This window comes from Macaca thibetana, chromosome 9, assembly GCF_024542745.1.
Source record: "Macaca thibetana thibetana isolate TM-01 chromosome 9, ASM2454274v1, whole genome shotgun sequence".
In the NCBI taxonomy this organism is placed as follows: domain Eukaryota; kingdom Metazoa; phylum Chordata; class Mammalia; order Primates; family Cercopithecidae; genus Macaca; species Macaca thibetana.
In genome coordinates, this window is record NC_065586.1 from 54,065,549 (window position 1) to 55,100,708 (window position 1,035,160).

Consider the following 1,035,160-nt stretch of genomic DNA (forward strand, 5'->3'; position numbering starts at 1 on the left):
GGGCCTCGCATGGGCGGGCTCGGTCGGTGCTGCATATGCAGATGAGCCTCATTCCCCTCTCCCCCCGCCCCTGACGGTTCATATTCAACGAGACAGCCAATGCAAGGAGAGGACGGTGCCAGGCGGGGCTGGGAGTGGGCGGGGCATCGTGGACCCCACCCCTGGAGCCGCCGCTAGAGGGGTTAGCAGCAAGGCAGATAGCGGATCGCCGGGCCGGGCGGGACGCAGTGGGCGGGGCGGAGGGGGCGGGGCCAAAAGTTTCCTGCCCAACTTTCGCAGCCTCCTTCCACCGCCCGCGCGCGCCGGGGCTGCAGTCGGGGGGAGGTGGCGGTGGCTGCAGCGGCTGCGGGCAGCGCGCGGGGCGCAGGGCGCGGGGCGATCGCCGTCGGGGTTAGGGAGGCGGGCAGTGGGCGCAGGCTCCCCGGTGCCCGCCCCTCCGCTGCGGAGGGGGGCCGCGAGCGGGCGGCCGGGGAGGGGCCGGCACTGCCGCCGCAAAATGAGCCTGCTGTCGGCCATCGACACGAGCGCCGCCTCGGTGTACCAGCCTGCCCAGCTGCTCAACTGGGTCTACCTGTCGCTGCAGGACACGCACCAGGCTAGCGCCTTCGATGCCTTCCGTCCCGAACCGACCGCCGGCGCCGCGCCCCCGGAGCTGGCCTTCGGCAAGGGCCGCCCGGAGCAGCTGGGCTCGCCCCTGCACTCCAGCTATCTCAACAGCTTCTTCCAGCTGCAGCGCGGAGAGGTGGGTGCCCCCGCGCGCCCCCGCCCACCGCCCCACCGCCCCACTGTGGCGGGCCGTTCCCTGTCTGACCCGCTCTTCCTGGCCTGGCGCGGCCTGGCTCCGCATTGCCCGGCCCGGCTTGGCTTGGCTTCGTTCAACTCTGCCAAACTCGCTGCCCGAAGTCCCCGGGGTGCCGGGAGCGCGTCACCTCCCGGCTGAGCCTGGGCTGGAGCAACGCAGGCCGGGGCGGGGCTCTCCCGCCCCCTCTCCCTGCCAGGGCAGCCCTACTCCAAAGGGGTTGGGGGAGGGAGTTGAGGAGGGGTTGTCTCCGGATTTTCTCCAGACAGCTGGGGTGCGGCCTGGGCGGGGAGCCCCTTCCAAGTGTCCTTCTCACGCCCAACCCTATCCTTGTCCTGGCCACCGCGGGCTGGGACCGAGAGTGCAGATTCTGCTCAGGGCTCCTCTGGAAGGGCCTAAAATCTTTGCTCCGACCTCTGCTGTTCCCGACCCGAAAGGCACCCTGGAGAGCAGTGACTGCCCAGAGGGCTTCTCCTGTTGTTCTCACTCGGGGACCCCAGATAAGTCCTCCAGCTGCTCGCCCTCCCCCAGCCACATAGGAAGTGGTTTCTGAGGGCTTGACCCCACAGACTGCGCTGTCCCTAGCCCTCCCAGCCTGGAAGGAAATGAAAGGGAAATCCTCTTGAGCTCTTGGGAGGGGGGCTAGAAAGGGAGAGAGGTTCCAGCTGCCCAGCGCCTTCTGCAGAAACCTGGGCCGGCTGTGTTGCAAAGTCTGCCTGTTTGGTAGATTCAGTTACAAAGTTGACTGGGCAGCGCCTCTTTGCCAGCAAGATAAATACACAGATCGCCACCACCTCCCAGCCCTTTTTGAAGAGTCTCCAGGGCCTGCCCAGATACCACTCCTTTCCCTGGGCTGGACTCCTCCTCTCCCTCCATTTACTTCTGCCTCATTTGGGAATTTCAGACACCCATCTGTGGCCTTCACTTCCTCCCCTTGTGGGGGCTTTCTCTGCAAAGATGCAAGAGGTGTGTTGGGGGGAGGACACACATGGGGGTCACTTTCCTTCCAGACCTGGGCACATCGGTGAATTTTAGGAGACTCAGAGTCCTGAATGGGTTGGGAGGAAAGCCTATGTATGCAAGGGTGTGCTGGGGATAAGAGAGGGATGCAGAGGGTCGCCCTTGAGTTCGACTCTGCCATTATTTACTAGGGGAGACATGGACATATAAAATGCTGGCCTAAGGCCAAAACTACCCAGGCTGACGTGTTGACCTGTGTGGGTAGAACAGGTGTGGGAGGGGGCTGGGTGCAGAGGAGGAAGATGAGTCTGGAAGTGCACCCTTTGGTGCCAGGCAAAAGCATTTGTATGCCAAAGCTCTTTGTAAACTGTAAAGCATTCCCTCTGAGTGAGGAATGGTTCTTGGCTGGAGATCTTTCTTTCTTGTAAGAGACTTTTCTGCCTCTTCGGGGAACTGGCTTCAGGTGACCAGTGACTTTGGAGGACAGTTTGTGGGGTGTTTCTTCGGTCCATGGTGTTTTTAGTTGTTTGTTCTCTTACCAAACATTTGTTGAGCTCTGGGCAGGCCCTGGGGATTCACAACCACAGGCTAGTGGGGGCCACGGATGAGTAAACAGACATAGGGTATGAATGGTGGGTGATTTGATGGGGGTGCTTGTGGGAGCCCCAAGGGAGTTTCTCACCCTGGGAGAAGGCTGAACTTGACCCACAGATCAAGTGTGGACCCCTAGTCAACCTCTTCTAGCCTCCCTCTGCTCTCCCTACCATGGTGGCATTGTTCCCCACCAGTGGGTCTCCCCTGAAAGGACCTGGGAGTTTGGGGCCATCAAGAGTACCCTACGAGAATAGGATGTTGTGCTGCTTTTTGAAAATTTCTGGTATCCAGGATCCCAACTGGAGCTCAGTGAGACCTGCCCTCTGTCACTTCATTGCTGCGTACCTCAGTTTCCCCATAAAGGCACACACTGTGAAAGGAGCAGGAAAAGGTTATACTGTATAGTGCAGTGGTGTGGAAAAGTCTTTCATGACCCGACTTCAGGGAACCCCGTCTCCCTCTGAGCCTTAGCTTACCTATCTGTTAAATGTAGTCTCTGCTACACCCCAGGATGGTATATCTATAGTATTTGAGACCTGTTCAAACAAGAGAGGGCTTGGGGAGGCAAGAGAGACTTCTCCGATGCTCACAGGCCAGTGGCTTCCTCGGAGGTGATGAAGGGCTGTGCCTGCTGACTTCCGGAAGGCCCTCTTGGCTACAGGCTCACTCATCCTCACCGCCCCCCCACCCACCCACTTTGCCTCCTAAACCCTCTCAAAGCCTCAGCTGTGTTCCTGGGGACAGGCCTTTCCTGCGCCCAGGGCTTAGCTGGTGACCTAATATGGCTCCAAAATAGCAACTGGCTGAGAAGGCAAGAAAAAATACCCCCCACCTCAATGCCACCAAGGGGCTGGTCGGAGAGGAAGCAAGTCGTGTGTGGGCCGGAGGGGACTCTACGGAGGGACCCAGGGGGTCCAGGAGCATCACCATTCTGTGCGAGGCCTGGCAGGCCCGGTGGTAGTGCCTGTGGATGTGACTTGCATGCTGACCACTGACCACGGCCTGTCTGCGCCAGCCCCTGTGCCAAGAGCCCACCCCCTCCTGCACCACCCCCAGGCTGCTCTCACCACAATAGCAAAACACCATGAATGCAGCTGGGATTTGGAGGGGGTGAGGACATGGGGGCACAGAAGCCTATTGTGCCCCTGGAACCTCGGCTCTGGAAGCTGAAGATAAGCCAACGGTTCTGAGTGGCACACTGGCCCTGAGAGCAGAGAGAGAGATGGCAGAGTTCACACCAGAGTTCCTGGTGCAGGAGCAAGCACCAGGAGGTGACTTGGATTCTTGTGGGGACTTCCCAGCTTGTGGTGAGGGTGCCAGGCTGAAGCGGACACAAGCACCTTGCACAGTTTCTTAAAAGGCTTCTGGGTCTACAAACTAGGCCCCGTGAAACCCAGTTTCAAAAACCTGATCTATGGCAACGACAATACACTTTTAGAAAGGGATTCTTAAGTCCCTTTGCTGAGCCCCTTCTCTCTTTCCAGGTACCCAAGGAAGGCAGTTCTTAGACAGAGTGGGGGCTGGGCTGCATGGGGTCTTCCCTGCTTGTTTGGAATTTAAATTCACAGTTGTAAAGGGACTATGGGAGTCATTTCTGGAAAAGCTGAGTTACCTCCTTGTGAAGATGACCTCTTGGGCCCCTTGGAGGACTGCCCAGAGCCCCTGCCAGGTAGTCCCTGTACCCCCCAGCCTCCAGGGAGATGTGGCTGTCTCACTCCATTCAGGTAGAATTCTTAGGGCAGCTGTTCCCTTTCCCCGTTTCTCCAGGGACAGAGGTAGCTGGAAGGTGTGGCCCTACTGTCAAGAGACCCCTACTTTGTGAATGTTGGGGGAAGGACTTTGTGGTCAAATACATTTGGAAGACACAGTGTCCTTCCTTTCCCTTGGAAACACACAATGCCCACTAGCATAGTAAAGGCTCTGAGAAGTCCTGCAGTGCAAAACCTGTTAACCTTTCTTCAGTGACAGTTCCCACACCTATTTGAGCAGAGAACATTTTTGGCTTAGGACACCTGCCAGTGTTCTTTCAAATATCTCCAGGCCCAGGGATGCTTATTCCTGGGAGACCTCTCCATTGTTGGATAGTTCCGATAGTTCCAACCTTTAGGAAGCTCTTCCTAGAGCATTAGCCTCTGTAGCAATGAACCTCCTCTTTGCTGCTCAGGTCTACCCATTGGTGGTTTGAGAACAGTAGCAAGGTGTCACAAGGCTTAACAGTTGGCCTTTCCCTGGGCCCAGCCCTTCTGTACAGACATGGCCATTAAAACCCTTAGAGGAGTAGCTATAGTGTCCTGCTTTAAAAGGCCCCAGTCTTGACAGTTTCCCAAGGGTTTGGATGTGTCACCTGTGCCCTCAACAGGTGGAGATAAGCCCACGGGCTGCCTGACCAGTGTGGATGTGTGGAACAAAGCCACATTTCTGCCTGAGGATATGAGGTGCCCATGTTTGAGAATGGGCTTAAGGATCTCCGGTGGGTTCCCAGCAGCCTTTGTGGTCTGTGTGTGTTTAGGGGACAGCCCCAGGGCCTGGGAGCAATGGCCATTCTATTCCAGTCCAGAGTTTGGGAGGATGCTCCCAGCTCTCTTGGCCACCCTTAGGAAGCTGAAGTGTGACTCAGGCAAGGAGGACCGTCATTTGAGAAGCTGTTGGCTGAGGCAACCTGACCCTCCCTCTGTCAGATTACGTTGACTGGACAGGCATGGGCTCAGAGGAAAGACCACACCTCGTGGACCTTCTGAGTCAGGTGGGAGGGAGGAAAGCAGACGGCATTAGTAATCAGTAAGTAGTAGTGGCAGGGAGCCAGATGCCATCAGTACCCAGAGGAGGGCTTGGGGAGGAGATGGCCCGTGTGGAACAGTCCCCTGCTCTTGGGTGGTGCTCTATTCATGGCCTCTCTTTCCTCATAGCTCCCATTTTTTGCAAAAGAGGACACAGAGGCCTGGCAAGTCACCTAGCCAGTCAGTGGGAGAGCTCGATCTAGAATTCTGTGTTCCAGCTATGGGTTGCCTCTGCAACCCGTCCTGCAATTGGTCCCCAGGTTTGCCCTCCCCTTGATCAGCCTCCGGGTCCCAGTGAGGGCAGGCAGCAATCCATCTGGACAGGGGCATCCTATCAAGCCTCAATGCCTCCGACATTTTGTCTCTGATCCCCAAACTTTCTGGAATTGCTGAATACTGGTCATGGGTACTGGATTTCCTCCCATGTCCCTGTTCCAGCCACTCCCCATCAACCCAGCATGGGGGCATGAGTCCCGGGCTGGCCTGCTTTAGGAGAAGCAGAGAAGATGGGCACTGAGTACTTCCTACTGCTTCTGCACCAATATCCTAGCCTGTGTGCAGCATCCCCATTGTTTGGATAGGGAAACTGAGGCTCTTCTACAGAAAGACGATGCATTCGGGGAATCAGTAGCAGAACCAGGACTCCAGCCTAGGTCTCAAGTCCTCGATCTGTTTTGTGTGTGTGTGTGTGTGTGTGTCTGTGTGTGTGTGTGTCTGTGTGTGTGTGTGTGTGTGTGTCTGTGTGTGTGTGTGTGTGTCTGTCTGTCTGTCTGTGTGTGTGTGTGTGTGTCTGTGTGTGTGTGTGTGTGTCTGTCTGTGTGTGTGTGTGTCTGTGTGTGTGTGTGTCTGTCTGTGTGTGTGTGTGTCTGTGTGTGTGTGTGTCTGTCTGTGTGTGTGTGTCTGTCTGTGTGTGTGTGTGTGTGTCTGTGTGTGTGTGTGTCTGTCTGTGTGTGTGTGTGTCTGTGTGTGTGTGTGTGTCTGTCTGTCTGTCTGTGTGTGTGTGTCTGTCTGTGTGTGTGTGTGTGTCTGTGTGTGTGTGTCTGTCTGTGTGTGTGTGTCTGTGTGTGTGTGTGTCTGTGTGTGTGTGTCTGTCTGTGTGTGTGTGTGTCTGTGTGTGTGTGTCTGTGTGTGTGTGTGTGTCTGTGTGTGTGTGTGTCTGTGTGTGTGTGTCTGTCTGTGTGTGTGTGTCTGTGTGTGTGTGTGTCTGTCTGTCTGTGTGTGTGTGTCTGTGTGTGTGTGTGTCTGTGTGTGTGTGTGTCTGTCTGTGTGTGTGTGTGTCTGTGTGTGTGTGTCTGTGTCTGTGTGTGTGTCTGTGTGTGTGTGTCTGTCTGTCTGTCTGTGTGTGTGTGTCTGTCTGTGTGTGTGTGTGTCTGTGTGTGTGTGTCTCTGTCTGTGTGTGTGTGTGTCTGTGTGTGTGTGTGTGTGTGTGTGTGTGTGTGTGTGTGTCTGTGTGTGTGTGTGTGTGTCTGTCTGTGTGTGTGTGTCTGTGTGTGTGTGTGTGTGTGTGTGTGTGTGTGTGTGTGTGTGTCGTGGTGGTAGTGATGGCATGTGATTCTTTATTCAGCCCTCCTCTGGCCATACGGGTCTACTTGGGGTTTCTGAAAACATCAAGCACTCTCCCTCCTCTAAGCTCCTGCACTTGCTATTGCTGCTACCTAAAATGCCATTCCCTGCCCTTGTACATGGACACATTCCAACTGGCTTCTTTATGACACAAATGGATGTCCTTTCTCTGAGGGGTTTTACTTGGCTGCCACCAGGAGCAGATCTCTCTCCAGCTGCTGTGAGCCTGTGAAAAATGAGTTGTAGGTGCTCTGGTAAAGCATGTCTTTTTATTTTATTTTATTTTTATTTATTTTTATTTTTTATTGAATCTGGCTCTGTCACCTAGGCTGGAGTGCAGTGGCACGATCTCTGCTCACTGCAACCTCCACTTCCCCCCAGGCTCAAGAGATTCTCCTGCCTCAGCCTCCCTAGTAGCTGGGATTACAGGCACCCACCACCACTCCTGGCTAATTTTTTGTAAAGCATGTCTGAACGATTGGTCTTGTCCTGTAATAGCAATGTGTGTGTCTGTCTCAGTAGTTAGACTGTCAGCTCCCTGAGAGTAGGAATCTTGTCTTTTCTACTTAGTAATCCTGGCATCTGGTTCTTAGTGCGGAGGACATGCTAGCTGCTCAGTTAATGTTTTCTACATGGGTGGGTGTCTTGAATTGTAACCTCCCCTCCTCCCTTCCACCTCCAGACTTGTGAGCATGTAAGTACTCTCCTGGGCTACTTTGCCTTTTGTTCTGTCTCACAGAAAAAAACTATTTATTGATTTCTTGATTAATTGGAATGAGCTGACTTGGGAGATAGTGAAATCTTGTCCCCTACAAGTGTTTCAGCAGAGGCCTGGGTATGCTGGTGAATGGTCCTTGACCTTTTTTGGTTAGGGACCTCTTTGAGACTCTGAAGACAACTAGAGTTTCTGCTGCCAGCACAATGCACAGAACAGAAGCATTCGTGCACATGCATATACACATGTGTGCATGTGATTTCAGGGGGACCGTGCACACCTTCATGCCCACAGTGGATCACAGATCAAGGACCCCTACAATGGAGACTGCAAGCCTCATTGGTACTCCAGACCGAGTACAGTCTAGCTAAATATGCTAGACTTTCCAGTCCTGGGATTCTCATATTCTTGCTCTCTGCTTTCATTCAACGAATATGCTCTAGCAGTAAGAGGCAGCCCGGTCCCCAGTGCTTACACACTAGCTGGGCAGAGGGCGTATAGCTGTGAAACGCGAGCACCTGTCAGGTGAGTGGTGACCCTGGGCTGGAGCTGTCAGAACCAAGGAGGAAAGGGATCTCCTCAGGTCTCCTCTGCTTTGTCCTGCTGCCACTGTCTGTTCCCCCTTTCCTGGGTCCTTTCCCTATTTCTCTCTGCCCACTCCCCCACCAAAAATAACCTGGACTTGTGATTTAAATAAGAATCTTTTGCTAAGCACTGACTGTGTCCAGGGAACTGTGTTTTACATTTGCCGGGTGAATGGGCCTCCAGGAGGCAGTGGTGCCCTCTGGGGTCCTGGGTGAAGGGTTGCTGTGCCTGTCGTGGCCAGTCCAGCACTGTCCTGGCCCATGGGTCAGCTTTAGACCTGGGAAACAAACAGAGTCAGGGGCTGAGCACAGCTGAAAACCCTCAGTCAAGGTGTGGCCATGTTTTCCCTTTGGCTCACTTCCCACCTTGCCCACGGGCTGTCTCCTTGTCTCCCTGAGATGGGCTGGTGTCCACCTCTGTGTATATCGGACATGTATGTGTTTGACCAGCCCCAGATAGATGCCTGAGGTGGAGGAAGTACAGATCCCCTTGGGACAGGGGTGGATTCATTTGTAGATGAATGGTCTCTTGTCCCAAACAGAGGAGTGTGGGTGCGTGTGTGTGTGCGCGTGTCTGTGGGGTGGAGTAGGGGTGGCTTTGGGATAAGAAAGCGGTTGTTCAGCTGATGAAAGGAACCCCTACAGAGCTGGGGACTCAAATCAGAGTTCCTCCTCCGGGGCCTTCTCAGGCCTGGGGAGCAGGACTCAGCACTTGCTTCTGCCTTGCCTGGCAGCCTGGCCCAGACGCTGCCTTCTCCATGGTCTCACTGTGGCCATATCCTTCCCAGCACATGCTGCTCCCCATCCTGCCTGCTGTCACTGCCTCTCCTGTCTGTCTCTTGTCCTGTCTCTGTGCCCTCTCTTCTCCCTCTGGGCTGCCCTCTGCAGCTTCTACCCCCCTGCCCTAACTCCTGCTATCCCTCACCCACTGTGCCTACTTACTGTCCTGCAGGGAGGGAAGAAAAGAGAAGAAGTCCTGCTGGTCAGGCTCTGGGGAGAACTGGAGTCAGCCTTGGAAATCTCTGCCTCTGTACCCTGTATTCTGCAGCAGAACCACCATCCCCAGGGCCTGCATCCCTCATGCAGCCCAGAGACACTGGTCCCTCATCTTGCAAGGGCTGAGGGGCTTAGCATAGGATGGCACAGGGCCTCCGTGCCAAGGAGAGTGGTCTGCACCTGGCATTTTCCTCTGATTCCCCTTCCTATAGGGGAGGTCAAGCCTTGGAGACCATGTAGAGGCTGAAATATAACAGGGCAACACGTGCTGGCTGTGTTACCTTGAACAAATCGCTCAGCCTCTCTGCACCTCAGTTTCTAGCTCTATAATATGGGGCCAATAATGCCCATTTGAATAGTATTCTTGCCAGTTATGAAGGGACTAAGAAAGGTAAAGGATTTAGTCAAATATATGACACACCACATGATCAGAGGAAACCACAGGCTGAGCACAGTGACTCATGCCTATAATCCCAGCATTTTGGGAGGCCGAGGCAGGCAGATCACTTGAGCCCAGGAGTTTGAGACCTGCCTGTGCAACATGGTGAAACCTCATCTCTACAAATAACAAATACAAAAAATCAGCCAGCCATGGTGCTATGCACCTGTTGTCTTACCTACTTGAGAGGCTGAGGTGGGAGAATCACCTGAGCCCAGGAACAGTAGGCTGCAGTGAGCTGTGATTGTGCCACTGCACCCAGCCTGGGTGACAGAGTAAGAACAGTGAGACCCTGTCTCAAAAAAAAAAAAAAAGTAAACTATAATGTCTTCCCACCTACCTTTCCCCAACAGCCAAGCAAAAACCCTGGAGAAATTCCAGCACTGGGCAGGAGTGTGATGCACGGTCCCCCAGATGTGGTGTGAGGGTCACATGCTTCCTGCTAGCTGCTGGGGTCACTGACCTAGGGAGGAAAGAGAGGTGGCCTCTTCCCTAAGGCTGGTGATTTGGGCCTAGATGGCCCAAGGGCTTCCACTTACCGCATAAGTGGGTGTGCCCTGCATTATTGCCCAGTGCAGCCTAATCTAAGGTGGGAGTGCCCCTCCACTCGGCCCATGGAAATGAGAAGACCGCTAGGGCATCTGTCACCCTGTCTGTCAAGTGGGCAGGCCCTTCCCTGCTGGTGACCATCTGCACCCAGGGCAGGCTGTGGGGCAACGGAGGCTTGCAGAACTTTTGTCTTCAGGGATGTCCAGCCTTGTGGGAGAGGTGAGGAGGCCTCACCCGTGGGGAGAGATTAGAGACCGACTTCAGAGTTCCACCTGTCACTCAGGAGGGGCTGCGCCATGATCCCTGCCCCCACTCCTGCCAACCACAGTGCTGGACTGGGCTACACTGGGGTCGGAGGGATCAGCGAGGCCTCTGGTGGGGGTCGGGGCCTCTATGGCCAGGGGGAACTTCAGGAGCACCTGAATCTGTGCTTTTCATGCTTTTCCTTGGAGCCTGAGGCCTGAGTAAGGGGAAGGGATGGGGTCAAGGCCAAAACCTTGGAGTTAGAGCCCGATCTGGAGCCAGGCCCTGGAGCGGTTCTGGATGGACACAGAGAAGAGCATTCCCAGGGTGAGGCAGCAAGTGCGGGCTGGAGGGAGAAAGGCAGAGCTGCGCGGTGGGCATGCGGGGAGGAGTAGGGTTAGGGCCTATAGATGAACATTTCTAGGGCTGCCGTGCGCTCCAGCCACAGAAGGAAGGCCACAGAACAGAGGGTGCCTGTGTTGGCCTCTGCATGCCAGGCTCCAGGGGCGTCTCTCAGGACCCTGGTGTCTGGACCCTAGGAAAGCAGGACCGCAGGGATCGGCAAGGTCGCCCTTCTTCCCCGCTCCATTTTACACTGTAGAGGTGGGAAACCCAGGAGGCCAAGCCCCAGCTCCGAGCAGGAGAGGATAGAGCTCTGTGTCCTGGCCTCTGTTCCATCCAGTCCCCACAGGCTGTGGAAACAACCAGGAGGCTGATTTGCCTTTCACCTCCCTGGCCCGAGCTCAAACGGGGCTTCGGAGAGGAAGCAGCTCACTGCCCCACCCACCCTTCACACCGGCCAGCCAAGCAGGACTTCTGGCCCTGGGGCCTGTCTGGGTGCCCTGGTCTGCGTCCCTGTGCCCCTGTGGGCCTCAGTTTCCCCATCTGTCATGTGGGAATGAGGTGGGATCAGCTGATGGTCTCTGCCCTTTTGGCTCTAAGGTAGTGTTCGTCTGGAATTAGGGCTTGGGGAAGGGCCCTAATTCCCTGCAGCCAGGCTGGAGGGCACTAGAGGTGGAAAGGCCATGAGGAGGGGAAGCTCTGACGTCGCTTCTCTCACCGTGGAGCTGCCTGGGGCAGCAGCAAGGCTGTGGCCCTCCAGAGGGTGGGGTGTCGAGCTGCCAAGGAGAGGGCACCCGCTTAGAGGCCTCTGACTGCCCAGGGATGCCTGTGGGGCCGTCCGTGGGCAGGGGACCGTGGCCGCAAGATGGGGGAGAGGTTTTTCAGGGTGTAATTAGTGCACTTTCTGGCACCCACCAAACTTCCCCTTCCTCTTGACAATTTGCTGCCAAACAGCCTGATTCCTGTGGACTTGCTTAAATCTTATCCAGGGGGGAAAAAAAAAAAAACAAACCAGAAGGAAAGAAAGAAAGGAAGAAAAAGAAAAAAATAATAAGTGGGTTGTTATTTGTGAAATTGTGTTTCCCAGCCATGAGGGTGAGTCACACCATTTGGGGCTTCAAGTTTCTTGTTTGGATGAACTTTTCTCTGGGAGGCTGGGGCGGATTTGGAGGGGGAGGGGGCCTTCTGGTGTGGGGAAAGTCTTGGAGTCAAGATAAGGGGAGACCCTGATGGTTGGGAAGTCCAGGTGCTCCAAGGCTGGGTGGGACAGTGCTGGTTGTACCTTAATTGCCTAGGGGAGCTTGAAAAATACAGATTGGGCTGCAGTAGGCGGGGGTGTTGTTGCTTCATGGGGATGGAGTTTCAGTCTGGGAAGATGAAAAAGTTCTGGAGCTGGACGGTGGCGATGGCTGCCCAGCAGCGTGAATGCTCTTAATGCCACTCAACTGTACACTTAAAAATCATTAAAATGGTCAATTTTGTTGTGTATATTTTGCCACACACCTAAAAATACAGATTTCAGGCCCTCGATTCCAGGTGGCTGCTTTGGTAGGTCTGAGGTGAGGCCCAGAAAACTATTTGTCATAAGCTTCCCAGGTCATTCAATGCAGGCTTGGGCACACTCATGTAATCTGTAAAATGGGATAGTGACTCATAGAGTTGTGGGGAGAATCAGCTATCTCAATACGTGCAAAATTTCCAGTGCTGGGGTCACAGTAAGAGCTTGGTCTGTGTCACTATTATCCTCTGATCTGGTTTTTATCAGAACTCTCCCCGGCGCCCTGGAAGGTCGACCCCCATTGGCTCCCACAGCTCCAGGGATGGGGGACCCTCTGCTTCTCAGGGTGGACTGCTCCATCTTGGGCTTATCTGAGAGCTGCAGTCCCCCTCAGGCTGAACGCAGGTCGATGTGGAATCTTCCACTCTGGATTTGGTGGTCGGGCCAGGCAGTGATAGAGAAGTTACAGTCAGTAGGACCCATTGAGATCCTTCCCAATCTCTATAGATGACTGTGTGCTGGGCTAGCCTGTGCCGGATGTGGTGTCTGTGTCTTTCCTTCCACATCCCAGGCTCTGCTCCAGATGCACACGAGAGGGAACAGAGGCCCAGAAGGAAAGGGCTGTGGTCGCACAGCCATGTGCCCTGAGGCACCAAGAATATTAGTGACACCCAGATGATGAGGACCATGTCGCTAGAAGGGGAGTGGCAGATGCCTGCAGATGGAAACAGTCGGGTGGCTGGGACACATACTTGTGCAAAGTAGGATCTACTTCAACTGGGGGAGACAAGGCTGTGCCCTGTGCCCTGGGGCCAGCCCGCAGCTTGCCTCCCTTCCTATGCTAAGGGAACACAGAAAGGACTGTCCCCAGCCTGGGCTCCTGTCTGCCCCATCTTTGTAAGGGAGCCTGAGGCCCTTCCTTTCAGTGGCCCTGCTTCTCCTTCAGCCTGGAACTCCTGAAAATAAATCCTTGTCTCCCCATCAGACACTAGGCCCCCCAAGGTCCGTAGCTTATTCCTGCAGTTCTTGAGCACCTGTGCTGGGGCCAGGAGATACCCAAGCCCCAAGCCCAGATTTGTGGTTGACCCTCCTGAGGAGGCCGCCTCTTTCAGCCTTGGCCTTGCTCCAGGAAAGGGGGACCACTGGTTGCTCCCTGTCAGCCCCACCTTCGCTAAATTCCAGTGCACGAGGCAGCCCGGAGCCCGGGACTCCTATAAATAGAGGCTGTATATACCAGGAGGGGGCCTGGGCCACGTCTGCTGTGAAGCTAAGCAAGATGTCTGGTTCCTGTCATCTGGAGGTGAGAGAGATGGACCACTTCCCTCCTTGGGCTTCCAGAGAGGTGGCTTGGCCGGGCTGAGGGCTCCCCACACACAGACTATACAAGCCTCGGGCTTCAGGAAACCTGGCAAAGGGCTGGGCTTCAGCCTTCTCTAGTGTGAAGCGGGAGCAATGCTGCAAGCTGACGTTTCCCCTTCCTTACAAGGTGGGGAAACTGAGGCAGCAGTGACTTTCCTAAAGTCACCCCAGAGCCCCAAATCTGACAGGTTGCTTTCTACTCTATGTTCTTACCTTGTGGCAGTATGTTAATAACTAATGGTAATAATAATAATAGCCATCATCATCATCGCCATTTACTGAGTGGTTCTGAAGTGCCAGGCATGAGATAATCCACTTTCCATTAGTGACCTCGTTTTAGTTTCATAGAAACCCTAGGAGGAGTTGTTACTAGGCCCATTTTACAGACAGGGTCACCGAGGCCCAGAGTAGTTAACTGGCTTGTCCATGGAGACACACTAGTTAGGATCTGAACTCAGGCTTCTGGAGCCCAGAGCCCTCAAGCTGAAGATTCAGTGTGAATCCATGCGTGTGTTTGGGCTGGGGGTTATGGAACTTCTCCCAGGGCCGCGGCTGCAGCGTGCGTGCCTGTGTCCCAGGGCCGTGGCTGCAGCGTGCGTGCCTCTGTCCCAGGGCCGTGGCTGCAGCGTGCGTGCCTCTGTCCCAGGGCCGTGGCTGCAGCGTGCGTGCCTGTGTCCCAGGGCCGTGGCTGCAGCGTGCGTGCCTGTGTCCCAGGGCCGTGGCTGCAGCGTGCGTGCCTGTGTCCCAGGGCCGTGGCTGCAGCGTGCGTGCCTGTGTCCCAGGGCCGTGGCTGCAGCGTGCGTGCCTCTGTCCCAGGGCCGTGGCTGCAGCGTGCGTGCCTCTCTCCCAGGGCCGTGGCTGCAGCGTGTGTGCCTGTGTCCCAGGGCCATGGCTGCAGCGTGTATGCCTCTGTCTCCCACAGGCACTGAGCAACAGTGTGTACAAGGGCGCGTCGCCCTACGGCTCCCTCAACAACATTGCCGATGGCCTCAGCTCCCTCACCGAGCACTTCTCAGACCTGACCCTCACCTCCGAGGCCCGCAAGCCCAGCAAGCGGCCCCCACCCAACTACCTGTGCCACCTGTGCTTCAACAAAGGACACTACATCAAGGACTGCCCCCAGGTAAGGCAGCCCTGGCCCAGGGGATGCTCTTGGGCTCCCCTACTGACCTGCGGACAGGCTCCTGTGGGTGGGGCAGGCAAAGCGGTGTCCCCAGGGCCCCTTCCACCAATGAGGGGCCCCGTGGTCCTCTGGCCTGTACCCTTTTGTCCCCACTGGGATTTCTGAGGCAAGGCTGGCTGCTGTGGTCAGGACAGAGGCCCATCTTCGGCCCATGCTGGTTGGTCAGCAATCAGGGTGGGGGATTTTTGGACCCAAACTGGGCCCCCAAAGGAGGTTCTGTGCCTTCAGGTCTCCACCAGTCGTTTTTGCTAGGTAGGGCCTGTTCTAAGGGGGCAGACTCCTCACAGCTCCCTGGAGGCCCCATCTCATCACATTCACGGGGAAGGAATGCAGGCTCTGGGCCAGGAATCCAGATGTGCACCCCCTCCCCCGGACCCCACCTCTGCCTCCTCAGCCTGTGAGGGAAGAGGGGAGGGACGCTGCCCCGCACTCTGTGCTCCCAGGATAGGTCTGGGCGAAGGCTTCAGGCACTGCAGGGCGGAGCATCTCTTTCTTGGAGTGAGAAGGGGTGGGCAGATCCAGGCCCCCACCTGACCCGATGCTTCAGTGTGACAGAGTAGGCCTACCGTGCCAGCCCACCCACAGGATGGTCCCTGACCCTGATAGACATGGTTTAGGGATCCTGGGAAGAGAGGGTAGCAGTCATTTTAAATACAGCATGAGATTATCAGTGATTTTTTTTTCCTATTAGTTTTTCCTATTTTCCAACTTTTGTTAATAATGTGGCATTACTTTTACTTTACATTTGTAATGGAAATGGAATCCTGGAAACTCTGGAAATGCATGTAGTGTTCCCCTCCAGATGTTGGAAACCGATGCGTGGTTGGGTGGGGCTGGGTCCCTGCAGGACCAGTGGGAGGCCAAGATGTGCTTGTCATTCATTACATTCCCAAACTCTGCTCAGAAACGGCCACACCACACTTCAGGTCCTTGCCGCTTAAAGTACAGCCCTGGCAGACATGCATCAGTGCCTTCAGGGAGCTATTACAAATGCAGGCTCTCAGGCCCACCCAAAGCAGCATCTTAGCAGGGTCCCCAGGTGATCCGTGTGCCCCCATCACAGACTCCGCATACATAGTGGGAGCTGACCCACTGACGACTTTCCTGCAGACCCCACATCCCCAGTGGGTCCTGTCCTCCCCCTCAATATACATAGTAAGCAGGAGGCCATTGGCATGAGTGGCTCCCAGCAGAGAGTGAGCACCCTCTGTCCCCCTGAGGTTCTCTGGATAGAATGAGGGGCAAACAGGCGACTGAGGATCTGGTTGGTCCTTAAGCCGTGCTTATGGCCTGTGCAGTCCATAGCCTGTTGCACTTTGTCCAGCTGAGCCCCAGCACAGCGGCCCCCAGCTCATGTGCACACAGCCATCCACAACAACCCTCCCCCATCCCCTGCCTACAGCCTGGGAAGTGGGCAGAGCCAGACTGAGCTCTATTAAGGAGACAGGCACTGTACTGAGTACTCTCCAAGCAGTATTTCATTTAATGAAACTACTCTATGTGTTAAGTGCTCTATTTGCCTCATTTTCCATGGTGAAACAGATGCTTCGAGGGAGGAAGGGACTCAGACAGGATTATTGAGCTATCAGTGGAAGAGCTGGGATTTTAATCCAGGCAGGCAGGTGACACTCAGACATCAACAGGGGCTCTGGGGCCCCAAGGAGGTATACTCACTCTGGGCTGGCAGCCTGGGAATGCCTCCAGGAGAAGGGCTTTGGAGAAGGGTGGCAGAGCCTCCCCCAGGGTGACCAATATCCAAAGGCAATGGATGTGAGCCAGAGGCCCGGGGATGGCAGAGGTTGTGTGTGTGTGTGTGTGTGTGTGTGTGTGTGTGTGTGTATGTATGAGTGTATGTACACATGCATGCGCCATCCTCTCTCCTGACAGCCAGAGCTCTTCTAAGTGCTGGGGCAGAGGGTCCCTGGCACCTCCCAGCACAGCACTAACATGGGATCTTCCTTCATAGAGATCATCATCTCCTATCGGACTCTTAACTCTATGGCAGAAGGAGGAGCAGCGGCCTCATTGTACAGTCTTGGGGAGGTGGAGAGGGCAGAACGAGATCCTCAGTCTCAGAATCTCCATATTCTTTGCCTCCTTGACCTCCATGTCACTCCAAGCAAGACCCACATGATCGATGGGGCCTCAGTTTCTCACTGGAGCTGATTGAGGCCTTCTCCTGGCTTCATCCCAAACTTGATTCTGTTCCACACTCCTGAAGGCCCAGGCACCTTCCTCCTCCCTTAATGAGTGGTGGGAGGACAGATAGAAGCTCGCAGCATCAGTTTTATCACCTGTCCCATGAGGCTAAGGAGAGCACCGACACCCAGGGTATTGTGAGGACACAGTGAAACTATGCATGGAAGGTGCTTAGCACAGTCCCTGGCACACAGGAAGTGCTTGGTAAATGTTGGCTAGCATTTTCTTCTCCTTTGGGTCACTATGAAGAGTGCACCCACCTGGCAAGGCACTAGGTATTTGGGCAGGCTGAAACCTGATTGGATGCTGTCTACCCCTCACCTGGCCATGGCTCCAGGGGCAGGTGCTGGGCTGGATTCATCTCCGTGCTCCTCACCATCTGACCACGCCAGCTAAAGGAACCTCACACACAGCAGTGCTCAGTGAAAGGCTCCCTGAAGGGAGGAACGGGTTGACAGGGCTTTTGTAAACCTCAGAAGGAAACCTGTGTCACAAATGAAATAGTGTGTTAGAACCTAACTTCCATAATATTTAAAAGTAGAATGATTTTCTTGGGAACAGCTTTATGAGATGTAATTCACTTACCATATAATTCCCATTTGAAGTGTACAATTCAGTGATTTTCGTATATGCCCAGAGTTGTGCAGCTGTCACCTCAATCAGAGAATATTGTCATCATCTCGGAAAGGAATTTCATATTCCTTAGGCATCACCTCTTTTTTTTATTTTTTGAGACAGAGTCTGGCTCTGTTGCCCAGGCTGGAGTGCAGTGGCATCATCTCGGCTCACTGCAACCTCCACCTCCTAGGCTCAAGTGATTCTCATGCCTCAGCCTCCCAAGTAGCTGGGAATCCAGGCCCTGCCACCATGATCAGCTAATTTTTCTGTTTTTAGTGGAGACAGGGTTTCACCATGTTGGCCAGGCTGGTCTCAAACTCCTGGTCTCAAGTGATCCACCTGCCTCAGCCTCCCAAAGAGCTGGGATTGCAGGCGTGAGCCCCCTCGCCTGGCCCAGGTATCACCTCTTGATCATCTGTCCCCTCGCATCCATAACTACTCATCTATTTCTCTCTCTGTAACTCTATCTATTCTGGACATTTCATGTAACTAGAATCACGTAATGTGTGGTCTTTTATGACTGGCTTCTTTCACTTAGCATAATATTTTCATGGTTCATCCACGTTATAGCGTGTCAGGAAGCGTTCCTTCCTGTTGTATTTTCTGAAAGAGTTTGTAAAGAATGAGCACTAATTCTTTTTCAGATGTTTGATAGAATTCACCTGTGATGCCATCTGAGCACGGCCTTCTTTTGCGGGTGGATTTTTGATGATTGCTGTGAGTTCTTTACTCATTATAGACCTATTCTGATTTTTTTTTTAATTTCTTTTTTGACTCAGTTACTATAGTTTGCATCTTCCTGGGCATTTGTCCATTTTACCTAATTTGTCTAATTTGTTGGCATACAGTTGTCCGTAGTATTCCCTTATAATCCTTTTTATTTCTGTAAGGTCGTTAATAATGTTCTTTCTTTCATTTCCGATTCTTGGAATTTGAGTCCTCTCTTTTTTCTTGTTCAATCTAGCTAAAGTTTTGTCAATTATTTTGGACTTTTCAAAGAACAAACTTTTGGTTTAGTTTTCTCTATTTTGTTCTATTATTTATCTCATTAACTTGCACTTTAATCTTTATTTTTAAATTATATTTAAAATACATATGACATAAAATTTACCATCTTAACCATTTTTAGCTTACGGTTCAGTGGCATTGAATACATTCACATTGTTGTATGACCATCACCACCTTCCAGCCACAGAACTCTTTTTATCTTGCAAAACTGAAATTTATCTTGCAGAACTGAAATACTGTGCCTATTACATAGTAATTCTCCCTCCCTGCCCCCAGCAGCCACCATTCTACTTTCTGTCTCTATGAATTTGACTACTCTAAGTACCTCGTGTAAGTGGGATCACATGGCGTTTTTCCTTTTGTGACTGGCTTAGTTCACTTAGCATAATTTCCTCAAGTTTCATCCACATTGTAGCATGTACCCGTTTCATTCCTTTTTAAGATGGAGTAATACTCCATTGTATGTATATACCACATTTTTAAATCAGTTCGCCCATCAATGGACAACTGGATTGCTTCCACCTTTTGGCTATTGTAAATATTGCTGCTGTGATCGAGGGTTTATAAGTATCTTTGCTTGCCTTCAATTCTCCACTCCAATATTTATTATTTCCTTCCGTCAGCTTACTTTAGATTTAGTTTGCTCTTCTTTTTCTAGTTTCTTAAGGTGGAAAGTTAAGTTACTGATTTTACATCCTTCTTTTCTTTTCTTTTCTTTTCCTTCCTTCCTTCCTTCCTTCTTTCCTTCCTTCCTTCCTTCCTTCCATCCTTCCTCTTTTTATGGAGACAGGATCCCACTCTGTCACCGAGACTGGAGTGCAGTGGTGTGATCAAAGCTCATTGCAGACTCAAACTCCTGGGCTCAAGTAATCCTCCCATCTCAACCTCTGAAAGAGCTGGGATTACAGGCATGATCCATTGTGCCTGGCCCCTTCTTTTCTTAATGTAGACAATTATAGCTATGAATTTTCCTCTGAGCCCCATCCCATAAGTTTTGGTATATTGTGTCCTATTTTCATTTATCACAGGGCATTTTTTTTTTTTATTTCCCTTCTGATTTTCTGATTTCCTCTTTGACTCACTGGTTATTTAGGAGTGTGTTGTTTAATATCCACATATTTGTGTGTTTCCCAAACATCTTTTAATGATTTCTAACCTTATTCCATTGTGGTCATAGAACATATTATATTAACCCTCCTAAATGTATTGTGGATTGTTTCAGAACATAGCATTATGAGTTATTCTGGAGAATGTTTTGTGTGCACTTGAGAGAAATGTATTCTGCTGTTGTTTGGTGGAGTGTTTTATAGATGTCTGTTAGGTCTAGTTGGTTCATAGTGATGTCTATGTCTTCTACTGCTTTGTCGATATTCTGCCTAGTTCTTTTATTATTATTTTAAGTGGGGATATTTAAGTCTCCAGAAATTATTGTTTGTCTATTTCTTTCTTCAATTCTGTCAGTTTTTGCTTCATGCATTTGAGTGTTCTATTATTAGGTGCACCTTTGTTTATAGTTGTTGTATCTTCTTGATGGATTAATCATTTTATCCTTATAAAATGTCCTTTTTTATCTCTAGTAACTGTTTTTTTTTTGTTTTAAAGTATATTTTGTCTGATACTAGTATACCTAGCTTTCTAATAGTTGCAGATTACATGACAGATATTTTCCCATCCTTTTATTTTCAATCTATTCATATATTTGAATTTAAAGTGCATCTCCTGTAGATAGCATGTAGTTAATCTTGTTTTTTGTTGTCTAATCTGAAAATCCTTGCCTTTTGATTGGATTGTTTGATCCACTCACATTTAATGCTCTTTTTGACATAGATTTTGGTCTGTCATTTTACTGCCATTTGCTTTCTAAATTACTCAGGTCTTTTTTAATTTCTCTATTCCTTCTAAAGAATAACCAAATAAATTGCTTTCTTTTGCATTAATTTTCTAACTAACATTTTAATTTCTTAAATGATTTTTTTTTTTTTACTATGTTTTGTGAGTTATTTTCTTAGGGTTGCTCCAGGGATTATCTTATACCTGTGTCTTACCAGAATGCCTCAGATTTATAACTTGATTCCTGTGAGATATAGAAATGTTACTCCTATATAGCTCTATTCGCCCCTTGTTTTGGCTTTCAGCAGTTTTACTATACTGTGTCTGTGGATCTCTTTATGTTTATCCTGCTTAAAGTATGTTGAAGTGCTTGTATGTATTGTTTAAATTTTTTCATCAGATCTGGGAAGTTTTCAGCCATGATTTCTTCAAATATTCTTTCTGCTCATTTATCTCCTCTCCTTCTGTGAGATGATTTTTAAATGATCTAAATGCCTTAAAAACCTTTAATGGTCTAACTGGGAGTAAAATGTGCAGAACACTAGGCCAACCCTGCCTAGGTCCTGAAGCTGCCCACGGAGCCCCAGGGGTCTGAGGAGGGCAACAGTGAAAGCGAGCTTAAAGCATTCACTGCCATGGGAGCCAGGGGTTGGTCACTTATTAGTTGGTCCTTTCTCACCTTAAGAGTAGGACGAAGGTGTCCAGAGCTCAGCTCATCAGACTGATGGGGCCTCTCACATATCCCCACGGCAGTGGGAGGGGGATTGGGCCCTGGCAGGAAGACTGGGAACCCCCAAAACAGAGGGAGAAGGTGCTAGAAGCCAATTCTGAATATCAGCAAAGGGCAGTCCTTCCTTGTGGAGTGAGGCTGTGCCTAGGCCATGGTCCACCTCCAGCCAATGTCAGCACTGAAACAAAAAGGATTAGGACTCAAGAGTGTCTATCATTTGCTTCTTGAAAAAACAGCTGCTGTTGTCCCTATGCAGTGTACCAGTCATCTAGCCCAAAGGTAATAATAATATTATACACTATGCAATAGTAGTAGCCTCTAAGCACTGAGTTTACCACTGGGTTTAGCATGTTCTATGTATTAGCTCATTTAATGCTGTCAAAAATTGCCGGGCGCGGTGGCTCAAGCCTGTAATCCCAGCGCTTTGGGAGGCCGAGACGGGCGGATCAGGAGGTCAGGAGATCGAGACCATCCTTGCTAACACAGTGAAACCCCGTCGCTACTAAATAATACAAAAAACTAGCCGGGCGAGGTGGTGGGTGCCTGTAGTCCCAGCTACTCGGGAGGCTGAGGCAGGAGAATGGCGTGAACCCGGGAGGCGGAGCTTGCAGTGAGCTGAGATCCGGCCACTGTACTCCAGCCTGGGCGACAGAGGGAGACTCTGTCTCAAAAAAAAAAAAAAAAAAAAAAAAAAAATTTATCTCAGTAGGTACTATAGTGATCTTCAATTGCCAGATGATAAAACTGAGACTCAGAGAAGTTGAGTGACTTGCCCAACACCACACAGCTAGTGAATATCAAAGCTGGAATTGGAACTCAGGTGCTCCTGATTCCAGAGCGCATGCTTTTTCAGTATCATCCTGCATCACCCTTGGCATCCAGACTTTGATCTCCACTATCATTCCCAGAAAAATCAGGGTTCTTTAAAAAGATAGATGACTGGAAGTAGAGAGGGACAAGGACAATGTAGGCAGAGGCCATCCTAGGCCTGGTCTGGCCAAGTTGGCGTGCCTGGTAGTTTCAGCACCCTGCCTCAGGGTGTCTGCTGCCCCAGTTTAGTCAGGCAGATCAGGAGTGGGTTGGGATTACCAGCTCTGGTGGCAACAGAAAGCCCACTGACTGCAGGGAGGCATGGTTGATATATCTCCTGGGCCTGCCTGCAGGGTCGCCTGGTATCTCGTTTTGGCCTCTGCACACTAACGGGTCAGGACTGTGAGGGCCTGAGCAGCAATGTGTTGCTCTGAGCCAGCTGCACTTGCCTCTAGGGATCTGTGGTGGGGGTCTGGCGCAGTGCCACATTTGTGCCCAGGACACACAGTCTGTCCAGGACAGAGCAGGACTCAGGACATGTTCCCATCGCCCAACCATTCCTGAGGGCTTCTTGTGCACCAGGCCTGTGCTAGATAAGGCCCTTCCCCTGTCCTCAGTGGGACAGATAGAAAAAGTGTTGGCCACTCTGGGGGAGCAGGGCTGGGGTGAGTTTTGCTGTGCAGGCCCGGCTCAGCCTGGAGCTTCGTGGGAGGCCTCAGAGAGGAGGAGCTTGGATTTGGAGTGGGGAAGGCTTTCAAGCGAGCGTGTAAATAACAGGAATATGCTTTCCGGGCACTGTGAGCCCTGGGCCACAGCAGGCGCTCCTGGGGGAGGAGTGGGGGTGTGGCTGGAACAGGTGATGAAGGGCTTGTGTGCCAGGCTGCACAAACTTGGACTTTATCTGGAGGACAGGGAGAAGGGTTTTAGGTGACATGCTCAGATTGGCATTTTGAAAGATCCTGCTAGTGGCAGGTTGGAGGCTGGGCTGAAAGAGGCAAGAATGCTAAGGAAGCCAGGCCCTGAGCATGGATAGGGCTGATAAGACTGGACACAAGACAGTGGTGAGCAGAGGCTGAAGGGAAGGGAATGGATTCTGGAATGGAAAAGCACCATCTATAGGCTGTGGTGCCCAGTGAGAGGGAGAGGGAGCAGGCAGCAAGGAGGGCTACCAGATCTTTAGGGTGGCTGCCTGGGCAAATGAGCTGCCAACTGGGATACAAGTACACATGCACGAACAGGTAGGCTCGCCTTCATTTACCCCTTCTGTGGTTATTTATTGAATATCTACTGTGTGTCAGACGCATAGTAAGCACTAGAGGACACCACAATGAGCAAAACAGGAAAGGCTCCTTCTGTCCAGGAGCTTGTGTTTCGGCTGGTGAAGTCAGGCAGTAAGCACACATCAGTGGGAACACAGGCAGCTGTCAGATCCGGTGAAGAACACAGAGGGTGCTTTCAGAGCGTGCACCGGGCTGCCTTCTCCAGGAGTAGCAGGACTTAGTAGTTAGTAGCATGCATGCCTAGGCCCATGATACTTTTAGGGTCCACAAATATGCTTCTTTTTCTTTTTCTTTTCTTTTTTTTTTTTTTTTTTTTTTGAGACAGAGTCTCGCTCTGTCGCCCAGGCTGGAGTGCAGTGGTGCGATCTCGGCTCACTGCAACCTCCACCTTTTGGGTTCAAGCGATTCTCCTGCCTCAGCCTCCCGAGTAGCTGGGATTACAGGTGCCCGCCACCATGCCCGGCTGATTTTTGTATTTTTAGTAGAGATGGGGTTTCACCATGTTGGCCAGGCTGGTTTCAAACTCCTAACCTCAAGTGATCCGCCTGCCTTGGCCTCCCAAAATGCTGGAATTACAGGCGTGAGCAACTGCACCCAGCCACAGATATGTTTCTATTTGTATTTATTTTATAACCAGAAGAGAAAATTAGTATAATAATGAATATATAATTATGAACTCAGCCTGGAGATTTGTGTTTACACCAACGCAGTCAGAAAATATGTGTGTGTGTGTGTGTGTGTGTATATATATATATATATATGTTTTTGTTTTTGTGTGTGTGTATATATATATATATATATGTTTTGTTTTTGTTTTGCAACCTCCACCTTTTGGGTTCAAGCGATTCTCCTCCCTCAGCCTCCCGACTAGCTGGGATTACAGGCACCTGCCAGTACACTTGGCTAATTTTTGAATTTTTAGTAGAGACAGGGTTTCACCATGTTGGCCAGGCTGGTCTCAAACTCCTGCCTGCCTCGGCCTCCCAAAGTGCTGAGATTACAGTCATGAGCCTCCATGCCCGGCCAGAAAATAAAATTTTTAGTAAGGTTTTATGCAAAAATGGGCCACAAAGGCAAAAGTGCCCCGGGTCCACAGAAGTCATAATGAAGCCCTGAAGGGTGTCTGGGGCAGCTTGCGATTGGGTGGCCACTGTGGGTCTCTCCTATGATAGGACATGAAAATTCCACATACTGCCGCTCCACTAAAGCTCAGGCAGGGTGAGGTCCACATGCCCACAGTAACGATCCTGATGTTGACATGGGTGATATCTTGTTGAGGTCAAAGGATACAGCCTTGAATTTTTTTTTTTTTTTTTTTTTTTTTTTTTGAGACGGGGTTTGCTCTGTCGCCCAGGCTGGAGTGCAGTGGCGCGATCTCGGCTCACTGCAAGCTCCACCTCCCGGGTTCACGCCATTCTCCCGCCTCAGCCTCCGAGTAGCTGGGACTACAGGCGCCCGCCACCACGCCCGGCTAGTTTTTTTTTGTATTTTTAGTAGAGACGGGGTTTCACCATGTTAGCCAGGATGGTCTCGATCTCCTGACCTCGTGATCCACCCGCCTCGGCCTCCCAAAGTGCTGGGATTACAGGCTTGAGCCACCGCGCCCGGCCTGAATTTTTAACCCAAAGACCAGAGTTCAAATTCCAACTCTGCCATTTAGCTGCTGTGCAACCTTGGGCAAGCTGCTCACCTCTCTGGCCACCTTTCCTCGTCTGTAATTTGAGGTTGGTGCCTTGATGATGTACTCAGTACCACTGTAGAAACAGAGGCTGGGGTGGTGGTGGGGTTGTGCACCTTTTCCTAAGCTCTCTCTTTGCCTTTCACGGCTGTCAGGCCCAGGCACGCCCAGCCTGGCAGCCACCCTTCAGGCACTGACCTGGGAACAGAAGCTTTCTAGAACCCATTTCCATCACTTCTGAGACATTGTTAGTGGTACTCGTTACTCCTTTGAGGGAGGTCTGAGGGGTGTTGTCACCTGTGCCTCTTGTGTCCAGCTAAGAACCGGTGCTGTGAGAGGTCTGGGAGGGCCCGAGCCCAGGGGAACTGCCATTCCTGAGTCAGCATGCCCAGGGCTGCTAATGAAATCCAGATGTCAGACAGAAAACAATCATCGCCCCCACCCATCTGGCAGCTCGGGTTTCTTGGAGATTGCAAAAGAAGAAGAAAAATAGAGCCGAGAGAGAATGGAATCCTAGAACAGCTGAGATCTTAGAGATGGGATGTAAATAGTTTCAGGGTCTTGCTGGGGGAAAGAGCAGGAGACAAGGGAAAGAAGGGGCTGACCCAGTCCCCCTTCTCCCTCATCCACGTCTCTGCAGCCCTCGGACCCCAGCCCCTGCATTCCTCCCCAGGCCAGAGCAGGCTGGTCCTTGAGGGGAGTAGGCTGTGGGAGACAGCAGGCAGGGCTGAGGCCCCCAGCCCATGTCTGACCCTTGCCTACAGTTTCCAACCCCTCATTCCAGCCCTGACCTCACTGCAGGTCTGGGTGTCCTCTGGGGCCAGAGTGGCTAGAGCCCAGGGAGGGGACAGGCCAAAAAGGACTGACGCTAGGCAGAATTGTGGGCTGACTAGAAGCTTCTCAGAACCCCAGAGCTGAGTGGCATAGGGATAGAGGATGAGGGGTATGGTGGGCCAGCTGGAGAACCTAGCCTCTTCTTCCCACCAGGGCAGCCTCACACATATCCACCTCACATGTTAGAGAGCGTGCAAAGGAAAGGCTCTCAGGCTTATAAAGTTTAATACCATTGATTAGTTCAGACCCATCAACGTACTGGTGGGGAAACTGAGGTTTTCTCACAACACTGGGGCTAAGGACTGCCTGTCATAAAAAAATCTATAGAAGGCCGGGTGTGGTGGCTCGTGTCTGTAATCCCAGCACTTTGGGAGGCTGAGGTGGGCAGATCGCCTGAGGTCGGGAGTTTTGAGACCAGCCTGGCCAACATGGTGAAACTTCATCTCTACTAAAAATACAAAAAAATTAGCCAGGTGTGGTGGCACACACCTATAATCCCAGTTACTTGGGAGGCCGAGGCAGGAGAATTGCTTGAACTCAGGAGGTGGAGGTTGCAGTGAGCCGAGATCGCACCACTGCACTCCAGCCTGGGCAACAAGAGTGAAACTCTGTCTCTAAAATAAATGGATAAATAAATATTAAAAATGCATACAGGGAGGGAGAAAGAGAGGGAGGGGCAGAAAGATAACACCACAGACAAAAAGCCCTTTGAATGTTAGACAGTGGAATTAGCAAAGGAAGTGTTATACTGCCACCCGCTACTCATTAGCAAATATCCAGAAGGAAGGAAGGGAGGAAGGAAGGGAGGGAGGGAGGAAGGAAGGAAAGAAGGGAGGGACGGAGGGAGGGAGGGAGTAAGGAAGGCAGGAAAGAAGGGAGGGAGGGAGGGAGGAAAGAAGGAAGGAAAGGAGGGAGGGAGGGAGGGAGGAAAGAAGGAAGGAAGGAAGGAAGGAAGGAAGGAAGGAAGGAAGGAAGGAAGGAAGGAGGGAGGGAGGGAGGGAGGGAGGGAGGGAGGGAGGGAGGGAAGGAAGGAAGGAAGGAAGGAAGGAGGAGGGAAGGAAGGAGGGAGGGAAGGAAGGAGGGAGGGAAGGAAGGAGGGAGGGAAGGAAGGAGGGAGGGAAGGAAGGAGGGAGGGAAGGAAGGAGGGAGGGAAGGAAGGAAGGAGGGAAGGAAGGAAGGAAGGAGGGAAGGAGGGAAGGAAGGAGGGAAGGAGGGAAGGAAGGAAGGAAGGAAGGAAGGAAGGAAGGAAGGAAGGAAGGAAGGAGGAAGGAGGGAAGGAAGGAAGGAAGGGGGAAGGGAGGGGGAGAAGAGGGAGGACAGACAGCATCATTCTGTGTTCCCACAAGGAAGGACTGGGCCCAGGGCAGGTGGCATAGCAGGGGATGGGTGCTGCAGGTAGCATTGCAGGGGGTTCTTCTAGAGCCTGGGCTGGCTGGCCGAGGGGCCTCAGCTGAGGTTCTTCCAGCACTTGGCACAGAACCTGGAATGTCGTGAGCACTCAGGAAATGTCAGCTGGGATGGGTGTTACTGGGGGTGCCGTGCCTGCCGTTTGGCAGGTGGTGGCTTTGGCATAGATGCTGATGTTAGGGTAGTGCCCCAAACACAGCGTCTGGGCCTCAAGGCTCTCCTCCCTCCCCTGCCAAAGCCCTCTCTTTTCAGTGAGGTGCCTTCGAGCACAGCCCTGAAGCCAACCTGCCTGTGTTCCACCCCGGCGCCACCTTGTAGCAGCAGTGCTATGTGCCTTTGGGAAAAATTCATTCAGTCTTTCTAGGCCTCTGTTTCTTCCTCTGTAAAATGAAGATATTAAAACATCCTACTTCATGGGATGCTGTGAGCCTGAGTTATTTTATCTGAAGTGTTTATAAGAGTGCCTGGCACCTTGCTCGCACTGCAAGTAGTAACTCTTGGGACTCTGTTAATTACTGTCAATTTTAAAAATTATTATTATTATTATCATTATTATTTTGAGACAGAGTCTCTCTCTGTTGCCCAGGCTGGAGTGCAGTGGCATGATCTCAGCTCACTGCAGCCTCTGCCTCCTGGAGCTGCAAGCGATTCTCCTGCCTCCCGAGTAGCTGGGACTACAGAAGTGAACCACCACACTTGGCTAATTTTTGTATTTTTAGTAGAGACAGGGTTTCTCCATGTTGGCCAGACTGGTCTCAAACTCCTGGCCTCATGTGATCTGCCCACCTCAACGTCCCAAAGTGTTGGGATTACAGGTGTGAGCCACCGTGCCCAGCCTACCGTCATTATTATTATGCATCAACTCTGCTGTTTCAAACTGGCTGGAGAAGTCCCAGGGGTCTCAGAGACTGCTTCAGCACTTTGGGGATCCACAGAGGTGGCTGGAGCCCTCCCTTCCCACCCTCATCCCCTAAGAGAGGGGCTGTCTCTGGAAGGGGCCGCAGAGAGGCCGGGTGACAAGGCTTGCTTTCTCAGGGGTCTTGGGGAGGGGACAGGGGAGGGCCCAGATGACTTTGAATCCCTCAGGTTGGCTTCGGGAACTGAGTCCTGGAGACTCTGCTGTGCCCAGGATGGGTGCTGTGGGAGGAGGGGCGATGCACAGATGGAAGGTGCCCAATGCCACCTGTGCGCTGTCAGTTCCCCTACGGCCCAGGGAAGAGGAATCTCCCTAAGTGCTCGCCCTGGCACAGACAAATAGGAGCAGCTGCTGGGGGTGGAGCAGGGGTGGGAAATTGGATGGGTGGGGCATGGAGTGTGAGGGCTCACGGGAAGCCACTTTTACATCCTTCCTGCTGCCTCTTGCCTGGCAGGAAAGAGCCTAGGAGGGCCAGTTTCACATCCTCAGCTGCCAGTTCTGCTTTTAGAAGAATCACAGTTGATGATTAGGAGTCCCCAGAAATCTCGATGTATCAGTGGCCTCACCTTCCCAGCCCTCTGCTTCTGAGCCTTAGGGACAGAGATGTTGGCAGAGCCTGGGAACTAGGACCAGTCCTGGTCTTGAACTACCTGCAGGGCCTTGTGAATGGAATGCTGGAGCACAGCAAGTGCATCCTTAAGCTGAATAGCTCCAAGTATCACCTCCTTCGGGAAGCCCTCTCTGATTTCTCATTTCCTCCAAGCTCAGAGGGACTGGCCTCCTCTGAATGCCGGAAAGACTCACTCACTCACTCATTTATTCCTCACCTGCCAAGGGCCTCCAGTGTGCCAGGCCCTTGGTCTGCCCCTCTCACATGGCTTCCTTTTGTCTTGGAGTAACTGAAGTGCCCTTTGCTGTGAAGACTCTGGGAAAGGTTCTGGCTGGGACATCCCTTGGTCCCTCAACCTCAGTAAGAATAGGAGAGCCCCAGGCAGCGCAGTCCCACTGAGCTAGACTCAGAATTCACTTTTGCTGTTTCCCAGCTGTGTGTCCTTCGCTGTGTTGCCCAACTTCTCCCAGGCATCTGTAAAATGGGTTCACCATCCTTGCAGAGCGTGTGTGTGGAAAGCGTCTGATGCAGGGCTTGGCATCCCACAAGCACTCAGTAAGTAAGTGGCAGCCCTCGCTGTTGGTATCACTTGTTAGGCCATGGGGCTTCCTGGGCCAGATCTGCCCTCATTTGTAAAGTGAGGCTCATGTACCTGATGGGAGGGTTGGTGTGAGGGAGATGAGAAGCAGCCCGGATGCCTGGGAAGCAACACGCATCGGAGCCCCTCTCCTTCTCCCCGACCCACCCCTGCAGCTGCTTAATTACATGCACGCACGCACAGGCACACATGTGCACACATGCAAGCGTGCGTGCATGCACACCTCTCTTGGGCTCTCCAGCCTCAAGGCCTTGCTCACACTGTCCCTGAGCCTGCAATGTCTTTCTCGCATCTCTTCCCTCCTATCACCCTTTAAGAGCCCAGCTTGAGCCCACCTCTCTCAGGGAGTCTTCCCCAACCATCCAGGGCCTCGGGGCTCTCCTCTCTGAACCCCAACTTGTCAGGACAGCACTTCTACCCTAGAACCTGGTTTTAAGGCCCTCAAGAGTAAGAAATCTCAACCAGATTTCTCACCTTTTCCCCAATCCCCATCTGGCCCCTAGGGGACAGAGAATGCCCCTCTTTGGGTGGGCTTCACTCTGCCCTGCCCTAGTCCTGGAAGGTAGCCCAGGCTGGGCCTTTTGACCTCTGCTGAGCCTTCTCATCCCCACTCCACCTGTGCTATGGCCTCAGCCAGTGCCTCTCTCATATCCCCCACGTTCAGCCCAAATGCATCCTCTTCCATGGTGCAGCTCCTGTGCCCTTCTGTGCCCCCTGGGCTGGCTCCTACCCATGTGCTCCCACCCTGCCTTGCTGAGCCGTGCCTAGCCCAGGGCTGATCCTGGCACAATCCTGTCTCCTACTTCCTGAGGCCACTTCCCAGGTGGGGTCTGTGTCTGCCTGGCTGGCAGAGGGAGCATGGCCTTGGGGTCAGAAGGCCCGAGCTCTCATCCCAGGGCTATCTCTCAGTAGTTGTTCAACATTGGCCAAGTCGACTTTACCCTTGGGCCCCCACACCCCCATGCATGAAGTGGCATCAGCAATGAAGCCTGTCTCTCAGGGCTTCTGTGAGATCCAGAGATGATCAGACAGGTGAACGCGCTTTGAGAACTGTGAAGTTATACCATTTGCTCCACTGCCCAGCGAGCCGCCACATTTGCTGAGATGATCAGAGGTGTGCGAGCGAGGGTGTTTAGGCCTTGATGGCTGCTGTGGGCCGACCCCTGCCTCAGCTGCCATGGGGTCTTGGAGGCATATTTGTGAGGGCAGCATTTTCCCTTTCCACCATGTCTGGGGTGGCTGCCCAGGGTGGAGCCTGTGTTGGGTGCCTCCTGCACCCAGTGGCTTTGTGTGGAGTGGGAAGTGGCCCCGCTGGGGCAAGGCGGCCAGGTCCCAGCCTGGGGTTAGAGGACTTGGCACCACTGACCTGGCCTGACTTGGAGACCTGGCTCCTCAACACACAGTGCCCCCTCCCTCGCATTCCAAGGCTCAGGGCTCAGAGAAACGGGGCAGCAGGTGCAGGGAAGAAATGTGCATGGAATAGGGATGAGGAACCCAGGGACATCAGACCTCCCTCATGCCTCGCTCATGGAGCACCTTCATCTCATTTGCTGGCTGGGTTCTCAGACTCACCTGGATGTCATCTGTAGCCCACGTGCCCACTCCTCTCTTTCTTCTCTCTCTCTCATCCTTTCTTCCTCTTTTCTTTTGTAACAGATTACGTAACTTACACCTGGTCCCACAGCTGGTTAGGATCAGGCCAAGTTAGTCCGATCTTAGGCCCTGCCTTTCCCACTGTTCCCTCTGCCCAAAAGAACGGATGGGGGTCTGTCCTCTAGGACACGCTGTAGACCTGCTGAGCTCTGGCCCTGGCAGAAATCAGGCTGCGGGAGGCACTGTGAACCCAGGCCTTCCTCCCTGCCTGGCTTCCTCCAAGTTCCCTGGCTGTGTGGGAGCCATGGGTCTCTCCCTGACAGGTTGGGGTGATGGTGAGGTGGAGGGGTGTCCCCAAGGCAGTAGGCATGATGACAAGGGGTAAAACCCAACAGAGGCCCATCCTCCTCTGCTCCTTCCTGGGGACTGTGAAACTCAAACAGAGCCTTGTGTCCCTCCCTCCCACAGGCCCTCTGGGCCCTCCCCATGCATCAGTCCTGCCTCTGTGTTCCCAAAACACCCTGCACAATCAGCTTAGTATTTTGTATTCTCTTTTGACTGTGATCCCAGAGAGGGGGAAGGCTGGCAGAAAATCACTTAGCGCAGCACCTGGCAGGCACATAGTGAGTGCTCAGCAAGCATGAGCCATTGCATTGCTGTGGCTTCAGTGCTCCATCCACAGTGTCTGCCGTGGTGCCCACTCTGAGCAGGGCCCCGGTCGTAAGGGAAACATATTAACAGCACAGCAGCTACACGCACAGGGAGTGCTCGCTGTGTTCTGGGCACTGCTTTGAGCACTTTTCACCCGTTGACTCCTCTAATCTTCTCATGGCCCTTGTGCTGGACACTCTTCTTATCCCCATTGCACAGAGGAGGAAACTGAGGCACAGAGAGTGACTTGCCCAGGGTCACACAGCTTGGACGTGTTCCCCAGCAGTCTTGCTTCAGAGGCTGTGCTGTCATAAATATGTGCAGAAGAAAGGAAGAAATGAACAAGACTCAGGATGTGGACGAGGAAAGAAAGGCAGGAAGCTAATGTTGACTGAGCATCCTCCACGTACCAGCCATGGTGCACATCACTGATGTCTTCAGAGACGTCAAGGGATTCGCCCAGGGTCACAGAGGAGCCAAGGGCATGGCTAGGATTTGAGCCTTGGGTGATTTCTAATCCCCTTCTCCCCACCCTATCCCACCAGCTCAGGCTACAGGGAGCAAGCGCAGTTCATCATGGGCCGCCTAGTCACCCCCAGCAGCCTCAGACCACACAGTTGAGTTGGAGGCAAGACAAGGAGTCACTCAGTGAGGCCACTCATTACCAAGACGTTTGGTTCAAACCAGCCATAGGTGAGGAGTTTAGAGGAAGGAGCAGAGCCAAGTGGGTGACCTTGAATAAGCCCATTGCCCTTGCCATACCTCAGTTTCCCCTTCTGTGCAGTGGACACAGCAATATACATCCTGTCCCTCTAGGCTGCCATGTGGGTCTCATGAGCTAACAAAGCTGGAAGTGATGAAAGTCAAGCTGAACAAAAGAGCTTTGTAGGAATAAAAATACTTTTATTTATGAACATCTAAAGGCTTTGCCTAAAAGTGTGGTCAGTGGACCGGCAGCAGTGGCAGTACCTGGAGCTTATCAAAAATGCGCTGCCCGGGGCCTCAGGCCCCACCCCAGTCCTGCTGGATCAGAGTCTGCATTTTCGCAAGCTTCCCCCATCGCCCATGGGAAACACTGGTCTAGAATTTCTAGCTTCCCAGTTGCCCATTCCTAGACGCTGCCTCTTGGGCCTTCTTCCCGTAGCCTACAAGGGGTTCTTGGCAGGAAATTCCCATCTTGGAGAAAATGCCATGACCCAGCCAGACGCCTGCCCTGTTTAACTGCTTAGGAGATATGAGTGCGTCAGAATTAAGCTGAAGTTGGGCAGAGGCTCTGTCACTCCAACAACCTCTGATGAGACCAACTTCATTTGTTGGGGGTGCAACTGCCACCAGAATCAGCAAGGCCTTTCAGACCTGGGACAGGGTGCGGGAGGAGTGAGGGGGTAACCTCAGCCTGGGCTCAGGAGGGCTAGGGATTTCTTCTGAACAAGCAAAGGGCATTTGTACCAGATAGTCTCCATCTTCACACAGGAGGGCAAAAGGTTGAAACCGCAGTTGGAATGTTCCAGGTTAGAAATAAGAAGCAACGTCCCAACTGATCAGGAGCAAGCCAGCCAAGGACACTGAAGGCGTCCCTTAAATGTGTGGCCAGTGTGTGTGAGGTCAAGAGGCAGAGCTGGAACGGATTCCCAGAGGTCCTCTGCCCGCCATCCTGCCCTGAGACCATTTTGTCCTCAAGAGGCCGAGGGACTCATCTAAGGTCACACAGCAAGGAGCCCTGGCTTCTGATTCCCTGTGTCTGGGGCCCCTCTTCATTGCAGGCCTTCCTGGAGACTGGGGAGTGACCTTGATGACCTTAGCAACATCTCTTGAAGCAACCTGGAGGTTTTGAGCATGTCAGTGGGAGGTCGGGAGGGGCTGGCTTTGTGAGCCTAGCAACTCTGTGTGTCTCACTCTGTCTCAGGCTTCGTGGTACCCAAGATAATTAGGAATACCCCAGGGGCAGAAGTCCTCTGAGACAGATGCGGTGAGTCAGGGACAGGAACCCTGGAACCCAAAGAGTCCAGGTAGAGAAAGCAAGTAGAGGCTCGGGAGGCCTGACACTGATGAAGAGCCTGGAGACCAGCACTGTGTATCCTTAGGCCAGGTACTTGCAGTCTCTGTTTCCCTATGTGTAAATGGAGGAGAGGTTATTAGACAAGATCAGTGATTCCCAACTGGGGCTTCGCATTAGAACCAGCTGGGTTTTTTTGTTTTGGTTTGGTTTTTGGTGCTAGAAATTTGGATTCAGTAGATCCAGGGTAGGCCTGGCCATGGGCATTTTCCTAGCTCCCCAGGTGATTCTGATGTGCAGCTGGGCAAAAGCACCATTGCCAGGTCTGAGATGGCAGCTGTGGGGGTTGCAGGTGATCATAACCACAATTATCCTCCTGAGGTCCGGGGAATGCAAGATTACAAGGTTCCGGGAGACTCCCAAATGAACATTCAAGAGGTTCCAGTATCCAGAGGTTCCAGATGTTCAATCTCAGATTCCCTAGATCATGTGACTGCAGCTTTATTATTCTGGGAAGTGAAGCTTCCCACGACGGAGGATTCTGACAGTTGAGTGTTCTGGTTTTGTGACTTTAAGAGTGTGAGATTCTATAATCATTCTATATACCTAAAGTACGTGCTTCTGAAACTTCCACGTGTTTCTGTGTTCCAATGTGCAGTTATTATTCTTCTCTAAAATGAAGATTCTACATGTCTGTAATTCCAACACATTATCCCAAATTCTAGAGACTCCAAGAACTTAAGCTACCGTGGCACTCATGTTTTTTAAAATTCTAAATTCAGCAACTCTGTGACCTGTCATTCCATCTGGGCAGTTGGCCACCAAGGCTTGGGCCCAGTCTTCGTCTCCTCGAGACAAGGTGGTGATTGTATAAGCCTGGGTGCATGACCCTTCACCTCCTTGGCCTGGAGGACCTGTCTTGGGGGAAGGGGCAAGGGTGGAGAAAGCGGAGACCCCACAGAGCTCTCACTTCTTTGGCTCTTCCTCCAACACTGGCTGTAAAGGACTGGAAGGTGGAGCAAGTGTGAGGGGCACATGTGGCCATGTGGCAAGGAGGGCAGCAGGTGGACATGCAGCCGCATCCCCGAATTGCTGCTTGCATCCACCCATCTCACAGCAAAGCTGTCAATTCTCTGTGTCAGACTGGCTCAGACATTAGAGGCTATCATATCCAAAGCAGCTCCCTAAACTAACTGTCTCTCTGTCTCACACACACACACACACACACACACACACACACACACACACACACATATACGTGCACATGCACATATACCCTTTTTCCAGATGGGAAAACTAAGGCCCAGAAGGAGGAGGTGACATGCCTGATAGAGCTGGCATCCAAAACCAGGGCCCTGAACTCCCAGCTGTCATTGCACGATCCTTTCCAGCTAGTGGGGCCCAGGTCTGGCTTTCTGCACAGAACCATCAGCTTTCTATAGCTGACTTTCAGGTCCCTCCAAGGGGACAGGGACCAGTCCTGCGACTCAGGATTACACATTTAAAGCCTGTAGCCTGGCGGATTTCGCCAGGCCCAGGAGAGGCTCCCCCTGCCCCCGCATGATCTCCTGGCTGTTTCCTGCCTGCCTGACCACAGTCTTCCGTTTCACTACCCCAGAATGGGTGCCTGCCTTGTGCCAGCGCACGTCAGGCTCAGAGGCCAGGAGGCAGAGGCTGGGCTGAAGAGTTAGGCATAGGGAGGGGTCCCACCACTCACTCACTGTGTGACCTTGAGAAAGTCTCTCCACCTCTCTGGGCCTCTCCATACTGTGGGCCGGTGGATGGTAACTGACGGAGTTACTGTGAGGATTAAATGAGACCCCAGGGGAAAACCTAGCATGCTGGGAGGGGAGGGGCAGAGGCTGATCACATCCACCACCCACTGGTCCCCTCAGCACTGAACCCATTTTGGACGAGTGGCTTGTGTTTGTTGAAGGTGGCCGGGTAGACTTCCTTATAATCCTTCAGAGGTAAAATGATGGATTTCAGACTCTCCTGGGTTTTCAGAAGGTTGGCAGGTAGAGGAGATAGAGTCCAAAGGCCTTGAACACCTGAGATTTAGGCAGGTGTCCATAAAATGGTGATGATAATGGTGATGGTGGCTATTGTTAACTGAATTCCAGCCATGTGCTTGGCACTCACGAACTCCTTAAAGCTTCTTGACTGCCTGCCCGATCGGTCTTATTATCCCTACTTACATGGGGAAACTGAGGCTTGTCCAAGCTCTTGCTGCCAGTAATGGCTAAGTTGGGATTCAAACCCGGGTCTCCAGGACTGCACAGCCAGAGCTCTCTTTCACTTCATACTCAGCTAAAAGAGGGGACGCAGGGCCACATGATGGATGGTGGCCATCTCTCTGCATGGCTGTGGGCAGTCCATGGCCAGGGAAATAGAAAGACATTTTCTAGAAGAGATGCGAATGGTTGCATGTTCTCCTCCCTCGGTGGGATTCTTCCAATTTTCCATGTGGCTATTTTATCACTTTTAGAAATCTAGAGCTGCCTGTGGCTGCCCAGGGCCTGGAGATGGGTGGAGCGCACAGGGCTCTGCACGGCCACCCACACCATGTACGTACATGGGGCTGCCAACAGGCGAGGGTGTACAAGGGCATGTCCGTCCCTCACCGATAAGCCTGTGCACACTTGCACAGAGGCTCATGCTTCTGCAGGCTGCTGCCAAGGCCAGGGGACCCAGGAGCTTATCGGGAAGCTCCTGAGCTGCCTCCCTTGGGGTTCTGGAGCGGCAGCTCCGCCTTAGCCACTCAATTCCTTGTCAGTTGACTGAAAACGGAGTTGGCAGGTCATGCCACGGTGCATTCCGCTTGCTCCCTGTGTGCGTGCATGCATGTGTGCGTGTGCGGCTGCAGACCTGTGCCCACCCAGACCCAATTCAGGGCACAGGCTCAATGCCCCCTGTGGAGAAGTAGCAGGAAGTCCTTGCTCCAGGCCTTCTACATGCCGAGACTCCCCACGTGGTTCCTCCCACTCGCAAGATTCTGGCCTTCTGGGCTTCTGGGAGCCAGGGAAGGGCAGGAGAGACAGCCAGGGCTCCGTAAGGGGCACATGTAGGGTGCTCCAGGGACTGGGACGGTGGACTTGCTGGGGGTCCTGCCCTGGCAGAGCAGGCCTTTGGGACTAAGAAACCTTCTCAGAGTGGGATGGTAGGGTCCCAGGGCTGAGCATGGCAGCTCCAGGAGGGGCCGAGGCCTCCCGGAGGTCTCCTGACCCTTCTTCTATCCCCACTGTTGCTTCAGACTCTCCCCAGCACTGGCCTGGGACCCCAGGAGGCCTGAGCTTGGCCTTGCCTCTCACGGCTGTGTGGGCTGGGCGTCCCCTGGCCTCGGCCTCCTCCTCTGTAAAGTGGGGCACCCGTGGGCAGTGGAATGAGACCTTGGCAGTCCTGCTCTGTGCACATGCCGCACACACTGAGCGCTGGGAGGCTGGGGCCGCCTTTCCCTCTAGACTCTGGTTCCATCCTCTCCCTCCTGGGTTTTCTTCCGCTGTAGACTCAACACCCCTTCCGTTGAGTCCTCCTTCATGGCTCCAAAGAATTGTTTCGGTGCCCAGCAGTGGAATAATTGGAACAGTGGGGAAAGCCCTGGCCTGCCACCGCGGCCTGTGTTCACGTGGTTCCTGCTCTGAGCCTATTTGCTCACCTGCAGGGCAGTGTGTGTGTTTAATTACAGCACCATGCCAGGGTGCCTGGCCACATTAGACTGTAAAGCTAAGAACAGAGGTCAAGGCCTCTTTTTACCAGCCCCGAGGTGATTTTCACATCAGCTTTAGAGTGGACCATACCCGCAAGGGCACCTTGAGCAGGCTCACGTGACAGGTTTATAGGTGATTCCTGAGGACAGGAGCCAGGGCAGACAGTTATCATGAGGCTGCCATCCATCACTGCTGCCTGCTGTCCAGTGACGGCCAGTCCTCCTTCCATCCTTCATTGCCGGCACAGGACACCGTCATCACCTTCCCTTGTCCCATCCCAGCCTTGTTCCCCAGTCAGAGCCAGGGCAGCCACGGGCCAAGAGGGGAGCTCCTGCCTCAGCCCCCACAGCCCTACAGATGATTGAGGCCACACACCTGGGAGTTGCTCTCAAGCCCTCGCTCTCCTCCCCCAAGGCTAGCCCAAGTGCTGCTGACTCAACCTCCTGCCATCTCAGGGGTCTCTCACCCTTCTCCCCTCTGCCACCCCTCCCCAGACCACGCCCCCACTGCCTCTCCCCAGCAATGTGGCAGCACCTCCCTAACTGGTCTCCTCATGTCCAACCCCTCTGTCCACTCACCAGCCAAAGAGATCTCACAATGCCAGGCTGACTTTCGCATTTTCAATGCTTCCCTGGCTTCCCATACTCCTGGGCTGACATCCAACTCTATGATATGGTCCAGGACCTGGAGTGGCCTGGCCTGTAAGCCTCAAGCCCTCCATGCTTCATGTGGTCCAGCCCTTTGCACAGGCTGCTCCAGCCCCACAGGGCCCTTTCCACTGTGACGTCACTCCTCCCCAGCCACTCTGGCCAGATGCTCCCAGAACATGGGGCTCCGCTCATCCTGAGCACATCCAGAAGGCCAGATCTGTGTTCAAGCATGCTACTTTTGTCTGACTGGTCATCATGTATTTATTGAGTACCTACTATGTGCCAGGCACTGCTCCAGGCACGGGACATTTCATAGTGAACAAGAAAGATGAGGAAAGAATGCAGTTCCCAGTCTTGCAGGATGACAAATAGTAAAGAAATTGACACCAATGGATATGCTATGCTGGTAGATCATATTCAAAGACAGTTGTCAGGAATGGTGTCTCTGAGGACATGACAACTTGAATAGAGACAAATGAAGCAGGAGCAAGTGGTGTGGGCATCTGGGGGAAGGGTATTCCTGGCAGAGGGAACAGCAAGTGCAGAGGCCCTGAGTGAGGCACAGATGTGCTTGGCTTGTTTGAGGAAGAGCAAGAGGGCCAGAATGGGCCTCCTGACAGCTCCAGCTCAGAGGGAGAGTTGGCTGGGAGGGGAGGGGCGGAGGCACAGTGTTGAACACATCCCCTGCCTTGCTCTCCCTTCTCCCGCCTCCTCCCCCCAGCTGGGCAGCTCTTCTCTAGGGGACACAGATGGGTGCTTGTCTTGAGAGTCCCCTTCCTCCCCCTGTTCCTCCAAACACTGGCAGTGGGGACAGGAAGTGTCGGCCCTCGCCTTCCAGCTGCCCGGGTGGGACACCACTGAGCTAGGCCGGCCTGCTCAGGGAGGGACAGAGGCCCTATTGAGCCCGTTCTCTGGACCATCAGGGACAATAGCCACACTGAGGACCAGGAACAGTGACCAGCGTGCTTGCCCAGGAAGTTGCCAAGCCGCTGCCTGCCCCATCCCCACACCTCCCCTACCCCTCTGGCTTTCTCCTCCAGCTACTTCTCTCAGGCTGATAGTCATGTCCAAATGGTCACTTGTCCTTCACCTGCTCCCCAGAGCCCCCTGTCCTGTGCCAGACCCACGCTGGGCCCAGGGAATCAGAGGGGACCTCTACAGAGTCTCTGTCCCTGAGGAGAGGGCAGGGAAGGAAGTGACAGACACAAGAGCTGAGAGGGATGCATCCTAAGTGCTTCCTACAGAGATCCACAAGGTGCGGGGGTCCCTGGAGGGCAGGAGAGATGTCTGCTAGGAGTGCTGGTAGGGAAGGCTCCCTGGAGGAAGAGTCACATTTCTAAAGAGCTTCCGCAGCCAGAGTCGTGCTTTGAAGGCACACCCCCCAAGTGGCCCAAGCCTGGCAAAAACTAGCCTCTGTTACAGCCCCACAGGTGTGCAGAAGCAGTGGCCAGGACTTGGACTCTGTCCACTTCTCAAGCCTGTGTGCCGTCTACTCGTGGAACTATTTGCTTTGGAAGGATCTTTAGGGATCATCTAGGTCAGGAATGCCAACACAAGTCATGTGTTCCTGCTTCCCCTGGCCATGGCAGGGCAGGTACCACGAAAATCACACCATTCTTGCCTGTTGAGCTTGGATGTAGCTGCAGAATCCTTTACACCACAGTGGTTTGGTGGCAAGTAACGAGTGGACACACAGGGAGAAGTATTTGCCTTTCCTGATTTTACTTTATCCCCCCATCATGGACAGATGGGGACACTGAGACCCAGGCAGGGAAGGAGCTTACCGCAGGTCACAGAGCTTGTTGGTGGCAGTGTGTTGGGACTGGGTCAGGGGCTGGGTCAGGAAGGAGGTCAGAAACACCCACCTTACGCAGTTTAGGCTGTGAACCATCAGGGACCGGGAATGGTTGACTACCCTGAACAGACCTTCTGTGTGGCTTCCCACTCTGAAGAGGGGATCCCCATTCTTCTCTGCCACGGCACCCCATTTCTTCATAGCTCTCATCACAGCTTTAATGATCTGAATGGGATACTTACTTTTCTTTTCCTCCATGCCTGGCTGTAAGTTCATGGGGGCCGGGGTTGCATCTGTATTGTTAACCAGCCCCCTCCAGTGCCTTGTGGGTGCCTAATTCATAGTTGTCGAGGCACACGTGGAGAGGAAGTAAATGCACGTGGCGATTGGTGCTCCAAAGCTTTCCCTGCTCCCTGGCTGGTTGCTTGGCCTACGGAGGACAAGCGGGATCCCTGGGGACAGCTGGGGTCCAGGCATCAAGCTGGTCAGATACATGCCACTATATAGTAAGCAGCTAGCCTAACCTGGGTAGTCCCTGAGCTCCCTGCAGGGAAACTGAGGCCCAGAGTGCTATAATCATAAGCCAGGAGTTGTGCAGGCAGAGCAGGGAGCTAAGCTGGCGTCAACGGGCTTCTGTCCAGGCTTCTGGGCACCCAATCTTGCCACAAGCCTCCACATCTGTAGCTCAGGGGCTGACTTTTCCCGACAGCTAGGCCCACTGGGAGCTGTGTGTGTTGGTGCCAAGGCAAACATCAGTGGTGGAGGTGGGGGCAGGAGGTGCCTGCGGGCTCTGTGTTCCTTTGCCTTCCTGAACAGACAGGGCTAGAGCCCCTGAGCAGCCCGGCCTCCTGCTCCACGATCATTGTTCCCAGTGATGGTTTCCAGATGCCGAGGAGTCACAGGTTTGGGGCTGGGCCAGGAGAGCCAGGCCAGCCCTCCCCAGTACCCCGCCGCCACCAACACCACCACCGGTCTTGCTTTTAAAGAGATGGCCCTTTCTCCCCCAATCCAGACTGTTTCCCCGCTCAAGCACAGCAGCCTCACTGTCCTGCAACCAGCCCAGCTCCTGGGGTTAGGAACCCTGTGCTCCACTCCCAGCTCTGACCCTAACTTCCTGTATGGCTTGAGCAAGTCACTTGCCATCTCTGTGCCTCAGTTTCCTGGGCTGTAGAATGGGCATATGGGGGCAGCGTCGAGGTGACAGTATCTGATTGGACTTTAACAGACTGTGATCAGGATCCCTGGGGCGGTGGCTCCCCAGGTGGGTCCCCAGACCAGCAGCAGCTGCATCACCCGGGCATTTGTGAGACACTCTGGTTCTCAGGCCTCCCCAGACCTATTGATTCTGAGACTCCAGGGCTGGGGCAGCAGCGTGCAGTGTACCAATGCCCCGATGGTCCTGTGCGTGCTCTTATGAGCGAAGAACAATGCGTGCTCTAGAAGCAGGGGCTCAGGAATCTGGAATCTGGAATCAGAAAAACGAGCACAGCCGTGTGGCTTCAGAATGAACCTTCGCTTCCTGCTGGGGAATGTGGACTGGCACTCCCAGCCCTGTGTGTGGTACGGTTACTGTGCAATGGTCAGCCTGGCTCCCACACCACTGAGTGCTCCTCTGGGACAGGCGCTCCCTGGGGGCAAGTCTGCACCTGGCTGGTGCTCCACCCCATCAGCACTTTAAAGGCGCTGTCTCAGACCCTAGCAAAGAGGCCATATGTGCACACGGGTTGCAGGGCGTGTGTCCAACTTGCCTTCAGTAGGTGTGGAGGGGGTCCTAGGGTGGCCCTGTGGCACAGAGAGTGACAAGATGAGCCCTGGGGCAAGGGGGCACAGACCAGAAGGGTCCCTGCAGGCAGGGCAGTCAAGGAGGCTTCCAGGAGGAAGTGCAGCTTCCACTGGATTTGGTTGGGAGGCAGGGTGTGCCAGGGAGTGAGATTGAGGTGTGTAAAGGTGGGTATGAAAACAAGTACCACCAGCCAGCCCCTTCTCCTTCTCCTCCCTTTTCAGCGCACCAGCGGGATTATTGTCCTGTGGGGCTGTCCACAGACAAGGGCAATGAGAAGGTCAGAGCTCAAGGCCACGTAGGAGGCATGCAATGTTGCAGCAGTCAGTCAGGCCTGGGTTTGGATCCCAGCTCTGCTGTTTCCTGGCTGTGTGGCCTCAGGCAAATCTCTTAACCTCTCTGTGCCTTGGATTCCTCATCTGTAGGGGTTAAAGGGAGGACGAAATGGCTGGTGGAGGTAACCCCACACATAGCAGGAGCTGTAAGGGTTTTAGAGCCAGGGACCTGGGGCCCAGGCAGGGGAAGTGACCATTTGGGGACACTCTATCATCCTGCTTCCTGTAGAACTTCCTGCACAGAACACCATTGCCTTTGGGGACAGTGCAGAAAGGTCAGTTTGGGAATGTCTTTCCAGCCCCTTGGTGAAGAAGCAGGGTCAGCAGGGGTGGGAAATGTGAGGCTTCCTTCCTCCCTGCGACCCCCTGTAAAAGTCACGTAAGAGCAGCTCTTCCTCTGCAGAGCACCCCCACCCCCACCTGAAGAACAGGTGCCACAGGTGTCCTTTGTACCTGTCCATGGCCTTCTGGACCTCCGATAGCTCACTCAGCAATGAGGGAATTGGGCAACAGCCAGAAAGGCCATGGTTCGAAACCTGCTGCTTATTTGCTGTGTGACCTTGGACAGGTGACTTAACCTCTCTGGGCCTCTATTTCCTCACCTGGAAATGGGATCACAATGAAGCTACCTACAGGTTCTGTGCGTGGCCAGCCCCAGCACGCAGGGGAGACTCAGCACTCTCCACCCCTGTCTGTGGTTGTCATAGTCTCCTAAGCACCGTGAGCTCCAGCGCTCACCCAGAGGTGAAAAGTTTGCTTCTCTTTCTACCCATCACTGGCCAGATGAGGAGATCGAACCCCAGAGAGAGGAGGTGATTTATGTGAGGGTTTTTCGAGGCTGGAAGTCAGGCCCGCAGCGTCTTGCCAGGCAGCAGTGGGGGCCCCAGCCCCCAGGCCTCTGCCAGAGTGGCCCCAAACTGCTGACTTCAGCATTTCACTGGCCAGGACAGATCAGATTTCTTTTCTGGCACTTGGCCACCCTGCACACCCTTCCCCCATCACTATTTTGAGCTGAGCTCCCCTGTCCCCTCCTCCCAGGGCTGTGGCCCTCACACCCAAAGCCTCACTCCAGGCTGAGGCCTTTCTACCTGTTGACCCACCACCTTCCCTCCAGCCAGGGACGGCTGGGCTGGTCACGGCCGTGTCTAGCCAGGCCTTGCCAGGGACGCCTTCAGACACAGAGCCAGGGGCCAGCTGCCCTGTGCAAATGGCACTGCTAGCTCAAGACAGCCTTCCAGGGTGCTCAGCGTAGCCCAAGGGGGCGTCCTGGGAGTGGACAGAGCCCACGCCACAATCAGCCCCGGCACTGCCACCTCCTATCTGTGTGACCTCCGCCCTGCCCTAACCTCTGCTGTCCACCTCACACCTCACCCTTTGCAGGCACTGCCACTCCTGGTGTCCCCTCCAGCCGCCGATGGATTCTGAGTCCCAGCCTGAGCCTAGTGCTCCCATAGAAGTGAGAGGTGTGGAGGGCGTGCCTGACCACAGCACACGGAGAGGCTTGTGGAAAACAAGATGGCAGTTTGGGGAATTTCTTTTAAATTTCGGATGAAATTTCTGAGTTTGGCAAGCTGGAGGCTGGGTCAGGGCAGGACATGACCTAGGGCAGGTCATGTCTCTCGCCTTTCCCGGAGCTAAGTGTGTGGTGCAGACCACAAAGTCCCCTGGAAGTTCAGGGAGAGGGCCTTCTCCAGGGTAAGGCAGCAGGTGGGTTCTTGGCTCCACAGCAGCCAGCCTGGGACTTGGCAGTGGGGTGAGCTCCCAAGCAGGGCATTAGCCCTCTCTGGGCCAGGGAGACCAGGGTACCCCTGGAGCTTGCTCTTGAAGGGTACATGGCCGTTCACTGGTGAAGTGTTGGGTACAGGGAACAGCAAGAAAAAGGCACAGATGGGCAGCTTGTCACCTGCGGGGAGCGACTTTTCTTTATTGGAGTGTAAGCGCTGTGGGTGGAAGGTCAGCTGGGGCCAGAGGGGGAAGGGGCCTGAATGCCTTCAGTGTTTTGTCTCAGCTCTGCGGTGAGGCCCAAACTTGAAGTGGGCCTTCATTTAAGTATTCGAGGAGACTCTGCCTGGCCCAGCTCGGCCGGTGACTGCAGCAGGACAGAGGGGTGCAGTCAGAAGAAAGGACTTGCTGAGCAAATGGGACCCAAAGAGGGATGTGCAAGACCTGGAAACAACACATGGTTTTCAAACTCAAGAGTCCACTCCAGCAATCAGCGAACAGCAGGGTGGCTGCAAATCTTCCATCCACCCACTAAGGCAGCCAGCAATCCCTGTCTCTGCAGCGGTGGAGGAAACCTCTGTCTTTTGCAATCCCTGTGATTCGGAAGCTTTCCACCCCTCTGGACCGGCCCCTCTTCCCCTCCCGCCCCTCCACTCTGATCCATGTGGTTTGCTAAGGGAGGAAAGCCAGAGCAGGAAACAGATAACTTAGGGAGTGGCTGTTCATGTGATTAAAATGTCTTTGCTTTCCAAAAAGTTTTGCCTGAGATTACGCCAAATCGCCTGGCTGGGGTGGGATTTGGAGAGGGGGCTTCTGCTGCCTTCTGGGCAGTGGTGCCTCAGGGCCGGGCACAGGGCCTGGAGGCACGGGGTGTTGGGGGGCTTGGCACCTCTCTGGGTCCTGGAGGGGCTCCTTGGTCTCTGTGGGCCCCGTCCCCCCGAATGTCTCTGTCTCCCAGCCCTTTTGGTTTGTTTCCGCATCATGTCTTGCCTCTCCTGGGCACCCTGTCGCCCCCCTCTCCTCTTATCTGCTCTGACGGGCACTCTCTCACTCCCTGCCCCTCATTCCCAACATCACGTCCTCACTCCCCGTCTCTCCAGGATCTCTCCCTCATCTCTCTGTCTCCCGCTTGTTTTCTCCTCTCTATCTCCCTTCCCTCCTCTCCACACCCCCACTCCATGCCCTCCTCCCCAGGGTTTTCCTGAGGCCTTTTCCTGTCCCTGTGAAAGCTCCCATTGTTCCCTGCACTTTGACAAACCCTAGTGTTGTGGAATCAGGATGGCATTTTTGCGGTGGCTTTGGGCTGGGAACAGGGTGGGGGGGAGGGGTGACAAGAGGCCAGGCCTTCTGGACCCATGCTGGGCTGCAGCAGGATCCCAGAAGAGGGGAGGGGGCCCTGGGCAAGGAGGCGAGGACGGCTGTGCGCAGACAAGGAGGCCCTTGAGGCTCCAGAGGAAGCCCTGGGTGGCCTCTTGCTGCGTCCTTCCTCCCTCCCGGCATCCTGCAGGCCGCGGCCCAGCCCGCCTGTCCCTCTGACCGCCTGCTTCCTCCGGGGCCTCCATGGAGCCTGCAGCTGCCCAGACCAGGCTGCAGGGCTGCAGGGCTGCAGCCCTCCCACCTGCCTCCCCCAGCCGTGCATGTGGACATGTGAGTGTGGAGGTCTTTGGTTGGTCCCTAAAGCAGTACCACAGAGCACAGAAGGGAAGGAAAAGCCAGGGGCTCAGCACTTGGCAGACTTGCTCCCCCTGTCTTGAGCCTCAGTTTCCTCATCTGTCATTAGGGTTAAGAGTACTGACTTCATGAGGCCGTGGCAGTGATCAGAGACAATTTCATGTGCCATGCATAAGTCCCATGCCTGTCACTTGGGAGGTCTGTGTGGCCTCTGCCTGAGGGCATGAGTCCAAGCATGTTTTCACAGGTGTCAGTCCCACTTGGGCTTGAGCCTGGGAGTATGTGGCTGGGGAAGTTCGTGACTGGTGTGGGCCATGGTTGGGGAAAGGGTCACAGGGCTGACCTCTTTGGAAGGCCTTGGACTGAGAGCTCCATGAAGACAATATATTCTTCATCTGTCTTGTTTCCATATTTCTGGAATTTTCCACAGAGCCTGGTGCAGAGTGGGTGCTCAATGTAAATTAGGTGAACAAATGAATATTGAGGTGGTGGCCATGGTCAGAGGTCAGAGGTGGGGCTGTGTTCCTAGGAGCAGGCTTTCTCTTTAATTTTCTCTCAACCGTCTCTCGGAGAGGCTGCGCATTCAGTGGAAAGTGTCGTTTTGTAGTCAGCAGATTGGGTTTAAGTTTCGCCTCCACAGCTGTGTGGCCTTGAGCAGGTTGGTTGGCCTCTCTGTGCCTCAGTTTGCTCTCCTGTCAAATGAAAGGGCTCTTGACAGTCAGGTCAGAAAGCGTGTGGCACATTGTAGGTGCTCATTGAATGTTAGTGTCTCCAGCTCCACCAGAACAGCCCCCTCACATGGAAGATAGAAAAACCGAGGCTCTGGCCAGGCGCCGTGGCTCACGCCTGTAATCCCAGCACTTTGGGAGGCCAAGGTGGGCGGATCACGAGGTCAGGAGATCGAGACCATCCTGACTAACACGGTGAAACCCCGTCTCTACTAAAAATACAAAAAATTAGCCGGGCATGGTGGCAGGCGCCTGTAGTCCCAGCTACTCAGGAGGCTGAGGCAGAAGAATGGCGTGAACCTGGGTGGCGGAGCTTGCAGTGAGCCGAGATCACACCACTGCACTCCAGCCTGGGTGACAGAGCAAGACTCTGTCTCAAAAAAAAAAAAAAAAAAAAAAAGAAAGAAAGAAAGAAAAAGAAAAACCGAGGCTCTAAGACAGGCGTGGGAGAGCCAGGGCCCAACCTGGACCTCTGACCTCTATCCCCTGTTTACTCCACACTGCCCCAGGCTCAAAGAGAGACACCAGGGAGAATGACCAGGGACCTTCTGCCTCCTCTGGCAAGGGCCAGCAAGGCCACACAGAGGGTCCTGGGCTGGGGTCGTGAGCCCATGGCCAGCCCTGCACCCCCTCTGTGGACTAGTTGCCCCACCCCTGTGACCTCTGTTTCTGCATCAGTGGAAAGTCTTTCTCAAACTCCTGAGACTGGGGATCTTCCTCTCTGGGAAGGTAGACTGGAGCCCAGGGCCACCTCAGCGGCAGGGCTGCAGGAAAGCACGCAGACTGGGCAGACCAGGCGGGACAGGGGCCGGCGGGCAGCCCATCTGTTCTTTATTTCCTCCCCCTGCTCCTCTTGGCTCCAGCCAGAACCTCTCAGCTGGACGCACGGTGGGGCCGGCCTTGTGCTCCATGGGAGGGCGGAGCGTGAGTGGGCTGCCAGGCACATGCTGAGTTATGGGCCTCCTGGGAGGCCAGTGACCCTGCCCAGCAGTCAGTCCAACCTCTCATTCTGGAGATGGGAAAACTGAGGCCCAGAGATGGGAAGGGATGCCCCCAGCGTGCCAGGACCCATGAGAACAGCGGCCCCTTCCTGTTTCTCACCATCCCGGCTTGGTGGGTCTCTTCTTTGTGCAATCCTGGCATGTTGCATAGCAGTTTAGAAAGTGAGCCCACGTTAAGGGGCTTGGGCTCGGATCTGGACTGCCCCATTTCCTGACAGTGTAGCTTTGGCAAGCCATGTAACCTCTTCATGCGTCAGCGTTCCCATCTGAAACCTGGGACTAACCGTACTTAGCTCATGGGTGGTTGTCAGGGCATAAAGAGGGCCTGGCCCTGACCAAAAATACCCAATGATGGAGCAACAGTGATTTCTCCATCCCAGGGCTTGGCAGGGCACAGGCCTGCGCCCCTGTGCAGATGGGAGTGGCAAGGCCAGGTCTGGGGGTGAGGCGCTTACCTCAGGCTGGGAGGTATCGAGGCCTGGCTGGAACCCATATCCAGAGAGCAGAGGCCATGCATCCTGGGGCACAGTGAAGCCTGGAATCATGGTGTGCAGGGCACAGCCTCAGGCTCCCAGTGCCCACCCTGCTCCCCTCCCAGTCCCTGTGATTCTCTGCCTCAACAACCAAAGGCCACAATGTCACCTCTGTGCAAAAGGTATTCACTGTCTCAAAGGGGTGAGGAGATCAAGCTTCACCCTAAAGGATCACTCACTCGTGATGGGACTTCAAGCAGCTGGGGAGGAGTGACCAGTCAGGCTCTGGTGTTACGTGACAGTGTGTGGACATGTCTGACTTCCCTTAAAATGGAAGGAGCAGAAAGGACCCAGGGGTGGGGAGTGCATTCCATGGTTGGGCGGCTAGCTCTATGGACATGAGCATGATCCAACAGAACCAGCAGCCTGAGGCCAGCCAGTGCTCAGGCCCCAGGGTCCACACCTGCAGGGGCAGGAGTGTGGCCAGAGCCACCATCTCTGGGGTTTCTGTCACCTTGTGAAAGCACAGTGCGCCCCCTAGGGGGCAGGAGGGCCCTGCGGGGCAGGGAGTGGGCTGGTTATCATCTTCTTCCAAGACGGTAACCCACTCATTAAAGGCAATTCATTCGTTAAGAAAGAGAGTAAGCTGCAGAAGTAAGATCATCAACAGTCCTGTCTCTCAGCCTTTGTGGCTGCTTTCCTGCCAGTCCTGTTCTTGTGCAGCGGTTGTCTTCGGTTGCTTATCCTGCTCTCTTTATAAGTATTTTCCCAAACCCCTAAAAAAATCACCATAACTATTTTAATGGCTTTGTTGTCATTCATCCAAAGGGTACAACGTAATTTAGGGAACCCAGGCATTGTATTTGAATATTTTGCTCATTCCAGATTTACATTGTCCTAACTCATGCTGTAATGGACATTTCTGAACATCTCTTTTGTCCACATGTCTGATAATTTCCTTGAGATAGTCGCCCAGAGATGGATTTGCTTAGGATAAGGAATGCACATTTGTTTAAAGTTTGAAGGCTTACAGAAGTTTGAAGTTGTCATATAGAAATACAGTAGGAAAATATACCTGTTCAGTCGCCACCCAGCAGCATCTCAGAGTGCCTGTCTGCACACCTGCCTGGTTGGCCTTTACCAGATGCGGGGGTTGGAAGGACTGTAGAGGTGGAAGTGCCTCCAGAGTCACCAGATCCACCTGCCTGACCAGGGCAAAGGCCCCCTCAGCAGCCTCCCTGATACTTGTTAACTCAGCCTCTGCTTGCATACCCCCAGTAAAAGGGAGCTCACCACCTCCCAGCCAACCACAAGAGATTTCACACAGGGATGGGAAGAAAACACTGAACCGTTCTGAAGAAGTGCCCAGCCAGTGTGAGCCTCCTCCACATCTCTTCCCCAGCCACTGGCTTGCCTGGGGGGCCCCTCCCACTTCCCCGCCCTGCAGTGCTGCCTTCTTTGTTCCTTGGCTTGGCTCCTCCTTCCCACCCCCACTCTGGCCACAGTTTCCCACTTCCCAGGCTGCCCTCCTGTGACGATCCAAGCCCCAGTCTGGAAGTCAGAGGATCCCTCCCTCCCCCGAGCTCAGTCAGATTTACTGAGTGTGTCCTTGAGTGAGTCCTCTTGCCTCTCGGGTCCCCAAAGGGCCTGTCTGTGCTACAAGGGGTGGTTTCTGAGCTCCAGTGAGCTTTGCCCAGCCTCCTGGCAGATGTCATCCCCCAGAGGGGTACATGGCAGGGGCCTGGGTCAGGAGAGCCTGGTCAGGCCTGGCATCCTTCCCAACCGGGCGGGTGGTGGCCCCTGCAGTGCTGTCAGCAGTTACCGTCTGTTTCATGCTGAAGTTTATGAGAAGAGGCTGTGCCTTTCTGGGAGGAGGCGGGGCTGGGGGATGGTGGGGGGTGGGGGGGTGGTGAGTAGAGAAGCCTTTGTTCTGTTAGAAATTCCTTCTCTCCTTGGCCCTGCCCTCATTTGTAAGCATAAACAATGTCGGGACTGAACCCTTCCAGGAAGTGGCTCCTCGCTGCTAAGAGCTGCCCACAGTCCTGTCTTCTCCTCCATCCACTGCCTTTACCCCTGCCCTACAGGCCACCTCTACGGAGGTCACAGCCAAGGCCTGACACTGGACTGGGCTGAGGGGAGGCTCTAGGAATTTTCTTATAAAATTCCTGCTAGGGGGTCTCTCCCCAACAGCACAAGCCTCCATCATGGTGGGGACAATTTTGGGGATGGCAGACAAGAGGTGAATCAAGTGTGGCCTTGTGGAAGAGCCTGCTGGGCCTAGCCTGCTGCCCTTCATGCACTGGAAGCACTTTGGCAAGTCCCACCCATTCCCTGTGCCTCAGTTTCACCATCTGTTAAATGGGTTGATAATGTCCCCTGCCCCACAGGATTCTAGGAGAGTTCGTTGGGGGCCTGGTGGGCTGTGGAGTCCTGAGCATAAAGCCCAGCACACAGGCGGTGCCACACTAACGCCAGTTCTCTTTCCTCTTTCCTCAACCTCTGCCACCAGTGTCCCCAGAGCTTCTGCAGCATGGTCCTTCCATGAGAATTCTAGAAAGCGAAGACGCCTAATGCTGTTTCTTCTTTTGCTTGCCAATCCGTTCCTACCCAGGGATAGAGAGTGACCCAGATGTCCCTCCCAGGTTTCCCTCCCATCTCTGGAACCATCCTCCTGGGACTAATGCCTGCGGACCTCAGCCCTAGCCTCTGCAATACCTCAGACACCTCTGCTCCCTCTCCTAGTGCAGGCAAGGAAGAAGAGAATCACCCCGAAATAGCTAATGGTGACCGAGCACTTGCAGTGTGCCAGCAACTGAGCTGAGACCTTTACACGCATGAATGTGTCAAATCCCAACAGCCCTGGGAGGCAGGTCCTTTGTCATCATCCTGGTTTCCAGATGAGGAAACCAAGGCACGGAGAGTTTGAATAACTTGACAAGGAACCCCCCAGATAGTCACAGGCAGAGCCAGATGTCATTGCAGGCATCTGGTCCTGGAGACCACAATTTGAGCCACATCCCATGCAATGGCATGTTGGAGCCAGGCCCTCCCAGTGCCTGGCCTGACAGCAGCCATGGGAATGGTGCGCTGAGGACGTCTGGTCCTACAGGAGGCTGGGGCCCCATCCCTTGCCTGCCAAGCAGCCCACACGCCCTGATGGATGGCTCCAGACGGCTGCTTTTCTAATTACATGGTGCGTCCATGCTTCCTGGCTCACCCCTCGCTCTTCTCTTTCATTTTCCTGTTCCCTTCAGTTCGCACTCAGTGTCTCCTTTATCTGTGTGGGTTTCCTTCCTGTTCATTTCTGAAGCAGGGGCTCGGGGAACAAATTCCCAGAGTCCACCTCCAGTGTGGCTTCAGTCCCCATGCTTCACTCTGCCCGGTGTCCTGGAATGACTTGACCCCTCCTTCTGGTACCTTGACCCCTGCCCTTTGCCCCAACTGTGTGAGGCCAGGCACCTGGTCCTGTGAGCTCCCTAAGCTAAGAGGCCTGCAGAACCAGCTCCAGAGTGGGCCTGGCTGGTGAGAGTACCCAAGTTCCCACCTTCAATCAAGGAATCTCAGACCTCAGCATCAGGGAGGCACCCACGCCTGCCCCCTTATCCCCTCTGAAGACGTAGATGCTTCTGGGGAGACATGGGGGAGTGAGTTCATCCAGTGCTTTATTTCAGATGATGGAAGATGAGGGGTTGTGATAGAGGGGATGGCTTAGAAGCCACAGGTTCCAGACCCCAGGTGAAGGAGAAGCGGGCACCAGAAATGGTCAGAGGGACACCCACTAACTTGAGATCAACAGAGCTCAGTGTGCCTTCAGAGGCACACGTTGACCCCTCTATTACAAACTGACTGGCCCCTGGGCCCTGGCTGCCCACTGAGCACTCCCTCGGGTGTGGCTGACCCCTCTCTCAGATCTGACCAGTGCTGAGGGCAGCCCTGCCCTGGAACTCAGGCTGAAACTTCTCCCAAGAATGTTACAGCTGCCAGGAAGGCCACTGAGGATCCAAAGACTTTAGGCAGTGGGCCCAGGAGATCAGGGTGGTGTTGGTGTCACTTTCTAACTTTAGGTTTGCGCACTCAGCACGCATGTCCCCCCTTAGTGTTTTGCCTGAAATTCTAGCAGGCTATCACCGAGTGGTAGTAATGGCGCCTGGGACAAAGAGGCATGATTACTAAAGGAAGAAACTATGTACCCATTTTATATACCACTTTTTGTTCTACATTAATAAATAATAATAGCACTAATATTCCTGTTTTGCCTTGTGTGCGAGGCACTGTTCTAAATGTTTTGCATTTAATCCTCAGCTCATTTAATCCTCAGAACAGTCTTATATGGTAGTTACTGTCCTTATCCTTGTGAAGTAACTTACCCAAGATCCCAGAGCTAGGATCTGGATCCAGAGTGTGTGCCCTTAACCATTACGCACCACTTCATAAATGGGCAGTTCCCCAAGGAAAGTTACTATGGCAACATCATCTCATAGCCCAGCGCTTCTTTAATGTAATGGCATATTAATTCCCTGGGGCTCTTGTTAAAATGTAGTTCTGATTCTGCAGATCCAAGGTGGAGCTTGAGACTCTACATTTCTAACAAGCTGGTGGCGCTGTCGCTGTTGGTCTGGGGACCACACTTTGAATAGCCACCGTGGAGAGCCTGCGTTTAAGCCTCTCCAACTCAAAGCCTGCGAAGACCTAGTAGAGAACATAAATTCAGCTGCAGCTGGTGGGAGCAGAGGTGATGTGGAGGAAGCTGATGGGGTAGCCACTCCTTAACCTCAGCCGGCAGGGATTCTAGATCAGAGTGGTCGTATTTGTGTGAAATCTCCCATTTGCAAATATTAGGGTAACTCATTCAACTTTTAAAAACACTTGCAGCTTGCATGTGAATGTTCATAATAGCATTATTCATAATAGCCAAACATTAGAGAAAGCGCCAATGTCTATCATCTGATAAATGGGCTAATAAAACATGGCATATCCATACCATGGAATATTATTTGGCAACAAAAAGGACTGAAGTGTTGACATATGCTATAGCATGAATAAACCTTGAAAACATGATGCTAAGTGAAACCAGACACAAAAGGACAAATGTTGTATGTTTCTACTGATATTAAATACCTAGAATGGGGAAATCCAGACAGACAGAAAGTACATTAGTGACTGCCTAGGGCTGTGTGGGGTAAGGAAGTGGGAGTAGGATGGGGAAGGACTATTACTGGGTATAGGGCTACTTTTGGGGGGCAATAAAGATATTCTAAAATTAGATTGTGGTGATGACTGTAGAACTCTGTGAATATACTTAAAACCAATTGATTTGTCCACTTTAAATGGGTAAAATGTAAGATACATGAATTATATCTCAGTAAAGCTGTTAAAATAACACTGTGTGGGAGACAGCTTGTTTCTTTCATATATAAAATGCAATTACAAATCAACAAGAAAAATATTAGGCTACTCTTGCAGGAAAAAAGAATCACAAAGAGTATGAACAAATAGTTCACAAATGAAACACAAGTGATTCTTAAATGCATGGCAAATTCACTCTTGCTCATAATAAAAGACATGAAAGTCAAAGCTCCTCTGAGAAGATTTTCTACCTCTTAGATTGGTGATAATGAAAACTCTGTTGATGCTGTTGTGGAATGTTAAGTTGGGATACCTGCAGTATGTGGGGAGGGGCAGTGGGAATTTGCTCTTTAAAAATTAGTGGTGCTCATACCCATTGACCCAACAATTTTACTTCTATATTCGCAAATACACTCACACATGTGCAAAATGATACACATATGAAGTTGTTCATTAGAGCATTGTTTGTAATGATGGAAGAACAGAAACAAGCTTGATGTTCTAAAATAGTAACTGGTCCATGCACTATGGAGCTTGCATGGACTCATACTGTGTGCAGCTGTTAAACCGAATGCAGTAGCTCTATTTGTAGTGATGGAGGGAAAACTCTAACATGTATTATTCAGTAAGAAAACAGTAGCCAGGCACAGCTGTATGCACCTGTAGTCCCAACTACTCAGGTGGCTGAGGCAGGAGGATCCCTTGAGCCCAGGAGTTTGAGTCCAGCCTGGCCAATATATCGAGACCCTGTCTCGAAAAAACAAAATAAGATAAAGTTTTAAAATGGAAGATGCAGAACCAGATGGATAATCTGTTTCCATTTTCATGATGGAAAAGAATGTACGTACAAATTGGTATGTCATATGCATCTGTAAATGCAGGGCCCGCCTTTGGAGTGGTATGAGGGACATTGGATTGCCTCCTAGTAGAGGAGCTGACTGGGTGCAGGGAGGAGGAAGACTCATTGGCACTGCCACCAGTTTCCGTGCTTGTACTGCCTCTTCAATGACCCTTTAAAGCACACTGCTGGGTAGGCCAAAGAGTGCCTGTGTGCAAGCCCATGAGACCAGCTGCCCTTGATGACGTGTGAGTTAAGGAAGTAATTTCTAGCCACCACTGAATACTTTACTCCTTAAATCTAGAAGAGACGTGCTCCTCTGTTTTTTCACCATCTCCTCTGTTTTCTGTTCCCCATGTGTCTCCCAGCCTTTGGATCCTGTCTGTGCTCTGGGGACATCCCTGATATTATCTAGACTGGGGGCAAAAGGGGCCTGTACACATGGACACAGGACATGAAGACTGAGGCAGAGGCCAGGGGAACCCCATGGGGCATCATCTTGGCCTTTGGACCCCAATCCCCTGTGTTTGCTTCCTGCCCTGTAGGCACGCCCCAAAGGCGAGGGCCTGACTCCATACCAGGGCAAAAAGCGCTGCTTCGGCGAGTACAAGTGTCCCAAGTGCAAGAGAAAATGGATGAGCGGGAACTCCTGGGCCAACATGGGGCAGGAGTGCATCAAGTGCCACATCAACGTGTACCCGCACAAGCAGGTGAGCCGGGCGGGCTGGGGCCTTCTCGGAAGGACCACGGGAGGGTGACTTTTCCCTTACCGGGCCTCAGTTTACTCCCTCCTACGAGGGATATGTCTCTAAGTTGACTCTTTCTTTCCTTGTCTCATCTGAAATGGGAGGGAAGGGAAGGGAAGGAGAATGGTGGGGCAACTGTACCAAGATCTTGAGACCAGAGAATCCCAGCAAATTATAAAACTAGATAAAACTAGTGAACAGGGCTTGCTGTTGTGAGACAGAGACGTGAGGACAGCAGGAAACAGCAGGAAACTCCAATTTCCTTCCTTGATCCATCCAGTCGGCCAGTGTCAACAGGGAGGCTGTGTGCACCAGGCCCAGGCATGTGGGAGGGATGGGGCCAGCTCCTCCTAGGAAGGTCTTACCTCAGGTAGCTGCACAGGGAAAGTCACTCAGAGGAGGTGCTGCTGACTCGGGGACCTGGAGGACAGGGGGAAGCTAGGCCTATCACAAGTTGGGGGCTGGCCATCCTAGGAAGAGGGCACAGCAGGTACAAATGCCCTGAGGCCATAAGGACTTGGGGCGCTCCAGGCCCACAGTTCAGTGAAGGCGCAGGAGAGGGCAGTGAGAGGCTTGGGGCAGAGGGCTAGACGGGGCGGTCACAGAGCCCTGGGGGCACTTGAGGAACCCAAGAGCAGCAGGGCTTTCAGATTCATTTTAAGTCAGTTACTCTGGTTGTGTGCAGAGATTGAGCGGGGAGACCAGTGAGAAAGACAACACCGTAGCCCTCATACAAGCTGGGAGGGGGCTGAACTCTGGAGGAGGCTCTGGAGCTGGATGCGACACCAAGCATCATCAGATTGGTGGTGGAATGTGGGGGAAGAACAGGAGCCCCGGAGAACAGTCCCACCCCAGGCAGGCTGGAGCACCTGAGTGGATGGAGGAGCTTGTTCCTGAACTGGGCAGCCTGGCTGGGACACAGGTGTTGGAAATGAAAGCAGGGCTCCTCTGATACAGATTACATTTGAGATGTTCGCAGTAATCCAATTAGAGACGTCAAGAAGGCAGTTAGATTTGTAATTCTGAAGCTCATGTGAGAAGTCAAGATGGCCCATACATAAGTGGGTGTCATCAACCTAAACATGGTAGGGAATGGATTTGAGTTCCTGTAGAAAGAATGTGGACGGAGTAGAGAAGGGATTCCCTAGACCAAGTGTTGCTGAATCCCAGTGTTTGATGGTCAGATAGAGGAGGAAGACCCAGTAAGGAGAAAGAGAACCAGGGAGCGTGGAGTCCTGGAAGCCGGGGGTGGGGTTCGGGAAGTGCTGTTGGAGGCTTGACTGGTGCTTGGTGCTCAAATGTCAGGTATAGAGACCACAGAGGAGTGCCTTGGAAATTTGGCAATAAGGAGACGGTCCTCAAAGTTTTACAAAGCAAAACAAAAGTATCACTTTTACCTGGGGAACTTGAACTACAACCAAGGTTTGAGAAGCACAGAAGCCCGGCCAGTCAGGCGTGAGGGCGAGAGTGGAGGTGCTGATGTGTAGCTGGCCTGGAGGTCGGGGCAGTGTCCATGGAGCAGTGTCAGGGGAGGCTGGTGTGGATCTGGCTGCAGAGGGAATGCCTCATTGTCCAGTCTCTTGAGGAGAGTTTGATTGTGGAGAGAATCACAGCAGTAGCCACAACCAGGAAGGAGCCCTGGAGCTAGGTGTTGTGGAGATGGTAGAGCCTGGAGCCCAGTGCAGTCTGGTGAGAATGATCTAGAAGACAGCAAAAGGCTGATGATTCAGGGGAAAAACGGGAGATGCTTCACCCATCGGCACAGGAGGGAGGGAGAAGAGGGGGTAATTAGGAAAGGTCCATGGGTTGGATGATGCAAGAAGAACCTCACATCCAACGCTTCTGTTTTCTCAGCAAATGGAAGACAAAGTTCTCAGGTAGGAGTGAGGCGGGCTGGGGCGGGCTTGAGGAAGGACGAGCGAGGAAGCAGCCTGCTAGGGAAAGCTGGCTGGACCACCCAGCCGCATCCCAGGCCCGGGGGAGGTACGTGATCCTAATGCAGTGGCAGGTGTCAGCCTAGTTCCGTGACTTGCTCCAGCACAGCTCGCCTGGCAGGTGCAGGCCAGGCCTGGTGTACAAAGGGTCCACAGGACAGAGGTTGGCTGGGCAAGCACTCCAGAGGGCAGATGGCTGGGGGGTGGGCATATTTGTAAAAGCATGACGACCGTGCTTCATCATGGGGCATCAGCAGGAAGGGGAAGCTAGAGAGGCCCGGTGGAGAGGGAGGCCTGGTGGGCCTGTGGACTGGGGGGAGTCTGGGAGCCAGTGGAATGGAAGGAGAAAAGGAGGGGGCAGAGACGGGTGGTTTCTGAAGAAGCCCAAGTCTAGGGTGTGGCTGAGGGGTGGTGGGAGGGAAAGGTCACTGTCGATGAGGTAGCGGGGGATGGAGGAGCCAGGGGTGGGGTGGGCCTTCCATGTGTGCTGAGTCACCACAAAAGACAAGCAGACAGAGGAGGCAGGAGGGGAGAGAGCTCTGGGAGCTATTGGGGGAAGGCTCCCCTGAGGGAGAGATGTGGGGCAGAGCTCTGATGGGGTAGAAGGTCAGTAGACTGGGGGCCTGGAGGATAGCTTGGAGCCTGGAAGGGCAGATAAGTGGCCTGGGAGGGAGGAGGGGAGGAGGGAAGGCAGATAATGGTGGCTGGCTGGGGGCAGGAGTCAGGAACAGTCCAGTTTCGGCAGGGCCTCAGATGTATGGGAGCTGCTGGGGTCTGTGCTGACCGTCCTGGGGGCTGGGTCCTTACAACCCCTTCTGTGACTTAAGCGGAGAGGCAGCGCCCAGCCCATGCACCCAAGCCCCACAGGAACCGAGTCTCTGCAGTGGCTCCAGCCCTCGGCCCCTGCCCCGATATCGCCCTAGCATCTGGCTGGGCAGGGCTCCTCACCATGCCCCTTCCATAATGCCAGGCCCATTCCTGGCTTATGTCACCATCCCCAAGCTGGCAATGGCCTCACCTGCCTCGCCATCTCCATCCTGCCAAGCTCAGTCCCAGCGCAGCCTCCCTGACCACCTGTCCCCCATCTCCACATTCAGGATCAGCTCTCCCAGGACCCAATCTAAAGGATCCCTCAAGAGCGTGTGTCTGGGCCCTTCCCCTCTCCCAGTCGTTAGGCTACTGTTTAGCACCTACTGTGTGCACTGGGGACACCGAGGCCCCAAGAGGAGACAGGACATGAGCAGGGTGACCAGTCAGCTGGTATCAAGGGGCCTGGGAACCCAGGTCTCCCACCACCCAGGGCTCGATCTCTCCTGAGCTCCCAAGCTGGGTGGGGGTGGGAGGGTGGTGCCTTTCTATCCCCCAGCTGTCCAGAGCCTTTGAAGAGCCCAGCGGTGGTGCTCCCCATGGCGCCCCGCGGTGGAGAGGGCTGGTTTATTTCTCCTGCCCCGCAGAGCCCTGACCTGTGTGGCCTCCGTCTCCGGAGAACCCTCCACCTCCCCACTCTCCTGGCCGCCACATCTGCTTCCTGTCAGCCTCCAGCTGCAGCTCCCCCTGCCGGCTCTGGTCCACCCCCAAAAAAAACGCCACTGGGCCTTGCCTTGCTGCAGGGAGTGGGGGAGGCCCTCCACCACGGTCAGCCCCAGCTGCGCAGTGTTTTCCGTCCACAGAGGAGAGTGTCTTGACAGCTTCCCCAAGCTCCTCGCCCAGTGGCAGGCCAAGCGGGGCTGAGCAGTCAGACCAGGGCCCACAGAGGGAACCTGCACCATGGGGTCACGGCCAAGGAGGGGGCGCAGCTCAGATGAGCCCAGGAGGGCGCTGGCAAGGATGTTTCCAGAGCATTTCACCCGGGACTTCGCGGCTTCCCCTGCCGCCATGCTGCCCCTAACGCTATATAACACATGATACCAATACTGGCCAACATTTTGAGTGCTCTCTATGTGCCAGGCACTGTTCTAATCCCTTTGCATAGACTAACTTACTCTTCACAGCAACCCTATCATGTAGAGTTAGCCTACAGACTTAGCCCCCAGTTTATGGAGGAGAAAATTGAGTCCCAGAGAAGCTAAGTGATTTGCTACAGGTCACACTGTGATCACTAAGTCTTCCAGAGCTTTTTATGGTTATAAAATACTTTAAGACAGTCATCTCTGTTGGGCGCAGTGGCTCACACCTGTAGTCCCAGCACTTTGGGAGGCCAAGGTGAGAGGATTGCTTGAGCCCAGGAGTTCAAGACGAGCCTGGTCAATATAATGAGACCTCATCGCTATAAAGATTTTTTTAAACAATTAGCCAGGCGTAGTGGTGCATGCCTGTGGTCCCAGCTACTCGGAAGGCTGAGGTGGGAGGATTCACTGCACTCCAGCCTATGTGACGGTAACCCTGTCTCTAAAAAAGACAGTCTGCCAGGTGTGGTGGCTCACACCTGTAATCCCAACACTTTGGGAGGCCAAGATGGGTGGATCACTTGAGGTCAGGAGTTCAAGACCAGCCTGACCAACATAGCGAAACCCGTCTCTACTCAAAATACAAAAATTAGCTGGGTGGTTGTGTGCACCTGTAATCCCAGCTACTTGGGAGGCTGAGGCAGGAGAATCGCTTGAACCCAGGAGACCGAGGTTGCACTGAGCCGAGATAACACTACTGCACTCCAGCCTAGGTGACAGACTAAGATTCTGTCTGAAAAAATAAAAATAAATAAAAAGTAAAAAGAAGACAGTCATCTTATTTACTTCTCTATCTCACACACACACACACACACACACACACACACACAAAAAACTAGGAAAAAGGCAATGAATGTTATTAACCTCCCACCCAGGTCCCAAAAGGACAAGTCGAGGTTGTGGAGGAGAAAGCTCCTTCCCAACAGCCGTTGGCTGATAGGTGGCAGAGCTGGCATGCAAAGCTCTGTCTGTCGGACTTTGGTGGTACCGTGTCATATGGAGACACTGCAGAAGACACCAGACACAGGGTGTTCCAGAACAGTCTTCAAAACAAACTGGCGATGACCCCTTCAGTCTCCATGGAGGTTCTGCCCTCAGTCCTGGGCCTGCCAAACCTCTGTCAGCCCCAGAGATAAAGACTCAGAAGGCAGATGCCAGTCAGGGTGGGTGCAGCTGGCAGGTGCCCGTGAATTCCCAGGGGAGAGCGCTGTGCCGGTGAAGATGGCCTTCCCTCCACCAAACACAGGAGGTGCTGTCCTGGGGACAGAAAGCCAGGGACTCAGCCAGGCTGGGAGGGAGTGCGGCAGTCTGGGGTGGGCACTGGTCATAAGCTGGCCCTGAGCCCCAGTACAGTGCAGCCAGTGGGGCCAACTGCAGGCAGTAGGCAGCATGTCCCTGCAGCACAGGGCTTGGAAACAGCATGTGTGGCTGGAAGGCCATACACTACCACCTCCTCATTGCAGGCCCCAGGGATGTCCCTAATGTCTTGGAGCCTCAGTTGCCTCATCTGTGGAAACTCCCTTCCTCATACATCTGTGGCCTGTTTCCTCCCTGTGCCACTCACAGGGAAGTGGTGACATTAGGGTGTGTTCCAGAGTGGCCTGACTTAGGTGGCAGTACTTTGCCACATAACGTGTAAGCCATGGGGAGTGAGGGCTGTGTGGGCCCTGCTGAGTCTGGCCTTTCTGGCCTGTCCTGGAAGACTGGGTGCAGGAAGAGGCCCTGGCCAGCTTAGGGGGTGAGGGCTGCAAACCAGCTTGGGTTTGGGGTGCTGGAGGTGACACTTCACAACTATACTGATCGGACGGTCCTTTGGGAGCCGAACAGAATCTGTGGCTGGATCTCCAGGATGAGGCGACAGGGACCCAGACTCTAACTCAAGGTGGAAAGCCTTCTTACCGTCCAGGCAGTAAACTGGGGACACCCAAGCCCTAGATGGAGGAGCTGTTGGAGGTCTCCCTGGGACGTCCAGGAGAGCAGGGAACTTACCCTTCCTAGGTCCTTTCACCTTGAGATCTTGGCTCAATTTTGATGGCCCTGCACCAGCTGGTGTCCCCCTCCCACCGATAAGACTAACCACAGACAGCTTCTACATGCCGGGCTCTTTGTATTCATTATCTCCATTGAGTTGTCTGGTGAGAACAAGCCCATGAAAAAGCTGTTATCAGCATCCCTGTTCACAGATGGGAGCATGGAGGCCAGAGGGGGCAGGTGGCCTGCCCAAGGTCAGACAGCTGTTAGGTAGAAGAACCGGCATTCGAGCCCACTCACTGGGTGATCGCAGGGAGCCTCCCTCAGCAGGAGGGCCCCAGCACCGTGGTTGAAATGACCTGTGACCACAGGTGTCCCCGCCCCACCGCGCATCGGGTGTGTGTCTCTCCCTCTCTGTGTCTGTCAGTCTCTGTCTCTGTCTGTCTGGTCCCCTCCCTGTGTACCTGTCTCACCTGTCTGTCTCCGTGTGTCTCTCCCTGTCTGTTTCTGTGTTTCTGTCTTTCTCTCCCCTCACTCCCCTGGGCCCCTTCCTTCTTCTCTCTGCAGAGACCCCTCGAGAAGCCCGATGGCCTGGACGTGTCCGACCAGAGCAAGGAGCACCCGCAGCACCTCTGCGAGAAGTGCAAGGTCCTGGGCTACTACTGCCGTCGCGTGCAGTGACCAGCTGCCCGCTCGCACCCAGAGCCGCCCCCGACCAGCCCAAGGAGACGCTGCTTCCCTGTGCTGCTCCAAGGGGCTGCGTGTCGCCCTGTGCGTGGGGTGTCCTCGCAGGCCTGCGGGGCTGGGCCGGGGGCTCTTAGCGTCCTTGTCTTGTGTGTGTTGACAAACAGTGTTACTGACATCGCTGCCCCCACAGGCCAGGGAAAGCAGGGAGTCTGGGGCTCTTTAGGCGGGCCTGAGGTCTCTGTGGAGGGGACAAAAGCAAGCAAAAGCCCATGTCCAGGAGCCCCGGGTATCCCCACAGACTCTCCTCTGAGAGCCTCTTTGGGGTGAGCAGCCTTGTATTGGCCACAGGTGCACTAAATTTACTGTGAATCCCAAACTTCCCCCAGACCAGCCAGGCCGCCTGCCCCCACCCACAACCTTCCGGTTTGCCCGGTATGGAAAGCCACTCTCGGAAATCCCTGTTTCTTTCCTGAGTCAGCAATCTTGGCAAGGGGACATGTGTTCTAGCAGCTGCTGGGGAGTGGACCTCTCTGTCCCTTGCCCACTTTAAGCCCCAAATCCTGACCCCCTCTGACATCACTGGCATTGCACCTGGGTGTGCCCCCCTCCCTACCCTATGGACCCAGATAGGAGGGGTTAGGCACAGGGGAGGCACGAAACGCTGGACGGATCTGTCCTGGGGAACGTGAGCAGCCCCTCCCACGACCCCCACCAGACTGCCTTAGGTTTTGTCAGTCCCACTCCCCTTCCTTCCCCTGTGCCTCCCACCCACGCTGGGGGTCCACATCAAGGTAGTTTGGCCCAGCGTGGAAGCCCAGCGTGTCTGTTCTAGCAGAAAGGACGCAAGCCTGGCGTTCTGGAGACCTGGGCTCAAGTCCTTGCCCTGCTGCTGACGCATTCTGTCACCTTGGGCAAGGAATTCACATCTCCGGGCCTCAGTTTCTCCATTAGTTAAATGACAGCATAACACCAGAGAGCAGAGGGCCCATTTCAGCTCTGTTGTTCTGGGATTCATGCTGGCCGGTGCTGTGTCCTGGAGCTTTATTTGGGGAGTTTCACCCAGAATGGTGGGAGAAGCCTCCCAGGTGCCAGGTACCCCGCACCGTGACCCTTCACTTGGTGTCTTAGGAAGTCAGGCTGAGGGATGCTGAGTCCTCCCCTGCTGGCCCCTATAACCCCAGCCTTGCTTTTCATCCCCAACCCCTGCAAACATGGAGGAGCCTCCTCCTTCTCACCTCGGTCTCCTAGCCCCTCACGTGGGGAACCCTGAGACAAGCCACAGAACCCCTCTTTTCTAAAATGGGGACAATAATTTCCTACCTCCCAAGGGAGCAGAGAGGCCTCGTGGCACGTCCCTGGCCAGGGAGCCCACTGTCCTGACTGGCAGCGGGATCGTGCGCTCCTCTGTCTCCCGGATGAGAAGCCCCGTTTCCATAGTCATGACCCTTCCTTTCTCCCGGCTGTCAGAACTGGGTTTCTTGATTTTGCCCCTACATGATGCCTCTGTGGGAAAAAAAAAAAAAATCAGACCACGAAATGGGCCTGAAATTCAGTGTTTACCACGGCCTCAAGGATGCCCACCTGGTGTCCAGTTGCCTTTTGTATTCAAATGAAAATGCTTTGTACAACTGAGGAGTTACAGTGAAGTGTTAACCAGGGGTCCAGGGAGCGAGTTGAAAAGATGGAGTGAGTGTATTTGCAGCCAGGGAGCTGCAGGGTGGATTTGAGGGGCCATACCCTCTGAGCACTTAAAAAAGGTACATTTGCTCCAGGCAGCAGGCTGTGGACACTCTTGTCACCACTGGGGACTGCTACTAAGGACTCCCCGAGCGCGTTGTTCCCCGACTTCTCCAAGGTGTTGAGGTGAGCTGGGGTTGGCCCCGGCCCAGGCTTCTGTCCTCAAGGAGAAGCTGCCACTGACAGTCATCCTACTGCATCACTAAAGAGAATGTTCACAGTGGTGGGCAGTGTGCCTGTGCCAACCCTTCCAGGGACCCGGCCCCATGTGGGACCTTGGCCCAAGGATGCCTGGGGCCTGCCAGCTGTGCTGCAGGCCCCAGGGGGAGCCCACACCCTAAAAAGAACCCAGGTCCCTGACCACTGGAGGCCAGGGCTTCCCTGCACGGGCTAAGGGGAGTTGGGATATCACCCCAAAGTGACCTGGCCAGTGAGCTGTTCAGCAGGTAGCCAGTGCCCTGCCATCTGTGCAGAGCCAGCCACCTTGGGGGCTGAGGTTCCCGCTTTGAGGCCCACCCCCTATGCTCCCCTTGACTGGGCTCTGGCTGAACTGGGGAACTCTCTGTGGTCAGCAAAGCCACTGCCATGTAGGCTGGGTGCCGTGAGAATTAAGTGCTCAGAGGGCCAGGAGCCCAGGGGACAGGAAAGTGTGTGGTTTTAGTAAGTTCAAAAGGGACAATCGCTTGCAGTTGGTAGATCTAGCGATCTAGTTGGGAGATTATGGTGTTTACCCCGTATGAAGTATTCAATAGTTCTACTTGTGAATTTGTATTTATTTTGAGTTATACTTGACACAGAATTCCTTTTTTAAAAAAAATACTATGTGTGTATTTTGGAAAAAAAAATATTCATAGATGTTAAAATTTCTGCATGGTTACCAGTTTTTCTCACAACACTGAATTTGGTAGCTTTTCCCGAAAAAATCTTCACAGTGATTTTTTGTCTGTATATATTTGAAGGCCTTTTTTTAAAAAAAAAGAAAAAGAAAAGAAAAATATAATTGTTTGATTTTTGAGAATAAACAAACAAACAAACAAAAAGAGAGGCATTTTCAAAACTTCAGAACTTTCAGGAGGGCAAGAGAATATCAAACAAAGATTTCTGGAAGTATTTTGCCAACCTTCTGGTTGAACTGCAAGAAAATATTTATGGTGAGAACTTTTCTGTTTCCCGTTATTGGGTTTTTGGTTGGTTTTTGTTTGTTTTTTACTCTGCTTTGGTCTGTAAAAATATGCAACTGAACTACATTCAGAAGGAAATATTGTCTACATAGAATATTATATGAAGTTGGTACATAATTCTGATGAGGAAAAAAAATCTCTGCAATTCTTTAAGCCATATTGTTTTTCTGTGTTGTTTTCCCTGGATGAAAATATCAGTATTAAGTAGCCAGCATATTATTCAAGTGTTTAGGCTTATTAATATGTTCTCGTCCTGTATTTATACATATGTGTATTTTGAAAAGTATTATTGCCTTTTTTAAGGGAAGCTATAATTTGATACACAGTGAAAAAGGGAATGGTGACCCCTTTGTGCCTCTTCCACTGAGGATAACAAACAGCATTGTAATCCATTCTCTGGCACCTTCTTCTTGTTATCTTGTTATTACGGTTTTATTCATTTTGTAGAGGGGCAGGGGGTGGGCGAGGGGAAGAAGCAGCTTATTTGACTAACCAGCCCCTCTGTGGTCCACCAGCGTCTTGGCTTGGTGGGAGGGCTCTCGATCAGCAGGGCCCCAGGAGGGAAGAAGAAGTGGGGCAAAGCCTGGCCTCGCCGCTCCGGAGCTTTGCCATCTGAGCCACGCCTCCTCCAGGCCATGCTCCTTGAACTTGGAAATGTCAACCGGAGCCCTTACACCAGCCCTCCAGCATCTAATAGACTTGAATCTACTCTAAATGAATATTTAATCCAACCTCACTACATTGTAGCTCAGTCCAACGACTAACCCTGAAATGGGAGTATTCCAGCCTTCAGCGAGACGGCCAAGCAGTCCCCTGGGGGCTGTGGCAGCGGGCTTATCCCCTTCTCTGTTGCCAACCTTGCCGACGGACCTCCTCCACCCCCATGCGGTGACCCCCATCTGTGTCTGTGTCTGTCCATACGTGTGAGTCCAGCTAAAAAGACAAAACAGAACCCGGGGGCCCAGCTCGGAGGGTGCGTGGAGAAGGCTCCGACATCTCCGAAGTGCAGCCCTTGGGATGGCATTCCGTTGTGTGCCTTATTCCTGGAGAATCTGTATACGGCTCGCCTATAGAAATATAGCCTCTTCATGCTGTATTAAAAGGACTTTTAAAAGCAAAAGAGGCTCACAGGTTTCCTTGTTCACGCAAGCGTGTGGGGAGGCTGGACTCTTTCAGAGGCAGGAGACGGGGCAGGCGTCAGAGAGACTTGGGGCTGGCCTCAGCTCCCCTGGGTCTGGGTCATCTTGTCATTGTCCTGCCTCCATGCCATTGATTTGCCTCCTCCCAGTCTCTCTGCCCCCAACTGAACACTCTGCAGGGCGACGGCCCTCCCCAAGTTGGCCCCAGACTGGGTGAGATTGTCGGCAGATGAGGTCACGCATTCACTCAGTGGGGGGACTCCCGGGTGACCATATATAGGAGTGAATCTGCCTCGGAGCCGGCAGCCCTGGGCCGCTCCCACTTGGCACACTGGGCCAAGATCAGGATTTGGGCCCAGACACGGAGCATCACACAGTGAGCAAACAGAGGAGTCCAGGGGAGACGGCGCAGGGACCCCTCTTCTGACCAAAGCCTGGGCTGGCCTGGGCTGTCATGAGGTGGGGCTCCTGCTGAGGACCATGGGGAATCACAACGAAGCAAGACTGTCAGCAGCCACCCGCCTGCAAAGCCCAGCATCAGCTCTTGCTGTTCTCAACCTTGCTGCTCACCTGAGTCACCTGTGGGGCTTTAAGAACATCATTGGTCCCACCCCAGGGAGGCCGAGGAAGTGGTTCAGGGTGTCCTTGAGTTTGTAAAGCCCCCCAGCTCAGTCCATTGTGCATCCAGAGTTGAGCAGCACTGGGCTTCAGATGGTCCCTAGTGTTCCCGTGGGGCCCACGGTGATGGGGAGGAGGCGGGGGGCAGAGAGTCCTGCCAAGGGGCGCCTGGTCCTCAGCTCCAGCCAACTGTTGCTATCTGTGAATGATGTTGCCCGGGGAGGGAGGAAGGGGCAGCAGGAGAAAGACTGGAAATCCCAGTTGTTACATGGAATTGTCCATGTTTTAAATTTTGGCAACGAGTTAACGGGATTTTTGAATAGTGTAGAAGTCAAAGCAAATCTGTACGGGCCAGTCCATGCCCCCTGACTGCAGACTCTGAGATGGAGCAAAGAAAACAAAATGCCAGTCCTCGGGGTCAGGGACCATGGATGTGAGGGGGGAGGGACAGGCAGGAACAGAGACCACCAAGGCCAGACCTCCTGTCTTATTTGGGGTACAGAGCAAATCCCAGAACAAAGCCCCTTCCTGCTGATTGGCATCTAGAGAATTCCCCGCAGGGTGCCTGCCCTCAGTGTGTCGAATGGCAGCCAGGCTAGAGTCAGCCTGAACACAGGTGGCTGCCAGCCAGGCCCAGCAAGGGAGTGGAGAGGGCACCCACCTCCACCAGGGTGAGAGGAGAATGAAGGACCCCCTCCTCCACACTGTGCCCTCTGCCAGCCCAAGTCCTCCAGCAGCCCAGGTGGGGCTGTTGCTCTCCCTGGGCAGATCTGAGGACACAGAGCCGGTGTCTGTCTCAGGGCCCTCCTGTCTCCTTCAGCACTGCCACCAGGCCAGCCCTGCGACCCCAGCTGTGTGACACTGGGTGGCTTTGCCCCTCTCCGAGCCCCAGCTCTCCCGGGGGTATTGTGTGGATGAGACAACCCACTGAACACAAGACAAAGCGCACTGCTTGCACCCGGGAGAGGCCCGGGGAGTGTGGGTCTCCTGTTCCCATTGTCTGTGGCTCAGGCAGAAGCATCCGACCAGTGATCACACCAGGGATTCCACAGGGAGCCAGGCCTCGAACCCAGGGCCCCAGGTGCTTTTGCACATCCAGTAAGCATTGACTGGGCACCCATGCATGCTGAGGCTGGGGCTTCGGGGCTGTTGTTTGATGACATGCCCTTGTCTTTGAGTGTGTGGCAGTGTGCATGCGCCTGTGTGTTTGTTTTGTTTTGTTTTCTGTGGAAAGGAAACAAACCCAAGGCAAACACAGCCTGCATTTCAACATCTCCTGGAGCCGTGGAAACCACTAACTCCCTGGACAGGAAGGATTTCCGGTTGGACTCAGTGCCCGTGTCCAGAGGCAGCTGGCTGCTGAGGACCCAGGAGAGAGCAGAGTCCACCAAAGAAAGGGCTGGCAAGGGATCCAGAGACGGTGGCCCTGCCCTGAGCTAAAGCTGAGGCCCCACAGGGAAAGGTCTCACCTGGCACACTCACCCAGCAGGCAGGTGGCAGAGCCAGGATTTGATTGAACTTGGAGTTCTCACCTCCCAGTGCAGTGTATCAGGTCAGAGCTGGGACAGAGACAGAGTTGCAAAGGTCAGACCAGGAGTGAGGGTCCGAGGCTGGGTGTCTCAAAGGGCAAGAGACCAGGCAGGAGGAAGGGAGGTGGGGCAGGTTGGTGCCAAGTGGTGATGGTTGCCAGGTTGTGAGGAGCCCCCTTGGCATCTGCTCCAGACACAGAGAGGGGAGACCTGGCCTGGGGAGAGACAGCGGGAGCTCAACCACCTGAGCACCAGAGCCCGTCAGGAGCCCAGGGCCCTCTGGTAGGACCCTGACAAAGCTCTGCTTCTTGGCATGTGTGACACAGAGCCTCAGGTCCTTATCTGTAAGTGAGGGGCAATCAGGACACACTGAGTGTAGGGGACACCTGGGCAGCTCCTGCGCACAGCTCTAGGGTGGCCACTTCTCTCCCACCAACCCCCACTGTGGTGCTGAAGCTCCCAGGCCCAGGCCACCAGCCGGCTTCTGCACTGGACTCCGGCCATAGGCTGGAATTCCTCCCGGTTTTCTGGCCTCATGCATCCTCCTAACAGTCCTGGCAGGAACCAGGACAGGGAACAACATGTCAGTATGCCAGGTGGAGAAACTGAGGCCTGGGGAAGCCCTGCTGCCCCAGATTGACAAGCAGGGACCTCTGCTGCACCCTTCAACCTCCACCATCTCCACTGTTCTGACAACCTTCACTGTTTCTGATCCTGACCAGGGCCACCGAGCGGATTCCCACCAGCCTGTCTAGTCCTTCAGCAAACAGCTGTCTGTCAGTGTGTCCTGGGGCCCGGCCGGGAGCTCTGAGCTAGGCCTGGGATCCACAATGCGCTGGGGATTCAAGCCCCCACCTGCCCTCCTCAGACACCCTGGTGCTCCTCCCCACAGCCTGGTAAACCCAGGGCTAGGCATCCGAATGCCACCCTTCCAGTGGCTGCCTCCTGTGCGGCCTGTGCCCGGCTCCTGCCCACGTGTTTGGAATTGGGGAGAAGGGGCAGGGAATACCCCAGATGAAGGGAATGAGGGCCGAAGTGGGCTTGCCATCTCTCCAGAGTCAGGTGTCCTTGCTAGTCCCCCAGAGCACTGGTGGGAGCCAAGAACCGGCTGCACTTGGGTGCAAAGCAGGCCTCTCTCGACAACTCCACTGCCGTTTGTCCTGAGCTGGATCCCAACTGAGATGTTGGGGACACTTGTTCCCCCTGCCCACACGCACATGCACTCACACACATCTCACACGTGCACCCTCACACATCTCACACACATGCACACTCACACATGGGCACCCACACACATTTCACATGCACTCACACATCTCACACACACGCACACTCACACATGGGCACCCACACACATTTCACATGCACTCACACACATCTCACACGTGCACCCTCACACATCTCACACACACATACACACTCACACGGGCACCCACACACATTTCACACACACACACACATCTCACGTGCCCACACAGTTCATGCACACACACATCCACATGTGCATTCACACACATCTCACACACACATCACACATGCACGCACACCACACATGCACTCTCACACATCTCACACGTGCACCCACACACCTCACATGCACACCCACACACCTCACACGTGCACTCACATCTCACACACACACATCTCACATGCACCCACACACATCTCACACATGCACCCACACATCTCACACATGCACCCACATATCTCACATGTGCACCCACACATCTCACATGCGCACTCACACATCTCACAGGTGCACTCACACCACATCTCAAATGCATACCCACACACATCTCACACGTGCACCCTCACACATCTCACACACTCACACGGGCACCCACACACATTTCACATGCACACTCACACACATCTCATATGCACCCACACACTTCATATGCACACTCACAAATCCACACGTGCATTCACACACATCTCACACACGGGCACCCACACACATTTCACACACACACATCTCATGCACCCACACACTTCATGCACACACAAATCCACACGTGCATTCACACACATCTCACACACACATCACATGCACCCACACCACACATGCACCCTCACACATCTCACACGTGTACTCACACATCTCACACATGTACTCACACATCTCACACGTGCACCCACACACCTCACATGCACACTCACACACATCTCACACATGCACTCACATCTCACACACACACATCTCACACGCACCCACACTCATCTCACACATGCACCCACACATCTCACACACGCACCCACACATCTCACATGCGCACTCACACATATCACAGGTGCACTCACACCACATCTCAAACGCATACCCACACACATCTCACACGTGCACCCTCACACATCTCACACACTCACACACACGGGCACCCACACACATTTCTCACACACACACATATCTCACACGCACCCACACACTTCATGTGCACACTCACAAATCCACACGTGCATTCACACACATCTCACACACATCACACATGCCCCCACACCACACACGCACTCTCACACATCTCACATGCACACCCACACATCTCACACGTGCACTCACATCTCACACGCTCACTCACATCTCACACACACCCACAATTTCACACACCCACACATCTCACATGCACACCCACACCTCACACGTGCACTCACATCTCACATGCACACCCACACACATCTCACACACGCACTCACACATCTCACACGTGCACCCACATACATCTCACACGTGCACCAACACACATCTCACACATGCACTCACACATCTCACACGCACACCCACACACATCTTTCATGTGCACTCACATCTCACACAGACACCCACACACATCTCACACATGCACTCACACATCTCACATGCACACCCACACACATCTCATACGTGCACTCACATCTCACACGGACACCCACACACATCTCACACATGCACTCACACATCTCACACGCACACCCACACACATCTCACACGTGCACCAACAAACATCTCACACATGCACTCACACATCTCACACACCCACACATCTTACACGTGCACTCACACATCTCAAACATACACCCTCACACATCTCACAGATGCACCCACACATCTCACACACACACCCTCACACATCTCACACACACCCTCACACATCTCACACATGCACTCACACATCTCACACGCACACCCACACCCATCTCACACGTGCACTCACACATCTCACATGCACAGCCACACATCTTACACGCACACTCACACATCTCAAACATGCACCCTCACACATATCACACGTGCACTCACACATCTCACACGTGCACACACATTTCACACGTGCACACACACATCTCACACACACACATCTCACATGTGCACTCATACATCTCACACGTGCACACACACATCTCACACGTGCACTCACATGCATCTCACATGCACACTCTCACATCTCACACATGCACACACATCTCACACACATGCACCTCACACGTGCACTCACACATCTCACACATGCACACACACATCTCACACATACACTCACACGTCACACCAGCACTCACACATGTCACACGTGCACTCACACATCTCACATGTGCACTGATACATCTCACATGCACACACAGTCTCACACGTGCACTCACACATCTTACACACTCTCACATCTCGCACGTGCACTCACACATCTCACACATGCACTCATCTCACATGCATGCACACACACACATGTCAAGTGCATTCACGTATCTCACATGTGCACTCACACATCTCACACGCACATTCTCACATCTCACACATGCACTCATGCAACTCACAGGTGCACTCACACACATCTCACACTCTGTTCACACCCTCACATACACACCCATTTGCACACTCAAGCCTGCACATATTCACACATGCACAGCCCACAAACACACATGGCCACAGACCATCAGGAGTCCCATGGGGGCAGCGGGCCTGAGGCCCCTCTCCAGCTGGAAGGGCACTGCAGTAGGGTGGGGATCCTCCTGCCCAGCAGGGTAACAAATGTCATGTGAATCTGCCTATCTCCTTCCCCACAGGCTCTGAGGCCTTCCCATGGGCTGAGGACCCCAGGTAGGCAGGTGATGTCACACCCAGGCCTTGCACACAGTGAGCAAAAGTCCATTCTCACAGTTGACGCAGTTGAGAGAATTCACATTTTGTTCAGTGTCATAATGGCATTGGGATCATGTAAAAAATGTTCCGTCTGTTGCATTTTGGAGAATTTACGGGTGAAATGAGGCAGTGTCTGGGCTTTGCTCTCAAACAATCTGGAATAGGGTCTGGAGGGGGACCTGGGATCTGCTGTACTGCTCTCTCTGCTTTGTGTCTGTTTTTGCTCCTGACCAGGAGATGAGCTCAAAGGTGAGCCAGGCCGAGGAGATGCCCCAAGGCAGAGTGGGAGCCGGGTCCCTCCACATCCTCACCCTGTGCCGTGCGCTCCACAGTCCTGACCACCTCCTCTAGAGGGGCTACTTGGGCTTGCTTCATTGCCGACCTCCAGTGCTCACTGTGGCCTGGCACTCAGTCAGGTTAAATGTGGAGTAAATGAGTGCATAAGAGTCGCTGCCAACATCCAGCCAGGAGCTGGTGTGGCAGCCATGGTGCTAGTGATTCACACACATCAGTTTTCATCCTTGCAACAGCCCTGGGAGGTGGGTACTACAAGGATTCCCATTTTACAGATGGGGAAGCCGAGGTTCAGAGAGGTCAACTGACTTGTCCAAGATAATAGAGGTAGTAAGTAGCAAAGCCCCCCACTGCCCCCTCCTAGAACCTCTCCCCCTCCACCCCTTAACTCCAGGGGCATTTCAGGCCCAGGTCTAACCCCTACCTCCTGCTGCTTCCTGCTGTTATACTGCCCTCCCAGACAGCCAGGCAGCCACCTGCCTTCTCTTAGCTCCCTCTTTCTGTCCTGGGCCTATCCCCACTGCCCAACCTGGCCTGCAACCTCCCCGAAGTAGCTCAGAGTCATGAACCATGTAAGGCCAGCCCCATGGTTGTTAGAGGCCTACGTGGAAGCCAGAACCCAAGGGAGCCTCCAGGCCTCCCTCCACCTCCTTCCTTGCTAAGTTCTCAGGAGCTCCTGGGGGTAGGGGCAGCTCTGCTCCTGTTCCCACTGTGTCCAGCATGATTGAGCCAGGCCAGGCCCCTGTGCCCTCTCTCCCTGGACACTTGCTCCTCCTTCTCTTTCATGCCTGGCCCCACAGCCTCCTGGAGCCCTGTACTGAGGCCAGTTACCCTCTCCATGCCCCATCCCAGAAGCACTCAAAGCTGGGAGCTGAGATTCCCCTCCACCATCTTCTCAACAACCCCCACCCTCTCCCTGGTCCCTAATGGGGGGCCCACAACCCTCCACACGCGGCTCCTGCAAATTGTGGGGCAACCCGGAGTCCAAATCCTGCCTTGTAAGTCCAGGACCATGGCACTTGCCTGGAACTCCATCTCCCTCCGCACTCTTATCCTGGGCAGGAATTCTGGGGGCAGAAGGGCTGGACCCTGAGTGACAACATCACTACTTATCAGCCACCATCTTAAGCAAGCCACCTCGCCTCTCTGAGCCTCAGTTTCCTCCCTTGTAAAATGGAGACACTAATACCCTTCTACCTACCCAAGGTCACCATTGAGATTAGTTGAGATACAGTGGCTAAGCCCTTGGCACATGGGGTATGCTCAGGAATTGTTAGCTACTGCTCTGGTCATGGAGTGGAATGGCCACTTCGGCCTGTGCTGCCTCTAAACGGGCCCCATGATCCCCTCTGTCTCTGCCTCCACTTGTCAGCCTTTGAGCCATGCTTTCTGGAACCTTCACCCTGACAGGATGGCAAAGAGAAGCCCCAGGAAGGGACTTGGGTGTGTTGGCTCTCTCTGGCCTGTGGGACATTCACCTCCCCTCCCCAGGCAGCCACACCCTGTTAGTCCAGTTCCAGCTGGGCTTCTGCCTCAGTTTCCCCATTGTGCTGAGGCAAAGGACCCTTGCCCAGCATGTAATTTGTCATCCTCTCCCTGGGAACCTGACCACAGTCCCGCACAATGGTGGAGGCTGCTTCAAACTGGGTCTCCCTGCCCCACCCCAACAAATGTGCCAGCTCAGAATTCTCCAGCGTTCCAGGATCTTGCAGCAATCAGCTGGTTCCCTGCTTCCCCCTGGTGGCCAAAACTGAAAACTGCAACTTTCTGCTGGCAAGGACCCAGTGCAGGGAACAAAAAGAGATTTTTTTTTTCTCCCAAACCTTGACCTCCCAATACAGGGATACCTGGGCCTCATGCACCTGTCAAGTGGTAAGATCGTGTTTTTTGCCCTTGGTTATAAAAACAATGCCTTCACAATGTGAAATGGAAACAAAGACAGTAAGCAGGGTGTGAGCGTTCCCAGTAGCCCAACCTCCCCCAGAGCAGCACTGTCCAGAGTTTGGCCATATCCTTCCATAGTCTTTTGCTTAGAGAAATCTGTGTGTGTGTGCGTGTGCACACGTGTGTGTGTGTGTGTACACACGTATGTTAATGGATTATACCTGATAGACATCCATATCTTGCTTTGACTCATCATCATCATCTTTCCCTGTTAACATAGAGACCTTTCTCATTTGTCTAATAGCTGTATTTCTTTGTTGGTTAATGATTAACATACTTATCAATTCCCTATTGAAGGGTTTGAAGCATTCTTGCTTTTACAAGTCAATCTTTTTTCTTTTCTTTTCTTCTTTATGAGACAGAGTCTTACTCTGTTGCCTAGGCTGGGGTGCACACGTGGCACAACCTTTATCATAGCTCACAGCAGCCTCAACCTCCTGAGCTCCAGCAATCCTCCCTCCTCAGCCTCCGGAATAGCTGGGACTACAGGCACACACTACTATTGTGGGCTAATTTCTGTTTTTGTTGTCATTGTTGTTGTTTGTACAGGCAGGGTTTCACTGTGTTGCCCAGACTAGTCCTGAACTCCTAGAATTAAGTGATCCTCTTGCCTGGGCCTCCCGAAGTGCTGGGATTACAGGCATGAGCCACTGCGCTTGGCCAATCTTTTTTCTTAATCACCTTTCTGTTTGGTACAGTGGGAAGATCTGGAGTCAGGAGAACCACGGTTTGACTCAGATCTCAGGCCACTGGGTTTTAAATTTTTTTTATTTTTAAATGACACATAATGATGATACATATTTATGGGACACAGTATGGTGTTTTGATACATGCGTACATTGTGTAATGATCAAATCAGGGTGACAAGCTTATTCATTACCTCAAACATTTATCATTTCTTTGTAGTGAGAACATTGAAAACCCTCTCTTCTGGTTATTTTGAAATATACAATACAATGTTCTTAGCTACAGTAATGCTACTGTGCAAGACCAGACTAATTCCTCCTATCTAACTGCAATTTGGTACCTGTTGGCCAATCTCCCCCATCCTGCCTTCCTTCTCCAGCACATAGTAACCATTATTATACTCTCTACTTCTATGACATCAGCTTTTTAAAGTCCGCAAATGAGTGAGATGTGGTATTTGTCTTTCTATTTTTTCTATTTGTCTTCTTATTCCTGTTATCTTTGATCACATCCTTGTGATCTTCCAGGCCTCAGTCCCAATGTATCAAACTCAGGCATTGGGCTCCATCTCGAATCCATCGCTCTGACAAGCTCCCAAGTCGATTATTCCATGTTGAGTTGATAGAGCCTACAGGCTGCCCTGGGGTCATCAATAAAATTTATTAGGCAGTGCTAGAAAGGGGCATGAGGGACCACACAGCTCTCTGGGGCATGAGGTCCAGTAAGCACTTGCACAATTGTGGGGAGGAAAAGTCTGAGATTCTCCTGCTTAGACGTGGGAGGGCCTGGTCGGGGAAGACTGAAGCTGAGAAGGCTGAGGCCAGACCCGCCTTCCTCCTCTGGTGCTCTCTGAGGACACCTGGCCTGGCTGCTTTCTCTTGGGAGGGGAATGTGGGTATTCCACCATACTTCAGGGCTGGAGTTCTTAGAGCCTGTTCTGGTTCCAAAAGCTGTCTGATCCATGAATCACTCTTTGCTCAATTAAACTGTTAAATTTAACTTCTCTAAGGTTATTCCTTTTAATAGATTCATCTTGAAACATAAAGATACAAATAACTTAAAAGTAAAAAGGTGAAGGGTTCCACTTCTTGGAGGCAGTGTGAAGAGTTCCATGAGCCCACTTCCCTGTGAAACAAGCAATGTTGGTGAAAACTGCTTTTTAAAAATCAACCTTTAAAGTCTCTGGAAGTCATCCTAAGGATATAGAGCAAATGAAGAAAGGCTCCCACTCTGCCTTGGGGCATCTCCTCCACCTGGCTCACCTTTGAGTTCATCTCCCGGCCAAGAGCAAAAACAGCACTTGACCATGACAGTAATCATGACCATAAAGAGAGTATGTGGGGAAGTCACTAAAACTAACTCAGTAAGAACAGCTGGTCTATGGTATTTGACACATAACTATTCCCTTCTCCTTCACCTTCAGCTCAGCTTAATGGAATCTTCCGTAAGGTGAGGGTGGCCAAAAAGACAAGGCCCCTCTGCCCTCACTTCCCAATCAAGTATTTTCACATATTAGTGGGAGAGGCAGACTAATAACATTTTGCCCATCTCTCCCAACTCCAAGTTAAAGAAGCTAAATTCCGAATGAGTGCAGCTGAGAAGTGGGGGGTTTCTTTCTACACCCAGCCCTAACCCATAGAATAGTGGCTCCACCCCAGAGGCAGAAGGCCAAAAACTTTGGGACCCCAAGTCTTGCTCCAGCTCACTCATAGAGCACAGGTTCTATGCTAGGAGAGGAAAGCCAAGAATATCAGAGGCTACCACCCTGCCCAGCCCCCAGAGTACTGGCTTATCAGAAAGAGAAACAATCCATAAGAGAAAGATATCCAAATCTCTCCACAAAGGAACTTTTATTTTATTTTATTTTTGAAATAGCATGTGGAAGCCTGAAGTGCTTTTGAAAACAAAAATAAATTGGACTTCATCCCAATTTAAAATTTTTGTGCTTCAAGGGACACCATCAAGACAGTGAAGAAACACCCTACATAATGAGAGAATGTATATGAAAATCATGTATCTGATAAGGAACTTGTATTTAGAACATATAAAGAGCTCTGACAACTCAAAAGTACAAACGCAAATAGCCCAACTTAAAAAGTCAAAGAGGCCGGGCGCGGTGGCTCAAGCCTGTAATCCCAGCACTTTGGGAGGCCGAGACGGGCGGATCACTAGGTCAGGAGATCGAGACCATCCTGGCTAACATGGTGAAACCTCGTCTCTACTAAAAAATACAAAAAACTAGCCGGGCGAGGTGGTGGGCGCCTGTAGTCCCAGCTACTCAGGAGGCCGAGACAGGAGAATGGCGTAAACCCGGGATGCGGAGCTTGCAGTGAGCTGAGTTCCGGCCACTGCACTCCAGCCTGGGCTACAGAGCGAGACTCCGTCTCAAAAAAAAAAAAAAAAAAAAAAGTCAAAGAATCTGAACAGACTCAGCTCCAAGGACATACAACTGACTGATAAGTACATGAGAAGATGCTCAACCTCATTAGTCATCAGAGAAATGCAAGTCAGAAATAAATGAAGTAGCACTTCACACTCACTAGGATGGCTAGAATGAAAACAGATAGATAATATCAAGTGTTGATGAGGATGTGGAGAAACTGGAACCCTCATACATTGTTGGTGGAAATGTAAAATGTCACAGTCATTTTGGAAAACAGTTTGGCAATTCCTAAAAAAGTTAAACATAATCATTTGATTCAGCAATATATACACAATATGTAAGGTGGTATAATACTATTTGCAGTTAGTCTGTGATAAGTTAAGCAATATATAGTAAATCCTAGGGAAACCACTAAAAATATAGACTGAATAATTAGGCTGAGAATGGTGGCTGACATTTGTGATTCCAACACTTTGAGAGGCTAAGGCAAGAGGATTTCTTCAGGCTAGAAGTTCAAGGTAGCAGAGAACTATGACTGTGCCACTGCCTGGGTTACAGAGTGGGACCCCAGCTCTTAAAAATATATACACACACACACACACGTATATATGATATATACATGTATATACACATGTATGTATGCATGCATATACACATGCATGTATAAACGCATACACACATGTATGTATGCATATACACATGTATGTATACATGTATATACATATATGTGTGGGATATACATGTATGTGTGCATATACGTATATACCTGTATATACATATGTACACATATATGCATGTATACATATACATGCATATATATACATATACATGTATGCATGTATACATATACATGTATGTATACATATATACATGTATGCATGTATACATATACATGTATGTATACATATATGCATGTATGCATGTATACATATACATGTATGTATACATAAATACATGTATGCATGTATACATATACATGTATGTGTATATATACATGTATGCATGTGTACATATACATGTATGTGTATATATACATGTATGCATGTGTACATATACATGTATGTACATATAAATGTATGCATGCATACATATACATGCATGCATACATATACATGCATGTATACATATACATGCATGCATACATATACATGTATGCATGTATACATATACATGCATGCATACATATACATGTATGCATGTATACATATATGCATGTATGCATACATATACATGTATGCATGTATACATATATGCATGTATGCATGCATATACATGTACATATACATATATGCATGTATGCATGCATGTACATGTACATACACTTATATGCATGTATGCATGCATGCACATGTACATACACATATATGCATGCATGCATGCACATGTACATATACATATATGCATGTATGCATGCACATGTACATATACATATATGCATGTATGCATGCACATGTATATATACATAAGCACATGTATATATACATATATGCATGTATGCATGCACATGTATATATACATACATGCATGTATGCATACATATATACACATATATGTATGTATACATTATATACACATATATGTATGTATATATACATGTATATGTATACATACATATATGTATACATACACATATATACATATATGTGTATATATATAGCTGTGGCATTTTACATTTCCACCAACAATGTATGAAGGTTCCAGTTTCTCCACATCCTCATCAACACTTGTCATTTTATACATATATATAAACAAATAGCCAATAATGGTGATAAAAATGAAATCATTTGGGAGAAAAATCTCAATCCAAAAGAAGGCAAGAAGAGAACAAAAGACAGATGGGACAAACAAAATAAATAGCAAGATGGATGGTTTAAATTTAACCATATTGAGAATTACATTAAATATAAATGATAAACATTTAATTGAATGGCAGAGATTGTCAGATTTGATAAGAAAGCAATGCTCAGTGCACCATTATCAGTCCATTGTCTCTTAGTTCTAAGTCCTCCCTACATTGTCCTGTTTGTAATACTGTAACTGTTCTCCCTTGCCATCTGGAATTATATGAAGCTTTATCAGTACAAGGCACTGGAGAAATACTTTAGTCTTCAGTATTCTCTTTTTCCTTTAGTTGGTAAACTCCTGTTATAATTAATAATTTTTTTACATTTTCCCTGTTAAAACTGCTGTGTTGTTTCTGTCTCCTGTTTGGACTCTGACTATATGGAATTGATACCAGAAGTGGTCCCAGAAGATAACCCCACCAAGATGAGATTTGGAGATGTATTTTGCTGTGCTTTTGGACTCCAACATATCTACCAGTGGGAAATGGTATGTTAGTAATCCATGGCATGCAATGACATCACAATTAATTAAGCTGTCACCTGTAATTAAGTGACAAGAGAAGCACGTGCCTTGGGAGACCAGGTGACAGCAGCACTTGCAGTAGTAATCATAACCATAAAGACTGGGATGTGGGGAAAATTCTTTTGAGGATGCTTGATTGCTTACCAAAAGAAAATTTAGAACTTGTGTTCTTTAATTCTTGGCATAAACCAGAGAACCAGAAAGCTTCTGGTTATATTACAGCCTGAGAACCAGAAAGCTTCCATGATAACTCTAACAGTAGGCACTAGGTTAACAGCACTTAAAATCAAACAAAAATTTTACCATGTAAGTTGCTGAATTACAACATCATTTCAATTCACAGTTTCATCAAGTTTTTCACAAAGTTTTTCATGTGAAAGGGCATTGATGAAAAAGAATGATATCCCAGGCTGGGTGTGGTGGTTCACACCTGTAATCCCAGCACTTTGGGAAGCCGAGGCGGGAGGATCACCTGAGGTCAGGAGTTCGACACCAGCCTGGCCAACATGGTGAAACTCCTGTCTCTACTATAAATACAAAATTAGTCAGGCATGCTGATGTGTGCCTGTAATCCCAACTACTCAGGAGGCTGAGGCAGGAGAATTACTTGAGGCTGGGAGGCAGAGGTTGCAGTGAGCTGAGATCACACCATTGCACTCCAGCCTGAGCAAAAAGAATGAAACTCCCTCTAAAAAAACAAACAAACAAACAAAAAATACAAAAAGAATGAGATCCCAGACTGGACAACATAATGAGACCTCTTCTCTACTAAAAAATAAATAAATAATAAAAATTATAAATGATAAATAAACAAATTTATTTAGCCAGGCATGGTGGTGCATGCCTGTAGTCCCAGGTACTCGAGAGGCTGAGGCAGGAGGATCACTTGAGCCCAGGAAGTCAAGGCTGCAGTGACTTGACTTGATTGTGCCACTACCCTCCAGCCTGAGCAAGAGAGTGAGACCTCATCTCAAATGAGATCCTGAAATTTGGAATGGAGTCACCTGAGTGGATCAAAATGAAACCAACAGCTTGAACCCTCAAGCCACTCTGTTTCTTCCTTACCAATGGAATTAGCTTGCTCTCCTGTGTCTGAGGAAAAGAGGCTTCTTTGCTTAAAAACACTGTGATAACCTCGTAAGGTTTGAAAGGGGATGCTCAAGACCTGCTATGATCACTCCCCAGCCCCATAATAGGTGTCGAATCTCAGCATTTTCCAGAGGAACAGCAGTACTCCAGAGGAAACAGCTTACACACCCAAAGAATCATGAGACTTGGCTAATATAGATGCTCCTCAACTTGTGATGGGGTTACATCCTGATAAGCCTATTGTAAACTGAAAATATCATAAGTTGAGAATGCACTTAATACCCCTAACTTACCAAACATCAGAGTTTAGCCCGGCCTACCTTAAATGTGCTCAGAACATTTACATTAGCCCACCGTTGGGCAAAATCATCTAACACAAAGCCTATCTTATAAGAAAGTGCTGCATATTTCATGTGATTTGTGGAATACTCTACCGAAAGTAAAAACAGAATAGTCATATGGGTACTCAAAGTACAGTTTCTACTGAATGCGTATTGTAAAGCTGAAAAAACTGTAAGTTGAACCATCATAAGTCAGGGACCGTCTATACATATTTTTAAACAGATTTACTGAGATATAGTTCACACACTATACAATTTACCCATGAAAATGTTGATAGTATATTCACAGATATACGCAACAATCACAAAAGTCAATTTTAGAACATTTTTATCATCCCATAAAGAACCCTTGTAACTTCAGCCATCACGCACTGATACCCTGCCCCTATCTACTCCCTTCAGCCCTAAACAACCACTAATCTATTTGCCATCTCTATGGATTTATCTATTCTGGACATGTCATATGAATGGAATCATAAACTATTTTGTCTTTTGTGACTGACTTCTTTCACATAGTATAATGTTTTCAAGGTTCATCCAGGTTGCAGCAGGTATCAGTACTTCTTTTCTTTTTATAACCAAATACTATTTCATTGTATGGCTATGCCACATTTTCTTTATCCACTTGCCCATTGATGGACATTTGGGTTGTTTCTACCTTTTGACCCTTATGAATAATGCTGCTATAAACATTTGTGTACAGGTTTTTGTGTGGACATGTTTTCATTTCTCTTGGGTACATACCTAGGAATGGTATTGCTGGGTCATAGGATAACTCTATCTCTATCTTTAATCATCTGAGAAACTGCCAGGCAGTTTTCCAAAGCAGTTGGACCATTTTGTATCCCACAGCAATGTTTGAGAGTTTCAAATTCTCCACATCTTTGCAAACATTTGTTATTATCTGACTTCTTAATCTAACCACCCTAGTGGGTATAAAGTGATATCTCTTTGTGGGTTTTTTGCATTTCCCTGGTGACTAATGAGGTTGAGCATCTTCTCATGTGCTTATTGGCCAATCATATATCTTCTTTGGAGAAATGTCTGTTCAAATCTTTTGCATGTTTTAAAATTGGGATATTTGTCTTTTTATCATTGAGTTGTCAGAGCTCTTCATATATTCTAAATACAAGTCCCTTATCTGATATATCATTTGCAAATATTTTCTCCCATTGTGTGGGAAAACCACAAAAGTTTAAAATTTTGATAAAGTCTTAATCTATCTTTTTCTATTTTTGTTCCCTTTTGTTGCTCATGCTTTGGTGTCGTATCTATGAATCATCTGGCAAATCTGAAAGACTGGATGCTTTCCTCTTAAGATCAGGAATAAGATTTGATGTTTGCACATGTCACAAAAATTTATCGCTACATTTTCTTTAAAAAGTTATCTAGGCTGGGTACGGTGGCTCATGCCTGTAATCCCAGCACTTTGGGAGGCCGAGGCGGGCAGATCACGAGGTCAGGAGTTCGAGACCATCCTGCCTAACACGGTGAAACCAAGTCTCTACTAAAAATACAAAAAAAATTAGCAGGGCGTGGTGGCGGGCGCCTGTAGTCCCAGCTACTTGGGAGGCTGAGGCAGGAGAATGGCGTGAACCCGGGAGGCACAGCTTGCAGTGAGCCAAGATCGCACCACTGCACTCCAGCCTGGGCAATACAGCGAGACTCCTTCTCAAAAAATAAATAAAATAAAAAGTTATCTAGTTATGCCCTTATGCTTAGGTCTTTCATCCATTTTTGTTGTTGTTTTTGTTATTTTAGACAGGGTCTCCCTCTGTGGCCCAAGCTGAGTGCAGTGGTGCCATCATGGCTCAGTACAGCCTCAAATTGCTGGGCTCAAGTGATCCTCCTGCCTCAGTCTCCTGAGTAGCTGGTACCATAGCTGTGCCACTACAACTGGTTACATTTTTTTTGTAGAGATGGGGTCTTGCTTTGTTTTGGGGGTTTAGGCTTCTTTGATCATTTTGAGTTAATTTTTGTTTATGACGTGAAGTAAGGGTTGAGATTTATACTTTTCTATGTGATTACCCAGTGTCCCAGCACCAAGATTATTCTTTTCTCACTGAATGCTCTTGGCATCTCTGTTGAAAATCAGTTGACCATAGATGTATGAGTTTATTTCTGTAATCTCAATTCTACTCTATTGAGCTATATATATCCTTCTGCCAATACCACACTGTCTTTATTATCATTGCTTTCATAAGTTTTGAAATCAGGAAGTGTGAGTACTCCTATTTTATTCTTGTTTTTTGGGGATTGTTTTAGTCAGTCTGGGTCCCTCTAATTTTGTATGAATTTTAGAATCAGCTTGTCAATTTGTACAAGGAAGCCATCTGAGACTCTGATAAGGGTTGCATTGAATCTGTAGATAAATTTGAGGAGTATTGCCATCTCAACTATATTAAGTTTTCCAATCCATGAATATGGAATGTTTTTTCATTTGTCTAGTTCTTTTTTTCAACCATGTTTTGTAGTTTTCAGAATATGTTTTGCACTTTTGTTGTTAAATTTATTCCTAAGTATTCTATTATGGATAGAACTATCTTAATTCCATTTTTGGATTTATCATTGCAAGTGTATTAAAATACAACTGATTTTTTTGTATGTTGAGCTTATATCCTGCAATTGTGATAAACTTTTTTATGAATTGTAATAATTTGTAGTGGATTCCTTAAGCTTTTCTATATAAAATATTATGTAATCTGACAGTAGAGACAGTTTTATTTCTTCCTTTACAAACTAGATGCCTCTTTGTTTTTCCTAATTGCCCCAACTGCAGACTCCAGTCAATTTTGAATAGAAGTTCCAAAAGCAAGCTGGGTGCGGTGGCTCACACCTATAATCCCAACACTCTGAGAAGCCAAGGGGATAGATCACTTGAGTCCAGGAGTTTCAGACCAGCCTGGGCAACATGGCAAAACCCCATCTCTACCAAAAACAAAAACAAAAAATTAGCCAGGCATGGTGGTGTGTGTTTGTGGTCCCAGCTACTCAGGAGGCTGAGGTGAGATGATCACCTAAGCCTGGAAGGTTAAGGTTTCAGTGAGCTGTGATTGCACCACTGCACTCACTCCAGCCTGAGCAACACAGTAAGACCTTGTGCCAAAAAAAAAAAAAAAGAAAAAAAAAAGTTCCGAAAGCAAAAGCAAATATCATGTCTTATTTCTGTTCTTAAGGGGAAAGCATTCAGTCTCTCACCATTAAATATGATGTTAGCTCTAGGTTTGTCATGGATGCCCTTTACATATTGAGAAAGATCCTTTCTCTTACTAGCTCATTCAGTGGTTTTTTTAAATAATGAAAGGGTTTTGGATTTTGTTGAATATTTCTTCTGCATCTATTAAGATAATCGTGTAATTTTTGTTTTTATTCTATTGAAATTTTGTTATATGCTATTATATATTATGCATTTATAATATATATTATATTAATAGATTTTCAGATGTTAAACCAACCTTACATCCTTGGGATAAATCACACTTGGTCAAGATGTATAATTCTTTTCATATGTTGCTGTATTCATTTGCTAGTATTTTGTTGGGGATTTTTATGGCCATATTCATAAGAGATATTGGTCCATAGTTTTCTTCTCTTGTGATGTCTTTGGTTTTGACATCAAGATAATACTGGCCTCATAGAATAACAGGGAAACTGTTCCCTTCTCTTCTATTTTTTGGAAGATTTTGTAAAAAATTGGTATTAATTCTCCTTTGAGTGTTGGGTAGAATCCAGCCCGGAGACCATCTGGACCTAGGCTTTTCTTTGCAGGTAGATTGTGATTACTGCTTTAGTCTCTTCACTTACTACAGGTCTATTCGGCTTATTTCTTTATTTTTGAAGTCTGTGTCTTTCTAGGAATTAGTGTATTTTATGTAAGTTACCTAATTTATTGCAATACAATTGCTCATACTATTTCTCTTTAATCCTTTTTCTTTCTGAAAGGCTGGTAATAATATTCCCTCTTTAATTTATAATTCAACTAAGTCTTCTCTCTTTTTTCTTCATCAAATTGACTAAAGCTTTGTCAATTTTGTTGATCTTTCTATGAAAATCTGGCTTTTGGGTCATTGATTTTTCTCTATAGCTTTTCTCATCTCTATTTTATTAATTTCTGCCTTAATCTTTATTTCCTTCCTTTTTCTTGCTCTGGGTTTATTCTGTCTTTTTTTCCCAGTGTTTCAAGATGAAAGATTAAGTTACTCATTTGAAACCTTTCTTCTTCATTAATGTAGGCATTTACAGTTAAAAGTTTTCCTCTAATCACTGCTTTAGCTGCATCCCAGAAGGTCTGTGTTGTTTAATTGTTATTGTCTACTTATTTATGAGTTCCCTCAAATTTTCCCTGCAATTGACTTTTAATTTCATTCCATTGTGCTTGGAAAACATGCTTCACATTATTCCTATCCTTTAAATGTATAGAGGTTTGTTTATAGTCTAGCCAGATGGCCTGCCCTAGAGAAGGTTCTACGTGTGCTTGAGAAGAAGGTACCCTTTGTTGTTGTTAGGCGGAGGGTTCTATTGATGTCTGTTAGGTCTGGTTCACGTGCAGTTTTGTTCTAGTCCTCTTTCCCTGTTAATCTTCTGTCTGGTTGTTCTATTCATTATTGAAGTCTCTAACTATTGTTAAATTGTTATTTCTCCCTTTATTTCTGTCAGGTTGTGCTTCGGGTATTTTGGTATTCTTTTATTGGGTACATATATGTATATAATTGTTATATCTCTCCAATGAATTCACCATTATAAAATGTCCCTCTTTATCTCCAATAACATTTGTTTGTTTTGTTTTTAAATAGAGACAAGCTCTCACTATGTTGTCTAGGCTGGTCTTAAACTCCTGGTTTCAAGTGATCCTCCCACCTCAGTCTCCCAAAGTGCTGGGATTACAAGTGTGAGCCACCATGCCTCCAGTAACATTTGTTGTTTTAAATTATATTTTGTTTGATATTATTGTAGCCACTTTAGCTTTCATGTGGTTGCTGTTATATAAGCATAATGTGTCTTTTTCCATCCTTTCACTTTCAGTCTGTTTATGTATGTATTTAAAAGCATATCTCCTATAGACACCATATAGTTGGATCTGGTTTTTTTTTAATATGGTCTAGCTCAGTCTTTTGATCAGATTGCTTAATCAATTTAGATTTCATGTTGTCATTAGCATGTTTGGATTTGCATCTGCGAACTTACCTTTTGTTTTTCATGCGTCTCATGTCATTTTTGTTCCTCTGTTTCTTCTTTATTGTTGTCTTTTGCATCAACTGAATATTTTCCAATATAGTATTTTAATTTTCATTAATTAAACGTGATTTTTTTCATTTTTTTTTTTTTTGAGGGTTTTTTAGTAGTTTCTCTAGGGTTTACCATATAGGTCTTAACTTAACAGAATAAGCTTTAATTGCAATATTTAGGCTATTTACATGTAATGTTATTATAATATGTTTGAATTTAAAACTGTCATCCAAATACTATCCATTTGTGTTTTGTTCCTTTCATCTTTCTTTCTACCGATGAATGTGTTAACTTACATAGCAAAAGGAACTTTGCAGATGTAATTAAGTTAAGGATTTTAATATGGGAAGATTATCTGGATTACCCAATGGGTCCAATGTAATCACAAGAGTCCTGAAAAGTGAAGGAGGAATGCAGGAGAGTGAGAGTCAGAGAAGAAAATATAATATGGAAGCAGAGATTCAGGTGATAATGCTATGTTGGCTTTGAAGGGAGGAAGAGGCCACAAGCCGAGGAACACAGGCAACTTCTAGAGAAGTTAGAAGAGGCAAGGAATGGTCTCTCCCCTAGAGCCTCCAAAACAATGCAACCTACCAGCATCTTGACTTTAGCCCAGTGAAACCCATTTCAGACTTAAATTTGTGGGGTTTTTTTGTTGCTATTGTTTGTTTGTTTGTGAGACGGAGTTTCACTCTGTCACCCAGGCTGGAGTGCAGTGGTGCAATCTCAGCTCACTGCAACCTCCACTTCCTGGGTTCAAGCAATTCTCTGCCTCAGCTTCTCAAGTAGCTGGGATTACAGGCACCCACCACTACTCCCGGCTAATTTTTATATTTTTAGTAGAGACAGTGTTTCACCATCTTGGCCAGGCAGGTCTTGAACTCCTGACCTCGTGATCCACCGGCCTCAGCCTCCCAAAGTGCTGGGATAACAGGAGTGAGTCACCATGCCCAGCCAATTTGTGTTGTTTTAAGCAAGTATGTTTATGGTAATTTGTGACAGCAGCCATGGGAAACTGATGTATTAGTTAGATCTCTTTTAAAAAGTGAGTGGTTGTTTTCATGTTTACAACATATGTCATTAATTTATCACAGTCTACATTCAAATACTATACAACTTCAACTATAGTGTAAGAATCTTACAACAGTTTACTTCCGATTTCTTCCTCTCATTCCTTGTGCAGTTTTAGCGTGCATTTTACTTTTACACATATTAAAATAGACTTTGAAACAAATGTTAAAGCAGGATTTTTTTTTTTTTAATTTTACTCTAAGTTCTGGGATACATGTGCAGAATTTGCAGGTTTGTTACATAGGTATATATATGCCATGGTGGTTTGCTGCACCCATCAACCCATCACCTAGGTTTTAAGCCCCACTTGCATTAGGCATGTGTCCTAATTAAAGCAGGAATATTTTTTAAGATTATCTTTTTAAGTCAAATTGCATTTAAAATAATGAAAGAAAGTGCTTTTATATACTTTATTTTTTACCATTTCCAGAATTCTTCATTTCTTTGTGTAGATCCAAGTTTCTGTTTGGTATCATACTTCTTTCTGAAGAACTTCTTCTGACCTTGCTTGTATCATGGGTCTGCTGACAGTGAATTCGTTCTGCTTTTGTTTGTCGGAAAGGATTTTTGGTTTTGTTTTGTTTTTTGCTTTTATTTTTGAAGGGTATTTTCCCTGGCCATAGAATTGTGAATAGATGGGTTATTTTTTCTCCTGCCCAGTACTTTAAAGTCTCAATCCATGATGTGCTTATTTCCCTTTCACGTGGCATGCCTGTATCGAAACAACTTATGTATCTCAAAAGTATACACCTACTATGTACCCACAAAAATTAAAAATAAAAATTAACTTGTCAATTCATTGTTTTTAACTTGCATAATTTCTGATGAGAAGTCTGCTATCATTTTTATCTTTGTTCCTGTGTAAGTAATTCATGGTTTGTGTGTGTGTTGTGGGGGATTGCCTTAGAGATTTTATCTTTGGTTTTCATAGTTTGACGCTAAGCTACTATGGTGTGTGTGTGTGTGTGATCTTTCCTGCTTGAGGTTCTCAGAATTTCTTATATCAGTGGTTTGATATGTCTCAATAATTCTGGAAAAATGTTACCACTTATTTCTTTAAATACTTATTCTTGTGCACTCACTTCTTTTCTCATTCTGGGGTTAAAATGACACCTCTGCTAGGCATTTTGATATTATCCCATAGTTCTTTGATGCTCTGTTCTGTCTCTTTCACTCTGATTTCTCTTTGTGTTTCCATCTGGATTAATCTCTTTTGACCTCTTTAAGTTCACTGATATATTCCTCAGCTGTGCTAAGTTTACTGATAAGCTTGTCAAAGGAATTCTTCATTTTAATATGTTTTTTCACGTCTAGCATCTCCATTAGACTCTTTCTTGTAGTTTTTCTCTACTGAAATGCATCCTTTCCCACTAGATCTTCCAATATATTAATCAGTTATTTTAATATTCATATTTGACAATGTTATATCTGAGTATGATTGTTTTATTTCTTGACAATGTTTTTCTTCTTTGCATTTTGTGTGTTTTTAAATTTTTTGTTGAAATTCAATAGAATTTCAACAATAGAAGAGACAGTGGTGAACAGTATGTATCATTGTTAATTTTATGTGTCAACTTGGCTAGGCCAGGGTACTCAGATGTTTGGTCACACACCAGTCTAGATGCTGCTGTGAAGGTATTTTTGAGATGAGATTAACATTTAAATCAATGACTTTGAGTAAAGCATATTGCCCCCCCATGATGTGGTGGGCCTCATCCAATCAGTTGAAGATTTTAAGAGAAAAAGACTAAGGTCCACCAAAGAAGGTGGCATTTTGCTTCTAGAACCCAAGCTCCAAAATCAACTCTTCCCTGGGTCACCAGGCTGCTGGCCTGCCCTGCAGAATTTGGACTTGCCCAGGTCCCACAACTGCATGAGCCAATTAATTAAAATCTCTCAATCTCTCTCTCTCTCCCTCTGCCTATATGTATACACACATCCAATTGGTTCTAGCTCTCTGAAGAACCCTGATTAATACAGTATGTACACTGGAGACAGGCATGCCACTGATTATTTCAGACCATTATTGTGGGAAATTGAGTTAGTCGCCTCAAGGGTTGAGCTGGATTTGGGGTTTGTGTTGCTATTCTTGCTTTCAGAGCTCCATAGACTTCAAATTCCTTAAGTGGTGGATTACTGTTGACTTGTGCTTACAGTGGAGCTGGGGTGCCAAAGGATTTAGACTCCACACTCAGCTTTCTGCAATACGGAAGGTGTCTCTCTCCATGCCCCACCCTCCCCCACTGGTAGACCAGGCTCATAGTAAGACAGCAGGCTTTTCTGCTCTCCTGATCCCGCCTTAGTCTTAGGCATGTCTTGGCTGTTTCTTGCCCCCTCTCCCACCAGAGGTAGTCAATTTCTGGTTGGTATCGCTAAAGGATCCTGTGCCCTGGATGGCTTCTTGCCCCTCCCCCAGGGATATAAGGATGTGTGTTTTACTTCTCCCAGCCACAGTGCACTTTTACATGTTCCTGGGGGTGGACGGTGTAATGCCCAACCTCCCAGTGGACTCTCAAATTTACTTCATAGGAGAGAAGAATCTGAGGAAGTGGACATGCTCCATGCCTTTCTCCAGCAGCTGAAGGTCCCCTCCTACAGACCTAAACCACCAAGTCGGGCTCCCTCTTAGGTCTTCTGTGCATCTGGTGGGAGCCTGGAGAAAGATGTTGAACTCCCTTTGTATCTGGGGTCTCCAGCTACTCCAGACAGACACATTAGCTCCCTCCTGGCCTTTAGCAATTCATTAAGAGGTTACCTAATTTTATTTTACACAGTTGTTTCGTGGTCATATCTTACTACAGTGCTCTGCCACAGGTGAAACGGTCTGTGTGTCCTGTCTTACCTTGCAGGGCCTCGTTCCGCCCTTTTTTTTTTTTTTTTTTTTTTTTTTTTTTTTTTTTTTTTTGACATGGAGTCTCACTCTGTTGCCCAGGCTGCAGTGCAGTGGTGCAATCTTGGCTCATTGCAACCTCCACCTCCCAGGTTCAAGTGATTCTCCTGCCTCAGCCTCCCAAGTAGCTGGGATTACAGGCATGCACCACCATGCCTGGCTGTTTTTTTAATTTATTTTTAGTAGAGACGGGGTTTCACCACGTTGGCCAGGCTAGTCTCCAACTCCTGACCTCAGGTGATCCGCCCATCTTGGCCTCCCAAAGTGCTGGGATTACAGGCGTGAGCCACCGCGACCGGTTGCTTTGTTCCTCTTTGAAACAGGTTGTTTGCCTTTCTGGTGAGCTCAAGAAAAGTTACGATTTTGTAGTTTATTCAGCTTCTTCTCATTGTTAGGAAAGGAGTGGTGGTCTTTGCAGCTATGCAAATGCAGAAACCTATACCAACTATTACTGTAATAGGATTGTAGGCAATGCTAATTCTCTATATAATTATGTAACATTTGAATTTTCATATGTGCATTTTGGTTTTATAAATAGAAAGAAGACAATATGTGTAAGTAAGAGAAACAGAATCAATAGAATACATATGTGTGTGCGTGTGTGTATATATTTATACCATATACACAGGATATATATGATATAAAAATATAAGGAATTGGCTTAAGTGGTCATGGGGCTGAGAAGGCCCACAATCTGCAGTTGGCGGGCTGGAGACCCAGGAGAGTCAATGGTTTAGGTCCAGTCCGAGTCTGAAGGCCTGAGAACCAGAAGAGCCAATGTAGGTTTCAGTCTGAAGGCTGGCAGGCTCAAGACCCTGAGACAGCCAACATTTCAGTTTGAGTCCAAAGGCAGAAAATACCAATGTTCCAGTTCAGGGCCGTCAGGCAGAAGGCGTTCCCTCTTAGCCTTTTGTTCTATTCAGGTCTTCAGTTGACTAGATGAGGTCCACCCACACTAGGGAGAACCACCTGCTTTACTAGGTCTAGCTATGCAAATATTAATCTCAGACAGAAACGCCCTCACAGACACACCCAGCATAGTGTCTGACCCAATGTGTAAGCACTCTGTGACCCAGTTAGGTTGACACAGAAGGCTGGGTGTGGTGGCTCACACCTATAATCCCAACATTTTGAGAATCTGAAGTGGGAGGACCACTTGGGGCCAGGAGTTTGAAAATGGCCTGGGATATATAGCAAGACCTGCATATCTTAAAAAATAAAAAATAAAAATAGCCAAGCATGGTGGCATGTGCCTGTAGTTCCCAGTTACTCAGGGTGCTGAGGTGGGAGGATTGCTTGAGCCTAGGAGTTCGAGGTTACAGCGAGCTATGATTGTGCCACTGCACTCCAACATGGATGACAGAGTGAGACCCCGTCTCAAAAAAAAAAAAAAAAAAAAAAAAAACTGCCATAAAATTAACTATCACAATATGATACAATAGCAGTAATGTTATCAGCATAATTCTGGACAGCCTCTACAGGCTGAGTGATCTGGGAGGCAGAGTGGACCCAAGACTTTCTCTACCTGCCATGTTCTGGGGAATCTTGGACACAGAGCTGACTTCTGGCCTCCACAATCCACTCACTGAGAAATGCTCTCCATCTGAGGCCCACCCAAGGCAGCCTCTCATCCTAGATGGCAAAACAAGAGCTGGGGCCTCCACCCCTCAAGGAGCTTCTTCCCTCATAGGCTCCTGCATAGGCCAAGGCAGGGGGAGCCACTTTTTCTTTTCTTTTTTTGAGACAGTGTGTTGCTCTGTCCCCCAGACTACAGTCCAGTGGCATAATCATGGCTCACTGCAGCCTCGACCTACTGGGCTCAGGTGATCCTCTTACCTCAGCCTTCCGAGTAGCTGGGACCACAGGCACATGTCACTGAGCCCAGCTAAATTAAAAAAAAAAAAATTCTGTAGAGATGAGGTCTCACTGTGTTGACCAAGCTGGTCTCGAACCCCTGGGCTCAAGCAGTCAACTCACCTCTGCTTCCCAAAGCGGCTGGGATTACAGGCATGAGCCACCATGCCTGACTGGCCACTTTCACCAGTGCTATCGAGGAGCCCCCCTGCCCACTGGCCCCCACAGAGCTTGAGTAGAATAGGATGTGCCCCACCCAGTCATCCGAGACTTGTCGGTCAGACTCCTTAACTGAGGCTTCTTTTAGAAGTGGAGAGTGTCACTTCTGAGTCCCAGAAAGTCCAGTAAAAAATGTTTCCAGAAGTAAATGATGATTCCAATGTTGAGCCATGACTTTCCCTTTCACTCTTAGCCACTGTGGCTACACTCAAATTCTTAAGCTTTAGTAGAAATGTGTCCGGAATTGGCTCCTGCCGGTGGGTTCATGGTCTCGCTGACTTCAAGAATGGAGCCACGGACCTTCGCGGTGACGGTTATAACTCTCAAAGACGGCACACGTGACCAGTAGCAAGGTTACAGTGAAGAGGAAAAGGACAAAGCTTCCACAACTTGAAAGGAGACGCAACCTGCTTCCCTGCTGCTGGCTGGGACGGCCAGCTTTTATTCCCTTTTTTTGCCCCTGCCCATGTTCCATTTCTGTCCTATCAGAGTGCCCTTTTTTCAATCCTCCCCACGATTGGCTACTTTTAGAATCCTGCTGATTGGTCTGTTTCACAGAGCGCTGATTGGTGTATTTTACGGAGTACAGACTGGTATGTTTTACAGAGTGCTGATTGGTGTGTTTTACAATCCTCTTGTAAGACAGGAAAGTTTCCCAAGTCCCCACTCGACCCAGGAAGTTCAGCTGGCTTCACCTCTCAGAATTATTATTTTAAAATTCAGATTCCTAGATGCAAATATTCAAAAGGTGTGTCAGGTATGGCCAGAAATCTGCATGATTTACTGGCACTCTGTGATCCCTAGAAGCATTGCTTTAGGCCTTCCCAGACCTAGGAAAACTTTAAGAAATTCCTTTTCATGGAGCAAGATCCTTTAGAACCCAGAAGCATATTGGAGTCTCACACATTCTCACACGTGCCACGCTGGAGAAGCCAGACATAAAAGTGAACCCTGCTCGATACCATTTCTACAAAGTTCTAGAACGGGCAAAATTACAGGGATAAAATCCAGTGGCTGCCTGGGAAGGGGCACGGAGAGAACTTTCTGGAAAGATGGAAACATTCTTAATTTGGTGATAGTATCTTAATTTGGTGATAGTTATTACTAGTATATACTTTTATCAAAAGTCATTGATGTGTACACTTGAAGTTTTATTCTATGTAAATTATACCTCAATGAAATCATTTTGAAAAGCTATCACATAGCAGAAAATAAAATTGATGTTTCAGATTTTTTTTAAAAATCGTGTACATGGCACCACTTATGATTACATCTATGAGTGCACGTGTAAGATTCACTGCCTCATTTATGCATGAGGTATTGAGTGCTCACTGGCCATAAACAAGCCAATATTTTATTTGTATGTTACTTATGTTCTTGCTTTATGCAAGAAATATGACTAGGCTCAGGCCTTTGTGCAGGGAGCTCAGGGAATGAGAAGCACAGGGAATGGCCCTGCTTTCAGGGAACTTGGTTTTTAGGAGATTCCTGCATGTTTGCTGCACCCTCACCTCACCTTAGACTCCTCTGGGTGGAGATACACACACACAGACACACACACACAGATACACACAAACACACACTCCTCAGCAAGAAGGACACACACAGTGACTAAACATAAGACCCCAAAGAGGAAACTCCAGAGGGAGTGAAGCTGTGGGCTTTGACCTCAGGTATCAATTGTGCTCTGAATGTGTGGCCTGAGGACCTTTGGCAATATGTTCCCGAAGGCACCTGTGCATTCTCGAAGGCCCCCAACAGAAATCCCTGCAGACTGCCAGAAACGCTGGATTCTAGCCCCTGTTTTGCCAGTTGACTCACAGGGTCACATGGGGCAATCATAATCCCTCTGAGGGTCTCAGTTTACCCATCTGTAAAGTATTGGACTGGGTGAGAAATTACTAATTATGATTTGGCTCAAGATCCCATTCTTCAAATGAAATCCTTTGTAGAACCCCAACATAAATGGAGGGCATCTATGACTGCAAATGGGGTTCAGGGGCCCATGCTCCTTATGTCCTCCTTGTCTGCTTTGAGGACCCCTAAGGCTCTTGATAATTGTTTGAAGACTACTAGTCCTACTGAAACTGACTTCACGAAACTCTCCACGACTCCAAATGACCCGAACCCAGCCACCATGACCTCAGAGTAACTCCATCAACCTGAGACTGCACATAACCTCACTCAGGGAACCCCAGTGAGAAATAATTCTGTTAGATGCTCCCAAAAGAGCCCAAATTTCCTCTGAGAATGCCTGCCTGACCAACCACTCAACTGCCTGACCACGCCACGGCCCTGTCTACCTAGGGAAGCTCTTACCTCCAATCCTGCCTTCCCTGTGAATTCAGAAACACCTAGAAGTCAACTCCAAATGGAACTGGCTTATCCTAGGAAGTCCACTCCTAACCTCAGATGATGGAGGCTCCTTTGCTCTGGCATCCCTCCTCTTTCCTAAGACCCTAAGACCCTGACAGGGGAAAGGTCATCATCCTTGTCACTCTGCTTAGGAAGATGCACCACGCACTGTGTTATGCACTTCATGTGGATCACCACCCTATGAGGTGGGCCTTATTGTTACCCTGTGTTAGGATTCTTGTATTGCTATAAAGAAATCTTAAGACTGAGTAATTTATTATTGAAAAGGTTTAATTGGCTTATGGTTCTGCAGGATGTACAGGAAGCATGGTGTTGGCACCTGCTTGGCTTCCAGGGAGGCCTCAGGAAGCTTATGACCATGGCACAAGGTGAAGGGGGATTAGGCATGTCACATAGGGAAAGCAGGAGCAAGAGGGGGGCAGGGGGAGGTGCCACACACTTTAAATGACCAGATCTTGAAATAACTCACTATCAAGAAAACAGCACCAAGCCATGAGACCCGTCCCCATGATCCAAACACCTCGCACTATGTCCCACCTCCAGCACCGGGGATTACAGTTCAACATGAGATTTGGCTGGGGACAAATATTCAAACTATATTGCCTCCTTATGCAGCTGAGGGAAACTGAGACTCGGGGTCACTAAGGGGAGGAGCTGGGATTCAGGGTGAAGCCAGTGCTCATGGCACAGGCTGTGGGTGCTAAGGTCGCTTGTATGAGCCTCATTTCTAAGGCAGGGAGGACAAGTTGCCAGCATGATGACATGAAACCGTCCACATGAACGTCCTGAGCATGGCACCCGCCACGGCAAGCTCAGTAAAGATCAGCTCCAAGTTACAGATCCCTCTTCCAGAAACCAGGTACCAGTCTTTCATAGAAAATAGGATTTATTTTCACATTTAAGGTGAACACAAATACATGTTCCAGAAATGTTTTATGTATAATACATCATCAGTAGATTGAATTTCTTTAACACACAGAAAAATCAAAGCCTACCAGGAAATGCTTCCCTCCAGAGCACAGGAGCTTACAGGCCACTTCTGTTAGCAACACAGGAATTCACATTGTCTAGGCACAGCTCAAGTGAGGTTTGTTCCCAGGTTCAACTGCTCCTACCCCCATAGGCCCTCCTCAGAAATGACAGCAGCAAACCAGCGGGCTTCACAGTAACCAGGAGGAAAGATCTCAGCCGAGGGAACCTTCACAAAAGCCCTGAGTTGTGTTTCAAAAGCCAAGCTCTGGGGTCTGTGGTCTGTGTCACCAACTCAGGTCACACCACAGCATGGGGAAGTTAGTGTTGCAGCTTCACTTCTAGTCAATCTTGTTAACTAAATTATCCCAATTAGGAAGACAACATTAAACAGGTATTAGAGTCCTTTTGCAAAACTGACTGTCCCCCTTGGTCAAGGAAAAGACCTTCACTTGGATGCTAACCCATCACCACCACCATGTCCAAGGCACAGATGAATCTGGGTTGGGCAATCACAGGCAATGCTTGATGAGGGGTGACATCATGTCCACAAAGATGCCTAGAAATGAGGTCGTGAGGAAGGGTGGGTATTAGGAGGCAGTGTGGTGGGTCCTGGCCGAGGTCCGACATCCCTGAGCAGCCTTCCTCAGGCACACCATGATGGTGGAGTGGGCACAGATATCATTTTGGGCACCTTGGCTGAGAGCCAAGGCAGCCATCTGGGTGCATGGACATTTGCAGCTGCCACCATCCCAGCACCATGGCCACAGATTAGCTCAACTGGCCACAGTCTGTGATGACAATCTTCTTGGATGTCTTCCCACTCTTAGAGCCGAAAGATTCTATTTTCTTCACGACATCCATGCCCTCTTTGACGTGACCAAACACAACATGCTTGCCATCCAACCTGTGAGGACGGGTGACCCGGGTGAGCAACAGTGTAGTGCAATGTCATCCAATGCCATGGCCCCGGTCATGGAATTAGTTACCGAAAACAGCAATTCTGCAAGGAATCCCCACGTAATACCTGGATCTACCACCAAAGCTCAATCAAGCCTTGTTGAGCGCCCCAGATACACCCCAGAGAATGCCTGGCTTCCAGGACACATTCTGCCACTCATGTTGTGACCTTGCCTCAGGTCACGTAGCCTGAATCCTGGTAACTCCATCTATTAAAAGTGGATTTATTCTTTGTTCTGCACAGGGAGGTAACAGGATAATGAAATGCTCTGAAGAAAGAAGAAGTCCAGACAAATGGAACCACGTTAACGGTCATGAATGATGAGTCAAGAGCCAAAGGAACAAGGGTGGTGAAACTGCAGAGTCCTGGGCAGCTCTCAACTCAAGAGAGTCCAATAATGTAAAAGGCGGCTCAGTTCAGCTCCGGCGAAGCTGGCATGGTTTCAGCCAAGAGCAGAACTGCAGGATCCACTGGGGTCCCATGAAGGAGCAAAGAGCAGGCTGAGCCAGCAAGGACCTGCCCAGCCCTGCCGGCCACATCTCTTAGGCTTGGAGGCTGGACACTTCTAGTGTCCGCCCCACCTAGGTCTCCCTAAAATTCTTGGAAATGGGCTTTACCAAGTCAGCTCCCAGCCAGCTCATCAGCAGGTGCCCCAGGGCTACGACATGGGACTCTGGCCAGAGAAATTTATCCCTTAGAGGAAAATGTACCAGGAAAGAGACATCCCTAAAATCCATGGGCATTGAAAACAGGGCCCTTACAGGCCTGTGGCTATCTGCAGGCTATGATAATACAGGGGCTTCATTTGGAAATCTGCTGATATCCAAATGTCTGCTGCAGCATTGCCAAGGCTCAGCCCATGGTCAAGACAAGCCTGGGAAACTCCAGGTTAAAACCACACAAGTGGGCTTCTACTCAGTCCCTCCTGAAGCCTCATAATGTTTTGCAACATTTCCCAGATGTATCTGGTAGAGAAACCCTTTCGTGTGTGCGTGTGAGCAGAATACACGGAGAAAATTCCAGATGACAGCAACAATGGGAACCCAAACCATGACAGAATTGCAGGAACAACTGCGATTCTCCTTTGATCCTTCCACTAACTTTCTCTTTCTCATACAAACACACAGCCTGGGAGAGGGCCACTGTTCCAGAGCAGATGGCCTGGCTGTAAACTGCCTGCCCCTAAAAGTGCACAAATCCTCCTCCAGCTGCAAGGCTGCCCACATTCCCAGAGGGCCTGGGGCAGGGAACTCACCAGTCTGTCTTTATGGTGCAGATGAAGAACTGGGAGCCATTGGTGTTAGGACCAGCATTAGCCATGGACAGGACACCTGCAAAAACCAGCAGAGCTGAGCCAGGCTGCCCCTGGAGGCACCTGCCGGGGAGGACATTAGAAAGGGCAGACGGTGCAAACCACACCAGGGACATTCGAGTCTGCAGATCCTGGGACCCAGAAGAGGAGAACCAGGGCCCGATACCAGCCCCCCAGGGTGTGTCTGCCTTTGCTGTCCGCTAGTTCTCAGTGGGGTGGCCTGAGAGGACAGGGCCTTGTGGAAGCTCTCAGTGGTAGGGCTGGGGCGGGACCCGGGACAGGACCCCAGGCCCTGACCTCCAGACTTCTCCACCTACCACTTTGGGTCTTATAGGTGACAAGATGCTGCCACAATAACCACCCTGGCTTCCAAACAATTTGCTTTTTGTCTAAGCAAGATTTTAAATCTTGCAACAATTCTTTTTTTCTGCAACAATGTTTTTTTTGAGATGGAGTCTCGCTCTGTCGCCCAAGCTGGAGTGCAGTGGCGTGATCTCGGCTCACTGCAAGCTCTGCCTCCCAGATTCACGCCAATCTCCTGTCTCAGCCTCCCGAGTAGCTGGGACTACAGGCACCCGCCACCACACCCGGCTCATTTTTGTGTTTTTGGTAGAGACGGAGTTTCACCATGTTAGCCAGGATGGTCTTGATCTCCTGACCTCGTGATCCACCCGCCTCAGCCTCCCAAAGTGCTGAGATTATAGGCGTGAGCCACCGTGCCCGGACCATTCTGCAACAATTCTAAGTGTCCTAGAATTTCCAACCCGAAACTCAGAGGACAGACAGGGAGGTGGCCAAGGCCTCCATTCTGCTTAAAGGTTCTTCCGCAAAGTTCCCAAAGGAAACCCTGCTTTTTAATCTGAGAGACGAGAAAACTCTAGGGAAACTCAACAAGCCAGAAATGCTGAGACGGCCTGCAGTGCCGCAGGGAGGAAGGGCCTCATCAGATACTGGGCGGTGACCACATGTGGCTTCTCAGGGCCTGCTGGGGCTTCCAGGCCAGGTCAGAGCTGTGGGGACACTCACCCTAGAGGCGGCCCCCACTCACCCGGCCCCACGTGCTTCAGTGTGAAGTTCTCGTCAGGAAAGCGGCTTCCGTAGATGGATTTCCCGCCTGTGCCATTGTGGTTGGTGAAGTCGCCCGCCTGTGAGCACACAGCACCTTCTGAGTGGCTGCCATGGAGCAGACGGGGGCCACAGCCCCGACACTGGCAGCGGCCTCAGCCCACCCAAGCCCACCCAGTTGGTGCCCCTCAGGTAAAGCGGTCAATAAACATCCAATAAAATTAGAACTAATAATAAGAAAAATAAGCAAAAAAAGAAAAAAAAAAGACTAAACTTAAATATCTTTTGTCACAGTAACTACCTTTGTTTCCAAATGACTTACTTTTTGTCTGAGCAAATTTTTAGGTAATCTTCAAAGGACCTAATGGCCATTCAGAGATGATACTTAGTGACCCAGAATTTAACCCACTCCTCCTGGAGGGCAACAAGGAAGAGGCCAGAGGCCCCGCAGTTCCTGTGTCTAGTCTGTGGGAGCACCAGCAGCTGGTCCAGACCAGCTCCCCATGCCAGGTCCCCTCACTGTCCCCGCACTGCCCCTTACCCAGCCCAGCAGCTTCCCCAACCCTTGCAGACCCAGGACAGAGTCTGCCCAGGGCTGGCATCCTTCCTCAGGCCTCAGCTAAGGCCCAGGCAGCCCTGGCCAAACCTGCATGGGGCACCCATGGCCAGAAGAGCCCGGTAGCAGCCCCTATGCCTAGTGCTGCCCAGCCCAGGCCATGGCTGGCTGCTGTTTTCCTGAGATGGGATCCTTGGGTGAGAGAGGGAACTGACCAGCTGAAGCATCCACAGGTGTTAATTAGGTGCTCGCTAATTGATATCCCTCCCAACGGATAACTCAGGACCCTGGCCTGGACTCCCAGTGCCACCGCCTTGTGCCAGGGAGCCCTCCAGCTCTGAAGTCCCCAGCCTGGCTCAGGACTTCCACCTCAGCTCCTGCTTTACCATCAGCCTCAGGGCTGGGCCAGGCCTGCCGTCCCTGTGTTCACCCCATATCCAGGCCTCACCACACACAGACGTCCAGCCCCAACCCACCGCCCCTTAGCATGATACGATGACAGTCACTGGGTCAGGGTAGAGGGAATGGGGAGAGAATTTCAGGCAGAAAGGTCTTAAAAGAGGTCATGACAGCCATGTCGCTGCCTCCAGGCTCTGCCTGCCTAGGATACCCAATCCCTGATCTTGAAGATCTGTGCTAATAGAGGACCAGCCCCAGTACCACCTGGGTCCTGACCCCCGGGAAGCTCCTGCTGCAACACCTACCCCCAAACCTCTGACACAGCAATACCAATGCTTGCGAAAACCGAGCGTGGCACATGACTGAAAAACATTCATTTCACCGAGAATAATGCCTTTCTCTGGGAAGGGAAGCTCCAAGTCCTGGCATGTGTGTTCCTGCCCTGGACCCGTCTTCCTCCTCCACCTCCGCCGCTTCTCCCTCTCCCCCTCTTATCTCCCACACCAGTGCTCAGGGGCATGCAGGGGACAAGGTCAGAGACCACTGGAATATGCTGGTTCTTCAAAGCCTTCAGGGCCACCCCCAGCACATCCATCCCCCAACCCAGCTCTGCCTTGATAGACTCCACCTCCCAGTCCCCTGGGCAGGGCCTGCCACTGGCCTGGAATGGCAATGGGTTGGGGCTGGACTTCCATGTGCAGTGAAGCCTGGATACAGGGCTAATGCAGGGGGGGCAGCCTGACCAACAGAGCAACTGCAGCTGCCCTGCTCAACACCTTCCTCATGCCAGGCATCTTCACACACCCACGAGGCAGCTCCTGCTCTCATCCCCCCTTACAGAAAAGGAAACCACGTTACCTGGCACATGAAGGAAGGGATCACCCTGTGGAAGGTGGAGCCTTTGTAGCCAAAGCCCTTCTCACCAGTGCACAGGGCTCTGAAGTTCTCTGAGGGTCGAAGGGAGACACAGGTTAACACGGCCAGGCCCCAATTCCCGGGTCATACCCATTCCAGCCAAAATCCCTGCTACATCCCCAGCAGTGACCAGGGGGATAAAGACCTTGGCACCTCTTGGGTCTGCTCTGCCCAACTCGCTATGTAACTGGACAAGTCACTCCCCTTCCCTGACCTCAGTACCTGAGCACTGTGACAAGAGTACAGGCTCATGGCTGTGCTGGCACCAGCAGGGCAGCGACTCAAGGGCTATGTGCGCACCACCCTGCCTCATTGGGGACCAGGAGTGGGGAAGTCTCTGGGAAATTTACGTGTGCCTTCCACCGGCTCTGAGGCTCCCAGCTACTATGAGAGAGGAGGGCAGAGCCAACGTTGAGGCCCAGAGAGGGATGGGAAGAGCTGCCCCAGGGCACCCAGTGGCTGAGCCACACATGGAGCTCCCATTCGTCAGGGGTCTCTGAGCCCCAATTCTTCTCACTACGCCACCCACCTTGCCCTGCCTGGCCCCCTTCCCATCTCACAAGGCCCCACGCCCTGTCTTACCAGCTGTCTTTGGGACGACATCTGCCTTCAGCTGTTGGGGGAGAAGAGGGACAAAAGTGGGTGGTCATTGGAGAGACAGGTGAAGGTGGATGTCTCTCAGCACCCGCCCACCCACCCCCACAGCGGCCAAGGAGGCTGAGGAAGAAGCACGTGGACATTCCATTCCCATTATTGCCAACCCGCGTAGGTGGCAGCTCTATCATTTCTGGGAGCCATTTCCTGAACCCAAGGCTGGAGGAGGTGGCCTTGGTTTCCTAATCTGTCAGAAGAGATGACAATGCTATCTTGGCCTACTTCTGTGGACACAGCTGGCACTGCTCCCACAGCTGGGCCCAAAGCATCAGAAACTCGGGCAAGAAAGTGGGTCTAAGGTAGGAGCCAGACCAGCTCTTCGATTTGGGGATGGTAAACTGAGGCCCAGGGAAAGGCATGCTCCCAGGGAGGGGCAGTGCTCCTACAGCTGGGCCCAAAGCATCAGAAATTCAGGGACAAGAGAGTGGGTCTAAGGCTCCTCCATTCGGGGTTGGGAAACTGAGGCCCAGGGAGAGGCATGAGGGTGTGGGGAGGGAAGGCTGAAGCCCCATCCCAGCCAGCCTCTAGCCTCGAAGCTGCAAGACCCACCCTTGAACCAAATGGAAGCAGGAAGGGTGTCCCTATTTTCCAGAAGAAACTGAGACTGAAAAAGAAATACCAAGGGCTCCCTGAGAAAAGGGCCAGTCAACACGAACTGACCTCTGCTGTCAATGTGAGGCCGGGCTGAAGGCTCCACTAGGGCTTTCCCTCTAAAGTTACCCTGATGACTGTTTCTTACTTTGCTTTATAAAAGACCCAAAGAGTTTGGGCAGGTGCTGAGTGTGACTCCCAAGGACGGTGGCAGGGCAAGGTTCCGGGCACACTGCCTCTGAATGTGTCCCAGCTCGCAGGAGGGGCATTCTGGGGTCCACCAGGTGGCCGGGCCCGAGGCCTACTGGGCCCGCACTGCTGCTGGAAACCACTTCTCGCTCCATTTCCCAGCACCACGAGTGTGAGCCCGACCGCGGGGGCGGGGTCGGGGCCAGGGCGCGCTCCGCGTTGTGCAAGGGCCGCCACGTGAGCACCCGCCGGGCCACAACGCTCACCCCAAGCCCCCCGACACCCACCTCAGAGCTCCGGATCTAGGCTCAGCCCCAGAAAACTCCTGGAGCCCCTCTCTCGTCCCGGGGCCGGCCCAGGGGTGCTGGGCCCTCCCTCTCTGCGATCTGACCTTGAGCTTTCTCCTCCACACGTGCCCTCCCTCCCGTCTCCCCGGCTCCAGTGCTCCGAGGCCGGAAGAAGCCATTCTGACGCCCATTCTCAAAATGGGGAAACTGAGGCCCAGAGCCCGGCAGGGGGAGGCCCAAGGTCACCCAGCGCGCCCGGCACCGCGCCGCCCAAAGCCCAGGGCTCTCCCCGGGCCCGTGTCTCGCGCCCAGGCCGGCCCTGCGAGCGATCTCACCTCCAGCACCACGCGGCCGAGCGGCTGCCCGTCGGCGCCCACGTCCAGGTACACGAGCGGGTTCCCGGAGGAGGAGGAAGAAGACGGGTCGCCGGCCCCCTTGCTGCAGGCGCGGGCCGCGGGGAGTCGCAGCGGCACGGAGCGCGGCACGGAGAGCAGGCCGAGCCACCGGGGGCCGCAGCGCAGCGCCAGCATCGCGGGCGAGGGTCGGGCGGGAAACGGGCAGGGAGAACACACAACTCTGAAAAAGAGGTCGCGCGCGCCCAGAAGGCCGAGTCCCGCGCAGCCGCGCGCCGCAGCCTTTATTGGCCTGGCCAGGTTTGCGGCCCCGCCCTTGTCCCGCCTCCTCCGGGCCTGTCCGTGGGCGACCCCTGCCGGCCGCAGCGCGCAGCGCAGCCAGCCGGTGGGGCCGCCGGGCGTGAAATGCTTTGGAACACTCCCGCCTCCAGGCCCAGAGACCCGGAGAACAGACACCACCCGGCAAAAGGATGCTGATTCCATGTTTATTAAGGTACCAGCAGACTTTTCTTAAAAAGGAAAAACTGCTAAAACGTAATTAACTCAAAAATATGAGCATCTACACGTTGCAATTTGAATATAATAACAAAAGTCTACCTTTGAGCCCTTTATAGGTAAGGCTCAGGGCCCTTTATAGGTAAGGCTCAGGCCAAATAAGCTTCCCTGCTGCCCTAGGTCCTGCAGTCCTAGAGGGTTAGAGAAAGGTGAGATGAGAGGCGGGATTAGTGAGCCAGAGGCGCAAGAGGGAGGAGATAAGCTGAGACACCTCCCATGATGCCCCCTAGCCTGCTTGTCCCGGCCTGGGCCTGTGTCTAGTTATTTCTAGGGACCAGACCTGCTTCCAGCAAGACTGAAAACGCAGCCTGGGCTCATCATGCTCCTTCCAGGCCCCCAGCCCTCCCCAGGACTGGTTCTGATCCCTCCTCCTAGGACCCACACTGACAGCCCCCGTACCCGGCCAGCCAGGGCAGCCACCTGCCCCCTCCCATCAGCATGCACCCCGTGAGGGGACTTAGTGGGGAGACCCACAGCAGGAGCATTTAAGCCCCATGTGCTGAGAGTGGGCTTCCCAGCAGCAAGAGCCACCCTCACTGCAAGGTGGTGGGAGGCCTGCAATAAATGGATGCCAAGCAGGGACTTGAGAGGGCATCTGGCCCAACACTAGCACTGTCCCCAGGGGAAGCTGAGGCCTGGACACAGGAAGGCACTGGCTAGGGCTGGGGAGCCCTAGAGTCCTGCTGCCAGCTTGCGCCAGTGCTCCAGGCCTCTCTGGGCCTCAGTTTCCCATCTGGAGGGTAAGGGTGTGATCATGCTCCTCATTCTGCTTTTGTCTCAGGTCTGTTCTTAGGATAAAATGAACTAGAGAGAGATGGATTTGTCAACTAAGTACTGTGCCTGTGGGCATCTGTGATGGATACAGTCTGGACTGTCTTTCTCAGGGTTTGGGATTCAGAGAGCAGTGGTCTCAGAGCCCTGAGTGGCCAGAGAAAGGGGTGGGGCTGAGCCTTGGAGGCAGGTGGGCTTGAGCAGGGACCAGCTCTGGACTGACCTGCCCCAGATTCTGAATGGGCTCATGGGAATAGGTCGGGCAGCAAAATGCCAGCCAAGCAAATTCACGAGGTCAGAGCAGTGTCCTAGCTTCATAAGAATGCTGGCTTGGCCTCTGGAAGTTTGGCTAGCTTGGCTTCTGGAAGTTCATAGCCCCCTTCTCTGATTCCTGGCCTAGGAGGGGCCTAGGGACCCAGCGAAGCCCAGGTGGGATGCATTCTAGGTCCCAGCCCAGAAAGGGGCCTCACTCTGCCCTGAGGAGCAGCCCCTCCTTTCTCATGACTGTGCCCTGAGGTGAGCAGGCCTGAGTGGGGAGCCCACTTGAGCCCTCAGCACATGTCCCAGACCCTCCTCTACCAGTGCAACCTGATTTGAGAGCAGAGGAATCACGCCATGTGCCTTGTCATGAAGCTTCCTTAAGGCCCCAGGCTTCCCTGCGGCCAATTCCAGGCCCTGAGCTCACAGGACCTTCAGCCACAGCGGGTGGCTCAGCGTACCCTGTTGTTTCTCAAGCCTGCTCCTAGGGGAACTCAGTTTACGCTCCATCCTGATGAAGCGTGAGCAGCCCCACTCCAGGGGAATGCTGCCTTCATTCACTTGACCACTTCAGTTCTCAGAACCCTTTCCCAGCTGTGAACTCTGTCTAAGAGGCAGCTCTGTTTTGCAGATGGGGAAACCAGGCCTGGGGAGTGAATTGCCCAAGGGCAGGCTGTTGGAGCTGGGACCAGTCTGTCTGACTTCACAATCAGGGTTATTGCATGTCAAACCCTTCTCACTCTCACCATGAAGCTGATCCTTGGGACAGGGTGAGGAGGCAGGAGAGATAAGCCTGGGCAGACAACACAGTAAGATAGAAACCGTGGGGTTGGCCAGGGGGCTGTGGCACTCAGGGCCTAGGGAGGTGGTTTAATAGTGAGCATGAGCTGAAAGGCCTTTGGGGACCTAATCGCAGAGGGCTCTGACGGCCTGGCTGAGGTCTGACATTGTTGGATAGCACTGGGGAGTCATCAGTAGTGCAAAGATTCCATGCTTAGGACTCTGGACTGGGAACCAGCTTCTTTCGTTCATGTTACTCCTTCCACTCTCTTTGGAAAAGCAAACGTCATCACTACCTCCGGTCTGAGCCAGAGAAAAGCCTACCTTCCCCAAAGGCTTAGCTATGATGTCATCCCTTCCTGTGCTATTCTCAGTGGTATTAGGAAGAAGGAAAGTTCATAGGCTAAGCCATGAGCTGAACACGTGCCCAGCCCTTGAGGGCTCCAGGCCCAGGTGACATCAGGCAGGTGTTAGCACTCACCTGGCTCCGAGGCTATTTACAGACTGTCATCCTCAGAAATAGCAGTGTTTCTCTCCGCTCAGCTCACCTAGTTTTTTATCCAAGGTGCTGATGGGTTTTGTCACCTAGGGATCCTGTAATACCACCTCTAGGCCTCACAAAGCCATAGAAAAATCAGTTTGTGCTAAGCTGAGAATCTCATTCAGGGGTTGCAAACTCAGATGCCTGTGGGGGCCAGGCAGGTGATACACATGAGTGGTGCAAGCTGGTAAGGATGTAGGGAGTGAGGGGAGGTGGCACTGTAGCCAAATAGCTAATGGATGTCCCAGGTAAAGAGTTAGCTGCTGCCCAGGCCAGCCAATTGTTGTATATAGGACTATGGGTCCACACAGGCCACCCAGGTTTTCTCATCTTTCAATAAAAGCTGAAGACTTTAAGTTTTATAGAAATCTAGTTTTCAAATGTTTGAAATGAATTTTAAAATAAAATTAAACACTGAATGAACTGTAAACAACATATCCAAACTAGATGAGGACTCTGGACCAATAGTTTGTAAGCTCTGATTTCCACTATACAGGTGAGAGGAATGAAACTCAGAGACGGATGGGGAATGGCCCCAGGCCACGCAGCTGGGCAGTACCAGGACTGTGGTCAGACCCTTTCTTCACTCTCCCCATGGCCTTTTCTGCAAAGTTCACTCAGCAGACATGATTTCAGAGCACCTACTGTGTTCTGAGCCCTGAGCTTCACCCTGGGGATTCAGAAGGACAAAGGGACAGGAGGTTACGGTGCCCTGAGATGGTGGAGCTGCTGAACGAACCTCTCCCAGGTGGCCCTGTGTGTGACAGGAGTGAACGCTGTGGTTGTTGTGGGGTACAAAGTTACAGCTGTTCTGGAGAGGCCCTCCAGGAGGGGCCGGGGGTGAAGGTAGCCCCGCTGTGGGCATGAGGTGGGGTTTCTATAATATTAAATATCATGAAGGCTGAGATCATTGTCAGTGCCAGTCACCGGGTCATACAACCTGTGCTGCCAGCCTAGACAATGGTCCTCAGATAGGATGAGGCCATGGACTTCATCTGTCTGGTTATGCTTGAGGGGTTTGAGGTCCAGGATAGCATCTGTCATGGGAAGGGAAACTGAGAGAGAGGTTCGCTGCAACTCAGAAATCCACCAGACCCTGCTAATGGGCTGCTGTGGGACTCTCTGGGGATGGAGTGTCCCCCGTGGCCTTTGTAAAGTCAGCACATTCATCATCCTCTCTCTGCTGGCTTCTAAGAACCAGACCATGATGGGGAGGCAGAGGCAGAGAAGGAAGGTTCCACTGAGGCCCAGGGAAGTGGTGGGAGAGACCCACAGGGGGAAGATGGGGGGAAGCTCTCCTCTGGAGTCCAGCTGGACTTTGAAAGTTATTCATGTGATCTGGGTCACTGCAGGCCACTGAGAGTGGAGCCAGCATGGTAGGGTGGAGCTCAGCAGGGTGTGGCTGACCCTCAGCTGCTGGGCTCTCACACAACCTGCCTGGCCACAGCCCCCCCCCGCAACTCACAACTCAGCAGAGCTCGATTATATCTGCGAGATAATCCATGTTTGTTGTTTGAAGCCACTAAGTGCCGGGTCATTTGCCATGTGCAATAGATAACTCATACCCATAGGACCCCGCCCCGGCCAGGGCTCCTGGAAGATCCCGTTGCTCCATGCACAGCCAGTCCTGGATCTGCTGTCTCAGCGAGCTTGGTCACCAGCTCTTGGCAAGGACCTCACAGGCATGGTCAGGGAGAACTGGCCCAAGAGACAGGACTTCCTTGTCTTTGTAAAGACGTGGAGTGGGCTGGCTATTTCTGTCTCATGCCTCTGAGGGAGAATGAATGAAGCTGGGGAGGATGGAGGATCTGGGAGAAAGTCCTCAGTGGCAGGGCCTGAGCTGGGTCTGGCCGTGGCATCCTATTGGCCTCTGGGAAGGGGACAGGGCCTCACTTTATGCCTCCGTGCTGGGCGCTCTGCACTTTGTAGATGTTGTTCTGAGCCTCAGGGTGACCCTGCAAAGTGGAGCTTGTTGTCCCTGCCTTACAAATAAAGGAATGGAGGCCATGAGAGATTAATGATGTGCCCAAGGTCACACTAGGGCCAAGCGGAGAGTGGAATTCTTCCCAACTGACCTGGCTCTGTGTCTCCAGGGGCAGGTAGGCTCTGAGTGGTGCCTCTGAGCTGGCTTGTGTCAGACATCATCCCCTCCATGCAGCCTTTTCTTCCAGCTAGCCTGACACTGTGCTTAGTGATTGAGATCCATGATCCTATGTAGTCCTCATGATAACTCTGCAAGGGAGGGTCTGTTGTCTCCAGGTGGACACCAGGTGGACACCAGGTGGCTGAGCTGGGTTTGAACCCAGGCCTGGCTGACTCCACATCTGCACTCCCTCCCACTGACTGGGTCTTCTCACCCTAGAGAATCTACCATTGGCTCAGCCCTGCAGGATGACACGCAACAGTACAGCTAGGTAACACAGAAACACACTGACTTCATTTACACAGTCCCTGCCCAGAGTCAATAGAAAAGTACCTGGTCAGCAGGACCCACAAGGTTGCCAAGTTCAGTCCAGATTTGTCCTTGGTGCATGCCCCATTGCCACCTTTATTTACTGTTTACTGATTTGCAGTGGCTTTTCTCAATGCGTCATTATCCTCAGGAGAGGGTCCCACTGCCAGTTGTCTAGGAGTGGGGCCCAAGACTTTGCCAAGCCTAAAATGCTGCTCAGTCAGACTTAGCCTGAGCTCTGGGCTCTCTGCCTTGTGGGTGCAAGGAAGCAAGCAGCCTCCAATTCTGCAGTTTCTCTTTTTTGGTCTGTTGTTTTGGTCTGTGCAATTTTGATGAATCTGCTGACTTGACCCTCTATCTTCACTGACTAACTCACATTGATACCTCTCCTTGCTCCATTAGAATAAATCTCCTTCTGGTCAACAATGCTTACCTTGTGATCCATATTGTCCACCTTCCAATCAATATGGTCCACCCTTGATGACAAGTGTTTGTCTTTTCCAATTAAGATAAACGCCATGGTGAAACCCCGTCTCTACTAAAAAATACAAAAATTAGGCCGGGCACGGTGGCTCATGCCTGTAATCCCAACACTTTGGGAGGCCGAGACGGGCAGATCACCTGAAGTTGGGAGTTCGAGACCAGCCTGACCAACATGGAGAAACCCCGTCTCTACTAAATATACAAAATTAGCCGGGCGTGGTGGCGGGTGCCTGTAATCCCAGCTACTTGGGAGGCTGAGGCAGGAAGAATTGCTTGAACCCAGGAGGCAGAGGTTGCAGTGAGCTGAGATCGAGCTACTGCACTCCAGCCTGGGCAACAGAGCGAGACTCTGTCTCAAAAAAAAAAAAAAAAAAAAAAAAGATAAATGCTGTGGTAATAGCTACCTTTTGCTGCACTTAATACACTGCACATGGTAAGGATTTATAACATTATTTCTTAATCCCTGTGTGGCCCTTGAGAATAAGTACTAGTATTAACTACTTTTTATAAATAGGGCCTTCAAAGTGGATGGAAGTCATAAGCCATCCAAGGTTACATGTGTCTTCCCTCATGTTAAGTGAGTGGCAGAACAGCCTGTATTTGGCCTTGCTCTGCTTAATCCCAGAACTTGGCTCCTGCCTCTAATGCTATCTTTGCTACTGTTGAATTTGAGTACAAAAGATCAGCAGGTCAGGCTGAGAGACGCCTCAATTTATGTGACAAAGATCTCAGATTGTAGATGAGCAGAGAGACTCAAACAGTTGACCAACTAGCAGCCTGTTCCTAGGACAGAGGGTCTGTATCATAGGCCCTGGGTTTGGGTGAGTCCAAGCAAATCTGGGGATCACAGCGGAAGCTTCAGCTTCATGGGGACAGGCCCAGCCCATTCAGCAGAGAATCAAGGAGCAGGGGACCCTGCGAATCAAGGGTGTTTGGAGAAGATCTAACTAAGGGTGGTCACCATAGAAGTGTGGTGGGGTGGCCACAATGCCATCTCTAGAGAGATGAGGGCTGCACTGGGGCAGAGGCCACAGTGGGGCTTCATAGTCCTGACCAGGATAAGCAGGAGCCAGATTTGGGTACATGTAGACAGAAGGCTTCCTACCAGTCAGCGATATTGCAGAATGATACTTTGAAGTAAGAAGCTCCCCATGGCTGAAGCTGTGCGAGAGATACCAAGTAAGGATGCCACAGAAGATGGCTGCTTGGCCTAAGTGGTGGGGCCAGGTGACCTGTCTGGCTCCTTCTGATGCAGAGACTCTGCAATTTAGACCCCCTAAGTTGAGGCTGCTTGGGGGAACAAAAAGTGCAAGATGCAACCTCAGAGTTTTGTGTTTTTTGGGGGGGTTTGTTGTTGTTTTTTATTTTTTAATTTTTTATTTTTTGCAGACAAGGCCTCGCTCTGTCACCCAGGCTGGAGCTCAGTGGTGCTATCTGGGCTCACTGCAACGTCCACCTCCCAGGTTCAAGTGATTCTCAGACCTCAGCCTCCCGAGTAGCTGGGATTACAGGTGTGTGCCACCACACCTGGCTTATTTTTGTATTTTTAATAGAGATGGGGTTCACCACATTGGTCAGGCTGGTCTTGAACTCCTGACCTCAGGTGACCCAACTGCGTCAGCCTCCAGAGTTATTTACTGGCATATCAGTGAGTGAAATGTAACATGAAACCATAAAAGCCAGAAGAGAATACTGACATATGGTTATTGGTTTCAAAGTGGTCAAAGTTTTCCAAGCATAGAAGCAAATGCAAGGAAATGTAAGAAAAAATATGCAACAATCTGGTGGCATACCTGGCTTAAAACTCGGCATTTCAAAGGTGCCACTGGCACAGTTGGGAAGAATAACTTGCGTTTCTTTATTTCTCCCAGCCCTTTCCCTCCAAGCTTTGGGGAAAGCAGACTTCAGAAATAAGGACAAAGATGTCAATACTTGGCTTTAAGGTTTCAAAAAAAAAAAAAAAAAAAGTTAGGATACTTGCCAGTTGGTGTAGAAAATGTGCATGATCACTCAGTCAGCCTTCCCTCTCAGATGAGACCTTCATTCACTCCCAACCTGCAAGAGACCCTCATGGTTGGAGGAAGAAGGGAGTGAAGGGGAATCAAGGGAGTAAGACCCATCAGAGGATGTAAGAACCCCTAGATGAACTCCAGGAATCCAAAAGCAGAGGCATCCTGAGCCGTGTTTCTGAGCAGAGCCGAGGAAAGGAGCAAGAACCCAGAGCCAGGCCCTTCCCTGGTGGCGAGTGCAACCTGGTTGCCTGGTGTGTCCAGACTGGTAGGGCTCCCAGCAGCCATGAACAGATTTCCTGGGGGCCCAAGAAGGCAGAGTGACCCAGGAGCCTGAAGACCTGGAGGCCATGTGGTTGGACAAGGAAATGACAGTAGGGACTGTGTCAGTGGACCAGAGTCAGATGAAAACAAGGATCTTAGTAGACACCAGAGGAATCAACGAGTAGCCAGATGGATCCCAAAGTAATCTCAGCACTTTGCGAGGCTGAGGCAGGAGGATCGCTTGAGCCCAGAGGTTTGAGACCAGCCTGGGCAACATAGTGAGACCCTATCTCTACACAAATTAAATTTCTAAAAAATTAAAATTCTAAATAATTTCTAAATAAATTAAAATTCTAAGATAATTTTAAAAAATTAGGCAGGCATGGTAGTATATACCTGTCACTCTCCCTTACTCATGAAGGCTTGACTGGTGGCCCGTAGGCAGGCAGTGGTCATCCATATAGGATTTCCAACAGTAGGACCCCAAGCCTGGGGCAGAGAACAGGGTCAAATTCTGGAAAAAGCGAGACGGGTCTCCAACCTAGACCCTGAATGGGCAGGGTCCAAACATAGAAGGCTGAGGGGACCAGGCAAGGTCCAAGTTTGAGAGCTGGATGCTGGCCAGGCCCTGGTCACTCTCCCTTACTCATGAATTCACTCATGCTTCTTCATGGAGCAGCTACTATTAAGACTCAACTATGGCCAACCATGGTGGTTCACACGTGTAATCCCAGCACTGTGGGATGCTGAGGTGGGAGGATTGCTTGGGACCAGGAATTCAAGACCAACCTGGGCAACACAGCAAGACCCCATCTCTACAAAAAATTAAAAACTTAGTGGGGGGCAGTGCACACTTCTAGTCCCAGCTACTTGGGAGGCTGAGGTGGGAGGATCGCTTGAGCTCAGGAGATGGAGGCTGCAGTGAGCTGTGTTTACACCACTGTACTCCAGCCTGGGTGACAGAATGAGACCTTGTCTCAAGGGAACAAAAAAGGACTCAACCGTGTGCCACAGATGCCGAGGGCTTCGGCCATGTCACTTGAGCTTCTAAACTATCCCCATTAGAGTCATTAGAGTCAGGGCTCATCCTGGAGTCTGAAGGAGTTGTGCTGCCTGTCTTCCCTGGTGCAGTGATTTTAAAACATGCAATTTCTTTTCCACCCCTGGCATTGAGAGGTGGAGTCTTATTTCTCTTCCCTTGAATATGGGCTGGCCTCTGGGACTCACTTCTAACCAACAGCATGTGGAAGAAGTAAGGACACGTGTCTCCTGGCAGCAGGTCATGAGAGCAACACAGCTTCTGCCCGGCTCTTGCTCTTGGGCTCCAGTTCTTGATACCCAGCTCCCACACCATGAGGAAGCCCAGGCCACATGAAGAGGACACAGCGTGCTTTCCAGCCGACTGCCCGGCTGAGGTCTCAGCTGCCAGACACATGAGTGAGAAGGCCTTGAGAGGACTCCAGACCCAGCTACCATCAGACTGCGGCCACCTGAAATCCCCTAGTGAGAACTGCCCAGCTGAGCCCAGTCAGTGCTAAGAAACACAAGAAAGGATGATGATAAATGAGTAAGGCTGTTTCACACCACTAGGTCTGGGGTGATTTGTTACACAACTAGAGATAACCAGAACTCCTGTTGAGGACATGCAGTGGATTCCTGATGGGGTTTGACAGGAGCCCTGGTCAGGCACCTCCTTCAGCCTGGGCTCTGTTCATGTGGTAGGTCTACAGAACCCCCAAACACCATAACCCTGTGGGAAGTCATTATCCCTCCCCACCCCACCTCACCTCTCCTTCTCAACACCCATGTCAGATAACGGCATGACCACCCACCCAGGGATCCCAGTACAGACTGGGTGTCATCTTGTCGTATTTGGCTGGTGCATTCCCATGTAATTTTTTTTTTTTTATGTGAGGTCTCCTTATGTTGCTCAGGTCAGTCTTAGACTCCTGGCCTTAAGCAGTCTTCCTGCCTCAGTCTCCTAAAGTGCTCGAATTACAGGTGTGAGCCACCAGGCACGGCCACCCCCCCCCCCGCCCCGCCCATCTAATTTACTCCTATCCATTCATTCCTTTGACAAACCTTTATGGAGCACCCACTGGTGTCAAGCTTTGTGCTAAATGGACCTGCCTGGTCCCTGTCCTCAAGGAGCTTACAGTAAAGCAAAGAGAAACCTGTCAAACTGTTCATTACAAGTGCAGCCAAAAGTCTCAATAACTGTGTTTATTAATTAACCTAAGTACTGTGCTGAGCTCTTCACATTCATTCAATCATTGAGTCCCCATAGTAATCCCATGAGGAGGAGATTATAATCCAGAGATCATTAGCTTTATTTTATGAGGAAACTGAGGCACCCAGAGGTTGAATGAGGTTATGCCATTAGTGGGCGGTAGCACAGAGGTGAAGTTTCCTTCCCATCCCTCCCTTCTGCCACTGCAGTAGCTGAAGTTCTGTCCTGGGTCCTGCAGGAAGCACGGACTGAGACATAGCTGAGAACCCACGTGGTTTTACAGGGGAGTCGTGCCTGTGGAAGACCAGTGGTGAAGCCGGGCTGGGCAGGAACAGCCTCAGACAGCGACACAGATCTTCCCAGTCCTGGGTCAACCCAGCAGGAGTTCCTGAGCACAGGTGGCCATGAGAGGCATCCCCACTGAGCTCCAATGGCCAGGGCTGCTGTGCTCAGTATTTGCTGGGGCTGCCTAGGAAGCATGGTCTCTTGTTGATGGCTGAGGCCACTCCTGCAGGGTCTGTACTCTTTGCAGCTGAGCAGCAAATTCTTTCCTAAAGGGAGACCCCTGGGCTGCCCCCATGGCTGCTACCCAGACTGTCACACAGCCTTCTCTCTCATCTCTCCACCTCTGGGCACAGCCCTGTGCCCAAATTCTGTGTCTGGAGTGATGGCTGTAAAATGCACACCCTCCCTGTGAGATCCACCAGCCACTCCCCATCTCCATCAGGAAGAGGAACAGGTTCCCTCCTCCCCCAGCACCTCCCTGCGCTGTGTGGACTATCCAGGGATCAGACAGCCTGGGCTCACACCTGGGCTCCCCACGGATTGATGCTGCTAATATTGGTACCTCCTCCAGAGACTGCTGTGCGGTCCAATGAGATGCCACAGGGAAAACACTTAGTGTTAGGCTGCCACAGAGCAAGGCCAGAAATGACCTCCTTTAGGCCCAGACCTGCCTCTGGTCAGCTCAGGCACTGAACCCGGGAAGGGCTGACTTCCAGCCAGGGTGTCTTTGTTACCCTAAGTTCAGAGGAAAGAGGTAGCAGAGGGGCCACTCTGAGGCTCTCTGCCTGGTGGAGGGACAAGAAGGGTGGGTCCAGTCACCCCTGGCAGGAGTGGGTGTGGTTCCCCTGGGCTGGAGCTGTCAGGGTGACCGTAGGGAGAGGGGCTGAGCTCAGGGGAGAGAGGTGAGAGGGAAAGAGGAAGGACTCTGTATGTCCGGTGTAGAGGCCCTGCTCACCCTCCCTGGTCCTGACCCCGGCTCCAGCCCCATCAGACTCTGCGGTTGGACTGTTGCTCAGGGCCCGGTCTTGCCCCCGCTAGGCCACTGTATAGAAGGCCTTGTGTGCTGAGGCTCCTGGTCTCGCCTGGCGCCAGCCTGACCCACTCAGCTCAGCCCCTCCTCAAGGCTGTCCCCATAAGCTGTCTACTCCAACAAAGGGTCAGTGTCCTCGGGAGGGCAGGTGCTGCCAGGCGGGACCGCAGCCAGGCCTGCTGGGGAGTTCTGGGCAGTCGAATCTCAGAGGAGTGACCAGGGCCTGGCTATGCTGAGGACAGGGCTGGCGGGATATTTGTTGTTTTTGTTGGTTTTGAGCCACTGCCCCTAGGAAGAGGTCAAGGTGAGGGAGGCAGGCGGAGGCTAGGGCTGGGGAGCTGGGGTACATTTGCCCAGTTTGCGACTAGAGTCCAGATGGGGGCCTCCCAGGAGGAGTAGAGGCCTACTGACCTCCCTGCCACTATCCCCAGGCCCCACCTCAAGACCCTAGGCCCCAGCTTGACCTGAGACCCAGCAACAAAGAGCCAGAATCCACCCCATTTTCAAGCCAGGAAGGAGACTACCCTTTAGGGTGATAGCTTATACGCACCCCTGTTTCCCTCTCTGCCCACTCTGTCAGCCTGTTGAAACTCCTGCTGGGGCCCACTGCCCGCCTCTCTGCTGCCAGACTGGCCCACCTGCCAGTCCCACAGAGTCAGCCTTCAAACCCCCACAGCTGGTCAGTCAGCCCTGGGAGAAGTTGTCCCCCAGCTGGGGCACACTTCTCTGAATACAGGCTGCTCACAAGCAGAATTTAAGCCATTGATGGGTCAGGGCTGGCAACCATCTGAGGCCACATCAATAAAGGCCAAGTCTCTAGAACAAGGGAGGTCAGGTTTTCTATTTGCAGCCCAGGCCTGTGGAAATCAGGCAATCTACAAGTATTGGAAGGAGTGTCACAGAACAATGACAAATGGATGGAGGTTCCAGAGAGTAATGAATGAAAGCTACAGACTTCTGAACAACATGGGGGTAGATAAAAATCTGTCGAGGATTTGTGTATACTGTGCTTTTCCCATCAGATTATAAGCTCCTTGGAGGTCTTGTTCATCTCAGTAGCTCCTCCACCATCTCAGTCTCTTAATACCTGTCATCACTCAGCTCACAGTGATGGCAATAAATATTGGTAGATCAGTGGGTGGATGGATGGGTGAATGTATGAGTAGTGATAGAGTATGGACGGGGAGATGAGTGGGTGGGTGGATGCTAGGTGGGCAGGTGAGTTGATGGACAAATGGCTGGAAAGTAAATAACGGACCGACTCCTACACTGGAGCGAGGATAGAATGGAAGCTGGCATAACCGTTGCCAGCGCAAAACAGGCTTCTCAAAGATTTCTTACAGAGGCTGCAAAAGGCATGAAACGTAAGAGAAAAGGCAGATAACCTAGACTTCATTAGCAGATAACCTAGACTTCATTAGCATTAGCAACCTGTATTCATCAAAAGACACCATTAATGAAATAGAATTAAGAAATGAAGCTACAGGCTGGGTGCAGTGGCTCATGCTTGTAAACGTAGTGTTTTGGGAGGCCAAGGCAGGAGGATCCATTGAAACCAGGAGTTCAAGACCAGCCTGGGAAACATAGCACAACTCTGTCTCTACAAAAAAATTTTTTTTTAAATTGAACTGGACATGGTGGCATGTGCTTGTACACAGTCCTAGCTCCTTGGGAGGCTGAGGCTGGAGGATTGCTTGTGTCCAGGAGTTCCAGGTTGCAGTGAGCTAGGATCACACCACTGCATTCCAGCCTGAGCAACAGATTATCAAAAGAAAGAAAAGGAGGGAAGAAAGGAGGGAAGGAAGGAAGGGAGGAAGGAAAGAAGGAAGGAAGGAAGGAAGGAAGGAAGGAAGGAAGGAAGGAAGGAAGGAAGGAAGGAAGGAAGGAAGGAAAAAAGTTACAAAGTAGGGCAAGATAGTCACAATACATACATCTGACAAAAGTTCATATTCAGTACATTAGAGAACTTATATCAATCAATAAGAAAAGGGAAACAGCCCAATAGACAGTGGTCAAAAAACTTGAACAAGCATTTTACACACACACACACAAAGGTATCCAAATGACCAGTAAGCATGTGAGAAGGTAGACAGCATCTTTAGTCATCAGGAGAAAGCAAATTAAAGCGCCAATGAGATACTATTATATACCCACTAAAATGGCTAAAATTAAAAAGGGTTGCTGAGGATGTGGCATAGCTGGAACTTTCATACATTGTTAGTGGGAGTGTCAGTTAGTACAATAACTTTAGAAAACTGTTTGGCAGTTATCTACTAAAGCTAAAAATATGCTTATCTATGACTCAGAAATTCCACTCCTAGGCAAATATTTAAAAGAAATGAGGGCCAGTCATGGTGGCTCATCCCTGTAATCCTAGCACTTTGGGAGGCCGAGAAAGGAGGATCGCTTGAGCTCAGGAGTGTGAGACCAGCCTGGGCAACATAGTGAGATCTCATCTCTATTTTTTAAAAGATTAAAATTAAAGGCCAGGCGCAGTGGCTCACGCCTGTAATCCCAGCACTTTGGGAGTCCAAGTTGGGCGGATCATGAGGTCAGGAGATTGAGACGATCCTGGCTAACAATGTGAAACCCCGTCTCTACTAAAAATACAAAAAATTAGCTGAGCGTGGTGGTGGGCACCTGTAGTCCCAGCTACTCAGGAGGCTGAGGCAGGAGAATGGCGTGAACCCAGGAGGCAGGGCTTGCAGTGAGCCAAGGTCGCACCACTGCACTCCAGCCTGGGTGACAGAGCAAGACTCCATTTCAAAACAAATAAAAAATAAAAAAAGAGAAATCAGTGTGTATGTCCACACAAATACTTCATATGAACGTTCATAGGTGCCTTGAACTGGAAAAAACCCAAGCACCCATGAACAGTAAGGTGAATACATGCATTGTGGTACATCCATACAGTGGAATGCTACTCAGCAATAAAAAAGAACAGCTACTGATGCAGGCAGCAACACGGATGAATCTCACAGACATTATATTGAGAAGAAACAAAAATCTTGAGGATATGCTATATGATTATGGAAAGTACAAGAAGAGTAGGTGAAACTAATCTATGGTGAGAGAAGTCAGAATAGGGGCTACTTTGAGGGAGGGGGTCGCTGGAAGTGGGTACAAGGGAGCCAGCCTTCTGGAGTCCTGGAAATGTTTTAAATCTTGATCTGCATGGTGTACATATGTGTATCTTTACCAAATTCTACATTGATGATCTGTGTACTCATTATATTTTTGTTATACTTCAATAAAGCATTTTTAAAACACAAACACAATTCCTTTATTCTAGAAGAGTTCAGTGTGCTGGCATGGAAGCGGAGCCCAGAAGGTGCATTATCTTCTCCCCTTCAAAGAGGTTTGTTTCTCAGGATTTAGCATAATACATCTCAGGGGAATTGAGAAGTCCTTGTCTGAGTCAAGGGGGCTGGGCTAGATAATAAGAAGATGCTCATATGGGGAAGTCCTTGGGGTGGGGTAGATGACAACAGGATGACACATGCCTGGGACTTTCCCACCAGCTCTTCCCAAGGCCACCGCGCACTTGAGCTGCTGAGACACTCAAAGACCGCCGGCCAAGGGTGTCTGTGCCTCCCCACCATAGTGCACTGTACTCAGAGGGGTCGTGAGTCCTGGGGGCTTCCCACCACTGCCCCTCCTCTGTCTCCAGTGTGGGCCACTGTACCAGCTGCAGAGCTGAAATCAGAGGGGAATAGGGAGAAGGTGGGAAGAGGGGGTCTGGAGCTACCTCCTGCCCTTCTGGACCTCAGCCTTCTCCTCTGTAATGCAGAGAGATTGTGCTACTCTTCCAAGGCTGTTCTCAATGCAGGTTCTGAAGGTTCCCTGGGTACCCCAAGCCACCCATGAGCCAAGGTGGGTTGCCAAGCACATCTGGAGAGCAAGAGGGCTCTGTCCACTGACTACACAAAGCCCAATTCGTCTGGGCTTCTTCTCCCATGAGTCAGGTAGCATCACAAGAGGATGACACAGGTGAGCCTGTGAGGCCAGCTGACCAGGGCAGGGCACACCTCATGGTCAGAAGTGAGTCAGCTGGGGCCCGGCTTCACTCAGCCAGGAAGCCAGTGGGATGGAGCTGGACCAGGCTGAGAACTAACCCATAACAGGTGCCAAGAGAGGAACCTGAGTCACCCTTGCCCCCTCTCTCCCACTGACCTCACTCCTGCCAATCAGGCACCCACCTTTTCCTCTGTACCTCCTTAGCATCCCTCTGGTCCATTTTGCCTCCCCATTCTGCGGCCCCCTACCTTACAGACTGCAGTAGGCCCCTCCCTGCCCTCCAACCCTAGCCCCGAAGTCCAGTCTCCTTCATTCTTCCAGGTGGATCGTTTTCCCCCTCCTTTATTCAGGGATAATTGACATTTAATACAATGCATGGATCTTAAGAATGAAGTTTAAAGAGTTTTGACAAATGCATACCCCTGTGCTACTGATACCCAGTCATGTGAAGGCATAGAATATTTCAATCACCTTGGAAAGTTTTCTCTACCCCTGCCTCCAGTCACCCAGCCTACACCCAAAAAACCCTCTGTGCTGACTTCTACTCCCAAGAAATGAGCTTTGTGGGTTCTTAAGCTTCACATAAAATATAATTTTTTAGTAATTATATAGTAATACTCCTTTATGTCTGGATTCTTTCACCCACTGTGTTTTTCGTCTTCATCCATCTTTTGTGACTTTTATTGTTGGATAAGTTTCCATTTTATAAATGTAACTCAATTTGTTTATTAATTCTTATATTGATGAACAACTAGACTGTTTCCAGATTTTTACTGTTATGGATAATTCTGCCCTGACCACTTGTGTACATGTTTTTGTGTGGATATGTCTTCATTTCTCTTGGGTAAATTCCTGTAAGTTAAATCTCTGGGATATATAGTAAATATATGTTTATCTTTATAAGAAACTGCCAAACTTTCCCAAAGTGGTCGCACCATTATAGACGCTCAGCACTAATGTATGAGAGGTCTGGTTGTTCCACATCCGCACCAGCACTTGGTATTTTTAGTCTTGTTAATTTTAACCATCCGAGGATCTTTTTAAAAACCACTTCTAAACATCCCAAATGTCCATCGGCTGGCAAATGGACAGACAAAAGGTGGTAAATCCACACAATGGAATATTAGTTGGTAATAAAAAGAAATGAGGTACTGATGCACGACAGGAATGAACCTTGAAAACATTACACCTGGTGAAAGAAGCTCATCACAAAAGTCCACCTTGTGTAGGATTCCATTAATATAAAATGTCCAAAATAGGCAAATTTATACAGACAGAAAATATATTGGTGCTTTTCTAGGTCTGAGGGGATGGGAGGTTGGAGGATGATAGCCAGTGGGTGTGGGATCTCTATTTGGGGTGATAAAAATGTTCTAAAATGTATTGTGATGGTTCACAAGTCTGTGAGTATACTAAAAGCCATTGAATTAGACACTACCTGAAAAAGCTATCTGAAAAACCAAACCCACCACATCTAATTACCAGGCTACCCCCTATAGCTCCCTACTGTCCTCAGAGTGAAGACCCAGATTCCCAAATCCAGATTCCCCCATGTTGTCTTCCTCTCCTGCAGGCCCCATGGAAACCATCACTTCCAGATGTACTCTCTGCCATGAGCCTCCGAGTGCCTGCACATCCTGTTCCTGTGTGTTGAACTGTGGGTCCCACCTCACCTCTGACTCACCCTTTATGGTTCAGCTCACCTGACAGCCTTCCCTTCCCTCTCTTTTGTTCATTCATCCATTCATTCATGCAAGAAGCAATTATTAGGCACCTGCTCTATGCCAGGCTCTATTCCAGGCACTAGGGACACAGCAGCAAACAAAACAGACTAAATCCTTTATGGTGTGCAGGAGCAAATAATTGAGCACTTAGTCAACCTGATGCACCCCAGCCCCTGCCTGCTGGCCTTCTCCACATTTCCACTGTGCTTTGTAGGCACTTCCGTTTCAACACTAATCCATCTGGACTTCCACAAGTCAACAGTGGGTCTCCCTGACGAGGCTGGGACTTCATGAGGGTAAGGGCCAGGCCTGCCTCTCCTGGGCATCAGAGCAAGGATGGTGCGTCCTCCGTGCGCACCTCCACATTCGACAGAGCCCTCTCACAGCCCTGGTCTCATCTGCTTGCTCACCCGCTCTGTTCAGCAAGCGGGGATTGTGGAGAGGAGATGTGAAGGCAGGAGGCCCACCGCCCAGGTGAGACAATGAGGCCTCGAGAGTGCATGAGGCCACATGGCTACAGAAGCATGGCAACTGGCTTCTCTTACTCCCTGCCCTGGGCAGGCTTCTTGTGGCCTGGCCAGCTCTGGGGTTCAAGGATTGGTGTCACCATACCAGGAAGTGATTCCAGGCCTAGCAGGAACCACATGGTCCTGTGGGCCACCACCTCAGGGCATTGCCTAAGTTTTCATCACTCGGGCTGGGCAGCACGAGGCAGGATGGTCAAGGAGCAGCAGCAGCCTGTCTCCCGAGCCTCTTCCCTGCCCTCAGCCCAGCTCAGGTGAGTCACCAGCACCTGAGCATGAAGTCATCCTAGGGGCTCCCTCTCTCAGGAGGTGTGCAGTTCACATGGGAAGTGTGGGAGGTGGACCTGCGAGGGCTCCTTCATGGTATGGTTAATGCTCACGGGGTGAAGGTGGCTCAAAGCACCCTTTGAGGTGACACTTTCCTCCAAGGCCTTGACACACCCCTGGCTTTGCACTTGCTTCTTCTGGTCTCCTCTGGCAGCAGCAGAGGCAGGGGCTGATCTTCAGCAGGCAGCATGGGGCTTCTGGGGCCTCTCTGGCACCTGCATCCTTGGGCCTTTCCAGCTTCTTCCTTTATGAAGCCCCTGAGGGCTGGTGAGATGGCCCATCTGGGGTTCCTGTTCCTGTCTCCGGCTCTTGTTAATGGCCGGAGGGGAGGGCGCCCCATTACCCAAGCCGCCCCAGTGGCTGCTGGTGCTCTTCCTGCTTCCAGCAGCACCAAGCCTTAGGCCCTCCAGATTGAACCCTGGGACAGGAGGTCTCCTTCCTGCCCCCTCCTGTTCCTGGAGTCAAGAGGTTCGCAGATGTGTTCTCATTTGTCCATCTGCACACCACTGGGGGCAGATGCCCTGCTCAGCTCAGAGGCCATGGCAGGGGAGAAGCTGCCTCCTTTCTGGACCCAGCGGAACCTCTCCTAGACTTATAGCTCCAGACCCACTCCTGCCTTTCCCCAGGGTGGGGTTGGGTGATAGTTTTTTGTTTTGTTTTGTTTTGTTTTGAGACAGGGTCTTGCTCTGTCACCCAGGCTGGAGTGCAGTAGCACAATCATGGCTCACTGCAGCCTCTATATCCTGGGCTCAAGCAATCCTCCCAGCTCAGCTTCCTGAGTAGCTGGGACTACAGATCTGTGCCACTATGCCCAGTTTTGTTTTGTTTTGTTTTGTTTTTTAAGGTTTTTAGAGACAGGGTCTCACTATATTGCCCAGGCTGGTCTTAAACTTTTGGGCTCAAGCCATCCTCCCACCTCAACCTCCCAAAGTGCTCGGATTACAGGTATGAGCCACCATGCCCAGCCTTGGGTGATGGTTTTGAAGTCTCAGAGACTTTGGGGCTAGGAGGAATTAGGCAAGGTGCCCAGCCTAGCACCAGAATGCTCTCCTCACAAACAGGAGGGATGTGTCCTCTGTCTAGTGGATGGAGGGAGGGTCCTCTTCACACCCCTGGGAAGCTCCCCACAGTTTCCTCCCCTGCTTCCATCTCTTCCCACCATCCATCTCTTTCTCCCCTTCCCTGGAACACCCCACCGTTCCCTGAAGCCGTGAAGAAAGCCTGGGCCCTTCTGCGTCCCTGCTCTATCACTGAGCCCGGGCATCCTGTTTGGATGGTCCTGGGGGTTCCCAGGAGAGGATGGAGAGGGTTTACCCCCATCCCTCCATTCCCCAAGCGTGTGCTCTTGGCAAATGTCTGCAGATCCAGCACATCCTGCACAGCAGAGATGAATTTCCTCCAACGTGGTGGTTTGCGTTCCTATTGCTGCACGGCAAGCTAGCCCAGAACAGCAGCTTTAAACCATGACAGTCACGGATTCTGCTCAGGATCCAGAGCTTGACTGGACTCAGCCATGCGGTTCTTCCTTGAGGAGGCACACAGCCTCATCCAGATGGTGGCTGGGCTGGGGTCATCTTGAAGGCTTCTTCACTCACAGGTCTGGGGCCCAGGCTGAAAAGACTCAGCCAGCAGGGCTCACTGAGCTTCTCTCACTTTGCATGTGGCCACTCCATGAGATCTTTCTACAAGGCAGTTTCAGAGAGTGGAACCTCCCACATGGTGGATGAAGGTGACCAGATCTGTAAGACACATTCACATTCTCCATTTTATGTCATCGTGACCCTTTTCCTGACAGTCACCCTGATTTTCTGCATTTACAAAGCTCCCACTCCTTCCTGCTCTGAATTGCACTGCAAAAGTACTGCTTCCATTAACCTGACAACTGCAATGAAGAGCATCCTGTCCAAATCATGTCACCTTAATTCCTGGGTGTCTTCCTAGATGGAAGAGCTGGTGGGGAGACATCTCAGTTTCAAGACACACACACAGACACACACATACACAGACACACAGACACAGAAACACACAGACACATAGACACACATGCACAGACATACAAACACATGGACACACAGACACCCCAGCACACACAGAAACACACATACAGATATAGAAACACAGACACATAGAGAGACAGACACACAGACACAGAAAACACAGACACACACATATATACACAGACACACACACAAGGACACACAGACACACACATAGAGACACACACACAGACACGCATAGAGACATACACAGGGAGCCCTGCTGACACACACAGACACACAGACACACACACACAGATACAAACACAGACACACAGACACACACACACACACAGACACACACACACAGACACAGAAACGCATGGATGTACAGACACACACACAGATACAGACACACAGAGACACACACAGACACACACAGAAAACAGACACACACACACGTATATACGCAGGCACACACACACGGACACACGGACACACAGACACACACACAGAGACACACAGATACACATGGAGACACAGACACACATACACAGACACACACAGACATACGCAGAGAAACAGACACACACAGAGACACATGCAGACACACAAAGAGATACACACAGACACACAGACACATAGAGACACACCCACAGAGACTCACAGACACACACACAGACACATACACAGACACACAGATGCAGAAACACACAGACACACAGAGACACACCCACATACCCACATGTAAACACACACAGACACACACAGACACAGACCCACACACACACAGATACAGAGACACATAGATACAGAGACACACACACAGGTACACACACAGACACACACATGGAGACACACACAGACACACACATACGGAGACACCTACACACACACAAAGACACACACAGGGAGCCCTGCTGACACACACAGAGACACATAGAGACACGGACGCACAGAGACACACACAGACACAGACACACAGACACACACACAAACATCCAGACACACAGACATGCAGATATGCACACAGAGACACACACAGACACAGACTCATACGATCTTCACCGTGTCCAGCTGCCCTTCCTGTCTTTTTGGATCAATGTACCCAGGTGACTGAGCCCTGCTGTATAAGCCAGGGATCTATACACTTTTTCTTAAAGGGCCAGATAGTTAATACTTTAGATTTTGTGGACCAAGAGACAAAATTGAGGCTGTGATGCAGGTACTTACACAATCATTTAAAATCTAATCGCTTAAAAGATAAAATCGATTCTTAGTTCAGGAAAGAAAATCGATTCTAAGAACAGGAACCTGACTGGATTTGGACCCCAAAATTGTAGTTTGCTAATCCCTGGAATAAACTACAGGGGCCCAAAGACACCTTCCAGCAGACCCTTTTCTCTTATCACCAGTGAAGGAAAGGTCTGCGGGGTGGGGGCAGTGTGTCTATGATCTCAGCTTGACCAACCAGATGCTCTCTGGCAGGAAGTGACACCTAGACAGGGGGGAAAAGTGGAATTAGTTCATTCTTTCCTATCTCAGTGCCAGATAAAGCCACCAGTTCCTGCTGACAAGCCTGTCTGGGGCGGGCTCCTGTCTGTTCTGAGCTTATTTTCCAGTCTTCCCTCCACCTTTCCACTCACTCACATCCTACCAACAAATACCCTTTCTCCTTCCCTTAAGGTAATCAAAATCGGTTTCTGTTGCTGGCACTCAAAGCTCCCTGATTGACAATTGCACTGGTGGTCTCACTCTGTCCAGTCACAGTGGAATCTTCTGAGCATGCATTCTAGGGGGCAGGGGCCCCAAAAAAGCTCAGGATTCTGGGTCTCCATCACCATCATCCCTGGCATGGGTGATGTGCTCCCAGGCCCTGACCATACTCAGTTTGACCCTGGAGTCTCTGAGTCCCCAGGTGGACGCCAGGCAACTCACCCCTCTTCCTGGAGTGGCATGGCCCGGCTGGGAGAAGGGCTAGCTGCCACTAGCCCTGTTGGTGTCCATATCTCTCTCACGGCCCTTTCGTGCATCCATCCTGCCTCCATCAGTGCATCAAGTGAATCTTAAGTGTGGGTCAACCAAACAGTAAGGGGTTACATTTGTCAGATGTTTCTCCAGAGGCTAAAGCAGTGCCTGGTAGACACCCAAGTCAAATGTGAGTCTCTGTGAAAGGGGATTCACTGGCTCATGTAACTGAGGAAGGCACAGGTGTGACTGGGATATGCCAGCACCAGGATGGAAAATGCTAGGGAAGGATTCTGATTGGTATCTGCCTCCACAGACCAGTCACTGTGGACTGGAAGGCGGGGCTGTGTTGATTCCGAGGGGATTATGTGGCAGAGACTGGCTGTGGTAGGTTGCAATTGTTGACCCTGCAATTTTCTTTCCGTTATTCACGGTTCCTTGCAATGTGATGTTGTAACTCTCCCTATCAAGAGAAGAAGTCTGTTTTCCCAGGCCTTGAATCTCGTCTCGTCTTGGGACTTGTTTTGACCGATGAAATGAGGTTGAAGTGATGCTGTACAATCCTGAGCCGACCATTTGAACAAGCCCAGGCTAGCCTGACGGGTGATGAGAGACAGATGGCTTGGTTGCCACATCGCTCCAGTTAACTGCAAGCCAGCTACCAAATATGCGAGTGAGGCCATTCTAAACTAGCCTGCCTGCTGACCGCAGACACCCATGAGTGAGCCCAGCTGATTTCATACGCGCCTGGCCCAGTCGGCAGAACCTCTCACTCCACCCACAGTCTCAGAGGCAAAAAACAAATAGTTGTTTTAGGCCATTAATAAGAAATAGCTGTTTGTTCTGCAGCAAAACCTCACTGATACACTGTCTAAATGTTCATTTGAATCCATGGGAGCTGATACAACTCTGCCTTCCAGTTCAAAATGACCAGGCCAGGGAGTGGACACAAAACCCAGCTGGACCAAACAGAATCCTTCCCTAGGACTCTGTCTCCTGTCTAGGCACAAAGCTGGAGTACCTTTCCCTGGATCTTGGCCTTCTCTCTGAAGACCTTCCCTGCTACCTTTGCAGTTAGGTGTAGCTAACTGTGAAATTGTAAGTCAATCACAGTCATGAGATTGAACTCTAGCCAACAGATGTGGGCCTGGCCCATAAACTTACTCTCTATGGGATACTCCTTTGACTTTCCTCATCTGCCAGCTGAATGCAGAAAGTTTTAAGGAGGGCAGAGCTACCAGATGAGAAGGGCCTGGGTTGGTGAATGACCACATAGACAGCGTCCAACCAGGGGCACACACATTGGCTGTGACATGGGCATTGTCTTGAGCCACTGATAGTTCAGTGTTTATTACAGCAGCATGGCCTGGCTCACATATCAGAGAGGGGCAGTAAGAGGGGCGGAGTGATGCTCAAAAGGAAGCGAATACGGTTCCCCGAAGAAGGGAGGGGTGCCGGGCAGGCAGGATGTTAAATGTTCACTCCAGAAGGAAGCTGTGAGCCACCTCGAGTGTCAGGCTATAAAACCAAACCACAGAGAGTCTGGGGAGCTGCCAAAGACAGGGCCTGCTGTCTCTGTGATGTTACCAGCAGCACTCTGGCTGGGCTGGTCTGTCTTGCCTCTCAGGGAAGACACTAGCTCCAGAGAAGACTACTAGGTCCCGGGTGGTGAGGGGAAGACACCAGGCCCTGGGTGACAAAGGGAAGACGCCAGGTCCTGGATAATAAGCAGTAGTAATAGGAAGAAAGGGTTCCCAAAACCGCCGAAGCTGAGACCCTGTTTTTGTTTGACATATATTCCTGTTGTAACTGACATCCTTTTAGTTAAAAGCTAGAAAGCTCCTTTTGTTCTCATGACAAGGTCGACAGAAGACTTAACTTTTGATATAAGCAAAGTCATAAAAAGAAAAAGGGAAATCATGCAGCCTGGAGGGGAGGGAAAAAGTCAAAGGCAAATACTGAGCCCAGTAGCAGAGATCTGCTGAGAGCAGGAGAAGAGTTCAGAAGGCAGGTGAGGCCTTAGATCCAGCCAGGACCACAATGGCCACCTGCAGTCTTTGTGCCTTCGGTCAGATTCTTGACTGGGGCAGGAGTAACATGATTGGTCACTGGCTGGCTAGTCCTTCGCGACATATGTCCCTCCTGGTCTAATGGGCTGAGGTCAAGGGGTGTTTGGTCATGTGGGTCAAACATGGCTGCCCTTCTGCAATGGCAGGTGGCAGTTTCCAGGGAAGGAGGATAAGGGTGTGCAGGCATTCCCAAAAGTCTAGAGTGGCATTCCAGGAGGAGGGACAGGCATTGGTAAAGACACGGACATGAGAACAGGATAGTGTGTTATGGTGGCCAAAGACAGTATGTTCAGGGCTGGGGATGGTGGCAGATGGGTCCGGTCTTGACATCTGCAGACCATGGGTACCTCTCTTTAGGCAGGGACTGGTCTTTCCAGCTAATCTAGAGGTATAGAACTTGATGGTTAAGCTCCAGAGTCTCACAGGGCTGGGCTGCATTTCAGTCCTGCCACTTAAACCAGCATTTGGCTTTGGGTCAGAGGTCAGGGACTGGGGACAGATGCAGCTCACACCTGGACTTTATTTGGGCCATAGGTGTCTGTACACATTTTTGTGTGCTTATTTGCAACTTTTTTTTTTTTAAACCTGCATTTCTAGATTCTCTTGGAAAATCAGAAGGTCTAGCAACAGCTGGGTCTGCATTCTCACCTGGCAACAAACACCTAGAGAAGCAGATGCCCCTTGGTCACAATCAATGCTCTCTAGTTGTCACACTCTCTGCTTCTCTCAGCTACCTGCCCATACTTGTGCCCTGGCATCATTAGCACTCAGCAGCAGCTTTTGGTTCTGTTTTGTTGAGCAGAGAAATACTTTTTTTTTTGTAGCCAGGTGAAGTTGATTTATTCACTAAAGGTACTGCTATCCAGAAACAATCTGTAAGAGGGACAGAAGCAGGGTAAGGAGGGGGAAGAGATGAACAATGAGAGGGACTTGGGGAGAGGCTATCCTTGGCTGGATCATGGAGCAAAGGCTTTGGAGCATAAGCCAGATCCTTAAGGCCAGAGAGCAGGCACTTCGTACCCTAGATTAGCCATTTTTTGTGGGCCAAATCCAGAGGGTGGAACTTCCCAGGTGAGACATCTCTGGTCACCTCAGGGCAATTCTCCAGAGAAAGCGGGCCACGGGCTGTGAGTTGTGAAGAGCCAACACTCACGGCAGCTGGGGGAGGAGTGCATCACCCCGCAGAAGGGATTTGGGCAGGGTGCCACTACGTGTACTACAGCCTACCCCTTGCACTGCTCAGACCCAGTCACTTCTCACATTAAGTTTATTTCATCTGCCTATTGATGGGAATAGGGGTCATGATTTAGGGTATAGGACAACCTGAAGGATAGCACCCCATATCCTTCACACTGACAAGGTATTGCCTCCCAGTTGGTACCTCAGCTGTGTCTTTAAGAGGCAACTCTATCCCCTATAGATTGGCAGATTCTAGATGGTGTGAAATGTGTAAGGACCAGTGGATCTCATAGTCGTGTGCCCACTGCCATGCAGCCCTCCTGATGACAGCTCTCTTAGTCTGCAGTGATGTCAACTGAAGGCCCATGTCAGTGAATCAGACTCTTGGTGAGCCATGGTGCCAACGGGCTAAGGCTCCATTGGAAGGAGAGGTGAACTCCTACCTAGAATACACATCCATCCTGTCTGGGCAAATCACTGCCCTTCCCATGAAGGAAGGGGTCATACATAATCTACTTTGTCACCAAGTGGCTAGTTGGTCTCATCCTGGAATGTTATTGTATCAGGGGCTCAGCTTGGGTCTCTGTTGATGACAGGCTGGGCATTCAGCAGTGACAGTAGCTAGATCAACCTTGGGGAGAGGAAGCCAAGGCTGTTAGGGTTATATATAACTTCGTCATTGTCACCATGGCACTCTGTTCATGAGCCCATATGGTGCAAGGACTGGATGGAGGATGACGAGTGAGGACAGAGACTGGCTGATGTCCACTGGCCGACTCATCCTGCCCACTTGGTTGTTTTGTGTCGCTTCTGTAATGGATGCTCTTTGGTGTGTGTTGAAATGTGATATGTGATCTTCACTCTTTTTGCCACTCTCAGATCCACAGGCCTCTTTCCTAGTCCTTTTTGTCTCTGATAGTCCAGTCTTGTTTTTCCCAGGCCCCTGACCAATAAAGAGCTAAGCCATTCACCGCTGCCCATGAGTATGTGCATATCCTTATTTCAGGTCACTTCTCTTGACACGAGATGACCAGGTGCTTTGGCAAAATCTCTGCCTATTGGAGGGATTTTTTCTCACTACCGTCTTTCAGGGCCACCCTTGGGTGGGGCTGTAGTGCAGGCTCAGTCCATTTTTGGCTTACATCCCCAGGCCAAGTCAACCCATCTGTGACCCAAACTCAAGAATTTCCCTTCTCTGTCAGCTGGTCATAATACACATTTTTTTGTGAGAGGTATTGGTGTGACAGTCCTCATCCCAAGTCTTGGTGTCTCCTTCCCTACCAGGGGTCTGATTTGGGTATAGGAGACCCCCCTTGATGGAGAATTCAGCCTTTACTCAAGTTCCGCTGCTTTACAATGAGTCCTCTGCCTGATTATCACTCCATCTGCTCTCTGGCTGCAGAAGGTAAGTGCTTTCCAATGCTTCCTGCCAAGAGGTTTCCTCTGACTCTCACACTCTAAATTGCCAATTAAGATATCTGTAACTGTAATTTCCTTTCTTCAATGCATCGGTGACATTTAGCAATAGCCACATTTAGCAAGTCCATAGTCTTAATAGTTATTCTTTGCCCATATCTCTCAGATGCCAGAGACATTGCTGCAGCTGTGTAGCTCCTTGACCTGTGTCCCATCCCAGTTCACTGCAGGTGCACACTGTTACCCAATTCCTGCCACTAGTGGTGGGTCCTAATTGTCATCTGGTCAGTGGTACCTCTCCAGCATCCTATCCTCACAGCCTGCCTCCCAGACCCCTTCCCAGCACCCACTGTCTTCGATCTGGATAGGAGCAGAGCCTAGGACAGGCATGCAGATTCCATGATTTATTTATTGAGGGAGTGATCATGGGAGAAACCTATGAGGGAGGCAGGCAGAACAAGGAAGAGGAGAGAGTGGAGTTAGCATGTGGCCTCAGGTAAAGTCTAGCCCTGACCTGACCCACAGGGAGGAATCAAGAGCACCGACCATGCCCCAGCAAAGAGGCCTTTTATTCCTGTGGCAGTCAATTTTGGCTGTGGGCTGCCTGGCAGGGGTGCGTGTGTGGGGATAGGGGGCAGGTAACCTGTCAGGCATGGAGGTTTCTGTGTGCTGAGGGAAATTCTCTGATAAAGAGGCATGTTGAGGTTTCTGTGTGCTGAGGGAAATTCTCTGATAAAGAGGCATGTTGTGGGCTGTTGGCAGCCAACACCCATAGCAGCATCGGGATGGGTGGGCCAGTTGGTGAAGAAGATCCTGATGAAGCACCACAAGTACCTAGTTACCACAGGAACCTGTGGAGAAGACTAGGAAGGCACAACCAGAGGGATGCCAGGAGAACTAAACAGATGAGAGAGGGAGTTGTCATGCATTCAAGTGTCTTTGTCTCTTTTCTGTTGCTCTAACAGAATACTCGAGACTGAGTAATTTTTAAAGAAAAGTGGTTTATTTAGCTCATGCTTCTGGAGGCTGGGAAGTTCAAGATTGGGTGACTGCATCTGGTGAGGGCCCCATGATGCAGTGTAGCATGGCATAAGGCATCACGTGGCGAGGAGGGCAAGTGTGTGCCAAGTTGGCTTTTATAACAGACCTACTCCCATGATAACCCATGAATTCACCAACTCATTAATCCATCAATCCATTCATGAAGGCAGAGCCCTTGGGTCCAAGGGCCTGCCTCTTAGTACTGTTACACTGGGGATTAGGTTTCACCATGAGTTGTGGAGGGGACAAGAATTCAAACCACAGCACCAAGAGAAGAGAGCTTCAAGGAAGAAATGGCAACTGTCAAGTGCAGCTGTGAGGTCCAGTCTCAGAGAGCAGTGTGGATCAGCAACCAAGAGGTCATTGGTGAGCTTGCAGGAGAAGTGTCAGAGAACTGGTGGGGCACGAACCAAGCATATGAGGGGTGACAGAGAAAGAGTGAGCACTGGCAGCTTTGTGGCCAAGAAGCCTGCGTGGGAAGGAGCAGAGACTGGCCATTGAGGGGTGGAGCCCAGCCCAAGCTGAACCTCGCGATGCCAGAGCCTGGGCCACTAAACCCAGGGAGGCAGGAGGCAGAGGTATGGGGAGGGTTAGCAGGCAGATAGTGAGGCTTCTCGTAGAAGAGAAGGGGTGATGGTGTCAGGGGCTGGGGGAGGGGTGGCCCCAACTGGGGAAGGGACACCACATCCTCTGGGTTTGGGTGGAAAAAGATATGGCCAGGGTGGATGGAGATAGGCCTGTGGGTAGCAGCGGGGACAGTGGGGAGCTGGGTGAGGGTAGGGTAGCCTGCTGAGAGCGAGGTGGGCGTGGTTAGCAGGAGGATTGAGCAGAGGACAAAGGAAATGAGGGGCCATTAAACATTGAGTGCCCTTAGTACTCAGTGAGGCTGGATACCCCAATGTGTCCTGGCATCAACCTGCAGGGCTGAATGACTTTCCCCAATAGTACCCCATGGCCTTACATGAAGACAGTCAGTGGATTCAGGGTGGAGACTTCACGGTGGGCTAGGGGAAGAAGAGGTGTAAGATGATCCACGGTGTGTGACCCCACATGCTGGGAGGCTGAGCTCTGAACTGTTCCAAGCCAGGCCCCCCGTTAGGCTTTTTGGGTGGATGTTTCTCATCTCAGGGTTAGGCTCACAGAAGGAAGTCACCCTTCTGGGGAGGAGTTAGCTGAGGTGGGGGCGGCCAGTCTCCATGCAGCCTTGTGGGGCAGCCACAGGCCTGTATCCCAGGTTCAGAGTCTCCAGCTGAAATGCCAGGAAGGTTTGCTTATTATCATCAAGTTAGGGGAGCACACTGCCCTTCCTCCCTCTCCCTGCTCCCCTGCCCACTTCCTGCCTTTAAGTCAATGGCATTCAAACTGTTTGTTTTTAACCACAACCCACAAATAAGAATTAACATCATGACTCGGCAGACACACACACACACACACACACACACACGTTTCTTGATACAGTGCTGCCCTTTACTTTATAGGGCACACTCCTGATATTTTCTTTTTTTTTTTTTTGAGACAGAGTCTTGCTCTGTCGCCCAGGCTGGGGTGCAGTGGCCGGATCTCAGCTCACTGCAAGCTCCGCCTCCCGGGTTTAGACCATTCTCCTGCCTCAGCCTCCCGAGTAGCTAGGACTACAGGCACCCGCCACCTCGCCCGGCTAGTTTTTTGTATTTTTTAGTAGAGACGGGGTTTCACCGTGTTAGCCAGGATGGTCTCGATCTCCTGACCTCGTGATCCACCCGTCTCGGCCTCCCAAAGTGCTGGGATTACAGGCTTGAGCCACCGCGCCCGGCCAATATTTTCTACTGTATTCTTTTTGTTTTATGAAAGTGCTGGCCCAGCCCCACCACGCTGCTCTAAGACACAGGGAGCTGGGCATGTCTCCTTTGGGAAGCTCTCCCTCGAGCTAACCACCCTCCTCTCGGAGGGGTGTCTGTTCAGAGAAAGAGTCAGCCTGTCCTGGCGACGCTGGCAGAAGGCAGTGCCTGCAGCTGAGCAGTGGCCAGTGGGTGTTCCATTATTTAATGTAAATCTTTTCTCCTCCTTACCTTCCACCTCCCTCCAAAAGGAGCAACTCCAGCCACCTCAGAGAGGCCCCAGGAGCCGGGGGCTTCCGGGAACCCAGCCCCCTACAGGCAGCACCCTGCAGCCTCCCCCACACTGCTGGCTCCTGCACACACACTCCCCTCACTCTCCTGACACCCGGATACATCTGAGTGGAGATCTCTGGGGTGCCGGCCCGGCCCTTCTTCCCTCTGTGGACAGTCCCTGTGGAGGAAAGGCCATAGCAGCCACGCTTGCTTTCCCCCTCAGGTCAGGCTGCATGCAGGGAGGGCAGGGACTGGTCGCGGGGCTGTGTCAGATGCCCATTCCCAAAACTTCAATCAGAGACACATGAAGTGCTGTCAGTTTGTGTTGGTGCCGAGGCTGGAAGGATGGTTAAAACCATGGCCTGGGCAGGGGCCATCGTGAGACAGTAGCCCAGGTAAAGCATGCTCACAGAGGACGGAAAACCTAAGCTTCCCTAGGAGGGGAGGGTCAGGTGTACTGAGAGGCGGAGGCCAGGGATGCCGAGATGCCAGCAGGGAGCATGGCTGCAGTGAACACTCACTCTCCATTGAAACCACACGCCTGAGTGCTCTGAACAGCACCCTCTGTGGCTTAATATGAATATACTTAAAACCAGCATAATCCGCAAGGGAGCATCAGAGATGGGACACTGTTGGACACTCTGAGTCACATGTCACAGGAGCCCTTAGCACCCTGCAGCCACCTGGCCCAGTTCAGCCACCCCAACTTCCCCAACCATCCAGCCACACACTGCACCTGCCCCACCAGGGGCTGGTTCCAGGGACCCCCATGGACAGGGGTTCTTCCAACTCAACATCCAAACCACCTGCCGTTCTTTTTTGTGTGTGCAGAGGGTAAGAGGGCTGGGAGTGTGGTTTAAAACAAAAGCGAAAACACCCAAACCACTCCTTAACATCCACAAAATAGCTAATTCGCAAACCTTCATTTTTGTCAATTTATTTAGAAAAAAATTAACATGGGCAAATGAGATACCTCAGTGTTACAACAGAGTATAGAAATGTCTAGCAATAGTCAAATAATTTGATCTTTAAATACAAAATAACCACATGAACACCTAATATACAGGTTTCATCTGAATACATATTTATTAGATAAATATTAGAGGTTGTCACATCATCTAACTACATACAGCTTTGCAAGACTAGAAATCACAATTAGTTTTTTGACCAGTTTAAAGTATGAAATGATTGCATTGTACATACGATGTACAAAGACGATGATGGTTTCTGTGGGAGTTACTTCAGGCTGCACTGGTGGGTGTGTTTATGTGTGTACGTGTGAATCACCTGTGATCATGATATCAAAAATTATACAAAGTATGAATTTGGTTACAATTTTCTTCTGAAATCCCCGTTTCTTTTCATTATTTCCATAGCACCCTAAAAATACACAGGTGGCAGGACTAGTACACTGAAGCTAAATAGTACATGTAGGTAAAATAAAAACAGAACAAAAATCCCTTTCCACGCAGGGTCAGAGTATATTACATGAGCGAGAGAGACAGACGTGGAGAACTCACAAATGCTATAACCAACAGGATCTAGTTTTTCCACGTGATGGAGTTCCAAGCTTTTTTTGTTGTTGTTTTGTTTCGCAAAATAAAAACAATACACATTCCAAGAGAAATGAATTGCATCTGTTGACACGTCTCTATTTCTCATTTACATATGTACACACGTCCCTTGAGTCGCTGCCGCTGACACGGCCCTGTGTGGACGGGTCAGGCCCGAGGCCCGTCGGGAGCAGACCTGTAGCTCTCTGGGGGGTCAGGGCTTCCATTAGGGAGAAAGTATTAGCAGTTTCTTAAAAAATAAAATGGCTACAGGGAACATGATACATGGATAAAGCTTCAAACCAAGAAGATGGGGGTGATTGCCTGTACTTGGCCCTTCCCGCCTGCCTGCTGGCTCCCTGTCCATCTTGAGGAGTGGGTGGCAGAAACATGCCTGTGGGCCGGCCAGGTGGATGCTTGGCATGGAAAAGTGGCTTGCAGAGGCCTCGTTTTTGCTGAGGTTACTTATGGCTCCAAGTAGTCGTCCGAAAGGATCAGGGAAGGATCTCTCCAGAGCTCAGGACCATCTCTGCTTATGGGCGTTGTCTACCTGCACCTGTCACAACCTGGGGCTTGCTCCTGCCCCGGGTGCCTCTGCACCCCCCTCACACCCTGGCCTGGCTCCAAGAGCACTCCGGAAAAGCTTGTCTCCAGACTGCAGGCTGTAGGCACCACACACGGTTCAGAGCCGGCCGAAAGGGAAGCTCTGGGCCGAGCTTGCTGGTGGAGGCTTGCTGGAGAGGGGACCCAGGAAACCTGCCTCAGGTGCTGAGCCCAGAGATGTTTGCAGGAAGTGCCCGGGGCCTGGGCTGCAGGGAGCATCTCGACTCTCTGCACTGGAAAGCTGTGGATCCGCCTGTGAGCAGAGTGTGGACACACCCTGATTAAGAACCAGAATGAACCCCAGGCCTTTCTGGGGCAAAGTATCAAGGCAGGAAGCAAGAACTCCTAAGGAAGGCATCTGTAAGTCTGTCTGGAGCTTCATTCCCAGATGGTCTGACACAGGGCGTGGCCACTTGCCAGGCCACAGACACTGGGCAGGGTGGCCACATGCTACCTGGCGTTGGCTTGTCCCTGCCAGCTGACTGACGGATGGCTCTAAATAGCGGGCTGCCCGGTCTTCCAACTCCCAGCACAGCCGCCCATTCTGTTCGCCCCTTCAACTGTACAAATAGCCCTGGTTGCTTTTATTGTTTTTGTTTTAAAAAAAAGAAGACTCGGTCTTTGTCATTGAGTCCAGGTATTTTAAAAACACCAGCAAAGGCTATAACCAGGTCATGAAAATGTTGAATATTATCAAAGACGATACTAAAATATTCACAAAGATATTTACAAAAGCGATTCTTAAAATAATTGATTTGCATACTGAACAACACACTATTTGAAAAAACCTCGACGACAACGGGACAAAGGAAAAAAAGGGGCTGGGGCAATGGCAGCTTTCCTACAGAAAACCTCGTGCCGTCTGGGACAGTGACTGGAAGTCAACAGCTGGGGCCACCTTTCCGGTAAAACCCACAGAGGAGTGCTGGGGACCACCCACAGTGGACGGGAGAGCAGAAAGGGCCCCAGGCAGCGGCCGGGAAGGGTGCAAAGAATTTACAGATGGGACCCCTGAAACAAAGCGAACACAGGACAAGCTCCCCAGGAGGCCCTGGAGAGTGGTAAGCCAGATGGAGCAAAGCGGTGGAGGGAAGGCCAGAGGCTGCTTTTGCTTGAGTGAGCAGGAGTGTGGGGTGAGATTGTGATGGTGGAGGAGTGCAGGCAGGGGAGGCTGGCAGCCAAGGGCAGTGTCTGGGGCAGGCCCAGAAACACGCCCCCCTTCTCCCCCCATGCGTGCAGGTACATACTAGTGCACATGGCCATGGCCTGGGCTGCAGCCAGGGGTAGCTTGGAGCATAAGGACAGAGGGAGGGGCTGGACAGACACCATTGCCCTGGGCTCCGGTTTCTGCACCTCCCCAGCCTTTCCACACACTGCCCTTGCCATCTGATTGGACAAAGAGAACTAGGACACAGGGGGAAGTGGGCGTCCCACGGAAGTCTTGGAGAGGTGGCAGGAGAGGGACTAGGAGAAAAACAGAACACACAGACAGAAATGGTTTGCTTGCTGTCCAAGCGCAACGTTCCTTTTCTCCAGGTGACTTCATAGCTTTAAATCGTTGCTGTTTAAAAAGAGAGTGGCTTGGAGCAAAGTTAGAAGTTGCCGCTCCTGTTTGATTCTGACAGGTTATATGCCCCCGCCCCCCAACCAAGGGCACAATCACTTTGGTTGGGCGCACACCTGCTCTCTCTGTCCCCCAAGGCTGGGTCCTGTCTGAGCTTGGAGGTGGAGCCTCAGAGATGTCCTGGCCCTCTTTCCCACCAGTCCCCAAGCAGGAATGGCAGACTCCCTCTCAAACACAGAATCTTGTCCTTTTTCTCTGCTTTCTGAGAGAGTGTGTTTATGGGGTATCTTGGCTTAAAGGTCAGGGGTCAAACCGATGACCAGTGGCCCCCGAGAGACGTAGTCTTTCCCAGAGGTTTGTGCTTTTCTGTGGTGGGTGGTGGTGGGCGGGCTAGTCTCACTGCCACCAACTGCCAGCGCTCCTCCAAGGCTCGGGGCCCGTGCTGGGGCCCGGGGGCCTTCTCAGGCTCCACAGTCACTTAAGGGAGGCTCTGTACCAGGAAGCAGGGAGGCAGGGTTACAGTCTAAAAGATGGAAGAACCTTGGGGACACTGGAAGGTCATCTGGAATCGGCACACACGGAGGAACCGGGAAGCCACATCGGCGTGCGCCCTCTTATCGGGCTGGTTCCTCTCGGGAGGGTGGTCTTCAGGCCTGCGCTGGACATGGGCCCAAGCCCGGGGCGTGCAGGTGGGACGGGGACTCCAGACCCACACAGCCTTCCCGGCGCACCCTCCCTACCCCTCTGTTCTGAGAGGGCTGCAGCAGGGGAGGGTTTCCCGCCCCACAGCCTGTGGCTCTGGTGCGGGGCGGTCTGAGGGCACAGGCTCCCAGGTGGAAAAGTGTGTAGGGCAGGTGGGGTGGGAGGCAGAGTGTGGAGGAATGGCCCCGACTGGGTGGCCTTCAGTTGTTCTCAAACAGAGACAGGAGGTCATCGTTACTATTGCTCGGCAGGTCGGGGGGGTCCAGGTAAGACAGGAGCTCGTCAGGATTTGTGAGTTCGGGAAGGAGCTGGAAAAGAAGGAGTGACGAAGTTCAGATGAGGTGTGCCCGAGAGGCAGGCCCCGGGTGAGGAATGCAGGGGCGCCCTGGCCCGTCTCCCTCCACTTGCCTCTCAGGACCCTAGCCAAAAAAAAGGGGAGAGAACAGCCTTGGGCCTGGGCCCGCCAGGCATTCCCCCACACACACCAGCCACTGCACCGAGTGTGGGGCACCCCCGTGCTCATTTCAAGCCTGGGGAGCGGGACCCGCAGCCCACCAGCTGAGGCCTGAGCAGGGCTGACCCTTTTCAAGCATGGACTTCAGCCCTAAGCTGGGAAGGCCCCATGGTGGGTCACTTGGGCCTCCCAGCTGAAATCACATGCTTCATGTGTAAGCACAAGGATGTGGGCTGGTGGGAAGGCGGGAAGGTGAGTGGTTCCCGCAACCCCCTACCCACCATCCCTCTCTCAAGGGCTCGCTGCTCCTTGGTGAGCCTGTGGCTGGCTGGCAGCCATCCTTCCCTGTGGCCCCAGAGGGGTTGCAGACTGTCCCTACCCTCTACTGAGATATCCTTGGAGTCTGTCACATGGGAAGCCTCATGCATCTAAAGGCAGCCCCACTGGCCTGGCTGAGGGGGACACTGGGCGAGGACCTGAGATGGCTGCGCAGTGAGTGAGTCCTAGCTAGCACAGAGCCCTCTGATGCTGCTGGAGCAGAGGCTGACAGAGCAGGGCTGGGGGTGAAGAACAGGAGTGACTGACGACAGGCCTCCTCCCGGAGTCTGGCACCAGCTCTGTGGTGGGCATGGGAGGGGCCGGTGCTTGGTCCCATCCCGCCAGTCACATCCAGCAGCCCAGCCCCATCATCCAGGGTGACCCCCACCATCTTCCAGACTTCAGGGTAGGATCCCTGGCCCTCTGCTGCCCATGCTGGCCTGCCACCCCTGGCTGTGACCCAAGGTTGCCCCCTCTGCCCCCACCTTCTGTCACCCACATGGGGGTCTCTCGGAGTGAGCGATGGAGCAAGCGGAAGCAGGGCATGGACAACACGCGGACAAGAAAACTGGAGACAGACACACACCAGTGAGGCAGACAGACGGCCTCTCCCTCCAGCCCTCCCTGCCCAGGCCAGAGAGGCAGACACAGAAACCGCAAGCTCACCACTGGGGGAGGGCAGGGACCCTCCTGTGCTGCGCGAGGTACCCCGCAGGGCTTGGGTCAGAAGGTGGGTCAGGGCTGGGGTTCAGGGCTATGGCCAAAGGGACTGGGGGGACAGGAGCCAGCAGGGTGGGGACCCTCAGTGGTAACACTTCCCCGTCACGGGGCTTCCTGGTCTGGAGCCAGGTCTGGCTGAAGCCCTCCCGCCGCCCACCCACCTCCTCCCCTCGGGGCCTTGAGCCCTCACACCCACCCCTTCTCTCGGGCAGGTCCCGGCGCCAGGCCTAGCCCCAGGCCAAGGCGAGTGGCGACCCCAACTTACATCCAGCGAAGGCTCCGGCATGTCGGATGCTCCCTGCGCTCCGGCCTGACCCTCTAAGGCTGAGGAGGGGTTAAAGGTCAGGTCGCTGTGTGGATGGCTGCTGGGAGCGGCCTGTGGCGGCTGCCGGGGAGGCTGGGAAGGAGGAGGAGGAGGAGCCCCACTGTGATGTAATGGAGGCCCTGACTGGCTGCTGGGGTGTGGTACGTGCAAACCTTGTTGTATGGAGGGGTGGGGCTGGTCAGAGCTGCCAGCGTGTGGCATCTGTGGAGGAGGAGAGAGCGGGAGAGAAGAGAGGTGAGGTGAGGAGGCACGGCGACGATGCCTGGAGAAAATGAAACCCAACACAACCAGGGAAGTCACAACCCCCGAAACGTGGCCACCCAGTACGAGGCTGAACGTTGTTTCTGGGCAGAGAAACAGAAAAATTTCTCCCCCAAAACCGCCCATCGGGGAGGCTGCAGGGGGACGGCGGGGACCTCCCAGGCCACGTGGGGCCCCAGGAGGTGGGGAGGGCTTCGACACAAGCACAGACACGGGGAGCTGGGCCTGGGCTCCCCCAGGCCCCTCCGCCTCCCCGCCCAGACAACGAACAACAGCGAGGGCAGGATGGAGAAGCAGAATGGGCATGTTCCAGGGAGCAGGAGGCGGGAGGGCGGCTGCCGCAGCATGGTGCAGACCCCAAGCTGGGCAGCAGAGAGCAGACACAGACAGACAGCATCGGGCGGGCGTGCGGCTCAGGACTGGGTCTGCACCTCCCAAGTGGGCCCTGGGCAGGGGTGATGCTGGGCACGAAGGCACCTTCTGCCAGCCCGAAGTGTGCAGCAGCTGGGGTCTTGGCATAAGCCCTGCAGCCTGGGTGGAATCTGGCTGTCAGAGGAGCAGGGCTGGGTGGGCACCTGGCCAGCCAGGGGCATCTTCACACCCTGCCAGACCCTTTTCCTAGACATCCTACTTGGTCGGCACCAGCCCTCAAAAACACAGGGTTGTGAGGGAGGCAGGCACCTCTGGCACTCCAAGGACAACGGGACTGAGCGACGGTTCACCAATGGTGGGTGTCTTGCTGAGGGTGAGGCTGGCGGTGCCTCTCTAACAGATGAACTAGAGGACTCACACCCTCCCGTGGGCATGTGCACTGAAAACTGGGCTGTCTGTGGGTGGGTGGGTGAGATGTGAACATTCCCCTGCCAGTCTGCTGCTGTCCCAAGCAGACCCTCCTTCAAAGTGAAAGGCTGGGGAATCCTGCAGACCAAGCCCTGATCCCACTGCAAGCATCCCTGACAGCCCCCAGCCCCATTTTCACTCTGCCAGTGAAGGTGGCTCACGGATGCTCCAGGTGCTCCACTGGAACAGCAGCCTGGCACATGCTTCCTTGGTCTTTTCGTCCCCTCACCCTGCCCCATCCTGGGGCATGTTCTCCCCGTGTGCATTTAGAATTCGCAGCCACACCATCCTCAGTCTTCGCCCAATTCCAACTTCCTCTTCCTATTTCTCCTAAAACTGCTTCCCAGGCCTTGCTACGGGCCGGTCTCTGCCCATGGTTCAGGTGGCCCCTTCTCAGGGTACAGGGCCTCAACCCAATGTGGCCTTAGGGAGCACAGTGCCCTTTCAGTCCAAGCCCCAAGAATGCGATGACCTCGCAACTGTGATGCTGGAGACCTTGGGAGACCCGTTTATAAGACACATACAAGAGGCTGGAGGAATGGGCCACCACCCATGGTCAGTGAGAGGCCAGCTTGGGGCTCCCACTCCTGTAGACGCCCTCAGTGCCCACCCTGGGAGAGCAGGGAGGGCTCCACACTCCAGCTGTGCAGCCCAGCTCAAGAGAGACAGTCCCTGGATCTTCAGAGGCAGCTGTGCCCCTCAGCTCCGTATCTGGCTGGAACGTCTCTGGCCTGGAGGGGCAGGTGCTGTTGGAGCACTGCTGACACACCTGTCAACCTGCCATCAAGTATGGGCAGTCTGTGAGGGCAGCAGTATCTGGTTGGAGCGCTCTGGCCAGTCCCTGCGGGCATGGCAGTGCCTCCCAGCCTTGGGCTCAGCTGGGGGTGTGGCTGCCTCCACCTGGGCAGGCGTGGTAGGAGTTTACCTGTGACTGCCCTGCCCCAGCGGCCTGGCGCATCTGCACCTCCAGGTCTGTTTGCCCTCTAGTGAGAGCTCAGAAATGGAGGACAGGACCATCTAGAGAGCATCTTAAGGGGCTCCGAGGTCAACTCACAGGCTCAGATCCCGCCACACAGATGCAGGCAGTGGGGCTCACAGAAGGCAGGAGAAAGCTCGGTTGTCAAGGGGAAATAGACAGCATTCCCACTCCATATTCCAGTGGTAGGAACTGGAGGGTGCAGGATGTGTGTGTGTGTGGGGGGGGGTGTGATTTTGATGCCCTCTGGGTGTGGGATGCCCTCAGGACCCAGGAAGGGGCACCAGGAGAAGCCCCCAGAAATCACAAGCCCCATGGGGTACAGAGTAACTTTCAAAAACTTGGCCAAGGCTCCACAAAGCATCTGTTTCCCACTTGGACTCCTGGGGTCCTGAGGGAGAGTTGCTGCTCCCTCACCTAGAGTCCTGAGGCGATTCCATGGCAGGTGTGTGGAAGACAGTATAATCCAGAGGCTCCTTCCTGTGCAGGCCACCCAAGCCCACTGCCAGACATTGGCGGGACCCCAGGCCCTCTCCCTGGCTTGTGTGGCCCAGGACCCACAAAAAGCTCAGCGATGGCCCCTCCTCCCTAAGATGAGAGCCCAGAATGACTGAGACTTCAGACACACCACTTCAGCCTCTGGAGGCTTCAGTTTCTCCAAACCCCAACTGTTCTTCCTGCACCCATGCACTGCCGGGAGTTTTGCTCCATTAGCACAAGGCCTGTCTGTCCTGCTTACACCTGTCACACGGCCTGTGCAGAGCACAGCTCAGAAAACATTTGTTAAACTGAGTGGAACCACGTGGAGCTCACTGGATGAGGACTCCAGGGGACAGGAGGGTCTCCTGCCACTGCCACTGGGGCCACAGGAAGGGAGGGCCTGTGGACAGCACAGGATACCTTACCCCACCAGGGGCATCCTCAGCCACACAGGGCATATGTCAGTAAGTGTGAAACAGAACGAGAAGTGAATGCTCTTCAGATAATGAGACTTCCTAGCATTTCTTTTGTTGGAGGTGGTAATACCCTGAATTCAGATCCTTGGGGAAGAAGGGGACAAAAGTCGAGGTGGCTGGAACCGTGTTAGGTGAGTATAAGAGTGTGCAAGTGGGAGAGGGAGAGGGCTGATGGCGTGTGCTGGGTACTGGCAAGTGCATGCACATGTGTGTATGTATGCATGGAGGGGTGAGTGTTTGGGGAAGAGCCTGAAGCTCCTCCCATCTCCAGAGAATCCGAAGTCCTAGGTAAAACAGCCAAGTCCAAGGACGCTGACAGGCCACGACCTAGCCTCAGTCAGACCCCTCCTATTCCCTTCTGAGCCCACACATCCAAATGTTCATCCTCTGCCTTGCCTGGGAGGGAACAGGGTATCCAGATCCCAAGGCATCAACCCCAAAGGCTGGGGAATGGGGTGGGGTGAGGAGAAGGTACTCACAGTTTCCTGCATGGGGTGGCTGAGGGGTTTCTCAAGGGCGGCCATGTTGTTGGGCATGTCCGGGGGATGGGAGAGTTGGGGGGGCCCGTGCATGAAGTCATTCATGGATGTCCCTCCAGGGTTCCCGTGGGGGAAGTCAAAGTTGCCATGGCCTTGGTAGTTGTTGCCTAGGAAGGGATGAGATGGGGAGGGGAGAGGGTCACCCAGAGGGATAGTGGCCACCCCAGGGAACAGAGAGTGTGCAAAAATACAAGCCAAGTCCTTTTCCTCTTGCGAGGCTGCAGTTGGCCACAGCAGCCTGAGGCTTCCGGGCTGTAGGATGGAGTAGCCACGCAGCCCTGTCCCGTGGTCTGTGGTACCCCAGGGGATGTGCTGCCCTTACAGTTATGGAGGAGGGGGCAGAGTGGGAGAAAGGGGGAGGGCCAGGCTCCTGTGGGGAGTGGGGGACACAGCCTGAGCCCATAGCAGACCCGCTGAGCTACTCCCCAATGTGGGCACTTTTCATACCCAGCAAGACCCAGGCCCAGAGTGGGTGCAGGTTCTGCCAAGCCCACAAAGAAAGCTGCAACAGACTAAGGATGACGCGTGCAGAAGCCAGCTGTCCCGCCTCCCTGGTCACTGTGCCCTCCACCATGTGACGATGGCAAGGGTCAGAGGATCAGCAGGTTGGGAGGCTTGGCCCTTGGCACACTGTGGGAGTCTGGCTAGGTGGCCTAACTTCTCTGGGCCTCTCATGGGGACCTAAGATCAGGGATCCCAGCGGGAGCTGCCACCCAGTGGGGAGTACTTTCCAGTAATCAGTGGCGGTAGGGGTAAAACTTGGTCTGGGCAGCTGGGAGTATAAGGGCCAGTGTGTGACCTTGGTGGCTAAAGGCTAAGGCTCCAGGAACCTGGACTCTGTCCCTAGGAGGGCAGGAAAGTTGCAGGGAAAATGCAGATATCACGGAAAAAATATGGGAGGGCAGGGGGTAAGGCCAAGAACTCAGGTGAGTGTGTGTTGTCAGCAGACCCAGAGGAGATTGGCTGGGAAGAGGCAGCAGTCGTATCTCCCACCAGGGCAGGCTCTGAAGCCCCTGGGCTAGGCCCATGTACCCTTAAGTCTAGCAAACTGGGGATTGTTTTTTGGGAGGCGTGTTACTTTTCTCTCTTCAACCACATCCCTGGCCCCTGCCACCATCAGCACAGAAATTCTGTGCCCCTGTAGGGACTTGGGGCTGCCCTCCTTCTCCCTTCTTCCCTGCCTGGCATCACCCACCTTGGCTGCTGTAGTCGTTGGAGTTGGTGCCCCCCGGGGGAGGCGGGAGGGGGTAGGGGGACGGGCCGGGGCCCAGGGCTGCGATCATCTCCATGACGTTGGGCATGATCATCTGGCTGGGACTCATGGTCTTGAACCGCTTGGAGGGGATGCCGTCAGGGTCGTCCTTGATGTGTAAGTCCGACTTGATGGGCACTGGCCGCCAGCTGCACGTGGGATCGATGGTGACCTCTTCAAACTCGGAGCTGGGGGAGGAAGGGTGGCAGAGCTGAGGCTCTGGGGTGCCTGGCTTTGGGCATAAAAGCACCTTCAGCTCAGATAGACCCTAAGGTGACCTTGTTGAGGCGCCTGCCCCAACTCTGACCACACTGTGGACAAGGCACAAGCCTGGCAGGGATTTCTCCATATTTCTTTGACATATGGGGAGACTGAGGCTAGAAAAGCAAGTGGCTGGGCACAGGGCAGCTGGTCTCAAGGCCTCCCGCTTGGGGAGCAGCAGGTGGAGGGTCAGGGCGGGGCACTGTCAGCCTCCTGCTCTGGCTGGCTTTCATCCTTTCTGGGAAGTTAATTTGTCCCCAGATCCAGAGGCCCCTGAGGGTAAGCGACAGAGAGGTGGGGGATGTGGGTCACGGTCTGCTGGCCTGGGAGGGGAGGGCTGTGTCAGGGCTATCCACGTGTACACATTGCTCTATTCCAGGCCTTGTCCCCTCTCACCCCCTGCCCCTCGCTGGGGCCCCACTTACTGTTGGATGGCATTCAGGATTCCCCACATGTACTGATCCACCTCCAGGCCCTCCAGCAGAGCGGTTTTACTGGAAAAGGAGACGGGGAGCTTGGCCTCTGCTCCAGGACCCAAGGAGGTGGGGGCACAGCCCATCCACCTCAGTGTCAGTGCGGTCCCACCCCTGCTGCTGGTTACTACTGGAGGCACAAGAGAGGGGGACTCTGACCGCGTGACACCAAGGGACCACCTGGAGCCCCCATAACCTAAGCCCCTCTGCCATGTTTGGGTTCTGGTTTGCATTTAGGGCAGGTGGAGGTGGGAGGTAGCCGGCCCCTCCCCTCTGTGGTTGGGGGATGGGGGAAGCCCCCACCAGGGTGGGCATCACTCACTTGCACACAGGACACCTCCAGGTCCCTCTTTCACAATTCAGCTGCAGGTACGACTCCAGGTCAAAGCACTGCAGGCAGACAGACAGACAGACAGACAGAAACGGGTGAGACCAGGACTGTCAGAAACTGCCTCAATGTGCCTAAAGGACCCTTGGAATAACTTCCCCACCAGAAAGAAAGATAGGCTGTGGGAGAAACCCAGGGTTGGGGCTGGGTGGAGTGAAAGCAATGCCACCTTTCTACCACGCAGAGTCCTTATGCCTCCACCCCAGCATCCCTCACACCACACCTCCCATACCCCAAATGACCCTGTGCCTACATCCTCTGAGAAGCCTTCCTGGTCCCCACCCCAGCTGACTCTCACTGTTTTTTGCCCTGTAACAGCCCCTTTCAATGAGGCCAGGGGTAGCCCCTTCAGCCCAGTCCAGGCACGGAAGACAAGTCTGATCAGGTTCATCGATCTGTATCACACAGCTAAGGTGACCAGACCATCCTCTTGCCCACAACATTCTTTTGGAGGGAGGAGAGGAAGCTCCTGTCCCACTGCACCCTCAGGACCAGCTGTAGGTGACAGCCCTGGGCCCCTTCTGCATGCCCACCACACCTAGGTTACAGAGGACGGCTCCTTGTTCTTCTTCCAGGCTGGGCTGCCCACATTTACTCATTGCTCTGTCACTGCCTGCTCAGACTGGGACTGTCACTCACACCAGGGCCACTTCCTGAACACTGGCTTGATGCAAGGCCCTGGACAGAGGCATGAATTGGACAGTGGTGTCCCTGCTCTTGGGCCCCCAATCAGCCCTGCCATGTGTGTGGGACTTCCAACTGGCATCTGCCATCTGCCAGGGCAGGGGCTGTCCAAAACCATTTCTGCAGCCCCTTTGGCCTTAAGCACACGGAAAAGATGCTCAAAGATAAATGATGGCTGAAATTAATGAGTGATGTCAGCTGCTGATCTCCATGACATCCTTCTGGACAGTGTTTGGACAGGCCCTGTTGCCCCTCTGCCTACCCCTCACCATCCCAGCCAGAATCTAGGTGGCTTGCCAGAGCTGTGCTTTCTGGGGACGCTCACCTGGACATGCTTGCAATCGTGTCCTCGAGCAGGCAGCTGGATGCGCCGGAATGTGATGGGGCACTTCAGAGACACCTTGATGGCTGTCTGCTCCACCCCATCCTCCCCGTTGAGGGTCGTGTTGCCCGAGGAGGCAGCCACGCTGCTGAAATTCCGCTTGACTGCGGGGCAGGAGGCACAGACAGGTGAGGATGGCAAGGCCGTCCTACAGAGGTGGGGGGTCTGCACATGCTCCCCATTTCCTCGTGCAACTGGGGCACGTCCTGGTCCTCCTCCCAGCCCACACCAAACACGGAGAGGGCCCACAGTGTGTCAGTCATAGGGCTGGGTGCCCGGGCTGCTGTCTCCATGTGGGACGCGTGTGGTGTGTGTGTGCCCGAGGAGGTGGCTGCGGCAGTTCCTCTATCTCTGCAAAGCAGGCCCTGCCTTCGCTAGGAAGGGGGATGTCTGCAAAGCTCATGGAAAGTCGGTCTGGCACTTCTCTGATTTACTGGGTCAGTTTCAGTGAAAAGCCCCCTCAGACACTCCTGCACTTCACTCTGCACATGTGGAAATGGAAATGAACAGCTGCCTGCTGGAATCCCAGGGCTCAGGGCAGCAACGTGAAGAGCGGCCTTGTACCTCCTGCACAGGGCCTCTGAGTTCACACCCGGGGTGGTCTCCTTTAAATGGGACTCCAAGCCAAGTCCTTCCATCCCAACTTTTTTTTTTTTGTGGCAGTGTCTTGCTGTGTCACCCACATTGGAGTGCAGTGGCGTGATCATGGCTCACTGCAGCCTTGACCTCCCTGGCTCAAACAATTCTCCCACCTCAGCCTTCTGAGCAGCTGGGACCACAGGCACAAGCCACCACTCTTGGCTAATTTTTTATTTTTCTGTGGAGACAGGCTCTCACTATGTGGTCAGGCTAGTCTTGAATTCCTGGACTCCCTCCTCAGCCTCCCAAAGTGCCGGAATTATAGGCATGAGCTACTGTGCCCAGTCCTCTCCTGAGTTTAAGCATGAACTGGCCAGATGTGGTGGCTCATGTCTGTAATTCCAGCACTTTGGGAGGCCGAGGCGGGCGGATCGCGAGGTCAGGAGATCGAGACCATCCTGGCTAACATGGCGAAACCCCGTCTCTACAAAAATACAAAAAAATTAGCCGGGCGTGGTAGCGGGTGCCTGTACTCCCAACTACTCGGGAGGCTGAGGCAGGAGAACGGCGTGAGCCCGGGAGGTGGAGCTTGCAGTGAGCCGAGATCGTGCCACTGCACTCCAGCCTGGTCAACAGAGCAAGACTCCATCTCAAAAAAAAAAAAAAAAGCATGAGCTGTTGAGGTAGAGAAGCCAATCTGGAATCCACCCTCCGTGTCTTCCACCTGATGAAGATCCCCTTTTCTGTAAATCCTCTCATCTTTTAAAGGCCTGGCCCAGGTCTTCACCTCCTCCAGGAAGCCTGCTTCCTGACATTTTGTTTTAATCTGCCTCATGTGCTGCTGTTGCAGGTATGCTTGTTCTGGCTCCCAAGCTGGACTACCAGCTCTTCCACACAGGTCCCAGAACTCCCACCAGCACTTATGGCCCCCAGCTTGTCTGGTCATGACAACAGCCCGAGGAGGAGGGCAGGAGCCTCAGGATGGGGCATGCTCAGGGACACTCCAGGCCTGGTGGCGACATGCATGGAGGCAAACGTCAGTCCCAGGTGAATGGTGACTGCTTCTTAGTCCCAAACTCAGGCGGGGCTGGGGTCTGGCCCTCACTCCTTGTCCCCACCCTGACTCACTTTTTGTGATACAGTGCTCTGCGGGCAGGAGGCGCTTCTTGAGGAGTCCTTGCAGCACAGAGCGGACGGAGGGCCGGTGCACCAGCTGCAGCACGAAGAGGTGTGACTGCGGGGAGAGAGCAGACACTCGGTTTCTGCACACTGTCATCATGCCCCGCCCTGCCTGCAGCCTCAGCAGCCCTAGACTGCTCCCAAGATCCCACAGCCGGCCTAGGAGACACTCCCCCAGCATGTGTCCTGGGACTTGTGAGCCTGAACACCACTCTGGAAAGGCCGCCTCTGCTGCAGATCGACAAGGTGGACTTTGACACTGAAATACCCTCTGGATAAGGTTATAGGACACATGGCTTTAGGGCTGGGTTCCACTTCACTTCCTAACCTCCCCTACCACTGCCTTCCCATCATGTGTCCTCAGCCCTTCCGGCCAGGGTGCTCATCCCTCGCTTCGCCCTTCCAGGAAGCCTTCCAGAACGCACACCCCAAACGTCCACCCATCAGTTGCCTTACTCTGACAGTTGTGCAGCCTCACACAGTACATCACATTCCCCAGTCGGAATGGGATGTGCTGCCCAGGTCTGTGACCCCTGTCTCTGTGTGGGATCTGTGCCCGTAAGCTCACAAGGGCAGGATCAGAGTGCTTCCTTCTCCATGCCCCTACAGAGAGGCCAGTGGAGTGGGGCACACATTTACTTCCACTGGGGCCGGAGCAAGCCCTGTGTGTTGGGCCCTGAGCTTCAGGGCACATGAGGGTGGCTGACAGCTGGTCCTAGGTAACAAGTCACGGGTTGGAAGGACCCCCATACATGACTCTAAGACAAGAGGGTTGGGAAAGAAGGGAACGCGTTAACTCCAGGTTTGGGGGAGTTGGGTCTGGGGAGAAAGGTGCTGACAATGACAACTACTGGTGAATGAGGCAAGCAGGACATGGCTTCGAGGAACAGAGAACCGCACCAATGAATGAAGGGCAGGGAGGAGGGGCCAGGAGGGGTGAATCGGAGGCATACGTGGAGAACAGATGGAGGCCTAGTGTCCAGGGGAAGAGGCCACATCTGAAGCCAGGGCATAGTGGCTTTGAAGGCCCAACGGTTTGAAGGTTATTGCACAGGCCCTAGGTGGGGAGCAGGTAAGGGCACACTATATCTTTGGTGGCTGTGGGCACAGGGGCTGGTGACCCAAGGACAAGGCTGAGGACCAGAGTGGGGCAGGGTGTCCCGCACTCCCACACCGTGCAACAGGGACTGCCCGTGCCACCGCTGCCCCCAGCCCGCCACACTCACGCAGCAGCAAGCCGTGACAGTGATCTGGATGGTGTTGCGACCCGGCTGGCACACGTGCTTCAGATGCAGGGGCTTGTGGGAGGTCTTGTTGTCGCCGCGCTCAATGGTGAGGGGCGTGGCGTTCACGCTGACCTGCACCGAGGCGGGCCAGTTGGTGTTCATCTGCCGGTCCTCGTGGTGGTAGCACTTGAACTGCAGCTCCAGGTCAGACCTAGGTGGGGTACGGGGGTGCTCAGGGCAGCTCTGCCAGGGGGCTGTCCACGGCCTCTGTGACCTCGAGCCAGGCCACACACCTCTGAACGCACCACAACCTCCGAGACCCTTAGGACCCCATCCCTGACCCCAACGGTTCCCCTAGCCTGAGTTCTCCTCTCCCATTCTGGATACTCCCTCTACAACCAAACTGCCCCCAAGATCCCCGCACACCCATCATTCCCGCCACACCCCACAGCTGCTCTAGCTCCCATCTCCCTGGACTGTCCTCCCTGTAGGGGTCAACTCTTGGCTCCCTAGGTCAGAGACAGAGGGGCAAAAGAACAGGCACTCATTTGACAAGACCTGCTGTGAGGCCAGCCAAGCCCGTCTCCAGACCTGCTGGGAACTGTCCTCTCAGGTCACGGCCATTTCTGGTTCTGAGCACTCCCCAAGGAGGCCCCCCAGGACGCAGCACTGAGGAGTGTCAGGAACCAGCAGTGACCACGTATGCGTGACAACCAAGCCAGGAGGAGGAGGTCTCCCAGGCCAGGACGCTCCCAGGTAAGAAGCGTGGGTGAGCAGGGTGCAGGCAGGCAGCATAGTGGTTTGTCCCGTGCCAGGAGCCTCTGCCCTCCTGCCTGAGTGTTGCAGCTCCTGTGTTCTGAACGCCCACACCAGCTATCTGTGGCCACCTCGCCCAGCCTGCTCAGCCTGGTCAAGAAAACAGCAGGGGTGTGTGTGCACATGCCAGGCACAGACCCAGCTCTTGCCCTGGAGATGCTCACTGGGCAATCGAGGGGGTCTGAGTCACAAGCACAGTGAGACAGGGTGAGTCTTGCCTGAGGATGAAGGACTGAAGGGTGGAGACCCCTAGGATTGGTTCTGGCATCCTGGAGACCTGGGCCCAAGTCCCAGCTCTGCCCCGGCTAGCTGTGAAAACTCACACAAGCCAATTCACTTCTCTGGCCTCAGCTTCCTCCTCTGTCAAAAGGGAAAGTGTTGCCCATTTCCAAGATCAAAGTAGGTCACATGTAGAAGGTGCTGAGCATGGGCCTGGCTCAGCAGGGAACCTCCGGACCTTGCGTTCCAGCATGTGCCGAAGTGTCTGAGCAGCAGCCCTGCCCAATGGTCAGCCCCTTGCAATTGGCGGGGCCTGCCTGACCCAGGCCTGGCCCCTGCACCAGCATCATCTCTGCATTCCTGGCTCTGGTCACCTGAGTCACACTCGAATTCTTGACTTCATTCCCTCTTGTCAGCTCACGGTCTCAGATGGGATACACAGCTTCCCAGCCTAGGTCTGAGCCAGCCACCTTTTCCTCTGGGGTGAGTGACAGCTGCTCCCTGCCCTTAGGCCATGATACCTTGACTGCTCATCTCCCGGTGCCCCTGCAGACTTCCCATGACAACCGCAGGACAGGGCCCAGTCAATGATGCCGAACACGTGAAGGTGACAGAAGATGCTGCCACCACCTGCCCAGGGCCACACTCGGGCCCAAGGAAGCCATCCCGGGGGACCTCCTTCATCCCGCCTGGGCTGGCGCCCCTGCCCTGACACGCACCTCCACATCAGCGTCTGGTGGACCGTGGGCCGCAGGTGGAACACATGGTTGCTGACAGCCAGGTTGTGCTCCAGGCGGAAGGGCTCCAGCACCACGCCATCCCGCACGGGGAATGTGAGCCGCAGCTCGTCATTGTGGTTGGCTGGGGCGAGGAGAGGAGGTGGGTGAGCCACAAGCCCCAGCTGCCATGGGTTCCTGGGCTGTGGGTGGGACTTGCTCACCCTGGGCTGCACGCTCAGAGGAAGGCAGGGGTGTGTAAACAGGGCCAGAGACATAGCCAGGCCAAGGGCATACCAGTGAGTCATGGCTTCTTCGATTCTACACGGCCCCACCCCAGCTACTCATCATCTCTTCTTCCACCCGCCTCCCTGCCTCCTTCCGTGGCTGGGTACAGATTTTCCTCCCAGCCTCCAGGCACCCAGGCAGCAGTGAGATGGGCTGTCTGTGGGCAGCGCACCCCTCCTTGAATGTGCCCCTGGGTATCGCACCTGCTCTCAAGTCTCTGTCCTTTCTGCATGCCCAATCCCCAGGCAGCCTGACTACTAAGCCCCCTGCTCCCAGCCCACTGGGGGGCCCAAATGGAGCCGCCCAACAGAGGGAGGTGGGGCCCTCACCTGGGGGTGGCGGCAGAGCGCTCATATTTGGCTTGATGTCAGGCGGGAAGGGTGGTTTGACGTCTTGGCTGGGGGACAGGTATGGAGGGATGCTGCTCCCAGGGGTCATGGGGGGTGTGGGGTTCCCTGGAACAGGCGAGTGGGGGTAATTTGCCACAGGAACCGGCCTGGGAGGCTGGAGAGAAAGAGAAGACACACATAGGTTATGGGATCCCGGAGACAGAAGGGGCCATGGCTATGTACATACACTGCACTCACCCCAGGGGCCCGGGGCCATGCCCCTCGGGAGGAGAGCCTCCACCAGGGAAACCCTTCTCTCTCACAGATCTCTGTCCCGCTCAGAAGACAGCCTTGGGAAGGGCCTCCCCACCCTTCATCTGGGTCTCACCACTGAGCTCCTGTGTCAGGTGCATGTGGACACCCTTACCCATCCATGTGACAAATGGGGACACAGAGGCTCAGGGTCGGGGGCTTGCGCAGAACAACCTTGGAGGACAGGACAGCAGGAATAAAGCCCAGGCCTCCTGTCACCCGACCAGGTGGGCTTCAAACATCACGACTCAAGGCCACACCCTCTATGCCTACCCATCAGGGTCCCCAGATGGAGTCGGGGCCTGCAGAATCTGGGGCCCAGGTTCCCCAGGAGCCCCTCTCCCTCTTCTTGTTTTCAAGACCAGCCAGGCTGACACTTTACCCTGGGGCCCACCCCACCTGGAGCTGTGGATTCTCAGTCCTGAGCATCTCTGTCCCCAGCACAGGGGACCAGTGAGTGCACCCGCACCCATGGGCCCCTCTGAATGTCCAGAGAGGCTGGAGCAGGAACAGTGAGAGCCTTTAGAGGTAACAACTGCCTGTGGCTTAGAATTTGTAAATTAAATCGGAACATACCCTGTTGACGTTCCCTTGGCTGTAGTTACTGTAGCTGCTTCCCGAGAACGTGTTGTTTTGTCCATTAAACTGCTCTGGCTGTTAAAACAAGATAAACAACGCTGAGTAGGGGGCAGAAAAGCCATCAGAAGCCCGCTCTCCCTCCGGACAGTAAAATCTGCCAGGAGCACAGGGATGCTACAGGGGCCCATCCACTGCTGGGCTGCGGAGGGAGCGGGGCGGGACAGCTACACCTCGGCGACAGCATTTTGCCTCTCTCTGTCCCTAGTTATTAATTTAGCAGAAGTTACAAAAAGAGCAACACCTAATACACCTAATATGCTGAAGTTGGAGCAAAATGGTAAACCTGTTCAGTGGATGACCATAATAAATTAGCATGATTTTTGGCAAATAAATGTAAAACAGTAAAGTGTCTTCTTTACTCCCAAGAACATATTTTATAATAATCCTAAGGAACGGAGAGGCTATATGCCTAAAGATCCTCATCACAGTATTATTTCTAAAGTGAAACATCAGAAGCAACCCCAATACCTAACAGAGGGAATAATAAAATATGATATGGTGATCTCAGCAGAATATTAGGCAGCCATTAAAAGTAAAAACCCCAGGGGCTCTGGCAGCAGTAAGTAACATTCTTATTATTTCATGTTAAGTCAAAGGTACAGATTCAAAGGTACAGCTGTAATAACAATTTTATAACATGTTAGTGCCCACCTGCACACAGAGAGACAAAGTTTAGAATGAAATGTGAATATATACAGGGCGTGTGCTTTTTTTTTAAAATAAAATATATTTCCTTTATTATTTTGTGAGTGCCAGGAATAAGAAAAGGAGAAAAAAAAAAACCCGTCATCTGAGACCAATGAGAATAGGAACTGAGAAAAGCCACTCTGACATTCTGGCCACCGAACTTCGCCCTGAACACATGGGGACGTTCAGAAATCACCCACGCCTTGCTGTCCTTGGGGCTCACACACGCAGGGTCAGAGTGATCCCGGTGGAGTTAGGGGTCTGAGGTGGTTAGTAGTGAAGGGGCCCCGTGGGTGGTGGCGAGGCTGGGACTGACCTTGTAATACTGCCCCATGTTGACCGTCGGGGGCGGGTACTGCCCGGAGCTCGGCTGGCTGGGCATCCTCTGTCCCGGGTAGTTGGGGGAGGTGAGTGGCCTCGGGGGGTTGGGGGTTGGGTACTGGCCTGGCTGGGTGGGGAACTGGCTGTTTGGTCCATATTGCTGGTTTCCATAGTTGGGCTGTGGTGGGAGAGAAAGGAGAGGGGAAACACGTTCAATGTTGCCAATGTCACATAGCCAGGTCACCTGAATACCGGGACGGGGCCCACCTCTTCTCATTTGCTCCTGCTGTTTCCCACCCACAAAACCAGATGATGCTTGAGCCCGTTCTCGTCCTGACATCCAGGAGCATTTTGTTCTGCCTGTCCAGCTCACAGGCCACCTTCCCTTGAGGCCGTTCTTCCTGGAGCACATGCGCCCCCTCAACTCCAGGGACACTTTCAGAGCCTCTTGCTCACACCATTATGAGGGGCCTGATTCTAACTCCCCTGACCTTTGCGTCTCTCCTGGCGCCTGGGTTAGGGCTGTGCTCCCCAATGGGTACCCCAATGTGACAGGAGAACACAGTCAATAGGATGAACTTCCAGAAAGGAACCCCCTGTGCCCCTGCATTCTGAGGATGAACCTGGGTGCCATTGTCCTCGTACTCCCCTTGGAGCAGAACACACACCTAGCGTTCAGTTCGGGACCATCGACAACCTGCCACCTGTGCAGGAGGCGGGAGAGCCAGGCTGGTGAAGGAACGAGACAACTTCTCCCAGGAGAGGCAATTTAGAGAAGAGAGAGCACCACTCTCTAGCCACCTTCCCTGTCTGGAAAATCAGGTGACCCTCAGGGCCACGTGACATCCTGTGAGTCAGTGGTTTCTTCTTCCCCATCTGAGTGGCTCTCTTGCCTAGAGGTCCTGCTGGTGGCTGTGCCCCAGTGCCTGACAAAATGCCCACAATGCTTACTCAACAAATGAACGATGGACTTGGGGATAAATGTCAGAGTGTCAGTGTGGAAGAATCTGCAACTCATGTTGTAACACGGTGGCTGCTCTGGGTGACAGTAAGGCACCGACCACAGGAGGTGCAGAAGACGTAGCTGGTGCCTACCTGCCCACCAAGCTAGAGAAGAGAGTCCTCTGTGGGACCAGATGACCCAACCCCTGTCCTAAGGTTCCAACAATTCAAATACTGTGTGAGCAAGCCATGGCAAGGGGAAGGCAGGCCAGTCTTCCCAGACAGGATCGGGCCACACAGGCTGTGACCACCCAGTGCTGGAGCTGGGTAGCAGCAGCATTCTATGAAAAGGATGATTAATTTAGTAAAAACACGGAGAGCCTTTGGTGTGCTCTCTTTAGGCAGGCAAAAGCCATGAGCATGACACTGGTGCAGGTGCAGGGGTGACACCAATGACCAGGAATTCCGCTGAAGCCTTGTCCGAGATTGCCTGCTTTGCTGTGGGCTAACAGATGCATCCCCAGCACAGCCAGTGGGACACTGGGATTTTGGGCACAGGGTGGCTGAGAAAAGGCCTAGAAACCGCATGGGGGCTGTGTGCCAGGAGAGGTGCCAATAGCTTGAGGCTCCCCCAAACTCAGGACCCAGGAGCCAATGGTCTTTCTCTGGCCAGCATTGTTTTCTGAGGGTTCACTTGTGACACCCTCTCCAGGAAGCCTGCCTTCTCTGACTCACATTGAGTTCTGTGCAGTCTGCTACGCTTCATTCTCTGGTGAGTCTCGGCTCAAAACTTCTTTCCTGCTAAAATCTCACTTCCCAGAGGGCAGGAGGTATGGATTTTACTTCCCTAAATCTTCCCCAACACCTTGGCTGAGCTGGCTGTGCAGCCCAAGAGGCAGTGTCACTTCCTATACAGTGACCAAGTGTGGATGGAAACAAAAGCTAAGAAACATGCTGCCTGCCTTCCAGTCACTTCCCCGACGGGTCAGTCCTTATAGACTGGAAACAGCTGCCTGCCTTCCAGTCACTTCCCCGACGGGTCAGTCCTTATAGACTGGAAACAGCTGCCTGCCTCCTAGTCACCTCCCCGACGGGTCAGTCCTTACAGACTGGAAACAGCTGCCTGCCTTCCAGCCACTTCCCTGATGGGTCAGCCCTTATAGACTGGAAGCATTTTGTCTCAGCTCTCTTTCTTGGAGAGGAGTTGGGGAAGTCCTCATGTGGGCAGGACGAACTAAACCCAAGTCACCCAGTTAGTGTCTGAGCCAAGACAAGAGTCACTACAGTAAGAGGAACTGCTGCTTGCTGAGCGGCGGCATAGGCCAGCCCAGGGCCAAGCACTTCACGGACATCTCCTCAAGTCCCTCAAGCAGCCCTAGGAGGCAGGGTGACTGGCTTGAGGTCTGCCAGTTGGGAAACAGTAGAACCAGGTCTCAAACCCAGAAGCACCTGACCGCTAAGCCCCTGCCTCTTTGTCCGAGTGTGCTCGAGTCCAAGACACACCCCTTCCAAGGCCATACCCACAGCCCACATCTTCAAGCCCAGGTGTCCCAGCTCCCACTTCCCGGCCTCCCACTGCTGCACTCACCTCTCCAGGGTATGGCCTCTTTATGTTCTGAATAGGAAGGGACTGGGGCCGGGGGCCCGGGTAGGTCTGCTGGGGCATCCGCTGCCCGTGCGTGCCAAAGGGGCTGATGCCGGGCGGCCGGGGCTGGTTCATGCCCATGGGAGGGCCGCTCATCCCCGAGGGCGTCATGCCAGCCGCCATGCTCGCGGGGTTCATGCTGCCCCCCATGGAGGCAGGCCCCCGTGGCCCGGGCTGGTTCATGAATTGGCTGTTATACGCCTGGGTGGGACCCATCTGGAAAGAGGAACAGACCTTCAACGGGAGAAGAAAAAAAAAAAAAGAATAAAATGCCACATGCATTGAAAGTGCAGGGAGGGAAGGGTTGGGGAGGTGGAGGGGTGGGGAGGGGGCACCGACCGTCCTGTGCGGCAGTGACCGGTGACCAACCAGGCCCCAGGGGAGCAGGATCCACCCAGGCTCACTGCTGCCCTCTGCAGCCGCACAGGAGAGATGCAGCTCTGGGGTGTTAGGGGGTGGGGTGGGGTGGGGTGGGGCGGTCACTCCAATGCACAGGCAGCATTTCCAGGGAGGGAGGCAGGCAGAAAACCAGGAAAGGGTGCAGGGACAGGGAGGGGCATGGGAGGGTGGAGGTAGATGAGGGTGGAGGCAGGAGCCCAAGTGAGACTGCAGCCCCTTTCCTGGAAGCCCTGGCCCTGCCCTTGGCCCTGGGCCAATGAAGGCACACCCTCCATCCACAAAGTCGGCCTCAGCCCAGCTTCCACTTCTGCCCCCACTGCCCTGCAGTCTCCACATCCTCGCCTCCTGTTCTGCATTCCTATGGGGGCTCCTCCTCTCCTCATCCCCCAACCCACCCTTCGGAAGGTCAGGGAGCAGCACTGGGGCCTGCGCAGACCCATGGATAGGGTGACTAGGAGGGCACTGGTCTCAGAGGCAATCCAGGAGACAGATCGGTCACAAGACTGTTTTTAGACATCGAGCCCACTCTTTGGTGAGTAGGGGGCCCAGAGAGCAATGTGGAACCTTTTCTCCATATGCAGTAGTACACGAGCCACCAACACACAAACACCAGCACCCAGATACCCCACCACACCCAAGCACACGGACACGCCCCATTCTAAACACAGACCTCCACATGCTTCCATGGAAGCCCAAATCCACCCTAATGCAGTCAGCTCCCCCAGCACACACGGCCCCATAAGCACTGACACTCCAACTCTGCTTTCCCAGGGCTGTCTGCTTGGCTGGCTGGGCGAGATTAGTGGGAACCCTTACCGGTCCATACTGGTTTATATCCTTGTTCTGTGTCTCCTGCAGGGCTGCCACAGTGGCCGTGGCTGTGGCCGTAGCTGTGGCTGCTGCTGCTGCCACTGCCGCTGCTGCAGCGGCTGCCGCGGGCTGAGTGAAGTCAGCAGGCGGCCTGGTGTGCGGAGGGATGCCCATGCCTGCGGGGGCGTTAGGACCCCCAGGGTAACTGCAGGGAGAGAAGGGTGGAAGACTTAGGTACTGCCTGCATCTGAGGGGAACCAAGAGCAAGCTGTGGGCTGGGAGGGAGAGGATGGAGCTGCACCCAGAACCTAGAGGGCCTCTTGGGATTGGCAGCCATTCATTTGTGCCACTTGGCAATGACCACACTGCTGTGCTCCTGGAGCCCTCAGGGGTGCCTGCACCCTCACTGCATGCTGTCGGGCCCCGGTGAGCCCATCTTCTGAAGGACACTGAGTCTCAGAGAACCTGAGCAACTTGCCCAAGGCCCTCCAGCATTGATGGCAGAGCTGTGGCTGCGGCTACAGGTGTTTCTGATCCCTGTGCTTAACCACCAGGTCATACTACTGTGCCAACCCCAGGTCAGAAACCCAGCCAGGGCTGGCAAGGGTTGAGGCCAAGGTGGGGGTATTAGGCAGGGCGGGGCGGAAAGAGGAGAATGGGCGCCTCTGCTCGCCTCACACCCTTCCCCAGAGCTCCAAATCCTGCGAGTCCTTGCCCCTTTCTCCTGAGCCAAGGGACTCGCAGTCTGCATAATTCTGCTTTCACCAATCAGCAAGGCAGAGCAGATTTTCCCAGACCGTTTCACTGTCTTTGGGCAACTGGACCCCATCTATACCTGCTCTTCAACTTTCCCAATCCAGATTTTCTCAATACCTTCCTATTTATTAAAGACACAATTCAGAGAAGGGTCGTTTTGAGGTTTTGAGGAATAAGAATGTCACCCTTCTATTTCCACAAGCCTGATGACTGTCAGAACATAGCCCAGCTGCTGCAGCGCCTTATCTGTGGGCCAGGCCTGCGAGCCAGGGGTGACTGAGCCCCTTCAACTCTTGGGACAACAGAGGATAACTTCTCAGGGCAGAAAGCGTGGAGCTGGGATTTAAGTGGGACCCTCCCCGTTGAAACGAGGGAGAGGGGCGGGGTCCATGGCTTCTGCCACAGGTCAACCCTGCTCACCTGGCCCCAAAGCCCCCACTGCCGGGGTAGTTGGGCCGGCCATACATGCTCTGCTGGATGTAGGGCTGAGCGGGGCCAGCCTTGGCTGAGAACTGCTGCTGCTGCCCCGCAAACTGCGGGGAGTTGAGGCCGGGGTTGCTGGTGGTCATGCCCGACGCCATGGGGTTGCCGCCTGGATTCATGGGGTTGTTGGCATTGGCCATAGGGTTCCCAAGGACCTGTGGGCAGAGAAAGTGGTTGTCACCTAAGGTGCTACCCCAGGTAGTGTGGAGAGGAAGGGGGATAAATGAAGAGGGGAAAGGGAGAAAGAACAAAGTGGAGGCAGGACAACAGGGAGGAGGAGAAAAATGGAGGGTGGATGAACTACTCCGAGTGTACTGGTGATAACAGTGGGCCTGGGCGGCAGGTGGCGCGGGGGATGAGAAGGTCAGCCTTGTGATAGAACAAGCTGAGGGCATGACCAAGCCCCACAAAGCCAGCTCAAGTGGTCCCCAGGGGCTGGGCAGCCCCGTGAAGGGAGGAGAGGCTGCTCCTGCGCCAGAGGCCAGTGGGGAGAGCCCCGGCCATGCAGCCTACTGCCCCACAAACGAGCCTGGATGCCAGTGTCTCGTCACACAGGGGCCCCGAGGCCCCTGGCTGCTGCTCTGTGAGGGCCAAGAGGAATCCATTCTGCTAGCTCTGGAGGGCAGCAGGAGCAGGCAACAACAACAGGTCAGGCCAGTGGCTCCCTCCAGGGTGACAAGCAGCCCTGAGCCTTCCATGTAGCCACAGCTAAGTCTAGCAGAGGTCAGGCAGGTGGGAGACCCCCTGACTGGGCAGAGGAGGAGTGGAAGAAAGGAAGGAATGAGAGGGAGGCGGGTTTGACTAGGGCAATGGGGGGTAGGGAGTTGTCAGAAGTCCAAGGCACAATATTTTGATGAAATCTAACTCAGGCCACACTATCAGGGTCAGAGACCTCAGACCTTGGAGCCCTGAGGCCAATAACACAGAAGTTCTCCTGTTTACCAGAGCAAATGGGCTAGGGAAGAACCCCTTGCTGTCCGTATGATGAATGCCATTCCCCCAGAAAGGCCTTAGGATGGGGACAGTCCATAGAGGCTGCCCTCCTGAGGTGGGTACAGAGCCTGCCAGGGGTGGAGACGTGTCCACAGCTGGGTGTGCCCTGGAAGCCGGTCTTCCCAGCAGGGCAGGGCCTGGGAGGGCGAAGAGGGTTGGTATGGCTCCGGGGGTCAAGGGACGCTCCCACCTAGAAGGAGCTGTGGCTGAGGGCAGTACAGGCTCTTACCTGGCTCTGGGATGTGTTGGTCACTCCCCAAACCGTGGTGACCACGGAGAGGGAGCCGGGAGGCTGGTTGGTGTTCTGCTGCCAAGGGACAGAGTCATAGGGGAACGACCCATCACTGCAGAGGGAGACAGAGGGAGATCCTCAGGGCCTGGCAGGCACAGACTCAAGACAGGCCATGCCCATCACCCCAACAAGTGACCGCAGCTCCCAGCCAGTGCTAGGTAACCCCCATCTGAGTCAATACTGGACCCCCAGGCCCGTCTCAGTGCCCAGTGCACAACAATATGCCCTGCATGGTGACAGGCTGTTCAGAAGTGGCCACCATTCCCCGGATCACTGCAGAGAGCTACTTCCATGGCTGTGGGTCTCCCCGTAGCCCTGAGTCCACAGGTCATGCAACCGATGAAGTGGTGTGACCTGAGGCCCAATCTGAGCTCCTCCTTCACCGGGGCTCTGACTCCATGTGGCCCTTTAGGAAGAGCCTGGGCTCTCCAAAACCACCTTACCCTTGGAACTGCTCGGTCCCTCTCAGTGCAGGCTGGAAGGGTCCGAGTCTGAGGGTGTCAGCCCTTCCCTCTGCCTCCCAGCCCTTCACAACAGCCTGGCTGCCTGGGTCATGGGAATGCAGGCTTTCTTCCAGCACCCTTCCTTCCCAACCCCCAGCAACATGGGTACAGGCCTACCTGCTGCACACCCTCTCCTGCCCGCGCCCTGATCTCTCGTGTACATCCCTCCCGAGCTAATCTCCCTCAAACACCTAAGATGCCCGGCACAATTAAAGACCTTTGGTGGCCTCTGGCGTTTATAAGGCAGAGTCCAAACTCACACTTAAGAATGACATACTCCTCTGGCAGACCCCACCATTGCCTCACCCTGCTTTGGCTCTGTCCTCTCGTGGAGCCGCCCCTTCCCCTAAACACTGCCTCCTCTTTACCAACCAGGACCATATTTCCCCTGCTCCCCTCACCAGGTCCAGCAGTACCCACATTTGTGGACATCTCCCCAAGGAGCTCTCAGACATCAGAAGCAAGGAGTTAGCCTTCAGCCCTACCTCTTGTGCTCAGGCCTACAGTGAGTGTCCAGTGATGCTTCCTACCAAGCACTTGGGTGCACAAGAGTGAGGTCAGCAGATCCCAGCGAAGGGCAGGGCATGAAGACCTGCCAGGGTGCCAGCCCCCAGGAGTCTGGGGATGAAGCTGCCTCTCCCACGAGAGCCGGCACTGGCTCTCTGGCACCACCCTCTCACCAAGTCACAAAATTCTAGATGTGGAACCAGGAGGAGCAGAAAAGCAAAGTGCCCACAGCTGTGACACTGCCTCTACCCAGGGCACACAGGGTGTGTGTGTGTGTGTGTGTGTGTATGTGTGTTAGGGGAAGGAAACTGGGAGAAGGGATGGGCAATAGGAAGCAGCCTCATGCCTCTGTCTGGCTTGTGTCTGTCTTAGTCACAGGAGACAGCAGACGGCAAAGGTTCTCAGTCACACCTGGGAGACTTGTACCCTAGCTGAGGGGCCAGTCCAACCCTAGCAGCCAGGGCAACTGGGGATGGAGGTGTTGGGGAGGCACCTCTGGGGATGCAAGGAGCCCATCCCAGAGGTAAGGACTTCCCAGAGGGAGGCAGAGGGCTGCATGACCTGCAGGCAGTAGAGATCAGGGCAGCCAAGTCTCGTGCTCTGCGCCTTGCCCAGCTGAGCTCTTGGCAATGCTGGTCAAGTCAGATGGGCTCCTGCAGAGGTGACCAGCCTGGAGGGCAGGACCACGCCACTGTCTGCTCATACTTGCCCCTCCCCTGCCTGGATATCCTCTCCCCTAGATCTCTCAGCCTGGCCAGCCCCTCGCTTTCTTCCTGTCTGAGATCGCTGGAGGAGCCTCCCCTGCCCTCCTGGTATAAAAGAGCAACTCCTACCCGACACTGCCTGCTCCCTCACCCTGGTACTGGAATTTCTGTCATGGCACTCCACCACTGTCCTAATTATATATTTATTTGATTACTGTCTGTCTGCCTCTAGAACAGCTCTGTGACGGCATAGACTTTTGGGCTTAGGACCCTGGTGCAAGTTTCTGCACTCAATCTCCTCATCTGTAAAATGGGCATCAGATGACACCTCCACTCTACTCTGTGTTTTCCAACTGTGGGTCACGGAATCTAAGCAGGTGATGACATCCAACCAACAGGGGAGAAAAAAGAATCAACTAGAAAGTGACTGAGAGCACACAATAAAGATGAATATTAGTCCTTGAGCTTCCTTCTTGGTTTTATACACAAATACATGTGCACCTTGGATCAAGGTGTCGTATGTGTATTTATCGTGGATCTTGGTCAAATAAGCTTGAACACAGGTTTGGCCGCCTAAGTCTGATGTGGCTCAAAGAGGAGAATGCAGTCAGAGGGCTTGCCCAACTGAGCGCTGCTCGTGATTTCTGAGGAAACTGCAGGACTCGCATTTGGAGTAGAGGCGCTCAATTGGCCAGGCACGATGAGGAGTGGTGGCTCATTGGAGATCCAGATGCCAAAGGTGACAGACGGTGACAGACTCTGCTCTCCAGGTGGCGGATTGGAGACTGGGAGCCCAGAGGGAGTGAGCAGGGCAGAGAAACACAGGAAAGCAGCAGTGAACCTGCTCCTCAGGGTGGCTGGGCTGGAACAGCCTCTGTCTCCCAGGAAGGTCACTGGGGACCCGGAGCACCACCTGGTTCCAGAACTGGCACACCAGAATCTCACAGGGAGGATCTACAGGTTATGCTTGTACAAAACGAAGAGGAGATCCCCTGGGCACCTGCTGCTCTCAAGGCCCATGTCCTAGGTGTGCTGGATGACCAGAGGGTCCCCCACAACTGAACAAAACCCAAGCCTGAGTGGCTTCTCTCCCCAGAACTTGTGCTCCACAAGTCCCCACCAACCCTCCAGGCTGATGGCCTTCAGACCCAGGTTGCTGTCCTTTGAGAACATGCCTGGCCAGGCTCAGGAAGTGAACCCCTGTGGGAACCCCCAGGGGCCGGCAGGGCCCTGCCTGAGGCCAGGGAGTGGGCAACCGCTGCCTTACCACCTCAGCCCGGGACACTACACAGGCCCATGAACAAGCTCCCAACTGCCCTGCAGCTCCGTGGGTGAGCCTTGTGGGCGGAAACCAGCTCCTTCCTGTTTCGTCCCCTCTGCCCCAAACTTGGTGAGAAGCAAAGCTAACCAACGTTCCCAAACTGGGCATCCCACTGCCTGTCTGGAAGGTTTGCTGCCCCAGAGCAAAGATGCACACAGGCGTATGGAGGACACGTCCGTGCATACACGCGAGGCCCTGCTGGCATGCTGCCCGTGCACTGGGGAAGAGACAGGCACAGCGTGTGGGGCGGTCTCAGGACTAGCTTGCCTCCACACACACCTGCTGCAGAAGCAGAAGTGGCAGCCGCACCGATGGGACTGTGACTCATCTCATTCTGGGGGAGACGGGCTCCTGCTGTCGCAGAGAAGGCTCTCGCCCCCGCAGGCCCCCCAGCAGCCCTGCTGATGTGACGCCACTGCCTGGACTCAAGACACCACCACTGGGGGAATGCCTGGTCCTTGTGCCCAAGGATGAAGGACCAACCCGACCCCTGGGCTGCTATCAGAAAGGCAGGGCCTGGCTGGGATGCGAGGAGGGTCTGGAGGGTGCCTAAGAGCCCTTCTTCTCTCCAACGAGCAGTTTAACCTGCAGACATGCTTGGCCTGGTCACAGGTGCTTGGCATTTTTTAATAATTCTGCCCCACTCTGTACAACCCTAATCCAGCATGGCCTGCCCGGTATCCCACCACAAGCTGCTCCCAGCCACAGTCCTGTCGAGCCAAAACTGCCCCAACAATCCTGCTTCACCCACAGAAGCACCAAGGCCAGAAGCCACCTGCAATGTCAGCCGCAACGGTTCAGCGTGCCAAGTGCTCCCTAATACTGGGGCCTCTGTGCCTCTTCTCAGGCTGGCAAGTTCCATCCCACCTTGAAAATGCCATTCATCCTTTCCAGGCTCTTCCAAAGGCCACCTCCTCCGGGAAGCCCTTGCACAAGGTACTGAACTCCACTGGCTCTTCGCATTCCTGGCAGGAGTGAGAACCCTCTGCCTTCTCCCTTCTGCCTCAGGAGCTGTCACTGATTTCTTGGGCTCCCTGGGCCCAGCATGATGTCTTCACACACCAATAGGGCTCAGGAAGCCTTTGCTAAACAAAAAAATGTGCCAGGGAGAAACCACCTCTCTGCATTCACCCTTGGAGGGATGCTGAAAATGAATATGTCCATTTCGTTAAGCCTGACCACTGACCACCTTCACAGTGTGCCTGTGGCCACATGGCCACTGAGGCCCAGGAAGTGAGAGAAGCACACAGAGGGAAGCGATGAACCCACTGCTCACTCTCTGTATGCCTCAGCAACCTCATCTGTGAAATGGGGCTGATTCAGCCCCTCCCTTCGAAGGCTGCCATGAGGGTTAAGTGTAAATGCCTAACACGTATGAGGCCCAGAGTCCTGCACACCTTGGACACCCTGAAACTGCTGGCTGCCGCTGTTACTGTTGTTCTGATTTACTGAGTGACTTCTAGATGCAAGGAATTTTGTGAAGTGGGCTTCACCTAAGAACTCATCCAGTGCCCCATTAAGTGGGCCCAACAGGTGCCCATCTTAGAAGCTGGAGCTCACAGAGGTAGCAGAGCCCGTCAAGGGTGAGGCCGCCGGGTCAGCAGACCATTATCAGGCTCATCACCGTCTTAAGAACTTAGGATCCAGCAAGGCAGCGCTCCCTGTCCAGAGATGGCCATGAGGCAAGGGAGCACATGGTAGAGGCCACCTAGAAGCCACAAGAATTCCAAGGGCTGCATCTTCCTGGGGGTTCTTGGGGAAGTCGCCTAGCATGAAGGGACAGGGGAGATGTAAAGAAGGGCCTCAAAGGCCAGCTGCAGAGAAAATCCAAATAGTCTTCCAGCAAAGAACTTCTTTATACACTAAATCATCTGCTTTAGCTTGGACTGGCCACGTTGGCAAAGATTCATTGGCCCCTTTTTGAGGTTAATATTCAACCGACAGAGGGAAGCCCAGCAAAAGAGAGGTTCCCTTTGTGGGCTCTGGAGTTAAGAGTCTTTGGGGTCAAACCCTGGCTCTGCCACTGAAGCTTTCTGTGGCCTTGGACATGTTACTTTCAGTCAGCTTCAACTCTCTCATCTGTAAAGTGGGACTAACACTTTCCTAAAAAACATGAGAAAAAAGTAAAGTTTAGCACAGAACCTGGTAGAAAGACCCTGCTCAACTGCACTTACACCTTTCTCTCCAGTCCTCCAACCAGCCATAGGATAGCTACCCCGGTTTACTTCAGGATACTATGAAGCTGACTTAGGAATTTTTCAAATATGCTACCAAAGAGAGGAGTCGTTTTCATTCCTGCCTGTCAACTAGGAAAAAATGTGTTTCTCAAGCCTGTAAGACTTTCTTCATTTTTCTTCTGCCTTCCCTTCTCCAGCCAGCAAACTTCTATCCGTACTTCAAAGCCCAGCCTGCATACTCCCTTTAAGGACTTTCCTAAGCAGAACGAAGGACACTTTCCTCTGTTCCCTCAGCACTTTTTCCACGTATTTTATAGAGAGCTCTCTGCACTGCAGTCACAGTAGACAGTTTACATGTCTGTGCCAGCTCCACGGGCACTGATGGAGGTTTTGCTGAATGTGAGAAAATGAGCAAGGCCTGGGATAAGGCAGTGATGATTCCTGGCTCCTGCGCGCCGCATTCATGGAAGGAACGCGGGGGGAGGGCTGAGTTATTTCTTCCCTTGCACTTGTAATAGCTGCTTTATTTGGGAGAAATAACCAATTCCCATTAAGGGTATTGTCAGACCCTAATTAATTTCCCTGATCCAGCCATATTGGTCCCGTCTCCATGCAAGGCTGTAGTGTTACTGCTAATGAAATGCCAAGCCAGTGAGGAGCTGAAGCTCCCACCCTCTTTAATTTAGGGGAACCATTAACAGCGCTCTCCATCATCACAATTACTGGGGCCTACTTCCTTCCCTCCCTGCGGTGAAACTTAGAGAGGAACTTGTGCAGCTAACTGCGTATTAGATGGTGTTAAAATTTTTTAGTAGGAAGGAAGAAAGGAAAAAATCCCTTGCATCTTGGCCATCTGGAACTGACGGTGCAGGGATTTATGGGTCTTTCGATTCTCCCCTTTCCTTGTTTTTTGTTTGTAAAACGTTCTTGGGGCAAGAAGGGCCTAACATAAACTGAGCTTTGGTGAAGCTATGCAAAAACGAGCTAAAAATGACAGCTGTGGAGATGGTGTGATGTGGCTGGTTTTGACTGACACCTTCTTTCTTGTTTGGCCATGAGTAAGCACCTAAGAGTCTGATGGCACCCAGCTGAGGATCAGGGGAATTAGGACCGGTCCATGGGCTACCAGTGTGCCAGGCTCCTGCCACTATTACTCCCCTTCTACAAAGAAGGAAACTGAGGCACAAGGAGGGTAAGTAACTGGCCAGTTACCCAGCTAGAATATGGCCCAGTTGAAACTCAAGGCCCGGCAGCCTGGCTCCAGGGCCTGTTCCCCCATCTGCTATACCCAGGGGATGCCAGGGGTCCTCCCGCCCAGAAGCCTCTCCATTGGGGTTCGTAAATCCCGTACCTAGAAGAAGGAGGATGGCACCTGCACCTCTGGATCTTGGAGGCTTCCCCAGCCCTAGCGAGTTTTGATTGTAATCAAATTAACAGCATAAACAAGATTTATTAGGCCCTTAATTACCTTTGCAACACTGATTTGCATAAGGACAATGTGCTAATCACAAATGGCTTTTTTAACCACTCATTAAAAATCTGGAAGAAGGAGGCAGAAAGACTTCATTGGCTTCAAGTCCAGGTCACTGCAGGGACTTGGAAGGTGTCCTACTTGCCCAGGCGCTGGTCCTGGACCTTGCCAGGCCTCTCTGGCCGCCTTCTCTTGTATAGTATCCTGGACATCTGTGAATATAGACGGCAGCCCCACTGCAGCCAGTGATGAGGACAAAACGGAGTGAGCCTATAGACGTCCACAGACTGAGGATAATTAGTATTCCTCGTCACCACCCTTACCCTCAGAAATGGCTGCGGGGCTACGGCAGCCTGACCCTTTCCTGACATCCTGCTCATGCGGCACCATGTCCCCCACCAGCAGGGAACCACGAGGCCAAGAGGTCAAGGGTCTTGCTGGGAGGCACAGCATTTGTGTGGAAGAAAGCAGGCCCTGACTCATAGCCTCATGCCGCAGTACCAAAGCTCTGCAGCCTGCAGCAGACATGATTGTGACACCCGAGCTCTCCAAATATGATAGTCACCAGGGACCCTCTAGGCATCTGCCGTCCCTCGAGGCAGGGCGGGACTGCAAGTACCCAGGCTCCAGGCTCCCTCATCCTCTCCCATTTGTTTGTCCTCAGAGCCTTCAGACAAGGACCCAGAGCCTTCAAACAGCCAGATACCTGCGGGCATTGAATCTCAACCATCCCAGTGCACCCAAGCTCGCCTCCGGTTCTATGTCTCCTTAACGAAAAGGCAAAAGGAGCTTCCTGCCTCCAAGTCATTCAATAAAATTATGGAGGATGACGGACTAAAACAGTTTGCTAATTGTGAAAGCGCTCAGTTTTCTTTTCCATTTTCTTTCCTTCTTGTTTGGGAAATTGCATTGAGGACTTACGAGGTGATGGACCCCATTGCAGTTTCCCTGGAAATGAGGGATTTATCCTTTGTGAAATTCATAAAGGTTGCAAGGAGAGACTGTGTAACTTTCAATTGCCCAACCACAACGTGTCCTCGGAATAGCCTGGGGCTTGGAGAAGGAAGACGGGCTATACAATGGGAAACAGGTGAGCTGTGGATCAGAACCGATGACCCTCTTCCAAAAAGACCCTCCAAATCAGGTTAACAACTAGATACCACCTCGCTGATCCTGAAGGACTAGTTAAACAGCAGAGCCCTGTGCTGTCTGTTCAATGTCTTCCTCTGCCCTTTACTGGCTGTGTGTTCTGGGGCAAGTCACTTTCCCACTCTGGGCCCAGATTTCCCTCCAGTTCTGCCATTCAAAGTGTAGGATATTGTTTAGCAGGCCCCTCACCTCCCTGTGCTCCCACGAAGAAGCCACGCTCCACGGAACTGACTGGTTAGCCACCAGTACTCAATGAGTCTTCCAGCCCACACGGCTTTCCTTTCTCCCACAGACCACTTAAGGCCCAAAGAGTAAGTGCCAGCCTGGTCTTCAAGCTCTTAGACCACTGGCTTTGCAATCTTGGTCCTTCTGTTAGATTTACAAAGAGCTGAGGCCATGATGGTGGAGGTAGCAGGGCACTGGGTGCTGGCCAGTGGCACTTTGGCCCATAACATTTCTTGGGAAAGCCAGCTTGAATTCATAATATGCACCTACCCCTCCCAGCCCAAGTCCTTCAAGGTCAAGACTCCCATCCTCTGGGCAGCCTCCTGACAGTCAGCCCTGTCCATTTTCCTCCATCTGAACCCCAAAGCCCAGTCTGCCTATCAATGAACTCTAGCCCTGCCCTGCTCTGCCAGATTCCAATGTAGCCCCAATGAGTCTTATTTCCCCAACTAGCTTGAGGCCGCTCCTGGAGCACAGAAATACCTCATCTCTGTTTAACCCTGGGACTGAACAACCTCATGCCTTAGCTCAACTCAGCTGGTAAAGGGTTGGCCGAGATCCAGATTTGTGGCTCTCTGTGACCTAAACAATCACGGTCAAGCAGGTCTGAGGCTGGTCCCTAGTGGGGAGCTGCAGGGTTCTGGCCCTCCATCAGCAACAACTTTACTAAAATAACTTGGAGGAGAGAAGCTTGGGAAGGTCATGACACGTGGGATGATGAGAGGAGGATAATTCTGGAGGGATGGACAGCTGGGCTAGAATTAATAAGGTAAAGCTTCCCGAGGGCAACTGCGAGATATGCTGCTTAAGTGAAATGCGGCTGCAGCCTGTACTCAGGGGCTTGCTTCAGATGAAGACAAACTGTGGCTTTTAGCAAAGGGTACACAGAGGGAGGTGGAGGCAGGTTTTGTCTCTCTAGAGCAGCGGTCCTTAACCAAAGGTAAGACTCCCCTCAAATGTGGGAGGGTACTTTTGTTGTGATAATGCTTAGGGGAAGAGGCAGTCATCAGAACAATGGAGTGGGATTAACCAAGGGTGGGCATTAAAAAAAAAAAACAAGGAAAAGAGCGGGTAGGGACCAAGATGCTAAATGCCCTGCAAAGTCCTGCACGCTGAAAAATTACCCTGTGTCAGACAGGTGCAGTGGTGCATGCCTGTAATCACAGCACGTTGGGAGGCCAAGGTGGTAGGAATGTTTGAGCCCAGGAGTTCGAAACCAGCCTGGGCAACATAGCAAGACCCTATCTCCACAAAACTAAAAAGAAATAGCCAGGTGTAGTGGCACGTGGCTATGCTTCCAGCTACTCAGGATACTGAGGTGGGAAGATCGCTTGAGCCAAGGAGGTCGAAGCTGCAGTGAGCTATGACGGTGCCACTGCATTCCAGCCTGTCCAACAGGGTGAGACCCTGTCTGTTAAAAATAATAATAGGCCGGCATGGTAGCTCATGCCTATAATCCCAGCACTTTGGGAGGCTGAGGCAGGCAGACTGCTTGAGCTTAGGAGTTGGAGACCAGCCTGGGCAATGCCGTCTCTACTAAAAATACAAAAAATTAGCCATGGGTGGTGGTGAATGGCTGGGGTCCTAGCTACTTGGAAGGCTGAGGTGGGAGGATCACTTGAGCCTGGGGGCGGAGGTTGCAGTGAGCCGGGATTGCATGGCTGCACTATAGCCTGGGCGACAGAACCAGATCTTGTCTAAAAAAAAAATAATAATAATAAAAGAAAAATTACCCTGTGTAAATGCACTAAGGAACACTGCTACAGAAGAGAAGCTTGGAGCTGCTCAGCAGCCAGACCCAGGGTCTGAGGAGGCAGTGCCCTTGGGTGGTGGCGGGCTTGCTATGGTACAAAGGGCTTATGACCAAGGCAGGCAACCACATGTCAGGGGCAATCAGGCCCAGGGAGGGCACTGGACATGATGAGCACTAAGGTCCTTTCCAGCTCAAAAAGTCAACAAGCCTCTAATTCGATTTATAAAGCGTGGCTGACACCCAAGCTCCCAGCAGTGCCTCGATGGTGCGACCCAGGTCTGCCTGCAGTGTGCTCTGGGCTGCAGGTCCCTCAGTCAGGCTGGATAATGAGAGCCGAGCTCTGACTGCAAATGCCCCTCCTGATCATTAGCGGGGACACACACAGGGGAGAGGAGACAGCATGACAGGCCCTGTTGTTGCAGGGTCAGCCTGCAGAGCGCTCAGAGAGCATCCCCAGCTCAGCAAGGGACTCGAAAGATAATTAACTGGGGGAATCGCCAGTCCTAGCCACGTCTCCTTCTGAGGCTGGCACAGGTAGACTGGACAATCCCTTGGTGCTGTCAGCCTCCAGCAAACCCATGCCTGCCTGTGACCCTGGGCTTCTGGTGGACCCAGCCCAGTCTTGGCTTCAGGGTGGCTGGCCTGGGCTGGCTCTGTCCCCATCTTGGCTGGAATCACCAGCCCCGTGGCCTTCCTGAGACCCCTGCCAGCCCCTGGTTTCTCTGGGGTTGCCCAATACCCTGGTCAAGAAAGAGGGAAGGTGCTGAGCTCAGAATTTCTAACCTTCTGCCGGAAGCCTAGAACCAGAAGAAAAACAGCCTCCACCAAAGTGACAAACTCAGTGCTCTCAACGTGTTTGAGAGGGAGAAACAGGGCTCACCCATGAAGATGTGAAAAAACAACTGCACCTTAGAAAATGCAACATTTTCAAGGCTGCACAGAGGCCCCCACCCCAGGGACACGTCCAAGGAGATCTGAGACCAGAGGAGTGTCTGCTCAGCGCCTGCCCCCATGGCACCCACTCACTTACCTGTGTGACAGAGTGGGTTTCATGGAGCTCATGGAGCTGAGGGGGGGCTGCATGGGGAGTTTCCCAGGGGGATCACTCTGGCGGCTCTTCTGATGTCGGAGCAGCAGCAGGCGGCCAAGCTCTTCGCACCAGGAGGACAACAGGGCTGCAGGAAGGACAGGATGGTCAGTGGCTGCTTGTTCATTACGCCCTGCCACACCGAGACCCCTCCCCAACCCTCCCCAGACTGGGTGCTATCCATGCTGGTTTTGCTCCCAGATTCGTGTGACACCAGAAGACTTAGCCTTCTTTGGAGGCCTCAGTGGTCTCAACTGTAGAATGGGACTGACACCCTTGAAGGAGAATACAAAAGCTTCTGTCGTGAAGAGAAGGTCAGAATGACCCACGTGCGGGAAGTAGTGGTCCGAGGCAGCAAAGACGGGGAGAGTCAGAATGATGGGAAGGATGGCAGAGATGGTGCCAAGAGGAAACTGGAGGAGTGAGGGGGCCTGACATGGACCTTGAGACAGCGCAAGCTTAGTAGCTGCCTGCCACCCCAGATCCCTCAGGGAAGCCCACCCCCTCACAATTTGATCAGAGGCAAAGTGTGGCTTCTCCCCATGTGTGGGCTCAAAAATCACAAGGTTTGAACAAAATCTTGGAATCTGCTGATAACCTAGGAGTGTCTGCAGAGCTGTCCCTGAAAGTCCTGCCCAGAAACTGGCCCCCTAGGACACCCCTTCTGGTCACACCCACGGTTGGTCCCTGCTCTACCGGACACAAACGCCTAGGAAGACAAAGGATGTCCAGAGCAGAGGGTAGCCGGGGTGGTGGGGGGCCAAGCAGGAGGCAGCCAGGGGTGCCCAAGGCAGGAGAATGGAGCAGCCATCCACATCCGGGATGAGAGAGCCCCCCCATGAACTGAGGACTGGGGAAAACTGCCATTTTCTTTCACTGTTCACTGTCCCCATGTGACCACAGGAGCTAAAAGCGCCCCCTAGGCCAGCGTGTCTCAGCCTGGGCTGTCCAGCGTGTCTCAGCTGGCCTGTCCTCCTGAAGTACATGACGAAGCTGAGGGCTGGGGGAACTGGCTGCGCTCAGTCACCAACTTGCTGTGGTGTGGACTCCAGGAGCCCACAGACTCTGGGCCTCAGCTTGCTTAGAGGTAAAAAGGAGTAATGCCTCGTGCCCTGCCTTCCTCCCAGGCTGCAGGGAGGGACAGATGGGGGCCTGCTGGGTCTGTGGAACTGCTGGACAAAGGGTGGCCACACCTCAGCTGATGCCCTACTCCTGCTGGGAGTGACCTGAGCGTTACGGAAGTAGTCGATGGGCAAGAGTGACCAGGCATCTTTTGAATCACAACTGCTCAGCCACTCGGCTGGGTGCAAAGCCGACTCCACATTTCAAGGGTCTCCCATCTGGACGCTGCACAATGTGCTTCTGCATCCTTTTTTTTCTCGACCATCTAGGACATCATTAGCTATTATTATCCTCATTCTACAGACGAGTAGACGGGGGCCCAGTCAGGCAAAGCTACTCACAGTAACCACGGCCAGAGTCGGCAGGGACAGAGACAGTGCTCCTGCCCCTAGCCCCACACCCTGGTGGTAGAGCCTGAGACCAGACCAGAAGGTGGGAAGGAGGTGAAAGCCTTCAGAAGGCAAAATCCTAGGTGTTCACAGCCCCCCAGCCCCTCAGACTCAAGGAACCCCTCAGGCCTGTTCTACGCCACCATGTTGGGCAGGCACTGGTGGAAGACGCCCATATGCACAATGACTGGGAATGGCTGGGTAGGCTGCCATCCCAAGCCGCCCAGATCCTGGACAGGGTTCCCGTCAGCCCAAAGCCCTGAAAAGTCACCAGGGCCGCTTGCTCCATCTGCTCGGCTTGTGTGGTACACAAAGATGCCCAACCAAGAAGGCAAGCAGGGGCCGTGGTCCCCAAGAGGGCCCCTGTTTCTCCCTCCAGGAGGGGGCCTGGTGGATGAGCTAAGTCTTAAAAGATGTATCCTGCCCCACTGTGGGGTCACCTATGCCAGCACCCTCAAAGGAGGGCAGTATGAGAGAAGAGACACTCTCCCCAGCATGTGTGTCTGCCCAGAAACCAACAAACACCCCTATGTGGGTGTCCAGCACACATCTGCTGCAGCTGGAGAGGCAGCCTATTCAAGGAGGCCAGGACAGACAAAAACGAGCCTCCAGCCCACTCCATCCTTCTCCCAGGCCCCTAGGTACCGCCTCTCGTGCGGGGACACTGGGCATCTGGAAACTCATTTGCACGCCAAGCACGAGGCCTGCTGGATCGCAGCGAAGGAGGGATCGCTCCACTGCCAGCACAAAGGACGGCCACAGATGGTGCCGCCTGCTGCCCGCCCCACCCCTCCTAGCCCTCGCTCCTCCTGGGGGCTGGACTGCCATGCAGGGGGCGGAGGCACCACGGGGGAATCGGGGCTTTCCTCCAATGTCATGGACCACCCCCTGCTCGGCCAAGGACAGCCCTTGTCCTCCTGCCCCTAGTGGAGTGGTTTCCGTAAAGGGAATAAAGGCAGGTTGGCTGTGTGACAGGGCCTTGCTGTACAGTCTGGCATGCTGCAAACAGGCGTGATATGTGGATCAGCCAGCCACAAAGGCCACTTTCCTACAACCAAGAGGTGGTGGGGGGACGGGGAGTCACCACCCCTCACCCCTGAGGTGGGTGAGCACAGAGGCCACGCTGGCAGCCCCATGCGGGGCGGTGAATGTTGTGCGTGTTCTCCTTATGGTGCAAACCAACACAAGTTGTTCCGAGGCAAACGTGGGTTAATGACAACGCCTGGGAATTCGCAGCCAAAAAGGGAGTCTGGGCACTATCAAGAGAACCAGGAGGGCTGACGGGGACAGACAGAGGCAGGCAGGGGATTACGCAAGGACAGACAGAGTGACACCAGCTGGGCGGGTGTCTGAGTGTGCCTGGATTTTGGCCGTCACTCACACGTCTGAACTGGGAAGCCTGTCTGCTCTAATTAGGCGGGGCTGGCCTGCATGCCTCTTTGACCTGCATGCCTTTGGTCTGTGCACTTGCTAGGATGGCGAAAACAGTCCCAGGGTGAGTGGGAGAGACGGGAGGACCTGGTGTGGTGTGCGCAGAGCATACCAGGCAATGGGAGGGCAGTTTCAGTCCTGACCTGAGTCCCTCTCTGCTGCAGGCAGGGTCGAGTACCTTCTACTGCCTGAGCAACCAACATGGCCAGTCTGTCCCTTTGTCCTGTGGGCCCCACATACCACTGGTAAGAGAGCTGGCCCCAAATGCCCCTTTTCATACAGAGGACCCCAGTTTTCAAATTAAAATGGCAGCTAGGACCCAATGTCCCTTTCCCCCTTCATAAAATGCAGCTTGCTTGGGCCCAGGACAGCCTTGGCCAGTACATGTGACTACCTCTCTCCCACAGATGGGTGACGACTGGCCTCCTGCCTGGTGCTCCCACGGTGGGAGGCCCATGTACACATCACGTGCACAGCTGTCAATGAATGCCATTAGACCCACAGCCACCCTCCAAGGGGCTAAGCAATTGGCAGTGAGATACTCCAAAGCCTGCCAAGGGGCGTGAAGAGGAATTTTAGCTCCACCGTGCAAACTTTCTGGGCCGCTTCCAATCTGGGGTGTCAACATGGAGAGGCCTTCTGCCTGTCAGAAACCAAGAAGCAGGGGCTGGGCATGATGGCTCACACCTGTAATCACAGCACTTTGGGAGGCTGAGGCGGGCAGATCACTTGAGGTCAGGAGTTCGAGACTAACCTGGCCAATATAATGAAACGCTGTCTCTACTAAAAATACAAAAATTAGCCAGGCATGGTAGCCAGCACCTCTAATCTCAGCTACTCAGGAGGCTGAGCACAAGAATTGCTTGAACTCGGGAGGTGGAGGCTGCAGTGATCTGAGATCGTGTCACTGCCCTCCAGCCTGGGCAACAGAGCAAGACTCCATTCCCCTCCAAAAAAGAAAGAAAGAAAGTGAAAAGAAACCAAGAAGCAGGAGGGGCTGTTGGGAGCAGAGGTTCAGCCATAGAAAGGGGGTTGGGGTCAGGAGGGGGCCTGCGGAGCTGGCCACAGAGGCCCATGGGACTACCCACTGTCAGTCATGCTGACAGCATGGCTATGGCAGTGCCCATTGCCCCCTCTCCTCCAGCAAGATCTCTGATGGGTAACAGCCTTTCTTGGGGAAGGAGAAATAGAGGCACAACCGGCTGCAAATGTACTGCTTCTGACCCCTAAACAAATCCCCTCTCCCCCATCACCCAAGGCAGCAGAGTTTTAACAAGCAGGTGCTGAGCTGGGTGCAGGCACCCCAGAAACTGGGCTCTCAGGCTCCTCACCAAGCCCCATCCCCTGTCGTCCTCTCCAGCCTGTGCAGGGGCCAGTGCCGAGGACCTTGGGGACTTCCAGCTCATCTCATGGTGACCACAGCTGGGGTTGGGATAGCAGCAGGGAATCCCCCCAGCTGCCAACGCTGAGCCTTAATCCAGAATTCCAAGCACTCCTCAAACGTCTCAGCATAAAACGTATAAGCATGCACCACCCAACCTGTCTAAAGTGAACCCACTGGGCTCCCCTCACCTCTCCAAACTGCATCCTTGTGACCAGACTCCCTCACCTCGATCCATCCTCACCTTCAGTACCAAAGTGTTCTATCACTCACCCAACGTTCATTCAACACCAGCTGCTGAGCACCTACTGTGTGCTGGCGGTACTGCGGTGAACAGGCGACGTTAGCACCCCTGCTGAAACCGCACATGGCCTCCACTGCTGAGTCCGAACCACTTAAGATGACGTGCAAAGCTCTGCAGGCTGGAAGTCTTGGCACCCATCGCTCCTGACCTCAGCAGGCAGCTACCACCCTGTGGTTCAGGGCAAGGGACTCTAAAAGTCTGGATTCAAAAACTCATTTCCTTCATAGCTATGTGACCTTGGGCAAATGACACAACCTCTCTGGGCTTCAGTTTATCTACCAAATGTTAATGCTTACTCTTTAGGGTTATTGTGCTTTTTTTTTTTTTTTTTTTTTTTTTTTGAGACAGTCTTGTTCTGTCACCTAGGCTAGAGTACAGTGGTGCAATCTTGGCTCACTGCAACATCTGCCTCCTGGATTCAAGAGATTCTTATGCCTCAGCATCCCGAGTAGCTGGGACCACAGTTGTGCACCAATCACGCCTGGCTAATTTTGGGTGTGTATACATTTTTGGTAGAGATGGAGTTTTGCCATGTTGGCCAGGCTGGTTTTGAACTCCTGGCCTCAAGCGATCCACTCACCTCGGCCTCCCAAAGTACTGGGATTACAGTCATGAGCCACTGAGCCCAGCCTTATTGTGCAATTGAATGACACTAACACCTACAAAGTGTTTAAAAGCGTCTGGCATGTAGTTAGCACGAAGAGCCTCTCAGTGCCGTGTGTGCTCTGCTTGTAGCAGGCAAGAGTCTTCCAGACAGGAGATGGCCTCTTTCATAAGTCTCCTATGCCCAGCAGGCTCCAGGCTCACCTCTCTATGCGCCAGCCCCTCAGGACACCCCACAATTTCACACCTCTTTCCTTACAGAACTTGCACTTCTTTAAGGCTCATCTCTAATGGTGCTTCCTCCAGTTTCCCATCTATAAAATGGGTTTAACAGGAGCTGCCTGCTTCACTGCATATGGGGTGTAAATTAGTGTTGCCAACCAACTCCAGTGATATCCAAGTAGAAGCCAGCAAGTGTGCAGGATGGGCAGAGGGCCAAGGACCCTCACCAATCCCTGCGACCCCATACCCACCTCTGCATCCCGTAACGCTGAGAGGGCTGCTGAGGCACAGCCTGAAACTAACCCACAAGACCTGATCCCAGTTGTCTGTTACGGTGTAACACCTTGAGCAAGTGACTTAACCTTCCTGCACCTTAGTTTCCTCATCTCCTAGGGTAGCCATACGGATGGGACTGCGTTACCTCCATGAAGCACAGGCGAGCCAGGCACACAAATCTCTACATGTGCTCATTATGCCACGAATGGCATTACTGCCTTGGTCGGTAGAGAAGAGACCAACAGGATGGTCCTGGGACCTTGTATCTCTGCTTCTGATCACAGAGCAGAGGGCGAGACAAAGGCCCTGGGCAGGCACGAAGCTCCAGAAGTTCATGGAGATGGTGGGGGCCCTGAGCAGATGAGCAGGCCTGTGTGCTCATTTGGCACACATGTTGCACAGGGCCCCTTCCCCCTGCCTCCTTCCGAGCTGCCTGGGGGTAGAATGAGGACATCGAGTGTCCTGCTCTGAGACACAGGAAGCAAAAATCAATTCCCCATTTGGAGGCAGCTGTGCCTCTGCTTCAGCTGGTGGCAAGGCGCCGGTGGCCCTGGAGGGAAGGCATTACTTTTTCTTTCTCTAGGACACCCCATGGGACTCCCACAGCAGCCCCTTAATAGTGGCCATCTTTTGTGGGGGTAGCGAGGACAGTTCCCCAGGATCCAGAACAGCCAAGACCCAGGTCCAACATCCCCCTTGACCCCCTCTAGGACCCCGCCTTTTAGTAGCCAAGATCCAGACAGTCACTGCCACATCCGCAGTGAAGCAGCAGCCCTGAGGGGCCAGCAGAAGGGAGAGTTGACCTCAGCAGAAGGGACAGTTGACCTCATGTTCCTGTTGCCTGCACTAGTCTTTGTGGCATCTCCAGGAAGTCCACTCCACACCAGGTGTGACTTAACCAAGATCACTGACAAGCAGCACATGTCCTCTAGTGGCGCTGTGCCATGGTGTGATCGGTGGCACAGTCTTCCTTCTTAGTGGCATATAAAATAATGGTGTGTGTGACCAGGAGTGGTATATTCTATAAATGGGACCCAGTGGATATGTCTAAGGGCCCTGCACCAGCTGCACCCGAGGATGCTATGGTGAAGACAGCACCAACACTAGCAGGTGACCCTGTGGTCACTCATCTGAAACAGAAATGGGAGTGAACAAGCATACTAGCTCTGAGGATCAGGAGGGGACCAGGCAGGAGGGCACCGAGGAAGAGCCAACTTCCCAACATTTGCTTCCCCAAGACCTTTCCAGCAACTCCCCTGTAGCCAGCAGCCCCCATATTGTCTGTCCTTAAAGGGGAAAAATGAAACCAGATGTCGGGTGAGGCAGGCCTGAGTGGGGATGCTGGGGCAGCTCATCCTGGCTTGCTCAGGCGTGCCCTCCCCAGGCGCAGTGACAGGCCCTGTATTTGCCCCTGTACCTGCAGCTCAAAGCAGCACAGAGGCCCAGGACTGGCTGACCAAATGAGGAGGCGAGAGGCAGAGGAGTGCAGTCCTGGTTCAGGAATCGCCTGAGTGCCAGGTGAGAAGGGTGGAGCTGTATTGTCTAGACAGGCCGAGTGACCAGCTTTTGTTAGCATCGATCAGGTCAGGTGTCATGGGGAGCAGGTATGCTCACCTGGGCACCTGGGAAAAGCTTCCTCCTTGCCAGTCTGCACTTGGCTTGAAAAGGAACAAGAAAGCAGAGGCAGCCATGGTAGCCACAGGGAAAGAGGTGCTCCTGGTGGAGCCAGGCAAGGGGAGGTGTGGACAGTGAGAGGCCTGGGATGCTTGCTCCTGGTAAGATCCGGCAGTCAGGAATGGATGAGAGCAGCAGTGGGGCGCAGGGGGAGGCTGGGAGGGATGAGAGACCGTCTGGAGGAGGGAACAGAAGCCTGGATGTACAGGTGGGCGGGATGTCATCGAGCACACTGCAGCCTGGGGAAGCCACACGCAAAATGAAACAAAGGCCTAAGTATCAAAGAGCATCTTAGCAGCTAAAAGGCTGCTGGAGAACAGAGGAAGTATGTGTATGGGTGGGGAGGGGAGCTGGGAGGGGTGCTTCTGAGACCCAGGAGACCCCCAGGGATGGGGCAGCACTCAGAGGGGCTGGGGAAGAGCCCTGTGAAGCAGAGGCAGCAGCATCTTGAAGCAGGGCCCTCTCATCCTCAAAACATGCCCTGGCAGGTGGCAAGTGGGGTTCATGATTCCATAAAAATATGAATGATACATTTTCAGATGCTTCCATCCCATGAGCTTACAAAAGGTCACACAAGACCCTCTGAAGTGGCAGCAGCAGTGAGAGTGGTGCCACTCCCCAGCGGGGGAGGCTGTGGGCATGGGAGCTACAGGGGCTTGCCCGTTGAGTCAGGGGCAGGAGAGCCAGGCCCCCACTCTTTCCCCTCTGACATGTCACAGGTTCCTGCTCCCACATCCACGAGAATCCCAGGGAGCACCTCAAGCTGCCTCAGGAAGACAGGCCCCTCCCTGTCCCACCCGCTGGTCACCACATCCTGATGATCTTTGCAGTCTGTTCCCGTTGCTCCTTGCCTGCTCCAATCTAATCACCTTCTGCAGCCCTGCCGGTTCTCCCTGAATTATGACAACAGCATCCTGTCATTCATCTCCATCTCCAAACCTGCCTCCTGCCAACCCACCCTCTGCAAGGCGGTCAGAGGACTTCTTCCACCCATGCATTCTGATCACCTCTTTCCAATCTGTGTCCCCACCCCAGAGGCTGCACAGGGCCTGGTAGATGGTAGTTGCTTGACAGATGCAGACACGAATCTTGCGCCGGGCTACCCAGGGGAATGCTGTGGTTCTCTGTAGCGACATCACTCTGAGCCCCCGGGGCCACGATCGGATTCGGGGGCTTCACTTCTACAACCCTGGCACCCAGCACAGCGTTTAGCACACGCTATGCAGCCAACAGATGACTAACACACTGACATGAACCACAGCTAGAAATAACCCAATATGCTGAGACGACTGGGAGGGAAGGATAGACACTGAGACCCGGACAATGGGAGGAGTATCTGTGACCAGGCTCTCAGCGGCCTTTAAACCCACCAGCAGCTCCCCATTCCTGGGGACAGGAAACCAGCTTCAGAAACAGAGTTCTGAAAGGAATCTTATCAGGAATGTGTCCAGAGACTGGTGCTGTCCTCAAATAAAACCTACAACTGAGTCACATGACACCTGTTTCATGACATGCACAGTCACCCCAGTCACGGGGACAGGAGGTAAGCAGTTTACAGCAGCAATAGTTCACACAGCCTGGGGGCCAGCCACAGCCCTGATCATCCTCTGCTCAGGGGCCGGCATTGCTGTTCATGTTAGTGAGATGTTCCCAGCATCTCACCCAGGGCTCCCTGGAGATGGTGCTGCTCCTCCTGCTCCTGGGCCCAGGCCATGCCCCCCTACCCTCTGATCCTCCTCTTTCAGCTTCCAAACACAGGGTCCTGGGACCAGGGAAACCTGGGAGTTCAAGGCAGTGGGATCTCCTGAATATCCCTGGGACCCCAGGTTCTACAGCCACGCACAGAAAAGAAGGGGTGGTGAGGGCTTGGGAGGGGCGGGAGAGTGCAGCGGACACAGGGGCTTGAGTCAACACAGGCCTGGACTCCTCATCACATCTCTAAAATGGACAGACACTAAGAGGAACCTCTCCTGCTCACTGGCCTGGTGTGAGGAACCACGAGGTGAAGGAAGGGCCCCTTTGTCAACACATGTGAGAGATGGCCCATCTCACACCAGAGTCCCACCTGGAAACCAAAAGCGGTAATATGCTATCTCCTGCCTCCAGGAGGCAGAGTGACCAAGAACACAAGCTCTGGAGCCAGGCTGCCTGGGTTCAAATCCCAGCTCAGCCACGTAGCAGCTGTGTGATCTTGGGTAAGTTACTTTAGCTCTCTGTGCTTTGGTTTTCCCTTTTGCAAAATGGGGATAACAAGTAGCACCTACCATCCAAATTACCATGAGGATTATTAAATAACTTACTATACATAGAATGTTGGTACAATGCCAGGCATGTAGAAAGCATTACATGGGAATAAACTGTTAGCACTGCTGTAGTATACATGTTCCCCTGGGATGGAGAGGGTGCCCCATTTCCCCACCTAAGTACTGTAAAAAATTGCTCAAATAAAATACAATTTCTTTCACCCCTCTCCAAGACCATACAGATGCTCAGGAGTGCCCAGCCTCACACCACCCCTTCACACTGGGTGCTCCCTGGGGCAGACAGTGTCCCTTCCTCTACTGAACTGGGTGCTCCCCTAGCACCCAGCTGTGCCCACATCCAGACACCCCAGGCCCTCACAGAGCCACCCCGACAGCCACTCGCTTCTGACTCTGCTCTCAGGCCCAGCAGTGCTAGGAGGCTGGTCTAGGCAGACCCCTTCCTCCTCTGGAGCCTGTGGGTGCAGGGGCTGGGGGGACTTTGCAGCTGTCCTCTCCACATTAGGAGGCCTGGGCGGTAGGCAGAGCCCAAGCCCCTCCTCAGCCCCATCCCACTGTGTCCAGAAGGAGGTGGGAGGCGGGCAGGACCTGGGATTCCTGCTCTGGCTGCTTTGCTCAAAACAGGAACGAGCGGTTTGACTCATGAGCCCTGAGAACAGGACTAGCCACAGAATTGTTACTCTGCCTGACTGGAGGCTGGGGCTCCGGGGCTGGACTTCCTGCCTGTAGATCCGCCACTGCTGGGTGCCCCAGAAATAGGAAAAGGGGCCTCCTCCCTGCCAGCTCTCTTGGGTCATCTCCTCCCAGGAGGAAACAGCACAGGAAGCACATGACCACAGAGACTCGCAGTCCTCGGGCCGGGGGCAGTGACCGCTGGGCCCCAGGAGACCAGGGTTGGCTCTAGTGAGGCCACTGCACCATCAGTGCAACCTCGGGGCCACATGTGTGCTTCTGCAAGATGGGGCACCCCTTCTGGCCTGGCTCACCTTGCTGTGGATGATGAGGATCTAACGGGGCCGTGGGAACACACAGACCACCTTTTGGTTCTCCCAGCCGTGTGGTTCTTCCTGCTTCATTCAAACCTCCCAAGACCCAATTAGGATCCTGCCAAGGATGACACTACCTGTATTCCACAAAGGGGAAATCCAGGCCCAAGAAGGGATGATTCAAACAGTCACTCCACAGGACCACGACCCTGCCCACTGCTGGTACATGAAGGCCCCCCTTTCATGCCCATAATTCTGTGACATCACATCTGAGAGCAGGCGTATCCCCAGGAGACAGTTCTGTGCCTCCTGCCTGCCTCCCACTCCTAAGATTTGGTGCCAACCTCAGCTTCTTGAACCTCCTGTGTGACTGTGGGCAACTTCCTCCCCTCTCTGGGCCACATGTAAAAGACAGGGGGTGGGCACTGCTCCCTCAAGTCTGCGGCCCCTGAATCAGCCCTGGCCTCCAAGCAGAGTCATGTTTCTCAGGGCACAGGCCAGTCTCGACCTTGCCAGAGCATGACTTCTTCTCAATCCTGCAGGTGCTATGGGGTGAGCTGCCTGTCTGCACACTTGGAGTGGACTGCCTCTCCATGCCGCTAGCAGGGATTACAGATGGAAGTGGCTCCAGAGAGCTCACCCCGTCGAGCTGCTCTGTTGATCAAGGCCAAAGCCCAGAGAGTAGAGTAGATTCACTGAGGCCAAACAGCTGATGTGTGCAGGACTCTGAGGGTGACAGGGTCCCAGGAGAGTGGATGGGTGGGGAGCATCCTGAGGTCTCAGCTGCTGGGGCTGCTGAGGGGGTAGGCCTTCTCCTCGGTTATAGAAAACATCACTTCCGGGGCATTGTGAGTTGGACTCTGGTGGCCCTGACAGCTGACCCCTGGAACCTAAATCAGAGAGGTTTTCCTTGGGGGAAAATCTCCCTCTCCTGAAGACTGATGGTATTGCTGCCTCAGCACCATCAGTAGCAAGCTGAACTGAGTTTCAGCTCCTCCCGGGTTTTCTAGATCATTCCCACGTTCTGTTCCCTGCACCTCCATCACCATCACTTGTGGGTAAGAAAGGCAAAAAAAAAAAAAAAACAAAAAACAAAAAAAAAGGAGGAGTTGTCTGCTGGCGCTTGGGCTGCGAGTGACGCTATCCAACTCCGCCGCCCCCACCCCCAGTCCCCACACACGCTGAAGCCCTGTGCATAGGGAGGACCGGCTAGTTGGCTGGTGCAGCTGGCCTGGGATGTGCACGCCAGCTCCCCGCCCGGCCTACCCTGCCCACCCTGCCCTACCTGCTTCCCTGTGCTGGGCAAGTCCTGTATTCTCAGGTCCTATGGTCCAGTCTGGTTTGAGAGACGGCCTACAGCCTGTCCCTCCCTCTAGGAACGTTCCTCACACACGCCCGCCCCCTCTCCCCAAGGGCTGCCCGGGTTGGCAGGAGCTGGGAACTGGGAGCCTCGAGGCATGTGAACTCACCCTGGGAACTGAACTCCAGGGAACCTCGGAGCCGTCAGGGCTAGTTTTGTCAGCGCTGTTTCCCAAACCGGTTTGGCCATGCCTCACCCAGTGGAGGCTGGGCAGGATGCACAGACCCAAGATAAGACGCCAGACTAAAACCCCAGCCCAGAAAATTCCCTGCCACCTCACACTATCATCTGCAACTCAGGGGCCATCAAAGACACCCCAAAACAAGCTCAAGAGGGTGTTGTCCATAGAAACGGAATGCCCCTTTCTTTTTGGGGGTGCCCCAATAAATGCTTCTGCAAAGTGCCCCCTTAGTCCTACCGTGCACTTTTAGCTGAGAACAGCTCACAGGAGCTGTCACGACATACTGTGCCCTTGTGAGGGGCTGGCTCACACTTCCTCATTCCTCAGGCCCTCACAAGCCCCCCGGAGGTGGGGTAGTCACAGGTCACAGCCCCTGTCTTGGAGAAACTAGATACTCCGCTTCAGTGCACACCTGAGTGTGTGGCAAGCCAGGGCCAAGGCTGGTCTCTGTCATCTTACGCTAGGGATAAAAATTTGCTGGCAGCAGGGCAATGGCGGAGGAGCTCTAGACCACCTCAGCAGGAAATCAGGTAGCACTAATAGCAAAGCAAGCATGCTGGAGAGGGGAGAGGTGCCCTGAGGAGGGGGTGGGTAGTTACATTCCCCACATTCAGGGCCTCAGCAATGGGCCTCAGTCCTCCCTCCCCCAGCAACAGATTGAGGCCAAGAGGTACCCAAGAATGCACCAGTGTCCATGGTGAGGCGTGAGTGCCAAGTGCCTCTCGACCTCCATTTTGCCCCAAGGACCACTGGGCAGGACAGAGGTAAGCTCAGAGGTGAGGTGACAAGGTCAGCCCACGCAGGGAGGTGAGGAGGCAGTCCCCAGGCTGGCCTGAGTCAACACTCCCACTGCATCTGCAAGGTGAGAACTGAGCCACACCCGCATGCCTGGGAACCATGGAGCCTGCACTCCAGCTCTCATTCCAGCAGGAGCCACCCCGGTGAGTGTTTTCCATTCCACATGTAATTTTTCCTCAGGGCTAAACACCACTGCTCCTTGCTGGCTCTCAGGGAGCTGGAAGGGTAACGAGGGGTTATGGGAATCAATTTCTTCCCTGCATAATTTACTTTTCTGAGGAGGTCCCCTCCTTACCCTTCCCAGCTGGGTGCAGGCAGTTTAGCTGTGTCCTCTCCCACCTGGCGTAAGAAGAAGTGGTTGGAGTGAGGCTGGGCCCTTCCTAGGGTCAGAAAGACCCTGGGGTCTACACATTATGGCTATCTGGACTTCACGGGCGGCAAGAGACCATGAGTTTGAGCACCGAGAGGCCTTGTCGTGTACTCCCTTGATTTGATTTGACCTCAACCCTTAGTGTTCAATTCCAAGTCCTTGGTTTTCCCTGCCAGTGACAACCTCCAGGACCCCTCAAGTGGCTTCATTCCACCCAGCCTGGGCTCATGAAACCAGAGTACAGGCTCTGTCCTGGGGGCCTGGTGCTGACACTAAGCCTCGGGGAGGTGGTGAGCCTAGGGCATCACTGTTTCTTATAAAGAAAAAACCCACAAAGCTTCTCAGACCTGAGGAGTGACTCAGGAGACGTGTGCCAAGGTAACAAGGGGCAGGAGAGGAACTGGGGTGGGCTGCACTTTGCTGGGTGATTCTGCTGACCAGACTCTACCATCTCGCCTCCAACCATTTGCACCCCCGACTCCACCCCATCCTTCCCTGCGTACAGTGCCTGACTTACTTGGTTAATTGCCAAGACTCTCAGGTTCTGGATGCAAGAAACTCAGAAGGCGATTTTTTCCTCTAACTCTGAGCTAGTGCACCTGAGGTCTAAACCCAGCAAAGACCGGAGCCATGAGGCCAGGCTCCACGCCAGCTGTGACCACTCTGGAAACAGGTGTTGTAAGTTCAGGCACGCACGGCACCGTCTCCGTCACTGTGCCACTGCGCCGGCGCATGCAGTGGTACTTAGGCGCTCCCCTCTGACCCTGTGCTATGGGAGATAACAACCTTCAGATGGGTTCTCAACCCAAAACCTGTTATAGGGTTTTCCCTCTTATCCATTCATCCAGCAGAAGCAGCTGACGGCTAGCACATTTCATGTTTCTATGTGTTGACTTCCTAATCGGTCGTTCCGTTCCTTTTCCAAGAAATCCAGAGTATGAAGGCTTGACAGCCCTGGAAATCACACATGCCTGGCTGTTATAAAACCTCTCCAAGTCCCCAGCAGATTGCCCAGTGGATGCCCACTGGCTGCCCAAACACCAGACTGGTCTCCGTTCATTGCTCTGGGCCCTCCTTCTCAGCTGCAGGGGTCCCTGTGCATTCTGGAGAATACGTGTCACTCTTTTAGCATGCTAGCTACCGGTTTTAGTCGTGCACAAGCACACGCTGTTCAAGACAACCTGAGATAGGGACTGAATTTATAGAACACTGAGGGGAGGGAGGAAATGAGAGAATTTCTCTTTTTGTAGAAGATCCTTTACCTGATGAAATGGTTCTCTGTGAGGTTTCTTTAAATATCCAGTTGCCTTGTTGCAATGAAAATCAGAATGGTTTATAAGAATGCCATTTACATCTGGTGCTTCCTGGCTGCACCTGTTACTCAGTGTAACACACCTGGGGTGATGTCTGGATGGTGCGGTCCCAGAGCAGGATTCACTGCAGCCTGGATCTCCAGGCCAGGGGTTCTCAATCTTGCCCATGCATTCGAATAATCTGGAAGGCTTGTTAAAACACAAGCATGCTGGGCTCCACCCCCAGTGGGGTTTCTGATTCAGTGGGTCTGGAGTGGAGCCAACGAATGCATTTCTAGTCAGTTCTCAGGTGCTGCTGATGCTGCTGACCTGGGGACCCCACTTTGAGAACCACTGCTCGAGACCAGGGGATGAGCTCAGTGCCTGCAAGATGCAGGTGCTCGGTTACTCCATGAACAAGATGGGGGGGAACCATTCTTCTCTCTCCCCTTCTGGGTTCAGGACATAAGCAAGTTCTTAGGGCCAGCAGAAGCATGTGCTTGGCAAACGTTCGCTGATACTGCTGTGGACCTCCCCTGACCTTTGCATTCAAAGCTCTGGAGATTTGATACTGAACTCTTTCTCCCTGGCCTACAAGACATGAGAAAGGACTCTTAGAAGGGAGCCAGGCACATGGAGCCCTGGCTTTGTCTATTGGTTATGAACTGTGTGATCTTGGCAGGTGTGTGCACCTCGGTTTCTTTGCCTGCATGCAAACCTATCTCACCTCGGTGCTCTAAAGGTGTAACAAGGTAACCTTGACAGTGGCTATGGATGGAGAATTTGATTCAGACCAGGCACTGCTCTGAGCACTTTCCATGTGTGGTCTAATTAAAGCCACTACTCTGAGAGGACACTGTTGTCCCCTGCCCAGCAGCTCACAGCAACACCACTTGCTGGTGTCCCTCAGCCCTCTGCCTTGGAGCCTGCTTCACAGAGTGGCTGTAAGAACTGAATTAGGTCCTGCAGGCTCCGCCTCACTGCCGGCTCTAGGAAGCAGCCCCAGGTAGGCGAGGGACAGACAGCAGCCTGGGCCATCTGCAGTTCAGGCCGGGCTGCCTGTTTCTCTTCCAGAGCAGCTGGGGGAGGGAGCCATCATTTGTTTAGGCTGCTGCAGTGTTTAATCAGCACGCAGCTCTCTCCCTCCTCCCCCTCCAGCGCCTGCTCTCTCCCTGCAGAAAACAGCTCTCTGCCTTCTGCCTCTGATGGAGGCCATGAAAAATTAACGCAGCACGCGGGGAGAGGGAAGGAAACACCAGGTAGGGAGGGGTACTGGAGCTGGGTGACCAGCTGGCCTGAGCTGAGTGGGCACCAGTTGGGCACGAGCTAGAGGGGCCTCTGAGGGGCCGGCCGGGTGAGAAACCCGACCACCCGGTGGGGCCGCAGGGTCTTGCATGACGCTCAGCCTGGGGGTCTGGGGCATACCCAACTACCCCTGGGGGAGCCGGCGTGCAGAGTCTGGGCCTTCCTGGGGTCTTGACCCCTGGAGAATCTGGAGACAGGGATACAGTCTCTCTCTGCCCTGAAGAAAGCCAGGTCATGCAGGGACATGTCCTCAGGAAGGTCAACGGCAGGCCAGGCAGAAACGAGACATGTCCCCTTTTTCTGTTCATTTTCCTGACAATCCTGTGGAGACAACTATCCCTGATTTGATAGGAGCAAACTAGTGTTCAGAGGGGTTAAGAAACCTGCCCAAGGACAACCAGCAAAAACAGCAGAGTGGGATCTATTTAGTTTTAATACATACAATTATTTTTCATTTACATAAGTACTACACAATTCATTCTCCTTATAAAGCTAACGTTTCCCCAGCCTCCAAACTCAGTTTTCCCACAACATCCGATGATTCCACCTCAATGTTCCACTTAACTTTGAAATGCTATTTTGAAGAAGTAATATGGACACGTGATTAGAAATATACAGAAGTCAAATAAAAGACGTGCATTGAAAAACACAGTCTCCTTGACGCCTCCCTGTTGCCGTTCCTTCCAAAGGGGAACCACTGCTGATGGCTTTGGGTTTTTCCTTCCAGGATTATTCTATCCTTGGCACCTACCAGAGACTTTGCCACCTCTGCCCGGAAGGTTCTCATCCTGGACAGCCACGTGATTCACTCTCTCACCCCTTCATCCTCATTCAGCCAGAGTTTCCCTGACCTCCCCGTTTATGAACTGTAATACCTCCCCACCACCGACTCCCTCTATTTTCCTCCCTGTCTCATTGTTCTTCAGAGCACCTATCACCACCTGCTTTTAAAGTCCTGATTCCCCTCTCTCCACACTGGAACAAAAGCTCTACCAGGGCTAGGGTTCCCGTGTGCTGCATTCGCCAGCACATCCCAGTGCCTAGAACAATGTCTGGCACATGGGTGACAATTAACATTGATGGAAGGCAGGGCACTGCAGGTACACAAAGCCTGGCAGAGTATGCATGCTGTTTCAAACTCAAACTCACTGTCATGCCTGTGCCTCTTTCATCTCATCTCTTCCTGGGGCCCAGCCTAGTCTGGGGCACACAGCAGATGCTCAGAGCTCAGAATGACCAGATCGGAAACGTGACCCTTACCTCACACCACAGACCAACAAAAAGTCGAGGGGAGTGGAGAGAGGGGGAGCAAAACAACATACTGTCTAGAAGGTGACAGAGGAAAGGCTGGGCACAGTGGCTTACACCTGTAATCCCAGCACTTTTGGAGGCCAAGGCAGGCAGATCACTTGAGGTCAGGACTTTGAGAACAGCTTGGCCAATATGGTGAAACCCTGTCTCTACTAAAAATACAAAATTAGCCGGGCGTGGTGCAAGCCATAATCCCAGCTACTGGGGAGGCTGAGGCAGGAGAATCACTTGAACCTGGGAGGCAGAAGTTGAGATTGCAGTGAGCTGAGACTGCACCACTGCACTCCAGCCTGGGCAACTGAGCGAGACAGCATCTCAAAAAAAAAAAAAAAAAAAAAATGGTAATAGAGAATATCTTCATGATCTGGGGGTTGGGGAAAATTCTCAAGAAACAGAAACAAGCACTAAGCATTAGGGAAACTTGACAAATTTTCCTATGGAAGAATGTCCTGCATCCTAAAATACCCCATTAATGGAGTGAGAAGCACAAGGTGAGGGTGAGTCTGCATGGAACACAATAAGCAACACCATGCACGATGAAGCCCTGTTGAAGGGTTCTGGGAAGTCGGGCTCCTCAAGACTGTGCAGCAACACAGGAAGGCTTCTCAGAAGAGGCAGAAGATGACTCCCTCCCACTCCTCCCCCAGGTCTGGCCTCCTCTCTCGTCTCCTCCATGAAAAACCAGAGGCTTTAAGACAGACAGAAGAGCTCCAGCCCCCCTGCCCTGCCCCACGCAGAGATAACCAAGCAAGAAAAAACAAATTAAAGAGTCCAGAAGCTGGGCAGGGCCTTGGGAAGTTTGGCTCGACAGGGCAACAGCATTTAACAAAGCCCACATCATCCATCACTTGGGCCCAGTCATTTAGATACTGGGCATTTGATTAAACTAATATGGGTGGCTGGGGCGAGGCATGGCTGGGCGCTTCCTCCCCTCGCCTACAAATTAGACCGTCACACACAATCCGATTACCTTGACTGCTACATTTATCTTGGGAGAGGGGCCATCCATCACTCCTCAGCAGCTGGCTCTGCCCTCCCCACATCAGCTCTATCAGGAGGGGAGTGAGTTCACCCCAAAGTTTCAGCAGACCATGTTCAGTCAGTCATTCCTTCTATCACCCACTCCAGATACTCACCCCAAAGTGTCCACCCTGGGGCAGGCCTTGGGCTCCGCTCCAGGGTGCAGAGAAAACAGTCCATGGGCTTTAGACTCATGGAAGGGTCATGAAAGGGGAGCTGTCTGGGCTGAGCGGTAAAGGAGAGCCTAGAATGTTGGTGCTGAAAGCTATGTTGCACTGATAGGCACAGTTTTACGTCCCACTTTGCCTCATCCAGCTGAGACCCTACGCATGACAATCACCAACCATTCTCAACTTCACAACTATGAAATAGGATAACAGAGTACAGCGCTGGCCAACAGAATTTCTGCAGTATTAGAAATGTTGATTTGTGCTGCCCAAAACAGGAGGTAGGGCCGCGTGGGTTACTGCACATCTGATGTGTGGCCAGTGCAACTGAGAAGTTGAGTTTAAATTCCATTTAACTATTTCTTTTCTTTTCTCTCTTTTTTTTTTATTTTTAAAGACAGGATTTGACTCTATCCACCCAGGCTGGAGTGCAGTGCTGCAAACATGGTTCACTGCAGCCTCGACCTCCTGGGCTCAAGCTATCCTACTGTCTCAGCTTCCTGAGTAGCTGGGACTACAGGTGTGCATCGCCACCCCTGGCTAATTTTTTTTTGATTCTCAGTAGAGATGAGTCCTTGACATGTTGCCCAGGCTGGTCTTGAACTGTTGGGCTCAGGCAATCCTCCCATCTCAGCCTCCCAAAGTTCTGGGATTTCAGGCATGAGCCACCGTGCCCGGCCCATTTAAATTCACTTCATTAAATTTAAGCTCCAATTAGCACATGGGGATAGTGGCTCCCACGTTGGGCTCTGCAAATCCAGTTTCTGGTTACCTTCTTGGGGTTGTTGTGAAGAGTAAGCAGGCCATCCTTAAAATGCTCAGGATAAAGCCTGGCATATGATGAACGCTTAATAAAAGCGAGGTCCCTTCCCTCTGGGTTCTGAGACCAAGGACATCGGGCTATTGTCTGAAGAGCCCTGGACTCAGCAGCAATCACCTTTGTGGTCTCATAATACAGCTCAGAGTTAAAGATGGTGCAAACCATAAAGTGGCAGAGATGGAACCTGAGTCCAGGTCTCTGTGGTTTGGAACCCAGTCTTTCCACTGGACACCTGGCTCCCCAGGAAATGGACAGCAAGAGCAAAGGCTCCATGGTGGGGCCTGGGGAGGGCAGGTCTGCCTGACAGGCAAAAACCAGCAGCTTCTTCCCTGAACATCACCGTGGTCTTTGAGGCCTGGCTTCTCTTCCAGATCAGTCACCTCCCAATGCTAGCACCTCCCAATGCCAGGCACAGGGTCACCCCATAGCTTGACCCGCCCCAGCCCCACAGGCCAAGCCCGGGGCAACACCAATGGTCCCCAGACTCAGGGTAGAGCTGGGGCAGCCAACAGAGTTTCTGGTTCCAGATACACCGACTCTAGATGGTGCCCGGTCCTAAGGCTTTTGCAGAGCAACCAGGACAGCACAACTGAGGCCCTCAGTGGCACTAGATGCAAAAGAGCTCAGGGTCATCCGGCTTCTCCTGCCTTCCAGGGTGCATTAGCAGAGGCTCAGAGGCTGGCAGACAGGTGGCAGACCAGCTGCTGTCACCAGGAATCTGAGGGCTCTGGGGAAGCCTGGTCCCCACACTGGTCCTTAGTCCCCTCACTAGGGACCCGCCCATCCTCTTACAGGGCTGCAGTGGGATGAGCGGAGCTGACATGTGAATAAACAGGTGAGGACGGAGCATGTACTCACTCGGGCTTGCTTAAATTATTGGTGTTGTCTGAGGTCTCAAGGCAGGTCAGCGACAAGGTGAGACCCCAGTCTACCTCATGTGGGTCTGGGGAGGCTGCAGACAGCATCTAGGAACAAGCACTCACGTAGGAGCCTGAAGACGCCACTCTTCACTGATGGGCTGTGTCACCTGGAGCAAGCCATGTCACCCCTCAGGTCTCCCCACCTCTTTTTTATGTGTTTAATGGAAAAACTAGAGTAAAATCACAAGCATGCACAAACCTTTCTGTGAGGATCAGATGGGGCATGCCAAAGCACTTCCGACCTGGATATGGACGCCTGTGAGGGGATCTGACTGTGTCAGTGGGTGGGCAGGTTTCCTGGTAACTTCAGAGTAGCCTGGCCCTGGAGAGAAATCACCTCCCAGAGCAAGACATGCCCCCGGTGGAAACAGCTGGAGCTTAAGAGTCCAGTCTTCAGACACTCAGAGGGGTCCTGCTGGCAGGGCACTGCTTGTGAAACCACAGACTGGAAAGGAGCAGACCCACCTGTGATTCCCCTCAGCACGTGCTGCAGGGGCACCAGCAGGCTCCCTCCCTCTAGTGGCCGCCCTAGCCCACCTGGCTTGGACTGTGGCCTCCAGCTGGCCTGGGTGGCTGGGAAGGATGCAGGGCACACACTGCAGCTGCAGGAGGGAGTGGGCTGCCCTGGATGGGATGTGGGAGATGCTGGCCAGAGTCCACCGAGGGCTGGGAGATGGTGGGGAAGGTTACTGTGGGGTGGGTGCCAGGCCAGGAGCATAGAGGGATGGGGTGACATAGAAGAGCCAGTGGTGAGATGGGAGTGGAGAAAGGGGAATACTGGGGAGCTGAGGAGGCCCCCCAGAATTCCATCAGATTCACCCCGATCTGCTGGCCAAGTTTGAAGGCACACTTAGCCACTCACACATTAGTATAAATGAGTTTATGACAAGCTGTGCCAAGACGGGCAGGGAACAGTAATTGAAGGGAGAATAATGGGGTGGGGGAAGGTGGCAGGCAACTCTCCCCAGCAAGAGCCTCCTCAATGCCACGGAAGGGGCCCTGGGGGTCTCCCAGTGGGGACTCTCTGCCACCAGGACACCCGCATTCCTGCCATCCCTTTCCAAAATACCAAAATGCCAACACTCCTTTGTTGCCACTTAAACCAATTTGGGGGTAATTCTGCAGGCAATTGTCTTCCGATTTACAATGCGGCTCTGTGATTGCATCCAGGCTGATGGTTCAGGCTGTAATTGTATGGTAATCACTTCTGTTTATGATCGATGCGGAAATCACTATTGTTTTCCAGCAGGCTTGTTAAATCGAAAAAGTGCAGGGGTGGGGAGGGAGGGTTTATTTCTGTGAGTTGGAGCCCTGGGAAAATGAAATTAAGTAGAACAACTCAATGTGGGGGGCTGGGGGGGAGAGGTGGCTCTGATGGCAAAGGCACCCTCGTGAGCTCAGAATGCAGAGACAGAGACAGACAGGAACACAGAGACCCTGAGAGACATGGAAGGTACACTTGGAGAGGCACAGAGGAATGAGAGGGGAGCGGGCAGGGATGCTGGGGAATGCCCGGGCTCAAGACAGAGAGGGTTAGCAGATACACACAGAGTTGCCCAGAGGGACTCCACTCCTCACACCTGCAGAGAAACTAAGCTAGAGATATGCTAGGGGGACCCCCCCTTACCTACTCATACCCACGCTTCACAGACCTGCTCACACCCATTCCCAAAGAAGGGTGGGGGCAACCCAGGTGCCAGGTGGCAGGCCAGGCACTGCCTACCCCTCAGGGCTAGAGCCTGGCCTTCCCCATCTGGGATCTGCTTGCCTTCTCCTGTCCCCTGCCCTGAGGCCGCCTACCTGCCGCTTGCAAACAGGGTGGCAGATGGCACCTGGGGGCTCAGGTGGCAGGAGCAGGGCAGTGTTGTGAGCTCAGTTGCTGCTGCGGGGAACGAGCGGAGCTACCCACCTGGCAGGCAGAAACCTGAACCTCCCCAAGGCCACAGGGAATTGGCTTGGGCTGGGCGGAGGGCAACGTCTCCCAGGGTGGCCACGGGCATCCACGGCACCAGAGCACCCAGTCAGCCCCACAGCCCTGCGGGGCGCGAGTAGGCACCAGCTGTCATGGGCAGCTCAGGCAGATCTTGAGGTTGCAAGAGGTTTGTTTGTTTCTTCAACCACACACCCTTCTTCCCCAGCAAGAGTGGATGGGGACCATCGGGCAGCGTGCTGAAAATCACGACTGTGGTGAAAGGTATCAGGTGTTTGGTTTTGAAAGCCAACAAGGCCGAGGTCCCTCACTCGGTCGGCTCTCCCTGCATTGCCCGGCACCCTCACCCACCGACGCCTCCGCCCACCTGTCTTGAACTGCCCTTCAAATTTCTCAGTTTTGCCTCACCCCGGGAAGGCCATCCCCCACCCAAGTGGGACCCACGGCATGGAATGTCACGCTGACTACAAGGCAGGACTTGGTCACCCAGACCTGCATGAGGGGTGGCCCTGGCTCTAATTCCTGTGGTACTTTTGTGAGCTTTAGTTTGCTTAGCAGTGAATGGAGACCAGCGGGCCAGGCCCCATCATGGGTGGATCCCCAGTTAGAGCAAGAGTAGCACTCGGCAGCCTCCTCGCGGGACCCCGCCTGGGCCAAGGGCCGTCCAGCCCGGCTTATGGGGCTTCCCTAAACCCACGGCACCCTGACTCTGCTTCTGTGCCCTGCACTGATGTCCCTAGAGGCAGCCAGGGCCTTGGGATGGTGGGCAATGACACCAGTCCACTCCCTGAACAGACAGGACCATCCACAGTACCCTGAAGGTCCACTTGGGGTTCTGGCCCTGAACTTCCCCAAGACTGGCCCTCAAACAGGCCACTCTGAGATGCACTGGGCCCTGAACAGGGGCGCCCTGGCTGCCTAATTAGGGGCTCAGCAGGGCTTGCTAAGAAGCGGCTGGAAAACCTTAGAAGTGGAACAATCACTCCTAATTGGAATTCTAGGATTCACCTTAAGAAAACAGCCTCCTTCTCCCCCAGGGACTTTGTTTCTGAAGTATATACAAACAAGTGATAGTTACTCAACATTAAAAACAAAGTTGGCTGAAAATGAAAATTTAAGCTACAATTAAGTTTTCTGAACTTAATTGGGAAAACCCCAAGGGTGGGGTGCCTATGAGTGAGTATGTGCATGAGTATGTGTGTGAGTGTGCGTGTGTGTGCATGAGTGTGTGTGTGCATGTGCCTGTGTGTGGGGGCCATGTGTGCAGGCCCATGCATCCACACAGGACATGATGGACACTGAGCAGATGGGTATCTTGGGGGTCACAGTCATCCTTCCTTTGCTCAGAAGCCTCTCACAAAGTCCTGGATCTAAGTGAGCCTCCTGTGTCTGGATTCCAAATTCCCCAGGGCACTGCCAGGGAAGTGCATACAGGACCTCGCCAGTCCCCTGGCGGACACTGAAACCTCGGAGTTGGAAGGTAGAAGGCCAGAGTTCAGGCCACACCTCCACCCGTCAGCTCCCCACACTCCCTGACCCTCAGTTCCCACCCTTTGCTGGGCACGGAGAAGTCACTGCATATGTGGAAGTGCTTTTCTGCACTCTGAAGCACTCTAGAAATGCCCAAGACAATCCAAGATGGCCCAGCACGGCAGGGAGGGACAGTGCAGGTACCTGCATGCCCCAAAGGGATTGGAATGTGTCAACACATTTACATCACCCAGTTCTCCATGTGCCCCTCCTATGTCACAGACACACTCCCAACACCCAGTGTGTTTGTAAGCCTGTACAAACTCACAAGTACACTACCTTATATCCAATAGCCATTCAACTTGCAAACGACCCTCACACGTCCTCGTGGACACAGGCGTGTTCAACTGCATGTTTACCTGATATATGCACACAGATGCAAAACCCAGGCAACATTTGCAAATGTCCTATCTTATATTTTTCTTCATCAACACACAACCTCTGCAACAGGCTCAGTCAGCCCTACTTCTCACCCAGATGCATGTCTGGCTCTGCACACCCAATGCCTTCCAGCTCTGTTATCTTAATTCTGGGACTTTAAGCTCCCAGAGGGGACGGGATGTGTCTTTTTTCACCTTTCCCACAGTGCCTGGACCAGACCCAGCTCTTCTTTTGTTCATTCACTCATTCCAAAATACATTACATGCATATGTGGCCTATCTGGATGCTCACCATACAAATTTGAGCGAGCTACAGTCATAGTCATGAACTTGAAGAAATGCCACACTCCTGCACATACCAAGGGCTGCAGTAAGTGCTGTAGTGGCGGTGCAGCGTACCTGGTAAGGGTCGCAGGTGTATGTGTTAGTAAGGGCACGGGCGGGGGGCCGTGCATCCAGGGTCCCCAGCAGATGCCTGCACACACTCACACACTCGGTGGGCAGCCTACGCAGTGAATCCTGTTGCTATAACAGGCCTGTGGGTGAGGGTGTCTCCGTTTTGCAGAAGTGGTAACTGAGTATGCTGCTAGGTGGCAGAAGGACATCTCAAGCACAAGATCACTTGGGTGGGACGAAAGCAAGGCTTCAGGTAGCAGGTGCCCAAGACCGGGGAGGTGTCCAGGGAAGTGAGTCTGGGCCAGGTCATTTCAGAGGCTGGTTTCTATTTAGGTAAGAGTCCAGGGGGTACCAAGATGAGGGTGTGGTGGACTACACACTCCTGGGAGAGAGGAGGGGACGACCAGGAAAGCCACACCTGGGAAGAAACCCCAGAGGAGAAATCTCCATCCCAAAGAATGTCACCTGAGGAGAAAGATCTTATCCAGGTCACTAAATGTATTTCTCTGAGAAGGTACAACACCATGCAAAGCTCTGAGAGGATTATGGGCCCCTGATCAGCCTGATGCTGGGAAGACTTAATTCTAGGCCGGGTGGGTACACGGGCCTGCAGGAGCCTGCCTCCTGAGGCCCACCTGCTGTCTATGGGTGCCCCTGGGCAGCAGCAGTCAAAGGAAGAGCAGGGTTCAGGGAAGGTGGAGGACCTACCTCCATTTCAAGGGCCAAAGCTGGCCTGGACAGAAGGAGCCAGAGCCTGAGCTTACAGTGGAAGCCAAGCGCTCAGCTCTTGCTCCCCGCCTGTCCTGATGCTGCTCCTGGGAGACCCACTGCCCGAGTGGCCTCCTGGAAGCCACTAAGGACCTAATGGTCGAGGCTGCCATGGTTCTAGTAAGGTGGGGGTGGGGCGTTTCTCTGTTTTAGGTGCTGCTGCCCTGACATCCTGGGACAATGGTTTCTGTCCTTTTTCCAGGGCATGCTGGGACTGCCCAGTAACTTTCTGAGCCTATTGTTGGCAAATCAAATGAAGACATACCTATGGGTTACCCAAGCTTTCCCCCACTCTCTGCAGGGAAGACACAAGCCTTTGCTCTGCAAACACTGAGTGAGCCCTGAGCTTCTGGCCAAGAGCCCTGGGGCCCTGGCGGGAGGCAGGGGGACTGTTTGCTCCAAGATGTCTCAGGCTCTTGGGGAAGATGGGCATTCTGCATGTTCCACCAGTTCAGGGCTCAAGTTGGAGAAAAGGTACCCCCAACAGATGCATGGGGGGAGGGGTTGGGAGCGTGTCTGGATAGGCTGGGATGCAATGGACAATTAAGAGACCCCGAAGCTGGGGAGCAGGAGGACAAGTGACCCGGAGGAACACGCCTCCCACAAACACGAGGAGAACCATGCAGAGCAGCAAGGGCAGCTCATGTTTACTCAGGGGCGATGAGATCCCAGCACTGTGCTCAAGGTGCTGGCTGGAATGAGCTCTTTAATCCTCCCACAGCCCTAGGGGATGAGTACTAGTCTCCAGTTCTACAGATGAGGAAACTGAGGCTTAGACAGAGTGAGAAGTCCCGGTGTGTGGAGAAGACAGGAGAGGAAGGGGACAGATGCTGAGAGCAAGCTCGGGAGGGGACCTTTGTGGGGTGAGGGCAACCCCACCTGGAAACCTCCCACTTCAGTTCAGTGCCCAGTCTTCACCTCCTCGATCTCTCCGATGGCCGCAAGTCCCCAGCAAGCCCCTTTTGGCCCCCCAGCTGCCTGTGCCTTCTCCCTGCACGTGGTCTGTTCCCCAGTACGGTCTTCCGGCCTTGCTCCTGAAGGCTGCTCTGTCTCCCAGTACCCATCCTGACACCAAGGACACCGCGGGTGTCAGGGCCTAGGGTTTGACAGGAAGCGGTGTGTTGGCTCCTGGGATCCTTCCCTAGCTCCCAGAATTTCCTCTCAGCGAGCAGTTCTCCAGGCACCCTTGGGGCACCTGGAAGCCATGGCTGGACTCACAGTCCTTATTCTGAGAGCCCACCCCGGCTGGACCCTAAGGCCCACCTCGACATGGCTCGACTCACAGACCCTCTGCCCAGAAACACAGGGGCTCACAGACGCTGACAAACTATACGTGGACCTCAAGGAAAAAGTCCTTGTGCAAATCACTGGCAGGCTTCAGAAGTCCAGGGTGCAGACTCTCATCACTCATTCCCCAAGAAGGAAATGAAAGTGGGCGCATGGGTGCCGGCCACGCTCACTTCCTCCAGAGCTGACACACGCTGGGACCTCCCCGATGGCTGCAGGAGGGACAGCCCTGCAGCTTCTCTCTGGGACAGACAAGTGGCAAGCACACTTGTGCACCTCTGTCCCCTGACCTTCTCAGGCTCTCCTGTTACAGTGGCCACGCCAGAGGCAGGGATAAGCCCCCAGATGGCACCACCCTCCACAGGGCACAGCAAGGTCTCCAGCTGCAACACAGGGCAAGGACAGGCAGGAGTACTGTACAGATGAGAAAACCAAGGCTCAGACAGAAGGGGGCTGGTGGTGGAGCTGGGTGGAGAGAACCCAACCTCTCGGGCTCAGGAACTCAAGGGGAACCAAACGCGCAGCTGGTTTTGGAACTAAGCCCATGCTGCGAGGGGATGAATCCACCTGAAGGGTGATGAAAGCTGCCAGCTACTGAGAGGTTACTATGGACCAGACACCGACCTAAGCGCCTTTCAGCCCCATCTCATTTACTCCCTACCACAACCCTGCCAGGCAATGACAGGTAGCTCTACTGCACTGATCAGGAAACAGAGGCTCAGAGAACCTTGGTGACTTACTCATAAATGACAGATGTGGGTTTCATAATTACTTTCTGACACTGTCTTGGGAAGGACACTGGGTGGCCCCATTTTAAGAGCCTCAGGGGGTTGGGCGGGGAGGTCCCCCATGCATCGAGGGGGAGAGGAGCAGTCACCAAAGCTGCCAACAGGGTAGGCCCACGGGCTACAGAGTGACCACTTCAGGCACAGCACTGCCAACAGATCTTTCTACCACCATGGGAACGTTCCACTGCTGCACTGTCCAACCCGGTAGCCACTAGCCCCATGGGGCTACTGAGAGCTTGAAATGTGACTATTGTGACTGAGGAACTGAAAACTTAATTTAATTTTACTAATGTACATTTAAATATACGTGTGGCTGCTATACTGGTCAGCACAGTAAATCCCACGCTGCTCCTTACAAGCAGGGACCCCAAGAAAGGCAGGCACCCCTCATGTCACACAGACAACTTAGGGAGCCAGAGCTGGGCCAAGACCTCGAGCCTCTCAATTCCTGCTTGGGTGACCAGGGCTGCCATGTCCCTATGCTCTGGGCTGGCCATTTGACAGATATTTACGCAGCACCCAGCGTGGATGCAAGTCACGGACCGCCTGTCCCTCAACTCAATGTAGTGGGCTGACACCCAGGTGGGCAAGGGATGACAGGAAGCTACTGATGTATGCCACTGGGTCCTGGATGTGCACAGGAGCTAAGGACCACAAGGAGGCAGTGGCCCTGGGCACTGGGTGTGGGGAACCAGGGAAAGCTTTCTGGGCCATGGCATTAGAGCTGGGCCTGGAAGCAGAAGTGAGAGGCAGGAAAAAGGGCTCCTTGGGCTTCCTTTTTCCTTCCTCTCTGAAACATGCCCCCCGTTTTTTCACAGTCCTGCCTCTCACACACAGGGGTTGAACCAGACCTTGCTAAATCATCTGCGCACAATGAAGCTGCCATCAGATCATAAGCTCTCGGGAGGCAGACAGGGAGCTGGTAAATCACTAGTGTCTCAGGCTCTGACCCAGGGAGCAGGGATTCAATATTGGAGCCCTGGGAGGGTGGGAGACCAACTCTGCAAGCCCAGAGGCTACCCGCTGGCACCCATCCACTCCAGTCCCAGCCCCAGGGAAATGCACACATTGATTCAAAGTCTCCTGGGCCTGGCTAGAATCCCCAGAGGGACTAGGGAGAGACTCCACAAACAGGACAGCCTCTCTTTTCCAGGAGAGCAGAAGGCTGCTGTGGGGAGGTCTGGACAAGCTCCATCCAGTTCCCGGAGCTCCTCAGAAGGCAGAGCTGGCTGCCCTTGCCCCCCACCACGGGCAACCACAAAACAGGAACCCTGAAACAAGACGAGGCTTTCCATTGCGTCAGCAGGGGCAGGGACATTCCCACAGCAGGACGCCGACCTCGCACTACTCCCAACTTCCATGCCCGATTCCTGCCTGCTACTCAGCAACAGCCTTGCTCCTAGAAGCAGGAGGAGTCCCAGTGCCTCTGAGGCTCCAAAGCCTTTGATGGCTCCCCACTGCCCTGAAGGTGTTGCAGCAGCCTTGCTCAACCTCTCCTCAAGTTCCTATTAACCTCCCCCATGTCACCTGGAGGGACATCCTCCTTTCTCTTCAAGCGCCATACCTCTCCTGGTTTCCAAGCCTTTGCAGCTCCTAGTCCTCCCACCCAACAGTCCTTTCTCATCCTGCTCATTTCCAAAATCAAGCTCCACCTGGGAAGTGTTTCAGGCCGCTCCAGCCCTAAAGTCACCATTTTCCCCTCTTCCTTCTACAGCTCTTAGGGTGTAGAGCATAGGCCTCTGTTCATTTAATTCTCTCTTGCCATGCTGCACCCTAGTATTTCCCACTGCACCCCCCGATGTGGGTGGTGGCACCCAAAGACATGGCCCACGCTTCTTTCTCACTTTCCTCTCTCCCCACCTCTCTGGCACAGGACTGGTATTGAGACCCTGGAGTGGAGTCTACCTTTTAGAGATGAGACAAAGATGAGGCAGAGATGAGACACTCAGGCCCCCAGAGGGGAAGTGACTTGCCAAAGGTCACACACTAATTTGGCACCAGACTATAGATAATATCGCTTCAGGGCTAGGCGTTGGGAGCCATGATTCTACCAACAGCATCAGAATTATCTGGGGAGCTTTACAAGCCAAATCACAGGGGCCGGGCCTCCCCTCAGACCCAACAACTCTCAGGGTGGTTTGGGAGCCTCAGTCTCAGAAAACGTGAGTGTCCTGGCTAAATCCCCTGTTCTCCATTCACCCAATACACACAAAGCAGCCCCACTGCCCCGGGCCAGGCACTTGTAACGCCTGGCCTCACACTACGGGGCTGGGGGGGCAGGGGGAGCAGTTGGGGAACCCAGCAGGGTCTCTGGGGCTTGGAGAAGCCCCAGGATGGCTCTAAGGAGAAGTCAGGGCCATGGCTGGGGCTACCGAGAGGGAGGAAAAGGGTCATACTTCCTGAGCCTGGCCAGGCAGGGGGGCAGCAGACTGCCTGGCCGGCCCACCCAGGGGTCCTCACCCAGTACTCTAGGTGATGGGGGCAGCTCCCAGCTCTGTGCATCAGTTTGAAAGGGCACACAGCCCAGCAGATCTTGGGGAACAAGGACACTGTGGGCCTCCCCCGAGGGACTCACTATGAGTCCTGGAAGGTGTTGCAGCAGCCTCGCTCAACCTCTCCTCAAGTTCCTATTAACCTCGTCGTTAATATGAAAGGCCTCGTCGGTGCCCCGCCCCTGACCATTTTCTCCCTCTGGAGGACTGGAAACCTGGGAGTGTCGCCAAAGGTCCTCGCATCCCTACGCTGCCCTGATGGGCCTTGAGGAACCCTCTTTCCGGTGTGTGGGGATTCCTGCAGAAAGCCACCGCATTTTCAGACCTCCCACTTCAGTCAGGTCAGGGCCATGGGAGCTGGAGGCGGCAGAGGCCTGCTGCTGGGGGAGTGGGCACCTCAGGACCCAGGGACAAGGCCACGGGAAGCTAACTCTCACCTCAGGGCTGGAGCAGGAAACCAGGCAGCAGGCACAATGAAATCATAAACCACACGTTCGCACTGGGAGACTGGGATTTGCAGTGGGCCGGGAGAGGGCACTGGTCCCATCCCCGGACTCTCCTGCCATGTGACCTTGGGGCAGGAAGTCCCTTTGGCCCTCCGGCCAGTGGGCTGGCCTTCCTTCCCTGCCTGTGGTGTCTGGCCAGGGAGCTCCCTGGGAAGCTGCAAGTGCTTTGAGGGTGGGGGCCTTGTTTTTCCCTGAGCAGGCTCCCTCGTGAGGCAGCTGCTGCTCTGCCAGGCCCTGGGAGAGTTTCCTCCCGCAGCCGAGGCTTGGGGAAGGAGGGCGAGTGAGGCCCAGCAGATGCTCCGTGACATGGTGTGGCGGGGCAAGAGCAAGGGTGAGGTGCACTCTGTACCAGTCAAAGGTCCCGAAATCCTTCTCCCCGCTGGGCTCGGGCCTGTACCCCTCTCTCTGAGGTGGTGCCAAGGATCCCAGCCACAGGCCCCACTGAGGAGTTCCTTCCCCGCGGAGGAGCCAGCCTCTCCCGAGGGACCCATGCCGCATCGCTCAAGGTAAACACCTCCCTTGCCCAGAGAGCCTCGCGCCCGCTCCTTCCAGCTCTGCCAGCACAGAACTCTCTGTTCCTGAGGACCCGAGGCTGAGCTGGCGCTCCCGCCCGATCGATGGATGACTTCACAGGGACTGACGCCTACCGGCACCAAGACTGTCCCTCAGGGAGGTCTGAGGCTGCTCCTGGGACTGCTGCCCACTCGTGCCCCCTGGCTGACCTCTGCTGGATGACAGAGTGCTGGCCGAGGGGTTGGAGACCTGGGACTCATGCCACCCTCTTGCTGGATGATCTTGGGCAAAAGTGAACCTCAGTTTGCTCCCGTGTTAAATGGGAACGCCTGGCTGGCCTACTCCTTCCCCGCAGGAGGCTGCCACAAAAAAAATGCTAGGGAAACAGGAGGTCTCTTTATCTAACAGACCCGCCTACACTGTTAAACTCATGGGCTCTGAGCTAGTGTCCTCACTGCTCCTCCGTCTTAAGTTGAGCCTCCTGGCCAGCGCTGTCTGTCGTCCATGGAGCTTCCCGTTGTGGTGGACATGTTCTAGAGTCTGAGTTGCCCAACAAGGCAGCTACCAGTCTTTGGTGGCTACTGAGCGCTTGAAGTGTGGTTAGTGCCAAGGATAAGCGGAACTCATCCCTTTAATTAATTTAAATTCACAAACAGCCACATGTGGCCAGTGGCTACTGTACTGAATGGCGCCATCTTAGACCCAGCTCAATCACTCGTTACTCCCTGGGGCAACATTCAGGAAGCCCCAGGGGGGACTTCCACAGAACCTCTGTGGAAGCACCATTCTCCCTCTAGCTGCCTGACTCCAGACTAGGGACTCATCTCAGAGTTCCCAGGGACTGCACAGACTGGGTGCTCAACAAATGCAGACTGAGATCTGGAAGTGCTCTTTCAATTCCTCTGCCCCCCTCACTCCAATGGGGAAAACACACCCAACCAGCCTTCCACTCGTGCCATCATCATTCAGCAGCCACTGGGCACCCACCATCCGCTAGGCACCACAGTTGGCACTGGGGCATACAGTGATGAGAAATACGTGGTCCCTGCTTTCAGGGAGCCCACTGGCAGTCAAGGTCTTGCTCCTGTTGGAGCCAAGCCTGGCCTCCTACATCCCCAACTGGATGATCTCGGGCACATCAGTTTTCCCATCTGAAACTGGGGCTCACAAGTCCCTGAGCGCACAGGCTGTGATGAGAACCAAGAAGCATGAGAGAGGCGCAAGGGCTGTGAGCCAGGGGAGGGCTGTGTAGGGCAGTGGAGGCAGTCTTATGAAGCGAGGTGTAAACTCTGTGCAGGCTGTGCTTCCGGTAAAGACCTAGATTCTCACCAAAGCACCGCCGTTTGGTGGTTTCTCACTAAGGAAGTTCAGGGTAAAAATAGCTCAAGAGGGGACTTGAATCCAGCTAGTTGGAGGGTAGTCACTGCCTGGCTTACACACAAAAAAGGGGAACAGGATTGTTAGGAGCCACGTGGACCCCAAGACTCACCCCTCTGTCCAATCCCTGGGACAGGGCCTTTCCTCCATAGCGGACGGGAGATAAGCTTCAGGTCCAGAGCCCCATAACTGGGGAAGCCGGAGCCCCCATGTCACATCTGGGGTCACCCTGATTTCAGGATGGCACGGCCTTTTCACCCCAACTCACTCCTCAGTCTGATTTCTCAGCCTGATTTCTGTGGCCACTCTCAAGGATGGGCCAATGAGAAGCACACTGGCACCAACTCCATGCCACCTGCCACACAAAGCCTTCCTGCTGGAAGAGCCATCAGCCCTGCTCAGCACTCATCTGGCAGTCTCGCCTGATGGTCAAGGGCAAAGGGCCTGGGTCCCCACTATAGGAATGATAGTCTCCTGAAGCCCGTCTAAAGAAGTGCCAGCTGACCTCTCCTAGTTTCCCCCTAGAGGGCTTCTGGACCCAGGAACTGGTACCTATCTGGTGCCCACGGCACCATGGCTTGGCTTCTAAGACACCAATACCAAAACCACATGCTCAGAACCCCAGTCAGCCGCCTCTTAGCCCCTATCAAGGGGCCCTCTCTCCAAGGTCTTGTACAAGGTCCTCACAGCCAGGCACCTCCTGAAAGGCTGCTTCCTGCCCTCTGGTGCAAATCCACCTCTCTCCTCCAGCCAGTTTGCCAGCAAACACTTCTCAGAAGTCTATTCTGCACCCACCACCTTTGCGAAGGGCACCCTGCCGCAATGGTGGCATCACCAGTGCCCGTGGGGTCTCTAGGCGCTGGCAGCCTCAGGGCTGCATTCTGACAAAGGAGCAGCTTGAAGTCGAGGACCCTCAGGCACTGCCTCCGAAGGCATCCTGGCCGATTCTTATTTTTGCAGCAGGAGCCGACTGAGCACAGAGCCTCGTAAAATGTCTGCTGGAGAGCCAACACTTCACCTTCAGGGAGCTGGTGGGGGCGCACTCTGTCCCCTGGCCCCAAAGAGAAATGAAGGCCCCGTCTGTGGGCACACAAAACCGGTCCGGTGCACGCCGGTGCCACTCTCGCCGCCAAGCCTGGGGCTGACACCATGCAGCACACGGCGCTACCCACAATGCACCGGCCCTCTGTCACACACAGGCACGCACACTCACCCCCGCGCCCGGAGGGAGCCCAGGGCCCGGCCCGTGGCGCCCAGGCGCCGACCCCTCCGGCCCCGCACTTACCTAGAAGTTGCACCGGTCGCGGTCCCGCCCTGGCGCCCGCAGGCGCTTGGGGCCCAGCCGGCGGCGGCCGCGGCGAGCGACTCCGGGTAGGATTCAGCCCGCGCCGAACAAAGGCTGCGCGCAGGCAGCGGGCGCCGCCTGCATCCCCGCTCCGCGCCCGGGCGGCGGCGGCGGCGGCGCGGGGGCCCGGGCGGGTCCGGCGCCCGCTCGCTCCGCGCTGCCCGCTCCGAGGGCGCTCCGGCTCCCGCGCTCCCGCTCGCTGCTGCCCGCCACCGCCGCCGCCGTCCGGCTACCGCACCGCACACATCAATTATTCATCGCCCGTCTCCAGCTTCCCGGGCGAAGCCAATCACAGGCGGAGGCTCCGCTAATGGGGCCGCCGCCGCCGCCGCCGCCGAGGAGGCAGCCAGCCGCGCGCCCGGGCGCAAGCGACAGCCCTCCAGGGACGGGGATGGGCCGGGGGCGCGCGGGGGGCGGGGGCGCACGGGGCGCGCCGGAGAAACTTCCCACGGCCCGCGCTCTGCGCCGAGCTCGCGGACCCTGCGGGCGTGACCACCCACCCTGCGTGTGCCCGCGTGGGGCTGGGGGCTCCGGGGCAGGCCAGGCCAACCAAGGCGGGGGGAGGGGAGGGAGGAGGAGGAGGAGACCGGAGGAAGATGAAAGGCGAGCAGACCTGCCTTGGCGTCTCCAGGGAGCCCCGGCTCGCGCGCGCCCTCCCCGCCCCGCGAGCCTCGCCGTCCGCACCCCCGCCCCCCAGCCCGCCGCCCGCACTCACTCGCGCGCGCAGACCGTCAGCCCAGCCACTTCGCTGCGAGGGAGCGCGAGCGAGTATGAATCGGAGGCAGCTCACATTTCAAACTTGCACGCAGGGGTGGTGCTGGTGCACGCCGCTGCCGAGCGAACGCACGACCCGACGAGCAGCGCTCCAGCCTGCGGGCGGGGGCGGCGACCAGGCCCCTTTCCTTCCCCCACCTAGGCAATTAATTGGAAGCAACACTTGTGCGAGTGGGGCTCCAGGAGCGCTGTCGCCCGAGGAGGCCGCCGGGAAGGCGCAGGCGGTGGATGACTTCGGGTGTCTCCCGCCCCCCAGCGAATCCTCCCAAGTGGGCATGCTAATGAGGGTCCACGGCGGGGAGGGGGTGGAGGAGGGAGCTGAACTGGAGGGGGCCTCGGCCGGGGTGGGGGAGGGGATGGAAGGGCGGGGCTGGGAATCCAGATTAAATCTCGGTTTAAAGGATTTTCGGAACGGGCTACGGGGTGGAGAAGGTAGGCGGCCCGGCATCTTACTTCCCTGACCCTGGGTGCCCTGACACCCCCGGGATTCCCCGAGCGAGGGGCCCAGGACAGGGTGAACACGCGCACGTACGCTCCGGCTCCCCGACTTAGGGGAGTTCCTGTGACCAGGAGCTGGCGGCAGGAGGGAAGCCGGGGGCGGCTGCGCGCGGCCCTGCCCCGCCCCGGGAGCTGCTGCCTTCCTGACATTGCATCCTGTGGTGGCCGAGGCCTCTTCCTTCCAGCCAGTCTGTCGCAAGGGCTCCGGCCTTTGAGCGCTTGCTCACCCCCCACCCCTGTGCCCCTTAGACACCCCTGGAAGCCCACCTGCTGTCTCACCTCCAGAGATTTTCGCCCCTCCCTTTTTCGTGGGCACTCCCTGTCATCATTCCCCCCTCGGGAGAAACTGCATTTTATAGTTCCCTCCCCCAGTCCCACCCACCTGTCCGTGAAAGTTGCTTATATGGTGACCTAACTGCCCCAATTAGGAAGGTAAGTGAGGCCCCATCGTTCATCCCCAAAGAAGGGCAGCCATTGACTGTCTTTAAAATGTCCTCTGTATTGCACTGCTGTGCCCTGCTGCCCTGGCCAACACTGGGAGCTGACCAGGTTCACTGGCCTTTGAGGTGGCATCTCCTGACTCCATCCCCTCTTCTCAGCCTCAGCCTCTGGCTGGCCCCTAAACCTTCCTGCCGGCCCTGGAAGTGGCTGAGACAAATCACTTATCTAGAAATTATGTTCTTGCTCCTTGTTTGACATAAATCCTTAGCAGGCTCTAATCCCACCCACTGCCACTTGAAATATCACTTTCAGGATGGCATTTGGAAATGGAGTTGTCATGGGCTTTCCCTCCAAGGAGCTGGTTAAATGGATTAATTCGTACTTCATAACTTGCGCCTTGTGGACATGAACTAGCTTCCTGCAAGGGAAATTAATTGGTATCCCCTTACTGGCAGGCCAACCCCAGGGCAGCCAGGGCTTCGAAGGACTTCCCTTCAGCTTTGCACAAAGTCCAGGCTCTGCTCCTTCTCACCTCCATCTTATCTCCTTGTAAGGCTTCTTTGGGGACAGTCATTTACTCACTGAGACATCCATTGGGGCCCTGCCCTCCCAAGCAGCACCGCAGGCAGGGGTCCAGTGAAGACTCGCCCATCTCCCCACTGCAGATCCTCCAGATGACTGACCTACTCTAAAGCCCACTGCTCAGCAAGTGACACCCAGAAAACAGATGGGGTGGGACAATATGGCTCAAGTGTTTCAAGAGAACACTTAGGATGTACCTAAGATCTGGTTTCTACCGTTAATCTGGTTTTACACAGTGTCAGCGCTTGGACCTCCATTATCCAGAATCCAAAGAGCCACTATCTGAAATAACCAGAACACACCCCCTTCCCCATTCTGTGCAATGACAGTTCACTATTCTAATCTGATCCTTAGTGCTTTCTGAGCCACCAAAGACCCGCATGTTTGGGACTTCCAAATTCATTTTTGAAATATCCTGTATATGTTGGTACCATGTGGCCAGCCCCAGAAGCTGAGTTCAGCAAAACCACTTTGGTAGGTTGAGCCAGAATTTGGACTGGAATTGAGCAGAGGTTTGCACCAGAGGGACACAGACCTGGTGGCACTGCTCAGGAAACTTTAATAAGACAACCTGCCAGTCTCCCTACCCCATCTCCCTGTTCTTCCAGGGACCCACTCTGGGAAGTCATAGAGTGGGGCTGGAGAAGAGAATTAATATACGCTCCTCTGGCTGGAGACCACAGGTTTTAGACTTTCCCCAGGTAAGCCAAAAAAAAAAAAAAAAAAAAAAAAAGATAAATACTCTTCACTAGATTTACGTAATTAGGAAAACAAATTGTTTTCAAGCATCTATTCACCAGACTGCACGGGAGGCCTCCAGGCCAACGCCGGGGTTTTCAGATGCTAATTTCAAGGCTCTCTCGGCCCATTTGGTTAGCAAACTCTTTCTAGTTACAAGCCTCGGGTCTACAGAAATATGGGCACTCCAACTAGTCTCTGCTTCAGAGGGCTTTCTCCACTTGTTCTGAGTTCCAACTCCACTTCTCCTACTTCCAAAGATTTGCTCAAAAGCCTGGGGCCCAAAGCAGCCCGCTCCACCCCCCTGATAAGGATCTACAGCAAAGAGGCCACAGACAAAGGCGCTCTCCACCTCAGCTCGCAGGCACTCGGTGAGCTCTCTGAGTGACCTCAGCAAGGGGGGCATAGCCCTGGGGGAATGACTTGGGAGAGAGAAGAGAGAGAGAAGAAAGGAAGAAGAAAGGGCGAGTTGCAGCCCCCGCGCTGCGGCTCCTTGATGAATGCCCGCCAGCGCTAGGGAGGCCTGACGCGGGGATCAATAGCGGGTGGCGTTTCTCGCGGGTGTTTGAACTCCTCCTGCCGTGGGCCCTGGCGAGGAGAAGCCGACGATAAATCACGGCGCTTCAGTGGGGAAGGCGGTGGTAGCTTGCTCGGGAGAGCAAGGGGAGGGAGGATGCTTTACCCAGCTGGAGGAGCCTGCCATGCAGAACCCACCTCTGCAAGACCAACTGGTTGGGGTTGGGGTGGGGGCGGGAGGGGACCCTTTCAGTCTAGCTGGCGACACAGAGGGGCCTTCTCCAGGGCTCCCCTGTTCACCCCCAGAGGGATGGGCCTCTTGGATCCTGTCCCAGCATTGCCCAGTAAAAAGAGTCAAGCCACCTAGAATGTAGGTCACCCAGGGGTCAAAGTGGCTCTGGGCTGGGTCACCTCCTGTATAAGGCTTTGTATAGTGGGAGGGCTGGGGGCTGAGAGGCCACTAGCAAGGAAAGACCAGCATACAAAAGCTAAGCTCCCTCTGACCGCGGAGAGGGAGAACAATGAAGCCAGGGACGGCTCTGCTGGGCGCCGGGTTCTGAGCCACAGAGCTCTTCTTCAGGCAGGGTCTGCTGATTCAGCAGAGCTGAGCAAGGATCCTATGACTCGGAGATGTCACCCATGCGGGCGTAGGCACTCTGAGGGAGGGTGAGGTGGACAAGGAGGCCCCAGCCACGTGTTCATGTGAGAATGACAGGCATGAGCTCAGGCCGTGGGAGCTGCCGGGGCCATCCACCTTCACATCCCTGGTCCTTCTCAGGACTCATGGGAGTGCAGGGCACAGAGTGGGCATTTGGGGACCTGGCCATGGAGCATCTGTCACACAGCCAGCTCAGTTGCCCAAGGAAGGCTCAAACAGCAGCCCTGGGCATGAGACAACTCAGGGCCTCTGCCTCCAGAGACCCCCTCCTGGGGCTTCTGACCATCTCCAAGGGGTCAGGGAACAAACTTTCATGTGTCTTTATGACACTGTTCTCTCTGTCCCCCCTCCCTTTCCTCCCTCGTCCTGGTCAACCTCCTCAAGTCTTCACTTAGTCTTTAAGATGAAAGGCACAGTTGCAGTTGAGCTCCTGGCCAATGCAGGCGTCCCCACCAGACCTCAGAACCCTACCCGTGTCCACACACGGGGTCACAGAGCTAGGGGCCCCAGCAGGATCCTGGCCTCTGCTCTCCTGGTGTAATATGCAGCTCGCAGTTACTGAGAGCCTGCTGGTTGGCAGGCTCACTTCCAGGCATTTTCCAAGTATTAACAATCCTCACTACCAGTCCTTTCTGATAGGGGCTATTTCCACTGTACAGAAACTAAAACAGAGGCGCAGGGAGGTTTAGACAACTTGCCCAAGGGTTTAAACGACTTGGCAATCCAGTTCAAAAGTATGCAGTGATAACCATCACATATTCCCAAGGTGGGACTCTAGGATCCAGAGAAGGAAGGTGACCTCCAGGTCACACAGCCAATTAGAGCTGTGATGAGAGCTCATGTCCCCAACTCTGTTTTATATTCTTTCCCTCATACCACATTACAAATACTGAAATATTTCCTGCTTCATGTGTTTCTTTTTAGAATTTAGCATCTATGCATTTGGAAGCATTCGTGTGACATTTCGAGTTTGCTGGGGCTCCACCTGAGTGGAGGACAGGGGCACGATGCACAGCGAGACCTCCATGCCTCTCAGCCTCCTGCCACTGCACCCCGCTCCCCTTCCTGGGTATACCCTCCAGCAGGGTCACTTATCCTGGACCCAGGCTGCATTCCCAGAAGTCTGCATTTGGCTTCCACCCAAATCCTATAATCATTTCATTTTGAAAACAATACCAACCCATGCCCCACACCTCCACTCAGGACCTCCGAGAAGTTCTATAAGGGCAGGGTTACTGGGGTTCCAGGAAAGCATACTACCAGGCTGGAGAAGACAGGATTCTGAGGGGAGGGGACCCATGAACCAGACACAAAATGGGCATTCAGAGGAGCCTGCTCAGCCCTGGGCTACCAAGGTAGGTGGGGAGCCTGGTAGGGCTTGGGGCTGCCCTCAGGGCTGGGGTGGAGACAGGAAGGAACTGGCCATGCTCTCCTGGCTAACAGAGGGGCTGCGGAGGGAAGGGAGGAGCCTGGATTTGGAGGCTGAGGCTCCGGAGTTCTGACTAGTTGGTGGCCCTGACGAGCTGTCAGGCTTTCTGAGCCTCGACCTCCTCCTTTGTAAAATGAGGGTGAGACCACCTAACACCAGGTTCTAGGAAAGACCAACCGAGAAGCCATCGTGTTAGAGTGAACTGGGTCCCCACAAAAAATGTTGAAGTCCTAGCCCCCAGAAGCTGTGAATGTGACTTTATTTGGAAGGAAGTAGGGCCTTTGCAGATGACCACGTTAAGATGAGGTCATTAGGGTGGGCCCTAATCCAACAGAACTGATGTCCTTATAAAAAGAAGTTTAGACACAGAGACATGCACGCAGGGACAATGCCACGTGAAGACTGAAGTTATGCTGCCACAAGCCAAGAAACTACCAGAAGCAAGGAGAGAACCCTGGATAAGATCCTTCCCTAGAGCCTTCTGAGGGACCTTGGCCCCACTGACACCTTCCTCTGGGCTTTTAGGTCTCCAGAACTGTGACAGAGTGAATCGCTATTGTGTAAGCCACCAGCTGTGTGGCACTTTGTTATGGCAGCCTTAGCAAACGACAACAGACGATCCTGTTAAAACCTAAGTCACAAAACATTCTTCGCTGAAGACCCTTCCTCGTGATGCTCTGCCTCCATTGGTGTAAAATGCAAGTCCTTGTGGCTGAGCCCCCACGTGACCCAGCCTCCAGCCTCCATGATCTCTCTAACCTCATTGCCCTCCAGTCCCCCTCGGCTTACTCTGGTCCAGCCTCGCTGCCCTTCTAGCTGTGAATGCACCCGATGCACCTCCAGGGGTTCTGCCAGGAATGCTCTTCTCCAGGTGGCCCCGGCTCCATCCCCACATCCCTGCCTCCTGCAGGCTTTCCCGTTAACCGGGAAGCCGCCTCCACCATGCTGACCACAACTAAGCCCCTCCTGACATGCCTGTGAGTCTCCTGACGTGGCTTTCTCCTTAGCATTTACGGCTGGTGTATTTCAATTATTTACCTTGTTTAACGCTGTCTCCCTCACTAAAAGGCAAGCTCCATGTCAACTGGGACTTTCATCTGTTTTGGATGTGTTCTATTGACAGTATCTAAAATATGCCAGGCAGATGCTTGATAAATATTAGCTGTATGAATGAAACAAGGACCAGCTGCCTGAATGAATGAGTGAACCAAGAAATGATTGAATGCACAGCAAACAATCACAGCCTCTAAGGGTGTGTGGTGGCCCTGCTGCCCTGCTCAGAGCCTAGGTCTCCAACCTGCTTCCTAGAACCTGGGTTGTTTCTCAGGGGCAGGCAGCCTGTTCAGACAGGAAGCTCAGGCTGGTTAACAAAGGGGCTGCCGGAGGTGGTGGGGAGCCTGCCACCCAGGTCTCTAATGAATCTTCCCATTGATTTCTGGAGTCGCCTCTGAAGGGAAGGGAAGGCAAAGGCAGCTCGAATGTCCGTGCCTCAGCAGTCCTGGGGTTTCATTGCTTCTCCCAGGACACAGCTTTGATGGGGGCTTCCGGATGGCCCCAGGGTTGGACTGACATAAGCTCCCTGCAGTTGGAAATGCAATTTGCCTTCCTGCTGGACTGTCTGTCTGCCTGCCTGGCTGTGCAGCACACCTCCCTGTCTGGGCTGGAGCAGCCAAATTCCATTCCTGATGCTTCCCAGACAAAGGCTCACAAGGTAGCCGAGCACAAAGCTTCCACTTTGCAGAGGAAGGAAGTGAGGCTCGCTTTGGGAAAAGACTTGGGGCCACTCACACACTCTGGCTCAGGCTGCAGGACCAGGCAGGGCTGCAATACCAGGTGTCCCAGCCACCATCAGACCCATTGTGCCTGGAAACCATGTGTGGCCTATTCCTTCCAACCCCTTTCTTGACAGAGCCTCTACCTATCCATTTGGAATCGCCAGCTCAATCGACATCTGAGTAAAGAGGCCCTTGTTTCCCTCTTCAAATGAGGAAACTGAGGTTCAAAGAGGGGGTGGTGACTGCCTCCAGTCACATGGCAAATTAGGTGTAGACCCAGGACTAGAACCCCAGACTCCTGGCTTGTTCCTGGGCCCCAAGCTGTCTCTCCTGGTACTGTATTCCTGGCAACTGTAGCGTCCAGGGGATGCCCTGCAAACTGTAAAGCCCTAGGCAGATATGCTCTTCTAAAGGACTCTTGTCCATCAGTTGCCTCTTTTTCCCAGCACAGTGTGGGATTCTGATGGGATGGGTCCACCCTACTCGGTACCTCCTACTCACAGGGAGGTCAGGGCTAGATCTGGACTTGTTGGCTCTTTCCTTCCCCTACTGTGGGAGTCACGTGCATCCTGAAGATGGGTGGGGGAACCTGATTTGGGCTCAAAAGAAGGAAGGAATTTCTGACAGTCAGGGCTGCCAGGGAGTAGCAAGGAGCAGCCTGTCACCTGAGGCGTATGAGCTGAGGATGGAGAATTACAGAAAGGACCCTGTACTGGTGGGCTTATGGCTTCTGAGGTCTGCTGTGGGGTGCTAGGAGAGGTAAAAGGAGAGGAAAGGTGGTTGAGAAGCAAGCCCCAGTACCTCGGTGTGCTCTGGGCAGTAATTGCGCAGTTTTAGGAACCTCTCAAGTCCATAAAGGTTGCCAGGAGTCCTTCATCACCTGGTGTGACCTTCCTGCCTTCCTTTCACCATCACTCTGTGTGAGAGGAGGTTCTCTGGGTGCCTGCTCCTTTCCAACGCCTTGTTCCTGGTCCATGGCAGACGAGGGGAGCCAGCGGCTTCCTTCATTCCCCAGTGTGGTCCCAGGTATCCCCCACCTCCAGGGGCTCTGGACATGAGCTGACAGGCTGCATAGGAATGTCTGGGGGAAATCCAAAGGTGGCCGCCAGGGCAGGGCAAGGAGTGGGAGGCCTGATGTTGAAATCAGGACCTGCAGAGCTGAGCTCGCAGAAGTGCGTGCTCCTTGGCCCAGGAGGCCAAGTCCCCAACTGAGACAGATGCTACCCAGAAAGGGGCTTGGGAGCTTGCTGTGTGACCAGGTGCAGGTCACTGTCCCTCTCTGGACCCTAATCCCCTCTCCCCAAATAAAGACATCTAGTGTAGATGCCATACCTCTCTTTGCTGCCGGGGGCGCTGGCCTCCCCAAGTGTGGCTGGGTAGGCTCCAAGAAGAAATGTCATTATTGAACTGACTTCTGCTAATTCCTTGTAAAGGCCGGAGTAGGCTGACAGGTGGGCCAGGCAAGAGGTCTACAACACACATCATTTTGTCAAGGCAAAGACGCTGGTTCCAAGGTAGCAGGCCCTCTATGGTTCCATTCTCCTACATTTATTTGCGGTTTATCTGTTAAGTACATTTATCCATTAAATATGTTAAATGTTTCTTGCATGACTAATGGATATTCACCAAGTTACTCCACAGTGGTGGGATGTCAGCTTTACTTTCTTTATAATTTTCTGTATTCCTTGATTGTCCTATACATAGTATGTACTATTTTTGTACTTACAAGAAAAATTCCATAAAACCACTTTCATTTCAGAATGAAATCCAAAGTTAAGACTTTTTTCCTGGGAAAGGTGCTGTGTACCATCCTCAGAACTGGTAAGTCAAGAGTCAAGCATAAAACAGCCACGTCACCATCTGAGCTTCCGAGGCCCAGGGAAGGGCGTGGGCACGAGGCACTGCCGGGGAGTCACCTCTGCTTCTCTCCCTCCACACACGGCACATTTCCACCCCAGCAAACTCGTGTGCTGGCAACTGCACCAGCCTCCAAACTGTGTTCTCTGCCTCTAGCACCCAGGTCGCTCCTCTACCTGCTGAGGCAAATCTGACGACATCATCCCTTGTCTAAAACCTTCCTTCGCTCCTCAGGGGTGTCAAGATCAAGTTCAAGCTTTTTAGATTGGCATTCAAGGCCTCAAATGATGTGGTCCATAGAAGTGTCATGCCTGGTCTCCAGGAGGGCCATCTTGCCGCCCTTGGCCTGGGTTGCTCGCGCCTGATTCCCCCGGCAAGTCCCTTAAAGACATATATACACTCTGGTTTGCCCAACTCCACTGGAGCCCCTGCTCTCCCAAAAGATCCATATGCTGATCAAAGTGTTGGGCAGCAGCTGGGTGCCAGCCTGCAGCTAGGATGGGAAACTGCCACAAATCCAGGGGTGGCAGAGGGCAGCTGAGGCCCACCCCCACCTCCCTACCAATCTGGGCTTTTCCAGGGAATGAGGAGTCAGGTCCCTGCTGATGAATTTGAAAGGGAGGGTGAGCCGCAGGCCAGCAGTCTGGGGTGAAGCTCTCCAGGAAGGGAAAAAAAATCAGGCATGGTGATCTCAGCCCTGGGGATGCCATGGTTTGGGGTTGCTGTGGTCTGAGTGTTTGTGCCCCTGTAAGTTAACGTGTTGAAATCTAATCCATTGTGATGGTATGAGGAGCTGGGGCCTTTGGGAGAGGATTAGGTCATCAGGAATACACCTTCATGAATGGGACCAGTGCCTTATGAAAGAGGCTTGAGGGCGCTCTTTGCACCTTGTGCCATGTCAGGACACGGCCAGAAGGTGCCATCTACGGCGAGCACGCCCTCACTGGACATCAAATCTGCCAGAGCCTTGATCTTGCCTCCACAACGGGGAGTGATCAATTGCTATTGTTTATAAGTTACCCAGTCAAAGGTATTTTGCTATAGCAGCCTGAACAGACTAAGGCAGGGGCCAAGCAACGCTGCCTGTTCCCTGCCTCAGTTTCCCCAGCTGCAATGCAGGCAGTATTCTGGGAGGCACAGTGGGAAGATCCAGCCCTGGGAACCAAGCCAGTGCTTCTGCTGCTCCCCCTCAACATGGGGAGCCCACGCCCCCCTTGGGCCCCAGACAAACCTGGGAGTGTGGTATGTAATTGAATTTGGCCTAATTACCTAATTGCACTGAGGAACAACCAGTACTGACAGAGGCCTTGGTGGCGTGGGGTGGGGGGGCTGGGGCTGGAAGTCAGGAGCCAAGAGGCAGCCTCCAGATTCCCCAGACATTCATGGAGCCAGTACTGGGCATCAGTACTTCATATCACTTAGCCCCTTGGATGCTTGGAACCCCGGGGACAGGTGGTGCTGTTCCCATTCCACAGATGAGGAAATGGAGGCTCAAAGTGGCACAACTTGCACAGGGACACTAACTCAGAAGAAGCAGGAGGGGGTTTAGCTCACATTCCTTCTGCACCTGCATCTTAACATTTTCGTAAAGCTGAAAGGGAGAGGATGTACATGCAGTATTTTGCCCAGTGTCTAAAACATGGTAACTCCTTAATTGATTTGCAGTAGTAGTAGGATGTTAGGGTTTCACATAAGGGGATGGGGGCAATAATAGCAGGAGTAATGCCAGCCTTGCCCCTGGTACGGTGAGGGATACTGGGAAGACTGCATCCCCACCCTGTGCCAGTCTCTTTTCAGGTTAAACTGGGGCTTGGGCTAGGTGATCCACAAAGCCCTCTACACTCTGACATTCATGTCAGAGAGGAACAGTAACAATAATGTTACCTATGAATTATTATGTACCTTGTGATCTCCAAAAAGACAGTCTTCCTGCTTCCCCTTTCCTGTCCAACACACAGTATCCTTCCCATACCAGCCATCTTCCTCCCATAAGTGATTTTTGCGGGGTTGCAGGGGTACTACCCACTCACCTATTCTGTCTTAGTCACTGGGATGTAGCAAACAAGACACTGAGTTTTCACTACAGGCAGAGCACAGTTTTCCCTTATATCCTCCCATTTAATCCTCAATGCAAACAGCACCGAGCGAGGGTTACAGTTAGCCCCGTTTCCTGATGCAACAGCTGAGGCTCAGAGAGGTTAAGTCAGTTCCTTAAAGTCACACAGCTCTAAAGCAGGAGAGCAGGAGGCAAGCTCAAGGTGGCCAACCTCCACTAGATTCTCCAGAAACTGACCCTCCTCCCATCAGTCAGGGGTCCATTGTTCCTCAAATGATTTCAGCCCAATGCCTCCCGAGATCCAGCCTCAGCCTCACTGGACTGGCTGGCTGCACAGGAGTGGTCAATAGCATTAAAAACACTAGGCATGGCCGGGCGCGGTGGCTCACGCCTGTAATCCCAGCACTTTGGGAGGCTGAGGTGGTGGGTGGATCACCTGAGGTCAGGAGTTTGAGACCAGCTTGGCCAACATTGTGAAACCCCATCTCTACTAAAAATTGTATTTTAGCCCTGTGTGGTGGTGTGTGCTTGTAATTCCAGCTACTGGGGAGACGGAGATAGATTTACTTGAACCCAGGAGGCGGAGGTTGCAGTGAGCCAAGATCGTGCCACTGCACTCCAGCATGGGTGACAGAGCGAGACTCCGTCTCAAAACAAACAAAAAACACCAGGCTTCCTAGGCTGGGCGTGGTGGCTCACACCTGTAATCCCAGCACTTTGGGAGGCTGAGGCAGGCGGATCACCTGAGTTCAGGAGTTCAAGACCAGCCTGGTCAACAAAGTGAAACCCCATCTCTACTAAAAATACAAAAATTAGCCAAGGTGGCGGTTGCCTGCAAGCCCAGCTGTTGGGGAGGCTAAGGCAAGAGAATGGCTTGAACGTGGGAGGCGGAAGTTGCAGTGACCCGAGATCGCGCCATTGCACTCCAGCCTGGGTGACAAGAGTGAAACTGTCTCAAAACGAAAACAAAAACAACAACAAAAAAACTCCAAGCTTCTTGCAGAATCACAAGTGCTGGCAGTTCTGGGTGTGTGTCATGCATGGCCTCAGGTGGCCCCTGTGTAGCAGCTGTCCCCTTGGTGGGGCTCGGCACTCTGGTGCCCCTGATCACTTCCGTATCTTCAGTGAGATGCCATCTTTGTGTCACCTGCCTAGCTGTGTGGACGTGTGACTCTGACACACAGCAAAGGCACCCCAGGAGGAGGCACAGGACCGGAACCTCAAAAGCTAGCCTAGGTCCAAGCAGGGCATGAGTGTCCCCAGAGGAGGGGTCCACACCCTTGGACTTGACCCATGGGGCCACTTTGGCACCTGTGCCCTCCTTCTTTAGCAGGGCAGTGTCTTTCTTCTCTTTTGTTCTTCTCCTCCCACAGTTCTTTCCATTTGGAGAGGGAGGAGAACCAGGCACAGAGGCCCTGTCTCCAGGGTATGACACTCAAATCTCTCCCTGGAGACCACTGGGACACCTGCGCATCCTCGAGCTTCCACACGGGTGGACAATCAAGCACAGGCATCACCTCCACCGCATCCAGTGCGCTTCAGAGCGCTGGCTTCCTGGCTTCCCCAGGGAGCTCAACAGCGCACCACTTTCCCGCCGTCTGTGCAGGGAGGAGTTCCCATTTTCTCTCTTCCGAGACCCTTTTGAACAGACATGGGCCCTGCACACAGGAGGGCCCCTCGCCTCCAGGAAGACGCTTAATTGGGAGGAAGTGATTCTAAACATCTGGGGCGCACATCTGAGAGTGGGCTTAAGACCACACGGAGCCTGGAGGAAATGGGAATGTATGCAATGATGTCACTTCCTTGGCTGAGGGTCCTCAGGAGGGGGCAGAGCTAAACAACAGCAGGCATTTCTGGGGGCGTGGCCCAGGGCTGGAGCAGGGCAGCAGCCCGTGAGCAGGCAGCCGGTCACCTAGAGCGGATGCTGCAGATGACCCTGGCAGAGCCGAGCAGCAGGACCCATGGTGCACGGAGCAGTGGTCCCAAAGGGAAAGGGGAGAGACAAAGGAAATGGGGGAGAGAGGGAGAGGAGAAGAAAGGAGACAGAGGGAGAGTGAAAGAGAGGAAGGAGAAAGCGGGGCAAGGAGAGAGAGAGAAAGAGCCAAAAGGACAGAGGCAGAGAACTGTTTTGCTCAGCCGGAGCCTCCCGGGGCAACCCAAGGAGGAGGGCAGCATCCCCACACAGGGTGCAATCAGCCAGTTCTGATCCTGGCTCAGTCCCTCCCTAGCTGTGTGACCCTGGGCATGGGACTAAACCTCTCTGAGCCTCAGTTTCTGCATCTGGAAAAAAAGCACAGGGGATTCCTGTTGCGGGCTGTTTGAAATCAAGGGGCTCACCTATGTAAACTGATGGCAGATGACTGTCCCCTCACTGTCGCAACCCAGTCCAGGTTGGAAACTTCCTGCTGGAAGTGGCTGGTCCCGACTCTCTGCTTCCCCACCCCACAGCGTGGTTCTGTGTTGTGGGTATGTTGACACCATCTTTTCCTAAGCATGTCCCTGCCAGGTCTGGGTCTGTGAGCTCCTTGGGAGTACAGGGTCCCCTAAGTACGGATCACAGAGTCTGCACATAATAGCTACCCATAAGCTCACGCTGAAGGGGTGAATTTAGCTTATCCTGTGCGCTGAAACGTCATTATAATTATGTGCCTGTCTGAAAGGCAGATTGCTAATGTTTCCCCCCAGTAATTCCTGTTTCCTGCAGAGACAATAGTGTCTCTTCATCCCAAACAGGTGAGACTGGGTCCTCTGGAATTCCCTACAGGAGTCCAGCCCCAGGCAGTGTTTCTCACCTGGCCAGCCTCAACAAGCCAGGAAGCTTTCCTAGGAATATAATGAAGCATCTGTTAATAACTCTTCAAGGAAAGCCATGGCCAGACTTCCCGAGCTCTGGGTTCTGTGTCTCTTTGGGCCCAAAACAGCACAGGCAGCCGGCAAGGAGGCTCTGCTTCCCTCCAGCCATCTGCCTGGCCACCGCCCTGTCCCTAGTGAGGGGAATTACCACCTTGCAGAGCTTCCACTGCAAAACACAAACACCTGGTTGCCTGGGCCGCACCTTGTCAGGGTGAGGAGATCCAGATGGTCCCTGGAGAGACAGCTGGGTTACCATGGAAACAGAATTGCTGCTGCTCCAGCCAGGAGAGCTGGATTCTAGATCTGTGGGACCCTGAGCTCAGAGGAGAGAGTGATTTGCATACAGTCACATAGCAAGTAGGTCTCAGAGCCTGCACTGTAAAGCAGGACTTCAAAATAATCAGAACTGTTACATGCAGAGCCCTCATGAGATGACAGTTTATGCTACATACTTGGTACCTATCGTTTCATGAGAGGCTAGGAGATGAGGCCGGGGATACATATAGCTTGGAAATCGCAGAGCTAAACCAGACCCATGTCAGCCTGATCTTGAAGCCTAAGCTCAGGTCCCTGCCCTGGGCTACTCCTCATTCTGGTTTCCAGCACTGGGCTCTACATAGCCTGAGACTAGCCCCATACCAGAAGCTAGCTGGCCCTGACTTGGGGACAACTGAAAGGGTGGAGGCAAGGAGGGGCTAGAGGCCTGCAGGCAGAGACCCATTTCCAGGGCCTGAACCCCCACCTCCGAGCCCTTGCTCTGCCATGCACGCTGACCTGGGCAGCTCACGGGGGCAAGGGGGCAGGGGTCTGTTGGCCTGAGCCTTCCTCCCTGCCCCTGTGTGCCAGATGGGCCCTGGGAACAGGCGAGAGGCACATTCACAATGAGTCTGATCCCAGGGAAGGAGGAAGAGAAGAAGGTACAACCACGGAGGAGGAGAAGGAGCACCATACTTGGGGTTGGGGCAGGCCCAGGTCAACACTCCTCCTCCCCCAATCTCTTGATTCTTCCTTCTTCTCTTCAGACTCAAGGGCCCACACATCCATCCACTCAGAGCTATGTCTTCACTAATCCCTTGCCTGTTATACAAAGGGTTGAGCTACTTTGGACGAGTGAATAAATCTCTTTGAGCATCAGTTTCCTAATCTATAGAATGGGTTGGATTCTCACGAGGATCACAAAATACCCAGCAGCAATGCATGGCATGAAGCAGTAGCTCAATAAATGGTACTTTAAATGTTACTTTCTCTTCCTCCTACCAATCTTTAAATAATTTTGGGCTGGGCTGCTGGGAAGACTTGGCGAGATAGAAGACCTCAAAGTTTCCCTTACTCAGGGCACAGACAGGATGGGAATGGTGAGACAGAGGCCTTCAAACATCCCTTGCCCAGGGCACAGACAGGGTGCTGTGGGCCCTGTCCAGTGTCCCTCTGCCAGCTCTCTACTTTCCCCTTCTGCAGGGCTGCCTGCCTCCTGCACAGTGGCTCAGATTCTTTTCTGGGGAAAGGGGGGATGCATTCTTTTTTTTTTGAGACAGAGTTTTCGCTCTGTCGCCCAGGCTCTATCTCGGCTCACTGCAAGTTCGGCCTCCTGGGTTCATGCCATTCTCCTGCCTCACGCTCCTGAGTAGTAGCTGGGACTACAGGCGCCTGCCACCGCACCCGGCTAATTTTTTTTTTGTATTTTTAGTAGAGGCAGGGTTTCACCATGTTAGCCAGGATGGTCTTGATCTCCTGACCTCGTGATCCACCCGCCTTGGCCTCCCAAAGTGCTGGGATTACAGGCGGGAGCCACCGCGCCCGGCGGGATGCATTCTTAACCTCATTTAAGCCTCTGCTGTCTTGGAGACCCCATTTACCCCACCTTAGTTAACAGGGTCCCACTCATCTCCACACCCTTGGAGGTGGCGTGGCTGGCATTTACCTTGGCCCTACCTACAATAAGGGTTCCATATTTTCACAACACTAGGTTTTGTGCTACCTCCAGGTATGAGAGGCATTCCAGAGAGCATGAATGCCAACACGCTGGAATAAAATTTCTCACACATATACAGCATGTCCTATACACCTGACCCTGTTCTAAGCACATATAGACCTTAACTCACTTAAAGCCTATGAGGTAGGCATTATTATAATCCCCTTTGATCAAATGAGAGAACCATGGCACAAATAAGTTAACTGACTCTTCTAAGGTTTCAGAACTGGCGAGCAGAGGGCTGGGTGGGATTCAAACCCAGACAGGCTGCTCCAGAATCCATGCTTTTTAATGACTACTCTTCTCTATGCAACAGCTGAATGGCTTCTGGAAAAAATATTTGAAATGGGGGTTGACCCAGGCTCTCTGCTATTCATCATTCAAGGGACCGTGAGTGTTTGAATGAGCCCAAAGATGGGAGGGTGTTTAACCTACCAGCAAGGACAAATCATGTCAAACACTTAAGGCCTCCACTGGCAAGCAGTTCAGGTGATCTTTGGCAGCTCTCAAATCATTAGTGTGTCTTTCCCAGGACTTCATTTTAACCTGTTCATAGACAGCAGGGGCAGCTGGTGGCTTTGGGGTTGAATACTCTTGTTTGAATCACAATTCTGGCTCTTTTTGGCCAGAAAGCCCTGGTCAAATTATTTAATGTATCTAAACCTCTGTTTCCTCATCTGTAAAATGAGGTAGATATGAGTATCTGGAATCACCATGTGGGATAAGTGAGTTCATGGATACTCAAGGCAGTGCATGTTACAGAGAAAATGCAGACCTTAACGTCGGCTGTATCATGACTGAAAGGGGCTAGGAATCAGATCTTTTCCTAATCCAGATGCCCTTCCCCAACCTGTCCTGGCTCTGTATGTCTAAAGAGGCAAAACTGGTGATAACCGTATCATCATTAATGCCCATCTGTCTGTCTAACCCAGAAGGTACATACTTTGGTATTTACAAGGTATTTACAAGACTGTGGCTTGCAACACTTGGTTAAAACGTTCCACAACCAGCCTGCCCGCCTTCTGCCGGGGCCCTGCTCCATTTCACTCTCACACCCTCGAATCCCCTGAAATCCCTTCTCTGGGGGCGAGGATGCTAAGCTCCATCTTAAAACCAAAGCTCTGGCTTCCTTAATCCTCTTACCTGGCTCTTTCCTCCGCAGAATTAATTGCTGCCAATGGCTTTATTAACTCCTTGGGCAGCCATGGCATCCTCAGGGCAACCTGGGGCGGTGCTGGTGGGGGTTGTTTTGGCAGGACCTCTGTCCTGGGTGCACCTATAGGTAGGGTGGCTAGAGGCAGATGCAGGAAGGCTTGGAAAGACAGGCACGATGATACCTGTGACCCCGCATCTCCAGAGAAGCTATTCCAGCTCCTCGGGAGCACCACCGAGTCCCTGGTGACCTGCAGAGATGCATGGATGGCCTGGCCAGAGCTCTGGTCCCACTTCTGCCCTTGCCAAGACCACCTCCCCACCCCTCAGAGCCTCCATTTTTTCCTTAAAATGGGAACAAGCTCATGTGGAGGAGTCATAGGGTTGGACATGGAAGGGAGGGTTAAGGGCTGTGTGGTTACTGCCATCACCCACCCACAGAATGGGAACATTCACTTATTTCAAACCAGGAGAGAAGGCACTGTGTGTATTGCATGTGTATGTGTTTGTAAGCCCTGTGCTTAGCATGGGGTGGGCCTGGCACAAGAAGCTTATCGTCCCTCGCCCTTAAAATTCCAGTTTAGTATTTTTTATTTTAAGAGGCACTCTCACACCCACAGCCTCATCATTCTTCCTGCAGCCGTGAAGGCAGAGAAATGCTGTAGATGGACCAGACTAAGGATGAGATGGCTGCTGGGTGGGGCGCAGCCTACCCCAGGCCCTGGAGCCTCCTTCAGAGCCGCACTTCTTAACTAGGGCACCCTCAAGTGTGGTGTAGGTGATATGGCCTCACAGGTTGCTTAGGTAGTCACAGTTCCCAGTGGGAGAACCACTGCAACCTCAGCTGTCTTTCCATCTTTGGGATGCTGTTGTTTCTCAGAAGACAGGCTCAGTAGCTTGGTGCTCACTGGTCTTTAAGCCTTTCTAAATCCCTTCACCCTTCACCTCCCCCTTTTTGTAAATTAAATTTTTTTTTGGTAGAGATGTCTCACTATGATGCCCAGGCTGGCCTCAAACTCCTGGCCTCAAGTGATCCTTCCACCTCAGCCTCCCAAAGTGCTAGGATTACAGGAGCGAGCCACTGCACCCAGCCATCACCTCCCTTTTTAACTAGCAGAGAAATGGCTCACCCTCCATCATTGAGCAGTCACCTGTAGCTAAACTAGGAGACAAGGTATGGTACCTATTGTCTTTATTTTGGCAGTTTCGGAATGTGGTAAGGGAGACTGATCTGCCATTTAAGGAAGCAATATAAAATTTCCTTTAAGAAATATTAAGAACTCAATCTTAATACAAGCGGTACTGAACTATGGCAGAGATGATGAGGGTGTGATGCCAGTGACTGAGTCTGTAAAGCATCTTGTTGCAGGCACTGTGGGTGCCTCTTCTATGTAGCCTCTGCTTACTGCATGCACTGGAACTCTGCCTGGGCATTTTCTGCTAACTTGAGTGCCAAGGGTTCATCCACCTGCTCCCCGACCTCGCCCAATAATGGTGGAGAGATGGAGAAATGCCTCTTCCTCCTTGCCTCTCAGGTAGGTAAGGGGCACATTCTAGCTGCCAGCACTCCCAGCAGGACTGAGCCCCAGGTGTCCACAGCAGGTTACGTGCTTCCTAGCCACTCTTTTCACTGACTTCCCTCCCTTCCCCATCTCATTTCCTCCACTTCTCGATCAGTGCTTTCTGGGATCCTAAAGGAACAACTTGCACTGGAATCCTCACCGCAGGCTCTGCCTCTGGGAACCCACACTCAGACACACATCATCTGGCTACAATGCCTGCAGCAGCCTGGTCTTCCCCTACTATAGACCTCGTTAATCCCTACTCCCACTCACTGTGCAGATCCCCTGTCCCAATCAGGTGGCCGTGGGGCGGCATAGGAGGTAGGCGGCTGAGGGGCCTGGTAACAGAAGCAGGCCCTTCTTAGGGTCCCATTCTCCAGGCTCCCCTCTCATTTTGGACAGGCATGGAAAGCAGGTACCCACTGGCTCGGTCCAGGGTATCCTTGTGCACACCCCCACTCTGTGGGCAGGGGGGCCAGCGATGAGCTAATCCCCCAGATGAGAGGCTGTCCCTGGAGCTCTCGGGAAACCAGAGAGGGCTACGCTAGGAAAACTGCTGAGCCGGCCAGGAGCTGCCGGTTCTCCTTCTCACCCCGCCCCTGCCAACTCCAACCGTAACTCTGAAGAAACCCACGACCGCTGCTGCTTCTGCTTAAAAACAGAAAGAAGAAAATGTGGGAAACAAAGAAAAGGGTCACCCCCCAGCCCCATCCAGATAGATCCATTACTTGTAAGTTGATATTCTGGTATATTCTCTTCTGGTGTCTGTGCCTAAATACATGTTCATTTTGTTTTTGTACCTGGCTGGGATCATACTAAGTCTAGCACTTTTTATCCTTCTAGAAAGTTAACATGACACGTAAGCATTCCCACATAGTCATCATGCTTTAGAGACCTCGTTTTAATGGCCATAGAAATAGCCTGGAAGTTGTTTCCACATCTGCCCTTTCTCATTCTGCGCATGGCAGGGCCCCTCCCCACTGCTCATTCCTGGAACCCCAGGGACCATCACAGCTGCCCCTCCCCCCAATTCCTTGGCCTGGGAACACTGTGTCCATAAACCATCCCTTTTCTCCAAGAGCAGAGTGAGGCCACCGGATCTCAGGCCTCATCCCTCAGGGAGGTGGGGGAGGGGACGGGAGCCAGGGCCCCTGGCCCAGGCCAGGCCACCCACCAGTTCACCCAGGGTTATTCAGAGTGAGGTGGTTCCCTGGGCTCCAGATCTGACCATCTTGGAAATCAGTCCTGCTTCTAGCACCAGAAGCCATGTGACCTGGGTCTCTGTCTTCTCTCAGAGCCTCAGTTTCCTCCTCTATTAATGGGCATGCTGATAAGAGCGCCAGTTGCCTTTCCCATGGCACTGAAACAGAGGGAGGTGAGCGCGTGAACAGGTTTCGTCCACCAAACAGATCTGACCATGAGTCAGTTCCGAGAGGCCGGGTGATGAAATCCAGAGCCCTTTCTAGGGGCACCTGACCCGGGGCGGTGGAGACAGCCCTGCAGGAGGAAGGAAGCCAAATCCCTCCCAACATCCCAGTTTTGCTGAGCTCGGATGTGGAGGTGGGGGCCGGTGTCCAGGAGGAAGTTTGTCTCGGCCTTGAAAAGGTGCCCCAGCCTGCCAGGTGGCTGGCATTTCAAGGGCAAGGGCCTCCCTGCCTGCTGTCTCTGGGGCACCGGCAGCTGGTAACAAATCCCCTGCAATTTGCACCCACCAATCCCGCCTGCTCGCTGGGCAGCCGAGAGCTGTTTTTCACGGAGAGCTGCGCACTGCTTTGTCTTAGAGAGACAGCTCTGGCAGGGTGTCCCTGAATAAGGCCATTCGTCCTCCCAGTGAAGGGAAGGCGGATGCATGTTCTGGGGTGGGCAGAGGCAGAGAGGGGTGGAGAGCAGCCACAAGGGAGGCGTGAGGTGGAGATTGGAGTCAAGCCACCAACAGAGACCAGGAATGTCCCCACCACCGTGGGGTCTGAGAGTCCACCATTCAGCCAGGTGACATCAAGAGGGCTGGCTTTCAAAGACAGAAGTTGAAACAGTGGTTTATGGCCTGGCTTAAGGTGTCCTGAGCAGAAGAGGTAGAAATGACTTGGCTGGTCTCCGACACCTGTGCCTCTCCCAACAATCTGAAGGCTGGGGCACTCTCCAGGGCTCTTGGGGTCAGGCTCTTTCTCTGAGCCCTGGGGCTGCTGCACCAGTTGTTATAGAAGCTCCCTGGGATTGAGAGCTCCAGTGTTAAGTACCCAGCCTCTCCCAAGCACTCTCTCCATGGACCACAGGTCATAGACAGGGAGGGCGAGACATGGACCCCTTTGCATTCCTGATTCTTTACCTCCCAGGCTGGCCAGGGGCCCAGGGCATGTCTCAGCCCCCCTCCTGTGATCTGCTGACATTTCCCATGGCTGTCAGCTCCTCTGGGGACTGTCAACACACCAGGGAAACCAGGCTGAGGAGATGTTTGTGGACAAAAAGTAAGCAATCCACTCTGCATGGGACCCAGGACTCGGGCTGCTGCGTTGCGATGTGAGGGTGTCCTTGGAACAGAGGTCAGAAACACTCATGTCCACAGGGCTGGTTTCCAACGGTGGGGAAGGCCATGGGTGTGAGACAATAGAGAGGGATGGGGAGGGCACAGCGCCTGTCCCAGAGGTTAGCTACCACCACCCAGTCAGTCCCAGTCAGCTGTGAGGATGCGGGTCCAAGATTCCCACTCAAAGGAAGCCAGGCATTTGACTCTACTGTACACATTTCCTAAACAGTGAATGCTGGCAACTTGTATGCATTAAAAAAAAAATTGAGGGGTCCAACCTCAGGTGTCTGTGGGCAGCCAGTCTGTGTACTCTGATTGACAGCCACCAGTCACTTATCCTTAAGGAAAACCGGCCTCTTCCTCAGTGGTGGCAGTTCTTCCAGTTCTGACCACTCTCCTGAGTTCTGATGACCTGTCTCAGGACATCCTGCGGAAGCCCCAAGGTCTCCCGTACCTGCTGCTCTCTCTGCGTTTTGACTCTGCCAACAGCATGAGGGTGGGAGCCCACAACTGTGAGGCCTGCCTCAGGCAGACAGGAAGGGCGGGAGAAGGCAGCCGGCATGCGGGCTCTCCTCTGGACTCTGGCCCTGCCTCGCTAGGACTTGGGCTGCGTCCTCCCCTTCTCTGGGCCCTGGGCTCCGGCATTCCCTATTCGATTATTTCAACAGCGACTGGCTGCTCACGGGTCAGCTGAGGCCATACGGCTTTCTTCAAGCATGGACAGGAGCTGAGACAGGCAGAAGGCTCATGGGGACCTCGACATGGTGACAGCCTGGTGCTGGTGCCCACGATGCCAGCAGGCATGGGACTGCTCGGTGCTGAGGAGGCTGACATTTCAGCGCTGCCCGCCAAGTCCCCTCGGGCTGGCATGGAGGGTGGGGGTGGGGCAATGCTAAGGCCAGGCCTGGGGAGAATCAAGGGAGTATCAGGATGCCGGGCCGGACAGGTGACCTTCTGTACTGAGGAGGTAGGGGGCCTGGTGAGAAGGAGGATCCCGCCCGCGCACGCACATGCTCCTGTGAGCGCGCTCTGAGGCTAAAGGCTGCGCCAGAACAAAGAGCTGGGGGCTGGGCGTCCAGGGCCGCGTGGAGCCGCCTGCCTGGCGGCTGCTGCAATGACTGCCTACACTCGCCTCCTTAGCACTCTCCCAGGACACACACACACACACGCACACACACAAGCATGCATGCATGCACATGCACACACGTGCTCCTGCACCACGGCCGGCTCACCGCCAGCTCTCCTGACAAAGCCCCGCTCCAAGCTCGCTCACTGCATGATCTCATCCTGGCCCTCCTTGGCTGGCCTGGCCTCCTGACAAGGGAGACAGACAGGGGGACGCAGCGCCAGGGCGACTCACGCAGGCATGCACCTACGCACAGATAACATGCATGCAGACACAGATAAGCATGTACATATACACAGCCATGCACAAACACCATGCAGATACATACATGTACACAACCACGCACACACAGACACGCACACAGGTACACATACATCATAGACATACACACACCATGGACACAGCCATGTACATGTACATGGCCATACATAGCATGCACAGATACACACGCGTACACAGCTATGCAGACACACACAGAGGCATGCACAGGTACACAGGCACACACCCACATACAAAGCCATATACTCTCCCCAACACAAACATACACAGCCACACACACACCATACACACAGACCTACAGAGGGAAAAAGTCTGAGACCCAGAGAAACCCAGGAAGGCAGAGAAAGCCATGGGAAGCCAGAGATGGACAGGGGCCGCTGCATGGAGACAGACCTACAGACACCGAGACCAAAGAGAGAACAGAGTGGGGAGCCCTGGGAGGGCAGAACTGCACAGGCATGTCAGACAGGTGTGCAAAGGCAGGAGGGCGGACAGGTGGTCCAGACTGGCTGAAGGGGCTTGAGGGCTGGAGCGAGTTCTGGGACTGCAGAGGCCTCCCTGGGAGTGGGCTGGGCAGGTGGGAACGGCCAACCCCACACAGGCACACTGGGGCTGTGCCCAAGGGCAGGGTCACTGCAGGTCACGCACACGCACAGAGACAAGGGGAGACAGGCCAGTGGGAAACAGGCTTGCTGCCACAGAAAGGGTCTTAGAGAGGCTGGGAGTCACATTGGCTAAGAGACAGACATACGGAAGCGGAGGAGGAAGGCTGGAGGGTCATATTTACTTGGCCCCCAGTGTGTGTCAGGTATTAGCTGGGCCCCTTCCTCACTCCCATTATTAGGGGGTCCCACTGCATCCTCACAGGCAGCCCATGACATGGGCTGTCTTCACAGCTGTCTTCACAGACGAGGCCACAGCTCGGACAGGTGGCCAAAAGGAGGCCTGGCGCCGGTGCCATATCTGGGACTTGGGGTCCCAGCTTGACTCGCCACGGCCTCCACCCCTCTTATGGCCCAGCCTGCCCCTGGCAGGCCCTTCACCCCTCAAATAAAACCAGCAGGTGGAGGCTCCCCCCTCAGACTGGCCCCCTTTCCTTTCCAGAAGATGGGGCAAGCAGGGGGTGACTGGGATCCCAAGAGCCCGTATGTCTAGAGGGGTGGCCTTGAAAGGTAGTTAGTCATGGCTGTGGGCACTGACAAGGGTTTGACTCCTAATAAGGAAATTCAAGGATGGCCAAGCCACAGGCACTCCTGTGCCTCAGTGTTCTCAGCTGCAGAACGGGTACACTGAGAATTCATCTCCTGGGAGCCTGTGTAGTGTCAGAGGGTCACGTGAGTTCACAGACACAATGCATGGGAAAGGGCTTTCTAAATTATAAAGGCTGTGTTCAAGCGGGGGTGCAGATGGAGGAAAGAACAAATCCCTGTTTCAAGTGAAGAAGTGATGCTGGGAATGCCACTCAGAGGCCTTGCTAGAGACCCCTGAGCAGCATGAAGGGCTCTCTCCAACAGAAATGGACGGCTGCCCAGGCCTGCTGTGATGGGGCAGGCAGAGCCCTGGGCCTGCAGCCAGGGGGCTAGGAGTTCAGGTTCCAGCCCATCACTTATGAGTTGGGTGACCTCAGGGAAGTCATAGGACCTCTCTAAGCTTCCATTTCTTCATCCATAAATGTAGATAGTATTCCGTGTCTCACAAAGCTGGGCACCGCCACAAAACATATGAGAACGCCCAGCATGTGTCAGCAGGGCAGGGGTTTCAGTGACCCTTTGTGGAGGGGCTGCACGGAGACCTGAGTCTCTCCTGCTCCTCTGGAGAGGCGCTGGGCTCCTGGGACAGCCCATTCTCCAGGTCTCCTTCTCCCTCTGTGGCATAGTTTTGCCTCTTAAATATCCCTCTGTCTCCATTCCACTCTTGTCTTCCTGATCCAGCCACCATCATCCTCACCCCGACCTCCCCAGTGATCTGTCAACCGGCCACCTACATCCAGGTGGGCTTCCAGGCCCCGTGCCATCTGTTCTTTTATAGCCAGAGCTGTCGTCACAAAATGAGCATTTAGCCATGTTCCCATTACTCTCAGGACAAAGACCGTGACCTCCAAGACAGGCCCTGAATGTTTCCGCTGCTGCTGATCTCTCCAGCCTCGCCTTTGCCATGTACCCCCTGCCTCTGGGCTCCAGAATCACTGCATTTCTCTTAGTTCTGACAAAAAGCTACGCATGCTCCCCTTCCACCTCAACACCTTTGCACAGGCTGTCCCCTTAACTGCAAAGATGCTCTTTCTTGTTTTCTTCACTTATCAACCTTTGGGTCTCGGGGGAGACTGCTACAACCCCAGAGTGGTCTGCCCTCAACAACATCCCCTTGCCATCCTTCACTTTTCCTTCAAGGCACTTATCACAGCTTGAGCTTACACACACACACACACACACACACACACACACACACACACACACACCCCTCTAATTATTTGATCAATGTTTTCCTCTCCCTCTAGACTAGGGATCAGGAAGTATAGTTAATCACTTGGTTTTTTTGTTCTGGTTTCTTGGCTGTTGTTGTTTTGAGATAGGGTCTTGCTCTATCACCCAGGCTGGAATGCAGGGGCTCGATCTTGACTCACTGCAACCTCCACCTCCCAGGCTCAAGTGATCCTCCCATCCCAGCCTCCCAAGCAGCCTGGGACCACAGGCGTGCACCACCACACCCAGCTAATTTTTGTATTTTTTTGTAGAGATGGGGTTTCACCATGTTACCCAGGCTGGTCTCAAACTCCTGAACTCAAGTGATCCACCTACCCGAGCCTCCCAAAGTGCTGGGATTACAGGTGTGAGCCACTGCACACAGCACTTGTTTTCATAAATAAAGTTTTCATGGAACCAGCCAACTCCATTCCTCTACGTACTATCTATGGCAGCTTTCACAGAGCCCCCACAGCCTAAGATATATACTGTCTGGCCCTTGATGGAAAAAGCTTGCTGGCCCCTGCTCTGCACTGTGAGTTTCTCGAGGCAGGACCTTTTCTGTTTAGTTGCCCTTGTAAATTCAGCCCTTGCCAGGTGCCTGCACAGTATGGGCACTCAAGAGGTACGTGTCTTTGATAAGTCATTTCTACCTTGTCAACACTGTATTGACTTAAGTCATTATGAAAACAGCACACTCCATCAGGAATAGATGTCCCTTGTGAGATTCCAAGACCATTTTCTGGCAAGCAATTCAATACGATAGCAATATCCCAATGCAGGCGGGCCAAGGGTTTCAGAGTAGCTATTGGCTAATGAGGCCACCACACACTTTCGTGTGCAGCGCCATCCACATGAGATTATAAGTTGAGCATGTTTATGGAAACACATTGTGAGATGTCCTTACAACGTTTTCATGAAGGCTGTGTCTATATACACTCCAAAGAACTGACTGATGAATTCAGTGAAAACGTCCGTTTTATTGTTATACAAAGGAAATAACTGTTTCTTTTTTGCTTTTTCAACTGCTTGTCCTGACTCCATAAGGAATGTTAACAATATCCAGACATGGTGCTAGGCACTTTATGTATTTCTAGCACTTACAATGACCCCTGAAGTCAGGGGTCTCCTTATCATTCCTGCCTTCCCTGAGAGATCAGCTGAGGCTCAGAGACCACACACTTAGCAAGTGACAGGTCTCTCCGGCTTAAAGCTAGCAGGGCGCCTGAGGCCTAAGCAAGGTTATGAGGATGGTGGGAAATGTAAAATAAAACTGTATCTTTAAAAAGTGCTCAAAGCCCTCCCAGACAGAATGCTGCTTGGCACTCTCCATGGCCCCTGCTTAATACAGGGTCCGCAGATGATGACAGAGTTGCAATACGGAACCCTGAGTGTAGTGATTCATTTTGTTTTCAATTTTGTTACATTTTAAACAATTTTTGGGGAATGAATGAAGGTACTGGAGTATAAAGGTTAAGAACGCTGACTCTGAAGTACAGGCCTGGGCTTAAATCCCTGCTGTGCTGCCTTCCAGCTGTGTGGCCTTGGGAAATGTCCTCAGTGTCAGTGAGCCTCAGTTTCCTCATCTGTAAAATGGGGAGATCACAGTGCTTATGCCAAGGGGTCACTGTGGTGATGGAGTGAACTGATGCTGGTCCTGCCTGTAGCACAGTGCCTGCTGCTGGGGTTTGGTGTGCCTCGGGACCCTCTCTGGCCCTGCGGTACCCTCGAGGACAAGTATACTCTCTGGGAGAGGCACGGGGAGAGCCCCATCTGTGGGTTCCAGAGCCTGTTGGATGAGTAGCTCTTCCTCAGGGGCTCGCACTACACCTAGACAAATGGAGGCACCAGCCGACAGGGACAACAGACAGGCCTGGTTTAGAGTCAGTTCCCCTCCCTACCTCCCGATGACATCGCGGAGTCCCCCACGGACACCTACCGGCAGACTTCGGGGTGAACTTGTCTCGGTTTGCAGCACATACGGCCAGTAGTCTGTAGCCAAGGTCCAGGTCGAAGCCTTGCTGGGCTGCCACCCGACTGACCACCTGACAGCAAGAGGGGAGGAGGGCAGGTGAGTCATGGAGCCCAGAGCCAGTGGATATGCCCGTTTTGCAGGTGAAGTGGGTGAGGTAGGCAGGCTAAGGCAGGCCCCCGCCATCAGGCGGAGCCAGGAGTCTACCGTGCCTTCTTCAGTTGCTCGGCAAATACTGATTAACACCTCTTCTGTGCCAGGCCCTGGGATCCTGGCCCCGTCCTCAGGGGTTTCCCAGGCTGACAATGGGCCCGACAGCAAACCCATAGGCCCCGCCGCTTCCAAGGGCTCAGATTCGACCACATTCTAGAAGTCGGCTGGGGATCCTGTACCACCATCCTTAGGGTGGGCCCTAAGGGTCTCTGCTCCATCTGTGTGGCTCTTCCATCTCCTTTCCATGGGGCCTGTTATAAATGCAGACTCTTAGGCCCAGCCCTTCCCCTCCGAATCAGCATGCACCTCATCTAAAGCAGTGATTTAGGCCAGGTGTGGTGGCTCACACCTATAATCCTAGCACTTTGGGAGGCTGAGGAAGGTGGATCACTTGAGGTCAAGAGTTCGAGACCAGCCTGGGCAACATGGTGAAACCCCGTCTCTTCTAAAAATAAAAAAAATTAGCCGGGCATGGTGGCGGTCACCTGTAATCCCAGCAATTCTGGAGGCAGAGGCAGGACAAGCGCTTGAACCTGGGATGGGGAAGTTGCAGTGGGCCTAGATCGTACCACTGCACTCCAGCCTGGGCAGAACAGCAAGACTCCTTCTCAAAAAAAAAAAAAAAAAAAAAAAAGCAGTGATTTAGAACAAACTGCTTCCCACAGGGCTTCAGGTCAGAGCTGTTTAATGGACTAAGGCTTCCTGGATGGGGCAGGCATCCTAATGCTGCTCCATGCCAAGCACCCTGCGGCCCCCTCAACCTTAGCCAGAAACTGCAGGACTCCCATGCGCAGCCTGGGGTTTGTCTCTAGCCTCAAGCCCCAGCAAATGGGGGGCTTCCATAACAGCAGTGATGCGTTTGCAGCCTGAAGGTCCCACCCATCTCCTTATAAATCTCAGAAGCAGGGGCTGGCAGGGTGAGAGGCGGGAGACTGGGAGGGCCATTGGTCCCCTGGGGGGCAGTGTGGGACAGGGCGCTCCAGGGGACCCTCGGATGGCTCTGCAAGTTCATGCCCCTCTGGCTTCACTCTGTCCCCACCCATTTCCAGGTGTCCCGTGACTCCCAGATCTGCTCCCTCACACCCGCCTTCCTCATTAACAGCAGCAAAATTAGCTTTCTCTATTAAGAAGGAAGGACCTTGGAAAATGGAGTCATTTAGAAAGCAGCTGGGGTGGCTATGGCTGAGTGGGGAGAGCACCCAGATGCAGTAGGCTGGTACTTATGAAAAAGGGGGGACTCAGCTGCCAAGCCTCCAGGAACCACCTGCTCCAGAGGCGCCTGGAGGGGCCTCAGACTGCCATGGGGTTTGGCCCGGACCCCAGATCCAACAGAATCGTTCCCCATCGCCGCTTTATATCTCAGGGATTTGTGAAAGGGGCTCTGGGGCTAAAAGGGGTGGGAACACCATTTATCTAGACCAATTTAAAATAACACTGGAGACTCAGAGAATGTCCCCTGCTGAATCAGGGAGGAGCCAACAGGTTCCCCTTCCCAGGATCACCAGTGACTCTTGGAATGGGACTGTGGCCCTCCCTGCACCCTCCTGTGCAGGGCTAATGCTTGAGCCAGGTTGGGAGGAAAAAGGATGTTGTCAGGTTAGGATGTTTGCTCAGCGTCTCTGCTGCAAACAGAAGCCCCTGGCACAGAAGTCTTCCACACTCCCTAGGCCTCTTTCCCACGGGCTTTGTTTGCCCCTCTACATGTCCCAGTCTCTGGGCCACCCCAGGGTGAGGACACCCTCACCCTAAGTCTCACTGTCCACATAGAAAAACCAAGGTCCCTAACTCTTTATGGCCTGTTGAGTATTTCAGCCTGCAGGCAGACTCTCCTTCAGAGAGTGAGGAGGAAGGTTCTGGGCTGGAGGTTGCCACTGCAGCTCATACGTGGACTCGGGTGCCTTCCCTCTTTGTAGAACCTTAGGTGGAAGCCTGTGAGCACAGAGTGGCCTGTTCCGACTGGTGCAGTCGTGAGGCTGCTGTCAACGGGAAACACTGATGCTGACAGGTGCTGCAGTGAAAATGCTGGCTCCCACACACATAGATGCTTTGTCTGCAACAAAGTGCAAATTCTTCCAGCAGCTCCACCAGGTACGTATTATTATTATTATCTCTGATTTACAGATGAGGAAACAGAGGTTGAACAACACCTCAAAGCTGGTCAGTGACACAGCCAGGATGTGATCCAGGCCGTCTAGCTGAAAACTCTGGGCCCTTTCCGTGCTAAGACTTCTTTCTCAGTCCACAAAGGGTTAACGCCACAACTTCCAACCTGCACTGAGGACCCTCTGGCCCTGGGTTCAGGGAAGGAAGGCAAAAGTCCCCATGTTTGGCCAATACTGGCTAATCCTGTTGCTCTAGTTAAAAAGGAAAAAATACTAGCTAACGAGCTAGAGGCGCATGGTGCTGTATGGCGGCTGCAAGGGCCAACCGGGTGGGTGGAGGAGCAGGGACTTCCGCTTGTCACCAAGTCATTTGTGCCCCAGCATTCAGAAGGGTCACTGGCTCCAATAGCCTCCTTTCACTGATGAGGAAGTCAAGGCCACAGAGCACAGGTGTGGCAGAGTAAGCTGAATCAAATCCTGTGACCCTAGAGTGCCTCATGCATTGCTATCCCCTGGGTTCCTCTGGCCCAGCCTGAGGACCCCCAGAAAGTCCTGGGAGGCAAGGTCTGACTGGCAGTGGTGGGAGCGTGGGCTCAGCTGTGCGGCTTGTTTTGAAGAGAGGTCCGCTCTCACCCCAGTGGTCATGGTGCTCTCTGTGAAGGTCCTATGCGGTGCAAGGACCCCTCCCCATAAAAGCCAGCGTGAGTGGCTGGGGCGCTGTGGTCCTCTGCTGGCTGCCCAGGCACTACTGCTTGACCCACGGTGGCGGGGGGCGGGGGAGCACTCCTGAGGCCGCCCTGTCATCCTGGCTGCCAGACACCTAGATCCCTGGAGCCAGGGGATCTCACAGGTCAGGGAGCCCAGCCTCATGCCACAGAGAGGGAAACTAAAGTCCAGACAAAAGATGGAGAACTTGGCTGGGTATGGTAGCTCACACCTGTAATCCCAGCACTTTGGGAGGCTGAGGCAGGACAGCTTATGCCCAGGAGTTCAAGACCAGTCTGGGAAACATAGCAAGATCTCATCTGTACACAATTTTTTTTTTTTTTTTTGAGACAGAGTCCCACTCTGTTGCCCAGGCTACAGTGCAATAGCATGATTTCAGCTCAGTGCAACCTCCGCCTCCTGAGTTCAAGGAATTTTCCTACCTCAGCCACCCGAGAAGCTGGGATTACAGGCGCACGCCACCACGTCCAGCTAATTTTCTTTTGTTCTTTTAGTAGAGACAGGGTTTCACCATGTTGGCCAGGCTGGTCTTGAACTCCTAACCTCAGGTGTGCTTGGGCTTATAGGCGTGAGCCATCGTGCCCAGCCCCATCTGTCCAAAAATTTATTTAGTCTGGTGTGATGGTGCAGGCCTGTGGTACCTAGCTACTTAGGAGGCTGAGGTGGGAGGATCATTTGAACCCAGGAGTTTGAGACCATCCTGGGCAACATAGCAAGGCCCCACCTCTAAGAAAAAAATTTTAAAAATTGACCTGGCATGGTGGCAGGCGCCTCTAGTCCCAGTTACCCAGGAGGCTGAGGCAGGAGGATCACTTAAGCCCAGGAGGTTGAGGCTACAGTGAGCAATGATCGTGCCACCGCATTCCAGCCTGGATGACAGGGCAAGACCCTGTCTCTAAAATTTAAAAAAATTAAAAAAAAAAAAAAAAAAAAGACGGTCACTTGCTCAAGGTCACATGGTAAATTACATCAGTCCCACAGAACAACTGAGTTGTCTTGAAAAGCGTCCAGCCTGCTGGCCGCAAAGGAGGACAGGCTGTCTGGGGAATGCTGGAGAAGGGGTCTCCATTCCTGGCAGGGGGGCGGGACCTGAAAGGTCTTTCTGACTCTGACCTCCTCTGAAGCTGCGGGGCGTCCTCGTTGGGGAGATGAGGAAGAGGCCTGCTGATGTGACACCTGTTTCCCTCCCGGACCTGCTCTCCCACTGTCTCCTCTGTCTTGTGCCGTTCCCTAAGGTCACGAGAGGGAGGGAGAGGGCGCCCAGAGGGGCTGCTCTGCCTGACTACTGGAGGAGGAAGGGCCTACTTCTGATGAGGAAGTGGTGGCCTGGGGCTTGTGCCCGCCCCTGGGGCAGGGCCTGGGGGTCCTGTGCTTCCGCATCCTTAAGTCTCAAGGTGTGAAGCAGAGGGGAAGGCAGGGCCAGGTCTGGGGTCACTTTAACTGTGCCTGAGCTGCTTAGAAGCGAGTATGACAGAAATGTGTCCATTTGCTGCTCAGGGCTAAGTGGTTTTTAATTTATATCCCCAAAGTAAGCTGGATCCAGAGGAATTTGGAGTTTGCTTCCAGAGGTCACCCAGGGGATTGCAGCAACCTGGAGGTCTCAGGCTGACACCTGGATGGGGAGAGGGTGTGTGTGGTGGGTGGGGAAGGGGACAGCTGTCTTGCCCCACCTAGGTCCCTTGGGATCTACCTCCCGCATCCTGTTCATCTCCATGGGGCAGGGCTGGGGCTGAGGGTGCCTGGGGAATGGGGGTACTGGCAACAGGGCCCAGAGGTTCTCAGGGAGTCTGTGGGACCAGCCTGGGACTGGGGTAAGCTGCTCCCCCTCCCAGTGGCCTTGTTTGTAAAATGGGAGTAGTGACTCGCTGCCCACCTCAAAGGGTCTTTATAAGGATCCAAAGAGACAGTGCCTAGGGAAAATACCCTGAGCACTGAAATGTCATTTATGACAATCCCCACTACTCCCCCAGCAAGCCCCTTCAAGCTGCTGGCTCTACTGACCTCTAAGGGACAGCCAGACTCAGGTCTCTGCAGCTGTGGCCAGGCTGCAGGAGTGGGGGCCGTTCCACCAGGTGCATGCCTTACACTGGGGGCAGGGAGCAGAGGCCCAGGAGAGTGGGCACTGTCTACACAGCCTCCCCTGCCATGGCTTCCTCTCTGTCCAGCCAGATCCCATGGCACCCTCCCTCCTCCAGGAAGCCCTCCATGATCCCTCCATCCTGCCCTCCAAAGATGCTCCCTTCAGAGCTCCTGCCCCCATGCAAGTCATAGCCCGTCACTCTCCTGCTGACAACCCTTCAAGGGCTTCCCACTGCCCTTCCAATAATGCCCAGACTCTTCTCGCTTGGCCTGTGGGCCCTGCGTTAGCTGCTTTCTGCCTCCTTCCTCTGCTTCATCTCACACCCTTCTCCCTCCCCTGGGCTCCAGCCACCTGAACCTTCTTTCTGTTTATGAACAGAGCAAGCCTCAGGGCCTTTGCATCAGCAGTTCCCTCTGCCTGGAGCACCCTGCTCTCTCATCCTCCCAAGGAGGTCACCTCCTCAGGAGACATTTCCTGCCCTGTGCCCTTGCCCTCTCTCCCGGAGCTCTAGCATGTGTCCCTGTTTGTTCCTTTGCAGGTTCAATGTCAGGCTCTCCCTGGCAGGCCAGCCCCTTGATCATGGTGCCTCTGGGGCCCAGCACAGAGCCTGGCCCCCAACAAGAGCCCAGTGAATGTTCGTGAATGAACGCATGGACAAGAGGGCCAAGGCAGAGCCAGTTCTTGGTCCATCCAGGCTGGCGAGGGCCGCTCTCTGATTCAGTCTCCAGTCCCTACATCCTAGATAGACAGGGTCAGGCTCGGGGCAGTGTGCTGGAGACTGTGGCGGCCTGGCTGGCCACACATCATGCAAGGTCCCCACCTCCTCCATCCTCCGCTGGGGTGGAAGTGAGGGGGCCTCTGGCAACATCTGTCCCTGCCCACAGGGCTTAGCCTGGAACCAGATCCCCACAAAGAAGATTAGAGGGCTGTGGGGAGGGAGAGGGGAGCCCATGGGCTGAAGGATGAGGAAGACTGGGCAGTGCAGGTGGCTGCTCGATTTGGCCCGGTGGCCTGAGGGAGCCAGATGGTGCTGACTTCTGACAAGCAGAGGAGCCCCAGGAGGGTCCTGGCTGCGTCCCTGTCTGGCATCCCTAATGGCCAAGGGCATCCCCTCTGGAGACAGGCAGGGCCTCGGCTGGAATCCCAGGCCCACCTCTAAGGCTGTGCACCCTTGGGAAGTCAGTTAGAAGTCTCAGTTTCCTCCTCTGTAAAATGGGGAGTGTTGCAGGCCAGGCTCACTGAGGGGATTTGGTGGGACGGCATATTCTGTGGGCCGGCTCCCCACCGGGCACAGAACAGATGCTTTGTCACGATAGCTGTGGCCGCTATTTCTTCCTCTCCAGGCCAAGGCCATGTGGGCCTTTTGTCTCCTCCCAGCTTTTCAGGAAGCCTGGTGCCCGTGGACCATGCCCACTGTTCCCGCCTGGCCAGACATCCGCCATGTCCCTCCTCTCCCAGCCTCAGGCTAGGCGGGCTCCCCTGCCATCTGTTTACCCACATTCCTTTCAAAGTGGACTCAGGGCCTTCTGAGCAGCTGCCCTCTCTGGTCATCACACTTATGGACACAGGCCACATGGCTGGGGACATTCCCAAGCTTTGAGTGACTTTCATGGGTCCTGTTAGATGGCAAGCTCCTTAGCCTGGCCGATCATACCACAAACTCTGGACCTGGCCTCTGCCCAGTTTGCAGCCTCGACCCTTCCAGTTCTCTGGCCTCTTGCAGATGCTGTTCCGTGTGCCTGAGCACTCCTGCTCCCCTCTGTTGCTTGGCAGACTCCGGCACACGAAGGGTGGCTCCTTTCCTTTCCTCCGTTTTCCACGCCCCGTCCCGCCACCCAGCCAGTTCAGGATTCCCTTCTCTGTGCTGCCTTCACTGTGGACATGATTTTCTCAGTCACTTCTTTATACATCTGCCTCCTCCACTACAGAGGAAACCAGGCTCGGTGAAGCCTTATTCATCTTCAGTTTCCCCGGACTTAGCAGAGGGATCATACGTGATCAATGAGAGATCAATGCTTATTTGGCTAGATGGATGGATGTAAGAGGGGCTCAATCAATGCTTACCTGAATGGATGGATGATGACAAAAGAAGCTCCACACATGTTTGCTAAGTGAATGAATGAATGAACGACTGGATAAAAAATGGCTGAAAACCCTTTGAGAGTCTCTCTACTGTGCTTATGATGAAACAGTGACCCACAAAGTGAGCCCTGAGTCTTTCTCATCAAGTGTGGGAACCCACACAATCCCTAGGGACTGTGCCTCCTCAATTCCAGGTCACCTGGGGGGTGTGCACGCGGGGGACACACCCAATAGGGCCATCCCCCTAGCACCAGTGTCTTCCCAGGGACCCAACTCTCACTGGTGTCACCTCCCAATGTCTGACAACCTCTCTGACACCTGGACGGGCACACTAGCCCTCAGCTGACGTTCCTGGGCAGGAATGCAGGTGCACAGGGTGCAGACTCACCGTCAAACAGCCCATCAGGCTCTGCTCAAAGGGCCGCTGGAAGGCCCGTGGGTCTCCACACCAGTCCAGCAGCTCCGTGGCAGCATTGTGGAAGTTGGCAGGATTCTGTAAGTGCTGTGGGAAAGGAAAATGAGGTGGCTCAGGCTCCAGGAATGAGGGTAGCATGGGCAGCGTGTGGGCGTCTGGAGTGGGAAGACCCCAGCCTCACTGGGAGGAGGTTCACGGAAAGGGGTAAAGGGGTAGTTGGGATCAGTGAGCTTTCCCATGCTCGATTTCACGCCCTGCCGTCGGCATGCCTGCCCCACCCCCACCCCCACCTCCACCCCCCCCCCCTCCACCTCCACCCCACCCCACCCCCCCCCCCCACCCCTACCCCCCCCCCCACCTCCACCCCCCCCCCCCCCCCCCCACCTCCCCCCCACCCCCACCCCCACCTCCACCCCTGGTGGATTAGTAGCCCCATTGCAAAGACAGGAAAACTAAGGTCTAGAGAAGGCTGATGACTGATAGCAGAGTGCTTTCTGGATGCTGGTGGGGGTGGCGGAAGGCGATCCCTGCAGGGTTCTGGGGGTTCTCCCTCCCTGATCCAGGACAGGCTGGCCCTGGAGATTCTTCCTGACCACCCCCCACCACCCAGCCCCCACCACCAAAGCCCAGGTCTGGGCTCCCACCAGCTCAGGCTTTGGAGCCACATAAGGTGAGGGCTTGGGGGAGGCCACAGCCAGCTGGGAAGGTGGAGGAAGCACATGTGCCTGGACGGTCCTCACACTAGGGGCTGCTGTGTGTCTTACTGGGCCCTGCCTGGATCTGCTCAGAGGCTGCTGGCATGGACGGGGAAGTCAGCCTGAGCTCAGATCCCTGCCAGGCAGAGAGTCTGAGTCGATGGAGACTGAATTCTGGTGCCAGGGTGCCGGGCCTCCTGGTTCTGCTTCAGGCCCAGGCTGCAGGGCTGCTGGGGTAGGTGAGGTGCAAAGCGAAGGGGGTGGTTCCCCTTCACTCTTATCCATCTCCCCAGGCCCTCTGAGCTGGGTACTGAGTCCAGGAGACAAAAGATATGGCTAGGGGAAGGAGCAGATTAGGGGCAAAGGTGAGATTCTGGGATGGGGCTCTGGCCCAATTTGGCTGTGACTGACTGTCCTCCTGAAGGACCCCTGGAGGGTGTCCACAGCGCAGGAGTGTTAACCATTGCAGGGATGATGGCACCTCCTGAGGTCCCATTGCCTTGGTGCTGGGAGAGACAGCAGAACAGGAGCCACCCAGGGCAGTCCCTCCATTTGACCTGCAGCATGAGCCTGCCCCAGAGCCAGGGCGGGAAGGGGCTTAGGAGTCGCAGGGCCCAGAATTGGCAGGGGAGCTATGGGAGTCCACACTCTGCCTTCACCCCCTTCCAACCACTGACCTAGGATGGTTCCCCTCAGCTCTCTGAGCCTCAATAGCCCTGTCTGTAAAATGGTGATATGACAGAACATGACTTGGTGGTGGGAAGTTTTATTTCTTTCGCTTAAGGTTCCATGACTGTTGCTACAATGTGGTTCATGCAAGGCAAGATATTTAAAAATGGGTGGAGGAAAGTGAAATGAAGAATGCCCTCCTTCCATGGAGGTAAAGGGAGAGAAAGCAATGTAAGAGAGAAAGAGGGCAGGCAAGCAGCAACAAAGCCCTCCGTCACAGGGCTGCAGTGAGGCTTAAACAAGATGAGGCTTATATGGCCCCTGGCAAAGTGCCTGGAGCATGGGGTGCTCCCATGTGGGGCTGCCCTTGCCCCTGACTGTCTCCCAAAGGCTCCCCTGAAAGCACAGCTGCACGTGGCCGCTCTCAGCCCTGGCTCCTTCTGCAAAGGCGGTGCTCTCTGCATTTGAATTGTGCGAGACGGGAGGAATTTGAAGATACAGAAACAAGCCCTCTGTGAGGGCAGCGGCGGGTCCTCACCTCTGCCTCCTGTGCCCTTTCTCTAAAGCATGCCCCTCAGAGGCCACAGGTGGTATCTGGGCTGCATGTGGAAAGCCATGCCAATCAGCTGATTCCTGCCCACCAGCCACCCCTGCTAACCGAGTTGTTCTGTTTATTTCAGTGCTGTCACACCCAGTTAGCAGGGTCAGGAGCCACTGCATGCTGCCTCAGAGCTGCCTGCCCCCAGCTGGTCACAGCACCCCACTTTGGGGCTCTGGGTGCAGGGGTGGCCTCTGAGGTCAGTCTCAGAAGCCCAGTCTGGTTCTGGCACCTGAATGCCCAGCCTTCAGTACCTCACCAGCCTTCTGAGCTTACCCCAGACAGCTCATGTGGCCTGTAGGCTGTGGGTACATCTCACTGCTGAAGAAAACATCAGAAAACACCTTTGCTGGTGTTTTTTTTTTTTTTTTTTTTTTTTTTTTTTTTTTTTTGACAGGGTCTCATTCTGTCACCCAGGCTGGAGTATAGCAGTGCAATCATAGCTCACTGCAGCTTTAGTCTCCTGGGCTCAAGGGATCCTCCCACTTCAGCTTGCCAAGTAGCTTGGATTACTGGTGTGCACCACCATGCCTGGCTACTTTTTGTTGTTGTTGATGTTTAATAGAGACGAGGTCTTGCTATGTTGCCCAGGCTGGTCTTACACTCCTGAGCTCAAGCAGTCCTCCCACCACAGTCTCCCAAAGTGCTGGGAATACACTGCTGGCTACTGTGCAGCTCTTTGGCCTTGGCCAAGCCCCCTCCCCTCTCTGTGCCCTTGTCGCCTATTTCAACCATGAGGTGACTGAAGTGCACAGAGAGACAAAGTGATCTAGTGAAACAAGCAGGACAGACATGGTCCAAACCCCGTCTGAGTCGCTGAGCCATGCAGCCCAGGAGACGGTGCTGCACATCAGACCCCACATCTGTGACACGGGGCAGTGACGGCATTCAGGGCTGCTGCAAAGTTGAGAAATGACAAGGAACTCATGACAGAGCAGGAGCCCAGGGGAAGACTGCTACTGCTATTGATGCCAGGGACCCTCCACGGTTCCCTGTTTCTCTTGTGAGCCTCTTGAGGGGAGAAATAGCCTCCTTCCTGTTCACCTCTGGAACCCCAAAGGCTGGCACAAGGCTGGGCCCCATGGGAAATGATTGGGGAGCAGTTAACTGTCCAAAGGATGGTGAGCCTGCTGTGTAGGCCAGCAAGGTGGCCACTGCAGAATGAGCCCCAGTGGGAGGTAGAGGGCCAGCCATTGATGGGCTGGGGATGGGAGCACATGTTTGAATCATAGGCAGAGGCCTCCCTAACTGTAGCTGTTACTGGACACTAGTACTCTGTCCCCCATCAGAAAGCCTGCCATCTCTATAATTCCTCATAAGAGTTGGGCTATATCCAAAGGCATTGAGTCTGCTGGGGCAGGAACAGGGCACAGCAATGCCTTGAAATGATGAATTCATCTTATCAATCCATCTGTCCACTAGTCCATCTGTGAATCAAATGATTCATCCATTCATCAATCTATGCATGTATCCATCCATCCATCCATCCATCCATCCATCCTAAATGAATCAATTCATCCATCTGTCTGCTTGCCAACCCACCCATTCATCCATTCACCACTTTATCCACCACTCATCCATCCCTTCATTCATTTACCTATCTGCCCATTCATCCAGAAGTTAATTTATCCAGCCACCCACCTATCTGTTTATTCATCCATTTATCCATTCATCATCTATACATGTCCACCCACCCACCCATCTAACTATCTGCCCATATGTCCATCCATCCATCCATCCATTCCCTTACGTATCCATCTATCAGTCCACCCCTCTCCTCAGCCCACCCAAAATAGTTGGGCCCCACTCTGAGCTGGATGCTATGCTGGATTCTGTGATTTTGAAATGAATATGGCACATCCTCTGCCCCCAAGGAGCTCAACCTGGTGGGAGACCTGATGTATTCCTACAGGGCCCATAGCTCCAGAGAGACAGAGCAGGGTAGGTGAGATAGCTGGGTGCACAGGAAGTGTTCTAGCTCAGGGATGGGGTACAGATGCTCAGAAGGGCCCCTGGGGTTCCGGGCAGCTGCTGAGCAGGAATGAGCTGATGTGCAGGGCTCTCCAAGTGGAGCTTGGATGTGCCAGTCATCTCTGAGGAGGGCATGTTACAGAGAGGAAGCACTGGTTCTCCCAGTACCAAGAGGCTGAGAAGGGACAAAGGCAGCTGAGATAGAGGCTGTGAAGAGACATGGTCAGCAGGGTACAGAGGGCGGGGGTTGGTGAATGTCAGCAAAGGCTACAACCAAGGTGAGGGCAGGAAGGGATGGCTGTGGCGAGAGGTGAGGGAACCACAGCCCCTACCGGCCCGAAGTCTGCACAGCCGACACATCCATCATCTCAGCTTGTGCAGACATGCTTGCCTTTCTCTTCTGATTAGGTTACAGGATGCCTGAGAATCAACAACCCCCAGCCAGCCGAGGCTGCCTTCTAGGGCAGCTGTGGAGCAGACAGATGTCAGCACGGGGCTGTGTCTGACCGGGGGTGTGGGAGGAGAGGCATGGAGCATGCAGGGAGCTCTGGATGGCCCAGCGGGCATCCGGGCAGGTTGCTCACACTCACAAACGCACCACTGCCTGGCTGAAAGGCAGAGCCCTCTATGTGTGTGCATGCATGTGTGTGCCAGGGCAGGTGAGGGAGGGTGGTGTGGGCTCTGGCATGTGCTGGCTGTGCATTAATTATAATGCCCATTTTATAGATGAAGGGAGGTGAAGCAGCAACTTAAGGCTGCATAGTTTGTAAGTGACGCAATGGTGACTGAGCTGTGTGCCATGCTGTGAGGGGCTTCTGGTGGGCTCTGCCCAAGCTAGACCCAGGGAGGGCCAAGGAAGTCAGGTGCACCCTGACCCCTGGTGCTATGGAGCTGGGTGCCGAGAGGAAAGAGGGTGAGAGCAGGTCTCGGCAGGGGTGATGTGCCTGCCATGTGGAGGGTCTCATGCACAGGAGGCATGAGTGTCCCATTGCGGGGGCAGGGCCACTGCCAGCTGAGCAAAGGGTGGGAGAAACGGGGTGAAAGGCAGAGCTAGGAGAGAGCCCTGCAGAACCCTAAGTGGGAGGAGGGAGGGTGGGGGAGGAGGGAGTCTCGGCGTCTGGTTTCTATTCTGCCATGGTGAGCAGAGGCGCGTAACGGGCTTTTGGGAGAGCCATTGGGGTTGGGTTCAATCCATAACAAGTCTTCTTCAATTTCCTCTCCACAGACCCCGCACGGACTTCAAGATTGCTCTGCTCGATGCTAATAAGAGGACACACACCCCTTGTTCTCGTGGAATAGCCTCAGTTCTACTGGGCAGGCACCTTGGGGAGGCTCTGTCTGGGCCCTGGCCCTCAGGGAGGGAAGGCTGGGTGGGGAGGGGCCTGTGAGCTCCACCTGGCTGGAACCCAGGGGCCAGCAGCCCATGCTGGTTGCCTGAGCTTCTTGCTAAGCTGGCCTAGGCCAGGGGCCCGAGCCCCAGCACTCCCTTCCCTGTCACATATTGAGGACAATGGCCACCACTGCCATTAGCTGATCACCCACCACACACCAGGGCTGGGCTACGTGTCTCACCCGTAACATCCTCACATCATCCTACGAGGTGGGCCCTATTTGACACATGGGGAAACTGAGGCTCAGAGAAATGGAGGACTAGCTTGAGATCCCATCGTGGGTCCATAGAATAATGAGGACTCGGGTCCAAGGCATCTGACACCAAAGCCCGTGCCCCTCTTGCTGTACCTGGTCCTTCCTGGAGTGAATAACGTTCCTTGGTCTGCACAGGGAAGCTACCAGCCTGGGCTGTGGGAGCTGGGCCCAGCGGTTGGGCGCGTCACTCCTGACCACCGCTTGGGGGCGCCCCTGTGAAAGGTTCCCCACCTCCCCACAGTCCAAATAGAGGAACTCCTGGGCAGCCTGCCTCCTGGGCTTGGTGTGAGCTTCGGCAGGGTGGGGACCATGGCACTCTCTGCAATGAGGTCTTCCCAGCACCAGAGGGGCTGAGTGGCCTCAGGCTACCCACTGCTCTTCTCTGTACTTGTTTCCTTTCCTGTAAAACGATATGATTTCCTAGGACCTCTTCCCTTGTGGCTTTTTTCTTTCTTTTTTAAAAAATAGAGATGGGGTCTCACTATGTTGCCCAGGCTGGTTTCAAACTCTTGGCTTCAAGTGATCCTCCTCCCTTAGCCTCCCAAAGCGCTGAGATTACAGGTATGAACCACTGGGCCCAGCCTATAATGGGTTCTTCTTTTTAAATAAATTAGTAAATATTTTTAAATTTTCTTTCTTTCCTCTTCTTTTTCCCCCCCGAGACAGAGTCTTGCTATGTTACCCAGGCTCGGCTCAAACTCCTGGGCTCAAGCAATCTTCCTACCTTGGCCACTCAAAGTTCTGGGATTACAGGCGTGAGCTGCCACACCCAGCCTGTGACTTTTATTTTTATTTTTATTTTTAAGAGAACAACTGGAGCAAAGGGGTAGGGAGCTTAGTTCTGGGGAGGGAGGTGGTGGGAGGGAGATGGAAGTGCCAGGTGCATCACTGCATCCTTGCACATAAACAGAGCCCAGAGAGGCCACAACACTGGCCCAATGTCACACAGCTGGGAAGGGTGTGCAAAGGGACAGGGGAGCATTGGCACTGAAACCCAGGCAGGTGATTCCAGCATTAGGCTGGTGGGTGCCAGCATGCCAATAACGGCCTCGATAGGTAGGTGGTCAGGAGGCCCTGCCATCCGCTCCAGCCAGCACCCGCCGGATGCCCTGTTGCTATAGCATAGGTGTGCTGCTCTGTCCGCCCCATCTGTCCCGCTCTCAGAGTGTGCCTTGCCCCACACCCACCTGCTTGATGCACTGCAGTCGGTCATTGGTCTGCTGGATGTGCCTGTCCATAGAATTCATTCTGGCCGTTTCGCTGGGTTCTACCCGAGAGCCATGAACGTTGTCCAGCCTGCGAAGAGAAAGGAGAGGGTGTTATTGGATCACGCCAGGCCTGCCGACCTTGCATCAGCCTCCCAACTGCCCTCTGGCCACAACACTGGTAGGTTCCAGAGCCCTTTGCTGGGCCCTGTGGGGCTGCACCTGGGGTACCTCACTGGGCTGAGGGCAGGAAAATGTTCCAGGTGCTTTCCATGCGTGGCACATGTGAGCACTGGGCAGGCATGCCCACATTTCTTTTCTTTTTTTTTTTTTTTGAGATGGAGTTTCGCTCTTGTCACCTAGGCTGGAGTGCAGTGGTGCCATCTCGGCTCATTGCAACCTCTGCCTCCCAGGCTCAAGCGATTATCCTGCCTCAACCTCCGGAGTAGCTGGGATTACAGGTGTCCGCCACACACCTGGCTAATTTTTGTATTTTTAGTAGAGACAAAGTTTCACCATGTTGGCCAGGCTGGTCTCGAACTCCTGACCTCAGGTGATCCGCCCACCTCAGCCTCCCAAAGTGCTGGGATTACAGGTGTGAGCCACCACTCCCAGCCAGGTGCACACATTTCTGTACGTGCATGTGTGTTTTGGGTGGTGGGAGGGGTGGCAATTCCCCTTGGATTCCTGGTTCAGGGCTTGGCCTGTGTGTGTGTGTGTGTGTACGTGTGTGTGTGTGTTCATACATGTGCAGGAGGACCTTCCCATATGATGACCCTCAGTGCACGTGTGCTCTGAGTGGAGAGCTCAGGTGGCACCTGCCCTCCCCCAGTCCCTCAGGCTTTAGAGTTCTTCATAATTTACAAACCACTCACAACTGTTTTTTTCACTTTGCCCTCTTGGAAAAGGAGGATAAGAATGAGCACCACAGCTATTTTCTAGATAAAGAAACTGAGGCTGAGAGACAGAAAGAGAAAAGCCAGGGTGGCACAGCAAGTGGTGTCTGAGCCCACACCAGGAACCAGGGTTCCTGACTGCCAGCCCGCGGTTTCCATTGTGCGAGGCTGACAGTGCGGGTGCAGGGATGGCTTGGCACTAGGCTCACCCTTCCTGAAGTGTGGGAGAAGGGAGCGTCAGGGCCATTAACATGAATGGGACTTCCCTCTGGATGACAGAGCTAAGCGGAGGAAGCTCCCTCGGCTTGAAATAGCCCCAGGAGTCCCCAGGCCGCTCCAGGGAGGCCACACAGCAATGGCAGAGATCTAGGTAGAGAGAGGAAGGACTGTAAGGCCCTAGTCCGCCCACTGCTCAGGGATCCAGGTTCTTGGGCCAAGGCAGAAGTCTGCCCGCTGCCAGCTCGGTTTGCCCTCCTGCCCCCAGGGGACAGTTCAGGCTGCAGACATCTGCGTCAGATCCAGGGTGCTGGACAGGAGACCTGGAGCCCTAAGCCTTCTCTGCTACTCTGTCACACTCCCTACTAAAGACCCCTCATCTCTGGCCATGTCACCCTGGACTTTTCATGTGCTGGACACCTGCATTCTCTCCTTTCCTCTTCACACCCACTCTGTAAGGCTAGGATCATCTCCATTTTACAGGTGAGAAAACTGAGGTCCCCAGATGTGCCAAATCCTCGCAGCTGGTGGAAGTGTAGGTGTGTCTGCCTGCCTGTCTGCTTTCTACACACGCTCGTTGAGGGAACCAACACCATTGCCCGGCCCCAGCCTTTGGAAGAAAGTCCTGTTCCTCCTCCAATTGCTTTAAAGGATGTGTAGCTCTTGCTGCAATTCTTATTGCTCCATGTGTGTCTGAAAAGGTAATTCATTTGCATGGTTCAAAAATCAGAAAGTCCACAAAGGTATCCAGTCCTGGGTCCAGGCCCTGTCCCCAGGCCCCTGGTGCCTTTTCTAGGAGAACCAGTGCCATCAGTCCCCCTTCTGGAGAGTCTCATCTAGAAGCAAATATCTACACGCACTTTTTCTTGCCACATTTTTAAAAACAGAAAATAACATTACACATTATTTGGACATCGCTTTTTTCTTCCTCTTGATACATCTGAAAGTTTATTCCACATCAAGACATAAAGAGCATCTTTTTTTTTCTTTTTTTTTTTTGAGACAGTTTCGCTTTGTTGCCCAGGCTAGAGTGCAGTGGCACAATCTTGGCTCACTGCAACCTCCGCCTTCCGGGTTCAAGCGAGTCTCCTGTTTCAGCCTCCCGAGTAGCTGGGACCACAGGCGCTGCCACTATGCCTGGCTAATTTTCTTTTTTTTTTTTTTTTTGGAGACGGAGTCTTGCACTTTCACCAGGCTGGAGTACAGTGGCGCGATCTCGGCTCACTGTAAGCTCCGCCTCCCAGGTTCATGCCATTCTCCTGCCTCAGCCTTCTGAGTAGCTGCGACTACAGGCGCCCGCCACCACGCCCGGCTAATTTTTTGTACTTTTAGTAGAGACGGGGTTTCACCATGTTAACTAGGATGGTCTCGATCTCCTGACCTGGTGATCTGCCCACCTCGGCCTCCCAAAGTGCTAGGATTCATGTGCCACCGCACCCGGCCACACTTGGCTAATTTTTTGTATTTTTAGTAGAAATGGGGTTTCACTGTGTTAGCCAGGATGGTCTCGATCTCCTTACCTCATGATTCGCCTGCCTTGGCCTCCCAAAGTGCTGGGATTACAGGTGTGAGCCACCGTGCCCGGCCACCTTTTCATTTTTTAATGGCTGCACAGTATTCCTAGGTATGATGAAGCATCATCCAACTAACATGGGTCCATTGACCCTCTGCCAGGTGCTGTTCTAAGGCTTGAGCCCCCAGACAAGGCCCCTCTGCTCAGGGGGCTCACACTCCAGCCTGAAACGAGGGACCCTGAACCTGTTTCCAAATTTTTCTTTTTCTTTCTTTTTCTTTCTTTTTGAGACTGAGTCTCCCTCTGTCTCCCAGACTAGAGTGCAATGGCATGATCTTGGCTCACTGCAGCCTCCGCCTCCCGGGTTCAAGTGATTCTCCTGTCTCAGCTTCCCGAGTAGCTGGGATTACAGGCGCATGCCACCACGTCCGGCTAATTTTTTTTATTTTTAATAGAGATAGGGTTTCACCATATGGGCCAGGCTGGTCTCAAACTCCCGATCTCAGGCGATCCGCCCACCTTGGCCTCCCGAAGTGCTGGGATTACAGGCGTGAGCCACAGTGCCTGGCTCCAAATTTTTATCATTGCAGTGCTGCAGGAATAACTGTTCATACCGGCACATCACACGTGTGTGAATTAGTCTAGAGAACATACACTCAGAAGTGGACTTGCTGGGTCATCTGGGACTCTGTACTTCGGTAAGTGCTTACTGGAGCTCTCCAGCAAGAAGGGGAAAGTGGGGGTTGTGCGCATACTTATTTCTTCCACCGTCACCCTGCCAACCATCCCTCCATTCATCCCACCCGCCGCCCAATTTCTCCACCCATCATTTATCCATCAAAATACCTGCCTGGGGAAGGAGGAGGAGGGTGATAGAGCACCCAAAAAGAAAAATTTTAAAAATAACAATAGTAAAAACAAATGCCCGCCTGTTCACCTGTGTACTCATCCATTCAAACATCTTTAGTCTCCACTTGCTCATTCGTACATGCTTACGCTCTCCCAAGAAATGCTCTTTGTTTTGTTTTGTTTTGTTTTGAGACGAGTCCGTCACCCAGGCTGGAGTGCAGTGGCGTGATCTCGGCTCATTGCAAGCTCCACCTCCCGGGTTCACGCCGTTCTCTTGCCTCAGCCTCCCGAGTAGCTGGGACTACAGGCGCCTGCCACCACGTCCAGCTAATTTTTTGTATTTTTAGTAGAGACGGGGTTTCACTGTGTTAGCCAGGATGGTCTCGATCTCCTGACCTTGTGATCTGCCCACCTCGGCCTCCCAAAGTGCTGGGATTACAGGCATGAGCCACTGCGCCCGGCCGAAATGCTTTTTAATAACGATACCATGCAGGGTCCTAGGCTAGATGGATTGGGCGTGCAGAGATTAAAATGAAATCATCTTCTTGTGTTCAAGGAACTCTTGGTCCAAGCCCATATTTACCTATTAGATGACCATGTGCTGAGCTCCTACAAGTCAGGTACTGGTCCAGGCAGAGCACAGGTAAGAGAATGTAGTTACATCCCCATTTTACAGATGAAGAAACTGAGGCTTGGAGATTACAGCTTGTTGGGTAGGAGCCAGATCAAGAATCCTGGCTTTCCCTTTACAATTTTCACTCTTGAACAGGTCTTGGGGAGGCAGTAGGATACAGGTGTGTGTGTGTGTGTGTGGTCTGGGTCGGCAGGGGTGTGATCAGGGCAGCTCCGCTTGCTACTTCTGTAGGTCACCCAAGCGGGAGCTGAATATGTCCTCCTGAGTTTACCCACACAGACCCTCAGCCAGCATCCACATGACAAAGGCTCCTGGGGCCAGGGACAAACCATGGTGGGGAAGACAAGGACACAGAGAGCCCAGAGCAGGAGCAAGACACTGCCACCTTCAGCAAGGCCATCTCAGTTCCTGGTGCCAGTCCCCATCACAGCCAAAGGACCCTGGTGGTCTCCCAGGCACCACGTGATACCCCTGCAGCAGTGAAGGCCTGGGTCCCATGTGGGGGCATGGGTGAACACTGGTAGCCAGGGTTCCAATAGAGAATTCAACTTTCACAGCCAGCCAGGACAGGGAGACCCATCCCACAAAGGCCTGGGCTGGCTCAGCTCCTAGCTGGAGGAGATGGAAGAGAAGTACAAAGAAACGCCATGCCTGGCAGGCCTTCATCCCCCTGTCGGCAGGCCACTGACCACCAGGACAAAGGGCCACCGGTGGCCCAAGCAGCCAGCAGGGGGCGCTGTTGACAAACCTAAGTGACCTGGGGGCCAGACCTGAGCACCATGGAGGTTCTAGGTGTGCTTCCAGGCCCTCTGTCCTCTCCCTCACTCCAGTGAGCACCCAGATGTCCCCAGCCAGGATAGACTTTGAGTGGGTTTCTCTGGTTTCGTAGCCTTGGTTTCCCCATCAGCAGAACAGGATGCTGCAGAGGGGCAACTCAGTGACCTCATAAGGGTCTACTTCTGAAGAGGAACTTTCCCCTGACATTGTGTCCAGGGGCAGAGCCTGGTGGGCCTTGATAAATGCTTGTTGAATGACAGTGCCTGGAAGCCCCAGGCAGGCACAGGAGCTTAAATCCACCTAGTTGGCGATCATGGGGCTCAGAGGCCATTCTTTTCTGTTTAGTCACAGCAGGGGGCCAGGTCCTGCTTTAAGAAGAAAACAGCAAACTGGGAGACGGGACTGTCCACCTTCGGGCGGGCCCCACGCTGGCTCACGGGCAGTTCTGTCTGGAGGCCGGTGGCTGGACTGGCTTCTGGACAGAAAAATTCCTGGAATATTACGGGGCCAAAGGTGCTTTCAGGTCCCCTATCTACCCGCTCTGCCTCAGCTGGTTTTAATCTGAGGATCCTGGGGCCCATCAGTGGTTTGTTCAAGGCCACGGGGCACTGGGCCGTGTCCAGGTCCCAGGGGGGCTTTGCTCCCAGGCAGGGCTGCAGCTCGCAGGAACCAAGGGGTGAGTGTCTGGGCTTGCGACACCTGCGAGACCCAAGAGTGGGTAGACGAATGGCATGAGGGACATTGCAGACAACAGGGACAGTGGTGTATCCTGTGTTTCTTAATCAATAAAAGAACAAATGGCCAGCAGATTATGGAGGCACCTACAGGTGAGGTGCCAATTTTAAACTGTTGAAGTCAATGGTGGAGAACTGCGGTTACTAACCCCAGGAATGGAGGAGATGGAGGCTCCAGTCTCTGGAGTAAAAGGGTCAAAGGCCTAGAGAGCAAAGGGTCCCAGGCATAAAGAGAGGAAGGGTAGGCTGAGGGAGGCATGCAAGAGACAGCTTGTTGAGGGGCAGGCTGGGATCTACCATTTGCTCTATACCTGCTATGTTCAGGCACCAGGCCAGGCCCTATGCAGTGCTAATTTTCTTCCTCCTTAAAAGGTTCAGAGAGGGGAAGCAAATTGCCCAAGGTGACATAGCCGGAAAGCTGCTGGGCTGAGATTCAAACCCTCTACCTTTCCAGCTGTTAATGTGCTATTCTTTGCACTCCCCACAACTGGCGGTCAGGGCCTCCAGGTAGTCCCCACCTCTGGCTGTGACTGGGCCCAAAGAGATGACCTTCTTGTTCCACCCAACCTGTCCAAATCCAGTCACTTGCACCACCGGGCTCTCTGCACACCAGCCAGCTTTGGGAGGTGGCACACACCTGGTGGCCAGCAGAGGTCGCCCTTTGCCACAGGAGCGCTGCACGGCTGGGCTGCTGCATCCGCCTCCGGGCGCCTGGACTCCTTTAAGCCTTTACAAGTCGCTACAAATCCTCAGTGGCTGCAGCTGTAGAGTCCGCGAGGCCCGGCTCCTGCCCAACAGATCACTGTCGGCCTGGCCCCGCGTGCACCCGTGGCCTCAGCCCTTCCTACTGCCTCTGAATGGGGGGTGGGACCAAGCAGGTTACCCCCATCCCGGCTCAGGACGCCCTGGTCCGAGCAGCCAGGAGCCATGCAAAGCTAATCAGCATGGGGGATCAGGACCCTGCTCTGCTGAGTGAATAGGGCAGAGAGCTGGACCTGCGTTTCGCTGTCTGCAAAGCACAGGATCGGGCTGGCCAGCCTTTGGCAGACTGTCAAATACCAGCCTCTTTAGGATTCCCTGTGAGGAGCTCCGGCTGTTCAGAGAACTCCATCCCCATAAGAGGAGAATGACTGCTTTTGAAGCTGCAAAGCCTGTCCCAAGGCAGGACCGTGGGGAGGCTGCAGGCCCGGCAGCAATGGGAGCTGTTCTTCCAGGGCAGCCCAAAGCCACGACACTGGCCCTTTCACAGCTCTGTGCTTCTTCTTGCACCTTACGCTTGGCTGGGCTTAGTTGGGCAAATGGAAGTTTTTGGATGGTGACATGGGGTCAGCTCGGCTTCCCAACTCCTGTGGGACGTCTTTCAGGACCAAGCTTCCATTTACACTTCTCACCACCCAGCAGAGCGAGGGTGTCTACCATTGGCGGCGCCTGGTGCAGAAGATGAGTTCAAGAAAAGTTAGTGGCTATTACACAGAGGGCTGCTCGGAGGATAGAACGTTGAGAGCTGAAAAGGCCTGGGAACACCCACCTCATGCCCTTATGGGGCAGGGTGGGAGGTGGAGGTGGGGAGGGGAAGAGGACACGGAGGGCACCATAAGCCCAGCTGGGCTGCAGCCCCTCTGACAGGTCCAGGTAGAGCCCTGGACATCTCTGGGCTGCCAAGTCAGCAAGGAGAGAAGCATCTCAACTGCCGCAACGGCTTGGGGAGGCAAACAGCCCTCAGCGGGCTCCTTGCTGGACATGGGGATGAGGTGCTCCTAGCTGCCCCGTAGAAATGTGGAGCTCCATAGGCAGCTAGCTCCCAAGGGTGGCAGCTAACCGAACAGCCGGCTGTCCCAACACAAGTATTTTATTTCCCACCTTTGAAGCCTCACTAGTTCAGTCCACATTATGCACACGCACCCAGAGAGAGGTGTCTGCACAGCACACACGTGTGTATAGGCACATACACACGTGCCCCTTTGCACACTTCACAGCAGGTACGTGCACATGCTGGATGCCAACACAGATGCACTTGAGCACACACATCTCATGACAGCTTGCACAGGCAAGTGGGGGTCCCTGGGGAGCTGTGTGAGCAGTGGTGTGCAGAAATGATTCAATCACCATGCACATCTGCAGCTCAGGTCTCCTGGGGCAAGCGGTGCCAGTGGCAGGAGTGGGCAGCTCTGCCTACAGCCCGAGAGCAGATGCTGCGTTCCAAGACACAGCCAGAAGGGAGAGCCTAGGGGACCAGAGGACATCTCAGACAGTCCCTTCATCAGCCTTAGACTCCCAGAGGGACAAACATCATGAGCCCTGGGCTCAGCAATGACCTGCCAACCTGCACATGCCAGCATCAGTCGGGATCCTGCTCGGCCTGGCCCCAGCCCTCACCACTCTCAGTCACATCCTTTGTCCCCGACGTGGGGCTGTTCCCTGCCTCCCGGACTGTGCCCTCAAGATTGCACCTCCACGTCTTTGCCTCTGACTGTCCCTCTGCCCGCAATGCCTGGACACCTCCCACCCATCAGGGTCTGGCTCAACTGTCACTCTTTCTTGCTCTTTCTTGGTTTCCACCCCTATCGCCCCAATGTCCCTGTCACACACCCCCATCTTAGTGGCACTAGATGAGGGCTGAGTCTTTGCATCTGTCTCTCCATCAGCTGGAAGGTCTTCCAGTTACAGATCCCTTAGTCTAGCCCAGGGCTCGGTACTCAGCAGGTACTCATTAGATGAGTGAACAGGCAGGTGGACGCATGGCAACTGCTGGATGCACATGAGACCCAGGATGGTGAGAGCTGAAAAACCCATCACCCAGCCCTAATCAGAAGATCCTAGGACTCAGAGACACTGGTCACCCCATTGAGGGTTCCCAAAGAGAGATACATGTGCTGCTGGTGGGACAAGGATGACTTTAGAAGGTCCATAGACAAACCTTTTACATTCTCATAGTGAAGTTTTTGGACGGATGAGTTCATGAATATTATTATTTAGGATGTGGTTAAATTAAGTAGCAATAGCAGACCTAAGTGAATTAAAGAATCGTTTTAAACATAGTATGAATGGGATGAAAGTGACCAAGGTTAGGCAAGCACTGATGTAGACTGATGCCTTCCTCACCTTATAGATAATGAGTCGAAGCTCAGAGAGGTGTGGGAGCTGCCTGTGGTCATGTCGCAGGTGGCTCGTGCATTCCCAACCCTTGGTAGCCTGCACCAGGCACGCAGGCTGGATGCAGAGGAAGAGGGTGGTGGTGAAGCAAGGACAGTAGGAGACTGACTTTGTGCCCTACCTCAGGGAAGTCAGAAAGAAGGGCAGAGAGACAGAAGACGAGATGGGGAGAGGGAAGGAAGAAGCAGCTCCGGGCAGCTGCACAGGGCCAGCTGCTTCCAGCTCTTAGCAGGACAACTGGAGCAGGCCCTCGGACCAGCTTGAGTCACAGCACAGGGTGGGGCCCCTGGGTAGGCGGTGGTCCTGAGAGCCAGACCTCCTGGCTGTGAGGTTGTGGGAGGCTATTTCACCTTCCTGAGCCTGCATCCTCATCTGTCAAACAGGAAAGTGCATCTCCTCCCTGCCCCACTGTATTGAGGAGCTAAGCAAATGAATACTTAGGGGACAGTGTTTCAAAAAGTGAAATTCTGCATTCGGGCCACAACTCTTTAGAATTCAGTCCCTCCTTCCTCAACCAGGGCAGTGCTCCTGTGCCAAGACTTGACACGGCTCCACACTGCCTGGCCAGAGTTCAGATGCTTTGGCTTGGCACTCAAAGCTTCCGGAAGGGTGGACCCACTTCTCTCCATGATCCAATCTCCCAACACCCATCCTTGTTCACGGGAACACCCATTGTCATTGCTGGCTAATGGGATAACATAATGTAATCTTGGCATTTCAGAGCGGGGGCTTCATGAGGGTCAGCCTCACACAGCTATGCCCAACAACATGCCCTGGGACCCAGAAGTTAATCCAGGAGTGACGGTTTCCTGGGGAAACACTCACCAAAATGTGGCCCTGACAAAGGGGCCAGCCCACTGACCCGACCCACACAGGGCTTGGATCCCAGCTGCATTTGGTGTGCCTTGTCTTTTGGCGCACATGACACTTTAGAGGGCCTAGGCCATGCCCTTCAGGCAAAACTCTCCTGCCATCCTCTGGCCATACTCCAAATCCCTGACCTCACAGTGAACTTTCTCTGACAGCTTCTCTTCCCAAGAGGCAAAGGAAGGTTAGATTCAGCTCTGGAGAAGACCCCTTGGGCTTTCTCTCATTCCAAGGAGGTCCTGCCCCTACACTTTGTTTCCTCAGAGTGGAAAGAGGTACTGAACAACTATCAAACCTATATGTGCTAAACACTAGGTTCTCTATGTCACATCAGTTAAGCCTCAAAAACTCTACCATGCTATTCCAGTTATTATTACAGTGCTATAGATGAAGAAACTGAGCCTCGGAGAGGTCCAATGACTTGTTCAGGGTCACACTACTGACAAGTGCCAGGATTTGAACCCAGGTCTGATGACAAAGCCCACGTTTTTCTGTATCATGTTTTCCATGGGAACATGGGAGACCTCCCTCAACTAGACACTGCCTTCCCCAGCCCCACCTTCCCTGAGTGAGAGGAAGGTGACTAGCACTGCTGTGGAGTGCTAAGGATGGTGAAGATAGGGAGTCACAGGCCCGTCCAGTGCTGGGCCCAGGCAGGCCACAAGCCTCTCCCAGGATAGCAGTGCTCATGCAGTAGCCCTGTCCTGGTTCTGCCTCAAGGCTCTTGTCTGTGACTCCAAAGGCTCAGATGCCATGAGGTGGAGAAGAGAGAGGTGGGAACAGTTACCCAAGGGCCCTTGGAGGATATAGGGAAGGATGTGACTAGACAGAGGCAGGATCCCCCCGACCACCAGCTGGTGCCCTCTAGAAGGCTGTAAATACCTAACAGATGTTCCTACACCCTGGCTCCAGGGATGAGGAGGTATTCTCCATTGTCCCCTCCCTACCCCCAGCTCCCCAAGGCTCCAAATCCCACCTGGCATTCTGCAGGAGCTCCAAATAGGGGCAGGATCAATGGCATCCCCCAGGAAGAGTCAGACAGAACTAGATCAGCCCTTAAGGACCAGCTGGCATAGGGATAGTAGTGGTCTGGTATGCAGGAGGTGGAGGTGGCATCCATACCACCTCCACCTCCCGCACCCATAGCAGGCATGGCTAATCAATCACTGCACTCTTCCCAGTGAGTCCAGGCATGCCCAGCCAATCCTCCACACACACTTCTGCACAGCCACTGTTAACCACTTGGTACCAACACATGAGATGAAGTCTTCTAGGTAGTCTATTTTTGAAAAGGCAGTGAACAGAGGCCAGAGAGGAGAGGACTTAGCTTGAGGTCACCAAGAAGATCCATACGCAAACTTCCCGTTTCCTGACTTTGTGCTTTCCCCCAAACTGAGAGTCACAGCCAGGTTCTTTTCAAACTAACAGCCTCTATGGATGGGAGGGCCAATTTCAAGCAACCTTATATCACAGTCTCACAGTAGCCTGCAAACAAGTATTATTCCAGTTTGCAGATGAGAAAGTTGAGGCTCAGAGTGGGTAGGTGATTTCTACCTAGCCACACAGGGAGGTGTGGGTGACCCAGGGCACTGGCTGCTCCTTCTGAGCCCATGCGTGTACTCCTTTAGTTAGCTGCTCTTCACTGTTAGTATATATATATATATATATATTTTAATTTCTAAAATACCAAAAAATTGGGGAAACAGAGGAATCAGAAGGCAGACATGTATTTGAGTTAAAAGTGGTAGATGGAAAAACAATGAAAAGTCCTCATGGCTTAGATCTGGAAGTGATCTGGGATCTGCGCAGGCCTATCCTAATATTTACAGATGAGGAAATGGAGGCCTGGGGCAGGGTGGGTAGAGCAGAGCCTTGAAGGCCCCACTGTGGATCAGAGGCAGGGCCAGGGCCCACACCCAGGCCTCAGGAGCCCCAGCTGCCCCAACCACATCCAGTCCACCCCCTGCTGATGCCTGCCCAGGCCAGGCCTGTGGTCAGCCCACAGACTGCTCAAGTAGGCTTGCCCTGGGGAGCTCCAAGCTGCCTTGGGGGTGGGGGTAGGGTAGGACAGGGTGCCCATGCCAAGTGTGATGGGAACAGGGGCTTGGCTCTTACTGAGAAGCAGCTATGGTTCTCCCTGTAGAGGCCCTGGGCAGCCCCCACAGCTCCCTGTGGAGATTTCCAGCATCCCTAGATCCGGGGGTGGGAGCTGGGCTGAGGCTGGCACGGTGATCCATCAAGCGCTCTTCTCCAGAAAGCCCATGGCATGGGAGGGGCGTGCGTCAGCTGGGTCTAGCCCCATCTTCATCTAGGGGAGTCTCTGGGAGTGAGGCCACTCAGGGGACTGAGCCACCTCGGCCCAAGAGTAGAGGGCCCTCATTCCTGAAACCCTCCAAGCACAGGCTGGACACCCCACAGGCAATCTGAAAGCACGCTTCCTGGCTGCCTGCTGAAAGCCAAGAGACAAAATCATGCTAGGTGCTCCGAGGCTGCCTGGGTGACTTGACAGTCTAATGTGCACAGCACTCTAGAGTTTACAAAGCACGTTGGTGTCATAACCTCATAAGTTGGCCCATGTCTCACCCCATCTTAGATGGGCAGTATAGCTTAGTGGTTAAGGGCACCAGGCTGCCTGGGTTTATATCCTGGCTCTGACACTTGCTGGCTTCTGTGCCCTGGGGTACAATGCTAGCCTCAGTATGCCTCAGGTCCCTCATCTATAAATAATAACAACAGTAACCATAATTGTACAACTTCATAGGCTGCTGTGCTGATTCACTGGGTTAGTGACTAGGAAACTTAGCCTAGCCCTGAGCAGGTGAACATTCACTCTCTCGAGTGCCCTGGTGGATCTTATCGGCTCCATCAGAGGCAGGAGGAAGCTGGAGCCAGAGGCTCGAGTGCTTGCATGAGAGAGTTAAACACCACCACTCCACAGGCCCTCTGGGAACCACACCATGAGCTCAACAGGGCGCCTTGGAAGTCATGGGTGGATGAGGCTGAGAGGGAGGCAGAGGTCCCATGCCATTGGCCAGAATGCCAGGTTGAGGAGATGGAGGGACCCTGTTCTAGTGGCAAAGGACAGTCACAAATGTTCCAGAGGGAAGGATGGATTAGGGTAGGAGCTTTTGGACAAGTGAGCTCCTCCAGCAGTGGCCTAGATGCCCAGGTGAAGTCTGCCTGGGTGGGCACCATCTCTAATAGAGACAGGAGACCAGAGAGAAGCCAGGCTATGCTCTGGTGACTGGGACACCCCAGATGGCTCTGCCCAGATCTGTTTCTTGGAAACCAGGTCCCAGGAGTTGCTCCTGAGTGAAAGATTCCCAGTTAGATGACTTGGGGAAAGCCGCATCTTCTGTCCTCCTCTGGGAGATCACGAAAGCATGGGAAGAGCCTTACGAAATCTGGCTTTTCCCAACGTTACTGGATCGCAAAAATGCTTTTTTCACTAAACACATTTTAAAATCCCACAGAACTAGTTTTCCCCAGGACTTGCTTTGAGAAATGCCGACCTAAAGGGAGTGGCCCAAAGGTGGAGAGGGTGGAGGAGAGGCAGAGAAGAGGCAAGGAGAGCCAGCTGGCTGGGTTAAAGACTAGGGGAGAGGACATCCAGGGGGTGGGGGACGGGAGGAAGATTGCTAGCTCCAAGACGGGCTCTGGCCACAAAGGTGTGACCAGAAACAAAGGTGTCTGTGGGAAGAGAAGCCACAGAAAGATCTGAATCCTGGATTCTGAATCCAGTATCATGTTCAGCTTCATGAAAGCCAGGGCCACCTTGGATATACCCAACCAGCCAGGAGCCTGCCTGAAGGCCCCCTGGGATCCCTCCCCCAGCAAGACTGGCTCGGGGTGGGGAAGAGCGGCCCAGTATACTTCCTGGAAGGGCAAAGGCCAGAGTAGGAAGGTCACATGAGCTGCCTGAGGCGGAGATGACCCTCCCCTGTCCCACCCAAGCAATGACTGCAGCCAGAGGCACAGGAGCCAGGGTGTGTACAGGCCCAGGTGGCCCAGGCAGCAGGCAGGACTCTCTACCTGAGGCCCTAGAGGTGGGTGGCCCTCCTGCAGTCACTCTGACATCTCCATTCATAATTCTGAATAGTAACGAGAAGAATAGGTGTGTCCTTCATTATGTACTATGTCAGGCAGCATATTTGGTATTTTATGTGAATTATCTTTATAACAATATAGCCAAAGGTAGAATGAATGAGTGGCACCATCTACAGATGGGAAAACTAAGGCTGAATATAACTAAGGAACTTGCCCAAGATCAGAAGATGGCAAAGCTAAGATCCAAACCCAGATCTATCAGACTTCAAAGCCCAGTAGCTACCCACAAAACCAAGCTATCTCCACACTATTCTGGGGCTGGGGGCCAGGGAAGATGAGTGGCAGACAGGACGGCTCCCGGCTGCCCGGTGGGAGGCCCTTGGGTTCATTCATTCTCCAGGCACTGCCCTGGATCAGCTCTGCACCGCCTGTGCTCAGCCTGGGAGGGACACAGGACACAAGGTGTCCCCTCAGAAGGATCCTGGTCTGGGGGTCCCAAGCATGCCAGCACGCGTACTGCACTGTGGACACATAGCTGACCTCTCTGTGCCCATTTCCTCAGCTCCAGAAGGAAGGGGTTGATCAAGATGTCACTCATTTCTCCCTGCACCACAAATCTCTGAGGATGGCTGGGGTGCTGAGCTTTCCAAGAGCCCACTCGCTGCACCAGGTCCCCTTCGCATCTACCATCCCATCGAATTCTCACTCCAACCCAGCAAAGTGGGCACCACAGCTCAGACTTCACAGAAGAGGAAACTGAGGCCCAGAGAGGTTACACAACTCGCCCAAGGTCACACAGCTGGGCAGTGAGATTGCTGGGACTGGAACTTGGGTTTAGCTCATTTCAAAGGTTGCAGCCTAATCACGTAGCTATACCGGCAGTGTCCACCGGGCCAGAGCCAGGCGTGGGAAAGGGAATTTCTGCTCGGCCCAGGCCATACTGTGGTGTGACTGCAGCGCTCAGACCCTGGACTCCCTGGCCTTGATGAAGGGGGGATGGGGTGAGATGATTCCTAAGGCATCTTCTAGCTTTAACACTCTTGCAGGAGGCTGGGGAAGAAAGGATTAAATGAAAAGAGTAAGATGACATCTCTGATTTCCAGAAGCCTAAAATCCAGGTGAGGGCAGACAAGCAGTACCAACCTACCCGCTGGGAGTGCCTACCAGAGGGCTACACTGCAGAGGCCAGGCTAGGGATCACCCCACAGGCTTCCTGGAGGAGAGGTAGAGCCCGGCGCCAAGGGCCAAGGGGGCATGGCCTCCAGCAGGGGCAGTGTGGCTGGGCAGATGGTTAGAGAGTGGGCAGGGAAAGCCTGTCTTATTTTGGAAATAAAACCACAGGCTCAGTGCCCCTCTGACCAATCAGCCTGGCAGGTGGCATGGGGGTCCTTCTTAAGGGAGAAGGTATTGAAATGAAGCAGGACTCTCACCATTCATCTGCTTTTTAATTAACTCACCCTGCTGCCTTAAGTGATTCCCTGCTCACACTTATTCTTTTGAAAATTCCGAAGTGCTATTTCTGACCTGTGATTTACTATTGCTGTACGTCTCTATAAGCAGTGTTTTAGCTTAAGTGGCAGTTGCATATTAATTACAAAGTTAATTATGTGCTGTGTAATCATGCTGTAATTCATTAGTTTACTCTATACTCTGAGAGCCTCATGCTAATAGCAAGATCTGACAGGGTTTCGGGAATCAACAAGAAAGACCTGCTGGAAATCCCAAATGGGGCTAAAAAAACACTGGAGACCCCACCAAGCCCCTGCCTGCCCAGGGCTTCCAGCAGGCACACAGCCTGGGACACGCCAGTCTGTGGGGGCCGGTGAAAAACCCAGGTGGGTCACGTTTCTCCCCCATGGAAGCGCAGGCACAGGAAGAGAATTTGTTTAAAATTACTTACGGAACAGAGAGTCACTTCAAGGTGAACAATTAACTGCTCAGATCACCCAAAGTGGCCCCGTGAGCACAGACCACGGGCAGACCAGGGAAGGGCTTGGCCAGGGAAGGGCCAGGAAGTTGTTCAGATGGGAAGACCCAGGCCCAATGGGCGTGGGTGGTGGGTGTGTGTCTGGTACTTGGACCCCAGTCTCTTTACACCCCTTCCCTCCTCTACGGTGTCCTCAAAACATCCAGGGACCTGAAAGTGAACACTGGCCACATTTCTTTCTCCCTTCTTTCCTGTTTGGTTTTGTCTCCTAACAGTAACTCTCCGGGTGATCGGGCCTGGCTGGGACTCCTGGTTACTCCTCAGACAGCCTTGAGGCCTCCTGACACAGGTGAGAGCTTCCAGCCTCCCTGCACAGGGAGCAGACGATGGACAGGAATGGACACAGACACTCCAGACGCTGCCCAAACCTTGACTGCTCCGGGGTTATTCCAGGGGATTCTTTTCTAAAACCACAGTCCAGTGTTGTCAGCCACTGAAGATTCATCCACAATCCTCCAATGGCATTTAAAAGTCAAAGTGAGCAAAGACAGGCCTGCTCCAAAAAGCCTCCCTTCACCCTCAACTCTGCAAATCTGTGGATCAAATTTCAAGCCGTTGTTGAGGGAGGAGAAGATACAAAGGCTGTGACCTACCCCGGACATAGCAATCTGGTGGCTGAGACCCTCTCCTTTCCAAATATAAACCTGCTTGTTTTATTTCTGCTGACAGCTGAACGAGGGGAAAAAAAAAAGATGTAGAAGTCCTTTCCCTTCTGGCTCCAGTCAACAATTGGAGAGAAGGACTTGGAGCCCCAGCTGGCATGGGAGGAGGATAAATAAGAAAAAACAAAACATGTCCTTGTGCTACAGTGGAATGTTTTAAAAAGAGGTGAAAAGCACAAGGTCAGGGGCAGATTGCATTTTCTATCATTTCAGCAGGCTCAGGGAGAAGGCAGGATGCTGCCGACTCAACAATTTTGGGGCAAATCCGTTTTGGAGGGAACTCATTTTGTGGGGAGGGGGGCATCTTAACAGCTAAAGTGCTGTGGTTTCCTTTCCTGGGATCACACCGGTTTCCCCGGCAACAGAGAAGTCCAGCCTCCAAAGTTCTGATGGGAGACCAAGGCTTGGCCTGGGATGCTCCCGACAATTATCTACAGCCAAGGATTCACCGTCCTGCTCGCCTGGGCAGTGAGGTGGGTAGGAGAGGTGCAAAAACATTGGCTCTGCAAAAATATGGGCACTGGTCCCCGTCTCTCCTGCCTGCACTTGTGCAAGCAGCTACTCATCCCCAGATTCATCACTTTTCAGGGCTTTATGGCTGAGCAGGTAAAAATCCAGGAACAGCTTGGAAGCAAGCCTTCATCTGACAGGAGCTGAGGACCCTGAGGAAGCAGTAAAGGCTCAGGGGCAGGCAGCAATGGACCAGCAAGGGCTGGGCTTCGTGCAGAGCACACTTTGGCCCTTGTGCGGCTGGCACAAGGGAACTGGATCAGAAGAGCAGGCTGGGATTTCTAAAGTCATCTCTCCCTCCATCCACACTCGCTCACACAGCTCCATTGGCATCTCCTAGACATAGACCCCATTTTCCCAGAGAAAGATTGAAAGGTCTGGCCTGGAAAGACACAGTCCATGGATCAGGTGTGGGAAGGAAGAGAGGTGAGTGAGAATCAGAGGGAGGAGAGGAGGCAGAGAGGCGCTGGCGACTACATTTGCAGCTCACTTATCGGGGCGCCTCTGGGAGCTGTGCTAAGTGCTCCACACACATTATCTCAATTAATTCGTTCTCCAGCTGCCAGGTGGGGCAGGCACAATTATCCCTCGATAGAGGGAATTGAGGGGTTAAGTGACCTGCCCAAGGCCACCCAGTAAGTGCATGGCAGAGCCGTGAGTCACACCTGCCAGTCTCCAAGGCCTGTTCTCATGCTCACAGCTCAAAATGCTGTGTGTGCACATCGGTAGAGGGATAGAAGGAGAGACAGGGGCAGGGAGAGCCACTCTGGCCAGTGCTTTCTGTTCCTGATGGTGAAAGGAAGACAGAGGTTCCTGGAATCCTCCCCTCTGCTCCCCTCCCCAGAACCTCCTCTTTTCTTCTAAACATTCGGCACACTGTCCACCCACAGGAAGACAGGCCATGGAGCACAGCCACCTGGAGGCTCTGAACCAGACGCCCTGCCAGTATCCCACCTCAAGGAAGAGGCAACGCTAGCCGACATTTCCTGAGGGTCTGATATTGTACACTTCATCTCCTTCAAACGACCCTATGAAGTAGACAGGAATAGTCCCTTTTATTGAGAAGGCACTGGAGGCTAATAGAGTGTCATGAGTATGTCCAGGTTCACAGAGCTAGTAAGGGGCAGAGCTGGGATTCCGGCCCTGGTCTGACCCCAAAACCCAACCCTCAACTGATGATGATGATGACGATAGGATGACAGCCATGCCTTCCTGAACTCTTACTATGTCCTCTGCCCTGCTTGAAGCACTCTGCACATACGGATTTGTTTTATTCTTTCAACCATCCTATGTAGTACACACTATAATTAGCTCCATTGCACAGATGGGAAAACTGACACACAGCTTTGAAGGCAACACAGCCAAGGGCATTGCTAGTAAGTCACAGTGCCAAGGTTTGAACCCAACCAGGAGACTTCAGAGCTCACACTCGTAACCCATATAACACACTCTTTCTCCATCCACAGAGATACCCTGTCTCCCAGCCTTGCATCCTTCATTCTGGATGGTTGTGGGATCCTATTAGGGCAGGCAGCAGTTTGGGGGTGCCCAGGTTTTTCCCTTCATAGAGCTCATCAACCTAGAGAACTGGGGAATATCAAGCAGGACCTGGATTGTGTCTCTGCGCACGTGTGTGTGTGTGTGCGTGCACGCACGAGCCTCAGGCCTGTGCTGCATCCTGGGTGTGCATGCAGCTGATTTATAACCCTCCAAGAAAACAGAATTGCAAATCTCACCCACAAATCTTCCTTATCGAGGTACTTGCCACAGGCAGACACATCATGAATTCCCAAAAACAGGCAGGCCTCCCCCCAGCCTCGGCTCCCTCGTGCTCCCTGCTCCATGGGGCCTGAAAGGGGCCAAGGGTTGGCTCTGACAGGTCCGTCTGGCTGCCAGCAGTCTGGCCAGTTCATCCCTGGGAGTGGGTGCCAACCTAGATGGACCTGGTACTGCTTATCAGAAGTGCTGGCTCCTTAGTGACCCAGCCCAGGGAGAGCCTCATCAGGTAGTTTTGGGACCCTCCTGGCTGACCCACCCTACTAATTGCCCTACTCCAGCCCTCACTGCTCAGATGATGAAGGGCGGGGCCTTGAAGCACCTACAGAACTGAGGAGGAAAAGAGTGCACATCTAATGAACACGGACCATGCACACACCACAGACGGCACTAAGTGTTCCAAATTTATTTCATTTAATCACCACGGAGACCCTGGAGACAAGGCCCAGAGAAGTCAAGTGACTGGGCTTGGACTCAGAAGGCGGGCAGTCTGATTCTAGAGGCTGTGCTCGGAACCACTCTACTGTGTTCTCTCCAACCCCGGGCCTCTTCAAATCCTCAAGCCTCTTAGGGCTCTCAGGCCGTGTCCCTGGCACACATACCCTTACCCACTTTCCCCCAGAGGGGTCTGGGTCCACTGGGGTCACCATGCTGGTATTTAATCCCATCCCAGTGTTCACAGGTATGGACCCCTGGGAAACATTCCTGGCTCCTGCACACCCAGAACCAATGCTGCTGCACTCTGAGTCCAGTTCATACTGTCCCCACAAACCCAGCCCATACCTCACCCACAGAGCTCTCTCCAGAAGCAGGCTCTCTCGGGGGTCTGCAGTCACCCGGTCGATACTCCTAGCCTCCACCTTATCCCGGATGTGCGCAAGAAGGAGGCGGGCGCATCAGGCAGCAGATGGGGGCAGCCCAGGCTTGGCTCTCCTCTAAACTGCTGTGTGACCTAGGCCAGTCCCCTACCCTTTTTGAGTTTTGTCTTTTTCATCTGAAAAATGAGCTTGGGCGGATTAAATTGCCTGAGTAGGAGATAGCCCTTGTTCCTCAGGAGAGGTGCGTCCATGCATGCACACACACACGCACACACACACACACGTATACACACACACAGTTCTGGTAATGTCAGGTGACTGAATTCCCCATCCCAGCCCAAACAGAACCAGGCACCAGCCCATCCTTCCTGTGAGGTGTCTCTCGTCTCTCTCCAGCTTGGCACTGGGTGAGTCCTGGCTCCTCCTCCTCCTCCAGTTCAGACTCCCGCAGCCCCAAACCTGTAATCCCCAGCAGGGAAAATGACAGCCTTGTCCAGCAGCCGCCCTCAGCTGGCGGTGGGGAGCCGGGCGGTGGCTGTGGTGGTGGTGGCTGGGAGGCGGGCCGGGACACGCAGCCGCCAAGTCAGGGGAGGTCAATGGTGGGGACAAATGCCATGGGGACTGTGGGCTGTGGGTAGAGGAAGCATGAGAGAGCAGAGCAGGGAGGGATGGGCCTTGGCCTGAGGCAGGACGAGGCCCAGAGAGGGTCACAAAGGGGTGTGACCCGGACAGCCAGGCCCTAGAGGGCAGCAAGGTGAGCACTGCCCACAGTTTGGAGTTTGGGAAGCTACAAGCACACTGATGCCTGGGCTTCATCCGGCTCCCTGGGAGGGCCTAGGAACCTGCATTTGAGAATGTGCCTCTGGGATCTGGTTGCAGCTGCTGGGCAGGTGGCTGCTCAAGTCCCTGGGTTGCCTCTGCCCCAAGGAGGAGGTGCTGGGGTCGCTCCTGCCTGTGCTGTCTCCCCCTCAGAATCCACCGCCACTTGGCAGGAGGACAAGGCTACAAACCGCACCAATGACACCACAACTGCGTCTGCCCAGCTGCTCACCTCCAGTCTCCTCAGAAGCAGGCAGCCCGTTTGTAGGCAGGGCCACAGGACTGTCCCCATTTACTAAGGCTTGGAGAAGAGAATGGTGACCTGACTCAGCCCTTGAGCCTCCTCCCAGGCCCCTTCCCACTGGGAAGGGCCATCAGGAGGCTGAAACCCGGGTGCTCCCTGCTCCTGCCCGAGCCTGCTCTAGCAGGGAGACTCTGGATGCAGGGCCACACTGACTCTCGGTCCGTCTCAGTGGGAACCCACGGCTCTGCCTCCTGGGAAAGGAACATCCCACACACGGCCATGCTGTCCTGACTCCCTCGTGGCCTTGGATGAGTCACTTCCCTTCACTCGGCCTCTGTTTCCCCATCAGAAAAAAGCAGTGGGAGGAGGCTGGATTTGGGGAGGCACAGGTCATGGTGGGAGGGCATTCTAGCTGGAGCAGAAGCTGGGGGTGGGAAAGCAGTTGGAAACCTGTGCAGGTGTGCTGGCCCCGAACATTGGGCTTGAGCTGGGGCTGGAGTCAAAGCTGCAACTGGAGTTGGGGTCAGCACTGGGCTTCTCTGACTGGCCCTATCTGAAAGGAAAGTCTCTTGTGGGCACTTGATCCCCCTGAGCAGGGGCCCCTGTCGGCTGCCCCATTGTCTAGGTCACACGGAGAGACTGGCTGAGGCTGCCTGCTCAGAGGAAGGCGGCGGTGTTTGCTTGGGGCCACTCCAGAGGGGCAGCTCAGGCTCCCACACATCTGGGGAACTCGGAGGAGGAAGGGGTGCAGCCCACTTCCTTTGGGCCAGCCTGTGCAAAGGGGCGGCAGGGCCTCACCTACGGGGGGATGTCGCCCTCAGATGCAAGCCCTGGGGTGACAGCCTATGGGACAGAGGAGGCAGGTGGCATTTAGGTCCTGGAAAAAGGAGAGTTCATTTTGGTATCAGGGAAGCTGGCTCTGGCTGGAGTCGGGGTCATGGGATGGCCCACACTACACTGGGCCAGGACCCTCTGTGGTCACCCCCACAGCCACCATCACTCATAGTGTCCTAGTGGACACTGGGGGACTCAGCCTCTTTAAGGAGGGTGATGCTGGGGGACAGGGCCACTAGGATGGCCCTGGTCACGGGCGTGCTTGGGTGTGCACAGCCTGGCACCTGGGGTCATTTCCTCACTCCATGCCTCTCGAGAGGCCCCCGAAGGCTGTCCCTGATCAGGAGCAGGCAATGCCCCCTCTGGGCTCCCTTCCATCGCCTCTTCCCTCGCTCTCTCCACCTGTCTCCTTCATCTTCATGGTAATGTGGGGCACCAGCCCGCCTCCACCCTCAGCATCCTGCACGAAGGGGACAGGTGGACAGGAGACAGAACGAGTGGATGAGGGGCAGGTCAGTAGAAGACGGTGTCTGCCTGCCATGGCCCAGCCTGCCCCGTCAGCCCCAGGATGCTGATCTGACACGGGCCTCTGAGAGAGGGTGGTGGCACGTGTGGCGGTTGTCCCTGTGGCCTGCCTGCCTGGAGTGCCTGCTCACCCACTGCCTGGTCCCCACCTGCCTCGGCCTTGCCAGCCCCTCCCCTGCCCCTTGGAGGGCCTGAGATGGCTGTTGCCATGGCAACCCTGCTCATTCAATCCAGGGATAATGAAGCCAATGTGTTTTTCATTTCCATGATCTGGAGTGCAGAGCAGGGCAGAGAGGGGCTTTCCCCTCTTGGCCCCTCCTTCCCAGGGAAGAAGCAGACTGCAGGGAGACAGTGCATGGGGCCTGACCAGCAGACTGAAACACACCAGTGGGAAGAGGCTGAGACTTGCAGCCACCCGGCTCTCTCTTAGCTCACCACAGTGGGCATGTGGCTGGGCAGTGCCAGCTAGATGGCAGGTCTCTTTGCCAACACTCAGTCTGGAAGTGGCGTGGTGCCCCAGAGACCGAGTAGGGGTGCAGAGCCAGGCAAAACGGGGTTCTGTTTCTGGCTGTGTGACCTTATACTAGTTACCTCACCTCTCTGGTCTTACTCCAATAGAACTGAGTTCACCAGGTACTAACTAGGTCCTATCTGAGTGGCTGGCCTTCTGCAGTCCCCAGGGATCCAGACAGAACCCAGACAGAGCCCCTGTCCTCTAGGAGTCCACAGGTGAGTGGGAGAAGGAGTTCATATTGGCCACCTTCTCAGCTATAAAACTGAGGCCAGTAACTTTTACCTGTTGCTACCAGTAACAGTAACTCTTGGAGTTACCCTTGGAGGACTAGCACACACAGTAAGTGTTCTATGTGCTAGCATCCCTCTTCTCCATCCTGGGTCCCTGGCCTGAAGCACAGAGATAGCAGATGTTGAAGAAATGTTCATGTGTGAGTCAGCAATCACAGCTGCCTGACTCCTCTCCTTCCTCCAGGGTCTGCACTGAGATGGGCCCACTCCTCTGGAGGTGGAACCTGGGTCTGAGCAGAGCAGCGCTGAGCTGGGCGGGGGCAGGGCCCCATGTGGCCCTGGCTTGGGAGAGCAGGGCTGTTTGGGAGATCCATGGCCCACGGTTGCCACCACACACCTCCCCCAGCCCCTCTCCAAGGGCAGGAAGCCAAAAGCACTCATGCAGAAAACCCTGGCCTGTCTCCCCCACAATGATTCAGTCACCTTGGAGACCAGTGGCCCTCTCTCCGGCTGGGCTGACAGATTAGAGCAGGAGGGAAGGAAGCATGCGGGGGTGGGGGAGGGGTGGGGCAGGGATGCCGCCGTGGAGAACTCAGAGCAGGGCTTGAAAAGTGAAGACATGAACCCACCAGGAGGAGACAGCCTTAATCTGTCTTCCATAAAGCTGTCTCAGGGCCACCAAGGACGTCACCGGGGCAGAAGGGGCTGAAGATGGCTCCTCCTGGGACCCCCTTCACCCCCGCCCAGCTGGGCTCCAGCCCTGACTGGTGAGGGGTCAGGGAGGAGGGGAGCTGGATGGGCTTGCAGGTTAAAAGGGGTGGGAACATAGGAGGGGCTATGGTGCAGAGAATGGCGCCTCTGGTCGGCGTCACTCACCAACACACAGTAGGCACTCTGTTCACGACCAACTGAGTAAGGGACTGCATGGCCGCACCTGCAGGTCGTCAGCAAGCAGCGCCTTGGTAGCAGGCTGAAGGGTGGCCATGAGCACTCGAACGGGGCCCATTTGCCCAGTTCACAGATGGGGAGACGGGACAGGCGGGCCAGAGTCACACAGTTAATCAGAGCCACTGGGAGACTTTCTAGCATGAGGGTCCAGGCCAAGCTGCCCTCACCATGAATTATGCTGCAGGGTGGGGGGTATCTCCCCAGGGTTCCCAGCAGCACCCCATCACACCCAGCCCAAGCCAGCAGCAAGCTGACTGTGATGAGGATACTGCCCTGGCCCCTCCTAAGGTCCCTCCATGTGGCCATTAAGGATCATGTCTAATAGAGCATTGAATGGCCCTGAAGCCTCCTCATGACTTAAGTCCAAAAGAGAAGAAAAGAAAATTATAAGGTGACCAGAAAGAACCACACTAGAATGATGACCAGGATGACCCCTGGGTGGGAGGACTACGGGGCAGTTTTATTTTTCTTCCTTCACTTTTCTGACTTCCAGACTTTCTGCAGCAAGCATGCATCTATTTTACAATAAGGAAAAAAAGGACATTATTGCAGTTTAAAACAAGTCACTTTCACTAAATGTGTGAGATTCTCCATTTACAGGACAAAATCAAGCTCATGTTGGGCTAGGCAGCAGCTCTCCTTAGGCACCCAGGGCCACACACAAGAGCCTCCTCAGGGACTGCAGGCCCTGTGAGGACATCCTGGGGCAGGAGGCAGGGTCCAGGTCTGCCTTCTCTTGCTGGTGTGTGTTTGGGCAGGTCCTATGCTTCTCTGTGCTCTGCTGATCTCCCCACTTCCCTTCTCACCTCACAGGGTGGATATGAGGACTAATGGGTCTGGGCGTGCTTGAACTAAACCTGTAAGCCTTTGTCAACCGGGGGCACAGGGTGGCTTCTCCAGTTAGAGGGGTGCTGCCTGGGGCAGCGGGGCAGCTGAGGTGCCTCCAAAGACAGGGCCGAGGGGCCTGGCCTGAACAGCTCCAGGAGGCGAGGCCAGCTTTCATCCCCTGTTTACAGTGGAAACACAGACTTGAAAAGGCTTCACTTTTCCACTGTTTTTGTGGCAGTGCTGTGGGGAGCAGGGCTTCCTGAGAGCGAGGCCAGCTTTCCAAGGCCACACTGAGTCCGGCCCCAACAGGAAACATCATGTTTTCAATTTACAGGTCCCTGCCAGGCGCTGTGAGCAGGCCCACGCTTCACTGGCCCGGCTGTCTGTGGAGAGCAAGCCCGGGCCCTGCTGCAGCTGGGAACTGAGACAGGCCGGGTGGGGTCCCAGAACCCAGGGGGCCTCTTGTGGGATCCCTGAGGGGCCTCATTCCCAGTGCACGGCACAGTTTATACGGTTTTGTCAGCAGCGGATGCACTGGAGACACACTGCCACAAACTCCAATCCCTGGCCTCCTGGCGTTCACATTGGTGAACAGTAAGTCCTACCTTCTTACTGGGTAGATGGGGAAACCGAGGCCCACAGAGAAAAGAGACTTCCCAATGCCACCAGATTATTAGTGAAGAAAGACTGACCTCCATTCAGATTGGCAGATTCCCAACGGGGTCCCCTGGCAAAGGGGACTGTCCCATTTCCCACGGATGACAGTGACGACAGCAAACCTCCACTGCACACCTCTCACAGTCCAGGTCCTGCATCAAGCAGGTCCTGCCATCCCCTCCTATCCCCAGGTGCTTCTGGGAAATTCCCAGTAAACTGAGCAATGCTTGCAGGGGGGGTGTTCATTCAGTCAGTGTGCACCGAATGTTATGCCAGTGGGCTGTGCCTTGGTACCAGGAGGATGGAGGGCTGACTCCCGACCTCCCTGAGCCTCAGGGTTCCAGCAGTATGATCAGGACAGTGACTGGGTTGGACTGTCAGGAAGACCTCGGAGCTCTAAGATCTATGCCTCTCTACTCCCCTGCCAGACTGTCAGCTCCATGACGCAGACACCCGGTCTCTTGCTCAGAGGCATCCCAAATACTCAGAAGAGCGCTGGTCCATCATAGGTGCTAAATAAACATCTGCTAAATGACTAAGTGGTGGTGGCTGGAGGGGGTTTCGCTCACACGGTGGGTTTGGAGAGGCCTGAGAGCTCGCCCCACTAGCCATATATTAATGACATTTCGAGAGAGAGTTGAAATGGCCCTGGAATGTCATCCTGGCCCGTTGGGCCTCTGGAACACGTGCGGTCTGTGTGGCTGTCCCATCCCCTCCCTCCATTGTGTCTGCAGCCCCAGCCCAGGATGCACAGTGCCCTCCCTGTGCACCGTTTCTCACTTTCTGGGACTCCCTGAGCTCCAGCACTAGACAAAGGGCACATTTTCAGGGAAAATAATGCCTTGTTTGTTTGTTTTATTCACAAACTCTCCCCTCTCTCCCTTTTCCCGTCCAGGACATTCCTGCTCTCAAACAGGAGCCACTCTCCAGGCCAGATGATGGCCAGGCTCATACCGGCTCCCAGGAGTCCTGTAGGCTAAGCCCGGAGGGTCTGCTGCAGCCAGGATTGCCGGGGCTGCCCCCAAGGAGTGGGCTCCACACTCTGGCTGCAGGTTGCCTTCCTGCTGGCTGGAACCTGAGCCAGCCCAAGGAAGGGGAGGGATGGACGGTGTGAGGGGTGTGGTGGCCAGGGGGAGGGACGCACATATGCGGGTTGGTACACATGTGCACATACACACACACACACACACACACAGAGTGCACGGACTAGAGAAGTCCTCAGAAACAAGCAAGCACCAAGGTGGAGCCCAGACCAGCCCAGAGATAGAGAGGAGGCCTCCCGCGGGAAGGGTGCGCTCTGAGGTTGTACAACCCAGCTGACTGGGGCAGGACAAACCCAAGTGAGAGACACGATGCCAGACAGACAAAAATAGGTGAGCAAGGAGCACTGGGAAGTGCAGGGATGGTCACGAGAGGAGGCCCACACAGAGAAGGAGGCAGGGCCGGAGCAAGTGGCAGATGGGCAGCTGTGGCTGCTGAGAAGCGTGAGGGCAGCGGGACAGAAACAAGTGGCCAAAGGACACCTTGGGGCAGCTGCCCCACCCTGGGCAGACTGCTCTGGGTTTCTTTTGGGTCATGAATTGGGGTAAGGCTCGCTGCCACCAGCGGTCTCCCTCCCTATCTGGGTGCCATGACATCAATGTCTGAGATGGGCCACTGAGTCCCCACTGGCTCCTGCGAGGACCCCCTTGCTCTGTACCTGTGAAGCCTGGTGAGGTGCCCTGGAAAGTACACATTGGCTCTTCTCTTTCCTAGCTGGCTCTAACCCTCAGCCTCAGCTCACGCTCAGAGAGAGGCCTGGGAGGAAGGTCAAAGACACACAACGGAAGGAGGAAAGCCCCCAAGGAGGGCAGGTGTCACCTGGGGATGCTGTGCCCTCTTTTGCAATGGCCTGGGCCTCTTCGGGCAAAGCCCCTTATGTCCTCAGTTTCTTCCATCCAAAGGGGGTGGGACTGTTGGACCCTCGGATCCCCCAGCCTCTGGCATCCAGTTTTACATTTAGCCTGCATCTTGTGTGTGCCACGTGTTTTCTGTGCACTCCTCCCCCAACCTCAGCCGCATTTCTGGATTAACACTTAGAGCTCTTCTATGCCCCACACCAACTGGGCTTGGATTTTAAAGACCAGACTTGCAAAAGGACATCTTAGCTACAAAGGGGATTCCCAATATAAGCATCCCTTCCCTGCCAGCACCCAGGGGAGCAGAGCCACTCTCCTGACCGCGTTTGGTCTCTGTCCTCTGACATGCGAGGTTTCTACGAAAGCTCAGTGAGAAACGGCACACAGTCATTCTACAGATCAAAACCTTCACCGACTCCCCACTGCCCATCAAATGGAGGTGCAATCGACTGGCAGGGCCTCACCACCTGCCACTTATCCTACTCATCCCTCTGCAGCCAACAACTGGGAGTCCAGGGATTGATGTGCCTTTGTCTTCACTAACTCTCTTCTCTCCAGCTGGTCACGGCCCTTCCCTGGCCCTCCCAGTGGGAGCTGTGTGTCCCTGGTGTCCCCAGTGCTGACCCCACCCTGGCTGAGAGAACTGTCCTGGGTGATGCTGAGAAGGGCTCCAAGCTGCAATCTAATATGGGCAGGCCTGCCCCACAGCTGGCGGGTACAACCTGTGCTGGCCGCTTCAGCAATCCCAGTGGAATCTGAGGAATGCACCCACAGTGCACCTCACCCACCAAGCACCCAGCAAGGGGGCCCCAGGATGCAATCTGAGGATGAGCAAGAGCCCTTGGGAGGCCAGGGAACCTGAAGTTTACAGACCAGCTCCATCGGAAACAAATTCTGACATGCCCTCCGAGAAGCTTCCCTTATCTTTCTGGTTGGCAGAGGTCTCGGTCCCTTGGGGTGGATGCTCTGTGCCTGTGTCTGGCTGAGGGTTCAGGCTTGAAAGGTAGGTGGAGCCGGGTTCAAATTCTAATCCTACCTCCCAGTGGCTGTGCGATCACGAGCATATTACTTAGCATCTCTGTTCTTCAGTTTACTCATACTTGAAACAGATTTCTATGAAGACTAAATTATATAATACATATAAGATAACTGGGGTAAGTGCTAATAAACAGAACTACCATTAAGATTCCCCAAACACATAACACACACTCTACGGGATAACATACTGATTAACAGCAAAGATTTGGTCTTGAATCCTGGCTGGGTAGTCTTAGGCAAGTCACTTGCTCTCTGTCTGCTGATCAAGTTATATTCTTAAAATTCTTCCTCCTTACACTCCTGGAGAAGCATCCGCCCTGCCCCCAGCCCCACTGTCCACTGTCCTCTGAGGCCTAAGGGGCTTCCTAGCAACAAGGACACTAGGCTGCCCTTGGACCTTTTGGTCCTAATCTGCTCTCAGAGCCTCTAGGCCAGGGGCATCCAACCTTTTGGCTTCTCTGGGCCACACTGGAAGAACTGTCTTGGGTCACACATAAAATACACTCACAATAGCTGATGACCTAAAAAAAAAAAAAAGTTCAAAAAAAAAAATCTCATCATGTTTTAAGAAGGTTTACGAATTTGTGTTGGGCCACATTCAAAGTTGTCCTGAGCCATGTGCAGCCCATGGGTCGCGGGATGGACAAGCTTGCCCTAGGCCAGTGCCACCTCCCAGGAGTTCCTCAGCCCAGAGCCCGCCCTCCCTCCCTGATAGAGCCAAGCAGGCCCTGAGCAGCCCAGGCCCCAGGGTGTCCTGAATCAGTTCATTCTTGGTGCAGAGCCAACAGATTTGGAAAAATCATATTGTACTGAGATTAAGTGCCTTTAATTCCTGTTGAACCCCCCATCTGACTCACTGCCTCCTCTCCTGGCTGGCCCCACAGTCATTACCATTTAAACACCTGTATTGTCAAACTGCTGGGCACCAAAGCCTGGCAGAGAATTTACTTTCATTACAAAGGACCAATTCAGGGGAAGGGCCCATTCTCCAGCCACTGGTTGTTCATCTTTCCCCTGGAGCTGGGAAGGTACGAGAAGGACCTGTGCAAAGTCTGATAATGGAAGACTTGAGATGATTTTTTGGACAGTTTGTGTCCTCCTTCTCTTTTGTGTCAAAGATGCAATGGTAGCCCTCATGCTCCATATGACAGGAGTGAGGGTTGGATGGGATGCTCCTTAGGTTGAGTGAGAGGCCAACCAAAGGCCAGTCTGCAGTTTAGGGTCAAAGGACCCAAGTTCCTACCCAGCTCTGCACCTGGAGACTTTGGCTATTTTCCTAACTTCCCTCTGCCTCAGTTTCTTCATCCATAAAATGGAGATGATACTGGTCCCTACCTTATAGGGTGTCACTGGGATCAAATAAATGACGCACTGGCTGCTGACACTGTTGTCATTATTACTATTATCATAACCATGACCATCTAAGGGCTTTGTAGCTGGCCTGTCCTCTGCCCTTCAGTGATAGACATGCCACAGGCGCTCATTTTCCTCCTGTCCTAGAGGCCCTAGGGAGGGTGGGTCTGTCTGGGGCATGCAGCAAACACTGGGTACAAACGTGCCCCAGGGAGGCTGCCAGCTGGGCCCCAGGCATCCTCACCCCCCATGTTCCTGCTTGGTCAGGTGTCACAGTGTGCCCTTAGGAGAGTGACGTGTGGCTCTGAAGGATGCTCCCCGCAGGCACCCACTACTCTGGGTTCCAATGAACAAGGCTGAGCTGCTCTGAGTCCTGCTCCTGTCCCTGCCCCAGAGGCCTCACGCCCTATCGCCTCATCCCTGCTGCTTCCTGACCTGAGCTTCGGTTGCTCTGTGGATACCTGAGTGTATGCAATGCACCCTTCATTCAGTCAGCATTTATTGAAAGCCTACTACATTCCTACACTTAAAAAGCAGTGCTCTGTGCTGTTCATTCACTTTGTAGGGATATGACCTCTGATGTACCGGGTCTGAGCCTGTGGCTGCCTCAGTAGCATGGCTCCGTCCTTGCTGGGCCTCCCTGTCGCAGGACAGGGCCAGGTGTGTGCCCAGTGATGCTCTGGTACAAACTCGATCACCTGCCCCAGCCCTAGCCCCACTTGAAACTCTTGAAATGCTCTGACTGTCAATCCATTCCAGTCAGCCTCCTCCAGGAAGCCTTCCATAGGCCCTCACTCCCCAAGGACTCCTCCTCTTTGGATCTCAACACATCCCTTGCCCCATGGACATGGTGCATCACAAATTCTGTTCCTGCATGTGGCCTACAGTGGCCTGGACTGTGAGCTACCCTGGGGCTGGCAAAGATCTGTTTCTTTGTCTCCTGAAGAGCTGAGCACAGACCCACACAAACAGTAGGTGATTACTAAATACTGCTGCCTTACTGACTGCAGATGGAGAGTGAAGTGGAGAGGGGCTGACTTGTGCAGAGGCCTGAAGATGGGTGCTGTACCAGGCACCACATGTGAACTAAGGAACCAGTGAGGCTCCCAGCCCAGGACGGAGACAAAGCTCTGGTCTCTGGCATCCTCTAAGCGACAGCTCAGGCCAGTCCCTAAGTTCTAGGCCCTGGCCTCATCCCCGATGGGGTGAAGGCCCGGCAGTGAAGAATTCCTTGTCTGGCATTAGCCCAGACCCAGCTGCCTCAAACGAGGTCTCATTAGGACAGTGCAGGCTTTTTCACCTCTGCTTATTAACTCTCCTGAGCAGCAGTGAGTGGAAAACGGGAGGGAGCAGGAAGTGTGAGAGCCTTTTCATTTCTGGAGCTCACCGTGCTGTGCGTGGATATTCCTGGAAAGCTTCCATGAGGGCTGCCCTGGCTGGGGTTGGAGGACCCATGGGCTGGGAGAGGGTTGTTGATTTGGGCTGACAGTGTGGGTCCAAGAAGGGACCAGTGTTCAGGAGCAGGCGGCCCCTAGGACCTGTCTTTTCCTAGGGGCTCAGCAGCTTAAGTTGAGGGCTTAAGCCTGTCGGGGCTGCCCATCCTAGATGGACCACACAAGAAGAGGCACGGTGGGACACATGGGGTGGCCCAGAGACCAGACTGTGTGCCATGTGGAGCTCCCAGAGCTCACATCCTCCTAGCAAGCACGTTCCACTTTGGGCCTCAGTCTCCTCATCTGTAATAAGACAGGGCTCTGCGGGGCCATCCTACGGTTCCAGTGCTGCAGGCTTTCATGCGTGTTAACTAATAAGGCTCCCAGATGCCTCAGAGGAGCTGCAGGACTGCCCCCACCCACTCTGGCCTCCACCCTACCTCCCAGTAGGCACCAGTTAGTGATCCAGCTCAGCTTACAGAAAAGATCTCAGACCTGAGTGGACTCCGCTAATGCCTGCGGAGTTAGGGCTTCCTGGAAGGCAAGAGAATGGACAATCAACAGCATGTGACACCCAGGGAACAGATTCTCTATCCCTAGGGCTCTGAGGCTGGCAGAAGGCTGCTGAGCCAAATGCTCTGTGGCTAGAAGGAATGGGGCGGAAACCCACAGATCTGCCCCAGGGAGCCTGGTAGAGGGGACATCAGGGAATGTCTGTCTGATTATCATGAGGTTTTAAGGGCAGGAAGATCCCTGCCAGGTCATCTAAACCCTTGGTTTATCAGTGTGAAAACTGAGCCACAGAGAGGAACTGGCTCAAGTCTCTAGGCCAGCTCCCCTTTGCAGGCACCAGTGTGTCCCAGATTGGCCAGATCGCAGGGATTTTCTGGGGGCATCTGTTAAAAAATCAGAGTCCTAGGCCTAACTCCAGATCTATAGACTCAGACTCCAGGAGAGGAGCCTGGTGATCTGCATTTACACAGGTGTCCCAGGTGGCCTGGGTGTGCTAGCACGCCTGGGAAGCACTGCGTCTCCATCTCAAAGTATCCTCCTGGAAGTTCCCACTTGAAAGCTCAAGAGAGGACCTGGGGGTCCATTGTCTCTGGAGAGAGAAGTGTCTGGGTCCAGAGCTAACAAATGCCAACTTCAAACACATGCTCCTGTTTGAGGGGCGGGAGGTATCTCCCCAAGGGCATTGGTCTGCCGCTAACAGAGAGGACTGGTGCTGTGTAGCTATTGCTGCATTTTATCCTGCCAGGTGGGTGCACTGCACCCCTTTACAGATGAGGAAACAGGTGAGTTGAGGATGCAAGTAACTTGTCCAGACTCAGACCTGGCTGATAGGTGGCAGAACAGAGATTTGAACCCAGAACTGTCTGTGCCTGAAACCCACACACTTTGACCACACGCCACACTTTATCCTCTGTAACACTGAATTTACATGAGCAAAACTGTGTGGTGACTTCTCCAGCAATGGAGGTGTCTGGGCAGCAGCTGGGGGAGTCAATACCAGGCATGAGATGATCTTTTTCAGCTCTTCTGGAGCTGTGGCTGCGGGGAGGCTAAACTGGCTACAGGTTGCATGGATGTCTGTTGCATTTCTTCCACACACAGATAAAAATGCTCCAGATTATTTACAGGTTCTAGTACATCAAAGTCCTCCTGGCTCAATCTTTGGCCATGCTGGAGCTGCCGGGCAGGAGGCAGCTGGGAACTCCTACCTGAGAGGGAATTGCTGGGGGCAGAGGCAATGAAGCACGGAAGGCTGGCACCCCAGGTAGTGACAAGGGCAGGGGTGGGGGGCTGTGACGGGACGTCTGGGTGAGGCCAGGGCCCACAGAGAACAGGCAGGGGCTACTGGCGAGGGGCGAGGGCCGTCTCATGCCAGCCCGTCCCACCAACCTGAGGGTGGGCCAGATGGAGGTGGCACCACTGGAGCAATCCACAGAAGTTATGAAGCAGAGATGTTCCCCTGGGCTCCAACAGAGGTCCCTAAAGATGCCTCAGGGGAGCGGTGGAGGGTCCCAGAACAGCCATGAGGCAAGATGTGCTTGCTGTTTCCCAAACTGGAGCTGAAGAAGGGTGAGCAGCACTTACTGGGGGAGGCAGATGTGGGCAAAAAGCTTCCAAAGGCTCAGCGACCATACATTTCCTGCTCTCCATTAACCAGTCAGCTCCCTGGGGGCTCTAGAAAGTTCTCTGGGGCCCAGCTCACCCAGCAGTCAGGGTGGATGGACACCTGTGGGGGTCACACTGAGGTCCCTGCCTCTTCCCTCCTCCTGCACTGGCCACAGCCCAGAGCTGAGACATCAGTCAAGCAGACCTGATACCCAGGGAGCAGGGCTGAGAGCGCGACCATGCGCCACACAGCGCACAGCATTATTTCTCGTAGAGTCCGCACACGGCCTCTGAATCCTTCTTAACACGGCCCATAGGCACATTAACAACCGGGATGCTAGACTACACCTTGTTGCTGTGCCTGGAGGAAGCTGAGGGTGCACAAGCTGGGTGCCTGCGGCTTCCTGCTGCCCTTCTGCACACGACTGTGCTGGGGACATGGTTCACAGCCTGCCCTGAGCTTTCAAGGAGTATACGGTCTAGTGTGGAAACAGCAGATGGCTGGCTTGGAGGAGCAGAGACAAGGAAAGGCCACGGGGTGCCTATGTGCAGATGAAGGAGGGAATGGGCTGGGGAAAGAAAGCGGGGCTGTTGGCTCAGTACACTCAAACTCTGCAGCCCTTGCTGGTGGGAGGAGGTAGGCCCCTGGGGGAGCTCCGCTTTGGGTAGTGGCACCAGCCCTGTCTGCAGTAGAGGGAGACGAGCACCTGAACCTTCCGTGACTCCCTGCCACACTGCCTGAGCACAGGCAAACAAGAGGTAGATTGTAAATGGAGCGTACAGCCAAGTGCAGCCGGAGGGGGCTTGTGGGTAACAAAGAGGAAAATCGGCTCCAGAGGGCAGAGGGCTCTGGAGGGGCTGTTCTGCTGCCAGCCTGACTCCTAAGAAACACCCCACTTTGGGAGAACCCTCTAGGCCAGCAGGGGCAGGGCCAGGCTCTGGGGGGTAAATCCCCTCTTCTCCCTCCTGGCCTTGGAGCCATCCCTGCTGCAGGCATCCTCCACTCACTGGAGACCTGGGCTGGTTAACAGAACACAGCCTTTGGGTACCTTTGAGATTCAGACTCTGCTGGCTGATGTGGGAGGGGCTGGAGGGCAGGGGTGACCTTTCCTGGGAGGAGCCAGGGCTCTCACCCTCCTAGCTCCGTCCAGGGTGTATGCTCACTGTCAGGAAGCTAGGAGGGATGAAGGGCAGGACTGGCCAATATGTGGCCCAGCCTGTGACAGCTGCTTGGTGTGGGGCTGTTTGGGCATTAAGTGCAGGGCAGTCTTAAGCACTGAAATCTACTGTGGGTGGGGCAGGGGGAACGAAATCGCTCACATCGCCTTTCCTCTATTCATTTCAGGTTCAGCCGCCTGGGTTCTAGCCATGGTCCTGCCTGCCTCCATCTGTCTTTAGGACAAGTGCCCTGTGCCTCGGTTCCTTATTTTGTCCTGCAGGACAGCGGTGGCCTTGCCTACAGAGGCAGCATGTGCTCTGCAAACTCACCTGCAGGATTTCTTTCCTCAGGCTTCAGTTTCTTCACCTGCAAGGTGAGGAAACAGGACTCTCCTCTCCAAGCATGCGCCGTGCAATACAGCTAACAGTGGAGACTGCAATGACTGGACTTCAAAGACTTAGTATGATGAAGAATGTAAAACATCTGCCCTGTGAATCCAATGTATTACCATCCCAATATGCAATCAATGAAAAATGAAAAACAGCCTGGCGGGCAGTCTGATGCACACTTTAAATGGCATGAAGAGTGTTGAGGGAAGGCTCTGGATTTAGGAGGCCTGTCCAGGGAAGGCTACTGGGACCTCCAGGAGGTGCAGGTGTGGCCTGAGGAGGGCTTCCCAGGATGGAGCCATGCGGCAGCCCACAGAAACTCAGGCCGGAGCACAGAGTGGGAAGGTGTGATGAAGAACAGGGGCGGGGGGCAGCGCGGTGGAGCTGCAGCCCAGGGCGCTGGCAGAAGGCTAGCGTGTGATGTGGCTGTGAAAGGAGGCTGAGGCCAGATGGCGGCGACTTCGAATGCCAGGCTGAGTCGCCTGGGCACGCAGCAGGCACTTCCAGGAAGACTGGCTGACCAGGGCCGGGGACCGAGGGAGGTTCCTGAGGGCGTCCAGGTGAGTGGTAGGGTCTCTGCACCTCACAGGCCACTGAGACCCTCTGGGCCTACACCCTCCAGCTTCCTCTCCCTTCAGGAGAGGACAATTTATTTATTCATGAGCATACAAATGCTCCCACCAGGCAGCCAGCTCCTGTACACCTCACTTCTAATTATAGCAGGAATTTCATTAATGCTGGAGGGAGATGCCAGGTTTCCAACCACCCCTTGTTAGTGGGCACAGGCCGCCTCTCGTTCTCTTGCTCCAGCTGGTGGCCAGCGACCCACATGCCCAGGACGGTACAGGGCAGCTGCAGGGTGGGCTAGCAGCCTGCACTCCTGAGCCAGGAGGTAGCTGGCACAGCAGGGCCATGGGGAAGGGATGGCACCTGCCCCCACCACCTGGCCACACACGGAGTGCAGCCTCCAGCAGCTGGGAATGTGGGGCTGTCTCAGACCCACCAAAGAGCAGGGTGGGAGGAAGTGGCATGTTGGCTGGAGCCAGATTTAGGCAAAGGCAGCAGGTAGGGAGGCCTCTGTTGTACAGAGCCCTGGGGATGACAAGAAGCAGTGATGCGGTGGCACGGTGCAGCCGTGCTGCTGGGAGGCCTGCTAAGGAGTGGCCCTGAGAAGGAGAGCAGAGGTGAGGAGGTGCAGGGACTCTGGGATACGCTGCAGGGACAGGGAGGCGTGCTGTGGAGGAGGCAGCGTCTGGGAAGCTGGGCAGGAGAGAGCTACAGGGAGAGATGAGGATAGATAGCCACAGGGAGACGGGACAGAGACACGCAGAGACGGACCCACTGCCCCACCCTGCAGGGAGAGCCCAGACACAGGCACGCGCGCGCGCGCACACACACACACACACACACACACACACACAGCTGAGCTGGAGCTTGGAGGCCAAGGCTGGAAGAAGTAAAGAAACGACTAGTGCCAAGTTAGGCTTGGCTGCTCACAGAGGACCCCCCTAGCAGACCAGGCCCGCCTAGGGGGAGCTGGTTGGGCCCACCCAGAGACTTCAGGCCAGAGGCTCAGGGTGTAAATCTGTGGCAGGAGGCATGGCCGCCAAATCCATGCCCTCCGGTGACCATGGGGAGCTGTCAGGACCTCCAGCTGTGGGAGGGCAGGTCAGAACACTCGGGCCTGAATGCTTGCCCCCCACACTGCCCCTCAGTCCGCTCCACTGTGGTCCGGGCCGCCCAGGCCAGTCTGAATGTGAAGCCAGTGTGCACATGGAGGTCCTGATACACACGGGAGGGAGGGATCTCCCCTTCCCTTGAATACTCATGAATATTCACATGTCGTGCTGAACAATCACACCCATACACAGGTGCACACTAGTACACACGCACTTACACACAAGCACACAGTCACACACCCTCCTCCTTCCCTCTGGAAGCTCTGAGCCTCCCAGAGCCACTACTCAGGCTAGGATTCACTGTCATCCTGGGTCTCTGGGCAAGGAACCCCGGTCCCACATTAGGGCCAGAATGAGAGAAGCTGTTAAGAGGAAACTGGCTTTGTCAGGCCCAGCTCAGGCTCCCAAACTGAGCTCACCCAGGCAGGTGAGTTCACACTCCCCTGGAGAACACACTCCCCATCTGCTGCCCTCTCCTGAAGGATCGTGGCCCAAATATCAGAAAGGGAAAGGGAGCTGCTGAGGTAACACCAGACAGACCAGCATATAAGACCTAGGTCTGAGGCCCCCACCTCCAGACAAGGGCTTTCTATTTCTCCCCATCCCCCTGCCCAACCCACAGCCTGTTAGACACCCCCTGATGTAAGGAGTATGGCTCTTTCCCTCAACCTTGCTCAGTGCCCCTATGTCCATGCAATGGGGCCAGTCAGGGAGAGCAGGCACTGATGCTTCAGCACCTGTATCCTCATCCAGTCCCCCCGGGACCTTTGGGAAGGGGATCCGAAGGGAACAGACTTCCTCCCCACCAGTGCAGCCTCCCCAGTAACCATTCTGGAGAGCCTCATGCTCTCTCCCAGACTCAGGGATGCTCCAAGCCCCAAAATCCACTGTCTAAGTGGCCCATACAACCCAACCCCAGCTTGCACACAGTTTAGTGACAAAGAACTCACCACCTCTGCAGGAGGCAGCTTTTTAACATAAAATCTCCAGACAGCTCAGACTCTTGGAAAGTTGAACTGAAAGATGCCACAGAGATAGCATGGTTACCACTACAGGGCCCAAGGTCTCCTGGCTGGAGTTCACCAAGCAAGACTGTCCTTTCATCATTAGCCTGGAAAGTGACAGAACTGGCCCCTCACCCTGACTGTCACTCCAAATTATAACAGAGCTACAGTCACAAGATCCTGTGGCCAGTACCACCTCCTTCACTCAAGACAGCTAGCTAGGGCCCACAACAATCACTCACTCACTCACTCACTCACTCACTCACTCACTCAATTAACAGAGTATCAATGGGGCCACTGCTCTGTGCCAGGGACTAAGACATGGTAGTGAAACAAGGGTTCATTCAATGTTTAGTTTAACAGCTGCCCTTCACCCATTTTACAGGTGGCAAAGCTGAGTCCAGGGAAAGGCAGCACCTTCTCAAAGCCATACAGGGAGCCAATGGTCAAGAGCGGAGCCCCACGCTGCCGCTGTTGGCGCTGACAGTGGGCCAGCCTGGGAAGAAGGAGAGAAGGCCGCACTTCCGCCGTCTCCACCCCCGGCCGTTTCTAGGACACCGAGGTATTGATTACCACCCTAGCCTTGGAGTGGTTTTCTTTTCTTTCCTTTTTCCACCAAGGCTTTCTGTTCCTCATTTTTTTTTTTTTTTTTTTTTCAAAGAATCAACTCGAAGCCGCTCCTATGATTAATTACCAGCTGCCTAATGCTCCGCCACTGGCAATTTCTGGAAAAAGAATGAATTACCTTGAAAAACATCCGAAAAGAGAACCCACCATGAAGGAGAATTTCAAAGGTTACCAGACAATTAGCAGAGGGTTCCCCTAGCCTTATCGAGTTGCAGGCAGGCCCCATCGGGGAGGGGCAGGCCACCAGCCTGGGGGCCACCCTCTGGCTCCAGAAAGCAGTGGGCTTGGCAGGCTGGACAAAGGCCGCAGGGCTTTCCCCAAGCAGCTCCCACGCTTGTCCTGGGGCCCCGCCCCTGGTCTCCAAGGCCTTGTGCACTGGTTAATCCTGACGGACCTCGGTTCAAATCCCCACTCCAGCACTGACGGCTCTGTGGGTTTCCTAACCACGCCGAGCCTCTGGAGAATGAATTAGACAAACCTCCCTGTGGGATTCTTGTGGGGAGAAAGAGGTATTAAAGGAGCATAGCTCCTGGCACACACACAGCAGATGCTCATGAGGCAGTAACATTTAAAAATATTCATGGCTTCTAAGCATCCTCACAGCAGCCCTGTCAGCAATGTCAGTATAATCAGCCTCATTTTCAGATGAGAAAGCTGGCTCTCACACAAGGGAAGGGACTGGCCCAAGGTCACGCAGCGGATCAGCAGACGGCCGAGATTTCTTGCAGCGGGAAGGGAGACGGAGCCTGGCTCTCCAATGTCGGAGCCTGACTGAGGCTCGCCCGGCCTGCCCCAGGCCCCTGGCAGTGCTAAGCTCCAAGAGGGACGCTGAGGGCAGCAGGGGATGTTAGGAGACAGCCCCACACCAGGGCGAAGACTCCCCTCTCCTGGGTGCCTGAGCACCACAACGCCTTGGGACAAAGGGCTCTGGCCCAAGTGAGGATTTTTGTGAAGCCTCTCATCTCTAGGTTGAGAGTTGCCAAGGAAACAGGGATTACACAGGTCACCCTCGGGCACAGGGCCAAGGGAGATCACCCTGAAATGCCACCCCATGATGAGAAATGCTGGGGCACGGGACAGAGCTGAGCTCAACCTCAGGACCTGCTGGCCCCAGCTGCTCTCAGTTGCTCCTCAAGGGGCCCTGCCCCCCTTATCAGGCCAGGGGTTCAGTTCGTGTCCATCCTGGCACTGATGGGTCTTCAGGGGGAGCAGGGTGGTGAAAACTGAGGTGTGTGGAGAGAAAGGTGGGTTCCAGCACCCTTGAGGAAAAGGACTGACATGTCCCCAGTCCTTGCTGTGTGCCAGGTGTGCAGTCTCCTCACCGCGACAGTGGGGCAGGTGCCGACATCTCATTCCCATTTGATAGATGGGTAAACAGAGGCACAGAGTAACCATGTGTGCCAATCAGGATTTGAACCCAGGTGGTCTGACCCCAGAGCCCAGTGTGTATCCACCTCAGCGTGTTTGTGAGAGTGGGTAGAAGGGGTGGTAGCCCTGCACCCATTTCAGCCCAAATATTCCTGCTCACCCAGGCCTCCTTTCGTGGGGCTGCCCCTACCCCACAGGGTTTAGAGCGGTACAGACAGGGCTCCTGTGCCAAGACCAGGTAGCCAGACCTGCCCCTCTCCCTAGGCAGACCTCCAGCCCCCACCCCTAGCAGCTGCTCTAGAGAAATGCCAGGCCAAGAGGTCCCTGGGTGCCAGGTAGAGGGACGGCCCATTTGGGGCATGATGAGGTTCCAGTAAAGGTGACTTGTACCCACTCCTGCCCATCAGGGCTGAGGCCCGAGTCAAAGGTCCAGCATGCTAGGGCCAGCACCTGCCCTCATCAGGACTTGCCTGCTTCCGACCCAGCCACCTCCCGCCAGCCCAGTGGCACACCTACCTCAGTGATCTGCAAACCACCAGTGGCCCACGCGCCGGTCAGCAGCTCGCGGCCCCTCCACCTCACTCCAGCTCCATCCTGCTGCAATAAGAGCCGGAGGTCAGTGGGTCTACCCACAGCAGAGGCCCGGGCACTGACCATGAGGCCACTGCTCAGTGCCACCGTATCATCCCCATCTGACAAAGGAGGACTCCGAAGGGACATGATGGGGTGCCCTGGCCTAAACAAGCCCCTGACTCCCCACACCTGCTAGTTACTGGTTATGTGACTACGGATATGCTCTCAGACTCTCTGGGGTTCAGTTTCCTCATGTTTCAAAGTGGGGTCAAAATATGTCTCCAGGTCACTGGGAGAATCCAAAGAGACGTGATGACAAAGGCACTTGGCATTCACCCATTCATTTAACAAACATTCAGCAAGCATGCCGATGTGATAGTGATCCCTAGCCTTGCGGAGACTCAGACGAGAGCAAAGAATCAAATAATACAAAAGTAATAGCACTGCTTGCCAGAAACAAACGATGAGTCCAGGGTCCACAGAGCAGAGACTCAAGGTCCCAGGTAGCCTCTCTGGGGAAGTGAAGTTGAGCAACAAGCCAGGGAGAGGCAGGCCAAGATGCGGCAAATAGCGTTCTAGGCAGAGGGAACAGCATATGCGAAGACTCCAAGATGGAGAAAAGTGACTGGCCCAGTGGAGGACTTGGGGTCCGTGGTGTAGCAGATGCACTGAGCAAGGGAGAGGGTGGTGTGAGTGGGGACCACGGGCCAGGGACAGTAAGAGAGAGAATGGGCAGGAGCCACAGCAGCATCTGGGCAGCTGAGGGACGTGACCCTAGTTCTAGTTCAGGAAGCCCCCATGGCTGTGAAAGGAGAAGGGCTTGGAGGGATAGGAGGAGGCAGAAGAGCAGTGGGGACGCTGCTCCAGAGTCCAGGCCAGAGACAGTGGTGCCCGGGGCAGAGACAGCAGCAGGCAGAAGTGCAGGGCCTGCTGGTGCACTGGGCATGCAGGTACACGACCATCCTTGTTGGGTGGCGCTCGGCTGGTCCACCTCCTCAACGGCCCACCAACACGCCCCCCACTGCCCACAGAGTCCCGAGGGCAGGAGGGAAGATGAGACCCAGAGGTCTGGTTGGTGGGCTTCTCTGGGGTCTCAGCTGGAGGCTGGGATGTGCATATCCCTGAGTTCAGGCTCTGGCTGTGAAAGTGTCCCGATGCGTGGCCGTGAACAATCACTGTGCCTCTCTGCACCGGAGTGCCCACCTCTAAAAACCAGGAAACCTGACTGCAGGGCCGAGCTCCTCTCAGAACAAGGCCCGTGGCTCACAGCAGGGGAGGTGGTGCCCACATCACACGAAGCATAGGCCTCCATATATGCCAAGGGGCTGGGTAAGGGCCTTAGCCTGGGCTCCACCTCACTGTGCACAGGCAGGGGCTCCCAGGGAGAAATGGTGCCCAGGCCTCGGTAAGAGGCAAAGAGGCCTGGTGATCGAGAGGCAGGCTCAGTAATCACAAGGATCTGCTTCAAAGCTTGGCTTTGCCCTCATACCAAATGTGTGACTTGGACACGTTTCTTAAGCCTCCCTCTGCCTCAGTTTCCTCAACTGTGGTAGGGGATATAGAAACAACGAGAAGGCCTCCCTCAAAGAGCTGTGCAGACTGTGTAAGGCAGTGCATGTGAGGGCCAGACACCAGCGGCTCTCCGCACACGTCAGCTGATGCATGGATGACCCTGTGGGGGCCGGTGCTGGGCTCCATGAGTGCTGGAACCCTACACCCCAAGATCCTGGAGCCAGGCCCAGCGTCCCCACCCCAGCCATGGGGAGAGGAAGTGGCTCTACATCCTGACCTTCTGGTTCTGGCAGCCCCCAAATTCTGCTTACCTTGGAAATACAAACGGTTTTGGGGTTCATTGACCCCAATACTTCCCTTTCACTGAGGAGGAAACTGAGGCCCAGAGACAGGCAGCGTTTGCCCTCATATGGGGTCATGCAGTGAGTCAGTGACTGGGGCAGAACTGGAGTCAGTCTCCTGCCTCCCCACCGCCCACAGCTAGGCCTTTTCCAAAGGCAAGCTGGCCAGCAGAGCCGCTGACAGAGAGAAAATAATTATCTTGGCAGCTGAGACGGAAGCCAGAGCCGAAAAGCCCTTGCTCCCCAGTGAGCATCGGCCAGGCCCCGTGAAACGGTGTCGGGCCATCAGCCTCTCATGGGTGCTCGGCTCACGGTTCATGCACGTACCTCACTGCCCCAGCCACCCCAGCCACCCCAACCACCCCAGCCCCTTGGTGTTGGGCTTGTGCAAAGGGCAAACTGAGATCAGAGAGGGGAAGGGACCCAGCCAGGGTCACACAGCCATAAGTGGGGGTGCTAGAATTTGAACTCAGGCCCTGGTTGGGGGACAGTGAGCCTGTGTTGGGCCACCCCGCTGGGAAAGAGAGAGGGAGTAGGAGGGCGCCCTGTATTGAGTCCATATTGTGGACTGTGCCCTGGATATTTCCTTTAGCCCTCAGTGAAACGCTGTGAGGTAGACACTGACATCCCTGATTTCCACATGAGGCCAGGAGGTTCTATAACCTCCTGAGGTTGCACAGCTAATAAGGAGCTCACAGGAACACAGCCGGGATGTGAGTAAGCAACCCATGCCCACTCAGTCTGCCCACTACGCGGCAGCCAGCCTGAGAGCCTGAACCCTGCCCAGCCCTGGGAGCTGCTCAGCAGCCCTGCTCAGGGCCAGACGGCGCTGGGCACCCCTCATGCTGGGAAAGGGGGTCTCAGGGACCAGGAGCCTGTGCCATGCTGTGCACACCCACCCTGCTGGTGCCTTAGCCGAGGCTCACAGCCTGTGTGGACTTGGCCTCCTGGGGAGTTCAGGGAGAAGAGAGGACAGGAGATGAGGTGTAGCCCCGTTTGCTCCCAGCCTGGTCAGACGGCAAGGATAAACCACGAAGGGCTGGAGGGGAGCGCTCTTTTCTGTAAAGGCCTTGGTGCCACGGAGTGGGTGCAGCCTGAGCCTCAAGGCCAGTGGAGGCCCACCCAATGTCCCCATGAGGCAGGGACCCCAATGCCCAGATAGTTCTCCCAGGCACCCTCAGCACAGCACCTCTCACTTCTGGGGGGTGTGAGATCCTGACCACAGGGCAGCTTCTCATTTCGAGAACAGAAAGGGTCGCGTGCAGACAGCAGCCTGAAACACCCTTCACTCTCACAGTGCATCTGAAGCTCCTGGGGGAGGGGAGGCCAGGACCCACTCCTGTTTTGCAGAACATGACACTGAGAAGGATGGGGCTGCCAGAGGTGTCCAGCTGGAAAGTGACAAGGCTGAGTCTCAGACAAGGCAGATGTCACTTGGGGGTAGGGACTGTCCTGGGACCAAGAGGGGTTCCCCCCATATCTATCTTCCCAGCCCCACCTTCTCCAGGGATCCCTGGAAGGACCTGGGTATGGGCTGGGGTGGAGGCACTTGGTCAAGCTGACCCAGGGCTGAGTCTGACCCAGAGAGATGCAGGGTCGGTCAATCCAGGATTCCTGGAGGGTAGAGGTGCCCAAAATGTGGGGTATCCAGGACCAGGGGTGGCTCTAGGCCTGTGGCTAAGTAGCCAGTTGGTCTCTACAGCTGCTAAGGCTTGGGAGTCCACAGCTGGGGCTGAAGCCCCTGGCCTCAAGGGTTAGGGCAAGAGTGGGTAGAGCTGGGTTTGAACACTTGCTGGAGGACCTTCAGCAAGTCACTAGGCTTCCCTGAGCCCCTAGCTCCTCCCTAAGTAGGGGCCGACCGCCCTCCATTGTCTCTCACCAGAGAAGGCTCCAGGCTGCACTGGGGGAGGGGGCAGGTGGCCCTGGTGCTGTGCTGGGCAGGGGTTACATCAGGGCTTACACCTTGAACCTGGAATTCAGGGCTCCCATAACCAGGCCTCAGCTCCTCCTTCTTGCTGCTGACCACACACGTGTCTTGGCCCTGGTAGCTGTGAGGCCTTCACAAGATACGGGGTGTACAGATGCAGGTGCCAAGGAGGAAGAGCTCAGCCCACGGTGCCCACCTAAGTCAGGGCAAGGGTAATTACTCAAGGTCATAAGTGGCAAAGCGGGGATCAGAACGGTGGTTACAAGGGTGTCCACCCACACCTGGTCCAACCCACCGCTCCCCTGGCTGAGCCAGCAGAACCAGCTCCCGCTACACTGACCCTCAGGCGCCTGAGCTGTTCTACCCTCATTTCACAGATGTGCCAAACAGCTGCTGGTCAGGCGACAAGCAGATTCTTGGGGTGACAGGGGATTCCCCACCTTGGAGAGCCCCGCCACCACACACATCCCCTTACATGACCCCAGGGACAGGCCCCTGTCCTCCCCTGGCAGGCCAGTGCTGACTCCAGGAGCAAGGCAAATATTTACCCCATGGTTATCCAAATGGGGCTGGCTGCCCCGCCTCCTGCATTCCTGAAATACCTGTTCCCTGACCTCACCAAGCTGGGGGTGAGGATCCAGACACAGGGAAGAGCCAGACCCAGGCTGGGCCAGGGTGCAGGCCAAGGCCCACTGGCCAGAAGGATGAGGCAGCCCTAAATCGCCCCTCCGGCCTTGCACCCACCAGCGGAGGTTCCAGGGTGCTCTGGACATTGGCTGTAGCAAGGACCTCCCCCATGGACAACGAGGGGAGAGGGTCACACTGCCCCAGGGTGCTGTGGCACCAATGCCACCTCAGAGCTCCTGTCATTAGGCCTCAGCTGTTCACACTTGCTGCCAACTGACCACACACACACACACACACACACACACACCCCTTATGCCTGCAAAGAGAACCATTCAACCTGCTCAAACATGGTGGAGTCTCCCACCTGCCAGGTTCCCTCCTCAGTAACCCTGGCAGCTCTCACTGCCCCACTCCACCACTCCATCCTCAGCACAATCCTGTCACCAGGGAGCTGTGAAGTCCCACTTTACGGAGGAAGAAACTGCTGAGCAGAGAGCAAAGGCCACGCATCACACAGTGGCAGAACAGGAGCCGCAGTCCCCTACATGGCGCCTTGTGCAGCTCTACGTCTGGTCACTGTTCTTTGGAACCCTATCCATCCTTCGATGTGCAAAGAGCCACCACCTCATGCTGCCTTCTCTGAGAGCCACCTCCATGGGCTAGGTACCCTCCCTGAACTTCCAGACATGCTGGTGTTTCTTTTCCCTTGCATAATTAAAATTAGGAGCCTGTTTATCTCTTCAGCCTCCAGGCCCATGAGGGCAGGGACCTGGTAGTCCTCATTCCAAGCACAGCAGAGCTGAACCCAGGGATTTGGTGCTCTGGGAGAACTGCACATCCTCTCAATCTTTTCGCCGAAGAGCAGTAACTACAGTTGGCCTCAAGGAACAGAAATGAATGAGGACCTCGGAAGCTGGTAGTTTGGGGTCCGCGGGAAGTCCTGGGTGGGGCTGCCCGAGAGTCCCGAGGTACCCTTGGTTCGATCATCCTGTCGGTCTTCACCTCCTGTGAGGAGGCTCCGGGCTGCCCTCCAGCAGATGGTAGGCACCGTCTTCCCACGCCCAGCCGTGGAAGCCCAGCCTGCCTGCTGGGCCTGCTTTCCGCTCCTTGCCACATGCCCCTTGGCTCCCTCGCCTTCCTCTCTCCCATGGGGAAGGCTGGAAAGTGGCCAGGGAAGGGCGGACAGGCAGCTCCGGGCTGACCTGCTGGGAAGGCAGGAACACCAGGCGAGAGAAGTGCAGGCCTGGCAAGCTGACATCATGGGAAGTCGTGGCTGGCACCTGCTGCTGGGCCCTCAGGACACCTCCATGTGGGGGAAGTTCCTGTGGCCAGAGGAAATGCCATGCAAACCTGGGGTCCCCCACCTGGCACTGTGGGGACCCAAAGAGTGGGAACTGGGGAAGGGCAGCGGGGGGTTCCGAACTACCCTCCTCACCCATCTAACATCTCTGCAACTTGGTTTCCTCATTTTAAAAACAGGGCTATAAAGTGACTTCTAGAAGTTGTTCATTTCATTTATTCCTTTATTTAAAAACAACTGATGACAACGCCTGCTACCCGGCAGAGAAGGAAAAGAAGGAGAAGAGGTAAACAGAGTAGGGCTGGGAGGGGTGGGGACGGGGCTAAAGGCCAGCACCTGCCCAGCCTTTGCGCTTCTCCAGAGTGCTCACACATTGTGTGACGCCAGTGGGGAAGACACAGGAGACGGGTAATCCTCAGATAACTAGGGGCATGTGCATAAAGTGCTGGCGGGCCTGCGCAGCTCGGCCTGGAAACAAAATGGGGGTCAGGGCCACTGTCCCTTGGGCAGTCTTTCAGGCAGGAGGGTACCTCTTCCTGTGCAAAGGCCCAGAGCCTTTGGGGGAGAAGAGCTTTGGGCTGAAGAGACAGCTGCAGAGGGCAGCAGTGAGCAGGATGCAGCTGCATTCCTGGGGCAGGGCACATGCACACATCCCTGGGGGCCTTTCCAAGGCTGCGCCCCCTGTCCAGTCCTGATCTACTGTGCTCTCAGGGCCAAGCTGGAGGGGCACCTCCTCTTGGAGGAAGAGCTCATGCAGCATCGCCCAGGCCCCAGGAATGACTTCTGCCCATCCTGCCTCAGCCGTGCCCTGGCTGTTGGTGCACATGCGTGGCTTGTCTGGCCTCCGGCCCCTGCCAACCTAGCCCCTTGGTGCTGGACTTGTACAAAGAGACAAACTGAGACCAGAGAGAGGGAAGGGCCCAGCCAAGGTCACACCATGATGAAAAGGGGAACTAGAATTCAGAAACAGATGACTTAGGGACTGGCTTCCCTTTCCTTTGAGTTTGCATCAGACCTCGAACTGGGAAAGGGAGGGGAAAAGCTGTCCCGACTGCCCCAGCCAACACCTCCAAGCAAGCAAAGAGGCCTTGAGCTCTGACAGGTGGCCCACTCACACCCGAGGAAGAGGGATGGGGCTCCCTTCTCCCCAGGTCACCAAAGGAACAATTTCTCCTTTAATTAAGGGATGAGGGCACAGCATAGAATGGTGGCCTCTCTGGGTTCCGATGCATCAGAGAGGCCTCAGCTCTGGTGCTTACTTAGCTGCGTGATGCTGGGCGAGGAACTTGGGTCAGTTTCCTCATCTGTAAAATGCGGGATACTAAGAGTCATTACTCTCACAGAGTTGTTGAAGGACATAACAAGATTAGGCCCATATGCACGTGCACGGGAAATGCTCCGTAAACAGGGGCCATAAGTCATCATTATCACTGGCTCAGGGTTGCTGCCCAGTGTAGACTTGGGGTCCTGCCTGGGGTGGGGGCACTGAACCCCGTATCACAGAGACAGAGAAAGACCCAGGGCTCTGAGAAGATGAGTCCTGGCCTCAGATGAGTCCAAGACCGACTCAGGGGAGGCTTCATAGAACCAGCTGCTCCCCGGAGAGGGTCACCTCCTCTTCCACAGCAGCAGCCTAAGGTGCCAAGCATCCTTCAGGTGCAAAATCCATGCCAGGTACTCCCTTCCACACCCACCACTCATCAGGCTCCACAGGGTGGGCACAGCCACCCCTTTTCCAGGGACCGAGGTCTTGCTTAGAGGGGCACCCAGCTGGGGGTGGCCAGACCAGGTCCCCCGGCACCCACCTGGGCCCTTGCCGCTCCCAATGCCAGGGATCTAAGTGGAATTTCCTGCTGGTGGCCTCTCTTAGAAGTTTTGCCTCTTGCCTCTGTCCACTCTGCTTGGTGCCAACCATCTGGCCCTATGCTTCTGAGAGCTGCCCTAGAGGGCACCCCATCCCACCTCTGGGAGGCACCCAATCCTAAATGCCCTGCAGCATTAAATGGGCCTGGCAGAGGCTCTCAGGAGAGTCCTTGGAGGTCCTTGGGAAGCTCTGAGTGCAAGCCTGCCACCCTACAGAGAAGGGGACACAAACCCAAAGGCGGTTTGGGGACCAGAATGGAACCCAGGTCCATTTTGGTGTTGGAGGTCCAACTGAGGACCCAGGGGGTCCAATCCTGACCCACAAGAAAGTCACTTATCCCTCTAGTCTGTTTCCTCATCTGGGGCTAACAGCAGCTCAAGGATTAGATGAACTGACATACCCATGATTGGCACAGGAAGGTCGCGGGGCTGAAGGGCACGGGCACTGTCGGTGGCACACACAAACCACTGAGCACTGAGTGTTCTCGATGACCCCCTTCCTGGGCCAGGCGCCAGCCCCCTAGTGGTCACGCTTCCCAAACAGGCATCCCTCTGGGATTCTGGCCACACGTGGGCCAGGACAGTCTGAAGTGATGGCCGAGACCCAGAGTTAAAAATGCCAGACAAAGGAAAGTCCTGTTCTTGCTAGCGGGCGGTGGCGGGTCTGGGCATGGGCTCTAACCTCACCCAGGCCTGGATGAAATCCTGGCCGGCTCACAAGCCACGTGGCCTTGGCCAAGTCCCTGCACCTCTCTCTGCCTCAGTTTCTTCAATGGGTCATGAGGAGGGAGAAGGTTTAGTGGGTTAACAAGTGCATGGTTCAACCTCTGGCTCTCAGAGCCTGGGCGACAGGAGCGCTTGCTATTTACAAGAACATCAGCTCTCTCCCGCAAGGACAGCCAGTGGTGGTCTGCAGGGGACCCGCTGGAAGGCCGGGGAAGAAAGGGGATGACAGGTTCGCCGATCACGTTTTAGACCCACCAGGGCAGATTCCCAGGGAAGCTTGACTTTCCCCACTGGGATTTTGTTTATACAGAAGTGGGGTTCAAATCCAGCCTGTACCACTCACCCTTGACCTGGGCAAGTGCCTCCCATCCCTTGAAGTCTCTGTCTCTCTGCCAAGCAGGAGGAACGATGCCTGCCAATGCCCCAGGCTCCTAGGAGGACCATGGGATGGAGGACACAGTCCGGCTCAGTGATGGACTACAAGGAGGGTCCTTATTCCGTTCTGTCCACTGCCAGCCCTGTTTGAGCCAGCATCCGCCCAGAGCATGGCCCAGGGCCCACCCCAGAAGGCATTCATGGCCTCCCCAGGGGCTTCCCAGCTGAGGCTGTCAGGGAAGTCCTAGGATGCCCCTTCTTCTCCCTTGAATCTGGGGTCTCATTCATTCTTTCAGAGAGAGGGGTTCCCTCAGTCCAGTGACGCGGTGAGATTCTCAGGGGAGTCACCCTTCACCTGCCCATCAACAGACAGAGCCCATCCTCTGGGGCCCTGGAGAGGCCTAAAAGGCTGGACCCCCATGGTGGGTGTCCTCTTCCTGACACCACAGCACCCAGGACCAGGCTGGCAGGTCCAGGAACCTCCAAATGTTTGCTGGAAGAATGAATGGGCAGTGAAGGCAGCAGTGGCAGGGAACCTGCTTAGATCAAAGAACACGGTGACTGACGCTGGTACAGATTCTATAAGGTGAGTGGTGTTAGCCCCATCTCACAGATGAGGAAACAGAGGCTCAGAGGCATGAATTCACTTGCCCAGTACTAGAAGGTGGTAGGGCTGTATTCAGTACAGGCTCTGGGCTCCAGAACTCATGCACTGGCCCACAGTGCTGCCCGGGGATCCAGGGAGGCGAAGAGAGAGGCCCGTCAGAGGCCATCCAGACCAGAGGTTTCAAGCCTGGCTGCAGGCCCCGCCCCGGAGATCTGATTTAACTTGTTTGGAGTGGGTTATCTTTTTTCCTTTCTTTTCTTTTTTTGAGACAGAGTCTCACTTTGTCACCCAGGCTGGAGTGCAGTGGTGTAATCTCTGCTCACTGTAGCTTTGATCTCCTGGGCTCAAGCGATCCTCCCACCTCAACCCCCCAAGTAGCTTGGACTGCAAGCGCCCACCACCACACCCAGCTAATTTTTTATATTTTTTGTAGAGACAGGGTTTTGCCATGTTGCCCAGGCTGGTCTCAGACTCTTCAGCTCAAGTGATCCTCTTGCCTCAGCCTCCCAAAGTGCTGGGATTACAAGTGTGAGCCACTGTACCGGGCTGCGTTGTCTTTCAAAGCTGCCTCGGATCTCATCTGGGATCATGGCTGAAATCCCTTTCATGGCAGAAGAAGGGGCTCCTTTCCAGGCAGACGGGTGCATGGGGAGGTTTTGTGTGGTCACCCCCCAAGCCTGGCTGCCTTCACAGGGCATACATTCAACCCAACCCAAACCCTTTATCCCACGGATGCTCATTGCTGAGCAGCGCGTCTGCCTCTCCCCATTTTTCTACAGATGAGACCCAGAGTGGCTGAGTCTCATTAGGCCAGCCTAATATTCACTCTTCAATGAGGGAAACTGGTTCAAAGAGGAAAGGGACCTGTCCAAGGTCACCTTCGGTGTTGGGGAGCCTGGGCCCTACAGCCAGGTCCCCTGACTATTCCATCCTAGGTTTTGAACTCTTAGAAACAGAGCAGAGCACCATCACCTGGTGGAGCAGCCCAGGGGCCCAGATGGCGGCGGGCGAGATGAGGCAGACAGGCAGGAGGAGCCAGCACAGCACACAGCCAGATGACACACAGGCCCAGCAATTCCTGACTCATGGCCACCCAGCCCGTGACTCCACCCACCGCCAATGCCCCCACCCTGGCTCACATCCCACAGCCCACTGCAGCCTCCAGAGTCCACTCCCATTCAGAGTTAAAAGCCATGGAGGGAGGGAGGAGCAGTGGGGCCCACCCAGGCCTGAGTGGGAAACCCAGACAACCCCATGCCGGTGGGACACAGAGGCACCAGAGGAAGAAGGAGGGGTGGTGGTGCCAGCCTCAGTGCTGCTCCGAGCAGTGCCTCCCCAGCCTCGCGGACAGGCACGCAGCTACAGGAGGAAAACGAGGCCTCCCAAGCTCAGCTGGTGCTGACACCCACATGGGCCAACTTTCTTTGCCCTGTGACCCCTCCTGAATCAGGGCCCCAACACTGGATGAGTGTGCCAGGCTTCCCTGCTGTCAGTTCCTCTCCCCATGAACTCACTACTCCTCTAAGAACTTTCAGTGGCTCCCCACTGCCTATGAGGTCTAGTCCTAACCCTGACCTGTAACGTTTCCCTCACACGGAAAAGGCTGACTCAAAGGGAAGGGACGCAGGGGGCCCAGCACGGTGTTCCCAAATCTCAAGGACTTCTCACAGCACCCTAAGACACTGGCTCCAAAAGGTCCACTTGCCGGATGCAGACACTGAGGCTCAGAGCGGCAATGTGTCCAAGGCCACCAGAGTCTGAGCTGTGGCCACCCCATGGCAGGGGCTTGGCTGCTCAGGTGCCTGCTCTTCCCTGCTGCTGACAAGCTTTCAGCTCGCCCAGGAGCTCGAGATGGCCCCCGGATCTGTCTTAGCCCATCCAATGTCACAACGACTTAGGTCCTTCCCCGTGGTGCCCTGACCCCTCTGCTTGGCCCCCTTTAAGACACGGCTGATCCCCTAAGCTGCTACCCCTGCTGATACTGAGGTGGGCTTGGGCTTGCTTGGGGAGGTGGGTCATGGGTCAGAGAGCACTTACCAGAAGGGAGGAAGAGGACGGGGTTGGGAGGGTGGTGGGAGAGCCTGCCCCTCAGCGCAGCCCCATCCCTGCTTCTGGCCCGGCTCCCTGAGCAGAGCTGAGAGATGGAGGCCTGCTCCATCGCCCGGCTCCTGGGAAAAGGGGCTCCTTTCCAGGCAGACAGGGGTGGATGGGAGGTTTTGTGTTGTCACCCCCCAAGCCTGGCTGCCTTCACAGGGCATACATTCAATCCACCCCAAACCCTTTATCCCATGGGATGCTCATTGCTGGGCAGAGCGTCTGCCTCTCCCCGTTTTTCTACAGATGAGACCCAGAGTGGCTGAGTGACTTGCCCAGGTGGGCCAGCAGGCTGGTGGAAGATCCCAGACCAAGAGCCCCAGCCTCCTGGCTCCCAGGCCTAGCCCCGCTGTGAGGTTTCTCCTGCTAGGTCCCCAAGGGTCACAGGCTGCGTCTGAGAGGAGATAAGTCATTAGTATGTGTGGGGGGTGCGGGATGGGCATGGGCCCAGAGCTGCCACCATGGGGAGGCCCAGGGAGGGGGTCAGCGCAGGCCAGAGGCAGGGCGGCCCGAGGTCGGGCTTCCTTTCTCTAGAGGGCACGATTCCTGGCAGCAGCTCCCACGGGAAATAGGAGAAGTGCCAGCTGTAGAGAATACGGGGTGGGGCAAAGGTGGTGTCTGGGCAGGGCTTCCTGTTGGGTGGGCGGGTGGCCACTCGCCGAGGCCTAGTGACCTGCACGGCTGCGGCCTGGGGCCAGGCCAGAGTTGGGTTTCGCCTCATCCCTGGCTCAGGCCCAGGCCACCCTGAGCCCCGTCCTCCAGGCCCGCCCTGGCTTCCTGTCCCACTGGCCCCACCCAGCCCAGGGGAGAGGGAGGGCCGAGGGAGCCTCCTCAGAAGCACCAGTGTTTTCTGTGGGCTGGAGTGGGCAGGCCACGCTGGCCTGCTTAGTGGCCTTTGGCCTCTTACCTCTAGGCCTCCCACCATTCATTTTCCAGTGTGAGGCCTCGACAAAAATGGGTTTTCTTCCCAGAAGGGCACACTTCAGACACAGCTGAGCAGGGGCCCCTGATCGAATCCCTGCCTTTCCAACTCAGCAGACAGCAGCGTCCCCTGGGAGAAGTCATGCCCGGGAGACCAGGATGAGAGGAAAAGTGAAGCAAGGCCAAGACCAGGCTTCGAATGCAGAACTTCCTGGAGGTCGAGCTCCTGCAGGAGGCATGCCACCCCACGAGGCCACGCAGCCTGACATGAGGACAACGTGATGTTAACCACAGGCACAGCGCCTAGAGGAAGACCCCTTCACCCGACCCTGGCTGGGCATGCCTGAACCTCTGAAGTGTCTGGAGGAGTCCGGGTGGGAAGGGAGCTTGGCCCAAGGGCTGCAGGGCTACCCATGGCCTCCAGGTGAACCCAGCCCATTCCCTGTGGCCTCAGGAACTGGAGGCTTACCTGTCCACAGGCTGGGGGTATGGTGGGAGTGCAGAAGTTGGCAGCCCGACCCAGTGAGGGCAGAGATCTGAACAGAGGCCCTCAGCCCTCTCCAGCCCCCTCTCCTGCCCATTCATGCTCTCCCAGGCCACAGGCTCTGGGAGGCAGCTGCCCCCAAGGCTGCCTGGCCAACAGGGACTCAGAAAGCAAATAGGCCAGAGAGCAAGGAAGACTCTTCCAGCTGGCCGAGGGCCCACCAGGGACAAAAGCCTCTTGGCTTAGTGCTGGGGAGGAACACAGATGGGAGGGGGTGCGGGCCTGCCTGGGGCCTGGCCTTGCTCGAGATTACCCCAGGGACAGGGACAGAGACGGAGACAGGGACAGAGCAGGGATCCAGGTCTCCTGCATGTACCAAAGGCAGCCCAAGGGCCTCGTCATGAAGCGAGCCCACAGCAGTCCCTCCTGGCCCCGGGAGGCCCTGAGTGGTGAGAAGGTGGGTCAGCCCAGCTTAGGCAGGAACTGACTTTAGCCACACCCTGGCCGCGAGCACAGGACACTGATGACTTGTCCAGATTACCCCAATCAAACAGGCCCTGGCGGGGCCTGTAGACCCAGCTTGATGCTTTGCCTGCAGGGAGGAAAGCCCGGGAGGGACTCAATCGGAAACTGCCAAAGGCCTAAAGTCTGTGGCCCTAAGACAAGCAGAGTAGAAGACAGAAGTCAGCGTCAGTCTGGTGGGAGGCCAGCACCCAATGTCCCAGGAGGAGCTACAGGATGGCAGTAGTAAGCCTCACGACCCCAGAGATACGCAAATTGAGGCTGGGGACGTACAGGCCTAGGCAGCATTCTGGGATGCTGACCCAGCAGCTTTACAACCACCTCTGCCCAGAATCCACATTCAGTTGTAAGTGGCATGATGGCGGACCTGCGTGACGTCACCCTCAGCCCTGGCCACCCAGCTCTACCCCTTTTCTGAACAGGCGTTTCCCAGAACAGCCTGAGCACACCAGCCTGTGGGACTCTTCCAGGTTGAATACCCTAGATCTCATCACAACAGAGACAAGGTCTGATGATGCTCTGCGTGGCCCTGATGCCGGCTCTCTACACCCCCTTGTCTCAGGCACCTGGTGGGCTCTGCCATGGGCCTATCCTGGGGAAGTACGCCTAAGCTTCCTCAGAACCCAGGGAAGCCTGTGGGATCAGCCATGCCCTGCTCCCTAGCCAAGAGCCAGCTCTCTCCTAGGCCTCAGCTGGGCCTGGCCCTGGGCCCACCCTAGAATGTTGCTGGATTCCAGTTCAGCAGTGATCACGCAGGGTGAGGGATGTATCTTTTGTGGAGCACGGGCCTTGTATAGACTTGAGTGCCAGGAAATGTTTGTCAGAGGAAGGAAGGAGGGAAGAAGCAGGGAGGAGGGAGACAAACAGACACATGAATGCAGGTGGGCTCTCAGAAGCATGGCCCCAAAAAGCCACCACAGCCCTCCTCCTCCAGGCCCCCAGGGACGGTGTCATCTATGCAAGACACAGTATGCAGGATGACAAACCTCGATGAAGGCCCGGGGAGGCCCCACTCTGCAGCTGCCACTTCCCCTGGTGCTCTGCTGCCCATGTGGGCTAGGAGAAGGCCCCCAGGTGTCCAAGCCCAGGGCCTCTGTGTTCTGCCCACATGCACACATTTGCTCTGGAAGCCCAGGCTCTGGCTCACACCTCCCTAGAGGAAGGGGACACTCTCCCTGGCTAGAAACACCTGCTTGGTCCATGAGAGGCTCGGTGGTGCCTCTCACTGCTCTTCCTGGTTCTGCAACAATGTAGGGGTTGCATCCTCCTGGAATGGCAGTGGGGTGCGAAATGGCCAGCTCATGACAAGATCAACAGAGGTTTTGCAATGAAAGGTGATACTGCCCATCCAATGGGAAGAAAATATATCACAGAGGTGAGGGTTTGACAAAGGTTCCAGAAGGTCTGTGTTCTGACAACCCCTATCCCTGCCCAGCCCAGGTCCTGGCACACAGTAGGTGCTAATAAATCAGTGGCCTGATGGATGCACGTGGGAGGCCTGGCTTCCACACTCCTGCCACAGAGGTCAGGGCTCTAACGCATACTCCGGGGGCCATACACGCGGTGCCTGTGCCCATGTGTGCCCCTTTCTCTGGCAAGGACTCTGCCTTTCTGGGCTCCCCCTGGTCAGAAGGTGCCCACCCTCTCCATTTAGGGCTGGGAGGGTTCTCTGTTATCAAGCTCTGTGCCTTTTCTTGACAAGCGGGTTGGGGCGGGGAGGTCAGAGGTCCAGGGAGGGCAGAGGATCAGAGCAAGGCCATTCCCCAGCCCAGGCCTCCCCATACCATATTCTGAGGCCCAAGAGCTCTGGGACCCAGTTCAGGGCTCCCTGATGCCCATGGCGATCCTCACTGCCACCACCCACACCAATGCGGCCTTTCTCCCTGGCTCTGTGTCACGGCCTCCTGGCTGCAGCTGGCCTGAACTGCTTACTTGGACAAATAGGGAGAGAAAGCAGCCACGTGATGGCTAAGGTTTCCTTGACCAGGGACAGGGATACACACACACACACACACGTACACTACACACACGTACACTACACACATGCACAGCCATTTGTGGGTCAGGTGGTCATGTGGCCCAGGCTCCTGTGTCTCTGAAGGACAAGTGACCGGCTGCCCTTCTTCACTCAGAAGAATGCCCTCCCCCAGCACTTGTTTTCTGCTTCCTGGATGTGCCAGGGGCTTGCTGGGTGGGAAGGCCAGCAGAGTGGGGGAGGAAGCGGGAGCAGAGGGAGGGGGCAGAGCACCCGCCCAGCCCCAGCCCTGCCTCTGTCTGGTGTTTTCCTTCCGCCCTCCCCAGCCAGAGGGCAGATGTCTGCTGGGAAACTGTGGCTGCCCAGCCGTTCTCTGACTACAGGGACAATCCCCACACTCAGGGAGAATCCCAAAGCCCAACGTTGGGGCCACACAGGAGGGAAGCAGAGTCTCAGAGAGAAGTCCCTGTGATCAATGGCAGAGCTGCCAACATGCTGCAGCTGGACCAGTGGTTTTGTAGCTGGAGTCCATGGTATATTATAGCCTTTGGGGCATTTAGGGGGTGAGGGAGGGTAGAAAAAGGGGGTGTCTAGTCCGACTCAGCAGGAGCAGCTCTGCCTTTGGTCTGTTGCTTGGGAAAGGTCTGTGGGCCAGAGTCTTGAGGACTTTTCTAGCACTGGGGATGTGTGCCTCCGCTACTACCCCAGGGTGGCAGGCTTGTCCTCACAGCCTGAGATGGTCCCACTAAGAGGGAAGGAGGCCACATCTCTTGACAGGCAGAGCTGAGACCCTGCTGTAGGGGAGGAAGGCTGAGGGGTGGAGAGTGGGGAGAGGGAATGCCAGCTCTATGCGGATCTGCATCCAGCTCCCACCCTGCCCTGGCCTCAGGCCTGACCCCCAGGACTCCAGAAACTCACTGCGGATGCATCTCAGGAAGGCCACAAAAAATGAAAGGCATAGCCAAGAGTTCCCAAATAAAAGCTAATTCCTGGGCTGGGTGTGGTGGCTCACACCTATAATCCCAGCACGTTGAGAGGCTGGGGCGGGAGGACTGCTTGAGCCCAGGAGTTTGAGACCAGCCTGGACAACACAGTGAGACCTTGTTTCTAACAAAAATTTGGAGATCGAGACCACAGTGAAACCCCGTCTCTACTAAAAATACAAAAAATTAGCCGGGCGCGGTGGCGGGCGCCTGTAGTCCCAGCTACTCAGGAGGCTGAGGCAGGAGAATGGCGGGAACCCGGGAGGCAGAGCTTGCAGTGAGCCGAGATCGCGCCACTGCACTCCAGCCTGGGCAACAGCGTGAGACTCCGTCTCAAAAAAAAAAAAAAAATTTTAAAAATTAGCCAGGCATGGTGGAATGCAGCTGTAGTCCCAGGTATTGAGAAGGCTGAGTGGGAGGTTCAGCTGAGCCTGGGAGGTCAAGGCTGCAGTGAGCCACTGCACTCCACCCTGGGTGACAGAGCAAGACCCTGTCTCTTAAGAAAGAAAAAGGCTAATTCTGGCTAAGCCCCTCCCTCCACTAAAGCCCTTCACATACGTTATCTCACTGACTCCTCACAATAACTCTATGACTCTGTGTTCTTCACCAATCCCCCACCCCACCGTCTCAGGGCTGCACAGGGCTGGGCAGCCCCCAGCCCAGCACACCTGTCTGTTGCGGGCACTCAGCCCAGAATGCAGCCTAGGGAAGGGCTCTACTGTGGAGGCAGGTAAAATTATCACCCCATTTTACAGATGCAGCACAGAAATCAATGTGAACTAACCTGAAGGTCACACAGTTAACAAGGGGTGGGGTGGGATTTGAACCCGGAGACCCCAACCCTAGACTCTGTGTTGTTCACCAGTCCCCCACCCCACCATCTCAGGGCTGCACAGGGCTCCTCTGGTGGTCCCAGCCCCTAGCCCAGCACACCTCTCAGGCTCTGTCGCGGGCACTCCGGAATGCAGCCTCGGGAAAGGCTCTACCGTGGAGGAGGAGGGAGAGAAGACCTCAGGAGAGGAGGAGCACTGGGATGGAAAGGTGAGCAGAGGAGGCAGGAGAGAGAGTCTTGGCAGTAGAGAAAGATACAGAAAGGGAGGAAGAGTGAGAGGCAAGGCATGAGCGGAATAGAGAGAAGGAAGGAAGATACATAAAGAAGATACAGAGAAGGAAGATAGATACAGAAACAGGGAGAGGGGGAAAGAGGGCAAGAAGGAGGGAGGAGGGGAGACAAAGAAGAAAACAGAAGGGGAAGAAGGTGCAGCTGGGCAAGAGGAAGAAAGAAGGAAGGAGGAAAGCAGGAGACAGATGGAGGGATGGCGAGGAGGTGTGAAATGAGCCACCAAGAAGCTGAAGGGGATGAAGAAGCCAGGAGCCACAGAGACAGACACACAGCAGAGAGGAGGTCAGGGCCTTGGAAAACCGAGAGGCAGACGGAAAGCAAGCCCGCCCACCGAACATCGAATACCTAACAGGAGATGACAAATCAAATGGGAATTACTGCGGTAAAAACATAATTAGAAACTTGATTGAAGTTAAACAGAATTTACATAACACTGCAAATTAACTTTACACGGAAACTATTCACTGGGAAGGCAATGAAAAGGCATTTCATTAGTAATCTATATTTAAACAATAGGCACAATGGAGCCTTCTGATGAGGAGCTTGGTGCCTTCCACTGGAGCCAGTGCCAAAGACTGCAGGAAGACCAAGCACAGTGGGTACTCCAGGCAGAAGTGGGCAGGGACCAGGGGGATCCCTGTGCCTGCTTGTGGGGTGGGGTGGGGACACAAACAGGCCAGGTGAGCTTCTGGTGCCAGTTCTGTCCTTAACTTGCTGCGTGGCCCTAGGCAAGTGTCTTACCTTCTCTGGGCCTCAGTTTCCTCACCTGCAAAATGAGGACAGTGGAGGGGCAGTCTATAAGCCTGGATAATCTAAGACAGTCTGGGAGATGGTAGAGGGTTATTAGAGCATGGGTTCTGGAGTCAGACGGACGCCGTTCCTGTCCCTTGTGAGCTATGGCATCACGCAAGAATTTTCCTCTCTAACCTGTTTTACCCATCAGTTCAATGGAGGTAAGTCCAGTCCAGTCCCACCTGATGTCACCAAAGCAGTACAAGGATTTAGGGAGAGAATGGGTAGGGACCGGCTTAAGGAAAAGTGAGTCTAAAGGCATGGGATTACTCGTCCCCTCCACCGGGCACACTAATGAGATTACCCGAAGCCTCCTGCCATGGCCCTGCCACGGAGCCATGCATCATCAGAGCAGCTGCTGCTGCTGTCCTAGTCCTCGATGCAGAGCTGGAGGGACATCTGCCCCTGACTCTTTCCCAAGGGAGAGGAGGTCCACAAGTCCCTGCCTGGCTCCATTCAATTCTCAGCCTGGAAAAGTCTCCTGAACCTCCTCTCACGTCCCAGTCATGTCAGACCGCACTCACTCTGCAGACGTGCTGGACTGTGCTCCTGCGGCTCCTTTGCCTGGACACACTCTTCTCTCCACCCCCACCCCCCCGCCCGCATCGCACCTTGCACACCTACCCGGCCTCTGGCCTTGTTCAGGGCAACTATACTGTATGCAGCCGTTCCTGACCAAGCCAAGGCCGTTCTCTCTGCTGGGCACCTGCAGTGCTCACTGTTATGCTGGAAGGTGTGGGTTCTTTACCTGTCCCCCCACCACCCCATCTGGACTGCCAGTTCTCAGCGTAGAAACCGTCCACTGTCATCTCTGCACACCCTGACTCGAGCCCTTCTTTTGGCACAACACAGGTACTTAGAAAACCCTGGTTGACCTCAGAGTGGTCAAGGGAGGCTTCCTGGAGAAGGTGGGACTAGAGCTGTATGCTGAAAGGGGAGAGCACCTGACAAGACCCACAACTCTATTGTGGAGGGAGGGGTGACTGGGCCTAGGATCAAACCTCAGCCAGAGCAGAGGGATAGCTCAGAAACTCCTGGGTCTGTTTCCAGGGTCTCAGGGTGCCCTCTCTTGTGAACTGCAGTACAGGGCAGCTGCAGCACCCCAAGACATACTACTGGTGGGTGGCAAAGCTGGAATTCTAAGTCAGGCTCAGGTTTCTGAGCACCAAAAAGGTACATTCAGGAGCCAAGGGAGAGATGGAGTGGTGGGGAGCTCCTGGAAGGTCGGGAGCACACCTGTTCCTCGGGATCCTACCCAGCCCAGGGCCTGGCCTAGAGGGGCCACTGCTGATGTTTGCAGTAGAGGCTGAGAAAGAGAGAGACAGAGATGGAGAAAGAATGAGTGATACAACACTGACACGCATGTACATGATTGCCCACCAAAGGCAGAGAGCTCCCTCCCCTAACCGGGAGCAGGCGCTCTGACACACACTCGTGGCCTGGGAAGGTTCACGTCTTTTAGGATAAAAGATCCACACGATGCTCAATAGGGAGCTGCTCGGTGCCTCTCCCCCATGGGCAGCACGTGAGCTGCCACCTGGAGCCCTGTGTTTTTGGACAAGGGGGACGAGCCCCAGAAAGCAGGAAGGAGGTCCGTAGTGCTAGCTGAAGAAAGTGCGAAAGTGGACAGACATCAGGGCAAGACGCTCAGCCGGGGTCAGGGAGTGCCGGCCAGGGTGACAGGGAGAGCCTGGGCGTGCGCTCGCCCACAGTCCCTAGCTCCCGTGTGGCCAAGTGTGGGCAGTAAGGCGGTGTGGTCTCTCCTCCCTCTCCATCAGCCCTCTCCAAATATGGCTGGTTTACTGAGGCCTCTGAGCCTTTGCGTAGGCTGTTCCCACTGCAGCATACAGAGTCCTTTCCGCGCACTGCCCAGCAGTCTTGCTTGTCCGCTCAGAGCCTGCTTTCGGTTCCCCTCCCTGGCTGCACCTTCTCCAGCTCCTCGGCAGACCCCTTCCCCACCCTCACTCCCCAAAGGGCTGGGTGCCCCGTGACTCACACTCAGGCTCCTGACCCTCTCAAGCGCCGCACACTTCTCAAGTGATCTCATCTGCCTCACGACTTGCAACACCATCAATCCACGACAACTCCCAAATTTATATCTCTAGTCCAGGACCTCTCTCTGCCTTTCAGACTCATATATCCAGCTGCCCACTCAATCTTTCCACTTGAACGTCTCAAAGGCATCTCAAATTCAGTGTGTCTGAAACAGAACTCCTCAGCTTCACACAGCCCTCCCCGGCCACTGCCCCTGGCTGAGCAAATAACCACCTCCCTTCTACCACTGGCTCCTGTCCCAAACCCAAGGGCCTTCCTTGACTCCCCGTCTTTTTAAATCCTCCACCTCTAATCCACTAACGAGCCTGCCTTCAGCCTTCAATGGCTTCCCACCTCTTCCTCCACTACCCCTTCGTCCCCGTTCCCATCACCTCTACCTGGATGTGGGCAACAGTTTCCCACCTATCTCTCTGTTCCACGCTTGTCCGCCTACACAAGTGGGTCCTCCATGATCTCTCTGACTTCACCTCCTATCCTGACATCCTCCCGGCCACACTGGATTACCTGTATTACTTTGAACAGGTCAGGTACACCCCTGCAGACTCCCTGGCTGCATTCAGGTATCTGTTAAATGGCCAACTTAACAGAAGCCTTTCTTGGGCCAGGCGGAGTGGCTCACACCTGTAATCCCAGAACTTTGGGAGGCTGAGGCAGGTGGATCACTTAAGCCCAGGAGTTCGAGACCAGTCTGGGCAACATGGCGAAACCCCATCTCTACTAAAAGTACACAAATTAGCCAGGCATGGTGGTGTGTGCCTGTAGTCCCAGCTACTCAGGAGGCTGAGGTGGGAGAATCACTTCAGCTTGGGAGGTCGAGGTTACAGTGACAGAGTGAAAGCCTGTCTCAAAAAAAAAAAAAAAAAAAAAAAAAAAAGAAGCTTTCCTTGCCTTGTGAAAGGATACTTTACACTGTATACTCTGTGCTCCTACCTGGCTAAATCCGTCTTCTTCAAACTTAGCATCACCTGATCCATTCACTTTTTAGGTATTTACTGTCCATGCCTCCTCATGAGAATACAAGTGCCACAAGGGCAGGGAGTTTTGTCCGCTGTATTCCCTGCTATAGCTCCAAAACTTACAGAGTTCCTGACAGACTTTCTCGGTAAACACCTGGGGAATGAATGCATGAGCAATGCCGCCTCCTCCTCCCCGAATGTCTGCCTGCAGAATCAGCCATGTCCTCCCACCCCCTCCCCTGTGTAGTCATGGTCACCACACAGGCTTTGAGCACTGCCTTATGGAACTCAGTCTGGCTTTGGGATCTGAGTCGGACTCCATTGCACACCACACCCTCTCAGGGCAGGGCTAGATTGGCTCCGTCTTCAAAACCCACCCCTGGGCAACAAAGTGAGACCCTGTTTCCACAAAAATTTAAAAATCAGCTGGGTATGGCGGTGCATGCCTGTGGTCCCAGCTACATCGGAGGCTGAAGTGGGAGAACTGCTTGAGCCTGGAAGGTCAAGGCTGCAGTGAATCATGTTCATGTCGCTGCGCCCCAACCTGGGTGACAGAATGAGACCCTGCCTAAAAAAACAAAAACAAAAACCCCAACCCCTAATGCAGGCCTGGCCTGGTGTGAGACTCCATGAATATTTGATGAGTGAATCAAAGAGTAAATAGATGGGTGGATGAACAGCTGAGTGGATGGGGGGAATGGGTGGGTAAGTAGGTGGATGGAAGGATGGATGGGTGGTGGAGAGATGAATGGGTGGATGAGTGTGGATGGACAAAAAGAAAGAGGGATGGATGGAGAGATGGAGAGGTAAGTGGATGGATGACGGGTGGATGGAGGGATGGGAATCACAGGCACACAATACAGACTAGTGGTTGCTTGGCCTCAAAAGCAGAACTTCTCTTGAGAGGATGAGTACAGTATGGTCAAAGTAAAAGCACAGAAGCTGGAATGGCAAATAGGATGAAGCCAAGTTGCTGTGGCGTGGCCAGAGCTCACTGTGTGATCCCTGGCAGGCATCATTAACTTCCCTGTGCTTTGTTCTCGTGGTCTGAAAATGCAGATAATAATTCTTGCCCAGAGCTGACAGGGAGAACTTTGGAATTGTGAATGCTTCCACAAAGGAGACCACAGCCACATCCCCAGCGGAGCACATCTTCAGCCAGGTCTGCTCTGGAAAATCCTCTCTTCTCAAGCCCCACATGGCACTGTGGACCTCATGGCCTTAGAATCCCACATCCACAAGGGCTGGGACCCCTGGCTACACTCCTAGAGTTCCAACTGAGCCAGGCTGCTAAGATGGCTCAACCAAATCAGACATAACTGACTCAGAGACTCCTTGAGAACTGAGGTAAGTGTAGGACCTGAGCCCAGTGCCCCATTTTGGAGACAGACAAACTGACACCCAGAAGCCTTTTCTGGCAGTATGAGCACCACACAAGGAGTTAGGGACAGGCCCTGCAGCCAGGCCCAGGAAAGGCAGGGAAAGCAGCTGAAAACCCTCAGCTCTGGGCCAGCCACAGCACTTCCAGGCTGCTAGAGCTTGCCCCTGGCCAGGCTTAGGTGATGGTACGGTCTGGGCATCGGGGGCTGGTGTTACCTTTCGGGGTATGGCAGCTCAGTGAAAACAGCAGCTCCTCTCCTCACACCCCTTGCAGCATTGGTCCGACACCAATGGGCCTCCTCCTCTTCCTCCTGGGTACACAGGGGGGAGATGGGACGTGTGTGAGAGCAGGCCGGTGTGCAGACAGCCCGTCCACTCCCCTCCCACCTCTGTCCCTGCCGCCGAGCTAATCTCAGTGGCCTCTTGGGTCACTTAAGCACACCCCGGGATGCCTGATTTATCAGAGTTGGCTGTGTCTTCTCCGCCCAGCCGCACTCCAACCAGCAAGCCAATTCCTCCTAGTGGGATTTTGAAAAATATATAAATATAAGTTTTGTTTCTTCCGGGACTGGGGACTTGGTGCTGTCTTTCTCTTCCTAGCAAGAAAAGCAGAACACCATCACTTTCCTGTGCGGCCCCCAGGCAGGGTGACAGGGAGAAGCTGTCGGGGGTATTTTTAGCCGGGTGTACAAAGCCCTTGCCGTGGCCTCCTCTCTGCGCCGTGCCTGGCTTCGGGGAATTATCTCACACGGCCGGCCGGCAGCCACTTCCAAAGCCACTGTGTGACCCCTGCCTGAATTCTTTCCTCATTATGAATTGCTCACCAGATCCCTGACCAACACTTGGAGCCATTTTATGTGTGTACGCACCTCCTCGGGAAAACCGGCTCACTCCCTCGCCCCTCCTACGAGGTCCGGGGCTGCCTGTTTCGCTTATAACTGGGAGAGGAGGCCCAGATGCAGAGTTTAAAGCAGGAAAGAGCCCTGGTGAGGACTTAGATTGTGCTCCCCCAACTTCAGCTCTTCCCCCACACTCTTTAGGATTCTTGGTCTGAGCTGAGATCTACCTGCATGATGACTTAATTTAATGTTCACCTTCTACTCACTTTTTTTTTTTTTTTTTTTTTTTTTTTGAGACGGAGTCTCGCTCTGTCGCCCAGGCTGGAGTGCAGTGGCCAGATCTCAGCTCACTGCAAGCTCCGCCTCCCGGGTTCACGCCATTCTCCTGCCTCAGCCTCCCAAGTAGCTGGGACTACAGGCGCCCGCCACCTCGCCCGGCTAGTTTTTTGTACTTTTTAGTAGAGACGGGGCTACTCACTTTTTTTTAAGCTCCAATAAATCTGGCCTTGTCCAAAGCAATCATGCCCTTGAAATAATTGATTTGATAGGCTAGTTATATATTTCTAATACACTTTAATAAATTGTAATTAGTAAAACAAAAATACACGTCCCTTTGGGTAATACCTCATTCTAGAATCTTGCCGTAGATTACCAGAGTTACACGGGCCAAGCTTTGGCAAACTCCCTACTGTCTATCAGCCCTTATGTTGTGCAGGAAAGGGAGAGGCATGGAGGAGGGGCGGGCTGGCTGGTGGAGCCCAAGAACTGGTCAGCATATCAGGCCAAGGAATGTAAGGGGTCAGAGCTATGGTGTGCTGCAGCCTTTAGTACCGTCTCTCTTTCTAGCACTGGGCGAGACCATTTTTGGCCCCACGCTTGAACTAGGCTGGGAGGATCTAGGTGGATGAGCACAAGGCATCTTGGGGATGAGGTGTCCCAAAGGAGGACCAGGCCAAGGCCCAGGGCCCAAAATGGTGTCTTTCCCAGCATTCTCTTTGGCCTCTAGTTCACTCTGCTCCTCCCATCAGGCTCCTTTTGGCTGGAGTGAGGCCACAGGGGCCAGAAGGCGAATCCCCTCTCTAGGTATAGGTAGATCTGGAAGCGCAAAACATGCCCCTGAGCCCTACAACCTGTGCTCTTGGCGCTCTGACCCTGTGGGATCCTGGGGACCTTGCACTGCCTCTGGGCCTCTGCCTCCTTGTGTGTGCTTTGAGAGGAGGCTGGCAATAGTGGGCACCCAGCAGCACTGGGGCCTCACTGCTGCTCTCTGTCCTCTCCCACTCTGCCCACAGGTTGGAGACCCTGGCTGGGCCCCTGGCCTGGTGCCCGCTGCCTGCCCCTCCCACTGAGAACAGGATGTGGGTGTCAGGAGGTGAAGGAGAGTGTGGGGGTCGGGATGGGGAGTGGCCTCGGGACGGGACTTCCTGAAGCCAGATCGGTTTACCACAGTCAGTTGGGTCCAGGACCGCACAGCTGTGAGTTATAAATGTCCCTGTCAGAGCCTGGGCTGAGAGGCCCTGCTGCCAGCAGAGGCACCAGGGCCCACAATGCCCACGCTGGGAGCCCCCCCAGCCAAGGGCCCGTCCTCTCGGAGGTCCTCCCCCAGGGTCCAGCCCTCATGACCTCTGGGCTCTCCGGCCTCCTCTTGGAGAGAGATGGGTCTAGTACAGCCTTCCACTGCTCACCCCTTGCCCTTCCAGGTGCAAATCTTGTGGTCCCAGTTACCAGGAGAGCTCCCAGAGGGCTGGGACCATTCTGGGTCTGCACCCGGCAGGAACCTGAAGCTTGGCGCACAGCCAGTCACTCAACGACCGCTATAGGGGTGACTGTTCCAACTCACCAGCCTGCTTCCCACGGCCCCACCCGCCACTGCCTGCCCACCAGGGCACACACCGAGGGGGAGTGGGAAGGGAGAGGGGCCCGGCCTGCCACACCTGGTCCGTGGTGAGTGGGGGCAGCAGGGCTGGTCACCAAGTCTCTGGGCACAGGGCTCTGTGTCGTGCATATTCAGGGAAGACTCCTTCAGAGACCTTCCGTGAGGGACCCATTTTCCTTTGTCTGCCCCCTCAGGGCTCCCTCCATCTGGGGTGTGAAGTGTAGACCACAGCTCAGAGGCCAGCCTGCACATAACACCGCTGTCCACAGGGTGAGAAGACAGGTCCCTGGGACCCCAAGGCTGGGCCATCCTGTGAGGGCCACCGAGGTGGGCAGCACAGGGCTGGGCCACAGAAATACAATCACAGTAACAGAAACAATCAGGAATGGCTCAGGCTGCAGGGCCTGAGGCTTATACAATTTTGGAGGCCCTGTTTTAAAAATGATTTCAAATTACAAATATATATTTAGAATCAGAAAAGAAATCACAACAAATTTCTAGAATCTTAGGAATTCATGCCCCTTTCTCATGAGGCCCCTGTTTTAACAGTTTACCAGAAATACTTATATAGAAATGTTCCTGTTTGCAAACTGCTGCCCCTCCCACCTAGAACACTCTATAGCTCCCAGCAATTCCCAGGCTTCACCAAGGCTGTGCACAGGAGAGGCCAGGATGCCTCATCTTCATGTGCTTCCCTGTAAGCCTCCCTCTAACCATAGTAAGAGTGATGAAATGGATAGTGATATTTAACCTTTAGCTGTACTGTTCTAAGCACTTTATGTAAATTAATCCATTTAATCTTACCACAACCTATGAGGTAGGTATTGTACCCATTTTTAACAGATGAGGAAACAGAGAGGTTAAGAAACCAGTCCAAGGTCACACAACCAAGATGTGAAGCCAGACAGCCTGGCACGGATGCCATTGCCAGCCCTTCACCACTTCTCTCCACCTCCCTCAAGAGGCCAGAAGGGTCTCCTTCCCCGAGAGGATTCAATAGCAGCAGCAACCTAGGGCTGACACTGAGTAGGCCCCCTTCTGATGAAATCATGCATTCATTCTACACAGACGCACTGAGCACTCAGCACGTCCCAACATCTCGGCAGGAAACAGAAGCCTCCTGCTTACCTCACTCTGCTCAAGGCAGGGCTGGGATCCTCCCCACGGGCAGAAGTGGGCACCGTCTTGACTTCCTGGGACAGGCTGGGGAAGCCTAGAGAAGGGCTGGGCCTGCCCCAAGGAGACCCTGGAGGGTTGGGAGAGGGGGAAGGTTTGCCAAAGGTCACATGGCCTGTTGTCCAATTCTCTCATTTTACGGATAAGAAAAGGTGGCCTGGAGAGGAGTGACTTCCTGAGGGTCCCCTGAGAGTGGTGACCCTATATGAGTTCTGAGACTATCCTTCTGGAGGGGCGGGGCAGGTCCTGGAGGGCTGGGGTGGCCAAGGCCAGGCCTGGGGGAGGAGGCAGGTGCCTTTTGGCCCCTAGGAGCAGTGCCTTTGTCTTCTCTCTTTGTTTTCCATCTGCCCTCAGCCCCAGTGGCCTTCCAGGCTTCCCCTGATTGTGTACAGGGTGATAAAGGGGCTGATGAGCGGGAGATCTCTGGCGGCACAGACACAGCGGCGGCCGAGGGGGCCCCTGGAACTGGGCTCACTGCCGGCTGTACTGAGTCTTCCTCTGAGGGACACTTTGCACATGACTCTCAGAACGCTTTCAGCACAACTGTCTCCATCTTACAGAGGAGGAGACTGAAGCTCCGGGAGGCAGCAGCCAGGCCTGGAACCCTGGTCCTTGGACCCCAAAGCCTTGGGGATCTCCAATGGGCCACACTGACCCTGACCCTTAGCTCTCTGGCCACCCAGACAACACCTGGTCTTGTCAAAGCTGTTATCCCTTTAACTTGGGAACTGGGCATTTTCAGATTGGCCAGGAAGAAAGAGAGCAGGGGCCAGTGAGTGTCTCACCTTGCAATGTCAGGGAAAACAGGTGCACCGCATGCCCATGTGAAATGACACACTCGCAACTGGTGGCTTGGTGGGAAATGGGGTAGCGTCCAACCTCCTGGCCTCCCCCAACAGAGTCCCAGTGAAACTACCTCTGGGGGAACAAATGACTGCTCTCTTGTGGGCTACTTCTGACCAACTGCAGGGCTGGGAAGAGAAGGGCACAATATTAGGGCACCTTCTGCCCAGTCATGGGATGGGGCAGTGGTGGCTGCAGACCTGGCCCACCCTGCCCCAGGTCACTGCTGACCCTGACCTCAACTGCCTGGCCTTCTGACCTGGTCTTCTCAGACCCTCCTCAAGTTATCAAATAACCCACCCTCAGTTATTAGGTACTGTAAGCCATGTCCATGTTCCATCTTAATTCTTTATGTACTTAAAAATGTATTGACCAGGTGCAGTGGCTCATGCCTGTAATCCTAGCACTTTGGGAGGCCAAGGCGGGCAGATCACCTGAGGTCAGGAGTTCGAGACCAGCCTGACCAACATGGTGAAACCACTTCTCTATTAAAAATACAAAATTAGCTGGGTGTGGTGGCGCATGCCTGTCACACCACCTATTCAGGAGGCTGAGACAGGAAAATCACTTGAACCTGGGAGGTGGAGGTTGCAGTGAGCCAAGATAGCACCAGCCTGGGCAACAAGAGCGAAACTCCATCTCAAAAACAAAAACAAACAAATAAACAAAACAGTATTTAACTATTTAAATAACTTTAAACCAATTACTTTCTTTTTTACTTAGCCTCATCAAAAGCACTATGATCTGTGAAATCATGGGTTTGATGTACTAATTATATTTTTTTCCTTAGTTATGTGAAGATACACACATAATGTTAAAATTTGAAATTCACATGTGTCCGGATAGCCCACAGAGTGCAAGGCCAGTCCCGGGGAAGTCTCGATCCAGGCTGGGAGAAAGCCTTGCTAAGTGTGGTCAGGGTGCCGTGGAGCAGAGCCCAGGGCTGCCCAGGGCTTCCCAGGGAAGTAGAAGGAGGTGGAGGTTTTCAGAAGGGTACACAGAGGGTTCAGTTTGGGCCATGGGCTAATTGCCCGTTTCCTCCGCATGGGTTGGAGTTCGGTCCTCATGGTTCTTCAGCAGCAGATGCAGCCACCTCCCTGCAAATTCCTCCTGACAATAGTATATACTACAGTGAGATGGGCACTCGAGTCCAGTCTAGAATAGCAGTCTGACTCTGTCCCTGGTCACTGTTTTGCTGGGAGGTGCTAGGCCTCTCTCGGTCTCAGTTTCTCCATCTATACGGAAGCAGTGAGTGAGCCAGATGTTCCTCCCAGCTTCACCAATCAGACTGCAGCACCTTCCAGCTACCCTGCCCCAGGCCCCAGTGGCGTATGGTGCTCCTGGTGACCCTGGGCTTCATATAGGCCCTTGAACCCCCCAGGTGGGTCTCCCTTGACTCCTTCCTCCCATATCTGATCAGGGGCCTCAAGTGGTGTCTGGGGTGCAAATGGGAGACAGGGCCATCCTGTGTGACAGCTATAAAATCCGATAATCAGCTAATCACCAGCAAATTAGCATCCCATCTTTACATAGAACAAATATAGTATTTACGTAAAAGTTGTTAGGAGTTTCTCTCTTTTTAATTAGCAGAAATAAATGCAAAATGAATGGTAATTAGGCAGCTGATGGATTCGGTAGTACAATTATGCCTGCGGCAGTGCCCCAGTCCTTAAACACTGCATGCTCCGAGGAATCAGAGGAGCCTATTTATATGATTTATTTATAAAACAAAGTTAACAGGAACAGAGGGGCGAGGTCTGGGCACTGCTGGAGGAGGGGTCTTGGCTGCAGAGGCAAGGCCCTGGGAAGAGAAGGAGCTTCAGTGCCCAAGGAATATGGGGAGGAGGTTGCTTAGTGTTGAGCTATGAAAATGCACTACCAAGGCCCCCATGTGTCTATTTCAGGCCAGGCATGCGTTGCTGGGAATGGCCTCCCTGGCAGGAAGCAGGCTAGGGCGGTGTGAGGGGCTGGGAGCAGCTGTTTTTATACTCTTGTCTCTTTCTCTTCCCTGGTCCCTACTTCTCTCTTCTTTGCTGGCCCTATACTTTCACTGAGCACTTCTCTGTACCCCTGAGGTGCAGATGGAAGGGAATATTCTTCCTTTCCTCCCTGAACTCGGGAGAAACCAGATCCAGGAATAATGGAGGCCAACACAGTGGGAATAATTTCCAGACCAGCAGAGCACCCAATGCTGTGAGAGTACACAGGCAGGAGCCCAGAGGAAGCAGTCCCCAGGAAGAGGCACAAATTGGGTTTTGAAGGATGCACAGGAGTTTTCTGAGAAGGTGGGAAGTAGCCAAAGGACCTGCATGTGAAAAGGCAGGGAGGCAGGAAACAGCATCATGTGACTGCAGGAAAAGAGTGTACCGGAGGTGGGCGCTGGAGAAGCAAGCAGGGTCTTGGATGCCATTCTAAGGGCTTGGACGTTATCCTGGAAGCTGTGGAAACGTCTGAATCAAGGAAGTGGACAGCCTCTTTCCACCAACAGTTCTTGTCTTAGCTTCCCCTCCCCCACCCCAGAGCCAGCGAGGGGGCCAGGTCGACAGGCCATTAAGAGGCAGCTGGTCCAGCTCATCGGAGCAGGAGGCTAACCTGATTACAGGGACAGGAGGTCTGTCTGCGTGGGAGGGAAGGAGGAAGGGAGAAAAAAGGGAAGTGGGGCCTGCTGAGCCACCCCTGGGTGTCCGAGGTGAGGGGCCTGTCTTCCCTAGAACATGGCCCCTGGCCCTGCCCCCACCCCACTGCCTTACCAAGCCTGAGGGAGGGGAGAGAGCACTGTCTGTGGGGCCTCATCGCCTTCTTCCAGACCCAAACTCCAGCTCACCACTGCTTTGTGCTGTGACCTTGAAGAGCCATTTCCAATTCTGGGCCACACATTCTAGTCTCCAAAACAAAGGCTTGAATTAGAATAGGGGAGGAGGCAGCAGATTTGGCCCCCAGTCCCATCCCATGTAGTATACTTCTACGGGCATGGGTTGTCCAAACTTTTAGGAATTTAGGTGGGGCAGGCACTCTCCAGAATGCCACAGTCCTTGCTGCTCCCTCCTGCCTCACTCCAGCCCAACACACAGGCTTGTGTGGTATGCTGCAGGCAGCAGCTGAGTGGAGACACCTGCACGAGGACCTGGGCTCACACAGAAAGCCAGGTCAAAAAGGCTGGTGATGAGATTAGTTTCCCTGCCATGTATTACCCTTGCAGGAGGAGACATGGGAGCCGCTCCTGCATTCAAGACTTGGAGTGGACAAGCAGCCCTTCCGTCTCTCCAGTGACTACCCTGACTCAGTCTGCCGGCCTCTAAATGGGAACAATATTACCTGCCCACCCAAACCCCAGGGTCATAAGAAAGCTCAGAGAAGCCCGTGCACGTGGCAGTGATCTGAAAGTCAAAGCCCTGGGTAGTGGTTTAACCGTGACTTTGAACACTGCAGGTTCTGAAGGATTTCACAAAGGGAATTTTTGCACTCCCCAGCGCAGACAGCTCTCAAACCTCTGAAGCCTCCCTTTAAAACAGCAGTGCTCAAAGGTCTTTCAGCAGCCCCAGCAAGGTCTAGAAATGGTGTCTGAGCTGCTATCTGCCATCACTCTCAGGAACGCGCTCTGAACTTGTAAGGGAAGACAAAGATCACACCGCACCACTTCTCTGCTCTGTAAGTTGCGCTCCTGCCTTTGGCCAAAATCAATACAAATCTCCACTATGATTGTTCCACCAGAATAGGGCCGGGCCCTTGTGATGACATTCCCGCCCTGGCCGGCACGGAAGATCTCCCTTTATCACACGACTTCAGCCCCAACTCAGGGGGCAGTGGAGTATGGGGTGGGGGTGGGGTCCTGAATGAGGGGGACAGCACAGGGGAGAAGCAGAAGGGGCCATGCAGAGCTGCTCTAAGTGCCTCTCCAAAGACAAGCCTGGTGCTATTCATCAACTGGTTTTCAGGGCTGTGAGAAATCAATGGCATTTGTGCTGCAAACTCATCATTAGGACAGGAAAAACTCTGCAATGGAATTGATTTGTTTAAATATAATAACACAATTTAACAGAGAACTGTGGGGGTGGGGAAGGGACCGAGGCAAACAAAACAGGCAAGACAGCTCAGAGAACAGGGAGATGAACTCCCTGAGAAACCTTCCGGTGTGGCTGCTGAGCCCCAGTGCCACCCCCACCTGTCCCCAAGCCCCTGCCACTGAGGAAGCCAGAGTGGGCATGTGCTGTTCCCTTGCACAAAGCAGCTCAGGACTGGTCTCAGAAATGTCCTCAATGGGCTGTGGATGGGCCCAGAGGCCTGGCTGGTCATTGCTGCATTGTTCTTGGAGATGACTTTGCTTGGTGAATATCAGTTCAACCCAACAAATTCTTATTAGGCATCCACTGTGGTCCAAGCACCTGTGCAGGGCTGTAGGGGACACAGGAAGAACTCCTGGCCATAGCCTGAAGGCATTCCATGGTGATGGGGTGGATTAGGCCAGAATGCGAGGCTAGGGCAGGCTGGCTTCCTGAGGTCTCAGGAGATGTCAGGTGGGGGTACAGTGGGATGCCAGGGCAGGAGGAAGACAAAGAGAGAACAGTCCGGGCAAAAATGCAAGGACCCTTCAAAGAACTAAGAGGGCCCTATTTGGAAGACAGTGCTCATTTCATAGATATTGTACCTGCCTGATGATGACTGATGGGAGCTCACTTTATTGACCCTTAAAATGTTCTGGGGCCCTGCGAACACTTTATAAGTGTCACTTCATTGAATCCCACTATCCTGTGAAGGAGGGAACATTAATACCCACATTTCACAAATGATGTCATTGAAGCACCGAGAGGTTAAGTGACTGCCCAAGGTCACACGGTTAGTCAGTGACGGAGCCAGAATCGGACCCTCATATTATGAACCCAGCGCCTATGCACCAACCATGACACTTTCCTGCCATCACCGGACTTTGGCCAATGTGCTGGGGAGACAGATAACTCCTGCCCTCTGGGAGCTGGGGCATGAGATCCACTGGGCAACTGCATGGCGGCAGCTCAAGGGGGAGTCTGAGGAGGGCACGGAGGGGGCACTGCATCCATTTGGCACCTGGCTGCAGCTCTGCTGCAGGCTCAGCCCTGCATACTGGGTAGCGTTGGAGTGTTGACTGGACAGCGCTCGGCCTGGCACTCAGGGTGTCCCCAGACCCTTCACATGACCTTGGGGTCGGAGGGTGGAGGGCAGGCTGATACCAGAGAAGGCCTGGGTAGCTCTGGGCAGTCTTTCTGAGCTCAGGAAGGGCCTTAACGTCAGCCTCAAAATTCTGACTTTATGCATGGTGATGGGGGAAGCCAGAGACAGCTGGGAAGGGCTCAGGGATTCAGAAGCAGGAAGATGGTCCCCAGCAGGGCTGGGATGGTGAGAGGGTCACAGATCCAGAGACGGCGAAGGGGGCCTAATCGACTGCTGGAGGTGGGGGTCAGGGAAAGTGAGGTGTCAAGGATGACCCAGACTTCTCCCCGCAGCCCTCTGGGGGCTTGGAGGCCCAGCTTTGCTGAGCCAGCAGCTGCCTGCATCAATATGAATTGACCCAGAGCCCAGGGAGCACTGCACCCCTCCCCCAGGAAGCCCTGACTTGGGGGAGGGTACTGCAGGCCAGCAGGCCACCACCAACTCCGCTCTGTCCGCCTGCTGACCTTTCTCTTTTGTCAGCAGTGCACTCCATCAATGCACCGGAAGGGCCAGTGCGATCCCTCCCAACTGCCCAGGCCAGGGCTGGGGGCAGGGGCTCGCTCTGCCCTCCCTCTTTCAAGGAAGAGGTTTTCTGAACGTCTCTGGAAAGCTGGGAGCAAAGCCACCAAAGCCCTCAGTGCAAATGGAGAGACTGAAGCCTGGTGAGGGGCAGCTCAGAGTCCACCAGACAACTGCAGTCACAGCCTTGAGCAAAGAGCCCACCAGGCATGAGTCATGCCCCTCCTGCTGGCAGAGGGGAGGGAAGAGAGGAAGCCGGAGAGGAGACTGGAGCCAGGCCTTGGGGGATGGGCAGGCACAATCTGGCTGGGGGAGGGGTCTATAAGTTGTGGAAAGGGGCCAAGCAACTGCACCAGCAAGCCTCTGAGCCAAGGAGAGGATCCTGTGGGCTTTGGAGTGGGGCCAGTGGACGCAGGCCTTGGGTGGTCAACCATCCTGGTTTGCCCACAAGTGACAGGTTTCTGGGACACGGAACTTTCAATGCTAGAACCAGGACGGTCCCAGGCAATCTGGATGGCCACCCTAGTGGGGTGATGCTGAACTCTGGTTTTCAGTTCAACCGCTCTCTTTGTCTCAGTTTCCTCATCTGGAACGTAGAGCTTATAACAGCACCTTCTACATGGTTGCTGGGAGGTGGGGGAGAGTGACATTAAATAATGTATGTAAAGTGCTTAGCATCCGGCACAGCATCTGATAAAAATCATTAAACAAACGGCAGGTGGCCGCTGTTACTACTCCCAACTGCTAGACTATTCTTACTACGAGTACCAGCTAACACATACCAAGTGCTTGCCCTGCACCAGACTTTCTAAGTACCGTGCATATATTGCTAATCTAATCCTTACAATACTTAACGGGGAAGGAAGTATTATCATCCCCATTTTCAGACGAGGAAATTCAGCTGTGGACGGGTTAAGCATGCCCAGGCTCTCACACCTGCCAAGCACAGAGCCCTGAAAACCACTTCTTTTTCCACTGGAATGACCCCAAAGCCCGGGTAATGTAGGCCAATGTCAAAATGGTTCTGGTCACACTGACCCAGGGCAATAAATGAACAAACATGCAGGCCACTCTGGAGGGGCCCTGGGGATGGGCAAGCATCCCCTGTTTTCAGGGAGACTGAGTCCCTAATCCTCAGCCTGGGTCTTCAAGACCTTCCCCTTCTAGTCCAATCAATCTAATTTATCTGGGTTCCAGGGTCTATTTACACAGCAAGAGAAAGGAACGCCTCACGATGTGCACACACCTCCTCCTGGCCCCAGGGACTCCACTCTTGATCAGGTATGTTTAGGTCAGATTCATGCCCATTTCCGAGATGAGAAGAGAGAGGCTTGGAAATGTGCTATGGTATGGTGCAGGGAGAGTGAGTATTAGAAAACTCCAAGGAGGGGCAGAGGCCCCTCTCTTAGAGCCCAGGGGAAACTCTGGCAGCTCAAAGAAGGCACCCAAGCACCCAGGGGTGAAGTAGTCAACCTGGACAGGTACTGCACCCAGGGAGAAAAGGGGGAGGGAGACTTGAGGCAGGAGCCCATCACCCTGCTACCTGGAGGGGAGGGAGGTCTTGCAGAGATCCCTCTTCAGACTTGGAAGCTAAGCATGCAATGCCTCCTGCCCCAATCCCTAGGAAGTTCTCAGCACAAGGAACTGCATGCTTGCAAAGCAATTAGCTTCCAGCACCCAGAAAAAAGGTCGCTGAGGGTGCAGGCAGGCACTGGCTGAGCAGGGGCCCTGGGTAGCTGGGCCCAGTTATTTTTAGCATCTCAATTCAAGAGGGAGGAGGCCCTCCTTCCCACCAGGTAAATGTCAGCGCCACTGGCAGCCACGGCCAATTAAAGCAGCTGGAGCCAAAGAGGGAAGACAGAGACTGGTGGCCTCTCCTGCTGGCCCCCAGCAGCTCCTGCAAAGGGCCTGCTCCCAACTCACCTGCCTCATGGCCCTGAACAGGAAACACTGGCTCAGTCCAAAAAGCCGGACCAGGGGCCTGACTGGAGTCCTGGCTGGGCCGTGTGACCCTGGTCAAGTCTCATGCCTTCTCTTTTCTGACTCTAGTTCCCTCTCTGGAAAACGCCACCGCCCCGCTCCGCCCACTTGATGTTATGAGGGTGACATGAGTCAGGGGTTGTGAGGATAAGAGAAGCTTGCCACCCCCTGCTGTGGGGCGGCTGCTTTATTATTCCAGAAAAGAATGGACTTCCCGAGCAGGAACCTGGGCCGTCCCGAGCTGACGGGGCCTGAGCTGGCCGCTGTACAAACTGCTGGGGGGATTTGCGCAATCCCAGAAACTTGGAATCCAAGAAGCCCATGGCTGGCGCTCTGCTGATAGGAGAGGCATGAGAGAGAGGCCGCTGCAGGTCAGTGGAGGCTCTGCAAACACAGACCGGGCCGAGCCCAAGGCTACGGGGAGGGGCCACACTTGGAGAGGGACCCAGGCACCCAGAGTGCCGGCAGCAGGCCTGGCACTGGCATGGCATTTCCTCTGCATCAGGGTATCAGCCGGCTACAGCCTTGGAAAGAATACTGTCCCCTCCCTGTCCCCAGCAGGAGGGAAAAGGCAGAAGGAGGAAGGAGGGAGTTGGTCACAGAAAGAGAGGGGAGGCACATCTTTCATTTTATCTTGGGACGCAGATCCTTAGTACATAGTGGGGGCTGCCCTAGGGACCTAATCCCTCATCCTCCCAGGCTGGTCCAGCCTGGCAAACCCCAGAAATCTTAGGTCAGCTCTCCTCCACCGGGCAGAAGCCTTGGGTCCAGCAGCAGCCTTCTGGGCCAGCTGTCCCCCAAGGTGCTGGGGAAACCCATACTTCCCTCAGCTCAGATCCCCCGCACCAGTTCACAGCCTCCAGAAGCGGATTCTTCCACTGAGGCACTTCCCTGCTGTGGCTCCCCAGGTGCCTGAAGCTCAGAGGAGATGCAAGGGAAACTGAGGCACAAAAGTGGGGCAGTGACCTACTCAGAGGCATTTAGCAAGTTAGAAGCAAAATATAACCTTCCTCCTTCTGCCGTCTCCAACCCCCCGGGGGTATCTCCAGCCTCATTTCTTTCGCTGCTGCGCAGTCCCAGCCTCCACAAAGCCCCCATTATCTGCCCCAGTGTGGCTGCTGCAGGGTCTTGGCCCAGCTGTTCCCTTTGCGTGGAATGCTTTCAGTTTGGCTCATAGTCTGGTCATTCTTTGGGGCTCAGCTGGCAACTCACCTCCTCCAGGAAGCTCTCCCTGACCTCTGAGGCCTTCAGAGTCCGTAGACCCTGGCCCTAGGTAATGCCATGCTGTGGTCAGCGGCCTCCCAGACGGTGAGCCGGCTGGACACTCTGCTGAGCCTTGGCAGAGGAGGCTGATGAGGGAAAGGGCAGCCCCTGGTTTCCTGAGTCCACTTTCCTTCCTCACCCTCTTGCCCCTTGTAAGCCTCACACTAGGCCCTGACTCTGAGGCATTGCCCCTAGCCCTGACCATTGGGCCTGCAAATCCCGGCCTCGCTGGGGCTCTCTGGCTAAATGGATGACAGGGTAAGCCCTCACGGTGACAAACCTCTCACAGCTGGAGGCAGAACACAAATGCAGCTCCACGGAGCCAGGTCTGCGGGTTCCCGCGCAGCTCTCAGTCCCAGTTCTGGTGGCTCTCCACAGGTCCCCAGAGCTTCCTTGGCCCCTCGGGGTCGGTCCTGCCTTTCTGCAGATAGAAGGCTCCTATCGCTGCTGCTGCTGGTTCCTGCCCCAGCCAGCCTCTGCACCCCCCATGTAGCCTACACGGTTTAGGGTGGCTCTGCTTGCAGGCTGAGGCCAGCCCTCCTAGCTCTCACAAAGGAGTTGCCACTGCCCTACAGTTTCTTTTGGCTCCCCACTCCCTGCAGGTTCATGGCCAAACTCTGTGGCCTAGCATTCAAGGCCCTCAGGGGCTGCCTCAGCTATGGCTGACTCAATCTTCCTCCCCAGCTGGACTGCCCTGACCCATGCCACCAAGTTGTGCAGAGACCCCAGGAAGACCCTACTCTTCCACTCTATAGGAACCCCATTCCCCTTCCCCCTCCACCAGGCAGTCTTCTCTGGCTGCCGCCTACAGCATGAGGAAAGAGCTGCACCTACCTAGCAACCCTGCACTGGAGACTGTGACCTCTACTCAGACCTCCGCACCTGGGGCTGTGTTCTCCCAGCTCAACTGCAGATTCACTGTTGGATACCAGGGTCTAGCACAGTGCGGGAGCACAAGGAAGTGTTCAACCCCAAGCTGGCTGATGAAGAGAATGGATCATCCAGCAAACATGCAAGTACCTGTGACAGGCAGTTTACACATATTATGGTGTCAGATAAAACTGGGCTGAGTCCTAGCTCCACTAAAACCTGTGTGACCTTGGCTAAGTTTCTTAACCTCTCTGTGCTTTGAGTTTTCTCATTTGTACAACAGGATAGTACCACCTTCAATGGGTTGTTGACACCCTTGAAGACTGTAGTTTGTAATCCCTGACCCATCCCAATCCTCTGGTTTTACAGACCAATAAACGGCTGCTCAGAGAGGGGCAGCAACTTGTCCAAGGTCACACAGCAGTTCTGTGATGGGACTGAGGCTTGAATACAAGTCCTGCTCAGAGGGCCCAACAGGACAGCAGTCCTACCCAGGTGACCCAGAGGGGCATCCTACCTTGGGCAGGAAGCAATGAGCTGCAAATGATTCCCAGCTCTAGGCTGGGGTGGGGGTTGTGGAGTCATAGCAGGCTGCAGAGGCTGGGGTGGAGGGCCTGGGCTGCAGGCCACAGATTCCACGCAGTGGGAGGAGAGGTGTGCATTCTCAGCTGGCGCTGAAGATTGACAGGCATGCCATATGCGGACCCTGGAATCCCAGCTCCGTGTGGCCATGGGCTGGGCCCTGGCCAGGCCTGCTGTGAGCTGGGCTTGGCATTCAAGGTCTTCACGGCCAGCCCCAAACCACCTATGTAACCCTGGAAGTCTGCTGACTGACAACTTAGGGTGTGCATGCTGGCAGCCTAAAGCCGCACACCAGGGGTTGGAGGGGCTGGCGAGGAGAGTGCAGCCTTCGCCCCAGGTGGCTGCCCACAGAGCTGTGAGCAACAGCTGTTTGGGATTGCCTCATATGAAACCCAAATCCAGCCCAACCCCAATCCCTGATCTCCCTCTTCACGTTTTCTTAAAAGACCACACAACCATGCAGCTCCGTGGAGGGAAACCCTCCTGTGTGGCCACAGCCCTGGAGTCCACCCCCAACTCACTCCCGCTGCTGCCACCTCCACTCTACATGCTAGAAAGTGCCAGAAAGCACTAACCACGCTCCAGGTACGGCTGTGAGAGTGCCCATGGCTTACTTCGTTGAATCCCTCACAACTAGAGAGATATTCTCCCCATTTTTATAGGTGAGTAAATGGGGCACAGAGAGGTGAAGTCACTAATGAGAAGCCACAAAGAAAGGGGTAGCAGAACGGGAAAAACTCCACGCCTCAGCCCAGTCTCCTGCCGCAGTCCACCAGCATCCTCCACACTCATCCACCAAGAGTGTTCTGAGTGTCTTTCGTGAACTGCCAGCCATATGGAACAGTTTGTCATGCCCCTGACGCAACACCCCTCTCATCCGGCCAGCCTTTGCCCGCAGTTGCAGCCCAGGCCAGCTAGGGCCTTCTCACCTCCGCCCCAGACTTCGGAGCCATGTACACCTGGCTCTAGCCTGCTGAGCAACGTGAACTGGGCCACATCACTTGTGGGGAAAAGCAGGGCTGGGCGCGTGTCTACTCTAGCTGGCTGGACCTCCGTGCTCTGCCAGACCCTCTTCAGCAACCCACACACCTCTCCTAGGCCAGGGGCTGGAGCTTTCTACCAAAAGGGAAAAGCCAGTCTTCCCAAATGCTGCGAGATGAGGCGGCCGAGGGTGGAGCCTAGGTACCACTCTCTGCTGCCACTGTCTACACCCCTGCCCGATGTGGGTCTGACTTCAGCCTAGGAACTTAGGGTGGTTGTACCTCTGAGCCTCTGTTTTCCTATCTAGCAAATGGGAATAGGGCCTTTCAAGAGTTCTCAAGGGTGTGATGGGTGTGAAAGGGCTTTGCACACTGAAGAGAACTCTATAGTGCAAGAGGTCACGGCAGCTACTGAAGGTATCACAGAGCAAAGGCTGGAAGGAAGGAGCTGGGGGTCAAAGAAGTCTCCATGACATCTAACCTGCAGGAGTGAGTCTGCCAAGGAGAGATGGATGGGTAGGCAAGGGGCAGTCCAGACAGAAGGCTCTGCAAATAAAACACAGTAGACTCCCCATATCCTCCACTGCCCAGCCTGGTGGATTTGGAAAAGCACAAAACACCAGGCCACCAAGGTAGACAGGGGCAGCGCTGGAAGGTAAATGGGGCGGGGCAGGAGAGCCTTGAATACCACTACCTGACGGAAAGGGTTGCCGTTCCACCCTGGCCAAAGCTTCTGTCCTGGACTGCTTGGGATAAGCTAGATGCTGGCACCACTGACCCTCCTCTGCAGGCAGGAGGGTACCATCGCTCACTGGCAGATGAGGCTTATGGAGATGAGGAGGACTTACCCAAGGTCGTCAGGCTGGTAAGTAACTGGTGGCGCCTGCACTCGAACTCAGTTCTTGGCGCTAAACCCCACAACTGCTACACTTACTCAAGCAGCGTTGGCTTCATGGGCCGTCACACAGGGCTGCAAGCTTAGAAGGACCCTACTTTGCTGTCATCATCTTGAAATCCTTTATAATTCATGAACAAAGGGCTCTGCATTTTCATTTAGCATTGGACCACAGCTGAATTATTAGCTAGCCCTGATTCTAGGAGACTCTGATGGGTGTTGTTGGGTGCAGGTGCAGGTGCGAAGGGCCATGAGTAAACTCTCATTTTTCTGGGACTCTGGTGGAGTGGAGCCTTCTGCTGGGTCTTCCTTGGACTTTGACATCAACCTAGCAAATTTCTCTTTCCAAGGCCCAGCTTAAATGTCACCTCCTGGGGATCCTTTCCGATTTTCTTCCATAGGGGAACCTACCACCTATGCCAGGCAGAACCCTGGCTCCCTGTGCTGTGGTCCCACACTCTGACCCTTTAGGAGGTCACAGAGCCTCCCAGTGGGTATGCAAACAGTGGCTACCTCTCCAAAGGCCTAGGACTCCTCCAGGCCTCTTGGGTACCCCAGAGCTTTCTGCTGGCCAAGTTTCCAGAAGACAATCCTAAGGATGCTTCACAAAGGAGTCGTGGAGAGGAAGTTACTAGTTCATGCTAGAAAGCAGACCCCAGAAAACAGCCTATCTTTCTACTTGCAAGAAAATGGCAGGTATGCCTACAAATACTAGGTCAGAAATAAAGCCCAGATAATCCCAGAAGCCTCCTTGGGAACCCCCTCTAACATGGAGGGGCTCTCTGGGAAGGAGGGAGGGAAAGGAAAAGGAAATGTTGAATTGAGGAGGGTACAGTGTGGTTAATAAGCACCCAATCCTGGCTGTGCTACTTCCTGACTGAGTGGCCTGCCCTCTCTGAGCCTCAGTTTCCTCATTTGCAAAGTGGGTAATAAATGACCTATCCCTGAAGGGAGATCATGGGAGAAAAGAGCATAAATGTTCACATCTGATGACCTGGATCTGAAGCCCAGCTCCAACACGCATGAGCAGGTGTCCCTGAGAACCTCGCCTACATTTATTGTGCCTCGATTTCCTCATCTGGAAATTGCTCGGTAAGACCTTCTTCTCAGGCTTCTCAAGGGGATTTAGAGAACTCACGGAGGCAATGTGCCAGTCTTTTGGCAGGGAGCCAAATGTGGTTGCTGTACCAAAGCTGGGCACTGCAGGCTCCCAAATCCTCAGGAGTCAACAGGGAAGTGCAGGTGGGAAAGCAAAAGCAGGGATGACACAGACCCCCACCACCCTGGAGGAGGCAGGCAGGGTGGACTGTTGTGCCCATGATTCAGAGTACCAAGGCCCCAGGGGATGAGAAGCCTGGAGAGCAACAGCCCCAGCATCCCCACTCTGCCCGTAACTTATTTTCTTCTCATGAGACTACTAGCTTCAATTTGTTGAAGCCCTGCAGAGTGCCCAAAATTGCTCTCCACAATCTATACAGCAGCCTCTCGTCCTTGCGGCCACCGTATAGGAAGTGGACGGGGACGATTCCTGTTTCTAGATGGGGAATGAGGCCCAGAGAGGGCAAGGGCTTGTCCATGGTCGGTTGCATGGCTGGCCCTCAAGCCCCAACACCCTCCCCAACATACACACAAACAGAGCTCAGCTCAGCCTCGGCCCAGGCTGCCCAGAGCCTCCCAGGACCTGCTGGAAGCTTTTGCTGGTGCAGAGCTATCGACCTCTGAATTGCCTCTTCTTGTTGGAACGCACCCTGCATTGTGTGTGCGTGGATATGCAGCCCCGTGTGTGTGAGAATGCTGTGTGCTTGTGAGAGTTTGGGCTCGTGTATGTGTGTAGTTCCAACAGGAGTTTGTGAATATGTATGTGAGCATGCAAGTGCATGCAAGTGTTATCTGTGTGCACTTACGTGGCATGCAGAAGCGACGTCTGTGTACACGTTTGTGAGGAAGTGCACATTTGCACGTCTGTATTATCTGTGCACTCACCACCATTCATGTCTGTATGTGCATGCACATCCTGCCAGGTTCTGCTCCATCTACTGCTTCTGTCTCCCCACACTGTAACTCACTTGGGGTCACCTCCCCAGAATTCTCCCCCCTAGCCTCTGAACCCTCTCCACACCACTGCTACGGGGCTTGCCACATCATCGGGATCTTTCTGTTTCTCCATGGAGCAGAGACTGGGACAGGCCCCTTTCCCTTGCACTGCAGTGGGTGCCTAATCCAGGAGTTGGCACACAGTGTTTAATACAAGCTTAGGAAAACAAACGTGAGGTGCAGAGGGAAAGAAAGCCTTATCCAGCCTACACACCCCTCCTCTAGAGGGCGCCCTGGCTGCCACCTCAGAGGTACCTGGAGACCAGGCCTGGTCCCTGCCGCATCACATCACATGTGATGTCATGACTGCAGACCCACGAGGAGCCTGTCACCTGGTAAGAGCCCCCCCTCCCTTTTTCTTGAGTTGGGACAGGATCCGGCACTTCTGAAGACACCCATAATTGCCCAGATCCCCACCCCCAAGAAGAAGCTAGGAGCAAGGCCAGAGGCAGAGTAGGCCAGGGGGGCAGTGCCTGGCACACTGGAGCCACACAGACTTGGACCTGAACCCTAGGCTCAGCTAGGTGTGCCACCTGGGGCAAGTTAACGTCCTGAGTGAGGTTCAGTTTTCTCACATGTACAATGCTGGTGATTACAGCATGCCCTCATAAGGCTGCTGTGATGCTGAAAGAAGTAACAACTCTACAGTACTTCGCACAGTACCCAGAATACAGCTAAGTGCTTGTTGGGTTAGAGGATATCATTACTGTTATTTCCATAGACTAGAGTAGAAAGCTGAGGCCCTCTAGAAGGAAAGGGCTACCCAAGGCTACACTGAGAGTTGGCCGCAGAATAAAATCCAATGTCTAGGTCCCAGGTCAGGACACTCACCACCCTCCTCTGTGTGGCTTCCTTTGAGAGGAAAAGGCCAGGGAACAAATAAAGACTGAGAAAGAAGCCCCACCCCTCCCCAGCCCTCTGGACCCCTGAAACAGCACCATGCACTCTGGGTGGCCCGTACTCCCTGTCTGCCCCACATCAGCAGGTGCATAGCACCAGAGGGCCAGCCCATCTTACTCACCTGCTCAGGCCTCCGCCAAAGGACCAGGACTCAAGTCTGCTGAGAGTGTCTGGAGGACGAGGCAGCAGCCCCAGCAGCAGTACGAAATCAGAATACAGCTGCCGTGAGTCCTGTGGGAGACAAGAAACGGGACAGTGAGCTCCACGCTCTGACCCTGCGGGCAGCCCCTCACCCACATCACGGACCTCTAGGTCCTTGCTGCCATCTCCTGGAAGATGGAACTGGCCCACCAACATGGAGCTACCCTAGACACTGGATACCGCCCCGCCACTGCCAAATAAAGGTCGCAGCTCCTGAATGGCACATTCGAAGCCCCAGCTCCGGCCAGGCAGCCCTGCAGCCCTGAAAGCCACAGACCACAGCAGCAGCCAAACCTGCCCGCCCACCACTGGGTTCCAGTCAGCCCAGCCTCCCAGAGCCCCTGGCTCCGGCCTTGGCACACGCTGGGTGCCCCGATCAGAGCTCTTCTCCCCACTTCTCTGTCTTTCAAGGGCCCCTGGCCTTCAAGACTCTGCTCAAGTGCTTCCGTGGAGCCCTCTCCCACCTGCCCCTCCTTGCTCGTTCGTCTCCAGTGGGCTGTGCACCTGGCCAACCCTGCCTCCTCCCGCTTCCCACCGGACACTCTCCCGCTCCAGGCCCAGCTCCTGGACATTGGGAGTGAGGTCTAGTTTCTCTCTGTCCTCTGAACTGGTTAACAAAGACCACAAAGACTCCTTGATGGAGGAATGGTGCCGTGAAGGTGTGCAGTGAACAAACAGAACAACATGGGACGACTGAAGGCAGGAGGCCTCCCCGCATCCCTTCCTCTGTTCAATTCTAGAATATGGGGTCAGGTTGATGAGAAGAAAGAGACTTGGTGAGGTTGATACTTTTCTCTGTCATTTTACAAATGAGGAAACTGAGGCCGTGAGAGGGAAAAGGTTCCTCACATGGTGAAAGGCAAGGCTGGAGTGAAGTCCAAACCTCCTCAGGGATGGAAGCAGTGTGGCTGTCTTCCCCCCAGCTCCTGCATTTGCAGACCTCTGGCTTCCCTGACTGTTGAGGGTCAGGTCAACCATGAAAGGCAGCTTCTGGGAAAAGGAGAAGGCAGTGGGAGGCTTCTGAGGTGGAAAAAGTGTAGCAGGAAAGCTCACGCTCAGAAAAGAGGGATCAGCCTCAGGGCTCCACTTCCCCCGACCTGGGGGCCTGAGGCTCAGGGCGGGCAGAGGGGACATCATGGGAAGCCCCTTCCAGTGTCCACGAGATGCACCTCCAGCCCATCTGGGTCTTCTAAAGTCCCCTTCTGCTGGTGGGGCACACACTAGACACTAGTCCCACCACTCTGAAGAACAGTTTGGAAGGGTCTCTTACCCTGTGACCTCTCCCATGACCCAGCAACTCCATGTCCACAGAAAAATGTGCATATGTTCACCAGAAGACATGTGCTAGAATGCTCGTTGCAAGGCAATTCATAACAGTCAGAAAATGAAAACTTCTCAAATGGCCACCAACCACAGAATGGGTCAACTGGTGTTTCCACACAACAAACTGCTGCACAGGCTTGGGAATGAGTGATCTGCAACGTCATCCAACAACACCACGGGTAAATCTTGCAAACATAGTGTTGACTCAAAAAGCCAGGCACAACAGAGAATACACTTAAGAGATCCATTTATATAAAAGTCAAGAAGGGCAAAAAGACTCTACGCTTGTAATAGACGAAATACGGCAGGGTCCTCGGGAGTTCCTCCTATCAAAAGGTGGAGTCTGTTCTCCACCCACTGAGAGCTGGCCTTGAGTGTTGTTTAGATCAATAGGATTCAGTGTGAGTGACATTTTATGAGTTATAGAGACTAGGCCTCAAGAGGTCCTGCCATTTCTACCCTTCCCTCTCTTGGGAGGCTGCAGGCCATGGAGGGAGGTGTCTGTCTTCCTGGAGGGTGGGGAAGTCCCCCGGCAACAGCCAGCACCCACTGCCTGTGTGACTGAGGCCGTCTGGACCTTCCAGTCCAGCAGACCCTCAAAGGTGACTGGAGCCACATGAGCCGAAGGGAATTGGGGGAGGAGCTGAAGGGAATCGGGGGAGAAGCCCAGCCAAACCACAGAACTGTGAGGTTTCATAAATGGTGTCTGCTTTAAGCCACCAAGTTTTCAGGTGGTGTGCTGGGCAGCAGGAGATAACTCACAGCAGGCTGGAAGTCAGGATAGTCAGTATCCTTGAAGCGGCAGTGACCAGAGGGCACAGGGGGCTCTAGCTGGTCTGCAAGGTTCTGTTTCTTGATCTGCCTGGCGGCTACAGAAGCATGTGCCCTTCAGGATAATTTGTCAAGCTACAAATGTAGGAGATACACACTTTTCTGCATGGGTGTAACACTTCAATGGGAACTAAAGACATATCTTTCCATGGCTCTCTGCCCAGGTGAATCAGGTCAGCCCCGCCCTGGCCGGCTGGCCTCTGTAGCCCATCCCCAGCCCTGCAGGCTCTACGTCACTCTTTTGTGCACCTCCACAGGCTGCATCACACCTCCACCCCAGGATGCCCTTCCCCTTCCTACCATGCTCAAGCCTGCAGTCAGGTGGCACCTTCTCCTGGAAGCCCTCCCTGACCTCCCCAGGCCTTGCCTGGGTGTCCATATTCACACAGTTCTCTCTCTGGGGCTGGGTCTTCCCCAGGGTGTGTAAATCTCTCTTCTGCCTTCCCAGCTCTCAGAGATCTCTAAGCAGAAGCTCTGTCAGGGTTGGGTGGCACCCCTATTCATCTTTCCCCAGGGTCGAGACACCCCCAGCCATACTGTGAGGGCAGAGCAGGCTTCAGGGGAGAATGGGGGACTGGGATCACAAGATGGGTCAGCTGCCAGCACCCAAAATGGCAATTCTCTCCTGGGGTCCCAGCCTTCTCCCACGGAGATGGAGGGTGGGGCTGAATCTGGGGATGCGGTAAGGGGCTAAGAGTGCAGGGTTTATGGTGGGGATTATACTCCCCATTTTGCAGTAGACCATGATGCCCAGTAAATGTGCGCCACTCCTCCCCTCTTAATTATCTATTAAAACAAAATTGGGAGACCCATGGTAGTAGTATAATGCTACACCCTCTGGCAAAACATTGCGAACTGCTGGGCAGACAGAAGGAAGAGCTGTAATGCCAGACACAGTCTGGGCATCGGCTCCACCAAAATCCTTCCACGTATTGACTCCATGAATTGTCCATCAGCCCCGAGTGACTGAGAAGGCGGAAGCCCTCCCACGTCCGACCTCAGGTGAGTGACTGGCTGGGGCCTCAGCTGATCCCTAAAACCAGGGCCTTGGCCTGGCCACCCCTCTAAGGGCCTCTTGCCCCCATATTTGCATCTCCAGCTCTGTCCTAAATAGGTATGTGGCCTCTGGGGAAATCTCTCAGCCCTCAGGTCCCCCCAGTGTCATCTAAGAGCTATGGCTGACACAACGATCTCTGATGAGCCAGTTTTCTCTCCCGTGGGAGGAACGGAGTTCCTGATAGGCCAAGGTGGTGCTCAGGCCCAGCCTCTTTCCGCCTTCCTCAGGGTCCCCACTGTACCCGCGATGATGCTTACCAGCTGTAGGATGATGCAGCCACCTCACACACTACAGGCAGGCCACAGCACCTGTCACCTCCCTGCCTTCTACCTCCAGGACCTTTTGCTAAGAGAGGAAGCTCCTTACCCAGCAGAGAGGCCCAAACAAGCCAGAAAGTGGCGAGGCTGGGAGAGGGAAAGACATCAGATCCCAGGAAACACGGTCTGTCCCATAGCAGAGAAAACTCCAAGCCCACAGGGGCAGCTGGGTAGGTCACAGCCTAACATTAGAAGCAACTCTGGACTAGAATACGCCTTCCACAAGTGGGTCTGCTACCTTGAGAGGTGGTGAGTACCTCATTCCCAGAGGCATGCAAGCAGAAGGGAGCTGCCACATGGTACTGTGGGTGCTGTAAGCACCAGAACAGAGCTGGACTCTGTAGTTCCCAAACTCCTCTGCTAAGAATCACCTGGGCTGATTGTTAAACCCACAGCTTCCCAGGCCTCTCCCCTGGGAATGGAAGTCTATGGGTCTGGAACACAGCCCAGAAATTTAAATTTTTAGCAAGTCCTCTCGGGTGATGCTCTGCATCTGGAAAGTTTGGGGGAGCACTGGCAGATGACCCTCCAGGTCCCTCTGAGTCCCTCACTCCACTCCACCACCCACACCCCATCTGGAAGACACCACCCGGGCAGCAGCCTTATTGCATCGTTAAAAAAAAAATGATTTAGAAGCTTTAGGAGGGGGCAAAGATGTCAGGGGGAGGGGAGATTCTCAGCCCACGGTGATACCGGCGGCAGCTCCTTCCTAGCCCCTCTGGGCCCCCCAGAGCCATCCAGAAAAAAAGCTTAGCATTTGAGAGGGGGGTGCTGACAGCTGTTCAGCTGCTGCTCAGTGAGGCCCCGGAAAAGCAATTATCTTGCTCTTAGCAGAGAGGAGCTGGCTTTTACCCGCCCCTTCCCTCCCTCCCTTCTCCCTCCCACCTTCACACACACACACACACACACACACACACACACACACACACACACACACACTCCCAGGCCAAGATGCTGTGGCTGGCTCTGAACCCGCCTTCCCCCACCCCTAGCCTCCAGATTTCTCCGACTCACTCAACCTCCATCCTCAGAGCACATTTCCAACACTTAAATCATTTAGCCCGCTAAACCGGAGACGGCGAAATGGGTGCTATTTCTTAAAAACATACAGAGAGCGTATTAAATTATTGATAGCCATTAAACAGGGGGAAAAAATTAAACAGCTCTCAGCTCTTATCAATCATTCATGCAGTTTCCACTGGGGTGTTTTCTGGAGAGTGATCACTCTGGCAACCCGGGGAGCCAGCTCCTGCTGGGCAGGGAAGGCTGCCGCTGCACGGAAACGGAGGGGGCCACCCCAGTCCCCAGCAGTCAGAGGGGCAGCACTGCCCTCAGAGGGGATCAGGGGCAAGGGTCGGGCAGGCAAGTCAGCCTCTCTCCATTTGCAAACTCCCACCTCCTCTTCGCCACACCATTAACAAAGGGAGACTCCAGCGCCGCTTTCAGGAACCCCCTTAATTAAATCCAGCCTGCTTTTATTGAGCTGATACTACACATCAGACCTGTAGGACCCACAAAGAAAAAAGCCTCAAGGCACCCACTCAGGCGAACGGGCTCCAAACGTGAATATACTACACTGTGACAGGAGCCGTCAATGGAGAGGCGGCTCAGAGGAAAGGGGGGCAGCCTTGGCCAGAGTAGGGGGCCAGGGAAGTCTTCACCAAAAAAGTCATTCTTGTGTAAATTCTTGGAGGGGGAGCAGAAAATCACCCAGACGAGTTGGAAAGGGCATTCTAGAAAAAGGGAATAGAATAACTCAGGCGAAAGCACAGCCTAGCGCGGTGCCTGTATCTCAGCACCCACCCTGCCAACAACAGCCCGTGGGGTGGGGGCCTGGGCACAGGAAGTGGAGTGTGGAGCAGCTGGAACTTCAGCCTCTCCTCCAGGCACTGGTCATATTAAGGCCAGGCCAGGGGAGGGAAGCACAAGGCCAGGACCCTCCAGGTGTGGATGGGCAGGAGGTTGGGGTTCACCCCAGCTGCCCGGGCAGCAGCACCTCCACCCCCGCATGGCAGATCCATTTCCTGGCTCTGACTCAGGACACCTAAGCCAGTGTGACGCAGACCACGGAGGCTGCAGGCCCAGTATGCTGCCGGTCTCTCGGCCACAGACAAGCCTGGCAGAGCTGCTCAGGAGACAGGCTCCCTCCTACCACTGAGCCATGCCAAGGACCTTGGCACCAGAGCTGTGGGAGCCAGCAGACACCTGATACCACCCAGCCTCGCCGCACAGGGACCATCCACAACCAGAGGCCACTCGAGGCTCCGAAGCCAGGCCTGTCCCTGCCCTGGTATACAGGGCCAGCTCTGTATGCTGAAAGGTGTTCAGAAGCCCTTACTTGCTGCCTTGTTCAGAGCCCAGGAGATCAGGAGCTCAGGATCTCAGGAGCTGAGAGCCAGGAGCCGGGAGGAGGCCCTGCCAAGTGTTGATAGCACCCTCGCCAGAGAAAGCTGCTGTCACAGGGAAACATTCTGGGGAGAGTGGTTGTTTACCACCAACGCCTGGGACCGTCAAGAAATAATCAGAAGAAATCAAATTTGCTAAGTTGTGAAAGATATAAAGGAACCCTCCCTCCCCAAACACCCAGACATTTTGACCTGGACAATCAGGCTGCTCTCTGTTGACCTGGTTTGGGGGAAATGTCCTTAGATCTGCAGGAATGGGTGGGTGGTGGGATATGTGCAATCAGCCAGGATTGGGAGACTGGGTCCTCAGCTCTGCCTGGGCTCTGCCATCTACCCTCCCCTCTCTGGACCTCGTCTGCTCCTCTCCTCTGTACAGGGACAGATACACATTCCAGGCTCCTTCAGCCATGCTGATATTACAGGGCAGAAGTGGCTTCCAGGCAGCCTGTCCACAGAGCCTGCCAGGAACATGGGGTTCCTGAAGCCTACCCCAACACCTCTGCTATGCTCACCCGAGGACTTTCGGTGATGGAGCCCAGTGGGTCTGAAGTCATCAGCCATTTCCCTGCTCCCTCACACATCTGTGCTCACACCTGAATTGCTACATGTCACCCCCTCCCTTTAGTTCAGCCTCCACACAGGTACAGGACCCGTGCCGAGCGTGGGTCCAACCTGGCACAGAGCAGGCTGTCAAGGAAGGTCTGCTGACCAGCAGAATCAAGACAGGAACGGGCAAGCGGCCCTACAACCCAAACTGAACACACCTGTCCCCCACTCAGGTACTAGCCCTGACTCCCCACTGCCAGCACATCCCACTGCCAAATTTTCAAGTCCTGCAAGTCCTTCACTTGTGAGTTGTGTCCACACTTCTAGAAGTCTCTCACACCCTCTACACTCCAGCCATACCACAATTACTCAGTGTTCCCTGGATGTTCATGCCCCAGGGCCCTTGCATATGCCATCACTTTTTCAACCCAGCCAAGTCCTACTCTGGGTCAAGTTCTAACTCCCCATTTGTAACTGTCGCAACACTTTACACTAAACTGAATTCTGTTCATATTTGTTCCAAGCACTCAAACAAACCACCCCAGCCCCCAGCCTGCAGCCCCCGATCAGCTCTTCCTAATAGCTAACCTACATCACACCTGCTGTACTTTTAAAAACCATTCCCTGGATGGTGGGTGAGACGTTCTCAGCCAAGTATAAGTGAGACTGTATTCTTGGAGCTCCCTAAACTGAGGGAAGGGGCAAGCTTGGGAATTTCCAGGCAAAGCCAGCAGAAATTGGCCACAAATGAATCATTAACTCTCAAGTCGAGAGCTCCGAGTAGCTGGTGCCAAGGTCTCAGGCTCTGGCCTGTGTGGGCCCACTTGGCCTCCCTTGGCTCAGGCCTGAGGGTGCACATCCACCATCACCCCCACCCCCTGGCCATCTACTTCACCCCACAGCCACTGGCCACTGAGAGCAAAGACTGGGTGGCCAGGGCAGGCCAAATGTCTGATGGGAGAGGGTACGCCTTTCCCCAGGAATGACTCTAAACTTTTGCCCACACTCTTCTTTCCTTCTGGAATGCTATCCCTTCCAGTAAGCTAAATCCTCTTTGTCCTTCAAGGACTGGCTCCAGCCTGGCCTGCCTCCTCCCTTGCCTGCCCACCTGGGCCCCATGACCTTCGAGCCCCTGCAGCCCTGCCTGTGTCTACCAGCTGTCTCCTCCCTGCCCTGGCCTGGGTGCCAGGGCCTTGTTTCTTCAGTGAAGCCCCTGCTAGGATGGGGACATTTCATGCTCTACTGGACCCTAGCAGCTATCATTAAGTTGGGCACAGACTGGGAAGCCCACCGGTGATGGGGACTGCTCATGGGCTCTGTGCACAGGGGCCCTGGTGGTCGTCAGCCCAGGAGCTGGGCAAGGGGAGCAGGTGGGCTGGCAGCCATCTGCATAACTGTGCAAGGAGGCCCTGGCTGCCAGTGGCCACCCCATCTGGAAGCACAGGTGAGTGCATGGCAGATGATGTATTGATACCTGTAACTGGGATACCTGTTAATGAGGTATCATCTGTATTTCCAGACTTCATGTCCATCGGTCACGAAGTTCATGAGTTTAAGCCCTTCTTCCAGGCAGCTTAGAAGAACTATGGTGAAACTGGAAGCCCCAGACGGCAGTGTTGGCAGTGGGGGCTGCAGTCCTCACCTAGCTCAGGTAAGACACCATGTTCCCCTGTGGGCCTTCTTTCGGAGCCTCTGAGCCAGGTGCGGTGCAGCCACCATGTGGTTCAAAAGAGATGGGTGAATGTAACCACTGGCTTCCCACTGTGGGGCTGGGTGGCCGCAGGGGGCACAGCATTCAGGGTCCCAGGAGCCAGCTCCTTTGTAGTCCGCCAAAATCAGTACCAACCACCTCCTTCCCCAGGGCACCTCTTTCAGGCTGAGGCTGCCAGTTTTAGCATGGCCCTCCTAATTCCCTGGAAGAAAAGCTTGAACTCTTCTTCGGTGGGACGGATGCACATCAAGTCTGGAAACACAGATTAAACCTCATGAATAGGTATCCCAGTGTGATATTAAAGCACCATCCGCCATGCATTCACCTGTCCTTCCAGACCAAGTGGCCACCGGTATGGCAATAAGGCCAGAAACAAGAATAACAAATACCACTGATTTGAGCAGCTGCTTTGTGTCAAGCTCTGTGCTTAGCTCCACACACATTTCTCCTGAATTCTCCCACCATGTCAGGAGTAGATACTACTATGAACATGCCTGCTGGAAAGATGAGAAATCCAAGGATAACAGAGACGAAGACGAAGTAACCTTCCTACATCCAAAGCCAGAGGGTGGCAGCATGGGGGTTTGGATGCAGGTATCTGGCCCAGGCCCTGCGTGCCACCCCCAAGCGCCCAGCACCCCTCATCTCCTTTGCTCAGAGCTGGAACAAATGCTATGGGTACCACCCTGCAGCCTTCACTGAACCTTTTTCTCATCTGACCTTCAAAACACTCCGTGAGACCACTGGTGAGGGTCATTATTGCCATTTTACAGATGGGGAGACTAAGGGCTGCTGGGGGAAGGAACTTCTCTAGCAATTTCTGCACCCCTTTTGTCCTCACAATAACCCCATGAGGTGGCTGTTGCTAAGACCATTTTGCAGGTGGGAAAACACTGAGGATGGGAGAGGCAGAGGGGCTGTCTAAAGCCTGGATTTGTGCACCGGGCTGCCTGACTCTTGACTGGGCTTCTTCCATGACCCAGGGCTGTCCTCAAGGCCTGGCACAGAATATGGGCGAGTGCGTGGGCATGGGGGGGAGAAATAAAGGCTGGATCAGGAACCCAGTGTGGGGACCTGGGGGTGGGTGCCACATTCCTCCCTCCCAGCCTCCCCTCTCCAGCACCATCCATATGGAGGTGGGGTGGAGATGCTGAGGACAGATGAGGCTACCTCCCCAGTTCCTTCAGGACTCCTGGGCTGGGGCACTCTATACTCATTTACAATGACAGAGAGTCTTATCCACGAGCCTAATGATCAGGCGGGGGCAGTCAAGCCATGCTGGGCACCGGGTGTGTGTTGCACGCAAGGATGTGAGTGTCGACAACACCCATAGTGAAAAAGACAGGATGAGGTGGCAGCCGCATGCCCACACGTGTGCACACAGACACATGTACACAGGCGCATATGCAGAGAGGCGTGTACACCCCTCACCAATGCATATCCACACTGGGACACACACAGGACAGCGAACAGACATCCACTTCCCAGAACCACAAAGAGATCGACACAGACAGACGCAGCCCAGAGGACATAGGCACACGGATGCCTGCAGAGTGCAGGCAGACACACACATGTATGCACCTGGGCACACCTGTGCTCATCTGTACACAGGCCCAGAGCAGCACACACCTGCATGCTGGGCTAACACAGCTGATGGGCTGTGGGCAGGGATGTGGACAGCCTCAGATGCACACAGAGCATGTGGGCCTGGGCGTGCCTACCCAGGCATGGGTCTGGGTGCATGCATGTGAGCCTTGGTGGTGGTCAGCCTTAGGAGCCAGGCAGGGGAGCAGGTGGGCTGGCAGCAAGGTGGGCTTGCAGAATTGTGCAAGAAGCCCCTCACTGCCTCTGTGCTGATGGAGTCAGGCCTGTCCAAAACAGCCCCATAAATCAGGACGCTGCCTGCTGCAAGCATTTACATCACTGTCCCCGGGATGCAGAGCTTAGAACAGAGAAGCAGCCGACCTCAGGCCCTGCTCCCCGATCTGTGTGCATTACGGGGAGATGGTTGGTATTTGGCATTCCTTCCACCCAAGGCCACCTCCCCACCCTTACCCCAATCAGGCCCCCTGTCCTGCTAGCCCACCATGTCCTGCCTCCCTCAGGCCTTTCTTCCCCATCCCACCTTTCTTCCTTCACTTTCAGCCTGAGATCTCAAAGTGCACCACCAGCCTGAGCACCACCATCCCATCCCCAGTGCTGAAAGTTTCTCCCAGCAATCAGCACCCTAGGACCTAGGTATGGGTGGGTGGGGTGAAGAGTTCATTTCCAGACAGCAACACTCCAGGTGGTTATCAGATCCAAGATCTGAGCTGGGGTTCATACCCAGCTCCACCTCGGATGAGTCCCGCCACCCTTTCTCCCAGCCTCACTTCCCCTGTCGTAAAGTGGGGACTGGAATGGGCCCTCCCAGGGCTGCTTGTCCTGAGGATCTGCTGCCTAGGGAAAAGCTCCTCTGTGGATGCTGATTAATTATGACTATTAATAATACAACCATCTGTATCTCACAGTGGAGCGAGGATGATTAAAACTGGGCCCTATGCCCCAGTGGCAGAATAAATGGGTCTCCGGGTGGGCTTGGGTGTCAACACTAGCCTGGAAACAGATTGCTGGTGACTGTGTTGGGAGGGGCTCTTTATACTGCACAGACAGATGCTGAGAGGAAGGACGGAAAGGCAGGCAGGCAGAAAGAAGGTGGGGAGCTGGCCTACCAGACGACGAACAATAGACAATTACCCCATGCCAGGGCTCTCAGGCAGGACTCTGTGCCTGCCCCTGGGACAAAGCAACTGGGTCTTTTCACCTCTTCTCAACTCCACCGCCACCCTACAACACAGCCCAGAAGTTCCAGCTGCTGGAGGTAGTGAGGGGGTAGGCATGAGTGCCATCCTCTGTCCAGAGAAGTTTTGGAGGCTGCTATCTGCCAGGGTCAGGCCAGTGTCCTCCCTGCCTCCTGCAAGCTCTGCTCCAAGTAGCGTCCATGGATGGAGGAGCCTTTCTGAATGCCTCCGAGTAGTGTGGACGCAATGGAGATGGTCCCTCCTCCCACCGCGCAGCGGGGCCCAGTGCACCTCTGACCTCACCCATCCACTTGAACGCTCTTTCGTAGTGAACACATCTGCCTCCCACCTCACATTCACCAGACTGTGAGCTGCTCTGACCAATCCACCTCTGAGAACACCACCGGCGTCCCCCCAGAACCCTCACCTGAGCCAGACACTGGTAACCCAGTAATCCTCACAACAGTCCCATGTGTGTTTACACTCATTTTATCAATGAAGAAACTGAAGCATAGAGAGAGAAAGGAACTCACCAAAATTCACATGGCCAGGAAGTAGTTGAAATGCAAAGCATGCTGTTTGACTCCTGAGGTCTAACCCACCAGGCTACAAAAGCTGACTGAATGAATGAGGCTTAAATAGCAGGATGCAGAAAGTTTTGAGCTTTGTAAGTGGACACTAAAGTGGCCAGAAGATGGGTGTCACGGGTTCAGGCCAGATGTCTGCATTAACTGGCTGTGTGGCCTCAAGCCAGTCACTTGCTCACTCTGGCCTTCAATTCCCTCACCTGAAAAAAGTGAACAAATGGAGCTGCTCCATCCCAGATGAAGGATCTGAAACCAGGGCTGTCCTAGAAAATCTGGGGCACTCGGCCACCTGCACGATGCCTGTAGTGAGGTAGTATTACATGGGCTGCCGCCAAGCCAGGCGGAAGCACCTCTCCAGTCCCATTTGTCGATCATTCTTGGGTCTCATCAACACATTTACTGGGTACCGACCCCGTATCCAGCCCTGGCAGGGAGGGGGTATGGAATGCACAAAGGTTTCCTAAACTCAAGGGCTGAGTGTTGACCCTCCAGGGCCTGCAATGTGGTTGGGGGATGCCCCCTTGCACAACAGGCAAAGATCGGCCAAGGAGCATCTGCTAAGTCCCTATAGGAGCATCGGGGCCTAATCACCCACTGATTGCCAGACTGGGTGCTGGCGATGCAATGGGGGCAGGATCTAGCCACAGGCTTGGGGGAGCACGTGAGTCACAAATAAAGGCCTGTGTGCCCCCAGGCTTCCTTCTCACACCCATGGCAGGCAGTATCAATTGGTCCCCACACTCTCTTATAGAGCTCCTGGTAGCCTCAGAATTGCTACTCCGTATAGCACTCCAGGCTGTCACTCCCAGGCACAGCAGAAAACAAAACCTACAGCACTTGAAGTCCCTGTTAGTGGAGCAACTACTACATTCTGCTGGGGTCAGCCATGTCTGGGAGAGCTAAGGTCTTGGTCTCTGGCCTAGGAGATAGCAGCTGGCTGGTGTCAAACTTAGACTCTCAGTTTGGGAACTTCAATGGAGAGGCACAGAGGGCCTGGGGGTGGGGGGATTTGGTTTTGCTACAGAATCCCAGCTTCTTGGCCAAGACTTTCCACGACAGTGGGTTCCCTTGGCCCGGATGCCAGGATGGGGCTTTCTGTAGCCCCGCCGTGTTAGGGAGTGTGGTGGTCACCTCTGGGTATTGTGCAATCGGAAGACAATTTACCAAAATGTCCCTCCTGCAACCCCTCCCCACCCATTCCTTCTACAAGGGCACAGAAATCAGTGAGCACTTAGGGGAAGGACAGTTTGCAGAGCCCCTCACATTTCCTCCCCATCTTCCTGATGTTTGTCATTTCCTTCTGCCATCAAAACTGCCATTAGCTTAACAATCAATTCACAACTTTTGCATAAATACATTTATTTGTAAAAGAACTTTATAATACTACCTTAAACACAAAATTAGCCTCACTCACCAAGGATAGAAGTGAAACACAAAAACAAATACAAGGAGAACAAACAATGGCATTGTTTTGCTGCCTGCCTGCTGGAGGCTCTGGGTCCTGCAGGTGCTCTCTGTTGAAAAGGGACACCAGCAAGTATCCAGTCCCTGGGGGCTGTCCTTGACACAAACAGCCAGAGGGCTAGAGGGGACTGGGGGCGGCGGGGTTTTCTCAATCCTGATTAACCTGAACTCCTGAATGCCAGTGGTCATTTTTGTTTACCTTTGAGGAGCAGAAAGCAGCTCAGTTCAGTGGCGCTCTCAGGATCAAGGCAGCCTGTAACAGGTCTGTTACACAGAAGAGGCTCAGAGAGGTAGGCCCACTGGCCCCAGGTAACACAGCAGTGAGTGGCCAAACCCGGCTTCCGACTCTGGTCTCTTGCCTGAGCACAAGGTCTCTCTTCGCTGTCACCGCCTTCTTTATGCCACACGGAGGCACTTAGGCAGAGCAGAGTCGCTGTGGCCTGCGTCTGGCACGGTAACAGTTTTTACACCTGAGGTTAACAGCTGTGATTTAAGAGGTTATTTGTCTAAATTTTCAGGAATCAAGTTTCTCAGGGAGGAGACAACTAACACATTGGGCTTGGGAAGCTTGTCTTTTTAGAAAATATTTATAGCATTTCAAGACAGTTTGGTGGCAATTGGATCTAGCATCTGCTATTTTCCTCACTTTCCACCATGGCTCTAAAACCCATGGCAGTTAAGACACACACACACACACACACACACACACACACACACACACCCACAACAACCACCCAACAACAACAGCAACCACATCAACGCTGATAGGAAATCAAGGCCCATCGTTTCTTTGACAAACAAAACATGAAGCTGGCATGATTTCAGAAGGCTCATTACTGCCTCTGGTTAAAACCCCAGTGCGCCTCCTACTAGCAATACCTAAGGCTGATGCTCAGAGCGCCGTGGCCAGCGGGCCAGTCCCCAAGGCTACGATGAGGTTCACGGCCTCCAGAGTTGGGTTTGGCAGGACTCCCAGGCCCGAGGCTGTGGCTCTCACAGGAAGCCCCAATAGCAAAAGAGCCCTTCCCTGAAATTTGGATTCTGGCTACAAACTGGACAAAGACAGGGAAAGAAGGCAACCTCTGGAAATCAAAGACATCCTACGACCAGGCACTGAGTTGGCCCATCTCTGTACATTACCTTGGTGGGTATTCACCCATCCAAGCTCAGTGACGTCTATTGTACCCATTTTGCAGATGACAAAACTGAGGCCTTAGTAAGCCAGGAGATTGTCCTGAGAGCACAATGGCTTATATGGTAATCTGGTCCCTCTGACCCAACCAGGCAGCCTGGTGTTCCCACCTCACCTCCAGTGACCACCCTGCACGTGGCTTCTATGCACGTGGACTCTATACTCATCTGCTCCCCAAGGTCCTGCAAGGTGACTCCCTAGACCAGCCTCCAGGTCTTTACTCACACCATGACCTTCTCAATACCAAATCTCCGTCATTGAAAGGCTGCATCTCACACGGAGACCCTGAAGACCTTCTACTCCATCCTGGGATCTCAGGTGGGATTCTGAGGTCCAGAGAGGGGAGGGGTCACTACACTGTCTCATGACCAGATGAAAGTGAAGCAGGTCTGCTGTGAAAAATCCCAGAGCATGTTGCTACTCCTGCTGTCCTTCCCATCCCAGTCCAGGCATAGGAGAGGCAGTTGCTAGTTCATAGTAAGAAGTCAGCCCAGCTGGGAACAAGGTTGGTGGTGACACCAGGGCTCGCATTCAGCCAACGGCAAATGGTGCTTGAATGACAGACCACCTTCCAACTTGTCCAGGTCCAGCCTTTTGGGCAGAGACATCGACCACTGTGCACCCCCAACCACACCCGCCTCCAAGCCAGCGGACCAGAAGGCCCTCATCCATGATGCACCGGGACAAAACCCCAGGCCAGGTCCCCAGGGAAGCACTTGCCCACACAGCCTGGCTCTGGGCTGGCAAAGAGCCCCACGGAGGAGGGCTGTGCCAGCCTGGGGCCTGGTGTGCCCCATGCAGCTTCTCCCCCAGGGGCTCCCCTCTCCACTCTGATCTCAACAGACACTGAAAACCTGTGTCCAGGTTGGCATCACCCCTTGCCCTCCCTAGCCCAGATCCTGTTCTCCCTCCACCCTCCTTTTGGATCAAATGCCCTCTCCAACCCCACCCACCCAGGCATCAAATCCAAAAGTCAAGGAACCATCCTGGTTTCTGACACTCCCCCTCAGCCAAGCCATCTGCCATTTCCACCGCTCACCCTCCTTGTGTGCGGATCTGCCCACTCCTCGCCAGCTCCTTTGCCTGGGTGGGGGCGACAGCCCCTCCTTGGCCTCCTACTCTCACTTCCTTCCTGCTCTTCCTTACAGCTGTAAAGCTTTTCCTGTTTACAGCCCCCCACCCCAGGCATCTCCACAGCCCTCGAGCCCCATGCAGCTGGCCCTACCCGCTCCCCGTTTCCCCACATCCTCAGTTCTCGGGCACCAAGCATATTCCTACCCCCGGGCCTTTGCACCTGCTGTTCCCGCACACCACCTCCTCCACCCACAGTGGCTGGCTGTTTTATAATTTCTCAAGGGGTCCTCCTAGACTGCCCTCATTTAAAATACATGCTGCCTCCCCCACCCCAGCCACTCCATAACACATCACTCGACATTACTACTGTACTGCACGCCCCACGAGCTGATTACTGTCCTTCTGTGCTCCCCACCCCTGCTCAATGATGTTAGCCTCAGGAGGGTCAGCACCTCCTCAAGCTGGTTTCCTGCTTTCCATCCAATGGCTAGATCACTGGCTGGCACAAAACTGACATTTAATAAGTGTTGGTTGAATGAACAAGTGAGTGAACTGTTACGATTTTGTCAGCTCACCATCACCCCCTCAGCCCCCTGCCAGCCAGGCTGGAAATGATTCCACTTCTCAGATGAGAGCACTGAGCGGCGGAGAGGTGCTATGCGGGTCTGGTAGCCTATGGCAGCAAAGCAGCAGCATGGCCTCCTGGTGTTAGGCCAGCACTGCTTTCCAGGTGGCACCTGGGACTTTTCTCCAGCCAGACCAGGGAAGGGACCAGGATTATGGAGTAAGAACCCATGTTAAAGTCATGAAATCGGGTGGCTCCAATATTTCTGTTGCAACTTGAAATGCTGCCTCTCTGAAAACCACATCCTGTCCCCGCGAGCTGGTCTCAGCCTCAGCTCCTGGCCCCGGGCAGCCTTGCTGAGATCCCCCCACACACCCAGTTCTTTCTCTCCCTGGGTCCTGGAATTCACTGGCCCAGCCCCGAAGCTGATGGAGCAGAGGGCGGGGCAAGGGAGGCCTCCTCTCCCGGGTGGGGCAGGAGGAAGGGGCTGAGCCAGATTCAGGTCACGCTGCTGCGCCCACAGCCCTCTGAGGGCTAAAAATAACCGTGTTTATACGCTTCCAGAGCCGGGATTTCTGCTTCCCTGTGAGAGGGGCTACAGGCTGCGTTCCCCACTGCGTGCCTTCTGCTCCAACTGGGCGAGGCCTGGTCCAACAGGCTAGGACCTGGCTTTCTGGGTTTGTTCCCTTGGGTTGTTTGTAGGTGGAGGGAGGTGAGGACAAGCTGAATAAGCTGCTGACTCCAGACGGAAAGAGCTTATTGCTAGGGGACAGCTCTTCCTCCTAGGGAGCAGGAGCCAGAATTACAGAGACGGTGGAGAGATACTGACCCACGTGAGGTCCCTGGTGCCATGGGGCGGCTGGGAGCCAGTCGGAGGTCCCACTTGCCGTGTGACCTGGAGCTGGCCACTCCTGCTCTCTCTGGTCCTCAGCTGCCTCCCTGCATTGTGGCAGCTGACGGTAATTGACAGCTGCTCCTCACATCACATCCTCAGAGAGGGGAGGAACAACGGTGAAGTCTCAGTGTGTGTGTTTGTGGTGGGGGACAGTGTGAGAAACAGCTCCAGCCCCTGAGGCCCCACGGCTGTCTTCATGGCAGATGACGGAGCACACCTGCCAGGACGGCTGTCACCTGGCCACCCGCCTCCCTCCCTCCCTGCCCTGGTTCACCCAGATGGACTTTACCACCAGAGGGGCAGGTGCCAGTTGCCTACCTAGAGATTATCCCTCCCACTGCACAAGTAGGCCCTACCTTGACCCCATGGCTCCCGTGAACGTGGCGGTGCCAATAAGATACATGAAGGCCACCAGACATCCACTGGGCCGAGGACCTCACACACTCCAGGATCCAGTAGCCCTGGCCTTTCTTCTCTGACTTAAGAGAAGAAAGCCTGGCTGACTTGCTGCCCCTAGACAGGAACAAAGTCCATCCCCGCTGGCCTGGCTTCAAGAGCTGTAACCCTCTGACAGCAACCCCCCAGCACTCTGAGCCTTTGCACATGCTGTGCCCTCTGCCTCAGATGTTTTTCCCTCGCTTCCTGACATGGGAATTTCCCACTCATCCTAGAGGACTTACTCAGTTGCCCTCTTCAACAGCACAGTGAGCTCAGCCCTTTGCCTGTGCTGTGAACTCCCTTCCATTAGACAATCAGTAGCGCCCCCAGCACCATGATCTTGCCTTCCTCACCCCTACTGCAAAGAGCTGCAACTGTATGCTGAATTACCCATCAAGGGGAGAGCTTGGTCCTCCTCTCTCCTTGCTGTGGCCAAGTCCACACCTAGCAGCCCCTCAAGATTCTGCAGTCTGCAATCAGCTCCACCCTCTTCCTTCAAAGGCTCCTGTTCTCTAGGGACCTGGCCTTTGTGCTCCTCATCAGACCTGCAGTTTTCAACCAGATTTCTAAATGCACCTGGCCCAGTTGTGCTGGGGTAAGAACAGCATCTGCATGTTGAACAGGCACCCAGGGGTGCTGTGTGCAAAAGCCCTGAGGGCCAAGCGCACCCCCACGGCACTTGGAATTCACTCCCTTTAGACACCACAGCACCCAGGGCCCCCGATGACCACCATCCTCAGCTCCTGCCAGCCACATGGTATCTGCAGCATTGTTTGGCTCATACCCAGGCCCCTGCCAGCAATGAGCCTCATGCCCTCTGTCCTTGAATGCAGCAGGGCTCATGGGACCCCTGTGAGAACATCCTCCAAGCAGCCACCGCAGCTACTGTTCTGCAAATCAGATCTGAGGACAGCATTTTTCACCCCAAAATCTTTCCTTGTTTACCCGGAGTCAAGGATAAACTCCATTCGGCATTCAAGGCCCTCTGGGATGTGATCAGGCCCCCACTGAGCTCCCGAGCTTTGCCTCCCACCCACCCAGGCCTGACTACTTCACCTGTCTTTTTTTTTTTTTTTTTTTTTTTTCCAGAGATGGTGTCTATGTTGCCCAGGACGGTCTTGAATTCCTGGACTCTAATGATCCTCCCACCTTGACTTCCCAAAGTGCTGGGATTACAGGCATGAGCCACCATGCCCAGCCCTCACCTGCCTCTTTCTGCTGAGCATTCCCCAACTCATCCTTTGGGCTGAAGCACAAAGGTCACCTCCTCTGGGAGGCTCTCCTTGAATGCCCTCCCCCAGTAGGCCGACCTGAACCTGTCCCCTTGGGGCTCCCCTCAGCAGGGCTCTTGTTCGCAGCCACCTCATGCTATAGGTAGTACCTGGCCAGTCTTGTTCCCTAGCGAGGCTCTAAACTCCTAGGGTTGGCCAGGACCAGTCATCCAGGGCCAGGCATTCAACAAGAGACATGCTCTGAGCATCAGGGTGTGTGGTCCATTATACCTCAAGTCAGGTGGGCATGAGGACCCACACTGTGGTGATAAGTGACATTCAGAGTGGCTGGAGACTTGTTCGGGTCATACAAGCAGTAGTTATGGGAGCCACACCGGGTAGGACCATGTCAGCACCGTGCTCCTACCTGCCACCATAACCAGGACCTCCAGGTGGTAAAAAGAAGACCCACCTGCTTTTTCAAATGCACCTGTAGCTCCTCTCGGTGCTTCACCCTGCCACTCCTATGGCAGGAAGAGACATTTCCTCCAAGCCCAAGCCACAGGGGGTTTATGGAGAGATGTTTCCCAGGCACATCACCTGGGAAATGCAGGACCAGCCATCCTCCACCACCCAACAAGTGCAAGGACTTGGGCTCCACACTGGGAAGTCCCAAGCAGGACACAGAGGCTCAGGGAGGTTTGGAGGGAGCTGAGGAGGGTATGGGCACAGACCTGGGCCCAGAGGACACCGCTCCCTGTTCCCAGTGCAGGGCAGGCCCCTCTGTCTTCCACACCCCAGTTTAACAAGATTGTTTCTTCTTTCCTGAGGCCCTGGGGGGCCTTGCAACCCGCCTTCTTTTAAAGGCAAACACAGATGCAGAACCAGCCAGGAGTACATCCTGGTGTTCTGTGGAGCCATGGGGAGGGGGAAGGACCTTTTCAAAGGCAGCCTGGGGAAGGGCCAGGAGCAACCCTGCTCATGGGAGCATGGGGTCCCTGTGCCCAGGGCACTCTCAAGGAACACTGGTATCCAGCACCAGCACACTGACTCCCAGGGCCTCACGGTGGGTCCCCAGCAGGCGCACCACAGTGATATCTGCATCAGAATGTGCCCACACCCAAGTCACCCCCACAGCCTAGGGACCCTCCGCTCTGGTTTCCAGAGATGGTGGCACTCTCAGGTGGGTGGGTGTTGAGGAGGGGGTGCAGGCCTTGCTGGGTCTCAGGACCTGCTCCCAAGCAGGTGAGCTTGGAACATTGAAACCCTGACTCACTTCTGGAATCTGCCACCAACATGGTTCCCATTTGGCTCCTCTGCTACTCAAAGTCACCTCCAGCCTCCAGGAGCCAATGCAGACGTCTGCACCACAGTCAAGTCCCCAGTCTCAGAAGTTTTCCAGCTCCCAGAGGGCTACTGACAAATGAAGCCTGAGCTCACTCGCTGCCCACCCAATCTCCTTGCTAATGATGGTGACCTCCCAGGCCCGTCCTCGGTAGGATGCTGAGCCCCCAGCCGCATGCCACCTCCTCCACATGGGCACCCAAGGCCCACCCTGCTCAACCCCAGCCTCAGCAGCAGCTTAGAGACGCAGGTTTTGAGATCACCTGCACTCAAATCTCAGCTCTGCTTCTGGGCAGCTGTGTGAGTGCGGATGCCCCACTTCAACGCTCTGTATCTCACTCTATGGCTCTCAGATGACTGGTGGGTTCACTGGGCTCATTATGCAAAAGTAATGCCAATTATTTATCAGGTGCTTGCAATGGACCATGCACTCATACAAGTATTAATTCATTTATGCTTGCTAGAGTCCTTCCAGGTAGGTGGTCAACTACCACCACCTCCATTTTACAGGTGAGGAAACTGAGGCACAGAGCGGTTGAGTCAGTTCCCAGAGGTTGCCCAGCTGCTAAGTGTGGGACCTAGGATTCGGAGCCTGCCTGTCTGGCTCCAGAGTGCTTGTGCTAACCACCACACTACACAGCCTCCAGGCAGCTTCTGCCTTCTCTCCAGTGCCACCGGGGCCTGGCCTGGCCAAACTCCTCACTCCCGCTTAAACTCCAGGATTCATCATGCTTCAGGGCCTGGGCCCACAGAGCTCCCCAGTCGAACAGGCCCTTCTCCTAGTCTACCTGGCAGGCACTTCCAGGCTAACTCACACACTCCTTCCATTTTCTCCTGACCCTTAGGTAGGAATGATCATTTGATCATTCCCCACAGCCCCAAGCCCCAGGCTTCCATCAAGTCCTCCAGAGCCCCCAAAGGCCTCTGAGGGCCCAATGGCATCTTGAATCCAACAGGGACTCAGTCAATGCTTGGAGAGTGCCTGAGTGATCCAGAGAGTCAGGTCCAAAGGCTTTGCCCATCCACGTCTGCCTGAGAAGCCCCTGGTAATGAAGCCGCACGGAAGGGCACCAGTGCTGCTGAGGCCCCTCCAGGAACTCCTCTTCCTCACACTGTTGCGTGGGGGGTGCAGTTAGCATCCAAGCAGCCCACAGAGAGATGCCATGAAGACCACATATGTTGTGAGCACAAAAGCCCAAAGTGACAGAAATTGATAAAAACTTCACTGCGCCACTGACACCCCATATATCAAAGGCCCCAAATCTCATTCTCTGCTTGCCTCCAATTTCTATCAGAGCTTGCCAGCTGCACATTTATTGAGAAGTTTGTGATCTGACAGGCACTGTATTACCAACATTAATGATGCATCAGTCTCTAGAATTACTGGGGAAACAGTCCAATTGATTTTATTATTATCTCGAGTTCGTCACATTGCATTCCAGGCAGCTTGCTACCAGTTTTGAGCAAGGCCCAAAGTAAATAAACAAAGGTTGCAGGGCCAGGGCTGACCCTAGGCGGGAGAACCTGGACTTGTCCCGGGACCCTTAGTGACAGCCCTTGCACCCCTCAGCCTCCTCTGCCCTCTATGACAGCAGGACGGTCACTGAAATAGCAGGTGATATTCAGTGGCAGACAGCCAAGTCAGGGGACCAGTCAAGGGCTCGGGCCAGGCCTCCCTTCATGCTGCAAAGATGGAGGCGGCCAGTGGGAGGCAGAAATAGCCAGTGATGTCATGTGTCATGTGCCCCTTGGCTGAGGCGGGGAGCCAGTCCCATGTAGGACCCACCAACAGACACAGGCATGTCCACAGCTGAGCCCATGCCCACAGCAGGCTAGCAGCACTGCGGGCGGCCCAGGGGCAAGTGGAGCTGGAAGATATCCACGGTGTCCACCATGTTTCAGCTGCTCTGCCCCTGCCCGTCGTCCCCGAGACACACGGGACCCCTCTCTGTCTCTGGCCTTCATACACAGTTTCCTCTGCCTGTGTGCTCTCTTTTCACACCCCCTCATCTCACAGCCCTCCTCAGAAAGGTCTTCCTGTCTCAAGGCCCCCACACTCACCTCTGGGTGGTTTTCTATTCAGCACTCTGTTTGTTTCTTTCTTGGCAGTTGTCATAATTTATAAAGGTGTCCTTGATTGTGATTGGCTTGTTTACCTGGTTTCTCTCTTTGGCTCCCAGCAGACAGGGATCTTATCTGTTCTGGCCGTTGTCCTATTCCCAGAGCCAAGCAGGGGGCTGGCACCCAGCAGGCCCCCACACCCAGGTCTGAGAACAGGCATTGACTGAAGGAACCTGTCTCTATCAACCTCTCAAGGCAGCGTTTCGGGCCAAGAAGTGCTCAAGAAAACGGCCAGTGGTTTCAGAGCTCTCCCCACCCCTCACCTCCACCTGCCGGAGGTTCTTTGAATTAAAGCTGTCTCATTTCTTTTTCTTTTTTTTTTTTGAGACGGAGTCTTGCTGTGTCGCCCAAGCTGGAGTGCAAGTGGCACGATCTTGGCTCACTGCAAGTTCCGCCTCCCAGGCTCACGCCATTCTCCTGCCTCAGCCTCTGTAGCTGGGACTACAGGCGCCCGCCACCACACCCAGCTATTTTTTTTTTTTTTTTTTGTATTTTTTTAGTAGAGACAGGGTTTCACCATGTTTCACCATGTTGGCCAGGATGGTCTCGCTCTCCTGACCTCGTGATCCGCCTGCCTCAGCCTCCCAAAGTGCTGGGATTACAGGCGTGAGCCACCGTGCCTGGCCTAGCCGTCTCATTTCTACTCCTTGTGCAAACATTTGTCCTTCAGGGCTCATCTCCTGCCCCTCTCCTCCAGACCCACCGTCCACATTCAGCTTCCTTTCTCCAGCCACCTTTAGAGGCAGCAAGGCTGGTGGAAGCTGAGGACCTGAGTTAGGCCAGGAGCCAGGTCGAAATCCCAGCCCCACAACTGAAGCAAAGCATATAACTGTCCTATGTTCTGCTCAATTACCTCCCCTATAAAACAGAGGGGAGAGGCCTGCGGCCCCACCTGCCTCACGGGGATCTGCAGGTTCAGCAACAGAGGAGACATCCCTAGATGGCCACACACAGTACACACAAGCCACCTTTAGCGCTGCTGTCTGCTGCTGCTTCAAACTGACCACCAGGACACACATGCAGGGAGCCCAGCAGCCCCAAGATGTGGATTTGAGAAAGGCTTAGAACAATGAAGTCTGACCTCTGAGGAAGAGATTGATTGCACCCTGAAGATTAACCAGGAGCCACACGGGGTGCGGGGGTCTGCACAATGTGTCCAGATGAACACGTACCGAGGGGCCTCCTCATGGCAGCCTTTGTCAGGTGTGTTCCAGGCCCAAGGTAATAGATCAGGCACCTGGAGAAGATGGGACGCAGCATAGGTCTGCATTCAGAGCAGTAAGGTAAGAAGGATGAGGCCTCCCTGACCTAACTGGAGAGACCTGCCTGACACCTGGAAAGGCCGAGAACTGGTTAGGTCAGGAGAATGGGGTTGGCTCTGCACAAGGGTTACTGTCAAAAAGCAAAGGGGTAAAGAAATGGGCCTGGAAGGGGCGGTCTTCTAACTATCAGTATCATGGTTATTGTTTTTTATAACAGTGCTATTGAAATTAAATCAGGAAAATATTTGACTTAATAGTGTTCTGCCCTCAAAACAGATGTTTTTTCCTTGAAATGTATGTTATAGACATGATTGATTTACGAGCATTCACCATGTGGGTAGCCCTACGCTGAGAATTCAGTGTACATGAGTGTATTTTGTCTTCCTAAGAACCTTAATTGTTCCCACTTTCTACCCATGAAAACTGAGGTCCTGAGAGGAAGTCAAATGCCCAAGGTCCCACAAGTGGAAGACACAGGATATGAATCTAGGCTGGTCTGAGAGTCAGAGCTCCTGTAGTCAGCTGGGCAGGGACAGCCCCATCTGGCCCAAGGGTCCCAGGCCTCTGATCAGCATCCAGCCCCACTGCTCACTTGCTTTCTCTCTCTCTTTCTTTTCTTTTTTTTCCAGAGGGGCAGGGTCTTGCTCTCTCACCCAGGCTGGATTGCAGCGGCACAATCATGGCTCACTACAGCTTCAACCTCCTGGGCTCAAGTAACCTTCTCATCTCAGCCTCCCCAGTAGCTGCGACTAAAGGTGCACACCACCATGCTCAGCTAGTTTTTGCATTTTTGGTAAAGACAGGGTTTCACTGTGTTGCCCAGGCTAGTTTTGAATTCCTGAGCTCAAGCGATCCACTCACCTTGGCCTCCCAAAGTGCAGGGATTAGAGGCGTGAGCCACTACGCACCTGGCCCCAGCCCCATTGCTTTCTGAAGAAGTGATGCCAAGCGAGGCCTTGGTCTTGTCCAAAATCACTCTGTCATCCCATAGCAGCGCAGGGACAACGGACAGATACATCTACTGTTGACTTCATCTCACTTCATTCTCAAAATAACCTGGGAAGTAAGCAGTACTCATTTCATGGCCAAGGAATCTGGTTCTAGAAAGCCAAAGTAACCGATAGTGGCAGTGTGAGTGAAGCTTTGAACCCAGGCCGCTGAGCTCTGCAGACTGTCTGGTAGCCTCTGTGCAATGACCCCAGTTTCCTGGGACCTGGCTCTGGCTCGAGCTCCCTCCGGGATGCAGAGAGAGCAGAGGCCGCCCTGGCCCTAGTGCTCGCGGCCTTCTGAGTCGCCTGCAGGCTCTGCACCTGGCATGCAATGCCAGCAGCCTCGGTAAACAGGCCCGGCTGCAGCCGGACTCACCCGGCTCTCTTGTGCCGAGGAAGCCAGGTCGGAGGAAGGGTTCCTTGGCATTTCCAGCAGCAGCGCTCTCTTACTCAATTAGGCCCTTTCTGTCCAAAGGGCAGCTGTGACGTGCGGAACAGGTCTGTGGTGTCAATATGAACCCAGCATTGTACGGCTGGGGACATACAATGCCCTCGGTCGACTGTTTATTTATAAATCCACCCAGTGCTCACCGCGGCCTTTACACTCAGCTCTTTCCCAAAATGCAAATTGGCTTCTTCCTGTAAGTCAAACCGACTTGACTTGCTCGAGCTGATAAAAATCATCCCAAACGGGCTCTTTTATCTCCCCAATACAGAAAGTCCTCTACACCCACACCTCCTAGAAAGAGGAAGACTGTCTGTCTGCAGAGTGCTTGCGGCGGGGATGGCCCAGAGGGAGGCCCTGAAGAGGCACACAGGGGCATGGGAGGGTGTGCATAGGGTAGTGGGAGCCGGGATCTGAACTCGCAGGCCTGCATTCAAATCCTGTCTAAAACACCTTCTGGCTCTGTGGCCCTAATCGCTCTGAGCACATCACGTACACATGTGTGTAAAACTGGGATACAGGCCAGGCGTGGTGGCTTACACCTGTCATCCTAGCACTTTAGGAGGCCAAGGTGGGTGGATCACTTGAGGTCAGGAGTTCAAGACCAGCCTGGCCAACATGGTGAAACCCCATCTCTACTAAAAATACAAAAATTAGGCAGGCGTGGTGGCGGGCGCCTGTAATCCGTTACTCGGGAGGCTGAGGCAGGAGAATCGCTTGAACCCAGGAGGCAGAGACTGCAGCAAGCTGAGATCGTACCACTCCACTCCAGCCTGGGCAACAAAGTGAGACTCTGTCTCAAAATAAATAAATAAATACATAAATTAAATAAAACTGGGGTACAGCAGTCCTTCCTGCATAGGGTTCTTCAGAACAGTAAATAAGATAATGCACATAAACCGCATGGCACAGTGCAGAGAACCTAAAGCATCCCCCGAATGTGTGTGTGTGTATGTTGGCGCAGGGGAGTGGGTAGAAAGAATAATAATTATCTGAAGTTTGGACCTGCCACCCATTTATTCTCTTGCTGGGTGCTCTCTGCACCTCAGTTTCCCCCACTGCTCTTTGAACCCCCAGGACCCTCTCTCCTACTGGCTGGTAGCTCAGCCCCTCAACTGCCTGCATCATATTCAAACAGCTTTTTGGGGTGCTGCTTCCTTCCGGTACTGTCTCCTCACTATCTCAAGGGCTCTTTTATCAGAAAAACAAAATCTGTTCCAAAAAAAAAAAAACACCATCTTATAGAAAAGCGAATTACCTGACCACCCCTCTGCCAGCTGGTGTCCAGATTTTAAAGAGCCACGAGCATCACTTAAAGGCACATGCCTTGTGCAAGGCTTGCTGGGAGATATCAGGGATCTGATATGGGTTTGTAACCAAGTAGACTAATCAGGGGCCTCCAGGAGTGGGCAGGAAGTGCAAAGAAATGTCAAATGGGCCTAGAAGTCACCAGAGACCAAGAAGCGCACATATAAACCTCTTGGTCAAGGTTCCAAGGCTTATAAGGAGGGGTTGCGATGCTATCATGACAACAGGTATGGGGCGCTCTGCCCACAGCGGGACACCCCCAGCCACAGCCGAGGCCTGGGTCTCCTAGCCCAGAACACCAGCCAAGCTGTGTGCAGTGAGGTTTAGGTTATTAGCATGGATCCATTTACGGAGGAGAACGCCAAGGCCTGGAAGAGGGAGGTGACTGACCCAAGGTCACATGGCTTCTTGGTAATGAAACCCAGGACCTCGGGTCGTCTCCAATCTGGAGAACAGAGGGAAGCCAGCAGCCATGAAATGGCCATGCCATGGCAGCCACCAGTTTTCCAGAAGGGGATGAGAACAGGCAATGTCAGTTCACAAAGAACTTCCCCTCCCTGTGCCTCGTGCACTCCTCACAGCAGCAGGCAGACAGGCTGGGTGGGGTTGTAGAATCTTCCCGTTTTGCAGGTTGAGGACAGAGGCACAGGAATAGCTGGACCAAGCCCGCACACCCAGACCTTCAGAAGCCCCAGCTGCTGCTGCTACCTCCTCTCCCACTCAGCACAGAGCCGAGCTGGTGCTGCTCCCACCAGCACCCTGCCCCTCCCACCCAGCACAAGGCACCTGGTTGGTCCTGAAGTGCACCTGAGGAACTCTACTCACCCACCTAATGAATAGGCTCGGGTCTCCTCCAACCCAGGTGGCTCCCTGTCACTAGATCTCCTAAAACACGGCTCTGTCCTCACCTAGTTCGTCACACACCTCCCCCTCCCCACTTCTAGGATAAGTGTCCCCTCCTAACCCTGGCTTCCTTCTGGGGTCCCAGCCATCCCTAGAAACTTGGCCTCTGTTCTTCCCCTAAAGTCCATGGGTGCCGGCTGAGCTGCTCCAAGCACCCCCACATGCACACCTCCCTTCCTTTGGTCATGCCGGTTCCACTGCCCAGAAGCACCTTTCCTCCCACTCTTCGCCTTGTTCTAGCTAAATCCTCTCCATCCTCAGTGCAGCCCTTAAATGCCCCCTCTTCCAGGAGGCCCCTCCCCACCAGCCACTCTAGCTCATTCTCATCTTACTCCTTGGAACTGATTAGCTGATTTCTCTGAAGCTTTCGGTACTCATTGTAGCTATTCTGCTGAGCAGCCAAGGTTGTTTCCAATGCAGACTGTGAAACTCCTTGAGGTCAGGGTCTGAGGACTGTTGCTGGGCCATCCTTCTAATGGAGAAATATTGCCTTCACCTGTGACGTTATGGACCCCGTGCTAGGGGATAAGAGACAAGGCTCTGGCTTTGCAGAACAGCTCAAGTCTAGATTTAGGCAAATAAATAGGCAGTTGCCTACATAAATACATACACCTACTAATGTATCCACAAAATTTTAAAATTTTAAATTAAAAAAAAAAAAAGGCAGCTGCCATTGCACATCATGGTGTCTTGAACAAGCAAAGAGGGCTGTGGGAATGAATGTCACCCAGTCCAGCTTCCCCAAGCACAGGACCCACCCCTAGAAGATGCTGGAGAAGGTCTCCTGGTGGACTGAAATTGCTGCAAGAGATTAATTCGTCTGGGCTCAAGACAGCAGAAGTCTAAGTGGGGAGTGGTAGAAGCAGGACAGGTGAGTATGGGCCCCCCAAGGCGGGGCCCTCTATTGGCACAGACAGGCAGAGGACAGCCCTGGAACCCCAGCAATAGGGAGGAAGCCCGTAACCTGGCGACGGGGTCAGTGTATCCCAATGCAAAAGGCAGCAAGACCTAAGGCTGTCAAACCTGGCATGGCCCAAATGGGCAGTCTGGCCCTGGGCACATACATCCCTGGCTCCTCAAAGTGGGCACCCCCCGAGCCTCAGCTCCCACCACACACATCAGCCTTGTGGGTGAGCGTCTTTTCACTCTGGTTTTGTGAGCAGGCTGCTCCGGATGCACCCGTGAAGGGAAACACGCCGCTGCACACTGCTGGCTCTTGGCCTAGCAGTCCCGGCCACTGTCTGCAACTCTGAACATTTTAGCACATGGCTTCATTGTTCTTGCACTCCAAAGCCTTCTCTGGAGAAGGACACAGATTTCTGGAGAAATGAATCAACGGGATCCCATATGTCAGTAGGGCGCCTCTGACCACATTCCCACCTACAGCTTCCTGTCACCAGGCCCCCACCCAACCAGCCCCACACCCTGGGAGAGGGCAGAAGGTCCTTCTCTCGCTCCAAGCACGTCTCCTCTTCCAAGCAGGGTCTCCTTGTGGGTCTTGGGCAATCTTGCCACAGCCACAGGGGGCTTCCACGTCCCCATGGGGATGAGAAAAAATACCCTCCAAGTCTCATGCCCAGGCTCGGTTGCTTTCAGCAACTTCCCTCCCCACTGCTCAGGGGCACCAGAAAACACCGAGCATCCCAGGCACTGCACCTGGGAGTCCCTCCCTCTCCTGGGATTGTTTTCCCACCTTTAAAACGGGGCAGCTCAACTCGATGACAGCAAGCTGTCTCCCGGGTCCCCACTTTCATTCTAACTGAGCTTTACGACACAGCAGTAGGGTCATTCAGAAGGGAGGTGAGGGAAAGAAGGCAGGATGAGGGAGAGGTGGGGTGGTCCCTGGTTGCAGAAGCCTTAAAAGCTGGTAAAAGGCTTAATCCTGCATAATGATTTACAAAGTGACAAGTAAAATAGATTTACCGTGACAGCTTGAAAGGAGAGCCACAGAAATAAAATTACACTCTGGCGCATCCCGTCTCTCTACAACCTGTCCCCTCCCTTCCAAAAGCCAGGAGCTTGTAAGGGCACGCATGGACGTGTGCCCGGGTAAAAAGGGAGCAGGTGGCCTGGGGGGTGGGGGGTGGGGGTCGTGGGAGTGGGAGAGGGACAAAGGAAGGGGCAGGACTGGCCCCTGCCCGGGAAGGCTGTCCCAGGTGCGGCCAGCAGGGTCTTGCTCATGCCCATGGTGATCTCAGCGGCCCTCGGAACTGACACATCCTCCCTGGGAGTTTGCCTTCAGGGACCATGCAGCAGGCACCCCAAGTGCCCCCTGCACCCAGAACCCCCAATTTCTACCTGACTCCTCTGATCCAACACAGGGCCCCTCCGGGTTTTCAGGGTCCAGGGAGAGGGGTCCAGTGCTTCCGTTGGAAGGAGGCAAAGACTTCAACTGTACCGGACCAAAACCAAACAAGAGCAAACCAGAGAAGGCACAAAACACCCTGAGCCGAGTTCATCTCGGAGAAGGAAAGTGAGCCGGATGGATGGGGAGCACCCCGTGTTGTCGATGCCACTCTTCCACAATTGGTGTTTGCACAAGAGCCCAGGGCTACTTTTTCCTTCACTGATGTGGGGCCCACTTGGCTCCATCTGGGTGGGGAGAAGGATCTGACGTGCGGAGGCTTCGGTCGTGGACCACAGAGAACCTCTCCTCCATGGGAATGAACCCCACCAGTTGCTTCGGGCTCCGAGGCTACCTGTCCATCTCCCCAAGTGTGGCACCAGCCCAGGTACCTGCTCAAGAGCTGTCCTGTCGAGGGGGCAGGGGCAGACAACCATGTCCACAGGATACTTGTTTGTACAAACAGCCACGGACTAGAAAAGAAAAATTAAGTTGTGGCCTCGCATAAGGAGTAGAAGACCCGATTCCCTCAGCAGCTGTGGAGGCTGAACAACTTCAGCACTCTGAGCTCCAGCTTCCTCCTCTGCAAAATGGGATACAACCACCCACTTCAAGGGGTGCTGCGACAGTCTCCAGACCCCAAAGCACCATGCCTGCTGCAGGATGGATGTTCCCAAGGATGTGAGCTTTGCCTAGGTGAGCAAGGACTGAAATGCATTTGCAGTGGGGACCGCTAAATGGAAGCTCTGGTCTCCGACCTGGCCTAGGAAATGCGCATGCTCACAGCCCACCCACCTTCCCCAGGTCCCAGAAAGCAGCCAGCATTGCAGCAGAGAAAAGATCTCAGAGTTGGAACAGAAGTCCTGGCCCAGGGACCCCTAAGCCTCCCGCAGCCTCTGCTCAAAGCCTGGAGGGGCCAAGTCCCAGGGAAGGTTGGTGAAGGTTCCCATGTGTCCCTCTCTGTCACCCTCTCACTGGCAACTCCCGGCTCAACAAAATGCTGTCCTGCACCTTTAACGGACAGAACCCAGGGCCGTGCCTAGGCAGGCCTGAACACCCGTGTTTACCCAGCAGAAGGGTGGCCCTCCCCCAGCACCATGGCAAGCTGGAGCTCATTTGCCCGCAGACTCACCTGGTGCACAGGCAGTGCATATGAGGCCCCGGCCCCTGGCCCTGCCCAGGGAGTTTTGCCCAAGAAGCCCTGTGGCCTGGCCCAGGCTGCTGTTGCCGAGCCAATTCTCCCAGGAAGCCAAGCCTAGGCAGCAGCAATGCAAGCACGGCAAGCTCACAGGTATCCTCAGACACCAGTAGCTTTGTGCAAAACAACCCGACCCATGAAGCACTCCTGGGAGTCTGGCACGGCCCAGCCATCTCTCTGGCTCTGGCTGGCAAGGGAAAGGCCACAGAAGGGGCCAGGGGTCAGACCATGCTCATGGTCCACATCACAAAACCGACCAGCTCTGTGAAAGGGTAGCCATCATGTACTATTCAACTTGCAGGGAGCTCATTGGAACGTTTGCTAGACCCAAGCCAGTGCTGCTGGGTGACAGGGAGTCAGAGCCTGGCGGTGGCTGGGGTATTCTAAAGGCAGCTGCAATCCTGCCAAGCAAGGGCTGCAACACTGGTCAGGAAACAGTGTCTGGGGAACTGGGGCAAGGGGAGGACCAATCTGCTTGACCTAGCTGGTGCATGAGGGCAAGCTGAGGCTTGGGCAGAGTTTGCAGGATGCCTAGGAGTTCTCCAGGCCGACAGAGCAGAGAGGAACACAATGTGCAAAGCACACACAAGTGAAAGTTCATCAGGGGCCAGAAAATGAAGGGCACTGAATTTCAGATTGTAGATAGCAGAGAGCCATGAAGGAGTTTTAAGTAGAGTGGAAGAGGAGATAGATCAGGAGTGCCTTTTTTTCAGGCTCATACTGGTAGCCAAGTGGAGGGGCGATGGAAAAGGGGAAGCTGGAGGTAGACACCTGAGGGAGAAGGATGCTGCCTGGGGATGTAGACAGGAGAGGTGGCTGGGGAAACATCCAGAAGGTGGAGTCCAAAGACATCAGTTCCCTGACTACATACTCCCTTAAGCCATACTCTGGGCAGGGCAATGGGGACATGGACACCCAATGTCATGGGGTACAGTCCCGGGGAGGAGTCAAAATGACTTCCCAATTTCAGCCAGGACCATGGGACAATGTCAGCCTACTCCTAATCCAAGGTGGCTTTATGAGAATTAAAACCAGGCTCCCCATCCTCCAAACACTTTACCACCATCTGCCAAAAAATCATCTAATACACGTATAATGTGAGGGGACTAAAATGTGAGTACCACCCCCAAGTTGTGCAGTACGCAACATGCACTACCACACACAGCTGTCCTAGGAGACACGATGCCAGTGAACAAGCAATGGGAAGGTAGAGGCTTACAGGCCTGGGGTTAAGGCAGGTAGGAAAAGCAGATACAATCTAATCCAACACACTAAGAAGTTAAAAACACTTAACAAAACAAAGAACAACCAAAGCAGTGTTTACTAACCCTCCCTGCCTTTTTGGCATGAGAAATTCAAATAAAAGGAGAGGCAGAATTATTTGCTATATGGAATCCAAAAGAGAAAAAAATAGTTGCACAGATCAGGTAAATAAAAGAAATGCAAAATGCAAGTCAGAAAACCCTGGTTTTAAAAGGAAGAGACTGGTCAAAGGTACAGAGAATCAGTCCTGGCCACAGAGCTTCCAAAAATATTATCTTAAAAAAAAAAAAAAAAAGATCCTACCATCCTAGGTAACAAAGCAAGATCTCATCTTCACACAAAAAAAATGTTTTTAATTAGCTGGGGTGATGGCTCATGCCGGTAGTCCCAGCTACTCAGGAGGCAGAGGTGGGAGGATCGCTTGAGTCCGGGAGTTCGAGACTGCAGTAAGCCATGATTACACCACCGTACTCAAGCCTGGGTGACAGACTGAGACCCAGTTTCTGCAAAATAAAATGAAGTAATAAAAATAAAAAGGATTCTATACGCTGAACAAGCAAACATAACTGAGTAAAATCTGAGAAAACTGGGCTTTCCGGCCAACTGAAGTATCTGGTACCTGAGGGCTTTCACTGGATCATTCGAGAACTCATCAGGCTTTACTGGGCACCTTCTTTGCTCCAGGTCTTGTCTGACCCAGCTGGTACTAGGAGAAGGAGAAGGCTGAGGGCTGAGGAAGTTCAGAGGAGAATGCCTAAGAGGCCCCTGGGAGGAGGTAATGACAAAACCAAAGTTTGCCAGGTGAGGAGGGGCGGGGAGACGCATTCTGTCACTGTCCACACGATGAAGTGTAAATCCCTGTCAACCATGGCAAGGCCCTTTTTTTTTAACAGAAGTGAGAATTTTGTGAGTTGAGGTGAGCCCCACATTGCATCTTGGGGGTCTGGTGTAGGGACCCTCACCTATCCTGGAGGCAAAAATGCTCCAATAGGCTCCAAAGGAGAGTCCCAGCTAGACGGGGCCTCAATGCACAGAGGGCAGAGAGGCAAGCGCTTGTCAGGGTTAGGAAGCTGATGGGTGGCAGAGATGAGCAGTGGGTATCCTCTCCCTTAACAGGGCCCTTCCAGTGCCCGGTGCTGCCCCAGGGGTTTCACCCAACTCCAACCCTAGAAAGCCAGGGAGCAGTGGTAGGGGGGACAGTCACATCGTGATGGTTACTCAGGTCCCTGGCCACTGGGCACAGCTCAGAAACAGAGGGAGAGGCACTTCTCATTCCCAGAACAAGAGTCTCATTCTGAAAAGGTTTGGGGCTTTCGTTTCCTTAAAAAGAGGTTCACAGGGGTATCTCTTGGGCTGAAGCCTGTTGCCTGCTGCTGGTAATCCTAACAAGTGTGTTTATTGGGCTCTGGAGATCACAAGCTGCCTTCCTCTGCCTCCTCTCCTGGTGGCCCTAGGAGGCGGGCACCCTCTGCACATTTTTCAGATGAGGAGGCAGGCCCAGGGAGCCATGGAGGGCCTCTCATCCCAGGTCACTCTTTCTGGCTCTGGTGTGGGCCAGACGGCACCTGAGTGCCAGGCAGGAGTCAGGGTGGGGTGTTATGCGGGCTGAGGCCTCTGTCCACTCTGCCCAATGGCACGTGCAAATGGCAGGTGGGAACTCAACTGCGGGCCTGGCGCCATGCTGGGCATGTTGGCCCCTTGATCCCCACCCCCAGCTTGAGGAGGCTACATCTGAGCCCTGGCGGCTGGTGCTGAGTCCCCAGAACCAGCTTGCCCAGGTGTTGCAGGGTTGCAGAGGAGGGTGCCAGCAGCCAGGCTGCGGTTTTACGCTTGGCTAACTCTTGGCTTCTGAGCAATGAAGTGGAGAGAGAAGAGACACAATGAGAACATGCTGCCCACCCGCTCAGCCCCGCCACCACAGGCAGCAGGCAGCCGGCAGCCTCTGGGGCCACCCCAGGACCTGTGGCCCTCAGAGCACAGGCCAGGGTCTACGTGGCACAGCACCAGCATGCAGAGCAGGCAGCGTCCGGCAGAGCCAAGGGCCCCTGGCAAGCACTAGCTCCTGCCACCTTCAAGGTGAAGAAAGGAGACCTGGGGGCCTGTGCAGGTTCAGGCCAGAGTGAGCTGGCCTGGATTATCCCTACCAACGTACCCTCCTGCTGCCTCATTCCCCCACCCCCACCCCGCCACCCTGGAAAGCAGGACTTCCCTCTTTGTGCCTCTGCAAGTCACAAGGATCCCAGTTCAATTATCAACGGCCAACCCAGCCGCTGACCCTAAGATTCTGGAGTTGCTTGACTCAGGCAGCTATGTTCTTGGAGAGAGGTCAACAAAATAGGGAAACTGAGGCTCAAAGAGGGCAAAGGACCTGCCTGTGTTCATATGGAAGGATTGGAAGCACAGGGATACAGAATGTTAGAGCAGAGAGCCAAGCAATCCAACACCTGCATCTTACTGATGGGGTAAGCTAAGGCTCGGGGATGGGAAAGAGCCTGTCCAAAGTGACTTTGAATTAATAAGAACCTCAGGATGGCCATCTTGGGTTGATCGCCTGTAGCCAAGATAGAGCTGCCCTCTTTGACCCCAACCTCAAGTTCAGGAAGTTGCAACACTTCCTTGTTTCCATAGTAACCAACTACTGCTCCAGGAATACACTGAAATGTTTTTGTTCCCTCCTCTGTGCTGGCCCTGGGCCAGGCTGTGAGGACTCAGAGCAGAAAAAGGAGGTGTGAAGGAAGGCACAGACCCAGCCCCGTGCAGTTGATCCCTTGCAATAGAGTGTGGGAGGGAGAAGAGTAGAATTTTCAGCGGAGGAAAAATTCTTAGTGTCTGAGAATGTCCACGGAGAGAGTTCAAAGATGGCAGCTTTTGAGCTGGGCTCTTAAGGATGGGTAGGAGTTCACCTGACTGAAGAGTGGAGGTGGAGGAATTGGCATATGCAAAGGCCTCAGGATAGAGGATGACTAATGTGTTGGGAAACTATGGTGAATAGAGTGGAGGGTATGAACATGCAGGGGATGAATGCCAGGGAATCAGCCGGAGGGGAGAAGAGAGACCAAATGCAGAATGTCAGAATTCCAAGGGTAGACAAGGGTATCAGGAACACCCGCTATGCCTCTATTTTTCCAATTGTTAAATGGGCACCTTATGACAGAGTGGCTGAGGCACAGGAGGTGACAAGCACAAAAGGAGAAGGGTTCAGACTCCCAGGACACAGAGATTTGAGCCAGTTCTCTAGCCGCAACCCCTCAGCCTGTTTCACGGAGGTGGACAGGCATTCCCAATGGGCTCCTGGCCACAGCCTCAGTCAATCTTTAAAATACATTCAGGATCCGACCTTGTCTCACTACCTCCACTGAACACTCTGGTCCAAGCCACCAGCATCCTTTCCTGGGTTCCTATAAATGCTGCCTAGATGGTATCCTTGTGGCCACCCTTGTCCCTTCAGTCTATTCTCAGCTCACCAGCCAGAGATCTTAGAGGACACGTCTGATAGCCTCAGTCCTTTACTTAAAATCCTTCAGTGGCTTCCAAATCACTGAGCATGAAGTCAGAAGCCCTTCCTGTGCTTGATAAGGCTCTCTGTCCCTTATCACCTGGTCCCTGATCACTCTGTTGCCTTCCTCCCCACTCTCTCCTTCCCTCACTCCATCTAGCCACACTGGCCTCCCTGCTTTTCCCAGAGCATGCCAAACATGCATCTGTCACAGGGTCTTTGCACATGCTGTTCCCACTGCCTGGAGAGCTCTTCTCCCAAATGTTCATGGAGTTCACTTCCCTGTCTCCCTGAGGTAGCTGCTCAAATGCAGCCTCTTCAGAGAAGCCTTCCCTGACCACCCCATCTAAAGAAGCCCCATCACCCACTCATGTCCCTATATCACCTTATCCTGGTTTATTTTTCTTCAAAGCACTGATTATAACTCAGCATGACATCATGCATTAAGTTGTTGACCTGCTGACTGTCTCGCCTACTAGAATGTAAGCAGGGCCCGTCAGGTTCACCAGTGTATCCCCAGGGCCTGGAAGAGTGCGTGGCACATAGTAGGTGCTTGATAAACTTGACGAAGGATATGTGAATCCACCTTCCTTGGGGAGCTGGGTGAGGGGAGGCAAAAAAGGACCCCAGACTCTGCCCTCCCCAGGGCCAAAGTGCTGGGGGCTCAAGCCCAGCCAGGAAGCCTTGTTCTCAGGCTGGCACGAGGCCTCACCAGCAGGACCCTCCCCGTGCACAGGCTCCCCAGAACTGGAAGGGATGCAGGGACTGGCAGAGGCCCAGAGGAGCCCTGAGGGGAAAGCCGCAGTTGCTACTCTGCCCATTGTCCCCCATCGTCCTTCACTCCACACAAAGCCTGGGTAGGCCAAGGAGAGCCTCAAGCGCAAAGGGTAAAGCAGGGGGAGGTCAGGCCAGTGAGGCTGGGAGGACATGGGATTCTGCCTGCAGCTCTGCAGCTGGATCCTTTCCCTCTCTGGCCTCAGTGCTCTAATCTGGGAAATGGGATGAGAAGGAGATTAAGTAGACTGGCTGCCCAGGTCCCTCCTGCTCCAATAGTTTGGGCATCTTTGGGTCTTCAGGGGCCTGGAAGGGATCACACCAGGCTGGATCTCAGACTATAAATTCAAGCCATGGTCCAGGCCACCAAATGAGCCTGATGAGCCAAAAAGCGGGGCAAGGAGTCTCAGGTGGGCTCCTGAGGACCCTGTTGCCACCCAAGGCGGAATGCAAGGCAGCCCTGTATGAGCCAGGAAGTGAGAGAAAGTGTCCTGCTATAGGGCAGCGGCCCCCAGGCTAGAGGAGCTAGTCGTCTTACCAAGACCACAGGGACCGTGTGGCCTGCCCCCAGGCCCAGCGTTTCTGGTGGGCATAGCCGCTTTGCAAAATGTGGAAGGTGAGTCCTGGGCCAGGCCAGAGCCACTGCCACATCCATGGAGTGCCTCTCCGGTGCCTCACTCCAGCAAAGGGTTTCTGTGGAGTAACAGGCGGGGCTGGGCACTGGATAGATGGTGGGGACACCTGGATTTTAGTTCCAGCTCTGCCAGGGACTTGTCGTGTGACCTTGTCCTCTCTGGGGTTCGACTCAGCATCTAAATGAGAAGGTTGGCCTGGATGGTCTCCAAGGTCTTTCTGTGCTGCCATTACCATCACTGCACATGGTAATGAAACATTACACTCCCCAATGCAGTGATACTGGACCACATGCAAGGTGCTGGCCTTCCTCTTGGACTCACGTGACAGCCCCCGGTGACACTGGCAGGAAGAGGCCAGAAGTTCTGCCTCTAAATCCAGCGCTCCTTGCACAGAGCCCAGGTCTCAGGGGCCTGCAGACACTTAGGCAAGATGAGCCTAAGTGGCACGGGGCAGGGCCAGGCAGAGAGGAGCTCAGCGAGGAGCTGGGTGCTGGTCGATAGGGGAGGAAGCGCTACTCACAGCACATGGCTACCTCCAGGATAGGGCTCCGGCTGCAGTGGCAGGCAAGTATGCTGCAAGAGGCTAGGAAAACAGACTGCCTTCTCAGCCTCCTGGAATGTCTGACCCTGCTTGAAAAGCAGAAGCCAGACCACTTTCTTCCCCTAGGGCCCCAATGAGCCACTGCTGCGGCCTCCCCAGCCTACTGCCATGTCTTACAACCTGGACTAGGCTATTTCCAGGTCAGACCTGAGGTCTCCAAGCTGCCCAGGCTCTTACCAGAGGTAGAGATAATAAGGCCCAGGGGATATAAGTAGGCCACCTCCCCCAGGAAGCCCACTCTGCCTTCTCCAGCCTTAGACTCAGCCTAGAGAGAAGTCTCAGGATACAATCTGAGGTAGAGAATGGAAGAGACTTCCTGAGAACCAAATTCACCACATTCTGCAAGGTCCTGGAAGAGAACTAGGGGAGAGGTATCATTCTGGGTTCCATACGATATGGAACTTTCTAGACGGAGGGAGGCGCTGGGGAGGCAGGGAGCAGCCTGTCCGGGGAGGCATGCAAGCCCACATAGGAAGGTGTTCTATGGGGCATAAGTCATCCATATGACAGGCATCAGATGAGGTGGCCGTCAAGGTCCCTAATGGTCTTGAGAATCAAAGGTGCCAGGAATACCAGAAATAGGAGTATCCAAAGCCTTTTGGTGGAGCAGAGCTGCACAGACCCCCCTGGGGAGCCGGCTAGAAGGGAGGCCATCCACAAGGCAGGAGGCCCTGAGACTTCTGAGGCCCATGAGGATTCCAACCCCCAATGCAGACCCACTCCTTCTGCCTAAAGGGGTCAGCCCTGCAGATGAAGCACAAGCAGAAATGCAGGTGTCAACCCAGGCCGGGTGGGAGGAATCAGAAGGCCATCCTTTTGCAGGAGATCAACTGACGACAAACTCACAGCTTCACAGCCCTATCGCCAAACACCAAACAAAAAAATCACACCTGAGGCCTGGCGCAGTGACTCACGTCTATGATCCCAGCACTTTGGGAGGCCGAGGCAGGCACACCACCTGAGGTCAGGAGTTCAAGACCAGCCTGGCCAAATGGCAAAACCCCGTCTTTACTAAAAATACAAAAATCAGCTGGGCATGGTGGTGCGGGCGCCTGTAGTCTCAGCTACTCAGGAGGCTAAGGCAAGAGAATCGCTTGAACCCGGGAGGCAGAGGCTGCAGTGAGCCGAGATCGTGCCACTAAACTCCAGCCTGGGTGACAAAGCGAGACTCGGTCTCAAAAAAAAAAAGAAAAAATCACACCCGAGCTTTCTGCTTTTCACCCAGGATCTGAGGCGCAGGGAGTTTGTGAAGCTCAGGTATGCCAGGCACGCAGGGCAGAGAGGTAGAGAGTCAGGGAGTTTGTGGAGCTCAAGTATACCAGGCACACAGGGCAGAGAGGTGGAGAACCAAGGAATCCCCTTACTCACTCCCAACCACCACAAAGCCCACTTCTCAGGATCCCAGGAAGGCGGGGACATGAAGACCAAGAGCAGGGAGGCAGAGTGACTCATGCACAATTACACAGTGGCCCTGCTGGCGGCTCTCGGGAGGCCCCAGGCTGCCTCTCCCCACCAACAGCACAACAACCCCAGCTAAGGGCTCCTCACCAGCTTACACCAGCCAGGCGTTCTGAAGACACCGTATGCCCCTCAATATAAGTGCCAGTGGTCCCCACAATCCCGAAGAGGAACCATGAACCTAGGCGGGACCCACACAATGCAGCCTGCAGAGCAGAAGCTGACCTCCTGACCCAGAGGAGGCAACTCCTAAACCAGTCCTGCCCAGCCTTCCTAGAAGAGGGAGTGGGCGGGAACTTCCTTCACCCCAGTGCCAGCTCTTTCTGGGACACTGAATCCTAACACCCCTGGTAGGTCTCACAGAGGACAAGACGGGATGGCTTCACAGTGAAGTCAGCTGCTGCAGAAGGCCACGCCTGCCTGCCACTCACTCATCATCCCCTGGATGCCCCTCCACCCCCCGGCCCCAGTGCCAGGCCTTGTGGCCTTGGTCAAGTCCCTTCACATCCCTTCGCCACAGTTCCCTTGCCAGGAAAATGTCAAGCTGGATTAGAAGCAGGGGGTGTGAACACAAATGTATTCACATCTACAAGAGTCACGACTGAGTTGGAATGGAAAGAGGGGGAGAAAGGCAGCATGACAGTTCCACTCCATTCAAGGGCCAGGGACTGTAGACCCTTGGATTAAGGCCACAGTTCTGACACTGTTTCGGGTGTCCGCATTGACTTAAGGATCTGAAATAAGACTTCAGACCACCTCTCCAGGAAAGTGCACATTTGCAAAGGCTTGCCCACGGGTTCTAGGGGCTCACATCCCCTATGGGTGAAACAAACCCCTTCTAGTTCTGACAGCCAGCAATGCTCTGGGCCCTATCTCTAGGGACACGGCAGAGGCCCCACCCCTCTGCCCAGTTGGCCTTGCTTTCAGGACTGCCCAACCACATACAGATTTGTGGTCTGGTAACAAAAAAAGAAAAGACAAGGAGGCCAGCAAAAGTGATAGACATGTGTAGGCTGGAGGGTGGGTCAAAAAGAGGTGGAAAGGCCGAGAAAGCAGGCTGAGGGGAAGACTTCTCCTGTGCAGACACTGTCCCCTCCTCTCCTCCGTGAAAGGCTCCCCTGGAAAGGTGGCTCTTCAGCAGGTAACCCACCCGCTGGACGGAGCTGCAAGCCGGAGCTGAAGGGACTGTTTGCGCAGGCATTTCCCAAAATGGTCTATTGGTCTTTTCCGTAGTTGTTTTGCATTAAAAAAAAGGCTGGGGCTAGGCATGGTGCTCACGCCTGTAATCCCAGCACTATGGGAGGCAGATGCAGGTGGATTGCTTGAGCGCAGCAGTTCAAGATCAGCCTGGGCAACATGGTGAAACCTCATATGCAAAAAAAAAAACACAAAAAACAAAAATTAGTGGGGCATGGGTGCGCATGCCTGTAGAACCAGCTACTCGGGAGGCTGAGGTGGGAAAATCACCTGAGTCCAGGAGGCAGAGGTTGCAGTGAGCTGAGATTGCACCACTGCACTCCAAAAAAAAAAAAAAAAAAAAGTGGGGGGTGGGTTGGTGTCTTTAGTCTGGGGAAAGGGTAGGTGAGGCAAACTATTTACTCTGAGCCATCTCTTCCAGGCAAATAGGTTTGACAATTTCTTGGGGAGGCGGGGGTGCTCTGCTGCCCTCCCTTCTGCCTTTGGGGACTGGTGGACCTGAGAAGCCACTTTGGGAAGAGATATGTTGTTTCAGCTCATGGTCTTCAGATGAGGAAACTGAGGCTCGGAGGGGTGAGTGACTGGCCAGAAGTTCCAGTCAGTTACCATTCATAGTGATTCTGCATAATAGGGTATAATTGACAAGCCCAGTCCCTCTGTGGCCTCCTTTCCTTCATACGGGAAGAGTCCAAAAAGGAGGTATTGTTATTATGAGCCTCAGTTTACACACGAAAAAAAATAAGCTTCCCAGACACAAGCCCAGATGCAACACCTCCCTCTGGAACACCTTTCCAAGGGGAACAGGCTGCCCTAGTAGGTTGAATTACAGTGTACTTGGGTTATGAGTGGGGGCCTCTCAGAGATGACGGACCAGCCCTCTGTGCTGCACGAGAATGTGGAAAATGGCAGGGAGTTGGAGATCAGGAAGGCTGAGTGCCAGCAGGCCGCTTTGGTTGGGCCCCAGGTACCACATGACCTGGGCAATCGACTTCACTGTCTCATCTGTAAATCAGAGGTAAGGCAATGGGAACGTTGGTGGTAACCATGACTGGGGCACCTTTTCCTGAGCACTTACTACGTGCCAGGAACTTTGCGCACTTCATCTTCTCAACCAATGGGGGAAGTAGTATGTTAGTTATTACTAGACTACTAGTAAGCCTGTTTTACAGATGTGGAGACCAAAGTCAGAGAAGTTAAACATTACTTGCCCAAAGCTACCGAGCTCACAAAGAGCGGAGCTGAGGGCTGAACCCAGGCAGCCTGGGAAAAGCATGAAACACAATAGTTGCCCAATAAATGCTGGCTATTATATTTATGGCAGACCTTTGGCAAGTTGTTTTAAGGAGGTAAACAACAGCAGGAACACCAAAGCATTTTTCGATGGAACACCATTATTCGATGGAAAACCCTACCTCTCCCCACCTGACCACAGAACCCCTCACTCTCAGTGAGACACCCTGCTGTATGACCCACAGCCAATCCCACCACCTCTCTGGGCTTTGGGTTTCCCCACATGGAAAATAGGAAGGTTGGACAGAGACCCTGTAAGGACGCGTCCCACTTGCACACACCAGGAAAGGGTTTCAGGACTCTTCTCAGAGGTCTCTGTGCCCTGCCAATCCTCGGCTAGGTTGCTGAATGGTTAGAGCTATGCGCTGTGCTTCCCAGCTGCGGTCAAGGTCCACCAGGGAGTAGGGGTGGGAGTTTGGGTGGGAGCCCTGTGGACAGGGCAAGGTCCAGGCACCTGGCATCTCCTCCCTTGTCCTGAGCCCAGCTGGCTCTTCCTAGTGTGCTCTCACCTAGGCTGACAAAGGTGACTCTCAGCAGGTGAATCCTAGGGCGGAGTGAGAAGGCCACCTCCCTGCTTCCCCATACACAGAGGAAGTGCAGGCAAGACCAAGCCAGTGGGCCATTTGCTCTGCAAAGGACAAAGGTCAGCTCCTGGAGGGCTGGGTGGAGGGGAGGGGGGAGGTACGGAAAGCCACCATCCCTAGATGGTTTCTGCTTTACATTTTTTTTTTTAAGACAGTCTTGCTCTATCGCCCAGGCTGGAGTGCAGTGGTGCAATCTCGGCTCACTGCAACCTCCACCTCACCAGTTCAAGCGATTCTCGTGCCTCAGCCTCTCAAGTAGCTGGGACTACAAGCACGCACCACCATGCCCAGATAATTTTTGTATTTTTAGTAGAGATGGGGTTTCATTACTTTGGCCAGGCTGGTCTCAAACTCCTGACCTCATGATCCACCCGCCTCGGCCTCCCAAAGTACTGGATTACAGGCGTGAGCCACCGTGCCCGGCCCTGTTTCACTTCTCTCAAATTCACAATGCAACCACCCTGTAAAGACACATGGTGCTGGGCGGGGGCTCTAATGCCAGACCAGGAGTGTTCCATGCTCCCCTGGCTGCAGAGGATCTAGGAGTCTGAAAACTTCCCCTCCTTCGTCCTCACTCTGAACACTCAGAAGTAAACCCCACCCCCAAGGTTCAACTGGGCCTCTCATCAGAGCCGAAGAGCACTTATTAATGAGCTCAAGAGTGGCTAAGGGGGCTGTGCCAGGCCAACAGCACACACTCAATACATGTTTCATGAGCTAATGGGCTGGCGGAGACGGGGTTCCAGGCCCAGATCCGTCACCCATTTGCTGCTGACCTTGGATGAAACCAACTGTTTCTTTCCATGGTTCAGTTTCATGGGCTAGGAAAGGAAAGGCCAGACCAGGTAACCCAATCAGTTCCCACTAATTTTATGCTACAAGCTTAGGAATGCAAAACCCAGAGTCAGAGAAGTTCAGAGTGGAAGGGGCTTTCCAGATCTCTCCCTGAAGCTCCCGAGCTAAGAGGAGGGCAGCAACTAAGTGGGAAGCTCCGGGGCACACCATCCCCATCCTCCCTGCCAGCCATCCCCTGGGGATTGGGAAGTGAGAATGTGTTGCAGGGAGAGAGGACAGATCTCCATTTAAGCCAGACACCAAAACAGAACTTTCGAAGAAAGAGCTGGGGAAAGTACAGTGTATGTATTTTAACACACTGCCCCATCAGAACAGCTTGGCCATTTCCTGATCTGCATTGAATCGGAGGCTCCAAGAGGGCGAGTATCTGGGTAAGACTGGTTGGGGAGGAGGGAGAGAGTTCTCAGGTCTCAGGGCCCTGGGCCAGGCAGCCTGAGCCCTGGCAGAAGCCCTGGCCAGCAGGGCCAGTGTGTGCATGCGTGTGCAGGTGTGCATGCGTGTGCAGGTGTGCACACACGCAGGGCTGGGGGAGTATAAGACAGGTAACTGCCAACTAGGGAGCAGGCTTGGGGACAAATGAAGTTCCCCAACCCCTATCTCTAGGGGCAGAAGTCTCTGGAGGGTTCACTAGCCCCTGGAAATTCCAGACTTTCCCTGAAGTGCCTAGGGACAAATATCCCAAAGTCAGACCACTAGTCTCTGATGCTCCACTGCTACCAGCCATCGAGGTCCTGAGCCAGTCTCTGTCCCTCTGTGGGCCTCAGTTTCCCTATCTGTACAGTGAAGGGTTTGAGCTGGGTAATCCCAAAGGGCTATGTCCACTCTGACAGTCCGCGATGCTAACATTCTATAGAAAAACACCACACCCACCATCACTCAGGCCCCCGTCCTCAAGACCTGGGAAGGCAGTCCCCAGGCTCCCAGCTGGCTGTCTAGGGGTGGGGCTGGGCCTGGGGCAGAGCACAGTCCCCACACCGTCTGTCCTCAACAGCCTGCCACAGCCGAAACCTTCAAGTGGTTACAATTACAGCAGGGCTAACAGGATTAGGGGAGCATTGAAATCTAAGAAATCTAATTAGCTCAGACACCCCAGCCTCCCCCAGCACAATCCTCCAGTAACTCCGGCAGCTGGGCCTGACAGGCAGGGCCTGGGGCCCTCCCAAGCCACAGTCATTACCTGCACAGGTGTGCCAGGCTGGGCCAGGCTTCCTGGGGAGGTGCCAGCTCAGCCTGCCCGGCTGCTCCCTGGCCTGAACCCCACCAGCTACAGCCTTGTCCTAGGGTGGCACTCAGCTGAGCTACAGAAAACCAGGCTGAAGGGTGGAGGCTACAAGGGGCAGAAGGAACCCAAGGTCTCACACGGAGTGGGTGTCCCACATAGCCTGGGACTGACTCAGCCTGAAGAGGGACTACAGAAACCACAGGAACCCAAAGAAGAGCACTGGGCTTCATGGGGACCTGGGGGGCTGGAAATACCTCTGCCTCCTGCTCCAGAGCCAGACAAGGGCATGAAGCCCCATGTATAGACCTATGTGCCCAGGGCAGTCAAGGCAGGATTCGTGTCCTCAAAGCAAGCTCTGGCTGTAAGACACTATGCCAAAAGAAAGGGACACAGCTGCTGGGGGCATGGACCATGTGCTGCCATATGGGAGGGGGAAGACAGGTGAGGCCCATCTGTGACCCTTCCTGAGAAGCGCTCCTCCTTCACCTCATTCCCCCAGCACCCAGTTTTGGAGCCCATCCTGACTCTGCACCATGTCCCAGCCTGGCTACAGCACTCACTCAGTGGACTGGAAAGGAGGCAGCACAGGGGTTGGTATCGGTAAGGCCTGAGGTTCAGTCCTAACTTTGCCACCTGTTGTTTGACCACTCTGAACCTTGATTTTCTGCTCTGTTAAATGGGGATAATTCCAAATAGTAACTAGCTTACACAGTTGTTATTGGGGTTAAACAAAGATGGAAAAGCTTCTAAATCCACCAAGTACCACACAAAGGAGAGGGGCTGTGGTTATTACTGTCATCACGCGCCCCGTGGCAGGCAGCCAGCTGGTAGTGGTTAATTATTTATTTGGACTGATCTTCCTGCTGGCACTGGACTGTGGGCTCCTGAGAAACAGGAACTGTCTTCCACAGTTCTGGTCTCTCCCAGGACACAGTCTTTATCCACAGGGTAGACACTCACAGTCGACACCTGTGGCATCCATGCTGGGCCTCTGACCCAATCCCACCCCTCATCACGCACCCCCTTCCTTCTCATACCCTGCTCCAAGGAAAGTGCCCAGAGGCAAACCTAGCACACAAAGGCAGATGACAGGGAGCCCCCCCAGGCAGACCCTTCCCCCGTCCCCACACCCCACAACAGGTCATTCCCAATAAGGGCTAGAAGCAGCCATTTGAACATGTCCCCCTACCTAGGGGCCTGCCTAGGCACTGGTCTTGAACCCACGATCATTCAGGAAAGGAGTCTATGATCTGGAGGGCCCCCAGCATCTCAAGCCCAGAGAGGGGTCAGGAGATGTGGATTTGCAGAAGGCATGCAGCAGAACATGTTAACACTCACAACTGCCCCACTGAAGGCAGAGGCTTCCAGGAGGTAATGAGTACCCTGTCCTGCGGGGGCATGCAAGCCAAGGCTGGACAATCAGCTGCCAGGGAAGTAGGTCTGGATAAGAGCAGCTTCAGGAAAATGCTTCCAGCACCTGCAATCTAACCCCTTTTGTGTTCTACCCATTCTGTACACAAAGCCTCCCAGGCCTTCAAGGGGCACATGCCTAGGGAACTCATGCCCACATCTGCCTCATTCTCCCAGCAACCACGTGAGATCAGAGGAGTTCTGCCCTCAGACCCATTTTACAGATCAGGAGACTGAGGTCCGGCACAGGAGAGTTACTGGCCCAACATAGATAGCAAGTAACAGCCTCCTGACACCTTGGTCCTCTCACCCATCTCCTCTGGTAATAGGGAGACCCTCTCGATCATGATGGGGTCTGGCCTCTCCCCAGAGCCTAGGCCTAGGACTGCTTTTCTCAGTCTCCTCCCCTCATCCTCTCTAAGGGTAGGGCCCAACCTCAGAATCCCCAGGAGCTTACAGCCAGGGGAGTTGCTGCCTCCCCATCCTGGGGGACTCTTAAGGACAAAGAGCATTCCCCCATAGGGTATGGGCAGAGGGCACTATGTCCTGCTAAGAGGTTAGAGCCGTCGCCAGGCAAGGCTGCAGCGGTGTCCTGGGTAATTGTGGCAGCCTGGCCTTTGTTGTCCACACAAAACCTAAGGAGCCTCATAAAGACCAGGCAGCAGCGACAGGGGCTGGGCCAGGGCCCTGGGAAGCAAAGTTATGAATGAAAATGTAGGGGACCCAGCCACGACCCCGCAGGCCCTGCTTCCTGGTCCCATGACCAAATGCCCACAGAAGCTTCTGGAGATTAACTGGTTGGTGCCCGAATTTCTTACAACAATGCCTCACCCTGAGGCCGGGGTCATGGACACTCGTTGGATCCTCAGGGTCAGTGGCTTTATAGGCAGGTACTCTCCTGAGGAAACTCTCAGGATGCAGCAGGCTTCAGAGTGCCTTCCTTCCTAAATCCCTTCACCCCTCCCCCCATCAGGAAGAAACAGGAAAAAAAAGTGAAGTTTGCAGGTCTTCTCAGTTGGGTCCTTGCCCCTGCAATTTTTTGGAATGAGTCAAGCATGGACACCTGTCCTACGTTGGAGACATATCTATGGGGGCCAGGGATGGAGACAGTGTTGTGTTATTGTAGCTAGGGAAGTGAGTGTGTGTGCGCGCGCCAGGGTGAAACTGTGGTTCTGTCGCCAAACCCCGCAGTCTCTGGACCTTTCTTCATTTTGCCCCTGGCTGTGAGAGGAACAAGAACCCTCCTTCCCACTTTCCTTAGGAGGGAAAAGGGACATTTTGTCCCCACAAAGAAGCCAGCAACCCTTTTCTGCATAGACAAGGCTATTTATTCATAAGTCTGGCAATTTCTTATTCCCAACTCTTCTCAGTGAGCCCTACCCAAAATGCCAAATCCACCTCTTGAGTCCACTCCTACTGCTCCCTTCTCCTCCCCCCACCCACCCCCACCCCCAGTCACTGCCACCAACTCTCAGAAGTCTAAACTTTTGAGATTTACATGTGAAAACAGCGTTTCATAACCTCGTGATTTGGGACAAGGAGACGCTTCTGTCCTTTGGGGGAAAACAAAACCCAACCGAAATCATAAAGCTCAGAAGAAAACACCATCTCCCTCCAAATGCATTCCCTGGGCCTCCAAGTCACACGTGCTCTGTAGCAGATAGGGCTTTCAATGTGTCTTTTGTTTGATGCTGGTGTTTCAACATCCTCGACTTGAAGAGGGAAAGGTCAGCCCAAGGCTCGGGGTATTCACAAACCCACCCGGCCCCTGCACCGGGGCCAGGAGCCAGCAAGTGAGGGGCCAGGAATTTCCCCCACTCTGGACCCCCTCACAAAGCAGCAGGGGCTGAGAAGGCTAAGAGCCTGCTCTCTCATCTCAACTTCCCCGATAGCTCAACAGCAGATTCACACTCCCTGGACCGTACAAGCGCCAGCGAAGGCAGGCTGGAATTCACCAGCGCCAAGCTGCCCGGCTGGCTCTCCAGTCCCAGCGCCTGCCTCTTTATCTGTACCTTCAAAAACAGTAATAAGCAAACCCAGGCACCTCTGGGAACAGCCTCTGGCCTCCTGCCCTGCCCTCTGTAACCAGCCTGTCCTCACACCCACCAGGGAGGAGGAGTCGGCACTGGTTAACCCTCTGGTCTACCAGGCCCGATTCCCAGGTTGCAGCAGGGAGACAAACTGTTGCTCAAGAAAATCCTTCAGAAAACCCTTGGCACCAGGAGGCAGCTCGGAGTGGCTCTGCACCCGGCGCGGAGCCAGGGGCTTCCACAGGCGGCCGCCCACTGTCCTTTTAAATCTTTGGGGCTGGGCCCTACTCTCCCATGCCCTGGGCTGTCCACCCAGAGGGCTCCAAATGTCCATGGCAGAGCACAGAGGAGGGAAAGGCTGGCCGAGCCATGCCCTCACCCCGCCAGCCCAGCCGCCAGCTTCTTGGAGGACCTCTGAGAGAACATTTGTTTGGGCTGCCAAGTTAAATCTTCCTCCCTCATGTCAGGGCATTGGAAAAGCAGTCAGGGGAGAGGAGAAGGGGGAGAGCGCGCGGGGGAAGGAGCAGCGGGAGGGAGGGAGGGAGGGAGGCAGGCGGGCAGGCTCAGAGCCCCAGTTACTCGGGCACTGCCTGCCCAGGAAGCTGACGGCTCCCGGGCAGGCGCAGCCGGGGCTCCGGGCACCGAAGCAGGGACCCAGCCGCCAGGCCTCTCCGGTCAGGCAAGAGTGCCAAGCACCCTTGGCCCACCCGGGAGCGACCCTCACTCTGTGACCTGCTGGAGGGACGAGGTGGGAAGGGAAGGCAGAGAAAGAAAAAGTTTGCTGCAGGTAGAGGGATAGGGCAGGGCGGCAGTGCCGACGGGCTGTCCCCCGGGGAGGGATGGGGGGCCTCGGGACGGCTGCCCTGGCGCGCTCCCGTCCGCCCGCCCTCCCGCCCGAGTTGTTTACATTCCTGGAGTGTCTTTTAAACCAGGGGCTGAGGCCGGCTCCCAGCCTTCTCCGGCGGCTCCGGGGCAGTCTCCCGTGAAAATCTGCTGGCGCACAATGGCCGGGAAGGCGGCCGCCCCTCGCCCGTGCCCCCACCGCTCCAGGGCGGGGAGCCTGCCCTCAGCACCGCGCCCTCTCCCCGCCCGGCCGGCTTCCTGGACAGATGTCCCCGGCGAGGGGGCGACGCACGCCCGCTGCCCGCGCCCTAGACGCCGAGGCCGCGCTCCCCACTGTTTTTTCCCCAGCCCAGACGCCAGGAATGTGAAGCAAGCTTCCAGAGCCCGCCTCCCCCACGACCCCGGCTCCAGCCCCGGCCCCCCAACCTCCGCCCCGGCTGGCCTCCCACTCCCCCGGGGCCACCGCCGCCGGAGACGGAGAGGAAGAAAGAACACAGGGAAATTACTTTCGTATTTGCAACGCGCGCGCACACACACACACGCACATCTTCCCCCTGGGCTCCCCTCCTGGCCGGGGCAGCCCCGTCCAGGCACTGGTCTGAGCGCCCCTCTGGCTTGCGAAGCCCTAGGAGAAACCCCTACACACACCCCGCCGCGTTCCTCGTTTGTACCGCGCGCCGCCTTTCCCCGGGCAATTCCCACACAAACAACTTAACCGCGCCCCCACCTCCCATTTACAAAAGTGTATGTTTTCCCTGGAAATTCAGACGCACAACTTAACACCACCACCCCTTGCCACCCTGAAATCCGGCGCTTTCCCCAGCGGTTCCTGTACACACACAGGCGCACAACTTCGCATCTCCCCAGAGGAGGCGAAGGAGACCAAGGCGGTCCTTCTCTTCCCTCCTCCGATACCCGGTCCTGCCCGGCCCCCGGGTGCAGGGAGCGAGGGCTGGAGGCGCGCCGGCAGGAGGCGGGCACCGGGTCCGCGCGCGCACGACCACACTTACGCCCCGCACACCCTGACAAACCCAGCCCCCGCGCGCAGCCCCAGCCGGCTCCACGCAGCCGGGAGCTTGCCGGCCGCTGGGCCTCCGCCCCCGGCCACCAAGGGGAGCGGAGCGGAGCCCGCGCCGCCGGCCGGTCGCCCCGCCCCGGGGGACCCTTTAAGGGAAAAGCCCCAGCACCCAACACCCCACGCTTGCACCCCGAGAGTCCCCGGGGAGCGGGAGGTAGCCCCGGAGCCAGCGGGCGCCTGGCTTTGGCCCCAAACTTACCGGGCGCTGCGAGCGCCGCTGCCGCCGCTGCCGCCGCTGGAGGACGCGTCGCCGCCACCGCCGGGTAGGGCAGGCTCGGGCCGGGAGAAGCGCAGCGAGGGCGCCGAGATCCGCTCGGCTCCGGCTCCTGCTCCGCGCCGGCTGGGGCTGGGGTCACCGCGCTGCGCCGGCGTTGCTCGCTCGCTCAGCCGCCGGATCGCTGCTCGCCCGCCTGCCGCCCGGCCGCCAGCTCTCCCCGGCGCCCGCCGCCGCCGCTCGCTTTTTTAATGTCCACAGACAGTGAAAAGGAACTCGGCGTTAGGGGGTGAGTAAGTGAATCAACTCGCCCGGAGCCGAGCAAGTTGAAGTGTCAGATTACATTGGCTATTCTATTTCCAAAGGGCCCCGCGCCGCCGGCCGCCCACAAAAGCCGGTGCGGAGTCAGGGCGGAGCGGAGCGCCGCGCCGCCGCCGGCGCTCGGCTCGACTCTGCTCCGCTCGGCTTGGCTCGCGCTTTGCGCTGGCTTTCCCCTTTCCTTTTCGCCTCTCCTCGTTCTCTCCTTCGCCTTTCCTTTCCCTTCCCTTCCTCTCTTTCTTCCCCGCTCCTCGGTCTCGGCGCTTTCCCAGCTTTTCTCCTCCAGGCTCCTCGTTCCCCGCTACGCCGCCAGTCCTCTCACCTCCTTCCTTACCCTACTCCCTCCGCTACTCCCTGACGCCCCCTGCAGCCCCCAGCCCCCCTGCAGGCCTCAGCCCCAGTAAGTTTGGAGAGGGAGAGAAATGCTGAGCCGAGGTAGAGACCACCTTGGGGAGGAAGCCAAAATCACTCTGCTCACCCGAGAGCCCCTGCCCCACGCTGGCACGCCCCAGCCTGGAGTGCACTCGTGGCCCCGGGAGCTGTCAGGTACCCTAATTGGGGTTGAGCGAGTTGCTAACTGGATCTCCAAAGCCTTCCCCTGGAGGAGATTTTGTAATTGTTCCTACAGCCCGGGGACTGGTGGGTGGGGCGGGAAGAGGACCCCCACCAGGACTTTGGGGGATACTAGAGGGCGGTCCCTCGACAGCTGTCGGGGAGCGGGGATGGTTGCGCACAGTTGATCCGCGGCACCTAGCACAGTCCAGAGGCGCGTGGATTCCCCTAGGCCCGGCGCGGAGCGCCCGGGGCGCTGTGCGCGCGGGTTACGTGGGAGCTGCTAGGCTAGGTCCCGGCCCTCTGCCCCAGACTGGGCACCGCCAGAGGTAGCGGAGAGCTAAGGTACTCACGAGGCGCAGTTGGGTGCACCCACTCGCGGGAGTTCCCCTAGCCGACCCACCCCCGAGAGCATCCAAGTACGCGCCCACTTTGGCTCACGTCCACTGCCACTCTCACGGAAACTCCTACACGAACGGCACACACGTTCGCTCCCTCAGCATTGCAAACACGCTCCCCCCCCAAACCACAAACGCGCCCCCACACAGTCGCTTACTTTCCCTAAGATGCCCGCTTACACGGCCACAGCAGGCACGCTCAGAGACACGCAGTTGCACACTTACACCCATCGCTGTACACAACACCACATACACTCAAAAAACAAAACACGAAACGTTCCCCTGGGCGCTAAATCCTCACGTTCACGTACACACACACACACGCCTTCCTCTCCCACTTCCTCTTCCATATCCCTTCCTCAAGGCCCCCCACCCCTGATTTTCGGTACCCTCAGTCCCAATCATAATTGGCGCCCGCGTTGCCCCCTTTGGACACACACACGCGCGCACGCACTCGTTCCCCTCCCCGGCAGGCGGGGGCGGCTTCGGCCGGGAGCCCGCGGAGCCCGCTTCGGATTCCAGGTGTGGCGGTAACTCCGCGCTCCACGTTTTGCAGGCTGCCGCCGTGTCGGAGGCGAGGCAAGGAAGGGAGCTGGAATAACAAAGGCAAGTTGGGGAGAGCGCAAGGGGGCGCAGCCCCGGCCGGGCTGCGGGGGGAGCCTTGCACTGCCGGGGCTTCGGAGGCTGCAGAGTCGCGGGCGCGGGGAGCCGGAGGTGGGGGAGGAAGGGTGGGGGGAGAGGGGCGGGGCGGAGGCGTGACGTCAGAGAACAATGACACCGCCGGGGGCGGGCACCCGGAGGCGGCCAGGGCGGGGGTCTCCCCCGGGGCCTGGGGCGGGCCAAAGATGTCCAGGCCCGGCCGGAGCCGCCTCCTGATTGACGAGGCCCGCAAGGGAGTGCGGACGTGCAGCACAGACTTGCGGATCTCCCGGGCCTCTTGGGCGGTGATCAGCGCGGACCTTGGGCCAACCGGGGAAGCAGGCCGGAGCACTGCCCCCCACCCCCATTTTAGAACATCCTTCTGAGGGCTTCGCTGACCTCGGCTTGAACTCCTTCAGAGCCGGAGAGATCACTCCTTCCGCCACCGAGGGAGAGAAGGCAAAATGAATTTGCCAGCTTTGAATTCATTCTCAAGGCTCCGCTAGTCTGACAGCCGGTGAACTCAGTCTGGAATTCCTGAGAGCTCAGAAAACTGCTGCTTAGGTCCACCCGGGCGTGGGGGACGGGGTGTGTGGGGGCGCAGGCGGGGGGCGGGGGTGGGCCGCTATTTTATTTTCCCCAGGGGAAATTCTGCCTCCCTCTGCCATTGGGTGCAAGAAAAAGCACTCCTCTGGGGCCTCAGTGTTCCTACCTGTCACATGGACATGGACTGTGATCACTGCTGCTCTCCCACCCCCGCCCTCCCTGTAGCTGGCAGCTGAGCATCCCTGGAGAGGGTGGGTGGTATGAAAGCACTTCCAGACCTCTAGGGACACCGGGGAGTCATGGTCCCAGCACATTCCTGTGGGATGGAGCCCCTCCACCTTAGCCTGTGGGTGGCCTAAGTTCACAGGTAGGTACACCAGGGCCACCTGAGAAACCTCTGGAGGTAGGAATTCAGCTTGCAGAATGGTAGCTGGAGCCAGAGCTGTCCCACTCCCAGCAATCCACAGCATTGCAGCAGTGGCAGCAGCCACCCCATACCCAGGTCCAAAATCCCAAAAGAGAGTTTCTGGGTATTTAAGGACTTGGGATTCGATAATCCAGCCCAGCCAACAATTAGACCAGTTCTTGTTGCCTTAATGACCAGCTAGGTCTGGACGCCCAGCCCTCTCAACCTTTCTGTCCAGATTCCTCATAAGTACCCAGGGCCTGCCCACCTCCAGGAATTGGGGGATGTAGGTGACCTCAGAGGTGACCACTCATGTTCAAAGTCTCCTGTCCAGAAGCTCCACCCCCCACCCCACATCCGAGCCCCCTACTCGCCCACCAGTATTTACATCTGAAACCCAGGAAGTGGCTGCAGAGGGCAGAGAAGCCAAGTAGGCTCAACTTAGTAGCATGGAATCAGGGATCATTTCAACCCTCCGCTTCTGTGCAAGCAAGGCAGCAAGTCAGAAAGCCCACCAGGGCCCTGGCTCTGCCCTAGGCTCCAGTCCTTGGGTCTCTGAGGCCCTTGCTCTCTTTGTTCATCTTCCAGGGAGGTGATGGGGCAGATTGGATACGTCTGGGGTCTTGGAAGAAGCTATGACTTATTTACTGCCTACTTGTGTTGAGTACTGTGGTGGGGCCTCCTAGGTATTGAGAATTCGGTTCGCTGATTGAATTCTCACGTTGTTTTAAGTTAGGTGCTGCTACCATCCCCCTTTCAGAGGAAACTCGATTGTGAATGACTTGCCCAAGATTGGTCAGGATGGGAACTCAGGCCCCCATTAACAGAGTTCCCTGTTGTCCCCTCAGCTCTGGCTCTGTGTCTTCATCCATAGACTCTGTGTGGCCGAAAGCAAGCTGCTTTCCCCACTCTGAGCCCCTGTAAGGTCCATGGTGCTATCAGGACTCACTGGGAACTGTGTGTCCAACAACCTCACCCCAAAAGCCTCAGCCTCACTGGGCCTGGAGATCTGCTGGTGAGTCAGAGAGGACAGTGCCACCACTTCCCAGTGGCCCAGAGCTGGAAGATGCATCCTGCTCAGCCCCTGACTGCCCAGAGGTCACCTGGCTCCACTAGGAGGGCGCGGGCAGTGTGGGGCAGCTGGGTTGTGCCAACCTTCAGAGCACACTCAACTGCTGTTAATTTCCCTGTCCTGTGGGAGCCACCAGCAGATTGGGGAGAGGACCATTGCTGGGGCCTGGGCCCAGGTTTCAGGAGGCAGAAAATCTGGAGGCCAGCAGGATGGTGGCAGGGGAGGCTTGAGGTCCCTGAGGGAAGCAAAGGACTTGTTTAGGGTGTGGCAAGTGTGGCCTCCTAGGCTGGGCTGAGGTGGGGGCGGGTACACAGCGGGGATTCCTACCTCTCCAGGAGCTGCCTTCTCTGTCCCCACTCTCCACCTCTCACTCCTGGAACTTAAGGGAGCCAGGGAACATCTAAAATTGAGACTGGAGAGGTGAGAAGAAAATCTCATTTGTTGAATATTTACTGTGTGCCAAGCACTTTGGAAACATTTGTTGTATCCTTTCCACAAGCCAGGTGTCATTCCCTGCTAAGGGAAGAGGCTCAGAGAGGCTAAGTGACCTGCTCAAGATCTCACAGCTGGCTGAGCATGGTGGCTCATGCCTGTAATCCCAGCACTTTAGGAGGCCAAGGTGGGTCAGATCACTTGAGCTCAGGAGTTCGAGACCATCCTGGGCAACACAGCAAGACCTTGTCTCTACAAAAAATACAAAAATTAGCCAGGCATGGTGGCACATGCCTGTAGTCCCAGCTATTTGGGAGGCTGAGATCGGAGGATCACTTGATCCTGGGAGGCTGAGGCTGCAGTGAGTCATGATTGTGCCACTGCACTCCAGACTGGGCAACAGAGCATGACCCTGTCTCATAAAAACTAAACAAAACAATAAAAATCTCAGAGCTGCTGAGTGGGTGGAGCTGAGATTGGGCTCCAGGTTGGGCTGGGCCTTGAGGTTAAGAATAGGGACTTGCCCTCGTCTCAGTGCCAGGTTATAGTGCAGATAAGGTAACCTACCAAGTACTTTGGGGTGGAGTAAAGACTCACCCACTTGCCAGGGAATGACCAGGGCTCCTCCCATGGCAGTGAGGTAATGGGGATTACATTTAGAGTTCACCCCTTGGTGGATATAGGAAGCATTTGGGCCCTCCCAGCTCTGAGCTCTGTGCCTCTAAGAGGTGGGTGGTTGGATCAAGCAGGGAAGATCTACATCCTTCAGCGAATTAGGCTCCCCTGCTGTGTCTCCCCCTCATTTCCAATCAGATGGCCCCTCCATTCTCTGAGCCCACACCTTCCCATCCTCCAAGGCTTGGCTCTCCAACGCCCTTCCCTCAAGCCAGCCGTCTTCTCACTTTCCATCATGGAGTTCTGCCCTATGGTTCAAGACTCAGCTCAACCACCACCCCCTTCTTCAGATGGAAGTCACAAGAGAATAGGCTGGGAGCCTGCCTCAGGAGCCAGAACACCTATGTGCCCAGACTGCCATTGCCTGACTTGCTGTGTGGCCTGAGCACATCACAAACTCTCCCTGCGCCTGTTCCCTATCTGCCAAGTGAGAGAGTGTGGGATATCCAGCGGCACTCTTGCCTCTGATTGTCCTACGATTCTGTAGGTCTGTGCCTTTAACCCTTGGACTGAGCTACAGCTCACTGTAGAGTTTGAGGGAGGCCCTGATTTAGGGAGGGCTTTCAGAGGGGGCCATTTAGTGGAGTAGGGACAAGAAAATACCTGGAGGGAGCTGCTCAGAACTGTGACTGTCTAGGACTGTGAATAGGTAATGACCCTAACGCCTCCCTTCATGGGGCACTTCTCATCCTCTGAGCCTCACAACAGCCCTTTTGTGGGTGACTAAGCTGAGCCCCAAAAGAAGGTGATGGCTTTCCCGAGACTGCACCACGGGGAAGCACCAGAGCTGGAACAAGAGCCAGGTCTCAGCCAGGCATGGTGGCACGTGTCTGTAGTCCCAGCAGCTCTGCGGGGGGGACAAGAGGGGGTGCAGAGAAGAGCCAGGTCTCCTCATCCAGTGTCCCCTCACCTGTGTCAGCGCCCCTCCAGAGGAGCAAGTACATGCAGCACTTATAAGGGAGTCTGGGGCAAGCGACCTGAGGAGGACCATGCCTCCCACCTCCTTCCTGACAGCTCTTGCACCCCGAGAGGGGTGGGGGAAGGTCTCAGATCGTCAGCATCTCCCCTCCTCCTGACTATGCAGTCCTCCGGCCTCAAGGCTCATGCTTCCTTGCCCTCACCTTGTCCTGTGGCCATGCAGGGTGACTTCCAGAATTGCCAGCATTACGTACATATTCTTACCTCTGTGCCATTGCTCATGCTCTTCCTACCTCCTGGACACACCCCCCCAGTCACCAAGGCCACATCTACAAGCACCCGTTTGGAAGCCTACCCTGATACCTCCACCAGATGTGCCATCTTCCTTGTCTCAACCCCCGTATGCTGCTGTTCCAGCCTCCAGCATCAGCATCACCATAGCAATTACTTGTGAAGTTCCTGCTATGTTCCAGGCATTGAGTAGCTCATACACATGAACTCCTCCCATCCTCTGAGCTAAGTATTAGTATTCTCATTTTACAGATGAGGAAACTGAGTTTCATTTCCTAGTGTGACACCTCACAGGCTAGGGAGGTTATGTGTTATGTGACCGTCTTCTGTCAAGGCTGCAGGTCATAGGATGGCTCACTGCTACATCCCATCGCCCAGTGCAGGGCCTTGGGGACTGACAGGCCATCAAGAGCAGGGGAGGTCCACAGGATGACCAGAACCAGCCCTCCGGGGCTCACAGGCTCTCAGGAAGGACTGCCCACACCAAATGCCATCCCTTGTTTGTTTGTTTTTTTTTTTTTTTTTTTTTTTTTTTGAGACGGAGTCTCGCTCTGTCACCCAGGCTGGAGTGCAGTGGCGTGATCCCAGCTCACTGCAAGCTCTGCCTCCTGGGTTCACACCATTCTCCTGTCTCAGCCTCCCGAGTAGCTGGGACTACAGGCGCCTGCCACCAAGCCCGGCTAATTTTTTTTGTATTTTTAGTAGAGACGGGGTTTCACCGTGTTAGCCAGGATGGTCTAGATCTCCTGACCTCATGATCTGACCACCTCGGCCTCCCAAAGTGCTGGGATTACAGGCATGAACCACTGCACCTGGCCACCAAATGCCATTCTAAGAGTTCAGGGGAAGAAGAGGAGTTGGCATTGAGTGGGACCTGGAAGGCAAGCTCTGGTGGGGCTGTAGGGAAGCCACAGTGGGACCTGCCTAAGGTCACACAGCAAGCAAGTATGAGACAGCAGCAGGGCTGGGACCTGGATCTCCCAGTGTGACATGCCTTCTTGCACCTTGCAGCCAACTGTGGGGCCCCTGCGACTGTGCTATTTTCAAGGACGCACGGTCCCAGACGCCTCCACGATGCTGAGCTGTTCAATGAGTGGCTCTGGTCCTTCTCCCCCCTCTATTAAAATGGAAAAAAGAAAGAAAGAAAGAAATCCAGGCATTGTTCCTGACTGCAGCTGGTGCCAACCAGAATCCCGCTGAACAGAATGGAGCCGAGAGCCCGGCCGCCCAGGGGCCTGGCTGCTGACACAGGGCCTTTCTATTTTGCTTTCCACTGGGGGCCCGGGCTGACGGTGCAGCCCCTCCATGGACACCCTCTCCACCTGCCTCCCTGGCCCTGGCTCTGAGCCTCCCGCTGCCTTCACCCTCTTTGAAAAAATCAGATGGCACTTGGGGGAGGGTTGGAGGAGCACCCCCACCCCCTGCTTTCCTTCTTCATCCACTAACAGCCTGGGATGCACTGGGCCTCCCCCTCCACCAGCCTGTCCCCCCACCCTACCAGGAGGGGACTTGGGATGCTTATCTGGGAGAACAACACAAATCCCTCTTCCAAAATCATTTGAAACACTGGTCTGATTCTAGGACATATGAGGATTTTCCACCCCACCCCCACCTGACTTGGCAGGTGCCAGTCCTCAGCTCACACATTAAGGCCTCTTGCAATAGTGAAGGCCTCAGGGGGAAAGGGGAACATGATGAACAGCTCTACAGAGACAAAAACAGTTTTTTAAGTCGCTGGTTTGCCTTCTCCCTTTGGTCTTAGGAGGAAGAAGGACTTCTCCAACTCTCCCTTGCCATCTTCATTTCATTCCCTTCTCCCTGCTCCTTTCATGAGCTGTCTGGTACTCTGGCCCCCTCTTCCCATGCTGTGGGCCAGTTTGACCCAGATTACCCCCAAGCAGCAGTTCTAAGAGAGCAGCAGCCTTGCCACTGTCCAGTGTTCAACAGGGACCCTTGGATTGTCGCTGCCACCAGAGCCAGCTCTCCTGGCACCCCCATCCTCCTGTGGACACAGCTCTTTAGTTTGTAAAAAGCATTTGACGTCTCACGTGAGTGCCACAGCAGCCTCAAGAGGCAGGCAGGGATTGCTAACCCACTTTGTAGAAGAATAAACTAAGGGTTCAGGAGGAATAGTGGTTTGGCCAAGGTCAAAGGATGTGACAAAGTTGGGGTTTGAACCCTGGTCTCTTGATTCCATGTCACTAAGCTGGAGTGGGGACTCAGGCAGTGATGGCCTCAGAGGATGACATTCCCAGCCCCCACCACCCTCCACCCAACCAAATGCTGCCAGGAGACAGGATCTCAGACACATCGATTCTTTTAAGGAATATTTGTTAAATACTTGCTATATGCCTGATCTCCAACAGTGAATAAAACAGATTTGGTCCACACTGCCGCAGAGCTTATATTCTGAGACAGTCACCAGACTTCGTGCAGAAAGATGCCCCCCTTCCTAGTTGCCTGGCCCATATATCCTAGAAGGAACCATGAGATGGGCAGCCAGAGACATAAGTTCTAGTCCTAGCATTGCCTCTAACTCGCTCTGTCACCTTGGACTGAGTTTTCCACCTGGAAAATCTAAGCTTGTGGCCCCCCACACATTTTCTCAGGTCTCTGCCCTACTCCCAGTCTCTGGGTCTAGCGGTTCATGATTTCCTGGCATGAATAATTACCCTGATTTAGTTTTTTTTCTTAACCTCAACTTTTCTTAGGCTCTCAGAGCCAGAACAGGGCTTCTGAGATCGTTTGCTCTGAGCCGTTCACTAAGAAAGAACCCCTCAGCCTCATTCCTGCCGGGAGGAGACGTCTCTGCTTGCACTCTTCCAGGGACGGGCTACTTGCTCCTTCACATAGCAGACCTCTGCCAGTGGTGTACTGGTAAATGTTTAACAGCTGACTCCCCAAAGTGGGGAGAACCTGGTTTGTAGTATTTGCTGATGTCCACGGTGTAAATACCCCCACCATGGCCAGTTTCAAGCTGCCGACCAGAGCCAGCTGGCACAGCTGGTTGGTTCCATCAACCAGCTCGCACAGTTCCTGAAAATTTAACAATCGGCCCTTGTGAGCCATACGAGCAGGCTCCAACACACCATTGCCCCTGCCCCGCAGAGAAGTCTTGCCCAGCTTTACTCACGGGGAGGCCCTTTCTGGTATTGAGCAAAACATCTGATTGTCAGGAACTCTGGCCTGAAAGTCCGGAGCTGCTTCTCTGGGGTGTCACAGGACAATGGGGGCCCCATGAAGCCCTTCTCTAATTGGTGGCAGCTCTTGACCCTGTCTTCCTGTGAGAGGAGCAAATTCCTGGGCCAAGTGGGGTCAGAGCATAGCCACCCTCCTATTCTGCCTTTCTCTCTCCCTCTTCACCTCCCTTTCCTCCTCCCTTTCTCTCACAAATATTTCCTGGGCCCCTATGACAATGTCAGACACCGTGCTAGATACTGTGGATTCAGCGACCCGTGTCTTAGCTTGACAGAGATGCTGCCCACTCTGCGAAGCCTATCCTGGGCCCCACCCTGGCCCCTCCCGCAGCGGGCAGTCTCCTCCCCTCCCAGAGCCTTTATCGCCCCTGTTTGGCACTTATCACTTTCTACCTGGGATTGCAGCTATTTGTGTACTCGGCTTATCTCCCTGCCAGACTGAGAGGCAACGCGGGCCTGTTGAAAGAGCGTGGACTTTGGAGCCGCATGACCTGGCCCTCAATCCCAACCCCGCGACTCAGAGCTGTGAGTCCTCGTGGAGTTCACACCACCTTTGGGAGCCTCAGTTTCCTTATCTGTAAAGTGGGGATGTGATAACTACTCCCAATGTGATTTTGAAGAATAAGTAGGATTAGAAATGTCAACCCCATTTCCTGTTCCTGTCTGGACTCCCATTCTCTTGGGGACAGAAATTGTGTGCAATACTTCTCTGTAGCCTCCTGGTAATAATAACATAACAATAACAATGACAAACACTTATACAGCAATACCATACATAAGGTATTGTTTTAAGAGCTTACATATGTTAACTCATTCGTTCTCACAACCTTGTGGCATTGGAACTATTATTCTCATTAATAGATGAGCAATCTGAGGCACAGAGGGGTTAAATAACAAGCCCAAGGTCACACAGCTAGTGAGTGGGAGAGCTGAGATTTGAATCCAAGAAAATCCACCCCAAAGCCTTAGCTATTGAATAGTATGAGGGCTTGTGGTGGCTTCTGGAGGGGTGTGAGTGTATGTGCCCATGGTTCACTGCAGCCTTTGGGCATCCTTGCCCTGATCTGCAGGGTAGGGGTGGAGTGACACAAGGAAGACCCTGGTCTGCACATTAGGACATCCTAACAGATAAGTGGTTAGTGCTGAAGAGAAGAGTGTCACCAGGTACCTGGAGGCCAGGAGACTAGGAGGCGACCAATTGATAAGGCAATCAGAGGAGGCTTCACAGAAGAGGTGGCACTTGCCACCAAATGAGGATGGACAAGGCAGGGCGAACAGGAGGACCAAAGTTGTAGACATGGGAGAGGTATATTAGGGGTCCATAGGGGTTCATCTAGGTGTCAGACTAGACATTTTCACTGGTTCTGGTGAGTGGGATGGAGTAGAGACTGTGAACTTGGAGAGGGGCATGTTGGTTGCCCAGTCTGTGATTCAGTAGGGAAGAGAGGACATTTTCAGGGGCTTTGAGAGCCAGTGCAGGCCCAGGAGAGCTGAGAGTCAACTGTGCTGCCCGCGGGGCCAGATTGGCATTTTGCTTCTCTGCAAGCTACTCTGAGATTCCAAAGTCCTGGGTTCCTGAATCCAGCTGTGCCAGTCCCATCCCTCCATTTCTTCAAGCCTCAATTTCCCCAATTCGCAATGGGCATAAAGAATGCACCTTGCATGCCGATTAAAGGCTGTGTGGGGATGGGCCTGACGCTCCTGGGGCAGGAGGTGGGGGAAAGGTACTGCAGGGAGGGCAAGTGGGAAGCTGGGAGGGGAGTGGGGTGGTGCGAGGAGCCCTGTGTGCTTGGCCAGTGAATCCCCGTCTGCTAAGCTGGCCCTGACTGGGATTCTCCCGGCACCACATAATCCATTTTCCCAAGATTGCCTGACTCTGCTGCCTCAAAGCAGTCTTCCTTCTGGGCTTCTGCAAGGGCAGTTCTGGGTTAGACCCTGTTCCTCCAGCCAACCCAGTCTATCCCAGCCGTGTCCCTTGGAGAGCACTCTTCATGTTCCAAGGGCTGTTTTAAATGTTCTTCCCTCATACTAATTCAGTCCTCACAGCCACACTGTGAGTTCCCTCATTTCACATAAGGAAACCGAGGCACAGTGAGGGTAAGCCAGGTGTTCCACAGGGTTCCACGGCAGGGAAGGCGAAGTCTAAGGGATGGGGATAGCCCATGGAGCCAACAAGGAGGGCCCGAGGGATGGGCCCCTGAACCGCTCTCTCGCTCTTTCTGTACGGGAAATATGACCATTGTGAGTCATCCGTCTCACACTTTTCTTTTCTGCTCATCTCAAGGTTCTCAGGTAGCTGCGGAACCACAATTGATATCCCTCTGCCCATGCAGGCACCTATGTGTCCACACACTCAACACCATGGCCGCCCAGCGTCTCATAGTCACAAGACTCACACTTTTGCACACACAATCATTAATTCAGAGCCACAAACGTGTGTGCAGGCACCACACCCACCCTGCTGCCGATGCACACACAGGGCACATGTGGGCTTCGGGCCTCAGACTGACAGCTAAGCACCTACAAGTCCCATTCCCAGAATGACAGATACACACCCACACGTTCACACGGGCTCCAGTGTGCCTGACACGACATGGTGGGGTCTGTGGACTCACACTGCACCCTGTGGACCCATGTCCAGACTCCAGCCTCTGCAGATGTCCCTCCTGCCCAGGTGCCTTCATTCCTGTCTCTTCAAGACTATGGCTCTGGAATGTGCGCACAGTGGATCCTCTTCTCACGTCAGGTCCCTGCCCTGCCGTCTTCTGTAAGAACTGGGCCTCAGGTGTGTGGTAGGGAATTGGGGTAAAAGGTGACCCTTCCTCCAACCCTGGCAGGCTCCCTGGGCTGCAGAAGGGACAGCAGGGAGGGGAGAGTGAATTAATCCTGGCCTCCCTTCTTGGGTTCACTGTAATGCTAATTTTCTCCGCCTTTGATCCATCTCTCCAGCCCCGGCCCCTAACTCTGAGGAGGAGCAGGCGCTGGGTCTGGCCTGAGATTAGGGGCTGCCCTGGTGAGGCCTGGGGCATATCCCTCCATGTGGGAGACTAGGGTTTTGCCCTTGGGAGGGGCGTGGGGGATTATAGCCCTGGTTACTGACCTGCTGGGGGCAACACACTGTACTTCACCAGACTCGTCCTCACTCTCCCTGACTGACCCTCTCCTCTCTAAAGGGGGCTCTGTGTTCCCATTTTGCACAAGAGCAGAGTGAGGCCCAGGGTTGAAAGGTCTCCGGAGGCTTCTGGCCACTGAGAGGTGGAGCCAGGCTGGGAGCACACATCTTCCAACCTCCAACCCACCCTGTTTCCACGGAGGGTCTTTGTTCTGGTGATTTTTTTGAAACCAACGTCTATCGAGTATTCATGACATGACAGGGACTGCGCCTTAACATACATTGCCTCATGCAGTCCTCAGCAATGCTCTTATGAGTCCCACTTTATAGGTGGGGAAAGTGTCCTGTGTAACTACCTGGTGAGGGGTGAAGTCTGACCAAATCCAGGACACAGGTGGCCAAAGTCCCCTCTCTGTAGGGGGTGACACTAAGACCCAGGCAGGGGAAGGACATGCCCAATCCCATGCAGAAAGGGAATTGGCTGGACGTGCATCTCCTACCTTCCTCTATGCTCCATCTTGTTCCAGAAATGACTGGACTCTTCTATGGACCCAGTGGTGCTGGGACAAGAGTCCAGGCCCTGACACTGCCCCAGAGCAGGGGTGCAGCATCTATGAGGATACCGAGCTCAGGTCATCGCCCTGCAGCGTCTCAGCCAACTGGGCCTCCAACAACCCATACACTTGGACATAAACACAATTAAAGTTTTTTATTACATTATATTTTATACATATAAAAGACTATTTGTAAGCCATGAAACACATTACCATGAATGCTCATGACTACTCTGCTGAAGAACTAGAGTATTAGAGACACTTATGAAGCTCCGAGCTTCCTAGTCCCCTACTTCCCAGAAGGAGCCACTATCCTAATTGTCATTACTCCCTGCCGTTTTTGTTTGTCTGTTTGTTTGTTTGTTTGTTTTATAAGGAGTCTCATTCTGTTGCCCAGACTGGAATGCAGCGGCGCGATCTCGGTTCACTGCAACCTCTGCCTCCTGAGTTCAAGCGATTCTCCTGCCTTAGCCTCCTGTGTAGCTGGGATTACAGGCGTGCACCACCACGCCAGGCTAATTTGTTGTATTTTTAGTAGCAATGAGGGTTCACCATGTTGGCCAGGCTGGTCTCAAACTCCTGACCTCAGGTGATCCACCCACCTCGGCTTCCCAAAGTGCTGGGATTATAGGCATGAGCCACCGCGCCCAGCCTCTCTCTGCCTCTTTTTAACAGAAAGTTTTAGCACCTGTGTGGGGACCCCTTCACTCACTTGCAATTTTTTTTTAAGAGATGGGTGGTCTCAACTCTGTTACCTACGCCAGAGTGCAGTGACGTGATCCTGGCTCATTATGGCCTTGATCTCCTGGCTGAAGTGATCCTCCCACCTCAGCCTCCCAAATAGCTGGGACTGCAGGTGCGTGCCACCATGCCCAGCTATTTTTTTTTTTTTTTTTTTTTTTTAATTTTTGTGCAGAGACAGGGTCTTGCTATGTTGCCTGGGCTGGCCTCGAACTCCAGGCCTCAAATAGTGCTCCCGTCTCAGCCTCCCAAAGTGCTGGCATTACAGGTGTGAGCCACCACATCCAGCTGCTAACTGCACTTTTGAGATGTTGCATTCTATTCTGCATTCCCAAGTATTCATTCCCAGGGAAAGTGGATTATTTTAAGGGATAGAGAGAGAACTTGGAGGAGCCACTTGCACCCCATGTGCCTCTTCCCTTCAGTGCTGTGGGTGCTCTGTTTGGCCCCTCATTCCAGTGAGTGCTCTGAAACGGGACACTTCTTCCTGGTGCAGCCAGTAGAAGGAGGGGGGGGTCTTCCAGCAGCTGGGCATTCTCTGAACATGGCATGCTGCCACGCATTTGCATAAGCCATTCCTCCACCTGGAATTCCCTTGCCCTACACTGTTGTGGGAACCCAGCCCCTTCTTCCAGGTCCAATTCCAAGGTTTCATTCTGGAGATGCCTTCCTGTGACCCCTTGCCCTTCTCCCCCAGCAGAGCTGGATCTGTCCTCTTCTCCCCTGACAGAGTTTTGGGCATCCTTCTATCGACCCTTATCCCAGGGAAGAAAGAACAGCCTTGATCCCGGTTCCCAGGCACAGCTGGGTGTCAGACCTGGAGGAGAAGCTCCCAGAGTGACCAAGATAGAATCTGCATGCAGGTGACAGTAGATGGGCATCCCTGTGAAACCCCATGGGCCTGGACCTCCAGGGTCCTAGCCAGTTTACTCCAAGACCTGTGTGGACTGAGGATTTGGAGGCAAGTCTGTGGGGAGACTGCCTGGGGCTTGGGGGTGCTGTTTACCTGTCTGCTGTTCAGGCACATGATCAGGCCAGTGGGTGTGCCCGAAGGTGGGCGTGGTTGCAGGAGTGCACATGTTCATACACGTGCTTACACACACGTGTGCATACACGGGGTGCCAAGGCCATAGGTCTTTCAAAGCATGCAGGGCCACTGACTTTTCCTGTTTTTAATCCCCCTCCTGGACAGACCTGTGTTCTCTCTGAACATCACACAGTGCACATTTATGGAGTGCCTGCTGTGTGCAAGACCTGAGGGGTCGGGGCAGAGCAGTGCGCAGGGCAGCTGGCCTCTGAGGGGACAGGAATGACTGAGCACTCACACAGTGTTTTCCTGTCCTGGTCCCCCTGCACAGGAGCCCCCAAGGTCAGGCACCCCTGCCTCTACTTCCCAGAGGAGGACTTTGAGGTCCTGAGGCCTGAGAGAGGCACCTGTTGAGTCAACAGTGGGGACGGGACAATGAGACCAGCAGTCCGGTGCTCAGTTCTCCATCCTAAGTGCCAGAAACCGCTACTTCAAGAGAAAACTGGCATTGACAGGGACCACCCAGAATCCTCTCCTGTACCCTCCTTTCCCCTGTTGGAAAGCACACTTTTGTGGGAGGCATTTCCCTGGGCATCCTGCAGGAGGGCGTCATAGCTGTTAGCAGCAGCAGGGATTAAGGGAAACTCTGAGCTGAGTTAGACTGGACAGTGTAGGACAGCACTACCCCATGTCTGATGTCTGAACTGGGGACCGGGCCACCCCTCCCCCAACACACATACCACACACAGGCATGCAACACATGCACACATACACACACATGCACACATATCCAGAGAGGTGATGGGAGTTGCCTAAAGACGCCCAGGGAAAGTGCTGGCCCTCTGCTTCTCAGACCCAGTTTGTTCCTTTAACTCAGGCTGCCCCAGAAGGGGACCTGTGGCTGCCAGCTTTCATGTCTCTTCTTGCCCTCCCCGCCCCCTGCCCCGTGAGTCTGAGAATTAGGATGATCTTAGTCATGATCAGGTGCTCCCTTCTGGGCCACTATTGGCCCACCCTTAAGGTGGCAGGGTGACATGGAATTTTGGCCAGCATCAATATGGGGGCTGGTGGATCCCTGTCTTTCCTTGCCTGGCACCCAAATGCAACCTGGAAGACCCTGAGTGAAGGCCTCTTTCTGGGAAGAGGATGGCATTATGGCATGGCCATTAGAATCTTTGGCTGTGGACACTGACAGCCCAGGGCAGAATTCCAGGATTCCTCACTTCAGCAGGAGGCTTCATCCTGCTGAATCTTAACCCCTAACCTGTACAGAGAAGATGAACATACTTCATGATGTTTGGACAGGGAGGCATTGTCTCGGATCAGGGCCCAGGAAATGGCAGTTGGGGTGGTCAGTGCTTATTCTTGTAAGCAAGAATGTGTGGCCAAGCCATGTTTTGTCTAGAACACCTGCACCCACAGGATTTCGGCCTGCCTCGTGGCCCCAGGAGTTCAAACCCAAGTTCCAGTCCTGACATTACCTCTCCAGCTGGATGGCCTTGGGCATGTCCCTGGCCACCTCTGGCTGCAACAGCCTCAGTCCCAAACAAGCACACCAATCCCAGGGTCACATGGAGGACAGAATAACCAACGAGACATCAGAAGGGCCTTGCCAATCACAAGGCTTGTGTCCCTTTTGGGGATGCTGGAGGGAGGAACAGGTACCTGCCAGGCTGAGAGGTGCACATCCCCCACACAGGGGAGAGCTGCACTCCTTTCGGGACCCTCTCCGGAGCCCTGCCCCTGCCCTCCCCACCAGGGCCCCAGCAGCCAGGTTGGAGAGCTCTCACTCAGGGAGTCTGAGTCACCTTTGAAGCTGGGAAGCTTACACTGGAGGGGCAAAGGCAGCCTGCATTCAAAGCATCTCTCCTGGCCCTTAATTACCCTTCTTCACCCATAGGTGGAATTTCCACTCAAAGAACTAAGAAATGCACCCGTGCTGCCGCCAGGGACTGGGTTTCCCTGCTGCCTTTGTGTAGCAGCCGCCAGCGCGGCAGTGGCACACGGCTCGGGTTTCTGATTTTAATGATTTCCTGAATTCATTCCGTTTCCTACCTCAGGGAAAGGAGAAGAGGTGATCCTCTTGGAAATTCACATAATTGCTTTTATTTGATTTTTATTAAAATGCATTCAGGAATAATGTGATTGCCCCCTTTATTAGATTGTTCCATCAAGCTGGCATGGGGAATCAGCCTAGAAAAAAGTGGTGGGCACAGGAGCCTGGTGTGTGACAGGGGACGGGCACAGTCCTCCGGCGGCCTTGGGGGCTTGCCTCTCACTGGGGGAGTCACGCCTGCCTCTGAGCCTCCCACTGCTCCTGTCTGGGGGAGGTGGGCCCTGCTGCAGGGCGTGTTGGAAGAATGAAAGCTGGCAGTGAGCATGGAAGGCTGTGAGCACCTTCTAGATCCCTTCCGCATCCCAACCCGCTCCTCCTCTGTTGCTCCTCTGCCCACCTCTGAGGCCCCACAGAGGCTGACACGGAGACTGGTGGTGATGTGGTGCCGCAGCACTGACCCGGCACTCCCCTCCACACTCCCAGTTGCCTGTACTTCTACGATGGCCTTTTTGCCAGTCTTGCTGTCCTCAGGCTCGAGGCCCTCAGTGCAGTTTTCCACGGCCCACCTAATCATACCACTCCCCTGTTCAGAAACTTGGTGGCTCCCTAAGACCCTTTTCATGCCAGAGACTTTTGCTTTGGGTTCCTTTGCACGTGCTGGAAGGTGAAAAGAATCCAGACCTCTTAGACCTGGTTTCAGTGCTTGTATTTCTTTGCATGGTAGGATGTAAGTGAAGTTGCCTTGCCTCTCCTAGTCTCAGTTTATTGATTCAAATAATGGGAACTCCAAGACCTTCCACAGGGTCAGTGAGAAAATGGAGTACAGGGGGTCGGTAACTCAGGTGGCATGTATGTGTGTGGGTGAAATCGTGCCACGTGACCCTGTGTCGCAGGAGGCTGAAGATGCTTAGCAAATGTGTGGGGAGAAGGCAGGGCAGGTCCAGCCCTGGCCCCAACAGAGGCCACAGACCTGCTGAGGTGACCACTGTGACAGGGACAGTTTTATTCCGAGCACCCCTGCTCCCATTCTCTGCAGCCCCTCCCCTCCTCCCAAGGCAGGAGTGGAGTTGACTTTCACTGCACTGGGTGAATTTGCCTCTCACCTTCTGGGGGGATTTGCAGTTTCCAGAAGAGGGGCAGAAATGTGTTTACTGGGCTTCTAGGAAGCGCCTCACCCTCTGAGCTCATCACGTCTCCAGACTGCCCAAGGCATGTTTTATTACCCTTGAGATATGGTGAAATACGTATTTGTTTCCCCCTCCTTCCATCCCATTTCCTGGCATAGGACTCCTAAAATCCTTGGAATCTCCAAAGTGATAAGTGTCTTTTTGTATGCTAATGAGTTGATTGCTGGCTGGCAGCTCCTAGGACGCTTCAGAATGTGGGCTGGTCACCAGAAAGACCAAGGATTAGAGGGTTGGGGCTTCCAGCCCCACCCCCCATCTGGGGATTGGTGGGGAGAAGGGCTGAAGGTTGAGGTGATCACAAATGGCCAATGTTTTAATCAATCATGCCTACATAATGACGTCTCCATAAAAATACAAAAAGTCTGGATTCCGGGAGCCTCCAGACAGCTGAACGTTTGGAGGCACTTGGAGGGTGGCGCTCCAAGAGAGGGCATGGGAGCACCCTTTCCAGACCTCGCCCCGTGCCTCTCTTCATCTGGATGTTTATTTGTATCCTGTGAAGTATCTTTGGTCATAAACCAGTAAACATGTTTCCCTGACTTCTGTGAGCCGCTCAGGCAAATTAGTCAAACCCAAGCGGGGGGTTGTGGGAACCCCGATTTATAGACGAAAGGTCAGAAGCACAGGCAGAATAACCTGGGGTTTGCGGTGGGCATCGGAAGTGGGGCTCAGAGTTAGGGGACTGAATCCTCACCCTGTGGAATCTGATGCTATCTCCAGGTGGACGGTGTTTGAAGTGAATTGAATTAGGGGACACTCAGCCGGCATCTGCTGCAGAACTGATGACTCGCTTGCTGGTGGGCAGAAATCCTCACAACCTTTCTTTAGCAGATGAGGTAACTGAGGTTCAGAGAGGGTAAATAACTTGTTTAGGGCGGTCTAGCTAGAATGTGGAGGCTTGGGGACAAGGCCTCTTGGGCACATACAGATAGGATGGGCAGGTGACTCCCTGCCCCCAGGGGAGTTGGTGAAATGCTTCAAAGGGCTGAGGTTGAGCAAGTGGGCAGTGCCGGGAGAAGCCAGTCTGCACCCTTGGTGTGGGTTGGCCTTGAGGATATTTGGGGCAGGCCCTCTGTATGGGGCAGTCTGCCCCTGCTGGCTGGGCTGCACAGAGAGTCAGGGAGGCACGGGAGCATAGCCATCCACTTTCAGAGCCCCATCTTGGGGGCTTAGTTTCCGGGAAAAGTCTTATCTTTTCTCTCTTTTTTTTTTTTTTTTTTTGAGATGGAGTCTGGAGTCTGCCTCTGTCACCCAGGCTGGAGTACGGTGGTGTGATCTTGGCTCACTGCAGCCTCCGCCTCCTGGGTTCAAGCAATTCTCCTGCCTCAGCCTCCCGAGTAGCTGGGATTACAGGCTTCCGCCACCACGCTCAGCTAGTTTTCTTGTGTTTTTAATAGAGACAGGGTTTCACTGTGTTGGCCAGACTAGTCTCGAACTCCTGACCTCATGATCTGCTTGCCTGGGCTCCCGAAGTGCTGGGATTACAGGCGTGAGCCACCACGCCCAGCCAGGAAAGTCTATCTTTATTTGGAAAAAAAAAACAAAAACCAAACTTGTTTGTTGGGTTTTTCTTTTTAATGTGTTTGTTTTGGTGCAAATTGTTTGGCAGTGGACACGGCCAGAGGAATTCAAAGAGTGGAGACAGTGGATTTAGAAATTCAACTAAGAGGCCCTGGAGGTCCATTTGGGGCCTGCAGACTAGCTGATGCTCAGCACAGGGCTTGGCATTGCGTGCTCCACCACCTGGCCTCCCAGCCTTTGCCCAATCTGTGGCTTCCCCTGGAATGTAGTTCTCTGCTCTTCTCTGCTGCTAAGACCCCTCCCGTCAGGTCCAGGCCCTTGGGACCACTCTCTCCAAGTCTCCTCCCCTGCCCCAGCGCCTCTATCTGTTCCCACTCCGGTCCCGATTTCTAATACCTGCTCATGCAGCCTGTTTGTCCCAGAAGCAGCCTGGGTTCACCAGGACAGGTTTCTGTCCTGTTTCACCAGTCAGGCTCGAAGTTCTGTCCAGGAAGGGAGGTCTGACCCTCAGCCCTGGAGGGGGCCACGCAAGTGAGCTGGCAAAGACCTCTATAGGCTCATCCAGGAAGTCTCAGCCCAGAGGCTGAAGGGTGGCCAACCAGCACAGTTTGCCCAGGGATGGGGGGCTTCCTGGGATGCGAGACTTTCAGTGCTAAGCTGGGAATGCCCTGGTCACCCTAGCTGAAGCCACTTGCTCAGAGCCTCACAGCAAGCTCACCACCCTGAACCTCCAGATTCCTAGCTCAGCACTGTGTCCTGACAGTGTCATCATAGACGGTCAGCACCCTAATCTGGGCAGCCCTGAAGCCCAAATGGGGAGAGACTGGCTCAAGACTATCGGTAAGTCAGCAGCGAAGCTGGGGAAAAGAAACCACCAACCTGGAAGCCTCTGGCTGGTTCCCAAATCCAGGCCCTTACTTCCCCACCATCCAGGGTGAGGGACAGACACCCAGTGAAATGGCCTGCCCCAAAGGAGGGGAGCCTTGCTGAGCCACCCCGGGCTACCTCAGACCCGCACCCCCAGCTCAGCAGTTGGAGGGGCTGAGCCGCCGCCCCCCACCCCCTGCCCCGGTGCTAGGGCCCCAGCCTTGCAGCGCTTGTCCCCAGCCCAGACGAGCGGGGTGCCCTTATCAGATCTCCGTTTCTGTTTCTCTCCTCTGGCTGCTTCTGCCTAGCCCTGCCCCCAACCCCGGTGGCCTTTTCCTCTCTGAAGTGATGTTCCTTTTCCTGTCACCAACACACACAACACATAGAGATGTTTGTTTCTGTTGCTTTAAAAAAGTTTCCTTCAAGGGGTTGTTTACTGGGCCTGCAAAGCCTCACCGTGGGTATGGGCATGGGTGTGGCATGGGTGTGGGTGGCAACTGGGTCCCTGCTGGATTTGGGGTTGGTGGAGGCTGCACCCACGACCCGGGGCCTCTGGATCCTGTGCAAAAGCCAGGAACATGGAAGGAAAACCTACTGTGCACCCTGCTTAGGGCTGGGCTGGTGGACCCAGCGTCCAGCCACACTCCTGCAGAAACCTGGGAGGTCAGGGCTTTTCTTTTCCATTTTCCACGGGAGACAGCTGAGGCTCGGCCAAGGTTGCCAGGGTCCAAGCCTGTGGATTCGTGGTCCGGGCTCTGCCAGTGGCATGGCACAGTCTTCCAAGCTCCCACCCTGCCATTTTTCCTACCCACACAGGGCAGGCTCGACACAGCTAAGGAACACAGCTTCCCGAAGCATGTGTCCTGGGCTCTTGGCCCTTCTGTGGAAAGGGCATGAACTCTGTAGGCTGGATTTGAATTTCAAGTCCTCCTGCTGTGTGACCTTGAGCAAGTCACTTAGCCTCTCTGAGCATCAGATGGCTTAGCTATCAAATGAGAAGCACAGAGAAGTCCCCAAGAGCCAGCAGACTCTAGAGGCTGTGAGACCGGGGACTGGGGGTCCTGCATCCTTAACGAAGGTTTCAATCTTGGGTCATATCTGGGAGACCTGCTGAAGCAATGGGGAGCTTCTTTAGGCGGGTAAACAAGGGAGAGCGTGATGGAGATCATGTTCCAGAAGGATTCTATAGGCAGCAGAGGGGAGGAGGGCTCAGAGGAGAGGTGGAGGGGCTGCAGGAGAGATGGAGGCTCGGAGGCCAACAAAGGAGGCTTTGACTTCCTTTTCAGAAAAATAAGGCGACCCACCTCCCACCAGGAGCAAAAGTCATGGAGGGAGACTGTCCCAGCTGGCCTGCACTAGGCTCCTGCCCAGGACAGAGACCCCAGCCCCTGGACTCCTCCAGCAGCCCAGTGTAGGGGAGACGCCCTGGGCAGCCCCTTGTCTGAGAGTGTCGGTTGGGACAGGGCCTGCTGAGAACTGCAGTTTCATTTCCCACTGACCTCCACCCACTAGACTTTCTCAGGCTCTTGTTTCAAGCTCCCCAGCACTAACCCCAGCCCTTGAGCCAGCTCCCTCCAGCCTCTACCTCAGACCAGGGCACTGGGCCTGTGTGTAGGACTCACACCTCCCAGGTCTGTCTCTTACCTTGGGACCCTGAGGGCAGGAACACAGGACGGGGGGCTCTGATGTATGATGTCAGGGAACTCCGAGGGCCACCTCCTTCTCTGACAAAGGCACCTTTTTTGTCAAGTGAGTAATTCCTCTGACACATGTCGCTCTGACGTGGCACAGGTCTTCTTAAAGATGAACGTCCTCCATAGCCTGTGTTGGTTTCCTGGGAATAACCCACAGTAGTGGTCGAGGAAGCCAGGAAAGAAGAACCTCTACTGTTTCCCCCTTTTCCAAATTTGTTGGATGGAGATATGGAGGGTGGGGCCACCTTGTTCTCCAAAAGGATTTTTAACAGCCGGGAAAAGGAAGGGTTGAGTCTCACGGTCCACACTGCAGCCACCATAACCATTTCCCAGACAAGTAAACTAAGGCCCAGGGTGAGATCCCAGGCTTCCTTACCCAATTTCCGGCCAGGACAGAGCTTCTCGAACAAAAGAAAGGAACTGCTACATGGCTCACGTGCTCAGCCCTGGTAATAGAAATACATCTCCAGTGAGCTCTAATTGTAACTCTCACTGGGACTTGCATCACCTACAAGGCTGGCAACCAGACACCCTGAGAATGCACCAGCTTTATTTATTTTTTTTTTAGATGAAGTCTTGCTCTGTTGTACAGTCAAGAGTGCTGTGGCGTGATCTCGGCTTGCTGCAACCTCTGCCTCCCAGGTTCAGGCAATCTCCTGCCTCAGCCTCCCTAGTATATGGGATTATAGGCATGCACCACCACAGCCTGGCTAGTTTTTTTGGGGGTGTGTTTGTGGTATTTTTAGTAGAGATGGGGTTTCACCAGGCTGGTCTCAAATTCCTGACCTCAGGTGATCTGCCTACCTCGACCTCCCAAAGTGCTGGGATTACAGGGGTGAGCCACTGCACCTGGCCTACCAGCTTTACTCTTTCCCTGGGTGATAGAGTGATGGCAGTCTCTGGGGAAAAGAAACCACCAACCTGGAAGCCTCTGGCTCTTCCTGGGGGAGGAGTGCTGTGCCACATGCCCTGGGCACCTACTTTGCTGTGTGTCCTTCTTCAAGGGTCTGATCCTCTCTGGCCTCTTCATTTCTTGCAGTGCCTGCCCCGTGGGATTGCAGGGAACAAAGGATTTGGGTGCAGGCAATCGGAAGCCCCTTCTGTGGGCCCGCATTGGGCAGGCACCTCCCACATGGTTCTCTTTCTGTCCTCCCAGTAGCCCTGTGCATCAGACGCAGAGCTGTGCGTGCACCCATTTGCCCCACTCGCCTCAGAGGAGCATTCCGCGCAGGAGGAATTTGACAGATTTTAATACTGGGGTCCCCAGCTGACCAGGCTTTGCATTTCCTTACCTACCCTTGGCTCTAATGTTGGCCTGGCAAAGCAGGGCACCACAGGACATCAGGGTCACACATCTCACACCACGAGAGCCTCAGCGGTCTCCAAGATGAAGTGGAGATTGAATACCCCGCGCCTCCTTCCAGAGTACTGAGGAGCCTCCTGCCTTCCTGAGTGAGGCTGGGGGATCAAAGCTCAACAATAGGGGGTGGCCAGAACTACGTTTCTAAAAAGGAAAATCAAGACCGATTTTTGGGGGGAGTATAGCATTATACTCCAGTAATAGTACTATTAGCTCCATTGCACAGAGGAGGAAATTGAGGCTCAGAGAATTTCTGATTGTCTAAAGACATCTTTCCTGGAACTGGTGGATCAGGGACAAGAACCCTGATTTGTTGATGTCGAAGCGTCTGTAGTTTTTCCTTTTTTATGTCTTCTTGATCAGCAAGACCACCGCATTTGGGGAACAGAAGGCACAATGGGGGTAGTGGCACAGCTGCAATGTAAAGGGCTCCATGTGGGGCCTTGGAGACACCAAGCTGCCCTCCTGCTGGTCCGAGCTGCCCACTTCCCATCCTGCATCCTTTCTCCTTCAGCTTAGGGCCAGCTGCACCTGGCTCCAGGCCCTCCGCTCAGTGTGGAGAAGTCCTGGCCCTCCTCACCACCTTCCTACAGCCCCTGCTCAGCTGCAGAGCCTACCCTGGGCCTTCTAAAGCTGTGTCTTGCTCCCAAAGGTGGCAGCAGGCAGAGCCAGGCCTTGCTGGGGGCTCCTTCACCCCTTGGGGTCTGGGCCTCAGAGCGACATCCCAGGCTGAGGCTCGTTGGGAGGGGTCAGCATTGGCATCAGGAGACCAGGGTCAAGTCTGAGTTCTGACAGTGACTGTGTGACCTTGGACAGTCACTTGCCCTCTCTGGGCCTTGGTTTTCCTGTTCAGTAGTCATATGGTCCTGGGATGTGGGCAGGGGTAGAAAAATGAGACACTTCAGCTCCCCACTCACAAGCCATGCCCCCTCAGGCCCACCACTTAGGTTTTCTTAGCCCCTCCATTTTCTCTGGCATAAAATGGGGATAATGAAGCCCATTCCTTCTGATCGTTAAGGAAACTAACATTTACTGAAGGCTTGCCCTGTGCAAAATGTTCCCTGAAACATTTTCTCTCATGGACTCCTCATCCATCCAAGAATGAAATGAAATGTTTTGCTTTTGGTCTTTCATACAATGTCTCTTTGCAGCCCCTCCTGGTCTGACAGTCTCAGATGCAGTCATAGATGGCTTTCTGGAGGAGGTGGTACCTGGTCTCTGGGAAGTAGGGGTCAGCATCCTGATCTCTGGGAGCATCTGCTCCAGATGGTTTCCCTGGGGCCCCAGAAGCAGGTGTTTGCACTAACAGCTCTGCAAGCAGAGAGCTTCAGTGCATGACCCTTCTTGCCCTTGTTCCTAGGCACATGCTGTTCCCTTGAGGCCGAATACCCTACTTACTTGTAAATCCCAGTGCTCTCCTGTTCATTCTGCAGTGCCAGCACAAGTCTCCTCCTTGGGGAAGGCTTTCTGGACTTCCCAGGCCACTGGCCATTGTTCCCTCTTGCAGGTGCCCCCTCAGGGTGCTTGCTGTAAACGTCACTCACATATCTCCCCCACCCAACAGAGAGCCTTGCTTTTGGGCCTGGACCTGCACCTTTGACTGTATTCTTAGTGATTTGTCCAAGGCCACCCTGGGAGATAGGGGCAGTGCCAGGCTAGCACCCAGGTCTCCTGGGTTCTCTGAGAAAGTTCCTACCTTCTTCCCTGGCTCCCAAGTAGTACTTAAGCAGTTTTGGTTGTTAAAAGAAAATACTGAATTCATTTTTCCAACCACTCTTTTTTTTTTTTTACATAAAAAAATCAGTGTTATTGAGAAATAATTTACAAAATGCACCCATTTTGACTGTACAGTTCAGTGAATTCTGACAGATGTATACAGTGGTGTAAACACGCCATACCCAAGATATCACACATTTCTATCACCCCTCAAAATCTCCTCATACCCCTTCCTGATCAGTTCCTCTCCCTGCCCCAGGCAACATTTGATTGGATTTTATCAATATCGATTAGTTTTGCATGTTCTAGAATGTCCTATAAATGTGATTAGGCAGTATGTACTTTCTGTGTAGTGCCATGCATGCTGTATCTTGCATGAGTAGTTCGGCCCTTTGCATTCTGGGTAGTATTCTGGAGAATGGACATTCCACAGTTTGTTTATCTGTTCACCAATAGATAGAATTTGGGTTGTTTCCAGTTTGGGGATTTTATGAATAAAGCTGCTATGAACATTCATGTGAACATGTTTTCATTTACCTTGGGCTAGTGCCTGAAAGTGGAATTGTTGGGTTGTTAGGGTAAGTATATGTTTTACTATATAAGAAATTGCCAAATTCTTTTTTTTGAAGGAAAATTTGTATTTTAATTATTTTTATGTACAGAAAACTCAACAGTGTACATTTAACCCAGTTTAGTGGCAAGTTCTTTAGCCTTTGCCTTTTCGAGTTTGGCGATACGAGCCACAGACTTGGGACCCAGGACATTGCCGCCACAGTGACGGCGGATCTCATTGTATCTGTTGTTGTAATTGGTCCTGATAGCTTCCACCAGCTTAGTCAAAGCGCCTTCGTCTTCCGAGTTCACCTGTGGGAAGGCGACAGTGGTGCAGGTCTTCCTGTGGACTAGACGGCCCAGTCTGGCCTTCCCCTTGATAATGCAGTAAGGGACCGCCGTTTTACAGCACAGGGCAGGCAAGAAGACAACCAGCTCGATGGGATCCATGTCGTGTGCAGTCACCACCAGCTGAGCTTTCTTGTTCTCCACCAAGGTGGTGACGGTGTTAACTCCTGCTTGAAGGACAGGTGGTCTCTCAGTGGGGACGTCCCCTTTGCCAGCAGCTTTCTTCTCCGCCCGTGCCAATAGCCTCTGGTTCTTCTCTTCCTTTGTCTCTGGTCTGTACTTGTGGGCCAGCTTAAGCAGCTGAGTAGCTGTCTGGCGGTCCAGGGCCTGGGTGAACTGGTTAATAGCAGGAGGCACTTTCAGCCGCTTATAGAGGATGGCTCTCTGCCGCTGCAACCTGATATAGCGGGGCCATTTCACAAAGCGGGTGAGGTCTCTTTTGGGCTGGATGTCCTGTCCAATGCCAAAATTCTTAGATCTTTTCTCAAACAGGGGATTCACCACATTCTTGGCCTCCTGCTTTTTCACGACAGCAGGGGCCGCAGCCACCTTCTTTCCCTTGGCCTTCTTTCCTTTCGGCATCTTGGGCGGCGGGGGGCGAAATTGCCAAATTCTTTTCCAAAGTGTTTGCACCATTTTAGCCACCAGGAGTGTATAAGAGTTCCATTTGTTCCATATCTTGTCAACACTTGGTATCATCGGTCTTAACTTTGAGGGATTCTAGTGAGTATGTAATGACAACTGTTGCTTTAATTTGCAATTCCACAACAACTAGTAATGTTGAAAATGTTGATCATCTGGTTATGTGCATATACTTTTTTTGGCGAAGCACCTATTTGAATCTTTTGCCTAGTTTTATTGGTGGTTTGTCTTCTTATTGAGTTCTAAGAATTCTTCATATGAATTCTTGACACAAGTGCTTTGTCAGATATTTGTGTTGCAAAATATTTTCCCAGTTGGTGTCTTGCCTTTTCATTTTCCTAATTGTATCTTTTGAAGAGTAAAAGTCTGATTGATCAGTTTTTGCTTGTCTAGTTAGTGCTTGACATGACTTGTTTAAGGAACCTTTGCCTGCCAACAAAGCTGCAAATATTTTCTCTGCAGTTTTCTTCTAGATGTTTTATAGTTTTCGCTTTTAATGTTCAGATATATGGTCCGTTTTGAATTCATTTTTATGAATGATGTGAGGTGGAGTTGAGGTCCATATAGATATCTATTTGTTTTCTCTATCGTAATTGTCACTGTTTTCTGTTACTGCCCTTGTTTTTCCTTCTTAGTTTTGCTTTCCACTCTTTTTCTGCTGTTTGTGGTTTTAATCAAGCATTTTATACGATTCTGTGCTATCTTCATTCTTAGCATATCATTATACTTTTTTTTTTTTTTTTTTTTTTTTTTTTGCTTTTCTTAGTGGTTGCTCTGGAATTTGCAATATACATTTACAGCTAATCCAACTCCATTTTCAAATAACACTACACTGTTTCATGGGCAATGCATGTACCTTATAATAAAAAGTATTCCTTCCCCTCACTCTCTTCCCTTGTAACATTGCTGTCTTTCATTTTACCAACCCATAAACTATAATCATTGAATACATTGTTGCTGTTATTTTGAACAAACTGTTATCTGTTGTATCAATTAAGAATAAGAAAAATAAAGTTTTTTTTTTTTACCTTCATTTATCCTTCTATGCATTCTTTCTTTATGTAGATCTGAGTGTCTAACCTGTATCATTTGCCTTCTCTCTAACTTCTTTTAACATTTTCTGCAAGGCGTGTATACTGGCAACAAATTCACTCAATTTTTGCTTGTCTGAGAAAGTATGTACTTTTGAAAGATAATTTGGCAGCATATAGAATTCTAGGTTGATGGGTTTTTTGGTTTGTTTGTTTTGTTTTGTTTCTCTCTCAACAATTTAAATATTTCACTCCACTCCTTTTTTTTTGTGAATGGTTTCTGAGAAGTCTGGTGTAATTCTTATCTTCTTTGTTCTTTCAATAGATACGGGTTTTTTTTTTTTTTTTTTTTTTTTTCTTCTTCTGGCTTCTTTCAAGATTTTTCTTTATCTTTGATTTTCTGCAGTTTGAATATGACAGGCCTAGGTATGGATTTTTTTGGAATTTATCCTACTCACTGTTCTCTGTGCTTCCTGGGTCTGTGGTTTGGTATCTGACCTTAATTTTGGGAAATTGTCAGTCATTATTGCTTCAAATATTTCTTCTGTTCCTTTCTTTGTTCTTCTTTTGACATTACGATTATACACATATTATACCTTTTGTAGTCCTGCTTGGATATTCTGTTCAACTTCTTTCAGCCTTTTTTGCTCTTTGCTTTCTAGTTTTGAAAGTTCTATTGTCGTATCCTCAAACTTACAAATTCTTTCCTCTGCTGTGTCCAGTCTGCTAATGAGCCCATCAAAGGCATTCTTAATTTCTGTTACAATGTTTTTCATTCCTAGCATTTCTTTTTGATTCTTTATTAGAATTGTTATCTCTCTGCTTATATCACCCATCTGTTGTTACACGTTGTCTACCTTTTCCCTTAGAGACCTTAGCATGTTAATCATACTTGCTTTAAAGTTCTGGTCTGATAATTCCAATATCCCTGTCATATTTGTGTCTAGGTCTGGTGCTTGTTACGCCTTTTCTGTATTTTTTTTTTCCTTTTTGTGTGCCTTATAAATTGTTGAGAGCTAGATCTGATGTACTAGGTAAAAGTAATCTGGTACTAGTTCCCGCAGAGGATTCTGCTGATGGGTTTCTGCTCTGATAAGTTGTAATTCTCTGTTTTCACTTGTCTATCTTGCCAGTTTTGGAGGCATTAGTTTGCCCCGCAGCCTCAATTCTCTGATGAATCTAAGAAGAGTTGTTGATTTTCAGTTTGTTTAGCTGTTTTCTTATTGTGAGGATGAGAGCAATGATTCCCATGCTCCTTACACGCTGGAATAGAAACTGGAAGTCTGGTATTTGTTTGTTTTCATGCCTTTTCTTACGAATACAATTCTTTGCCCACTGAATAACCTTATCATTTTTGTAAAAAAATCAGTTGCATAGTCCCCCTACTTGGGGACTTTATTCTGTTCCATTGATCCATATATCTTCCCTTATACCAATACCATACTCTATTGATTACTGTAGCTGTGTAGTAAATCTTGAAATCAAGAAGCATAAGTTCTCCAAATTTGTTTAGTAGAGACGGGGTTTCCAAATTTGTTATTTTTAAAAAAGTGTTTTGGGTACTCTAGGAAGTCCTTTTCATTTTCATATAAATTTTAGGATCAGTTTGTCGATTTATGTTTTTTAAAAGAGTCTGCTGAGATTTTTCATTGGTTTGTAGTTTTCTTGTATTATGTTTGTCTGGTGTTGGTAAGTACAGTACTGCTGAACTCGTGAAACAAGTTGGGAAGTATTCCACCCTCTATGGTTTGAAAGAATTTGTGTTTGGTATTATTTTCTATATAAATATTTGACAAAATTCACTATAGATCTATATGGGCTTAGAGTTTCTTTTAGGGAATGTTTTATGAGTTACATTTCTGTAATAAATATGGAACTATTTTTTTTGTTTTTCTTATGCCAGTCTTGATAATTCGTTTGTTTTTTGAGACGGAGTCTTGCTCTGTCACCCAGGCTGAAGTGCAATGGTGCGATCTTGGCTCACTGCAACCTCTGCCTCCTGGGTTCAAGCAATTCTCCTGCCTCAACCTCCTAAGTAGCTGGGATTACAGGCATGTGTCACCACGCCTGGCTAATTTTTGTATTTTTAGTAGAGACAGGGTTTCACCATGTTGGCCAGGCTGGTCTCGAATTTGTGAACTTAAGTTATCTGCCCACCTCGGCCTCCCAAAGTACTGGGATTACAGGCATGAGCCACTGTGCCCGGCCAATAATTTCTATTGTTAAAGGAATTTGTCTCGTATATTTGAGGTGCCAAAGTTGTGATCTTAAAGTTATTTATAATATTATTTTAGTATCCTTTTAACAGCTGTAAGATCTGTAGTGATGAATCCACTTTGATTCCTGATATTGGTCATTTGTGTTTTCTTTTTTCTTATTCAGTCTAGCTGGAAGTTCCCTGATTTCCGTTAATCTTTTCAAAAGCATGTGCTATGGTTTCCACTGAGTTTCTGTAAGTGCATGCCCATTTTCCTTTTTGTTGGTTTCTGCTCTTTATTATACCCTTCCTTCTACTTTGGTTTTAATTTGGTCTTTGGTTAAACTTTGTTAGGTGAATCAGTGGTGTGTTGGGAGTCCCCAAGACCACCCTCAGGTTCCAGGATTTTCTAGTAGGACTTATAGGAATCAGCTGTCTGCTAAGATTTCTTATAGCAAAGGATACAAAGCAAAATTGCAAAGGGAAAAGCACATGGGGTAAAATTTGAAGAAAAGCAGACATAAGCTTCCAGGAGTCTGCTCATGGTGTACTCTAGTCATACAAGACGTACTGAATTCCTCCAGCAATGAGTTGTGACAACACATGTAAAATGCTGTCTACCAGGGGTACTCATTAGAGGCTCCATGCCCAGGGTCTGTATTGGGGGTTCACCACATAGGCACCCTCTGCATGGCACATGTCAACATTCTAGGCTGCCAGAAGGAAAACATTGCTCAGCATAAACCATATTGTTTATGTCAATCATCTAGACACAGCAAGGCACTTTTATCAAGGAATGATGGAAACCTCCTGACATCCAAGTTTCCAGATGCCAGTTATGTTAGTCTGTTTAGCGTTGCTATGAAGAAATACCTGAGAGTGGGTAGTTTATAAAGAAAAGACATTTATTTTGGCTCACTATTCTGCAGGCTGGGAAGTTCAAGAGCCTAGTGCCCCATCTGGCTGGCTTCCGATGAGGGCCACATGCTGGGACAAAACGTGGCAGAGAAGCAGAAATGTGCGCTGAGTGGTCATGTGTGCAAAGAGAACACATGGCGGAGGAGTAAGCAAGAGAGAGTCCAGGAAGCTGAACTTGCTTTTATAACCAGCTGCTCTTGCAATAAGTAATCTGGAGAGAGAGGGCCTTAACTATTCATGAGAGATCCGCCCCTGTGACGCAAACACCTCTCACTAAGGCCACATCAGGGATTAAATTTCAACATGAGTTTTGGAGGGGATAGACTCAAACCTTAGCACCAGTCAAAGGCCAGCCTGGTAAGAAGGCCTTTCTAAGGCCAGTAGTCTCAGGCCTGCCCTGTTCTCTTTTCTGCACAAATGTTTTAGAATTTCCATTTTGACTAATATAAGCAATTCAAGCCAAACATTTCCCTTCCACCACTCTTTGAACTGCATCTCACAAATATTAACATGTTGTGTTTTCATTTTTTCATTCAGCTCAAAACATTTTCTAATTTTCCTTGTGATTTCTGTTGTCTTCAGGATCATACATCTTTTTGTCTGCACTGTATCTGCTATTCATTCCTTCCTGTTAAATTTCCATTTCATATATTGTGTTTTTCTGCTCTAGAAGTTTTGTTTCTTTTACATGGTTTTCATTTATTTCTTCATTATGTTCCTTTTTTTTAATCCTTGAATATTATTGTAATAGCTATTTTAATGTATTTGTCTGCTCATTCCATGATTTCTGTCACCTAGTTCTGTTTCTGTTGAATTATTTTTCTTCTGGCTGTGGGTCACATTTTCCTGCTTTCTTGCACATCTGGTAGTTTTGTTTGGATGCTGGACATCGCTTAGCATTTGGGTTTTGTTGCCTTCCTTTAGAGTATTAAAGATATTGCTTTGACAGGCAGGTAACCTGTTTACTTGTGGATGGGGTTGCTTTTCTTGAGGCTCATTTTCAAGCTTTATTAAGTTGATCCATGAGCCTTCTTTACCCTGATTGGTTGGAACTCCAACTCTCCCAACTTTGTATGAGCCCCTGTATGTAGCCCTTCAACTTCCTGGTAGTCAATTTCCTCTGATAGTTGGTTTTTGCCTGGTCTTATCAATTCTCACCCTAGGCATGCACAGCTTATAACTTGGCTACAGGCTCAAAAGGACCCCTATGCAGATTTCTGGAGCTCTTTCTCTGCCTAGATCCTTCCTCTCTGGTGCTCTGTCCACAACTTCTAGCAGCCTCAGGCTCCCTGGACCCTAATCTCTTGTCTCGTCAGCTCAGTGAGATTGTTGTGCTCCACCTGGATTCTCTCTTCATTCAGTGATCTCAAATGTGCCTCCAATGAGAAAACTGGACCATCAGAGTTTATCTCATCTGTGTCCCTGTTCTCAGGAATCACTGGCCTGTGCTTCTGTGTGAAAATAGGTCCTTCTATGTTTATTTTTATTTTTACTTTTTTCTGATCACTGGTTACTATAGCATGGCAAAAAGTAGACCTTATCAACCAATTCTTTTTGACTCCCAGTCCAATGTTTGTGATAATGTAAGTTCACCAGGAAGAGGCCTGAAGGAGGGTATATTGGGAGAAGGGTCCACTTAGGGGAAGGTTATATGTTCAAGGCACACTCAAGCACTTTCAGGGATGGTGATCAGGCATGGGAGGCTGAAGTGGGAGGAGCACTTGAGGCCAAGTGTTCAAGACTAGCCTGGGCAGTGGGTACAAGCAAGACCTTGTCTCAAAAAAAAAAAAAAAAAAAAAAAAAAATTAGCCAGGTGTGGTGGCATGTGCCTGTAGTCTCAGCTACTCCAGAGGCTGAAGCAGGAGGATCACTTGAGCCCAGGAGTTCCAGCCTACAGTGACGTGTGATTCTGCCACTGCAATTATGGAGAGAGAGCTAGAGTGAACCAGAGGGATAGGCAGGGATGGATTTTCAGAGGACCTTGAATGGCAGTCTAAGAAGTTGCACATTATCCTGGAGAAGCTGTGTCTAATAATTATTATCATAACTATAATGTCAATAACATATAACTTATTTATTTTCATGTACCATGCACTGCCCTCCTAGCTCTTTTAATGGATTATCTTATTTATTCCTTCAGCCAGCTCATGAGAGACTGCAATGTTATTAGGAATTATCATGTGTTTTTTTAAGCATTTTACATAATTATCACATTTAATTCTCACAGTAACACTATGTGTTAGGAATTAGAATTATGTCTGTTTTATGGATCAGGAAAACTGAGGCATAGAGAAGCTAAATGACTTATAGTTACTCAGAGAATAAGTAGCAATGAGGGCTGATTTTCTCTTCTCCCCAAATACTCTTTTAATATTATTATAATTATATTCTTACAATAAAAAAAAGAGCTGCCTTTGGGCCACCAGCTGTCCATGATGCTCTGTTACCTGTAGACACTGTGAGTGTCAGCGTCTGTGGCCACGGTGCCGGACAGGCAAGTGGAAACTATGACAGTTTAAAAACAGTTCCCTAGACTGGGCTTGGTGGCTCACACATATACTGTCAGCACTTTGGGAGGCCAAGGTGGGTGAATCATCTGGGTCAAGAATTCAAAACCAGCCTGGCCAACATGGCAAAACCCCGTCTCTACTAGAAATACAAAAATTAGCTTGGCGTGGTGGTGCATGCCTGTAATCCCAGCTGCTCAGAAGGCTGAGGCAGGAGAATCACTTGAACCTGGGAGGCAGAGGTTGCAGTGGGCTGAGATCATGCCACTGCACTGCAGCCTGGGCCAAAGCGCAAGACTCCGTCTCAAAAACAAACACAACACAACAAACAAAAAACAGTTCTCTGCATTCTTTCACATTCATCCCATCAAAAAGTGGACTTCAATTCCGCTCCTCTTTGATATAGGTTGGCTGTAGTGACTTGCTTCCCATGAGTAGAATGTGTCAGAAGTGATGGTGAATAATGTGGTTAGTTTTAAAAAGGCAACTCAAGGCCAGGCTCGGTGGCTCACGCCTATAATCCCAGCACTTTGGGAGGCCTAAGGGAGGGGGAAAATTCTTTGAGCTCAGGAGTTTGAGACTAGCCTAGGCAACATGGCAAGACCCTGTCTCTACAAAAAATTTAAAAATTAGCGAAGCATGGTGATGCATGCCTGTAGTCCCAAATACTTGGGAGACTGATGTGGGAGGATCACTGGAGCCTGGGAAGTTGAGGCTGCAGTGAGCTGTGATTATACCACTGCACTCCAGCCTGGGCAACAGAGTGAGACCCTGCCTGTCTCTGAAGAAAAAAACAAGGCAACTCAGCTGCCATCTGACTCTTCCTCTTGTGACATGCACCTTGGGAGCCCTGATCTGTTTCTGTTCCTATCGTTTTGCCTTTTCTAGAATGTTGCATAAATGGACTCATCCAGCCTGCAGTCTTTGTGTCTGGCATCTTTTACTTGGCCTATTACTTTTGAGATTTGCCCCTGTGACTGTGTGCGTTGGCAGTTTGGTCTTTTTTATTTCTGAATAGTATTGTTAATCCATTTATTTTGTGATTTGTGTGCCCACCCCAGGGCTGGGCACAGGATGGGTGCTCCCCAGATGGGTGTCAAGTGGCTGAGCAGGTGAAAGGGAGGTGAAGGCAGAGACTCCTATACAAATCTGTTCAAATCAGGCTTTCATGGGGATTGGAGGAGGCAAGGCGATGATGCTTATTATTCATTAATTCACAAATATTTATTGAGTGCCTACTCATGCCAGATGCCATGCTAGGCCATAATAAATGGTTCCTGATTACCCAGAGCTGCCCATTCAGCTGAGAAGACAAGTAACATCAAGGGAGTTGATGTTGACATCAAGGGAGATGTGTCCTGAGGGAAGGGAAAGCAGGGCAGGGCAAGGGTGTAGTTGGGTAGACAGCAGGGCAGCCACTGGTGTAGGGGGCCAGATAAGACTTCTCTGGGTTAGTGAAGGCCTGCAGGAGGTGGTGTCAGCTGAACCACAGAGGAGGGCACGGTGTCCTGGCAAAAAAGGCAGAGGTGTCAAGACCCATCTGTGAGTGTGCAGCAGGTTAGAGGAATAAGTCTGGTGTGACTCTAAGGAGTGGTCAGATTTGGGGCTGAGAGGTGGTCCTAGGACAGATGCGGAGAGCACCTAAGTCACATCGACAAGTGTGGCTTTTGTTCTAGAGGCAGCAGGATCTGTGGAATGACTCTGAGTTGGAAAGTGATGTGATTAGGGTCTCTGCCTCCAAATGGAGAAAGGACTGAGTGCACAGGTGTGGGTGGGGGTCCAGCGTGGGATGGCAGTAGCCTGGGAACAGGTGACAGCAGTAGGACCAATAGATGTCAGATCAATTTAGAGGCTGACTTGCCGGGATCTGGTGACTGATTTTAGGTGGGGTGCAGAGAGAAATGAGACTGAATCCCAGATTTGGAACTCAGGCAACAGAATAGATGGCAGTGCCAATCTTTGGAAGAGGAGTGAGGGAGGAGGGGCAGGGAGTGTGGTGATGATGAGTACATGTGGGAACTGTGGAGGCTGAAGTGATTGCAAGATGATCAAATGCAAAGTGTAGCAGGCAGTTGAACATTTTGGCCTGGAGAGGAAATGTAGGCTGAGTACAGCGACTTGGGAGATGTTGGTGTCTAACAGGGAGTCGAGCTTGCCTGGAAATGAATGGAAATGGCGCAGGGTGCAGGGCTCAGGACAGAGACCTGAAGAGCCCCAGGATTGAAAGAGTGGGAACAGGGGTACATAGCAGCCTGAAAGAAATGGCACGGAAAAGTAGAGGTGAGGACCGAGAGGAGCAAGGGGGAAAGTGTTGAAAAGAGAGGCAGCGGACCCCAGGAAGCAGGCAAATCAGATCAGCCTTAGGACTCAGGCACAACCAGGCCCTGGTGACCTTGGAGACTACCCTTTTGGAGGAGTGGTGGAAGGGGAGCCAGTGGGGAAGTGAGTGAAGGCTGGAGCTGCTGAGGACCACGGGATCAAGATCAAGTGGAACTTCAGACGAGAGGCTTGGGCATGTCTACGAGCTGACTGGAAGAGCTGCTACAGAGGGGCATTCCAGCTTCAAACCTAGGGACTTCGGACAACAGCCACTTACAGTAGTCCCACCTCATCCCTGGGGGATGCTTTCCAAAACCCCAGTGGATACCTGAAACCATGGATTGTACCAAACCCTATGTATACTATATTTTTTCGTAAACATACACACCTATGATAAAGTTTAAATTAAAACTTAGACATAGTTGCCCAGTCGCAGTGGCCCACACTTATAATCCTAGCACTTTGGGTGGCCGAGACGGGGAGATCATTTGAGGCCAGGAGTTCGAGACCAGCCTGGGCAACATGTTGAAACCCCATCTCTACTAAAAATGCAAAAATTAGCCGGGTGCGGTGGTGGGTTCCTATAGTCCCACCTACCTGGGAGGCTGAGGCATGACAATCACTTGAACCCAGGAGGTGGAGATTGCAGCGAGCTGAGATCTCGACAATGAACTCCAGCCTGGGTGACAGAGCGAGACTGTTTCAAAAAAAAAAAAAAATTCAGAACAAAATAGCACAAAAAATAGTAGACACAGTAAGAGATTAACGATAGTAAGTAATACTAAAATAGAACAATAATAACAATATACTTTTATTAAAGTTATGTGAATGTGATCTCTCTCTCAAAATGCCTTTTTGTCCTGTGTCACCCTTCTTGTGATGATGTCAGATGGTAAGATGCCTACATGATGAGATGAGGGGAGGTGAATGATGTAGACCAGGGGTGCCCAATCTTTTGGCTTCCCTGGGCCACACTGGAAGAAGAATTGTCCTGGGCCACGTATAAAATACACTAACGATAGCTGAGGGGATGACAAAAAATTGCAAAAAAGTCTCATTTTTTTTTCTCTTTTTTTTTTTTTGAGATGGAGTGTCGCTCTTGTTGCCTAGGCTGGAGTGCAATGGCACGATCTCAGCTTGAACCTCCCGGGTTCAAGCAATTCTCCTGCCTCAGCCTCCTGCATAGCTGGGATTACAGGCATGCGCTGCCATGCCTGGTTAATTTTGTATTTTTAGTAGAGACGAGGTTTATCCTTGTTGGTCAGGCTGATCTCAAGCTCCCGACCTCAGGTGATCTGCCCACCTCGGCCTCCCAAAGTGCTGGGATTACAGGCATGAGCCACCATACCCGGCCAAAGTCTCATAATGTTTTAAGAAAGTTTATAAAGTTGTGTTGAGCCGCATTCAAAGCATCCTGGGGCACATGTAGCCTGTGGGGCGCAGATTGGACAAGCCTGATGTAGGCATTTTGACGTAACATTAGGTTTCTATCGACCTTGAACAGGAACATTATAATACCCTGATAGCTGATCTGATAACCAAGAAGGCTACTAAGAGACTAAGGAGTGGGGAGCATAGACATCTTGGTTGTGCTGGATAAAGGGATGACTCATCTTCTGGGCAGGACGAAGTGGCACAGTGCAATATTTCATCTCGATACACAAAATTGTGCAAAAAAACTTATGAATTGTTTATTTCTGGAATTTTTCCATTTAATATTATCAGACCACAGTTGACCACAAGCTGTGGGTCAGCGGGGACTACTGTGTTATCTCTCACAATTCTTGGTTGACTGGGCTCAGCTGGCCGCTTCTTCTGGTTCACGTGGTATACACTAGGGCTGCTGTCATCTAAGGGTTTGACCAAAGCATAAACACCACCCACTCAGATGGCAGGGGCTGATGCTGGATGCTGGCTGGGATCTGGACTGGGGCTGCCTCCATGAGGCCTTTCCACCTTGATTAGGTTCCTCACAGCCAAACAGCTGGATTCTAAGAAGAGTATTTGAAATGCTCCAAAACAAGCTACAGGCTGGGCCTGGTGGCTCATGCCTATAATCCCGGCATTTGGGGAGGCCAAAGGTGGGAAGATTGCTTGAGCCTCGGGGTTTGAGACCAGCCTGGGTAACATAGTAAGGTCTCCATCTCTACAAATAAATAAATTTTAAAAAAAAATTAGCCAGGCATGGTGGTCACGCCTGTAGTCCTACCTACTTGAGAGGTTGAGGTGTGAAGATTACTTGAGCCCAGGAGTTTGAGGCTGCAGTAGCTATGATTGTACCACTGCACTCCAGATTGGGTGACAGAGTGAGACTCTATCTCTAAACAAAACAAAAAGAAGCTACACATATCTTAAGATCCAGTCTTGGAAGTGACAGTGTCACTGCCACCATATTCTATAGGTCAAAGTGAGTCACAGTCCAGCCCAAAATCATGGAGTGGAGAAATAGACCTCATCTTTTGGTGAGAAGAGCTGCAAAGCATTTGGGTAATCTTTAATGCAGCACAAGACAGGGTGCACCTACAAGAGAATCACTGATGGATCCACTGAGAAAATGGCAGGGCTAGGGTTCCAGGGCACTGCTGGGATTTGCATTAGAGGAAAAGCGTTTGGAATGGGCTTCCAGAAGGATAGAGTCACGTTGAATTTTATCAAAAGATCTGAACAGGCCAACCAACCACAAGGTTCCTGGTTGTATAAACCACTTTGTACATTTCCATCTCCTTGCAGAGTAGGTAGGTAGAGACAGCCTCTAATAACAATATATTTCATTGAGTGCTAATATATAGCCTTAATCAATTCTCCCAAGGGGCCTGTGAGGTCAATGATGTGATGCCCATTTTACAAGTGAAGCAACTGAGACTCAGCAAGTCTCTCTCTCTCTCTCTCTCTCTCTCTCTGAGTTTGTGTGAATGTCTGTGTTGACTGTCTGCATGCACATGCAAAGATATTGGCTCCCTGCATCTGAGCAGCAGGAAGCCATTAGAAGAGGAAACCCGTATTCGATGAGAATGTCCTTCCATACCCAGGAAAGGGGGGTTAGGATGTGGGAGCACTAGCTCAGGCCCTGGTAGCTGTGCCAGGGACCTGGGACCCTGAGATTGTGAGGTCCCCTCCTCTCAGAGCCAGAGGATGGGGAGAAAGGACGAGATGCTTGGCTGCAGAAACCATAGACTGGTGGTGACCACCATTCCCACCACCCTAATCATGCACTTGTGATATTAATAAAAATAATTTATGTCATGTGACTGCTTTTTAACTAGCTGCTTTCAAGACTTAAGACCAGGATTATAAAAGGCATGCATTTATAAATTATTAGCCCAGAGCTCATAAGCACATATACTTTGGGGAACACTTTGGTAGCACTTTAAATTAATTTATTGTCATTCATTCCAGCTGTCTGTGATGTAAACCTTCAGCTATAAATTTGTACCATCATCTGACACACCATTAACTAAGGTGCTGCCCGAGCCAGAGCATACAATAAAACACTTGAATACAATTTCTGTAGGGATGGATGTCTTCCTTCTCCTTCTCTGTTCTCCTCTCCTCTTCTTTCCTCTCCTGCTAATGACAAGCAACACAGAGAGAAGGCAGGTGCTTGAGAGTTGTGTTGGCAAAAAAATCAGAGAGGGCAAGACCCACTGTGTCCCAAGGGCCTCCTCCAAACTCACAGGATTTTATCCCATGTACAGATGGGGCGTCAGAGGTCCAGAGAGGCCATGGCTTTGTCTAAGGCCACACAGCCAGCTGGAACCATGCTCTCCATCCTACTCAATGCCTCCTTGGTAGGTCGACTGAGTCTATGCTCCTGAGAACTTTGGCTTGGGCATGGATGACCCCGGGAACTCTGAGGGAAGCTTGGAGCAGGAAATATTTCTTTGAGGGGAGTTTCTGGCAGAGGAATCAGAAAAGAATTCTGGGGATTGCCGGGCAAAGAGAAGAAAAGGATGGAGGGGATTGATCCCATGATCACTGCCTTAAATTAGCAGAGAGGGGCCCAGGGGGTACAGAGCGGACGCTTTGGAAAGTAGCTCCAAGGAGGACAATTTTGGATCCCATGGGGAGGGATTTGGTAGCAGTGGGAGCTGCCTGAGGTTGGAGGGAGTCCCCATCCCCGGAGAAATGCACCTAGGGGTCCATGGGAGGCGTGGAATGGTGTGTTCATGTCCTATGCTGCTGTAACAAATGGCCACTGAAGTTGTGATGTGAAGCAACAGGGGTTACAGTTACGAGGCCAGAACTCCAAAATGGGTACCACTGGGTTACAGTCAGGGTGTCAGCAGGGCGCAATCCTCCTGGAGGCTCTAAGGGAGAGTCCAAGGCTTCGTCTTTCTGGCTTCTAGAGGAGGCCTTCCCTCCATCCTCAAAGCCAGCAGTGTCAGGCCGGGTCCTTCCCATGCTGCACCTCTCTAGGTCTCTCTCTTCTGCCTCCCTCTTCCATTTCCTGTCTCCTGTGATTTCGTCAGGCCCTCCCACATAATCCAGGCTAATCTCCCCATCCCGAGGTCAGCTGATTAGCAACCTTAACTCCATCTGCAGCCTTAATTTTCCTTTCCATGTACCCTAACATATTCACAGGCTCCAGGGACCAGGGTGTGGACATCTCTGGGAGGGCTGTTATGCTGCCCACCACAATGGGGAATAAGGCCCCTGAGGACTCCCTCACACAGATAGATGCTCCTATCTGCAACCAGAGGAGGACATTTTATTGTTTCACTTAAGCAAGATGAAGGAAGAAGAAGGAGGAAAAGGAAAAATGAGAAAAAGAAAGAAAAGAGGCAGGGCTTGGAGAAGAGTAGAAGGTGAAGAATAACGGGCAGGAGATGTAGTAGAAGAAAGAAGAGGAAAGAAGGAGGCTGGGTGTGGTGGCTCACACCTGTAATCCCAGCACTTTGGGAGGCTGAGGCAGGAGGATTGCCTGAGGCAAGGAGTTTAAGACCAGCCTGGGCAACATGGCAAGACCCTGTCTCTACAAAAATTAAAAAGAAAAATTACTCTGGTGTAGTGGCTGTCATCCTGCTACTGGGGAGGCTGAGGCAGGAGGATCACTTGAGCCCAGGAGTTGGAGCCTGCAGTGAGCTCTATGATTGTGCCACTGCACTCACTCTAGCCTGGATGACAGAGCAAAACCCTGTTTCCCTGCCCCCCTCAAAAAAAAAAAAAAAAAAGAAAGAAAAAAAGAAGGATGGAAAATTGAATTAGGTCTCACATGAGATGGCTTTAGCCCCTGTACTCTCTGTAAGGTTGAGCTGAGCATCAGGAGGCCTGAGTTCAAATCCCAGTCCTGCTGTGTACCTGCCTGGTGACCAGAAGCCAGCCTGCTGCCCCCTGTCTCTGGCTGAAGTGTCTCCACTGGAAAAAAAAGGGAGGTCCCAGAGGCCTTCTGGCCCTGGCCTTTGATAGTTCTCCAAATTAAGGGTCTAAAGTAGGCTATGTTGAGGGAGACTGTTGGGGCGCCATTTTGGGGCTAGGCCACAATGGTGGGAATGCTGCAGAAGACTGCCTGGCAGGGTAGAGGCAGCAGCTGCCCCAGAGGCCATCTGGCCATTGCTGCTCCTTGAGGGGATGGAAGACTGTCAAGTCCAGAAGGTTCCCCGGCTCCCGAGGTGGCATTCTTGAAGCTGCAGATATATGCCCACACCTGAAACAGCAAGGGGCCATGAGTTTGCCCCCTGCACCTGAGCTAGGGACAGACGTCCCCACTGTCCTTCTTGCCCTCCCTCCAGGAAGCCCTGACCATCTCGAGCGTCTGGCCCTGGGGGTTTCCTTGTAGCTTAGAAAGAGCCCTGGAAGAAGCTGGGCGTTCTCTGCTGACAGTCATGGCCTCTTTCTCTTGTACCCTTAAGGGAAGGGTCTTTCTGGAACCTTATCTGTCTACCCTCATTTCTCTCAGGCCCTTACCTTGGAGAGTAGCAGTGCTTACCTCACAGGGCTGCTGGCAGGTAGCAGGACAAGCCCCCTACACAGCTCTGCTGCAGTGTCTGGCACAGAACAGGAAATCAGTGGGGTGGGGGCAGTCTTCCGGTCTGGTGCTCCTGGACATGCTGTGCATGTTCATTTTCAAATATCCCTCCCCTCTGACCCCTGCCAGGGACCTGGTGAAAAGAACTGCAGGTCTGAGCTCGTGGCTTCTCCTTATGTGACTGGGCTTTGGGGTTGATGTTATTGTCTCCTCATGTGTCTTGCTGGCCTGGGAGGGTCCTCAGAGGCCCCAAGGGCTGTGATGGCCCCGAGGTAGGATTGTGTCTGCCTGGCCTCTGGGGCTCCTGGTGCCACCTGTACCCCCTATCTGGTAGGTGCTAGGTCAGGTGCTAGAAAGAATGGATGTGTGAAGGAAGTGGTGAGTGAGTGGACTCCCAGCTGGGAGGTTATTTGCTCAGCAGCCATTCATTGCTCAGCTCAGCTTCTGAGGCAGGCAGGGTGGGAGGTGGGGCCTGCCCAGCTCTGCACTCTGTGGCTTACTGTGGGCTCCTGCCCTGCATGTGCTACCGTGGTGGGTGTGTGGACCACAGGCATGAGGGGGAGGTGGGCGAAGGCTGGGGATGGGGGCATCTGTGGTTTGTGGGCTCCGAGCATAGCCCCGAATCCTCAGCACCCCCTCTCGCTGGTACTCGAGTCTCTGCTTATCTCCAGCCAGACCTTGAAGAGCCAAGCACCAGTTCTATTAATCAATTATCTGCGAGTTAGGCTGTTGGGCCAGATAAACCCCAGGGGAGGGGAGGCGACCAGCAGACAGACAGGTGCGTGGGGGGAGCCGCCCCCTAATCTGGAGCATGCCCTGTGGTCGGCACACTTGTGATGGTGTGCACTGTCATGCTCACACACGCTGGTGTGTTCTTGGGGCACACACATCACCTCTCCCATGGATACATACACCCTCACATGGTCTCTCCTACAAGCACCCTCGCATGCACACAAACCCACAACTGCACCTGGATCCCCTTGGCAGCACATCCCTACACACACAGCTCTCCCACCTACACAGTCACATATGACCTACATAAACATGCTGTCTCCCAGCACCCACCTGTGGGGCCTGCTGCCCACACCTGCCACATGCCTTCACAATCATGCAGAGCTTCACACACCTTGCATGCACACGTACACATGCACTTGCGCCTTGCCAGGGCTCATGCTGAGGGCTTCCTTAGTGTTCCCTAGGCAGGTGGTGCCAGTGTGGATGGCCTTAGGAGGATTCTGAGGACAGACAGACCATTATCTGGAGTTCTGGTTGGTTGGTTGGTTGGTTGGAGTTCTGGCCAGGGAATCAGGAGACCTGGATTCCAGGTCTAAATTCGCTGCCCACGCAGCACCCTGGTTAAGTCCCTTTTCAGATTCAGATCTAGGTTTCCTCATCTGTGAGGTGGGAATAATGCCAACCCCAGTGGATGTTTCCAGGATCCAATCTAGAGCTATCATAGATGGGAACATGCTTTGTGGACACAGAGAGGATCAGTTTGTGTTATCCTTGTTCTGCTCACCGCCATCATTATTGTTGACTGGCCGAGGTCCTTTGGGGTGCTGGGAAGCCCTGACCTTGTGCTGGAAAAGCTTGGTTCGATCCTGGTAATCTTGAGCACTTGGCACCCCCACCCCTGCCCCAAATCACTGCAGCCCTGCCAGGGTCCAGCTCCTCACCCAGGCTGCCCTGCAACGAGCCTGTTCAGATGAGCAGCACCCTGGGATCTCCAGTGCCCCCCAGCCAGGCCCTGCCCACCTCTTTGGACCACACCTATATCTCCCTCCACCAAAGGGGCCGTTACTACTCTCGGGGGGCCAGGCAGCTCCACAATGAAGTAAGTAAGGGTTGCTGGGGCGGGCGGGGACAGTGAGGAGTGCCCATGTGGCCTGGGACTGTGTGGGTGTGCATGACTGTGGCTGCTCATGTCGAGGGGAGTGTTGGTGGGGATCAGGGAGTGTGAATGTGTGTGTGGTGTGTGTAGCTGTGCGAGCAGGGATGCAGCCTGTGTGGCTGTGTGAATATGTGGGGTGTGTGAGTGTTGGGGCCATCTGGTAGTATGAGGCTTGTGTGTACCAGTGTCCCTTTTGGTATCTGAGAGTGGTAATGTAGTGTGTGTGTGAGTGTGTGTGTGGGTTATGGTGATGACTCTGGGGTGCTTTGGGATGTCACTGTGGAGGCTTTGTGTGTGGGTCTATGTGTGTGTGTGTCCATCTTTCTGTGTGTGATGTGCCTGCATGTGTCCCTGTGTGTGTTTGTACTGTGTGGTGTGTGTGTATGTGTGAGTATCTATACCGTGTGTAGCAGGTCTGTCTGTGGGGTGGGAGTGTGTGTTTGTGTGTGTGTGTTTGTACTGTGGTGTGTGTGTGTGAAACAGAGTGTCTGTATACCTGTGTCTGTACCATGTGTGGCAGGTCTGTCTGTGTGTGTATTTGTACTGTGTGTGTGTGTGTGCACGCTTGCGCATGCGTCTGTCTACATATGTCTGTACCGTGTGTGGCAGGTCTGTCTGTCAGGTGGGAGTGTGGGTGTCTGGACGGGAGGCTGCAGTGCGGGTGTGGGGTGTGGGTTTCTCTGTCGGGCGTGTGAGTGTGAGTGCAGCGTGTGGTGTGTGTGTGCGGGGGTGGTGTAGTGAGGCGGTAGAGAGGCTGGCAGGCAGGCGGTCAGGGTGCCCCCCCCCCGCACTTCCCTGTGTGCAGTGGCTGGGCTGACAGCCGGGCGGAGAAGAAAACTAGACGTCAGGGAAATCAGTCAGAGACAAATCGATTCCCTTTAGAGGTGAGAAAAAGCAGATGCCGCGGCTGCTGGTGGCCTGTTAGGCTCTGAGCCACATCCCTCGCAGCCCTCCCCCACTCCTGCGCTGCCAACACCGCCCCCCAACCCTCTGCCTTTGTGCGGGGCCTGCTGCCTGGCGGCCGCACCAGCCCTTCCTGTGGCAGGGCCCCGCCTGCACAGAGCCCACGCTGGGCATGTGTGTGTGAGTGTGTGCCTGTGGGTGTGTGCATGCCTGTTTGTGATTGGGGAAGTACAGACGTCATTGTGGGCCTCAGCCGATGGCCCCACCTTGGAGACTTCAGAGGCTTCAGTTGGTCTCCCACTTGCTAAGGACAACGAGGGAACTGGACCAGGGATAGGTGTAAGAGGAGCTGTCCTTGGGCAGCACTGGTACCCCAGCCTTCTCCCTGCATGCACATCAGGCCCCAGCAGCATCGCTCCTTCCTGTAGCCTAGTGAGGAAGGCTTATTCCCAGATCCAGCTGTCTGCCAAGCTGGCCCAGATCAGCTGCTGGAGCCTCAGACTCCAGTGGGGGGCAAAGACCAGCCTTGTGGCCTCATCCCTCCAGTGGAGCATGGGGCGTCTCTGGACCTGGGAGCCTGCCCCAGCTGCCAGCAGAGCTGCTCCTGCAGGATGGGGCCCTGACCTCTTCCTGGGCCTTGCAGACACCTCTGCTGTCAGATCACTCCCCTACTCCAGGTACCCCCACCTGCCACTCCCTTTCCCACTTGGTGGCAACAGCCAAAATATATCAGGAAACAAGGACTAAGCCTGTTGTTGCACAGAAGCTCTGTTTTCAGAGTTATCCCAGGCCCTCCTAGCCTGTATCTGCTGTCACCCACTCCGCATAGTTACTGAGCACTTGTTCCGGGCCAGGCTCTGAATTCAGCACCCCAGGCCTGCCTTCCGGGAGCCTCGCCTCTAGGTGGGGAAATACATCATGCTTCTAGCTGGGACTGAGAAGTACAGGGTGGGAAGAGAGGGTATAAAGGGTCCCCATACCAGACCTGGCCTCATCCCCGCCCAGACTGCTGGGGTCCAACCTCTTCTGCAGGCTCCCAGCGCTCACTCAGGCTGCTGCTTCTGTAGGCAGGGCCTCCCCACCTTTCTGTTTGCCCACCTAGCTCCTGCCCAGGAGGCTCTCTTGGAGCTCTGAGCGCGGCCGCCGCCTTTTCTCCTCACTCCACCGTGTCTGGGATGGGAGGCTCTGCAAGGCCAGTGGCCCCATCTTTCTTCCTTTGCAGACCAACCAGGCTTTTTCTGGCCTGGATGTCCCACTATTTGAGTGTGAAGTATTTGAAGCTGGAGCTGTTCAGCTATCAGACAGTAGAAGAAGTGGCTATTTCAGGGGCTTGGATTCTGTGATGCCCACACCCCAGGAATGCCCCTCTCTGACCCTCCCCTCTGCCTACCCCTGAGACCCTGATCTCAGCTACATCTCAGCTCACTCTGGAATCAGGAACTTGCATTGACAGACCTGTGTTTCCATCCCTGGCTCTCGCTGTGTGTCCTGAGACAGGCACTATACCTCTCTGGGCCTTGTTTCCTCCCCTGCTAAAGGGATGAGGATTCAGGCCCTGCTCACCACCAAAGAACTCAGGGCAGGTGGTGGGTGCAAGAGAGCTGCTGGGAGTAACAGATGTTTTGGTGACTGGTGTTCATGGGGAAGGCTCATGGAACCCTTTCCAACCCCTACCCCTGGCCTGGATTCCCCGTGTCTAGCCAGAAGGGAGAGGCCAAGGATCGATCTACAAACATTGATTGAACCAATTCTGGACCAAACCCTGTTGTGGAGAGATAGCACTTGGCACAGAGCCCATGGGATGTGTTGAAAGAAATGACTTCTGAGAAAAGGAATGGACGGTTGTGTGGATGTGGAGTTGCTGGATGGCCCCTCCCCCTAGGGAGCTTACACTCTCACAGGACAGGAGAGTGGGCTCTGGTTCCAGTTCTGCTTCTGACCTGCTCCTGGCCTTGCTGTTCATCCCTCAGTAAAACTGAGAGCTTAAGCTCTGTGACCTTGGAGACCATTTCCTGCTGTGATATTAATACCACCGCTAATAAGACAGTAGCAGTCGAGGCAGGAGCAAGCATGCTAATATTAGCCACACCTGTTGAGGGCCCGGCACATGCCAGGCCCTTACATATGTGATGATGTCAGTCCTCGTGATGAGCTGCACTCAGCATCTCCATGTTGACTGCGAGGGGACCGCTGGATCCCAGAGCCAGGACAGAACTCAAGGCTATTTTGGTTGAGCAGAAAAGAGGTGTTCAGCTGATCTCAAGTACGAGAGGTTGAGTGAAAAGAGTCTCATTGTGGGGACCTGGGTGAATCAAAGCAGTGGAGTGCAGACAGAGCTGGGACTGCGGTGTGGAGCTCCAGGGAGCCAGAGGCACCCTGTGCATCTGCCACAAGTCCCTGAAGCTGCAGTCCCTGCATCATCCCCAGGTACCTCGGTCTCCGCTGCTTCTCTGCTTCTTTCTGTTGCACGCCGTCTCCTGCATTCATTTCTTCCTGTGTATCTGGCCTGCACCTCAGCCCCTGCTCCTTATAGACGTGGCTGCTCTGTGGCCCCAATTCTTCCCTGGCTTCCCTCCAGGCCTCCTTACAGGCTCTCTCCCTTGGCTGCCTTTCCAGTTCACCGTGCACAGCTGGGTTCCTCCACTCAACCCCTGCCGATTCCCACACCACAGTCTGCCTCTGGATTGGTTGCCCTCTGGTCTGGCCCCGCTCCTCATCCAATCAGCTGTGGTGGGCGGGGCACTTCCGCCAGCCGTCCTCAAGCCTGGCCTCAGGACCCTGTCACACTCTGAAAAGTTGTTGAGGACCCGAAAGAGCTTTGGTTTAGGCAAAATATTGTTAAATATCTCTGGTTATTTACCACATTAAGAATTAAAACTGAGAAATTACAAAATATTTATTAATTCTTTAACAGCAACAAGAATAAACACTGCACATGAACATATATTTTTCATAAAAAATAACTATTTTCCTAAAACAAAGAAACCTGAGCAGAAGAATGACATTCCTTTAGGTTTTTGTGAATCTCTCTGGTGATTCACTTCAGAGGAGACAACTGAGTTCTCCTGTGTGCTTCTTTCTGCATTCGACTTTTTGAGAATTGCAGTCTTGAATCCTCTAGAAAATGCCGCTGTATGCTTGCATCAGTCAGCGTAAAAGGCAAATACTGCCTTCTAACTTTGCAGGCCCCCAAAGAAAAGCAGTGACTCAGGTGGTGCCTGAAGCCCCTGCAGGGCCTCTTGGGTGTGCGGTGATCTTCCTTACCCTGATGAAGGCTAAAGGAACCCAGCAAACAGCCTAGGCAGGACACCGGGTTCCCAGAGCTCAGCCGTCCAGTGGTGGAACTTTGAGCTGACTTGGGGGCAGCCGAGGCTAAGAACAACTTCCTGGGGGACGCAGTAGGTGAATGAAGCCATGAAAAATGAGCATTCTGGGGAGGCAGAAGCGAAAGGAGAAGTTTTCCAGGCAGTGTAAAATGATTGGGCACATCTTTAAAGTGGGAAAGTGAGGCATCGAGCCAAGGCCGGCTGAGACCTTTACACCCCGAGCACTGACAGGATCATGGTGGTGCTGAGTCCCACCCTATGTAGCTCAACATCAAGTTTATTTTCCATAGTGACACTAAACTTCCTTGCAAGTTGAAGTTAAAATAGCCTCTTTCTAGTTTCTGGATTGCAATCTTGTGGGTAAGTGCGCAGATGCAGGACCGGTCTCATTTTTTGATGCCATGCTGCGTTAGCACCCGAGGGATGGGCTCCCTCTGCCTCTCAGGTCATGTATGGGCACTGGGGGTGAATGACAAGCAGGGTGGGTGGGGATGGGGGGCCTGAAAAGAACCTGGCAGCACTCCTAGAGCACCTGTGATTCAGAGCACCCCGTGCCAAGGGAGCAGCCTGGCCTGGAGCTGTCCTCTCAGTGGGGAGGAAGTAGAAGCCTCAGCCCAGCCTGGAACCTCCAAATCTGGGCAGGGAGTATGAACTACCTTCCCTGCAGCCTCCGTCTTTCTGCTTCCTTGTGGGGTGTGGACTTTGGAGGCTGATGGAAGGGTGCTGAGGAAGGGATGACTCTCACCCAAGCAGAGAGCTAGAGGACATGGGCTTGGTCAAGACTGGAGGTCTCAGGGTTACATGATGGTCTGTGGAAGCACTGACAGTGTAAACTCCAGCTCTGCCTCTTTTTTGTTTGTTTGTTTTTGAGACAGAGTCTTTCTCTGTTGCCCAGGCTGGAGTGCAGTAGTGTGATCTCAGCTCACTGTAACCTCCACATCCCAGGTTCAAGTGATCCTCCTGCCTCGGCCCTCCGAGTAGCTGGGATTACAGGCATACCCCTCTGTGCCTGGATAATTTTTGTATTTTTAGTAGAGATGGGGTTTCACCATCTTGGCCAGGCTGGTCTTGAACTCCTGACCTCAAGTGATCTGCCCACCTCGGCCTCCCAAAATACTCGGATTATAGGTGTGAGCCACCACACCCTGCTGGTGCCTCAGTTTTCTTATCTGTGAAGCAGGGATGATGGCACCCAACTCCCGTGGGTGACTGTAGTAAAGGCAAAATGAGATCATAGGAATCTGGCATTTGGTGCAAAGCATGGGGCCAGCTCCCTGAGGCATGAGCTTTGTTTCATCTCTCCTGTGCAGTGCTATAGATCAGGTCCTGGTTCACAGGAATTGCTCAATCAAATATTTTGGAGAAAAAAGTTAATAAACATATCAGTGGCTCAGGTAAGGTCAGTACCTTCCCTAAGCGAGACCTAGTCCATCTACCTTGTTTTACAGATGGGAAAATAAGACCCAGAAAACAGAAAGGACATGTTTAAGGCCATGCAGCAAGTTAGTATCTTACCTGGATATTAAACTGAGGCCCTGCTACCATCAGCCATAGGACCCACAGCAAGGAAGTCCTTCTGGGTGTCTAGGGGAGAGGTTTGGGCCCTCCTCCATGTGCGTGTGTGTGTGCGTGTGCAAGCGTGTGTGTCTGGGAAGCCAGAAGATTACACTCTTCTTTCTAGGCCTTCTAGCCCTTGCTGGAAGGCCTGTAGTGAGTGGGTGGCCTGCCTCACCCTCTGCACACTCCGCCCTGTTTATTGAGATTTCCATGCAGCCTGAACTCCTGTGGGGAGGTGTTATCTTCTGGACCAGAGCCCTATCTGCCATGAAGCCATTGTGGTGTCATAAGGGCTTCTAAGAGATCCCAGGCTGGAGATGGAGAGCAGATTTGAAGAGGTGGGAGGCAGGGGCTGGTGTCATAACACACTTTCCACCCCTGGGCTGGGAGAGGCACTTTGTTTCTCCCTCCTGCTGAACTCTCCCAGGCCAGGTGACCTCATCTTGCTCCTGTGCTTGTTTTCCAAAGGGTGTTGTAAGTCGACTGTCTGCTTTCTTCCACCACAGTCAAAGTGTGGCCTGTGGAGCAACAGCTTCAGCCACAGCTGGGAGCTGGTTGGAAGTGCAACATCTCAGGCCCCACCCTAGAACATTAACGTCTCTGGAGGCAGGACCCAGGAATCTTTCACCAGCCCTCTTCTGATGCTTAGAAAAGTTTAAACATCACTGCTTTACTCTATTTCTCAACAAAAAGATGACATTCAGTTTGGCTAGAATTAAAAGGGGTGGGTGTTTCCTGGCAGGTTTTAGAAACCTATTTAAATGGTTCCGTTGTCCATTCATCCATCCATCAACCCATCTATCCATCCATCCAGCCATCCACCCTTTTTTCATTCAATAGACTTTCAGCTGCACTCGGAAGTTGAAACGGGAAGGCTCAGGGGCCCGGGCTCCTCCAGCTTGCTGTGAGGCACCACTGTGTGGCAGAGGAGATGGCCTCTGTCCCCTTTATCCTCCAAGTGTACCCGTGGTCTTCAGGCCAATCACTTACTTGAATCTGAGTGTGTCTCTGATCTATAATCCTAAAAAAGCTACCTAATGTGGGGGTCCAAGAGGGAAGGGGGAAGAAATTGCATGCATTTGGCGTCTATTGTGTGCCAGGTGTGTTCACACGTGTTATGACCTTCCACTCTTCCAGCAGCCCTTCATACCGGGTAGTATTATTCTTATTTTATAGATAAAAATATTGAGGCTGAAAGAGACCAAGGCCGCAAGCATAAAAACCAAGATTGGAACCAAAGCCAGTTCTTCTTGATCCCAGGGGCTGCACCCTTCTTCTGTTCCATGTTTCATTGTTCTTAGTGGACCTGGGGATCAATAGCTAGAGGTTAAAGAACAAACTGATTTGGGAAGTGCTTCCAGTGCTGTCCTGAGTGATGTCTAGAGATTAGCAGGCTGGCTGTGAAGTGGTTAGCTGCCCATCCCTGGAACTATGCAAGCAGAGACTGGTCATGGTGGTCATGGTGTTGGTCCTGTATGAGTGTGATGTGGGGAAGGACTGAGACCAGATGACCTTTGAGGGCCTTCTGCTCTCTGAGGTGGGCCTGCTTGGTCCTGCTCCCGGGTCAGTGCCCCATGGATGGAGCCTCTGAAGCCAGCTGCTCATTATCTGTGGATCCTCTGCGGGGACACTGCCAGCTCCCAAACAGGAAACATGTCCAGAAATCTGTAATTAGAGCTGGGAGCCACAGGCCTGAGAGGTGCCTGCTGCAGCTTCAAGTGCAGACATGCCACTCTGGTTAAGTCCCTGGGAGAGAACCCAGTGAGTCACGCCCTCAGAACTTCTCCCTGCCTGTGGCACCCCCGCCCCACCCCATTCCCCTTGGAAGGAAACCTGTGTTGGCCAGGAACCTACTGGGTTTCATATATGTTCTCTCCTTTGTTCCTCCCCAGAACCCTGGGAGAGAAGAAATGTCTGCCATGATGCAGGCGAGGAACCCAAAGCTCCCAGACATCACATGGCTCACTCAAGGTGATCCTACTGTGGCCCTTGCCTTTCTGAGTGCCTGGCCTGACCTCTTGATCCCTCTCGGAGAGAATGTCACAGTCAAAGGAGGGATGCAAGAGGCCAATGGCACGGAGAGAGGTCTGTGTGGGCCTGAGTGGCTCCTGGGTCTTCCTCGACTGACCATAACGCCCTTCAGCCTTTCTGAATCTGCCATGAAGGGACGGGTCCCTGCAGTGTTCCTCTGCCAGGCTGCCTGGCAACCCATGGCAATTGTGGTGGTGTTAAAACATGGCCACAGGCCAGGCGCGGTGGCTCACGCCTGTAATCCCAGCACTTTGGGAGGCCAAGGCGGGCGGATCACCTGAGGTCAGGAGTTCGAGACCAGCCTGACCAACATGGTGAAACCCCATCTCTACTAAAAATACAAAAAAAATTACAAAAAAAATTAACCAGGCATTGTGGCACGTGCCTGTAATCCCGGCTACTCAGGAGGCTGAGGCAGGAGAATCGCTTGAACCTGGGAGGTAGAGGTTGCAGTGAGCTGAGATTGCACCATTGCACTCCAGCCTGGGTGACAAGAGCAAAACTCCGTCTCAAAAAACAAAACAAAACAAAACAAAAAAAACACAAAACAAAACAAGAAACAAAAAACCACAAAAACAACAAAAAAACATGGCCACAAATTATTTGACACTTCTTCTATGGAGAGATGGGGTCTATGTCCCTTCTCCTTCAATCTGGGAAGATTTGTGACTTTTTCACCCCATAGAGTATGACAGAAGAGACCCTAAGTGAGTAAAGACCATGCCCCTGCAAATTCTACTTTGTTTGCTGGAACACTCACTCTTGGAGCCCTGAGCCACTACGTAAAGAAGTAGGAAGATTCACTGTCCTGAAGCTGCCATGTTGTGAGGAAGCCCAAGCCACATGGAGAGGCCATGTCTAGGTGCTCTAGTCAACAGTCCCAGCTGAGCTTAGCCATCTAACATCCCCAGCTGTTTTAGTTTTTCCTGAAATCCCAGAAATCATGGAATAGAGACAAATCTCTCCTGCTGTGCTCTGTCTGAACCGCTGACCCACAGAATCTGGGCACATAATAACATTATTTTGTGCCATTAGGTATATAGTTGATTTTTTATGCAGCCATACATAACCAGGACAGCTATGCCAGCTATGAAGTGCCATGCAGTCATCTCAGAGGTCCCACCCACAACATCTTCTCCCCGTACTCCTGGGAAGCTGGCTGGGCTCATACTCTTAGTGCAAAGCATTGTACAAAGGGAAGGGCATGAGACTGGGGGGCCCTGCATCCCCTAGATAAGAACTTCTTCCACCCACTCCCTTCTCAGAGATGAGCACCCCAAATCTGGGGCTGCCTCAGGCCCTCTTGTGTATGACTAAAGGTATTGGCTGAGTGTGGTGGCTCATGCCTGTAATCCCGGTACTTTGGGAGACTGAGGCAGGAGGATCCTTGAGCCCAGGAGTTCAAGACCAGCCTGGACAACACAGCAAGACCCTGTCTCTACAAAAAATAGAAAAAAATTGGCCGGGCGCAGTGGCTCACACCTGTAGTCCCAGCACTTTGGGAGGCCAAGGCAGGCAGATCACCTGAGGTCGGGAGCTTGAGACCAGCCTGACCAACATGGAGAAACTCCATCTCTACTAAAAATACAAAATTTGCTGGGCGTGGTGGCACATGCCTGTAATCCCAGCTACTTGGGTGGCTGAGACAAGAGAATCGCTTGAACCCAGGAGGCAGAGGTTGCCGTGAGCCGAGATGGTGCCATTGTACTCCAGCCTGGGCAACAAGAGTGAGACTCCATCTCAAAGAAAAAAAAAAAAAAAGTGAAAGAAAAAGATTAGCCTGGTATGGTGGTGGCAGTGCCTGTGGTACCAGCTACTTGGGAGGCTGAGGTGGGAGGATTGCTTGAGTTTGGGAGGTTGAGGCTACAGTGGGCTATGATTGTGCCACTGCACTCCAGCCTGGGTGACAGAGCGAGACTCTGTCTCAAACAACAACAACAACAACAAAAATAAAAGTCTTGATCCCTGTCACCTCTTCAGAGCTGTGAGCTCTTGAGCAAGTTACTGAACTCAGTTTCTTTGTCTGTAAGATGGGGATGAAAAATACCTACTCTGAGCGTTATTGTTAAGCAGTTCCCACCACACAGTCAGTGCTCTGATCAGTGTAGCCCATTACTGTTGCCCCAAAGTCACCTTCTTTCTGGACCCTGGTACCATCTCCATGTGCACAGGACTTTACAGTAAGTATTACCTCATCCTCCCAGTAATCCTGTGGGGCAGGTAAGCATCATCCCCACTGTGGCTCCAGGGGACGTGGCCCCATGGCCAACGTCTCAGCTATGGACCCTGAGATTGGGGCTATTTCTGCTCTTGTTGAGCCTCTTCTGGGATTTGTCTCCACATTCTCTGCTGGGACTCCTGGCTGACTTGCCCAGTCTCCTCCTCCCTTCTGGTCTCTCCTGCCTCTGGACTTCTCGAATCTTAGCCCACGTGACTTTGGATAACTCCGTTTCCTTGTCCGGGTCTCAGTTTCTCCATCTTTAGGATGTGGAAATTGGGTTGGCTGCTGTCTCAGGGCCTTTCAGCTCTAAGAGAATCAGGTCAGTTTTCCTATCTTTTATTTCCCAGGGTGGCTTGCCCACAGGACTGCCTACTGCTCCTCTCCAAGCTGAGCCTGCCCTGGCTGTGAACAACCCAAGAGGGTCCCATATCCCTGAGTCTGGGTCAGCAGGGCCAACCCCTGAGAAGAGAGAGGGGCCACCAACCTCTCTTCCAGGAGCTGAGGTGCTGGGGCATTTGCATCCAGCTTGCCCACACTCTCAGTTTTGCCTGGCAGTGTGGCCAGGTGATGGGCCCACACAACCAGGCCTGTCCTCTGGGCTTCTGCCCAGCTGTGGTCCTAGTGGCAGCTCTGGGTGGCAATGGGCTCTTCAGCTTCCTGACTTCTGGTGGTCCAGCCACTGCTGCTTCTCCTTCTGTTGGATCTTTCCTGGCTGACTTCACTGGTCTTCAGGCTGATCCGAGACCTTACTTCCTCCAGGCAGCCTTCCCTGTTGTGCGATGTCAGGCTCTTCCTTGGTCTTCACAGAATGCAGAGAGGATCCTGGTTGCGTTGCAGTCTGTAACTGCCTGTTTCCTTACAGCTTCCCGGTCTAAGACCTTAAGCCCCAGCAGGGCAGGGCCCATATCTGTCTTGCTTGCCTCTGCTTCTCTAAAACCCCATACAGTGCTGGTGCTCAGCAAACACAGGTTGACCAAATTAACTTTTGATAAAGAAACAACTAACTAGAGCAATGATGCTCCTTCCTGAACCTATTCCAGCCTCATGTGACTGCGCCTTAAGCCAGCCCAGGAAAAGATGACTTCAACAGCATATTATTTTGGTCCTTATAGGACTACTTTTACTGAAATGTCTGTTGGTATGTATTAATATTGCTCCCCCAAAACATCTCCATGAGACTTGTCTTTGTGTCTCTTCTGAGAATTTTATAATGAGGACCGTTGGGAAAAATGTTGTAAAGCAGACAACAAGAAACAGCTATGACTTTCCCTTCATCAGGCTTTATGGGTTGATTTACTGATTTTATATCATGGACATTGCGTGATTGATCAGGTTTCCTCTTTTGCACTTGCTGCCAGGGAGTTCAAGTCTAAAATTTTGACCCTTTGAAACAACATTTACAACTTTATGGTATTCATTTTTGATTTAGCCAGATCTCTGGCCCTTCTTCTGTTTTGCTTCTTATACTCCTATCCATTTCTAATTTAGGTTTTATTGTGGTACTTTACATATCTTTATAAATCTCCTATTTGTAGATTTACATATGCTTTCAGTCACTTTTGAGGGGAACAAGGCAAGTTATGCAAAGTACTTCAGAGCACACTATTCCTGGGCTGACCCAGGATTCAGCCTACAAGCTAAAGAGTGCTGGTACTAGGCCTGCTTTGGGACACAGGGGTCTTCCCCTGTCTCGGCTGTGGCCATACAGATCCCCGGCAGCCCGGTCCACATGCTGCAGGCTGTGTGCTGCCAGACCGTGCACTGGGTTGTTATCCCCTGACTTGAATGGGTCTGGTTCCCAGGCTTCCTCCTGAGCTGCTGGCCTCACCACCCTGCTGCTGGCATCTTGTCCAGCCTTGCCTCTGTGCTTCCTGACCTCCTGCCTTCTCTCCCTTCTGTGTAGATGCTCAGTGCTGCCCTTGAGAAACTGGCTTAGCTCCCTTCTCAGCTAAGACTTGACCTTGTCCCTTGTATGTGGGCTGATTCCAGTTGCTATGGGCAACCACACTTGGCCATCCAGGCTGGCCCACTGGTCTTTTGCTGGCTCAGGCCAGGGTAGCTGACCTCCAGGCCTTGAGGACGGGCCTGGGACAGCCTGAGTCAGGAACAGAAGCTGAGAGTTAATACTAAAGCAGATACGATGCTCGGCTTCATCATTTGATCTCTGGAGATAGACATTTACCCCAAGAGCCCGTGACAGTGAGTAATAGGAGTCCCGTTTGACAAATGGTGAAACAGAGGTTCAGAGAGATATGTTCTGCCCAAGGTCACACAAGAAGTCAAAGGACAAAAGGGATTTTTTCCTTCCAATCTGATGCTGGGCCGCTTCAATCATACCACTTTCCATCCCAGAGGCAGGGGCTGGACTCTCCAGCAGAGATTGGGTGGGGGCGTTTCCAGGTGCTTCCTTGCAAGATGGGTCCTCTGAGGGTCACGGTCTTTTGGGAAGCCCCAGCCTAGCCAGAGTCACCAGTTGCCTAGAAGGGACACAGGCTTCCTCCCTTTCCTCTGTAAAGCACGGTTTGAGAAGGAGATTCAGCCCACATGCTCTGATTATCTGCCTCTTGGATGTAGGAATTGGGAAAGGGAAAGTCAGAAGAGGTGACCGCGGGGTGGGGGCAGTAAGACTTGGGGAGCCTTGGAGGGGCTTCTGTTTGGTGTTCCAGGATTCAGACCTGGGCTCTGTGCTCCGGTGAGGCTGCCACACGTTTTTCCTGGAGCTGCGCCCTCCTTCCTTCCCACAGGACCACGGTGTTCAGAGCCAGTGCCTTTCGAGGTGGTGGTAGCAGGGGACTTGCAAGACCCTCTCCCCCAGCCTGGGCATCCGGACAGGTGGTATCGATCCTTTTCTGTCTGAGTGACCTCACACATGCCCCTTGACTCTGCGGGCCTGCGTTTTTGTCATCTGTTAAATGGGGCCCCGAGCCCTTGCCTGCCTTTCTTTTACTGCTGTTGTGATAACCAAAGTCTTTGTGTTCTGAAATGTTTTTCCATCTCTCATCTGAAATGCTGTGCAGAAACAATTTCCTAGGGGAACTCTGTGTACCTCCTCACTGCCGACTCTCGACCCTCCTTGCTGAAAGCAACAAAACCCCTCCAAAAACAAAAGACATCAGTGCATCAGAATTCACGGAGCGGGTGGTGCTGTTTGAATTGGAAATCACTGAGGTGGTTTGGTTTCTATTCGGTATCAGAGCTTCAGTCATGCAATGAGAATTGGTTAAGGTTTTGTGCAGTTCCACAAATATTTATCAAGTGCCTACTCCTTGTTCAGCCTCGTGCTCAGTGTTGGAGCTGGAGAGGTGAAAAACCATAATGTGTGTGCTTGAGGGCACTGACCTCCGAGGCAGCCAGACCTGGCTCTGAGTCCCCGCTCTGGTCCTCACCACCCCGTGACCCTGGGCAAGTCAGCTCCCTCCCTGAGCTTCAGCTGTGCCATGTGTGATGCGAGGCTAATGACGGCACCGTCCTCACATGTTGCTGTGAGAATTAAATAAGAAAATGCAAAGCTATTTTGTTAACAGTAACAGAAATACCAAATGTGGTTTTTGTTTTAGGAGCAAGTAGAAGACAGACCCTGCTCCATGGCAGTCATGGTTCAGTAACTGATTAGTTATGATACTGGGAGCTTCGGGCTGGCGGGAAGCATATATAAGATGCTGAAAGAGCACAGGGAGGCCAGGAGGCTTCTTGGAGCTAGTGATGACTTCTTAGCATGTAGTGATGGGATCTGCCCAGGACTACCAAAGGAAGGCACACGTGAAATTTGGTTAGAGAAGCCCTTCTAGATTTCTGGGAAGACAAATCTTGTATACATGATCTCTGCTACTCAGATGTTGCTCTCAAATTCTCCTGATGTCATTTTCAGGAAAGTTACAACCACATCTGTATCTTTGGACAGAGATTGGGGAGGAAGAGGGCTGTAGTGGCTGTGGGTCAATTCTTTGAAGGCTCATGATGGAGATGGCATTGGATGCGTGGTGGGGAGGGAATTCCAGGCAGGAGGAAGGCAAGGAGGGGGAAGGTTCCTGGTGTGCAGGCAGTGGGCAGAGTCAGAAGGTCAGTCCCTCAAGCTATCTAATCCCCCTACCCTGAACTGTCTAACACCTGCCAGGCCAGAGTGTATGGAGCCTCTGCTGGCTAAGGAGCTTGGATTGGAGTGCCTTGGGGCCTGGCAGGCAGCATGAGCTCAGAAGTCAGAAGTGAGCAGGTAGGAGGGGTGCACTGTTCTTTGGCAACACGGGCATGGCTGGGTCAGGTGAGGCATGGGAAAGACAGGCAGGAGATGCAAAAGGCAGCTGGGACAATAGTGCAGGTAAGTGGGACTCAGAATTTTGTTTTGTTTTGATGGAGTTTCACTCTTGTTGCTCAAGCTTGAGTGCAATGGTGCGATCTTGGATCACTGCAACCTTCGCCTCCCAGGTTCAAGCAATTGTCCTGCCTCAGTCTTCCAAATAGCTGAGAGCTAATTTTTTGTATTTTCAGTAGAAACGGGTTTTACCATGTTAGCCAGGCTCGTCTCGAACTCCTGACCTTGGGTGATCCACCTGCCTTGGCCTCCCAAAGTGCTGAGATTACAAGCGTGAGCCACCGTGCTTGCCCGGCCAAGAATGAGTATTTAGATTGTGCCAGGATGGATGGAGCACCTGTCCAGTCTGGGTCCTAAAACCCTCACACACTATGTTCCCTATGTGTGGTAGATTTTCTCCATTTCCCACTCATATTCATTCTCCACCCTTCTCCACCCCTTTGTGTGCCCAGGGAGGGTGACCCTTATGGACTGAAGCAAACAATTCACTTGTTCACTGGGCTCTGGCTGAGTTCAGTCAGTGAAATTCTTTGCAGTTACTATTTCTACATAACTAACTAGACTGAAACAACCACCATTTTGTTGTGCTATGGATTCAGAGGGTCAGGAATTCAGAAAGGGCACAGCAGGGATGGCTTGTCTCCATTTCAGTGTCTGGGACCTCAGTCTGGAAGACTGAGGCTGGGGGATGGGATGATCTGAAAGCTCCCTCAGTCACATATGTGACAATTGATGCTGACTGTCAGCTGGAACCTCAGCTATGGCATTCTCCTGGATCACCTATATGTGGCCTCTCCCGGTGGCTTCTTCACAGCATGGTGGCTGCCTTCCAAGAATGAACATCCCAAAGAGAACCAGGTGGAAGCCGCATCACATTTTGACCCAATCTCAGAAGTTGCGTAGTGTCACTTCTGCTGTCATCACAGCTATGCCCAGATTCAAGAAGTGTTAAGGTCCCTTTGGAAGAAGAGTGTATGGGATGAGATATATTGAAGCAGCCATTTGGAAAATGTGGTTGGCCATAGGATAGATAGGCTGGAAATCAGATTCATTCATTTACTTATTCACTGGTTCAATCAACAAACCGCGTGGGATAGGAATGACTGTGGTTCTCTACCAAATGCCACAGCCCCTGCCAGTTTGTTGTCTCCTTCATGGCAGCGCTGGCCCCACAGGGCTTTTAGGAACTGTTCCTTCCCCTTCTGTTTTTAGCCCCAGGGTAGTAGGGGCACCCACTGTTGTGAACCGTGGGGTGCTTCACCAGCCCTTTCTAGAGTCTTTAACCCTGCTCCTACTTTTTAAAAAGTTCCTTCATTAGTTACCCCTCTGGAGTGACTTTTTCCCTGCAGGACTATCAGGATACACCATACGACACAGAAGGAGCCTGGGCTCCAAGTGCCTGAGGTCTCACAATAAATGCCCAGAGGAGGCAGAATTTAAACGCTGCTGCCCTGGCTCTGCATCCTGTGCCCTTTTTCAGGGATCTGCTAGTGATGTGTAAGAAGGAAGAAGTAGTCAGCCCAGCTGAGCCCTGCCAAGTCCTGGAGCTGGTTCTTCTGGAGCCTTCCAGCACCCCCTCTTTGCATGCTGGACTCAATTGCTAACCAGGCGTGACCTCGTGTGTGTTATCTGCAGACTGGGGGCTCCCTGGGGCCCACCAGGCTCCTAGCCCTTCCTGGGTCCACTAACCCAGGGATGGATTGCAGCGTGAGATGAGTGACATGCTCTCCCACGTGTTCACATGTACCTGGGTCACTAGGTTTAAGAACACCATTGTTTCACAGCTGGGCACTTAGGCTGGAGAGGTGAAGCGACTAGCCATGGCCACACAGCACATGAGTTGAGCATTTCCAGCCTCACATCCACTCTGCACATACCAATCTAGCCTCTTAGAGATTTTAAAGGGCTTTCGTTTCTCACTTAATGAAGAGTAAGAGTGATGATGGTGATGATTATGATGATGACAGCAACAGTCTACTGAGCATTTCCCATGTGCCAGGCATTTGGCATACATCATCTCATTTAATCCTCCTTCTTAAGGGTGCACAAAATTTCAGGAGGCCCTCCCTCTCAGAGCTGTGCAAGTGCAGAGGGGTTGCGGGGGTGAGCCCCTCATTAATGTTTGAGCCAAGGAGGCATCACATACTCATCCTCGTCCTGGCCCTGCTCACAACAATCCTGTGATGTAGGTGGTGTCTTGAATGACAGCATCAAACCTCAGAGGTGAAGTGACTTGTTCTGGGGCACATAATTGGGAAGAGGCAGAGCAGTTGTTTTTGTTTTTTTTGAGAGCAGTCTCACTCTTGTACCCCAGGTTGGAATGCAATGGCGTGATCTCTGCTCACTGCAACCTCCACCTCCCAGGTTCAAATGATTCTCCTGCCTCAGCCTCCCAAGTAGCTGGGATTACAGGCACCTGCCACCACACCCAGCTAATTTTTGTATTTTTAGTAGAGACGGGGTTTCACCATGGTGGCCAGGCTGGTCTCGAACTCCTGACCTCGGGTGATCCACCTGCCTTGGCCTCCCAAAGTGTTGGGATTATAGGAGTGAGCCACCGCACCGGGCCCAGAGCGGGGGTTTGAACTGTGTCAGATTGAGTCGGATTGACTGTTAATCTTATGTGGTTATGATGTCCTTTCCACCCAGAGATAAACAGAGACTCAAACAGATTGAGTGACTTGCCTCAGGCCACTGCAATGTAGGGGCAGCCTAAGGTAGTCATTTGGGAAATGTTTGTTGATTGAATTAATGAGAAAGTGGCTCCTGAAGACAGGAAGTGAACTGGTAAGGAGGCCAGCCGTGGAAGGCCCCAGGTGAGCAGAGCCTTCCACTTGGATGGCTTCCTGTTTACTTATTCTAGGGGAAAAAATAAAAATATAAATGGAACATTTGACAGCAAAGCAAGGCTGTGTGATAATTCTATTCCCAGATCAAATCACAGTGCAGGGAATGCGTTATCATCAACGTGATTACCTTGGGGGGAACAGAGACAGGGAGTTTTATTAAATGAGACAATCTTGCTAAAAGGAAGCCTTACATTAGACTTTGGGCCTTAAATAATATTAGTGTCAAGAGCTGACAAACATTCCTCACACCGCGTCTGGGAGTGCACTGCCTCCAAGCAAGAGGCCTTGGGGGGTGCGCCCTGTGCTGGAGTGTCCCTGGTGGTGGTGGGCGGAGCAGCCCCTGGCTCAGTGACCACACATTCCTGGGCTGTGGCTCTCTGGCCACTAAATAAAGAGTTCAGCCCCCACTTTTCTCTCAGGCCAGCAGGCACCTCCTTCCTGGTGATGCTGGGACCAGGGGACCCTCTGCCTCCCCACAGAGAGGGGGTCCTGTCTTTTCTGCCCTGGGCACAATGATCTTGAAACTCAACAGGCCCCCAAAGGAGACAAATAATTGGCTTCCAGATGGGATTCCCCTCCCCTCCCAGACAGTGTGCCTGGGCTGCCCTGGCACCGTGCCTCTTCTCTTCCTTGTGCCTTGCTCCCTTGGCTCCATCTCCCCACCTCTCTCCCTCTCTGCATGTCTCTGTCTCTGCAGGGAGACCCAGAGCTCGCATCACCCAGTGGTTCAGAGCACAGTCTTTGAAGTCATGAAGGTCTGGGAGGTCTGAGTTCAAGTCCTGCCTCACCAGCCCTGTGACCCTGAGCATGTTACTTGGTTTCTTTGGTTGTAGGTATCCTTGTCTGTAAAATGGTTAACTAGTGTCAACCCTACAGGTTTGTTCTGGGGACTGAATGAGTTAGTCTGTGTAAAGCTCCTATCCCAGTGCCTGGCATACAGGAAGTGCCCAAGTCATCTCCTCTCCACTCTGTCTTGGCTCCTCTTTCCGCCTGTCCCTCCTCCCTTCCACCACCCCTACATGCCCACCTCCCAGGAAGGATTGTGGGTTGCTGGAAGGCAAACTTCTCCAGCCAATGGTGGGAAAAAAGCATTTAATGTGAGCTTTATTCCATGCAGATTCTAGATCTGGGGGCTCCCAGAAGTCACCCATTATAGCCTCTCTTATGATAGATGGGGAAACTGAGGCTCCAGACAGGGGCTGGGATGTGTCTGTGCGGGTTTCCTCCTGCACAGGAGGATGTAGATCTACTGATCTATTCAAGATCTTGAATAGATCAGTAGATCTTGAGTTCAATCTCTGCCTCTCCTTTTTCTCTCAACCATAGGATAAATTATAGAGTGATGGTAACAATAATAGTTCTAATTCAGCAGAATCTTAAGTGTGCAGGGCCCTGTGCTAAGTTGATGTAATGATATTGCCATATAGCCAATGAGATGATGTTCCCAATTGTAGAGGAGTAAACAGACTCAGAGTGGTACTCAACTGGTCCAGATTGTACATGTAGTAGGTGGAACCAGTATTGGAAACGCCATCTGTCTCACACTACGGCTGGCTCAGACACAAACAGCAGTTCCTGAGGCCACAAAGCAGGATGACCAGTGGCAAGGCCAATGACAGCATGGGTCTTGGACTCCATTTTTATTCTCTGTTGACCTTGAAGAAGTCAATTAACCTGTCCGAGTCTTGATTACATCGCTTGTAAGGTGGAGGTGATAATTTGCAAGATAGTGCCTACACTGATCATTATAAAGCCCCTGGAATCTTGGGCTGAAGGGACTCTAGGGGTCATCCCATCCAGCCCCTATTCCACTCCATGCCCAGAGGGATTAGGCAACTTGCTGGGTAGAAGCCAGAAGGGCTGGAGCACGGATTTGGTCCATGGCTGTAGGATGTCAGGGGTGTGCTGTGTGATCACATGGTTTTCAGTTCTTTTCTTAGAGCAGCTTGTGTCTTCACAATACTGGCTCCACCCCACTCCTCTGTGGCCCTGTCACCCTCTCTGCCAGGTGCTTCTGTGTCACTGCCACACCCACTCCACCACCCCTGGAGTACTGTCCCTCCTGCTTAGAGAGGGAACTGGCAGAGCAGCAGGGTCAGGACTGGGCTGTAGGGAGCTCTGGGCTCCAGTCTGATGTTGATGGAGTGTCTGTGTTCTGCAAGCCTCTTCCTCTTTATGCCTCTCGGCATCAGAATGCACCATGGCCTTATGTATTAAAAGCTGGGTAAGTTTATCTTTCTCCAAACTACAGTCTATGCATATTTCCGACACTTCTAGGCGTTGCACAGAACAGCAACTCATCATCAGGTGAGTTTGGGAAATGCTGGGTTAAATGAAGTTCAACAGCTTTTTCTCCCAACTCTTCTTTATTAAAATAATTGATTTAATTTCAGAGAAAATGCAGACTCACTGAGACACACACGAAGTGCAGAGTCATATAAGGCAAACATCGATCATCACCACTCTTCATCATTCTCACTTTGCAGAGCAAGCGATGTTTTCTCGCATGTCTCTCTCTGTGCTTATAAAGTACATGTGCAAAAACTCTCACACGCATATATAGGATGCTTAAGAAATTTGTTCTTGTTTTCTCCTGAAAGCCTTGTCTGGGCCTGGAATGTGCAATGGGCTCTCAGTCTTCAAGACCAGCTGTGCCGCACAGCTTTCCCAAGTCCTTGGCCCTTTGCATCCACAGAGTGTCTTGGGGAAGCCTTTGGACAAGGCCGGACTAGATGTCCCAATGGGCCTCGGTGATCCCAGGTCAGCAGGGGAGGCTCTAACGGCATGTGGTGGGTACCAGGCTGCTGAGGATAAACAACTGTCTGTGAATAAGGACACTCATGGGCCCAACTGGCCAGCATCCTGGGAGTTGTCTCGGTTGTGGAAGCTCTGGGTCTGTGGGAGTGAATGCCATTGCCAGGGGCCAGGGGCCTGGGGAGCTGGCCTGGCTTTTGCCTTGTCCTGGAGAGTGCGGTGAGCAGCCACCATCTATAGGGAGCCAGGCAGACCAGATGAAAAGGGCAGTGCACGTGTTGGTGCCTGTGTCCGAGGCGCAACAGGTCCACTCGGCCCCCAGAGGCCTCTCCCACCCCACATCCCTTCTGATTTTAGGCTGGATGAATGATTTGTTATGGTGATTCCAGCAGAGCTTGCATGCGCTGAGTGGATTTATGCTCTGCTCATCGCCTCCACGCTGAGGCCCCAGGGGTCAGGGACATGCCTGGGTAACAAAGAGAGTTATTGGTAGGGCTGGCCCACACCCTAGGGCACAGATGACTTCAAGTGGGCTACCATACTTTCTGGGGAGCCAGGCTTCAGTGCCGGAAGACCTTGGTTTGAGTCCTGGCTCTTCCACCCCAAATGCAGGTCTAAGAAAGCTCCTAACTTCCTGCCTGGGTCTCCATTTCCCAAGCGGGCTGGCACTGGTTCTTAGTCTCGTCTGGGTCAGGAGCCCCTTTGAGGAGCGTGGAGCTGGTCCTCAGGGCCGTGTGGAAATGCCCGCACAGCAGTCTTGTGTAGAGATTGGGGTGGGACTCGAGTATCGTGGTTCATTTGTGAGGTCTACTGGGCTCATACTCTGTGCTGGGTTTGGGAGAATGGAGGCGATGGAGATGGGAGAAGAGCAAACAGGCATTCTCTGGGAGCATCTAGCCCAACTGAGGGGTCAAGATGCAGTCCTGGGAGGCACACGGAGACTGGCCACATCCAGGCGAACATCAGTGGAGGTGTGGTCCCAGCAGGGCCCCTGAAGGGATGGACAGGGTGGGAGATGAGGAGAGGGTGTCCTGGGAGAGGCACAGCACATTCAAAGGCACAGAGCTGATAAGGGGACAGGTGTTAGGAGCCAGCCTAGATGGTTTTGCTGGGAAAGTGGTTTGGGAGCCACCAGGAATGAGGGTCTGCAGAGGTTCATCTCCACTGTAGGCACAGCTATCATTCAAGAACCAGGCGGTGGCATCCACCCACCTCCACCATGGTGAGAGAACTGCACACTGATCTCTATCCTTATGACAGGCTCCCACAGGCCAGAGCCAATAGAAGGATCAACCTCGCTAATCGTTAATTACCATCCGTGGTGCAATTTTATGACTTTCCAAATAAATGCTCTCTGAGGGAGTGTCAGCATTACGGACTCCCAGTTTAATGATCTGGGGTAGTGATTTAAGGGGTGGGGTCCCAGGTGACTGGAGGATGGGAGCAAAAGCTGGTGGAGCCCCTCAGGATTGAGGCCAGGGCTCCTGCCTGGTGGGGGACAGGGATGGCCTGAGCCCGAGCATTGGCTGGAGTGCAGCTGGCTGCTCCTTCCTGCTGCTCTCCTGAGCTTATGTATCTAGAGAGCACACTCCCTGCCTGCTGGCTGCACCCTGTGACCCCCGGCTCCAGCCAGGCATCATGGGACTTTTGGGAGTGGGAGGTCTGAGAGTCATTCCATCTGCCACCTGCCGGCTGCTGTAGCCCACCTGTCTGGCAGCCTCACACCTGTTAGCTCTTCTTCAAGGCAGGGTGCTCATCAGGACTGCCCTCTCCCTTTCTCAGGACACATCTCCACCTCCCACGTCCTACCTGCTCTTTTGTCCTCCTTTTCCCAGAAGCCCCTACACACTGGGCAACCCCTCTCCCAGCTCTACGTTGGTCTTCCCTGAACTAGGGGCATTTCCAAGTCAGCCTGACTCCCTGCCCAGGCTGGAAGCCCAGGCTGGGGTGGTGGGGGACGTTCCTAAATCTCCCAGAGCAGGCTTGTAGTAGGCACATGGGCTTCCTCCATGTTCACTGCATTTAGCTTTCTTTTAGGGAGAAGGGCTGCCCCAGGTGGAAAAGAGCTAAGGTCGCCCCTCCCCGAGCCCTACTATGTGTTGTGTGCTGGACCCCGGGCTAGGCTTTTGCTATGCCTTTGCATAGGGTTAAGTGCAGGACTCTGGAGCCAGACTCCTGGGCTCAACTCCCAACTCTGCTGTACATACATTTAGTGACTTAGACAAGAAACTTGACCTTTTTGTGCCTGAATTCCCTCACCTGTAAATGCAGGTTACAGTCGTACCTACTGCATAGGTTTATTGTGAGGAACAAATGAGTTAACACATAGAAAGTTCTTTTTCTGGTTTCAGCACATAGACTGGGCTCCTAGTTTGCTGTCATTAGTACATCTCCATGAATCCTTACAAACCCTAAGTGGATGTGCCTGGCTTGATGACAGATAGCACAGTGGCCAAAGGTTTGCATACCAGCCGGTCACCCATGCTTGGATCTGGTGCTCAACCTACAATAGGACCCGGGAACATTGAATTTCCTGAGCCTGAATTTCCTCATTTGTAAAATGCCAATCATAATAATAAAAGCAGCTGCTTCTTAGGATTACTGTTCTGATGACATACCTTCATACCCACAAGGTAGGTCACAAAGTGCCCGGCACGAAGCAAGCTCTCAATAAAGCAAAGTATTGACACTCCCATTTGACAGATGGGGAAACAAAGTCTCAGTGAGGGGAAGGGACTTACCCACCCGAGGTGGTCATTAAACTCAGTTCCATCTGTGTGCAAAGCCAAGGCATGTTCCTCTCTATCCCCCCTCCACTCCCCACGGACAGGGGTCATGTCTAGAACTTCTCAGGCCCTGAAGCCCTCTCTTCAAGGGCTCCTAATTGGAAAACCTTGACCACCCTCCTCCTGACCCAGCACACTTATTAGCTAGTTGAACCCGGGTGAATTGAAGTTGCCAAAGGCACCCTATCTTCCAGGAAACAGGGCCAGCCAAGGCCACTCTGCCGACCTTGGTGGGTGTGACAGGTCCCTGGGTAATCAATCCCTTTTATGACCAAGGCCACCAATTGTCTCCCTCTTTGATTCCCTCTCCTGAAGCCTGGTGCATCCACTCAGCCCCTGGTTAGGAAGCCAGACCAATTTTCCTCCTTTTGATTTCATTCTGCACCTGTCTGGCTGCCCAGCCACATGGAGAGTTTGTCAAGTGCAATTTCTGTCTCTTGCGGCCGCCCTGCCCTCTGCGGAGTGCTGAACGGGCAAGCAGGATCACCCGGCTCAGTGCCGCAGACATCACTCTCCTGTGATAAGGGCCAGCGCACACCCTTGAATGAGAAGCCTGTCATTCTTCACAGTCACCAGGCAGCTGGCGGGCAAGGCCACCTCGCAGACTCAGAGTGGGAGCACAGGATGGCAGCAGACAGCAGGGGCGGCTGGCAGCAGGCCCTTGAGCCCACAGGCTTGGGAGAAGGCAGATTTGGGTCCCACAAAGGGCAGGGCATAGGGTTGCTGGAATGACAGAGGTTCCTGCCACTGCTCATCCGCGTGGCCCAGCATCACCATGAGATACTACTGGAATGAGGCAGCTCAAACTCAACTCTTGGCTGCCACTATTGCTTTTTTTTTTTTTTTTTTTTTTGAGACGGAGTCTCACTCTGTTGCCTAGGCTGGAGTGCAAGGGCACGATCTCAGCTCACTGCAGCCTTCGCCCCCGGGGTTCAAGTAATTCTCCTGCCTCAGCCTCCTGAGTAGCTGGGATTACAGGCCCCTGCCACCACGCCTGGCTAATTTTTGTACTTTTAGTAGAGACGGGGTTTCACCGTATTGGCCATGCTGATCTCAAACTCCTGACCTCAGGTGATCCACCCACCTCGACCTCCCAAAGTGCTGGGATTACAGGCATGAGCCACTGCACCCGGCCAGCTGCCACCATTGCTAATAACCATTAAGTCAAATTTCATCACACGTAGGTGCCAGACTTAACCCTTTTGAAATATGCCCAAGTATTCTTTGACATGCCTCCCCTTGAATGTGGGCTGGACTTAGTGACTTAGCTTACTGTCTCCCCTCCTCCAGGCAAGGGGGGTAACCCCAAGCATCCTAGAAATAACAGCAATCCTTGCTGCTCTTCCCCAAACACCTACTGTAGGCCAGAGACTGGGCTAGGCAGCCATCTGTGGCCTCTTAGTGACTCATTTGATCCTCAACCCCACGAGTGGGGTAGCTGATATTATTAACATCCCCATCTCAAAGATGAGGAAACTGAGGTGCAGAGAGGTTAGCAAATCACTCATGGCATCAGCTTGTAAGTCACAAAGCCAGTGTTGAGCCTCCATGGCTCGGCCCCAGGGCCTCTTTCTTAGCCACTGTACCACCCAGCCACAGAGACACTCCCTGCAGGGCGACTGATTGTACAGCTGAGAGGAGCCAGTGGAGGAGAAAAGGCTAAGAGGTTCCTGAAGGGTGGAGGGTCAGCCTCTTTTCTGGAGGAGGATGAGGAAAGCCTTGACTGAGAGATAGGGAGGACTGGGGAGGTCACAGAGGCACCTGTGGGCACAGGGTCTCAGAAGCTGACCTGGGAATTCTTGGCTGAACTGTGTGCAATTGAAATCTTTTTTCTTTCTTTTTCTTTTTTTTCTTTTTTTTCTTTTTTTGAGACAGGGTCTCTCTTTGTCACCCAGGCTGAGTGCAGTGGTGTTATCAAACTCACTGCAGCCTCAATCTCTCAGGCTCAAGCAATCCTCCCACCTCAGCCTCCTAAGGAGCTGGGACTAGAGGCATGCATCACCACACCCAGCTAATTTTTTTTGATTTTTCTTAGAGATTAGGTCTTGTTATGTTGCTCAGGCTGGTCTTGAACTCCTGGACTCAACTGATCCTCCCGCCTCAGCCACCCAAAGTGCTGAATTACAGGTGCAATGGAAATCTTTAAAGCAAAATGCCAAGGGAATACTGTTTGAGTAAGACTGCACCATTTATACTCAGAGTTTTCACAGCCATCTTAGAGAACTCTCACCTCTCCCTGGGTATGCCACCCACCCAGTCCCCCGGACAAGATTCTGGGAACCTGCTGGACACTTCTTTTCTCTCAGGTGCTCTAATTTTACCAGCCACCATGCAGTCCTGTCTCTTGGGTGCCCTAATTTTTCTGGACAGTCCTGCCTCCTACTCACCTGTTGGTTCTGCCCGCTTCCTTCCCACTCCACTGCTCCCACCCCACTGCCAGCCACCGCCACCTCTTGCCTGCTGGGGACACTGACATCACCTCTTGGCTGCTTCTCCTCTACCCAGTTGCTCTTCCCTCTGACCATTTCTTCCCTGAAGGGGCCTTCCTATAGCACAATTGAGACAATTCTCCTTCCTTGCTTACAGTTGCTCAGTGACTCACGTGGTGTTCAAGTCCGAATCTATGAGCATGTTTTTGAATGGGAAAAGTGACGGGGGCAGTGGCGGTAATCAGAGAAGACTTCCTGGAGGAAGTGACAACTAGGCTGAAGGATGAGGGAGAGTTCATGCCACACGACATGCAGGAAAGGCACTCTGGGACAACAGCAGCAGAGGATCTTCCCGGAGATGTCTCCCATACCCTCAGTCCCCCACGCCTGTGGGATTTCCAAGAGGAAGCAGAGCTGTGGGGCCATGCTTCCCATTGTGCAACGTGGATGTTCTGGGAAATACCACAGGAGGGTTGAAGGGCAGGCAATCGTCCACACAGGAAGGGGGCATGCCGGGCTGGATTTGCTGAGCCCAGATAAGCGGCCCCAGAGGTGCTCTAGAGAGGAAGCCCCCAAGCTCGGGAGCCTCATGCGTGCAGGTGATAGCATGGGTTTGGAATGCACAGGTATTGACCAAAGCCACCATGCACAGACTGGACAGAAAACGGCTGGTGGGGGCTGGCTCTTGGGGAGCAAGACAACATGGTGCAGAGGAGAGAAGGGACCTTGGTTTTCCCCCTCAGGGGGCCCACAGAGAACTCAGTGGACTCATGGCCAAAAAGAAGGGCTCCGCACTCTGTTTTTAACACCATCTATTTGTACTTGGGAGACTCACCCTGCAGCCATGAGGCAGGGCTGGGCGAGGGCCATGCCATGCCCCTGGAGCTGGGACACCTAGGCTCAGCATTTATCTAGAAAACAAGACTGGTCCAGCGTAATGGTGTGAGATGAACCAATTCCTCTATGTGGCAATTTGTCACAAGCCCAGCCCTCAACTCACGGGGTACCAGGGACCCAGGAAAGAAGTGGACTTGGCACCAGTGAGGATGCTTCTGCTGCAGCTCTCTAGGTGCCAGTTGCTAACGATATGTGATGTTGGGCAGCTGCTTCTCCTTTTGGGGACCTCAGTCTCCCCATCTGTGATGTTTGAATCTTAAAAATAACCTTCTGCCTCCTAAGACAGTTAAAGGATCAAATAGGATAGTGGAGGTAGAGTTATGTAGGTATGTGGTGAGCCATGTGCCAGCCATCATTGTGGGTGCTGGAGATGAGAGTGCCCATGCAGCTCATGGTCTGGTAGCTGTCACTGAGGGTGCTGGCCTCAGTTCTCACACAGTTCAGACAAGTCACCTGAATGGCTCTTGCTCATCCAGTGTCCTTCAGGCATTGCTGGTTGGAAGACTGGTATGTGTTGGTGCGAGCCAGAACTTGACAAATACTTTTTGTGCACAGTGGAGAGGATCGGGGTCTTGCCTAGAGGGCTTGGCTGTGCCCCCAAAATAGTGAACCAGATGCAATCATGGATCTTAGGAAGAGTCCCAGAAGTTAGTAGTCCCATCAAAGAATGCAAAAGTGGAGGTCCATACCATATCATACCCTCATTCCACTTACATCCCTTGTTCATGCAATGCCAAGTGGAAGAAGAATGATCGTGAACTGCTACCTCCTCTAAGAAGCATTCATGGATTTCCCCTGCGATGAGCAGATTATAACCCCCTGGGAGCACCATGACTCCCAACAAGGGCCCTGCCAAGAATACATGTGTACATCCTCATCTCGTTTAGCTCAGGGACACCTTGAGACCCTTACCTGTTCCTGCCAAACATGGGGCCTGGTCCATCCCAACCCTTGTCTCAGCCTGGCCCAAAAGCAAGGACTGGGCTGGGTTATTATTCCTTGTATCTGCCCCAGTGCCCAACACAATGCCTGGCACAGTTTGTCTAATGATCGACTTAAAGCGTCTAGGCCAACTGCAGGTAGTAACCTGCTCTGGGCCCAGGCATGGAGAAGTGACCGGTTCCGAGTGCCAAGGAAGGGAAGCACAGAGTCACTGGTGGCCCCTGGTCAGAATTGTGAGCCTGAGTGACTGGGAAGTCAGGTTCCCCAAAGAGGGGCTTTCAGATACGTTAGCCCACTCTGGGAAAATTAGAATTTCCACATGCAGATAACAGCTAATGGAGACCCTCATTACTTGTCATAGCATTAATTTTAGGAGATAGTCCTGGTACACATTAGGAGGCTATTTTAGTACTGCACGAATTAGATACCTTTATTAGCCATCAGAGGTCAGGGAGGTAATGAAGTACTCGAGGTAGAAGGGAGAAATTGCACTTCACCTTGGATCTAGTCATTTCCCCCGTGTTTCAGCGGTGTCAGCTCATCTGTCAGGCACTGCCCACGGCCTGGTGGAGTCTCGGGCAGTCTAGAGCCCAGGTGGGCAGGCAGAGGAGAGTCTGCATGGGTGATCTGATCTGAGCGCACATTGGCCCTGGCAAGGTGTGCAGGAATGTGGCATTCAAGTGTGTGTGTGTGCGCACACCTCTGTGTGCGTGTGTGTGAGGAGTAAGTGGGCTTCTGTGCATAGGTAGGTGCATAAAGAACATTCTAATTAGCTGGAGGAAAACAGAATGGGCTGCCTGTGGAGTAGATACCCCCTGCCATCTGAGATCCTAGCAGCTGGCCTCTTCGGACTCTTATAAGGGAAGAGGGGCACTGTAGAGGTGGTGGCGAACTCTCAGCCTCGAGAGCCCAAGACTCTCGATCTCTGTGTGGGGATCCAGGAGACCCAGCTCCTACTGACAGCACAAGCATTGCCTAGTGCCTGAGTAGCCCCATTGCCCCCTTGGAGCCTCAGCTTCTGCCCAGGGGCTTTTAGACTGATGCCCTCCAGTTGCTTCCCAGGAAACCAGGGTGGTCTAGTTCAAGTCCTCTCTGTAGGGCTTGTGTATGGCTAGCACACCCTCGGCCAGCTCTTGGGTCCCCCAGGCCAGCTTTCAGGTCTCCTGTTCCCACAGGCTGGGACAATCAGACCTGCTCTGAGGTCTCTTCTCCTCTCCCGGGGACTGCTGGATTAGGTGGTGATGCTTCAGGAATGCCCGTGTTGTGCCCCCCACCGAGCCTGCCACTGTCTGAATTCCTGTTGACTTTTGGGAGAGATGATGAAACTGTGAGGATTGCAGCTTTCCTGATAAACAAACAGATGTGGGAATTCCCCTCCACCCTCACAAAGGTGTGGAGTGACGTGGAGAGGCCTGGTTGTCAGGACTTGCTGAATTGTGGGAAGGGAGGTGAGTGCACTCCTGGGGTGCACTCTGATGGTCCCCAGTGCTCCTTCTGGCCTCCAAGGCCTGCGAGCCCCCAGAATCATCCTGGCTCTTATGGACACAGACTTTACAGTTTACCAGGGACTTTCTCGTTCACTTGTGCGTGAACCCTCAGTGGCGTGGCAGCAGCCTCAGCTCACTGGAACGAGGAAGACACAGTGGGTGAGAGACTGAGCTGGTCTAGTCTACAGCCCCCTCATGCATCCTCGGGGTCTGCACCCCACTGTGGCTGCACCCCACTATGGCTGCCCTCTCTGCTTGTCCTGCAGCCTTGGGATTTTACCTGGCAGATGCTAAGGTTTGCTAAAGGGGGTATGAGCTGGGTAGTGGCATGGAGGGGCAGGGAGACAGCGTCTTTGGAGGCTTTGGAGTCATGCAGACCTGGGCTCACTTGGCTGTGTGACCTTGGCGGGGCGGAGTTGCTTCATCTTCCTGGGCCTTCCTTTCTTCACCTGTGAAATCTCATCAGGAGGAAAGGAGAAGGGCCCTGGGCACATTCCTGGCACTTCAGAGGTGTGTCACACACAGCGATTCTTGCTCCATTCCCTTCCTCTTAAAACAGTGGATTCAAATAGGTCTTGGGCCTTCTTTGCCATCAAAGTCAGGGGAGCTGGTTTGCCTGTGGGAACTCTGGCTTCGTTACCCACTGCCCCCTGTCACTTTGAACCCTATTGTTGAGGCCTCGTGGGAAGCCCTGATGGTCCCATATTGATCAGAGGCTGAGGTGGGTGGAGCACAGAGCTAGGGCAGGCAGATGGTATAGAGGAAGAAGTACAGCCCCCAGCCCCTGTATGAGTTCTTACAGGGCTTCAGTGGTTCAGTGAGGCCACAGGTCACTTTTGTCTTGAGTTCCATGTCATATCTCCCTGTCGGATGGGGAGGGGCTCCCTGGAGGCAGGCAGGGCAGTGGCTGCCGCATCACTTGCTGTCTGTGGCCTAGATGGGTGCCTGACATTTGGTGGTGGTTTGCTGAATGCACAAACAAATAAATTCAGCAGCCAGTGAGGGTCTCAGGGACCTTGCAGATTCAGGGAGTTAGTCCTGGCCAGGAACTTAGGGTTCATTCATGCTCTCATCTGAACTGAGGTCCAGGCGAAGTTTCTGGGACAGACAGAGGACCCAGTGGGCCAGAGTAATGCAGGCTGGAGAATGGCTCAGAGCCAAAGAGTTCAGGGGCCTGTGGGAGCCCAGCCTGGACTCAAGGGTAGAGGAGGGAATGGAGGGTAGGAAGTAGCTGGATGGAGTGGTGAAGGGCAAACAAGAGGGCTTGGGGTGGGATGGGTGTCTTCTAAGCACACGGCAGCCCAGCAGTGAGAGTGCAGCCACATTTGGGATGCTGTGCAAAGTTTATCAGGCTCTGGAACTGCCTGGCCACAGAGTGAAGTGTGGATGGAGCCGGTACTGGAACATCCTCTGGTCAGGCTCCATAAACTTATTTCACCATCCACCCTACTCATGTCCCAAAGCCTGGATGGCCAGGAGGGGCTGTGGCCAAACACCTTTCTCATGATCATCGGTGGGTTGGACAAGAGAATGGGAGGCAACGCTCCTCCAGGTCCTGGGACCCCACTGAGGATGAGATCTGGTCCCCTGGACACAGCACACAGGGTTGCAGATGGCCTCTGCCTGCAGGCCTCACATGCAGACACCCCCCGACCCACAGCTTTGTTTCCTCTGAGTGGTGAGTGGAGGGGAGGAGGGAGGCGTGGGCAGCCTCCACACATGGCGGCAAATTTGGGCCATTGATTTGCATTTATTTCCTGCTCAAATGATCCAGGCCGGCTGCTGCTGGGGGTGGGGGTGGAGGGGGGTGCTCTTTAGCATTTTAAGTTTGCAGATAATTGGAGGAAAATAACTCCAATAATGAAATCACTGCTGGATCGCATTCTGATACGTGACAAATCAATTCATTTATGATACCTTCTTTGTCACACTGAGCCATTCTGGCGCTCAGTGGAAACCTCTTAAATTAATAAAACTGTTAAATCCATAAAATCCTCCGTTCCGAGTAGCACATCACAGCACAAGTTTGAATCATTAAAGGAATAAAACTGATAAATGTGAGCTGGGGAGTGTCTGTGTCTGCAAAGAGGGGCTGGCTTTTAAGACAGATACAATATAATAGTCATAAGCTCCAATATATCCTCACTCTGTGTAGCGGAGGAACGGAGCGGGCGGGGCCATCTGCATCTTCCAGGGGGAAGGCTGGTGGGTACAGGCCTAGCCAGTGTGGGGCAGGCTGCTTTAGTGGTGATTTGTGGGACTTTATGCTTTTAAATAAAATATGATTTAATAGGAAAGAGAAAAATATAAAGCCTTTATTGGACCCTGTTGAACCTGACTTAGCTCTATAAGGATTTTCCAAAATAGCCATACTTGTCTGAAAGGGGAAGGGACGGCACAGTCTGTGAGACCACATAGTGGCCAGGGAGTGGGAGGCTTGGCAGGTAGGACGAGGGGGAGGGCAGACCAGCAGGCTTAGGCAGGCTGGGTGGCCTCCAGCTGAACTGCTTGCTGGCTCTGTGACCCTGGGCAGGCTGCTGTACTTCTCTGAGCTTCTCTGTTTCTTCAACTGTAAGTGGGGATGGGGATACTGATTTCATAGAGTGGAGTACATCAGATAAGGCATAAGAAAGAGCTGTGTAAACTGTAAAGTACAAGAGGTAGTCAGTTAATGGTCATTTCTGAACATGGTTCCAGCAGGTGAAAGTTCCTGCAATTCTCACCACACAGGGTTGGACTTCTTTTGGTGTGTTGCATGTGGGTCAAGCAGGATGATTCTGATGGAGTGAACTGCAAAGTTCTGTGCACAGGAAGCGCATCACATACCCCCTACAGTGCACTGCATTAGTGCACGTTCCCCTTCAGAGGCACAGAACCAAGAACGAGCCCTGACACCCCTATTCAGTCTGGGTGGGCTCGGGGAAACCAGCTGAGAGGCCACCACAGAGAAAACAGCCAATGCAGGCTCGTGTTCCTCCCTCCATGGGAGTCCAGTTTGGAAAACACTTAGAGGAGTGTTTAGGGGGCTCCCTCTGTGCCAGGCACTGGGCAAGGGTGGGCAGGTGGCGGGAGGCACACGGGGGTGAGTGAGAGCCTGCCTACCCTTTGAGCCTCATGTGGCCTCCTCCTTGTCGTTTGCCTTTCTTTTCTCTCTCTCTCTCTTTTTTTTTTTTTTTAGAGATGGGGTCTCACTCTGTCACCCAGGCTGGAGTGCAGTGATGCAGCTATAGCTCACTGTAGCCTTGAACTCCTGAGCTCAAGCTCTCCTCCCACCTCAGCCTCCCGAGTACCAGGGACTACAGGTGTACACCACCACACCCAGCTAATGGTTTTAGTTTGTTTGTTTGTTTGTTTGTTTTGTAGAGGCTAGGTTCCACTATGTTGCCCAGGCTGGTCTCAAATGCCTGGGCTCAAGCATTCCTCCAGCCTTGACCTCCCAATGTGCTGGGATTACAGCCATGAGCCACCGTGCCCCGTCTTCCATTTACCTTTTATGCCAATGAGACTAGAAGCTCCCTGAAGCCATCTGGGCTTTCTCTTTCCTCACCTCCTCCAGGGTCTTCTTCCGTAAACTTCGGCTCCATGCAACCTAGAACAGATGGCGTGTTCGGCCCCCATTCTGGAAACTAAGGGCTCATCCAGTGGGGCAGCTTTGAAACTTCACTCACAATAAGAAAAACTTTGCATTGCACTCTGGTACACATGCACATGCTGTAAATATATCATTGGGACAAAATTTTTAGGAAACAGTATTTACCTAAATGTAATGCAAGTGATTTGATTTGATTTGATTCTGTTCTGTATTGCTGTATTCTATTCTATCCTGTACCCAGATTTTAGAATGCTATCTTTATCTGCTAAATTGGTTTTATGCTCCACTAATGGGATGTGTCCCATAGTTTGGAAAATTCAGATCTGGTCTACCTGCTCAGTTTTCTGAGAAGGGTCTTACCAAAGGCTACACAGGAATGACTATCCCCACTCCCCAGGCTGGGTAGGGTCCAAGCCTGAGTCCCCCAGGCTATCTGCCCTTCACTGCCACTGCTGTCTGTGGCTCCACCTGAGCCCTTCCTGAACCCTTCCCATTGGTCACTCCGTGCAGGACTCAGAGACTCTGGAGGGGAAACGGACAGGGAAGCTGTCACCAGCAGCCCCTGTCCACCTTCTTAGAAAGAGAATGGAAGTGACAATGCAGCTCACCTGCCTTCTCCACCCCACAGAGATCAAAGGGGGTTGGGGGAGGGGAGCCCGTGCCCCTGGCATAACGAGCCACGTGGGCCAGAAACCTGACAAGCCTTTGCTCCCCGCACGTGCCAGGAGTTCTTGACAGCCAGCAACGGGAGCACTAATTGCCAGCCAGGGTAAGGGTGGCAGCTCCGCAATCCATATCAATTATGGGCATTGGCCATGGCTGTGAGACAAAAAGGTTCCTCGGAGGCTGTCAGGCCCCGGTGTCATTACTCGGGTCTGCTGTGCCTGCTGGAGGCAGGACAGAAACAATGGCCACCCGCCACCCCCCACTGCCTCGGTGGGCTGGCCCTGGGCTTGCAGTGCAGGGCCTGACAGTTGTAGGGGGAAACGTGAGGCCCGCCTGGCCTGCCTTGATGTTTTGGCACTGGGCTTGTTACCCTGGGCACTGATGGGCCACTATCACCTCTCTTAGGAAGGGAAAACTTCAGGTCAGGTTTTTTTGTTTAATCGATCTTTTTTCCTTGTGGGGAAACTGAATAGACTCATCATAACTGGTGATTTTCAAACTAAGAGCTGCTTTGGGAAACGGAGAGGCTAAGTGGGTGACATTCAGGATTCCCATCCCATGGTCAGGTTAAATCTGTTCCTCAAATCAGGCATTGGCTGAAGCCTCAGCATTGGCTCTTAAACTTTCATCAGCTTCAGAGGCACCTGCAGGGCTGATTAGAAGAGATTGTGGGTCTGGGTGGGGCCATGATCTTTGTAACCAGTTTCCAGGTGCTGCTGCTGGTCCAGAGACCACACTAGGAGACCAAGTGCTTCTCAATCTCCGTGTCGTGCACTGTGTATATCTGGGGAACTTTTTCAAAATACACATGCTGGGGCACCAGTCCAAACCCAGAATCAAAATGTTCAGACCGTTGCTGAGGCCCAGGGACTCAGATACCCCTCAGCGCTGCTTACCCCAGTTGCTGGAGGAGGTTATGAGGGATATCTTGTCCCACTGAAGGGCAGGAAATGCTTTTTCAAGATTTAGAGTTGTTTGGGTAGGCAAGGGCTGCCTAGAAGGAACGAGGCCCCTGGTGCTGGAGGTGCCCAAGCCTAATTTGGGCCACTAACTCTTATAGGCTGTGCTAGAAGGGCCCCTGAATATGATAGAGGTTGGATGAGGGACTCCGAGTTTCTCTTCCCTCAAGTCTGAGCAGGGGAGATTTGGGGATGTAGAGTTTGGGCTGGAACTGGGCTTGGCAGTCTTCTCTTCCATGTCCCAGGATGCCCCACGGCATCACTGTTGAGTTTCCCACCACATTTGCTTCATGATCTCCAGCTCTTTGAGCACCATCTCACCCACCCCCACCGATCCTACCTCCCCCTCCTCTGTGAGAGAAGCAGGGCAGTCAGTGGCACCTCATCAGCACATGAGGAAACTGAGGCCCAGGGAGGTTAAATGACTGGTCTAGGGCCCCGCTGCACTTCCTGCGGGTCCCCTGAGGGGAAGGAGCCTGGACCGCACAGTGCAGGTGGTGATGGGATGCAGGCTGAGCCCAGTACAGCTGAGTGAATGATGGCAGGTGCCTGAGGTGAAAGATGGACTCTCGAGGCCTGGTAAAGCAGCTGCTGAATTGTCCTCAGCCCTGGAGGTCTGGGGGATTTAGGGTCCAGGGCCTGATTAAGACACTTTCTGGGGCTAAAGTTTGTCTGTGGCCTGGGGGTCTCAGTGCTCCTGGAAGTTGGGTCCAGCCCTCTGCCCTTCCATGGGACCTACCCCCAAGGTCTCCCACCACCCCTTCTACATGCTTGCACCTTGCTATAGCATTTTTAGGAAAACAGTTTTATCAAGGTATAATTTACGTAGCGTGAAAGTCATCCACTGTGAGTGTTCAGTTTGATGAGTTTTAGTAAATCTTTATAGTTGTGCAGCGTCACCACAATTCCAAATGTTCCTTCAGGCTTGCTTGCAGCCGGTCCCCACTCCCACCCTCCACCGCAGGAAAACTAAGCATCCACTTTCTCTCCCTATAGTTTTGTCTTTTCTAGAACATTTTGTATAAATGGAATCATGCAATAAATAATCTTTTGTGTTTGGCTTCTTTAATTTCGCATTATGTTTGTTTCATAAGTACATCCATGCTGTTTCATATATCGGTACTTTATTCCTTTTTATTGCAAAGTAGTTTACAAATGTATGGCCACACCACACTTTATTTATCTAGTTCATGGACATTTGGATTGTTTCCAAGTTTTGACAACTTCCAATCATGCTACCATGGGCATGGTGGCTCATGCCTGTAATCCCAGCACTTTGGGAGGCCAAGGTAGGAGGATCACTTTAGCCCAGGAGGTGGAGACCAGCCTGGGCAACATAATGAGACCCTGTCTCTAAAACAACAACAAAAAAATAAGTGCTACGATGAACTTTGCATATAAGTCTTTATGTGGATGTATGTTTTCCTTTTTCTTGGGTAGATACCCAGGTGTCATGGGAAGGTGTGTGCTTAACTTTTTAAGAAATTGCCTAACTGTTTTCCTAGGTGGCTGTACCATTTTATATTCATGCCAGCAACGTATAAAGATTTCAGTTTCTCTACTTCCTCTTCAGTACTTGCTATTGTCTCTTTTTATTGGAGCCATTTTACTAGGTATGTACGGGTGCCTCATTGTAGTTTTTATTTGCATTTCCCTAATGACTAATGATGCTAGCTTCTTTTCATGCACCCATTAGGTTAGTCATCGTGTATCTTTGGTGAAGTGCTTATTCAAATCTTTTTGTTTTAATTGGATTGTTTGTTTATCACTGAGTTGTTCATGTTCTTCATATATGCTCAATAGAAGTCCTTTATCAGATACATAATTTATAAGCCTTTTCTCCCATTCTGTGGTTTGTCTTTTCATTTTCTTAATAGTCTTTTGAAGTGTAAAGGTTTTCATTTTGATGTTTATTTTATTAACATTTTCTATTCTGGATCTTATTTTGGTGTCATATTTGAGAAATCTTTGCTTTATCCAAAGTCAGAAAGATTTTCTTCTGTGTTCTTTCTGGACATTGTATAGTTTTCTTTCTTTTATTTAGATCTATGATCCTTTTTTTTTTTTTGGAGACGGAGTCTCATTCTTTTGCCCAGGCTGAGTGCAGTGGCACAATCTCCACCCACTGCAACTTCCACCTGCTGGGTTCAAGCGATTCTCCTGCCTCAGCCTCCTGAGTAGCTGGGATGTCAGGTGCCCACCACCATGCCCGGCTAATTTTTGTATTTTATTAGTAGAGATGGGGTTTCACCATAACGGCTCGGCTGGTCCCAAACTCCTGACTTCAAGTGATGCATCCACCTTGGCCTTCTGAAAAAAGTGATGGGATTACAGGTGTGAGCCACCGCACCTGGCTGAGATCTACAATTTATTTTGAATTAATTTTGTGTATGGTGTGAAGTGAGAATCTAAGTTCTTTTTCAAATTTTTTTGCATACTGATACCCAATTGTCCCTGCATCATTTGTTGAAAAGACTATCTTTTCCTCATTGAATTGTCTTGGCACTTTGTTGAAACTCAGTTGACTGTACATGTGTGCATTTATTTCTGGATTTTGTATTGGGTTGCATCTATCTATGTCTATCTTTATACTAATACGACACTGTCTTTGGTTCTGTAGTTTTATAGGAAAATCTGAAATCTGGTAGTGTAGGTCCTTTAACTTGTTCTTGCTTTTGGCTGTTCCGGGTTGTTTTCATTATCATATACATTTTAGGATGAGCTTATCAATTTCTACCAAAAAAGTCTGCTGAGATTTTGATACATATTTGACAGAGATTTTGATGGCAATTTGGGAAAGATTACCATCTTAATAGTATTGAGTCTTCCAATTCATAAACATTTATTTACATCTTCATTGATGTAGATCTTCTTTAAATTTTAGCAACATTTTATAGTTTCCTGTGTATAATTTTATTTCTTTTTTTTTTTTTTTTTTTTTTTTTTTTGAGACGGAGTTTTCTGCCGCCCAGGCTGGAGTTGGCCGGATCTCCTCACTGCAAGCTCCGCCTCCCGGGTACGCCATTCTCCTGCCTCAGGCTTAGCTGGGATTACAGGCGCCCGCCACCTCGCCCGGCTAGTTTTTTTGTATTTTTTAGTAGAGACGGGGTTTCACCGTGTCAGCCAGGATTCTCGACCGTGTCAGCCAGGATGGTCTCGATTTATTTCTCGGCCTCCCAAAGTGCTGGGATTAAATAATTTTATTTCTTTTGTTAAATTTATTTCCAAATGTTTTATTTTTTTTGATGCTATTGTGAATGAATTCTTTTCTTAATTTTATTTTCAGATTGTTCGTTGCATAAAAATACAATTGGTGAGTCAGGCGCCGTGGCTCATGCCTGTAATCCCAGCACTTTGGGAGGCTGAGGCAGGTGGATCACTTGAGCTCAGGAGTTCGAGACCAGCCTGGGCAACATGACAAAACCCCATCTCTACAGAAAATACAAAAATTAGCCAGGCATGTGGCATGCACCTGTGGTCCCAACTACTCAGGAGACTGAGGTGAGTGGATCACTTGAGCCTGGGAGCAAAGGTTGCAGTGAGCCAAGATCGTGCCTTTGCACTCCAGCCTGTCTCAACTAAAAAAAAAAAAAAAAAAAAAAAAAAAAAAAAAAAAAAAAGAAAAGAAAAGAAAAAAGAAATACAATTGATTTTTATATCTTGATCCTACATGCTGTGGTGCTTTTAAAACCAAAATGTCTTGATACTCCTCCCATTGAGAGATGGGATCCACCCTTGAGTCTGGCTCTGAAAGTTTTTGGATTATAAAATATGACAGAACAAATGCTAAGGCCTTTAGAAACTAGCAACTTTCTTCCTGTCTGTTGGGCTACTTGCTCTTGGACATCAGCCACCATGCTGTGAGGAAGTTCAAGTAGCCCATGGAGGGGCCCATGTGGAGGTCTGGTTGGAGAGGTATCGAGGCTCCACCCATCAGCAGCACCAGCTTGCCAGCCATCTGACTGAGCTGTCTTGGAAGTGGATGCTCCAGCCTCCAGTTAAACTTCTTTGGCTGGTGCTTCGTGGAACAGAAATGAGTTTCCCTGCTACACCTGGCCTTCAATGTAGATTTGTGAGCAAAGTAAGTGACCTTTGTTGATAGGAGCCACTAAGCTTTTGGAGTGGTTTGTTTCACAGAACTAAATAACTGAAACATTTGTTCTCTGAGTCTGATTAAGCACTTGAGTGGGAAAGAAAGAGTAATGGAGAAAGGAGGAGGGGTGGAGGGGCTGAAAGCAGGCAGCAGGAAGGAAGAAGTGATGATTTGAGTGACTGTTCTGCTGCTGACCTGGCTGGCCGTTCTGTGTGCCCTGCCCCGTCCTGCAACCTCCCCTCTTGACACAGCCCTTTTCTGTTGGGTCTGTCCCACATTGCCCAGGGCTCCTGTGTGGCCTTGTCTTCCTAGGGCCAATCAGGGGTCACAATGCCCAAGGTCAGACCTGTTTGTTTGGAGTTGTCTGAAGAGCAAAGCCCTAAGTGAGTGAGGATGAGGTGGAGAAGGCAGGAGCCCCGCAAGTGGCAGCCAGTCCAGCTCACAGGAGCTTGTGGGCAGCCTGGCCCCTCTGCCCCTGCCATGGCTCCCTTCTCATGTCCTAGACACTGCCCTCTCCCTTTGCTCTTTTCATGACTGGCTCTTTTACATCCTTTGGTCCTTAGCCAAAAAGATACCTCCTTAGAGAGGCCCTCCCTGACTGCCACAAAATACCTCCCTCCTCCTCCTTAATAGCTCACTCCACCTCCTGTTTGCCTAATCCCTGGCACTATCACAATGTGCCATTGTCCATGAGTTTGTGAGCTCTCTGTCTGGTGTGTCTGGACTGTCTGCTCTCTGAGGGTAGGGACACTGGGCCTTTTTCTCGGCTGTGTTCCCAGTACCCTGCCCAGCAGGTACCTGCAGAATGAGTGAACAGTGAAAGCTAACACTGGCATAGCTTCTGTAAGAGCTGGCCCTATTCTAAACACTTTACCTAGATCAACTGAATAAATCCTCTGAACAGCCCATAAGCTAGGGATTATTATTATCCTAATTTTATAGATGAGGAACCAAGAACAAGAAGGCTACGCATCTCACAGCTAGTAAGTGGTGAGGCTGGGATTTGGAACCTGCTTTCAGCAGGAGTCGATGCTTTCAGCCCCTGAATGAGTGGTGCCCACCTCCTTCTGGCTGTGACACTGCTTCAGGGGGTCACGGACCCCAGGCTCCGTTGCTGTTCCCAGACACCATATGCAGGATGTCCCACACTGTCCCCAACTCCCACCCCCTTCAATCCCCGCACACCTATTCTCCTCTCCTGGATGAGAGCTCTGACTTCACTGATCTTGGCAGGTCCCGGCAGACCATTCTCCTCCCAGCAGTCCTGGGAGGGAGGACTTGTCATCCTCTTATGACAAAAGGGTAAACTGAGGTTCTCTGGGGGAAGAAAATGGGGCTGCCTTGTTCCCTAGCCCAGGACCTTTTTCTCTGCCTTTCAGCTGCTCGATCTCATAGAGAACAGAGCATTTTAAAAAGCTGGATGGGCTTCCCAGATGGGGCTCCTCTCACTTCCCAGTAGCTCAGGGAGGAGGGTGGCAGGTATGGTTTCTTGTCCCCATTCTGTTGATGAAAAAACTGAGGCCCACCCAGAGAGGTGAAGCCTGTTGCCTGTGGTCATGTAGCTGATGAAGACCCAGGCTTCCTGGCTTCCAGCCCTGGGTCCATCCTGGGCACCCATGACACCAGGTGGCAGGCACTTCAGGCTCACCTGTCTCCGGGTCAGGGTGAGATGTCAAGGTGGCTGGCCCATAATAGGTGAGAAATATCCCATCAAACAGCTTGGAAGGTGATTTTTGAATGAATGCACGAGTGAATGAATGATTCTCTGATGTATGCCCCATAGTGGAGGTTTGGCAGGGTACCTCTAAGGGTTCTGTAAGTGCTGACTGCCCATTTAGCACTTCGGGGTATAAAGTCGGTGTGACCTAATAGTTTGGGCTGAAGGAAATGATCCTTTTTCTAAGGGAGAGGCAAATCCAGGGATATGGAAGGTCAGGGAAGGCTTCTTGGAGGAGGTGGCATTGGTACTGGGCTTGAAAAGTTGAGGGGAGAAGCGCTTAGGATAGGAGGCCTAACAGGGTCATCAGAACCCTGGATCCAGCTTCCATCACTAGGATGGAGGCGAGGGTAGGAAGGCAGAAGGACTCATGCCCTGGGAGTGGGGGCCTAACCATCCATTGCACAAGGCCCAGAGCAGCCAGGCAGGATGGGGGCCATTCCTCTTGTTCCTCCATGCCTTGGACTGGGTCTCCAGGATTTCCCCAGTGCCTCTCCCTGAAACCCGTCTTTCCTTTGTCAGTGAACTCCAAGGACTGACTAGTTTTTGGCTTTGGACACATGTGGGTTCTGCTTCAAAGAATTTCAGTCCACGAAAATGCAAACTTCTAAGGGAAGGGAATTTCATTTATTAAACCACCCAGGGCACTAGGCATTTTACATACGCTCATTTCTTTCTCATAAGACCCCGTGAAAAGTTACGATTCTTTTATTTTTTTTAACAGCTTTACTGTTTAAAGTTCATCCATTTAAAGTGTACAATTCCATGGTTTTTAGTATATTTACAGATTGTGCAACCATCACCATAATCTAATTTTAGAACATTTTCATCATCTCCCAAAGAAATCTTGTACCCATTAGCAGTCACTCCCCATTCCTTCCTCCAGCTCCCACGTACCAAAAAAGTCTTGAGACTGGCATAATGAATTCCTTTTACCCCACCACCCATCTTCCATCATAATCCAGTTCCATCCTGGCTGCCTTATCTTTCTTTGCTGATGCTGTTGCTGAAGAATCCTAAAACCTCTCTATTCCAGTTTGGTCTGTGGACCAGCCGCATGGGCTTACCGCGGAATTCATTAGAAATTCAGAATCTCAGGCCCCACCCCAGCCCCATTGAATCAGCATCTGCCTTTTAATAGAGTCCCCATGAGATCCATGTGTGCAGTAGCATTTGGGCAGCTCTGGAATAAGAGCAAGCTTGAGTCTTCATGACATGTCACTTTCATACACTTCAGCGTGTGTCTCTGACATAGGAACATCGTCTTCCATAACCACCAGGCCATTATCACCATGATTGAGACAAGCAAGAATTCGGAAGTTCCTCTCTTAATTCCCATTCTGAAATTCCAGGTCCCAGCTAGGAATGCAGTGTAGGAATTGAACCCAGACCCGTCTGGCTGCATGCCTTTCTTCCCTCCACCTTCACTATTCTAAGGCTGTCCCCAGACAGCCCAGAGGCTTTGAGCTGTGCTGTTTTATCAAGGGCAGCCTGGGGCCTTTGGCAGAGTGCCTTGCAGACACTGAGACACCGGGCTGCTCACTCTTTCTCTCTGAATGGCTGGGGTAGCAATGGTAGCACCTCGGATGATGACCAGCTGACCAGATGACCACAGTAAGCCTCTCAGGCAGAGCACTAGTGATTGATAACAAAGAGGACTGCTGGATGGGCCAGGGACCACCCACCACTGACCTGCTGTGTGACCTGGGCCAGCCCCTCTGCCCTTTGGAACTCTTTCTTGGAGAGGCCAGACTAGGGAACCTGGGCCTGGTCCCAGTACACCATCACCAGGCTCACCCGGTGGCCATTCTGGGCGCCAGCACAGTGGTGTCTCCGAGTAGCTTTGTCCCTTGTCCCCTACCTGAACTCCAGAGGGAAGCTGTTGGGGAGAGGGGCACCAGCTTCCTAAGAGGCGCCCTCTGAGCAGTAGAGGCTGGATTCTTTGAATTTAGTGTCATGAAGCAGAATCAGTCCTAGTGCCCTTGAGGCCCTGAAGCAACCCTTGTCCCATCCTTGGTGTCCTGGGGGTAGCCCAGGGGAAAGGCAGGCCTGGGCATGGCTCTCTGGGAGCTGCAGGATGAAGTGGAGGGAAGACTTGGAGCAGTCCATCCCCATCCTGGCATCAACTCAAGTCTTCCAGCCTCCTGATTTTCGGGGTGGGTAACTCAATATGGCACAAGAACTCAGGGCTTCTCAGAGCCCTTCTGACTCTCGTGATAAGGGCACCGTGTCCTGCCCAGATGAAAGGCCATGAATGTGCTAATGGGACTGTGTCCCCATCCCTTGAGCTCCCTTGTCAGTAAGTGGGCAGTTGTGGATACAGGATCTGGTGTCAGGCAGCCTGGGCTGAAACTCAGCTCTTTGTTACTAGGTGTGCCACCTGAGGTGAAGTGTAGGGTAGCTTTGAGTCAGTGCTGCCTCTTAGGGAAACAGGGTGTGATCATCACCATATCCATCTCAAAGTGCACCCGGGAAGATTGAATGCAGGTAAGCAACTTGGCACACAGCACCGGGCAATAGAGGTCAACTGCTACTCTTATTTATTTATGTATTTATGTATTTGAGGCAGAGTCTTGCTTTATCACCCAGGCTGGAGTGTAATGGCACGATCTTGGCTCACTGCAACCTCCACCTCCTGGGTTCAAGTGATTCTCCTGCCTCAGCCTCCCGAGTAACTGGGATTACAGGTGCCCACCACCATGCTTGGCTACTTCTTGTATTTTCAGTAGGGATGGGGTTTCACCATGTTGGCCAGGCTGGTCTCAACTCCTGACTTCAGGTGATCTGCCTGCCTCGGCCTCCCATAGTGCTGGGATTACAGGCATGAGCTACTGCGCCTGGCCTAGCTGCTACTCTTATTAATTAGCATTATGGGCCTCTGCCTGGAAGCCCCAATGTCTTATTGAATGTGGAAGGCCCTTAACAACCTGGCTTTTGATTTCCTCTCCTGCCTTAACCCCGCTTCCCCGTCCCTGCTTCCTATGTTCCAGCCTAAATGATCTTTAATTGTTTCCTGAACTGGGTTCTTCCCTCCAGACCTTTGCCCATGTTCCCTCTATCTGAAGCACTTTCCTTTGTCTAAATTTAGACCTCATTTCCCTGGCAACCTCCCCAGCCCATGATGGCAAGGAGGGTCCCTCCTGAGAGCCATCCCTCATATGCACCATCAGGATCTGTATTGCCATTGCTTGTTTACTTGTCTGTCTACCCAGCAGACTATGAACTCCAGGCAGCAGGGCAAGAGTCCCCAAGTCTCCAGTACCTGATGCAGGTCCTACTTACTGGAGGTTCCCAGGGAATCTTAGCTGAATAATCAGAAGGATGAGTGGTGCCTGTCAGTATACAGTAAGTGTCTAATGAGTGCCGGCTAATTGCAATGAGAAATTAGGGCCCAGTAAAGCATGGTGCATATTTGTAGAAAGTGGGGGTCAGGAAACGTTTGCTGTAAGAAATGAGGCCATAACACATCCTTGGGTGATGCTGCTCAGGCTGAAAGAAGGGAGAGGCATTTAGTTGTCTTCCATAAATGTTTATTAAAGTGCCTGACTTACTTAGCAGGCTGCCCCTGATCTCAGAAAGCCGTTCACCCATACTGTGTTTGGGGAGCTAAATCTCAGGTGGAATTTACATTTGAGACAAATGTATTATTGATTGACATGGAAAAACTGTGGGAACTGGTGCTTCAGAGAGAGCATGATACTACTTGAACAGGGCTATGAAGAATGCATAGGAGTTCATAAGGTAGGTAAGAGAGGACGAGCAGCATGTGCTGAGAGAACAGACCATGAGAAGCCATTAAGGGAAGAAACATGTTTGAGGAATGTTGAAAAGTATAATAGGGCTACACGCAAGGTGACAAGATGAGGAGGTATATTACCAAAATGTGTGGATATCAGGCTATGGAATTTGGACATTGTTCCACAGCTCATTCCTTCAGATATTTATTCCACTAACATTTACTCAGCACTTACTATATATTAGACTCTGTGCTAGGTACTGGGCACACCTCAGTGAAAAAATAAAGGTCTTGTTCCCTGTCCCTGTGGAGCTTAGAGTCTAGGAAGGATCCACTGAAAATGATCAAACAGTAAAGCAACACAGTCAAATCAGGATCTTAGGAAAAATCAGTATTACAGTAGCTAAAGTGGAGGATGGATCAGAAGGCAGTGGTGAGGAAACAGATCAGAAGGAGGCTGGGAAGTGCACAGGCCAGAGATGAGTGTCTGAGCCTGGGCAGTGTGGAGGGGATGGAGAGGAGGTGACGGGTGAATCAGAGATGGTTGCACGTCATTGCTGCACCTCCCATCAAGAAATAGAGTCTAATTTTTGGCCCTTGCATTGAACTGCTTGATCACTAAATAGAATGTGGCAGAAATGACATTTGGGACTTCCAAGACTGAGTCATAAGAGGGCACACAGGTTGCTTGGGATCCTTGGAACACTCTATGTGGAAGCCTTGAGCCCCCATGGAAAAAGTCCAGTTACCCCAAGGCTGCCAAGTGACAGGTGCTCTGGAGGATGGCTTCAGTGGAGTTCTGCCTTCCAGGCGTCCCCACCATGATGCCAGACATGTGAGTGAAGTCAACACAGGGCCTTCAGAAGGGCCCATCCACCAGCTGAATAGTACTTGAGTAGCCGTCATGCATGCCACAGGGACTGGAAGATTTGTCCAGCTGAACCCTGTCTGAATTCCTGATCAACACAAATCTCAAGATATAATAAAATCATTTTCATTATAAGTCACTAAGTTGTAGAGTAGTTTACCATACAGCAACAGAGAAACTGGAACAGAATGGAAGACAGAGGCTCTTAGAAGGCAAAGCCAACAGGGCCTACCCACTAGATGTGAGGAAGAATGCCTGTCACTAGAGGCGGTGTTGAGGGATTGGGGCATTGACATTAGGGTTACCAGATTTAGGAAAATAAAAATATAGGATACCCCGGTGAATTTCGGATAAATAATGAATATATTTGTAGTATAGTATCTCCCATGTTGTGTAGGACATACTTATACTAAACACTCATTGTTAACCTAAAATCCAAAGCTGACTGAGCACCCAGTATTTCACCTGGCCACCTGGCCCAAGCTGGGGAAATGATCTGAGTAAGGGCTAGAGGTGGAGATCTAGGAAGACATCTAGGAAGCCTGAGAGATGATGGGGTAGGGGGCCCTGGGGTCAAATGTGTAGGGTCCGGGAAGTCCGGGCAGGGGGCAGATTGTGCCACTGGCCTTGAAGAGTCCACGTGGGTCCACGTGGGAACTGGCGCACGTTCCCTTGGCAAGTGTCTTGGCTGTGGCAGGGCCTGGGCGCCCTCTCGGGAGCCACACTCTATATGTGGCGCTAGTGACCGGGACAGGCAAGTGCAGCCCTCTCTGCCCTGACGCGCCACCTCCCTGCAGCATGTGAGGAATGCTGCCAGCTGAGAGCTCCCTGCGTGGCTGTGGCCGGGTGCCCAGGCTGCTGTCCCATCGGCCCTTTGGAGGCATCTCCTTCCCCATCTCATCCTGTTGGCTGTCCTTACATACTGCTATCCCATTAAATGCACAGGCTTTTCCTCCACATCTTCAGAAATGCTGACACACCAGCACTGTCCGGAGACCTGTCTGCTGGTGGTGTGTGAAGCGCTCCCTGGAGCAGGGCTGGGCTGAGGCAGCAGAGAGCTCTCCTCCCTCCTGCAGGGCCTGGGGCTGGGGGACTCCGGCACTCTCCATTCTGTGTTCTTTTGTTCCCAGTCTCCCGGAGAGCCAGGCCTTTTCTAACCCTGGGAAGGCCCGAGAGAGACTCATTTAGGCTGCTACTCCGGAGTCTGCTGCTTCTGTCCTGTCTCTCCCCAGACCCTCCCAATAGCTGTGTCTGAGGTCTCTCACCTGGTGAGGAAGCTGTCCTCCCAAGTCTGCATGCAGAGCCGCAGCCGCCTCTGAGCTAGGGGAAGTGTGGGGTTCTGGCCTGGGTTGGGAAGTCCCTCTTACAGCCACAGCTCTTCCCTTGGGGCTCTGGCTTGGAGTCCCTTTGAAGCAGGCCTCTCTCTACAACCTCCTGTGGCTCCCCATTGCCCATGCATCAGCATGAATGGCCTGGCTGGCCTCGCCCCGCCTACCCCAATCTGCCCATCACCTTTTGTTCCTCTTGACCTAGACACACCACCCTGGTTGGCGGGGACCTTCCCTCTGCACATCCTCTCCCATAGCACTGCTCAGACTCCACTTCTTTGTTGGGAAATAATCAGACCTGCTGTGTGCTGAGCACTGAGCTAGGTGCTCTAGGGGACAAGTGTGATGTGGACGAGCCCCCGCTTCAAGGAGCGAGGGGTTCCCTTGAGAAGACAGGGAGGTATGGTAGACAGATGGGCAAACCAAGTCAGAACTGGGTGTCTCCCCTCTAGAGTCAAGAATCTAGAGCCGATCTCTTCAAGGCTAGCAAGTGACTGAGTGGCCATGGCTGAGTGCTCCAAGATTTCTGAGCCTCAGGTGCCTCATCATGAACTGTAGCCAATACTACTCTTTTCCTTCCTACCCCACAGAGTGTAAGAATCAAGTGAGACAGCGATTGCGAAAGCTGGGCAGCAACACGTTTCTTTGTAGATAGGGATTATTTTTGTCTGGTGGAGCACAGCTTTGTTCATTTGTTTGTTTGTTTGAACATAAAGGGCTGCTCCACAGAAGTGGAGGACAAATAGTTTACCTCCAGCTGGGTGAGTTGAGGCAGGTTCCATGGAGAAGGGACGCTGGAGGTGGGGCTGAAAGAGCACGAAGGGATTTTCCATGAAGAGGAAGTCAAGGTGGGGCTGTGAGCGATGGGAAGGGTGTTTCATGCACTGCGGATGGCATGTGCAAAGCCACTGGAGAGCAAAAGAGCCTGGCATATGTGGCCGCCCAGGCTGACACCCAGGGTGTGTGAGGAAGGGTGGGACAGAATGGGGGGCCCAGGGATGCTGGAGGGAAGGGGTCACCCTGGGGTCAGCATGGGAAGGCCTTTGCCTGCCAGCTGAGGAGTCTGGACTTCATCCACTTGACAGTGGGGAGCCAAGGAAGGCTTTTCGCAGGAGTGACACGATCAAAGGCGTGCCTTGCCCCTTCTCGATGCTGCCCTTGCTCCTCTCCCTTTTTTCAAATTTTGCCTCCTCTGTGGAGTTTTCTCCAAATGTTCTGAGTCCCCCTACTCGGGGCACAGCTGATGCTCTTGGAGCTGATCAAGGAGGGGTTGCCTCCCACCTGTTCTTCCCCAGTGCCAGCCTGAAGCCCAGCGCTGCCTAGGTACCTCATGTCCTTCACCGAATCTCGCTGACCATCCCGGTACGCATAAACCATGCTCCTGTCTCTTGCTCTGTGATGCTGGCATGAAATACTCAGATGCCACCACAGCAAGGATTGACCTACATCTCTGGGGTCAAACCAGCTTGGAAGGGCCAAGTCATGTCTCGATTTGATTTTCCTGGATTAGAGTCAAGCTCAGTGACTGTAACAAAAACAGCACCCCCTCCCTTGGTTTAGAAGAGTTGTCATTGCCGGATCTGGTGGCTCTGGGCTGTTTTTATTTTTAACAACCAGAGTTGCCTTGTGGCCGCAGGTGAAGAGCCGAATGCACAGAGAGCAGAGAGGAGGCTGCGTCTATGGGGTCCCTGTGGATGGGGACACAATCATCTCACAAGCTCCTTGGTGACCTCTAGGGTGCACCCTCGTTCATAGCCTCCAGGAGTTCTCTATGTAGATCTTAAAGTCCCAAAGGGTCCTCCGGTTCTATTCCTAACTCTACAAGGGGGAAACTGAGGTCCCATGTGGGATGCAGCAGCTCAGATCACACTGGGGGTCAATGGCAGAAGCAGGAGTAGAACTGTATTTCTTGCTTCCTGGTGGGTGCGTTTTTTCCTGGTCCCAGCTTGGTTCTACATATGGGGACTAAACTGAGTCAGGGAGAGCTTGGAGGGGAGGTCCTGGAGTTGAGATAGAGCTGGAAGAAGGGGAGCTTCAGTGACAGACACCGATGCAAAGCTAGGACAGAGCTGCTAGGGAAGATCTGGCTTAGATTTGGTCAAAAATTGTACACTGCTTATTTTAGATGCTGTACGGTGTGCCCAGTTCAGCCACTCATCCACTGGAAAGGGTAGCCACTCTGGGAAAGGCAACACAGTACTTTGTTTTTTTTTCTTTTTTTCCAAGATGGAGTCTTGCTTTGTTGCCCAGGCTGGCGCTCAGTGGCCTGATTTCAGCTCACTGCAACCTCCACCTCCTGAGTTCAAGAAATCCTCTGCTTCAGCTTCCTGAGTAGCTGAGATTACAGGCATGTGCCACCATGCCTGGGTAATTTTTGTATTTTTAGTAGAGATGGGGTTTCACCATGTTGGCCAGGCTGGTCTTGAACTCCTGACCTCAGGTGATCTACCCAGCTCGGCCTCCCAGAGTGCTGGGATTACAAGCGGGAGCCACTGTGCCCGGCCAGTACTTTCAATATTTCCTAAGTATGGAAGGAGGAGCCACCCTTAGGCTCTGCTTGGAGGGCTGGAGAGGATAGCTGGGCATGAGCTGGGTATCTACTGCATGCCAGGCATCCTTCTCACCTCCACCTATTTCTCCTGAGCACCTAGTCACTTCTGGGTGCTGAGGGTGTGAATATCAAAACAGAATCCTATACTTTATGGAGAAGACACCCACCTCAACAAGCACTTTCTTTTTCTTTTTTTCTTTTCTTTCTTTTTTTTTGAGATGGAGTTTCGCTCTTGTTGCCCAGGCTGGAGTGCAGTGGCAGGATCTTGGCTCACTGCAACCTCCGCCTCCCGGGTTCAAGCAATTCTCCTGCCTCAGCCTCCTGAGTAGCTGGGATTACAGGCGTGCACCACCAGGCCTGGCTAATTTTTTGTACTTTTAGTAGAGACGGGGTTTCACCATGTTGGCCAGGCTGGTCTTGAATTCCTGACCTCAGGTGATCCACCTGCCTCAGCCTCCCCAAGTGCTGGGATTACAGGCGCGAGCCACCGCGCCCGGCCTAAACAAGGACTTTCAACAGAATGATCTTATCCCCTAGCACAGCATCAACCTTGGGCGGGAGGAGCAGTAGTCAGTGAAGGCTTTCTGGAAGAGGAGGTGCCTAAGATCAGTCTTGAAAGACAAGAGAGAATTAAGCAGACTGAAAATGGGGCAGAGTGCTGTCAGCAGATGAAACAGCGTGAACAAAACCAGGGAGGCATGAAGCTGTGTGAAGTGATTATTGCCTTGTGCTGTGATAACACACTCCCCAGCCCAGGGTGGAGGGAGAGGATTCTGGAGGCTCAGTGGGGCACTGGGCCGGTGGGTCACCCTTAGCAGTTTGATTTCATCTTACAGGTTCTAAAGCTGGAGAGCGGCTTGTTTGGATTTGCATTTTAAGTGGTGACCCTGGCAGCAGTGTGGCAGCTGACTCAGTGAGCAGAGGCATGAGGCAGGGGAGGCTGTTGCAATAACCCAAACAGGAGATGATGAGGGCTTGACCTTGGGCTGTGGTAGCGGGACAGGGAGAGGGACGGGTTGAGAAACATTTAGGAGGTCAAGTTGTCGGAACCCAGAGACTGATGGGATGTGTGTGGGATGAGAGGGAGGAATCAAGGTGGCCTTGTCCTGGGGCTGAGCATTGGTGCAACCCAGCCCTGAGGAATTCCGGGGGTGGAGCCGACTTGGAAACTCAAGGCAGATCTCAGGTTGAGACATGGTGAGTCTGAGGTGCCTATGAGGTGTTAAGGTGGCCACAGAACCCCAGGAGGCAGCTGGAAACCCAGGGTCTGGAGAGTAGGAGAGGCTGAGCCAGACGTGTAGGTTTGGAAAGGACAAGCCCACAGCAGTGGTGGAACCACAGGGGTGGTGAGACGGTCCAGGAAGACACACAGAGGGAAGAGGGGAATCTCTCCCTGCCATCCCTGACCTCTAGGGAGTGGGTGGAGGAAGGGGCACCCGCAGGAGAGGAGGGATGGTCAGAGAGGTAGGAGGCTAGCAGAAATGGTGATGTCACATGGGCCCGGGGAGGACACAGCTGTTAAGTGTGAGGATGTGGGGGACGGCACTGAACAGAGTAAAGTATCCCACAAGAAGAGGACAGCAAGTGGCCCACCAGGGAGACACAGAGGTTAGGGAAGATCTCCTTAGGATGGGAGAGACGTGAGCACATGCGGACGCCTGGTGGAAGTGGGAAGTCTTGGTAGAGAGGGACATGCTATAGGCCAGGGAGAGATGGGCGAGGTTTCAGAGTGGGCCTGCCCAGCACCTCACTGCAAGGGTGGGCTGGGAGGCTGAAGAGGGACCTTCCTTGCCCTCTGATTCGGGACAGAGGATACTCAGGATGGGTGTGGGGCTGTGTTTGGAGGCGGGGCAGGGCAGCAGGTCCCACCAAAGGGCCTTCATATTTTGATGAAGTCAGGTGTCTCTGGGAATTGAGGTGGGCAGAGGGAGAAGGGTGAAGGTCAGCGAGGCAAATAACCCGTGAGGGAAATGGGAGGCCAGCAAGCAGGCAGAGGACCTTGGGTTCATGTCCAGAGTGTAGTTGAGACTGGAGACCCCAGGTTGACACTGGCCTCAAATCTTCATGCTGTGGGCCCTTGCCACACCAAGCTTGCCATGTAAAGAGTGTGGTTGGGTTGGCCCCTGTGAAGTCTGGCTGGGTGGACGAAGGGAAGGATAGGGTATTAAGAAATCAGGGGTGCTGGTGAGAGGGTAATTCTGATGACCAAACCATTGGAGCAGTTGGAGAATGTGGTCAGAGGGAAAGAAGAGATATTGGGGTTAAGATTGAAGGGGAGAAGCGGTTTTGAGTGGTGGCCTGGGATTGGGGGCTGGACTTGAGTAGGCTAGAGGGTCCCTGGAGAAGGGTGCCGGAGGTCCAGGGAGTCCAGGTGTTGGACGGGTCACCCACATGGATGCTGAAGGCCATCAGCTGCTGACAGACCTCGGACAGGGAAGGAGAGGCAGTGATCTGAGGCTGGGCAGTTCAGGAGCAAAAGATGCTGGCTAGGAAGGTGGGATCCAAGAGGCTGGGAGAGAGGGGAAAGTAGTAGAATCAGGCGGCGTGAATCCTAAATGAGAAAAAAAAAAAAAACATTCTAGGGCAGGGCGCAGTGGCTCATGTCTGTAAACCCAGCACTTTGGGAGGCTGAGGTGGGCAGATCACTTGAGCCTAGGAGTTCGAGATCAGCCTGGGCAACATGGCAAGACCCTGTCTCTCAAAAAAAAAAAAAAAAAAGGAAACAAAAAAGAAAAATCCCCATCCTGTGGGGCTGATGGCCTCACAGTCTGGAAACACCCCTAGGGATGTGAAAGGGATGTGGGGATCTTGGGAACCACACAAGGGAGTGAGATGTAGGACAGAAAGAGCTGCCCCAGAGAGGACAGAGGAGATGGGTCACGAGCGGCAAGGCCTCCATCACAAGGCCGAGGACGGAGGGGGTGCTCTTAAAGGAAGTGGGGTCCCAGAAGGGCCAGTGGGGAGGTCTGGGAAGGAAGGTTGGTGAGGCAAAGTGCAGTGACAAGGGAGATGACTAAAGGAGGGTGCATCGTGAGCTGTCAGCAAGTATGCAGGGGTGGGTGGTGCGGGGCAGGGTTTCCGAGAGGCAGGGGTCTGTAGGATGAGTGGGAGATTCTCTGGTGAATACAGGAGGCAACAGGCAGGGAAGAGTGGTCAACAAGCGGGAACTCATTCGTTCCGCAAACACTCACGGGGGCTTCCTATGCTTGGGATGCAGCAGTGAACAAAGTGACAGTCCTCACTCTTGTGGGTCTTACACTCTAGCTGGAGGGGGTGGGGGCCAGAAAACATCACAAATACAGTCAGAGGTGAATTGTAGAGTATGTTAGAGGGCCATGAGGCTGTGGCCAAAAGAACAAGCTGAACGGAGCCAAATGGAGTTGTGCAGGTGGTGGGGGCAGGGGCTGGGGGAGCCACTTTGAAGTTACCATGTAGTGGTCAGGGCAGGCCCAGGTGAGGCTGGTGCTCTAGGCCCATGCAGAGTTCCATCTAGTTTGACAGGAACGGCAGTGGGGCTGGGGATCTTGGGAGAGGCACCTGTATGATTGCTCTGCTGTGTGGTACATGGGAAAATCTCAAGACAAGAATCTTCAGTATGGGTGAGAAGGGATGAGAAAAAGAAGCAGAGAGCGCAGAAGAAAACCAATATCCACAGGCACCTGCGGAGGGCCAGGCACTGCCCTGGGGACGGCCTCTTGAATCAGTCTCTCCTGACCCTCGAGACAACCCTGTGAGTTAGGAAGGAACTGTCCTTATGGGTCCAGTTTATTGAAAAATAATGGCACCATCAACATGAGCTAACGCTTAGTGCTGTCCTGAACAGTTTGCCTGGATTTTCCTAATGCGCCCTCCTAAGCTCTCAATGAGGCTGGTGTCACTGTCTCCACTTCCTAATAACAAGTCTGAGGAAGCTGGGAAGTGTCAGTGCAGTGGCCAAGCTCGAGGACCCCGCAGCCAGCCTGGTGTGCTGACTTCCCTACTTATCAGCTGTGTGGCTTTCGGCAATTCCTTAACCTTTCTGGGCTCAGCTTCCTAACCTGGAAATGAGGAAAGTAAAAACACCTGCTTTGCAGGGTCGTGGTAAAGATTAAATGAGGAAATACATGGAAAGCACGCAGAACACGCCCCTGCACCTAGTGGGCGCTGTGCAAGGGTGCACTGCTACTATAGTACAATTCCTGCCCAAGCTCACTTAGGTAGGAGAGGGCTTTGAACTGGAGCCTGGTGGGACCGACCCTGGCCTCTTCCCGGCTGACGCTTTGCTCTTTCTGGTTCTGGACTTGCAGAGCCAGGCTAGGGAGGAAGGAGCTGTGTGGCTCCCACCAGGCCTGCTTCTTTGCGGCAGGCATGTGACATATTGTGGCGTGATGTGTTTTCCCCTCATGGTGCAAGACGTGACTCAGAGGGGCATGCTGGGGAAATGAGTTTCTTGGATTTGCCCACCTCGTCGCCCCTGCATTCTTTTGAATTTCTCTGAATCAGACTTTATATCTGGCTCTGCCATTCACCAGCCTTATTTATGCAGAAAACAGCCCCACATTTCCAACTTGCTCCACAGCAGTAAAGATTCATCTTTGGCCCGGGGAGGGTAGCAAAAGAGAGGAGGGAAGGGGAAAAAAAGGAAAAAGAAAGAAAAAGGAAGGAAGAAAGAAAGAGCCAGCAACAATCAAAACAACCTTTTTCTCCCTGTGTAATCTGGGCGGATTCCAGGAGGATAATGTCTTTCCACCGTGGATCGCCCCCTCCCTCCCAGGCTGTTTTCGCAGGAAGTAAATCCTGGAGCATTTTCAATGTGCCCCTCCAGGCAGAACAATGAGGCCCTTGAAGCCTCGGAACCCGCGCTTCCTCCAGTTATCCGGAGCCGCGCCGCGGAGGGGAGCCATCTCTGGGGAGGGGGCAGGGAGGAGGGGCGAGTCTGCAGGGCGTTGCGGAGCCGCACGAGGGAAGCCCATTAGTCAAATAATAGGTTTGGATCCGACTGTTTTGCCAAGGTACCCGGCATTTATCCCGCTCCCCGATTGGGGGCGGGGAGCTGGGAGGAGGCGGCGAGGATCCAATTACGGCTGCTCCTGCCCGGTCGCCGGGAGGTGGCGGCGGGCCGCATCGGCCCGGGTCGGGCCGGGCCGGGCGGGGCCGGGAGGAGCGAGGATCGGGGATCGGGAGCGCGAGCCTCGGGCCGGCCGGCCTGGAAACACCGCGCCCAGGCCCCGGCCGCAGCCCTGAGCCCTGCGCGGGCTCCTCCCGCCCCGCCGGCTCAGCTGCCTCATTGTTTATTGTGGAGCCTGCCTCTCCCTTGCCCGCCCGCCCTCCAGCTCCTTTCTCCCCTCCTCCCGAAAGAAAGAAGAGCCAGTGTGTGGAGAGAATGAGTCATGAATAAACAAACAGCGTGGGGGGAGCTGTCACTCCCAGCTCACTTCCTGGCCGCGCTCCGCTCCGCGACCTCCTGGCGGGGCGCAGAAGCCAGGCTGGCCGCGGTGGGCGGTGGCTGCTGGGGCCGCTGGGGCGCGCGGCCCAGCTCAGTCGGGCCCTTCAGCGGGGCTGGGCTGGGCTAGGGTGCTCAGGAACCCAGTTCCCATGCCTGTCCTTGACCACAGCCCTCACAAGCCTCATGGCCCTTAGAGTAAGCGAGCGTGACATGATGTCCCCAGACCTGTATGGCCGTGTGAGCCGTGAGCCGAGGGCTGTAGGCTGGACCCTTGGGTTGGACAGAAGCCATCTGCCACAGACAGGCAGTGCATGCGGGACCTGTGGCGGGCTTGAGGCGCCTGTGTGGGCTCATCCTCTGGGAATGCCAGTGTGTGTCTGCTGAGTTGTGTGGGCGTGGCTTTTTCCGCGTGATACAGGGACACTGCGAGGATGTGTATATATGGCATGTGTGTCTTCTGCATATGGTGTTTGTCTGGAGTGGGGGTTACACATGTGTGCTAGTGATCTGTGTGTGTGTGTCTGTGTGTGTTGTGTGACCAATTTTCCTGACTCTGAATTTTCGTCTGCCACTTTAAGTTTTGAGATTTTTGCTTTTTACTTGACTTTTCTCTATTTAGTCCTTTTTCTTCTCTCTTGTGTGATCCTGTGGGTCATTTGGGGCCACCTCTCCCCATTAGTGAGGCCCCAGGGCCCCAGCAGACCTCCAGGGCCCGGCCTGGCTGGCCTCAGCGTCCAGCCAGCTGTGGCCACACGCAGGCTGACAGTGCTGACTCATGCCTGGCCAGAGCTGAGTGTGACCAGCGCGCCCAGGCTGGGTGAGCCCCCACTGTGGGGAGAGCAAGGGCCCAGGCCAGCCCAGACCTTCTGGGGACTTGTGACCACATGGCGTTAGAGGCGGGGGCAGGAGTAAGTCATTTCTTCTGGCTTCCCTGGCAGCCGCACAGCCGCACAGGGGTCCACCCCAGGGACAGTGCTGACGGCTGGGCCTTCGGAAAGGTTAGTGTGACCAAGACAAGGCTGTGACTCAAGCTACAGCTCAGGCTCCTGCTGCTTGGCTGGGTCTAGAACCTTCCCAGCTCTGGCCCTGCTCCCTCTCCGTGGGCTGGCCCCAGCTCCCAAAGCTTCCCAGTTCCAGGTTGGAGATTTGCATGCAGGGACAGACCCCCCCCGCCCCCCGTGGCCCAGGCTGAAGCAGGGCACGAGTTTGCTCCTTCCCCAGGATTGCTCACTCTTGCAGCCCCCCAGCCAGCGCTTGCTTGCTGGACTTGGTCTCCTGGCGCTGGAATCATAGCCTTGGTTGTGACCCTGATCAGGGTGTCAGGCTCCAGGGCCACAGCAGGCCAACCCTGGCCACTTCCCAGTCTTTCCCATCCTTCAGGGGGCAGGTAGTTGGGAAGATTAGGATCCACATAGGTTGGGAGGCAGGTGCACATGGGGTCACAGCCTGGCTCCTTCATCTGCTAGCTTTGTGACCTGGGGAAAGTCATATAACCTCTCTGAACCCCTTTTTCCTCTACTTTAAAATGTGCATAGTGATCCTTACCCCATGGAGAGGTTGCAAAAGGGCTCAGGAAAGGACAGTGTACTCTGTCTACCCCCAGGCCTGCCCTGAACCCTGGTCTCAGGGCCCAGAATTTTGCCTGTCCAAGCGTGTTGGTCCATGACGCAGGGAAGTGCTGGGTCCTGTGGACCTTGGCTGAAATTTGAAAACTCCAGTCCTACATAGTACATAGGGGTCTCTGAGTCCCAGGGAAGCATGGGGTCTGGACTGGCCGTTAGAGGCAAGCTGGTCTAGGAAGGACAGCTGCAACACACAGCTTCTTTCTGGATCTTTCCTTGTGGGGAGAAGTCTGCACCCCTCAGGTCTTAACTCTGGCTCTACTGGGCTGGTCTCCCCTTGAGGACAATTTTTTTTTTTTTTTTTTTGAGACAGAGTCTTGATGGAGTGCAGTGATGCAATCTCAGTTCACTGCAACCTTGACCTCCTGGGCTCAAGCGAACCTCCCACCTCAGCCTCCCAAGGAGCTAGGACTATAGGCACATGCCACGATGCCCAGCTAATTTTTCTTTATTTTTTTGTAGAGATGGGGTCTCACTATATTGCCCAGGCTTGTAGACAAATTTTGTTTGGCCTACGTGAGATTAAAAAAAACAAAAAACAAAAAAAAAACAGCCGATATTTAGGAATGAAGGCATTTCACATGAAAGTGTGAATTTTCAATTTCCCTCAAATAATTGGGGAGTTTGGCCACACTAGGCTCACGTTTTTATGTGGCAACTGTGGGCAGGCACTAAGCAGCGGAGGCCCCTTCAGGCGGATGTATGTTCTCCAGTTTATCACAGTCTCCACTGCTCCTTATTGCACTCGTTCTCAAACTTGAGCATGTGGGAAAATCCCTTGGAGGGCTTGTTAAAGTACAGATTAGTGGACCCCACCCCAGAGTTTCTGTTTCAGTGGGTCTGGGGTGTTCCTTAGAGTTTGCCTGAGAATTTCTCACAAGTTCCCAGGTGCTACGGCTGCTGCTGGTTTAGGGCCCCCTTTTGAGAACTACTGGGTCACCTGATGCTGAGGCTGACTGGGGCTGGTCTCAAACTCCTGACCTCAGATGATCTGCCCGCCTCGGCCTCCCAAAGTGCTGGGATAACAGGCATGAGCCACCCTGCCCCGCCAGAAGTATATATTTCTTTGGAGACAGAAAAGATATTCCCTTGTGATTATATGCAAACGATTTGCATATATGTCAAATAAACACTACTTCAGGAGCACCGTGAGGCCTGCCCTGAGCATGGCCTGAGGATATGCTGCTTGGCCACTCTGTGTACTTGTTGCTTTACCTGTCCACCTCACTCATTGACTTTGTCTGCTTGACCCTGCAGGTGTTTTGAGTGTGTGACCTCGGCTGACTACAGTTTATTCATTAATTGAACAACCATGATTTGAACCAGTTCTATTGCCACACTGTGTTAGGATATGAAGACAGTGAATAAGACAGACCTAATCCCTACCCTCCTGGGGCTCCCAGAGTATTGGGACAGATAGACAAAACAAATTGAACTAGTAGGTAAAGGAAGGAATTGCATGTTGTGGTAACAGATCAGGATGCTGAGATGGAGAATAATGGGTTATATCAGGACCTCTTTTAGTCTGGGTGGTCAAAGAAGGCTCTCTAAGGTTCCCATCCCTTGAGGGGTGGGATTGGGAAGCAAATGAAATCTGGATCTCTAGAGATCTCACCCTGCTTCAAAGCCTAGCTCGCGTTCACCAAGCGCAGGGAGCATCTTGACCTTCTGACCTGTGTGTGCGCACTCTGACCTCAGCTCTGCTTGCTGACCTACACCTCAGGGCCAGCCACACAGAGCCTCTGTTGTTACTCAGTGGCTTCGTGAAGCTCCACATGTGTTTGAGAGGCCACACCACACTCTGGCAGTTTACTTTGTCTCCCTGGACCTCAGAACCTTTAGGGGCATTTTGCCCTATGCTCATGTACAGATGAGGAAACTCAATCCAGCACTTCCGGTGTTCCCCACTTCCCAGTCAGTCAAAGGGCAGGACTTTTCCTTTTCCTTAACTTTCCTCCGAGCCCAGCCCAAGGCTGAGCACAGAGCAGGGCATGGGACTGGGAGCTGACACTTCTCACATTTGCATCTCCTAAAATGGCTAAAGAATCTTGGCTAGTTACAGCAAACCAGTGGCACATCCTTCCCGTACTGTGCTTAACATCATTCAATAATAACCCTTTCCCTTTGAGCCCCCATATAGCATCAGAATCCTCTCAACACAGGAAACTGATGCCAACGAATTGGAGTTGACTTTTGGGATTAAATTTAATATCATGTGGGCCTCATCTGGCCTACCAACTAAGTGGAGACCCGGGGCATGGACCCAGGGTGGAATTTCAGGCACCTGAGCTAGGTGTGGAGATAGGAGCTGGACTGGCCTGTCAGCTAGAGAAAAGAGAGCTATGGGAGGTTGACAGGCGGGCCAGGGTGAATTCTGACCATAGTGTCCCTCTGAAGGAGGAAGCATGGAGTATGAGGCGGTGAGGCAGAAGTGAGGACCCAAGACGACTGGGCTCGGGGTGGGAGGTGGGTCTGGCCAGGGATGCCTGAGGGCTGGCAAAGGGCTTCTTCAGTTCTGCTAAGAGTGAGGACATGAGGGAGCAAAGCCTGCTGAGACCCGCCCTCCTGCCCCACCCAGGCTGCAGTGCTATCCTCCCAAAAGGCTACAACAGCCCCCACCCTGAGTTGCAAGTGAAGGTAGCTTAGGGCACATTGGAGGGCCCCTTTTCTAAGCAAAAGAAGCTTTTATGGAAATTAAATTGTGGATATTTGTATTCCAGGAACATCAATATATTTAATAGAGCTGAGGCCATTAGGAGAATGCATAGAGATACCGATGGTCCCGAGTTCCCAGAGAACTGTCTGAATGTCTTGTAGCCCTGCTCTGCACAGAGGTCTGGCCAAGGGGTGGGCCTGGCTCCCAGGGGTCCAGACCCCAGGACTGAAAGTTAGCAAGATGGAACAAACACAAGGGCCTCCCTGCCTCCCTTGGCCAGCTCCCAGGCGCTGGTATGCCTTCCCACTGCTCCAGCTTTGGGATGGGGCAGGGTGTGGGTGCAGCTCTGCACACCCGGCTCTCCTTGAGGATGGCCTGCACACGTTGTCTGTTCGCTCACTTTCCCATCGCTGGTGTCTGGCCCTTGAACGAAGGAATGATTGACTGACTGAATGAATGGCACTTCTCTTTCCGAGAGCTTGTTGTGCCTTCATGCTTGTGGAATGCCTGTTGTCTCTGCTACACCTTAAGCTCTGTGAAGGCAGGGCTGAGCCTGGGAGCTCTGCTGCCGTATCCCAGAGCTGAATGAGCGCATCCTCGTGGAGTCACAATGAGCCAAAGGAAAGGTCACGTCTTCGTACTGTGCCCTTTGGGCTGTGTTGAGTCCTGGGTCTGGTCCACAGTGGGCCTCGGGCAGTTCTGGAGCTAGGGCCTTGGTAGCCCCTGAGAATTAGGGACACTCCAGCTGCTGGGCAGGGCTCACTATTCCCTCAGTGCCCCTGTGCGCCCTGCTGCCATGCCTTTGCTTCTCTGAGCTCCATACTTGGAGCTCCCTTCCCTGCTCCATTTCACTTCATTCAAAGTCCTCTTGGTTCAGCGCCCCGGCCACCTCCCCTGGGAGACGTTGTCTGGGGAGGCCTCTTTTTCTCCTTGGCCCTCACTCCCCAAGGATCTTGCGGTCCTTGCAGGATCCACAGTTCACATCCTGGTGACTGGGAAGGCTGAGGCCACCACACTTTCTGCAGGCTGTAGGGGCAGGTGAGGGGCCGCGGCTCTGGGGCGCATCCTTGCTAGACAGGTGAGCAGCTCCAAAGCTGTTTGGGGAGATGCCTGTCCCTCACCCTCTCTGGGAGGGGTGTGGGATGCTCACCACCAAGCAAGGGAACACATGTGGGAGTCCCCGCTCACTTTCCTGCGTGTGGGCTGCGGGCAGGGACACACCTGGCCTCTTCCCTCAGTGACCTTTCCTCCTGAGCTTCAGTGTCAGGTGTCAGGCTTTGAAGGCTGGAAATGCATGGCGCATGGTGCAGTGTCTGGATCTGTACCTCTACTGGATGGGTAGGGTCTGGGGTGATTTGGCCTCTTGGAGTTTCAATTTCCTCGGTTGTAAAATGGGATGCCTTATTCCGTCTCTTAAGGTTATTATGAAAATTACAGGTGTCAACAGGACTGCTCCCTCCTGCCTCAGCTTCTCTCTGCCTAGAATGTTTTTCCTTTCTTGGTTGCCTAGATAGCTCTTATTCATTCTTTAGAAGATCTGGGCTCAGTGTTATTTCCTCTAGGAAGCCCTCCTTGGTTCTGAGTTCCAGACAGGTTCCCACACTGTAGAATCCTGGTCTCTTCTTCTGTGTTTCTTACCTATATGTGAGTCTCTATTTAGAGATGGTGCCCCGCAGTAGACTGTGAACTCCATGAGGGCAGGGGCTATGTCTGCTTCATTCTCTATCATGTCCTTGTACCTCGCCTAGGACCCAGAACTTCAAAGGCAATTGGGGAGTATTTGCTAAGTAAATAACAAATTTGAAGTGCCTCATGCCAAGTTAGGATCCCCCAAATAGCAGCTCTTATTAAATGTGGCCCCCAGAGGCCATGTAACCACTCCTCATTTCAGGCCGTCAGTGGGATGTTATATTGCCAGGAAGCTCGGCATCTGGCCTGTGCCAGTCCACCTGCCCTGGGGAAGTGCCCATCCATGCTGCACTTTGCTGTCCTCTCAGCCCCTGGTGCAGGGAGGGCAGAAAAAGAGCCAGGTGAGGTGTACCTGAGACCTGAGTCCCCAGTGCTGGTCCCTGTCTGAAGTTCAGCCTTGTGCGCTAGGTCTCCTGGGATCCCTCATGGGCAGGAGGGCAGGTGGGAAGTCTGAATCTGCACACATCTGGCTGACTTTCTCACTGGATAGACAGGCCTTGTCTACCCCTAAGCCCACAGCTAACAGGGTAGTTCTGTGCTCACTGAGGTCACCGTGCTCAGCCTGGGTTTCTGGTGTCATTGTCTGTACTCCTCAAGCTGTGTTGGGCTTCCGAGTCCACTTGTGACCACAGATGTGGTGCTCATGTCCCCTTATCAAGCCATCCGGGTCCTAGGTCTTCTATCTCAGTCCCCTGGGCCTCAGTTTCTTCATCTGTTAAATGGGAATGTGAACCTCATGAGATGAGTGGGATTTTGAGGATTCAGTGGAACAACTAGTGCCCACGGCACTTTACAGTATGTAAAACCTGTCTCATCTGTTTTCCTGATAGAATGCAGAGCTCCGTCTCTGGCGGAGCTGGAGACAGATGGGCACTGGGAAGGTGAGATACCCACACAAGAAAGTTTAGAGTGCTGTGGCGTGGGTGCAGCTCAGGTGGGGATGGGCAGCACTCGTGTGGATGCGATATACATGGGCTCTTTGTGATACAGCTCCGTGGTGGTACCATGGTCTAGGGCAGACAGACAACTGACAGCAAGTTCTGCTGAATTCTTGGAGGAGACCGTGTCTGGAGCAGTGGTCTCTGCAAGGCCGCAGCTTACCTGGCCCTCTCAAATCAGTCACTACTGTCTAGGGCGTCTCCGAGCATCAAGAATAACCCAGCCTTGGAAATCCTTTGCCCTGGTCCCTGTTCTACTCAGGCAAGGGCCTGCATGGCCTGAGGGCTGGACACACTCGGGTGGGGACACATCTGCCTGTCTACTGACATGTGCACACATGTACACATGTGTGTACACGTGCATACATACAGTACTCTAGATTGACCCCCTCACATGCATGGACCTGAGTGAGTGTCTCATGTCTTTTTCTATGTAGGACACATGGAAAAATGATTCCCAAGCAATTTCCAGGAAGAATATTCTATCTAGTTCCCTCTCACCTCTCACTACCTCCATTTTATAAACTGGGAAACTGAGGTCAGAGAGGGTAAGTGGTTTGCCCAGGGTCCCACAGCAGGAGCAGCAAGTGTGACACCAGGATGTCCTAACCTGTGCCTGGGATGTCCCCGCCAGGTGGCTTCTATCTTGCCAGGGAGTGTGTTACAGCAAGCTCGCCTCAGCTCAGCAACCCCATTTTACAGATGGGCAAAACTGACCTGGCCATAATCTCATTCAAAGGGCACCCGTATCTCAGATCACGCAGAGTCGAGACTCACAGGCTCTAAGTGGGAGCCCTGGGCTATGGGTTTTGCCCCACATTGCTGGGAAGTTCCAGAGGTGTAGCTGCTACCGGGAGAGCGCATTCAGACTGTAACTTACAAATGAAAAGGGAATTTAATACACAGGGTTCCATGCAGGAGCCCAGGGCCAACCTTTCCCTGCAGCCACCCACCTGCGGCTGCCTGCCTCAAGGGCCCTGCCCACCAGCTTGGGGCCCCTGTGGCCAGCCAGTAGCCCTGCCTGGGCCCCCTCCCCGCCCTGCCCCCAGTACTGCTGACACTGGCTCCTTCCTGGCCTCTCACCTCTACAGCCCTCTCCCGCCCTCCCGCTGGCTGGCTGCAGTAACAAGATGCCCTTTGTGTGTGCCGGCAGGGGAGGGGGCTGCGGGCAGGCTCCTGCGCGGCTTCTTGCTGCTGAGTCACAGCTCCCCGCCAGGCTCTGGGAACAGAGTCACAGGTGACTGGCCAGACGGCACAGAGCCCAAGACCTTGGAGATAACCTCAGACAACCCCTTCTTTGCACGGGAGGGGACATTGAGTCTCAGAGAGGGGAAGGGGCTGCTGCATGCTTTTCTGGGGGGAAGCATCAAGATCGGGCAGTTCTTCCTGCAGGTTAAGGGCTCTCGGGCTGGTCCTGTTGTCATAGTAGAGTCCTACTTCTTCCCAGAACAGCCTGAGTGTGTCTGTGTGCCCATGTGCATGTGCACACATGGTCACTCGTGTTTGTGTTCAAGTGTGAGCATCAAGAGTGCAACCGTGTGAGTGTGTGCTTGTGTGAGGCTGTGTGTAAGTGTGTTTGCCTTTCTAGGTCCCCCATGCCTTCTCCCAGAGACACACAGGCTCGTCCTTAATGTCATTGCTCCTTCCATCTGCTTCTTAGTGCTTACCTGGGCTTCTCCTTGCCCACTGCAGGAGGCACCAGTCCAGGCAAGTAAGTGCCTGTGATGGGCAGCTCATTACCTGACAAGTCACCCCCAGAAACCCAAGGCAGGGTGTCTCTCTGCCCCACTGCACTGTGCTGTGGGGGACTCACCAGCGGGGGCCCAGCCAGAAGTGTGTGGTGCTTAGGAACGTGGAGCCTCAGGAGACCGGCTGCCTGGGTTTGAATCCTGGCCCTGCCATTTCCTAGCCATGTGACTTGGGCAAGTTTACTTTTCTTCTCAGAGCCTCTATTTTCTCATCTGTAAAATGGGGATAATAATAGCCTTGCCTCAGAGATTGAGTTTGTACCTGTAAAGATCTTAAAATAATGTGCAGGCCCTTAAGGAGCATTAGCGATTATTATTACTGTTATAATTATAATTGATCTTGACCCCCAGGGAGCTCTTTGGAGATGCAAGGGGCTGAAGGGGTTGAAGTCTCTGGCAGCATGAGAGGCTCAATTCCCTTGGTCACTGACCAGCAGGCAGTGAAGGGGCGGGGGCCACTGTTCCAAGAAGGAGTCGTCTGTTCTGGACTGTGTCCCCACCGAGTGGAACCACCTTCAACAGTATTCCCCAGGAGAGGTCTGCACCATTAGAAGTGACCCCTGGCTTTGTGCACGCTGCCTTCCTGGGTCGCTCAGTTAGAGCAATGGTCAGGCCCTGGGAGGCAGGGCAGGGCGGCCGGGCGGCCGGAGCTCCTGCTCCTCCCTCTCCGATGGGCCTTGGCGGGCGGCGGGCTTCCTGTTGCTGCTGCTGTGATGCCCCACCTAATGCCGGGGACGGCCATCTGGGCCCGAGGGCTCGGAGAGGGGGCCCGCCGGCCATCTGCCTGCTTGGCGCGGGCTGCTTCCGAAGGGCAGCAGGGCGCCTGCCTGCGGGAGCTGTGGCTGCAGGAGGAGGCCTGGGGGCCGGTTCTCTGGCCTGGGCAGCCTGTCAGGCTGCAAGCTGCTGCAAGCAGCCCGATCCCCAGAGCTTCCTGCCCTAATTTTCCCCACACATATGTACAGGAAGCCTGGCTGTGGTATCTGCCATTCGAGCTCAGGGAAGTCCAGCCCTCCCCAGCTGCAGTCTTTCCATCCGTACAGTGGGCAGGCTGGATCCAGTGCTCAGACTTCCATCCAGTCGGCGCTGCCTCTGGGCCTTGGGTCTGACTGGGGGTCCACTTTGGTGGGTATGGGAGAGTTTCTCAAATGTGACCAGCTCTGACCCTGGGGGCCAGTGCTCCAGTCAACCGTGGAATTACATGAGTCCTTAAATAACCAGCTGCAGATTAGGTCTAGAGCAGAGCAGGCATTCTTGCTCAGTGACAGCCCAGCCGTGGTTCCTTGCATGGTGGTTGCAGGGTGGCCAGACACTGCAGAACACCTCTCCAGAGAGGTGGAGGCTGGCGAGGATGGAGGAGGCAGCTTCTCACTCACTCAGCAGTTTACTGAGCATTGACATGTGTCTGACACTGTGCCTGGTCCCGGGGCATGATGGTGACCCGCCCTTTACAGTGTGATACATTCTAGGGTAGGTGACCTAGCAGGGAGCTCAGCCTGGCACAGGGGGCCTGAAAAATACCTCTGAGATGTGATGCCTAAGACCTGAAGGAGAAGTTGGAGTGAGCCGGGGTGTTTACATAATCACCTATGAGACAGGTAGCTGCTATCCCTACTTGACGGATGAGGAAAAAGGTTCTCAGACAAATCAATATAGAAGCAGCTTTCCTGTGGTCACCCAGTAGGTAGCAGAGCCGGGATCTGAACCCTTCCTTGTCTAACTTCAAATTCCACCAGGCCCCGACATTCTCCAGCTTCCATGGTGTTCCTGCAATCCAAGTGCTGCTGACTTCTCTACAGGGGAGATTAGGGGTTGGGAGGATGTCCTGAGCAGGGAGCACCAGCTTCTCTGGCTGCAGGAGGGGCGGGAGGGTGCGACTGGCTGCCCTGGGTGCCCTTTCTTTCCCTTCTGTCCAGGGCTGGAAGAAAGCCGTGCTTCTGACTCCAGGAAGTGCTACGGTGTTGCTGGGCCGGCTTCTGAGCTGTCTGTGGCATGAGGCTGGGCTAAGTGTTTGGTCACCTGGGATGGGGAGCCACTGGCTTGAGGTGACACAGACAAAGGGGAGCCAGGAGAACCAGTCCTGATTCACTGTGGAGCACCCCGGACACTGTTCCCCTGCAGCAGGCTCAGCCATAATGCATTGCCAGCCTAGCCCTGCGGTTTCTTTTGCTGGGATAAATTAAGTGGAAGGAGCTGTGTAAAGGCACCACAGGCCCTGCCCCACAGAGAGTCCTTGTCACTTACATGCTCCAAGAGGTCTTAGAACTAGGGGACTTCCTCCCCTACCTCCTCCTTGTCTGGAGCTGGCATTAGGCCCCACATCTTCCAGACCCAGGGAGGGCATTTACTGCCAGAGATGGCTGGGCAGACCCTCAGTAGGTATTCCACGCAAGTGCTCATGGCTTAAACCCAACTCTTGATTTCTCTCTGAGCCAGTCTCTGTGAATGTCCTCACCATCGTCCTGCGTCACTCCTGGCCTCCTGCTAACAACCAAATCTATTGACGCTCTAGATCCTCAGCGTCTGCATGTCACATTACTTCCATTGTCGCCATTCCTGTCTGCATCCTTGTCTTCGGTCCACCAGATGACCGACTGGCCTCCTAATTGGGCTTCCTGCACTCCTGCCTGTGCTCAGAGTTCCCTTCTCCACTTGCCTGCCAGAGGAGATTTACAAACAAAATCAGATCATGGCACTCCCCTGGGGCCCTGCAGGTAGGGCTTCTGCGACCTGGCCCTGGCCAGCTTTGGCCTCCCATCCTTCCCATTCCTTCCAGACCCCACTGTGCCTTAGTGTCCCTGCCCTCCTTTCTCCTCCCTGACTTCACCTGCCAGTTCATATCTCCCGGCCTTTGCAGGGTGTTTCTGCTGCTGGAATTCTCTGCCCTTGGGTCTCTGTGTGGTTAGCTCCCTTTCACCACACTCAATCAAAGTCTAATATTGTCCCCCCACCACCTCCTGCATTCACTCTCCATCCTGTTACCCTGTTTTACTTTTTCAGAGCACTATGTTGTTTGGTTGTCCACCCTACTACCCCAACTAGAATGTAAGCTCCAAGATGTGAGGGCATTTCCTGTCCCATCCATTCTGCATCCCAGAGTCCAGGCTGGAGCTGAGAAGGTGCTCAAGGAATGTTTGTTGCGTGAGCCAATTTCACAGTGCTCCAGGCTCCCAGGTGGAAAGGTCCTTGATATTTTCTTTACCAGGTCTTGGAAACTCCCCTGCACCCCAGAAACTTCCTGGTCAATCCCTGGTCAGTGTATACTGTGCTTCCTGTGACATGACATCAACTTCACAGTGACTTCCACTGGTTCTGGCCCAGGTCGCAGTGCCTGACACCTCTGCAGGGAGTTCTACCAGGTATTCGAAGAGTGCGTCTTAATGCAAAAATAATGAGAGATGCAGGGTCACGAGTCACAGGTTCAAGTTCTGACTATTTCTCTTCTCCATGGTCAGCTGTAAGTCGTCGAGGTCTCTGGCCCTCAGCTTCCCCTCTGGAAATGCTGGGAACCATACCCCTCAGAGCTTCAATAGGGTGGGAGGAAATGCTGGCCAGTGTGGTCAGCCAGGGGTCTGGTACAGGCCTATGCTTAACAAGTGTTGTTTGAGTTTGGGGAAAAGTCTCCACGATTCTTCATTATCCCGGAACATTGAGGCCCTCGTGCCCTGCCCAGGTATCACCGCTCCCTCTGCCTGGGGCATCTTCCAAATTAGAAAAACAGAGAGGAAAAGAGCAGCCCTGCTTAGGTGGGGCTGGGCGGTGGAAGGGAGGTAGGGTGCGGGTGGTGTGCGGCGCTCTCCACGATGATTTATAGCGTTTTGTCTTTTGGAAAACATTGCAGTGCAAGGTTGCCCAAGGTCAGTGCCTCTGTTCTGCGATCTCTTTATGAAAAAGGAGAAGAGAAAGTGGGCACTGCTTCCAAATTTTTAAGGAGTTGGCCAAGAGCCAGCACCAGGCATCAGATGAAGGCAGCTGACTGCACTCGGCCACATCCCAAAAGTGCCTGGAAGGGGAGGGAGGAAGCAGGCGCTTCAGAAGGCACTACTGTGTGCCAGGCCTCGTGCTAGGAGTGCTGTAACAGGGAGCAGTGATGGAGTCCTTGAGGTACACCAGACATTGTTCTAAGCACTTTATGGAGATTGACTCATTTCATCAATTTCATTCTCCCTACCTCTATGAATATGCGTTGTTGTTCCCATTTTATAGATGGATTCGCTGAGGCATAGGAAAGCAGAATAACATATCCAGGGGCCCACAGCCAGCACGGATGTTATTTAATCCCAGTCCCGCAACTACCTGGAGATGAGGATCATTGTTACCACCATTTTATCCATGAGAGCTCCAAGGCTTGGAGGGGTTAAAGCAACTTGTCCAAGGTCACGCAGAAAAAGGGCACCACAGAGCTGGAATTTGAACTCCACTCTGAGTGACTGCAAAGCAGTGCATCATCCTGTGCTATGTAACTTGGCTGGTCTCCTTGCCTTTTCTCATTTCCCTGAAATGGATGGGTTGGGGGCTGGACACATGGCTGCTGGCAGTCTTCAAAGATTGCGAGGGATGGTGGGAGCTAAGCCAGCCCCCAGAGCTGCTGTGGGCCCCCCTGATTTCCCTGCTAATGGTGCCTTGGGCTTTATGTGGACGTTGGTGTTTCCAACACAGACCTAGAGGAATAATCTTAAATCCCTGGTAAACCTCCCTATTGAGCCACCTTCTTTGTTATCAGAGGGATGTCAGGAAAGACTCAGATAAACAGGTAATGTCTGGGCCTCACCACCCCAGAACAGACCCTCACACACCACAGGATGAAGTCGGAGGGGGAGAAGTTTCTGGGTTGGAGCCAGAGCCTATGGAGGACCAGGCGCGAGTTGGCCCAGCATGCTGGCCTGGATCCAGCCTGCAGCCCTCACTCCCTGTCTTCCTCAGGCACCCTCCTTCTCTGCTCTCCCCACCACCATCAGAGCCTCCTCCCAGGAAAGGCTGGGAAGTTTTTAGAACCTGGTAGTCCCTGGAAGTTAGGGTCCTGGTCTCTTTGTGATGATCTCCAAGGCCTGTCATCCTACTACACTGTGGCTGTGTCAGTGTAGGAAGAGCCCAACTTTGAGGATCCAGAGATTGGGCTCTCTTCCCCAACAGTTGCAGCTCCATCTATGATTGTCTTAGGAGACATGGCAACATCCTAGGTTTCACTTTCCTCATCTGTACAGTGGGTGTAATAAATGTGGCCCTGGAGCTGACAGATGAGGACCAGATGGGGCGAGGGATAACAACGTACTCTGAACATGGTCAAGTCTTGGCTGGCTGCCCACAGTCGCTAACTTGTCCTATAACACAGTGGCCGAAAAGTTTGCATCATATTGGAATCATGTGGGGATCCTAAAACATGCTGATGCCTAGTTCCTCCCCTCAAGTGTTCTGATTGAATTGATTTGGGGAACAACCAGACATTGGGAGTCCTAGGGGCTCCCAGGTGACTCTAATGTGTGGTCAAGCGAGGGAACGATAAGAAGCCCCTTCTATTCAGTGATTCCACTGGCTTATTAAGCAGCAAGGGAGCTCTTAGGTCACCATCAGGCCCAAATTTTTCTCTTGGATGCCTGTTCTGCTCTCTGGATTTGTCCTAATGTGTCCTGCTGAGAGTTTAGAATCCTAAACACCTGCTTTTTATGGAATGTGCCTCTGGCAGATGTCTGGGGAGCGGAAGCGCCCCATGATTTTTGCTGACTTCCTTCTCTGTGTAGAGGCTGTGCTGGGGATTGGGGCTAGTGAGAGACTCAGGCCTGATCCTTGCCCTTTGCACACTCATGCAGGGGTCCTTGCCTTCTGAGTTCTCTCCTTAGAGGTCAAGGGGAGGAAAGAGGAAGGGAGCAAAGCATGACTGGGGCCGTGCCTCCTGCTCAGAGCTTTCCCATGGATAGGATGTGAAAGCAGGTGAGAAAGGCCTGTCATTCCACTCATGGATGAGGAATCTGAGCCTCTGACAGCTTCAAAGACTCATCCAAGGTCTCACAGATCATGAGTAACAAAATGGGAGTGAACCCTGCTCTGTCTGCTCTCCAAGCGCCTGCTGTGGTGGGGAGGAGAGAGGCGGCAGATGGCAGGAGGTGTGATTCCAGAGAGGCAGGCAGGGCTGGGGACTGGGGTCACTGTTTGGGGAACAGACTGGGTCCAGGGTCCCCTTTGTTCTCTCTCTGCTTCTTCCCTCCCCCTGGGTCCCTGGGTTCCCCAAAGCAGGCGACAGCTCTGGGTGTTTAGGGGAATGAAGGGTTATGAACAGGTGTTTCGTCTCCTGGGTTTCAGTGCCTGACTGCGAAACGGCCTCTGACCTCACTTTCTTTGCTTATGGAGTATTCAGGTGGGTGTCAGTGATCTGTGAGAGAGGAAACAGCATCCTCAAGATCAGCCTCAGACTCAGTGGCTGCATCTGAAGGGGTCTAGGAGGCCAGGGCCATGTCAGGACCCAGGACCACCATGTGATGAAGGTGGCCAGGTGGAAGGCTCCCATCGTTGTGGAGGGTTTGATGTCAAGCGACGACAATCTAACTTCACTGGGGGAGTCAGGAACAGTGTTCTGGGTGCTGCTGCTTGAGTAGAGGGTAGAGTCTCTATCTCACTCAGTCTTGCTTTCCCCATCTGTAGAATAGGAGGTGCTGTACGTAATTGTCAAGGCAAGTGCAGGGTGGAGCCTCATAGTGAGGGTACACCATCTTCTCATCCATCCATCCATCCATCCATCCATCCATCCATCCATCCATCCGTCCATCCATCCGCCCTCCCATCCATCCATCCACTCACCCATTCACTCTCCCATCTTTCCATCCATCCATCTGTGCACTCATACTTCCTTTTATGCACTCATGGATTCTTATGAGCTCCTTTGGTGAACCAGCTCTGAGCAGATACTTGCGTTGAGATGAGTCAGAATTTTTCCTGCTTCCACGGACTCTCAGACCCAGCACGGAGTCCAGTCCTGTGAATAAAGAGGCCACTGGGGCAGTTTTCAGAGAGGAGACACTGTGTGAGCTGGTTAGAGGTCAGAGTGAGAGTTTGCCAGGCAGGTGAGCAGGGGAAACATCTCAGGCATAGGGCCTGGCAAAGGCCTAATGTGCTGTGGGGTACTTAGGGCCTTCTGGCCCTGTGGTGGGGCTGAAATTTGGCAGTAGCTACAGCTAAAACTGTGACTGGGGGTTTCTGAGCCAGGGTGGAACATGCTAAGAGACCCTACTTTAGGGAGTGGAGTCTGGTGGACTCTGACAGGACAAGGAGAGGCAGTGGGCATAAGAGGGCAGCCCGAGGCAGGGGGCAGGGCTGCTGGGGAGGCTGATATGCTGGTCCGTCCCATTATCCCCAAAAGAATGTGCCTCCCCTCTCTGTCCAGCTTCTCTCTCTCTTTTTTTGTGGTTCAGGAGGCCTGTTCTTTGCCCAGATACGGAGCAGGCAAGAGTGCCCAGCCTGGCCCTGTCATTCCCCATTCAGCCCCAGTGGAAGAAGTGACGCTGTCATTTGCATTTCAAAACCTGTATCTCCCTGCATCTTCCCTTAATAAGAGCCAATTACACCCCTGCCCCAAACCGCAGGTTGTCTGCCTGTCATTGGACTTTTATCCTGTTTGGGGTGGGGAAGAACTGCTCCCTTAAATGTCACATTTAGCATATGCAAATGAAGAGATAATTGTCCTTAATGGAAAATGAACTCACCTGCTTGCTGTGAGCTCCAGACAAAAGCAGGCATTGATGAAACGGGCACCAGGATGGGCCTGGGATATGTGCTTCCATCCCTGCCTTAGCCAGGGGCCCAGCTGGCCTGGTCTGTCTCCACCCACTGAGAAGATGACAGTCCAGGGATCTATGCCAGTTGGAAGGTAACACATTTAGAGGTTGTGCCTCCATTTGACAGATGTGGACACTGAGGCCTAGAGGATGGGAGGGATTGGCCCAAGGTCACAGGCTGAGTCAAACTTCTTGGGGGAGCTGAGAGTGGAAGTCTAGAGCAGCCCATGCTGGAGAAGTGAGGGCGCTCGAGAGTGGATGATTTTCCAATTAGGCAGATGGGAATCATGAGCCAGCCTTGGGATCTAGCACTTGCTGGGAGCATATATCTTTAGTAGATAATGATTTCCAATCTGGGTGTTGTGCTTGGTTATCTGGAAGCTGAGGGAAGAGGGCTGGAGAGGACAGGTGCTTTGGAGACCATCTCAGCACTTGCCCATGGAGCATAATCCTCCCTACCCCGGTAATATTTCTCTCAAAACCGAGATTACAAGTGGAATGCATTCAGAAGGAGTGAGTCCTCTGTCACTGGCAGTGTGCAAGCGACATGGGAGGGCCCTCTGTGTGCGCAGTTGTCCAAAGAGTGGAGATTCCTGGGAGGAGAGAAGATCTCTTTGAGAAAGAGCCTCTTTTCATTGGCTAGGGCAAAGCCTCTTCTCACTGGCTAGCCCTTGTGCCCTGAGCTGACGACAGGATGAGGAATTTCAGGAGCCCCAGGCCTGGCTGGGATTTGGAGATTTGGACCTGCTCTGAGACTCAAAGCCTCTGCCTTGTTCTCTAATTCCAGAGGCAGGAGTTTGGACAGTTCCTCATGCCTGAGTCCCCTCCTGGTTCCTGCCTGGCCTTGGGGTCCTGCCCCTACCCCCTGGGGAAGTGGTGGCGGCGCTGTGGAGTTTGAAAACCTGAATTCGAGTCCTAGCATGTCCGCTTGAACATGACTTCTATCCTCTGGGAGCCTTGGCTCCTTCACCAGGAGAGCGGATGTCTGTGATATCTGCCTCCTCCCAGTTTTGTGGGGATGCCGCCAGGGCTCAGCAGATGCCTGGTACTCGGGAGGGACTTGGTGGAGATTTGCTTTAAGAAGCACTGGCTCTGTCCCCTTCCCTTTGCCTATGAAGGGGTCTGACGCCTGCTGCAGCCCTCCAGATGCTCTGTGCTCTGTCCACCTCCCGCTCAACTGCCTCCTGTTGCCTCTTGCTGTGTCTCCCTCAAGGCTGGCTGACCCAGGAAATGCCATGACCTTGGAGAGGAGGCACTGGAAACCTCTGACTCTCTTTCCTCAGGTGTGCTGATGGATCTCAGAGAGGATAAGGAACTTACTCAAGGGTCACACTATGAAGTCGGAGTCATCTGGCCCGTCTCCAGCTTTGAAGGCCTAAATGCTTCTGATATCACAGTAGGGGTGCATCCCTGTGGGACACAGAGGGCTCAGCTGCTCCAAGATGAGGCCATATCCATTGGCACCGGGTGGCATTGGCCATAGGCGGGGTGAGGATCAGGAGGTGGGCCTTGGTCTGTGCAGGGTGGGTGGAAACCCAGCTCCCAGCAGAAGTCAGCCCTCACTCCTGCCATTGCTCTTGGCCCTCTCCTCTCTGTCATGTCTTCTCCAAGAGCCCCAGCCCCTGGGGCTGCGTAGGTCCACTCACATGAGAGATGGCACCCCAGGCCTCAATCCGACCTTGCCCAAGGTCCTCCAGCTTGTTAACCACTTGGTCTTGGATGACCTCTCTGGTCGCCAGGGTCCTTGTGTGTGATATAGGGACAGTGATGCATACTCTGTGTGGTTCTGGGGAAATTAGATAAGGCAGCTATGAAGCATCCAGAGACTGAATTCTGGTGGGTGTCCTCATAGATCACACAGACTCCACTTCAAACCTCAGCTCTACCAGTATCCATCCGTGTTAACTGGGGCAATTACTAAGCTCTCTGGAACCCAGTTTTCACCACATAAAGTGGGGCATCTTTTCTCTCTAAAGCTTGGATTTTTTTCCCTCGGGGAGTTCACAAGATTGCCCCGGGATAGAATCCAGCAGCAGCAGGCTCCTTCGCAGGCATCTTAGGCCTTTCCCTCTCGCTCAGCCCAGCCCTCCCTTCCAGCTCACCTTCTTGTTCCTCTGGGCCTCCTCCACATGGGCTGCTCCACACCACGCGTCCTTCCCAGACCCCTCCTTGCTTAGACCACTGACTAGCCTCTCCTAACGCCGTCCCCCAACTCACCCACTTGACAGACACCTGTATTTCCTTCAAGCTCATCCTAAATGCTGTCTGCTCTGCCGAGGGGGTGAGGGAAAGCATGGTGGAGATGGTGGCTCTCCCTGCCCCACCACAGGACTTAATCATCTAACAGCCCCTCGGACACAACTCAGCTGAAGGTGTCATGTGTTGTGATGTGTTTTCCTCCTACAGCATGAGGTCTGGGCTCTGCTCCTCACTGCCTGCTCCCAGGGCCTGCCACAGTGCTCAGGGAGTGTCCGTGGGAGGGTTTGAAGCTGCTCTGGCTGCCGTTGTATGTCTGCAGTTAGCAGGGCTGAGCCTCACTCAGTCTACCAGGGGCTGCAAGGTGTTACCTCCCTGGGTGTGGTCGTCATTAGGGCTGGTCAAATATCCCAATTGGTTCTTGCTTCTTCTGGGCACGTGGTGGGATCACCATTCGCTGCCCCTTCTGAGGGATGTGGCATGTGATTTTCTCTGGCCAATGACAGGGCAGCAGAATCAAAGAGAGTTACTGCTGAGTGGAGGCTCTAGGGGCAGAGTATTACTTGCCATGTTTCTTCCCCTGCTTTGAGGATTATGGAAGCACGCAGTGGGATGAAACCTCTGTCAGCCCACGTGCCACAGAGACCCTGCCAACCTAGATCTGACCCATACCATGAATGAGAAATTGACATTTGCTTTGTTAAGCTGCTGAGATTCAAGGGCTGGCTGTTCCTGCAGCAAAACCTAGTCCATCCTAACTGACCCAAGAGACCATGCAGGTGAATGAAGTATAAGAAGGAGTGGGTTTCAGGTAAGGCATGAATGGGAATGAGTAGTGGGGATGGGTGTGTCTCACTGAAGACTGCACATCCTACCCAAAGACATTCAAATGCATCACTTTTAAAAACACCACACTAGCTCAATAACACCCATCTGCCAGTGACTCAGACTGGGCCAAAGATCACAACTGACTCTCCCTTCTGTGGGCCTAGGGATGGAGGGCGAGGGTGTGGGCATCAGTCTGAACCCTTCCCACAGTGTGAAGACTTACTCTAGGTGGTGCATACAGGTGGCTCCCGAGCTCTTCCCGCAGTTTGCAGGTGTGATGGCAGAGGGACACATCAGCTCTTCTCTCCAGATGCCCAGGCCCACAGCCAGGGCTGGCTGACTCTCAAGGACTCCCCCAGGGCCTGGAAGGCAAGCCACTGGCTGGTGATAAATTCTGTGTTGGGTCAGAGTGGGAGCCCTGACCTCCCTTGAGACCTTGTGGGGAGCTTCCTCCCAGCTCCGGTCTCCTAGGCCTGTCTTCGAGGCTGCCCGGAAGCTGTCTCCCTGTGATTAACGAGCATTTCCCCTCCCTCGGGCCCATGGTGGGGGACGGATGGGATGTGGCTTTGGCTGTTGTGGGTAGTGCTGGGGTTTGGGGAGCCTTGGAGCGTGGGCTGCAGCTGTTTACTTGGCAGGGCCTCACTTGCAGATGTGAGGCTGCAGGGTGGGTGGGGAAGCTGAGGGGTGGGGTAGAACCCAATGAGAAGCCGGGACCATTGCCCCTCCTCAGGAAGAGCCGGTGTACTCCTGAAGCGAGACTCACACTCATTGCCCCATGTTCAGAACCCTGGTTCTCAGAACCTGCCTCCGATGGTGGCCCAGCTTCCTCCAGCTGTCTCCAAGTATTGGTCAAGTTTCTTGCCCCAGCCACTCCTGGATGCTCAGCCGAAGGCCTCTCTTACTCAAGCCAGTGTGGTTTTGGTTTTGGGGCTGAAGCAGCTTTGGGCTCTGGCCCAGCTCCAATTATCTTGGGCAGTAGAATTTGGGGCTGGGAGAGGTCAGGCATGGAAGAATTTTTAGCTAATGGAAAGATGGAACTGTGGGCTCCTCCCTGCATAGCTTATCTCAGGGGATGGGGCAGGCCCTGCTTCTTCCTAGAGTGCAGCCATGGGTTTCCAGGATGTGAGCTCAGCAACTCTGGGTGGGGGTCCTTTTCCCACCCCATCTGACACATTTTCTGTCCCTTGTCCGGAGGGACCTGCCAGGTCTTTTACAACCTAGAACAAAAAGTTGTAGAGGATGCAAGCAGGAGAAGCTTCTCAAGTCACTGGCTGAGTGTGGTGAGATTAGAGTAGAGAGGGCATTCAATACACTCTGTCAGTGCTGGATAGTTTTGTGCTTGTTGACATGAATAATTCATCCATTCCTTCTTCTTCCATCCTTCCAAGCTCATCCATCCCTCTGTTAATTTATCCATCTTCCAATCAAGGCATCTGTCCATCCATCCATCCATCCATCCATCCATCCATCCATCCATCACCATGATCATCTAGATGAGTACTTGCTCTGGGCCAGACCTTGTGTCAGTTGCTAGGATACAGTGATAAACAGTTCATCATCCCTGCCCTGAAAGTGTTCCCAGTCTGGTGACCAGATATTCAAATAAACACCGGCATCTCCTCAGCAATATCACGCTGTAGTGAATGTGAAAGTTGTTTCATGAATCCACAGGATTAACTGACTCTAACTCAAATGTCACCTCTCTAGAATACTTTCTCTGATTCCACTGTGTGGCATGGGAATTTGAGGGGCAGAGAAGAGGGTGAAGGGCATTTCTGGCACATGGACCAGGTACTGCCAGGCCAGAGTTCTACAAATACGTAGCATGTTCAAGGCTGCAGGGGGTGGAAGCTGGAGAAGGAGCAGTATGAGGGATTGGCTGGAAGGGCAAGGTGGGCCCGAGTGTGGAAGACCTTGAATGCCAGGTGAAAGCTCTTGGGTTTTAGGCTGTGGTCCTTGAGACACCAGGGAGCAGTGGGAAGCAGAGACCAAGCCTGGTCAGTTGTGTATTTTAGGAAGGTCATTGAGGCAGTCATATCTGGGTTTGGATTCAACTCTGCCACTTTTTAATTATGTGGCCTTGGGCAAGCAAATTAACCTCCCTGAGGCTGTTTCCTTTTTTTCCCAAATGGCAGTGATGCTGTCTACCTCATTAGGTCGTTGGGTCTGTAATGAGATCCTACTAAAATGTACCTGGTGTGGTTCTTGACACACCGTAGATGCCCAAATAACTACCTTATTAAGGGCTCCGCTGGGACGTAGTTGGAATTAGAGCTTGGGTCTTCTGCTGATTCCAACTCATGGTGCATGTTAGAGCGAGTCACTTCATTTCCATGGGCTTCAATTTTCTTATCCACAAAGCAGTCATAAAAGCCCCTGCATGGGAGTGCCGTGAGGAGGGGACAAGGTGCTGGGTGTGCTGCCAGGTCAGCTGGTGGTATCAGACTCAGTCAACCAGTGGTGCCCCAACTTGGGAAGGTCCTGGGGACAGCACCAATGACCCTGGGTGGCCTGGCACCTGGCCACTCGAAACTCTTCCCACCCATGAGTGGCTCCCTCACCCCCGCCCCGTCCCGCCCTGCCCAGCTGCTCTGAGGAGATGGCTCCCTGACTTCATGACTGCAGCTGCTAATCCCAGGGAGCAGCGGGCTGAGGCGAGACCCGGCACGTCTGCAGCACTCGGCAGCCTGACTTACCCAACGCATTGGCTCTATGCCATCCCCACCAGCTATAGAGCGGAGCTGCTGCCCATCAGCCCTGCCTGGCACCCCAGGCTGACCTTGGCTCCTGCCTGACCTTGGATCTCCATGGGCCAGGGAAGAAGTCAGAGAAAGCTGTGTCCAAGGTAGAGCCACACCCATAAGGACCTGCTCAACTTGTCCTGTGAGCAGCAGGAAGGTCTTGCACCCACAGTTTCTGCTATCACATATCAGTCTCTGTCAGAGCCTCAGTTGGTTCATCTGCAAAATGGGAGAGATAATACTGACCTCACAGGTTTTACGTGGGAGTCAAGAGAAGAAGAGGGAGGGAAAGACATTTGTAGGGTGTAACTCACACATATTTGGTGCCTAATGGCAGAGTCACTGAGTGCCTGGCACGGCAGCTCAGTGTGATGGCTTACAATGGGAACACCTTCCAGAAGGAAATAAAGGGTTCTGGGGAAGCAGGGACCAGGCAGGTAAACAGCAACAGCCAGGATCCATGAGTGCCATCCCTTCTCACCTGGCTCTCACTCTGTGTGTACATACATACTCACACACATACAAATGCACAATGCACATGACACAAACACATACATCTACATTTATGCAATATAGACACAGCGTGATACACAATGTCCATGTACGCCTGTGCTTCAGGATTCACAAACGTCACAAGCAAATGCACAGACCCGTGCCCACCATCCATTTGCAAACCTGCAAATCATACATGATGACTTTTCCAGGATAAAAATACCCATTTACTTGTTTTGACGCTATTAGTCCTGTAGCAGAATGTCTCAGAATAAACATTCCATTGTAACATTGAAGCCCTTTAGATCTGTAGAGTAAGGAGGAGACTGTAGAGGGCTCCCCTCCCCATCCTCACTTGCTCGCTTGCAGATGGGGAACCTGAGGCTCAGAGAACCGAGGGCTATGCCTGGCCTGTGACTTTGGTCAAAGCAGTGTTCTTGTTGTGCTCCTGGATGATCCCTTTACTGCCTGCAACTTTCCTCCCCCCTTCTCTGCTCTGGTCACAGGATCTAGTATCTCCCGTGGTTCCCCGGCCCCTCACTTGACCCTCAGCTCCTCATGTGGGGCAAGAAAGAGGTTAAGCCCCAACTTGACAAGCAGGAGCATCCTGTGCTGGGGCTGGCATAGACGGTTGGTTGCCACGGCAGCTGCGTCCTCTGAAAAGACAGCAAAGCCTGACTGTTCACACCAGGAAGGGGGGTGTCCAGGGGCTGGTTTATCTATGTACACCTCAAACCCAGGGCTTATGGATTTCAGTCTTTTGAAGAATATTTGATAGCCGAGAATGAAATGATCAACTTCACAAAATGACCGCAAAATCAAAATTAATCAATGTTTAATTGAATATGTGCATAACGTAACATCATGTCAACTTGTTAAATTCAACTCACTCCAGCTCCTATGAAGTTAGATGTAAATGATACTTGCATGAGATGTGGATGCATTCTGATGTGTTTATGTGATGTGGTATGACTTTCTAGAGTGAGAGGGTTAGGGGCTATGACTATTTAAAAACAGTCTGTTACGGCAGCTTGGGGGTGGGGATGCAACCAATAATAGCTGAGTAGTTACTTTCTGACTGTCCCACCAGTGCCCATTGGAGGCATTTCCAGCACCGATGGATAGATAAGCTAACCTATAGGGACTGCTTGAGTGAATATTCTAGAGTCCTCCCAGACGATCTGGTAAGTTCATGCAGTGTCTGAGAGTGATCTGCTTGTCTTGGTCTGTCTCCTGGGGGCTGGGGATACGGATGGGGCAAGAAAGGACAGCGTGCAGAAGAGGAACCTGGAGCCTTCACCATTGCCTCCATACCTGAGGCAGGCCCAAGGCCCATGGGCAGATCATCTGGGACATGGTATTACCGGATTTTGGGTGACCGTAAGGAAGAATGACGACTGCCTTGCTAAAGAGAATCACAAAGTGACTCACTGCTGCGCAGCACTGGGCTATATCTGCAAAGCATTTGTAGACAACCTTATTTTCACCTTGGAAGGGCAGGATCAGTTTACATACATGGGCAATGGGGCCAGTGAGGTGCAGGAGGGTTGAGTGAGTCACTGAGGTCCTCACTGTTGAGAAAGGACAGCTTTGGGACTAGAGCCAACTCTCCTGACATCTGGGCTGGGTAGAGCTGCCATGCCCCACCCTCCGTCATACTATCCTTGGGAGGTACTTTGGCCAAGGCATGCTCCTTCTGCTCTTCCACATTTGCACAGGGCGTCCACCTCCACTCCGTGGCCCTGCGTCACGCAGCTGTCTGAGCACAGTGTGCTGTGCCGGAGGTGGTTAGTGCTCATAGGAGCCATGGGCTCCCTCACGCTTCCCAGCCTCCTATGCCGAGACTGGGCCCAGGTGACTGGTCTGGTCAATGGACTGTGAGCAATGGGGACGTGTCCCTTCCAGGCCCAGCAGGGGCCATTTACCCCGAAGCTAATGGGGCATGGGCTCCAGGGCACCCACTTACTCTAGCCCCTCCCTTTGGGAGGCCATGGATATTTTGTATTTATAATTTCTGTGTACAGTGGTGTGTGAGCTGCAGAGGGCATTTTACATTTAGAATTTTCTCCAACTTTTCATAGAAAGGGCCTCCCAGGCCAGGTGTGGTGGCTCATGCCTGTAATCCCAGCACTCTGGGAGGCCGAGGCGGGCGGATCATGAGGTCAGGAGATGGAGACCATCCTGGCTAACACGGTAAAACCCCGTCTCTACTAATAACACAAAAAGTTAGCTGGGCCTGGTGGCGGGCGCCTGTAGTCCCAGCTACTTGGGAGGCTGAGGCAAGAGAATGACATGAACCTGGGAGATGGAGCTTGCAGTGAGCTGAGATCATGCTGCTGAACTCCAGCCTGGGCGACAGAGCAAGACTCCGTCTAAAAGAAGGAGAAGAAGGAGAAGAGGAAGAGGAGGAAGAGGAGGAAGAGGAGGAAGAAGAAAGAAGAAGAAGAGGAAGAGGAAGAGGAAGAGGAAGAAGAAGAGGAAGAGGAAGAGGAAGAGGAAGAAGAAGAAGAAAAGAAGAAGAAGAAGAAGAAGAAGAAGAAGAAGAAGAAGAAGAAGAAGAAGCCCCCCAAATTGTGCAAGTTTCAGAACCACAAAATCTGGATGTGCCCCCGAGGCCAGACAGCTAAGAGATGCATACCTCCTCCATCCTGTTCTCCCCAGCTCTGCAGTGGCCTTGGAGATCAAAGCCGCACAATGAAGGAGGGCAACCTGCCTGGACACACCTTTATTTGAGTGAGGAGAGAGCATCCTGGGAAGGCCCTGCAATGTGGGAACTTATTTGTCACACAGCCTAACCTGTAATGCTGACCAATGCACAGAGGAGGAGACTGAGACTTTTCCTTGGGGTTAGTGCAGGTGTCCCCCAGAGCTGCAGAGACTTGGCACTTGCTTCCCATAGAGACCAGGACCTTATGTACCCTGGTCTGTGGACCCCAAATTCAGTGCCTTGAGCTCAGGAGCCTTGGGCTAAGGCCAGGTGTCCCAGAAGCTTCAGGCAGACCAGCAGCATCTCTCAAGGGACCTTCAGAATAAGGAGTTCAGGGCTAAGCTCACAGCCTGGAGACACAGGGTGTGGGCAGCTCTGGAAATATCTGAAGGTGTCTGGTGTCCTCAGAAACATCTGAGTCCCCCTAGCCTGACACCCTCATGGTTGTACTCACAGGAGCACATCAGAGGTCACTGCCTCAGGGGAATTTGTTTCTCCCAACATAAATAGGAATTGGGAAATAGCCAAGCAGCCCTGGTTTCTGATGCAGCTGTTCCCTGGTGCAGCTCTAGAATCCGGTTCAGCTACCTCCTGGGAGAGGGGAGAGGCTGCAGCTAAGCAGATCTGATGGACCTGGCAGGAGGGTGGTTACATCCTGGTGCTCACTCTGCCTGCTCTGGGCTGCAGGGCAACGGCTGCTGGGGTGGCAGGGGAGGGCGAGGACATTTGAATCAGACATGGAAGAGTCAGATCTGGAAGGGTGGTGGGGCTTTCTTTCTGTTGCCTGTCACCTAAGGCAGCATCCTTAATAAGCAGGTCCTTGGACATGCACAGTCTGTTTTTGTTTGTTTGTTTGTTTTGAGACAGAGTCGCACTCCATCACCCAGGCTGAAGTGAAATAATGCAATCTTTGCTCCCTGCAACCTCCACTTCCTGGGTTCAAGTGATTCTCCTGCCTCAGCCTCCTAAGTTGCTGGGATTACAGGTGCACACCACTATACCCAGCTAATTTTTGTATTTTTAGTAGAGACTGTTTCATCATGCTGTGTAGGTTGGTCTCGAACTCCTGGGCTCAAGTAATCCACCCTCCTCAGCCTCCTAAAGTGCTGGGATTATGGGCATGGGCCACTGTGCCCGGCCTGTATTCATTTTTAAACAGCCAATGAAAACAGCTGCATGTGGACATATGTACTTTCCTGATTGCACAGAAGCACATATGTGCTACTCATGTGTGTCATTTTGTCTAAAATGGAGATTATACCTACGCATTATGGCAGAAGAATTAAATAAAAGCAATTGTGTGCCATAGGCTAGCAGCAGGCTTTACCCAGAATTGGCATTTGACCTGCTATGTATATCACAGTTACTGCTACAATTGCTCTTGCCTTTGTTATAATTTTTTTGTATTGTTTTGTAGCTCTGATCCTACCCAGGTTAGGGCTTTGTGGTATTGGTAAGGTATTTGGCCATGAGGGGCTCAGGGCCCTTCTGCCCTTGTCCTGGAGCCCAGTTTTCTCACCTTGTGATGCTCTGGCCTAGGCTGTCTGCAGTCCTCATCTCTGTCTGAGCTGGTCCCCAGCCAACCAGACCAAACTGGTCAGCAGTGCTTGAGCTGGAATGGAACTTGGTGTCTTGCAGCTTTGGGTGTCCTCTGAGGCTTCTAGGAGCTGGACTGTGTTCTGGTTTTGTCTGCTACTGCTGTGGTCCAGCACACCAGCCCTCCTGAGTATGCAGAGCTGCACCAATAAACTGTGGCCCTGCAAAACAGTCTCTGCTGTCTCCTACTGCTGGGGAGCAGCTTGGTAGCCCCTGTAGCTTTAGGTAGGAAAGGCTGTTCCCAAGCTGGGTCTTGCCTAGAAGGCTCTCCTTGCTGTCTTAGGTCAGGTTCACCAGAAACAGGAGCTGAAGCAGGGATTCCTATACAAGTGGTGAACTGAGGGGAATTCTCCAGAGACAGTGAGAGAAGCAGGATAGGGGAGGGGAAAGAGCTAAGTTGGGGTGCAAAGTACAGCCTTCGTCTCATCCCACGGGGAACTCAGGAAGGGGAATTGCACTGAAGATTTGTCCCATCATGAAGCAAGAGCACTGGGACTTACACTTCAGCATCAGTAAGTCATAGGCAGGGAGATGACCTTTGGAGGGGTGGGCAAATTTCAGGCACCCTTGGACAAGACGGCTCCCCTGGCTTGAGAAGGTGCAGTATGTACTGTTGGCTGCACGCTCCATCCTGCAACATCTGGGCGATGGATCCTCATGTCCAGGCAAGGGGCTCTGAGTGGGGCACCAGTTGCATTGCCACATCTTTCATGGCCATTTCTTCTCTCCAACGATGACCTTGTATTCTTCCCAGGTTCCATTCTATGTGGCTTAATAAACACAGGGTTATCTGGGCCTACTGTGTGCCAGGCCCCAGCGAGGGTCTGGGCAGGTTGAAGTATACACAAATAACAGGCTCGTCTGGCAGGTCTGTTGGTGCTTCTGCAAAGGGCTTCCACATTCACTCCTATCTCATCCCTGGGGAGCTCTTCCTTCTTCTAAACCTTCCCAAGGCTAAGTTTACTAGAGCTGCATGTTGGTGTCTACTCCAAAGCAGAGGAAGGCCAACCAGGAGAATGTGATTTTTTCTTTTACAAAAGCAGCTAGAAAGTACCACTTTCTTTGGGATGGGTGGGTGGAGGTGGAGGAAGGGTCTGCCTAACTTGCCTGCGTGTTTTTCTCCCTTCTGCACACTTTCTGAGCCAAGCAGAAGAGGCAGCACAGAGAAGCACTCTCTCTCCTGCCCTGTCTCTGCCACCCTCTCCCTCCCTGCTGGGCTGTCTCAGCTGCAGCCCAGGCCTTGTAGCTACTGGGGGGAAAACAGAAAACCACAGCTATGCAGCACCAAACAGGACTGCATCATGTTTATGAAATGACAGAGTCCTGGGCCCTTCTCCAAAGAGGCTGGGGCTCCCTGCAGCAACTCAGACAGCTCTTCCACATCCAAGGTTGTGCTTAGGAGGCTGCAAGGCCCTTAGCAGTCATTGCTCCAACTCTCTCATTTCAACAGGAGGCCCAGAGATGGGGAGGGAGTTGGCCAAGATCACACAGAGCACTGAGATCTGGCTAAGGCAAGTGTGAGGAAGGCCGAGGTTGAGGTTCCTGGGTGAGGGCAGGGGGAAGGGGCTCTCATTCAAGTTCAAGTTCATGTTCACATGTGACTGCTCTTAGGTCCCACCTCCTCTACTCCCCTCATGTCTAATCATCTGCTACTTTTCGACCTGAGGGCCCTGTCACAGGAGAATAAAGAAGGAAGGCAGAGGAGATCATGCTCTAGCCAGCAGGGAAGCTCCATTTTTTTCAGCCTCATAACTTGGAAAGTACAAAAGAGTGAGAGGTGGGACCACCAGCCAGAAGGTTCATGGATGTAGTGGGAGGGGAAGATGGGTTCTGCATGCAGCCACTCCAGGGACTTTTCTCCTCTCTCACAGCCTGACAAACACCTCTAGCTGTTTCCAGTCCCATTCTCATCTGATGACCTCGTCTCCTGTTTTTGTATAATATCTAGGTGACCTTCTCTTCTTTCCATCTTCAAACGCTTGATCATTGATGCTCCCTTTTCTCTTCTCTCTCGTCCTGGGAAAAGAGAAGGACCAATATCCCCCTTTCCCTTCCTTCTTTGCTGTCCCGACCCCTCTGAGACCTGGCTGTGGTAGTAAGTTCCTCTGTCTTCTGCAGCACCAGCCTCTGCACATCCCTGCCCTCTGCACACAAAGCTCTCTCATTGTCTGAACTTCAAGAAATGTGGTGGCAAACCTCAGCAAATCCCACCACTTGGTTCCACTCTACTCAAATGGCTTTGAGGTCATCAGTGACCTATCCTATTTGACCCTATCCTCTATCTGATGTTGTACCCTTTCTCTGTGATCCCACCCTGGCAACTCTCTCACTCCCCTTTCTTGGATCAACTGTCGTCCTCCTCAGTCTTGATCAATGCCTCCTTCTCTCTCTTTAGCCTTGGCCCTTTTTGGCCTGGGAAATAAATGTGGAATACATAAAGTTTCATTTTATCTTATGATTTCAGCTATGTTGATGTTACCCAAGACCTAAAAATCACACTCTCTAATTACACTTCCCTCCTGTGTTCTGGATCCTCATGGACCAGTCCCTACTCTGGCTCCCCTCCTGGATGTCTCCCAGACTTCTAATTAGAATTACTGTTTACTACATCAAGCTAATTATCTTTCCCCAACCTCCTCCATCCTTAGGTGAAAGCATCACTTGGTTGCAAAAGTCAGAAATCTGGGTTTCATTCTTGGGGAAGGTAGAATAATGCCTACAGGCCCCAGATATTGACATCCGAATCCCTGGAACTTTGCAGATGTGATCCAGTTTAGGATTTTGAGATGAGGAGATTATCCGGGAGAGCCTGATGTCATCACAAAGTTCTTATAGAAGGGAGGCAGGAGGGTTAGAGTGAGTAGTAAGAGGTGCAACAGTGGAAGCAAAAGGTTGGGTGATGTGGCTACAAGCCCAGGAGTGCTGACAGACACCAGAAGCTGGAAGGGACAAGGAATGGTTTCTCCTCTGGAGCCTCCAGAAAGAACCAGCTCTGCTGACACCTTGATTTTAGCCTTGGAAGACTCATTTTGGACTTCTGACCTTGAACGTTGTAAGAGAATAAATTTACATGTTTTAAACTGCTATGTTTGTGGTAATTTTTTAATAGAAACCGTAGGAAAGGAATACCATCCTGATGCTGTTTCTCCATCACTAGCTGCATGCATTTGGTCCCTAGTTCAATCAATTTTATCTCCAAAATATCTTTCAGGTTAGCTCCTACTTTCTGCCTCAAGCCTATGTAATCATTATTTCTCCTAAGAGGTCCTGCAATGATCTTTTAACTGATCACCCTATTATTCCGTGCCATCCCTGTCACTGTGTTAAGAGTTAAGATCTGATCTTCTTTTCATGAAAATGATAGCCCTCTCTCCCACAACCTTGCAGGCTAAAGCAGGGAGTTTAATTACTCAGGCTTTGGGGAGCCCTGGAATGTGCTCCGTGACCAGTCACCAGCCTCTCTCTCCTGCCCAGATCCCTACCTCACACCCTATCATTTAGGCACCTGGGGCAACGGCAGTGGGCACTTTGCCCATGTGGTTTCCTCACCCTGAAATACTCTCCTGTGACTCCTGCCAACCCTTCAAGAGTCTGCACCTTCTTTGGGCCTCAGCTTTCTCATCCATATGATCAACGGGCTTGTCCAGATGAGCTCAAAGCTCTGTGGAACTCCTCAGCCTGAATAATTGAACATAGTACATTTCATTCACCACCAGTGCTCAGAAGATGCCTCAAGAGGGCTTTTAGCCCATCCGTCTTGGGGGTAGATGTGCTTAATGGGCTGTGTTTCCCAATAATGCCATCTCAGAGTTAGTGGGGTATGCATACGTGTGCTGAATATGTGGCATGTGCTTGCATGTTTTAGGGGGAACAACAGAATTTTAAACAGTTTATTAAAGAGCCACTAATGGTGCCTGGATATGAAATTCCTCCTGGAAAAAAAACTCTCTGTTTTGACGATTTAAGTGTTAATGATTCAAAACCATATGGATCACATTTCCCCCCCATCCGCATGGTTTTTAAAGAGTATCAGAAAGACTGCTTAGGGCAAAATGCATTTATGATTCTATCGATCTTGTAGCATTGCAAGGGCTGTTCAACAGACCTGAGAAAGAGGAGAGCCTGTGGGGCCAGGATGTGGTCCTTTCCCTGGGCCCTCTGCACATAGTCTCCAAGGCAAGCAGCTCTTGGCATCTGGGGAGAGTTTTCAGTACACAACTTGGTGGGAAAGGAATGCTGCATCCCGGTGGGGTTTTTGTAAAACCTCCAGAACTAATTTTAAAATGACTTAGGTTTTGGCAGACTGAAGAGGTGTTAACTCAAACCCGGGTGTATTTCAAGGGAAATGTAATTAGAAAAATGCTCTCCTAGTTAGCTGGGAGCCTGTGCCGAGCAATAAAGATTCTTGTTGGAGAATTGTTTGGTGAGATGAAAAAAAAAAAAAGTGCTGCCATCAGGGTCAGTGTACAGACATGCACATGGGCTTCCCACCTCCCTCCCCTGCCAGGTCCTGGCACCCACACTCAGGCACTTGGGGCTGCTGAGACCAGCATGGAGTGAACACATGCAGGCACCATGGAAGGGGCTCCTGCCCATAGGGACCAAGCCACTCTGAGCCAGTAATGAGAGTGGGGTGGAGTAGGGGGCCTGGCTGAGGGTGAGCATAGACTTGGATCCATTCAGATTCCTTGGCCTAACCCCTTTCTGGTCCAATCAGATGACTCTAACAATTAGTCAGACTTAACCTATCTGGCCTAAGAGTGAAGTCTCGCTTCCCAGTGTGGCAATCCAGGCCTCAATTCCTCTGCTGGCTTCATCTTTCCATTCCCTCCTCTGTGCTTCCTTTGCTAGTAGCCCTGGCCTAGACTCTCCCTTGCCCCACTCCTCCCTGCCTAGTTCAGGTATCCCTCTGCCTAGGACACCAGGCTTGCTTTTTTCCCCCAAAGAACAGGCCATCCCTCAAGAACACAGAAGAACCTCTGCTTCCCCTATGGAGAAGTCCCTATGAAAGTTTGTCCCTCATTTCACTGTGGACACACATCTGTGACTGTAGCACTTCACACGGTCTCCCCATTGGGCCTGAATCTTGGCCCCAGCTTTGAGCTCTATGGGGAAGGGATTGATTCGAATCCTGTATGCACTATGCCAGGGCCTAGCATAGAGCTTGACATGTGGTTAAGTACTCAACAAATGTGAAAGGAGTAGGGTAAACTTTGAGAATTGCTGGCACCATCTCTACCACTTATCCATTTGATCCATCCACTCGTGAATCCACTCATCCATTCACCTATCCATCCACCCATATGCCATCCTTCCATCCATGCTTTTATGGATCCATATATCTATCCACCCACCCATCCATCCTTCCATCCACCCAGGCAGGCATGCATCTGTCTTTTTACCATCATCTATCCATCCACTAAGTCACCCATACATCAAGGACTCATTCAACAGATAGGGTGCTTTTGCTGTAGTCATGTTACATTAATACAAAGTTATCTTGGAGTATTTCAAACCCATAGACTACTAGCATAACAAACAACTATGGATGACCCACTGAGCTCTATCTTATCCTAATATTGTGCCATATCTATTTCAGATTTTTCTTTTTAAGAAATAAAATACTATAGATAAGATTGTGGCCCCATATGTGGCCTCCACAATTCTAATCCTCTTCCTCCCTCTGCAGAGATGGTGCCTTTCTTCTTATACGTGTTTTTATTTTTTAACCATGTATTTTTGTGTTCATAAACAACATACAGTGTTGTTGTTCAGGGTTAAACTTTTATGTAAATGGTATTCCACTGTATATGTCACTTTGTGACTTGATGTATTTTGCTTATTCTGTGATCCCATTGCACGTTTTATATCTATCTCCATTAAGCCATTGGCTTGCTATGTGATCCTTTTTGTCTCTCCATTTGGGTTGCAAGCTCCCAGAGCACAGAGAGCTCATCCTACTCACTATTTCCCAAGCCTGGCATGGTCTTTGTTAGATGCCTACATAGATCATAGACAGATCTTTACAAAGTACCAGCCCTGTACCAAGTCACATGCTCTGTGGTGGGCACCCAGATGTGAGTCAGACCCAGTCCTAGCTCCTGAGGAGTTGCAGATTAAAAGGCCTTTTTCAGGTAAACTTTGTATCTGAGGCAGGCTGTTTGAAGTTATATTGCATTCACCCATTCATTCCCTCATTCATTCAGTCAGTGAATATTTCCTGAGCACCTTCTATGTGCCAGGCTCTGCTCATGCTGGGATACAGCAAGGAGTCATAGTAATAAATTTCTTGCCCTCAGTATTGTAGGAAGCAAGAGAGACAACAAAGCGGGCACACAATGGCAGATGGGAGCAACCTCCCTGCAGAGCGCTGAAGGAGTCTGATGCGTTGCTGAGCTGTGGATAAGGAACCCAGTGGGGCAGTTGGGCCTCTCTGAGGAGGGGCACTTCAATTTGAGATCTGAATGATGGAGACCAGGGGAAGAGGACACAGGAGGGAGAGAACTTGGCCCACTGGAGGGAAGGAAGAGGGCTGTATGCCTAAATGGGGGAAGAGGGAGGGGTGGAGCCAAGCCAGCCATTGGATTGTGCGTGGCTTTGTAAGGCAGGTAGGGGGCTTATGTTTTATTCCAGCCAGATAAGGATACTTCAGAGGGTTTAAAACAGATAAGTGATGGGATCCAATGACCCTTCGAAGTAATGGAAGGTGGGTGCCCCAGAGTTGCAGTTGGAAGGGAAGTTAGGTGCCTCTCGCACAATCCAGATCCAGTGGTTGCCGCTAGGCCCTGGTTGTGGGCAGTAGGCTTAGAGAGAGGTGGCTTTGGGGTGTGTCTCCAGGGCAGAGTTGATAGGTCTTGCTGCAAAGATGGGTGTAGGAGGGGAGGGCAAGAGAGTAGTTGAGGATAACATACAGGATCGTGACCTTGAGCCACTGGGTGGATGGCAGGAGTAGTGTTCACCAGGAGAGGAGTTGGAGGTTTGGGTGGAAAGACAGAGTTATGCTTTGGTCTGGCTGTTTCAGAAATGCCTTCTGGATAGCCGAATGGAGCTGCCAATCAACTGATTCATCTTGGGGTCCCTGGAGAGGTCATAGCTGGAGTTATATCACTTTGGGCATCTGTCCTTGGAGTGAGGATGATACCTGGTACTTGGCACATGCCTTGTCCTGCCCACTTGCCTGAGGGTGCCGCTCACAGCCCCTCTCTCATGTTCACTGTGTACCTTCTGGGGCTGGGTAGGGATTAATGTGCCTATTTTATGGCTGGGGAGACAGAGGCTGAGGGAGGGCAGTGACTGGCCCAAGACCACACAGGCAGAGCCCAGACCCCGCCCCTACTCCAGGGGTGGATTCTCTTTCCACCTTCAGGCCACTTCTGCATAACTGGGTGAGTGAGGGCAGCTTCAGTCTTCTCTGGATCTCTGTTTCTTCCTCTGTAAATTCCCTTTTTTGTTTTCGTGATGCATCCAAGGTCAAAGTGGCTGAAAGATGCCAGAGCCAGGGCTATTCTGGCTGTTCCGGCGACCAGTGTTGACCAGGGGCTGCAGTCACCCATTGGTGAGTGCCCAAAATTGCTCCTCTCCTCCACTTTGTAAGGGAGGAAGTGAAGGATCTGAGTCATGAGGATAAGGGAAGGACCTCTGAAAGTCATAGCTCACAACCGTAAGTGCTTATAGCGCTCTGGGCACAGTGCTAGGTAGAGCAAAGTGCTAGGTACAGCAAAGTGCTACAGACCTGGAGAGTGAGTACTGGAATCATATCCATTTCATGATGAGGAAACGAGGCAGTCTTAGTGAAATCACTGGCTCAGCTTCATGCAGTGAGGACCAGAGCTGGAATTCAGACCCAGGAGTTTGGAATACAAAGCCCACCCCTTAGCCACGTCACTCCACAGTGGTGGTAAATCAATAAGTGGTTGTTCATCTGTTTATGTTAGGGATGGGGAAATTGAGGCCCTGCATGTGAGCGGTTTCCAGCAGGAGCACCTAGAAGCCAAAGGCTCAAGCAGTCAAAACCTTGGAGTGTCAGGAGATGCTGGGGACAAGGTTTCCTAGTATGGGCCTTTGCCTGCCTGTCTGTGATAAGCCCTTGACCATGTAAACAGCAGTGTCCTGGGGAAACAGGAAGGGCAGACAGGGGCCCTGGCATGCTGGCTGGCCGGGGGCAGATTAGCTAATGGCTGGGAAGGAGAGGCTCAATGTCTGGGCTGCGCTTCCCACCCAGGGGAAGCTGCTGACAGGGAATAGGAAGGCAGGGGCCTCTTCCAGGGGTGGAACAGGCCTGGTCCTTGGCTCCTCCACCAATTGTGCAACTGTGCAACTGGGGCAGGGCTGCCCTGCTTTTGTCCCTAAAACTAGGGCTGATTTAAAGTGAAATCTTCCATTCCATGAACAAATATTGAGCACTTACTATGTGCCAGATGAGGGACAACTGCAGATAGGATCCCCCTCCCCCAGCCTATTGTTTAGTGAGGGTGCTGCCCTCTCCCGGGGATGGGGACACAGCGCATTAGGGGGCACCTCCTGGCAGGATCCCTGGAGGAAATGATTTTCAATGAACCCTAAAATGTGAGCAGGCAGAGGGAACAGCCACACCAAGGCTCAGAGCCTGGTAGGCATGTCATTTTTAAGGTGGAAAGGAACTTGATTGGTTTTGCTTTTTGTTTTCAGGTAAAATTCACATAACGTAAACCATTTTTAAATGTACAATTGAGTGGCAATTCACACAGCCACAATGTGATGCAACCATTACCCTGTCTAGTTCCACCGCCTGCTTCTCACCCAGACCTCGGTGGTTTCCTGCTCCGAATGCTGGGATTCCACCATTCCAATAGCAGAGGCAGGTCTGACCACGTCATCACGACACACCCTTTGCTCACATAAAATGGTATCACATTCACAAAAACCATTTGGAGGTAGATATGATTTGCCCATTCTACAGGTGGGGATACTGACCTAAAGTCACACAGTCGTGGGCAGAGCTAGGCTTGGCATGCAGGCGTCAGAGGCTCATGTCTCAGGCACTGTGGCTCCCAAGTATAGGTCTTCAGACCAGCTGGCCACCTGGTCAATAATTTAGACTTGGGTCTGGGGCCTAGGCATCTGGATTTCTTGTAAGGCCTCCCCTCCTTGCCCAGGACAGGGAGGTACCTCGTCCCAGACCTTGCCTGACTCAGGTCTCAGGCACAGGGTTCTGGGGCCACAGCAGCCTCAAGGAGGGACTTTTCAGGGGAGGCAGCTGGTGCACTGGCAGCTTGAGAGTGATGGGCATGTGGGGGTGCCAGGGAGGGCAAGTGGAGCCGGAAATCTGGCCCAGTCAGCACCAGGACAGAGGCTTCTCGACAGCACCCCCGGGCATTGGCTCCGCTGACAAATGGGCCACAACTTCTCTCGTGAATTTGCGGAGTGGCGTGTAATAATAAAACGCTCCTTAAAGCTGGGACGTGGCAGGAGTGACTGCTTTTCCAGGTCCTAATAAGGACCATTAACTGTGTATGAAAGGTTTTATAAACATTTGTTAAGCTCTCTGAGCTAACTGTACCCATGGCCTGCAGCTCCCTGAGATGTCACGGCCAGCTGGAGCCAGCTGGAAGGGTAGAGACACGGGACCCCAGATCTTGCTGCCCCAGATCTCAGAGGTACCCCTACTCCCAGGCTTCTGGCCCTTGTGGCTGCGGGTGATGGGGCAGCCTGGAGTCCAGAAGCCCTGGGATAATATGTATCCCAGGAATGAAGTCCTGGAGACAGCGGACTCCACCACTTCCTCTTTGAGCCTCAAGCTCCTCACCTGTAAGATAGACATCATAGGTATGCTGCTGGGGGAAGATTTGGTGAAATAAAATCCATGGGTGTGAGCTTCCAGGGTCCCTTTTCTCCCCTTCCCTCCTCCCCCCCTGCCTTCTCCCCTCTCTGCAGAAGTTAGCGTTTCTCCCCTAGAAGTTCAAGAAGAAGGAGGGGTTGGGGCTCCAGGGATCCAGAGAAAAGCGGGGATGGAGGCACCGCCTTGATATGGGGACAAGGCCTGGGCCACATGCCACGCCTGAGAGAGGAGCCAGGTGTCAGTGTCCTGCTGCCGTACTCTGCCCCGTGCTGTCGTCGCTTCCCAGTACTCCCCAGTGTTCAGGAAAATTCTGTTCTACATTATGATGTGGCCTCTGTGGCCTTTTGGGCAATGGAAGAGGGTGGGCCTGACAGGGCTGGGGGAGGGGTGAGGACAGCAGCAGCTGTTGTTTCAGTAAGCTTGGAGCCAGGTGACGAGGACAACAGGATTCAGGCAGCACGGACTGGCCCTGGGCAGTGGGGACTTCTTCCCACGGTGGGGCAGCCAGGTCAGCATGACGGCTTTGTGAGCCATGGTCCTGGCCTTCAGGGCAGGGTAAGTGGGAGAGGAAGAGGCCAAGGGCTGGCAGGGCCCAACCTCTCTCCCACCGACAGGACACTCAGCAGCCCTGGGCGCTCTTGCCTTGCCTGGACTCTTCCGTGATTTGGGAAATCCTGTTCCCGTCTGGTTTCCTAGAGCTCTGGGGGCTGCACCACAGTTGGCTGGTTCTCAGGGTCCTTCTTTCCCCCGCCCCACCCCTCTCTGGTCCATCAGCTCCAGGAGCTCAGTTCTCACGTCTCTCCATTCCTGGGGAGACTCAATTATGAGACCACAAGCAATGCTGGCCAGCATATTCAAACACACATGTGCAACCTGACTACCCCACCCCAAGCAAGGACCGTTGGGGAGGAGGGGTAAGACAGGGCAGGGGAGCTGGGGTGGTGGGGGAGGTGAGGGCACTGAGAGGGGTCTATGAGCTGGGAATGTTTGCAGAGAAAAAATGTGATCAGGAGTGACCAGTGAAGCTGCAGCTGGGGGGCGGCGGGGGTGTGTGTGCATGTCCCTCTGCCAAGAATTGGTGCTCCTTCTCCAGTTGGGAGCTCCTAGCCTCCACCTAAGCCTCAGGTCAGCTGACTCCATGCCGGAGATTTCTTTGTCCAGACTCAGTTACGAACCCTTTCTACCTGCTAGCACCTTGAAGCTGCCTCAGGCTACTACTTGTCACAGGGCATTCGCATGACCTGGTCGTGTTCCTGTGTCTCCCCCTTACTCCTCACACCCAGAGGGGGGCCTTGTTCATCCTTGTTGCGTCCGTATCAGGCTCAAGTGCTGGAATGTGGAAAGGAGCCAACACAATCTGATAGATGAATCAATGATGGATGGAGCTCAGGCACACCCGGAGTGGGCGAAGGTGCTTGGTGAGGATGGAATTTGCTACCATGACCAAAGGCCGAGCCACAACAGAACATGACTCCAGCATGCTCCACACCTCCAGAGCCATCAGGATCACATGGTCCCACTTGCTTCTTCTGCCCTGGGGTCCTGGGATGTGTTTGACCAGTCTGGCCGGGGGCTGCTGCTCAGCACTTGGTCTGTTTCTTCCAGTGAGCGCTAAGAATTTAGGGGGCGACTCTCTGACATGGTCTCACAAACAGAGGGGCCACTATCATTTGAGTCCTTCACAGCCAGGGCTCATGGGGCAGATGGGGAAACTGAGGCCCAGAGAGGGGCCAGGGCTGGCCAGGCTCACGGAATGGATGGGGTGGAGCTGGGAGTGAGCCTCACCTCGTTGGCTGGGAAGCAAAGCCTGGTCTTGTGGCTGGAAAAACGTCACAGCAGTGATGTCAGGAAGGAAGGGAAGGGTGGGACTGAGGCGGCACATACTACACAACTGCACAATGACACAATGACACAGTGCTGCGGGCTCTTGCGACAATACCACTAGCCGCCTCACTTAACAGATGTCGTGGGTTCCTCTTTGTTAGCCAAACACGCTCAACCTCAGGTGTCTCTTATGAAGCCAGAAGGAAGGGTAGGAACAAATGAGAAGATTCCCTTTTAAAATGAGAAGGGAAAAGAATTCCTCCCGGCTCTTCGGCCGTAAGGGAAACTATGAATTGGAGATGTTTTTGGTTGCGGAGCTTCCTTGCCGCTCAGTTGGCTGTTTATCTAGCCCCTCGTGGGTGCTGTGAATTTACAGCTTGGCCTCTCTGGAAGTAGCTTCCAGGAGAAAGATGGTGGAATTTTATTCTTGCTAATTTAAAACAATAATAATTGTTCACGCGTTAGGAAGCATTCCTATTAAATCAATCCAATCTTTTGGAACAACTGGAATTGAATGCAGCCAAGTTTCCAGATTGGGCCCCTGTTGGCTTTGTGATAGTCATTTGTTCATCCAGCCTTTGGCTTGAGCAAGCGATGGCTGACACGGCCCATGCCACCCCCACTAAGCACAATGCATGGGAAAGAGACAGTGTCAAAGAATGGCAAGGGTGACCCCTAGATAAGGGTATGATCATTCTTCTAGGGAACAGGAGGACAGGCGAGTAAATTGCAGGGACATAAGCTGCGGTTCTGGGACCAACAGGACTCACTCGGTGAGCAGATACCTGTTGGGGCCTTTCACCAACATCAGGAATCCCAAACGGAGGATGAGTTCTGGGAGGGGTTGGGGTTCCGTTTGGACACATCGGTCTGTGTTTAGCCAGTGGTGAACATGGGTGAACATGATTAAACCTAGTCCAAGGCAGGGTGGAAACTGAGGCCTTGGTCAAATGAAGGTGAGGTGGAGGGGGTGCCTGCTCAGAGAAGTCAGGAGCAGGCCCAACCCCAAATCAGTCTGCAAGGAGAGAGGAGAATGGGGATGGACCTCCATCTCCAGTTCTCCCAGGGGTCTGGTGGACACCGTGAGAGCAGCTATGCAGCCAGAGCTGCTGGGAGGTCAAGGAACAAGACTGAGCTCTCGGCTGCGAGTCTGTGCTGAGAGCTGGCCTTTATTGTGGCTCCTCACACACATTGTGGGGCAGAGCAGATGCCCACATGGTACTGGCACCTTGCAGGTCTGCATTAGAGGAGCCTCACTCATGGGGCCCATGGACCATCCAGGAGGAGATGTCTGGGGGGCAACTGGACAGAGCAATCTGCATGCTAGAAGAATGTGGGCGCTAGCGGAAAGGAAGTCTCTGCACTGTCCTCGGAGCTGCTTCCGGGTGGGGGTTGCCTTTGGATCACTCTCTGGGGTGGGCACAGCAGAGCAGGAGAGACTGGCTCGGGGACCTGGAGCTGGAGGCCTCTGTGGCAGCAGGGCCGTATGTCCCCGTTAGCCAGGATGGTCCTGGGTTGTGCCCGTGGCCTGCGTGAACGTGGCTAGTATTCCCTTTCAATCCCAAAGAACTGGTTTGGACAAGAAATAATTTTGTTTATGTTATCATGCCATCTAAAACGAATTTGCCACTCGGTGGGCCGCCCATGTGCCTGCCAACAAGGCTCCGCCCCAAAGAACCTCTCTGTCTCATTTCCCAGTGCCAACCTTTATTCACTTGGTGGCCTCTGTGTTTTTCAGCCTCATCTTTTTCTTTAGTGTTGCAAAATGGTCATGATAGAAATCACATGGGTGTCTGTTTCCCAAAGTAGCTGTGATACCGATGTGGATGAGAATGATCTTTGTAAGTGCTCAGGGGGTCTACAGGAGACCCTGATCTCTCTTTTTTTTTTTTTTTTTTTTTTTTTTTTTTTTTTTTTTTTGAGATGGAGTCTCGCTCTGTCGCCCAGGCTGGAGTGCAGTGGCCGGATCTCCGCTCACTGCAAGCTCCGCCTCCCGGGTTTACGCCATTCTCCTGCCTCAGCCTCCCGAGTAGCTGGGACTACAGGCGCCCGCCACCTCGCCCGGCTAGTTTTTTGTACTTCTTTTTAGTAGAGACGGGGTTTCACCATGTTAGCCAGGATGGTCTCGATCTCCTGACCTCGTGATCCACCCGTCTCGGCCTCCCAAAGTGCTGGGATTACAGGCGTGAGCCACCGCGCCCGGCCTGAGACCCTGATCTCTCTCTGTCTGTTTCCATCTGTCTTTGTCTCTCTGTTTCTATCTGTCTCCTCTGTCTCTGTCTCCCCCTCCTCCAGAAGTCAGGCCGCCATGCCTTTGAGGCAAAGAAAGCCACATCGACTCTTCTGAGGCTGAGAGCACGGTGACTTTCCTTTCTCTTTTCTTCCCCCTTTTCTCTTCATCCTGAGGACTCCTGAAGAACTCATTTTCAGGAGCCTGGGCAGTGAGTACAGATGAAGAGGGCTCCGGAGGAGGAAGGGGCGCGCATCGCACTGCACCCTGTGAGGAGGAGGAAGGGGCGCACATCGCACTGCACGCTGTGAGGACGTTTTCTTCAGTTTGGCAGCTCCAGACCTGGATCTGACAAAAAGCAGCAACGTCTCCGTGGAGAGAGAGGCAGGCTGTTTGGAAGGAGGGAGGTGGGAATCCTGCTTCTCTGGGTGTTCAGACCCCGTGGGGAGGGTTGCATTTACTCAGGATGATCATGAGGCTTGGGTACATATCCAACTCAGTGTGTCGAAGAAACAGGGCATACTGCCTAGAGAGGTCTTAGAGGTCAAAGACTCACCACTCTTACAAGAAAGGATGCATTCTCCTTTCTGGAATTGATGTCCAGTGAACCAGGTTGTCTGAGGAGGTAGTGAGTTCCCCGTCCCTGGAGGAATGGGAGCAGAGATTGCCTAACTACTTGGTGGAGATGCTGCAGAGGTAACAAAGTATGTGCTAAGGTTGGACGGTTGACATCCAGAGTTCCTCCCAGGCTTGGGCTTCTACGACTCTCCTGACACCAGCCTCTGTTTCCAGCAGCCAGCTGCCTTCTGGATGAGTCAAAAGCCCGCCCCATGCTGGCCTCCTCACTGGGTGGGGCTCCTTACCCTCCTGTGGTCCAGGTCACTGCTTTCACGGCCTCTGGGGTTGCCTCTTGCAGCCATCAAACTGAATAAATTGGTAAAACAAGGAAAAAGGGAAAAATACACACGCACACACAAAGACTGGGAGATTTAGTCTGGAACGAGAAATACCGTCCTGCTCTGGCCTTTTATCATAAGCCCTTGGAGATGAATATTCTGACCTAATAATCAAAACAAGCGGTAATTGCAAACAGACTCTCTCAAGGCTGCATGGTGTGGCCGAGGAGAGAGCAGACGAGATACCTGCTGAGCACAGCAGGCCTGGCCCCGCCAGCTCTCCTCCCTCTCCCACAGGATCGATGTGGCCATGCAGCCGCAGGCACCATTTTGCTGTCCTGGCTGGATCCAGCCTCGCTCGAACTTTCTGTCTTCCTCCAGGGACGCCAGGGCTTCCTTTGCAGGGGAACCTGCTCAGAGGAAGCCAGCCCCACACCCACCCGAGAGGGAGGCGATGGAACATCAGCAGCATCCTGCAGGACCGCAAGGGGAGGGAAGGAGGGGCACTCCCACCCCACCCGAGCTCCACCTCCTCCTGGCTCGGAAGAGGTTCTCCTGGGTGCGACACTAAAGCTGGAAGGTCTTCCTGTCCCCTCCTGGCCCCCATCTCCCTTTGTGTGTTTTGTTTCAGACACACCCTCAGCTCAAATTTGCTTTGAAGGTCAGTAGTTTCCACTCCTTCTTTTCAAAACAACTGCACAGTTCTTCTGGGACCCAAATGTTGATTCTCTTCACTGAGGAATGAGTTTCCCTCAACAACAAATACATTCCAGAAATATCCATCCAACATCTCTGATGGGCCAATGATGAGCCAAGTCTGGTCCTCGTCCCCAGGGCACTCCCACCAGTGAGAGCCCAGCCAATGTGTGCCACATACCCCAATGGACAAGGAGGTCAGAGGTGCTTCTCCTTCTCCTGTTCTTCACCTGGGAGCCATGGGAAGGCATGCTTCCCCTGGGTGGGGTCACAGTAGAAAAGAAATTTGAGCTAAGTACTGAAGGAAGAGGCGGATTTTAACGAACAGAGGTGGTCAGGGAAGGGTCTGCCAGATGGATGGAACAGCTTAGGCAGAGGAGGAGAGGCTGGACAAGTGGGTAGCATTTTTGAGGACTGTCTGGTGGTCTGTTGGGGCTGGTACCTAAGTCTGTGGTTCTATCGAGGTGGGGCTTGTGTGATGAGATGAAACTGGACAGATGTGTGGATTGAGGTCACATTAGGGTGGACTTTGAAGAGCTTGCTGAGGAGCTGGACTTTATCTCAAAAGGAATGGGGCCCTTTGGAGGGTTTGAAGCAGAGCTGAGGTTGAGATGCCTTCCACTGGCGTGGCGAGGTAGGGTGTGGACTGTAGAGAGAGACCGTGGAGGTCGGGGGCTAACTAGGAAGGGGTCAAATGCGAGGTGAAAGGAAATGCAAATCTGACTCACAGCAGAGGCGGTGGAAGGAGGGAGAAGAGCAAAGTCTGGGGGCAGTTTCTTCTCAAAAGGTCCTCACTGTATCAGGGGCTTTGCTTGGGTGCTGGGCGGGGTTGTTGAAGGATCACCAGGTTGGCGGCATCGGGAGCTGAGGAGGTCAGTTTTGAAACCAATGTCATGTTTTTGTATTTTTTCATTTGGAAATAGTTTTAGATGCACAGGAAGTTGCAAAGAGAGCACAGCACAGAGTGGTCTTTACCCGGTTTCCCCCAGTGGTTACAGTTTGCTGAATTTAAGGATGATATCAAAAGAGACCAGTGGCATTTGACTTCACGCCCTCCCAGCCCCTGCCTGGTGAGCTCGTGGGTCTTTGTGAGGCCTGTGAGGCATGAGCTGTGGCTCCTTTGGCAGGTCAGCTTTCTGAAGTGCCGGCCTGTCCCAGCCGCTGCCATCCTTTCCTGGAGATGTAGAGTCTCGGCAGGCCCAGCAGGGCAGGGAGGCCTCAGGAGCTTCTGCCCACAAGCAGGCAGGTTTGGAATTTGTTGGGCAGTTTGGGCTCAGAATCTGCAGGGCTGGGGTCAGCTATATTGACTCAAGCTGTGTGACAGGGAGCCTGCCTCAGTTTCCCTTCTTATCACTCCAGGTGCTGGCTGAACTTGGAAACTGCCTCTCAACCCTAATGTGTCTGGCTGAGTTGTGCCACCCCTCCCTACCTTATACCAGACACTCTGGAGGGAGGCACCTGCCCCCAACTCCCGCTCCAGATTTCCGACTGGCTCCAGAAGCTACTCAGAGTGCAGCATCACTGCCCACAGGGTCCTTGCATCACCAGCGGCCACTGTACTGTCTTAGAAATGGGAAGCAACCTCAGCCAAGGCCAAGCTGGTCCATCCTTTTGAGCGCTGCACAAAGTCCCCCTGAGACACACCTTCGTGCCAGGCCTCCAGCCTTTCCTGTCCAGATCCCTTACTCCCCAGAGGACTGGCCTGAGAGAAGACAGCCCGGCAGCACTGGGTCACTGCGCTCTTTACCAGGGACAACGTGGTCAAGTCTTGGGCAGGTCTTGGGCTGGGAGGCAGGGCATCTGTTGTTTGGTCCACCTCTGACCTGCCATGTGACTCCAGGAACGCCACCGAATCCTCTATTGAGGACAATTTCAATACTGACCACAGGTGGTCTGGATGCACCAGAATAAATTACTGACATGGGCAAGTTTTGGAAAGTAACGATATACAAAAATTTTAAAATTGCTCTAGACCTTTGATCAGTTGCTCATTCGCTCTCACAGTTTTTCTACTGATCACTTTCCTTATCCGTGAAAGATAAGTAGTCACAAAACCGCTTGTGGAGCTCCTACCATATTCTAAGTGCATTGCAAATATCATCCTAACATGGGGGTTTTTACAAGAGAAGGGACCAAGGCTCAGGAAAGTAGAGGAGGCTCTCCATTACACGAACATTGATAAAGGCCCTGCCATGGCGTTTTGTTAGACTCAATGCTGGGACTTTGGCCCAAGCCTGCCCTTACCTCCACACAGTCGGGAGTCTGGCGTGACACCAGGGGTGCTTCAGCCCGGACTGTGTGCATCCTAAGCAAATGTTTTCCCCACTGCGTTGCTTGCTTCTGTGACCAGGCAGGGGCTTACAAGGGCTGCTTTCTGATCTCTCTCCAAAGATGCAATGGAGTCCCACATCTGTAGGATGTCTCCCTGGAGCATTCAGCACTCACCCAGGCAGGCTGGGGTTCACCAGCCTTGGGTGCAGGCTCAACTCCATGCTGCTTTTCTGCTCCAGGCTCTGCCCTGCAGTCCACCCGGTGCTCGTGCCATGCACCTCCTCAGCTCCAGCAGCTTCCATGGCTCCCAGGGGCTGTTAAATTCAGTCGGCCTCCTCAGCCCGGGGTCCCAGTCATCCTCAGTCTACCCCCACTGCTTTCTCTATTCTTTCCCAATTCTTCTCCTTGTGCCATGGACTCCCTGCAGATCCTGTGGCCACTGTGGGGCTCTCTTTGCCTATCAGGAGGGAAGGGCCAGATTTTCTCTCTGTCAGGTGTCTGGGCTGGTCCTAATCCCTCACCTCTTCTCTTCCTGAACTCTCTTCTCTGCCTCACCTCTTCTCTGCCTGAATCCATCTTTTGCCTGCTGGTGTGCACACTCCCCTGCAGAACTTTCCCCAGCTGCTTGGATAGGAGAGGGGAATGAGATGCCCCAGTGCTAGGAAATGGAGCTTGTGGGTCTTCCTTAGTCTGAGCCAGGGTTTAGGTCATGGATATTTTGCTGATATCTGTCTATCTAAAAATGGCGTTTTCCCACCAGAAGCAGCATTTCATGAACCAAGGCACACACCAGAGGCTTGCTAGTGGGGTCACGGTGAGACAGACGATGTGACCTTGGAGGGGGATGTGGGAGAGGTCATATTCTTAACCGCGGAAATGCAGCCCCCTGCAAGCATGCGACACTCCTTTATGGCGTAGCTGTGGGATTCTAGGCTGGGACACCACTCCTGAGGGTCAGAAAGGACCCTGAGAGGGTCTTTTTCCTTAATGGACCTAAAGGAAGAAAAACTAAGATGACTTCTGGTGTGTCTCTTAAAGTCCCCCTCTCACCTGTCCCTCATCTTACTGTCCTTGGAGCCTTTTCTTTTAAAGGGAAACGGAGGGAAGCACCAAAAGCCAAGTGCTGCATTCCCGACAGCCTGGTTCATTTGTGCGTTTGTTCATTTACTTGCTAACCCACGTGACCATGCACCTGGTATACACTGAGTGCTCTCTGCGTGCCAACAGCACCCAGAGCGGCCGCGGGGGAACCAGGCCAAAGAGCCTCTGCTCAGTGGGTATTTCAAGCCACAGCACCCAGAGCGGCCACGGGGGAACCAGGCCAAAGAGCCTCTGCTCAGTGGGTATTTCAAGCCACCCAGCTTTTGCTGGTCATTTAGGAGATGTGGACTGGCCTCCTGGTCCCCCTTCCTGGGGCTGTGTGGGAGCCCCGTCTTGTCTCCCAAAGGTGAGGCTCGGCATGCCTCCTTCAGGCTCTTTCTGCCTCCACCCACTTGGCCAGCCCCTGACCCGCTCAGCTTCAGTTCAGGGCCCATCCTCCCCTGGGCCTTGGCAGTGCCAGCAGCCAGACCAGTTGCCCGGGTTGGGGTGGCATTCCTTGTGGCATTGCAGAGGACCCCACCTGCGGCTGCTTCTGATGGCTCCTGGGAGGGCCCCACAGCTTCCCAGTGTCCCAGGCTGATTACTCATCCATCCCTGGAGCGTTTATTCCACCGACGCTTAAGAACGCCCTCCGTGTGCCATGTACTGCACTCAGGGTCTGCGCCCTGGGAGACTGGTGCCTCCTTGGTAACATCTTCTGGTTTCCAGTCTCTCAGTGTGTCTCCCTCACCGCTGATTTCTATGCGATGAACACCTGAGGCTGGGGACCCACAGCAAATATTTGCTGATGAAGAGAAGGTGGACATTTGGGAAAGTTCTCCCGAGGATTCAACATTTGAGCAAGGTCTTAAAGAGGAGTGGGAGTTTCTTAGGCAAATAAAGGACTGCAAGGCCAATCTGGTAAAGGAACCAGCATGAACGAAGGCTTGGGTGAGGGAGAGGCTGAGAGTTTCCGTGTGCCTTCAGGTGAGACGACGGCATCCCTGGAGCAAAGGTGCAAGGGAGATTGACAGCAAAGCGGGGGCAAGTCGAGGACCCTGCAGAGCCTTGAAGACCCCACTCAGGGATTTGGACTTCAATCTGCTAAGGGTCACTGGGGATTTTTCAGAAAAAGGGAATGACAGCATTTTACTTATTTATTTCTTAGGTGGGTTACTGTGGGAATGGGTAGAACACAGACACAACTGAAGAATGACAGAAATAGGAGAATATTTAGATATAAGTCTTGTAGAGCCTCTTTTAAGATTTACATTTAATAAATCCCTTAATAGTGATAAGGCAGCAGCAAACCTAAAAACAGTAGGATGGGGAGAACAATGGGTTTTCAGATTTTCCTGTTATTTACCTAGTATCAAAGAGGCCACCGCCCCAGAAGGACTTCCCTTGTAATTCTAGTGGCCATATTTGTGTGTATTTAGCTCTACTTTCCTTTTTGCTGTCTCAGAATAATTTGATTTTCTTATCGTCTGTCCATGCAGCCTTCAGAAGATAATTACTCAGAAAAGAAGTGTTGGTCTTGCGGCCTCGTTTATTAGAGACACAGCAGCTTTCCTGGGTAAATGAGACACCTGACTTTTGTAAAGCAAAGCTGTATGCAATATTTGTCACACAATTATGTGCACACGTTTAGCATATCTGCCAGAAAGAAAAAAAAAAAAGGCCTTAGGGGCTCCAAAGCTTGCCAGGCGTATTTATGCATGTTCGAGGCGTCATGCTTTTCCCAGAGTCCTTACCCGTTTTGAAGTCAGTGGATGCTAGAAGTGAAGTCTCTACCGTCGGCATTTATTGTTGGCATCTGATATGAGACACTATCAATCAAGTTAAAGGACACTGCAAATACACACACACACACACACACACACACACACACACACACGAGCATGCTCTCTCCCACATACCACTGCCTGGGACTAAACCTCAGGCTGATGATTCAACCTATAGGATGTTATTGCTGGGAAGGATTTTGAAATCATCTAGGCCAAGCACTCATGTTAAAGATAAGGTAACTCGCTATAGCCTAGGGAGGAGAAGGGACTCGCCTACAATTACTCAGCAAAGGGAAGGCTATCGGGAGAGACTTGAAACCAGAGTGGCTAAACCCCATTCCAGCAAGTACACAGCCAGGAAAATTACATGATAGTAAATGTTCTTGCTGGGCTGTGCCCTCAAGGAGGGCTGTGTTGTTTTCTGTAGGGTCCCCATCTCAGCTACGGATTTCTACTTTGGACAATGTTGGTTATACCACAATTCTTGTTTCGTAAAAGGAGCTGAACACATCTCAGAATTGTAGGCTGGTTTCTATTCCACCCATCTCGTTCCTTGGCAGTGGCAAAACATGTAGATCCAACTGTCCCTGGAGAGCAGTGTTGCTGCGCCCGGAAGCTCTGGTGACTCCAGTGCCCCTGTCAGGCAGACGGATAGGATTTCCTGGAGTCTGGTCCTTTCGAAGTCTGTTCTCACTTAACTCCTACATACATTCCCTCCTTTTTCGCCTTCTCCCTTCTCAGATAGATGTGAGAAAAATTAGCATTCTTTGTTGGTGTTTAACCAATAAGGCCTCACTGAGCACCTGCTATGCACAAGTTCACCTGCGGTGGACAGCAGACAGATGCCAAGGAGGGCCATGTGGGTTCGGCACATGAAAGGCACTCTCTGGCAAATGTCGCCACTTCCTGGAAATCAGGGACTGCTTCTGATCACCCACTCATCCGTTCATTGATTCTTTTACTGAACTATCTATATGTCAGCAAGTGACTGTGACATCTCTCATACTGAAATGCAGTATTTCATTGGCTTATGTCTCACGGCCATGTTTTAACCTCTTTATGTGGATTACTTAATTATTTTAAGATTTTTATATAAGCATTTATTAAACTCTCATCATACGGCAGACAAATGATCTCAGAGATGCCTTTTTCTATATAATATGATTTTGTTCCTGCTGTAGCCCTAGGAGGTGATTATTACTGCTATTGTTATTTTTAAGATGAGATACCTGCATATATTGTGTTTTGGGTTGCCCAGGCAAGAAGTGGCAAAGATAGAATCCATTGCCACAGACGAGTTTCATGGTCAGAGAAGGTGCCTTGGAGGGGTTTGCAGGGGGGACCATGGATGGGGCTTACTGCATTTGAGGTGCCGTCTAGGGGGCAATATCTGGCAGGCAGATGGCCGTGTGGGATGAGTAGGAGCTTAGCAGAGAGGCCTGGGGCTGCAGAGAGAGGGGTCTCTCTCAGATGTTTGAGCCCCTGGCAGAGGTGGTTCTCAGTGGGGGTAGTTTTGCTCCTCAGAGGACATTTGGCAATGTCTCATGACATTTTTCATTGTCACAACTGCTGGATGCTGCCAGCATTTAGTGGATAGAGGCCAGGGACACTGCTAAACATCCTACCCTACACAGGACAGCTCCCCATAGCAAAGAATTATCTAGCCCCGAATGCCATTAGTGCCCGGGTGAGAAACCTTGGGACTAGGTGAACAGAGAAGCGCTGGAAAGGTGGAGCGTAGAGAAATGGCAACCTTTGTGGGAGGAGTTTAAAAGCCTCTTCATCTCAGGCACTCTCCTGACACCCTGGAGGGTTTAAACGCGCCCCAGGCTGTGATCATCACAAACAGCCACCATGAGTGCGAGGGCTCTCATTGTTTACATATAACAAGGCAGCAAGAGTGTCTTTTCTTTAACTAGAATGAAAGATTCATGAAGTCAGGAGTTGGTTTGGTTTGCTGGTGGGTTCATGTGTCCACTCAGGACTGACTCAGCGCTGCACTTGTCATCCTAGAGAGAGCCAGGCCTCCTGACCCTTCTGTCACCACCAGCCCTGTTCCCACCCAGGTGCTCTTCTCACCTCTCATTTCCTTTGTCTTCCTGTGCCCTCAGGGCTGCACAGTCATGTCCAGATTCCAGCGACCTTTGGTGCCTTTTTTCTGTCCACACCCCAATTTACTGCCGATCTCATACAAAGCAAAACTTGGGAGAGAGAAGATTGAGTTTGCTTCTCGCAGCAGAATTTGATTTAGGGCCAAGAAGGTGGCAATTGCTGCAAAGCGGAGATCGGCTATTTCGGGAGTGCTGTGAATGATTTTTTTCCATCTCCAAATGACCTTACATATATTCTGTCTCTCGCCCGCCCTGTGTTGCGATTGATGGGGGGTGCTGTGACTGGGCTCCGATGGGCTCCTGCTGCTGCTCCTAATAAATCTGTCTGATGGGCAGAAGGAGCACGATTACCTTGACAAATGGACAGCTGGATGGGCCAGTTGTTTAACATGCGCGGTTGGGGTAGATTTCCGGTTCCGTAGCTGCCTTTATGGTCACCAGTGCATGTTCCCCTGGCCAGATGCGGGCTGTCCACCATCCCCGATGGCTCTGCCTGCTGGAGGAGGTGATCTGGGCACATTTGCCACTGAGTAGATCAAGGGGCTGCCTCCTTCACTTTCTCTGGCTCTCTGCATTCTTTGTCTCCACTGATGCCAGCTCCCCATCTCTCCCCATGTGCCATTGCTGTCCCTGCCCTGGGAAACCAGAAGATGCCCCTGCTGGCAATGCCCTGGGCCAGGAATCCAAAAACTTCAGTTTGGATCTCCTCCACCTCCAGCACAGCGGGCCATCCTGAGCAGTTCCTGCTACTCTCTGAGCCTCAACTTTCTATCTGTAAAATGGGAGTGATACTAGTATAACCACCTCCTAGGATTAGTAAGAAGCCTCTCTTCTTTGTGCCTGGGTTACTAGGCAATAGACTTGCCTGCAATCTAGAGGGTGAGTCTCCTGGAAGGCACAGAGGTGGGTGTTTTGATGGGGGAACATTTTGATTTGGCTGCACTCAAGTACCCAATTCAAAATGAAAATTGTTGATCTTTATGTCCGGGTAATGTGTCCAACGAATGTCCCTGTCCCCTCCTTGACTCTCCACCATCCCTGCCCCCTCCCTCCTTTTTAAAAAAATTTCATTTGCCATTTGATTCTCACACGATTGCCAGTCCCACCCTAAGAGTGGGACCTGGTGACTGCTGCTGTACAGGTGATGGATAGAGGAAGTTGGTGGTGGTCGTTTCAACACTTTCCTTGGTAACTATAAAAAAAGAGCTGAAAACAGAATGTGTGGTTTTTAGCCTGAGTCAAAATCTCTCCACATCACATGGCTACGTCAAAACATGGGATCAAAACCAGTCACAACATTGGGGACCTACAGGGCACACAAGGGTGGAGGTGCCACTGAGATGGAGGCCGGCTCTGTCTGCATGCTCCGGGAGCTGATTCTGTGGCAGCCCAGCAGGACTCAGACTCCTGGAGACTACTCCTGCCAGCCACCCACTAGGCAATGGTGGATTGGGAAGGCTGTGGGGTGGGGTGCTGGCTGGGTTACAGGCAGCAGCCCTGCTTTTTCCTCCAAGTGAGCACATGGCCCCTCAACCCCTAGGATCAAATGGAAGCTGAGATTCTAGACAGCACAGAGCTTTTTCTTTTCTTTTTTAAAGAGACAGAATCTCACTCTGTCACCCAGGTTGGAGTACAGTGGCACAATCATGGCTCACTGCAACCTTGAACTCCTGGGCTCAAGCCATCTTCCTACTTCAGCCTTCCTAGTAGCCGGGACTGCAGGTGCACACCACCACACCCAGCGAATCTTTTTATTTTTTGTAGAGATGGAGTCTCAGTATGTTGCCCAGGCTGGTTTCAAACTCCTGGGCTCGAGCGAGCTGCCTGCCTTGGCCTCCCAAAGTGCTGGGATTACAGGCGTGAGCCACTGCACGTGGCCAGGGACTTTTCAAAGGATGCTTCCCCAAAGCAAATAAGCTGGAAGAACCTAGAGATGGGCTGGCCCACCTCCTGCTCTCTGCTGAGCAGAAGTCCAGGAGAGAGGCTGAATGACCTTCTGAGAGCTACAGATCCAGGGAGGGGCTGAGGCAGATGGGACCCACATCGGCTTACTCAGAGTCCCCTGCTCTCATGGGAGCACACCTCACTGGGCATAGGTAGATTCTCTCTCTTGTCAAACTCAATGGATGTCAATGTTCACATTAAAGAAGACAGCTTGATGCTGTGAATCTTTATGTATGAACAGGGCAAAATTGGGTCTAGCATATAAAGAAGGAAATCGCATTGATGGTGTACCTACTGCCTGTCTAGTTCTATGTGGAGCATTTTCCATGACTTCTGATATGATCTTAATGACACACACTGGAGGCATCTGCCCTTGCTCCTATTTATTGGTGAAGAAACCAAAGCTTACAAAAGTCGGTTACTTCAGAGCCACTCAGAAAGTAAGAAGAACGGAGGCAGGTGTCTTGCTGTCTTTGGCTGAGTTTAAGATCCCTGTCCTGTGGGAGCTTCCATGTTTAGGAAGGGAGACTAAACAGGAATTCCATCTCCCCAGTCCCTCCTTGGTCATTCCTGCAGTTATTCTGCAAATTCTTATTGAGCAGGCACTCTATGCTAGGTACTCTTCTAGCCTCCAGGGATATAAGATATAACTAAGTACATATAACAAATAAATCTAAAATATATATAAATAAAACCATAGGTTTGGCCAGGCGTGGTGGCTCATGCCTGTAATCCCAGCACTTTGGGAGGCTGAGGCTGGTGGATCACAGGTCAGGAGTTCAAGACCAGCTTGGCCAAGATGGTGAAATCCGTCTCTACTAAAAATACAAAAATTAGCCAGGCATTGTGGCGGCAACCTGTAATCCCAGCTACTGGGGAGGCTGAGGCAGAGAATTATTTGAACCCGGGAGGTGGAGGTTGCAGTGAGCCGAGATTGCACCACTGCACTCCAGCCTGGGTGACAGAGTGAGACTCCATTTCAAAACAAAACAAAAAAACAAAACAAAACAAAACAAAACAAAACACCATAGGTTTAACTGAATGAGCTTGCCAATATTCTCCCATTTTGACCTATAAGAATGGCCGTTTCATACAATACAACCTAATAAGTAAAATATATGGATGATAATTAGGGTTCTGAAGAAATGTAAGGTGAGTTAGGGAGTCCAGGATTAGAAGGGGGTCTTTCTAGCATGCTTGCTTGACCACGTCACACCCCTCGTCTCCATCACAAGCTCCCAGTTGTGAGGAAGGAGCCCCAAGTCCTTCCTGGGTCCTCCAGGCCCCTCGTGCTCTAGCCAATCCACCTGTGTTCCTCAGTCAGGTCCCAGGCTCCCAGAACACAGTCTGCTCTGTCTGAGAGCAGTGGGTTATGCTGGAGTCACCCTTGTGCCATTGTCTGCCAGCATCTCAGAAGCGCCTTCTTGAACCTCGCGTTTCCTCCCTCTCCTAGACAGTTTTAATTGCTCCCGCTCTGCATTCACACACACTTTATTACAGCACTTAGAACTGCTCTTCCCTTTAGAAGATGCCGTGATTTATTCATGGGCCTTATTAATGGTCATATTCCCAGTGGCTGGTGCAGTGCCTGGCATGCAACAAGGTGCAGGAGAGGTGTCATGAGTGAAAGGAGGGAGAGATGCTGAATGGGAGATGCAGGGAACAGACAAGCAAGAAAGTGAGGACTTAATGGAGAGGGTCAATGAGGCTGCCCTTGAGATGGGGCATCACTCAAGGGAGAGAGGAGGTGGGGCTGGGTCTGCCCACACCTGCCTACATCTGCCCACACCTGCCATCCCTGCCCATGCCCGCACATGCTTGACCTGCCCACACCTGCCTACGCTTGCCCACACCTGCCCACACCTGCCCACACCTGTCCATACCTGCCGTGCCTGTCCATACCTGCCCGCACTTGCCATGTCTGGCCTGCCCACACCTGCCCTCACCTGTCCATGCCTGGCCTGCCCACACCCACCCTCACCTGCCCATGTGAAGCCTGCCCATACCTGTCCACACCTGCCCATGTCTGCCCATGCTTCCTATGCTGGACTTGCTTTTCCTACTGTCTTGAAGGCTCTGTGCTCACCTCCCTCCCTGCCTCTTTCCAGAGCTATCCCTAAGCATCCTTCAGAGAGGCCTCTCCCAGTGCCTTGGATTGGGGAGCTTGTCCTGGAACACGTGCTCATGGCCCAGCTCTTCTCCCCACAACCTCCTCCCAGCTGGATGTCTGCTGGGCAGTGGATGCAGTGGCTGAGCAGATGAGTTTTGGACCAGACTATTTGAGTTTGAAGCCTGGCTGTGATCTTGGGCAAGCTTTTTGTCTTTTGTGTCATTCCTCAGTCATCCCCTATAAAATGGGGATACTCACTGTCCTGACTGCATTGCGCACTGGGAAATGGGCAGGAACTAACACACGTGGTGTGACAGCCCAGAGCCAGGCATAGAGTGAGTGTGTGGCTAGTGCTGGTTCTCAGTCAGCCATGTTTGGCTGTTGGCTGAGCAGAGAGGAGACCAGTGTGACAGAACCCAGGGGACAGTCTGGATCACTAGGAGCTTGAGTGTTAGGGAGAGGCCAAGCCTTCATCTCCTGCAACATAAAGCCCAATCTCTATCCCACAAACACTGGTGAGTGACTCTCTGCCCAGCAAGGTTGCCAGAGAGACCAGAGATGCCTGGAGCCCACGTCTGGCCTCTTGCCGAAGTGCTTCTCTCTGTGAGATTACATATTCTGGGCCACATCCCTTCCATCCCCACTTCCTCCCTCACTTCACTCCTTTCCTTACTCCTCCATCATAAAAGTCTCCAGAAACAGGTTTTGTTCAAAGTGAATGAGGCAATAAATTCTCTGTTTCTGACAGGCCGACAAGAGAGATAAATTCCGTAATGGGAGATGTGGCCCTGCTCTCCTGTCCTAGTGGAGCTTTGGCTGATGGAAAGGTCTGTCCAGGGAAGGAGACTGGGGTGGGCAGAGAAGGAGAGGGAGGCTCTGGGAGGCCCCTGGGCTACTAAGCCCCGGTGGGATTTCAGTTCTATTAATTTGCTCAATTCTATCAATTTGCTCAGTTCTGACTTGGCTGTTTGGCTAACTGACAAGCTGTGCAGGACAAGTCTCATTCATTCATTCATTCATGCATTTCGATCAATCAATCAATCAACCAACCAATCACCTATCCCTCAATTCATTCAGCAGTCACCTGACACAGAGGAGAGGCACATAATTCCTTTTAGTATCACTTTCTTTAAGAAGCCTTACACAAAGGACCAAAAAATATTTGCAACTTGAGCCATAGCAAAAGATTGATTTCCCTGGTAAATAAAGAGCCCCTACAAATCATTAAGAATAAAGATAAACAACCTAATAGGAATCCAGGCAAGGGATATGAACAAATAGCTCACAAAAAAAGGAATACAGATGGCTCTCAAAGTAATCATGTGTGAAAAAAGGCTCCCTCTCACTCATGATGACAGAAGCGTCCATGGAAACGTCACAGAGATGCTGCCCCCCACCCCAGATTACTCAAGATTATGTGGCTAAGTGTGTGGGACAGACACATATTTCCGGAGGGTGGATGGAGCGTGCAGTGGTGTAAATACTATGGGGACCAACGGGACCCAGCTTGTCTGGAGGGTGATCTGGCAATATCTTGGCACCATATGTGTCCTCAGCCTCTCTACCCAGCAAATCTGCCTCTAGAAATGTGTCTCACTTCTACATGTACAAGATTACTCTACAGGTGCAAGATTATTATATGAAGTGTTCTCTGTCTCACCAAAGATTGAGAATGGCTTAAATATCACTAGGGGGTTGGCTAAATAATTTATGGTGGATCTGTACAATTCAACACTATGCAGTCATTAAACAAAAAGGTAATGAGAGGTGCCTCTATGCACTAATATGTATGTATTGAGCTCCAAGATGCATTTTTAAGTGAAAAGGACAAGGCACACAATGAGATGGAATTCAAATTATGCTACTACTTGTGTAAAAGTGGAGAAAATGAATATATATGTATACACATGTATATGCTTCTATGCGATTCTCTCTGGAGAGTTGAAGACGTGTGAACGATGGCTGCTTCTGGGGAGCAAAGCTAGACCTGGGAGGCCGAGAGGCATGGGAGGAGGGGACACCTCACTATATACCTCTTTGTACCTGTTGGATTTTGAATCTTGTGAATGTTCTGCCTATTCAAAATAAATAAATAAATATCATTAACGTTTCAAAAAAGAAAGAATCAAAGGCAAAGCCTTCCTTGGCTCTCTTAGCTGGGGCTAGAGGCTGGGAACCAAGCAGATGAGGAACGGGGGAAGGGCTTACGGGGTGGGAGGGCGAGCACCTGCGGGGATGGTGCCCAGACGAAAGCGTGGACCCTGTGACTGGGTGTAGTTGGAGCATAGTTTGGGGGAGTTTTGGTAAGAATGTGGCTGGTGAGAAACACAGGGGAAGTATCATGTTAAAGAGTTTGGATTTCATTGCAGTGAGAGGCCATTGGGATTTTAAGTAGGGATTGGACATGGTCAGGCTATGTTTTAGGAAGAACTCCTGGAAGCAGCATGGGGAGTGGTTTGGGAACAATGAATGTGCTTGATTTTCCACCTTGCCTTTTCTGACATTTGCTCATTTCATCTTCAATACTTCTAATAGGTAGGAGAAAGTTGTTACATATGGGAAAACTGAGGCTCAGGAAAGTTATGTAACGGTTGAAGCTCTCAAAGTTTGGATATCAGGATTTCAACTCAGGTCTGCTTGTCTCCTGAGCCTGAGCTCCGAATATAGCCCTACGATGTAGGGCCTTTTAGTCACACTGCTCTGTACGTGCTTATAGTTCTGTGAGAAATTGTGATTCCGGTGGCCAAGCATTGTGTCCCTTTAACTTCAAGTATATGGCCAGTTGGGACAATGGATGCAACCATAAGATTTGCTTATATCAGCCAGCTTCCACCAACTCACTGCAAACCTCTGCCTGCTCCTTCCTCAAGAGAGCTGGGGTCACTGCATACGTTTCTGAAACTTACTCGTTGGAATAGAAGCAGCAGACTTCCTGATGACCTGTTTTCCTCTTCTAAGGACATATCAGATCACTGGCAGACTTCTAACAGGCTGTAACAGGAAGAGTTAGAAGGAGGTTTCCTCTTGCTGGGGTCCAGGGGAGATACATTTGGCTCCAATTACATCCAGCCTTTTAATTTCCTGGTCATTTGGTTTGCATTTTCCTGTCATTTCTTCACCTGCATTTTTCTATGACTCCCATTTTGTAACTGTGAAAACTGAGAGTCACACAGGCAGCAATTCACCAAAGGCCACTTGGTTTGTCAGTGGTAGAATCAGGTGTGAAACCCTTGCTAGGACTCTGTATCTTTCTTCCATAGCATACGTCCTTTTCTTACCATGAGTATGAGTTTATTTGATTTTTCATGAAAAAGTACATACATGGCTTGTGATTTCTGCGTTCTTCTTGTTACATTGCTGATGTTTTCACCATTTGTGTCCAGGTGTCAGACCTATCAGACGCAGGGCCTTGGGGCTTCACGGGAGCCTCCAGGAGGGTGGGTCCTGGTAGCCAAGGCAGGACAATGGTAAGCTCAGGGACAAGGCCCTGCTGAGGCCTCTGTTGTGAAGGGTATCCTTCGGCTAGTTTAATTAAGAGCTGGGGGTGGGGTGCGCCGAAGAGAAGAAGGGTGCATTGTGTCGCAGGGAGCTGATGAGGTCACAGAGGGGGGTTGGGAGGGCCCGGGAACCAGAAGATGCTCTGGCTACCTCTGGGGGTGGCCCACACTCCCAGCGCCAGTAGGTCCCCACAGACAGGCTATGGCGGGACTGACTTCTAGGTCAGCTGCCTCCGCAAATGCTGTGACTCTCGCTGGCTAGGAATGGAATGGAATGGAAAGTCTTGAGGCTCCCTCTGAGCTCCCTCGGGCTTCCTCCTAACTTTTCCTGGAGCCTGTCACCAGGGCTCACAGTTCAGTTCAACCACTCATTCACCCTGTGACCTTGGGTAACTCACATCAACTTTCTCAGCCTTATTTTTTTTCACGTGCAAAGTGGGAGTAAATAATGCTTATGTTTCCTGCCTCCAAAGTGTTTTGGGGAGGATCAACTGGATAAGCGGGTGAGATGCAGTTTGGAAATTGTAAAGCGCTGTACAAGTGCATGCATTGACACTGCTCAAAACGTAGCCATCCCTGTCCTGAATAAATCCTACCTTGAACACCATGGCTTTGCCCCAACCACCCTTTACCTCCCTTTTTCTTATGGTGATAGTAGGGTCATTTCGATGTGTTTAAAACTTTTTTTAACTGAAAATACCTTATTGGTTTTTTAATTCCAAAAGTAATACAGGTTCATTATAAAACATTCAGAAAATATCTTGTTTTTTTTTTGTTTTTTTTGTTTTTTTTTTTTTTAAATAGCTATTTCTACCTTTGAGATTGTCACCCTGTGATTTTGGGAACACCATTTCTCTTCTCTGGGTTTGATTTCCCCACCACTAGATTGAGGCTGACAAATGTGTAACGGAAGTCACTGACTCCATTGCATCCAGCGGGTATCACTGGAGGACCATGACATTCTTTCCTGGTGTGCCGGGATGCGACTCCAGACCCCGCTCAACACAGCCTGCAGGAAGCCACTGGCGATCTAGCAGAGTGGCTGGGAGATGAGAGCTCTTGTGCACTGATGAGGGGGTGAGCGCTGATGTTTTCTGACTGCTTGGGTGAGAGGAGCCCAGGGTTCCAGGCCCCGGTGAAAAGCTTGGAGAGTCCCTCAACCTGTCCCAGTACAGTAGGGAGTTTCCTCTTATCCAATTCAGGCATCACAAACATTGTGTGGTGGATAATGGCCTCCCCTGGGGAGTTCCCTGAAAATTTTCAAGAAATAAAAAAAAAAAAAAAAAAAAAAAAAAAAAATCTTGCAGAGTCAATGGAATGCAAGCAAGTGACTTAATAAATTCACACCCACACAAATGCTTGTGCTTCTTCATCTCGGCATGAAACTGGGTGGGGTGGAATATTTTTGAGGCTCTCACTTCCAAAGAGAGTCCAGTGTGGGGAAGGGAACAGATACCACTGAGAACCACTTCAAGGAGCTGTTGCCATGTATTTCCCACATCCCTGGAATGCAAATTATCATAACCCTCCATTTCACAGACGAGGAAACTGAGAACTGGAGAACAGAAGTCAGTTGTCTGAGGTCATCTGGTTTGTAAGTGGCAGAGCAAGGACCTGAACCCAGCTTCGGAGGCCTTTGCTTTTCCAGTGAACCCACAAAAGCTGCCAGTCAAAAGTCCCTACAATTTGGAATAGTTCTGTGAGATAAAGCGTGTTTCCTTGTCTTCAGTGTTGGAAAAAAGTGTAATCTCAGTGTTATCACCCAGTGCCACCTCCGTGTGCCCATCCCTGAGGTGGACATCAGACCTTCCCTCTTTGACGTACTCTCAGATGTCGAGGTAGGAACCAGGCAGGGCAGGAAGCCAGGAAGCAGGATTCTGGTCCAGCTAGGAGGAGTTGCTGCCCTCCGGACTTGAGTTCCTTCATGAAGCATCGAGGGAACACATTGGCAGCCTGGGCATGGTGGCTGAGTATGGTTGCTGGAGCCAGCCTTCCTGGGTTCTTTCCCCAGCTTTGCCTCATAGTAGCTGTGCAACCTTTGACCTCTCTGTGCCTCTGTTTCCTCATCTGTTAAATGAGAACACAGATACGCCCTACTTCACAGGGTTGCTGTGAGGATTGAATGAGTTCATCCACATGGAGCAACTAGAGCGGCACTGGTCTTTTGTGAGCACGCAGTACTCACTATATACCCTGAGAAAGGAGTCAGAATCCTGGGGCTTGGAGCCATGCAAAGAGAAGTGGGGACTGATTTGGCAAGGTGCTTGCAAGGCCCTTGCAGATTTCGCTGTGGCACACCCAGCTGGGGTAGCCCCTTTAGTCTGGAGCTCTTTAGAGAAGCCGCAGAGCTTCATTCTAATATTTTGGCCCAAGTTCAACGACAAAAGCTCCTCTTCCAGGAAGCCCTCCTGGATAGGTGGACCAGTCTGCTCACTCCCTGCTGTGGCTCCCAGCCCCCGCTGCTGATGCCACCCTTTGGCCTCAGACAAAGCGGGCACCAGCAGCGGCAGCAGCCGGGCCGGCTCGGTGGCTTTCATGAAGCTTGAGCTCCCGGGAGTCCAGGCTGGGCTGGTCTGCTTTGAATGCTATTTGCATTGCAATAGGCGAGCCTGGCCTTCAATACAGGCCCCTTCTCTTTTGACAGAACAGTCTCACAATCGCCTATTGACCGGGCACCTGTTCCTGCCCCAGACATTATGCAAATGCCGGCCAGGAGCGAAGCCGCCAGCCCCCCGGGCCATTGTGCATTGAACCCTGATGGCGCCCTGCCAACTCCCAGCCGGCCTTTGTTCCCTGGTTGCGCTGCGCCACCCCCGCCACCGCCTCCCGCCCGCCTGAGGTGCCCCGCCGAGGAGCTGCCCGCTGACAGCTACTTGGGTCCTTGCACCTGAAGAAAGGCCCTGTGAGCTGGAGGCTGGGCCCATGCTGAGGTTGGGCTGGGGCCCCCCAGGAGGCAGCCGGGCCCTTCATGTCCCCAGGGACCGCTGAGAGGGGCCTGGCAGGCGGAGGAGGGGGCAACCCGGACCATGCCATCTGGGGGAGGGGAGATTATAATAATCACTGTCACACATCTGCTGAGGGCCTTCCAGCCTGCAAAACCCTCTCGTGGCCGTTCTTCCCGCGAGGCACACCTGCCTCTTGAGGAGGTGGGCTGGGCACAGGGATTGTGTGCCTTTCACACAGGAGGGGACTTCAGCGCCCCAGGAGGGAGCTGGCTGATATGGGGAAGAAAGTCAGGGCAGGGTGGGGGCTGCTGGTGTCTCCGTCTCCCAGCCTTTGGACACTGTCCCTCCTCGTGGCTGTGACTCCTCTGAGCCACCATTGAATACCCTGCACAGCGTGGCTCCAGCCCTCTTCTCTTCCTAGTTTCTTCATCTTCCTCCTACTCTTGGCTTCACCATCATTCAGACCAGATGGGTTTTCAAGGTGTGGTCCCAGCACCAGCAGCATCAGCATCACCCAGCACCTTTTGAAGATGCCTGTCCCTGGGCCCCAGCACAGATCTTTTGAATCAGGAGCATGGAGTGGGCCCAGCTCTTTGAGCTTGGATGCACCTCCAGGTGTTCTGATGTGTGAGCAAGTGTGAGTACCCCCGACCTGTACCCCCTTCTCCATGCAAGCCTTGGTTGATGTGATCACCCCCTACCCCTCTGCTTGCTTCTTTTCCCCTGACCACCCTTCCCACCCTCCTTTGGCTGGGCTTGTGAACTTGACTGAGCCCCTGGCTGGTCCCAGGCTTAGGGCACTCCCATGAATGAGGCACACTTTGAAGAAACTCAGTCTAGTGAGGGCACAGCCAGCGCTGCCATTCTGTTCTTTCAAAGCAGAGGCTGATGCTTTGATAGAGGGAAGTGGGGAGCGGGAGCAGGGGTGGATAGTGCACAGAGAAGGGGCACCCCACCGACTGGGGGAATCCAGGGAGAATTCCTGGGAGAGATGGTGCCGTCACTGTACCTTCAAGGAGGAGTATGAGTATGCATTAATGAATAACTCAACTAATTTCCAAATAAAAGACTATATATACTGTGTAGCCACTGTGCGCCCAAGACCTCAGGGGAGGCCCCTGCTATGTGCATGTGCTGCAGGTTAAGTCCAGCTGGGGCGGTGGAGGAGAAAGAGGAGAAAAAGGGATACTGAGGCCACTAACATGGTCCGGATGTCTGTCACAGTTTGCATGTGCTCCATTCCAAGTGATTCAATGGAGAAGCCCTGGTTACTGAGCATCCAGAAGGAGTTCCATCCTCCAGGAAGCAGGATGGGTGGGGGCTGCCATGACATCCTGGAGGTGGGGTCCCAGCACGTGAAGCCTGCTCCAGCAGGAGCACGTTTCAAACATCTTCAACAATGGAGCATTCCCACTGCTGTGGCCCCCAACCCACAGCTGTAGCAAAATATGTCTTCTGAAGGGTGGTCCCCTTGGTCCCCAACCCACCCTTTACTCAGGTTGGCCACCTCTGCTCTGTATCCTTGCTCCAAAGGAGCCACCAGGTTAGGGAGTAAGAGCAGGAACTGAACAGAGGACCAGCATGACCCTGGGCACCATCCAACATGCCCCTGCCAGCCCTTTGGCCTTGACAATCTTTCACCCGATGCCAAAGTGCTTTAAAGAGTTTGGCCCAAAGCAGGGAAATCTGATCTCATGAGAGGCCGGGGCAAGGTTTTCGGAGCCAAGTGTTGGGCTGGTCTCACGATTTGTCTTCCTCAAGTGCCGTCAGAGTGCTCCTTGCCTAAAAGACAAATCTCACAGAAAAGCAAATAAAGTCAGCCTCCCTCAAACCACATTCTTTAATGTGGCATTGAAAGCCCTTTAGGATCTGGCCCCAGTGCCTTTCCAGCGTGCCCTGCCCTGGCCTCACCACTTTCTCATTCTGCCACACCTCCCAGCCTCTGACCCACTGGTTTCTCTGCCTGTGGAACGAGGCAGGGGCATCATTTCCACACTCCATTCCTCTGGGTCCACCGATTAACTTCTACTCAGGCTTGCAGATGCCCCCCAGAAGTCTCCTCCGCTGTGAAGACTTCCTAATCTATTCTATTTAAGAAACATTTAAGCAACACCTACCAGGCACCAATATCCTGGGCTTTGGGATGTGCTGCTGAGAGAGAAAGTGCCCTTTTTCACGGAATCCCCAGTCTAGGGAGGAAACAGGCCAGTGTACGAGGAGGCCTAAATGAGGGTTTAGGTGGGCATGAAGAAGGAGGGATAAAGAGAATTTAGGAAAACGGGTGGACCCCAATTAGGGATCAGTTCAGTGAGGAGTGGTATAAGACAAGGGGGGAAGCCAAGTTTCTGGATGTGTGGGTGGTAGAGTCACCCCTGAGGTGGAGAAGGTAGAGAGACAGGTTGGGATCAGATGGTAAGAGAATGAGCCAGGCTGGAGGTGCCCATGCACCTGTGGAAGGAGATGCCCACTGGGAGTGAGAGGATGAGTCTGGCATTCAGGAAGTGTGTGGGCTGACATTGACTGCCTGGCACCAAGGCCTTGAGGTGGCAGTGACCTCTTGGGTGGGCCTTCCTGACCCCCAGGCAGGGCTCACAGGCAATGTCTGCTCACCCTTTGTTCTCCCCATGATGCATCATCTCCGTCCTCACAGCACTGGTCACACCATGTCATACTCTGCCTGCCCGACTGGCATCAGGAGCCCCAGGGGAGCAGGGGTACAAAGCCATGGTCTGTCAATGACCGAAGTCTAGTGGCTTGAGGATGCCTCGGTTCCTTGGCAGCCTCATCTTGCTTGACTTGCATCTCTGCCTGTAGCTTTGAGGAAATATTTAAGAATGGCATCTAGAAAGAAAGGGATAATAAGACACATGCTGACAGTGCCATGGTTCCCCAGCAAATCGATAGCACGCTGGGACCTGAACTTCACCGAGTGGAAGGCCATGCCATCCCCATCTCACAGAGGAGGAAACTGAGGCTCAGGAAGGAGCAGTGATGTGAGGGCATCAATGGCACTTTAAAAGGATGAAAGAAAAAGATTTAATTTTGCAATGGGGAAATGTGATCCCAGAGTGGGGAAGCAACTATCCCAGGTGGGTGCACTGGATGAGTGGTGGAGCTAGACAGGTGACTGTGTCCTACCTCCTGTTTCATTGCCCTCCACTGCCCTGTTCTTTCTTCTTGGAGTGGCCATGTCCATTCCCGGGCACATGTGGGCTTTCAGGAGAAAGAGCCCAGTCAGGCCGTGGTAGATGCCAGGCCCAGACACCACACTCTGCTCAAGCACTCGGTAGAACTTTCCAGTCTCTGCTTGGCATTTCACAACCATTGACTAGGGATCTGTTGTATCCCCAAACATGGGCTGAGAATCCACTAGGTGCCAGGCACGGATGCACTTTGGTGCAAGTTATCCCATGAAGCTTCCCAACAACTTTCCAAAGCAAAAAAAGCCTCCTCCCCCTTTACCAGATGTGGAAACTGAGGCTTGGATTGGTAAATTCTAGGCTCACCCCTATTCACGGTAGGGGTGGAAGCAGGGTTTGAACCAGGGGTTTGATGTCTACTTTATTTCTCTGCCACTGAGCACAGTCTTCTAATGCCCAGCAAATCTGAAGGTGGTGATGGCTTTGACTCCTCAGGGACTCAGGGGACTGTCTGGATACCTCTCATTTTTGGGCCCATGGCTCCTAGCTTTGGGAAGGGGGCACTGGGATTCTCTCAGTCCACAGTCTCGCTTCTTGAGCTATGCTGTAGGGTTCTCACCCTTGAGTTTATTTCTGCCTGGCACAGGTGAGAGGAAGCAGCACTGAACTTGGAGCCTCAGACTTAGGTCCAGCTCTGCCACCAATGTCACCGAGGGACCCTGGCAAGGCCCTTCTCCACTCTGTGGTTCCAGTTCCCTCATTTGCTCAGTATTGGGGGGCATTTTATATTTGCAACAGTCACTTTCAGCTCTGGATGCCTCCTCCTTCTGTGGGCAGTCCATGGCTGCGGAAAATGACTTTCTGTCTACAGATTTTGTGAAATGTTCCTTGGGAATTGTGATTCAGGCTGCTCCCTTCCCTGGTCCCCAGCCCCTGATTTACGATCCAGATAAATTGTATTTTCTTTGTGACTTCAGAGTGGGGTGGAGGATAATGGAACCGGAGCCCCTTCCCTCAGCTGCCACAGGATAAAACCGCCCGGCTGAATGAGCTCTCGTAAGACCCTTCGGAGGTGGCTTAGAGCCAAGAGGGGACCTGTGGGCTCACAGCCACACTGGCCTTTGTCCCTCGAGGGCTAGTCCCCCCACCCCCTGCAAGGCGTACAGATTTTCTGTGGTCCCCGATCTGCCCTTTCCCTCTGGCTGGCCTGTCAGCTTCTCTTGTCAGCTCTGAAGCCCCCAGCTCTCCTTGGGGGCATGTTTGCTTAGCTTTTATATCCAGACCTAAGCTCCATTACTGAAGGCCTACTACGTGTCTCAGGCCCTGGGCCAAGTCCTTTTTATGCTTAAAAAAGATCTTTTTCCTTCTCTCTCAATCCTCTCTTTTTCCACTGGGGGGCTGATTTATCCTCCCATTTTCCAAGGGAAGAAACTGAGGCTCAGTGGGCTGTGAACCTGAGTGACAGAGCTAAGACTAGGCCCAGACCCACTGCCTTCTTCCCTTGTCACTCTGACAGTCTCCTTCTAATCCTTCCTCCTGAAGAACGAGGGCCCCCGAATGGTTTGCATGGCATCTACTGGCCTGTTGACTTCACCCATGTCTGAAATATTTTTCTCAGTTTCTCAGCACATGGGAAGGTGATGATCCCACAGTGGAGCAGCAGAAAAAGCTGTTTCCTGCTATGGCACAAACGCAACTCATTGCCCCAGTTTGAAGGACAACATTGGTCGCAGGCTTTATGTCTGGCTGTGGGGCTCAGGAGATATTCTGGAAGCAGTGTTTGAGCCTGGACCTATATGTATATCTGTGGGACTCTGGGTCAGTTTCCAAGTCTCTCCATGCCTCAGCTTTCTCCTCTGTCAAACAAAGCCATCACTAGTGCCCACCACTCAGGGTTGCTGTGCGGACTGAATAAATGATGTACATAAAATGCTTCAAACTGGTTCTGGCGCATTGTAAGCATGAACTAGTGGAGGTAGATGTAGCAGAGTGCACTGGGGCTGAGGAGGGAGGACTGGCTTTTATTTTTCTCCTGCTGCAAGTCTCAGGGTCTGGAGCCCAGGTGGGGAGCTATGGTCTGGGGGCCTGCCTGTCCCACCTTTCCGTTCCTCTCAGTCCTACATGGCTGCCTCTGACAGCACAAGGAGAGCAAGGAGAACCATTTCTGTGTCCTCGGTTCTCAGGAACCAGATAAAGAATCCATGTGAGACCCTGAAAATTCTGCACTGGTGTTAGCCAGATCTGGTGCTCAATGCAGCTCTTGCTGCAATGAATTTCAAATGGTTCAGGGAGGCCTTGGTGCTCAGGAGCAGCTCGGTGTGTGGGGACTGTGCCTTGAGCTAGCATGAGAAGCTGCAGGAGCACTGAGGCCTGCAGGGCCCACGGCTGCTGGTCCCTGCTTGCTCCACTCCTGGCCTGGCCTCTGGCATGTGGTGGGGTTGTGCTCCCTAGGAAGCCAGCAGTGCAAATAACAGAGCAGAAATGTATCTGGGGGGCCCCAGCCTTGTCTGATACGCTGTCCTCTTCCTCCTCGTGGTCAGAACTGAGCCCTAGAAAGCTAGGTCAGGCAGGACCCCAAGGGCAGCTGGCACCCCGGCTTGTATCCCCTCCTGCATGAAGCAGCCTTCTTCCCTATTCTCTGCCTTCCACCAGGCTTTCCTGATCCCATCCATTGTGGCTAGGGGGCCTGCTGTGTTGAAGCCATCACAGTCCCTGACCTCTGGTTCTTATTCTCTAGGGGAAGGCACTAGCCACGCATGATGCAGCATGAGATGGGCTGTGGGCAGGAGCCTCCCTGGGCTGGATGTGCGTGGGGTGCCCGGGAGGGCTTTCTGACAGGCAGATGGGAGCTTGAATGGGGTGGACAAATAAGAGTCAGCCAGGCAGGCATGGCAGGGAGATAGTGTCCCAGGCCAAAAGGGCAATGCCTGCAGGGCCAGAGAGTTGAAGCAGGGGTGTGCAGAGAGACAGAAAGTGGAGAGGAGGAGGAGAAGAAAGAGGAAGAGGAGGAGGGAGAAAAAGAAGGAGAAGGAGAAGAAGGAGGAGAAGGAGGAGGAGGAGAGAAGCAGGAGGAGAAGGAGGAGGAGGAGAGAAGCAGGAGGAGAAGGGGCAGCAGCAGGCATTCCCCCCTGGCTGGGCATCATGTGTGGGGGTGTGGGTGGTGAAGATACCCTGGACTGGGAGTCAAGATGGGGGAAGATGGGTCTTGGTAGCCACACTATGGAGTGGAGATTCTATCCGGGGGGCCATGGAGGCCTGGTGGGGGTTTGTGTTAGGTGAGCAGAGTGAACTTATTCCTGTTTCCGGAGCATCATTCTGGCTTCTGTGTGGGAAACAGTGAGGAGAAGGAAGCGAGGCTGGATGCCAGGGCGCATCTCAGAAACGCTGTTGTCAGCAGGCAGGAGGGGATGCAGGGTTGGCCCAGGACGGTGGCTGTGTGGAGGGAAGGGGACAGGTAGATTTAAGAGTCATTTAAGCTTTGTGATTGAGTGAATGTGTTAACAGTGGAAAAAAGAGGGAAGGCTCAGGAATGACACCTCTCTGCAACATTCCTGCCAAGATTTGCAGTTTCGTTTTGCACGCCTCCAGTGACAGGCAGCTCACTACCTGCTGTTTAGAAAGGTAATACTTCTGTTTAAATATGTCTACATGTGGGCCTTAAGGCTGCAAAAATGAACATACCCCTTCTTTCATCATAGCCTTCTTGGAGTTTGAAGGCTGTGTAGTCACACACACCTGTTTTTTCTTGGTCATCATCGTGTCTTGTTGTTGTTGTTAAGTGAATGTCCTCAGATTTCTCTATGAAGTTTGGACATTTTGTTAGAGTCCATTTTATTTTTTAGTAAATAATTCCAAATAGTACATTTACAAAGAGAATGACAAGAGTTATGTTGAGTGGAATAGCCTTGTCATCCTACTCAGCAGATTCTCTTCTGGGAGATGATTCTATAAGGAAGTTCAATTTCTAATTAGAAGGTCACTTGGTGAGCACGAGAACAGAGGCAGGAGAGCAAGCTCACTGATGTCAAGATGCTCAGAAAGTAAGGCCAGTTGCAGGTGGCTTTCCTGGGACTTGGTCCAGAACCTGGCTTAGGGGTGAAGGTTTTTTGAAAGCCACGGATGACTCCAGGTTGCTGGCAGGGGTGCTGATGGGTGGTGGTGGTGGTCTCTGTTTCCCAAGAGACATCCAGGAGGGAAAGCAGGTCAGAAGTGGGTGGCAGAAGGAGATGCTGAGCTTGGGCAGGACATGAGGTGTTGGAGGTGGCTGTGGGATGCCCGAGGAGCTGCCCAGCAGGTGCAGCTCTGTCCTCGGAAGCACCACCTCCCCAGTGACTGTGCAGATCCCTCCCAGGCTGCAGGGCAGCTGGCTGCACTCCAGGTCTAGGACAAAGGATCCCCGTTGCAATCCGTTGTGGGCTGCTTTGTGCAAAGGGCTTGGGGCACTCATCAGCACCGCCTGGGACCTCCTGCAGCTCACCATTCCACAGGGCCAGGCTACAGTCCCCAGAGACTCACTTCCGGGAATCACCATGCTTCGGGTTACTGGCACAGCCTAGGACTGCGGTGCTGCCCATCCTGGAGTCAGCTTGGCCGATCTGGAAAAATCTGGGTCAGAGCAAGCCCAGAAAAGTTCAGGGTTCAGTCAGCTCATTGTAGCCACATAAGGGGGTGGCTGAGCAGTGCTGGGCACTGTGTGAGGCTGGAACACACAGTGCACAGATGCCCCAATCAATACTTGCTAATGCTCCTGTCGGGAAGATGGCCCTGACAGCTGTGTGACCTTAGATGGTCTATTGAGCTCTCTGAGCCTCTCTTTCTCCATGCATCCAGATAGCAGTGATAGCTCCTGCCTTTCCCCACTCTGCCTCCTTCACAGAGTCGCTGTCAAGAGCAAACGAGGTAATAAACATGAAAGTGAGCTCTCATCTGCATAGGCAACACCAAGTGAGAGGTAAACAAACACCCGTGGGTGAACAAAAACACACACTGGAGGGCAACGTGGGACAGCTCATTCCCCTGGCTGCCTGTCTGGGCCGTCTGCACCCTGGAGGGCTGGCCCGCGCGTGGGCTGGGCCAAGAGACGGGAACAGGAACTGTAGGTAGGAGGAAGAAACGGGCAAGATGGAGAAGGCGAACTACACATATGCATGCACGCACACACACACACATCACACCCGATGTGGGGGATAAGAGAGAGACAGACAGACACAGAACGAAAAAGTCCTGAGCAACGTACACAGAGGGGAAGCCTTGACACCACACACCCCTCAGATAGAGACAGAGGTGGAGGGAGGTGGACAGAGGTGGAGGGTGAGTTCATGTGTGTGGCGTGTGTGGGGCACAAGAGACGGAGAGAGGGAGGCAAAGAGAGAGAGATGCAGAGAAAGTGCGATTCAGAGAGGAAGACAGAGACAAAGACAGAAGCATTGAGCCTGACACCTAGACACACAGGAAAAGAGGGAGAGGTAAGCAGAGTGAGAACAACTGAGAGAGCAGAGGAGATTTCTGGGAGAGAAGGGGGACAGGGAGAATTGGGGGAAATCAAGAAGTGATAAAAAAGAAAAGAAGACGGGCCAGATGCGGTGGCTCACGCCTGTAATCCCAGCACGTTGGGAGGCCAAGATGGGCTGATCACCAGAGGTCAGGAGTTCAAGACTAGCCTTTCCAACATGGCAAAACCCTGTCTCTACTAAAAACACAAAAAATTAGCCAGGCATGGTGGTGCGTGCCTGTAATCCCAGCTACTCAGGAGGCTGAGTCCTGAGACTTGCTTGAACCCGGGAAGCAGAAGCTGCAGTGAGCCAAGATTGCACCACTGCACGCCAGCCTGGGTGACAGAGTGAGACTTTGTCTCAAAAAAAAAAAAAAAAAGAGGTTGGAAGAGTGAGTGAGCAGAGGTGGGGCGAGTGAGGGGAGGGGTTGGAGCAGGGTCAGAGTGGGGCTGGGTGGGCATAGGATAGGGACCCAGTCTGACAGTTTGCCCCTGTGGCTACCTGGGGTGTCTGTAGCCTCTGGCCCTCCACCCCTCCTGCTGGGCGTGCTCAGAGCAGGGAGCCGGGTTCCTAGGCCTACCTCCTGGGGAAAGAGTCCTACCCTGTCCCTGGGCCTGCTGTTGTGGACATGCTCTAATCCTGCTCTCCAAAGAGGCTCAAGGAGGAGCCTCGTGCTTTGAAGTGAAGAGGCCGGCTCTGGCCCTGGTGGAGCCTCCTCAGAGGTGGGCCTGAGAGCTGAGTTTGTCTGGAGTGGACCAACCCCTGGATCACACCAGCCAAGGGCCTTCACCAAGCTCCCCTCCTAGGCCTCAGTTTCTCCTCTGCCAAATAGGCGCTATAGCCCTGTGCGGCTGACACTAAGTTCAGATTTCCAGGCAGTCTGGTTTCATGCTCTGTCTCCTTAAATGAGGGCAATCCCAGCCTTTTCCCATTTTGCTGTGATTGTTTTAAGGTTCAATTTACCTGTCTTTCCAGTTCCTGTTTTCTGTGCTGGTGGCCTTTGTCTACTTGTCCCTAAATCCCTCGACTTGGTGTCTCTTCCCCATATTTGGCCCAAAAAAGGCTGGGACCCTTGGTGACCCTGAAGGGCAGTATCATGTTTAGAAGGGGCTGGACTCCAGGTCCCAAGACAGCTACCTGGCTGTTGTCTGGGCCCTGAAGTTCTGGAGAGAAGAGTTCTTTTGTTTATAAAGGGGAGGCCCCTGCTGAGTGAAGCATCCACGTCAAGTTGCGATGGGCTGGCTGGCACTCCATGCTAAGATCATGAAAGCGGAATGGGAGTAGGGTTGGTGAAGGTCACAATACCCCTCCTCCTCTGTGCTGGAGCCCCCTCACTGCCCACTTGGTGGTCAGACCTCTGCAAGCAGGGCTACAGGGACGTGTTGTTCTTTCTTGCCCACCCCTGTTCAGGCTCTAGGTCCCCCAAGATGTGGCAGTCAGTACTAGTCTGGGCTGGAGGGAGCTGGACCCCTTGGGTGTAGGAGTGTAGGAGCTCAGCTATCCTTTTGGTTTTTGGGGAAGAACATCCCACCCTTCTTTAACAGAGAGCACAGAGGGCATATCTCCTGCCCAAGGTCATGCTGCAAGGTGATGTTTTCTAGAGCCGGGGTGCAAATGCTGGTCATCTGACTTGAGAATACTGAGGACAGTGGCCTGCTCCAAGGGTCTGTTTCATCACGAAGGGATGCCTTTCCTGAGGAGTGAAACATGTTGGTACTGGGTACAGTGAATTCTTAGAGCAGAGTGGAAGGGAGGTCTAGGCAGAAAATGATGACATTGATCTTCAGCCCCAAATCCAACTCAAAAAGCAGAATGAGCCCAAGTCAACCTCTGTTGAATTCCTCTGCCTGGTACAGAGCCTGGCACTTAGTGGGGGCACAGTAAATGTTTGTGAGTGAGTGAACAGATTCACCCATCATCCGGATAGTCTGGACATGGCACCAAAGGTAGGGAGCTCAGGCGTTGGGAGGCAGCACCGTGGCTTAGGCTTCTGGGTGCCATGACTTCTCTGCTGTCTCCTGCAGCACAACTTGGGAGGGCCAGGTAAAAGTGGCTGTGTTCGAGGAGGAACCAGGAGAGATAGGTCTTCCTTTTTTCACAGAGTGGGTATTGTGCTTCTTCTATCCTCTGAGTTTGATACAGAGGAATGGCCGATTTGGATGTGGGCTGGGCTCTGGTTGAAGGATACACAGGCTGATATTACACGGTTAAAAAGAATTCCTTTCTCATTTCCCCTGCCTCTGTTCTTGTCAGCTATCCCAACATATCAGACTCTCTTTAGGCTCCTGCCCTGTGCCAGACCAGCCCTGGGATGGCACAGAGGCAAGGCTGGTATCAAGAAGAGCAATGCTGTTCATTGACCACCACGCTGTCTGTCTAATGGTGGGAGGGGTGTTATTGCAATCATAAGATTATTGGGAGTGTTCATGTGACTGGATACTTGTGTGGGGGTTAGGGAAGATCTGGGCCTTGAGGGATTAGTAGGATTCAGAAGTCAGAGAAGAGGATGAGAATTTCAGGCTGAGAGAAGAGCATGTACTGAGACAGGGGAAAGATGTGATATGTCCATGAAGGTGTTGGGTGGGGCTGAGCTCTGTGTTGTTAGGATAAGGGTGGAGCTTGGTGGGAGATGAGGTTGGAGCACTAGGTTGGAGTCAGATGGTAAATGGCCAGATGCTAAAGTATTTAACCTTTGCTCTGAGGTGAGAGGGAAGTTACACAAAATAATGATCATGACTGTGTGTCTGGGATTCAGGAACAGCCACTATGCCAGGTAGAAGATTGGCGAGCAAGGGCATGTACAGAGGATGGGAGACCTAGGAAGAGGCAGGGATAATAATAGCATGGATGAAGACAGTGATGGAAGAGGCATGGACAATAATAATATGGATGAAGATAGTGATGGTGGTGAAGATGGTGATGATGATGATGGCTATGTGATGCTAAAATGGTGGTGGTGGTGATGACTGTAATGATGCTAATAATGGTGATGGTGATGATAGTAGTTATAAGGATGGTGAGATGGTGATAAAGATGATCGTGATAATGATGTTGATGTTCGTGGTGGGAATGATGGTGGTAATAGTGGTGATGTTGGCAGTGATGGTGATGATGACAGTTATGTGATGGTAATATGGTGGTGGTGATGATTATAATGATGGTGGTGATCTTGATTATAATGGTGATGATGATAGTTATGATGGTGGGATGATGGTGAAAATGGTTATGATTATGGTATTGATGGTGGTGGTGGGAATGATGATGGTTATGTGATGATAAGATGGTGGTGATGGTGATGGTGGTAATGATGATGGTGGTGATGATAGAATGATGGTGGGATGGTGGTGAGGATGGTTATAATGATGATGGTGATGGTGGTGGTGGGGATGATGATGGCTATGTAATGGTAAAATGGTGGTGATGAAGATTATAATGATGGTGGTGATGATGGTGATGGTGATAGTTATAATGATGATGGGATGGTGGTGAGGATGGCTATGATCATGATGGTAATGGTGGTGGTGGGGATGATGATGGTTATGTGATGATAAGATGATGGTGGTGATGGTGATGGTGATGGTGGTGGTGATGATGATGATGATGATGATGATAGTTATAATGATGGTGGTGGTGGGAATGATGATGGTTATGTGATGATAAGATGGTGGTGATGGTGATGGAGATGATGATAGTTATACTGATGGTGGGATGGTGGTGAGGATGGTTGAAATGGTGATGGTGGTGGGGGGGATGACGATGGTTATGTTCTGATGGTAAGATGGCGGTGGTGAAGATTAAATGATGGTGGTGATGATGGAGATGATGATAGTTATAATGATGGTGGGATGGTGGTGAGGATGGTTATGATGATGATGGTGGTGGTGGGGATGATGATGGCTATGTAATGGTAAGATGGTGGTGATGATGATGGAGATGGTGGTGATGATGGTGAGCCCCAACCAGAACAACAGAGCTGAGATGAAGCGGAAGGGCTGATTTGAAAACATTTGATGACAGCACAGATTTGGATGGGGGCAGTTGTGAGGAAGAGACAAGCAGAGTTTCTGGTTTGGATGCCACAGTGGCTGGGGCCCCTCATCCAGAGATGGGAACATGAGGGTGGGAGCTGGCTTGTGAGGGGAGAAATGTTTATCTGCTTGGGCAGCTCATGTGTGAGATGCCTGCAGCCTTCTAGGGGAGGTGTGCAGTGGGTAGTGAGCATCCAAGTATGGAGCTCAGCAAGACCATGACTGGAAAGGCACTGGCAAAGCAGTGAGTTGGTGTGTGTGGTGTGTGTGGGGCACAAGTGGGAACCGAGGTCCTTGGGACCACTTGGAATCTAACAAAAAGCAGAACCAGGGATTTGGAGGAAAGCCAGGGGTCCAAGGAAGTGCCCAGAGGCTGCTCAGGGGCCAGGGGTGGGCACTGGGGTGGGGCTTGGCTTGCCACGCTACCTCTCCCAGAAGAGTGAACACTGGTTTTGCCTACATGCCAAGTTCTAAGTAAGGTGACATTTGAAAATAGAGCTCTATGCTAAAATAATCCCTAATACAGATGGAGGAAGCGAGGTCCGGAGAGGAGGGATCTGCCTAAGTGACTATTGTGTGGCAGCTTTGGGCCCTGCCACTACTCCTAGGCTCTGCCAGTGCATCTTGCTTCTTCCTGTATTCTTGCGTACATGGGTTGGGGGCTGCTGAGACCTTAACATGGGGGCTCCCTTCTCATCTCTCTCTCAACATGCCCTGCACAGCCCCCAAAGCTGTTCAGAATAGGGTCTTGGATGGGGGTGTCTAAAGGGGTATGTAGGGAGCGAGGTGTGGGGAGACTCCTTGACACCCACCATTGCCCTTACCCAGTGACTGGCCTAGCCCAGGTGTGGCACCCAGTCAGCACCCAGCTACGCCGTGGGCCTGGGCTGGCTGGAAGCAACAAGAGCCTGGCCTGTTCTCCTGTCTCCGGCTGCAGGCCTTGCACAAGGCCAAGGTGTCCTTAGGAAGTGGGTTGCCTCTCTCCAGGGGGTGCTTCTGGAGTCCCGTTCGCAGCTCCAGCCAGGATGTTTTGCAATGAGATTAGAGAAAGCCTTCATTCTGGAAGAATCCCGGAGTGGAGTGCTCCCTGCTAGCAGGGGTCTGGGTGAGCAGGTTCAGGGCTGCCTTCTTGGATGTGGGGTTGGGGGTGGCTCTGGCTGCCTGGTGGGCCCATTCCTCAGCCCCTTTGGGACTTTGGCCTCTAAGCTGTTTATCTGTCTGTCTGCCTGTCCATCTGGATTAGAGAAGCCAACTGGCTCACTCCAGTTCCCTAAACTGGCTGCCTATTGCAAGGCAGTTTGAGCTTTGTTTTGTTTCCTTTTATTTTTGATTATTTTTGAATGTGATTCAAAAGTGATTATTGAACGAAGAGGTGTATTTACCTCGGAGTCATGTCCCCTGCCTCTGTGAGTACATGTTTACCTCCTGTTTTTTGTTTATTCATCCAGTTTCTATTGGCAGATAGGAGAAGCTCTACACCTGCAATTGGATCTCCTTCGTTTCTTACCCCAAAGGAAGCTTTCTGCATGCATTGCTCTGCACCTTGTTTTTTTTCCCCATTGAACAATATTACCTGGAGATCCCTCTACACTGACAACACAGCAATCTCTGTGGTACTCTGTTGGCAAGGGCTGTGCCATAGTTATTTCCGGCATTTGAGTTTTTAAACCCAGACACCTACAAACACCATGCTGGATCCCCAGCCAGGGCTTTCTTTGTATTTGTTTGTGGGAACCAAAAGTGCAAGGTTCTTCCCTCCTTTTGGATGGCCCTACTATATTCCAGTTCCTTTCCATGTCCTAACATGTGCCTTTCCTGCTACCCATGTGGCCAGCATTACTATTCATGTTTTGCAGGGGAGAAAACTGAGAAAATGAGAAATAAATGAAGTCAAAGATTTGAACCCAGGTCAATCTGGGCTTCAAATCCTTCCTCCTCGTATGTCACACTTCTGGGGGGAAGATACAGCCACTTGGAGCTATGTTTCCAGGAGCCAGATGAAGCTCCCAAGCCCAGAGGGGGCAGTGACTCGATCTAGGTCACACAGCAGCACATGGGCAGCTTGCTGAGGGGAAGAATCACTTCCCATCAGGCCTGATACTTGAGCTCTCCCATGGGTGAGTGGGGGCTCCCCAAGGCACTCTTTCCCTTCTCTGAATGCCTGGGCAGAGGGGCTTCAGGCACACATGCCAGGCATTCTCACAGAAGATCGTCAGTAAATGATTGAGCAGGTTCGTTTTACAGATGGACACACTGAGGCAGAGGAGACAGAGGGCACAGTCACATGGTGCACCTACAGACAAACAGGGCGAGGTTCCAGGTCTCTGCACTAGTAGTCTGAACACCTATCAGACCCCAGCTTGCCCTGCCCAGCACCTCCACACCTGGCAGTGCCTTGTCTTTCCCCACATCCTTACTTTGTGCTCCTCCCATCATTAGCTTCCTCTTATCTTCTTTCAAGATGACCACCTCTTGGCTCTGCTCAGCCCTTGCCCATGGGCCTCAGACCCCTGTTTTGGTAGTAATAATTGGCTAAGGCTGGTCTCCACCAGCAGAGGGGAGCAGGGTGGCTTATGTGTGGGATCCTGGCAGTCAGCAGCTGTGATAACACCCTGGGCTGTGTAAAACATGAGGGCTGAGCGTGTACGTGAGAGAGATAGTTGAGGCTCAAACACATACACCCACAGCCTTTGCTCCACGGTCTCTTACTGGTGACTCTTGCATTCTTCCAGAGTCACGGTTCTAAAGTTCCCTCTGTCCTGAGTGGGCTTTAGATTCTCCTGGACCATAAAGGCAGGGAAGTTTCTGAGGAGGGCTAGTCACCTCTGCTAGTGGCTTGAACGAAGCCTCAAGCCCTAAGACCCACACTACATCCATGCCGGACCACCTTTGGTGAACATGAGATCTTGGACATACCACTTCCTTCCTTGGTTTTCCCTCCTGTAAAGCGAGAGGTAAGAATCCCTGCTGTTTTACTCTCAGGGACATTGTGAGGATGAAATGAGCCGTTTGCTGGTAATTGTTGGGAACTGTTCCTGATTCTGTGATTTCCAAGTTTTGCAGGTGTATTGGTCTGTTCTCATGCCGCTAATAAAGACATACCTAAGGCTGGGTAATTTATAAATGAAAGAGGTTTAATTGACTCACAGTTCTGCAGGGCCGGGGAGGCCTCAGGAAACTTACAGTCATGGTGGAAAGGGAAGCAAATACGTCCTTCTTCACATGGTGGCAGGAAGAAGTGCCGAGCAAAAGGGGAAAAGCCCCTTATAAAACCACCAGATCTTGTGAGAACTCACTCACTGTCACGAGAACAGCATGGAGGTAACTGCCCCCATGACCCCATGATTCAATTACCTCCCACCAGGTCCCTCCCACGACAAGTGGGGATTATGGGAACTACAATTAAAGATGAGATTTGTGTGGGGACACAGTCAAACCATATCAGCAGGCAAAAGAAATTTCACTTTACGTTGTCAGGTACATGCATAGGTATTGTACGGAAACTTAATTTTGCACCAGTGTCTTTAGGGACTGGGGTTATATATTTGAGTATGTGGGTGCTTGTGTTTGTTAATTAGGATTTAAATTGAATTTCATCCCCTTAACACCTTGCATGGGGCAGAGTGGAGCCTAATCAGCCTGCTTGTGTTTGAATCTAATTGCACTGCTTGCTTAGTTGGGTTGACTAGAATAAGCTATATAACCTTGGTGGACTTGTTGTCTTCATCTGCAAAATAGGTCTAGTAAATGTGCTTCCCTCTAGGCTCTCATGCAAATTTGGTGCTAAGCACATAGCTCCTGGAACAGCCTGAGCCTCACATATCACCCCTTAGCAGTTCTTGGTCCTTAGGCCCTTTCATTTACTTTTGACAAGAAGTGGAAGAGAAATGGTGTGAATGTCCTTACCTATAACATGAATTATTATGAGAAAGAGAGTGATATCCCCAACCTCCCACCTCTAGATCCATTTCTTTTTTCTTTTGATGTCTAGGTATTTGATTCTTATGGGGGTTTCTCTGATTGAGGGTAAGAGTACTGGAGGAAGGTAATGGGAGAGAGGGTTTTTTTTCTTTTTTTTTTTTTGATGGACACTTGGAGCCCTTAGCATTTTTTCTGGACGTACCTTTGTGGTAGAGGAAACCGATGTAGCCAGAGAGCTGCATTTCTCTGGTGGAATCGGCCACTGTCCGTAGCAGCTCTTTCTGAACTGGTGCTCAGTGGGTCGCGTGTAGTCTGTGTTGGTCCCCACACATCAGGAGGGACACTTCTTCAGGTTTTGGAAAACCTCTCAGACAGTACCTCCCTTCACAGACATCAAAAAGCTTATTGGTATTATAAAGATGCTGTAAAACCTGCCATAAACAAATAATTTTAATTTGGTTTAACCTGGAGTTTCCCAAACATCCTCTTCTTTTGCATAATCTCTGCTACAAGGCTCTGAGGAATACATTGTAGCAAGAACGGATCTGTGAAATCAATAGTATGGAAATCAACAACACCATGTGTCTGCAGGTCACCCTGGGACACAGGAAAATGGTATGATGTAAAGCAGTGCATCTCAAAACTCAGCACACAGAGGTATCACCCAGGGAGCCTGTGAAAATGCAGATTCCACATCAGCAGGTCTGGGTGGGGACTGGGGCCTGAATTTCTGCATTCGTGATAAGCTCCTGGGCAATGCCCATGCTGCCGGCCCAGGGACCACACTTCGTGTGATGAGATTATAAAGAACGCTCTGCTACAACAGAATTTCACCTGGGTCCATTCTCTCAACAGCATTGGGAGACCAATGACCACCTCCAGCAGTTCCCGAATCAGGCCATCAGCTGCACCGGCAGGGAGCTGATCTTGTCTCCCCATGCTGGACAAGCAGCCCCATTAGGAGAAGGAGCAGCCAGACAGGGGCAGTGGCTGGAGCTAATGCAATGACCATGGTTCAGGGATGGCAAAATCCTTCGAGCTGTGCAGTGTTGGCAGAGTCTGCATGAAAAGATGACAGTTGGCCGCACTTCCGCCACCTCTCTTGTCTCTGCAAATAAGGTTTGGGTTGTTAGTGTTTTAATTTATTTATTTATTAATTTTTAAAGAGACATTTCCCCTTTCTTTCCTTGGGTCTGGAGTCATTAAACAGGGATTAGCTGGATAAATAGAGGAAGTGATTTTTAAACTGTTTGCAAACTTAATGTGAAGAGCCCAGCCTTGCAAATTATCACGTCTAATCAGAGGCCCTCGCTTCACTGCTCCAGTAATTGTACTGGTATTAGTCAAATTCTTGTTGTCTCCTCATTAGCCATGAAAAGGAGACTCAAGATGTACTTCATTAGAGTGTCCTGGAAATATATTGCTAATGCGGAGATGGAGGCGGAGGAAGGGAGGGTGGGAGGGAGAGAGGTGTGGGGACGGGGCAGGAGCATGTAGCATCTACATCTGGCACTGTGGACTCCTCACCTCTCTCAGCTCTGTCTCACACGGGGCCTCCTCCACTTACCTAGGCAAGACCCAGAGACACAGTGCTCTGAGGCTCATCTCCTGTGGGCCTCCCTGGCCCAGTCCCTGCCCTTCTCTGGGCTCAGTTCTCATTTGCAGGACAGGAAGGATGGGCTGGGCTCCAAGGTCCCACTCTGCCTGACATCCTGGGGACTGTGGTTCTAAGTGTTGAGGCTTTAAGCACTTGCTGTTCTCTTGACTCCTTGGGCTTAGGTTTTCCTGGGGCTGTGCTCGAATGTCAGCCAGACACCAACCTATAGCTGTCCTTGCTGTTGTCGGGTAGAGGTTGTGGTCAACATCCTTCCCTTCCCTTCTTTTCCCTTCCCTTCCCTTCCCTTCCCTTCCACTTTCCTCCTTCCACTTCCTTCCACTTCCTTCTACTTCCTTCCACTTCCTTCCTTCCCCCCTTCTTATTTATGGAGTGTTGAGTCCTGTAGCTATTTAAATTTAAATTAATTGAAATAAAATAACATTGAATAGCCAGTTCTTCAGTTGCACTAGCCACATATCTAATGCCCAGTTGCCCCTGTGGCCAGTGGTTCCCAAACTGACAGTGCAGAAAGTTCTATTGGACAGCTCTGGCCTGGTCCCTCTCTGTGAGGCTCTGTACTAAGCAGCATGGGAGTGAGAGAGATGTGGAGCCGAGCAAGAGAATCTTTGCCTCAAGATGCTCAGGTCAGGTGGGAGAGATATCACACCCCGCTGTGGTTAGTTGAAGATGGGACCAAGTACGAGACTACAGGTGCACACCTGGAACTGCCCGGAGGCTGAGAGTCAGCCTGATGAACCTGCCTGGTGAGCTGGAGAGAGTCAGCAAGGTTTCCTGGAGAACAGGGAGTTTTCAAAGGACAGGCCTGTTTGCATCTGTGCTTGTTTGAAGATAAGACTGGCCCATCCAGGCCCGTGAGCCTCAGAGTCCTCACTTCTGAGCCTCGGCTAAACTTGCTGCCTTGTGGATTTGCTGTGTGCACTAGCGGATAGGCAGCACTTCCTCCTCCACTCCCGGCAGCCGTGGAGACCTTTGAAAGGCATGAACCTGACCTCATCACCCCTACTGAAAGATGACAGTGTCTTCCCTTCAATTTCAGGAAACCCCTAATCCTCAGCTCACCTCTGCAGCCTCTTCTCATCTCTCACTCCAAGAACTCCAAGCTCTACCCACCCTGGCTTCCTTTATCCTTTGAAAGCTTTGATGTCTTCCACCACTGGCCTTTGTGTATGCCTGTCCCCTACCTGGGACACTCTTTCCCCCTTCCATATCCTCTGCCTAGGGAAGCTCTCCTCACCCTCAAATGCCAGCACAAACAGCAGCCTTCCCTGACCTTTGGGTCACAACAGGCCTCCCTGTTAGCTGCTCTTGTAGCACAGGTGGCAGTTTGTGATGATATGTCTCTGTTTAGTGTTGGCCTGTCCCTGTAGATTGTGAGCTCCATGAGTACAGGAACAGGGAGTCTGGGCTGAGAGTCCACCAGGAGTCCAGAGGGCCATCCGCTGGCCAAAGGAGGTAATTCCATGGGGTGGGGCTGTCAGCAGGTAAGCAGGTGGAGGCCCGGGGCCTGCTCTGTGCTTGTCTCCGGGGGTAGTGGTGGCATATCTTAAGGAGATAGACTGGCAGGGAGTAGGGACTGGATGCCAGGCTGCAGAAGGACAATAGGAAGGTTGACAGCAATGTTGTCCTTTGGGAGATCAAAGACTGCAAGGGCAAGGGTGCAGGTTTGGATTTGGGCAGACGGGTCTTTGAAGCCCATCTCTGTCACTTTCTAGCAGTGTGACTTGGGCTGGCCTTGATTTGTAAGAATAATATTTGCCTCAGAAGGACATGCTAAGGATGAAATGAGATGGTGGCATGTACACTGCACAGCACACTGGCTGGGGCATAGCACACCCTCAGCATGTGGAGCCATATCGTGAGCTTTCATTATTTTAGGAAGGAGACTGAAGAGATGTAGTCTCTATCTGCAGAGGGCAGGCAGGTGAAAAGTGGCTCCTGGGATCCCTGATTCCATCCTTCCTCCTCATATGCAAGATGATGGGGTCTTGAGCTCACAGCCAGGTGTTGCTAGCAGTGGAGTGAGTGCTTCCATCCAAACTGAGCCCCTGGACTTGGGGAAGAACAAACAGACCACCTCTTTGTGTCATTATGACCCCTTACCAGCTACAAGACATTACATTCCAAATCCTTCTCAACTCCAAGTATATGACTTGTAGATTTGCATAAAGACAAATGCCTATAAATAAATGTCTCATCTAAACTGTCCCAAACACCACTCTGCTGTGTATGTTGTTCTGCAGGGACCAGGTGTTCCTGGGATCAGGGTCTGGCAAGCCTCAGCTGGGTACCTGGGATGTACCATCCCGGTGAGACTAGGCAATGGCTCAGGGCTACTCACCACAGTGCCTTTCTTTCCTTACAGCTCCTTCTTGGTGGTCAGTCCCGAGGCACTGCATGGGTTAGACACATCTGAATCTGAATGTATGTTCTGTTGCTTGCCCCAGACCACCTAGTTACTTAGGTCACTCCACGGTCTGAGCCTTAGTCATGACAACTGCAAAACATGGGGGTAATAATATCTACCTTGAAAGCTGGCTGTTAGGATTAATAATGTGGCAGGCATGGTGCCTACTACAGAGCTGTGGGCAAGAAATCAATTATTCCTCCTCCCTCCCTCTGTCCATCCCTTTCCTGAGTCCCCCTTTGTTCTAGAAGGGCTCTCTGGGCTGCCCACCACTTGGGCAGCAGTCCTTTATCTCTCTCTGCCTCTGGATGCAGACCTGCCATCCTCTGAGCCTTGGAATCCAATTTCCCTACCTCCTGGAGGACAAATGGCTGAGTCAGCTCTCCAGGGATGCTCTCTCAAGGTTCCAGAGAGTCTGGGTGCCTCAGCGCCAGTGCTCAGGCTGCTAATGGAGTCAGAGTGGATTCAGGGCTGATGACACAGCCCTGAAATGTGGAGTGCACTGGAGAAGCCATGGGCTCTCTCTCTCTTTTTTTTTTTTTTTTCAAAAAGTACCTCCCACATAATAGGTTTCCTTTAAATCAGGAACTGGTCGTCTGCATTTCAGGCTTCTGGTAACTTCCTCCCTGGCCCTGTAAAGACCACAGGAGGAACAATTAGATGTCCCCAATGCTGAGGGATGGAAAGGGGCCAAAGAGGTGGGCTGTGCCCCTCCCTGCTGTCCTGCGTGGCATAGAGAGCATAACACCCCACAGGAAAGCCCATTCTACGGGGCTCTCAGCTGCTTGAGCACGTGGGCGGGCATGTGGGCAGGCCATGGCTCTCGGGAGCAGACTTGCATGTGCATACAAGTCAGAGGTGGAAATGAGGGAGACAGCTTTGGGCAAGATGACCTCTGAGGCCCAGAGAGGTTAATTGGCCTGCCAAGGGTGGTGTTGCTGGTTGGGTGACCTGGGCTAGACTCTCCTTCCCCAGGTCCTTTCCACACTTGACCCTGAATTAATCCACTCACCTTCCACTGCCCACTCACCACTGTGAGACAGTGCAGAGTTCACAGGTCGTGGGTTTCACTGTATCAGCTACTGCTCCTGGCAGAATCACTCTGTTTTCGAGTGGCAGTTGCCTTTCTGAGGAGACCATAAGCACAGATAATGGAGGAAGACCTGGCCTTTGTGACCTTAACTGAGCTGCTCCCCCTCTGAGGGCCTGCTTCCTCTTCTGAAAACTGAAGCGGGGAATGCCATCATCTTTCAGGGCATTGCTGCAAGGCAGAAAGGAGGTGCCATATCAGTGCTCGGCAAAGTCCTTCCTGGAAATAACCTTCCTCTAAGAAAAAAGTTACTACTTCTTACAAGTTCTGCAGGGACCGGTGAGCTAAGCTGTATGTTCTCAAAGTGTGGTCCCCAGACCAGCAGCCAGAGCATCCTACGGGGACTTGTTAAAGTGGAAATCTCAAGCCCCTTCCTATACCTATGGAATCAAAAACTCTGAGAGTGAGGCCCAACAATTTGTATTGTAACAAGCCCTCCAGGTGATTCTCATGCCTCCTAAGTTTGAGAGCCGTGGCTAGACATTCCATTTCTATGGGCTCAGAGGAGGGAAAGACCATTACGGACTGGGGTGTGTGGTCCAGGAAGGTTTCCCAGGGTTGATGACATTAGAAATGAGCAGTTGAGTAGCAAGTTGAAGCTGGGTGATGAAGAGACATTTGGGTGTGAAGAACAGTACACAGGAGAGGAAATGTTGAAGGCAGATTTGCCAAAGCCTCCCCTGCTCTCACAAATGCCCACAAGACTGGCAGAATAATCACCAAGGCCATGATTGGGATTCAGATTTGATCTTGATGGGGTTATAATAAAATGCTACATGTGAATTCAGTCATAGAGGCAAAATCAGGGCCAGATGCCCATCCATCCATCCATCCATCCAATGCCTATCTGTCCATCTGTTCAGCTATGCATTCATCCATATATCCAATGTCCATCTATCCATCTGTTCATCTATCTATCCATCCATATATTCATTTATCCATTCATCCATCCATCCATCCATCCATCCATCCATCCATCCATCCATCCATCCATCCATCCATCTATCCATCCTTTCTTTCAATCAAAATTTACTGAGCCTTTACTCTGTGCCAAGCATTAAGCTATTCTCTTGGCTTGCAGAGATGAAACAACCAGAGATACCAACTTGTGTGCTTTGATAACTTAAACAATTGAGTAATAGAAAAAATCTGCCAAAAAAAAAAAAAAAAACAACAAAAAACTTCCACTGAACATTACTATCTAAAGTATTAGATTAAAAATGTCTGGGTGGCATGAAATAGAAGCAATACTTAAATTTCAAGTCTGGTCCTGTCTTTGAGGTGCTTGTAAGACTGGGTGTAGGAAGGGTGTCTCCTACACCCTTCCTACACCCAGTGGAACATCACTCAGGGGAGGGGCACAAATAACCGGACTCATTTGTTTGCTTGTGGAGCTTCCCACCTCTCCTTCTTATCCATTTTCTGATTTAATCCTGGAAACAATACTGTGAAGTCTGAGGAAATTCAGACTCAGAATTTAAATGACTTGCCCCAAGTTACAAAGGAAATGAGTTACAGAGCCATGGTGAAACCTGAATGTTCAGATCCTTCCAAATCCTGAGCTCCGCCCTGCTGGCTGCTACCCAAAGAAGTGAAATATCAGGGCCCGTGTTCCCTGGGTCCTATTTTGTTCAAGGTGGGCCCCTTCTGGGATGCCTAGGCTGCTCGCTCCACCCATGTGAAGGGATAATTGTGGAGCTGTGTCTAACCCAGAAAGCAACTCAGGAATCACAAGATCCATTTCCAAAGAAAAGTCATCCATTTTCCAGCACAGGCCATTGGAGGAAACTGGGAGACACTGGCCTTACCACCAAGCCTGGCTACTCTGACATCAGAATAAGAAACCACCCAGTTTCCCAACACCTATCAATTCCCAAAAATTTAACACCTTACCCATGCTGGCAGGTCACTGTGAAAACAAAACAAAACAAAACAAAACAAAAAACCCACAACAAACCACACACACTGGTAGTAAAAATGTGGCTCTTTGAACAATATTAAAACACTTCAGTAACCTTTCATATAGAATTAATTAACATAAAACCCAGCATCCTCATTGCTGCAGAGCCCTAAAGTGGTTGCCAGAATTTAATTAGACTTAACCTTTTTTCCTACACCAGTACCACTTTATAATAACTGCAAATCATTATTAATTCCTTTGGTGTTCACTGTAATAACATTAATCATGATGAACTTCTTTCTGTAGTAATGTGTATGTAATATGTAATTCCATAGCAATTTAGTATTAGTTAAAGCTAAATTGAAATTAATTTCACAAAAAGATACTATTTGTTATTGGATACTGTATATTCATAAAATAATATTTTAGGGCAATTTATATTAAGGTGGCCAGATTAGGAGGCATTTGGCAATCTGCTGAAAGTTCCCAGGCAGAACTATGTGCTTCTGATTACTGGAGCATATCTGATTGCTGGCATCTCATATCCCAAGGTACTTGAAATATCAAACCAGAAAATTGGGAAGCTATTATGGGATGGTCTTTTGAGATCTGGTACCTTATCCATCTGAACGCACGGCGTTGGACAAGAAACTGCCTTCGAGTTGTTTCCGGATCCCGAGTGTATGATTTATTATGCCAGACCTCAGGGTCCCGGTCACTTCTCGGGCCTCTCCCAGACTTTGTCTTCTCTTCTGTGTAGTGGTTATATTGTCCCTTCATGGTGGTCTTCAGGATCTCCAAAGATGTGATAAATTGAGAATGACTTGAAAAATAGGAATAGCTGAGAACATACATGATTCTAGAAAGGAGAAACAATGACCTGTGTGTGTCTTATTTTGTTTTTTTGTCTTCTTTATTTTCGTGGTGAAGTGTTTGCAGATAGAGGTGCTGGGAAGGTAAAATAAGAGTTTTTAAAGGCATCAAGTATATATGTCACAATTTTCAGAAGCCACCTTGTCCCAGCTCTGCCCTTCACTGAATCTATCCAGACATACCTGTGTCACAACCTCCGGGGGACTTTCCTCTTTCATTCATCCTTTCATCTCACTGTGCTGGAGTTAGACACACAAAGAACAAGACAGAACTCTGCCTTCAGGAAGCTGGTGGTCCAGGGCACAGTGACTAGAGACAGATGACTAAATAATATTCTAATAAGGGTAGTAGAGATGTACTCTGGTCAGCAGTGATATTAAAAATAAATAACAGCAGGTAAGACACAGGCTGTGGTCAATGAATGTATCAAGGGACTTCCAGGTGCACACTAGCTGGACACCAGCAGGCAGGAGATGATGAATCCCAGAAGAAAGTCCTCTAGCCCCATGTGCAGGTAGGTGGTATTCAGGGAAGTCTCTCTAGAGGACTGAGCCTTAGGCTAAAGTGGACTTTGGCCAAGAGTGGGGAATAGCTGGGGCAAAGCACAGAGACAAGAGGCAACTTGATGTGTAGGAGACAGTAACAATGAGCGGTTTGCCCTTGTGAGGGATCCAGTGTCCCCAGGAGGATGGGACAGCCTCACCGCAACTGTGTGTGGGGTCATCTCTAAGGGCTTACTAAGCACTGGGGAATGAGGACCTTAAAAGCTAAGGGTGGCGCCGGTTGCGGTGGCCCACACCTGTAAACCCAGCACTTTGGGAGGCCAAGGTGGTCAGATCACTTGAGGCCAGTAGTTCGAGACCAGCCTAACCAACATGGCGAAACCCTGTCTCTACTAAAAATACAAAAAAATTAGCCAGGCATGGTGACACATGACTATAATCCCAGCTACTTGGGAGGCTGAGGCATGAGAATTGCTTGAACCCAGGAGGTGGAGGTTGCAGCGAGCCAAGATTGTGCCATTGCACTCCAGCCTGCGTGATGGAGTGAGACCCTGTCTCAAGAAAAAAAAAAAAAAAAGCTAAGGGTGGGGTGGGGGGAATGCAATGGAGCAGGGGCATTGCTTCTGTTTTTTTTTTCTTTGTTTTGAGCGTTAGAAAAATGACCTCACTATTATGAAAGGAGTAATATATGCCACATAAAAATTAAACATTTATGTCTGGAAATAGATATCATAAACAAAGTCAAAAGACATGTGATAGATGTTGGAAGTAGAGATTTACAACATATATTACAAAAAATTGATAGTCTTTCTCTAAAAAAAGCTTTTTACAAATTGATAGGAAAAAGACAAATAACCTAGGTGCTAAGTAGACAAGGGAAAGCCTCAAACAACAAATAACTTAGGAAAAAAAAGGTCATCATAATAAATAATCAAGGAAATTAAAATTAAAATAACAACAAAATACCAGTTTTTAAACCACATGGACAAAAATCTAAAAGTGTCGGTAGCATTCATTACTGTTGAGGAAAGTAGGCACTCTTATACATGCTGGGTAGATGTGTAATTGGGGCACTATTCTTTTCACTATTAACATTGAAATGTTTAAAAAACCTGAGTGTTCATGTATAAGGATATGTTTAAAAACAGCTTTATAGAAATAAAATTGACATACAATTATAATCAGAAAGCCCGTTTTTAGAAATCTAGATTTTGCAAATCTTACATCAGGAAATCATGATGTAAGAAAGTGAGGTAAAATGTTTAAAAAGCTGAATGTTCATGTATAAGGGCGTGTTTAAATAAAAAGTACACCCAGCTATGAAATATTAATCACTGACTTTGAAGATGCCTGGGGTAATTTTATTAGATGAATATAGCAGAATGTTCACTTTAAACCCATTGATGTTTAAAAAACCATAAAACATGCTCATTATAAAGAATTCAAGAAATTAAGAAGACTACTAATAAAAAGATAATTCCCACAAACCGTGATCCCCAGAAATCAACCCATACACATATCCTGATAGAAGTCTATATAGACGATCCCAGCACTTTGGGAGGCCGAGACGGGCGGATCATGAGGTCAAGAGATCGAGACCATCCTGGCTAACACGGTGAAACCCCGTCTCTACTAAAAAATACAAAAAACTAGCCGGGCGTGGTGGCGGGCGCCTGTAGTCCCAGCTACTTGGGAGGCTGAGACAGGAGAATGGCGTAAACCCGGGAGGCGGAGCTTGCAGTGAGCTGAGATCCGGCCACTGCACTCCAGCCTGGGCCACAGAGCGAGACTCCGTCTCAAAAAAAAAAAAAAAAAAAAAAAAAAAAAAAGAAGTCTATATAGACAGGAACATATAGCTGGGGTTATATGACTTGAGCTACTTAATAAAAAGTTTTAAAATTAAATTTTACTTAAAGGAAGAAAAAGAAACTAAAGTGAAATGGAAGCAATGGCTCTATTTAGATTTCTTCAGCACAAGATGATATTATTTTCAAACAGATTCCCTATAAGGGATTATAGAAAATATTAGGCGGTTGGAGCCAGTAGCCAGTTTTAAATGACATATTTTAAATTTATACAGTATTGATTGATGTCCTGCTCAGAGAGATGAGGACAGCACCCCTACACTTCTCCCATCTCTCTCTTCTCATTGCTGATGTTGTTACTTACATTATTTTTACATTTTAGACTGTATAACATGTCTATCTCTTCTGTAGGCACAATTATATGTATGTTTTTAAGTCTTAGGGAAAGATTTAATAGACTCTGCTTGAAACTAGTCCTTTTCATCCACAGCTTCCTTCACTAGGCCCATGTAGTTTGTTTCAATGTATCTGTTAGTTGACTGATGTATTGGTCAGAGTTCGATTCCACTGTGTCCACTGATGTTTTGGTCTGAGTTTGATTCCACTGTGTCTGACAACAACAAATGGTGGCTTCAGCCAAATAAAAGCTTATTTCTTTTTCCCATAAAATAAGTTTGGAGGTAGCAGTCTAGGGAAGGTTTGGAAGTTCCACAAAATCACCTGGCAGTCTAGTTCCTTTTAGTTAACTTCCCTACCAACATTTGGTTCCGGCTTTGTTCTTATGGTTTAAGATGGATGGTGCTAAAACTCTACCTATCCGATTCACCTTGTAGACAACAGGATGGATGAAAGTTTCCTTCCTTTTAATTAGACTTCCTGCTGTGGCATACATAACTTCTGCTTATACACCATTGGCTAAGACTTCATTACTTGACCATATTTAATTGCAAGGGAGGCTATGGAAGGTAGTCTTATAGGCGGGTGAAAATGAACCCAGGAAAATATCAGAATTCCTGTGACTGAAGAAGGAAACACACACTGGGGGGACAATAGTCTCTGCCACTGAATTTCTACCATTACTAGCTGAATTTCATCAACAAATAGCTTTTCCACAAGAGATCATGAGTACTATAATTCCTTCAATTTTTTTCATATTTAGAGATATCTTTCAGTGGCCTTTATTCTTGAATGACATCTTGGCTGGGTATAATAATATTGGTATACATTTTCTTTCCATCAGAATTTTGAATATATACCTCCACTGTCTTCTGGAATTATTCATTGTTACCAAAGATTCTGAGTCCAGCTTGGTTTACTGATCACTTCCTTTTCTACTTTGACTCCTGAAGTGTTATTTCCTTGTTCTTAAAGTTCAACAGTATTACCAGTATTGATGTTGATTTTTCTGTACCATCTCCCTGGCTCCCTATCCCAAGCCCCTTGGGAACAGTGTGCTTTTTTAAATCAGCAAATCCCATTATTTCTCTTTTCATGGACTTAAAATTTCTATCTTTTATTATATTTCTGTTTCATCCATTATACTTTCTAGTATGAAAGGGTCAGTTATTTTAATAGAAGGTCAATTTTGTCCTCCAAATCCATGGACACTTCACTATGTTCTTTGACCTGCTTGTGTTTTTCTTGTGCCTTCACTGTGCTCATCTGCAGCAGAGGTGGTGTTGCATAGAGCCACGAGGGCTGTGGGCTGTGTAACCCCAGTGTGCTCTGTTCACATTAGGGGCAAGATGACGTGAATGGGACTCCCTGGTGTTGTACAGCTTGGTGGCATATTTTCAAATCTTTCCTTGATGTCAGGAATTAATTTTTCATCTGTGTTTATTCTGTTCTTAATTTTTATGATTTATTTATTGATTCACTAACATTATTATAGTATGTTGGCTCTCATTTTGTTTTGTTGGCTCTGGAGCTCCCTTCTCCTATTGCTCTTTACTTTTAAAAACAGCTTTATAGAGATATAATTGACATACAAACAGCTGTATGGATTTAAAGTGACAAGTTGATAAACTTTGGCATGTGAATACCCCATAAAAACAATAAATCAATTGATGTAATGAACATATGCAGTGCTCCCCAAAGTCTCCTTGTGCTTCCTGATAATCCCCCCTTCTTGCTCCTTCCTTCCACTAGTCCTGCCTTCAGACAACCGTGAATCTGATTTCTGTTACTATAGGCTAGAGTTTTACAGAAATGGAATTACTCTTTCCCCATCACCACCTCCCAACCACATACATATAGTGGGTGGAGGAAGGGTCTGGCTTCTTTCACTGAGCATAATTATTTTGAGATTCATCCATGTTACTGTGTGTTTCAATAATTCATCCCTCTTTTTTTTTTTTTTTTTTTTTTTTTTTGAGACGGAGTTTTGCTCTTGTTGGCTGGAGTGCAATAGCACGATCTCGGTTCACCGCAACCTCCACCTCCCAGGTTCAAGTGATTCTCCTGCCTCAGCCTCCTGAGTAGCTGGGATTACAGGCATGCGCCACCACGCCCAGCTAATTATTTTGTATTTTTAGTAGAGATGGGATTTCTCCAAGTTGTCAGGCTGGTCTCAAACTCCCGACCTCAGGTGATATGCCTGCCTCAGCCTCCCAAAGTGCTGGGATTACAGGCGTGAGCCACCACACCCGGCCTCATCCCTCTTTGTTGCTAAATAGTATTCCATCATATGGATATACCACATTTGCTTATATATTCACTGGTTGGTGGACATTTGGATTGTTTATAATTTTGGGTTATTACAAGTAAAGTTGCTGTGAACTTTAATGTATAATTATTTGTATGGATATAAAGTTTCACTTCCTCTGGGTAAACACCTAGGAGTGGAATGGCTAGGTCATATAGTGGATATATATTTAACTTTCCTAAGAAACTTCCAAACTGTTTTTAAAAGTGGAAGTACCATTTTACCTTCTTACTGGCAGTGTTTGAGATTTTTTTTACTTCACATTCTTGCCGATACTTGACATGGTCAATCTTTTCAATTGTGGATGTTTGAATAGGTGTGTAACTGTATCTCATTGTGGTTTTAATTTGAGTTTCTCTAATGGTGCTGAGCATCTTTTCATGTGCATAGTAGCCCCTCATGTATCTTCTTTGGTAAGTGTCTTTCTGCATTTATTTGTCTCCTTTAATTTCTCTCAGCAATGTTTGTGGCTTTGAGTTTATATATGTTTTGCACAACCCATCAGATTTTTTCTCTAAATATTTCATATTTTTTTGTTATCACAAATCATTTTTTTAAACTTCTATTTTCTATTGTTTGTTGTTAGTAAATAGAAATACATTGAATTTTGAACATTGCTCTTATATTTTGTAACTAAATTCACTTATTCCTTCTAGTGGGTTTTCTTTCTATCAGATTTTTTACATAGACTGTTATGTCACCTTCACTTAATGACAATCTGGCTTCTTCCTTTCCCATCTAGATGCCTTTTATTTCTTTTCTGTTTTTGCCTTCTTGCATTGACGAGAACCTATAGGACAATATCAAAAGAAAGCAATGACAGCAGAAACTCTCAACTTGTTCCTGGTTTTAAGGGGAAGCATTCAGTCTTGCACCACTTAGTACAGTGTTAGCAGTAAGTTTTTTTGTTGATGCTTTTTGTCAGGTTGAGTATATCCCCTCCTGTTGATAATTTGTTATAGATTTTTATCAGGTATGGATATTGCATTTAGTCAATATCTTTTCTGTATCTATTGAGATGATACCTTTTTTTCTTTTCAGTTTGTTAACCTGGTGATTGCTTTTTAAATATTAAACCAACTTTGCATTCCTGGCATAAACCCCACCAGTCGTGATGCATTATCCCTTTTGCATATTATTGGATTCAGTTTGCTAAAATTTTTCTTATAAATTTTTGCATTTATGCTCATAAAAGATAATAATATATCATTTTATTTTCTAGAAATGTCATGTTAAGGGTTCTTTCTTCAATTTTCTGGAAGAGTTTGTGTTTTTATTCTCATCTTACTAATTTTCTTTTGTTCTTAGATCAATAGATAATTTTTAAATGTATTACTTAATTTCAGTATATTGGGGGATTTTTAGATATTTCTGTAGCCTGTTTCTTATTTAATTCCATTGTAACCATAAAACATACTTTAAATCCTTTAAAATTTATTGAGACATTTTTTGGTCCAGAATAGGGTCTGTTATTGGTGAGTGTTTTATATGTACTTGAAGAAGAATGAACATTCTGCTGTTGGTGGAGTGTTCTTTAAATGTCATTAGATCAAGTTAGTTGATAATATTTTCAATGTCCTCTCTGTTAGTTTATTTTTTAATTCCTTTTTTAAAATGTGTACTTATTCTACTAACTATTGAGACAGTAAAAAATTTCTGACTATAATTGCAGATTTGTTTATTTCTCTGGAAGGTCTATCAGTCTGTGCTTCATATTTGAAGCTCAGCAATTATGTGTATAGGTGTTTAGGATTTTTATGTCCTTTCGATTAACTGACCCTGTCATCATTAAGACATGATCCTCTTTTCTTTGGTAGCATTCTTTGCTCTGAAATCTATTTTGTCTGATTTTAATAGAGGCACTTCAACTTTCTTATGATTAGTGTTTGTTTTTGTCCTTTTATTTTTAACCTATTTATGTCTTTATATGTGAAGTGGATTTCTTGTAAGTAGCATATAGTTGGATCTTGCTTTTTTTCATTGAGTCTGACAATTTCTCTTTATCTGGAGAGTTTAGACCATTTGCACATAATGTGATTACTGACATGGTTGGGTTTGAATCAACTGTCTTCCTCTTTACAGTCTATTCATCCCATCTGTTCTTTTCCCTGCTTTCCTCTTGTTTTCCTTTTAAATTTTATTTTGAAATAAACAGATTCACAGGAAGTTACAAAGAGATGTATAAGGAGCTCCCTGCATCCTCCACTCAGTCTCCCTCAATGTTACTATCTTGAATATTAATATAGAATCTTAAGCAGTATAATATTGAAACCAGGAAATTGACCTTGGTATGATTTAGAATTCATTCACAATTTACCATTTATACATGCACTCATGTGTGTGTGTGTGTGTGTGCGTAGCTCTATGCAATTTTATCACATGTGTTGCTTCATGTAACTGCTGCCACAATCAAACCATAAAACTGTATCATGACCACGAGCTCCCCTTATGTTACTCCTCTACAGCCACACCTGCACTTCCCCTCACCCTTAACCCCCAACAGCCATTAATCTGTTCTCTATTTCTACAATGATAATATATTATAAATGTCATACAAATGGAGTCAGACAGTACCTATCTCCATGAGATTGGCTTTTTTCATCAATATAGTATTTCTGAAGTTCATTCAAGTTGTTGTTTGTATTAACAGTTTCTTACTGTTAAAAGTTTTAACAATTTTCTTTATATTTATTTATTTGCTGAGTAATGGTATTATGGGTGTACCACAATTGTTGATCACTCACCCACTGAAGGACACTTGAGTTTTAAAGGTTTCGCCTATTATGATTAAAGCTGCCATGGACATTTATGTACTGGTTTCTGTGGGACAAGTTCCCATTGCTCTGGGATAAAATTGCCCAAGAATGCAATTGCTGTGTTGCATGGTAAGCCCATGTTTGGTTTTGAAAGAAAGGGCTAAACTGTTTTTCCAGGGTGGCTGTATCATTTCACATTGCCATCGGCAATGTAAGCACTGTTTAGTTTCTCTACATTCTCACTAACATTTAGTGTTATCACTAATTTTTTATTGCAGCCATTCTAGTAGGTAGGTAGTAATATCTCATGGTTTTTATTTACATTTCTCTAATGGCTAATGATGTGAAACTTTTCTTCATGTGTCTATTAACCATTCATATATCCTCTTCAATAAGATATCTGATCATTTTTTGGAGGGTCTATTTTCTAAGCAGATTTTTAAAAAATGGGCTTTGAGGGTTCTTTGCATATTTTAGATACAAGTTCTTTGTTGTACATGCAATTTGTAAATATTTTCTCCCAGTGTGTAATTTGTATTTTTATTGTCTTTACAATGTCTTTCACAGAGAAAAAGTTTTGAAATTTTGGTAAAATCCAACTTATCAGTATTTTCTGTGGATCATGCTTTTGGTGTCAAGACGAAAAACGTATTACTTAATTCTACATGCTGAAGATTGCCGCTTGTGTTTTTTTCCCTAAATGTTTACAGTTTTACATTTCATATGTAAATCTATGTTCTATTTTGAGTTAATCTTTATAAAGGATGTGAGATTTAGGTTCGGTTTTATTTTTTAAAAAATTATTTATTTATTTATTTATTTAGCCTGGAAATGTCAGTTGCTCTAGCTGCATTTGTCCAAAAGGCTATTCCTCCCCTATTGCATTGCTCTTTCAGTTTTGTCAAAAATTAGTTGGACATAGGCTGGGCGCAGTGGCTCACACCTATAATCCTAGCACTTTGGGAGGCCGAGGCAGGCAGATCATGAGGTCAGGAGTTCACCACCAGACTACCAACATGGTGAAACCCGTCTCTACTGAAAATGCAAAAATTAGCCGGGCGTGGTGGTGTGTGCCTGTAATCCCAGCTACTCAGGAGGCTGAGGCAGGAGAATTGCTTGAACCTGGGAGGTGGAGGTTGCAGTGAGCCAAGATTACACCACTGAACTCCAGCCTAGGTGACGGAGTGAGACTTAGTCTCAAAAAAAAAAAAAAAAAAAAAAAAAAAAAAAATAAATAAATAAATAAATAAATAGGACATATATGTCTGGCTCTATTTTTTAATTCCTCATTCCATTAATCCATGTGTCCCTCTCTCTGCCAGTACCCACTATCTTAATTTAGTGAGAGAACAAATCCTAACATCTGATGAGTGATTTATCCTTTTTTATTCTTTTTCAAAATCTTTTTATCTGCCTTCTTCTGATAATTGAGCATTTTTATCATTTTATTTGATCACTTTGTTGCCTTATTACCCATGCCTCTTTATCTACTTATTTTGTCACTTCTGTCTTGCTTTATTCTTGCTTTTAGGGTTTGTAGTACACATCTATAACTTATCACAGAATACATTGTGATTAGTTCTGTTTTAAACAGTCAATTGTCTTCTAAATAGATTTAAATAATGAGAAGAAAGTATTTTATTATTAGAAAAAATATTAGTTATCATTTATTTATCATTTCTAGTGGACTTTATTTCTTTGCGCAGATCACAATTTCTTTATGGTGTCATTTCCCTTCTGCCTGAATGTCTTTTTTCTACCTATATCCTGTAGAAACATGAAATTGTGATGAATCCTTCTGCTTTTATTTGTCTGAAAAAGTCTTTACTTTGCCTTCCTTTCAAAGGATAATTTTTCAGGTGTAGAATGATAAATTGGCAATTCCTTTTTTCCGTACGTTAAAGATGTTGCTCCATCTCTTTTGGTTCACATTGTTTCATATAAGAAATTTGTCATTTTCTTTGTTTCTCTATAAATAATGTACTCTTGCCTCATATCTGGCTGCTTTTAGAATTTCTCTTTATCACTGATTTTTAAGCAATTTTATTATCATGCAGTTTGGTGTATTTTTCTTCATGTTTCCTGTGCTTGGAGTTTGTTGAACTTCTTGAATTGTGTGATTATAGTTTTTGTCAAGTGTCTCTATGTTGTGGACATTATTGACTCTTCAAATACTCCCTTCTACTTCCTTATCAGAGTCCAATTACACGTCTACTAGGTTGCTTGAGTTTGTCCCACAGCTTAGTCATGCTTTGTATATATTTTTAGTATTATTTCTTCATGTTTAAGTTTGAATAGGTTCTATTTCTATATTTTACAGCTTATGGAGCTTTTTCTTGTGATGATTTATCCGCTGCTAATCTCATCTAATGTACTTTTCATCTTAGACATTGTAGTTTTTGTCTCTAGAAGTCTGATTTTGGTCTTCTTTTTAAATATCACTAGTCTCCATATCTTTTTACTTCAGTTTCTTGAACACATGGAATGTAGTTATAATTCCTGCTTTAATGTTCTTATATACAAATTCTATTATCTTTATCATTTCTAGATGAGTTCTGATTGATCAAATTTTCTCTTTAATATGGATTTCTTTTTCTGGCTTCTTTGACAATTTTTGATCAGTTTCTAGACATTTTAAACTTTATCTTATTGAATGTCACATAGTTTTGTATTCCTATATATATTATTGAGCCTTGTTCTGAAATGCAGCTGAGTGTTTTTGAAACTTAATCCTATTGTGTCTTGCTTCTAAGCTTTGTTAGGTATGACCAGAGCAACATTTAGTCTTAAGCTAATTTTTTGCCCAAATAATAAAGCATAATCCTTTTTAAGTACTCTATTTAACTCAGAAGTCAGAGTTGTGAGTTCTGACTGGTAAGGACAGGAACTATTTCCAGGCCTGGAAACTCTCTCCAGGCAATATCTTGGGGCACTCGTAAGACTCATCTTATTTGTTCCCCATCTTTTAGGAATGACTGTCCTTTGTCACCAGTCCCATGTCTTGAAAACCATTGTTTCATATATTTTATCTATTTATTTTTGGTTATTTCAGGTAGGAGGATAAATCTGGTCCCTGTGCTTTCATTTTGGCTGAAAGTAGTAGTTGTTGTTCTATTGCTTTATCATCTCGTCTTTAGGCCCTTATTTTGATACATTTATTTGTATTTTTATTAGGCTTCATTCTAATGGGAAATGTTCTCTGTTATTTGAATTTTATTTTATTTTTCTGCAGACTGGATTTTTTAAAATTTGGCTTGCTCTTTTCTTTTCTGAACAATATTTGCATGGTTATTGTGCTAATTATTTTAATCTTGTTTATACCTAACATAGAAACTGCTGTTTAGTTCTTGACTATGAAATAGTGAGTGGGACCAGGCGTGGTGGCTCACGCTTGTAATCCCAGCACTTTGGGAGGCTGAGGAGGGTGGATCACCTGAGGTTAGGAGTTCAAGACCAGCCTGGCCAACATGGCGAAACCCCGTCTCTACTAAAAAATATAAAAAATTAGCCACGCGTGGTGGTGGGCACCTGTAGTCCTAGCTACTTGGGAAGCTGGGGCAGAGAAAATTGCTTGAATCTGGGAGGTGGAGGTTGCAGTGAGCTGATATTGCGCCATTGCACTCCAGCCTGGGCAACAGGGTGAGACTCCGTCTCAAAGAAAAAAAAAAAAAAAAAAAAAAAAAAAAAAAAAAAAAATAGTGAGTGGATTTGACTGAACAATGTCCCCACTTTTGCTAAAACCTATTTATCTTTTACTCTGAATTGCATTTTAAGACTTAGGTGTTGTATTGTATCAATGATTCTATAGCTGGGAGTGCAGGGGAGAGGAACAGATGTAAGGAAGAACAAACTTTCAATTTTACCTTTGGGGGTCATCTGATTTTAGAAAATATCCTGGGAATTGGCTGGGTGCGGTGGCTTACGCCTGTAATACCAGCACTTTGGGAGGCTGAGGCGGGTGGATCATGAGGTCAGGAGTTCGAGACCAGCCTGGCCAATATGGCGAAACCCTGTCTCAACTAAAAATACAAAATTTAGCCGGGTGCAGTGGCACACGCCTGTGGTCCCAGCTACTTGGGAGGCTGAGGCAGGAGAATTGCTTGAACCCGGAAGGCAGAGCTTGTAGTGAGCTGAGATTGCGCCACTGCACTCCAGCCTGGATGACGGAGTGAGACTCTGTCTTAAAAAAAAAAAAAAGAAAAGCAAGTATCCTGGGAACTAAACACCATGAAGGCAGGGATTTTTTGTATGTGTTAGTTTTGCTCACTTTCATATCCCTGGTTCCTCGAATAGTGAGTGGCACATAGCAGATTCTCCATAACGATTTTTTGAGGGAATAAGTGAATTGTACATATTTACTCCCTGCTCTACTCCAACTAATCCCCCTCCAGGAGAGTCGAACCCTCTTTGGCAATAAGTGGGCAGATAGGGCATCTAAGCATCAAACTGATATAAGAGTTCTGCAACTAAGCTGACTGATACTGGCCTCCTGGACCAAGGTTCTCCTAGGCAGTGATGCCAATCAGTAGAATGGGCAGGACACTGTGGATGTGTGACCACATGACTTATAATCTAGGCTAATTTCAATCCAAGTTAGTGGGTAAAACCATGTTATCTGGAATGCAAATATTTCATTTAAGTTTGACGAACTCTCACATACTTTTCTTTGACTTCCTTCTTTGTCCATAGCACAAACCTTTCCCAAACTCTTCCCTGGACCTTTCTCTAAGGTAGAATTAATTAGACCATAGTTGGTTCACATCCAAATGTGAATAATCACATTTATGTGTAGTTTTTCTCATCTGATAGTTTATCATAAAACAGGGAAATAGGAGAGGTACAGGAACAGACAAGCCTATATTGGAATCCTTGTGCCCAATGGGTTCATAGCACACTTCAGTCCTGAGTTGGCAAGAATGAAAACAGTCAGACCTGCTTTTCTTCCTTTTGTTGTCACATCCTCAAGGCCCTAATGACCTATATTTTTTCCATTGAGTTCATGGACTTCAGACAATCCATGTGTACTTACAATTGTCATGTATAACCTACCCCCAAAAGATTTCATTTCCTTTTGATCACTATTGCCTATTCTCCAATGTTTTTATGTACCGTAAGTGTTGCAAAGCCTCTTGACTCCAGTGCAGCATTTGTTCTGACGTATTAGAGTCCCAGCCTCTTACTGGGGTGAGGGGCTTCAGAGTGGCCATGCACACCATTTTTTGTTCAACCATGGTTTCTTGGGCTCCTGGAGACCTGCAGGCAATGGGAACGAGGTGGAAGGAAGGATGGGAGTGATAAGGTCCCAAGAGACTCCCTGTTAATAATATGGATTTTGACCCTAACTGCTTTTTTGAGGTGACTGCCAAAGTCATGATGGGATTAAGTTAATTGACTGGGGAGGCCTCACAGTGCAAAGGCAGAAAGCAATCGGCAGGTCTCCAATCAGACGTATCCGGGAAAAATGCTGTGAGTTCCAAGCTTGCCAATGTCTGAAACATGGAGAAGAATGACAGGATGTTCACAGTAGAGCAATAAAAATGGTTGAGCCTCCAGAGAGACAGATTTATGACAAAAGCTCTATGAGCTAAGTACATTTTATTGTGGCCCAGCAGAGCAAGCGAAGACAGAGGGGAGGGGTCTCTGCAGAAGATTGAGTATGAGAGAGTGGTTGGGATAGAGGTGGACTTCGAAGGCAGGGAGAGGAACCAGGAAGTAAGGAGAGAGAATCTGAAGAAAGGGAGAAAAAATGTAGAGAAGAAAAATAATTTTGGGAAAAAATGGTCAGGACCCTTGTGCAGCTGCAAGAGGCCTAGAAACCAGGTGTTAGCTGGGGAAGGCTTGAGATTGCCAGGGTTGGCTGCATCATTAGATTGTTCATCACCTCTCTGCCAAGGTCAGACCTGGGGTCCTTTCCATAGCATCTTTCTAGTCCCCTGCTCTGGGGATCCTCTCTCCCGCAGCTGCCTGGAGTCACAGTCAGCTAGAGGTACTGCCTCCCCCAAACTGTGAGCTTCCTGGGAAACCAGCATCCAGCTCAGGGCTGTGCACAGAGTTAGATGTTCCAGGAAGCACTAGGTTTGGGGTAGAAAGGGCTATGCTGGGAGTAGTTTAGTGATGGTTAAATATTCCTCAGAAGCCCCTGCCTTGGTGCCTGCCTTTATTCCCATCCAAGAAGGCCTCTGGCTGTGGAAACCTCTTTATGTTGCATTTAATAGAAGCAATAGGCCAGTGAGAAATGATGCTCCGAGACCCAGGACTGAGCCCTGGTGGAGTAGTATGAGGTTGAATTGTTGGAGAGGTGTCTCCAATTCCACTTCCAAAATTACAGTGTAAAGCTCTTCAAAGAAGAGATGAAATAAGGATAATCATAATAGTCACGGTGAGGTCCCACATTTCTATACCACTTATAGGTCACAGAAAGCTTTCATAGCCACTAACCGTTTGCCCTTGTAGCATCCTTGCCTATCTCAGTGGGTTGTCAGGCAAATCAAAGGTTTCCCCCAGGAACTGAGACTACAGGCATGCCCCATTTTAAGCAAATCCTGCTGTGAGCATTTAGCTAAAGAAAGCCTGCTTCACAGAGGAATTTAACAGGGTTATTTGAAATGGTGGGTTCCCCCAGCATGTGAAGAAATAAGAGGCAATTTACTAGAATGCTTGATTGATTGACACATATCCTGTTCAGAACCAGCTGTATGCTTGTAGTGCCTAATGTGTGCTGAGTGTGGCTAATTGTGCTGGGTGATGTGGGGATGAATCTGATGAGGTCTATGCTCAAGAGATAAATCTTTGCATCTTTGGGTTCATTCCCCAATCCCCTTAACCTCCCTCCACTCCCCCTGCCCCCACCACCTTCACACACATTTATCTCAGGAACTCTTAAACCTAACCCTAACTCTAACACTAACCATAATCCCAACCCTAAACCTAAGATGGCCAGCATCAAACTGGGCCAGAACCCTTCTCTGACACCTTGGTCTTAGGACTCGAAAAGAGAGGCAGCTCCTCCGCAGGGCACTGAGCTGTAAGATGTGACACTTGGGAGCTGGGGGAAGTCATGCTTGCTGTCCTGGGGAGAAGGTGCATCTTTACTGAGGAAGAATGGCCCACACAAAGAGAGGAGAGATGAGGGAGGTGGAGAGATGCCCAGTGCCATTTGGGACTCCAGTTCTGAGTCTTCCGACCTTTCCTATAGCTTTGTTGTCCAACTCTACAATCTATGATCCAATCACTTCCCTCTTTCAATTTCAGCTGGTTCAAGTTAGATTTCCTTCACTTGTAGTCAAATGAATCATTAATAAAATCCTTTGCTGAAGGGAGACAAGATGTCCATGCATAGCGTCTTTGGTATTCGCAAAGGCAGTTGAATGTGGTGGTTGAGAATTAGGTGTCAAACATCTGAACAGCAATGATTGAAAATACCCAAATGTTGACCAAATGGAGATCAGTTACAGAAATATTGGCATGTATTCATACAAGGAACTCTGATGCAGCTGCAGAGAAAAAAGAATGAGTTGCTTTCTAGTCTGATATAGAAAGATCTCCAATCTGCTTTGTTAAGTTAAAAAAGTATAATGCATGATGAGATATGACTGCATGTGTGTGTTAGGGTTCTTGAAAGGAACAGAACTAATAGGATAGCTGTATATATAAAGGGGAGTTTATTAGGCGAAATGACTCACGATCACAAGGTGAAGTCCCACAATAGCCCATTTGCAAGTTGAGGAGCAAGGAAGCCAGTCCAAGTCCCAAAACCTCAAAAATAGGGAACCCGACAGTGTAGCCTTCAGTCTGTGGCCGAAGGCCGGAGAGCCCCCGGCAAACCACTGGTGTAAGCCCAGGAGTCCAAAAGCTGAAGAACTCAGAGTCTGATGTTTGAGGGCAGGAAGGATCCAGCATGGGAGAAAGTTGAGGACCGGAAGACTCAGCAAGTCTGCTCTTTGCAACTTTTTCTGCCTGCTTTACTCTGGCTGTGCTGGCAGCTGATTAGATGGTGTCCACTCAGATTGAGGGTGGGTCTGCCTCTCCAAGTCCACTGACTCAAATGCTAATCTCCTTTGGCAACATCCTCACAGACACACCCAGGAACAATACTTTGCATCCTTCAGTCCAATCAAGTTAACACTCAGTATTAACCATCACGCTGCACTACTGTTAGAGTGAGTTAAAAAAAAAAAAAAAAAAATCCTGACAATACCACGTGCTGGGGAGGATGCAGAGCAGCAGGAACTGCCATGCTTTTCTTGTGGGAGTGGAAAATGGGACGGTCACTCTGGAACACAATTTGGTAGTTTCATTTAAAGTTAAACATCTAGGACCATATGACTCAGCCATTCCACTCCTGGGTCACTTCAAAGTAAAGGAAAACTTAGGGCCAAAGAAAAATCTGTGCACAAATGTTCGTAACACCTTTATTTTTAACAGCCAAAAATGGAAACAACCCAAAGGTCTCCCAACAGAAAATAGATAAACAAAGTGTGCTATATTTATACAATGCAACACCAGTCAGCAATAAAAAGGAATGAAGTATTGATATATGCAATATGTATCTCAAGGGCGTTATCCTGAGTGAACAGAGCCAGTCCTAAAGTTACATACTGCATGATTCCCAGTATATTGCATTCCTGAAGTGACACAGTTGTGGTGATGGAGAACAGACCCGTGACGGCCAGGGGTTAGGGCTGACACAGGATGTGACAATATATTAAGAAGTGGCACATGGGATTTTCATTGTGATGATGGAACAGTTCTGAATCCTGATTGAGGTGGTAGCTACATGATTCTATACATGTGACAGGACTTCATAGAGCTATTCACAAAATTCCCCCAAAGTTAGTGCAAGTGAAATCCAAACAAAGTCTGTAGTTAATTGTACCGTTGTCAATTTCCTGGTGTTGCTCATTGTACTATGATTATATAATATGCTCTCACTGGGGAAATTTTCAAAGGTACCTGGGAATACTCTGTACTATTTTTGTAACTTCAGTGTGAGTCTAAAATTAAAAAAAAAAAAAAAACAAGATGCAGAACAACGTATATAATATCTGACTTTTTATATAAAAAAGTAGGATAAGAATTTGTACTTGTATTTACTTCCATACTCCTAAAGAAACTCTGGAAGTTAAAATAAGAGATGAACAACAGTTATTGAGGGAGGAGATTGGTTGCAAGTATAGGCTGATGTTGAGGAGGAGGATTTTATCTGTATATCTTTGATACTTTCTGGTTTATTTCTTTCAGACCCACTCCTAACGAGCTTTTGTGAGTTATTTTATTTTATTTTATTTTTTTTGAGGCAGAGTCTTGCTCCGTTGCCCAGGTTGGAGTGCAGTGGCGTGATCTCGGCTCACCACAAGCTCCACCTCCCGGATTCATGCCATTCTCCTGCCTCAGCCTCCCGAAGGCTGGGACTACAAGCACCCGCCACCACGCCCGGCTAATTTTTTTTTTTTTGTATTTTTAGTAGAGATGGGGTTTCACCATGTTAGCCAGGATGGTCTCGATCTCCTGACCTCGTGATCCACCCGTCTTGGCCTCCCAAAGTGCTGGGATTACAGGCATGAGCCACCGCGCCTGGCCGTTTTGTGAGTTTTGAAGCATGTTTGTAGCTTAGTCGTTCTTTAAATTAAGAAAATATGAACATGGGCTTTAGAGTTATGTGTAGTTATGTCTGAATCCCTGCCAGTATTTACTGCCTGTGTTACTTTGTACAAGTCAATTCACCTCCCTGTGCCTTGGTTTCCCTATCTGTAAAGAGAGCTTATAATAAGAGTGCCTGTCTCATAAGGTTATTATGAGGATTAAACAATCTAAAGAGTGTAGGGCATTTAGAGTGCTCCTACCTGGAAATATGGTGGTGTGTATTCTCTTCCCATCTCTCCATTTTGTAGAGATGGAAACTGAAGCAGAGAGATAGAAGGGCTGGCACAGGCCAGGCGCAGTGGCTCACGCCTGTAATCCCAGCACTTTGGGAGGCTGAGGTGGGAGGATAAGCCAGGAGAATGGTGTGAACCTGGGAGGTGGTGCTTGCAGTGAGCTGAGATTGCGCCACTGCACTCCAGTCTGGGGGACAGAGTGAGACTCTGTCTCAGAAAAAATAAAAAAAATAAAAAAAAGAAGGGTACAATGTCACACATAGACAAACACCGGAGCTTGAACTCAAATCCATGTCTTACTCCAAAGACCACATTCTTGACTTCTACATGCTCTTGCCTCAATTTCTCACTTGATAGTTCCTTCTCTGAGTTTCCAGCTGGAAGAAGGAGGGAGGAGAGGAAGGCAGCCAACCCTTAGCACAAATGTAATGTTTCCTCCAATCTCCTTGTACCTGAATGCCACGGCCACAGCAGGTAGTGGCCCTGGGAAGGGGTGGGGTCATGGCCATGCCTTAGTCAGGCACTGGGTTGTAAGGGTCAGCATGTTCTCAGAGTGTCCCCTGCCAACCCTATAATCAGGGCCAGCAGTAGAGACAGAGCAGTGATGGATCCCATTGCTGGAACATGTTTTAATAAAATAAATTCATTTTAATTTTTAAATGGTAATTCCTGTTTTCTATTAAATGAATGATTTTCTCAGTATACCTTGAGCTGAGTGCACAATGGGGTGATGGTGGCTCTTAAGCCTTGGGATTTGAGGAACTTGTACTGTTGTAGCCCTCTCCCCAGGATGGGGGCTGGTGGGAGGATGTGCCCCCCAGAGTCTGGGTGATGCTTTCAGAGAGATGGAGGAAGGCAGAGCGAGTCTGAGGCCAGAGTGGAGCTAAGGGGCTTCGATCTCACATGGTCCTAGCTCCAGACATGGTTTGGCTATCGGCTCATGGTCTCACTTTATGCAAATTGTTTCTTCCTTCCAGGATTCAGGTTCCCTGTCTGAACAGTGACTACCATGAACTCTACATGCCTTCTGCTTCTAGCCCTCTTTGGCCCTGACTCCAGCTTCAACACCTGGAAACATGGCAAAAAGAACAGGGGACATTGGCTTGGACTGGAGCCATGTGTCAGAGTTTGACTAAAGGATAGTTGATGTAGAATGAATAGAATGAGCAGGGAACAAGAGGTTTAAATGTACATGATATTTACTCATTCAACAAACATCATTTGCACCCCTGATTTGTAGTAGACCTTTTCTTAGTTGCTTTGGGTACAGAGCTACATAGTCAATGCTAATCAAGTGGCTTCAAACTGGGGGACAGATGAAAGACTGGTGCCCCTGGCAAGGGGTGCAGAGAGAAATGCACAATGTACAAGGAGCCAGGAGGCAGAAGGGTGGGAGAGAAGAGAGGCCCAAACTCACCTGCAGGAAGAAATTGTTTCTGATGTAGAGGTTTCACAATGATAGTACATGGACCAAATTCCAGCATAGATATATTTGGCCTTAAGAGTGTGTTAAAAATTATAAGCTTCCAACTATGAAAATCAAGAGATATTATATTAAAAATTGGAATTCTGCTCCTGAAGACCCAATAGAACAGGCCACATTCCCACAGAGGTTGGCTGGAGCTGAGTAGAGGTTGACCCTTAGGCATGGACTTCCTAGATCCCCAGTCCTCATCATTCTCTACAGACGCCCTGGCCTGCAAGCCCAACTTGCTTACTTTCCCTTTTCGACTTCGCCAGCATCTGAGTTTCTGACTGCTGGACTTATGAGTCCTGTAAAGGGTCACCAGCATGGTGGCTGGACCCGTTCTGGGTGGGGTAGATGAAGGCCTGCCACTGGCGCCCACTCCCTGGAAGCCGTTTTGTGCTTCTGATCATCATCAACACAGTCCCAGGCCACACAGGAAAGATGAGAAGCATCCCCCCAAGCCCGAAGGGCCCCCCTTCACAGGTGCAGAATCCAATTCAAACAGTTTTCCCTTTTTATTTGCTCATCTGAAAAGTCCTCCCAGATTCTCCTTCTTATTAACAACCTGCACACCATGCTGTGCTTAAAGTTCAGAGCGCCATAGGATACGGAGCCATAATTAATCTCAGTCCCTGAGTTCTAGAAGACTTAGAGCAATTATAATTTACTGTCGGAAAACCAATTTGGGGAAGCGGCGGTGTTCGCGCCCCTGATCAGGGCGCCACCAAATGCCACTTCCCGTCCACGTGCTGCCTGCCGGGGGAGCAAGACCTTTAGTCTCTGCACCTCTGGGACGTGTCAGAGTAGAGAAGGCAGGAGGAGAGAAGAGGGAGTGGGTGTGGGCGCAGGCTGGCCTGACCACTGTCAGGCACTGCCTCTATGCTGGCTTTGTCACCCTGCTGTGGACACCTCTTCTCTTTCAATTTAGTTCAATTTCACAGTCACCCTCCACATCCTTTCCATGTCCCAGGCAGCGTTTGGCTCCAGCAGATGCCAAGGCCTGTGTTCTGTCTTCTGCCCTCAACCCTTTCCTGGGCCACTCTCAAACTTCCAGCTCCACAGACAGATGTTGCCTTTTTTCACTTTCTCTCTTTTTTGCTCAAGGTCAGATTGTCATATCATTGAAATGACTCCGAGAGGACTGGGTCTGATGGACTCAACAGGTACAGCTCCAATTGTCATTCAAGCGACAAGAGTGAAATGCCATGGTTCAAATGAAAATGCTCACATCCACACAGGGTCAGAAGCACACACCGCTGGATGCAGCTGTGTGTTTATGGGCCTGTCTACCCAGCTGCCCTGTGCTGGCCATGGGCCAGAAGCCACGTCCATTCCTCTACCAGCCCAAAGACACGGCAGGAGACCCCACGCAGGGTGGGCAGGTAACAAGTATCCACCAAGAGGGTTAACTTAATGGGAACACAGATATACACCGGTCTATGTGCAAATATAAACATCCACAAGGGAATGGACTGATAATGACATTCATTCAGTCATTTATTCATTCGCTCATTCCTGACAGGTACCAGAACCTATCTAAGTCTTGAGAATATTGAAAGGCGTATGTGTTTGTTTTTGATGCCAGTTTAAAAGTATCTATAATGCAGTATAATAAGAGCTGTATTAGAGACTCATTGAGGTTGTTATGGGAACACACAGGCAGGACCCAGACTATCCTGGAGTAGGTGATATTTGAGCAAGACCTGGATTCCTCTGTGCTTGTCTCCAGCTCTGCACTTCAAAGTTGTTCAAAGTTTATCTGTTTTTGTGCTAGTGTCTTTTTAGAGAAGGGACCCTGTCTTCGCTATCCTTGAATCCCTATCATTTAGAGTAGTGCCTGGTATGTGGGGTAACATGTTTGGAACATGTACATTGGATGAATGAATAGTGAGCACTTTCTAGGCGAGGGAAGTGGAGCAGGGCACACCTGTGGAAGGGCAGCGTGGAGAGGAGGAATAATGCAGGGCTGCAAGTAAGGACAGGTACTAAATGCCCCAAGGGCAGGGGTGAAAGGAAATGTGATGAGTGCTGGGGTGAAGAGGGGCTAAGCACACAGAGCAGTTCCCAGGGGCACAGTGGGGTCACAGATTCTGCTACCTCCAGGAACAAGGCAGACAACAGAAATGAGGACAGGAGGAAGACATGAGACCATAGGGAATGTGGGGCCCATGGAGAACTGAAAAGCACATGACCCTCCAACAACATTGGAATGCAACATTAAAAGCACACCATTGACATGCACCTAGAGTCTCAGCTGCTCAGAAGGCTGAGGTGGGAGGATGGCCTGAGCCCAGGAGTTTGAGGCTACAGTGACCCATGATTGCACCACTGCACTCCAGCCTGAGCAACAGAGCGAGATTCTGTCTCAAATAAATAAATAAATAAATAAATAAAGTAAATGCTGTTAGCCAATCAAAATATTGAGACATTGGGTGAGTTGACAATCCTTGCTCCCTGCTTAGTACTGTACTGAGGGTTGTGCGGTACTGTGGAAAAAGTCCTGCCTGGAATTTCTGGGGAACCAGGAGCAAATGTCAGCTGCACCACTCACTTGCTGGGGGAGCTTGGCTAAAGCTCTTTCCTGCTCTGTGCCTCAGTTTACTCATCTGTTTGCTTGCCTCTTCTGCCCACCTGCTAGGTTGGTTGAGATGATGGATGCTCAGTGCCCTGTAGATACTAAAGCTCAGGTACCTGAGGAGCTTTCTTTCTGAGAATTAAGCCAGGCGAGGTCTGGGCTCCCCGTGGAAAGAGGTGGACGGTAGGGGACAGACAGCCTTACAGCAGATCTCCTGCAACGACTCGCAGGAAGCAGGGCTCTGTTAGAGCACGAGATGCCCCTAACTTGAGCGGAGAAGGGGACTTTATGCAGCTGGAGGTACTGGGACATACAGAGTGGTTGGAGTGGCCCTAGAGGAGATTCTGGAAGAGCCAGAGCTGCTAAAAGAGGATGGTAGTAGGGGGAGGACATTCCCATTAGCAGGTGGTTGAAGGCTTCCCCTGTAGCGTGATTTCCTGGGATGTGGCCAAAGCAGGAGTGGCATCTGAAACAGGATGGGCAGAGGGTGGTCAGAATGACCTGAGATAGGCCAGGTGAAGGGTGGCCAGAATGATGGCCTCCGCAGGCCTGGTACAAAGGGTTGGGTTGGAATTCTCAACTCTATGGCTACTCACAGCCAGACCCACAGGCCCTATCCCCTCCTCCCTGAGGTCCAGGCCCAGGGCTTGTTCTTTCCCCATCCAGGACCCTGCCTAGTTCTCGACAGGGCCTTGAGGGACTCCTAGCACAGCCCCAGGACTATCTGTGGGCACTGTTAGGTGGGTGTTATTATGGGGTTCCCCTGCCCCCAGGGAAAACCAAGGGTCTTGGGTGGTGTCTGCAGAGAGGGCCCTGGCAACCCTGATTTCCAAGCCTCTCATTGTGCTGGTGCAGAGAAAGAAAAGGACTTGCTTAGGGTATCCCATCTCCTTAGAGTTGGAGTCTCTTGGGCTTTGTTTGGGCTGGAACTCTCTCTTTAATTCCCAAGTGTTCAGGAGTGGAGGATTCAGAGTGTTGCAGGGCTGAAAGGGACCTTAAAACTGATTGAGTTTACTTCCGTTCCTCCCAGCACTCCCATTGCAGATCGGCTTTCCTTCTTCTCTGTAGTTTAAAACTCCCCACTGCCAGGCTCAAGCCCGAGGTGCCCTTCCCCACTGGAAGGGTTTGGGAAGGCAGGCAAGGCCCCAGAATCACCACAATTAGCTTGCTGGAGACTCCTAGCCCCATGTGGCAGGACACTGCCCTGTCTGCCCTGGTATCTCTAGCACTGCAGAAGTGCCTGGTGCATGGAAGGTTGAATGAATGAGGCAATGGGTTAGAGCCCCAGGGAGCGATAGCGCACAGCCTGGCAGCTCAGACTCCAGAGACCAAGGGGCACTGAGATAAATGCTTCAGAGCACCAGTCTTGAGGCAGCAGGAGCCTGGGTGCTGTATCTCATCGACCCCCTCCCCTCATCAAAACCCAACTGCTAAAAGAGGCCCTGCCTGGAGGCCTGGGGACTTGCTGAGGTCCTGAAGGAGCTCTCTGGGGGAGGTTTCTGGGCAGCACTCCCTCATCGAGGATGGGTCAGGGAGGGGCCTCTTGTTCACACTGCTCTCCCCTCGTGGCCTGTGTGTGGGTCAATCTGTCATCTGGCCTCCACACGCTCCGAGGTCAGGGGTCGGGTTTTCATGACCTGCTGGAACAAGTGGGGCCTGGGCATGCAGTAGGTGCTTACTAAAAAGCATTTGTCTTGACTGTGTTTTTTGTGAAGGTTGTCAACTCCCACACACCACCACCTGCACTTCCCACTGGGGCCATGTCTATTCCAACCAACATCAGCTTGGCTTGGGGGAAGGCAGAAGACTGAGGGGCTGTATCTCAGCAGTGCTACACCACTGGCGGCAGGGGTTTGTCTCTGGGGTCCTCTGATGCCTCATCTGTGCCTGGAAGAATGAGAGTTGCATTTCGGGATGTGGTGAACACGCAGGCGTCTCTGTTGGTGCCTCAGCTGTGGCTGACTGCCCAAGGCTGAGAACCAAGCAGGTGAGGCCAAGAAACCATCTATTCCAAATGGAGCTCTAGACGTGCCTGGCTGGGCTTTAAGGGAGGTGGTGGTTGCTGGTTTTGTGACGCTTAGCTCCATGCTCATCACCACGAAGGGATCAGAGAGGCCAAGAGAAGCTTCCTCTGGGGCAGCAGGGGCTGCTGGGCATTGGTCCCCCCCTCACCTCCTGCCTTGTGGGAGAAGCTTACAAGAAGGGTTTGGCAAAGGTGTCTTTAGGTTTGGCAAACACAATGTCCATTGTCTGCCCCATGCCCAGGAAGTCTGAAGCAGGGCAGCTGGGGCTAGAAGGGGATGAGGCAGCAGAGGGGACAGTGAGGGGTGCACAGAGGCTGCCAGCAAGGGCGCAGGTGAGATGGCCTGAGTCTTAGAGGCTGACTCCCCCAAGGGAGCAGGGGCAGGGGGCAATGCGGCCTCAAAAGGACCCCCGGATGCCTAGAACTGCGGAAGCACCTTGAGGTGAACAGCCAGAAATGAGATGATAGAGTTGCCAGTGCAGGACTCACCAAGAACCCATAACGGCGCCACAAGAGAAAGCCCAGTTATCCACCAACCTGAGAGAAGGGACGGTGTCAGGTCCCAGCTCCCTGCTGCAGGAGGCTGTACCTCCTGTCCTGGATCCCCTCTCCCCCTGGGCCTCCCTGTGAGGGGTCAGAATCCAAAGAGATGTGTTGCAGGAGGAGGGCAAAAGTCAGGAGAGCAGAACTGGGCTGCCCCTCTCTCTCAAGGTGGTGGCATCCCAACCAAATCGGTGACAGGAACAGGCTGGAAGTGGGCTGAGAGTGGGCTCTTACCTGGACTGGACATTTTTTATTATTGAAAGAAGATTCATTTTGCTTACTCGAGTGATCAGCTGACTTTTTATCACAGAAGAGTCATAGGAAAAAGGGATGGAAGCTGTCAAGAGTTTGTTCAGCTCAGGAAAAGAACCACATATGCCAAGTTGGTTTTCATTTTGATATTTTGTGCATCATGATTTTTTTGCACAAATTTTGCTTTTGAAAAATACTGCATTAAAATATTATTTATTTTTATTACTGAGATTTTTTGGTGCTTTCTTAAATTATGTGCCCAAGGTGGGTGCTTCCCTTGCCTCACCCCGGTCCCCACCCTGGTGGGGAGGAGAAAGCAGGTCATTGCCAGCTTGCACCCTATCAAGTTGAGCAGATTCACTGTGGCACTTTAGAGGTGGAAGGGCTCTTGCAAGCTTTGTGGCAAAGTGGTGGCAGTAGTAATGATGATGGTGACAGTGAATGCTTACATGGTGCTCGGCACTGTCCTAGCTCAAATCATCCAATCCTTATGACTACTCCATGTGGAAGGTGCCATCTTGTCTCCATTTTATAGAAAAGAGAAGTGAGGCTGAGAGGGGTTAAGCAATCTGCCCAAAGCCACACAGCAGATAAGTGGCAGAGCTGGGATTTGAACCCAGGGAGTCTGGCTCCAGTGTCCATGCTCTTTCTAATCTGCTATACACATCCACCTCCCTAGTAGAGAGCATCATCATTAAGTGTTACCAGATCCTGTCTGTGCTTCAAATCAGAGGCCAGGCTCCACTACAGGGGCTTCCTCAGTTTACTCTCTTTGAAAATTGGTGGTTGAAACCCAACTTGGACCCAGAGCCTGGTTTATCCCCCAGCATACTGCTGCTTGGGTACAGTGTGACACTGTGACATATGATGTCCAGCCCTTGGCTCTACCTCCTGGTCCCCCCAGGGCCTCTCCCTTGTCCTGCAGAGGGTGGGCCTTGGAGCTGGGGACCAGGGCAGTGGCATGCAGATGAGAGAGTGATGTCCAAGCTGGGCTGATTTGCAGATGGAAATTTACATACATAATGTAATTTGGGCCAACTGAAGTGTCGATTAAGATGGAATCACTTGACAAGCAACACGCACTCTGGCGGGTGACCGAGGAGATGAGAGGCCCTTGAGATGCCTGTAGCAAAAACATGCTTTTGTTTTTAAAGGAGATGGCCATTTTCAAATTCCACATTTTAACAACCTTTCTTCTCAGCCCCCTTCCCTCCAGGTCACAGCTGTGATTTGTTGAGATGAAAAACTTTATGGGCAATTAACATTAAAATCCAAGGCGCAGTGAGCATGCTCCCGGGTGCAGCTGGAGAGGCAAGGGGCCAGGACACATCCCCGGACTGGACAGGGATCCGGAGGCTGTGAGCCTGGGCCTTGGGTTTGAGCCATCCAACCCCACACCTACAACAAACGAGGAAGTGGTGCTGGGTACATGTTGGGTTCGTGGGGGAGGAGAGCAAAGAGGCTCCCCTGGGGTCATGTGGTCTGGATTTGAACTTGGAAGCATGACCTTGGGTAGACATCTGGCTGCACCTCTCTGAGCCTCAATTTCCGTATCCATAAAATGGGGAGAATGTTCTGCCATTACCTGTGATGACAGATAGGGAAGAAATGTGATAACCCAGAGGCCTAGCGGGAGAGGGGATCCAGGGCAAGACGCACAGCCTCCTGCAGCAGGGAGTTGGGACCTGGCATTGTCCCTTCTCTCAGGTTGGTTGGTAACTGGACTTTGTCTTGTGGTGCTGTCATGGGTTCTTGGTGAGTCCTCTGCTGGAAACTCTATTAAAGGATGCTCCACCTTTAACATCCTTGCACAATGTTCACCATAGTAATGAAGGGTAACTAAAACATTGCCTCTGTGCCCCAAACAGTCTGTCTTGTTCATTCTTTTCAGGTCTATTAAAGTACTAAATTCCTTGCTGCTCCAGGTCATTGACACAGACTGTTCTCTTCCTTCCATTTGTATGCACCTTTGCCTTGTAGACCTCTTCTCTTCCGTCAAACTTCAGCCTCAATTCACCTTCCCAGAGACTCCTGTCTATCTGCATTCCAGCCCATGTCTCCCTTTTTATGTTCTCAATGTCCTGGACCTTTTCTCCTTACGCAGTCGTAATTTCATGTTGTTGTAATTATTCATGCCACATCAGCATCTATACTCAACTTTGAACTCCATCACAGTGGGGTTTGTCTTGTTTGCTGCTGGTCCCCAATATCTTCTGGTCCCCAATACCTGGTGCAAAGTAAGAATTCAAAAAATAGGTGTATATTTGCAAAACACACTCTCTCCCTCTCTTTACCTGGAGAGTTCTTGCTAATCCTTTAAGTCTTGGAGTACATGTCACTTCCTCCAGGAAGCCTTCTCAGATGCCCTTCATGCAAGTTAGGTGCCCTTGCCACGTGGCAGCTACACAGGCCCCAGAATTTGCCTTCCCAGGGAATGGTCCCTGGATTGTCACTGTTAATTTACTGGTTTCTGTCCCTTATCAGACAGTTTCTAAGGTCAGGGCTGGCGTCCTATTCCCTGGGGCATCCCTGGCACCTAGCTCAGGGCCTGGCATATAGTTTATCATGGAATAAACACATCACAGGGCACCCAATCTGGGCACAGAGAGCCCAGGCTGCCCCACATGGTGACTGTGGATGGAGAAGAGCTGACTCAGGGGCTAAAGGAAGGGACTGATGGATACTGCCCAGAGATGGGGCAGGGCCCTCTAAGCTTGTACAGGACCTCTGGACATGGCCACTAAGCACAGGAGAGACCAGTGCCAAGTGAGTCAGGGCTACCCACATCCAGGGAGGGGAATGTGCTGGGGTTCATGCAGGCTTCCTGGAGGAAGCCAACTGAGATGAAGGCTGGGGTGAGTGGTGGTGTTGGGATGGACTGGTATGCTAGAGGGTGGGCACAGACAAGGTTAAAGAGGAGTTTTGGGTGGTGTAGCTGGGAGTTCCTCGCCCTTCCCAGGATTGGCCACCATGGGGAAACCACCTGGGTGCCCTTGTCTCATTGGGTCACAGGGCCTACAGCAGGGAGTTGGGACCTGGCATTGTCCCTTCTCTCAGGTTGGTGGGTAACTGGACTTTCTCTTGTGATGCTATCATGGGTTCTTGGTGAGTCCTTTGCTGGAAACTCTATTAAAGGATGCCTCCTTGCTCCCTTTGGACTTGGGTATATCCTGCCCCATCTTTGGGCCTCAGCCCCATGTTATAAAATGAAATGCCCTGAAGTCAATGACATCTAAAGGGATGTGCAGGTTTTACATGCTCTGTGCCCATTAAAATTACATTCTCAGCCCACTCAGCCACGCACGGTAGGACATTAGGAAAGTCCCTTGTTCTCTGGCATTTAGAGCCTTCAACTCTCAAGTCATAGGGTGGTGGGGGATTAGGTGCAACAAGCTTCCAGGGCTCCTTTCACCATTCCTTTTTAAGATTCTATGAGTCCTAATACCAGTGACTTAAAAAAAAAGATTTAAAGAAAAATTTGTGAAAATCACTATGTTGTAATATTCGATTTCTCAGAGCCAATCAGGAATGGAGAATGTGAGACACCTCAAGTTGGTGGGTGTGTGTATATTTCTTTTTTCCTTTTTTTACACTCCAGTGAATCAATCTTTACAGAGAATATAAAATGAAATTCTGCTACCTTGCAGTAAAATTAGAGCTGGCATTGCTGTCCTAAAAAAAAAAAAAAAAAAAAGTCAAAAAGGCAGCCTCAAAAAAATTATGACCAGCTGCCTGCTGGATCCACCCTGCCGATGAGACACCTTGTGACACAGTTTACGATCTGGAGGATTACTTTGGTCTTGATGCTATCATCTTAATTGCAGGAGCAGAGAAGGGCTGCAGCCTGTGGTCCCTGAGCCCCCACACTCTGGTCACATGACGCACCTAGTTCTCAATCTGATAAATTCTTTTCACTGACTCTACCTGCTCCAAATTTCTTTGTGGAGGCTGCAGGCTTCTGGGCCACTCCTGATTTTTCTGCTTCCTTCCTAAAATGAGGTTGTGGAAGCCCTAAGAGGAGGTGGCGGGAGGGAGAGGGCCACTTATTACTCTTCCACTCAGAGTCCCTTCCCTAGGTGGCAGGAGATCACTGAAGAGGACACCCTCTGTTTCTAGGCCATGAGCTGGTGAAACACAGGATGGAGTCTGTGTATTTAGAGATCATTGGCAAGGCTAAGACTTGGGCCTCAGCCTTGAGACCAAGGGAGCCACCATCATCTTGGGAGCCCAGTATCCCTGGGCTGGAAGGGATGGAGAGGGGCTTGGGCTCTAAACATCACTAGGCACACGTGATGAGTCTCCACTCTGGGTTTAGTGTATGCTGTTCAACATTGCTTGGAGGAGAGGAAGCTGGGGAGCATTCATCTTGCAACCAGACTTCCAGGTCCTAGCCCAGTTCCCCAACTTATTTGCTCTGTGACCTTCCTTGGGAAATGAACTTCTCTTCTTTAGATCTTAGTTTGCTATTTGTAAATTCTGGGGCTTTGCATTAGAGCTGGGGTTGCAAATTAGTGGCCCTGAGATTTGGCCTGCTAAGATTGTTTTGTTTGGCCCGAATAATGCTTTCAAACCAGGATATTTTATGTTTAAAAAATCTAAAATGTTGGCTTCTCTTTAAAAACCAGAAGACTTAGAAAAAATAGTCTCATATTCTCATGTGGCAAAAAGTGGCTGAATCTGGAAACTTACAAGCTGATTTAAAAATTAATCAGTCAATTCATCGGAATTCTAAAATTCAGAGTCAAGAGACTCAGAATAACCAAAGCAATCTTGAAGGAGAACAAAGTCAGATTTCAAAAGTTACTACAAAGCTACAGTAATCAAAACAGTGTGGTACTGGCATAGAATAGGACCAAGAGTCCAGAAATAAATGTTCACCTTTATGGTCATGGGTGCCATTTTCAACAAGGGGACCAGGATAACAAAATGGGGAAAGAGCAGTCATTTCAACAAATGGTGATGAGACAACTGATTTCCTCATGCAAAAGGATTAATTTGTACCTCTACCTCCCACCACATATAAAAATTAATTCAAAATTGGCTGGGCACAGTGGCTCATGCTTGTAATCTCAGCACTTTGGGGGTCCAAGGTGGGCGAATAACCTGAGGTGGGGAGTTTGAGACCAGCCTGACCAACATGGAGAAACCCTGTCTCTACTAAAAATACAAAATTACCTGGGTGTGGTGGTGCATACCTATAATCCCATCTACTTGGGAGGCTGAGGCAGGAGAATCTCTTGAACCCAGGATGCAGAGGTTGTGGTGAGCTGAGATCATGCCATTGCACTCCAGCCTAGGCAACAAACGCGAAACTCTGTCTCAAAAAAAATTATTCAAAATTGATCAAAGACGTAAATGCAAGAGCTAGAACTATCAAACTCTTAGAGAAAACATAGGTGTAAAATCTTCATGATCTCATATTTGGCAAAGTTTCTTAGATATGACACCGAAAGCACAAGTGACAAAAAAATGGAACTTTATCAAAATTAGAAAATTTTGTGCTGCAAATGATAACAATTAAGAAAGTGAAAATAAGACAAACAGAACGAAAAAAATACTTGCAAATCATGTATCAGGTAAGGAGCTTGTCTTTACACTATATGAAAAAGTCTTACAACTCAATAATAAAAAGATAACCCAGTTAAAAGTGGGCAAAAGATCTAAATGGACATTTCTCCAAAGAAGATACACACACAGCCAATAAATACATGAAAAAATGCTCAACATCTTTAGTCATCAGGGAAATGCAAACCAAAACCACAAAGAGCATTTCACAACCACTTGGATGGCTATAATAAAAAAGAGAGACGGACATCTTTGTTGACAAAGATATAGAGATTGAAGCCTTCCTTCATTGCTGATGAGAATGTAAAATGGTGCAGCCAGTTTAGAAAGCAGTGGAATTCCTCAAAATATTAAGCATAGAATTCCAATATGATCAAGCAATTCCACTCCTAGGTATGTAAGCAAGAGAAGTGAAAACATGTCCACACAAAACCTTATGCACAGATGACCACAGCAGCATTATTTGCCATAGCCAAAAAAGTAGAAGCAATGCAAATGGCCATCAAATGGCGAATGCGTGTATAAAATGTGGAATATCAACACAATGGAATATTATTTGGTAACAAAAGCAATGAATTTCTGATACATGCTACTACATGAATGAAAACATTATAGTAAGTCATAATAAGTATAGTAAGTCATTATAGTAAGTCATTATAGTAAGTATAGTAAGTCAAAGAAGCCAGTCACCATATATTGTACAGTTTCATTTATGTGAGGTGGCCAGAATAGGCAAATCTATAGAGAAATAGACTGGTGGTTGCTTAGGGCCAGGGGCAGAGGAGGGGATGGGGAGGAGATAGAGAGTGACTGCTAATAGGCATGGGGTTTCCTTTGGTGTGACAAAAGTGTTCTAAAATTGGATTGTAGTGAATGTCATACCACTGTGTGAATGTGCTAAGCAACATTGAACTGGACACTAAATGAGTGAGCTCTGTGGCATGTGAATTACACCTCAATCAAACCACTGTGAAATAAGTGGCTGGACCTGAGGAGGGGCATCTCCTTTAGATGGGCCAAGTGCTTCTGGACCACCAAAGTCCCTACCTGGCTTTTCACCTGCTAAAGTTACCTGCCTGGCCCTTGTCAACACCTGAGTTTGCAAACCCAGGATTAGAGGCTCATTGAGGACCCTTCTTGGTCCTCTTTCCCAAAGATCTACGGAAGTCATTTTCTTTCCTCCTAAGAACACTTGCCCTTGCTGTTGCTCACCTGCTATGAGAACTTGGATCCTTCCCTTCTCAGGGTCTCTGTTTCCCCAAGGCTGCAGGGAGGTTCTCGGACTGCCTGTCACTCAAAGCCCTTATAACCCTGGCCTTCTCTTTTGTTTGAACCCAAGAGCTCCTGGCCCCCACTACCTTTTCCACCCTTTCATTGCTGACTGACAGCCTCCACTGGCTTTGGTGGGTACTGTTGGGTGGGAGGGGTCTGGGGTTGGGGGTCAGCATGCAGGTCACCTGCCTGAGAGGCCAGCTAGGTGCCTGAGGGTATTCTGAGGGCACTACCCCACTTGGCCAGGTCCCATTCAGAGCAGAGCACTCCTTGCGAGTCAACCAGTTTCTCCCTGGCCACAGGGCCAAGCTGGCCCCGCTCCCTGAGCCAGGCCTTGTCACAAGATGGGGCACAGCTGTGAGGCCACTGGCATAGCCAGCTGGGCTTCTTGGAGCAGAGCAGAGAGGTGCCAGGGAGCTGAACCCTCCCTAGCAGGGAAGAGAACAGAGAAGCCAGCATCCTGCTCCCCACTGTGTTTCAAAGGACATGAAAAGCCAAGTTGTGGGTGAATGGCAGGGAGAAAAGTAAAGCCACTCTATAAGCAAAGCTCTTACTGTGTGCAGCCCTGTTCAAAGTACTTTCCTCCTCTGTCCTAACCTCAAGAGGAAAGTGCTGTTATGATTGTTGCTCTTCTTATGATCCCTGTCTCACAGGGTAGAACACAGTAGTTGCGGATCTTTCCCAGTCTTCTCTCTGGGAAAGTGGCAGCGCTTGGATCTAGAGTCCACACTCACAAATGCCCCACAGACTGAGGATTTTATTCAAACTTTTCACACTCACTTCTCCACATCCCCTGCATTCAGACACTGGAGTGGCCAGGGACGGGTTTGTTTTTCAGTGGATGCATCTGGGGGACATTCTTGAGGGAAGGAGATGGTCGGAGGGCTTGGTTTCCTGCTGAGACCAAGCCCCCTTCAACTGAACACACTGTTGGCGAGCCCACCCTTGGGGAGTGATGCAAACGCTGCACCCAGGCAGTGCTGACTGCCATTTACTGTCTGAGGAACCTTGGGCAGGGTGCTTCGCCCTTCTGACCCTTGCCTTTCTTGTTGTAATGATGCTTATCCATGGAGCAGTGAGGGTTAAATGCAATAATGTTTGCAAACCAAGTTCCCGTAGCCCCTGGTAGACAGAAAGCCCTTAATGCAGACAGCAATCATAACAATGGCTATGTCTAGCATTTTACATGATGGTAAAATGCACGGGGAGCTGTCACTAAGACTGTGTCCCTGGTAGCACAGGACTGAAGAGACCCAGTCTTTGTCTTCACTGAGGAATGGGAAGGGTGAGCCCACGTGGGCTGGCCTGCAGCTAGTTCAGCTGGAACATGGAACTCACCTGCCTGCCTCATCTCCCACTGCACCTTGGCTTCCTCTGCACGGGTGTGTTCCTGCCCTGCACACGCATTCCTGCCTCCCCACCTGTGTTTATGCTGTTTTCCTTCCCCTCCCCTGGAGGGTCTTCCTCACATGCCTAATGAGACACTTGTCTACAGTATCAGCAGTTGGGCTGATGGGCTCCACTGCACCATGGTTCATAACCCGTGTGTGTGTGTGTGTGTGTGTGTGTGTGTGTGTGTGTGTGTGTGTGTGTTGTCTGGGGGTAAATGAGAGGGAATACTATGGGCTGGAGGATCGAGTTGATTTAGGTGTAAACAAAGTCTCCCAAGGCATTCTCTAGGCCACAAACCCAGATGCCTAAAGAGGTCAAGCAGGGTTTTGCCATTAGCAAGGCAGGGAGGATAAGACACACAATAGGGAGTAGTGGGGTCTGTGGCAAAATAGAGGGCACAGACCCTGCCTAAAAGAGCAACTGCCACTAGTTCCAGTTGATCCCCTGTGAGAAAGTGCCTCCAGAAAGGCTTGATATTTTAAATTTTCAGGAGAAACTGGAAATCTGTATTTCTATATAAAATGCATTGCTTTTTAAAAGCATTGCACAGACCAAATAGAACTGTTCAATGCCTTTAAAATTTTCACATACAGGTCTAGGCCACCAGTTTGAGGCCTCTTCTCTAGGTGGGAGCCAACAGGCCACTGGGCCCAGGGAGCTGTGAGGATAATGGGCCCAAACCCAAAGTCATCAGCCTGGCCAATCTGGGCATCACCTGAGCTTACCTATGGGATGCTTTTTGAGGAGGAGTGGGGAGGGACAGGAAAGGAAGGAGGAATTAGGAGGAAGGGGATGACAAGAGGATGGTAGGTAAAAGGGAGGCCAGGGGAAAGTTCCAGACATGGTAGGTCTTGAGAGACAGGGAGAAAGATGGAGGAAATGTTGAAATGGAGTGGGACGATGGGAAGTTGAGAAAGAGCACTGAACCAGGAGTCAAGGGGTCTGAAGCCCTCCCTTGGTTGAACCCCAGATTTGGGTACACAGAAGTAGGTGAGCACACTTCCAGTCCTGTGGAGGGCCCAGCTTTTCATGGTAGAAACAAACATGGAAACAAACACTTATCTTGTACAGACGTCCCGTCTTATGATGGTTTGACTTAGAATATTTCCACTGAGAAAGCAGCATGATACTTTCTCATGAAGCTGGGCAGTGGCAGTGCACTGTAGCTCCATCAGTCACATGATCACCAGAGTCAATAACTCCCACTGTATAGTGTACTGTGTTGCCCAATGATTTTGCCCAACTGAGAGCTAACGCAAGTGTTCTGAGCATGTTTAAGTTAGGCTAGCCTAAGCTATGTAAGATGTTCAGTAGGTTGGGGATTGTAAGTTGCATGGGCAACTTACAGTATTTTCAACTTATGGTGGGCTTATCAGGATGTAACCCCTTTGTAAGTCAAGGAACATCTATATATGTGTACTATCCCAGTTATCCAACTGTACCTAATGGTTGCCCACCCAAGAGGAAGACACCTATGCTGCCTAGAGGCTGGGTTGGCAAAAGGCTCACAGGAAAGGAAGAAGAGGGGACATCTGAGCTGGGTGTAGGGGAATCAAGGGGATGCTGTCATCTAGACAAAGGTAGAAGTGGTGGAGGGAATATTTTAGGTCTCAAGCTGTGGCCTGTGAGGGCAGAGTATGCGTCTTCTGGAGTAGCGGTAGGCTTTGTCCAGAGCCCAGGTAGTGTGTGCGGTGGTGGTAAGAGTGGGGAGAAAAATGGAGAAGTAGGAGTGAAAATAAAAGACTTGGATCAGATCATGAATGGCCTCAATAATGGGTAAGGGGCTTATCAGTAAAATCACAATGGTGGGAAGGAGTCGTGGCAGGCTTTGAAGTCAGAAAGAACCACGATATATTCATTCATCTATTCACTCATTCATTCACCAAATACATATTGAGCACTGAGGATCCTGCAAGGAGCAAAGCATAACTCCTGCCCTCATGAAACTTGTGGTCTGGGTCGGGGAGAACAGAATTTATGAAAGAACCACACGGATAAGTCCATCAGTTAAGACCATGATCAGAGCGGTGAAGGAGAAGCCAGGATGCTGACTGAGAGCTTGGGAGTGAAGAGGAAGTGGAAACAGAGGAGGTTGGAGACCAGGCTGTAGGAACTCGGCCATGTGGATGAATTGGGAGCTTACCCCAGCTGCCCAAAGCCTTTGGACTGCTTTAGTTGGGGTAGTGCTCAGACTCTGCCTTGCTGTGGACCTTGGGCAGTGCCTCCCTCCGGCTCAGTCTTGAATTTATCATGTGTACAATAAATAGGCAGGACAAGGCCACCTCCAAGGCCCATGCAACTCCTCCAATTTCCTCCCTCCTCCCTGTTGTCCTTGCAGCCTGCCATTTTAGAAGAGGCAGCAGAATCAGTCTTAATTTCAAGTGGTGTTTCCTCCCACGTGTCTTCCTATCTTCCTCCTCAGAAGCTCCCCCGGCCTCCTGGCCACCTTTGTCCTTCATCAGCTGAGCCTGGTGAGGGGTGGGGGGTACTGACATTGAAGGGCCTTCCTGATTGCGAAGGCACAGGATCCTGCTGATGAAGCCTCCATTCCTCGAGGGCTGTGTGTTTGGGGGGCCCAGGGAGGTCAAGCCCTGGCTATGGCCTGGGACCCCTGCCGGGCATCGAGGGTCAGGCTGTCTGAACTGATGTGGTGTGAGCCTTGTGTGATGGCCAGAGCACCGGGTCCTGGGCCCCAGCCTTGGCTCTGCCCTTAACTTGCTGTGTATTCCCTGGGCAGTCACACTCATCTAGGCTTCTGTTTCCTCACTTATAAGATGAAGTGGTTGTTCCAGAGAAGTCATTTGATCAGCAATGTAGAGCTTTTTTGTTTTTTTGTTTTCCAAGGAAAACCTTACATATAATCCTGATATATAAACTAGATAAAAATGGAGTTGCTTATCATGGTGGGTGAAGGTCTGGGGACCTGCCCCCTTCACTGATCTGACCAGAGTTCCCTGGGATGGATAAGGTGGACTGGATGGTCTCAGGGTTCCTGACATGTTGGAATCCTGGAGCTGGAGAAGGCTTCTGCAACTGTTTCGGGGCAGAGAATGATAGGTGGGTGAGGCTGGAGACAGCCCATCCTGGTGCCCACTGGCACCTGCCCCTCCTGCTGTTGGTCCAGGGCACACAGTCTGGAGCGGCCTCTGGGGATAAGCAAGAACCTCTCTCCCACTCATATGTGCCTGCAGCTCTGGGAGGAGTGTCTGGTCTGTTGGGCCCAGTCCTTGTCACTGATCTCCAGGGCTCTTCTTTTTCAGAGGCATCAGGATCCTGCTCTCCTTCCTCCACCCCCAGCTTGATGGAATGCAGAAGGGGAGGGGAAGGGAGGGCAGTGGAGCTGAGGCTGAGGCAACATCTTGAATTATTTTGCAAACATGTTGGGTCCACCAAAGCCCAGCACACATCTTGTCCCCGGCACCCTCTCCCTGGATGTGTGAGCCCATATGTTCCTGGGCAAATGTGCTCCATCTGCCTGGGCTGCATTTGCAATTAGCTCATCAGGATGCTGTTCTCTAATAGCCCTTTGATGTCCAACGAACCTCCTAAGCCTGTGTGTTGCCTTCCCTTTGAAGCAGGACATCATGTTTTGCCAGAAGTCAATGAAACGCCCTAGTAGAACAGAACGGTTTAATTCCCTCCTCAGATACAGGGCTGAGAAGGTTCAAACAGGCTTCCGCCCATGCCTGCTGTCCAATCGGCCTACAAGATGCCCATATTGGAGGCCTGGTAAGGCCATGGTCCCTGGGGCTGGGTCTTCTGAGGAAGCTCTGGCCTCTTCCACCAGGGAACATGCCCAAACCGCCTGATGGCTATCACCTGGCCTTGTATCCTCGGCCTCCTCTGACTGCATTTGGATTTGTCTATGACCCTGATTCCTGAGCTGGCTCTCACCTTGACTTGCTGTTTCCTTGGACTTGGAACTGGCATCAGGCTCTGACCCAACCTGGGCTCCTCACTCAAGCAATGGTGCCCCATGCAACTCAGCTTGGCTTGCTTTGGGCTTCAGAGCTCCCATCTCAGCATTGACAGCTCATGGCAACCCCACCCATTGTGTGTCCAGGGAGTGTTCCCCCAGGGCTGGCTAGGGGGCTGCAGGGTCAAGCCTGACCTGAATGACCTGGTCACCAGGCACTGGCTCGCACATTAGCATAGGCACCTGCTGCTCGCCTGCTCTGAATCCATCTGCTGTCTCAGGAATTTCAGAGCTGTGCAAACTTCCCTTCCTCAGTGATTTTTGGGAGTTGCTAAGGGTGTGGTTCCTTCATGCATTCTCAATGCAGCTGTCTTTGTTGCTCACTAGAACTGCTAACAAACCCAGTGCTAGGGACCCCTGACTACACCAATGTCCACTGTACAGGGCCAGACCAGTATTACTGGCTAGTCTGCCTCCTAAAAGTAAGGCATGCCCAAGCACAATGCAGCAAGCTGTTCTTGGTCTCCCAGCCAATGTGCCAGCCTGCTCCATCACCCACTGCTTGGATGAGAGCTGAGTGGACTAAGCTACCAGCCTGGAGATGCAGACCCCGGCATATGCCTTGTGTAATTAGATGATGCATATTCGCTGACTCAGAGTCACGTTGGTGTAAGGGTGGAGAGTTCCATAACCCAGTTATTTGGGTCCCAGTGAGTTATTCTTTTATGTTTGTTTGTTTGTTTGAGACGGAGTCTTGCTCTGTCGCCCAGGCTGGAATGCAGTGGAGTTCCAGATGGATTCAGGCTCACTGCAATCTCTTCCTTCCGGTTTTGCTCAACCTCCCGAGTAGCTAGGATTACAGGCGCCTGCCACAGTGCCCAGCTAATTTTTGTATTTTTAGTAGAGACAGGTTTTGCCATGTTGGCCAGGCTGGTCTTGAACTCATGGCCTTAAGTGATCCACCCGCCTTGGCCTCCCAAAGTGCTGGGATTACAGGTGAGAGCCACTGTGCCCGGGTGAGTTATTCTTTTATTGATTCATTCACTCAACAAAACTTTGTTGATCTCTCACTAGGTGCCGGGCAAACAGAGATGAACAAGCCTCACCCATCTGCCCTCGTAGAGCTTATACTCTAGTGGAGGGGACATCACATTACACAAATAACAAGAAATGACCCAGGGGAGATCAAAGTGAGGATGAAATATAACAGGGTGATAGAATTGGGAGCAACCAGGGGACCAGTTTAGGTGAGGTGGTCAAGGGAGCTTCCCTCAGGAGGTGAGATTTAAGCTGAGACTTGGAAGATGAGGAAAAGCCAGCCATGCCAAGCTCCACAGGGAGAGCATTCTGAGAGGGGGAGGCAGCAGGGAGAGACTAGGGCTGAGGAAGAGACTGGTAGATTCAGGGGTCTGAAAGAGTGCCGGCGTGGCTGGAGCATGGGGAGGGAGAGGTTGGTGGAGGCAGCTCACTGAGGGCCTTGGGGACCAGGCTGAGACGTTTGGACTTTGTTCTAAGTGGAAAGAAAATTCAGTGACAGGCCTTAGGCAGTGTGATCTATGATTTTAAAAGGCCGTGCTGGTTGCCTTGAGGAAGGGGCATTGTGCATGATGTCTAGTGAACAGGCTTGCTGACCAGAGAGACTGGGGCTGGATATAACTAGGTCAAGTCATATCTCTTCTCTAAACCTTAGTTTTCTCACCTGTACAATGGAGACAATAATTTCTACTTCCTAAGCTGGAGCGTGAGTCAGGAGAGAATAGGAACATAAAACTATACCATGAAATATGTACTCAGAATAACTCTAACAACTGAGGGTAGCTCTTCTCTTTTAGTTTCCAGAAAACCAGAGTAAAAAATACAACGGGTTGCCTAGTAGTAGCAGCAACCATTTTCCTGGCCCTAAACTTAGAAAGGCATCTGCCACTGAAGTCTTGGATGCCCACCCCTTATTTTCCTCCCTGTTATGATGCTCCTGAGACTTCCTGATTGTCCTTGGCCACTGGCCAAGACAGGCTAAGCCTCAAAGGCTGCCTTGGAACAGACCTGGAGAGAGAGAAAAAGATGCAGGCTCGAGGAAACCAGCTGCTTGTAGCTTTGCTACAAACTGCAGTTCACCTGTAGGTTTGGAATATCTGCCAGTGAGCCGCCACCCTCGACTTTATTTTCAAGGCTGTGCCCTGGTTAGGGACTGGCAAGAGGACCTGGTGATAGTTCTGAGTGGCTGGACGAACCCGGCTCTAGGCACTGGTGTTTGCTGCCTTTGGATTATTTGCCTTTGCAAATAATCTCTGTGTGCTGCTGGTAAAGATGGAGCATTTTATAATGTTAGAGCTGCCATGGGATGGGAGCCTGACTCCTCTTCTGATTTTGCCACTTAGGAGCTGTGTGGTCTGGGGCAAACCATGTTAGCCTTTTGGGCCTCAATTTCCTCATCTGTAACCTGGGATCAGGATCTTTTTCCTGAGACTGTAGTGAAGTCAAAGATAGGCCCCATGAGGCCTGGCCACAGACAATTCCACACATAGCTCTTCTTTCATTAATAAATATGGCCACAGTTGTAGAACAACAGCCAAATTATGAATTAATGATTTATTGCCTTGTTGGTTTCAAAGATAATCAATTGTCGATTAAGGCTAGATCTTGGCCAGGTGGGTGACTTTTGAGTTCTCTCATGGAATGGCTTTTAAAAATTAATGGCTTTAAGGCAGCTGTAGACATAGCCTTCTTAGGTCTTCCCAGCAGAGACAGAGGCTTCAAATGCGGGGAGATTATGGTGGGAGAAGAGATGGCTCCAAGTCTTCCTTGTGTCTGTGGCTGGATGGGAGATCCTGCTGAGCAGGGAGCCTGTGGTCGCCAACCTGCAGTTGACACTCTCCAGGTCACTCTCAGCAGACAACATAGGGTCTGGCACATAGTAGGTGCTCAAAGCAACTAAGCATTCAAGCATGAGTTCATTTACCTCTATGGTTTAATCAAGGCACGGTCATGTCCTTTAAAAGTAAACAAATCAAGCGTATAGATACACTTCAACAATCACCTGATTCAGGTCTTTTTTTTTTTTTTTTTTTTTTTTTTTTGACAGAGCCTTGCTCTGTCGCCCAGGTTGGACTGGAGTGCAGTGGTGTAATCTTGGCTCACTGCAACCTCTGCCTCCCGGGTTCTAAGCGATTCTTCTGCCTCAGCCTCCGGAGTAGCTGGGATTACAGGCACATGCCACCATGCCTGGCTAATTTCAGATCTTTTGCTTAGTCCTCTTTTCTGTTGTATCTACTGCTTAGATTTTATCTTTAGCGTTCACAACCCCGACACATTCACACATTCACATTCACACACTCTGCACACGTCCTCAGAGAGTAGTAGGGTGGAGTGATGAGGAGCTTGTTGCAGGTGCCCACAGTTTGCTTCTGGCCTTGCACTTCATGGGCTGGTGACCTTGGGCAAGTTACTTAAGCCCTCTGAGCTCCATCTGCAAAATGGATATGAACATAACATGCAGAGCTATTGTTGCAAAGAGAAGCACATAAAACACTCCATGTGGTACCTGGCACATGGAAAGTCTTCAGTAAATGTTGGCCACTCATCTCACAGTGTCCCGCATATGGACATGTAGGCCAGCACTCAAAGCATGTCTAACATGCAGATGAGAACCTGCATGCTTTGTCTCTCTGTGAATCTCTGAGTCAGGAGATGGGCAGGGTTGTGGCTGGGCTGGTGTCTGGGGAAGTTGGGCCTGGCTGGTGCTGTGCCTTGGTCCTTGTCTTGGGGTGAGGGATATGGCATGTGGGGGTCCTGGTGGTCAGGGTCCAGCAAAGGTTTGTGTCTGGGAAGAAATAAATGGGAGCCCTCAGCAGCCCCTCATCCTCTTGTCAGGCTGCTGCGAAATAAAAGCTAGCTGGCTTTTGTCTCTATCGAGTGGTCTTTTATATGGAGAGATAACGAAGGGACAATTAATACAGCAATTGGGAGCAACCTTTGAAGCCCTGGTAATTTCCCTGCCTTATAATTATCAAACAATCAGGGTTTTTCAAGCTCCCAATTACATCACAGTCAGAACCAGAGACAGAAAGAGTGGACACTGTAGCCAGAGGCCAAGGGGATCCAAGAAAGGCCACAATCTGTGACCCCAAGGAGATCCCAGGGGTGGGGGTGGCAGCAGAAAGAAGGGTCTGGGTTGGAAAATGAGCCTCCTGTTGGGTAGCAGCTGGGCCAGCCTCAGAGAACACCAGATGCAGCTGCTGGTGGAAAAGGGCCTGGGATGGAGCATCTGGCCCCGGCGCTGGCACACACTTTGGAGGAGCAGGCTCTTGGCAGGCCTGCTTCCCCAGCTTGGCACACCCTGGGACCAGAAGCCGACCCCAAGCTCCATCTGGGAGAATCAGTGTCAGCTGGGTTGGTCCCTTGCCTACTTGCCGCTCACTTGCCGAGGGCCCTGGACAATGCCTGACTCCTCTCAGGCCTCTGTTCTCATGCAGGCAGCAGCCCATTGCATCTCTAAGCTTCTTATAAGATCAAACACTTGGTGAGTCAGACTTAAGCAGTATTAGGGAGAGAAGGCTCAGTTCTTCCTTAGAAGGTCCATTCCTGGCATGGAGCACCCATCGTGGTGGGGCCCTCCCCAAGGGCGATGGCAGCTGCGGTGCATCAGGACAGCTGCGTTGGTTCTTTACAGCTGGGTGCATCTGCCCTGGGTTCAGCCGCTTGGAAACTCTTAGTGAAAGAGTCTCCTCCTGCTCCTTCATCATTAACATAGCCTCCACTTATGGAGGCCCTGCTGGGTGCCAGGCTAGAAACTTCACCCCACAATCCAGTGTGAGCCCAGCAACAGTGCTTACGAAGCAGTCACTATTGGATCTACTTTATGGGGAGAGAAGAGTGTGTCATAAGGGTGTGTAACTTACCCAATTTTCACTTTGCCCTTAAGTGGCACAAACGGAATTCAGACCTGAATCTATCAGACTTCAAAGCTATCGCCTCACCCTCGGGCTGTACTGCCTTCCCTAGGTGGTTAGAAAACAGACGGGACCCAAGCTGGCGGCCTGGAGCACAGGCAGCTCACACTGTAGGAAGGGTGCTTGAAATGCTGTCCCTGGCCCAGCCACCAGGCTCTGGTCCCCACACTGTCCCTGGGTTGTGGACAGCTCTGCTGCAGTCACCCTGATAAAACTCTACCTATGTCCCTGTCTTTGTGTCACCTCCTTCACGCTCAGACTCCTGAGAGGGAGTGTCCTGCCGGCCAATTCTAAATCCCGTTCTCCTGTCCTGGAAGCTGGAAAAAGGAATCTCCACTCCCTAGACAGTAGGAGGGATTTCAAACCCTGCACCCAACATACTTTGAGATCTTCCCAGATGGAAAGTGTTTGGATGCTTGGAAAACAAGTATGTCTGTCAAGCTGAGATTCTGAAAACACGTCCCCACCACAGCCAATGTGGAGTCTGGTTCACGGTGTCCACAGTCTTGCACTTGGGCTGCATGGTCTCCACCTGAGATCCCAGTACTAGCTTTCCTTTATGGAGGGAGAAGTTAGGGACCAGAAAGGGGAATGCATCTGCAGAAGGTCACACAGCTGCTTAGTGGCTTTATGATAATAAATACAAATTCCTATCAGTGTAGACTGAGCTTTGGTTCCATGAATAAGAATGGATTGTCTTATGGGGCAGCAGAGTGGTGTGGAGTGGGTGCTCAGGACAGGGAGATGATGTTAGACAATCTCCAGTAACTTGTTTACAGTAATCAAGGCCCCCCCACCCCCGTCAGCCGGACTGAGCCCTTAATCAACTATCCACCCTCAGAGGATGGCAGGAGTCTCATGCTTGCATTTCTGAATTCTCCCCTTCTGGGAAAGCCCCAGGCAGCCACCATTGCAGACCTGCTCTCAGTGATTAGGAGTGAGTGACGCCAGCACTGTGTGGGTTAATGCGGCTGGGATAGGGGTATGCGCTGGCTGGTCCACGGTTGGACTGGACAGCAGGTGAAGGGGTGCTTTATTACGATGTATGACCAGTTTCTTGGCTGCTTCATCATCTGCCAGTGTGCAGGCAGAAGCTAATAAGCAATTCGTTCTATTTTGCCCCTGAGGGTGCCTCCCGAAGAGGGAAGCTATTGATTTTTAACACTAGACACATAAACTCTAAGCTAGTTCTTGTATTCTTTGGTCCCTGGCGGTGCCCTGGTGGGGAAAGCCAGCCATTTCAGTCATCAGACACACGCAGCCAAATGAGGTGGCAATAAACTCACCACCACTAGGGCCAGTGTTTGGAGACCCCTCTCTGCTGAGGGACCTTTTCATTCTCTACCCTGGTCCTGTTTCCCATGGTGCCTGGCCCTGTGGCCTGGCTATCATTTCTGGTCCACTGCCTTTCACGGGCTTGGGGGTTACGTTGCTGAGCAATGAAAGGGAGCAGGGTCAAGAGCGGGGAGAGAGGACCCAGCTAGGAATAGTAGAAACGAGCACTGGAGATAGGTTCTGACTCTCAGACATGACAGCGCAATGTCCACGGTCATCACTTCCTCCCCTACACACCCAGTACTCATCCTGTAAAATGAGGGATCCTACAGCCACCCTGTGTGAGCCCGGCTGTCACCAACCCTGGGCATCTGCAGAGAGGACTGTACATTAACACCATAGATAGTGGCTTACCTTGGGCCTTCCTGCGCGGGCAGGTTGGACAGCTACCTTGCTAGTTGTAGTCCCACCTGCTCACTTTACAGATGGGAAAACTGAGGCCCAGGAAGGCAACTTAGAGTGGGTCTTCTTGTTCCCTGTCCCGGTTTCTTGTCAACCCATTCTACTTCTATCTACTTCATTCTCCAAAATATCAGCCCTCCGATTAAACACCTAGAATGTTTCTCATATTTACTTATCTGTGCTTTCTAAATTGTCTCCATATATCTCACTTTTATAATTAGAAAAAGATAAAAACTATTACAATAATGAAAATCCATTGCCATTTTTTCTTTTAAAGAAAATGCAGAAAAGTAAATATCGACATTCAAAAAAGATATGTTTCACAAGTATCAATTATATCTAGGTTATGATTTTTACAGTTTAAAACAAATTTTAGTGATAATTTCCAATTTCCTGCAAAAGGTATCTAAACTCCTCAACCCAACACCCAAAGCCTCCTCTTTTCTGTTCTTAACCACCCTCCTTCCCAGTTCCATCTTACGCATACACCCTCTGCTCACAGTAACCCGCTGCCTGCTCCCCAACCCCACTGGCTGACATCTCCTGCCCTCAACTGCTATCTCTTCACGCTGTCTCTTTCCTCTTTCAGGTAAAAGTGCTTTTAAGTAAAAGAACAAATTGTTCTTAGCAATAAAATCATTTCCTCATTTCACCTGGGGGTAGGCAGGGGTAAAATAATGGTATCGAGGATCCGACTCTTTCCCTCGGTCTCAGCATCATCAGCATGCTGCCATGCAAGCCCGTAGAGTTGTTGCTTCATAGTCACAAAGTGGCTGCCATGGCCCCAAGCATCAGTTCTGTGCTCAAGGCAGGAAGTGGAAGGGGTGGCACCTGGAACTATCCTCTCTCTCAGCAGAACAGCAAAAGCTGTCCCAGAAGCCCCAGCTGGCTTTCTGAGATGTCTCATTGACCAGAATGCATGATGTGACCTTTTCTAGCTGCAAGGCAGGATGGGAAAGTAAATATCAGCCAAAACCAAACAAGATGACTCACTTGGCCTAGACAAATCATGATTCAATCCTAGGGATAGGTCACACTGTCACTGAACAAAACAGGTTTTGACAGCAAAGAACGGACAAATGGCTTTGGAGGAGGTATTTTCTGGTGACTTCCTGGACATCGTGGTCTGTGACTGAACATCTCTGTTCTTGATCTTACCCACATCAACATGGGTAATTCCAGTTACTGATTCCATCAGTTCCTCATGATAGCCTTGGAAATCAGAGATCTCCTTATTTCCAATAGACTTCATCCCACTCTTGCCATAGCCATCCCTCCTTCTCACCAGCAATGGCCAGCTCTCTGCATGGCTCCACTCCCACTTTTAATCTCTTCTTACGGTCTCCCACTTCAACTTTCCATCTTTCCAGATCTTTTCACCCTGAACTTCTGGTTGTGCTTGTTATTTGTGTGCTCATTTTTCTCCATCTAGCCCTCCTATCTCCTAGCCTAGGGTCACAACCCTTTTCTTAAAGGGCCAGACAGTAACTACTTTAGACTTTGCAAGTCACACATTCTTTGTTGCAACTACTCAACTCTGCCCTTTTGACACAAAGGCAGCCATAGATATCACATGAACAATGGGCATAAGTGTGTCTGATAAAACTTTATTTATGAAAGCAGGCACTGATTGGGCCTCAGGCAGAGTTTGCTGATTTCTGCCTATTGCTTTCTCCTGCCTGATTCAGCAAGACCCCATGAAATGTTACCTCCCCCACCTATCCCCCTCCACATCTTTACCCCTCACTAATTTTTTTTTTTTTTTTTTTTGAGATAGGGTCTTGCCATGTTGCCCAGGCTAGTCTTGAACTCCTGGGCTCAAAAGATCCTCCTGCCTCAGGCTCCCAAAGTGCTGGGATAACAGGCATAAGCCACTGCACCCAGCCTTTACCCCATACTATTGATTGTGCTATAGTGAACCTTTAAAGAGAACATTCGGAGTGCCAGGCTTTAGGCTAAGTGCTTTACCTATGAAGTGGGCAATTCCATTTTGCAGATGGCATCCAGAGGCATAGAGTAACTGGCTCAAAATTGCACAGTAGAGAGTGGACTTGAGGTGTCTCTCTGCCTTGAACACACGCCATTAGCCCCACTCCTCTCCCTGCTCCACTCCCCCTTGGGGAACTCCTCCTACCAAGATGAACCCAGCTGTCCCTAGGCTGCTGTGAACTGATAGCAATGGCCAGAATCTTGCCTGAACACCTGGACCCCAATCTGCTCATGGACCCAGTGTCAGCTGGGCCCTCGGCAAAACCAGCTGTCCCTACTTGACTCTACCCCACCCTACTGTAATAAAGACCGCCCTTTTCCCACCCCTCACCCCTGTGGTCTCATGTCCTACGTCACTGAGAAAGCTGAGACCATCAAGCAAAAACACTTCATCCACTTCTCGCCTCCCTCCCTGCCCTGTTGGCTGTGTGTCAGCCCCCTTCCTCTCCTGCTCAGAGGAGACCTCAGCCTCCCCCCACATCACGGAGCCCACCTTTCCCTGCCTCCTTAGGGACCTCTCTTCACTAACTGTTACTAATTTTTCTAGAGACCCTTCACCACTATCTGTAATCCTGCCCTAGTCTGTCATCTGAAAGCAACAAAACAGATGGGAAAAATATCCCTCCACTCAACCTCCCTTCCAGATATTTTTCCTTTCTCTCCTTCCAGTGATAGCCAAGTGTCCAACATAACAAGAGCCTGCCCTCACAGTCTCTACTCCTCCCTCCCATTCCCTCTTCAACCTACCAGAACTATGTGCTCCCTCTTGTACTTCCCCGAAACTGCTCTCACGGGGGTCACCAAGTCATCTCCTAATTGCCAAGTGCAATGGGTCTCTCGGTGCCCCTCTTCCCCAACCTTTCTGCGGCACACAACCTGAGAGGTCGTTTCGTTTCTGGACACGTCCTCCCCTGGCTCTGCCTCCTGCCTTTCCTCCATGCTCACTCTCAGGGTCCCTTGCTGGCCTCTCTCCCCACCCTTTGCCTTAGTGTTGACTCTCACAGGTTCCTGGTCACACCAGTCATTGGGCGATGTCTCACAGCTCTCTTGGCTTCAATTATCATCCATCTCTGGCTGTCTCCCAAACGGCTCTCTCTAGTCCAGTCCTTCATGCTGAGCTCCAGACCTAAATATCTGGAGGCTTCTAGAAATTTGCAGCTGAATCCACATGGCCAACACTGAACTTATGATCTTCTCGCCTTGAACCTTCTCTTCTTATAAATCTTATTTCCTGAGTGGCCCCAGTATCAACTCAGTCACACAGGCAGAAATCGAGAGCCATCCTAAGATGATCTCTCACTCAGTCCCCACATCACACTGGCCACCAGATCCTGTCGATTCTGCCTTTTTCATATCTCCAAATCAAGCCCATCCGTTCTTCCTTAATTCTAGCTTATGACTTTTGGGGATAATCCAATTGTTTGACTTAGTCTCTATACTCGGGCTGCTGGTGAATATCACACTCAACTGTGTGGCTTCCGTCCCTCGAAATTCTGGCCTCCACCTGAAACAGTGTGCTCCCTGCACCCCAGGCTTCCTTCATTTGGGGTTGGTCAGCTCCTCTCCTTTTCCCTCAGCCTCTGACCCAAAGGACCTCATCTCTGCAGGAGCCTGATCTGCCATGAGCCCTCCCTCTCACCCTCAGAGGCCGCTGCCTCCTGTTTCACGGGGAAAACCCAAAGCTTACTCAAGAACTTCCTCCATTTCTTTTTTGAACTCTCATTCATTAGTTTAATATTGAATATGTCATCACACCCAGTAAACAATTCAAATATTAAAAGTGTAAGTGAACATATAACTCTTCTTCTTCCTGGAGACATCTGATACTTCAGTCCTCTTGGCAGGGGAATGGCTGTTACAAGTTTCTATATTTTTTCCAGAAATGTTATTTGCACAAATGCAAAAATGGGATTACTTTCTAGCCTGAGTGATCAAACACCATAACCCCATGTGGCTGTTTATTAATTTGTTTTTTTGAGATGGAGTCTTGCTCTGTCAGCCAGGCTGGAGTACAGTGGCGCGATCTTGGCTCACTGCAACCTCCTGCCTCCACCTTGGAGTAGCTGGGATTACAGGCGCCCTCCACCAGGCCCAGCTAATTTTTGTATTTTTAGTAGAGACAGGGTTTCACCATGTTGGCAAGGCTGGTATTGAATGCCTGACCTCAAGTGATCCGCCCACCTTGGTCTCCCAAAGTGCTGGGATTACAGGCATGAGCCACTGTCCTCGGCCCCACATGTGGCTATTTAAATTTAAATTGATTTTGGCCAAAATTAAAATTAGGAATGTAGTTCTTCAATCATACTACCACATTTCAAGCATCCACAGCCACCTGTGGGTGGTGCCTACTGTACTGGACAGTGAAGATCTAGAACACTGTCATAATCACAGACAGCTCTAATGGGCAGTGCCTGGCTGATGTTGCTCTGTACGTAGATTTAAAAAAAAAAACAAAAAACTATTTTATATCAGAGATGGTTCCTCCACTCGACTCATTCTAATTATTGCATGTCCTTAACTGTCTAACCAGTCTCCTAGTGAAGAACATTTAGGGGTTTCCAGGCTTTTGCTGTTACAAATAATGATATCACAGACATTTAATCACATTTGTAGTTTTGTCCATGCACAAGTGTATACACAGAATACATTTCTAGAAGTAGAATTTCAAAGTCAAAGATATGCGAGTTTTAAAATATGTATGGGAAAATTGTGTTCATGTGCGGCTGTTCCCTGACAGTGAGCATGACTATTTCCCTGTGACTCCTTTAACAATATGCATCATCGAGACTTCCAGTCCTCATCAAATTCAGAGGTGAAACATTATATCACACTGCTATTTTACTTCTCATATTTAAAAGAATGAGAGACTGTAAGTCATTTCTATGTATTTTTTCCTGTGAAATGTTAGTGTCTTTCTCCTTTCTTGACATTGGATTACTGTTATTTTTCCTTTTTGTTGATTCATACATTTTTTCTTTTCTTTTCTTTTTTTTTTTTCTTTCTGTTTTTTTTTTTTTTTAAGAGAAAGGGTCTCTGTCTGTTGCTCACGCTGGAGTGCAGTGGCATGATCATAGCTAACTGCAGCCTCAAACTCCTGAGCTCAAGCAATCCTCCTGCCTTAACCTCCAGAGTAGCTGGGACTACAGGTGTGTTCCACCACACCCAGCTAATTTTTTTTTTTTTTTTTTTTTTTTTTGAGATGGAGTCTCACTCTGTTGCCAGGCTAGAGTGCAATGGCTTGATCTCGGCTCACTGCAACCTCTGCCTCCCAGGTTCAAGAGATTCTCCTGCCTCAGCCTCCCAAGTATCTGGGACTACAGGCACACGCCATCACGCCCAGCTAATTTTTGTATTTTTGGTAGATATGGGGTTTCATCATGTTGGCTAGGATGGTCTTGATCTCTTGACCTCGTGATCTGCCTGCCTCAGCCTCCCAAAGTGCTGGGATTACAGGCATGATCCACCATGCCCAGCCCACACCCAGCTAATTTTTAATTTTTTTGTGGGGATCTCTCTTTGTTGTCCAGGCTGGTCTTGGTCTCCTGGCCTCCCCTATCAGCCTCCTAAGTCGCTGGGAGATTGCTGAGATCTTTACACACATTGGTCTCTTGTCATCCAGGTGCTGATTATTTCCTACTGATTTGTCTCCTCTCCCCTCCCTTGCCAGGATGCAATGTTTCATGTGGATACAATCAACATTAGCAATATTCTAATGGCTTTTGAATTTTGTGTCTTAGAAAAGCCTTTTCTACTCCAGTATTTCAAAGCATTCTCTTGCATTTCCTTTCAGTTCTTTTATTGTTTATTTTTTTTATCTCCAATGTGATCTCTGTGGAGTTGATTTTCATGTAAGGAGTGAGGTAGAGACCCACATATTTTCCCAGATGGCTAGCTAGCCTCAAAGCATTTATTGAATGATGCTTCTTTCTCCTAATGAACTAAAATGTCAACTTAATTATATGTGAATTGCAGAAATCTTTCTGTACCTTGGCTTCCAGATTTGTAAACTGAGAGTAATAGATTAGGGTTGCTGTAAAGGTGAATGAGATAATTACAAATATGCAGAACAGTGCTCTGCACATAGTAGGTGCTTGATAAATCTTTACTAAGATTTCCTCCAGATGTATATGATCTATTTCTGGGTCTTACAGTCTATTCATTTAGTTGGTGTATCGGTCAGGTTTGAAGCTGCAAACAAGGAAGCCTACTCTGCCAGTTGGAGCAGAAAAGGAATTTTTTAGATTGTTGGGTGGCTCACGGGGTCTCCAGGAGTCCAGAGAATCAGACAAGGTGGCTGTGCAGCCAAGAGGCTTGCACTAGCCTCCCTCAGGGATTGCCCTGGGGAGAACACCACTGCTGCTGCCACTGCTTGGCACACGGATGAAGCTGGCCCTGCTGGCTCTGGGGAGTGGCCATCAGGAACTATACCATGGCATGACCTACCAAGAGCCTGATGTCTGTGCTGCCTCCTTCATCAGACTCAGATCATATGCAGGTCCTGCTTCTCCTGTTGTCCTCTCTTGCATCTGAGGTTTGCATGGGGAAGCCTGGCTGGCAGAGCACAGGTCACACACCTGTGTGCTGGCTGCAAGGGTGACTGACAAAACGAGTCTGGCCTCTGCTCTGACCTCGGCTCTGCTCTGTTCCTACTCCAAACATAGGAAGTGTTCAAAAGACACTAGGTGGCTACAAATGTGACAAATGTCCATTATAAATTGTCTATTCACAGGCGTGGCTTTCTTGCTGGTAAGATGATGCTGTTTTACAATCCAGTACAGTTGGTTTCCTTTTTTTTTTCCAGAAATTTCTCAGCTCTTGTTATATATAGGATCAACAAGTTTAGTTTAAAAATCCTGTTGGTATTTTTGGATCACACTAATATAGATTAATTTAGAGAGAACTGGAATCTTTACCATATGACTCTTTCAATCCAAGGGCAGGGAATAGCTTTCCATTTATTGAAGTTTTTATTTTATGTCCTTCAGGGGAGTTTGAAAAAATGTTTCCCTATAGATTAAGCATGTTTTGTGTTCAATATATTTCTAGGTATTTTATCTTTTAAAATTTTTACTGATGGAATCTTTTATTTCCTGATTGGTTATTGTTTTATATAGGAAAGCTAGTGATTTTTATATGAATTAATTCTTACTAAACTCTTTTAATGTTTAACAGTTTTTAAAAACTGGGGTTTCCTCCTGTGTTTTAGAAGTATACAATCAGATGATTAATAAATGATAATTTTGCATCCTCATTGCAATATTGAAACTTCTCATTTGTTTTCTCATTTTGCATTGGTTAGTAGGTGGAAAACAACATTTAATAATATTTGTTGCAATGGGTATTACTGCCGCAATAATGCTGCATAATAATCATCAAAGTTCAGAGGTCAAAGCAATCATTTATCCTCATTTAAGTGTCTGCAGGTCAACTGAAGGTTGACTGATGCATGTTGGCCCTGGCTGGGCTTGGTTCCAAGCTGCAGGTTTGGTCCAGGTCTACTCCATGCATCCCTCAGCACCCCTGGATCATCTTGCAAATTCTAGCCTCTGCTTTCCATGGTGAGGATGGAAATGTAAGAGTGCTAAGTGGGAACAGACGATGCTTCTCAAATCTTAGACTCAAAATTGGCACTCTCATTTATACCACTTTCTACCAAAGTCACATGGCCAAACTCATTATTAGGGGGGTTGGAGGAATACTCTGTCTTTAGGAAGAGAAATTGCAAAATCACATGGCAAATGACACAGACACAGCAGGGTGAAGACTTGCACAATGATGCAAGGGGCAGCACTGGGCACCCTTTACTTGTCCCTGACTGATAGGAATGATTCTAGTGATTTGTCATTAGAAATGATCCTGGGTTTTAGCTTGAGTCGTGATATCTCTATCCATGTGGTCCTATTTTGTTAATAGTTCTTAAATCATGAAACAAAGTTGGATTTTTGTCAACTTATCTTTTAGTATATATATAGAATTGTATGGTTTTCTTATTGATATTTTAATATTATGAGTTATATTGATTCCTTCATAAAAAACCATCCTTGCATTATTTAAATAAACCCCACATGGTGTTAGCATATTACCCTTTTAAAATGTGTTCTGTTTGCTAATATTTTATTCAAAATTTTTGCATTTATATTGTCTTAAAGATCATACTGTAGTCTTTTGTCTCACCATTTTGGCTTTTATTTTTACTGTTTTGCTGGATTCTTAGATTTAAGTTCGCTTTTCCCTCTCTACAATATTCAGGAGCAGTTTAAATAGCATTGAGTTATCTGCTTCTTGAAATTCTGATGGATTTTTACCTGTAAAGCTGTCTACAACTGGTGCTTTAATGGATAGTGGCTTTTTGATGACACTCTCAATTTCTTCTCTGGTAATTGGACTATTTAGATTTCCTATCTTTTCTGAGGTTAGTTTTCATCATTTATGTTCTTTTTTGAAAATCACCCATTTTGTCCATGTGTTCAAATTTATTTTATTTTATTTTATTTTTTTTTTGAGACAGAGTCTTGCTCTGTCGCCCAGGCTGGGGTGCAGTGGCCGGATCTCAGCTCACTGCAAGCTCCGCCTCCCGGGTTTAGACCATTCTCCTGCCTCAGCCTCCCGAGTAGCTGGGACTACAGGCGCCCGCCACCTCGCCCGGCTAGTTTTTTGTATTTTTTAGTAGAGACGGGGTTTCACCGTGTTAGCCAGGATGGTCTCGATCTCCTGACCTCGTGATCCGCCCGTCTCGGCCTCCCAAAGTGCTGGGATTACAGGCTTGAGCCACCGCGCCCGGCCCAAATTTATTTTCAAAACATTGAGCTCAGTAATATATGACACTTTTTAAAATTTCCTCTATATGGGGTAATTTCCCCATTCTCATTTCTGGTTATGCATATTTATGCTTGTTTTCTTGATTAGTTTAGCTAGTGGTTTTTTCTGTTTTCCAAACCTATTCTCTGCTTCTTCCCTCCCATCTATCTTCCTTCTCTTCTGCAGGCTAATCCCACCACCACTGCTCAGATCCTCCCACTTCACGCCTTCTTCAGAAACTTGCTCCATGCTTTATCCTCTCTGTGTCCTGTTCTTTTCAAGCCTTTCTTCATCTTTCCTAACAGCTCATAATCATTCTCCAGCTTCTTCTATCTCGAAGGCCTCCAAGTCCAAGTTGCCCCCTCTGGCAAATGACTGATAGCTTTATTTTCCAAGGCTTCCTGGGAGTGCTTTCCCGATGTCCATACCGTAGAGTATTTCCTGAGTGTTTTCCAGAGTAATTTCATAGCATGAATGACATGCACGAATGACAGCATCTACTTTTGTCTTCATGACTCCAATTAAACTGTTCTAGTTGAGATCATCTATGATATTCCTCACAGCCAAAGTCATAGGGACTCACATCTAGTCACTTTTCCTGACTTTCTGTGACATTTGCCAATATTGACTATTCTTTCCTTCTTGAAATTCACTCTGCTCTGTTTCCATAACACCTGCTCTCCTATGATGCCTCCTATTTCTCTGTTTCTTCCCACTTCCTTTAAAAAAACACATCTCTTCTTCTGCTTCCTCAATACATGTCTGATTCTATACCATGTCCTTGGTGAACCTCACCTACACATGCATGTCTTGAGTGACAGCTCATATATTGACGACTCCCCAAACTCTATCTGCAGCTCAGACCAGAGCTCCATTCTTGCTATCTTGATGTGTCCTTTTGGGCACTCTAGCTCTGGACTTCTTATTCCTGCCTTAAAATTGGAAATAACCTCCCTTCTCCCCATGGTCTTCTTTCTCTAAGAGAGCCCCTTCTATAATATCCTTTCCTGGGAATGTTCTGAACCACAGACCTGCCATTTCACTCCTCTACCTGAAACCTTCAATGACTTCCTTTTGCTTTTAAGAACAAGGTCGACCACTTGGCTTTCTCCTTGACCTCCAAGCTCTCCAAGCATCACCTCCTGGCCTGCCCGCAAGCACCTTTGCTCTAGTCATCAAGTCACTTGAGGTTCTCCGATCATCTTATGATGCTCCATGTCTCTGGGGATTTTCTGTGTGGTTTCTACTTCTTGGAATTGCTTTTCCACATTTTTTTCCTCCTTTTAGAAAAATTAGCTTAAGATTTACCTGCTTTGAAAAGTTGCCCCTGACCCCTCCCTTGGTGTGATTTTGATGTGTATCTTGCAAGAGCCTCCTACTCCCAAACCCAGTTCTCCATTCTCTTCTATATTCTAAACCTATTTCCCTTTGTCTTCCAGAAGGAAGTCATCTCCAGAGATAAAGAGAGTGAGCCCAAGCCACAGAAAGAAAAGGAGAATGAAGACCGGGCACTGTGGCTCACGCCTGTAATCCCAGCACTTTGGGAGGCTGAGGCAGGCAGATCATAAGGTCAGCAGATCGAGACCATTGTGGCCAACATGGTGAAACCCCGTCTCTACTAAAAATACAAAAATTAGCTGGGCGTGGTGGTACATGCCTGTAGTCTCCGCTACTTGTGAGGCTGAGGCAGGAGAACCTCTTGAACCTGGCAGGCAGTGGTTGCAGTGAGCTGAGATTGTGCCACTGCACTCCAGCCTGGGCAACAGAGTGAGACTCTGTCTCAAAAAACAAACAAACACCAAAAGAAAAGGAGAATGAGCAAGGACCTTGGAGTTGTACAGACCAGAGATGGCATAGCAGTGTGACACTGGTCTCTCTGAGCCTGTTTCCTTATTTTTGAGGTGGGGGAAAATGAATAATCCTTGCATGTTGTTGCTAGGGTTAAATGAGATAATGTATCTGAAGGTGACTTGCACATGGAAGTTAATTTTTTTAAATGTATCTATTTCTTTTTCTTTTCCTTAGTGATTTTCCCTACTGGGCAGCAGATGATTTCTTCAAAGGTTGCCTGGATCAGAGTCCTTAAGGGAATTAAGAAGTTGGGGAGTAATGACCACATCAAGTGTCGGTGAGGATGTGGAGGAACTGGAACTCTTACACACAGCTGGTGGGGATGTACAACGAAACGACCACCTTGGAAAACAGTCTGACAGTTAAAAAAAAAATTTAACATAACATCTATCATATGAGCCAGCCAATCTACTTGTAGGTATTTACTCAAGAAGAAAGGAACACGGCTATACAAAGACTTGTACGTAATGTTCATAGCAGCTTTATTTGTAATAGCCAAAGAGTGCAAATGTCCATTAGTAGGGAAATGGATAAACAAGTCATGGTATATCCATACCATAAAATACAACTTAGCAATAAAAAGAAATGAATGATTGACATACACAAAGACATGGGCAAATCTCCAAAAATTATGCTAAGCAAAAGAAAGCACACAAAAAAGCACATGCTGTGTGATTCTATTGATATGAAAATGTATAAAATGTGAACTGATCTACAGTGATATAAAGTACATCATTGGTTTCCTGGGGACAGGGTTAAGGTGCAGCAAGAGGGAGGAATGAAAACAGGGAATGAAGAACCTTTGGGGCGATGAATGTATTTGTTATCTTGATGGCAGTGATTATTTCATGGCTTAAACTTACATCAAAGTTTATCAAATTGTACATTTAAAATATGACATACAGTTTATTGGAGCCAATTAAACCTCAATAAAGTAGTTAAAGAAGAGTTCATGGATAAGACAAATGTAGCTGCTGCTTGTCCAATATTTCCTCCCTGTTTTTTTAGCTCAAGGGAACTCCAATTTTTTTTGGGTGGCATTGCAAATGGGTTATAACTGATCTAAGCCACTTATGATAATCCCATTACCCACTCTGCCTGTCTCCTTTGCAGCTGGGACCGGCCATATAACCTAAGGTCACAGAGACCTAAGATGACCTAAGTTGACTGGTGACGATTCTGGGAAAGCTTTGGCTCTCGTAATATAAAGTGGGCTTAATGTGCCTGTTGCAAAACTTTCCTCCTCTCCTTCCTGTTTGGAGTTAGAACATGATATCTGGAGCTGCAACAGCTATCTTGTCACCTTGAGGGCAAGGCTGAGAGAGCTGTAAACATGCTGGCCTTGGTTTCACACAACCTTTGAGCAGCTACCTTCCTCTGGTCTTGACGTGCAAGAAAAATGCTCCCTATTTGTTTGTTTCTACTGCTGCAAATAGTTTTCTGTTACTTGTAGCTGAAGAATACATTCTCACTGTTATAACTGGGTTGGTGTTTCAGTTATTTACTGCTACATAACAAACTGTCCTAAATTTAGAGCATGAAACCACAACCATTTTTAAATTCTCATGGTCCTTTGGGCCAGGAAATTTGCTAGGGCACAGCAGGAATACCTTGTCTCTTCTCCATGATGTCTGGGGCTTCAGCTGGAGATGGCTGTGGCAAATCAATTATAGCTGGGTGTCTGGGGCTGCTGTGAGATTTGCCAGGGCTGGGATGTCTGCAGTCGCTCTTTCACTTACATGTTTGGTGCTCGGGCTAAGACAGCTGGAGCTCTGTCAGTCATCACTTTCTCCATGAGCCTTCTTTACATTGCTAGCTTGGGCTTCCTCACAGCATGGCTGTCTCAGGGTAGTTAGACTTCATATGTGGTGGTTGGCATTCCTCAGAGCAAGTGTACCAAGAGGGGAAGCTCTTTTAAAAAAGTTCAGCCGAGATCCAGCATAGCTTCACTGCCACTTAATTCTACTGTACAGAAAAGCCACAGGCCACTGAGATTCACTGGGTGTAGGAATCCCACTTCTCTTTTAGGGAATGGCATGCAGATATAAGGAGGGGGGGAGGCGATGGTAGCTGTCTTGGAGACAAGATGGGAAGCAGCTGCGAAGCACACAGGTGTGTGAGGTGTGCTTCTGGCTGTGACTCCTCCTGTGACCTGGTGCGCACACTGCCCACTTGCAGTTTCCAGGCCAATGTCCAGACTCCTGATCTCAATGTAACCTTCCATCGGACCCTTGGCTTTGGCCGTGTGGAACTCCCTGACTATTTCTTACTGCCCCCATGTGCCCTCTAACCTCCAGGCCTTTGGACATGCTGCTTCTGATGCCTGAAGTGCCTCCCAATCCCTTCCCTTTGTGATCTCCTGCTCATTTTTCAGGCCTCAGCCCTGCTGTTCCCTCTTCTGGCAGATTCCCTGACAGGCCTGGTGTAGGTTGGGCCCCCCTGACTCTGAGTTCACATGTCAGCCTGGTCAACCTCTCCCAAACCCTCAGTGCGTGCCTTCTGGGTGGTCTGTCTGACCCCTAGAATGTGAGGACTTTGAGAGCTGAGACCTGTAACCTCCATCTTTGTACCCCTGTTCCCAGCACAGTGCCTGGCGAAGAGTAGGCAGGCAGGCAGGCACCGTTTGTGGAAGAAAGGCAGGAAGGCTGCAGATCTATACAGACTATGGAAGAAACATGGCAAGGGATTCTCCCAGGGGGTTCCCTGTTGGCATCCTCTCTGCTCCCAGCCCTCCTGGGAATAGCTGAACTCCAGGGCTGTCACTCTTACACCAGAGCCATGCTGAAATACTCAGTGGCTGTAGAACAGCATGTGTTCAGCCCTGGCGGGGCTCAGGAGCTGTCAGCAGCCCTCCTCACACGCCACCCCAGGGCCCAGGCTGCATTTGTCAGATCAGCTCATATGCCTGGCTGACAGGTGGGGAGCCCTGCCTGGCGCTGAGGCAAGTGTTCCTGATGGATCTCTGGGGCTCCTACGCTTCCCGGCTTCCCATGGAATCCAACACATTTTAAAAACCCCTGTTCGTCACCTGTTTGGTGCCCAGTTCTCTGCTGGGCAGTGAGGGGACAACAGAAAACCGGATAGGCATCAGAGCAAAAGCATGGAGGTAAGAATGAGAGGGGCTGGAGGACAGGGAGCAGGCTGCAGAATGGGGAGCTGAGGCTGCGGAAAGTGGTCAGGACATGGCCAGCCCCCAGGATCTTTTGCTCCAGCTGGTTTTCTGTTCGTATTCCCTGAACGGCCATCCTGGCTGTTCTCAGCAACTCTTCTGATGGGGGATGCACAGGCCTTATGGAATGCTGCATGTGGTGAGCGCAGCTCCCTTTCAACCACAGGAGGAAGTCTGGTCTTTATCCTAAGAGCAATGGAGAGACACTGAAGGGTTCTTTGTAGGGAGCAAGATTACCAGATTTGGGTTTAGAAAAGTCCCCCAGGCTGCAGAGGGAGAATGGGTTGGAGGAGACATGAAGGAGGCGGGAAGACTGTGGGAAGCTGTTCCAGGCTCCTTGAGGACAGACCATGGTGGCCTAAAGCACGTGGGGGCTGCAGGGATGGGGAGACATGGAGGGATTCCAAGGATGTCTGAAATGCGGACTTCCCAGGGCCTGTTTCTGGGAGGTTGGGAGTGAAGAGGGAGAAGGAGGCATCAAGGGCGATGCAGGATAGGGTGGAGGCTGGAAGTGCTGAGTCACATGGAGTAAAGGAACGCCATGGTGAAAATGGTGAGGTCAGTTTGGCCTCCTCCACTCATGCTTGCCTGCCTTGCTTTCTATGAAATCTGCAGTTAAATGAATGTGTACTGATTTTCCTGGACACTGGGGCAGGTAAAGGAAGACCGTTTCCCATATCTGTGCTGTGAGTGGTCCATCATCTACCCTGTAGCTCCATGAAGGTCAGTGCCATTTGTGAGCACAGAACCTACATTTTCTTTGTACGGTGATTTCGGCATGCACACATGAGTCACTTCAGGATGTGGACTTAGGTAACATGCTTGCTCTGTGTTAGGAAGCTTTCCTGGGGTATCACTCTCTGTAATATGTACATGTGTAGGTGTACAGATGGATGCATATGTGTATATGTGCATGTATATGTATATCTGTGTGCATGTGTCTATATATATGTGTGTGTATATATGTATATAGAGAGAGTCAGAGAGAGTGTGCATGCACACTGGGCAAGGGAAGGAGGCTTCACAGAGGTCTTGAAGCATGAGTAGGAGTTTGTCAAGGAGATGAGGGATAAGGAACATTCTAGGCAGATGGAATAGGAAAATCAAAGGCATGGAATGGAGACTAGGGAGCTTAGAGAGGGCAGAAGGGGAATGGTTGGAGGGGAGTGGGAAGAGAGGCTGTGGTCAGGTTGGGAAAAGCCTGGAATGCCACTCTCCAGGGGCTGAGCTCCACCTTGTAGTATACAGGACGACTTATGGGTTTTATTTCCTAAGTCATCTTCATTTCATTGACAGTGTGTTAATTTCAGAGCATGTGTCAAGAAGGATTCTGGGGTGGTAACATCCCCTGCGACTGCAGGATGGAGTCTGGGCACTAGAGATTTGCCACATCTGCAGAAGGACGGGGAGAGTCACTGGAGGAAGGGATGGGGTTGGGGTGAAGGAGCAGGGGCTCGGGATGTGTGCTGTAGAGGATCCACTGGAAGCTCTGGGAGCATGAGTTGTAGGGAGGCAAGGCTGAGGCCACGCTGCCAATGAGCCAGCATTCAGTTTAAAAATATCTGAGGAACGAATGAACCGCTGAGTGTCTGCACGGCAAAAAGTAGACCTTATTGTAGCTGCTTCTGTAATGAGGACGTGCAGGAGGAATAAAGAATTTCCATGGTAAACACTGTCAGCCTTCCTCTCCCCTTTAGCAAAAATACCAGAGTGAAAAAAAAAATACAGAAAACATGCATGCGTGCACACACACACGCACACACAAAGCAATGACCCCACCGAGGGGCACTTTCCTTCTCCCCTTCTCTGCTCCCTGTGAAGTCAGAGCATAATTACTGAAAAGCATTTTTGACTGAATTTTAGATGAGCATTTTGACAAAATATAATATTGGAAACAATCTTTATCAAACATTCATGTGTAGTGTGAGAGATAAAGCCCAGAATCCATAATTCATACGGCGTGTGTATTACCAAGTGTGCATGAGAGGCTGAATTTCAATGAGGCAGCCTGAACAATATTTTCTGCCAGACACGGGCTTTCATCATTTACATTATTCACTAGGTTTTCCAGAACAGTAAATCTTAAATATATATTTGTGTTGGGAAGAGCTCGTGTGCATGTCTGTATACACACAGAAGGACGCACACCCGTTTGGGCACAAAATTGGCGGATACATGTTCCAGCTGGAGGGGCACGTGGTGACAGCAGGGAGCCTTGGCGTGGCGGACTCCCCGGGCTCCTTCTGGAGGATGGCCCATGTCACCATGGACTCCACAGCTCGCTGCAAAGGCATTAAATCCGCCCGCCTTGTGGTCTCCATCTTCAGACCCGCCCAGCACCTCAAGTGGAGTCCTAAAATAAAATGGGACTGAGTGCGGGCATTGCTCCGGATGCTCAAGGGCAGAGCTCCTTCAAGTTCACCCTCTGCACCGTTCAGGCAGTCATTGTACCCTGAGTCTCCAAAGGCTAACGTTGGAAGGGACGCTTATAAAGATTGTTGAATTTTGTCTCATTGTGATATGAGTTGGACAGCGGATGGAAGAGCCTCTGCTCGTATACAGCAGAGACAGGAGCACAGGGCCTCCAGCATTTTCCCCACTCCATCTCCAGAGGGTCACACTACTCAGAGATCTTCCTTGGAGGTGAGATTGGGCTTCTTCTCATGATCACTCACTGTTGCTGTGCCGGTCCATGAGGTTCCGCAGCACAAGTCTGCTTCCTGGGGCACGGGCCCATCCTTCAGAGCTCTGAGTGTGACGTCGCATCCCTGGGATCATCTTTTTCCAGGCCTTTGTTCCTTCAGCCTTTCCTCACATCGCTTGTGTAGTGGATGCCGGGATGCACTGCCCAGATCTCCCCTGGGGACCGAGGAGCTCATTCTGCTGCCCAGAGTGTGGCCCGCTGCTGACTTGAGGCCGAGTCCCTCCTCAGGAGTTCCCTTGAGCAGGAAGCACTGGATTCCCCAAGGTCTTGCCCCTTCCCACATGCGGGGGAGGAGGTCACAGCCCAATTGAATGACTGGTAGACGCATCTCTGAAAAGTCATTCCCAGCTCTAGAGTCCCTGGGGCTTGGCTGACCCCTGTGCTGCAGCTGCACTGCAGTTCAGCCTCTCTCTGCCTGACCTGGAGTCTGTTACTTCCCACAGGTGTTGATCCCCAGACGTCCCAATACACATCCTGCATGTAAGTCCTCATGGCAGTCCCAGGAAATCAAGCCAAAGAGGGCCAGAAACAGCAGTGGTCTGAGGAAGTGGACTCTAGCTGGGATTGTGGAGCTGGATCTTCTGTTGCCCAGTGGGCACTGAAGACCCCATCACAGGCTGGAAGGCTAAGAGCTCCAGGCCCATAGTTTCAACTGTGGGTGCAATGGCTGGCTTTTTCTCTGGTGGAAAAACTGGGATGGAAGAGAATGCAGGGAAGGCTGCATATTTCAGGAGCTGGAGAGGACTGGGGAAATTAGTAATTATAAGGACAATGAAATTGCATGGCTCTTACTGAATGCAATCAATGGATTGAAAAAAAAACAATAAAAGGCTGTAGGTGATTAATTACCACTTGAAGGCAAAATGTGCAAGTCGTGGACTTCCTCCACGACATAAAGAGATGTACTTGTCCAACAGTGGAGAGATGAGAAATCTGCTTTTCAGGACCCAGACTTAATTCTAAGGGTGAAGCTTCAGAGAAGACTGAACTCTCACCCTGGGTAAGTTGGCTATGCCACAGTCACAGCCTTGCTTGGGAAGGAGTCGACTATGAGACTTGGGGTCAATGAACTTGAGCACCTTGAAGCTCCAGGGCCCTGGAATCCTCTGGGCGAGCTGAAATGGTCATTTTCCGGCTGTGAAAGGATAACGCACTGCCCAGGCTTGAAGTTGAGGTAGAGGTCTCTGTCTTACAAGACCACATGCTACCCACGCAGCATCTACCTCAGCTTCCCTCCCGGACACTGGACCAAGCCGCTGCACAAACCAGGTAGGTAAGTGCCGAGCCTTCAGAAGGAGGAAAGGAAGTTGGTGCAGGACACACCACCATCCAGGCAGGTCCAGGAGTGGATGCCGGACACACTGAGGGGCTGAATAAGGACCAGTGGAATAAAAAACTGAATGAGCAAGAGTTTATCAACATAGGGCCTCTCCCTTAACAGAGGATTTCACACCCTGCAGGGACCCTGAGATGTGTGCTGCCTGGTGGCTCATGGAAGCTTGGTAGGAGATATGGCCCAGGCTATGTGAGGGAGAAATGCCAGAATTACCACAGCAGATGTCAGGAGGAGGAATCGAAACCTCTGAGGAGCGGGCATGCTGGTGAGGATATTCCGTGGAAGCAGGAAAACCTACCAACTGACTGTGGTCCACAGAAGGGCCCCGACAGCTGCCATTCACCAAAGCAGTGAGAGATGGTACCGGCGTCAGGGAGGGTTCAGCGGTGAGTGGCCTCTGTAGACCAGGCATGGCCTCAGGAGACATCATTATAGAACTGGGCTCTCTGGTAGCAATCAGGGTGCTAGGAGGGAACAGAGACCAGAGGTGGTGCTTGACTGTCAGAAGCAAGGTGGGCACAGTGATTGTGATGAGCAGTAAGGTCAGAGTGGTGGCAGGGGGGCCTGACCTGCAGACTAATGTGCATGGCTAGTAGAATGTGATGTTCTTAGTGTAGAATGAGCACCTGTGTCAATTTATCCAGGGTGTGGAAGTTTCAATGCTAAAACCAAGAAAGTCCTGAGCAAACTGGGCTGAGCTGGTCACCCTATTCTTGGGAATGCTAACAAGGGTATTGTTTGATCTACAAAATAAAAAAAAAATCAAAGATGGATAATCAGGAGACTAAAAGTAGTCTTCAGCTAAAAAAAAGAAGAAGAGTGAAAACATGACCCTTTGCCCAGTCTCTGGATCTGAGCCAGTCCACTGACTGCAGGAGAGGGAGGTCCTCATGAGGAAGGACCCCACCTCACCATGGGAACTGTGTCCAGTGATGACTGCCTGTCCTTTTAGGACTTGTTTACTGAGAAATGGCAAATACCAGCATTGACCTTGATAAACAGGGAGTGGGGTCATCCTGGCCACTGTTAGAGTGGATGCAGATGAGGTCAGGTCATTAATGCAGTCCTAGCACAGATCTGATTCCTGGGGGCCCGCAGCATCCACAGAGCCACCCCAGGGACATTTCCCCAGTTCCTGAAAGTATAACTGTAATGAACATACCTGTATTTGGCAAACCTTCTGCTTTGGTGCCTTGGACTATGAGATATAAGGTATCCCTGTGGGAAGGGCCAAGTAGAAGCCGCCAAAACTCCTTCACTTCCATCCACAGCAAAGAAGGAAAGTGAAAAACAATACTGCATTTCAGAAGTCCTAAAGAATGCAGTGGTAGTGGACTTCATTCTTTTACCTTTTAATTCACCAAATGAAGCCTACAAAAATGAGATGCACTATGGTGGATGAGAATAGGGTACCACAATTTGAGTAAGTACTGACCCCAGTTGCAGTGCTGTGGTTTTGCTAGAGAACTGAACACAGTTTCAAGCAGATGGTGTCTGATCATTGATCTCTATTAGGAAGGAGCACCAGAGCAAGTCACATTCTTGTGGGGGTGAAAAATTGCATACACGTAAGGTCTTTCACCAGGCTTAGGTAACACTCTTGTCTTTTGTCATAATCTAGTCCAAGAGGTCTAGAACTATCTAGACAATTGGTAGAATATGGCATTGATCTGTGGAACTGATGAGATCATGTCAATAAAACTGAGTAAACAAAAAGTGGCCAAGTGTGTCCAAGATAATGGGGCAAGCATCTGATGACGTCCTTCTTGCTGCATCATCCAATGACAGGAAGTGGAAAGGCAAGAGCAAGAGAGCATGAGAGGGAGCCAAACTCATCCCTTTATGAGAAACCCATTCCCATGATAATGGCAATAATCTAATAACAGCATTAATCCATTCAGGAGGGCAAAGGCCTCCTGGCTTAATTACCTCTCAACTGGTCCCACCTCCCAATGCTGTTGCATTGGGGATTAAGTTTCCAGCACATGCCTTTTGGGGGACACATTCAAACCATAGTAGGGCCTCTTTGGTTTCTGGAGGCAGTATACTCCACACTTGGGAGAACTGCTTCAACTCATTTATCAAGTGACATGACAGACTTCCAGCTCTGTAGGAAAGAGACCTGTGAGCTACACAACTGGATAGACTTCATGGTATTATAGGTATCTGTAGAAGAAAAAGAAGTGACGTGGAGTTTACAGTAAGCTCTAAAAGGAAAATTACTGCATAGAGTCCTAGGGTTTTGGAATAAGGCCATGCCATCTGCAATAGAGAATCATACATTATTCAAAAATAACTCTTAGCATGCTACTGGGCCCTGGTAGAGATGGAGCCCCTGACCATAAGACATCAAGTGACCATAAAGCAAACTGTCCAGCATGAACTGGATTCATATGGAACCAACAAGTGATAGAATTGGGTGATACCAGCAGTATCATGGCAGTGGCATGTCTGGGATCAGGCATGAACAGAGCCAGATGATACCACTAAGCTGCCTAAGAAGGAGCCCAAACTTCCCTATCGTCCACCACTGTCAATCAGCTCCCATCTGTGCCTTCAAGGGTGGAGTTCCTTAAGACTAGCTGATGGAGTAGAAAAAACCCAAGCTCTGTTTATGGATGTGTTGACTTGGTATCTAGGTATGAGCTGGAAATAAAACAGCTGATACATGACAGTCCCATTCAAGGGTGACCCTGAAAACCAGCAGAATGGAGTAATCCTCTCACTGGGAAGAGCCCTGGGCAATGTACTATCTGGTCATCAATTTTATGTACAAAGAGCAGTGGCCCGAGGTAGAACATATATGGACTCATGGGGAGCAGTGAATGATTGAGCCATTGGTCACAGTTCTAGAAGGGGAAAGATCAAGAGAAGAGATAAGAAAGCCCAGGAAAGACCACAAGGATGAGCCAATGGGACGTGTTATGGAGTGTGAAGACCCTTGAATGACATGTTGACACCCATTAGAGAGTATCTGCCATGGAAGAGGCACCAAGTGGGCAGAATGACTCAGATGGTTGGTGTCAGCCAGCCTCTGTCACCGGCAATCCTCATGCTGGCAGAAATGGACCCATGAACAGGGAAGTTATGGGAGCAAGGATAGAGGTTACACATGGTATTGACGGTCTAGGGTTCCTACTCAGTAAAGCCAGCGAAGCTGCTGCCATTTTCCAATGTCCACCCTGCCAGTAACAGAGACCAAGGCTGATATGCTAATATGCACCATTCTTCAAGGAGACCAACTGACCACTTGGTGGCAAGTTAATTACATTGAACTCCTTTCATTCTGACAGAGAAATTGACTCATTCTGATTGGAATGGACATACATTCTGGCTATGGGTTTACTTCTCCTGTCTGCAGGGCTTCAGTCTGCACCCTCATCTGATAGCTTATGGAATATTTGATCCAGCAATCCAGAATCCTATATAAATAACATTGCATCAGACCAAGAGAACCACTTCACAGTAATATAAGACTATAGGACCCTTTGAGATTATCACAAACTATACCACCAGACCCTGCTGACTCGACAGAGTGATGAAGTAGCCTTTGAAAGTGCAGCTGAGGCATCAGTTTGGAGATGATGCCTGTGAGCATAGAATATCATCACCCAGGATGCAGTATGCACCCTAAATCAGTGAGCACTAAATGGTTCCCAGTCAGTAAAATGCATGAGTGTGGGGAACAAGAGGTAGAAGTAGGAATGTTTCTGTTAACCATCACTCCCAAGAACCCACTTGGGGAATCTGTGCTTCCTGTCTCCACAAAACTAGGGTCTGTGGGTCTTGAAGTCCTGGTTTCCAGAGGGTGCATGCTTTCATCAGGGGACACTGGAAAAGCCACATTAAACTTTAAGCTATGGTATTACACAGTGTCTTTGGGCTGCTTACATTGAGGAACCAGCAGGCAAGGAAAAAGTGTCACTAGTCTGGCAGAGTTAAGGGACCCTGGTGGTCAAGAGGAAGTGGGGTTGTCATTATGCCATGAAAGAACAGGGAAGAATGTATTTGGTGCCAAGGTGATACACTGGGGAGTGTTTTGTTCTTTCCTGCCCAGTTTTGAATAGGAATAAACCGGGTAATTTGAGAAGCACAGACACCTGTGAAGTAAGTACCTGGGATCCAGAGAGGCCCGAGGACGGGATGGCAGCCAGGGATTCAGACCCTCTAGGAATGAGGTCTGGGCATGATATTGGATGAGCACAGAGGTGCTAGGTGCTGCTGAAAGGAACCTAGAGAAGTGGAGGAGGGGAACTGAGAGTACTACTTGCAGCAGTAGTGGCTCTCGTTTGTCCCACTAACCTTCCTCCTATAAGTCTCCCCAAGAAAAGAGACAACTGGAATCCAGGAGCCAGAATATGCTGTTCCCAGAACTTAGATGAAACAAGCAGATTTGGGTGGTACAAGGGGTAGACTGTAGTAGATGCTGAGATGCATTGCCCAGGCTGTCCTTCAGGGCTAAGCACTCATTACCAGAGCTTCTAGGAGTGCTGCTTGCTCATGGCTCTAAGCCAAGTCTCTCCCTAGGAATTGCACTTGGCCAAAGGGAGCTGCCGTGTCCAAGCTCTGTTTGCCTTCTGCCTGGGAGCAAGCCTCCTCCATGGGTGGGTGATATGAGGCACAGAACTCCATCCCCTTCACCTCAATTCAGAGCAATTTCAAAGGGGCAGTCCAGCTCTCCATAAGTTTAATGAGGCTTTCATTGCAACAGCAACACAGTTCTATTTCTCCCTCTGCTCAAATTTGCTTCCTTTACTCTCACAGGTGTTGTTCCCAAGAGCACTTCCTAATAAAATTGCAATACAGCAATCTCCATCTCAGAGTTTGTTTCCTGGTGAGCCCATTCAATAATAGCATGGTTTTGAGATCCTTTGCATCTGTTTTCTGTTCGTGTTCTAGAAGAGCAATATCTCTCTTGACAAATGGTCAAAACATATAGAAATGGAACAGTAATTTTTCAGGGTAAAATAGAGGACTCTCACCTCCCTTATTGTAGATACTATACTTTTATTAATGTGGCCTAAGTCAGCAATAACTCTTTCGAAGCCATGCCATATAGATAATTTTCTAAACTCATTCTTTTTTTTTTTTTTTTTTTTTGAGACAGGGCTTTGCTTCATCACTTAGACTGAAGTGTAGTGGTGTGATCATAGCTCATTGCAACCTTGAACTCTTGGGCTCAAGCAATACTCTTGCCCCAGCTTCCCAGCTAACTAGGACTACAGGAGCACACCACCATACTTAGTTAATTTTTAAATTTTTTTGTAGACACAGGGTCTCACTATGTCACCCAGGCTTGTCTCGAACTCCTGGCCTCAAGTGATCTTCCTGCCTCAGCCTCCCAAAGTGCTGGGATTACCAATCTAGCCTAAACTCACCCTCGGTTCAAAACTCCATGCCTTTTCTAAGCCTTGCTGCTGTTAAACCATGTGTCCCTTACCAAGCGTGTGCCGTCAGCTTTTGGGGGATCAAACACAGGACTTTGGCTACCACTTATCATTCCTAACTGCTTAAAGATTTTTGGATCAGACTTTCATTTAATTTATTTATTTTTCCTTTCAAATTTACATCATCTTCAAATTTGATAAGCCCACCTTCCATGATTTTATTCAGGCTGTTAATGAAAATTCACATCAAATTGCTCCAGGCCTTCCCAGGGGTTGGCTGTCTCCTTTCTAGAGTGGGACAGAGAGCTCAGTGATGTCTGGAGGCATACATCTATTCTCTCTTCTGCTGTGAGTCTCTTTAGGAGCTTATTGTCATCATCGCCAACACCTATTGGCCCCTGTCTCTGTGCTGCCATCCTAAGCACTCTAGCTCACTCTCTGGCTTCATCGTCACGACAGCCCTGCGTGGGAGGCACTAGCTCTACTGAAGTGCTCCAGAGTGATTAAATGACCAGCCTGAGGTCACACAGCTGTTAAGGGGCAGAGCCTGGATTCATACCTGGTTTGACCACAGAGCAAGCTGACGACTTATGTTATCTACTATGATGCCTCTTCCAGGAAGTGACTTTCAAGGCTGGTTCCTTCCCTTTGCAGCGTGTGAGGAAATCTATGGAGGCATAGGTCTCTTGGCTCAGGTCAGGAGACCCAAGAGAGATGCTGAGCTCTGCAGAGACAAAGACCTGTAGACCCTGAGCTCTTTGGAGAGAAGAAAACCTCTCAAAGACAAGACAGTAGAGGGAGGGGTTAAGCTCACGTGGTCTTACTTTCTTTAGATAATGGTAGCACTTGCTGAAGGTGTATTATGTGCCAGGCACTGTGCAAAGCCATCTACATGTACTACCTCAATTGTTTCCCCAATATTGGTAGGAAGTATCTGTGGCACAGAAAGATTAAATAATCTGTCCTTAGTCACAAAGATACTTGAGGGATGAACCAGTGTCTTCTCAAGAGAATGCTGGCCTCTTTGTCTCAGTTTACAGATGAGGCAACTGAAGGCTAGAAGAGGGACAATGACATTGCAAGTCACAATGTAAGCCAGTTGCAGAGGCTTCATAAAACTCTATCTTCTGCAGATTGTATTGTCACTTCCCAGCATTGTTCTGTTAGAATATAGGCTCCACAAGGGCAGGAGTTATTGGTTACTTTGTCTATGGATTTACGTGGTGTCCCCAACTCCAGTAACACTGCCTGTCACAGAGTGGGTGATTGATACATTATTTATTCACAAAGGTGTGTTTGTGATCTCTATACTATTGGCCAAGTGCCCCACAGCCATGTGACAATGCATAACTGGTTATACCCATGTGCAGTAGGTCAGCTCTATCACATACTTTGCCTAAGTTTTCCCCACCAGGCAGCTGATGCTCGTGAATTCTCTGGGGCATTTGCAGGATGTTCTTCCCTGGGACCACCCCATTTCAGCCATGCTTTGCTGAAACCCCAGCCTGAGCCTTGCTCAGGTAGGAATGTGAGGGGGAGACCTCCACCGTTCTCTGGGCAGGTCTCGCTTGCTGTCATGTCTGTTATGCTACCCCCACACAGCACCCAGTCCAGGGCTAGGCATCTGACAGCCGGCCGCTAAGAGATCTTGCAGTTTCCTGCCAGGAACAGCTGGGATTTTTGCTGGGCAGGTTGTGTTGTTGCTGAGATTTCTCTATTTTTCCCACAGAGAAATAGGAACACACAATGCTCCTAACACAACACTAAGAATCTGTCTCAACAAGCCCCTCCATGAGTTTACAGTAAATATTGCAAAAAACCCACCAAGTTTTTAATTATGCATGGCCTTCCGGCCTGCAGGGAGCAACCGGAGGGAGCTGGCTCCTCTGGAGAGTTCCCTGAGAGCAGTGAAGAGGATGGGACACTTGTAGGCCCTCGAAGAGCCTGGAATCCAAGCCATTTCTTGATTCAGGATGGACACAGAGTACTTAGAATAACAAAATATTTATTCTGAGTTATTACTCAATAACAAAAATTAACTGGGCTGCAAGATGTTTTGAATTGCCAAGTTGCAGTTTCCTTTGCTTTGCCTCCTGGTTCAGATGGTGGCCTTGCTCTTCAACCATGTGGGTCATCTAAGAGATGGTCGGTTGTGGACTTCATGACACAATGGCAGCATGGTCCTCCCTACAGCATCCTGACAGCCCTATGCTGGGAGCTGTGCTCACAAGCTCTGGCCTTTCTACTCGATGAAGGGCCCAGTGACTTCAGGTGGATCACAAACATCGTGCTATGATAGAAATCAGCCACCTCAGCAAAAAGGCCTTCTGTTTCCACCTGTCATTCTTTCATTTTGCATCCTCTGCAGAGGGTCCTGTCTGCTCACAGTCCAGTTACGATGGTCCTGATGGTCTTGCAAATGACTCATCATGCTAAACTCTTAATATTATTTATATTTGGCTTGTGGAATATTTGAGCTGTGAGGCTCTTGGAGGCTATGTAGTATTTTATCTCTTTCTATGGATAGAGGGCCTGTCCAAGGTCATACAGCGAGTAAGTGGCAGAGCTTGGATGCAAGGCCAGGTTGGCAGGCCCCAACCTTTGTTGTTGTTTTCCATTGGGTTGTGCTGCCTTTACAGTGGCAGCCCAGAGAAAGAACTTGCCCAAGTATCCGGCAAATGGAAACCAAATTAGAACCCTATATTACTCTGCAAGGGCTGCCATAACAAAGTACCACAAACCATTGGCTTAAACAATGGGAATTTATTGGTTCACAGTTTTGGCGGTCAGAAGTGCAAAATCAAGGTGGTGGTGGGGTTAGTTCCATCTGAGGGCTGTGAGGAAGAATCTGCTTCAGGCCTCTCCCCTAACATTTCATGATTGGCTGGCAATCTTTGACTTTCCTTCATTTATAGATGTATCACTCCAATCTCTGCCTTTGCCTTCACATGGTGCACTCCTTTTTGTCCATGTCTGTGTTAAAACTTCCCCTTTTAATAACCATATCAGTCTTATTGGATCAGGGACCAGTGACCCTAAGGATGACCTCATTGTAATTCGTTACATATGCAAGTGCCTCTTTCCAAATAAGGTCACATTTTCAGGTGCCACAGGTTAGAACATCAACATATGAATTTGGGGGGCACACTGTTCAACCCATCACAAACCCTGATTATCCTCTACCATGTTATCCAGAGCAACTTTTAATCAAACAAATCACAATCAAATGGAATAAAATATGGGTTTCTTAGCAGCCTGGAAGAAACTATTAAGGCTTTAAATAAATTGAATAATGCAACACCATGACTCTGAAATCCCTCCACGCAAATTGGCTGTGCCTGGGGCCTGCTCTCACTGGCATGGTCAACTGTCTGTGATGGTCCGAAGGGGATGAATTGCAACTCGGAGTCTAGAGAGAGGGAGAGGAAGGGTTTAGACCCAAGGCCCCCTGTCTGACATGTTTGAGGGTTTATTTGCTTGTCCAACTCCATGCGAGGGGGTCAGCTTTGTGAGGGTAGAGCTAAAAATATTTGGTGGATGCTAGCAGTGACTACAGAGTAAGGCTCAGAGAAGCCCCCACTCAGTGGTGGAGCTGGGGCTGGGACTCGTGATCTTAACCACATGGCAGAACTGATGCCCACTTTAAGCATTTCCAACTTGTTTCTGCCCCTGAACTGCTAGCTCTTTGAAGGCAGAGGTCCCCTGCCCCACTGCCTGCCTTACAATGCAGTCTGATTGGAAGCCACTGGACACTGAGGTTGTTATTGTAATGCATAGCTTCAGCCTCTTTCCCCAGAACTAAAATCTCAGAGAAGCCCATTCCATATCATTGCTTTGGAAGCACAATGCTTCACTGTGGCCTCTCACCCTCAATCCTCTGCTCCCCCACCTCTCATCCCCCAACCATTTCTCCTTGTGTAATTAAAGGGAAAATGTTCTGCATTCATTTACCTTATACTTTACCAAGTAACAGAGAGATGAATTAAGAGGTCCATATTTCTATTTCAAGGTTCATGTGCTTTCACAAACTGTGCAAGTTGTGCTCTTAAAACCTGCCGCATCAGCAGGAAGTCTCTGCTCAAAACACAGCCATCTCTCCCCCTTCCTCTTTTCATTCCCCAGTGCAATTTCTAAATAGATGTGACGGTTAGGAATTCTGCATAGACAATTGTGAAATAATACTCACAGTGGCCAGGATTCTCTAGTTTCTCCTTCTCCTCCCTCCCCTTCTCTTTTTCTCTCCCTCTCTTTCCCTCCCTTCCCTTTCCCTCTCCCCTTTCCTCTCTCCCTCCCATCCCCTTCTCCTGTCTTACTTATTGCTCAAGAAGGAATGCCGGGTTCTTGGCTCAACCAACTGGACTGCAACAAACCCTTATTCAGTATCTACTATGTACAGACAACTACAGTAGAAACCACTGGGAAAACAAAAATATTAATACCTTAAATCTCTGTGGTTCATTTTAGTTAACAAAACACCTTTACGTTTATAACCACATCGAATTCTTGCAAGAACCCTCTGACATGAATAATATTATTATTAGCTTTGCCACTCTGCAGTGAGGAAACTGAAGCTGAGGTAGGTTAAATAACTGGGGACTCTTCACCTCCAGTGGGTCAAGGACTCCCTTGTTAGACCGGTGAAGTCAATGAACTCTGTCTCAGAATAATGGTTTTAATACATAAAACCAAATACATAGGGTCACAGAGGCAACCAGTTATATTGAAATGCAATTTTCAAAATACAAAAAAGTCTGATATAGTAATATATGTGCTTCTTTAGTAACACATTAAATAACAAGAGCCTATTAACTATTGTAATTTTAAAGTAATGACTTGCTATATCAGGAATCAGTAAACTATGATCTGAGTTACTACCTAGTTTTGTAAATAAAGTTTTATTGGAACATAGCCATGTCCATTCTTTTACATATTGTCTTTGACTGCTTCAGAACTGCAACAGCAGAGTTAAGTTATTGCAAGAGACTGCATGGACTACGATGCCTACAACACTTACTATCTGGACCTTCACGGAAAAGGTTTGCTGACCTCTGCTGTAGTCAATATTTTGAGATATCTGCAACAACTTTAATGGAATAGGAAAAATGACAATGATTTCTATGGGTGACAAATTTTCAAGTATTGCTACTATTGTGGTTTGTTTCCTGCATGTGTGATTGAAGAATGTCATTTTTCCATCTGAGTCAGGGACCCCCAGAATTGTATCCATTGTGTTGGTGGGAGTGGAACTCAAACCCAAGTTGGTCTGGTTCAGAAATCAGTATTTGTCCTACAATCCCTCGGTGTCTGGTATGGAGAATCTCCTAGTCAGGCAGAGCACACACTCACATGTGCACATATACACACACCACCCTCTCCAAGGAAGCAGTCTCTGCCTAGTGCTATCATAAGGAGAAAGAGTGACATGGAACTCTGGGGGAGATGGTGTTGCTCAGCTTTTAATAGTCTGAAGTCTTTAATAAACCCAGGGCCACCACATGTGGTTGTATCGGTTGGCACCAGGCCAAGAGGATGAACTCTAGCTAGACTCACTAAGCCTGCTTATGTTGGGGGGTTTGGTGCCTTTCTCTAGTTATTACAAAGGTACCCTGTGGGCTAGTAGACAGCCTAGGTACATCTTTCCTTAAGCCACATGGATGGGCCTATGTTTAGGTTTAGGCTCATTAGGGGCTTGTCAATGTGTGGTCAGTTCCTCCAAAAACAAACACTTTACAGGTTCATTGGTAGATTGACTGTTGAATAGACCATAATAAACAGAGAAGGTCATCATTATATTGAGGAATTTTAAATACTTCATTCTGCAAAATTTCCACTTACTCATCCTTTTATGCACATCTTTCTCTCTTCCTAACAAACATGGATTAGTTATTTGCTCTGTGCAAGCCTCTTGGCTAGGCACTTCAGTAATACTTATGAGTCAGAAAAACTTTAGTCCTGGCTCTGTAATTTCCTAGCAACATGACCTTGGGTAGCTTCTACTCTCTGATCTCCAATAACCCATCTATGCAATGGAAATCATAAATATACCTGCCACCTTCCTCACAGATCTGAGGTGAGTCCAAGGAGATAATACATGGAGAACAGTGATGGGGAAAAGTTGTTTCAGAAATTAAAAGGAAGGAGAAATCTCTGTAGTTAATCTTCTGACTGATTCATAGAGGTAACCTTGAGTACAGCCTCAAAAAATAGACAGGATTTGAAGAAGCCGTTTGTCAGTTGAACCCAGTGAAGACATCAAAATGGTGCCATGAGTGAAGGCTGGGGTGGTTAGTAAGCAGCTATGTAATCTTGCTGTTTCTCTTAGAAGCTATGACAGTGCACTCCCTGCTAAGCTTTCAGAGCCAGCTATAGCCATTGCTATGAGATTGTGTTTATTATCATCATCCTCATCAACATTATTATCATTATTAATAATACAATATTTGGAGCATTTATGCACATTAATTTTAAACTAGCATGTGCAGTGGCAAGATTTGATGCCACTACCAATAAAAAGCCATAGCGTGGATTTTTAATTTACATAAAATCATTTATGCTAATTTAATTAGTCCTTTGTTTACAACAACTGAGGATCACTCACTGCTGAGTTGGGAGATATGCTCAACTGCAGCACACTGCAGAGCTTGAAGCCCGACACACACATCCATTTTGCAGGGACACTCCTCCTACAGGGAGGGAAGAGTCACTCAGTCTTTTGTGGGAGAACACATTTAGATTCAGTAAGTTCTTCTTTACAACTTACTCCCTTTAAGGGACTGTGCTAGGTGCTGGCCTGCTGTTCACTAACTTGGTTCTGACAATCACCTTGTGAAGAGGATCAGAGAGGCTTCACATCTGACCCAAGATCAAACAGCTGTCTAGTGGCAAGGCTGTGAATGACTTCTAATTCTCAGCTGCTTTCTATATTCCTACAGCAGCCCTTAAATAAGAGCTAACATGGCTTGGGACATGGTATGTCCAGGATCAACACTGACTGACTGACTGACTGACTGACTGAATGAATGAATGAATGAATAGCACCGTTACAGTCAAAAGTGGTTCCAGGTGTGTTAGCTCTCTGACACCTTGCAGCAGCCCTGAGAGGCAGGTCTAGCCACCTCTGTTTTATAGCAGAAGTTATGCAGGTGGGGTAATGGAGAGAGCATTGTGCTGTAAGCTCAGAGTTTGTCCTGTTGATTGTGTCACTGATTTATGGCCTGCCCTTCGCCCAACCTTGACCTTGGTCAAAGTGCTCCCCCCACTCCAGTTTCTCCATTGCCCCATTTGCAAGACATAAAGAAGAATCCCTTGTCCTTCTAATCTGATGGGCAAAAAAAAAAAAAAAAAAAAAAAAAAAGAGAGTGTGGAGGGTACTGCGCAGGATGTCTGGGAATTATAAGGTGGTATTTGTCAGACTTGCCTTGGGAAACCTTGAAAAATTGAATGGAAACCACTGGGCTCATTCATCTCCTTTTAACAGCCCCATGTCATCCAGCCTGGTCTTTTCCATTCCTGCTCTGTCCAATCCTGACAACATAATTTAGTTCCAGGGAACTTGAATAGAACACAGTGGACTGATATTTCCACATGCTCGGGCCTTGATTAATACTGTCAGGGCAGCCGCTGGCAAGGATGAGGAGCCAGGGAGGATAATGCTCTGCCGTGCTCCACCTCTGGTGCTCGCCACCTCTCCCCCTACTCAGGTGCCCTCCCTTTCCCATCCCTACAGGCCCTACATGCACCCTCCTTGCTCTGGCCCAGACTCTGAGTTCCTTACCTGATATGTTTGTTCGTCCCACTGACCTGTTCTTCATTCTGCCAATGTATTGGGTATTCACCACGGCCAGGCATCGGGGATACAGAGTTAAGTAAGGACTTGCCCCTGCCTTTGAAGTAGTCATTCATAGGATAATGAAAACCCATGGACATGCACAAAGGGATGGAGGCAGAATGGGGCAGGACGAAGGAGGGCTTTACAAAGGAGCCAATGTCCAACTGGGAGTCTCAGGATTAGTGAAATCTCCCCAGGGGAGAGAGGAAGGGGAGGGGTGTCTGGCGGCAAGCACAGTATAGGTAAACCCCAAGGAGCTGGAGACACCTGACACAGTGCAGGGATGGCAAGGGGTCTGGGAGGCTCTACATGAGGTAGGGGCAAGACTTGGAGCAGAGCCTGGAAAGGCAGGAGAAAAGAGCCAGGCCCTCTCCAAGGCAGATATTGGCGGGTGTGCCTCAGCTCTGGTTTTAGTGGCATGCCTTTCTTGGGGAGATAAAGAATAAGACATTGAAGGATTGGCAAGTAGAGAGCTGGAAAGCAGATAAGGGAAAATCCCACTCACATCCCTCCTCAGTGAGATTGGAGGCAAATCTCCAACACCAGCAGGTTGGGGGAAACAGGTAAGTGGGGGAGGGGACAGGGCAGGTATTTTCCTTTCGTTTGCATGAATGGGGCAAAAGTGGCCCCATTCTGACAGTCCTCTGAAAACAGTCCATGCTTCTCTTTTTTGTGGGCTTCAAAATACACACTCACCCAGAGCTACCTAAAAACTGCTAAACACACTCAAGCCTCCTTCCCAATTTTCCACACAAGAGTGCCTTTAATGGGTCACAGAGGAGGCATGATGACCCTGCTGTGATGGCATCCTGGCTCTGCCTAACAACACCTGCATCGATGGCTTCTTTCCATGGATATCAAGATTTATTGTTTCTCAAATCAAATATTGACTTTGGCTTTTTGTCCATCAATATATGACCTTTCAAGTCAATGAACCTGGATATGCTAGTCAATGGTTATTATTGTTTCCCCTGGCCTGAATTGGGAATTTCAGACCCCAGTGCATGGGTTGAATCACAGTGATGATCTGTTTACAACCCCTTGCACTTGGAATTTGTGATTGAAGTGTTCTGGGATGACCTGCACCATTTCTGGGGATCTCTGTCTCTCTCTCTCTCAGCTACAGAAGCCACTCAGGCCAGGTTTGCCCTTCCAAGACACCTACTTCTTTTCCTCACTGAGAAACATTTTATTCTGTTGACTTCTTATCCCAAAGGGTTGAGGATGGTCCCACGTCACTGGGAAGCATGGTGTCCTTCTTCCATCTGCCTAATGCTGAGGACGTGGATGCCTTTATTGGGTTGACTGAAGGACTGTACTGTGACAATGGATGGCCTATCTCTGGAGTATTGTTGCACTGATGACCTCTGAGATTCTGGAAGGAGGTGGAGAGAGGCTTAAGCACCCTGACCACCTGGGATTGAATTATTACTCTTCCATTACTAGCTGGGTAACTTTGGATAGATTCTTTCTGTTCATTCTCTCTGTTCCTCAGCTTCCTTATTGGTAACACAAGTTGTTGTAGAGTCAGTGAAACAATCTATGTAAGGTACTTAATTAGTGCCTGACACACATTAATGCTTGTGGTAGACATCACTAATGCTCACCATGTCTGATTCTCCTTCTTCCAGCACTTCACCACACAGAAGACAGCACTTCCCACCCCACCTCACCCATCGTTGAAAATTAGTAGACCAACTACGAAGTTCAAGCCAGTGAAACTAATGTCATTTTTGTCACTTCTGATCTGGGGCAGTGAGGGTTCATTTTAGGTGTCAACTTGACTGGGCTAAGGGATACCCAGATAGGTGGTAAAACGTGATTGCTCACACAGCATCCATTGCAGATCCTGACAGCTCTCCAGGGTGAATGTTCTCCCTACAGGGACTCAGCCCCATGGCTGATAGGTCCTCCACCACTAAAAGCAGCAACACCTGCAACACGTGGTCTTCTCAGTCACTGGGCAGGAAAGAGAGGCTAGAGAAGGATGTACAGGCTTTTCCTTCACAGCCTTACTCAAGGCTCTCCAGAGAAATGGAACCCCCAAGAGGGTGTTTCCAAAGAGATTAGAATTAGAATCCGTAGACTGATTGAACGAATGCCATCAATGTGGGTGGCATCATCCCATCTGTTTGGGTCCCAATAGAACACAAAGACAGAGGAAGGGTGAATTCTCTTCCTTCCTGAGTTGGGGCATCCTCTTCTACCCTCAGACATTGGAGCTCCTGGTTCTGCACCTTTGGTCTCAGACTGTACTACACCACTGGCTGCCCTGGTTCTCCAGCTTACAGACAGACGTTAGTGGGACTTCTCAGCCTCTGTAATCACATGAGCCACTAAATCTCCTCTTGTATATTTCTATATGTCATACTGGTTCCATTTCTCTGTGGAGCCCTGAGTAAGGCTGCTAGAGAAAAGCCTGTACATCCTTCTCCAGCCTCTCTTTCCTGCCCAGCGACTGTGAAAGCCATGTGTTGCAGGTGGTGCTGCTTTGGATGGTGGAGGACCTATCAGCCATGGGGCCGAGTCCCTGTAGGGACAACATTCACCCTGGATCTGCAATGGATGCTGTGTGAGCAAGACACAAGTTTGTACTGTGTTGAGTCACTGAGATTGTAGAACTATTTATTCCTGCAGCATAGTTTGGCCTCTCCTGACTAATATGGTTGCTCAATAAATAGCAGTAATTGTTACTGGTAGTATTATTACTATTACAGACAGGTAAGTGCCCTAGTACTCCTCCTTCCCTTAGTGACAGATCCTTGACTGTGACCATCAGGAGCTCTTGCTCCATCATCCAAAGGACTCACACCAGCTTGGCTATGGGTTCTCCCCCCGATCTGCCTTTGATGCTTCAGCTCCTGCTTTCCCCTGTTGCCTTTCTCCCTGCAGCTCTCTCCACCCCTTTGGGACTCTACCTAGATCTTTTTATTCCATAAAACGGCCATTGTCTCAATGCCCAAATCAACCTATTTGATGCAGGTAGGGTGGGGAAATAACACGGTTCTGAGTGCCAAGAATCCTGGGCTCAGCAGCTAACTTGGCCCCTGCTTCTCTCTTCCTCTGAGCCCCTGGTTAGACTGGGAAGGAGCCCATGGCACCTTGTTACTCTGGGCAGTGGCTCTGGGTACCCTCCTCCTCTGGCCCCAGAGCTCTTCCAGGGCAGAGACCTGCCTGGATCCTCCATGCCTACCTCACACATGATGTGTGCTCCATAAATGGAGACTGACTTAAGAATGAATGATATTAGGGAAGAAAAAGCTTTTAATGATCACCTTCATGTGCTGGGGCTATCACAGTCACAGAGATTGTCTTCCAACAAACGCTCAGTATCTATCCAAGGCAGCCCCTAGCCACCTTCATGGAAGCCCAGGGCTTTGAAGAACAGATGTGGAAAACTACTGGCCTAGTCCAAGCTCTTCATCTTGCAAATGGGGTCTCTGAGGCCAAGAGAGGAAGTGATGGCCTGAGGTCACTCTAGGGGTCGTCTAGACAAGACACCATATCTGTTGTCTTCCAACCTTGCACTGGGTTTTGTGTAGTTTCATATAATTCAAGCCAATTCTCTTTCAGGTAACTTCCAAGTGTGTCCAGCTCTCTCTATAGTGAAAAGGTGACCCCCTTGAATGGGTTCTAAAGAGAGTGTCACAGGTGGGGTGTGGAGGCCTTAGCCTATGGTACAAGAGGTCACATTGTCTAGGCTTGGATGCTGGATCCACTGCTTATGAGCTCTGTAACCCTACTTAGGTGACAAACTACTTAACCCCTTTGAGTCTCAGCTTTCTCATCTGTTAAATGGGAGACACGCAGGCCTACTGTGGGTATCTAACGGGATAATGCATAGAAAGCACTTAGTGCCATGCCTGGCCAACAGTCAGGCCTCAGCAATGCCACTATCTGCCTCCCCATATTCTGCAAACCTACTGAGCTCATATAGATTCTGTGCAGAGCAGCTGTCAAATCAATCATCTTTATTTACTTCCAGAAAGAGCTATCACAGGGAGAGGAAGGTGCCCCAAAATGCAGAAACCAGACCAGGAGGTGCTCATGGTCTCTGTTTTCCCCTGATAAGCCCAGTTGCACTTCTAGGTCCCAGTAGAATGGTCACCTCTCACAGGAGCCCTCTGTGACTCTTCAGTGGGTTTTGTGAGCATGTCCCTTGCTCTCCATGACACATTGCTCTGCACCATATAGGACCATCACCACTGCCATTAAAGAAATGATTTAGAATTACCGGTGTCTAATATCTGCCTTTCCCTATGAGGGCAAAGGATTGAACTTGTTTAGTTGTTTCACTGGTGCTGAGTGCAGTGCCTGGCACATAGCAGAATCTCAATAAATATTTGTTGATTGAACAAACAAATGATCTCAGGTATCCTTGCTTAAATACTACATGCCAGGTATGATTCTGAGTGCATCACAAGCATGGTCCTAGCTTCATATATGTATGATTTGCAGGCTGTCTTGTTCCAGAAAGAACTCTTAAAGCCACCCTGAAGCAAAAATATTTATGAGTGCAAAGTGAGGCCCAGAGAGGGTTAGTAACTTGCTCATATCACCCAGCTGACTGGCTGCAAATCTCAGCCTGAGCTCAGCTTTGAGTAACTCTAAAACCCATGCTCCCTCCTTTCATCACTATTCTTCTGTTAGATCCTGAACTTCCTGGGTTCCTCAGTGGTCTGTTGTAGTAGATTTGGAGGCAGTGCTGCCCCTGGGGTGTACGGGGCCTCAGGCCAGCATATTTTCTGTTTTGCAGGGAAGGCTATCTATATAAACCATTTGAACCACTCAAAATCATGTGAGCACCATTCTGCTGACTCCATCTCATGTGACCCTGTGAAATAAATACTTCGCTGGCCAGTGGGAGCAGTCCACTCACCAGGCTGCCTGCCTGGGGCAGGGGTCCACCACAGGGCTCTGGGCTGACCTCATATGCACAAGCCCTCGGAGCTCTTTGGGGCATCTGGCCAGCTCCTGGAGGCAGTAGGGGGCAGGGTAGAGAAAAAAATGGGGATGGGGGTTCACAATGCATCCAGGCGTGGGGCATGCCTCCTGGATGGTACTGCCAACCCAACCAGTGGTGAACAGAAGAAAGTCAAGAAAGTCCCTCAAGGAAGCCCCCCATGGTAAGGGCCCCATGGCAGGTGTCTAAGGGCAGTACTGTCTGGAGGAGACCTGGCCGCCTGAATTGGCCCCAGGGCACCAAGGGATTCTGATGCAGAGTCCCACAGATCAGGCTTTGAGAAACCCTGCTCTAGGAGACCAGGGTCCACTCAAGGTAGAAAGGGTTTTCTGAGAAAGAAACTGGTCAGGGGTGGAAGGGCTGTTTGGGTCTGCCCAGCTGGTGGCTGTCATCCCCCAGGTCTCCGAACAGGAGGAGGGTGGCAGGTATTAGATGGCAACGTGGCCTCCCATGGGGCCTTCTGATCAGACGGGCCCTTGGCAGGCTCCTAATTTGTCTCCTCCTCGCAGTGTCAGTATCAGTTTTCTGATGCAGAGGGACCCTGGTAATGAGTTTCTATTAAAAGAGCTGAATCTCGACTCTCGGAACTCAATGTTCAGAATAAACAATGGGGCAGAATCCTATTAAAAAAGGCTTCCAACACGGACAAATTAAACCCTTGGGAATGCTGTACAAAGAATACATTTTTCCAGTGTCGAAGCAAGATCAATAGAGAAAAACAAATAATTTCAAGTAGGAGTCATCATAATGACACCCAGGTACAGGCAGGGGTTGGGTGGGTTATTTTGGCCTGAGGATACCCCAGCAAAGATAATGAGAGAGCAGAGGGCTGGAGCTCGTCTCGGGCATGAGGGATGTCTTGGTCTCCCGGGCAGCTGAGGGAGGAGGATGTCGTGTCTCATTTGTCTCTGTCGAGGCTCCCTCTTTCTCTGGGGGATGGTTAAGCCCACGGAGCTGTGCTTAGCCCACTGAGGGCTGGGGCAAGCCTGTGGAGGGGGTGGGAGACTCCGGCTTTGTTTGCAAGGGGATAGATCTTATCTTTGCACAGGCTGGGCAGGGCAGCTGGGTCTGTCTCACCCCCAAGCAGAGAGAAGTGCCCCAGACATCTGCACAGATGCCTGAATTTTCACCACCAAGCCTTCACCTCAGCCCTGCTCTCTCCGCTTGGCGACTGTTCTGTGAAAATTGCTCTCGCAGTACCTAATTTTATTCCTTGGAGCTAAGCAAAATCATACTCATCATTCCAGGCTGATCTCGAGTCCCTCCCTCTTTGGGAAACCTTTCCTGAATTCTTCCCGCCTCTTTCAGGTTCCTAATGGTCTGATAACACCCTTGAGTGTTTGTCTCGCCTGGCTCCTGCCTCCTCCAGCTCCCCGACTCTTGGAGACTCTCCCAGGGCTATTGGCTGCCCTGTTGATTCATTTAGTCAGTGTGCCCCCTCTCATATCTTGCAGGGACCACTCTGTTCAATCCCGCTCACCCCACAGTCACTGAGCCTGGGCCCCATGGTCATGTGCATGTTGAGCTCTGTGAAAGCCACGGTTGACCAAGACACAGGCTGGGGGCCCTTGAAGGCAGGAACTCATTCAATCCTCCAATTTGGCCCAACTGCCCTTGTTATAAAATGAGGCAACAGAGGTCCAGAGCAAGGCAGTCAGGGAGTCAAGGTCACACAGAAGTGGGCAGTGGAGCCAAAACTGGAACCCGGTGCTATTGCCTTCCCGCAGCAAAGGCGTGCTAGGGTCTCACTCCACGCAAAGTGCTGTTCTCCTTGCTCTGTGTATTAATGCTTACGCTGCACATAGTATCCTAAGTAGGTACTGTATTTTCCCTATTTTATAGGCAAGGAAACTGACCCATAGAGAAGTTAGGTAACTGCCTCAAGAACTTAAGCTTCTAAGGTGTGGTCAGGCCTTCTGGCACCTGGCCAGCTTTCTTTCCTCTGCCTTACCCAGAAAGATTGTGGAGAGTGGGTCAAGGTGCAGGCAGACGTGGGGAGAGGAAAGGGTCTGGGGACCTGGGCCTCAGTGGAGGGCAGGAAGGGGAGGATGGCCCCGAGTGTTGCTTGCAACCCTGTCTGGCTCTGCACACATGCCCACTGTGTGGAACCAGTAGGAGCTGCTCCTCTGTGGCTCCTCCTACCTTCTCTGGAGATTGCAATCACACATTAGCTCACTCAATAAAGGCCCTAAGAAGTCCTGAAACAGCTTTGCTTTTCCCAGTGTCTGCCAGACCTATGTGACAGTGGATGCCCTTTCTTGTCACCTCAGAATGCTTCTTAATATCACATGCCACTCCTCTTGAGAAAGTCCCCTCTACACAACACAGCTGGACAGAGCGAGGAGTGAGTGACTGAGACATGAAGTTGTGTACGGGCAGCCCCAACAATGTGGATTTTCCTGGATGCCAAGGGAGGGGGAACTTCCAGGGTGGGGAGCAGGTCAGGCATATTGAAAGCCTCAGAGTTGCTGTGGAGGATGAGATCTGAGACGGCCCTTGGATTTGGTGTGGAGGAGTCTGGGATATAAATCACATGCATGTGCCCACGTTGGTTGCTGGTAGTGGTGCAAATCATTGTGGTAGCTTCAATGGAATGGGGGGCTGGTTCATCCATTAAAATTCTAAATGCACATACCTTATGATGTGGTAGGTCCACTTTTCTCTATTTAGCTAAGAGAAGCACTTATGCATGGGCTCATGGAGGCCCGTTTAAGGGTGTGTACTGCAGCCTTGCTGGTAAGTGTCAGAAATGGAAACAACCTTAGTCACCACGAGTAGGAGAATGGCTAGAGACTTTACGGTGAGTGCGTATACATCAGCAGCTAGAAAGAATGGGACGATGTTTATGCAAGAGAGTACTGGATTAGCAAAGCAAGGGGCAGAGTGATACATACAGCATAATACTTCTTAAGTGAAAAAATGTACACGTCTGTAACCTTGTGCACATACACATGTACATATGTATACATACACACAGGCACACACTTGCGCTCACACACAGACGCGATAACATTGGAAGTTAAGAGAGAAAGCTCTAAAATCCGGAATTTCTTTGACTTGTAGCTCTGCCACTTGCTAGGTTTGTAACTAGGCAGGCAATTGAATGTAACTGTACCTCAGTTTGATCATCTGTAAAATATGAATAATTATATTTCAACCCCAAGGAATTATTGAGCATATTAAATGATTAACTGAGTTAATATGAGCAAAATACTAGTGAAAGTGCCTGGCCCATGGTAAGGGTGAAACAGTTGTTACTGTGACCATATTTAATCTGTTTTAATACACACACATTTTTTCACATCTTAAACCAGCAATTGACAGCTCTTAACGTTGGGTCATTGTTTAGTTGGCAACTATTTTTCCTTCCTGGTAGCACATAAAATAGTGGCACAATTTACAATGGAAGGCATCTTAGGTTCAGTGAAGTCGAATATTGTTTCTATGTAAAATATACTAGGGCTCCCTACTTGGGATCGAAGCACAAGTCAGTTCTGAGACACTCACATCCAGCTTATACCAGTAGTTTCTTCTGGAAAGAATGCTGGAAGGGGTGGTGTCAGGAGGCCTGCAGCCTTATCAGGACTGTCTCAGTGTTTTACAAGCAGCATGTACTCGTGTTTACATGTGGTTTCACTTAGCGTTGCTTGGTTGCAGCCAGCAGACACTAACACTGGTTAACTTAAGCAAAAAGGAATTTATTGGCAGGATGTCGGGAGCTCACAGAAGTGACAGGAGCCCAGAGAAGTAGGCTCGGGGAAGGCGGGGGCCCAGGCCTCTGCCAAGGGCCTGGATTAGGAGCCACAGCCACCGCCTTGTAGTGGGAAACATCTGGTCCGCATGCTGCCAAGGCTGAGACAAATGCCCTCCAACATTGTCCTCTGTCTTCAGGTCTAGTGGCTTCTGTCATTCTTTCTGGTTGTCTGTCATCTGATGACCCCCTCTTTCTAGGCTTGATAAATCCCCTACCTTAGAATTGTTAGGGTTGGGGAGTGGTAGAATCAGCCTCCCACCGTGGACTGGGCTGCAAATCCGCATTGTCCCCGTGCCCTTTGAGTCCATGTAAAGGCATGTGTCCAGGTTGGTGACTAGAGCAAGCAATGGCATGAAACAGGGCAAGGCACATCTATGCTGGTGGTAGGAGGATGGGGCAACAACCATAGCAGCCATGTCCACTTCCAGGGACAGTGCTGTTCAGAATGGCAGTGTCTGTGCCCAGTATCTGGAGCAAGCTGTGGCAGCCTGGGCAGCGATGTTCACGTGGGGTTGGCTTCCTAAGGACACTTTGGCTGGAATTCTGACTGTGGCCCAGCCTGCCTTGATGCTGCCTGTTTCTGAGCCTGGTTCCCAGCCTTCCCTGTGAATCTGTGAGCTACCTCACCTCCTTTGGAACACATTCTCCTTTCTGCTTCAATCCTGACCAAGTTGGATTCTGTTGCTGGTAACCAAGAAGCCTAGCCAACACCCTGCATCCCTTCCTCCAGATGCAAACTCTCAGAAGAGAGATCAGGGCACGTGTCTGCTCCTTGGGGAGGACCAGGAGACGTGGGGAGCTGGATTTGGCCTTTTGGCTTTTGTAATGGGAGGCAGGAGCCTGGAATTCTCCTCTACCAAGAACACACACAATGGGAAAGAGGCAAATTCTGGAAGGAAATCAAGCTGTTGTTAGTGAGGAGGTGTGGAGGTGGGACTTACAAAACATGACGAATGTGGGCTATCCTTGTTTAACTATTATTTAAAACAAATAGAATGCATGCTCTGCTTGGAGGAAACAGGTTCATTCACTCATTCAACAAACTGACTGCCAGCTACATATATATGCACAAACAGTCAGGCACTGGGGGCGTAATGATGGCAGCCTTTCAGGGGCCCAAGTCTGGTGCTGGTACCAGGTCAGTGGACAGACAGGGAAAGGCAGTGGGCTCAGTGTTGCAAACCCAGATAGTCCTATGTCAAAACCCCTCAGTCCCAGGCAAACTAGATAGTTAACACCTTGGATCCTAATACATTGGTCCTGAAAAGACAGGAAATTGGTATGGCAAGCCTGTGGGTGGCGGGGCGGAACATCAAGGCTGGAGATTTCAGGTAGGCTGCAGATTTCAGGTAGACTAGAAAGGGGATAAGGGAATGGCCTAAGGCTGGCAGTGGTGGCAGGGATGCGGCCTCTGGCAGAAGATGGGCTTGGAGCCCAGCCTTGGCAACTGGAAAGGGGGCGATGAGAGGAAAGAGAGCCACAGGAGAGGAGGAGGAGATGAGCAAAGGCCAAGAGGCTTTAAACTGGGGGGCTACCAATCTTGGCATAGGGATTCCCTTCGACCATGTCATAGAGCATCCAAAGAACAGCAGCTTCATCTAACAGTGATGAAGGTCCAAGGACTGTGTGGCGGCTCCATGAAGCCATGGGGTTCCGGGCTGCTTCCTGCTCTTCCGCCCTCTTTGGTTATCTCACAGCTCAAGATGGCAGCTCCCCCTGCAGCCTCACACTCATTGTCTGGAGGTCAGACACAGGGCAGGGGAAAGAGCAGTGTCTACAGGAGAAGGGCAAAGCTTTCCAGTCATCCCTTCCAGAAACTCATGCTTCTGGCTGGCCATGTCTGTCACAGGGTCTCCCCTGGTTGATGGGGAGGTGGGACATGTAGCGTTTCTGCTGATTTAAACAAGTTCAAGGGTTCCATTTGTAAGAAAGAAAAGGGGAGCAGCTATTGTGGAGCTAGCTAGCCGAGTCTACCCCAGGAGGGTCTTCTGGGACTCTACAAAATGCCCAGTGTCCTCACTGCCCACCACAGGACCCGAGCCCCTGCAGCAGGGCCCCGTGGCCATCCTGCCAGTCTCAGCCTAATCCGCACCCTAGGGTACAACAGGCTGCCCCAGGCCCCTCCTCCGTTCTCCTCTCAAGAAAGCCAGATGGCAGGCGGAGTGGCTCCATCTCCTGGCAGGGTCCTGGGGACTCGCCCCTCTCTGCCTGAACGGCTGTGCCCCCTCCCCACAGGCTTCCTGCGGCCTGGAGCCCAGCCTCTCTCCAAGTGGGACTCGCCCTTCCTCCTCCAGCGCAGCGCCCGGAGTCAGCCGGCCCATCTGGTTCTATTTCACTCCATGTTACTCATCAGGATGTGTTTGCCAGGAGTTATTTGATGTTCAGGAAGAATTCTGAAGCTTTTGAAAAGAAGTAAATAAAATCTTTTCTCTCCCAAAGAGTCGTGAAATTGCCTTTTGCTGAGGAGACGGCAGGCGCCCCTGTGGGGTCCAGCGGTCCCTGCCTGGCCTGGCCCAGGGAGGCAGCTGGTATTCTGGGGTTTACCCTTGTGCCTGTGGCTCCCCCATATTCCTGGGCTCAGGTGGACCTCCCCAGGAGATCACTCTAAGACTGTCCTGATCCTCTTGTGATGCTCAAATTTGGGTACAGAAGAAGGCAGCCGGCAGGGACACTCAGCCTGTCTTTTGCTCTCTGGCCAAGAAAGCTTTTAGGAAGAGCTCCTCCCCACTCACTGCCATGTCTGGGCCATACAGCCTGTCCTGATGAGAACGTGTGAGCTGCAAAGGGAACAGAGGTGGAGCTGGCACCCACAATCTTGCATTCTCTGCTGCAGAGGCAGTCTGCAAGGGTAGGGACAAAGTACCTGGCACTGAGAAGACCTGATCTGCTGCAGCCCAGTGATCACAGGCAAAGGGCTGCACCTCCCCACCTTCTCCTCCTTTCTCCTCCTTTCTAAGTAAATGGCAGAGACCACTGGATGTTAGGACATCCAGAAGAGAGAGGGACACCAGTGCCACCTCTCCAGATCCCACTGCATCCCAGCATCCTCCTCCCCTTGGACCCACACTGCCTCCTATCTTTCCCCTCCATGCCCTGTGGCAAGGCTGGAATTTCCCAGATAAGTTTTAGTAAACAACCAAACAGATGTTCACTGGCAAGTGCTCAGTTTCTTTTGGCCCCTGGGGACCCCTGACCCCGACCTAGCTGGGTTTGGGCACAGGGTTACACTTAAAGCATCCGGCTGAAAGGATGAACCAGCACATGGAGGATCACTCCTGGGGCAGAGGAGGCCATGTCCTCACCCTTTCTGTCCTAATTGTGCCCATGCTTTCCTCAAGTCCCTACTGTGAGTGGCCAGTTTGTGGGTGTGGGTCCACCCTCCATTACTCTCCATTCATCCTCCCTGCTCACATGTGGCGCCTCCAGAGGGTTGATCCTCTGCAGCCATCACATGGCAAACCCTGCAATTCACACAGCTACCCTCCTAGAGCATCCTCATGACAGCTTACAACCCAGACTATTAAACATTGATCACTCAAAATTTAACATCCCATCTTCCCTTTGATATCCTCAACTGCTCTCTGCATAAGACAACAAGCCAGCTTTCTGCAGCTCAGCATGAGGGAAGACTTCAAAGCTGCCTTCCCACTCCCCCGCTCCCAGCAGCTCTGGCATTCCGCAAGCAAGATTGCCAAGTGGATGGGGACCCCCAGCAGCCTCAAATTCAGAACTCAGACCAGTGGGGGAGATCCCTGGATTCTGGTCTTGGATTAAGAATCTGGGATGATTTGAACACAATCAGGACTCAAGGGCACCTTGGCTCTCTCTAGAAGCAGCCGTGGCTATTGGGAAGTTATTTAACTTGGGAGTCTAGTGGGACTGCATTTGAATCCCAGAGATGCCCCCTTGCCTGCTCTGGAACCCCAGAAGATGTGCTGGGTCCTCATAAGTGAAACAGAGATGAGAATACCCATCTCTTAAGCTCCTGGAGAGGATTAACTCAGAGGCTGGAAGTGAGAGTGCCTGGCCCATGGCAGATAATCAGAAGGCGGCCATTCTGTCTCCCCTCTGAAGAGGATTTTTTTCCTCCAGATAGCGTGAGTACGTTTGTGGGAAGGATACATCAGTGGCTTTGTGAAATAGGTGATTTTGAACTCCTCAGGGGGTAGCCACGTGCATAGACATTGCTGACATGCTGATTATAAGCATTGCCATCTGTTCGCTCAGGCTACCACCCAGGGGCCCACATTTTATTAAAACTGTATGAATTAGAATAGTGGCCATTTATGGGACATTGCCCATGGACCAGGCAATAGGCAAAGTGATTTACCTGTATCTCTCACATCAGCCCAACATCAGCCTATAAAGAAGGTTCTCTCACTGGGCCTTGTTTCTAGATGAGAATCTTGAGGGTGACGGGGGAACCACCTCAAGAAAATGGCAAAACTGGGACTTTAAACCAGGTCAGCTAGATGCTGAAGTCCTGGCTCTTGCCTCTATTTTCTGGTTGTACTGGCGTAGTTTAAAGGCATGCAGTACTATGTATACCTGAAACTCACTGGTATTAGTAAACTGCAGGCAGATTCTATCGGTGAGCATGTGAATCTCCTCTCTAGATGGATGATAGCACAGTCATGTGTACACATGAGGGATTTATATGCTCTGGCATGGCTAGAGAACATATCAGTGGACTGCCTGTAGGCTACCAGTTTGCTCCTGGAATCCACCTGCAGGACAGGGTCTCAGAACCTTGGTAGTTTGTACTGAAACACCTCACTGGGGTGGTGGAGAGGAACTCAACACCTCCAAGGCAATTCTATTCCACTTCACAAAACATTTTTGAGAATTCATCAGTGTAAAGAGTAGTGCCAAGCCATAAATAGCAAGTTCAGGGCCAGTCCCCTCATTTCCCCAGTCCCTGAGAACAAATCCTGGTACTCCTTCCCTTCAAACCTGGATATAGCCTCAGTCCTCCCTAATGCCAACCTCTAGCCCTCCGAGTTGCTGAGTTTAGTAGGAAACCTGCTGCCATCCCTGTGCTGGGGGATTTGCACAGTGAGAAGGAAGCCAATGAGTAGTCTCTGAGCAGCAGGAAGGCTTGAAAACGCTCTCATTCTGGCACATCCTCTGCTGCATCCCTGAAACTTGGCCATCGGCACTGGTGCTGCCTTCCAGGGCTGTGCAGAGCCAGTTTGCCCTTTGTCAGAGATTGGAGAGCAATATTATGTCCCCAAGTCTTCTCTTTTGCAGGTCAAATGTCTCCAGTTCCTTTCATTCAAAATGTCCTGCTTTGCATGGCTCTGAATCCTCTAACTTCGCAGGGGAGAGTGAGAAGGCAAAAGGCTAGGAGAGAAGCTAGGGGTACGGCTACCACCTTCCAAGAGAGCTGCCAGGGCTCAGATGGGGGCAGAGCATCCAGGAGGAGAGAAGAAGGCAGGGCCACCACAGTGAAGGGTGACTTGAACCCCCTTCCAACCCTCCACATCCTGGATGTTCATGGAACCTTCCCTGTGTCCTTCAGAGAGAGATCAGAGGGACAGAGCTGCACTTAAGCCACTCAGAGCCAAGGATGGGTGAACAGCACCTTGCCCAGCAGCCTACCTGGTAACACAGGGAAATGGCTGATGTTCCCCGAAATTGTAGGGTTGGGCTCTAGGGCTTGATAACACCACTTTCTAAGGTGTCACTTGTACCTGTCAAGGGCAACAGGTATTTTCTTTCTTGAAGAAGAGCTTTCATGCCATGATGATTCAGCTGTGCTGAGTAACTCCCAAATTCCTCAACGTGGCCAGTTCAGGTAGGGTAGCTAACATGGCCCTCCAGTGACACCACCTTCCCTGCGGTGGACATCAGGCATCAGACTGTCAGAAGCACCTGCTCCACAAGGGTGAGCCTGCCCTCGCAGAGCATTGAACTCACCATCCTTGCAGATCTTCCTTACCTCCTGAACAATCAGGAAAAACAGAGGAATGAGGTAGAAGGAGAACTGGGTTTGGAGTCTGGAGTAGAACTTACATCATCTTCCCTGTGATTTGGGCAATTTAATTATCATCTGCGAAACTCAATCCTTTGTTTGGGAAATGAGGTTAATGGTGTATGACTCACAAGGTCTCTGGAAGGACTAAATGACAAGGTGTTTGGCAAAGTGCCAAGCATCAGTATATAGTAGGTGCTCAATAAATGTTAATGGAAAAGAGATCCGCTTTCAGATGTAGAGAAACAGGACATCTGGATATCAGACTGATATCCACTTGTAGATGATCTATTAGTAAGAGGATGGGTTTAGGGTCTGGGAGCAGAAGCAGAAGGTGTGTTATTTTTTTGGTTAAGAGTCTTCCATGCCTGCTCTGAATTCTCCGGCCCTGAGCTCGCTGTCTGGCTGCAAGCATGAGCATGCCTAGGACAGCTGCATTGAGGGTCAACACAAAGAAGAAAGAAGCACGGTCTCACCATTAAGTACCCCATTCTGTCCACCCGTGTCTTCCTCTTGACAGAGCAGAGCCATTAGAGGACTACTAGGTTCAACTCTAAATTTGACCCTAAGGGAGGTAACAAATTAACCCGCTATCTCCCATTAACACTCCTGCATAGCTTCATTTATCAAGATAAGCTGCTGCTTTGGAGAGGTGAGAACCAGAAACAGGACCCAGAGGGGGTTGCATGATCCTGGTTCTGAGCTTGCACCCTTATTGTTCTCCTGGAATGTAGGAAGGAAGGAGGGGACTTTCAACTGCCTGTACCATCTAGGTGCTTTGTGCCAGCTCATTTAATGCCCATAATCAGCCTGTGAATCAGATACCACTATTTCCATTTGGCTATGAAGGGACTTCAAAGAAAAAGTAAGTCGCCTGAGTTCACTGTCAGATTAGGACAAAAACCCAAGTCTGGCTCCAAAGCCCGTGCTCCTAGCTCCCAACCCTCCTCTGGGGTTTGCTACGTGCAGACATTAGGTGAAGCACTATGCAGCCATTACTTCATTTAACCCTCACAACAACTTTATAAATAGATATCACTATCGCCGTTTTTCAGGAAATCGAATCTCCAATTTCTTAAGGGCCTTGTTCAAGGTCACACAGGAGATAGGTTGTGGAGCCAGGTTTTGAGCCCACGTTTGTCCATCTTCAGAGCCTCAAGTGCGCTGAAGCATTGTTACATTAAGCTTCTTTGCTTAAAATTAATTCATTCATCCACAAAACATTTCTATATGGGCAAGGCTCTGTGTTAGGCACTCGGGGTTACAGAGATGGCTACGCCAAGGTCCCTGCCCTTAGAAGTTTCCTCCATCTTTCCATCCTCAACTTGACCTCCTCTGGCCTCTTTTGGGAGAAGCCCTGGCCACACTGGCTCTCATCTTTTCTCTAAGTTCACATGGTGTCCAGTGTCCAGAGCCCTGCAGGGGTGTCTGAAGAGACAGGAAGGACAGCCTATGGGAGCTGCCCATGGAGGGAACAGGAGTCCAGGACTTTTATTTCTGTCTCGGCAGGTCCCTCACTTGTTCCATGTGCTATCTGTCACCCCACTGGCATCTCCCATCTTTCTGTGAAATTAATATAACTCAGGACAGGCGGAATTTTGCCATGACAAGTGACCTCAAAATCTTGATAACTGATTGCAACGAGGCATTTTTTTTCTCATGATACATATGCAAAGGTGGTCAGCAAGAGAGCTCTGCTCCCCAGAGTCACCCAGGGATGTAGAATGAAGCCATCCCCATCTGGTACCTGTTACCATGTAGTGGCTCTTAGAGACACCGGCGGAGGGGGGGAACATGTCATCTCTGCTCACATTCTACTGGCCAAAGCAAGACACCTGGCCTGAGTAAATTCAAAGTGGGTCGGAGGTACCACTATCCCATGAGCCAGGCAGGAGAGGGGAATCCGAATATTCGTAAACAGACCCAGTGACCACCACAAAAGTGACCACAAAAAATATAATGAAACCCAAGCAAAGTTATTAAATTCTTGCCGTGGAAGATTCTGAGCCTGAGTGCTCCTATGCCTCTTCGTTCACAAGGGAGATTAGCGAGCTTTAGAGATGTGTTAAAAATGTATTAGCTCTCGAGTGAAACTTTCTATTTCATTCATCACATTTAACAAATATTTATTGAGAGTCTTCTATGTGCCAGGCACTCCTAAGCATATCAGACAAACCAGTGAATAAAACAGACAAAAATCCCTGCCCTCTGGGAGCTTACATTTTAGAGGGGGAGACAGATATTGAACAGTAGATATAAAAAATAAATAAATCATACACTGGTAATATGTAGTTATAGACACATTGATGGAGAATGGAAAATGTGCTGACTATCTCCAGGGGGAGGTGGCCTTGCTGGAGGCACCAGCCATCCCCTCGGGCTCCTCACGACTACGTCTCCTGCAGCGGGAGCCTCGCTGCTAACCCCTTGGTCATTTGTCTGCTGCCCTTCTTTTAAATGAGAAAGTGGCTGAGGTCTCTCTGCATTCAGCAGGAGCTACACGGCAGGAGTCCTCTCGCTTTGCCCAGGTCACCTCTTTCTGTCCATCACTGCTGGCTTGTTTATTCCCTCACTGGCTCACGTAGCCGTTGCAGGGCCCAGGCCCTCCGGCTGTTGGAGGACTTCCCCTCATCATATTGGAAGATGACATTGCACCTGCATCTCTAAGTATATAATTTATAAATAACTATGTTAGACTTGACTCGTGGTGCCCTTTCGACATACTAATGAGTAGGTAAAATTTACTGGGGATTTTGCATGTGTCAGGCATGATCCTGGGTGCTTTATGTGTATACCTGATTTCCTTTAATCCTTGCAACAGTCCACGCTGTTGGACTTGTCTGTATTTCCATCTCACAGGGGTGGCAGTCCAGGCTCACTCAGGCTCAGGCCTTGCCCAGGTCATATGATGTGGGAGCAGGAACGAGAGGAGAGCAGGGCAGCCCTTGCTTGTCACGGCCTCTGCTCTTTGTCTCACTACAAAACCACCTTCCTATTTAGGAGCCATTGAATTAAATATTTATTCATTTTTGAGTTTGTGGTATTCTTTTCTAATTTGGAGCATGTGTATGTGTTTCTATGTCTCAAAGATGTGCATAGACTCTATGGTGCCAAATGTAGGAAACAGCCCTGCTTCCTCACTAAACAGACATCTATCACACGGGAAGCCAGTGACCTCATCCAGAGCTGGTGGGAGGAGTGAAGAAGGTGCCACCTCAGGGAGAACAATTTGGGAGAATAGGTTTATGAATTAAAACACATTTACTTTTGAACTCAATGGTTCCACCTCTAGAAGACAGGCTTTCACAGGTGCTCAAAGACATGGATACTGGGATATTCACTGTAGCATTGTTTATATTATTAATGGCATTAAAAAGCTGAAAACTACCCCATACTCAATAGGAGGGGATTGTTTACATAAATCGTGTGCATGTGTGCAATGAAATGCTAGCCAAGCATTACGGTGCGTGATTATGAACAGAGTCTGGTAGGAAACAGTAGTTGCAGAGCATTTTGTGGTGTGTTCATCCATTTGTGTAAAAGTGTCTATGCACATATATTACAAATAACTGCTGATATGGATATAGAATACTTCAGAAGGATTATATAAGAATCTGTGAAGATGGCCATCTCTGAAAAGGAAGAGAGGGAATGGGGAGTTACTCTTGTCTGTGTATCTTCACAAGTGCTTTGAGTGTTTTTACACATGCGTGTGTTATATTAACAGCTGGCAGTTGTTAGATACTCTCTGCAGTACTATGTAAATAAACTGATTTAATCCACATGACCATGGCACAGGCTGTAGTACCATTCCCATCTTACAGATGATAAAACTGAGGTACAAAGAGGTTACGTAATTCTCTCAAGGTCACTTAGCTTGGAAGTGCTGGTAAGGGGGATTTTTGGCTGGGTGATCTGGCCCCAGTACCTGAACCCTCAACCTCCACGATGTTAAAGAGAAAAGGAGAGCAAGCAAGTGTCTGAGATAGGCATGCTGCCACTCCCTTCCTCCTCTCCCAGAGGGAACATCCTCTCTTCTAGCCAGAGTCCTTGCCAACCCTCTCTGCTAGTTTCTTTGCCTTTACCTGAAAATGAGCCAAGTCCTCCTACAGCCTAGGAAGCTGTGTGAGGCAGAGTCAGTGCTGTGCATTCATGAAGCGATTTCTTTGTCCAGAGCACCTGATTAGAGCACATTTTTAGTGCTCACAGCCCTAGTAGTGGTCAGATGCCTAAAGCTCGCCATGGAAAGTGAGCAGGAGTGAGATGCCACTTCCTGTCCAAGGCAATGATGAGCAGGTGGTCCTTCTCCACGCTTTCCCCTGTCTGTGGAGCTAGAGGTCAAGGCGTTCGAGATGCAGGACTGCCAGGTGGAAGTAGCCTGGGTCCTCAAGTCACCACTTGTGGAAGGACCATGCACAACCACTGCCAGACCTTCCTCATACAATGACAGGAGCCAGGTGCAGCTCTGTCGCGTTATGCCGCTGAGATTAGGGGGTTTCTTGATGGCATTGTCTACCCTCTCCTTAGGGCCCAGGCCTCATCCCAGTCTGTTATTTTTTCACTCATAAATTCTTAAAGAAGGTACAGACCCTGGAGACATGGGTTTCGAAAGTGCTCGTCCCTTGCTGCCGGGCTTTGCCCTCACCTCTCCTGGGCTTGCTCAGTCACAGTGGCCTCCAATGGGCAGAGTTAAGGGTACTTCTTGACTTGCAGTCCCTCTGGTTCTTCCTGAGCTTTAGGACTCCATAGCCTTAGTTTCTTGAACTCTGTCCTCTTCTAATCCTCTTCTTCTTCCTCTGGATCACATTCTCTGTAGCCTTACCCATCGAGAGGCATGGATTTAGGATCAGGCATCCCTGATCTCACCTGAACAAATCGTACAATTCTTTAACTGAGCCTCGGGCTGCCCATCTCCTCAGGGCACCAAGAGCTGGGGCTCAGGGCTGTTGCCAAGGGTAACGAGATCATTCACATACCGAGCCCAGCACAGGGCTCACCAAATGTCTGCTTTCTTCCCCTCTCCTATTCTCTGGATTATTTTTCTGCCTCATGCATCTCTGCCACAATTATAAACTGTATTTGTTCTCTTCTCTGTCTGTCTCTTCTTCTTTGGGGAATTGTAACTACTTCCACAATTTCATTCAGTTTTGTGCAGGTAACTACTAGTATCTTGCCCTAGTTTTAGAGCTGTATCTGAAACTCCAACACATATGCATCATTAATTGATCAATTCACTCTACACTTATTTATTGAGAACCGACTTTTGACAAGAGCCTATGCTTGGCACTAGAGACAAAACAGTAAACACATGTGGACATGTTCTTTTCCTGTGGGGTTATTTGTCTAATGATGAAGCCAGATATTAATAAAATAATCTTGCAAATGCATATAAACTTGAGATTTTCACAATTGTTTTAAAGGAAAGACACATGATTCTGTGATATCTAATCATGGGTTCTTTGACTTAGCAAGGGTGTTTCTCATGGAACGTGGAGGTGAAGCTTAGTTCTGAAGGAGAACGAGGAGTGAATTAGGGATGGTGGGGGGAGGCAGCATTCCTGAGAGAGGTACCAGTATGGCCAAGCAGCTCGTATCAGCAGTGAATGTGGCAGGAAGAAGGTGGTGAGTGGAGGAGGAGTAGGGGAGGAACAGAAGGGGGCAAGCTGTGTGTGATCAGGGTGGAGAGGGAGAGTGGAAAACTCTGCTCTTTGCCCCTCAAGATCTAGCCTCCTTTTACTTTTTTTTTTTGAGACAGAGTCTCACTTTGTCACCCAGGCTGTAGTGCAGTGGCATGAGATCTTGGCTCACTGCAACCTCCGCCTCCCAGTTTCAAGTAATTCTCATGCCTTAGCTTCCCCAGTAGCTGGGATTACAGGCATGTGCCACTATGCCTGGGTAACTTTTGTATTTTTAGTGGCAACTGGGTTTCGTCATGTTGGCCAGGCTGGTCTAGAACTCCTGACTTCCAGTGATCCACCCGCCTCACCCTCCCAAAGTGCTGGGATTATGGGTGTGAGCCACCGTGCCCGACTCACCTTTTAATTTCTTACTAGATAAAGTTTTACTTGTACTGGGCCCAAGACTGCCTGAATAGAGACGATATTTCCCAGCTTCCCCTGCAGCTAGACAAGGGTATGCAACTAAGTTTGGCCAACAGAATGTGAGTGCTCTGTTCAATTTTGGGAAATGTTCTTGAGGGAAAGGGCACAGGCTTCTCTGTCCATTTATCCTTCCTACCAGATGGAACTCCAACAGCTTTTCTAAGCTGGAACTGCCATTGTGAACCACAGGCAGGATCCTGGATGAGGGGGCACAGAATGACAGAAAGGAAGCAGTCAGGGTCTCTGATGACCACAGACCTGCATGTTCTTCCCCCAACCATTGATCTCTTTGTGTTCAAGAGAGAGAAACACACTTCTCTCATATTTAAGTTACAGTAACTTGGGGGCTTCTGCCTCTCACCGATGATTATAACTAATACAGATAGACAGCAGCCACACAGGGCAGGGCTTTGTGGCCATGTGAAGGCATTTTGTTCTGATCCTAAAGGCGGAGGCCCATAACTGAAGAGATGGGAAGCCATGCAGGGTGCTACCATGGGTTCCAAAGCAAATTTGTTGCTTTCTGTACTTGTCTGCTCAATTCTTTCAGCAGGCATTTACCGAGTATTTACTACATGTTAGGCTCTTACCTAGGTCCTGGGGAATCAAAAATTAATATGACAGATTCCATCTTTGAGACAGAGGCAGTCTAATGAGTTATAGATGTGTAAGTAATGATGACAGTTCAGTCAACACTTACTGAGTACCAAGGTGACATTCCACGATGGTGTCGGCATAGAAAACGGGGTAGAGCACGGCTACCCTGCTCTGTCTTAGCTGAGTTTCTGTCCAGCCAAGTACCTGATGTGCATCGGACACAGCGTCAGACTCTAAGAAATGCAGCAGCCAAGGAGATAATGCCTACTCTCATGGAGTTTATGATTTTTACTCTCCAGGAAAGACAAAAAGCCATGAAAATAATAGAAGTGCAGTCCTAGGGTTCCAAGATAGGTGTGGGATAGTGAGATGAGGGGTGGAGTGGTTGGTTCTATCTGAAGGCTCAAGAAAAGCCACCTAGAGGAGGCACCTGTTGAGCTAAAGTGGGAAGAATGAATAGTAGTTAGAAGGGGGTAAGATAGCAGGCCTCAGAGGTATGAACAACGTGCCCCTGGAGTGCTGAGGATGAAGTAACTCATTTGTTCTGGCTGTGTATGTGTGTATGTGTGCATGTGTATGCTTGTGTATGTGTTTACAGTGGAGTGTCACTTAATGACAGGGATATATTCTGAGAAATTTGTCATTAGGCTATTTCATCATTGTATGAACACCACAGACGGTGCTTACACAGACCTAGATGGCACAGCCTACTGCACACCTAGGCTATATGGTACAGCCCATTGCTCCTTGGCTACCAACCTATACAAGATGTTACTGCAATGGCTACTGTAGGCAATTTTAACACAATGGCAAGTATTTGTATATCTAAACAGAAAAGATACAGTAACAATATGACATTATAATCTTATGGGATTACTGTCATATATGCCGTTTGTCATTGATCAAAATGTCATATGCAGTGAATAACTGTATATATGTGAGTGTATGATGTGTGATAATGTGTGTGTATGTGTGTAATGCGTGTGTATGTGTGTGCACACACCCCCACACTGCATATGTTTAAGGAGGTGAAGGAGATTAAGGGAAGGCATTACAGAGGAGGTCACCACTAAGCAGAGTTTTGAAGGAAAAATAGGAGTTCCTTAGTGGACAAAGAAGAGCAGTTTTAAGTGAAGAGGATCTGCTTTTTAAGAGGCCACAGGGTCTGAGAGGGGCATGGAAAGATGTGCAGGGAGTTTAAGGCAGTGAGTCAGAGAGCTGAGATGGAGTCTCGCACTATCCAGGATGGAGTGCAGTGGCACGATCTTGGCTCACTGCAACCTCCACCTGCCAGGTTCAAGTGATTATCCTGCCTCAGCCTCCCAGGTAGCTTGAATTACAAGTGCCTGCTACCATGCTCAGCTAATTTTTTGTATTTTTAGTAGAGATGGTGTTTCACTATGTTGTTCAGGCTGGTCTCAAACTCCGAAGCCAGGAAAAATTTTAAACAGAAGAGAAACATGGTCAACTCAGCGTTTTTTTGTTTTTTGTTTTTTTAAAAAGAAAAGGTAATTAAGCTGTGTGTGGTGACACATGCTTAGAGTCCCAGCTACTTGGGAGACTGAGGCAGGAGGGTCCCTTGAGCCTAGGATTTCAAATCTAACCTGGACAGCATAACAAGACCCCATCTTTAAAAAACAAAAATTAATTGGGACAAACTCCCAAAGTGGTCCCCTATGGAGATTGAGTAAAAAATGATGGTGTCCTATTCAGTGGAACTTCAAATGGCCGTTAAAAACAAGGAGGTGAATCTATCTGTCTTCATATAGAATCATTTCTTTTTTAAAATTTTTATTTTATTCTAAGTTTTGGGATACATGTGCAAGACGTGCAGGTTTGTTACATAGGTAAACGTGTGCCATGGTGGTTTGCTGCACCTATTGACCCATCACCTAGATGTTAAGCCCTGCATGCATTAGCTATTTATCTTGATGCTCTCCCTGACCCCACACCCTCACCCGCTCCAGCTGACTGGCCTCAGTGTGTGTTGTTCCCCTCCCTGTGTCCAGGTGTTCATATAGAACCATTTCTAAGAAAAATCATTGAGTTGAAAATAATCAGGGTGTTGTGTAGTGTTTGTAGTATGGTCCAATTTGTTTGAAAGATATGTGTGAATGTGCATGCATAAAGACATCTATCTGTCTATCTATCTATCTATCTATCTATCTATCTATCTATCTATCTACCTGTGCTTGTATGTACCTAATGTTGTTTTCTATAGAAATTAAGAACACATTTCAATTAAGAACACATTAAAATAGCAACAAGATCTCACATTTCACTAAATATTTTAAATAAAGATAGTTTCCTATACTGGCCAGGTTTCTGGGAAGCAATTTCGATAGAAATTGTTATTTCTATATAGGCACACAAAAATTATTAACAGTGTTTGTTTCTATGGAGGGCAATTAGGAGTACACGTTGTGGAGGAGACTTACTTTTCATTGGAAACCCTTTGTATGAATTAAATCTTTTTAAACATGTACATGCATTATTTTTCCAATAAATTAAATAAATGTGTATTAAAAATTTTATTCTGCCTGAAATGTGAGTGATGGATTGAAGTGAGAAAAGACTTGGGGTAGCATGAACCCTTCCCTGCCTCCATTTCCTTGATTAATGGTGTCACATCCATCCAGGTTTCAGTCTCAAACCTTGAAGTCATCTTCAACTCCCCCCATGTCTAATCAGTTATCAAGTCCTGCCTGTTCTACCCCAGAAACCCCTCTCCTCTCAACCCTAGAATAGACAGAGAGATCGATGGGACAGAACTGCAAGCCCAGAGACAGACTGGAGTATGTATAAATATTTAGTATGTGATAATGGTGACATTTCAAGTCCTTGTGGAAAGGATGGATTATTCAATAAATGATGTTGGAAAAAAATTAACTCCGACTCTTAGCTCAGTCATAAGCTAAAATAAATTCCTGGTGAATTAAAGACGTATATAAAAATAAAGTCACAAAGGCACTAGAAGAAAATGTAGGTCAGTCTCCTACATAAAATATGGGACTGGAAAGGGTCTTTTTAAGGAAGATGTTGAGAGAAGATATTATAAAGACAAATTTGATCGGTCAGACTATACACAGTTATTTTTGTTTCATCCTACAGGCATAAAAAGCAAATGTAAGACTGGAAAAAATACTTCCAAAATTGTGGCATATAAAATGTTACTAAGCTTAATTTGTAAAGAAAACTTACAAAACAGCAAAAAAGATAAACACTCCTAATAGACAAATGGAAATAAATAAATAACGGAAGAGAAAAACAAATGGTAAGCAAACATATGAAAAAATGTTTGATGTTGCTGTTTTACAATTAAGAACACATTAAAACAGCAACAAGATCTCACATTTCACCAAATATTTTAAATAAAAGATAGTTTCCTATACTGGTCAGGGTTCTGGGAAGCAATGTCATATATCACAGGAGGGAGAATAAAGTAGGTCAGACTTCATGGGGTACTCTACCAGCGTATATCAAAGTCCTCAGAAATTTACATATCATCGACTCCCTAATTTCACATGTAAGACTTTATCTTGAGAAAATTATTAAGAACATCACAACGATCACCACAGTATTGTAGATACCTTCAAATGTTTGGAAAAAAAACCCCTAAAATTTCTTGGAAAGAACAATTGATTAAATAAACGGAGGCATATCCAAACAATGTGCTATTATGTGGACAGTAGAAGTATCTTGGTTGAAAATTACATTTGTACATTGAATTTAGAAGATGGTGCATACAATGCAACTCTGTTTTGTTTATACAAACACCCATGCATAGATGTAAAGGTATAGAAAAAAGTCTAACATTTTCAACAGGAGCTGTTTCCAGATGGAAAAAGTATAATTGATTCGTATTTTCTTAAAAATCTCTCTACATTTCTTTAAAAAAGCCTAATAAATATCAATTACTAGAAAAAAATTAAAAATTTAAAATTCGCCTGCCCTTTGTCCCAGAAGTGATAGAAATTCATTACGAGAAATAATTAGAGATGAAAGAATGGATGATGGTTCAAAGTTTTTCATCCCAGCATTCCAAGGAATGATGAAAACTGGAAACAACTTGAACCTCTAAAACCAGAGAACATTTAGGTAAATGATGGTTGGATACAATGGAATGCTATGAAGTCATAAACTTGAGTTATAGAAGAATATTTAATAAAATGAAAAAATTATTCACAAGAATAAGTGAAGGCAAAACAGGCTATAAAATCATGTGTAAAATGACATACCCTTGTGTGAAAGAAACAGAAAATACTAGAAAATTCTACACTAAAATAGTGTAGTTGTTCTGGGTGGACAGGCAAGCTCTTTTGTTTGACATTCTCGTACGTTTTTAAGTGTTCTGTATTCCACATGTATTCCACATTTTAGTTTTTTTAAAATTTGGGGAACTATTAAAACACCATAAAAAATTAAAAGTCAAATAACATGACTGGGAAAATATTACTCCATATGTGATATTCAAAGTGTTTTAATATATATTTAATCCACAAAATGCTCTTGTAAGTCAAGAAGAAAAATATGAACATCTCAATAAAAAGATTTGTGTGGAATATATAAAGACCATTAAGAAAAGAAATATAATCGTTCAGTTAGCATATGAAAAAAGTCGAATATTGCTAGTAATACTCAAAGAGAGATGAAAATTTTTGCTCTTCAAATTGGAATCCATTTATCAAACACTGATAATACCCAGTGTTGCTGTTTCTGGGAGTATGGGGTTGGGATGGAGAGGGAGATACCCCCCTTCATGCAATAATGCTGGGAGTATAAATTGTTCAGCTTTTCTGGAGATCATTTTGGCAGATAGACTAAAAATCTTAGGAACATTAATTCTTTGTGACCCAGGAGTTCAGTTTCTAGGAATACGTCCTGAAGAAACAACCATGGATGTACAAAAATTTTATGGGCAAGAATGCTCTTTGCAGCCCTACTTATTATAATAACAAAAATTTGGAAACAGTCCAAATAGGCAACAATGAAGGTTTGGCTTGGTTGGCAGTCACAGTACAAGCCCACAACGTGATAAACAGAATTCCAGAACCCGCAACGCAATTACAGCTAACAGATCTGCGTTAGGTTTGCTGCAAGTTCACTGGTGGCAAAAATCTGCTGCTGAACTGAAGGGAGGCTTTTTAATAGCCATCATTTATCTCAGTTAGTGAGAATATTCAAATATTTTCTTGTCCAAATACTGTATTTGATTCTAGGCTACCGTTGAGGTCCCACTGCAGGTGCTTCCTAATATATCTTTTTTTTTTTTTTTTTACAGATTTTTACCTTTTCAAAATCTAAATAATTCTAAACTCTGAAACATCTGGCCCCAAAGCTTCCAGATAATATTCAAATAATGAAATCCTATGATATCACTTAAATTCATGTTCTCAGGGTGCTTTGTTGGATATTTTAGTCACTTACCTTTTTTTGTCCTTATTTTTTTTTTCTTTTTGAGATGGAGTCTTGCTCTGCCGCCCAGGCTGGAGTGCAATGGCACGATCTTGGCTCACTGCAACCTCCGCCTCCCGGGTTCAAGCAATTCTCCTTGCCTCAGCCTCCCGAGTAGCTGGGACTACAGGCGCCTGTCACGACTCCTGGCTAATTTTTGTATATTTAGTAGAGATGGGGTTTCACTGTGTTGGCTGGACTGGTCTTGAACTTCTGACCTCGTGATCCGCCCGCCTCAGACTCCTAAAGTGCTGGGATTACAAGCGTGAGCCACTGTGACTGGCCTTTTCCCTATTGTTAAAAGCAAAAACCAGTAGGATATAAAACCATGCAGATTATAATAATATTTTTTAAAGTATGTCACTGCAGATCCTTTTAATAGACTTAATAGACTTGAAGGAATATATCAATGTATTAACAATGGTTATTGCCATATGATGAAATGATGAGCTATTTTAATTTTCTTCTATACATTTTTATATTTCTGAATTATCTATAGCAAACTTATATTATCTTGATCAAATAAATGTATTTTAAAAACCCAAACTAACTCTGGGTAGTAGAAAGTCCTAAGTACAAAGTCCTTAGAAAAATATGTCAGAGATCCATAGCCAGGGTTCAAACTCAATTCTTCTGAATCTGGACTCCTGCATTCTTTCCCCCTCGAATGTGCTGCATCTAAACCAGTACTCTGGAAAGAACATTCAGCAGAATCTTCATAAACGCTATGTTCAAACAGGTTTCTGTGGACACGTGCATACTGAAAGCTATAACATCCAGGACTTTAGGCGGGACTTGTCAGGGCCTTTTACATTCTAAGATGCAGCACAGTCCCACAGAAGAGTTATCCTATGCTGAGTTCCAAGATAGTTGGCCACACGTCTTTTCTATTTTATTTTATTTGTATTTTAGTTCTGCTTATCTTTGTGAAAAATCTTCTAGGACATCTTGAGAATGTGTTTCACAGAAAACACTTTAGAAATGCTAATCCCAAGGAGAATTTTATTCTTAAACTGAGGAAAAATATACAGGAGCCATCTCTATAGTGGTGATAATTTCCTGTGGGAATGCTGACCCTTCACAGTTTATTAGCTGTTCCCTTTTAAGAGTGACTTCCATAATAAACACATGAAAGGCCATGATCCTGGGAGGGAGCTTTGGTGTCCTTTAGGGAGGCCATTTTGACCTGCTGTGATTCTGCAGAGGGTCATGGCCCGTATCTTTGGCACTGATGAAAAGTCCATGGAGGCAGAAAATCTAAGCTCCAGATAGAATTCTCTGCACAACTTCTCACATCCATGAAGAGACTTGGGAGACACTCAGCAGACAGGGAGTCTAGTGGAACAAATCGTGGCCTGAGAGCTAGCAGCAAAACTGGAAAAGGACTTATTTATGCAAACATTCTGTGCAACCTTTGCCAGCTCACAGCTTCTCTCTGTGTCTCAATTAGTTCACATGCAAAATGAAGGGGTTGATTAAGGCAGAACAGTAACCTTGTTTCATCTTACTTGCCAACTCTAATCAATGGGTTTCCTGGAGTGCCTTGAGGCTGCATCCCTGCTTAATAAGAAGGGATGCTGTGATTGATTACTAATGTCTGCCCTGGGCACGGTAGGAAGAGTGCACTGATGCTGCCCCTCCTGGGCCACCTCAGGGTTAAGAAACATCTAAACACTCTTGAAGACCTGGGGTGCTCTACAGTGGACACAAGGGAGTCAGCCACAGATCCAGGTCTTATTTCACAAACTCTGGTGATCTTTTGTCTTGCTCCTCCTCTTTTTTTTGGTTCCCTTCCATCTATGGAGATTCTAAACTCTTGGCTTTTGGTCTCTGTAATGGCAAAGTGATGGTTTTCCATGGCAATCTTTTTATACTCCCTTTCTTTCACTGTCTTGCCAGGGATGAAACTGTTTTTACTAAAAGGGAAAAAATACATATGTAAAAATCACACGTCCTCACCATGTGCAAAAATCATGTGTTTGGCAGCAAGAACATCTTTCTGAGGCCAAATGGCATTTTTTCCTTCTCTTGCAAAACGAGCAAAAAAAAAAAAAAAAAAAAAAAAAAAAAAAATCTTACTTTCCCAGCACTGGTACTGAATTATTGGCCCTTGTCAGTTGCTGCCACCAAGGGGCCTCTCGTCCTGGAAACTCGTGATGCTGGGAGACCAACAAGTCCTGGGGGAATCTGGCTGCAGCTGTCTTTCCTGTTTCTCCTGCTTTGCACGGGGACTGAAACACTGAAACACACAGCACCGTGGTTGGCAGAGCCACTGTCATGGGTATTAGAGGGAGCTTGATATGGAAGACAGATAGACCAGGGTGTCTTTAACAGCTTCATCTCTTACCAGCTTTGTGACCTGGGCAGAATCCATTACTTCTCTGAGCCTCAGGCTGCTCATAATAAAATGCACCATAGTTCCTGAATCCCTGGCTTCAGCCAATCTCGATGTTCAAGTTTACCCCAGAGAACAAATCTGGCAAAAGTTCACACATTCAGGAAGTCGATATTTTAGTAGACAAGGGCAAGTTGGTGGCAGGGGTGGGAAAGAATGGTAGGGAAAGATGGACAATAAAGTAGTTAGAATTCAAGTTAATATTAGAAAATGCTAAATACCATGAAGGAAACTTCATCTGAGCAGGGGAATAGGAAACATAGGGTTGGGGTGTCATCTCAGGTAAGATGTCCAGGGAAGGATCCATCGAGAAGGTGCTATTTGGGCAGACCAGGAGAAAGTGAGGGAGCATGCGACATGTCTACCAGGGAGTTGGGGATCCAGGCAGAGAGAACAGCAAGTGCAACTTCCCCAGGTGGAAATATGCCAGGTGTGTCAGAACAGTAAGGAAGCCCCTGGTCTGGGATGGAGTGAGTAAGGCAGAGAGGAGCAGGAGAGGAGAAGAGAGAGGTGTGAGATGCTGGGGGCAGGGCAGGCTGGGGCAGGCCAAGTAGGGCTTGCTTAGGACCTTGGCTTTTGTGCTGAGACAGGGAGTTCAAAAGAGCATGTTACCTTAAAGAGAGATGTGATCTCATTTGCATTTTAACAGGAACTCACGACCCCTGTGTTGGGAAAAGACAGGAGGAGGTGAGTGACAAGAGTGGAAGCAAGAACATCCTTCAGGGGACTGTTGCTTTGCCCAGTGAGATGGTGTTGGCTTGTACCAGGAGGGAGCCCTGGAGGCAGTGGGAAGTAGAGGGGAATCTGGGAGCATTCTGAAAGCCCAGCTGACCAGGTTGTGGGAAATTGTGAGAAAAGCTCCAGCCCAGTGCCTGGAATGCAGTAGGTGCTCAGTTAAGGTTAGGTCATTATTACCAGTCACTTGGCCAGTTGTGCATGTCCTCAGGGAGAAGGAAGAGCATAGGGCTAGGGGGCTCACCTGAAGGCACCCTCATTCATTGAGGCATTTCATCAGAGTTTTAGTTCATTTGTGCTACTCTAACAAAATACCTGAGACTGAGTACTTTATAAACAGCAGATATTTTTTCTCATGGTTCTGGAGGCTAGGAAGTCTAAGACTAAGGTGCTCGTAGATGCGACATCTGGTGAGGGCTGCTCTCTGCTTCCAAGATGGCATGTATTGCTCCATTCTCACATGTAGAAGGGGGAACAGTTCCCTCACATGTATTTCTAAAGGCACCAGTTCCCTTCATGAGGACTACCATGACTTCATCACCTCCCAAAGGCTCCACCTCTTAATACCATCACAATGGCAATCAAATTTCAGTATCTGAATTTTGGGGGACATGTTCAGACCACAACAACCAGTACGTTGTGCCCTTACTATGCACGGTGGCATTGGAGAGATGGCAGATGATGTAGCAGGACAGGAGACCCCCCCAACCAGAGGGGAATTGGAAAGAGGGGTAAAGGGGAAACAGCCACCGAGGAGAATTTGCTCCCCTATGTGAAATGAATAATGAGACTTGATAAGGATCACCATGGAGGAATCTAGTTGGTACAGCGAATTCTGGAGTTGGCATTTCAGTTGTTTTAGGAAGAGCACCGTAGAGTTGGAACTAAGGGTGAAACTTGGTTCTTGAAAAGAACCAAGTTTGCAGAAGGCAAACTCCTGACTACGGCCCAGGAATGGAGGTAGGCTGTGCATGTGGCTGTGGCAGCAAGTGACCAGGCACAACCTCCCGCTCCCCTCATGCCCCAGCTGTCCACAGGGCTTCCGGGTGGTAACCAATGGTGCGCCCTCCATGGCTGAGCTCAGCTGGTGCTGGAGGCATTTTCGAGGAGGAGCAGTGGAGTGGAAGACTTGAGGAGGCTGTGGCTCAGGATTAGCAGGTCTGCAAGTGACAGAGGTGCCTCAAGATGTGTGGGTGTACTAATCCTGAAGGTGACACAGCAAACCCTTGAGAGGGATGGGCTGGGTGGGCAGGGAGGGCTGAGCTGGAGCAGCATTTCCTGTGGTGATCAGGGAAATTTGGACTACACTGGAAACCATTTCACACAAGATAACAGATAGTCATTTCAGTGTTTTAGAAAAAGACTAGCGTTTTTTTATGATAGTGATATAAAATGTTCTTTTAAAATGCATTTATGTAAGCTTGAAAATAAGTTGACTAATGAAAATTAATCAGTGGATAACAGTAAAAGGCCAGCACTAGCCAAGGGGCTGTGAAGTGTGACTGAGGTTGGAAAATGGTGTGCACCACCTCCTTCTGTCCAGTGGGTGGGCACGATGGAAAGCTATTTGCCACTGGATTCAGGAGAAACCCCCAGGGTTGGGAAGGCCTTGGATGGAGTCTGTTGTCACAGCTGAAAGTTCCCTGGACGTGGGGGAACCCCACATGTCAAAGGGCATTTTCTCTCCTTTCCAGATGCTTGCATTTCATTGTAAAAACAGAGACAAAGCGAACAGGAGAGAAAGTCCTGGGACACCTTCTGTTGACACAAGAACCCAAAAGGTCCCCCTGGAGCCTGTTCAGTTTTGACTTATTCTGAAAGCTTCCTTTCTGTCCCAGCCTGGGAAGGGATGGCTGGACGGAAAAGGCTTTGCTCACCCCCCACCCTGTCCCCACCCCCATCCCCATCTCCACAGGCTCCACAGGATGGCTTCCTGTCTATAAAATGTTTGAACACAGACCATCAGAAGGCAGAGTTAGACAGTGGCACAATCCCCGCTGGCAGCATCCAGCAGAGGGGGGGTGGAGCCTCGGGAGCAAAATAGTCCTGGGCTGCTTTTCCACCTGGCCATTCCTGTTTGTGACCCTGAGCTTCAGAGCTGTTGGGAACTCCCGAGACCTGGAATATCAGGCCTGTGTCTGTTGCAGAGGCCATGGGTGGAGGAGGGCATACCCTCCAGAGGGCCATCACAGTGGCCACTGGAATGAGCCTGCAGTGTCCCAGTCATCTCCAGGTGTCCCAGTCTATGTGAACCTGGTTTCCAGGAGTGCGGCAGCACAGTGCTTCCCACCCTGGGCCTCGTGGGGGCCTGCACTCCATCAGCGGGAAGGGCAGTAATGATGAGTTATTGATACATTTGTTGATCACCAACTGCAAGGCAAGCATTTGCCCACGTATTGGATAAGAGCACAGGCAGCCACTGGGAGGTCTGGGTTGGAGCCCTGCTCCACCAGCAACCGGTTGTGTGAGCACAATGAGCTCCTTACCCTTTTAGTGCCTCAGTTTCCTCATCTATGCAGGAGTCCTGCCAGAACCTGGCTCACAGGGCTGCTAGGAGGATCAGAAGACCTCTGCATGCACAGGGTTTGGAATAGTGCCTGGCACATGGTCAGATCTCAATAAGGGAGAGCTGTTATTGTTGTAGTTGTTCATGGTCCTAATTCCTATAACAACGCTGCAGATACTTGTTATCCTCACCATGGAACAGGAATGCATAATGCCTCGCTGCCTGCATGTGGCTAGCAGGGCCAGCTTTGGGGTCCAAGCCCATCTGACTCCAAAGCTAGGGTTTTGCCTACAGCCTCACATATCTCCTGATGACTTCGCAGGGCTCTCACAGGCTGTTGGCTGACACCAACACCATGCGGCAGTGCATGCCCAAGCAGCAGCACCCAGGAACGCTCAGGACAGGGCTCCCTGAGTTATTTCTGTCTTGGGGACTCTCCTTGGCGGGCGAACCTTTGGTGGCCCAACCTTGTGTAGCATGCTGGCACTTCCACGATGGAGTGCTCGGATGCTCTGCATCTCAGCAGTCTTCAGTCCCCTTCCCCAGACCTTGCCTGGGCTCCTATGAGGCACAGCGCCAGGCCCTTGTTAAGATGCAGTGAGTGGACTGTAGATGCTGCCTGGATATGGGGACATGTGAGCGAAGCAGGCCGAAGCAGACACTATGTGGCCAGCGCTGAGATTTTCGTGCCCACAGATGTGGGGGGTGGAGTGGTCCATCTCGGTGTGCTTGGACCACTTTCTCCCAGCTCTGGGAAGGGAACCAATGTCTATTTGGTGAATAAGGACACTGAGATCTGAAGGTGTCAGTGACTTACCCACACTGACCCAGCCTCTGGGTGTCAAAACCAGGTCTTGATCTTTGTGGCAAATCTCCCAGCTCCATTCTGCTCCCCCTGGGACACGCCTCCCAGCTGGTCTGTAAGTGTTACAACAAAATTTCAGAACCCTGGGGTGGGGTATGTCTGAGGGAGGAAGAGGGATTCGGACGGGAGGTATCTGGCTTCTCCAGCGCTGACAGACAGCCCAAAGCTGGTGGCCAGATGATTCCCAACCAAACCCTCAACTCTGTCCTTGAGCCTCTGAGCACACAGGGTGGATAATTTTTGGAAATATGTTCCCATGTGCTGTCCTCAAGGGGCTTTGGCAAACTCTACCCATCCTTGGGACCTAAATAGAGTTCCCTCCTCTCTGAGCCTGCCTGGCTGCCCAAGTACTGGGCTTCCTGACCCTGACACCCTCATCTCTCAGTGGGCCCAGCATGGGACACAGATGAAGGCTCCACACTGTCCTGAGAGTGTGGGGCACCCTTGCTAAAACATGAGCTGACAGGGCAGAGACTACCTGGGGAGGGAGAAGGAGAGGAAATACAAACATCAGTCAGACGGACCTCATTGGAATCCTGGCTGTATCAGTTTTAAAACCCATAAACTTGCTGTATAATTTTGAGCCTCAGCTTTCTCATCTGTAAAATGGGCATGACAATGCCTGCCTCGCAGGGCTGTACTTGAGGAATGAAGAGGGTCAGGTATGAAAATCTAGCCCAAGCATCTGGAGTGGTTAGTGCTCAGTGCATCACAGCATCCCATGCCCTAGAGCCCCTCCTTGCCATGCCAGTCAGGGTGCAGGCTGGGCAGAGCCTGCTCTCAACCAGGGCTGCTTTGTGGATGAGTCCTCTCTTCTGTCCTCAAGAACTTGTGGTATGCCCAGTTGCCTGGGGGCATCTTTGCTTGTGTCCCTGTAGCTGTGTGACCTCAGGCTGGTTGTTGTCCCTCTCTGGGACTCAGTGTCCTTTTTTAGCAAGGGATAGGTGCTCTATTAGGCTTCCCAGTTTAGACAGTCCATGGTCCCGGGTGCAGAGTGAAAGCCCTCCCTGGTCCAGGTGACCTGCAGGTGTCTAACACTCTGGCAACCAGGTAGCCAAGGTCAGCAGGTCAGAAGTTAATCATTTCCTCTGAACACTGGTAAATGCATCCCCACTCGCATAGTCACCAGTTGCCTCCACAGGGACAATAAAATCACACAACCAAGGCAAGACCCAGGGGGAAGTTTTTTGGAACTAGTTTGACCCCAATTAGCCAGACGACCTTGGGTAGTTTCCTTCTCACCGTGGCCCCAGCTTGCTCATCTGTAAAATCAGAGTCGGGGACTCAGTCAGGAAAGTGCAAGGGAGCGGCTACAGGGGGCACCATTCCTGGATGGATTTGTGGGCCAGAAATGTGGTCAGAGATGGGGCTGCCTTTTGCCCCACTCCTTCTTCTCCTGGCATAATCTTTTAACCCGTGTGCTTTGGCATGAAGGGTTTGCTCTGCCCAGAGTACCCTGCCCTCCAGTTCTGACCCTGGAAATCTGACTGACCCTGTCCTCTCACCTGACCTCCATCTGTCCTCCTGCTGAGAGAAGCCCGCCATGTTCTCTCAGGCTCATCAGGTCCCTCTGTCCTCTGATCACAGGTAACAGCGAAGGTCTACCCAGCGCTCCACTCAGGTAGCCAGAGGGTGCACAGCCGGACAGGACAGGGCTTCTCAACTTCCACCCAAACTGTGCTTCCTTAGGGCGGGAGCCACGTCTCCCCAGCACCAATCCTTCCATAGGGCCAGCTGTGGCCAAAGCGGGAGCACAGATTGCGCACCAGGATGCGTGCTGCAGGGACGCCATGCAGAGCGAGGTGTCCAGGCAAGACATCCAAGACAAAAGGTGTTTATCCGGGGCATTTGTAAGTGCATGGGAAACGGACTCCAGGAGAAACAAAACATCCCCTTTCTAGGAGGATGCGATTAAATACCAGACTCCTTCTCATAAAAAGATACATTCTATCCAAAGAACAATCAAAGATGCTTCTTAGGGAGAGCAAAGGTCTAGCCCTGGCACTGCCCTGGGCCCCCTGGGTGAGCTGCCTGCCCATTTGGACTTCACATGCCTCATTTTTGTCTGGTGTGGCATGAAAGGAGGTCAGCTCTCAGGCCATGTCCAACTCTCGTCTTCAGCACCGCGGGTCTCAGTGTCCTCCCCAGTGGCCATGATGTCTGCTCAGGGTGGAACGTGCTGGGCTTATTCTCTTGCCTGACTCTGCCTGTCCACCTCAGCATCCTCAAGCTTGTCGTGCAGACAACCCAAGGGATCTTTGCTTTCCCACACAGCCTCTTGCAGCAGCTCAGTGGCTCTGACGTCCAGAAAATGTATCATGCTCATTCCCACTGGACTCCTTGTTAGCCTATCCCCAGGGTGAGCAGCAGAGGGGGAAAAAGTTAGATTTTATAAAGCAAGAGAAGCAAGCTTATGGGGAGAGTGCCTGCTGCATGTTTGCCTTCTCTGTCCTCATCCTGGGGCTGGGATAAGGGGAGGTGGATGGAGTGCTGGCTGTCACCACGCAGGGCCTGGCCTGATGTTGGTCCCAGGCTCTGCCTCTTTAAGAGAACCCTGGGGCCAAGATTTATTGGCTGCTGCAGTCCTGCTGCGTGTGTGGCTTTGGTATTTACAGGCCTGGGGAAGGCTGAGGTCTTCCTTCCCAGACTATACAGCTGAAGTGAGCTGGAGTTTGGGCAGAGAATGGCTGCCATTCATGCTGGAGTTTGCAGCAGAACTTGGTGTGCAGCCCAGGGGAGCAGGCGGCCTTGTACTTATAATAGCCCAGTCCTAGGACGGAAATCCCACCCTGCTGGGTTCAGACAGGGAGGGGAAGGGAGGGGGCACTTGTCCCCTCCATGTGCCTAGGCACCCATGCCAGGGGCTGGCTGGCAGGCAAGCAAGAGCTGTTGCCTGAGGGTCTACCTTGTGGATGCAGGCACTAGAGATGCAGCAGTGAGCAGGGCAGGATGTGCCTCAGGAGCTGAGACCAGGAGTGAGACGCCAAAGCAGGTCACAGATTAAATAATGCAGAGGCCACCCATGCATATTGGGATGTCCAGGGCAGACAGGGTGCCCTTGGCCAGGGCACCTCAGCTCTGAGTCTTCTGCTTACCTGGGGAGTGGTAGGAATGGCATCTACCTCATAGGGTTTTGCAGGGCTGAAACAATGTAATTAATTAATGTAATTAAATAATGTAAATAAATCGTGTAATTAAATAATGCACGCAAAAGGCCTGACATAGCATTCCATAATGGTTCTTATTTTTGCCACCGTCATGGCCGCTAATTGTTAGGGAAGGTAAACTAACACTGCTTCTTAGCCTTGGGGTGCTGTGAGCAGAGCACTGTGAAGGCCTCGTTTCAAATCTCATCCTTGCTCTTTCTGGCGCTGGGACACAGCGCATATCACTCGGGGTTGGAGGGTGCACTGGTGAGTGCCTTGTGATCACAGCCAGGTCAAAGGAACAGGACCTACTGTGTATTGAGCACTTGCTATAAATCAGGAGCCAAGTTAAGCATGTTACCTGCTTTATCACATTTTAATTTATTATTAACTTTTTATCATGAAAAATGTATGCAAAAATGGCATAGTGAAGGCCTCCCTTATACTCACTACCCAGCTTCAACAACCATTGGCATTTGTTGTTGTTTTTTAATCCATTCCTCCTGCTTTTCTTCTTTTTCTCCTCCTTCCCCCTCTTTTCTGCCTTCTTTTCTTCTTCACTTCATCATTCTTAGCTGGAAAATCTAAAGCAAACTCCTGACATTGTATCAATTCACCTGTAAATACTTCAGTATGTGTTGCTACTATTTAAAATATTTTTAAACTGAAACCAAACATCTATTATCATACCTAAAAAAGTAAGTAATAATTTTTAATATCACCTAATAACCAGTCTGTATATCATCTCATTTAATCCTTCAAGTAACCCACTGGAATTAAAAATATGATTGCTCCCATCTTTCAAATGAAAATTGGAGTGAATGAGATATTTAAGTAACTTGCACACAGTCCCCCAGCTCACATAATAGCCACGCAACACCTGCCTCCGAGCCTGGTTCATTTCTTCATGCCTTCGACAAGTATTTATTCTGCAGCTACTCTGCCCTAGCATTGTTGGAGGTACTTGGGATGCAGCAATGAGTCTCACTGCCTTGGAGTTTACAGGCTACACCCTTGCTCCCCAAAGTGTGGTCCAAGGACCAGCAGCTTGGGCATCCCCTGGGAGCTAGTTAGACATGTAGAAATACAGCCTCGGCCCAGCCTGCTGAATTGGAATCTGTATTTTAATAAGATCCAAGAGATTTGTTGCTATGCACATTGAAGTTTGAGAAGCACTGCTTAAGGCCACAGTTCTCACCCCTGGCTACCCATTAGAATCTCCTGGGATGCTTTTAAAAATACTATGCCCAGGGCCCACCCAGAAAAATGAAACCAGAACCACTGATGATGTTTACAAATTCTCTGTACGGATGGGATTGAGAATTGCCCACCTAGTATGATTGTTTTAAGGATAAATGAGCTGAGATGAAATCTCTAGCATACTACCTAGCACACAGTAGATGCTAAATTAATGCTATATATTTTTTCCCTTTGCTGTTTCAACCCTGTTCTTAGGACCCCCCACAGAGCTGTGTTCTTGGGTGGTGTGTTGTCTTTCTCTGATCCAGAGACATTCTTTGGCCACATGAGCTTCCAACTGGAGTGTTACTGTTTGCTGGGAAACCCCAGAACTGTAAACACAGGGCCTTTCCGTGGGAAATCAGGCTGCAAGACAGACATAAGCTTCTCCCCCTTCATGACCTGGTTTGCTGAGTCGGGCTGAGAGCTGCAAACAAAAATAAATAAATAAGTGAAGGCTCAGCCGTGTGTGCAAAGAGCTTTTCTTTCACTACAGCCGGATCCCAGGCCAGACGTTATCTCATCCAGCTTTCTCCCACCAGGTGACGCGGCATGGGGCAGGTGCCACCAGCTGAGGCTTAAGGGGCAGAGGCTATGGTTTGAGTCACCAGGCAGGCAGGAAGGGCTCTGACCTTGGACCTTGGGACAGAACAGCCTGGGCCTGGCCTGGCCACACTCTGTGGCCTCAGGGACAGGAATGTTTCCATGCTGGTGGCGGGATTGGCAGAATCCCATGGTGGTGGGAGTGGGCCCGTGTGAGGTCCCTGCTCTCCTCCCCTTCTGCAGACTGTCAGGATGCTCTCCATGGGGCTGTTTACAGGACTGTAAATGAGCCACAGCCCACGGGGAAGCTGGAGAGGAGTCAGAGGTCCTGCTATGAGAACCAGCGGGGGTCAGGTCTCCTGAGTAGCTAGCACTTCAGGCAGATTCTCCATTTGGCCATTCATTCAGAGGGAGGCACCATTCCCTATCCTTCGAAAATGGGGAGAATAAGGTCTGCAAATTAGGAGGGGCTTACCAGGGTCACACAGGCTGCTCTGGAGCTACCAAGGCCTGAGTTCTCTCTGAGATATGAGAGTCAGGGCCCAAACACTGCCTGGGAAAAGTCCATGCATGCCAAGTGATACCCTTGTCCTTAGACATTGGTTACTCTCAGGATGGGGTGAAATGGAGCCAGCAGGCAAAGGAAGGGGAGGGGACTTAGGCAAAACTGGGCTCTGGTCCAAACTTTGGGCCTTCTGGGACTTGGGACTTTGGGCAAGTTATTTACCTCCTATTTTCTCATGTTTTATATGGTGCACTGCCTCCAAGCTCATGGTGGGGCTTCAAGGAGTGTGAATAAGAAGGTAGATTGGGAAGAGCTGCCTGGATGACAGGTGCACCCTGCAAGGGATGGTGAGTAGCCTGCACACTGCATATGCGTCATTGCCACTCCTCACCACTGTGCCCACAGCAGACATTACTAACTGATCACAGCTGTTCCTCTTACTGTGTGAGGATGTCAGCCCATCTCAGTCCACACTGCTCCAGGCAGCCACATCCAGTATAGCAGAGCTTACTCTGTGTGTGTGTGTGTGTGTGTGTGTGTGTGTGTGTGTTTTCAGACGGAGTCTTGTTGTTGCCCAGGCTGGAGTGCAGTGGCACGACCTCAGCTCACTGCAACCTCCACCTCCCAGGTTCAAGCAATTCTCCTGCCCCAGCCTCCCGAGTAGCTGGGACTACAGGTGCGTGGCACCACACCCAGCTAATTGTTTTTGTATTTTTAGTAGAGACGGGGTTTCAACGTGTTGGCCAGGTTGGTCTCGAACTCCTGACCTCAGGTGATCCACCCGCCTCGGCCTCCCAAAGTGCTGGGATTATAGGCGTGAACCACCACACCTCGCCAGCGGAGCTTGTGTTTAAGATGAAGCCTCTTCCATCCCTACATTGCCTGTTGAGAAGCTGTTGCTCTGGAGGGAGGCATCTCCAGGAAGAGCTGGAGCTTGGGTGAAAATGGAACAGGAAATCAGGAGGGGAGTGAGGGAGGAGACCCAGGCAGGGTAAAGGGATTTTAGTACCAAGTGGACCATGGGCAGTGTCTACAGCACCTAAAAGCCCCTGGCAATGGGCAGGGTGTCCAGATAACTGATCAGAAAGAGCAGGGACCCAGAGAGGAGCCCCAGTTGGCAGAGCCACTGCCTTGCATCAGGGACTTGCCTCTGATATTGGACCATGTGCACAAAGGTTCTGTGGGGTCTGTCATGACCATTGTCACTTCTTATATAAGGGAGCTGAGGCTGAGGAAGGTCGCAGTCAAGAGCATGCAGAGCTGGCACGGGCAGCCACGTTTGTCAGACCCTTAAACCTGCCTCCTTCATTCTGCCTCTCAGGCCTCAGGCCTCTCTCCTGAGCAGGGCTGGGGTGACCTGATCCAGCCCCAGCATTCAGGAGCAGGAAGGCCAGGTACCCGCCACATGTAGTGAGCGAGGCCATTCAGGGAGGGCCTGGGCAAGAGGCTGAGGGAGAGGGAGGTGTCCTTGCTGGCACTCCTGGGATGGAAAACAGCAGGGTTCAGATGGGCACTCCAGAGCCACTTGACTTGCCAATAGGTTTGGTTTGACTAGAAAAGATATAAAACTGGGAGGTATGTGAAATTCTGCATTTCCAGCTTCTCTTGAGAATCAGGTACACTGCTGTCACTAGGCCTGCATGGTCCTGGGGACAGTGGCAGGAGCCGAATAGGAGCTTCCTGACCATATCCTTGCATTTCTGCTTTTCAATCCCTGGAGCATATGAGTTTGGAATCCTGGGAGAGAGGGCAGGGCAGGGGTGGGAGTCTCACTCTCCCCTCCCTCTCGTAATATAATCCCTGCCCCTCTGGGCCTCAGTTTGCCCATCTCTGACTAAAGCATATGGCCCCAGGAAGTTGTGAGTGTCAGGCTGCAGTCCCCACATGGGTGTCATCCAGGAGCTTGTTGGAAGCACCGGATCGCAGGTCCCTGAATCATTCTTGTTACATTTATAGAACTCGCAACCCTTGATTTTCTTGCATGAACAACAGCGAGGGTATCCTGTGACTCATCAAGTCAGCACTGAGGCCAGAGTCCAGTGTACATGCTTACCCTGGTTGTTCTGTCAAGAAGCATGAGCAGGAGAGGCCAGGCAAGGCCACTGTCAGGGAGGGAAGGGAAGCTTCCCACGTGAGCGACTGTGCAGGCCTGAAATGCCACTTGGGGCCAAGGAAACCTGGCCAGCCTACATGGAGCTCCCAGGCTGGGGCAGAAGGGGCACACAACACACAGAAACACTCAGGACCATGTCCTAGGAATGAGGAGAAAGGGGGATGGAGGCTGCAGGAGGGCAAAGACAAGGGTGGTCAGGGTGGGCCTGGAGACTGGATGCCCTCTCTGGATGCAAAGTATTTCTCTCTGCTGCTCTGCCGGGACAATCCCAAGGCCCATAGGCATTATCTCCAGGCCCCATCACAGGCAGCAGGGGGCCACAATTAAATTTAAATGCTCATCCATTTTCCCCATAAGCTCCAGCATTTTCCATCCCTTTTATGGATTTCTGAGGAATGATAAAATGCAGCTGTTTTGGCTCCTGAGCCAATGAAATAATAAAAGGTGGCCTGAGTCTCCTCCAGGGAAATCAGCTGCTTACTTATTCATTTTGACTCCAAAACTTCTATTCAGGTCTCGTAATGTACAAATGGCTTCCAAACCTGCCCCTCCATCGCTCTGGCCCTCACAACTCATTTCTTGGTGACTTCTTTGCAGACAATCAGAAGCCTTCTAGAGAGGTGACCGTGGCCAGTTTTTATGCTTCGCTTTCCTCTTCTGAAAAAACATGGGTATTTTAACCCCAATGCCATGCAGACAGGCCCCATGGCACGGGTGAATGAGATACTGGAGGCCATAGCCCAGCATGACGCCTGGCACATAGCAGGCACCCAGCAATGCTGCTTGCCTGCCTTTAGATTTCCTGGGGGTTAAAAATTCATATAAAGCAAACTGCCTGGCTGCTGTTCTTGCTGTGCCCCAGATGTTGCTGTTTTATTTGCCAGGAAGACAGGCCTTGCCTTCACAGGCACAATATTTCTCAGGCCCATAGGTTCATTTAGGCCTCATCGTAACCTTGAGACATTAAGAGATTCCACCACGGCCAGGGGCAGTGGCTCGCGCCTATAATCCAAGCATTTTGGGAGGCCAAGCCGGGTGCATCACTTGAGGTCAGGAGTTCAAGTCCAGCCTGGCCAATATAGTGAAACCTCGTCTCTATTAAAAATAAAAAAAAAATTAGCCGGGTGTGGGGATGCACACCTGTTATCCCAGCTACTCGTGAGGCTGAGGCAGGAGAATCACTTGAACCCAGGAAGCGGAGGTTGCAGTGAGTAGAGGTCACACCACTGCACTCCCACCTAGGTGACCGAACAAGACTGTCTCAAAACAAACAAACAAACAAACAAACAAAGAGTCCACAACAGAATGGTGACGCCCAGAGAGCCAGAGGGTCATACTTCAGGTTACGTCATAAGCGTGGGTTAGCTCCAGCATTTGAAACCAGTGCAGGGACCCTGGGCCAGGACTTTGCCACCATACCGTTAGTCCTCCGGAGGGAGCTTTGCTTCAGAAGGCCTGGAAGCGCTTGTTCACTCTTTGCTTCCCGACCCAGTTTTCTTCATCTCACCAGGAGATGCCTAAAACCACAGAAGTATTCAGGAGAGCAGCCTGGAGTGCATACACCATCCTCCCGTATTTCCCCAACAGCCTCGCTCCTCACCCCAGCTCCCTCACAAGCTCGCACACGCAAGAGTGATGTGATGCCTGCCCCTGCAGGTGCTTCAGTCTGCATGGATAGCACGTGGCATGGCCGAGCACCAGGTGTAGGAGGCGATCTCTAACCCAGACGGTTCTTGTCATCATCAGTCGCTTAGGCCAAAAACCTGTTTCTGCGTTTCTATTCTGTATCTAGCACTAGAATTGCATGGGGTGGGCTGAATTATGTCCCCCAAAAGATACGCCTAAGTCCTAACACCCAGTACCTGTAAATGTGAATTACTCCCTTATTTGGAAATAGGCACTTTGCCGAAGCAATTAAGTTAAGAATCTTGAGATGAGATCATCCTAGATGGAGGGTAGGCCCTAAACCTAATGCCTGGTGTCCTTATAAGGAGAGAGAGCTTCGAGACACAGAAAGGCATGGGAAAGCCGCAAGAAGATGGAGGGAGAGATTGGAGTGATGTGTCTACGGCCAAGGGATGCCAAGGATCGCCACCGTCAGAAGCGGGAAAGGGAGCAAGAATTCTCCCTGGAGTCTCTGGAGGGAGTGGAGCCCTGTGCTTAGATTTTAAAATCTTGATTGTGGACTTCTGGCTTCTAGACCTATGAGAGAATACATTTCTGTTGTTTTAAGCTACTAAGTTTGTGGTTATTTGTTACAACAGTCCTAGAAAATTCATACACTGCATAAAGAATAAAACATTTAAAGAGACTATCCAAGTGCTTGAGATGTTTACAGTGTGGCCTATTTCCTCAGCCTTCTCCTTCCCACCTCCCACCTGCTTTTGACTTCAGATGTTTTCAGAGATGTTTCCAGAGCTGAGTTTCGCACCATCCCTTCCAGTATACAGGGAGAGAGGAGTCAGGGGAGCTGACGCCTCCAGCCCAAGGGGTGCTGGTTGCAGAGGCACAAAGCCTTCCCCTGGACTGAGATATCCAGGGGGACTTTCTGGCAGAGGCAGGTGGGTTTGGCTCCATTAAGCTGGCAAGGGGAAGCCCCGGATGAGTCTTGAGCAGGGGAGCAATGAGGCGCTCTGGGCAGTGTGCTGTAACCATAGGTGGAGGTGGGACTGGGAGAGGGGTGCCAGGGCAGAGCAATACATTATGGAGAGGTGAGGAAGGCCCAGCTGGGCATGGTGGACTTGGGGAGCAGGACGAGGGGGAGAGTCAGCTGGAAGATGTGGTGCAAAGTGCTTTGTGACCAAAGCACAAAGGGTGGAGGGGAGAGCTCAGGAGTGTGGGCATGGCTCCTGCGTGGAGCCCAGGAGAACCCCCATGATGCTTGAGTGTATCTTTTTTTTTTTTTTTTTGTGGTGGGGCTGAAGGAAAGAACGAAAGACTTAGTCTGCCAGGAGCCTTCCCTGGCCAGAAATATTCCTAGATGACCCCACATATACCACAGGCATACATGCACACATGCAGAGATTCAGGTACACGTACACAACCACACACACACACAGAGAAATGCACAGACCAAGTGGCCAGGGACACACGCACACACAGAAAGGCACAGGGGCAAGTACACACAGGAGCACACACGTGCAGTGGCATGTGCAGCGACACACAGACGTACAGAGGAGCTGTGCCCCTAGTCCTCCCCGCCGCCTCCCACTGCCTTTCATTCACTCTCTCCCACCCCCTACAGTCACCTTTGACACAAGTTCACTTGGATTCCCCACTAACAGGGAGGGTGGGACCCAGTCCTAGCCTGGGGTGGTGAGGGAGAGACAAGAGCAGAAGTCCAGGCACACAGGGGAGTTCCTACCTCTCTGTCAAAGGCAATGGCAGAGCTGCACACACATGTGGGCAGGAACCCACCGACACTCAGGGACAGATGCCCAGAGACTGAGCTCCAGACCCAGCAAGAAACTGAGATTCCAGAGTCACATCATGATGCAGACAGAAAGTCAGACAGGAAAAGATACTCAGGTACACACAGACACACACAGATCCACACTCAGACACACATACAGCATGCACACAGTACAGCATGCACACAGTACAGCACACACACCCACAGACACACAGCAACATCCCCTCCCAGACTCAAAAGACACATACATCCACACAGGCGCGCGTGCGCACACACACACACACACACACCAGCATGCACACAGACAGACGCACACACCCCCCCGACAGAAAGAGATACACGCAGAGGGAGACACTCTGACACCCAGACACATACACGCAAAAATACACAGACACACTGCCAGGTCGACACAGAGGCAGAGCCAGGGAGACAAAGAGGCTTTGAGCGTGGCCGGTCTGCCCCCAGAACCCAGACATCCTGGCTTTGCAGTCCCCCTAGGAACCCTCCGAAACGCCAGGAGAAATTCCTGGGATATTAGCTAAATTTCAGACACAAACATTCCCGTCTCCCTCTCCAGATGTAATGCTCATGAAAGCTTGCACAGCCGCCCTCAGCTGCCCCCACCCCTGGCTCCTAGGAATGCTGCCTGTGGGCTCCAGGAAAGGGGTGGTCCCAAGACCTGAAGTGACCACACTGGGCAGGGTACAGGGGGCTGCTCTGGGGAGATTCCAGCAGATGGGAAGGGTCAGGCAGAGAGGAGCACTCCCTGTTGCAGGGTGGCGACGCCACCCAAAGCCTGGGCTGACCAGGCCCTGGGGAGCAGTGAGAGGGCTGGAGACTGAAGTCAGAAACCCTGAGTTGGAATGCAGCGCCTGGCAGGAAGGCATGGTTCATCACAGGGATCCTTGCCAGGGAATGGGCCTTGCTCACCTCCCTGCCCTCAGGGCCACCTGGCAGCAGCAGGAGTGTTGAGGGCCTTCCCACCACAGGGCTTTTGCACACTCTATTCCCTCTCCCTGAAATGCTCTCCTCTTGACTCTGTCTCAGCCTCAGACAAGTGTCTCCACCCACCTAGGCCTCTTGTTATTTTCTCTTAAAAACACCTTCTTCTTCTTCTTTTTCATAGAGTATGTAGGTACTTCTTGATTTGCTTCTGAGCTAGACCAGACATTCCATGAGGATAGAGACTTGCTTATGACAGTCAGAGCTTAGCAAGTAGCAAGTGCTCGGCAAAGCCACACATGCCATTTAAACATCCTCCGGACTTCAGTTTCCATATCTATGAAATGGGTTGAAACTGCATCTCTCTCGCAAGGTTCTTATGAGAAGAAAATGAGATGATGAATGTGGAAAGGGCTTTGGCGAACATCTTCTCACCTTATGTGAGGGCTGTGTGGTCTTCTTAGATCCTTGATAAGGTTAGAGGCCAGCCTAGATTGAGACACAGACGGTGCTCTGTAAACATGTGCCTCGAAGTGCTTGGTTGCCTAAGCAGTATGTTTTTGGAAGTGCCATGAAGTGTCCTAACTGATGATTCCTGGAATTCCACTGTTAGTACCACAAATCTGTGTCAACTCAAATCATTAGAGCATTAATGATTCACCATCAAAGTCAAGAGGTGGCCAGCTAGAGCTTTTCCTGAGTCACAAATGGCCCAGAAATCTGGGTGTTTTCACATCCAGATCAGGTAAACAGCCATGTGTCCCAGCATCTGGGACCTCAGAGCCACAGAGGTGCATTGGCTCTGTGGGCCATCCCAGGATACGTTGAAATTCACACTCCCCATCTGCTCCATCTACTAACCCATTCCATTTCTCTCTTCACATAGGAGGACACTCTGGCTTCTTGCAGAGGACAGCAGCTGCCAGGCAGCTTTGCCTCTTGTGAGAAGAGTGGCCATGGGTGAGTTATTTAACATCTGTGAGCTTCAGTTTCCCCCTACATCCTCTACCCCACACTTCTTCCTTGAGAAGAAAGTGGCTCAGCATATGTGCAGATTCCTGACAGTGTTCCTGCTAGCAGCCCCTCAGCAAACGGTGATTGTGAAGCTGACAATCCTCACTACCACGACGATGAGGTGGGGAGCTTCCAAAACGATGATGGCATGCGGGTTTGTTGCCCTCGGCAGAGGCTGCTGGGTCTAAGATCTAGGCCTGCCTGTCTCCCAGCTCGGACAATGCCTGCTTTGCAAGAGGCAGCTCGTTATGTGGGAGATGTATGTCCTGTCGTAAAGTGTTTAATATTTTAGCTCCTAATTGCATTACCAGAGACAGACAGCTGTTTATCCTCATCACTCTCCCATCGTTGTCTTTGGCAGGACCCACTGGGCTGCTCCAGGTGTTTCCTCGCCTCCTCTTCTGAAAATCCAGGGCGGTCATGCAGGCTCCTCCAGGCTGCTCGGTGTGGTCAGGCCGTGAGTGGTTCCAGCAGGCGGGGGCCTATGTCGGCGCCGCAGGGGGTGCAAGTTAACCCGCATTCCATTGCAGGGGTGCAAGTCAACCCGCATTCCATCGCCTCCTCCTATCTGCCCGCAGCAGCCTTCTTGTTTATTAGGCATCACCCTGGCAATCAATTCATCTGATCTTCACAGTAGCCCTGCAAGGTAGGCACTGTTAATATTGACCCCATGATACAGAGGAGGGAATTGTTGCTGGGGGAGGCTGTGTCCTTCTTTCATTCATTCGCTTATTCATTCATTCAGCAATATTTTTTGGTAGGAGCAGCATTGTGGAAGGAACTAGGGATATTAAAAGGAATAAGATCCAGCCCGTCACCCTCAGGGACCCCACAGCCTCACACAGATGGAAGTTGACAGTGGAGCCTCTGCCCCTCCAGGTAGTTTCCACTGCTGGCCAAGTGGTCTTTTTGAGACACAGATCAACCTCAAGTCCAGACCTTGTGGATGGATTGCCCTCCCCAGATTTTAAACTTTCTAGTTAAATTATTGTCTAATCCCAGCCTCCTTCCACCTTGCTCCACCACACAAGCCACCCCAAGCCTCCTGCTTGACACCCACCCCTCATGTGACCGACTGCTCCTTACTTTCCCTTCCAGCTGCCTGTCCTCCCTGGTGCTACAATCCTGATGTTGGTGGGTGGTGGGAAGAAGACTCTTGTATCATGGCCCCTGCCTAGCCCTAGTGTAGATCAATCGTGATAATTCAAATCCCCTTTGCCAGATACTCCCTTAGCCTTCCTCACAGCCAGGGGTGGCAGGTCCAATAACTGAGTCAGTGAGAACCAGGGAAGGTTCTCTGAGGCCTTAGGGGACAGAAGGGGATAGAGAGTTTCCTTGAGTCTTGCCTTTGCCCTTCATCCTGTCTGACCTCGGTTGCGTACAGATGAGATGCTTGGAGCTGTAGCAGCCATTTTTTGACCATGTGGCAACAAACAAAGGGCTAAAAGCCAGGACATGGAGGGAGACCAAGTGGACACGAGGGCTGAGCCTGGGTGTCTGCTGGGGGTCGTTGGGCCTCTGAACGATCCTGGGCCACACTGCGCTGGAGTTTCTGTAGGTGGAGAGCACACGGCCTTCTGCCTCTGCACTCCCTCTGCCCTCTGCAGTGTGCACCAAATGCTTCCTGATGGTACCCGAGCTGGGCCCCTGCATCTCACTACAGTGCCCTGGTTTTGCTTTGTGAGCTGCTTCTCCTTTTTTAAGGCCTAACCCAAAGTCCCTTTCCAAGAAGTTTCCTTTGACTTCACCTCATCCCCCCTTGACCACAGGGTTGGTCATCCACTCCTTTGCATACCCACAGCACACTGTGCACGGTCCTTTGTAGCCCCCACTACACTGATTTGTAATACTCCATTTTCCTGATCTGTCTGTAGACACACTGGGAGGTTCTGGCCTGTGGAGGTGCTCGTCGAGGTTTGAGCGAGGGAGATGACAAAGAAGTGAATGCAGGAACCATCACTGGCAACGTGAGCAAAGGCCCTTCATTCAGTCCTTATGTCACTGAATCTTCCCAGGGGCCCTGTGAACCATGACTGATGCTCACCCTCATTTGCAGGTGAGGAAACTGAGGTCAGAGAGTACAGGGTTAGGTCTTTCCAGCATTTGGTCTTTCCAAGTTGAAGGGAAGCCTTTGGGCCACACGGTAGGCAGGCTGGCTCCAGCCCTGCTGCCCTGCCTGACTCCCAGGCCCTGCAGGGCCTCTTCCCGCTGTGGGCAAGGCTGCCTGCGATCAGGCGATTTGCAGGGCGGTGGGTGGCAGAGCCAGGTGCTCGGCCTGAGGCAGCAAACAGACCTTGCTTGTCCTGGCACAGCTGCCCCGGGGAAGGGTTCAGAGGCCATTTTATCCACACAGATGGGGCTGGGGCCCATCAAAAAATAAGACCCAAGCAAGGCCTGCCGGGGGATGAAGTCATGTGGAAAAACACTCAAGTCAGAACAAAACTGTCTTTCTGAAAACGAATTCATCACGTTGCCAGAAGCGTCGGATCACTCTGCCTCTCACCTCTTCCAGCCCGCCCACAGGAGCGGGGAAGACCAGTTCCTCGGGTCTGGTTACATCATTTAAGCAAAAATAAGTGTTACAGAGACCCACCCAGGAGGTGCTGGGGAGCCAGTGGCTCCATCCTCCCCCACGGCCCTGGCCTCCTCTGACCCACCAGGCTGGGAAGGCCTGGAGAGCAGGCTTGGGCTTTCTCCAGCTCTGTGTGCCCAGTGTCAAGCGCAGAAACAAAGCTCAGCTTCCTTTTGTCAGAGACCAGAAAAATAAAATAAAATAAAATAAAACAAAATAAATTAAAATAAAATAAGATAAAATAAAAAACAATCAGTGAATGCATACATTCATGCATTCAGCAAATTCTGCTCCTTCTGCCAGGCACTGTGCTGGCGTTGGAGATACGCTTGCAGCAAGAAGAAACAAAAGATTGAAGGAGTGAAGGAATAAATTCCTCACTAGGGTGACAAGGCACAACAGAGCAGGATGGGCCCCAGAGAGGTGTAAAGAAAGCTGAGTTCCATTTCCTATTCCAGTGATATGTTTCTACTCAACAGAATTGTCTTGAGCAGAAGATCCTGGGAACATGGTGGCCACCTAGGGATTTAGGGAAGCCACTCTAGCACTCTGGCATTGATTGTCCTGGCAGGAGACAGATGACATCAGTTACTGGAGTTCCCGGTTACAATGGAGATACGGCCAAGGTGATGTGGGGCATGGGGGAAGAGGTGCTGGGTGGGCTGGCCAAGAAGGTGGACCTTGGAGAAGAACATACCAGGCTGTCCAGGAAATGTGGGGAAGCTTTGGAGGTGGCATGGAGCTTGGAAAAGGGCAGACAATACCTTATATAGGAATCACAGGGAGCTTGAAGTAAGCAGCAAGAGATGGGGTTGGTGAGGCAGGCTGGGGGCAGGCGAAGGGGAGAGTGGGCTTCGCTTTATGGGGAATAGGGAGCTATTGGAGGGCTGAAGAAGTAGAGTGTCCAGCTCAGGAGTGTATTTCAGAAAAGCTGCTCTAGCCTGGAGGACAGTTTGCCTGTAACAAAGAGGTCTATTAAGAGGCCCTTGGACCACCCCAGGGTCTAGGAGTAGAGCACTGGCAAAGGGGTTGAGAATAAGAAAAAGGATAGATAGAAATGCCCATCACTGAGGGAACTTGGAGACCTGCTGGATGAGGGGACAAATGGAATATAAGGTTATGAGTTAAAATTGTGACTCTAAGGCAATGGCAAAGAAACTTAAAATAATGGTGGCCTGAAGAAGTAAAAGCCCAGGTACCTGGTCCCAGGCTGGTCTAGTAGCTCCACAAACATCAGAGCCCGATTCCTCCCACCTTTTTAGTGATACCCAGCCTTGAACATGTGGCCCAGAACGGCTGTTCCAACTCGCATTGTCACATCTGAAATCCACTTAGTGGAATGAAGGAAAAGAGGGAGGGGGGCGCACTCATTCATCTCAAAGATATGACTTTGAATTCCACACATCTCTGCTCACATTCCATTGGTAGAGCTTAGAGGCAAGACCATACATAGCTGTAAGGGATGCTGGAAATGGCAGGCTGCCAAGTGTCCGGCTAAACATTCTTCCATTGTGGAACGTGGCGGGGGATGGAGCTGTGGAGGGACAACTAGGGAGGTTGTGGAAGCCCAATGGCCACTCTGAGCTTGATATTTCTCATTTACAAAACACATTCCATGAATAGTCACACTGCTTTTTTACCAAATAAATATTAAATATGATCCCTTCTCTGTCAACCACACGCTATGTTTTCCTGGCAAGTCAGATGCCCCTATTTGGAGACAGCTTTCCCAGCCATTGAAGGAGACATTGGAAAATATCCTCAACATGGACTTTACGGGGCTTACAGAGTGGGCTCTCAGGGTCTGTGAATTCCATATAATTATATGCTCAATTTGGGGCATACAGTTTTCTTGAGAGAGAGTTTATGGCTTTATGTTTACACGTTTAGCATACAGATTTATGACGGGGCTTACCTTTACTGGGGTTACCCTCAAAAGTTGAAAACAGAATGAAAAAATTGCTCAAGGCCCTCACCACTGATGGTCTATGATTCCTTTGCACCCGCTTTGCAGGGTACACTTGGAAAGGAGGGCAGAGAAAAGAAAAAGGCAACTGAAGGGCTGTGGGTGGTTGCATAACATGGCTTTGATTCATCTGACAGTCCCCCCTGGATGTGGGTGTGGCCCACTGTCACCAGGCCTTCCCCTGAGTCCCTGCCCTGGCTGAGCTGGGATTTGGCTGGGGGCATGCCTGGCACACTCTGCCTCAGGTCTCCCCTGCAGTCCCCAAAGCTCCCTGCCAGAAGCCAGTTAGGATTTCAGAGACACAAGCGAGCTGCTGTGTTTGGCCTGCCAGGTGAAAAGAACAGAGCCTGCATTAAGCAGACGCTCCTCTCGTATCGGCTTCCCTCACCCGCGATGTCTCCAACTGGGAGCAAACCTGTCTCCCTCTCTGGAGCCAGGGATTTGATACTGTCGTGAATGGAGGTTTTCATCCCCCAGCGAGTCGTCTGCCCTCCATGGCGCCTGCTGTCAGTGCCAGGCTTGGCATGGGAGGCCCCAGCTGCGGGAAGAGTGGGTGGATAGGGAAGCGCTGGGCTCAGTGGCTCCCCCACCACCTAGACTTAGTGAAGGCAGAAGAGGCATCATGGCCAAGGAGAAGGAGCGAGAAGGTGGGCACTCCTGAGTGATCACCAGGCAGGATGGGCTCTGATGGACTGGTGGTTTGTACTAAGTGCAGATTTCTCCAGAGCCCACAGATGAGCAGGACTCCTGGGAGCAGACTTGCTGTCTGTAATAAAGATGGTACAAATAAAGCTGAAAACAAGGATTTTACTGAGAGGGGAATGGGGCAAGAGAACAGCAATGTGGTGCCAAACAACTGAGAGCAGGGATGAGCATCTTGGAACATGGAGTGCTGGTGAGCAAGAGGAGCCAGCCAGGACCAGACAGACCAGCCCTAGGCACCACCTGTGAGCCGGGTTGGGAGTAAAGGAAAGCTGGAGAAGAGCAGGGATGGGCTGCAGTGGAAGCCCCGGCATGGGGTTCTGGTGGTAGCAAGTGGCACCTTCAGCCCGAGAGAGCTAGGCCAGCCAGAGAGGCCAGGGCTGGGTGGCGGAGGTGGCCCCATGGCAGGCCAGGGAGCCCTTACCCGCCCTGTGCATCTTACGTCTGCCCTGCGCATCTTACATCTGCAGGCCCTCTTGCCTCGTCCCTCTGTTTGTCCCCTGCCCTGCATATTCACTCAGCACAGGCAGGGCACTTTGTTCTCATAGCCTTTGACTGTGACTGCAGGTGTGGGACCAAGGACAGTGGCCAAAGAAAAACAAAGGGAAAGAAGGGAACGGCTGTGATTTCTAAGAACAGCGCCTGCAAGCCTGCATCCTGGCTGTGAAGCACACACTTGTGCGTTTTCTGGTGGAGGCCTCACAAGCCTGCGTGTTAGGGCCAGCTCTCATAAATATCACCAGGCTGAGGACAGTTTCACAGCAGCATCACTTAGCAGGACGCCGCGCGGTGCTAGTCCCTGGGCTGGACATGCTGGAGACAGAGATGAGCAAAACCCTTTCTCTGGCCTCAGAAAGCTCACAGTCTGGTCAGGGTGGGATCGGTATTTGGTGAGAGGTTTCTGAAGGTCAGGGTCACTGCAGCTGGGGCCTACCATATATCACTCAAGTCCCATCCTCATAACATTCCTGGAAGGGGCCGGATCCCTCACTGGAGGAAACAGAGGCTCAGAGATGCTAGGTAAACTGCTCCAGACCACACAGCTGGGTCTTGTGGGGATACATTTTGAATTCCTGTTCTGTCTAACTCAATGTTTGCTTGTTTCTTGGGGAAGAACCCCGCTTTTTTCTCTGGGAGGGCTGCTGCAGAAGGTCACTGGGGTGGTTTGAGGCCTGAGGGCAGGCCCGGTCACAGACCCTTCAAATGATTGCTAAAGCACATGCCACTCAGGGACTCCTGGTTAGATGAGCAGAAGACAAAAGGAGCCTCCACTAGACGGCCACTCGTGCAGGTCCAGATGCCAAGCTCTGGGGAGCATTCGAAGGCAAGTGGGTCAGGCACTGCCTTGTCCCCAAGGAGCTCACAGACCAGTGGGAAACTGATGACAAGTGTGTTAAGACCCACTCCACAGGCACCGAGCCAGGCAAATCTCTGCCACGCCCATTGCAGGATGAACTGAGGTGAGAACCAGGACTTCTCAGATCCTCAGTTTCTTTATCTGTAAAATGCAGATACTAGAACCTAACTCATCACAGTGTTGCAAAACAATGTGTAGGAGGCACAAGGCTCAACACAAAGCAGGAGCTCGGCAGTAATAGTAATCATGACTCTTATTACCGCTCCAGCCAGAGTTCAGCAGCAGGGAAGAGCAGGTAAATGTGAGGTGTAAGGAAAGCACAAAGAACGTGCTATCAGGATTCATGGGTGGGAAGGGGGCAGGGGCGGAGCGTGAAAAAGCCTCCAGAGGCTCCTGTTTGTTCATCCTTTCCTTCCCTCCCTCCCTCCCTTCTTTTCTTCCTTCCTTCCTTCCTCTCTTTCTTTCTTTCTCTTTCTTTCTTTTCTTTCTCTTTCTTTCTTTCTTTCTTTCTTTCTTTCTTTCTTTCTTTCTTTCTTTCTTTCTTTCTTTCTTTCTTTCTTTCTTTCTTTCTTTTTCTTTCTTTCTTTCCTCTTTCTTTTTCTTTCTTTCTCCCTCCTTCCTTACTTCCTTCCTCCCTCCCTCCCTTCCCCCTCCCTCCCTTCCTTTCTTCCTTCCTTCCTCTCTTTCTTTCCTTTCCTTTTCCTTCCTTCCTTCCTTTCTATCCTTCCTTTCTTTCTTTCTTTCTCTCTTTCTTTCGTTGTCTCTCCTTCCTTTCTTTCTTTCTTTCTTTCTTTCTTTCTTTCTTTCTTTCTTTCTTTCTTTCTTGCTTGCTTGCTTGCTTGCTTTCTCTCTCTCTCTCTCTTTCTTTCTTTCTCTCTCTCTTTCTTTCCTTGTCTCTCCTTCCTTCCTTTCTTCCTTCATTCCTTCCTCCCTCCCTTCCTTCCTCTCTCTCTCTCTCTCTCTCTCTCTCTTTCTCTCTTTCTTTCACAGGGTCTTAAGGGTCTTGCTCTGTTGCCCAGGCTGGACTGCAGTGGTGAGATCATAGCTCACTGCAGCCTCAACCTCCTGGGCTCAAATGATCCTCCCACCTCAGCCTCCCCAGTAGCTGGGACTATAGGCATGCACCATCACACCTGGCTAATTGCTGTATTTTTGGTAGAGATAGGGTCTCACCATGTTGCCCAGGGTGGTCTTGAACTCCTAGGCTCATGCAATTCTCTCACCTTGACCTCCCAAAGTGCTGGGATTACAGATGTGAGCCCCACACCCAGCCCATTTACACTGTTTATTTTTCTCATGCTCTTGTTTGCGGCCCTTTACGCTTATTCCAGGGCATGCAGTCAGCACCCAGTGACTATCTATGGAATGAGCGAACCAAGGAATGATATCTCCAGCTCCAGTGTTCCAAAGTTTCAGATGTGGCTCTGTTTCATCCCCATCCTGGCTGCTGTGGTTCAGAGAACTTGGGTGGCGGACTCACTGCCAGCAGTGGGGAGCAGTCCCTGCCCCACGTGGGCCCAGACTCGAGGTCCCAGAGTAAGCACTTCTTGCTCCAAGCCACCTTCTAGAGAGATGGGAGAAAGGACAGGGAAGCTAGGAGTTTCTACCACCATCTGAGGCACTGTGGATGGAGAGAGCCGCTGGAGAGACAGGAGTGCAAGGGCCTGGCATGGCTCTTCAGCTCTGGAGATGTGGAACAGGCCACTTGCCTCTCAGAGGTGCTGTGGCAGAGCCTACCTCCTTGGCCGTCTCAGAAGTTTGCCTTATGTCTAAAGCTTCCTGGGCCTGCAGCACAGGGTGCCAGTTTTGCCTATGGGGCAGCCAGCCCTCTACCAATGAGGTTAGAGTTGGTGGTGTACACCCCATTCCTCAGTGAGTGAGCCTGAGACCTGTCCTCCGCCAGCCTTGCAGACAGTCCCGAGGGGGAGTGAAATATAAAGATGATCTATTTACGAATACATCCTTTACTTGCTTGCCTTTGTTCACTGTCTTGATACGGGTGTTCCCACAGTGCCTCCACGGCTTCCTGCCTCCTGTGTTCTTGGCTCCTTCTTAGCCTGGCTGCCTGGCCCTCACCCCGAGCCTGGGGAGAAGTCAGGACTTTTCACTTGCCAGCCCTGGGTTATACGATGATCTTCTGTCCCCATGATTCAGCCTTTTGTCTGACAGGAGGACCAGGAAGTGAGGAAAAAAATTAAACAGCTTTGAGCTGGCTTTGGGAGGAGTGGCAGGGAGCTCCCTCCAGCCTCCTGTGAAATGGGTGTGCTGGCTTTATATTTCGAGAGAACACTGTTGGGGGAACGGGGAAAGGGCTGACTCATCAGTTCTTAATGGCACTAACACCCAGCATCTGCGAGTCCTCCTGGGACGTCGTCGTGGGGTGATTTGCTTTTCAGAGCTCTGACATCAGAGGCCTCGTCTTGTCTGCTGGAGTGTGTCATGCTCTGGCTCTTCGTAGGAAAACTGCTTAATGCTATGGCAAAAGAAAAGTAATAAAATATTCATTTGCCAAGGCTAGAGGGTGGAAGTTATCGAATCCTCCAGGAGAAGGAGTCCTAAATTAAAGACACTCACAGACCCGGATGAAAGCACATGGCCACACAGCAGACATTCTCAGGAACACAGCACATATAGGAAAAACAGCCTCCCATGTACCCAAAAGCATCTGCCTGTGCACACACAAAGCCCTGCATGTGCAAGCACACATGTACCCATCACACACCTACACAATACACAAACCTGCACTAGGGACACATCCACGTCACAATGTGAAGACACACGCGCATTTCACAAGCCTGTGGAACCCTGCTCCATACGCATGCACGCACACACCTATACCTATTCCCCCACCATTGTAATTCAAAGTGACATCTTCCTAGCTCATCTACTGGGGACGGGAGAGCCCATCAACCCGGCCCTGACTTTTGAACAATAGCCGCCTGTCTGGCTGTCCTGAGGAAGCCCGGCTCTTTCAGGCAGAAAGCAGATGCCGTGCTGGGGGAAACAGGGGAAGTGTGACTCAGAGGTGAGTTACACAACTTGGTTTTGCCTGTCTGCTCTGCCCAGGAGGAGGATGGGAGAAGCTTGCAAATGGGAAAGCTGAGAGGCTGCTGCACTTCTGGAAGCTTCCACATTATCACGCTGGAGGAGGCCCAGGCTCCCCGAGGGCAGCATGAGGAGGCTGCTGCGCTGTCATGAGCAGGAACGCATGTGCTTGATCACACGGGGCGCCTTCCCTCAGAGGGAGGGGTGCTGTGGCTGTCACCTTCTCGCTAAGGTTATAGCCTTCCGCTGACCTGCTCCTGCCCATCTTGCCTGCTGCCCTAGGGCACCACCATGCCTATGTAGACAGCAGGCTGGCCCCAGGCTTGGGTTGTGGACACACAGGTTGGCCTGCATCTATAAAGGTGATGCTGCCTACTGATGGTCCTAGAAGCCCTGATGGAGCAGCTATGACTAGAGAATTGGTGCCTAGACCTGAGGTTTTGGAAACGATCCCAGTTCACAGATTTCCTGAGAGAATGACAATGTCCCGGATCCCTGGGATTTTTTTTTTTTTTTCCATACCATCTATTCTGCAAACATTGACCAAACATTGACTAAAGGCTAGGGCCTTGGGTAACATAGTTGGTTGCTGGAAGGATCTCACAGTCTGTGAGGGAGGCAGGCAAGGGTCAAAAGTGACTGCAATTTGCTCGTGGAGCAGCTGACTCTAACTGCTTCTGGAAGGTTGAGTTGACTGGGCAAAGAAAGACGTATGGATGTGAGTGGGTGGGAGACGGGAGGATAGGAGGGTGTCAACGAGGGAGTTAAATTCTGAGCAGAGGAGTAGCATTCTCACAAAATTGCTTTCCTACACAGATCACTGTAGATCCGGGTTGGCAAAGTACAGCACACAGGTCAAATCTGGTTCACTTTCTGTTTCTGTACATGAAGTTTTATTGGAACCCAGCCATGTCCATTCATTTCTTATTTCCAGCAAACTTGAGTAGTCATAGCATGACCCTCAAATCCCAAAATATTTATGATCTGAGTCTTTACAGAAAAAGTCTGTCTATCTGTGTTTTAGACCCAACCATGAATTTGGGAACCCAATGCAGAATTCCAGAACCGATCACAAAATTTCTACAGCCTACTGTACTAGTTGAGAATCCAGCATGGTTTTCTAGAGCTCCCTGGAAGAGTGACATTTGTATAGGGATTTAGAAGTTTACAGTCAGCTTTTGCATCAATTATCCCATTTAATCCTCCAACAAGCCTGTGTGAGGTTAATGGTAATTTTATCCCAATTTTGCAGATGAAAAAGCTAAGACAAAGGGAAATTAAGGGACTCGCTGAAGACTGCATGGCTGGGAGATGGCTGAGGTCAGGCAGCCTCATTCTAACATTCCATGCTCTTTCCGCTGTATTATCCTACAGATGTTTCTCCGTCACACACTCCACTACTTAGCTGCCCTCCCTGACAGTCATTTCCCCCTTCTTCCTAACTCCCACTGCCACCGAGGAAGTCTTTTGTCCACTGTGCTGTGTTAGTGGGGAGACAGGGTTTGGAGAAGCATCAAATTTCCTTTCCACATCTGTTTGCTGGTGCCCAGCGCACCCTGGGATGCTAACGAACAGTGACAGCTGATCTTCAATTGGCTGGCGTGTGAGAAGAACCATTGGGCCAGGTAATTCCAGTTCACCTCTTCAGAACTGCATCCAGGAGGCAGCCCTGGGTGGCAGTGATGGTCTTGCCGGAGCTGCTGGGCACTCCTGTGGGGATGTGATGGAATCTGCCATGTCCCTTACCTACCCACCCCAAGCAGGGGCAGGCACCCTGAACGACCCCTTCTGAACACAAGACTTGCCGCCTCCTTGCTCATTGGTATACTCAGGAGCTGCTCTTAATGGAATTACACCTCATTTATTAGATACGAGGACCTAAGATGTGGCTGTGTTATATCAGGCGGATTCTGAAGGCTCCCACCCCTGGAGACACACACACACACACACACACACACACACACACACACACACACACTCATTTCCTGCAGCTCTGAGGGCTGCTGGCTGGAGCTCTGCATGCTGTGGGTAGCACATTTAACTCGATAAAATATAATATACGACAGGATCATATTTAACAAGGAAAACAGGGCCCGAATGGACAGAGGAGCAGTGTGGCTGGGTTGCCATGGAAACCCCTTGTTCGGAATTTCCTGACTCCTAGGAGATTACATTTTCAACCTTAATGCTGTATTAACATAAGCTTTGGCACTTAATGTCTCTGTTTTTCACCTCCCTTCTCTCCCTCGCTTACAGGCAAAAGCAAGCAGCAGAGATGAGCCAGGGAGGAGGAGAGAGGCTACACTTCATGATCCAGTCAAAACCAGCCATGGCACCCAGACAAGGTGCTCTGCAGCTTTCAAAGTGCATCACATCCATTATCTTCTGTGACCCACAGACAGGTCAGCAAAGCTGGCTGGTGTGAGGTCGCCGAGCCCCGTGCAGGTTGCCCCTCGCATACCTCTTGCATCCACTCCTTCCTCTCCGTCGCATGCCACTGCCCTTGTCATCTCTCACGGGGCTGTTGCAATAGCTTCCTGCCTGTCTCCCTGCTCCCAGCCTGTGCCCTCTGTCCTCTCTTGCTGCCTGAGTGATCTTTCTGCACTGAAAATTTGTTCATCCTATACAGTAGGCTTAACAGCCTCCAATGGCGCCCAGCAGGTACAGAATAAAGTCCCAACTCCTTTGCATTCAAGTGTTTCTGCCTCTCTCTACAAGCTTCTCTCTAGCAGTTTCCACCATAGTCCCTGCCCTCCAACCCCGTGGAGGTGATGATGTCCTTTCTGAATACACAGAGCACTTCCAAGGGCCATACCGTGAGCTCCTGCCATGAGCTTAGGTTGGGACCCTAGTCTCTGCTGTCTTCCTAAACAACTTTTAAGCTTCCTTTAAGACCCAGCTAGGCATCACCTCTTTTGGGGGTGTTTCCATGCCTACCTCACCACCGGTGTTCCCAGGGTGCTTGTACCGAATGCTGTTGCAGCATTGATAAGCTCCGTCCATCACACGGGGAGCTTATCAAGTCCCAGTGGGGGACATGCCTTCCCTATTGCCATACTTCCACCACCAAGCCTGCTTCTGGAACCTAACAGGTGTCCAACTGGCATTTGTGAAATTGAATAAGTGGTGAGGACACAGGCTCAGAGCGGTAAGTATGAGTCCAATGCTACTGCCTGGTAAGAAGCTCAGGTAGGATTTGTCTGCTGTCACTCACCCTGCCCAGCCTCCCTGTTTGCTCTGGGATCTCTGTGCCATCCACAACTCACAAATTGTGTCTGTTTCCAGCACTACACAGGTCTTCTTTCTAACAAACCCTTCCTTCCTTACATCCTCTCCACCAGTTGCCTAATAATCTTGGACCAGCTGGGGCTGGTAGAAAGTTGAGATCTGAAGAATGAGGCTCAGAGACAACCTGAGACACTTCAGCCCATAGAAAAGCCCACACTCCTCCCATGAAACAACAAGGTTCTCAAGGTAGCAAGGAATAGCCACTTGTCCAAGCAAGCCCATGCTTTGGAGTCTTGTAGCAAGGACCAAGGGAGCCATAGTGAGGACTGGAAACTTCACCCTCACAACCAGTGTACTGGGTGGACCAGTGACCCTTACCCTCAGTCATATCTACCTGGAACCACAGAATGGGGCATTTGAAATAAGGGTCTTTACAGAGATAATGTAAAAATCTTGAGATGAACTCATTCTGAATTTAGACCCTGGTGGGCCTAAATCCAATGGCAAGTGTCTTTTCAAGAGACAGAAAAGGAAAAGACACACAGAGACACAGGAGAGAAGTCATGTGATGATCCGAGTGAAGGCAGAGGCAGAGGTTGGAGGATGTGCCCGCCAGCCAAGGAGTGCTGAGCATGGCTGGAGCCACCAGGAGCCAAGAAAGAGGTGTGGATAGATTCTCCCTAAGGGCTTCCAGAGGGAGCCCACTTGGCCGACACCCTGTTTTTCAGGCTTCTCGCCCCCATCAGTTTGGGGTCATTTGTTTCCTTGACAGCCTTAGGAAGCAGATACAGCCAGGCAGCGTAAGAATCTGGGGGAGGTGCAGGGCTCAGGGGAGGTGAGCATACCAGGATGTGATGTCACTCCCTCTTGTCACGTGTGGCACTCTGCTTCCCAGACTGGCACCTCGGTTACCACGCTGACCTCGAGCTCCCTCCAGCCCACCGCTCCATCTTCTCTGCATGTCTCCGTCTCAGGTCCACACGCAGCCTCTGTTTGCTTGTGACTCTGCAGGTTGGGCTACCCTGCACCCTTCTGTTGGTGATCTTTTCACTTGCATTACATGTGCCAAGCCAAGCAGTTGAGTTCCCACTGCATTTAAACTACTCAAGATAGATGATCTGATGATTTAGTTATCATTATCACAAATGGGCAAAGCTTTCACTACAGTCTACCTTCCAGGCAGCAGCCCCTGGCCCTGCTCCTCCTGGTCATGGTCCATCCTTGTGGGTCAGCTGTGTCCATGGAGGTACAGGTCATGGGTTCCAGTGTGGGAAGGAGGCCCTGAGAGATGGGGCTGATGACCAGGGACACCTCCTGCCCGGATGAGGGTATCTTCACTGTTGAGGCTGAACTTCCTGCAGAATTGAGTAATATGTGGTAGGAAGGGGAGAAGGAAAAGGAACGACACATTTTTTATTCCAAAATAATAAGAAGAAACATTTTATATTTTAAAAAACTCCAGAGGGAATTATTTCACCAATTGAAGCTTTTGAAAAGTCAGAATTGCAGCCCACTTGTCTCTTTTGCCAGAGGACGGCCGTCTTTGATGAGCTGCTGGGAAATGCTTATTGCTCTGGGTCAGCGTGACAATACTGAGGACGCGAGAGGCGGGCAGGGAGAGGCTGGGCAGGAGAAGCTGGACCACAGGGCTCAGGTTGAGATGAGGCCTGCCTGTACACTGCAGGTGTTTGAAGAGTGTCTGGGGCAATGGCCCCGGGTGCACTGGGCTGTGCACACTGCTGCCCACTCCCCGAAAGCTCCCTCGGCACAGCACATGCTGGAGATGCTGCACAGATGTCCTCTCCTTCAGCCTTCCCTCAGGCTGCAGGGAGTGAGTGTCCATGCGGTCATGGGATAAGTGATGGAGCCAGGACTCGAACGCAGGTCAGAGGGCACTAGGACATGAGAGTAGAATGAGAGTGGGCTTGAGGAGTGGATCCCAGAGTGTGAAGAAGACAGCTCTAAAGGGCAGTGTGGGGACAATTAGGGACATTTGAATATGGAGTCCAGATGAGATAATAGTATCGTATCAATGTTAAAATTTCTGATTTTGATAACCGTATTTTGGAGGGTAGGAGAGGTACTTTTAATGGCAAAAGAAGCAATTACTTTTGCACCAACCTAATATAAATGACATCATACAGTATGCACTCTTGTGTGGTTGGCTTCTTTCACCCCGGATCATTCTTCTGAGATCCATCCATGCTATGGTATGTATTGATAGCTCATTCCTTTTTATTGCTGAGTTATATTCCATTGAATGGATATAGAACAGTTAATTCATCCATTCCTCTGTTGATGGACACTAAAGCTGTTTCCATTCTTTGGCAACTGTGAATAAAGCTGCTACAATTATTCAGGTGTTGTATGGACATGGGCTTTCATTTCTCTTCCCAGATATGGAACAGTTGGATTATACAGGAGGTATATGTTTACTCATTAAGATAATTCTCAACTGTCTTCCAAGGTGGTCACACCACCAGCGGTGCATGAGGGTTCCAGTTTCTTCACATCTTCACCTCAAGACTTGGCAATGCTGCCTTTTTGCATACAGTCACTGTAGTGGCTGCACGGTGGGTGTCACTGTGGTTTTCACTTGCATTTTCCTTATGAAGAACACTATTGATGTGAACATCAAGCCATCCCCTCTCTATACTTCCCTGGGCATTGCGCCTCTCTGGGCCAAGAGGCACATGTGGTGAACCTAAGTAGCTCAGCAATTATGGTTTTGCAGCTGCACAAAGGAGAAAGCCTATGTCCCCAACAGAGAATATGAAAGTGGGTGGGTCCACATGGAAGACCATAGCCCCAGTGTGAGAGCCCAGGACACTTGCAGACCAAGGTCCAAGAGCTCAGGTTGGCAGAGACCATCCTTTGGATAGGGTACCCACCAGCTTATTGGTGAAGCCTATGGCTTTCCCACGGGTAATTAGTGCACAAAAGGCATTAGGTCTTTCATCGGTTCACTCAATGATATTTTTTGACTATGTCCCCAACCAAATCTCATCTTGAATTGTAGCTCCCATAATTCCCATGTGTTGTGGGAGGGACCCGGTGGGAAGTAATTGAATCCTGGTGGCGGGTCTTTCCCATGCTGTTCTTGTGACAGTGAATAAGTCTCACAAGACCTGATCATTTTATAAGGGGGAGCTCCCCTACACAATCTCTCTTGCCTGTCGCCATGTAAGACTTGGTTTTGCTCCTCCTTCCCCTTCCACCATGATCGTGAGACCTCCCCAGCATTCTGAAACTGTGAGTCAATTAAACCTTTCCTTTATAAGTTACTCAGTCTCTCAGGTATGTCTTTATTAGCAGGATGAGAACAGACTAATACCCTCAACACCACCAACTACCTCCCAAGGACCCAGTTCTGTGACAGGCATAAGTAGTTAATGGGCTTTTGTTGGTCTTTAAGTTGTAGGCAACCTTCAGAGTAAAGTCAAAACTCCTAAGCATGAGGTTCAAGGCCTTTCCTGAAGGGGTTCCTAAGACTTTAGATTTTCCCACCACCACCTTCCCACCAGCCCGTGCTCCAGCCCTAACAAATGACTCATTGGCCCCAACTCACCATCTCCTTCTCGCCTCTTTGTCTTGATCTTCTCCTGTGCTTCTTCTCTGGGCCAGTAGAGATCTTCTCAGCTAGCTAAAGCACCAATCTTTCCTTCTCTCTTGAAGTCTTCCACCTCTCCACAAGAATAATTTATTGGAGCAAATGCTGTCTGAACTTGTACCCTGTATGTGGTTTACAAGGGCCCTGCTGGACTCCGAGTTCCTCGAGAGCAGGATAATTATTACTCACACCTGGCTTGGAGCATAGAAGGCTCCTCATCAACTAGTCATCCTTGGTGGCATTGGGCTGATTTCATCACTATACCCTCCGTTTCTCCATCTGGGGACTAGAAAGCTCACCCTCTCCACCACATGTGGCTCACAAATCACTCCAAATGCCGGAGGTGGCACCTGCTACGTTCGAGAAAGTTAAATACCTTTGCCACCTTGCCCATCATTACCTGCAAGAGCCATTATCCTTGTGGGAACACATGGCTCAGGAGTTTAAACACTAGAACCAATTAGTTTCTCAGGGTGCGCCATCTTATACATGCCAAACTCAACAAGCTAAGAGCTGGTCCTCGAAGCCTTCTTTTCTTCCCTTTTTTTTTTTTTTTTTCTTGCTTTCTGTTCCGGCAGCACTTACCCATCTGTACTTCCACTGCAGAGCTATTCCCACTGGAAATGCCTTGAAACCTTTCAAATAAAATATTTAACATGTGGATTGGGTGATTTTATGTTGTGAGTTATGAAATCTTTATTTGGGTCCCACCTTTTATTAAACTTCAGGGTTCTCCTTTGGTCTCTAATGACATTACGTTGCATCAGAATTAGACTCTTTTTTTTTTTTTTTTTTTTTTTTTTTTTTTTTTTTTTACAGGGGGCTGCATTATTTGTTGTGACTTGGTAATGCTAATGTTTAAATTTTGAGGCCTTTTACTGCTGATTAAACCTCTAAAGGCTACAGCAGAATTTCCGCTTCACTGCGAGAAGAAAAGAACACGGCGCGGTTCGTGTTGAGGAGATCACTTGAAGAATGTGCGGGAAGGTTGCTGCATTTATGAATAAAGCGAGGCATTATCATTTTTAATAGGAATTAAACAGCTAGAGGGAGAAGTCGGCAATGCTGCGATCAGTGCAAAGGAAAACAATCTAACAATTTTAATTAACTGTATTTTAATAGCTTTAGTTATAATTGAATAATTTAAATACCAAGGGAAACAGTTAAATCTCCTAAAAGCCTTTTTTTATTTACATTTTAAATACAGTTCACGGTGAAGAGATGACAGTATGGTGCTGGGGGAGTTTCTGGGGTGACTCCAGGAGCTAGGCAGGCCCGGAAGAGGCAGGGTGGATGCGGAGGGATCATGGGGTCAGGGCTCAGTCGTCTCACCTCTGGGGCTGAGTTGACCTCCTGTAAGGACTAGGGGGCAGAGTGAACAGCCAGGAGTTTCCTGCCTGCCCGGGACCTGGCACATCTGCTATCACAGCCCCTCAAGTGAGTGGGACCTGGAGTGAGTCTTGATACTCAGTGTTCAAGCAGTATTTATTGCTAGCCTACAGTAACTACCACCACGGCAGTAATAAACTGGTAGAAATAACAGCTGACACTTACTGAGGGCTTCTGGAATGTTTAGGGCTGGAAATAATGGTAAGAGAGACAGAGGTGGTCTCTGCCCTCCTAGAGCCTTTCAACTGGAGGGAGAGACAGACAATAAACAAATAAACTGCCAAAGAAACCCTGTAGGAATAAATTATGATAAGAGGCCTAAAAGAAACAAAACAGGATGCTGAAATAGAGGATAACAGGATGGTGGGCATAAGTTTAGGTGAGATGGGCAGGGCTGGTCCTGCCCTGGAGAAAATACTGAAGTCCAGGCTTTGAGAAGGGAAGGATGGGAGCTGGTGTTGGAGCCTGAGGCAGGTAGAGGTTTCTTGCCAGGTAGAGTGGCATGAGCAAAGGCCTTGGGGTGGGGAAAGGCTGGGGAATGTTTTCAAAGAGTCAAGAGCAAGGAGGGTGAGGTGGGGTGAAAAGCCTGCCAGGGCAGGTTGGGCTGGGGGCAGCCACGGGAAGATGGGAAGCAGGGAAATGATGCCACCTGATGAGCGATTCTGAAAGATCTTACCGCGGGTTTTCTAAGCCTTGTTTGTACTGGGGGTGTGGCCTCTTCCCTCCTTCACCCGTGGGTCTGCCCAGGTATCACTTCTGGGCCCTTCTTTGGATCTGGTTGGAACTATAGCCCCCAACCACTACCTCACCCCTGCTCTGAGCCTGCAGCCCCTCCTGCCAGAATTCCTCATGCCCTGCACGCACCCCCTATCCGGGACCTGGCCTTTGTTCTTTATCCCTAGGTCTTGACTGCTGGACTCAGTGTGGAACTCAGCAGACTCCTCCCAGCCTCTGCCAACCCCCCAACCATGGAGCTGTGACCTCCCTAACTCCATACAGCTCCATTAACTAAAGACTTGCTACTGCATGTCTACCTTGCAGTTGCGTGCAAGGTACCTTGTGGCCTGGGCCAAGGAAGTCCTTGGGTCACAGCGTATTGGCCAACAGCTAACCTCAGGGGGACCAGACCATGGTTCACTCCATGCCCCTTCCTCGCCCTCTCCCTAGCCTGCTGAGAAAGCCCCATGGAGCCTGACAGCCATGCCCTTCAGTGCTAATGACCAATCCTGGGAGGGGAAAACATCCACCAGGCACACAGAGAGGACACGTGGAGATGAAGGTTTGCTCTGCGGGAGCGGCCGGGGTCACGGCAGCCGCTACTAATGGGCAGTGTTTGGGATTGCCATCCTCCTCCATTAGGAACTGGGCACTCCCGCAGCTCCATGCCGCCCTGCGAAGCTAGTGTCCTCTCCTGCTGGGGCAAGGCTGGGCTGTTTCACTAATGGGGACCCCAGCCAGCTAGAAGAACAGCAGGGGGATGCTGCAGGCTGAGCAATTCATTTCTTCCTCTTGGGAGCCTCACAGGCTCTCTAAAGGGTTTGATAGAGGAGGGACGAGCTCAGACTCCAAGTTAAAGCAGGCAGGCTGCATTGTGAGGTCTGGGCCAGGGAGTTTATTTGCGAGATGATTTGAAGAATATTCATCCCAGAGGGGATCCAGGCAGGTGCGAGGCAATAGAAAGTTCTATGGACACAGAGTTAGGCAGAACTGACATAACAGTGAGAATGAAAACATACCTGTGCTGGAGTCTGACTGTGTGCCCAGCACTCCACTGTATGCTCGGTCTAATTCAACCCTCGAAACTCCGCTGGAGGCGAGTACTATTATCCCTGCTTCACAAAGAGGAAACTAGCAACAGAAGGTGCATCAGTTTGCCAAAGGCATATGCCGGCATGTGATGGATAGAGGGCCTGCCCCACTCTGCGCTGGTTCTAAACCACCATGCTGTGGAAACGCTCCAAGCCCTGACCTGGTCTGACACTGGCTGGCTGATATCCCTCAGCTGCATCCCCCAGGCCATGCACTTACTCCTTTGCCCCACAAACATTTACCCAGTGCCTCTGCTGTGCCTCTCACTAATCTCATTTTACAGATAAAGGACCTGATATTCCGGGACATAAGATCCCATATGAAGGTGGACAATCATTTACGTCCAGGAAATGCGATCCAGAGGTCCCACACAGCCCAGTTGCTTCTCTGTGAAGAGTGCAGTACCAGGAATTAGTACCAGTACTAATTCCTACCAGGGCTGCTGGGCGATGTCTAGATTCTGAGGCAGGAGAGTCAGGGCAGGGCTGGAGGTCCACTAGGGAGGAGGGCAAAGGAGAAAATGCATTGAGAGACAGAGTCCACAGCCTAGAGAGTCAGGACCTGGTTGAGGGACAGACTCAAATGTGCCTTCCTGCATATAGAAGCCTCAAGCTCAGGGGACATCCTTCTGCAGGGGCAGCCAGGGACCCCCTCTCAGCTCCCAGAGAGGTCCTGGAGGGCCAGAGTTGAGCATGGAGGGTGACCAGTTTCTGCTCCAACCCCCATGTAAGTGTTGTTCCTTAGAGCAGTCTCTGACACTGAGGGAGACTGGAAGAAGGGAAGGAAGAGCTAGCCTGGGCAGAGGGACCAGGAGAAAAGGAAGGCCCAGAACAGTGGGTGGCGATGCCACAGGGAGCAGTGTGGGACAGCCACCAGGTGGGCTGAGCACCCAGGTCTCCCCTGCAGGACTGGAGGACGCTCTCCCCCAGCTGCTGGGAATTGTGAGTGGAGAGCCCTCCATGTCAGCTGTCAGCCCTCTTCAGGAATGAACTAAAGAAAGCTACACTGCCAAGGTCACACTCTTCCCTGGGAAAGCCCGCATCCAGTGACTGGCCAACTGGGAGGTAGAAAGGCCCAACCGCTTTGCCTGAACTCAGGGCCACTCTGAAGGGCCATCCTGCTTCAGCGCTTCCCACAGGGTCAGCTGCGGTCTTGCTGTGACTGCACTGTAGCTGGATTTCTCCCTCAGCTTCTCCCTGCTTTTTTCCCTTTCCCCACGGGTGCGGGTCCCGGGAACACCCCTCATTAATGTTCTGCACACTGACCTTCTGCTCAGAGTTGACTTGCCAGGGAATCCACCCTGCAACAGCAGCTGACCTCAAACTCTTGCTCATTCCACAAATCTGCATCTCGTTTCCTTTTGGGCCAGACATGTGCAGGGTGCTGGGAGCAGACATCCAGGTGAGCTGTGTTCCTTGTGCTTTCCTCTGGTTGGGGACCCTGATGCTGAAAGGTGGTAGGTGCTGGCACAGGGATTTGCTCCTGGATGGCCTGACCAGGGTGTGCCTGCTCTCCCTGAGTGCAATCCCAGTGTCTTAGAAATGGAAAATGGGGAGTGACCAGCCCCTTTTCTGAGGCTCGACTCCCCAAGTAGTCAGCCCACCTGGCCTTGGGGCCTTCAGTCCTAGAGAGCTCACGTGGTCCCAAGTAGCTCTGCATACGCGAAGTCCATCCTGGTGTCCCACACACACTAGCATCATTCTCAGAATGGACTCGCAGGAAAAGTCCATTCTGCAGTCAGGGAATTTGTGGCAGGGTGCGGAGGCTCGCTCACTGAGAGATGCCCAAGCACATTCAGTAAGGTAAGGAGGCAGCTCCATGCTACACAAATCTGCAGAGAAGCACGGGGTCCTTTTGGTGGACGTGTTTCTCACTTGAGCCTGTTTCCCCTCCAGCCTTGCGAAGTGTTTCTACACATGGAATACATGCTCTGAGGATAAAGGATACATTTGGAAAATGCTGCAGGACTTCTCAGTGTCTGCATCATTGAAGTGTGCACTGGGAACCTGTAAGACCAGGGCTGAATATGCAACATCTCCCAAAATTATTGCACCATGGAACACTTTTTTTTTTTTTTTTTTTTTTGGGACATCTCTCAGGGCCAACGTTCTGGAAACCATATTTTGAAACAAAAATGCTGTTTTCAAAAATTCTCAGAGCTTTCCCTATCTTGCTCAAAAGAGAAAGGAATTCTATCCTGGTGGATGTGTGCAGTGGATATTAAGAGGATACTGGGGAGTGCAGGAGGTGAAGGGAGGAGGGGGAGCTAGGGTGCCCCTTCCTCTCACCTTCCTTAGAGCCATGACCTTGCAGGGTGCCAGGGAAAGGCAGTACGGGACTGTCTGGTGGGGCGCGGTGAGAAGCCTGGGGAGGCGTGGATGGCATCCGTGTGTCCCTGGCTCTGACAAATGCCATGCCGCAGGCTGACAAAACAAATGCAAGTGTGCACCAGGCTGTCCTTAGTCTCTGCCAGTTCAGATGCTCAGACACCAGGCACTGGCTTCCATCCTCCCTGACATCTGAATTATGGCAAGGCAGGAGGCAGGGCCTGGCCGGCTCTGGAGCAGGGGAAATGGCAAACAGATGTCGGAGGACAAAGGGGCAGGATGTGCTGGAAGGTTTGTGGCATCTCATGCCTGCTTGCAACAGCCCTTCCCCCTGGGGAACAAAGAGGGGTGGTGAGGCCACAACAAAGAGACGCTGGTGACAGAGGGGTTAAGAGTGTGGGCTTTGAAGTGCCACAGGCCTGGGCATGAATCCGGGCTCTACCACTTGCTAACTGTGTGACCTTGGACAAGTTATTTAACCTCATGTGTCAAGGAGGGAACATAATAGTTCTTCACTCAGAGTGTGGCTTTGGGAGGATTAAATAAGATGATGCATGAAAAGGACTTAGCACACTGCCTGGCGCATAACACTCAACAAATGTTCCTTGTTTATTTTGCTGCTGCTGCTGCTTGGGAAACAGTTCCTGAAAGACTAAATGTTTATTTGTTCAGCAAATACAGACTGTGCCCTGCTCTGTGCCAGGTGCAAGGGCACAAACACAGACAGGCCCTGACCCTGGCCTTACAGAGCTGATAGCCAGGGAGCGGTTGTGCCAGGAAGACACCCTTGACTGCAGAGTGACATCTAGACCCAGAACGCTCTGGGCCTTTCCTAAGATGAGAAGGCTGTGAAAGCAGGGATGGCAAGGAGGAGCATTGAACAACGTCAGGACCTAGCGTTGTCGTCAGCTAGATACACTGTGTGTCTTCCTGCAAGTCCCCTCTGCCCAACAGACTCTGGCTCAGCCTTCAAGATCCAGCCCAAATGCCCCTTTCTCTGGGGAGCTTATCCCACATGACCAGGGCCCTCTTAGCTCTTGGTGCAGGTCTTGGTGGTGGCATTTGCCAAATTCTGGTGGTATAAATGTCAGTTCTCTCCTTGACTGTGTCTCATTTTGGATTAGAAGGTTCATGAGGGCAACAAATGTTTGGGGAGTAGTACAGGGTGATATTTAAGGATGAAAGTTCTGGAATCAGTCACATGTGGGTTGGAATTCCTGGATACAGCAGATTTTGTGAGCTTTGGCGAACTCATTGTCATCTCTCAGCTTCAGTCTGTTTACCTACGAAGCTGAGAGAAATATACAGACCTCCTGGAATTGTTATGAGGAGTACAAATGACGCTGGCCAGAAAGGACTCAGCGCAGCGCTTGGCACAGAGGGAGCCATGTACCAGGATGATCTTGTTTCCATCTTTGTGTCTGTCTAGTCTTACCTCCCTACCTAACCATGGTAGGTGCTCTATAATTAGCCATCAGTTGAATCAAGTAAGTTCCCCACTCCAGGATTCAGGTTCCAAATCTGTATAAAGGAAGGAAATGGCCTCTCCAAGGCAACTTCAGATAAATTCTCTGCACCCAAAGGAGCTCTCAGACTGTCCAAACCCACCTTTTCCCTTTATAGAGAGGGTAACTGAGACCTATGCGATTGTGCAAGAGCAGCGCATGTGAGTGAAAGCATCCATAGCCTTCCTGGAGAGCTGGAATGTTATTTTGGTTAGTTCTGTGGTATACAGATTCTCAATAGCCAGTTTCTTTCCCATCTGAACTGTTTTTGTAAAGAGGAAATATCAAGGTGTATGATGTCAATGCAGTTAAGTAATCCAGCCAGCTGTGTAAACATCTGGAAGTAGTAGAGACACAGCCCCAAAGCGAATGCAGGGATCAGCGCTTCCAGACGTCTCCGGGAGGCTTCTAACTGTAACCTGTGAGGAACCAACTAGGAGAGGCAGTGCTCTGATCAGAAACTGGAGCGGCATTCTCTCCTCTCCAGGTTCTGAGTTCTGGAGAGCTAAGGAAGAGGACAAGAAAGTCACTATGCCCAGGGTGTGTGACTTTGGAAAATGGAGGTGAGGTTTAGGAAAATCCTGCTAATAACAGGTTAGCAGCAGATGGAAACAATGTTTCAGAATCACAGGGACCTGCTTCTTCTCACTCTTTCCCTGTGGCAGGGAAGGGATGAATGTGACCATGCCCTAACTCTAGATCCTCAAGGGAGAGGGGGTGGATTTGAACGCCTGGAATCTAGGGCTTCAGACTGGGAATCCCTGAGCTGCTTTCTCCTTAGAAGTGACTTTTCACAAACCACTTAGGCCAGTGGAGAAAGGATCTACAGGCGCTTCCATCCCAAAGCTCCAGCTGTAGACAAGGGAATGGAAGCCCAGAGTGGGGGAGGCCATAGGGCCAAGGTCACACAGCTGGGCAGGGAAAGATTCAGGGCTAGGAGCCAAACTGCCAGACTCCAAATCCATGCTGGATTTCTCCATAACTCAATGGCTTTCCCTCATGTAAAATTATATATATATGTATGTATATATATTTACAGAAGTAACATTGTCAGAATGTGAAAGACACAGAAGCACAAAATACATTTGTAATAAAATCTGTAGCTGGAGCTAATCACTGTTTCTTGCACTCCCTGCCCCCTACCTCATAAAATACACACATGCATGCACACACATGCACACACACATGCACACACACATGCACACACACACACATACACGCACACACACGGTATCCAGCTCCTTTGGCAGACTTTTTCTCCTTTCTTCTCCACAATCCCTTTACAGGTGTGGTCTGTTGTTTCCTGGAACCAGAGATTGTAATTTGCACGTAAAGAGCACAGGGTGGAAGGAGAGCTGGCTTTGCTTTATCCCTCACCAGCTATGGGGTCTTCTCTGAGCCTCACTTTCCTCATCTGCAAAATGGGTTATAATATATACCTTAGAGTAAATCAAATTAGATCAAATGTGTGGAAATGCTTTATAAAATCCAAAGCACATTGTCCCAAGAATGAATTCTTGCTGATGGTAGTGGCTGGTGCTTGGGAAGGGTGCTGGTTTGTTGGTTTCTGCATCAGGCCAGTTGGATCTCACTCTCTGACTCCTCTCCAGGGCAGCGTCCTTCTTGCTCCCCCATGTCCATTCCCAGCTCTTTGGCTAGTCCCTCCTCCACCTCCTCACCAGCCCCTGACTCCAACAACCACAGCCCCAAAGAAAAGACCTCTACTCTAGAACCCCGCATGGACAGACCGGCTGGGAGGTATCACGTGGGCACTGGGAGTGGGCATGTGGACAGGATGGCCCTGCACAGAGGACTGGCAGCTCACCTACCTCAGGTGTCCTGCGTCCTTCCTTGCCCTGACCCCAAAACTGCCATGCTCATTTCACAGATTCATAAATCGAAACATTTCAGGGTTACAGACTGTCCAGCCTTTGTGCTGACAATTTCTCCTGCAGCCTCTCAGCCTCCTCGCCTTGAGTGGGAGAGGTTTTCATATCTATTTTACAGAGGTGGAAACTGAAGACTCTGGCACTCCAGGTGATTTCCTCTTACAGAAATATTTGCATTTGAAAGGGCTCTTGAGAACCCAAGGTTGCTGATAGTGGAGATTTGGCTGCTGTGTTTGTGCTGCTGCTGGTACAGTGGGCTGTGGGGATCTGCGAGGTCCCATCCTCCTCAATCCAGTTGCAGGCATGTGGGAATTGGCATTGACCTTTATTGCCATCTGCCTCTGCTCCTCATCTGCCCCTGCTCCTCATCTGCCCCGTCAGGACAGAGATGGATGTCACCCCGTCATTCCCCTGGCTACTGGCAGAGAGGCTAGGGACAGACGCTGATGCTGGCTCACACCAGCTGACCACAAAGTTGGCCATGCACATGATTCCACAGGTGTCCATCTCTGGGTGTCACCAGTTCCGAGCCCCAGGCAGGAAAGCTGGGGAAACACCTGAGACCAGAGGGGAGCAGGTGCTGACTATATGTCATTATTCATGTCAGCTGAGTTTCAACTTCAGAAGATGGAGGTCAATGTGTGTGGGCCTTGCTGGGAGAGGGGCTCTTCCTCCCAAGTCCACTTGTCTTACTGACAGCCTCCTCCTTAGATGTTAGACAGACAGAGCCTAGTTCAGCTTCATGCCCTGGTGAGTTTGAACAGATATCTTAACTCTCTCTCACCTCAATCATCTGCAAAATGGGCACAATCCTAAGCCCTACTTGGCCTCCCTATTGGTAACAAATGAAAGACTGTTCAAAACTCTGTTTAAGTGTACAGTGGTTTTCCTGCCAGATGGACAGAAGATGGCCACTGGCCCAAATGGCAGGGGACCAGGGGCCAAGGAAGAAGAAGAAAGCAGCAGTGAGACTGTCCTGTGATGGCTCTCTTGGCATTACCCCAGGGAAATGCAGAGTCAGTACCATCAAGGGGCCAGGTCCAGACCCTGGTCCCATCTCCCCATTCCTTTGAGAACATTGCAGCAACCACTTCATGTTCTCTGCATGCCTCTTCCAGCTACAGGCCGTGGCTCAGTGGCTTGTGGGGCTTCCTGCCACGGCTCCATAGGCTGCATCAGCTTTAGGCATGAGGTAAGAGAGAATTAGCGTCTCTTTGTGACTTTTTCACAATGTCTTCATTCCACTCTGGAGGTGCCTTTGAACTTGGCTGGTGTGCATGGCACATCGACTCACCCTCTCTATCAGCTTTAAAACTCTCCAGTGGGCACGTGGTTGCCCAGGGAGGAATGCCCTGGCCCAGGGCTTCTCTGTCTGAAGGCAGGTGGTTCTGAACATCCAGCTCCAGAATGCCAGTGGAATCCCAGCTGCGTCCCTTTAATGGGTCTTGTCAAGCCAACTCTCCTCTGGCAATAATAAGGGGGCCCCCACTGCTGGGGACAGCAGCCCGGAGCCAGCCAAGCACTCCCATCTTCTGTTCTCACGGGCAATCATGGGAGTTCAGCACCTTTTATCAGACAGATGTAATCTTCTCAAAGAGCTGCCAAGTCCTCTTCTTCCTGGAGTTCCCTAAGGTAACTGTTCCCCCAGGAGGTGAAGGGGCATTTCCTTCACCAGGAAGAGATTCCATCTGTGCACAGGTTTGCACAAAGCCACTCACTTCTAGTGGCAGAGGTTGCAGGTTGCTTTCCACAACATGCATCCTCCTTCTCCTCCTTGATAACAACATGTATGTAAGGCAGCAATGCCCATGGTAAAAGGACTATTACTCTCAGCTTCTTTGGGGACCAGAAGAGGAATAGGTGACTAGGTTTTGGCCAATGAGATATAAGCAGAAGCTGAGTGATAACTTTGGGAAGTCTTTTTAAAATGGATGGTGAAGACCTTACTCCTTACCTTTCTAACTTTTCTGCTATTTTACTACCTGGAATGGAGATGTGATTGCTGGAGCTCCAGCACCTGTTTTAGGTCTTGAGGTGACCTACATAATAGGAGCCATGTCCTGAAATGATTGGGCAGTGAGATCATAGAATTAGCCCCAGAGCCTACGGAAACACTATGCCAATCCTGGGCTGCATGCCTATGGACCTCTTTGCAAAAGAGCAAATAAACTGCCGTCTCATTTAAGCCATGATTATGGGTTTTCTGTTACACACTGCTAAATAGAATCCTAACAGATATTCTTTGATTCTGAAGTCTAGCAACACCATGTTGGTTTATTCATTCATTGAAGGACTGATTTTCTTTTTTTTCCAGTCATGCTGCAGCAAATATTCTGTGTACTAGGCAGTGTGCTGGGTGTTGAGGGCCTAATGACGAATGACACTCAGACTGTGCCACCTAAGAGCTCCGAGTCCAGGTTAAGAGTCAGATGTCATCCTTCTGCTCAGTGGCCTTCAGTGGCTCCCTTTTGCCTTGGGCTTGGTGTAATGCAAGGCTCACTGCCCCTTTCCCCCTAATCTCCCTCCTCTCCATGATGGACTCCTTGGTGGTTGGGGGTGCAGCCTAGGAGTGACGGCAAGGGCTGCAGAGTCAGTAGCTTCTGGGCTGAGATCTGCCTTTCACTAACTCTGTGACCCTGACACATTCCTCAAAAGTGCTAAACTGTTTCCTCATCTGTAAAGCAGAGATAACAGTTCTCCTCTCACAAGACTATTCAGAGGATTCAGTGAAACAATGGTTCATGGCATGTATTACAGTGCCTGGCATGTAATCAATACTCTTTCTCAATAATATGTGATATTACTGTTATCACTCTATTGAACTCACCCTGCCACTCAGTGATAATGACTGTGTATGAAGCAGCTGCCTTGTGCCACACCCTATGTCCTCCCACATGTCCACTCCTTCCACTCTCTCCCAGGCCAGGCCCATTTCGCCTGCTTGTCTCATGTCTAGGCTCTCGGAGCCTGAAGCCCAGCTGCCCTAGTGGATCTTCCCAGTGCACTCAGAAGACTGAGGTCAGTGCCCCTCTTGGCAAGCCCATTCTTGTTCCTTGACATGGCTCCACTTCATGGATATTGCTTTCTATGGGCTGGGGTGGGGGGGCGGTCCATGGAAGTCAAAACAGTGCCCTTATTTGACTCTATCTTCCCAGCAGTATCTGGTGCTTAGTAAATACTTGCTGATTGGATGGATGGATGGATGGATGAATGGGTGGTTAGATAAATTGAAGAGCTGTCCACAGACAGTGAGGCAAGTGCTGGAATATATGAATGTACAAAATGCCATAAGAGGAAGAGGGAGTTCTAACTAGTTCAAGCAAGGGAGAAGGGGAGGGAGAGGACATTTGTGCTGAATATGGACGGGTGAGTGTGAATTTCCAAGGTTGGCAAAAGGTCCTACCATCAGTGGGATGACCTGTTTTGTTTTACTTACACCAAGAGCTGGATACTTTCACAGATCTTGCATGTTAAAGCCTCCTTCCATGAGGTGGGGAGGAGAAGGGGGTCCCAGTGTCCCTGCCTTAGATTCTAAGCAATAGTTTGGGCACATGCAGGGCCTTCACCCTTAGATAAACAGTCATGAAACTTTGTCATGAAGGGGATGAAGGCTGGTCTCAGACGCATCGAGGAGGAGGGAAACAATGCGAAAGTGCCACCATATCCTAGTGTTAGAAACGCTGACCTCCAAGCCCCTCCCAATGACCAGATGAACACAGTAGCTTACTCTTCCACTTCAGGTGTGCAAACCAGGGCTGGGAACGGTTGAACCATTTCTCCCCAGTACCTAGCTGGTGGGTGATGGAGCAGCATCTGGAACCTCAGAAAAGGAAAGGCTGTTGGGAACATGGGGCTTAGGCAAGGAGACCTCAGTGAGACCTCCTACTTCCCTTACCCTGGAAGTCAAATTTTGGTGTTAATATGCACTCAGCTGTGCACAGGGAGAAAGTTGGCAGGCACCGTGGGGGCGTACCCTGGCTCAAGCTGCCCACTATATCAGAGGCTGTTATTTGTCTCCTAATACTGTTTTTCCTTTGTCTCCATGCTAATATAACCCTTATTGTTATCTGCCTGCCCAAATGAAAGATCACATTTCCCAGCTTCCTTTGATGCTTGACTAAGTTCTTATCAACGACATGCAAATGGAAGTGACCACTTCTAGTACCTTCTTTAAAAGACACTGGACTTGTGCCCTTTGCTCCCTCTTCAGTTTTCCTTCCACCTGCAACCTGGTATTCAGGCATGATGGCTGGTGCTGTAGCAGCCGTATGGGACGTTGAGGTTGTCTTAGGAGTAGCGGCTATGCATGGTGAAATGAAAAGATTGAAAGAGACTTGATGGAAAGAAACCCCCTGTGAGATCTCCAGACTTCCTTTATTCCAGTTGTAATACAAGAAAGAAATAAAAGGGGCTAGTATTTATATGTCTGACACTCGGCTAATCAGCACAGTGCCATCGCTATAGGAGGAGAGATGGCCACAGGAGATGCACATGCAAATTCAGGCCAGACCTGAGGATGCAGGGAACAGGATGCTTGAGATAAAGGAGTGACCAATCCTAAGGGGCCACAGCCTCTTTCAGCCTGCAGCAAGAAGTACAAGAGAGAGGCTAGGTAGAGATGTGGCTTTTTTATCATGGCGAGCCTTCTCACCTGGACCACTCCCAAGTCAGCGTCTTGGATGTGCGCCAGACTGATTTGCAGGTCCCCTGGAGCAAGTTGTGGGAGAAAGGCAAAGATGGGCTTAGCATGGAAAGGAGGTGGAATTTCTTTTGGCCCAGAGCAGAGCCAGTATAAGAGCAGCTTAACTCTAGGCTACTCCTAACAGGTCTCACAGAGGTTCTTGAATAGACAAACTTTCCATTAGCATGAACCTCGAGGCCTGGGAAGCCCTATGGCTAAACCACTGGACCACAGGGATTACAGGAACCAGTGTCAATGTGGTAACAAAAAGTAGCATGTGTGGTCTGACTTGGAGCCATTTCCGGGAATGCACGGAAGTCTGAGAGATGATGTCGCTATGGTGGGATGTTCAGGATATTTGGGTAGCTTATGGGCAATGAAGACAGGCGATAGGAACATGGATTTGTTGATAAGAACTGGGGCCCTGGGACTGTGACTATGAGGGCCAGGGAGTACTGGCTCCATGGCTGCCAGGACCACCCCCAACCTCCACCTCCGTGGAAGTGAGTGGTGCAGGTGGGTGGGGCAGGGGTTTGCAGGCTCATCTCAGAGTCCGGTCACACCAGGAACAGCCACAGAGTGGGGTGCAGGTACTTACTCCCAAGATGGGTTCTCCAGGAACACATCGTATTTTCCCCCCTATGTAATAAGAGTTAGCAGAAGAAAAATTTCAGGGCACTTGCAGGAGAAATGGTGGGGCTCATGCAGCTTCCTTCTCTGCTGAGGGCATGACCTAAACCCCACTGACCCCTTTTCACTTTGCCCAGTCTAACACTCTACAATACCCACCCCAGGCTCGGTTGTCTTTGCCTTGCTGTAAATGTCAAAAATGTCAGCTTCACAAAAAGTCAATTGGAGGCTTTTTTGTTCCTCAAGCTGGAAATCTGCACTGGGATCTAGCCTTCTGGCTCTGGGTTTTCTATCTCTGAAGGCCCCATGGTGGAATTTCCACTGAAGTTCTGTTTCCAAAAACTCAAAATGTCCTGTTCCACTCAATGTTTTGGTGTCCTAGACCTCTCTCCCACCTGCTGTCTACACAGGACCAGCACGGAAATCTTGTGTTTGTTAACCCATCCCTCGTGTTGGTTCATTAAGAGAGGTTAACTCATTAACAGAGGACATAATCTGCTGTGACCACCACCAGTATTGTGAAAGCATCAAGTTCCACAACATGGGGTGCCATCTCTGCTGGTCAGTAAGCTACCTCCTGCCTCCTCTTCTTCTCTTTCCCATGGTCAGTAGCTTTCATCATCACCCAGTTCTCAGCCAGTGGAGGAGGAGACAGACAGGAAGGGGTGCTTCGGTGCCAATGCATTCCCCACAGCAGGGTTTGTCAGCCTCAGCATGATTGGCATTTGGAGCTGAATAATTCTTGGCCATGGGGGCTGTCCTGTGCATGGTAGGATGTTGAACAGCATCCCTGGCCTCTACCCACTAGATGCCAGCAGCACTCTCCTCCCCTAGTTGTGACCAAAAATGTTTTCAGAGTTTGTTAACCATTCCCTGAAGGCAAAATTGCCCTGAGTGGAGGAGCTCTTTACCCAGGAAAGGAGCACGGAGTGAGAGGAGGAGAGGCACAAACCTTGCTGTCCCTCAGCAGCTGAGTGAGACAGTGCAGTTGCAGGGCTATCTCCTGAGAGCAGCCTATCTCCACCACTTATTAGCAGTGTGTCCACAAGCAGGTGACTTCATCTGCCTGTGCCTCAGTTTCCTCATCTAGATATGGGGAAGACACTAGTAGCCCCTTAGCTAGCTTTCATGAGGATTGTAAGTCCTTTAAATGGTGCATGGTGCTTAGTTAGTGCTGTATAAGGCAGACACAGGTGCAATTCTCGTATGGGGAGGTTGTGCCTTTGTATGATTATTTCCATGGTTCCCCTTTGCTTCCACAGTAATATCCACAGCGTGCACTCAAGGTCCTCAAGACCTAGTCTTGCCCTTTTCTCCAGCGTCACCTCTCACCACGCTCCCCCACACCTGAGTGAACCGTGCAGAGGTCGCAGGAGGCACAGTGTTGTCTCTCACAGCTATGGCTTTGCTCTTGGTGTCTGACCCTTGGCTGGGATTGGGAAGCCCTGGGCATCGTCCTTCTTCACTTAGCCAACCCCTACACAGGCTTCAGGAGTCACTTCCTCCAGGAATTCTTCCTGACCACCTTAAGATGGGGTTAATTGCCTGTCTTAGCTTGTTCCACTTTCCCCTTCCCACTCCAGCCCCACAACTAGATCCTAGGTCAATGACTTGCATGCAGGTATTTTATTTTGGGAAGTGATCCCAGGGTGGGCAGACTGAAAAAAGTGAAACAGAAAGAGGAGGAGAATAATTCAGTCCAAGAATGTATTGTCCAACCAGTTACAGCTGCGAGCAACTGGGGACGCTCTGAGGAACCTGCTGGAATGTACCTGAGAATTTTTACACCCTAGATAACAAACACGGGAACATTTCTCCAGCTGTTCATTCACGCCCTCTCATTGGCCCATGGCTGTCAAGGGGATGTTTTTTTTTTTTTTTTTTTGAGATAGACTCTTGCTTTGTTGCCCAGGCTGGAGTGCAGTGGCACGATCTCAGCTCACTGCAACCTCTACCTCCTGGGTTCAAGTGATTCTCCTGCCTCAGCCTCCCAAGTAGCTGAGATTACAGGTGTTCTCCACCATGCCCAGCTAATTTTTGTACTTTTAGTAGAGATGGGGTTTCACCCTGTTGGTCAGGCTGGTCTCGAACTCCTGACCTCAGGTGTTCCACCTACCACAGCCTCCCAAAGTGTTGGGATTACAGACGTGAGCAACTGCATCTGGCTGCCCAGCGGATGTTGACCTTTCACATGTGCCAGTATGGCTGAGTGGGCTCCTTCAGGGGCTCCATCCACCCAGTGGTGGCAGGTAGGCTCTGGGACAGGGAACAGAACATGGTGCAGCTGGGCTTTGGTGCTGTCAGGCCACATCCATGGGCAACTGATGCTTGCAGCAATAGCCGGAGCACACCATGGGCTAGGGAGATGTGGAGTAAGGTGTGGAAATGTTTGCTACATTGCACCTCTTCAATCCCCTCTGTTGCCCACCTCTCCCTAGCCCTCCCTTCACTCGCCACCCAGTACTGAAACCCCAAGTTAGCCTTGCCCCAAGACTAACTCCTTTTGAGCAGAATCTGTTATTCTTTGCTATGTACCCTGACCCCATGCAGCGGCTGAAAGAGGCTAGGTTTAAATAAATGCTATAGTTGAATGAACAAATGAATGAATGAGGCAGAGGTAGGCTTGGAATCTAGAGCTTTCACAACTTTTGAACCATAAGGCCAGTTTATTGTATGCAGGAACCCTGTCCCATTATCTGAAAATGAGCCAGGTCTGGAGGTGGGATTTACCGAGTAGAATGATATTAATGTCTGGGAGGCTGGGTTGTGGAGTGTGGCCACTGCTCAGGGCTGCAAATAGCCTTTGCAAAGAATGACCTCAGTGAAGACTTGAAATGGTTACAGTAAGCCACCACAGTTTAGCCCTGTCTCCCTGCAGAGTCACAGGTTCTGAAAATGGTTTAGGCAGCTGGAGTCCTCGGCAAGATGCAGAGGTATCTGGCTTCAGAGTGATAGATAGCTGAGACCTAAGACCCAAGAAGAGACTGCAATGCCCAAGGCAGGGTCAGGGACACTGTCTCTTAAGACTCGGAACTTTATGGGGGGCAGAAGCCTTCACAGGCTACTTATCCAAGGAGACTGTTTTACAGGTATCTTAGGGCCTGCTTGAGCCCCATGGAGCCAGAGTTTGGGCCCTGGGATCCTGACTCCTGGCCCAGCATTCTTGTCTCCTATGTGTATTGTGGAGCCATACTGTTTCTTTAAGAGCTTTCGCATATTATTTTACTTTGGATTCTTCAAACGGTGGATGGCAGCACAAAGATTTGAGTGCTAGTGGTTTATTTAGGAGGTGATCTTGAAAAGCAGGAAAGTACGTTATGAAAGGAGAAAGCCAATATCAGGGTACTCAAATGAGGCCACTGCCATAGACAGTAGAGCTCAGTTTCACTAGGACTTCTTGGAAGCACTGGAGATTCCTCTGAATTGTCTGAGAGAAGGCTAAGAGCCTGGGACATTTATGCACTGACGCTGGGCCCCAAACTCCCTACACCTCGATGAGTGATCCCTTACAGTGCTTGGGGAGGTTAAGGGACAGAATAAGGAGAGTTGCTTGGCTGTGCTGGAGGGGAGATGCTCACAGCTCAGGGTGAGTCTGAGCATGCACAGAACTGTCCAAGAAGCTGAAATCCAAGGTGGGCCAAGGGGATGTGATAGAGGACCTCCAGTGTCAGATGTGCAACCTTGCAGCCCCCACAAGAATTTTTACTAAGGTGTCCCCTGTTGGACCTGGCCGATTGCTCTGGAGTCCTCTAAACCTCAGCAATCCAGTACTACAGCCACCCCGCCCTGTGTGATGTCAGGCCTGCCTGCTCTGCCACAGTACCCTCTAATCAGAGCTGCCCACTGACAGCCCGCAGGCTCTGAGTGAGAAGCTTTGTCGGACAGGTTGCTTTGAATGCAAGCCCCAGAAAGAAGCCCTGGTTAACCTCACCAATGAGGAATATGTGGGAGGATATTTAGGACTCAGGATCAATAGAAAAGCCCAGGGTGCAGACTTGGAAATTGGCCAGAACCAAGAAAGGTGGGCTTGATTTGGATCAGTACCCGCCCTGTGGCTGGGTGATCAGAGATCCTGTGAGACTCTATCTAGTAGAAAAGAACCAGTTCCTCAAAAGGAAATTGGCAAAATCTTAAACATGAAGTTACCGTCTGACTTGGCAAAAACTTAAACACAAAGTGACCATCTGACCCAGCAACTCCATTCTTAGGTACATACCCAAGATAAATGAAGACATATGTCCAGGCAGAAACTTGTACACAAATGTTCCTAGCAGGATAATCCACAAGAGCCCTAAAGTGCAAGCAACCCAGAAGTCCCTTAACTGATAAACAGACAAATAAAATGTGCATCCACCTGACGGAATACTACTTAGCCTTAAAAAGGAATGAACGACTGATACATGCTACAACATGGATGAACAACTTAGATGAACATATAACGCATTCCACTAAGTGAAAGAAGTCAGACACAGAAGACTGTATATGATGTGATTCCTTTTCTATAAAATATCCAGAATAGGCAAATCCATGAGACAGAAAGTGGATTAGTGGTTTTCTAGGCCAGGATGGATGAAGGGGATTGAGGAAGTAAGAGCTAAATGGTTTGGGGTTTCTTTTTAGGGTGATGAAAGTATTCTAAAATTGATTGTAGTGGTGATTGCAGTAGTCTGAATTTACTGAAAAGCATTGAATTCTACACTTTAAATGGGTGAATTATATAGCTTGTGAATTATATTTCAATAAAGTTTTTTGTTTTTTTTGTTTTGTTTTGTTTTGTTTTGTTTTTTTAGTTGAGACCTGGGTGGTGTTTACATAGGAAGGACACTGTGCTCAATAGTGGCTTTGCTCACTTTTCTCTGTGGGAGTTACACTAAAAATAAAAAGACATCAGGGCGTGGCTAGGGAAGGGGAGGGACTGCTAGACACTCAAAGACCACAAATGCCACTTCTCTCTTTCCTGGCAATTTGTACAAGTTATACAATTCTAGATATTTCTACCCGTTAATACTGGATGAAGGAGAAGGACTCGAGGCTAAGCTCTTTAGTAAAGCTTCAGTCCATATGGACTCACTGGAGTCACCGAAGAGGCCTTATGGACTGAGGTCGCAAAGTGCCAAAAACCAGGAGGAGGACACGACTGTCTCCCAGGACAAAGAACCCAAGCGTTTCAATCATGTACCGTTTACCCATCTTGTGACCCTATGGGGAGGTTGCCATACTGGGAAGGGGCTGGTTTTGGGGAACAAGTGTCATTTTGGCCTCGGGGAAGGGGTTGAAGGTCTTGGTCAACATGTCAGTGGAGGTCGCCGGTGGGAGGCAGTGCCCTGCTGTGTGTTCCTGCTCACTCAAGCACATAAGCATAACCTGGTCACTGCTCACCAGCCCAGGGGCCTCTTTCTCTCTCTGAAGTTCGGGTCAGCAGTGGTCATAATGGTGACTGGCCACTTTCTCAGAAGAGGAATCCAAGGTGCAGAGCAGCTCAACGCCTCGTCTAAAGTCACCCTTCATGCCTGGCCTCCTTTGCATCTAAACCCAGTTGACCTTTTCCTGCAGGGGTGTTTGAAGCAGCTTTGTCATCCATGGGATTCCTATCCCCAAGACCTCTCATCCCCCCTCCCATCCTCCATAGTGGGGCAGCAGCCAATATTACAGGCACGGGCTCAACAGTCCACACCTTGGTCTCTGGAACTGGCTTTCTCCTGGCCCTCCCTGCCTTCCACCCATCTGAATCAAACTGAGTGGCTGTGTCCAAGGAGGATCTCTTCCTATGTAACCTAGGGCCTGTGGGGGAACTAGAAACCCATTCTGCAGTGATGCAGCCGCTGAGGCAGGCAGCATTTAGCTTGGGATGTGCCCATTTGAAGTCTTTTAAAGATGATCTTCCTGCCTGTGGATCCAGTGGCTAATTTGGCTGGAAGCTCAGAGCCCTTAAGTCACCTTTGGTTCTGGAGGTCATCTAGCATTTTGTAGCTGCGCTTTGATTTCCTTTTTCACAAACTGGGCACATTCTTTGCCTTGGGCTCCAAGGGGTCCCAGTGAGTGGACTCTGGACACTGGATAGTTTAATTTGGCACCAGGGTGGGAGATGTGCCTCGACACAGAGAAGGGTGATGGGAGGGGGCAGCCAGCCACAGCACCAATGCCATCAGGAATGCCTGATCAGAAAATGACTTGGCATTGTGTTGTCATCTGCTAATCTACACCAAGGGTTATTTTTCCTTTTGAATTTCTCAGCCCCATGTAGGTGGGATTGTGGGAAACCTGTCAAAGGCGGAATGGGAGAGAGAAAAGAGAGAATGGCAAGCAATTTATGCAATGTTAAAAATAACTGGAGGGATAAACAGGGGTCTTTGTGAATTCTTAACAAATTGTCTCCAGCAGAGGAAGGTGGAGGAAGCAACTGGCACCAACTGTGCTCCTGTTATGTGTAGATGTTGTGCTCGGTGCTTTGTGGACTGGACTCATTTTGTCATTGTCACACATCTGTGTGGTGACTTTTTTGTTATCCTTATTTGATAAGAGGCCCAGAGAAGTTTATACAGATGTTCAAGAACTGCTTCTATGATAGGCGATGGGACCAGGGTTGGAGCCCAGGTGAAGCTAACCTGGAGGCCAGGCCATAAGAGACACCAGTTCGGCCGGGCGCGGTGGCTCAAGCCTGTAATCCCAGCACTTTGGGAGGCCGAGACGGGCGGATCACGAGGTCAGGAGATCGAGACCATCCTGGCTAACACGGTGAAACCCCATCTCTACTAAGAAATACAAAAAATAGCCGGGCGAGGTGGCAGCGCCTGTAGTCCCAGCTACTCGGGAGGCTGAGGCCGGAGAATGGCGTGAACCCGGGAGGCGGAGCTTGCAGTGAGTTGAGATCCGGCCACTGCACTCCAGCCTGGGCGGCAGAGCGAGACTCCGTCTCAAAAAAAAAAAAAAAAAAAAAAAAAAAAAAAAAAAAAGACACCAGTTCACATGTGGAATCTCGCTTCCTCCTCACAAGCACTTTGCGAGGTGGGTGCCACGGCCTCTGTTTTATGGGCGAAAAGACTGAGATGCAGTGAGGTGCATTAGGCAGGCCGCTGGCATTCTTTCCAAAAAATCCAATCTCTCTATTCTTTGCCACTTGTGCGATATGCTAAGTCTAATTTTCAGAAACACTCCTCTCTCTCTCTTCCTTTTTCTCGTTCCAGGAAACTGCTTGAAAGCTTTGCTGCCCTTGACGCAGTGTTCCAGGTCAGCTCACATTCTAGAAGCATCTACGACTGAGGGTATTTTAAGAGCGGGTGAGCCAGGCAGGGAAATTTGGAAAGCAGCCAGTTGCCTGACACTTGTCTGTTTGGAGGGGGAGGGTGGGTGGCGGCTGATAGAGAGAATAGAGATTTTGTTTTTGTTTTTTGCTTTCTTTAGAGAGAGAACATCTCTGCCTCTGGAAATACAGAGTGGGGGTGAGAACAAGAGAAATATTAACAACAAAATACCTCTTCTGCGGCGTTTGTGCTCTACCTTTGCTCCTGTAACTTTGGCATCTCAACCATCAACATCACTGGAGCGCCTTAGAGAAATGCAGATCCTATCCTACAAGAGACGGACTAAATTGGAGTCTGTTTCCTAATGTCTCCAGCTGGCAGGGTGAATCGAATGTACTTCCATTGGAGAAGCCCTGGTCTCTGCCATCTTTGCCAAGTGCACATCTGTGAGTCCACCTCACACTTCTGTAGGATCTGCACCACAGCACATTCAGTGGGGGCTGGCTGGCACTGAACTCATACTCTCCCCAACTCTCTCCTCCCTGTGTTCCTGTCTCCATGGTGCCATGTCTACCCATTGCTTAGGGTCCAGCCTGAGGCAATGCTTCCTCTTGCTCTCTGTTGTCCACCCCAAGTCCAGAGGACCCCATTTCCTAAATATATCTTGGTTGGTGCACTTGTGCTGTCCTCTCTGTCACGGCCCCATTCCACGGGTGTCTTGCCTGGGCTTTCCGACAGTTTTTCACACTGAGGCTGGAGTGCACCTCCCTCCACACAGATCCGAAGACAGCATCCCCACTCCCCAACCAAAGCCCTCCTGCCCCCTACCGCCCTTTGAATTAAGTCCAGGCCCCTCCATCTGGCCAGTATGATTGGGTTTTGCCCAACCCTCCATCTTTTCTCTGGAAACTACTTCCCAGGCCTTTCAGAATGATTTCAAGCTTTTGTTCCTCTCTCTATAAATTATCTTTTCACCCCCTTTGGCTGCTTTACCTTTTTCTCTTTGTCATTGGTTTCAGCAATTTGTTTATATTGCATTGTGGCTTGGTTTCCTTCGTGTTTATCTTTCCTGGGGTTCATTGACCTTTTTGGGTATGTGAGCTGATACATTTCATCAAATTTGGAAATGTTCAGCCATTATTTTATGCATATTTTTTTTTTGCCTCTCTCCCTTTCATGCTTATGTTTGGCTGTTTGATATTGTCCCACAGCTCACTGAGGCTCTGCTGGTTTTTCAATATCTGTGCTTCACTCAGGATAAATTTATTCTCTAAGTCTTTAAATTTACTGAGTTTTTCCCTGGTAGTATCTAATCCATTGTTAATTTAATCTAATGAAATACTCATTTCAGACAGAGCGATTTTTATCTGTGGAGGCTTCTTTTTGATTTCTCCTACTTTTGTCTTTGTTGTGTCCCTATTTTCCTTTAGATGGTTGAACACAATAGCTATTTCAGTGTCCTCATCTGCCGGCTCCACCATCTCTGCTATTTCTCATCTCTTTCTTTTGACAGATTTTCCTTCCGGTTATAGTCCGCACTTTCCTGCTTCTTGGTATGTCTGGTAATTGGTAGTGGATGATGGACATGGTGACTTGTGTGTTGCTGAGTGTCTGGATTTTGTTCCGGAAAGCAGTTGAGCTGCTTGTGGATTATTAGATTGCTTCCAGCCTGCTTCTGGGAGTTGCCAGCGCAGGCCTAGAGTCGCCCTCACTCTTGGGATGGTTTAGGCTGAATGTTTAGGTGCAATTCCTCTGAGGCCCCACTGAATGCCCCAGGTGATCATTGAGGACTCTCCATTCTCCTCGCCAGACTTCCAATGTCTCTCTGTCCTGTGTGAACTCTGGGAGTTGTGTGGTTTACGACTCCCCATTGGCTGTTTGCCTGGTTTTGTGGCATTTCATTTGATGTAAGCAGGCCTAGTACACATCAAGGGGATAGCTCTGCAGAGTTTTGAAGGTTTTTTTTGAGTTAGTTCTTCTCTTCTGAAAATACGTCCTGCAACTTTCAGCCACTTCAGCCTTCCTGAACTTCCGTTTCCATCTCTTCAATTCAGTGAGGCTGTGAAGTCTGACTTCCTCCTGTGCCTCTGATCTGGAACTCATCTCTTGGCAGAAAACGAGGGGCTCACAGCCAGAAGGCCCAGATAATTATGGGGTTCACTTCTCCCTGCCCTACTCTCAGGCATCGGTGTCCCTTGTCTCATCCCGGAAAGTGTTGTTTCATATATTTGCTCCATTTTCCTAGTTGCTTACAGCAGAAGACTAAGTCCAGTCCCTAATATTCCACCCTCCTGCAATGATAGGGTTTTGGTAATATTCCCTCTGGCTAGAACCCTCTTGTTGGACTTTCCCTACCCCACTCCCCAGTCATTCCCCCAGTGAGTTCAAATATACTACATCATTGAAGACCCTATTTTTATGGACAATTCCCATCATTGGAGGGTTATGCCCAACCTGAGCTATAATCTGATTCCCAGAGTTTGCCATACTCCCAGGAAGAGTTAGAGCAAGGATTGATGCTAAAAATCTGAGCAGCATGCTACAACAGACTTCCCCTTCTTCTAAAGTTGTTTTCACAAAAGGTTTGGAAGGCAACTGAGAAACAGAGGCTCAGAAAGGCTCAGTTCCTGCTCAAGTAAATGGCAAGGTTGACCAATCAATCCCAGAGCCCATATTTTAGGATTTGCTACCAGCAAAACTTAAGTGCCCCTGGTTCTGATCCTCTACTCCATCCCCAGGGGTGTGAGTGACAGAAGATCCCGGCAACCTCTCCTCCATCTAGTTTGCTGCTGCACAGCCTGCACTCTACCTGACAAACCCATGAGCTTCTGTTTGTTGTGACATTATAGCTTTGTTTTGTTTTGTTTTGTTTTCTGAGGCAAACAATTCTGCTATCACAGAAGCATGTTATGACTGTGGCCAGGGAATGAGTCTGTGGTAGGAGCCCAGGAATCACTGGGGAAGGAGCGTCTTTGGCAGGCTAGCCTGTTAAGAGAAGTCATAAAGGATCCTGCAGATGAGTTGGTGGGTGGTGAGGAAAGAGTGTCCCTCTGAAGGCACAAGAATCTGTCAGTCACTCAGGTAGGCTACGGCCTCTAATGCTGCCCTCGCATGTCTAGGGTGAATCAGGAAGCTGTAGTGATGCCTGGAATAAAGGGGATTTTTGTATAAACAGGAAACATTCTCTTTATCAAGCACCCACTCTACCCTATGGCAGAAACTGTTTGAGGAACTGTATCTCCTGTCATTCTAATGGTGTTCTCTTTGGGGGAGTTAAGAAAATGTTACAATCGTGTATGCTTACTGAGAGGAAAAGGTATGAACAACCCAAGAACAAAATAAATCATTTTAGGATTAAAGAAAACAACTTATCTGTGTGCTATAGGTCTGCTATAGTTTGGATATTCGTGCCCTGCAGATCTCATGTTGAAATGTGATCTCCAGTGTTGGAGGTGGGACCTGGCGGGGGGTGTTTGGGTCATGGGGGTGGATCCCTCATGATTGGCTCAGTGCCCTCCCAAGGTAATGCGTGAGTTCTCACTCTATTTGTTCTTATGAGATCGAGATCTGATTGTTAAAAGGAGCCTGGCACCTCCTCCCTTCTCTCTCTTGTCCCTCTCTCATCATGTGACACGCCTGTTTCCCCTTCATCTTCCACCAAGAGTGAAAGCTTCCTGAGATCCTGCCCAGAAGCAGATGCTGGGCCATGCAATTACTTTTGCACAAACCTAACACATTACCCAAGCTCAGGTATGCCTTGATAGCAGCACAAAACAGATTAATACAGTAACCTTTCAGAAACACTTAAAAATAGCATATGGAGGTATAATTTACATACTATAAAATCCACCCATTTTAAGTGTACAGCTGGATAGTTTTAGTAAACTTACACAGCTGGTAACTTCTCACCACAGTCAAGTTTTAGAACACTTCCATCACCTCCGAACTTTCTCTGTTTGTCCCTTTGTAGTCAGTCTCAGCTCCCACACCCAGCCCCAGGAAAACACTGATGTGCTTTCTGTCTCTTTTGGTGCCTTTTCTAGAAATTCTGTGTAAATACAATCATAAGACATGGAGACTTTTGTATCTGGCATCTGAAGTTTCTGAGGGTCACCATGTTGTTGCATGTATCAGTAATCCATTCCTTTTTCATTGTTGAAAAGTATTCCGCTGAATGAATGTACCAGTTTATCCACTGATGGACATTTGGGTTGTTTCCAGTTTTGAGCTAGTATGAATAATACTGTGGTGAACATTCTTGGATGAGTCTTTATGTGAACATATGTTTTCATCCCCACTTAGGTAGACAACTAAGCACAGAATTATTGGTTTGCATGTCAGATGCATGTTTAGGAAACTGTCAAACTGTTTTCCCAAGTGGCTGTACCATTTTATATTCCCACAGCAATGGATGAGGGTTCCAGTTTCTCCACGTTCTTTCCAACGTTTGGCATTGTCAGTGCTTTTGATTAGAGCCAGGCATGTAGTGATATCTTCTTCTAATTTAAATTTATATATTCTTAATACTAACGATGGGAGCCTATTTTCATATGATTATTGACAGTTCATATATCTACATTGATCAGGGGTCTGTTAAAATATTTTGCTTTTTTAAAAACTATGTTATTTATCTTCGTATTAAGTTGTAAGAATTTTTCTTATACGTGTCCTTTATCAGATATGTGACTTGCAAATATTTTCTCCTATTCTGTGGATCATATTATTTTCTCAATAGTCTTTAGAATGGCAAAAGTTTTTTATTGTGAAGTCCAGTTTAACAATTTTTCTTTTCAGAATTTCCTATGTAAATATATTTTAATAGGACTGCGAATGTACAATCATGTTTTATTTTATTATTTTTAACTTGATAAATTATGTTAATAGATTTCAAACCTAGCATTACCAGATTACACCCTACTTAATCATACTCCATAATTTTTAATATACTTCTGAAATCTGAAATATATACATATTTATTTAGAATTTTTAAATGTAAATTCACTGAAGATATTATCCTACAGATTTATCTTTTTTTTTTTTTTTTTTTTTTTTTTTTTTGACAGAGTTTCACTCTTGTTGCCCAGACTGTAGTGCAATGGTGTGATCTCGGCTCACTGCAACCTTTGCTTCCTGGGTTCAAGTGATTCTCCTGCCTCAGCCTCCCAAGTAGCTGGGATTATAGGCACCCACCACCATGCCCAGTTAATTTAAAAAATATTTTTAGTTGAGAAGGAGTTTCACCATGTTGGCCAGGCTGGTCTCGAACTCCTGACCTCAAGTGATCCACCCGCCTCAGCACCCCAAAGTGCTGGGATTACAGGTGTGAGCCACTGCGCCTGGCCAATTTATCTTTTATTTATGATTTTTTTCAAACATGGTTAGGTCATTCTTGCGTTGCTCTAAAGAAGTAGCAGAGACTGTGTAATTTACAAGAAAAGAGATGTAATTGGCTCACAGTTTCACAGGCTGTACAGAAAGCATGGCAGCGTGTGCTTCTGGGGAGGCCCAAGGGAGCTTTTGCTCATGGCGATGGCAAAGCAGGAGTAGGCACTTTCCATAGTGAAAGCAGGAGCGAGGCCGTGGATGGGAGGGAGGTGCCACACACCTTTAAACGACCACATCTCCTGAGAACTAACTCAGTATCTTGAGGACAGTACAAGGGGATGGTACTAAACCATTCATGAGAAATCTGCCCCTGTGATTCAATCACCTCCTACCCAGCCTCACCTGCAACATTGAGAGTTACATTTCAACATGAGATTTGAGTGGGGACACAGGTCCAAACTATACCAATGGTTATTAATCATATTCTAATTTGAAAAAAGAATTGGGTTTCATCTTTTTAAAAATATCCTGTAATAGTTTATATAGCTTGAAAATTACTTATTACCTGAAATTTTGAAGGAAAAAAAACACTATACAAAACTATTTGAGCCTTTTGCTTTTTTAAAAAGATGAAAATTGTTTAGAGCTATAATTCAGTGAATTTTTTTCCCAAAATTATTCCAAGGTTTTGTCTGATAAAGTTTTTATTTTTTAAAATTAATTTTAGCAACTTATATTTTCATAGAAAATTGTGCATTTGATTTTGACTTCAAATTTTTTACATTGTTGTTATCTATAGTTTTATATTAGTCTTATAACATCCTCCATGTGATACCAATGGTCATATTCCCTTTCCCAATCCTAATTTTGAGTACTGTTTTATCTTTATTATTTTTCTTAGCTGGGCTAACTGAGTACTTATTTTTCTATTTTGTTGGTTTCCATTTTCTCCGCTCCCTTCACCCCCACCCTGGTTTTGATCATCTCATTTGGTTTCTAAGATGGGGCAGTTGACAAAATTTTTTAATGCTAATTTGTGGAAGGCACAGCAGTACTTTCAGGGAGTTGTCATTTTGCAGATGAAGATACTGAAGTTCAGAGATGTCACAAAGCAAGGGAAGTGGTAACACTTACATATGCTAGGATTGGATGCAAAGCTAGTACTTCCTCCAGATCATGGCTCACCTCTGAGGAACGATGAGGTTGCTTGGGGGGTGAAATACACCACCAACACACTATGCTATTCATAAAAAAGCTGTGTTAGGACAATGACCCTCATCTCAGAGGGGCATGAGAAATCTCAAATCTGCCTTCCCTATGTATGGTCTCTGATGATTATCCCAGCCTTTCTCTGTGAGGTTGCAGAGCTAGGACTACTAAGTCCCCAAGCTGTAAATATGCATATTGAGGCCAAGAAGTATCAGGCTGCCCTCTTTTCTCTTGCTGTGAAGGATGTGATGTGGGTGTGGTGTGAGCACGTGTAAGCCTGTGTATATAAAAGGAAGGTAGAAAGCCAAGCCTGTGTTGGTCCCCATCAGGTCTGCCCAGAGAAAAGACATTGACCACATCCTTAACAAATGTCATGATCTCTGAGAGATATGCTCTGGTAGGGAGAGAGAAGGGCTATACCACCAAACTCTGCCCTAGACTGCACCTGTCCACACCCAAGACCCCCTCCCAACAATCACATACCCCCATTCCAAGCTCAACTAGAAACCTACCAATTACTACTGTGTTTCCCAAGTTTTTGACACTTGAATAATGAACAGTTGTGGACTTCTGCTCCCCACTGAGAATGAATACATAGTCTTTGGACTTCTAAAAGAGTCAGAGAATCCCCAAAGCTCCAATGTGGCCTCCTACATGAAGCTCTTTCAGATCCCCCAGGTGGAGAATCTCATCTCAGCCCTCTTGGGGCTGTTTAGTTTTACCTTTCTGTTGACTCGCCTCAGGGTCTGCCTTGCATTCATTCGTTCATTCTTTCATTCAACATTCATTGAGCTGCAATTGTGCTATGGGACGGGCTACAACAGTGTACAAGGTGGGCACAGTGCCTGCCCTCAGGGAACTTGCAATCCAGAGGCAGAGGGAACATAGCTAGATGAAAAATTGTGATAGGTGCACTGAGGGAAAGCAGTTGGGTGGGAGCTCTGTCAGATGAGTTGAGCTAGGAGGACCTGAAAGGTGAAGTGACCCAGCCACCTAAAGTGCTGTGGGAGCCATGCCATGTGGGAGGGCCTTTGGGGAGTGACTGACCACAGGCCCCTGTGGCAGTGAGTGAGGGAGGGTAATGGGGGTGAACAGAGAGGGATGCCGAGGCCAGCTTGTAGCATGGCTGTTGGTCTTGTCCATCCTGCGGCACAACCCTGTCACAACCCAGATTTTGTTAAGAGTCCTCCCCCAACTTGAGAGTGGAAGCTCCTTTGGCAAAAAAAGGGGTTCTGTGCCATCCCCCAGCCCCCAGCCCTGAGCCCAGGTCTGGCTCTGAACTAGACTTCCATGAATGAATGCACAGCATCAGTGGGGATCCACCATCATGGGGGAATAGTAGATACAGTAATGATTTTCCAACCAGATTACAGACTATTTCAAACCCAGTCAGAGCCTACCAGGCCAACATTCCCCAGGCTTGTGCCTCTCTGAGCCTCAGATTGCTCACCTATCAAACGAGGGCAGCTCTGCTGGCGTTGCCTGCACCTCAGGGTTCTTTATAAGCTCAGGCTCCAGGTTAGAGCACACATTGAGAGGCTGCTGAACCCCAGAGCCACATATGTGCAACAGAGGGTGGTCCAGGCCCCTTATTCGTCCCCATGGGGTTTGAGAGAGAAGCCTCCAGACCAGCTCAACTTCTCCCTCATCCCACTTAGGCCTTTGCACCCAGCTCTTAGGAGGTTGTCAGGTGACAGTGCCCCATTTCTTCCCTCTTCCCCAGAGGGTGATGTGGGGGACACCTGCTCAGACAGGACCTTCATGAGAAACCAGGCTGTGAGGTGTATTGGGGAATGCATAATTGATAGGCCATCGTTCTGAGACCCGCCTTGAGGACTGAAATGTAATCAGCAGTGGCGAGCTTGATCACGACAGGAATTCCTTTTACATCCTGGTGCGGCCACAGACCTGGCAAGCAAGTCCCCCTGGTCATTAAGAAGCATCCTGACTTCAGCAGGCCACCTCAGGTCACTGCAGCCGCATACATTTTGGCTGCGGGATTCGAAGTAGGCATTGGGCTTGGATCCGGGCTCTGGCATCCTTGAGGTGTGGGCGGCTGAGTGCCTGGTGCCTTACCCACTCCAGCAGGTCAGCTGGGGAAATCCATCTCTCCCATGGTAAAGGAGTGCATAGGCTTCAAAATGTGAAAATGTGATACGGCTACTTTCACGATGAATTATTTACATATCAAGATGAATTATTAATTTATGCTTTGAATTAATTTTATTGGGTTTCCAAAAAAAGTGAGTATTTCACAGGCAGGAAGGAGATGGCAGGACCCTCCCTTTTCCCCAATTATTAAGGGTGAGACACATAGGCTCACCAATTTGCTTAGAAGATTTCATTTGTTTCTGTGAAGGAAGGTGACTACAATTTCTTTTTAATCTTAATAAGAAATTACAATAGTTCTAATTGCCCCAGAATCTTCCCTTGTGGTGGAAGTAAAAATTTCAGATGAAATGACTTGGCTTCTTCCCTAAGGTTGGCGGAGACAGCGTTGTAGACACAATCCCTTTACACTTGGACATGGAGGAAAGGATGGAAACGGATGGCCCCATCCTGCCTGGCCTGCGCACACCTGCCTCCCTGGCTCCCACTCCTCCTGGCTGGCTCCTTGACAAGTTCATTGCTGTGCTCACCAGAAAGTGGTCAGCAGAATGTTGCTTCTGGAGAAGTTAAAGTGCAGGCCAGCAACTCCTCAGGGGTTCAGTGAATGAAAGGCTGCAAAATAGGGTTTGGAATCGCTTCATAGACAGGGCCCATGTCTACAAACACGTCAAAAGAAGTATTGTTTGGGGAAAAAATGTTGTATCAGAGGCTTTGGGAAACAGAGAGGTTTTGCAAGAATTTAAAGCAGTACATAGTAAAGAAAGCATGCAGCCAATGTTAATTGATTGCATACTATGTGGTAGGCTTCCTGCTAAGCCCTTTTAAGTCACTGCTTCATTGAAGCCTCAGGAGCCTAGTGGACTGGCCACTCTTCCTAACCCACAGAGGGTGAATAAGTCTCCTGAGGCCACCCAACAGATAGGAGAGCTGAAATCAAACTCAGGCCTGAGTGGGCCTTGTAGCCCGTAATTTTAATCTGTGTGCAGCTCATGTCTGAGTCTGTTTAGGCTGCTACACAAAATCCTTCAGACTGGGGAATTTATAAACAATGGAAATGCATTGCTCACAGTTCTGGAACTGGGAAGTCTTAAGTCAAGCCGCCAGCAGATTTGGTGTGTGGTGAGGGTTCACTTTCCGCCCCAAAGGTGGTGCTTTCTATGTGTCCTCACGTGGCAGAAGTGGGAAGCAGGCTGCCTCTGGCCTCCTTGTAAGGGTTCTAATCCCATTCACCCAATCTCCTAATCACCTCCCAAAGTTCCCACCTCTTAATATGATTACACTGGGAATTCAGTTACAAAATACGAATTTTGGAGGGAGACAAACATTCAGAACATAGCAGATAATAAGGATTTGTAGAGAGGAAAAGAATGCAGGTCCACACATAACTGCAATAACGACAATCAAGAACAAAGAACAATCGGAGCCCTGGATTCATGTCTCCACCCTCTCACCAGCTCCCTGGAACACTTTGCAAGTGTCCCTTTGCGGCCTTCGTTTTCTCATTAGTAAGATGGTAGATTGACATAAAAGACCCCTTAGGCCCAATCCTGAACCTTCTCCTTTTCCCAGTCCACCAATGAAGACAGTTGGCTCAGGAACAAGGTCACAGAATTTTGGGGCCAGTCTGGTCCAACCAATCACAGGGGACTTGAAGTTCCTTGACAGCACACTCAGAAACCCCAAGCCTGCTGTTAAGGTCCCCTACATGGAAATGAATGAGGCCCTAGGCTGCTCATGCCACCTTCAGAGAGGGCTGAAACAAAGTTGGCTCCCTGCTAGCCTGGAGCACTGTTGGTGTTCGATACTTATTTATTGAGCAAATGAAATATTTTTAGCATGACTTCCCTAAGTCCTTGCCACATGCCAGCACTGGAAGCTGCACTGAATTCCTGCTTGTCCACGTTGAATTCTCTCCATCCAGAGTCACTGGGATACTCTTTGACTCCTACATGCTTGGTCATCTCTGTCCACGAGATGGGGGGATTCATAGCAAGACTTGACTCGGTTTGGCAGAAAGAAACTTATTTCTATCAGTAAACAGTTGGAGGGAGAGGAAGAGTGTGAGGTGGAATAAATTGCATGCAATACAGTGCCCAGGCATTTGAACAGTTTCTGACACTTATTGGCTGCGTGATTCTAGACAAAACCCCTAACATCTATATCTCTTGGTTTTCCTCTCTGAATAATAGAGATATTGAAATCTAGCTTGTGGAATCAAAGCACCCAAAAGGAAGGGTGTGTGTGTGTGTGTGTGTGTGTGTGTGTGTGTGTGTGTGTGTTCAGGGATGCTTATTGCACCATTGTCTGTCATGAGGTTAGAGCTGAGATAGAAAGGTGAGTGCCCAGCAGAAGGGGAGTGGGTGTAATCCCAGCTGAACTTCTATTCTATAGTGTGGAAGACTGTGCTACCATTCAAAAAGCATGCACCAGTTGACCTGGAGAGAGGGGTTTCTAATGCAGAGAAGGGTGTAAAATATGATCCCATTTCGCAAAAACAAGAGTAGAGGTACATTTATATATAACAATATAGGAGCCTTGAGGATGGCATTTGGAGGACAGACTTCAGGTTATTAGTACTGGTGGCCTGGGCTTTGGAGAGATGTATTACAAGGCAAAGTCAGAAAGCAGGAGGAAAGGAGAGGAGTGGGAGACAGAAATAAGTAAAAGGGGAAAAGTGAATTAAGGTGTCCATATAAGCAAAACAGCATGTTTGTTACGGAATTTGCACGCATATATACACAGAGAGATGGATGAAAGAATGCTTGATCAAATGTGACTTTCCTAAGTAGGCTGCTAATAATGCTTGTCTTAGAGGATTGTCATGAGGGTCAGATGATGTCATCATATGTCAGGATGAGAGAACTGTCCAAAGTCACATCATAAGAGGACATGAAAGACTTAAATTCTAGTCTGCTGACATCCAGGATGATGTTTTTCCTTCACGCTGCAACTGCCTTGCTAAATAATCATGAACCAGACATAGCTCAGTGATTGACTTGTTGAACATAGGACATTGATTATTAGTCATCCTCTCAGGCTAAGAGCGTGAATCAAAACAGATGACAATCCCCTCACTTTCGGTGGGAGAGTTTCACCCAATCAACCACAAGCACTATGATCATGATGTCAATGCAGCAATCACATTTCAGCTTAAAAATAACTGGGAATGCCCACTTGAAGTAAACATGTGACAAGTGTGAAGCTAACGGGTAGTACCAGTTGGATGATTTTTGACATAAAGCTGTGGTCAGACATGTGAACTCATGCCTGTGAGAGCCAGAATATAGCGGACTTGTGCTAGGTGTTTATTTCGTGCAAAGCATTTTGCATACATTCTTTGAACGAACACTATCGAGAACCCCATGTTAGCTTCCCATTTTATAGATCAGGAAACTGAGGCTCAGTGAGGTTGGGTAACTTGCTCAAGGTTTAAAAACAGGTATATGGTGAGATCAGGGTTAAAATCCAGGACTCCAGTACCCACAATTTTAATCCTACACTACGATGGGGCAGCTCCAAATTGGGAGACTTTTCAGGCTTTGTTAATCTAGATTGCTGTGTGTGTCCATAGCATTTCCAACATAGCTTTTCAAGCCACCAGTGGTAGCTTAATTATGGCATGCCTTCTGATATGGCTGGAATGTAACATTATTCATTGTATCCATCTGCAATGGGATATGACTCATAGGTGTAATTTATGTGTCCTTTGGTGTGTTATTAATGTGTGCTCTCAATGGAGGTTTAATTTTGGAAATGGTTTTCTGTATCATGGTGAAGACTTGAGAGATAGTGGGAGTGGCACCCCTTGAAATGAAAAGAAAAGCATCCTGCTGCTCTCTCAAAGGTCACCAGCGACCCCTGAGATGCCAGACCAGTGGACCAGTCTCATTCTACTTCCTCCTGCACTTCCATGCTGCACAGGACACTGTGGCAGTCTCCTTCTCCTACTGTCACCTCTCCCCCTCCCACCTTGGGTCTTCTGGGAAGGCACTTGTCATGGAGACTCAGATGTGTGGAGGCAAATGGGATCTTGGCATAGTCATGACTTCTCATCACTCGGCCAGTGTTCAAGCCTCCTTGAGGAAACCTCTGATAAGCTGGTGTGGGACATCTGCTGGGATACCTCTGCTTGTGGGGAACTCACTTCCTCATTTCCTTCCAATGCAGTTGTTCCAACTCTGGGCAGCTGTACTGTTGTTCTTTGGCTCAAAATATGGAAAGACACAAAATAAGGAGGATTTGATGCTGATTTTAACCCTTGGGCAGAAGACACTGTGTTTACTCCCTTTCACTTGACTGTCCTTTAAAGAGTTAAAAATAGGAATTGTGTACCTTCTGAATTTTGTTCAAGCTGAGCAGCAAATCTCCCTTCTACTCTTGTAATTATATCTGAGTATGTTTGAGATTGTCAGTTTTCCTTTTCAATCTTAGAGCTGAGAACTGAATACAAGACTCAGGTGAGGCCTGACTAGGAAGTCCTTTATTGGAACTTTGACCTTCTTTGTTCCGCACTCTCTACTTCTGTTAATGCAACCTCAAGTTGCTTCCGCCCCAGGAAAAGCTAGAGAACGATGTTGGTAGGTACTGAACAGCTGATGACCAAAACTCTTTTCTCTTGCTCAGGCTGCTCCCAAGACATAGCTCTCTCACCCTGTGCTTGTATAATAAAGGTTGTTGGACACAATTGCAGACACTTTTCCTTATTATTATTATTATTTTTGCCTTATGAGTTTTGTTGCATCACCACAGCCCACTAAGGGCTTTGGGATTGGGATTCTCTCATCTGCCTGGTTTGTTGTCCCCTCCCAGTTCAGTGGCATTCACAGATTTGATAAGGAGCTTTCTATGCCTTCATTCAAGTATTCGTAAAATTTGTTTTAACAGGAGAGAGTCAAGGACAAAGCCTTATCTCAGGCCCCTGGAGAGCTCCTGAACTGACAAGCTGAACAGGAATGAATTAATCAGCAAGCCCCGAGTACGATTCTTGAAGTGGTTATAAGTCCACCTTCCTGAATGTATTATTACCTTAGGTAGAATTTTTCATGTTACCCAAAAGGATATCATAAAACTTTACTATATACCTTCTAGAAATCCAAATAGTCTGTGCCCAATTGCACTTTCCTGATCTGTGTAATAGTTACAACACACACACACACGTGCATGTGCACGTGCAAAAAAAGGATGGAAGGAAGAAAGAACAAAAGGAATAAGGAAGGAAGAGAAAATCAGATTTCTGCACCAGGATTAGTCTTTACATGGACACCGTGATTGCTAGAAACCAATAGAAGTTCATGGACAATGCGAAACCATTCCTTTTATTGCTGTATGATTGCTCAGGAACAACATCTGACATAGCTGTTTAAGTGTTGCCCTCATGTCATTTTTGAAATCTAGAATAGGTTGGCTCATCTCCGTTTATCCCTCGAAATTTTTCAGGGACCTGCTCTCTGCCTGGCACTGGGCCAGCAGCCAGGGTTCAGAGGAAAGAGAATTCATGGGCCTGCATCGTGATACTCAGTGTCTTCCTTTCTCTCTTATTTCACAACTCCTTCAACATCTCCAACCAAGGATAAGTGACTCCATGTTCAAGCTCTCCTTTTGCCCAGTGGTTGGAGATCTTGAATTAACATCAGGCTGTCAGTTGGGTTCCTCTTACCTCTCCAGAATCCTGAGCTCTCCCTTCAGTTCAAACAGCATCATCTGGACTGGAAAGACAAAGGTCATTTCCACCATCACAATTGCATTATCTTGTTAATCTAGAAAAGCAGGTTAATTTCTTCTTCATCCTTCTTGCTCTTAGTATGAATTTAAAAATTATTTCTGGCTGGGAACAGTGGTCATGCCTGTAATGCAGCAATTTGAGGGGCCAAAGTTGGTGGATCACTTGAGCCCAGTAGTTCAAGACCAGCTTGGCCAACATAGTGAGACTCCCATCTCTACAAAAAGTACAAAAGATTGGCTCAGTGTGGTGATGTGCGCCTGTAGTCCCAGCTACTGGGGAGGCTGAGGTGAGAGGATTGCTTGAGCCCAGGAGGTCAGGCTGCAATGAGCCATGACTTTGCCACTGCACTCTAGCCTGGGCAACAGAGCAAGACTCTGTCTCAAAAATATAAAATAAAATAAAATAAAATTCATTTTCTCTAGATCTCATTCTACTCTGGGCTATGGCCCTTCTGATGTTAGTGTATTGGGATTCTTTTATTTGCAACTATAGAGAACCAAATGCAAACCAGCTAAAGCAAAACAGGTAATTAATTGGCTCTCATAACTGAAAAGTCTGAGGACAGACCATTCTTCAGAAATTGTTTTGTTCAGGGATACACACATCATCAGCAGCAACCGATCATTCATTCTATTTCTCTGTTCCCCTTAGCTTTATTCTTAGAGAGCATCTTTGGCCTCCAAGAAGCCGTAGGCTTATATTCTTCACTGCTGTAGAGCACAAAAAGAAAATTCTCCTTCCAGAGCCTGTAAGTAAAAGTTCCAGGGTTAGCACTGATTTGAGCCTTGGCTTGGGTCACATGCCTGCTCCTGAACCAAGCACTCTTGCAAGGCAGTGCTAAGCTCTGATTGGCCAGGAAGAGTCACATGTCCACTCCTGGAGCTGGGGTAAGGGCCAGCTCCACTTTGAACCTAGTATGGCAGGTTTCCAGAGGATCATTTGGGGACTGCCACTGAAAGAAAGAGAATAAATGCTGAGTTGCAAAACAAACAAACAAAAAACAAAACTAAACCAAACATAACAAAAAAGAACAAAACCTAGAAGAGCACCTCAGTGCTTGTAAGGTGCCTGACATAGAGTAGTTATTCCATAAATCTCTGGTGAATTATTTAAAAACTGCTGCCATCCATGATATGCTTCTTCCATGCCCATTTTTTTGCTAATGTTCTTACCAATGGTGCCAAAATTGACGCTTATGGTTGTCTACACAAGAGCCATTCTCCCTTTCTCCCTTATAAATAAAACCTGATTTAGATGAGGTATTATAAGGTCTCTGCACATCAGGGAAGAGGATGCCTGGGGAAAACCAGAGCGAGCTGAACTCATGGTTCTCAAGCTTCAGTGATCTCAGACACACCTCAAGGGTTCATTATAACACAGATTGCTGCCCAGCACAGGGGTCATGTTTTGCAAACCATGTTCCAGAGAGACCATGCTGGTGCAAGGATGGAGGACAGCTAGAAGGTAGAGAGGGCTCAAAGTGGGAAAACCAGATAAGAGGCCATCATCACAAGGTTCAAAGTGAGGGGAAAGAGAAGCAAACTGGAATACTGGCCATGGGATGAACTGAGGGGCACACAGATTTCTATCTTAGAGACAGGGGCAGTTAGGCTTGTCAAAGGATTAGCTATGGAAACTGAGAAAGGAAACAAGGATGATCCCCAAATGTCCATCTTGGGTAAAGGGGAATGGAGAAGCTCATAGAAATAGGGAGCAGAGAGGGAAGAGAACTTTCCATAGAGGTGAGCTCAACTCTGTATATTTAGAATGAGTGGTGCTGGCAGCCACCTCAGTGGAGTTGTCCAGTGGACACTTGGATAAGTGGAGGAGAGTATTAGTTTGTTCTCATGCTGCTAATAAAGACATACCCAGGACTGGGTAATTTATAAAGGAAAGAGGTTTAATTGACTCACAGTTCCACATGACTGGGGAGGCCTCTCAATCATGGTGGAAAGTGAAGGGGAAGCAAGACACATATTACATGGCAGCAGGCAAGAGAGAGCTTGTGCAGGGGAACTCCCATTTATAAAGCCATCAGATCTCATGAGACTTGTTCACTATCATGAGAACAGTATGGGGGGAAGCCATCCCCATGATTCAATTATCTCCACCTGCCCTGTCCTTGACATGTGGGAATTGTTACAATTCAAGGTGAGATTTGGATGGGGACACAGCCACACCATATCAAGGAGAGAGGCCAGTTCAGATAGATAGATGTGGTGCCAGCAGCCTGTAAATAGCCACTGGGAGGCAGAGATGTTTGAAAGACCAACAAAGGGGTGAAAGAAAAGAAGAAGACACAGAATAAAACACCAGTGGTTAAGCAGCAATAAAGCAAACCGTAGAGTGTATATTGTGCCTATAAGGATGGCTTCAGCTACAAGCAGCAGAAAACAAAGTCTGAACGGGCTTGAACAATAAAGCACAATCATCGCCTCCCATGCTAAGTCTGTGGACTGGGGTTTGCAGGGTTGGCTGATTTCATGTCTCTGTGCCACCATCAAGGATCCAGGTGCTTTCCAGATTTTTGCTCAGTGAGCTGACTTGGTCCTGCTAGCTCCCCTCACAGCTGTAAGATGGCTTTAGCAGTTCCAGGTATCATATCAGACATGAAAATCTCCAGTGGGGAGAAAGCACCATTTCCTCCTGGGTTCTCTTCTTTAATACTGAGAGATCCTTTCCAGAAGCCTGTAGCAGACTTCCCTCATTGCACATGCCCATCCTAATCTCATCACTGGTAAGCGGAGTGGGAATTCCATGTAGTATTCTCCAAGAGTGGCCACAGACCAGTGTTACCAGCAGCACCTGGGGACTTTGTAGGAATAATTCTCTGGCCCCACCCCAGACCCACTGAATCAGAGTTGCTGGGATTGGGGCTTTCTAGGTGATTCTGGTGCAGGCTAAAGTTTGGGAACCTCTGCCCTGGAAAAGTCAAACAAGCCAACAAACAAAAAAGCCTGAATTGGATGATGCTAATATGTCTCAGCTAAGAAAAGCTCAGCAATAGCCCTTATGCAGTCATAAAATAAAACCCCACTTTTCTTCATGAGGCTTTCTTGGCCATAGCCTATCTTTTAGCTCCAGCCTCTCCCGTATCCCTGGCATATCTTTTTCCCTGGCCATGTAGAACCATGATTTCATGGATGTAAGCCTTTGCTAGAGTTCTGGCCCATCTTGTTCATCCACTTATCCTTCAAGGTGAATCTTTCCTTAGAATTCCACCCTGGCTCCCTGCGGCAGGAACCAGGGATCTGCCCCTCTCCTGTGAAACCTTAAATGGCCAAACCACACACTGCAGCATCGTGGTGCGTCTCTCTGTCTGGGACTCAGCTTCTGGGGGCAGAAACACCTGTTCTTCTCCTCATAACCCAGCTCCTAGGGCAGTGCCCAACGCTAAGCTAGACCATACTGGAGATTACTTGAATGAATGAAGTTCCTCTAGAAATAATGTCTTTCATCTGTATACCCTTCACCCTCCTGAGAATAAAAAGCCCTAAATAAGGCATCCGAATGGCCACCAAACACCTAAACTTATGCCAGGAATTCCAAGGCCAAGAGCTTCATTGTGAACATCAGACAAAACAATATTTGATCCTGGCTCTGCCTGGTTACTAGCTGTGCAACCTTGGGCCAATTGTCTAATTCTGCTAAGTATTGCTATTCTCATCTGTAAGTTGGGAATATTAATAGCACCCAAATCAGTCTTATGATAATGTGAGTTGAGGTGCTGACATGGTTTGGCTGTGTCCCCACCCAAATCTCACGTTGAATTCCCATGTGTTGTGGGAGGGGCCAGGTGGGAGGTAACTGAATCATGGGAGCAGGTCTTTCCCATGCTATTCTCATGAAAGTGAATAAGTCTCATGAGATCTGATGGTTTTATAAGGGGAGGTTCCTTGCGCAAGCTCTCTTCTCTTGTCTGCCCCATGTGAGGCATGCCTTTCACGTTCCACCATGATTGTGAGGCCTCCCCAGCCATGTGGAACTGTGAGTCCATTAAACCTCTTTCTTTTGTAAATTTCCCATTCTCTGGTATGTCTTTATCAGCAGTGTGAAAACAGACTAATACTGGCACCATGCTTGCCACATAGTAAGGCGCTATAAATGCTGGCTCTTATTATTATTGGTTTCTGACAGCCGTTCAAGTATTGCAAACAAACAGGTGCAGTGCCTTGGTCAGTTCTGGTTTCAGTTGCCTCATTTCTAGGAGGCAATCAGCACAAGATGATAATGAGGGCTCACATAATGTGGCCAGAGGCTTCTGAAGCTGCCTGATGTAGCCAGTTGGACCCAAATAAGAAATTGCAATGTGCTGTCCAAAGCTGTTATAAGCAATCTCTTCTTGTGTGTGTTAGGGAAGAGAAGGAACAAGTCACCAAGGAACAAAGACACCTGCTCTATGGAGACCCCTTCTGCCTGCTTGACAAGCTCTACTTCATCCCTCAAAATGTAATCCAGACATTCTCTCCCTCCAGAAGCTGTCCCTGAGTCCTGAGTGGTCACTCAGCTTCAATGTCTCCTCTGTCCCTGGTTCTGACACTTGCTTTAGCCTCATTGCACTGTGTGCCATGGTTGCTGACCCATCTGTCTTCAGCAGTTGACTATGAGCTCCCTGGGCCTAGCCCAAGGCCTAGCACAGAGGAGAGTGCAAAGTTGGTGGTCTTCCTCCTTCCCTAATGAGCGTTACATCTCTTTGGAGGAGCCTCAATTGACCTACAAAACAACCATAGCAAGCCTTCAGTGGTATGGTGCTTATGACCTCAGCCTGGGCTCAAGGGACCTCAATTCTGTCATCAGTACCCTGTGGATGATGGGGCTCACAATCTGGGTGGCAGAGGAGTTGGGCAGCCAAAGGATGAATGCATTTAGGATGGGATAGGAGTCGGCCGGCACAGCCAGGAAGAGAGGACAGCCCAAGAGAGGGCAGGGGAGGGACCCACAGAATAGTGAGAACCTTGGCCTTGTGCCCCAGTGAGGCTGTCCCAGACTGTTGTCACAGCCTCAGGGCAATCAAGGCGCCTATTCCTGCAATATCCCCCAACCCCATCACAAAGGGCCAGAGCACAAATCCTAGTTAAAAATCCCCATGGACTTTGTTTACTGGGCTCTAGTTCTGGCTCTGGCATCAGCATTTTGCATCTCTGATTAGCAACGTTCTTACGACTTCTGTCCTACATTAGAAATGTAACAGCAATGTGGCAAGAATGGAGGCCTCCGTGTCTGAAAGCTTCGTCAGTGCTCAGTGGTGTTGCTTCTTGGGCATGTTAACTCTTCATCCTACAGGTCTAGACAGGGAGGGTGTGCATACAGAAGGAGGAAGGAGAACCGGGAAGGAGTTTCTTATCATGGCAGATCATAATATACCCACCTGAGCCTTTTCCTTAATTCTTCATGCCCTACCTCATCCTTCATTTTCATTTCTAACACTCATGGCTTACGCAAAATTCCAGAAGTCCACACTGCTATAAAAACCAAGAAAAGGGAACAGAAAAACAGGCCATTTCTTCTTTCTTATTAACTCAACAATCCCATGATCCACTGTATGTGTTTTTGGGGAAAGGATCACAGAGGTCAATCCACGTATCAGTGATCCTGATGTGTCTACCAAATGAATCATTTGAAATGGGATCTTCAGTTTATTTGAGCAGAATCACATCAGCGCTGCTCACAATGAAAGGTGTCTATGCCATGTGTTTGGATGTGAAGAAGTTTTTATCACAGCGAAAGTATAAAGGCTTGTATTACAACCTGGTTATCTCAGTGTCTTCCAGCTTTTGGCTTAGTTGGAATCAACTTTGCTTAAACAGAGGAAACTTATGTATAGCCAACCTAATAAATGAAAGCAGCCCAGCCCAGTTTCCAAGGTGGCAAAGTAATACACCCACAAGCCACAAAACCCCAATCTGGGAAAAAATGAGGCAGACTTTTGGCCTATTGTGCTTTTTATCCTTTTCTTTCCACCCCTCTTTCTTTCCCACACACCAGGGTGGTGAAAGACACAGTGTCATTTGTACGGATAAGCTCTCTTCTTGTAAGTTTCCAGTTAAACATTCTTTTGTAGCTGACACCTATTAATAATTTAAAGTGCTTGCTCTTTTGAACAATGATCAAAATTAAGCTATTACCCACAGGGGGATATTTACATACAGTTAGTCGGCAGCTGTTTAACAGCCTTTTCCATTCAAGATTTCTTGTGACCCTCTCTATTATTAGTAAGCAGAAGAATATTTGATGATTGTATGATTTTTTTTCTTCTGTATATTTGATAAATGACCACTGGGAATCACTTAGGAAGTAAATAAGGTAATTCTTGTGATTTCTGCAGGCTGCTGAAGTTATGAAAGAAGGGCAATTACTTTTAGATCCAGCTACATGCAATTTACTAATAAGCCACAGAAGGCAGAAACATGTAATTAGTAATTACTATAGTATGTAGTGATTCAAGGCTTACCCAGTCAGTCTATGGGCCTATAATCTAGTAGCAGAAAATGAAATGAGTTAGTTCACACAAGCAAGTCCCAGTATATTTAAAGCGAGTTGCTGACAATAAAACTAACTGATGTTTATAGAGACCAGGGCAGAACATCCCGCATTGCTACATCCAGCCTCTTGCCTGACCCCTACCCCTGGATTGACGTAAAATAGCCTCCTTGCCTCCATTTTTAATGAGAGGCCAGACTCAAAATGTGTGGAGGGGTTTCCTGAGATCACAGGCTAATGAGGGGTGGGCCCGGATCCTGAGCTTCAAGTTGCAGGCCCATTGCTGTCCACAACATCATGATGTCACCTAGTCATGCTGCCAGATCAGTGACTCACATCCTAAGAGTCAGACATATACAGGACTCGGAAGCCAAAGGTGCATATTTGTGATGGAGTTGGAGGCTATGAAGAGAAGGAAGAAGAACAATGGACATGAGACAAGTGCCTAGTTTTGAGGGAGGGACACTGGACACTTAATGCATATTATCTTCTTGACAATAGCTAGGCATTATTGTGCCTATATTACCTCCTATATTTACAGGAGAGGAAACTGAGCTTCAGTGGGGTCACTTCGTCAGGATCTCTCAAAGTGTTAACTGGCAGAGCTGAACTATGACGCTGGGTAAGTCTGACTTCAATAGCAGCAATCTGTCTCCCTCACACCTGGTGGGTGTGACTCCTTATTCCAGCAAACTAAGTGTGTCTTCATCAAATATCTCAAAAAGAGTAATTTGGAGCAAATAAGGGAGCTCACAGATAGCAGGATCTTAAAGCTGACTGTTTTCTCCCAGAAATCTCAATTTTAGGAATCTATCCTAAAAAAAAAAGGCAATCCAAAAGAGAGAAAAAAAAAACTGCAGATAAGAGTTTATATGAAGAGATGTTCAACAAAGATGCTATTTATAACAACAAAACCTGGGAAAAGAATTCAAACACCCAGTAACACAGTAATAGAGAATTAAGTTACAGTTATAACTATATGATGGAATATTAGGCAACTGTGAACAATAATATCAATGAAGTGTTTGTAACAACATTGAAGAGGCTTAAAACCTAATGGAGAGTAAGGCAAGATACAATCGTCTGTATAAGTTAGAACTGATTTATGTAAAATAATATTTATGGAAAGAGAGATGTAGACCAAAATTGTATGTGGTAGCTTCATGGTATCTGTATTTTTAAAATAACAGCTTAATTGAGATATAATTCACATATCCAAAAAATCCAACTTTTAATGTGTAATATCTTTGAGTTTTAGTATATTCACAGAGCTGTAAAATCATCACCACTCTCTAGTTTTAGGAAGATCCCATAATCCTGTATCTAGTCACAGTTGTTCTCATTCTTCCCACACTCAGCCCCTGGTGAATACTGATGTATTTTCTGTCTCTATAAATCCGTCTGTTTTGGACATTTCATATAAATGGAATCATACAATATGTGACTCTTTGTGATGGGCTTTTTTCACTTAGCATGATGTTTTCAAGGTTCATCCATGTTGAAGTGTGTATCAATACTTCATTCCTTTTCAAGGCTGAGTAATATTCCATTGTATGGATATAACACATTTTGGTTATTCATACGTAAGTTGATAGACATTTGGGTTGTTTCCACTTTTCGGCTGGTATGAATATTGTTGATATGAACATTGATGTACAATGTTTTCAAATTCTCTTGGGCATATGCTGAGAAGAGAAATTACTAGTAACTCTATGTTTAATACTTTGAGGAAATGTCAAACTGTTTTCCAAAGTGGGTGCACTATTCTACATTCTCACCAGTGAAAAATGTGGTTACAAGTTGTCTACGCCCTCGCCAAAACTTGTTATCTTCCTTTTTCTTTTGTTATCTTCCTTTTTCTTTTTAACCATGCCAGTGGATGTGAAGTGGTATGTCATTATGGTTTTGATTTGCATTTCCTAAGACCTTACCACTAGCCATGTTGAGCATCTTTTCATGTGTTTATTGAAAATTTGTGTATTTTGTTTGGATAAATGTCTATTGAAATTCTTTGCTCATTTTTATATTTGCAAACATTTTCTTCCATTCTATAGGTTTTGTTCTCACTGTCTTGGTAATATTGCTGACAGCACTTAAGTTTTTAATTTTGAGGAAGCTCAATTTATTTATTTTTCCTCTTGTTGCTTGTGTTTTTGATGTCATATATAAGAAACAATTGCCTAACCCAAAGTGTTGAAGATTTATTCATATAATTTCCTCTAAGAGTTTTATGGTTTCAGATCTTATGTTTTCATCCATAATCCGTTTGCATATAATGTGAGGTGGGAGTCCAACTTCATTCTTTGGCGTGTGGATATTCAGTTGTCCCAGCGCTGTTAGTTGATTTAACTGTTCTTTCCCAATTGAATTGTCTTGACATATTTGTCAAAAATCGATTGACCATAAATGTAAGGGTTTTATTTATGGACTCTGAACTTTATTCCATTGATCTGTATATCTGTCTTTGTGCCAATAGCACACTGTCTTGAATCCTGCAGCTTTGTAGTAATTTTTGAAATCAAAGTGAGAGTTCTCCAACTTGATTCTTCTTTTTAAAGGTCTTTTTGGCTATTTTGAGTTCCTTGCAATTCCATGTGAATTTTAGGATTGACTTCTCAATTTTCATAAAAAGGCAGCTGGGATTTTGATAAGGATTGCACTGAGTCTGCAGATCTGTTTGTTGGGGATCGCCATCCTGTGAAGGAGGTGATGGCGGTGCCTACTTTAAATCCTGCGGCTTATTCTGTGCTGTAAGTGAACGCCTTCTTTGCCTGGTAAGAGCAGTGCAGCTCCGTGTAATGTTAAGGCTGGCTTGGAAATGACATGTCTATGGAGAAGACCTATTAGGGCACAGCAGCTGCTGCTCCCCTGAGGCCAGTTCTCGGCCACTCCATACACCATGCGTTTTCTATTACTTAGTCCAGCAAGGCTTTAAATACCTCAGGGCACCCCCTCTGCCATTTCCTGTGGAATACTATTTCACAGTCTAATAGATCTTCCTAAGGGAATTTCCCTGTTACTTAGTCCACATTTCCTTTTAAGTTTAAGTCCACTGCTTCCTCAGGACCACGCCATTCCAGACTGATCTGCCTACTTGGGATTCCCATATTTCATCGCCCCAGAGGTCATATTCTTTCCAGGTTGTTGGGTAAACTCTGAGTTTGATGGATGTGGGCTTGAAGAGGAGGTCTCTGGTGAAGGCTGACATAGGGCCCTCTTAGGCTCCTGAAGCCAAGAGCAAATGTGGCCGATCCAAAGAAACCCAGGAACCAAGGCCCTCCTGGCCAAAAACTGGAAGAGCCCTCTCTGCAGTTTAGGAAAGAATGATGTGCCCCAACTTTTGTTGTATGAAAGCTGGGGTTCTAGTTCTCCCCAGGCTCCAGCAAGAAGGGCAAGGTACAGGTGCCAGCCAAGTGCCTGCTTGGTAAGCTCACAGGAGAGCCAGCCCCCAGGGCCACAGGCGCTTCCCTGGTCACTGTAGAGGGAAGACAAGGGAGAATTAGAAGGAACCTCAGAATAGAGAAGAGCCAGACAGGACAAGGTGAGGAAGGAGCATGTCTGAGCGCCTCCCATGTCCAAGATTGGTGCCTGTGTCTTTCCTACATTATCCACTCGATCCTGCATCAGCCCACCTGGCCTAGGGGTCCTAAGGAGGAACTGTGATGCAGAAAGATGAAACCAGCAGCCTGAGCCAAGCAAGCAAGGGAGCAGGCCAGGGGCTCAGACCCACATTGGTTATTCTCCAAAATCTACATTATTTCTGGTGCATAGCTGTGCCTCAGTTTCTTCACCTATGAAATGGAGCTGATGCAATATCACAGAACTGCTTAGAGGACTGAGTGAGAAAATCTAGGTAAAAAAACCTGGCTTGATAAATGTTATATTGCTTTCTTCCTTTCTTGCTTCTGGATGGCTGATCAGGGCCATTTCTCCAAGTAATTTAGCAAGGCAAGTGTCTGCGGTCCCTCTCCTCCCCACCTCCTGCCCTGCACTGATAAGTTTTATTAGCAAAGAGGGAAGGGATTTTCTATGACCAAATTTCTTCTGGGCTTTTCAGTAGAAATTGATGGAGCTGGCTGGTCCCTTGGCTGGCACTTCATCCTGGTGGGATTGCCTGGCCTGCGGGGGTGGGGGGCGGGGGCTACGGAAACCTGTCTGGCCTGAGGAGGGAGGGCCGGACAATGTTATTCTTCTGAAGGGGAAAGTCATCATTTGGATTCTTGGGTTTATGTACTCTGGGCGCCAGGGAAGCAGCTGGAATTTGCCTGGAAACCACAGTGCTGTCTGTTTGGTTCTCAATGGGCGGTTGGGGACTGCGTTTGACAGTTTCTCACCTGCCTTTCTGTTCTGCATAATAAGAACCAGTTCTCAGGGCGTCTCAGTGGTTCTGCTGAGCTGGGGCTGCTGCTGGGTTTCCTGAAAAAGGGTTGTGTGTGGGGGGAGACATGTATGTGCCTGTATATGTATGTACATGTGTGGGTATGTGTAAGTATGTGTTTGTGGGCGTGTGTGTGAGTATGCATGTATGTGTTTGTGTGTGTCAGTGTGTGGGTGTGTCTGTGTTGGGGGCACAAGTATGTGTGAGTGTTACCTAAATATGTTGATGTGTGTGTGTGTGCATGTGCATTTGTTTCTGTTTCCACTAAATGCCAGATGTGGGTCCCAGGAATGCCCTTCAGGATGCCCCACTCAACCAGTTACCTCAACCTCCCTTGAGAAGCAGTGGGTGCCCTGGAAGCCACCACTCCAAGTCTTGTTCTGCCTCAAACCAGTCATGCATCCCGCCAAGGGCTTCTGTACCCTCACCCTTGATTCCACAAGTTCACTCACTCATTCTTGAAGGTTCAAGTCATGTCATTCTCTACCTCCTCCCAGAAGCCCTCTCATTCTGATTCTCTCCCCATACCTGGGTTGAAATCCTTTCTCTGAGTGTCCATCTGTGCCAGCACTGAAATCTACTGTCTGCAGTAGATTCTACCCTGGGTAGCACATGGCTGTCTACACATCAGCTTCCCACCCTGGACCGTGAGCTTCCTAGGAAGGGCCTAGTGGTTGATTCTTCTCTGTCTCCTGGAGTCTAGTACTAAAAGACACCTCTTAGACATTCAATTTCATGTATGTGGAAATAGTAAATGAATAAATATTATTCATGTCTCAGTGCTCTCACCTGTAAATTGCAGGAACAATATTTCACATGGTTCCTTGCAGGATCACATGAGATGAACTATATGAAAGCATGTTTTAAAATGTCAAGCAACACAGCAATGCAGCTCTCTTGGGATCAGGGACACCCAACAGTTGAACAGGACAGCAGGCAACAGGCATGGTACAGAGATAGCTGACTTTGGAGTCAAAAGGTCCTATTTCAAATTCTGGCTCCACTACTCAGCATCTGATTGACCCTGGATGAGTCACTCACTCTCAGCCTTCATTTCTACAACTGTAAGAAGGAGTTATTTATACTTTTCTTATTGGCGCAAGAAACAGCCTATGCAGAGGGCATGGCACCCTGTGACATCCAGTGAAAGTTGCTAAGCAGAAGAATACTCACAAGGCAATCGGTGTTGACAGCACAGGTGGTGTGTGTGCAGGAGGTCCCAGGGCCTCGAGCAGTGGGCAATGAGTGTGCCCTGGAGGTGGGAGTCTGGAGCCGGGCTCAGGGAATGGGGCTATGGCAAAGCAGGAGTGGCTCTGCGGGGTGAGTCGGTGGGTACAGGATGGAAGAGAGTGGCCATGTGAGTTGGGGGTTGTATTCTATTCATTTGCTGTTGCTGCTTAACAAACTCGCAGAAACTGAGTGGCTAAAAACAACATTTGTTTGGAAAATCTCATACAGGTCAGAAGTCTGTACAGGACTCAGGTGGGCTTCCCAGTCAGGGTCTCATAAGGCTGAAATCAAGGTGTCAGTCAGGCTGCATTCTCCCCTGGAGGCTCAACTTGGGAGGGATTTGCTTCCAACTACCTTAGGTTGTTGGAAAAAGTCTACTTGCAACTCTGGAAGTGAGGTTTCCATTTCCTTGCTGGCAGCTGGCCAGGGATCTATCTCACCTACTAGAAGCTGCCATTAGATTCTAGTCTCATGTCTCTCTCCCAACAGAGCAGCCGACCTTTTCCTTCCTTCTTACTCACATTCTCTTTCAGGAAGGGCCAAGTCCTTCTAGCAAGCACCTACACCTGCTTTAGCTAGGCCCACCCAAGATTATCTCCCTTTTGATTAACACAAAGTAAACTGGTTTGGGACTTTAATTACATAAAAAAATCCATTCACCTTTGCTAAATATAGCCTAATTGTAGGAGTGAGAGCCCAACATGTTCGCAGGTTCTCTTTTAGAAAGAAAGGAGATCATGTAGGTCTTGTCTACTGGGGTGGGGGTGGGGTGGTGGGGGGGGGGTGGTGGGGGGGGGGGTAGGGGGAAGCGGCCGTCTTGTAATTCTGTGCACCAGAGGGTTATCAAGCTGTTTTTTCTGGCTGTGCTGTGAGGCTAGAATTCCATGAAGGAGGGTTTTGCTGTCTGTTCTCTACCCACCCTCACAGCTGACAAGACCAGCAGCGGAAGGGTGACCATATGTCCCTGCTGGCTTACATAGTCCTGGTTTACGCCTGATTTTTGGGTGTGATTATCAACAGTACCCTCTTTCACTCTCATAACTGAACCAGATTGGAGGAAAACGTATACTGTCATTGGGGTTAAAGGAAGCAGCAGCTCTCCAGAGTGTCCCCAGGCTCTCTGGGGAGAAGGAAGTTGGAGGCGTGTAAGCTGTTGTCACCGGCAACATGAGTGAAACTGCCCCAGCCAAGGAAAAACCTTAAAAGGAGAAGGTCCAAGGAGATCAGTGTGTGCAGAGGCTGTGCTTTATGCTAGGTGATTGGGATAAGGTCTCTTATTGTGTTCTCACAACAATCCTATGGGAACGACAGTATTGTCCCAAATTTATGGCTGAGGAAACTGAGGCTCAGAAGATAACATTGAGCTGGGCAATGCCCCAGGTCACACCACCAGGAAGTGGAGGGCCTGGAATTCAAGTTGACCCACCTGGACCTCACATCAAGTTAGCTGCACCTGTCCCCTCCAGCCACCTCCCTCTCTAGGGCCGTCCCAACAACACACACTGGGTACCCCTCTTATGGTCATCTGTTTCTTTCCACAGTGACATTTTCACCCCACTGACAAACAACAAGTTATAAGGCTGATTTCTGGGAAGTGCTAAACTCATATCGTGGGTGCTGGGACCTGTTCATCCATGGCAAAAATCAACCAGCTCTCAAGCGTTTGATTTTCTCCTGAGAGTGATGTCAACAGACTCTCTGTACCTTAGAATGGGTCTCCAATGCCAGCCCCACAGGAGGGAAAGCTGTGTCTTCTTCATCGCTGCCTCCCCAATGTCTAGCAATGCTCTGGTATAGTACATGGTTCTCACTAAATATTTGTTCAAAGGATGAGTGAATAAACCCTTGACTCAAGGGAAACTTAACTTTAATATCAAAGCCAACTTGTCTCTTTGAAAATGCATTTCAACAAAGAATCAGGGGTGAGGTCCTGGAGTCCAGCATGGGCAAATGTGCCCAACGATTCTTCTACCCGTCTGGCTAAACCTTCTGTTCCTAAGACCCAGTGCCACGGGAATGCAATCATACACGTTTTAAAATAACAGCTAAGACCATCGCTTTACATGCATTCTCCAAGTCTAAGAGTGAATTAACCATCAATGACCACATCCATCAACTCATGGGGGATTAGTGTGAGAGATTTGCACAGTTTTCTGAACAACACACATGGGCGTGCTAGGTTTGTGCTGACTCAGAAGGCATCACAGTTTGTGCAGTGAGGTCCCCATTAAGCTGGAAAACCTGATGGAGGGACTTTGGGGCAAAGCAATGGTGCTGATTACTCACCTCGCCTTTGAGTTCGCACAGGTTGTCCTGATTGATTGCAGGATGGTGCGGACTACAGCAGAGGCTTCCTCCTCTGCTGAAGTGGGGTGGGGGGGTATCTGATGGCATTTCCCATAAAATCCCTTCTGATTCATCAGGCTGCTTTCTCTGGGAGAGAAATCTGCCTTGAACGGAGTTATCCTAAACTCCGACACACAATGCAAGTAAACTCTTCAGAAAGTGGGTGCCGCTCCTGGGAAGCCAGGCTTTTTTGTGCTGGGAAACACACTTTGTGAGAAGAAAATGGCTGCAGAACAAAGACAAGAAAGCAAGAAAAAGAAAAGCTAAAGGAATTCTATTTCCTGTGCTCAGGGATTGGGGAAGCCTGTGGAAAAGTCTCTGTAGGTTTCTCGTCAAGGCGATTTTATACCAGGGCAAATGCATAATCCTTGGGCTCTCCTAGGCCCAGACTTGACACCATTTCTACCACCTATTAGCTGTGTGACCTTACAGAGAACTGTAAATGCTCTGAGCTTTTGTTTCCTCATTTGTTAAAGGGGGAAAATCATAACTACCCCAACTCTTAGGGTTTTTGTTGGATGGGATCCTATGCCAAGATGCCTATGCCTCCTCCATTTGGGGTCTGAATGAATGTTAAAGTCTTCACCCATCAGGCAAACTCAAACAGCAGTAACAAAAGGCGTATGTAGTCTGACAAAGACTATTTTAGAAAATGGTTCTAAATACATTTGTAGGAAAAGTCTTATAGCAGTACACAGATGAATTCACATTGAACATGTTATTTTTATCAAAAATAATAGTTTTACAAAACATTCAGAGATCCAGGACACATAGGGCTTCCCAGACCACATGGACCACTCTTCTCATGCTGTGGCCATGTGCTCTCAGACCAATGTCTCAGACATAAGTGAGCCAGCCTTTACCTTTAGCGGAGCCAAACTGGGGTGCAACCAGGCCCTGAGCATTTACTCCTGAAAACCTTGCCTAGCTTCAGAGAAGAGGCAGCAATCAGAACAGGTTCAGGCTCTTCGGTAGGGCTCCCCAGCCTCAAGGTTGAAGTCTTTTTCCTATTGCTTCCCAATCCCCACTTCTCAGCCAATTGCTGCTGTCTTCCATTTGTGACCCTCTGCCTTCTTGCCTTGAATGTCCTCTTCCTTCTCTGTACTTGACCTTAGCTCTGCCCCTTGGAACACTGCTGCCTCTGGTCCTTTGAGAACTCTGTCTCCTCCATTCAAGGAGAGGAATCAAATAATCAAGGGGTTGTGTATCTCTGAAAAGAAAAAAAAAAGCATGTTGCTTTCTGCATTGATCACAGGTCAGCACCTTCTCTTTCATAAGATGAATGAAGCACAGGTCCAAAACCAAGGGAGCCTACAGAAGCAGCGGGGTCTCTGTAAAAGGCAGGGTCCCTCCTGGCCCCAGAATATTCACAGCTAAGCCACCCAGATGCCTGCCAAGCAACGGAGTATTTTTTAATCATTGTGTCTTTCTTCTGGGTGGGGGGAAAGAGTCATTTGTAGCCTGGCAACAGAGATCGGTATGTTCTCCCTTCATGCCAAGCCGTAAATACAGCTTTCCCTCTGTTCAGCCTCATGATGCTAAAAGGCCAGTGACCAGGAGAAATTAGGGTATTGGTGTTGATGGTTACAGGCATGGGTGGTACAAACAGGCTAGTAGTGAGTGTCGCAGAATTGGCACTGTGACCCAGGGGCTTTCAGTAGAACCCAAGAGCTCATTAGAAGAGTCCCACATGAAGGGCAAGGAGTTCCTTCTAGACTCAAGGCTGTTTTCTGCACTGGTCAGGGATGAGGTCCTGGAGTCCAGTGCAGGGGAAGTATGCTATGGGGAAGGGCTGTAGGTGGTGGGGGCAGCCTTGTTGCTCCTTCCAGGGGCACCCTCATTGGTTCCTGCTGATGCCGCCTCCTACCTGTATCCCATGTACCTCTCCTCTGCGTTTTCCTCTGGTCCAAGCACAAACTCTTCTCAGTGTGCCACAGCAGGCTTGAATGGGTCCCAGGAATATGTTCTTGAAACAAAGGAAAAAACAGACCAGAAACACTAACTCAGGTGAGTGTACCCCTGCCCCACCCCCGGCTCCACCCCCAGTCCCACCCCCCACCCCACTGGCATCACCTTAGAAAGATTATATGAAGGAGTGGCTTAGAAGGTGGCCTTGGGGACAGACTACCTAGATGCAAATCCTAATTACCAGCTGTGTGGCATGGCAAATGACTGACCTCTGTGCCTCGGATTTCTCCTCTGGGAGGTGGAGGTAGAAATAATTTCTATAAAATAGAAGTTCATGTAAAGCACTGAACACAGAGCCTGGCAATAGGAAATAAGCACTAAAAGGATGCTAGCCATTATTATTGTTGTTGTTATTATTACTGCTATTTCTGAAACATCTGACTGTAGGCAAGTAACATATTCATTCAGTTTTCTCCTATCAGGGTTGCAGTCAGGTTTAAATGAGCTTGTGCACTGGGCTTATTGAGTACAGTTCCTGGCACTGAATTGGTTCTGTGATCACTGTTTTCTATGGGTTCCCACTGTGGGCTAAACCTGTGAGAGATGTGGCTGTGCCTGCCTGGCAAACTATTGGCCTCTGTTCCCCACACAGAGCCAGGCACACAGCAGGTACTCAGGAGGACACGTTGTTAGTCTACGAGTCTCTCCTTACCAATAACTTACTCAGCACAAAGGGGGAAATAGTGATTTCACAGTGGACAGACCAAGCAGACACCACCCTAACTAAGGGGTCAAAGCAAACAGGACCAACATCAGGACAGACCTGCATGACGTGCCCTGCAATGGGATAACTGAGAAGGACAGAGAACTGCAGTGAGATTCCCTTCTGCCACAGACGTGGAGCTCGAACCCCACCTCGAGAAACAACCAGAGGAACCCAACTGAGGCACAGTTTACAAAGCAGCTGACCTGTCCTCAGAAATGTCAAGGTCAAAAAACAAAAAAGCAGACTAAGGAATTGTTCTTGTTCTAGATCATAGGAGATTAAAAGACGTGACAATGGAATGTAACGCATAAACCTGGACTGAACTTGGGCTGGATCCACAACTGAGAAAAAATGGGTATCACCAACATTATTGGGATAATTTATTAAATTAGAATATGGGCTGTGGATTAGATCATATTATTATATTAATGTTACATTTTCTGATTTTGATCACTGAACTGTGGTTATATAAGACACAGTCATTAGTCTTAGAAAATATACATTAAAATATTTAGATATATACTGAAATATTTAAGTGTAAAGGGCCAGGAGTTCTCAAATTCTCAAATAGCTCAGAAAATTGTATATATGCGCACACACACACATATATATACATATACAGTTAACACTTGAATAACGTGGATTTGAACTGCACAGGTTCACTTTTATAACCAAACATGGATAAAAATTACCGTACTTTCAGATGTGAAACCTGAATACATGAGGAGCTGACTTTTTGGAAATGGATGTTTTGTAGGGTGGACTGCAGGAGTGAGTATACCCAGATTTTGGTGTATGTGGGGGTGAAAGAGGGTCCTGGAATCAATCCCCTGCAGTTATCAAGGGATATAATTATATATATATAATTAATATATACTTTTTTTCTAAAGCATATATTTAGTTCAGAATATATATATGTATTCTGTGTGTGTTACATATAATTTTTTCCAAACCATATATATATAATTTTCTCTGAACCATATATAACATATATATGTGTATGTGTGTGTGTATACACGCGCACGCGTGCGTGCACACACACACACACACCCCACATACAGAGAAAGAGAGAGGCTATTTCATCCCAGCTATTGTTTTCTTAAGGTTATCTTCCTTCTTTGAGCTTTTTCAGTTTTGCTTGTTTTTGGACTTTATTTAAATGAGATCACACTGGATATATTCTTTGTATCTTGTTTCTTTTTTTCCTTTTTCTTTTCTTTTCTTTTCTTTCTTTTCTTTCTTTTTTATTTTTATTTTTTGAGACAGAATCTCCCTCTGTTGCCCAGGCTGGAGTGCAGTGGCACGATCTCAGCTCACTGCAGCCTCTGCCTCCCAGGTTCAAGTGATTCTCCTGCCTCAGCTTCCTGAGTAGCTGGGATTACAGGTGTGCACCACCATGCCTGGCTAATTGTTGTATTTTTAGTAGAGACAGAGTTTCACCATGTTGGCCAGGCTGATCTCAAACTCCTGACCTCAAGTGATCCTCCTGCCTCGGCCTCCCAAAGTGCTGGGATTACAGGTATGAGCCAACGTGCCCAGCCTGTATCTAATTTCTTGGCTCAACATTACATTTCTGAGATTCATCTGTGTTGCTGTATAGAGAAGTGGTTTGTTCATTTCCATTGCTATACAGAATTCCATTTTTTCTGTATCCGTTCTCCATTGGTGTGCATTTTGGCTGTTTTCTCCTTTTAGCTATTATGAATGATGTAGCTGTGACCATTCTTGCACATTTTTGGTGAACAAGGTATACATTTATGCTGTGTTGATTCATACGAGTGGAACTGTTGATTTATATGGTATGCATGGATTCCACTTTAGTAGATACTGACAATTTGTCAAGTTTCTTGGACACTTTTTACTTCCACAAGTGGTGTATAAGCTGGTTGCTCCATATCCTTGTCAACACTTGGTATTGTCAGCCATTTGAATTTTAGTCATTCTAACAGGTGTATCTTATTGTGGGGTTAATTCACATTTCTCTAACGACCATTGAAAGTGAGCCCCTTATGTTTATTGGCCATTTAAATATACTGTTTTCTGAAGTGTTTATTTTAATCCTTTGCCCATTTTTTTCTGTGGGCTATCATTTCTCATTGATTTGGAAGAGTCCTTTCTATATTCTGGACAGAAGGCCTTTGTCAGATATGCTTATTGTGAATGCTTTCTCCTGCTCTGTGGCTTGGCTTTTCAGACTTTTCGTAGTGTCTCTTGATAAGGAGAAGTTTTCATTTTTGTGAGGTCCATGTTTCCATTTTTTTTCATAAACTCATATTCCAACCTTTATTCTCCTAAATAATTAAACTGAAAAGACTGTGAAGGTGAAGGGTAAAATCAGGAAGATTCCAGTTCCAGGTCCCAGCTAGAAGGTCCTACCCAGGAGGTCCCAAGTTAAACTAGCTCACCCTCATCCTTCCTCAGGCCCTGCCAGGTATGTGTGTGGTATCGAGGAGTGGTGTTTAGGGAAGACTGGTGGAGAGGAACAACTCCTCCAGGCAGGTCATAAAATACAGGGTTCAGAAGTCCAGCCTCTTTCTCCCTTGACCCCCCATCCCAGGGCTCCAGGACCATTCTTTCCAGGCTCAGGCACAGTCCTCCTAGAGGGATCCCTCAGCATGGACAGAGATGCAATCTTGCAATTCATGTCACAGGGTCATCTGCAAAGGTGGATGCTAAGTGGCTTGGGACCCAGAGGATGAGAAATCACTCTATTGGCAGGAGGTCAGTAAGAGGAGTAGATCAGTGAAGGCTTCACAGAGGAGGGGATTGTTGGGATTGGTTTTGTTGGGTGTACAGGAACCTTCCAGATAGACAAGAGGAAGAAGGGCATTCCAGGTAGACAAGCATCCAGGGCCCAGAAGGAGTTAAAACACTTGGGAAAACTGTAGGGTCCAAAATAGGGTGTGAGGAAGGGAGCAGCCATGGCCCTCAATTTTCCCATCTGCACATGGGATGTTTGAATCAGCTGATCTCCCTGCTGAAACCTTGTTCATTCCTCATTGGTAAGTGTGATGGATGTGAAGACTCAGATATAGGCTCTGCCTTTGACAAGGAGAAAGGAAGGGGCACAGATAATAGGTCTGAGAGTTGAGGAGGTAGAATCCTGGAAGACTCCACTGGAGCTAGGGCTTGAAAACTCTCCTATGCCCTCAACTGTGAAGGATGAATCAGGGGGTCTTGCTACAGGTCACTAGAAAATTCTGAGCTGGTCCCCAGTGTGGCAGTAAGGGCTTGGGACTCTCTTCCTGATTCAAAGTCCCCAGGTGGGGACCCAGTGGGGCAGGGGAGAAGTCTGGGTAAGGTCAGGGAGCTGACCTCTGCTCCTCGAAGAGGACACACCCATGGACTATGCAGCCCTCCTCATGTAGTCGTGCAGAAGATGCTTGTATAAATTGCCTATGCAAAAAGGTAGCCTAAGGTTCCAGGTGCTTGGTAGAGAGCTTGCTGCATGGATCCATTCTGATATGCCTCTTACACCTGAGCAGGGAGCCTTCGTGCAGGTCAATAAAAGCAAGCCCTCTCTGTAGAAGTCAAATACCAAGCTTTTCTGCAGAACACAGCCCCCACACCTATGTGTGCAAGTGTGCACAGACACAAATATGCGCATGCACCTTGCACAGTCTTTCTTCTCCAAGCTTCCTTAAGCAAATAAAGCTTGAAATTGGAGTTGAAATTGAAGGCTACAATGCTTTATCACCCTCTCACCTCTATCTCCTAATGAAGTTGGGTTTAAAAAATTGTGGGGTTTTTTTTTTGTTTTTGTTTTTACTGTTTTAACAACTCATTTTCAGATGTACATCCTGCCAGCAGAGTGTACTTGTCTGTTTCTCTCTCCTTCTTTCTCTGCGTGTGTGTCTCCCTCTTTCTCTCTGGTTTCCCTCCACGTAGTGGGGACAGGACCTGGCCCTGTTGCAGGTGTGTGACGAGGCTGGCTCATACAGATTTGTGAGATCACTTCTTTCAACTCCGTAGTCAGCAACATCAAGCCCAATAGTGAAAGTGCTTACACCACAGAAATTGGCAAATGCTACGAATCCAGCCTTTTTGTTTTTCTGGGAGAGCTCGTTGTACAAACTTTACCACCTGGCTGGGCTGTCACCTATATTACCAGCAGCAGAAGCTGGGCCCTGGTTTGAGGTCTACCTTTCTGTTCCCTTGTATGTTGCCACCCCAGATGTTTTGGGTTGGCCACAGACCTTCGTGACACCTATTTACTATAACTATGATTCTCTCATAGGCAGAGGATGAATATGGGAGGGAAAGAGTTGGGGTGACTGATCTTATGGAAGCCCGATTCCCCAAACACCTCCCTGAGTCAATTGAGAACTCCAGGTAGGTCATAAGTAGTGTAATTTCACACCAGTGCTTTTCAAATATTGACTTAATGGGAATTTGGGGGCAAGGCAGAACTCTGCAGGGCAGAGAATACAGGGTGAAGAAGACAGAGGTTGCATTAGTTTCTGGAACTCTCTTGCCTCGTTTTCAGCTCTGGTCCAAACTTGCACACTCTCCTTAGCAGTCATAAGTTCTACTGCTAATGCTGTGCTTGCCCTCCTTAAAAGACAGGGGAGGGAGGATATGTGACTACCCAAGCCTACCCTGGGGGTTCTCTCTGCTCCAGCTCCCCACTGCTCACAGGTGCTCAAAGTTATCTTCCCAAACCACGGGCACTCGCCCCAGGGAGAAGTCCAGGGAGCAGTATTTCCTCTATCTTGTTGCATTCCCAGGGATGGCTTAGGGCTTAGGGCTTAGGGCTCCTCATAGCCATTAGGACAACTCTATGCTGTTGTCCAGCTGGCCTGGCTTTCAAACCTCCCTGTAGTCTCAGAATGGCTGGAGTAGCCTTGCCCTCTCTGACTGAGCCTTTGAATCAGGCCTGCTGACCTGAGACTGTACCTTTCCTCCCTGCCTCTTACTTCCCACTCCATCTTCCATCTACCCACTCCACCCTGCCCGTCCTTCCTGGATTTGTTGACAGTATCAAGCAAGGCTGGGAAGAGCTCCAATCCTGGCAATCCCAGTCCTGATCAGGTCCATAGGCTGGGCCATTTGGCAGATGTCCCAAAACTATATTTCCTGACCCCTGTGTCACCTTGGTGCCAGGGGAACAGCCCAGTGTGATGACAACACCCATAGGAGTGAAAGGAACTCAAGGGTCACCATGGCTTAGATTTGAGCCCCAGGAGCTGACTATACACTATGGGCAAGACACCTCGCCTCCCTGGGTCTTAGTTTTCCCATCTGCAAAGTGGGGCTGCGAATTCACCTCTTTGGTTTACCAAGAGTCTTAGATGAAATTATGGCCTAAGTTGTCTACTCTTTTATTTAATCAATATTTGGGGGCAGCTCTATGTGCCAGGCCCTGAGCCAGGAACACAATAAGTACCTAGCTGATAATTTGCTTTCCTACGTCCGTTCCTTCATACAAAAAAGACAGCAGAGACTGCAAGAAGGAGCAGACAATGACCCTGCATTCTGGTCTTCTGGGCAGTGCTGGAGGGGAAATTGTGTCCAGCATAGCTTTGGTGCCACGGCCCCAAGAGCAAGTGTACATAGAAACATCTCAGGCCAGCACTGGCAGGCAAGAATCCCTTGGGTGGCCCACGCCTCTGGTCTCAGCGCCAGCCACTGGGTTGCAATAAGGCAGGGAAAACAGCCTCAAATTCCTTGAAAGTCTAAACCCTCAGCCAGTGCTTTACCAGCAGGTTAAGATCTGGCCCAAGTTCAGAATGGAAAGTCTAGGCAGGTTCCTGGGTTTGAAGGCTTGAGGGTGGGGCCTGGTGGGGCAGAAGATAGGTAAGAAGGGAAGCGGTGCATGGAGCATATCAGCACCACTCTTGGGGTTTCTAAATAGCCCTGGGGCCCAGGCTGCAAGGGGTGGGAACATTTACTGTGCTCTGCACTTTCTGCATGCTATTTTAGCTAATCATAAGCCCATTTTACAGATAGAAAAGCTGAGGATCAGCTGGAGTCAACAGCTTGCCTGACATCACCTTGAGGGGCAGAGATGTAATAACTCAAGTTGGCCAGCTCTTCTTCCTATTCAGCACTGAACCAGGTCATTGGCAAGTGTTCCATTAGCACCTTAACAAAAACTGGACTCTGAGCCAAAACCTAGAACAATCCGTAGCTAGTGAAACAATGAGAACAGAACCAGCCCCTGTCCCTCCCCCCACAGCCTAATTAATCTGTGCAGACAAAAACCACTGCACATCACTTATTATTTAACTGGCATATAAGTACTATCAAAGGTACCATAGCCGGGCATGGTGGCTCACACCCGTAATCCGAGCACTTTGAGAGGCCGAGGCAGGAGGATCACCTGGGGTTAGGAGTTCGAGACCAGCCTGGCCAACATGGTGAAACACCGTCTCTACTAAAAATACAAAAATTAGCTGGACATGGTGGCCAGTGCCTGTAGTCCCAGATATTTGGGAGCCTGAGGCAGGAGAATCACTTGAACCTGGGAGGCGGAGGTTGCAGTGAGCCGAGATTGCGCCACTGCACTCCAGGCTGGGTAACAAGAGCGAGACTCTGTCTCAAAAAAACAAAAAACTCCCCTGCTCCCCAAAGAACTGAGGTCAAGTCGGTTGGGCTGACATGACCTCTTAAGAGAATGGTCCCGGGGCTGGGCTGGTGGAGAGAAAGCCCAGAGGAAGGAATGTGAGGAGACAGTGTGCACAGGGCAGGGTTGCTGAGCTCAGAACTCACCAGATCTGGGCTCAAAACTGGAACACTGTTATCAGGAAGTTGAAACCCCTGTCACCCAGGCTTTCTGTACCAAGTTGGGCACCAGCATTTCTGTTTAAAGAAAATCACCAGCATGGGCTCCTCCCCAAACCTATCCCCTAATGCACACTCAATCTCAGAGCCAGCTTGGGGCCCCTCTGCCTGGCCCACAGCCGCCTGGGGCTGCAGTTTTCCTAGCCCCATTGCCCGCTGATGCTGGCACCGCTGGCTGGCAGTGGCTCTAGAACTGGAAATCCCAGGAGGATCCAGGATCTGCAGCCTGAAGACAAAACGTTCTCGGGGCTGTTCCCTAGCAACCCAAGCTGCTCGCAATAGCTCCAGTTTCCACAGCTGACGCCCTTCCATCCATTTGCACCGAGGCGTTTGGTTTTAGGTGCTCCGGGATGCTTCCTAATGTCCCTTCAATGATCCACGAAGCCATTTGCTTATAAAATCTTCCTTCCTCCCTCCTCCCGCCCTCACCCCCGCCCTTCTGCCAGCATTTAGTGCAGTGAACCCTCTGCAGCAGAGGCAGCAAACGGAACCCTGGGTGGCTTGTTGAACAAAGCCCTCATTCCATGGTGGCAGCAGCAGCATGGGGTGACGTCCCTTGCGGTGATGTTGCCTGCCGTGGGCTGTGTAGGGAGGGGCAGGAGGGGATGGATGGGATCCAGAAGACAAGAAGCAAAGCAAGCCCAGCACCAGGCAGAGGTGGAGAGGAGAGGGGAGGAGGGGTAATCAGGGAGGAGGGAGAGGAGAGGAGCAGGGAAGAGGGGGAGGAGGAGGAAGGAGAGGAGAGGGAAAGGAAGAGGAGAGGCTACTTCATTTATTTATTATGATGCCAGTTGTAGTGTCGGTCTCATGTGTGGGGAGCAGACTGTATTTTATGTTTTAATCCTCCAAGCTGTGTGTGTGGGCTGGGGATAATTACATTGAGAAATGTGTATAATATGCGGAAGGTTCTTTTTGTGGGGAATGGGAATGCTCCAGTGGAATATCTTCCTCATGGCAACCAATGCCTTTTCCATAAGCCACTCAGAAGGTGCCAGTAATTGGGAGAGCAGTGGAAGTGTGGGGCCAGCCCCCCAGTCTGGCCAAGTCCTCCTCCATTGTAGGGGAGGCCTGGGCATCTGAGCAGCAGGGCTGGCACCTTCCCCTTACCCCTGCCTGCCCACCGCCTGGGTGGATGACAGGCAAGATACAAATGGTAGCCCTGATTGCTTTCTTGGCCGCAGCCTTGGGGCCTGCCGTGGAAGAATGCAGGGAGGAGCTGACAGGCAGGCTGCTAGGAGACACAGCAGCCATGTGTGCATGCTGGCCTGAGTGGCACACATGCACACATGGGCGTGCACACACTCTCAGGGACACAGGCGTGCAGCCCCTGCCCTCACACACCCTCACACATCTACACAATACACATGTGCATGTGCATACACACCTTCACACACACAATATAGCCACATGTTCTCCCCAGGCACTGCCGTCCACACTTACACCCACTCATACACACACTCCTGTGCACGTGCATACACTCACACCTTCACACACAATACATACACAGGCACACACTCAAATGCTTACATTCACATTCATACACACATGCATATGCACTCACAGACCTACTAACTCACTGTCACATGCACACATGTACAGAAATGCACATATCTCTTGTGTATGCGTATGTGCATGCCTTTCCATTCTCTGTCTCTCTCGCACCCTTGTTTGTATGCACACACAAGCACACACACTATTGCTTGTATGGGCTGACACTTGTGAAGTGATATCAGAAATCTTGTCAGTGACATTTTTATTTGGAATTATAAAAAAAGAAATTGACATCTCCTTCCTTAAAAGGCCGCAAAAGAGTATCTTCAACCCTGACATCTTAAATGTTTATTATTTAGCACACATGCTTTACTGACTGCACCACTCACTTAATTTAAGCCACATGGCGAGTGTGCAAACTTTCCTTTGGCTCATGCCGAATGCTGATTTGATGCCTGTTTACCCAGAAACTGCAGATCCAGTGGAAAAAATATTCCAAGCTATGGAGATACCAATTAGTCTCTCTTCCCATGGTGGGCCAGCTTCTTCACAGGACGAAATCTACAGGACAGACAGTGAGGTCCTTGGAAACCCTGGCTGTGATGAATAGGGCTTCTGGCTCCCTTGGGACTTGGCTGGTTATTTTGTAGGAAATTGAATTTCTTGGTAAGTTAGAGATGTGCTAATGAGCCCTAATGTGGGGCCGAGAGGGCTGGGGGTGGACTCCAGTCTAGGCATCAGCTGGGTCAGCTTGCACTTCTGCCTCTGTGAACCCTGGATCCTCCTCTCCCTGTCCTCCATCTCCAGTCTCTGACCACAAAACTGGCACAATTCCACAACCCTGGCATGCTCTTCTCCTCAGGCACTGCTGCCTCGCTCCAGTCCAGACCTTCCTATCTCTCTCCAGAGAGTCTATGTTGACCCCGAACTTCTCTCTTTTCCTCTGACAACACCCAAACCTTCCATGGGCAAAAGCATTTGAGACCAACATATGGCCTACAGGATTCAGCAGGAATTTCTCAGCCTGATGCTCAGGCCTATTCTCTGTGGCCAGCCTGACTGTCTAGCCTCGACTTCCACTAGTTCTCTGCTGTTCCCTCTTTGCTGATCCAATAGCACTGGTCATTGTTTCCTGAACTTGCTCTGGTCCTGCACCTTGGCCTACCCACCAGTGGATCTGAGAAGCTTCTGCACTTTCCATTAGCTCCCACTGCGGTGGAAAGGGGTCCATGTACCTGCGGGATGGGGCTCTGCAAGGCCTAGTGGCTTTGGCTTCCTGGCTGCTCTGAGTTGCTTCTGGTGGTGTTCCTGTTTGTCCCCTTTCTCCAGCCACACTGGCTGCCCTCAAATGCTCCAGGCACACCCTCAGAGCAGGGCCTTTGCACTTGCTCTTCTTAATGCCCGGAAAGTTCTCCACCCGGCTGTCCACATGCCTCGCTTCCCACCTTGCTATGTCATCCCTGAAATGTCACTTCCATGAGGCCGTGCTTGACTACATCGTTTAAAGTGGCACCCTGGCCCTCCATATCCCCCTTCTCTGGAGCCCTTGCCACCACCTGACCCTGACCCACACCCACTGTGCATGCTACTAGAGAGTGAGCTTCAGGAAGGCACATGCTGGGGCTGTTTGGGTCACTGCTGTATCTCCTGAACCCGACAGAAACCAGGCACTTAGAAGCTACTCCACTTCCCAGCCCATCAAAACAGCCTATTCCCAAGTCCATCTTAGGCTGGCAAAAGTAGCTGAACACTTTTTCCTTTGTACTCCAAACATGTCTTGAGGGTTCTTGCTGCATGTTGACCCAGATAACAAACCCAGATTTCTTTTTATTAGGCATGTTGAACTTCTCATGTGCTCTTAAAGTATTTTACATGCATTATCTGATTTGCTGCTCACAAAAACTGCAATGAAGTTAGAAGATGTGCTAATTAGCCTCATGTGGGGCCGGGAGGGCTGGGGGTGGATTCCAACCTAGGTGTCAGCTGGGTCACCTTCCACTTATGCCTCTGTGGACCCCTGGATGGGGGGGTCTACAGGGCCTTCTAGAGGTAAAAATAGGTACTATTTTTATCCTTATTTGATAGATGAGCAAACTGAAGCTCAGAGAGGTAAAGTGACTCACCCGGGTCACACAGCCTCTACCTTCCTGTGCCCTTTCTGCTAGACCCCACCACCTGCACTATTTCTACCCTGTCTCGCTAGTGGGTGGTGATCTCTGTTTCTTAGCAAGCACCCAGTTTTTTGCAACCAACCTAGGCCATGTCTGAAGTGTAAGCCATAAGCACAAAGGCCCTGCTTGTCAGCCAAGAGAGCATCATCACATCTGACACCCGAGGAGAGACTTCAATCCCACTGAAGACTGGATTTTCACAGGAGGATCTCTCATCTGACACTTCCTGACCGTGTGACCTGGGGCATATTGTTCTACCCTTTGAGCCTCTGTATCCATATCTATAAAATGGGGTTAATACCTACCTCCAAGGTAGTTGTGAAACAGTACAGTTGATTTGTTCCAGCCTACAAATAATCTTTCTGTAAATAATTTATAAATTCCTGACTCAGGGAACTCCAACTCCCTAGTTGACCCTTTATATTCCCCCAGGATTCGTTTTGCTTTACTAGGCAGTCACCCTGAACTACAGACCCACAGGGATTTAGCAGGCAAAGAAAAGTGCCACGCCTTTTCCCTAGAAGCTGTCCTATAGCACGGTTGATTTCCCACCCTGGAAGTGGCTACTGGGTTTGGGGATCCAATCAGGGGATTCCACAACATCCCCGAAGAGGGCTGTGTGGGGTGGTGATGGGGTTGGAATAAAACCCTGACAGAAGATGGGGACTCCGGGACCAAATCCAAGCCAGAATGGGAAGGCAGTTGTAGGGAAAGCTTGCCCTGGTGGGCAGGCAAAGGGGACTCCTCCAACAGGGAGAAGGTAGAGGGCTCAGGGATGAAAGCTAGAGGGAGGTGTATGCCTTCCCAGCCCTGTGCCGGGTTCCCTGGACGTTTCCATGCCGCAGCCTCCCAGCCACTGTGGTGCAAACAAAGCCAGAGGTGCTGCTGCAGACATCGCACGGCGGCTGGGAAACAGGGGCCGTCTGTACCTTTCAATGCTCTCATCTCATTAATCTTGTACCTCTGCAGTCCTTCTGAAGAGCGCACTCACAGCAGCTCATTCATTACGGCTCTAATAACAGCGGCAGGCATTAAAGCACCAGGCTGCAGAGGAACTGGCCTCTGCAGCTGCAGAAAGCCAATACCTTTTTAAATACATTTACACAGCAATAAATAAAAGCGGTCTCAGTTTACCTCTTTATTAAACTCTATTTGCTCGTCAGAGTTAAGGGCGGCATTTGTGTCTTGCTATTCAAATTTATTCGTACGCGTCTCCTAGGCTGGTCACATTTATTCCATCATGCAATAATGGTGGCTGGAGCTTAAGGGGGCCTTTCATCACCAAGCAGCTCTCATTAAGAGCTCTGCTTCAGGCTTCTGGGCTCAATTTGGCCACCAGGAAGACCACCCCCATTATCCAGAGGGGAAAATGAAGGCAGAGAATGAACATGCCTTCATTAGTCTCACTCAGCAACCAGTTGACTGATGACCACAGGCTGAGGAGAGATCAGTGTCCCTCAAACTCTAGTGTGGAGAGATGGTCCCTTAAAGGGGTTGCTGCACCTGACACACCCCCTCCCAACCCCTAGCTCCACAGTATTGAAAAGTCACGGCATGTTAGCATAGTAAAGACCCTGAGAAAGCAGGGAATCTGTTCAAACTGGTTTTGACCTTGGATCTCTCTCTCTCAACACCTGGTCTGTTTCAAGGAATCAACATTCTGTATTTTAGTTTGTGCAAAGTGTGGGATTTACCAATCTGGAAAGTTTTCCCCATTTGATGTATCTTGACTATTCCCATCATGGGCAATTTCTTGCTTCCACAGGTCGTTCAGAGATTGAGATTCTACCTGCCTTCCTTTCTTAAGGGCTTGTCTTCTTTAAGAATCCCGGATTTCCTGAAAAGACCCCAGTGGTTGGGCAGGCATAGTTCCTGGCAATATACACCTGTTCCGAAGCTCATGGGATGTCTACACTCTTCTGATTTTTGTGCACAAAGGCCTCAGGGCCTAGGCCGCTGTCCTTAGACTCAGGCTAAAGCAAGTGGGTAGTAGGGTGCTGGCTGGTCATGACCCGAAAACCCAGGTAGGCTGGGACTCCCTGGGCAGGTATTGGCCATAGGGTTTTGTGGCAGCAGAGTAGTAAGAGCCCCAGGAGGGTCACTTGAGGGTGCCTGGATATGTGGACCTGGCCACCTGTGGAGACCAGTGGTGTCTTAACCCCCAGCAAGAGCCAGCAGTGAATGAACGGCTCCCCAATTCACCGGGGGAGTTCTTACTCACCAGGGTTCGCAGCAGTGGCTCACCTGTACTGAGAAAGCAGACATGTCAAAAATGCACTACCTCCCATGGAACAGCAGACCCGCGAGGCAACAGGACTTCTTCCGCGTTTCATGGATGGACAAAGTAGGCACAGAGAGGTTGTATGGCTTGCCCAAGGTCACAGAGCTAGTCAGGATTCCAATTCAGGGAATCCACGCTGATTCCAACTCTCTGCACTACTGTCCCTTCAGAAGCAGTTTCAGGAACCATCTTGGCATAAATGGCCTCCAGGAGCCTCTGAGGGATTCCTATGTTGGAGAGTGAGGAGTGCTCTGTGGGGTCAGAGTGCTGAAGGGCCCTCAAAGTCCTGCAGCTACTTCATACCTCCAAATTATATTAAATGGTAGAGTCCTCTTTCCCCAGGATTTTCTACTTCCTGTCCATTCCCTTCCATTCCTCCCACATTGCATTCCCAAGAGTGACCTGTCCTGGGCGTGGTGGAATGAACAAGGATCAGGAGACTGGCAGGAGAGGATTCTGGCCTGAGATTTGTGGATTTCTGGCTGTACCACTCTGAGCCTGTTGGAGTCAGAGCTTGAATCCATTTTTCCTACATTATCCCGAGCCTGGTGCTGTGCTCTCTTTTAAAAGAAAGCACAGGGGATGGCCTCAGGTTGGCCTTGAGTCCTGGCTTGGTGACTTACAAGCTGTGTTGTTTCAGGCAGGCCACTTCTCTCTGGGTCTCAGTTCCCACATGTGGAGAAAGGCTGAGAGAATGCACACTTCACATACCACACAGCATCTGTGTAAGGTAACTAGACACACGGGAGACACCCAGCAAACAGTAGGGGTGCAATAAATGTAACGATTTTGTTCCCTTTCTTCATCTTATTGTCTGGGCAGTTGGGGCAGGGGAGGGAGTCAGTTCTTTTAAGTTCAGGGAGAGAGGAGGGCAGCCTATCTGTTTACTGACAGCATCAGAACCCAGATGTAACCAGGTCATGCCAGTTAAGTGGCTGAGAGTACTGACTGCTAACTGCATGATGAGAGAAGCCAGGCTGTCTGCTCACACTTCTTTCCCCAATCCTGGAGCTGTGGGCTGGGAGACACTATTCAATAGCTGCTCAATTTCACTCTCAGTCCCTTTTTCCCTCATGTGCTAGAAATCGAAGTCCTGACTTTCCTAGTTGCCCTTACAGTCACAAGTGGCCACAGGTTCAAGTGTTGGCCAATGAAATATAAATAAAAAAATTTTTAAAAAAATCTACAGGGTGGGGTTGGGATTCTGGAAAAGATTTTGTGGAGGTAAAGAATTTGCTCACCATCTTGATTGTGGTGATGGCTTCATGTGTGCATATGTGTATCAAAACTGATCAAACTGTATACTTTAAATATGTGCAGTTTGTTTTATGTCGATTATATCTCAATGACGCTGTTTTAAAAAACCCTGCCCCAGTCTCTGGGGAAGACTGGTTTTCCTAATCAAAGGAAGCTTCACAGAATGCCTGAAGTCTGCTGGCTCCCAGATAACCAAGAGTAACAAATATACTGGCAAGTTCAAGAGAGTTCCTGAGACGTTGAATCTAACCCAGCCAGAAGTCACCTTCTTGCTATAGGAGGAAAATAAACACTTATTTGTTTGAACCCCTGTAAATGAGGTTTCAGATTCCTTGCAGCCCAAAGCTTTCCCACATTTACTTGGGTGCTCAATCAATATTTGTTGAATAAATGCATTAAGGATTTGATAAACCAATGAGATGAGAGGAAGGAGCAGTCTCTGTGGGCTGGAGTGACCAAGAAGTCTTCTCATTTGGGTCTGAGACTACAGCTGGCCCTGGCAGGATGGGTGGAATTTGGCTAGCAAGAGAAGGTGCAAGGAAGGGTTCAAGGCAGGGAGGGCAGCAGGAGCCAGGCACCCCTGCCCAGGTAGACCCGCCCTCTGAGGCAGCGGCAGGCGTCTTACCTCCCTCCATCTTGGCTAATAAGCCAGCCCATAGTTTACTTTCCTCCACACATTCTTTTTTTTCAGTGGCAGAAAATTACAGCTGACAAGTGGCAATTGATCTCTTCACATTATTTTGAAGCAATTATATTGAAACAGGAAACAATGCTTCCAGGAAAGAGCCGATAACAGAGCCGAACACAAAGCTCCCTCTAAGATAGATAGGGGAGGACAATTTGCACTGCATAGAAACTGACCAAATTTCCTTCTCCTGAAACTACAGTTGATTATTGCCTGGAAATCTTCAACGATAACTTCTAATTCCGTCCAGGGGATGGAGGACAGGCCTGAGTCCCCAGGTGCCCTAAAGAGGGGTGAGGTGCCTTGGGCCTGCCAGCAGCCCCCAATGGGGATCCCTTAAACTCCCACACACCAAGAGGGGCTCTATGGACTCGAGTCTGGGCACAGGAAACCAACTTGTGCAGAAGGCATTAGGCTGTAATGCCCCAAACTTAGAACAGCCTAGGACCCTTAAAAGAAACAGATTCCTGCAGACCCCAATATTGACTTAGTGATTGTATTTGAATGCTACTTAAATTTTTACAAACCAAAGGTGGGAATAAACTTCCTTTGCTTATAGTTTATAAGTTATAGGAAACAAAAACATCATTCCAAATATAAAAATAAGTCATAAACCCAGCAGAAGCAAATTAATATTGATTTAATGCAAAATATTTAATGCTGCTTTGCTGCACCAAATTTGCACCTGTGACCTGGGTATGATGCCATCACCACAGAGCCAATCTCTGTGTTTTTCATGGCCTGTCACTGTGGCAGTGTGACCAGGGAAATTTCTTGTCACCCTTCTCTTCTGTCTCCTGGAACTTCTGTTCACTTGGCATGCCTGGAGAGGGAGGCTTCAAAGAGCCTGTCTTGACTCTTTCCTCATGAGTCTGCAGCAGCTTATCTGGTGCCAGCATGACTGTAGCACAAACAGGACATGAATGTGTAAGGGGACACTTTGGGGCAAAGTGTCCTCTAGATGAATGGCTCTCACACTCGGTAGTACAGTGGAATCACTTGGAGAGACTTTAAAAATGCCCATGCTCAGCCATACTCCAGGCCAATTAAGCTGGAATCTTTTAAAACACTCCCTGGGTAATTCTGAGGGGCAGCCAAGTTGAGATCGAATGATCTAGATCCATTTCTCAAGCTTAAGCGTGCCTCAGAACCCATGGAGAATGTGTTTAAACCCAGAGGGGTGGGCCCCAGCCCCAGAATTTCTGATTGTGTAGTTTTGGGGATGGGGGGGCCTAATAATTGGCATTTCTCAGAGGCACCCAGGTGATGCTGATGCTGCTGATCAGGTGACCACATTTTGAGAACCATCAACTTAAATCATCAGAATAAGCTTATATTCACTTGCTACAGATTATCATAGAAATGAAAGCATTTGCATTATGAACTCATGGATTCCAGAGAATGCATCTGAGAACCCCAGTATAAGAATGTCCATGTACTGGCAGGACTCAAATCCCTCCTCTACTTTTATACAACTATGTGGTCTCTGGTAAACCATTCACCGCTCTTTGAGCCTCGGTCTTTGATGTAGTGAGATAGGTGTAACATCCATCTCACAGATAAGCCTGGAAAATGCAGTAAGGTGCAATTCAAAGTCAGACATTGGTAGGTCGGGAAAAGGCTTGGGTTTTGGTTCCAGCTCCACTGCTTGCTGACTGTGTGGCTTTGGCCACTGTGCTTATTAGCATGTTAAAGATGAAAAAATGGCTAATAACAGCTGGCAGGCTTGTTATGAGGCACATACATATGCACTTTTTAAACTGCAAAACACTAAATGGCTTATTTTATAAATTAAGACATATTTCAGAGGTAGTTACAGACACCTGTGAACCTGGCTAGAAAGGAACTGGCCACACTTATCCATCTCTTCTCTCCACCTTTAGGGTTGATTTCCCTAAAGGGAGACCTAACAAGCAGTTTGCTGAGAAGCCCCTGTGTTTGCAAAGCTGGAAAACTATATGAATCCCAAAGATGGGTGCCAGTAGGTGACCCAAAGAAGGAAGCCTATTTAATCTCCCAGCATTTACTCTCAAAGGAAACTGTTGGAATGAGCTCCTCTTCACTATCTAGCTTTCAGAGGAAACACAACTTCTAGTTAGCTCACATGGTGTCAGGGGAAAACAAGATTTTTAGAAATGAGGAAAAGTAGAAGGTAAGCAAGGAGAGAGTTACTGGAAGGAGACCTCCCTCAACAGAGCTGTTGGTCACTCCCTTCTCTGCCCACTTGTAGTCCCTGTCCATCTTCATCCAAGCCCTCAGCCAGGATCATAACAACGGTAACAGCTTTGCTGTCCCAACACCACAAACTCTTTGAACACAGCTCTACGCCTCACCCGCTCGCAGCCCAGCTCTTTTTTTTGTGCTTTATTTGTAACTGATGCTCAGTACAAGTTGAGTGAATGCTTGAATGGAGGAAACCAATTCAAAATTTTAAAGACATCCCTGCATAGTGCAGTTAACTCACAGCTCACAGTTTTGCTGATGCTTCAGCATTAGTAAGACAGCAAAGGGGAGGGCATTTTATGTATGAGGAAACCAAGAGGAGGCTTGGAAAACCAAGTAACATGATAGCATTTGAATTTTGGTCTAAGGGAACAATTTATTACTTACTTTTCTTCAACTGAGTTCCGGGGGTACAGTGCAGGATGTGCAGGTTTGTTACATAGGTAAATATGTGCCGTGGTGGTTTGCTGCACAGATCAACCCATCGCCTAGATATTAAACTCAGCAGCCATTAGCTATTCTTCCTGATGCTTTCCCTCCTGCCATGCCCCTTGCCAGGCCCCAGTGTGTGTTGTTCCCCCACCATGTGTCCATGTGGTCTCATTGTTCAGCTCCCATTTATAAGTGAGAACACGTGGTGTGTGGTTTTCTGTTCTTGCATTAGTTTGCTGAGAATCACAGCTTCTAGTTCCATCCATGTCCCTGCAAAGGACATGATCTTGTCCTTTTTTATGGCTGCATAGTATTCCATGGTGTATATGTACCAGATTTTCTTTTTCCCATATTTTATTTATTTATTTATTTACTTACTTATTTTTATTATACTTTAAGTTCTTAGGTACATGTGCAGAACATGCAAGTTTGTTACATAGGTATACACGTGCCATGGTGGTTTGCTGCACCCATCACTCCATCATCTACATTAGGTATTTCTCCTAATGCTATCCCTCCCCTAGCCACCTATCCCCCGACAGGCTCCGGTTTGTGATATTCCCCTCCCTGTGTCCATGTGTTCTCACTGTTCAACTCCCACTTATGAGTGAGAATATGCGGTGTTTGGTTTTCTGTTCCTGTGTTAGTTTGCTAAGAATGATGGTTTCTGACTTCATCCATGTCCCTGCAAAGGACATGAACTCATCCTTTTTTATGACTGCATAGTATTCCATGGTGTATATGTGCCACATTTTTTTAATCCAGTCTGTCATTGATGGGCCTTTGGGTTGGTTCCCAGTCTTTGCTATTGTGAACAGTGCTGCAATAAACATACATGTGCATGTGTCTTTACAGCAGAATGATTTATAATCCTTTGGGTATATACCCAGCAATGGGATTGCTGGGTCAAATGATATTTCTGGCTCTAGATCCTTGAGGAATTGCCACATTGTCTGCCACAATGGTTGAACTAATTTACACTCCCACCAACAGTGTAAAAGCATTCCTATTTCTCCACATCCTTTCCAGCATCTGTTGTTTCCTGACTTTTTAATGATCAGCATTCTGACTGGTGTGAGATGGTATTTCATTGTGGTTTTGATTTGCATTTTTCTAAAGACCAGTGATGATAAGCTTTGTTTCATAAGTTTGTTGGTTGCACAAGTGTCTTCTTTTGAGAAGTGTCTGTTCATATCCTTCGCCCACTTTTTGATGGAGTTGTTTGCTTTTTTTTCTTGTAAATTTGTTTAAATTCCTTATAGATTCTGGATATTAGCCCTTTGTCAGATGGATAGATTGCAAACATTTTCTCCCATCCTGTAGGTTGCCTGTTCACTCTGATGATAGTTTATTTTGCTGTGCAGAAGTTCTTTAGTTTAATTAGATTCCATTTGTCAACTATGGCTTTTGTTGCCATTGCTTTTGGTGTTTTAGTCATGAAGTCTTTGCCCATGCCTATGTCCTGAATGGTATTGCCTAGGTTTTCTTCTAGGGTTTTTATGGTTTTAGGTCTTACATTTAAATCTTTAATCCATCTTGAGTTAATTTTTGTATAAGGTTTAAGGAAGGGGTCCAGTTTCAGTTTTCTTTCTACATATGGCTAGCCAGTTTTCCCAACACCTTTTATTAAATAGGGAATCCTTTCCCCATTGCTTGTTTTTGTCAAGTTTCTCAAAGATCAGTTGGTTGTAGATGTGTGATGTTATTTCTAAGGCCTCTGTTCTGTTCCATTGGTCTATATATCTGTTTTGGTATCAGTACCATGCTGTTTTGGTTACTGCAGCCTTGTAGTATAGTTTGAAGTCAGGTAGCGTGATGCCTCCAGCTTTGTTCTTTTTGAGTAGGACTATCTTGGCTATATGGACTCTTTTTCGGTTCCATATGAAATTTAGAGTGATTTTTCCTAATTCTGTAAAGAAAGTCAGTGGTAGCTTGATGGGTATAGCACTGAATCTATAAATTACTTTGGGCAGTATGGCCATTTTCATGATACTGATTCTTCCTATCCATGAGCATGGAATGTTTTTTCCATTTGTTTGTGTCCTTTCTTATTTCCTTGAGCAGTGGTTTGTACTTCTCCTCGAAGAGGTCCTTCACATCCCTTGTAAGTTGTATTCCTAGGTATTTTATTCTCTTTGTAGCAATTGTGAATGGGAGTTCACTCATGATTTGACTCTCTGTTTGACTATTATTGGCATATAGGAATGCTCGTGATTTTTGCACATTGATTTTGTATGCTGAGATTTTGCTGAAGTTGCCTATCAGCTCAAGGAGATTTGGGGCTGAGATGATGGGGTTTTCTAAATATACAATCATGTCATCTGCAGACAGAGACAATTTGACATCCTCTCTTCATATTTCAATACGCTTTATTTCTTCCTTCTTGCCTGATTGCCCTGACCAGAACTTCCAACACTATGTTGAATAGGAGTGGTGAGAGAGGGCATCCTTGTCTTGTGCCAGTTTTCAAAGGGAATGCTTCCAGTTTTTGCCTATTCAGTATGATATTGGTTGTGGGTTTGTAAATAGGCATTTAGCCTATTTACATTTAAGGTTAATATTGGTATGTGTGAATTTGATCCTGTCATTATGATGCTAGCTGGTTATTTTGCCCATTAGTTGATGCAGTTTCTTCATAGTGTTGATGGTCTTTACTCTTTGGTATGGTTTTGCAGTGGCTGGTATTGGTTGTTCCTTCCCATATTTAGTGCTTCCTTCAGGAGCTCTTGTAAAGCAGGCCTGGTGGTGACAAAATCTCTCAGCATTTGCTTGTCTGTAAAAGATTTTATTTATCTTTTGCTTATGAAGCTTAGTTTGGCTGGATATGAAATTCTGGGTTGAAAATTCTTTTCTTTGAGAATGTTGAATATTGGCCCCCACTCTCTTCTGGCTTGTAGGGTTTCTGCCAAGAGATCTGCTGTTAGTCTGATGGGCTTCCCTTTGTGAGTAACTCTGCCTTTCTCTCTGGCTGTCCTTAACATTTTTTCCTTCATTTCAAACTCAGTGAATCTTACGATTATGTGTCTTGGGGTTGCTCTTCTCGAGGAATATCTTTGTGCTGTTCTCTGTATTTCCTGAATTTGAATGTTGGCCTGTCTTGCTAGGTTGGGGAAGTTCTCCTGGATAATATCCTGAAGAGTGTTTTCCAACTGGGTTCCATTCTCCCCATCACTTTCAGGTACACCATTCAAATGTAGGTTTGGTCTTTTCACATAGTCCCCTATTTCTTGGAGGCTTTGTTTGTTCCTTTTCATTCTTTTTTCTCTAATCTTGTCTTCACACTTTATTTCATTAATAATAAATAACTCTTATTATTTTGAAATACGTTCCATCAATACCTAGTTTATTGAGAGTTTTTAGCACCAAGGGGTGTTGAATTTTTATCAAAGGCCTTTTCTGAATCTATTGAGATGATCATGTGGTTTTTGTCATTGGTTCTGTTTATGTGATGGGTTATGTTTATTGATTTGCATATGTTGAGCCAGCCTTGCATCCCAGGAATGAAGTAGACTTGATCTTGGTGGATAACCTTTTTGTGCTGCCGGATTTCAGTTTGCCAGTATTTTATTGAGGATTTTCACATCGATGTTCATCAGGGATATTGGCCTGAAATTTTCTTTTTTTGTTGTCTTTCTGCCAGGTTTTGGTATTAGGATGAGGCTGGCCTCATAAAATGAGTTAGGGAGGAGTCCCCCTTTTTCTATTATTTGGAATAGTTTCAGAAGGAATGGTACCAGTTCCTCTTTGTACCTCTGGTAGAATTTGGCTGTGAATCCCTCTGGTCCCGGGCATTTTTGTTTGGTAGACTATTAATTACAGCCTCAATTTCAGAACTTCTTATTGGTCTATTCAGGGATTCGACTTCTTCCTGGTTTAGTTTTGGGAGAGTGTATGTGTCCAGGAATTTATCCATTTCTTCTAGATTTTCTTGTTTATTTACATAGAGGTGTTTACGGTATTCTCTGATGGTAGTTTGTATTTCTGTAGGATCAGTGGTGATATCCCCTTTATCATTTTTTTACTGTGTCTATTTGATTATTGTCTCTCTTCTTCCTTATTAATCTGGCTAGTAGTCTATCTATTTTGCTAATCTTTTCAAAAAACCAGTTCCTGGATTCATTGATTTCTTTTGAAGGGTTTTTTGTGTCTCTATCTCCTTCAGTTCTGCTCTGATCTTAGTTATTTCTTGTCTTCGGTTAGCTTTTGAATTTGTTTGCTCCTGCTTCTCTAGTTCTTTTAATTGTGATGTGAGGGTGTTGATTTTAGATCTCTCCTGCTTTCTTCTGTGGGCATTTAGTGCTATAAATTTCCCTCTAAACACTGCTGTAGCTGTGTCCCAGAGATTCTGGTACGTTGTGTCTTTGTTCTCATTGGTTTCAAAGAACTTACTCGTTTCTGCCTTAATTTTGTTATTTACCCAGTAGTCATTCAGGAGCGGGTTGTTCAGTTTCCATGTAGTTGTGCAGTTTTTAGTGAGTTTCTTAGTCCTGAGTTCTAATTTTATTGCACTGTGGTATGAGGGACTGTTTGTTATGATTTCTGTTCTTTTGCATTTGCTGAGGAGTACTTTACTTCCAATTATGTGGTCAATTTTAGAATAAGTACAATGTGGTGCTGAGAAGAATGTATATTCTGTTGATTTGGGGTAGAGAGTTCTGCAGATATCTATTAGGTCCACTTGGTCCAGAGCTGAGTTCAAGTCCTGAATATCCTTGTTAATTTTCTGTCTTGTTGTTCTGTCTAGTATTGACAGTAGGGTGTTAAAGTCTTCCACTATTATTATGTGAAAGTCTAAGTCTCTTCGTAGGTCTCTAAGAACTTTATGAATCTGGGTGCTCCTGTATTGGGTGCATATATATTTAGGATAGTTAGCTTTTTTTGTTGCATTGATCCCTTTACCATTATGTAATGCCCTTCTTTGTCTCTTTTGATTTTTGCTGGTTTAAAGTCTGTTTTATCATAGACTAGGATTGCAACCACTGCTTTTTTTTTTTTTTTTTTTTTTTTTTTTTTGCTTTCCATTTGCTTGGTAAATATTCCTCATTCCCTTTATTTTGAGCCATGTGTGTCTTTGCACATGAGATAGGTCTCCTGAATATAGCACACTGATGGGTCTTGACTCTTTATCCAATTTGCTGGTCTGTGTCTTTTAATTGGGGCATTTAGCCTATTTACATTTAAGGTTAATATTGGTATGTGTGAATTTGATCCTGTCATTATGATGCTAGCTGGTTATTTTGCCCATTAGTTGATGCAGTTTCTTCATAGTGTTGATGGTCTTTACTCTTTGGTATGTTTTTGCAGTGACTGGTACTGGTTGTTCCTTTCCATGTTTAGTGCGTCCTTCAGGAGCTCTTGTAAGGCAGGCCTGGTGGTGACAAAATCTCTCAGCATTTGCTTGTCTGTAAAGGATTTATTTCTCCTTCACTTATGAAGCATAGTTTGGCTGGATATGAAATTCTGAGTTGAAAATTCTTTTCTTTGAGAATGTTGAATATTGGCCCCCATTCTCTTCTGGCTTGTAGGGTTTCTGCCAAGAGATCTGCTGTTAGTCTGATGGGCTTCCCTTTGTGAGTAACTCTGCCTTTCTCTCTGGCTGTCCTTAACATTTTTTCCTTCATTTCAAACTCAGTGAATCTTACAATTATGTGTCTTGGGGTTGCTCTTCTCGAGGAATATCTTTGTGCTGTTCCCTGTATTTCCTGAATTTGAATGTTGGTCTGTCTTGCTAGGTTGGGGAAGTTCTCCTGGATAATATCCTGAAGAGTGTTTTCCAACTGGGTTCCATTCTCCCCATCACTTTCAGGTACACCATTCAAATGTAGGTTTGGTCTTTTCACATAGTCCCCTATTTCTTGGAGGCTTTGTTTGTTCCTTTTCATTCTTTTTTCTCTAATCTTGTCTTCACACTTTATTTCATTAAGTTGATCTGCAGTCTCTGGTATCCTTTCTTCCACTTGATTGATTCAGCTATCGATACTTGTGCATGCTTCATGAAGTTCTCATGCTGTGTTTTTCAGCTCCATTGGGTCATTTACGTTCTTCTCTAACCTGGTTATTCTAGTTAGCAATTCCTCTAATCTTTTTTAAGGTTCTTAGCTTCCTTGCATTGGGTCAGAACATGCTCCTTTAGCTCGGAGGAGTTTGTTATTACCCACATTCTGAAGCCTACTTCTATCAATTTGTCAAACTCATCCTCTATCCAGTTTCGTTACCTTGCTGGTAATGAGTTGTGGTCTTTTGGAGGAGAAGAGGCATTCTGGTTTTTGGAAGTTTCAGCCTTTTATTCTGGTTTTTCCTCATCTTCGTGGATTTATCTACCTTTGGTCTTTGATGTTGGTAACCTTCGGATGAGGTTTCTGTGTGGACATCCTTTTTGTTGACATTGATGCTATTCCTTTGTGTTTGTTAGTTTTCCTTCTAACAGTCAATCCCCTCTGCTGCACGTCTGCTGGGGTTTGCTGGAGGTCCACACCAGGTCCTGTTTGCCTGGTTATCACTAGTGGAGGCTCAGTTGGAAATGCAGAAATCACCCGCCTTCTGTGTTGATCTCACTGGGAGCTGCAGACCAGAACAGTTCCTACTCAGTCATCTTGCCAGCCACCTATATGTACCACATTTTCTTTTTCCAGCCTATCATTGATGGGCATTTGGGTTGATTTTATGTCTTTGCTATTGTGAACAATGCTGCAATGAACATATGCCTGCATGTATCTTTATAATAGACTGATTTATATTTCTTTGGGTATATGCCCAGTGATAGGATTGCTGGGTCAAATGGTATTTCTGCTTCTAGATCTTTCTGGAATTGCCACACTGTCTTCCATGATGGTTGAACTAATTTACACTCCCACCAGTAGTGTAAAAGCATTATTTTTTCTTTGCAACCTTGCCAGCATCTGTTGCTTCTTGACATTTTAGTAATCACCATTCTGACTGGCGTGAGATAGTATCTCATTGAGGTTTTGATTTGCATTTCTCTAATGGTCAGTGATGAGCTTTTGTTCATGTTTGTTGGCTGCATGAATGTCTTATTTTGAGAAATGTCTGTTCATGTTATTTACCCACTTTTTTATGGAGTTGTTTATTTCTTGTAAATTTGTTTCAGGTTTAAGAGAACAATTCAAAGTGTCTGCAAGAACTAATGGATTTTGAATTAGTTATAACCTTTGAGGGATAAAAAAGAGAAAAGATCCTGATGTCACTTTGAACAACTCATAGCTCAATGAAAAAGCCAGAACACAGTGCCCAATTTCATAATTAAAATGTTCAACCTGATTGAGGATGGGAGAAAGGAGATGGAAATGATTTTAATATCAGCATGAGAAGTCCATCGAGAGAGGAACCCCGATCATCTCCTCCCAGAGATACCAGGACCTAAACCAAAAGGGGAGAGAGTCAAGTCCCAGGTTTGTGAACAGCAGCAGGTTCAAAGACTTCCCCCCTTTTTAGAAAACTGAGAAATAACAGCTGGGAACTGAGTGAGAGGAACCCAAATCAGGCTCCCATTTATCTTATTCCATTGGGCAGAAGCCAACAGTCACTCAGCATGAAAAGCCTAAAATTTAAGGCAGAAAGAGGGAAATCGCTTTTTCTGGGCTATGTCTAATTAACCCTTGGAGCAACATGGCAATTTTGTTTTACTGCAATTTCTCGCTTAGGAAGACTCGAAAATAAAGATTAAATGTGAGGTGTTCATGAGTGGTTATTCTCACCAGGATGTAACAGCAGAAGCCATCAATCCTCCTGCCCAAAGAAGACAACTGGGACCAACCAGAACATCTCTGCTGCTTGCTAAGGGAATAAGCTTGTTTTCTGGAGCTGCTGCCTATGATTGCAGTGGAGAAAGATGATCTGAAAAGTCAGCCGTGAACTTACTGCTGCCCATTCTCCAAGGTAAATAAAGAGTTTCCTTTGTCTAGTGTATCCTGACCGTTGACCCTTAAACTCCCAAAACTAGACCTTGTAAGTAGACACTCACTTTCTTAAGGTTGTCTTTTTGTTTTTCTTGAGGTTTAAGGAAGAATTTCTTAAATTGTTGGAAAAGTTATTTGAAGAAAAAAAAAGGCAAGAAAAGAAAGAAATCCTTAGCCCGCAGGTGATCAATTACCCTGGGCGAAAACCCATTTGAAAGTCTTCTCAAATAAGCTGTGGAGCCGGTTTGAATGCTTAAACAGACATGACAGCCCAACTTTCTGGTGAAAGATCTGCTTTGGCTCCTAGTATAAATAGCTGCATTAGCACCACAGACAGAGAATAACACAATCTCCACCTTGAATATGCTAAATGTCCTCATTATTCAAAAGGCATGCAAACTGGCCAGGTGCTCTGTTTAAATGAAGAGACACTGTGCAAGCCAGCTACATGAGAGTCAATGACAGGCACTCTTCAGTTTAAGCACATTAGTTTTACAGAATGTCTAATTTTCAGATGTGATAAGGCATGAAACTATTTATAAGGCTTATTTGGACAAAATGATCTTAAAGACCTCTTCTACCCTTAGTATTAGCCCATGATTGATTGGATTTCAGGCTGTGTGTATCACGCATCAGAAAGTGGCCTCCACTGGTGAGGTATGATATTGCAGCCCAGCTCAAGTAGTCATGGTAATTAGAGCAGGCATGTTAAGGGGAGTACTTCATATGTGTCAAAATATTTGGTTGAGAATAAAAAGTAAAGGCCAAAATGTCTATGCTGAAGCAATCCTTAAATGAGAGATATGCTAAGGTCTGTGGAGTTCTGAAAAGGTGGCAAAACATAAACAGCACACCATGACTCAACTTACCACAACTTGCCACACACCAGAGAGAGTAAATGCTGATACAAACTCTTAAAATAACTTTGATTCAGTATTTTGAGATATGCACCATATCTAATTTTGTAATGAAAGCCAATGGAAAAGTGATTTGTTTGGTTATATTCTTATACAACCAACTTAAAAATGTTTCGTTGCATGTAACAGTCACATTGTGTCCTCTGAGTTTTAAAGAGCATACAGTTGGTTTCCAAAGAAAAAAGGCTGACCTGTCAAGATAGTTTAAAACCTTGAGTCAGAAGGATGAGGTGTGAAGCACAGAAGCAGCATATCAGAGTTGGGAGGATCCTAGAAGGCCATCTCACTCAATTTCCTCATTGTACAGATGGAGAAACTGAGGGCCAGAGAGGGGTGGTAATGTCCCAAGAGCCTTTCAGTGAGAGGCTAACCTAGTCATGAGTAGATTCAAAGTTTATTGCTACCAGCCCAGGTCTCCTTAAAATTTCATAGCCCAGCTCCTGGATTTTACAATGAAGTTTCTATTCTGTCCTATAATTCCTTGAAAAGATGATTTTCTATTGGAAATTCCGTAAGTTCAGCACCAAACTATATTTCCCAGACTGTCCCTACCCCCAGGAAGTGGAAATTGTGGTTATGGGAACATCACACCCCTCTAATCATATTAATCCAGATAACTGTGTCAACATGACAAGGTGGAAGACTAGGCAAACAAAAGCACTAGAAGGAGGAGACCATCCTAGCCCACTTTCAGCCTTCTTCTGGTAGGAGGAGCAGCTACCACTGCCCAGCTTCCAGAACCTCTTCTAGGAGAGAACTTCAGTGCCCTTCAAGAGACAATTAGAGTCATCTTAAGGAAAGCAGAATTAGATGGAATGAGCCTCCATGGACTCCAGAGCTTCTCCCCTCCCAACATCCCTTATGTTCCTCATAATGAATCCTTTCTTTAAACATTACACCCCTCAATTAGCTCATAATTGCTGTCCGTGCCATATGAATTATGCATTGTGCAATGCAAATTCAGGTTCCCTGGCACTGGACAAATCACAAGCTGTTGAAGAAGCTGGAGTAATTACCAAAACAATCCCAGGAGCCCTGGGGAAAATGAACATTATCTGGTCGACAGCCTGTTCTTCCGCCTTGTCTTCCCCACTTTCAGCCTCATTCATCCCCCACCCCACTCAGCTTCAATACATAGTTACTGGGTTTTAAGCAAGGCCTGCATGCCAACCAAGGTGCTAGCTGACATATATCATGCTTTAACATTTATAGTCTTCACAGTCCTGAGGGCAGGGGCTACAATTCTACATATCACATGACTTCACTTGAAATACCCTCTCCTCCTGGAATTTCTGAGTTTCACCATGCTGGGGCTTGGGTGAGGTTCACCTTTGTGGTATAAATGAAAAGAGGGATTATTTCAGCCAGTGACAAATGTCAAGACAAAGGATGGTTAAAACTATAAAAAAATAAAAAGGACAAAGAGGGCACTTTGGAAGCACTCAATGTGTTAATTACAAGGCAAATTACATTTACTGAAACTACTTCTTAAATACCTCTAAGGCAGGGTTAAGATATATATCCAAAAGCATTAAAATCACACTTCCTCCCATATATTCAAATTCATGCATGTGGATTCTCAACGGTCTAACCTTTCATACAATTTCCTCAAATCAGTTGGTTAATACTATACATACACACCATACACACACGTGTGTGTAATGATTATGTAGAGTTTAATGGTTATATCAACTTTAATGGTAAGAAGAGGACACGTGTCCCTCCATGATTCCTACTTTCCTTCCACCACCATTTCTAGTTTCTAATTTGGAGAGTAACACATCACTACAATTATGTTCATATCTAGGCTGCTTCAACAAGATATATCCAGATTTTTAGATCCTAAGCATTTGCAGCAAAACACATTATTCTCTACAAATTCATTCAACTTAAGGAGGTAAATGTTTGTCTCTAGCCGCTATGAGTTTTTGAGATAAACGTACAGCCTTGTCTTTGCCCTGCCCATCTTTCACGAAAATCATGCTGTGCTAACTGCTGCTTCAAACTTTTAATTATTTGCAAATTTCCTCATTAATTTATTCACCCTTTAAATGTTTATTTAGGACCTATTATGTGACAACATATTGAGCTAGGAACTGATTTTGCCAAAGATAAATAAGGCATATGTGGTTTTGTTTGTTTGTTTGTTTCTTTATTTCTTTGATGGAGCTTCACTCCTGTCACCCAGGCTGAAGTATAGTGGCACAATCTTGGCTCACTGTAACCTCTGCCTCCCAGGTTCAAGTGATTCTCCTGTCTTACCCTCCTGAGCAGCTGGGATTACAAGCACCTGCCACCACGCCTGGCTAAATTTTGTATTTTTAGTAGAGACAGGGTTTCACGAAGTTGGCTAGGCTGGTCTTGAACTCCTGACCTCAGGTGATCCACTTGCCTTGGCCTCCCAAAGTGCTGGGATTACAGATGTGAGCCACCGCACCAGGCTGTGATCTTGTTTCTAAGTAGCTCAGGGTCTAGAGCTTATAGAAGGCCACTTTAGCTTGAACCAATTACATGTGTTTAGGGTTCAGTAAAGTAAAGGACTCTGAAGTGGCAGGCTTGAGTCCTAGAGGGACTACTTACTAATTATAAGGCTCAGTTTCCTCATCTGTAAAATGAGAGTAAGTGACAGTATAAACATGTGGTATAATAAGCACTCTTTGCAATGCATTTTAGAATCCTTTTATGCTCCTTGAATGTCATGCATGTACCAATTTAAATTTTTACTTTAAAAAATGAACAAACAAACACTGTTTTGAAATGAATGCTGACATGGAATGGATCCCAGGGACTCTTTTTTCCCCCTGCTCTCTATCCAAGGACAATTCACCTATCTTGTCTGATTCCCACTCTCTTCATTGGACAAAAGGTGAAATTGAACAAGTGGCCTTTAAGGTAGCTTTGATATTGAAAAGTTAATGATTTTATTTGTAGGTAACAAATCATAAACCCCTCTGGTGGTCTTCCTATGGGCAGGAAATAAGATTGGGGTCAGCACAGCGGGGTGGGAGGAGGCTTAGGATGGGTGGGTGTTGCCTAGCGGCTTGTGAGTGATGTGTCCAAGAGAGGCGGCAAGAAAGGGAGCTGAAGCCAGGCATCGAGAGACATAAGATCATGTATCAAACTTGACGGGTGAAATAGAGTTTAAATAGAAGAGCAGCATCACAGTTGGTAGCACATGAGCTCAAGAGATTGATGTAGGGCCCAGGCAGATGAAGCCTGTTTCTTCGCATGGAAATGTGTTCGTTCATTCACTCATCCAACAAATATTTAGTGCCTGTTGAGCCAGTCCATGCTAAGTGTTTGGCAAGCAGTATGAACAAATAGTCATGGCCCTTGTCCTCATGAGGTTGACAGTCTAGTGAGAGAATCAGACATTTACAATAAGAAACACTTAGGACTGTATAATTATCAGCCCTAATGACTGCTCTCACAGACTATCCCAGGCTGTCCTAGAAGCGGAAAAAGCAGACTAGATTTAGTCTGTAGGCAGGGAACCAGTCCAGGAGGAAGTGACATATAAGCCGTGATATAAAGGATGCACTGGAATTAACTAAGTCAAGTCAAGGGAACAACTTCCATAAATGACAGGTCCAGTGATACTCCATTGTGTATAGATTTTGGTGTTTCCAGCTTAGAGTGGAAAGGAGTGGGGAAATTCCTTAAAAGGGCTGATCAAAACAGGAATGTGACACACTTTGTTTTCATTGATAAATGGGCTTATTTAAATATACAGAGACCATCAAAATATTTATTGTATCAAAGTTTCCGAGACTGCTGGAGCAATGACTATTTCTCGTGGAGGAAATCAGAGTTGATCCAGGTTCTTGCTTTTCGTGAGTGGACTCTCCCAGCATTTTAAGAGCAGCGGGTGAGTCGGTCTTCCAAGCAGAAGCTGGACATGAGCCCTCGTTAGCTTTAAATGGACTCTCTCCCCTCATCCCCTCTCCCTGCCCGTGACCCTTCCGGAAGGCCACTGTTTCTCTGCTCACAGAGAGGGTAGAAGGCAAGACACGAGGGAGACGCAGATTCGTAAACTTTGCAATTATTCTAGTGCTTTCCAAGTGTGTTAAATAGCAAAGTCATTTCATTAAATGTTAATAAGTATTATGTGGGTTCAGAATGCAATAAATCTGGCAAATGGATTAAACAGTTATGCAAGGTTTTGCTGCAGGTCTTATCAGAGCCTTTGACATTTTGTAATATGCACTGTAAGTCTCTAATTGAGGATACAACTGGCAATATTTTCCAAACATATTTGACCACAAAACATGCTTTCCCTGGAATATTTCTTGGGTGTGTTATGCTTCAGAATTCATTTTGGTAAATACTGTTTAAATGAGTAACTCAAAATTAGGGTTTAAAAGTCAAATGGATCAGGCCAGGCACGCCTGTAATCCCAGCACTTCGGGAGGCCGAGGCAGGTGGATCAGGAGGTCAGGAGTTTGAGACCAACCTGGCCAACAGGGTGAAACCCCGTCTCTACTAAAAACACAAAAATTAGCTGGGCATGGAGGCGCACACCTGCAATCCCGGTTACCCAGGAGACTGAGGCAGGAGAATAGCTTGGACCCGGGAGGTGGAGGTTTCAGTGAGCCAAGATCGCACCACTGCATTCCAGCCTGGGTGACAGAGTGAGACTCCATCTCAAAAAAAAAAAAAAAAAAGGGTGAAATGGATCTTAGAGGCCACCTTGTCTAAACTTCCACCTAGAGAGGAATATGAATAAAAGCCCACTGAGCAAAATTCATTTCTTTGACATTATTCCAGGCACATCTCTTACACTGTGAATGCTGTTAAGCTGTAGGAGAGAAAAGTGCTGTAAAGGAATAAGGAAATCCCTGCACTTTACCAGGTAACTATGGGCAAGTCCCTACTCTGGCCTTCAGTTTCTCTAGAGGTTCAATGAATACCGTGCATCTTTGGGTTGTGGAAGATTCAATGCTGTATGAAAAGCACCTGGTACTGAGCAAGTTACTAGATTTCCCCCTTCCCACCCTGAAAAGTAAGCATCATGCTTTATATAAATACTGTATGCAAATATTCTATATGCAATATGCAAATATTCAAGGTATTTTTTATAATGATGGGTTTTGTCCTTGTCCCTAAGGGAACATATTAATGCAAAGTAAAACACTCTGTTCAATTCTGCTGGTTTAGATGATGCCTCATTCTCCCAGGAAGCTCTTCCCTTTTATAACCTGGTGTTAAACTTCATTAAATACAAATACTCTGGAGTTTATCATCCTTTATAGGAACCTAAGCTTCAGAATTAGAGCATTTCAAAGTTTGGGCTCCCTTATGTTTTAGAAAAGTGGAAATAGACTCTACAAGGGGAAGTGACTTGTGGAAGGTTACCGCATGAGCTAGAAGCAATTGCAGCCCCAAGCAAGCTAGTCATGTCTAGCCTGGGCCCTTTTCTCCAGATCAGCAACTCCTCATTTCTTTTCTTGGAAACTTAAGCTCCAGCATGCTGAAGTGTTTGCTCTTGAATTCTCTTACCTCTGGAAACCAGGAAACTCTGAGGGATTTTTGTCTTCTCACTTATTTGAGAAGATGCAGTTTGTTGAAAAGAGAATACATGTCAACCATCTGAGTTGGGTGTTTTGTGCCAAACAGGATTCAACATGTTTTAGTGGGGTTTGAACTGGAGTCCAAGCTGGGAACAGACCTCTCTCTTTCTGCAGTCAATAAGAAAGGAAGCGAGAATGCTCCAGTCTAGGAGAAAGCCTCCTTTCTGTTGTACACACAGGGGAACAGGTGCCAGGCCATGGCCCTGACAGTTATGCAAATCAGTTGTGCAGATTTTAAAAACAAAAACAAAGGTAAACTGACTTTATCTGAACATAACATTTTATGCAACATGGCATAAATAACAAGATTCTTCGTTTCTTACTCTCTGGTACTCACCCAGGTGACAGCTTGGGCAGCACTGTGGGTGGAGCCATAAGAGACTGGAGCTTGTGGGTCCAGCTTCTAAAGCTGCTCCCCCTATGACCTTGGACAAGTCACACTTCCTCCTGTCTGATTCCTCATCTGCTCTGTGGGGGATGTAGCTGCTTGCCTTTTTATAAAAATTAAATGAAAGACTGGAACCAAACATTCACTCCAATATCTTATTGCTACTCCAGGGCAGGAACCAGGCTCAGTGCTGTAGATGAATGTGATGTTCCTTTGCCCACAAGGGACCCCCCGCCCCCGCCCACCCCACCATACTGGGCACTCTCACTCCAGATTCTGTGATAGGTGTGCTCATCACGAATTCCAGCAAAGTCCTTGCAAAACACCACAGATGTGCAGTGCAGGCATTTGTGATTCACTGAGATGAAGTGTGTGTTTGTTCTGGGCCCACATCAGAGACCTGGGTTTTGCAGCCATTGTGTTCTGGGGTCCATGAGCTGAAGAAGGGATTCTGTGAGTGATAGTCTGGTTTGCTTGAGCAAAGAGCCGAGAATCTGCCAGGTAAGGTTTCAGACAGACTCCTGAAACTATTTTTAAGAAGAAGCTACTGTGGTAGTAAATGCTAAGTGAGTGTGTCTCCGGTGGGCAGGTCCTGGGATTGGCCTCCAAATGTGACAAGGAAACTTCAAGAGGCTGTCAGGGGACATGGTGTTACCGTTAACACAAGCAGTACAGTGTTAGTTGAAAGGCCCTGGCCTCCTCACTTCTATGGTGACACCATAGAAGGCAACCAGGTTTAGACATCTCAGAGACCAAATGGTTCTGTAATCACCCCCAAAAGGTGGCTAGAATGTTTCCAGGTTGGAAGACAACCTGGAAAGTAAAATCCTAAATTCAGAAAAGAAGCCGCCCCCCTTTCCCTCCTGCCCCCGCCCACCCCACCCACCCAGAGGCAGCAGAACAGGCTTGGGATGGACTGTAGACGTCATCTGGACCATCTCTAATGTTCCAGGTGAGGAAACTGAGGCAGGAGGACTTGCAAGAGGACACACAGGGAGTTAATAGCAGGGCGGGTTCTGAAACCCAAACTTGATTCTGGACACAAGCTGGAGAGGCTCAACCCCTGGAGACTGAGCTCTTTGAACACCAGCCAGTAGGGGGAGCTCTGTCTCATGGGAGGGGCTCAGAGCGTCTCCTGGCAGGGGACACAGTGCCCTGGCTAGGAAGTGGGTTGAAGGCACATCTGTAAATCCAAGGCTGACAGAGGAGGCCCTGTTGTCCTATATTTCTCCTCTGTAAAAGCCCCTGCCCACCCACCCCAACCAGTTCCTCCTGGGTCCCTTGGAACCATGAAAATTGTCCTGTCCAAGTTGAAGGCATAGGAGTGCCTCCTGAAACTTGTGCATGAGTTTGTTACTCTCGGCTGGAACAATGATGGGGCGATTACCTGTCTAAATACTCTCAGGGAGTGCGTTGGCAGAGTGGCTTCTGGGATACGGGGAGGTGGAATTGAGACTGAGCATGGGAGGGCATTTTTAACCAGAGAAATGTGTCCATTCACCTTTGCAGACATTTACTGAGCACCTACTATGTGCCGGGCACAGGATGTTCACCATCCCAGACATCTGATCAATGCCACGGCGGACAACCTTCTTTCTGAATGTCAGCCGCCCAATCCTGGGCTTTGTGCTGGCTCTCTTTCTTCCTCACTCTCTTTCTTTCTTTCTTAAGCCACCAACAAAACTCTGACCTCTCCCCACACACACAATGCAGGCAGTCACTCATGCATTAACAACCACCAGGCCCCAAAGGTCGTTTCTATGACAACCCCGGGGTCCTTAATGACCCTGGCAGGCCAATGATTTTGTTTTGTTTGAGAGTGAAGGAATAATAAGTCAGTCCAGCTCGCTCGGGCGCTCGCTTCTCTCCCCGTCGCCCCCCTCCGCCGCCTGCGCTGATACACTGTTCATTATCTGGCTGCTGCATCAGCCCCAGAGACGGGGCGGCAGCCAGCTCTGAAAGACAAGAGCCTGGCTGCAGACAAAGAGCTGTAAAGGACCGAGTGTGCCCTGCATCCAGGGCTGCCCGGGGTTCATTAATTCCATCGCCCGCTAGAAAGGAGAGCGGGAGCAAGGGCCCTGGGGTCCTTGGTTCCTAGAGTCCAGTGGTACCCGCATGAACCCCAAATCACCGTGCAGCTCTTTAGAAAGAAGTGTGTGTAGGGCCCTTTTGGGAGACCTCTCTACCCGGGAGGTGTGCCCAACTCGCCGCCAGCCAGCACCGCTCCCGATGACGAGACCTATCATTTTAATGATGGGATGAACAAGGCAATTAATGTGCAGCCCCACCAGCTTCCATATGGATCATCAGTAACTCGGGAGGCTGGGCCTGATCGCCCAGACAAAGGAGGGCAGCACGGCGTCCCAGCTGATTCCCGTCCACTGGCCCCGGTGGGGCGTTGCCCTCTAGGTTCTCCAGTTCCGGATTTCTGGTTCTACCCTGAGAAACTTCCTGGGGAGGAAGCTTTCATTGTCTTCTGATCTTGGGGCAAATAGGCCTCCAGCTTGTCACATTAATTTTCAAACGTGATGTTCGGCAGCAAGGGATTTTGCTAGCAGACACTTGGAATTATTTTTGTTGTGTGTGCACAACTGAAATCCCCTAGAATAAGTCATTATCCTCTTAAAAAAAAAAAAATCAGCTCCTACTGGCTGCCTGGTGGCCCAATCAGCTGACTCATTTTCCATGCTTTCCCTGAAGTAATTAGCGTTTTCATTTTTCCCAACCTGCCTATTAGATAAACTCCAGGATCCCATTCAGGGGAAGCACATTTTTGTGAGTTGACTTGCCTCAGCCTCTCCCCAAGAAACAAAAGAAGAAATCTGGAGAAGGGCACAAAAAGATGCATGATTTAGGCTCCTGTTCTCCGACATGGACTGTTTATTAATCAAGGAGATTGATAAAGGGGGGTGTGCTGTGGCCAGGGTGGTGGGCACTGTGGGTGGACACCAGCATCTGCTGTTGACCCTAGCGCAATATTGGGCAAGGGTATTTGGTCGTTCAGTAAACAGTTACTGAGCACCTCTTGGAGCTCACAAACCCCGGGGTGCAGCCACACGGTGCTGCTTTTAACAGTGGCAGCACCCACTCATCCCATGCCCTCTCTAGGGTTCATTTCTCCTCTGTTGAATGAGGGGCTGGCTCTAGACAAGAAGTGGAAAACTCTGGGGTCGCATGGACCAGCAGACAGTGTCAATGGGGGTGTGCAGTGGGCCTGGGCATGAGGACTCGGGCAGGCTGGAGGGCATTGAACCTGTCTAAAATGGGCAGCCACGGGTCAGCTCCAACACTTGCTGTGTTTCCGCATGTAGGGGCAGGATGGCCACAGCTCCTGAGGGTTTCAAAAGAAAACAGAATTTGGAATTATTAGAATGTGAAATCTGCACATTTTTAGATGTTTTCAAGTAAATCTAATTTTTTAGAAGATTATGCTGGTCAAAGAAACACATTTGGATGAAGCAAGTGGTGCCAGGACCACCAGTTAGTTGCGGTGCTCTAGACTTTTGTGATTTCAAGTGCGGTTGAGTGAGCAGATATAGCAGCAGCCGCTGGAAGCTTGAGAGGCATGAGGATTCTCAGCCCTTGCCCCGGATCCCCAAAATCATAAACTGGATTCTCCCTATTCATGTTAAAGTTTGGGAGGCAATGCTGTGAACCCTCAAGGTCTTTGAAATGGGCTGAGACATCTCTAGCATTTTCTCTGAGTACAGATTTTCTCACTGTACCTCCTGTGCACACCTTTTGTTGCATTCCAGGAAAGAAAAAAGTCCCATCAGAGTATGAGAGACCAAAGTATGTGGGCTCAGCTGAGGGGCCCTGGGAGCTTGTCTGTTTGAACCTCTCCTTCAGCAAGGGGAGAGTTCAGCTGTCCAGTACAGAGAGCTGTTTATTCTCTTCTTCAGGAATGGGGCTGTTGAGTCTCATCATAAATATAATATTTTTCCTTTCCTCATTTCCTAGAATTTGCAGTCATTGGCACAACTGACCATGGTTCTTTCCTGAAATTCCCTCCTCCAATGGGTCCCTCCTCCAATGGTCCCTAAATATCATCGTGGTTTGTAGCCCAATTATTCTAAAGCCTTCAGTCTCCTCTCATGTTTCTCCTTCCTTCTCTAACATTCTAAATGCAGGCTGTTCCCCAGGTCTTCTGCTGTCTTTTTCTGTCTCCATCACAAAAGTGTTCCTCTAAGCACTTGGACTTCCAAATCCACTCTCTTGACTTCCATCTCTTTGAGAGGCAGTGGACTTTTCAACTGCTTGGTCCCTCTTCAGGCTCAAATAATCTAGAAGGAAAACATTACCCTCGCCCCAGAGTTCATTCTACTCCTGGTTGCATGCTCACTTTTAGTAGCCCCGTCACTCAGGTTCCAGACTGGACAACAGCTAGGCATAACAGAAGGAAGTGAAGTCTTTGCCTAGTGCCAACTATTCAGCCTAAGTTTCACATGGACTATTCTAGGAGTAAGTGATCTACAAATTGACAGGTCAGCAAGTTGATTTTATGAGCTTACCTTGTTTCCAACTCTCTATTATTAACATTTATTTTCCACCTTTCTCTGGTCCAAATCCAAAAGTTGCCAAATGTAGTTGATCCGACTTCCTGGATCTCTCTTGCCATGTGCCACCTCTGTTGTCCTAGGCTGCATCCTCACCTGCCTTGCTGCAATCACTTCTAGGGTTGAGCCTCTCCAGGGACCTCCAGGTTACTCTGCCCAAGGAATAGTACTAAATGAAACTCTGCTTGTTTAAAACCACCAATGTGCCCTCATGCCTCCTCAAGGAAGCCCAGAGTCTTCATCTTGACTTTCAAAGTGCTTCACAACACGACCTCAGTGTGTCCTGCATGCTTCTGCATCACGCACGCTAGATCCTCCAGACAAGTGAAAGCTGTGAGTTTTCGTGCTGCCAGCTGGCCCAGGACACTTCCAATAGCTGGAATGTTCTTCTACTATCAAGCTCACCTAAACACCTGCAAGTTGGTTCTGGCTCCCCCAGGGAGCAGATATCTCCACTCCTCTGAGTTCAGTGCTACTTTCTTCCTTCCCCCTGTGTCACATCATGGCCATTGGTATTAGTCAGCTCTGGCCACTATAACAAAATACCACAGACTGACTGGGTGAGTTAAAAAACAGGGGTTAATTTTCTCCCATCTGGAGGCTGGTAGTCCAAGAACAAGGTTCCAGCCAGTTTGGTGTCTGGTGAGGCTCTCTTCCTGACTTGCAGACAGCCACCTTCTCACTTTCCTCAGTGCATGCTCAGTGGGGTGTAGGGTAGGGAGCATGCTCTGGTGCCTCTCCTTATAAGGACACTAATCCTATGGGATCAGAGCCCCACCCTTATGGCCTCAATTAATTTTATTCACTTCCTTAGAGCCTCCATCTCCAAATACAGCCACACTGGGGGTTAGGGCTTCAACATATGAATTTGAGGGAAGCATGAACATTCAGTCCATAACAGGCATGTTGCATTGGTTGTTTGTGTGTTCATCTTATTTCCCCTTCTAAGCCTTAAGCTTTCCAAGGACAGCGTCTGTGTCTTGTGTATTCAATGATACCATTCATATAATAGGTGCTCAGCAAATATTTGTTGGATGAATTTGCCAACAAACTCTCCACCACCCTCTTCTGCATCATCTAGACCCGAGTAGTCACCTGAATGGTGCTAGGGCTTTATACTTCAGTGCCTTTCCCATTATGCACCTTCTCTGATCACCCAGAATGCAGGAGTTAGCTCATCCAACACTTCTTTTAGAAACTCTACCTGACTCTGTCAAGCACATTGAGGGATTCTCATCAGCCTGGTGAGCACCTGCATCTCTGTATTTATTGCTCATATGCAATATATGATCCATCTCTCCAGGTGAGTTCCTTAAGGGCAGAGATTGGGGCTTTTTATTCTTGTGTACCCAGCACCTGGCATGTTGCTTGACAATGAATAATAGCACAATTAAATATTCATTGAAAGAAGGAGTGAATAAAAACAGGAAGTTTAGAAAAGATTTTCCTATCATTCCTATAACCTACTTGAAATTGCCTTTTAAAAGCAAATTTATTATAACATTTCAGACAATTACTTTACATGGATGTTCACAAGATATTCTTATTTCAGATCCCATGACAATGGGAAAAATGATTAGTATACAGAGAAGATGAAAGAAGGGAAATTGGAAATGTATATTAAATTTGAAAAGAAAATTTTCTAGTAACAGTAACTCCTTGCCATTCATGAGAAATATGTTATAAAACCATCATAAATACTCAAGTTCACTTATTCCAGTGCAGCATGTAGTTTTCATCCAGAAGATTGTGGGTAAAATGTATGTGACTCCATCAGCTCCATAACAGTTCTATTAAGAGTAACCATAAAGGATAATATTAACACTTGTGCTAGGCACTCTGCTAAGCCCGATTAACATATTCCCATTTAATGTCCACGACTGTCACAAAAGCTCAAAATGATTGTTATTCCCATTTTCCAGTTGAAGAAACTGAGATCTGAAGAGGTCAAGTAACTTGCCCAAGAACATGAATCTTATACATAGCAAGGGTGACCAACCATTTCAGTTTGTCCAGGATATGGAACTTTTGGTGCTAAAATTGGGAAAGTCACCATGTAGGTGACAGAGGATGAATTAAAAGCCAGTGTCTGATGTCAGATCTTGAGCTATTAATATCTGTTGAATATCTGTTTGGTGAATATTTCAGCTACCATGTTTATAAACTAAGATGAAATTTTTGAAGAGTTCGGTTAAAAAGTGCTATCTAGCATTGTAAGGTATACAAGTTTACATGCTGAGACTGAAAGCTCCCTGAGGGCAGGGACTCTGTCTTGTTTCTCCTCCTTTATTTCGTGGTCCCAATATGAGACCTTGCACAGAGCAAGTGTTTAAGAAGAACTTGTTCAATGTGAAGTTCTTTCCCTACCACCAAAAGACAAAACTCCAACCCATCACTCGGCTCATGTGCCATACTCCATTTCTGTTCTTTCTCTCTCTTGACTTTTCTCCCAATGTGCACACTCAAATTGCTGCTTTTCTCCTCATTATTCCCCCAGGCTCCCCAGCTTCTCAGCTACACTGGAGAACATAGTCCCTAGAGAACGATTCCACCCTTGCTTTGCCCCTTTCCTTTTTAACTCTGTCCTATAAACTCCCTTTCTAGTCCTAGCTTCCGCTTTGCCCTCCCAGACCCCTCTAATGGGCAATTATTTATTTGGTGTGTCCACTCTGGGTGCCAGAAACTTCATGGCAATTGCCAATTAGTGTGCAGGTCAATATATGATGACGGCTTTGTGTTTTCCCTTATTTAGGACTTTGTGACTAATTAGTCAACATGTCAGACTACTAGTTGTCCAAGATTCATTTCCCCTTGTCCCACTGGATTAGAATGTTTATTAGGGTGCATGGCTGCTCTGAATCGGGACTATGCTTCCCAGTCACCCTTGCATGACCATGTGACTAAGTCCTGGCCAGTGGGAGGTTAGCGGAAGTGCCTGTCCTGTGATAACTTCAAGGACCTTTCGTTAAGAGACCTGAAGTGCACCCTTTACCTCCTTCTTCATCATTTTCTCTCTCCTGGAACATAAATGCCTTGGACTATGAGAGCAGAGGCCACACTGCAGAGATGGTGAGATGGAGTTCTAGAAGGTTCCTGCGTCCCTGACTCAAAGGGACCAAATATTAGCCCTTGATCTGCCTGCCCAGACTTTTATATAAAAAATAAACAAGCTTCTCTCTTATTTAAGCCATGTTCTTATTTTACCTTCCAGTTAGCTGCAGTTTTAATTCCCACTAAAATAGTTGTGAATGATGGAGGGTGCTACATGAGATGGAGTATGTGTTCCCTTGTGTTCAGTTGCACAGAGGAAACACAGAAATATTGACAGCTCCAGGGTTAATGTTGTAGAGATAGAAAAACAAAAGACCTCAGGATGGCCATGGGATTGTCTGCTTCCCATCTTCGGTTTGGTGTCATCTTCTCATCCCCTGTACCCCTCGCTGTCCCATGTTCCCTGATGCCTTGTGTTGGAATGGCCGTGTCTGGGTTTTTACTCCAACTGCAGATGGCATCTTCAGCTGTTATCACACACAGTTTACACATTAGGTGGAAGTTCTCCACCAACTCCATGTCTCTAACCCTGGCTATCCCCATTCCTACCGGTTAACATGCGTCATGACCATCAGATGTGGGAACCAAGAAGACTTACCCTTTGCGACACAGTTCACTGAGTGTATATATGAGGAGCAATTTCTCTGGCTGAGCCCTTCTCCCTTCTCCACTCGCACTCTGCTGTACTTCCAAGCTACATTACAGCAGAAGAAAAGATGTTTGTAGATCCTGAGTTTTTAATGTTTCCCCTTGGGAAAGAAGCAACTTCCAAGGTGAATACCACCTGAAAAGGCCTTCCAAAGGTGCTACAGTAAAAAAAAAAAAAAAAAATCTGCCCTCCATCCACCAAATCATCCTGGACTGGTGGATTCTGTTCCAAGCCCACATAAGTGACCCAAGTTCCAGATGACAATAGCCTGGCCTCTAGGAGTATTGAGTACACAGCTAAGTGAGCTGCCTCCGAGTCAGGGCTTGGATCCTGACTATTATCCTGTCTCTCATTTCTCCTCTCTTGGGCACATGCTGTCTCTTACCCTTTATAATATAAAGCTTATATTAGCTTTAACCAGTAGTTTGTTATGTAAAATGTTCCACATGACAGCTCAGCTTTGCCCTGATTCCCCCATTTCCTGCAACCTCTTAAAGATCTTTCTTAATGTCCTTGCTCTGTAATCCATTAATTTCTATTTTATGAGTAGAGACTTCCCTTGATATTTCTTTGCCACTAATCTTCTTTCCCCCTTCTTTCTTGGTCTTTTTTTCCCCTCGTCTTGACATCCTCTTTATCAAGCTCTGCTCCATATTTGATCCAAACCTCTCTTGTTTTCATTGAGGTCTGTTGCTCAACATTTCATCCTCCTTGGAAATGAACAAAGCAAATGATCAGGATGGCCTTCCCAGAAACAACCCAAAAGCCAAGGAAAGTTTTCTTCCTAAAGCCTGAGCTCAGGGTGGGACCCAGCTAAAAATGCCCACTTTACTTTCTCATACCTTTTTCCTTCCATTGCCTCCCATGAACTGCATGACCCTCTTTGTCCCTCTCTCCTGGTGCCGATAATGTGGATCGAATTTAATCAGGTACTCCCTTCACCTCCCCTACTGTGCATTGAGCTCTGTGTAATCAGGCATCATGTCTGGCACTTTTTTCTCCTTGGGGCCAAGCAGCTCCTGGCACATAGTAGGCTTGGCGTAAACGTTGAATTATTAGATACTCTAAGCCACTCAGCTTTCTTTGTTTTAAATCAATAATCTTACAGTTATGAAGTAATAAACTGATAAATGGAACTTCAGCAAAATTAAAAACTTCTGCTCTTTTTCTTAAGAAAATGAAACAAAAGGAAAACAAGGCACTCACTTGGAGGAAATATAGAACTTGTATCCAAATATTTGAAGAACTTCCAAAAATCAATAATAAGAAAACAACCCAATAAAAAAACTGAGGAAAATATTTGAAGAGAGGCTTTACCAAAGAAGATGTATGGATGGAAAACAAATGCATGAAAAGATGCTCATCATCATTAGTAACTGGGGAAATGCAAATTAAAACCATAATAAGATACTGCTGTGCGTTAGAGTGGGTAAAACTAAACCACTGTCGGTGACTATGGGAACCAGAGCCCTCACACACAGCGGCAGGTATGTAAAAAGGCACAACCGCATCGGAAAACAGTTTGTAAGTTTCTTGGAAAGCTAATCATACACACACCATATGACCCAACCATTCAGTCTTTGGTATTCACCCAAGAGAAATTAAAGCACATGTTTATAAAAAACTTGTAAACTAATGTTCATAGCAGCTTTATTAACTATAACCCCAAACTGGGAAAAATCCAAATGTCAATCAACATATGAATGGCATATCTTTGCAGTGATGTATCTTTATAATGGCATACTACTCAGTAATAAAAAGGAATGAATAACTGATACACACCACGACCTGGATGAATCTTAAAATAATTATGAGGATTAAAATAAGCCAGACAAAAAAGTGTGTATTCACTCAATGATTCCATTTGTATACAATTCTAGGATATGCAAACTAATCTATAGTCACAGTGCTTCAGTGGTTGTGGGGGTGGGGTTAGGAGGGCTATGGAAGAGCCAGAGGAAACTTTGGTGGGAGAGCAGTGGAAATATTCACTATCTTGATGGCTTCACAGTGTGTACGTTTGTCAAAAGTTATTAAATTATTACTCTAAATCTGTGTAGCTTACTGTGTGGCAATTATACCCCCCAAAAACTTAAAATAAATAAATAAATAGGTAAGCAAATAAGTAAATGCTTTGGATTACCATCCTGCATTCTTGAAATTTTGTTTTTCTTGGAATCCTCTCCAGTCTATCCACATTTTTCTCCATAAAGTAAAGGTACTACTCACAGAGCTAGAATCAAGGGGCAGATTCAGCCTTTTGTGAAACTGGTGGAAGGGTTTCTTGACTTTGCTGTTAAATAATGTGTCTGGGAAGACGTATTATTGCGGATGTGTATCTCTCATGTTTTCCTCAACTGTCCTGTCTTTAGCCACTGTTAGGAACAGGAAGGTGGAAGGGAGGGAGCCTGCAGCTGAGGCTTATTTTGAGACCCTAGGTGCTTGTAATAAATGCATGAATGATTCTGATAAACAGAGATCGCTATGAAGTCATAGCCTGGAACAAGTAAATTGCCGAAAGTGAGGAGAGCCACCTCTATGGCTTGTTGGCCCCTTCTTGGGGCCAGGTTTCAAAGATGAATGAGCATTGTCCAACTCTCTGGGTGCTGGGTGTGGCCAAGGGGTCAGCCTTAACACGGAATTGCAAAGGCAGGTGTGAAGGAGATCGAGAAGGGAATCTCCTTTTATAACACAATGAGCTGGTGCTGCAGTGGAAGCAGAACACAGAGTGGAGGGAACCTGGGACAGGCAGGGATGGCAGTGAAGATGGCATCTGCTGTGAGTGTTGACAGTGAGTTGGGATGATAGGGAGGGGTTGCTTTCTAGGCAAAAGGAATATCATGGCAGCAATGAACGGTGCAATGATGAACCCTGGCGAGCAACGCGAGGTTGCTGGAGAGGGAAGGGGTTCAGGAGTAGGAAGGTCTTCCTATGGCCTCTGTGCAGCCTCTGGGGGTGGGAGGTCCCTCCGCTGCTAGGTGGGAGGAGCCTGTCCCATCTGAAGCCCTGCCTATGAGCCACACTGCCATAACCACTCAAGGCTACCTGGGGGCTGCTTCTCTAGTCACTGGCATTTGACTGGGGGCCTTTGCCAAAAAACAGTGACAGCAGACTCAGGAGATGGAAGGAAATCTATGTGGAAGGAGGAGTGTTTGCAAACGAAAGTGTGACAAGTGCCAACAACTGAATTCAGTGTGCAGGGACTTCTGTCCCAGCCATCCTCTCTGAGGTCTGGTGATGGGATTACATGTAAACATGTCTCCAGTCCTAGGGCTGCTGCTGACTCGTTTCGTGAATTTGAACAAGCTGAGGAACTGCAGATCCCGCTTCCTCATAAGTGAAGTGGGAATTGTAGGGTGGTGAGGAGTAAAGAGAGACTCACAGTGCCTATGCTTTGAAAGTTACTGGTGGCAGGGACCTTCTTCCTCACTCTGTCCCTTATCTCCCCAAACACACCCAGGAAGGCACAGTTTGTACTTCAGAGTGGATTTATTTCTGATTCCAGCTAAGCTGAGGTCAATACATATCTGGTGAGTGACTTGCAGGAGGCCCTGCAAAGACAGCCCCAGTCAGTCGTCAGATTGCAGTAAGCCAGAGAGGGATCTGAATGGAGTTATGTTGCTGAAGGGTGGATCAGTGCGGGCTAAAAGTCAAGGAAGACTTCCTGGAGGGGATGGGAATATAGCTGGGCCTTGAGAAGGGGTGGAGAATAGGAGAAAAGGGAAATGGAACAGGATCCATGAAAAGCAGACAGGAGTTTGGCCCAGAAAGGGATGTACCAAGCATAGGTCATCAACTGAATCAATGGATCTGTGAGTGAACAAATGAATGAAGCCTCCTTTGGAGACCCTTGAAGACTGTACTGAGTTGAATAGTGCCCCCCAAACCCCCAAAAATATGCCCAGCTAGACTCTGTGAATGTGACCTTATCTGGAATAAAGGTTTTTGTAGATATAACTAAGGTAAGGATGAGATCATCCTGGATTATGCAGATGGGCTCCAAGTGCAATGACAGTCCAATGTCCTCTTAAGAAAAAGAGGAGAAAAGACAAAACAATGGAGAGAAGGTCAAATGAGGATGGAGGCAGAGGTCAGGTGATGCAGTTGCAAGGTAAGGATACCAAGGATGGCCAGCACCCCCAGAAGCCAAGAGAAAGGCCTTGAGCCCTCTATCACAGAGCCTCCAGAAGGAGCCAGCTCTGCTAACACCTTGATATTAGACTTATGGCCCCCAGAAGTGTATGAGAATATACTTCTGTTGTTTTAAGCCACCCTGCTGGTGGTCATTCATTACAGCAGTTGCAGGAATCTCACACGAAGACCATGCCGTGCAGTTGAGATTTATCTTGCGGAAAGCAGGGAGCCATTGAAGGTGTTTGAGCTCCAAGCTGAGGGGGTTGTATTCTGAGATTGTATGTGGGATGGACTGCTCCCAGGCTCTGAATGAGCCAAGAAAAGCTGGAGGCCAGATCAAGGGGTACCTCTCAGAGCCATGAAGCCGTACTGATTACATGTCAAGCATGACCCCCTTCATCTGCTCCCTAGGCTCTGATCAAGGTGTGTTTTTTTTTTCATGCCAAATTGAAAATAGCACAAAAGTTACAAAGGCAGGTGTGAAGGAGATCTGGAATGGCATTTTCCTTTCCTTTCACCCCAATCCCTGTATGGTTAAAATGGCATCTCTGCCAGCAGGCCCAGCTCTTGGGGAACAAGGGGAAGGAGGACCTGTGATCTGGCTAACTTAGGGGACCAGACCCTCTGAGATCTAGGCCCAGCAAGAGAGGCATCCCTGTCCCCATGGCCTTCTTGTCTACTTTGAGTTTCCTTTGGCTGTTTGAATGCCCTGTAAATGTGTCTGCATCTTCCCACTTCCCCATGCGCTCATGGTTTCTTCTTTCCAGCACCCTCTCTCCACTGGCTTCTGTGCTGATATGGCTCAGACCAATGCTGCTAGCAGGCAGGTGGCCTAGGTGGCCCTGGTTACAATGTGGGTCTGTCTAAAAGAGCTTCAAGCTGGACTCCAGAGAGCACAGGTCAGTCAGATCCATCAGATGGGCATAGGGAGGAGTGAGGGTGCTACATGAGCAAAGGCCTTTCTGTGTCCTTCCGGATGCTTATCTGATCATTCTTTCCTCCCCTGTTGCTCTAGGGTATGTGGATCATTAATAATATACAGCAGTGGATCTCAACCAGGGGTGATTTTGGCCCCCCCTAGGGGACATTTGTCAATGTCTAGAGACATTTTTAGATGTCACAACTTGAAGTTTGCTACTGGAGTCTTGTGGGTAGAGGCCAGAGATGCTGCTAAACATCCTACAGTGCACAGGACGGCCTCACAATAATTCTTCAACCCAATATGTCAGCAATGCCAAGGTTGAGAAACCCATACACAGTGAGGCCTTATTGACCAGAGGGTGAGAAACAGCAGTTATAAAGCCCATGCATGTGACTCCAGATAAGAGGTGAGATGTTTCTTCCCATGGACACTCAGTTGTTGTGAAAAATATTAAAGATAAGAGCCCTGAAGATTCGCCAGAAATGATAGCTAAGAGCAGAAAATAAATGTGGGATGATTATTTGTAAATATGACTGTGAAGGAATTAACTATGGCCAGTGCTGTGGTCTGAATGTGTTACCCCTAAATTCATACGTTGAAACTTGGTCACCAATGTGGTGGTATTAAGAGGTGGGGCCTTTAGGAGATGATTAAGTCATGAGGATGGATCCCTCATGAATGAGATTAATGATCTTATAAAAGAGGTCTAGGGAGCTATCTGTCCCTTGGTACTTCCATCCCTTCCACTGTGTGAGAACACAGCTGCATACTCTTCAGAGGGTGCAGCCACAAGACACCCTTTTGGAAGCAGAGAGCAGCCTTCAGCAGGCACTGAATGTGCTAGGCCTTGATTCAGGACTTCCCAGCCTCTAGAATGTGAGCAATACATTTCCGTTCTTTGTAAATTACTCAGTCTAAGGTGTTTTGTTATAACAGCGGGAGTGGAACAAGACAGCCACTGCCTAAGGATAGAATGTCTTCTAGAAATAACTGATATGTGCACAGTACTTAATAGCCCTTATGAAGTGCTTTGTTACATCTGATCAAAAACATTGAAAACATTTTTTAACCAAAATAGCAACATCAACAACAAAACCCTGTGGCATGTAAAAGTTTAGTTAAATTTAGCTGGAACATAACTAAGACAAATGCTATATAAATACATTGGAGTTTTCTGCATTGTTAGGTGACAGAAATGACTACGTAAAAATCATTTGGTTTACTTGAAAAACTTGTATTTATTGTGTTCTTTGGCAAGTGGTGCAGGATATTAATGGGGATATTGCATAATACATGCAAGAGAAAAAAAGGAAGAAACCCATCATTTACATATCTAGAGAGAAATGCTGCTAACATCTTGGTGAATATAATCGATACCTTTATTACACATGGCTATCAATTACACGTATATCTTGTGATGCTTCAATATACATATACATATATATACATATATAAACATCTTCCTACCTGGCTAAGTATTCATATACAACACCACATCAGTTTTGATGACTGAATGGCAGAGCTATACTTTGTAACCATTTTTATTGTAGTCAATGGTGTGGTGAACATCAGGTGTTGTCTTTAGATAATGTAAACGTGAGAAACCGACTGTGGTTTGAGAAAGGCTTTTGGTGGCATTTTTATTGTTCTTCTCGTCAAGAACATCCCAAGTCCCTCCTGCATACTGTGTGCCCTGTCACTGGATAAGAGGCTTCCTGGGTATGATGGTTAATGTGTCAACTTAGTTGGATCCAGATATGTGGTCACATATTATTCTGGATGTTCCTGTGAGGGTGTTTTGGATGATATTTACATTTAAACTGGTGGACTTTGAGTAAAACAGACCACCCTCCATAGTGTGGGTGGGCCTCATCCAATCAGTTGAAGGCCTGGGTAGAATGGAAGACTGATCTCCCCTGAGCCAAGGAGAACTATACCAGCAGAGGCCTTTGTTCCTCATCTACAACATTGCCACTGCCTTCTTCCCCAGCAGATTGCCTGTGGACTCAAACTGCCAAACTTCCCCAAGTCTCCTGCCTACTGACCTCCCTGACCAGATTTTGGACTCAGAATCACATTAGCCAATTCCCTAAAATAAATCTGGTTCTATATACCCACACATGCTATTGCTTCTCTTTTTCTGAAGTGCTCTGATTAATGCACTGGGTAAAGAGCCCTCCTCTTGGTCTTGGCCCCTCTATTGGGCTGTGACTCTTAGGAAGAGCAGGTCTGCAAGACTGGCCAGCCCTGTATTCCTGGCACTGTTCACAAAAGGATGGTCTTTCTTGCTCAGTGGTAGTCATAGGATCCTGATGTCAGCAAAGTCGCTGGTATGTGCTGAGACTCACCCCATGCTGGTCATCTCACTTGAATTATGTCACTGACAGTGAGTGGACCATTCATTTTCCAGGTGGAGGGACAGGCTTAAGAGACGAATGGCATAAGAAAGATTGTGGGCACCAAAGCTGCCTTGTCCTGCTCCCTGTCTGATGATCTACCTGCCACACCAGCCTCCATGATGCATTTGGGTGATGCTATTTTCTCCTGAAACATCCACAGAGGAGAGTCCTGGGTATAGTGTGCCAGAAACCCTGCCAGAGAGGACAGTGCAGATAGTTGAAGGGACCGGAGCTATTTGGCTTAAAGAAGACAGGTATAGAAGAGTGGGTAATGTTTTCACCAATGGGCTTTTTACAGGATTGGGATTTGGTTTATGGGTTGCAGGAGGCAGATATAGGAACAGTGGGTAGAAGCCATAGGAAGGAAATTTCACATCATGAAATGGGGCAAGTCAAGAGCTTCATTTGATAGGAGGAATGTAAGAGAGACAATTTGCAGAAAAAAATCCAGCCTGAATTAGACAAGATTATCTTTCACTTCCTTTCCAGCCTGGATTCTGGGACTTCACAGATATAGCCTGGGTGCAGAAGAAGCTACCCACTCCCTGACCAAGTTGGATAATGAATAATTAAACAGCCACTATGGAAAAGGCATGAAATTAGCTAAGCTGTTGCTAAGGCAAGAGGGCCATCTTTGGCCAGGCAGTCATGAGGTTCCTGGTTCTAGGCCACTGGGACACGGGATGCCCACTTGCCCACAGGCACTTCTGTAAATAAGGCTCCACTTGGCTTGTGGGCCAAATGGCCTGTGCCTTGTGATCCGTGGGCCTCCAGGCGCCCAGGGTCTGCACACATTTACATTGCTGCCATGCTCCAGCCAAGTGGACAAGTAATTGGTGACAAGGCCCTGAATGTCAGGAATTAAACTGAGAAAACTTCCTGAAACTGGTTTGAGTTCATTGCAGCTTAACTCTCAAGCTCCAGCAGGTCCTAAGAGGATCCTTCTCCATCAGTTCAGGGGCGAGAGGCTCTGAGACAAGTGGTATACGACTGACCTGAGAGGGCCCAGCCTGGCTTCCACTTCCCAGGGACTGGAGGGCTCCTACATAAATGGCTCAATCCCTGCTGCCTGCTTTGGAGATGGTTTGCGACTGTTTCCCACTCCTAGGAACACTGGCAGATAAGAGTGGTTAGAAGGTGTAGACTTTTCTTTCTTCCAAATGCCTCGGACACTTGGGAATCTGAAATTTCAGGAGTGCAGAGGCCTGGCGTAGTGACAGCATGTGTGAGAATGCCTTCGGTTTGTTTGGGGCCAGCTTAGGATCAATGTGATTGATGTTCTGTGGTTCCAAAGAACTCTCACTGCATGGGACATCAGCAGTGTCCAGGGAGAGGGCAGGAACAGCCCTTTGCTGTTCTGCTCTGATGGATGCACCTGTGCTATTCTGTTTTTCTCTGGGCATGTGAAGCAGGAGAAAGATGGAGCCGACCCAGTTTGGTGGAGCTGCAGGAATGACCCAGAGCTGAGCTTTTTAACAGGGGTGAGAGATGGCCAGCAACAAGGGGATGTTTAGCACTAACAGAAAAGACATGGGAGAATGTGAGAGCACCTTCCACACCTCTGAACAGCTGTCAGGAAGAAAAGAGGAGTATTCAATTCTGTGTGGCCCTGGGGGCCAACAAGCAGAAGTTAAGAGAGAGTGAGTTGACTTCTTATAAAGAAATTCAGCAGTTGTATTTCCAAATGTGCAGCTGCCTCAGGAAACGGTGAGATCCTCACCCTTGCAGGCATGCAAAGTGCAGCCAACAGACAGAATTACATGTTGGATTGGTGATGTAGGGGAGGTGTTGCCAAGATCAACACTAAAGCTTATCTGGATGTGAGGGGCTGGATTATAAATACCTTTCTAGGTGTCCATATCAGTGAGCTACTGCCACAAAAAGGCAGCATAACAAACCATCAGAAATTCTTAGCCATGACAAAGCACCGATTTAGTTCATGCGTTGGCAGGTTGGCTGGGATGCTGGTCCAAGCTGGATTGGCTAGGAGTAGCTCTGTGTCATATGATCCTCATCCTCCTCCTGGGACCAGTGGATGAGCCTGGGTTTATTTGTCTCATTGTGATGGCAGAGGGGCAAGAATGCAAGCAGAAAAGTGCACAGTCTGTGGTGACACCATCACTTCTGCCCACTGCCCAAAGCAAGTCCCATGGCTGAACCCAAAGAGACAAGGAAGCCTGCCCCACTCATGGACATAAGGAAGGGCAAAAAAATTGGACCAATACTGTGGTCTACCACTTGGTTATTATGTCAGTTTTGTGGTACACACATCCACAAGATAGGTTTGCAAAGACAGGAGTAAGTGGGAAGCTTCCAAAGAAACAACATTGTTTCAAAAGCAGGCTGGTAAAGAAACCAGTGCTTTCTGTAGAATGCAGAAGTTTTGGTTGTGTTAATCTTTGCTGGGCACAGCGTCAGGTCTTTGGCTTTTATGCTGTACCTAAAAATTTATAACTTACCTGGGAAATGACTCAGGCATCATTCAGCCCAAATATTATCTTATTTCACAGTCTGAAAATCTAGGGCCCAGAAAGGAGAAAATGCTCACCCAAGCTCACCCTGCCTAGATCCAGCTCTCAACCCAATGTTCCTTCTTCTCCCCTGCAGTGCCAGACGTCAGCTGGGCTTGCTACACTTCTGAGACAAAGGGCAGGGAGTAAAGGTGAATGGAATTCAAATGTAAATGAAGCTTAAGATGACTACCTACATATTTGGTTGTTATGAGAATTTGAGAAGATGACAAATTTGTAATACCTGGCATATAGTAGCTATGCAATGCCCGATGGATAGTGCCAATATTAATCAATAAAGTACGGTGGCTGCCCAGAGGCAGGAAAGGTGGCATGGTAGGGGGAGCAGGAACCAACACTGGCTTTGGGAAGACTTTCTCCAGGAGCCAGGACAGGAGGGTATGGTTTGTAGGTGGCCTGTGGGGTCACACGGCTTTCTCTGCCCTCTTTGAGGCTGGCTCTGATTGTGTGCATTGGCTGGAAACAATGTGGTCCTAAACAAGATGAGGCGGATTTTGCCTGAGTGGAAGGACTGATGAGCTGAGTGCCAGTGCAGCCTAACCCAACAAGCAGGCAGTAGGAAGGGTCTTGCCCACAGCACCACTTACATTTGCTACCTCCCTAGAGAGGGCAGAATCCCCACTGGCCACATCCCAAGAAGTGGCTTCTGTGAAACTATTCGTTGCACGTTTTCCAGGCCTTTCCGGTGATTCTCCAGCACATCCCATGTCCTGAGTGTTATGCAATGTGGAGCATTCTCATCCCCAACTTGTCTTCAGGACACACACAGTCTGCCAGGGCACAGAAAACTGCCCAGTCCTGAGGTCAAATCAATGGCTCTTGGGTTGCAAGGACACAGAAAAGCAACTCGTTCAATTTCACAATTTCCTAAGTTCTTTCAAAGCAGAGACCATGTTTTTTTTTCCCCCCAGCATCTAGCAGGGTGTCCAGCACACAAAAGCACTCAATAAATGTTGTCAAATGAATGAGCATTGGATTGGTCTGAGAGGTTACTAAAGTCTCTATGGAGGAGAAGAAACGTGACCCGGGCTGTGATGGGTGAGACTGAAATCCTTGATGGTCAATCACTTTGGATATATACTTGCTTTCCCTGCGCTCAGTGCTTCCGCCAAAATCACCATGCGTGGACTTAAAGACAACCTTATCCTTTATCATGGTATTCCACACAGTTGCTTCTGGTCAAGGAACTCACCTCACTGCGAGTGAAGTACAGACATGAGCCCTCACTTGCAGAATTCACTGGTCTTGCCATGTTCCTGTCGTTTTGAAGCAGCTGGCTTAAAATTAGGTTGGTGCAAAAGTAATTGCGGTTATTGCCAAAAAGTAATTGAGGTTTTTGCAATTAAAAGTAATGGCAAAGTTACTCTAAATTAGCATCCAATACATTGTGCTGTTTCTTCCATTGCTGAGATTCATGGGTCCAGGGATCAAGGAGTGGAAATGGTAGTACTAGGAAATGGGACTATAGTGGGAGTGAGGGTGCTACCCCAACTCCTTGATATCCGGATCCTCTAAGAGATTCTCCTTGATCCTTAGTGATTCTCTAGCATAGTTTTTCTTTCTATCTCTGCCCCTTTATACTCTGTTGACCTAGAAGTCTTAGTTCCAGAGGGAGTAATGCTTCCATCAGGAGACATAACAATGATCCCATTGAACTGGAAGTTAAGATGGTCTCCCAGCCACTTTGGGCTCCTCATGTCTCTGAATCAACAGGCAGAAAGGGAGTTACAGGGCTGGCTAGGAGATGGGCCCTGACTGCCAAGGGGCAACTGGATTGCTACCACACAATGGGGGTTGGGAAGAGTATGGCTGGAACACAGGAGACCCCTTGGGACGTCTCTTAGTATTACCATGTCCTGGAATCAAAGTCAATGGAAAACTACAACGCTCAATTCAGGCAGGACATTCCAGCAGCCCAGATCCTTCAGGAATAAATATTTGGGTCACTTCACCAGGCAAAGAACCATGACCAGCTGGGGTGCTTGCTGAGAACAAAGGAAATGGGTGATGGGATAAGTTATAAATAGTAGCTAAGATCATGTAACCAGTTGTAGAAATGGGGACTATAATTATGAGTATTTCTTTCTTATTTTGTTATGAATATATCTTTGTATATACGTGTATATACATGTACTAATTAAATGATTTCGTTTTCTTCTCTGTTATCGTCACACATATATATTAATAGTAGTTAGGTTTATGTCATAGTTTTTAAGTTACAGGATATCACGAGAGAAGAGTGGGCATCACCCAAGTATATCACATTCTTGTCTACAGAAGGGTTAGCACATTTTCAGTTGTATGCAGGACAGTTGTGTTATGTTGGATGGGAATATGACTTTGTTATTATCTTTATTGGGAGATTAAGCATGGGTTGAGGAAAAGTATTTAGATTCCAAGTTGACAAAGAGTAGACTGTTTTATGTGATGGTCAGTTTTATGTGTCAGCTTGGCTAGGTTACTGTCCCCAGTTATTCAATCAAATACTAATCCAGGTGCTGCTGTGAAAGGCCTCGTAGATGTGATTGAAGTCCATAGTCAGTTGACTTTAAGTAAAGGAGATTATGTTAGGCAGTCTGGGTGGGCATGATTCAATCAGTTTAAAGACCTTAAGAAGAGAGCTAAGGCTTCCCAGAAGAAGAAATTCTGTCTCTGGACTACAGCCTCAGCCTGTGCCTGGAGACACCAGGCGCAGTCTGGGGCTGTAGTCCAGAGACAGAATTCCTGGATAGCCTCTCCTACAGATTTTAGACTTGTCTAGCCAACCTCCAGAATTGGATTAGCCATTTCTTTGCAATAAATGTTTTAATATGTCTCTCCTACTGATTTTGTTTCTCTGGTTGAACCCCACTCTTACACAATATATGGAGCTCAGCCGGTGAAAGGGGCTGGGGAGAAAGGCATGACATATTATGGGGTGGGTCACAGAGACAAAAAATGCAGGACACTCAGTCCAGTTAGGCCAGGACAGTCAGTACCTAACAGTAGGTAATAGTTGGACAGAGCAGTGTAAATCTTTAGGATTAGAATGCCAGGCTGGGGCATTAAAGCTCAATATCGTGGGTAGTGGAAGCCATTAAAGGCTTTCACACTGGTATGGACTGATAAAAATCTAGACCTCAGAAAGATTCATCTGGCTCTTTAGCCATGATGGGCTGGAGTTAAGAAAAACTGAAAGCAGGGAGGAGCCCTTTCATTGGTTCTGTTCTAGAAGGAGCATTAAATGCCGCGTGCAGGAGTTTAACTGAGACTCACTTACAAGAAACAGCTTTGTGCATCTCTGATGAAGGGAGGTGGAGGCAAAGATGTAGGATAATGGCAGCACATTAACTCAAGAATGGAGATGGGACAATGTGGGGAGATTGAAACTTCACATGGTAGATTAGATGCTTGCTCTCAAGTCTTCCTCGCTTCTCTGTACGAGAACACATATCCATGCTCTTTGTCATGAGACTTCTGCTGTTCCTACTAGAGACGGAATCTATTCCTCTGATCCATTATCATTGGGATGACTTTCTTTGACCAACAGAGTGTAGGTAGAAGTGATAACATGCTAGTTCTGAGCCAAGGCCTCAAAAGGCTTCATATTTCCACTCATTATTGTGTGCTTCCTTGATTTGCAATAAGAGTCTTCTAGGCTCTAGCCTGAGTTACAGATTGAGCACTTGAGCCACTTGCATTCCAACCCTCAGCCTGGAGCCAAGTTCAGCTAACCAGCATTCCAAAGGAGGCTTGTGCAGCCAAGTCCAGCCTGGGTCACCCAATTCTCTGTTCATCTGCAGACCCATGAACATGAGGTTATATCCTTGCTATTGTAAGCCCCTGAGTTCCAGGATGGTTTGTTACATAGCACTGTTGTGGCCATTACTGACTAATGCATCTTGTCCTTCGTATTAAGAGAGTGTGGCTGCCTCCATCAACATGGTGCATTCTCCCATAGCGCTTATGGTCTGTGATGACTCAAGAACTCCTGGATCCATGGGAAGAATCTGTTCAGCTGTGGACCAGAGCTAGGGGTGAGGTTTGAGAAGCTGAAGGGGAGTAGAAAGAACACTCTACTGGGAGTCAGGAGACCCAAGTTGCAGACTCAAATCTGTCATGAATACTCTAAGTGATGTTTGGCCGATCACTTTCCCTCTCTGGGCCTCAGTTGCATAACCTATGAAACATGGTGGTCACACTAAATGCCTCCTAGTTTAACTGCCTCCCAGTTCAGATATTGGAAGCTCGAGTTTATTGAATGACTATATTAGGTATTGCAGTGTTTCACATCAGAATTCCTTTCCTATAGCTGATAAAAATGTTTAACCTCACTTTCAAACTCTCAAACATTGGTTGTGGTCATCTAGAGCTGCCTTGAGAAAGAGACAAAGGCTATGTCCAAGCTTGGCAAGAACAAGTGCCGTGGTTGATGGCCCCAGGGCTTAGGGAGTGGGGGCACTGTGATTTGTTCCCCTGAGGTAACTGCTGTCCACTGGGACAGGTGCATGCAGTGTATGTGACCATCATGCTTGTGGGTTGCCTGTTTAACAGGTATCCCTGTGGAGTTGAGGCAGATGCTTTTGGCTGCTCCTGGCACTGAGAGTTTTCTGCCCAGTTTCAGCACACCTGACACCCAGGAGCAGATCCTCTGCTATTTTACAGTCATCACAAAAGCAAGAAGAATGTGGTTTCCTTGGGCTTCTTGGAAGGTACCTGGGAAGCAGGCTGTGTGCATTGCTCACTTCAAGTCCCTTGCAACTTCCCATGGAAGCCCTTGTAACATGATTACCACTCTCTTTCCCTGAGACCTACAGCTGTGATGGGTTGTGTGGGTGCCCAAAGTCCTCTCAAAGGCTCAGGAGAGCAGCACAGCCCTGTCCTGGAGACACTCAGTCCCAGCTCCAGATCTGCAGCTCCTCGTGTGGTCTCGCGACGTAAGAACCAGGAGGATGGACTTGGGCTCTGGGGTCCGTTGTGGCTGCTCTAAGATGTTCAGTTTCTGTAGAAAAGGAGTTCAGATAGAAGAAGTCTTAGAACTAGTGGCTGAGGCAAGTCTAGAATCTTTGAGTTATAAGTGACAGAAAAGCTAAGCCAAACTGATTTAATAAAACCAAAAACATTTTGGATCATATTTAATGATACTTAATAGTATCATTATATTTAATAGTAACAGATCCAACACTCCCTTCATATCTTGACTGTTTTCCCAAGTAGTGACTCTGCTCTCAGGTAAAATTCCTCCATATGGTGGCTGCCGGCAGCTCCAGAATTCCTTATCTTCTAAAACAAAGACCAGGAGGGAGAGACCTTTATATTTCTCCCTTTTTGTCTAGCAAAAGTTCCAGGGTGGTGTTGGACTGCATAGGTGGTGTTGGACTGCATAGGTCCTCTGTCCATCCTAAACCAACCACTGTGACTGGGAATGAGACTCAATCCCTAAGCCAGGGTTGACCCCATTTCATTGCTAAACACGTGGACAGAGAATGAGAAAAGGGTTATGAAAAAACAGGGGTATGACTGCTGGAAAGATAACAACTGCAGATATCCATGCCACGAAAACAAGGTCTGTGTTTCTTAGCTGACAGCTGACCCAGCCAGGAGACATTCCTGAGGCTAGGAAAAGCAACAAACAAAAAACACCCAGTCACTCATTATCTGGTGCAAAAACACCAGCTAACACGTATCTGGGTGTTTCCTATGTGCTCAGCACCGTCCTAGGTAACTTTTAGAATTAAAAAAAGAAAGTGGCAAATTGCAACATCTTGGTCTTTAGGGACACGCAATGTAGCTGAGGAGAGAAAAATGAGTACCAAACAGTGAATGAAGCTGACTGATTGAGGTCGAAAGTGTTTGGGTCACACTAGTGTTCTGGAAAGTGTGGAAGTGAGAAATTGAGGGGATTATTGTACCTGAACAGTGAGGACAAGAGCCCCAGTGGAGAGACTGGGTTTGAATGGATACAGGGAGAAAGGTGGAGCTCCAGGCATGGGGCTGGAGGCTGGGAGGTGTCAGGATGACTCACTCAGGGGAATCTGGATGCAAAGGGAGCAGGCTAAGCAGATGGGGAAAAGGCAGGGCAGCCAGCATAGGGCCAGAGTCTGAAGAACCCAGACAGACTCCAAGTAGATTAGATTTACTCTGGCAGCAGCAGGGAGCCATGAATGGCTTCAGAGCAGGTGCAGGACACGGCTCTCACCACTGATTCTGCAAGTTGGCCTGGCACAGCTCAACTCGTGTCCCTAAGGACTCAAGAGTGCCCATGTTAAAAGTGTGCGTGTTAAAATATCAGATAAAAGGGATAAATACAACATATATTGTATGATCCCAATTGGATGGAAAAACATATATGAAGGTGCGATGCTGCCAACCAACACACAGTGAGTACTTGTATTTACTGAGCACTCCTGGTGCTCACTGCAGAGCACCCTCAGTTAATTAGCTTTCACCCTATGACTGAGTATTTTCTTCCCCACTCACAGCTCCAGGACTAAGTTTTATATGGCTCAGGTGACTGGCAGAGGTGTGGTGTGACTCCAGGTGTGTCAAAATCCACAGTAGCCCCTGTGCTGAAATGTTGACCGTGATTATGACTCTATGGATGGATTACAAGAGGTTTCCATGTACCTTTTAAAACTTTTCAGCTGGGCGCGGTGGCTCATGCCTGTAATCCCAGCACTTTGGGAGGCCGAGGCAGACATATCACGTGGTCAGGAGTTCAAGGCCAGCCTGACCAACATGGTGAAACCCTGTCTCTACTAAAAATACAAAAAATTAGCCAGGCATGGTGGTGTGCGCCTGTAATCCCAGCTACTTGAGAGGCTGAGGCAAGAGAATCTCTTGAACCCAGGAGGCGGAGGTTGCAGTGAGCAGAGATCGCACCATTGCAACTCCAGACTGGGTGACAGAGCAAGACTTAGTCTCAAAAAACAACAACAACAAAAAAAACTTTTCAATAGCTTGCAAATCATCTACTGTGAATATATGTCACTTTTGCCGGTAAAAAACAAATATATGTTTTTAAAAAATTCCTCTAGCCCCTGTGCTGTGGAACCTTAGGCTTCCAGAGAAATTATCTATCACAACTAGCATTTAATTCCCCCAGCACTTTTTTTGTAACAAAGCCATCTCACAAAATGGTAGGAAGAGGCTTTACTCTCAGACTTGCAGTCACTAAGATTGTCACAGCACCTGTGCCATTTTTTGCCATTTCCTTTCATTGTAAAATTAATTTTAATTGCATAAATAAAATTAAGATAACTGCTCCTTATAAAATATTATAGATAAGACTAAAGTAGTATTTGACCACTGTCCCTCCCATCCAATGGCCACCTGGGAGATAATTGTAAGTATTGATTGGGGTGTGTCCTTCTAGATATTTCCCTAGTATTTACATATATAAATATGTATCCAGAAAAAAATACAGACCTATTGCATGTGTGCTTAACATGATTGCATCTTATTTTATGTATCATTCTGCAACTTGCTTTTTTCATCCACCAGGATGCTGCACCCCGTCCTGTGAAGCCGTGAAGAACCAAGAAATGTCACGCAAACATTGCACACAAGGTGGTTGTCAGGAAGGAGAAGGCCCTCCAACCAAGCACTCTGTGGCCATGCCTGAGCTTTTGTGCAGCCTTTTCAGGCTGGAACAGTGTCTGTGCAAGGCCAGGACACGGTGTGCACTCAGCAGATGGAAGTTGTTATCCCTGGCCACCATCGGGGAGCTGAAGTCTTTAGTGACTCGAGGAGGGAGTCATGGACACCTGCGTGAAGACCACAGTTCCATCCCTTCTTCTCAAACAAGCTCAGTTTGGTGTAGAAACAAAGAAATGCAGCTGAAGGGAGGCCCTTCAATATTCGCTTCACCCAGGGAATCAGGAGACACAGGGGTGGAAGTGAGATGGCGGGTACGAGCAGATTTGGCCTTTTCTGAAAGAACTGTGCAGGCTTGGGAAAGAGTCCTAGCAGATGCAATAATAAATTAATAAAGAGGAGGAAATGGGACTGAATTTGCTTTATTGCATTGCATAACCATGGGGGTCTTCCATGAATCAGAGAGTTGTGGGGGGAGCTCCAAGGGGACAGACACTAACTCTTCATGAACCCAGGTGGGCAGGTATGTCAACTGGACTTCATCTGATGTAGAAAAAGATACAGATGAATCATCTTGTGTTCTCAGTGTCATGGTCACTTTCACAATCCCTTTTCATGGTCTCTGGAAAAGAGGCTGCAACAGTCAAAGGATAGAAGGAGAACCCATGGAGGGGAAGCCCGGGCAGAGGGAGGCCCAGAGCTGCCTCCCAAGCTGAGGCAAGGAGAGGCCCAGGAACTTCACGGAAGGAGGCCCCTCCCTGAGATGCAGACCCTGCACTTACATGACCCCCAAAGTGAGTGCTGAATTAATGTTTGCACTCTCAGACAGGACCTCCCTTGCACCATCCAAGTCCTTGGACCGAACCCATTCATGACAGGAAGTATGATCAAGTGCAGAAGGAGCTGACCTGGGGCTCAAACACATCCAGGTTCAATTACCAACTCTGATTCCTTATAGCTGTGTGGTGTCGTTAGCCTCAGTTTGCCCTGGGCCTCAGTTTTCTCTCAGGTAAGTGAGGAATATAACACCCACGTCACACTCAGTGAACAGGTACCAAAGAGCCTAATGCAAATGCTCAAAGAACGTTGGTTTCCCTGTGCTTGAAGTCTTTATCCGCACTGATTAGTAACAGGAGGCTCCCAACAGCCCCAGCCCCACACTTGGATTTGTGAGCGGGACGCAGGCTCACAGAGCCTTGCATCATCCTCAGTATCCCCTAGCCTACTGTTCCAGGCCCAGCCGGCCCCTCTTCCATCTCATGCCAATGGGTTAGCTAGCAGGAGATAACAGAAACTTCTCGAAGGGAGAAAGCCTCTCTCTTCTGAGCAGCCTTTTCCTGCTAAATCCGTCCCCACCCTGTTGGGCTGGACACAGTTATTTACTGTGAGATTGCTTTGAGTGTATCTGGAGGGATCACTTAGGGTGATGTTTGTTTGTGAGGCTGATACTGTTACTGAGCAATGGGTCCTCCAGGAGCCTGGGTGCTTCCCTGAGCTGCTTGCTTGGGGCCCAGCTCTCACGTGAGGGGGCACACATCATTCAAATGCACACACATGCCCCTCTGTGGGCCGTGCACTGGGCTTCCAGAATAATTGCTTATACCCAGTCACTTTGCCCAAATGTTTATACAGCTGGGGAGGATGCGAGTGTTGGCGAATAAGATCAGAAACCACAATTATTGTGAGAATCACTTGGGGAAATAGATGAGAAAGTCTTTTTAAAAAGCCAAGTGCTGAGAATGCAGGGTGTGTTGAAGCCACTCACCCCATTCCAGCCTCTAGTCAGAGAGGCCCTTGGTCTGGGAGACACCTTTTCCTAAACCCATGCCTGACTCCACCCCACCGAGAATGGGCCGCCCCTGTTTGGGCTCCCCAAACCCTCCCTCGCTCCTGCCGTCTGTGTCACAGTCTGCTGCCAGCTTTTCTTTCTGAACTACCACCCCTGATAGAGCTCGAACCTCGTTGGGGCCCATGGGCCTGTGTCTGATTCATTTCCATACTCTGGGTGTCAAACATGTGGCCTAAAACTGAGTGAATTCAGTAATAGTTGATGTTTATAAAAGTAGGTAATTTTTTTTAAAAATTGAAAGAGAAAGAGCCCTAACTGAAAGACTGGAATGGAATATCGGGCACTCCCAGGACAGCCCAGCTGGCTTTGTGCTAGCATCACTGGGGCAACCAGAAGCCTGGGAAGGCTCACAGGGTCCCTGTGGGCTTGCTCTCTGGCTTCTGTGAAAGTGGTTCAGTTCCCCCAACATCCACCCAGCCCATGGCTACCACCCTTTTTCCATCTGTGTACTTCTAGTTTCCAAACACTGGTCTTTCCTCGGCCTTTAAACAAACAGCCCCTCTCACAAAGCCCAGGTGCACATAGCCCATGTTGCTAATGTCTTTGGGGTGCAAGATGTGCCAACAGCCTCAGATACTGGGGAGACACCTTTGCTGGTGGCATTTCCCCATTGCTAACCTCTTTGGGGTGCAAGGTGTGCCAACAGCTTCAGATACTGGGGAGATGCTCCTTGCTGGTGGCGCTTGCCCCTTTGCTAATGTCTTTAGGACGCAAGGCGTGTCCACAGCCTCAGATACTGAGGAGCCACTCACCCCACCCCAACCTCTAGTGCTGGTGGCGTTTGCCCAGCTCAGCCTAGGGTCCCCACTCTTCCTGTCTTCAGCCTCAAAGGCTCCACCTACATCTTCCACCACATCACCTGGACTCACCTTCCTAAGAGTCCTCCTCCTGTAAACTCAAAAGCCTTTAGGAGCTAGAAAATTATACTATCTTGCTCTGAAACATTAAAAAAAAAAAAATTAAATCCCCTGGGGAGAAGTTCTCCAGTTTTAAGAAACACTGCACAATTTCCTCCTTGGTGAAGACAGAGAAAGGGAAGAATGTTTCCAGCACTTTCTGGCACATCTGTAGCCACCACCACGAAAAAAAAGAGACACTAAGTATGTTTTCCCGTCTGTTGCTCTGCATGAAATTTTCAGTCCACCCTCTCCACCCTACCGTCCATCGGAGCAACGCCAAACTGTGGAAGTTGGACTTTGGATAGTAGTCAGCCGGGGAAAGGCCCAGGCCTCACCTTATTGGGCCAGGGATTCCAGACTCAATGTGTCACATAACGAGAATCTCTTCATATGGGCACCCATTGTCAAAATGATTAGTAGAACTTTCTAGGCTTATCATTCTAAAATATGTGTGTTACGATAATGGCTCTCTTGGCTAAAACTCGAGTGAGTACGAATACTTGGGAAGAGGTGGAGAGAAAGTAGCTGAATATATCTAGTGGCACCAACAGAAACTGCAGCTACATTGAGTCTGGTTAGCTCATAAGAAGAGGAAGAGCATGTCTCCTATCCTGGGCACGTGGGAAGTCAGCCAACTGTACTTCTCCTGTTGCTGGGCCCGATGACAGAGCAAGCGGCTCTTCCTGGGCCAGAAGAAGCTGTCCTGCAATTCTACCTGGGTGGCAGGCCCCCTCAGTTGGCTTGTGTGGGCTCCTGCAGGGTGGGTGAGATTGGGGTGCACCCTGGTCCTCTTCCTCATCTTATGTATGTCAAAGAGAAGGAAACTGGAAAGTAAATAAATGTGTTTAACTGGAACCTTGACTCACTATGTGAACTCAGGTAGACCACAGCAACAGCATACCCTCTTTTTGGGTGTGGCTGCTTTTTATGTTTGGCTTAGCCCAAAGAGAAAGAACCAGAGAAAAGAGTGTAGCCACATTTAGAACTTGGTGACAGCACAACACTTGTCTAACAGTTGAAAGCTGCAGGGGTGTAGGTGCTGAATAAGAGGGTCTGGGAGAGCCAGGCCAGGCCAGCGAGCAGAAGGCAGGAGGGTCAGGATGGCCCGTGGCACTAGGAGCCAGGGAGAGCAGAGGCAGAGGCAGAGGAAGGGGAAGAGGGGAGAAAGGCCTGGCTTCTGCATGGCTTCTGTGGGTTCTGTAGAAAGTGCAGACCTTGTCCCCAGGGCTTCACCTCTAGTGGAGAGAAATAACCCATGGACAGATAGTGAGGCCAGGACCCCATGCTGTAGTGGACAGAAAACGGGTCGGACATCAGGGCACTGGTCTTTGCTCCTTGGCTGATGCATCCTGGGGTCTTGGAAGAGTCTCCTCGCTTCTCTCAGCCTCAGTTTCTCCTTCTCTATGTGCTCTTAGTGAACTTTAGGAGTCCTTCTTGCTGCCTCAGGCTGTAGTTCTGGAAAGGAAGGAAGTCAGGGTGGGAAAGCGAGTTAAGAGAGAGAAGTGGGGAGCCTTGCACGGCCACACAGAGCCTCCTTCTCTGACCTCAGTGCCAGTTTGGCAGCCAACAGGGAAGGCCCCCGTGTGGGTCCCATCACCCAGTGCTCCAACAGAGCCCTGAGTTCACAGAGCTGGGAATGCCAGAGATGAGTGGTCAGACAGAAGTATGAGGAGCAGTCTGGCAGACAGATGGCCCTCACAGGTGAGCAACTCAAGCAGAAACAGCCATTCCCAGCAGTCCCAGCTTCAGGCTTCCACTGAGAGACCCCAAGCCTGGCTGATCACTTGGGGAAAGGGGTCCTCTGCCTGTTCTTGGCTCACCTGTATGCAACAGTCCCTTTCTAGGGAACCGTTAGGGAATTCAACACCTCCATCTCCTGAGCAGAAGAGCTCACAGTCTGCAGAGTCATGAGGATTGGAGCCGGGGTCCTCCACGAGGGCCAGGTCAGCCTCCCATCCCACATCCAGCCTACAGAGGTGGGGCCAGCCCACAGCCTCTTGGGGCTGGAGGACACAGGCCTGCTGAAAGCAGAGAACAACAAACCCATTGCAAAGAAGAGCCCACATCTGCTCCTTTGGAGCAAGAAGCTTAGCCTTCTTTCTAACAGGGCCCCCTCCTCAGCAATATCCCAGGTTAGCAATGAGGGCATGGCATGTGGATGTGTCACAGGGGCACTGGGGACATTGTCTTGCTGATTAAGACGCTGTCTTGCTCTCCCTTCAACCTGAAATTCATGTCTCCTTTTTTCAAATAATTATGTCCTATTTACCCTTTAGGTCAATCATGCCATACCTCCTCCAAGAAACCTCCCCAGGCCACACTAGTTCACACAAGTGTCTCTGGCATTTATCAGACTCCTGTTATAAAATCTTGCACTTAACTTTTCTTCCATCATCTCATACCTGTTAAAATTTTTCTCTGTGTCTAATATGACGTATAGAACCTTATTTATGGTACACTGTTGAAGAGGTTGTTTGAAGGTCACCAACATTCAAGAAGCAGCATCCCATTTTCTTCTACCACTTACAGTCCAGTGTCTTCATTTTACAGACAGGGAAGCTGAGGCTCAAAGAGAGGATATGCTCTTGCTGAGATCTACCTGAATTCACATAGTGAGTCAGTGATAGGGCTGAGCCTAGAGCCCCCAGCCCCGCAACTTCAATCCCCAGTCAATTCTGTCTTTTTGGGACTCTTTTTGACAGATGGTTTTCCTCTGCATGAATGCCTCAAGTTCCTGAGAGCTCAACCCTGTGGAAGGCAGTTTATGTAGTGCTGGGCAAAACCCCAGCTTCTTCTACCAAGCAAAAATTTGTTTTTATTGCAACCTCTATCCACTGATCCACCTTTGCCTCTTATTCATTTGTGTTATCTCTCATTGATTCATTCATTCATTCACTTGTGCCAGGAGAATTAAATAAGAATGTCTTGCCTCCCGGAGCTGAGACAGTTGCACAAAGTATTAAATGCCTGATGTGAAAGACTGAGCTCCAGGAGGGGAGGGGCTATGTCTGTGTTATCTCCCTGTATCTCTAGGGTTAGCCAGAGTGAGTAGCACTGCAAAAGTGCCAATCAGTATTTACAGAATAAAAAGATATAATGAATGATAGTGATATGAAACAGGAAAAGGGTGGTAATAAAGAGAGACCAGCTAGTTGTGCTTGTGTTTGGGTTGGGGAAAGGAACAGTCAAAGTGGGCTTTTCCAAGGAGGTGGCCTTTGAATTAGGTGGGAGAGGGACTGGGGCTTCTGTAGACAGGGAGGTAGGGAGGGCCCAGCAGGAGCAGAGACAACACTCAAAGAACAGGGGATTCCTGGGCACTGATAAAACCTTCTGCTTGATGCAATCATAGAGCAGGAATGGGAGAAAGGAAAAAATGAGGCAACCAGAGGTGACTGGGCCATGAGGGGGCCTTGAACTCTAAGCTAAGGTATCTGGAATTGACCTAAGGTGCAGGGGAAGCAGCAGTGGGTTTCTACAAGGTAAGTGACAAGATCTGAGCAATGCTTTAGAAAGATCACCATGGTGACTGCGTGTGGAATGCATCCGCCCGGCTCGGCTCACGGTTCCTGTGGGTTCCCATCAGGAAGCTGGCGCATTTGTCCAGGTGAGAGATGATTACAGGGCCGCCAAAAGACCAATCATTTCCCAGTTGAGTGGTAATTGGGCATTCCAAATGCAATCGCAGGGTCACCAGTGTCCCCAACCATAACTTCCTCCCTGCTGCAGGCTCACCCTGCGTGAGCAGCTTAAGCAGCTTACAGCTAATCCTGTGCCGGCTCTTAGGCACCTCCCCAAACACTGAGGTGGCCAGCACCAGGTGGGCAGAGCTAGGCTTCTGCACGAGGACTCTAACATCTTTCTCAGCCCTTCTCTGGGCCACCATTGGCCTCTGCATGGCCCCGAGCCTGCTGCATCAGGCCCCAGAGCATTCTCAACCCCTCTCCAGCAAGCCGGAGTGCGGGGCTGGCAACTTTCTCCCCAAGATGGCCTCCCTGGCTCTCAGGCCCAAATTGATTAATCATCACTTGATTCCAGCTATCAGCTCTGCTGCAATTGGCATATTTATTTCTAATCAGCTCTTAAAAATAGCATCATTCAAAAGTGCTTAACCACATTACTTAATTCTCAGCCTGTATTGCTATTGATTTCAAATATTCTCCTCAAGATATGGCTCATCATTCAATGCAGAAGTCTGTTTATATAATAATCTTATCTGGTTACTAAAATCTGTGAAATCTCTTCAATTGCCTCTAATGCAAGATCGGAGGCTGGTTGCTAAATGAGTCAATTTTACTTTAATTTGGTTTATTTACAGTACATGTTTTAATGCTCCGCATTCCCGTCTTTCGCAGCAATGCTGAGAATAAAGGCAAACAGGCAAGTAGGGAGGCCTGTGCTTTTCTTAGTCTGCAAGAGTCAAGGCCGCTTAACTGAGCTCCCTGGCTCTGTGCGCCAGTGGAGGGCCTGCAGTGGTTCTCAAATGCCAGCAGCAACAGTGCAGTGCTATCAAAAGAGAACTGGAGGGGAGTCACACAGTCTTGCTTCAAGTCTGCCATTCACTGAAGATGAGCAGGATGCTCGACATTACAGAGCCTCAGTTTCCCCACCTGAGAAATGGGGATAATGTAACATGCTTCCAGGTGTGTTAGGAGTCCACCCGTGACTCCAAGTTTAAGTGCACACCATTGCTATTGCACACGTGAGAGTGCCCAGCTCCTTCGGCCTTCATTGCAAAACCTCAGGAACTGCCTTTCACCAGACAGTGCTTATGTCTCTTTGCCAGTCTTGAGGGATGGCTCTTTGGAGCAATTTTTCTAGACGTGGAGCTCTGGAATGCAAAGAACAGGGGCTGACTCCTTTGAGTGAATCTGGAGCTCTGGAATGCAAAGAACAGGGGCTGATTCCTTTGGTGGATTTATCATATGGCAAAGTGAGTGCTCCTGGAAGACCAAGGATGTGACCCGAGCGAGGCAGTCTGTGGCTCCCAGATCCAACATGCTTTAAATCATATCCTGATCAGGAACTTTCTTGAAGTCTCCCTCTGGCACCTCTGTCCCTTCTCAAATGCACACACCAGTTTCCTGTCCCTATGGACCAGCTGGCTTAATCCTGACTCCTTCCATGGCTGCCCTAACCTCTCTATATCACAGTTGTGGTCCCTACTCCCTTTGATTTGAGCCTACTGCTAAGTGACCACCTCTTTTTGTGTCTCCTTGATGAAATGCCAAGGGAGAAAATATGATCAAGCCAGCTTCTATGTGAGAGCCAGGCCCTCATGTCACTGGTTGTTGGCAACCTGTAAACTGCTGTCTATTTCTGGGCCAGTCACCTGTGTCCAGGGAGCAGAGACCAGGGTCAGTGGTAAAGAACCTGGCTGTGCCACCTCTGCAGAGTCTGAACTATGTCAGATTCTGGGCTTGGCTCTTGGGGTACAATGTTGGGCCCCTAGCTTTGAGTTGCCCCTCACCTTGCTAGAGGGACTCCCACAGGTACACAGAGATGCCACAGCATGGTATGTAGATGTCACTGGGCTTGGGAAGGAGATGGTGGGATGCTAAAGGAACTTGAGCCCTCCTGTTCTTTCTGCCCCCTAGAAATGTGAGAGGAACAGGAACCCCAGGTTACTGTCTGCATCTCCCCTTCACCAAGGTAGATCTAAGCAGTTTCCCCTGCGTGCAGGCAAGGCTGAGCCTGCCCCCTGAAGCTGCAGCTCTCTCTTGGTCAGGTGTGAAAGCTGCCATTTCATGCTCATCTTCCCCAATTAACAACAGCTGGTCCTCTATAAAACCAACTGGTGAGATGGTTTGTTATTGGAAGACAACGCAACATCATTAGGCATTAATGGCTCCCAGCCTCGTTTACTGGGGCCGAGTTCGCAGGGTTAATGTGGCGAGATGTTGGGCCTCACCCTGCTGGAGCTCCTCACTCCTCTTCTATTTTTAGGTACCTTCTTCAAACTTCATTTTCTGAATCATGAACCGGGAGGCAGAGTGAAGGTGGTAGAAGGTCTTGATTTTCTGGAAGGGAAATGGTTCAGGAGGGGGTAAAGCCACCACTTAGAAGAAAGAGATCATCTCAACATTTTAGCTGATAACAAACAATTCTGAATTCAGAAATGTTTAAGGAAATGTCTTTTTTGTGTCTGGATTAATCAGTCTGTTTCCATCAGCAACTAGATAGGCACTCCTTTTCCTCCCTGTCTCTGACTATCCCTAGATCACCTCCTCTAGCTCATTTGAGAATTTTCATGCTCTTGGTTTGAAAGTAAAGAGGTGAGTCATGAGCTGTGTTCAGACAAGAGCCCTTTCACTGGTGATATAAGAGCTTGACTCAGAGAGATGATCTTGGACTGGCTGTGACCTCGAAGTCACACTAAACACAGGTGGCACTGAGAATAGCTTCAGTACATTTAGTTCAAACTGGCCTGCTAATATGAAAATTTTATCTGTGCTTGTGTATTTCCTTGTGATTTAAAATCAAAGCCTTAGTCTGCATATTCCTCTTGATCTTACTAATTGTGGCCATTATGATTCCATAAGGAGAACTCCCCTTAAGTAAACAAATCAGAAATCTCCATAACAGTCATTCATTCTCTCAGCAAACATTAAGTGACTACCAGTTATATATACCAGGCTTTACTGACAAAAATATCTGCCATTCCCAACAAATGCAGAAAAACCAGATGAATCTCATGGCTTTTGTTAAAAAGAAAATTTTCTATTTATACTCCCTTTCTTTTTTGCTTCCTTCCTTCTTTCTTTCCTTCATTTTTCTTTTCCTCTGTGTTCATCCCTTCCTTCCTCTCTCCCTCACTACCTACCTTCCTTACTTCCTTTCCTTCTTTTTCTTTCTTTTGTTCCCCTTTCCTTCAGATATGGTTTGGATCTGTGTCCCCACCCAAATCTCATGTCGAATCATAGTCTCCAGTGTTGTGCATGGGGCCTGATGGGAGATGATTGGATCATGGAGGCGGATTTCTCATGACTGGTTTAGTACCATCCCCTTGGTGCTATTCCTGTGATATTGAGATCTGGTTGTTTAAAAGTGTGGGACACATCCCCACTCTCCCTCTCTCGCTTGCTCCTGCTACCACCATGTAAGATGTGCCTGCTTTTTCTTTGCTTTCCACCATGATTGTAAGTTTCCCTAGGCTTTTCCTCAGGAAGCTGAGCATATACCAGCATCATGCTTTCTGTACAGCCTGTGGAATCACGAGCCAATTAAACCTCTTTTCTTTATAAATTACCCAATCTCAGGCATTTCTTTATAGCAATGTGAGAATGCACTAATATACTTTCCTCTCTTTCTCCCTCCCTTTTTCCTCCCTTCCTTCCTTCCTTCTTTCTCCCCTTCTTCTTTCCTTCCCCCAAATTTCCCAAGCATTTATGCTTGCTGCTTATTTGATTAAGATTTAGTTTCTATGCTAAAGAAATGAGGAATTTATCATCTGTATAGAGTGGCCAAATGACATCTCTTACCAAGAAGCCCCAAAGCCAGGATTCCCAAATCCTAGTCCAGGAGCCCTGGGTCAGCAGCCAACTATTCTGGCATGAAGTTTGAGCAGAGCTCTGGGGGTGACCCAGCAATGGCGGGCAAAGCCCCTGGCCTGAGACGCTGCTTCTAGTTCTATGTTTACTCCCCTATTCCGTTGGTGTTTAAGCAAGTGAATCCTCTGTCAACTCTGCTAAGCAGATCAACAAGGAAATATGAAATCTATCCCTGGCCAATTCTATCAGGAGAGCAGCACCCCTAGAACCAGCCTGGTATGGAAACACCCTCCCCCAAGGAGAAGGGGAAACTTGGGGCCCCACTCCAGGACCACTTGATCCAGCCCCTGTAAAGTACCTGGAGTGAAGTTGCAGCCCTTGTGGGTTTGCTTTAATGAAGGAGGACAATTCTTCTCCTAGACCCTGAGCAGAAGTCGATTAAAAGGACTCATTGTCTGTCCCACTCATGAGATACTTCATCAAATCGTGCTGTGAGCACTCACATTTATTTCCTTCTTGTGTTGTTCTCTAATTTTCCCTGGGCAGAAGGGTTAACCTCTAACTATGTGCTCCCCAGGGAAATAAATAGAGTCATATCTATGTTTACTTTATGTCTAGAAACCGAAATTAGGATATACATTGTGGCAAAGGATTGCTGTACCCTTTCCGAGAAAGGGAAGTGATTTAGAAAATTCAGTAGTTTAAACAACAATATTGGGATGTAGAGCAGTCAAGTGACTTAATAGTGACTTGGGATGTCTTCCCAGCTTTTCCGCTTGCTGTGTGACTGCAGGTAAGGATCCCACCTCTCTGGGTTTAATTCAAATTTTCTGTTTGAAGGTGGACTGTTCTGGAGAAGAGAAGGTGGATGGTTGCCAGGGTCATAATTCCCTGCCCCTCTCTACCTCCACGATTCACACCGCAACCCAAGCCCAGCAAACAGCCAGGCACCCAGGAGTCCCTCAGCAAGTATGTTATGAATGAATGCGTGAAAAACATCAGTTTATATGTGACAAACGTACTCCAAGTGGCCACCCCGTGACCCAGGCTCTTTGCAGTAGGACTTTTGGAAAATCTTGCTAGACGCGTCTTCATCTGGATGCTGATTTCCTGCAAACCAGCTGACCTGTATTTACAGTATCCACATTTGCTTTGGAAAAAATCCAAATGTCCACTTAACTGGGCTGGAGGCCAGCATAATCTTCCAATATTGTTTGTAACCATGAGATTAATGGTGGGCCTTGGTCCGAACCTTCTGGTGACATCATTCACCTAGGGACGTCTCTTTGGTGCGGATTACAATAATGGATTGGACGTTGCTGTGGCTGTCCTCCTGCTCTGCTTTAAGAGCCTGGGCTTCTGCAGAGAGGCAGCTTGGGAGACAGAGTGGCATCACCTTGGAGATAGGCTATGGTGAGGGCTGAGATAAGATTCAAACACCTCTCTCCTGAGTACCAGCTGCAGGACCTTGGGCAAGCTGCCTAATCTCTTTGAACCTCAGCTTTCCCATGTGTAAGCATCATAGCTCTTCATGAAATTATTGTGAGGATTAAATGAAGTGTTTCATAAATGCTTGTTTTCTACCCATTGCTATACATACTCATTCACACATTTCTGTTACCAGTGGGAAGATGGTTGAGTGGTTCGTCTGATGTTCAAATAGGACATGGGTAACAACTAAACAACAGCAATAACAAAACCACAACCACTAAAAAATCAGCAAAGGGCTTGAATAGGCATTTCTCTGAAGAAGATATAGCAATGGCCAATAAGAACATGCAAAAATACTCAACATCACTAATTGTTAGGGAAGTGAAAATTGAAACCACAATGAGATACTACTTCACACCCATTGAATGGTGACTAAAAACAACAAGAAACAAATGGAAAATAAGTGTTGGTGAGGATGTGGAGAAACTGGGACCATTGCAGACTGCTGGTGGGAATGTAAAATGGTGCAGCTGCTGTTAAAAACGGTATGGTGATCCCTCAAACACAAAAACATAGAGTCCCCTATGACCCAGCAATGCCCCTTCTGGGTATACAGCCAAAAGAGAGGAAAGCAGGGACTTGAACGTCTATTTGTGCACCCATGTTTATAGCAGCATTAGTCACAACAGCCAAAAGATGGAAGTAACCCATGTGTCCCCTGACAGATGAATCAATAAACAAAATGTGGTCTATACACATCCAATGAAACACTATTCAGCCTTAAAAGGGATGGAAATTCCAACATGTGCTGTAACATAGATGAACCTTGAAGACATTATGCTAAGTGGCATAAGTCCAAAAACACAAATATTATACAAGTCCACTTATATGAGGGACTTAGACTATCAAATTTAGAAATAGAAAGTAGATGCTGGGAGTGGTGGCTCATACCTCTAATCCTAGCACTTTGGGAAGCTGAGGCAGGTGGATCATTTGAGGTCAGGAGTTCCAGACCAGCCTGATCTACAAGGCAAAACCCCGTCTCTACTAAAAATACAAAATTAGCCAGGCATGGTGGTATACCCTTGTAATAGCAGCTACTTGGGAGGCTGAGGCAGGAGAATTGCTTGAACCCAGGAGGCGGGGGTTGCAGTGAGCTGAGATTGTACCATTGCATTCCAGCCTGGGCAACATGAATGAAACTCCATCTCAAAAAAAAAAAAAAAAAAAGAAAAAAAGAAAAGAAAAGAAATAGAAATAGAAAGTAGAATGGTGGTTGCCAGGGACTGGGTTGCCAGGGACTGAAATGAGAAATGAGTTTTAAGTGGGTGCAGAGTTTTAAGAAAAAAACTCTGAAAGTTTCTTCCTGAAGTTGCCTCAAATGCAGGGACTGTATATTCTTCATCTTTGCATGCAGCACCTGGTATCTGTTAATGGCTTCAACTGCAGTCTCAAGAAAGGAAGCACGATTCAGCAGAAGATGACAAAGTCCCCCATGCACACACACAGATAATACATATGTGCACACACATGGAGTGAGAGAGAAGCCTCTATGGCAGCCCTGAGAATGGATGTGGGGAGTGTTGGACAGACACGTAGGAATAGAGTCTGTGACACTGGTTCAGAAGTTTTTGAATAGTCCTGGCAAAGGCTGAGAGGGCCCTGACCTCAGTTCACTGTACGCCTGTATCCCTTGTTCCTCATACAGGGCCAGGCAGTAATGAGCAAGTGTGGGTTCTGCAGTCAGGCTGTCTCATTCCAGCTCTAGCAGTTACCAGCTGTGAGGCCTAGGGCAAGTTATTTCACCTTTATGTGCTTTGGATTTTCCTGCTGTCAAATAGAGATGATACTAGAACAACCTAGGGCTGCGGCAGGGGTGGAGGGAGTCACAAGCAGCATAAAGAGGGTCCAGCCCAACATCTGGTGTCCCTGTTCAGTGACTGCATGTGACCCACTTGCCTGCAAGGGGAGCCTCTTCCCATCACTGTGCAGGCTCCACCCCTGGCCCCCTTCTCATTCCCTCCCCACCCAAGCCTTGAAGGAGGAGGGTGGGTACTAAATGGCCTGGATGAAAGGCTTTCTGCTGGCAATTGCCTTCATTGCCTGCCATAAAAATACATCTATATTTAAATATGCTGAGATAATTCTTAAGTTTTATTAGTACTTAAATATTTTGGCATGTTTATTTCTCCTGGAACAATTATGGAGGTTTCATTGTTTTACTTGCAAAAAAGAGACTAAATCTCCTTTTACAATAAACCCCCTGACAGGTTGAAGATGGTGCTATCTCCAGTGTGTGTCCCATTATTGTCTAGTCAGCTCCCAGGGGTGCAGAAGCAGGACTAGGGAGGGAGGGGCATGGTCCCCAGAGAGGCCCCTGTACAGGGCCCTGGATGTCTCCTGCCTGTCACACCGGTCTGTTCTCTGTATTCTCTGCACCCTTTGGCCTGCCTGGGTGGCCATGTGTTCTCTGCCTTCCCATAGAGTCCAGCCAGTGGGCAGCTAGGGTAGGAGACCCCAGGGAGTGAAAGAAGATGAGTCAGAGTAGGGAGCCCTCTGGCTCCCTCCCTTTGGGGTCACTATGGACTGGCATGCCCCTCCACCAATGGGCACAGCTCCTTTCAGCCAGCCTGCTGCCTCCAGCCAGCCGGCACAGGGTCCCTGATGGACACAGAACCTTCATTAGGGCCTTCCTTGTGTGGGCCCTTGCCACCCACACAAAGGGAAGCACTTTTTTTTTTTTTTTTTTTTTTTGACAGAGTCTCTCTCTGTCGCCCAGGCTGGAGTGCAGTGGTGTGATCTCAGCTCACTGCAACCTCTGCCTCCCGGATTCAAGAAATTCTCTTGCCTCAGCCTCCCAAGTAGCTGGGACTACATGTGCACGCTGCCACGCCTGGCTAATTTTTTGTATTTCAGTAGAGATGGGGTTTCGCCATGTTGCCCAGGTTGGTCTCGAAATCCTGACCTCAGGCAATCTGCCCGTCTTGGCCTCCCCAAGTGCTGGGATTACAGGTGTGAGTCACCGCACCCAGCCTGAGAAGCACTTTTAAATCTGACATTGTGGTTAATGCTGGTAACAGTTCTGTAAGCTGACCGGGCAGGGCTGCTTTCCCTTATGTTACTGATGGGGACACCGAGGCCCAGAGAGGTTGCCTGCCCTGCTCAAAGTCACACAGCTAGTAAGCAAAGAAACTAGGCCTGAAGCCCCAGGCTGCTGAACATAGGCTCCAGATCGCTCCCATTCCTGCCAGCTGGCTGTGGTGGACAGTTAGATACAGGGATGGAGAAGCACAGAGGCTGTTTCTTCTCCCACCTTGGAGAAGACCTGCTCTCACCTGCTGCCCAAGCCACTGCTCTCCTTCCTGGGGTGGGTGAGGGTGCAGGAGGAGAGAAGTGCAACTCAGGGACATAGGGGAGACAGGGGACTGGTCCGGGCCCTGTGTTAGCTGTGTGACCTTGAACAAGTAACCTAAACTCTCTGGGTCTTCATTTCCCACTTGCATCATGAAAATGGTACTTGCTGGGCAAGATTCGGAGCCAGAGTGACCATATCAGCTTGAGGTAATACTACGAGGGGTTTGTGTGCCGGTGCCATGTGACCAGGCTATTCTAAGCACATTACCAATTTAGGTGTAATGTTTGGTTGAGGTAGCTACTGCTTTTATTGCCCTTATTTGACAAATGCAGAAGCCAAAGCCCAGGGAAGCTGAGTGGACACTTCCCCGGCCCCAGTGCTGGCATTCCAGCACAGGCCATTGGGCCCCAGAGCTCAGCCTCAACCTTCACAGAGTAGGAGAACTGGAGGGGGCCTCAGGGCCCATCCAGCCCACGTGGCTTTACAGGTGGGGAAGTGAGGCTCAGACAGCAAGGGCAAGGGTCAGTTTCATACAGTGATGGGCACCAGACTGCATGTCCCCAGATTCATGGCTTACACCCTGTGGAGTTAACAAAATACGAGCCACTAAAGATCAGCTCTTGCAATCCATTTCTCCAAGTAACCCATTTTGCCTTCACTCCATCTCCATGTAAACAGTGGGACCACCGAGCCCACCAAGCTCTCGGGTCCAGGTGGCCCCGAGTTCTGTTGCACACCTGCGCTAATGCAGCTCTTTGCCCTCGGCTGGCAAAGCTGGTGTCCCACAGCAGTGTTTCTCTTGTGAGCAAATGGACTGCACTGCCCGGAGGTGTGGTTTGTGAGTGAGCCAGCCCCTACCCACCTCATAGTGATCACTGACTATAATCTCATGGAGGGTGGGAGAAGGCCCAATCTAGCCTGGGACAGGGAGGGATGGAAGCCGGGTTTGAGGTGGAATGGTGTGCTGTTTACACTATGTGTGCCTCAGGCTGCTTGGGCTGCAACGTCTAGCTGTGTGGCTTTGGGAATTTTCTTCTCCCCTCTTAGCTTTGGTTTTTTTCATCCATAAAATGGGGCATCCATAGCAGCATGTGACTTACAAGCAGGTGCTGTATGAAAATATTAATACATAACAAGTGGTTAGTAGGGGCCCCCACCAATCAGAACCAATGCCAGCCATAAACTCTGATGCAGCTATTCTGGAGTCAACTGAATATCCAACCGTTCCTGGGTGATTGTCAAGAATCAGAGAGAAAGTGCACAGCAGATCACACGGCAGACGCTCTGCTCCATACACAGCAGCTATTGTTTTATTGGTAAATTTCAAGAGCTCTGGTTTCCTCCAGGTTGTGGCATTTTCAACCTTTTAATCCTTTAAGGCATATGGTGGAAATTTCATTACTTCAACTCTAGGTGTGGGGAAAATGCCAACCACTATGTAGCAAGATTTAATTCAATCCTTCAAACATTGGCTGAGTAGTCCCTCTGCACACAGCACCAGGAGGGAGACACAGAGGAATACAGCAGCCTCTGTTACAGCAGCCTCTGTTCTCAGGAGGGGACCCCAGATCCGTGGGAGAAGTCACACAAACAACCTGGGGTAAATAAGTCAGAACGAAAGAAATGCTCAGTGCAGGGATAGGAGGCTGGGCAGAGCAGTGGAACAAAACACAAGCTTGGGGTCAGGCATTTTTCCCATTTCCACCCCACCCCAACCTGGCAGATTTGGTTCCCTATCTGTTAACATTTATCTCAAGGGGTTGTCATGGGGACTAACTGAGGCATTGCCCTGTTGAAGCAGCTGGCATGGGGCTTGGCACCATGTGACCCCCTCTTAAAGACATGCAGCTAGCCTGGGGTTAAACAGTTTTTTCCACTCAGGTTTGGGTAGTCTTCATAGAGGAGGTGGGGTGGAGCTGTCTTGAAGGGTGGGAGGGGTTTTGAGTGGTGGAGAAGGCGAGGAAACAGCCCCGAGGAAGGCACAGAGGTGGAAGGATGGGTGTATGAGGCCACAGAAGGAAACTGCAGGCCATGGGGCAGGGCAATGGTCTTTGAATGAGGGAGCAGGGTCTTGAAGATGTTGGCTGACAGAGCCTTTGCTCCATAGGTTTTTGCTGATTATTCTTGTGAGTTGATCATAATTTGGAATGGGATTAATGGCTTTCATCTGAAGAATGTGATATGATCTAAGTCAAAAAGCAAACCTCAACAGAAGCTCCACTATGCCTCCTGTCCATGAAGAAATGGGGATAGGGGCTCAAAGGGAGTGGATAGGGGACTATGGGGATGGTGGGAGAAGGAAGGCCCAGGGAGTGCTGACCACAGACAAGATGGAACATCAACTAGACAGAGCTTGCAGCTGCAAGGAGTGAGCTTTCCCAAGCAGAGCACTTCCGTCTGATGATCACCATAGGAGAGGCTGGTTCTTTCTCAGTCCAGACTCCTGAGCAAAAAGGCCCCTTACCTCTTGGCCTGGGAATTATTAGGGGGAGGAAGAGCAAGGTTGTGGAGGAGGATGGAGACCAGGAATGAAGAGGCTCTGCGAGGGAGGAAGAAACCTCTTTGTTCTCACTCATATGGTGCTGTGGGTTCGCCCAACACTCAGACCAGGCTTGGAAAGGCTGGGACCCGTCCTGGCTAGGTGGACTTGAGCAAGTCACAGGTGTCTTGGTTTCTACTCTTGAAAATGTGGCTGTGACCCCACTCCCAGCTCTCTGTAAGGCCCATTTTAGGATGACTTGGAAGGAAGCCAGTAATAGAGCCTCCATTGCCAAAGGAAACCCAACTGCTGTTATGCCTCTGTTTTAGACAGAGCTGGGAAAGAGAAGTAGAGAGTCTAAATTCTTTTCATCCTCAAATAAGAAAGCCATTGCAGTCTCAGTACAACTAGTGGGTCCTCCATCAGAACAGGTCAGGTTCTAATGCTAGAGAAAAAGAAATATATTCTGAAGGTCCCAAGAACCCAGTTTGTGGAGAAGAGCATGTCCCCCTCAATCCCTGCACTCCTCTCCCAGGTCCCAAGTGCCTGCTTCTCAGCTTAGCATTTGGACCCACAGCACACAGCAGTTGCTCTCAGGGTTTGTGATTGTAATCACCGAACTCTAGCCCTCATCCTCTCCCTGGCTGTCTGTTTTACAGATGGTAAGGTTGAGACCAACCAGAATGAGGAAAGCAGTGCTGGATGGAGCAGAGCCCAGATTACAGCTAGAACGCAGGGATCTCGTCTCCTAGACCTTTCTACTTTAGAAGGCTTTACAGTAAGAGGCTGTATTTGGGTCCCAGAGCTCAGAAATGGACTTCTAGATCTTCATCTCCCTTATGTCGGATGCAAATGTCAGGTGTCTGTGCATTTCTCTGGAGAGAGGATCTACAGCTTTCATTAGGTTTTTTGATGGTTTGTATCCGTGTTCCCTGAAATGTCTTCAGAAAATAAAATTATAAGCCAGCAGTGCATTGCTGTGTTCAACCATTCTCCATCCCTCAGCCTGGAGGCAGGAAGCCCCACCACCCAGCTTGCAGTCGGCAAGCGGGTCGTGTTTCCAGTCTGGAAGTCAACTGTCTTCACAGTCTGGAGAGGAGGCGGCAGAGTGAGAGCAGGGCCCCTCTGTGTCTCTGACACATTTTCCCAGGCCCAAGCAAGGATGCTAACTCATGCTTGCTCACATTTCCTCCCAAGCCCATCCCACACATGCCCCCCAGAACACTGGGCACTCTCCGTGCAGTGGCTGTGGGAAGGCGCCAGAGTGCCATTGCCACTTACACCCCGCCTTTGTTTTTGCCTAAAATGCTAGAAAACTTGGGGATCTTCTGGGGTAGCCATCTTATCTTATAGAGGGGAAAATAGGGAAGGAGCATTCTCTCATTTACCTCTGTACTAAAGGCAGAACATTATTAGGAAAATAAAGCAGGCTTCAGATTCAGGCAGAGCGTCTTCCTCCACCGGAAGTCCCCACGTGGTAGTTTTCACTGTGAGGCTGGGCATTTCGAAGCAGGAGCCAGCATGCTGGATGGGCTGCTGGTCTGAGTCTCTCTTGTGAGCCACAGGCTGTGGGCTCCTGCCGTCAGGAGTGCAGCCAGGCCAGGTAACCATGTGTAACCACACACAGAGGGGCTTGAGGAGCCAGGACTTGGCAGAGAACAGAAAAGGATCCATCGTTTATTCACTCCCCTACTCATTTATTAGATGACCAATATTTATTAAGTTGTTATACTCCAGGGGCTAGTAACAACAACATGACCAAGATAGGCCCTGGAGGCACGAGGCTCACATTCTCACAGAACAGCAGCAAATTGAGCTCTACTGCAGGAGGAGGACTGTGTCTTGTTCCCTATACAATTTACAGCAGCATCATCACATTCCACGGTGAACAGAGGATGCGCAGTGGGACCTGCTATACGCTTCCAGTTTCTTCTCATCCCTCAGTTATTGGTGAAACCCTTAGCCCAGTGTAGCTAAAGAAACTCTTCCCCTTCCCACTTCCCCCTTCCTCCTTTCCTCTTCCCCCTTCCCTATTCCCCCTCCCCTCCCTTTCCTTCCCCTCCCCTTCCTTTCCTTTCCCTTCCCTTCTCCCTCCATCCTTTCCTCCCTCCCTCTTTCCTTTCTTCCTTCTCTCCCTCCTTCCATCCTCCCATCTTCCTTCCCCCTCCTTCCCTCATTCCTTCCTTTCATCCCTCCTTTCCTGCTTCCTTCCCTCCCTTTCCTGTCTCCTCCTCCCTCCCTCCCTCCCACACTCCATCCCTCCCTTTCCTTCCCTCCCTCCCTCCCTCCCCTTTCCTTCCTCCCTCCCTCCCTTTCCTTCCTCCCTCCCTCCCTTTCCTTCCTCCCTCTCTCCCTTTCCTTCCTCACTACCTACCTCTCTTTCCTTCCTTCCTTCCTTCCTTCCTTCCTTCCTTCCTTCCTTCCTTCCTTCCTTCCTTCCTTTCCTTACTTCATCCCTTGCTCCCTTCCACCTTCCCTCTTTCCCTCCTTCCTATGGGGCTTCTTAGATGCTGATTTCTAGGGAAGACACTGAGGATGCAAAACGAGGCCCAGGAAGGAAGCCAACTAGAATTCAGATCATCACTCTACCAAGTGAGGGTTCCTAGGCATTAAGGGAACTCAGAAAAGGGGGCTTCACCCCACACTGGGACATCAGGGTCAGCTTCTGCAGAGAGGTGATGCCAGGCTCCTTCTTCCTGCTGGCTGAGCACCTGTCATGTTCCAGATGCCATGCTGGGGCCCTGGCATGGAGCAGCGAGGACAGGCTAGATCCCCCACCCCCCGACAGGGACCTTTCTGCCCGGGGGCTTTCCTGGATCTGCCTGGTCCCAGTTGGATGTTTCCACTCACATTGTCCAGGCTCTTGGAGCCTCCTCTCTGGGCCCCTGGCCTCTCTTGCCCTTCTTGGTCTGGGCTGGGCCATCTCATCTTCTTCAGTGGTCTTCTTTATTAATGGGAGAGGGCACTCATCGTCTGTTCCTAGCACTGCTCAGAATTCAGAGTGAAGACTTCAGTCTTCACCTTCCACATGTCTTGTGTTCTGCTGAGAGTGCAGAGCCAAGAATGACTGTGAGCCTGCCCCTGCACATGCCTTGCAGAGGGCTTGTCCTCAGTAATCCACTGCCCAGAGAGCCCTGCAGGGATACTCCCTGTTCCTCTCAGAGCCACCACTGTGTCCACCATATTTCAAGGGCAGTTGGAGACCTACTTCGAGGAGGAAGAGTAACTTCTGGGTTGAGTTCAAGGGAAACATTTTCTACTGTACAGAGGTCTTCCCTGCAGCCATCCCTGTTCCCACCTTTGTTAAAGTGCCCTGAACTGGGCAGTATTGGGATTCTAAATCATATGGGTTCTGCATACCATTAGTGCAACACAGAAGGGAAATCAACGAACCTGCTATTCAAGTAAAATTCAGGTGTGGGGTCGTTTAAATAATACAAGCAATATGGCCACTGTGCTTAGCATTATGATCTTTTAAAATAAGACATTATTATTTGAAACCAAATTTCAATGAAAAAAAAAACAAAAAATTACCAAATTTGTGCTTATCAGCTTCCATGTTGTTCAAATAGAAAGACAGAATCAAAATTAAAACTTGGGTTTCAGACCCCGAGAGGCAGTATCTGTATGTGAAGTGCCAATATTATCCACTGTGAATTTGTTGTGTGATCCTGAGCAAGTCAGCCCACCTTCAGCTCCGGTCTCCTTGTGTACAAAATAGGGGTGATGCCACCTGCATTGTGGGGTGTGGCGAAGGAAGTAAGAAAAGTGAGGGAGTGTGGTTTTTACATGGTATCATTTGATCCCTTGTTTGTTTGTTTTCTTTATTTTTAGCCTTCTTCGAACCACTCAGTATTGGAGGCTCTAATTAAAGCAGAATGTTGCCCAGATATGAGGGGTTACTTCCTGTTGACTCTAAATCATAGGCAGACCCAATTTTGAAGAACTGAGAAAAGATGTCCCTCATAAGGAGTTCAAAGGGAAGCAAAGGAAGTTTCTACACTTCAGGCTCAAGATTTCAACACCTCCTACACTCAAGGCTAAGTGCAATTTTTGAGGGTCCCAGAGAGTGTTCCCTGGTTTAGGATTAAAGAAACAATAGGTAGGTTTGCCTTCAAAAGCCAACCCTGGCTTCCGCAGCCTCCTCACTGCATCCGGAGCCATTGCTTTGAATTATACATGAGGCACTTGCGGGAGCTGCAATGCTTTTTCAAATATTTCTCTAATTGATGAGTGGGCCTTTGATAAATTGCTGTAGAACCAGGAGCATCTGATCACAAGAAATTCTGTCTTGTTCCTTCTTGACAGATGTTTGTTTGACTTAAAGGGGGTGCAAGGTCCAAGGAACTATTTCTCCCTCCTGGAACTTTCATTGTAAATAGAAAATTCTATGGTTTTGTTTTTAAAGCCAAACAAAGACAGTTCTCTGAGGTCTGAAGTCCTCATCTTCATCTGCCTGCCCTCATTCAGATGAAGAACTTGGGGACAGAGAGCTGAAGTACAAGGTCTTATCCACCCTGAGTTCTTGCTTTTCCCCCGTGTCTTCCTCCCTGATGCCTAAGGGCACTTTCTAAACCTCAGCTCCATGGAGAGAGACAAAATATTTAAGAACCAGGATACACAGGCACCAACTAGCCAGAACATCAGAACGAACACCAGCTACAGGCCAACACCAGGACCTGCTGGGTCAGGCACTAACCTTTACTTGCCAGAACCCCAGGTCGGGCAACCACAGTGCTGAAATGTGTGAGGAAGATGGGCAATGACTCAGAGGGGCTTGAACAGTGTCTTTCTCCTAATTGGTATGGAAATATTTCAATATTTTCAAACTAGTATGCCTATCCCAGTGTAGTTTTTGATGAACTCCCTACTGGCCTCCCATCCCCCAAAGAGTACATCCAAATTTGTACATGACATTTAAAATCCTTCTCCAACTCCCTCCAAATTGTCTCTCCCACCTCGTCTCCCTCAGTTTCTTCCCATGCCCATACCCCTGAGTTCAGCCACATAGGTCTCCTATTCATTATCTGTACAAGTCAGCTGCTTCCATGAAGCCTGGCCTGACCCCACTCTAATTTGGCCCCTGCCTCCAGCACTTCATCACCGCTTCCTTCATATTGTCACAACATTGTCACAAATGTCTAATCTAGTGTTTAATGTATTTCATTGTGATTTTTCTAATCTGTGTTAGATAATAACCTATGTAGGACATTGGCCTAATAAATTAGATTTATTGGGCTCTCATTCCCACCTGTTATTGAAGAACCATCAGGCCACCCTCCCTCCAATACTTCCCTAGTAATTTCTGAAGCCATTAGAGTATAGTTCATGTGCATTCACCAAAAACCCTTAGCCATTAGAGGATAGTTCATGTGCATTCACCAAAAACCCTTAGCCATTAGAGGATAGTTCATGTGCATTCACCAAAAACCCTTATAGGAGAGGAGTCTCCTTTCTCTGACCCCTGCTTCCATGCAGAGGGACCTCCACTAGCATAATAAGCCTATCATCTCTTCATCTTATGAGTGAGTGAGAAGGAAATGGGCATGCAGGGACTCTCCTCTTACTTCCCTGTTCTTCTTGCTGCCTTGACATCTCCTATACATGGAGAGCACATCTTCTCCTCCAAGCCACATGCCCTGCAGAGGCTGGCTTGTATAAGGGAGACTGTGTTTTTCAGGACTGCTATGATTAGGTGAATAAGCACAATTCAGGGTGTGTGCAAACCTGCTGTCCAGAATTAAACAATGTCCTCCAATATGGCTTTATCAAGATCAAAGGCTACTGCCTGATTCCATCCTGGGCAGAGGGAAATGAGAGGGGGCATTTGCATTCAAGACTTCTGAAAACCCAAATGTCAGAAAACCCATAGGCATTAAAAGGATAAGAAGAATGCTATTAATGATCCTATACATATAAATCTAATAAATAAAAGGAATCAATTATTTGAAAGCAATAAATTACTAACTCAGCTAGGAAAACATGGATAACCTCAATAGTTCTATATTTATTAAAGAAATAAAATTGATAGTTTATAAAATCTCTGATAAAGAAAAACTTTAGGCAAAGACAGTATTACTGCTACAACCTACCAAACATTTAAAGGAGAAGAAACACCTATTCTATATAATCACTTTCAGAAAGTAGAATAAGAGGGAACATTTCACAACTCAAGTTATAGTGCTAGAATTAGCCTGAAATCAAAACCTACAAAAATATTATAAGAAGAGAAAATATAGGCCAATAACTTTGATGAGCATACAAATATACTCAGCAAAATGTTAGCAAATGAAATCTAGCAATATATAAAAGGAATAATATATCATAACAAAATGAGGTTTATCTCAGGAATGCAAGGCTGGTTCAATAGTTGAAAATCGACCAACATAAGCCATCATACTGTATTAACAAATGAAAGAATAAATGACACACAAGCATATTAATTGATGCAGAAAAAGAACTTAACACATTTCAACATACATTCAAGATAAAAATCTTCACCAAACTCTAAATAGAATTTTCTTAACTTGATTAAGGGTGTCCACAAAGAAATCTATACCTAACATCAAACACAGTAGTGCTGTTATATAGTGGGAAAAGTTTTCCACCTAACTGGTGCTATTCAGCAGCATACGGGAAGTCCTAATGAAATAAGGCAAGACAAAAATAAATAAATAAAAGGCACACAGATTGTAAAGGAATAAATAGAACTGTCCCTATTTGTAGACAACATGACCATAGAACATCCCAAAGAATCTACATTTAAAAAACTCCTGGAATGCATAAGTGATTTTAGCAAAGTTGCAGTATATAAGGTAAACATAAAAAAACATATTTTATATGCTAGCAATAAACAATTAGAAACTAGAATTTTGAAAACCAATACCATTTATAAAATTTTCCCCAAATGAAATACTTAGCTATACATGTAAGAGAACATGTGCATGACCTGTATAAAGAAAACTATAAAACACCAACAAAATAAATAATAGCTTAAAATCATGGAGAGATAAACTGTGTTCCTGGATTGGAAGACTTAATATAATTAAGAGATCAGTTGTCTCTAAGTTGTCCTACAGATAAAATGTACTTCTGATCAAAATCACAGTGGATTTTTTTTTGTTGATATAGATAAACTGATTCTAAAATTTAATAGGAAATGAAAACAGAACTAAAATAGCCATAATAGTTTTGAAAAATTCAATTTTCAAATTTTATTGGGCTGTCAAAGAATTGACAACCCAGAAATAGACAGACACAGATATGACTGAGTGATTTTTGACAAATTCAATGGAAATGGGATTATCTTTTCAACAAATAACAATTTGGGACAATTGGACATCCATTACAAACACAAAACAAGAAAAATCTCACCCCTTATTACAAAATGGACCATAGGTCTACATGTAAAATGATAAAAAATAAAACATAAGAGAAAACTTTCTTGACCTTGAGTTAGGCAAAAAGAGTTCATAGATGTGACACAAAAAGCATAATTCATAAAAGAAAAAAAACTGGTAAATTGTGCTTCATCAAAATTAAAAAGGTTTTCCTTTTGAAAAAGACTGTTAAGAAAATGAAAAAACAAACTACAGCCTGGGAGAAAATACTTATAAACCACATATTCTATAAAGGGCTTGTATCCAGAATATACAAACAACTCCCAAAACTCAACAGAAGAAGGAATACAACATAATAAAGAAAAAGTGGGCAAGCGATTTGAACAGACTCCTCCCCAGAGAAGATACACAGGTGGCAAATAAGTTCACGAAATTCAAAATAAAATAAAGCCCCAAGGATGCCATTAGAATCTATTAGAATGGCTATATATATAAAATAGATATATATCATATATATGTAAACATATATACACACACATACATATGTTAACACACACTCTCTCTATATATATATTTGTATATATATATATATTTATATTTATATGTTAATATTAGTCTAGGTCTATGGAGGGTCAGGGTGTGATGAAATTGTTCTGTATCTTGATTGTGGAGGTGGTGTTACATAAATCTATACTCATATAGTTACAGGCAAGCATTGCTTAAGGACAGGGATATGTTCTGAGAAATGTGTCCTTAGGTGATTTCGTCGTTATCTGAACATCACAGAGTGCATTTACACAAACTTGGATAGTACAACCTACTGCACACCTAGGCTATATGGTAGAGCCTATTGCTCCCAGGCTACAGACCTGGACAGCAGGTTACTGTACTGAATACTGTAGGCAATTGTAACCTAATGTCAAGTATTTGTGTTTCTAAACATAGAAAAGGTACAGTAAAAACATGGAATAAAAGATTTAGAAAATGGTCGGTCCACCTGTAGAGGGCACTTCCCATGAATGGAGCTCACGGCACTGGCAGTTGCTCTGGGAGAGTCAGAGAGTGAGTGATGAATGAAGGTGAGGGCCTAGGACACGACTGTACACTACTGTGGTATTTATAAAACTGCACATTTGTTTAAAATTTATTTATATAAATTTATTTAATTTTTTTGATTTAAAATTTTTTTTAAATTTATTTAAATCAATACATTTATTTTATTTTAAAATTTTCTTTCTGTAATAATAAATTAACCTTATCTTATTGTAACTTTTTAACTATATAACCTTTTTAAAACTTTTTGACTCTTTTGTAATAACACTTAGCTCAAAACTCAAACATTGTTCAGCTGTACAAAAGTATTTTCTTTATATCCTTACTCTATAAGCTGTTTTAATTTAAAAACATTTTTATTATTTTGGGTTTTTACTTTTTAAAAGTTTTTGTTAAAAACTAAGACACAAATACACACATTAGCCTAGGTCTACAGAGCATCACAATCATTCATGTCACTGTCTTCCCCTGACACGTCTTGTTCCACTGGAAGGGTTTCAGGGCAGTAATACTCATGGACCTGTCATCTTCTATGATAGCAATACTTTCGTTCGGAACACCTGAAGGACAAGCCTGAGGCTGTTTCACAGTTTACACACACACACACACACACACACACACACACACACACACACACAATCTAAAATAATTAAAAGTGTAGTATAGGAAATACATAAACCAGTAATGTAGTCATTTATTATCACTATGAAGTATTATGTACTGTACATAACTGTATGAGCTGTACTGTGATATGACTGGCAGTGCAATAGGTTTGTTTACATCAGCATCAGCACAAACACTTGAGTAATGCATTGTGCTATGATGTTACGACGGCTAGGTTGTCCCTAGACCATAGGAATTTTCCAGCTGCATTGTAGTCTTATAGAAACAGTTGTGTATGTGGTCCGTCATTGACTGAGGTGTTGTTATGCATGAGCGTACACACACACAAACAAAAACAGCAGTCTTCTCTACCAGTCTGTGACAGTCGCATTAGTTCTATCTTTTTCCAGCCCTTCCCATCGTGTCCCTTTCCACAGGAATCCTTGTCCCTTGTCCCAGAAGCTCCACGGAAGCCTCTCAGCACAGCCACTGTTTCCAGTGCCTGCCCATCAAAGCTGCCAGGGGGCCAGCCTTTCTATGCTCCCCAAGAACCTGGCACCACATCCTGCCCTTGGTGCTACCCCCCATAACTGCCCTAGAGCTGCCACCACCACCGCCAAGCACCGCAGCCAGCAGGCAAGCCCACCAGCACCAAGGGGTTACATTAGGCTGTACCCTTCCAAGCCACTGCACACCAAAGCCATGAGTATCCTGTGCTCAAGGGGAACACACAGGTGTTCCCTCTCCTGCATTACACTTTCATAGAGATGTTGCAAAACACTCCTGACTTGTTTCCTGGCTTATGAAAATGTCTGGAAAAGCAGTCCATGCAGTTTTGTTTTTATTTGCAGCCGAGCACCTGCCCCCATTTCCGTCACACCCTGCCTCATGACACGGAGCTGAGCTCACAGCCTCAAGACATGGGGCTGAACTGGGAGACAAGCTTCAGTGGAAGACGCCATGCGGTGCCCAGACTTTGCCTTCCTTCCAGCCACAGAAGCCTGCTCTTCTCTTAAGTTGAGTGGGCTCTGAGGAGGCCCAGGGTCACTGTCCTGGCGTCAGCCTGGAGCCTCCCGATGTCTGCTTGTCTGCTCTCCTAGCCTCCTGGCCTCCCATGCCACAGTCCTTTTCCCCAGCACTCGAGGACTGGCTGATAGATGCCTCACTGAATCAGCCATGGAAGTGCCTCATAGAGTCCAATAATTATTAATTTGAATAAATACATTTTGGCTCCTTTTTCACAAGCCCTCACAGACACTGCAGGGTTTACTGCTTCAAACTTAGGCTTCTGGTCAGCCTCATTTAAGGCCTCTCTGGAATCCAGGCCAAATATAAATGATGACCAGGCAGAAGCAGGGTGACCAGGCAAAGTGTGATACTTCCTCTGTGACCATGAGCCAGCCCCTTCCCTTCCCTGGCTCAGTTTCCTCTGTTGTAACATGGGTGGGTGAGCCAGATGTTCCCCATGTTCCTTCCAGCCTTAGAGATCTAGAAATAGAAGAGGCACCTCCTCAGCATCCCCACCACCTGGCTCCTGAAAAGCAGACACCTGCTCTGCAGAAAAGTGACAGTGAGCCCAGTCCATCAGGGATCCCTGGAAACAGAAGTCGGAAGTGAAATAGTCCAGGGCATTTGGGATGTTCATTCACTGTTACAGGTTGAATTCTGTCTCCCCAAAAGATACATGGGAATCTTGACTCCCAGGACCTGTGAATGTGACCTTATCTAGAAATAGGGTCTTTGCAGATGTCGTCAAGTTAGGAAAAGTTCCTGAGATGTGCCCTCATCCAATATCTCTGGTGTCCTTATAAGAACAGACAAGGCAGGGTATGGTGGCTCATGCCTGTAATCCCAGTACTTTGGGAGGCTGAGGCAGGTGGATCTCCTGAAGTTAGGAGTTTTAAGGTGAGCCTGGCCAACATTGTGAAACCCAATCTCTACTAAAAATACAAGAGTTAGCTGGGCATGGTGGCACACACCTGCAGTCCCAGCTGCTCGGGAGGCTGAGGCAAGATAATTGCTTGAACCTGGGAGGCGGAGGTTGCAGTGAGCTGAGATTGTGCCATGTACTCCAGCCTGGTCGACAGAGCGAGACTCCATCTGAAATAAAATAAAATAAACAAAGAACGAACAAGACAGAGACACAGGTTGAAGACAGCAGAGGCAAAGGCTGGGGCCATGCATCTAGAAGCCATGGAATGCCAAGAGCTGATGGCCACACCACAAGCTATTAGAGGTAGGAAAGGACTTTCCTCTGTGGTTTTCACGAGCGGGGACATGGACACCTTGTCTTGGGACTTCTAGTCTCTAGAACTGTCAGATAATAAATTTCTGTTTGAAGTCCCCCAGTTTGTGGTACTTGGTTGCAACACCCCTAGGAAACAGATACACCCAATCAGTCCTTACATATTTATTGGGCACCTACTGTGTGACAGGCACTGGCCTAGATCCTAGATAGAGCAGTAAATCACACGAATAAAAGGCCTTTTGTTTGTGGAAATTTTATTGATGATTGTCCTGAGGGAACAAGGAATTTGTCAAAAAGTTTTGATTAGGAAGATAATATTTGTAGTCTTCCTGTTTTATGTGGAATGGAATGTGCTATCTTTTGGGCCATTTTCTCAGCAGAAATAGCAAATTTCAGAGCTGGAAGGGCCTTCAGAACTTCTCTAGTCCAAATTAATCATGTCCTCAGCAAGGGAACTTAAGTAGAGAGACTGGGTACAGGCTGGCTCCTTGAGTCTGTGTGGTGTCACCACCGCCCATGCTCTGGGTGCTCGGGTGTCTGGGCTGGGGATGAGGTCCACATGAATCATGGATTGGGGAAACTCCAGGATGGGGTTTTCTGGGACCCAACTTTAGAGACTACAGTGGTGCCGTGACTTGAGGGGGTTGTGGAAACAACAAGGAGGCTTTTGTATAGCACACGGGTGCCCCCAACTCTACATGAGGCACTCACTGCCTGGGACTCTTCTGGGGACAGGGGTGGAAAGGGAAAAAGTGAGGGCGACATTTCCGTCTGATTCCTAAGAGTGGCTTAGAGCCATAGGCGTTTCTCCTGCTGGACATGATTCCCCTTCTGTGGACTGAGGGAGGTGCTGAGACCCTCAGACCCGAGGAGGGGGCTGGGGAAGGTGGGGACATGGGGAGCACCAAGCACTGGGGCCCAGCCTGGCTGTCAGACAGAGGAGCTGGCAGGGGAAAGTGGGTAGGATTAGATGTGAAGCTATGCCTTTGAATTCAGACTGACCTGAGCTCTAATTCCTATCTTCCCCCTGCTAGTGGTGTGGCCTTGAGTGAATTAAGTCACCTCTCTGAGCATCAATTATCTTTATCTGTAAAATGGATACATATGGAGTACTTTCTTCAGAGAGTTATTGGGAGGACTAAGCAATATGGCCAATGTGAATAGTGAGCTGCCATTATTACTATTGGAGCCAGTGGAGGGGGTGCGGTGGAGAGAGGTCCCATAGGAATGGCTGCAGGTTGAGCAGTGCCAGGAGAGGAAGGCAGGGACTGCAGGGGGTGGCCCAGCCTGAGGCTGAAGAGTGCACAGTCAGTACTTCTCCTCCCTCTGGCTTCACCAGGATGGACCCAGACCAGATGGGGTCAGGAAGAAAGAAGGAACATGGACCAGGATATCTACAGTGCTGCTTGCCTCTCACCATTGCCCTGCCCAAGGCCCCTCCCCTGGCCCCTGTTTAGATATGATTCTGTTCTCCTCTCTTCCTCGGCCAGAGGTGCACTTTTGTCTTTGTGTCATCTCCCAGGGTGTAGCACCCGCCTTTAGAAGAACAGGCCAAGCTCAACCACATCCACTGTTGCTTGTTTCTGCAAATGGCACTGCTGTCCCTTTGGCCTGGGTATTTCCTATTTCCTCATCCCTTCCCAATACAGATTGTCCCCAGGTCATGCGATGTAACCTCATAAACGTCCCTTGCATGCGTGCTGTGCTCTCTGGCTCTTTCATCACCACTCTTATGCACCCCATCTCACCTGTATGGGGGATGCAACGTCTTCCTCAATGACTGTAATTTTTTCTTCATCTGCCTGCCCCTACCCTATACCTCTGTCAAAGCTGTCAGAATGACCTTCCTAAGACACAACTCTGAGGATGTTTCCCCCTGCTGCCCATCTGATGGCTTCCTGTTGCTCTCAGGAGGAAGGATAAGTCTCTAATCTGGCCCAGTGTCTTCCAGAGTTTGCTCCACCTGCCTCTCCATGCTCAGCATCCAATGGGCCATGATCCTCCCTGTCCCAGGGGCTTTGCACAAACTATATTCTTTGCCAAGAAAGTTTTTACTGTTTCTCTTGTTCTTCCCCAATGTACCATCTACTCATCCAGCAGATTCTTGTTCATAGGCCACTTTCTCATAGGATTCTCTCTTCTCCTGATTAATTCAGCTTCTCCTTCATGCTTATCTCACATTAGCCTGTATTTTCCTTCCTAGCATTTTCTTAGCTTGTGATTATATACTTGCCCATGTGGTTGCTGTCTGCCTCCCTCCCAGGCTGTATGGGCTGAGAACACAAGGGTATGTCTGCTTGACTCACCATTTATCCCAGCCTCTGGCACTACCTAGCACGTGGTAGGAATTGAATGAAGATGTTATTGGATGAATTTATGACCCGTCAGAGATGATGGTTTTCCTGTGTTCTACTTGTGTTCCTGCATAGCTAACAGGTGCCTCTAGTCACCTCCATCCATTTTCAAGCTTCCACACCAGCACACGCGTGCCTCCACACTCCCACGCTTTCCACGTGGCCGTTGTTCGCAACGCGTTTGGTTGACGTTTCCTGTTTTTCACTAGACTCTGACGATGGGGCAGCCCATTGAGCTGCCCAGGGTGGTGGGAAGGAATGCACAGGAAACGAGGCTGGGAATTTGCTTGGGGTTTTAAGTGCTTTGTCCTAGAGTTTTCATAGTCTTGGGGTGGTGTTCATCAGGGGAATAATATAACACCAGGACTCCCAGGGCACTCAGACGTCCACATGAAGCTTTGCTCCAGAGCTCAAAGCTCCTGCTCTGGCTGAGTCCCAGCATGCCTGGGGTGGCAGAGGAAGGAGCCCAGGGCTTGGGTTGGGTTTGCTGTGGGAGACCAACCATCACTGAAGTATCAGAGCTGGGGCCAAGCTCCCGGCTTTGAAGTCAGATGCCTTTTTCAGCCATCGGTGAACTCACCTCCCCTGCATGCCTTAAACTGCTTTTCCCTTTATGGCATGTAAACAGAGGTAGGGGTGAGGAATAGGCCATTTACCCCTGGAAGAACAGGCATGAAAGGTTCAGGGAGTTTCTGAATGTAGTTGGAAGAAAAGAGCTTATAAGCAAGGTGGAGGCAAAGGCACCAGGCAGGAGAGAGACAGAATGGCCCCAGGCACAGAATCCACTAAGGAAGAAGACCCAAGTGTCCTGAGCTCTGTGCCACCTGTCATTCTGTGAACATGCTCCTTCCAGAGCTCTGGAAGACAAGGCACAAGTGTCCAGCTGTCTGCAGTCTCCCCCAGCTGTGCCTTGGAGAGGACTCAGCTTCCAGTGAGCTCTTAGAGAATGGTTTTGGCAGAGCCAGCTTGGGCTATATGACATTGAACAACCCTTTTTCATCCTGGGCTTCAGTTTCCCATCCCCAGGATAAAAGGTGAGGCTCAGCAATTGCATCTCATGTCTTTCCAGGGCTGAATTGCTAGGAGAAGAGAGGACTCCTGGGATCCTCTCCTTCCTCTGTTGTTCACAGGACAGGAAGTCAAATCATTTCTCTTCAGTGGTCACCTGAAGGCCAGGGGAGTGCCCAGGGACACAGATGTCACAGACCAAGTTTAAAATCCTGCTGTACTCCTTCTGAGCCACATGACCTTGAGCAAGTTGCTTTACCTCTTTCAACCACAATTCCTGTTTTCAAAATAAGAAAGATGACATCTTCATCATAAGGTTATTTGGGGGTTCTTCAAAGTAATGCATATCACATAATAGACCAAACTCAGGGACATTCACGGAGAGTGCTTCCCTTTCTGCATGGCAGGGGAAGTTGCCCTTTCCATAGACTTGAGCCTTCTGTAGAATTTGTGATTACTCTGGGTGAAGGTGGAAGCCACCTCCACCTTCACCCAGCTAGCAAGAGTTTTATCACAAGCACACAGAGAAGAAATCCTATGTGCAGATGCTGCCCACAGGTGGTATGGAGAATCACTTAGGATTGGGCTGTGAGTGAAGAACCAGCTGTCTTCCAGCTCAAGTGCCCCAATCCCATGTCCATTGCTAAGGGGGTCTGTTCCATGGACCTGAGGGACCTCGTCCCCTGAAGCATGAAGCCTTTTTGAACCCCACCTGAAGAGCATACAGGTTCAAACACAAAAGGAAGAACTGAGAGAGAGATCATGTTCCACACATTTGCCAACAAGCCTGGAAATAAATATTTGCACACCAGAATTAAAGCCTGGAAAGTTAATTAGAACTTTATCCTGGCAAGTGTGTTGCTCTGTTTGTCTGACACTTTAAAAGAGAAGGAATACTTCTAAGATCTGCAACTAGATTGGTCTTGGATTGGAGAAGGGACCTTGAGTTAGTCACTGAGCTCTGTTGACCATTGTTTTTACTCCACAGAATGGGCATCATCCTGACCCTCCAGTGATCTCCCGGGCCCATCGTGAGAGCCAAGTGGAGTCATGGCAGCTCACCTCAGAATGGGTAGAATTGAATGGCTGGAATTCTCTGTGATGAGATAATTTGGAGGACCAACCAGGAGGCTCAGGTTCTGAGAGGAAGACTTGGAACCAGACCTTGGATGACAAGATCTGGATTTGAATCTCCCGTCTGTTCCTTCCTGGTGGTGCAGTTCTGGATCACGTATCCACCTCCAAAAGTTTCTGTTTTCTTAATTGGAAAAGAGCAAAAAGGGGATGATAATGTCCACCTAAAATAAGTGCCATGAGCCTTAACTCCAGTCCAGCCAGTGAAAATGCTTCACTTAGCGGCTGGTCGTAGGTGTTTGGGACACGTTACCTGGATGACTGGCTGGATGTCAGGAGGTAGGCAGGCAGACACACCAGCACATCCACAAGGTGCCAGAGGGAGCAGGGCAGGGGGATAATGGGGAGGCCAGCCAGAGCCATACGGCTACGCTGTCTTTGTTTCTCTTTTCTGTGGAGGTGTGTCCTTCACCAACACAGCTGCCAGGACCATCGCGCAGGGAGGGTGCCTGCTTTGTGAAACAGACCAACTCTCTGCACTTCAGGCCAGGCATGATTTAATGAAACCCTGTTTACCTCTGGCTGGAGCTGCAGTTTTCAAGATTTTCTTGAAAACACCGCCAGATGACCCTGGGTGGCTTACTTCCTGTATAGCAGGCATACGTGCCTGGTCCTCTTGGGCAGCTGGTCCCCATTCCAGGGACACAGTGGCCTAACTGAACACAGAGCTCAGGATTCTGGGCCTGTTCCCCCCATGCTTCCCACCCCTTGGCAGTGCCATCAGCCACTGATCCTGCCGTGCCCGGGGGGTGGGTCATGGGGTCCAGAGAGAGGCCAGGCAAGGTGGCAGTCCGTGTGTGTAGGGAGGCCGTCTGCATGGGGCCCCTCCCCAGACCTTCCACAGGCAGGAGAGGATACGTAAAGTGCCCTGTGGGCCCAGAATGTTTCACAGGTGAGGCCAGCAGACTGTACTCTTGACCACTGTCCCAAACAAATGGAGCTCCCATGTGCTGAGTCCTACCCCGACACCTGGGTGCCCCAACAGCTCTCTTGTTTTCATCTCTGTGTCCTCTGCACACCTTGCTTTGTGCACTCAGGATAGTCTGCCTCAGTGCCCAGATGTGTTTATTGCAGCAGGATTTCTTGGCAATTGCCCTCTGATTTAACAAACAGGCAATGTGAGGCACAGAGAAGACAACTATGACCCATGACCATCCAGCCAGACAGAGAGAAAGCAAGAGAACACAAGGTACAAAAACAACACAGGACTCTAAAATCAGGGATCTGTCCAGTCCAGCAAGAATCTTTCCAGGGAATCAAAAGGGATAACATAGTTCCTAATTTTAGAGGTGGGGAAACTGAGACCCAGTGATGAGAAAGGACCTGCCTGAGCCCATCAGGGGAAGAGTGAAGTCAGAACACAGAGTTTCCCCAAGCCCAGACTACATTTTTCTGCCCAAAATAAATGGAGGATGGGGCTTGGAGGTTGGGGTAAGATGGCCTTTTCTGCACCTGTCAACTGAGTTTCAAAGCCAGAGTGTTAGTGCTCATCACTCACCCTCCCCACTTTAGCCCCTTTGGGATGCTATAACAAGATGCCATGGACTGAGTAATTTATAAACAACAGTGATTTGTTGCTTACAGTTGTGGAGACCGAAGAGTCCCAGATCAAGGTGCCAGCAGATCCAGTATCTGGCGAAGGCCCGCTTTCCAGTTCATAGACGTCACCTCCTGTGTGTCCTCACGTGGTGAAAGAGGAAAACAAGTTCCCTTATAAGGGCACTAATCTCATTCATTAGAACAGAGCCCTCAGGAACTAACTGCCTCCAAAGGCCCACCTCTTAATAATATTGCACTGGGGAATAGTAATCAACATATGAATTTTGTGGGGGGGAGGGGGTACCAGCACAGCAGGAACAATGCCATGAGCCTCCTGCCAGGAGATCTCCAGCTGTGTGAAAATTCTGGCCTGGGCCCAGAGCTGCCTCAAAGAGAACTAAACCCAGCCCCTGCTGGAGGCTCCTCAAGTCCCTCAGCTGACCTGCTGACCTGTTCTCATGTGTGCAAAGATAACAGAGGTTGGACGTGATGGAGGAAGAGGCTCCCATGGAGGTGGTCCCGGGGAGAGCCATTCACCCTTGATATCATCATGCCCTTTATTCCATAAATGGAACTTGAAACTCCAAGGCAGATAGTCTCCCCTCTTCTCTGCTAATAGAACCTTGATTCTGTTTAGATGCCGTGATATGTCCAACTACATACCTACTGCCCGTCCTCTTGTGCTGTAGCTAGGGGTGGTCATGTGATCAATCTCTGGCTAATGAGCTGGAAATAGTCTTCTGGAAGTCTCTGGGAAACCTTTTGCTTTTATGATAAATGAAGAGAAGTAGCAGCTCACTTCACTCACTTCCATCCAGCCTTGCCTGTAGACACGATGTCTGGAGTTACAGTGGCCATCCTGAGATCAAGGGGCAACCAAGTCTTGGTCAAAGATCAACCAAGAGACCCACAGAGTGTTGGCACTATTAAAGCACTGACACCTCGGCATTCACTTTTCTCCAGATAGCTTGGCATGTGAGAAAAAGAAATCCTTTTTGGCGAAGCAACTAAAATTAGGCTTTCCGTTGTTTGCAACCTAAATCATTCCTAACTGATCTATATCCAGAGATAATAAATGAATTGCTAAGGAGAGGAAAGAACTCAGGGCATCACTCCTTAACTAACTCATCCCTTAACTAATAGTGTGCTCTACCTGAGTCCCTGCATGGATGCTTTGCTCAGAATGCCCATCTCCAACTTCTCCCTTGAGCACTCTCCTCCTCCCTCAAAACCACGTCAGGTATCACCTCTTCTCTGTGGCTTTCTTTGACCACTCCTTATTCCCTGCCCTAGGATGTGATCATCAACTGGTATCACTATGGCACTTTATGTACACCCCATTTATGGCCCTTTTGGGGTTTGGGACTGCTAATTAGTCATAAATATCTTTTCTCCCTGTTTCAACCAGTTGAGAAGTAGACATTGTAGTCAGATGGCAACCACGTTCCAGCCTTAACACTAACAAAGCTGGACTGGAGGATATGATGTGGCCACGAGGCTTCCTAACACTTCCTCCAGGTCTGGGCCTCGGAATCCACAGAGTGAGAGCAGTCTCATGATCAACCATCCCGTGAACCCCTCTGCTTCCTGCCTGTCAAAGACAAGGATGCTTTTGAGGAGGATGTCTCTAAATCACAGGCTATTGGGAAACTTAGTACAGGAAAAATGGCTTGCCCATCAGCACTTCACTTGGCATCCTGACCTGCATTCCCCTGAAAGCTGAGCCCTCCAAAAGGCTTGTGTGCAGGGAGTATACTGAGAAATGCACAGGAGTGAGAGGCAGGGAGTAAACCAGGGAAGGAGCGAAAACCTGAGTTGGCCACCTCTATAGGTGGCTGGAAGCATGATGAACTGATCCTCAGGACTGTCTACCTGGGATCAATTGGAGACACATTTATCCATCAGCTCCCACCCTCCATCAGTCAAAGCTGGCTACAAACTGCTGACACCTCTGGCTGAGGATGTGTAAGTAAAGAGAGGTGCCAAGGGCTTGCCACACTATGGAGGACAAGAAGACCTAAGAGCAAGGAGAGTTGAACAGGGCAAGCCTGTGGGGAAGGCACCAGGCCACCCCTGCCCCATGTGGTCAGAGACTGCATGGAATGGATGACCTGGGCTGTGCCTGGAGTAACAGCAGGTGCAGAGGATCTGCCGTCATGCTCAAGAGGGCCTGATGCACTTGGTTAGCCAACAATCACATGCTCATCATTTACCCGTCATTTATTGATTCAACACATGCTTATTATGCTTATTAAGGGTCTACTATAGGTCAGACAGTGCTAGCCCTTGGGAATATAGGAGAGAGTTTCTGCCCCTTGGGGAACTTGGAATCCTGCAGGATATATACTTTAAACAAACAATTATAAACACGAGTTTAATAGTACATCAAAAGAGAACTTCCTTGTGCTATAAAAATATATAACGGGGGCCTAAGCTATTCATTTTTTTTCATTTGTGTGTTTATTTATTCAGCACATGTTTATTGAGGGCCAGCAGCATATAGGTTCTGTTCTAGCCCTACAGATACGGCAGAGAACAAGTCCCCACCCTCTAGTGGGGTAGAAAGCTAGTGAACAATTGCATCTATATTACCTGATGAAATAGTGAACATAAGGCAGGATGCATGGAAAAAGGATGAATGGAGGACTTCTTTAGATAGGGTAAGTGGAAGTATCTCCCAGGAGGAGAGCAGACCTCATCTATCTTTGCATCCCCAGGTGCATGATTCACTGGCAGGGTCACCATGGGTAAGCTAGTCACAGTCAGAGCTTCTGTTTCTTCTTTTCACTCATGCGTGCATTCATTCATATATCATCATGCATTCAACATTGCTTGCTTGCTTACTAGTGCCTAGTAGATGTGATACAGCAGTGAACAAAAGAAGCAAAATTTCTGACCTCACGAAGCTTAAATTCTATTTGGGGAGGAAGAGAATAAAAATAAGAAAAATACATCTTACACACCCTGCACATGTACTCCAGAACTAAAAATTTAAAAAAAAAATAATAAAAATACATTTTAGTCAGCTGGTGATGATATGGAAAACAGTGAAGCAGAAGGAGTGGAGGGGAACCATTGGAAGGAGTGGGAGAGGCTGATGTTTCAAACATACTGGCTGGGGACATTCTGGGGAGGTGACGATGTGAGCAAGACAAGAATGAGGCCAGGGAGTGGTCACAGGATGGCTCAAGGAAGAGCAGTTGAGGCTGTGATAGTTAATTTTAAGTGTCAACTTGACTGGGCTAAGACAGCTGATAAAACCTGATTTCTGGGTGTGTCTGTGAGGACGTTTCCAGAAAAAAATTAGCATATCAATCTATAGAGTGAATAAAGAAGACCCGCCCTCACCAATGTAAGCATCATCCTGTTGCTGGCCTAAACAGAACAAGAAGGCTGAAGAGGCCAGGTGCAATGGCTCACTCCTGTAATTCTAAGACTTTAGGAGGCCCAGGTGGGAGGATCACTTGAGGCCATTTTGGGCAACATAGCAAGATCTTGGCTCTACCAAAAAAAAAAAAAAAAAAAAAAATTAGCCAGGCATTGTGGCATGTGCTTGTAGTTCCAGCTACTTGGGCGGCTGAGGTAGGAGCCCAGGCATTTGAGGCTGCAGTGAGCCATGATCATGCCACTGCACTTCAGCCTGGGGAACATAGCAAGACATCGACTCTTTAAAAAAAAGGTGGAGGAAGGGTGCATTCCTTTTCGCTTCTTGAGCTAGGACACCCATCTGCCCTTGGACATCGAAGCTCCAGGTTCTGAGGTCTTCAGATTCTAGGACTTACACCAACCTTCTCCTCCACCCTTCTGCAGCTTGCAGATGGCAGAGTGGGGACTTCTCTCAGCCTCCATAATTAAGTGAGCCAATTCCCATAACAAATCTCCTCTTATCTAGCTAAATATATCCTATTGGTTCTGTTTCTCTAAAGAACTTTAATACAGAGGTGGAGGGAAAGTTAAAAATAGGTAAAAAATGCTACTCAGAAATACTGCATTATAGGGTGCTTGCAAGAATTCAACAAGAGATTGCATCTGTAAAAACATGGTTCATAGTAGGTGTTCAATAAATGTCACATTCCCTTCCACTTTTCTTCTCAAATTTGTTAGCAAAATGGAGTTTTATTTTGTTTAAAGTCTCTTTTTGCAAAAAAAATACAAGCTGTTTTCCAAGGCAGTTAAAGGAAATATAGTCAATCGCACAGTGTCAAGTGACAGATGGAAAAGGAAATGAGGAAAGAACATAGATTGGAAAGGCTCAGGAGAAAATGTCACTGCTGGAAGGAAGTGAAGCAGTTACCTTCTCCAAAGCTTCTGGTCAGCCACAAGGAAACTGAGGTCCAGGGGAATGAAAAGGACTTGGCCGAGGTCAGCCCAAGAATAAGCATTATAGGAAACTGTCTCTTGTTGGCTGAAAGGAGCCCAGGGAAAGGGAGATTCCCCGTGTTCAGAAGTGGACAGGTCCCTTTATGCCAAAGGGCATGAAGGAGCACCAGACAGACGTGTTCTGGAGTGAGACGGATCTTGAGGTTGGATCCTGGGAACATCAAGTGTTTATGAGGAAGTGGAGTAACTGGGACTATCATATACTCCTTATGGGGGTATAAAATGGTACAACCAGTATGGAAACAAGCCTAGCAGTTTCTTACAAAAGGAAACATACACCCATTCAATGACTCAGGCATTCCACTGTCAGGTATTTATCCAAGAGAAATAAAAACATGTCCACACACTATTTATAGTAAGATGTTTGAAGCAGCTTTATTCATAATCACTCTAAACTGGAAACCACCCAAATGTCCACAAACAGAAAAGAAGTTGTGGTACATTCATGCAATGGAATAATAGTCAACAATAAAAAGGGACAATCCTTGGACCCATGCAAAATATGGATGAATAAAAACACTCTCTCACACACACACACACACACACACACACACACACACCCCCAAACCAAACCATCACTTGCGCAAAAGAAGCCAAAAGTAAGAGATGAAAGCAGTACAATTTGGGAAGTAAAGGTGAGCTAGGAACTCTAATAGATACTTATCAAGGTTTCTGCCTGCCCCAAACCCTTTAAATACCCCTATGATGTCTTGTAAGTACATTGCTTTATGAGTTCTGTCTTCCTGCAGCATAGTCAGAACACTTACTTACCCAGCTTCCTTTGCAGCGTGGCACAAATATATGCTCAATCACATAGTGTCGAGTAACCTGTACATGTAAAATTAGATGTACCTGCCAGAGAGCTGAATAACTGGAAGAAAGAACTCAGCACCGAATCTGGATTTGCTGGTGAGATTGGAGATTAAGAGGTCTTACTTAGTCGGTCTAGCAGCAGTAGTGATGCACAGTTGTGGTTGGATGCAGAAGTGGCGTGGAGCTGATAGCAATTGTGATAGTGAGAAATCTGAAATTCTGTTATATTCGTATGTGGTGATGATAGGGACATTGGTGGCCTGGAAGGTCCCTCCTCAGACCATTTCTAGGGCAAAGTTTCAGGCAGTACTTTTGGAAACTTCACCTGAAGACAGGTCCTCTGGTCCTGGCAATAAGTTCATTAAATACCCAATATCCTTTCCTTGTCCCAAAGCAAACTCTTCATTTCAGCCACCAACCTCTATCTCATCTGCCTCTACCACAATCTGCCATACCTGCATTATTCTTCATTTCACCAAATGGCAACTTTGTTCTTCCACTTGCTCAAAAACCTGACCCCTTGTTTTCTCTCCTATGTAACATTCAACCTAGCAAACATCCTGTTGGCTCAACCTTTAAAGTATACCCAGCCTCCAGCCTCTTCATTTTCTTCATTGCCTCCACTCTGCTAGAAACCATCATTTCATATCTGAATTTACAAAGCAAATTGGCAAATTAACTTTTCTGCCGGTTTCCATCTTTGTTCACTGCAATCTAGTTTCACAACTGCAGCCAGGGTGGTCCTTCTAAAAACATTTATCTAATCTTATCACCCCTTCCCTGGAAAGAGTTAGATGACTCTCCATTTCATTCAGAGTAAACACAAAAATCTATACAATGATCCACATGAATGTAAAACTCCTAAATATATGATTAGGCAACAGAATATAATGGTATATTTTAAAAAATACATCGTGACTAAGTAGGATTTGTCCCAGAAATGCAAAGGATATCTATTCACGTGATTCACCATATTAATGATGGAAATGGGAAAAAACCATCATATCAGTGAGTGCTGAAATAGCATAAAGTTTAATATGAAATTCTAATTTTTAAAAATGCTTTTACAAAAATGAATAGGCGATAGCATCCTTAATTCAACAAAGGTTACATACTAAACATGTAGAGAAAACATCATACTTAAGAGAAATTTCCTTTTAGGTCAGGAATATAATGAGCAGGGCTGTTGTCACAACCACTGTGCCATGTAATTCTAGAGGTTCTTGTTAACAAAGAAAGAAAATAGTAGTAGAGTGAAAAGAAAGAGACTTTTTCTCCATCATTAACAGACGATATGATCATTTACACACAAAACTCAAAACAGTAACATACAAAATGAATATGTGAGAAGTAATAATGTTCTTCTATACCTCCATTAACAACAAGAAATTGCAATAAAAAATAAGATACGATTTACAATAGCAACAAACACTCCAAAGTAGCAATTAACTTATTAAGGAATGTACAAAACATTTATGGAAGAAAATTTAAACCTAAGGAAGTGAGATAAAATCCATATTCATGAATAGAGAGCATTATAAAGATGCCATTTTTCCTATATTAATCTGTACACTCAAAATAATTCCAATAAAAACCCAGACAAGATTTTACAGAGCTTAACAAACTGATTCCAAAATTGTTTTTATAAGAGAATGAATACTAAGAAATAATTAAGCCAATATGGACAGAGAACAAAGTTGGGAGCTTGCCCTATCAGACATTAAGACTTACTACAAAGTAATGGTAATTAAAATAGTTGATATTGGTGTAAAAGAAAAAAAGAGAGAGAGACAAATATACTAATAAAAAAGTATAGAGTCCCAATTATTTGAGAACTTGGTATGGTCATGAGCTGTTAAGAGTCTGAACTTGCCACGATTTCATGGTTGTTAGAAGAAGACACAAGACCCTGGATTCGGAGACAATGGGCAGCTTATTACTCGTAGCAATGGCAGTGGTCGGAATATCAGCATTTGTGTTGGTTCCTCGCATCCCAGTTCCCACAGGATGACATGAAGAGGTCTGGGTGATGCCTCCACACACAGTGGGTTAATTGTCAGGAGAGAAACACTTAGCTTAAACCCAAACCTTTTGTAATGGGCGGTAAGCTTGCCTGAACTTTGCTCCAGAGGGAGGTGTTATTTTATTATACTTGGCAGTAAACAAACCTGCCCTTTGCTCTGCATGGAGACACTATCTCTATTTCCAAGGGTGTTTGCTATACAAACATCCTTGAAAAGATAGTTGCAAACAGTCTGTCACAGTCTCTGCTTATAAGATATGCAGAAATGCAAGATACATATGAAGAATTGTCTCCCAACAGGTATATGGTAGAGCTAGCATCACAAATCATTGAAGAAAGAATAAATTAGCTAGTAAATTATGTTAAGAATAGTAGCTTAGTAACTTCCTATGCAGAGAAAAATAAAGTTGAGTCCTTATCTCATTCTTTCTATAAAAATAAACACCAAGTGGTTTAAAAATCTGGTTGTCAAAATTAAGACTAAAACTAATAGAAAAAACATGTAGGTTTTTTTTTTTAACTTTGGAGTCCTGAATTTTTTCTTAAATAGGACTCCAAAAACACAAGCCATAGGGGAAAAACAAGTGGATTTACATCAGAATTTAAAGGCAGAATTATAATCATCAAAGTGCACCATTCAAAACCTTAACAGATGCGTGACAGTATGAAGAAGACTTTGATAAGGCCTAAAACCAGCAAATGATTAATAAGTAGGTTGCTCAAGTAATTCCTGCAAATCAACAAGAAGAAAAAGAAATAGAAAAACAGGGAAAAAATATGAATAAGCAATTCATAGGAGAAATCCAAGTGGCTAAGGCAAACTATCAAGAAAGCACGACATGCAAATTAGGATGAGGAAGCGCTTTATACCCCATCTGATTGGCAAATATTAGAAAACAGGAAAACATTAACTCTGGGTGAGAATATGAAGAAAATAGGTACCCTTGTGCACAGTTGCAGTTGTTCAGGAGAATCATACAGAAATAGTTAGTGAAATAAAGGACCCTGTAGTCCTGCAATTCTGGTCCACAATATACCTCTCAGAGAAGGTCCAAAAAGAACTATGTTCTGTGACACTGTGTGACTGTCTTTCTTTGTCTGGCCTCTCCTCCCTCTCCTGAGAGATGCAGCTCAAGCATGATCCTCCAACAGTCGTCTCCACCCTACGAATTGACTCTGTGCCTGTCCTCCATGCCTCCATCCCACTCCTGGCTTCGAACTGTCTATGCACTCATCACACTGCATGTTTGTGGTTGGTTTAGATGTCATTTGAATTTCCCATTGGTCCAGGAGTCCCCTTACAGCACGGACTATATTTTATCATCCTGTGTTTACAACTCCAAGCAGTACACTTGGCACAGAACAGGCCTTCATCTATGTGGAATCAATAAATTCATCAAACACAGGGTCTGGATCTGGGGCCTGGTGTTTGTAAGGTGGAATTTCTTTCTTGTGTGCAGATTCCACCCTTGCTCCAGTTATCTTGGCTGGTCTGATAAGGGCAGGGAAGACTGCTTTAGTCTTGGGATTCCAGTATATCAGCAGGAATTCCATGCATCCACTCCTGGCATATCCTTTTGGGGTGAGTCTGCTAATAGCCTGTGTCATTTTGAAGGAGGAGATGTCTGCCAGGCCACGATGTGATATGTACTCAACACAGCTGGTGTTTGTCAGCCACAGGCCCCGCCGCTCCACTAAGCTTCCATTCCTCCTATTCCTCCTGTGTTCAAGAATGTGGAAACTGGCTCCCTCTGGGCTCCAAAAACGCCTCAGGCTGGGTCCTGTGAAATCTTAACCTTTCCTCCCACCCCTATTCCCTTAGCATTGCCACCTTCATCATAAAATAATTTATACAAGTGGAAAGGAAGAAAAAAAATCCAGTGCAGAAATACCATATGTAGAACAACATTACGAAATCTCCTTAATGTCCTGAAAGCTGCACCAGGCCATTTGGAAGATGCATTAGCTAGATAAGTATTAACAGAAGGGCCTATCACAGAAATGTTACCCAAACTACCACCTTTTATTAAGCCCCCAGGAGAACTTAAAACCAGCCCATTACTCTGACGTCTGAGACGAGCCTGATTTTTTTTTTCCCCAGTGAAAGCAAGCTTCAGTATTACAGAAAAATGACATGGATTAATCATAGGTACCACTGAGGGCCATCACCTTCATGTCAGAACTTGGGGTACAGGGAAGCTTGACTTTCAGATAACACTTAGAGTTGGGCCAAGTGTCAGTCCCCTGTACACTTCTAGAGAGCTGAAAGGCCAAGGAGAGAGAAAGTTTAATACTCCTTTCTGGATTTATCGTCTACTTCTTTAGTCTTTCTTCAAAAACCAGGGCACTCAGGAGACATTAAGATCTGAGTTCTGCCTCTGCTCCTAGCTTGCTGTGTGACCTGAGACAGTTACTTAAGCTTTCTGGCTCTCAGACTTGTTATGTGCAAAAAGGGAAGAATACCAAAGTCACTAAGTGACCTCTCAGAAGAGGTAGCCCAGGTCATGAGAGTGTGGGCTCCAGAGGAGGCCAGCTGCCAGCCTCACAGCTCTCTCAAGTTCCTAGGTGAATGGTTTGCAGGTAATTACACAAAGTGTCAAAGTCTCAGTTTTCTTCTCTGTAAAATGGGGTTTACAGAACCAACCTCCTGAATTGTAATAATGAAATAAGACTTTATATACGAAGCAGTTGCAACAGTTCCTGGAGCATAATAAGTGCTCAGTAAGTATTTGTAGTTATTACTGTTGTCCTCAGGTTCTATTTTAGGTAGCTTCAAAAATAATTACCAGTGATCCTGGCCTCCTAGTATTTGTACCCTCGTATACTGCTTCTTCTTGAGGATGGGCTGAACCTAGTGGCTTACTTCAGATGAATGGAATACAGTAGATGTAAAGAGGTGTCATATCCAAAACTAGGCTAAAAAATTCTCTGCATTTTATCTTGTGTGTATTCTCTTGCTCTGTTATTTGCTTGCTCTGAGGCCTTCCTATGGAGAGATCCATGCAGTGAGAAACTGAGAAAAACCTCCAGGCAACAGCCAGTTAGAGACTGAGCCCTTCAGTCCAATAGCCCACATGGAAATGGCCCCTCCAACAAACACTTAAGTGGACTAAGGAGACGATCCTCCTCAGTTGAGTCTTCAGATGAGACCAGAGCCCCAGTCTCCACATCAAGTGCAGGCTGTGGGAGGCCCTGAGCCAGAGGACCCCAGTAAGCCAGGCCTGGATTCCTGACTCACAGAAACTGTGAGATAATACATATTTGAAGAAATTTGTCACACAGCATTAAGTAATTATTGTAGGCTTCTTCCAGTTCCAATATACTGTTTTTCTAAGGTGATTCCAAACTCATTCTATTTCTAAGACACATAGAGATGCCCAGGGAGAACTGTGGTCTGTGAAAAGATAGAATTTATTGCAATCCTATCACATATAAAGTACTGCAGGTTCTCTAGATGAGACACAAAGATATCAACACATTTCTTCATGCTTGTATCTGTACGGTGGAAATACTGAATAACTCCATTTTCACATTAATAGCTAGAAATTAGCTACAGATGGAGTATAATGCCATGGAAATCAGCAAATGCTTCAAATCAAGGTTTGTTTTTTTTCTTAATAGCAATGTCAAATATTTGTTAGCATACAACTGAAGTTAATCCTTAGAAGTCCTTATTCTAAGAACTCCAGGAAAACTCAAAAGAAAAAAGATCTTTTCTACCTGGAAAAGACAAAAGGATTGAGACATAAGCTGCTGGCTATGAGGTCAAAGTCTTCCTAGGTCTATATTCCTCATGCTATAAAATTTACAGAACTCAGATGCAACTAAGAACCTTGTCTTTGGAATATGATAGTTTCCTCACCTGCGAAACAAGACTGTTGCACACCTCTGGGGAGTCACTGTAAAGATAAAATGTATGTACAAGTGCCTAGCACTGTGCCTGGCACACAGAAAGTATTCAGCACACACTTTAAAACTTCTTCCCATCTCCTCCTACTGGAAGAGAGAACTAGGTTTGGGGTGATGGAATGGGAAGAGGGTGCAAAGCCCACATCCAGCCAACGAATGCCAACATAATGATCTGCATCTTGCATGGCCCTCTCTGAGAAAATTTCTTCTATGCTGATGTAGGAGGCCCTGTAAATGAGACTGGAGAAGCATTCATTGAGCTGTGAGGCCCTTGCATGTGTGAGATATCACCAGCCTCACTTTGATGGACAGTCTCACTATCAAGGTGACAAGGACATTAGCAGCTTCATTTTTTAGTGTACCAGATACTCAAACCTTGCCAGGTGAAAAGGACAAAAGCAAGGCTTCAACTGCTTTGTCCATTGCTATATCCCTAGGGCATATCCCAATGTCTGGAACACAGTAAGTGCTCAATAAATAGTTTTTGGGGTTAATGAAAGGATTGAAGACTAAGCTGGAGGAGATCTTAGGCAATGTGATATCCCAACAACTCCTATGTGTCCTTTTTAGAGATGAGAAGACTGGGTCTTTCCATCGCTCATCGGGAGCCAGTCTCCCCAGCATCATAGTTTGCTTCAGTCTCAGAGCAGAAGGCTGCTGGATCTGGAGCTTCTCTTAGTGCTCAGATTCTGCTCAAATTTCAGAAGACTTCAGAATAATGAGGTATGTTTCAAACTCAGCAGGGAGGAGAGAACTTTCAGGCCAGTTTTACCATTTTTGATTTTAGTTTTATTTTTTAACACTAAGGAAGCACCATAGTGGTTGCAGGAATGACCCTCCTACTCAAAGGAGTTGAGAGAGAAATGGGAGAGTGGGGTGAGGAATCTTACAAAGTTGAAAACCTGCTGGTTCTTGTTAAAAGAACAGAACAGAGTTCTCCCCTCCCCCAGTGCTCAGAGGGTTTGACCCTTCTCTTCCAGAACCCCTGGTTTTATTTTATAATCTAACTCGGCTGCAAACTCCCTAGCTACGCAGCTGATTTTTTACAGCCTGGACTGGGGAATGACTTCATCTCGGTGAATTTATGGGTCACAGCAGAGGATGGAGCAGGGGAACTGGAAGGGGGAAATTGCAGCCAATCCTGCCCCCACCCTACCATGATGATTTTCCCAGCCGTGGCCTTGCACAGCCCGTTCTTGCCCTGTGAGCAGGGGTGCTGGGCCAGAATCCCCTGCTGCTGCCTGACATGTTCTGTGAACTTTCAGCAGAACAGGATGCCTGGCAGGTACTGGGGCTGGCTGCACACGTCCAACAAACCAGGGAGGGTGAGCACAGGGGCCCCTGTGAGACCTTCCCAACTCTGAGGGACTGGGGCTGGCTGCAGTCAGGGTGACAGTTCTTAAAGATGGTGGTTGCTTTAGACACTCGTCGCTGGCACTGTTTGCCCTTGAGCAGAGCCCCTCATTGTGGAAAACCCAGTGCTGTGACTCTGAGGCCCTGACTTTGCTGTCTCTCAAAGTGTGATGCCAATGTCTCAGCTTGGAGACATTCCAGGAGCCAGTCCACCTCCCTGCCTTACAAACGGGGCTCCTAGAACATGCTCTTGCATTCCTGCCTGTGTGTCTTTCTCCTGGCTATCTCTTGTGCCTGAAAGAGCCTTCTTCTTGGCTAACAACATATCCTGGAAGTCTGACCACTTATCATTCATGATTGTGAAGCCTAGCTTTCAATAGCTGCAGAAGGGACTGCTCTGTGTGTGTGTGTGTGTGTGTGTGTCTGTGTGTGTGTGTATGTGTGTGTGTGTTGACCTCTGGCACAACAGCAAGGCTCTGTGTCTATTTCACCTTGATTTCTTCTCCTTTCTGTCCCCAGTATCTGGCACAGAGTTGGTGCTCAGGAAGGATCATCCATGAACTTGTAAAACAGTAGTCAACCCAGAAACCCAAATGTTTGGCAAAACAAAAGACTCTTCCTCTCTACACAGCTGATGTGTGTCCCTGGCAGGGCAGAGGCTAGGGTGAGGTAAATGATGAGCCTAGGGCATGAACTTTAGGAGGCAGTCACCCTGCTGCAAATGCAGGGTTGGCACCTGAGAATGAGCACTTCCTTACATGTTGTGTCTCTCACCTCACACTAGTCCTGACCTAGCTCCTGGAGTGTTGTCTAAAACAAAACTTGAACCACACACCTTCAGCCTTTGAACTTTAACTCTCTCGGAGGTGATATTGGACTGTGGACAGAGTTTGGACTCAGGAAGACCAAGCTCAATGCTCTGCCACCTATGAGCTCTGGGATTTGGATGCCTTGCTCAGTCCTTCTAAGTTTTAGTTTCTTGTCCTTTCTGTCCCTTGGGATAGAAACACAACCCTCTCATCTCATCAAGAGCCAGAAAGTGAACAAATCTGGCACTGAGTCTGGCAGGTAGGGACAGGTGAGAGGGGACCTGGAAAGATTTTAAAACTGAGTGTGGCCCTTGATTTATTCCAATAACTTACTATGGCCCCATGATATACTTTAGGGTACCAAAGTTTAGCAAGCCAGACTCCTCATCCTTGAGGCATTCGCAGACAAGGAGGTGAGGTAGACAGGTGGACCTTTGACTCTCACCCTACATAGTGGGGGCATTAATACGGGTGTACAAGTGGCCAAGAGAGAGTGTGCACTGAAATCTGACTGTAAGAGGAAGATCACTGTTACAAGGGGGCTAAATTAAGGCCATTACCCTGCTTCAGTGACTGCTGAATGGACATTGAACTTTAAGAGGAAGGTTTTCTGATGGATGAGGAGAAAAAGAGTGCTCCTGTAGAGGGACCAACATACAGAAAAGAATGGAGATACAAAAAAAATCTGTGATTTTGAGGAACAGTGAGTAGGTTTAGCTAGAAAGTGAAGTATTTGGGGGAGAAGAATGAAGATGAATGCCCAGGCTGGTTCAGGAGTAGCTGAAGATAGGGAATGAAATGTACAACTTTCTTTTTCAAAATTTGCACTCAGGTTGGGTATAAATGTGGCTGGCTGCGCACATGGTGTGGAGGTTGTTTGGGACACTAAATAGTTTGACTGTGTTAAGAATTTGGTCTGGCATGATATGGAAAAAGAGCTATGGATTGTATCTGGGAGTGATGGAGTTCCTTGGGCTTGTGTGGCTTGGGCATAAGCATGATCAATGAGACTGTTGAGGTCAAGGCTCTCAGGGTCACTCTCAAGGGAATTAGAATAAGACCAGCTTTATGGCCTCTGTCCCTAGAGTTCCAGGCCAGCTTTGTGGCAGAGCCTGGGCCTTCTTCCAGGGGTGGGATTGAGTTGTCAGCAATTCAAGTCCAGAGCTCCACTCTGTGCTGCATGCAAGGGCCTCTGAGGGATGTGTGGCTGAAGGTCTGGCTCTGGTGACTTTGCCACAATCCCTCATCGCTCTCCTGCCTCCCACCAGCTTGCTTCCTCCTCACCAGCACTGCCCCAGAGATATCCGCTTCCCTGGCAGCCCCTTCCGCCTGTTCCTGTCACCTGCCTGCTCACCCCAGGACCCTGCCGTCTGTCCTCAATGCTCCTTGAATCTCTTCTCCGCCTTTCTCATCCCTTTGGAATAATCATTTAAAAAAGAAACCACGCTGCTCTCTTTCCTCAGCCCCATTGAGATCTGAGCTCTCTCTGCTCCTGGCGTATTTGATCAATCTTCCTCCCTTTCTTGCCGACTGTCAGGGAAATTGGAATCAGACTTAAACCTGTAACGAGATTAATGTTCTAAAGACAAGCATGTGCCTCAGAGTGGAATTGGGGCTGCTGCTCTTTGATAATCTATTCAACTCATTTGGTTCCATCGTTAATAGACAGCTGTGTATTCTGTGATGATTACAATATACATTAATCAAAGACACGTTACGCTGAGAGTTGAAAATTACACTTCCCTTTTTCCCCTTTGCAGAAAAAAAGAAAATATTCCTCCACTCAATGACAAGGAGAAAGGTACTCAGAGTCGCAGAAAACAAGCAGTGAGCCTCTTTCTGAAAGCTCGTTCTGAAAACAATGAGAATTTATCCTGAAATGTCACAGTATCGTTAAAATTGTCAAAACAAGAATGAGGATCAGGGAACTGGGTTGGAAAAAGAGTATCCATAACTTGCGTAAGATTCTCTAAGGAGACTTTATCTTCCCAAAAAACTTTCAGAAGTTTCTAGATCAATGATCTTCCAGGTTCCTCTTGGTGTTAACCAGGTGTAATCTTACATTTAACCAGCACTAGAGGATCTTCAAAGTCACGAAACCAACATAGGCCAAATGGACACTTCTCCACTTAGTATTCAAATGAAATTCACCAAGTATTGTTTCTTTTTGCATCCCTGCACAGGCCTGGGGCCACTTATAATGACACATAAATGTGCATTAGGAGAAAAGGAGTGAGGCTAGTGGGAAGAAGGCCTTCTGTGCTTGGGCTCAGAGGGCTTGAGTTTTGGGGGGCTAGGTTGGCCTTAAAGGCACAGAAGCACCTTTCTGAACATCGACATTGCTATCTCAGCAATGGGAATAGTAATATTTACTAACCAAAAGCAAATCAGGGACGATAGTCAGCAATGGGGGTAAAATGCTCCATAGAGTGGATTACATCTTACAAACACACAATATTGCCCCAACAAAGCAGCTGGCAAGGTGAGGATGGAAGTGTGAGTTCCACATCTAAGTGCAGAGCCTGGGGCCAAGGGCTTTGAATGTTGACTTTGCCACTTGCTAGCACTGTGAACTTCAGAAACTTAAGTTTTTTCTTCCTCAGTTTCTTCATATTTAGACTACGGTCCTAATAGAACTTACCTCTTAAGGTCATTGTGTCCCAGGAACACTGAATTAATTCATATATGTAAACAGTTAGATCATGCCTTGACACAGCGGACACTGGGTGTTGGTGATCACCACTATTCACAATCTGCAGTGGAATAGAAAAGTATATGCACAAAAACCTGGGACCAAACATCACGTGTAATAGCAGGGACCACCTCTATTTTGTTCGATCCTCTTGTCCCCTGTGCTTGTCTGATGTTAGAACATAGGAGACGAGCAAAAATCCTGAATAAATGCACATCAAATGTAACCATTGCCTAAGTGAACATCAAATATAACTCAGAACTTCACAGCAACCCAGCAGCCAGGGAAAGGAGGGAAACATCTTGAGTCATACTGTTCTCAACTATTGATAAAAAGAAAGACACACATCCCATCATCAAAAGATACAAAGTTTTTCCTAGTGCTGGTTTACAAAAAGAATGTATCACTTGGGTCTCAGGTTGGTGCCAAATACTTTAATGGATCTAATGGATCGTGTCTTCAATAGGAGTTAACTAGAAGATGCAGAAATTTCTTCATCTGTCTTTGGGTGACAACTGGACCACAATATTAAGGAACATCTCAGAGTAAGACCTAAATAAATAAGGTCAGGACAGGTGGCTTCTTTGGCCACTTTCATAATATAAGGACCAAACTCATCCATCCTCAGAGTGGAGGTTCTTAACCCATTTTAGAATCAGAGACCTCTTTAGAGAATCTGATTTTATAAATAAATAAATAAATACAATAACTAAAGCCTCTCTCCTAAAAAAAACATACCGGCATTCAACATTTTGCATACAGCTCTAGGGGGTTTACTGATCCCTAAATCTCATTTATTAATCTATTAACCTGCCAGGCATCTATGAACTGAAAACTAAGAGCCACTTAGAGGGGTGGCTGCGGAGATAGCCCTGAGATGCCATGTGTGGAAACAGCCTTTCAGTGTGCAGTGGTGCAAAAGCGCAGTCATTGTTCTCCACTGTCTCAGCTGGGCTTCCTGCCAGCAGTTGGCTCCAGGCTGAGCTCTCTGGCAAGAGCTTGGAGTATGGATAGCCTCTTTTTCATTGAAGGACAGTCCACATAGTTTGGATCTAAATGGGAAAGCGGTTTAGACAATCTCCTTTTCACCACCTTCTCAGGGGGTCCGGTCATGGGCCTAACCATCTGATGTCACCAACATGCTCAAGAAGCAGTTTTGGAGGGTTCTCATGAGCTGCGGGCACGAGGAAACCCCTTCCAGAGCAGGAGTACCTCGTCATCATGGGCCTCGGCCGCAGAGAGCCATGCCTCAGAGGGACCACGACCTTTCCAGCAGCAATGGCTTCTGGTATCCCTGCCAGAGAAGCGGGTAAAGCTGCTTCCAGGTCCCTGGGGAGATTTTCTTGATGAGAGAATTGCTAGCTCTCCTCCTGGATGTGGGACCTGCAGCTGCCAAAAACAGGGCAGTTTGGATGTGATACAAATTTTCTGCCACTCTTTCTGAGCAAAATTAGACAGTATAAGAATGCTGCTTTTGGTCCTTTCTAGAACATTGGATGATATTGGCAACAAAGCAGAAAAGTGCCTGCATCATGGCACAAAATACCTTTCTGGACTCAGCAACATCCTTCTTCCCCTCCTCAATTTATACTCATCTCGTGCTCCAACTCAGGCACTCCCTATATGCCCACATCATCCCTTGGAATATGCTGCAGCTTCCACTGGTTTTAAGCACATGACATTCCTTTCACCTTTCAATACTCCTCTCAAATACGACCTGCTCTTGGAAGCCTTCTGGGGTATTCCCACCTAGGAGGCCCACAGCACATCCCATATCTGTTGGCCAAGGGCAACCGTGCTGGTCCATTAGAGCGGGTTCCTCATCCACGTCATGGGGACAAATGATGGCCCATGTATAGGAGTTGTCACGAGGACTATGTAACTTAGCACATGTCAAGTGCTCAGAACAAGGCCTGCTGCAGGAAGTCCATGAGTGCCAGCAGCAATGCTAACAATGATTATAGCCAATTAACATCCTGCAAGCACTTTCATGTCCTTTCTCTCAGGGAATCATCATCTCAGGTCTCTGAGAATGACATTTGTATGATGTTGAATCTGAGTTACCTAGAGGGGAAAAACTTGTCCACAGATGCAGAGAGGAAGTGACAGGACCAAGGCTCCCCATGCAGCCATCCTCGTGGCTCCTACCTGTCATCACAGAGCCATGTCTGGAACAAGTGGGCCTCTGAAGAAGCACTGAATGGAAAGGGGAAGGCTGCCATGAGGGGACATTTGCATGTTCAAACTGCCTGCGTTTTACCAGAGGGAGACTTTGTGACAGCCTCTTTAACACCCTTTCTCACCCAAATACCCCAAATACGTTACAAACAATGTTGCTGCAGCGAATCTCAAATGAGTACATAATGATCAGCCCTGACTGCAAAGGTGTTACTGGGCCCACCAGCGAGTGACAATGTTGTGAAAATCATCCCCTAAGAGAAGATGTCCCCATCCAACTTGAGGGACCAAAGAGTTGCAGGGATTGAAGGACTCCAGGAATGTCCTCCCAGAAAGGAGAACTCCAAGTCATACTGGGGCTTCTGCTGCTGCCTTGCAGAATGAGTGGGGCCAGAAGTTGAAGGACCACTCAGATATCTGTGCCCGTAAACAAATCCTAGTCTCATTTCTAAAATCCAGAGCCCACCTCTACAGAAGCTTACAGGGGTCTCAGCTCTGTGGAGAGGCTCCTGAGGATCTTTATAAACCTGAGATGGCTGATTTCAGCGTGAATGTCTCGGGGAGGCGGGAACTTGGCTTTGTCTGGATGTCTAGCCAATGTTTATCTTTCAACTCATATTGAATTTAACGTGAAATTTTTTATTCCATACCACCTTGATTGGTATTTAATGAGGCATGAGTTGGATCTAAGAACCAAGTTAAGCAACTTCTAGCTCTCTGGCCCAGGCCTGTGTTTAGGGACTATGATGGGATAGCCCTAAACCTATAAACATATGTAAGGATATTTCAAGCCTATGAACCATTTTCATACCCATGCCTCTTTTGATTCTTAAGGTAACCCTGGGCATTAGTCAGGGTATGGATTCTACACACAATGGTGCAGAAAGAGTAAACAGCTTTGTTGCAGGACTTTTCCTTAGTTCAGCTAAAGACAGCGTTCTTCTCTGTCCCACGGCCACAAAATTTAGGTTTGCAGATGGTTTAAAGGGTGAGTAAAGCAGGGTTATATTGGGTGGAAAGGGGAACAAAAAAAGGGGAAACAGCAAACCTCGGCAAGGCCAGAGTACCCTGCTGGAGGTCTTCCCATCGGTTGTTTGAATCCACGTACCACACAGGAAAGGAGGGGCCAGGCTCCTCCCTGCTGCAAACGTCTCATAAACTTCCCAAGGCTCCACCTCAGTGGACAAGCTGGTTGGCGTTTCACCAGGGACACCCTCCCACCTGGCTGTCTCAGCTTGTTGCTGATCAGGGAGTTACTGAAGGAACCAAGAGAATTTCTGCATCCAGGACTCTCTCTGCAAATCATCCTCCCACCAAATATCTGTCCAAGTGATCAATGACTGAGAGAAGGGCAGGAGCAGAGGGCAGCCTTAGGGAACATTAGGGGGAACAAGAAATGATTGTGCCCAGCCCAGCCCCACCCTCAGTGCCCAGGGAGGCAAGGAGGCTGGTGTGTGTAGGCTGTGTGTATATATGAACACTCTCCAAGGCTTCTAGCACCGGAGACGGGGTGGTTCCCTTCTCTCCTTGCCCAGGCTTCCAACTCAGCCTAAAGCCTGGGTTGGGCTCAGGGTGCTGACTGGTTTCTGTCCCTTGGGAAGCCTGTCTCTGAAAGGGAGTTTAGCAGGTCTTATACAGTGGTAAGTGTTTGCCAGTGGCCTAATAACACACCACTTCTCTCTTACGTATGTAGAGTGCGCATCACAGTTTTCCAAATATTCACACTGGCACTCATTCTGCAACCACACAATTGCCTTATGAAGCAACAGGATGGGGATTCCAATTCCTACTGGGGCAAATGACCTGCCTGAAGTCTCAAAGCAATCACAGATAGAGTCAGGGCTCAAGCAGCCAGGTCTTATCCTGTGTCCACAGCCAGTCACACTTTAGATTTTGCCAGCTGCCTCCCTGACCGCCCCTCTATTCAGTAGTCATCTATTTACCAACATTACTAGCCAGCTATGATCACCAGGAGAGAGCCCAGAAGCTGCCCACGAGGTTTCTGCTTTGTTAATATGGTGTGTGCTTTACATCCAAATCCTCCTGCCAGCTCCTCTTCCCCAGGAGCTCTGACAGGTTGTACCAGATGTGTATCCTTTATCTGAAAAGCTTCGGACCAGAAGTGTTTTGGATTTTAAGTGTTTTGGGATTTTGGAATATTTGCATATACATAATAAGATATCTTGGGGACGAGACCCAAGTCTCATCACAGAACTCATGTATGTTTTCATATATACCACACACGTACAGCCTGAACATAATTTATACAATACTTTTAGTAATATATGGGACCTGTCACATGAGGTCAGGTGTAGAAGTTTCCACTTGTGGGGTCGTGTTGGTGCTTAAAAGTTTTGGATTTTGGGACATTGTGGATTTTGGATTTTTGGATTAGGGATGCTCAACCTGTACACATGCAAGGAGCTAGAGGGCCAGTGGCGGGTTTAGGGAACACTGCCCTTATCAACAACGGAACAAGCACGCCGCTGCCCACCTTTCCAATAGGCTCCCATGTGGCTCTTCTCTAACAGCCTGGCTGCAAATATTGCACAGGTGAGAAGGCCACAGCAAGGCCTCCTTCTTCCTTCCCCTTGAACTCGAGGTGGGTGCATCTGCGACTTGTCACCCCATCTGACTTTCCTGCATTGCTATGGACTGAAAAGCAGGAGCTTCTCTCTTTCCTGCTTGTCAGCCTTCAGAAACTCTAAGACTTTCTGGGGCAGGAACAAGTATCTTCAGCTGAGTCCAAAAGGAATAAAACGTACATGGTTTAAGAAATCCTGGTCATTGCTCCTGGCAAGTGTAGCCTATTGACTTGTCTTTTTTTGTTTACCACGTCTGGCTTTGAATAAAGACCAGCCAGCTGTTCACAAAGCAATGTTCGCCATTCTTCATAAAGTAAAACAGTGTACCATGGTCAAATGTGAATGCATGTGTAGGTTTAAAAGCTTATGCTCTTGGTTTGGTAAATGGTTAAAAGATGTTACGTCCTATATGATTACACCAAGGACTGTAAATAAAGCCCCAAGTGGTACAGGTACAGGAAGACGAGACATCTGCCTGTCAGCCAACACTGTTTCACCTTCTTGCTCTTCTTTCCTCTCTCCTTGTCTTCTATGTCTTGGTTCCACTTCTATTTCTAGCTCTCTCTTTAAGCTGCATCATGCTGGACTCTTTTTAACAAGCAGAACACTTGAAATTCCAATCTCAGCTCAGCCATTAAGTCTGAGGATGACCTTGGGCAAGTCATTCAACTGCCACTACATTGCCCCCCTTCATCTCCCAGTCAAAAAGCAAAACACTGCCCATAGCACCGCTTCTCTGGGTCACTCAAATAGAGAATATGCTTACAAGGTCTGCTCTGTGGGGGATTTCAGACATTGACTCAGTGGTTCTGCTGACATTTATTAAGCACTTATTTGTGCTGGGCATTATTCCAAGATGAAGGGGACAATACCCAAAGCATTGTGGTCATGAAAAAATTGTCAATTGCTTTTTTCAGAAATGAGAGCTCCCTGGGAATGTCATTCTCCTGACTAAGAACCTGAAGTGGCCACCCACTGCCCATACAAAAAAAGTCCCTGAGGGCTGGAGGAGTCTGCAGGAGCCACATCCCAGAAAGCCACCTGCCTTCTCTCCAGTTCCTCTTCTCACCCACTGCGCTCCAGCTATCAGGTGTTCTTCCACCTCCTCCTGGCACCTTGCTTCCATGTCTCTCACCTGGGGTGCTCTGAGCAGGCCATGGCCTCTACTCAGGACCCTCTCCCCTCTGCTCATGTTCAGATCCCACTGGGTGTGTTAGCTTATATGCCAGCCCCTCTGACCAGCCTCCCCCACTACTGGGTGAAGCCACTCAATCCCAGCTCTCTGATTGGAGGGCAGGAGCCTTGGCTGTCCTTGTTTCCATTTACCTACTGTGCCTGGCACAGAGTAGGTCCTTAATGAATCCTTTTGTGGCATAACACCCGGTGGTTGATCTAGAGGTCCCACAGTATAACCTTTAGTCCTCTTTCATTTTGGAGAACAGGTCATGGGTGCAGAGCCCCAGAGCAGGCTTGAGGGAGCTGGGACCCCGTCTAGGGGAGAGACTCACCTCCTCCATGTAAAGGTCCCCGCAGCACCCGCCTGAGCACAATCCTTGAACTCGGGCTGAACCCTGCTCAGGAACATCATCCTGGGAACAGAAACTGCATTTGCATCGATTCCCCACACAGCCATTCTCTTTAGGGCCATACATTGTTCCTTCTTGACATGGGGCCTGTGGAGCAGCGGCACCCGCCTTGCTCTCTATGTAAATACAGGCTCCTTGAAGGATATTTATTGGCCTGCAGAAAAGATGCGGGGGAATTTTGCTCTCTAGGTGAGTGATAAAAAAGAGCAGCCAGCGGATATGTTCACCAGCTTATTTACCACAAATCTCTTATTTATGGCCTCATAACCTTCTGATGGCCTGGTGTTCCTCCCCTGCCCCCACCTGGTTTTCTTTCCAGACGGAGAAAGTGCTGAGCCGAGGACTATTTGTCCAAGGTTCCTCTCAGCTCCCAGTTTCGACAGCTGGAGCCGGACCGATTGATTTCCCTGCGACTGTGTGGATGTCGATATGGTCTGTGGGATGAATCCCTTGCTGCAAAGTGTGTTGGGCTTATTATGGCCTGGCAGATGGTGTTCGAGGTCCAGCCCATATTTCAATTCTGTGGGCATTCATTGAGCACCTATTGTGCCCAGCACTGCAGATGGTGCCAGGCATGGAGAGGGAGACAAGCGCCTAGTCCCTCCCTCAGGCCTCTTTCTGCAGTCTTCTGACAAATATTGAGCACCACTGGTCAGCCACTGTGCTGGGCACTTTGCACGCGTTATAGTCCATTGATCCTCTTAGCAATCCCATGCAACATGTCCCCCAACCTAACTCATTGTGGACTCCTGAGACCACTCTGTCTCCATGGTTCAGTAAGCGGAATGGTGCCATCGCCCAGACCCCTACCTGGGTGGCCTCCTTAGAGTGCCCCACAATAGGCGGTCCGGGCTCTGCTGATGGTGCCTCCTCCCCCTGTGTCCTCCCATTCCCTGGGCTCTGTGCCTGCTTCGCCTCTGCCGCTCCAGCTCCCACCATTCCAGGCTGGCATTGCTGCCAAACAGACCTCCTGGTCTCGGTTGAGTCAGCTCTGGATCCATTCTTCGCTTTGGGTTCCTGTGAAACCTTTCCAAAGCACACCCTGACTGGAGCACTCCCCCGTTGAATGCTTTTAATGGGCCCGTTACCCTCACGATGACATCCAGACTCTGGGTCAACAGAGTACCATCTTTAGAGTAGGCTATCTTTGACGCTGTCTTCCGCTGGCTCCCAGGCTCCGGTCCTACCGGATCATTCATGGTCCTCTGCAGGTTTCCAGGCTCCAATCCTGCTGGATCATTGTCCTCAGCCCCTGCCGTGCTTGTTTTTGCCTCGTGCCTATGCACACTCTGGTAAGGCCTCCTGAAGACCTCCCACCCTGTCCCTGCAACCTGATGACCTTCTACTCCAACATCAGGACTCATTTCCAATGCCGCTGCTTCAGAAACCTCCCAAGACAACCTTCCTGGATGTGGGTTAGACACTCTGTTGCCCGTAGGTTGCCGCACCAGAGCACCACTGCCCAGGAGGCTTGAAATAGTGGCAACTCGTTTTCTCACAGTTCTGAAGTCCAGGAGTCCTAAATCAAGGTGTTGGCCTGCCGGCTTTTCCTGAGGGGTATGAGGAACAACCCACTGCAGGCCTCTCTCCTGACTTCTGGTGGTTGCCGGCAGTCCTTGGCTTATAAATGCCTCACTCCAGTCTCTGCCTCTGCCTTCACGTGGCTGTCTTCTCCCTGTGTCTGTGTCTTCTCCCCTTCTATCTCTTATTAGGACATGTGTCATCAAATTTAAGACTCATCTAGATAATTCAGGGTGACTTCAGTAAGTTAATTACATCTGCAAAAACCCTCTATCTGAAGGTCTCATTCATGGTACTGGGAGTCCATGGATCTTGATCTATCTTTTGGGGGCCACCTTCCAACCCATCAAAAAACCCCTCCTCTGTGTTTCCACATACCTGGGCAAAGCTTCTCTTGGCCTTTCCCTCACTCAGAGTGGAGCTGATGGCCTGGTTCCCCAGTGCATTGAGACTGTGTGCTGAGACTTTCCTTTCTCTACCCCCAGTACCTGGCACTGGGCCTGGCCCACAGACACTCATAAATAACAAATGAGGAAATTGATGAATTGGGTGTGTCTCCCAGCATGCTGATGTGGAAACAAAGTCTCATGAGGGAAACAAGATGTGCATAAGGCCATGGAATGAATGAGGACAAGGCCAGGAATCTGTTCCCAGGACTGTGGGCTGGGCCTTTTTCTTGGCACCAGTCCCTCTACTCCCTCTGGGATCAGAGGCACCCCCTCAGAAAATCTCTTCTGCTGACTGATTAGGAAATAAAAAAAGGTCTTCCACCCCCCCATTCTGTAAACAGGCTTCCTCCCAGCTCCCTGACCCTTTGATCTGCACCCTCCCCAACACTGGTGCCCAGTCCTTCCAATCAGAAACACATGTATCATTTGACCTTGGCTGTTTATGGAGGAAAGTGACTCCCCACAGGGTGGATTTCCCAAAGGTGTTGGGGGCCCCACTACTTGGGCATCCCATGGGAACAGTTCCTGGGGACTTGGCTGTGCTGAGGATGGCAAGCTGGGAGGTCAGCATTGTGTGAGGCCAGAGCCTCCACTGCACATAGCTCCTGGAAGAACAGGAAACCCCACAGGGGCTGAATCCCTGCCATGTACCTCTAGATCCCAAATAGAGGGGCATTTATCCCTGCACACAAACTCTGAGGGCAGGCATGCTGAGCGAGGGACCAGGTGCTGAAATCCAAACAAGCATCCTGCCAACACAGCAAGCATAGGGCAGAGGCCAGTAAGACCCCAAGGGGGCCCTGCTGGAAAGGCCCTGTTGGGTAAGCCCCACTTGCGCCCCACCACCCCCTCCCTGCCCAGGAGTCCCTCTGATGGGGAAGAAGCAGCTTTGTGTGAGAGGCACCTGGCCAGGCTGTCAGCTCAGACATCACCCCAAGGGGTGGTGAGGTTCCCCTAAAGACACACAATCCGGCTTTCCTGTCTGAACCATGATGGTCCAGAAACTCTCCCATCAGCTCTGTGGGCACTGGAGAAGTTACCCAAGGGACAATGAATGCCCTGTGTCCTCAGGTGGCTGCTCACCACCGGGTTTTCTCTGGCTTGCAGGATATGGTCTCCTTCAGATTCTATGGAGGGTCTCCCTTTCCCTTGAAGTTAGGTCAGCAAAGGAGCAACCCCAAGGTGTTCTGAGCAGGGAGACAGAGCCGGTGACACTTTGCTCCATCTCTGACTGCATGGGAGACCTGGGAGACCACTCAGCCTCTGCCAACAGTTCCCCAACTGGGAAAGTCAGGTTAACAACACCTATTTCACTGGAGCCTTATGAAAAGTGAGTGGAATAACATATGTCCATGAGCAGGTCCCGCGGTGTGCCGGGAATAACAAGAGGAGCTGACTGTTCAAAGAGCTCAGCGGTGTGCATCTCAGTGAATCCTCCTGCAACCCGCTGATGAGCTGATTTGCTATCAGCTCATTTTACAGGTGATGGAACAGAGGCCCAGACAGGTTGAGGACCTACCAAGGGTGCATAGCTCTTAAACAGAAAGGGAGGAACCATGATGCTCTCCTGCTTCCCTGCCAAGTGTACATTTCTTTCCCTTCTTTTAACCAGGTGCCTAGCACTGAACTAGTTGAGTAAATGATTTTTCAAGTGAACAATATAGGTTGTGCATGGAGGGTGAAAGATGGATGTGACATGGCTGTGTGCTCCCCTCACAACCTGGGGGATGCCTGCAAACAGGGAATTACAATATGGTGTGTGTGTGCTGGGGGATACACAGAACAGAGAGAGCAGTCCCTCCTATGGGATCTCTTCAGGGATGGGTTGGCAGTGAGAGAAGTTTCTGTCAGCAGGGAATGCCTGAGCTGAGAGGTGCAGAGTCAGGAAGGGTGAGCCAGGTGGACTGGCTCGGGGAGAAAGTCGGGCTATTCCAGGCAGAGGACCCTGAGTAAGCGCAGGATCTGAGCCATGAAACAGCCTGCTGAGTGCATGGAATGACAAGGAGCTGGGTGTGCCTGGAATACTGAGGGCCAGGCAGAGTGAGCATGGTGTGGTGAGAGGCAGGCAGGAAGATAGGCAGGTGCCAGACTCTGGAGGGCCTGCGGGATGGGCCTGGGAGTGTGGGCCTCCACTGTGGGCTACAGGGAGCCACAGGATGGGTCTACACAGGGAGGGGTATGGGCAAATTTCTGTTTCTGAAGGATTATTCTAGAGGTTTTGTGTGAATCAGAGGCCAGCCTGGGTCAGAGAAATCTGTTAGAAGGTGAGAGGTAGTGCGGGCCTGAATAGCAAATATGGGGACAGAGACAGAAATGGAGAAATAAACTTGGAAATAAGTTAGGGTATAAAAGCAGCAGGAATTGCTGAATTATTGAGGCAAGTATAGGAGAGAGAGGAGTCTAAGGTGACTCCCTGATTCTTTGCTGGGATCCTGGCTGAGCAGTGGACCCATTCACGAGCAGGGACCTGAGGAGAGTGGTTGATCTGAGCGATGATCACACCCACTGATGTCCAAGGCCTGTGGGCCACTCAAGGCAGGGGATGGCCATGAAGGGGCTGGTTCTGTAGCCCATTGCTTGGGACAGGGGCATTGGCTGTACGTGTGGGCTGGGGGTGCACCTGCTTATAGATGGAGGTGGAGGCTGATGTCCTGGGAGTGTTGTAGAGGAGTCAGAAGAAAGATCCTGAGGGAGCAAAGGAGAGTCCAGGAATGGGAAGAGTCTCCGGAGGAGGCAATGCTCAGTGGGTACAACCCCACAGAGGCCCTGCAAGGGAAGGACTGAGAAGTGCCTGGATGGGGCTTCGGGGTCACTGACTGTGGTTGGGACTGGATTTTGTGGTGGTTGGGAGCGAATGTCAGAGCAAAGGGGCATCAGGAAAGCTGTGGAGACAAGATGAGAGCGAGAGTGCATCATCTCAAGAGAGAGCTAAGGTCAAGGACGGGCACATTCTTAGGATGAAACAGACTGAAGCACGCTTCTTCAGGGGAAGAAGCCTCATAAGGGATGTTCCAACTATGCAGGATGAATGAGAGAATCCACAAGATAAGCCTGGAGGAGGCACAAGGGGCCAGACCCCATGGGGGAGACAAAGACATGATGCCTCCCCTCACAGAGTTCCTCCTCGAGACGCCTGCCCTGCTGTTCTTATCAAACCAGAGCCCCTGTGATACCCTCTCTGCTCCAGTTTGTTCCTGTACTCTTTAGCTTTGGGGCTTTGCTGCTGTTCTTTTGATCATCGATCTCCCCCATGTGCCAGTTCCAGGAGGGCAGGGATGTCATTTGTCTCATCCATAGCTGTTTCCCCGGCACATGCCAGGAGCTGCCTCTGGCATGTAGGGGAAGCTCGACTTCTGTCTGCTGTGGAACGGATGGATCGGCAGTGGAGAAGACATCCTCTAGCTGATGCTAGAGCCAGGAGACATGGGTTTGGAGTTTGACAGTGGAGGAAGTGGTAGGAGGGGGCACACTAGGCAGATGGTGGGCAAGAGCCAGGAGCCATGGAGGAACTGGTGAGCACAGGCCCTATAGGGAAAGGCCAGTGGTCCAGCATTAACCAATATTACTCAGGGTCTTCCCTCGCCTCCTTCCTGCAACATCTGGGGAGCACATACAACGTGTGAGGAGCTGGAAATGCAAAAAGGAAGAACACAGACTGTCTGTCCATGAGGAACTTATAATCCAGGGGAGTGAGAACAGGAGAGCAATCATCAGAGTTCAAATATGGTGCATATTACATGGGTCATGTATTTGGCTGAAAAAAAAAAAAAAATAGAGTGAGGCCAAATTAAAATGGCCTTGAATGCTGGGCTAATAACTTTGGGTTTTATCTCATAGGCAATGGTGAGTCATTGATGGTTTATAACCCGGGAAGCACCACAATCGTTCCCACGTTTTAGAAGAACTCATGGGCAGCAGGATGGGCCCTGTATTGAAGAAAGTTATGATCGGGGAAGGAAGCCGTGACAAAATGGTTCCAAACAGTGGTGCGCTGGGGCCACTTCCTCCCAGAAGAGCAAGAGCTGAACATCTTCCTCTCTTTCCAGCGCTTCCTTCAGTGACGTCACCACTTACCAGTTGAAATCAGCCATAGTGGGAGTATTTACACTGTGGAAATTGGTGAATGCTACAAATCAGAGTTGCTTTTCTCTTGGAGTTCTGGTTTACCCACAAACCAGGGGATAGCTCAAGTGCTAACCATGTCCAGTGGGCTCACAGCCTCACACAGAAACTGACAAACAAGCCAGGGTTCTCTTTCAAGCCCCAATAGGGACCTTATCAATGCTAATTGTTATCTCAGCTTCAGCTTTTTTGCTTCAGAAACAGACAACATTTTATCTTCCCAACTTGGACCACGGTATCTAGTCCTGTCCTCTAGGTGGAACTACCAAAATCAAGGCAAACCAAGAGGGTCAAAGGTCTCAGGTGTCCTGAAGTGGGCTTTGTTTTGTTTTTTCTCACAGCTCAGAGACTCTGGGGACCTAGAAGAAGAGTTACTGAGCAGGGAGGGAACAAAATATTTCATCTTTATGTGGTATTTGAAGCCAAATCACCTGACCCAGAAGCAAGAGAACAAGAAGGGGCACAGCCACTGAGCCAGATTCCCTCCTCAGCCCCCCAGAGCTCCTGTCCTCTTGCAGTTGAGCAAGGGGACCCCAAGCTGGCTAAACCAGAGGGCTGCAGACTGCACGCCAGCTGCAAGGTGGGTCATGAGGAAAATGGGCTGGGCAGGCGATGAGATCATCACTCTCTCTTCACCCGCCTGCCCTAGGGGTGCAGCTGTTTTATTTCCAGGTAAAACACATAACTGTGTCTCTCCAGGGTGGCAGCAAGAGAGAAGGGATTTGCAGGGATTCCATAAAGCTATTGACTTAAGATGTTAGTTACATTCTGAGAGCGGAGACAGGCACGATGGTTAAATTATTGCCATTTTGAGGAAATATTGACTCTGACCAGTGGATTCTGTGGCATATTTCACAATGCCTGGACACAATGGCCTGTTACTTGCACATGTGTGTGTGTGCACATGCACGCACATACACAAGCAATCAGTTAATAATTAAAGCCTTGCTTATATGTCCGCATTGAAAAATGCTTCTGGCTTCTACTGTCTCCCACTTCACCCTCAAATGCGCGCTCTGAAGGAGGATTATTTCTATTTTGTATGCTCTAGAAATTAACTGATAGATGCGTGCATTTCTATCCCCCACTTCTCCGTTTGTGTCCCTCCTTACCTTTTATTCTTTTCTGCTCTCTGCTCCTCCCGCCTGATTTTCACCAACTTGTTTCTTTGCTTTAAATCTCTCCCTCGTCTGAGGCTGCTTGTCTTCTCCGCCCTGCTGACCCCTCCACCTCCTTTTCTCCTTCTTCTTTTTTCCTTTCTGACTCCTTTTTCTCCTCACCTCTCTCTTTTCTCTTCTTTCTCTCTCTCTGTCACTCAGCAATCCCTACCTCTCAAGGTCAACAAGCAACTCTGCCAAGATCTTCACTCAAAAGAGCTCACTTGGCTTTAATTAGGATCCTTTCAGAAACCCTGACCCCAGAGAAAGCCCTGCACTCGAGAGCTGCCAATTTCCTTTGCTCTATCTTATCACCTCCCTCCTCCATGCTTTTAAGAGCAAAAATCCAATAAAAGAGATTTAGAGTAGACATGTGGAAGAGGAAAGGACTGAGGACATTCCATTTTGCTTCTTCAGTTGTGCAGATGAGAAAACTGAGATTCCACGGAGACACCGTGACACTCCACAGCCACGCATCCAGTGAGAGACAGAGCTGGTGTCAGAGCCCTGGCCCCACCAACCCCTCCTCACCAGCTGCCTCCTGGACCTGGCCACAGAGGGACTCCATGGAGCATTTAGAGAACACCTCCCAGGCCCAGACTCTGCTTAGCAACAAGTGCTGATATTTTTTCAGACATGCCTGGAGGCATCTTGGGAAGAAGCTACAAAGTTAAACAAAAACAAACGGTGAACTTGGTAATTATACACACTCCTATTTTCTTAACTAACCAACTGGATCTTGTTAAGGGAGGCTTCTGAACGCAGACAGAGAGAACCTTGTCGTCACCCGTTAAATATGTGTAATTTTACACACTGTCATGTAGTTCTCCATCCAGCTGCCTCTCCACTGGAAAGGAGCGAATGATTGCATCTTGGCCGTTTCTTAGCACGTAGGTATTTTTCACAGGCAAGATTGCAGACCCTACTGAAATGGTCTGGTGTGGGTAATCTTACATACTTGGCATCTTCAGCAGACTTTTAATTCATCGAAAACAGAGAGCTGGTTGTTTCAGATAGTGCTGTCTGCCTGATACCGACATGGCATGTTTTCTTACCTGAGTCCTGCCTCCTCTCTAGTCCTCAGTTTCCCCACTGTAACATAAGAATGGACTAGACTCTCCCAGGGCCCTTCCAGGGCTCAGCTCTGCTCTTCAGACTCACTCTACATTTGCCAAGACCTTAATTGCATCAAAACGCTGAGTAAAGTCTGGTTTTTGTTAGGGCTTTTGCTTACAGAGCTGTCTTCCAAATCAAGAGCCTTTCTGATGCTTTTAAATAAGCCTATACTTTAAAGAAAAATGAAAATTAAAATATCGAACCTCTGGGTGCACTCTGCGCCCCATAATGAAATGTACATGGAGGACATACATCCGGTTCAAGGACTTTATACAAAGTTATAATAACTTAACAGTAATAAGCTAATAGTCAAATGGAATTAATAACAGGAATGTGGCCATTTAAGCAGTGAGATGGCCCCGTGTCGTGGAATTTTTGCAGCTAAACCCTCTTGAGTTTCTGTAAGCTAATAGCAATTAGCTCCTGAGTTAATGGCAGCTGCGGTCATAATGAGATTGGAATTGATCATTTAGAAGCAGGCTCCCATAGCTAGTCTTATGAGGCATTTCAGCTGTAAAGCACTGCCTTGACCTCTTCTCCTCATATCTGTCATCATGACCCCATCTTTTTTCAGGCTTTCTGGACTCATCATACTTTTTCCCTGCACAGCATGCAGCTCTGCAGGGTGCCAAGAGTGAAGCCTCAGGGTGGGTTGTACAGCCTACAGACCAAAAATTCTGAGCCTGCAAAGCAGAGTCTACTCAGAGTTGGCTGCACAAACCCTTCCCTTGGCAGGTACCTCCTTGGCAGGTTATTCCCATCTTAGCTTCGAGTTCTAATTCTGGCTCTCCTGCTTTGGTCTGACTAGTGGGTTGACTTCTCTCAGCCTTGGTTTTCTCAACTGTAAAGTGGGGTGCATATTATCTACCTCATCAGGGTTATAGTAAAGATGTAATAAGGAAATCTGTGTAAAGGGCCTTTATCTACCATGAAAAGATGCTAAATGGATGTCTTCCTTTCTGTATCAGTTAGCTTTTGCCTGTAACAAATCATCTCCAAAATTAATGGCTTAAAATAACAATCATTTTATCTTGCTCACAATTATGTGGGTCATCTGGGTGTGTTTTTTGCTGGTTCAGCTGACTCTTTCTGGGCACCATTATGCATTTGTGATCAGTTGATGGGTAGGCTGGTGGCTGGACAGTCTGGGTATGCTGTGCACACAGGCCGGTGGTTGGCAGGCTGTCAGCAGGAGACATAGGAAGAATTGGGACACATGACTCTCATCCTCCAACAGACTAGCTTGGGTTTATTCTCATGGTGGTCTCAGGGATGCAAGCACAGGAAAGAAGGAAGACCCAATATGAAAGGGCTTTATAAGTCTCTGCTATGTTACATTTACTATCATCCTATTGGCCAAAGAAATTCACATAGCCAAGAAAGACCCATGGCCAAGTCTAACTACACTCTACCTCTTGATGAAAAAATGGCATAGAGATGGGAGGACTCTGTGGTCACTTTTCCAACATACCACACCTCATTTTACTTTCATTAGTTTTTGTCATCTATATGCTGTGTCTGGTAGATAACAGGTGTTTAGAAAGTGGTTATTAAGTGAATGAATGAGTAAATGAATGACAGAAACCAGCCTCCTGTTAATAAAGTTGAGACTCCAAGACATGATGGTTTGCCAAGGTGTTGCTGCAACTGGCAGGGAGAAAGCAGGAGTCAGACGCCAGCCTCCTGACCTCCACTCAGACTATCATTTGATCTTCCATAGATGAGGAAAACTGTTACATAACACGTTCCAGCTCCTCAAGATTTTTTGGTGTGTGCTTTTTCTGAGCATCAGCTTCCCTTCTGTATTTAAAGGCATGGGTGTGGTCTCAGTGGCCCTCCCACTCCTCTGTCTGGGTGCTTTGGAAGGTAGTAAGGTCCAAAGCAGTTCTCTGCACAGTGCTTCTCCCAGGAGACAGAGGGGTGGGGAAGGGGTGGCAAGTGAAGCTCCCCAGGTCCCTCTGCATGTGGATATCGCTGGAAATGCAGTACATGCATCAATATGTGGCTAATCCTTGAGCCAGCTCTGAGTTGTCTGGACAAAAGGTGATTAAATTACTCAGGAATCAATTCCAGGAGCTGTTTTCCTTCCTTATTTAAAGATCACAAACTATTTTCTCCTGAGGATAAAAATCAATAATTGAGTACAAATTGGGCATCACATCGTTCTTATCAGAGGCCCCAAATAAGCTTTCTGGCTGGGGGAAGTGTGGGGAGATGGAGGCAAATGCAAAATCTGCCTTTTACATTCTGAGTCAGTGAAGTCTGCAGAGGGTAGCTGGGGGAATAAAGCTCCCCACCTCTGGGTCTACCTGCAGGTATTTTCTCTCTCTTCCCACATGGGAAGGTTTTTTTTTTTTTGTCATAGGAGATTTGTTCTGGAGGGACCCTAGGGCCCATCTGTCTTCACAACACATTACCTCCTGCCATGTCTAGTGTATCAGTCAGGCTTGTTTAAGTTATGCTGTAGTAACAAATAACTCTCAACTCTCAGTGACCTAGAGCAGCAAAGGCTTAGTTCTTATTTGAATTCTATATCCTTTCTGACCATCTGCAGCTCTGTTCTATGCCATTGTCATTCCAGTACTGGGCAGAGGGAGTGGCCTCTATCTGGGGCATAGCTAGTCTCATGACTGAGGAAAAACAGAGTAGAACTCCACAACTCTTAATGCTTCTGTTCAGAAGTAGCACAATTCACTTCTGCTCCCATTTCATTGGCTAAATTGAATCAAATGGCCAAGCCTCATGGGGTAGAGAGGAATAATCTTCCGTGGAAAAGACCAGCAAATATTTTAAGCAATAATATAATCTAACACATATGGCCCTGCTTGGGTCGGCTTGGTGCTGGTGTTTAGACAAGGGTGTGGGTTTTCCAGGGCTGGGCTGGAGTGAAAGAGGATTGAGACCCAGGGGTACTGTGAGGGAGGTGGGAGGCCCACTGGCTTTGGCTCTGTCTACTTTAGTCTCCAGCAGAGGAAATTTTAACAGGCACTTCCATGAAGCCATTTACTCATGAACTCCACAAGTTTCCAGACATTTCTGCTTGAAGCAGCCCCAAGAATTGCTGGAGGAAAGCCAGCAGCCTGGGCTGTCTGGCCCTATTCTAAGAAATAAAATGTTCCCTGCTCCTAAGGTCACACAGGGCAGGGGGCTGTGTGCTGGTCAGAAAAGGTGTGACGAGGCCAAGTTCCCTGAAGGACCGTGGGACACCCCAGAACCATCATGATTCAGACCCTGAACCTCACACAATACGTCCCAGATAGCCTCAGACTTGGAGGATGATGACCTGAATCTCAGGTCTACTTCAACTTATCAACATGTGGCCTTTGATGTTCAGTTACCTGCTCTGTGTTCCATCGTTTTCATCAATAAAATAGGAATAACAGCATCAGACCTGCCTTCATTTGCTAAGAGATGGGAAAGTTCTAGAGAAAAGAGTGAAAACAAAATTGTCTAATGCTCCTTAGGAGTTTGATACAGATGATGTCAAACTCTGGTCACTTCCTGTCTCATGAGGATGCGGAGAGGGGGAAGACTTCACTTCCAAGATCTCTAAAGGGTGGGTCCCCAGAGAGACAGACATATTAGCTCACACTAGAAACAATTTTCTAGGAAGACCAGAGCCATTGGGAGATGAAATGGCTGGCAAGGGAGAGAATGATTCCCTGTGATGAAAGGTGTGCAATTAGGGTTTGAAGTCTGCTTCCCAAGGATGCTCTGAATGCCAGTAAGCAGTGGATGGATGGTGGAACTGAATGACGGAGGGTCATAGACTCTTAGAATTAAATGATTGCTATCAAACTCAGAGGCACAGTAATATGACCTCATGGATGAAGCTCTGGCAAACCATGTGGCAGTAGGGGAAGCATATGCCCTGGCCTGATCTCACGTTGATCTTTTTGAGGCTCCTTCCTCCTGACAGTTCCAGGAGACTTAGATGGTGATTCACTCCTCAGCGGCCTTGGTATTTCCTGCACGTCTCCTGGAAATGAGGCATCAGTCCTAGTCTGATGGCCGTTCACCCGCAAAAGTCAGGACATCCCTCCTGAGCTCTGCCTGGTCCCAGTGAGAAACTCTCAGGATGCACTGTGGTCCCCAGTGGCTGAGGAGCAGTGATGCGTAGGTGCCCAAGACACTGGACTGTCCTCAGGGGGAAGGGCAGAGACAGCACTGTGTGTTTGCAGAGGGAGATGGGATATTGTTGGTGAATGGACCACGTCACCAGCCCTGGACATGCTGGGTACATGGAAGAGCTCAAATTGGGCTTTTGATAATGATCATTTTCTTGGACCTGGAGCAATGCGTTTCTCTCCTCCCACTCCTTTTGTATCCTCAGCATCTTCCTCACATTGAAAATGCCTTTGTGTTTCTCAGGGGCTGTCAAGTTCTCACTCTCCTGAGGCCCTCTCACTGGTTCTGAGGCAGCCAGGCCTGGAGCAGCATCTTTTTCTGGTCATGAACACATCTGGGGCTCGAGGGTATAAGAGGTGTGAGACTTGCCTACTCAAACTCTGGCCCAGTGCCGAGCCTTGAGCTCTTGTGTCCCTGATTCTGCAGCCCAGAAGGCAGGTGGCCACCTGGGAGAACATCCTCCCCAATGCCCCAGCAGCCCTTTCCTCCATAGCTGGAGGCAGGAGCCACCAGGGCTACAGGGACCAGGCATTATGCTCCTGTGAGACCATGGGCATGGCCCTTAGGTAGCTGTCCTCCACTGTCAGATGGGGCTCCCTCCTGTGTCCCAGGTGAAGGAGAAATGACTGACTATTCAGCGTGCCTGGTGCATGTGTGGCTCATGGTAAGCACACATAACTGCCCTATTGTTGCTGTCATTGTTCTGCATGTCTATCATGCCTTGCATCCCACATCCTGAGGCTCAGTACCTTGGCCAGGCCTGCTGGGGGCCCAGTCCAGGCCTAGATCTGCACTGAAAGCCTGCCTCGGGTCAGCACGGAGGATGGGGTGATGTCCCTCCATGGGACATGCTGGCTTGGGTGCTGTGCTGAGCACTCCTGGACTTGCCTGAGCAAGCATTTCATGTGTCTACCCCAACCAGGTGCTGGGGTAGACACACTGTCACATATTTTTCTGTTTGGCTCCCACAATCCCTGAGAAAAGGAGCATTTGCCTTCCACGGCACAGATGAGGAAACTGAGTCTAAGACAGGTAACTTGCTCAGGGTCACCCAAGAATCAGGAGCCATGCCCCTCCCTGTGGTGGGGGATGAGGTCTTCCCAGGCCAGGAGGCCTCCCACTTGTTCTTCACAGAGCTCTCAGGGGAGCACTGTGGACACTGAGATTCCTGGGACCCAGCCTACACTACTCCCCTCCCTGGTTACTCTAGGGGCCGGACTGGAGACCCATTTCTGAACAGCTCACCAGGTGACCCCGATGCAGACAAGGTCTGGGAACATCTACACCATATGCCCCCTTTGCCAGTCTAGCCTGGTCTGGTCTGTTAGACATAGACTTGCAGTGACAAATATGGCCCTTTCTAAGTGCAAGGCTTCAGGGAAAGAGAGAAAGGCCTCAAGTAATAAGGCTCCTTTGGAGAATGTATCTTATATGCTCAGAAAGACAGGAAACAAGGCTTTGTTCCACTCTAGCATCTAATTTGCTGTGTGAGCTTGAGCAAGTCACTCTCTGGGTCTCAGATTCTGAACCTATAAAATTAGATTTAAAGGACTTTAGGCTGGAGTTTCCCTAAGCTTGAAACATCTGGATATACTCCACATGATGCAGCACAACAAGTAGGGCCCTCAGCAGCCAGTAAGCAGGTTCACTGCAGGGAATGAATGTCACCAGCCCTGCTCAGGACACTCTGCTAGCTCTGTTTGCTCTGAGCTGCCACCTTTGTGATAATGGCACCTAGTTTCACCCACCAGCAGGCATTGTGCTAAGTACCTGGCTGCATTTAATCCTCAGCCATCCTTTAGGGAAAATGTTATCCTCTCTTATTTTACAGTCAAGAAAACTGAGGCTCAACAAGGTTGAGAGATCCAGCCAAGGTCACATAGCTGGGAAATGGCAAAGCTAGGATTCAAGCACAATGTGTTGAGGCTCCAAAGCTGATGGGTTGTGCAGACGGCCGCTTTAGTGTCCTAGGTAATTGCCGACTGCCTTCCTCCCTGAGGATGTGTGCAGCTGAGCTCTCTCTCTCCTTTTTTGTGAGCCTGCCATGAATCAGGAGAGGCAGAGGAACAAAATAAACAGAGATGGATGGGAGCAGAGGGTTTCGAGTGGAATCATTCTGCAAAGCTGCCTTTTTCCTTCGCCTTCTTTTGCAAGTTGCCCCTCTTAGGAGCTTCAAAAAGAAACCTGCTCCAAAGCAGGATCTTTTGCCTGAGCCAAAAGCCATTTATTTGGAATATTAATATGCCAGCAGCTGCCTGTGATGGTGCCTGCGCTGATCACACACTCCCAGCATTGATCTCTCCTGGGAATGCTCCGTGAGGCTCCAGGAAACTAATGGGCCCCCTGTGGCCCATTCTAGTTACCTTTTGTTTGGCTTTCCCAGAGCTTCCTGCAGATTTGCAACCAAGCATGTCCCAGAGAGGGACATCTGCGGTAGGACAAGGCCATTGACAGCAAATCCACACCCACCCCAACTCAGGTGACTAGTCCTTCTTACTCATGGCGTGATGCTTGGAAAAGAATAGGAAAATCCACAAGAGCCAGCCTGCACACTATGCCTAACTGCAGGAGTCAGGCTGGGGACTCATGGCATCTTGAAGTGAAGGGCAGAGTTTAGAGGAGTGGAGCTCAGCTTCTGCTGTAGCTCATCCACTCCAGTGCTGTACAGCCTTAAGCCAGCTACAGGCTCCCTTTTACTTCAATCTTCTCTCTGCAAATTGAGCTGGTTGAACTTGATGCTCTCTCTCTAAGGTTCCTCCAGATGGAACATACTCTAGTGTTGTGGTGGGAGCACTAGGCAGAGAGTTGGAGGCTTTGGGTTCGAATTCCAACTCTGCCACAGAGCAACCTTGGTCAAATTCCAGAGGTTACTATGTCATTGGATTTATTGTAACACAAACCAAAAGGAGATTCTCTGTGCTAGTGCCTAGAGGAGGTCCTTCTCTGTGGACTCAAAAGCCATTTGCTGAAGCTGAATCTGGGATTCCAACCACTACCAGAAGCTGATGCAGAAAATACAGCTGGAAGTGATCCTACTCCCTCTGAGTTCCTCATCTCACAAAACCAGTAGTTTATAGTGAAGCACCATGACTTGTAATGAAAAGATATTTCCTAGAATGTCAGAGTGCAAAACATTTCCTAGCACAGAAATGTCTTGTGTTCTGTAAGGTCAGTAATCTGATATCAGAATTTTAAGATGCCAACTTGCAACCCTCCCTTGCCAACCCATACCTTAGTTCCTATCACATAGTAGGTCTCAATAACACTCTACTTTTCCTTTTATTGGAAATTCAGAGGAACTGTTCAATAATGGCAATAATCATGAACACAATGGCAATTAACACATTGCAGATACTGCTCCAAGTGCTTTATATATTTTAATTCACTGAAAGCTTATGACCACCCCATGAGATGGATACTATTTCACACAGGAATTTAGAAAGTTCACCCAAGGCCACAAAGGTACTAAGTAGCAGGGGTAGAAATTAAGCCCAGACAATGGGGCTTGAGCTTGTTTCTCAATCCACCGGGACAGTGGTTCTGAGACTGAAATAACCTAGTGGGATATAATAATGCACCTGTAGGACCCCACCCCCAGAGTTTCTGATTCACTAGGCCTGAGTGGGGCCTGAGAATTTGAATTTTCAAAAGGCTCCCAGGTGACATTGGTCTGGGGACCACACTTTTAGAGCTACTGCTTTAGACCACGCTGCCTCTGAGTTAAAGGGAAAAACTGGACTCCATGTGAAATCCAAGGTCCCTTGGAGCTTCAGGATCTCTGTGTTTCCCAAAGTATTATTCACAAAAAATACTCCCACAGGTTGCTGGTGGGCATTATATGCTGAAAAGGGGAATGAAATCGATGGTCATCTATGTTTGGGACATTTTGGTTTAATATATTTAAATAGGTTTCTTTACTGGTTATCTGCTTTGTGTTTGTTTACGTAATATCCACAAGTACTCTATGACATAGTTTGGCAAGTTTTCTAAACATATTTGATGTCAATTGCCTTCTAATGAGTAGAATGGAGAAGTAGTGTGACTTCTCAGAGTAGGCCGTGAAAAGTGGTTTCCTCTTTGCTGTCTCTTTTGGATCAATAGCTATGGAGGAAGCCAGTCCCCATATTTTGAAGACACTCAGGCAGCCCTATGGAGACATCCACACTGTAGCCCAGGGAGAACGATGCTGCCAGAATACTGCTGGAGAACCACCCACCAGGTCAATGCTCACCATGCCCAGTATGGGGAGGCCTTGGAGGCCTCCAGATAGACTCCAAGAAGTGGGTTAGAACAAATATGGATTGCACAAAACAGAGACTCAGCCCCTCTTCTGCAGCCCAATGGATCATACTTTATACCTTTTGTAAACTCCTGAAGCGAATACTCTATTGCAGGAGAAGCCAGGCAAGATAATAGGGATGATTGAGTGCAACCTCATCCCAAATTCCAACTACCCCAAGAGCGTATGTCTTTGGGACCCCAGGTAGGCACACCAGTACCCTTCTCTGTGAAAGGGGAGGAGCAGTGTTTTACTCAAGCCACCAGGGAAAACAGTAAACTCTATTTCACAAGTCTCTGGTGGCACTAGGTAGGTGCTGGGAGAACAAGGGAGAGTGAGATGAGTGAAATATGATCCTTGGCATCCACCAGCCTACATAGTCTATGTCAAGGTCGGCTGCATCCGAGACCATGAATTGAGTGTTTTGAGGACAGGGGAGTAAGTCTCAAAAGGGAGCAATGGGTTATGCCAGTGGAGGGATGGCACTCTGGGAAGGAAATGCCTTCCCTCCCCATTGAATTCAATCACAACTCCTCCAGAATATGGTGACTGACTTCCTCCACAGCTCATGATCCAAAAGAGACAGCAAAGAGGAAACCACAATGCTTTTTATGGCCTACTCTGGGAAGTCACATTACTTCTCCATTCTACACATTAGAAGCTAGTCCAACCCACACACAAGAGGAGGGAACTAAGCTCTGCCTCATGAAGGAAGGAGTATCAAAGAAGTTTTGGACTTATTTTAAAACCACGATACCATCTAAGGACAATAATAAAGAAAGGATTCTGACGAGAAATAAAAGGGGGATCAGAACAGAGGCTGTGGGAGATTGGGGCAAGGGGAAGAGAATTCCTTAAATAGTTTAAGGAAGAGAGAGAAAGAGCAGTGGATAATTAATGTATATATGGTTAAATTTAAATGGATAATTATAGAGTTTCTTGGAATGTGTAAGGAAAGTACTAAATAAAGATCTTGAAATAGAAATGACACAGTACTGGGAAAATCTAATAACAGTCTGGAACTAATTATAATAAAACTCTTTTGGGAAAAACTAGAACTTTGAGGGGCATGGGGAAAGAAGGTACAGGTAAATGAGTTTTAAAGTTCTCATCTGTAGAAAGAAAGAGTGGGGAATTAAAAAGATTTTAAAGGCCATATGATCTTGGAGTGAAGAAGGAAACAGTAGGAGAAATAATGGCATTTTGTTTTTACATAATGGAAAAGCATGTATTCAATTACAAGTGTGAAAAATAGAAGGAAACCATCAATGGAATAGAAAAGTGCAGTAAAAATCAAGAAAATAAAATAGAGGAAATGAAATAAAATAAATAGTAAACATAAATCCAACAGTCAGGAAAAAAATGTGTAAAAATGTTACGCTAAAAGTGAATGGACTAAATGTTCCTATTAAAAGATAGAGGCTTTTCAACTGTTTTTTTAAAAAAATTGACAGAAGGAGATGAAAATGTTTTCTATTTGATGAGAAGATTCTGAATAAAGGTAAAGATGAAGGAAAATGGGGCAAAGATGGGGGGATTATGTATGGTATGTTTGAAGATCTAAGTTCTGCCACTACCATTGTCAGTACTCTTCCTTAAACTGTTCCTTAAACAGTTCCTTGCCCCATTACTGCCGTTAGTGCCAAAAATGAACAGGCAAACAAAAAAGGATTCTAACTGCTTAAACTGAATGCTCCCTATTATTTAAAAAACTTCTCAAAAATTAAAACAGAAGAGTTGCAGAGAGTTGCTTATTTCATTTCTTTTGACCCCAGCTTCTGAGAGTTTGGTGAATATTCTCCTTGAACTTCCCTGCTGGGTAACCTGCAAGGATTGAGTGCTTGATTTACCTTTTCAAGTGGGAGATAGTCCCAACTGGGAGCCTCCTTTGGACCAAACAGTTGCCATAAAATGTACCTTATATTATTTCTTTTTCTCTATCCCAAAAATGCAGGGAATGGTGGTTGTTTGCAGAAATGCAATATCCTGGCATTTGAGTATCAAGAGGGAATACAGGTCAGATTTCAAACATTATAGGCTTGAGGTGCAAACTCCTGTGGTGGAGCATTGCTTCATTTCCAATTTTTCTAGCCCATCAGAAAGAATTGGAAGCTTAATATCCTGGAATGTAGTTATTCATTCACAGATATTTGTTTTGCAACTCCTGAGCACCAAGCACTTCAGTAGGCTCTGTGTATATAGAAGTCAACAAATCATAAAAAGCCACTGCCCTCATGAAGCATGCATTCTAGTGGAAGCAACAGGCAATAAATAAATGCCGGCCATGGTTAAGTGCTATAAGGAATAATAAAGCAGGGCAGGAGGCCAGGAAATGTGTATTATTTTAACCCATCAATTCGTGCACTCATTGAGAATAGAGTCCATGCTTTGTCCATCTCTGTGCCTATAGGACCTCAGTCCAGGCACAGACAGTGTGTAATAATTTTTCAGAAAAGCATTGAGATGAAGAGCAAAGGTAGTTGTGGATTTGTGCTTCCTCTTAATATGGCAGATAACAGGTAACAAGATCAATAAAGGTTTTGGACAGGTGAGTGATATGATCAAATTTATGTTTTCAGGATGTATGATACATCCATGGTGTATAGAATGAGTGATAGTTGGTGTGTGGCAGTGGGGGTGGGAGAAGCTATACTAGAAGACAGAATGCCAACCTTCTAGAGCAATGCTCATCAATAGAACTTTCTATGATGGAAATGCTTCGTATCTGTACTATTCAACACAGTAGCCACCTATAGTTCTTAAGCACTTGAAATAGGGTCAAAGAGGCAGAGGAGCTAATTTTTAAAATTGTGGTTTATTTTAATAAATATAAATGTAAATAGCCATATGTGGCTAGTAGCTGCCACAATGGCAAGGTGGTTCTGGGGTAATCCAAGCCAGAGCCCATGAAGGTCTGACCCTGGGTGCTAATGGTATGACTAGAATGGGGAAACCAGTACAGAAGACCACTTAATTCCATTTCAGATGTTGGTCAAGTCACTTAACCTCTCTGGGCCTCAGTTTCTTCCTTTCAAAAATGGAGATAATTATACTTACCTCCCACCTATCTCAACTTACCTTACAAGCTGCAGAGGACTGTCATTAACTAGCAAATCCTCTGTCATCAGCATTTGGTTCTAAATTGCACTAGAAGTTTAATTGTACATTATTCCTGGGGGTCAATTTGAAGATGTGTGTGTGTGTGTGTGTGTGTGTGCACGCGCGCATGTGTATTAGTTCATTCTCACATTGCTATAAAGAAATACCTGAGGCTGGGAAATTTACAAAGAAAAAAATTTGATTGGCTCATGGTTCTGCAGGTGGTACAGGAAGCACAGCACCAACAACTTCTGGAGAGGCCTCAGGAAACTTACAATCATGTTGGAAAAGAAAGGGGAAGAAGACACATCTTACGTGGCCCAAGCAGGAAGGAGGTGCCACCCACTCTAAAACAACCAGACCTCACAAGAACTCACTCACTATCCTGAGGATAGTGCCAAAGGAGAAATCTGCCTCATGATCCAATTACCTCCCACCAGGCCCCACTTCCAACATTGGGGATTACAATTCAACATGAGATTTGGGTGGAGACATAGATCCAAACCATAACTGTGTGTGTATATGTGTGTGTTTGTGTGTGTGTGTATGTGTGTGTATTCATATGTGTGTGTATGTATGCCCTAAAAATGTTCATAGTTTTGATACAGTAAGTCTCCTTCTTTAAATATATTCTGAAGAAATATTCAGAAACTGAGGTAGAGATGTAGGCAGTAAGATATTTATTAAAGCATTGTTCACAGTGGCAAAGTTACATGCAACCTAAATATTCAACTGTAGATTACCTCAATAAAGAAAGCCTTGTCCATATTAGAATATATACACTAATAAAGGTAGTAATGTCAAATAATATTTAGTAAAATGCTTATGGCATATTACTGCTAATTATAGAGCTCTATGCATTGACAAAAGACTGAAAGGAAGACCATCAAATTGCTAGCAGTGGTTATCATTAGGTGATGTGATTACAATTCACGTTTTATTTTTTTCCTGTATCTTTTCATATTTTCCAGGTTCTCCATGATGAGCTTGCATTGTTTTTTTTTGTAATAAGGTAGCAGGGGTGGGAAAAGATTATTTTTAAATGGGAGAAAGCAACATTTTATTTTTAAAAAGATATTATTTTTGAGAGAAATAGCACCACGCCAAGTTCCTAAATCTTGACATGAGGGAGAAGGCTGTTTCCTACAGAGCTACACACCTAGGAATCCTAGGTCCTGAACCCCTCCGTAAGCCCCAGAGGTCCAGAAATTTTAGTTGCTGGTGGGCTGGCCTGAGGCACCTTCTCAACCTTCTTCCCAGCTGGGCCAGCTGCTAGGCTTCCAAGCAGGGAGTGTGTCTGCAGGATTCAGCGAGGTCTTCAGGGAGTATAGGGGTGGTAGCCAGCCCACTGCCGAATCTCTGCAGTTCCTTCTCCACCTGTCTCCATCTTCAGCACTATTTCTGCTTCCTACTCTCTGCCTTCCCAGGCCCCTGTATCTCCCTGATCTGATCTCTTCTTTCCTCAATTTCCCTTTGTCTCTCTCGTGCCCCTGTCTCTGCTCTCTCAGTCTCCTTCTAGCTCTGCCTCTCCCGGTGTCTACCTCTAGTCCCCATCCCCAGGCAGATGCTGCCTCCAGCTCTCCGCCCCCTCCTGCCACGCTGCTGCTGCTGAGCTTGGCAGGACGCTGAAGGTGATGGGCTGCGGCCTGTCGAGGGCCCGGAAGCTGTTACTATTACCGGGAGCTGCTTCTGTCAGGAGAATGTTCTCACATGTCACGAATCAGAAGAGGGTGTCTTCACTTCCTTCTGCCTGATCTCAACAAATTCCACATATAGTCCCCACACGACTGCCGCCCCATCCCCCACATTCCCAAGAGCAAGTAGCAGGCAGGAGGCTTTCTGAAAGCTGTCCTGAGAACATGTAAAGTCACCAAGGGGACAGAGTGGAGGAGTCATACTCTGAATTCTGATGAGTTGAGAGGTCTGCCCTCACCCTCCCACCCCACCCCTGCAGAGCAGTCTACAGCGAGCATTCTGTGCTGAAAAACATCTCCTGGAGCCAAGAACAGCAGGCCTTGGTCTGGAAGCTGACATACTTGCTAAGCACTCCTTAGAAGACCTGACTCTGGGAAGGAAGCCACCAGGGCAGGCTGAGCTCGGAGCGGGAGGGCCCTCACATCTGGGTTTGGCGGCCTCCTCTTCTGCTGGAAAAACTCAAAGCCATCCATCTAGGGACTCCCAGGAACATGTCCCCAGCTCCCAGCTCCCCGGTGAAGCTCAGGCTGCTGTGTTTGGTAATTCAGGAAAAGATAATCGCTAAGGAAGTAGGTGGAGTTTCAGTAGGAGGACGAGACGAAAACGGCATGGCCCGGTGAGCAGAGACCTTGTCTGGGGAGAATGGTCCTCGGGGCTAATAGGTGAGGCCTGGCTGGAGCTGGCTTCTTAGGTACCAGGGATGCATCAAAGGGCTACCCCCAGGAGGAATGCTGTCCTGGACTCTGTTTTGCTGGGTTTTCGTTTGTTTTTCCTTTACTGACTTCCGGCTTCTCCCACCTTCCCTGCTGCCCATGCACATTCTCTGACCCTGGACAAAGAACTTCCCTTTAGTTTCCCAACCTGCAGGATGAGATTGGAGTTCCATAGTACTCTGACCCCAAGTCCAGGAAAATGTCCTAGGAGCTGTCAGCAAGAGTGAGAGACCCTTCCCCACCGCAGCCCCTGGGCCCTGCATTGTAAATTTTGAGCTTCCGTGCTTGGAAGGAAGTCAGCGTTTAGGACAGTGGGCTAGAGAAGAACGAGCCCTTGTTCACCAACGCTGCCAAGCTCCCAGGGTTCTCCAGCCTTGTAACGTGGCCTCCTCGGCGCCTCACCACGGTGCGTAGTTGGGGTGCAAAAAACCCAGCTCTCTAGAAATAGTTGTCATCTGTTTGAACCTTTGTTACTTCAACTGTGAAATGAAAGCGGCCTAGGCTGGAGGATCAAAGTAGGACTGAAGGTGGAGGATTTGCCCCAGGGCAGAAAGCCAGTGAATGGCAGCTGATTTGAATTAGAAAGTGCTGTGGGGGTGGGGGCAGGGATCCACTTGTAGGTTCCCTTCAAACAATGGGAGGCGGTTTTGTGGACAAGTGCGCTGGTGCGAGAGGGGGCGCACACTAACATGTTAATCCTTTGGGAGGCCTTACAGTGAAATGAAATTGGTAAAATCAGCTTTTAAGTTATTAAGTGGGTACTTTAGACATTTACTTCTCTGAGAATTGAGTGCAAATAGTAGTAGACACAGAGAAGCTATTTGTTGAATGAATTGAACGAACGAAACAATAATTGATTCAATGAATCCACAAACAGCATTAGGCATGGGACTCTCATATCAAATCATCAGGGACTTGGGACAAATATTTAACTGGAAGGGGACCTGGTGATGGCCCAACCCAATTTCCCATTCATGGATCAGCTGTGCAGGGGCTACGTGATGTGAAACCTCTGGTACATGAATCACATGCCTGAGAGGTAACCAACACCGAAATATGAGGCCAGTGTCTATTCTACTTCCTGCCCTCTCCAGGGCAGAGCACATGAGCAAAACTTATGAACTTGAGTTTTTCCACATTTACATCGGAAGTATCAGGATGGACCCCGAGGAAAGGATGGCAGTCCCATGCCCCGGGGAACTGGTAGCATCCTGGCACTGAATGGATTTTCCTTGAAGCCCTCTCTGTTCATCTGGACTCACGGAAAGTATCAGTGAGGGTTTTGGAATCAGGTCTCTGAAAGTAGGTTCTGACATCACCCATTTAGAAGCTGTGTGACCTTGGGCAAGTTCTGGAGCCTCTCTGTGTCTCCAGTCTCTTATCTGAAAATGGAGAACAATGTTTCACTGAGCTTGTGAAGATGGACTAATGTTATATCCTAGAACAGTCCCTGGACAAGAGAAAGTTCTCAGTTAGTATTGGCTGCTAGTAGTCATTGTGCTCTGAACTTTCATAATGGGCTGCAGAAGGAACTCTCCGAGTTGCCTGGGGTGCACGTACGAAGTGCTGGGTTCCAGCTGCCAGAGAAGTTAGTTCAATCGGGGAAGGTTGAGACCAAGCATCTGGATTAACAAACACCTGTGTCCAGGTGTCCAGATACCTTGTGTCTAGCACAAGCTTTATGTAAGCAGCTTTCTGATCACGCCTAAAAACTCAGGTTCACACCCCTGTACCTTGGATTGTTAGATCTGATGCCTTCCTAGCAAGTTGGAAGGCCAGGAGGGCAGGTGTCAGATATGTGGCTCCCTGGTTTCCACAGAGCTGCACCAGGGCCTGGCACACTGAAGAGGCTGCATTTCATAGCCTTTAATTAATTAAAATGGAAAATTCCATTCTAGGGACTATAACCATTTCTGAGGACCAAAATTATTGGAAATAAAGTTTTCAGTTCTCAGAATCACTAAGCATAAGATCCTGAGCTGTTCCTGTGTCTTCTGCAAACTGGCTCTTAATGACATTGTTTTAGTTAGTGTACAATGATTGTCTATAAGAGATCCCACATGGGCTGGGCATGGTGGCTCACGCCTATAATCCCAGCATTTTGGGAGGCCAAGGTGGGGGGATCACAGGGTCAGGAGATCGAGACCATCCTGGTTAACATGGTGAAACCCTGTCTCTACTAAAAATACAAAAAATTAACAAGGCGTGGTGGCCAGTGCCTGTAGTCCCAGCTACTCAGGAGGCTGAGGCAGGAGAATGGCGTGAACCCGAGAGGCAGAGCTTGCAGTGAGCCAAGATCGCGCCACTGCACTCCAGCCTGGGCGACAGAGCGAGACTCCATCTCAAAAAAAAAAAAAAAAGAGAGATCCCACATAATTCATCTTATAGGCTCAATGCTAGAAAAAAATATCATTTCTCCTAACAAATATATATGCTTCCTTTTATTGTGTTGTGGCAGTTTAGTTTTCCAAAGATGGTGACAGCTGTATCTACCATCCCACATGCTCTTCTACAATGTGACCTTGTCTTCCACCCCAGTCAGAAGGAGGAATCTATTTCTCCAGTCCCTTGAATTTGGGTGGGTCTTCTGACTACTTTCACCAAGAGAATCTGGTGGAAGTGATGCTACAAGAGTTGTGGGGATGGCCCTTCACTGGTCTTGCTCCCACTTCCTGCTCTGAGAAACCAGTCATCAAGTTGGAAGTACAAATACCCTAAGACCATTACATAGTGAGAAGTCCAGATTCTACAGAAAAGCCCTGAAGGATGAAATACTGCATAGAGAAAGAGAAGCCAAGGAGCAGTGATGCACCAGACACGTGACTAAATAATCTGTCTTGGAAGTTGATCCTTCAGTTTCAGCAATCCCCGCTGATACCATGCATATCAGAAAGGAACTTCCCCGCCAAACCTTCCCTAAATTCCTAATCCATAAAATCATGATCAAAGTAAAATAATTATTTTAAGCTACTTTGTTTTGGGTCAGTTTTTGAGGCAACGACAAGTACTCCAGACACATGCTATGAGAACACACAACCATTATGTTTCCCTTTTGTCCTTGGCTGCCAGGAAGCTCAAAACTGGGTTTCTGACTCAATTGTAGCAACTTCTCTTACTCCTTGCTTCATGTATATAAACTTGATCTTTTAACCCTATGTTAATTATATTAAATTTGTGTCTTTTAATCACAAAAACTCTCCCAAATACTTTTGAGAGAAAAATTAAGAAAGGAGGGAATGTTAGAAATTTTCTTGCTTTATCCACTCTCTTTACATATCTTACATTTCTTATTTGTCAAAGTTCTATTTAACTTCCAGAGCTGGACCTGGGTGCAGAACCAGGGATGTCATCTTTTCCTACCATGATTCCATGCCTTGTCGCCAATCTTCTCTTTGGTTGTGGTTCATGAGTACCTCTCATTTTCAACCCTCACTTAACCAACTTTCATTTTTACAAATGGTCTCTCAATGACCAGAGAGCCAGGACAATTTAAAGAAATACATTTCTAATGGAGAAAGTTTAAGTTAGATAGTTGGAGAGATATTTTTGATCAAGGGCATGGTTGTGGAATAAATACTACCCAAGGACAGTCTTATATGCAAACAAATCTCTGTGTGCCCTTGGCAAATCCCAGAAGCAGAAAGGATGGTGGCTCTTAAATACTGAGCAGTCACCATGGCCAGGTATTCTACAGGTCCACACCCCTTGTATAAAATCTTGGAACCATCTGTAGTTTGAAAATCAAATCATTCTAGATTTTAGAAAGGTGATATGGTACATAGAACTCATGTTACCTAACTCCCCAGGAAGTACTGAGGTATCACCCTATAATCAAACACATCAATATATCTATAGCAAAATATATGAGTAGTCACAATAAGAACTCTAAATAGTTTTACATCAGTTCAGTTCAGATTTTGTTGCCAAGTGAGTTTACATGGTGTCAGATTTTACTGCCAAATGAATTATTTTAAATGCCTTAAGGTTTTAGAACATTCTAATTTTGCAGCGGTGGCTAGGGTTTATGATCCCATACTAAATGCCTTGCTTCTATTTATCTCACTATTTCATAAAATCCCCAGTGATTAATGCTATTATTGTTCCCAATGCACAGATGAGAAAATGAAGACTCAGAGACATGAAGCTACATGGCAGAGATCAAATGGCTCATAAAAGGTAATGCTGGCTTTAAGCCCAGGTGTGTCTGATGTCCAAACCTGCATGCTGGACTTTCACCCTATCCTGCCTCCTCTGTTCTGTGCCACTGGTCACAGGAGAACAAAGCTCCTTCCAGCACAGCTCCTTGGGAAGCTACCTGGGTAGGCTAACAGGTTCTTAGAGAAGAAAAAAGAAGAAAGAAGAAAGGGAGGGAGGGAAGGAGGGAACATTTCTCTCCCTCTTTCCATCCTTTTACTAAATTAAAAAAATATAACCCCTCCTCTACAACCCCTGACCCTGAGGAAACAGCTGAGAAACTGGAACCAAAATGGCTCAGAGAAAGAGGAAGTTCTTCCAGAAATGCTCCAATTCTTTTCCCCCTGATTTCTGCTTATCGACATTTGACTATTATCCCACTGCTGCCACCACATGTAAAGAAACAGATATTTTAAAATGGGCTTTGCTTTAAAAATATAAAACTCCCAAGCTTGTTACACAGCATCATGCTTAGAAAGAGCCGTGGGCTTGAGGCCCATTTGGAGGTGGCTTCCAATCTCAGCTCTGTCATTGACTGGTTACGGGAACTGAGAAAGTGTTCTCTCTGAAGACCCTGCCTAGAGAAACTCCTTCTTCCCTTCTACCTCTCAGTCCAGATGAGAGCCTAGACCTGGAACTGGCCTTCTAGATCTTCAGACAGGCAGCCCACAGGAGAGAGGTGATGTGTGCTCTGGGTGGAGGGACAGGGGTCCTCACACTTCCCCCTGATAATTAACTCAAAGGCACCCTCTCATGGAAGTCCCCACTCTGTACCTCTCATTCCACGTCCCACAGTCAGGGGACCAGTCTTATCTCCTCATCGGATGTCAGACCTCTGCAGAGTTGATGGGCCTTGTGGACACTTTTATGTCTCAGCCTGTCAAGCAATCCCTCCTAATGAGCTCTTACTCTCCAGACTTTATGCTAGAAGAAGAAAGGCTTCCATTCATGCATGCAGTCACTCCCAGACCAACTATTGAGTACTCATCGTACATGAGGCACGCTAAGCATAGGGTTCCTCCCCTTCTTCCTTCCTTTCTTCCCATCCTCTTTCCTTTCCTTCCTTCCCTCCCTTCCTTCCTCCCTTCTCTTCCCTTCCCTTCTCCTTCCTTCCTTCCTGCCTCCCTCCCTCCCTCCCTTCCTCCCTCCGTCTTTGTTTCTTTCTTTGTTTCTTTCTTTCTTTTTCTTTCTTTCTCTCTCTCTTTCTCTCTTTCTTTCTTTCTTTCTTCCTGCCTTTCTTTCCTCCTTCCTTCTTTTTTCCCTCCATCCTTCCTTTCTTCCCTTCCTCTTTTCTTCCCTTCCTTCTCTTCCTTCCCTTGCTTTGCTTTCTTCCTTTCCTTCCCTTTCTTCCCTTCTTTCCTTTCCTTCCTTCCATTCCTTCCCTCCCTTCTCTCCCTTTCTTTCTTTCTTCTTTCTTTCTTTCTTCTTTCTTTCTTTCTTTCTTTCTTTCTTTCTTTCTTTCTTTTTCTTTCTTTCTTTCTTTCTTTCTTCCTTCCTTCCTTCCTTCCTTCCTTCCTTCCTTCCTTCTTCCTTCTTTCTTTCTTTCTTTCTTTCTTTCTTTCTTTCTTTCTTTCTTTCTTTCTTTCTTTCTTTCTTTCTGCCCTTCCTTCCTCCTTCCTTCTTTTGTTCCCTCCTTGCTTCCTTTCTTCCCGTCCTTCAGTTTTTCCTTTCCTTTCTTTCTTTCTTCCCCCCTTCCTCTTTCCTCTTTCCATCCATTCCTTCTTCCTTTCTTCCCTCCTCCCTTCCTTAGGCATTTACTGAGCATATTATATGTCCCAGGCAATGTACTGAGCACTCTGGATACAGTTGTCAATGACAGAGAAAACAATCCCTGTCCTCATGAGGCTTAGATGTTACATAAGTCGGGCATGAAAACTGCCAGCCCACAGCTCACTACTGCTGGAGGAAGCTGTCTTAAAAGTTATATCTGGTATGAATGATGTAGCATAGGACTCTATAGAAAGATAGGCACTCAACCTGGTCATGAGGGTCATGAAAACTTCCTGGGGGAAGTGATATAGATATTAAAATCTGAAAGATGGATAAGGATAATGATCAAGAGCAGAGAAGGGTGCTTTGAGCAGAGGCAACATGTGCAAAAGAAGAAAGCACATGGCTCATGTGGAGACCCAAGAATAGCCGTCTGGGGCCAGGGCAGAAGGTTTGAGGTAGGGATTAATGGAGATGTGGGTGGAGAATTAGGAGGTACACATCCTGCATGGCTTTTTCTTGACAGCAGTGGAGTACCACAGGCAGGTTCCAAGCAGGGGCATGAGAGAGAAACTGAGATGGCTATTATGCTTACCAGGCTTCACTATGGCACATTGGGAACATGACTTCACACGCATGTTGGAATGGGAAAGGGGACCTCCTGATGCCTCCCTAGACCCCTGATGCCCTTGGGAATGTTCTGCTTGAACTTGTGGTTCCAAAACCAGGCTGTAGGCTGCAAAGGGGGAGGTTATGCCCGAAGCTGCGGCGTGTGTGTTCCTATAATCATTAAGACGAGTTCCTGAGCTGCTGGGTAGCTAACTCTAGTCGGTGTCAGGGTAATTAACCAAACTGCCTGAACTTTATTCACAGCCTGACAAGGTGCACTCTTGAGACTTGTCACTGTGGTTAGTCGGGGGGCGGGGGACTTGACATAAGGCTGATTAGGGAGTGTTTTACACAGCAAGAAGCTCTCTGATCTTCGGCTGAGCAGGACCCCCCCTTTCAGCTCATAGGAGAAATGCCTGCGAGGGTAGAGAATAAAGATCATCCAGTCCAAGCCCCTCATTTTCAGATGAGAAAGCAGTCATTCTGAGTATGGCTGTGGTTTTCCCAAGGCCAAGTGAAGAGTTTGTTCTGGAGGTGAGGTGGTATTACCACCAGCTCCCCATGGCTCCACTCCATCTTTTACGTATTGTCCAAAAAATGCTATTTCCTAACCAGCATTTCTTAAATTTAATGCCCATAGGAATTACTGGGGAACTTGCAAAAATGCAGATTCTGATTCAGGGGATCTGGGTAGGGCTGAGGTTCTACATCTCTAGCAAGCTCCCAGCTGATGCCAATGCTGCTGGTCTATGGACCATCTTATGCACAGCAAGGAGCTCAAAAGACCCTTTCCCAGAGGCCACCTTTAACTCCAGTGGAATTAGCATGAGGTGCCTTAGCTTGGGTCTCACTAACTGCAATTGGCCCTGAAACCTAAGACTCCTAAGATCAGAGCTGTTCTGATTAAAGGATTCTCAGAGGTCGTACACTTCAGCTCCTATGCATACCTGAATCCCCTTGTTCTGGTTGGGGCTCTTTTAGATTTCTATGAACTAACTTAGTTCCCTTGAATAAAACAGGGTCTAAAGCATCGCAGGAAAGCCAGGGCAAGAAATGCCATCTGCTCACCTGCTCCACTCCCCACCCTCTGAGGACCGACTTACTTATCAGGTTATATCCTAGCAAAAAAATTAAAGATAAAATAAAATAACTGCCACCCAGCTCCCCAAGGCTATGTGAACTTCAAACCCCAGTGCCCATCATAGCTAGAAACTTCTCTTTTTCACCCTTATTTCAACTTTCTGAAAGGGACAATCAGATGGATACGGTTGATCTGTTTGAGGCTCTTTTCTTCTCTGGGCCTCAGAAAGCCCTGCAACAAAATGGAAAGACTTGCCTAGGTGGTCTTTCAGGTACTCCAAAGTACTGATTCTCTATGCCTCTAAGGTGCTTTGCAGTCAAGTGCTTTAGAAAAAAATACCTTTACCCTGGTCCCTGGGAAAGACATTTATACAAAGAGGTTGCATTTGGGGCTTTCCTCTGGTGAAATAACAACAAAATCTAGCCAAGAAAATGGGAAGTTTTAATATTTCAGTTATGGGATTGATTCCATGATGCCATTCCCAAAGAGTGATTATCCCAACAAGAATATGAGTAGTTACAATTTTCAAGGCCCAATTCTCAGGGATGCTTTGTAGGCATTTGACTTGGAGTCAAAAGGATTGGGTTTCCACATCACCTCTGTGGGCAAGTCCTAAAGTCTCATTTCATATGGAGAAAACTGAAGTTTTTTTCTTAGATCTGGTATTCAATGATTCCAATCTAATCATTATTTTATTTTAAAATTCTAAGTCCTTTCTTAAAGGACTGAGACTTGGAGTGAGGACAAAATGTTGCTACTCTCACAACCTCCCAGGCATATCTGTAGCTTGTACCTTATTGGATTCCCCAGCTCCCAGTTGCCAAGGGACGTTTGAGTGCATTACACAGGAAGTTTCATGGCACTCTCCAATGGGGACTTGTTTTTTAGGTTGTACTTCAATAAGAAAAGCTTTAAAAAAAAAAAAAAAGCCAAGAGAATTTAAACCTATTTTCTGTAACCCCTGCCCTCACGGTTCCACTGCAGCCCATCATCTTCATTGCTGTAGCACAAAACAGAAATGACATCCTATGAAAAGTACACAGTTGCTAGAAAACAATAATACTGAGTTTTTAGCAGCCAAGGTCACCTAGGCATGACAAAAACTCTTAACACTGACATTTTTGAAGTCAGAAGAAGGTGTTTGAGCTCAGACTGGGCTATGTGGGACCAGGTCACTGTGAGACACCTAAGGAGGATGCAGACAGGCCATCCTTCCCAGACAAATGCCAGGGACGCCCTTCCTAGACAAATGCCCATGCATGAATGTGGGTAAAGTCTTCCCTGCAATTCCAGCAGCTTCCTGCCCACCCGTAGCCAACTCAAGCCTCCCCGTGGACCACCTGTTATGGACTGAATGCTGGTGTCCTTCCAAAATTCGTATATTGAAACTTACCACTCAGTGTAATGGGATTAGGAGGCAGGGCCTTTGGGAGGTAATTTGGTCATGAAGGTGGAGCCTCCATGAATAAAATCAGTGCCCTTATAAAAGGGACCCCATGTGAGGATATGACTAGAAGTCAGTTGTCTGCAACCAGGAAGAGGGCCCTCACCATAACCTGATGATGGCGGCATGCTCATCTCAGAGTTCTAGCTCCAAGACTATAAGAAATACATTTCTGCTATTTATAAGCCATCCAGTGTGCAGCGTATTGGTTAAAATACCACCATGCTTCAGGATTGCGTCTCTTTGTGTCTATCTCAGCCCTGTTGGATCTAAGCTGCATTTTGCACCTGAGATGCTTTGGCCAGAAATTTGTGTGCAAGCATCAGCTTACAGCAGGGAACAGCACTCTGTGGGCTCACAAAAAGTATGAAGGAGGCCAGACGGAGGTGTGCTGTTGCTGTGGACTGCTGCATGGTGACAAAGGGCTGGAGGCTTTGAGTTTTGTTTGTTTTCCAAGTCCAGACCAGCAGTGGACGGGGAATCTGGAGGCCTGCTTCCTAGTCCCATGTCTGACACTCTATTACCCAAGAACAAGGCTCCTGATGCCATAGGATCTCAATTTTCCTGTCTATGACACAGAGGGAGGTAGTGGATTACACGCTCTCTTGCCTCTGGCCTGAGCATGTTCCTACTATATGAAGAAGAAGGAGGCAAGACAAGATAAGAGGTCTCGCTTCAGCCGTTTCCTCCTTCAGGGTCTGGTCTGGGTCTCCTGATACCCAATACCAAGTGGTCCCTCTCTCCCCCTCCCCTGGTCCTGAAAGCTGGGGCTTTGTGGCAGGTAACACAACTTGCCTTGTGTTCTGCACTTGAGTGCTCTTGAGTTTCTGCTCCCCAGAAAGATCAGTTTCTTGCCAATGTCATCACTTTTAGCCAGCAGAGACCTATCAGCGGCTCCATCAGGCACTGGGGGCCCCAGCCCCCCTTGGCTTATAGTCTGAGCCCTGGGAACACTGGGGAAACTTAATTCTAGAACACCTTCCACTCAAAGAGCCACTGTTCTGCAAAACCAGTGCTGGCCCCTGTATTTCAACAGCTTTCGGGTGGGTTTCCCACCCCAGACGTCGATAGGGCCCGAAACGCCTGTGAATGTATTGACCTGACTTCACCCGCAGGCTCAGTTTCAAAGGGTTGGCTCAGCTCTGAACCCGCCCTCATTCCGTCTGAGGCTCAGCTCCTGGAAACCTCAGGCTGGATCTCAGTTACTGGGAAGCCTTGCTCTGAATGTGGGTTTTCACTCAGTGTTTCCCGATGAGCCATTTCTTGTGGCAGGACGCCCACCTCTTAGGGGAAACAGCCTTCATTCTGGGAACTTCTTGCTTCATCTCTCCTTCTTTCTATGCCAGAGGTTGCTATGAAGGAGCATGCGCTTAGCCGGCAGGAGAAACGGGGAGCAGCTGTGCATGCCGTTCTTTCTCACTGCCACTGTGCCACCTTGGACAAGTCATTTCTCCTCTGCGGATGTCAGATTTCCCCTGGGCTTATAGCAATAGATCTGTCTTCCTCATTGAGAGGGATAAAAGTGCTTTGTAATTAGGAAGCACTACATAATGCTATTGGGGAATCCACTCAACAAGCAGTATTGGGGACTTTTTGCTATTTCCCTTCCTGTGACTGAGAAATTAGCAGGCACAGATTGTGAAAAACCAGTCGGCTCTTTGGAATTACAAATGTGCACACACCATCCCACTGAGCATCATTTTCAAAAGGCATATTAAGCAGTAGAGACCACAGGGGGGACCCATGTAAACAGGCCTCAGATCCTGGTGAAAAAGGCTCCCAGAAGCCGTCGTCTACTGAGCTGTTAGGGGCTGCTCCTGCTTTCTGCCCCCGCCCCTGCAGCCCTGGCTGGTGAGAACTCATCTCCCGGGGAGATGGTTCAGGTTCATGATGAGGGGCAGGGTCCCGGTGCCATGCAGGACTAGTGCTGCTCCAGGTTCACAGCATGCCTTCAAGACCCAAATCTCCCAGGGCTTAAAGCTCTCCAGAATCTCACCCCCAGATACATCTCCCAAAGTCATGGGCGGCACCCCATGTTTTTTTTCCCTGTTACCCCACAGCAGCCCAGGGGGAATGTTGCCTGTATTGGACCAGTGAGGACGCTGAAGTCCCCTGAGTTGAATGAACTGGCTGAAGACCAGGCTTCCTGTTGCGATGCTGGAATTTGACTCAGAACCCAATCCCCAGCCCTTGCTGTTCCCTCCATGCTCCCTGCTCCCTACAGATGCACAAATGAAGACCGAAGTCTTGAAAGAAGCCAGGGCCAAGCATCATTAAATCCAGGAGTCCTGTGCTGATACAAGGCAGGATCTCCCTGGATGTTGAGGCATCATGGCTGTGTTGGGCAGAACCCCTGTTTGTCAGCAAAGGTTGTGGAAGTTCATGCTCACTCCTAGGGGCCATGGTGATGCAGACAAGTGAGGTTCACGGTGTTTGCCTGAGCTGCTGCAGGCTGTGCTGGGCAGGCCCCTCCTCCCTCCTGGAGTGACATCCCACATGACCAGCTTCACAGGGCAGCTTTCCCGAACATGGGTGAGGGGGTTCCTTGGGGGTGGGGATGCTGCTGAGGACTTCTAGGAAGCAGCCAGGGTTCAGGGCTCAGCACCACCATCCCACTGCTGGGGAAGCAAGAAGAGAAGACTATAATTCAGCTCAGGGTGGCTAATGGACAGCTTCCCAGATGACGGACAGGAGGGGAAAGATTAATTCTGAAGCAGGAATAGATGTTATTTAGGAAGGGAAGGGCATTCAAGGCAGAGATGAGGTGAAAAACAACATCGATCATCTACCGACTACGAGTAGTTGAATCTGACTGCGGTAGAAAATGAAGGAAGCAGGGCTGGGGAGTTGGGGTGGGGGCATGGATGAGGCTGAGGAGCAGGCAGAGGCCAGATTGTAGCAGTCTTTGTAAGCCAGGCTGAGAGTCTGAACTTGGTCCTTAAGGCGGGGAAGGGTAAGAAGAACTTTAAAAGAAGTAGTGTGGCTAGAGGCAGGTTCTAGAAAGATCACTCAGTGGGCAGGCGGGAGATGTTCATCCCTGTGCAGGCTCTGGGAGCCAGTCTTGGTCCTGTGAACCAGAGGTGTCCCTCTAATGAAGTGCTAATTGCAAACCAGTCAGTCACACTCTGGGGTGCTCTGGCCCCAACACCCGGAGTTCAGCTCTGTTCCTGTGAGTGCGGGTGTCTACCAGGAAGTGGGACTGGCCTGTCTTCTCAGAAGAAGCAGCAATTAAAATGCAACCCTGAGACATCAAGGAGTCAGCCAACTCTGTTTATTTTTATATACTGATAAAATCCTCAGAAAGGGAAGCCAAGCTTTTCAGAGCAGCCTGCTCATGCCCACCCAGCTTGCTGTGGATCTGCAGGGAGTCCCTGCAGAAGGGCAGTCAGTGGCTGTGTCAGTGACCATCTCAGAGGGTAAATATGAGCTGCTCTGGAGGAAGTGGGCACGTGGGTCTGAGGGAATTCTGAACATGACTGCAAAGCCCAGGGTCCCCAGAGCTGCAGCTGAAGCCAGATTCAACTCAGTCAGCACAACACAGAGCACCTACTGTGTGCAAAGAGATCTTTTGACGGCCTTGCTGCACAGGCAAAGGGCCGTCAGGGAGGGGAAGGGCCATTTTGCTGCACGTGGTGTTCGGATGGAAAAACCAGCCGAACTTCTCACTGAGCGGAGCCTCTCTACATGCATTTCATAATACATTCTGCCCCTGGAATTCCCGCTAGAGGAACCGAAACTTCAGATCCCAATCCCCCCCTTACCCATTTCTTGCAGGAACAGAAAGTCTAAATAGTTTAGGATGCCCAGGCATGGGAAGCAGCCTCTTAGGGGCCCTCAGGATCCCTGCCTTTTAGCATTCAGCCCCGGATCTGTACCACAGTTGGTTGGTGTGACTGATTGCATCCAGCAGAAGTGTGGCATGTCACTCCAAGGGTGAGGTATAAAAGACATTGGTGTCTTGGTCGTGCTTGCTGTCTTCGGCCATTTGTTCTGGAGGAGCACACTGCCAGGTCAGAAGCATGATGGAGAGCCCACATCATGCAGAATAGGTGCCTTCTACCAACAGCCACCAAGTGAACTAGGATGTACAGTGCCCCAGCCGCATTAAGCTTTTGAATCCCTGCAGCCTCAGCCAACTTCTTGACTGCAACTTTGTGGGAGAGCCTGACCCAGAATCACCCAGCAAGGCCCTTCCCAGATTCCAGACTCTGACCTCAAACTGTTTTCTGACCTTAAAACTGCTGTTTTAAGCTGCTGAGTTTTGGGGTAATTTGTTACACAGCCATGGGTGACTGATACACCATGGGAGACATTTTACTATCTAGAACATGGGTTTACAGAGATGGACATGGGCCTGGGTCCACACCAACCTTGTGATCTTGGGCAAGTTACTTCACCTCAGTGACTTAATCTTCTCATTCTTAAAATGGGGTTAGTAACAGTGGCAACCTCATTTGTTGTTGTGATGATGAGGCCAGTGAATGGTGCATTAGTTCTGGTCCCAGGACGTAAAGTGTTCAATAAACAGGACTAAGCATCAACACCATTTTTTAAAGCCTTTCCTTCCAGCTATAGCAAACTTCTTACAGATCTGCAAATGTATGACTCACACCTTTTCCTAGCTCTGGGCTTGGCTGCCTGTTCCTGTGCAGCTGCTTCTGCTGGAGACCTTTCCCCCACCTCTCCACCTGTCACCCTCACCCATTTGGGTTGCTCAGGTGTCTGTTTGCTCTGGGAACAAGTTCCTCTAGACAGAGATGATCATTCCTTATGGACTCCCACTGTGCAGTGAAGATTGTCCTGGTGTTTCTTAATTATGTTTTATTGTCATTTTCCTGGGGCCGTTTGTGTCTTCAGGGGCATGCAGACAGTAGGCATTCAGGGCAAGTGAGTTGCACCAAGACTTTGTTGGATTTATACAAGAATGTCCTGCAGGGAGGAAGGCCAGCCATGCTGCTGACCAGCCATTCAGCGGCAGCCTCTGGCAGCTGTAAATAGTCAAATCCTCATTTGAGTTGTATATTTTTTTTCACTCTTTTGTGTTTCCTTTTGCCACCACAGGCAGCTCTTATTATTTTATTTAGTTCCTCCTTAAAGCATATCTTTTGACTTTCATTTTATCCCCTTTCATAATTTCATCTTATTTTTTAAATAGAAAGTGTCTGTATACTTGAGACTAAAAAAGCACACATTAATTAAAGGAGTTGACATAACTTTATTCCTTTAACTGTGTTTCCTTTAATCTGGTCCTGATTAATCTCTTCACTCTGAAGTCCATAAGCATTGATAAAGTGGAGACTCTTACCCTGTACTTCCCCGCCAATACAGAGAACACTGGGCAGTGGGGCCACATCACATGGCTTTTTAACTTCAAGAAAACTCTGCTTCTAAGGGAGGAAGGAAGCCCCAGCACCAAGAGGCATAACCTCAAATACACCCCAGTCTCTGTGTTACATGAGGGACCCAACGTTCCATAGCAAACAGGAATGCCAGGAATTACCCAACTTGGACTTTAGCCTAGGCACCACCTCTAACTCGCTGGGGACATAGAACATATCACCCAGCCCTCAGGACCCTCAGCTTCTTGGTCAATATAATAGGGACAATGACACCCTCAGGGGATTCATTTGCCCAGTAATTCTTGGGTACAGACTAAGCCATGCTCTGTGTTGGGTCCAGTGTCCACCTAGAAAGAGTCTGTTCCATGCTCTACAGGGGACACAGCTGAGAGAGGAGCAAGGTCAACATTCAGATCCTGGTGACTGCATGGACTGAGAGAAACAGAGGGCATGGGAGAACAGGGAAGAAGGATGGCCAGGCAAGGCTGGGAGCACTCAGGGAAAGCTGCAGGAGGTGGCACCAGAGGTGATGGAAGTCTTAAAGGTGAGGAAGGCATGATGGGGGCAACCCAGGCATGGGGCTGAGAAGCAGCAGTGCAGATTCCTGTGTAGGTAGGCGCCTGTGCACATGGCATAGCTAGGGGATGAGACGTCTGGCAGTTTGGCCTTCCAGGTACAGAAAGCATGGAGCAGGAACAGGGAAGCTGGGTTGAAAGGGGAGCTGGAGAGCCTGGCATGAGCCAGGACATGGAGGAGAAATACAACACGTCTGAAAGTGCTTTGTAAACTCTGAAGACCTTGCACGAATGTGAGGGCCATCCATTGTTTCAGGACACTTAGCTTTCCAGCTGCCATAGCCCATCCTTACAAAAAACATGCTGAAACCAGCGTCTTTTTTTTTTTTTTCCTTAAATGATCCTCCTTTCTACAGACTTGCAGAGTACAATCAAGTATGTGAGTGTTCACGTGTTGTCATATAATCAAATGATTGGTGATTTTCTTTTTAATTTCCCTTTCTTTACCCAGTTGTGTTTCTACTGATTTCTCATTTCAGGAACATAAACGCAGTGTCTCCGTGTTTTTAGGATTAAATTGGGAAGTGCTCACTTAATTTCACTATCCAAGAAACAAAATCACTTCTCCCTCCATGCAATCCTGCAATCCAATCACCTGCGGCAGGAGATGAGAAAGGAAATTACTCTGCTTTTCTTTTGCTTTTTTCCTAACTAGTGGTATTTGAGAAAATTAAGTATGTTTTATTTTACATTCAGGGCCCAGATCCTCAGAGACACTTGGGGACGGAAATACGAGAATGCCAGTTGGTTACAGAAGCAAATATTTCATTGCATCCCTCCCCAGCCCCTATGAATGTCTTTGTAAATGAAATAATAGATTTTGTTTTGACACTACCTTAAATATTTCTGCTAAGGCAAGACTCAGAGCATTGTAAATAGTCCCTGTTTATCACAACTGTGGAAATTTCACTTTTCTCGGTAGGACTGTGGAGCAGGTGTTCTGAGCTTAGGATTCCAGTACCCTTGGCCTGAGCTCTGTCTTTGGCCATAGTGTGAACTTGGACTTAGACTCCCAGCTTGAATGCGGGCAGCTGTAGAGTAATAGAAAGGGCATTGGGCATGGAAGCAAATAGAACAGATTTGAACTACAATTCTGCTGTTGACTAGCTATGTGACTTCAGGCAATTTACTTAAATTTTCTGAGCCTTGATTTTCTCATTTTGTTAAATGGGGATAATAGTGCCCATTGTGCTGGACTATTGTAGAAAGTTTAAAAATGAAGTGGCATATATAAAGTGCTGAGGTAGTGCCCAGTATCTGGTGCTGCTCTATACAGTTGCATGGTTTCTGCACTGAACAAAGATGTCAGCCAAGGGGCATACGGAGCTGACACCCTGCCTTGCTTTTCTAACTTGCTGGTCTGCCATACAGGACACTTGGAAAAAAAAAAAAAAGTCTGCCCAGGGGAGAATATTTGGAACATGTATGTGAATTGCTGGGAGAGGGGTCCCTGAGCACAAGGAGATAAATCTTCAACCCACTCCATTGGATTGGACTCCACCATCCTCCTGCAAAAAGCCATACGGCCTCAGCTACAAATCTGTACAAAAGCAGAGATGGCACCATGTCCTGAAGCAGCACATTCATCTCCACATGACTCTGTGAAAAGTATTGTTTTATGTTTGAGCTGAAATCTTCCTTTATTCAACTTCTCTTTGGTTATCTATGGACTCTTTGGGGCCCTCATGAACAAGTGAGTCAGTAAATACCAAGTGCTCATTGGCTAATTTATTAAATAGCATATTGCTTAGGTTAGGTTAGGTTGGTTGCTGTGCTGCAAGAAATAAAGCTCTGTGGCTTAGCACAGCAAAAATGTGTAATGTGAGTTCACTACAAGTAGCAGAGAGGGGCACTTATGCAGGCCCCAAACCCACGAAGACTTCACTGTGTGGACACTGTCATCATCGGTCCTGGCAGTGAGAGAGAGAGGCTGGAGAATCCAATATCTGCTTTTCCCTGCAGCAGCAGAAGGGATGCATTTCACTCTGGTTGACATTTCACTGGCCAGTCACATGACCCTGCCTATGTATAAGGGGTCTGGGGAATGTGGAGGAGCAAATGGATAGTCCAGTGAACATCGCTATCTCTGCAACTTTCATAACAGTAGGCTGATTCAGTTAGGACCATGAGCAGGGTGCTGGCCTTCAGTATACTGGGTAGCTGTGGGCAAGCCCCTGTCCATTGCCAGGGCCCATTTTGTCCACGGGAAAAATGAAAGTGTGAATTACCACACTGACTACAGATAGGGAATAGGACTTGGGTGTTCCACAAGCCCTAGCTCTCTAACACTTGCCTCCGTGGGCTTGAGGCATTTGAAAACACAGCTGAGAAAGACCCCAAAGCATACAGGGGCACGTGAAAATAAGAAATCTGTCCAAGAAGCTAGCGCCCCTTTTCAAATGTTTGGCTCTAGAGCCCTCCAAAGCAAATTATGAGTGTGGAGAAAGAAGAGGGTCTTTCCGTTCCTATTTCACCAGAGCCTGTGTTGCCCACAATGTGGCCTTACTTTTAATAGTGCCTGGGGTGGGTGGAAGGGCCTGGTCTGTGGCCACAGAGAGCACTTTTGTCTCCAGGGGTGTCCAACCAGCCTCTATCCTGAGGATTACCGTAACTTTTTAATTAAGGCAAAGTTTGCAGGGAGTTTGGCCTTTTGATGTGGCAGCTGTAGCTGGGAAACAGGCCTGCACTGCAGACTTTACTGCCTGCCGATGGCCCAGGAGCTGCCACCCACATCTCACAGCCCACACCCCATAAACAGCCCAGATCATGTGTCTTTAGGGCAGGGTACATGAGAGGGGTCAGGACCACCATGATGTGAGAAGACCGCCTTTGCTGATAGTCTCACAGGGCCTGGACCACCCCAGATCCCCCACAAAATGAGAGTAGGGGTTTGAGATAGCAGAGGAATGAATAAGGTGATCTTCGATACACATGGCAAAGTTGACAGTCTTGGCCTCGGCCTCAGTGTCCTACAACACCCAGGCAAGAATGGAGTGGGGAGGGGCATGGAGCCAGGAAGTCCCTGCAGCATCTTCACGCCAGAGTGCATGTGTCTGCTTCCTCTGGACAAGGGGAAGGACAGGGACCTGCCTCACTCACCTTGGTATCCCAGAGTCCTACATAGAGTAGGCCAGCCCTTTAGATGCTGACAGAACTGAAAACTGTCCCTTTGGGGACAGTTACAAAGTGCACTTTGAGCATGTTGCTTTATTTGTATTTGACATCTATTTATTGAGCCTCTACTATGTGCCAGGTAAGTGTCCCAGGCACTGAGGATTCAGCAGTAAATAGCAACCCCTGCCCACAGACCTGCTATTCTGGCTTAGGATGTTTATGACACCACTGAAGTTTATGATGTTTATGGCACCCACCAGGATTATCCAAGTCACATAGCTAATTTAGTGCACAACTGAGATAAAAACTTGGGCTTACTGGTTCCCATAAGGGCAGCACTTTTCAAACTTTCTCACTGAAAAACCCCTAAAAGAGTGTCTCAGGGAGGGCCCAAAGCAGCCAGATGCAAGTATGACATTTCTTTGACATTTCAATGCTTTACTTAAAAAGTTTATACAAATGTTGAATTCTATACCATATTATATCCATAGTTGTTTTACTATAGTGTAAGTTAATTAACATATATATCTGTAAAAAAAGTTTTCACCTCATTTATCCTGCATCTCTGTATTTCTCTTGGCACACAGACACATACTCAGCGCGGGAAGCACATTGTGAGCTCACACGGACTCTCCTAAATTTCCACCAGGTCTTGTGGGCTGGCTTCTCTTTGCTGATGTTCTTGAATGAGTTACAGCATACATAAAGTTAAAAACAAATGACAAACTAGGAAAGAATATTTGCAAATGATATGTCCTTGATCCCTCAAATACGTATCCTACAGATCAATGAGGAAGAAACAAGACCAACAGTGCAATACAGTTGACAGCCATTTATATGAAGGGATATACCAGTGGCTGTTAAATGTATGAAACTCTGCTTCACCTAATTCATAATAAGATAAATGCACATTTAAATCACGCTGAGATGCTCATTTTTACCTATAGTATTGGCAAAAATCCCAATGTTGGTTATCACATGGTGTTGGGGAAGTGTACAGAAACAGTAGAGCTCATTCATTGCCTCTGCTCCAGGTAAAAAGTGGCACAGGCCCTATGGAGGGCAATTTGGCAATATTATAGAGAAAGCACATTTATAAACAAGGTGCTTTTATTAGGTCAATCCCTTTGTTTTGAGTGTCATTTATGTATTCAGCACTGGCCAGAAGCTCTGTGGGAATAATGAGGCACTTGCACAGGGCCTGCCCCCAAGGAGCTTGTGACCCTGCCTAGTGGCGCTGGAGACAGGACATAGTAAAAATAATGATATTTTATATCTCTCATTTATCAAGAACTTTCAAATGTAATAGGTCATTGAGCACCACAGGCAACCCTGCAAGGTAAGTATTTTTATTTCCATTTTCCAGTCCAGAAAGCTGAAGCAGAGCATAATTTGCCCAAGGTCACACATAAAGTAACCCTAGAGCCAGATGAAGAAACAGGGATTCCCATGTACTTTCTGCTGAGGCCAAGCAGCCTGCTCAGGGGAGAGTGTGGCCTCTAGCAGCACCAGACTACGTGCAAGACATCCAGAGAGGGTTCTAGGGAGTGGGAACCAGCGCAGGTGCAGGTCACTGGAGTCTAGCCTGGAGGCCCAGATGGCTTGTGCATCACTCTTACCTGGGTTCAAGGGTTGGTGCTATTACTTGCCACCTGTGTGACCCTGGATGAGCAGCAAAACCTCTCTGAGCCCTATGCTGTTTATGCATAAAGTACAGGCAATAATAAGGTTTTTGTGGGGATTAATGAAGACATTAATAGTATTTTTAAAGTACTTAGCCTATTGCCTGCTACATGGTTTGCACTCAGTAAATAGTGGTGATGAAGGAAGAAGAGGAGGAGAAGACAGAGGAGGAGGAGGGGGGAACAAGGGGAGAAGGAGCAGAAGCTGGGGGTGGTGATTGTCAGCTTCATGGGAAAGGGGAGGTCTGAGCCTTGAAGGATGGGTGGAATTCACACTAGCATGCACATGTGTGTGTTTGTGTATTAGGAAAAAGGCTCTTCTCTGAATTGGGTCCTTGATGTAACTCAAAACCAATTCAAAAGTGAAATGCATCTGATGGCAGTGTTTCTGGTGGTGGGTTCATAGGCTGGCCGAGGAGCCACCATGTTTCAGACCTGCAGGACTGAGGCACTCAGAGCTGGTCAAGCCAGACCTCTGCTTTCCACCAAGTGGGACCGTGACGTGCTGGAGGTAGCCAAACCACCAAGGGTGCAGTGGAGGGGGAGGGAGTGGCTCACACAGAGGGAGCCAACGTCCTTGCCCCAGCCAGATCACATTACACCCCTTTTCTCTTGGAGCTCAACAATTGAGCTATTTAGAGGGGAAATCTCATTCATGATGGGAGAAAAGGGAAAATACCTTTCCTTGTAACTTCCCATAGAGGGTTAAGCACTAATGGAATTCAAGGTTTCTGGTCAAGCCCCCAGAATCTCACTTAGCCCCTGAACCTCCAGCTAGAGGTGAACTTTTAACTCCCAGAATGATCCCAGAAAGCTCTTTTCCCTCCTCCCTCAGCTGCCAAAATGACTCCCCAAGTCTGCCCTCCATATAAAAACACAATAAAACATTATACAATCAGGAAAGTATTCAAGGCTCATAATAAATAATTGCCCTGTGACTGGTGGATTGGATCTCCTGCACACCCTCAACGGGCCTTTTTCTTTAACAGAACAAATAAAAGGAACAGATGCAGGGACTCTCCCACCAACACTGCTGTGGCCTCTCCTCAGGGCCTGGAGGGTCACAGGGGAGCAGCCTCCCCACACTGGACACGTGGGAAGAGCGGGACAACACCTGCCCCAGAATGCTGCTCTAGAGACACTGAAACATCTTTGGCAACAGCAGCACTTTCTTCACAGGTCCTCGTGGCTGTCTTCCTCTTTTGCTGCTAAGTGGTTGAGTCCACAGCAAGAAGAATCACCATGCTCCAAGCGGAATCCCAGCATTCCATGACCAGCTGACCAGCCTCATCAGCTCTCCCATGCGCCCAGCACACATGCTCCCTTGGCACTACCCCCTTTGCTATCTTTCATCTCACTCCCATTTTTCCCGCTCGTTTTTTTTCTTTCCTGCTTCTCTCTTTCTCTCCCTCCCTCATTAGACTGTAAGTTCTTCACAGGCAAGGCCAGCCCCTGATGAGGCTCGGTGTTCTGGCACAACTCCTTGATACCAGAAGAAGCCAGTAAATGTCTGTCAGATTAAAACATGAACTGGAAAACACAGTTTGTTGAAAAACAGGAAATGAAAGGCCACCCTACCACGTGCCTGCGTGTTCTTCAAGATTGATCCTAGCACATTTTGCCACTTCAGGTGTCTCTGCTTCAATTCTTCAAGTGTTTCCTGACAATCTCTGACCTGCCTGGCTCCTCTGAGTAGAGTCACGTGACACAGAGCCCAAGGCCTTTCCTATGCTGTGCTAATAGCACACGGTAGCTGCAGGGGCCTGTGTTGGTTCTACATAGCCAGCATCCAGTCCCCTTCTGATCTGAGCACCTCTGGCTCCTCTCTGGGGCCAGCCCCCTACCCCTGGCATGCAGATCTGAAGGTTCCCTGACCTCTCCAGCACCCAAGCCTCAACCCAGCCAATCCCAGCATTCTCCCAAGACATTCACATCCCTTTGCTGATGGTAAACAGGCAGAAACTGACTGACCTGGCAGTGGCACTTGGAGGAGATTGCCCTTAGGTCTCTGCACACCCCACACTGGAGCTGCCCCTCTCCTGCTCTCTGAGAAGTCTGCCACATCAGTTCTTCCCTCTATTCTCTCCTTCTAATACGTTCCCTTTGATACTTAAGTTCACTGGAGCTGGGTGCTTAGAATCCAAACATCCTAAGTTCAGATTTCACCTTGGGATTTCACCCTAAGTTCAGTTCACCTTGACACTATTGTCATTTTCACTGGATAGTCCTTTGCTGTGGGTATCTCATTGGTAACCAACATGGCAGATGACCAGTGGATGCTGGATTTCCTTGATGCCTTGGTGCAGCCAGTGCTCCCATGCCAAACCTTGGCACTATCAATATTTTGGACTAGATAATTCTTTACTGTGGGCACTGTTCTACACATTGTAGGATGTTTATCAGTATACCTGCTCTCTGTCTGCTAGATCAAGGGTCCCTAACCCCTGGGGTTGCAGACTGGTACTGGTCCGTGGCCTGTTAGGAACCGGGCTTGACAGCAGGAGGTGAGCAGCAGGAGAGCATTACCGCCTGAGCTCCAACTCCTGTCAGATTCACACAGGAACGCAAACCCTACTGTGAACTGTGCATGTGAGGGTACAGGTTGCAAGTGCCTTATGAGAATCTAATGCCTGATGATCTGAGGTGGAACAGTTTCATTCTGAAACCATCCCTGCAACCCTGACCCCGTGGAAAAATTGTCTTCCACAAAACCTGGCCCTGGCGCCAAAAAGATTGGGTACTGCTGCACCAGATGACAGCTGCACCCCCTACTTGTGACAAATGTCTCCACACACAGCAAAACTGTCCCCGTGGAGGTAAAACCACTGCCATAGACTGATTTAGTGGTTGAAAACCAGCATCCCTAGATGGACTTGGTAGCTGAGTGCACATCACTTGGTATAAGGCGTTGAGTCAGCATTTGGGGGACCTGGGGTCACCTTGCCTGGACCTTTCCTTCACTTTGCCCTCCCCACTTGCTCTACCTTCTTCCCAGGACCAAACCTGAGCCAGAGTGGAGACAAGCTGGGAGAAATCCGAAGGACTGCACAACGATGACACTGGAAGATCCATTACCATGTCCCAGCGAGTCCTTACTTGTCAAAGAAGTTAAAACCTGCTTCTTGGCCAGCTGGCTGAACTTGCTGATAACTAAGGCAAGTGAGTAAACACCCAGACCAGTGGAGTCTGCCTGAAGTATCGACATTCCACTTATCATATTGGGTGGCATTCAACAGACAACAGAGAAATTGTTCGTGCAAAGACAAACCTGTCTTTCTTCCATCAAGTGCTCTTTCTGCCATAATGGCCAGCATGGCGGAGCGGGAGGAGAAACAAGCTGAAATTATAAACCTTGGAGATACGGAGCTCAGAGGCTGCCCTTTCAGACAAAGCAAAGCTCCTTTCTCACACTTCAAATGGAAGCCTCTTTGAGCCTGGATAAGATGCCAGTGGATGCTTTGTTCTCCCCTTCTCAGGCCCCGGTTGCTCACCTTGGAACTTTCTGAGGCCACTCAGGTGCAGGTCCACCAAGGACATCTGGCCGGTCCAGTTCCAAATAGGTAACTCTTAAAATCCCGACCTTTGCCCTCTGTGCTCTTCCAGCTCTCAGGCAGAGGAAGGGAGGGCATTGAGTGTGGCCTGGGAGTCAGGACACTGAAGATGGGGTCCCAGATCTATCACTAACAGCCACAACTTGGCAACACCTTTCCCCTCCCTGGGCACCTGTTTCTCCCTTTACAAACTAGTGTTGGAATAAATCAGTGAGTCTCAAAATTTACTTTGGTTTATTATAATTACTTTGAACCCTCCCATGGAGTATGTGCACTTGGGCACACTCCTATGGATGCATAATTTCATAAAACACATGAAGATGCCCGGAGTCTCTCACATCCACACAGTCCAGGGTAAGGCCATTGGACCAAAGGTCCTTGAAGAGCTGCTGCTTTCTTGACCCAACTTTGGTAACTCAAGCCCATCAGTTTAGCTTGTGTGATGGCGGACAGGACATGAATTTTGAAATCAAACACATCTGCTTTGGGATCCCAGCTCCTTCTCTTATTAGCTCTGTGATATTAAGTTTTCTAACCTTCCCAATCCTCATTTGCTTTGCTTATAAAACAGTGAAATAATACTCCTGTAGTTCGTTCTAAGCATTAACTTATGTAAAGTGTGTGACCACCACACACCTAGAGAATTCTTCATTCATGTCTGCTTTCCTACCCTTTCCTCCTCCCCCTTGTCCTTTCATTGGTGTTAGGCTCGTATTAAAACAGGAAGAAAAGCAGTTAGTATATCAGATTATTTTGATGTCTGGGCAGGTCCTGGGGAAGGTATGATTATGTATCTACTGTTCACAGCAATACACACACACACACACACACACTCACATATACAAAATGTGACATATATATGGGGAAGGTATGATTATGTATCTACTGTTCACAGCAATATATACACACACACACAAAACGTGACATATATATATATGTATATGGGGAAGATATGATTATGTATCTACTGTTCACAGCAATACACACACACACATAGATATACAAAACGTTTTATATACACACACGCACACACAAAAACGTGACACCCACGAGATAAATTTACAGTTTAGGAAATGACTCTTTATAAGCTGTGTGGCTGTGGTTAATGGGCCTACCCTCTCTGAGCCACATCTATAAATGGGGATGATAATGCCTCCCTAACAACCACCCACTCAGAATTCCCTCTGGATACCAGACACTGGACCGAGCATTTACATATCACTTTACATCATTAATGGCAAGTCTATTGTGAGGATGGCATGAAATAACCTACTTGGAAGGGCTTATAAACAGTGAAACATGAGGCAGATATTTCATTTTCCCTATTATTAGTAGGTCTCAAGTGCTTGTTTTCCACTGTGAAAACAGGAGGGACTTTTCCAGTCAGAAGGGCAAGTGTGTGTGAATGAGACACACGTACCAATGAATGATGGTGAGTCACGGGCTGTTTCAAAATTAAAAGGTGAGTGCCGGCTGGCAGCTTCTTTCCTGGAGCTTCGGTGAGACATACAAGGAGGACAGAACACAATATAATTTCTCTTCCTGCATGTTTCACAGAACATACAACTAACTCTCCTTGCTGAAAGTCTAATTTACCCAATTCTCATTTAGTGCTCAATTTACAGGATGCTGCAGCACAATAGCCCAAATCCTGGATGAAATGATAAATCTAGTAATAAAATATCTAAATGATGGATAAACATGGTTTAGGGAGGCTTTGGTAGGTAAGGCCACACTCAGCTAGTCTAAAAAAATCCCTGTGCTTTGTAAACTCTCCCCAAGACACCTACATCCAGCACGTAGACCTTTTTGTCTTTATTGAGCTGAGCTGCCAACTCCAACGTGTGCAAATACAGATTTAACAGGCAAACGTGGAGCTGACTCCAGGACTGTAAGTGTTTGAAACTGCAGATCTGTTTGATGAGCAAATAATGCGCGATCAATAAAGACTTGTCGAAATGAAACGAAAGGAGAGCAGCTGTTTGCTGAATCTACTCTGGTGTAGATAGTATGCAGACCAAACCACAAGGAAACGCAATGCAGGGGTGTCAGGTCCGAGCAGCATGTGTTAGAGAGAAAATGCTGGAATTTTTGACTAACATGGACCTACCTGGGCTGAGAGACAGTCAGGCTGAAGGCAAAGGGGGCCCTGCTTGGAGTCACCCCGTGACTTCTTGTCAAGGAAAGAAAGAATGATCAGGAGCTGACTGGAGGACTAAGCCAGGTTTGCAAAAATTAACATCTTGATTCATAATAGTCAAAAGGTGGAAACAACACAAATATTCATAAATGAATGAATAACACGTGGTATATTCATCCAATGTGACTACTCTGGGTACCTCATATATGTAGAATCATATAAGATATGGCTTTCTGTGACTGGTTTATTTCACCTAGCCTGGTGTCTTCAAGGTTCATCCATGAGGAATTTCCTTCCATTTTCCTTTTCTTTTCTTTTCTTTTTTCTTTTTTTTCTTTGTTTTCTTTCTTTCTTTTCTTTTCCTTTTTTCTTTCTTTTCTTTTCTTCACTTTTTCTTTTCTTTTTCTTTTTGTTTTTTTTTTTTTGAGATGGGGTCTTGCTGTGTTGCCCAGGACTTAAAAGGAAGGACATTCTGCCCAGAGTGGCTCAGGCCCGTAATCTCAGCACTTTGTGAGGCGAAGGCAGGAGGTTCACTTGAGGCACAAGGTTCAAGACCAGCCTGGGCAACACAGTGAGACCTTGTCTCAAAAAATCAAATAAAAAAGTAGCCGGGAGTGGTGTTGTGTACCTGTAGTCTCAGCTAGTTGGGAGGCTGAGGAGAGAGGATCTCTTGAGCCCAGGTTTTCCAGGCTGCAGTGAGCCATGATTATGACACTGTACTTCAGCCTGGGCAACCGAGCAAGACCCTATCTCAAAAAAAAAAAAAAGAAAAGAAAGAAAGAAAGAAAAGAAGAGAAAAGAAAAAGAAAGAAAGAAAAGAAGAGAAAAGAAAAGAAAAAAAAGAAAAGAAAAGAAAAGGAAAACGGAAATAAATTCCTCACGGATGAACCTTGAAGACATCAGGCTAAGTGAAATAAACCAGTCACAGAAAGTCGTATCTTATATGATTCTATGTATATGAGGTACCCAGAGTTGTCAAATTCATAAAGATAGCAAATAGAATGGTGGTTACCAGGGGCTGGGGAGAGGAGAGAAGGAAGAGTTATTGTTTCATGGGTTCAGAGTTTCTAATTAGGCAGACAAAAAAATGTTCTGGAGACAGACAGTGGTGATGGTTACATAACAACGTGAATTTACTTAATGTCACTGAATTGTACACTCGAAAGTGGCTTAAATGGTAAGCTTCATGTTATACATATCCTACCACAATAAAAAATAATGTCCTATAGTGTTTTTCCATTCCGACTTAGATTTGAATTGTCAAGTGTCAATCTGCACCATCAGATGGTGAATAAGTTGGTGCCAAGGACTGAATCTGATTTACCTAGCATCCCCCACTGTGTCCAACACAGTGCTTCTCAAAGTGTGGTCCAGGCACTTCCGAGGGTTCCCCAGACCCTTTCAAGAAGTCCACGAGGTGAAAGCCTGTCTGCAGTGTTACTGAGATACGATTTGCTGCTGGCTCTGGTAGTGTTGCTGCAATGCATTGATGATGCAAGGACAGTGGCTGCGGTAAATTGCTGGTGCCTCAGCAAGAATCAAAGCAGCAGGCCTAGACTGGACTAGTAGTCATCATACTCTTTTGCACTCAGTCTTTAAAAAGGTACTTAACAATGTCTTTGATTAAGCAGAGCAACACATTAAATTAATTTAAGTCTCAACTCATGGGTAGACAGCTTTTTAATATTTTGCATGACAAAATAGGGAGTCTGTGTCTAGCACTTCTGCTCCTCCTGCAGTACAATGGTTACCTCAAACATCATTTATTTATTTAGAGATGGGGTCTTACTCACTCTGTCACCCAGGTTGGAGTGCAAGTGCAGTGGTGCAATCTTGGCTCACCACAATCTCTGCCTCCCAGGTTCAAGCGATTCCCCTGCCTCAGCCTCCCGAGTAGCTGGTATTACAGGCATGTACTACCATGCCTGGCTAATTTTTGTGTCTTTAGTAGAGACAGGGTTTCACCATTTTGGCCAGGCTGGTCTCCAACTCCTGACCTCAAGTGATCTGCCCACCTTGGCCTCTCAAAGTGCTGGGATTACAGGTGTGAGCCACCATGCCCAGGTGGAACATCATTTTTACTTGAAAACATGTCTGATAGGCAAATTAAGATTACTCTGATTATTCAGTATCTGGTAGATGACACTTTCTCAAAATTGAATGCAGAGAGTCTCTCGTTTCAAGAAAAACAACTGATGGTGTGGTTACCAAAACTAAAACTGAAGTGTCCCCAGGAAACTTAGGGTTTTGGACAACTCATTCAGCAGCATGAGCTTGAGTGTTTCCCAATACTTACAGGATTTCTGATGAGATCAGGGGTAATAAAAATTAATTTGATTTCTTGGATGTTATATAATTAAATGGGTCAACATTTCAAAACATCTCTGGCTGGTGAACCAATATTTTCTAAATGACCAATGCATCATACTCCAAAATTGTGCATGTATAAAAGGTCCATTTAAAGCACAAGACAGAAACGGAATTTAAAGTAAATCAGGTACCAAAAGTTCATTGATATAGTTTCAGATTTCATATCACAACTAAACTAAGAGACTACCACATGCTGAGTTTTGGTGTAGTATCAAAAGAGAATAGCCACAGTTATCCGAAAAGGCAATACTACTCTCTTTTCCAACTACAAATCTGAATGAGTCAGGATTCTTTCCACAAACTTCAACTGAAACAACAATTTGCAACAGATTGGATGCAGAAGCAGATATAAAAATTTAGCTGTCTTTTATTAAGCTAGATGCTAAAGAGATTTGCAAAAAGGTCAATACCATCTTTCTCATTAATTTTTTTTCTGTTTTAAAAAATAGTCATTTTGAATAAAAAATATTTATGCTAATGTAGAGTAGGTTTTTATTGCTATTGCTAGCTGCATTATTAAATAAATCTTTTTAACGTTTCTCAGTATTAGTTTTTCATATTGATAGATATAACCTACATAAGCAAAAGCTCTTTGGGCTGTCAGTAATTTTTAGGAATAAAATGGGTCCTGAGATCAGAAAATGTGAGATCCTCTGACACAGTCTTTAGCCCTTATCTTGCTAGGTAAATGTATGAATGAGTATACAAATGAATGAATGAATGCATAAATCAAGATGCTGCTGGCAAAAGTATGGTTACAAGTAGCGAAATGGAAAGAGATGGGTTGAATGGAAGGCTTCCAAAGGACCATTCAAGGTAGACTATTAGTGGTTCCTGATTTGGGGATTACACAGGTGGATAACATTTTCAAATTATTTGGGGCTCTACATAGAGTGGCCAACTTTTTAACTGGTCAAGTAAGGACATTAAAAATAAAACTACAAGTCTACCATCCTCTTTATTTCATAAAAGTCAAGATATTTTAATGGGAAAGGAAGGATGGATCTAACCTTGATACAAAGGGCAGTCTGGAAATTGAATAGATTTGGCTTTGTTGAAAACTGGACTCCTAGTCCTTGTTTTTCCAGCTTTGCCATGGCCCTGTAACTGTATCCTGTGTCAGACTTTGTAACCATCAATCTAGAGCAGGAGTTGGCAAACTTTTTCTGTAAAGGACCAGATAGTAAGCATTTCAGGCTTTGCAGGCCATTCAGACTCTCTTGCAACTACTCAACACTGCTGTTGTAGCACAAAAGGAGCCCTAGACATTACATAAACAAATATGCGGGTTGTGTGCCAATACACTTTTATTTACAAAAACAGGTGGTGGCTGGATTTGGCCCATGGCCAAACCCTGATGTAGAGAGCTGCATAGGGACATCTGGGTGACTGGAGAGACACCATTCCTGCCCGGCCACCAAGGACTCTGCAATTGCCAAAACTGCTGGGTATACCATTTTCCTGGCAAACAGATCAGGAAAATCAGCTCAAGAATCTAGCTGGTCCACAGGAGTAAACAGAGCCTGTCGTTTCTGGCATCTGAGGAGTACGGGAGTAGACAGTCATCAAACTTCCCCTGTAAAAGCATAGTAAGCACAACCCCATTGGTATCCAAGTGGCCAGCTAAAGAAATGGAAGACAGGCAGGTGAGACGGCCTGTCCACAGCGACAGGAGAGGTAAGTGACAGGCCATCACCTGAACCTGAGCTCTCTGCCGCATGATGCTGCAGGTCCAACACAAGGACACTTCCATCTTGCTCCACACTCTCATGTGGAAAATAGAATCTTGGTTTGATTTAGAGATGCATTTAAATGCCCCAATTTCAAGAAAACACCAAATCCATTATTTTCTTTCAGAACAAAGGAATGCATTCTTAGAAAGTAAATCTCCATTACCATCTTCTCTCTTCCAGGGCATCAAGATTTGCCAGGCAGCCTTCTGCCAGCCGTGGGCATGTCCTTCCCCCAGCTGCCAATCTGCTGGTCAGATTAGGGGCACACGCGTATGGTGGCAGAGGCAGGGAAGAATGAGCCGCATCATTTCTGACATGTGAGCACCAGAGCTGTGAGCATATGGCCTGGAAGCCTCTCCAGGAATTTCACGGGACATTTCATGCAAGTTGAGACCGACGCATTCAGAAACCTGGATCCAGAGAGAGAAAAAGAGAAATTGCAGAAAATATTTCCCTTTGAAATATTCTCATCAAATGTGACGGAGAAGAGTTAATATCTGTAAAGAGCTCACTGGAATCATTAAGAAAAAGGTGAAAACTTCAAAAGAAAACTGGAAAATAACATGAACTTATGATTCATAAAAGAAGCACAAATAACCAGTATACTTAAAGTGAAATTTATCCTTGCTGTTAATAAACAAATGCAAATTAAAATATGACCTTTTTTAACTTACATTTTAAAAGAATAACATTTAATGTTGATGTGAATGCAGTGAAAGGAACATCCTTTGTATATTGCTGGTGAGCAGGAAAATGGGTACATACCAGCTGGAAGTCAATCTGGCAGTACATACTAATAGTTATAAAAATAGCCATAATCTTTAACTCAGTAATCCCACTTCCATGAATATGCACAAAATAAACTAAGATCATCACTTACCTCTGACAAAACATCTACCTCTGTGAATATAATTCATGCTGCTGATAGCTTTTCCTGACAGTTCCACAGGTCATTTCTTGTATACTAGACTGAAACTTAAATGCCTCCTTTTTTCCTCCACAAATGATGCTGGGAATTCATATGTGTATAGTTCCCCTCCTATTCAAGTATAGGTTTGGGGGATCCTCAAGCAGAACCTTGTATTTATTTTTGGTTGAGTCAGCCCATCATGTGATCATTTGAATCCTACACTTGTCATTCCAAACAGCCTCAGCTTTGCCCAGCTTCGTGTCAACTTCGAATGACCTTTGTCAGCCTGCCACGTGCACCATCACCCACCTTCCTAGGGGGTGGTGTAGTGACACAGCTGAGGACGGGCCCAGTAGCAGGCCACTAGACACCTCCTTCCCTATTGACTCCTATCCACTAAACAGCTAGTGGAATTGTTCCGCCAATCACAAATCTACCTTATTTAACTAGGATTTAGACACGTTCCTCTGTTTTGTCCACCTGGTAACCACGAAAAGTAACATCAGGCCAGGCGCTGTGGCTCACACCTGTAATCCCAGCACTCTGGGAGGCCAAGGTGGGCGGATCACCTGAGGTCAGGAGTTTGAGACCAGCCTGGCCAACATGATGAAACCCAGTCTCTACTAAAAACACAAAAATTAGCCAGGTGTGGTGGCGGGTGCCTGTAATCCCAGCTACTTGTTAGGCTGAGGCGGAAGAATCACTTGAGCCTGGGAGGCGGAGGTTGCGGTGAGCTGAGACCATGCCACTGTACTCCAGCCTGGGCAACAAGAGCGAGACTCCATCTTAAAAAAAAGAAAGGAAAAAAGGAAGGAAGAAAGAAAAGAAGGAAGGAAGGAAGGAAGGAAGGAAGGAAGGAAGGAAGGAAGGAAGGAAGGAAGGAAGGAGAAGAAAGGAAGGAAGGAAGGAAAGAAAGAGAAAAGTAATGTCAGATGTCTTGCAGAAGTTCAGCAGAAGCACAATTATAAAGGGCAGGAGAGAAGAGCATGCCTCCAGGGGAAATGCCCCCTACTGTGCCTGGCACTACGGCACTGGCTTTTCTAGGTCTCCATCCACCCAGGACTCCCACTTCCCCTCTCCTCAACTCAAACCTCCTGCCTTTCCCCACAGGGCTTTGCTCACCTCCCTTTCACCTAACAATGGACATGTGTTATCTGCCTCTGGCTGCAAGGTGAGCAGAAGGGCGTCTCGAGTTAGGGATTGGATGCCTCACTCTACCATTTACTCCTACTTGAACATGTCCTTAACCTTTCTGATCCTAAAATCCCTCACCTACAAAACAGACAGAATATGCCCTGTTCTTCCCTCCTTCAAGGGTATTTGTAAAACTCAAAGGAGACAGTAGATGGAAACATGCCTTGTAAACCCAAGGACTAGGCAAATGGAAGGTAATTGGTCATTGTCACCACCACTACCACTAAAATATTTTCTCCTTGCTATTTGGTGTAGGGGAAAGGGCAAAGTCTTCCAGAGTGTTCACTAAGTGTGTGAAGGACGAGGGATCAACACCAATGGCTCAGCGGCCGAAAGCTTCTCTGTAGACTTTATAAACAAAAGAGATTTGACACTGGAAATGACTGGACCAAAACCCTAGAATCCTTGAGTGTGGGCCCCTTGAGAGCCAGCCTGACTGGCAGCCCTTGCAGATGAGAAAGTTTCAGTCCCAAAGTGGAGGAGGATGGGTTGAGGTCGCACCAAAAGTCAAAGGGAGATGGGGTCCTAGTGCTTTACAGCTCCCCAAACTCTTCTCCTGTCATCAGCCTTCAACAACACTCATTTGAGGGTCCCCAAGGAGATTCCAGGAGATGAATTTAGAAGCTACAAAAACATTGATCTTCAGGCCGGGTGTGGTGGCTCACACCTGTAATCCCAGCACTTTGGGAGGCCGAAGCTGGCGGATCACGAGGTCAGGAGATCAAGACCATCCTAGCTAATATGGTGAAACTCTGTCTCTACTAAAAATACAAAAAAATAAAAAATAAAAAATAAGCCGGGCTGGGTGGCGGGTGCCTATAGTACCAGCTACTCGAGAGGCTGAGGCAGGAGAATGGTGTGCACCCAGGAGGTGGAGCTTGCAGTGAGCTGAGATTGTGCCACTGTACTCCAGCTTGAGCGATAGAGTGAGACTCCATCACCAAAAAAAAAAAAAAAGGATCTTCAAGAACATATATGAATACAAAATCCAAGGGAACAAAGCCACCCTTAAAGGCTCCACCTGCAGTTCATTAATATTCACTCGAGTGGTTTGTCATAGTAGGTTGGCATTTTGGGGGGCAGTGGGGAGGGGAAGTCTGTTCCACACCTTCATTTCCAGGGAAACTTCCCCAGTCTTGAATCTGCCTGGGAAACCTTGAGTCCACAGTCTTGTTTCTAGGTGAGGAACCTTGGAGTCATCCGTAATTATCCTCTCTTCATTCCGCAAAGCAGGAATCCTTGGTCCCTGGTGACCCTATAGATCCTAGACCTGTGCCTGATTCACTGCAGCACTCAGTGAATCACGCTGCTGCATGAATGCATTTGTTGACTGAGTCCCCAAGGGGTTAACTGACTTTCCCAAGCACTAGGTGGCAGGGGCTGAGGAGAAAACTGCTTCCTCCCTCCTTCCTCTTATATGCAATTCATAGAATCACAGGATGTTCAAGACAAACATACCGGTGTAGATCATATTCTTCCCCAACATCAAAGACCTTTGATTTCCTCAGGTACCTTTCTTGGCAGCCACACTGAGCATTTTCAGTCACTCATCATTCAACAAATATTTGAGGAGTGCTTATTTTATACAAAGAGGAAAGTTAAGTAATGCAACATCTCTGACCTCCAAATCCCTTTCCACCTCTAACATCCTCCGGGCCTGAGATGAAAATCCCAATGGGTTTGGTAACCTGCCTGCAGCTGCAGCCAGGCACAACATGGGAATCTCAGCAGCCAGTGGTTGTTCTGTCGCATGTCAAGCTCTGGCTTTTCTGGGGAAGATATTTTCATCAGGAAACTCCTTTTGGCCTAAAATGCTGAACCTTACATAGGGATGAGGGTGAGTATTAGCAGCTCTGCCCACAGAGCTGCATTACAATTTGCAGAGTTTCTGAGAGGAGGCTGGGAACTGAGTGCCAGGGTAGTGACAAGCCCTTCATCTTGGGGATACAGCATCCCCCAGGGCCTGGAAGCATCAAGATAGGTCCTCACAATGACACAACTCAAACCTCAGAGCCACTGGCTTCCTATACCCTGGCTGGGGAACCAAGGTTTAGTATTAGCATCCGTCAAACAAAAAGAACTCCAGCAAGGCTTCTTATGCTAAAGAGGAGGAAATCCAGGCCCAGTGAGGTTAAACAGCATGCTCTGGCCACAGCTCAAGCAGTGGAACAGACAAGACCTCTGCACCATTGGTTCATTGCTGTGTCAAATGTCACCTGGACACATGGACACCCCCTTTTTCAGGGGTAACATGGAGCTGTATAGTTTCACTTCAAGCTATGTGTGAGTATCCTCTCTTATTGGTATGTGGTTGAGAAATTGTTCTTCAGTAAGAAAGGATTAAGTCCATTTTGGGACATCTTATGATATATATAGCCAGTAAAAAATAACATCTTTAGAAAATATTTCAAGGCATGTGACAATATTCATGATCGAATGTTAAATGGAAGTAGCAGGAGGCCAAATTATATATGCACAAGGAACCCTGAGATTGTGGCTATATACCACATTTCCTCCATTGTAATGACATTGATATCAAGTGGTATCATTGACTTAATAATATTTCAGAAAAAAAGGAAAACATTAAATCAACTATAAGAAGCATTCTGATTTTGAAAACATTAAAATACAAAGAATGTGCAACCAAGAAGAAAGGAAATGTAGCATAAATTCATCACACAAATGTATGTATGTGTGTGCATGTGTGTGAGTTCATAGGATTCACAAGAAATACATAAAACATGGAATGATGGTTATCTCTGTGGGAGAGATTTTTATTTTATTTATTCTTTTCAGTATTTTTCAATTTTGTTTCTGATGTGTATGTATATACTAATTTTTCCAATCAGAAAAAAATAAACTTTGTCTGTAGAACAGTCAAAGCTAATATAGGGAAAATACATGTGATTTTTAGACGTACCCAAGGCAGTTTCCATTTTCCAGTCTTTATTTTTTTTAGCGTTTCATTTCGTTATGTTTCTATCCTCTGGTTTTTAGGCACAGTTTAGCATTCCCTCTTCCATGAACCATAATAAGCCTCCCATAATGCCTTTCCCCACTCTGCTGCATTTTAGCGGTACCAACATCTCTCACGAAAATCAGGTACAATGTCATAACGCAGGTGCCACCAGCATGTTTTAAGATCCCACCCTGCACTGCAAGCAGAGTTCTTTGTCAAATGTCCACCTGGGAAAAATTATACAGACTTCAGTGCTAAGAGACTCTGCTCTTTTTTGAGAAAATATTATCTTGACTATATAATCTTTCCTTTATTCCCCACCTGGTAAGAAACTCAGAGTCAAATTTGAAACTCACTATGGTAACTCTGTTGATCCCTAGGGTGGGGTTTTCGTGCACTTTTTTCCTTTGGTTCTGATTCTTGAGATAAAAGATTTGATTTGATTTTCTGTGTTCTTTTGTAAGAAGCTGCAAATCATTAATGGAAAAGGCAAGAAAAAATAAATACATAGAATTATTTTTTGTGAAACGTTTCACTTCTCCCATTTTAGTACTCACTATATCCTGTCTACTAATCAATCCTGTCAGTTACACTTCTAAACTATGTGCCATATATGTCCACTTGTCATCTCTTCCGCCACCCTCCTGGTCCAAGCCACCAGCATCCCCACTGGACAGTAATAACAGTCTTCTCCTGCCTTTCTGCGTTTTCTCTTGTCCCTCCTCTGTTCCATGTATCTCCTCAAAGAATACCTTTGGCCACCCGTGAAAAGCCACACCCCCACTCATCCTCTCTCTCGGATGTCACCCTATTTTACTACCCTTGTAGTGCTTACAATGCTTGAAATAATCTTCATGTGTTTGTTTAATTGTTTGTTTTCTTTTCTCTATCTTCTCCCCATCCCCAAAATGAGAGCTCCATCTTGCCAGATGCTACATTCTCAGTGCCCAGGACCACCTGGCACATTGGAAGTTCTCAGTATTTGCTGAAATCAATGAAAAGCCCTCTCATCTCCAGCATCCCCCTAGCCATGGGCAGGAATTCCCCAAGCACGTGCGTGCATTTTCCAACCATGAGCAAATCTCCCTTCTGCTAGCCCCTCCAACCTCTCAGCAAGGGGCTCGCCTAACCTGTCTGTGGTGGGAGAGTTTCCACAATCTGTGCCTCATGGGAGACCGGACTACAGACGGGTGAGGGAAGCAGATGACAGTGGTGATGAGGACCTGCTCAGGACCCCGTCAGCAGGATCGGGATCTCTGGAAAGGTCCAGAGAGGCCTGCAGCTCCACACATTATCCCAAGGATCATCCCCTATCCTTTCTCATTAATTCATTTGCCAGTCATTCAAAAACCACATTAAAATTCTTTGCCCTAAAGGAGCAAAACTTTGCAAAGAGACCTCACACACTCTAAGAGACTTGTTCCTGGAGAAGAATTTTCTCCAAGGCAATAAATAACCAAGTCCTTCTTTTCCCTGGCTGTTTCCTCCTTCCAGGAACTGGATGTGTAGGTTCCACTAAGACCAGAGCTCTTGCCCTGACATTCCCTTTTTGCTAAGAAGCCTTCCTGTTCATCAGCTTGCAGGAACCCCTCTCTGCTCTTCTCTGGGCCCCAGGAAGACATTTATTGGGGTTCAGGGAGAAGCCCCCCAACCTCCTCCCAGAAGACGTTTTACCCAGTTATTCCAGGGACTACAGAAGATCCCTAATTCCTCTTTATATCCTCTTCTTTTGGGCCTATCAGTGCAAACACAGGCCAAGGTATCATCCCAGGTGACCTGTGGTTTCCAAGCTCAATATGCAAACCACTGTGGTCTCCCCACATTAAGTAACTTCCCTGGGAGATTGTTGGGGCAGTGACTGGCCTGGGGGTTGTGGGCCCTGGAAAAATCCCCTTTGTGTCACAGGAATATCAGTACTTGGAGGAGGATCGGAGCAGCTGAGAGAAGAGTGCTAAGGGTCGGCCCCATCTGTGAGCATGTGAATGGGATGGGGCAGGAGAGAGGGCCAATGCTTTGTCTTGGGCACTTGGAGATTTTGGATCTCAGAGCATTTGGTATATGAACCCCAGGTAGCTTCAGTACCTTCCTGGGCACCCCACCCCTCCCTCCGACCCTAGGCACTGCCCAGAACTCCAGGAAACTCTTGAAGGGGGCTCTAGTTCGGGCTCACCAATTTGGGGGACTTCAAAAACATGGGTAGGTTAGTGCTAAACATCCACTGCCCCCAGATACAGCTAAGGCAGCTGAGGCAGAGAGAGTTATGCAGCAGCCTAGGAGACCAGCCTAAGTCCAAGGCTGCACTGAATCTGGGTATGAGATTTCCATTTCCCTCTCTCTTTCTGCAGGGCCCAGCTGAAATCTGTGTCATACACACGTATGAAATATTTAAGCCTCTCCCAAGGAGCATCATGCCACTTCTAAATCAATTTATTCTAATCTAATCCTCATCTGCCATGGTTTTCTGGGCCAGCGCCATCAAGAAAACCTCTTGGCAGGTGAGAGAGACTGAAAACACAGGGCATTTGTTTTTAATAGGGCCTCTACAGCCAGCAGTTTCCAATATAGCAAAGTACACACACACACGAAATACGGCTGCTCTTTGGAGATGACCCCTGACGTGCTCTGAGACCTATGCAGAGTGGTGCTTGCCAAACTGTGAGCATAAAGTCGTCAGAAGCACCTTAAAACTACAACAAGCACCAAGGTGAAGTGAGGCAGGCGAGGATGCCTGGCCAACAGCAGGGGGAAGGCTGGAGGAGGCCTGTTGTCTTGTTACCAAGTGGCCTTTTAGTATCTTCAGCCATAAAAGGCACTGTTTACTCCATCTTTGCCTGGGCTTCAATAGGATTCGCTTTTTCCCGGCTCTTTTTTTTTTTTTTTTTTTTTTTTTTTTTTTTTTTTTTTTTTTTGACAGCAATGCTCCAAAATGCAGAAACAGGCTTCACCTTGCTTTTCCAGCAGGCACAGCTGTGGAACTCTAGACGCAGTTGGGCTCAAGGCACAGGGAGCTTCGGGAGTTCTCGTGGTGGCTGCAGGGCCCTATGTGCCAGGGGACGGACTATGGGAGCAGCTCCCACTGGACCCAAAATTCTCTGACCAAAGATTCCTTCTTTAGAGAGCTGTCTGCTCCTGCTGTGCCATCGCCAGCCCTTCCCAGCCAAAATTCCCACCGGGCCCCTACGCCTGCGTCAGCTGAACACAGGGCAGGAGATACATCCACAGCTCTGCACAAGGGGTGGGGCTGTGAGGGACCCTCAACATCAAACCTGACAGCCTGGCAGAAATGAGTCTGGGACTTCTGAGTCCAACTTACCCATGCTGGGCCAGCCTTGCTCAAAAGGTAGGGCTTCCTCCGTATAGGATCTCCTTGACTACAGAAACCCTCAAATTCTGTTTTCTGGGGTGAAGGGGATTGAGGTCCCACCTGAAAACCAAACTCAGTGAGTGGCTGTGTCTCTTGCAGGCTCAGGGACTCTCCCAAACTGTCAGGAACCTGACACCTCCCTCAAGTGGGAATTTAATGTTGGAGAACCTAGGCTTGAACAGAATAAGGTAGAATGGAGTTCAAATCTCATCTCTGGCACATCCTGGCTATATGTTAGGAAATCACATTTCAGGGCCTTAGTCTGTCTATCGGGAAAACAGGTGTAATAACACGAATCTCTAGCTGAGAAGTAAATGAGATCGTTCACAGAGGGTGCTCTACACGCTGCCTGGCAGTGGAAAGTCTCTCTACATGGCAAGGATTATGGGTGTCCCTTCGTGGCACAAAATTCAGTTTTTCTCTCCTTTAGAGGCATGTAGAAGACATTCCTGCCCCTGATAGTCAGTGACTATTGGCTATTTGGTGGTGATCTGTGTCACCCGAGTGTAGGGTGTGTAAGGACAGGCATGCTTTTAACATAGTCTCTCCGCCTTCCTTGGTGAGCCACCCTTTGTAATGGCAGCATCGCTAGATGATGGGGGTCTCACTAGGCTGGATCTCTGAGAGAGTACCTGGAGCAGAGCCCTTTACCAGCTCCTGCAGGGACTGGCATGTAAGCCAGAAATAAAACTTTATTGTATTAAGCTACGGAGTCTGGTTACGTAAGCATGACTCAGTGCATCCTGCAAATACACAATCTGATTTCCTAGCAACCAAGTCAGCACCAAGCCTTTGCTCTCCATTCTGCATTTTGGACATAGGGCTTGGAGGCCCTGTGCCCTCCCTCTCCCCCTCCTCCCCGACAGTGAGCTGTAGCTCTCAGCCACCCCCCACCCACATTGCCTCCCCTCCCCACTGGCCCTCATTGCTGAGGTCTGAGCAGGCTTGGGCCTGGACCAGAGGAAAGGGTGGCAGGAGAAGCAAGGAATAGCGCTGTCTGGAGCTCCAGATGGACCTGACCCTCAGGGGCTAAAGTGCCCTGCTTGACTCAAAGCCCAGGGCAGCAGAAGTGCCCAGCACAGGCTGGCTGCATCTGCAACCCTCTGCCCCTGGCTCCCTGGTTATAAACTCCTTCCCATAGAGAAGCAGAGAAAGGTCACATTGACCTCTTGTTTCCTCTGAATCAGCCAAATTTTCACTCTTCTATTGAGGTCTGAACGCTAAACAGTGCCTTTTACGACTGAAAATATTTTCCACAGGGCTGTAGAAAGTGAGTTAGAGGGACTGTCCACACCAATTCCATGGTACAGAGTAGGAAACTGAGGACTGAAGAAGGATGGGACTTGCACAGTAGCAATTATTGTCATGAGACCAAAATCTTGCTACCAGCATAAGCACTGGGCACAAAAGTCAATTAATCTGATTTTTCTAGAATCTGGAATTTGCTTGTCCACAGCTGAGTGGTTTAGCCAAGGAGATAGCGTCTACTGACCAGGGATGTGATGTCCATTCTGAAAAGACCACAGTTTGTCCTGGCCAGAGAACAAATCCAGAGATGCAATCTGCATGGCTGAGCCTGCCTGGCTGCCCAACAGGGCATGAGTTTTCTGTGTGCTCAGGAGGGAGGTCCTGTGGTGGGTCCTTTGCATCACCACCCCCAGTGTTCTCCACTTATTCTGAATCATTTCTTTCAGAAGTAAAAACGCCCCAAAAGTAATGACTCTGAGGCAAGAAGAGCCCTTGAAGACTGCATAGATGGCCGCCACTTGGAGCCTCTCCATGGCCCTCTCACCAGGCAGTCATCGAGCCTCTGGCTAAAGCCCTGCTGTGATGGGCAGCTCACTACCTCCCATGGTAGTTATTCCATCATGGGCTTTGTCTCAATATCTAAGTGGGATGTCCCCTCTCTGCTCCAGATCTTCCCTTTGGGCCGTGCTAAACTCCTCTACCCCTTGATAGCCCTTCTAGAATGGGAGGCTCCTTGTGAATCTTCTCCACCAGGGCATGAACAGTCCAAGGCTATCAGCTTTCTTCATGTAACTCAGTGTCCCATCTCCTCACCTCCAGCCCCCTTGCTCCTCAAAGAATGCTCTGGCAGCGTGGATATCACCTGCGATCGTGTAGAAATGCAGAGTATCAGGCCCACCCCAGACCTCCTGAATCATTATCTACATCTTAAGATCCCCAGGGCCCAGTGTGGTTCTCATGCCTGTAATCCCAGGGCTTTGGGAGGCTGAGGCAGGAGGATTGCTTAAAAGGCCAAAAATTCAAACTAGCCTGGGCAACACAGCAAGATGTAGTCAACACACAAAAAAATTAAAAATTAGCAGAGTGTGATGGCATGTACCTGTATAGTTCCAGCTACTCGAGAGGCTGAGGAGGTTAAGGTTGCAATGTGAGCCATGATTGTAGCACTGCACTCCAGCCTGGGCTACAGAGTGAGACCCTATCTCTAAAACAAACAAAAACAAACAACAACAACAACAAACAAGATCCCCAAATGTTTCCTGCCACATGAAGTGTGGGAAGCACTGGCCTAGACACCTCCCACTGTCCATGTAGCTCTTAGAGTAGAGGTTCCAGAATGCAGCTGTCTCTCAGGTATGCAGGGCAGGACTCTCACCTTTCTCCTAAGCATTCTTTAGAGCTGCAGAATGCTGACAACACAAAGGATCCTGGGTCCACCCAGATCTCAGAGTCAAGTCGTCTTCACAGGAACTGTTCCCATGCTGCATCTCCCATTCTGGGTCGGTGGGGGGTGGGGGGCGGTTCGTATGTGTTGGGTCAGATATTGACACTTACATTTGCCAAATTAAACATCACTGTTCTTTCAACTGTGTCTCACTTACTATTCAACCCATCAGCTTTCAAATCTGTCTACACATTAGGATCACCTGATGGACTTTTGGTACAATCTCTGATGCCAAGACCCCATTCCAGAAGACTTGAATAGACTCTCTGGGGAGTCTATTTTGTGGGTGTCAGGTCTTTTTTTTTTTTTATGCTTCCAAGGCAATTCTAATATGCCATTAGGATGGAGAGCCACTGGTTTACTACAGCTGTTAAGAAGTGAATTTTATTTATTTATTTTTCAACCACGCTCTGGGATCCATCAGTGTAGTCAGCTCACTTCTGATAGTGACTCTGGGCTCATGGGCCAGGTATCTGTTGGCTACTGCCACAACATTGCTGTGTAACAAACAACCACAAAATCTGAGTGAATACAATAATAAACACTGTGCTGGCCAACATAGGCCGTGGTGGCTTGGTGGCCCTCCCAGATTGTGGAACTGGGTTAGCCATGCTTCTAACTGCAGGTGTGTGGGTAGGGCAACCCGCTTTTCCCGGTTTGCCCAGGACTTTCTTAGTTTGAGTACTGAAAGTCCCAACTCCCAGGATAAGCCTTGGTCCTGGGAAAACCGGGATGGTTGAATACCCATCCGTGGTTGGCCTGGGTAGCTCTGTTACCTGTGTCTCATCCTCCTTGGACCAGCAGGCTAGCCAGGCATGTACCTTTCAAGACGTTGGCAGAGACTCGAGAGAGCAAGTGGGCCCAAGAGAGACCCAGCCTCGGATGGGCTCACTGCCACAGCCCAGCACAGGTGAGCTTTGTCCACCATGTTGGCCAGAAGTCTCCAGTCCCAATTAAACTTCATCGTTACAGACTTAGCCTGGCTTCAGGCTCTGGCCATCTTTCTGGATCTTTCTTCAGGCATCTGGCATGTTGTCCAAAGCCAGTTACACAGCTGAGCCCAAAGTGAAGGGGCATGGAAAAATATTCCGCCCACGATGAGGCCATGGCAGGCATGTCAATGCAGAGAGGGCTAAATAATTGGGGCCAATCATTCCATCTCCCACAGGCAGAGAGGCTCTGGCTTCCAACTGTGGATGACCTTAAGTCCTTCCTTGACTGCCAACTCTCTTTGGGGAACCCGGTTGCAGGGCCAGAGACCTTCTCAACTCCCACTTCTGCCCAGCTCCTAACACACATATTGCTCTGGTGCCTCATTGCCTGTGTGGCTTCAACCCTCTCTACCTCTTCCTCTCCTCCTTCCCTTGCTTTTTCTTCATCAGGTATTTAAAGGCTCCTGGAAAGGGAGGGATGATCTTGTGTCAGCCTCATGAGCCATCTTGAGCTGTGCCAAGTAAATTTCAACATAACAGACTTAGCCCCGCTTCAGCCTGGCAGGCTCTCTTGGATCCTGATTCATTCACCCTCCAGTACATTCCCAGTTGCCTCCAGCTCTGCATCCTGCCCATATTTTTCATGTATCAATAACCCAGATGTCAGCCAGGGCTTTTGGGCCCTGAGTACTCAGGCGCACTTGGCTGTAACTCCCAACTCCAAGACATGTAATCCTCCAGAGATCCCTGGCCTTGACTTTTTCCACTCCCAGAAGAATCAGCAGACATCCCCAGACCAACCTGGTACCCCCAGAAGCTCATATGTCATAAATGTAACTGTGCTGAGGTCACTGTGGGAAGGACAGGGTCACATCACTAACCTCACAGTCCACCAAACACCCCAAGCTCTAGTTCCTCTATCCCCGCTTTCTTCTCCTTCCTGGTCCCCTCCTGCAAATGCCCTCCCTGTTCCTCCTGTTGGGTCATTCCACCTCCACTCAGACCCATGGAGAGCTCAGCTTTTGTCCTGAAAGGAACTTGGGGAAATGCTTCCCTGATCTCATTACATGTCGATTATTTCTGACCATGTTTTAGGTCCCTGGGCTCTATCTTTCCCCAGCCACCCAGCAAGCTTCTGGGCTCTGATCCCAATTAAGTGCGGGAAAGCACGAAGAATGGGTAGGCCTTCAGGGGAAGAAAATTGAAAAGACCTTCATTGCTTTAAACATTATGTGGGCTGACTCACCCTGCATCCCTAAATTTGTGACTGTGGTCTCCACAAAATAGGAACGAAAGGACGCTGACCTTATACCCCAGTCGGACACCTTCTACCCTCATTCCTGCAGCCCACCTACAGTTTGCCCCCAACTAACCAGCCAGGGCTGGACCACAGAGTCAGGGTAGCAGTGTATGTGAAGTTCAGCACTTCCAAGCCTGGATTCAGGTCCTGGCTCTGCCACTTAGAGGCTGACTATGCCTGGAATAGTCGCTTACCCTCCCAGGATCCCACTCGTTGCTGGGGTGACACCCACTGGGTGGAGATATTATGGAAAGTGCATCTCAGAAATAGCATCAGCGGAGGTGCCTCAAAACCTGAAAAGCACCACACCAACGCGAGGCACTGTTCTTCCTGTATGCTGAGTTCAAGAAATTCAGCTGATTTCAATACTCCCCTACCCACAGTAAGTTTCTAACTGGAAAGGAGATCCACTGTCACAAAAAAACACATGTCCCATCCCCAAGCCAAATAACATGGGTTTCTGGCTGGGCCCCGCTGGTGGCATGTAACGGGGCTCCTGCCTCTCTGGCAGAGCTGACCAAGAGGGCGGGCTCCACTCTCCACTCCCCAGCCTCTGGGTCTTGGGAGTGCAGGGGGCCAGGCAGCTGCAGGCAGGAGGGCAGGACGATTTGAGCAGCTGGGCTAAGGTCAGGCACAGAGGCTTGGGCTCAGCAGAGACAGCCAAATGCTCAGCCCAGCTGCTACTGCCTCTTTCTGGGCCCTGTGCAGGAGGCAGACGCAGTCTGCCAGGCTGGCGGGCTCCCCTCTGCAGCTGCAAGGCCACCCGGGCCCAGGGGTCTGCTCTTCCCTCTCCTCCTACTGAATGGCATTCTTTCCTTTTCTGTCTCTATCTCCTCACTCTCTCTTTCCTTCTGTTCCTTTTCTCCCTCTGTCTCTTTGTGTCTTCATTTCTGTCTTTGTCTTATCCTATGTCTCTCTTCTTTGTATTTTTTCCCTCCCTCTCTCAGTTTCTTGGCCTCTCTTCATCTCTCTGTCTCTGGGTTAAAAGTTGGAGGAAAAGGATAGGAGGTGGGGCCCAAGAGGAATCCCAGATGAAAATGAGCTGAGGTCCTACTACGATTTGAATGTTGGTGTTTCCCCAAAATGTATATGTCGATCCCTAATCTCCAGTGCAATAGTGTTAGGGGGTGGGGCATTTGCAAAGTGACTAGGTCATGAGAGTGGAGCCCTCATGAATGCGACTAGCTCCCTTATAAGAGAGGCCTGAGGGTACTATTTGCCCCTTCTGCCATGTCATAGCTACAAGGTACCGTCTACGAATGTCTATGAACAAGAAAGTGGGCTGTCATTAGACATCGCAACTGCCAACACCTTGATCTTGAACTTCCAGCCTCCAGAACTGTGAGTAATAACTTTCTGTTGTCTATAAGCCACCTAGTCTATAGTATTTTGTTATAGTAACCTGAACAGACTAGGACAGATCCCATCCTGTCCCAATCAAGAGATACTCAAGAGGGTGTCTGGGAATAGGTTCAATTTTGGGGTTGGGGGCAACATAGACCTATGGACTTCTTTAAAGACATCTTTGAAGAAGGAAGCCAGGCCCCTGCACTTGCTCCTGGGACATGGGAAGTCCCACAGTATTCAGTTCTCACTGATACCATAAGGACTCTCTCATCAACAAACATTCTCTGGGGCTTTTCTAAGTCCAGAGCATGTGCTGGGGCTGGGAGATGAGGAGGGATGAGGCAGGGGCCTTGCTCTGACAGAGCTCCCACATGCACGGCAGGAGAGAGTTAAATGAGCAACTACGTAGTTAGACGTGCCCTGCAAATGGTACCCAAGGGGGGGGGCCACGACAGGGGTTGAGCCACTTATGCACACTGGAGAGGCAATGTTGAAGCTGAGCCTAGAATTATTTAGAGGAGTTTTCTAGGCCATAAAGAAGAATCTGCCTGGGAAGCATGGACATCTTCTCCCACGTAGGTGCAGAGGAGCAAGGGGGTATGGCAGAAGATAACATGGGAAAGGGGCTTGAAGTCCCATCTTGCAGTAAGGACTTTCTAAGGCAGAGGTAATGGGTAGCCCTCAAATGCTGGGAGCCATAGGGCTGTGGCAGGGAGGCCCTTGCCCGTCTGTGAAATGAGAAAATGATCCTTTTCCTCTCCCCCTCCCTTCCATGGAGCAGGAGAAATGAATAATGAGGCTGTGCCGCCATTGCCGTTGGCCAAGCAGAAGAGGGAGGGCGTGGGCTTGGCTCTCGATGCTGGGAAAGGGCCTCATTATGAGCTGGTTTCATTCATAAAGGACGTTGTCATGGACCACACAATGGGGCTTAGTTTCTAAGTTAGGAGGAAAACCTAATTTTAAAGTGGCTTCTTCTGTAACTGGGAGGAGGAGGTGGCGGCTGTGAGGCCAAAGAACAGAATATTAGTGAAGGATGAAATAAAAGTGGTGCCTTTGGCAATCTGACTTTGTCCCAGCTTTGGGGCCATTCCCCTGTCCACTGAGCCTGCCCTGCTATGTCTAACCTTGCCCAGGCATACACCCAGAGCTTTGCCTCCCTCCCTGCTTCAAAATGGCTCTAAGATATGAAGAATGAAGAGGTAGCCAAAGCTATCATTGTACAGGTGGGGAAACTGAGGACAAGATGGGGGATGATAGTTATCCAAGGTCACAGAATATGCTAGAGCTAGCTCTGTGATGCATAGGTGCATCTGTCGCCTTCAAGGGTAGTGCCGCCCCTGGCTCCCTTTGGGTGTTGGAGTTGTGTGATTGTAAGTGGACCTTGAGCATGAGCTGAGACCTGAATGTCATCCATGCTGGGAAATCCAACTGTGGAAGCAGAAACTGCTTCTGAAGATCACCATGGATGCCTATAGCAGTTCCCTTCACTGTCACGCTCACTGACACTTTGGTCTGTACAGCCTCCCAGTGAGGACAGTCCCCATGTCTGTATTCCAGATGAGGAAACTGAGGCTCATGGAGGGTAGGGGTCCTGAGTGAATGCTGGGACTCAAACTGGAGACTTTCAGCTCTAAAGCTCTTAAAGCCTTTTCTCCATCCTGTCAGATATGTGTGGATATTTTCACTTGAACATTGTACATGTGATGTGGGCATAGACAGTATATACGTATTTATAATATACACACATGCATGCACGTACATGCATGTGCACACATAGAGTTTTTAAATCTCCACTGGCTGCCCTTGCCCTGTGTTGCACAGAAAATTAGTATATTGGTGCAGTCACTAATCCCTTTCATTTGGATGCAAGCAAATGACAGGATCAGTCTCCATCACTGCCACGGCTAAACCCCAGGGCTCCCCTGGTGCCTTGAATAAGAGTCAAGATGACCCACTTTCTCCAGCTATTCCCTGTCTCTAGGCTGCTTTGGCTGGGAAACTGTCAGTCTGGTAAATATCAGAGGCTTAGCAGAGCGGGTTCCTGCTTCCAAGACTGCCCCTTTTTGGCTGTGCAGTCTGGCTTATAGGACTAAGCCCCAGGGTCCTGCCCCAGTGCTAGGGTTCAGCTGCCCACATGCAGACAGGGCCTGGTCTGCCCAGCATGCCGGTGTCCACAGAGATGCCCACATAAGACTGCGGGCACTCATTGCCTTCACAGGCATTGCCTGCGTGTCCAGTCTGTACAAGCGCTCAGGATAAGAGCTTTAAAAAGACACAGGGTCTGCCCTCGTGAAAGAAGGTTGTCATGAAAACAAACCCAGAAATAAATGGCAGAGCAAGCCAAGTATTCTCTGAGCACAGAGGAGGGAACAATTAATTCTGCCAGGAGGATCAGGGAAGGCTTCTCAGAAGTCTCTGGAGTGGAGACTGGAATGTAAATTAGAATTGCCACATGGAGAAATGAGGGAAGGGTATTTCAGTTGGAAGGGACAGCATGGGTCGAGTCAGGGAGGCAGGAAAGAGCAAATGCAATGTGAACAAGAGTGGCGGAGGGCAGCTGCAGCTAGATCCTGACAAGCCTTAGACCCTGGAGGAGGGGAGACACTTCTGTCCTCTAGGCACAGGTCAAAGGATGCAGAGCAGCTTTAAGCAGAGGAGCTGCAAGATCCAGGCAGCCTACCAACAGACCCTGGCCTCACCTCGAACCTCAGTGCCAGCCCATACCTTAGCCTTCTTCTACCCCAGTGACCTCACTCCCCACCAGTGGGTGCTCTGATGCTCTCCCCTTTCTTCCTGGAACTTTCCTTCTCATTGAGTATGGAGCATTTCCTTTCAGATACCAAGCACTGCTCAGTGTGAATGTTGGTAACTACAACTTTCCTTGCAAGGACATTTACTTGAGGCAGGAGAGAGGGAAGGGTGCCCAGAATTCCCAAAGCCTGGTGCTTCAGGGTACACTTTCTGAGTTTTACAAGGACTGCAGACCCCAGGGCTAACTTTGGACCTCTGGCCTCAAGCCTTCAGGAGCCAAGGTTAATGGGGGCAGTGGTCTATGTTGCCTGTTTCTGTGTTGATGGGGCCTTCCTGGAGCAAGGGCCAGCCACCCCTTAAATACCACCAGGTTATTTCGGGGACAGGTGGCCATCTCTGAGCCTGGAGCCAGAGTGCTGTCTCTGAGTAGATGGCACAGCTGTTCCATTCTGCAAGGCCTCCCCACCAAGGTGGACATGTGGATGTGGAAGTGTAAATAGGAACAGGCTAAGGAAGCAGCCTTGATGCCTTCTGACTCAGCAGTTCTCACCCTCAGGGAGAGCCCTGCAGGTGCCCTGGGTAAGGCTCTCTGGCCCTGGTTAGGTGAGTGGCCATGGGCCTTGTACATCTTCCTGGTTCTGAGGGAACCAGGATAAGCCACGAAGGCTCTGGAGGAGGAGTCAGTTGCTTTCTTAAGTCAAGTTTTATAATTTTAATATAACGAACCACAAAAAGCATACTTTGACAAGCTCAAATAAAGGTAAACACCTATGCACCTCCTACTACAATTAGAATTCAGAACATTTCCTGCACCTGTCTCCCTGAAGCTCCCTCCTTCCCCCTTGCATTCAATCTCTCTCTCCACCTCTGGCCCCAGACAACCATACTCTGCTTTCTGTCACTATGGATTAGATTGGACTTTTCTAGTTTCATGTACATGGAATCATACGATATTGCTTGTATTCACTGGGGCCCGGTTTCTTAGGTAGGCTCAGAATTCTGTTTCTGAGATTCCTCCTTATGGACTATATCAGTTATGCACTCTTTTTCATTGCTGAGTAATATTCTATTGTGCAGCCGTACCACAATTTGTTTATTCATTCACCTGTTGATAGACAACCAGGTTGTTTATTGCTTTTTGGATTTTTAAAAATAAAGTTGCTATATGAACATTTACAAACAAGGCTTTGTGTGAATACACATTTTAATTTTTCTTGGGTAAATATACAGAATGATATTTCTGGATCATATGGTACGTGGATGTTTAAATCTGTAAGAAACTGCCAGTCTGTTTTCCAAAGGGGTTGTACCATTCTACATCCCCACAAGCAGTGTATGAGAGCTCCAGTTCCTATACATTCTTGCCAATATGGGACATAGTCAGTATTTTTAATTTGAATCATTCTATGGAGAGTGTTTCATTGTGGTTTTGACTTGCATTTCCTTGGTGACTAGCGATGTTCAGTGTCTTCTCACGTCCTAATCTGAGTCTTGAGTCTGCCACTTTTCAGTTTCATGCTTGCACAAGGCACTCTACGACTCTGGATCTTAATTTCCATGTCTGGAAAAGCTGAGTACCAATCCCTGCCCCATCTCCTTCTCCAGGCCTTTGTAAAAATGGCATCAGGTAATGTGTGTGTATGCACCAAAGTATGCAAAAGTATTTGCAAGGTGTAAACCCCAACCTGCAAATCCTATAGCACTCAGCTCACTGTCTCGTTTTAAATATATTTCCCTGCAGGAGCTTCCTTACTAGTTGTCCTGGCTCTAGTCATCTCAATCTCATCCTCCACATGGTAGCCACAGTGGTTTATCTAAAGCAACTGCCAGAACTTGGCCTTCCTTTGTGCTTAAAATCATCCCCCTGTCTTCCCATTGCTGCAGATACCATTTCATTCTTTCCACTAACACTGATTGAAGACTTGCTATGTGCCAGGCACTCTTCCAGGTGCTGGGAATAAAGGGTTAAACACAGCAGATACGTCCTGCCCTTTACCCATTTTCCTTACTTTGTAAAGGTAACACAGGCCCATAGAGATGAATGGGCTGCCCCAGATCACACAGCAAGCCAGTGACAGAGCAAAGACTAGAACCAGGTCCCTGCCCCAGTTCTGAGATCTTTCTACCCTTCCAGCAGCCACTCTTTCCACTGGTCATTCTCTCAGAGCCACAGCGGGCCAGAGAGAAAGGGAGGTAGCCTGCAGGGAACACCATAGAGGTCCACCCCTTCTCCTGGGGAGCCATCAGGAAGCTTCACTAGGGCCCCCCAGCTCAAGTGCCGCTTTCTTCAGAAGTGTCGGCGTGAATAATCACCTCCTGTCGAGTGCAGACCTGGGACTAGTTGGTAAATGGTGCCACTTGCTCCTGCCTCCTTTCCCCGAGGCACCTCTTGCTTTCCAGCCTGCGAGATTCTCTATCTGCTAAGAGAAGGGGCAGAGCGGCAATCTCATTAGGTTGCTTGTGGCTGTCAATCTCCCTTTAAACAGGAAAGCACTGCACGGTGACATTTAAAGAGGGCTCTGCTCTAAATCTCAGCCTGCATCTCCACTACCGACAAGCTCCCTTGGTTATTGGAGACTCAATGCCACAGAATGTCAGAGATGAGAGTGGGACTGATGGGGATGCCTGAGTCTAAGGAAGGGGCACAGAATGGCCAATGTGCATGCATCACGTGATAAAGAGAGATGCCATTAGAAACCCCGATCACCCATGCCTATCTCCACATCCTTTCCTCTGTGGCTCTCAAGAAGAAAAAACTGATGGCATCCCATGCTTTTCCCAGGATCCCAGGTTCCTGCCTAGCAACCCGCTCCTGGAGAGGAATCTTCTCCAATGGCCTTACTTCCCTTCCCTCATTGGGCCACATATCAGTCCGCGTGCAGCAGCAGGTCACAGACACTACGCTGGCTGGCTTCACCAGAAAGGGATTTAATGCAGGGAATTAGGGGATTATGACCCCATAGAAGGGCTGGGGGAGGAGGCTGCAAGCTCAGCTTCCAGGAACGAGTCCCGGAATGTCACTGCCAAACTTGCTTGCCAGGGAAGCTGCTCCCTCCACCATAATCAGAAAGCTGGGGGACCCAACTGCTGTTTCCAAGAACTGCATTGTTTCTGCTATAACCTGGAGATTAGATGGATGCTGTTATCCCAGGGGCTAGCTGCAGGACCTCACTGCCTCCAGGAGGCTAAGATATTGGTGAGCAAGCCAGTCTGTAACATCTGCCATGGGGCTCAAGGGTTCCCCTAGGGAAGACACAAAGACACAAAGTTCCCCTTTCGCTACATTCAAAAAAACTTTTTGCCCATGTTTGAGTTGATGGAGAGCTTTATGTGTTCTGAGCCTATGTCTTGAGCTATAAACTTGTAAATGGAGGTGAGGTACAGAATAGAGCTTAGGACAGAGCAGAAAACCTAGACTCACATTCAGGCCCTTCTGAGGAGTGCAGCCCAGTGGGTGGGAGCACAGCCTCTGGAGACTTCTGCTGGGTGTGTGTTCTGGTTTGACCCATGCACCTGTGTGGTACCTGGTGACACTGACTCTTTCTGCTTCTTGGTTTCCACATCTATGCAACAGGGTGATAGTAGCAGTACTCAGAACGTACTTAGAACAATTCTTTGCACAGAAACAGCAGTGACCTAAAGGGAGCTATAATTATTCTTGCAAATGTTCTAGCTTTGGGACTTAACACAGATTATTTGAAGACTGAGCCAAGTTAAATCCCTTTCTGAACCTAGATAAGGGTTTCTCAAAGTGGGCACTATTAACACTTGGGGCCAGATAATTCCTTGCTATGAGAGGCTGTTCTGTGACTTATAAGATGTTTAGCAACATCCCTGGCCTCTATCCACCAGGTGCCAGTAACATTCTCCCTTCTCCCTAGTTGTGACAATCAAAAATGCCTCCATATATTGCCAAATATCCCATGAGGAACAAAATCATCCCTGGTTGAGAAGCACTGCTGCAGAAGATGGGGATAATGTAATTTGTTCACAGCACTGCCATGTATACTAAACAAGGAAATGGATGTGACAGTTATTTGTAACCTAGAGGTCATCTGGGTCACCCACCCCTTGAGTAGTAAAATTAGCTCAAACCTACCTTCCACCCTGTAGGAGGTTCAACGTCCTCTCCAAGATTTCTGAAAATTCTTGAGAGTTGGCATTCAAGGTCATCTCTTGTTTCAGTTTCTTGTTTCTGAAAAATTGTCAATATCCCTACTTTTATCTTTGCATTTTGAATGGTCTCTAATGTGGAAGATAGACCCTTTTCATTTATTTCCCCAAAATATTACTCAAAGAAGGCAGTTGGACATACCAGGGCTGTTCCTGAATGCCATGGCAAGGACAGCCCAATCTGCTGGGTCACTTGGGTTTGAGTATTAGCCATCCCCCATAGAAGTCCTCGTGGCCACATGCCTCTGAAGTCCCCCAGTGCTATCATGCCGCTCACCTCTGTTCCTTGGGATTATCCTCCCAGGCCTCTCTTCTCAGGCTCCTCCAGGACTCCTGCAATTCAGCAGTCTTGCTAGCTGCTCAGGCCCAAGGGCAGCCTCTCCAGCCAGAATCACCATCCACTCTGCTGTCCCTGCAGCACTAAGCTGCTAGGGAAGCACCCTCCCCACCTCCACCAATACCATCATGCCCACTACAAACACCGTGAGTTGCCGGCTAACATATAACCCAAGCAGATTTATGACCACATTGGCGAACTCAAAAGCAGAAAGGAAACGTTCTCCCATGCCAGAAACAAACAAACAAACAAAACTCTCAAAGCCAGAGCAGTGAGCAGGAGCTAACACCAAAGTCCCACAGAGGTACAAGAGCTGGATAAAATGCTCCTGGTTTAGTATCCATGAGGAACAGGGGGCCTACACAACAGGCCCTGAGCACAAAAGTGGATAGCAGTGATCTTTCTGCTTAGAGGCAGGAGCCTGGAAAAGCTGTCCCTTCAGTAAAATGAGAACAGAAAACCACCACCCACCACTCACAAAAGTGGGCCTACCTCCCCAGGCCATGAGTGAGAGAGGAGACATCAGAGAGAAATCTGGACTCTAAATCTGTACCACAAATGTACACAGGGAGAAGTGGTGAGTATATTCATGGAAGCACTCTTCATAATAGCAAAGCCATAAAAATAGTCAAAACATCAGAGGTCCCTAAAGCCATGCTACTCACAGGGACCCAGGTATGAGACCCCAAAGAAAATAATTACAATAAAACCCGCCTGGGTAGGGAAACCTTTCCAGCTGTGGCAGAGGTGAATGTGAAACCTGCACCTCGCAGGTGTGGGGAAACAGTACCTTCTGAACATGACCTCGGAGTAAAAAACAACCAAGCAGTAGAGGCAAGTGGAACCCAGAACAAGGGTTTCCAACTATGTCTAACAGAAGTTCTCAAGGTAGAAATAGAGAAGGTGGAAAGAAGAGTTATTTGAAGTTATTTGAAGAGTTATCAGCTGATAGTCCTCCAGAATTGAAGAAATACATTCGCTGTTATATCAAAACTGTGGCTTGAGTTCCAAGCAAGGTAAGTATCAACAAATACTCACATTTGAAGAAGGAAATCAACATATAAGAAGCCGAGAAATCAGGCAATCAGTGGAGAAGAATAGTATTTAAAATATAAAAGAATAAATTATAATATACCCAAATAAGACATTGGAGAAAGGTAGAGGAAGTAAACTGACTTCCCTTTGTTCTTGGTGAGCGTCTCTTTAGTCATAATTCAATAAATAAGACATAAAAGAATATTGTATGTAGTTACAAGGCAACCACTAAAGGAACTAAAAATACTCCAAAAACCTTCTTATTAGAGGGAAAACCAATACATAAAGCAAACTACGAAAATATGGACCATGAATACAGGATTTTTAAAGGAAGCATTAAAACAAAAATGCATAATGTAAAGTGTGATAGAACTGAAACGAAATCTACGCTGTTTTTATCATTAAATATAATAGGATAAATTCTATTATTTTTTAAAAAAATATTCTTATTTTTGGATCAAAGAGGGAAATAACAAATATAGGCTTGTAGAAGATGCCTCTTATTTCTCAATTAAATCTTCTCATCCTTACCCCTGATTTCTACCACGCTGGGATAGATAGTTCCCTAGGGCTTGGACTAACTTCAAGGCAATGGCACCTGCATGCAACAATCATGTGCATTTTTTCCCTCCGCTCCTGGGCTCCACTGGTACAAGTGGGAGCTCTCAGGGTCCAAATATGTGTGCAGCTTAGAAGTGCAGGGAAACTAACATTCCCCAGAGGAAACAACCAATGTTGAATGAAACCCATCTATGATGAGATGCTCAGCCCCATTGTGTCATTAGGGAAATGCAAACCAAGCCCCAAGTTATGATACTGATGTATACTCATTGTAGGGGCAAAAATCAGAGACAGTCCATGTAAAAGAATGGAGATATTATGGATCAACAAAACCTTTAATATGTTACCAGTGGAAATACAAATTTGTAGGGCCATGATAACCACTTGGCATTATCCTACAAAATGGAACATTCCAGGCTGGAGTGCAGTGGTGCAATCTTGGCTCACTGCAACCTCCGCCTCCCAGGTTCAAGCAATTCTGCCTCAGCCTCCCAAGTAGCTGGGATTACAGGCGCCCACCACCATGCCTGATTAATTTTTGTATTTTAAATAGTAACAGGGTTTTGCCATGTTGGCCATGCTGGTCTTGAACTCCTGACCTCATGATCCGCCCGCCTCGGCCTCCCAAAGTGCTGAGATATGGTTCGACTGTGTTGCCAGCCAAATCTCATCTTGAGTTGTAGGTACCATAAGGACCCAGTGGGAGGTAATTGAATCATGAGTGCGGTTACCTTTGTGCTGCTGTTCTCATGATAGAGAGTGAGTTCTCAAGACATCTGATGGTTTTATAAGGGACTTTCCCCACTTTTGTTTTGCACTTTTCCTCACTGCTGCCATGTGAAGAAGGATATGTTTATTTCCCCTTCTGCCATGATTGTAAGTTTCCTGAGGCCTCCCCAGCCATGCTGAACTGCGAGTCAATTAAACGTCTTTCCTTTATAAATTACCCAGTCTTGGTTATGTCTTTGATAGCAGCAGGAGACTGGACTAATACAATTCTCATAGCAAGTTTATGCTTCAATGTAATTCCAAGAGATATTCTTGCAAATGTACTGAGGGAGAATTGGTGAGTATATTCGTGGAAGCATTCTTTATAATAGCAAAACCATAAAAACAATCAAGATATCCATAAACAAAATAAAGGCTAAATAAGTTGTAGCATGTTTATACAATGAAATATTATGTAACAGTCAAAATGAATAAACCATGGTCACATCTAACAATACGGTCATATCTACAAAATGTCATATTGAGTGGAGAAAGTAAATACTAGATGATATACTGATAGAAACATAATAAATTTTTATTAAAATTATTAAAAGCAAATGCTAAAAAAATAAGTTTCAGAAGAATAATGACAGATGCAACAAAACTACATTCAAAACAGACGTGGGACAGTTCAAATTATACTTAATGGTGAAAGACTTAAGACTCAAGATTAGAAACAAGACAAGGATGTCTACTTTCAACACTTCAACACTAGAAGCCAGGCGCAGTGGCTCACACCTGTAATTCCAGCACTTTGGGAGGCTGAGGCAGGCAGAACGCTTGAGGCCAAGAGTTCAAAACCAGCCTGGCAAACATGGTGAAACACCATCTCTACAAAAAAATACAAAAATTAGCAGGGTGTGGTGGTGTGCTCCTGTAATCCAGCTACTTGGGAGGCTGAGGCAAGAGAATCACTTGAACCTGGGAGGCGGAGGTTGCAGTGAACCAAGATCGTGCCACTGCACTCCAGTCTGGGGAACAGAGTGAGACTGTCTAAAAAAACAAATAAAATAAAATAAAGTAAAATAAAATAAAATAAAATAAATTTCCATGTTGTACTGAAAGTGCAAGCCAGAGCAATTAAGCAAGAAAAAAAAAAGGCATCCAGATTGGAAAGGAAGAAGTAAAACTATCTCCATATGCAGATGACATGATCTTGTAGAGAAAAAATCCTGAAGAAGCCAGTAACAATCTATTAGAATTAATAAATGACTCTAGAAAAATTTTAGGATACAAGATCAATACAAAAATCAATCATATCTCTATAAATTAGCAATAAACAATCTAAAAATGAGATTAGGAAAATAATTCCATTTACAATTCCACCAGAAAGAAAATATCTAACAATAAATTAAACAAAAGACATGCAAGACTTACCAACTGAAACTTCAAGACATTGTTGAAAAAAATGTAAATGGGGAGACATATCATGTTCATGGACTGGCAGACATAATACAGTTAATATGACAATATTCTCCAAATTGGTCTAAAATTAGATGTTGGTGATGGTTGCACAATTGGTTGTGAATGTGTGAAAATCATTGAATTGTACACTTTAAATTGGTGAACTGTAGGGTATATAAATTTTATCTCAAGTTGTTTTTAAAACAGGGTTGGGGAAATAAAGCATAAGCACAAGATTTTAATGAGCTCAAATGAGGTGAAAAGCAACAGGGGACTGGAGTAAGACAGGATCCCAAAGCTAGAGTTGAGTTTCCACTGGAGTTCTAGTGACTCGTTGTGTGGTAGGTTCACAGCTTTTTGTTTAGTATTAAAAGCAAACAACCAACAAATAAATACAGAATAGAAAAGCTCCATGCATGGATCAATCATGTGGTATGGCTATGCCACATCTCAGCACCTGTGGTCCAAACAAAAAAATTAACAGTGAACATCCAGGAAACAGCAACAATAAGAACACTGCCTGTTATTACTCATGGCTACAGCTAAGGCAGTGCATGGAAGAAACTTCACAGCCTTAGTTTATCTCATTAAGTAGGAACAAATGAAAATAATTCAATTGAAAATTACACAAAGAACAATATATTAAACATAAGAAAAGCAGAAGGAAGGAATTAGTAAGGATAAAAGCAGAAGTAAATTAATTATAAAATAAGAGACAGAGGAATTAGTACATTCAAAAGCAGATCCTTTGGGGGAAAAACCCAAAATCGTATTTTCTATTAAAAAAACAAAAAAACTGAAAAACCCCAAATCTTTGGTTTTTTTGAAAAAAATAAAACTAGGCAGAGTAATAAAGAAAAAAATTGGTGAAATCACAAATACACAAAAGTAGTAATGAAAATGCAGACATAATCACAAAGAAAAATAAACAAACCATAAGAGATGAAGTCAACGCTGAAAATAAACCTGAAAACCTGTGTGAAATGAGTAATTTGCTATGTAAGTATAATTTATAGAGTTAGAGTTAGAAAATATAATGAGACTAATTATCAGAGAATAAATTGGGAAAATGTCAAAGAGCTATTATTCCACTCTCCAGAGTACCAAATCCAGAAGTTTCATAGGAAATTTTTAAACTTTGTAACATTAATCATTTTATTCCTGTGTTATTACTTATTTTTAAATTAAACTTTTTGAGATAACAGTGGGCTTGCCTGCAGTTGTAGAAATATAATACAGAAAGATTCCCTATACCCTTTACCCAGTTTTCCACCATAGTAACATCTTGCAAAATCTAGTACAATATCACAATCAGGATATTAACAGTGCTACAATCAAGATACAATCAAAACAATATAGAGCATTTTCATCACTGTAAAGATCCTTCTTGCTGCCCTTTTACAGACAAACCTACTCTTCTTTGCCCCTATTCCCACATTAACCCCTGAAACCACTAATCTGTTCTCCATTTCTATAATTCTGTTATCTCAATAATGTTATATAAATGGAATCATGCCATATGTAACTATTTGGGATTGTATTTTCTCACTCAGTGCAATTCCCTGGAGATTCATCCATGTTGTTGCATGTGTCAATAATCTATTGCTTTATTATATTACCAATATTATATTAATTATATTATATTATATTAATGTATCAAACTTCATTTAACCCATTAAGGAATATATGAGCTATGTCTAGTTTTTGGCTATTATGAATAAAGCTGTGAAGAACATTTATATACAGTTTTTGTGTAAACACATTTTTATTTCTCTGGAATAAATGCCCAACAGAGCAATTTCTGGGTATTATGATAGTTGGACATTTAATTTTGTGAGAAATTGTCAAGTTGTTTTCCATTTTTCACTCCCACCAGCAATGTAGGAGTGATGTAGTTTTTCTGCGTCCTCATCAGTATTTGGTGTTTCACTATTTTTATTTTAGCCTTCTGATAGGTGTACAGTGACAGCTCGTTTTGGTTTTAACATGCATTTCCCTAATGGCTAATGACATTGAAACTCTTTCCATGGGCTTATTTGCAACTTACACATACTCTTCAGTGAAATGTATGTTCATATCTTTCAATAAATGTTCATTAATTAAGTAGAGAGAAAACAATATGTCTCTTCATTTAATTAAGCCTTCTTTAACTTAACAACTTTTAGCGACACATTGTAATTTTGAGTATACAGATCCTGTACATGTTTTATTAAGTTTACACCTAAGTATTTCATTTTTTGGAAGTAATTATAAATAGTATTGCATTTTAAATTTTGGTTTTCAGATGTCCATTGCTAGTAGGCAAAAAAGTGACTGATTTTGTGTGTTCATTTTGCAGCCTAGGATCTTTTGAACTCACTTGTTATCTCTAGCAGGTTTTGGTGTTTTGTCTTTTGTTTCTGTTTTTGTTTTTTGTTTTTACATTTCTTAGGATTTTATATGTAAATTATCATATATCTACAATTAGGGACAGTTTTCTTTCTGTCTTTTATTTCTTTTTCTTGCTTTATTGCAATGAGTAGGACTTCCAGTAATATGTTGAATAAGAGTGGTGAGAGCATATATTAACTACTTCTCCCTTTCTCTTAATATTAGAGGGAAATCATTCAAGCCTTCACTGCTAAGTATGATTTTAGCTGTAGGTTTTTTGTAAATGCTCTTTATCAAGTTGAGAAAGTTGTCCTTTCTTCCTGCTTTACTTCTCCACCCCTGAGTTTTTAATTTGTCATGAATGAATGTTAGATTTTTATGAACTACTTTGTATCAATTGATATGATCATCTGATTTTATTCTTCAGGCTGTTTTTATGATGGCTTACACTGATTGATCTTTAAATATTGAACCAGCCTTACACACCTAAAATAACCCCCACTTGATTATGGTATTCACTTCTATATATACTTTTTAAGATTTAATCTGCTAACTTTTCTTTTTCTTTTTTTTTTTTTTTTGAGATGGAGTCTCGCTCTGTTGCCCATGCTGAAGTGCAGTAGCATGTTGGCTCACTATAACCTCAGCCTCCTGGGTTCAAGCAATTCTCGTGCCTCAGCCTCCTAAGAAGCTGGGATTACAGGCATGCACCACCACGCCTGGTTAATTTTTGTATTTTTAGTAGAGACAGGGTTTCATCATGTTGGCCACGCTGGTCTTGAACTCCTGACCTCAAGTGATCCGCCTGCCTCTGCCTCCCAAAGCGCTGGGATTACAGGCATGAGTCACTGCACCAGCCTAATTTGTTAACATTTTGTCACAAATTTTGGGGTCTAAGTTCATGAGAGATATTGGTCTGTACTTTTTAATGTACTCTCTTTGTCTGGGTAATATATTAGTCTGACACAATGAAAAGTGTTCTCTCCTCTTCTATTTAAATATTTGACAGAATTCACCAGTGAAGGCATCCGGACCTGGAGATATATTTTAGGAGATTTTAGGTTATATATTTAATTTTTTATTTTATTATTTATTATTTTGTTTGAAATAGAGTCTCACTCTGTTGCCCAGGCTGGAGTGCAGTGGCACAATCTCAGCTCACTGCAATCTCTGCCTCCTGGGCTCAAGTATTTCTCCTGCCTCAGCCTCTCGAGTAGCTCTCATTACAGGGCCCCGCCACCAGGGCTGGCTAATTTTTGTATTTTTAGTAGAGATAGGGTTTCACTATGTTGACCAGGCTGGTCTCAAACTCCTGACCTCAAGTGATCTGCCTGCCTCGGCCTCCCAAAGTGCTGCGATTACAGGCGTGAGCCACCGCACCCAGCCATATTTAATTTTTTTTAATGGTTGTAGGACTATTTGTATTATTTATTTCTTCTTGGTTCAGTGTATCAATTTGTAGTTTCAGAGGAATCGGTTCATTCAAAGTGGACAAATTTATCAGTGTGAATTTATATGTCCTCATAGTTTTAATGGTTGCAGTATTTGTGGTGATAGCCCCTGTTTTTTTCTGTATTGGTGATTTATGGCTTATCAGTATGCCTAAAGGTTTATCAATTTTATTATTATTTTTAGAAGGCTAGCTTTTGGTTTTATTGATTTCTTTCTATTGTTTTTATATTTTCAGTTTCATTGCTTTCTGTTCTGATTTTTATTATTTCTTTTCTTCTGCTTGCTTTCAGTTAGTTTATATTTCTATTTTATTCTCATTTCTTGAAGTGGGAACTTAGATTATTTACTTGAGTTTTTTTTTTCTGTATAATTTAAGCATTTCTGTGATATAAAATTTCCCTCTAAACCCTGCTTTAGCTGCATCCCACAGGCTTTGATATGCTTTATTTTCATTTTCATTCCATTCCATGTATTTTTTAAACTTCTTTTGAGACTTCCTCTTTGACTCATGGGTTATTTAGAAGTTTGTGGTTTAATTTCCAACAGTTTAAAGACTTTAAAAATTATCCTTCTCTTACCGATTTCTCATTAGAGTTCATTATAATCAGAAATCATATTGTATAATTTTAATTTTGTTAAATTTGTTGAGGTTTGTTTTATGTCCCAGGATATGGTCTATCTTAGTGAAGACGCCATGGGCATTTGAAATAAATGTTTATTTTTCTGTTGTTGGGTGGAGTATTTTATATATGTCAATAAAATCCTGTTGACTGATTGTGTTGAGTGTTTTTATATCATTGTTGATTTTTTGTGTAGTAGTTCTATCACTTGCTGAGCTTGGGATGTTGAAGTCCCCAACTATAATTGTGGATTTATCTATTTCTCCTTTAAGCTCTATCGGTTTTTGTCTCTGTATTTTGAAGCTCTCTTGTTTGGTGCATACACTTTTATGACTGTTGTGTCTTCCTGATAGATTGATCATTTCATTATTATTTAATGTCTCTCTGTCTGTAATGCATTTTCTTGCTTTCAAGTTAATTTATCTGATATTAGTAGAGCCAGTCCTGCCTTTCAATGAATTTTTTTATGGTATAACTTTTCAACCCTTTTACTTGCAGCCTATCTGTGTTTTTGTATTTGCAACAAATTTCTTGTAGGCAAGAACTCTTTGCTCATTTTCTAAATCTACTCTGCCAATTTCAATCTCTTTCTTTTATCTGGTCTATTTAGACCATTTACATTTAGGGTAACTGTAGATACATTAGAGCTTAAGTCTGCTATTTTATTAATTTGTTTTCTGTCCATGTCCTATGCTTCTCATTTCTCTCTTTCACTTTCTCACCTTCTTGTGGGTTAAATATTTTTTAGAATTCCATCTTGATATGTTTTAGTGATTTTTAGTATATGGTTTTGTATAATTGTTTTAGTGGTTGCTCTAGGTATTTCAATATACATGCATGGTTTATCACTGTCTACTAATATTGACATTTTACTACATGAGTGAAGTTTAGAAATCTTACTTACATTTTGATTTATTTACCATTCCTACTATTTTTGTAAGTATTTTCTCTACATACATTGAGCACCGCATTAGATGGTGTTATAATTTTTGCTTCAACCATCACATATTATTTAAGAAACTCTTGAGAAGGGGGATCGTCTGTTATCTTTACTCATTACATTGTTTGTTTTTCTTTTCTGAAGTTCCAACACTTGTTCTGTTATCACTTTCTATTTAGAGCAATTTCTTAAACCATTCTTAACGGTAAGTTTGCTGACAAAAGTTCTCTTACTTTTCCCTCATTTGAGAATTTTATTATTTCCCCCTTAATTCTTGAAGAATATTTTCTTTGCCTATATAATTTGCAGTTGACAATTATTTTCTTACAGTTCTTGAAAAATGTTGCGATACTTCCTCCTTGCCTCTGTGATTTCTGATGAGGACATTCTCTGTTGTTTAAACTGGTGTTTTCCTAGAGATAATGTGTTGCTTCTGGATACTTTTAAGATTTTTTTTATCTTTAGTTTTCACAAGTTTAATTATGATGTGTCTGTCATGAATTTCTTTGGCTTTATTTTATTTGGAATTCACTCTGCTTCTTGAATCTGTAGGTTTCTATCTTTTGCCAAATTTAAGAAGTTTTCAGTTTTTACTTTTTCAGTGTTGTTGGGGCCCAGTCTCTACTTCCTCTTTCTAGAACTCCAATTATACACATGTTAATTCTTCTGTTATTGTTGCCCAGATCCTGAGACTTTGTTAAATTGCTCAGTCTACTTTCTCTCTGTTTACTAGGTTGGGTAAATTCTATTGATGCTTCTTCAAGTTCTTTAATTCTATCTTCTGTCATTTCTGCTCTACTATTGCACCCATCCAGCTAGAATTTTGAGTGTTATTGTATTTTTCATTTCTATAATTTTCATTTGGTTCTTTTTTTATAAGTTCTGTTTCTCTGCCGAGAGTTTCAACTTTTTTTATTTGCTTTAAGGGAATTCATAATTGCTCATCCAAGCATCTTTATGATGGCTGCTTTAAAGTCCTTGGCAGATAATTCTAACATCTGATTCATCTCAGTGTTGATTGTCTATTCTTATGTATGATATAGTTTTCCTGGTTCTTGGTATATGAGTAATTTTTTTATTGTATGCTGGACATTTTGGACATTATGTTATAAGACTGTTTATCTCAATTAATTTTTTCATCATTCTTCAGGAATTAAGGAGGAAATAATAAAACTCCCTTTGCGGTGTAACAGAGGGCTGTGTGGGTGTTATGTTCAGCTTCCTGTGGGGCTTTGATGCCACAAGGAGGGCCAAAGCATAGGGCTGACTCACACTCTTTTATTGCTGCAGGTTGTGGGAGGAAGCTCAGCTACCCATTGGGTCCTGCTGACACCATGATAGCAGGGAAGGGAAAGGAAGCCACTGAAGTGCCATCTAGCCCTGCCCACCCGACGTCATTCCCTCTCATGATGCTAAGTGGGGCTGGAGGCTCAGCACCTCTCCAGGACATACTACGCCAGGATAGGAGAAAAGTGAGGTGTTGGCTATTTCCCCTTGTACCACCTCATACCCCCTTGTTGTGGGTGGAGGATCAGCTCCCCACTGGAACCTACTGATGCTATGCTGGTCAAGAGCTAGAGCACTGACTGCTTCCACTGGGCAGAGAATTGATGATTGGCTTCCTACTCAGCCCAGCTAGCACTAGCTTGGCAGGAAGCGGGAGCACTGTTTAGTTCCACTGGGGAAAATGGAAGGTTACCTCTCCACTTGGCATCTCCCTGAGGGAGAAATTAAAGCACGTCTGCTTCAGTGATGTGGAGGGGGACAGAAGAAGGAAGGTGCAGGCTCAATTTCTGGCTCTGTCCTGCTAAAAGCCAGGGTGTGGGTGGGTAAGCTGTTTCCACTGGCATTCAGCTGGAGTAAGGCGAGTATTGCCAACAAGGTTTTCTGTTGTTAGGTCGCTCCTGTCCTGGTCCTTTTCCTGGGATAATAGGTTTTCTTGGAGCCTTTTATTTTTTTCTGTGCCTGTTGGAAGTTCTGGATTGGAGGCTTCTGCAGCACCCTGGCTGGGACACATGGGAGGCTACAAGGAAACCTGAGGGACTCACTACCAGGCTGCTCCTCAGGTGCTAAGGACCCTTCCTCTTCCCACCCGTCTGGGTCTTCCTGTGCTTGTTTGTTGTGCTTACGGCAGTTGTTCTTTAGCTGTAAGAAGGACAACCTGGGAGAAATGGGGCTACTCCATCTTAGCAGAACTGAAACCTGGAATTTTTTAAATGTATACTTCTTTTTGAAAGTATAATATACTTATGGGAAAAAGGTACAGATTGTTAATGTCTGCTTGATGATTTTTCACATACTGAACACATCTGTGTACCTAGCGCCCAGTTCCAAACTCATCATGACTGGCAGCCCCATGAGTTTGTCTTGTGCCCCTTTTAAATACGACAGTCCTCTCCTCAAGAGTGACCCCTCTTTTGACTTCTCATGCAATAGATTAGTTTCACCTGAGAGAACTCACCCTTCTTCCAATGATCAATAAAGTAGTGACTGATTTTTTACTCCAATCCAGGGTAAAGGCAGGATTTCAGCTCTGGTATGGTTTGGTCTACCTCTAATTTACCCTTGTTTCTTGGGAATAGTTAGTTCTCCAGGTGACAGTGCTTCTCCTCAGTCAACTCTCTTGACAGCATATATGGGGTGTCTTTCCCAACCATCAACTCTCTGATTCTCTGACACCAGCTGGATGTCCAACAATTCAATTCATTTCTCATACAAACTACCCACGGTTAGTAAAGACCCCAGGGATTAAGGACTTAGTCCCACAAGACTGCCCCCACTGCAAACACCAGTTGCAAGCCCTGGGTCTCCTGTAGTTTTGACAGACAAGCTATAAATTCAGAGATTTCCACAACATACCTGGTCCCAATGCAATCATTCACTAGAATGACTTACGGAATTCAGGAACACCCTTTACTTATGTATTTCAGTTATTATAAAGGGTGTAACTCAGAAACAGCCAAATGAGAAGACATGCATAGGGCAAAGTATGAAGATAGACAGTGACACGGAGCTTCCAGGCCTTCTCCAAGTAAGCAACCCTCCCAGCACCTCCATGTGTTCACCAATTCAGAAGCTCTCTAGCCCTCTCATTCAGGGGTTTCTGTAAAGATTCCATTACAGAGGCATGACTGATAACATCATTAATCATTGGTAATTGGGCCCTATCTGTCCCTCCTTGCTTCTCCTGGAAGGTCTGAAAGTTTCAACTCTCAAATCATGCCTTGGTCTTTCTGGTGACCAGCGCCCATCCTGAAGCTTGAAATTTATTTATTAATTTATTTATATCCATATGAACTCCTGGATTCCTATTTTGTTCTAACTTGGAATTTGTAACTGTCATTATGTATCTTGTTCTTGATCTGGCCTTTGGCTTTTGTGTCCTTTAGAAAGGCCTCTTTCATTCTTTGAATCCTTTCTTATTTTCTGGCACAACAAGATGTTTCAGCCCTAGAATCAGCCATTGCTCCCAGGCCCCTTTAATGGAGAAGGGGATGGTGGGCAGAATAACACCCTCCAAAGATGTCCACATCCTAGTCATCAGAACCTGTGAATATGTTATCTTACACGGCAAAGGGACTTTGCAGATGTTATTAAGTTAAGAGGAGTTTATCTTGAAATGGGTAGTTTATTCTGGATTACCCAGATAGGCTCAGTGTTACCAGAAGAGTTCTTATCAGTGAAAGAAGGAGCCCGGAAAGTCAATCAGAGATGTGAGGAAGAAAGCAGACATCAGAGTGAGGCCTCTGAAGGCAGTGAAGATGGAAGGGACCACAAGCCAAGGAATGTGGTGGCCTCTAGAAGCTGGAATAAGGAAAGAAAATGGATTCTTTCCTGGCTAGAAAATCCATTTCTTTCATGGCTAGAACCTCCAGGTTGAACTGATGTTCCCTAGCTCTACGAATGTCTTGATTTTTAATGCTGTGGGGCCCATTTTGGATTTTTAACCTCCATAACTGTGAGATAATAAATTAGTTGTTTCAACTCACTTAGTGTGTGGTGATTTGTTACAGCAACAACAGGAAACTATTATGTTGGTGCATAATACAGATGCTATGTAGAAGCCAAGAACTGCTGCTAGGTGTGCTCATTGCCACTGGGGTGTCACCACTCCCAGACTCTTTCAGTGAACAGAGCTAGAATATACTCACCTCACATACATGCACATATACACACTTACATTTATACATTTGTACTTAACTGCTTAACCATGAGTTCACCACAAAACCTTTTGTTCCTATCCAGTATCACAAAATCCATTCTGGTTTTCTCCTTTTCCATAGTTGCAATTTTCTTCTCTCACAGCCAGAAACCTGGTTTCCATTACACTTAAGAGATTTACTTATTTGACCTGTATGTAACCAATCTCTCGTTCTGGCCACAACCTCCTCCCTGCATGGACGTGCTCCTCTCCTGGCCTGTGCTCTGCTTCCCCATGGCAGGCCATCCCCTTGCACAGATGCCCTTCTCACTTTTTTAAAGCTAGACAATATTATTCTACCTTATATATGGAAAACAAGAAACTTTGCAGCACAAAAATTATGAAAATAGGAGTGCTAAGAAGGAGTGACTCCAATTATCCCATAAATCTAGAATGACTAAGTATTATATATTGGCATATTAACAAGATGCAAATCAATGGGAAAAAGTTCTAATTTTTTAAAAAGCTTCCAAATAATTTAGTGTATTTAGTGTATGACAAAGGTGATATCCTAAATTAATGGGAAAATATGGGTGATTCAATAAATAATGTTGGGACAATTGACTAAGTATAGGGGAAAAAATTAAGCTTTTAAGTCCCTATGTTACTTCTTACTCCAGAGTAAATTCCAGGTAGACTAAATTAAACTAAAAATTAAAACCATAAAAGTTATACAATAAAAATAAGTGATTTAGATATATTAGGTTGGTGCAAAAGTAATTGCTGTTTTTGCCATCAAGTTATTGCAAAAATCGCAATTAGACACAGCACACAAAGATAGAGATAAACATGTATCTAGCTAGCTTTAAATTTGTAGAACATATGAAAAAGAATTCACATTCTTAATAAATAAAGTATACTGGTAAATTAATAAGAAAAAGACCAACCATGGTAATATGAATGGCTTGTGACAATATGAAAAAATTATGCAAAGCCATTTCTAAGTAAGTAAATAACAATCTAAATAATGAATAAAATATTTCTTTAATTAACAGTAAAAATTAAAAAGTTTGATAATACCTAATGTTCACAAGGGTGAGAGTATAAATTGGTACAAGGGTAATTAGTCAGTTTCTTTTCAAGTAAATATATAAATATCACCTTGGCAATGCTCCTTTTAGCAATTTAACCTGCTGATATACATCATCAGTGCAAAGATGAATATCAATGATGTTCATTACAATATTGTTTATAAGAAAAAAGAACACTGTAAACAATCCAAATATCCAACAAAATCTGACTACTGAATATATTGGAATATATTGGAATATTACCATGAAATCTGACACTATGTATACAATTAGGCTTTCTAATGGTATAGGCTCAGTGCCTGAATCCTAGCATGTCTTCAAAAGGCACAAGAAAACATTTGACACCTGGAAAAAAGTTTCCTAAATTTAAAAAGAAAACTGCAAACTCAAAAATTAAAGAAAGTTCAATTGTCCATGAAATATAATGTGTCAACAAAGTACAACTCAACTTTGTGGTAAAATTTAAGGAATAAAATGAATTATTGATCTATTTATTGATTTCTTATTCCTTAGGACAGAGGCTGGAGTTGATCATACTTGACCATTCCAGGGAGACTCTCCCATTCTGCCTTCTCTTGTTTTGTTTATTCTTCACCATGCGTGGTTCTCAGTCCCTTTCCTCCTCCCATGGTAGGAACACTTCTAATGTGTCTGATGTATCACTCTTCTTTATATAGTAAATTTTGTGATTGTATGGGCTTTAAATTTACATAAAAGCATACTACATATCTCATTCTATGATTTTTATTCACTCAACATGATTTTGTTTGAGATCATGTTTCTCCACGTGCATTTTTTTTTCTTGCTTGTAACTGCTGCATAGCATTTTCTAGTAAGTCTGCTCAAGGCCCTGGCATAGACCCCTACATAGCCTCTATCTCTCTACTCCCACAAACATGATTCAGTGAATGGCTTCTAGGATTGATAGGAAGATGAGAGTAGATTCTGGATCATGGAGTATCTAATCATCATCGAATTTTCGTATGTACAAGCAGACCATCTATACTTCCCAGAACAGTGGATAAGCATTCCCAGTTTTCTACATTTTGGGTCAAATTTTCTGTTCACCAACTTTTGACTTTTTGGCCAGCTAATGTGAATGAAGTCGCACGTTGGTCAAATGTGTATTGCTCTATTGCAGAGTGATCCACAATTCTTTGTCCCCTGGATTTCTCCTTTTGTGCTCCGCCTACTCGCAGTCTTTGGCCATTATTCCCTCTTGTATTTCCTATCTTTTTCTCACTCATAGGCAAAAATTTCCTTGTACAGTCTTGCTATTGATTACTTCTCAGGTTTTGTTAATTTTGTCTATGGTGACCTTTATTGAATAGAAATCCTTGATTTCAATCTGATGAGATCCACGGATTGTTTTTCCCTTGGGGCTTGTGCTTTTTCAGTTTTGTTCAGAACATCTTCCTCTTCCTCAAAAGACACAAAGATATTTGCCCGTCTCTTCATCCACATATATTTATATTTTATCTTTTGCATTTAAGTTTTTAATTCATTTTGAACTTACCTTTGTTCATGCTGTGAGATAGAGATCCAATGTTGTTTTTACTCACATAATAAATAATTTTCCCCACAGTCCTCCAGTAAACAAAAATCTGCCCTCTAATTTGTAAACGGTTTTATCATGTATAATTTCATATACATGGGTCTATTTCTGAGCCCTCTGTTCTGTTCAGATATGTTCTGAATATGTCTGTTCTATATTATGTCAGACATATTCTATAATATGTCTGTTCTCTGTTCTATAATATGTCACTACCTTTTTGCTTCCTGTTACCATAGCATTATAATGTACCTACTACATGGTAGGATAAATTCTGCCTCTTTGTTTTTAGTGTTCAAAATTGCTCAAAACTTAGTTCTTTGTATAATGATACTCTTCCACATAAATTTTAGGGTAATATTACCAAGTTTCTCACAAATTTGTGATGAGTATTTTTTATTTGGAATTGCACTGAATGCACGGATTTATTTGAGGAGCATTGACATAGCTATAAAGCTGTTCAATCCATGAATATGGCTCACATATAGAATTGTGTACGTTCACTTGTGCACTCCAGTAGGGTTTTAAACTTTTCCTCCATAAAGTCATCTTGCAATATTTTTAGGCCAAATTTTAGGCATTTTGTAGTTTTCATGGCTATAGTGTAAATTATAATATTTTCTATCATTTTGTTTCATTGTTTGTTGTTGGTATTGAAGAAGAATGCTATTTGTTTTAGTAAGTTGTGCTATTTATTTTGGTAAGCACATACATAGATTATTTCTGAAAGTATATCCAAGAAGTTTATGAGAATTGTTGCCTCTAGGGAGGAGGACTTGGGGATCAGGCGTAAAAGGGAGGCCTACTTTTGATCACATACTTTTTAGGAGTATTTTAATTACTCTTTCAATAAAAACTAAACTAGATATGTTGAACATATTAGTATAAATACAGTTGACCCTTGGACAACACAGAGTTGAACTGTGCAGGTTCACTTATACATGGATTTTCTCCCACCTCTGCTACCCCTGAGACAGGAAGACAAGCCCCTCCTCTTTGCTACTCATTAAGTGGAAGTGGATCATCATAAAGGTTTTTGTCCTCGTTGTCTTCATGTTGAATAGGCTCATATATTTTCTCTTGCTTATGACTTTTTTTTTTTTTTTTTTTTGAGATGGAGTCCTGCTCTCTCTCCCAGGCTGAAGTGCAGTGGCACGATCTCGGGTCACTGCAATCTCCACCTCCCAGATTCAAGCCATTCTCCTGTCTCAGCCTCCCAATTTGCTGGGACTACAGGTGCATGCCACCAGGCCTGGCTAATTTTTTTGTATTTTTTTTTAGTAGAGACGGGGTTTCACTATATTGGTCAGGCTGGTCTCGAACTCCTGACCTCGGGTGATCCACCTGCCTCGGTCTCCCAAAGTGCTGGGATTACAGGTGTAAGCCACCGCACCTGGCCATGATTTTCTTAATAACATTTTCTTTTTTAAAGTTTACTTTCTTGTAAGAATACAGTCTATAATACAAATAAAATGCAAAATATGTGCTAATCAACTGTTTATATTATTGGTAAGACTTCTGGTTGACAGTAGACTATTAGGAGTTAAGCTGCGTGGGAGTAAAAATTATATGCACATTTTTGACTGCACAGGGGGTTGGCACCCCCCCCCCTACACACAGAGAGACACACAGATAAACTAGAGAGAGAGAGAGAGAGCAAAAGAGGAAGAGAAAGAGAGAGAGAAGAGATCAGAACAGGCAAAGATGAAAGCCTGCATACACCACGCATGTTTCCCCCATGATGGAAAATGCCTCAACAGCTACACTTAATAACACATAGTGGCTGGGCACAGTGGCTCACGCCTGTAATCCCAGCACTTTGGGAGGCCGAGGCGGGCAGATCACAAGGTCAGGAGATCGAGATTATCCTGGCTAACATGGTGAAACCCCGTCTCTACTGAAAACACAAAAAAATTAGCCGGGTGTGGTGGCAGGCGCCTGTAGTCCCAGCTACTTGGGAGCCTGAGGCAGGAGAATGACATGAACCTGGGAGGCAGAGCTTGCAGTGAGCCGAGATCGCGCCACTGCACTCCAGCCTGGGTGACAGAGCAAGACTCTGCCTCAAACTAATAATAATAATAATAATAATAATAATAATACATAGTAATGGCCAGCAGCCACTGTCTACTGTCTTGTCATTTGCTTGCATTCAGAATCCTGCATCTTAGTCTAACTTGAGCAATTCTTCCTGTTACTTTCCTCATTCTTACAAATATTCCTATACCTGGCAAAACAGTGGAGCAATAAATATATGTGAATTGGAATTACTCTCAAATCTTTTCAGTCTTGGCAATCACCAAAGTATTTTTTGCACATTTTCTTTCTCTAATTGTCTGCATGTGACAGAAAAGAAGTTTTATAAAGTTTCTAACACACATGCGCTTGAGGCTTATTCACCCTTCTTACCTGTTAAAGTCCCACACTGAGGAGTCCAGAATACCAGCTAATACATGCTGAGTGATATACATGGAGAGAATGTGACCTGAGACAAGGTCAAAGCGTTGTGAAATGCTCATGGTTCATCCATTCCTTGGAAATGAATGTTGAAATCGCACTCTTGTCTGCTTAGCAAGGGGAGTGGATATCTTAGCAGCAAAACCGTATTTCAAAGAAGTCTTAGGGAGAACACCAATCGTGGTTGAGACTATGTAGAGTTTACCGAAAACTCCATCTAATCCTCTGCATTTGACAGCTCCCTTGCAGTTAGGTAGTACCACATGACTACTTCTGGCCAAAGGACTCTGATACCAGTGGGTGTGACAGCTGTTCTGGACTAAGTGCTAGAATAGCCAGTGTGCGAGCCCCCTCCACCTGTTTCCTCCCCTGCCATGGTCATGGAGCATGGTCCCCATATGCTCCAGATGCTGCAGCTTCCAGATGGCAACATTGCTGTCAGCCTGAGTTCCAAAGTGACTACATGGAGCAGAGCCTCCCTACAACCCTCTATTGACCAGTGGCAGGAGTCAGGAATAAGTCTCTGCTGTGTTAACCAGCAGGTTCTTACCAGCACACCACAGTATAACCTAGCCAATTAACAAAACATGTTGATATTGTGAATTTCCACATGCAGCAAGGTGAAGGCAGAAGTGCCACAGCCTGACCTGTTCCTCTAGCCTTCAGCATCTTCTCCACCTCCCGTCAACCCTAAGGCACCTCTGGAGAACTCTAGAAATGTGCACAGTGCATCCCAAAAACCAGTGGACTCATCCTTGTGTATTTAGAAATCAAACAATTCAGTTGTAAATAATCCATGTGTCAATGAAGAATTCTCAAGAGAAACTTAAGGCATATTTTCAACTAAATAAAAATGAAAATACAACTTACAAAATTTGTGGAATGCAGTGAAAGCACTGCTTAGAGGGAAATAAATGGCATTAAATGCATATATTAGAAAAGAAAAAAGATCTGAAATGAATAATCTAAGCTTTCGCCTTATAAAACTAGAGAAAGAGCAAATTTAACCTAAAGTAAGCAGAAGAAATGACATAATAAATACTAGTGTAAGAATCAATAAAATTGAAGACAGAAAAGCAATAAAGAAAATCAACAAAACCAAAAGCTGTTTCTTTGAAAATATCAGTAATATTAATAAACCTATAGCCAGGCTAACTGAGAATAAAAGACAGAAGACACGAATTACCAACATGAGAAATGAAAGACGGTCTATCACTACTGATCCCATGGACATTAAAAGGATAATAGGAACAATTTCAAAAACACCTCTATGCCCACAAATTTAATAACTTAGATGAAATCGGCAAATTGTTTAAAGACATAAATTACCAAAATGCACATAAAGAGAAACAGATAACCTGAATAGCCCTCTATTTATTAAAGAAATTAAATCTTTCCAAATGAGTAAGCTCCAAGCCCAGAGGGTTTTACTGGTTAATTCTACCAAACACTTAATGAAGAAGTAATACCAATTGTCTACAATCTCTTCCTGAAACTAAAAGCAGATGGAACACCTCCTAACTCATTCTACAGGCTAGCATTACTCTACTACCAAAACCAGATAAATACGTTATACGTAAAGAAAACTACAGACCAATATGTTTCACAAACATTATGCCTAGAAATCCACATAATATTAGCAAATCAGAGCCAACAATGTATAAAAGAAGTACATCTCACTACCAAGTAATTCAAGTATGCAAGGCTGCTTCAGTATTTAAAAGACCACTCCATGTAATTTATTAACCATATCAACAGGCTAAAGAAGACCATTTATAGCATATTAATTGATACAAAAAGCATTTTACAAAATTTAACACACATTCATGATTTAAAAAAAAAACTCATAGCAAACTAGAAACTATAACTCCAGCAAACTAGAAATATTGGCAAAAATTTCTAAACTTCGTAAATAACATCTACAAAAAACCTATAGCAAACATCATATTTAATAATGTACACTTTCTTCCTAAGATTTGGAACAAGGTAAGAGTGTTCTTTGTCAGCAGTCCTACTCAATATTGTACTGGTTTATTTATTTATTGTACTGATCCTACCTGGTTTAATAAGACATGATAATAATCTGGTTTATTATTGATTTATTGTACTTGTCTCTCTGGTTTAATAAGACAAGAAAAAGAAATGAGAGGCAGACACATTGGAATGTAAGAAATTAAACTGCCTTCATTCACAGATGACATGATTGTCTGTAGAATAACCCAAATGAGCGACAAAAAACTCCCAGAAGAAATAAGTGAGTACAGTAAAGTCACAGGACACAAGGTCAATATGCAAAAGTCAATTGCTGTCTTATATACCAGCAATAATACTGAGATTTGAAATTAATAAAACACAGCGATCTCAAGAATTCCTTTGCATCGTCTAGGCTCAATACTTCATAATGTTATAGCCTAATTCTCCCCATTGTATATTCTAAGATATATGATTTGTTTGTATCCCTGAAATCAGACGAGGTGGCCTGCTGTCCTTTGAGATCCAAATAAATTTGGCAGAAATTTTTTCACACATACAGTGTCCCATGCATTTATCTTAATATCTCTAGGAATTCTGAAGGAAGGGTGTATTAATCATGACTCTTGGGTTCACATAGGAAAAAAACTTAATTCAAACATGGGCCAAATACTATGAGTACTGAGAAAGGGCCTTCGGATTTAGCAAGATCATTGGTGACCTTAACAAAGTGGTTTCAGTTGAGAGGTGTGAACAAAAGACTGAATGAAATCCTCCAGAACTCTATCCTTGGTCTCTCTTATTCTCAATCTACTCTCGTTACTTTGAAAATCTCAGAGATGGAATTGAGAAAGGCCCTCGTCTTAGGGCTTTAGATTCCATCTATATGTTGATGATTCCCAAATTCATATTTCCACCTGAACTTTTCTCCCTAAATTCCAGACCTCTATACCAACTGCCTCCTTCACATTTCATAACAGAAATCCTCACTGTCTCTACTGCTACTCCCATCCAACTCATCTTCAAGGGTTGCTAGAACTATAGAAGTAGTCTCCTAATTGGTCCGTTTGCTACCACCCTCACCTCCTTCACAATCTATTATCATCCTAGGATTCAGAGCCTTGACAACTGCAGAATCAGCTCCCTCCTCTCCTCAAAATGCAGCAGCAGTTCTTCAATTCACCCAGGAACAAGTCTTGGTGAAACTACACAAAGCCCTATACCACCTGCCCCTCACCTTTTGTCCTGCCCTGACCTCATCTATTACTTACCACATAATAGTTGCTCAGTAAATATTTCTTGGAAGAATTATTCAATGAATGGGCAGGCAAAAACAACAAATGCTCACCACTGGTGGCCAATATTTTTGTTAGTCATATCCGCATGGAAGATTTTGCTTCCCTTTATTTAGACTCGGCATGGATATTGCCATCTAGAGAGAAATTAAACTCCCTCCCTTGATACTTGATACACATCAGTGTGTACATGCACATGGGCATGTATGTGTGTACACACACACACCCCCAACACACACACAAGCCCCCTTGGGCACAAAGCAGATATGACTGAAATTAAGAGGAAAAAAGGGCACAGGATGTCAGGATATCAAACCAATGCAAAAAAAAAATTAAATATTAGATACTGCTTTTAAAAGAGTGCCTTGATCTTTTCAGGAAATATATTGCTTTGCCTCCTCTCACCTTTGTTTCTTCTCGCCTCTCTTCTCTGCCCAACACTCAAATGTCTGATCATCCTTTTCCTGTGCACCAGTTTAGCTTCTTTTTGTTTCTTCCCCTCTTTCCCACTCTTGCTCTTAAGGTTTTACCTTCTTCAATCAAGCAATTTATTACTTTTTTTTTTTTTAAACAAACACGGTTCTCTCCCTAAGATAAACTTTTGCCTCTGGTGTTAAGATGATAACTAATCCTTTCATCTCACCACAATTTATCTCACTTTCTAAAATCAAAGTTCTAAAGCCAATGATTCTACATGTTACTTCCTAACAGCATGTGTTCTAAAATGAGCGTTTTGGGGATTCTGTCTTTCCTTCCGAGTGGGACATCTGGGGTAGATGACTGAGTGTCCACAGTAGCTTTTCCCTTGCCCTGTGCAGCCTCAGGTGTCCAGGGAACTGCTTCACCTGTGAATTCTCTACAGTGTACAGGGGAGGGAGGAGCATGGGCTCTGGAGCCTGATGTCCTGGGTTTGAATTCTGGTTCCACTGTCTGCTATCTGTGTGATGTTGGGTGAGCTCCTTAACCTTGCTATACCACAGTTTCCTCGTCTTTAAAGAGGAGAAAGTAACAATGACTACATCAGAGAACTGCCATGAGGACGCAATGAAATAACAAGCACAAACACCCAGGAAAGTGCCTGGTACACAGTGAGTGTCCAGTAAATGGCAACAATGGTGACCAGTAGCACTTCCTTGGACAGGGTTGGGACAATAATAGACACTCCCCACATTTGGCATTAACGGACAGCAGTTCCAGGTCCTCCCACTATACCACTGTGCTTTTCTCTTATCCAGTATGATGTGTCACTGAAATGCTGTACCGTGTCACGTGGTGTAGGCTCCAGCACTGCTGTATGATCTTGGATAAGCTGCTTTTCTTTTCTGAGGTTCAGTTTCTCCATCTCTGAGGTGAACACTTGGGGCTAGATTATCTCTAAGGCTCTAGTTTTGACCTTAGATATGTACAATCTAAAAGAAATAAACAATGACCTGTGTTACACTCTAAAGAAAACGCTTCCCCACCAGAGCCTTGTGGCCAACTGGATGGTTCTAAATACACAGACTTCATAGAGCTTAGAAGACATCTCCTGGAAGAGTTGACACTAAATGTCATAGTAAACATTGCAGAGTGTGGTGTAGCCCTCTGCTTCTCAAATGCAATGAGCACATGAGTCACGTGGGGAATTTCATTAAAATGCAGATTATGATTCAGCAGATCTGGGGTGGGACATGAGATTCTGCATTTCTAATGAACTTCCAGGTTTGTTGATGCTATTTGTTGGTGAGCCACACTCTGAGAAGCAAGCAGTTTAACACAGTGCTACTCCAGAACTCCAGGGAACACGGAAGACCAGAGCAGTAGGTAGCTTGGGAAAGGAGACATTCCTGCACCTCTAAAGGCAAACTCATCTCCCTGTCCCATGGTGAGCTTTGCTTGTCCCTGAGCACCATAATCTACATCCAGTGGTGTGCAACCACCTGTGCCATTCATTAAAGTTCCCAGTCAAGGACCTGGCCTTGCATAGACAGAGCATGATGCTCTCTTATCTTTGGGGCAGCATTATCCAATAAGACTTGCTGTGACGATGGAATTGTTGCATTTCCTCACCTTCCAATATGGCAGCCACTAGCTACACGTGGCTATTGAGCACTTGAGATGCAGCTGGTAAGACAGAGGAACTGAATTTGTTCTCTCATTTCATTTTAGTTACTATAATGTGACCAGCCACACCTGGCTAGGGGCTACCATATCAGCAAGCAAGTTTCATATATTCCCAAAAGAAATGAGAGGGAAAAAAAAAAGATAGCTTTAGAGGACACTTCTATATTGTGGTTTCTGTAAAGAAAATAGACTTTAAATCTTAAAGTCAGTTAGCAATGCTTCCAATTGCTATCTTAATGGCTTTTGGCAAATCACCAGTCTTGGCATTTTGCTCATTGGTAAAATGAGGATGAGCACCCCTAAACAGCAGGACATACTTCAGGTTTTTATATCTATGTATAAAACTCCTGGCACCAGGCACAATTCATAGTGGATGTCCCCCAAATAATACTTCTTATCATGTGTGTCTTCACCACAGAGACTGTCGAGTCTCCCAGCCTAAGTCTGGTACCCTATTATGAATCTTCTGTGGTCCTCTTGTGATACTGAGAGCTGTTCTGGCCCCACTTGCCAGACAGATTCAGTGGGGAAAAAACATACCCATTCCCTCCAAATTGTGGGATGTTGGTGGTGGCGGAAGTCAGAGAGGGGCAGCTGGCTACCTAAGGTCACACAATAGTCAGAAGCATGAATGCTAGTCTTCTGTGCCCCAGCTCATGTCTCTCTGTTACATTGATTTCTACTTAAAATTAAAACATTACTATTTATTAAGTCCTGATGCTGTGCCAGGCACTGCCTGCGATCCTTCATCTAAGTTATTGCTGCCTTCACAATGGCCCTGAAGGATTGCTGTGATGAGGATCTCATTATTCCAGATAGAGAAACTGAGGCTTGGAGGAAAAAGTAATTTGGCTGAGGTCCCACAGCCATTTAGGGCTGAAATGAGGGCTGGAAGCCAAGTCCATCCAACCACACAGCCTGCCTTTCAGTATGGCTTCCTTTTCACCAGGTATCTGCTGTGTGTTCTCATTCCCAGCCTGGGCTGTCTCCTCCAGCCCCACAATTCCTTGCTCTTCTCTTGCCCACTCCAATCCCACAGGCTTGCACACAGGTGCACACGCATGCACGCACACAGCAGGCATCAAGACCCATCAGCCCTTATCCTGAATGACAAGGAACCATCCACGCAAGATCTGGGAGGTATGTGACCCAGGCAGAGGGAAGAACAAGCACAGAGCCCAGGTGGGGGCATGCTGCATGTCCCAGAACAGAGTGGCTGGAGCGTGGGGGCCAGTAGGGGTGCGACATGCTAGAACATGGATGCAAGCCCCATGGGAAGCAATCTGGACGTTCTTCCAAGTTCAACAGGAAGTTACTGAAGAGTTTAGAGGGGGATGATACAATCCAGTCCATGTATGAGCGCTGAGAGCTCATACAGCCTGCTGGAGTGGAGACCCAGGGCCATGCAGGCAAGTAGGAAGCTGTGCCGCCAGCTGGCTATGCGGTGATACCAGCATGAAGGGAAGAAAAGCAAAGGCGGATGCACTGGGGAAAAGGAACTGACAGAGGACGGTTGGGTTTGATATGAAGGAGAAGAGAAAGCAGACCACAGGGATCTCCCAGGGTGTCTGGAGTGAGCAACTGGGAGACTGTGTTGGTGTGTGCTGTGTGATCTCCGTAAGGGCTCTAATTCTGCCCTTATCACCGACCCCTGTGTGGTCCCCCTCAAGACTGAAGTATGTGCAGGGGTCTTCACAGCCCTGCTGGTCCTTCTATAGTCCTTGCTGTCATGAAGCCTGAGCCTGATCTGAACATGCAAATGAGGCAGCTAGCTAATGACACCCTAATGAGAGATGTCCACTGAGACTCCAATGAGTGTTCTAACACCTGCGGATTGCAAGCTTTACTGTAGCTGTTCTACTAAACACAAACTGGGATCTCTGCTCAAGCTCCCATGTAAGGGGCTTATCTGGACCTTGCAGCAAGGCTGGATTGGCAGGAAGAGGCTGTACCGTAAGGGCCTTCTTGGGCTCCTGGACCACAGAACCCTCCACAATTACCCTTGATCCAGGGCAGGGGCAGGAACTGGATATTCAGGGAAATCGAATAACCTGAGGCTCAGATCCTATTTCAAGTTCAGCAATGTCCATGCAGCAAACATCACCGAAAGCTGAAGAAGGCATCCCCCTAAGCCCAGACATCTCTGTATGCTGGGGAATGTGGGACAGACACTCCAGGCCAGGGCACAACCTGGGCAGTCACTGAGAGATGGGACAGCACAGCATGTCTTTGGCCTCTGAAGCGCAGAGCATTTGGATGGGGTCGGATGGAGTAGTGTGACCATTCTTCGTATCTTCCAAAAGAAAACTGAGCAAGCATCGCAAGCTGTGTGGAAGAAAAGATTCCACAACCAGATCAAATTGACACGAGCTTCCAGTGCCACGCAGTTGAGTTTGGTCTTTGTTATGAAGCACCATGAGAAACCTGGAAAGCTATTTTCGTGCATGCTTCTGATGAGAAGTAGGAGGCGGGGAGGCAGGGAGGGATGATGTCATCTGAGCTCTGCTCTGTTCTTTGAAAGGGTGCTCTGTCGAAAGCATGGAGGAGGTACATTTGGCAAATCAGTTTCCCTGTCACTGCCCACTCAGGTGAATTAATCATTTATTAGAGGCTGTCTGGGAGGAATCCTGAGACCGATGGTAAAGTCTGTAGGGGCAAGGGAGTGGTATGGTAGCCATGCCAAGCATGTGGCATTCTTGGCTCAGAATAAGGAGAGACTGGAGGAGGTGAGCTCCGGGAAGAGACCACTGCACTAGTCCCAGCAGAGGGCAGAGGGAGCGATGATGAAGGGAGGGGCATGGCTGAGGGGCCATAGCAGAAATGGGGACAGAACAGAGTTCTTTCTTCCTAGGGTTCCAGTTATTCTCTGCACTCTATTTCCCCTTCAGGTGGTCAGGGATTCTCCACACCCACCTCCGACCATGGACCAGCAGCAGTGGGCTCATCCAGCTCTCCCCCGTGATGGGGCCCAGTGGGGTGGGAGGCCTCAGGAAACTGCCAAGGCAGACGACCACCAGCGCTCAGGGAACAAGGCCATCGAGTTAACACTTCCTCCCCCATGCTAGTTTTTCCAAGAACACAGAGGTAACATTGTACCACATTTTATGAAATGGAAAATATTTGCCTGAATCCACAGAGACCTGCTCATACTAGTCACAGCTGCTGGGAGATCTTGAATGCTTTCTACAGACACTCTGTCACTCTGACTGCAGCACAGGTTATTTCATGCAGGCTCCTGCCTGCTGCCCAGGCTGGGCCAGTGCACTGTGCAAACTGTGCTCCATTAGATCAGCGGCAAGGAGGAAAGAGCATGTGGTGGGATCAGGAGACCTAGATTCTGAGGATGACAAGCTCAGGGTTGAAGGAAACCTAGATTATTTAATTTATCAGCATCCCTGTCAAGTGACCATCCAGCATTAGCTTACATGCTTCTAGGGACAAGGATCTCACTACCCCTCAAGCACCTGGCTTCCATCATTACACAGTTGAACACTTGGATGTTCTTTCTCACATCAAACAGAAACCTATCTTCATAGAGTTTCTACCGTCCATCCCAGCACTGTGCTTTAGCGAGCTTCCTCTTCGTCTGTGCTGCTTTGCAGAAAGATGGAGGGAGCTTTCCACTCCCACTCCTTCCATGCCCCTGTTCTTAAGCCAGAAGCCCAGTTCCTATAGCCACCACTCACCTGCAGAGGCTTCTCTCTGACTGACCCTTTTGGCCCCCATTTCCCTTACAGTGGGCTGTGTTGCCCATGTGCTTGGTGACACACAGCCCAGCCACCTGGCAGGGTTGTGGTGAGGATCCAATGGGACCGGGAGCCCTTAGTAGCCAGGGACCCCTCATCACACAGATGCCCCAGTGCAGCATGGGATAATCACTGACCAAATGCAATTTCTGCATCATTGATGGGATCACTAGGGCCAGGTAAAGGCATTTAAAAGCACTTTGCCTTGAAAAGATTATGTGCCTCCCATATATAATGTAAAGTGAATTAACTCTAATCTGTTAGATATGTGCAACGACATCCAACAACATTATAATTTTTCCTTTGACGAATATGTCATGTCCATGCTATCTGTGAAATTATAAAATTCTTTCAAAGATAGTTTTTTTCTTTAAAATTGTTTTGTTTTTGGTGCCCGTGATTTGCTGGTGCTCTGTTAAGTTCTTTTTTTTTTTTTTTTTCTTGCTGTGTCACTAGGCTGGGGTGCAAAGGCATGATCTCAGTTCACTGCAACCTCTGCCTCCAAGATTCAAGCGATTCTCCTACCTCAGCCTCCTGAGTAGCTGGGACTATGGGTGCACGCCACCACACATGGCTAATTTTTTGTATTTTTAGTAGAAACGGGGTTTTGCCATGTTGACCAGGCTGGCCTTGGACTTCTGACCTCAGGGTGATCTGCCCACCTCGGCCTCCCAAAGTGTTGATATTACATAAAGGCACGAGCCACCGCACCTAGCCCTGTTAAGTTCTAAGTCTTCCATCCAGTCGAAGAATTTAAAACCCAGAATCAAAATGTGGACAACATACCTTAGAATTTGGAGCTCAGAACAAGAGGCCTCATAGGAATCCTTGGACCTGGTTGAGTTCACAGGGTTCATAAATTTACAGAAATCACACGCAGAATTATAAGTGTATTTCTGGGGCAAAATTCCACAGCTTCCATCAGATCATCCAAGGATCTATAGATTCATGGAATTAGAGGTACTGCCACATAGATCCTAAAAACCAGTAATATAAACTGGTGCAACCACTTTGGGCAACTGTTTGTCAATAGCTCCTAAAGCTGCAAGTACTTACTCATATGCAATGATTCCATGTTTCCACTCCTCGGTTTTTGCTCATCAGAAATGTGCACACAAGTACAAAAAACCCAGCAAGTACAAGATATTCATAAACAGCTTTATTCATAATAACCAAAAACTTGAAACCCTCCAAATGTTCATCCATGATAAATGGATACCTAAATTTCACTATGTTCATACAGTGAAATATCACAGAGCAGTGAAATGAACAATCTACAACAGTATCCAGTGATGTTGAATATCACATCATAACATTGAACAAAAGAAGCCAGACACAAAAGACTGCATAGTGTGTATGACTCCAGTCATATGAATATAAAAAGCAGCAGCATTAATCTACATTGTTTCACATCGGGATGGTGCTCACCCTGGTTGGGAGGAGTGATTAGAAGGGAGAATAAAGGGGGCTTCCATTTCTTAGTCGGGGACTGCTTATATGAGTGTGTTCTGTTTGAGAAAAGTCATTGAGTTGTACCGTCATGCTTTTTGTATTTTTCTGTATGTACGTTACAATTCAATGACAAGTTGAAACTGTGAGGTCTGCAATGTGATCCACATCGGATGAAATGGCCTTTGAGGCATTCCTCAAGCTGACTTCAACTTTTGAGCCCAGAGTCTCCCAAAGGCCATGCATAGCTCTTATAGTGTGGAGTTAAGATTATCTGGCCTTTCTCTATCATCTCACTGGAGGCCAGTGACTGCAAAGTCCTATCTTCTCCTTCTGACAGGTCCGGAGCCCTTCCCCTAGCAGAGCAGGTGCTCTGCCACGTCTGCTAAAAAATGTGTTGCTAATGTGATCCCTTCGAGAGGACATGGGAAAAGCAGGACCTGGGAGCCTGAGACTGGCCTTCCCACCCCAGCTGAGAGTCAACAGGCAATTGGCCTGCTCGGATTACAGACAAAGGGGCTGGGGGGGTGGGGCGGGAGCAGGTTCACAGGGGGGTGAGGCCCAAATGAAATCACAGCTGGAAAAGCACTTTATGTGCTGTACATTGGCCTACCCATGCGTAGGATTATTGGTATTGTCATTGTTGTGGATAATGATAATAATAATAATTATTATTATAAATTAAAACAGTGTATTTCGTTCCCCTAACTGGAGGGCCCATTTGGAGCCCGGGGGAATAGCATGCAGGCTACTTCCAATTTTTTTCCAATTTGGCTTTAAAAAATTCAGCATGAAGAGATAGATTGGTCTGGGCAGTGATGCAGACAACACACAAAAAAGAGAGTGGGGGGCGGGGGAGGGCTGGGAGCCCTATTGGGCTTTCAATCATCCGGCTGCTGAGTGCCCAGAGCCAGTGCCTGATTTCCGGGGGCAGCGAAACCTGCACACTCATTAGCACAGGCCTCCACCGGCTTTCAGGTTCAGAGTGGGCGATTGTTCTCAGCTCTCTATGGAGGAAGGAGAGGAAGCTTGTATTTACCAGGCTCAGAAACTGGCCCCAAAGAGCCTCCCATGGGTGGGCAGGAAGCCCACAGTCGCTGGGGTTCTGGGGTGACCTGGCTGTGTGAGAGCCATTTATTTTCAGTGGGAGGGAGCTGACTTCAGTCTGCCCTGTGGGGAGGCCTGGAAGCTGCTTGTCTCTGAAGACAGATCCCAGGTGCTGCTTTCCCTCCGGAAGCAGCTAAGCGGCTCGGAGCTTCGGGGCAGGGGAGAGGCAGGGAGTGGTTGTGGGGGAGGTAGAATAGATACCAGGCCCAGACTCTGCCCCAGGCCTCAGCACAGGCCCCAAAGTGGGAGGCAGAGGGTTCACTCAGGGTGCCAGGCAGCCAGAGGCGCCGGTGGTCTGGTCAGATCAAAGAGCTTTGCAGCAGGTCCCAGGCATTTAGAGGCCTTTCAGGGGCTGGCTGGGGGAGTTGAGGGGATGAAGTGCAAGAGTTAGAGGAAGGGGGGAAAGAAGGGAGAGAGGAAGGGAGGTAAAAGTGAGAGGCAGGGAGGGAAGGGCCGGGGAGGGAGGACAAGGCTGGACCTGCAAGCATCTGGGCTGTGTCCCTCTAGACAGCCTGCTGACTCCCTCAGACCTTCATTTTTCTTCATTTTTAAAATAGGGAGGGACAGCTAATGTTTATTGAGTATTGACTGCCTTCCAGAAATGGCTCTAAGCGCTCTGTACGCTTAACTTGCTCGATCCTATAAACCGGAGACCACCGACATCCCCACTAGGTGGGGGAGAAATTGAGGGCACAGCTTGGGAGGTGATGCACTCAGGGCCTGGCAGTTAGAAATTCACAGAGCTGGGATTTGTGCTCAGGAACTCTGGTCCCAGAACCCCATCTGCGCATCCACACCACACTCCCTGTCAGCTCAAGGCTGGGGAGCACCTCATTCCACACCCAAGCCCCCATAATTCTCATGCCACAGAACATAAGCCCAGGAAGGAGCTCCTGGAGTCCCAGGAGCAGAGGGGATAACAACACACACGGGGCCCTTCCACGCCACTATCCTCTGCACGAGCTGTGCCTTCAGCCTGGAGCGCCTTCCTCTGGCCCCCACGCCTCCACCTCTTCCTCTAGGTGTCGGCTCCCCGAGGTCTCCGCAAAGCCTTCCCTGACCAGTTGGGCCCAGCCTTCCAGGCCCACCACGTGACTCCTCTGGTGCCTAGTGCCGCCCTCCACCCCACGGGGTGGCCATTTGCACATCTCCTCCCCCCGCGGACTCACTGATGCTGCAGTGATAATCCTGTCTCGTCCTCTTTAATATTTCCAGCACCTGGCATGGCAGTAAATTCATGAATAAATGCCCAAGGTCACAGAGCTAGGATCAGAACCTGAGGCCTTCGGAATGTCCATCAAACTGTCCCTTCCTGACCTCTCAAAATCACAGAAGCAAGATCAGATTCTAGGACTGAAAGGGGAAGAAAGAGAACGTAAGTCCAGTGCCCCAGGTTAACAGAAGAGGGAACAGAGGCCCAGATAGGGCAAGACCCACGTCCAAGTCCACAGAAACACTTAGTTCTGGCTGAGCCAGGCCCCTGACTCCCTGCCCACCCTCCTGTAATCTTATAAAACTCATCCCTTTGCTACCTGCAGGGGACTAAGCGAGTGCGTCTCTCTGGCTGCAGCTGGGTGGTTTTGTAGAGGATGTGGCTGAGAGGACGTCAGCTGTGGCCCCGCTCAGACAGCTCTCTGTCCATGGGTGGCTTTGTACTGGAGTGTGCTATCAAAGGACTTGACCTGGATTGAACCAGTGGCCAATTACGCCTTCCCGTGGTGCACCGAGCTGAGCTTACTCCAGGCTGACAGGCTGAGGGGATAAACAACAGTGGATGGGCATGCCATCCAAATGACCCTACCTATCCAAGTCTGGCACTGCAGCCAGGCATCCATTAGCTATGTTACTCACTGGCTCTCCTTCAACCATCATTAGTCACTCTGTTGTAAGATGAGAACAAATGAAGTTCAGAGAGGAGAGGTAAGCAGGCTAAAGTTACACAGCTGGTAAGTGGATAAACTGGGATGCCAAGCCAGGCCTGCTGGAATGCAAACCCATACTCTCCCTGCTTTACAGAAATCCCTACATTCTGCAAGAGAAGCACTGAGTCTCCTCATCTAGCACCTGTCTGTGGTGCCTCACTTTCCTCATCTGTGAAATGGGTAGGGTATGGGAAAAGTACTCACTGGCCAGCTAGGACAAGGCACCAGTGGCAGCCAGGCTGGGGGCCGAAAAGAATCTGAGCCAAGTCAAGAGCTCTCCCATCATTTCCAAGGGCACAGTATTAACTCCCACATTTGCCCCTCATTTGTTCAAGCAAAACCCTGTTCATCAAGGCCCAGTGAGGGTCTGGATGCCCAGAGGAGACTCTGGTCTAGAAGGAGGAAATACTCTTTCTATACCCATAAAACCAGTGAGCACAGAAAAACATGCCAGGTGCAATGTTCCCTGGCAATGTCTCCCAGAAAATTCCAAATCCTTCAGTGCTGGGTGAAGAGAAAAGCAGATTTTGTGGATAACTGCGTTAGGAAAACCCTGAATTGACTGAAGCTCAACAGATGACTGCAGGACTTTTCAGAACCTTTAAAATGCTAACAAGCTTTACAGTTCACCAAGAGAAGTGGAATGTTTTCTAAACATACTTGATCATGCAAAGAGTTTCAGAACATTTCAGAAGAACAATGCCTGTGTCGTACCCTTTAGAAAACCCTGTGCTGGGGAAGAGGAAAGTAGGAGCTACAGTACGTAAGTATTTAATTTACGGTAAAGAGGCAAGTAAATAAAAGGAGGACATAAATTACCAAATGGGGGGACAGCTTTTTCAGAAATGTGGCATTAAAAAGGCACAGGCTATGTTCAGGAAGCAATGATGCCTCCGAACATCTCTTCCCCACACTGGCATCCCCAGGACAGCCCTGTTTGTATTTGGTTTGCATGTCTAGCTTCCAAGAAAGATTTTATTTGACAAAAGCGTTCTGCCACAGAAGGGGACATCTGTTGTTTTTCCTGCCCAACATCCATTCTCCCTGCTTCTGGTAATAGCATCTCAGTTTTCTTTAGGGAATACACCTCTTCCGCATTCTGTCCATGTGGTTTAGGGCACTCCATGCCCCAACCTCCTCTACCAAGCCCCAAGCCTGCCAATCAATTTATCGCACCTCTAACATCATCTAACCTCCACCTCCGTGACTGGTTCACAGGTGGACATATCACTCACAGTGGTCCAATGAGCCTCGAGCCAGAACTTCTGCTGGGATTACTGGAAAAAAAGACTCATTTATTGCCAGAGTTCCTGCAAGCTCGGAGCTGCTAGAGGCCATCTTTGCAACCTCGTGGGGAGATCTTTTGGGAAAATGAAACCATCACAAAGGCAAGCAGAGTCTAGAGACTGAAACAGATTTCTGTCAACATCCTATGGGCCCTTGCTCCCAGCCGTGCCTGAAGTTGGCTGTACCTCCAGAACCTAGACATTTCAGTTACTCAAAATAATAAATTTTCTTGTGTCCAAAACCAATTTGAGTTAGGATTCTGTCACTGGCAACTGACAGAATCAGCTGCCTAACAACAGTTATAAAACATGGCCCCATACAGGTTTTTTGTTGTTGTTCTTCATGCACATTATTTACTCATTCAAAATAATACATATTGAACATATATCATGTCCATGTAACCTATACAGGTAAGGCTGCCAGGTACAGATGTTCAAGTTGTGCACTACACAACTCCAGGGGATTGCCCTTCATGCAGTGGCCCTCTTGGGTTACACAGTGTAGCACCCTTGGGCCATGGGAATACAGGAATATATAAATCAGCCCACCACACAGAAAGGTTCCATGTCTCACTACACCCTCTCAACCCTGCCATTCTCTGGAGTGGTAAGGAAATGAAGAGACTCATAGTAGGAAAAACATAAGGTATGGTATTAGGACACCTGGATTGGCATCTTCAATGTATTATTTACTAACCAAGTGACCTTGGATAAGCCAGTGAAGCTTTCTTAGCTGTAGCTTCTTATCTGTAAAATAGGAATGATAATATTACCATCCCTGTTGAAATCCTTTCTATTCTTCAAAGGCCAACACAATCACCACCTCCTCCAAGAAGCCTTGCCTGATTGTCTAACTGGCCACAAAGTGGTGACTCTGGAGGAAAACAGAGAAGTAAAGGCGCATCACGGGTGAGGAAATGACCTGGGAATTTGAAATCCCAGCCCGGCCCATGCAGCCTGTTTTTCTTAGTCCTTCCACGCAGCGGGGCTGAGGAGAAACTGGCTGTGAGCACTCAGTGGGACGATTTGCAGATCGCCTCCTGGACACCTCCGAGTGCTGCCTTGAGTGAAGGGAGAACAGCTGTCCTCTCATCTCATCACCCAGAGTAAGAGAGGCCTGTGTGTCACCTGCTTCACCAAAGCTTGAGTGCTGTCAATTTGGGAAGAAGTGGCTGTAGTCATCATCCAGACCACTCTTAACTCCCCAGGGAAGAAGGCTCCATTATTCTTACCTCTACCTGTCTTTCCCATGGGTTGGGGGTGGGGATAAACTGTGGCAGGCAGAAATGACACCCCGGCTTGTCATTGTCCCCCAGATTTCAGGGTAGAGGGACTCTCCCAGTCACCCAACCTGCCTGCTCTCTGGGGCTGACCTGTCTTCCCACTAGGACCCCTCCCTCCCATCCAGGCCCTTCGGCTGGCCCCTGAGCAGGAGGAAAATACCCTCCAGCCCATAGGATTTGTTGCTTTCTTTCCCTCTCCACGGGGACCTGATAGGCCTCCAGTCCAGCTCCGTTCCAAAGCCTTCCAGACTCCCTGATGTCTGTATTTGCATGGAATCCAATCTTCTACACATCCCCCTCACCTCCACCCCAGCCCTTTCTTCAGACCCCCAGCCTAGGTAAATAGCAAATAACCGTCATTAACATTTCCTAGATGTTGTATTCTGCTCTCTTCTGTTGTATAAAACACGATACAAAAGACAGCCCAAAAATAAACAAAATGTCCTGTTTGTGTGTTCTTTACAGCAGGCCTCTTCTAATCTAATCACCTTTCTTCTTCCCCCCATCCTCTCCCCAGCCCACTGCAACTTTGCAGGGTTTTATGAAAATGAACACGTTGCTCATGCAGCCGGGCTCCCTCCCTTGCAGGCCTCAGCATAAATAATTTATCTGAAAGCTGATTTGGTTGGCTACGCTTCTATAATTGAAGGCCATCCCACACACTTTATTGGCGAGCACGGGGGCTCGGGTGCGCTGACCCTGGATGGAGGGATTCAAAAGCCCACCATGGGCCCCTTCAAAGCCCCGGAGGCCCTTCTTCTTGATGTCCACTCCCGCCCTCTCCCTCTTCAGCAGGCCCAGCCCCCTCAGCCCTCAGTCTGTCAGGAGACTGAGCTGCCAGGCTCTTCCAACCATCCTCAGCTGGTTACAGGCCGGTCCCTACCTGATGAACTCCCACCACCCTGCACAGACCTGCCTCTGCGCCATCCCGCCTGTCTGGCATCCTCTGAGCCCAGGGTGGCCCCGGGGTGTCTCCCAGGGCTGGCCCATGACGGAGTCTGAGACTAGCCCTGGGGCACAGGACAGGCCTGGACACCCCCCATTTTAAACATGAAGGAGAGGCTGGAGTAAAGTGGTCTACACCCTGTCTCATGCCCTTGAGCTTCAAGGGGTCCCATGCTCCTGGCAATGCCCCAGTGTCTTCTTGACTCACCGATCATCTCCCTTGCAGACCACCAGCACCTCCTTGCCCCACTTCATTTAGTGGAGGGCCTTGCTGATCTTGGGAACTTGCATGCCAGCCCGCAGCACCGTGCACCATACACTGTCCCTCCTTCTGGCTGGACACAAGTCCTCTGCTTGCCCACTCCACCCCATTTCATCTTGCCTTCCCCAAAGAAAAAAATCTCCAGGAATCCTCTTGCAGTTAGCCTGCATCATCAATTTTCCTCTCTCTTTGAATTTTTGTCAGGTATAAAGATGCAGATAGCATGGTGGTTAAAGCATAACCTCAGAGCCATGTGACTGAGGTTCAAATCCTAGCTCTGATCCTTAACTACAGTGTGACCTTAGGCAAGTTACTTAACCTCTCTGTGCCTTAATTTCTTCATCTGTAAATGGGTAAGCAAAATAGTAACTACCTCATGGAGTGCTTGATGGATTAAATGAGTTAATACATACAAGGCACCTAGAACAATGTCTATCCATAGAAAGTGTACAAAATGCTTCCTATCGATATTATGCTGAAAATAAAACTTTTTACCCCACCTTCCTCTCCAGCTATCATCCCGATTTTCCTGCTGCTCATTTGTAGCAAAGTTCCTACAAAGGGATGTCTACATGCCCTGTCTCCAGTTATTCTCCCCTGCTTCTCCCTTGATCCCCCTCCCATCAGGCTTTCTCACCCTCATCACTGCTCCAAAGCACTTCTCATCAAGATCACGGTGGCCTTCACAGTGCACAATGTCATACTCAGTTTTGAGTCCATTCTGTACCAGACCAGTAGCAGGTATTTGATACAGAGAGTCAGTCTCCTCTTCATACATGGTCTTCACTTGGTCGAGGACATCGCTTCCTCCTGATGGCTTCTCCTTCACCTCCTCTTTCTCCTCCTTCTCCCTGGCTTCTCATTCTCAGTCTCTTCTGCTAGATCTCCCTGACATCCCAACCTCTACATGTTGGATGCCACAAGGGCTCGATGCTATGACGTCTCCACTCCCTGGGCCAGTGCTTTTCAGTGGAGATACAACACAAGCCACGGATATAACTTTGAATTGTCCAATAGCTACATTTAAAAAGTACCAAGGAATAGGTAAAATTAGTTTTGATAATAGATTTCATCTAACCCAATGTAATCAAAATAGTTTTGCAACATGTAAGCAATATAAAAATTATCAATGGGCTATTTTACTTTTTTTTTTCTAAATCTTCCAAATCTGCTGTGCATGTTACCCTTTCATGTAACATGACCCCTGCAGACCAGCCACATCTCCAGTGCTCAGTAGCCAAGTGTGGCTGGTGGCTTCCAGATTGGACAAGACAGCCCTAGGGGATCCCCTCCATCCTCACTGTGTGAATGTCATCTGTATCACCAGGACACAGAAATCTTTCTCACCAGTCTGGATCTCTCTTTTGAACTCCAGATTCTTGTATACAGTTGGTGCCCCAAAGATACATTGAACTTCAAGTGTCCAAAAAGAACTCCTCAGTCAGAGGCCACTGGAACCTGACCATTCTTTAAGACAAGGACTTCAGAATCACTCTGACTCCTCTGGTTCTCTCAAAGCCCACACCCAATTCTTCAGCAATCCCCATGGCCTGCATCTTACAAACAGATCTGGCCTCCAAGCCTAGGTGTCTTCCTTCATCCATGGCGTTGTCCACACTTCCAGCACTGCTCCCAGAGCAACTGCAACAGCCTCCTGCCTTACCTTCCTGCTTCCACTCTTGGCCCTCTGGTTGTTTCTTTACCCTGAACCTGAGCATCATTTTAGAATAGACATCAGAGCTTGCCATTCCTCCACCCTTACTCCCTTGACTTCCCCGACTCACACAGACCAAGAGTAAATGCCTCGCCACTCTCTCCCAGCTCAGCCCCCTCCTTCCTATTCTTAGGACATGCCAAGCTTGCTCCTGGCTCAAGATGGGTGTACTTACCCTTTTACCCACCCATCAGGCTTTCCCCAGGACAGCTGCAGAGCACATACCCTCCCTGCCTTCAGGTCCCTGTTCAAATATAATTTCCTCCCAGGGTCCTTCCCTGGCCATGCTATATGAACTTGCAAACCCAGCCCACCCCACGGTATTCCCTATTTCCTTTCCTTTTAAAAATATTTTGTCATGGTATTTAGCACCAGCTTACCTACTGTACGCTTTGTTGCCTGCTTTTCCTGTTAAAATAGAAGCCCTTTGGAGGAAATTGTTTTGTCACTACTATTTTTCCTTGCACAGAATAGTCACAGTCACATAAAATGTACTTGATAAAATGTTTTGGATAGATTAATAAATGGTTGGGAAAATCAGCCATTTTCATATCAATATCAAGAGGTAGAAAAGAGTTAGAGACCTTGTTAGCCCGGGAATAAGATCACAAGTAAGCTTTGTTCCACATGTAAGGTGCACCCCTCCTAAATGTGTTAGGAGCCCCAACAGCATATTAAAATAGGTGGCTGATAAATGCACCCCCTGAGGTGTTAAACCCTGTCCTACCCAGCTCACCCCACTGCATGGAATAATAGTAATTATTGTAACCACCAACAGAGAGATGCTTACTGCAAGCTGAGCACTTTACATGTGTCACTTCATTTGAATCCAACAAATTTCCATCGTGACCAGGCCAGGAGAAGGGAAGAGTCTGAACCACTCCCAAGTCCCCCTCCCCCAGGTAGAGGGGTCTGGACTCACCCTGTGCCTCAGCGATTAAGCCCTCTGCCCAGCCTTGGTGTGCAGTCCTTGGGCCAGCTACATGGAGGGAACAATAAATACTCCTTTTCCTTGCTCATCCCCAGCCCTCCCCAGAGTACTCCACCCAGCTTGTATGGAACCCTGCTTAGTCCTCACTACTCCCTGCTATTCCCTGAGGGGCTGATCCTGTCCTGGCCTCCTGGAAGCTGTTTGGGATCTGATTTGAACTTAACCTGAACTCCATCTGTCTCTTCATTTCAGAATCAGGATGCGGTTTCCAGTTTCATGATGGCATTCGTCACTGTCCAAAACTTCCTGGTAATAGGACTCACCCTGTAGCACCATGATGGGTGTTACCGCCCAGGTCCCCCTTCCCAGAAGGGTTCTTTGCCTCTCTTCAGAGAGCCGCCTTGCCCAAGGTCATGACCTTCTTTGGATGGCTTACACCCAATGACTGAGGGAGGCAAGATGCAGAGGCCTGGCTGCCTGAGCCCCACTTGAAATGATGAGTTCCAGCAACTCCGTGGTGTCAGTCAAGCCGCATCACAGCTCCACCTCTCCCCTGCCCCATCCTGCCTTCCCCCCTGTTTCCCACAGGTGTTTGTCTCAAGGCATTCCTCTTAAGCGTCCTGCTTCATAAACTCCTTCTGAGAGTCTGCTTCCTGGAGAGCTCAACCTTCACCACCCACCCCCAACAAGATCCAACTCATAAATTCTCCTGGACACAGTGATGGGGCAGCTGGCTTTTCTCCCTGGCACCAGGACCAAGGAAGCCAGGCTTTGCCTATAATTGATTTCTGGCTCTGGCCCCCTCCTCCTGCCAGAGGCCCATGCAGCCCAGAGGCTCCAGTGGCAATGACCACGTAGAGATGCTTAAATCCAGCCATTTTGGTCTTTTCTATTATTTAAACCTTGGGGGCCATGGTGTCCAAGACCCATAGACCCTGGGTGCCCAGTGATAACAGCTCCCTGTCACTCTGCCCCATGAACAACTGATACCAGCCCTGGGCAGCCCTTCTTTCCCCTACAGAGGCCCTTGCTCCCTTTTGCCTTGGCAAGAGGCCCCACCTCAACCCAAGAGGTGCAGGAGGCCAGACTTTGCAGAGTAGCTGGCCAGAATCAAGAGACCACGATTAATTTGTTTCTAATGATCACTCCTTTCTGCTTAACCTGAGCTTGCCAGTAGAAGGGTCTGCTAAGACCAATCTGAGTGAGTCATTGCATCTGGGAACCTGTACTGTCTCCTGAATGTTCTCAGGTGATAGCCCAAACCTGTGCTGAGGAAAGAAATAAAGACAAGAAAGTTAGACAGGGCCCTCACTGTACAGAGGATGACTGGCCAGTCCAACACTCCAGATTTCAATTTCCATTGAGACTAAAGGGCCACAGCATAGGAGAAATAGGCAGCTGGGCCAGAGTGGCCTCAGTGAGTCAATGCAGGGATATTCACTGAGCATGTAGCTTGGGCCAGGGACTGCTTAAGAGGAAGCTGCTGGGGGAACACAGACCATGGTCCTCAGCACAGCAGGAAGCTGGGATCCCAGGAGCCATGGCAAGCTCCAGATGAGAGGTGAGTACAGACTTGCAGAACAGACAAAGAGTGAGGGAGCAGGGACTAGGTCAAAAAGCTGAGAGTGAAGCAGGCTTCTGTCCTTCAAGGCCCAGCCCAGGAGACCCTACGCCCAGTGATATGAGGTTCTCATCACTCTGCCCCAGGAACAACTGGTATGATCCCTGAGCAGCGCTGGACAGGGCAAATACCTGGGCTTTGAGTACTGAATGAGGTGTGATGCAAAGTCCCTAAGAATCATGACGTTATCCTTAGAGTGTCACCTTAAGGTAGCCCTGTTTAGTCCTTGCCTCTCATCCACCCTCCACACAGAACAGTCAGTTTAAAAAATGGCTTGGCTCAGGAACCCCTCAAGAGCAAAGACCTACCTCCCCCACTGCAGCCCAGCAACTTGTAGGGTTTTCCTGCAGTTGAACAAGTGTAGCTGGAATTGCATTCACCTACCTGTCCTGAGTTCTCCTGGGACACAATGTTGGATTGGTGGGCACTAGGATATTCTTTTCACAAGTGCTGGAATATCACTATTTCAAACAGCTTAATGATCATTGTACATGTGCCCTGAGCAAGGCTGCATGAATAACTAAAATGTCAAATGTCTTTGTTTTAGCTGTGATTCTATCAACTCTGCAGGTCTCATAAGCATGAGCCACATGCCAATTAGAATCTCTGATGGTCAAGTATAAATGTCTTTGTTTCATAAAAATGAAAGAATGAGTTCATTATCACTTAACTCCCTCTAGAAGAAATAATCTTTTAAAAACGTAAGATCTATAAGGAGGAGGGATGGATTGTTAAAGCAGGTCCTCCCTAAAGATTGCTTCCTTGCCTGTGAACAGAATGAATCCAATGTCATCGTTTCCTAGGACCAAACTTGAATTTCCTACTGGAACCAGAATTCCAGAAAGCCCTGGACATCATTGTATATGTCAAGGCTGCAGACACACGCACGTCAATTCTGAGAGAGGGAGGACCTCAAGAGTGATGGTGCCTGCAGGCCTTCTGAGATAAGAGGAGGAGTCTTTCTGGTTTCCAAGGGGAGGAACCCAAGCTACAGTCTCACTGGCACCAAGGATTAGAGAGGTTAGTGGTGAGGGCCCAGGGAGGCAGCTGCTCTCTGAAGACTTCCCTAGTGGAGCTATACCTCAGCTACAAAAAGGCAACCACAAATCTGTGTCCAGCACAGCTCCAATTCCAGGAAATTTCATTCTCTTTCACCAAGGAAAGTCTATACACATACACATGTATATACACACTTGTGTGTATATGTGATTATATATGTGTGCATGCATATATACACATATGCATGTGTATAAAAATGGTATTTGAATTATAGACTTAGACCTGTCTTTTCATCAGAATAAATAAACATGAATTTACCCATCAGAAAACTTCAGTTGTCAGGACCTGTGTCTGATATTTACCTGGGGAAATTTCCCGTCACTGGGGTAATGGATGTTGCCCCAGAGCTGAGCCCTGGGCTGAGGGGGCCGTCAGGGGATGATGAGGATGAATCAAGGCTGTTCCACCACTTCCTCCAGGGCTGTGCTCTGGGACCGTGTGTGTGTGTGTGTGTGTGTGTGTGTGTGTGTGTGTGTGTGGCTGACAGGAGTCATGGGTCCCAAGACAGGGGTCCCTCAGAGACTGAAGCTCTCCAGGGCAGCCTGAGAGACCTGGCAGAGCTCTGGCGGGGCTGCCTCAGGTTTATGAATCACTGCCATATGGTGCCTTTGGGGTTAGATAGCTCTGCCTCCTAACCCCATCCCTTCACTCACTAGATGTGTACCTGGGTTTCAGTTTCCCCCATCTGTCATTGAGGGCAGTCATACTGACCTCAGTGAGGGATCAGGTGAGATCAGTGTGATGATGGCCAAAATGAAAGACAATTACTGATCATGTGCAGAGGAAGTCTAGAAAGGGGGGAGTTGGTCCACAGAACACTGTGTGTCATTGAAGGACTTAGAATCAAAACTCAAGTCTTGGGTTCCCAGGCCAGACCTCCTTTTACTGCACCAAGGATTTCAAAGTGGGATCCACAGATGTACTGTCAGGGGCCCTTGAGTGATATGAGAGTCTTTGCTAATCTGATATTTTAATTTCAAAAAATGAAAAATATTAATGAGACCCTATTGGGGTTGTGTGTGGATGATCATATTATCACCAACTAATGCTTCAGGAATGCAGAGCTCACATTTGCATTTGGGTTTACTATCATGTTTTTGCAAAATGAAGCCCAAATGACTTCATGGACTGCTGTACAAACAAAGGTTTAGCAATTGTTCAAATAGAGATAAGTGGAGGGAGGATTGAGTCATCAAACAGAACAGGGGACACAGACAAGCCACAAATAAGCTGCTCTGCATTGAAACTGGTAGAATTGTAGTCACTGCTTTGCAAGCAGGTGCCTGAGTGAATGCCACCTTGGTTTGCAACAGCTTGCAAGACAGCATTAGCAGCCGGAAATGATAAATGGTATACAGTCTTACTAAATGGTACATATTTGTATATATTTTAAGTTGTTATATTTTGGGGTGCTCTATTAAGTTGATCGCTCCATCAAAATTCTAGGTCTGTGTTTAGAAGTGTGTCCATTGTAATACATGAAAAATATAGTAATATTGATAACAACTCTAATGATGGCCCAGCATGTCCAAACATCAAAACGATCTAGTTGATAACAAGCAGAACGTAAACGGGAATGCATCCTTCTATTATTAAACCCAACATTGGTTGTTTTACTTTCAGCAAAACATCATCTGTCACATTAAATTAATGCCATTAATTTGAATTTTAATGGTTTTGTAGCTTTATTTGCATTTAATTTGTAATCGTGTTTTGGTTTTATAGCTGTGTAAGAGCTAAAAGCATAAGGGATTTATACTTACTTTTATGTTTGTATATATTTAAGTAACAATATGATCAAAATAATTGTCATCAACACTGGGGGTCTGCAATGATAGCCTTCCCTTTAGAAGGCATGTATTAGTCAACTTTAGGAATCACTGAGACTGCGCCACAGCACACTGCTCATTGCACAAGAGGGATTGCATTTGAACAGTCCTAGGTGGGATTGGATCTTGTCCAGAATGTTGTGGGAAGGGCATGTGGGGACAAAATTCCCCTGGGAATTTAGGTCCAGGCTTTTCAAAGTGCTGGGTTACTTCGTCACCATCTCAGATGACTCGGGGACCCCAATCGGATACCAAAATCTTTTGGGTCTCTTTCCGCTGTTCCTTTACTAAACAATTCTGTGTAATTCGGTGATAAACCACTGAGAGTCCAAACAGAGATTCTTAACCTGAATCCTGTAACAAACTTTGCTGGAGGAGAAACCCACAGTGTTCACCGGAGTATCACCCCCATGCTTCCAGTATCCTCAGAGGGTGGGCCAGCCCCAAAATGCTGTAAGCAATGGCTGGTGTGACCCTGGACCTGACTCTGCAGCAGGCACTTTTTTCCTTGCCTTCCACTCCCACATAAAAGTCAGTAGAGGAAACAGGCTGGAAAAGGCTGGGTCACTTCCCTGAGATGCACAGCTGGGTAAGTAGCTGAGCAGGAACTTGAACTTGGGTCCACAGGACTCCAGAGCCTGGGCTCTCTCTGGCCCAGTGGCTGTAGGTGAAGGGAGAGGAAAACAGAGCCCATGCCTCTTGTGCTCAGGGAGTTTCCAATCTCTTACATCTAGGACTTGTTCTCCTAAGGGACTGGATGGGAGTGGGACTCCTTCCACTGAAACCCGAAAGCCCAGGACAATAGGTGTCAAATACCCCTATAGTTCAAGGGGTATAGCTACCAGGTTCCTTCCTCCTGGATTTGTTAAGAGGCTTCTACACTGCCTGCTCCTCACCTCCTCAGCCCACATCCACCCTGTTTAAGCAGAAGAAAGGGAATTGATGTGAATGTGGAGGAAACTTTACGTAAAATACTGTGACTTGGCTGCTCCGTGCACTCCTGTAAGTTACTAGCAGGGGCTCCAGAGAACCTCTTGCAGAGACTGGGGTGCCTGCAGAGAGAGAAGACTCAGGTTTCCTTCCCCAGTTGGAGGCCCACTGCACTGCAGAAACTCCAAGCCCACCCTGAGGCACAGAAATTTCCAGAAGAGTTTATCACATGTCCCCTGGGTTGCAGGGGGAGGGGATGGGGACTCAGTGAGAGTAGGAACTGAACCTGTCCCACCTTAGAACTCAGGACAGGAGGTTAGCTGGAGTGGGGTGAGGCCAAGGGCAGCTGCAGCAGCCTGCAGTCCCGCCTTTGCCCTGGAAAGAGAATGTGAGCTTCTCCAGGGCCAAAAGGAGGCCATAGAAGGCGAGCAGTTTCTGGCACTGTGATGGGAACCCACCCCCGGGGGTCACAGAGGAAGGTTCACAGAACACCCAGCACTGGGGCACGTGCCTTGACAGAGACCTTGAAAGCCTCTCCTTGAACTGAGGCAGCAGCAGTGGCCATACAAAAAGAGTCTGCTTTTCTCCAGCCCCTCACTTTGCCTGGCCCCGGGGAAAGCAGGAGGAAGGTGGATACATTCATTTCCTAGAGCTGTCAAACAAACCCCGCAGACTCAGAGGCTTAAGACAACTGAATTTGTTGGCTCACAGTTCTAGAGGCCGGAAGTCCTAAGTCAGGGTGTGGGCAGGGCCACGCTTCCCCTAACGGGCCCAGGGGATGGTCTTCCTCTCCCATTCCACCTACCAGCTCAGAGATGTGTGCTCCAGTCCCACGGTTGGTTGCTCCCCACTCATCTCCACGTTGTCTCCCTCTCTGCTTGTCGGTCTCCCTGTCCAAATTGGCCCCAGCACCCCCGTTTTTTTGTTTGTTTGTTGTTTGTTTTTTGAGACGAAGTCTTACTCTGTAGCCCAGGCTGGAGTGCAGTGGCACGATCTTGGCTTACTGCAACCTCATCCTCCTGAGTTCAAGTGATTCTCCTGCCTCAGCCTCCTGAGTAGCTGGGATTATAGGTGTGTACCACCACACCTGGCTAATTTTTGTATTTTTAGTAGAGACGGGGTTTCACCATGTTGTCCAGGCTGGTCTTGAACTCCTGACCTCGTGATCCACCCGTCTCAGCCTCCCAAAGTGCTGGGATTACAGGTGTGAGCCATCTCGCCCGGCTCAAATTTTCCCTTTTTATAAGGAAACATCATATTGGATTAGCGCCTCATTCTAATTGGATCGCTTCTGTAAAGACTGTTTCCAAATAAGGTCACACTCTGAGTCCCTGGGGGTTAGGACTTTAGCATCTATTTTTGGGGAGGACATAAAGGAAGAGTAAGAAAGAACTGACCACAACCCATCCCCGGGCCACCGCAGGCCTCCGCCCACCAAGCTGCCGGGAGGGAGAAACTTTCAACTGGATGTCCGTGGAGGCTGTGCATGGGCCGGATAGGACCCGTTTAATATCTGAGAGGGAAATTCTTTCTATTCCTGAATGTGACTGGGAGGCTCTGGTACATGCCTGCAATGCCATCAAGGGGGTGGGGAAGATCTAGCCAGGCATGTTTGAAAGCATCCAAGGGAGAGAAATAAAGCAATTTCCTGTTCGTGCCCCGTCGAGTTCAGCCCATTCAATATATGGTTATGTATACAAGAGGCAGCTAGGGACTGAGGCAGCATAGTATAACATCAAGTGAACTAAATCAACTGTGGGGGGAGAGAAAGTACCAAGAGAGTCAGGGAGGGAAGACTCAGGGAGGGCCCCTGCAAGAGAGGGGTCTGGGTGGTCCTCCAAGGATGGGTGGATTCTGCTGAGTGGGCAGAGGGAGAAGGTGAGAGTGGACAGGACGTGTGTGAGCAGAGGTGCAGAAGCCTGCCCCAGTGCCCAGCTGGAGACAGCCTGGATTCTATCCTGCGAAGGTCTACGACCCTCTTAAAGAACTTTTATGTCCCCCATCCTGGGCGGCGGATGCAGATTTTATGGTGTCTGCAGGAGGCTAAAACTGTCTTCAAACACGAAATTATAATGATCAGATGTCTGTCTGAGGGATGGGAGTGTTTCCTCTAGCTGAAAGAACATGGGCAGACAGTGCCAGAAGTGGAGTATAAATAACCCACTACCACTCCGCTCCTTCCCATTGCGAGGCTCCTGGCCCCAAGTCTCTTTCTCCCACTTGGCAAGATCCCAGGTTGGTTTTAATGAACAGTTTTGCTTTCTCGGCTACACGCATCTAGGTTTTCCAGGATCTGGAAGATATACTATTCTTTTTCTTCTCTTCTGGCTTTTGAACAAAGCAGAGGCTCTCCGGGATCTTAGGATGGTGAAGAGAATAGAAAGGTGCCACTCTCCTGTCAGAAAGGAGTGGTCAGAGGGAAACTGCCCACAAAAAAACAAGAGGCCAAGAGCCTGATGTTTTGCAAAGAGGTTCTTTCTCTGCCAGGCTTCCATCCTCATTTCTGAACTCAGTGGGCCACAGGAAATCAGTCAAGAGGTGTCTGTAAATAGGGGACCCTTTGCAGAGACCATGTATTCTGCTGTGATCACACCCTAACCTATGAGAACAGATCTAGCCTCTTTTTCCAACCTGATGTGCCTCTTCTCCCTCTTAAGTACACCGCCAAATTGGACACCGCGTGCTGTTCACACCCACTACCCTCAAATGCCTCCAATGCTGGCGCTGGCTTTTCTGCAAGATCCTTCTCCCCCAAGTCCCTACCTCCAAAGCCTCGCCCTCCCTTAGAGCCCAGGACACACACGCCCTTGCCATAAGCTGCCTCCCTGGGTCCCCACAGATCCAGCATCCTTTGTCTGTTCATCCTTCCCAGGGATTATTTTCTAATGAGCATCAGAGCCTTGCTTTCCAGAAGGGTGTTGAGGAAGCCAAGGGATGCTTGCCATACTTCAGATAAAGGGCCAGTTAAGACCAAATTAAGTTAGAGGACCCTGGATTCTGCAGCCTTCTAGGAGAGTAAACAAGATACGGCATATTTACAGCTAAAGATTCCTACGATAACGAAACATGCTCGACCTCCTTTGACTCAGCATTTCCCAGGCTCTCTGACCACAGAACCCTTTGTTCCCATAACATCTATTAATGGTCCCCAGGCGTGGTGGGTGGTGTGTCAGGGACCCGCTTTTGAAGAACTCTATGAGGCTCTGGTGTGCTGCACATCCACTCTCCCCTGGCTGGTCCTTGGGGTTCAGGTAGGGGTGGATCCAGGTCTCACATCTGGTCTGATTGGCCTTTTCCTTGACACCTTGACCTGTGTGTTGTTGATGACAGCAGTAACTGGGATCACTTTCACTCACTCATGCAGAACAGACTCGGGGAGATGGCAGATTGTGTGCTGACGTACAAAGAAGACAGGAGCTCACCCTCTGTGATTTAAACACACTCCCCACTAACCCACTGCGTGTCTCCTCCCTTCTCCAAAATGGGAGGGATGCAGTGAACTTCTCCAGGGGGAGGACAGACTTTAGTAGCCACACAAAACCTCCCAGACAATGAGGTATATTGGGAATCTTGTGGGCTTTGGGGGCAGACAGATGAGATCCTACTTTCTTATTTCAGTGGGTGATATGGACAAACTTCTCCCCTAAGCCTGGCACAAGAGGAAACCAAAACATTGTGGTTCTGAATTGTGTCTCGTGGCAGAATTCCTTTTGGTGACCCACAGCGCGTACATTTGGGTCTTCCATATTCCCCCTATAGTCTTGATTAAATTACTAACAGATTTGGCAGGAGCAGGGCTGATTGGAGGGCTCCGTGGCAGGGGTCCTGGTGGCTTTCTAGGGGGCTCCTTCTGTTTGTGGAGCCTGCTGGAACAGATAGATCAGAGCTGTGGTGGGAGGATGTCTGAGCCTTCACTAGGAGGGCTGGACTGGCAGGTTACCCTGCTGGGGGCGTCCCACAGCCCTGGGATGGAGACCTGGAGGATACCTTGGCTCTGTTTCCTAATCTGTGGGCCTGGTGTGACTCTACCCCTGAAACCTCTGCCTCTGTCTTTGTACACACAGAGTTTTAGCTAGGTCCTCCCTTCCTCACCAAGGCCCATATTCCTAAAGAACCTGGAGGTCTCTTTAACTACCCGGGGGAGGGGATGGAGCTGCAGGAAGCAGAGAAACTAGACATCTGTTTCCAAAAAGCCATTCCTACTGGGACTGCTGGTCTCTGATAAAAGATGTGGAGGATACACAGTGAGTAACAGCAAGTGTCCCCGCTCCCGTGTCTGGGTTTCCCTGAGGATTACCAGTGCAAAGGAATTGGAAGAAGAGGTATGAATGGAGTTGTCAGTGTGTCCTAGTGAGATGAGCCCTGAACACCCTCTCCGGGAAAGCCCCATAACTCCCAAATAGATTGGTGAAATCAACAAGAGGAAGGCCCATACACCCCACGGCCCGGAAGGAGCTAGGGAGGAAGCAAAATTCTGGAAAGGGAACTGCAGGATATTTCTAGGCACAAGGGGCAACTCAGGCAGCTTCGCAGCATTTCATGCCCCATTGGGTAGCTGAGGCAGCAGCAGGATTGTGTGGGTGGCCCAGCCTGGTGTGGAGGGGCAGAGAATGCTCCCAGGCTTCAGGGGACTTACAGACATGTGAGGAGTGCCCTACCTCACCTACAGGATCACACCTGAGGTCCAGGTGCCTGAAGGACATGCCTGTGGAAGCCAGGGCACACAAGGACCCAGCACCCCACCCACTCCTACACTTGTATAAGCTCCCAGAACTCACACATCTGAGCAAGGAGAGGTCATCCATGTACGGGGTCCTGGGTCTAGCATCTTGGTGGAATGGGGACCAGAAACAGAAATTGAATTGTATAGGAAAAGTGAGAAAATTCCATTTTTCTTGCACACCTGAGCTTTTCATCAACATTCTCAGCCACTGAACCTAGTGAAGTTTCAGGACCATGTTAACATGACTGTCTAAAATACCCTCATCCAGAACAAATCTGCTGGAGACCCTCTGGGACCATGGAGTATTGTCTCCATCATCTTCTACTTCGTTTTGCACTGGAAACTAACTTCACCCTCTGAGTCCCTGAGGCCTGGGGCTTTGTCCCCATTGGGTTACATGTCCTTGACCTTAAGGATTAAGTGAGATGCCATATAACATAAAGCTCCTAGTAACGTGCTGTTGTAGACTAAGCAAGCCCTCAATATGTGGGGCTCTTGTTTTTATTATACCCCTTTCTGTCTTTCCCTTCTCCTTGGAATGCCTCTGGCTCCTACCCTTCCCCCTACCCTCCCACATGGGCCACCACTAGTCATTTCAGTTTGTGCTTGGCAGGTGGTAACTGACACTTCACATTTCTCCTGGCCGTCATTTTCCACTGAGGACAAGTCAGGGTTGTTATACTCCCTGTCCACCATGCTGGGCATCAGGGCAGAGGAGGGAACAGTAAACAGATGGGGGGAGTGAGTCCCACAGGCCCACTCAGAGATGGAGCTGGGTCTGCCTCTGGTCACACGTCGGAGGACGCCAGAGCTAGAAGGGTTTTCAGACAAAAGGGTACTCGTTTTGCAGATGGGGAACGACAGCCCAGAAGGGATGGGGAGTGCCCCAGGCTTCACTCTGGGTGAAAAGCAGAGCCCAGGCTGGAAGCCAGGCCTGGCCCGCCTAGCCCATTGCCTCCTCCTGAGGCTGGACTCGGAGCACAGGAGGCTCATGGAGGAGGAGTGGCAGGATTACTGACTCCTTACGCCTAATGATGGGATCACTCACTTCCTTGGATTGAGTCCCAAAGGGGTGGTCCTGGGAAGTCAGGAGGCGGCAAAGCAGCCGGATAATCCCTCTGCGTGCTCCCTAGAGAACAGCACCGAGCTAATGGACTCAACTCTGCCTCCTTCCCCGGGCCCTGCAGAGCAGCAGCCAAATCCCTGCAGCTGCCTGACAGCTGGTAGAGCCCTGGAGACCTGATGAAGCCTGATCAAGTGGGGAGGCAGGAGGGATATGGTCCCTGTCTCACCTGCAGATCCTGCCGTGGAATATCCTGACCAAGAGGGCCCTTAATTAGTGCCACTTGTGGGCCTGCCCTGTGCCAGGCATGGGAGGGCTACAGGGAAGAAGGAGAGAGGGCCCTTCCCCCAGAAGCCCACAGCCTGCTCCGACCCCCATCCAGGAGCCCCTGCTTCTGTGGATGGCTGAACCTCAGCCATTCCCCTTCCTGCTCCTTCTCTTTGCCTTCCCATCCTGTTCATGCACAAGTCTGAACCATCTGACGGCCTCAGTGTCCCTGCTGCCATCTGCACACTCAAGGCCACAGTATCTATTGCCTGCAGGTAAGAGCCTATCTGCCCCTGCCCCTGCTTAGTCGCTCCTGCACACACCTGCCTTGCCAGGTGGCCAGAAATCTGACATCCAGGTGATAATCTCTCCTGCACCATCACAGTTACTCTAATGAGCCCTAGTCACCTGCCTTTGTGGTGGTGATAGAGCCCACATGGGCTTGTTCCAGACCTGAGGGCAGCACATCCTCCCGCTAACACTCTGCTTCACTCCCCATCCCCACTGGGTTTTGCTGATTTAGTTTCAGATCAAGGCGAGGGATCTGGCTGCTGCCTCCTTCCTCTGACAGTTTTTGCACTTGTGACAGATCCTGCTCAGGCCAACTGTGAGCTTGGTTATACAACAGAAATTAGAAGCTCGTCACAACAGGGCAGCAAGAAACTACTGCACTGGTGATAGGGAGAACCTTGAATGCTGATGCAGTCTAAGGCATAAGAGGCAGTGATGCACAATGGAATGCTACACAACAATGAGGAGAAACAGCACAGCTACACTCAACAGTGTGGCGACGTCTCACAACTTAATACTGAGAGAAACAAGCTAGATGCAAAAGCATCCCAAGGTCTGTGGAATGCTGGACATGTTCTGTTTCTTGATTACAGTACTGGTCACACAGATGTATTCCCTTTGGGAAATTCCATCAAACTGGACACTTACTATTCACGACCTGTTCTGTATGTATATTATACTTCAATTGGAAGTTTACAGAAAACACCGTTGAGCCTGCAGCACCCGTCTCTTCTGGCCTGGCAGATCCCCCACTTTGTGCAGGAGTAGTTGAGTCCTGAACTTCAGACACACTTTGAAAGTCAAGATGTACAAAGACCCATATTTACTGGCTTGCAGCCCTGCTTGTTTGCTGTTCAACAGCAAATTGAATTGGGAGCAACCACAAACCAAGTCCAAGTTATTGTCACTAGTCCTTTAATCTAGACTAGACCTGATTGTCTGGTTCCACTCACCAACAGGGCAGCCTTGAGACCTCAAGGGCAGGACCACTTCCTATGAGGACAAAGCGGGTGCAACTCAGCTTCTCTGTAACCATCAAACCAACAAACTGCATTCATCACTCAGTATCTCATGCTCACTCTTGTATAAAACAGGATCTCTCAGAACCCCTTCCATTTTAATAAATGAGGAAACTGAGGCTAAAGACGGAAGGAGCCTGCCCGCAGTCCTTTTGTAACTGTCATCCCAGTGGCCTCCACTGTGACCAGCACAATAGCCCCTCAATAATTGTGAGTAGGTTTATTTAGAGGCTTCCTTCTTTTAAAATAAGACTTCTTAACAGCCAAAGCTTAAACCAAAAGAGGGTCCTCATCAGGTGGATTTGGGCACACTGGAGAAGTGAGGTGTGCTTTAAGCAGGCGGGGGGCGGGTCTCTGCTGCTTCCGAGAGGATCACAATGTGCTAACAGCCTTCAAGCCCTCTCTGCATGAGGCAGGCACAGACGTAGACCCAGAATATGTTCACAGAGCTCTTTAATACAGGGCAGTGCTGTCAGAGGGAAAGGACTGTCCCTTCCTGGCCCTGTGTTGCAGCCCCAGTGGCCTCTAGAGAGACACCTCTGCAGTAACCATTTAGGGACTGCTGGTTGGTGCAATTCTTGGATTGCAGCTGCATCTGGCTGGAGGTGGCAGTGGGGAGAATAAGGGGAGTGCTTTGTTTGTTACTCTTCCGAAGCAAAGGAAGCTCAATGGCCTCTCTCCTTAGCTCATCCTTTCTCACCTCTTACTATTCATTCATTCACATCCTACACACTCTGCTTCATCCTTCAGGCCACACTCATCCTTCATTACTTCTTTATTCATTCCTTTATTCACTTGTTTACTTACCCTTTCATTTACTCCTTCACCCCTTGATTCTCTCTTCCTTCTTTCTCTTCTCCCTTCTTTCAGTCATTCCATTGATCCATCTCTTTTTCTTGCCATTCATTCATTTTCCTTTTCATATACTGTGGTAGGTATTAGCACTATTCAAGTATTTTCAGCTGTCCACCTACTATGCAGTGGCTGACTTTTACTTCCTGGACTCTCACTTCCTGGACCCTGGGGTCACATGATCAGATCTGGCCAATGGTCACCAGTGGAGTTGACACACATCTCTTCTGGACTAGAGCCTTTAATTACCAGTGTAAGATCCTCCAGGTTGTCTTTTTCCTCTGTCATGGTAACCAGCAGCATTCCAGACAGTGGGTTCTCTAAAAAGCCTGGATTCCCGAATGAGGAGTGCCTGCAGTCGAGCTCCCAGCCAACCACAGCAGCCATGGAGGCATCCCTCTCAGAGGCGGCTTCCAGAGAGCCTCCCTCTAGGCAGAGCTGACCCACAGCCGCCAGCTGTTCCCTGTGGATCTCCCTCTGTCCTCCTCCCAGGCCACACTGGCTTCCCTTGGCTGTTCCCTGCAAATGGCTGGTATCCATGACTTGAATACTAGAACTCGCAATCCTGCTTGATGTGGGATTCTGCTAATGAGCAACTTTGGTTTAGGGACTTGCCATCAGCCTGGTCCAAGACTCCACAGAACCATGCTGCAATCCCAGGCTTTTCCTTCCCCATCTTTCCTTCTCTCTCCTTTCCCAGGTGTCAGACCTGCACTGTGGTTAAAGCTTCTCTCTGCCCTCTCCTGCTCCCCCACCCTTTATCCTTCGTAGGCATCTCCCCTAATAAAGCCACAGCTACTCCCATGTGGGAGCCTGTTTCTCAGACGACTTAACCTGGCACCCAACTCACAAAGGTCAGGCAGCACAAGCACAAAGTAACCCTTTGTCATTTGGTTTTGCCACAGTATAACCTAGCCTCACTCTCTCATTCATTTTCTCACCCAGCTACTCAACCTATACTTGCCAGCAGCTGTTTGTCCCCACTTGTCACCTATTCATGACTGCAGTCCCACACCTGCACACACCTGTCACATGCACAGCTCTGGCCCTTGGTGCAGAGGCTCCCTTGGCAGCCTAGGTTCCTGACCCATGTGAGCCCCTATGTCTGCTCCACCCCGAAATTTTCTGGTGTCTATGGGACTATGTAGAAAGTGGAGTGCATGCCTGACCCAGCTGATTGGAGTGCAGGACATCAATCCTCCCAGAAAAAAACAAACAAACAAACAAAAAACAAAAAAAAAACACCCAAGTGCAAACTTAATCAATGCCAACCCAGTCCCGGAAAGGAAGGGGCCCTGCCACATGCTGGAGATGGAACAAACAGATGTTGGTGCAGACGGCCGAGCAGAGTTTCAGAAATAAGACACAGCAGGAATCAATACCATTAAATCAGTCCCTCATTCCCCTCTTCCTCCCTCTAATGGGTGGGCTCGTTCACAGTTCCACCACACACCTCTGGCTTCATTTCCCTCCTCATTAGCTCATGAGGTGAGCCTTTTATAGGATGGAGTATTTGGGCATCCAGCCATCTTCCCAAGACTCATGGGACCTTACTCCCCACTCTTTCTGCCTCCCTTTCCTGGGGATGCTAATTGAGGTTGGAAAGAAGATCAAAGAATCAGATGATTGAATCCCCTTGCCCCAATCCACCCTCCACGGGGCCTCCAGAGTGTCCCCCAAAAAGATCCATTCATATCCCATCAAGAACCCTTAATAGCTCTCATCACCTTAAGAAGAAAGCCTGAACTGCTCAGCATATTTCATGGCCTTCCTCAGCCTAACTCCAGCAAGCTCACCTCCTCCCACCTCCCCTTGCATCCCCTGACACACACACACACACACACACACACACACTCCTGTCTATGCATATCCAATTGCCCTGGCTGCTTTCTTGCACTGAGGGAGCCATGAACTTGATTGGCCTTCACTCTTTTGACTTGTTTGTTTCTTCCATCTGCCTGAAGCACCTTCCTTGTTGCTTCTCCACCTGACAAAGCCCCCTCGTTCCCAAGAACACCGTTCAAAGGCTGACTTGCTTGTGACCTTTACTCAGCTATCCTAAAACACATGCATAGGTCTCTGGCTCCTGTGAGGTTTGGTTAGTGCTGGAACAATCCGTTATTTACCTACCTGGCTCCCTCATGGACATGGGTGTGGAGAAAGAGCTTTTGACTTGACGTCAGCTGAATTCAGCATTGAGTCACGGTCCTGCCACCTTGAGAAAGTTACTCAGCCTCTTTGAGTCTCTGTGTCTGCATATATAAAGTAAAAATACTACTACTAACTGACTCATAGAATGATTGTGAGGACTGAAAAAAAAAAAAAAAGCACTATGATCCTGTTTTGTTCCTATACTTAAGTATGAGTGTCCCTAGTCATAGGAAATGGTCCGGAAGAAAATCCAAGCGCTAACCGTGGTTGTCTCTGAGTGGGTGAGATTTATGGGGATCATTTTTCTGTCTTTGTTTTCCTTGGCTGTGTTTTCTGTATATATATTTTAAATAATAAGCATGAGCAGCTTTCATAATGAGAAAAAAATAAATGTATTTCAGGCGAGAAAAATGAGCAAGTGAACAAGCCCGGCTTGTAGCAGGCTACCTGGCTCCAGGAGGGCTGTGGGCTTGTCTTCGTGTCTTTGTGCATCTTCAGCACCTGAGGCTGGCACATGGTGGCTGGTACCCAGTGGCTTTGATGAAGTAATCTGGTCCAGCTCCCTCATTCAGGAGATGGGGAGCCTAAGAACAGAGAGGCTAGCCCAAAGCCACATATGAAATGGGTCTCTTTGGAGGGGCCAAACCCAGACCTCCAGCCTCCCAGGCCAGGCTCTGTCCCACTGGTGGGAGACCAGGTGGAGAGAGAAGATTGCCTGGAGCCCATCAGCTCCTTTCCTTCTGCATCCTCTGCTCCCCAGGTTGAGTACCAGGCCTCAGCCCCACGCCCTGGCTCTGCCCATCCTGCTCCAGGTTGGATTGGTACTAGCTCTAGAATGGTGACGACCATTGCCCCTGAATTTTATGGCAAATATCATAAGATCCATCAAGGTATAGGGGCACATCCATGGGGGAAAAATTGCCGAGACATGCTCAGGCTATTGTCTTAGGATTGGAGACTCCAGAGAAGTAATGCCACCACACTGCAGGGCAGGACGAGAGGGAATCCAACTCCTAGACTCAGCCCTGCTTTCTCATGCCACTATAACTCTTCCTCTTCACCCTCCTCCTCCTCCGTTCTCCTCTTTCTCCTCCTTCTCTTCTTCACGTTTGGATTACCCTCAGGAGGACTCATTTAAAATAAATGCCAATTTCACAAAAATTACAGGACATTTCACACTTGAAAGTAACATCGAATTTTCAAGGGCAGCAGAACAGTCTCTCCAGTTTCATTGAATCAGGGGCAGTGAGGAGCTCTCACTCCCCCTTTCTTGACAAAATCCTAATAAAACATCAAGAATTCCTGGCATTCAGGAGGCTAAGACCTGCTTGGATCCTCTACGTTTTCAACCCTAAGGAAATGGATCTGTTTCAATACCAATAACCATCCCCCGACCACACCATTGACCCCATATAATTGACAGTGCTGGGATGAGGGGGATAGTGCTGGAGCAGGTGGGGAAGGGTTGCCCTGGCACCTGGTCTTTGGGGAGCTATGAAGCCCACATGCTTGGACATCACATATAAATAACCATCCCCCAGTGACCGCCTGAATTACATCTCGAATGTAGCTAAACTGAGTTCTAATATCCAGAGGCAGGGGGATGACCAGAGTCCACCCACAGCACTAGTGGAGTCTTGGATTCCTTCTGGCATCCTCAACTTGTCCAGGTCAGCACTGGACAGCATCTGACCCGCAGCCCAACAGAAAGAACCAGGGAGCCTGGGCAAGCTTCCCATCTGAAGCTCTCTCAAGCAGAAAGCATTTTAGGTAGGATCCTTCTCTTTCTCTGGAAGAAAAAGAGATGAGAAGGGAAAGGCAGTTGCAGAGAAAGAGCATGAACTTACGCAAGAAGATCTGTTAAGGGCTGAACTGTGTTCCCCCCAGATTCATATGTTAAAGCCCTAATGCTCAGTACTATATTTGGACATAGAGGCTTTAAAGAATTCATGAAGTCAAGATGATACCATTAGGGTGAACCCTAATCCAATATGATTAGCATCCATATAAGAAGTGGAGACTAGGGGCTGGGCATGGTAGCTCATGCCTGTAATCCCAGCACTTTGGGAGGCCGAGGTAGGTGGCTCACCTGAGGTCAGGAGTTTGAGACCAGCCTGGCCAACATGGTGAAACCCCGTCTCTACAAAAATACAAAATTAGCAGGCATGGTGGTGCACACCTGTAATCCCAGCTACTCGGGAGGCTGAGGCAGGAGAATAACTTGAACCCAGGAGATGGAGGTTGCAGTGAGCCAAGATCGCACCATTACACTCCAGCCTGGGCAAAAAGAGTGAAACTCCATCAGGAAAAAAAAAAAAAAGAAGAAGGAGAAGGAGAAAAGAAGAAAGAAAAAGAAAGAAGAGACTAGGACATAGATATGTCCAGAGAGAAGATGATGGGAAGACACAGGGGGAACACGGCCATCTGGGAGCCAACAAGAGAGGCCTTGGAAAAAGCCAGCCTTGCAAACTCCTTGATGTTGGACTTCCAGCCTCCAGAACTGTGAAAAAATAAATTTCTGTCGTTTAAGCCACCCAGTCTGTGGTATTATTACAGCAGCCCAAGCTAATACAAGGTCTGAAGTTCGCTGTCATTTACTTAGGGACACATTATAACTTCATCAGAACTTTGGCAGGCACTTTTCCCTTCATGGAAAAAAATATGTAATTCTTATGTTAAATATGTACCCCCATAAATATGTAATTCTTGTTTTAAAACTGCATTGGTGTAAAGACGAATACATAAATATGATATATTGAAAGATTTTCTTCAATCTGAAAATTTATTTTTTTCTTCTGATTTTAAAAGAAATAAAAACATTTTTGAGAGTATCTGCAAGTATTCTGGGCAGTGGGCACCGTGCCCACTGTGCCTGATGGTGCAGTCAGCCCTGCACATGCCTCGCCAGGCTCCTACTGCCAAATGCACACCTCTGAGCCCAGGGAGTCCGGCTCAGGCAGTTCTGAGGGTCCAGAGCTGAACTGAGCTCTTGTGCAAAGGTGCCTGGCCTGGCAGGGGTGTCAGCGTCAGCTTCTAAACCTTGGCTGAGAAAATAAAATGCATTCCAGCTCCGAGGCTGCACTTCTCTGCCTGCCTCCTGCTTCCTCACCAGTGACCCAGAGTTTGAGAAGCATGCCTTGTGGGTCTGCCTGACTGCTCTCTGATGGTTTCAAAGCACTTTTTCTCCTAGGTAATGGCAGGCAAAGCCAATGGGAAGAACAAACTCCTGCCTTCGCAGGCGGTCTCCTCCATTCCTCTGCCCTGACCCCATTTGGCTTTCCCACAAATCTCCAGGGATTCCACAGCATAGAGAGGAGGCCCCAGTCCTTCCTGCAAAAATGCAGTACTGGTCAATATCATGACTTTGGAAATATTTTTCCTGCCACAAAAACTGTTCTTCCAATAAAATACTCTGTGGGGACCCAGTGGATTAAAAGGATGAGCAGAAAGCTGCCCTGGTTAAATCAGGGGCAGCAGCTAGGACCCTCCTCACCCCGGCACATACCCTACAGTTCCTCTTTGGAAACCAAAGGTCTCCAGGGGACAATTTTGGAAAATCACAGGGTGGATACTCTCTGGGCTCCAAAGTAGAGAGGGATGGCCTAAGTCGTACAGAAAGTGGTCAACAGAGTTCTGTCCTTCTCTTGGGTCAGGGAGGCCAAGACTGGGGGATAGGAGGAGGCATGACCAGGAGCCAAGGAAAGATACACAGAGTACCGCCTTATTGGGTGGCAGGACTGACAACAGCTACAGTAGGGCCCTGTCCTAGTAGCTACAGAGGGACTGAGCCCAAAAGTACACAGTACTCTTGAACACAGTAATCCCCCACACACAGTAGCAATGGACACACATTCACAGGCACAGTGGTCATAGGTGCGGTGGTCAGGGACACAGAGACCACAAACATGGCAGCCACAGACACAGCGGTCATGGGCACAGTGGTCACGGACACAGTGGTCACAGAGTCCAGTGTCATGGACACAGCAGTCAGACACACAGTGGTCATGGACACAGCAGTCAGGGGCATAGTGGTCAGGGACACGGTGGTCACAGACACAGTGGTCACAAACACAATGGTCACAGACACAGTTATCACCGACACAGCAATAAGGGACACGGTGGTCACGGACACAGTGGTCACAAACACAATGATCACAGACACAGTGGTCACCGACACAGCAGTAAGGGACATGGTGGTCATGGACACAGTGGTCACAAACACAATGGTCACAGACACAGTGGTCACCAACACAGCAGTAAGGGCACAGTGGTCATGGACACAGTGGTCACAAACACAATGGTCACAGACACAGTGATCACAAACACAGCAGTAAGGGACACGGTGGTCATGGGCACAGCCATCATGCACACAGCAGTCATGCACTTTGGTCATGTAAAGCCTACAGGGGCGCTCCTGCTGAATCCATTAGCAGGCTGGTGAGCCAGGCCCCACTCCTCCATGGGGGCTTTCTGGCAGCTAATCCCTGCATGACTGGAACATGACATCATTGCTTCCTCTGCCTGTGGGCTGCCCAGGTACATCTGGCTTTGGTTAGTCTTCCCCATTGAATAGAAACATATGTGGGCCCTGGCACTCTGCTGAGGTGGGCGTCTGTGCGTACAGGCTTCTGGGGTGGGTGGGGACTGAGGGGCCGTGAGGAGGGATCTAAGGCATCCTTTCAAAACTGTGTTTTTTGACTGGGCGCAGTTGCTCATGCTTGTAATCCCAGCACTTTGGGAGGCCAAGGCAGGCGGATCACGAGGTCAGGAGTTCGAGACCAGCCTAGCCAAGATGGTGAAACCCTGTCCCTACTAAAAACACAAAACTTAGCTAGGCGTGGTGGCGCGTGCCTGTAGTCCCAGTCACTCAGGAGACTGAGGCAGGAGAATCACTTGAACCCAGGAAGCGGAGGTTGCAGTGAGCTGAGATGGCACCAATGCACTCCAGCCTGGGTGACAGAGTGAGACTTCATCTCAAAAAAAAAAAAAATGTGGTTTTTGGCACACAAATGTTCTGCGAGGTGTAGTTAGGTTCCACAGAAAAAAAGGTTTTCTCAGTTAAGTAAATTTGGCAAACTGTACTGAACCAAAGTAAATAGAGGATCATGGGATTTCTCAGAGACTTTAATAGGTGACCCTAATGGAGAATAGAAAGTGTGGTGTTCCCAAACATTCTTTGCAGTGTATCAGGAAGGGTCCTTTTTGCTGCTGGTGAGCAGGAAATCCAGCTCGAAATAGGTTACATTTTCCAGGACAGCATTAGCTTACAAAATAGCAGCCCAGATATGGGCACTTCCAGGCTTCAGCAGCCAAACAATGTCACCAAAGCCACATCCCTTCCATCCCCTTCGCCATCAAGTGTCTTCTCCTGGGGGCAGTGGCCCTCTGGGTCCAAGATGGCAGCTGCGGGTCCAGGTCCTACACAGACTCTGCAACAGCCCGCAGCAGAAGGCATCCTCCCCGATAGCTTTGATAGGGGGAGGAGACCCTTTTCTAGAAATCTCTCAAAAGACTTCTCTCCACATTTCATCAGCCGGAACTACATCACAATCTCTTACCTAAACTGATGATTAATGGTTTCGAGTCCACACTATCCCAAACTAAGGGCTGAGGCATCCCAGATTGCCACAACAAATTCAGGGGTGCCAGGGAATATTTTAAGCTTTCAAGGAAAACTCAGTAATGCTGGACGTCTGTTGGACACCACTTGAACTACTTTCTTTTTATATATACATGTTTTCCAAGACGGAGTCTCGCTCTGTCACCAGGCTGGAGTGCAGTGGCATGATCTCGGCTCACTGCAATCTCCACCTCCCAGATTCAAGTGATTCCGCTCCCTCAACCTCCCGAGTAGCTGGGACTGCAGGCACGTACCACCATGCCCGGCTAATTTTTTGTATTTTAGTAGAGATGGGGGTTTCACCATATTGGCCAGGATGGTCTCAATCTCCTGACCTCGTGATCTGCTCACCTTGGGCTTCCAAAGTGCTGGGATCGCAGGCGTGAGTCACTGCACCCAGCCCCCTTGAACTACTTTCTAGCTCAGGTTATTCATGGTTTCAACATTAATCATGCTACAGACATTTGATGATATCGTATGGTTCAGAAGTTTTGGTGATTGCTGAAATAAAACGAGTATGGAATGAAAATCAGTGTGGAATGTGAAATGGGGGTGTTGGTGTCCAATCCAAAAACACAGTGTGAGAAGATGCAGTGCCCAACAGGTGCATCCATTCCACTAATAAGCGATTGTAGTAGAATAAAGTAGATATGTTGTATAACATGGTGACATAGTTCATAACAATTGATTATATACTCGAAAGTTTCTAAGACAGTATATTTAAGTGTTCTCATCACAAGAAAATACGTATGGTGAATAATGAATGTGTTATTTAACTTGACTTAGCAATTCCACAATGTACACGTATATCAAAATATCATGTTGTGTACCATAAAAACATGTTTTTTGCCAAATTAAATAAAGTTCCACTTGCTTACAGAAAAAAATTTTTAACAAGTTTCTAAAATTAAAAAAAGAATAAATTAATTAAAAATATATCTTTTTTCTTCCAGTTCATGTATAGTGTCTTTACAATTGGCTAGTTGCAGTAGGCTAGGCTGTTAGGACCTAAATACTTACTAAGTTGTTTGGGTCTAACTCAGCAGAAGGGTTAGATATTTCTTTCAGCTTAGGGGCACAGTGAGAAAAATTGCTGAGACTAAGGGCCCCACACATATAGGAAATTGGAGAACTTCTAGCTGAGGCTGATCATGGTTCCTCCTTGATCAGTCTTGGGGCAGGAGCTGGTACTGGGGCCTGCCTCACCTGAAGCCCGTGAAGAGTATAAACCTGAATAAACTCTTATAAAGAAAGGAGGGGGAATGCATTAGGAATACCACTACAGTGATATGGTTTGGATCTGGTTCCCATCCACATCTCATGTTGAATTGTAATCCCCACTGCTGAAGGTGGGGCCTAGCGGGAGGTGATTGGATCACAGGGGCAGATTTTTCCCCTTGGTACTGTCACGATCGTGAGTGAGTTCTCACAAGATCTGGCTGTTTAAAAGTGTGTGGCACCTCCCCCTCTCTCTTCCTCCTGCTCCAGCCAGATGAAGTGCCAGCGCCCCCTTTGCCTTCCACCATGATTGGAAGCTTCCTGAGGCCTCCCCAGAAGAAGCAGCCACTCTGCTCCCTGTACAGCCTGCAGAACCATGAGCCAATTCAACCTCTTTTCTGGCAAGGCATGGTGACTCACGCCTGTAATCCCGGCACTTTGGGAGGCCGAGGCAGGTGGGTCACCTGAAGTTGGGAGTTCGAGACCAGCCTGGCCAACATGGGAAAAACTCATCTCTGCTTAAAAAAAAAAAAAAAAAATTAGCTGGGCATGGTTGCCCACACCTGTAATCCCAGCTCTTCAGGAGGCTGAGGCAGGAGAATCGCTTGAACCCAGAAGGTGAAGATTGCAGTGAGCCAAGATCACGCCACTGCACTCCAGCCTTGGTGACAGGGCAAGATTCCATCTCAAAAATAAAATAAAATAAAAACCTCTTTCCTTTATAAATTACTTGGGCATTTCTTCATAACAATGCGAGAACGGACTAATAGACTAGGGAACTGGTATTCTGCAGAGCACACTTGGAACTGCGGATCCAAACAAGCAGTCTGCTCTGTAGGTTTCTCTCTTTCTGTTCTGTGTCTCCACTCCGACCTCCCCTCAGAATGCCTATGTTATCTGGGAAGGCTCCAAAGGTAGGTGATTTCAGCAATTTACATCCCCTGTCCTTTGACTTCACCCTCTCTGCTCTCAGCACACCAGAGGCAGATGGAAACCTTTCAGACACGCTGTGACATCGATGTCCACCTTCCCACCAGGCCTGGGTCAGGCACCTGTGCCCCAAGAGAGCCCACATATCAGCCTGTGCTGCCCAGATTCCTGCCCGGGCTCACAAAGTGTGGGACATCTGTGGAGGCTGCCCCCGGACTCCTGCACTGCATCCAGCCTGAATGTGATGGAGCATCCAGCACTGGTGCGCCCGGCTCAGCCTCACAGCAGGCCCTGCTACTTCCCCGTGACATCCCCTCCCCACTCCCACCACACTCAAGATCTTGGCACTTGTGGTTTCCACAACCTGGCAGGTGCTGTCCACCCCTGCCTCCCTCTTATCCTCAAACAGCTCCCAGCCCAACCCACACCATTCACTTGCCCTCACACTGCACTGTTTATTATCATCTCCATGTGAAAATGATCCTGCGTGTTTCTTTTGCTTGTCACATGGCTGCCTGCCCCGTTAGAGAGGGAGAAGTGTGTGCACAGAGCCCCTGCCTAGCTCTCTCATGTTTCCCAGCTCCAGGAATAGTGCCTGGCACTTAGGGAATCAATACCCATGAGTATTTGTTTGATGAATGACTAATGTTCACCAGTGGTCCTGGGAGGTAGGAGTCACGCCCTCATTTCACAGATAGGCAGATGATACCCACAGAGTCAAGCCCCATGCACCATGCCACAACCTGGTCAGGGACAGAGCTGGATCTCTTTCCCCTCTCTCTACCCGTCCATTTGACTTCAGTGCTGGTCTCTTGTTGTAGGGAAATGCAGAAGACAGGCCCGGGTGGGAACACATTCCGGATTCCTACAGACATGCCCAGGCTTCGTGCCCTCAGGGGTGCACAGCTCCCCAAGGGGTTTGCTAGGACAGGCACAGTCCAGCATGGGTGGCAGGAGTCCAGCATGGGTGGCAGGAGCCTGGCTCAGCAGCTTCCCTTTCTGTGACCTCAGGAAGACACCCACATTCTGTGGGCCTCATTTTCCCTATCTTCGCAATAGGGGTGCTAGCTAGACTTCACACATCATTTGTCCTCTCCTGATACCAGACCCAAAGTCCCAGAGAATACAATGCATTCACACCAGGAAGAAATGAGAGGAACCTACCACCACTGGCCCCTCTAATCTTGCATTGTCCTTTCTCATCCAGGGACCTTCCCTCATCCTGCCTGGACTCCAGAACCAGCTGCACTTTGTTCCTACCTGGCATGCTGTAACTTTTCTGTGGACAAGGTCATACATGATCAGCCCCATTTACAGATGAGGACCCCAAAGCCCAGAGGGTGCTCACCTCTCCTAAAGTCACACTGCCAGCAGGTGGCAGGGCCGGTGTTTGAGCCCAGATGTGCAGAGGGCCAGCCCCATGCTCTGACAGCCACCGACTGTGAGCTGTGCGGTCCCCACCAACCCCCCACACAGCCTCACTCCCGCATTCCCCTCTCGGAGCCTCTCATCATGCCAGGCTGCCAGCGTATTGGACCGTTTTCTCTGTAGGTGGTGAGTATGAGACGGAGATGTTTCTCAGCGAGTTATTTCTAGAGCTCCTGGCAAAGGCAGACCTCTGAAGCATTGTGTGTGTGTGTTTTCAATGAACTTCCATTGAGGGTGGCGGGCTACAAATGAAAGGGGCCATGGAGCTCAGGAAATGTTCCTCCTGTGAAGCTGGAGGGGCTTGCAGCCCCACCCACAGGTGTCTCTGTCCTTCCCCAGACCACATGTTTCCTGGGAAGGGAAACCTTATTGGAAATTCAGAATATTCTGGCATCTGCTTTTCTGAATGATTTGGACTTCCTCTGGGGGTTGGGGAGTCGAGAGAGCTGTGCATGCTTTTCCTCTCTTTCCCCTGCTCTCAGACATGCTGTGCTGGGCTGCAGGGCCTTCAGATGAGCTGATTTCCAGATCCATGTTGGACTCTGGGCAGGTGGACAGAAGCCCAGTGTGTCTGTAGCCCTGGAAAGGTCTGATGGTCTTTCTGTGGTTTCTGTTTTCTCAACACAGACACCTACAATAGACATAGCACTGAATCTTGTCGATTGCTGTCAGCTACAGGTCCTCCCCAGCCTGAGGAGCCAAACTGGTTATCACAGAGCTTTTCGAGGAAGGAACCCAGGCCAGGAGGTCAGAGTCTTGGTTTCCCATGATGGCCGGACTACTGAGTTGCTGTGTGACCTTACACAAGTGATTCGGGCTCTCTGAATCTTCAAGGTAATTTCCTGGTTTGATTGAAGAGGAAATAAATGTGTCTTCCTACTTAAGAATATATCGGCTCCACCGTAGTCTGGGAATCAGGAAGCTGGGGTTACAGAAATGAAAGAGATTGTGTTTTTGCTCTTGGATTGGGCACTCTCAGACGTGGCCAGGCTTCAGCATGGGTTTCCTGCCAAGGAAAGAGGCCTGTTGTCATGGAGCTGAGTCCTGGAGGAGAGAGACCAGAGACAGGCAAAGGGAGGGCAGCAGGCAAGAAGAGACCCTCCAACGAAGACCACAGAGGGAGCAGGAATGCAGACTGAGGGCAGAACTGACCCATGGGGCCCAAGATCTGTCTTCAATTCCCTGGGGGACTAGTCCCTAAGAAGGGGGACAGATTGGCCTGGGAGTCTCTGTGGGGCAAAAGCAAGGTAAATATGCAGTAGCTAAAGGAGACAGATGATCTATTCCATAGAAGGAAGAACTTTCCGGCATCTGAGCAGTGTGGAGTTGGGGGAAGTGAACTTGGGGTTTCTGTGGCAGCTGGGCTGGGCGTGCTGATTTACATGAGGTCTTTAGCGAAGTAGCCTCAGTGTGAAAAGCCGCCATGGCTGAGGTTTCTATTGTGGACACCGGTGCTGTCGTTGGACACTGCAGAACTGCAGCAATTCACATTTATGTTCCAGGCAGGTCCCTGGAATGAAACATCTCAATCTTTAGAGCCTTTCCTGGGCCCTCAGAGACATTCAGCAAGTACATTTTATGTTCCCACTCGGATTCCTGACACAGGATCTGTCTGGAGGGAGAGAGGCACTGTCCCTGACCACAGGAGCTTCCCTGGTGCAACCTAGAGACTATCTTTAGGCTGAATCCATGCTGGGTCAGGGGAGGAAGTCTTCATCCCAGTGGGCAAATGAGGTGACAGTTGTCAGTGCCTGCCCCCTGGGCTAGTGAACCCTTTGATTGCTATGCGAGGCAGGAAGGATCAACTCGTTTCCCAGGGAGGCCAGGAGGGATGTGGCTCCTCACTCTGCCTCCCCCAGCTACTCAGAAGTGAAAGCAGCACTTGAGCTCCAGTCTGCCAGACTCCAAATCTCATGGCTTTCCACTGGCCAGGCTGCCTCGTCTCAGAGGCTAAGGCCGCAACTCATCAGCTGTGGGCTGGGCAGCAAGGGAAAAAAAGGTGAGGTGAGCACATACATTGCCCATCGGCTGGGGACAGGTAATGCCCCAGCCCTCCTCAACAGAAGAGATGTGCTAGTCTGCTGGGACTGCTACAAGGATATGCCAGCTGAGCCACTCCTCTAAGCCTAGGAAAGACTCCCTCAGCCCCCTTCTACCATGGACTCAAATCCCTCCACACCGTCTCCACTGGGCAATCTCTGCTGGGGCAGCAGAGTGTCCCAGAAAGAACGAGGATTTGCACTCTGGCTTGAGCCCTCATTCAAGGTTTGCTCAGCCTCCCCTCTGTGAGATGAGTGTCCAATACCCACAAGGAGGAGCTAGCTGCAGAAAAGCTTAGTTGAGGTCACAGCTACAGTGAGAACTTGCCTGGGATCCAGCACACATTCAGTAAGGGCACAATAAATGCCACACTCATACCCACACACACTGCCACTTGTCCAATGACAGGAAACTTGCTCCCATTGCAGGGCCGCCATTCCAACTTTTCACCCAGTTCTGACATGGGTGACATCATCTGAGCATAAAAAGAAGCCTCATCTTTGTCTTTTGGCACAGTGTATGCCTTTGGAGTCACAGGTTTTCCCCCTGCCCCGTGACAACCCTTCAAAGGCGCGAAGACAGGGAAGGACTGAAATTGGCACCCACACCTGTGCCTCCCCAGGCTTCATCTCCTGGATCCTGCAATCTTCTTTCAGAGGAGGTGGTTTCTAGAGCCTACATCAGTTTGATTACCTTCTTTTGGATTGGCATCTGCATGCCCCCTCCACTGCTGGCCAGCAGAATGTAAGGGAGGCTCTCAGCCCTGACCCCAGCTGCATGCACAGCCTGCCCAGGTCTAAGGAGAGAGCAGGGGGTGCCCCGAGCAGAACTGGGGAATGTCCGCAGGGGCAGCTGGGAGATTTCACTGCGGCACCAGTTGCTGGAGAGGATGGAATCACTGTGTGCTCTGAGACCCCCACTCACACCCCTGTGTCTGGAGCCAGGGCCCCAAATCCTCTGTGCAGCCATTTTTCCAAGAAGCCAGATGCTGTGCCGCCTGCCTGCCTGTGCTTTATCAGAATGCAGCAAAAGGACATAAATAAATAAACCAAACTCTGCTGAGCTCTTTCCCCCTAACAACCGCCAACGTGCAGATGCTTAAAGAGACATTTTTCTAGAGAACAATGGATGAGAGGTGTCCAGACCGTGGAAGAATTTTGTGTCAGATATTATTGTTAGTTGCATTTTTTTTTTTTAACAAACCCAAGTAGACAGGACCTCATTGAGATTTCTATCAGGCCCAGGAGGTTTCCTGCATTTCAACTTTTGATTATTTGTTTGTTTTTGTCAATACGTTAGTGTCTGAAATTTGTAAGGAACTCACTTGTAGCTAGAAAAATTCCTCTGTTGGGGGGCAGTGTTGGAAAACACAATCTTTTTAATTTTCTTCAGCTGGACCTCTATCACTGGATCTTTCGTTAATATAGATCCTTATTTGTGACCGACCCCTTCCCTTCTCTCTCTGGCTAATTAGCCCATTGGACATATGGAATTGTTCATGCTTAAGTGGTTAGCAAGGCCAGACTGGCTGCAAGAAATGTAACACTTTTTGGGCAACCCCCTCTAAGCCCTATTGGGCTCCATTGGGCAGAACCCACATGGTCCCAAGGATAACCCTCCTCTGCTCAGGGAACACTGTGCAGGGCCAGACAGGTATTTTCCCAGAGGACACAGGGCAGGGAGTTGGGTGGGTGGAGGTTGCTTCTGGCTTCATTACTACGTGCTGTGTGGCCTTAGCAATCTTCTTCCCCTCTCTGGCATCCTTCTGCAGTTGTCAAGAACAGGGTTAGATGAGAAGCAGGACAAGTCCTGAAATAGGCAGACAGCACAGGACCCGTTGATAGGGCATGCTCATGACCCAGGATAGCCCCTGAGCTGGTCCTCTCGTGCAACGGTGCCAGCGGTTCACTCAGGCTGACACATTCCATGAGAGGGAGAGGAAATTGGGGGTTTTGTGAGAGCAGGTCTGACTCATTGATCCCCGACACGTCTCCATGGACTCTGGAGGTGCCTGCCCTGCCCTGCCCATCACGGGACAACGGGCCTGATATGAAACAGGAAGAATCCACCCCCACGGACATAGTGGGTCCTCCACTGTCCCTGGCCCTACCCGTCATCTTAGTGATGCTGGCAGGCAACAAAGGCCCACAGAGGGTCCACCACCCCCACACCCAGGGCACAGGATTGCTGGATAAAATACAGGGTGCCCAGGCAAGTCTGCATTTCAGTTAAAGAACAAATAATTTTTTAGCATTTCCTAATATTGCAATGAGTCATGCTTATCTTAAACAATTTTCATGGTTTATCTGAAATGAAAATTTAACTGCGATTTCCACTCGTTTTTGCGAAATCTGGCAATCTGGCCGGGACACGGAGTATGTAGGCACGCAAGCTGGGACCAGAGTTAGTTCCCATCCCCAGCTCTCACCTCCTGCCCCAGAACCTCTTACCTCCCTCCCTTCCTGTATCCTCCACTCCCAAAACTCTAGAAGAAGCAGGGTTGCTGCAGTGATGCTTGAGAGGAACTGTCCTGATCCTCCCCAACACTGAACTTTTAAAATTCTGAAGCCAGAAGTGTTGTTCCCTGAGCCCCCTGCAGACCAGCCCATAATGCGTCTCTGACCTGGCCCTGTCTCTCCTTTGCAGAGTCGGTAGAGCCACTGAAGCGGAGAAGGGGTGGGGGAGGAGAAGTCTGCAAGTGTGCACTGGACCATGTCCTAAAGTGCCAGCCAGATGGCCATCTGTACGCTTTGGCCTCCCCAGTCCTGCCAGGGAAGGAAGTATGAAGCCAAAGCCAGATGAGAATGAAGACCTGGCCAACAGCCTCTCTGCAGACCCTGCCAAGCACATGCCACCCCTTCGGTCATGTGCACACACGCACCTGCACACACGCACTCTGCTCAGTCCTCTAGCTGCTCCCTGTTCCCAAGCCTGCAGAAATCTGCTCTCTGGGAGCACCTCCACCAGACCTGGCTGACCGTGTACCTCAGCCAGAAGGGGATTAGAGGCCCCCACTGAGCTGGAGCTGGGGATTTGGAACCTAATATCCCCTCCCTTTCAGCTCGGCAAAAAAGAGAAGGAGCAGAGCCAACAGCCCCAGGGCTTCCTGAAGAAACTTTGCACCAGGAGCCTCCCATTTCCTGGGCTTCTGCTGACGGAACAAACTTTCCTTGGTCCTCAGTGGCCCAGATTCTGGCACAGGCTACTCTGAAGTCAGGCACCATGTGGGGGCAGGGGTGTCAGCCGGGGATGGCAAGGACAAGGCCCCAGCCCATGCTGCTCCCCAGTCTCTCCTTCCACCCAACTTGCTCTGTGGCCTCCCGCAAGGCCCTTCTCTTCCTGGGGCCTTAATTTCCTTAGCTGTAGAATGAGTCAGGGAAATAAGATTGGTCCGGTGAAACGTCACAGCTGAATGGGTCTTAGAGAAGCAGATTCTACGTGGAGAAGGGGTGTGGGGCACCACGATCTTTTCTGATTCCACTCTCACTTCCCAGCTCTCGCCACCTTAAAGCAAACTGCAGCTGCCCAGACCTCCACTGTGTGCCCTGGGCTCTGGACCTTGGCTGATCTGGTAAATGCTGCCCCCACACACCAAAGGACAAGAAAATAACTAAGAGAGCCCCCAAGGCCCAAGGCTGGAACAATTTGAGCAACAAAATACATCATGAGAGTATCAAATGATAACTCCTAGAATAAAATAAAATTCCATGAGTCCACATGGTTATAAATAAGTAACTGAATAAATAAATAAATGAAGGCAGCTCTTCCTTACAGAAGAGTTCCAATTAATAAATGTGACATGAACAAGGGAAATAAAAAAATACCATTAGAACACCACAGTAATAATTATTGCAGACAAGATGCACTGATGTATGCTAAAATTAATGGGTGAAAATTTGAGGAGAAGCAGCATGTTCGAATTGTCTCAAAGTATCTCCCCCAAGAGATTTACTAATTATAAAGGGGAAAGAAAATACAGTAATCTGCAGTGGAGAAGCTCAGTAGGTGCCACCTTAATCAAGTGACCAAGTTAATGTCACCAGTAATAAGACACAGCGACTCACCACATGCCCGATAGGATGCACAGAGAAGACACTTCATTTAAATAGTATCCTTGCCAAAAAATGCGTAACATCAATTTCATCATGGAAGGAAAATCAGACTGAGGGGCAATCTACAAAATCACCCATCAGTACCCTTTCAAATGTCAAGGTCATGGACGGCAAGGATGCTCTGAGGAACCATCACAGATTGGAGGGGATTAAGGAGAATGACAGCTAAATGCAACATGAGAGCCTGGATTGGATCCTGGAACAGTGGAAGGATATTAAGAGAAAAACTGGTGAAATCTGAATCAAGTCTGTATTTTAGTAATAGTACTGCCCAATGTTAATGTAATGGTTTTGATAAATTATATAAGATGCTAACATTAGGGAAAGCTAGATGAAGGTATACAGACACCTTCTGTGCTATATTTGTAACTTTTTAATTTCAAATAAAAAGTAAAAAATAAAACTGTTTCATTGCATTTTCTAGGGCTCTTCATTGATGCCAATCAACAGTTTGCAGCGTTTCTTCCCCTAGGTCCACCCTTGAATAAGTGGTGGGCCCTCTGGGCCAGGCACTTTACATACACAATTTCATTTGAATCCTCATAATGGCTCTCTGAAAGAGGTATCAGTAACCCCATTTTATAGATGAGAAAACTGAGATCCAGGGGCACACATTAGAACATAGAGGCTCTAAATTCAGACTCTGTCTGAATGCAGAGACTATGACAACTGATGCTTTTACTCAGTTGTGGTAGCTTATGGAGGAGGTCTCAGGCATATGGCCGGCAGCAAGGACAATGCCTTTTGGTCCTTTGGAGCATGACTTTGAGATGCTACAACGCTTAATCCAAATGCAGGGCTGATCCTTTAACAGTAGAGTAAAAGTAAGGCTCTAGACTGCTTGGGCACAAATCCCAGATCTGCTACTTATTTATTGTGTGTTCCTACAAAAGTTACTTAATCTCTCTGTACCTGGGTCTCCTCTCATATAAAATAAAGGTAATATTTAATACCTGTCTAAAGCCTGGCTCTGAGAGTCAAGCACTCAGATCAGTTTTACACACTCCATAAGTGTTAACCATTGATTTTGTCTTCGCCTTCTGCATCTTTCCCCAGCCACCTACGAAGTGCCAGCTTGCTGGCTAGGATTTCCTAAACTAAACAGCGAGTTGAGGTCCAAGAAAAGCTCAGAACGCACTGCAGAAAGAGAAGCAGAGGGGCACTATCTGACCATCAACAGAAAGGTGCAAGATGTTATCAGCCTAAAATCCTAAGCTGGATAGCAGCTAAGAACCATATAGAGACACTGTGGAATTAGAAAAGTATCAAGGCAGTCAAGGTGCCCTGGAATGATCCAACTCCTTGTTAACTTGAATGTGCTCCACTGGTGGAGGCACCTACCTGCCCAAATGTGACCAATCTAAGGTTAACTTTAAAAAGGGAGAAAACAGAAGGGAAAGAAAGGGAAGGGGAGGAAAAATAACGGGAAGAAGAAAGGAGAAACATTTTCACCAAACGAGCTCCTGAAGGAATGAATCTTAGAATCTCTTAAATTTTGAACACGAATCAATAAATCTCAGAACACTACTGAATACCAAAATCTAGGCAATGTTTGGCTCCTGCTGGCTTGGTGAAAATACTCTTTTTTTAAATGTATGGAATGATTGAAATCTGAGAGCCACCCTTGCCATGTAAACCTGAAGGAATTGATGTGAGCATTGGCAGAATGCACCCTGTGGTTCTCCAGAGTGCTGAAGTCTGTTAAATAGCAGAATTCTCATCAACTTGATCAAAACCAACCAATGACTCACACCAGGTCTATAGGTGGGCACTTCTGTAGTAATAAGGCTGATTGAACTGATTTTAGGGCTGCAGAAATCCAGTTTTGCAAAGCTATTGGGTTGGTCTTTGCTCCTGTATTTTTGAGGATGTACACCATGCATCCAAGTTCATTGCAGGCCTCCTGCCACAACTGCAAATGCCTGAATGCCAAAAGACAGCCTCCTGGGAGAACATATATCCTACCCTCCTTCCTCTATGCAGAGTCTTTTGCAACAGACTGAAATTTCACTCGCATTTGCCTTTAACTCTTCTTCACTTCAGTGGCCTCAGCTGTAAATTGACAGGGTTGGACTGGGTCAGTGGTTTTCAACCTTGGGTGCTCATTAGAACAGTAAGAAAATTTTAAAAAATCTTAATGCCCCTGTTCTGACCAAATCAAAATACGTGTAGTGGGTCTCAAGTATTGATCTTTTTCTTAAAGAAAAACAAACAAAAATAAAAATATTAAATGTCTCCTCTCAGTCATGATAGAGTGATAGTACCAGAACAGCTCTCCCACTTGTATTAGTTTCCTATTCCTGCTGCACGTAAACAATATACATTTATTATCTGATAGAGCTGGAGATGAGAAGTCAAAAAGAGTCTCAGTGGGCTGAAATCAAGGTGTCAGCAGGCTGTATTCCTTCTGGAAGCTGCAGGAGAATCCATTTCTTTGCCTGTTCCAGCTTCTGCTTCCCTTGGCTCATGTTTTCTTCCTTCTATCTTCAAAGCCAGCAAGGTTGGGCCAAATCCTTCTCACACTGCCATCCCTCTGGTTCTCTCTCTTCTGTCTTCCTCCTGCACTTCTGGGAGCCTTTTCAATTATAATCCAAAATAACCTCCCTCTTTTAATGTCAATTTACTAGCAGTCTTAATTTTATCTGCAATCTTAACTGGCCTTTGCTACATATCATAACATATTCACTAGTTCCAGAGTGAACATCTTTAAGGGACGATATTCTGCCTACCACATCATCTAAAACAGGGGGGAAAATATGGACAAATATGTAAAACGACTGTTCTCAGACATTGAACAACAAGCATCAGAGTACTGTAGCGACAAAGAAAAAGAAAACAAAGGAGGTGTGCCCTGTGATTCTGCAGATTTCTGCCTAGAACCATTTAGCAGACATGGCAATTGTTCACAAGAACCCAAGCATGACGTGCAGTCTCCGTGAGCTGAAAAGACAGAGATGTAGGTTTGGGAAGGCTAAGGCTGCTGGAACTTGTGGGGCAGAAAACTAAAGAGGAAGAGGCTATGCAGAGTAGAAGGTCCAGATATCTTCATGAAGATCCCCTGAGTCTTTGACTGAAGGCTAAGCTATAAATGTGTAAAGACTCCATTAAGCCAAGCAAAGAACAATCACCAGAGAGGGAGTAACTACTGGGGAACTGTAAGCTGAACAAATACTAACGCTTGGTATGGTTGAAAGACATTTGAGTTCTGATCAAATAAAGAGACCTTATCAAACACTTGGAGCATTTCGGAAAAGTCTCATAAAAGGCACACCTTGGAGGTATAACTTAGCTATCCTTCGAGTAAAGACTACTTCAGACCCTATGAAACAAAACCAAGCTCAAAAGTGCAAGATGACCTGAAAGTCAACTATTGGCTATCAGAACACAACTCAATGTGCTTTATGGGGAAAAAAAAAATCTAGACACTCAATAACTTCAAATATACAATGTCCAGCATATTATTAAAAATAACGAAACATACCAAAAAAAAAACATTAAAAAGTAACCCAATAAATTTCAAACAATAAACCTATAGAATCAAAGCCAGGAATTATAGAGGTAATGGGATTAGCAGAAAATAACTTTAAAACAGCTATTATAAATATATTCAAGGCTTAAGAAAAACATAGCACACTGAAGAGACAAAAGGTTTTTTTAATCAAGAACACCTAGAGCCAAAAAAATTATAATATCTAAAATGGAATATTCACCAGACAGGCTTAAGAACAGATTAAACATTGCAAAAAGAAATTGTAAATAAGATTGAATAGAAGGCAAGAAATATCCAAATAGAAGCAAAGAGATTTTTTTTAAAAAGCTAATAAATTAAACAGAGTCTCAGTGACTTAAAGGACAATATTAGTGACCTACCATTCTGAAGAAAAAAACACATTGTTTTTTGTCTACCCTCGCACACACAACACAGAAAACTTCTGTGTCCAAAATGTGTGAAGATTTCTTTCCACAAACAACCAATTCTTCGGCAGATACCAACTGAGTGTCCTATAATTCAATTCAGTTTGATACTATCTACCTGGAGGTAGGGTCAGATCCCACAGGTGAAGGACTCAGTTCCACAAGACTGTCCCCATCAACTTCAGATGCTAATTGTAAGTCTGGGTTTTGTATCTTGTGACTAACCAGATTTAAACTAGGTGGTCCCATGACCTTCTCCTCAAGTTTAATTAATTTGCTAGAGGGCTCATAGAACTCAGGGAAACATTTTATTATACTTACACTTACCCATTTAATGCAAAGACTATTGTAAACAACACAAATGAACAGTCAAATAAAGAGACAAATGATTCAGAAAGGTACCAAGCACAAGAGTTCTGTCTCTGTGGATTTGGGGCACACCACCTTTCCAGTGCATGAATGTGTTCTTATTGACCAACCTGGAAGCTCCTCAAACCCTGTCCTTTTGGGTTTTTATGGAGCTTCATTATGTAAGCATGATTGATTATATCATTGAGTGATTTGGTAATCAACTCAACTTTTAGCCCCTCTTCCCTCCCAGAAGGTGAGGGAGTGGGGCCAAAAGTTTCAACCCTCCAATCACATGGTCAGTCCCACTGGCAACCAGCCCCAATCCTGTGATTATCTAAGGGCTTTCCAAAAATAATCACCTCATTAATATAAACTCAGGTGTGGTTGTAAGAGACCTGCTGTGAATAATAAAAGACATGTTTTTCACTTGTATCACCATGCAGCTATTTCAGGAACTGAGGACAAAAGTCTAAATTTTTAGCAAAAAAAAATATGCCTATCGCTCTAGTCACTTGGGAAATTATGAGGGTTGTAGGAGCTGGGAACCAGAAGCTGTGCCAAAAGCCAAAATATGTATTTTTTAAATTATATCACAATAGCACAACTATATTATATAATATAAAGTCTTCAAAGAAAAGGAAGAGAGCACTAAAATTATTTGAAGAAGTAATGGCTGAGTTTTCTAAATGTTTCTGAAAGTATAAGTTGACATAGTCAACAAATTCAAGAATACCCCAGTCAGGATAAATACAAAGAAAATCATATCAAGGCATTTCATAACCAAGTTTATGAAAATGAGAAAATCTTAAAAGTTGCCGAGAAAAAATACTCACATACAGAGTAAAATAACTAAAAAACAATCATGAAACTATGCAAGCCAGAAGACAATGGAACATCTCTAGTGCATACAAAGGAAAAGAAAAGAGATTGTTGATCTAGAATTCTATAGCCAGTGAAAATATCCTTCAAAGGTAAAGACAAAACAAAGAATTTTCAGACAAATTTTCATTATCACTAGCAAACCTGCATTATAAGAATTATTAAACAAATTTCTTCTAGCTGAAGGAAAATATCAGACAGAAATCAAGTTTATACAAATGAATGAAGAATCCCAGAAATGCTAAATATGCAGGTAGGTTAAAAAAAACTTCGTGTTTTCTAATTTATTATTTTCCTTAAAAGGTGTTTGATGATTTAACGTAAAAATAATGTGGTGTGGGGTTTATAATGTATGTATAAGTAAAATACGTGACAATAAGAGCACAAAGGACAGGAGGGAAGAAAGGAATTATATTGCTGTAAGATTCTTATATCACACATAAAGTGGTACCAGTAATTGACAAAACAAGGAGACAGAAAATCTAAAAGGATATAGGAGACTTAAACAACATATCAAGCAGCTTAACCAAATAGACCTTTATGGAACACTCTACCCAACAACAATGAAATACATATAACTTTCCAGTGCACCTGGAATACTTACCAAGTAGACCATATTCCCAGTGTTGTGCTGGAGCTGGCTTATAGCAGCTCACAAAATTGTGCACATTTCTTTCCAGTAGTACATTTAGCAACATCATGTTGAATTTGGCCATGGTGCAGGCATTTATACCATGAAAATTGGCAAATGCTACAAATCCGACCTTTTGTTTCCATAAGACCTGATTTACCTGTACATTACCACATAGTCTGGTGTGCATGACACAGGTAATTGACATAAAACAAATACCAATAAGTTTTAAAGTACTGACATAGTACTGTGTATGTTCTCTGGCCACAGTGGGATTAAATTTTAAATTCATAATAATAAGATATATGCACAAGCCCAAAATATTTAGAAATTAAACAAGGTACTTTTAAATAACCCATAGCTCAAAGAATGAATTACAAGAGAGATTTTTAAATATTTTAAACTAAATGAAAATAAAAACAAAATATATGAAGTTTGTGAAATACAGATAAAGCAGCTCTAAGATGCAATGACAACTTTGTATTGATATCAGAAAGGACAAAGTCCTAAAGTCAATCATTTAAGCCCCTATTTGATGAATGAAGATAAAGAAGGACAAAATAAACCCAAAGAAAGTAGAAGGAAGAAAATAGTAAAAATAAAAACATGAAACACTGAAGTAGAAAATGACAAACACAGGGGGAAATGAGTACAAAGGCTAGTAGTTCCACAAGGTCAAAAAACTAGTACCGTTGACAATTGGTAGGCCTCTAGCCAGGCTAATCAAGAAACAAGGAAGACGCAATTTACCAATCTCAGGGAAAAAAAGGACATCACATTACAGACCCTACTTTAATTAAATGGCTTATATGGAAATAGCATGAACAATTCTGTGTCACAAATTCAACAACTTAGAGAAAATGTACAAATTCCTTGAAATGTGCAAATTACCAAAGCTCACTCAAGAAGAAATAGAAAGCATAAATAACCCTATATGTACTAACAAAATGGAATTTGTAGTTATAAACCTTCCCACAAGGAAAGCACTAGGTTCCAATGGTTTCACTGGCAGATTCTATTTTTAAAAATTTGGTTAAAAATATCAGACCTATCAAATTATTTTAGAAAACAGAGAAAGAAAACTCTTCCCAATTTGTTTTATGGAGCAAACTTATTCTGATACCTAAACCAGAAAACATATATTATTAAAATAGAAAACTACAGACCAATACCCTTCATGGAGCACAAATGCTGCTAAAATATGAGTAAATTGTATTCAACAATACATTAATACAAAAAATGGTAATACACTATGACCCAGTGGGGTTTATCCTAGGAATTAAAGGTTAGTTTAATATTCAAACCCAAGTGAATTCATATGATTATCTCAATAGAATCTTGAAAAAAATTGACACAATTCAACATCATTTATGATAAAAAAAAAAACTCGCAGTGCAAGAATATATATATATATATTTTCTTCCAGGCTGCTCTTCTTTGCACTGAGGCTCAAGGTATTGGTGCTTTCTTCCCTGCACTGGCCCCCTCCCCAGGACTTCAATTACACTGCAGCCCAGCAGTCCAAAGTCTAGTTCTATTCAAGGGAGCTTCTCTACCACCTTGGTGTAAGCCCTCAGCACCACATGGGCAGAGCCATTGCGTTGGGGAATCAGGGTTTCCCAGTCAAGGGAAAAAGCTTTGATTTAGTCAGCACTTATTTTTGTCTGAGCATGAAAGAAACCCAGCTCAGCCTGGATTAAGCCAAAAAGAAGTGTTATCAACTCACATGACCAGAGTTAGGCCTGGCTGAACCCAGGTGCTGGGTGGAATGATTAGTTCTGTTTCTCAGCTTCTGTTCTTCTCTGTTGACTTCATCCTCAGGCTGGCTGTCCCCACATGGTGGCAGAAATGGCCCCAGCAGCTCCAGGCTCACGTCCTACTGTGTCCAGAGTTGGTTCCTTTTGGTGGGTTCTTGATCTCTCTGACTTCAAGAATGAAGCTGCAGACCTTTGCAGTGAATGTTACGGCTCTTAAAGGTGGCACAGACCCAAAGAGTGAGCAGCAGTAAGATTTTTTGTGAACAGCAAAAGAGTAAAGCTTCCACAGAGTGGAAGGTGACCCAAGCAGGTTGCTGCTGCTCACTCGGGGGGGCGGGGGGCAGCTTTTATTCCCTTATTTGTCCCCACCCATGTCCTGCTGATTGGTCCATTTTACGGAGTGCTGATTGGTCCATTTTACAGAGTGCTGATTGGTGCATTTACAATCTTTTAGCTAGACACAGAGGACTGATTGGTACTTTTTTACACAGTGCTGATTGGTGCATTTATAATCCTTTAGCTAGACACAGAGCACTGATTGGTGCATTTACAGTCCTCTACCTAGACAGAAAAGTTCTCAAAGTCCCCACTCCACCCAGGAAGTCCAGCTGGCTTCACCTCTCAATCCCAGCACTTTGGGAGGCCGAGGCAGGTGGATCATGAGGTTAGGAGTTTGAGACCAGCCTGGCCAAGATGGCAAAACCCCGTCTCTACTAAAAGTACAAAAATTAGCCAAGTGCAGTGGTGGACGCCTGTAATCCCTGCTACTCAGGAAGCTGAGGCAAGAGAATCACGTGAACCCGGAGCAGGGGGAGGTTGCAGTGAACTGAGATGGCACCACTGCACTAGCCTGGGCGACAGAGCAAGACTCCGTCTCAAAAAAAAAAAAAAAAAAAGAAAGGGAAAAAAAAATGCTATACGAGGCTGGTAAATAGGGGCAGATCACTTCCCTGGTGAATGAGCCTAGCCAACTCCCCAGCATCTTCCATTCTTGAAGGAGGAGTTATAGACTATGCCAGCCACTTGGGAATTCACAGCAGCCTTGGGACGGGGCTATTGGGTGTGGGTTTTCCCTGGTGGAAAGAGTAGCTACTTAAGTGCCAGGCATTTTACCAGACAGACGTTCCACATGCATTCCACGTCTCCTCAAGACAGTCTAGAGAGAGGGACATTGTTCTCATGTCATAATCAGGGAAACCAAGTCCCAAAGACTTAAGTGATTTCACAAAGTCACGAAACACTGGTGATAGATTCCATTCTAGATCTAGAAAAAATATGCTTCCCATAGCACCTCTATCTTTTCCCATTAACGTTAGTAGGTGTTCAATAAATATGCATGAGATAGGGAAGAGAATTTGAACTGTCTGCTGCACACTAGCCATTTGGCCAGTAAACTGGAAGGCGAGTATATGGTCCCCGTATACACTTACAGCATGTTGAGAGAAGCAGGGCTTCCCAGATGAGCGAGGGCTCTTTTCAGGAAGGGTGGAGCAGGCTCTGAGCAGCCTGGCTTTTTAAACAAGCATCGAAGGTGATTCTTGTGATTAAGCGTTGTCGGCAGCCGTGCCACAGGGACCCACAAAAGACAGAAAATGGCCATGACACTTGTCTTACTCAGACTGCAGTGGAGGGAGCAGAGCCGCATAGTTTCTGGAAGAGGGCAGCCTATTCTCTCTCCCTTGAAGCAAGTGGAGGCTTGAGAAGGGTGGGGCCAGAGGAGGTGAAGGAAAATTACTGCTGCCCAGAGCAGCAAACAGAGTCTTGTCTTTTCTTTTCTTTTCCTTTTTTTTGAGATGGAGTCTCGCTCTATTGCCCAGGCTGGAGTGCAGTGGCGCGATCTGAGTAGCTGGGACTACAGGCGCCCGCCACAATGCCTGGCTAATTTTTTGTATTTTTAATAGGCTTTCACCATGTTAGCCAGGATGGTCTCGATCCCATGTTGTGATCTGCCCGCCTCAGCCTCCCAAAGTGCTGGGATTACAGGTATGAGCCACTGCGCCTGGCCCAGAGTGTTTTCTTTTTCCTCAAAGCAACCAGTAATGACCAAGTGTTTCTCTGTGCCTAGATGGTGGCCAGGACTGTTGGTCTGTGCTGTTGAGCAGGTCACACTACTTGGAGAAATATCACATGCGTGTCTTTGATTACCATTTCACTTCTTTGACCCGTCTCTGCTGCAAAGGTGATGAATAGAGCTTTCAAGACATTGACTAAAAGCTCACAGAAGAGAGTAGACCCAGGGATGCCTCAAATGTCTGCTGCTAACGTCCACTGCCCCATCAGACCAGGGAGCCTGATATGTGTCAATCACATGTATGACTCCCCCAGGGCCATTGCAGGGGGGCTGTAGGAGACCCCTCTACGGATGGGTCAAAGCAGCCTTTACCTGCAACTATATTTGCCTGGATGTGGGGAAAGGTGTTGGCCTCCCTTTCCACATCTGAAAATGGGGGTAATCATTGTATTTCTCATAGTCTTCCTTTGATGATTAAATGGGTGTAAATAATGCATATAAAGTACCTGATTTAGCACTTCAAAATGTTAGCTAATATGATATCTGTTGTTGGTATTCTCACCCTCATCTAAATGCAGATTCTACCTGCAAAGATTCATTGGTTTTTTACCTGACTCAGAGCACATAATTACATAGTGCCAGGGCTGGAGAAGAGGCTTCTAGAGGTGCCCTATTCAGTCAAACCCCTTTATTCCACAGAAGAAAGAACAATGAGACCCAGCAAGAGTCAAACTCTTAAAAAGGTCACATAGGAGTGTGTCCAGAGCCAAAAGAAGCCCCAGCCCACCCAGCCCTCAAGTCCCCACCACCCCACTGGCAATCAGCAGCTTCTCATACTGCAGACGTGGTAAGTCCAACAAGAATTTTGGTGTATTTAAAAAAAAAAGATTGATTTTGATGTTTTGAGGCTTCGTGAAACCAGCAATTTTAATCAATTTTTCAAAATTGCTAATTTCATCCATCCAAGGAACTCACACACAAACAGAAGGGCTGATTGAAATTTAAATGGCGGCTGGCGTGTTAGCTGCAGGCACAGGCTGGGTATTTTCATATGCAAGTCTGGAACTGTGTCCCGGCCTGCCAGCAAGAGGAAGCAATCTCCCCGAGACACTCAAAGGCATTAAGAATTCAGGCAGCCAAAATGAGAAGCAACAACAAGAAATGATAAAACAAAGACAGATCATTATTAGCGCCAACATAATGTGTTCCAGTGTCCTCAAATCTCATTTAGAACCCGGTCCGTTGTCTATTGAAACTGTAATTAGGCTGATAGGAACTAGAGGATTAAAGTAACTTTCTCCCCCCAATTGCAGGGATTTCAAATGAGCGAGATGGGGAGAAGATAAACCTGAGAAAGATTTTAATATTCTGAGCCGCAGCTCCTGGGACAGCACAGGCTGACAAACAATGGCTATTCCCGCCAAGACAGCCCAGGGAGGGATGTGACATCACTGCCTGCCCCTCCTCCAGCATGGGGAAGGTGAGTCCCCCCACCTCCCCAGCCAAACCTGGGGCACTGGCACCAGCACCATGGTCCTTGACGCCTCCCTCTCCTTGACCCCTCACTGATCCATCCCTCCTCTCACTTCCCACATCCTCTTTTGGGACAGTTCCAACACACCAGTCTTGCCCCAGTTGTTGCAAGGACCTCCTGACTGACCTGGGAGAGCCAGGAAGGCAGTAGCTCCCCTACGTCTTCCTTGCTTCAGCCTCTGGTGCCTTTAGTTAGATGCCAGTTTCCTCACCTCCATCGGGCCACCAGGTGACTTTTGCAACCACACACTTGATCTTGTCCCTTCTCTCTTTAAACCCATCCCATGACCCCTACCACATCCAGAGAATAAAGGCAGACCCTTGGCAAGGCATTGAAGTCTCTTCCTCACCTGTCCCCATGCTGCCTCTCTGGCCCCTCTTGTCTCAGGCTCTGGTCACACAGGACCCCTTGTCCACCCTAAATATACTGCAAGCTTCACCCTCTGGCTGGCGCACATGCTGTCCTCTGGCCTAGAACACCCTGCCACCCTCCTTTATTTGGCACCATTCAAGCAGCCTTCATGGTCTTCCATACTTCCTTCTTGGCAAAGTCTTGATTGGAGCCCCTGCAAGAAGGAGTCATTCCGTCTTCAGGGCACCCAGAGGACCCTGTTTAGACATGTGTCTTATTAGCCCTCCTCCAAGCTCTGCCCCTCCATGTTGGTGACCACACAGTGACCTTCCACTGGACTATAAGCTCTACAAGGGAAGGGACTAGACTGTGTTCACCCTGACACTGGTGAGACCTGGTGCTTGGCTAGAAATTCAGCATTAAAGTTTATGTCAACACTCATCAGCTGGACATGTTATTTGGGACTCCAGTGGCAGGCAGCTTGGGGACTCCTACTGCCTCTCCCTGTATCTGCTTTTACCTGTTACCAACCTGGACAGGTTTTTTTGTGTGAGTCTATAGACAGAGAGAGAGAGAGAGAGAGGAAAGTGTGTGTGTGTGTGTGCGTGTGTGTGTGCGTGCGCGCACGCACGCATGCGTGCTCCCACGTGTGCCTGCAGCAGGTGTACACTCATAAGCACGAGCACAGCAAATCCCAATGAGCTGGGTAAAGGGGAGCGCTCATGTCCTGGGTGAGGTGTTGACACAAGGCAGGGAAGAGTGGTCGCATCACCCAGGACTAGAGGAGCAGACCAGCCTCCACACTCCCCGCAATCCTTGTACGAAATTTAATATTGCCTTGTCGAGTCCCTCATATTCCAAGTCCTCAAAGCCTCATGAGCTGCTTGGAAGATGGCAGAAGAGCAGCATCTGACAGTCATTCCACCAGTGTCCACTGGGGAACTGGCAAGTGACAGTCATTGTTCTAAGGGCTCGGTCCTTAATCTTCCTGTGCCTCAGTTTCCCCACCTGTGAAATAAGGGAGAATCTTTCATGGTGTCAGTGTGTGCAGCTCTGACAGTGTGACCCTTATGAATGTCCCTTCAGGGTGTCACTGCCACATTTCCCCACTCAAGCCAACAGGGCATGGCTTGACCTTGGAATAGGCTCTGTGACTGGTAATGGGGAATTCAGCCTTAAGGGGGCCCACCCAGGACTCGTCTGAACAGCTTCCCATCCCTGCATCAGATGATATGATACCCACAGAGGCCATGGGAAGGGGCTGGAAAGGAGTTTGATCCCCACTTCACACTTGCAGAAACTGAAATCTAGATGGGTAAAAACACCGAGCAGTTCATCCCCAGAGAGATCCTCACTAGGCCCCCAGCCACCTCCAACCTGCCCTCTTTTGCTTTTGCTTTTCTGCATAAAAAGCTTGTTGCCTTTGAGAGTTGTGGGAGATGACAGAAAGCAGCTAAGAACTGCTGGCTCACTTTCCTGTTCTCTCCTAGAAAAGATAGAATTTCTTTGCTCAGAGAAAGAGCTGTGTAAATGTGAGTTTTCTCACTATGTGGATTAGCCTGTTGTGTATGTGTGTTAGCACGTCCATCTGAGAGGGAGTGTGTGTGTGTGCATGTGTGTGTGTGTGTATGTGTGTGAAGGCAATTTGATATGGGCTGTGTCTATAAAGTAGTCTTGTGGGTATGTGGGTGTGAGGACACACGCAGGTGTACGTGGGTGTGTCACATGTGAGCATCATGACCGTCTGTTCATACGTGTGAGTAAGGATGTATGTAGACAGGTGTGTGGGCTTTTAAGAGTGTATCCATAGTCGGGCGCGGTGGCTCATGCCTATAATCTCAGCACTTGGGGAGGCCAAGACGGGCAGATCACTTGAGGTCAGGAGTTTGAGACCAGCCTGACCAACATGGAGAAACCCCATCTCTACTAAAAATACAAGATTAGCAGGGCATGGTGGCACATGCCTGTAATCCCAGCTACTCAGAAGGCTGAGGCAGGAGAATTGCTTGAACCTAAGAGGCAGAGGTTGAGGTGAGCCGAGATCGTGCCATTGCACTCCAGCCTGGGCAACAAGAGTGAAACTCCGTCAAAAAAAAAAAAAGAGAGAGAGAGAGTGTGTGTGTATCTATGTAGATATATGTGTGTTCATTGTGTGTGTTGTCTATGTACATTGTATTTGAGATTGGAGACAGAAAGAAGCCACAAAATACACATCTTTCCTAGGATGAAAACCACAGCCTGATCCCAACCTCAAGAGTTGACGTTTTGTCCCCAGACCTCTGCCATATAAAATCATCCTCATTTAGGCTACCTTGTAACCCCGAACTTCAGACAAGTAACTTGCAGATTGTGTTGCATGCTGTTCCCCATGTCCTGAATGGGTTCATTGGCTTCATGGCACCAAGGAAACTACTGTGAGTTCCTTTGAGTTCTAGTCGAGAGATTTACTTGGAGTCAGGCCGACTTCAAGGCAGCTTCTTGATCTTTAACTGGATGGACGGTGTCTACGTGGCAGGGCTGTGGTGAGGGTGCAGAGAGACGGCAGATGCGTGAGGCCCAAAGCCAGCACCCTGTGCATCATAGATGCTCAGCCCCCATCCCCAGCACTTCATCCCACATGACAGCCAAGGGGACTGGGCTTCGGCTGCCAAATGCTATTCACACTTGCTCCTCTGGTGCTGGACCAAACAGGCTTTGGCAGGTTCCTCTGGGGCCCACCTCCCCCACCCGTAGCCCCTGTCATACATGCCCCATTAGTTGCACAGTGCCCCTAAGTACAAGAGAAATGTTTCCTACGCCGTTTCCTCTGCTAAATGCCTCCATGACAGCTTCCTGGCAGGAGGAAAGCACCAAAGTTAGCACATGCTAAGAACATGTGTTGCAGGCATCCCACCTCAGCATGGAGGCAAGAGGGGGCCTCACCTCATTGCGGCCTTTCCTGTTCCTGCAGCCCATGTCACTAACTTCCCAGGTGTCCCCTCGGCTTCTCCCGGGAAGCCACTGAGGAATCTCAGCCCAGACATATCTAGATGGGCATCTCTCTGCTCAGAACGCCTCACATGGCCTCCCTGCCCAGTGACCTCTGGCCTCAGCTGACACATCCTGCCAACAGGGACTTGCCACTGCTGGGGATGTCAATAGCCCTTCAGCACTATCCATGGGCCAAGCTCTGAGTAGGCCCCAGGAATAGATTGTGAAAAAGACACAGCCACACCCCTGAAGGCCTGACAAGTTTCAACTCATATCATGGTGAGGGCAGGGATCACCTGTCCCCTCATAGTTTGAGCTCTAGTTTGCCAGCCAGTCCCAGTCCAAGAAAGGGCAATTATTGGATCATGTGGCAGGCCATGGTCTGTGGGTTTGTGGCTCTACAAAGCACCTCTCTCTATTATACTATAGTTTTACCTTCTTTGCTTCCAAAATCCAGGAGCATCATAGCTACATCGACACAGTCGCGTTGGCCCCAGAAGCCCCTGTCTCCTGGAAACAGGATGGCTTTCCTAGAAGGGCAGTGATGGGGGCTCCAGGTCCTCTAGAGCTCTGATATCATTTGGTCACTTTGCAGATGTGGAACTTGTGGCTTTGAGAGGTCACATGATTATCCCAAAGTCAACAGCTAAAGGAATCTCAGTCCTGATTTTGAATCTAAGTCAGCATGCTACAGCATCCCAAGGTTTGGCCAGTGAAGTCAGGATGGATAGTGGCTTATCCAGGAGGTCAATTTCAAGAGTAGTTTTCACTGGGCATGCTGCTGAGAACACCCTCTTAAGCTGTTTCATTTATGAATTCCACATCTATTAGCATCCCATGAAATGCATCATTTAGATGAAAAAGCCCACTGAATCCATGCTGGGTGACCAGTCTGTGCTCAGAGCTGCCAGGCAGAGAACAGTGGAGGTGGAGGGAACAAACAAGATGTTATATTAACATTGAGCAATGCTAGCTGCTGCAGCAGAAAAAGCCCCAAATCTCAGAGACTTAAGATGATGGAGTTTGTTTCTTGCTCATATTACATGTCTAATGTAGGGCAGTGGGAAGCTCTGATCCACACAGATTCAGATAACTAGGCTGACAAAGGATCTATCATCTTATAACTGTAGCATCTGGATCACATGGCATCTGTGGTTGCTGTGGCATAGAAGAAAGGAATGGAGAAGGATTTCTGCCAGCTCTTAACTGCCTCAGTCAGGAAGTGACACATGCCACTTCTGCTCACAGCCTACAGCTAGTCACACGGCCCCATCTTCCAGCAAGAAAGGCTGGAAACGTAGGAATGCCCATGAGAGGTTTAATGAGTACTCACTGTCTCTGGCATAGACTTTTGGTCACAGCCCTCCAGGGACTTGCAAATTAGCCAAAGAAAAGAAAGAGGCCCACCAGAGAAGAGAAACTTGTCTGCGTGGGTTTGTGCAATACTGGTGATCAGAGGTGGAGGTCAGAGGAGGGAGAAGACAGTGAGGAACGTAAAGATATTAATCGTAGGGAAAACTGCCTATAGGAGGTCAGCTTAGAAAGAAGTATTCACCAACACCAAAGTGGGGACAGACAGAATCTGTTTGACTAGTTTCTGAAGAAGGAAGATGGTGGTCAAGGTCAGGGAGAATTTGGCCAGGTCCATGGGGCCAGAGAATGAGGCCCTTGGAAGATAAGCCTGGGGAGTGAGGTTGGGAGGGGTGGGCAGTTAGGACAAAGCAGGCAATTAGCAAAGGTAAGGCTTGTGGTGTCCCCAGGACAGGCTGGGAAGGATCCGAAGTAGGGACATATTGAGGGGATCTTCCAGGAATCATAGAGAGAAGAGAGGAAGACAGAGGAGATGCCACCGAGCTGGTTAGACAGGAGAGGCATCTTGGAGGGAGCCAGAAGTCCTGAAAACTGTCACTGAGCTAGTGAGAAAATGCATCTGAGCCCATAAAATTTTGACCTCCATTCCACATAAGTTTCCGGAAAAGCTGTAGCATTAAACCCAATGGGAATGCCTGTTCAACAACTGCCCTGAAAATTAGATGATTTGATTTCAGAAGGTAAAGTACTTCTTGAAGTTAAATTCTTGGCTCTACTTTGAAATCCTCTCAAGTAGGCTAGAACAGCTGGTTCATCCTTAATGGATGAAGTTAGGCACTTCCTTCCCCTCCCAGCCACTTGAGAGGTGTGAGGACACACTAGGTCTCCCTTTTCATAGCACATCTCTCCCATGCACAGAGGAACAGATTGAACTAGGTTTGAAGGTTAAGGGGGAATGCCTGTCGACCTGGATTCTAGAAGGCAAGAGGGAGCAGGCAAATCTCCTCTGCAGAGGGTCCTCTTGCGTTTCAGTTGGCTTCTGTTCTGGTGCCAGTGATCCTCTTATGCCAAGTCTTGGACTGTGTCCTGAGGAATGTGGGAAAGTGGTGGGAAGGGTCCTAATGTCCTGACCAGCAATGTACTGGCAGATGTTTGCTTGGAAGGTCCGTGGTGTGGACTTCAATGGTCCAATTGGTTGATTAACATCATATGCTTGGCCCTGTGGGGTAAAATTCCAGCTGACAAGTGGGTTCGTGGAATTTACTGGAAGGCCAAATTTTCCGAAAGTTGAACTTATCCACCAATGGAGTGAATAGGAAAAGGACTTAAACTTATTCACCTTTAGGAAAAGGACTGGTGTTTCCATCACTGGAAAGCCCAGACAACCATCACTTACTCAGATGGCATGAAGAGGGGACAGGACCACATCTAAAGCCTGGGTAGTTCTGACACGCTAAGTTGCTTGTTTATAATCCTGGCTACGAGACAAATCTACACTTTGTAGTAAAGTAACTAGTCCATCTTGGTTTGCCCAGGACATTCTCAGTTTTAGCAATGAAAGTCCCATATCCCGGGAAATCCCTCAGCCCCCAGCACACAGGGACAATTGATTACCCTACTTTGTAGGCCCCATAGGTGACAACCTCATAACTTACCATGTGTCACTATTATTTGTTATAAATACTAGGTTTTGTTAAAAAAATAAAATAAAAAAAGACTCAAACTTCTGGAAGACTTTTTAAAAACTAAGAGTGAATTCAAGGTTGTCCACATATAAACCTTATTCTAACCTACATACATCTTAATATGCTTGTTAGTGGGGGACAGAAAGAGGCAAAATAGCACGCCAGGAGGCTGCATTCCCAGCAGCTGTGATGAGCAGCCTATGCTGATGAGCCGAGGATGCATTCCTAGAGTTACCATCTCAAAGCATACTTCATTTGAATAAGGAGGGAAGTGCCACCCATGAAGGATTCTTGTCAAAAGAATAGAGCCTGAACCTAAGCCTTTGGACCTAATACTCAGTGTAAGGAAATACTAGGATAGAGGGAAAAGTTCAACACCACCACAAGAAGGGCGCCAACCAAATCCCAAATGCAGGGTGCCCCATGGAACAACGAACCCATATTCTTCACCAAGTCAACAGCATGAGAAATAAAGAGGGTCAGGGGAGGCTGATCTATTCAGAGCTATAAAAACCAACTACGGAGACAGGGCTGAGTCTGAACTTGATTCAAAGTAACTAGGGTGGGGGGTAGGCATCTTTTCTGGAATAACAAGAACATTTGATTAAGGATCATGCATTCAAGTACTCTACTCAATTCCCTCTGAATTATGAGATTTTTTTTTTTCCAGCCTAGCTGGTGGGAACAGGAATGATTCACACCCCTGTGGGCCTCCACGCTGTCCCCTCAAACCCTTTCAGATGTTTTTTTTTTTTTTTTTTTCCTGGCCTCAGGTAATTTCCTCACACGTATGTGCCGACCAGAACTCTGCTGAGTACTTGGCGGAGTCTCTGCAGCTCTCTAGGGGTGTGCGTGTGTCTTGTCTCCGGTACTCTGTCCTCTGTACCATCCCGTGAACTCTTGCCACCTGGGTGTCCCTTCACTCTCAGCTCCATCTCATCAAATCAGGGTGTCCACTGGGCTCCATTTGGGTCCACCTCCCTGTGCTGCAGCCTGGGAACTCTCTCTCCAGGCAGGTGCCTAGGGCCATCCCAGGGCTCAACTCCTTGTTTCCCATCTCTGAGAAATCACAGTACTTCACTTCTTGATGCCTACTGTCTTGAAAACTGTGGGTTCATAGATTTTGTCTATGTGTTGCTGTTGCTGACATTGTTGCTGCTATTTCAGGCAGGAAGCTGGAGACAGTTCTTGTGATCCCACTTTGGCCAAAAGTGAAGTCCTCCCAGTGGTTTCATCAGGAGGACGGTGCAGAAATGGCCGTGTTGCCTTCACAGACTAGGACCTGGCACTCTGAGAACGGAGCAGTCTGGCTGTGCAATTAGCCCCAGGCTCCCATTTCAGGGCCCTTTCCACTGGAGAAGTCTCCTCAGGTAGGTTCCTAGGCAAGCATCATGTTCAGCAGGGGGGCTGCCCTGCTGGGAGGAAGCACGTTCTAGCACTTCCCACTAGGGTCTAAAGAGCTGGCACTAGCCTGTGCTATTTGTGAGTTTCCATCAGCATTTTTTCCCTGTTATCAACACTAAATAAAATAAACATTTGTCTGACTTGAGGTTTTTGGCTTTCACGGACTGTTTCCCATCTGTCTCTTTTCTCCTTCCCCCTGCTCTATTCCCTGACTCTCATTCTCAGCTCCTGCCTTCCCCCCACACCACAACACCATTCCCACTCACCCCCCAACACACACATGTGCCCTCGCACACACACGCTAGACTGTGTTCTTTGTTTCAGGAAGCACTTGTAATCTCTTTCCTGTCTTCCCACTTCTTTGCTTTTTTTTTTTTTTTTTTTTTTTTTGCCCTTTTGTCCCATATCATACTCTTTTTCTGAGTATCTTCCTATTCTGGCATCAAGCATGAGAATTCTAACGCCAACTCTGCTCTTGCTGTGTGACCTTGGACAAGGTACAAAAAACCCTCTAAGCTTTTATTTTCTCTAAGTTGTAAATCCCCATTAGGTATTGAGGATATAAGCCTAGAGATTTGTACTGGAACCAGTTCCTGCTGACCAGCAGCGGCAGCATGGTGTGAGGCAAACCTGGTCTGGAAGTCCGAGTTCCAAACCCAGTATGGCTGCTCCCTGACTGTGTGGCCCTGCACAAGTCACTGGACCTCTCTGAGTCTCCAGTTTCTAATCTGTAAAGGGGAGATCATTGCTCCTGCTAGCAGTAGAGGATAGGACTAAAAGCTCTCTGCCTTCCTCTCTGGGAAGGAATATTTATGGGGTCCTGGCTGCACATAGACACATGTGACAGGAATGATCCCCATCAAACAGGCTCAGGAAAGGGAGGGTCCCTCTGGGGACACAGCCCTGACCTAACACCTTCCTGTGACCTGGTTCACACCATCTACTGGCCCAATTTGCCTGACTTGAAGAACAGTGTAAACCCACAGTTCATAGCTATATAATTATTCTCTTTCTGATCATAGATGTAGTTCATGTTTACTTTAGAAAATTGAAAAGATACAGTAGAGTATATTAAGGAAAATGAAAAGTAGTCCATAATCCCTTCATCCAGAGATAACCAATAAACTTTGGTTAATTTTCTTTCTTTCAGTTTATATATTAACACACATAAGTACACATATTTTGAAATTATGTATAGGAAGGATAACATATGGTGGTGAGATTTTCATAAGCCACATAGGCATGTACACAAAATATATAATTTTCATTATTTTTCTATCACTGAACTTCATTTCTCTCTTGAGCCTCATTCTCCCTGAAAGCAGAAATTTCCACTCTAGTCAATCCTGGATAAATTCAGTCACTTCAAGTTTTTTCTTTGGTAAATGCAGATTACAACTCAGTCAACTGAGAATTTTTCTCCCTCCATCTGGTCTTTCCTGAAAGGCTTGTCTAAGTCGCCGGTGAGGATGGGGTAGGGGGCTTTGGGCAAGGATGGAGAGATGACATCTGGTCAGCTGCCCTGCCCTGGCACTCGGCTGTGGTCATCGCGGAACTGTCCATGGCCTTGCTAACCCAGGCCCCTCAGTCCACTCTGTGTCACCCTGAAGCACCCCTCCTCACAGCCACAAGGCTCCTGCATGGGCCACCACCTCCTCTTCACGTGACCTCCCCACTCATACACACTCTGTTTAAAGGACCAGAGAATTGAGCTGCCTCAGGTGTCACACAGGTTGTGGGAGAGGAGAAGGAGCTGAGGTATGCAGAATAAGGGAAATATACTGGTTACTCCCTTACAAGGCCCATGCACTGTTATCAATACATCTACTTCTCCATCTAGCTCCTTCCATCCCTATTTACTGATTATAGTAACAAGCACTTACTTAGTGATTACTAGAGGCCACACACTGTTCTAGGTGTTCTGTGTGTAATAACTCACTTTGTCCTCGAAATAACCCTGTCAGGTATCATGATTACCCCTATATTACGGAAGGGGAAACTGAGGCCCAGAGAGCTTAGGCATCTCACTCCAAATCAAAGAACCAGGATACTCCAAACAGAACTCAGCACCCACACTCCAGTCATGACCTCCAAGCCTCCCCAGTTTCTGTGCCCTGCCTCCACAGACACACACACACGTGGCATGCGTGCACACAGCACGTTTCACACCCTGCTTTTTCATTTAAGATTATAGGACTAGAACAATTGTTCTCAAGTTAGGATTCCAGTGAAGCCCATGGGAAGGGTCAGAGTCACAGATTCACTCATTTGCCCCTTGTTTGGCCAACCAATATGAAGCACCCACTTGCTCTTGGGGGCTGATGGTATGGAGCAAAATTAGGCATGATCCTCACCCAGGCAAATCCATGCCTCTAAAGGGGTATCTGGGTATGAAGACAAATGAGGCCTCCCTGGGATGGGATGGTCATCGGGGCCTCTCTCACAAGGCTGGTGTGCAGATGAGATTAGATAAAGCGTGTAAGTGCTCAGCTATGAGACTCCATGTGGCATTGGATAAATATCAGCTATTAACAGTATTTTAAAATGTCACCACCCCAATGAGCTGGAGCAAAGAAGAGAGCTCATGCTTCCCTGAACAGGCTGGATAGATGGGTTACAAAGGGGGGACATCGTGGGAGCCAGCACCAGAGCGCAGACACTCTCAGACAAGGGACCTGCCCACAGCACAATCAAGGCCAGCCAGAGAGCCCTCTGCAATGGGTGCCACAGCACCCAAAATCCACTACCATTTGCCAGCTCCCCTCAATGTTAAAATGCAAATGTTCCCCAAAGGGTGGCCCATCAAGGAATCCAAGAAAATCATCTCAGGGCACATGGCATCTTCCCCACTCTCCTGAGACACTGAAGGGAAAGGGATTCGGGTCACCCGGTTCCCAGACCCATCGCATTGCCTCCACTCTTGGCTCATGCATGCTGTCCTTCATCCATGTAATCCATAAACATTTTGGGAAACTGAAAACGAATGGGCTGTGGAATTTGCCCTCCAGGTTCTCATGGTCTGGAGAAGGCGAAGGGCCCTGGAGGTCTGTCCCATGATACTCTCTTCGGTCACTTCACACCCAGTGGCCTAGGATGCTGAAGGAGCCCAGAGCAGGGGAGAGGTCTCCTCCTTAAAGATAGGCTCCAATGTGGCCTGACTGAGGAAGCTTCTGGGACCAAGGCACAGAGGAAGGAAGGCAGGGACTGAGATGGAGAAGATCAGCCTGTAGCAGGGAAAGAGCAGTGAGGACGTCGGCTGGGGGGCCAGTGTGGAGAGCCAAGAAAGCCATGCAGAGTTGTCCCATCAAATTTTCAAGTGAGAGAAAGAGGATTATTGAGTAGTCACGGGCACTGGAGAGAGGCTCTACCAGGAGGGGAGTCTTCAAGGACAGTGGATAGGCACCGAGGACTGCCACCTCCCTCACCTTCTGGACCCCAGGTATCTACAGATGACACTGCTCATCCACACAAGGGACCAGGACAGAGGGCTGAGACCCTGTCCCCAACAAGGACCTCAAGCTGGGTAGTACACAGGGCCCTCGTTCCTTATCATATAGTCCCTTATGTCCCTGCCAACTCTTCTGAGACACCCTGCCCCTGGTACCTGGACCCTATTTGTGGGCACCCTAGCTAACATAAACCCAAACGGCATCTATACATGTAGCACCTACACTGAATTGAGCCAGCTCCACCTCAGTAAGATGCATTGCACTCCAAGGGAGGCAGGGAGGGGAGGGGGCAGGAGCATGGAGACTGCTGTGGGACCAGAAGACCTAGGACCCCCTCCTGTGCTGTTAAGGTGGGAAGTGGGCTCTGGAGCCCAACTGCCTGGCTTCAGACCTGGCTCAGCCACACATGGCTGAGTGACTGGCAAGTTCTCAACCTCATAGCACCTCCATCGTCTCAATCTTAACTAACAATCATGATCCCCATCTTGCAGGGATGTGGAGTGACTCTTTCGGGTGATGGGAGTTGTAGAACACAGGCCAGCAGGGTCTGTGCGCCGAGCCTCCATCCCTGTGCAGCATGAACGGAGACAGTGCATGTTGGCGTGCCTCCTAAAGGATGATGCTTCTATGCAGGTCCCCTTCCTAGAGGCAGTTAACAGGCATTGGTGTGAGTTCCCGGCCCAGCTCACACAACTGGGAGCAGTTGGTCCCCTGTGTGGATTAAGGGGCGCTAACAACCATGCTCCCGTTTTTCAGCCAGGGCCATGCATACAGAGGCTGGTTGCTGGGTCCCTTCAGGCCTCCATGAAGTTGGTCTTCCCGCTGCTGAGAAGTGCTTGACACAGAATGACTGGAGCCCCGCCAGAAGCTCAGACTGAGCCTGCTTGGCACCAGCCCCTGGGAAAGAAAGCTGCAGAGCGCAGACAGTTCCCAGAAACCGGAGACCCAGGGTTTCTGATAAGGCCAGGCTGCTTTCCCAAGCCTGCCAGCCAGCCCCAAAACACACACAGGCAGGGGAGAGGGCACTGTTTGTGGCACATCCAGGCCAAGAGGCGCCATCTCAGAGGCCCTGAGAACTGATGCATTGGCACTGGGGAGGCACAGGCCAGCTCCCTGCCTTCCCCCAGTAGCTTGGGGCTGTGCAGGGCTCTGGGGCATTGGCCAAGACTCACCCAGGACAAGAGGGCTCCATGGCACGGGAGCAGGAGGGAGCTGCCCCTGCCTGTCCACAGAGCCAGTTCCCATCCCACATCTTTGTCCTCAGAGCAACTGCTTGAGGAAAGCTACACACAGATCAGCATCCCTGGGCAACACCCAAGGAAATGGAGGCTCAGAGAAGGAGGGCAAATTGCTCAAGGTCACATCAGTAACAAGACAGGACTCACGGCTGGTCTCCAGCTTCGGCCCTTAATGCCTTCCTCCTTGTCTCGTGGCCAACCCCTTCTAGTCCTCCTGACCTGGTGTTAAGGCCACTGAGAGCTTTATGTGATTTGCTGAGATGAGTGGGATGAGTACCTGAGAGGGACGAAGAGGACGCGAGTTCCGGTCCTGGTTACACCACTGAATAGCTGTACAGCCCTGGGCAAGTTTATTTCCCTCTCTGGTCTGTCTCTGTTACATAGGAAGGATACCAGGCATCAAGCACACTGACTGGGCTGTGGCAGACCATGGGAGCCCAGGTACAGACTGGCCGGGCCACCATCACTTCCTTGTGCTCAGTGTTGAGATACAGAACCAGCTGTGGATGAAGTCAAGCTTGCCACTTCCTCTTGCAGGCCACAGTGAGCCCAGTCACCCACCTTTCTGTGCATCAGTTTTGTTGCCTGTAAATGGACTCAATGAAGCTCAGAAGGTAGTGTGCGTGAAATGCCCTCGGGAGGGGTAGCTGTTAGCCTACACATTGCCCCATTTGAGATGGCTGAGTAATCGCATTTGATTTCTCCAGGTCATGAGTATAACAAACATCTCATGGTACCATGTTTAATATTTAAAAGGCTGTCCTGGGCTGAGACCACCCCATACCCAGCCCCTGAGCTAGGTGAGGTAAGTGAGGGGGGTAGGTAAGGTAAACACAATCATCTTCAGTTTCCTCCACTTACAAAACTGAACACAGAGACCTACACCACCAGAGATGACTGAGCAAGCCCTGAGACCAAGATCCAATTGTCTCAGGGGACACGAGGAGGACCCAGGGGTGCACCAGCTTTACACCTACAGGCAGAGGTGCCCAGGGGTGCACTGTCTTGACATCCACAGAAAGGAGTTCCCAGGGATACACTGACTTCACACCCACAAAGAGGGGGACCCAGAGGTGCACCAGCTTCACGCCCACAGGAGAGGGACCCAGGGGTGCACTGACTTCACGCCAACGGTGGGGGAGGGCCTGGGGGTGCACCAGCTTCACACCCACAGGCAGAGGTACCCAAGGGTGCACTGGCTTGACATCCACAGGAAGGAGTGTCAGGGGTGCACCAACCTCACATCCACGGGGAGGAGGACTCAAGGGTGCACCAGCTTCATGCCCACAAGGAGGGACCCCCAGGAGGGAGTGAACTGGCTTCATGCGCACTGGCTGCTGGAAAGGGGAGTTCTTCAGAGCAGCTTCACAATGAGCTAAGCTGGAAACGGAGAACCATCAAATCCCCCAGAGTGGAACAGACAGGCCCAGTCAAAGCCCCTCCCCCAGCCCCCAGTGGCTCAAGCCCAACTGGCAGCCATGGAAATGGGGCAGGAATGTTTACCGGCTGCAGGCCTTGGCCAGGAAGCCTGAGACTGCCCTGCCGCCCCCGCAACATCCAGCCAGGTGGGGTCGATCATGGATGCTGTGAAGAGGTCCAGCTGGGCCCTCCCTCGTCTCCCTAGGTGGAAATCAGGCCTGCTATTGCCCTGAATCGTGTCTGGTATTTCGACACCGTGAGAGATCTTGGGGGAGGAGAACAGGGAGAGCTGGGTAGGGACTCAGCGACCCTGGAAGTGGTGGGTGGAGCTAGGCAGTTCATTGGCCCCTGGGTGTGTCAATCACCACGGCTCTGCAATGATGAGCAGAGGAGCGGCAGAAAGGAGGGCAGGCGCCTAGGAGGCATCTTAAGAAAAAGACCTGCTCCTGGGAGCTGTCGGAAAGATCAGAAGGGATGCAGACAGACTCTGGAGAAAGGGTGTGGGCAAATGCATGGCCTCTGTTTCTAGACCTGCCCGAAATGAAACGTTAGTACCGAAGCCTTCCCCAGCATGAGGTAGCTTTGCCAGCGAGGCCATGGCTGCTGTGAGGCATCCCCAGGACTGGCCCCCTCCCTTACCCAGGGGCTCAGCCAGCGACCTAGGAGTCCTCTGACACCCCCCTCTTCCTCACCTACCTGCCACAGCCAACATTCCATCAAGCGCTGATGAATTCTTCTATTCTCTGTCTTTGGACTCCATCCACTTTCCCTGGCCCCACTACCACCCTCCGAGCCCACCCCACACCATCTCCTACCTGAACATGGCCCTCACTTTTAACCTTCTTGGATTTCCCCCAAGACTTCTATAATCCATCTCACTCCCCTATTCCACACTACAGGAGCTCCCCACTGCTCTTCCGTAAGGGCAGGGGCGGTATTTATTCTCCTCACTCCAGGGTCCCCCAAGACTTAGGGCATTGCCTAGTATCCTAGGAGGCATTGCAAGAAAGAATTTGCTGAACAAGAATTTGTTGAATGAATGAAAGGAAAGCAGGAAGGGAGAAAAGAGAGGAGCAAGGGCTCCTTGCCAAAGGGAAGTTAGACCACCAAAGAGCAGAGTAAAGGGAGGCTGGGAAGGTTGGTGAGCACCAGGACAGCCACAACAATTTGTTCCCCTCCTTTTACCCCAGGGGGTTAAAATCTTGCTACACCAGGATGGGCTTGTCTCTTCTCAGAGTCTGAGAATCAAACATGGCAAGGGGTCTCCAAGGTCACCTGGTCCCTTCTCCTTCCATGGGAGCCTCGCTGCAGAGCCTAGATGGGCAGTTAGGTCGTCTGCTCAGCCACCTCCAGTGACAGGGTAGTCACTCCCCATCAGGATCACCCATGTGGAGTAGCCTCTGCCTCCCCAGAACTGGAACCATCCCAGAGAGAAGGATTAGGAGCGTGGGCAAAGTCCAGCAATGCACTCAGCCACCCGGCATCCTCAGGGTGGAAGCCAGCTCTCCAGCCCCCGGGTCTCCTCCCCTCGGACGACACTTGCACTGCTCTATCAGGAGTTGGCGTTCCTTCCCCACTCACCCTGGCTGTCTGCTCTGGCCTCGCACCAGTCGCTTAATGCCACTCCTTGAGTTTGGAGCCCAGAACAAAACACAGCTCTCCCAGGAGTCTTGGAGGGAAACCGGCCAAATGTGAAGGAAGCTGAAGAGGAGAATGAATGTGCCCATGCCCATGCCAGGGATGGACTTCATTAGCTGGAGAAAGAGCTGCCACTGGGCTTGACGAAGGCCGGTCTCAGGCAGGGCATGGGGCTTGTCCCATGCCCCATACTGAGGATCTATCATCTTGATTTTCCAAGCCCACCATCAAGCTCCATCTGGAAAGAATGGAGAAAAGCCTGAGCTAGGAACCTGTTATGACCCCACCTGTTTCTCTTCCGTCCCTGAAAGCAACCCCTCTACCCCACATTCCCTCCCACAAAAACAGAATCTCAGGAGAGACGATAGACCTCAGTCTGCCTGGGGTAGGTGATTAATAACATCTTAATGCATCATCTTTCGAGAGGGATTAGCATTGACAGGATCCAGGATTTAAGCTAAAGCAGCAAAGCAATAATGAGGGAATTTCAGGCCCTGACCAGCAGCTGGGGATGAAGCACAGCCCTGGGAACCTTCCCAGCATCTTTGAGACCATTCAGTAGTCATCAACAGTAGAGACGCTGGCCTGGGTTTTTTCAGGTTGGCCACTTGCTTGCTGTGTGGACACATCACTGAACCTTTCTCACCCAGTTTCATCTGCGCAATGCGGATAATACTTCTACTCTCATCAAATCGTTGTGAAGAGCAAATGAAATAATTGAGGTCAGCCCCCTGGCACAGAATGGGTGCTCCATCACCATTTCCTTGCTTCCGTCTTCCATATACTAAGCATCTAGACCATTTTCATGGAGTGGACAGTACAGGGACCAGGATGTGTATAAAGGCGTTGTACCTGTGCACTTGGACCTAGTTATTCCCCACAGTCTGAGGAAACGACCTTGAAACAGTTCCAACCCTCCCTCTGTCTTTTGCCCCAGAACAGTGTGCAAATTGGAGAAAGCATCTCAGAGGCTAGCGGGCCTTACAATGGAGATCTTGTGGTTCCCACCTCCAAGTCCCTTCCTCTACATCCTGAGAAATCATAGGCAGGGGGCTCTCTGGAGTCACCCTTTGGAGACAGAGAAGTGATCAGCAGTCACTTCTTCCTCCAGTTGGCACCAAGTCCAACTTGGTGTTCTGTTTATCTATTGCCACCACAAAACTTGGTGATTTCAAGCAAATATTTATCACCATCTCTCACATTTCTATGGATTGACTGGGTTCAGCTGAGCAGCTCACACACCAGGTCTCACATGGGATTACAGTCAGATGTCCGCTGGGGCTAGCATCATCTGAAGGTTTGACCAGTCTGGGTATCCCAGATGGCTCACTCACCTGGCTGGGCTGTTGTGGGGAGCTCAGCCAAGGCTGTCCACCAGAGCACCTACACATGGCCTCTTGTATGGCTTAGCCATCTCATAGTGTGGTGGCTGGCTTTCCAGAAGGAGCATCCCAAGAGAGAATTCTAAAGGACCCAGGCAGAAGCTGCAAAGCTTCTTATGGCTTAACCTTGGAAGTCTCAGAACATCCCTTCCATCCCACTGTATTGATGAAGTAGGCTCAAGCCCACATTCAAGGTGGGGGAGATAGGAGTCTTCATGGGGGAGGGGCAAGTTCACACTACGGAAGGGAATGTGGCATGGAGACAGTGTGGTGAACATCTCTGGAAAGTACCATGTTTCATGTGCATCAACCTGCCCCTCCCAGGCAACAGAATGTGTGCTAACTGGGGAGAAGAGCAAGCACTGTCCGAAGAGTCAGACCAGGGCATATCTTGTAGCTGCCTGGGGCCAGCCAGCTGTCACTTATACTGACAAAGTAGCAGCTAAGTCCCAACAGGCTGC

At 49.8% G+C, this 1,035,160-nt stretch overlaps 4 protein-coding genes across 13 annotated transcripts; 1 reads left to right on the top strand and 3 right to left on the bottom strand.

The window, feature by feature from the left end:
* Positions 1-312: 312 nt before the first annotated feature.
* ZCCHC24 (zinc finger CCHC-type containing 24) lies at positions 313-64,727 on the top strand. Its single transcript, XM_050803544.1, has 4 exons — positions 313-742; positions 14,341-14,541; positions 53,951-54,115; positions 60,570-64,727. Exons 1-4 carry the CDS (start codon positions 497-499, stop codon positions 60,681-60,683), a joined length of 726 nt encoding a protein of 241 aa, XP_050659501.1. The 5' UTR covers positions 313-496; the 3' UTR covers positions 60,684-64,727.
* A 29,886-nt stretch (positions 64,728-94,613) lies between these two features.
* PPIF (peptidylprolyl isomerase F) lies at positions 94,614-954,760 on the bottom strand. Its single transcript, XM_050803547.1, has 7 exons — positions 954,756-954,760; positions 101,976-102,258; positions 100,502-100,532; positions 99,863-99,951; positions 98,033-98,129; positions 96,928-97,003; positions 94,614-95,618 (listed from the first exon to the last, which is right to left on the bottom strand). Exons 2-7 carry the CDS (start codon positions 102,168-102,170, stop codon positions 95,483-95,485), a joined length of 624 nt encoding a protein of 207 aa, XP_050659504.1. The 5' UTR covers positions 102,171-102,258; positions 954,756-954,760; the 3' UTR covers positions 94,614-95,482.
* On the bottom strand, positions 135,149-376,784 carry ZMIZ1 (zinc finger MIZ-type containing 1). 10 transcript variants are annotated; one of them, XM_050803398.1, is made up of 25 exons: positions 376,583-376,784; positions 327,258-327,367; positions 307,352-307,446; positions 284,516-284,596; positions 244,878-244,986; positions 238,084-238,197; positions 230,460-230,565; positions 169,705-169,849; positions 158,802-158,916; positions 157,517-157,734; positions 156,347-156,545; positions 155,075-155,365; positions 152,540-152,722; positions 151,474-151,551; positions 150,586-150,760; positions 149,972-150,113; positions 148,218-148,428; positions 146,941-147,046; positions 145,177-145,337; positions 144,102-144,169; positions 143,732-143,800; positions 142,989-143,233; positions 141,734-141,900; positions 138,162-138,422; positions 135,149-136,712 (listed from the first exon to the last, which is right to left on the bottom strand). In XM_050803398.1, the coding sequence occupies exons 5-25, from the start codon at positions 244,935-244,937 to the stop codon at positions 136,605-136,607; spliced, it is 3,222 nt and encodes a 1,073-aa protein (XP_050659355.1). In that variant the 5' UTR covers positions 244,938-244,986; positions 284,516-284,596; positions 307,352-307,446; positions 327,258-327,367; positions 376,583-376,784; the 3' UTR covers positions 135,149-136,604. The 10 variants fall into 10 exon arrangements, with proteins under 10 accessions (XP_050659355.1, XP_050659356.1, XP_050659354.1 ...); XM_050803399.1 differs by lacking the exon at positions 376,583-376,784 and adding an exon at positions 340,558-341,026 and having other exon boundaries at positions 284,516-284,593; XM_050803397.1 differs by lacking the exon at positions 376,583-376,784 and adding an exon at positions 340,558-341,026.
* LOC126962451 (60S ribosomal protein L7a-like) lies at positions 402,515-403,411 on the bottom strand. Its single transcript, XM_050803527.1, has one exon. It carries the CDS (start codon positions 403,356-403,358, stop codon positions 402,558-402,560), a length of 801 nt encoding a protein of 266 aa, XP_050659484.1. The 5' UTR covers positions 403,359-403,411; the 3' UTR covers positions 402,515-402,557.
* Positions 954,761-1,035,160: the final 80,400 nt, after the last annotated feature.

Bases quoted from the DNA above. Each gene is read 5' to 3' on its own strand.
- ZCCHC24 (XM_050803544.1), top strand. From the start codon at position 497: ATGAGCCTGCTGTCGGCCATCGACACGAGCGCCGCCTCGGTGTACCAG. The intron at 743-14,340 runs GTGGGTGCCCCC...TGTCTCCCACAG, and splicing joins TCCAGCTGCAGCGCGGAGAG to GCACTGAGCAACAGTGTGTA. The intron at 54,116-60,569 runs GTGAGCCGGGCG...TTCTCTCTGCAG, and splicing joins ACGTGTACCCGCACAAGCAG to AGACCCCTCGAGAAGCCCGA.
- PPIF (XM_050803547.1), bottom strand. From the start codon at position 102,170: ATGCTGGCGCTGCGCTGCGGCCCCCGGTGGCTCGGCCTGCTCTCCGTG. The intron at 100,533-101,975 runs GTGAGATCGCTC...CTCCCCCAACAG, and splicing joins TCGGCCGCGTGGTGCTGGAG to CTGAAGGCAGATGTCGTCCC. The intron at 95,619-96,927 runs GTGAGTTCCCTG...CCGTCCTCACAG, and splicing joins TGCACCATAAAGACAGACTG to GTTGGATGGCAAGCATGTTG.
- ZMIZ1 (XM_050803398.1), bottom strand. From the start codon at position 244,937: ATGAATTCTATGGACAGGCACATCCAGCAGACCAATGACCGACTGCAG. The intron at 157,735-158,801 runs GTAAGAGCCTGT...CTCTGCCCACAG, and splicing joins CCAACACATCCCAGAGCCAG to GTCCTTGGGAACCCTATGGC. The intron at 152,723-155,074 runs GTGAGTGCAGCA...CTCCCACCACAG, and splicing joins AGAGGCCATACCCTGGAGAG to CCCAACTATGGAAACCAGCA.
- LOC126962451 (XM_050803527.1), bottom strand. From the start codon at position 403,358: ATGCCGAAAGGAAAGAAGGCCAAGGGAAAGAAGGTGGCTGCGGCCCCT.